This window comes from Sciurus carolinensis, chromosome X (assembly GCF_902686445.1).
Source record: "Sciurus carolinensis chromosome X, mSciCar1.2, whole genome shotgun sequence".
Classification (NCBI taxonomy): Eukaryota; Metazoa; Chordata; class Mammalia; order Rodentia; family Sciuridae; genus Sciurus; species Sciurus carolinensis.
In genome coordinates, this window is record NC_062232.1 from 66,724,566 (window position 1) to 67,602,940 (window position 878,375).

General features: G+C 34.3%; 3 protein-coding genes, 1 non-coding gene and 3 pseudogenes across 13 annotated transcripts; 3 read left to right on the forward strand and 4 right to left on the reverse strand.

Moving 5' to 3' along the window:
• Window positions 1-41,218: 41,218 nt before the first annotated feature.
• On the forward strand, window positions 41,219-598,226 carry Dach2 (dachshund family transcription factor 2). 10 transcript variants are annotated; one of them, XM_047535144.1, is made up of 14 exons: window positions 41,219-41,905; window positions 181,938-181,976; window positions 283,473-283,585; window positions 422,123-422,254; window positions 487,333-487,491; window positions 501,928-502,100; window positions 514,834-514,969; window positions 517,949-518,032; window positions 576,149-576,327; window positions 576,423-576,570; window positions 581,531-581,677; window positions 582,797-582,862; window positions 593,401-593,447; window positions 597,736-598,226. In XM_047535144.1, the coding sequence occupies exons 1-13, from the start codon at window positions 41,397-41,399 to the stop codon at window positions 593,403-593,405; spliced, it is 1,890 nt and encodes a 629-aa protein (XP_047391100.1). In that variant the 5' UTR covers window positions 41,219-41,396; the 3' UTR covers window positions 593,406-593,447; window positions 597,736-598,226. The 10 variants fall into 10 exon arrangements, with proteins under 10 accessions (XP_047391100.1, XP_047391099.1, XP_047391095.1 ...); XM_047535143.1 differs by having other exon boundaries at window positions 593,401-598,226; XM_047535139.1 differs by lacking the exon at window positions 593,401-593,447.
• On the forward strand, window positions 259,451-261,035 carry LOC124971387 (elongation factor 1-alpha 1-like). Its single transcript, XM_047535150.1, has one exon. The coding sequence runs from the start codon at window positions 259,513-259,515 to the stop codon at window positions 260,899-260,901; it is 1,389 nt and encodes a 462-aa protein (XP_047391106.1). The 5' UTR covers window positions 259,451-259,512; the 3' UTR covers window positions 260,902-261,035.
• LOC124971388 (plasminogen activator inhibitor 1 RNA-binding protein-like) lies at window positions 266,520-267,800 on the reverse strand (annotated as a pseudogene).
• LOC124972809 (U6 spliceosomal RNA) lies at window positions 414,466-414,569 on the reverse strand. Its single transcript, XR_007106582.1, has one exon. It is a non-coding gene; the product is annotated as a U6 spliceosomal RNA (small nuclear RNA).
• Window positions 598,227-686,068: 87,842 nt separating the features above from the next.
• LOC124971316 (prothymosin alpha-like) lies at window positions 686,069-686,350 on the reverse strand. The gene has a single exon (XM_047535085.1). It carries the CDS (start codon window positions 686,348-686,350, stop codon window positions 686,069-686,071), a length of 282 nt encoding a protein of 93 aa, XP_047391041.1.
• A 143,335-nt stretch (window positions 686,351-829,685) lies between these two features.
• Window positions 829,686-830,848, reverse strand: LOC124971530 (disintegrin and metalloproteinase domain-containing protein 30-like; annotated as a pseudogene).
• Window positions 830,849-846,671: 15,823 nt separating this feature from the next.
• On the forward strand, window positions 846,672-865,208 carry LOC124971531 (polyadenylate-binding protein 2-like; annotated as a pseudogene).
• The last annotated feature ends 13,167 nt before the right edge of the window (window positions 865,209-878,375 follow it).

Sequence of the window (878,375 nt, forward strand, 5' to 3'; positions counted from 1 at the left end):
CATAATAGATGGAATCAAGTTGAAACTGCATGTGAGAGGGAAACATCACAAAACAAGACAGGAAGCAACATAAATTCAGGACCAAATTTCCTTTTTCAATGGCAACTCATTCTCTCAGAAACTAGTGTTCTGTGAGAACTACATTAAACCCTATAAAGAATATGTCACCCATGACCTATTTATCTGTACTAGGCCCCACCTCTTAAAGGTTCTTCTATTCCTATGAGCACACATTGGAGACAAAGTCGCAAGACAAACCCTTGTGGGACAAACCATATGCAAATAACAGCAGCATATGGAACTATGTATAGAGAAAATCCAAAAACATTACATGTTAGAAATAGTAAGTGTAGGGGTTTTCTAGATGGAAGACTAGAGGGCGGCTGCATTTCATGTTGCTCCAGGATGCAGGATTCAAAAGAGGAGATAGTGAGAGACTTGGGACCAACTCAAAGCCGCCGGGTGAGTCTCTCCTGTTGGGGAGGTGTCCCGGATGGGGCAGTAGCCCCGGAACACAGGGAATTTGTGAAGTAGAGTTGCTCGGCGAGACGCCCCTCCCCCCCACTAGAGCGGTAAACACGGACAACTGGGATCATCGTAGAGGAGGCGGCTCAGCATAGCGCTTGGACTCGGAGCAACCATTGGGTCTCCGGGCGGCTGCCTGAGAAGGAGCTGCGTGGCGAACTGTTTGGACTCAGAGCGATCGCTTCTGAACACCGGGGGGTTGCCCGGAGGAAGAGGAGAAGCATGTTGGGTCGCTCGGTCTAGGAGTGACTGCATCAGAGCCACAGGCGGTTGCCAGAGGAGGAGCTGTGTGGCGAGCTGTTTGGATTCAGAACGACCGCTTCTGAACACCGGGGGGTTGCCCGGAGGAAAAGGAGAAGCGCGGCGGGTTGCTTGACCTAGGAGTGACTGCATCAGAGCTACAGGCGGTTGCCAGAGGAGGAGGCGAGTGGTGAGTTGTTTGGACTCAAAGAGACCTCTCCTGAACACCGGTGGCCTGCCTGGAGGAGGAGGGCAGTGGGTCGCTTGGTCTCCAAGTGACCGCTCCTGAACACCCGGGGGGCTGCCCCGAGGAGGAGGAGGAACAGGGTGGGTCACTTGGACTCGGAGTGACTGCCTAGGGTTACGGGTGGTTGGCGGGAGGAGGAGACGCAAAGTGAGGTGCTTGGACACCTAGTGACTGCGTCGGATCACCGGGCAGCTGTCCGGAGGAAGAGGTGTGTGGCGGGACTCTGGGTCTTGGAGCTATTGTACAGGGCTCCAGGTGGCGGCTCAGAGGAGGGACCCCATAGCCAGGCGATTAGGTGCAGAGCAGGGTCCCAGGACCTAGGTGGCTTTTCGGTGGAAGAGTCGCACAGAGACACGCTTAGGGGTGGAGTGAATGTTCCAGGACTGCGGGCAGATTCTCTGAGGAGAGGCAGCCTAAGGAGACTCATCTGCGAAGGGTGAGGCTCCCAGGCCCAGGACGTAGGTCCAGGACCCTGGGAACGTTGCAGAGGAAGACAGGCCAGCCCAGGCGGTAGTTGTAGATTGAGGGGAACCTCTAGGAGGGGAACTGACCAGCGAGACCTCCCCACCAGGTAAGTCTTCCCTGCCAGGTGAGGTTTTCCCACAAGGATGGTAAAACCAGAGACACAGGCACAAACAGGCCTTGCCTCAGCCCGTAGCCTAGTTCCCCTTTGGATGACCATTGGTCAACAAGTGGAGGCACCTCTGCCCACTAGCAGGGAATATACCCCACCTGAGGGTCACCACCCCTAGAGAGGCAGCTTCTTCATGGAGCTCCGCAATATCAACTTCCTCCAAGACTTCAGGCTACTGAAGGATAAGAGGGGATATACTAGCAATTTTCAGGGACATTATAAGTCGATAGAGGAAATCTGTAATATCTGAATGACCCACTGATTCCTGAACAATATGAGAAAAAAAGGGAAGAAAATGCCCCAAACAAATCTAGATGTTACATCAATAAAATCCAACGACAGCATGGCAGAAGAAATGACAGAAAGGGAGTTCAGAATGTACATAATTAAAATGATCAGGGAAGCAAACGATGAGATGAAAGAGCAAATGCAGGCATTGAATGATGAGATGAAAGAGCAAATGGAGGCATTGAATGACAGCACCAATCGACAGTTAAAAGAGCAAATACAGGAAGCAAAAGATCATTTCAATAAAGAGTTAGAGATATTGAAAAAAACCAAACAGAAATCTTTGAAATGAAGGAAACAATAAACCAAATTAAGAACTCCATAGAAAGCATAACCAATAGGATAGAACACCTGGAAGACAGAACCACAGATATTGAAGTCAAAATATTTAACCTTGAAAACAAAGTTGAACAAACAGAGAAGATGGTAAGAAATCATGAACAGAATCTCCAAGAACTATGGGATATCATGAAAAGGCCAAATTTGAGAATTATTGGGATTGAGGAAGGCTTAGAGAAACAAACCAAAGGAATGAACAATCTATTCAATGAAATAATATCAGAAAATTTCCCAAATCTGAAGAATGAAATGGAAAACCAAGTACAAGAGGCTTATAGGACTCCAAATACACAAAATTACAACAGACCCACACCAAGGCACATTATAATGAAAATACCTAACATACAAAATAAAGACAGAATTTTAAAGGATGTGAGAGAAAAGAACCAAATTACATTCAGGAGGAAACCAATACAGATATCAGCAGATATTTCAATCCAGACCCTAAAAGCTAGAAGGGCCTGGAACAACATTTTTCAAGTTCTGAAAGAAAATGGATGCTAACCAAGAATCTTATATCAAGCAAAACTTACCTTCAAATTTGATGATGAAATAAAATCATTCCATGATAAACAAAAGCTAAAAGAATTTACAAAAAGAAAGCCAGCATTACAGAATATTCTCAGCAAAATATTCCATGAGGAAGAGATAAAAAACAAAGAAGCAAGTCAGCAAAGGGAGAAATTATTCTAAAGGAACTGAAAAATAAAGGAGGAACCAAGTTGTGTCAATAAATAAATAAATAAATAAAAAAATAAATAAATATATAAAATTTAAAAAATGAACCAAATGACCGGGAATACAAATCATATCTCAATAATAACCCTGAATATTAATGGCCTGAATCCATCAATCAAATTTATAGACTGGCAGATTGGATTAAAAAAAAGATCCAACAATATGTTGCCTGCAAGAGACTCACCTCATAGAAAGAGATACCCATAGACTAAAGGTGAAAGGATAGGGAAAAACATACCATGCACATGGACTCAGCAAAAAAGCTGGATTATCCATCCTCATTTCAGATAATGTGGACTTCAAGCCAAAGTTAGTCAGAAGGGATAAAGAAGGACATTTCATACCGCTTAAGGGAAGCATAAATCAGCAAGATATAACAATCATAAACATCTATGCCCCAAACAGTGGCTCATCCATGTATGTCAAACAAATCCTTCTCAATTTTAGAAACCAAATAGACCATAACACAATAATACTAGGTGATTTTAACACGCCTCTCTCACCACTGGACAGATCTTCCAAACAAAAATTGAACAAAGAAAACATAGATCTCAATAACACAATCAATAATTTAGACTTAACAGACATTTATAGAATATACCATCCAACCAAGAGTGAATACACTTTCTTCTCAGCAGCACATGGATCCTTCTCTAAAATAGACCATATATTATGCCACAAAGCTAATGTTAGCAAATACAAGAAGATAGAGACACTACCTTGTATTCTATCAGATCATAATGGATTGAAGTTAGAAATAAATGAAAGAGTAAAAAACAGAAACTACTCCAACACCTGGAGATTAAACAATATGCTATTATATGATGAATGGATAACAGAAGATATTAGGAAGGAAATTAAAAAATTCTTAGAGGTAAATGAGAACAAAGAAACATTGTATCAAAATCTCTGGGACACTATGAAAGCAGTACTTAGAGGAAAATTTATTTCATGGAGCGCATTTAATAAAAGAAGTAAGACTCAACAAATAAACGACCTAACACTACAGCTCAAAGCCCTAGAAAAAGAAGAACCGACCAACACCAAAAGTAGTAGAAGACAGGAAATACTTAAACTCAGAGTTGACATCAACGAAATCGAAACAAAAGAAACAATTGGAAAAATTAACAAAATAAATAGTTGGTTCTTCAAAAAAATAAACAAAATTGATAAACCTTTATCCACACTAACAAAGAGAAGACGAGAGAAAATCCAAATCACTAAAATTCAGAATGAACAAGGAAATATCACAACAGACACGACTGAAATACAAAACATAATTAGAAGCTATTGTGAAAATCAGATACTCCAACAAAATAGAAAATTTCAAAGACATCAACAGGTTTCTAGAGACATATGAATTGCCTAAACTGAACGAGGAGGACATACACTATTTAAATAGACCAATTTCAAGCAATGAAATAGAAGAAGTCATCAAAAGCCTACCAACAAAGAAAACTCCAGGACCAGATAGGTTTTCAGCCCAGTTCTACAAAACCTTTAAAGAAGAGCTCATTCCAATACTTCTCAAAGTATTCCATGAAATAGAAGAGGAGGGAACCCTCCCAAACTCATTCTATGAAGCCAATATTACCCCGATACCTAAATCAGACAGAGACACATCGAGGAAAGAAAATTTCAGACCAATATCCTTAATGAACATCGACGCAAAAATTCTCAACAAAATTTTAGCAAATCGCATACAAAAACATATTAAAAAGATAGTGCACCATGATCAAGTGGGTTTCATCCCAGGGATGCAAGGTTGGTTCAACATCAGGAAATCAATAAATGTAATTCACCATATCAATAGACTTAAAGTCAAGAATCACATGATTATTTCAATAGATGCAGAAAAACATTTGATAAAATACAGCACACCTTCATGCTCAAAACACTAGAAAAAATAGGGATAGTGGGAACATTCCTTAACATTTTAAAGGCCATCTACGCTAAACCCATGGCTAATATCATTCTAAATGGTGAAAAACTGAAAGCATTCCCCCTAAAAACTGGAAGAAGGCAGGGATGCCCTCTTTCACCACTTCTTTTCAATATCGTCCTTGAAACTCAAGCCAGAGCAATTAGACAGACCAAAGAAATTAAAGGGATACGAATAAGAAAAGAAGAACTCAAACTATCCCTATTTGCTGATGATGATTGTATACTTAGAGGAACCAGGAAATTCCACCAGAAAACTTTTAGATCTCATAAGTGAATTGAGTAAAGTAGCGGGATATAAGATCAATGCACATAAATCTAAGGCATTTTTATACATAAGTGATGAATCTTCAGAAAGAGAAATTAGGAAAACTGCCCCATTCACAATAGCATCGAAAAAAAATAAAATACTTGGGAATCAATCTCACAAAAGAGGTGAAAGTCCTCTACAATGAGAACTACAGAACACTAAAGAAAGAAATTAAAGAAAACCTTAGAAGATGGAAAGATCTCCCATGTTCTTGGATAGGCAGAATTAATATTGTCAAAATGGCCATACTACCAAAAGTGCTATACAGATTCAATGCAATTCCAATTAAAATCCCAATGATGTACCTTACAGAAATAGAGCAAGCAAGTATGAAATTCATCTGGAAGAATAAAAAACCCAGAATAGATAAAGCAATCCTTGGCAGAAAGAGTGAAGCAGGGGGTATTGCAATACCAGATCTTCAACTCTACTACAAAGCAATAGTAACAAAAAACGGCATGGTATTGGTACCAAAATAGAAAGATGGATCAATGGTACAGAATAGAGGACACGGACACAAACCCAAATAAATACAATTTTCTCATACTAGACAAAGGGGCCAAAAATATGCAATGGAGAAAAGATAGCCTCTTCAACAAATGGTGCTGGGAGAATTGGAAATCCATATGCAACAGAATGAAACTAAACCCATATCTCTCACCATGCACGAAACTAAACTCAAAATGGATTAAGGACCTCGGAATCAGACCAGAGACCTTGCATCTTATAGAAGAAAAAGTAGGTCCAGAGCTTCAACATGTCGGCTTAGGACCAGACTTCCTCAACAGGACTCCCATAGCACAAGAAATAAAAGCAAGAATCAATAACTGGGATAGATTCAAACTAAAAAGCTTTCTCTCAGCAAAGGAAACTATCAGCAATGCGAAGAAAGAGCCTACAGAGTGGGAGAAAATCTTTGCAAATCATACTTCAGATAGAGCACTAATCTCCAGAATCTATAAAGAACTCAAAAAACTCTACAGCAAGAATACAAATAATCCAATCGACAAATGGGCTAAGGAAATGAATAGACACTTCACAGAAGAAGATCTACAAGCAATCAACAAACATATGGAAAAATGTTCAACATCTCTAGTAATAAGAGAAATGCAAATCAAAACCACCCTAAGATTCCATCTAACCCCAATTAGAATGGCGATTATCAAGAATACAAGCAACAACAGGTGTTGGCGAGGTTGTGGGGAGAAAGGTACACTCATACATTGCTGGTGGGGCTGCAAATTAGTGCAGCCACTCTGGAAAGCAGTGTGGAGACTCCTTAGAAAACTTGGAATGGAACCACCATTTGACCCAGCTATCCCACTTCTTGGCCTATACCCAAAGGACTTAAAATCAGCATATTACAGAGATACAGCCACATCAATGTTCATAGCTGCTCAGTTCACAATATCCAGATTGTGGAACCAACCTAGATGTCCTTCAATTGATGAATGGATAAAGAAACTGTGGTATATATATACAATGGAATATTACTCAGCCATAAAGAATGATAAAATTATGGCATTTGCAGGCAAATGGATGAAATTGGAGAACATCATGCTAAGTGAGATAAGCCAATCTCAAAAAACCAAAGGATGAATGATATCGCTAATAAGTGGATGATGACACATAATGGGGGGTGGGAGGGGTTAGTGTTAGGGTTAGAGTTAGGGTTAGGGAGGGGGGCAAGAATGGAGGAAGGAAGGACTGTATAGATGGAAAAGAGGCGTGGGAGGGGTGGGGGGGAAGGGAAAAAATAACAGAATGAATTAAACAATATTACCCTATGTAAATTTATGATTTCATAAATGGTATGCCTTTACTCCATGTACAAACAGAGAAAGAGCATGTATCCCATTTGTTTACAATAAAAAAAAGAAAAAAGAAAAAATGAGCCATTAAGCCATGAATAAAACATGAAAGAAGCTGCAAAAAAAAATAGTAAGTGTATTTAGTATGTTTGCTAGATACAAATTTAATATACAAAATCAATCAATATTAGAATTTGATAAAAAGGATAGCTTTTATATTATTAGCATGAAATACTTAAAAACAAAAATAACAAATGAATTGTAAGAGCCCTATACAGAAAGCTATAAAACAATACTGTGGAAAAAAAATCTGATATAACTGGAAGGATATGCCATATTCATGAATTAAAATACTCAATGTTGTAAAGGTTTCAAGTAGTTGCAAATTATCATATTCTGACCCCCATGAAAATCTCAGTAGGTTTTGTGTAGAGACTGATAAGTTGGTTCTAAAAATTATAATGGAAATTCAAAAGCTCAAATATAGCCAAAGAAATGTGCGGGATGAATAATAAAATTAAATTGCCAGGGAGGCTAAGGGAGGATCATTGTGAGTTCAAAGCCAGCCTCAGAAATTAGCAAGGCCCTATGCAACTCAGTGAGTCCCTATCTCTGAATAAAATATAAAGAGGGCTGTGGATGTGACTCAGCAGTTAAGTATCCCTGGGTTCAATCCCTCCACCACTGTACCAAACAAACAAACAAACAAAAAATAAACTGCCAGATATCAAGGCCTAATATTAATATATATTGGATAGGATAACATGTTTTATTTTGGTGCATGTACAGACAAATGGAGTAGTAAATTGGCATAGAGAATCCAGAAATCAACCCATATATATATATATGGTTACATAATTTATGATAATTCAATATAATGGGAAATAAATGTTTTGCTTAAATAAATGGATCATTTTGTTGTCTATCTGAAAAAGACCTTTACTCCATGGTATAAAAATACATCAATTCTTTGTGGCATAATATATGGTCTATTTTAGAGAAGGTTCCATGTGCTGCTGATAAGAAAGTGTATTCACTCTTTGTTGGATGGTATATTCTATAAATGTCCATTAAGTCTAAATTATTGATTATGTTATTGAGATCTATGGTTTCTTTGTTCAATTTTTGTTTAGAAGATCTGTCCAGTGGTGAGAGAGGTGTGTTAAAATCACCTAGCATTATTGTGTTGTGGTCTATTTGGTTTCTGAAATTGAGAAGGATTTGTTTGACGTACATGGATGAGCCACTGTTTGGGGCATAGATATTTATGATTGCTATGTCTTGCTGATTTATGCTTCCCTTAAGCAGTATGAAATGTCTTTCTTTATCCCTTCTGACTAACTTTGGCTTGAAGTCCACATTATCTGAAATGAGGATGGATACTCCAGCTTTTTTGCTGAGTTCATGTGCATGGTGTATTTTTCCCCATTCTTTCACCTTTAGTCTGTGGGTATCTCTTTCTATGAGGTGAGTCTCTTGCAGGCAACATATTGTTGGATCTTTCTTTTAATCCAATCTGCCAGTCTATGTCTTTTGATTGATGAGTTCAGGCCATTAATATTCAGGGTTGCTATTGAGATATGATTTGTATTCCTGGTCATTTGGCTCATTTTTTTTGACATGACTCGGTTTCTCCTTTATTTGACTATTCCTTTAGGATAGTTCCTCCCTTTGCTGATTTGCTTCTTTGTTTTTCATCTCTTCCTCATGGAATATTTTGCTGAGAATGTTCTGTAATGCCGGCTTTCTTTTTATAAATTCTTTTAGCTTTTTTTTATCATGGAAGGATTTTATTTCATTGTCAAATTTGAAGGTAAGTTTTGCTGGGTATAAGATTCTTCGTTGGCATCTGTTTTCTTTCAGGGCTTGAAAAATGTTGTTCCAGGCCCTTCTAGCTTTTAGGGTCTGGATTGAAAAATCTGCTGATATCCATATTGGTTTCCCCCTGAATGTAATCTGGTTTTCTTTTCTCTTGCAGCCTTTAAAATTCTGTCTTTATTTTGTATGTTAGGTATTTTCATTATAATGTGCCTTGGTGTGGGTCTGTTGTAATTTTGTGTATTTGGAGTCCTATAAGCCTCTTGTACTTGATTTTCCATTTCATTCTTCAGATTTGGGGAATTTTCTGATATTATTTCATTGAATAGTTTGTTCATTCCTTTGGTTTGTTTCTCTAAGCCTTCCTCAATCCCAATAATTCTCAAATTTGGCCTTTTCATGTTATCCCATAGTTCTTGGAGATTCTGTTCATGATTTCTTGCCATCTTCTCTGTTTGTTCAACTTTGTTTTCAAGGTTAAATATTTTGTCTTCAATATCTGAGGTTCTGTCTTCCAGGTGTTCTATCCTATTGGTTATGCTTTCTATGGAGTTTTAATTTGGTTTAGTGTTTCCTTCATTTCAAGGATTTCTGTTTGTTTTTTTTTTTTCATTATCTCTAACTCTTTATTGAAATGATCTTTTGCTTCCTGTATTTGCTCTTTTAACTGTTGATTGGTGCGATCATTCAATGCCTGCAACTGCTCTTTCATCTCATCGTTTGCTTCCCTGATCATGTTAATTATGTACATTCTGAACTCCCTTTCTGTCATTTCTTCTGCCATGCTGTTATTGGATTTTATTGATGTAACATCTAGATTTGTTTGGGGCATTTTCTTCCCTTTTTTTCTCATTTTGGACAGGTATCAGTGGACTGCTGAGATGTTGCAGATTTCCTCTATTGACTTACAGTGTCCCTGAAGATTTCTAGTATACCATCTTCTAGTGTTCAGTAGCCTGAAGACTTGGAGGAACTTGATAATGCAGTGATCCACAAGGACGCTGCCTATCTAGGGGTGGTGGCCTTCAGGTGGAGTATATTCCCTGCTAGTGGGCAGAGGTGCCTCCACTTGTTGACCCATGGTCATCCAAAGGGGAACTAGGCTGTGGGCTGAGGCAAGGCCTGTTTGGGCCTGTGTCTCTGGTTTTACCATCCTTGTGGGAAAACCTCACCTGGCAGGGAAGACTCACTCGGTGGGGATGTCTCGCTGATCAGTTCTCCTCCTAGAGGTTCCCCTCAATCCACAACCACCGCTTGGGATGGGCTGTCTTCCTCTGCAATGTTCCCAGGGGCCCAGACCTACCTCCTGGGCCTGGGAGCCTCACCCTGCGCCAAAGAGTCTCCTTAGGCTACCCCTCCTCAGAGAAGGTGCCCGCAGTCCTGGAACCTTCACTCCGCCCCTCAGCTTGTCTCTGTGTGGCTCTTCCACCAAGAAGCCGCCTAGGTCCTGGGACCGTGCTCTGCACCTAATCATCTGGCTGTGTAGCCGCTCCTCCGAGCAGTCACCTGGAGCCCTGGTGCAGTTGCTCTGAGTCCAAGCGACCCAACCCACTACGTGTCTCCTCCTTCAAGCAGCCGCCTGGAGCCCTGGTGTGGTCACTCTGAGTCCAAGTGTTTTGCTGAGCAGCCTCCTCTACGATGCTCCCAGTTGTCCGTGTTCACTGCTCCAGCGGGGGGAGGGGTGTCTCGTTGGGCAACTCTACTTCACAAAGTTCCTTGCGTTCCGGGACTACCGCACCATCTGGGACACCTCTCCAATGTGAGGGACTCACCCGGCAGCTTTGAGTTAGTTCCAAGTCTCTCAAAACCTCGTCTTCTTGAATCCTGAGTCCTGGAGCAACATGAAATGCAGCCACACTCTAGTCTGCCATCTTGAAATGGTCCACATCAATTCCTAATGGATTGAATATTAAATGTGCATGAAAACAAAACACAAAACTTATAGCATGTAGTATGGGAAAATATTTTAGGATCACTTGGAATAGGTGAAACTGTTTTTATGAAAAACACAAAAGCACTAACCATAAAGGAATAGATTAATAAATTAGACTTCATCAAAATTAAGAAGTCTGTTTTTCTAGAACTGTAAATGCTAACATTTAGGGCTCTGATTGCCTTATTGCTCAATCCAGTGGCTTTGAATTTTATGGTTCTATAAATCCACTCAGGGATCAAAAAAACTGATATTGGACATCAATGAGTTTGAAAGAAAATTGAAATGACTATGCAGGAGTAATTCAGAAGTGAGTCTATGGTGCATCTTTTTCTGCCATAAGCTAAGTCAGTTGACCACACATCTATTCATTTCCATCTTCCCTTATCTCCCTAAGGATATTTCCGTTTCTCCATTTATCTTGGTCTCTGTTATAAAGGAAGTTTTAAAATATTCTTTTACTATTATTTTACTGGATATTTGATAAAGAGTGCAGATAAATGCCTGTGAATATTCCATCATGTTCATCCTACAGTCTCCAGGATGTAATGTAATCAGATACATTAAACCTTAAGAACACCAGACTATGTCCACCAATTTGATATTAACCAACAAGAGGATATAGTTCTGATTCTCTTTTATGTTATATTTAAATTTCCTGACTGTCTGTGCTCTGATGTTTATTTTTATCATATCTTTTTCTTGTTTCACAGATGAAACTTTATTATTTGTCTGAGCACATTATTTATTTATATTCAAAGACTTATTCTATTCTCAGTTGTAGCTTTTTGTTTTTTGGTAGTAGGGATTGAACCCAGGGGCACTTAACCACTGAGCAGCATCCCCAGTCCTTTTTTGTATTTCATTTAGAGAAAGGGTTTCACTAGGTTGCATAGGGCCCTGCTAAATTGCTGAAGCTGGCTTTGAACCCATGTTCCTCCTGCCTCAGCCTCCCAAGCCACTAGGATTACAGCTGTGCATCACGAGTCTTCCATTTATATATATATATATATATATATATATGTGTGTGTGTGTGTGTGTGTGTGTGTGTGTGTGGTTTGTGTCAGGGACTTTCCTCCAATATATGGTGAATTTGGCTTCCCATTCATTTTAAAAAATGAGGCATTGCTTAACTTAGTAGCTGTAAAGATTTTTTTCAGACCTGTTGGAACTCAAATATTGCCTTCTTTATGTCAAAAAGTACCCTAATACTACATGTAACTAAAAGAAACTAATTAAAAAATGCCTTCTATGCTAGATCCAGAAAGTGAGTGGAGGATATGATATGGTATGCAAAAACAAGGCAGTAAATCAGGAAAAAAAAGGAAGGTTAAGGGAACAAAGGATAGCTGGGGATATAGCTCAGTGATAGAGCATTTATCTATCATGTATGAGACCCTTATTCAATCCCCAACACCACTAAAATAAGACTCCTAAATCACAAGAAGTAAAATCCAGAATCAATAAATGGATGGCATTAAACAAAAAAGCTTCTACCCAGCATGGGAAACAATCAAAAACATAAGCAGAGAACCTACAAAATGGGAGAAAATCTTTACCACCTGCACCTCAGAGCACTAATCTCCAGTATATACAAAGAACTCAAAAAACATCAAATCAAACCAAAATTAACAAAACGAATAACCCAATCAATAAATGGGCCAAGGAACTGAACAGACACTTCACAGAACTACAGATGGTCAAAAATATATGGAAAAATGTTCAATATATCTAGTAGCTAAAAAAATGCAAAGTAAAACTACACAAATTCTATCTCACTCCAGTCAGAATGGCAATTATCAAGAATACAAGCAACAATAAATATTGGTGAGGATGTGGGGGAAAAGTTTTGCTCATACATTGCTGTTGGGACTGCAAAATAGTTCAACCCTTCTGGAAAGCAGCATAGAGATTCCTTAGAAAACTTGGAATGGAACCATGATTTGACCCACTTATCCCACTTCTCAGCTTATACCCAAAGGACTTAACAGCATACTGTAATGGTGCAGCCACATCAATGTTTATAGGAGTTCAATTCACAATAGCCAAGCTATGAAACCAGCCTAGGTGCCCTTCAAAAGATGAATAGATAAAGAAAATGTGGTATATATATATTCATAATGGAATATTACTCAGCTATGAAGAAGAATGAAATTATGGCATTTTCCAGTAAATGGAAGAAACTGGAGAATACAATGCTAAGCCAAATAAGACAGTCCCCCAAATCCAAAGGCTGAATGTTCTCTCTGATATGTGAGTGCTAACCCATAAAAAGGGAGGGTAGGGAGAGGAGTGTAGAAGTTCATTGGATTAGACAAAGGGGGTTAAAGGGAAGGGAGGGGGTATGGGATTAGGAAAGAGAGTAGAAAGAATCAGACATAGCTTTCCTATGTTCATATATGAATACACAACCAGTATAACGCTACGTTAAGTTCAACTACAAAAACGAGATTGAAATTGGAATGGGTTGCACCCCATGTGTATATAATATGTCAAAACACACCCTACTGTCATGTATATCTAAAAAAATAAAAAGAAAAAAATGGTACAAAGAATTCCAAACAGGGTGATCTAAAGGGAATTTCCTGAATAGTAGACATGCAACAGCCCTGGAGTGACATTAACAGAAAGCAGAATAAAGAAGGTAAAGACTCTAGGAGGGAAGACTTCTTGGTAAATAGGAATTGAAGAATTACATGTGTTTGTTTATGTAGCAAATAGTATTAAGACAAAGATGGAGTGTGGGTCTAACTAGAATTAGCAAATAGGTACATAAAAAATAAGCATATAGAAAAATAAGACAATTGTTAACACCTGGAAAAATAAGAAACTATAAGAGAAAGGAAATGTAATCACAGTGTATTAGTTGGATCATGTAGTAATAAGATGAATGCTGATTTTCCCTAATTCACGATATAACTATATTGAGTTTTTGTTGGATGGGAAGAGTTGGGATTAAATGTATGAGAGACCAAAATACTCATCTACTACAACAAGAAGTCAATAGGTAATATTTAAAAATGATTAATCAGGCAGATGCTGCTGCCACAGACACCTCTGCCATCACCCAGAGAATTTCTCTTGGGGCACAGCTGCCCCTGACACCACTGCTGCAGGTGCCCATAGGTCTTTTCTCTGGGCACTACTGCTGTTGTTAACATTGACACAGATGCCCAGAGGTCTTTTCTTTTGGTACAGCTGTCTTCTATAATGCTGCTGCCACCACTGCTGCTGCCACCGCCACTGCTGCCACCAAAGTTGCTGCCATCTCCTGGAGGTCACCTGGAGGTCTTCTCTCTGGGTGCCACTACTGCTGCCGACCACCTACCTGCTGCCACCGACCGCCGCTGCTACCACTTCTACCACCTCCCATGTGTCCACTGCCAGGGAGACTCCAGGTTTGGTTGCATGTGACTGCATCCATTTTAAGACACTGCCAGAACCTGGGGTTTGGGGTGTTAATGGGTTTGCTGCCACCACCATCTTGGGGCATAGCTGCCCCTGTCTGGAGACATTGGCCAGGACCTGGAGGTTCAGTGCTGGGGTGCCTATGGGTTTGGCAGCACTTGGGGTCTTCCTCCTGGTAGTGCTGGTTGCCACCACCTAGTTATTATTTCTCAGGATTGCTCATCCCTGGTGGTCTCTCTCTAAATTCAAGTGGCACTGGGATCTTGGGACTGTAACGTGGCCAACCAGAGCATCTGAGGCCCAGATTGGTGCGATAGTGACTGGTCTACCAGGGCCTGTCTGGGCTAGGCAGTCTTATGGCAAGCCAGAGACAGGGCTAAGAAATTTTTGGACACTGGCAGAGATTGTTGGTCAATTTTCCACTGAGAATTATTTTATTTTATTTTTTTCTTCTCTGGCATCTCTCTCCACCACATTTGGAGCAGGATTCTTTTTGTGCATCTGTATGTTTAGGGCAGTGATATATACATGGTGTTTGTAGTTCTGTTGTATATTCTTATATTTTTAATTTGTTCCTCTTTATATGTATTCTTCCTCTCCTTTTTCTGTCTTCCTGGATTTCCTTTCTACTTTTTCTCCACCTAACAGCCAATCTCTGTTGGTTCTTCTTCCCCTGTTCCTATGGATTTTTGCTTCTGGCTTCTCTCTTTCTTCCTCATGAACATCATGTCCTGCACTATTTCTGTTCTCACTATGTCCACTATTTGAGACTGTAAATCCTTCTGGCAAATTTCCTGTTTATATGGTGGACAGTGATTTAACTCACCATTGCTGTTTATAGCAAGAGGACAGTGAATACATTGGTGGGAACTATTAGATTTGAGGCTGTATATTGTTTGCACTGGGTGCTGCTGATATTGGTATCCCTCTTAAAAGTGGGATAAAGGAAATCTTCAGGGACAGTATAGGTCTACAGGGTAGAATATGTACTGCCTCAGATCCATAAAGCTAGATGAGAAAACACACAAACAACATGAAAAAGCAGAGGAACAAAATGCCCCAAACAAACCAAGATGCCCCCAAAAGAGAATCTGCTGACAACACAGTAGAAGAAATGTCCAAGAAGGAGTTAAAATGTACATAGTTAAACTGATCTGAGAAGTAAAGGATGGTATAAAGAGTGAAATCAAAGAGAAAATACAGGAAGTTGAAATATCACTTCAATAAAGAGCTAGAGATTCTGAAAAAAAAAAAGCAGAATCCTTGAGATGAAGCAATTAATAAACCAAATAAAAAATTCAGTGGAAAGCATCACCAACAGACTAGACCTTTTGGAAGACAGAACCTCAGGCAATGAAGACAAAATATTTAATATTGAAAATAAAGTTGACCATGTAGAGAAGATGGTAAGAATCCATGAACGGAACTTCCAAGACTTAGGGATAACATGAGAAAACCAAATATAAGAGTTATCAGGATATATGAATGATCAGAGATACAAACCAAAGGAATGCACAATCTTTTCAATGACATATATCAGAAAATTTCCCAGGGCTGGGGTTGTGACTCAGTGGTTGAGTGCTTGCCTAGCATGTGTGAGGCACTGAATTCACTTCTCAGCATCACCTATAAATAAATAAAATAAAGATATCATGTCCATCTACAACTAAAGATATTTAAAAAAAGAAAATTTCCAAAACCTAAAGAATGAAATGTAAAATCAAATACAGGAGGCTTACAGGACCCAAAATGTACAAAATTACAGCAGACTCACACCAGGACACAATAATGAGAATGACTAAAGTACAGAATAATGATAAAATCTAAGAGGCCATGAGATTTTTTAAAAAAAGCAAATTATATATAGGTGAAAACCAATTTGGGTCTCAACTGATTTCCAATTCAGACCCTCAAAGCTACGAGGTCATGGAACAACATATTTCAAGCTCTGAAAGAAAATAGATTCCAACCAAGAATTTTATATCAAGCAAAATTAAGTTTCAGATTTGAAGATGAAATAAAAACCATCCATGATAACAAAAGTTAAAAGAATTCACAGAAAGCCTGCACTGCAGAACATTCTCAACAAAATATTCCATGAGGTTGAAGAGAAAAAAAGTGAAAACAAGCAAAAGGCGGAACTACACTAAAAGAATAGTCAAAGGAGAAACTAAATCAAATTAAAAGCCAGAAATAAACCAAAATGACCAGAAATACAAATCATATCTCAATAATAACCTTGAATATTAATGACCTCAACTCATCTATCAAAAGACATAGACTTTCAGATTGGATTAAAAAGCAAGACCCAACAATATACTGTCTTCAAGAGACTCATCTCATAGAATAAAACATCCACAGACTGAAGGTGAAGTGATGGGAAAAAACATATCATTCATATGGATTGCATAAACAAGCAGGGGTCTCTATCCTCATATCAGATAAAGTGGACTTTAAGCCAAAGTTAATCAGAAGGGACAAAGAAGGTCATTTCATTCTACTGCAGGAAATTATACATCAGCAAGACATGACAATTGTAAATATTTATGTCCTAAATAATGGAGCATCTACATACATCAAACAAACCCTTCTCAATTTCAAGAATCAAGTAGACCACAACACAATAATACTGGGTGACTTTAATACACTTTTTTCACCACTGGATAGATCTACCAAACAAAAACTAAATAAAGAAACTATATAAATAAATAGTATAATCAATAATTTAGACTTAACAGACATATATAGAATATTTCATCCATCAACGATCGAACACATTTTTTTTTCTTGGCAGCACATGGATCCTTCTCTAAAATAGAACATATATCATGCCACAAAGTAACTCTTAGTAAATACAAAAAAGTGGAGATAATACCCTGCATTCTATCAGATCATAATGGACTGAAATTAGAAATCATTGATGAAATAAAAAATAGAATCTACTCTAACACAAAGAGACTAAATAATACATTATTGAATGATGAATGGATAGTAGAAGAAATCAAAGATGAAATTAAAAAATACTTGGAGGTAAATGAAAATACCAATGCAATATACCAAAATCTCTGGGACACCATGAAAGCAGTACTAAGAAGAAAGTTCATTGCATTGAGCTCATTTATTAAAATAAAAAAGTAACCAAATAAATGACCTAACATTACATCTCAAAGTCCCAGAAAAAGAACAAATCAACACCAAAAAGAGAAGACATAATTAAAATCAGAGCTGAAATCAATGAAATTGAAACAAAATAAACAATTGAAAAAAATTGACAAAACAAGAAGTTGGTTCTTTGAAAAAAATCAATAAATTGATAAGCCCCTAGCCACACTAACAAAGAGGAAGAGAGAAAACCTAAATTACTAAATATGTGATGAAAAGGAAATATAATGGACACAACTGAAGTACAGAGGATAATTAGAAACTATTTTGAAAATTTATACTCCAATAAAATAGAAAATATTGAAGACATTGAAAAATTTCTAGAGACATATAACCTACCTAAAATGAATCAGGAGGTCACACATGATTTAAACAGGACAATTTTAAGTAATAAAATAAAAAATATCATCAAAAGTCTACCAATGAAGAAAAGCCCAGGACCAGATGGATTCTCAGCTGAGTTCTACAAGACATTCATAGAAGAATTAACACCAATACACCTCAAATTATTCCATGAAATAGAAAACGAGGAAACCCTTCTAAACTCATTCTATGAGGCTAAGATCACCTTGATACCAAAACCAGACAATGATATATCAAGGAAAGAAAGCTTCAGACCAATATTCCTGATGAATATAGATGCAAAAATTCTCAACTAAATTCTGGCAAATCACACACAGAAACATATTAAAAAGACAGTACACTGCAATCAAGTGGGGTTCATCCCAGGGATACAGGGTTGTTTCAACACATGGAAACCAATAAACATAATTCATCATATAAATAGTCTTAAAAACAAGAATCATATGATCACCTGAATAGATGCAGAAAAAAACACTTGACAAAATACAGCACCCCTTCATGTTCAAAACACTAGAAAAACTAGGGATAGTAGGAATATATCTCAATGTTGTAAAAACCATATATGCTAAACCTAAGACCAACATAATTCTAAATGGAGAAAAATTGAAGCACTCCCTCTAAAAACTGAAACAAGACAAGGATGCCCTCTTTCACACTTTTATTCAACATTGTCCTTGAAACTCTAGCCAGAGCAATTAGATAGAAGAAAGAAATTAAAGGTATATAAATTGGTAAAGAAGAACTCAAATTATCACTATTTGCCAATGACATGATTCTATATTTAGAATATCCAAAAAATTCCACCAAAAAATTTCTAGGACAAATGAAAGAATTCAGCAAAGTAAAAGGATATAAAGTCAATACCCATAAATCAAATGTGTTTCTTTATACCAGTAATGAATCCACAGAAAGAGAAATAAAGAAAACTACCCATTCACAGTAGCCTCAAAAAAACTGAAATACTTGGGAATGAATATAACAAAAGAGGTGAAAGACCTCTACAATGAAAACTACAGAACACTAAAGAAAGAGATTGCAGAAGACTTCATAAGATGGAAAGACTTCTCATGGTCCTGGATAGGCAGAATTAATATTGTCAAAATGGCCATACTACCAAAACCGTTATACAGATTTAATGCAATTCCTGTTTAAATCCCCAATGGGATTCATAGAACTAGAAAGAGCAATCATGAAATTCCTTTGGAAAAATAAAAGACCCAGAATAGTCAAAACAATCCTTAGCAAGAAAAGTGAAGTAGGAAGCATCACAATAGCAGACCTCAAACTATACTACAGAGCTATTACAATCAAAACAGCATAGTATTGGCACCAAAATAGACATGTAGACCAATGGTACAGAATAGAAGACACAGAGACAAACCCACATAAATACAGGCATCTCATGCTAGACATAGGTGCCAAAAACATTCACTGGAGAAAAGGTATCTTATTCAACAAATGGTCCTGGGAAGAATGGAAAGCCATATGTAACAAAATGAAATTAAACCTTTATCTTTCACCCTACTTGAAACTCAACTCAAAGTGAATAAAAGATGCTAATCTCCAGAATCTATAAAGAACTCAAAAAACTCTACACCAAGAATGTAAATAATCCAATTGACAAATGGGCTAAGGAAATGAATAGACACTTCACAGAAGAAGATCTACAAGCAATTAACAAACATATGGAAAATGTTCAACATCTCTAGTAATAAGAGAAATGCAAATCAAAACCACCCTAAGATTCCATCTCACCCCAATTAGAATGGCGATTATCAAGAATACAAGCAACAACAGGTGTTGGCGAGGATGTGGGGAGAAAGGTACACTCTTACATTGCTGGTGGGGCTGCAAATTAGTGCAGCCACTCTGGAAAGCAGTGTGGAGATTCCTTAGAAAACTTGGAATGGAACCACCATTTGACCCAGCTATCCCACTCCTTGGCCTATACCCAAAGGACTTAAAATCAGCATATTACAGAGATACAGCCACATCAATGTTCATAGCTGCTCAGTTCACAATATCCAGATTGTGGAACCAACCTAGATGTCCTTCAATTGATGAATGGATAAAGAAACTGTGGTATATATATATATATATATATATATATATACAATGGAATATTACTCAGCCATAAAGAATGATAAAATTATGGCATTTGCAGGCAAATGGATGAAACTGGAGAATATCATGCTAAGTGAGATAAGCCAATCTCAAAAAACCAAAGGAAGAATGATATCGCTAATAAGTGGATGATGACACATAATGGGGGGTGGGAAGGGTTAGTGTTGGGGTTGGAGTTGGGTTTAGGGAGGGGGGCAGGAATGGAGGAAGGAAGGACTGTATAGATGGAGGGGAGGGGTGGGAGGGGAGGGGGGGAAGGGAAAAAAATGGCAGAATGAATCAAACAACATTACCCTATGTAAATTTATGATTACACAAATAGTATGCCTTTACGCCATGTACAGACAGAGAAACAACATGTATCCCATTTGTTTACAATAATAAAAAAATAAGATAAAAAAAAAAGAGTTAGGCACTAGAATAGAGACCCTGCGACTACTAGAAGGAAAAGTAGGCCCAAATCTTCACCACCTCGGCCTAGGATTTGACTTCCTTAACAAGACCCCTAAAGCACAAGAAGTTAAACCAAGAATCAATAAATAGTATGGATTTAAACTAAAAACCTTCTTCTCAGCAAAAGAAACAATAATGTGAAGAAAGAGCCTACAGATTGGGAGAAAATATTTACCTCATGCACATCAGATAAAGCATTAATCTGTAGGATATATGAAGAACTCAAAAAACAACACCAAAAAAGCAAATAACTCAAGCAATAAATGGGTAAGGAACTAAACAGACACTTCAGAGAAGAAGGTATACAGTTGATCAATAAATACATGAAAAAAATGTTCAACATCTCAAGCAATTGAAGAAATGCAAATCAAAACTACTCTAAGATTTCATCTCTAATCAGAATGGCAAGTCTCAGGAATACAAGCAACAATAAATGTTGTTGAGGATGTGGGGGAAGAGGTACACTCATACATTGCTGGTGGGAATGCAAAATGGTGCAACCATTATGGAAAGCAGTGTGGAGATTCCTTAGAAAACTTGGAATGGAACCAACATTTGACCCAGTTATCCCACTCCTTGGTTTATAACCAAAGGACTTAATATCAGCATACTGCAGTGACACAGCCACATCAATGTTTTAGCAGCTCAACTCACAATAGCTAAACTATGGAACCAACCTAGATGCTCTTTAACAGATGAATGGATAAAGAAACTGTGATATATATATACATAATGGAATATTACTCAGCTATTAGGAAAAATGAAATTATGGCATTTGCCAGAAAATGGATAGAACTGTAGACTATCATGCTAAGTGCCATAAACCAATCCCAAAATACTAAAGGCCAAATATTCTCTCTGATATGTGGATGCTAATTCACAATAAGATGGGGGGGATAGGGAAGAATAGAGTTTCTTTAGATTAGGTAGAGGGAAGTGAAGGAAGGGGAAGGGGTATGGGGGTAGGAAGGATAGTAGAGTGAAAAAGACATTATTACCTCATGTACATATATGACTGCATGACTGATGTGATCTTACAACATGCACAATCATAAAAATGAGAAATTATACTCCATTCATCTATGATCTCTATCAAAATGTATAAATGCATTCTATAGTCATGTGCAACAAATTAGAACAAAAGAAATTTTAAAATAAAAATAAAAATGATTAATCAAGAAATAGCAATGGGCCCAGCTCAGTGGCATACTCCTGTAATCCCAGCAGCTCAGGAGACTGAGGTAGTAGGGCCCAGGTTCAAAGCCAGTCCCAGCAACTTAGTGAAACCATAATCAACTTAGCAAAACCCTGTTCTCAAAAAATAAAAGGACTAGGGATGTGGGGATGTGGCTCAGTGGTTAAGTGCATGATTGTGGGTTCAATCACAAAACAAAAACAAAAACAAAAAGACCTGATGTAAGTACATTATTTACCAATGAGCAGATAAATTCCACAGACATAACCAAAATATTTCAAAGTAGTTTACTTTGAGAAATATTTTTTTGGTTTGGGCGTAGAGTGGCCAAAGGAGCCATAACTTACTGTATGTATGTATTCTAGCATTTTGCTTTTTAAAGTATATTCGCTTAAACAGAAATTGAACAAATTCATTTGGGATATAAAAATTCACAGTCCTGAACACATCCTGAAAAATTCCTGCTTATTTTGTTTGTGGAAAAGAATCTATATTTATTTATTTAGCTACTAGAGATCTAACCCAGGGGCACTTTACCACATCCCCATCCCTTTTTATTTTTTTTCTTGAAATGGGGTCTCACTGTATTGCTTATGCCCTTGCTAAGTACTGAGACCTGCTTTGATCTTGCATCCTCCTGTCTTAGCCTCCCAAGCCTCTGGGATTACAGGTGGGCACCACTGTGCTCGCCTTGCAATCTGTATTTTAAATCAACTTTGATTACCACATCACTATAGCCCTTTTTGCATACTTACTCCAAGTATAACTTTTCAAAGGAACTTTTAGTGGTTTTAAGTTTTTCCTCTACTTTCACAGTGTTCATCCCTTCCATGGCCTCAATTTTCCTGATAGTATATGTATTTAAGGTATATATCTGCCATTTGAAAACACCTGTCCTTAAAGGTGTTTATTTTTTCATTTGTAATGTGCCTCCTCGTGCAATTTAAGCTCATCTGAGAACTCCCTATAAAGTCACATTATCTTTAGATTCATTCTCTTTCTTTTACCTAGAGATTATTTTTAGTTGCATAGTGAGAATTTCATTTTTGAGAATTTCCAAACATTTTAATATAGTTTCTCTCTCAGGATCTCAGTCCATGGGTCCATAAAATTTTCTCTGAACTTAATTGCTTCAGGTTACTTAGATAATCAGAAGTTGCTTAATTTTAAATGTCTTCTTTATCTTAAATTTAAGAATTACCTCTCAGTCTAATTCTTCCTTTATGGTGCTACAGGACAGAATAATATATGATTCCACTGCTTCTTTATGACATTACAACAAAATCTTCCACTGCAGAATTTACACATGGGAGGTTTCCCTCTAATGAATTAAGATATTCTAACCCCTGATATACATGCTGATTTTAAATAAGAAATGCTGAATGAATCCAAAACATGCATTTTAAGTTTAAAGTCAAATATTCATTCATCAATTGAAGGGCATCTAGGTTGGTTCCACAATCTGGCTATTGTGAATTGAGCAGCTATGAACATTGATGTGGCTGTATGCCTCTACTTCATGTACAAACAGAGAAACAAGTTGTACTCCATTTGTTTACAATTAAAAAAACAGTCACATATCCAGCTAAGAATTGAAAAACCTAAACTGGGCATTTGGAGAAATAAATATTTTATTTAATGAATATTCTTTAAATGTTTACTAAAAAAACTCATTGATGATTATTAAACACTCCCCAAAATTAACAAAAACAAAATCAAAATGCTACTTCTAATGAATACTTTAGCTATATTTGTATCTTACTTCATTAGTAAATTTTACTGTGTGTGTGTGTACGCAGTGTGTGGTGTTGGGGATTAAAACTAAGGTCTTATGTGTCCTAGGCAGGCCTTGTACCAGTACCACTGAGCCCAGTTAAAATTTTACTTTTTTTAAAATGTAAGATTCCATAATTCAGATGAAGGAATGGGTTTTACAAGAAATCAAGCTGAGGTAATGTACTTCTGATGTTTGAGATACCTTTGCTTTGTTAATCATTTTAGTGCTCCTTTTATTTTCACATTAAACATAATTATGCAGTTTCTTATATTAATAGTTATGTAATTTATTACACATTCTTTATTTGCATACATTAAATTAGTATCATATCCAATGTACACTGTGAGCACTCATTAACTATTTTTTCAAATGAGACTTTACTTCTAGGGTAAAATCGTGAATAAGAGGACAAAGAAATACAATCAGGAACAAAGACTAATTTAAATTATTTTGAGTATCTTGCATAGTACAAATAGATTGCCTTTATAATTCTTCAATAACAACATAATTGAATCAAGAGTATGTGCATTTAGTTAGAAACTATTTTAAGCACTCCAGCCATAGGCCAAATATTCCAATCAATTAATGCATGTCTTTTTAAAAGGATTCAGCTAAATTTAATCATTACATTTCTATTAATATGACTCAGTAATATAACTGTGACAACTCTGGTATTCTACTCTGATATTGCTATGAAAAATCTCAGCAACAGAAATGTTACTTTTGTTTTGCTTTCCAGTCCAGACGCAGAAACTATTGGATGGCACACATTTTAATGTAACCCCTATAACATTTTACAAGACACAGATTCACGAGATTTGGTTCCAGTGACTCTGTGAAATGAAAAGTGGTTGCTAACCTAGGGACCCAGAACCTACGCATTCATATTTAAGGGTTTCCCTTACTGGCAGAGACAAAAGAATTGACTTAAGCACCCCAGAAGCTCTTCAACTGGATGAAGTGATTAAATTGCCTGTTTGGAGTGTTCAATGTCCATGGTAGGTATATTCATCCTAATTCTAAGGGAAAAGTGAATTCAAAGCATTATATATGATTCATTGTATTCTTAAAAGAACAAATGATTTTTAAATAAGTGCTATTTGACACTAAATAATAGTCTTTGTAACATTTGGATAATTATCTGGATTTTCTTATTTGTGGTCAACAAAAATGTATTTGATTCTTGAGAAGACTGAACTGAAATTCTGCAATAATTCTGTGTTTCCTAAACAGGTCACTTTCCAAACTGAGATAATTATGTTTGTGTGACCCTGAAAGGTGATAGTAGGGCAATTTTTTTAAAAACTTTATAACTCCTACACAACTGATTTATACAGATATATACTGTATAACTTATTTAATAACCTATTTCTGAAAGAATTATAAAATATTTGGTCAAATGTTAACATGTTTTTACCTCAAGGCAATATTTATGTAATTATGAATGCAAGGAAATCATTTGTGACAACATCTCAGGAACCTGTACACACAGAAACTTCTCAAGATAAGAACTGCAGATGTAAGCACATTCTATAAAAATAGAAAATTATTATTGAAAACAATTGGTAAGTTGATAAAATAAATATTATTTCATAATTGAATTTTCAATACGTTTAAGATGCAAAGCAATACATAATCTGTATAGTTTATATTTTCATTACACAGTAAAACATTAACATGCTGGAACCTTGGTAAGAGTTCAATTTATTTGAAAACATTAATTACCTTCACTTATAGTCAAACAGTGGCATGTAATACATATTGTGGACCGAGAGTTTTTTAGAATTTTTTATATTTCTTTCCACATTTTTTGTTTTAAAAATTTTAGGCAATTTAGGTTTGAAAAATAAAAGACTTAAGTACTCCTACCTGTCACTAGATGGCGGTAATTCCAGGGTGGGTCTCATGTAGAAAAGCAGTAAAATGGAGATTTTTTGTATTTATTGCTTTTGCACCAAAGATAAAGATATGTAGTAACCTCAACTGAGATTTTAGTGGTGGTGGTAGTAGTATAACTAGTGTATTTTTTGTGGGGAAGGAAGGTAAGATGGAGGAATGTTTGTGTGACAATATGTGTGTGTAAATTTGTAAATTTGTGTTGAGGGCATGGTCAATTGCTTGTAAGAGAACTGAAATAAACCTAAAAACCCAAATTAAGAAGTAGAAAAAGGTAGGTATGCATTTGATGAAGGATAGAGCATTTTCATTTCACATATTGCCCTTATTTGGAGACATTTGGTATTTGTACTTCAAAAAGAATGATTTGTGAATCATTGTTTATGATGGTCATAGCACCTTTTGTTGATAGAGAACCAGGACACATAATTTTAATATAAGAGCAGGTCACAACTTCCACTTAACATTTTCTTTCTGTTTGGCTATTTTGAACACAAAATTTTAAGTAAAGAGGTTGGATACATTTTTGGAGAAACATTCTTATTGAGTTTGAAATGAATATTTGAGGCTCTTTAATGATAATGAGAGATATCAATGGAAATTAATCATTGTATTGAAAACCCACCCAGGGCAATAGAGATAAGTGTGAGTTGTCGTAGTAAAGGCAACATAATGAGAAATTTTAGTGAATAGCATGATACAAAACCTTTTCTAAGTCAGCATCCAAACAACAAACAACCACATTACATTAAAGAGCATTTCATCGTTTATCAACCATCAGTTCCCAGAGAAAAAATTTCTTGGTGTAACAGATTTCCTAGTCTAACAGAAAATTACATTGAGACCTGATATCCTGATGGGTTGAAATAGTTGCATATAATGAAGAATATGACATGTTTGAAGAAAATTGAAGTGATCTGATTTCGCAGGGGAGAAAATCAAAGGCCTATCAGCTCTCACAAAGTAAGGTGAAACCTTTTGAAGGTTCTGAAAAAAGAGAATTTTGGAAATAGCAAAGCTGTGCCCTTTTAAGCAACTGTTTTGCACAACTTATGCTATGCTTTACACCTCCTGGACTTCTCCCTGAACTTGGGATTGGAGTTTCAAGTAAAGTCACATCTCTTCTATCTGTTCTCACTATCAGGAAGTTAATTTAGAAAAACTGAAAGGCTCACCTATATTTCTCATGACTCTTTCACACTCCTGTCCACCAGCCACATTTACTATTATCTTCATGTCTCAGCCTCAAAGGCTATCCTTGTCCCAACCCTCCACCAACTTTCACCTAGCTAACTTCAACTGATCCTTCATGGTGGCTCAAGTGTCATATCTCTTGTGAAGCTTTCCCTGATACCTGCTATGCTAGGGTTGCCAGATTTAACAAACAAAGATAGAAGAAGTCCAGTTGAATTGGAATTTCAGATCAGCAATGAACAATTTTTTTTGTATGAATATGTCCCAAATATTGAGTTATGGATATTTACTTGCTAAATCTGGCAACAAAACCTTAGTTTGTAGTTTTTTAGTATCTTCCATAATGCGGTGTTTCATGAACCACATTGGATACTTCCATTGGAGAATGTCTTCATCATTACTTGCTTTGTGTATTGAAGAAAAAAGTATGGTGCCAGGCAGGGTGGCAGACACCTATAATCCCCATAGCTGGGGAGGCTAAGACAGGAAGAGCACAAGTTCCAGGCAAGTCTCAGCAATTTAGCGAGGCCCTAAGCAACTTAGCAAGATCCTGTCTGAAAACAAAAAAAAACCAAAAAAGGCTGGGGATTTATCTCAGTGGTAAAGAGTCTCTGGGTTCAATTCTCAATATTAAAAATCTAATAAAAGAAAAAGATATGAGTATGGCTTTTATGCCTCCGCCTCTAACTATGGCATGTAGTTAGACTAATAAAAATTGGCCTTCAACCCAAAATTCTATATTGTTCTTTTATGACCTGATAACACTATGTTTACATCTTAACTCTCTTCATCTTATAAATGTGGCAGAGGAATAGCCTATCACTGCTAATTGATGAGCATTCAGCATGATACAGTAATGTAACAAAAGAGTTCCACAAATTATTTCCAGAGAAAGAAAGGATTTGTGCCTCAATATCATTACTTGTAATTAACAGTGAATTAAATGTAGTTATTGTGAGACATTTAAATGCTTTTATTAGGTCTCCTGCAAGATACTACTATGATTGCTAATCACTGAAAAAATTACTAGTCACTACTTCTTTTACTTAATAAGGGATATACTATCTTTCAAACATTAAAAACAGATGACACTGCATTACTTCACTGCTGATGTATGTAATAGAAATGACACACTAATTAATTTAGTGCAGTATAAATGTAGTAATTATTTATCATGGTTGACAATAGAATTATGAAAACATTCAATTACAATCAGTGATAATTAATTATTTATTGATTTTACATTATGCACACATTAATACAATACACTTAATTATGCAGAAGAGGGGATCGTTTTTCTGTTGATATGCAGACCTTTCAATTCATCAGTTTTATTTAAAAACAGAAAAATTAAGTTTGGGTAATAAGTGTTGATCCAAACTGAAATAGAATGTGTTTGGTATATACTAGTATCAATCTGATTAGAAATCTCCTTTAAGAGAATGTCTGAGATATAAAAGCACTAGATCAAGATTTATTTATTTAAAAATGTTGTTCAATTATGTATCTCTGAGATGGCCAGTGATTATTTCCTAGAACTGTGCAGCTCTCAAAACTTAATTGCACAACTGGCACAACCTCTTAAAATATTGTTCATAGTATGAATGCAACAAATATGTGCTAAATATTAATCTTGAAGGAAATAGAAGATAATTTTATGATGGAAATACATTCTTTAGGTTTCTGGAGAAAGTAGTGTCACTACCTGTAGCAGTGAGTAGAACTTTAAGACAAACAAAATATTTTGGAGGATGGCTTTTCATAAGCAAAGAGAATTTGCCACATTTTTATCAGTTCATTTTAATTGTGCATAGTAGAGAAGTTTGTTGTAACATAGTTATGCGTGTACACAATATAATTGTATTAATTTGACCATTATAATTCTTCAGCATTTCCCCTTTTTCTTCCCTCTTCTCTCCACCTGGTCTTTTCCCTCTATTCTACTAACCTCCCTTTGATTTTCTTCTTCTTTTTTTAATGCTTTTTAGTTGTAAATGGACACAATGCCTTTATTTTATTTATTTTTATGTGGTGCTGAGGATCGAACCCAGTACCTCACACATGCTAGGTGAGTGCTCTACCACTGAGCCACAACACCAGGCCCTCCCTTTGATTTTCATAAGATTCACTCCATATTTATTTTCCTTTTTCCTCTCTATTGTTCACATATGAGAGAAAACATATGATACTTGATCTTTTGAATTTGTTTTATTTCACTTAACATAGTGTTCTCAAGTTTCATCCATTTACCAGTAAAACGACATAATTTCATTTCACGACAATTTCTTTATTCATCCACTGATGGACACCTAGGCAAGTGGCATAGTTTGGCTATTGTGCCTGTATCACTATAATATACTGATTTTTGTTCTTTTGGATATACACTGAGGAGTGGGATAGCTGGGTCATATGGTGGTTCCATTCCTCGTCTTTTGAGAAATCTCTATACTGATTTCCATAAGTGATTGTACTAAGTTACTATCTCACTAACAGTGTGAGTTTTCCTTTTACTAAGAGAATTTTTGACAAAGGGTACCCAAGGCAGAGAAACAGCATACACAGTGGCTTGGAATGTAAGTTTAGAGCATATCAAGTATAACTCCCTGCAGCCGAGGCAATTTGTAGCAGAATGGTGAAAAGAAATATAATGATTAATTGAAGCCTGGTTGGGGTGCAGACTGGAATAAGAAGAATGTCTAGAAGAAGGGAGTTCAGAAAGGAAAAAAAAATCATTAGCATCACTGTACTAGAAAATCATTTTTTCCTACCTTCCTATGGGCCTTGACTTAGTATGGTTCAATTTAATATATATTGTATATATAAATGAAAATTTTAAAGAATGGGATCCTAACTAAATAAGATATATTCCATGCTTATATAATTATATGAAAATGGATTCTAATGTCATGTATAACTAAAAAGAAACAATAAACTAAAAAAATTCCATTCAGTGTAGGTCATTAGATGCACCAAAGAGTTTTCTTTCTTACAATGTAAGACTGTTCCTTCTGTCTTGAGGGCTTCCATTAACCTGGGTTTGATTTCAATAACATTACTAAGGCCAAAATCCCAACTGCTTTCAATATCACACCTCGAACTATGTTTTCTTCTGAGAGGAAATTATTTTCATAATTGCTTTTAGAAACAGACAATGGGTAGGCTCTAAATATAAGCAAAGAAAAATCAACATTCTAATTGGTAAAGGGGGAGGGGAGAACTACACCCTCACTTGGCTATCTTTTTCTCCATTTGTTTTGTATGTATGCCTCTCAACTAATCCTAAAGATGTACTGATCAGGTTTCTATTATTTAAACAACATTTTTTCTGGAAGCATATTTTCTGTTAGTTTTTCTGTGTCTCTTATAACCCATTATAATTTACAATCCAGAGAAATGTGGACTATGTATGCATTTATAGAAAATTATAGTAAAATATATAATTTATAATCAGCAGACTTTTTTTGACTTCCTAGTCCATTGTCGATATTAACAGTTCCACTTCAGTGCCTGGGCAGTTAAGACATTAAACAATATTTCATGTGCTATGTTTAACTTGGATATAAACTGAGAATTGAGTTCTTTTATGGACCAGGCATATGTATGGCTTGTTTATTTCTACAAATGGATTTATACACTTGATGGAGATGACTGGACACAGGATTCTAGATAAAAGCTGTCTCTGACAAATATGTCTGCTAACTCCATTGCCTACATCTGGAGGGGTCTCAAAGAAGCTCTTGGGTTAAGTATATCTGTGAGAAGAAATAGTGTCTAGGAACTGGTAAAAAGTAATGTTTAGGTGGAACTTCTTTTTGTTATGTTTATGCAATCTGTACTATTCTGGAATCCAGACAGTATGAAGGAATACAGTACCAGCTAAGGCTTCCTGTTTATTTCTGTACATAGGTCCAGCTGAAACTAAATGTTTGGGCTGGGTATGTTACTCAGTAGTAGAATTGCCAGATGGAGGATTTCCTTGGTTTTTGTTTTCCAAAAGGAAATATTTCAGTCAAGAGACACAATTAGAAAATACATAAAGGGTTTATTAGTGAGAAGTATGCCTCGACATGGAGTACATCACCTGCAAGAAAGGAAATGGTATGGTGTCTCCACAAGGGAGAGTTTTTGTATTTGACCTGGGAACATCCCTTTTCCTGTATTATGTATTTGGGCAGTTACTGCAGTTTCCCACCATCTTATAGTGGCTGTACTAATTTCCAACAGAGACTGTATCCTTTATCTCCAGTCTTACCTCAAGAAGGTGGTCTCTGAGTGGTGTAATGGCTGGCTGGGTGCTGCTCAGGGAAGAGCCTTAATTTCCTTTTCCCACCTTCCTTCTCCAAATTGCCTGGCCTGGATTTGAGTTCCAGCACTGGAGGAAAAGAAGAAAAACACTAAGTAGATGAAAGATAAATGGACAAGATGAGACTCATTTGATAACCAAGTGTTCAGATGAAGGATCTAGGTCAGTTCTCATTTTGATAGAATATGTTATTGGTGACTTATGATTTTTAAAATTCATTATAAAAATTAAAATTCAACCAATATGTGTTTTATTCTGAATTCATTGCAATGTTTCCACTTTATCTTCTGACATCCCTGGAAATCAGTAATATGCAGTTGAAATAAGTAAGAAGTGAAGAAAGTGGGTCCTTTTCCAATGATGAGGCCAAAGTTCCTAAAAGTTTCTCTAATGGGAGAAGTCATGTTTGAGGAATTTAAACCTTTAGGTATCCAGATATACAATGATCAAACCCATGAGTGCACCTACAAAGCTCTTATAAATAGATTTTAGGTACTTTAAACTGAGGTGATGACTCCGGCATATTAAGAGTCAGACTTAACGTGTTTTTGTTTTCACCCATGATAATTGACTGATACTCAGGACAGTGTAATCAGTGTTCATTTGTCATACTTTGTTCATAAAAAACTGCTCAGGATTTCCATCTTCTTCTCCTCTCTTCTTGTGGTTTCAAGCAGAGGATTATCATCCTGTTTCACATTAATGCTGGTCATTTGTACATTAGTAGGTGGTTACAGTGCTCCTTTGTGTTTAGTTTACTCTTCAAATGCTCAAGGCCTTTCAGGTATTATGACAAAGAGTCATTTTCTCAAGTCAATGATCTCAGAGAAGCATAGAACCCTGGAAGTTAGAGATGAAAAAAAATTGTGCTAATCTTTGAAAAGTGACCCTGTTAGGCTGAGTTCTAAAACATACTGTCAGATCCTCTTGTCTTCATTTCTTTCCCTCCCTCCTCCTACAGTCCTTAAATCAATTCTAAACTTGGGCTACTTTCCTTTTTTTTTTTTTTTTAAGGTACTGGGGATTGAACTCAGGGGTACTTGACCACTGAGCCACATCTCCAGTCCTATTTTGTATTTTATTTAGAGACACAATCTCACTGAATTGCTTAGTACCTTGCCATTGGTGAGGCTGGCTTTGAACTTGTGATCCTCCTGCCTCAGTCTCCCGAGTCGCTGGGATTACAGGTGTGCACCACCTCGCCCAGGTTCCCTCAGCTTTTTGAATCCCTGCCTCTGTCTTGTATATTCTGACTTTGTCTCCTCTTCAATTCCCTTTTCTATTACCACTTGTAAGCATCCCCCTTCCTACAACTTTTCTAATTATTCCCAACTGGAGGAGTTATAGTTGGCATTTACTGAAACTGAACTTTGAAAAAAATCAAACAAATATGAAAGTAATTAATAGGGAATGCATTTATCCTGTGACAGGAATTATTCTAAGCAATTTATAAATGGTGTGTTGTATATGTTAACTTTTGCAATTTCACAGAACCCCATGAAGAATTTATTATTATTATTATTATTACAATTTTATACATCAGGAAATTGAAGCAAAAAGTGGTTAAGTATTTTGTTCAAGATTACCTAGCTAGTCAAAGGAAACAACAAGGAATGGAAGAGAGAACCTACAGAACGGGAGAAAATCTTTGCCAGCTACTTTTCTGACATAGGATTAATATCTAGAATATATAAAGAACTAAAAGTACACCAAAAATCAAATAACCCAATTTATAAATGGCAAATGATTCAAGCAGATATTTTTCAAAAGAAGAAATATAAATGGTCAACAAATATAAGAAATAATCAAAACTACACTCAGATTCTATTTCATACCAGTCAGAGTGGCAGTCATCAAGAATACAAACAATAATAAATACTGATGAAGATGTGGAAAAAAGGAATACTTTACATTGTTGGTGGGCTTCTACATCAGTACAACCATTGTGGAAATAATTATGGAGGACCCTCAAAAGACTAGGAGTGGAACTACCTTATGACCCAGTTACACCACTCCTCAGTATTTATCCTGAAGAATTAAAGGCATCTTACTACAGTGATACGTGCATACCCATGTTTATAGCAGCAAAATTCACAGTAGTCAAACTATGAAACCAGCCTTGGTGTCCATCAGTGGATGAATGGATGAAGAAAATGTGGTATACATGCACAGCAAAGTTTTATTCAGCCATAAAGAAAAATGAAATTATGTCATTTGTAGGCAAATGTATGAAACTAGAGAACATTATATTAAGTGAAATAAGTCAAACTGAGAAGGTCAAGGATGTATGTTTTCTCTCATATGTGGAAGTAAAAAGGAAAATAAAGGTGAAGGGAATCTTATGAAAATCAAAGGGAGATCAAATAGAGGAAAGGGACTAAGGAATAGGAGGAGGGAAGGAATGGGGGAAGTGCTGGGGAGTAATTTTGGCCAAATTATATTCTTATATTGAGTGAATGTATGAATATGTAACAACAAATCCCATCATTAGGTGCAAGTACAATGCATCAATTTAAAAATGTGGGGAAAAAAGTTTACCTAGCTAGTAAACTGGGAGGTAGACTTTGGATGCATGCAGTCTGTCTTTAGATACCTTTTCAATGAAACATGCTTACTTCCTTTCTTTACCCATCTTTTACAGAAGAAAAAACAACAGAAACAAAAGGCAATCATTTCATAGTGCTCTGCTGCTGCTGGGAATATACATATCCTCATGTTTATATTTTCCCAATCAGAAAAGTACCTATTTCCCTCCTACTCATAAAGAAGTGATACAATTTCTCCTTTATATCATCAAGTCAGAGCTGGTTATTTTGCAAATAATAATAAATGTATGCCTTAACCCTGTGCCATTTTATCATGTTCCAGCAATGTTTAGAAACAGTTATATCAGTGACACACTTCCTCAGTTAAGATAATCTTATGTAAAACATGTAGAATAAAAAATGTAAGTTTCAAATAGAGATTTAAATATTTTCTATTAAAACAAATAAATAAATTTACTTAGAGAAAGTAAAAAATTCATTATAATTTTCTAATACATTCATTAAAGATGTGTAACAAATAATTTTAGGTTTCATAGAAGCAAACATAACACAATCTAGTAGTGCCCCTTTATTCATGGAGAATATGTACTAAGAGTCCCAGTGAATGTGTGAAACCCTGGATAGTGCCAAATATCATAATATGCTATGTTTTTTTCTATGTAAACATACCTATGATAAAGTTTAATTTATAAATTAGGCACAGTAAGGGATTAACAACAATAATAAAATATGAAATATTTATAACAATATACTATAATAAAAGTTATGCAAATTGAGTGTCTCTCTCAAAATATCACATTATATTATACATCTTACCTGCCTCAGTATACGATTTTTTTTCTTTATTAAGTCAGGAACTCTTACATTTCACTTAAAGAAAGCACTATACAGCGACTCTTTGGCATATTCAAATTGCCAACATCATTAGTCTTGAGCTTTTGGTGCCATTAATCAAGCAAAATAGAGGTTCCTTGAACTCGCGTTCTGTGATTCCTTCAGACCAGTCAATACCATAACCAAGATGACTACTGAGTGACTAATGGGTGGTCAGAGTGTAGTATACAACTTGGATAGGCTCAAAGGAATGAATATCCTGGGCAGGATGGGGTAGGATGCAGCAGGACAACATGAGACTTCATTATGCTACTCAGTGCAATTTAAGACTTATGAATTGTTTATTTCTGGAATTTTTCATTGAACATTTTTGCATCTTGATTTTGGGTAACTGAAATTGTGGAATATAAGACTGGATAAGGGCAGGAGTACTGTATAAATATCTCACACTTAGCAGTATATATGAGGAAACAAATGCTTAAATAAAAATTAAAATATTTCTTAATCTGAGAATCCAGTCATCATCAAAAAGATCTATCTACCAAGAAGCAAAATTGTCATTCTTTTAAGGAAAACATAAATATATAAAACACATCAGTCTCTTTGGCTTTGCTTCAGAATAAGCACTTATATAGCTTAACAACTTATACAGGTGTACCTTGGCGATATTACAGGTTTGATACCAAACCACTCCAATAAAGCAAATATTGGAATACACAAGACTCACATAATTTTATGGTTTCCCAATACATACAAAAGTTATATTTACACTATAATGTAGTCTCTTAGGTGTGCAATCAGCATTACATCTAAAAAATGTATATACCTTAATTAAAAATACTTCATTACTAAAAAGACACAGTATGCCCATACTGTTGAAAAAAATGGTGTCGATAGACTTGCTCCATACAGGCTTGCCACAAACTTTTAATTTGTAAAAAGCACACAGTAAGTCAAAGTAAAATACAACAAGATGCCACATCTGTGTATTCATTCATTTAATAAACATGTATGAACACCCACTATGAGTGAGTGCCACTAAATGCACAGTGGTTTGCACTGGAAATATCACATTAAGGTTTATGGACTCCGTAATCTGACAACCTTATTCTAGGAGAGGACCTAAGACTTAAGGCATGTTTTAACTGCCTTAAGTGAGGCACAAAGTACTTTAGAATTAGATAACTAATTAGATAACTAATTCTACAAGAGAGTTCAGAAGAGGGAAAGCCCATTTCTGACGGAGAAGAAAAGAAATGAGGGAATTCATCATGAAGGAGAATTGGACTTTTGTTTTAAAGAGGGGTTTGGATTTGGGTGAATGGAGATAAGGAGATGTGCAACAACGTTTTCCCTGTAGAAAGAAATAACATGAGCATTAGCACCAGGGTAGGAAGGTACAATAGGTTATGAGTAGTGGAAAGTAATATTAATTTATTGGTGTACTGGCAACATGTCAGGGAGTATTGAAGGAAAGGATAAAAAGGTAAATCCAAGAAGAGTTAAATGTCTGTCTAAAACATCTGAAGTGTATGTGGTACCCAGAGGGGTAGTAATGAATTTTCTGAAGAGTAGATGAAACTTTAGAAAGAAATAACCTGGTATACTAGATAGATTGGAAGAGAAAATACCTGAAATTAGGTTGATAAAGAGGAATTGTGCCAGGTATGGTGGCACATGCCTGTAATTTCAGCTGCTCAGGAGGCTGAGGCAGGGGTATCAAAAGTTTGAGTCCAGTCTTAGCAACTGAACAAGATCCTGTCTCAAAACAAAGAATAAAAAGGGTTGGGAATATATCTCAGTTGTAGAGTGCTTTCTTACCATGTGTGAGGCCCCGGGTTCAATCTCCAGCATCAAAACAAACCAAGCCAAACCAAATCAAACCAAATCCCCACAAGCCCCCCTAAAAAAAAAAAAAAAACAACAAAACAAACAAAACCACAGTGGATAAAACTAATGGAAATAAGCATTGAGAATGAAAAGGAATGGAAGGAACTGGTTTTGCTGAGTGTAAACTGACAAAACTTAGGGACTAGTTGAATAAGGATATATTGGGTAGAGAGAAATCAAAGGAGTCTCCCAAGTATCTCCTTCAGGTGACTAGCCACATGGAGAACATATTAAGAAAATACCAGAAATGAAAAAAACTCCAGATTTGAAGGGAGGAAGAAATATAATTCAGTTTTGTGCAGGTTGAGTTTAAAGTGACCATAGGATATCTAAGTGGAGATAACTAATTCTACAAGAGAGTTTAAAGAAATCTAGTGATAATATTTGGGGTAATTTATAATTTGAAGGTTGTTGAAGCTATAGAGAGTTGATGAAATTGCCACAAGTAAGGGTGTGGACATTAGGAGTCATAAAATTTCACTGTCAAGAGCAAGGCATGAAGAGAAAAAATGTATAGGGAAGAGGAGAGTTGGATTGTTGGAAAGTGAGAAAGTCAAGAGTTAGGGGTTCAAGAAGGATATTGATAGTGTAAAATGCTGCAGAATATCAAAGGATAAGGATTTAGAAAACAAGTTCAGATTTGACTTTAAGGAGGTCAATGATCACCTCTGGTAGATCAGTTTCAGCTAAGTGTTAAGCAGAAATCAAATTGCAAAAGTTTAAGGCCCATAAGAGTAGTAATAAAGAAGGGAAACAGTTTTAGACTTTTAAAAACAAGAGTTTATGAAAAGACAGAGACTTCAGGACAAAAGAATCTCAAACCTGTATTGAAATCACCTCTAGAATTCTTGTTTTAACACAGATTGCTGAACCTCACCCCCCGAATTTCTGACTCAGTAGGTCTTGGGTAGGGTCAAAGAGTTCGTATATCTATCAAGTTCCCAGATGTATTACTGTGTGTAGTTCAGGGACTACACCTTGAGAACAACTGGTAAGGATTGAAGAGAGCATTTATTTATTTGTTTTGATACATACCCTTGAATATTATCTATAATAAAAAGGGAAAGTGCAAGTAGAGATGGAGAGAAGGGAGATGTGAAAGAGAGGAGTGAGCATAAAATTAATAGAGTCAAGACCTGAAGGAGGTAAAAGGAATCAAGAATGTAAATGAAGGCAGTGGAGGAAGCTTCTTATTTTCTGAGGGATGAGAAAAGTAGGAGAGGATGAGAGGAAAGATAAAAGGGTCTTAGGAGGAGAGAAGGGAGGTTGGGGGAACTTCTATGGAATCACTTCGTGGTAAAATCATAGAGAAGTGGGAGGCAATAGCTGATGAGCCTTAAGGGGACGGTAGCTTACAAAAAGTAGAAAAGAGTCCGGATGTCAGCTACAGGGAATTCAAAAGGAAGTCAACAAAATGAATAAAAGGCTACCAAGTAGCAGTGGGAATCCAGCTGAAGTTAGAATGGCTTGAATTTGAATAGCCTAAGATTTGAAAGGGAACAATAAGTTGAGACACATAGAACTTAAAGAGGACCTATCTCCTCCCCCTGGGACAGTGCAGTATGAGGTATCTTATGTTAAAAGTAGGTAAGTGCTTATACTTTACGTTTACTGGGAGAATTTTTTTAAACTTCAGCTAGAATATGTTCATTTTTTTCTTTTAAGCGTCTGATTTTGTTTTCCTACCCAGGTTTTGACCAATTCTTCTCTTGTTCAAGTGATTGTCCTTCTTCACCTTTGCCTCCCAAGGAACTCATCTACAATTTAACATTGTAAGTAAAAGAGAAAAAAATACATTTTAGGGCTGAGGATGTGGCTTAGTGGTAGTGTTTGCCTAGCATGCATGAGGCCCTGGTTTCTATCCTCAGTACCATAAAAAAATTTAAAACACATTTTAGATGATTATTACATAGCCAGTTTCCTAGGAAAATATTGAGTAGGATATACGTATAGGTTTTAGCCAATTGATCCTCAATTATAGGAATGTTTTTGTTTCACATTTATTGCCTTGCCCAATCAATTTTCTTTTATTGTTTGCCTAAAAATAAACCTTAGGGGGTTCCTGGAAAATTCTGATTAGAGACCATACTAGAGGTCATAACTTCAGACAGCTGAGGGTTTCAAACAATTCCACTTATTACCTTGGGATTTGCTTGAAAACCATCCCTGAAAATATTTTGGATATTTTGCAGTCCTGCATAAGTTTGCATATATGTGTGTGTGTGTGTGTGTGTGTATAATTTTTTTAAAAAATTAAAATGATATCTTCATTTCACTGACAATGTGAAATGAAGTAGAATGTTTGGCCTAAAGTCACAGATGAGCATGTTCCCCTCCAAACTAAACATAAATTAGGAGAAAATGTAAATTGCTAATTAAGGATAGGAATTTTATAGTATTTCAGTGTACGAGAAGCTACACTTAGGTCTCAAATCATTCCACTGAAATTAGTGGCATCTAGAACTTCTTGTTCTGATGAGATATGGTATCTACTTGTACCAATTTTATTCGTATTTGCTGTGGTGTTTGGATTCTGTTTGATATTAATTCACAAACCTTGAATATTTTCTTAGTTTTAATGCAGTGCTCTTATCTCCTAAGGGTACCCTGTTTACTGCAGCCTTTATGATTTTATATTGCTTCATACAATTCCAAACTTACAGGGTGTTGACATGCAAGGTTTCCTCTGGCCTTGTAGAAATCCAGCCTTATTTAGAAATATGTTTGGCTTATGGAAGACATTAAAGTCAGAAAGGGATAAAAACAAACACTGTGTGTAATTTGATTGTCTCAGTCTCAAAGCATAGATAATAATAATGGAAACAGCAGCCATAGAAACTGAGTAATCAAAAGATCAAGAAAACCTAAGGACACAACACCTGGAGTCTTGCATCCAGATGACTAAATCTTTAAATTACAAGTATCACTTAAGAAAATTACCAAGTTTACCTTCAAGAGGACTGCAATAGGAAGGAATTCAAATAATGAAACCATGGGTCTTTTGTGTATTGAAAGCTTCTAAGAGACTTTAACACTTCAGTGATCACTGGCCAATTTGAGTCCTTAGTATTTCTATTAGAATTTGAACCTTGATCTCTGGTAATAATTAAAATTTAATTCTTACTTTTTCTAAAATTATCAAAGTTATCCAAAGTTATCAAAGTATGTTTGGCTTTCAATATCACAAATAATGATTAGAGTCTAAGTGAATGTTCAACCTTTCCTTTTAATATTGAAGAATCTCTTAAATATAAAACATCAAAACATCTGTCATGTCACATTTCTGAAAACTCCAAATCATTCTCTGAATGAAAAGGCATTAATAATGTAGAATTTTTAATGTAATTAGAGCTACTTCAAATAAAACTTTCCTTTACATCAAATTTGTTGACTGGAAATTTTAATCACAGTAAATTAACAAAAACAAGTTATTTCAACACAATATTTAATAGCCATTTCTGTCAAAACACCTGTTGAACAGTTTTTAAAAAAAAAAAAAAACTTGTAAATAAAAACATTTCTGCCAGTACTCTTCTATTTTGGTTTTGAGAAGCAGTACTTTTCTGCTTCTACTCTCTTCAAAATTGTTCATTTTGCCCCTTATTTTCTTCCCATGAGTGTACCAATAAAGCCAAAACAATTTGATATCTTTTAAAAATGTTTTGTGGCTGTGTAAGTTCCAGTGTTTTGTGTTAGCGATTCTTATTGCTGTATTCCAAAAGCAACTGTCATCACAACTTCTTAGCATTTTGACCTCATGCAATTTAAAATTAAAACAGTATGAAGAGATTCAAAGGGCAGTTCTTATGCTTGGTTGATGAAATGACAAAAGAAGAAAATATGTTGTAGAAAAAGGAAGAGAAATCTAATTTAGAACATTTACAACTTATGAAGGGAGCAAATAGAACTCACTCACCCCCCCCTCTTTGACACTACTAAGTTCAACTCCGGAAGAATATCAGAGTTGTTGTATGAGCTATGTAGTTGGTTTTTGTAAAGAAATTAAGCCTGGATTTCACTTTCTTGAATAACTATTAACCTCTAGAGGAGCAGAGCACAGGAAAGGAAATACCTTTCTTCCAAAGAATCAAAACCTTGACAAGGAGTCTTAAAACAACTTTGATACGGTTACCTAACCACCATTTGCTGTGTGGATAAGACTGTTTCCCCTGGAATACCCTATTTATAGACATTTTGTTGATTATGAGCTCTTGCAATAAGTTTGGAGCATTTGACAAGTCGGGGAAGAGGAATCTTGAGCTACCTTTTAGGACATGAAACACTAATCATTGAAACTTCAAAGCTCATAAGTAAGGGAGGGAAATGCCACATTCAATAGTGCAAATCTTGCCCTTCTCTTGTATTCTATAATGGCTGTTTTGAGGCATCAAAGAAGCTTTCCTATAAATTTTACCGGGTGTAGTGCAGGGCAATCCTGATACTAAGGGATGTGGACATAGAAAGCCTCGTCTGTTCCAGGACTGTGGCGGAAGTGCTGTAAAATGAGGTGTCTATCAGCCACCCACAGACTAAGTCTGTTTCCTAAAGTGTTCACAGGCTCACTGCGCTTCCTGATTATCAGTTCATATGAGCCAGTTAGTGACCCCAGCAACTCCGATCTGAGTGCGATCCGGTGGCGGGTTTCTCCGTGAACTGGGTAAGGGATAATTTACACCAAGCGCTCTAGGGGGACTGAAGAATGGCTGAGTTGTTTACTTCTGAACTCACTGGAGTCTTTCTCTAGGAAACTGGGTGAAGCCACCTATTAGCGCTCACGGAATTTGGGAGCAACGTGCAAGTGGAATTGCCGCAGCCATCTCACTTTCCTCGAATGAACCGGGGTGCGAGGTGGCGGGAGGGGGATCAGAAGATGCGTTCAGGAGTCCTGCTTTGTGTTTCCCAACCTCCTGGGGCGCAGAGAAGATGGGTACTTTGCGTACTATAGTTTGAGAGCTCTGCCTGATAATTGGACGTTCTATCGTTAGATTTCGAGGCAAGAAGCGGAGGTACCACACCAACCCCTTTTCGGGCTCCACCTCTACTCACCCGCGAGCCCAGAACCGCCTCAGGTAGTCTGAGGCCAGCCAGGGAGTCTCCACCTCCACGCCAGCGGCAGCCATTCGACGCACTCAGGCGCGGAGGGGGTGGGGCCCATTGGCTGGGGGTGCGCTGCCAGTCTCGGGAGGGGGTGTGGTGGGGGTGGGGTTTCGGGCCGCCGCGGGTCTAACTGCTCACTGTTTGCTGGGTAGTGGGTGAGCTTGAGCGTGAGCGGGGCTGCTGGAGTCTTGAGAACAGTTCAGAGCGAGCGAGCTCGCGTCAGAGAAAGAGAGAGAACGCGCGAGCGAGAGTGAGGGATTGCGAGGGGACCTAGAGGAGTCAGGGAAAGAAAGCGAGGGCCGGAGGAGCCACGATACAGACAGAGTGAGCATGTCTGTCTCCGCACCTCCGGTGATCTCTGCAACTTCCAGTGGTGCCGGCGTCCCGGGGGCCTTATTTCGGGCCGAACCCCTATACTCGACTCCGGGAGAGCCCCCTCGTCTCACCCCTAATATGATCAACAGTTTTATGGCCAATAACCACAGCGGCAGCGCCGGGAGTGGAGGGATCGGTAGTGGCAGCGTTGGCAGCTGCAACACCAACACCAACGAGTGCCGGATGGTGGACATGCACGGGGTGAAGGTAGCTTCATTCCTGATGGATGGCCAGGAACTGATCTGCCTGCCGCAAGTCTTTGATCTTTTCCTCAAGCACCTGGTGGGTGGGTTGCATACGGTGTACACTAAGCTGAAGAGACTGGACATATCCCCGGTGGTGTGTACTGTTGAGCAGGTCCGGATCCTCCGCGGGCTGGGGGCCATCCAGCCCGGGGTGAACCGCTGCAAACTCATCACCAGGAAAGACTTCGAAACTTTGTTCACCGATTGCACCAATGCCAGGTGAGACACTCTTTTCTTGACTCGCTGCTCTTGCCCCTTTGCCCTCTTTTGCATGTCTCATCACCCTCACTAACTTTGTCTGTAGAGAGTGAGTCTTAACTAGCTTGCCTTTTCATACTTTGAATGGGTGGGGAAAGAGGACTAGAAGGACTCATGAATTACGGGTCCCTTCTAGTCCGCTCTCAGTGGTAGGGCTGGGATCTAAAAAAGTCCCGCACAAACTTCAGTTTGCAGTCCTCTACTGAAACTTTCCAGCCTTCCGCCCATATCTTGCATGGCATTTTGACTGCTTGTGTTTATTTGTTAATTTCTCTATTTGGTTTTCTTTCCTGCTCTTTTGTGGCCTTACGGGTCGGATAGGTTTTTTCTGAACACCGACACCAGGGGCTTTCTCTGGGGACTGGCTGAGCAGTAAACGGGGCTCCAAAGCTGGCAACCCAGAAAACAGCATTTGGGGAACGCAGGGGGCTCGAAGTCTAGAATCCATCCCAGAGGGTGATTCAGTTCCCATTCTGCGAGTTTGTTGTGAGAGTGTGTGGGATGTGTACTGCTGTTTGTTTTTGTTGGTGGCGGTTGTGTGTGTGAGCAAGTGTGTGTAAGGACGAGTGCTCATGCCTGCTGCGCAAAGATCCCCAGTACACGATACAGGAAAGTAGATTAGTCCTTAAAAATAAAAAAAAATAAAAAATAAAAATAAATAAAAAAGACGACGCAGATGTCACTTTCCTGGGATCGTCCGTTTTGGGTTATCTGCAGAAGGTAATGTGGGGCATGAAACGCTGGGGCTGGGGCTGGGTTGGGGGTTGCTATAGAAGTTGGTAGGTTTTCTAGAGAAGATGCTCTCAGCTCTTCCCCCCCACCAGGCAAACAGTTGGAAGGATCCCATTCCTTCAAAGAGAGGATTCCTTAAATGATGATGGCCAGCTTCCCTGGTTGTAAGTGTACCTCCTTCATATCACAGTTCAGAAGTACATTGAAGTATAAATGTCCATTTGCACATCAGAAGCAAATTGTGTTCAATGTTTTAAATAAAAAGGAAAAGAAACTGTATTCGAAATTATTTGACTTTTTAAATACCTGTGAATTAGTCTTAGTGTTTATTTGACCTCCATTCTGTTAATATCTACAGAACTATATATTTGGCACTTGAGTTTGGTATACAAACTAAGAAACTACCATCACCAGATTAACAGGAGCAAAGGGTTTTTGTTGTAAAACACTACTGTTTATCATTTTGCAAAGAACTTCAGAGGTACACTGTCTCACAGTGCAACTTTAAATGATCATATCTCTGGATCTGTGATCTAAAACTGTAACTCAGTTACCACATCTGTTGTAAAATGCAAATTACTATGTTTAGTTGGAAGTGTACTGACAACTTGTAGAGAAACTGTTGCTTAGTGCAACAATAAGATAATGCTATAGAACTTACAAGAGAACCTTTTGTCTTTTTCCTTTGAGAAGTGTTCTTCTGGGTTCAAGCAATTGAGCAGAAACGGGTTCATATGAGAACTCCTACCTAATGCACATTTAGGGCTTACAAACCTGGTTTATTAGGTCAGCTTTTCTTAAGGAAGATAGATGACCTTAAAACAAAGGATGAAGGGTTTCTCCAATAAAACAAGCAATTATGGGTTGCAAGAGTAGAAAGAAAATTTTATTTTGACTACAAAGCATTTTACTAATATATAAAATCAAAAGATGACAAGGGAATTCCTATGGGAGCCATCTAATTCATGTGTTACCATTCAAACAATTTATATTTAAATAATTGCAGACATGAAAAACTATCCTTTTACCTCTCTCCCTCTCCTCTTTACTTTCCTGTCCTTTCCTCCCCTCCCCTCTTACACCCATTCTTAAAGTGAACATTTATTACATATAGGAAATTCTTCCTTCCCACATAATTAATTCATACATTTTTGAGCAAAATCTATGTATTTCATTTTAAAAGTAAATGTATTAGTATTTTATTGTGATTTTGATACTTTCCTTTGTAAATAGAAACTTTAAATTTTATTAGAGATACTTGCTAAAGGGGAAAATGATAAATTTCTATATATCCAGAGACAGGTAGTCTTATCCTATCTTTGGACCATGTTCTAACATGCTTATAAGTTATTATTATAAGTTATTATTTTAATCCAATTAAGTTTTATTTACTTCTTATCACAGCATTTGAAGATCTAACTTTTTTGCTTGAAATGATTTTGTGTATGCATTTGTATAAAGGTGATAGAGAAATACTAAATATGGAGGAAGAAATATATTTGTGATATGATGAATGTGCTTTCTATTGCATTTTCTTTTCTTGATAGGTCTTTTATTTATTAGATGCATTTTCTATAATGGTTACAACTATCACAATATAGAATTATAAAAAATTATGAAATATATTCTATATGTGCAATTCATAAATGGAGATGAGGAAAACTACTAGAAACACCCTGACATTGCAATTTTTAGGTAGGGTAAAACCCAATTTCTAGAAAAAGCTAATGGTAAAATAGCATTACCAAATTTTGATTGTGCAAATACCCTCATAATCATGTTGAAAACTAGAAAATATAATGATGTTTATGAAAGATACTTTATGAATTTTGGTAATATTTACAGAATATGTACTTCAAATTATTCATAAATCTGAAATTCAAAATTAAATTTGAAATTAATATTTAGATCAACATTATTTCTGTGATTTTTAAATTCAATAAAATGTGAGGGATCCAAATGGGAAGGAGGTCCAAGAGAGACAATATGAGGCAGATAAGACATAAGGCCAGTAAGAGAGAAGAAATGTAGGAAAAGAGCAGAATGATGCTATGGGAAGGAGAGAAAGATGGAGAAGATCTTTTAGAGTTGCCTAAAGAAAATGAATGATGTACTAATGGAAAACTGGCTAAAGAGGATTGTCCTTCAGGACTCATAACTTCTTACAGCTTCTAGCTAAAGGCAGAGGGGAGAGAAATACAAGGAAAAATTATGCATTAGTTTGAATGGAAACTCTCATATACTATTCTTATTTTGAAAGAAGAGTTTCATTTTCATCTCCCAATGTATAAACTTTCATAATATATTATTGAATAGAAGAACTATTTGTATTGGTGTCATTGGCAATTTTCTTTTCTTGCACAATAAACATTATTCCCCATCTGTCAAAAGTGTAGGGAAGAGTACATGTCCTGACTTAGGGTATTTTAATTTGGAATGCTTTCTATGCTATCCCAGGACACATAAAATGGGCCATTTTCAAATTGGTCCTTTTCAGAGACTTTAACATATTGCCACTAAGTGGAATCTTGATTTGGTTCAGTGCACATCAATGTGCACTGAAGATGAATGAATACACATCATTTTTGATAGTGCAAAAGTCACAACAAGGGACTCAAACTACCTTATATTAACAATTTTGTTTTAGTGAATTACTGAAATATTCAAAGTTTTCTTTCTAGAAAAGAAGTTGAGAAGTAATATGTACTTCCAAATTAGGGAATTGTAAGACCAAAACTCTTGACCATACATTGTTCTGTTAGGTAAGTCAAGCTGTAAAGTAATCACTGGAACTTCAAAGGGCTTATACAGTATTCTCCCTTTATGCCCTTTAACTTCAAAAAATTGATTATAGGGAAATTATTTGAGGATTATTAAAAAAGTGGTGACTTAAGGGTCCAAACCAAATGGAAAAATTATTATATGGTTTTAGATTTTGTTTTTGCAGATAGAAAACTGTTTTTTTTTCCACTTCATTTCTTGTACAAGAAAACTTGGAGTTTTTCAATAGCAGAGAAAAGAGGCAGATTCAGAAAGCAAATGCCTAAAATTCTCACTCTTATGCAGTGGATTTTACTACTAAATTGTCCTAAATTTAGTAGCAATAAAATGCAAAATTGGTTTCACTAAATATGGGAATTATCCACGACATTTTAGTGTTGTCTTTTTTTATCTACCTATCTACATGAAAGTAACATTGTTGGATTTCACGACTGGCATTTAATTTTGTTTGAGGAGCAACTGATTGAATGTTATTCAGTCACTTAGAGTTAAATTAATGCTTGAAGAAACAAGAATGTATAATTAAGAAGAGACTTTAATAATGTATTTGGAGATATGATTCAACATACTTTCATATGTATAAAATACACTTTTTAAAATTAAAATTCAAAATAGTTCAATTATAGTTTATTTTGACAGTGTATAAACAGAATATGAATGTGGTTTGATATTAGAATAATTTTATGAGATGAACAATGATGTTTACAACATTTTAAAACTACTTTCCAATATTAGAAATATGATTATTGTAAGCACTTGATGAGTTTGGCTTTGTATTCACACTCAATGAATACTTTATAGTTCATGATCCATACAGAATAATGTAATTTACTTTGAAATCTGATGTTTTTCATTTACAGTAAAGTTACGGAACATCCAATTTTTAAAGAACTTGTATCACTTTCCTGGACTGATATATATTTTTAGAAATGATAAAAAGGTTATAGAAATGAATGCAGGCAGTTAATACAGACATTTTATTTCAAAGGATGATGATGTGATAGTCATATTGTCCATTAGAAACAGTCACATAGTCAACCATGCTGTGTCTTTTACAAGATGAATGGTATCAGGATAACAATTAAAGTAATCTAGTCATATGCTAAGGCAATGAACTTTTGTGTGTATATTCATTTTAAATCTGTACTTCTGTATAACCAAGAATTTTTGTATTTACGTAAATGCTTTAGCTTGTACTCATATTTGCCTTAAATACTCATTTAATATGATGAATACTACATAAAGAAATGATCCATGATATGATAGAGTATATCTTTGGATTTTTATGTATATTATCCTCAATGTCTAGTACATGAACACCAATAAATAATTAGGACGTGATGATCTTCAGACATTAATGTCTTATGTGTTTTTACACAGGAAATCCCTAATACTTGTAGAAGATATCAAACCTGAATTATTTTGTACTTTGCTAAGAAACATTATTTTATTTTAATGAAACAACTAGCTGTTTTTAAAATGATTCTTATAGGCAAATATAATTGTAAGAACCCTAGTCACAATATATTGTATTTCAGTTAGCAATCAGATCTCCAGTGGCGCTTTATCTTGTTCATGTAGATACACATGATTTAAATTTATCCACTCTACACATTTCAAATATATAGTAAAACTATCCTAATTGATCTCAAACTGAAAATTTATGTTTTTAGAGAAAAAAAAATCAACCTTTTCCTCCAAAGCAAAACAATCAGGTATTAATGATATCCTTATTGAATATTCAAAAGGTCTTTGGTAGCATTTTTTCTTCCTTTTTTCCTCTTTCACCATCGAAACCTGCAAAACTCTTCACTGTCACTTCAGATCACACAATTCTACAAAGACAAAACAACATTTAAACACATTTGGTTTGGAAGGGAAATTGAGCATTTGCACCCAATAAGCCTGATTGTGGAACTGCATGCAAATTGTGTTTTGATTTATCTCTTTTACACTTTTTTCCATTTGAATTGATCTTGCATTAATTTCACCAAGCGGCTCTGTGAGGCTGCAGATGTTGCCCTGTGTTTAATAAATCAATGAGACAGATCTGAATGAATCACTTCAGATGGATTCTCTGCTCGGTTTGATGTCTAGATGTTATTCTTAGCTTGTTATCATGACAGATGCATTAATGTTCCCATACACTGCCAGCAATGTCAAAGAGATTGAAGCTTTTAAAGTGGCGGCATCCCTTTTTCCATTTTCTGCTAGAACAACTAAATTTATTTTATTTTACTTAGGAATCAGAGAAAAATATCAAAGCAATCTTAAGATTCTTCATGAGAAAGATTCTTAAAATTCATGGTATATTATTAACTATTCCAAAATGGTGGAAATCAATATAGTGTAAAAACTAAATATAGTATAGCTACATGATAGTGCCTCCACTTTAATACTTAATCATAGGAGGAAAATGAGAATTAGTAATATATGATAGGGCCACATTGAAAGTGTCACTATAAGTAGAATAATACTATAACCAAATTAATTGTGGAAGGGTGTTAGTTATTAAATCCTTACTAATAATCTTTTTGTCAGATTAATGCAGCTGCAATATATTCTTACCAAGGGATTTATAGAACTCCTTCAGTGTTTAATATTTTTGGTAGGAAGGAGACAGCCAGTCCACTGTATATTCATCATTTCCTCATTTTGTGATGGTGGAAATCTTAGAAAAGTTATTTCATTTTAGTATATATCAGTTATTTAAATTTTGAGTAATGATTTGTAAATCATAAAACATTCAGTAACAATGTTATCTTTGTAATTTAATTCCTTAGACTAAAAAGAGCATATATGCACTTAAAGGAACTTTGATATGACTTATGAAAATTACCTACTTTCATTAAATATCATAACTACCATATTTTGTTTAACATAACCTCTCACTTCATTACCTTTGTTTTGGGAGAGAAAGAATGCTGTCAATTGATGTGAAATATTTTGAATTTAGTGTTATAGGTGATATAGCATTTTATTTAACGTCTGATATTTGAAAATGCATATTTTGAAAAGGAGGTTCAACATTTTGAAGAATATATATTTTTAAAATTAAGTTTTTAGAAGTAGATCCTCTTTACACATGTGTATGATACTTTTTAATCATAATTTCATTGTTACCTTTATTAGAATAGGACAATAGAGAACATTTGAAATGATACTGTTTAGTTTTCAAATTCTGCAGGAAAAATTTTATCTCCAGTGTTAGGATAACCTTTGAAGCTTAGGATACATGCATCATAGATCTATAGTAGCGCTTAAATACAAGTTTACAATGAACTTCAATAAAGTTTTGAACAACAGTTAGCTTTCTTTTTCAAATTTTGTTTAAAATAAGTCTATGTCTTATGCGGGATCTTTATGGTGGAATCTCACCACATCCTTCTTTAATGCTAAATTTATACATTGTAATTTGTGAAATTACTATAATGTGAATATAAGATGTAATACAAATTGTTTAATGTGGAACTGTCTAAAACATATTTAATATGTGTGTATGTATGTATATATATATTTTTTGGGGGGTGGGGGAGGTACCAGGGTTTGGACACAGGGTGCTTAACTACTGAGTGATAGCCCCAGCCTTTTTTGTTTTTGTTTTTTTAAATTTTAGACAGGGTCTCACTAAGTTGCTGAGGCTGGCTTTGAACTTATGATCCTTCTGCTTCAGCCTCCTGAACCACTGCAATTATAGGTGTGCGCCACAGTGCCTGGCTTAGATTGATATCTTTATAAGTACCTACCATTAAGAAAGAACTGAAATTGTTACATAAAACAAAACCATGGATTTGTGATAATAATTTCTGATAAGTCATTTTATCTTCATTATTATTCATTGTAAAACTTCATTAAGTCTAATATTGTGTATGATAGACACCCAATTCACATTTGCTGAATGAATATAGTCACACACATACACACACACATGCACATTCATTCCTTTTATTATAATTCTTTGTACTAAATGCTGTTCTTTAAAAAGAAGCTAAATAAGTAATCATAAAGTATGTAGTTATTAGAAAGACATAATCCTGAAATCTTAACTCCAGTGTTAAACCATTTGTATCATTCCTTAAACTTTTCACAAATACACATGTAAAGCTATCAAAACCTGATACATGGAATTAGAATATATGAATGAAATACATCATCATAGAAAATATGACTTCTTGATATTTCCTTTTATGGAAAACCCAGAGGAGACGTTCAAATATTATAAATAGACAAGAATTGATAAACAAATCAAGCCTAATACCATAAAATGATTCTCAGTGATTTGTATTTATACCACTTCATAACAGCACTCATTCTTGTGGTGGTTGACTTGAGATCCTACTTTCAAACTTGCTTCAAAAGGAGCTGGTAAGAAGATAGTTTTCCTCCCGTTTTTTTAGATCCTGTGAATGGAAACACAAATTCATATTAAGAAAAATGACATATTTTTCCCCCGAGTAGTCTGAAAACCCAATCCAATTGAAACTTACACTTGCATGAAGTACAACCACCCTACCACCCCATTAAAGGAAAAACAGTTCTCTCAGCTGTAGTTAATTTTGAAGAGCAAAATTTCCTTTCATCTCATACCCCTGAGGTTGAAACTACTGGTATCTTTGTGCTATTTTGATCCATTATGATTAGTTTTATTAGAGCAAATAGTGGTGAAAACTTTGCAGTTACACTACTGGAAAAATATATAGTACAGGAAAGAAAGCTTAAAAAATAATGAGCCACAGTGTTTTTATTGCTGTACAACCATTTTATTTTTAAACAAGTTGACTGCTTAATAGTGTATAATGTAGTATATATGTTAAAGTATAAAACATCCAATTGTAATTGGGTCCAATGATCTTATCAGGTTGCTGGCAACTACTAGCTGGTAACAGCATTTAGGCTACATTTAGTCTATCTGCTATTTATGTGATGGGTTAAAAAGAAAAAAGTAATATTGATCTATCTCCGGATTAAAGTTTGAAATGGGCAACAGCCTGAACACAAAAGCCTTTTTTTATGATTTCTCAGCTTGCCATTGATCTCCTAGTTTTATTGCATTCATTATTTATTAAAAGAATTTGCAAGCTAAACATAATGTTAAGCTAGTTTGCACACAGGGACCGCACTTAGGAAATTGAATGGAAATTGCATTAGAGATGAACATCTGTGCTATTTTTCCACTCATGTGTTTATGGGTTTGTATAAAAGGTGTATTGGATTAACAGTTATAACTATTATAGCTTACAGCAATATGTTAGTTTCTGAGCTTTCAGTTATTTTGGAAGAAGTCTGTCTATCATATGTTTGTCTAGAAAACAGTGCTACCATCTCAAACAATATTTGGATAAATTTATTTTTACAAATGAATTATTTACATTATATATCAATCGTGTGGTAGTCTGTTGTAGTAAATGAAAAGCATTTAAAAACATCATTATCATATAAGACTATATTATCTCTTATTGGTTTTTGGTGATACGATACATAGATGCAATTTATACAATACCTCTTTTAAGAATCCAGAGGTTAATGCCATATGAAAACATAGTAAATTCACAGAAACTATATAAAAGATTTAATATGACCATCCATAAAATGTTATTACATATGCATTTTAAGCCTTGATGCTTTTGGAAGGATAATAAACATACACTGAACACTAGTTCTATATAATACTACCAATGATAGGGTGGAATGTCTTATGTTTCTCTCTTGAGTTCAGTCCAAGGGCGTTTCATTGCAAAAACTCAAGCTGACTTCACCTCAAACAGTTCTGAGAAAATCAGTTAGACCCCAGTAAATATCTTTTCTGCTATATTGTTTTTAATCTGCGGATTCTGGAAAATTCACTTCTATCTGTCCAATTATTGGGGTTTAAGTAAATAAATATCTAGTTTAGGATGTATAAACCACATTATTTCCTGATTATACTTACTAAATTAGAGAAACTTTGTGATTACATAATTTTGCCATGTATGTTATTGAATAATCCTTGAATTTCCTTTCCTAAATCTGTTCCATGTGTCATATAAACAATAGACCTCATTCTGTCGTTAGAATTATACTAGAGAGGTTCAGTTAAAAATAGTTATTAAATGCGCATCTTTGGATTAAAAAGTTGTTTTATGTTAAAAAGCTTACTTCCATTTGTGTCAGAGTTTGAAACTATTTAGATCAAGCTTAGGACTTCAATGACTTTGACTTTGTACAGTATTATACATTAAAATTAAAACTGAGATAGTGAGATGAGAAAAAGTCATTTGTTTTTATTCTTTCACATACATTGTCCCTTAAATGAATTAAAGTATAAACAATATTGGATAACTAGATTATTTGCAAACATGTATCATTAAACATTTAATGTTAATGTTAAGATTGCTGCTTTGAAATAGCCTGTAATTTGATAAACTGCAAAATTTATTTTGTAGAAAAATTTATGAGCACCTTCGTGGTTTTTAATTGAGGAAGACAAAAGGGGAGTTCATTCATAGAAAAGAATTTACTGCATAGTATGTCTTATGCATAACATGTAAGGTTTAGTTTTCACTTTATAAGCCAATTAGAACATTCAGTTGGAACACAACATATATCCATAATATATGACATTTTCCAAATTATCAATATCATTTCAACAAATATTAATAATCACCTACTATGTGCAAGGCTACCTATGAAGGAAGAGTAGTGTTCCTAAGAATTATCTATATTCTTGTTTTCTCATTTCCAGATTACCTAGGAGTAGAGGTTTATTGTTACATGGTTAACTCTTAGCTAACCTACATTATTGGAAGGAGCAGTAAATGATGTATACAATTAAAAACATAGACAATTAAAATAACATTAAGTTTTGCAGTACATTATAAAATCTGAGAATATTCATCTAATTGTAGTTTCCATATTCCAACATTAAATTTTATTTCCATTTCATGAGTATTCACTGGGGGAAGGGAAGATAGCCCAGAAACATGTGAAAGTTGAATTAAATGTGAAATTAAATTCTTTGTGTAAATAATATCTGAAGTGAGTGAACATAATCAGGCATACAGCATATATTTCACAGCTAACAGTGTACTGGATAATGTTGTTTGGTGATTACTAAATTAATATATTTTGCTTGAAATTACTCTTATGTTGTCTGAGGAAGATTTATGTACTTAATGGATACAGTACTCATTATAGGCTGTTAGCAGATCAAAACCTGGCAAACTGCATGTGGCCAGTTGTTGACTTTAACAGACTTTTCTGTGCTTAGGATCCCTTAATAGCCATCTTCTATAAGTTAAATAAACATTTGTGGACACCAGAGGAATCATGACTTTGGGCTAAACCACATTGTTGTGTACAGTTTTAAATGAGATTTTTGTGAAATGTTTCTGTTTTGTGAAGGGAAAAATTAATTGATTTTCAACTTGCAATTAAGAAAAAAAACATTATGGCCTTGATGCTGAGAATGTCCTACAAGAGCAGTCATTTTGATGATGGGTACATTTTGAATGTTGCAATGTCTGAAGCGTGTAGTAACTGTTTTAGAGCTTAATATGTATAAGTAAATTTGACATAGCCACTTTCTTACTTTGCAGTTGTCTTGGACTGGTCATTGTCATTCTAGAGGACTAATAATGTAAATACAATAAAATAATTGCTCTTTTTAGGTCTTTTTCTGTATTAATGGGAAAAACATAAAAGAGTTAGTGTCATATGTACCATTCCAGAAGGGACAGTGGAGCTCCACGATTTAATTTTCTGTCCAATTAGGAAACCTCTTGATTCTAGACAGGAGTATATTTTTAGTCATGTTAGCATTGATGTAGTTATATTTGTATATGGACAAAGGAATGAAATTAAATAATGGTGGAGAAAACTTGAGAAACATTTGTGGACACCAGGGAATCATGGCTAGTAATCATGACTAGGAGAATGGACTAGCAACCAATAGATGAGGGGTGGGCAATATAGAGCTTACTGATTATGGCCTTTTCATAGAGTTCTTGAATGAATTTCTCTTTCTCTCTCTCTTTTCCTCTGGTGTTGGGTGTTGAACCCAGGGTCTTGTGCATGCTAGGCAAGCGCTCCACTACTGAGCTACACCATCAGTTCCTGAATGTCTCTTTTAATTGCCATTTTATTTCAGTGGTCAGCCTAAGCAGATTTATATGTACAGGAACATAAGGCATAAAAAATACCAGCCTTGAATAAAAGTTAATATAGTAATGACAAGATGTGGAAATGTTATTCCTTTTAAGGTCAACTGGTAACAGAAATTGTAATGGAACATTTGTATACATATTGTTATTAAGATAATATTTCTTTAATATTCTTGTTAATATTACTTTAATTTAAAAATTATAAGGTGTCCATTAACATATCTTTGGGAAATTTCTTTACAATTCCTGTTAGCTTGATTCTAGCTTACCATAGAACATTTTTGAAATATATGTTGCATATGAATTTTTAAAATGGGTTAAATTTTGCCTTGGGGTATGTGTATGTAGTTATTATTGTATTCAATAGTAAGTGAATTTGCATATTAGGGAGAAATTTAAACCACTGAATTCAAGATTATTTAATGAACATTAAAATTTGAATTAAAGAATGCTGAAGTGGCATTTTGTCATTTTTGGCTTTAGTAAGTACAATAAAGTTTAAATATTTAGTACATGCCTTTAGTCTGAAAGTATATCTGAAGGTTTAAAATGATGCAAGTAAGATGTAATAGTAAAAACTTTACATGTATATACTGGTTCATATTTTATATAATGCCTTTACATATATTGATCCATTTAATCTGATACTTAGAATAGTCTGTTTTAATAATTTTGTTGTGAAATTTCTTAATTTTTATAAACAGATGGCTAATCACTTTATAACATGGTACTATTGGTGGTCACTTAACCTCACTTAGACTTTTATCCCTCTGTGCTAAATCAGTATCATCCATAGTTATATTGAAAATTACAGTGCTTCTAGGGTATAATAGTGTCTTAGATTTGTGCAGAAGTTCACAGGCTGCAAAGCTTTTTTCACAAGCTGTCTGCATTTATTCTCACAGCAATTCCTTGAGGAAGGTCATCTGATCCTGAATTTAGGTAAGAAAATGGAAATGTAGGCAAGTAAAACAAATTACCTAAAGCCCTGCAGTCTAGTATAGACAGAGCTGATTCTTGAATGTAAGCCTTCTATTTTGCCTTCTCTGCTCAGATCTCTATGCTGTTTTGAACGATGGACTCGAGAAAATGAGATTAGTTAGGAGGTGCATTGTTCCAAGTAGTCAGGATACTGTGGGAAATCTAGTTGTGAGAATTAGAAACAAACTAGAAGGAAAGAGAATCAGTATTCAGGAGCTTCCCTATAATGCCCTCAGGGCACATGTCCTTATTGTAAATACTGTCATTTATTGTTGTTATCTTCAGAAATATAGTAACAAAATTACCTTGGGGATACAACTCCATGAGTGGGTACAAAAAAGTTTTGGGAAATATTCCAAGTGAAAAAGTGAAAGAAATAATAATTCAAAAAAGTGTGTAGAGATGACAGTTCCTCAAAACATAATAGTGGAAGAATTTATGAAACTGGAACCAAGTTACTAAAAGAAAGTAAATTCCCTTTTGTGTCCAAAATACTATGCTAGAATCTATGTATGCCTTCAGAGACTTTTAAGTCTTATTGTAGATGTAATGCATATGCACATAAAAATTACCATTATTCATTCATTCGTCAAATAGCTACTTGGCATCTACTCTGTGTCAGCACTCTTCTAGATACTGTGGAGACATTCAATAAATAAACAAGTAAGCAAGATGTGGAAATGTTATTCCTTTTAAGGTCAGCTGGTAACAGAGAAATTGTAATGGAACATTTGTATACATATTGTTATTAAGATAATATTTCTGTCTTTGAAAAGGAGATTGAATTCTAGAGTTTGGTATTATAGGTAGAGAAAATCAATCAACAATATGCATACTGAAGAGAAATTTATATTATATATTAGAAGATGGCAAGTGCTATGGAAAAAAATAGAGCAAGTAGAGCAAGTTATGGTTATGGAAGATTGAAGGCAGTTGTAGTTTTAGATAGCATGGACCTTGTAGGTCTTACTGAGAATATGAGATTTGATCACAGAATTGAATTGGAGGGAAATTAACTAAACAGTATGTGGAAAGAGTGTCTTGCCTTGGAAACAGTTTGACCAAAATCTCTGACACAGGAGCCTGCCTGGCAGATTTGAGGAATATTAAAAAGTTGAGTATGACTGCAGTGGAGTGAGTGAGGAAAGAATAGTAAGAAGGAGATCATAATTGTAATGTTCTTGGTGGGTGTTCATATTAGGCCTTTTAGACCAATGATTTTGGCTTTTACCCTGAATTAAATGGGGAATCATTGCAGCATTTTAAGCAACGGTGTAAGAGGCTCTGGCTTAAAATTTGAAAGGGTCACTGTAGCTGCTAGGTTGAGAATGTGAGAGTAAAGCTTCAAGTGGGGCAAGAGTAGAAGTTAGTTTGCAGTGCAGAGGGAGAAGGGAGAGGGAGAGAGAGAAAAAACACTTTAAACCACAGTGGTAAAATAGTTATGGTAAGAACTGGTCAGATTCTGGACAGGTTTTGAGACTAGAACTAATAGGACTTAATGATGAATCAAATATTGGATATAAGAGAAAGAAATTAGTAATGGACAACTGCATTGTGGGCATGTGTAACTGGGAGGATAAAGTTTCCACCATTTGAGAGAGTGAAGTCTGTAGGTGGAACAGGTTTGGGGGAAGGAACTAAAAAATATAATTTTGTACATATTAGTTTTTAAGTATCTCTTAGCCTTTCAAGAATAAATATAGATATTAGATCTAAAAATCTGGTGTTTGAGAGGTAGATGTGAACAGGAAATAACACATTTAGGACAGGAGTGACTATAAGCAGAAAAGAGGAGAGCTTCAAAGACTGAGTCCTGGGTCACACCAACATAAAGTGATCAGGAAGAAAAGGAAGAATCATTAATTTATCCTAGGGAAGAGTATCATATCCAGTGAGGTAGGAGAAAAACCAAAAGGGAATTGTGTTCTGTAAACTAAGCAAAGAAAATTTATCAACAAGGAGGGAATGATTAACTGTATCAAATGCTGTTAATGTAAGTCCTGAGAATCTGCTATTAGATGAAACAATGGAAATCATTGGTGACTTTGACAAAAGCCGTTTTGGTAAAGAGGTGGAAATGAAAAGTACGAGTGGTATTTGCTTGAGAGAGAATAGGAGAAGAGAAATTGAAGACAATATAAATAACTCTTCCCAGGAATTTTCTTCAATGATAGTGAATAGCTTGATATGTAAGAAGCTTGATAATCATGAGCATAGGGGCATAAAGTGAAGAAGTTATTATTTTTATTAAGATGAAAAAAGAATGACATTCTAGTAGAAATTGATACTATAGGAAAAAGAGAGGAGTATTGCTGAAGTGATATTCTTGAGTGGTAGATAGTAAATAGGAGCCAGTGTACATGTAGAGGCACTAACCAGTAGAGTAACCAATTTAGCTTTAGTTAGGAGTAAGATTAGTGCATTGACAGAAACAGGTGGGAAGTCTAGGTATGTGTATGAAGATTCTAGTCATGGTATTGGGGATCCGTGGAAGTTCTCTTCTGATTGTTTCCTCTGTGAAGTGGAAATAGATCATTCATCTGGGAGTGAGGATTGGAAAGGAGGTGTTGTAAAGAGGTGTTGAAAAAGAGTCTGAGGAGAAAGATAAAGTATAAAATAGTCATTGGGCAAGTAGAAAAGCAACTATTAAAAATAAATTTAGTATGATTGCCAACAACATTAAATGTCCTTTGAGTTTAGTGTTCATAAATTTATATTTGAAAATGGTTAGTGTGGTTTTTTGTTTTAATTTCATCATGCAGAGCTGCATCAGTACTGGTGCTAAGTAGGTAACTACTTGGATTTAATGAGAATTGTGGTTCTACTAAGTGGTATAACAGAGAGGTTGAAAAGTGTTGAGCCCTTTTAGCAAAATGTTATTGTAATGAATGAGAATGCATTTTAAATGGTTTAGATAGAAAGGGTATCAAGGAGGTGAGTGAGATGGGTATTTTCAATGAATTGGAGGTCACAAGAAAGGACCAAAGGACTTTAAGGGTTGGAGTACCAGAAGTAGTGGACTGGACAGGCATAGTGGTGGGCAGAGGATATGAGGCACCAAATTAACAATGTGGAACAGTGGCATTATTGAAATTACAAAGTTTAGTGTATAAGTGTGCACTTGAATGACTGAAGAGGACAAGATTGTTGGAGAAATTAAGAAACTAAAAGACCAGAATGTTGGCATCATATCATCTATGTATACACTTTTATTGAAATTTTAAGGATTAAGAGGGAGTCCTAATACAGTTCATTTAAAAATTTTACTGCATATAGTAGTGATATTGAGTTTGCTTTGTTAAAAAAAGCTACTCTGCAGTTAATTTCTAAATTTTTAAATTAAAATTGTTGGAATTCAGAACTCTTAGAAACTCAACTTGACTAAAATGTTTTAAAAATGATCCACATTTATTACATTGTATAGGTTTGAATATTTGTACAATCTCTGATTTGTCACAGTGCTTTAGCTCAACTGATGAATAAGGTGAAAAATAGTATTTTCTAAATAATTGAAATAGTTTGATTTATTTCATCTAGTGTTAATATTAGTTTATAATGGGAGTTATAATTAATTTTATTATAAACTGATTTTACACCAGGCACATTATTGGTTCCATGATGTATTTGTTGATATTATTAGTATGTCATATGTTCATGAAAAGTAAATTAAGTTTTTACTTTCATTTCAGCATATCACTATTCTATAAACAGAGTACTACAAATCTGTTCAACATGGTGTAGTACTAAGAGATAGTCTTGGTTCTTTACCTATAGATGGTTCATAATGCATTGAAAGGAGCAGAAATCAAATCAATATATATTTTAAACACCTGCTGTTTTCTGATTCATGCATTATTAACCTCACATGGTAGCTACTTAAACAGCTCTTGTTGCAGGCACCACTTCTCACAGCTACTCTTTGACTTACTCTCGGGATTTCTGTGACCTTGGGGGTTTGGTGATGACGAGTTAAGCTTTAAATCAGGTTCTCATGTGAAATCATTGCAGAGCAAAACCAAGAAGTTAGTGATCTCAGTATTAATTCCTTTCTAATTACCTAGGAAATGAATTTGCTCTGGTGGGGGCTTGTCCAGCCATTCACCTGGCATCTTAATAGAGTAGTTGAGAAGAAGGGTTTGGTCAGCACTGGCAAACTCCCATTAGATCCTGTCACTGATTCTGAGTGAGTTTTAATTTTTGCAGCTGGAAAATAACAAGGGAAGCCAGATGTAGTAACATCTGCTATTAAGTCTTGTTTGGGCGGGGGGTAGGCAATTGCATTGCTAGAATTCGTTTTTAGATCTGCTGGGTTGATTAAAAAACCTTATTTCTCCTTTTTCTATAGCTCTGAAAGGAAACTTATGCGTGCACTAAACACTGGGTTATCTCAGTCAGGATCAGATATCCAAAGTGTTGTAGAAAGACTTTTAGGCACTATGCACTAATCTCTACTACAGAAAAGCAAAGTAAAGAAACAAGTGATTACTCATCCTGCCTGATATTTCAAAACTGATGAGATTAGAACTTCAAATGAATATTTTATTTAAGCATGAATCATTGGCAGGTTTGTTAAAACTGAATGCAAGTGCACTGATGTAAACTGCCTGAGGAAACTAATATCAGAAAATGGTGATGTTGAGATTCCTTTCTAAGAATAATTGATTGCTCTACTCAAGGTCTTGCTAAAAACAACCATCCTTAAAAATCTAGCTGAAGTATTAAATCTATGGGGACTTCGCTCACGATGCAGTGACTTCTTGCTTCTCTGAATTTTTATCTACTTACAACCTCTCTCTATATATCTATCTCTATCTCTATCTCTATCTCTATCTGTATCTATATCTATCTTTCTCTCTCTTTTCTTTGGGTGGGGGCACAAATTGTGAAGTTATAAAAATGTTTATGTGTTCTCTCCCACTTCAAACTACCTTGTAAGTTCCTTAACTTCAGAACAGTTTGATTCATTATTTTATCACTGCCAGTGCCAAACATAGTACATGGATTTGAGTACTCAAAATTTTTTCAGCTTTTTGGTTTGAGAGTAAAACTATAATTTATTATAATGACATGTATTGACTTTGGCAAATATTCATATTGTAAGAAAATTTGTTGCTATGCTTAAATTGCATATTATTGGAATTTGGATTGACAGCTCTTCTTGAATAATAGAAGCTCAGGTAATCACTATTTTGTCTCAGAAAGATGCAGTTGTCCTAATTCCAACCCTTTCTCAAAGTATGACCATCTAAGCCTTAGTTGTTTTCATCTAAAAATGAGGGTAATATTGGTTACATATGGAGTTTTTAAGATTGAGACCATGTACATAAAATGCTTGGCACACACTAAGAACACTGTAAATGTCACATTACTGAAAGTGGTGCTCACAGTAATAAATGTGTACACAAATATATATATACAATGCAAACACAAGATAAAGAACAAATTTCAGAATAAAATGGACCAGTTTACAGAAATTTTTGCAACCAGGACTAAAACTGTGAGTGACAGCTTAAGCACTTCATTTTCTAAGAAATTCTTGTATGTTGACTTTCCAGGCTGATATGGCAGCTGGTAGGCCATTTATTACTAGTTCTATTTTGGTGGAAAATTCAGCCTTGTGTGTCATTTAGAGTTTGTGACACATGTACCCTCCCAAGGCTTAATGAGTTGTCTGCAGATGGGCTGTTATTTATTACAGTCATGTAGAATAAAATTGATTGTCTTCTAAAATTAATTTTTCATTTGCCTCCAGCCTTGCTTTAATAGAGGACACACAGTTGCCTGTTTGCAGAAATACTGTTTAATCACATTAATATCTCAGCCCCCCAGGCTGAAGAAGATAATTGTACAAACGAACAGCAAAATCTGTATCTTTAACTTCTTTTTATGATTAAATTATGCAAATGACTTATCTCCTGCCCTTCCAAGCACTAATCATCTAATTAGGAATGATGTGTTAAAGGGATGGTTTTGAATCAGGAGAGGGACAAATGCAGGAAGCAGAAAATGGGAGCTGACAATGGAATCACTGACGGTATAGTAAGAAGTAGTAGATGAATCTGTGTATTTGGCACAAAACGAAATGAGGCTAGTGTATACTAGTTATAGACCTGTCATGTGTCATCTATTGGCAGGAAATAAAATTTCCTACCTATGATGGCATTGCATCTTTTTTGATATTTATTTCGAATTATTAGTAAGACAACTCTTAATGTTAAGTTCCCTGTATTCTTGAACACTCAAGAAAACTAGGGTTTTTAATATCATACCCAATGAAGAGTTGACTTGCTCTTTTTTCCATGAAGGATAATCTATAGCAAAGTAATGGGATTGTACATTGATCGGGACCATAAACAAAGCTTTTCAGACTCACTTTTAACAACATAAATTATTTTTCCTAAAAAATTAAACAAAGTCAGGACATGCAAACCCAGAACAATTGTAGTCCTCTGAATGGGTAACTCAGCATTCCAAATAGGTGGTTAATAAGATCTTATATTAAATTTGTGCATCTACCTCCAGACATGATTTTAAAGAGTTTTCAACATAATCATCCTATTTACTTGTGGACATAATTGTTCTATACAATATAGATATTTATCAGTAATAACAATTATATTGATAATTAGTGATCATAATAATATTTATAAATGATATTATTAATTTTCCTTAGTAACCATGTAGAACTTTATACATGAGTGTGATTCTTATAATAATGTAAAACAAATAATAATACTTAAGGCCATAAAATTTAAATTAAGTTTAATATGAATGTTTTAGAACCTCTTAAAAATCTTTTGTACGGGTACATTTGTGGGAGTCAGAAATCATAATGTTCATGTTCTTTCAATACAGTCTTTCATTGATTTGAATCCTGTGCTTTAGTTGTTTCACACAGTCTGCTCCAGGGTATTTTCTGTATATAATACAAACTATTTCCCCAAGCATTTGAGAACAAACTCTCAATAAATATATCCTAAAGAGAACATAAGCAAAACTTTGTGTGTTGGACAAGATAATTTTTCTTAAGCCCTTGCAATCAATGCTGTCATTCTGTTACTATTTCTGACTTTACTTCTTCTGTATTCCTGCTGCAGGTCACTAAGACTATCCACTGATCACTACCAGCCACTATTCTTTATTGAAGTGTGCTGAATTCTTACTGTATTGATGCCAACAGGTTACAGACGTTTATTTAGCATTTTTGCTTGTTAAAAGTGGCATCAAACTATAGTTTATTTGTTTTACTGGAAAAAAATTATTATTTGAAAAATTGAAGCAAAGAGTGTGTGTGTGTGTGTGTGTGTGTGTGTGTGTGTGTATGTGTGTATGCATGAGTGTACTGGGAATAGAGCCCAGGAGTACTTTATCCCTGGGCTATTTCCCCAGTCCTTTCTGTTTTTATTTTGAGACAGAGTGTTGCTGAGTTGCTAAGTCTGGCCACACACTTATCATTTTCTTGCCTCAACCTCCTGAGTAATTGGGATTACAGGTGTGCACAACCACACGTGGCAAGTCTCCCTTATTGAACTTTCCAAAGTTGACTTTTTAAAATGTAATTCTGGATATTAGTCGCATGCATTCCTGTGGAGAACAGACAGTCTTTTATAGGTTTTTACAGTGAAGATAACACTGCCTCCAGAATTGCACTGAATTCAGAAGGGCCAATTTAGTTTGTGTAAGTGAGGGTGAATCCATTAAGACTTATTCCATTACATTCCATTTGGAAACTAACATGATTGTTACAATTTCCCAAACAAAAGTGGTACATTACCATATGATTCGAAAAATACTCCCCCAAAGTGGCTATGCCCCTGTTAGTGTATCCTTTTTTTGAGATTAATTCTCAGTTGATGGTGTAGTTTTCCAGTAAGTCTAAATAAGTTAAATAGACATTCCTTTGGATTTAAAGGAACCAAAGAAGAATGGTTTGAATATTTGCAAATAGTAATAATTGTTTTTATAGTCCCTGGTTTTTAATATGCTTTCCAAAAAATGCCATTTTTACATGGCAATAGAACAATGATACTAAAACTCATTTTTGTTATCTTATTATGGTAAAATAAATATTTTTATTATTTACACAAATATTTTAAAAAATCTGCTTTAGTAGGTTGGGAGAGTTACAAGATTTTGTCTGAATCAGTCATGCAATCCAGTGCTATGTACTCCTCTTCAGCTCTTAAAGGCACCTCTGCTGAATCTTGGGGTTATGAGAAACAGATTTTAAAACACAGTATGCAACAAATAACTGTTTTATGAGTAATATTGAGAAAGTTGGAACAATTGGAATCTAAAATGCCAGTAATTTTTCTTTATTCAAAGGCTAAAAATAATGGATGCATAAAACAAGTTGATTATCCATCAAATGGGGATTAGGCACCCTCTAGAAAGGAGGCCTATCTTCTCTGAGAACTGAAAAAACTCAGAAAGGCTTATTATCTGCTGTTTCATTATAGGAAGAATTATGATATCACTTTCTTCCAATTCTAAACCATACTACTTGGCTTTTAATAGACTTCAGAAGGATTCAGAGGAATGGGAATGGGAAGTATGGATTATTAACCTGCTACTGTCTTATTTCTCTTTCTCTTGAATAATTGGAAATGGTGAATGATCTTCTGAAAACGCTAAGGTAATAATATAGGGCAACTTGGTATATGCCAAACCTTAGTAAATGATCTAGGGGCAAAAAAATATGTGTTCCTCTGGAGAATTCTACCTGTAGAATCAATCCTCTCAGGTTCTTCAGAATATAGGAGGCAAAGTCAGCAGATTTTCAAAATGCTTCTCCATGCTTGTGTTTTTTCCCCCTTTTCTTCAATCCTTTATTTATTCTGTTTGGTGGTAGGGACTCTAAATGATGTAGGACAGGGTCTAACCCCAGGATGTAATTTCCAGGTAATAAGTTCAAGAGGAAGGGGAAGAACAGTTTTTTCAAGTTTGCTAAAAAGCCTGATTCCTTACCCAATACATGCTTTACCTTTTGGCATGCTCAGTTCTCTAGAATCTTGCCCTTAGTTGATACCAGTTTTCTGGTAATTCCTTTTTTGCCTTATTTTTGTAGCATCTATATTATAGTAATAGTGTTCATTTATTGAGCATCATCTATGAGCCAGACATTATGCTTGGGACTTCCTGTTCATTATCTCATTTAATCCTCACAATGACCTTACATATTAGCTATTGCCAGTCTCTTTCTACAGTTAAGAGACCTCAGAGAAATTAGGTAAATTGCTGGTAATAAGAGTCAATGTAGAGACAAGAATTCTTTAATGTTCTAAAATTCTACACTAACCCAAATAATAAAAAATTGTCAATTATAGCATAATTTAATCAGGCTTGAGGAAAGGATATTTGAAATAAGAACACAAAACTGCACTTATCTTTTTTGGGTTGTGAAGAATCTAGGACATGTCTTGAACATTGATACAATTCAGAGAGGTGGTAACATTGGAAAATGCCAGATTTTTTCAAATCTACTTCTATCAAGTTATGATTGTAAAATGGGATAGCAATTGTCATCTTGTATAATGAATATCTACTTATTTTGACAAGTCACTTATTCATTGAAATTACCAATAAAAACTCCAAAAATGAAGAATGAATTTCAGGGGGAAATAGAATTATTGAACCTACCATTGTTCCGTTTCTCTTGTCTATTGCCTTTAAAAGATAAAATGGTGTTTTGAAGACAGGTAGTAACTATCCTCTAAAAAATAATTCAGGCTGTTGAATGTTAAGTAGGATGTTTATAGGGAGCTATAAACTGGAAAAAAGTCTTACATCTCTGCTGCACAGGATTTAATTATGCAATTTGCTGTGACTTCAAGGAGAATGAGACAGGGTTTCACATAATATTGCAAGGAATGCATATTGGGGAAAGGAATAATGAGAATCCATACAAATTAGGGGCCATACCCTAGGCAAAGGTATAGAATCTCTAAGTCCATTAACAATTTTATAATGATAGTAGTGGTCTAAATTGTAGGGCACATGTGGATTTTCTTGTTCATATATATAAATTTTGCATGACACCTTTGTCAAGTTAGAATTATCTTATGTGCAGATGTAGGTACCTAGTATCATAAAGATTATGTCTTATCAAAGGCAAACTGGCAATGATGGGAAAGAAAAGGGAATTTATTTCTCTGAGTCCACTAGTCATTGGGTACTGTTTCCTATAATATCAGTTCTTTTTCATATAAGTAACTTTATTATGTATCATGAGGTAGATTATAAGCAGTAGTTAATGAAGTATTATGTAAGATGGTAATAACATTTCATGAATGATATTGCATGAGCAAAGTGAGATGTTTAACTGGAAATTGTGGAAATAAGGGTCAAAGGTGTGAGATGCCTGGAAGTTATAATTGATGGCATCTGGAGAAAATTTCTCCAGAATTTTTGACCTGACATAAACTGCTATTGGAGTACACAGAAAAGGTTTAGGTAGGATTCCTCCCTGCAAATCTTATCATATAAGGGAGAAGCTAAAAGAGGCTTTAGTTAATATATAATTCTTATTAATAACTGAAAAGGTAGATTCCATCTAACTTAGATGGATTTTTGGAAAAAAAGCATTATAAAATTTTCTTCCAATTTGAGACTATGAAGGCACCAGGATGTAAATAAGTCTGAGATTCCACTTTTTTTTTTTTTGGTACCAGAGATTGAACTCAGGGCCACTCGACCACTGAACCAAATCCCCAGCCCTATTTTGTACTTTGTTTAGAGACAGAGTCTCACTGAGTTGCTTACCATCTCACTTTTGCTGAGGCTGGCTTTGAACTCACGATCCTCCTGCCTCAGCCTCTCCAGCCACTGGGATTACAAGTGTGTGCCAATGCCCCCGATGAGATTATACTTTGAGAAAGGAGGAAACTTTACTACATAGAATTTCAAAAGGGTAGTGATGAAGTTAGAGGAAACATACTAAGAACATGGGATAAAGGTAATAATAGTGGAAACCTAGACTTGAGTTATTGTCATATACTACTATAATAATTTGCAGACAATTACTGACCCCAAATCCCAGAGACTGATGATCAGGAAATTATATGATGGTAATAAAAGAAATTATTTTTATCAATTAGCTAGCCTATTTAACTGCAAAGAAAGTAAGTTTGTAAAATTTCATGTGATATGGTACATTTTAGGTATTTTTATCTGTACAATTGATAAATGAAAGGGACACCAAATTTTACTTCCCCATAGGCCAGTTTCTGCTGAGGATGTAACTTGTGAGAGTCTTTAAAACCACTCTTTCTCTGGTTTCCAATATTATTACTATAAATCAACAAATAAAGAAAGATAAGAGAGATAGTGATTGAAACTCAGAATGGATTAGTAGTTGAGGAAAGTTGTATTGCCCTGTGCATTCTTTGTTGTGCTTTTTTCTTATTATTGTGTTTTTTTTTTTTTTTTTTTTTTGAGAAAGGATCTCACTATGTTCTTCAGTCTGGTCCTGAAATTGTGGATTTGAGTGATCTTGCTCAGCCTTCTAAGTAGCTGGGACTACTAAAGTATCCCACCATGTCTGGCATTATATTGCCTTTTATTCTTTTATGCTCTGTGTTCTTTATTTTGAGATGCAGATAAGAAGCTGTTTTTGATGGCGCTTATGATGGAGTATTTACCTGTGGTTTTATAACTGATTTTATCAAATAGGATAATGACACCAGTTTCTATCTTTTTAATATCATTTGCCCTGTGGTTGGCTGAATAATGCCTCCACATCCTAATGTGATGTCCACATCCTAATCTCAAGAATTTGTGAATATAATCATACTTTGCAACAGGGATTTTGCTGATGTGATTAAAGTTAAGGACATTAAAATGGGGAGATTTTCCTGGATTATCTGAATGGATCTAATATAAGGATCCTTTTAAGACCAAAGTAGGAGGACCAGAATCTATATTAGGAGATATGATGATGGAAATAAAAGGCTGAAGTGATGGAATGAAAGGACCATAAGCCAAGAAATGTGGTCATCCTTTAAAAACTGAAAAAGGCAAATTAACATTCTAAAACTTGAAGGAATCACCTTTGTTGACCCCTTGAGTTCAGACTTCTGCCCTCCAGAACTGTAAGAGAACAAGTGTGTGTTATTTTAAGCCACTAAATTTCTGGTAATTTATTACAGCACCAACAGGAAACTAATACATGCCTAAGATCTGGTGTCTCTTCATTGCATCAGCACATGACTGAACACATGGTAAACAACCAGCATTTATTGGTTGAACCACTATACCACAAAAGCTAGGAAAAGATTAACTAGAAGTGACTCTGAGAACATTTAAATAACCAATGGGTGTTTGTTGAAAAGGATTTGAGAGATTTTCAACTTTTCTGTAAAATATTTGAATTTGCCTTGAGTAGATTAAGGACCAGTGTAGGTAAATTCTATGTAAAACACTAAAGATTTCTGTATCAATGCACAAATATTTAGAAATAGTAGCCTTTAGAAAATTTAACATTGTATGTTATCCTTTAGTGGAAATGTCTTAGTGCAATGGATCATCTACATTATTATTTGTATCATGGGAATTAAAATCTAATTATAGTAATTAGAAAGAAAGATAACTTGGGATGTTTGGTGGTCTTTGGTGGCATTCACCTTCATGAACCATGTCAAGGAATAGATGTCATTTATTTAATTGCTTTTAAGACTGTATAATATTGATAAGTTTGAATAATGAACAAGAGAAAGTACAAATAGGCATATTTAAGATAATTCTAAACTGTATGGCTCTATAACAGCCTTGAATGAGTTATATAGTGTGTCAGGTTAATTTAGTGTGAAGGTCCTTAGGTTGGGTGCATTAGTCACTAAATCACAAGACTGTAAGTATGAATTTTCTTAGGGTATGGCACCAAAATTCTCAATAAAACCTGTCGGTTATACCTGATAAGTAATAAGCAAGATACTAAATAAGAAAACACACATTATAATATTTTCCTGGCATTGAAACATTTTAAAAGTGAAATTTGTTATCTTTCCATTACTCAGTGGTTGTTTGGTCTGTTTCTTCCATCTTGTTAATGATGTCACACAATACCCTAGACTTTTGATCGTGGTAATTTTGAAAAAAATTCACTTCCTTTGTTTTTCACATTTAAACTGCCATACCCTACTAATTCTTTCTCCTCAACGTCTCTGAGACCATCTCTTTTCTGCATCTTAATCTGCAACAATTCTCCTGATTGAAAAGTGTTCTTTCCTGGGAAACTTTCCCTGTTCTTACTACTAATGCTTGTCTCTTATTCCTTAAAAACTACTTCACAACTTTAAAAAACAATTTTCTCTTGATTACTTATTCAACCTTGATTCCTCTTTACTCTTACTGTGGTTTCTAACAATTACTGATTTCTTGACTTGTGCAGTTGGACCATACTTACTCTGGCTCTCTTGTTATTAGCTAGGTATATTGTCCTCATCTTTGTCAGTGTTCCAGATGTTTGTACTATCTTGTTAGTGGTTTTCAATGCAGTTTCAGATTTAAACACAGGCAAGTTTCACATAATAAATTTCAAAAAGCACAAGTCTTGTGTCTTATGTTCCTTCCATAAAGCATTGCTTCACAAATACATCATAGGTCCTAATTAAGTATTTAGCTTAATTGAAACATTATAATTAGTATTAAATCATGCACATAGATGTGTACTATTTAATGTGTGTGACCAGCTTCACATTAACAATGAAAAATATTGCCCTGAATCATGTGATACAGTGAAAAATTCAGTACTTCATTTAAAATGTGTGTGTGTTTGTGTAGAGCCTAGCATAGTACCTGTCACATACTGCATGTCCACTTAATGGTAAGTAACAACAGTAATATTTGCAAATAGTCTAGTCTTCCTTTATGGTGATGAAATAGAGATTTAGTGGGTTGCTATAAGTTTTGTCTTGGTTAACTCTATGCAACCTTCCAAAGTAAATTTAGCAAGTAATATTCAACTTCTAAGATTATATTTAACACTAGGACAAGACTGGTGGACTCCAAAAAAGTAAATGGCCTATTCCTGTTTACTGCCTTCAAGGAATCCTACTGAGTAACAAAATGTGCACACGTGAAACAACAAAAGAATACAATTCTAAAACTTGCAATGTAGTCTTTCAGGATCTGTAGAAGTTTAGAAATGGAAGGATTGATTCTTGATTTTTTTTAAAGCAACTCTGCTTTTCATTTATCTTGTGTTGTGTGAAAAATCAAAGTTTCATTATACTTACATGTTTAAACTATATAAACTGTAAGAATTATGCTTTTCTTTTCTTGTGCAGAATAGTGCCCTCTGGTGAATGTTCGTTCCAGCTTAAAAATTCTATTTTACTCATTTTTTGGGTGAAGTTATCATTTCATGAATCTCTACTGGAAAATAAATTTGATTTGCCTGTTAGTTTCCAAAAATAATGACATGTTAAATAAAAGAAGGATGACAGTCTAGTTTTTAATTAAAAATTTATGATTGTAACTTAAGCCCAAGTAGGTTTACCCTACTCAGTATACCAAAAATTGGTCTGCCTTCTTTCTTTAATTACCCTCCTATATGAGAAGTACATTAAACTCTCTGTTTTTCTTAATAGGGTTGAAAGTGGCTACTTTTGCATTTTAAAGATAAAGAGGTCATACTGATATTTTTAATGAAAATGAATCCAAGGATAGTATTATTCTATATGGAAAACAATTTGATCTGTACACTCAAATGTCAAATGCCAAACTTGAATGCATTAATTTTCCCCCTTGGTTAAGCCATGAATTATTTTAACTCTTTCTTTATAACATATTTGCCTAATGAAATGTAATCTACTTTCTTTTTTGGACACACTCAAAGCTAGTTTGTGTAAAAATGTTCTGTAACAGTATAGCAACTCAGGACAAATAGCTATGTTAGATATACTTTAAGAATTTTTTGTTAGGCTGATGGTGAAGATTTTTGAGTATACCTATTTGTGACTTCAGCATAATTCTTGACTTTTCTCAAGGAGTCAAACTACACTTCACTAAATCAAAAGAGGTGAATATCTTAATAAAACAGTAATTGTCCTTACCATTTTTTTTTTAAAGAGGAGGTCTAACTATTTTGCCAATGGTAGTCTCAAACCTCTGGGCTCAAGTGATTCTCCCACCTATTCCTCCTGAGAAGTTGGGACTACAGGTATAGAACACCATGCCCAGCTTCTTATGAGTTTTTAAATTACAGAAATCAAGAACTCTTTCAGACAGTTTATATATGAAGACAGATGTGCAGTTACTCACAAGGCAACTAACTGCAGGTTCCATTTATCATATTTTTGAGACTTGTTTATGGCCCTTAAAATGACATTCATATATTTTTGTATGTTTTTTAAGTCAACATTGGCCTAAGGAACTATATTTGAGTTCTGCTAATTATTCATAAGTCAATTTTGCTGTCTGTTCACATCATTGCGATGTGATCTTCTTGCCCCATAGTAACTTCTATGCATATCACTTGAAACTTCCTTCTGAACTGACAGATTGATGGAATTGTTTAGAATTTTGCATGACATAGAAAGAAAGCAGGCTACCCCAGTTCAGTTAATTTGACTGAGAGAGAGAAATTGGCATCGAGCTGCTTTTTGCAAAGATATCAAAACCATGTAAATCTTGGTTAAAGTGAACACACATCTTATGTTGGAGAATTTAGTTATCATGGGAAAACTCCCACATATTTTTCATGAAGAAACATACATACCTACTAAAATGTATTCTTACTTTAGGAATAAATGGAAACTTTTGACAAATGTCATTTTATGAATTCAGTTAAAATTAGACATTTCAGTTTGATGTTCATCTTAAAATACCTTATCTGTTATTGCAGTCTCTTAAGCTACTTTTCAACAGTGCAAATGTTATTCATCAAGAAAAACTATAGAATAAAAATGTAAAAATATGGATGATTTAAGTTGCATAACTTATTAGTAATATTTTGTTTTACTACATGGACATGTTTTACTTGGGTGTGTTAAGAGAATAACTGATCAAAATCCATATTAAATTCACTCTAATGTATAATTTGGGCAATTGCTTGCTATGATTTTACTTTCTTCACACTAGAAGTATATTTACTCTTAGAGTAATGCAACTAGGATTTACTTTGTTCCTTTCTCTTTACCTTGCTGTGTGACATAGGGAAAGTCACTTATCTTTCCTCAGCCTTATTTGTCTGTAAAAGGAGCATTGCAAGTACTTTACTACTGCTTTTGGAGTTGTTGGAAAATTGAATTAAAAGTGTGAAAGTATATTTGCAAGCATAAATATTTATTTTCTTAGTTTTAACCCTCTCTTCACTAGCTTATAAATCTCTTGAGAATAGAAACTGCATCTTATTGTTTTATCCTAATTTTCATTTGCTAAGTACTAATGACATGCTAGACTCTGTTCTAGCTACTTGAAACAAAAAGAGTAATAAAATATGGTCCCTATGCTATAAGTGCACATACTTCTTATATAGGGGAAGGGAGGAGGGAATTAAATAAGAGCAGTAGAGAAGTATTCAACCACATATAATACTAGAAAGCTATATAATATAGGCATGTGAAATATCCAGAAAGTGACATGGGAATGGAGATCGGGAAGTTATTGATCCAAACTTAGGAGAATCAGATAGTTTCTGGGAAGAGATGGCTTTAGAACTGGTTCTTGAAACATGGGCAGGATTTTTGTTTTAGATAAAGTTGAAAGAAAGAACAAATTCTAAGCAGAAAGAAGAATCTGGAGAAGGTACAGATGTGTGGAAATACTTTGCATGTTACAGAGAGTCTGGGTAGTTTGGTGTTATTGAGGTGCCTCCCTGAAGAAGTTGGCTATGATTAAATTTTCAAAACCTTGGAGAAAATATTGTGAGAAGCAATATTAAAGGTAGGGAAAGGAGCACAGAAGCTGGGGAATTAGCTAGAAAGCTGCTGCAGTGCTTTGAGAAAGAAACTTGGAGAACTTGGTAGTGGGGGTGGGAATGAAGGGATTTGTTTGAGAGCCAGTCACTGCTGCAGTAACCTTGATAGGATTTGGTGAATGAATGGATATCCATTATGCATTTAGTATGCATATTGTTTGCACATAGTAGGAAGTCAGTACACAGTTGTGTAATTGGATTAATTAAATTGGATTAATTAATTGAATTGTTAGCAAAAGGTATTGATACTATTTTCATAAAGATAAGGCTTTATTTTCTTGTTTCCAGGACAGCCATTTCAGTAACTTTTAGGACTATTAAATTCACTACTAAATGATTTTTAATGCCTGTAAGGTCAAGCAAATAATTCTGTTTTTCAAGTAAAAGCATAAAGAGTTTATATATCAGCTTCCTTGTTATTGAGTACAGGGAAGAACAGGTTGAGCACTTAACAAACTTTCTATTTGTTACCATTTGAACAAATGAAGTTGAAGTTACCTTTTCATTATATCTGATGAAAGGGCTTGCCAGACAGATTTATGGTATTCTTTAAAAATATTTTTATTAGTGCATTATAGTTTTATATAACAGTGAGGTCCTTTTTGTCATGTTTGTGGTGTTTATTTTTTTTGGTACTAGAGATTGAACCCCGGGGTGTTCTACCAAACTACATCCCTAGTCCCTCTTATTTTTTGAGAGGTTCTTGCTGAGTTGCTGAGGCTAGCCTCAAACTTTATAATTTTCTTGCCTCAGCTTCCTGAGTAGCTGGGATTACAGGCATGTGCCTCTATGTTCAGTTAGTAGTATTCTTAGTTAAAATATTATGTTTGCAAAAAATTTCAGCTATCTCAGGTAATTTTCAATAAAGCCCCTTGAAATTGACAGAAAATATATTATTATGCCCATATGGTAGCTGAGGAGACTGATGTTTGAAAAAGTGAAATTACTTGTCTAAGGATCACAGCTAGTAAATCTTATTGTCAGGAATTGCTCTCATCTTCTGAATTCAATTCCTGAGTGAGATTCAGGAGTATGTATATTCAACAAGCTTCTCAAGTTTCTCTTCAGCAGACAACACCTGAGAATCATTACATTTGCAAGCCAGACTGGAAGTGGGAAATGAGAATGGAGTGAGAGAGAGGTGTTATCTAAAATAGAAGTGTCTAAGGGGTTGTAATAGGATTCTGGAGGAGGATGGGGTAGAGTCTAGAAAGGTGGAGAGAAAATCAGACTTTTTAGCCATTAACTCCCAAGTTCAGAAACATGATGCAGAGGCTGTTGTAGTAATTGTTGTTGCTGCTGCTGTTTTTGTTGTTGCTGTAATTGTTAGTTTAAACAGTTTTTTTGTTAAGCAAAAGAAAAGCAACTTTAAGTACGAAAGTATCAGCTCCCCTTTGCAAGGACCTTACAGTGAAGATGTGTTTTACAGTTTCCTGGGTGAAAGTCACAATGAATACATTGCAGCAAAATATAAGCTCCAAAAAGTCAAGACGTTTGTTTTCTGTATTCATTGTTCTATCTCCAGAAACATATCTGCAACACATAAGGTACTCCAAAATAATTCCTGTGAAAAACGTGTCCTGCATTTAAATCTTTGTTATAGCTTTTGTGAAATGCACAGCACATACTATTACCTCTCATTACCCTATTGTGCAATAGCACAAAAGAACTTGTTTCTCCTATTGAACTACAGCTTAGTACTTTTTGATCAATGTATCCCCATTTTTCCCTCTCTCCTTCTCTCTCTAGCTTTTGGTAACCTTTATTGACTCTCAATTTTTTTTTTTTTTGGCACTGTGGATTGAACCCGGGGCACTTAAATGCTGAGCCACATTCCCATCCCTTTTTAAATATTTTGTTTAGAGACTGGGTCTCATTGAGTTGCTGAGGGCCTCACTAAGTTACTGAGGCTGGCTTTGAACTCACAATCCTCCTTCCTCAGCCTCCTGAGACTCTGGGATTACAGGCATGCACCACTGTGCTTGGCTTTACTTTCAACTTCTATAAAATGAACTGTTTTAGATACCACATAGTGAGATCATGCAGTACTTGTCTTATACTTGTTACTGGCTTGTTTCACTTAAAATAATATCCTCCAGGGTCATCCATGTTGTTGCAAATGACAATGTATAGCATTTTGTCTCTGGGACCAAAATACCTGACAAGAACAACTTAGAGGAGGAAAAATTTATTTTGGACTATCAGTTTCAGAGGCTCAGTACACAGTCAGCTGACTCCATTGCTCTAGACCTGTTATGAGGCAAAATATTGTGGTGAAACATTATGACAGAGGAAAACTGCTAAGTTCATGGCAGGTGGGAAGCAGAGAAAAAGAGTGTCACATGAAGGGTGAGGGACAGATATAGTCCAATTTTATGCCCCCAGTGACCTACTTCCTTCAGCCATATCCCACCTGCCTACAGATACCACCCAGTAGTCCATTCAGATTATTAATCCATCAAATGAATTAATCCATAAATAATGTTGCACCTCTCAAAATCTAATTACTTCATTTCTGAACATTGCTACATTTGCCTAACATATGAGTTATTTGGGGGACATCAAAATCCAAACCATAGCAGACAGAATATCCTCTTTGTTAAGAATGATTAGGATTTCACTGTGTATATGTACCATATTTTCATTATTCATTCGTCAGTTGGAGACACTTATATTGTTTCAATTTCTTATCTATTGTGATTATTGTAGTCAGCTTTTGCATTGCTATGTCCAATGTACCTGACAAAAACAATGGAGAGGTGGAAAAGTTTATTTTGGTTCATGGTTTCAGAGGTTCAGTCCAAGACTGGCCTGCTTCATTGCTCTGGGCCAGTGGCGAGGCAGAACAATACTGCAGAAGGGTGTGGTGGAGGGGCTGGGGTTGTAGCTCAGTGGTAGAATGCTTGCCTAGCACATATGAGACTCTGGGTTCAGTCCTCAGCACCATATATAAATAAATAGATAAAGGTATTATGTCCATCTACAACTAACATTTAAATTTTTTTTTTTTTAAAGAGAAGGGTATGGTGGAGGAAAGCAGCTCAGATCATGGCAACCAGGAAGCAGAGAGAAGAGCCCCACTCATCAGACACAAAATATAAAACCCCAAAGGCATGTACCTCGTGATCACTTCCACCAGCCACACCCTTCTCACCTACAGTTATCATCCAGTTAATACAGATTGGTGTATTAATCCACTGATTAAGTTATAACTTTTGTAGTCTAATCATTTTACCTCTGAAAGTCTTGCATTGTCTCATACATGAACTTTTGAGGGATACTTCATTTCTAAACCATAACAGTGACAAATGCTGCAGTGAATATTAGAATTCAGACATCTCTTTGAAATACTGATTTTGAATTCTTTTACCATAAAGAAATGATAAATATTTGAGAAGGTAGTTATGCTTATATCATAAAATGTATATATGTATTGAAACATTACATGACACCACATAAATATATATCATTTTGTCAATTACAAAATCTAACTTTTGTTGTTAAGAAATGATGCTCTTATCATAATTGAGATATCAAGAGTCTAAGATATCTAACATAAAACTAATAGTAGTTTGGGATGCATTGCTCTTCATATGACTTTTGCTAGTACTTCCCAGAATGGGACTGAGTGCTATTTGGAAAGGTCTGATCTCAGTAGTAATTGATTCTTCTTGAAATTAAACAATTTTTCCAGGTAAATTATACACTACTGTATGCCTTCATGGACTAGCCTAAAGATACTATATATAGAATGATTTGTTTCAATTGACTTGCAGTATAGAAAAGAGGTAAATGGATATTCAGAGGGCTACTGTAACATTATCTGAGACATTTATACCTTCCAGTGTTTAATTTAGAGTAAAATTTATTTTATTATTATTTTTGTTGTTGGGGATTGAATCTAAGGCCTCACATATGCTAAGTATGCACTCTACCACCAACCTACCCACCCAGCCCAATCTAGTAATTCTTAAAACAACAAAAATTAATTCAGAAACACTTTTCTGATTGGAATTAAAACAATATGTCATAAGAATACATTTAGAGGAAATTATTTGCTGCCTAGTACAAATCAAATAATATAATAAAATATAGCATGAATTAAAATGAATTAAAAATGCAAAGTAACTCACACTTTTCTTGTAGTAATTTATATTTTAAAAGAATGATCACCTGCCTTATTTTCATGAGATTCTTGAAATAGTGCCCATTTTATAAGTAAGGGAATTGACCCTAAAGGAACTAAGCAACTTATCCAGGGCTCCAGAGTAGGTCAGAGTTGTGTTCTATTTCTATGAGGTATATTTCTCAAAGAATGTCCTACAGAAGATTAGTTTTGAAAGTTTTAAAAGATTTCCCTCCCAAATGACAGAAATTTTAGAAGAATTCTCTCCCAAACGAGGGCAAATTTTATTTTAAAATAAGTCTAGGAAACGAAAGAGTTAGGTAGGATTTTTATGTTAGTGTATTCGTGTGTGTGTGTGTATTAAAATAGTCAGTGTTTTCCATACTTTTCTGATTTAGAATGCTTTTCTTTTCACAGAACTTTTCCTGAAATTGGTGCTTTTAATAATTTTGGGAAATTATGTTTTAGGGCCTTGGACTCAGAGAACTGTCAAAGTCAACAGTCATGGTAATTCCAAAGTATAACTTCTCCTTGAGTTATTTTAATTTTATTATAGAAATCCTAATGGTCCAAACTAAAATGATCTTCATATAAGGATTTTTTTAAAAAACAATTACTCAGCCATAAAGAAGAATAAAATTATGGCATTTGCTGGTAAGTGGATGGAGTTGAAGAATATCATACTAAGTGAAATAGGCCAAGCCCATAAAACCAAAGGCTGCATGTTTTCTCTGATAAGTGGATGACAATACGTAACCAGGGGAGGTGGTGGGGGCAGAGAAAAGAATGATGGAAATTTGAATGGTGTAGAGGAAAATGAGGCAGGAGGGGTGGGGGAAGGAAAGAGTAGACTGAGACAGACATCATTACCCTATATGTATGATTACATGAATGGTGTGAATCTACATTGTGTACAACCATAGAAATGAAAAGTTGTACTCCATTTGTATACAATGAATCAAAAACGCAGTCTGGAAAAATAAAAATTTAAATAAGAATAAAAAATAAATGAATAAAATAAAGTTAAAAAAAAAGTCAAGGGAAGCATTTGAGCCGCAAGAGGGGCATCAGTGCCTCTCAAATTGTACTACTTAAACAACTGTCTGTTCCATATATGAAAGGACGCCCTATGTAGCTGACCTTGAAACAATTAGGACTTTTGCATAAGGATATAATTATATATATTGTAGCATAATTTTTACTTCCTTTTTACTTACAAGGAAGGCATCCCATAAATGATTTATGCTTTTTACTTATAAAGATAGAACTAAATATTCTAGCCCTTGGGTACTTAAAAATATTGCTTGAAAATGATTTGAAAGGTACTGGCCTTAGGGAGTAGAGTGTAATTTTATCCTTTTGTAGTGTATTTATTTTATTCACCTTAATAACTTAATTTGATAATGGGTTTGTTGAGTGAAAGAAATTATGTATAAATGGATAAAATGCCTGCCATAAATAATGTTCCATATGAACAAGTCTTTGTTGAAATTTCAGTGATAACTAAGATTGTTTTCTATGTTCAAAAAATTCGTAATAGAGTTATAACTTTTTTACCTTCTGCCTACTTCAAGTCAATAGATTTATGTTTTACAAAGTGCTTTTACATCTGTTCTTTCACTGACTCTTCATAAAACTTTATGAGTTAGGTAGAGCAGATTTTTCTCTCATTTATAGGGACAGAAAATGAATTGCTTGAGATTCTACTGCTAATAAATAATAGAAGGGTTAGTGCAATTGTTCTGTATGTGTGGAAAACCAAACCCTAATCAATCTCTTGCTAGGAATGTGTTGCTCATGAACCACACCCAAATTACTATGTTCAGTCAGCATTACCTATGGATTTGCACTGCTTAGGGAATACATTCAGCTTGATCTAAAGTCTTTTTGTGTGATGCTGGGGATTGCACCCAGAGCTTGGTACATAGTAGGCAAACACTCTGCCACTGAGCTATATGCCCAGCCCTCTTTAAGTCATTTTCACTGGGGCATATTCCAAAAGGTAAACAAACTAACATACTAAGCTTACTCGTTTTGGAATCCTGTCCTAGTTAGTGTTCTGTTAGCACATGCTGATGAGTCACTTTACTGAGAATCTTTGGCACCAGGTGATGCTTGTTTATGAGTCTGCTTAGTACTTTGACTATTTGTATGGCCTAACTAAATAAATATTTTTGGTAAAGTACATACTGCATTTGTAAAATATAAAATGATTTGCAGACTTTTCTGCTGATTAGAATACAAATATATTCATTGCAGTTCAGTGGAATGCATTATGAAATAATAGAAAGACACTAGAAGCCAGACTAGAGTCAGGAGACCTGAGTTCCAAATGTACAAACATGTAGTCATGGAAAAGTCATTTACTAAATCTCTTTCCTCATCTGTAAAATGGGAATAATAATAGACCATCTTATTCGCCTCATGGAATATAAATTTATTTTCCTCACAGTTTACAATCAGGTATTCCATTTTTGGATCCCACCATTGTAGTTTTCTGACCTGAGGTATTGTCTGCACAATAAAAAGACTTTATTACCATGAAAGGGTTAATATAATTTCATAACATGAAATATTTGGAAGGGAAGTTAGGTGTAATTTTGAGTAAGTCCTTTAAATATTTATTATAATAATTTTAAAATTGATAATGTCATTTGATAGCCTTATAAACTAATGATTCTCTGACTTTGGAAAGCATTACATTCTGCAGAGGAGCTTGCTAAAATAATGTACATTATTAAGAATCACCCAAGACTAATGGTTTGGTGTTGGAGAATTATTGCTATCGTCTCCACATTAATCATTAAAAAAACAAGAAACAAAGAAGTAAAGTAAAATGTCTCATTCAAACTTGAAGACTTCTGAATTCCCAGTTCTGAGTCTATTCTTTTACATCCTAAGCCCATTTCTGTTGCTAAGAAGAAATAGGTTGGGTAGCATTCTCATGTTTCCTAGAACATAGATCTATTGTAATCTGGTTCCATAGTCTCTAAAATCCAATCTGTCTGTGTGATTTGCACATTATATTGCTTTGATACTGGTGCCAGAATCTTTTTAGTGGATGCATTACTTTTACAGATTATTAATTTTTTATTAATAAATCTGATGTGTATGCACTATTTTTTGCCTAGCTAATTTTACTCAGCATATTTTTGGGATTCATCCATGTTGCTGTATGTATAAGAAGTTTATTCCTTTTTATTGCTGAGTGGTATGAATATGCTACAGTATATTTATGAATTCTTCTATTGATGGACAAATGGATTGTTTCCAGCTTTGGGTGATTATGAAAAAAATTTCTATGCATATTAAAAAAAAACTGAAGTGGCTGCAGAATTGACAGTGTGTATGCTAAAATATATATGAGCACTAAAAATAGATTCTGCTGGGCATGGTGGCACATGCCAGTTATTCCAGTGACTTGGGAACCTGAAACAAGAGTATCAAAAGTTCAAGGCCAGCCTCAGCAATTGAGTGAGGCCCTAAGCAACATAACAAGACCCTGTCTCAATACAAAGAATTAAAAGAAGGACTGGGGATGTAGATCAATCTTAAAGCACACCTGGGTTAAATCCCCAGATGAATAATAATAATAATAATAATAATAATAATAATAGACTCTGAGACCTTCATTGTCTATTATTATAATTTGGATCTGGAATATCCCCCAAAGACTCATGTGTTAAAGGCTTTGTTCCCAATGTGGCAATACTTATAAGTGGGGCTTGGGGTAAGTGATTGAATCATGAAGGCTCTAAATGAATGGCCTGTTGAATGGACTATTGGCAGGTGGTGGAAACTGTAGGGACTGGGGCTAGTTGGAGGAAATATGTCACTGAAGGCATATTCTGGGAGAGTATATCTTGTCCCTGGCCTCTGGTCCTCTCTTCCTCTGCTTCCAGGCTGCCATGAGGTGAACAACTTCTCTGCACCGTGTCCTTCTGCCATGAAGTACAGCTTGTACAGGCCCAGAATGGAGCCAGCTGGCCATGGACTGAAACCTCTGAAACAATGAGCCAAAATAAATCTTTTCCTGCTTTAATTTGATTTTTTCAGATATTTGTCACAGTTACAAAAAGCTGACTACCATACCTATTATAATTCTGAAAGAAGATAGTTGACAGCAAATTTTGTATTTTAAAATAAAACTTTTTGTGACTCTGTAAAAAGATTGAGAAAAATTATGATTTGGTTTTACTAACATAAAAAATGTAATGGACATTAGGGCTGCATATTTGACTTAATACTTTTGTAATAAATAATTGTGTCCGCAATGGTTGGCTTGCACATAATAAAAAGGAAGAAATATACTCATTTGTGTTATAGAGTAAGTAGCTTTAAGGTAAAAATTTGGACCTAACCATTTCCTATGCCATAATACTTACTTATGCTTTATTTTATTCTATTTAATTTTTAATAATTACCATCTTCATTACTTGGTAGAGTTCCTCTAACTTGGTATATTTGCTTTGGATTAAATTTAAAAATTCACAATTCATTCTACCAGGTTAAGGATTTCAGCATGCCTTCCATAGTAATTTTGCAGTGTGATAATGCTGTTTTGTTACTTAAAATTCATACAATTTAGAGTAAAGAATACTACAGTTCCTAATATAGGTTCTGAATATATTATCAAAGCTTCCTCATCACAAAGCATAATAACTTTTTAAAAAAAATTTAGAGTACTTTGTGGGGTTTTGGTACTAGAATTACTTTGTGCACCTGTAGATTGTATTCATAAAACTACTGAGCAGGCAATGGGTTTTTAGAGGATTTTAAACTCCAACCAGAAAATATATTCTAAATGTGTAACCTTTATTATCATCACATGGCCATCATAACTTCCACAATTGATTGTGTTAAGAATGGAAGATCAGGGCTCGTGGATTACATTATCAATTTTGTCATAAAGTTCCTATTTGTGAACATCCAACTTCATGCCTTTTGTTCTTGAATTTACCTTCTGTAAAATATAGTAATACTATTTAACTATATCACACAGGATGTTATCTCGCTTAACTTTTCTTTTAATTTTTTTGAGATTCTCGAATATAAAGGACTGTAACAATTATTAGCACTACTCTATTCTGACTGGCATGATTATGGTCGGTTTTAGCCATATATATATATATATATATATATATATATATATATATATATATATAAATAATTATTAGTTTCCTTTTAACTAGTATGTTGCTAAAGAACTTTGCATGTATCTTTCTCCTATCTTCTCTTTTCCCACTCATGGACTTTAAACAAGGATCTTGCACCATTCTGATTCAAGTTGAAAGAATTAATCATTTTATTCATACACGAATATTTATCAAACATCTTCTGCATGACAGGAATGGGGTTAGTGATGAGAATTCAAAAATTGTACTGTTCCTGTACCTGATTTTCAAGGGTTTAGAAAAATAGATAACAAGTTTCTTCAGCTGAATCCTTCTGCTTTATCTTCAGGTACAGTGCCAAAAAGCAGATGCTGACACGTCCCAGCAAAGCAGGTCACCTCAGGCTATTAATGATGATGTCTGTTATTTCATAAGAGTGAAGCTTGAGTCACTCATTCTTAGTTTCCACAATTCATTCATTATCTAACTGTGAGAACTTGGGCACATCAGCTCAGGTTCTTTGTATCTCAGTTTTCTCATCTGTAATCTCTAATACCTCATTTAGTTCTGAATTTCTGTGATTTCTATCTTCCAGCTATAGGTATGATAACCATTTATAAAGTTGTAGAATTTTGTTTCTTTTAAGTGGTCTCATTAGCTAATCAAGATTGGAAAAGGATGGCTGACGGGTTTCCAATCAATCCCTGAATAAATAACATCTTTCATGGAATGTGCAAAGGGAGATGATGAACTTTGTGATCCTACCCAGCCCATACAAATACAAACTCTTTACCAAGTTTGATTTCTTCCCAGATTACATTTATTTAAATTGGAGGAACAAACAAGCTGGACTTGACTTTAAAGTTACTGCTATGTGCAGTGCTAAGTGAAGACAGAAATGAAACTTTTTTTTTTATTTTTCAAATAGAGGGCTTCTTGTGATTTACTGTATCTCTGTCATAGGCAGATTTATCTTGCTCAGAATATCCTTATTGTTTGTACTCCTTGGAGTCCTTAGAAAACTCATGCATAATTTCCATCCTGGCACAGATAACACAGGCATCCTAAAAGTTTCAACTTAGAATTTGTGTTTTTCTTTCCCTGCTTCACGAGCCAGTGGCAGGAGGATTGGGGGAAGCGGCAGGCATCCTATTCCACTTGTGTATGATGGCCCAGCAACTTGGTGCTTTAGGCTATTATTTCAAAATCCAATATATTCAAACTTTGGCCTCTGAGAGCAGTAGGATCAGCACACAAGAACAATAGAGTGTGATAAATATAGAATTTTCATTAAGGAAAAGACTGTGTCCTGTCATTTTGAATCAATGTTCAGTAGATGATCTTAGTATTCACAACCTACTATGTGCTTTAGTTTTGTGTTTGTGAAAGATAAAGAGGAATAGAAAAGAACTTGATAGTGCTTCTTTCAAATATTATTGTGGAATAAAGAAATAAGTTCAATATATGCTGAGGGTGACCTCTACTAACATTGTCACATTAATTTAATATGAATCCCTTTCACACCCTACATAATTGCTGCTATGATAGGTAGCGCATCTCAGTGAGAATGCTTTGCATAGAGTCACCAAAATGTGGCTGAAAGGAGTAACAGCTCTTAATATTTCTAGTTTTATTTTTCTTCACAATATTGTTTCATTTGTGAACAAAAAAGAAACTTTTAGCTGCCCATTTTGTTCAAAATTCTGATAATTATCTACATTTTTCTTGAATTTCATATTATATAATGATCACAAAAACTATTTTGTATTAAAATGCATAAACTTTTGCATTTAGGGTCTGTATAACTTTTTGCTTGTTAGTATATAAGAATTATAATTTAAAAACCTTTTAACCTCATGATCATTTAATTTAAAAATATTCTGAACAAATTAATGAATTAGTAGTAGCTTTATTATTGTTAGTCTATGGACTTGGGTTCTGTAAACTTTTGTTAAAGATTGTTTGATGGAGAATTAAATTAAATGAAAACAAAAGAAAGACAAGAAACACTGACATCAGCTGAAAAGTTTTTGCTGACTTTTAGTTAACAAAGCTCTAAATGGCTACTAGTCTTCCACCTGCAATCAAGTGTAATAAACCTGCACTACAGAAGTCAAATTCTAGGGGAAAAAAAGTTGGAAGCTCACACTTACACCATAAAACCTTGTTTATTGCAACCATCAGTCTTCTAAGATATGCCCCACAATGGGATTTGGTAAAGCCATTACAAGGTGCTGTATGAGTTCCATTTGCCTACAGTAAATAGAATGTCAGAAGTGTCAGGGGGAAATAAATATCGGGCTGGTTAAAAGGGAGCAGAGATAGCTCAAAGCATCATTGAGAGGATTGATTTATCTGGCATGCTGTAATGACTGCAGATGTGGATCTGTTATTCTAGATGAGCAATGAATTTGATGAGCTGATAACACAGGGCCAGAGAGGCCTGGTTTTAATTACTGATGAGGAATTTATTTGTGAAGCACTGTGATTTACTGAGGGTTTGTTCTGTTATTGACAGGTGACCTTGGGGCTTTTCTCTTCTGATGAATTCCAAAAACAGGAGCTTTTAAAAGAAATAATCAAACACATGTATTTTATCTTTACTTAGAATACAATGAAGTCATTTGAGATACATTGTTGGGGTGGAAGCTGCATTCTTGCTTATATAAAAAGTTTGCTGCTCCAGTTATTTGCTGCTGATAAATTACAGTTGATTTGTACTACTAGGTATATTTTGTATTTTTCCTTTTAGGTAAGTCTTAATTCTGTGACTAGACATTAACATTTACTAGTGAGTTTTGTTTTGTCAATAGTATAAACTGTTGAAGCAGAATTGCACAGAAACTTAAGGTGTCTAACATTGCTCCTTCATTAAATAATGGCTAATTTGTATAATATGAATTGGGAGTCAGCGGGGAATTTATGGCTCTGATATAGTTCTGATAGTTACCACTGTTTCTTTTTTTTAATGATACAGAAAATCCAAATCAAAGAAAGGAAGGTCAAGAAAATATCCCTCATTTATGTTCATTTTATTAACTCCCTTCCTTAAGGTTAGGAATTTGCCTCAAGTTAATAAATCACTAATTTGAGTATTTGTAATGATATTTGTATATTTTTTATCTTGGAAAAGTCTAATTATCATGGCAATTCTCCCTTGTTTTTTTTTTTATTTAAAATATGGTACTATTAGGATTGCATCAAGAGCATAAATTCAAATGTCTGAGCTCCAAGAATCACTTGCCTATTTTCTTTTTGTTTCAACTAGGAATTTACATAAATGATTCAGAAGTTTGTGGTAAACACAGTAATTTCTGTATGTGCACCCTGTTAGAGTTGATGGCAAAAAAAAATTGACTCTGTCCAGTTTATGTATATATATAAATATATTGTTCACAAGCTATGTAAAAAAGTCACTAAAACAAGAAAATATCTGAACCTCAAAAGTTACTAGAGAAGACATCAATTGATTTGAATTATATTTATGTGTGTAAACCTGTTAGTAGTTTGTTTGGCAAATGTCAGGAATCAAATCAGTTGGGAGGTGTTCAAATAACTTTCCTTTGCAAGCCTTCTATCTTACTGCATTTTTCTCATTTTATTTCTGAAGAGTTAATAGGCAGTGGCATTCTTTGTGAGGATTGCAATGTTTTCTGCAAAATTATTATAAAATCCAGAATGTTAAAAAACTCGTGTATATAAATGTTTATGAGATTAATATATGTGTTTGCATATAACAACTAATGAGAATATTTTATTTATATTGTTGTTTAATAACTAATACCTTGGATGATTTGGACTGGGAAAAATTTTTTGACAAATATGCTATTTTGGAATGAATCATGATGTAACCATCTTAAATTGTAATATTATAATGTGTACCTAATATATATTTTCACAAAATTATGAGAGTTTTTGATGTATCAAACAGGTTGATTTGAATTTTTAAAGAATTGTAGTTTAGTAGAGATCAAGTAATAATTTTAATAGAAATTACTTGCCTTAATTTTTGCCTGTTTTGTGGTCTTATATGTTTAATGGGTAAATCTCATTTTTCCTTCTTGCTATATTCTGTTGGATTTAAAATTGTAAACTACAAATAGATTTTTCTATTGTCTCATTAACTAAAAGATTCTCTTTGCATCTTATTGATTTTTGATAGGTTAAATTCCACTAAGCAACCATCAAGTGTGTTTTAAGGGAATGGGTAAATGCTCACATAGTTATAAGATCTGTATTTTGGCAGCTGAAGCACATTAATTGAGGGACCAAATGGTTAAAATTTAAATTTTCATTCCACAAATTTAACCTACCAGGCACAAGAATAATTTTTATGTGTATGATTTTACATACATTCTTGAAATCTTCAATGCAATCTTGTAACTGTGTTCTATTAGATTTCATGACTAATCTCCAAAGAATACAGAAGTGAGTAGCATAAATTCCATTTACTGTAGTGAGACTGAGGAAACAAAGTTAAATACTTTTCAATACATGTATACATTTTGTATCCAATAATCACATGGTAGCCCATTGATATGGACATTTCATGTTTTATACATTGGTTAAAATAAATTTAATTTAAAAAGTTGAATAATTTTTAAAAGTATATCTAGCAAGAGAATGTGTATAATAAAGTAGTCACTTTTCATCAAAGGAATAAGTATGGTATAAGCATTTGCTTATATACATGTCTGTATATAGATATCAGTCAAAAAACTAGAGAGCTCAATCTTTTGAAAACATTTCATTTTCCTTGACCTTTCTGCAGACTTTGAAAAGTTTGAAACTCTTCTTTACGTTCTGTGACTATTTAATTTTCTAGTTTTCTTTTGCCTCTTTGATTATCCTTCATAATTTGTTGGGTTTCCTGTTCTTCTCCCTCTATATTCACTGCTTTAAAGAGCTCATAACTTAAATTACTACCTCTTCAAAAACAATCTATAAAGTACCAATCAAAAGTAAATAAATAAAGAAGTGAAAGGAAGATCAGTAGAGTAGAGGAGGGAGAAAAGGAGGAGGGTAGGGGGAAGAAAAGAAGATGGGGAGTGAGAATTGAAATAAAATTCCTTGTGTATATAATTTTATCAAAAGGAATTCAAATACTATGTATAATATTAATTCTCTAATTTAAAAAATGATCCACAGGACTACAGTGTAACTTGGTTGTAGAGTGCTCATTTGGAATGCTGGAGGCCATGAATTTAATCCCCAGCACTGCAAAAACAAAACAAAACAAAAGAAACAAACAAACAAAAAAAGGAACACCTCATATTCCAGAAATAATAGCTTCTTTTCCTGCTACCTTCATTAGTCAGCTTCAACTTTCCCAAACTGAATTCATAATTCTCATCTCTAAATTAGCCTTCATAATTGTTCATATTAATTGCAAATACAATAATTGTATATATTTTCATAATTGTGATTGAATATATTTTTATGTCTGTGATTATAATTTAACAAGAATTTGGTTCTCATTGACACTTTCTTGACTTTTGATTCAATTTGCAATTCTTTGCCCAGTTTTTCCCAAATTTTCTTTTCCAACATTTTTTTTCACAACTTTCCCCCTTTTCTTCCCCTTTCCTATTTTCCAATTCCAGCCAACACCAACATACCACCATAACGATGCAATACTCCTCTAGCTTTTTAAGTCCCTTTTGGTTTATTCTTGACGTCACTTGTTTGATACCCTTTTTTAAATTTGCATGGAATATTGTTTCTTGAAAGATCTCTAGTTAATCGTTTTGTGATGCCTTAGTTATCTTTAGTATCAAATTTTAAATTCTCCTCTAAGAATTCAGTCTTCCCTATATGTACACTTCAGAATTTTGATTCTCATAGCTTTAATTATCATGCACGAGCATGTGACACAATTTAATATTTTTATTTTCATGTACTAGAGGTGAAAGAAACTCATGATTCTCGTTGTTTGGCTCTGCCTCTGGCCAGGTAAGTGTGCATAAGTCAGAGAGCTCTACAATACCTGTAGAAGACACTTAGTAAATGTTGATAGAATTAAAATACTCTCAAAAATAAAATGTTTTCTCACAGTTTGACCATTTAAGAGTAGTTGTCATCATTTTTGTGGATGAACGTCTATATCACAAATAAAGTGAAATCTAAATAATTTAATGCCCAAGTTCTAGACACCCCTTTATTTCTATACAGTTTATTATAAAATTATCACTTTATTCAATCTAGAAACAGTGCTACTTTCTAATCCTTCACACAATTTTTTAAAAAAATTTTTAAAGAAATAGAAGAAAATTTACTCTCAAAATATTCTTAATTTTCCTTAGTTTATCAGCAAAGTGTATACCTTTTGACTTCTGAGCACTATTTTGGCTTCTCCAAAATCATATTCTTTTTTTTTGTTTTTAGTAATTTCTTTTTTTTATTTTAATTTATTTTATTGTAAACAAATGGGATACATGTTGTTTCTGTTTGTACATGGAGTAACAGCATACCATTTGTGTAATCATACATTTACATAGGGTAATGATGTTTGATTCATTCTGTTATTTTTCCTCCCCCCCACCCCTCCCACCCCTCTTTTCCCTCTATACAGTCCCTCCTTCCTCCATTCTTGCCCCCCTCCCACCCCCCTTTATGTGTCATCATCCGCTTATCAGCGAGATCATTCATCCTTTGTTTTTTTGAGATTGGCTTATCTCACTTAGCATGATATTCTCCAATTTCATCCATTTGCCTGCAAATGCCATAATTTTATCATTCTTTATGACTGAGTAATATTCCATTGTATATATATACCACAGTTTCTTTATCCATTCATCAATTGAAGGACATCTAGGTTGGTTCCACAGTCTGGCTATTGTGAATTGAGGAGCTATGAACATTGATGTGGCTGTATCTCTGTAGTATGCTGATTTTCAGTCCTTTGGGTATAGGCCGAGGAGTGGGATAGTTGGGTCAAATGGTGATTCCATTCCAAGTTTTCTAAGGAATCTCCACACTGCTTTCCAGAGTGGCTGCACTAATTTGCAGCCCCACCAGCAATGTATGAGTGTACCTTTTTCCCCCACATCCTCTCCAACACCTATTGTTGTTTGTATTATTTTTTTTTATTGATTTCCCATTTCCTGTTTAGTATCTTCTTTTTATTTTTTATTTGGTAAATAATAATTGTTTATGGGGTGCAATGTAATGTTTTAACCTATGTATATATTGTTGAATTATTCAACCAAGCTAATTAATATATCTATCACCTCACTATCTTATGTTGTTTATACATGTGTTAAGAATGTTAAAAATCTATTAGCAATTTTGAATTAAAAACATTTTTATCTCCTTTGCATGTTTGGCCTATACAGAAACCTTTTTAAAATGTTGATTTGTCCAGGGGATATTTTTACTTTTTTAAAACATTGGTGTATTATAATTTTGTATAATAGTGGGATTCATTATACCATGTTTGTACATTCGTATAATATAATTTGATCAATCTTATATATCAGTACCTTTCCTTTCCTTTTTCTTCTCCTTCCCCTGATATGCTTGCTCTGCACTACTGATCTCCCTTCTATTGCTATTACTATTTTTAGTGCATTATAATTATATACATATATATGACTCATTGGGTATATTTGCAAATGAATATAGCATAATTTAATAGATTTTGATCCACAGTATTTTCCCATCTCCTCCCTTCTCCCTCCATGTTGATCTCCTTGCTCTACTCTATTGTTCTACCTTCTTGTGAGATCCCCTTTTCTTTATTCCTTTTCTCCCTCCCACTGGTTTCCACATGTGAGAGAATAGAGGATATATTTGGAAGCAGATCTTTATTATAATTTTATTTGGGAGGTATTTTTATGGTGACATAGTAAGATGAATTTTATTCAGAAATTTCTGTAGGATTTTATTTATTCTGTGTATAAGTTGAAAAGTAATGAAAATTAACATCTTTTACAGCTGGAACCATTTAGGTTTATAGTGAAGTATCTGGTAGTTTAACTGCATATTGACACATTTATTAAGCTGTTTAGAGTACAGAGAAATAGTTATTTAATAGTCAGCATGAAAGGGGTGAAACCTTAACTTACTGTATTAAGCACAGAGTTTATTTTCTTCAGGTTATTGACATTATATTAAATAATGGAAGGAGCATTTGCGATGTCAAGATATGGTATACAGTACAGAGAATGAAATGTTCCCCCGCCATCTATTTTATTTTAACTTTGACTACAAAACTTCCCAGTATGCTCATAATTACATTAACAGTTATTTAATTATTGGAGAATTTTTTTCTCCCTATTTTCGGAAAATAAGCTACTCTTCGAAAAGCACATAGTTGACAAATTGTGTGCACATCCACTGGATCTAAGGAAAAAGTTACACTTAGATCTCAGGAATTCTACCATTTAAGAATTCTTGACAATATATTACCTAGAATAGACTGAAATTTCTTTGGTATACTCCTTGGGAAGAGTTTGCTAAGCAAAATAAAAATGATGAGGTTGAACAGGTAATGCTTTAAAAAGAACTGTGCAAGAGATGATACATTTTCAGGTGTTTTAACCATAGCTCATCATATACAAGCAAAGGACGTATTATCCTATATTGTAGAATACACAGTCTTTTTATAAAATTGAGATTCTTTTTGAAGACGATGTGTATGATAAGAGAAAATTTTCAAAAGGCATGGCATGAAAAGTAAATGTTCCTTCCATCAATCTCTGTGTGCTAGTCATTCAGTTTACTTTAATGGGGGTTACATTTACTCAAGGTTGTGTAATTTCAGTTCTGAGCACTTATCTCTTTCAAATTAACTGAGTAACCTGAGAGAAGGTTGGTGAGCATACAGGCACAAGTGTTATGTTCTTATTTCCTTGACACTAAGTGAATTAAGTTCTTCTACTTATAATAACTGATAAAGGCAAGGACAGATCATAACCTAAATTTCTACATTAGGTTGACATGTTAGAAAGTTTTAAAACTTTTTATTATGCATATTAAAAATGATCCATCACTAGTATTAAAACTACACTTTGGCTTTAATCATTACATTACCAGTTTTAAGACATGATGATATGGACATGCATTATGTTAATAAAAATCTTTCACTATATCCATTTCTGACTGAGCAGATATTTATACACATGTGAAACTTTACATTGAATATATTACTCTAGCAATAAGTGAAATTTTATACAGCAATAAGATCATTGTTTTCTATAGCACCACTTTTAAATCATATTATTTATCTCAAATTTTATGCAATATTTGTTTGAGCATATATGTACTGGTTGTGGCCACGAAGTATTGTTATGGTGGTAACCATGGCTTTAGAAAACATAAATACAAACAAAAGATTCTAACAATGGGAGATAAATCTTTTTTTTTTTGATTTATCTTTTAATAGTTTTTATTTGTGATGAGAGTGATTGGATTCAATTTTGAACTCAACAGTACTGCTCTGGGGACTTTTCAGGAGGGATTTGAAAAATTAATACAGTTGAAAAGAGGAAGATAGCACAAGTGAATAACAATGGTTATAAAGATTGAAAGGTAACAGGACAAAAATATACAGGGATTTCTTTATTGAATATAGCCTTTAAATAAGAAAATTACCTTTGAATAATGCAATAATAAAAGAAAAATAACAAAGTATAGGAAGAACACAAAAGATAAGAATGAAATTAAGGTAGAACAAAAATGCCATACTATATACTATACATATTTGATTTGAAAAAATAAGTTGATTTCCAAATTTCTCTACCCAATTTTTCTCTTCTGCCCTTAATCTAATAAGAGAACAATTATTCATCAGAATATTTATTAATTAAATAAAGCAATGACCTTTTAGAAAAGTAATGAGCAAGCTGTAAATTCATTATTAATAAGAAAACTACAGAAAATTTCACCTATCTAAATGTTTATAGTGGTGATAAGTATTTAGAGAATGAAAGATTAATCTATTTGAACAGTATACTAGTGTTTCAAGCGACATACCAACACACATACAAAATGTATAAAATATTAGTTGTCAGTAATCAAATCTAGCAGCGAAATATGAGCTTGGATTTCAAAAGGACACAGAAAGAATTAAATTTAAAAAACAGAAATAATTCAGATCCTTGGTACATGTAAAACTGATAAAAAAGAAATGCTTAGTAGTTTAGAAAAGAAAAAGATTTAAGAATTAATAAAATTATAGGATAAATCAGGTAGATGATGAAGGAAAGATCATGAAGAAAGCATACAAAACAAAAATAGTTAGGAATTATAAGTATAGTGACTATAGTTAACAAATATGATGCCATGAAACTTTTTAGGATATATCCATAAGGTGAATCCAGTGGTTACAAAGGGACCTTAACCAGAGCAGCTTTATTACATTGTGGACTTCCAGATAGGATTGTTTAGATGTCTCTTCGCCCTTCTTTTATACTTTGCTCTGGCTATCTTTACATCTAATACTACTTAGTCATTCTAGTTAGATACATCATTTTACTGATGAGCACATTGCACAAAAGTTAGTGATTGTCCATGGTCTCACAGATGATATGAGGAAAGCACGTGTATTATGGTGTACTTTACTGCAAGGATAGTATATAAATTAAAACAACCAAGAAAGATACATGAATTTATTGTACCTCAATACTGTTTAAATCTCACAAGTTACTGTATTATATTGCTCTGATAATTTTGTCAGGAGTATTATTAAATATTTGCAATGATATATAATGTTTTATATTATGTTTAGTGATTATTATTTTAATGTTCTTTGAAAATAACTGTTAAATTATCTATTAATTTCCTCAATTATTGAAAATGTTAACCTAAAATTGGTCTCAGCAGCAATTCTTGCCATTCATGATGGGGAAATTCTATGTTGGTTGACTTTTAAGTAACTTTTTAGCACTGTCCATTGTGTGGTTAATGTTTTCCAATTATCCTTTGTAATAAAGTTTGATGGTTGGTGACCAAATTGGAGTGTACAATCATAAGAATTCTAAAGAATAAAGCATGATTCTGTGGATCACAAAAGTGCAGTATACTTGTGAAATTTTGACATCCTTAAGGACTTCCACTGCCCCCTCCACCTCCTTCTATTTGTTTTGTGATTTCCCATGAAGATCTTCACATTTTATAAGTTCACAAATTTGAATAAGAACAGTTGAGTTTTCTTATATTAGTCACAGTCTACATAATGTAGCTTAAAATTATGTTTTATGAATAATCATTCATGTTAGTGCTTGAAGGGAAGTTCTTCTGTATCCATACCAATAGTGAATACTTATCCCTTTGTTGCAATTATTGGATATTTAAAGACGGGGCCAATCTGCTTCCAGTTCTTCTTTGATGTCCTGGTAGATACTAGGAAATAGTGTGAATATCCACCAAATGCTTACTGATAGCAGTAAGATGCCTGATCCATCTTGGTATCATTTCATTTTAACACATGATTTTAGTAATAGTGAAACTGACAATCTACTAAATGTCAGTTTTCTAATGAAATATTTGCACAAGCTCAGAATGTGAGTTGATGAATTTAGAATGTTAGGTTTGTCTTCACACATTGTTTTTAAGTCAGAGCACTTCATAGGAAATAGATTCCCATGGTAACAATTACCAAGAAGAGGTTTTATGATCCCTAAGTTACTTTCCGTGGAATAATTTTTAATATTATGTTGGTTTAATGCTAATGATTTGTGAGTTAACTATTCTTAAATAAAAAAATATTTGGTAAGTTGAAACACAAATTATGAAAATAATTATTCATTTTAATACATTAATTCTTATACAGTGAATTTTGTGGAACAAGTTAGGACATAGAATGTCATTACAATGAAAAGTTAGATGTGATTGTAGTACTATACTAAGTTCTAGTTCTTTTAGATTTATTTTCTATGGGTGTGAATCCATACGATTCAGAGCTAATTAAAAGTTTTTTTAAGGTAAAATGCATTTCAGAATCCTTTTTAAATTTTTAATTGGTTTTAGATATACATGGCAGTAAAGTATATTTTGAAATTATTATACATACATGGTGTACAACATATTCCAATTAAGAACCCATTCTTTTGGTTGTATATAATATGGTGTTACAAGGGTCGTGTATTCATTTAGGAGCACAGGAAAGTTATGTCCCATTCATTCTACTGTCCTTCCTATTCCCCTCCCCCACCCTTCCCTTCATTCCTCCAATTGTTGAATTCAACGAACTTCTATTCTTCCTCTCCCTACCCTACCTTGTGGTGGGTTAGCATCCACATATTAGAGAGAACATTCGGCCTTTGGTTTTATGAGACTGGTTTATTTCACTTAGCATGATACTTTCCAGTTCCATCCATTTACTGGCAAATGCCATAATTTCATTCTTCTTTATGACTGAATAATATTCCATTGTGTGATTATATCATGTTTTCTTTATCCATTCATCTTTTGAAGGGCACCTAGGTTGGTTCCATAGCTTTACTGTTGTGAATTGAGCTTCTGTAAACATTGATTTGGCTGTATCACTGTAGTATGCTGATTTTCAGTCCTTTGGGTATAAACTGAGAAGTGGGAAAACTGGGTCAAATGGTGGTTCCATTCCAAGATTTCTAAAGAATTTCTATACTACTATCCAGAGTGTTTGCACCAATTTCAGTCCCACCAGGAATGTACATTTCCCCCCACATCCTCACCAAAATTTATTGTTACTTATATTTTTAATAATTGCCATTCTGACTGGAGTGAGATAGAATCTCAGTGTAGTTTTAACTTGCATTTCTCCAATTGCTAGAGATGTTGAACAGTTTTTCTTTTCATTTCATTTTTTGAGCATTTGTAGTTCTTCTTCTGTGAAATGCCTGTTTGGTTCCTTTGCCCATTTATTAATTTGGTTGTTTTTATTGGTGTTAAGGTTTTTAAGTTAATTGTATATCCTGGAGATTAATGTAGAGCTAATTAAAATTCTAATTAAAACACTTAGAAGAATGAAAGAAGTTTGTGTTTTTGTGTGTATACATATATACACATATAGTTTATTTAAGTGTAATTATTATACAAAAACTGCACATTATGTAATATATACATTGATGGATTTCAACATATACATACACTCACGAAACCATTACCAAAATCAAGGTAATAAACATATACATAATCTCAAAAATTACTTTCTTCCTATTTATTTTTGTGTGTAGAGAACTTAATTTGAGGTCTACCTTCTTAATAAAGTTTTGCATTTGCAATGCATTATTGTTCACTATAGGAACTATGTTGCACAGGATGTCTCTAGAACGTATTCATCTTGTATAACTGCAACTTTATGCCCATTTTTATACCAACTGCTCATTTACCTCTCCCACTGGACCCTGACAGTTACCATTTTATTCTCAACTTCTAAGAGTTTCACTATTTTTATTTTAAGTGTCTTTAACTTTATTTGTATGAAAATAGGAAAATGCGACAAAGTAATTTTTGAACATATCCATTAATGTGTAATATTTAAAATACTTCCTTATTAGTTCAGTGATAGAAATGATGAATCAATATGATTTACAGATTTTGATCAGTTTGATTCCCTAGAAAATTGAGAGACTATGATGCTGGGGAAAAATAAACCTTATTAGTAAAGATGTTACTTTTTTAAGTCTCTTTGTTCCAACTTATTCTTACTTTGTTTTGACTTATTCATACTACTGGTGAATTTTTCATTACTAAACATTCTCTTTTCTATGTTCATTGAACATTAAAGATGCTAAAGCACATTCCTAGATGACTTCTTTTCCTAAATTGTACAGTAGGATTCGTTTTTACATAAATATAAAAGCATGAAATATAATTTGCTGTAATTCAGTTCCCAGTACTTCCCCTTTACCTCTCCTCTTCCCTCCTTCTTTCCCTTCCCTCTACTCTGCTGATCTTTCTTCTATTTATGTATGGTTTTTTTAAATTAGTAGTTTCACTATTTAATATATCTCATATAAGTGAAGTCATGAAGTATTTGTCTTCTGTGCCTGGCTTATTTCATTTATCAGAATGTGTTTGTCCTTAGGATTCATCCATGTTGTAATATATGACAGGAATTTCTTCTGTTATGATGTCGAATAATAATCCATTATATGTATAAGATATATTTTTATCTCTTCATCCTTTGATGATCATTTAGATTTCCACATCTTGGCTATTATAAATAATGATGCCATACACATAGGAATGCAGATATCTTTTTAAAATGCTCACTTAAATTCTTTTGGATATATATCCAGAAGGGTGATTACTGGATCATATGAGTCTATTTAAAATCTTTTGAGGAAATTTCATACTCTTTGCCATAATGACGTTAACATTTTACATTCCCATCAAGAGTTTATAAGAGTTCCAGTTTCTCCAGCTCCTAAATAACATTCTTTCTCTTTTTAAAATTAAAAACATCCTCATGAGGTAATGTCTCATTGTGTTTTTTAAATGTTTATTTATTTATTTATTTTTTACAGACTACATGCTAAGTGAAATAAGCCAATCCCAAATAACTGAAGGCCAAATATAAATGGATGATCATTGTGGTTTTGATGTGCATTGTTGAAGATTAATGAATGATGTTGGGCATCTTTTCATATACCTGTATACTATTTGCATTTCTTCTCTAGAGAAATATCTATTCATGTCCTTTTCCCATTTTTAAGTTGGGCTCTTTGGGTTCTTTTTTTGCTATTGAGCTGTAATGTTTATACCCACATATAATGTAAATAATTAATCCTTTTGATATCATATCTATGAAATTATTGCCAAGACCAATGTCATGATGCTTTCCCCTTATTTTTTATTTAGTTATTTTGCAGTTTTTGGTCTTATGTTTACATGTTCAAGTCATTTGATTGGATTTGGTAAAGGTCTAATTTCATTCTTTTGCATGGGGATGTCTAGCTTCCCAAGGACTATTTGTTGAAAGGACTTTCCCCATTTATATTCTGGGAACCATTGTTGGAGGTCAGTTGACAGTATGTACATGGGTTTATTTCTGGGTTCTCTATTTTTTTAAATTGTTCTGTATCTGTCTTTATGCCAATAATATTCTTTTTTATTTACCGTAGCTTTGTAGTGTATTTTGAAATCAGGAAATGTGAGGTCTTCGGCTTTGACTACTTGGTATCTTTTGTGGTTACAAACCAATTTTAGGATTTTTTTCTAATTCTTTACAAAATGCTATTAAGATCTTGATATAGCATTGAATCTGAGGAAAAATTGAATTTGTAATCTCTGCCATCTATGAGTTGGTATATTTATTTTAATTTTTAGTAACATAAAAACAAACTGGATCAATAGTGTATCCATAAGGCCAGGAATATTTGTCTCTTAGGGCTGCCATATCAAAATACTTCAAAATATGCTGGAAGACCAAGTTCAAGCTTTCAGACATATTTAGTTTCTCCTGGGGCCTCTGTCCTTAGCCTGCAGATCACTCCTTACTCTGTCTTCACATGGCCTTTCCTCTGTATGTGTATGCTGAGAGAGAGAGAGAGAGAGAGAAGAGAGAGATAGCTTGTCTCTCTTCTAATACAGACATCAGTCAAAATGGATTAGTATACTGTCCTTATGACCATTGTTTAATTTAGTTATCACTTTAAGTGATCTATCCCAAAATACAGTCACACTAGGTAGACTCTGCTTTTAAAGATATAATTTATCGTGCATGAAAATAGTTGAAATGCATTAAATTGGATTTAAATAAGTGCAGAGGAATTTCTCAGTCCTTTCAAATATTAGCAGAATGGGTTGTGTTTCTGGAAATCAGTGCTTCTGATTTTGGAAATCTGTAGCAATTCATTAGTTCTAGATGTCTTGTAATGCACAAGAAGTTATGCATATATATATATATATATATATATATATATATATATATTCATAAAACCATTCTGGAAGTACAGAGTGGATAAGATCTAGTTTAACAGAATCATATAATCAAATGACCTAACAGCCAAATGTAAAAGGAAGGGAGGAGGAGGCAAGGAAGTTATTATGTAGTAATAAATAGATCCTTTGATAATTGGGTTCATAGCAAATATACTGGAACTGTATGTTGAGAGTTCTGCAACATGGCATTTTTACTGGGTGGGAGGGCTTAGGCATTCAGGGATAACAGAAAGACACTGGAACCAGTGCTGGGAATGGGGAACTGGCCATAGAATGGTACTTTAGGAACCTCAAAAGGCAGACTAAATTACTCAATTTTACCTAAAGTTCCTAAAAGAAATCTAGTAAAGAGAATGTAGTGTTAGTGAACAGAGCACAAAACAGGCTACTTAACCAAGAGAACTGGATCAATGAAAATGACCACCAAGTAACCAGGAGCACATTGGAAGGGAAAAATGTGTAAGGAAGTTGCATAAAAGAAAGAAGGGAAATGACCTCAGTCTGTATGAAAGTAGTTCAGCATATAAGGGTCAAAGTTGAAAATGAGGAACAGTATAAAATACTTCAAAATATACAACAAAAAAGTGATATGTGTGGGTAGTACCTAGGGAAGAGAGTATAGACATTGGTTTATGATGCAATTTAAACTTATCTCAATATCAACAAACCAAATACAGCTTCTTCTTACGAAGTGCAGGGTATTTGAAAATGCACACTATTAACCATTGAAAATGTAACTCATGGAAGAGTTACATTGGTTTGTAAACAGTAATTACTCAATAATACCTAACACATTTAATCACAGGACTGAAATATAACCATTTATCCTGTCCATAATAAGAGATTGAAGTATCTTCACATTGTGAGCTTTATATATTTCATGTATGTGCTCCCTTTCACAACAAACCTCAAAGAAGTAAGTTTTCTTATTACTTAAAGTTTTGGTTTCTCTTAGTGCCTTTTTAAATTTTATCATGATAGCCTTTTTGTTAAATCTCCTATAATAGCTTGTTATTGTAGCAAGGAATGAAGACTTCTATTCCTTCAACTCAAGGATATTCTGAATTTTGATGCCTATAATTAACCTTACATGTACATAATTATGTAATTATGTACATAAATTTATGTTATTTTGTGTGCATATATGGTAAAGAACATTTTTTCTCCTCTTTACATCATTTATTTGTTGCTAGATAAAACAAACCCTTTTTCTTATACCAGAAAATAGAATTGGGAGATGTCTTTATAATGAGGAGCTTACTATCAGCTCATAGATCATTCTGACAACTCCTGTTTTCAAGGGAAGGTCCAAACAGAAAGGGATATCACAGTTTGTCTCCCTGCCTAAGGGCTAGATAGGCCTGAACTGTAAGGAGAAATAGCCCTTTGCTGTTCATTTGACTGTTGTGGTTGTAAGTATTCATCTTCTTTTGTGCACACATTCTAAAGCATTGAATGTTGGACTGATGTTCCCATTTTCGTGTGCTAACTATCTCTTGAAAAGTCGGACCTTGATGTATTGCTGTGTAGCTTGTATGTCTTAATGACATGGAAAGATGGTTCTTCATTTATCAAAGAGGTTTCTTCTTGGAATTCTAGTTTCATAGCTTTCTCCATTAGCCTCCTCTCCATGTTTTTAATGTTTCTGTTTTGTCTTGGGGCTATTGATCTGATCTTTGCCCTTTTCTGTAGGAAGGAAAACTGCCATTCAGAAATAATATGACTCTCTGAGTTAATTCATGGTACTTTTTTTTCCAGTTAAAAGTGAAATGGACTGATATATGTATATTTATCTAGAAGTGAGTGCAATTTTAAGAAGTTAATTAAGAACATGTGTATTTTTCTGTAAAACTTTAGTTATCTGTTTAAAAAAATCTTGAGAGGTATCCTGGGAATTTATTTGATTCTTGTTCCTGTATTTTTTAGCATACTCAATAACTCTTAGCTAAGAGGCACGCTGCACAGATACCTGGCAGATAATTCTAATGCATGTGTATTTCATGACTTATTAATCAAAAGCCAGCAACATCCATACTAAATTGTAAAGATATCATTAGATGATCCAAATTACTTAGAAATTTCAGAATAAGGTTAATAATCATTCTTATTCTTCTATTTGAAATGACTGTTAATCACATAAAAAGTGAAGTGGCACATGATAATTTATTTGAAAATTAAAATTTTCTTTTTTATTGGGAGATAAAATTTGCAAGTGCTTTTCATAAAACATTTATAGTGAAGGAATATTTGTAAATGCTGGTAACAACTACATTTGCAATAGTTCATTCTGTTCATCATACCCCTGAAATGATTTAATTTGTAATGATTTTATATAGCTTAAAATAAGAAAATGCATGGTCTTCAAAAAAGTCCACATCATTTCCTTGTTATTGGCATCACAAATAACATGCTTTACTCAACAAAGCTGCCTTGATTTTTCTAATGCAACTCCCTGCTTCATCTTCCCCCTATAGTACCTGAAGAGTCAGTTTCTACCAATAGCAGTAGTCTTCAGTGAGATTATAAAATGTTTTGTTAGATATAGAAATGTTGACAGGGAGTGGAAATGTATATATGTATGTATACATACACACACACACACATATATATAAATATATCTGTCTCTCTACCTACCTATCTATATATATATGTGTGTGTGTGTGTGTGTGTGTATATATACATATATACACACATATAAATTATTGTGGATTCAAGTTCCAGCATATAATTTCATTGTGATTTTATTTCAGTTAAAATTGGTGAAATACATTCCACTATTACCATATTCATAAGGTAGTGAAAAAAATTCTTCAACTAGCTAATTTTCATGGCTTTGGTGTTTAGGGTCTTCGGTGGTTTTATTTCATATTGAACCTGGGAATTGCCTAAGTATTAGACTTTACAAGAGTAAATTTTTACATTACTTCTTTTTGGTATAAAGATGTCTCAGTTTACAAAATGTGATACAAGAACTGAGGTTGTAGCTCAGTGATAGAGCACTTGTGTAACATGTGTGCGACACTGAGTTTAATCCTCAGCACCACATAAAAATAAATAAATAAAATAAAGATATTGTGTCCATTTACAATGAAAAAATATTTTAAAAAGTGTGATACAAGATTTTTTTCAGCAGATATTACTTTTGAGTTTTTGAATGTTGATCTGAAATTTGTTTATCCTTTAGTTCACATGATTTCTCCTTTAAAGAAACAAGTCTGGAACTATAAATTACCCTATTTTCCCAAAACTTATGAAAAGGAGGGGGAGGGGATGTTGGGACCCCTCTTGATAACAACAATCAGCCTTTGTAAGGATTCATTCCAGGCTAATGGCTGGTGAAATTGTTCTGGGTAGTTAAAATGAAATGAAATGAATTAAAGAACATGAAGGAGAGCAAGCAGAATGGTTTATTGCTTTTCTGTGAAGGCACAATAGCTATACTCTGTCTCTTTTTTTCTTACTCTTATCTATGTGTTGGATATTTAAAGTCAGGATTTTGAATACCATAATGGCTAAATGAGGGCTATAAATTCAGAGCTATGGTGCAAAAATCTAAAGCTAGCAGGTACTAAAACAGGATGCCAGAGACTCAGATTCTTAAATTGTTTTAACTGATGAATATTCAGAGTTGAAAACAGAAGCAAGCACAATTCTTCCCTCTTGCTGAGAAATATCAAACTAGGAGTGAAAGACTTAAAAATATATTTATTGAAGATGGACACAAGGCAGAGTAAAAGTCTGAATTGATATTTCTTCCATGACTGGAAGTTTTCTGAAGAACTCTATTAAAATAAAGGCAGTTTTGAATGTATGAAGAATCAAATGATAGACTATTTATAATTTAATTAAAAAGTAATAATCTAGTTGACTTGAATTTTGCAATGAATAGAATTGAACTTTGAAATGTCTGGAAGCTTACAGCCATCAATGTAAAAGTTTCATGTATTACTGTAATGTGGCTTACAAAGCACCTGGTTTTATGGTATTACACAGCTGAAAAAACAAAGTGTCATATCAGGTTGGGGTCACATCTGACTAAGAAAACATAACATGACAATTTATTTTGTCAATAAGGGAGATGAACTATTACATTAAAGGCAAATTATACTCTCTGATCTACCCTTCTCTTATGGAAGTGACTGAAATTAAAGCGTCAGTTTGGAGTTGCATTATTTTTATACATTTTTCATGTAAGGCAATTTTTGCAAGAGAAGAGTGCTGGTAAAAAAAGCTTCAAATTTCTTTTCAAAATCACAAGTCTACTGTGGATTCTCCATTTTTCTTTTGGTGTTCTGACAAATAGGGAAAAAAAAAGAGAAGTCAAGTATTCCAAGTCAAGAAGTCATGAACATTTGTATCACAAGCTTCTAATATGTCTGCATTCATCATATGTTGTTTGTGAGTTTACTTATTTTTATGCCAAATAATGGAATATATGTTGTAGTGTCAATATAATTTTTCATTGATACTTTTAATTGTGCATTAAAATATAATTTTACAGTTGACTACATGGAAGTGCTGGTATAAAAATATAAATAGCCTTTTTTGAGAAATTTTCCTGGTGTTTTGGTTATGCTTATATATTTAATCACTTAGTTTGGGAGTATATTGTCCTATCCACTAATTCAAATGTGGGAATAAATATCCTTTGAAACAGATACCACTATAAGAATAATTTAATGAATGAAATTACTGGACATTTAAAACAATAGTTAACATTTATTGGAAGTGTTCTGTGTGTGCAATACCCATATTCATTGAAATTCCTAGCTCAATCATGTGAAATAGATTTCATGATATCACCAAATAATAATGCAGTATTATCTTTCTAATATTTTTGACATTATATGTCAAAAATGTTATATATAGCTCATACTAGCTGGGTAAATGTGTTTGACTGTGTTTGCCTTTTTTCATAATAGTTCACATTAGCTGGATAAATGAAAAATGCCATGTTGCCTTATAAGTAATTAGCTTCCTGCTTTTATAGAGTTTTTTTTCCCCCTATATCCTTTGGTATGTTTGCTCAACTTTATTACTTGGTTTTATTGATCTCACTAGTCATTATAGGCAATTTCTTCATTACATATCATTCTTTTTTTGTTCTAATTAGTTATACATGACAGTAGAATGCACTTTTGACTCATCATACATAAATGGACTATAAGTTCTCATTCTTCTGGTTGTGCATGATGGAGAATCACACCAGTCATGTAGTTATATATGCACATATGGTAATAATGTCTGATTTATCCTAGTATCCTTCTACCCCCATATCCTCTCCCCTCCCTTCATTCCCCTCTACTGAATTCAAGGTACCTCTGTTCTTCCCAAGCACCCCCCTTATTGTGAATTAGCAACCACATCCAGAGAAAACATTTGGCCTTTGGTTTTTTGGGATTGGCTTATTTTACTTAGCATGATATTCTCCAGCTCCATTCATGGCAAATGCCATAATTTCATTTTTCTTCATGGCTGAGTAATAGTCCATTGCATATACATACCACAGTTTCTTTATCCATTCATCTGTTGAAGGACATCTAGGTTGGTTCAGTAGTTTAGCTGTTGTGAATTGAGTTGCTATAAACATTGATATTGCTGCATCACTGCAGTAGCTGATTTTAAGTCCTTTGGGTATAAACCGAAGAGTGGAATAGCTGGGTCAAGTGGTGGTTCCATCCCAAGTTTTCTGAGGAATCTCCATACCACTTTCCACAACGGTTGCACCAGTTGCAGTCCCATCAGCAATATATGAATATACCTTTTTCCCCACATCTTCACCAACTCTTATTATTGTTTATATTCTTGATAATTGCCATTCTGACTGAAGTGAGATGAAATCTTAAGAGTAGTTTTGATTTGCATTTCTCTAATTGCTAGGGATGTTGAACCTTTTTCCATATATTTGTTGATTGATTGTATTTCTTCTTCTCTGAAGTGTCTGTTCAGTTCCTTAGCCCATTTATTGATTGGGTTATTTGTTTTTCTGGTGTTTGATTTTCTCCCATTCTGTAGGCTCTCTCTTCATGTCATTGATTGTTTTCTTAGCTGAGAAGAAGCTTTTTAGTTTGAATCCATCCCTTTTATTGATTCTTGATTTTTCTTCTTGTGCTTTAGGAGTCCTGTTAACAAAGTCAGATCCTAAGTCAACATGGTGAAGATTTGGGCCTACTTTTTCTTCTATTAGGCACAGGGTCTCTGTTCCAGTGCCTAAGTCTTGATCTACTTTGAATTGAGTTTCATGTTTGGTAAGAGATAGGGGCTTAATTTCATTTTTTTACATATGAATTTTCAGTTTTCCTAGCACCATTTGTTAAGTAGGCTATCTTTTCTCCAGTGAATGTTTTAGGTGCCTTTGGCTAGTACGAGATAACTGTATTTATGTGGGTTTGTCTCCAAACATACTTTCAGCTATACTCTCTAGATAGTAGGTTTTGAAGAACACAAAAGATACTCATGGAGCCCCCCAAACCCTCCCTACACTAAAATCTTACATGGTTCCTATAATCCCCAGAATTAGTCTGTCCCTTCCCTCCCCCACAAGATCTTGACCTGAATATCTTTGTTAAAATTAATATATTTGTTGAAAGGCTGATACATTCTTGAGGGTCAGCTGAATGGGGTGTCATTGTTTATAAACAATCCTGGGCATGTTGATCTTGGATGACCAGTAGAGGACAGGTCATTTGGGAAAAATTAAGTTGAGGATCTTGAAAGATAACTAAGATAAACCTGCCTAATTCATTTGTTTACTCATTACCACCAATCACTTGGTGAGTTGGAATTTTTAATTCTTTTCAGAATTAATAGGAATGTGATTTTTTTTGGTACCATCCAGTTAAACCAGTTTCTCATTTGGGATTTGAAAACCCTAGTTCTGACAAAAGTAAATGTTATATGCTCTATGGAAGATAGTACTGAATAAACCTACAGGAATAAAGAAGTTGTCTCTGAGGCAATTTAAGGTAAGCTAGAGAGGGGTCTTTGTAGAAGAAATGCTTTATTGGACATTGAAAAGTGAATAGTTCTTTAGTATAGAACTGTTTTGAGATTTATCTTAGTAAGTAAACATCGCAGCACATGTATTATTTAGGGATATACTTTTCACAGAGATTAACTAATGGAACATTAAACTGAATGAGGATGATTTTGAAAAAATGGTTCAAGTTGTACCATTTGAAGCTTGTGCATAGTGACATGTACTTGTGAAATGAGTTGTGACCTGATCAGGAGGATTGAGTATAATTTAATGTGCATTGGGAGATTCCAAGCTGACCCACCATAATTGGAATCCTTTCTATGATACCATTACTTTACAACATGAACACTACATATATATTAACCTGAAGAATTTTTTATACCATAAATACAAACTAACCTCTACAAATTTTTATCTTGAACACTCCTCTTTTTTTTACATATTTTATTTTTTTAGAACAGTTTTACCCCCAAATTGAGAGAACAGTACAGGCAGTTTTCATATACACTGTACTTAGTTCCCCCTATTGTAACCATCTTACATTGAATAGTAATTGTTTATAGTTGTAATTATTTATGAACCAATATGTGAACATTATTATTAACTAAAATTCACATAATATTCAGAATCTCTTAGTTTTTCCTAATGTCCTTTTTCTGTTCCATGTTTGAATCCAAGATACCACATTAAATTTAGTTTTCCTGTCTCCTTAGTCCTCTCCTATCTGTGAAAGTTCTCTGAATTGCTTTGGTTTTGATGACTTTCACAGATTCTTAGGAATACTGGTCAAGGTATTTTTTAAAGTGTCCCTTAGTGGGATTTGTGTCATGTTTTTCTCATTATAAGCCTGGAATTATGGGCTATTGAGTGGAAGATCAAAGAAGTGAAGTGTCAATTTCATCACATCATATCAGGTACATATTATCAACTTGATTTATAATGGTTGGTTTCTGACCTTTCAAGAGAAAAATTTTTAACTCTGCTTTAGTTTTAGGTTTTCTCTAATACTCCATCATTTCTTGTCATTGAACTGTACCAAAAACCAATTAACTACACGTGCTTCATACTTTTTCATCTCTGTAGATTTGTGCTTTATGCTTACCTTCCTGTTTTTACCTTGTTCATATATTCATATTGTTTAGAAGTGAATCTTTCTTGGGATCTCTCTACCCAGAGGTAACTTCCTTCTGTTAGTATAACACCATCCATGTTATTAAACTGTTTAATAGATGCTTTTATTTGTTTGATTTTCACAGTGGGTTTAAACTCTGGGACAAGAACTTCATCTTATTTCTGTTTATACCAGTCACCAGAGTCTCATATATTGTGAGCATATAATACATAGTTACTGAATGAATAAGTGAATAAGGGAGCGAATGAAAGAACCAGGAAGTTGAAAACACAATTGGACAGTTGTTAACAAAGTATGGATTATATAGCTCATATAATTATTTTCCCCTATAATTTATTTAAGATTGAAGCTTGGACTGGAGATGTAGCTCTTTGTTAGAGTGCTTGCCTAGCATGCTAATGGTCCTGATTTTGAGTCTCAGCAATTAAGAGGGGGAAAAAATGAGGCCTATTAAGAAGGGGAAAATCATATATTTGGTCAAAAGCAATAACACATAATTTTGATAGAGTTGTCCTTTGGCAGTAGATATGTCCTCTTCTTTTTCTATATCTGATATAGTCACTGATGTGCAGAAGTATGATCTTGTGGTTCTACAGCATCCTTAGTAATTTTAGATTAATTTTGAACAAATTTTGAAACTAAAGCAGTTTTTAGTGTAATTCTGAGGTAATCAGATTTTCCTTAATAAGAATAACCCATTTTCTGATCATTCTGGTTATAAAGATTTTATCATATTTTACTTGATGTATTTTTAACAAGGTCATAGTCACAATAGTGAATATTTTTATATCTAAAGATTTGTCCCTCACTGGCCTCATCTGCTAGGATTCCTTTTCTAAATGTCATCAGCTTTCTCTTATATAGGCAGCATTCATAGTATGATTTGGCAATCCAAGATGAGTAAAAATGTGACTTAGTCTTGATTCAATATTTTTTTGTGGACTGAATTACTTTCAGATATAGCTTATTTCCCTATTTAAAGACTTTCAAATATTTTTATGACATTAGACTCAAGTGATACATTCTGCAAAGAAGTAGTCAATTTCTTCATAGCTGTTTTAATGAGGTTTTTCATGCTGCAACCAAAACACCTGACAAGAACAATTTTAGAGGAAGAAAAGTATATTTGGCACTCACAGTTTCAAAGGTCTCAGTCCATAGACAGCAAGATTCACTCCTCAGGTCCCTAGGAACAGGCAGAGGAAATCAGTTCTGGACATCAGACAGAGAGAGAGAGAGAAGAGGGAGGGAGAGAGAGAGAAGAGGAAGAAGGAAAAGAGAAGAGCGGGAGGGAGGGAGGGAAGGATTGAGGAAGAGAGAGAGAGATCTGCTCACCAAGAATAAACTATATACATATACCAACGGCATGCTTCCAGGGGCACATGTTGCCAGTCACAACCTACCTGCCTACCATTGCCACCTACTTAACCCATATCAGGGGATTAAAGCACTGATCAGGTCAAGATTTTCATAGTCCAATCATTTCACCTCTTAACTTTCTTGCATTTTCTCACACATGAGCTTTCAGGGAATGCTTCATATCTAAATATATCATTTGTCTCTGGCCCTCAAAAGCTCATACCCATCTCACAATGCAAAATACATTGAGTCCATTTTAAAGAATCCCCAACAGTTTTAGCATTACCCAAAAGTCCAAGTACAAAATCTCCTCTGAGAGTCAGGGCAAACTCTCAGTGTGAGCCCCTGAAAACATCAAAAGCAAATTACATATGTCCAATATATCAAGGTATGGAGTGTACACTTCCATTCTGAAAGGAAGAAATAGGGACATAGAAATAGGGATGAGACCAAAGTAACACTGAGATCCAGTCAGGCAAACAAGCCCTGTAGCTTTATATCCATCAGCTGGGTCACATGGCATTGTGATATCTTCTCCAATGAGTGTTTGTATCTCCATCCCGTGGCCTTGCCAGTTTCAGCCTAAATGACCTCTGTTGGCTTGTCTCTGTTCACTTTCTGCATCTTTGGTTGGCAGACCTTTCATGGTATAGGCATTTCTTAATCTTGGGGGTCTCCATTGCAGCTACCACTTCCTTCTCACTTCTTTATGCATCACCATTTGAGAGAAACCTTCAGGGACTCTGACCCTGATATACTTTACCTGGCCTCCCAGGTCTTCCTTTGAAATCTCAGTGGAAGCGTCCATTACCCACTAACTCCAGCATCCTGCATTCCTGCAGAACCAGAACCATGTGATGCTAAGGTCTGCCAACATCTCTAGCAGTAGCCGAGCCTCTAAGGACCATGGTTTCAGCAGCTTCTGAATGCCTGGGTGACTGAGCAAGTTGAAAAGAAAATCCTAGGTCTCCCTGAAGATGGAGGGATCCCCAGGCATCTCTTCTCAAAGGAATTTTTACTTTTACTCCCTTGAGCTTGAGAGGGTGTGGTCTTGCCAATTCCTGAGATATCCTCACACCATCTTTCTTAGTGTCTCTAGGCAAAGTCTTTAACATTTCTTTAATGGTGGTAATGTATTTAACAACTGTAACTTTCTTTGCCCCAATTTTACTCCCATCTTTCATGTTCAAGTTTTTCATACCTATTGGCTCTGCTTTCTGCTCCTGAGTATCATAAATAAGCTTGACTAAAAGCCACCAGCATTATGCATGCCACTGTCTGAATACTATGTTGCTTAGAAATTTAACCTCACAGAAAGTCTCTGGACATGGGCATAATGCAGACTTCTTCTTAATCAGAATGGAATAGGAACATTCTCTAGTCCAATTTCCAATTGAGTTCTCCTCTAGAACCTCATGAGCCCTGTCTTTACTGTGTGCAGTTCTATCAACATTCAGGTCTTCTGAACTCCCACCAGAATTATGCATTAATCCCTGCTTACAACTTTTCCTACTTGCATCTCTAATCTTTTCAAAATCCTCCCACAAACTGCAAAAATTCCAAAAGCTTCTGAACCGCATGGTCAGCATAGTCACAGCAATCACCCCATTTCTCAGTACCAAATTCTGTTTTAGTCAGCTTTTTCGACATTGTGACCAAGAGATCTGACAAAGGACAATAGCAGAGAAACTTTTACCAAACTAGAAGTTTTTCATGGTTATGAAACTTACTTTTCAACTTTGAAAATGATATGTGTGTTGGACTGGGCATGGTGGCACATGCCTGTAATCTTGACAACTTGGAAGGTTGAAGCAGGAGGATCATAAGATTGAGACCAGCCTCGGCAACTTAGCAAGGTCCTAAACAACTTAGCAAGACCACGTCTCACAATAAAAAATGTAAAATCACTGGGGATTTGGCTCAGTGGTTAAGCACCACTGGTTCAATTCCCAGTACCAAAAAAAAAAAAAAAAAAAGAAAGGAAAAAAAATTATATGTATGTTGGTAAAAATATTTACAACTTTCCAGCAAATATCATTACCCATTATTTAACTACTGCAACAGTACTGTATTTATGTAATGAAAACTCGGCATTTGGATAGTATTTACTTTAATAAAATTGCTCACTGCTTATTTCTGATTATATCTGTAATTGGAAGAAAGAACAATTCAGACATAATAATAGTTTGCATGGCATAACGAATGTGTGTCCCTACCAGTACATAATGCAAGAACATGAAATTAATCAAAATATAAGTTTTTTAATGTTTCCAATATTGGGTATATGCTTTCCTCTTCGGGTTCAGTTGATTAGTGGGGTAAGTAAATTTTATATTACAATTCAATAAAAAGGTTTTTCACTTAAACAATATTAACATTCTTAAAACGAAACAAGCAAATGGAAATCACGATAAGATCAACAGGATGGCTTGAGTGTGTGTATGTTTTTGAGGATTAATGAGGTGATGCTTGAACTTGAAAAGCATTAAAGGTAAAAGGAAAACAAAGAATTTGCATTTTTGTAGACAATGAATGAGTTCTTTGCTAATAGAGGAAATAGCAAGGTCACAATACTGGATTTAGCTATTATAACTTACATTATAGTGGATGTAATATTATAGGTAAAAATGATAGGATAAATCAATCATGATTTTTGGTGTGAGCTTTAAAGTAACTAATTTCGACTGTTGATTTTCTTTCAGTTGAAATATATATAGAAAGGAGTACCTAAGTTAATTTTCACAAGGGTAACACACCTGTGTCTGTGTAGTCAGTATTCAGATCAATAGTGTCATGGATTCCTAAAAGCCTCCCTTTTTTACTGTTGTAGATATTAACACACTGCAAAGGAGCAATTTGTTTTCTGCCATTTATCATCATATGTCTGTTTGCTTACTATTGAACTTAGTCTAAATAAAATAACAAAGTATATAAACTTTTGTATCTGGCTTCTTCTCACCATTATGTCTGTGAGATTCATCCATGGTTTTACATGTAACACTAGTCCATTCTCTTTATTGCTAAATAATATTCCATTATATGAATGAATATGTAAAAATGTATTTTTTTCATTCTATTATTGATAAACTTTTGGGTTGTTTTCAGTTTGGGGCTATTATTTACACCACTTCTTTGAGAATTCATGTCTTTATCTTCAAGTCTCTTGCTGGATATATATATTCATTTCTGTTGAATATGGCATTGCTATATTGTAGGCTTAGTCTTATTTCAAGTTTCAGAATATGCTGCCAAATAGTTCTGTACTTCCACCAGGAAGCAGATCATGAGAGTTCACATTCTTCCACATTACCATTAACACTTGGTATTACATATCTTTTTTTATAATTCCATTTTTTATTTGTTCTGTCTAGACACAGATGATAGCAGTGTATTTTGACATATTATATGGGATCCTAATTACAATAAGTTATGTGTCTTTTTTACTTTAGTCATTCTTTGGGGTGCATAAACAAATCTGTTAAAATTGTAAGAGGATAAAAATATATATCTGCATACGCATTTTTAAATACAGAAAATTCTGTTTGGCAAACATCTGTGATAGTACAATAATGACTATAGTGGCTCCTGACTGTGAAGAACCCGTGCCCTGCTCATTGTCACTGCTTTTCATGGCTTAATGTCATTCACTTCATCTTAATAGTTTTACTTCACCAATTTTAGTCAAAAGCAAAAAACCTCCAAAATAGATTCTATTTAAATTCTCATTTGTAACAGTCTTTGTAAGCTAGTTTGATTCCTAGAACTGAAATCTTCAGTTGTCTTGAGAGATTAACCTGGTTAAACTCAATTCAGTATTGAAAACATATAATAATTATGCTGCAGAGTTTTGTTGTTTGTGGAGTGTCAGCAAGTAATCTGTGAATTTTGTAAGTGTGTAATACTTTCCAGAATATTTAATTTAGCTATGCTCAAACTTAAGTTTTTGGGCCAAAGGTATTTTGCAATTGAGTGTAATTCAAAAATATATTCATCACCATTGCTGCTGTACCAGAATGTTCATATTTTACTTATTATTTTTTATCATTTCCCAAATTGTTTCTAAAACTAGATGACAGGAGATAATTTGCTCTGTTAACCATTGTTTTTTGATCATTACCTTTTTGAGAGATATTTTATTTCCTCTGCTTTAAACAGATTATCTCAATGTGATAGAGTGCCTACTAGTCAGAGAAAGTAGACTATACAGAAGCAGAGACTATACTCTTCAGTGGTATTACCACTCAAGGGTTCCTTCCAAGAAAGGGGTGATCTCTTTAATCTCTGGGTAATCTTATTTAGTTATCAGAATAATTCTGTAAATACAGTAGAGAAGGAGATGTATGAAAAATATCTGATTATTTTGAAGACAGTTTTTAAAAGAACATTCAATTAGATTGTAAATCAACTTTGAGTTGAAAATGTTTTCAGGATCATGGAATCAATCAAGACTTTCCATCTTAAACCACTAGATTATTTACATTTTACCCCATCACCCGTACATTAGGAAAGTGGCAATTGTGTGCCACAATCTATTTAATATTTAAGCTTAATATTTGATAAATTTTTTGTGTTGGTAATTTAGAATAATTTTATTTTCACGTGTCAATATCTGATTATCTGGGAAACCCAATGAACCTTTATATTCACAAAGCAATATTTGTAGTTCAGGATACATTTTAATACGTTTTAAGAATTGATTATTTTGTATTAAGAAGTGCGGCTTATTCTCATAATGGTTTTATCTGATATTTGGTCCTAAGTGAAGCCAAATAGCAAAGTCAATTAAGAGCATTGGTTACATCAGCTAGGTTTATTGCATTTCTACAGTGAATTTGAAGTGGGGACAGAAGACTTTCTTTTGTATCATCAATCTCTGAGTCAACTCATTTCCTAATACTAATTCTAATACTGATTAAAAACCTTAGAAAGATGCAGTAACAGTCAATTTGTGGGTATAACAAGGAAAGTTAATTGGTTAGATTGAGGTTGTAACAGTATATTGTAGCAGGAGGTAGAATGGACTAGGCAACAGAAAATTCCTGGTTCTGTGTTGACTGGGTCAAGTGCTGTCTATGTGATATGTTTGTCACTGAACTTCTCTTGAACTTAGCTTCCTCATCTGTGAAATGTGGAGAAATATACACTGTTACTGCCTTCTGTGTTCATCATAAATATTAAAATGTGCAAATTTGTAATATTCTATAAATGTAGTACATTATTATTAGGATTTTACCAATCTGAGATAGATTACAACAAAAATTATTATCGGAAGAGAGAAAACTTGGTTCCCCATAAGTACACATCATATATAACAGCTGATGAAATAATTAAACATGAAACACAAAAATGTATTCATCAACTTGTATGATGGGTAGATTATATAATCTTAATTATTTAATAAGGTGTTATGCTATTAGTAACATACAGCCTGATAAAGGACTCAAGGCAGTACTACCTGAACAAAATTAAGATTGTTACTGACAGTAACAATATATTTTGAAAATCCCAAAAAAGCAAAGATACTATTATAGCTATACTACTTTGAGGAGACTTTGAAAGAATAACAATTCACTATGAATTCTCTTTCATCCATTCTTCCCATCTATGGCAAGTGAATTAAAGTTAATGAGGAGATACAAGATTATCAAAGAAGGGGCTGAAGTTGTAGCTCAGTGGTAGTGTGCTTGCCTAGCTATGTGTGAAGCACTACATTCAAACCTCAGCACCACATAAAAAATAAGTAAAATAAAGGTAAAAATGACTTATTATCAAAAATGATTATTAAAGAAAAGTGTATTAAAATATTATCAGTGAGGTCATTACAAATTCTGAAAAATACAGTCTGAGTTTTATACATTCGTTCTATATAAAATGCCTTAATAGGTAACCACAAAATTCTAAGAGTAGGGAAATTAGGGTATATCATTCCAAATAACATTTATTTGGATTTTAAGTTAATGTCACTGATAAATGTATGCAATATAATAACTCAATGAATTCATAGTAATTTTACATTAAAAATGTGAAGAGCTTATAATATTGATCTTTTTTGGTTATGACATCTGCTTTTAAAGGTGAATAAAGCATGAATTCTCAAGACTACAGCATTGATCATAACATTTATTATAAATGTTCTGTTTACTTCTAAGATAAAATAAATTTCAGCCGACCTTTAAATCAGGTGATTAATTTATTGGATCTGCAATGTGAGGTTTTTAGTTAATTTCAATGAAGCACATTTCCCTGTAAATCTTGACTGCTAATTTTGCTACATACTGTGGACATCAAATGCTTATTTGCATTGTTTCTCCAGCAGTATGATATATCCACATCTGCTCTGAGAATTAATACATATATTACTAAAAGTACTTGTGTAAAGCATAGTTGTCCAATAAAAAATAGATACATACTTTAAATGAGGCTTGAAAATGATCTGTTTGTGTCATATTGTGGAAATAGCAAAGATGTAAAAGCAGCAAATTTCTTCTAAGCTTCATTAAATTGAGAAATACTTCAATCTGATTGGAATCCTTTCTGTCATTCATTGACAATCCTATCACCTCTCTAAAGGTTTCTTTCCAAATTCTTTTCTATTATCTTGCTATTTGCTCAAGTGATCAAAGTGTATTGCCTTTTTGCATGTTGATGAACAAATCCAAATATTTCTGAAAAACCTTCAATAAGACTAGGGAAATTTAAATTTAATATCTAAATAACACTGGCATATAGTGTTCTAAACCATTTTTGACAGATGCAGTAAATAATAGACTTATGACTTTAGTTCAGGAGTTCTAAGGGAAGCTAGTATAAACATGTAAACCTCATTTGTAGTATAAACTTTTGATCCCCAGATGTATGAGCTAGTACTGTCTGCAATTTTTTTTTTACCTTGCCCTCTATTTCCATTTGTTTTTTGTTTAAGTACCAGATGGATTTTTTAAAACCAGATAGCTGTGGGAGGGACAAGATAAAGAAAAACTAAATCCATAAATGCCATATAAGCCACCTAGTGATCTGGTTATATTTTCATATTTATTGTATTAGGAAGATGATCCAGAAAGGAAGTGACAGATATTTGCAGATTATATTATCTGTACTTTTGACACTTCGGTCAATATTCCTGTATTCATAGAAAAATCTATTAAATGCTCACATGTATTTTATGAGATTTATTGGATTTTAAAATTATTGCTATGAGTATTATGAATCAGGGAATACTAAATTTAAAGGAATCCGCTCCAAAAATCTTTGTGTATAAGGGGGAGAGCAAACCTCCTGCTAGGTAATCAACTTTCATCAAAATATATTTTACTTTGAATATAGTATCAGCATTTCAGAGATGGGGAGATTGGAGTTTCTGACAATTGGCTAATACTTTGTAGTATGTTTAAGGGAATTTGATCATGTATTGTAGATTATCATACAAACTAGTAAGTGTAAAGGTGTCACTTTAATATTCTTTCATCCACTTCAGAGTAGAGCAAATATGATATTCAGAATTGTTGCTGGCTGCCTAAAATTTTATTTATCTTTCATCTTCTTTCTTTTTCTTATTAACTTTCTAGAAACTTGAGATTCTGCTGCAATGCTCTCTACCTCTCTTTTGTATTTGCTCTTAAATATTTTTTGTAATGTAATTAAAAGACATTTCATTTTGGTAAATAACTTACATCTTGTACCAAATTTAAAAGTGATATAAGAATAAAATCAGCTCTAACAAGGAGGCTTTATCAAAAGAGCCTTGTTTTTATTTCAATTACTTCCCAATGGTAATTAAATCATTTCTTGGTTCACTATTCCTGAAGTACCTTGAAAATGGCTTTTTGTTGTGCCTCCTCAAAACTGAAGAAGCAGTAATAAAAAGGGAAATGGGAAAGGAAGTACAACCTTAGACATTCTTCCAAGTATGTGGTGTACTGTTCATATTCATATGTGAGGGAAGAAGGTTGTAAAACAAAAATTGTGGGAAGTATATTTTCACAGTTTGCTTAAAGAAGAACTCAACACAAGAAGTTTTTCTGAGATAAAGGTGAAAAATGCACATAGGGGCAGGTGGTGCCATTAGCCCTGCAGTTGGGACTGACAGATCAGTACTGAAGTGGCATCAGGGCAGGGAGGTATCAGCTTCAGTAATGGAGAGATGTCTAGGGGAAAGATTGCTCTATCACAGTGATGGGTTCCTAGCATGTTATAAATCGAAGATTGTTCTTTCCTGCCACCGAGATGAGCAGCTCTTTCTCCTCTCCAGAATGAAATGTCGGACAGAGACAAGGAACAGATGAAAACGAAAAAGTAGGAGAAAGTTTTATCTCTTCAACATAAATCTCTTTGGGACCAGACAGACAGTATAGTGCCAATCTCCACCTTAAACATGAGGTGAAGGAAATGCCCTGTTTAGCAATTTCTTCTCATCTTAGACTACAGAATAGGTAGATTATGATAATTCTCTGCTTGATTCAACTTGTTTCCTTTTTTTATTATTTTTTTTACAAAAATAGGTTAAAACCAGAAAAATTTTAGTGGAATCATATTCTGGATTTGGAATGAAAGAGAAGTTGAACTGAATGATATTCAGTCAGAAGGCAGCATAAGTATATAGTGAAATGTGTAGAGCCCAGGTTTTAACATCTGGCTAACCAGCTCTTCTGCTTAAGTAATATTGTGATTTTTGGCAAGATACCCTCTTTAAGTGTAGGTCTCCTGGTGAGTAAACTGGGAATAATGATAATGATTTCACAAATGAGATGACATGTAAAGAGAACCTAGCAGAGTGCCTCATGCATAACAAGTACTTAAAAATGTTAGTGTTTCTTCCCCCGCCAGTCTATTTTACTGTATGTAGTCAGTATTTGCCTTTTCCTGGAAACAATGAAGTGAGAACAAAGATCACTTTTTTCCTGATTATTTATAAAAATTCATGTAAACTGCCTCAAGATGATATTAGTGAAGTTCTGTGTAGGTCACCAAGTTACCAAAACTGATTACACTTTAACAAACCAAATTAAAAGAAACACATAAAATATAAAATAAAAATTTCCAAGAAATTATCTAGGGTAAATTAATAATAATGAGAGTCACAAGTTAATTGTCATCATTTTAGCCACAGATCAATTGAATGACCTACCTAAAACCCCAACAGGGAATATCAGAAGAAGGAGAAATGAACAGCAATTCTCTCTTTTCATCTAGCACTCCAGCTTTTTTTCACATAATTTGAAACTGGACAAGATAATTCACATAGGAATTTTATCAGTAAGAAAAGAGTATAACAGAAAACATAACTAGTAGGAAATAAACATGTAATGTAGACTTAGGTACTTCTTTTAGTGAAATATACAGAACATCAGTGAAGATTGTAGTTGAACTATCTGCTAATTAATTAATGCACATCAACAGTAAAATGCCAAATTATTACTTCTTTGTATGCTTTTATTTTGCATGTAATCATACATAATAGTGGAGCTCCTCATAACATATTCATAAATGTACACAATTTGCTCCTATTCATTCTCTAATACCCTCCTCTTCTCCCTTTCCCTATAACCCTCTCTCAACTCTTCTCCAAATTACAACATTTTAAAGAGCCACATGGTATTCATTTACCCATTCTATTTTAAACAAAATAATCACAGCATAACTTTATCCTGATTAGAGAGATGCCACTAATCTTAAAGATGAGAATTATAATAAAATAATGAAAAAATCTAATAAAATAATTATTGAATTATGGCAGCAGTTCTCAAACTGTGATCTAAGGCAGCCTAGAGGTCCCTAAGATATTTCCCAGGCATTCTCAGGTCCCTTCCTTTACCTTCTAAACATATAACTCTGGATTTTTCTCCCTGTATGTGTTTCAACCAAAACAACATAGTGCTTAGATTGAAGTAGATGAAAGAAACTGACTCTTTTCTGGACTTACAAAAAAAATTTAAGACAATTCTATTCTTTACACTAATTTTTTAAATTATTCACTTGTTTTGGAACATAGTCATCTTTTTATTAAATTGTGTTATTTATGATACTAGATATTGGTTTTATTATTGTTATATTTAATGAATTAATAAATACAGTGTAAAAGTATCCTGAGACAAAACATTTGACTCTTGGTAAAAGGTATAAGATTTTTGTTTTTAATGATTAGATCTTCGTGCATGTGTATGTGTGTGTGTGTGTGTGTGTTTGTGTGTGTGTTCATTCTACTTATGAAAGTAAAATATATGTTAGAGAATATTTGGGAATTTATGTGAAGTCAAATGTAAATCCCCTATGTTCCCACAATTCAGAGGTATTACATTGTAATCCCCTGATTCTTCTATGCATATATCTACATGTTTATTTAAACAAAATAAAGATCATAAGATATATATATTTCTGCATCTTTTTTTTCATGTAACTTTGTGTCATGACAACTTTTACATTATTTTTACTACTTTTTAGAAACATGCTGTTGAATGTAATAATGATCAGTCATAAAATCCTTAAGCATTCTATTGATATACATATAGATTGCATTGTATTTTTATTATTGTTATTATCATTTTTATCAACATCATTCCTTTCATCATATGTAGTATATTTCTGTCTCTAATTATGCTGTGGGCACTATGCTAGACTCTTTACATGCCTTAACATATTTAACCCACTTTGGGTATTTTCAGCTGTGTCCTCTAAGAATTGGTCTTTCTCTTTCTTTCATCTCTTCATTTTTTTCTGTCACTAGATCTAGTTGACTGAACATATGTAAAAAGAGGTGATATACAATGACTCATCTCTTGCTTTTAATATATAAGAACCAAAAGGAAAATGCATCTATTGCAATCTAACTCATTCTAATGAACAATATCTATATAAAATATTGTGGCTATTGTTTTAACTTTCTGCTTCTGTTTGGTGTGATTAGTGAAGATTTCTCTCTCTCTCTCTCGCTCACTCTCTGTCTACTATTTATAATTCTTGAGATGGTGGAATGTATTCTAGGAACTTTGGTTAGAAATACCACAGATATAGATATAAATCTGATACCAGCCAGATGACCTTAATTTATAGAAATTCTACCTCACAGATATACAACATAATATTAATTCAGTCTGCTCTCTTAAGAATGCATGACCTGGTTATTAGAATTATTAGGCCTAAGGATGGTTGAATACTAATGATATTTTCATATATCAGACAAAAATATTTTCCAGGATAAGAAGTTAAAAATAATTATTGCCTCATTTTTGTAAAAATTTGTTTAAAATACTTATCAGAAAGTTCTTCCTATTTTTAAAGCCTACTTTTGCAGGTTAGACTTTTCAAAAGTATTCAGACACATTCTAAAGGGACCATACATGAGTAAATTGAAAGTACATGTTCTATTTTGCCTATTTTTAAATGGGGCCAGAGTCAGATTAAAGTAATTAGGGCAGTTTGAAGCTAATGGTCAGATTTACCTCTCATTTATATGTGCAATACCAATTAAAACAAATAATTATCTTTCATTACTTTAGTGATTATCTCTTGTAAATATTTAATGCCATTAGCTACAACTAAATTATGTATTGTGCTTTTAAAATTCTAGCATCTTTATAAAAACTCACATTATAAGTAGAGCAGTTATAGCTAAGTGTGGTGGCACACGCCTATAATCCCAGAGACTCAGTAGGCTGAGGTGGGAGGATTGCAAGTTTGAGGCTAGCCTTAGCAAATTAGAAAGGCCCTAAGCAATTTAGAGAGACACTGTCTGCAAAATAAACAAATAAATAAAAATACATAAATAAATTTTAAAATGAATTGGGGATGTAGCTCTGTGATAAAGCATTTCTGGTTTTAATCCTCAGTACCCCCCACCAAAAATGTAAAAAGTAAGGCAGCTATCAGTGAGAATTAAAACCATTGATCTAAGTGCAGGAAAGGACAAGTCTCACACATTTTTCTGGTTATATATTTATGTGCCTTATTTAAGTTCATAGTTGTATTCTTTGAAGAACTTATTTCTGGAAGAAAGTAATTTTTTAGAAGTTACCCTTGTTAGTGAGGACAAGATGCACTAAACATTTAAATAATTTTATTCAATACATCATTAACTACATGTGGAAATCGTCTGTTTTATGTTGTTTATCCACAATCAAATATAAAATATTATTAATGTGCTGATTTCAGGAGAGTTTGGATACTCTTTGAATGGGTTTACTGTTATCTAACCTTTGGTGATTTTTTTCCTTTATTTTTTTAAGGAGACAAATTAATGGGAACTTTTATTTCTGTGGATGATTGTGACCTGGACATTTAAAAATGAATTGCTTAATGGAATCATGCATAAATGGAAACATATTTATCTGTCGAAAAATAAATAGCAGTATTCTTTGATTAATATCAAAATCTAATCTAAAATAGTTTTAGCCATTTCATACAGGTGACATCTGTGCTTAAATATAATTTTCTCTCCCTGTTCTGGCAAGACTGTTAATTACTTACTCAATGTAGTTCAACATTTAGTTAATAAATATGTCAAGCATTTACCATGGTGTTCTTTTTGCAGAGTTGTGAATTTGCAATTAGTTTTAGATTTACAACATGGTGACAGACAGTGCTGTATAAATAGAGGTTAAACACACAATTTACATATTAATTTCATGATTCATTTATTCAGTGATTTATATGGATATAGATTGTATTTAATCTCGGTGTGGTAGTTGTTTCAGGCATGACGAAAGGAATCACTATACTAGCAGAGAAGTAATGATGTCTATATTGAACTACAGGAAGTTGAGGTGGGAAATAAAGGTTTGGAAACAGTGATTCATTATCTTTAATACTCTCTGAGAGGCAAGCGAAAAGCAATAAGGGATTTTTTTAAAGGATCATATGTGACAGTACTAAGAGTGCGGGAGGAAAGAAGTTAACCAGTTAGTATAGTGCCTTGCATATAGCATGAACTAAAATATTTGTTAAAATGAAGTAACTTGAACTTGAGGATCATAATATATGTTTAATACTGGATAAAACTTGAATTTTCAAAAATTTATGCAAAACTTTTTAAAATGTTTTTTATTTTTTTATTATTTTGTTACTGGAGATTTAACCCAGGGGCACTTTAACACTGAGCTAAATCCCCAGTTCTTGTTATTTTATTTTATTTTATTTTTTATTTTGAGACAGAGTCTTTCTAAGTTGCTGAGGGTCCTGCTGAGTTGCAGAAGCTAACCTTGAACTTGCGATCCTTTTGCCTCAACCTCTAGGGTTGCTACCATTAGAGAAGCATGCCACCATGCCTGGACCTTTTATCTGACTTCTTTTAATGGCCTTGTCTTCTCACGACTAGCACTCCCATATTTAAAAAATTCTCTTCTTCTGTGGGGAAAAATGCACACTGATACATTGTTGGTGGGGCTTCAAATTAGTACATATTTCTGGAAAGAAATATGGAGATTTCTCAAAAAACTAGGAATGAAACCACTGTATGACCCAGCTATCCCCCTCCTTGGTATTTATCCAACAAAACAAAACAAAACAAAAGAAAACAAAAATCAGCATACTATAGCAAGACAGTCCCTTCAGTGTTGTAGCAACACAACTAACATAACAGCCAAATTATGGACTCAGCTAAGATGCCCATGAATAGATGTATGGATCAGGAAATGTTGATATATATACACAATGAAGTTTTACTCTGTCCCATTTGCTGGGGAATGAATGGAAATGGAGGAATATCATGCTAAGTGAAACAATCCAGATTCAGAAAGTCAAGCTCATATGTTTTCTCTCACATGTGAAAGCTAGATAAAGTTAAGGGAAAGAAAGTGGTGGTGGGGGATCAGATATCATAAAGATATGGAAGATTAGTGGAATGAAATAAGGGAAGGAGAGGGAGGGAGGAAGGTTGGGGAAAGGGAGGAAATATGGAATAAATTTAGCAAAATCATGTTATATACACATACAAAATACCAAAGGGAATTTCTTTATGTATATGTAGAAAGTACCAAACAAAAATAAACAAGTAAGAGAACAAAAGGAAAATCAGTAGAGGAAGGAGAATAGGGGGAGGGAGGTGATGAAGGAAAGGGGGAAATGGTAATTCAAATCAAATTCCTTGCATGTGTGATTTTGTCAAAATGTAGCCAACTACTATGTAGAACTACAATGCTCTAATTAAAAAAAATCTCTATTTATCCATTCTTATAGCTTTATTCAAGGTTTATTTTTTTCATACTTGGGATTGAGCCCAGGGCATTCAACCACTGAGCCACATCCCCAGACATTTTAATATTTGTATTTAGAGACAGGGTCTCACTAAGCTGCTTAGGGCCTCACTAAATTGCTGAGGCTGGCTTTGAATTCATGATCCTCCTGCCTCTGCCTCCCAAGTTGCTGGCATTATAGGCATGCCACTGTGCCCAGCTTGATATTCTTGGTCATGACAATGCAATGTCAAATATAGATTAAAATAAATGAGATTTTTCCTTCCCCTTATTTTTTATTAGAAATATTAATATGTCTGAAGGAATTAAATAGGTTATGTTATATAATAAAAATCACCATTAAAAGTTTAAATGAATGTATGTCAGCTTTAAATTGGTCTACCTAAAGTTTTCAACATACTTTTAAAATAATCTAAGATAGGTAAATGCTATATGTATCTTTGATTTTCACAATATCAAATCTTATGATCAACCTGTTTTAAGACAAAATATAATAGGTATGTTAATGTTCCTAGGGCAAACTTATAGTCCTCAAAATCATTTTACCCCTTTTAACCAAGAATAGCAATTATTGTGGAAAATTCTTCATGTAGTATTGGGGTTGACACTGTTTTGTTCTCAAGAAGATCAAGCCTTACAAACCCAATAAACTCAAGACCCTCTCCACAGATGTAAAACCAAACATGTTCAGCAAGGGTTCCCAGGTCACTGAGCTAGGTTCTCCCAGGAGGTAGAACCAAACATTGGATATCATCTGAATGGAGCCTGAACTTTTTCAAGCCACTAGGATTAACATTTAGTCAAAAATCCAGAATTTTTGAAGTGAAATTCTATTGGCTTACAGTAATATAGAAAACTAGGGCAACTTTAATAAACCTCTTCAGTGTGCACTTATATAATCCCTACTTTATGCCAGGCTCTTTTATATACTCCAAAGATCTCATTTATTCCTTTCATACCCTCCAAGAAGGAATTATTAAATTCATTTTGAAGATGAAAAACCTGAGCCTCTGCATGGGCTGCTAGCTGCAGGGCCAAATTATGAGAATTTGAACCCAAAAATGTCTGGCTCCAAAGACTGACTTATTCTTCTGTTACTGGCTCTGTGGGTTCCTATGCTATCAGAAGAATCAGACAGATGAACAAAGTAACAGGAACAAGGCTCTTGATGCATTGAGGGGGCTTGTGCTTGAGCCAGAAGGGAGACAACACTGAACTAAAGTGTGAGGCAGTTTCAAAGAAAGGACAAAGGATATAACTTTTATGGCATCTACAAGGTAGGCAGGGACCAAGTCTCTATAGAAGTAGGGGTTTTAATTATATCTGTACACTTAATCTTGCTTCTTTATGTGATGTGTGCCTAATTACTTTCTTAAGTCTTGCCTCTGGGTGAGTGTTTTATTATGCTAAAGTAAAGGTAACTGTGGGTTATTTTAGTGACTCTTCTATGAATGCATTTGTCTCTCACCATCAGCAGTTATCACCTGAGAAAATCTGTAATATTATTTTCAGAACTGGACAGACTATTGTCCTATTCTAGTGGGTTTGATTTTAGTGAACTTGAATGTGTGGATCTGAAATCTGATATTTTTGCTAACCACATAACCTCAAAAGACTGAGTTGACTTCCCAATTTTCCATCTCCTGGTGTGTTATCTTAATTCCATAACCTTGGAGACCGCTCCACTTTTTAATTCTTCATTTTCTGGTATGCCTGTTAACCTTATAAGAATGTGAGCTAGCTTGCCTATCTCACTTCCATTTCAGTAAGGAATGGAGTTACTGCGTTGTAAAGGTACCAAAAGTATTTCAAGAATTAAAAAAAGGTGAAAGACTAATCCTTGGCAACATTAGTTCAATTTGTATTTAATGTTAACCATTCTAGCAATGTGTCTGATAATTCCAGTAGTTATTGCTGTTTTTCTTAGTGGATAGATTTGATTACTTCAATTGTCTGCATTTTCTTATGTCAGTGGTTCCAATCTTGCTATTTCTCATGTTCAGAACTCCCATGTACTTCAGAAAAGATCCCATGCAATTCTGTACTTTTTTCACTCGGTACTGTCATGGCATTTTTCTTGAATGCAGTGGTTTCTTGTGATTTCATTCAAAGGAGATGAAATTCTGTTTCCAGTGAAGATAATATGTAAATACACCGTATGCGTAGGATCCCGGAGGTAACCTAGTGGCAAAATGCAGGCAGATATAGTGGATAATAAGGCAAGGCAATAATATCAAAACAATTGGTAGTATAGGAAACAAAATAAGACTAAGCCTTGATTTCATCTGGAGATATCTTCTGACTATTTAAAATTCATAGCAAAAAAAAAAAAAAAAACGCTGGATTTAAAATTGTCAAGAGTGATTGACTAGGAGTGGAAGATTGAGTGGAATCCCTGGGAGGAAAATGCTTAATAGAGTATATTGCATTCTGGCATCCATACTTGAAATGCTAACTATCCCCACTTGCTCAGCACTTAATAGAAACTTTTCAACTTGAGCAAATGGAGGTGAATATAATAAGCCCCTTCCCATTAAGTAAAGTTAACTTATTGTAGTCTTCTGCACTGTGAACTGTCCTCTCAGTCAAAGAGCAATGCCACATAGAGCTTGCACATGGAGAAAAATTGAAGAAGTAGGGTGAGTGGAGTGATCATTTTCAACAGTAGAATACCTAGAAAAAGGCAATTTAATGAATGAACAGGCAGATATTCTTGGCAAGATTTCAAGTATGGTTTTTAAAAATAAACACTTGAAAGTGAAGGGCAGGAGAAAGTGCTGAGGCTTAGATATTCTCACATATAGACCCATAAAACTGAATCAATTGCATTTTCATTTATTTAAATCATTTGCATATATCAACCATGCATTCTCATCTTGGTTTATAGATGGGTTTCTTTTTTCTTACTAGACATAGAGTTAAGTCTCACTTTTAAATCCCTTGAAATTGTAATGTGATGAGTAGCTGACTATAGGGAGCAGGTGTCAAACAATATTTAAATGACGTTCTCAACAAAATAAATATTGAACCACCCTGTCACATTGGTGATAGAATAATCTGCTCAAAAAAAAAAATCTCATTCATTGTATACCGCCTCTGACATTTGTTCTTTAGGAATTATTTGCAGTTTATCTTCTGAGCTGGAGCCTTTTATCAGCACAGCAGTTGAACTACAGTGAAAAAAATGGTAATTGAGTATTTTATCAAATGCTTCTAACAAAACGGACTTTGCAAGTCGTAAATGAAGATTAAAACCATTGCTTGCAGGGATGAACAAATTGGAATGATTTATTATCTGAAACATCAATATGTCACTGTTCAGAAATAAATAAAAAGAAACAAACAACACCAGCTTCCCTCCACATTAACACTCCCCCCACCTCACTGCCAGACATATGCACCCAAAGCACCCTTAGTTACAGTCAAAGCAGTGGAAGGTAAGTACATTTTAATTATTTGTGCTAGCAAAATCACTGAAGAAAAAGACAGGAGAAAAGCATCATAATAATAGGCCAGCTGCTGTAGGACATTATGTAAGGAAAAGAGACAGTAATAAAAGAACCATGTCAAAGGAAAGCAACTATGAATGTGTACTTCAGTGCTCCTCATTACAGGAGGAGGATTAAATATAATAAATGGGGCAATTTAGAAAAGAGAATTTACTGCTTAGATTTAACACCTAAGTAGCCAGTGCTTTTAAATTGGGCTTTATCTCACTTATCTAAAATAACTCTAAAGAAAGATGCTAGAAGAATATGCATCATAGAATTGTTTTCTCTTATTTTAAATTTGGAATTATTTGGATTAAATGCAGCATGCTTGTGTATTCACATTGGAACCACCCAGTAGATTAAATACATGAAAATCCTTTATAAAGAGTTGATGTGTTTTTTTAAATTTTATTTAATTTGATGTTAAGAAAAATTAGAATTAAGTTGAATAAAAGAGAAACTTCCCCTTTGTGATAGTTCTAGCTGCTAAAAATGGTATCTTGACTTTGGTGTTGTCATTGAGTAAAAAATTTATCTACCTTCCAGGCTGCTAGCAGGGTGCCATTGTCTTTGCTGTTCATTCTCTGTGTGAATCTACTAGCTTATGACTCTTACCCTTGACTAATCATTAAGTACAAATCAAATGAGCTTAAAGCAGGTAGAAACTGCTTTAAGACTGCAGACTTTTTAAGGCATGAGAAAAACAAGACAATTAGATAGAGCTTTTTTTGGTGTAGATAAAGGGGGCTTTGTGTTCTTTCTTCATTGCCACAAAGCTTCCATCTCTTTTGACCTTTTGGATATAAAATTCTAGAGCCAATTGATTGTTACATGCCAAATTAAGTATAATTTTATGAAGAAATCATAGATGGTTGAATATTTTTAAAATTGAAAGAATCTTCTTCCTTGTTTATGGTCACATGGAAACAGATTTATATGTAATGTATTCTTAATTTTTTTGGTGTGGTACTGGAGATGGAACACAGGTTCTTGCTCATACTAGGCAAGTCCTTTAAAACTGAGATACATCTCCAGCCCTTATCTTTCTTTAAGGGATGTGCCTAGATCTTAGCAAAACTAGCACATTTGTAGAAGCAAAACAAAGAAAGTCATATTCTTAGCTTGTGAGAGAAAATATTCTGAATAAGTGAAAAAGTATGATTGAATCTGATCTATATATACTGTATGCATGTAGGAAATAGCACACCGAACCCAATTAATATGTAGAAGAAATGCATGTCAATGAGATTTAAAATATATTTAAAGATAAAAATGAGTTGTAGAATGTTTCTTAAAATTACAGTATTTCATGTGCATTCAAAGTAACTTGAAATGTTCTTTCTGGCAGCCATCAGAGACTATTCTAATTAATAGATATTTACATACATTTATGGTGTGAATTTCTAAAGTAGCTTGTTCTTTCAGATGATTTAAACCAACTCAACTCCCAGTTTATTTAAAACTTTAGTAAGTTTTGCAAACTCATTTTAATTATATAGTACAAAGATATTCAGCATTAAAACTGTGAAACTGCAAGGTTTTAATAGAAACCTTTTCTATTAAAGGCCTGGTATCTCTAATAATTCTGTCCAATTCAGGTTAAATGGGTAGTTCTAACTCATGAGTTTTTTAAAACTGGAAGATGTTAAAGCTCTTCTCTTATAATCGAACCAGCTGTGTATTATTGTGTTTGTGTCTATTCCTGAGGCGATGCAAAACCTTTCCCAAGATTTCCATTTTTATGGGACAAATGAATGGCAGCACAGATTTTCCCACACTTCCTTTTCAGAGGAACCATCTATATTTATCTCCAATAATACATATTATATTAACTTTCTAGTAAACTAATTTCAACCTTCGCGTTCTAAAAGACTTATTCCCACTTTTTCCCCTTTTCATTTACTGGCCAATTCTCATAAAGCACAGATAAAAGGTAAATAAAGGTTTTCAAAAACAGAAAACCTTATCTAACTTTTGTCTTTTGCAATTAGTTTTTCAATCATCCTTAAATCACAACCCCAGTTACATTTGTGTTTTAGTTTTTTAAGAAAAATTATCTGAACCTAATGGTGAGGAATATGCTAATTACCCTGAGTTGATCAATTTAGAGCATATACATGAATCAAGACATCACATTTTATCCCCTAAGTACATAGAATTATTACATGTTAATCAAAAAAACTTACAAAAGAATTACTACATCAATAAAGTTAATATGTTGAAAACACCCTGTCTTTTAATCAATATTTTGAATGTTGAGTCAGTGCATTTGTAAATTCTATAAAACCAGAGAATAAATGACTAAATATTAGCTGTGCATTTCTCTTTCTTTAGTCAGCACTTTACTTAGACTCCCTGATTCTCTAAGAACTTTGGATTTTATAAAAGAGATGGTGCCTGTTAAAGTGTATTTCACAGATGCTGAAGTGAGAGAGAGAGATGAGGGATTTTACCCTCTTAAGGAGGAATTTTTGAGGAGAAGAGATTTCTTTTGAAAGAGGAACATGGGTGATTTTTGAAATGAAAATATGGCTGGGGATTGACAAAGCTATCTACATAATACACAAATAATATGATCATAACCATTAGGTTTGTTATGTAGATAGTATTATTTATTAGTTATATTTGTAGGTATGATTATGTTATTTATGTGTATAATGTATATATTATTATCTATGGGTATTATGTATATTTATTTGTGTGGGTATATATATCTATATGATTTTTGTGTTTGGGAATACACATAACGACAGCTTTCTCATTCCACATATTAAAACAGACAGGATTTCAAATAACAAAATTCACTTGTTCAAAATTATACTTGAGTGGAGAGAAAAAGCCAATTCTAGACTAGTGTTTTTCAAACTTTATCATGCATCAGAGAATTCTTTGGAGTGTTTATTAAAACACAGATTGCTGGGCCCTACTCTATAAGTTTCTGATTGAGTACGTATGGTATGGCCTGTGAATTTGTATGTCTAACAGGTTCCTAGGTGTTGCTACTGGTGCTTTTCCAAGAACCACACCTACTTCTAGAATGAAACTCAAGATTTCACTTTCATATTTAATCTATTTTGACTGTGTGAAAAATAAGGGTGCTTTCTATAACCATAGAAATTTTGTTAACAAAATTAATTAATTAATTAATTAATTTTTTGTTAACATTACTAATTGTATATGTTAATGAAGTTCATTGTGATATTTCCATACATGTATACAATATGCACTGGTCAGATCCAACCTCCTTTTTTTCATCTCCCCCATCCCTTCCAATCTCTAGTAATCACTATTCTGCTATTAGGTTGACAGCAAAATTGTTTCAAACAAGTTACTAAATCCTAGTTTCTTTATCTGTAGAATGAGGAGATTAGACATGGATAATTTTTAAGGCAACTACAAAATGATATTCTAAACATGAATGAGATAATGATAATAGACAATATCAAAATATATAATTTTATCTATGATATAGCATGTGAAGTTTCATACAATATATTGCATGTAAATTTGTAGCATGAATTGGAGGCTAAATAGTAAGTTCTCACAAAAAGACTGTCTGAATTTGAGTACTTGCTTTGCCAATAACTATGATTGTGACCTTTGCCAATAACTATGGCTGTGACCTTAGGCATGTTATCTAAATTCTGTATGGTTTAGTTTTTTTTCAACGAGTTGTATGATTTCTATCTTTTGGGGTTAGGAAGAATAACATATACTATACATTAAAATGCATAAAACTTGTTCTTGACTTACAATAGGTATAATATCACTATCAATTACTAATATTATTGGCAATTATATAAATTTATCTCTTTGAGGAGTTTTACAGAATATTGAACTAATTTGTTTACTTCTGATAATTAGTACTTTCTATGGATAAAAACTTACATGATATAAAATGATCACACTGATGCATCTAAGACTCCTTTCTAAGTTATATTTACTAAATGTTTTAAGCAAGTTTAAGTCAATATAATTATTTGATTATCATTATTTTGATTGATGATCATGACTTTAAACAGGTGACTGTACTCACTGTTGGTACTGTATTATTTGAAGAAAAATATCATTAATTACTGTGGATGAATTATTCTGTATGCATGTCTCTGTGTGTGTTTATCTGTATATACATATGCAATTATCTGAGTATTTAATATCTAAATGTTTGAAAATATTTCATTTGGTGGTAGAAAATAAATCTATGTCAGTGATTATAACTTTCTTTATTAGAAGATAATATACTGTAAAGAAATATGTCCATATAAAAGTCTGTGAAGGTACTCTATTTAGATGTTAATATTGTCTTGACTATTTAAATATATATTTGTGTTCATGGAATTTCATGCCTAGGAAATTTCACAAATGAAATTGGAAAATTTCAAAAACTATTGATTTGTCTTGAATTTTTCATTTAGATTATCTTGAGTTTCTTTGAAATCAGTACATGAAAATAAAGACTGATAATCGAAATGCCTTCTCAAGGACAATTCTGCAAGTCTTTTTGCACCAATTACCTGTATGTCTTGTTCAATTCATTTAAACTTGTTTAGCTCCCAGTTACTTGTAAAATGATGTGGTCAGAATCAATGGTTTCAAGATCTCTTTCAGCTACAAAATTCTATAATTCTCATACTATTAATAAAAAATTCATCACAATAAGGTGCCGAAAAGATTGTTCATACCTCATTGTCTGAATATTTTAAAACTCTCCCTGGCTTAGGGTATTAAGTGCATGGGGTCATCCCCATTTTTGGAATATTAAATGTTACAATTTGATTCTTTCCAGATCTAGATCTCATCACATTGGCCACATGGCTAATAAAGATAAAATAACTACTTGTTACATAAATGGCATAGATAGCAGTCTGTCAAGTTAATTTCTGACACCAAACATTTTGAGATCAGTCACTATATGCGAATTTTTCATGTCTGACTTGTTGTAGGGAGATTAGTAGTAGATGAGAACAGCTGACAGAAAAATAAAGATGAATGGAAACCTTAAGGAAAAATTTTCTTTTAAGGAGATTAGTGATTAGTAACTTTGGGGGTGACAGGAGCCAGGCTAAGTTCATTTTATCATATGTGAAAGGATTTTAGTTTAGTAGTTTCTTCATTGCTTTATTCATGTAATGGAAGGATAAAATAATGATCTCAAATGTGCTAAATTTCCTGAGAAAATCTATTAAGCAAATAAAAAGTGATCACAGTCAAGAATTGTTAAAACTTACTGAATGCTTACTGTGTGCTCAAAATTCTTTTAAATGCTTTTTATGTATTAACTGTTTAAATGGAATACAAAATTTTAGCTAAGTTCATCACTTTTTTTCAACTGAGGTGCTTCCATATCACAAAGGATGTGAAAGATGAAGCTTAATTGAGGACCTAATAGTATATTAGTGGTAAGAAGTGTTCCTTAGTAATTACTAGGTGTGAAGTTACCCTTGTTACTCAAATATGCCTGAGCCAAACATATAATAATAGAAGAGATCATTTTCTTTAGAATATGCTTAGAAAACAAAACAATGAAGACTCCTCAAAATTATTAACCAGGCTTTATCTAGGAAGGAAGTTTAAAATGTAGTTAGATTGTTTCATAGGTCCAAGTGTTGTGTGCTGTATTGTTACCTTCTTCTGAGTAGTTTAAGAGTTGGTGAAAGCTCTTTGGTCTATAATTACATTTAGCTCATCCATTTAGCTGTTAACTCCTATATTCCATATAAAGGGACAATCTGCTGCCACATATTTTAGTGCCTCAGACAACAGTTTTCCAATTTTTCAAAAACAAAAACAAACAAATTCTTGATAATACAAGTAGTCAAATTTCCCATGTAAGAGAATATGCTGGTATCCTGCAAGGGCAGGGGAAATATTTTTTTGAAGTAGTCATATGACTAACACAGTAATTGATTTGGTATATTAGTTTTGAATAACTGTAAACAGGACTTGATATTTTAAGGATCAAAACTTAGAACTATATTATAATAGGCCAAATATTATGTGGAAATGAAATCAGAATTCAACTTGGTTAACTATAATGGAGTGGGATGGAATCAGAGAACTTACCTTTGTTCTCTGATGGAGTTCTTTGAGATCTGTCATTTTGAACTAAGAATAACTCTGAGACGTTTAGGATCTTATTGTTCTATTTTATATACTTACTATTATTATCTAGTAAGTTAACCATTTTAAACTAATGGGATCAGTAGTTTAAAACACAAGGCTTCCAGAAAAGTGAATGGCAATCAGTTGTTTTCCACTCCTTAAAGTGGGTAAAAAATTAAGGCAAAATCAGGTTATTACTACTTTTTAAAAAACATAAAACATATTAAATTAATATTTAGACAATGTCCATAAAATCTTACACTTGAATCAGTTAGCCAATTAATTATCTTGGTTGTTTAAAATGTGTTGATCCTATAATTGTACATAGTTGCATAGGTATATTTTAGGCGAGATTTGTAAAAAATGTAAGATTTTTTGACACGGAGTTTATGGTCTGACATAAAAATTTAGATGGCTCTATGGTAATTAAGTATAAAATCATATACTACAGCAAGCAACTGCTATAGGAGGTCAGAGAAGAAATTCGTATGTGATAGGCCCATCAAGACCCTTCAGTAATGAGTTTGTTTGACCCTCTGACCATGTTAATTCTGTTCTTCCAGTTTTATAGGTCGGTCCTTCAATGTTACTAGCTTAAATTTCTACTTGTAATAATCGAAAGTGAATTTCAATACTAGTACATTTATACTTGAGTTTTTCCTTTTCTATGCAAAGATATTGTAGCAAAATATTTCTATTATTTTATTTGTCTTTAGTGTCCATTATAGTGCTTTGCTTTGTTTATGGCAGAACCTCAATAAGTATTTAATCAAAGGAACTATTATTAAAGGTGGACATTGTATAAAGCTGAGCCATGAGAGGTGAACAGGAATTAGTGGGGCAGAGAGAATTAAGGAAGATAACCATGGTTGTACAAATGAATTTGGCAATGGTAGAAGCAGGAAGAAAAATGCATTCCAAAATAATATATTTTGATCCCAATATAATGCATTTAAAATTTTTCTTTCTACTCCCCAAAACCACGAGATTTTAATGCAAGAGCTGAAATGTTGGGTGCTGTGGTGCAAGCCTGTAAACCCAGCAACTCAGGAGCCTAAGGCAGGAGGATCACCAAAGGCTAGGCCTCTCTCAGCAACTTAATGAGACCCGTCTCAAAAAATAATAATAAAAAGGACTGGGGATGTAGCTCAGTGGTAAAGCACCCCTGATTTCAATCCCTAGTACAGAAAAAAGAGCTGAGATATGCTAACTTAAATTTTGTAATGCTCTTGTTAAAATAGTTTTATACAAAAGCTTGAAGTATTTCTAATTGTCTCTCTTAAAATAATGGCTACTATGCTAAATATACCGTTTTTAGAGAAGAAAGAATTTTGAGAAAATGGGGAAAATCAAGGATAACAAAATTTAGCTTGCATAAAGAGAGAAATCAAGAGTAAATGATAGGAGTCTCATGTATTTTATTGTAGAGGTCACACTTTACAAGGAGTTTGAGCTCAGAGGTAATACAGACAGCTTTGTGTAAGCATTACTAAAATTATTTTAGATTGGAAATGGTTGGGCACCTAATGAAAGGAATGGAGAAATCTCTGGTTTTCTTCAATTCACAGTAAAAATGGGATAAACACTGAAAAGCAACTAGGTTGACATTGCTATTGAATTGAATGGGTCAATTTAATAGTCAACTCAAGTGAGGTGACATACGTTAGAGTAAACAAGTCCCTCTAAAGGTTTACTTGATGATTCTATATTATAACTTGAAAACATTTTTTGAATAAAGTAAATCTAACATTGTGAATACTGTCAGATCTCACAATTGGATAATGTCTTTTAGTGGAGTGGGGAATTCCAGGGATTGAACTCAGGGGCATTCAACCACAGAGTCACATCCCCATCCCTATTTTGTATTTTATTTAGAGACAAGGTCTCACTGAGTTGCTTAGCACCTCACTTTTGCTGAGTCTGACTTCGAACTTGCTATCCTCCTTCCTCAGCCTCCCAAGCTGGGATTACTGGCATGTACCCCACACCCAGCGTGGATAATGCCTTTTTAAATCAATGCATTAGCAAGTGGGTAGCTCTCATGGTTTCTGTTGAATGCATTGTAATCATTTTCTTTGGAGGGATGAAAGTCTATGGATTTTTAATGCTGACAGTCCCACAAAAGAGTTTCCGTTCCTCTTCAAGTGGTTGTCTCCTTTTGTAACAAAGATGACATCCAAATAGGAGACATTCAAATGACCTCATGCCACTCAACAAACAAACCAATTATTTGATAATAGGGGGGGTTCTGTGTTTTGAAAAAACTATGCATTTATATTTCCATTACCATTCATAGACCATTTTGTAGTACCTCAGGTATCTATATGTATATTTCAGAAAAACAAAATGTAGAAATAAAAAGTTATGCAGTTTTATCACTATTATGTTTCCAAAAGATATCACTTCTCTTTAACTTTCAATTAGCACTTTGGATTAATTTTCTATTTGCTTATGAACAAATGAGATTTATTTTTTTTTGAAGTATCCTATTTTATTTGGATGGGATGCTAGGCCAATTCTCTCAGGATTTTTATGACCTACTGGTTGTTGGTTAAATTTTCCTTTACTCTTTCTGGCCTCTGTTTTGCACACTTAGATTGTTATATATTTAGTGATGCTTTAGTCAGTATCAAATACTATTGGTTCCTAACAAGAACACTGACCATGGCTAGTAAGGGGGGAAATATCTCCTTTGCAACAAATATTACATCAGATAAAATAGATAATAATTAAAAATTTTTTCAGTATATCAGCATTTGGGTTTTGTCCAGATTAAAAACAAAAGCATTATTTGATATAAATTTAGACAATAAACGATATGATTATTTCTGAGAGGTCTATAGTCACATAGTACTGTGGGAAATAAACTAAGATTAGCTCGCCTGAAAACACACCAGGCTCTTTATCTCAGTAAACTTTGGGAAAATTGAAAATATTTAGCACTCCTAAATTCTAGGATTCTAACCTTATTGTGGTTACACCAGGACACATATTTCAGGACAAACCAGAGGGTCACAGAATAATATGCTTACCCATTTTAGAATGAATGTTAATGTTTGGAATGCTTTCTTAAGATTTTTACAGACTGTGCATTTTAGATCTGGACATTCTATTTAGATATTTTTATGCTTTTTCTTTAGGGAACATTATTTGTGTGCATCTTGTGCTTAAAGTTTCAAGGTCAGCATTACTTGCACGGTTGTAATAGTCCCAACAGAAAGATAAATATATATTGACTGAGCCTGGAGTTCCAGCTCTTTCAGTTTCTGAAGGTCAACAGCCCCTTAGAGGTGCTCTCCAACCTTCAGATGTCTATAGGTTAAATTACTGATGAATCACAGCACTTTTCTAAATGGAGGAAACCTACATTGTACTGGGAAGCAGCCCGATGTATTGTGTCTTCTGGCTGACATAATTTTGAACAAGATGGGAAGCTATTTCAATCCAGGCTTCATTCCAAAACTTTATGGAAATGATTGTAAAACTGACCAGTCAGGCTGAATATACTAGCTAAAAAGATTTAGGGACACCATTTATTTTGCCAGCTTGAGTTGTAACATTGTCTTAGGATCGATTTAGAATGAGCTTGCCACTTTACATTATAAATCATGTTAACATTTCAACTTCGTAGGTACTAAGGTATATAGGATTGATAATGTTCAGGGTGTTGGAGAAATAATAAAGACAAAAAGGATAAATTTACAAATTATTCTTAGTGAATACAAAATTATTTGAGACAAGGTGATCATGTGACACAAGAGTATTGAAAAACAACACAGCAAGACAGAGTGAAACTGTAAACCTACATAAGACACTTGACTTTCCACATTTCTACTGGCATACTTTAGAGAATGTGATCCCTGCTAGTCAGGGTTGATGAGCTATAAACAGGCAGCATAAAGAAGAATGCATTGCAACAGCTACTTAATTTTACCCCACTGGTTTACATATAATGAAGAAATATACAATAAGGGGTTTATAAATACAAACTTCATTGTGTAACTTAAAACTTTTTTGAACTTTTTTCAATTAAACAAAGTTAAACTTTTGATTACACAAAGTTAATACCATAAATATGTTCCAATATTGTCCTTCCAAAATGATTTCACATTTAAGGACTTACTAATTTAGAATAATTTGATTAATATTTTGAGTTAAATAGTACATTGAGGTAACTATTTTTTTTCATGCTAGGGATTGTAGCCAGGGCTATAACCACTGCAGGCACCACCAGCCCAGGGTAATCTTTTTTCTATTTTACCAAAACCTGTTTGTGGAAGTTGCATATGAAATATCTTAATTTGATATAGGTATGACAGATCTGTCAACCTCAACTATCCAAGTCAAATTTGATCTTCAGTCTTTGTAGATCCCATGTCTGAATTTACCCATGATATGTACAAATTAATGGCAGTGTCTTTCATAAACTTATATCAAAATATAATTCTACTTCTTGCTATTAGACCTTTCATGCTAGTGTGTTATCTTTTTGCTTGTCTAAAAACCAAATAAAAATGTAATCCTTCTGATTTCAAATGGAGTTTTGAGATTTACAAATACATGTCAATTTGCTTAAAATCATTCTTAAAGGGATCTGTTTAAATTCATTACATATATACTAGAGTTATTATGACATTTTACTAGGTTTATTTATCTTATAGTAGATCATTCTCAAGAATCCAGGTTGTGGGGGATGTGTAGACACTGCCCACAGAACGTAATAGACATGACTGGTAGTATCTTGTTGGAAGATGGTGAACTGGAAATATATGTACACATATTTCATAACATATGTGCATGTGCATATGTGCAAACATACTTTTTCTACATTTGGAGTAATATACAGAAACATACATTCCTATACAATAATATATTACAATGTGAGTAGTTAAGGCAATTCTACACAAACTAGCTGGAACCACCTAATAGAGTGATAAATAGTTCAATTTTCAGTATATTATGGAGTTAAATATATAAAAAAGAGCTTCAACCTTCCTAGATATGTTCTTTCCAAAGACCAAGGGACAGACAAGAGCAAGTTCAAAGTCCACAGTTCATATTTGGTTCCAAATGTGATTTGATGCAAACTCTCTCATTACACAGTGATATAAAATGCTTTTCTGTTTTCTGGTATAAAAAATTAATTTGTCATTTGTAATGGTCTGTGAACAACTGCTTGAATGCCAAACCACATAGCAACCCCATCCCATCATAGGAGGTTTGTTGTCCTAGGAATAGGTGGTCCGATTGTATGATTTCATTTTATGTAGAACATTTCAGATGTTTTCTAAATGAAATGTTTCTGAAAAGAATAGTGACAAAAAGAGAATTTGTTGGAAGTCATTCAGATTGTATGAGGCTGTTAAATCACTTTAGTGCATGAGAATGGGAGCTAAATATGTTAAATTGGTGTTAGTTGAATTTGAGTGATAATGCTCAGTGGTCACACCTTACTGTGTTAGCTTAAAAATATTTCAAGTTTTACTCATACTGTTTTCAGAGAACTAATATCTGGATAAAGGAGAAAGTGAAGATATTTTCTCTAGCAGATAATGGTAGATATTTATCAGTAGGATGCTAACAGGCAAACTATATATAATTTCTTTTTCAAACTGGAACAATTTGGGGAGTGCAAGGAGGCACTATTAATAATTAGACTGAAACAACAGACATGTGCCAAGAAGCAAGTTTCAGGCAAGCTACGATGTCTAACCACTTTATGAATGGGATGCCCAAATTTACAAGATCGATTTTCAGGTGATCAGGCCTGGCCAATTCATTGTCATCTGTCTACTGAGTACTGAAGTGACATTTTTGTAAATGAATTATTTCCATGTAATGTTAAGACTCAATTTCATTATATGGGAATATAATATGGTTCCAGGATAAGTTCTTCATATGGGTTTCACTTCTGAACCCCAAAAAAGTTTGTGGTAGGCTGTTGCAGCATCAGCAGATGGAAGTCCCTGGTAAACTGACTCCTGTTCAAAATGCTATAATTATTTACTTTCTAATTGCATTTTGACTTTCTTAGTCTATTTCCAGTTTCTCTTTCCTTCTACTTAGAATTTCTGGAGGATAATTTCCAATCTAAGAAAACATATGATATGTTATTTGCTTCTTCAAAATCTATGGTTCTCCTGAACACCTAATATAAACATTGAACTTAAAAGAGAGACTTCAAAGACACACTTTTTTCTGTTGTTTCACTGATATCTCATTGTGACCTCTTAAATGACTGAGTAGTTTTATTTATATATTTATGAAGTTTTATAATAAAATAAACCAGGCAAAGTGCATTTTATTGACTGTACTTAGGTTTTTAACTGAAAAATAATATAACTCTCTGTAGTAATAGTATTTCAATAGAACCACGAATCAAGTTCTTTTCAGGTGAAACATATTCATTCACAATTATTTAGTTCACTGTTCAAAATTTTGTAATAAAGATTTTCCTGTTTTGAAAAGGGCTTAATTAGACCAATCATTCCAGGTGTCTCTGAATTGTTTTCATAGAGAAAGATTTCAGGAGTTCATTTGCAGCATATAAGATAATGGCAAAGGAATTTTAGCTGATAACTGCTTGGCTAATTGATATTTGATTTCTATTTTTCTGTACTTTTAATATATAACTAGATTTACATAATTTTCATAATATCTTGAGGAAAAACTCAGTTAAGTTTATGCTTTTTATAAGACTGCAAAACTCTGCTTTTGAAAGATAATAACACTCCACCCTGTTCATTGGCTAAGAGGAAACGCAATCATCAGTGTATTCTCTTAGCTCAGTACAATGTCAAGTTGCATTATTTCTTAATTTGTTTCTTTAGATTTGAGATATGCTGAGTTTGGAAAGTTTCTCTTTATTCTGTCAATGTTTTTTAAAAATAAAATTTGCCACTTTGTACACACATATTTTAGTAGCCTTGATCTTTACTTTTGTAACACAAATGTTATTTATGAACATATAATACCTTTCAAAGGAGAAAAGGTAGGATTGGTTTTCTTTTATAATTCAATTACTATGAATCAACACTTTCATGATATGTAAGCAACAATTTTGTTATGATTCTTATGTTACCCCATGATGTAGTTCTCCTCTATACCTCCCCTTTTCCAACATGGGGATTTCATTCTATTTCTGCTTGCATTTCAGTGACATGTACATATAAGAATAGTCATGTTCAATCCTTCAATATCTGTGAAAGTGTTCAAGACAAAGTAGATGTTCAGTTTTTCTTTGCTAGATACAAGTTGTCCCTATAATTTATTTTGTATTGTAATGATTTGCGTGCTGAGCTATGATTACTTAAGGAATTATTCAGGGCAACTGGGAGTTGTGAGAGTTTCCTTAAGCTAGGGTTTGTTTTACCTGTAGTATGTGGCAGGGAGGGTGATTTTTGAGAAGTCATGTTATTCCATAACTTGAAAAAATTCAGTGCTTATTCAAATCTGAAGGAAATACTTCTAAACAGTATGTATCATATAGAATTCATCTTAAAATCAGAGCCATTTGTAGGATTTGTCCCTTGTTGGCCTCTTTCATCTGTCAGTTTGTTTGAGAAGGGTGTTATGTGTTTGCATGTAAGTAAACTTTGTATAAAACTCAGTTTTCTGACAGTAAAAATACAAAATACATTTTAGAGATTATTATTCTTTATGATTTAAATATATAACTATTCTAGATAGAACACTTATTTAAGACTGTTGAAGGAACTAAATTTATTTTGTGAAAGAAACTTGCATCATGGTACTTGGGAAAAGGGTATCTTAAACCTAATACTGGTAACATTTTATTTTAATGAAATTTCACTTTACTGGTAGAATTTTCCACTTTGTGTTACTTTTACTCTACTCACAAAAGATCCTTATTTTGAAAGTTTCTTTTACAAGTAGTAGTTTTTATTTTTAAGGATAATGTTTTACCATCATAATAAAAGTAACCAAAATAAAATGTAGGATGGTCATCTTAAGTTTAACTTCTCAGTGGTTTTATACTTGAATATTTGACAATGCAATTCATAAGAATCTTAGGATATGGTACATGAAAATTCTACTTTGCTATTTTTTTCTATGCTCATTCATTTTCATGTGATTTATGAATTTTTAAAATGGAAAAAATATTGGCCTCAAATAAGAAGTTTTCTTTTAAACCAAAAACAGTATAAATGTTAGTGCATTTTGAACAATGTAGTATGAATTGGATTATTTTAGTGCTCCATTTGTTGAGGAATGTAAAAGGAAAAAGGAGAAGGAATACAATGTATGTGTCATAAGTGACCTATCTTGCCCTTAGACTTAGAAGTAACTCATTGGCCTCAAGAATGGCAAGAAGAAAATTGATCATAAAGCATGTACAAGTATCCATTATTTGTAGCTTTCAACTAGTTCAGTCATGGGAAAATTGGGCACAGGAGAGAGAGGTGATAGAATTATTATAAATGTTCTATAATGCTAATAAAGGACATCATAAAATATTTTAAGTTTTCCATACAACAAATGAATTTTGCAGCAGATGTACATAACTTGGAAGAATTTTCCTTGTTTTATCAGGGCCAAATATATATTAATAAATATATTGTTGAAAGCATTTGAATTTTTAAAACCTTGTCTTCCTGCTTCAGTCCTAAAAATTATTCTTGAAACATAAAGAAACTGCCCTGTGGTCAATGATAGTCTTAACTACTTGTCAATCAAAAGCAGAAGTTTGTTGAGACATTTAATTACAAGATAATGTAGTCATCAAAATGTCGTTGTGGTAACTGACAGCTCATTTTGGTCTGAAAGCGTGCAGCTACCTCCCCTGAGGTCAGAGATGTTCTGAGGTTAACTTAGTAATGACAAGTCCTTTATTATCACATTATGACATTGAAAAAAATTGCAATTATACTAATAAATTAATAACAGTAATAAAATGACAGTCATAATTGCATAATATACAAGTTGTCAACTGCATTTTGTTACATGGTTGGAATTTTTATCTTATCAGTATATCTGTAATATGTTAATTGTTCCTAGTATGGCATAGACAGAGAAGGATTTCTAGAATTTTTCAAAAGCCATCTCTATACTGATGGGAGGCCCACATATCTATATTTTTTGATCTGACTTATATTTTGACCTCCTCTTTCTCTTCTGCTATTTTACACAGCTATAAATTAAATAAGGAGAATTGGTAATTACCACCTGATCTAGTGTTAATGTGTAGTTAATATCCTTATTACTTCACAAAACTTTGTCTTTTTAAGAAAAATTTGGCTTAAATATCTTCTACTTTATGCATCCTGAACAAATGATGGGAAAAGGACAGTGGTGTGCATAAGTTTTCTCTTATTTTATCATCGTCTTAGCACTGTAGGAGAACACATTTTATTAAGTTCAACATATTACACAAATATGTTGATACAGTTTTAGTGTTTAGATTAATTTAAATAGCTATAGACAAAACCTGTGATTTCCTAATTTTGTATAAATCTAGAAAAGAGAATTTTTATACATACTTCTTTCTTCTGTAAAAACTTCCAATTAATCTAACTTAAGAAATAACAGGCTCCTCTAGGATATGTTTAAGAACAGATATATGTGTGTGGAATAATCATGCCATGACACTTGACAGTTGACATTTATTTACATAGAAAACATGTGGGAAAATGTTTAGATGGCTACTGTTTCTTTTTTAAAAAGTTCATTGGTTCTTTATAGTTATACATGACAGTAGAATCCATTTTGATATAATTATACAAGCATGGAATATATTTTGTTCTCATTCAGTCCTGATAGTGAGATTCACTGTGGTGTATTCATATATACTCATAGGAAAGTTGTGTCAGATTCCTTCCACTCTCTTTCTTATTCCTATCCTTCCTCCCTTCACTTCATTCCCCTTTGAGATGGCTACTGTTTCTGTATACCTCAATTACAGAGAATTTATTATATGCTTTCACACATTTTCTCCTGGGAAGGGAGAATACCTCTTGTAATTGTGATTTTAACTTACTTTTTATATTTGCTAGACATGTTTAAAAACTCCTGGGTTTGCGGGGGAGAAAAAAATTGTTCTTTGCTACCCAAATTCAGAAAAGTAAACTCAAATCTCTTCTGCCAGGACTATGGGATTAATAAAAATCTTAAAATACCAAATTTCTTTGAGAGAAGTTTGAAATTAGAACACAAAAGCTCGCAGATCATATATTAATTCTATATTTTATGTACTGTAGATATAATGATTAGAAACTTAAATTAAGTTTTATCCATATTGGAAAGAAGGAATGCTATAGGGTCAAATATATTTTAGGGAAGGTTAAATAGTCTTAAGAACACATTGGCGGGCTGGGATTGTAGCTTAGTGGTAGAGTGCTTGCCTAACACATGTAGGGCACTGGATTTGATCATCAGCACCATATTAAAATAAATAAATAAATATATATAATATATATATATATATATATATATATAAAGGTTAAATTCTCAAAAAAATACATTGGTAACATGGTTGCTTATTGGCAGTCTTTTGCAAGTTTGAAAAGTACAATCGTGATAATAGTGACTGATTTTTACTGAGTAAATTTTGATATGTTTTGGCACTGTTTTAAGAATATCACACATATTTCAGAGGATTTAGCTCAGTGATAGAAGCTGGTATGCACAGGATCTGGGTTCAAACCCTAGCACTGCAAAAAAAAAATTCACATACTAACTATAAAGTCCTCCTAAAAATACGAGGGTGGTACTATTATAATATCTATTTTTCAAATGGAGAAACTGAGGCACATATGGTAAATAGACTGCCTCAGGATGTATAGCTGGTATGTTGTGGAGGTAGAATTAAAACCCAAATAATCTGACTCAAGAGTTCATATTCTTAAACCACCAAGGATTGTAAGTTCGTGTACTGTAAACAGTACTTTACTGGGAGTCTGAAGACCTGAATTCTAGTCTAGTTATATCTTTGTTCATTTATTTCCTGGTGGTGCTAGGAATTGAACCCAGGACTTCATATGTGCTAAGCATGCATTCTACCACTGAGCTACATCCCTAGCCCTAGTTTAATTTAATTGCTACTAAATAGTTCTATGATCTCACACAAAATGACTGACTGGCATCAATTTCATTATTAAAAAGATGGACAAGTTCAGCAGGTCTGTAATCTGGGGTTATGAGAGCTTCCAAAGCAGACTAATAAATATTTTTACATCCATTATTTGATCTACGAGCTTTCTACTTCAATGCATACAGTTTATTAAGTATATATAATTGAAGTTAAGGGAAAATTATTCTGGTTTGAATGTGAAATAGAATTTATTAGTCTGAACTGTCCACATATGGATAAAATTGATTTAGGCATATTTAAGCATATTTCATTAAATGGAAATACTGAAGCAGAGGTTGGATGGCAACTTGGTGAGGTACTTAATCTAGGATTTCAGTTTATCCCTTGGGGAATGGGATAGACTTGATGACTTTTTAATGTTTCTTTCTATCGTAAGATGTCATGTTTCTACAAATCCCACCAATATATAATTCACTCATTTAACAAAAGTAGTCTATCTCCAACTATATCTAAACATGCATGTGCGCGCACATACACACACACACACACACACACGGTTATGTGAATATACTGTATATATTTATCTCTGTTCAAGAATTGTAGAGTGAATCTTACATGGATTTTATCTTTTAAGAAAAGGGAGATCAGTAGAGAAAAGGGACCAAGAGGTTGGAGGCTGGAAGGGAGGGGGAAAGTACTAGGAAGTGATATTTGCCAGATTATGCTGTTCTATTTTGTGCATGTTCAAATATGTAACAACAAATTCCATCATTATGTGTAACTATAATGCACCCATAAAAGTGTTGAAAAATAATAAAGTATATAGATGTTCTTTCTCTAAAGCTAAAATGTAGGAGGCAGTTTTGCTTATTAAAAAAAGAGAATGGTTACAATGTTCCGGTTTAGGAAGAAAATTGATTTATAGCTTAATATAGCATTTCACAGGAGGTTTCAGATACCTACTAAGCAGATATTTTGAAATGGAGCATATTCTAAGTAAATGAAACTGCATAAAGAATGACACCAGGGATAAGTTGTGCTCCACTGACACTTCCTTCCCCATTCCTCAAATTACGAACAACTGAGTGTCTGCAAATGTAGGCTGTTAATAGAAAGTATTATCTTGATTTGAATGCAGGTTCGAAGATTACTACCTGTGAAACTTGAGAGCTAATTTAACCATTTCAAATTTCACATTCCTCATTTGTAAACTGGTGACAATAACACACCTGCATCCTAGGGTTATAGTTACACTTAAATGATTTAATACATGGGTCTAGAAGCTATTATATCTATATTCTTTCTTTTTTTATTTTTAATGTGATCCAATGTCAACTTAAAAAAATTGTAGTAGAAGGGCAATTTGTATATTTAGGGATGTTATAGTGCTAGTATTGCTATGTGAATATCTGGAATCTAAAGCATATGACTTTCATGCATGTACGTACTAGCTATCTGCATTCTAGGTACTTGCTTGAGAACTCATGCTTAATTGAGTACTCCACAGTTTCTACCAAAATCCAAGAGAAATGAGTGAAATAGAAAGAGGGTGGATGAATTGATTAGGGTCTTTGAATGCCATTTTTATTCATGGTGATGACTCAAAAGCATATTTGTAGCCCCGGGGTGGTGGTGCATGCCTATAATGTCAGCATCTCTGGAGGCTGAGGTAGGAGGATCAAAAGTTCAATGCCAGCCCCAGCAACTTAGTGAGGCCCTAAAAAACTTAGTGAGACCTGTCTAAAACTAAAAAAATAAATAAATAAAATAAAATGGGCTGGGGATGTGACTCTGTGGTTAAGTGCACGTGCATTCAATTCCTGGAACCCAAAGCAAAAGCAAAACAAAAACAAAAAAATATGCAAACAAATGACAAAAACTACAGCAAAAAACAAAACCTGTAATATACTATCTGATTCTTCTTGGAAAATCCTTTGCAGAATTGTGATTTCATATAGTGGGCTCAGCCTTTACTGAGGACTGAATTAGGTTTAGTTACACGAAGAACATTTTTTTTCTCCACATTTTTTATTGGTGCATTGTAGTTATAAATAATGATGGGATTTGCCATTACATATTTGTACATGCATAAAATATAACAACATAATTTGACCAATATCATTCTCTAACACTTCTCCCTCTTCTTTTCCACCTCTCTCCCTCTGGTCCCTTTTCTCTACTGAGCTCCTTTTGATTTTCATGAGATCCTCCACTTTCTTTTCCTTTTTTTCTCTCTAGCTTCCACATATGGGATAAAACATACATTTGACATTCTAAGTTTGGCTTATTTCACTTAATGGTCTCTGGTTCCATCCATTTTCCTGCAAGTTACATAATTTCATCTTTATTTATGGTTGAATAAAACTCCATTGTGTATATATACCACATTCTCTTATTGTATTCATACATTGATGGACACCTTGGAGGGTTCCATAGTTTGCCTACTGTGAATTGTGTATGGGTATGCATATATCTCTATTGTATGATGACTTTAATTCTTCAGAATAAAAAATGGGGAGTGATATAGCTGGGTCATTTTGTGTTTCCATGCATAGTCTTTTGAGAAACATCTATACTAATTTCCATGATGGTTCTACTAATTTGCAGCCCCACCAACAGTGTCAAAGTGTTCCTTTTTCTCTACATCCTTTCCAACATTTATTATTGTTTGTATTCTGGATAACTGTCATTCTGACTGGTGTGAGATATCTCAGTGTATTTTTTTTTTTTTAGTATTTTGTTTTAATTATAGGTGGACACAATACCTTTATTTTATTTTTAAATGGTGCTGAGGATTGAACCCAGGGCCTCATGCATGCTAGGCAAGCACTCTACCACTGAGCCAACCCCAGCCCCTTAGTGTAGTTTTGATTTGCATTTTGCTAATTGCTAAGATGTGGAACATTTTTCATAAATTTTTAACAATGGTATTGAATCAATTTTTATTGAAATATTCTTTATAATTAGCAGCTTTTATTTTATTATTTACTTTTATTTTTATTTAATTTTCACTATTAGCATTTGATATTGTAAGGGTGTTATACTCTCAAATTAGTGTCATTTTAATGAAGTCAGTTACTACTCATCAATATTTTATATTTAAAAATGGAAATTGGAAGTAATAATTTGCACACACTCCCAGTTTTAGAAGTGCCATTACTGTGGACCAATCTAGGAGAAAAGGCCTAGGTTTAAAGAAATAGAGTGTTGGCATATTTAGGTAAATTCTATAATTATAACAGTGTACAACTTCAGCCTTATAGATAAGACTATTACAGTATATTGGAAAAAAGTGGAAGCTTTGGAATGGATAGATGAATGTCTGATACTTGTTTGGACACTCACTAGCTAAGAGTTTCGGGAACTCATTTTGATATTCTGAAGCTTCATCCTTTTTAATACTTTTTCCATTTTTCATTGGGTTTAATATTTTCCTAAATGAATTATTTGAGAACTTCACTAAATAATGCCTGTAAAACATCTATGGAATGCTTGTGTACAAATGACTTTTTTTGAAGACTCTCCAGGGGGTCATCATTTACACAGAATGCAATGCAAATAACATTCCTTGGAGTTATGCAATCTGTGACCCTTGTTTGGATTTTCATAATCTCTTTCTTAAGGGGCCTTTACTTTCTAGAAAATAAAGAGGTAAATGTTGGTTGGATTTGTTCAGAAAAGTTGCAAATTTTGTGAGTAGTGAGGAAGCCAAATGAAGGATCTGTCCATTAGTTATCTCACCCACACATTCATTCTTTCATTTATCAGTTAGTTTTGAAGAATTGGCTGTGTGCCAGGCACCATCACAGATACACAAGTATGTGTGAGTGAATGAAAATGAAATATGTGTTTGAACTTGAGTCAAAAAATACAGTGAAGGATGTAATTACATAAGTTACATTTAAAAATAAGAATTCTTTGCAATTAAATCCAAATTGGATAAGAGACCTGGAGATCTCTGTACTTCTGTTTACTCAGGATATCACCCAATATTTTTTCAGTTGTTAATGTGAAATATTGGTTGTTTTAAAAATGGGTGATGGAACATGAATAGAAAAGAAATGTTAAATGTAAATAGCTTCTAAATATTTGCAGATTCTGTTGTTATCCTCACCCCTATTTTTTCTTTTCCCCAAGATACTTATATTATTCTTTTTGTTGTTGTTGTTGTACTGTAGTCATTCTTGAGTCAGTCTTTCCCTCTGAGCTATGAGAACTTTGTAGAGAAAAGGAAATGTTAGATTACATTCCTATTCATTTTTTTTATGATTGATCATTCCAGGCCAATAAATGTTTTTGTTTTTTTCCAAAAGTGACAACAAATACTATTGTAAAGGTGCTAAATGTGGATATTTTTCATTTTGTTTCTCTTAATAGAATAAAGCTGTCATGAGAGCTAGAAAAAAATGTAGGAATAAATCATTAATGCAAACATTCAAGTTTTTCTGTGATTTCAGTCATCTTGGAATTGTCACTATGTTTAAATCAGTAGGAACATGAATTTGACCTCTTATTTTATAGATGAGAAAAGAAAATTTAGAAAAATGAAATTACTGTAGGTAACTCAGACACATTGTAATAGTTACTGGAAGTTAATTTTGGAAACTAAGCTCAGTGATTTTCTGGCACATCAAGTTTAGTTTCCACAGTTTTCCTTTGTTAATTATTTTATTTATCTCCATGATTTATAAGGAATTTGTGAAACACATCTTTCCTCTCAAATTACATTCAATTATCATCTTAGTATTTTTAAAACTTTTCCAGTTTTTCTCATAATTTAACTGCTCTTTTCATTGTCACTATATTTATTCTCCCTCTCTTTTGACTTTCTCAGCATATTTTCTTCTTTATTTTTTTCTTCCTCAATGAAACATCATTTACTATAACTGCTTGTGTAAACACAAAAATAATCTCATTCATATCTAGCATGTTAACTTTGATATTTAATCTGTGTGCATCAAGTTAGGGTATCCTTTTCCTTTTGGTAATGAATGTTGTACAGGGTCTGAAAGCATAGAAATATTGGTCCAGTTGTGTGCTGTGTTACACTTCTTGAGAGAGAAGCAGGAATTGTACTTGCAAACTTATTGTTAATAATCAAATGTGATATTAGGAGTATCTCATTGAGGGAGATACTCACTTTCACACATAACCATTAACCAGAAGTGAAAACTAGAAGTAAGATACATAAGAGTGCTCACTTAAAATGGAATATTCAAATAGGAATTCTAAGTGATCCACTGGATTAATTCCCTTGCACCTTTGTTTTTTTAATAATAAACATTTTTGAACTTTTTAATCTTTATTTCTCAAGATGAACAAAATGATCTAAATATGTTTATTTCCGCAGAAATTAGAAAAATTAACAAAGAAAGTCAGAAAGAAAAGTGACCTTTAATTTTGAGACCTGCAATTTCCAATTTTCAGCTTTGTCTTAGGTGTTTAAACATAGTGCGTTCTGTAGTCAGTTTCTCTTTGGGTTTAGGAGGGTTCTGCCTATACTTAGCTTTCAAGTCATTCACCTTCAATCCCTGAACTGCAATTAGATATAAATCTTTTTTTTTCTTTTCCCCACTTTGATTTTTGCTTTTTAGGACAGCAATTAGGAAGGGTTGGGTGAATAGGTTACCATTTTATCCATCTCTATTACTCTGACTGATAGAGCTATTAAATAAAGGCAAACTGTAATTCTTTATTATCTGTGTGCTTCATTTATTCTCTTTGCTCTGGAGAAGAGTTGCATTAAAGAGCAGAGTGTTATTGAAAATTCCAGAAAAATAACTTGCTTGACTATACAAACAATGATGCAATTCCTTAAAAAAAAAACCCACAAAAACAAAACAGGTTTTACGTATATGCATGAATTGGGAGGGGTATTCATCTTGAAGGATTGAAACTGTGGTGGGGGTGCAGAAATTATGCAGAAATAAGTGCTCAAACATTGTTTAGAAACAAAGTATAGCTGAGCATCTGAATGATAAATAAACTTATAATTAGTGAGATCATTAGCATGGACAGAGTATATTTTAATATCCACAAAGAAGCCTTTAAGCTAAGCATTTAGTTTCACTGTGAAAGAAAAAGAAAAAAAACAAAAACAAAAACAAAATGAGCTATATACAGCTGAATAGGCTTTTCAGAGTCTCCAAGGAGGTGACTTGTCTGTTGATGGCCAGTGGGGGTGGAAGAGTGAAATAATTACTTAACAGCTTGTAAACAATGTGAGATGTGAAGTAAGCTTCCCCCTCCCCCTTCTTCATTGAGAGAGTTTCTTGTTGCGATGGCTCCACTGGGACAGGCAGCAGAGAAATTTGATTAAATGGATGCCTGGGGTCGTGACCCTGTCTAAACATGGTGCAGCTCTCAGCATTAATCAAAGAAAATTTTTTCTTACTAAAAAAAAGTCTGACCTTGCTGTGTACAAGTATCAGTGAACTTTGAATTTGGTTGTGGTTGAGCAGAGAACTGTGTAAGTCTGCGAGCATTCTGTTTACTGAAAAACAACGGAAAGGGAGATAGTCCTCTTGGGCAAAAGAAACCTATAACATTATTTTAGATTATGTTATTGGACTTTAATTTGATGATAACCTATGAACAGCCAGTGGGATTTGGAGCTCTAATAGAATTTGCTAGTACTTAGGGCAAACCACTGTTGACATTGATCTGAGTGTTTAGATGATATTTACAGCACTGTAGTTGGTATGGAATTCCTATGTTCAGGAACTCTCAGGATGGCTATATTTTGGGCTAGTGTTTTAATGCTGCTTGGAAATGATTTTCCTGGAAAATAGTGAGGGAACCACTAGAATAGTTGATGCTGGTAAATCAGATAAGAGCAACACAATTGGAACTTTGCTGAGCAGTCATGTTCTATCGTATTATTCAGAATATTTGCTTTGGTTGAGATACTTGTCATTGTTCCTTGTTTTAAAAAGAGGAAATATTTGATATAATTAATTATTTCCCTCACAAGAATTGGCATAGTAGAGCATACAACTGATTTTAGATGATCAAAATCTTATTTGTTACAATTAAGAACACTTTTGTAGAATGTAGACTGCTTGTATCAAATATCTTGATGAATCCAGAATGATATGGTAAGGAGATTTCAAATGATTGAAAATAATCAGAGGTTTATGTTGTTAATCCTTGTTGAAAATAATTTTAGTACATATTGACCTGTTTATTGTCTGCTTTAGCTAAAATAGAAAGGAAACAAAGCTTCATTTGAAATCTTAGTACCTTAAAATTATTACTCTATTCATCAGTTTCGATTGTATAGCAATATGAGTAAAATTATAGAAGGTGTGTCAGCTTGGTCCTGCTGTGTCTTAAAATGTTCTTGGAATCTTGTGATGTGTTACAAAATAACAATTAAAAGACAGCACCTCTTACTAACTTTTCTATTTTTTTTCTGCTAATGATAGTATGTAATTGAATAAATTGTTAATTGATTATAGTAGCTAATTGAATTCTAGGCATTTAATCAAGGTATTTAATTTGGGTCTTCTTTAGAATTCAGCTGATGGAAGATATGTTAGCAGCATTTTCTGGAGGAAGCAGACTTTTTAAAATACTTTCATAAAATAACATATGGTAGTATAAATAATACCCAAATAGAAAACACTTTCCCTGGAGGTAAAAATGCTGTGATTGGAGATGGATCATTTAAATCAGTTTGACCATGACTGTGAATTTAGTCTATCATAATTTGTATAGAATTCATTCAAATTAGGTATATTATTTACACTTGAAATTTTACTTACATAATCACAATTTCATTGTTAATCTGAGCTTGGGAAAGGAAGAACATAGTTTTCACTCCTGAACCATGACTCAAACCAGTTGGATCATAAAGAATAAAGTACCAATCTTGTATGTGAACTTGGAAAGCTGCTTTCAAAACCTACCCACTCCACCATAGAGTGTGCACATGTCAAAGCAAACAATTTTTGATGTCATTCATCATCAGATGAAAGGCTTAGTTAAGTTACTACTGTTGAGGCAGTTACAAGAGGCGATGCTGTTGGTATCAGTAAATGTAGGTTCACATCAAGAAAAACTAATCAAATGCGATCAGTCATAGTGCTCGATGACAGTTTAATTTTAAGATAGCAACAAGGTCACTTGCATAACATTGAAGACAAGGGCCCATTTCTGAAAACTTTATATTCCCTCCAGTTTTAGAATATTAACTACTCTATAATGTAAATCCCTTAAGAAAGAAATAAAAACAAGTTTGTCTGCAGTCTAATTGTCCCTGACTGTTGCCTGTCCTCTAGGCTGACAGCGCTATCATGTATGGGATTTTAGGAGAACTCTATCCTTACATAAGGAGTACTTGGCAGGAAATGTGCATATCGAGGAATTATTATGGAAATTATTAACACTTGTATTGATTGTGAGAGATTTTTTCCTGTCAAATATGCATATTTGCTCACAATTTAAAAAATTGTAGATTTATATTACAAACACACTATTGTATATGTCAACTCCTTCAACTTCCAATGTTTGTCATGGATGTGGTTTGGGGAAGGGTGAGAAGATACTTGACTCTATTTTGGGATCTTTCTCTTCTGCAACATGCAGGGGCTTGTTTTAGTGATGATACATGTGCAAAGAAGTACTCCAAGGCCCTGGGAAGAAAAAAAGGCCCATTAGAAAAAAAGATGGAATTATAGTTCCTATCTGAGCTTAAAAGACTCCATCTGAAAAAATTTTCACCAACATCGGGGTTTTCTGTTTAGTGATTGGAAACCTGAAAATGAAATTAAGTGAAAGTTCACATTTGCCTGTATGGTATGGTTACCAAAGTTTCATTATAAAATGCTAGTAGAATTTTATAACTACAGTTCTATAGTCACTGAGTTTGGTATGTAGAAAACAAAGCACATGATGAGTAAAAGTTTTATGGCTTATTGGTATATATGCCTTACTGCTCTGGGCTATTCATTTCTCATTTTATTTTCATAAAAGTGCAATGCTTTTATTTAGAAAATGCCTTGATTTTTCAATATCTGTATGTATAATTGATAAACACTACTTTGTAGGATACTAAATTGTATCTAAGATTCATAATTGTTATGGACTCCCAATTGCCAGCTATTGGTTCTGTTTTGTATGATCTACTACTGTTTTGTATGATCTGTTTTGTATGATCTATTACTGTTCAGCAGTTCATATTAAGAAGTGCTATAAACCCTAAAGAACAAAATGAGACAGATTTTGATTTACAGTCCCACTGTTACCACTGAAGTCAACTTCTTCGAGTTAGTCAATCTGAAAATTAATGATTACAGTATGTCCTCAAGTACTAATTTTTATACATGTATTCAGAATATTTATGAAAACACCTTGAGTTCTTTAAAGAAATGATAACATAGACTCATAAAACTAACACCCTTAAAACACAGAAATTTGGAAAAATCTTGTACTGTTATCACCAGAGAATTAACTATGATAGTGACACTTACGAACTGAACATTTTTTCAAAAGAACACAGATTTAAATTCTGAGTATTTTTTTGTCTTGAGTGTTCAGTTAGGAGTAGAAGGTGAAATGTCCACGATTGCAAGTTAGAGAATTCATCAGTATAATGTACTATAACAAATTAGTTTTATCCTGTGAAATTTATAAGATTATATTACAGGAGAAATACAAAAGGAGTAAGAAAAACATGTGTATGTGTTTGTGCATGTGTTATACTTTGATTAATGCTGCCACTTTAAACGAGTTTTAAGGAATTTATGCTTATTAGTTGTTCACTTATCTTTCACTGTGACTAGTACATTATAAACTGATAATATATTAACCCTTTTATAAGAAGAAGAAAACATCACACAGAAAGTACCTTGTGAATTGGAAGATTCAAAGTCTGGGGATAAACCACTTTAATTTCATTCTTCTAGATGTAGACATATTTTTTTTACTTTTCTTTTATTCTGTTGATTTCCAGTTTTTGAAGCTTTCATAATTAGCAATGACCATTTGATCTTTTATACTGGAACCTCATATAAAACTTAAAGCATGAAATAATTATATATTTCAAAATTATGAATCCTTTAAAAAAAGATGATCCTGCTGGTTAATTTCAAAAGACTGTATTATAGATAGCCTCCATTTTACAGCAGGGAAAATGTTGTGTAGGCTTACACCCCATCGTTGTGTGAATTCTCCAGTGAGTCTATTGGAAGGAGTGACCTTGTTGACCTTCTTGCACTTTCAAGAGTAGAACGTGGTTATTTAGTCTGAACTGGAAGTAAGCAGGTCATGTAGAGAAACTGAAAGCTAACAATGAGTATTAGTAACAATGTACCAGTCCAAACATAGACAAAAAGTGCCCTGGAAGACCTAAATCAAGTAAGTTTGACACTTCTTTATATACCATTCTTTTGTCTGTACTGATTCAAGAGCAATATATATTTGAGAGAAAGTAAAGAGACATGAGATTCTGGAAGATTGGCCTTTATCAAAATTTTTGCTATGCAAATTAGTTTAAAATTAAATTTAAGTGAATGTAAATACAAATTTCACTAGCTGGCAAAATAAAAACAAGAAATATATTTGAATCTGGTACTCTCTCAAAGAGCAATTGTAATACCTAGTGAGCAAGAACTTATTCCTTTAGGCATTGTTTTAAGAGGAATCAGATGAAGGCAATTTACCAGTCTGTTTTCTATGGTTGGAAGTTCCATTTGGTAAATAAATAAAGTATATATTATAGACCTTCTATCCCTATATGGTAAATGAAGCAAATCAAACATTCCCCTTTTTGGTACTGGTGATTGAACCTATATTGCTGAATTACATCCTAAGTCTGTTTTATTTTTTATTTTGAGACAGGGTCTCCCTAAGTTACTGAGGGTCTTGATAAATTGTTCAGGGTGGCTTCCAACTTGCTATCTTCCTGCCTCAACCTCCCATGTTGCTGGGATTACAGACATGTGCCAGCAAGTCTGGCAGAAACAAATTCCTTTTTATCTTATTGTAATGATGCTTGATTTACCAGAATAATGATGACAACAAACACTTTTATTTCTTATTTTGTGGTAGGCATTGACTTGAGCACTTCAATATATTTTGAAATAAGAACTATTGTCCCCATTTTACAGATCAGAAAACTGACATATAAGAGGATTAAATTACTTGCTCAAGGTCATATAGATAATGAGTGACAGAGCTGATATTCTGAAGGAATTCCCAATTCTGGCTTAAAAGTCCATTTTCTTAGTACTTGCAGCTCTGTGGCTCTTATTTTTTGGTGCAAGGTTTCTTCAAAATTAGACAAAGGGCAGAAAAGAATGTGAAGATCTTTCATAGTTTAAAAAACCTCTTTCTGAAAGATCGTTTAAAAATGCTGATATTATGCATAACTGCAATGTGTGGCCAATTTTTTTCTTCCTTTGAGTCTAAGTAAACTCTTCAAAATAAGACCTGAAATACACTGATACCAAAACTGAGTTTTTTACCCACAGTGATTTCTTCATATTATAAAAAGAACTTGTTGACTATATAGAGTGCTTTAGTATACACTGTGAATTTTCTTTAAATAATTGCCAACATTTTTGAAAGGATTTTGAGAAGTTTTTATCACCTTAGCACCTGCACAGTTGAGAAAAGTCATTAAAAACACTTTTTAAACTGTGTGCCATGGTATATGCCCATAATCTCAGTGACTTGGGAGGCTGAGGCAGGAGAATCACAAGTTCAAAGTCAGCCTCAGCAATTTATTGAGGCCATAAACAACTCAGTGGGTCCCTGTCTCTAAATAAAATATAAAAAAGAGCTGACCCTGAGTTCAATCCCCAGTACCAAAAAAAAAAAAAAAGGACAAACAAAAAATAATATTAAACATTTTACCCAACAAGTGTTTTTTGTAACACTTTTAAACATTTTACCCAACAGGCATCTTTTGGCTTGCATAATTTTCCTAGAATGCCTACACTGTTGCATTTGGGTACTGGCTTAATCTTTATCCAAGAAGCCAAATATCAACTAAATATCCATTATTTTTTTTTTATGATTCAATATTAATCAATTTATTTATTTTATTTTATTTTTTTTTATTTATTTTTTTACGTTTACATAGGCTAATGATGTTTCTTTTTTTTCCCTTCCCCCCCACCCCTCCCACCCTTTTCCTTTTATACAGTCCTTCTTTCCTTCATTCTTACCGCTCTCCTTAGCCTAACTCTAAACCTAACCCTAAACCTAATGCTAACCCCTCCCACCCCCATTATATGTCCTCATCCACTTATCAGCGAGATCATTTGTCCTTTAGTTTTTTGAGATTGGCTTATCTCACTTAGCATGATATTCTCCAATTTCGACCATTTGCCTACAAATGCCATAATTTTATCATTCTTCATTGCGGAGTAATATTCCATTGTATAAATATGCCACAGTTTCTTTATCCATTCATCAACTGAAGGGCATCTAGGTTGGTTCCACAATCTGGCTATGGTGAGTTGAGCAGCAATGAACATTGATTTGGCTGTATCTCTGTAGTATGCTAATTTTAAGTCCTTTGGGTATAGGCCAAGGAGTGGGATAGCTGGGTCAAATGGTGTTTCCATTCCAAGCTTTCTGAGGAATCTCCACACTGCTTTCCAGAGTGGCTGCACTAATTTGCAACCCCACCAGCAATGTATGAGTGTTCCTTTTTCACCACATCCTCGCCAACACCTATTGTTGTTTGTGTTCTTGATAATCGCCATTCTAATTGGGGTGAGATGAAATCTTAGGGTAGTTTTGATTTGCATTTCCCTTATTACTAGGGATGTTGAACATTTTTTCATATATCTGTTGATTACTTGTACATCTTCTTCTGTGAAGTGTCTGTTCATTTCCTTAGCCCATTTGTTGATTGGATTATTTGTATTCTTGGTGTAGAGTTTTTTGAGTTCTTTATAGATTCTGGAAATTAGCGCTCTATCTGAGGTATGGTTGGCAAAAATATTCTCCCACTCTGTAGGCTCTCTCTTCACATTTCTGATAGTTTCCTTTGCTGAGAGAAAGCTTTTTAGTTTGAATCTATCCCAGTTGTTGATTCTTGCTTTTATTTCTTGTGCTATGGGAGTCTTGTTAAGGAAGTCTGATCCTAAGCCAACAAGTTGAAGATTTGTACCTACTTTTTCTTCTATAAGATGCAGGGTCTCTGGTCTGATTCCAAGGTCCTTGATCCATTTTGAGTTGAGTTTTGTGTAGGGTGAGAGATAGGGGTTTAATTTCATTCTATTGCATATGGTTTTCCAGTTTTCCCAGCACCATTTGTTGAAGAGGCTATCTTTTCTCCATTGCATATTTTTGGAACCTTTGTCTAGTATGAGAAAATTGTATTTATTTGGGTTTGTGTCCATGTCCTCTATTCTGTACCATTGATCTACCTGTCTATTTTGGTACCAATACCATGCCGTTTTTGTTCCTATTGCTTTGTAGTAGAGTTGAAGATCTGGTATTGCAATACCCCCTGCTTCGCTCTTGCTACTGAGGATTGCTTTAGCTATTCTAGGTTTTTTATTCTTCCAGATGAATTTCATAATTGCTTGCTCTATTTCTGCAAGGTACATCATTGGGATTTTAATTGGAATTGCATTGAATCTGTATAGCACTTTAGGTAGTATAGCCATTTTGACGATATTAATTCTGCCTATCCAGGAACATGGGAGATCTTTCCATCTTCTAAGGTTTTCTTGAATTTCTTTCTTTAGTGTTCTGTAGTTCTCATTGTAGAGGTCTTTCACCTCTTTTGTGAGATTGATTCCCAAGTATTTTATTTTTTTCGATGCTATTGTGAATGGGGTAGATTTCCTAATTTCTCTTTCTGAAGATTCATCACTTATGTATAAAAATGCATTGGATTTATGAGCATTGATCTTGTAACCTGCTACTTTACTGAATTCACTTATGAGTTCTAAAAGTTTTCTGGTGGAATTTCCAGGTTCCTCTAAATATATAATCATGTCATCAGCGAACAGGGATAGTTTGAGTTCTTCTTTTCCTATTCGTATCCCTTTAATTTCTTTGGTTTGTCTGATTGCTCTGGCTAGAGTCTCAAGGACGATGTTGAATAGAAGTGGTGAAAGAGGGCATCCCTGCCTTGTTCCAGTTTTTAGGGGGAACGCTTTCAGTTTTTCACCATTTAGAATGATATTAGCCATGGGCTTAGCGTAGATTGCCTTTATAATGTTTAGGAATGTTCCCACTACCCCAATTTTTTCTAGTGTTTTGAGCATGAAGGGATGCTGTATTTTATCAAATGCTTTTTCTGCATCTATTGAAATAATCATGTGATTCTTAACTTGAAGTCTGTTGATATGGTGAATGACATTTATTGATTTCCGAATGTTGAACCAACCTTGCATCCCTGGGATAAAACCCACTTGATCGTGGTGCACTATCTTTTTAATATATATTTGTATGCGATTTGCTAAAATTTTGTTGAGAATTTTTGCGTCGATGTTCATTAAGGATATTGGTCTGAAATTTTCCTTCCTTGATGTGTCTCTGTCTGGTTTAGGTATCAGGGTGATATTGGCTTCATAGAACGAGTTTGGGAGGGTTCCCTCCTCTTCTATTTCATGGAATAGTTTGAGGAGTATTGGAATGAGCTCTTCTTTAAAGGTTTTGTAGAACTGGGCTGAGAACCCATCTGGTCCTGGACTTTTCTTTGTTGGTAGGCTTTTGATGACCTCTTCTATTTCATTGCTTGAAATTGGTTTATTTAGGTTGTGTATGTCCTCCTCGTTCAGTTTAGGTAATTCATATGTCTCTAGAAATTTGTTGATGTCTTCGAGGTTTTCTGTTTTGTTGGAGTATAGATTTTCGAAATAGCTTCTAATTATGTTTTGTATTTCACTCGTGTCTGTTGTGATGTTTCCTTGTTCATTCCGAATTTTAGTAATTTGAGTTTTCTCCATCTTTCTCTTTGTTAGTGTGGCTAAGGGTTTATCAATTTTATTTATTTTTTCAAAGAACCAACTATTTATTTTGTTAATTTTTCCAATTGTTTCTTTTGTTTCGATTTCGTTGATTTCGGCTCTGATTTTAACTATTTCCTGTCTTCTACTACTTTTGGTATTGGTCTGCTCTTCTTTTTCTAGCGCTTTGAGCTGTAGTGTTAAGTCGTTTATTTGTTGATTTCTACTTCTTTTTTTGAATGCACCCCATGAAATAAATCTTCCTCTAAGTACTGCTTTCATAGTGTCCCAGAGATTTTGATATGATGTGTCTTTGTTCTCGTTTACTTCTAAGAATTTTTTTATTTCCCTCCTGATGTCTTCTGTTATCCATTCATCGTATAATAGTGTATTATTTAGTCTCCCAGTATTGGAGAAGTTTCTGTTTTTTATTCTGTCATTTATTTCTAATTTCAATCCATTATGATCTGATAGAGTACAAGGTAGTATCTCTATCTTCTTGTATTTGCTAACAGTAGCTTTGTGGCATAAAATATGGTCTATTTTAGAGAAGGATCCATGTGCTGTTGAGAAGAAAGTGTATTTGTTCTTTGTTGGATGGTATATTCTATATATGTCTGTTAAGTCTAAATTGCTGATTGTGTTGTTGAGATCTATAGTTTCTTTATTCAATTTTTGTTTGGACGATCTTTCCAGTGGTGAGAGAGGTGTGTTAAAATTGCCTAGTATGATTGTGTTGTGGTCTATTTGAATTCTGTAATTGAGAAGGATTTGTTTGACGTACGTGGATGAGCCAATGTTCGGGGCATAGATATTTATGATTGTTATGTCTTGCTGATTTATGCTTCCCTTAAGCAGCATGTAATGTCCTTCTTTATCCCTTCTGACTAGTTTTGATTTGAAGTCCACATTATCTGAGATGAGGATGGATACTCCAGCTTTTTTGCTGTGTCCGTGTGCATGGTATGTTTTTCCCCATCCTTTCACCTTTAGTCTATGGGTGTCTCTTTCTATGAGGTGAGTCTCTTGCAGGCAGCATATTGTTGGATTTTTCTTTTTAATCCAATCTGCCAGTCTGTGTCTTTTGATTGATGAATTCAGGCCATTAACATTCAGGGTTATTATTGTGATATGATTTGTATTCCCAGTCAATTGACTCATATTTGTTTTTGGCATGATTTGGTTTCTCCTTTATTTGGCTATTCCTTTAGGCTAGTGCCTCCTGTTGCTGATTTGTATCGTTGTTTTTCATCTTTTCCTCATGGAATATTTTGCTGAGAATGTTCTGTAATGCTGGCTTTCTTTTTGTAAATTCCTTTAGCTTTTGTTTATCATGGAAGGATCTTATTTCATCGTCAAATTTGAAGGTAAGTTTTGCTGGGTATAAGATTCTTGGTTGGCATCCGTTTTCTTTCTGGGCTTGGTATATGTTGTTCCAGGCCCTTCTGGCTTTTAGGGTCTGGATTGAAAAATCTGCTGATATTCTTATTGGTTTCCCTCTGAATGTAATTTGATTCTTTTCTCTCGCGGCCTTTAAAATTCTGTCTTTATTTTGTATGTTAGGTATTTTCATAATAATGTGCCTTGGTGTGGGTCTGTTGTAATTTTGTATGTTTGGAGTTCTATAAGCCTCTTGTATTTGGTTTTCCATTTCATTCTTCAGATTTGGGAAATTTTCTGATATTATTTCATTGAATAGATTGTTCATTCCTTTGGTTTGTTTCTCTAAGCCTTCCTCAATCCCAATAATTCTTAAATTTGGCCTTTTCATAATATCCCATAATTCTTGTAGATTCTGTTCATGATATCTTACCATCTTTTCTGTTTGGCCAACTTTGCTTTCAAGATTAAATAATTTTTCTTCAATGTCTGAGGTTCTGTCTTCCAGGTGCTCCATTCTATTGGTTATGCTTTCTATGGAGTTTTTAACTTGGTTTTTTGTTTCCTTCATTTCAAGTATTTCAGTTTGGTTTTTTTTCAGTATCTCTAACTGTTTATTGAAATGATCTCTTGCTTCCCGTATTTGGTCTTTTAACTGTTGATTGGTGCGATCATTTAATGCCTGCATTTGCTCTTTCATCTCCTCCTTCAATGCCTGCATTTGCTCTTTCATCTCCTCATTTGCTTCCCTGATCGTTTTAATTACGTACATTCTGAACTCCCTTTCTGACATTTCTTCTGCTGTGCTGTCATTGGGTTTTATTGATGTAGTATCTAGGTTTGTTTGGGACATTTTCTTCCCTTGTTTTCTCATATTGGTCAGTTGTCAGTGGGACCCTGAGATATTGCAGTTTTCCGCTATTGGCTTATAGTGTCCCGGTAGATTTCCAGTGTATCACCTCCCAGCCTTCAGTAGCCTGATGTCTTGGAGGAATCTGATAAAGCAGCTCATCCGAAGAAAACTGCCCCTAGCCCCCTACTGGTTCCACGATTTGGAACTGGCTCTGTGCAGAAATGCTCTCACTGTGGGCCTGCACCGTGCAGCTGGCCGTGTGGGAGGAGCTCACTGCCGGAGTGTGGAAGGCTACCTTGGGAAGACTCTAGCTGCCCTACCCGGCTCCAATAAGCCACCTCTATCTGGGCCTGCCACCCGGGCCGATCTTTACCCAGTGGGCAGACTCACCCGTGGCTCTATTTCAGTCCGAGTCTCTCAATGCCTCCCCTTCTTAACTCCTGGGTTCTGGAGCGACAGGGGGTGCAGTCTCCCTCTAGGCCGCCATCTTGGATCGCCCCGAGAAGAGAGCCTGCAGCCGGAGTGGGCAGAGCCGCCTGAAGAGGTGTCTGGTTGCCCTGCCCTGATCCCAGAGGCTGTTTGCGGATCGAGGCTCTCCGTTGGTTCGGGGGCTTGTGGCTGGTTCTATGTAGAAAGTCTCTCACTGGGCGGTCAGCTCCGAGAGGCTAGCCTTGAATGGCACCTCCCACCGCAGGGGTCCAGACTACTTGGGGAAGTCTCTGGCTGCCCTGTCTGGACCCTGAATCTGCTTGCGTGCCAGAGTACGCTGAGCTGCACTGGCTCCGGGACTCGGAGCTTGTTCTGGTCAGAAAGGCTCTCACCAGCGGGCCAGTTCCGTTCCGAGAACCTGGAGAAGCTGGCTGTGTGGGCGGGGCCCACCGCCGGAGTGCGCAGGGCTGCCTGTGGATGACTCTAGCTGCCCTGCCCTGCTCCGATAAGCCACCTCTATTTGGGCCTGCCCCCCGGGCCGAGCTTTACCCAGTGGGCAGACTCACCCGTGGCTCTATTTCAGTCCGATTCTCTCAATGCCTCCCCTTCTTAACTCCTGGGTTCTGGAGCGACAGGGGGTGCAGTCTCCCTCTAGGCCGCCATCTTGGATCGCCAAATATCCATTATTAAAAGGAAAGAGTCTGCTTCTGTTGGAGAGCTATTGAGTTTATAAGTTACTGATTTTTTTTTTTTTTTGTGGAGGGAGATGTTTGATAACTTTCTTGTACTTCAGATAGTAAGCTTCTACTAACAGTCTTTGACCAGGAAACTGTTAACTTAGTCATATAAGCCACTGGTCTTAGTATTTTTTAATATCAATTCTAAATTGCATCATTTGCCACCAACAATAGTGCTGCTTAATCTAGTAAACTGTATCCATAGAGGCTTCTAATGATTTTCAGTGAAAAAAATGTATCCATTTATTTTAAGGCAGTATTCTGTTGCTCCAATCCTTGTCTAGACAAAAATAATGTAGCCCAAGTAGTAAAGATTAAGGATAACATCTAAAATGATAATAATCTCCTTGGCATCTTATATATTAAAGTTTGGACTTGGAGATCTTAGGAATAAGAGTAAGGCCTTTAATTAAAAGTTCAGCTGTGGATTGAGGGTACATAAAAAGGATTAATATGTGCAAATGGAGATGTAATTATTTGTGAACTAGTGTTCATTTTATTGATGTGCTTGGAAGATGTAATCTCAAAAAATTCTACCATCTATTACATAAAGGACAGATAGGAGAAACTCAGATCACTATTTTAAAAAAATAGCATTGGGAGAACACACTGGAAAAAAGCAACAAATGACAAGATGTTAATGATTTGGAATCAATCGAAAGGTACTTACAAGTGTGTGTGTGTATGTGTGTAAAAAACTTAGATCTTCTTTAGTCCCTTGCCCATTTCATCTGCATTACTAATTTACAGTTCTCTAGGTTTGATATCTTTACTTTCTCGTTTTTGCTTTTAGCCAGTATATCAAAAAGACCTACCAACTTTTATTCTGCAATGTTTTAGAAAAACCTTATATTTTAGTTATATTTTCTTTTCATCCTGACTTGGCTCTTTTCACTTCGTATAAGGACCTTCTTTTATCAACTTCCAGTCATGTTTGCTTCTGTTCAGTTACTTTTTAAAATACTTGTGCAGATAGATATGTTTGCCTAGACATCATTTTCATCATATCACTTCTATGTTCAAGCACCTATAGTGACATGTTTGAACACTTCTAGTTCTTCATGACTTTTATCTCTTTGCTCCAAGGGAGCATACCCTTCTCTTACCCACTTCCTCTCTGGTTAATTCCTTTTCATAGGTCTTTGTGTCTAGGTAGGTCCATAAAATTTAATTAGTCTCAAGTACTTTCAGTGAGTATTTCATTATAAATATTGTGTTTTCCTTTGTTCTGGACATCATGTTATTGATGATATCCTTTGGAGACTCTACAGTAGTTATAGTCAGGAATTCCAGAGATTTATATGAATGATCAGTGTTGCAAATATATTAATTTTCCTTTCATCTTTAATCATTAAGCATTTCAAGCTATTTCCAATTTTCCTATGATGTTTCCCCCACTTCCTGTGAAAAAAAGGTAATCAGAGGCTAAATTTAACTTTAATTAACTGATCAAGTTTGCTGGGGATCAATGTCCTTATCTGGATGAAGTTGATATGTCAGCTGTGGTTTCTTTATCCTTGTGGGCTCAGGAAATGGGAGTGTTGTGGTTATGTTCCACCTTCTTTTTTCCATAGCCAATAAACCACATTTTAATATATCTGTGCATTTAATATTTCACACATTAAATGACACAAAAGAATATAACCTGTCTTCATTTATCAATAGATTTCCTGACATGAATTAAATTGCACATTTAAACTCATCTCAGAAAAAAAAAGCAGAAGGAAATACATAAGAGGATAGGAAAGAAAGAATAGAAAAAAAATGGAAGGAGGGAGACAACAATATCTGAGGAAGGAATGAAGGAAAAGTAAGAAAAAAACAGTGATAAAAGTACTCAAAGAAGAAAGGAAAATATTTGAATCAAAGGTGTCACTTTCTAGAGGTGACAGCAATTCTCCAGTATTGTTCAGTGTTACATGGTATTATTAAAGAAATTAATCAAGTTTCTTAGAAGACATAAGAACCATGCAGCCTCAAGTCACAGGGACCATCTGACAAAACAAAACTTGATATATACAAGGCCCTTGTTTTCCCACAAATGCAGACATTTCCCTAATGAAATGAGATAGACTTCTCTTTATTATTCTAGTGCATTTTAGTTTATAGTGTTGCCTAAGCAATAATTCAAAAGCTTATTTCTGGAACCTTAAATAAGCAGGAAAAATATTGCTTTGTGCTAGTATCTGCATTTCATATATTGCATGTTTGAGAGTATTGCTGGACAGCAGAAAAAAATAAAAGTTATGACTTTGTTTTATATGCTGTATGAAATACAAAAGATAAATTGGACTGCTGAATAATATGTTGTTTACATTTTTCAAAAATGTAAGTCTGACTGTGATGACATCAAAACTCAAGTACCAGTAACATCGGAGACGACATTCTTCTTTTTTTCATATCTAATATAAGTCAAAATTTCTTTGATGCTAAAATATTTACTTGAGTACTAGTACACAGTGCACAATGATCTGCCCAACTCATAGTCAGGGTATAAATTCATCCTGTTTTTATCTCTGTCTGGGCAGGCTAAAGGCCAGAGTTTTATTGGCTCTAGCAAACATTCCTTGGCAAAAACCAAATAATCTGATGTTAATTGCATTGCTTTACTCCTGATACCCACAGGAAGTGTCACTTCCACATCTCAGGACAAACTCAGATTCTCTGATTTCAGGAAAATTGTCCATTCACTGTCATAAAAATGATGCAAATTAGACCTAAGAGTATCATTTGCTTCTGAAGATAATATCCTCTCAAATAGAACGGCATCATTTGGGATGATATGTACCAATTTCATCTTCAGTTAAAACCCAATAAAATAAAAGAGCTGACTTGAACTGAAACAGTGTGTGCTATCTCTCTATACTTCAATCTGTTTCTGATTTTCTACCTGTATTCTGAAGCCTCAATTCAGGAAGTGTTAACAGTGCTTCCCTTTTTTTCCCCATTTGAATGACATATTTATCTAGTAATGAATGAAAATTTAGAAATAATACCTCAGAGCCTAAAACCACCACCAAATACACATATATATTTATTGTTATATTACATATACATTGTACCATCAAATAAAAACACATATGCATTTATTTGGTGGTGGTTTTATTCTCTGAGATGTAATGGGATAATTTGATCACATATGACCACTGGAAACATACCTATTTCATTCATGTGTTGTGTATACTCCCTGTGCCTTCACAAATAACTATTATGAAAGTTTTCATTGTAATATAAGGTTCAGAAAGAACATTTTATATGCTTTTATTTTTATTTCAATCTCACATCCTAAAAGTTTAGTACTCTCCAGAAATAATGTTTCCATTGAGTTTTGTTTGTAATTTTAAACACATGACCATATGTGATTTTTCTTAAAGAATTATCAGTGTGAAAGAAACTATAGAAATTTTTGGATAGTGATTCTTTTGGTAAAAGTGGTTTCTAATAAGTCTCAAAAAGAGTCTATGATGCTCAGCAGGAAATTTTTTTTCATTCCAGGAAGTCTAACTGTATTCAAAGTGCTTAAAAGAAGGGAAACCATCAATATTCAAATTATTGCTATTTTATTGGTTTTGCTTATACTGTCTCTCAAAGTACTTGTCTTTGATTAAGTGCAATTTTCTCAGTCATAAATTAAACAATGAATCTTCCAGGACAGAAGAGTTGAATTAGAGAAAACAATTTCATCTCCATATTCCTCTTCCCACAGCACGTGGGTACACTTTCACGTACATACTTTCAAGTGCATGTACACACACACACCATTTCTTTAGTTACAGGCTCACTACAGGAGGTTTGTCTCTTTCTAATTAGATACGCATAATCCATTCAGCCTATTTGTGAAGTTCACAAGTTGATTCCCTCTCGCTTTTTCTCTTGTCTTCACTGCCTTCGACCAGACAATGAAAACAAAGATACAGTAGAACTCATTTTCTCATTATTGATTTCATGCACCAGCTGCCAGCTGTTTTAGCTTGTTCGTTTATATAACCCTCTGGGCAACTTTTAAAAAGTACTTTTCTTTGACCATCTGTTAAATACGATTGGTTTAATAATTAAAGACTCACCATCTCCTTTCAAAGAAATATAAATGTTGCTATCGCGACTGAAATAATCAACATTTTGGATTCAAATACTGAGACAGGTTTCATTCCATTCATCAGTATTAAGCACTTTGGGACACTGGTACTTCATGCTTTTTTCTTTCCTCCCCAAATAGTTTATGCTAGTGGGGAAAGCTCTTGAAAATTTACACCTTAAGCTTTGTGCCTAAGGTGTTCCTATTTCCTTCCTCTTCTTTTGCTTCCAGTCATTAAGGACTGATACTTAGCATGATGGCTGCTCATTTTTATAACTACAGAAGCAATTTTTGAACAGATATTCAGGAAGGTACTTCAGTCAGATGCACTGATAAGACCACCCGTTTTAATGAATGCAGATATATTTCCAGGGAGAATCAAAATCGTGGCATGCACTGTGGCAGCACTGTTTGCAAGTCAGCATCCCACCATCTGTCTTTTTCCTAGTTGAAGGCTAGCTCATACACAGACAGAATCAGTAAGTAAACATTCTGCTCAGATGCCTATCATCGTGGAACATTGTTAAAATTGACATGCTTTGCCAATATGCTTATGAATGATGCTATTTGTTATTTTTTTACTTAGCATATATAGACCTACACTTTGTGATATTGACTCAGGGTGTGTAGGTTTTTGACATTGAGTATTAGAATTACATTTGTTTGATAATAAACAAAAGATGTGAGACCCTTACTTTATATGGCATCACCAGAGTTTATTTACACATGAAGACAGATGTGAGCTCTATGAGAACTCTTCTTTAAGGCTCCAGTTAATTAAGTATTCAGTGATTTTTGTACTATTAGAATGTTCTTTGGAAATGCTTGTTTCTAAAACAATTTACCTCTTACTTCTGTTGTACCTTGGAAATAACCTGTAGAATTACAGTCATAAGGTGAAGAACTGTATTTCATTTTCTATGCCAATTCTATACTATTATCAGTTCGGAGACAGAGGATGTGGCACTTGAACTGAGTTTTTAAATACTATTAGAAGTTTTCTGGGAAGATAAGGTGTGTGTGTGTGTTGGTGAGGGTGATTACAAGTAATGGGGAAACTAGATTTATGGATTGATCTCCTTGTCCTCATCTACCCTATTTCATCTTTTCTCCTGTCCTCCTAATCTCCTCCTATCCTATCTCACCCTCATGCTTTTCCCCTGCAAAATTTTGTTACAGATTCTAATTTGAAGAAACGCAAGTACAGTGTCTTATTGAGTATTTTATATTATCTTTAGCAATAATTTTATGATTCAGTCAAGTAGTAAAACCTAAAAAATTGTTTTACTCTAAAATATACATTTACTTTAGCTAGGGTTCTCTGAGAATTTGTGTTTCTTCCAGTTTCTCTACTGCTTAAATGGCCTTGTTTTTACTTTAGCTTATAGTACCATTCAAAGTAGATTTAGTTGAGATAAAAATGTGTTTTTCAAATTACCCCCTCCCAGTCCCTTCACACACACAAACACACACACACACACACACACACACACACACACACGACTGGGAACCAGTTATATAGTTGCGGAAAGGTCCCTTCTGCCCTGCTGCTAACAGACAATCCTTTTCTTTCTACACTTTTACCACTGGAATACCTGCAAATACTCTCAAACAGACCCAACATTAGAATCTCAGCCAGAAGGAATGCCCAGTGGCAAGGTCGAAAGAATAGGTCGGGGAAATCCACTTTTAGGAGCTCTTCCTTCCTCCCAGCTCATCTTTGACTATTCTTGACTGATAAAAGAAAAAAAAAATTCTAGTTTCAGTTTTGTAAGCGCTTGGTCAAGGGATGCTATAATGTGCTGTTTAAGATTAAAATTTGATGCACTTTCTTGAAAGGTCAGTTTTTGCTGGCCTATATTTGACACATGCTAGTAACTGGCTGATTAATGGAGTTTAAAGGGAGATCCTTGGATAAGAAGGTAGGCCTGCAGAATATCATTGAAGTTTTCACCTTTAAAATTTTCAGATCAGATTTTAAAATGATGGGCTAGTGTTCCAGAGTCAGGTGCATGACTGGTGGGAAGTAAGACATGTTAAAGATATGTTATATATTGGTCAAGAATGTATCATCAGAGAAACAGAAATGGGACCATTATATTTTTCTGTGTGTATATGTGCATTTGTGTGCATGGGAGGGTTTATGGGGGTGTGTGTTTAACCTTTAGTTTCTTACAGGTAATTTTATTCAGTTAAGGTTCAATTATACTGATTTTGATGCTGAATAAAAGTGCTGTTATCACGGGCTGAGGTTGTGGCTTAGGGTAGAGCGTTTACCTTGCATGTGTGAGGCACTGGGCTCAAGACTCAGCCCCATATAAAAAATAAAATAAAAGATTGTGTCCATCTACAACTAAAAATAAAAATTGTATTAGCAAGTTAAAAATAAAATATAAGGCCAAGTAAAAAGTTGAGATGAAAATGTATTGCAGTACTAGTTTCAAAATGTTACTTGTGAGCTGAACTACATTTCAATAGTGCACATTAAAAATACTGCCCTCTGTAAATTGTAACACTTTGTATTGTCCTAGAATGCATGATTTTGTAATATCATTACACCAGGGAATGAAAGCAAAGTTTGTATGGTCATATAGAAAAACAATAATGCAGGAGATTTAAATTCAGGTTTTAGCTGATGACAATGATTTCTTCTGCCTGCCTAAGTGAAAAACCGTTTCATTTTGTTTATTATAGATATGTGATTTTTTTTAAAAAAATTGTTTTCTTGTAATGTAATATTTGTCATTTTTATGGCATCTGGAATTATGGTTAATACATCTCTGTCTTTTGTTTCTTTAGTCACCACAAACCTTTGTATGACAATAATGTAAAGTCACAGGCTTCCATGTCATTATCACTGGATGATCCTTTTCACAGGATTTGCCTCCTGTGCTATGCACTTCTAATGTCTTGAGTATCTTTCTCTTTAACACTGTTGGAGTGATATATAGAGCATGAGGATGAAATATCACACACACATACACACATATTCATGTACATGAATTAAAATGGACATTTGTTATTAGCATCCTTTTGTGTTGTTCTCCCTCCCGCCAGGAAAAAAAAGGTCATCAAATGTTTTAAAGTTTGAAGAATCTATAAAAATTTATGGAAAAAGTCCACCTTTACATTTTATCATGTCAGCACATTATACGCTCTTCATACTATCATTAAGAGTTCTGTGGTGATATTTATGTGATAGTATGTCATTCTTACAAAGGCCTGCAGCTAAATGTATTTGATTGGAGTACATCACTTATCCTTTCCTGAGAAGCCATTGATTCTCTTTTCATATCTTTAGTAATGAAAAGTTTTCACAAGCCAAAGCTAAATGATTTCTGTAACAAAATTCAAACTCAGATATATAAGCAGTAAATGACTTGTTAAAAAAACACTTTTACTCTTGTGACATTAAAAGAAATGCAACAAATTAAATAATATTTTAGTGGTACTTTGATATTTATCTTTAAATGATGATGCAGACTGTGCATTTTTTGTGACTAAGCATATTTTGGGTTATGGTATATGCTTTATTATTACGAGAGACTCTTAAGCAACCTATCATTAACACAAATATTACTGAGTCAAAACACATAGAAAACATGAAATAAACTTTCAGAAATGAGCAAATAGCTTCTCTCTTTACTACCCCATCTAACAACCCATTAAAAATTTTAAAATCCTTTAAGGTGTACTTGCTTTTTAAACTTTTGTCCACAGCAAATATTATATACTTGCATAATTCTATATATTATTTTGTGTGGACCTACTTACTGCTTAACTGTGTTGTTTTAATTAGAATGATTAAATTTTCCAGAGGTAAATTGTGAATATTATTTAATATCATACATTTTAAATGAGAATTGATATTTGAAGAGAGTGGTTATTGGGAAAATTATACATTTTCAGAATAATTTTGAATAATTTTCCTTTATTATTTGATTTCAAAATTTCAGAAAGAGAACTCCAATAGTTTTGTGATATTTTATAATAGGACTGATTTACTTTTGAAGAGATTTAGTGGTGCTTTCATGTATCTAATCATAAGAAGATAATCATTGATTTTGTTAATACTTCTGTAAAGTATAATTTCATAAGTAGAATGTTTAAAGCCTTTTATGTATTGACAAGATACAATGAAATTAATTGTTGCTACTAAAATTTTGTAATTTTTATTCCAGAGGTATATGCATATTTGCATCATTTCATAAAGATATAAATTATAATCCAGTGTAGTGGTGCATGCCTATAAGCCCACCTACTCAGAAGCCTGAGGTAGGAGACTTATAAATTCAAGACAAGCCTGGACAATTTAGTGAGAACCTGTTTCAAAAATAAAATTTTAAAAATGGACTTGGGATGTAGCATAGTAGTAGAGTGCTTGCCTACTATGTGCAAGGCCCTGGGTTCAATCCCCAGTATTGAAAACATAAAAGGCTATAAACTTTCTTCTTTTGTAAAATAGTTTAATGTGATATGCAACTTGTGTTCAACATATCACTTGACAGAGTGATGGATATTTTGAAATAAAAATTCAGCTGAACAAGAGGAAACAGAATAAAGCATACCCAATTGATGATTTAGAGAACTTCATTGTCATTGGAAAATTCCAAACATGAAAATTAGTTTAACATGTTATCTTGATGATTATAATTGCAATAATTTTGTAAGAGTAAGCAACTTCAAATCCATATTTGTAAATCTCTTTAATCTTACAAATGATTATATCTATAGCAAAACAGATTATGTCAGAAAGACACTTGAATTACTTTTACTGTTCACCTGTCAAATATTTACTGCATGTTTAACAATTGTTAATTTTCAGAGCAATGCTAGATACTATGTAAACCTAAATATTTAAACAAAAAGTCAGTTAGAAATATTGCATAGAAGGCATTTTAGCCCAGGGAAAAAAGGCATGTAGAATTTCAAGTCCAGGGTTTGAATCGTACTTTGAGGTATATATTCAGAGAGTAAGCATAAACATCTTTATGGCATTAATTGCCATAATAGAAATTTTTGAAACACACACATATACACATAAGAGAGTTGACAGAAAAAGGAGAAAACTAAAAAATAAACTTAAAAATATTTTGGCCAAAGTGGTAAAGGGGATGAATTTTATCTCAAACCATTTAAATAAGTTAAAGTAAACTTAAGGTTGTATACTAAATAAAACAAAAAAATTTAAATGTGGATGCTCTTTTGAAAAGTATTCACAGAAGACACAATATAGGCATAACTTGGGGGAATTAGTTTACAAATAACATAAAATTCTAATTCCATGACATTTCCCTCACTTCATTCTCCTAATTGTTGTTAGTTAAAGGAAATCAGACACTTAAATGTTTTCTTAGACACTTAAATTTTTCCCTTTTTGTAAAACTGGTAGAAACAGAATTGCTTATTTTTCCAACATGTCACCAAATTACTGAACTTTGGAAAAGCCAACAATATTGATTTGCCAATTCCTAAATACGTGATTTTTTCAGTACCATATTCCAGTTCTAACAGTTGGGCTTACGCTAATTATGATAATATTTGCATTACGGAAACTGTAATAATAGTTTAGAGAGAAAGCAGTTCATCAGTATTCAGCAAAAATCTTTGGTTAGATGGCCGGACTTGAATTAGTTCTTCAATTGTTTTCTGGTAATTTGTCTACTTCAAATATAGAAAAATAAGGCTAGAATCCAGTCTATTACACTGACCAACTTTCAACCCTAAGGAAAACTGATTTTAGAAAAATAATTATTTATTAAGAAATTCAGATTAGAATTCATTCCTACTAGTAGCCTTGCATTTCCTTAATGAAAATGTTCTATGTATACATATAATACATGTTTACATTATATTTTAAGCATATCAAATAATTTAGGGTTTTGGTCTCAAATTTAGGTGCTTTATTTAGAGTCATATTTTCATGATTTTTAAAAACGATAATAATTAGGGAAGAGAAAATTGGCTTTAGACCTTGATATTCCTCTTTAAATGTATTATTGGTACTTCAAATAGACAGCAAAACCAATTTTCTACCTCATTGATCATTCTTCTTACAACTCCAAATCTTTAAAAGAGTTTTCCCTGAAATCTTATGTAGGTTAATCTAAAATCTTTTAATCATGTAAATGATCTTGTTGATACTGTCTTGGGACAACATGGTGAGGTAAATTTCATAATCCTATCATTTGGACAGTTGTCAAAAGTATATGAATGATTTTCAAAAACTTGCTAAAAAGACAGCTTGTTTGTATACAATTGCAAATACATATGATTGCATTTACTAATCTGTGTTTTCCTTTTAGCGACTAGTTCATATAAATTAAATTTGAAGTTTTAATGATGACTTCAAATTATAAAATCACATTTCCCTATGAAAACTAGTTGAGAAAAATCATAGGGCCTAGTATTAAGATTTGGTTCTCTGCATGAAACACATATACATTTGTATGCAGATTTGCATTATATACACATTATGTTTAGCAGACTTAATATTTGAACCACAATAGTATTTGGAGGAAATAAAAGCTATTTCATTAATAGGCTTTTGTAGTTTATAAAATAATTTTATTTTATATAATTAAAATTATCCTTATGCTGCTGTTTATGGCTTTTATTTCATTATTTTTTTGGCTTTACCATTCAAAGATTATTAAAATGACATGGGCTTCTTTTAAAAGCATTTAAGGACAATGACACTTTCAAAAGAAAGTCAAGGCTTTGAACACCTTTGAGCTTTTCCCCCATCCCCTGAATGCTCTGTAATTTGTGTGTGAAGAATTTAAGACCTCTCTGCCTATTTTGCGTGACATTGCTATTGATTTTTTTTCATTTTTGTTTGCTGCAATTGTAATGGGTAAATGGTAAGTGTGAGGTAATAGGGACATGCTGTTTGTGAGTGTGGCAAAAATGTATTGTTTTCTACTACAAATGCACCTTCAGAAATAACTGGGTGGTCTTTCATTGCCTCTTGATGTGATTTTTTTTTAGGGGAAGCATTCACAGATACAAAGGCATTCTTCAAGATGTGATCACTATAACACCAGAGCCTCACAAATAAGCAAAGTAAAAGACTAAGAATCTCATATAGGATTGCTACAATGGGTAAGAAGGGAAAAAGGAAGGCCTAGTTTCCTTGGAGAGATGAGGAGACAGTTTGAAATCCCTTGATTTTCAGTGTGGAGACTGTTATACATTATATAGTGTGGAAAAGAAAGAATGCAATATTAAGGAGTCCTAAATAAGGGGTGACTATAGAGACTTTAGAATAAGCATGATGTGATGTGTAAGAAAGACCCAAAACCCATGCTGGGTAGTATCTGATCCTCTCCATTAACAATGATGCATTTTCATGTAATATGGGAGAAGAAGTTCTTTTCTTTCTTTCTCTCTTTCATTTTTCTTTTTTTTTTTTTTGCATCCTTTTGAATGTTTGGTTGAATTAAGGGACTAGTGATAAGAAGAATTTTCTCTGAAACCCTATGGGTATTACTGCTGATGAACCTTTAGAAAAAAATGGATTCCTGGCAATATATTAGACTTAAAAGAGCACATTTTGGAAAAGATGGACAGTACACAGAGCTATGTTTAAATAAATAAGTGTTTATTTATTCCCAATCATGGGAGTAATACCTAGTACTTCATAAAGTGGAAAGGGTAACCGCACAAAAGGGAATAATATAAACAACTTCCGAAAAGGAGAAAATGTCCACTAGTTACTTAGTCAAATGGAATGTGCAACAGGAAATAGCTAATAGCCTTCATGAGTACTTATTTAGTGCTAATCATAACCCTTGATATGAATGTAGCTAAGAGGCTTATATTGGAATAAGCTGCCTTAATACCTGTAGAGTATTAAACATTTTATTTGGAGACTTGGTGGTGATCCTGTTGACACTTAAAAATAGAAGATAGTGTCAGTCTATTGATTCTCACCAAGAATAAATTACTCTAATTTGATTGTGATCAAGAGGTAAAAGCAAAAAATGATGTGATAACCAACAACAATAACAACACCCTACAAAAAAATACAGAACACTTTTGAGACAACAGATAACTAAATATAGAAGGGGTAGAAGAAATACAATACTTCATAGAGAAGAAAATTTAAGTTGGGGGAAATTTTCTATAAGGCAAAATTTATAGTACTGTAATAACAAAATATTAAAATCAAAGAACATCAGAAATTCAAACTCTATTTACAAATAGTTCAATAGTACTCATTGATATCTGAGTATAAATAAATATAATAAAGGAATGATTTTTTAAAAAACTTCCATTAAAAATCATATTTCATTACATTGAAACCTGGAGACAGGACCTAAACAAACGAGCTTTTATCTTGACAGTTCCATCTGAAATCAATACTGTTACCCCAAAGACTTGTTATCCACTGCATGTCTTCTAAAGAGTTTCATATGGTTTTATAATGTTTGGGCTGATCTTGTTATCTATGGAGTATTTAGCAGTTACTTTTTAGGAATTATAGGCTCACTCTACCAGAGGCAAAACAAAGTGCCTGTTCAGCAGAGAGGAAGATCCAGACAGAATCCAGCTTATATGTTTAAAAAAAGTGACCAGGATTATTATTATTTTATTTTACCTGATTTTACTATTAGAAAGGAAAATAGTAACTTATTAACAGCAATAAGGTTCAGAAAGTTTCACAGCCCTTTTATATGTTTATTATATCTACTTTTTGACTATATTATAATTATGTGCTTTTGTATACATGATCTTTTGCTAGATACAATAAGGAGACATCCATTAATTATGAATCTTCCTTTCTATTGTTTACATTTTAAATGATAATGAACACAAACTCATGGAATAAGTTAATGTTGAACATATTGATAAATAGATGAAAATGTGCATATTATGTCTTTATATTTTTATCTAAGGAAGATGAATTGGGTTGGAAGGTGGGAGTCAATAGTAGTGGTATATTCTTTATGTAATGATTAGGCAAATGGTCTAATTCATTTTCTTTATTTATAGGAATTTTTCTATTCAGGAAATTCAAGATTTAACTTACTACGTGGAGGAGAAATAAAAATAACAGTGGTTTTCTTGATAAATGGAGGCCTTATTTTTACCTTCATGTTACAAAGGCCTAAAAATCTACAGGATATACAATTAGATTATATCATTTTTATAAACACACTTAGAATATTATGAATAGTTCTGGCTTACCATATATTTTAAAAAGATGTCACATTTAAAAACGAGAATTAGATTGACCTTAGTGCCACAAAGAATGAGCAGTAAAGACAGGATAAAATCCTGAGTTTCTCTAACCTTTAAAAAGCAAAGGTTGAAGAAGATTTAATTGAAAATAATATAAACTCACTTTAGTATACATATAGATAATGTCAGCCCTTTGTATCACAATACCTATTATTGTAAAAAAGGTGTATACCTTTAAGTAGACAATAACCTTGCTAAAACAAATGTATGAACTTCTTAACTTCAAATCTATCTTTCTGTGGCATGCAAAGAGAATTATGTTTTACTAATTTCCCCTGTGAAGTAAAATGTCTGAAGGATTTTTAGTTAGTTCTTTTTCTGAAACACAGAAAATATAGACTCCCTTAACTGAATACTACTCCCAGGAATTGAAATAACTATTTATGAATGAGAGGAAAAAGAGTATATCTCAGGAGTGTCAACTCTTGTGAAATAGCCCCTGATTTCTCAGAGGAATTTTAACTTAATTTATTTGTACTGTAGGCAGGTTGTCAACAATTTAGGAATCAGAGTATTATAAGGCATCTGAGCTATGATGAACTGGAAAGGTCAGTTTATCTAACTTAGTTTCACAAATAAGGATACTGGGATTTAAAGAGGGGAAGTGATTTGTTCATGGTCACACAGCTGGCCAGTTGCCTAGTTGAAACTAATATTAATCCAAGTTTCCTTTTGCTTTGACTAGTGTTCTTTCTCTTAACACTGTTCCTTCCAGAATTTGTTGTTGTTCAAATATTGATCTATAACATGATTGTATAAAACTTGGAAACAAAGTCATAAGCTCATGAGGTCTCCTTTGTTCCTTTATATACTTGGTTTCCACATTAAGTTAAGCTTTAAGTCATTAATGCTGGCTTTATAACTTTATACTTTTTGTTGCATATGTCCTTTTCTTTTGATTTTTATCTCCACCTGTCTGGAGTACCCTACCACTTGGTCTCCTTATCACCAAACGTTTTTCAGCAATTCATTCTGTGTCAGTTTCACTTCCTAAAACATTGTTCTCCTCTTCCAGTCTTTAAAACTAATATTTCAAGACTCAAATCAAATTTCACCTCCTTCACTGACCTCTCCAGGTAAAACTGATACCTTCAACTTCTAAATTCATATAACTGTGTAGTTTATATCACTCGTGGATTCAACATTCATTAATCAGATATATTTGAATGCCAACTGTATGCCAAGAAATCATGTGGTACTCATCACTCACAGTCTTTCAGTGTAATAATTTGTGACCGTGATTTCTTTCTCTTTTTAGAGTGTAATATTCTTGATGTTAGGTACTGTGGTTAAAGATATTTGTATTCTCTGTAGCCCATAGCTCATAGCCTTTTGTACATAGTTCATGATCAGTAAGCATTTGTAGAATAAATATTGAATTAAGAAGCTTCTTTTATAGGGTGAGGTGATAAATGTGGCCTCTATGCACATAGAGTATGCAAACTGTTAGATATCAATTATAATCATGTTTGAAGAGCTTCTTCAATTCTTAAAGATGTTGATCTTTGCATAGTGAAAAAGTAACAAAGTTTATCAGGGAAAAATGCATCAAGATGAAATGGTAATCCAGTCATATACAGATAGATAAATATTATCAACAATAAGTAGAAGAATACAGAATAAGATTAAAAACACTTCAGTTTCAGTTTCTACCTATATAAAAATGGGACAATGATGCAGACCTACTTATGCACACCAAATAGTTGCACTACATTAGTTAAATCAGAGGAAATGATTTGTTAACTGTGAAGTCATATAATGGTAAGATGCTATTATTTAAATGTGAGATTTTAAGCCTGTAATCAAGGTGTATCTAGTATTTTGGAATGTTATCATTTGTAATTTTAAATATCTACCTCTGCTCTCTTAGTTAATGAGAAATATACTTTTATTTTATTTTTAAACAGCAGAGTCGTCCTCCTCAAGGATTAAGTCAAGGCATGAATGTTAGGGATTTAACAGACTTTCAAAACAGTCATTCTCTTTATCCCCACACCCTGCCAAGTAATACATTAAGAGCATGTCCAGGCAAAGAATTCTTTGCTCTGATTCTCCTTGATTGTCTTCATATGCAGCTAGACTAAACTAAATAGGATTACCAGAATGATCAATTGGCAAATGAACTAATTTTCTTAGAAACAGCTTATCTGAGTTCTACTTATAGAACTGTCATCTTTTCACATCTAATTTAAGCCTCATTAGACAAAGAAGTAAAATGTTAGAAAAGTAAAGGTGTTATTAAAATAAATTTGGATTGTTCTTTATCTCCATGAATAATGAATCTATATCTTTATCCATCAGTAATACAGATTTATGCCATCAGATATGTTTCAGTTTATAAAGTTTCTGATCTTTGGTTATTCTGGGAATGTTCACTTAGATTCTCAAACACCAAGACTGTCCTTCTAACAATCATGCACCATAATAAATAATGTAAGTCAGTGCTGCATAGGAGAAATAGAATCTTAAAATGTGTTTTGTGAAAATAAATTTGGAAACTCCACAGTGATAATTTTGAAGAAGTTCAGTATCCCCTTTACATGTCCAATTTCATTTGACAAATATTTATTGATGACTATTATATGCCAGCAACTTTGTTAGGTGTTGAAGTAAAAGAGTGAACAAGAGATCTCACTTGTTATTTCATGGAGATTACAATTTTGTAGGAAGATATACCTAAAATGATAAATAAATACAATAATTATACATTATGATAAGTGTTGTGAAGGAATGACCATTTTAATCAGCAATTCAGAGTTGGGAGTTGATATTAACATTAAATTCTTCACATAAGCAGCAAAATATTTATAAGGTAGACCAATTTTTTATCACCTCAGTGTGATAGCAAAGTATCAAACAGGATAGCTAATAAAGCAGCAATTGCATCTAATGTTTCAAGGGTTGCAATATATATCTAATATAAATGTTTTGTTTGGCTTCTGCAGCATATCCTCAGGGTTTTCCATGAGTCATTTTGAACATACAGTACCAAGACATCATCATTAACTGCAAGACTTGAAATATAGCCAATGTAATAATACTAAAAAAAATCCCTTACAAGAGACTGGTTAGAACCCCCATACAGATCAAAGGACAAGATTCAAAGGGTCATCCATGGTGTCTTTAGTCAAATCTATAGACACAGATCACAAGATTATAAAGATAAAAATATCCAACAGAAACATTGTGGACGAAGATGCCAAAACATTAAGTGATTTAATATTTACGAAGGTTTTGAGGAATTTTAATGTTTAAAGCTTTATACAATGCAAATGATTTCAGATTAGTTATCTAATAATGAGAGTTGATGGATGTGACTAATATTTGCTGAGTTTGAATTGTGGAATAATGTTACTGAAAATGTTATCTGGAATACATTGCTTGTACAACTAAAGATACTTAACTGCCTGTATCCTTCATTGGACACATACTGTACATGTACTGAAATAATTATTTATAGCAGGAGAAGAACAAATTATTCTATTTCTTATGAACATTGCCTTGAAAACAATCATTTGATTCTACAAACAATAATCCTTCTTCTGAAATTCTGTTATTGTAGGAAATATGAGAAATATTGAAACTGCTAAGTTTCCTCAGACTGGACTGATGAATTAGTGTTTATATAAAGGATCATTTGTCAAAATCAACTCACATAGAGTCTCACATTCTTTGAGTTATATACTGGCACCCTAGTAAATAGATGAATATATGTATACATATATGTGTGTGTGTGTGTGTGTGCGCCTGTGTATACCTGAAACCACATCTCCCACAATTGAATTTTGAAAATGCCATAAGCCTTATTTGTCTTCACATAGAATTGTAAAATAAATGAATTTATCAACTAAGAAAAAGAGAAATGTCTGCTATAATCTCCAACAGTGTAAATACAACTGTTAATATGATTTGGTCCTGTCCCCAAAGACAACCTTTAAAAGGTTTACTAACACATAATTACTGGAAATTTACCCTAACCCTACCATGTCATGTGGGAGTGGAAGGCATTGCTTGATTTATGCTCTATTTTCTACATTTGTTTGCAAATTAACAATTTGTTTATTGTATTGAGCTAGAAAATCAAATGACATGACTAGCAGAACTTATCTGTGTAAGAAATAGCCTAATTAAGTATCCCCCACCTGACAAAAAACCAATAACATGATAGTGTATGCCAAGTTAACAGCTGACTCCCATTTCAAATGATAGGAAGTATTTTATTGATATTTTGGAATTTTAAATGAATAACTATTACTGTGATCAAATGATATGGTTACAGTGAATGTAATCAGCATTTTATGGAATCTTTTCATTCAGTACAACCTGCCTTAGAGGCTTTTCTGTAACACAGTCGTGTCAACATCAATGGTCACCTGTTAAAGAAAGCACATCCAACATTTTTAGATAAATGATCTTCTGCTTTCAGTAACCCCTCAATAAATAGTTTACATGCATGGAAGTTTCCAGAGATCCCACACTTAATCTGGGAAAATTAGATAATATTTGTGTGAACTATACCCTCAAAATTTCAAATAGCAGCCATAAAATTCAAATTCCTACTGGGATCAGAGAGATAACATAAATTAATTAAACCCCTCTTAATGTCATGAGAAATTGTGGCAATTGTAGGAGACAGCAGAGTGCATATCTATTGGTAGACATTGCTTCTCTACTTCTTCTAGTTATGCAGAATGAATAAATATGTGGAACTAGTATTGCCAGCTTTTCCATTTTTAAGTGAAACTTGAAATTCAGATTTTCTATCAAGTTTACAAAATTTTTAAAGCAGTGGTATTACAATCAAATATATATTTTGCAGGTTTGGTTTGGAATTTAATAAATATAAAAAGAAAAAGGAGAGTGTAGAAAGAACACTGGCCTAGAGATCAAGGGAGCCACAAATCATGTCTTTTCTACTATCTAAGTGCATATATAATGTCTTTTGACCTTATTATATCCCCAGGAGGATAAAAAAGACAGGAGAGTCTTTGGATACAGACTTCAAAAAGTTGTTCCTTAACACCCAGTAGCTGAAATAAGGCCACACATTTAGAAAAAATAGCTGTGAATTAGGTATCAGTATACATTTAATTTTAGCTTGCTCTGAGACCTTGGCCAGATAATTTTACATCTTGGGGCTATTTTCCTCATCTGTTAAATAGGCATGACAGTGGAAAGTCAACCAAGACAGTTCAGACACCCCCAGTATATCACATGGGAATAGAAGAGCTGCACTAATTGAAAATATAGAAAGTAATGTCTCCCTTTTGTCTTTACTTACATTACCCACCACCACTTTTACTGAACTTCAAAGGTTGACTGTATATTTAAAATTCTCTATTTAAGGTCTTTGTCTCGTTTGCAGAATTAGAGAAAGGAGTACACTATTTAGTTACTGAACATCAGATGTTGAACATACTATGTTAATTTTTTTTATTGTAAACGAATGGGTTACAACTTGTTTCTCTGGTTATACATGAAGTAGAGGTGTACCATTTGTGTAATCATACATTTACATAGGCAATGCTGTTTGATTTATTCTGTTATTTTTTCCTGTCCCCCACCCCTCCCACCCCTCCCACCCCTCCCACCTCTCTTTTCCCTCTATACAGTTCCTCCTCCCTCCATTCTTGCCTCCCTCCCGCCCGCCCCCCATTATGTATCACCATCCGCTTATCAGCAAGATCATTCATTCGCCTTTTGGTTTTTTGAGAATGGCTTATCTCACTTAGCATGATATTCTCCAATTTCATCCATTTGCCTGCAAATGCCATAATTTTATTATTCTTTATGGCGGAGTAATATTCCATCATAATATACCACAGTTTCTTTATCCATTCATCAATCGAAGGGCATCTAGGTTGGTTCCACAATCTGGCTATTGTGAATTGAGCAGTTATCAACATTGATGTGGCTGCATCACTGTCGTATGCTGATTTTAAGTCCTTTGGGTGTAGGCCAAGGAGTGGGATAGCTGGATCAAATGGTGGTTCCATTCCAAGTTTTCTAAGGAATCTCCATACTGCTTTCCAGAGTGGCTGCACTAATTTGCAACCCCACCAGCAATGTACGAGTGTACCCTTTTCCCCACGTCCTCACCAACACCTATTGTTGCTTGTATTCTTGATAATCCCCATTCTAATTGGGGTGAGACTATGTTAAATTTGACAGTGAATTTTCAGTTTATTTTGAAAAAGACCAAGATACATAAATAATGTCTGAATTTTTAACTGAATTTCTTACTTTGTGGTATTTTATCCTTTCTTGTCAAATATTTTTGCGTTTTTTGTTGTATTATTAAATGTAATTCTGTGGTCTAAATTTCAGTTTTAAAAGTGAGAATTCCATATCTCTGATTCTTTACAAAACTGACTTCAATCAAAGATGGCTACATCCCTGACATTAACTGTGTATAACTTTGCAACAAAATTTGGAAGAATAAAAGTAACAAATTTGTCTATCAGTGTTACAGAGTAAATGTGACTTTGACTAATTCAAAATACAGCCTACTCTTAATTATTATCTTCTTGAGTCTCAACCTGAGTAGAATTACCTTATATTCATAACTTGTACATAGAGGAAAGGTCTTTCTTTAATAACATTAATTAGTGTCCTTATGGCATATAGCAGCAATGATGGCTGGAGTCAGTGAGCTATGTAGAAAACACTACTACTTACCAGCATATGTTGCAAGACCTCAGTGGGTAGAGATATACTGAGTATCATATCTGATGCAATGTTTTTGATTGTATGTAACCTGTTTTCTGCCAGTAGCTTTATAAGAATATGGCCATATGTGTATTTCAATCACAAAGATACATTTTAGTGAATTTCAGGCCATTTGTTTATAACTTTAATTACATACCCAGACTCACAAATATGGAGGAAATCAAATAGGAAGCTTTAGTAGACAAAGGAATTAGAAGGAATATGAAATATTCTAGTCCAACTCCAGGGAACTTAGATCATTTTCTTCACAAGATCGGCTATTCTGTACTTTGTTGATATTATTAGTAGAATAATGTGTTTGTTCCATAACATATTCCAAAATGTTGATTATTTGGCAAAGTGTAAGGAATGCCAAAATGAATTAGTTGATGTTACAGGAGGAAAAAATTCAGAAGTATAGAAATTACATTTTACCTAGAATGTAAAAAATAATGTGTATCAAGCCCTCAGTATCTGTGGGTTTCCTATCCATAGATTCAATCAACTGTGGATTAAAAATTATTGTGAAAAAATATTGCTTCTGCACTGAACATGTACAGATGCTCTTTTTCTTGTCATTATTTCCTGCACAATATGATATACCAACTATTTGCATAGCATGTACATTGTTAGGTATTGTAGAAAATATAGAGATGATTTGAAATATACAGGAGGATATACACATATTATATGCAAATACAGTGCCATTTTATTCTTGAGTATTCACATATTCAGTATCTGCGAGCTGTCCTGAAACCAATTCCTCAGAGATACTGAGGGACAAATATATTTTTCACATATAGACTTTAAAGTGCTAGAGTTATAGCTACTGTTAGGCAGCACTATAAAATATATTCTCCACATTAGACAAGACAAATCCATAATTTTCAAACATCAAGGTAAAATTCTAACTTTTCTAAGAAACTTTTTAATCTTTAATGAAAGTACAGTTAACAAACTCTTAGCATTTTATACATTTATACATTATTATTATATTATAATATATTATATTATATTATTATATTATTATACATTTATACATTAGTGTTTTAACAAGAATGTTTCAGAAGTCAGTAATTTTGTAATCTAAATTTCAATTATGTATAATATAGTTAAAAGCTTTTTATATTTTGGAGACTTGTGTAATAATATACATAAGATGATAGCCAAAATAATTCTGTTGAATTTAGAAAGTTTTATAAATAAGGAAAAGGGAGAATCTTTGATAACATGGAAAAAGACCCTCAAATATAGTAATATGTTGCCCATTAGATTAAGCAAGCATGTGATATCACTGATTTGATTTTTATGAGTATATCCTATTTAAGAAAAGTGTCATTGCAAAAATGATTAAATGAACAAACTGTAAAGCCAAATCAAATATTTTTGACAGTGAAGTGACAGAACATAAGAGTAGATGAAAAAAAGGCTCACCTTCCTTCTCACTTTTTTTCCCCAACATTAGATAAAGGTTTGCTTTTCTTGTTTATTTAGATACCCTTATACAGACCTTTGAAGCACAGAAACAGTTTCTTTTAAAAAAACAAACATGTAAAAATTTTTACAAAACCAACAAAAGGCCTGAAAGGAGACACTTAACAAAAAGGTCATTAGAAGAAAAGGGAGCAATGAACCAGCCACGATTATTTATGATGGGCGTCGTAGGAGATTCGTGTTTCTTTGCTACTAAGAAATGCATTAATACTTAAAAGAGAAAGATCGTAGTCCTTATAGTTTTTTTAGCATGTCACTTTAGATTTTTGGTGTTCTTTGCTGAAGGATTGGGAACAGTGAAAATTAATACACTACTGGAAAGAATGACTGTTTTGTGGGGCTGGGGTTGTAGCTCAAGTGGTAGAGTGCTTACCTAGCATGCGTGAGGCACTGGGTTAGATCCTTAGTATCACATAAAATCGAATAAATAAAATGAAGGTATTGTGTCCACCCCTAACTAAAAAAATATTTTTCAAAAAGAATGGTTGTTTGTTAACAAGCTAACTAGGTGGGACTTTTATTGATTTCTTCTGTATGTGTTTAATTTTCTTTTGTGTGGATGTTTGTATGACTGTGTATATGTGTGGTGGGTGTGTGTGTATGTGTGTGTGTGTGTGTGTGTGTGTGTATGTGTGAATGTGTAACCCTTGTGGGGAACATGTAAGATAGTTCTGTATTGTTGATCTACAAATAAGTACATAATGATGTGATTACTTACTTTTATCATCTTGTTGGCCCAATAAAAAAAGTAGTGGAATACCCAATGGGATGCGAAGGAAGGTTCTTGAAAGGAAGGGAAAAGACATCATATTACTGAATCTTTTTTGGAATTGTTACGACCCGAGGCCATTTTCTTCAACAGAAATCTATAACTTTATTTTCTTGCCTTCATATAGAGAAAAGCCCTAAACCACATGACATTTCACATTATTTTTTACTCAATTGGGGTTAGACCAGAAATGTAATAACATTTTCCATATATTTAAAACACTATCTAAAAGCAATTCAGGCTTTCCTACCTTCTTTGTGTTCTTCCCTGCTGGTGTTTCATTGTGTGTAAGCTATCTAAAATTTCTGCAGAATTTAAGAAGATTTTTTGTGAAATATAATAAAGCCTTAATTAATTGGAAGCTAACTAACCAGAACTCTCAATTAACCAGTTTTATTTATTTATTTTTTGCTACACTCTCCTTTTAGAAGGAAGAGGCAAATGACAAGAAAACAAGCTGTAAACAGGTATTTATGTATTTATTTTTTAAAAATCAACTTCCTCAAAATGTCCTGGAACCTGTACAGATTAAACCCAACTTCCATAATCTTGTTCCCTAGACTATACTTCCTAAGGTAGGAGAGGGGAGCCATTTTGAAATTTTAGCTGCAAATGTTGAATCTTGCTTAGTCCTTTAGTGATAATAAGAAAAATGAAATCCAAATATCTATTAGAACCAGTCCATTCATTTGAGGGTTCTAGTTATTTGGGGTCTCCACTGGTTTCACTATTTCCAGTTAGTGATCATTTATATCTATTAACTGGAAATGAATCCCAGGATCATACAGTGGGATGATGACTGGCAGGCACAGGGAGCAACTCCCTCACTAACTAAAACAGAAGCTATTTTCTAGCTTTTTTCAAGCTGCAAGTTGATGGGGACTGAGTAAGGGTCATTGATATAAAAACCATGACACTTATGTAAAATAATGGGAAAGTATTTCAGATGCCCACCTACCCCTTGGCCATGAAATGCTTAGGAAGGTACATTCACTTTTGCAGGGCAGCACAGGCTATTAAGTGTGCTACAGCATGGAAAAGAACTAGGCTTTCCAAGTTCTAAGTAATAGGAACAGTTATATTTTGTAGGCAAGCTAGTAGTTCTACAATATCTGAAATTCTTTTTTTTCCAATAATGTGTTTTGAAAATAGTCAGAAGTCCGAGAAGATTTACACTTGAAACCTCCTGAAATAACTGTGAAAATTTTAGTTAAATTGCAAATAGAAATAGCATATTATTCCAGGCCTCATTCTTTCAGGTTGTTATGGGAAAAAGAATGGATAGTGAGTCAGAGACAAGAGAGGAAGGGAAACTTGATCCTGATGTACATTTTGTTATTGCCTGGCGATAGAGCCTCCACTTCTCTTCCAAACACCCTTCTAAGAGTAAATTACCTTTTGGTAATGTTTTTTTCTTTTCCTTTAGGGCTGCCCTTGATGTAAGCTTTGTCCATATTTTTCTATAAGAAAAATGTAATAGGGCCTTTGAGGGGAGATGAGGACTGCATTATTTGATTTATTGTTTTAAGTTTTAAATACAGGACATGAGAATCACTATGATGGTGTTCTAATATCTAGAACATTTTTAAATTAAAACTTAGTCTTAAATATCATGCACACTAAATAATACCCAAGTGACCTGAAGCAGTGGATGTGCCTCCTTAAGTGCCAAACTTTGTATTCAACTGTGACATCAAAGCTGGGGACACTAGAACCAACAAAATTTATTAATGATTTATTATAACTGAATGAGATGGATTGAATTTTGAGTTTAAGTTTGGATATTAAGTGTTTCTGATTTTCTATGAATGTAATTGAACTCAGGCATTGAAATCAGCTTTTATTTTTATTTTTCTAGTAAAATTACTTGTAAATTCATGTCAAATTAACTCTTAATTAAATATCACTGTAGTTTATAAGTATATAGTTTCATTTCTAGATTATCAGAGCACACAGTACATATGTACATGTGTTTTATAAGATTTTGCATTTGCTGAAATATGAGAAAACCAAGAATTGTTTTTGAAAATATATGTATTAAATTACTCAAACCATAGAGAACCAGGAAAACCACAAACTCTGATGCCTATGGAGGCAAGGCTGGTGATATAAAAGAAAGATTATGAGCAATAGGGAGTAGTAGGGAATATGGTGAACTAAAATGTATGTATTTTTTTTCCAAAGGTGGTGGCTACCACTCATCTAAGCTGATTGCTTCCATGTGGGAATGTTAATTTAGTGTTGTTAAGGTCTTACTTTTAAGAGAAACCACATATATATGAAATTCTCCAAGACTTAAGTATTGGTAAATAAATTAATAAAAAGAAAAAAATCCAACACTGTGCAGAGAAAACAAAATGCGAATGTGACTGGATTCAGTCCATGGGATATCAGTTTGTGACCTGTGCTCTAAATTGTAAATTCTTTATGTACTTCAATAATAAAAACCAAAACCAAAACCAAAAGTCACAGTTTATTATAAAATGTACCGAAGCACTTGATGACAGAAAATAGTGTAAAGTAAAAGTAAATAAATAGTAGGTGGAGTGCCTGTAAATAATTCTGGTACTCAAAATGGTGACTATGTGCCATTTTTAATACATAGAAATAGCCAATATAGTTTTCCTTAAAGTGATTTGGAAATTAAAATTATGATTATTTTTGCATTCATGTTTATCAGTGAAATGCAGTGTGAAACAGATCATTACTGCCAAAGAGAATATATAAGCATGGTTCTGTTACATAGCATAGTTTTCTATTTAAAGCCTAATTTGTTGTACTTTAATAGGAAGAAATTCATGTGTATAGCATGTGTTGTTCTATTTTAAATTGGATTGCCTTTAAACATAGTTCCATTTCCATCTAAAAAATTTCCTTTATTTTTACAAATGGTTAAAATAAGAAATAAAAGAAATTTAAGTAGTTAACACAACAGAACTTCATCTGAACTTTTGATAGACATTGACAAATACAAAACAAAAGTTGGTCATTTGAGATTTTATTAAGAGGTAACTGTTTGACTGATCTGAGACTTTGCTTGTTTGTCTGTCCTGCCCTGGACCTTAACACATAATCCCACTGTGCTACAATGCTTTTGACATCTGTATGCTCCTTTCACCACTGGCAACCCAAAAGCATATTTGTCTGAAAAGGAAACAATTAAATTCCAATCTCTCTAGACAAAAAAAAGGAAAGAATAAGGGAAAGAAAAACACCCCACTGCTAAACCTGCTTTAACGACTCCTATGATCTGCACCATAAATCCTCAGTTGGGATAGTAAATTAACATTGTGATCTCTCTTGAGAAACTAAAAATCTTTGAAAAGTAAAAAAAAAAAAGATAATAAAACTCAATCTCAAATGCTAAATGCACTAGAAAAATCTCATTTGTTGATGCTTATTCTAGTTGAAGGTTTCACATAGACACATAGGAAAGATAAGAAATTGAAAACTGTTCAACATGTATGATAGTGTACAAAACTGTTGATATTTGCTTAAATTTGTGTAGATAGTGCTGCCCTTTCTAATAGTTTTGACCATAATTAATTTGTTCCATGAAAAGAATGAAATATGTTTACAAATACTAATTAATTAAACCTATTAACTAAATTTAGACACATAAATAAGATAAATCAAGATAAAAATTGATGAACAATAGTTCTTTCTTTTTCCAGAATTTAATAATATCTTACATTAGTCAAAAATGATAGGAAGTGATGTTCTGTATTTAGTTTATTAAATCATCCTAACAACCCTACAATGTTGGTGCTGTTATTATAATCCTAGTTTTACAGATGATGATACCAAGTTGCAGAGAAGGTTCATTGACTCATCCAAGAATATCTAGCCTCAAATATCAGAACTAGCATTTGAATGAAGGCAGTTGGATTCCAAAGTGCAAATGCTTTGGACCCATATATTATATGTTATATAACCTGTGAACTGGTATCAACCTTATTATTAAATCTCCTCATTTCTGATATACATATGAATATGTATATATACACATACACATACATACACCTATACACAAATACACCCACATTTCTGGCATATTTAAAATGGTATTTCTATTCTGAAATCACTTTTGGTAACATCATTTTGATAGTATAAAAATTAGCAAGATTAATTATAAAATAGTTCAAACAGAAAGAGTAGAAAATAATAAGATGCCTGTGGGCAAATAACCAGGCCTCCAATTTACTCAGAACCCAATTTAAAACAAAATTGCATCTGTAAAACATTAATGATATTGGTAACAATAATCTCGTTTCTGTTTCACCCTTCGTACTCTCTTAAAGTTGAACAGTTTCATTGCTTTGAAATTTTAAAGTTATGAGAAAATAATATGATCTTTATGTTTTTAAAATGCACCTAAAGTTCTGATAATGTATCATCCTTTATAATTGTGTTTGCCCTGGTTTTGAGTCTTATCCACATTAATACATGTGAATCTAGTTGATTCATTCTTTTAATCATCAATTATTCTATTTCTGTAAATGAATATGACAGAGCTTGTGATGATTATTTTCTATATTGATGGACATTTAGGTCGGTTCCAAATTTTTGTTATTACAAACAGTGCTGTAATGCACATCATGCCTTGTGTCCTTGTGTAGAACTTATGTAGGATATCAACCTAGAAGTACAGTTGTTGGGTTTTGGACTATGCACATCTTCATAATAGTTAATATGAAATCATTCTTATTTACCATCCCACAAGCATTGTACAAGAATTCCCATTTCCCCACATTCTTGCCAATGCAGTAGACTTTTTTTTTTAACAAATAATCACTTTGAATAAAAATGATTACTTTTAATATTTCTCTTCATAATTACACACATACAAATGAAACAGTCTTTCTAATCACTTAGTGCATATAACAGTATCTACTGGTATTATTTGTGTTTTATTCATTTTTAAACATTTATAGTTCAGAAAAGTATAATAATACTATTTTAAGTTTGCAAAGTGTCTTTTTGGTGATAAAGCACTTTCATATAACTCCTCATTTGATGAGATAGTGTGGTATATCTGGTAGAGCTCTGGGGGGAAAATTTCAAAAGTTGATGGACTTGAAATCACCCTGCAAATCACTGTGTGGTTTTAGGGCTTAGTTAGGTATTGGACTAAACAAGTCTTAGAGAAACACTATGGTTGTGAGATATATCTTCCTTTTTCCTTGAATCTTTATTTCACTTGTGCATAAAACATAAAGACAAAAGTTAGGTTTTATCAATTCATAAAAACTTTTGTAATGTCCTATGGCTTAGTTAAGATCACAGGTTTACCTAATTTATCTTTGTGTTTATCCTAATTCAAGGAAAATTGGGGGTGGAATGGGGGAGAAAATGAAGCAAAAATATTATTATAGGACATAGACAGATGCTACAGAATCTTGAATCCATCTTCAGTTTTTCCCATTCTGAAGCATCACATTACAAATACTGAAATACAGTGAAAGCTCAACCACTATTTGTAATGACATTGTGTTTGCTTTCAGGTGAATCGTTTACATGTTTCTGATTCAGAGAAGAGAATATTCAGTATTTTCAGCTCACTTATTGTTTGATTCCATCAGTGCTTTTATGGTGCTCCACATAACTAAGGTAGAAGGAGGATGATGCAGCATGTTCTTTAATTTTTTTTTTTTGATAAGGTGCTAAGTAATTGGAGTTTGTGTTTTGGAGAGACTTTTGATTAGAATGATCTGTATCTTTGCCCTCATATTTAATAAAGAGCTTTCAGGGTTTATTATATTTTATGGGTGCTGCTGGAAAGAACATTCAGCTAGAATAATTTAAGAGATTAAAATACAAAAGGGAATCAGTAAATATTAATTTTATTTAAATCCCCAGATTTGCAAATATATCATACTCACATACATGCACAAATACACAAGTATATCCTCTCTTTAGATCAAGATACCAATTATTTTCAGTGAGCTTTATACAGAAAGTTCTGCTTCTCTATGATGACATTGAGCATTGGTTATGCCATGAGTGAAGTTGTATATATGAAAGATAAAAATTCTGATAAAAAAACCTAAGTCATGTACTCTATGGCAATGAAGATACTTTTAGGAGTCTCTCTGTGAGTAGTCCTGGAAAAACATTTTGACTATGGCAATTCTAGAAATTGAATTGACCTCTTACAGAATTTCAATATCCATATTAAACAAAAATTGTGGTTCACACGCTTTGTTCATATGATCTCTAGATTAATATAATATATATGCATATACCTCATTTAATGTGACAGTAAGTCCAGAGAATCCCACATAAATTGCTTTTGAGAATTTTTAACCTGTTTGACCTGTTTGATATCTGATTGTAGGGCTCATATTTAAGAAGTTTTATTGCAATTTTTGCTAATTGGCCCTCTATTTTGCACTTTAAGCATATTCTGGAAGACACTATTTTGTTTACTGTGCTACTTCCACGAGTTCAGTGAAGAGAAAATTCTGCCAAGATCATCGAGATTACCTTTTCCCAGATCCTACAAATTCTATATGGAGATTTAATCAAGTTGTCCAACTTTTTCAATAGCACTAGTTAAATCACTTAAAACAGATATCCCAAATCTTTAAGCAAGTTTCAAAGATACAGATTCAGAGAATTTTCAAGCAGCACTTCTTGGACATAGTTCACTAAGTGACTGTCAAGGCTTTTGAGGAATCAATACTATTTGTGTAAAAAAACGAATATTGTGGCTGCTCAATATTTATTAAAATAAGAAAGGAGGAAGCACAAAATTGTGTATTGCCTTTATCATGTTCATTTGTAAAATTTACTATATGTATTTGAGATAGTAATGACTCTTTATTTACAAAACCAATTTCAATCATTACATGTACTACTACTCTTTACTGAGGATCCCCACTTTTGTTAGTTTGAATGAAACCTTGGCAAACAAAATTTGACTTTTATCTACAAAACATCAAAATCATGGATACGTTTGTCTTTATCACTGCCTCCAAGTAAACTTATGTGCTTTGACACAGATGGCATCTAGATAATAATACTATGATATTACTACAGAAAATATTCCTTTGTGTTACTATTAAAAACCTGGTTTGAACTCTGAGCAAGTCATTTACATGATGTTTCCTTGGAATTACCTACATTCTTGTCCACTCTGACCTTGTAATTTTGCTCACAGTTGGAAACGTAATGCAGAGTGACTAAGATAATGTTGTTTACACAGACTTTAAGTGGAATGACATTATAGTCAAGCAAGTGTCACATCACCCAAAGTGAAGGAAGACTTAATTACCATAATCCTGTGAATACTAAAATTTCTTAGCCATGTGTAGCATAATAATGTAATGTTCTGCATGTTTCATTTAATAATGTGAAGGTGCAATACATTAGATCTCAGGCTGTGTGTTTCTTTAAAAATAAAAGCAAAGTGAAATTGTGGAAAAAAACCAGAATTTTGTACTAGGATACTTGTCCAAATGTTCAGGTGAAGTCTGTCCTTTCTTTTAAACCATGAAGAGTTGCCTGGTGATGTGAAAATGAAGGGACTGCTAAAATATCCATAAATCTAGACACCAGTGAGTAGGGTGACAGACTATGAATTTCTCTGGAGGGCGCAGGGTAGTTTTAACTAAATGACTGAGACAGAATAAAGAGGAAAGGCTGATAACCACCTATTATGGTGCAATGGGGAACATATCATTAATTTACAAAGAAAGTGGTGACATTTTCTAAAATTGTATAGCCCTATTCTTAAAAGTTTGTCAGTGTAACTAATTAGTTGCTAAAATGGAGTTGATTCTAAGACCCAGTATGAATGCATTAGAAAAGGCAATGCATTGTCCCTAAATTGGTATGGTTTGTAATACATCTTGATGAATGGTACAAAATAATGTTAAGAAATGGGACTATTATTCCAAAATGGCTGTTCATTGGTTTGTAGTCCTTGAAGGAATTATGTTCCATGGCAACATGCACTGAAGTCCTGTAGATAAATTTTAAGTGCCCTAAAGACATGTCTTGCTTTCTGTTTTTGATAACACCACGTTTTCAATACAAAGAATTTGCTTCCTCCAAAGGGTTCTCGCCCTCCCAGCGTATTAGAACTCCAAAGATGTTACTTTTGATTATCATTTGGACTTTTTAAAAACTACTTTTATTGATCAAAAGATGAAATGTATAAAAAATGAATCATTAATTAAATGTAAAAATGTTTTTTTTAAAAAATAGAAAGCTGAGATGTATAAATATGCATTGCTCAATCAATAGATTCATTTAAATGACTTATTATTCATAATTCATGAAACATATTTCTGGATGCTAGGATACATACAGTGCCCCAGAATCTTTTAAATGTGTAAATGCTATTAAAATATAACATATTGAAGCTTTTTAATAGCAACAACCATGCTTTACAATTGGGAGTATTTAAAAGAATTTAGAACTTATTTATCATTACAGAATAGTTTTGTTTTACAGAATATTTTTATTTAAATGTATAAGTAAAATTATTCTTTGATTTTCTTTTCATATTAACATTTTCCTTTTGATTTATTAGTTCTAGACAAGCAGTATATTGGTGTAATGATATAGTTGGTGAATAGAACTGTATTGTCATGCTTCTTTAAAAGTAACTAGCCTACATTACAAAAATGGTGTTATTATATGCTTTATGCTGTGAGTTTTACAATTATTCATTAATTCCCCTAAAGTTTTATCTGATATATTAGGTATAAAGAAGATAGTAGTTTGTATTTTTTATCAATGAATTTGGAAAGAAAATATCCCCTGGATTCAAAATATTTTGTGAAGAAATTTAGGATATCTGATTTAAACAACTCATTTAAAAAGTAGTCTGTACATTTTTTACATTTTGTAGTATTAAAACAAATTGCTCTTCACTTAATTTAGTTTGTTCAGCTGTCCTTCACAAGTCACTTGTGGTTTTTGGAACTAAATTATACTTCAGTTAATTTAGGGATAAAATGATTTTTTAGAAAAGTAGGCTTGGTGCAAAAGTGGTTAGGGGCATTGTTTATGTGTTTGGTTGTCTTTCTATATGCTGGGGATTGAACCCAGGGCCTCATGCATCCTAAGCACATGTTCTACTACTGAGCTGCATACAATCCAGCCTGGTTTTTTTAAGTAAATGTTTTATTTTAGAAAACTTATACATTTACAGAAAAATTGCAAAGATTGTACATAGAGTTCCAATATAACTTGTATGCAGTTTCTTTTATTATTAATGTCTTAAAATTAATGAATTGATTTGTCAAAATTTAAGAACCAATATTACATATTATTTGAAATCAAAGTTCATGTTTTATTCACACTTCCTCAGTTTTTCCTTAATGACCTGTATCTGTTCTAGGATGTAGGGTACCACATTATATTTAGTTGACATGTCTCCTTACACTCCCTTTGACTGTAGTAGTTTTTCTCCTCCACAGTTATGTTTAGTACCGGTCAGGTATTTGTAGAATATCCCATAAGGGGGCTTGTCTGATGATTTTCTTGTGATTAAATTTGGATTTTATGTTTTGGGAAGGAAGACTACAAAAGTTTGTCAGGTTTCTCCATTGCAAATTTACCCGTACCCCCACATGGCCTTTCTCTAGGGTACTCTTTGAGAGTCTTTGGAAGGTAGTCCCTGTATGCAAAATTATTTGGAAACTTCTTGCTGGGAGATTTTTCTATTTTCCTCCAATTATTTATTTAATTGTTTATTTAATAACAGTATAGACTCATAAGTATATATTTTATACATTGGGTTATAATGCGATAATACAGTATTTATCTTATTGCTTAAATTGTTCTATCTTTGGTTATTGGGAACTTTTTCATTTGGCTCTTGTGTGCCTTTGACATGTTACCAACATTGTGGAATATTTTGTGTGTGCAGTTCTTTACTCTCTTGTACTAGGTGTTTTATGCCTAGAATCAGTGACTACTCCAATGACTTCTCCAAGTAGTAGTTTGGGAAAATGTAATCTTAGTCATGAGGAAAATCTGAAGGTGACTAAGAAAAAGGGTGAGGGACATGATCTCAACTTCATTTTCTTGTTAGTGCTCCAAATTCACCATCATCTTAATAATGCATATGGACCTTATTCTCTTAACATGTACATCTTTCCCCTTTACTCTAATAATATCTAGTAAGAAAAGGATCAAAAGCGTTATAGTCTTCTGTAGCCATACACATTGTCATACATAGATTTAGAAATACATTATGCAATTCTGGAAAATATATGTCCTTCTAGGAATCCCCACTCCTAACCTGATCTCAATAAACTAGCTTACCATCAGTCCTGAGTCATGGTGGATTCATTTTTCCTCAGAGAGGATTTGGGGACCAAATAAATTTAGGGGACATGGGGTTAATAAACAAATGTATTTAATGCAGGTGTTCTCACACTCCATAATTTGTTAATGTATTCTATGAATAAATAGAAGACACTACATTGAACGTTTTCAGTTTTTTTTGAATTAAAGGAAAATGTTTTGTTCAGGAACCTAATATTTCATAAAACAAACTTTTGGAAATGCTGTTAAAATGGTAAGAGCCTTGAATTTGTATTCAGTAATCTTGTGTTTAATTCCACATCATGCCATCAACTAGCTCTGTTACTACAGGCAAATAATATCTACAATATTCTTATCCATAAATTGAACCTAAGATTGTATCTCACAGAATTATTGCAAAGAGCAAAAGTGAGCAAATCCAACATTTGTAAGAATTTATTTTAAATGCTCAATTCAGTGCAAGTATAATAAACTGTAGATACCATGCCTTGGCTTTTATAACCATTGTATCTCTAATACATAGCACATTTCCCTGATATTTAGTCTTCAATAGTCAATAAATGTTTATTGAGCAACTGAATTGTATTACTATTACTTAAATTATTCTCTGTTCTGCTTTACATGTTGTACAGCAGCTTATGACATTTTATAATTTGCTTTTTGAGATTTGGCATCCATGTGACAAGATGTAGGAAGCAATCTACAGTTGAGTTGGAGATATATATATATATGTATATATATACATATATATATACATATATATATATACATATATATACACACACACAAAACCACTAAAAAACTTAAAAAAAAAAAACAACTAAAAAGAACCCTACACTTTTGATTCTATTCTTTGTTTTACTGAACATGTGCTCACAGCCAATGGCTGGCTGCCTTCTGATTAGTTTTCATTGCTTCAAGCTGACCAGATTTTCCTTTGAAATAAGGGCACTGAAGCTTTCACCTCCACACTATGGTGATGTAAAATTCCTGCTGCAGAGTCACTGAGCTGGTGCTAGAAGAAGAGGAGCACCTGTGAGCACAGGCTGTCAGAAGGCCCTCAGAGCCCTAGAGTGTTGAGGCTACAGCTGCTGGGTTGAGAAGCAGTTGGAAGCACTTTTTTACTACTTCTTGTGTAACCATAGGGGACCCACTAAAAGATTTTTACTTTCTTTTGTTGTATATTTTGTGTTAACTGTGGTTATGGGAAGGATCCCTTTTGTAAAACCAAAGACAAGGCAAAGTTGTGATGGAGGTGACAGGGTGGGCCCTGTTAAATGATATGGTGAGAAGTGTTGTGTGGCCTCACATCTTCCATTTTGCTTAATTCCCCACAAAACAATGTATTTAGCAAGTATTCTCAGAGGTAAACTCTTTTAGGTTCCAGCTGCTCTTTTCAGAAAATAAACTGGAATGTGTTTATCATGTTTGAATTTGAGAAGTTGCCAGCCTTCTAGAAATGTTAGGTGAATATTTGAAGTCTGGGAAGTACCCATTCAACTTTGAAAGTTGCAAAAAATTTAAATCAAATTCTAGACTTGGGGGCTGGGGTTGTAGCTCAGTGGTAGAGTGCTTTCCTAGCACGTGTGAGGCACTGGGTTATTGATTCTCAGCACCCCATAAAAATAAATCAATAAAATAAATGTATTGTGTCCATATACAACTAAAACAACAACAACAAAAAAAAAAAAATTTGAGATTAAAAAAGAAATTCTAGGCTTGGGGTTAGTGAGACAATGGGCAAGATCAGTTTAGGTGTTCTTTGTTCTAATATTTAAATCATATGGTACATACTAGGATACTTTTGTCCATCAGGTAATTCATGAATTCTGGAAGATGGAAAAAAATGTTTTAGTTAAAAAATAAACTCTAGATGGAATAATGATGTCCTAACATTTCCATAATTGTTGGTCCGAGTTGTTCTTCAGGGATAGTTTAACAATTTTGTAGCATTGTTCTAATCACACTTAAAAATAGTTAGCAAGCCTCTCACCCCCTCTTTCTGGCTCAAAACATGAAATATAGAATTTAAGGCTTATATAAAATACGTGTGTGGCTGGGGAAGGCAAGGCTTAAAATTATAATACTATGACTGAATGACTGCTGGAGTTATTTTTCCCCTTAAAATACTACTTTCTATTAAAAGTTGGATTGTCCATTTTGAACATCAACTTGTACTTATATTGTCCATCTGCAGATTTTAACCAAATACATTAGTTCTTTATTTAACTTAAATGAATACATGGTGGAACAAGACTTTATTTCATGTATATTCTTGAAAATTTTGGAACTTTTCTAGATAAAATATAACCACCTTCTTTTAAATGAAAAGTTGCATGCAATTTTAAGCAAACATTTCAACTTGAATTCAGAAATCACATCTAAGAATCCTTCCTTGTGTTTCACAAATCTATTGAGTTTACTGAATTTTTAGTAGCATAGCAGAATTCCAACAATTGCAAAAATAATTAGTGAAATTAAGTTGAAAATGTTATAAACAAGTGAAGTTATTATTCATTCCGTACCACACTACAAATGTGGGAGGACATGTTAAATGATAAATTAGGCATGAACTGCTTTAATCTGTAAGCTGAACATGTTAGCAAACGGCTTGCGTTTGTAATTAGTATTTACGGCCACAGGAGAGTGCCTCTTTTAAAACAGTGACAGGAAATTGATCAGTTTAGGTTGTCATAGCAACCAAAAGAGTTCCATTGCTTGTGTTGGATTTAGCCTATTATACTATATACCTATGTTTAGAAATATATTTATGAACTGTAAAGATGAACTACTCAATAATGCAAAAAGGGTTAGAATGACAAAATGCCAAACTGACAAAGTCCAAATGAATGCTTGAATACTTGATAACAAGCTTAAGTGTTCGACGGTTGTCATGACATTTCTTTTACAAAGCAAATGATGTCTGGAAAAAAATCTTAAATCTAGATGAAAATGCAAATCCCTTTATGACAGTATGTGGCTGTCACATTCATAATAAGAGACAATAATTGATGATTTATGATATGACACCATGGCAACACAGTCTTTCATCATTGGCACCCCTTGGTTACTTTTATATCAGGGGTTTGCGGGTGCCTGTGAAAAGTCTCCAACATGACTTACAAGAAGGTCTACTCATATCTTAATCCATTAGATCTTATTTAACAGGGTAGAAGCATTATCGAGATTCTCAGAATCATCTGACCGAGTGAAAACTGGTAATATCTGTGGCAAAAAAAAAAAAAATCTCTGCTAAACTAGTAAGCATATTCCAGATCTGAGAATGGACAGATTTGTTTCTGTCCACTTAACCTTTCAAAGGAAATATGTAATGCCTCTCTTAAGTATGAGTGCAAGCTGTTAGGTTATTTAAAGTTATGGTATCTGATAATATCCTTAAGTAGGAAGTGAGGAAAAGGAAGGAGTGTACTGCTCCTTGACTTGCTTGGAATTACTAAGACAGATTATTTGAAGTTTTATTTTAAGGTTGAGAACTTTATAAAATAGAATAAATATGTAATTGGGTATTCTAGAATGGTTTTAATGTGTTTGTTACCATTTCTTAGAAGTGACCATATATAATCATTTCTAACGTAGATTATTTAAAATTTTGGAAATATAGTGAACAGCCTGCCTTGATTTTTATTGTCAATTCATCAAAAAAGTAAAATCATTTGATATTTAGACCTCTAGAAAAGTTCCTGAATTATTCAGCCACTTATATATACCAAAGTTTATCTATTTTTTTATCTAGTTTAAAAATATGGTTTTAAAACTTAAAAAATGTTTAAAATGTGTATGTAAAGAATTTTTCAAACATTTGACATCTTTTGTCAGGATAAGAAATCTGTAATATGCATTTTCTTCAGAGGATTGCATAGCCAATTATATAAAGTAAGATCTTTGCTCATTTTTAAAATTTATATATTTCCTGTAAGGCTATGGAAGGCTTCTCAGTGTAGGAGCCCTAACTCTGCTGAGTTTGTAATTTTGTTCCCAATTAACAGTTAAGAGACTTCCAGTCAGTATAATAATGATTTATCTCAGCTGATACAAGAAAATATATTAATTTTGATTCTGAATCTTCTTATAGATGGTGGAGAAATTACATTTGCATGCAAAATGATATATTGTAATAGACTATTTTATTTTTTATTTCCTCTATTAAATATTATGTTTTCTTCAATATTTTGCTATAACAGGTACTAGTTTTGTTATTTATCTTATAATTATTTTCCTATCCTCTTTTGTAATATATTTCTATTAGAAGAATTGCTTAGTTGAAGGGTATAAACATTATACATTTTGATAAGTTATGCTTGAGTCTTAATTTAATTAAAATGGAACATGTTCTTGGCACAAAATTTTGCTCAGTGATCTGGAAAATGTGTAAGTTGTAGAACACATTATTTCTGTTTTCTAGGAGTTTATGATTGACAGAAATACTAACTATAAGCATGAAAAAATCCAAAAATAAGCCCCAAATAAATGAAACGTGATATTGTATTATATATAGACTGCATATATATTTATGGTGAGGGGAAAAGTTAGTAGAAAATGGTTTTGCAAAGGATAATAAATTAGAAAGTAACATTGAACATTGAATGTTAATTATAACATTGAAAGCACAACTTAAGTGAATTTGGGTGACTTGAATAGTTACAAGAAATGTTATTTTAGGTTTTAAGAGCCTATGTGAACAAAGCCATAGACTTAGAAAAAATGGTATATGATAAGAACATTAAATAACTCTATCCCACTTATACTGAAGTGGTAGTGCTGGAGAATAGTATGAACAACATTAAAATATTGCGTACTAATCTGATTGACTTCTCTGCCTCCATTCTTGACTACTCTTGAGAATTAGTCCCTCTTCCATTCTGCTACATACATTCCTCTTGCTCTTAGTATAAAGTTCAAACATTTTAACAAGGCTTTCAAAGTCCTTTACCAGTGGCTCTCTTCTGGAGGTGATTTTGCTCACACAGCACATTTGGCATTGTTTGAAGACATTGTTCTTTGCCATACTGGGTGGTAGTGGTGCTACTGGCATCTGGTTAGTAGCAGCCAGGAATGCTACTAAACATCCTATAATGCACAAAGTCGTTCCCCAAAAACAAATAATTATCTGGCCTTAGAGGTCAATAGCTCTGAAGTTGAAAAATGAGAAATACTACCCTGTAACCTCTAATCCCTGCCCATATTGCCAATCTCATCTCAAGCTACTTTCTCCTTTATAATCAAGTCAATCACTTTGGAGTCCTTGAACATTCCTTTTCCCCTTTTATCTTCAGAATTTCATACATGCTTTCTCTACTTTGGTACATACTTCTGTTTCCCTTCTCCCCATGCTTTCACCCTTCCACCTACTTAATCCACTCATAGTTCTACATATAACTCTCATCTCATCTTGACTCTTGGAGTGGAAGAACCATATTTTATCCATCTTTGTATCACCATTTCCCAGCATGTTGTTTGGGACACAATAATCCCAGCGGTAGAGCACTTACCTAGCACATGGGTTCAATTCTCAACACTGCATGTAAATAAATAAAGGTCCATTGCCAACTAAAAATGCATAAAAAAAAGAAATATATAGGTTGATGAGTGTTGGAATGCTAAGCTAAACAAGGTTGTAATGACTTGTGTAATGATGTATAGTGCCTGTGGTAATGAGGAGGAAGTAGATGAGAGTCTCAAAGTGAGAATTTCCACAGCATAGTTGCCGTTCAAAGTGAATTGTGAAAGTAGAGTCAAAGATGATTTCTATGTTCCAGGTAGACTGAGGGGATAAGGACAAAAATTGGAGAGCTGACAATGAAGCTTTAATTTGAGAAGTCAGATAATGAGAATCTATTTCCTTTGACTTGGTGATTCCTAGGAGCAGCTAGAAATAGAGTTTTCAGGGTGAACTTGCTAGCTTTGTGAATATGGGCAAGCCATTTAACTTTTCTGGGGTACGGAGAGAATTAATACCAACTTGATCAGGTGGTTAAGGATTAAATGAGTAAATAAATGTAAAGCACTTTATTTTTTGGTACTGGGGATTAACTCAGGGGCACTTGATCCCTGAGCTACAGCCCCAGCCCTATTCTGTATTTTATTTAGAGACCAGGTCTCCCTGAGTTGCTCAGTGCTTTGCTTTTGCTAAGGCTGTCTTTGAACTTGTGATCTTCCTACCTCAGCCTCCCAAGCTGCTGGAATTAGAGGCATTCATCATTGCACCTGACTAAAACACTCACCTTTATACCAGTGTTGGACACATAGTTAATACTTAACAATTGCTAAATTATTATTATTATTATTATTATTATTATTATTATTATTTCCATTGCTATGAATATCCTTTCCTTCCGTGGTCTCTTCCTTTTTAAATAGTACATTCCAGTACATCTGCCAATTTTTCTGTCAACATTTTTATGATGATTTAGAAGAATGATGATCACCTCCCTCCTCTGAACTCCAGTAGCACTTATGTTTTCTATTTTGTACCTCTCATATACTGCCAAATGCTACGATTGCATAGGTAGTTGCCTTATAATCTTTAGTATATTGAATGATCCTTGAGGGGAGGACTGTGTCTTACTCATCTTTTATGACATAATAGTAAGAACTAAATAAATGTTAGGTTATGATAATTAGTCGTCATTATTATTATTATCATTGGGAAATCATCAATAGAGGTGTGAGAGTTGACTCTCAGAATTAACGTTGTCTCATATTTCTTCAGTATTAATGCTCCTAATACGTAATACTTTCAAAGCACATCAGTTATGTTTATGAAATAGAGTAGTGGATCATTTTAAATTGAGTAAGTGCTAAGTAATTTGAATAATTTAATTGATGCTAGTCAAGTTTCATTATTATAGGAAAGCCTTCCTGATGAAGGAGTATTTCTTTTGAAACATTAGATATTTACAAGCTGTTAATTAATAGTGAAAACTCTTTTGCTTATAAACTAAGAAATAATATTTTTGCTTTTAATGCCAAACTTTTGAAGAAACAGATGTATGAAGAGATTTAATAAAAGATAATAGAGATTATTAAAAATGAAATAAATGACATCCATGAATTTATAGGAATGTATATCCCTACTGGCTTGCCTTAAGATCTATAAAACATTATGTTAAATAGTTGTTCAGAACCAAGTTTAGAAAATACAACCCAGGGATGTCCGGAGTGTTTTGTGTTTATATTACATAACTAAGTACTCACATCTCAGATATTCTTTCATGTATTTTGCATACAGTTTGCTTTGATTCAGTGATTCAATAAAGTTCTCTGTGCTTAGGGAAATGTTTTATATGTGTAATTTATTTATTATATGTGGACACGATCCCTATTTTACACAACCATTTTTACCATTCATGTGAGTGCCACTGCCATTGAATTCATTTGGGACATCTTAGGAACACGTTTTGCCTTTGGTATAAGCAAAGCTTTATTATAAATGAATCTTAACTGAAAGGTTACAGGAGAATACTTTTTGATTTTTAAAACCATCTCTAACAGCATCACATGCCTCGTTGAAGTCCCATTTAGAAGAAATGATTTCAAATATACGATAGTATTTCCTTCTAAGCAATCTCACTGAAATCTTATAAAAGGAGAATATTTTTAAGTATTTGGTAGCTTTAGTTAAAAGTGCAGATAATTAATAAATTTATTTTAGGTAATTGGGATAACTTCTTTGATTTGATTAGGTATTGCACATGTACACATTTTCCACATGAAGTTGACAGTTGCTTTAAGGAAGAAAAAGGGTGGAGTTACTTGGCTATTTTTTATGAATTGACAAAAATAGCATAAGAAAATATCAATATTGCATAATTCATGAACATATATCAACAAGCAATGAAATTTAGCTAGCCAAAAGGTAACTGAAATAGATAATTAAGCTATTGAGGCAATATTACTCAATAAATATTAATATTTGGTTGTCTACCTCAGTATAGGTAAGAGGCAAGGGCTAAATGCTGATGTGATTTCATAAACATATAAAGATATTATATACCAGAAAACAATCTAATATTGAATCTTTTATTTAAGCACTTGATTGATATTTGAATATAGTTAAATTCAAGTTTTTGGATAAATATTAGAAAAGGGCCTTTTATCGTAGTTACTTTCAGTATCTGCTGTCTCCATCTTTTAAGGCCTAGATTTTAAGTAAATTCCTTTATGAATCCTTGAACTTCTCTCCTAATTTGTCCCATTTTCTGAACTCTCATTGCATTCTTTATTGTGCTTCAGTCATATGTATTATTTCTTTCAGTTTATCTAAAAAGTATTTATTGAGCACCTCTATACTTCAGGCACTTCCAGATAGTATAAACATTAGTAACAAACAAAGCAGACAGAAAAAATATCACTGCACACTAGGAACATATTATAGTGAGTGGAGTCCAACAACAGATAAGATAAACTCATTAAATATTTAGGGTTGGGGTTGTAGCTCAGTGGTAGAGTGCTTGCCTAGCACATGTGAGGTACTGGGTTTGATCCTCAGCAACACATAATATTAAATAAATAAAGGTATTGTGTCCATCTGCAACTAAAAAATGATAATATATATATTTACATATATTTATGTATATATTATCCTAAAACAGTAAGTGCCAAAGAGAAAAATGAAAGTGGGAAGGAATTTGAGGAATGGAGTAGGTTGGAAGTCCTTACTGAGTTTGATTTTGAGAAAAGACTTGAAGGAAGTAATGGAATTGGTGATGTAGGCATTTAGAGCAAAAATGCACCAGGTAACAGGAACAGTAAGCATAAAGGTTCTTTTTTTTTATTTTTTTTTGTTTATTTATTTATTTTTAATGTTTACATAGGGTAATGATGTTTATTTTTTTCCCTTCCCCCCCACCCCTCCCACCCCTCTTTTCCCTCTATACAGTCCTTCTTTCCTTCATTCTTACCGCTCTCCTTAGCCTAACTCTAAACCTAACCCTAAACCTAATGCTAACCCCTCCCAACCCCCATTATATATCCTCATCCGCTTATCAGTGAGATCATTCGTCCTTTAGTTTTTTGAGATTGGCTTATCTCACTTAGCATGATATTCTCCAATTTCGTCCATTTGCCTACAAATGCCATAATTTTATCATTCTTCATTGCAGAGTAATATTCCATTGTATAAATATGCCACAGTTTCTTTATCCATTCATCAACTGAAGGGCATCTAGGTTGGTTCCACAATCTGGCTATGGTGAATTGAGCAGCAATGAACATTGATGTGGCTGTATCTCTGTAGTATGCTGATTTTAAGTCCTTTGGGTATAGGCCAAGGAGTGGGATAGCTGGGTCAAATGGTGTTTCCATTCCAAGCTTTCTGAGGAATCTCCACACTGCTTTCCAGAGTGGCTGCACTAATTTGCAGCCCCACCAGCAATGTATGAGTGTTCCTTTTTCACCACATCCTCGCCAACACCTATTGTTGCTTGTGTTCTTGATAATTGCCATTCTAATTGGGGTGAGATGAAATCTTAGGGTAGTTTTGATTTGCATTTCCCTTATTACTAGGGATGTTGAACATTTTTTCATATATCTGTTGATTACTTGTACATCTTCTTCTGTGAAGTGTCTGTTCATTTCCTTAGCCCATTTGTTGATTGGATTATTTGTATTCTTGGTGTAGAGTTTTTTGAGTTCTTTATAGATTCTGGAAATTAGCGCTCTATCTGAGGTATGGTTGGCAAAAATATTCTCCCACTCTGTAGGCTCTCTCTTCACATTTCTGATAGTTTCCTTTGCTGAGAGAAAGCTTTTTAGTTTGAATCTCTCCCAGTTGTTGATTCTTGCTTTTATTTCTTGTGCTATGGGAGTCCTGTTAAGGAAGTCTGATCCTAAGCCAACAAGCTGAAGATTTGGACCTACTTTTTCTTCTATAAGATGCAGGGTCTCTGGTCTCATTCCGAGGTCCTTGATCCATTTTGAGTTGAGTTTTGTGTAGGGTGAGAGATAGGGAATTAATTTCATTCTATTGCATATGGTTTTCCAGTTTTCCCAGCACCATTTGTTGAAGAGGCTATCTTTTCTCCATTGCATATTTTTGGAACCTTTGTCTAGTATGAGAAAATTGTATTTATTTGGGTTTGTATCCATATCCTCTATTCTGTACCATTGATCCACCTTTCTATTTTGGTACCAATACCATGCCGTTTTTGTTACTATTGCTTTGTAGTAGAGTTGAAGATCTGGTATTGCAATACCCCCTGCTTCGCTCTTGCTACTGAGGATTGCTTTAGCTATTCTAGGTTTTTTATTCTTCCAGATGAATTTCATAATTGCTTGCTCTATTTCTGCAAGGTACATCATTGGGATTTTAATTGGAATTGCATTGAATCTGTATAGCACTTTAGGTAGTATAGCCATTTTGACAATATTAATTCTGCCTATCCAGGAACATGGGAGATCTTTCCATCTTCTAAGGTTTTCTTGAATTTCTTTCTTTAGTGTTCTGTAGTTCTCATTGTAGAGGTCTTTCACCTCTTTTGTGAGATTGATTCCCAAGTATTTTATTTTTTTCGATGCTATTGTGAATGGGGTAGTTTTCCTAATTTCTCTTTCTGAAGATTCATCACTTATGTATAAAAATGCATTGGATTTATGAGCATTGATCTTGTAACCTGCTACTTTACTGAATTCACTTATGAGTTCTAAAAGTTTTCTGGTGGAATTTCCAGGTTCCTCTAAATATATAATCATGTCATCAGCGAACAGGGATAGTTTGAGTTCTTCTTTTCCTATTCGTATCCCTTTAATTTCTTTGGTTTGTCTGATTGCTCTGGCTAGAGTCTCAAGGACGATGTTGAATAGAAGTGGTGAAAGAGGGCATCCCTGCCTTGTTCCAGTTTTTAGGGGGAACGCTTTCAGTTTTTCACCATTTAGAATGATATTAGCCATGGGCTTACCGTAGATTGCCTTTATAATGTTTAGGAATGTTCCCACTACCCCAATTTTTTCTAGTGTTTTGAGCATGAAGGGATGCTGTATTTTATCGAATGCTTTTTTTGCATCTATTGAAATAATCATGTGATTCTTAACTTTAAGTCTGTTGATGTGGTGAATGACATTTATTGATTTCCGAATGTTGAACCAACCTTGCATCCCTGGGATAACTAGAGACATATGAATTACCTAAACTGAACGAGGAGGACATACACAATTTAAATAAACCAATTTCAAGCAATGAAATAGAAGAGGTCATCAAAAGCCTACCAACAAAGAAAAGTCCAGGACCAGATGGGTTCTCAGCCGAGTTCTACAAAACCTTTAAAGAAGAGCTCATTCCAATACTCCTCAAAGTATTCCATGAAATAGAAGAGGAGAGAACCCTCCCAAACTCATTCTATGAAGCCAATATCACCCTGATACCTAAACCAGACAGAGACACATCGAGGAAAGAAAATTTCAGACCAAAATCCTTAATGAACATCGACGCAAAAATTCTCAACAAAATTTTAGCAAATCGCATACAAATATATATTAAAAAGATAGTGCACCACGAGCATAAAGGTTCTGATGCTGGAGCTTTGACTCTTAAAGGACAGCAAAAAGTCAGTGTATTTGGAAAAGTTTGAATGCAGATATCAGTACTAGACTAGATGAAAGAGGTGAAAAGGGGACCAGAATATGTAAAGCCTTACTTTTACTTTTAGAGAAATGAGAAGACATTGGAGGGCTTTGAATAGAGGAGTGATATATTAAGTTTTAACAAAATTATTCTAAGGAAGCTGCTCCTATACTAGGAGAATTAAACCAAGGATTATAAGAAGAAGGTTAGAGTCAGGAAGGGTCTGGGGAGCTAAAAGTTACCATAAATGAGAAAAAGTGACCCATAAATTAGTAGATAACTCCAAAGGGGGGGCAATATATTTTGATAACATGGTATTAATAGCTGAACATTTTATGATGAAAGGAGTGAAAAAGATCTGGAAGCAACAATGAAGGGCAAGGATTACACCTACACTGTCCTTAGCCTAGTAGTATGAAGGGGTAGAAGAGTAAAGAACCAATTCTTGCATAGGCACATAGTGTTAAGTATGTGATAATGTCTGACTATGGGCTTTGTGGATCTTATTAAAAGTCTTATAAGTAGGATTGAATGAGAGGGTGGGAAGTCCAGGCCACGCATGTACTTGCCTCTCTGTATTTGTAAGCTCTAGGGAACAAAGGTAAGTTCAATGTACAGGAAGTTCCTTGTATAAGGAGGAAAACATCACACATAGTCACCTTTTACAATGATGAGTCATAATATCCCTTGATTATTCTTCAGAGAATCAAGGTTGTGTTTGTATAAAAGTGTTCATAGTACAGATTTTAAAGACTGAGAAATAATTTCTATAATTTCATTATGACACAATAAAGTTATATAAGCATCCAGAGAACCCTTAAAAAGCATTTTTTCAACATAAATTATTAAAAGACATAATGAAAATACTGAAAATTGTATACTTCATGCTCATTATTTTAACATCCTTTGAGGACAGGAGAAGTCATAGTTGGTAGAAAGTAGTTTTTCCATGAGTTGTTCAAGAAATTAAAAATAAATATAAAAAGGTTTCTGCTACTGCAGGCAATATGAGCTTAATGCTTTAAACATTCAAACATTTATTATATGTAAGATTTATTATTTCTTCTTCAATAGGAAAATGCTTTATCCAAAGGATACATTGAATTTTTAAGGCAAGGGAAAAAGAGTAGATTTATGGCAAGAAAAGATGCTCAAAGACTCTGATAAAGATAACACTAAAATATTATATTGACAGTATTGTAAATTTAATTAAGAAGTCTATTAAGGGAGATACTAATGAAACTGCATTGAGTTGCAATTTCTACAGACATTTCTGTTACTCCCAAACCATTAGTTTTCTTGGGCCATCTGTATGAAAAGGGCAAGGACGGATATTTGTTCTCCTTTTTTTTCAGATGAAGAAACAAATATCATGAGTTCTCTAATTAGTAAATGCCATGCCTGGGATTTAAATATATCCCATTTGACTGAAAGTGCAGTGTGTCTTTTATTACATTGTGTTGCTGAGTGACTGTGCAGTCACAATACCCAAGGTTCAAAACAAAATTAACAATTGAGATTATATAGTACTAAATAGTGATGGATTCTCAATTTCACATTAGAAACTTGCTTATGAGAGCATGTGAATAAAACATGATCAGCGATGAGAAATATTTAATAATAATCTATGTGCCAATATGCATTAGATATCAGGAATACAAAATGAATGTGTATTCTAATGTTTACTCCCAGGTAGTTAAGTGTGATGTGATCAGAATTGTGATGAATGTTATGCTAGGCCATTCTTTTTTGATGTGTTCCATGCAGTCCCTATGCTGCATGTCTTCATCATTTCTCACTTTTTTTTTACCCTGAGTATACTTAATTCATTAATTTATTTTTTTATTTTCATGAATTGTACACAAATGGGGCACAATTTTCATTTCTCTGGTTGTACACAAAGTAGAGTCACACCATTTGTGTAATCATACATGTAGACAGGGTAATGATGTTTGTCTCATTCCATTATTTTTCCTTCCCCCACCCCTCATTTTCCTCTGTACTATCCATCGTTCCTTCATTCTTACCCCCCCCATTATGTAACATCATCCACTTATCAGAGAAATCATTCAGCCTTTGGTTCTTTGGGATTGACTTATTTTGCTTAGCATGATATTCTCCAACTCCATCCATTTATCTGCAACTGCCATAATTTTATTCTTCTTTAATGCTGAGTAATATTCCATTTTGTATATATACCACAGTTTCTTTATCCATTCATCTATTGTAGAGCACCTAGATTGGTTCCACAATCTATTGTGAGTTGAGCTGCTATAAACATTGATGTAGCTGCATCACTGTAGTATGCTGATTTTAAGTCCTTTGGGTATAGGCCAAGGAATGGGATAGCTGGGTCAAATAAAGGGTCCATTCCAAGTTTTCAAGGAATCTCCATACTGCTTTCCAGAGTGGCTTCACCAATTTGCAACCTCACTAGCAATGTATGAGTGTACCTTTTTCCCCACATCCTTGTGAACACCTATTTTTGCTTGTATTCTTGATAATAGACATTCTAATTGGGGTGAGTCAGAATCTATAAAGAACTCAAAAAACTATACACCAAGAATACAAATAACCCAATCAATAAATTGGCTTAGGAAATGAGCAAGATCTACAAGCAATCAACAGATATAGGAAAAAAAACGTTCAACATCTGTAGTAATAAGAGAAATGCAAATCCAAAACTACCCCAAGATTTCATCTTACTGTCTAATGAACTTTTGCTTGTAAATTTTTTAAATGTTATGCTAGTGGTATGATTCAAGTGCTACAGGAACAGGAGAAAGGATTCCTCCTTTCATCCAAGTTAGGAAAAATCTAGGACATAGGTAACACTACCCAGTTCTCAAGAAAGTACTATTTTTATGCATATGTCTTCTTTTACATGAAGAATGGCCTCTTAGATTATTTTACTAGGATTGGGATAGGTGCTTCAATTTGAAATGAGTTATGCTAATCTTGAAAGTAAACCAGTTGTATTTGTATAAGAACAAACATCATTCAGCTTGAAGTGTTTGAGTTAATATAATAATGTAATAATCAAATAAAACAGTAAAACTTGAGAAACAGGAGTTGAATTGGAGTAGGATAAAAAGATCTAGGAGGAGTTTTCCTGGGATGGTGTCCTTTATAGGTGAACTTTTCTGGTAGGATGTAGACAATATGCTATGAAATAAATGAATTAATGTGTAAATATTCATAGAGTAGAATAAATGGTCAAAGTACCACAGAAGCAATATCAAGCAAAAGTACCTTAAATATTTACCCCAGGCCTTTCAAGAAATTATTTTATTTATTCTTCCAGGTTACTCCAGGGTTGCAGTTTAATTTTTGGCATTAAAAAGGGAATATTTGGATAAGTATTTATTGAATAGATAACAGTTACCATCACTGTACTGATGGTCTGTCAAGTTATTCATACAATGCTTTAAATTTTTTACTTATTTTATAGAACATTACACATTCAATAACCTACCCAGGTTATGCAAGACAACTGTCAGAAAGACTCCTCTCTATGTGACCATTGATGACTGAAACCTTTGGAGTAGTAAATGGGCATTGCAGTACTTCATACTGATATACAAAGGGTAATACAGCAGATATAGGAATAGGAGTAAATCTTATGTTTTTCATAGAATAGACTTAAAGCCTGTTTCAGATTGATAAATGTCATATGTTCAAACAAAATACCTACATGAGAGCAACTGAAAACTTTGTCTGAAGTAAGGAGGTGAACAGTATGTAAGACAAAGTAGTTCCCCAAAGGCATTCCTAGTTCATGGTCATTATTTAGCCCCTGACCGAAAATAAACAATGCTGACAGAGTGTGTTGGGGAGCTATGATATATGAACAGTGTCAATGCACTGGGCTGATAACCTATAGCTTGACATCCTTATCTATAAACTTTGACAGATACATCATTTTGCTATTGTCACTTTATTAACTTGTATGTTTGATAGCAAAAGATAATCTTTCTACCATCTAAAACAGTAGTACCTTTGAGAAGTGAAATATTTGGGAAACTGTAAATGAAGTTCAGTTTTTTACAAAGGAACAATCCCTTACACGTGGATTCATCTTGAATAGCTATTTTTCAATATGGGATGAAGTTGTTTGCATATCAACAGCAGACAATAAGCTGTTTTGTCACATTAAATTATTTATGCCAAATAATCATGATATCTTTCCTATAAAAATAATGCTTTGCAAGAAAATGTTGTTCTAAGTACTAAATTAATCTTTGCTACCTAATAAATTAATATTTTAGTCTTATGAATGTTAATTGGAAAATAACAGCTGTCCCTAGTTGGAAATATTTGCTTTTCTAGTAATCTTCCTTCTATATTGTGAATACAGCAGGAATTTTGCAAGCCTCCACAAAATCAAGAGAAAAAAATCAGTTTCATCCTATTGTGTATGGGAATTAGAAAAAAATAATTTTCTGGTGACATCTTTTCAAACTATTAGGACTTTTTTTATTCCTTGATAGATTTTTCTGCCATTACTGTGATATTGGTTACCTAATATAAGATTTAGTGTCAATTTGAAAATTGTGCCTCAAATCCCAAACTAAATGTGTTTGGAGCTACCATGCCAATCCTGGTCGTACTTATTATGTTTCACCTTTCACTTTTCCGAGGGGTGTTTTACTCTATTTCTTCTGAAGAACATCCTCACTATCCTAACCTCCCCACTGTCCTTGCTGAGTTCTGTTTCTGAGAATCTTTAATTAATGGTCCAGCCCATCTTTCTGCCACACTTGCTGGGTCTGTCCATCCATATTAATCATCAAGTTTATTGTCAAAGTTGTGCTTAGGACATGAGAATGGTTTTGTGAGTTATCCAGCTTTGGCAATTGTGTCAAGTGTTAGCCTATGAAAAGATGATATTCTCCTTCTTGTATAGATTTATTGCCAATATGTCTTGAGCACCTGTCTCTTATTAAATAGATTAGCATTGAAGGAAAAACTGAGAGTTAAAGTAGATTGAATCTTTAAGATTCTCATAGGTGGGATCTTTTCTTTATTTCAAAACAGAGTTCAGTTTTAGAGAAATTGTTAGAAGCACTTGATCAAAGTTGTGTAATTTGTTCATTGTTCTCTGTTATGTGCCTCAGATACTAGAGAACAGAGCTCTATTGGAAGCAAAGTACTCATACTTATTTTCTTTTGCCTAATTCTAAATTATTTCTTCCTTCATATTTTTATTTTTTAAGAGCAATGGAATTTTAATTTTCCTCTGTATTTCTATTCTATTTATACAACATTTCAACTTTAAACAAAAGGCCATCATGATAAATTTTTATGTTACATCAGGTGATCATCTTGTTTGGGGGATTGATTTAAGTGTATTTTTTTTTCTTGAAGTCCTTCCTAGTTCACTGTCTTCACTTTGCTCTCTTCTTGCACTGACATTCAGTTTTCTGCATCATATAAAATACTTCAAAGTTTTTCACCAAATTAAAAAAATAACAAACAAAAAACCCTAAACTGTCACTAGAGTGATTCGCACCCATCACAGAATTTCATCTGGAAAAAGTGTGTGGTTCTTAGTGTAATTTGAGTTTATTTCAGTATTTCTAGAAAGAGGGAAATTGCACTGTTTTCTCTACCCAAAGGGAATTTCCTTTTCTTTTGTTTTCTTTTTGGTGCTGTGATTGAATTCAAGGTTTTATGCATACTAAATATACACTTTACCACTGAGACCCACCCACAGCCTTATAAGAGAATTTTAAGTCAGAGGATGCCTGGTAGGATTACCCACCTGATGCACTGAGAAACTACCAAAACATTGTGTACTTATAATAAAATATTACTGCTTTTAATCAGATTTCTCAGGGGAAGGAGGAAATGGGCTCATTAGTTTTACACTTTTTTTTATGCTCAAGACCCTCAATACCTTTCTGATTATATTCCTGGTTTTTAGTCAAAGAGCAAATTGCTCCTTATTGAGAATCAGGTGGAGGACAAAAATGAGAATGATAAATGAGAAAGAGAAAAAAAATAAGAATGCAGAAAATTAAAGGCATAAGTTTAGGAATGAACAAAATTTATATACAGAAAACTATTCTTTTGTATCCAAAACAAAAGTCCTCAGAGGGAAGGAGACTGAGATTGACTGGGCAGGGTAGGAGGAATACAACTCAGACAATTGTCTTTAATAGTAAAAGGATTCAAGTCACTTATGCCCTGGTTTTACTCTGTTCAATACCTTAAATGAAATTTATTGCATAGATATCTATATTCTGTTTCATGCTGTAGTTTATGCATATATGTGTATATCTATATGTATATATATTTTAAATTAAGACCTCAAGGTATGTGTGTGTTTTTATTTGTGTCTTCACACACATTTATTATAAATGAGTTTCTTGTTATTTAACAGAGGTTTGAGTGGTATTTTTTCTTTCAAATTGTGTTTCTACCTATAATAGAAGCAAAAAGATGCAGAAATATCTATTCATCTCCAAGGTGAAAATGAAGTACCCTACATTTATTAGTTTTTTAAAAAGGCTACTTTCTCATGGTCAGCTTTTGTGATGTCAAATGGAAATTTCTGAGGGTGTAGCTGTTAGGGTGGTTTCAGAAAATAATGTGAAACAGTAACAACACTAAGCAGTTGCTTTTATAGGCAATCTTTTTATTCTTCAATTAGACAGAGGCAATCATAAGACCATACAGTCATACCCAGATTGAGGAGATAGCATGATCTGTCTAATAGAAAGGGCAGTTTTTGGCACGAGGGGAACACTGGTTCAAACCATACACTTTTTAGCTTTTCTGATGTGAGGCAAGTTTCTGAAACTCTGCATATTCAGTATTCTGAGCTCCAAATTTAAATACAATCATCTTGAAAAGTAAAAGTGGAGATTGCAACCTGAGAGATATAAATAAATCAATAAATCCCAGTCTCACCTACAGTGAACATCCCTTGTCACATAGTTTCCCTTTTGATTTCAGGTCCCCATACAGAACAAAAACAGTAAAGGAATAAAGCAAAGTGGCTATTCAATCATATGAGCCTCAATGATGGGAAGGCGGGCCAGTGAAGGCAGTGTGCCAGTGACATATGCACTTCATATGTGCCTATATTTTCTTATGTTCTAGGTCCCTGAATAAAATATTTTCCTTTTGACTAGAAATAAGCATCGCTGATGACTTTATTGTCTTGTGATGCATAAATGAGGAGGCAGACTGTTAATAAATTTTTGTGACAGACGCAGACATGCATACTTTCTTTTCCTTACAGAATTATAAATTAGCATCTTTAGAGAGGGCTTACTTAAAATATTCCATGGAGTTTATGCCTTGTCTAATAAAATCACAAGTACTGTACATGTATTTGTGCTCAAGCATTTTTCTTTTTGTAACAGGACACATTTACATGAACAAAAAACAGAACCTGTCACATTTTCCCAGCAGCTTATTTTTATGCTATAATTGTGTTACAGAAAATTTACCCTCTGTCTAACCCTTAATCATATTTTCATGCACCTAAAGTGTATTGCTTAATGTCAGAAGTTAATAATAATAATATGCCTCATTTACATTTATGTAAAGTTGAAAGAACACAGGAAATTGTAAATGTTTAAAGTTATTTGCTTCATTAAGACATGAATTAATGAAGGTTTTGAGCCTATGAATTCTGTCTCAAATTTTAATAATTTTGATCATATTTTATTTATTTTTACTCATTGAATATTTTGAATAATTTTAAAGAACATTAGTATATTGTATGCTCCCCTTAAATGGTGTTTAAATGACTTTTTATATAGTGAATCAAACTCAAAGAAAAATATAAATAATTATATGTTATGTAGGGGATTTTAGGAACTGATTGTGGAAGGCTAATTTTCCTCCACTTACACAAGCATAAAATATATGTTTCTCTTCTAGAATTTCCTTTTTCCTTCCATTTGTCATGCACAAAAGCACACAATTCTTTATAATACACACTTGCACTCAGTTTTTCAGAATAAGTCAGTTGTAAACTATAAATGTGAACTTTATGGCATTTCCTTATAGAGCTTGCAGATTAAGAAAGTATTTCATGGTTATGAGCAGATGCTTTCATTCATGTATCCAGCAAGTATTTTTTGAGTGCTTACAATAATAATTCACAATTGTTTCGTGCTTTGTAATTTAGTGAGTGGTTTAACTCATGTTATCTCGTTGCATCTTTAAAGCAGCCCCAGGGGCCAGCTACTGCTGAATACACAGTCCCTTAAGAGTGACAGAACAAGGATGCCAGGATTATTAATGGCTGGTGGAAGATTTAAAACATAGTATTTGAGTGGTCCCTTGAAGGGTAATTGATTTGAATAGGCATAGATTGGGGTTAAAGATATTCTTGGAGGATGGAATAACATAAGCATGAGTGAAGTGATGAAAAAGCATAGGGTATGTCTGAGAATTACAGAACAATTACAGAACAATTACAGAAAGTTAGAAAAAGCAATGAGTTGAACATTTTTGGACTGAGGATCTGCTAGAAGAAATGTCTTTACCCTTCTTATCTCTTTAAAAATAAACTCAAATTCCCATAACAGGAAATTAGTATTTTAAAATGAGATTAGACTATTGGAAATTTGTTCATAGAATATAGATTCATATAACAACTTTCTAAATCAATTTAAAAAGCCTTTTGCCATATGAATGCATTGGTATCACCTTACTTTTTGAAATCTACTTCTATTATAACAAATAATGTTTTTGGAATGCTACTTAATTTTAACTGGAGGGAGAAAATTCTTAGACATATGGAAGAATTATTTATACCTTGTTTATTCCAGCTGATTGTACTGGAAATAAGACTTAGTCAGTCATATAGGGTAACATTTATAATACTTAAATCCCTACCATTGACGTTGCAGCTATGTAAATAGCTTCATAGTTTAATGGAAAACACAATATGAGGAAAACCCCTGGGGAAAGTTGAGGCAATGGGCCAGAATAAAGCTGAAATATTAAACTTATGCCAATAATGTGCAAGTAGGAACAACAATGAAAATTGAAGGAAAAAAGTCACTGTGTAAGTATGGTTCATTGTAGGTATTTAAGAATATGACATCCCTACAATTTAGAGACTTTTTTACAGTTAGTGCAGAAAAGAAATGCACTGACATATATAGTATGCATGATAAAATGAATAAAATAAATCTATAGGAAACAAAATATGCAGATTCAGATTTTTATTTGATATTTTTCCCCTTGAATTAACTGATAGGTTCAAAACACTATTTCATTCTGCTTTGTTTTATATTCTGATTATTATTTACTTTCTTTGACTCTAGTTTTCATTCCTTTCCTAGAGGAAATTAAAAGTTGACAAGAGCATTGTTATAATTGGAACTTCTTGTGGAAATGAAAGTATCTCTTGTAGTTGTTTCTCATATGTGAATATCACCCCTTTGAGTCCTTGCTTTGATATTTTTCCTAAATTATGATCTTGTTTTGTTTTATCTTGGTATTATCTCATTTAGGCCTCCGTGTTTATCAATGGCATACCTTTGCAGAATGCAGAATGCTGAATGCTGTCAAATGTTAGGAGATAATCTGTGATCACTGGCTCACACAGGGGTCAACCCCTTTGATTTAGTATAGGTTGGTCTGCTAACAACCAGTAGGTGTCATAATGAGTCAAATTCTAAATTGCAAATAACATTTTCAAAATCATCAGCCAAACTTTATTAAACTTGAGTAATTTCTTGGTATAATGCCCTATGGACCTCAAAGAGCTCCCATAATCTTCAGAAATGACCTTATATTCTTAATAATAGTTTACAATAGGAAAATGATCACAGTGATGATTTTGATAATCTTAATCATATTAAAATTATCTAGTAAGCATGTATTTGCCCATCGTTCCACATAAGATAGGAGTTGTGTATATGATCTGAGTATAGATTTCTGAAGAATTTTAAAACTGAAGACAACTCTAACATACATTAACATATAAAGGATATGATTGGATACAAATACTAAAGAAATGTATAAATAGGTAAAATATTTGCATTATATTAATATAAGAGCTAAATGTATGTTCAGTGTGAGAAGAGTGAGTAAATGATTTGGGGGAGTAGAATAAGGTATACCTAATATTGAGAGTTCATATGTCCATTGAGTCTGGATACAGGAAAATGATCTTTTCTCCTTTTATCCCTCTATCAGGTTTCAAGAATGGGAAGGCTATTCAAGAGTTCTTAGTTGTGATAACAGTGAAAGTTAGCAATATTGAGAATCTTAGGAAGAGATTTTCTTGTGTAATTTGGATGAAGCCCTTGCAGGAGATGGAAGGAATTTGCTATATTCTTGACCAGGTTATAGGATTAGAGGATCTGGTTTACTTAATTTAATGGATTCTGGTAGAGAAGTATTAAGGACAAATTATTAAGACCAGTGTTGAACTAGGATTTGGTATGGTTTGAGGTATGGTAACGATCGAGGGACTAGGATGACAGCTTTCCTAACAGCATCAAATAACTATTTAGTAGTTCTAACTAGTAGAACAACAAGTAGTGCTTAGAGGTGGAAGAACAAGTTGGAAATCTTAAGAGCTATGATGAGCAGGTGGTAGACTGGTTGAGGGTCAAAAGGCAAATTACCCTGATTTGAACAGTACATTCTTGTATCACACAGTATCCCATAAATATGTACAACTATTAAATGTTAACCAAAAATTTTAAAAAGATCAGTTGATTGAAAGGAGTAATTGTATTGCTCAAAATGCAGGCTTAGGATACACATATATTGGAACACATTTTAAAATGCTCTGATTTAAAAATGGAAACTATTTTACCCATGGAATTGAATGAAGAGCATAGAATGATTCTTTCTTCTTTCTTAAATGGGCCTTGTGTAAGCACAAAGTTAGCTTGGCAAAAGTGTATTAATCATAATAGTGTAACTTATGGCACAGCTGAAATTTTCATCTGTTGATGGCATTGTGTATGTTCATGACTTGCACCCACAACAGTCAGATCTTTTTCACACTCCACATGTGCCCTCTATTTTCTTAAACTGATTTGCTTCCTCTTCCTACTTCAGAACAGACTAGTTTTGAGAATTGCTTTGGATATGTCATCTAAGGCTTTATTCTACAATTTGTTTTTATCATCACAGAGAAGTTTTAAAGGCTATAATTAACAAAGAAAGCATTTAAAGAAGGTTCATTAAATATCTTTGTAATGTGATATATTCCATCCTGAATAATTTTGCTAGTTTTTTACAGCAATATATTTATCCCATTTCTAGATGCTCATGGGCAGAAGAAAATATATCTTTATTTTCCTGTCTGCCTCCAGATTTCTCTTGCAAAGAGAGAATAATTTCTTGTCAACATGGTTGCAGTATTTCAATTCATTATACTTACAGAATGCTGACTTGTAGTGCTAAGCATTCTTAATCTCATCTTCAGTGTATTCCCAAAAAGACAGGATTTGCGATCTACCTGAAGGCAGTCTACATTTTCAGTATTTCCAGTTGCCTTTATTTGTTAATGGGATAAAAAAATGAAAAAAATAAATAGAAATACAAAATAAGAACCTAAAAATACAATTAAGAACAAAGTAAATCCAATTTACTGTCTAGAAAAGCTGATGTAGTTTGCTTTTTTTTTTAAATAGATTTCATTTAGAGAGTGCCTATCAGCCAAAATGCAGAAGGAGCATTAAAATATTTAGAATTCATCCCTTTTTGTTAGTTTTCTTTTGTTATTTCTTTTGCCTGATGACTCCACTTATATCATTCAAAAGAAGTCAATCCAGATGATAGGAGTTCTTTGTTACATTTAATAACTTACAAGAGCAATTTAGTCTTACCTTAATGAGTCTGTGTGTTATCTTTAAAAACAGGCTGTGCTGTAGATTGAAGTCTAGGATTGGTTGTACATTGGACATGGATCATACCTCTTAATTGGTTCACAAGGTATTGTCTTATGTTTTAGGGAGACATGTGGGCTTTAATTTTTTTCCTGAATCAATGCTGGATATTGTTCAGAATCATATACAAATTCAACATTGAAGATTTGATCAATAGGAAATTATTGAGAATTGTTGAATTCCCACACTCTAAAGAAAGATTTTGGTAATTTTTCTTATCAGTGGTCTATTTCTATGGAATAAATTTAGCTTGAGTATATGATGGATTGTTCATGGAAAAAAATAACTCCATTCTGTAACTATAAATGTTAGAAACAAGCAATTGGCAATTGTTCTGCAATCTTGGAAATATTTCCACAGACTCAGAAACTATTGCTGCCTTCTTTCTTGGAAATGCTCTAAACATTAGCTTTTTTTTTCTGAAACTAATGGTGATGCTAGATGACAACAATTTCTTTATAAAGAGAAATGTTCTTATAACCATGATTGTCATGAAATAATGGCAAATCATTTAAGTAGAAATGAAAAGATTTAAATATATAATCTTTAAGAAGTAACTACCATTAACTATTCAATAACTATTCAAAACTATTTCGTTTGCTTCAGGAAATGGAAATAAAATCGACTAAGGCTAGAGATATATGAATTGAATTACCTAGATCACAACATAAGGGGACGATCATATGTATATGTGAACTTTAGTCTCCTTGCTCTACTTCTAAAATGATCGATGATCAGAGCATTATGTGAGAAAGCAAAAGATTTGAAATAGCATATTTCTTCAATTTTGGAAACTGATCTCGAATGCTTTTTAGGTTGAGTAATGAAAACTTTTGGAGGGTTCTTCAAATTCTGATTCACTTAAGCAAATTCATACATCTAAAAGTTAAACTACTTGTGCTATTTAAAAATTGCAATGAAATTTATAGTAACTCCAGTGACATTGTTGATTTAGAAAATGGAAAATATAGGAAAACAGAGAGAGGGAGGGGAATATAAAAAATGGTAGAATGAGACAGACATCATTACCTTATGTACATGTATGATTATATGAATGGTATGAATCTACATCATGCACAACCATAGAAACGAAATGATGTACCCCATTTGAGTACAATGAATCAAAGTGCAGTCTGTAAAAATTTAAAAGATAAATAAAAAGAATTAAAAATAAAAATAAAAATAAATGAATAAATACAGTTTGACATTAAAAAAGGAGTAGCCTTTGAAGCTGATGGTGTGTATATTAATTTTAAGAAATGTCAGTAAGAATTCAAATAACAGGAAGAGCATAAATATAGATTATTTAATTTATGATTATTTAAAGTTGCATGTTTTCGCGTAATTTTACTGAGTTCAGATGCAATAGTGTTGCTTTGTTTGGCTTTTAATTTTACAAATGCCACCATTGCTAATGCCTCTTTGATTGTTGGCTTGCTTGAGATGGGTGACTAATTATTATTGATGATGGTTTAGTTTTATGTGCTGGTCTAATTCTCCAAATACAATACCTGCAGCCAACTGAAAATATCTGTTATTAGAGCTGGAAAACATTCAAATGAATGGCCTAGGCGTGAAAGGCTATATTTAGGTGCTAAACTTTTCTTTTTTTACATCTAACTTAGTGGATATAGAATTGGCACACTAGACAATAATATTAAGTATGTTTTTAAAATTTCCATTCTTAACTATCTTATTCAGTTCTTTTAAAAATAGATATCAAATTCTTTAATAACTTGTACTTCTCTGCAAATTGACACAATATTATGTGAACTGGTTCTTTAACTTGTTATTTTTGTTAATATATTTTACAATTTTAAGATGATATTAAATGATAAAATTCAGTAACAAGGTTTTAGCTTCAAAACAAAAATGTATATACACTATTACTCTTCTTTTGTGCATGGAAAGAATAGATCACATATTTAAATGTCAAGTATATAAGTGCAGGTTTCATTAATTTAAGGTCAGATCAATCTTGCTTTTTCATCCTATTCTTATCTGCTAATATGTCATGATGTGGCATATACAGGTTGTTGAATATATAAAGACCATCTTATACATTCTCTGTATTTGTCCTTTACAAACATTCTAAGTTTTATTGACCTGGGAAAATGCAGAGGAGACATGTATATTGTTTTCTGATGAACAGAAAAATTAGAAATTTAATGAAAGTGTATACAGTGGAGAATCTTTCTCTGAATTCATTTTCACTTGTTGCAATTATTTTGTTTATCATAATTTAATTTTCCCCATACTTTTATAAATTGTATGTACCAATATTGAAGTAAACAAAATTGAATGCTTATTTGGGAAAAGGTTAAGGACTTGGGGCAGTAAAATAAACAATAATTCCAAATGCAACCTACAAATGTGTCAGGGAGGTTGTAGAAGTTCCAAACTTCAAAGAAAAAAAATGATAAGGTTCCTGAGAGCCTTCATATTGTTAATAAAATTATTGGTATGAAATGCATTTGTAAATTGATGCAATTTCTTTTTCTCAAAGTAGGACTTTTATAATTCTGTAGAAAGGAATCTGATACAAAACAAGCTTTGTACAGGAAAATTTACTTAGTATTACTGGAACAGAAAATAGAATATTTTCAAATAGACTTCTATGGAATCCATCTAACTTCAGTGAACTCTAGTGACAGATTCCCTATAGTTTGACAAAATTTTAGGAAGTTTAGTCAATCTTTTCAGGTATTTCTGAAGATTTAAGAGTTTCTATTACATGTTTATATGCTTTTAAGTGCATTGTATAGTTCGTATTATTGTTTGTCAGTCAGCTTTTTATCACTATAACAAATACATGAAAAAATTAACTTATAAAGAGAAAAGGTTTAGTTTGGCTCAGTTTGGATGTTCTTGTACATAGTTGATTGTCCCCTTGAATTTGGACCTAAGGTGATGCAGCATAGCATGGTGGAATGTGTGGTAAAACAAAACCATTTACCACCCAGCTTGGGAAGTAAAAACAGACAATGAAAGGGGCCAGGATCTCACAAACCTTTTCAGGTGTGTGCTTCTAATGACATAAGGATCTCCCACTAATTCATTAATCTCCTAAAGGCTCTAACACCTCTCAATAGTGGTGGCACTCTAGAGACCAAGCCTTTAAAACATGGACCTTTAGGGGACAGTAATGATTTGAAGCTCTAAATTTTTGCTCTTTGATATGGTAGTCACTAGCTCTGCATGTCTATTGAGTGTTTGAAATATTGCTAGTCCAAATTGTCCTTGTTAAAGACAACTGACCATGAAGTTCTTTAACATGGAAGATATCCTAAAGCCAACTGAAAATGATTATTACTGTAGAGGTCACATTTGATTATATTTTCCTGATTCACCTTCTGTTTAGATGTTAGGTGTCCCCCAAAAGCTCACATGTGAGATAATGCAAGAAGGTTTAGAGGAGAAATGATTAGATTATGATTCTTAACCCAAACAGTGTATTAATCTCCTGCTGGGATTAACTGAGTGGTAACAGAAGGCAGGTAGAGTGTGGCTGGAGGAGGCAGGTGCCTGGGGCATGACTTTTGGGTATATATTTTTTATCTGGTGAGTGGAGTTTCTTATTCCTGCTCATCGTGTGAGCTATTTCTCTCTGTTACACTCTTCCACCATAATATTCAGCTTCACCTTGAGCCCCAAAGAATGGAGTCAGCTATCTATGAACTAAGACCTCTGAAACTGAACTTCTCTACAATTGTTCTGGTCAGTCTTTTAGTCACAACAGCACAAAGCTCACTAAAACATCTTCTGTAACAATGACACATGGAAGGCTAATTAGGGACCATAAAAAGTATTGTTCTCTCCCTATTCCTGATTTTTAAACCCTATTTCTAAATAAAATATAGAATGTACCATGTATCTTAAAGCTATTCCTCTATTCTAGCAGATAGTGATAAGAGACATGCAAGTAGTACATACCATGCTGAAATCTTACAAAATTGGTGAGAATGTGATGAACTTTTTGCTACCTAAAAGCTGTAGCTCATGGTCTTATTCAAAGTTGAAGCACTGTGCATGTCCCTTTCTGGATAAGCATTAACTCTTGTGAGTGACTAAACCCAATTGTTTGCTAACTTGAACTTGTCTGCAGTTTATCTATTGATTTCATTGAGTAAATTTCCTCTGCTCTTTCGGTTTGAGAGTGAATAATTTAGGCATAGTAATCATGTGTAGTGATTTTTATGGGTTCATATTTTCTCCAAGGAGAGGCCAAAAATTCATCTCCTCTCATGATGGATTTTATGAGTTAAAAGTGTGTAGCCCGGCTTACTTAAATTCTGTGTGCCTGGGAAAATTGGGCTCATTATTATGTAGCCAAATTGGTTTTATTGAATTATTCAAGGATGAAGTAATTGGTTGTGTAATGTTCAGAATAATTTTTAAAGCAAATTCAAGAAATGAAAAGCAAATGAAACAAATGGTATCTCACTTAGAAGGTTACATTCAAATGGATTTAATTACCACAAAATTTTTCATAATTCATTGTCAGTAATGATAGTGAAGAATAGTATGAGTGTTTGAGGATTTGTATCAAACTGAGAACAGGAAATATTAGAAATAGAATGTGAATGTGAGGATTGGCATTGTGATAGAATTGTTTAAATGTGTATGTCTGAAAGCCATACACAGCATGATGCATTTCCTCTGCTATTATATATTACCATGGCATCATAATAAATAATAAGACAATAATAAAAACAATACAACAGTGTAATAAGAATAATACAAGTAATTATTGTACAATCTTTTAAAGTGTAAGGTTCTGAAAGAGTAGATCCCTTATTCAAGACTATAGTAGTAGTCTAATTTGTAGCACAGGTATACAATGGCTATTGTGAATTTTGCAATAGTCATCCATTTATTTTTGTACTCGTTAAATTCATAAAATTGAACTTGTAAAAGTAGAACTGATTCATCTATGTGAAAAATCATGTAAGATAACTTTAGGACAAGAGGGTTAGTATTAATGAAGAATTTTCCATATTTAGTTTGAGTTTTTATGTTCTCAGGGAAAAATATATTTGTACTTTTTGACTGCTAATTTTGTAATAACGAGGATGGTTTAGGTCCAAAGAAAGCTCATTTTAACAACAAATATCTCTGGCAGTTTAATTTGTAATGAGAGCATACCCAGTATACACTGTTTGCTGCCAGTGTAACATCTCTCTTAAGAGGAATTATACAATGGCCTCCAAAGTCAGCTAAAATGCTAAATAACTTACAGTGTTAGAATCCTAGAACAATTTGAGCAATAGGATAAGCACCAGTTTTGTTTCCATTTGATTTGTTTGTAGGTTCAAAAAGGAATCCAGTGCATATTTATATCTTCCCATGACATTTTGTGCTGCTACTGTTTTAAACAAATTGCAGAGTAGAATATTAAATAAATACCACCAAATGAGCTCACATTTCTCTATTTCCCCTGGTACTGAGTTATAGTAATTTTCTCTGGCAAAAGATGGTTACTGCCATTAGGAAATTCTGTTATGTAATTCCATCCACAGTCCATGATGCACATTGATAAAGATAGAAAGTATAAGATAATGCAAGGTTGAGAAGAAATGCTTTCATGTGAAGTTGGAAGAACACTAAGGTGTTCCAAATTTATAAGGCAGATATCTTAACTAGGGGATATTTTAGTTGCTGCACCTGACTTACATGTAATATTATATGTCAGAGATTTAAAATGTTATATCTCATTTATAGAAATAAATTTGGTATAAAGCAGGTCTGTCTTTGTTCCAACTTGCAGATTTATTGATTTAAATATATAAAGAACCTCATCTATAAAATTCCTTCCATCTGGAGTTTTATTTTTAGATTTACAGAATTTGACACTTGCCTGACCAAATGAAAGTTGGACTTTCAGTAAAAGATTGCTGGCATATATAAATACACCAGAGTGAAACTCAACATCATGTACAACCACAAGACCGAGATCCTAATAACAATAAGATATATTCCATGTTTGTGTAAACATATCAAAATTGTCATGTATAGCTAAAAAGAACAAATAAAAAATAAAATGCTGTTCTCAGAATAAAAAAAATTGCTGGTGGATTTGAATTGCAATATGAAAATGAAACTTAGGACTGCAGTACAAAATTCTGTCATCAGAAAATTGGAGAGGGTTAGTAAAATCATATTTGGAAGAAGCATAGCATAGTGGTGGAACACAAGGACTCAGGACCCAGACCAAGTACTCATCTAACTCCAGATTCATCATTCTCTAGATATGAGATCTTGGACAATGGGCTTAACTGTCTTTGTTTCAGTTTCCTAATCTTTAAAACTATGTTGATGATAATAATAGCAATTACCACTAGGGCTATTTAAAGAATTAAAGGGTTTATTACTTGTAAAGTCCTTAGAACAATTCCTGATACATAGAAAGAGCATATGTTATAAGTGTCCTTTGAATGCATAAATACAATTGGGGGAAGAAATAACTTCCGTTCTTATTGATTAAATTAAGGTCTGTTATTTCCTGCAGTGGTACCCAGAAAAACTTTGCCTGATTAGGTTCACATGGGTAAATATATAAAACTGACATAGAGTATTATGATTTATTTAATAAACGTACTTGCTGCTTCAGATGATCTAAGGTAAGTCTTATAGTATTTGCAACTAAAATAATGTCCAGCTGTGAGAAGAACAGGTTATTCTCAATAATTTAGAGAGTGTTTGTAATATTATTTTTCTTCTTATTTTCATTCATCTTATGTATACTAGGCAGTGGACATATTAGTCAGAGCTTTAAATAGAGCATACGTAGAGAAAATCAAGTGAACTGAATCTCCATTTGTCAAATTATTAGTAGTTCTGATGGATGGCATGATGGGAGGAACTATTCAAGCTGCAAGCATGACAAAAATATATGTATGGTTGAAATATTTTTATGTATTTATTTTGGAATTATGTAACTAGATAATTAAAATGTTATGTGAAATTAGCCTAGGAAGTTAGTCTATCATTTAATTTCTCACTGGTGGTAGACAATCTGGTGTTTGTTGTACTAAGAAAGAAAGACCAAACATTGAAAAAAAAGTAACAGAAATTTACTGTATTTAACAAAGATCACCAGAGAAATGCAGACAAATAGCCCACATATTCCTGAGTCAAATCTTTGTGAGAACAGTTATGTGAATGATATGCTGTGTTCTTGGAAGATAATCTGCAGTATTCAGTGATAGGACACACACGAAGACATTTATTAATCATGGCTGTGCCATGCAGCTTGCAATTATTATTATTATTTTGGTACTGGGGATTAAACCCAGAGGGTCTTAACCACAGGGCCACATCTCCAGCCCTTTTTATATTATATTTTGAGATAGGATCTGTATAATTGCTTAGGGCCTTGCTAAGTTGCTGAGACTGGTTTGAACTTGTGACCCTCCTGCCTTAGCCTCCCAAGCTGCTAGGATTAAAGGCATGTGCCACTGTGCCTGGCCAATTTGCAATTATTTAATGTCTTTGATATTTTGGCCAATATTTTATTTCTATAAGAAAAAATTCTGCTTTTTAAGAGGTCAGATTTGATTCATTAGATTTTTTAATTTTTTTTTCATAAACAGCCTCTAGATTACACTTAAGTCAAAATATCTTTTTATTTCAATTATTTAATTTTATTCTTATTTTATTTTATTTTTAGTTCATAAATATATATTTTTATGGGGTAAGGTGAAGATTTGATACATGTTTACATTGTGGCATGATCTAATGTACACATCTTTCACTTCAAATATTGATCGTTTGTTTATGATAAGAAAATTTAAAATCTTTTTTGAAAAACATAGTAAGTTATTTTAACTTTAGTCACTATGCTGTGAACTAGGGCACCAGAACTAATTCCTCTGATCTAACTGAAATTAAGTACCTATTAACTAATGCTTTTTGTTTGGCATCCCCAAATAGGTACTATTTTGGATTAATTTAAAAGAGAAAATACACTGCAGATTTAGGCAGAAGTTTAAATTTGTAATATTTTTAAAGGCCTACCACCTTGTAGCATTTTACATAAATGAGTCTGCATTTAGTTGAATGTGTGTTTGTATATTTTACTTATAGAAAATCTTTAGAAATGGTAGGATGAGATTGTGATCATTATTTTTTTTTTGGTCAGTTTTAAAATGTTTTTATTTACTTTTTGAAATTTATTTTATTTTTTGATTCATTGTACACAAATGAGGTACAAATTTCATTTCTCTGGTTGTACAGGATATAAATTCACACTGTTTGTGTAATCATACATATACATAGGTTAATGATATTTGTCTCATTCTATTATCTTTTCTTTCCCCCCAGCCCCTCCCCATTCCTCACTTCCCTCTACACAATCCAACGTTCCTTCATTCTTCCCTTACCCCCACCTTCCAAATTATGTATCATCATCCACTTATCAGTAAAAAAAAAATTGACCTTTGGTTTTGGGGATTGGTTTATTTCATTTAGCATGATATTCTCCAACTCCATTCATTTACCTGCAGATGCCATAATTTTATTCTTCTTGAATGCTGAGTAATATTCCATTGTGTATATATACCACAGTTTCTTTATCCATTCATCTATTGAAGGGCACCTAGGTTGGTTCCACAATCTAACTATTGTGAGTTGAGCTGCTATAAACATTGATGTGACTTTATCACTATAGTATGCTGATTTTAAGTCTTTTGGGTATAGGCCAAGAAATGGGATAGCTGGGTCAAATGGTGGTTCCATTCCAAGTTTTCTAAGGAATATCCATACTGCTTTCCAGAGTGGCTGCACCAATTTGCAATCCCACCAGCAATGTATGAGTGTAAAGCAGCTCAGTTACCCTTTTATAAATTAATAACGCTCTATACAACATAGCATTAAGTTATGGCTATTTTTTTTGTTTTGTTTTTTGTTTTTTGTTTTTGTGGTGCTGGGGATCAAACCCAGGGCTCTGTGCTTGCAAGGCAAGCACTTTACCCACTGAGCTATCTCCCCAACCCATGGCTATGTTTTAATAAGGATTAGTTTAACAAATAATTGAAGTCTGTTCCATCTCAATTCTTGGTATTTTGCATTTTAGTGTCTTTATTCCATTATAATTTCTAATAGAAGTGACTCATTTTAACTGAATTTTTTATAGTAGCAAATTTGTTACAGAATATTTTTAAATGAATATCTTCTCTAATTGTCCTGGTGGAGGTCTAGAATTCATTAATCAAAACTTTATTGGTTTATATTTTATAACAAATTATGAGAAGTCCTTTAAATTATAGACTGTCCCCAGGACTATACCATAGTCCTGGAATTTCTATGCACTAATAATTCAGAAGTTATAAAAAATATTTATCAAATTCAATTTTATATCAAGGAAATAATTAGAACCCTTTGGTAATGTCCCACATTTTGTCAAAATCAGTTAACTCTTTTATTTTCATCTCCTTCAAGACAAAATTCATGTGGTAGAAGAGGAACTCAGACCAGGTACATTTTCCTTTACCTTCATTTTCCTTTTTTAAAGTAGAGAAAACACAGGTTTTAATGCAGTGAATATAGTTTTCTTCTTTAACTTGCTCATGGTGATTGCATTGATTGATTTTTGAAAGGCTGGACGAGCCTTGCATATCTGGAGTAAATCCACTTATTTGTGGTGTATAATTATTTTATACATTACAGAATTCAACTTGATAATATTTTGTTGACATATTTTGTCTGTAATTCTCTTTTAATGTCTTTTTCTTGTTTTGGTATCAGGGTATTGTTGATCTTATGGAATGAGGAAGTAATCCCTCTGCTTGCTTCTCCCTTCAGAAAGAGATTCAAAAAAATTGATATAATTTATTCATTAAATATTTGGTAAAATTCATTAGCGAACCCATCTAGGCCTGATGTATTCTGTTTTGGAAGTTTATAAATTATTGACTATTTAATAGAAATAGGTCTTTTAAGATTGTCCAGTTCTTCCTCCATAAATTTTGGCAGATTGTGTCTTTTAAGGAATTAGTCCCTTTCATCTAGATTATTTAATTTGTGGGCACAGACTTGCTCATTTATTTCTTTATTATTATTATATCATCCATGGTTTTTGTCCCGATAGCCTCTCTTTTATTTCTGATATTAAGAATTTGCATCTTCTCTTTTTCTTTGTTATCCTGGCTAGAAGTTTATTGATTTCATTGCTGTTTTGAAAGAACCAGTTTTCTATTTCATTGTTTTTCTCTATTGATTATTTTTTGTTTTTAGCTTCATTGATTTCCACTTTTTTCAGATCATTTCTTTCTTCTGTTTACTTTGGAGTTAATTAGCTTTCCTTTTTCTAGTCTCCTAAGTTAGAAGATTGAATTATTGATTTTACATCTTTCTTCATTTTTAATACATATATACAATGTTGTAAAATTCCTCCTAAGCAATGTTTTTGCTATATCCCACAAATTTTGACAAGTTGTGTCCTTGTTTTTATTTGGTTCAAAATATTTTAAAGTTTCTCTTCAGTTTTCTTCATTGACAAATGTGCTATTTGGAAATATGTTGTTTCATTTCCAAGTAGTGTGGAATTTTCCAGTTATCTTTCTGTTATTGGTTTCTAGTTAAATTCCATTGTAGTCCAAGGGCAGCCATTGGATAATGTCAATTATTTTAAATTTGTTAAGGCATTTTTATGGACCTTATATCTCTCTTGTTGAATGTTCAAGTAAGCTTGAGAACAACGTGTATTCTGATGTTGTTGAATGTAGTATTCTACTGATATAGATTATATCCAGCTGATTAGCAATTTTGCTTAGCTCAATTATGTCCTTACTGACTTTCTTCCTCTTATATCTGTCTATTTTAGATATAGGGGTGTTGAAATCTCCCACTCAAGAAGCAGATTTCTCTGTTTCTCTTTGCAGCTCTATCAGTTTTTCCACATATATTTGATGCTCTGTTGCATCAAATGATGTTTTATTTTCCTGTTGTATACACTTTAAGACCTCTTGGAGAATGGATTTCTCTGTCCTTATGTAATGGCTTACTTTATCCTTGATGACTTCCTTCCCTTTGAGTTTCTTCTGTCCAAAATTAATATAGTTTCTCTGACTTTCTTTTGATTTGTGTTAACATGGTACATTTTTAGCCCTTTCATTTTAATTTGTATGTGTCTTTTGTATTGAAAGTAAGTTTGTGGGCAACATATAATTAGGTCTTGTTTCTTGATCCCCTCTGACAGCTACTGTCTTTTAATTGGTAAACCCTAGGTTATTGATATAGTTGGATTAAGATCTAGACAAAGGGGAATGAAGGGATGGGAAGGGATTGGGGTGAGAATAGGAAAGAAAGTAGAATGAATTGAAAATATCTTTCCTATGTTCATATAGGAATACACGACCAGTGAAAATCCACATCCTATACAACCACAAGAATGCGATCTTAAGTTACAGTTCATGTATGTATAATATGTCAAAATACATTCTACTCTCATGTATATCTTAAGAGAACAAAAAATAAATTAAAATCGAAGAGGATAAATAAATTAAAATGATCTACCATATTTGTGAGTATTCTATTTATTTGCCCATATTCTGTTTTAGTATTTTTTCTTTAATTCTTTTTCTGGTTTTTTGGTTTTAATTTATCATTTCATATAATTCCTTTTTTCTGCTTCCTTACCACATCAATTCTATTACACTTTTTAATACCATGGTATAGTTAGAAATATACTTTTTTTTTTTTAGTTTTCCATTTTCTTTATTTTTTTCTTTTTTTAAAAAATTTAATTTGTTTTAATTAGTTATATGACAGGAGATGCACTTTGATATATCACATATTATGGAGTATAATATCTCATTCTTCTAGTTATACATGATGTAGAACCCTACTGGTCATATATTTATATATGTACATAGGGTAATAATGATTCATTCTATTTTCCTCACTACCCCCTTACCTTGTTCCATCACTTCACTCCCTTCTTCCTAAAGTAACTCTGTTCTTCCCTAGTCCCCCCGCCCCCGCCCATTGTGAATTAGCATCTTCATATCAGAGAAGACATTTGGCTTTGGTTTTTGGGTTTGGCTTATATTGCTTAGCATGATATTCTCCAGCTCCATTCAGTTACCTGCAAATGCCATAATTTCATTCTTCTTTAAGCCTGAGTAATATTCCATATATATATGTATATATGTTTCAAAAATTTTATCCATTCATCTGTTGAAAGGCATCTAGGTTTGTTCCATAGTTTAGACATTGTGAATTGAACTGCTATAAACATTGATGTGGCTGCACCACTGTAATACGGTGATTTTAAGTCCTTTGGGTATAAACCAAGAAATAGGGTAACTGGATCAAATGGTGGTTCCATTCCAAGTTTTCTGAGGAATCTCCATATCGCTTTCCATTATGGTTGCACCAATTCGCATTCCCACCAGCAATGTATGATTGTATCCTTCTCCCCACGTGCTCGCCAACATTTATTGTTGTTTTTATTCTTGATAATTTCCTTTCTGACAAGACCTTCAAAAAATTAACGCCAATACTCCTCAGAATATTCCATGAAATAGAAAAGGAGGGAAGCCTTCCAACTTATTCTATGAAGCTAATATTACCCTGATACCAAAACCAGACAGAGACACATCAAAGAAAGAAAACTTCAGACCAATATCACTGATGAACATAGGGGCAAAAATTTCTCAACAAAATTCTGGCAAATCATATACAAAAGCATATTAAGAAAATAGTGCACCATGATCAAGTAGGTTTCATCCCAGGGTGCAAGGTTGGTTCAACATACAGAAATCAATAAATGTACTTCATCACATCAATAGACTTAAAGACAAGAATTATATGATCATCTCAATACATGAATAAAAATCATTTGACAAAATTCAGCACCCCTTCATGTTCAAAACACTAGAAAAATTAGGGATGGTAGGAACATACCTCAACATTGTAAAAGCTATATATGCTAAACCCAAGGCCAATATCATTTTAGAAATATACTTTAAAAATTAATCCAAGTTCACAGTTAAGTAACACTATACTACTTCACACGTAGTATAATTATCTTCTGATATCAAAATATTCCTTATGTCTTCCATCTCTTGTATGACAGCTATCATTTGTTTCACTTGTATATAAGCTATAATAATTGAGTGCATTGTTATTACTTTGAACAGTTATGTTAGATCAACTAAGAGTAAAAAAAATAAAAGATTTTACTTTCACTTACTCCTTATGTAATGTTCTTCCTGTATTTATGTAGGATCTGGGTTTCCAGCTTTCCTCATTTTCCTTCTTTCTTTTTTTTTATTGTAAACAAATGGGATACATGTTGTTTCTCTGTTTGTACATGGCGTAAAGGCATATCATTTGTGTAATCATAAATTTACATAGGGTAATGTTGTTTGATTCATTCTGTTATTTTTTCCCTTCCCCCCCACCCCTCCCACCCCTCTTTTCCCTCTATAAAGTCCTTCCTTTCTGATGAACTTCTTTTGACTTTTTTTTTAAGCAAGAAAGATTAGCTAAAAAAAATTCCTTCAATCTTGTTTCTTTTGTTTCACAATGTTTTTATCTATACTCCACTTTTGAAGGATAATTTCATAGGATACAGAATTATAGGTTCATGTTTTTATTCTCTCTGCCTTTTAATCCTTTAAATATTTAACACATTCTCTTCTTGTTTATGTGGTTTCAGAGGAAAATTCAAATTAATTTCTTACCTTTGGTTTTCTGTAAGTAATGTTTTTTTTGGTAGACTTCTACTAAGATTTTGCTTTTTGTATTGATTTTCTGCAGGTTGAATATAATATTCCTATGTATAGTCAACATTAATATTATTTACTTCTATCTCCCTACACCTACAGAATAGAATATGAAAGTACAAGCTTAGGTGTTCTCTCATGAATTTAGCTAGAATGCCACCCTGGGATGATGGAAAGAAGGAAAAAGAGTGATATGGTTGTGTCATCTCAGTATGTGTTACTCAAAGAATTAATCTTGGGTCAGGAGGAGGGAATGACAGTTCTATGAGCAATAGCAATGGTAGGGACTAGGGCATTACATGGAGTATTATCTTAGTCCATTCAAGAGAAAGGAACCAAAAGCATCCATATGGAACTGACTGTACCTATTTATGACTGATTGAGAGCAGCTAGGCATATGTGGGCAAAGTTAACCTGAATCTCACCAATAAGCTTAATTTATACTGTTTATGATTTAAATGTAGTATATGTGCCTACATATAATGTATTAAAGTTTTAAAATATATTAATATGAAAAATATTTATTGATAAATCATCACCTAGATTTTGTTCTAGGCACAAGAAAAGCAGTAATGAATAAAGCACATTAATAATTATAATTAGAAAAGAGATGATAAAAAGATAAGGCAATAAATTATGAGTAATATAAACTCTATGAAGAAAAATAAGGCAGAAGAAAGAAATGAGAATGACATTGGGATGCCCATTCAGTTAGTGTGGTCAGGAAAATTCTTTCTAATAAGGTGGCATTTGAACCTGAATAATAGTGGCCATACAACCTAAATAACAAGTGTTTTCAGCAGAGGGAATAGCCCAAGTGTAAAGGTCCTGAAACTGGCATTTTAAGATCTTGTGAAGTGAGGGAAGGGTGAAAATTTTTTACCCATGTGTATAGGCCAGGTTTGGCAGATTCTGAAAGAGGATTGCTCCTGGGAATATTTACAAATACATCTATCAAACATGAAACACTACAGAGATCATGTTTAAATACAATACCATACTTCATTCACTGACTCTTTTTTATTTCATTCACTTTTCTTCTTTTAAGTAATACATGACAGTAGAGAATAACTTGTTTTATTTTTATAAATATGGAGTATATCTTATTATAATTAGGATCCCAGTTTTGTGGTTATATATAATATAGAGATTCACTGTGGTGCTTTCACACATGTATGTAGGACAGTTATGTCAGAATCATTTCCCTCTTTCCAGTGACTATTTTTGTCAGTTCTAGATTATTCTAAGAAAATTGATTGAAAAGGAACATGAGGGTCATAGTTTCCTCTTAGGCCATTTTTCTTATCTATTGCTCTAGTTACCTTCTGAGAATCTAAACTTAGAATTGAAGTATCCAAACATTTTTTACTCCTTGGGGCTTCATTTTGCATTCTTAATTACATAATAAAGTTTCCATTCGAAAGGTAAATATTGGTAAAATCTCCAAGTCAAAAGTGATTCCTCAATTTGACATTCATGATAGAAATTTTGGGTCTTTAAATAGGACTAGATTGAGACCCTGTTAAATGATATGAAAGGGTAACACCTAATCTGGGAATAAAGTGCTCACCCAGTGTCAGGTCCTAATTGAATGTGATTAATGAAGGAGATAATGGACTGATGAGATAAATCAACAGAGGACACTTTTCTTGAATGAAGCCTGCTTTTTGATGCATTCTAAAGAATACATGTTTTATCCATTAGGAGAACCTAATAGTAGGTCAATTTAAAACTTCAGATAGTAAAGATGTGGTCATGAAACAATAGAACATTTTGGTTCTCAGTGAATACTCTCTTTGTTTAAATAGGACATACTCATAATGGGTTGTACAATTTATAATGAAAAGTGCCAGACACAGTGCAAATGGAAATATTTATAAAGATTTCTTTGAAGGTAAAGGGTTAAGTATGTGACATAGAATTAGCTACATAGAGGCATTACCAATGGTGTAAAAACTTAAACTATTTAAAAATAAAGTCACAAGAAGGATGTTTTTAATAATTAATAATCTGTTTCAGATTATATAAATATTACTAAAATTATAGTAATTATATAAATTACTAAATATTTTTCACCTCAGACATGAAAATAACATGCTATGTTGTTTTCCTATTGTTTGATAACATATATTTCACTCATGAAGAACTGGTTTCCTTGAGAAAGCCTAAGATGTAGATCGGAAGAGATACATTTAGAAGCTATATGAATGCTTAAAGACCATTAATAGAAGACTTCTGAGTGCTTCATGAAAGCAATTAATTAAAAGGTCAATTACACATATGCAAGAACTTTAAATGGTTCTTTAAAATGCCTTGCTTTCTGGCAGAATTCTATTCATTATTTAGAAACAACTGTGGAGGGGCTGGTATTGTGGCTCAGTGACAGAGTGCTTGGCTAGCATGAGTGAGGCACTGGGTTTGATCCTCAACACCACAATAAAATAAATAAATAAATAAATAAATAAATAAATAAATAAAATAAAGGTATTGTGTCCATCTACTACTAAAAAATATTTAAAAAACAACAATTGTGGAATAACTATTATGTATCTGGAATCATGTTAGCTTTATCTGTTTGCTTATTTGGATTCATTAGATTCAACAGTATTTCACTAACTTCTAAGTTTGTGTGACAAGATAATGTAGCATGCAAATATGTTTTAATGATATTTAACTTATGTAAACTTGAAAATATTAAAAGTAATTAAATGTCTTTGCTGCTGCTTTTACATCTTTACTTTCTTAGATAATGTTAGATTTTATTTTGGGAATGATATGCTCCTAATTTTTGTCTACTAAACCTAATGATTGGATAGGCAGAATTAATATTGTCAAAATGGCCATACTACCAAAAGTGCTATACAGATTCAATGCAATTCCGATTAAAATCCCAATGATGTACCTCACAGAAATAGAGCAAGCAATCATGAAATTCATTTGGAAAATTAAGAGACCCAGAATAGCTAAAGCTATTCTTAGCAGGAAGAGTGAAGCAGGGGGTATTGCAATACCAGACCTTCGACTACGTTACAGAGCAATAGTAACAAAAATGGCATGGTATTGTCACCAAAATAGAGAGGAGAACGATGGCACAGAATAGAGGACACAGAGACAACCCAAATAAATACAGTTTTCCCATACTAGCCAGCACTTTTGTAATGAAAATAGCTCTGACATATTTAGTAGGTGTGTAGGTCTGTTGCTATTAGGTAGCGTGTTTACAATTTCTATTATCCAAATGAAGTTTCTTTATTCAGATTCTCTTTGATAAAATAAATATTCAGTTAATGGTATCTTGAATTTTTATAGGACCATCATGAGCTGTCTTTTTTATTATACTATTATTTTTTTTCATTACTTACTGTTTAATGTAAAATTGGTAATTCTCAAAATGATTTCTTACAATTGAATTGCTAGTGACTAGTCACTTTGAAAATCAAATTTCATCTTTATTCATTCTTAAGTAAGATTCTTCTCTTCTGGTTTAATAACAAATGAAGAGCTCATTACTTCAAAATTAAAGAGAATTGAAAGCGAAAACCTCAACCTCCTAATCACTTAACTTAAAACATGATAGAAATCACTTTGGTTTCTTAAAGAGACTTAAGAAATATATATTCTGATAATAAAAGGTGGAACAATAATTTAGTAAATGTTATCAAATTAAAAAAATGTGACCTCTGAAAGAGAAAAAAGATTTCTACAAGTTAGCTCCTAGATTACAATGTTTTATAAGAAATATAAATTTCAAAATGGTATATGTAAACAAATTATGGATGTTATGCTTAAAATATGTTTTCTTCTAGTTTCCTTTCTTGAATAATTTTTTATGTATTCTTACCATTTACAGAATTGATTTCTATTATAGTTGACCTCTTTTTAAACACGTTTGATTATGCTGCAGGTCAGATATCACCTTTAGAAGTACAACCAATATATACTTTATAATTGAATAAATGTGCATTTTTCATATATAGGATACTGTACTAAACATTTATATTCTTGGATTCTAGCACATACAGCATATATACTTTGCTATTTTAATTATAAAGGTCTGAAATTTTTAGATGGTAAATTAACAATTTCTGGAGTGTATTCTTGTGTTATGCAAACCAACTCAGGGATCTAAAAGATTAAATATTTTCCTCAGAAATTATTGCAAGGGATATAGCCTAGATTTTTAGCAAATTAAGCATGGACTCTTACAAAGGGAACTAGAATAGAAAATTGCATTCTAAAAAAGTACTTTTCTGTTAATTAATATTTAAATGAAGAAAGAGGTCCATGATTTTAACCAAATCCTTATTTCTTATCCCACATCACAATAATGTATATACTTGCTAACAACGTGATAACATGGCCTCATTATTGCTTGCCTTGCACAAACCCAGAGATCCTGAGTGACTCTTTACCAGTGCAGTTCAAACTAATACACATATTTAATTTCATAATAAACAAAAACCAAATGTAGCCAAATGCTTAAAACATCTGATATCTTAAAATTGAATTAAAGGATTTCATAATTATTTATGTTAAAAACATGAATTCCAGTGTTGTCTTTTAGTAACCCTCCTTCCCTTGAATGTCTCAGTAATGTGTGAGGGAAAATTTCTGTCATCTTAGTTATCACACATCACACAGTTCAGAATAGAAGAACCCAAGTTTTGGGGAAGTACTTGTTAGCATGTATGGAATAAGAAATTTTTATTATTTAGTTTTTCTTTAGAAGATAAATTCCTAGTGCAGTTAACTTTATATATATGCATATATTTATCTCATTCATTAAAATGTGATCAATATGCAATCATTAATTCAAAAAATGTACTGACTTAGGAAAATAATTCTCCTTTTCTACTATTGGAGGAAGAACAATGCTATGAAAATAAAAGTGTGGGAGTAAGGGATTTTTTTTTCTTTCTTTACTTATTGCCAGAAAAGCTTAATGGTGTTTTAGAACTGATATTAGACCTCAGAAAAGGGGTAATGCATCTTTAAAAGCTAAACTACATCTTCTTTACTTTTATCAAATTCTCTATAAATCTTTCATGACAGTTTATTTAACAAAGTGTCATTGAACCTGTATAGATGATTGATGTGACCCATGTAAGATCAACATGAAATGTTTGTAAATGTCAGCAAAATGTGACCATCTAAAAGCATATAAGGATGGAGTTTCTGTGAAAGTGGAAAACAAACAGAAAAATGTTTATCTTATTCTTTACTTTCTGGTATGCACTTATAAATTCATAAAGTAAATATTGTATTTGATTTTTCTTTGGTGTTCCTGTCATCAGAAGTCTAATTTGCTTTTGACATTTACCCTTTCAATGCTTTGATTTGTACTTATTGGATAAGTTTTCTCTATCACCTGTAGAAAATAATATAGACAGAACTTTTTAGAAAAAAAGATAATTATTTTGGAAAATATTAGAATAAACTTGACTAAAAAGTTTATGTACTAATTGTAGGAAATATGAGAATAGAAATGTCATTAAAAAGTATTTACCATCTATATCAGTTGACAACAATATTGTTGATTTTCCATTTATTTGAAAACATTAGTGATAAAAAGTCAATTTTGTTATAAGAGAAAATAAAAGAGAAGTAAAATAACAGATTAACTTTCGAATATATCAGAAGAGGAACTTTCTGGCTCACTCTGCAGTAAAGAGTTTCTTTATATTGTACTTTGATGCACTTTTGTATCCTAAAAATAAATCACATTCTTTCCTTGGGAATAATGTTTTGGTTGTTTTATTTGTGCACTGCATTGGCAGTAAAGCAGAATGAATATACTGCAATCAATGAATATGATAAATAGGAAGTGAATAGTACAGAATATAAAATGGAAATTTGGAAAACAGGCATCAGTAAAGTTTTCCCATTGAGATGAAAAAAAATGTAGCTGAGGTGGAGCTTGTACATTCATTGTTCACCTGAAGATACATTCATCACTTGTTTTTGCAAATAATTTCAGTAGTCCACAATTACCATAAAGATTTTCAGAATATCTAATCTTCAGTACAGGCTGTTTCTTGTCACAATGGCACTCTATATATTTATTTGCAGAGTATATATTTTTAAATGGTGTTTGTATACTTTACTACTGGTAGGAAACGTTTGTTGATGGTACAGCAAAATCATCATTAACTGGAAAATAACTGTGTTATATATTCAGGTTAACAAGTTTGTGGGATTAGGGTTGTACTTAGCTTTAAGGAGGACATTGTATGATGAAACAATACAAGAAGCATATTGTGATCAGTGCAAAATCAATTTTGTTTTCTGCCTACTTAGTATGACATGATACTTAGTAATGTTCTTAGTGATGACCTTAAACTTTAGCAATATCTCTGGTCATCTGATAAAGAGCCCATTTTATTTATATCCTTGTGTTTGTAAAATTAAGAAATTATTCTAATGTGTTTGATATTAAACTACAAGCATTGCAGCATAAATTATCATTCTGAAGATTCTGATGGCAAAGCTGTATGATGGATATTAACCATAGTATCCCATTCTGTGAGCAGTCTTGTTCATTATTGAAGAATGTTAACTATCTTTTAACCTATTATACATGTATTATTGTATCTTCATGTTTATAACATTTAAAGAACTGTATTAGATATTGCAGGACTATAAAAGGAACAGCTTTAGTTCCTAGTTTTTTTGATTAATCTAGTAAGAGAAATATTTCATGTTTATATATTGATTACTTATATTAAAGATAAGAAGTTGAAGGGCATTAAGATATGTGTAAAAAGTGGTATGAGGTAAGGGTAGAGAAATAATAAAAGGATGAAAGTCTTGAAGCGGTTGAGAACAGGAAATCTTACAAGAAAAGAAATGAAAGTTTCTTATTTAAAAAATAAATATATGCTCTTAGGAAGAAAAGAGAGGTGAAGTTAGCATTATACCTTTCCTTTTTTAATTAGTTTTTTAAAGTGCTTTATAGTTTTACATAATTGTGGGGTCCCTTTGATATATTGACAAATACATGTAACAGAAATTGCTCCATTTCAATCCCCAGTACCAATCATCTACATAAAATTATTCAAAGCTAAATAATATTTTAAAATTAGTTTTGTTGCTTCTCTTCATAAGGAAAAACATGAGTGTGTTTTCTTTGGGATTTTACATGACGTTATTTGACTTTGTACTCTATTTTAATACAGAACTTTAATTAGAGTAGAGCTTTAAATCTAGAGAGAGATACAAGTTTCAATATACTTGATAGTGTCAACATTTCCACTAAATCAGAATTCACATGGGATTTTTGATATATTTGGAAACCCCCTCATTCTTTCAAGGGCAAGGCGTAAGGACAGAAATTTACATAGATGTCCATGTTCAAACACAAGGTGTACTGTATTCATCTGTTCTGTAAAATCCACTGTCTTGATATTGTCAGGGATACTTACATGCTTCCAACAGCTGTGCTGTAAAAGGACTCTGGGTTACCTGCCACATTCTCTTTAGTTGCTTGTAGCAGCCATAACAAAGGGCTTTGAAATTATGAAGTTACTAAGAAAAGGGAATCCTATCCAGGTAACATAAGTCATGGCAGATATGTACAGGCTCTTTGAAGTAAGGGGCTGCATGTCCACTGAAAATGTTCAGAACTTTAACAATCTGGAATTGATGTGTCCAAGACATTGTGGGATATCAACTTGATGATTTAAGCCTTCTATGCACTAACTTGAGTCTTAATGACTTTTAAAAATGGTTAAAACTATTTATTAATTCAGAAGAGAATTTCTTCTTTTTAATCTCCATAGAATGTTTGCTTTGATATATTCTATTTTCAAGCTTTTTCAGAATGGATAACCTGCAAGGCCTTGTAGTTGGAGTTTCCTGTAAAGTAGAATATAAATCTGGGAAAATGCATTTATTTTTCCTGTATGTCATTGATTTCTTATGTCATAATCCTTGAACATAACCATGAAGAAACTCATTTTGTTTTGCTAATGTTGGGTAAGAAATTTGGAGTGGTTTAGTAAGTTCTATGCTATTGCCAATAGATGCACAATCTATACAACAGTCTAATATTATTGGTGAGGTGGGTAGTAGGCTGCATGAACATGTTATTGGGGTGGTAAAATTAGGATTGGCACTTTGATAGACATACTTGGTGAGCTTCCTTCATGCCCATACAGTTATTGTCATGTTACTTATTACATGTGCACAATCTGTTAATTGATCATATCTCACTTTTATTTTTCACTGCAACTTTTTGAAGGTATTAAGGACTATTCATTTTGATGTCAATTGAGCACAGAGCAGAACACTCCCAATTCCTTTTAGAACTTCTTGCTAAAAATAGGACTTTTCTCATTTCTAGGGAAGAAATGTATAGAATGCCATTCTATAAGCAAATTATAAGAAACTTATTCCCAGAAATTATATGTCCATCAGGCCAAGTCAGGGTACATATGTTGGCATGTTAAATACCTGTATTCAAAGACCAAGAAGGTCTAAGGTGGGAATGTAAATTAGTACATGCATTATGTAAAACAGTATGGATATTCCTCAAAAAATTAAAAATAGAACTATATGATCAACCCCACTACTGAGTAAATATCCAAAGAACATGAAATTATTATGTCAAAGGGATATCTGTATTTTCATATTTATCATAGTACTATTCACAAATGGAAACAACTTAATTGTACATCAACTGATGAATAGATAAATGATAATAATTAAGTAGATTTTACATGTTCTTACCACAAAAGTATGATTACTATGTGAGGTAATGCATATATTAAATAGCTTCTTTAGCCATTATATAATGAATACATGTATCAAAACATCATATTTTTTATAATACATATACGCATGCATATGGCATTTATTGTCAACTACAAAAAAGTCCACCAACACTTAAAAGCCACTCATAAATTAATATTGTTTAATTCACTGGAAATTAAAGATTTGCTTAAGTAATTTGCATGGTTTAGGAAGGAAAGGGAAAGTATAGATGGATAATAAAGACTAGTAGTTGGATGAAGGCATATTTTAATATCCTCACTTGTAACCTCCTGGTGCCCAATGAGCCACACAAATGTGACCTATCTTTGTGTGGTTCATCTTTTGTGTTGGTAAAGGAGATACTACAATAAATTTGTAGCTACTTATGTAAAATTAAAATGTATTAGATAATGAAGTCATTCAACAAACACTGATTAGGTATTTGCCATGTACCATGCATTCTTTTAGGCTTTACTGATGCAGAAATGTGTGTATACACATATCGTGTGTGTGTGTGTGTGTGTGTGTGTGTGTGTGCATGTGCATTTATGAAGTTTCCAAATTCTGTCTACAATGAATGCTAATCAAAAACAAATATTAATAATTTGCTAAATAGTTGTCTTATCAAATTGATTGAGATCATATTTATTGCCTTATCCTTCAGCCTTGAGAATGTGAGTTTAATAACCTCTGTTTCCTACCTAAACTCTGTTTCTTTCTATCATGACAGGTGCTCTCAGTCAGCTAGAGATTTTGTTGATATTCTGCTATGGCACTGTTAATCTTATTTTGATTGAAACAGGGTCTGGACAGCAAAATTGATGGGTGCTTATGGAGAGAGTGTTGCAAAAATGTGAAGAAAAAGGGCTTGATTTTTAGGTGTGCCCAGGGCAAGAATTATGACCTTCCTTAAAGTTGTAATTTAGAAAATGTTCCACTCATTTTGCTTCTCTTAGCACCATATGGATTATCAATCTATTTATTTAAGTTCTTTTAATATCTATATTTTGATTGACATAACTCTTGTCATTTTCAATGATTTTCTTGCCTAAGCATTATATGATAGAGTTTCACAAAGGACAGGACATTTATCTTTCTTGTTAGGTGATATCTTTTCTATCAAAGAAATTGCACAGCTAGTCATGTCATGTAAAAGCATCAGATTCTTAAAGACAAATTACATGTAGTATATTTATTATATAAACTAATTGTAAGAGAGTTTTGTTAGATATGCAAATAAGGCAGGAAAAATTGAAAATTAGTACTATGTGGAAGGATGGTTATGCTTAATTTAATATACAAAATGTATGTCAAAGATGAAAGGCATTTTGTTGCCATACTATAATTTAGTCATTCATCTAATCCTTTGCTATTAACTAAGAATTTGTATTAAACCAAATAATTAACTAAAAATTCAGTAAACCTCATTAATTTTTAAAACCCAACCCCCAAATTATCACTATTTTTACTGAGCCACCAACTTAATTAGTTGTAATCCAATGATGCTGTTAGAACTGAAATTGAATATATATTTTTCTATAACCATTAAGCCAGAAAAACAACACTAAGTCAAAATATTATCTAAAATGAGCAGTTGTCTAATTCAGTTCACATATTTCTAGCACAAAATATTGTATACTATCTTTAAAATGTTTTAAAGCAAACAGAACACTGAAAATGTTGAGTTTGACCTCAGTATTTTATTTTTAGTTAGTTTCTTAGAGAAATTTTTCATTTTTCTCTTTACTTCTCGCTTATAATGGCTCTTGATTCACTAATTTTTAATTAGTGTTTAGCCTAACACGTAACTTAGAATAGATTAATACATAGCTTCTAAAATGTTACCTTTATTATTTGTATTTCTGGCAGTTTTATTAACAAAATTTTTGGTTTGAATTTTGCTGTGCTTTTTTTTACCTGTGAGATATTTTCTTCCCTTTACAACATTAGTCGTTTACCACAGTAAGCACAGAAAATGAATACCTGTATTCCAATCATTTCAGAAGACATTATTTAATAGAGTTGAATGCTTCTGAAAAATAAATAATAAAAGGTTATGGGTGGGGCTGGGGTTGCAGCACAGTGGTAGAGTGCTTGCCTAGCACATGTGAAACACTGGGTTTGATCCTCAACACCACATAAATAAAATAGAAAAATTTTAAAAAATGTTATGGGTGCATATATTTTAATATTTTTTCTGAAAGAGAGGAGAAATATGCTTTTCTTCGAGAGACAGTTGACAGATTGTCTTCTTTTAGGGAGTGATATTGTAATAAAGAAATCTTTAGTTGTAAATAGCATTCATGATGTAAGTAAAGATATGTGCCCTAAAAATTTCAGTTGGATGGGAGATATATTGTTAAGAGTACCACCTATTCCATTTTCTGGGTGGGCCCAATATATTGTCAAGGGCCCTTATAAGAGAAAGAGGGAGACAGAGGAATCAGAGAAGGAGATGTGGCAATGGAGGCAGAGGTCAGAGTGATGTGATTGCTGCCTTTGAAGATGGAGAAGGGCCCATGAGCCAAGGAATGCAGGCAATATTTATACAGTAAAAAAGGCAAGGAAATGGATTCAGTCCCAGAAATTCCAGAAGGAATTCGATTCTGCTAACACCGTGAATGTAGTCCAGCACAATCTACTTCAACCTTTTGATCTCAGCAATATAAGTTCAATTTGTGTTGTAGTTCAATTAAAAAAAGAAGAAGAAAACAGAAAATAATGACCTGTGTCCTGTAAGGCATTATATAATATATCACATTATAGTGATACATCATTTTCAAATATAGTAGTATTCTGTTGCAAATATCCGAACTATACTTTATTACTTAAAAATACTTTAGTAACATTAATAATTACTCTTAAATCTGTCTGCATGGATTTATTTTTAAATATAGTATAACTAAAGTTAGTTTCTCAGGGTTAAAATACAGGCAGGTTTAATAGAGTTTAGAGGTGGAAGTTTTGAAAGCTAAAAAACAAACTGAAGGCTGGAACATTGAATATATTGGGTATCAATTTATTTCCTAATGTTGTTAACTGGACTATTTAATCCATGAAATATTATTTTGTTTACAACAAAATTAAAATATTTTCTTAGTGTTCAATTAAGCCAACAAGAGTTAATTAACCTCTTCTTCCCTAAACACACATTTTTTTCTTTATTTTTTTTTTTATTTGTGCTGGGGATTAAACCCAGGGCCTTGCACATGCTTGACAATTTCCACACAGGTACATCCCTAGCTGTACACAATTTAGTATGTAATTCTGTAATATTATTTACTGCGTTCCAGATAGTAAGAAATTTTGACTCTTATAAGAATGTTTTACAATAAATTCATATACATACATATATATACACATATATTATATATATGTATATATGTGTAGGTTTATATGTGTATATATATGTATATATGTGTATATACATATATATAGAACATAGACCTATTATCTCTTCTTTCCTTTTTTATTGATTATTTTTAGTTATACATAACATTAGAATTCATTTCAACATAATCATAAAAGCATGGAATGTTATTTCTTCTAACTCTTTACAGAAAATTAAGATTTTATGAATTAAAGAGGATGATAGAAATAAAACGAAGTTATTTTTTTCTAATAAAATAAATCAACTATTATTGCTATCTTTATATTCTAGCTATCATTCAAATAAGTCTAATATCCAGTGGCAATTGGCAGTGGTAAATATTTGATGTATATAAAGCAGAGTTTATACAAAACCATTTGGGCAAATGTGGAAAATGGTTGATAATTAAGAAATAGATTATCTCACATAAAAATAGAAAGCGTTCTTACTGGATTTTTTTTTCTGCTTTTAACATTAGACAAATTCACAAGATAGATGTAGTATCAGACTTGTTCAGGAGCACATGTACTCAAATTGCAGTAATAGAAAGATTAGCCTGGCTTCTTTTCAGGGCATGTATGTTTATGCTGCTCTTTCTTTTGATCCTACTCATCTTCAAAATCCTATTTAAATATCACCTCCTTTGATTCACTCAGGATGAATATTTCTTTTGTGCTCCGTGATGCATTGTTTATGTCAGTTCTTTGGTCATTTATGTATGTGCATAGTTTTCTCAGTGGCTTGTGAGAACTGGTCATGTATTGTACATATTTATTTTCCCCATAGCATCTAACACAGTTCCTTATACATAGTGAATATTCAAAATATCTCCGTGAAGCTGAGTTTCATTGAATATTTTGACAAATATTAGCAGCAGGATATATATAAATATGTAAACTTATAAGAATGCCATTTCTTTAATGTAAATAACTATACAAAATAAATGAGAGAACATCATTTAAATTCTGTATTTTTCATATATTTTGGGAGTCTTTTGAATATTCAAATGATAAATGAAAACAGTGATGAATTTTTGAGAGAGAAAGGAAGAGATTATGTGGGGAAGGAGAAATGTTCCTTATCAAACTGATCAAAGTGTCACCTTTTCCAGGCAGTAGTTTAGAATTCTTAAACACACACACACACACACACACACACACACACACACCCATGCACAAACTTTAAGTAATGAATAAGTAAAAATACCACAGCAATTATTTATGCTGGGAATAGCTGCTCCATTATGTTATATCAAGGTGTCAGCATTATATCATTTCAATTGCTTATTTCTTTTAATATTTTGTTGTCTTATAAGCATACCAGTTTTCTTTGGGATGAGTGGAATGATCCCTTTTCACAGTACATATTAAAGGTTTAAATTCTCTTGTGACTAATTTGGGGAAAATATGTCTTTGCATTTGTTTACTTGTAAAATGTTGCTATTAAAGGTTTCTCTCTTTTTTCTTTTTCCAAGAATAGTGTTTGAGAAAAAATATAGTCTGGTAAAGTTATAAGCATCTTATTTTTCTATACCTGAAATTTTCCACGTGTTCTGAATGAGTTTGCTGCACACTTTGATATTTTTACTTCTCTCTGTACCTGTCTTTCTAGGTGTATGTATGAGTGTTTTATACATTTGTGTACATATGTATATCTGTATACACATGCATGAACACGTATATATAATACCTATACCCCTCCTACTCATAAATATGATGCCAAACAAATAGTTGCTTTCTATCAGTTTGGAGAGAATAATTTTAGTTTAACAATTTTGGGTATGCTGAAGCTCAGCATTGATTCTGTATCTTTAACTGTTAACTTTAAAACTTGCCATGAATGAGAGAATGTCTGTTGAATTGCTACCTTTATGTAGTTGCATCAAGATTAAGTAAAATGTTCATCTCTGTCACATTGACTATAGTCATAGTTTTCTAAGTGTGCTTGGAGTTCTTTGGATGTGCAAAGGAAGGACCATATGGAACTGGCTTTCTCCAAGGTACTACTGGGTATGGTTTTGTGTGTTTCAGTGTGCCTTTTGGCACTGTTAGCAGTTCAGCACCCTGGGAAAGGCATTGCTTTCAAACATGAGTAATTGATGAATTGTATGTAATATGCAAATGTGAATGCATAAATCTCCTGAATGACAGCTTAATTTATGTGAGCTTTTAAGAATGTGGGATTAGATTTTAATTAAATATCTTCAAAGGCACCCTGACTTATTCAGTTTTTTTTTTTTTTTTTGGCTGCTATCTTTACAAAGTAGTGGGGGAAGGCTTAAATCATAATTTTATACACATTATTCACATTTTTCTACTAAGTGATCATTGTTTTTCAGGAAAAAATGAAGGTATTTAAAGAGGAAAGGCATTTGTCTTTAATTATAAAAACACTTGTTCTGTTACAATGGTTGCAGTTTGTTATACATGATAGATATAGAAAAATATATGTGGTTTGAAAATGACTTAAAATGCAAACATAGTTCTTAAACATCCTTTAGGTACTACATATTTTCAGATGGTAAATTAAATAACGGTAATTGTGAATGAAGTGTCTTAATACAGATCGTTGGTATGCTAATCCTGCTTATGATTTTCAAAAATGTTATTACCTTACATATAGCTTAAATAGTTAATGGTAATAGAGCTCTCTCCCTTCTTTTGCTCTTAGATATGCAGTGTGTGTAGATATAGATCTGTGTGTGTAGATAAAAGTGCATTTGAAACCTTATATTACATAATGCATATTCACATTAAAAAAAAGTCAACCAAAATTTTGAAGTTCACAGGCACTTTTTCCTGTTAATCATCCTATGTGATCAGAAAATGAATTAAAAAGACATGAATTTTAATAGATACACACAAAATGTGCTATAAATTCTCATTCTTTTAAAAATATCTTTCAATGTATTCACAGTGTAAAGACAGTCATATTTCCTATAAGTATTGTACATGAAGAAAATTCACCACTAATGCGTTAAGCCTACTCTGTTTTTCCTGTGCATTTGTTTTCTTTTAATTTATAGTCAAGATGTTGATTTTATTTTTGACACCGGGGATTGAACACAGAGGTACTTAATCACCAATCCATATCCCCAGTCCTTTTTTATTTTGAGACAGGGTCTCGCTAATTTGCTTAGGGCCTTGCTAAATTACTGAGGCTGGCTTTGAACTTGCAATCCTCCTGCCTCAGCCTCCTGAGCCACTGGGATTATAGGCATGCACCACTGTGCCCCAAAATAAATTAAATTTTGACTATAGCTAAGTACCTGTTATATACCTCTTCTTCTGAATGTGTTTCCCCTCTGATGTATCATTGTAGAGGTTAATTGTGCAAACTCTGTAATCATACTTCATAATTCCATGTTCTGAATCCCAATTTTATCACTGCCTACTGTGACATGACCTTGAGCAGAACATTTAGCTGTCTCTGTTTCTGGATTATCTTTAGAATTAGATGACTTAATAGAAAGCATTTAGTAGACTTTGAGACTTATTGTTTATTTCCACTGTTCCTATCTGTTTTAGTTAGATTTTACATCTCTGTGACCGAAACACCTAACAAGAACAACTTAGAGGAGCAAAAGTTTATTTACAGCTCATAGTTTTCAAAGGTCTCAGTCCATAGATGGCTGAGTTCTTTGCTCTGGGCAGAAAGTAAGGCAGTGCATAATGGGGGAAGAGTGGGGGAAGAGTGGAGGAAAACTATTCAGCTCATGTTGAGATCAGAAAGCAGAGAGTGGTGGGGAGGGACTATGGGGAAGATGTTCCATTCCGGGGTATGTCCCCAGTGACCCACTTTTTCCTGTCATATCCCACCTGCCTAGAGTTACCACTCAGTTAATTCAAACTAGGATGGACTGATTAGGTTACATCTCTGACAATCTAATCATTTTCCCTCCAAACATTCCTGCATTAACAGAAGCATTAGGAGGACACCTAGTTTCCAAACCGTAATAATATCATAACCTCAGTTTTGCCTAGCAGGCCTCTTTTCTCACTTGCTGGCTCCATGACAGCTTCATTGACTTCTCTATAACTTTGTTTCAAATGTATCTACCATGCCTCTTCTTCCTGTCTATATCCTATCTGATCTTGAGACCTGACTAAGGGCTTCTTTACTCTATGAATCTTCACTGACTCATTCCTCTGTAAAAGCTCCACTTTTTTTCCTGAGTTTTCTTCTATCATAGTCTTTGTTGTTTAATCATTCCATTATTTATTTTATTTGCATCATGTATACAGGTATAAAACTTACATTTCACTTACTTGGTTTTGGTTAAGTAGGTTGACTTAAAAATCACTTCTATTGTGAAGTCCTAGCTCCTTTTATCCGATTTGCATCTATCTAGGTTTGGGAAAACACAGGATGTTTGTATCTCCAAGTATGATAGTCTTGCACAATTCTCCTCTTTGGTCCCCTGCTTATTCTGGTTCCATGATGGTTGAGATTATTTTTTCCACTCTGATAAGGTGATTTTCTGTTTATTACTAATTAATGAAGAAAATATCATTGGTCTCATGTTGAAAAATAAATTCATACAATATTATAGATATAAAATGAAACAGATAAGGGCTTTAATTCTGGCCATGCTGGCACCTTCAGCAAGTTAACTTCACTGAGGCTGTTTCTCCTCTTAAAATAGGGGAAATAATTCCCATTTCATGAAACTACTTAGAGAAGTAAAGGAAGTTGATGTAAAACTAGCATAGTGCTAGACACATGTAGGTGTTAATTTACTAACAATTTTCCTTCTTTTTAGTCATCTAGCAACTGTAACAAAACTCACAATAATGGGCTATAGAATGGAATCAAAGCCCTTCCTTAAATGAGATATGATATGGGAGGAATGGTGAGTTTTTCAAGAACAGTATAGGACTATGTTTTCCAGTTTCTTCTCTGAAGGGACCAGAATGTGTAGACATTTTAACACATATTATTATTATTTTTTAAAGAATATGAAAAGGATGGAACCAGGATGAATCTCTTTAGACTTTTTCAATCCAAACATGGAAGGTAGCTATAAACATAAATTCTTAGGTTGTCCCAACTTTCATAGCAGATACAAATTCTACTCTAATGTGGTTACATTAGAAATAGTTTCTTTTCAAATGTAATCTCTTTGATGATTATGATTTCAACTCTGGAGATAGCCTATTATGCCTTATTCTGTTAAATTAGGGGAAGCAGGTATGAATTTTATGATATATACATAAACTTACATTTGCGTATAAGCTGTTATTCCAGGAACTGTGTTAGACTCAAAGATGAAATAAACCCCACATGGTACTGACCATGTGGGTTCAATGGGCTGAGAAGATCTTACAGAGCAATTTGCATCAGTGAGATTCTCACTAAATATTTATTGAAATGATAGTTTAATTACTAGAGAATAGAGCTCATTCATACTGTTAATTGAATATAAGACTATTACTTGTATTTATTTTTCAAGTTAACCCTTTTATATGAGTCATTATAAAATATTTGATTAGAATTGTTAATTATTTTTATGATCTGTATGATTCTAACATTGTTACGTAAACTCTATGAGCCTAAGTTTCCTAATCTGTAGACTGGAGATAGTAATGTCTAATTGCAGAGTTTTGGTAGGTATTATACATATTATGTCTCTATCTATTGTTTACATTTCTATCATCTATTATATCATCACACTTTATTACATTTTCAGTGTTTCAACTCACATCTGTTCTGACACATTCAAATTCAACTGAAATAATTATATATAGGCATCATTTTCAAGAGTTCAGATGAGAAAAATGAAGCATAAGGAGAAACATTTAAAAAGTTATAGTGATTGTTATGGGAACAACCACAGATGGGAATTAAGTAAATATGTATTGCAGTATTGGTTTTTCCCTAGCAAGCTGTGTGATCGTAGATAGGCAAATTGTTTCATCCTTTTGAGCTATTGCCTCCTTATCTTTACAAAAAGAATTTTCACTACAATGTGTGCATTTTTCAAAACATCATGTTGTATATCATAAACATAATTTATATTTGTTTAATAATTAAATGAATGTAGATAATAGATTGTCATTTCACAATATGTTTTAAACTAAACTGCTTTCATTGTCACTTTTATAACTGAGTTTTTAATAATATGTTCTCACATCTCACATATTATTTTCCTAGATGTCAAATGCTACTTCTTTTGTACTAAAGTTGAGAGAATATTTTCTTGTTGGTAGAAAAAATTTTTTTGTCAATGGAATTTGAAAGTTTCTCTCAATCTGTTCTTTATAATTATTTAGCACATTTACCTAGGATGGTTTGCATGAGGCCTTAACACAAATGGGCTATAAAATTACTAGAAAATAATATTTACTCTGTCATTAATGTTTACTTAAGTAAAGGTTGTGTAATCAAAGTCAGGAAGTATACTTTAGAAGGAGTATTTTTGCCTGACACCATTTGGACTAAGCTATAAGGAGAATTCACATGCCTTCTCATTCACTTTGTAATTTATTTCACCCTCATATGTTTTAAATTCAGAACACTCATACTTTTTGTAAAATGGAGACATCATGTTTGTTTTCTTTCTAATTAGAAGAAATAGCAAGTACAGACATCTCTTTTCTGTGTTATTGGCTCAACATTCAAGATATTCTAAGGCAAATATTGCATGTCTCATTCTAAAGGCAATGTGAGCCCAGATTAATTTTGCAAAATGTCTTAGTGAAGAAAAAGGAGTAAATTTCTATTGCTGATTTTGTACTGGTGGTAGTTGTGGACCTTAGAGTATGTACCATATCTGATCTCATAATCTGGACATAATAGAGGAGATGGCTTTCAGAAATAGAAATGAATAGTCACATAGCCTGACTATATCTGAAAAATAGTAGCAAGAATTATAGTTCTGCTAAATAGCAATTGCTTCTGGTCACATTTGTTTACTTTTAAGTAGAATGGGTCCAAACTTATAAACTTTATTCCTTTTCTGTTTTCTAGATTTCAGCAGCTATGCACTGGTTAAATCCTATTATGACTCCCTGTTACTTAAAATTCATCTTCCTTTATTCAATTGGTTTGTAATAATGCCTAGGCAGCTGTAAATTTTAAAAGCCTCTCAGGTAATTCTGATGTGTAGATTGAGAATTACCTATTTACTCTGCACTATGTTAAAAAATTGTTTCTTTGTTCCACTTTCTTTAGGATGAAACTACATTCCCAGTGCGAGGATTTTAATTTAATGAACTGTAAATATTAGAATATTATTAACATTGGCACAAATATTGGGTGAAGAGTTGTAGCTCAACTGTTGTACAAATGTGTGGATCCTTTCAATAGATGCATGTATGGATTCATAAGTACAATTTTATGTGACTGGATTTGAAGGATTAGAGTTGGGGACCATTAGCCAAATATAAAATATATTAAGATGAGTCTAGATCTGAGGAATAAATTCTGAGTAGAAGCAAATTTGTTTCTTATTCTATATTATGCAGTCAGTAGCTAGAAACCCTTCACTATTTCTACATATAAATGAATCTGTAGCCTAAACTGTGAAAAATTTGGATAACTGTTTTTTATTTTTTTCTATTTGCTGTACACAGTGCCTTTTGCTCCAGAGGTTTCAGTTGCATAGACGTAACTATTGTATAAAACATGCTTCTTAACAGAAAAGCTGAATTTCTTATTACTTATGTAGATGTTTTGTTGCAACACAGTTGCCATCTCAGAATGTTAAATCTATGAAAGGAGGGGAATTTTAAATTTTTTAATACAAGGACCCCTAATTTTTAAAAAGTCAACACCTATGCAAAATGATGTTAGTGAACAGCTATAATCAACATTAAAATAATGATGTACAAAAATATAAATTGTTTTATTTGATAGCATGTTTGCTTCTCTATGGAGAAAGAAACAAACCTTTATTTTGGCAGCAAGCATTTCCAAAGGAAGCAAATGTTTTAGTCACTCTGGCCAAAATAAATGTTTTCTTTTAGGCTGTTAAGTCAGCCAAATGTTTTCATAGCATTTTCAAAATGTTTCCACCCTTTATTTTCACAGTTAAGGTCTCTCTCCTTCCCACCCATCACTCTATGGAGATATTTTGAGAATGTATTTTGACCATGAAAACAGAGAAAGCGTTTTCTAAATGTTGTCTTTTTAAATCTTGAAAGAGTGTTCTCAACATTTAAGAAAGAGAAAACAAAAACGACAGTATGGTGTAGTTTAAAGAACCCTAGAAGCAACAGAACTTGGTTCTAGCTTTGACTCTGCAGCTTGCTTTTGGGTTACCTTTAATTGCACCTCACTCTTCTTTGCTTTCATTTATTAATCAGAAATATGAAATAGTTTTACTAAACATAATCCAGTCTATATTTTGCATTTCCTTTCTGTAAAATGATATTAATACATTGAATATGTGTGTCTTTTAATATCAAAATATCCTCTATGTATTTTTAAATTTTATTTTATTTTGGTGAGAACACTTAATATGAGATCTATGCTCTGAAAAATATTTTAAGTGTACATTATTGTTAACTATATGCACAGGGTCATACAGCAGATCTCTATAACCTGGTTATCTTGTATAATTGAAACTTTATGCCCATGAAGCAACTTCCTGTTTCCCCCTATCCAAAGCCACTGTGAACCACCATTCCACTTTCTGATTATTTGTCTGATTACTCTAATAACTCACATAAGTGCACTTATGCAGTATTTATCCTTCTGTGAAGGAGGGGCTTACTTAAATTAGCATAATGTCAACATGTTGCATAGTACAGTTCAAAAACAATGCATATTATATTTTAAAATTTTCTAGTGGAAAATTCACTTACCTTTGTGTTTTATTTAAAAAATTAAGTCAATCAAACAAGTTATATAAACATAGTATTCAAACGCCTGGATTAATCTGACAACAATGGGTTCTCTATCTCCTAGCAGGATGAATTCAAACATTTTTTCACTACAGCATGATTACTTTGATAACTAATTTAAACAGCTTCTGCCCCTGCCTCAGTTTCCCAGACTGAATGAGTAAAATGCTGCCTGAATTTATTTTGAGTTGAATTTTATAAGATGGAAGAAAGTGAATATAATAAGTGAATGTGATTAGTATTTTCCTGCAATACTTTCATTTTTGGTTTAGAGTTATTAGATAAGTTTTGGAATTCTAAAAAGTTTTACTCAAATAGTGTTGATAAGTTTAAGAAAAGTAAAATATGATGCTCATTATACATTCCATTACAGTGAAAGAAAAATGTTAAGACAATAATCTGCACCAACTTAGCAGCTCTAAGATTCTTAATTACATCACTACTACCAATAAGAATTGCCAAATTTTTGAGCATTGTTATGAAAGACTACATACCATACAATAGGCTTCAGCCATGTTTTTTTCTATCTCTGTCTGTCTCTGTCTCTCTTTCTCTCTCTTTCTCTTTCATATGTGCGTGTGTATGTGCCTTTGTGTGTATTTACTACAACTCTGCCAGCTAGGAGTTATTTTTTCCAATTTACAGATTAGGATATGAAACATATAGAAGTTAAATGATTTGCCTCATGTCAAACAGATGGTACAGCTTGTAATGTGCTTAAATCTGGTCTGGCTAATACTAAAAGAAATTAAACTTTCATGTTTTCTTGTCACAGAAATGCAGTGAGTAACAACATTTATAATAGTAATGCAATAGATTGGCAAGGGGTATGAGCTGGACAGTTTCACCAGTTCCTAGAGACCTTTTCACTTGTACTTTAGAATGGTACTAGGATAGAAGCAATCTTGATTGCCCTGACAAATGATCTGTTCAAAGCTAGGCCCAAAGTCAAACTCTGGTCATAATTCTTAGAGCTCTGTTTGGTGTCTTCTGACGTAGAAGGCCACAAAATACTTGCAGTTTATTAGTATGGCCTAAATGGGGAGTGCAGGCCTTGCTCTGGTCATGCCCCAGTTGTTGATCTCTGTCTAGTTCTGAATGATAGTGAAAACCACATGGCTGCCAAGTGAGCAAATATTGTAGCAGAGTTAAAGGAAGATGGAGTTGTGATATTTTACATATATGGAACAATGCTTTACTAAAGAAAGAAGGTATCATAGAGTGGCTTTTTAAAGATTCTTTGTTTTCAAGAACTATCCTTGATTTTTAATTGCTTTTATATTAGAAGCTTGCTTTTCTGGTTCACCTTTTAAAACTCATAGTTAATGAGTGCCTGTAATAAGCCCAACATTATTTTTTAGTATCAATGATGGCTGTAAGTAAGTATAAAGATTAGGCATGCTCAAAGAACTTGAAAAATACAATTAGGAAAATAAAACATTAAATAAATTTTTATTTGTGGAATAACACAAATATGTCAGGTAAGAATATAGGAAATGTTGCAATGCAAATGAGAATGGGCAAATAAAGTGTTATAATTTCAGAGCTGTGATTAGGCACCTAATTTATAAGCTTGCTATCTTTTCAACAATGTACTTAATCCTATATTTTTCTGGTGTAAACCATTATACATAATTCTTTCCCACCTTCGAATCAACAAGTGATAAATGTAGCTCTCTTCCTACCATCTTGTCTTATTCAAATAATCTTGTTTCATGTCAATGACAAGAGACTTAAAAACCAAGATCATTAATTATAGTGATGCACCAATTTTACAAATATGAGCATATATCTATGTGTGTGTGTGCATGTATGTATATTTTTGCAGTGCTGGGAATAGATCCCAGGGCCTCACATGTGCTAGGAAAGTGCTTTACCAGTGAAGTACATCCCCAGCATTATTCAGTAGAAATGTTACATGAAGTACAAATGTTATTCCCATTTCTAGAGGCCATATTTAAAAAGAAAAAAAATAAGGTAAAATTAATTTGATAGTATTTTATTGAACTCCATATATTTAAAATAAAGTAATTATAACTTGCTATAAAATATTAATGAAATAATTTGTATTATTATTTTTTGTACCAAGATTTTACATTCAGTTTGTTTTTATAATTATACAGTATCTCAATTTAGACTTGCTACATTCCACATGCTCAATTGCCATATGAGGCTGATTTTCATTTTATTGGGAAGTTCAGTGCTAGATTTAAAAAGGCAAATAAGAATTTTAGCTGTATGACCTGGTACAATCTATTTAACCCATCTTTGCTTGGCCTCTGGAAAATGGGACAATAGAGGCACCTACATCATAAAGTTTTAGATTAAATAAAGTAAATATTTAGAAAGATTCAAAACAGTGCTTGGTGCATGAGTGTTGTGTTTATAATCATTAATGATTTATATCAATATTTTATACTACATATTCAAAAATAAACCTCATATTGGTGTATAGATAAATTTGTTTCATTTATAACTATTTTAATAATAAATATTTTAATGGAAATATTTTTAACTTTATTTTATTTATTTATGTTTTTATGTGGTGCTGAGGATTGAACCCAGTGCCTCACACATGCTAGGCAAGCATTCTACCAATGAGCCACATCCCCAACCCTAATAAAAAAATCTTTAAAGTGGAAAAGCACAGTTTAAATGAAAGAAATAGAATGTTTTATCAAAGTTAAAGCTATAATAAAATACTTCTTTATTTCATAATCTATTTTTTTCAACAGTCAAATGAGAGTTAGTGACATGACTATAGCTTTAGGTTATGGCTGAATTACATGCAAATATATTTGTATCACAGGTCAGTGATTTACAAAAACGCAGACATGCTATTAGCATGTTCATGTTTATGAAATGAGTCCTATTCCTGCAAACCACCTTATTTATACTTTTCAGTGTGAGAACATACATGATGTGAATCATTACTCAGAATTGTTCCTGCTTAGGAAACCGGCAGTTACTTCATAGTCATCTTTAACCTTATGATTATTACTTTGGATTTTTAATTTAAACCAGTATTTTAAAGAATTGCTCCTATGTTATGTGACCTAAACTGTTTTACTCATGTGCCAATATTCTCTCTTCAGTATTTGAATATTTAATTTTTGCCTCCCTGTTGAATCATATTTCTCTCAAAAGTGTATGATCTTAAATTCTTAAATGTTTAAGCAAATTATGTATTAAATGTAATAATTTATTTCTGGAGGCTGAAAACTTGGTTGTTTTGTACTGCTTGCCTAGCACATGTGAGGCACTGGGTTCAATCCTCAGCACCACATTAAAAATAAAGAAATAAGATAATGTCATTAGGTCCATCTTCACCTAAAAATATTTGAAAAGCTCTTGTCTGGCAACATTGTACATTAACTACCAATGTGTGCATAGGCAGTTTTTTCTTTTGAAATTCCTACCCAGAATATGGAAAAGCAATTTTGAATTTGATATAGTCAAAGTTAAATGGATTTATAATATTGTTCATTAGGATAGAACTGATTTAGCATGTTATTAATTAACATTTGTAGATAGTTAACATACAGAATAGGAAATTCTTGAAAATGCAGGAGTTTAAATAAGAAAAAATATTCTGAGTGGATGAGAGTTTCCATTCAATTCTCCATATTTCATTTCAATGATTATTGTTCTCCCTTTCCTCTCCCCCAAAGTTAGGGAAAATTGGACATTATGAAGGTAAATTAAAGGTTCCTTGGTACTATCATAAATATAAGGTCATTTAAGCTAACATCTTTAGCATATAAATATAAAAGTGGGCATCTTGAGATGTTAGATTACTTGATAATGATAATAGAGTTAATAATGCTGATTCCAAATATGTTTCACATTTTTGCAACTTCTGAATATTTAGAGAAATGACTTTTCACATTTTGATACATAGATATGTTTACCATAGTTAATTTTTGCTAAAATGAGAATTTTATGTCTTTTTTCATAATTTTCCTTTTCAGATATAATATTTTAGACTTTAATATATGTAAAATGAAAATGACATGTTTGAAAGACTTATTTGATTAAAAAAAATGACCATAATGCTTTCTTTTCAGATAGTTGTGTGCTGGTAAAGGTTTAACAGCTGTCTGGGAGTGAGCAGGGTTGAATGCAGTCCTGATGTATACTGTTGCTGATTTCCATGGTGTAAATAATTCCATCATAGCTGATCTCAAGTTAACAACATAAAGTTCTTAATGGGAAGCTGGAAATTGATACACACAATTGGTGCTTGCAAGTGGGTACAAGCTTGTTCAAGTACATTACTGTCTTCACAGCATGAACAACATATTGAGGATTCAGTTCAGGATCTTTATTTATTTCACTTGGGTCTGATTTTCCGTGTATATGTGTATACTCTCACTCATGCATGCATTCAAGTTCTTAATTTTATGTATTTGTCTGTATTCTCTTTAAAACCCAGTATCCCTTGCTTTTGTAAGGGATGACTGTTTTTCAAAACATTAAAGGTATTCATTGAGAAATAGAAGTTGGTTCATAGAAGGATGTATGTCCTAACATTACTTAGGACATTGCAGAAGGAAAAAAATGAAAACAATAGAAAAGGAACTTCCTAACAATACATGTAACAAGATTTGGATAAAATCCCTATGCCTTTGACTTTGACTTTAGATCTTAAATGATATGACATATTTCCTTAAGGAACATCTTTTATCCATATCCTACACTTCTACTCACTCCTTCAAGGAATAAAATTATAGAAAACAATGTTTTTTTTTTTTAACTAGAAATCTTGAAAAATAAACTATAGACTTTCAGTGTCAGTGTAATGTTTCAGAGGACGGAAACATCTTGCATTCATTGCAATTTATCTGGAACACAACTTTTTTAGACTTTTTGTGGTACTCTTTGTCAGAGGTGATTAACCACCAATTTTAGAGCACCAACAATTGCACCATGTTAATGTTTAATTAGCAAAAGGGAAGCACCTGTAGTGTGGAGGAAGAGGCGCCAAGATTAGACTATACACATTCAGGTTGTAACAAAAGACAAATTAAATGAGCATACTATTTATCTTAAGGGAAATGTAGTTGCTAAGTTGTTAGATAGCCTCAACTCATGGGAAGTACAAGCAGTAAGCAAGCTTTAGCATGTATTTAATTGTTGACTTTTTACAAATAAATAAGAATGAGGGATGTTTGTGAGCTTTCCTGTCCTTCCAGCACAAAGGCAGTCTGATTGTACTTGGAATGATTAGACAGATCTATGACACCTTTATTTTAATGTGTCATACTTTGCACTTGACATTTTGCCTCTCACCAAAAAAATTGACTTGCTCCCCCCTTATCTCATTCTCTACTTCATCAGTCTCCCTGTATTCATATGGGGAAGATTATTCTAAGCGCTTTCTTAACACCTTTCCTTTGCTGCCACTTTCACATTTATAATTATCTTTTTGTGAAAAGATAAAAAGATTTAAAATGATTATTCTTGGCAGGAGGCCTAAGGTGAAACCCTGTTGTATTTAATGTGTAAATTATAATGTGTACAGTTGTGAAGAGGGGTTTTGTGAAATGCTCATGTAACTACAAGAACTTAAAGGAAGCTGTCAGAGAGTTTGTACTCTTTACTGGCTAATATTCATTTAAAAGAATCTCATAATACATTATATCTGAAGGGTAAATGAGTAGTTTAGGTTAAACACAACCAATAACTTTATGGAAGACAGGATGATGAAGGATACAATAGCCTCTCAGCAAGGGTTTAGAAAAAGTAAAACCCTTCCTTACAATTACTTTGAAGTTTATTTGGAATGATTAAATTTCCTGTGGCTTAATGTAAATTGAGAATTAAATAGAAATTGTTACCTTACTGATCAGCTGAACTTGCTTGCCCACTTTTCAAGTTGAACTTGTGTATGACTTTTCTAACCAACACATTTGAAGCAGAATCAGTCCTTTAATCTAAATAGGAAAATAAAGGAAAACATGTATAAGTTCTTCTATCTTGTCAAATTTCAAAATATTTCCCTTCTAAATTTAGATTGTGAAACTATTCAGTGTGCTTCCCTTCTATAGTATGAATTAGTAACCTGCCACCTGTTCATTCTGGTATTTTAAACCAGTTATGGGAGAGTTCATAAAAAAGAAAACAATATATTTGGCTCAAATTTCCATTTCTGAATATCCGAAGAATCTCACAAAATGTTTAGAATGACTGTACAAAGTATTCTTACAAAATATTCTGAATAATTATCTCACCCCTTCTTTTTTTCCTTCTTTCCTTCCTTCCTTCTTCCTTTCTTGATGATGTTTACTTTGTACCTAAAATTATGCTAGGACATTCAAACAATACTAATACAATAAGATAAAGCCCCTAATAACAATAAACTTGTTATTAGGGACTGTAACTTATTGTAGTGATATCCTATTTACATTTAATTTTTTTATAATAGGCAGAGTAATACTGTTCACTTTATCATGGTGCCTAGTTGAATTAATTTACATTTATAAAATGACTAAAAGAATGAAAGTGCTGTACACATTCAGGAAATTCCTGCTGTCCTGAAGATGGAAAGAGGGTTGTAGTGAAGTTCATCACAAGCTCTTTCATAGGTGGAGGGTCCAGTGCTCAGTACAATAATGGGGTTCAATGGCCAAAAATGTTTAAGAATTTTAAATTTTCCATGATTTTGCCCTTGAGGAATATTATTTCTTCCCCCAAAGGAGAAACAATAGGTTTACTGGATATGACTGGCTTTAAATCATATTTAGCAAATATGCAAGAGGAGCATGTTAGTTAAATTCATCTAAAAAAAACTTATCAGTGATGAAACACTTTTTGTTTCAAGATATAAAGGTGCATTTGTCTCTATCTCCTCCTGCCTTGAGGGGGTGTTATTTAACAGCATATTTGTGATTGTCTAACCCACTCTGCCAAAAATAACCTTTTCTCAAAGCAGAAAATAAATAACCCCCAAGAAAGAGAAAGTCCAAAGACCATGAATACATACAATATAGGGTATATCTCCAAAATTATTGTCTAATGCAGCAATTATAATAACATTAATATAAAAGCAATGAACTAGATGCATTAATGTTAAAAATGCAAAAACATAATAAATATATAATTCTATTTACCACTTATATGCATAATTTCTTCACATAAACTTTGAAGAGGTTTTTAATCTACTGCTTATCCTCTTATATTTGGGGATAAATTTTATACTTTTATTTTTAAGTAGTGAACATAATATATGTATGTATATCTATATATACGTATACATGTAATCTTATTTGCTCACTGTAAAATTATGGTTTTATAATTTGAGCTGTGTCATTCATTTTCCTAACCTTGAACTGATCTGTGGGTTTTAGGCATCAAAAATGTACCCAGATCAGCATATCCCATTCTTACAGTCTTGTGCCAGGATTTGAATTTGAAGTTAATTTACATATAAACTGGTGAAATTCTATTTCAAGCTAACCTTTTTTTAGTAGTCAATTTTAGGTATTTGTATTACATCTTTGTTTTATCCTCAACACTGTCTTGTTGGTAGTAGGATCCATAGAGTCAAATTATATGAGTAGTATCAAAGAGATTTTTCACTTGAAATGGAGACCCACATTACTCATTGTAACTATTAATGTCATTTAGCTTCAGAAAAATGCTAAAACAGAGGTGTGCATGGGACTCAGTGGTAGAGTACTTGCCTAGCATGCAGAAGAACCTGGGGTCAATCCCTAGTACTGTGAAGAGAAAAAAGAAAAAAATGGTAAAACTTTTACTTTGAGTCAGAAGTACTCATGAAGGAATGATAAAAAATCAGAAGCTTAAACAAAAAGTCATAATGCTTTTTCTGTAGTTGAACAAAAGATTAAAATTATAGATAGGGAGAGAGAATACCATGTTTTTAGAAAAAAGTTCTTTTTTTTTCTAAAAATAGTTTACTCGTATTAGACCATTAGAAGCTAGAAGGAAATAGGAAATAATCTTGGCCAGCAGTTGGATTTTAGTTGGTTTATTTACTTGAAGATAGTGATGGAAAAGGAGATTTTGAAGAATTGAATAACTGAAAAATGATAACTGTTGTTGACTTGGACAAGCTAAAACAAATGAACAAAAAGATCAGCTTCATGGCCCTTTTTAAATACATTGTCTAAGTAATTCCATGGTGCCACCATTACCATTTAAACTAATAATCTATCTAAATTGGGAAATTCTGCATAAATATGCTCATGTATTGGTCATTTCTTTCTTATTTTGCATATTATGATAGAGTATTTTAGACGGAGGAGTTGATAATTCCTCATAATTCCTCAAGTCCAATCATTTTGGTATACATTTAGCAGAAAATGAAACTCAAGCATAGAGAAGTTGAGTTTCACAGGGTCACAGAGTGACTCAATCACAAGTGGTATTCAAGTCGAACCTGAGTCTACAGTTCATTGCTGGCCTATTGCAATGTATGGTTTCTTATAAACCATGATGTGAAAGAAAAATCACTTTTTAGGTGTAACATGAGAATGTATTTAGTTGTTTGGCGTTTACTGCCTCAATATTTGCTTGTGATATTTGAATCTAACCAAATTTATGTAACTTCAAAATGACAGTGAAGGAGGGAAAATAAAATAATTATTTTCTTTCTTTATTTCGAAATCATAGTAAAATACATATAATATGTATTATCTTAGCTATTTTTCAGTAGCATTAACTATTCACATGATCATACAGCAGTTCTCTTACTTTTCATCTTACAACATCTATGCATATGGACATCCACTGGTATGGCAACCATTAAAATCATCCTGCTCATTTTTTAAAGTCTAAAAAATTATCTACAATTATGCAATTATCAGCAATAAAGACAATTATAACTTCTCTATTTCCCAGTCAAATTTATGATTTATTCTGCCTTCGATTAAAGTTTTAAAAAATTAATTTTTTCGTTAAAAAAGCAGCTTCATTGATACATAATTCATGTGTCATAAAATTCACCCACTTAAAGTTTACAACCCCATAGTTTGTATTATGGTTGCAGAGTTTTCTAATCATTGATACAATCAATTTTAGAATATTATCATCAAACAAAAAGAACATCAAACATCATTAATATTTCTTCCCCATTTGTTTTTTCCACAGAGATTCTCCCACCCTTATTCCCTATCCTGACTTATTTATTTTCTTTCTTTATGCGTGTAAAAATTCTGGACACATTTTTAAAATAGTTCTGCTTTAGGAAGAATGATGGAATGAATCTGACATCACTTTCCTATGTACATATATGAATATACCACAGTAAACCTTAACTTCATGCATTTCCACAAGGTACTAATTTTAAAAAAACTATAGTAGCAGAAAAATCAGTAATGTAGTGGGAAGGGAATGGGGGAAAGTTGGAGGGAAAGGAAAGGGGAAGTATTGGAACTGAGCTAGAGCAAATTATATTCTATGCTTATGTAATTACATTAAAATGAACTCTAATATTATGTATAACTAAATGAAACTAATTAAAAATAAAATAAGCTTTTTCGCAACGGGTTTGCCGCCAGAACACAGGTGTCGTGAAAACCACCGCTAAATCAAAGCCAAAATGGGAAAGGAAAAGACTCATATCAACATCGTTGTCATCGGACACGTAGATTCGGGCAAGTCTACCACTACTGGTCATCTGATCTACAAATGTGGTGGGATCGACAAAAGAACCATTGAAAAATTTGAGAAGGAAGCTGCTGAGATGGGAAAGGGCTCATTCAAGTATGCCTGGGTCTTGGATAAACTGAAAGCGGAGCGTGAGCGTGGTATCACCATTGACATCTCCCTGTGGAAATTTGAGACCAGCAAGTATTATGTGACTATCATTGATGCTCCAGGACACAGAGACTTCATCAAAAATATGATTACAGGCACATCTCAGGCTGACTGTGCTGTCCTGATTGTTGCTGCTGGTGTTGGTGAATTTGAAGCTGGTATCTCCAAGAATGGGCAGACCCGTGAGCATGCCCTTCTGGCTTACACACTGGGTGTGAAACAACTAATTGTTGGTGTTAACAAAATGGATTCCACTGAGCCACCCTACAGTCAGAAGAGATACGAGGAAATCGTTAAGGAAGTCAGTACCTACATTAAGAAAATTGGCTACAACCCTGACACAGTAGCATTTGTGCCAATTTCTGGTTGGAATGGTGACAACATGTTGGAGCCAAGTGCTAATATGCCTTGGTTCAAGGGATGGAAAGTCACCCGTAAAGATGGCAGTGCCAGTGGAACCACACTGCTTGAAGCTTTAGATTGCATCCTGCCACCAACTCGTCCAACTGACAAGCCTTTGCGTCTGCCCCTCCAGGATGTCTACAAAATTGGTGGTATTGGTACTGTCCCTGTGGGCCGAGTGGAGACTGGAGTTCTCAAGCCTGGCATGGTGGTCACCTTTGCTCCAGTCAATGTCACAACTGAAGTAAAGTCTGTTGAAATGCACCATGAAGCTCTGAGTGAAGCTCTTCCTGGAGATAATGTGGGCTTCAATGTCAAGAACGTGTCTGTCAAAGATGTTCGTCGTGGCAATGTTGCTGGTGACAGCAAAAACGACCCACCAATGGAAGCAGCTGGTTTCACTGCTCAGGTGATTATCCTGAACCATCCAGGCCAAATCAGTGCTGGCTATGCCCCTGTACTGGATTGTCACACAGCTCACATTGCTTGCAAGTTTGCTGAGCTGAAAGAAAAGATTGATCGCCGTTCTGGTAAGAAGCTGGAAGATGGTCCTAAATTCTTGAAGTCTGGTGATGCTGCCATCGTTGATATGGTTCCAGGAAAGCCCATGTGTGTCGAGAGCTTCTCTGACTATCCTCCTCTGGGTCGTTTTGCTGTTCATGATATGAGGCAGACAGTTGCTGTGGGTGTCATCAAAGCAGTGGACAAGAAGGCTGCTGGAGCTGGCAAGGTCACCAAGTCTGCCCAGAAAGCTCAGAAGGCTAAATGAATATTACCCCTAACACCTGCCACCCCAGTCTTAATCAGTGGTGGAAGAACGGTCTCAGAACTGTTTGTCTCAATTGGCCATTTAAGTTTAATAGTAAAAGACTGGTTAATGATAACAATGCATCGTAAAACCTTCAGAAGGAAAGGAGAATGTTTTGTGGACCATTTGTTTTTTTTGTGTGTGTGGCAGTTTTAAGTTATTAGTTTTTAAAATCAGTACTTTTTAATGGAAACAACTTGACCAAAAATCTGTCACAGAATTTTGAGACCCATTAAAACAAAAGTTTAATGAGAAAAAAAAAAAATAAAATAAAATAATAGTTCTCCTCTATAATTTTATATGCTATGACCAACAACTCACCATTCTTTTCTCCCATCTAACAACCCTACCCTTTGGTAACCACCATTCTAACTTCTGCTTCTGACAGATCAACTTTTTCAAATTCCACGCATAAGTGAGATCATGCAATTATCTCTCTTTTGTGCCTGGCTTATTTCATTTAACATAATGTTATTTATGCTGCCAAAAATGGTAGAATTTTTTCTTTTTTATGTTGAATATTATTCCATTGTTTATATGTACCACAGTTTCCTATCCATTTTTCTATTGATGGACATTTAGGTTGATTTCACATATTTCTCTATTTTGAAAAGTGTTGCAAAAATTTGGAAAAAAAGAACTGAGGTCAACATTCTATAGTGCTACATGCATTCCAAACTTTATAACAGCACAAGTCACAATAGCCAAGCTATGGAACCAAACTAGTTGTCCTTCAAAAGATGAATGGATAAAGAAAATATGGTGTGTGTATATATATATATATATATATATATATATAGTGTGTATATATACATATATATGTATATGTATATATATATATAGTGTGTATATATACATATATATGTATATGTATATATATATACACATATATACACACACACAGTGTGATATTACTCAGCTATAAAGAAGAATGAAATTATGTCATTTGCTGATAAATGAATGGAAATGAAAAACATTATGCTAAGCGAAATAAGGCAGGCCCAGATACTCAAGGGTCGAATATTTTTTCTCATATGTAGAAAACAAGGAAAAAGTAATAAAAAGAATCTCATGAAAACAGAAGGGAGAACATTAGAGGAAAGAAAACAAGAGGAAACGAAGAGGAGATGAAAAGAGGGAATACTGGGGAATGAACTTGACTAAATTATGATATGTGCGTATATGAATATATCAGAACAAATCCCACTTTATGTGTAATTATAATATACTAATAAAAAACTAAATAAAATGGAGGCCAGTAGAGTAAAGGAAAGAAGAGGAGGAAGGAGGAGGAGAGGGAAAGGGAAGTATTGGGGAATCAGATGAAATACAATATGTGTGGATTTGTCACAACAAACCCTGCTGTTATGTGTAATTATAAAGCACTAATAAAAACATAATAAAAGTATGGGAATGCAGATAAGTCCTTGACATACAGATTACATTACTTTTGTATATATACACCGTAGTTGGATTGCTGAATCTATAGTAGTTCTACCTTTAATAGTTTGAGTAATATCCATACAGTTTTCCATAATGTCTGTATTTCCTAAGAACAGTGTATAATGTTTCCTTTTCCACATCCTTGCCAGCTATTGTTATCTTTTGTCTTTTTGATAAATAGCCATTTTAACAGAAGTGAGATTATATCTCATTATGGTTTAGATTTACATTTCTTTGATGATTATTGATGTTTAACATTTGTTAATATACATTATGGTCTTTAAAAAATTTGTTAATATACATTATTTTTTAAATGGTTATTTGGAATTTTTACCAATTTTAATAGGATTATTTGTTTTCCTGATGTTTACTTGTATTTCTCATAAATCTTGAATATTAACGCCTTGTCAAATGTAGAGTTTGCAAATATTTCTGCTATTCTGTAGCTTGTTTCTTTTCTGATTGTTTCCTCTGCTGGGTAGGAGCTTTTAATTTTTGCTGTAATCTATTGTTTGTTTTTATTTTTTTGCCTTTACATTTGATATCATATGCAAACAATCATTGAGTTGATTTTTCTGTGATGAGAGATAAAGATATAATTTCATTCTTCTGATTATGACTCTCCAGTTTTCCCAACAGTTTTTAGTTAAAAGACTGTCCTTTATCCAATGTGTATTTTGGAACTTTTGTTGAAAACTAGTTTACTGTAAATATGTTGATTTATTTCTTGGCATTCTATTCTGTTTCCGTTAGTCAATATGTCTATTTATATTTTTGCCACTACCATGATGTTTTTTAATTAATTTTTTTATATTTACAGACTGCATTTTGATTCATTGTACACAAACGGGGTACATCATTTCATTTCTATGGTTGTGCATGAAGCAGATTCATACCATTCATGTAATCATACATGTACATAGGGTAATGATGTCTGTCTCATTCCACCATTTTTAATACCCCCCCATTTACCTCTATGTAATCTAAAGTTTTGATTACTATGACTTCATAGTATATTTTTGAGGTCAGGTAGTGTGATTTTTTTCATCTTCATTCTTTTTGCTCAAGATTGATTTAGGTTTCTTTTGTGATTCTTTATGAATTTTAGAATTATTCTTCCTAGTTCTGTGTAGAATGTCATTGCTATTTTGATAGGGACTGCATTGATTCTGTAGATGTTTATAGGTTGTTTAAACATTTTAACAATATTAACAATTCCAGTCCAAAAACATGGGGTATATTTCCATTTATATGTATTTTCCTCAATTTCTTTCTTCAGTGTCTTGTAGTTTGTATTATTGAGATCTTTTATTTCCTTGGTTAATTTTATTTGTAGGTAATTAATTGTATTCTATCTGTTATAAATGGGATTATTTTCCTGATTTCTTTTTAAGATTTTTATCCATTAGCATATGAAATACTGCTTATTTTTGCATGTTGATTTGCATCTTGCTTCATTATTTATTAGTTCTAACAGGTTTTTTTTGTGGTATCTTTAGGATTTCTATATATAAGATCCTGTTGTCAGCCAACAGGGAAACATTGAATTTTTTCTCTTTCAATTTGGATAACTTTTATTTCTTCCTCTTGCCTAATTTATCTGGCTAGTACTTCAGAAATATATTAAATAATAGTGCTGAAATTGAGGAGCCTTGCTTGTTCTATATTTTAAAGGAAAAGCTTTCATTTTTCTCCATTTAGTAATATTTTAGCTGGAAATTTATCATGTATGCCCTTTATTGTGATGAGGTGCTGTCTATGACTAATATGAGAGTTTTTTTTATCATGAAGATATGTTTCTTTTCCTTAATATAATTGAAACAATCATTTTTTTTGTTAATGTAATCCATCATGTATATTGATTTCCCTATATTGATCTATCATTACATACCTGGCAAGAACCCCACTTGATCCTACTGATCTTTTTCAGTACTGGGGATCCAGCCCAGGTCTTGCACATCCAGGGAGATATTTTACCATGATCTATATATCCATCCCAGCTATTGGATAGTCTTTTTAATGTGTTGTTGAATTTGGTTTCATAGTGTGTTTTTGAGAATTTTCAAACATATATTCACCAGGAGTAGAGGTCAGCAGTGCTCATTTTGTTCTTGTTGTTTCCTTGTTTGGTTTTGATATCTGGCTAATCCTGTCCTGGTAAAATGAAATTGGAATTATTCCCTCCTCATCATTTTTTTTTTCTTTTTGAAATGGTTTCCACATAATTGATATTGTTCTATAAATGTCTGGTAGAATCAACCAGTGAAGCCAACAAGTCCTGAGCTTCTCTTTGATAGGAGATATTTATCATTGACTCAATTACTTTACTGGTTATTGGTCTGTTCAGACTTTCTATTTCTTCATAATTCAATCTTAGTATGTTGTCTATATTCATGAATTTCTCCTAGGTTATCCAATTTACCAACATGTAATTGTTCATAATAGCCTCATGACATTTTTCTGATATCAGTAGTAATATCTCCTTTTTATCTGTAATTTTATTTATTTGTGTATTCCCTTTCTCTCTCTCTCTAACTAAAGGTTTGTCAATTTTGTTTATATTTTCAAAAAAGCAATTACTTGACTAATTGATCTTTTAAACTATCTTTTTTTTCCCATCACTAAAAAACAATTACCTCTTACTAAGATGTCAAGACTAGTAGGTAGATTGATACATCTAATCCAAATAACTTTTATACTGTACAATCTTTCTTTTAGAAGTATATGTGAAAACCAATCAACTAAATAACAGACATGTTAAATTTAAGATCTCCAGTATTTTAAAAACTGGACATTACCAGAGGTAGAAAATAACTGACAATCAAATGACAGAAGTTTTAAAACTTTAAACAAAATTCCTTCCCTGTTTAATCAATAAATGTGGCAGAATAAAAAATCCTACAAAACCTGTTTATTGATCATTCTGTCCATGTGTTTTAATAAGTGGTGATGCTCCCATTCAAGGAATCCTTTAATTACCTAATTTTCTAATGAAGAGGGAAAAGATACTTATCACCTTCTCTGGAACAAATATTCATCTATTGACTTAAGACCAAATAGTAACAATGTAGGAAATTCATTAACAGTTCAGATTTTTGGTTTATATTTTATGGATGGTGCTGCTGTTCCAATCTTATAAAGTAAAGCTGTCTGCATTCCAAATTTCAAAAATTGAAAAGACTCCCATCTTACGATACTAACCAGTGCCCTTTGGTTTCTTCAGAACAAGAAAGGTTAAAAGGGTTGTTGATTACAGATGTAACATTCTTATTTGGGGACATATCACACAAATCATAGCAAGTGCCAGACACTTATTTTACAGAAGTCTAAATGTTACCTGGTAGCCAAATTAACTTATTCCATCCACCTTGTTGAAGGAGGTAGAAATCCCATACCCATAACATTTGATAGGATGTGTTTACCAACAGTAAGTAGCTTAAACAACTTCAATAAATAAGTTGTCTAGTTTGGCTTTTAAAATGGGAAAGTCACATAGTTTGAAAGTAAATATAGTTGAAATTGTGAATCAGGTATAATTTGAACCTAATGAACCATGCAGGAAGCAAGGGTTAATAAACCAATGTGCTTTGAATTTGTACAAGTACTGATATTTCTGTATATAAAGATTTAGCATATATAACAGCTATCATGAGAAGTGAAAAATGACTTTTCCCCAAAAATGAAAATATTAAAACTAAGTTAAAATACATAAAGTAATTAGTATTACACACAGCATAAAATTTGACAAATCAAAGTTTACATGTCCCAGCAGACCATGTGTGAAAATGCAAAGCAGGTATTAAAACCAATATTATGTCCAATATTTAAAACCAGTTTGTAATTGGGGGAACATCTAAATCCTTAATTAAAAAACACAAATGAAGTGAAAGCTTTAAACTGGTACACACTGTTCACACCTATATTTTAAGTTTGGAAATGCATATTTGCAAGCAGCAATACAAAAGTATTCATGAAGAATGCATAATCTCTGAAAATTATGAAAACATCCCTGCTACCAATACATTTCTAAATACAAAACTGACTACCATATTTGTTACTTCTGTGTAGCGAGAGAAGTTCATTTTCAAAGCAGATAAAATTCAGTCTTTAGGTGTGAATGGTATGAATGACAGTCCTTTTTTTTTTTTTTAAATTTCTTAGTTGTTTGGGATCCTTAAGCATGCAAAAGCTTTGAACAGGAGGGTTCACAAAGGAACCAGGGTTGTCTTATGGCATCCAGTTAAGCCAGAGCTGGGAATGCCTCTGGGTCATCCACATCAGGGGCAGAAGCACTTGACTTGTCAGTCCTGCTGCGCGGTTTGGGTGTCCACCACGCCCACGTCCACCTTGTCCTCCCCTGCCACCACGTCCTGGGCGGCCTAGATCTCCAAAATTGATCTCCAGCTGAGATGTTATATCATTTGCTGGTTTCCGGAAATGATGGTCCATAACCGAATCTTCAGCATGAGCCTCTTCGCTTTTTGATTTATGAAGAACAAATCCCTTCTTCCATTGCCCATCAGCACCTTCATTTGGTTTTCGGATGTTAAATTCTACTTTTGCTCGGTCTTTATTTTGAATGGCCTTCCATTCATCCAAAGTCATCTCTTTTGGACCCTCTTCCTTAACTTCTTCAACTTTGTTTTCCTTATTTTCAGTGTCTGCCACTGGATGTTCTTCACCTTCAGGTGTTTCCTCAGTCACATTTGATTGATCCAGGTCAGTTAATTCATCTTTGACAGTTCCCCAGTTGTGAGATCCGCTACCTCCACGTTTATCCTCATGCTTCAGGCCACTGTAATGTGGAAAAGAAGATCTATCACTTCCACTATGCCTATCAAATTCACATTTGCCACGAGAATCAAATCCATCTCCTCGACCCATTCCACGTCCTCGGCCTCCTTGACCCCTTCTAAGACCATCACGACCTCGGATGGGTCAGTCAATAATCGGTCTATCAACTGAAAATTCGCTTCCTTCACCCTTTTCTTCAAGTGGCTTTTCAAATCCTCTTTCACGAGGTGGTCGCCTTTCTGGTCTTCTATCAATTATTTTTCCTTCACCCTGAAGTTGTTCATCAGGTCTTCTTCCAACACGCCTTATTCCTTCTTTCTTAAGAGCTACGGACGGCTGCGTCTCTCTTTCTTGTCAGCCACGCCAACTTTGGGGGGCAGCGGGTTCTTATGGTCTTTCTGGGACTCTTTACGCAGCTGTTTGCCTGCCTCGTTGGAGTTGGTCTGGGCAGCGACCTGCGCTGCACTCTTGGCCCCAGGTCCCCCAACGCCGCCCCCGCCGGCTTCTTTTTTCTTGTTCTCTGCTGCCTTCAGCATCTTGAAGGGGTCTGATTCGTCGTCAAATAACTGGTCAAATCCGTTGGTGACCACGCAGCCGAAGCCTTCCTGTAGGTGTCCAGGCATGATGGTGGCTCAGCGGCGCGTTCCTCCACGGATTGCAGCGGGCCGCCTAAACTATCTTTTAAACCCTATTTTATTTATTTCTGTACTTATATTTATTATTTCTTTCCTTCTACTAATTTTGGGTTTAGTTCTTGCTTTTCTAAGTCCATGAGATTCACTGGTAGGTGGATTATTTGGATCTTTCAAATTTTATTTTTTTATGTAGGCATTCATTGCTATAAACTTCCTCTTACTAGTGCTTTTGCTGCAACCTGTAGGTTTTGGTAGGTTTTGTTTCCGGTTTTATTTTCTTTTAGGGACTTTTTAATTTTTCCTTTTGACTTAATTGATGACCCTTTGTTTATTCAAAAGCGTGTTGTTTGATCTCCATATATTTGTATAATGTCTAAAGATTTTTTGTTGCTGATTTCTAGTTTCATTCCATTGTGATCTGAAAAGACACAGGATGTAATTACCTTAAAATTTGTTATGATTAGATTTGCTTGCCAACATATGATTTATTCTAGAGAAAGTTCCATGTGCTGCTGAAAAGGTGTATTCTGCATGTGTTGGATGGAGTGTTCTGTGCCCATTAAGTTCATTTATTTGCTCTTTTGTGTAGTTTAACTTTTATGTTTCTCTGTTGATTTTTGTCTTCATGATCTGCCCATTGATGAGAGTGGGGTATTAAAATCTCCCACTATTATTTTATATTGTAGCCTCTCTCTCTCTTAGGTATATGAGTATTTGTTTAATAAAATTCGGTGCCCCAGCATTAGGTGTACATAGATTTTGAATCATCATATCATCTTGATGAATTTATCCCTTTTTATTATATAATAATCTTCTTTGTCTCTTATTACAGAGTTCATCTTAAAGTCTTAATTTTATCATATTAATATACCAACTGGTGCTTGCTTTAAGATCCCATTTTCTTAGAATATCATTTGCCATTCTTTCACTTTCAGTCTGTATGTATCTTAAATTTACATAAGTTTCTTATAGGCAGCACATTGTTGGGTCTTGTTTTTTAATCCATTCAGCTGTTTGATATCTTTCTTTATTTTATTTTATTCTTTTATTTTTTTTTTGGTACTGGGGATTGAACCCAGGGGAACTTAACCACTAAGCCACATCCCACATCCCCAGTCCTGTTTATATACTTTATTTTATTTAAAGGCAGGTTCTCACTAATTTGCTCAGGGCCTTGCTAAGTTTCTGAGGCTGACTTGGAACTCTTGGTCCTCCTGCCTCAGCCTCCTGAGCTGCAGGAATTACAGGCATAGGCCACTGCACACGGTGTTACCTTTTTTAAAAATTTATTGTTTTTTATTTTTACAGATTGCATTTTGATTCATTGTACACAAATGGAATATAACTTTTCGTTTCTATGGTTGTACACGATGTAGATTCATACAATTCATGTAATCATAGGGTAATGATGTCTGTTCCATGGTGGTATCTTTTAATGGAGATTTAGTCCATTTGCATTCATCATTATTATTGAAAGGTACAGACTTATGCTCATAAACTTCTTGATTTTCTTCTAATTTTTAAATAGTTTTTGCTTTTTCCTTCCTTTTTGTGATTTGATGGTTTACTCTATTGATAATGTTTATTTTTTTCTTATTGTCTTTTCTGTATCTATTTTTCTTCTGATATTTATACTTTTATACCGTATAATGATGACAGTTATTTTTCCTTCATTTCTGTATATAGGACTCCTATGAGCACCTTTTATAAGACTGGTCTGGTGGTCTTGAATTCCTTAAGTTTTTTGTTATCATGGAAGATCTTTTTTCTCCTTTTTTTTTTCCCCCTGAAGACTACCCTGGCTGGGTATACTAATCTTTGTTGGCAGGGATATTTTTTCCTTTTCTTTTTCTTTTAGGACATGTCATTTTATGTCTTCCCAGCCTGTAGTGTTTCTGTTCAGAAATCTGCTTAGTCTGATGGAATTTTCATTAACTGTGACTTGGTGCTTTTCTCCTGAAGATTTTAAAATTATTTCTTTTTCTTGGACTTTTGAGGTTTGACTATAATATGTTGGGATGAGGATCTTTTCAGGTCAGTTCTATTTGGGGTTTTATAAGCCTCCTCTACCTGGATGTTCATTTTTTCCCCCAAGGTTAGATATGATTTCCATGGTAATTTCACTGAGTAAAATTTCTATGCCCTTAACTTTTGTACCTTCACCTTCAGGTATTCCAGTGATACAGATGTTTGATTGTTTAGCAGTGTCTCAAAAATCTTGAATTCTTTCTTTATTCTTTTTTTCCCTCTCTGAATGTGATATTTCAAAAGACCTACAATTAAGGTCTGATTTTCTTTCTTCCACTTGATATAGTTTGTCATTGAGACATTCAACTAAATGTTTAATTTGACTTAGTGAGCTAAGTTTGGCTCTTTTTCAACATTTTCTATCTCTTTTGTGAATCTCATTCATATTCTGCATTGTCTTCCTAATTTTCCTTACCTATCTATATTTTCTTTGAACATTCAAAAATCATTCTTCTGAATTTTTATCAAGCATTTCATCAGTTTTGATATGCTGGGAATTTGTCATTGGAAAGCTTTGATATTTTGGAGGTGTCATATTACCTTCTTCATGCTTCTTGTGTTCTTATGTTGCAGTTTGCTCATCTGGTGGAATGAATATCTCTTCCACTTTTATGAGATGTCTTTCATAGTACGCAGCTTTCTTATGAAGTTGTGTCTTGGGATATCAGTTTGTTACATGATGTTGAGCTTATTTCAAGCAGGATAATATAGTGTAACCTCCTGTTTCTTTGGCTGTGATGAATGCATTTGTACATAGTGCATACTGTATTGGAGTTGGAGAAACCCACTATCTTTTTGGGTCATGCAAATGTGTGAACATTCAAGCAGGTGTGGTGTTGACAGCAGATTATGTAAGGTGGCCCATGTGTGGTTTAAGGTGTCCCATGAGTGGTTATTTCTACTCTGAGAATTTTGACCCCTATTAGATGATGTGTTTCCTCAGACACTATTGATATTGGTTCTGTTTCTTTTAAGAATCTCTGACACTGGCTGCACCAATATTGATGAGAAACCCATAACATTCATTCCCTGAGTAGACATTCTTTTGAGTCCAGGTTCTTCAGGTGGAGAAATGGTGGCAAAATCATACCACCCCCTGTGATTCTCACACCCTATCCTGACAGTAGTATATGATCTGATGAGTTGTGGGGGTAGCCAGTGATGGGACCTGTAAAGGTTTGGTGGCAGCAGTAGTTTTCATTTTCCCTCCTGCTGCTGCTGTGGGCATGCCCACCCAGGAGTGGGATATCAGACTTCTATTAGGTGTACATGCTTGGTTATGGGTTGAGAACCAGGTATTTACTTCCCCTAATTTTTTCAGTTCTAGTTCCTACCAGGGATTGAGTGGGAATGGCCTATGGCTAGAGCTGAGCAAAATTCTTCTTGGGAGGAGAGAGCTGGGATAGAACACAGTAGGCACCAGGCAAAGTTTCTCTCTGAACCTTCTTAGACTGTGCAACAGAGGATAGGGCAATGGTTGGAGCTGTGAAAGCACTGTTCAGGACTGCCTGAGTACATCCCTATGGGCTGGGGAGAAGTGGAACCACATATTTCTTCCCCATTATTGTTAGTTACAGACAAATATATGGCCCAGGGAGAGGGTGGCAGGGACCACATGGTTAACTGCCTTCAGTCCTGGCACTGGAATGAAATCACTAATGTTTTGCTATGTCTCTCGTCTCATAGGGCAGGCTCCCCCATATCCTTATTCTTGAGCACAGCACTTTCTGTTCCCCTATACTGCTATATTGCAATGCTGTCAGTGGGTTTGTGTCAGTCACTCTACTGAGCCAAGTTGGCAGACCCCTGATGATCCACTGTAGTAGAATGTCTGTGGGATCCCAGAGATGGGATAATGCAGAGTTTCCTGATGTCTAGAATAGTCAGAATTCCAGCGAGAGGTCCCTTCTCAAGATGGCTCCTGGCTATATCACCTTGGGTGTTTGCTGGAGGAAGATATGAAATATGTTTTCAAAACTAGGTACTATGCAGATGATTTATCTAATTAGACTGTATGCAAGCCTATAAAGGTTTTAAAATTTTCAAGTAGCTAAAATAGTCAATTTTTGCATGAGTGGTGATTGCTGGGAATTTATTTTTGCACCCTTACTTCTGCAGAGGGGAAACTCCTCTTCCCCCACTGTGGGGTGGGGGCCACAAGTGCCATATTTTGTTTACCTTACTATGTTGTTGTCCCAGGTCTTTGGATCTTACTTTTCCATTTTTCTCCTATTAATTTCCAGTTTCTCCCATTATAACTCACCTCAATATGCGGCTATATATCTGCTGCTTTGATTCTTCTTTGTGGAGGAGCAGGTGAATGATGGGTGCTTCCCCATGTCAACCATCTTCAACATCAATAGTTGTTTTCAACTGATAAGAGTTTAACTTTGATTGCATGACAAAAATTTCTGATTAATTTTTCACCACAGTTTGAATTTTTGATACCCAAATTCATATGTTTTTACACTGAATTCCCCTTAAATTATTTTTGATACTATTATTTTTAATAGTTTTGTGTTAACGTTCATTGTGAACATGTGTTTTTACCCACAATTACAGTTTTGGAGTATTCTGGATTCAATTGTATATTTACTTTTATCAATGGATTTTATACTCTTAGATGTTTTTGTGCTACTTATTCATGGTTTTTACTTCACTCTTTAAAAAATTTCTTTAGCATGTCTTCTAAGTCAGGTCTAGTGGTTATGAACTGTCTCAACTTTTGTTTGTCTGGATAAGTTACCATCTCTTATTTGATATTGAAAGATAGCATTGCTGGATACAGTAATTTTGATTGGCAGTTTTTTTCCTGGAGCATTTTGAAGATATAATCCCACCCTCAACTGACCTTTTAAGTCTCCAATAGAAGTCTACTACTACCTGTATTGGAACTCTCTTATTTGTTACTGGTATCTTTTCTTTTGATACTTTATGGATCCTTTCCTTGTTTGGATTTTGAAATGTTTGATTAGAATATGTCTTGGGATAGTTCTATTTGTATTGAATCTGATTTTTGACCTTTAACCTTTCTGTGCCTGATTATTAACATCTTTCTTCTGGCTTGGAATTTTTTTGCTGTTATTTCTTTGAGTAAAGTTTTACCCCTTTTTCTTTTCCTAGTACTTCTTGAATGCCAACGATGGGAATATTTGCACTTTTGATATGTTCTATAAATCTTATAAGCTTTCTTCATCCTGTTCAGTCTTTTCTTATTTCTCCTCTGACTACATTTTTAAATAGCTTTTCTTTGATCTCATTGTTTATCTTGTATGATCTCTTCTGCAGTTGATACTTCCTATTGCATTTTTCATTTTTCTTTGTATTTTCATTTCTAATATTTGTTTGATTTATTTCTATCTATTAAATTACTTTGCTAGATTTCTGAATTATCTCTGTATTTTCTTGAAATTTGCTGATCTTCCTAAAATGGCTATTCTGAATTTTCTTTCTAGCATTTCTAGCATCTCCATCTTTTGAGGTTGGTGAATGGTACCTTATTTTGAACACTTTGTGAAATTTTTCCCTGGTCATTATTGATCTTTGTGGTTGTGTGTTAAGGTCTGTGCATTGATAATGGAAGTATTTATTCTAGTTTTTTCAGTCTAACTTTTTCCATGACTTCCTTTTATGGTATGTCTGTCCAGGGATTCTGAGAAAAGTGTTTTAGTCTCTAAACCCATGACTGATATCACTTCAGTGTTAAAGGATGCCCCAAGCCCAACTCTGTTGCTAATGTAGCTCAGTTTGGAGTCCCAAGTGTGGTTTGTACTGGGATAAGGTTCTGTTCCACAGCTCTCAGATAGTGGACTTATGACCTAGCATTATTGATGATCATGATTTTCTGCAGGTCTTAGGAGGGCTCACATTGGATCACTCATTGGGCCTGGTTGTGATGAGTAAGAACTGTGGTATAGGCCCACAACTGAAACCATTACCTTCAGGCCCATCTCTTTGGTCACAGGTAGGCATGTTCCTTGGTGAATTTCTGGTTGAATGGGTCCTACTGTCAGATAGCAGTTGAGAATGGCTGGATCCAATCTTTATGGCTGTTTCAAAATCTACAGTATGATAAAGGACAGAGCATCATCTTGAAGGAATGTTTCTTGGCATGCCTCCCTCTAGTTATCCAGTAGGCAGATCTGTTCTCAGTCCATAAGTCAGAATCACCTTCCTAGACCTTGGGTTCCACTTGAATTTCAAAATTTCTTACCTGAATCTTAAGGCTCTTGCAAAGAGAAGTTTGTTAGTGAGTGGGTGCAGAATTATTGTTGTGGGAGGATAAAAGTGAGTGTTCTTTTATTTCATCATCTTGCCGACATCACCTCAAAATAAAACTTGAAAAATTTCTTTTATTTAACAGAAAGAAAGAGGCGTGGGACAAAGTTTTTCTAAGGGATATGCCTTAAAAATATTTTCCTTTCAAAGTAAGAAGTGGGAAAGGGACAGAAATGAAAAAGAAATGTTTGCATAACATGAAAATATTTTATGGTTACCCTAAGGAAAATTAGAATTGTGAAATTAAAAATCAAGTCTTGAACTCATGAATTCTACCTCAAATGTAAGGATAATCAGAGTGTAAATTAAGTATGTGTTATAAATGTAGGATGTGATTGGGAGACTTGGTAATTCTTTTAGTAATAGCATTCAAGTGACAAAGCTATTCTTCCAATATATATAAAGTGCAGTCTATATCTACCTACGTTGTTTTTTATCATTCAAAATGATTTTCAGTGGAAATTTAAACTATTAACAACAGCAAACTTGTATATAACTTTTTAAAAATCAGGTTAAAATATACATAACACAAAAGTATCTTATTCATGACAGCAGAATCCATTTTGATAAAAGCATATAAGCATGGACATTTTAACTATTTGAAGTGTACCAGTAGTGCTGACTATATTCACTTTATTGTGCAAAATACTTCTGGATGTTTTTCATTTTGCAAAACTGAAACTCCATATCCACGGAGCTACAACACCTCATTCCCCCTTACCTACAGCTGCTGGATACCACATTGCTAGTTTTAATGCAAATTTGATTACTTTAAAGTGTAATCATAGAGTATTTATCTTTTTGTGAATGCCCTGTTTCACTTAACAAAATGTCTTTCACACAGTGTTCATCCATGTTGTAATAAGTATCAGTACTTCCTTTCCTTTTAAGTTTTACAGCAATTTAAACTTTTCAAACCAGTATTCAGATATATTGATTTATCACATACAACTCTCAACATTATTGTCTATGGTGTTTTGCAAAGATACCATAAAACTTGTCCTACAACTTAATACAACTTGAAATATAAACGGAAATACGGAGATGTACAAACAAAAAACAATTATGCTTTTGATTTAATGAATCATCTGCATGAGACTGCAAATGTAACATGGTTTTAATCAGATTCATAGATTTTTTTTGTTGAGAGTGTGAAGACAATTCTATAATACTGAAGTAATTTGTCTCAGATTACACAGATCAATAATGGCAAAACTCGTACATTAAATTTCTGTATTTACACAACCAACTGTGACCAACAGCATCTTAAAACAACACCTATTTATTATATTACAGTTTTATATGTTAGAGGTCTGGATGGGTTTGACTGAATTCTCTTTTTAGAGTTTTACAAGGTTGAAATCAAGGTGTTGGCCATGCTGGACATTTAATGGAAGCCCTTGAGAAAAACTTGCTTGTAAGCTCATTGAAGTTGATGGCAGAATCTAATTCTTTGCATTACTGGCTATGAGTACAAGATTTCTCATGGCTTCCAAAATCCACTGACATTACTTGTCATGGTACATTCTCTGATTTCCTGTTCACTTTTAAAGGGCTCATATAATTAGATTGGCCTCACCTAGATAATGTCCTTAAAATTGACTCAGAGCCAACTGATTAGTAATCACAATCACATCTTCAAAACCCCTTTTGCCATATAATGCAACATAATCTTAGACATGAGAGCCCATCATATTTATAATTCTACAAATTAGGCCTGGAAATCTTGGAATGTGTGTGAATTTGGAATTTTATCTACCACAAGTGGAATTAGAACTCAGGTTTAAATTTCAGTGCTTTCTACCATACAGTGCTTTTATTGTATTATGAATTCCTAATTTAATGAAGAGCAAAATTTTAAGATTTTTATATTAGCAAAGAAACTGATTTTTTGTTTATAAACTAAATACATGCTTCTAGACTATATTCCTATCTGTAGAGACTAATGAAGTCAGGTTAATAATGACCACCTTCTTAAAGGACTTGCTCAACTTCACAAGATCTCCTAAATTGTGATTTAGCACTGTGCTGCTGCTTTTTCTGATTTAAATTGAAACTCAAAATGTTAACTATTGAGATTATCATGTGACTACATACAGACTAACAATTACTGATGGGACTTCATTTGTCAGATGTAGAAAATCTTTTTGTGTTTTTCTTTATTGCTAGTTGCAATACGCTCACTAATTCTAACACTAAAGTGTTCTTTGCAATAACTATTAATGATCACCTATATGATGATACAATGTAAAAGGCAGTGTCCTTTCACACACAGAGAAAAGCAGCAGTCAGAAAATTATACTGAAGCCTTCTAAAGGCAGTGGATCTTTACAAATCATGGCCTCAGAATCCTAACCTTGGGATGCTTCAATGTGAAAGGTTGCTAGGATTAAATTCTACTCTTAGTATATAGAGAAACAACTAGTCTAGCTGGAGTGAAAGACTCATTTAGGAAATAATTATAGAAAAAAGAAGAAAGATATATTGACATATATTACCAGAATAAGGCATTTTGGACTTCATTTTGTATGGAGTCAGGAAGCATTAAAAGTTCTAGAGCAAAATAAATTATGTGATGAAAGAAATATTTCACAAAAATTTATAGAACAGTTTATGTAGAATGGATTAGAACACAATGAAGCAATCTGTTAGAAGTAATGAGGGAATGAAGAGATGAAGGCCTGAATCAGGATTTCATAAGTAAAAATGAAGAGAGGTGGAATATTGCAATACATATTACAATGGGATAAAAGTATTGGAGACTGAAGATGAAAGGAGAGGATGAGGGAAAGTTTATAGTTTTGAAAACAAAGAGTGTTCCCATATTGCTAGAGAAAAAATAAAGAGAATGGGATTGGGGATTCATATGCTGAATTTGAAAATAGAGTAAAATCTACCCAAATGTGAATGTGAACTACTTGTCCAGTCTCAATTTCACAAGTTTTCCATGGTGGCTTGCTGTGTAAACTCCAAAAATACCTTTATTTTATAAATGTTTCTGACAGTGGTGTGATTTATCTTATGAGAGGAATTGTTTATTTAATTTGATTTATTGTAAGATTTCCTAAGATGCATTGATTCTACTGATATTTATACAATACACAAGTAGAACAAAAGGAGGCTATTAAGGTTTCACATTGTATACTAGCATTTGTGTTACAATCTTTGATAATTATTCTAAGACCTTTATTAGAATTCAGTCAATGTATGACAAAATATAAACATATTTAACAGTGCTAACTCTAGGCCTACACCACATTTCATCTAAGTAGGGAACATAGTCAAGTAAATGAAGGATAAAACAGCTTCACAGTTAACACTTTCTGTCAGGTAAATAGTCAACCCTTAAATTATCTATGCCATCAGATTTCTTTTTTCTTGATGTTAAAAACATATTTAACATTAGGAAGGGAATAAAACATTACATTTTTAAAATAATAGCTATAAATAGTTCAGTTTATTACAACATGAAGACTAATGCATGAATGTGGATTCTTTTACATGAGCTTCAATACTTTAATATGTTGCTCATTAAAAAGTGGAGGTTTTCTTTTATTAGTTTAACACCCTTATGTTAAAGATAATTTCTTTAACTTCCCTAATTCTAATGGAATGCTGGATTTGATGCTTTTAATATAGCCACACTTAAGTTTTAGATATGGGTATAAATTCTGACAAAGGGAGTAAACAGTAATAGAATTTAAATGATCTTTCCTCTAGTGTGATTTTTGTTCTTTGTATCGATAACTCCCAGAGACAAGAGGAGCCATACTCTTAAGTTCACATGAACCAAGGACTGATTGACACCCAGTTTAACATAATCACCATTTTATGAGAGTTACCATAGTGACCAGTTTCCAGTTATCAACTTGAACAATTTCATATATGATTAATGTTAATTGCCTATTTTGCATGGATGACTTATTCCCAGTTACTGAGTTGGTTGCTGCCGCCTTTGATCTGGTTGGGAGTACAATTCAGTGCAATAGACAAGTGATCAGTTTGCCATCACTGAGAAAAGATGGATTCAGGTTGCTGTGAGGTCAGAGTTTGTTTCTCTTCATAAACACTGAAAGGTCAGGTAGAGTTTAACCACTATTGGCATCCTTGAAATCTTATAATAAATGTCAGACCTAAGAGATTATTATGAATCCATGATTGAAATTAAAAGTCTTAGTGTTCTGGCAACAAAAATGATTTTTATTTCATTTATCAAGCACACTGAAAGAGCATCGTTCTTACAGACTAATCAACACCTTCAAAGTTAATGTCATTCTTGGTTTTCTAACTTCTAATATAAGCTAAAAAATCACACATTCAGGAATTGTTCCACAGGATTTTAACTATCAGTAATAGGTCTAAAATCAAAGAGTAAATACCAGGTCATTGATAATAGATGCTACTTGAGTTATTCAATTGCAGTGGTCTTTCCAAGTTGCTGGAATTACTTACCACTCTTTTTTAAAATTTTTTATCTGTTGATGGACCTTTTCATTTTTCATTTATTTATTCACAGTTCTGAGAATTGAACCCAGTGCCTCACACATATCTAGGCAAGTGCTCTACCACTGAGCCACAAACCCAACCCAAATTACTACCACTCTTAACTGCTACTTTATATTCAGCAACTTTCTCATTTCTCATTCGTTATGTTTCTTTAAGGAATATTAAGACAAACTTTCATTGAAGAGTATTACATGACTTGTAATTCCTCACCAAATTAAGTATTGTCCATATGATTTATATTAAATATCTTGAAGGCCTATGACATCATTAATTAATTTATTAACTAATATTTTTTTCATTTGGAACAAGAAAATCACTTGTCTTCTTTTCCTTACTCCCTGGCTCCCTGGTTCATAAATGGATGATGACATGAAATAAATCTAGTAGTAAAACTTCATAGAGCATGTGTGTGTGTGTGTGTGTGTGTGTGTGTGTGTGTGTGTGTGTTTCTATGGATCAAATCCAGGGATTGTCACATGCTGGTCAAGCCCTCTACCACTAAACTGTACCCCTAGTCTTGAAATGTCATAATCTTAATGAGCGGAGAGGTATCAGCTACTTTGTTACAACTTGGAATAGATATGTTACAGAATGTGTCATATTTTATTTACACCAGAACCCCTACTGAATATCTCTCTTGGAGAACTGCCAACTCTACAAAGTTTATAAACTAGAAGATAACACTTTGATGGTAATCCCATTCAATTACACATGATGTATTATTGATGTATTTTCCAAGTTGGTTTATTCCTTAATCTCAGGAATATGAGTTACTTTTTCATTTATTCTAAAGAAGTTTAAAGAATAAAGGGGGATGAAATATCAGGATAAATTATGTTAAAGGATGGGCTGCAAGAAAAATCAAGATTATTTGGTATCATTTCACTCTAAATAACCTATAAATGTTACATCTAATATTAATTCTATAAAACTGTAGCTCTGAAAGATTTACCTGTGCTATTTAAGAAAAGTATATGATTTTATGGTATTATTTGCCTTGTATCTTAACAACTTCCCTTTACAGTGTATATGGTTGATATGTTGGCAGAGTTATTTGGATGGGAACTTAAAAAACAAAGGCCTATTTCTTCTCATAGAGTACAAATAACCTTGTAATTAAACTGAAAACAAATAATTGCCAAGAAGCAATTATCATTCAATTAAAGAGTAATTACATGGTTATTTGTGCCCTGTAAAATAAAGCATTACTGAGATCAGTAATGCAATCAATATTTTAGCAGAAACAGGATGCTGCAATGATTGACCTTTCAACCTATGCTGATTAAATTGTCATCCATATAAGTTTCCTAGTTAAATCACCACATGTTTATTTGTCTTGATTAATATGTAAATATCTGTCTGATTCTAATAATGCTCTTAAAGATAAGAAGTATGACATGATTATCTATCAAGAATGATCTTTCCCAACTTTCCACAGAATCCTCCATATTCATTTTATTATCAGAATTATATTCTTGGAAATGAAATGCAGAAACATTATTTCTAGGAATGTTTTCTATAGAGGATTATGAAGTCTAAAAGTAAGACTAAAGCTATCAGTTATTTGTATGAAGCTTTATTGATTATAAGGAAATTTCACAACCCTAATTTGAGTTTATCTACTCTGGGGTTCAACTCTTCATTCCAAAATTAAAACAAGGGCATCTCAGTGTATGAATTTTGCTCATGATACATTCAAACAAGTTTGAAAACAGCACACAGCTGCACTCACCAAAGGACCAACAGGAAATTTAAAATAATAAGGAAAATACACGTCTTTATTACTAGACCACAAGCTCCTCAAAGGCAGAACCCATTCTAGGTTTTCACAATATAGCAATGCAAATAAATAAATAAATAAATAAACCAAAAGACTTACCTTTTTCAAGCTTTCATTTTGACCTCTGTGTTACAGATACCTGGCACTATGGTAGGCACAAACCAAGCAGACACCTCGACATTTTGTTTAATAGATGACTGCATGAGTGATATTGTCATTGCATATCTGTGAAGGTGTGGGTGTTTAGTCCTTAAGCAGATGTTCATGCTTCTGAGGCTTCTAAAGAGAATAAGACAGTGGCATCTATCTGTAGTGATCTTAACCTTTTTAATTTGTCAGATTTGAATGTATCTTATTTTGAAGTGTCTATAGTTGTTTTGGAGTCTAAGATTTAAAAAACAAAAAAAGATCACCTGATTATTAAATGATGGATCTGGATCTGGTCATGTTAAGCAGAATACAACAAACTAAGGTGTATGTGGAAATTGTAGAAACAGTGAAAGAACATTTCCTACTTATGTCAGTTAACTGATTTAATTACATTGAATGGAACCTACTGTCTGCTAGAGACAATGAGAGTTGTTTAAGATTCAATGATAGTTTTTCATTGAAACAGACATGAATGCTGCCTTCATGGAACTTTGCTTCTTTTTGGGAATACTCACAATCATACTAACAACATAAACTTATAAACTGAGACTATTAGAATGGAGAATATAATCCTCTGGGGTTTATAACATATGCAGTCGATATTACCAAGTCATTTGTGACACAAGGGAGGAATTCTCCAATAGAGTTCCATGATGAGAAATGTAAACATTTTCCCCCCAAATTTGGCAATTTAAGGTTGAACCACTAAGTCAAGAATGCCTCCCTATCCTGGGTTGACTTATTAGAAAACAACTGTTTCAAATACATAGGACTGAGAAATTTGGAACAAAAATGGTTAAACCATACAGCTTTCAATGGATGTTGTTAGCAGCTGGCAGTCATATGGCTTTTCATATGGAAATAGAGCATCATGCTGCTTAGTTTTGAAGGCAGCCTGTCTGAAAGTGATCTGAATATGGAGACAGCACTGAGATGTTTACAGTGGAAAAGTACAAAGGGTAATCAGGTGGATTTGAAGTTAGTAAGCTTGAGATCTGACAAATGGAAGAACACAAGGAAACACTTAGAAAGTACAGTTTTGGTGAAAATTATTTAATAAAATAGTGTGCCTTCTTCAAATGACTGGATATACCCAGATGAACATTCAGGGATCCTGGGATTCTTAAGATATTTGAAGTAAATAGCATATTTCTCTTTTCAGTATTTAAAAGAGTTAGGAAGTCATAACTGGGGAAAAATAAACAGGATAATAACACTGAATTAAATAATAAAAATGGGACCCAGAATCAAGTAGAAAGGAGAGAAGAATCAGTGTATAATATGGAAATATTAAATGAGAAAAACATTTTTTTTGCTGGATTGATATACAATATTAATGTACAATGGAAGAAAATAACACTAGCACAGTGTATGAAAAATGAACTATGTGATAGGATCTCTGTTTGAGGTTGCTAGAAGTTGTCTTCATTTAATAAAAGCAGAGTTTCTCTTATATTGATGGAGCACTTTGCTACTGCAAAGTAGATAGAATATGGTTTAACTTAAATTTCTTCATCAGCCAAAAGTCATATTTTCAAAATATGGTCTATCTGAATGAAACTTATACATTTTTGCTGCTTAAGTTATTTAATATTTTTTGAGATTTTGTCAAGAGCCCTATTATTCAGCTTCATAAAATGAATTTCCACTAAAAGGCAACAATATCCTAGGCAACATTAAAAAGTAATTTTCAAAATTTTCAAAGTTTATCAGGTGAGTTGATTACAACTCGATCATGATGTTCTTTGACTTATAAATCTTTTCACTGTGATGACAACCTCCAAATGGTGTTTTTGGTACACTAACTGGGTTAGGGTACACAAAGAATACAGACTTTTAATTTCTTTATTGTATGGATCAGCAATTGCAATTTCTGAACTATTCATACCAGGGAGAAGAATGTACAAATTTGGTAGGTGAGGTCACTATTTTAAGTTTAGTCTTTTCAGTTAAAAATATCAATCTGAGAACAAAAAAGACAGTCTAGCTTTCTTTATTAGTATAGGTACTTGGAAAGTAAACTGCTGCTTATTTAGCATGGTTTAAAAAATAGGTTGGAGCCAGGTGTGGTGGTGAATGCCTGTAATCCCAGTGCTCTGGAAGCTGTAACAGGAGGAGCACAAGTTCAAAATCAACCTCAGCAATTTAGCAAGGCCTTAAGCAACTAAGCAAGGTCCTGTCTCAAAATAAAATATAAAAAGGGCTGAGGATGTGGTTGAGTGGTTAAGTGCCCCTGGGTTCAATCCCCAGTACAAAAAAAGGAAAAAAAAATATATGAGAAAAACAACTTAAAGTAGGGATCTTTGTTCCTCATGAACTTCTAGAAGCTGTGGAAATACTAATAAACATCAGTTTTTTTTCCTACATCTCTCAGCTCTTACCCCTCCCTTATTACCTTTGCTACACTGAGCAGAAACTAAATCACATTCTGTACAATCTCAGATCTTAGTAACATATATTAATACTTGGGATCAGGTGTAGTTTTTTAAAAAACTTTTTTAGTTGGCAATCGTCCTTTATTTTATTTATTTATATGTGGTGCTGAGAATCAAACCCAGTACCTTGCACATGCTAGGCAAGTGCTCTGCTACCGAGTCACAACCCCAGCCCCCATGTGTAGTTTTAAAAGCAGGGGGTAACTTAGGGTTTCTCATAATAGGTGAGCTGTATTGCAAAGTGCTGGCCTGTAAATTGAATCTAAACTAGAAATTGATCTCTTATGTCTTTAATGTTTGATAAAACTACATTGGGCAATTTAGTGGAAAGTATTGGTTTTTTAGTAATCCATAACAATACATAGTCTCCAATGTAAAGTTCTATCACTCTTGGCAATTAAACAAGATGTAGAAAATGAAAATAACAAGTGATGATTTTTCCAAAAGACACATTTAACCAGATCTTTCTTTGTTTCTCAACAGTTCAAGACCTGGTAGACCCCCTAAGCGTTCTTTGGGAGTGTTGCAAGAAAATGCCCGCCTTCTGCCCCATGCAGTCCCAGGCCTCTTATCACCAGGACTTATAACTCCAACAGGTAATAAAATCCATTTGATGATCAGCCTTGTCTCTTCATACTGCCCAGCATTTGAAATAAACTAATATTGATCTAACTGCCTTGTCCTTCAGAGATTTTCAAGCTCTACTAGAGGTTACATTATTGAATTTTTTGAGTATTCATGAAAAGAAGTTTTGTTACTCCAGCAACCCAAATAAAATAGATATGATTTTTAAAAAAATGTTTCTCTTTGCAGGAAACTTTCATAGCTTTTTCATAGCTTTTTTGTATGTATGTGTATATTTGTATGCTGTGGTCAGGGATGGGGGAATTGGCCAAAAAAGCATCATCTCAAGGCCTCCTATAGGATGCAGCATGCTTGTTTATTTCATATACCTCAGTAGTATTATTTTTATATTTAGGTGACCTGAGCATCTGTGTATGTTCTCCAAGATATTACTGTAGGTTAAAAACACTAGAAAAAAACAATGCATACTTCATAGAGAAACATAATTGGGAAAGAAAAATGTGCAGGTGGCCATTGTCCTGCATGTTACTTGTGTTTTTCACTGAATGGTGTGATCACCGTTTTTCACTGAATGGTGTGATCATCATGAACTCTCTTGATTCTCTAAAAGGTATATCCCAAGTATAGAAAAAAATCAGAAATTAAGCTTAATATTTCTCTAATTGAATATTTAAAATCCATTAAGATTATTACATTATAGAAAATGAATTTAAGGACATTGAGATTTTATATGTACCTTCAATGATAGGAACATTTTTAAAACACCTGCTTTGTTTGGGTGTTAATTTCTAGTTAATGGAAAAATATATGAGTAGTGATCCTTGTCACAGTAGGATTAGGGAGAAAGGAATGTAAAACTATAATTGTGTTTAAGTGTGATAGAGAGTATAATAAAAATATAAGCAAGGTGCTATAAGCTCAAATATGGAAACAACTAAGTCACTTTGTTAAATTGGGCAATGCTTAGAGAGATGAAAACTTCATGGAGTTTTATCTCATAGAGTGTTGTATAGATGGAGAATGAGGGGAAGAATATTCCAAGAGGAGAGAAGAACACACAGATATACACTAATGTAAAAGTTCCCAGGATTTTAGGGGGAATAATAAATAGGTTGTAGACACTGGAGCAGAGATTTGAGTTAGCAGACTTACAAATGACATGGTTAGAAAGGAAGAAATAGACAGCTTGAAAAGCTAGCTTTTGATTCACCATGTTAAGCCATTTAATTTTCCCCTAAAGATCAATAATTTCCAAAATTTATTTCAGGACTTTTCTCTGTGGCTGACATGAAATTGGTGAAGTACTCCAGGCTCTCCACTTCTGCCTCAATTAGAATTTTATATGTTCTTGCTCACATAGGATTTTGTTGTATTTTGTTAAGTAAAAATTTTATAGATAAAAGGAATCACTGCTAAAAACTTGAGTGAATGTTTAAAAACAATTGCTGTACAAGGTAGATATCAATGAAAGTGATAGGAGAAGGAAGGTCAGTTGCTACAGTTCAAGGGAAAAATACGAAGGGTCTGAACAAAGACAAATTTAATAGAGTAGAAAAGAGTTCTGGAGTGCTTTAGTAATTAGAAGTAATCACACTTGATAATCGATTAAATGTAGATGGGGAGAGTGGAGTCTTGGATGAGTCATGTCTAACTTGGGTGACAGGCTGGATGATGATATCATTAGCAAAGATAGAGAACTTAAGATTGGACTGGTTTTTGGGAGGGGATAATGAATTTGATGAATTTAAGTATTTATAAAAATATTCTGATATAAGCAAGTTGCCTTGAGTATATAAATAAATGCAGAAGGTGTAACAGTGCATGAAATATATCTGGTGATCATGAAATGATAATCTATTTCTAAATTTCTAAAACTATATTTCCAGAGCCTTCAAAAGCATCATGTATATAATCAAATCTGTGTCTGGGTTTTGTGGGAATGTATATATGGAAGAAATAAAAAAAAAGGTTTTCAAATTTGCCTTGAAGCTAATTCATTCCTGAGTAAACATTAGAGACTTATCTATCAAAGAAAATTAAGTTCCTATTATGTATCAGGTATTGGTATTAAGTGGTTTATATAAACTTTATTTAATCTTTGTTATTATACCCTTATGGCTATGAAACATTTAATACCAATGTAAATAATCTATGTCTCAGTGAGTTTAGTTGCTTAAGGTTATAAAGCACGTGAATGGCAGAGCTGAATTTCAAACCCAGGACTTTTTGACTCCAGAGTCCCTACACTTTACTTGATATATATGCTTCATGTCCTGCAAGATTATGAGGTATCCTATTTAGATTTGAGCATTCAGCTGTAGAGTAATCCCCTTCTTATACTTTGCATGAATTTATTTCATAAGAATAAAAGTATCTTACTCACCTGTAGTCAAATGTTAGAAGAAAAATACTTTAAGCCAAGTAGAAATAATTTTGGGGATTATGTGATATTTTGGATTAGGTATGCAACTTTACTCCTCAATTAGCAAATATATTTGAGATATAATCAGTTCTCAATTTCCATATCAGTAAATTTCATATTTGACATTATATCAATCTTGTTTATGAACTTAAATTTTTATTTAAAACACTTTTGAAGAATTCAGTTGATATTTCTTACATGGTCACTCAAGGGTCCTTTTCCCCAAAATATTATTGAAATGGTTTGCAATACTTTATAGTTTTAGGTTCTGTCATTGTAGAATATATTTTAAAGTAATATATAACACTGCACATATGTATATAAATTTATGGACAACTGAAAAATTATTTATCAAAAAGAAGCTTTACTACCTACAGTTTCTATGTTGTATGTTTGGAAAAGTTTGTTTGAACCCTGCTAGATTCCTAATCAATGGATTTGTTCTGCATTCATTTAGGTTATTTTTCCCCAATTTTTTAGCTTGAAGATAGGGTCTTAAAGTACCGTAAACCCAGGTGTGGTGGCTCATGCCTGTGATCCCAGTGGCTCAGGAAGTTGAGGCAGGAAGATCAGGAAGATCAGCCTTGACAATTTAGCAAGGCGCTAAGCCACATAGTGGGAACCTGTCTTAAAATAATAAAAAAAAAGGATGGAGATATGACTCAGTGGTTAAAAGCCCCTGGATCAAATCTCTGAACCCACAATTGCACTAAAAGAAACTATATATATATATATATATAAATACCAAAAAACGTACCATAAAAGAATGATCATAGTATTTATTTTCAGATATTGTGACATTTTACATATTGTTTTTGCCAGTAAATTAATTTCCCTCAGCAGTTGGAAAAAAAGTCAGTGAAAAGAGTTAGATGTAGTTAAGACATTGTTAGATTTATTTAAGTGTAGTTCTTCAACTTAGATAGCTTAACATATAAAGCTTAAAAGACACATTATAATGTCAGGTATGTCATTGTTTTATTTACATAATATAAATGTAAACATATTTTATCTGATTTTATTTCTTTTCATAATTGGTACATTCTTTCATACTCCATTAGTTCAGAATTTGTGATAATTCAGATAATGGCTATGCTGATGTCTCTGGTATGAAAAAATTATCTTGTTTAGCAACTTAAATGCATAAACAAGAAATACGTGTGTATGTGTGTGTAAATGCATGCATTATTGTAGTGACATTAAAATACTTGGGGAGTATTTAGGTACCTAAACCACTTTTACAAGACCTGTAATAAAAATAATCAACATATGAATACTGATGATTGATCTTTATTCATTAGGTAAGTCTCATAAGATCTATTATTTATTGTCATATATTCATTTAGATTATATAATATATATCAATACATATATATTCCATATATATTATATATGGACAGATAGGTATTGTCTCTAGATATAGAGATACATTTAAATTTGTTCTTTTGTGTAACATAAATTTATTGAACATTACTCTGCATCACAAGTATAAGAAAACATTATAACATTAAAATAAAATTCATTTTGTTGGTCAGGATTTTCCAAAATTTGACCCAGCCTTTTCTCTAGTTACCCCTAAATCATGAAGTTTGACTGAATTTTGCTTTCATGTATACGAGCTAGTGATGTTCTTGTGTTTCTCTGTTTCTATAGTGCTTTCAATATCTTAATTCACAAATAGAGCATTAATACATACAAATCATATTTTCTAGTATTTGGTGTAAGTTTTTGTGCTATAGGAAAAAAAGTAGAGGAAAAATGATGCCCATTTTTCTGTGCATCTCTGCAGAAGTGTTACTATCCCAGTATCACAATGAAGGGATGAAATAGCTGTATATGCCTTTGAATTTCCCAGAAGACGATTGCTCCCCTTTCCTCAGCTTATGATACATTTCAAATAGATGTGGGATTTGGTCTGAAAGAGATTTAAACTTACAGCTGACAAGGAAATAATCAAGTGCTTCAGATGAAATTCCTGTAATGTTCATTACTTAAAACATAGTAGATTCTTCAGTTCTTTTTTAGTACTTGATGTGTTGTGGCAAAACATCTTTAAGAATGTCAGCTGCCATCCAATTCTCTGCGTAATTGAGTCCATGAAGATTCAATCCAGTGATAGTAGATACAACGCTCATCCGAGGGTTAACAGAGCCATAAGTAGAATTATATCTGATCTTGGTATGATGGTGTCACCTATTTGGTACCCTATAATGCCAATGAGCCTAACTGCATCATTTGAATCAGTGTACCTCTCTTTTCATGATGTATTTCATTTTCTCACTCATTTAGTTTGAATGTTAAGGATTGTTTGTAAGGAGACATCCTAGGCCATTCTGCTTATAAAAAGAAGAGATCGAGTCCTCACTCTAGAAAAATCATGACAACCACTGTGATGACTGAACTAAAACACGTCTATCTCTAGGACTATCTTTGAATTTTTCAGTGATCAGTATTGTAAAGCATAGTTCATGTCACATACATAATAAGTGCTGTTTTCTATGTCATTGCATTTCCCTTACTTCTTGTGTACTCAGTAAGAACTACTGGCCTAACAGGAGCCAGAAGTTGAATTACTAATATTTCTAATACAGAGTGAAGGAATTAGACTAATATTAATTTGTATTTTCTCCCCTAAATAAATAGTAAAAGATATCATTTTAATAGTAAAAACTCCATTCATCGTTTTAGCAGATTCTATGTTCCTCTGTAGGCATTTATTGTGCTTTTTGCTATATATAGGATAACAACTTTAACCTAAAAATGTCTAGTCAATTTTTTAGGTTGTTGTCAATCATTTTTTATGGGTGGCTCATAGAGCAGAAGCCATTGCATATTTTCAGTGCAGGTGGAGGGGAGACACTTGGACTTTAACTACACCTTACATAATGATATTGATGGTGGTGATGATGATGATGAAGATGATAGTGATAATGGAGACAACACATATGATAATCTATGTAATGCTCTACAAAGTATGCCTACATCTTTAAAGTGAGCATTCATATATGCATGCAGATAAGCTTTATATTTAAATAGAACTATTCTCAATTGTTTCCTCATTTGATCCTCTTAGTATACTGTGAGGTTAGCATTATTATTATTGTTTTCTCGGCTGGAAATCAATTCCAGGGCCTCAAACATGTTAAGCCTGTTCTGTACTACTGAAATATATTCCAGTCCTGAGGATAGTTCATGAAGAACACATGAAGAAAATGAGTTTTTAAGAATTTCAATGATATTATGCCCTACATTTCCATGATAGTAAGGGTAGAGTCAGAATTTCAAACTCAATGTTTTTCTGACAGTAAATATCTCGTTTTTCCATGTATCCTGAGTGATCGCTCATGAAAAAATTATGTGTTGAACATTTAGACCATAAATATTCAGGATCATACTGAACCTGCTCAAGTTAAATATAAGAAATCGGATGTTTGATTTTTTTCAGAATTAGGACATCCTTGGAATAGTTCAACTAATTAACTTTTGTTGATCTTAAAACTTCATTAAATAAGAGTCTGATTTTTTGATGATTATTATAATAGTTTACACCAGGGCAGCTTATATAAAAGTATTTGATGATCAGTGGTGTTATTTGTTATAGCTATAATTTTACCATCCAAAAAATGTAAAAATAATCTTCTGAATAAATGCAACTTACTTTTTGTGTGGAAAAAAGTAACAGTTATAAATTGTTCCTTGTGATAATTCTTCAGTGAATTACTTTGATATACATAGCTAATGAATTAATATGATTAAGTTAATGAGAAATGCAAGTATTGCCAAACTCCACTAGTCCGGCTGCGATGCACTCCATATTCACAGTTCTAGCTTCCCTGTGTTCAGAGGATCACTGATGCCTACACACTGTCATTGTGATAAATGATATATCCCACAGTGCCCTGCTTTCCATCTGGCCAATCCTCAAACCATCTCCAAATGAGAGCTCTCTTATAAGAATCAAATAGTCACAAGCCAAGTCTATTGGATTATAGAAAAAATTTCCATTTTCAAGGCCCATCCTCCAACATATTTCCCCTTCATATGCAACTTATAAGTAATGAAATGCATGACTCTTCACCTACTACTTATTTTACTCCTTCAGTGCTTTCTCTTGTGCTGGTTTGCCTTTGTTCCAGGGAAGAAAGGGTATATTTAAATAGGACAATAAAATTTTCTGTTGTATAATATGCCTGACAGATGATAAGCTGCCTTGTCACTACTTTGTATTATGGGATAGAGTGAATGACTGTATTGGAAAAAAACCCATTATGCAAAACATGCATTTAGGTTTATCAAAAGATATTCTATATAGTATTTAAACAAAATATACTGAGTATTAATCATGTAAAGATTCCTGCAGAGAAAAATATATTTCCAAAGGGAACTGAGACTCTGATTTCATTTTCTTTTTACTCCAAATCTGACAGTAATATTTTCATTTTCAGTACTGTTACTTGTATAACACAAGGACCAACAGTGAAGAAATGTGTATTTTTTAACCATATTAAAAAACCCCTTTCCCGTTTTTACTCTGTGTAAAAGTACATAAAGTTATTTCAACAAATCTAATAAGAACAACTAAAATGAATCATAAAGGACAGCAATGAGTTCTGTAAATTGAAGTCAGGGTATGATACAAGGGAGAATTTTTTATATAACACCAACATTTGGTGAAAAAGCAGTTGATTGAGAGAGGGTAATCATATGGAATTGTGAATGGCTGACTATAATTAATTATTTGCAAAAGACTTAGGTAGGCCTTTCTAAAAAGTTACATTTTTGGCTTGGGGATATAGCTCAGAAGTATTGCTTCTCTAGTATGCATGAGGCCATGGTTCAATTTCCCATAGCACAAAAAAAGTTACATTCTTTTAAAAAGTTTTAGTGAGGAATAATTGACATTGAATAAAATGTACATAATTGGACTTCATAGTTTAATAAGTTTTGACATATATGCACACCCATGAAATAATGTACATAATCAAGATAGAATACTCATTTCCTCAACTTTCCTAGTATCCTATCCCTCTTTCCCTGTTCTTACCCTAGGCCACCACTGTTTTTCAGTTTTATGTCACTGTAGATTAATTTGCATTATCTAAAGTTTTATATCAAGGGAGGCATAAAGAATGTAATAATTTTGCCTTTCTTCTTTGACTTGGAAAATTATATTGAGATTGCAAGTAATTGAGTACATGAATAGTTCATTCATTTTTATTGCCAAGTAGTATTCCATGATTTAGATATACTACAATTTGTTCGTACATTTTTCTCATTCAAACATTTGTTTCCCAATATTATGAAGGATACTGCTTTAAGTTTTCATCTATTCATGTGTGTGAATATATACTATCATTTCTCTTTAATAGGACTGGTATTTCTAGGTTGTGTGGTAAGCATATGTCTAAGATTATAGGGAACTTTAACTCTTCCAAAATCATCATACCATTTTACATTCCTATTAGCTGTGTATGAAAGTTCCAAATGTTTTAAATTACTGTGAACATATTAAGTGGCCAGTCTTAGAAAGTTTTTTTTTTTTTTCAGATCCTATTCCACTTGAATTAAATAGTTTGCACCAAAATAAAGGTTGATTCTTGAATTAATGTCATATTTCATTTATTCACTTGACCTTAACATAAATGATTACCTAGTGATACTTAAATATAGATTTATGGTCAGTGAGGAATGGAGACTGAGAATCACAATGAAAGGCCTATAATTGGGGGCAATACATAATAATACATAACAATATATTATTAAGAGATTTGACATTGTGTAGAAGAACAAAAGAAGGACCAGGAGAAGCCAATGACAAAGGGAGAGTGAGCCCCAAAATTTCAGTTTTCACTAGAGTCAGCCTAGTATATAAATATTTACAATCAGATAAATATTTGCAATCTAACCACTGAAATAATATTATTTATGACTTTGTTATTTTCACAGAATTATTATTTTGACTAGGATCAAACTCAAAACTAAAAAGAACCAATACATAAATAAATAAATCAGGAATAATTTAAATGTCTTGAAAAAAAAGCTGAAATAGATATTTCTGGGGAAATAATTAAATTTCTATAAAACTAATGAAGAAATTAATTTTCTTGTAACCACATATCAGAAAGACTTTTTGGAAAGAGCAGATATTTTGTTCCTAGGGTACCACTTTAGCTACAAGGGATAAGAGACTCATTCTAGTTTTAGAGGAAAAGCTCTCAAGATATTACAGTTAATTGTGAATGTGTGAGTTGAATTAAAAGCCTAATTAAAGTAAATGGATAAATAAATTGGACAAATAAATTGGAAAGAACATTGTCCTTAAACTATTAGAAATACACACACACACACACACACACGCATATGTGGCATTCTATCAAAGTACAACTGATGTTGGTCAGCCATTTTCTGTTGTGTATTTTAATGAAGAATATATGATATTTGGAAATAGACCTTTTCATTTTGAGAGCACAATTTCTGAGTACTTCAACAAAATTGGAGCCCAGGGTGATATTTAGTATCTATAGACTTGATTTTTTTTTAAAAAAATGAATACCTGTTGACTTTTTGTGAAAGATAACTAAAGTAATCAAGATCATGGAGAAGGCTGCATATGAAGAATTTTGAAATGAATAGCACACTTTAGGAAAGATAGAGAAATTTAAAAAGTATTATGGTATAATTATATTAACTCTTTAAGTATGTGCTGAGTGATTTAACTCTTGTTCACTGGTTTACACAATATGAAATAAATATCTCAGGATTAGAGTAGGAAATAGAAATCATACTTGAAATCAATATAAGCTGAAAGGGAGGGAGTGATATTGATTTTATGGCTTAAAACTTTATCCCAATCATAGTCCAGTTGTGATAGAAGCACTTACTGAGATAAATTAATAGAGACAGATTAAATAACCTTAGGGATATTCATGTTAGTCTGTTTCTTGCTGAACATGATATCTGTCAAAGGTAATGATTCCAATATCCCACAAATCATCCTTAGGTATTGTATTAGAGATAGAAGAATATCAGAGATCTATTTTCTCATGGGACAGCTTACATTGTTCACTTATGAAAGTACAGTAGAGCTTTGTATAAACAAATATGTAAAATAAAGTTCTCTTTTTCTTTTTTCATGTTTCTTGAAGACTTCTAACTAATTCATGCATTTTCTTACCTTTTAATTTTGTTTATTTGATCAACAATGGACAATCCTTTAATAACTTGTATTATCTGAATATATTTATTTTAGTAATTAAAATTATTAACCAAAAATTTCAGATAACATCTACTGATGTATTGTGACTTTTCTAAAACATTAAACATAAAAAAGCTGATGATAAAACATACAGCATCTATATTGCCCTCGTTAAAGTAAAAAAGGACATTGCTTTAACACTACCCCTGCATTTATTTAACAGATCAGACCTCCTCTAACACTATTCCAAACTTCCGGAACTACAGACCTCTTAATATCAGTCTTTTGCTTGAAACTCTTTTATGTCTTTTCATTGACAGGAAAACAAAGTTCAAATTCCTTAACGTGGAAAAAGAGTCTTTCGAATTTTTCTAATCTTCCCACACAATGTCTTCCTCATATATCAGGTACTATGTAAGCTCATAATTAAACTTCTCTCTGTTCTTGAGAGATCTCATGTACTTTTACACTTCCATGAATTTGTGCATGCTTTTCCCTCCGGTCTGTACACTTTAGAAGAAAACAATCTTACTGTAAAATTAGAATTTCTTTTGATAAGAGAACCTCTGAATTAGTATAGCAAGTCTTTAGTTATATACTATCACATTTATTCTCCTTAGAATAAAACACGAATAATGGGAACTTGTGTCAATTTATTATAGACATCAAGTTCTTTTCATTGAAATCATTTAACCAGTAGTTATTGAGGGTCAATTAATTTAAAATTTTTTTGTTGTTGTAGATGGACGCAATACCCTTATTTTATTCATTTTTATGTGGTGCTGAGAATTGATCCCAGTGCCTCACACAGCACTAGGCAAGTGCTCTACCAATGAGTCACATTCCCAACTCTCAATTAAATTTTGAACTCTGACAATTCCTTGGTGTTAACAAAAGCATGATGGTTTAAAGTTTTAAATCTAGAGTGGTAGGAGCAAGGAAGCCAGATAAAGCTAATGATATCTTGAGTGATATTTGTGGCATGTCAAATGTTAATAAAAGCAAGAACTGCCATGATGACAATGCCACTGATTTTATTACTTGAGAAAAACACTCTCAACCTTTTTGGACTTCTAGGAATTACTACACATGCTTTGTTTCCCCTAAATCTGGACTGGCAACTTGAGACTGTTAAAAGTTATCTGAAACATTGATATTTCTGCTAGCAAATTTCCTACAGTCTGATTATTTTCTATTATAATTCATTAATTTGAAACCTCAGTCACTTGTTTTTACAGTATTCCTTGATGGAGGTGGTAAAATAGCTGGCAAGCAAATAGAAATTAAAGTTGGTGAGAGGGAAAGTACCCATATTGAAACTTCATTATTTATGGTTAAAGTTCTATGGAATTATTGAGAGGGAAGGATGATATTAATTAACCATTATATATGTCTAGTTATGACAAATTGTGGATATAAACTATTCCTGTACACAGGAGAGAAAAATTACAAAAATTTTTCTGAATTTTATCACCTGTGTTAGGCACAGTTAAATGACACATAGATATATAAGGAATTTGCAAATTATTTGAAAGACAAATCGCATCTTCTCTTTCATTAATATCTACCATATCAATCAAACAACAATGAAAAACTCTCTGCATTGATAACACCAAGTTTCCAATGGAACACTACCAGCCAGAAACTTTTTAGCTTGAGCTAAAGCATGCACTAGACGGCCCATTTTTTTTTCTATGACTAAATATTTCAAGTATGACCTAAAATTCTATTTCATATAGCCTCATAATTTACTTAAATGTTTTCTGTTTTAAAATTACTCTCCTTTATTGATTTTTCAGTATTTGTTCCTTTCTTTTTCAGTGCTTATCTGCTGATGGCTTTATTGTTTAACGTTTTGATGTTCTGTTACATTACGGTCTTACCCTGTTCCTGTTTTTCTCCTACTCTAATTTACTGTTTACTTCAGTTTCTAAAAATTTTTTTGGGTAGTGGGGAATGAATGCAGGGGTGTTTTACTACTGAGTTATATATTTAATGCTTTCTATCATTTATTTTGAGACAGGGTCTTGTGTAGTTTCTGAGGCAGTCCATTCTAAATGGACTGTCAAAACATTTCAAACACACGTAAAATTTAAATTGAATTTATCTTATTATTCAAAATAATTACTTTTAATTTTTAATTTGATCAAATTTGCATTGATCTTCAACTAATTCTAAAACACAATGTCAAAAAAATGCTTGACTAGAGGTGAGTGGTTCAATTCCTTCCACAATAAAGGACCAAAGCAAAGAACAAAACAATAGCTGTTTCACTGGAGTGTTTGAGGCAAAGCGAAAGCATTGCTGTGCAGTGGGAATGTGGTGGAGATGTTTCAGAGTATGGTGATACATAATGGTTTCATAAAGAACGGAACTAGACACATAGCATCTGCTATCCCATGTATCAAAATCAACCCTGAACCAAAAGAAGGAGTTCATTTGGTTCTGAAATTGTTAAGCAGGAGGCTACCAACTGTCTCTATTCTTACCATAGACACTTGAGACATTTAGTGCTGGAGAAACCTGAATTCCTCAGACCCTGAGCTTCAAGAACTGCCTGGTTTCTGTACCACTGCATCTTTCCATATGATGAAGCCAGTCAGTGTGTTGCCTTTCTTCATACTGGTTTTCGCAGAAGGCATCCACCTTGAAACATAGCCTATCCAATGTCCTGTAATGCAGCTCAGGAACTTGGCTTACTCAGACTTGTTTATCAGCCATGTTGCTCTTTCCACCACCCCATAGCCATGAGAAGCAGCAGGGCAAGCAGCTCTGAATATATAGATCTATGCAGGATCCTGGAAAATAGCCAGGTGAATCAGCTCACCCACACTTTTGCCTGAACAGCTGGTATTCCTGAGCATGTTGGCCCAAAGAGGCTTGGGCAAGCTGGAAGACTGCACTACCCTCCCAATCACGACCCTGGGAAGCACCAAAGCAGACTTTCCTGAGTGGATTTGTCCACTGAGTTCCCCAAGAAGCAGCTTGGCAACCCTGCCTATTATGCTGCAGCCTCAAGGGACAACTGAACAGGCCTCTTCTCAGAAACTTGTTCTCTGAGGTCTTGAAAAGCACATGGATATTCCTGCTCACCCCCTCTACCTAGGAACTAAGTGGACAGATTTGTTGAAGCAGCTTGACTCCTTTATTCCCCAATAAGTCATTGGCAAAGCTTCCTAGACATTGACAGATACCCTGTTTGGACCCACTTGTGCTATCTGGACCCTCTGTGGACCTTGGATATTGAAGGATACTCTGCTTTGGAAATAATGACACACTGTGTTTCAGACTTATGCAACAAAATTAAGTGAACAAAAATTCACATTATAGGTATTCAAAAAAGAGAAGTAAAGTGGAAGGTATAGAAAAACTAGCAAAATAACTACTGAAAACTTGCTGAATATTGGGAATGATATGGACATCTCTGTCAAAGAAGCTCAAAACACTTCTTAAAGATTCATCTATGACCGGGTTTTGTGGTGCAGGCCTGTAATACCAGCAGCTCAGGAGGCTGAGGCAAGAGGATCTCAAGTTCAAAGCCAGTCTTAGCACAAGTGAAGTGCTAAGCTAATCAGTGAGGCCCTGACTCTAAATAGAATTCCAAATAGGACTGGGGATGTGGTTCAGTGGTCGAGTGCCCCTTAGTTAAGTCCCCAGTACCCCCCAACCCAAATGATTCATCTAAATAGATCATCTCTAAAGAATATTACAGTAAAACTGTCAAATGTACATGATGATAAAATTCTAAAAACAGTAAGAGAAATGCTTCAAGTCACAAGTAAAGGGAATTCCACTAGTGTAGCAGATGAAATGTTACAAATCAGAAGAGAATGTGATAATGTATTCAAAGTCAGAAAGAAAAGATAACAGAATTGTTAACCAATGTGTATACACAATGAAGCTGACCTTCAGACGTGAAGGAGAAATAATCTTTCCAAGGCAAACATTGTCGAAATTCTTCACCACCAGGCTAATCATATAAGTAATGCTTAAGGGAGTCTATAATAGAAAAAAATATTGATACTACCATCATGATAATACACAAAAGTACAAAACACAACAGTAGAGGAGAACAAAAAAGAAAGAGGATATAATCAAATACTATCAACACAGAAAACTATTAAATCAGAAAAGCAAGCAAAAAGAATAAAGTGACATAGCATACTCTAAACAAATAGAAAAAAATGAACAAAATGATAGGAGTATGTCTTTATATATCAATAATAATATTGAGTGTAAGTGGATGAAAGACCCTGGTTAAAAGATAATAGACTCGCTGGACTGAATGGATAAAAACAAAAAATAAAACCCAATCATTTGCTGCCTGCAAGAAAATCACTTCACTTATAAAGACACAGATACACTGTAAATGAAGGAATGGAAAAAGATATACCATGAAAACAGAACCAAAAGCAAGCAGGAGTAGCCATTCTTTCACAAGATAAAATAGTATTTGAGTCAATATATGTTAAAAAGTCAAAGAAAGATCAATTTTAACAAAATGATATAACGATTGTAAATACACATGTCACCAAACACTGGAGCACACTATATAACATTATTAGATCTAAACATTATTAGATCTAAAAGTGGAAGTAGGTTATAATATAAAAAAAATTTGGGGTTTTCAGCATCCAACTTTCATCACTGAACAGATTATTCAGACAAAAATTCAACAGAGAAAATTTGGAAAAAATTACACTGTGATCAAATGGAACTAACAGACACAGAATACTCCAACAGCTATGAAATACACATTCTTCTAATCAGCACGTGGAACATGTTTGGCCACAAAACATCCCAACATATTAAAAAATTAAATATTCCTTTCTCTTACCAAAATGGAATAAAACTACCAACCAATAAGAGGGATTTTAGAAATGTATCAAATACATAGAAGTTAAGCAACATCCTCTTGAACTAGCAATTGGCAAAGGAGGAAATTTAAAAAGTTTATTGAAACAAATGAAAACACATACATGGCAGTTAAAAAATATGAGATACATCAAAAGCAGGAATAAGGAATAATAAGGAATTTTTTACCAGTAAGTGCATATGTCAAAATGTAGAACTATTTTTTAAAAAATGATAAAACTCATGAAACTAGAAAATCAAAAACGAACCATACTCCAAATTAACAAATGAAAAGAAGTAACAAAACTAGGGCATAAATGAGTAAAATAGATAATCAAAAAATATAAAAGACCAGTGAATCAAAGAGTTGTTGTTTTGAAAAGATAAACAAAATTGAGAAAGTTTTAGCTTGACTAAATAAATAGGAGAGAAGACCCAAATAAATCAACTTAGAGGTGAGTAAAGGTACGATTACACAAATGGTATGCCTCTACTTCATGTACAAACAGAGAAACAAGTTGTACCCCATTTGTTTACAAATAAAAAAATCAGAGATGAAAAAGTATATTATAACTGATACCACAGAAATACAAATAATTGTTAGGAAATGTTATGAAAAACTATAAACTCACAAATTTGAAAACCTAGAGAAAAGTCAGATACATTTCTGGACACATACACACTACTAAAATTTCAGTATGAGTACACAGAAAACCTTAGTAGATGAATAATAAAAAACATGATTGCGTTAATAATAAAATATCTGCCAACAAATAAAAGCATAGGACTAGATAGCTGAATTGCTGAATTTTACCAAACTTTAAAGAAGAATTATCACCAATTCTTCTCAAACTATTTGAAAATATTGAAAGGGATAGACTCCTCCTAAACTCATTCTACAAGGCCAGCATTACTCTGATACCAGGACTAGATAAGAGGAACACAACAAAGAAAACTACGACCAATATCCCTGATAAACAATGATGCAAAAATTCTCAACAAAACACTAGCAAATGACATAAAGCACTAGCAACAATATATAAGATTATACACTCTAACCAAGTAAGATTAATCTCAGGGATGTAAGGATGGTTCAACATACACAAATCAATAAATGTGATACATCATATCAATAGAATGATGAATGAAAAAAACCTTTTAATCATCCCTATAGATGCAAGAAAACTGTTCAATATAATACAGCCTTCCTACATGATAAAAACCTTCAAAAATTAGATATAGAAGAATGATAAGCCCATATCCAATATCAAACTGAAAGGAAAAGTTGAAATAATTTCCTCTAATATTAGAAAAAAGACAAAGGTGCTCACTTTCAGTGCACATATTTAATATAGTATTTGATGTCTTAGCAAGAGTAATAAGGCAAGACAAATAAATAAGCAATATCTAAATAAGAAAGGAAGAGTTTGCATTAACCCTGTTCATAAATAGTATGATTTTAGATATAGGTAAACCATTCATCAGACAAGAGATTCATTTCCAAAGTATATAAGGAATTGAAACAACTCAAAAACAATAAAATAAAATAAAATAATCAGATATAAAGATGGGCATATGACCTAAATAGATATTTCTTTTTTACGTTATTTTTTATTTTTTCCATTTTTATTCTTTTTTAATAATACATGAGAGTAGGATGTATTTTGACATACATACATGGAGTTTAACTTCCAATTCTTGTGGTTGTACATGATGTAGATCTGGTAACACTGGCCATGTATTCATATATGAACATAGGAAAGTTATGTCTGATTTATTCTACTGTCTTTCTTTTACCCATCCATTCTACTTTCCCTTCATTCCCCTTTGTCTAATTCAATGAACTTCTATTCTTACCCCACCCTCTTATTGTATGTTAGCATCCACATATCAGAGAGAACATTTGGCCTTTGATTTTTTGGGATTGCCTTATTTCACTTAGCATGATATTCTCCAGTTTCATCCATTTACTCACAAATGCCATAATTTTGATACCGCCGTTTACCGGTAACGAGTTCTGCTCCTTCTAATGTTGAAGATTGAACACTAGAGAAGCACGCCAAGGCAAGCATATGAAGCAGGTTTTATTTAAAGGTAATAATACAGACTTTTCCCAGCAGGAAGAAGGGAACCATGGCTGATGTTCTAAGTCCCAAGAAGTGAGCGCACCCTACATCTTTTATAGGTTAAAGTCTCTTTTGTTCTCCAGTTTTCTCCCCCCTTATCTTTCCTTCCTTCCTGCCTATGTCACTAGGCCTGGTTTTGCATTAAGTGAGAAGCCATGGGCAGGGGGAGGGCCAGGGTGACTCAGGCAGGCAAGGGCCCAGGGGGCATTAATTAGCATCTCCTTGCTTGCAGTCCTTGATAAAGGCAGGTAAATTTGGTAATCAATGGGCTCCGGAGATCCTTGACATTTCATTCTTCCAGGGGCAGTCTCCAACTTCCAAAGGCAGATGGCTTCATGGCTTCATTTCCTCGAATTGACCCGATTTCCCTATTTCTACACTAACTACCTGTCCTTAATTCTGGCTTCAATTTCATTCTTCTTTATGGCTGAGTATATTCCTTTCTATATATATACCACATTTTCTTTATCCATTCATCTGTTGAAGGTTACTTAGGTTGGTTCCATGACTTAAACACTAGCAACATCATATAAGATTAAATTGAATTGAGCTGCTATAAACATTGATATGGTCATGTCAATAGATATTTCTTGAAAGATAATATATGATGGTCCACATGTATAGTGCTTAGTATCACTAATCATCAGGAAAATGCAAAGCAAAACCACAATGAGATAGCACCTAACTCCAGTTAGAATAGCTATCATTTAAACACACACACACACAAACACACACAGCTGAATGCTGATAAGGATGCTGAGAAAGGTTAACTGTCGTATTCTATTAATGGGAGAATAAATGAACACAGACAGTATGGAAAACTGTAGGGAGCTTCCTCAAAAAATTATAAAGGGAAATGTCATCTAACAGAGCCCTCCCCAAACTGAATGGATTCACACTCACACACACACACACACACACACACACACAGAGGAAATGAAATGATTATGCTAAATATATAGCTATATTCACATTTATTACAGTACTATTTACAGTAGCCAGAATATGAAATCGATGTAGGTGTCCATTGATGAATGATGTGTTAGTCAGCTTTCCATTACTGTGACAAGTATCTGAGATTAACCAAATGTACAGAGTAAAAGTATTTTTTGTCTCACAGTCTTGGAGGTTTCAGTCCATGGTCAGTTAGCCTGTTGCTTTTGGGTCTGTGGCAAGGCAGTACATTGGGGTGGAATGTGTGGTAGATCAAGCTGATCACTTAATGGGGACTGGGAAACAGAAGAAAAAACTGGTATATTATACTTTTTTTTGTTTGTCCTAGGAATTGAACCCAGGGGTGCTTTACCATTGAGATACATCCCCAACCCTTTATATTTTTAAGTTTTGAGACAGGGTACCACTAAGTTGCTGAGGGCCTCACTAAGTTGCTGAGCCTGACTTTGAAGTTTTGATCCTCCTGCCTCAGCCTCTCAGCACGCTGGGATTACAAGCATGTGCCACCTTGCCTGGCCTCCTATACCCTTTCTGATAATATACCCCCAAATGAACAGAAACCTCCCACTAGGCCTCATCTCTTAAAGGTTTTAACCACCTTCCAATAGTGTCAAAATATGTCCCAAGCCTTTAACACATGGTTCTTTGGGGATAATCCATATCTAGAACATAGCAAATGGATACAGAAAATATTGTATATATACACACTCAATGGAATATTATTGAACCAACAAAAGAATGAAATGTTGTGTGCAACAACATGGATGGAAATGAAGTACATTATATTAAGTGGCACAAATCAGGCATAGAAAGACAAATACCACATGTTCTCATTTTATGAGAGCTAAAAGTTTATCTCATAGAGATAGAAAATAGGATAATTTTTGTCAGAGCCTAAGAAAGGGGATAGTGGAGGGAGAATGAAGAGAGGATGTTTAATTCATAAAGGGATGCATTTGAATAGGAGGGATATTATATAATGTTCTAGAGCAAAGTAGAATAACAATGGTTGACAACAGCTAATTGAATATTTAAAAATACCTAGCAGAGATATTTCTGAAAGGTCTGAGCACAATGAAATGATAAATGTCTGAGGCAATAGATATGCCAGTTATACTGTTCTGATAATTACACACTTTGTATGTATATTGAAATGTCACACTGTATATCATAAAAATGTGCAAGATTATGTGTCAATTAGGAATAAACATGTAATTAGATAAGAATAAAGTAATCCCATTTTATTACATTGAACATATTTATGATTTTTTTATCACATGATTTTCCTTAGAATAAGCAAAGAGATAGAAATGAGAGCCTATATTTAGTGATTTCATTTTTTTGATATGCAGATATTTAATTTGTTTCCAGATGGTGATTACATAAACATTTCTGCATATTATTGTGTACTAGGAGAACAGATTCTTTATCCAACTTAAGCAATTTTACAGCCTTTTAAAGTAATATTTATTTAAAATTCAATTCACCACTAGGTCTATTTTAATGAGTCCCTCAAAAATATTGTTCCCCATATATGTCTTTTTATCATTTATTTTTAGTTATACATAACTTCTTAATAGTTATTCATACTTTTTCTTTGGACAGAGTTGTGTTTCTTGAGGTAAATAGGTGCTTAAGTAGTTACTACATTCATGTAATGTCTCATTCAACTCATTAATATAGCATTTAGTCAGCATCTGTTATGTGCCTGGGAATGAGTATTCAATTTCTAATATAACATGACCCCTGCTTTCACAGAAATTATCCTCCATATTGTAAGAATGTTTTAGTCCATATTGTGCTGCTATAAAGGAATAGCTGAAACTGGGTAATTTATAAATAACTGAAATTTATTATCTCACAATTTTGAGATTTTTAACATGGCTCTGTTCCCATGGCTTCAGTAGGCATTGCCCAAGTGGAGACTTTTCAAATGGTTACAACTCCATGTTGGGCATTGTGCTAGTGGGGGCTCTCTGGTAGCTCCAAACCTGCAAGACCCCTCTTCCTGGGACCCCAGACTGTCTGCAATGTCCTTTGAAATCTAGGTAAAGGGAGTCATGATCCCAATAACTCTTGCATTATTATACCTTCTGGAGTGATCAGTGAAGCAGTACCTGGATCCACATGGCTATGCCTAAGATGGCTGAGGAAAAGTGGGCTTGGCATTTGTGAAGCAGCAATTTGACGTGTCCCTAGGAAGTGATTCCAAATATACTGAGAGTACCCTAAGAAGTTGTTTTAAAACTTTCCCCAGACCTGCACACTCTGATCCTTTGATGTGTTAACAGTCACATTGGTTTTCTCTTATGTGATTTGAAGTCCTTCTATTGCTGTCCCAATGAATAGATTCATTGAGGCATCCTATTTGCATCTCCTTATCAAATGGTCCTTTGGCCATACCCTGGGTTTCCTCTCCTGATAATGCTGTTTCATTCTCCACATATGGCCAGGTTGAAAATTCCCTCACATCCCTAAGTTTTAATTATATAGTTCATTTTAAAATCCATTTTTTTCTTCTCACATTTCATTATATGTAGTTAACAGAAAGTCTGTAGCACCCTGAATGCTCTGCTGCCTATGTATTTTTTCTGGCAGTTATCCTGGCTCATCACTCTTAATTTTTTATTTCCATGAAGCTCTTGGTGAACTGAACACAATTCAGCCAAGTTCTTAACCCTTTGATAACAAGGATGGCCTTTTTCCAGTTTCCAATACATTACTACTCATTTTCTTAGACCTCATCAGAGTTGCCTTTATCATTCATATTTCTATCAACATTATGATCACGAACACTTAGGTAATCTATTAGAATATTGAGGTTTTCCCCTACACTTCTCTTTGAGACCTTACCAGAATCATCATTAATAACTGTTTATGAAAATATAGGCTTTTTCCAGTCTCCTCCCACAAATTTTTCCAGTCTCTGCCTATAAACCAGTTCCAAAGCTGCTTCTACATTTTGAGGTATTTGTTTTATAGCCCCACTTCTAAGTTTATGTCTTCCTTCTTTTTTACTGCTACAACAGAATACCTGGAACTGGGACAATTACAATGGATTTTAATTCACTGACTCACAGTACTGGAGTCTGGGAAGTCCAAGATTCTGGGACCTTCATCTGAAAGGGACTTCTTCTGAACTATTACATAGCACAAGATGAGAGGGCAAGAGAGCAAACTCATGGCCTCAAGCTCTTTTTATAATTGACTTTACTCATTACTACACACCACCCCTTATGCTCTTCCTGCCAACACTGTTGTACTGTGGATTAAATTTAAAACACCATGCTTTTTTTTTCTGGAAGAGCACATTCAAACCAAAGTATGTGTACCAATAAGTAAACAGTTATGAGATAATTTTGAAGACCTCATGAAAGAGAAAGTTCGAGTACTTCAGACAAAAGAAATAATCATGAAGTAGAAATCTTTCCAGATTTGCAGGAAAAGAAAGTTTACTATAGCAAAAAGGTAGAATACATCTCTGAGATTATAATGAAATACCTTCCAGAATGTGTCAATCTTCATTGCTGATATGTTTCATTCAAGGGCAGTTTCCAAAAATACATCTTGAGTATATCACATTTACATTTTCATTTTATAATAGCTTGAAACAGCTTGTTTTGTTGTTGTTAATGACAATGACTCTTTTAATTGTGCATAGCATTTTAGAAGTTTTAAAGTACTTTGCAAATACTGCCACATTAAGTCCTTCAAGGTAGACTGAATAGAGAGAGCATTTATCTTAACATTTTTACTGATGAGAAACAGGCCTAGAGAAGTTAAATGTAAATGAGTTGTTCAAGAATACACAATTAAATGGTGGTAGAAATAAAATACAAATATAACTTTTCTGACTCCATGTTTAGTGCTCTTGCAGTGGCAAAATGATGAAAGACAGTCATATGAGAACTGAGAAAGTGTATTTAAACATAAGGCACAAAAATATTTTGTATAACTTAACTATGTGACTGTATACATGACTTTCTACTTTTTATGCCTAATTTTATTCATCTGGAAAATGAAGATAGTAATTGTGAGCCTCATAAATTTGTTGTAAGATTTAAATGATATTATGCATGTAACTGACTTAGTATGGTTTCTGGCATACTAAGTGTTCAATAATACTCAGCTATTACCATGATTATTGATTTGGAAATCTTATCTAAAATCAGTTGCCATGGCATCAAGGTTTTATATAATAGTTGGTCCATTTCAAAGGGCTCTCTCCATGTATCACTTGATATACAATGTTTAAACCCATGTGACTAATTTATTAAAAGGGTGAATAATTATGAACTTCTTGTTATAAAAGTAGTCTAATTTTTCTGTACCTAACAAAATTATTCTATGTTTAAATATAATAAACAATATATCTTTAAACATCTATGATTGAGAGTAGTAGTATTTGATTTGTGTCTGGGCATTATTGAGTATTAGAGAGAATGCATTCAAATCATCATGCCAAGTGGATAACAGAAAAATTTTAAAATTAAAAGAACTTGTTGGTAGAGAGTATACCCATCATGCCATATGACCCATGTGAAGTGCATTATAGGTTTCAAATTCATGTTGTAAACCACATTTGTATGCATAGCAAATAGCCCAATCAGCAGAGTCATTGTCAGATATGAAGAATGACAACATGTGTCTTGAACTCCTCTGCTGGCACATTCAGTAAAGTCACATCTTCTAGTAAATAACAAAATTGTGGCTACTGATCTGGAAAGTAAATTGCTGGACTGATAACCACTCCTCAGTTGGAACATGGCAAGATTTATTTATTTATTTTGTAGTGTGGAACTGATTCACTTAATCTAAAAATCACAAACTACAAATTATATAAATATTTGCTTTATGTTGTAATTTTTAGTGTTATGATTGCTATAGTTTGTTGGTATTCTGACAGGCTGTGAAAAAGATGTAGATCTTCAACACATAAAAATACAATAAATTAACAGCAACTACTGTGCTGGAGAAGTAATAGTCCATATGTTTATGAATGCTGATGGGATGCCTGCTTGGCATCCAGGAATGTTAGGACCAAACAAAGTTTTCATCCAGTAATGAATATCATCTCTCACTTTTTAGTCATTATGAGCCAAGGGACTGAAATATTCATGACCAAATGCTTACCTGTGAAAAAGCCATGTGTTGCAAAAATGTGGGTGGTAATATAATGATTGCAGTGTTTGGTTAAACCTATATATCAGAAATATTGGTGTGCAAAGCAGATTTCCTTTCTTGCTTTAAAATCGATGTTACACTGAAGACTCATCAGGTTCTTGTCCCTATTGTATTGAATTTGTAGGGCACAGGAGAATATGTTACTTGGTGTGAATATTGGCCTCTGTGATAGCGCTCCTTTACATCTATACTGAAAATAGTTGCTTTCCTCTTACCCTAGTTTATAGGATCATTATGGTCCAAATCTATATTTTATTGCCTCCTACACACAAACTATGTGTGTAGCACAATATATTGTCATTAAAGCACAATGGATATGGTTTCATCAAAATGAAATATGCATGTGAAGATTTGGGATTTTAAAAGGCAAACTAAAAAGGAGGTGAAACTTGGTCACCTATTTACACTTTTGCTTTGTTAGAGAACACAGGCTTCCTTGGGTTGGCATTTGCATGCCTTAGTTTGATAAATGGAAGAAGCAAATGTCTGATTTTAGACTAACATTACTATAAAATGAACTAAATAATAATAAATCAATTTGAGGCTTAATTTAGGAGAAAAAAATAAGATGACACTCAATAAGCAGAATATGCTTAGTAATATGCCTTAAATCATTTAATTTGAAAATAGTATAATATGACATAGGTATTCTTATTATTCTGATTACATGGATGATGAAATCAAGTCACAAGAGTGTGTGTATGTGTGGGGCTATGGGTAATGGTATGACTTTGCCAAGAATTAATCTGCCATAAATTTGATCAAAAGACTTCAGATAAGGAAGTCTGAATCTAAAGTTCATAGTCTTAAAATCCAAGTGATTAAAAAAGAGAATTGTCAGGGTTAGGAGGAGGCCAATACTTGAAGACTTTAGAAGTATCTTTGTTTTTCAACAATGAAAGTCAGCAAAGGGAAAAACTACACTAAAGGAAAACCAATCACAGGAGATACCAAGTCAAGTTAAAAACCAAAAATAAACCAAAATGATTGGGGATACAAATCACATATCAAAAATAACCTTGAATGTTAAAGACTAAACTCATTTATCAAAAGACATAGAGTGGCAGATTGAATTTAAAAAAAAGAGGTGCAACAATATGCTGCCTTCAAGAGAACCCCTCATAAGAAAAGACATTCACAGGCTGAATGTGAAAGGATTGGAAAAAGCATATCACTCTCATGGTATGCCTAAAAAAGCAGGGGTTTCCATCCTCATATCAGATAAAGTGGACTTCAAGTCAAAGTTAGTCAAAAGAGATAAAGGAGCACAATTCATACTGCTTAAGGGAATAATACATCAACAAGCCATAACAATTTTAAATATTTATGCCCCAAACAATGGAGCATCTACATACATCAAACAAATCCTTTTCTATTTCAGGAACCAAATAGACCACACACAATAATACTAGGTGACTTTAACACACCTCTCTCACCATTGGATAGCTCTTCCAAACAAAAACTAATCAAAGAAAAAATAGAACTCAATAATACAATCAATAACTGAGACTTAACAGACATATATAGAATATTCCATCCATTAATGAGTGAATACACTTTTTTTCTCAACAGGACATGGATCCTTCTCTAAAATAGACCATATTTTATGCCACAAAGCAACTCTTAGAAATTACAAAAAAAATAAGATACCACCTTGCATTCTATCAGATCATAATGAAATGAAAGTAGAAATCAATAATAAAATAAAAAATAGAAGGTACTCTAACACCTGGAAACTAAATAATACATTATTAAATGATGGAGGGATAACAGAAGACATCAGGGAGGAGATTAAAAAATTCTTAGACATAAATGAGGATACCAGTACAACATATCAAAATCTCTGGGAACCTATGAAGGCAGAGGAAACTAAGAGGAAAGTTTATTATATTGAGCTCATTTATTAAAATAATGAAATGTCTAAAGATAAAGGACCTAAAATTACATCTCAAAGTCCTAGAAAAAGAAAAAAATCAACACCAAAAGTAGACGAAGACAGGAAATAATTATCAGAGCTGAAATCAATGAAAGTGAAATAAATGAAAAAATTGAAAAAATTGACAAAGCAAAAACTACCCCATTCACAATAGCATCAAAAAAAATAAAATACTTGGGAATCAATCTCACAAAAGAGGTGAAAGACCTCTACAATGAGAACTACAGATCGCTAAATAAAGAAATTAAAGAAAATCTTAGAAGATGGAAAGATCTCCCATGTTCCTGGATAGGCAGAATTAATATTGTCAAAATGGCCATACTGCCTAAAGTGCTATACAGATTCAATGCAATTCCAATTAAAATCCCAATGATGTACCTTACAGAAATAGAGCAAGCAATTGTGAAATTCATCCAGAAGAATAAAAAACCCAGAATAGCTAAAGCAATCCTCAGTAGCAAGAGCGAAGCAGGGGATATCGCAATACCAGATCTTCAACTCTATTACAAAGCAATAGTAACAAAAACGGCATGGTATTGGTACCAAAATAGACAGGTAGATCAATGGTACAGAATAGAGGACATGGACACAAACCCAAATAAATACAATTTTCTCATACTAGACAAAGGTTCCAAAAATATGCAATGGAGAAAAGATAGCCTCTTCAACAAATGGTGCTGGGAAAACTGGAAAACCATATGCAAAAGAATGAAATTAAACCCCTATCTCTCACCCTGCACAAAACTCAACTCACAATGGATCAAGGACCTTGGAATCAGACCAGACCCTGCATCTTATAGAAGAAAATGTAGGTCCAAATCTTCAACTTGTTGGCTTAGGATCAGACTTCCTTAACAGGACTCCCATAGCACAAGAAATAAAAGCAAGAATCAACAACTGGGATAGATTCAAACTAAAAAGCTTTCTCTCATCAAAGGAAACTATCAGTAATGTGAAGAGAGAGCCTACAGAGTGGGAGAATATCTTTTCCACTCATACTTCAGATGGAGCGCTAATTTCCAGAATCTATAAAGAACTCAAAAAACTCTACACCAAGAATACAAATAATCCAATCAACAAATGGGCTAAGGAAATGAACAGACACTTCACAGAAGAAGATCTACAAGCAATCAATAAACATATGAAAAAATGTTCACCATCTTTAGTAATAAGAGAAATGCAAATCAAAACTACCCTAAGATTTCATCTCACCCCAATTAGAATGGCGATTATCAAGAACACAAGCAACAATAGGTGTTGGCGAGGATGTGGGGAAAAAGGTACACTCATACATTGCTGGTGGGGTTGCAAATTAGTGCAGCATTCTGGAAAGCAGTATGGAGATTCCTCAGAAAACTTGGAATGGAACCACCATTTGACCCAGTATCCCACTCCTTGGCCTATACCCAAAGTACTTAAAATCAGCATACTACAGAGATACAGCCACATCAATGTTCATTGCTGCTCAATTCACCATAGCCAGATTGTGGAACCAACCTAGATGCCCTTCAGTTGATGAATGGATAAAGAATCTGTGGCATATATATACAATGGAATATTACTCTGCCATGAAGAATGATAAAATTATGGCATTTGCAGGCAAATGGATGAAATTGGAGAATATCATGCTAAGTGAGATAAGCCAATCTCAAAAAACTAAAGGACGAATGATCTCGCTGATAAGTGGATGAGGACATATAATGGGGGGTACGAGGGGTTAGCGTTAGGGTTAGGGTTAGGTTTAGGCTTAGGGATTAGGAGGGTGGTAAGAATGGAGGAAGGAAGGACTGTATAGCTGGAAAAGAGGGGTGGGAGGGTGGGGGGAATGGAAAAAAATAACAGAATGAATCAAACAACATTGCCCTATGTAAATTTATGATTACACAAATGGTATGCCTTGACTCCATGTAGAAATAGAAAAACAACATGTATCCCATTTGTTTATAATAATAAAAAAAATTTGGTTCTTTGAAAAAAATAAATTAAACTGATAAATCCCTAGACACACTAATGAAGAGAAGAAGAAAGACAACTCAAATTACTAAAATTTGTGATGAAAAAGGAAATATCATGATGGACACTATTGAAATACAGAAGATGATTAGAATCTATTTTGGGAATTTGACCTCCAAGAAAATAGAATATCTCGAAGACATTGACAAATTTCTAGAAATGTATTGAACTACCCAAACTGAATCAAGAGGACATACACAATTTAAACACATCAATTTCAAGCAATGAAATTGAAGATGCCATGAAAAACCTACCATTTAGAGAAAAGCACAGGACCAGATGGATTCTGAACTTAGTTTTATAAGACCTTCAAAGAAGAACTAATACCAATACTCTTCAAAGTATTCCCTGACATAGAAAAGGAGGGAACCCTCCCAAACTCATTCTATGAAGCTAATATTACCCTGATATCAAAACCAAAGATACGTCAAGGAAAGAAAACTTCAGACCAATATCCATGATGAACATTGATGCAAAAATTCTTAATAAAATTCTAGTAAATCACATAAAAACATATTAAAAAGATAATGCACCATTATCTTTGACCACGTGGGGTCATTCCAGGAATGCAAGGTTGGTTCAACATATAGAAATCAATAAACTTAATGGATCACATCAATAGACTTAAAGATAAGAATCATTTAATCATCTCAATAGATGCATAAAAGGCATCTGACAAAATACAGCACCATTCATGTTGGAAACACTAGAAAAAATGGAGTAGTAGGAACATACCTCAACATTGTTAAAGCTATCTATGATATGCCCAAGGCCAACATCATTCTATGTGGAGAAAATTGAAAAGCATTCCCTTTAAAAACTGGAACAAGACAGGGATACCCACTTTCACCACTTCTATTCAACATAGTCCTTGAAACTATAGCTATAGCAATTAGACAGATGAAGGAAATTAAAAGGATATGAATAGGAAATGAAGAACTCAAATTATCACTATTTGCCTATGACATGATTCTATATTTAGAGGATTCAAAAAATTCCACCAGAAAATTTCTAGAACTAGTAATTGAATTCAGCAAAGTAGCAGTATATATAAATCTAATGCATTTCTATACATCAGTGATGAATCCTCTGAAAGAAAAATTAGGAAACTACTCCATTCATAATAGTCTCAAAAAAAAAAAACTTGGGGATCAACCTAAGAAAAGTGGTGAAAGACCTCTGCAATGAAAACTACAGATCGCTAAATAAATAAATTAAAGACCTTAGAAGTTGGAAAGGTCTCCCATGCTCTTAGATAGGCAGAATTAGTATTGTCAAAATGGCCATGCTACTGAAAGCATTATACAGATTCAGTGCAATTCCAATTAAAATCCCTATGTCTTTCCTCATGGAATTAGAGAAAACAATTATGAAATTCATTTGAAAAAATAAGAAGCAGGAGGTATCACAATACCAGACCTTAAACATCACAGCTATAATAACAAAAATGGCATGGTATTGGAACCAAAGTAGACAGGTAGACCAATGGTATGCAATAGAAGACAATAGAGACAAACCCACATAAATATAGTTTTCTCATACTATACAAAGTTGCCAAAAACATACATTGGAGAACAGATATCCTCTTCAACATATGGTGCGGGAAAACTGGAAATCCATATGCAATGAAATGAAATTAAATCCGTATCTCTCACCTTGCACAAAACCCAACTCAAAATGGATCAATGACCTAGGAATTAAACCAGAGAAACTGTGCCTAATAGAAAAATAAGCAGGCCCAAATCTCCACCATGTCAGCTTAGGAACTGACTTCTTTAACAAGACTCCTAAAGTGCAAGAAATAAAATCGAGAATCAGTAAATGGGATAGATTCAAACTAAAAAGCTTCTTCTTAGCAAAGGAAACAATTAATAACATGAAGAGAGGGCCTATAGATTTGGAGAAAATCTTTACCACATGCCCATCAGATAAAGCACAAATCTCCAGAACTCAAAAAACTTAACACCAAAAATACAAATAACCCAGTCAATAAATGGGTGAAGGAACTGAGCAGACACTGCACAGAAGATATACAATCCATCAACAAATATATGAAACAATGTTCAACAACTCTACAAATTAGAGAAGTGCAAATCAAAACTACTCTGAGATATCATCTCACTCCAGTCAGAATGGCAACAGTCAAGAATACAAGCCACAATAAGTGTAGACAAGGATGTGGGGAAAATGTACATTCACACATTGCAGATGGGACTGCAAATTGGTGCAACCACTCTGGAAAATAGTATGGAGATTCCTTAGAAAATGTGGAATGGAACCACTATTTGGCCCAGCTATCCAACTCCTTGGCCTAAACCCAAAGGACTTAAAATCAGCATATTACAGTGATGCAGCTACATCAGTGTTTTATAGCAGCTCAATTCACAATAGCTAAGCTATGGAACCAACCTAGATGCTCTTCAATAGATGAATGGTTCAAGAAACTGTGGTATAGATAAACAATGGAATATTACTCAGCCTTAGAGGAGAATAAAATCATGGCATTTGCAGGTAAATGGATGGAGTTGTAGAATATCACGCTAAGGGAAAGAAGCCAATCCCAAAAAACTAAAGGTCAAATGTTTTCTCTGATATATGGATGCTGATTCATAATGGGGAGGCATGAATGGAGGAACTTTGGATTGGGCAGAGAGGAGTCAGGGGAGGGAAGGGGACAAGGGAGTGGGAAAGATTGTGAAATGAGATTGACATCATTACCCTAGGTACTGGTATAATCGCATGAATGCTATGACACTACATCATGTACAACCAGAGAAATGAATAATTGTGCTCCATTCATGTACGATAAATAAGAATGTATTCTGATGTCCTACATAAATAATTAGAACATATAAAAATTTTAAAAAAGAATATTTACTGTAAATTGGAAAAAAAGAAGCATATTTGTTTTTAAAGAAAATCTCCATTTTCCAGCCAGTACTTGCCCCATTATTTCATTTTAAATAATTTGCTTGTTTGCTTGCAGAAACATTGATGTCAAGATGTAGGATATTATGCCACTCTATCTCTCTTTTATTTATCTGCCCTTTGTCCATTTCTCTGCTTATTTGCTTCCCCACTACACTGGTAGGATATAAAAAGAAAGAATTTCCTTGAAGTTAGACTAAAGTATCAGATTTATCTTGACATTTCAATCACCCTCCTCTCAATAACACAGATAATATGGAATTGAATACAATCCATTTTAAAAACATAACTAAGGATGAAAATTTTAAAGGGATTTAGAGTTCATTTTCTTTTTAGTAAGCATAAAATTTTTCTTCCCATTCTGAGTCTATTCTGGGAAATTAGATACATGTTGTTACTATCATTTGCATACATATTATCTAGATTACACATACAATATTCATTAGGAAAAACTTTATTAACTGAAAATCAGATTATATGCTTTTTATAGCTGATAAATATGAGCAAGTTAAATTGTGGACCTTGTAATGGAAGAATAACTTTTAAAAATGAAAGATATGGTAAGTCTTAGCATATTGAAAGAGCATTTTTCCCTCTTATAAAGTAGGCAAAAATCACCTTTTCATTTTGCTAAGATACATGGTTTACAAGGTTGTTAACTTCATCATTTCTAAGGGAAAAAAATGGATGAATCATATCCCACAATGTGAAATAAAAATGGGTCAAAATAACAGTAATTTATATGGAATTTGATAATATTTGTGATTTTCAGTTTTATTTATAGCAGTTTATTCTTAGTAGCTCAATAATTTAGGAAATAATTCATATATAGATTGATCAGCCATATTTTTCAAATGAACTAAGTTCAAAATTGCACCTGCAGGTAGATTTAGCCTAAAGTTTCTGATAGTCAATATTTGTCTTGGTAAGCTGATATCCTTGTATCTGAAACCTACTTAAATTGTCTTTTCAAACAAGAGATTATGGGACAGATTCCTGTGGATTACCATTTATAATTTTTGAGTTATCTCACATTTTTGAAGGTTATATATCAGTCGATATATTCATACTTTTATTTGTCTTAATGGTTGATAATGCAGGACTTGACCCTGTCCTCCTGTGCCCTGGTTTTGTCATTATCACCTTCTAATATTGTTCACCAAAACCCATTGACCTGTTGAGTATAGACAAATTTGGGCCATGCACCTTTGGAATAGATGCCCATGATTTTTTTAAAATTTATTTTTATTGTAAACAAATGGGATACATGTTGTTTCTGTTTGTACATGGAGTAACAGCATACCATTTGCATAATCATACATTCACATAGGGTAATGAGGTTTGATTCATTCTGTTATTTTTTCCTTCCCCCCCACCCCTCTCACCCCTCTTTTCCCTCTATACAGTCCCTCCTTCCTCCATTCTTGCCCCCCTCCTACCCCCATTATGTGTCATCATCTGCTTATCAGTGAGATCATTCGTCTTTTGGATTTTTGAGATTGGCTTATCTCACATAGCATGATATTCTCCAACTGCATCATTAATTTACCTGCAAATGCCTTAATTTTATTCCTCTTCATGGCTGAGTAATATTCCATTGTGTATATATACTGGCGTTTCTTTATTCATTCATTTGTTGAAGGGCATCTAGGTTGGTTCCACAATCTAGCTATTGTGAAATGAGCTGCTGTAAACATTTATGTGGCTGAATCATTGTAGTATGCTGATTTTAAGTCCTTTGGGTATAGGCCAAGGAGTGGGATACCTAGGTCAAATGGTGTTTCCATTCCAAGTTTTCTAAGGAATCTCCACACTGCTTTCCAGAATGCTGCACTAATTTGCAACCCCACCAGCAATGTATGAGTGTACAGTCCATATTTTTGGTTAGTATTTCAAACTTGTCTTTTTTATATCTTCATGCTCTGTGTTGGGATGGTGCCATTTCAGTGACTTTGTAGAAGAGATGAAAACCAAATTGCTGCAACACACCCATACAGTAAAACACAATATTGAAATGATTCAACTCGAGGGGTACACTTAAAACATTTCCTTTGGAACACTTTTCAGTTGATTTTAAATATATATTTTGAAACCAATTAATAAAGGAAGAGAATATATCACTAGTACTTGTTGGAATGGGTGATTACTTGAGAAAGTAAGGTGGCAAACTCCTTTTCACATTATATTTTAGATGGAAAGCATAATAATACATTAGGAAGTGTTAATTCCCACTACCATTAATGCTCAATAATTTTGCACATATATGCACAAAGCAGCTCTTCTTGTTACTCCCTGCACATATTCAATGCTTAGTGGAGTGCAATTGACTTGGCCCCAGCAATCGCTGAGCAGGTGACTTGATTACACTGAAATCAGGCAGAAAATGTCCTTTTCTGGCCACTCAAGTGAATCAGTCAAATTATCGAGTGGCAAAACTAATTCTATGCCTTGGGCCATCAGAACTGCCACTTCCTATAAGTCAAGCCTTCAGTTAGTGTGAAATTGTTTTTTATTTTATTCTCTTTCATTTATTATGTTTATTTCAGCTAATCCACTTAGTGATAGTGATTCAGCCAGTATTCTTAGGCAGTTTTAGATATGCAACCTCCTAATCTAGTAGTGTTGAAATACTTTACAATTGCAATCCATTTAGGGAACCTTCAAAATTTTGTATAATCCATTGTGCTAGTTGGTACAATATGGTGCCTGTGATTTAAAACTGAGGCACAATAGGAAAGAGAAGTTTAAGTAAGACAAACTTTCATGATATTTTACTTCTATTATTTTTTCTTGGGTCGGGTAGATAGCTCAGTCAGTAAAGTGCTTGCCTTGCAAGCACAAGACCCTGGGTTCGATCCCTAGCACCGCAAAAAAAAAAAAAAAAAAAAAAAAAAAAAAAAAAAAAAAAAAAAATAGTATTATTTTCTTAATAGAAGACATACATTTAAGCTTTATAAAATGGGAACTTTGATTAAATGCATATTCAATGAAGATCTCTCAATTCTTGAGAAACAATTATTTATTAGTTAAATACTCTTTTCTTTGCATCTCTGAGGTGAGCCTTCATGCAGTACCTTACATACTTTTGAATTCCTCAACCAGATTTAACACTTAACAAAATCATTGTTATCACAAATTGGGAAATCATTTTTTGTGACTACTACTGACACATTGAATCCATCTTTCTCTAACTTTGAGATTATCAAGGATAGAATTTTATGTGCATGTTTGTGAAAATTTAAGGTGCACCTTAAAATCTTTATATGTATGTAAAATGCTTCCCTTATTTGAATGGAACAAAATATTTATATGAAAAATATTTAAATATTTAACAAAGAATTTGTGTACCATGCAGATTTCTATTCACTTACATTCATTGGTTACACATAATAGGCAAATGTACTATTTTCTAGTAGCAATTGAAAAACCTGAAATTGAGACCAAAGTTTTGAATAGGCAATATTTGCATATTGTGTTAATCAGCTCCCCCTCTGCCCCTCCCTGCTCCTGGGCCCCTGCTGTGGCAAAATCCTGAGAAAGGTTTACTTTGCCTCATGGATTTAGAGGTTTTAATCTGTAGTTGTTTGGCTCCATCGTCATAGTCTTCTGGTGAGGCTATTTTAACCTAGAAAATCACTAAGTGTAGTCAAAACTACTGCTCTTGATCTTGTTAAATCTACATTTTAGATTACTGATACATTCATAAGAACAATTAATTGGAGCAAATGAATATTTGCATATAAATGTGTTAAGTTAATTTCAGTTTCAATTTGAAATTTAATTTCCATAAATAATGTTGGAGTCAGAGTACTTCAACTGAAATAGTTATTAATCCTTCAGTATGTACCTTTAATATATGAACAGATTTACATTAAGAATATAAGTATCCCTCAGTCATAAGTGTCTTTAAAAACTGTTTTTCATTAACAAAATATGAGGCTTATTTTCCTTGCTGATAAATTTGTTTATATATAAAGACAATTGTAATAATCTTTGTGTTGATAATTAGTCCTTGGAGTCTAATGGCTTTTATCACTAAACACTAAATTTTTATACACTAGTGAGATAGAACTTGAGTGTTGCAGTTTTTTGATAATGTTAATAAAATCACTTTGAAATATTTATTTTGACCATTTAAACTTGAGATAAATGCTACTCAAAAGTATTCAAGACAATGCAATGCAAATAGGGTAATTTTGAATGATTTTATTTTAAACTTTTGAAAATTTGCAATATCTTATAAAAGAAAATTAAATTTATCTATGGAAAAGTTTTGTTTGAAGTAAGTATATTTTATTTTTTTCCTCCTTGGCAAGGTTGTATGAATATTTGTATCCTAAGTGTAAGCATAAAATAATACGATACCCTGTAGCATAATTGATCATTCTTTCAGGTTAGTGTTGCACTGAAAATCCTATGGAATGAAAAGGAACACAATAAAACAAAAACGAATATAAAACAAACAAACACAAAGCACAGAACATACCAGGCCATGTTCTGATTTGCCTGTGCTGTTCTCAAATTGTGACAGTCTAATGTTGTTGGTTTTCCTGAAGGAGCAAATTACTGCCTGAGAGATTTTTACAGGCAAAAGGCAGTCTAGGGGTAAAACTGCTTTCACTTAATCAGAGTTAGGTGGAGAAGAATCTCTCATAAGAAGGTCAAAGGTCAATACCTTCAAGTGTTTGGTTTTTGTACTAAAAGACTGGCTGAAGGTTAGACCACTGTTTTAGAAAAGATTGAGTGTTATATAGAAAAATAATCTAGTTATGGTGAACCTGCTATAATTAGTTCATTAAGATTTGTTTTACAAGGAAAATAAGACTTTCAACAAGCTTTTAAAAAATAAAGGAATGAAGGGGGAAGTGAAGTCCCCTTAGTGGCAAGAAATGAAGGATTTGTTGCTCATTAAACCATTTCTTGATGTTTCCCAATAGATTTTGAGCTAAACACTTGTTAATCCCAAAGCTCTGACAAGCAAGGCCAGCAGAATTAGGCCAACCACTGCTACAAATAGCTAGTGTACATGAAACGGTAATCATTGCTTTCCAGTCTATTATTAGATTAACTTCATAGGGATTGCTTTTTTCTCCTGTGAGTTGATGCATAAATGACATGCTTTACCCTCCAATAAATCTAATAGCAGAGTGGCTATGACATGATGTTCATAGCCCTTGGTCCCATGACAGATTATTTTTGATTGCTGCAGGAGTTTGGAGCAGCTTGAAACCATTAGAATTTAAAGACATCATTGAAATGTTACAGCATACCTAACTCATACAGAGTATTGCTGATTATGTTATGTTCACAGTATTTTGCCCCATGGTCTTGGCTATCACTCTGTGACTAACTTTGGAAACTGATTAAAAAATCATCAATTGAGGTGATAAACAATTTTATTTCAAGTCATAAGAGCAATGTCTCTGTCCCTTGAGGATTTCTAACATTGCTAGATATCACTAAGGAGAGTTTCTGTCAATATTTTGCATCTAACTACCTTAAAACTGCGTTTTCTACTTATGGGATACATTAGAAAAGCATATTCGATGCTGAGTCTCTTATACAGGCAATTCTAAATTCATTCTTTCTGTAGTAAAACAGTTTGTTTCAGAGAATCAGTAATTTGTTTTGTGTTATTTCCTTTCTTCCTGAAAATATGATCTTTTTTTTCTGATGACATAAATACAACTGGTTTATTATTTTATATCTTGTGGAAATGGCTAAAATAAGTGTTCAGTAGAGAATGTAATCTGTGTGTACTTTCTCCAGGTTGTGGAACCTTGAATACTTCAACTTTTGCAGGCCTTCTTCCAGTGCTTCCTGATTCCCTATCAATTTAATTTTAGGAGGATCTCTATGTGTTATAACTAGGATGATTCATTTTCCTGGAATATTCTTGGTCTGCACCTATTTTATGCCCTGCCTGTCTTAGTGTTTTATTACTCTTAAAACTGTCCTTGTTTGAAACATAAACTGCACGGTTATTTTAGTTATTAACTCAGCTAATCTTTATATGAATAAATTGATTTATGAGTCTCTTTTGGAGTTTAACGTGTGTAGAAATGAATTCTCACGTTATTTATTGGCCCTCTTTCTTCCATAGCCAATACCTTTCAATTCAACACTTTTCTAACTTGAAAATAAAGAGGCATATAATACCTAGCAGGCCACCTCATTTCAGATGCTCTTACATGGCGTAAATTTTCATGTTAAATTGGGTCTAAAAAGTTTAAAGCATTATACCAATCATTGATCTTCACCCTTCCCATGGCTAAAATAGGTATAAACTGGCACTTCATGTACCCTGGTTTTTCTCTATATCATCACAATGTGAAGTACTAAGACATATTTAATGATATGTTTCTTTTCACTGTATTAGGCACTGACATTATTGCAGAACACCCCAGGCAGCACAACTAATGAGGGAGCTAAGGACGGGCCTCTTCTTAGGCAAGATTAAAATGCAAAACACTTTGAATTGGTTTAATCAGAAATTTTGAACATTTAAAAATTTTATAAATAACAATGAAATTCATGCTTTGAAAATACATGGTATGCTTAACTATAGCTGCTTATAGAATAAAATGTACTACAATTTAATTGAGAAATGACTCCATTAAATTTATAGCAAGATTTGTTACAAACACAGTCTAAAACTAATGTGAATCTAATCTAATCCAATGATTATTTCTTTTTGATATATAATAGATTTTCCCATTTTCTTTATTCAATATAGGGTAACAGCTTGACAGCATTCAAAGTTCCATAGGCAAACAAAAATGTTCTCAATATAATGATGCATATTGTTATTTATATAGTACATTTTAATAACTAAACATATATTGATTTTACACAAAATAGTATGCAATCAGGGAACAAGCAACAGACATGTTTTGTGAACACAGTGTATTTTAAAGAGAGAAAAAGAATGTACATAGCAATAGTAGATAAGTAGGTGAGTTTAGAGATTTAGTAGATTGGTATATCAGATTGGTATATCTTGGTATTGGGTATGATTCATTTCATACATTCAACTATAAAGGTCAAATGAGAATAGGCTACTCATTCCCATTTCCAGTTTGCTTAGGTCTTCTTGGTAGAAAACATCTTTCTTGTATGTTAAAGAAAAACAGTCTTTAACCATAGTTGGCATGTATAAATGACTCATGTATAATGATAAGAAAAATAAATACAATACTTGTCTGAGTACTGAGCACCTCATTCAGTAACTACCTCAGGACAATATTTTGGCACTGTGTGGGCATGGTGTAACATTTAAATATTCTAATAGAGCTAATGTAGAAACATTTGATGACTAATGCATTTTGTATTATGTAAAATTTTATGAACATTAATGAAAAGTTAAGACCAGTAGAATAGATGATGATGACTGGGGAAGGAAGGAAATGAAGGGAAAGGAGAAGCACTGGAAATGAAGTGCAGCAAATTATTTTATGTGCATATGTGAATATGTCACATAAGTCACAACAAATCCCACTATTATGTATAATTATAATGCATCAATAAAAACTCTAAAATGTACTACAATAGTTTTGTTTCTTTGGTTTAGGGTTTGTTATTGTTTTCCTAAGAATCAACAAGAATGGTGTAATAATATCATCCAGCAGTTGTCTGCATGCAATGATGAAAATAAAAGTAACAATCTGTGCATATATAATAATATCAAAGAGCAAAAATAACAGTGAAAACGCACAAATTGCAGCTACTTTATTATTAATTTTTTTATTTTGCTCTTAAGATTTTAAATGATCAACTCATTTTGTTTTAAATTTTTTATCAGGAATATACTGAAGACAAAACAATATATCATGTGGAAAGTACTCTAGATTTTTCTACAGGGGCATTATTAGCCTACAGTAATTTGTATTTTATGAAATAAATGATAGTATATATTATTCTACCTATGAATTATGTATTAGGGGGACATTGAACAAGAGGAATTAGTTATGCCAGTTTCTGTTATAACTTGTATAGTATGATGATATTTCTTCTGAGTTTTTTATGGTATTACAATGCCATAGAATAAAACTGGATTTGTTTCTTACTGATGACCAATTAAATTTCATTTCTGGAACATCATTTATATTTTCAAAGAACATTTTTATCATTTGTTACATGTAGATGGTCGTACTTGTCCTATTTATATCACATGACTTTTCGTATGTGTATATATATGTGTATATATATGTATATATATACATAAGATTATATATAATTTGAATTATAGTGATAGTGATTTGAATGGTGGAAAATATTATTATAATTGGTACTATTCTTCTTTGGCTTTCTTTTTTTTGTCAATTGTTATAACATTAATATGTGCTATATTATAGAATTAGGGCATGATTTCCTTGGAAAATGAAGGAAAACAATTGCTATTTTGGGTATCATGGACTAGTTCCTGAGCTCAATGACCTTTTTCTTATCAGTGAAATATATTTGATTGCCACCAAAAGTATTATTAATCCTCTGTTTATAACCCAGATGACTAATAACATATGGAATAAATCTGCACACCTGCAGTATAACAGGTTCCTCATGCTATAGCATAATACTTTGAGTAATACCATAGCATACTTCTAATGACTTCAAAGTTATCCAAAATCACATGCATGCTGAAAACATTTTATTATTTGTAATTCTTGGGTTTGTAAAAGTAATGAGTTTTGTAGAAAGATATGTCTTTCCATATGTGAGAAATGTGTTTTAAAACTCACATATGCTCTAGGGAGTTAATGTTTTCAATATTTACAAGAGCAAATCATCCTTGAGATCAACAGTGCTTTGTATTCTATCAGTTGAATAGTCAGCCACCATTTGTGAAATTCTTCTCCTTATTTCTATCATCCTATAATTTTCTTCAGTAAAAATTAAAGTATAAATTGTATCTTTGAGAGAAAAGATGCTAATTGAAACTATGCAATAAAAATGTAATTTAGTAAAACTGTTAGGTTTTTTTTTTACTATTTTAAGCCTATTATTTTAAAAATTACTGTGTATTAAAAAGGCTATAAAATTGTTCTCATTGTCAGCACATTTCATCTTCAAACACATTTTAATTCTCATTTTCCTTTGCTTAAATTATAAGAACTTTATAAATTAGAAACGAAAATTAATGGAATAAACTCCAATTGAATGTTTTTATGTTTTGTGTGCATTTTAAAAAATGCATTGTAAACTTTTCAGAGCTGGTGACAATGTCTAATGTGTCCACCGCCCCACCCCCGATTTTAATGAAATGCGAGGAAAAATGATGCTGACATCATTTGAAGCACCATTTATTTTCAGTTTTTAAACCCAACACGTTTACTAAGTTAATATATACTTTAATGCCTGAATCTATAATATCTAGATGAGATTTAACTGGTCTGATTTCCCAACCAATACAGAACCTATGATTTGTGCAGTTAGGTAATTGGTCCCACAGTCTCCCCAAATAACTTGAGTTATAATGAATAATAGTGAGACATTTGCAAAGTTAAATGCATCCTCTCTATATGCTTAGGAAGGACTCCCGTATTTCACACAAGGATGTCTCTCAATGGGGCAGCTAATTCTCAATTATGGCCTTGCAAGAAAACTATTGCCTGCTCTGGAGTAAGAATAGATGATTCTTTTTAATTTAAAAAGTATGTTAACATAGTCACATATAATAATAGAAACAGATTGACGTGTGCTTACTACATGGCAGGAACTGTGCTAGGTACTTTATATCTGTTGCCATATTTAACTCCTGTAAGGACATTATGAGGTATGTATTATCTTTGTTTTATAGAAGAGGGAACAGAGGTTCAGCGAAGTCACACTGCTAGTGAACTTATGCCAAGTCTATCTGACTTTTCTAAGATGACGCTCTTTTTTTATTTTTGGTTGCAGATGAACATGATACCTTTATTTTATTTATTTATTTATTATGTGGTGCTGAGGTTTCAACCCAATGTCTCATACTTGCTAGGCAAGCGCTCTACCACTGAGCCAAAATCCCAGCCCCAGCTGATGCTCTTAATGACCACACTATGTTACTTTTCTTGAATTCTAAACATTGGTCAAAATGAAATTCCAAGAATGGCACCTGTCAGTCAAAGTGGAAAATAGAACTTGTATAAAGAGTGAGGGCCATTTCTATTTCCTGATATTCCTCCATCCAGATTTTGAACTGGGGTAAATCATTTACCTTTATTGTGACATTTCCTCATCTTTCAAATAGTTTCTGCCTATAGGCCACTGAGAGAATAAAACTAGGTGAGAGATATGTATTAGTAAGGGTTCTCCAGAGAAGCATAAACAATATGATATACAGAGAAATAAGAGAAAAAATATTATACAAATTGGCTCACACAAATATGGAGTTCAAGAAATCCCACAATATACTATCTGCAAGCTGAATAAACAAGAAAGTCAGTGGTATAATATAGTGTGAATTCTAAGCTTTGAGAACCAGGGTAATGATGGGAAAACTCCCAGTATGAGACCAATCACTCACAAACAAAGGGAGGCACAGGTATAAGTTCATGAGTCTAAAGGCACAAAAACTAGGAGCTCAGGTATTTGATGGCAGAATATGGATGTTTCAGCTCAAATGGAAACAAACTTGTCCATTCTCTGCCTTACTTTTTTCTACTTGGATTTTCCACAGATTGGATGATGACATTGGTGAGAGTTGATCTTTCTTACTCAGTAAAGTTATTCAAATACTAATTGCTTCTGAAGACAACTACACAGACACACCAATAAATAATGTTTTAGCAGCTTATCTGGTTATCCCATAAGATTGTCCATTTAACACCTAAATTAGCCATCAAAAAACATGTGATTGGGCTTCAAAAATATATTTTGAAGACACTATTAAATGAGTTTATATTCAGAATGCAAGCTTTGTCATTAATGCATAATTTCCTTAGTTTCCTCATTTTTCAATTTTTGGAACTGAGGTGGTATTTTCTTACTTTTCTTTTTATGAGAATGGCAAGATAGTTGTAATAACTAATTGTATTGCTATCTGTCTGAGTGGTTGAATTTTCAGTAAAATTTGGTTTTCGCTTTTTCTCCCCCTCTTCTCCAAATGATCTGTGACAATGTGATTTTTTTTTCCATTTAGAGGAAACAACACAATGTTTGTTTCACAACACTGTGAAAGAATGTGGGATGCTATCATAATTATACAGTTCTTGTGAGTGGTAAATGACTTTAAAAAAGGGATTAAAGAGGTTCTGTGAAGTGAAGATCTGTTCTTATGATAACCAAGACAGTATGTGTAATCATGCCAATGTTTCTGAAACCTCAACATATATGGTCTATATGTCATATTTAATCTACTGATTAAATATTTAATATTAAATATTAATCTACTGATTAAATATTACTTAAATTATATATATAATACATATACCTACATATCAAATTAATTGAGTAGTTTTCTTTATGTATGCACATAGATATTTTATGAATGTATGTATATATGTATTTATATATTTATGTGTTTGAACTGTGTATGTATATACAGATATGCACACATATGTACATACACATATATATACATAAACTTTGGATTTTTTTCTCAAAAAATTTTTTAAATTATTTACTTTTTAATTTTTTATGAACTGCATTTTGATTCATTGTACACAAATGGGGTACATCATTTCATTTCTATGGTTGTACCTGATGTAGATTCATACCATTCGTGCAATCGTACATGTACATAGGGTTATGATGTCTGTCTCATTTTTTATAGTTTGTAATCCAAAAGAGTTTATATCAAAGGTTAGGAAGTTTTAGTTTGAATAAAGGTAATGAACATGCTGTTAAAAAATAGGCACATGACCTGCCAGAAGTGTGCTTTTGCAAGTTATTTTTCCTAATGATTACAGGATATATTGGCAGAATCATAACTTCATTGCAATATGAATGCACGTTTCTTATTTTTTATTTTCTTATGCAAAATTCAACATTTATTGCATATAAAATAGATGGAAATAAGTAACAAAAATATGATCTTGTATACAATGGAATGAAAAATAGAAATTATGGATGACCAAATGATAACTTGAAAGTAATATATTGAGGATTTGAACATCATGACTGTATTTCGTTGTACAAGGTTTCAAATTTAGCTGTTTTTCCAGGAAAAGAGGGGGGGATATTTAGATTTGTTTTATATGTGCCTTTGTAGGAGGATAGTAATTTTTTCTGAAATAGCATTTTATACTATATGATATAGGCACTCAGGATAGTGACCACTGGATTTTTGCAAAATGGTAGATTATTTTTATGATGTCAAAATCGTTTACCTAATTTTAAGAAAAATTTTTTTGTTCTTTCTTGAGAAAGAGCATCACAATATTCCTGGGTTGAAAATAAATGATAAAGAAAAATACTATGTTAATTTAGTGGTGTTTGCCACTTAAATTTATTTTGCCACCTTGAAGTTTCCATTAGTAGTTTTATAGGATTTGGATATAAAATAACAGCTGTGCCTAAATCAAATAGTAATACAATTGAAAACAGGTATAATGTTAACTTAAACATGTATTAAAAACTTCACAAGGGAAGAGTTCAGACTATATTGGAATATATAAGTCTGCATATAATACAATATTTTTTTAATTTATGAAAAACACTCAACATTATTTAATTAGAAAAAGAAATAGAACATAACATATTGGGCCAAGAGAGCATATGTAGCCATGAAAATAGCCTGATGTTTGTCTTATTTCAAATACTTAATAACTCTATGTCCTTGTTCAAGTCTTTTGTTTTCTCTAGAACTCAATTCTCAATATGTGCTACTATCTCCAAAGTCCCTATTAAGTTCAGTATCCTTTGACCTACTCTGTGAAACACCACTCAATTATTTTTGGTGTTATAAGACAAACAATACTATTGACATTATAACAATGAATAAATCACAAATTTTGATTATCTGAATAAAATGCCCTTACTTCTAAATTTTTTCTGTTAAAGGATTCTGCACTGCTTAATTTTTAAATTATGTCAGTTAACCATTCACAAGTATTATAACAACAGATACCTGTCATAGAAGACAGTTATATTTAGGAGCAGTCAATAAACCTAAAGATAATTGATGGAAGAACACTTAGATAACTTCCCATTTTCCTTCCTCAAATATGGTACAAAATACAAGTCAATGCCATATTGACATAGCTTTTATATTTGCTATCAGTCATAAATGCTGGGATTACCTGAGTGATTGTTTTCTCAGAAAACCATAATGTAATCTCAAACCTAATGCTCCAACAACCATGCACTAATTAAAACTGCAATTATATTTTTGCTCAAACAAAACGACTTAATAAACATTATCACAAACTGTTTACCCTTCCCAAAAACAATTTATGCTCACTAATACAATTTCCCATTAAAACTGCTGCCAGGTAAATTAAAAACTCTTGAAATAGTAAGTAAGTGGGAAATTAATTCAACAGTTTAATCTAGACCTAATAACAGTTGCAAGCTCAGAAAAAGATTGCTACAGCGGGGAGTTAATTAACAGCTTATTCCCCATTTGATAAAAGTAATCCACTCTAATTCCAGTGTAATTTACCTCAATGTAATATAAAACCACAAGCTGCTTCTGGTGCTGGTAGTTATTAGCTTTTTCCTGTGGCCACATTGACAATAAAAGTCAGCAGTATCTTAATAATAAGAGGCTGTCTGCTAAATGCCCACAATTAAAGATGTAATATGAAATCTTCCTATAGCAGCAACCAAGTATATTGCCACACAAGAAGGGGCTGCAGTTTAGATTTAAACTGCATTTAATTGCTCCACCAATTTCTAGGAAACAGGTGTGGCATGTGAAAGGTAAACATCTCATTGGCTTCATATAGGAAAGCACAGGGAAGATAAGTGATGAATCCATCTCTTTGCCATCCTTACTGTCACTGTCTTAGTACATTTATCATCTGTTTTTACTTGGATTACTGCAGATATTTTTGTAGTTTCTCTGTCCTCCCTTTACTACAGCTGATCTTCTATGTAGTCAAATGCACAAATCTCATCATGCAAACATGTATATAAAACATTATTTACTACCTATTGTTCACAAGATGAAGTTGAATCTCCATAACATGACATGAAAAGTTCTTCCATGTTCTGGCTATAATCTACCATTCAAACCTTGTTGTGAGCTTGGAATACAACTGAAGATAGATAATTCTGCTGCTGCAGTATTGTCTCCTTGCTTATCTGTTATCTCCTCTGTGAAGTTTTCTTTGACATTCCTCATGAAATTTAGTCACTCCTTTTTCTGTTCTATTATAACACTTTACATGCATCTATCATTTCACTCACTGCATTGTCCTTTATTTCTGTTAAAATGTCTGTTTCCAACTGCAAGACTATTTTCAAAGTGTAGTTCCTAGTGTAACACCATTGGATCACCTGGAAACTTGTTAGAAATGCAGATTCTCATGCTTCACCCCAGACCTACTTAATCATAAATTCTGAGAGTAGTAGCCAGAAATTATTTGAACAAGTCCTTGGGGTGATTTTGATGTATAGTAAAGTTGGTGACCAATCTAGACTTGTGAGCATTTTGGAAATATAGGTAACAGCTTAGTAATTTTTAGAAACTTTTTCATCTGGCCAGTTGTAGTACATAGTAGGTATTATCCTTTTTAATTAATGAGTTCTTGGGAAAATGGGATAAATGGAATGCAAAAATACCCAATCTTGAGAAAGAAGTCCAGATGTCCCCTTATTCAACTGAAGTCCAAAATCAGTTTAAGAGAGAAGGTTAATTTTAACTTGTGAAACAGGATCATAAATTATAAATATGTCAACTCATTCTGTGTAACATAACACCCCAAAAGTATATTTGTATGATTACTAAAATCTTCACAAGATTGATTTAATTTCTTTTTCTCTTTGGAAGTAATGTTTTTAGTGAAAAAAAATTATACTATTTTATGTTGCCAAATAGTCTAATTCTTTTAAATGTCATAATTATTACTCTTTTTTTGTTAATCTTAGAACTTTTATTCAACCCCTGAACATAACATGCAATGACATAGGTTGCTTATTCCTAGTATCTTGGCTGTAGACACTAAACAGATATGTCATTTGCTGATTATGTTAATATAGATAAGTAATATATAGATAAACAAGAGAAGTGAAAATAATACTTTATCCAGCTAAGATCAAGTCATTTAAAAGCACATTATTATCTCTTATAGTACATGAATCCCACTTATAGAAGTAATATATATTATTATCCCACTATGTTAAATGTTAACAAGGATTAAGTGTTTTTTTATTTCCCATTCTTGCTTGTAACATTTGTTTATAACATAATCTAATTGAACAGATTCCTTCTCGGCTTTTAGTGCACTTCTTAGAATTGTAATGTCTTTTGGGAGGAACTTAATCAGATAGAAATGCCAAACAAGTCTAAGTGATGTTATAATACAACATTTTGTTATTCCATCTAGAGACTGTATGTGTTTGTTAGGAGCAGAAAATAAGCCTTGGTAGAATAAAAAGTGTTAGCTATAAGTAAAATAAAATAAAAAGTCTTAGCTACTGTGTAGGAGCATTATGTGTCTCATTCTGCTAATGCAGATGTATGTGAAAACAGATAATTGTGGGGTATCAATTTATGTTTACCCCCCTACCATGTGTCTTTAATGGGAGGTATTTTAAAACTAGACAATTCCATATATGCAGGTGTACATTACCATCACATTCAATGTAATAAACTTTTATGTATTTTGAAATCATTTCACATTGAATTTCTTATTTCTAATTTCATCCTTAAAAATATTCTATAAGATAGTCAAAGCAGATATTATCCTTATTTTACAGATGAAGAAACCAAGACCCAGATAACTGAAATGAATGATGAAGCTGGAATTAGAACCCAGGTTACTGAATTCTAGTCAAGTCCTCCTTCTGTTTTATCACATTTTCCCACACTTGTATGAATCCAATTCCATTAACCAAATATATATGGATTGACTACTATATGCCATACACTGTGCTTGGGTATACTTGAGTGTGATGCCTTCTATGGGTAGTAATCAGATAGTTGGGGAGTAAAAATAAACAAGTGTAGGTTGTAGTGAGGATATAATAAAAACAGATGTGATTTAAACCAAAATATGTTGAATAATGGATAGTGAATGAATAATTCACTTAGAAGTCAAAGGTGAGAGTGGAATAATATTTTGGGGCTGGAATGTCCCTTTCCAAATTGGAGTTTCAACTTGATTCAGTAGTGGATTGAAAGCCAATGAAACTCTTTTGAACAGACGATCCTGGAATGGGAATTGTAAGCAGATTTATCTGGAAGTTCTAAGTGATTATATTGGAGAAGATGGGTGGGAATAAGGAGTATCTAGAGCCTTAGAGGTTATAATAATCTCAGCTTGAGGAAATGGGGCCTGAGTTGGAATATCAGCAATGGCAATAGAAAAGAGAGAGATATGTGTGTGTTTCTTCTTTGTATGTGTGTGGAGTATGCTTTCTTGTTTATAAGATCCTTGATAGTTCCTATGTATAATTTAACACGTTTCAACATTTCTGGCATAGAGCTTGGCAATGACAATATTTACTTGATGTAAATACCCAATTATAAATATTATCTGACTAACTCTATAAAGTGTACGTAGTGTTTAAAGTAGATGAGGTTGTAATGATATTTATTGTTAAAAATTCAGGACTGGATTGGTTGATTTCAAAAGCACATTATATACTGAAAATTTAGTAATTTTAGATAATGTATGAGTAAAGAGACAAGGAGATAAAGAGTGGAAAGTTAGGGAATGTTTGAATTTTGTGAATTTAGTAGAGTTAATACCAAATCTTAGTTTTTCTGTAGTTTGTATGGATGGAAATGTGGTGTTCAAAGTATGACGTGTAATCTGTTAAGGTTTGTGTGAGGCTCATTTTTTTGTGTATGTATGGTGCCTTTGTGATAGATTCCTGACCACAAAATGTGGCAGTACAGATATATACTCTAAACACTAATACATAACATATGACCATTCCCTGGTGATTATGCCATTAACAAAGGTTCATATGTAGGCAGGAAATTAAGTATATAAGTAAGATATCCAAAATCCAAAGTTAGTCTGTATTTGGGAAGAAGTTAAGTCTGTATCTATTACTTCTAATTCCACCTTCTGAATCTTTATTCCCTCTGAACAGGTTAAAGCTCATAAGATTTTTACATAAATGCATTTGTTTTTGAGTCCTATGGAACAGAGAAGATTTAACCCAGAGTCCTTTAGTGCATTTCTACCAAATGATACTGAGTTGGTCCTTTGGAACTTTGATTTCAGGCAATCTCTTTTCTTCCTTGTTTATATTCATTCCACCAAATGTCATTTCCAAAGTAGACCAGTTTGGGTACATAAGTAAAATATGCTAGAACAGCTAACTTTCATTTTGGATGAGCTCCACATTTTTCCTAGGGAACTCAGTAGTTCATTTTAATTTGCACAGATTGAATAAGCTATAAAATTATAGAATCATACATTACTTGTAATAAAACTATAATTAGAAGCTTATTCACCATGCTTACCCTTTAAGATCTCAATCATTTGCACTAACAAAATTGAACTAGTCAAACCAAAATAAATGAAAATTGTCCATCCTAATAAAAGAGGAGGGAATGACCAAATATATACCTGGAACTCTCATTTGAACTCCAGATTGAATGTTCATCTGCCTATTGGGTATCTAAATATCCAAAATGCAACTTAAAACATGCTAAAAACCAAGCTTATCCTCAGGCTCAGGAATTTATCCTTCTCATTGTGTTCTCATTTTCAGAGAAAGGCATAAAACCTTGGCATCTAAACCAGAAATAAGGAACTCATCATTAACTTCTCCCTTAAATACTCCGTCAACTTTTCCTAGAGATTTTATCTTTTAACCCTCTCATATCTATTTCTTCACTTTTATACTCACTGCCAAAATGCTAAAAATGCCCTCCCATATTTCAACAGACAAAATGTAAGCCCCCTTTAATGTATTTCAATAGTTCTCTGTATATGGTCCCCTAATATTGGGGTGTAATTTGCAAACAATAAATATCACCAATTTTGTTTTTTTAATAATTTTTAATAAATATTAAAAATTGTTCTAATTTGTTACACATGACAGTGGAATGCATTTTGACATATTATTCACAAATGGAGCACAACTTCTCCTATCTCTGGCTGAACATGCTGCAGAGTCACACCTGTATTGTAACCACACATGTATAGAGGGTAATGAAGTTCATCTCATTACACCATCCTTCCCCTCCCCACACCCCCTCCCTTTTCCTCACTCCCCTCTACATAATTCAGAGTTCCTTCATTCTTCCCCACCACTACCATTATGGATTAGCATTCGCTTATCAGAGAAAACATTTGACCTCTGGTTTTTGGGGCTTGACTTATTTCACTTAGCAAGATATTCTCCAGCTCCATCCATTTACAAGTAAATGCCATAATTTTATAATTCTTTAAGATTAAGTAATATTATATTGTATATATGTACTGCATTTTCTTCATCCATTCATCTGTTCAAAGCCATCCAGTTTGGTTCCATAGTTTAGCTAAAGTGAATTGAGCTGATAGAAACATGTGGCTACATCACTGTAGTAAGCTGATTTTAAGTTCTTTGGGTATAAAGAACCCAAAAAGGAGTGATATAACTGGGTCAAAAGGTGTTTCCATTCCGAGTTTTTGAGGAATATCCATACTGCTTTCCACAGTGTATGTACCAATTTGCAGTCCCACCAGCAATGTAGGCGTGTACATTTTCCCCAACATCTTCCTCAACACTTATTGTTGTTTGTATTCTTGATAATTGCCATTTTGATTTGCATTTCTCTAATCACTAGAGATGATGAACATTTTTCATGTTTATTGACCATTCACATTTCTTCTTCTGTGAAGTACCTGTTCAGTTCCTTACCCCATTTACTGATTGGGTTATTTTTTTGGGGGGGAGGGTGTTTTCTTACTAGTTTGTATATACTGGAGATTAGTGCTCTATCTGAAGGGCATACGGTAAAGATTTTCTCCCATTCTTAGATTCTCTCTTCATGTTATCGATTGTTTCCTTAGATGAGAAGAAACTTTTAGTTTGAATTCATCCCTTTTATTGATTCTTGATTTTACTTCTTGCACTTTAGGAATCTGGAAAAGGAAGTCAGTTCCTAAGCTGACATGGTAGAGATTTGGTCCCACTTTTTCTTCTGTTAGGCGCACAGTCTCTGTTCTAGTTCCTAAGGCTGTAATCCTCTTTGAGTTGATTTTGGTGCTGGGTGAGAGAGAGAGGTTTAATTTCATGTTGTTATTTATGTATTTCCAGTTTTCCCAGCCACATCTGTTAAAGAGGCTATCTTTTCTCCAGTGTGTTTTTGGTGCCTTTGTTTAGTGTGAGATACCCATATTTATATGGGTTTGTCTCTGTGTCTTCTATTCTGTACCATTGGTCTACATGTCTATTTTGGTGCCAATACTATGCTGGTTTTGTTACTGTTGCTCTGTAGTATAGTTTTAAGTCTGGTATTATGATGCCTCCTGCTTTACTCTTCTTTCTAAGGATTGTTTGACTATTCTGGGTTTCTTGTTTTTTTCTAAATGAATTTCATGATTGCTTTTTCTTCTTCTATGAAGAATGTCATTGGGAGTTTTAATAGGAATTGCAATAAATCTGTATAATGCTTTTAGTAGTATGTTCATTTTGACAATATTAATTCTGCCTATCCAAGAGCATGGGAGACCTTTCCATCTGCTAAGGTCTTCCTCAATTTCCTTCTTTATTGTTCTGTACTTTTAATTGTAGAGGTCTTTCACCTCTTTTGTTACATTGATTTTCATGTATTTAATTTGCTTTGAGGCTATTGTGAATAGCATAGTTTTTCTAATATCTCTTGCAGTGAATTCATCACTGATGTATAGAAATGCAATTGATTTATGGGTATTGATTTTTTATCCTGCTACTTTGTTGAATTCACTTAGTAGTTCTAGAAGTTCTCTGGTGGAGTTTTTTTTATCTTCTAAATATAGAATCATGTTGTTGACAATAATGATAGTTTGAGTTCTTTTCCTATTCATATCCCTTTAATTTCTTTCATCTGTCCAATTGTTGTGGCTAGAGTTTCAAGGACTATGTTTAATAGAAATGGTGAAAGAGGGCACCCTTGTCTTGTTCCAGTTTTTAGGGGCAATGCTTCTCAATTTTATGCATTTAGAATGATGTTGAGTTTGCATTTAGCATAGATAGCTTTTACAATTTTGAAAAGGATCCATGTGCTGCTGAGAATAAAGTGTATGCTCGATGATGGATGAAATACTCTATGTCCTAGTTTTTCTAGTATACTGAACATGAAGGGGTGCTGTATTTTGTCAAATGCTCTTTCTGCATCTATTGAGATGGTCACATTATTCTTGTCTTTTAAGTCTATTGATGTGATGAATTACATTTATTGATTTCTGTATGTTGAAATAACCTTGCATCCCTTGGGTGAACCACACTTGATCATGGTGCACTATTTTTTTAATATGTTTTTGAATGTGGTTTCCCAGAATTGTATTGAGAATTTTTGTGTCTGTATTCCTCAGGGATATTGGTATGACGTTTTCTTTACTTGCTGTGTCTTTGTCTGGCTTTGGTATAAGGTGATTCTAGCTTCACTGAATGAGTGGAAGGGTTCCCTCCTTTTATACTTCATGGAATAATTTTAGGACTATTGGTGTTAATGCTTCTCTGAGGGCCTTGTAGAACTGGGCTGAGAATCCATATGATCTGGCACTTTTCTTAAATGATAGGCTTTTGATGGCATCTTAGATTTCATTGCTTTAAATTGATCATTTTAAATTGTGTATGTCCTCTTGATTCAGTTTGGATAGTTCATATATCTCTAGAAATTTGTCGATGTCTTTTAATTTTTCTATTTTATTGGAGTATAAATTTTCAAAGAAATTTCTTATTATCTTTTGTATTTTGGTAGTGTCCATTGTGATATTTACTTTTTCATGACTAATTTTAGTAATTTGGGTTTTCTCTCTTTTCTCTTCATTAGCAGAGCTAAGGGTTTATCAATTTTCACTATTTTTTCAAAGAACCAACTTTTCATTTTCTCAATTTTTTCAATTTTTTTGTTTCAATTTCATTGATTTCAGCTCTGATATTTATTATTTCCTGTCTTCTACTGAATTTGATGTTGATTTGCTCTTCTTTTTCTAGGGCTATGAGATGTAATGTTAGGTTATTTATTTGTTGATGTTTTGTTCCTTTAATGAACGAGCTCAATGCAATGAACTTTTTCTCTTAGCATTGCCTTCATAGTGTCCCAGAGATTGTGATATGTTGCATTGGTATTCTTATTTACCTCTAAGTATTTTTTTTAATTTCCTTCCTGATTTCTTCTGCTATCCATTGGTCATTCAATAGCATGTTATTTAGTCTCCAGATTTTGGAGTAGTTTCTATTTTTTATTTTATCATTGATTTCTAGTTTCATTCCATTATGATCTATTAGAATGCAGGGTAGTATTTCTATGTTTTTGTATTTGCTAAGTGTTTTTTATGACATAACACATGGTCTATTTTCGAAAAGGATACATGTGCTGCTGAGAAGAAAGTATTTGCTCAATGATGGATCAAATACTCTGTGTCCATTACGTCTAACTTATTGATTGTATTATTGAGTTCTATAGTGAGTTCTATTGTTTAGTTTTTATTTGGAAGGTCTATCCAATGCTGAGAGAGGTGTGCTAAAGTCTCCCAGTATTATTTTGTTGTGCTGTGTTTGATTCATGAAATTGAGAAAGGTTTGTTTGATGTATGTAGATGCTCCATTGTTTGTGGCATTTATATTTAAGATTGTTATGTTTGATATATGATTCCATTAAAGAATATGAAATGTGCTTCTTTATCCATTTGGACTAATTTTGGCTTGAAGTCCATTTTATCTAATATAAGGATGAAAACCCCCACCATTTTCCACAGTGCATGTGAGTGGTATCTTTTTTCCCATCCTTTTACCTTCAGTCTTTGGATGTCTTTTCCTGTGAGATGAGTCTCTTGAGGGCAGCATATTGTTGGGTCTTTTTTTTTTAAGTCCAAACTGTCAGTCTATGTCTTTTGACTGATGAATTTAGACCTTTAACATTCACAGTTATTATTGAAATATGATTTGTATACCTGGTCATTTCTGTTTGTTTTTAACTTGACTCAATTTCTCCTTTGATCAACTTTTCCATTAGTGTAGTTCCTCTCTTTGCTGTTTTTCAGATTTTTATCATTTCCTCCTCATGGAATATTTTGCTGAGCATGTTCTGTAGTGGAGGCTTTCTAGTTATGAATTCTTTTAACTTTATCAAGGATTTTATTTCATCTTCATATCTGAAGCTTAATTTCACCTGATATAAAATTCTCAGTTGGCATTCATTTTCTTTCAGAGCTTGATATATGTTTTTCTACGATCTTCCAGCATTGAGGGTCTTCATTGAGAAATCAGCTGAAATCTGAAATAGCTTCTCCGTATATGTAATTTGATTTTTTTCTCTCACAACCTTTAAAATTCCATCCCCATTCTGTATGTTAATTATTCTCATTATAATGCACCTTGGTATGTGTCTGCTGTAATTTTCTACATTTGGTGTCCTGTAAGTCTCTTGTAGTTAATTTTTCATTTCATTCTTTAGATATGGGAAATTTTCTGATATTATGTCATTTAAAAGATTGCGCATTCCTTTGATTTATATTTCCATGCATTCCTCTATTCTGATAAATCTTAATTTTGGTCTTTTCATGTTTTCCCATATTTCTTAGAAGTTCTGTTCATGATTTCTTGCCATCCTCTCTATATGATCAATTTTATTTTCAAGAGTATATATTTTGTCTTCATATCCTGAGGTTCTGTCTTCCAAGTGGTGTAGTCTGTTGGTGATACTTTCCATTGAATTTTTAATTGAGTTTATTGTTTTCTTTATTTTGAGGATTTCTGCTTGATTCCTTTTTATAATCTCTACCACTTTATTGAAGTGATCTTTCACTCCCTGTATTTTCTCTCTGATACCATCCTTTATTTCAAAGATCAGTATAACAGTGTGCCTTCCAAACTCCTTCTCTGACATTTTTTCTTACTGTGTTGTCTATGGATTCTGTTATTGGAACATCTTGGTTTGTTTGAGATGCTTCATTCCCTTGTTTTTTCATGTTGTTTGTGTATCTTTTTTAATCTAGTGGTGTGGCTCTGAGCCAGTGCAGTTTCTGCCTTGTAGTCTTTTTATTTTTGTGGTGCTTGGGATTGAACCCAGGGTCTTGTGTATGTGAGGCAAGAATTCTACCAACTGAGCTATATCCCCAGCCCTGCCTTGTAGTCTTATAGTGTCCCTTGAAGGCTTTCAGTACCTCGCCTTTAATGGCAATATTAACAACTTTCAATACAAACAATATACAACCTTAAACCAATATCTCCTCTTAAGGCATCTACAGTTTTGTCATAATAAAGAGAAATGATGTGCTCAATTATTTTCTAAAATATGAACACTAAGTTTGTTCAATGGGTTAACTGTTTCAAATGATGGACAAAGGGAACAGAAGTAGTATAGGATGTGATGTTTATGAAGGAGAAGGAGAGAAGATAGAGGTAAAAATTTATAGTAAGAGTGAAGGAAGAATTAATAGAGGTTGCCTATAAGCATGAGAGAAGTAAGAAAGAGAATCCAGGGAGACAGATAAGTGAAAGAAATAATATATACAGATTTAAAAAAATAAATGCACAACCGAACTATAATACATTATTCAGATATCCCACTTTTTAATAAATTGATGTATGAAAAACATTTAGTTTTAAAGATGATAGAGATATGAGAGAGGGGAAAAATAAAAGGAAAGTCTCTATGGAAAATTGACATATTTCTTCCATTGGCTTTCAAAAATTTTCTCAGCTTCCCTTCTCTGCCAATTGGTGGTATCATCTGAAGTTTAATGGTAGCTCCAGTGCAGTGGGTGCCGGACCTGTTGACTGGGCAAGCCAATAGCAAAATGTCCTCACACTCTCTTCCAGTCTTCCCACCCATTATAGCTGGCCCTTTCTGTCCCTGCACACTTCAGGACTCACTGAGCTGGAGGGGCCCCGGTTTTCTTCAGTTTCTCCTACCTGTGCACCCCCCCAGGTGCTCCTCGGCTCCTAGGCTCCAGCTTTCCACAGGCTTGCCAGGCCCTAATGAACCCATGCAAACCCAGCTGCAATCTGACAGACCTGGGTTTAAGATTCCCAAGATCCCAATGCTGTTTCACCTTGCAGAGAGACCACTAGGGATGTGCTCACACAAAGGAGCACCCCTGCAAAGAGGCAGCCACATGGAGGCCACTAAAACATCCAGCAGGAAGACCTCAGGTGCAACCAGTCCTGAAGGTACCCTGACAATATATCTCCAGGCCCTGATCTGTGTCCCCAGACTGAGGTAGCCACACTTGGAGATGGCATCGGTGGTGCAGTGGTTGTAGCAAACCTGTAGGCCCCTTTGCCCTGGACTTCCAAACCCTGGCAGGTGTTCCAAGATGGCAGCAGCCACATGTCACCAAACCAGCAGGTACACTGACAATGGACTTTCAGGCAGCAATGGGCAGCAGGCACTCCACAGGTGGTTTATGAGCTGCCTGTGGGCAAATGACGGGTGCTCAGTGGGTGGATGTCTGATGGCAGGTGATGGGCTGGCTAACGGCAGATGATGGGCAGACAAAGGCTAGCAAACAGGCAACCAGCTGGTCATTGGTGGAGGTCAGAGAGATCTAAATATCACCAAGTTAAATGAGCTATGTGATGAATTATGGAAATTGTATGTGGTCATGTAGTAATTACTACAATCAATTTATGGAACTTCTTGTACTCTCTTTGCAGTTAGTTTTCTCCCCTGATTCTGGCCCTAGACAATCACTCATCAGATCTCCATTATAATACTTTTGTCTTGATTTTTCCTCTTATTTATCTATTCATTTTTTCAGTAAGGGGGGATTGAACCCAGAGACTCTCAACCACTCAATGAATCCTTTTCAGTGTTCATTTTGAGGCAGGGTCTCTTTTAGTTATCCAGCCTGGCATTGAGTTTATGACCCTCCAGTCGCAGCCCCCAAAGTCACTGGGATTATGATCATACTCCACTTTGCCAGGCTCACTTTTTTAAATTATCATGATCTTCTTGACATTTATCTATTATACTGCTTGCATTGGTAGTTCATTAATTTTCATTATGTGACTATAACAAAATTTGTTGAATCTATTCACTATTTGATGATGATTGCCATGCTGCTACTTTTACTATTATGAATAATGTACTATGAGTATACAATGTTATGCTTATAAATTATTTTTAGATATATGTTTTCATGTCTTTTGAATAAAAGCCAGTAGTGGGATTGCTGGGTCAAATGGTAATTATATATAACTTTAGAAAAGAAGATTGTCAAATTGACATTGTGACCAAGTAATGTGTAATTCTTTCAGTAGTATGGGAGTTCTAGTGGCTCTACATTTGAGGACCACTTGTTTTTTCTGTCTTTTAATTTTAGGCATTCTAATGGACATGTAGTTTTATAGCTCCTTGTAGATTAGCCTGTATCTTCATAGTGACTATTGATGTAGAGTACCTTTTCATGTGCCTATTGGGTGTTTGTATATTTTCCTTTGTGAAATATTTGTTTAAATCTTTTGTTCATTTAAAAAATTGAATTTTTTTGTACTATTGATTTATAAAATATTCAGTTGTTTTCATTTTCTTTACTATGGTTTTCAAAGAACTAAGTTTATAATTTTCATGAAGTACATTACATAATTTTTAATTTTATGTCTTGTGCTTCTTGTGTGCTACATGATAAATTTCTACCTAACTCAAAGCCATATTTCTGTTATGTTTTCTTCTATAAGATTTATCATTTTATCTCTTGTGTTTGAATTTATGATGTATTTTGTTAATTATTTTGTGTGGTGTGAGGTAAAACTCGAGGTTTAGTTTATTTTATGAATATCCATTTTCCCCAACATAATTAATTGAAAATTGTTTCTCCATGAACTTATCTTGGCACCTGGAAAATTAAATAACCATAAAAGTGTCAATTTATCTCTGGACCTCTATTTGGTTCTTTGGAGTGACATTCTTTACTCATTCATCAGTACTGCATTGTCATGATTACTGTTTCTCATAAATCTTGAAATCAGATAGTGCAAAACTTTTGTAAAATTAGCAATTCTATGTCTTTCTCTATGTAAACTTAATTCAACTCATCAATTTCTTCTAACACTGTTTACTTTGTGATTGTAATTACATTAAATCCATAGATCAAGTTGGGAAAAATTACCATTTAACAATATTGAAGCTTCCAATTCATGAACATATGTATCTCTACCTTTATTTATTATTTCAATTACTTAACAAATATTTTGTGATTTTCAGGGTACCGAACTGCATATATTTTACTAAATTTATTCCTATATATTTTGATGCAATTTTAAAAACAGAGTTTCTTTTAAAAAAATGTTATTCATTTCTAGTGCATGGAGATACAGTTTTTGGTGTATTGATCTTAAATATTGTAAGATTGCTAGAGTCACTAATTTATTTAGTAGTTTTTGTAGAATCTCTAGTATTTTCTACATTCATGATCATGCTATTTGTGGACAATGATAACTTCTTTTTCATTCTGGGTGTCTTTTATTTCTTACCTTATTAAAAAGCTTAGGAACTCTAGCACAATTTGAAAAGAATTGTGTTAGTATACATCTATGCCTTGTTTCTGATCTTAGTTGGAAATCATTCAGTTTTGGCTATTTAGTATTATGTTGGCAATAGGGATTTTATTTTATAGGTTTTTAAGCATTTTATAGGTTAAATGAATTTCCTTGTATTCCCAGTGTATTGACATTTTTTAATCATCAAATAGTGTTGGATTTTTTCAAATGCTTTGTTTCTTCATTCAACTAAATGATTACATGATTTTTTTTTCATTTATTCCAACAACATTGTGGATCACCTTGATAATTTTTCTGAGATTAAACCACTTTTGTCATTTCAGGATAAAGGTCACTTAGTTATAATGGATTATCCTTTTTAATCTTGCTGGTTTTCTTTTCATTAATATTTTATTGAGGATATTTTCTATCTCTAATATTGAGGAATATTTATCTATTGAAATGTATTTGTGTGATTTTTTTATCAAGGTAGGCTTGAGCTCAAAATCAGTTGTGCAGTGTCAAAACCTCATATATTCAGAAAAACTTTAGATTAAATCAGAATTAAATTCACCCATGGTGCTATCAGGGTCTGATATTTTGATTTTCATTTTCAATTCAGATTTAATTTTTAAAATACAAAACTATTCATGTTTTCTCTGCCTTCTTAGGTTAGTTTGGTCAGTATAAACCTTTCTTGATCTGACTTCTGCATAAATCTTTACTATCACTGTTCACACCATTCCCTACTCATACCTCTGTACTTTTTGTCATATATATCTGATAATAGTTCTACTTGACATGTCATACTGCTTCAAATCTCTTTTACTTTACATACCCATTGATCTGCTTTTTGGGATATTGTGCCTTAAGCTTCATCTAGCTGTTTCTAAATTCCTTGTGCTAATCTCAGGAAGCACCTCTTTTCATGAAATGCTTTGGTTATTTCATTTTATATCTCCTCTTCCCACTCACATTCCCAGGACCCACTGCCAACTCTATTAAGTATTCTTCATTTGTTCTCACAAGATACCATGTAAGTGTAGCTATCCTTATGTTTGGTAATTGTATTTTCTTTATTATTATATTTCTATGTAACTCAGATCTTGGGTTGTATTTCTTCATTTTCAGTACCAAGCAAAATACTAGCAGTCATTAGAATGAAGGGAGGAAAGGAAAGATGAAAGGAAGGGAGAAGAGAAAGAATGGAATGAGAAGGGGTAAATAGAAGGGCGAGAACCCAGGAGGAGGTGAGGAGGAGGTAGTGATCTTTTTATTGGAGATCACCTTTGGTAATTTTAACTGGTGAAAAAAGAGCTGGAAAATATGTGGTCCTAGCAAAAGACTAGATCTGATTCACTTCCACACCCATTTTAGAAATTGGAAACAAGAATCTTTTTTTTTTTTTTTTTTTTTGCGGTGCTGGGGATTGAACTCAGGGCCTTAGTGCTTGTGACGCGAGCACTCTACCAACTGAGCTATCTCCCCAGCCCAGAAGCAAGAATCTTTGAAAACATCTGTCATCGTCATTAATACTCCAGGGCTCTCCCATGCATTGGGAACGTTTCTGAAAATAATTGGTATGAAGGAATTAAAGAAAAATTAAGGGAGATTTCTTGCTGTATAGGAGATTTCTTGCTCTATGGAAGCCATAGAATAGTTCCTTGCTTGATCGACACCCCGATTTTCAGGATAGGTTTGTATTGACATTTCCTCAGATGACAGACTATAAATGACTAATCTCCACCTGTGCATTTCTAGCTAGAGCCTTGAACTGAAGTTCTTTCCCTCATAGGTCTTGTTGCTCTCAAGAATAAGCATGATGCTAATGAAAGCATACAGCCATTGTTGACAAATATAAACTAAATATTGTATACCTACTGTGTGCCAAATTCCACACTGCTATTTAAATTGTTCTGTTTGAATCAATGGTCTGAAAAAATTCTACAAAACACTTCTAGCTTTTCTAATAGGGTTTTCCTTTTGGAATTTGCTAATCTAGTCAATTGCTAGCATGCTTATTCAATAATAAGTCATTTCTAATAAATAGCTTCTGTTCAACTTTAGCATATGTCCTCATTCTACCATTTTTATACCATATTTTTCTTATCCAGGTTGCAAATACTTACATATGTATTCAATAGTCATACCATAAGTACATATTTTAAACACCATACTCTTCCTGAAGGAGGTTTCAGTGGTGCCTCTTCTTCTTCTCCTCAACCAAGAACAAAACTCATCATATGATAACAAAAGAAGAAAGAGTAGTACATTGAAAAATCTTACCTTCTGTTTGCGTATATACTCTATATATCCACTTGACCATCTGCTTAGGAAGTGTGACCTGGTGCCTATTCTATTTCCTCTTCTTCAGTTATGGCATTGTCCTGTATTCTGCCATGATGATATTGAATTAATTGCAATACATAGTGTAGATTGGCCCTTCAAATTGGGTGGTTTTGATCTCAAAATGCAAAATTAGATTAAATACGTAGCACTCTTCAAATCTAAACCTGTGGAAACAGCTTTCAGGCAGCTGTGTCCAAAAGAGGCTTTCTTTTATATCTGTACAAATAGTCTCTCTCAGTAGCCCTAATTTTTACCTATCAGTTTGAAGATATGTTTCACTAATGTTTAGTGTGATAACATTTAATTGATGAGAACTGCCTGAGTTATTGCTTTAATTACCATGAACCACTGTTCTTTAAAATTATGAACCAAAATTTCAAGTAGTCCTCTTATTAACCAGTGCCTGTGTTTAAGCTTATCAATGTGCATATTGTCATTTTTGAAATTGTCAGTTGTCTTCTTTTTCACATCCAACATGAACAGCTATATATTTATTCCTGAGTAGACATTGAGAGATATAAACATACATAGTGCACATTTAAAGTTGAAATATACAGTTTCAATATTAAAATAAAAGAATGTAGTGTTACATATAAAAGTTTTATTTATTAAATATGGTTGAGAAATCTACCTTAGTGTGCACTTATATTGCAGCAATATTCCAGTACAGAAGGTCAGATGATTTTAGGTTCAGTCCCTTAAGCCAGAACTCTTTTTTAAATCCAGAAAACATTGAGAATTGATAAACCAGATTTGTGCACATTGAAAGCTCACAGGACAGAGCACACACTAAAATCCTGTGGTAGTTTGATTTAGTTTTAACTGTTCATCATTTGCAAAAGTGGGAGAAAATCATAGCTTATTTCCTATGACTTTCATAAAGTAAATTATTTTAGGTAATATGGGCAAGGAAATTTTTATGCAATTTAAAAAATTTTTTAAAAGTTTATGTTAGCACATTTTATTGTGAAAATCTCCCAAATGTGTATATGTTTGAAGGGCAAATTTAAGAACAGATATTAAAACACACTGTTGTTTTCCTCAATCAGAACCTAATAAACTATCAAACGAAACTATTGAACAAAAGTTTAGACCCATTTTTGTTTCCAAATTCAGTGTCACAATTGCCAAAGAAGTCCTCTCACTTTAAATATGAAGAAGATAAGGTAGTCCTTACGGTAGTGGATCAAGGAAGCAGAGAAGTCTGACTAGAAATCTTCTGATATACTCAGTTATTCTTTCCTGTTGAAAATATTTTAAACTGGACTTGTAGTAAAGTGGTAGAGAGCTTGTCTAGCACATGTGAGGCACTGGGTTCAATTCTCAGTCACATAAAAATAAATAAATAAAATAAAGGCATTGTGTCCATCTACAACTAAAAATGTTTTAAAAAATAAAAAGCCTGTGTGGCTCGGGAGGTTGAGGTAGGAAGATTGGGAGTTCAAAGCTCAGCAAAAGAGGCACTAAGCAACTCAGTGAGACCCTGTCTCTAAATAAAATACAAAATAGGGCTGGGATGTGACTCAATGGGTGAGTGACCCTGAGTTCAATCCCTGATACCAAAAAAGAAATAATAATTAAAAAATAAAATAAAATAAAATGAAATGTTTTTGTTAGTAACTGATGGAAGTACAAGAAATCTCAAGTTAAAAACAAACTTTGGTCATTCTTCTTTCTGGAAAGACTCACCTTCTCCCTAAGGTGTTTTTCCTTTCCACTTTAATGTATTTTGCTATTTTTTCTATGCTTTTCAAAAAATAAAAAGAAAGAAAAGACGAGACCCCCCCACCCCCCACCTGGTAAAAACAGCACATAAATATTTGGTAACTAATAATTATTTTATTAGTAATACTTCACAGTTATTTTTATAGTAATATGAATGTTAGGTGAGATATATTTATTGGAAGGAAGAGATTTTTTTGTCTGAATGTGGATCATTGGTTTGCTGATGTGCTATTTTAAGCACTTGCTAGCAAATAATTGTGTTTCTATTATAAACATCATTATATTGTGTTATAAATAATCTATAAAGACTGATGCCAACTTTAAACTCTTTCTATAATACATTTGGCACTTGAGAGTAATTTTTTCTTTACAAATTTTTAATGACCAAAAAATTGATCTGGCTTGCTTTTGAGTTACAGCAAATTAAAACAAATTGTTAATTATGTTCTGCTGCAATTTGGGGGAGACTTAAAAATCCCAAACAATGACCATGATTTCAATAATAGTTTGCAAGTCATTTGTCCAGAGTTCTACTTGTATTGTATATGCCATTTCCTAATAAGGAGCTTTAACCTTGAAGACTACTTAATTTTCAACTGCATTTTATTTGCTGCTTTTAGTCTTTCCTTAAATTCCCTGGAAATTCACTGTAACATAATTGTTTTTCAGGACAGAATTCAGTAAAACCTTAATATCTTTCCTGTCTAGAAGAGGGTTGATAGGTCTTGAAATCACATCAGAACACATTAGGAATAAAAGTCTGCTCATAAAAGCAAGTACATAATAAGTACTTGTTGATTCATTGGTAATATGAAACTGAAGCTCCAATTCAGAATGTGGCTTATCAGTTCAGCTAAGTTTTGCAACATGTGACTAAAGCACAGGTTGTTACGGTTTGTAAATCATTAGGGGCAGTCTGTAGCCTCCTCTCAACCAGCAATCTGGCAAATATGAGGTACTGGTGACAGGAAAATGGGTAAAAAATACTATAGATGGAACAATTAAAATTTCTGTCCACAAGTGGTAAAAATTATCAGTAGATTACTCATGGATAATAAGCACATTCACCACGAATCTGCAAAGTGCTAATTCAGTATCTAATTTTAAAAAGATACAAAATGTCATTAATTTGTATTTATTCTTTCTTTTTATCCTTACTAATTTGACAAATATGTTATGCCCCAAAAGAGCCAAGCACTAAACTAAACACAGAAGATAAATAGATGAAGATAGAGTCTGTCATTATAATTTAAAGTCTTTAGGGGTGTCAGATTATCCATGAATAGTCAATGATGAATATAAATTCTATGAGATAGAGGCAAGGAAAAGAGTGCTATCACATTTTTGTGGGATAATCAGATTATGCATTATTAAATGCAATGCACACATGTCAGATACAAGAAAATGGTAGCTCATTCTGCCTCATGTGTCCTCTAACATATTTTACAAATTAATCCTTTTCAAAAACATACAATTTTAAATTGATTTTAAGTGAAACATGAAAATGATTTTTTACATATTTATGGGCACCATGGGATGTTGTGATACATGTGTACATTGTATATTATTTAAAGCACCTTAAATATATCTATATTCTCAAAGATTGATCATTTAGTTACATTGAAAATACTTTCCTCTAGCTTTTTGAAGTGGACAGTAAATTATCATTACCTGTAGCTATCTTACTGTGCAATTGCACACCTGAACTTATTGCTTCTTTCCAAATATTACTTAGTACCATTGACTAAACTTATTCCATTCTTCCCTCTCCCTATATTCTCCCCAGTCTATGGTAAACACCCTTGTACCCTGTAGCTTTTGTAAATCAATTTACTTATTTATTTTAGGTTCCATACATGAATGAGATCATGTGGTATTTGTGTTTAAGTGCCTGACTTATTTCACTTAGCATAATGATCTCCAGTTCCATATGTGTTGTTACAATGACACCACATCTGTATAATGGGTTGACTTTCAAAATAGCATTTTAAAATTTATTTTTGAAAAGGAAATTTGAGACTCATAATAGATGCTAGACATCATTATTTTAATCTTTTGAATTGGCTGTAACATAAAATATTTTTCTCTATATGCTATGTAGTTAATGGTCACAGTATATAATTTAGAATACAATAATTTACCAAATGATGGTATTTGCTATCAAATTTATTTCCTAATTGTTTGAATGTAAATATATTTGGGTTTTAAAGTTCTTTATATTTAATGACGTATATATTAATTGCTTTTTAATTTGTTCTTTTTAGTTGTATATGACAGTAAAATTTTTATACAAATATATTTATACAAAATATATTTTTATACAAATATATTTATACAAACATGGAGTACAGCTTCTCCTAATAAGGATACCAGTTTTGTAGTTGTAAATGATGTAGAGATTCACTGTGGTTTATAAAGTACATAGGAAAGTTAAGGCACATTCATTACACTGTCTGTCCTATTTCCTGTCCCCCTCCCTTCCCTTAATTACCCTTTATTCAATCTACTGAACTTCTTTCTATTCTTCCCATCCCCACCACTTTTGAGTGTTAGCATCTGCATATCAGAGGGAATATTCAACCTTTGATTATTTGGGATTGGCTTTTTTTGCTTAACATAATAGTCTCTAGATCCATCCATATTTTGGTAAATGTCATGAAGTCACTTTTTTTGACCAAGTAGAATTCTATTGTGTATATATACCACGTTATTTTAATTCATTCATCTGTCGAAGGGCTCTTAAGTTAGTTCCATAGCTTACCTATTGTCAACTGTGCTGCTATAAACATTGATAGGACTGTGTCACTGTAATATGCAGTCATATGGAGGTTCCATTCCAAGTTTTCTAAGGAACCTCCACACTGCTTTCATAATGATACACCAATTTGCATTCCCACCAACAAAGTATGAGTGTACCTTTTCTGCCACGTCCATGCCAACACTTATTGTTGCTTATATTCTTGATAATAGACATTCTAATAAGAGTGAGATGAAATCTGAGGTAGTTTTGATTTGCAATTCTCTTATTACTAAGATGTTGAACTTTTTTTCATATAGTTGTTGATTGCTTGTAGATCATCTTCTGTGAACTGTCTGCTCATTTCCTTAGCCCATTTATTAATTGGGTTATTTGTATTCTTGGTGTAAAGATTTTTGAGTTCTTTATAGATTCTGGAGATTAGTGCTCTATCTGAAGTGTGTGTGGCAAAGATTTTTCTCCCACTCTGTAGGTTCTCTCTTCACATTGTTGATTGTTTCCTTTGCTGAGAAAAGGTTTTTTAGTTTGAGTCTATCCCAATTATTGATTCCTGCTTTTTTTTCTTGTGCTTTGGGAGTCATGTTAAGGAAGTCTGGTCCTAAACCAAAATGATGAAGATTTGGCCCTACATTTTCTTCTATTTGGTACAAATCTCTGGTCTAATTTCTAGGTCCTTGATCCATTTTGAGTTCAGTTTTGTGCAGGGTGAGAGATAGGGTTATAATTTCATTTTACTGCATATGTATTTCCAATTTTCCCAGCAATATTTGTTGAAGAGGCTATCTTTTCTCCATTGTATGTTTTTGGCACCTTTGTCTAGTATGAGAAAACTGTATTTATGTGGGTTTGTGTCTATGTCCTCTATTCTGTACCATTGATCTACCTGTCTATTTTGGTGCCAATACCATGCCATTTTTGTTGCTATTGCTTTGTAGTATAGTTGAAGTTCTGGTATTGTGATACACCCTGCTTCACTCTTCCTGCTAAGGATTGCTTTAGCTATTCTGGGTTTCTTATTCTTCCAAACGAATTTCATGATTGCTTGCTCTATTTCTATGAGGTACATCATTGGGATTTTAATTTGAATTGCATTGAATTTGTATAGCACTTTTGATAGTATGGCCATTTTGACAATATTAATTCTGCCTATCCAAGAACATGGGAGATCTTTTCATCTTCTAAAGTTTTATTTCTTGTTTAGTGTTCTGTAGTTCTCATTGTACAGGTCTTTAACCTCTTTTATTAGAACGATTCCCAAGTATTTTATTTTATTTTTTGAGGCTCTTGTGAATGGGATAGTTTTCCTTATTTCTCTTTCAGAGCATCCACCACTTATGAATAAAACTGCATTAGATTTATGAGCATCGATTTTATATCCTGTTACTTTACTGTATTCATTTATGAGTTCTAGAAGTTTTCTGGTGGAATTTTTCAGCTCCTCTAAATATAGAATCATGTCATCAGCAAATAGGAACAGTTTGAGTTGTTCTTTTCCTATTCATATCCCTTTAATTTCTTTGGTCTGTCTAATTGCTCTGGCTAGAATTTCAAGGACGATGTTGAATAGAAGTGGTGAAAGAGGGCATCCCTGCCTTGTTCCAGTTTTTAGGGGGAACGCTTTCAGTTTTTCACCATTTAGAATGATATTGGCCATGGGCTTAGCATAGATGGCCTTCACAATGTTAAGGAATGTTCCCACTATCCCTATTTTTTCTAGTGTTTTGAGCATGAAGACATGCTGTATATTTTTCAAATGCTTTTTTTGCATTGATTAAAATAATCATGTGATTCTTAACTTTAAGTTTGTTGATATGGTGAATTACATTTATTGATTTTCTGGATGTTGAACCAACCTTGCATCCTTGGGATAAAACCCACTTGATCGTGGTGCACTGTTTTAAATATGTTTTTGTATGACATTTGCTAAAATTTTGTTAATTTTTGCATCTATGTTCACTAGGGATATTGGTCTGAAATTTTCTTCCCTCAATGTGTCTTGTAGAACTCAACTGAGAACCCATCTGGTCCCAGACTTTTCCTGGTTAGTAGGCTTTTGATGACTTCTTCTACTTCATTGCTTGAAGTTGATCTATTTAAATTGTGTATGTCCTCCAGATTCAGTTTGGGTGGATCATATGTCCCTAGAAATTTTTCAGTATCTTGGAGGTTTTCCATTTTGTTGGAGTATAGATTTTCAAAATAGCTTCTAATTATGTTTGGTATTTCAGTAGCATCTGCCATGATATTTTCTTTCTCATCATGAAATTTAGTAATTTGAGTTTTCTCTCTCCTTTTCATTAGTGTGGCTAAGAGTTTATCAATTTTGTTTATTTTTTTCAAAGAACCAACTTTTTGTTTTGTCAATTTTTTCAATTGTTTTGTTTGTTTCAATTTCATTGATTTCAGCTCTGATTATAATTATTTCCTGTCTTCTTCTACTTTTGTTGTTGATCTGTTCTTCTTTCTCTAGGAGTCCGAGCTGTAATTTTAGGTCATTTATTTGTTGACTTTTTCTTCTTTTATTGAATGTGCTCCATGCAATGAATTTTCCTCTCAGTACTGCTTTCATAGCATCCCAGAGATTTTGATATATTGTATTGTTGTTCTCCTTAACCTCTAAGAATTTTTTATCTCCCCCCAATGTCTTCTGCTATCCTTGCATTATTCAATAGCATATTATTTAGTCTTCAGGTGTTGGAGTAGTTTCTGTTTTTTATTTAACATTGATTTCTAATTTCATTCCATTATGATCTGATAGAATATAATGTAGTATCTCTATTTTTTTATTTGCTTAGAGTTGAATTGTGGCATAATATACTGAGTATTTTAGAGAAGGATCCATGTGCTGCTGAGAAGAAAGTATATTCTCTCATTGATGGATGGAATATTCGATATATATCTGTTAAGTCTAAACTGTTGATTGCATTACTGAGTTCTATGGTTTCTTTGTTCAATTTTTGTTTGGAAGATCTGTCCGATGGTGAGAGAGGTGTGTTAAAGTCACCTAGTATTATTGTGTTGTGGTCTATTTGATTCCAGGAATTAAGAAGGATTTGTTTGGCGTACATGAATGAGCCATTGTTTGGGGCATAGATATTTATGATTGTTATGTCTTTCTGATTTATGCTTCCCTTAAGTAGTATGAAATGTCCTTCTTTATCCCTTCTGACTAGTTTTCAGCTTGAAGTCCTTTATCTGATATGAGGATCAAACCCCTGCTTTTTTTTTTTTTTTGAGTCCGTGTATGTGGTATTTTTTTTTCTAAGCTTTCACCTTTAGTGTGTGGGCATCTTTTTCTATGAGATGAGTCTCCTTTTAGGCAGCATATTGTTGGGTCTTTCTTTTTAATTTAATCAGTCTATCTCTTTTTGGTAGTGAGTTTAGACCTTTAACATTCAGGGTTAGTATTGAGATACAGGTTGTGTTTGTGGTCATTTTGGCTTATTTTTGTTTTTTAACTTGACTTGGTTTCTTCTTTAATTGGCTGTTCCTTTAGGGTAATTTCTTCCTTTGCTGACTTCCTTGTTTTTCATTCATTCTTCATGGAATACTTTGCTGAGAATGTTCTGTAGTGCAGGTTTTGTATTTGCAAATTCTTTTAGCTTTTGTTTATTATGGAAAGATTTCATTTCATCATCAAATCTGACAGTAAGTTTTGCTGGGTATAAGTTTCTTGTTGGCAGTAATTTTGTTTCAGACCTTGAAATATTTTGTTTCAGGCCCCTCTAGCTTTTAGGGTCTGGGCTGATAAATCTGCTGATATCCATATTTGTTTCCCCCTATATATAATGTGATGCTTTTCTCTTGCAACCTTTAAAATTTTATCTTAATTTTGTATGTGAGGCATTTTCATTACAATGTGCCTTGGTTTGGGTCTGTTGTGATTTTGTACATTTGGTGTCCTGTAAGGCTCTTTTATTTGATTTTCCATTTCATTCTTCAGATTTGGGAAATTTTCTGATATTATTTCATTGAATAGATTGTTCATTTCTTTGGTTTGTATCTCTATGCCTTCCTCAATCCAAATTATTCTTAAATTTGGTGTTTTCATGATATCCCATTGTTCTTGGAGGTTCTGTTCATGTTTTCTTACCATCTTTTCTGTTTGGCCAACTTTGTTTCAAGATCAAATATTTTGTCTTCATTTTCTGAGATTTTTGTCTTCATTTTCTGAGGTTCTGTCTTGCAAGTGATCTAGCCTGTTGGTTATGCTTTCTATTGAATTTTAAATTTGGTTTTAATTTTGTTTATTGTTTATTGTCAGGATTTCTCTTTGTTTTTTTTCAGAATCTCTGTTTATTGAAATGATCTTTTCCTTCCTGTATTTACTCTTTTTTCTGTTTATTGGTGTGATCATTCATTGCCTGTATTTGCTCTCTTATCTCATTTTTTGCTTCTCAGGTCATTTTAATTATGTACATTCTGAACTCCCTTTCTGAAATTTCTTCTGCCATGCTGTCATTGGATTCTTTTGATATAGCATCTATGTTTGTTTGGAACACTTTCATCTCTTGTTTTCTCATGTTGTTCATGTATCTTCCCCTCTAGCAGTGCAAATCCAAGGTATTGCCTTTTCCCCCCATATAGACCTATAATATCCCTGCAGGTTTCCAATACCTCATCTTGAAGGGGTAGCTCATATTAGGAGCACACAATACAAACAATATGCATTCTTAACCCAAATAGACCCTATTAAGTTATTAACCATATTATCTTAATAAACAGAGATGATGAGTTTTATTATTATCTATAGCATAACCAATAGGTTTGCAATAAGGACCACAATTTGTAATGTTGGAAAAAGAGGATGGGGAAAGGTATAGGATATAATGTTAATGAGATAAGTAGTGAGTCTATAGAGGTACTATGTCATAGGAATAGTGAAAGCAGAATTAAAAGAAATTGGTTGTTAGCATGAGAAAAGGGATAAAGTGTCTCCAAGAAAACAAATAAGTAAGAGGGAAATAGAGTGAAATAAATGTTAATAAAAGAAAAGAAAAGTAGGAATAATAGTAGGTATAATAGGAATAATTGTAATAATAATACTAATAAAAAAATCTACAATAAAACTATACTGAATTGTTCAAACTTCCTATTCTTCAGTAGTCTGATGCCTGAGAGGGACTTGATAATTGGTGTCCCAAGAAGGGTGCTGCCCCACTACTGATGGTGACCTCCAGGTTTGTAATAATACATGATAGTGGGTAGACATGACCTCATATGTTGATAAATGGTCAGCCACTGTACATATGCCACAGTGCATGGGCCAAAGGTGTGGGTGTTGGAGATGGCAGGTGCGACCTTATGACTGGGCTGGGTCTCAGCGCCTCAATATAAATATTATATTAATTTGTATATATTCACAAAAATGCTTCTATGGTTTTGATTGGAATTGCATTAATGCCATCTACCAGTTTGTCAAAAATTGACAACTTTAGTCTATTAACTCTTCCATTCCATAAACATTGAATAAATCCCCATTAGTGTAGGTCCTACTTGACTTCAACTTCTTTCATAAGCATTTTGTGTTGTTTTTCAGGGTGCAAATCCTTTATAATTAATTACATATAAAACTACATATATCCTTTTGGTAGAAATTATATCAATTATATCTTTAAATTTTATTTTATTTAGTTTTAAAGTTTTGATTTCCAATGATGCATCAATAGTATGTAAAAATATAACTGATTTTGTGTGTTGTTCTTATATCCAGTGATCTTGCTAATTTTGATTTTTTAAAATTTTGTTTAATTAGTTATACATGACAGTACAATGCACCTTGATACAGCATATATAATGGAGTATATTTTCTCATTCTTCTGATTACACATGATGTAGAATTCCACTGTTTGTATCGTTATATAAATATATAGGGTAATAATGTCTGATCCATTCTACTATCCTTCCTAACCCCATAGCCCCTCCTCTGCTTTCACTCCCCTCTGCCTGATCCAAGTACAACTCTTCTTACCTAGCCCCCATACCCTCATTGTGAATTAGCATCCACATATCAGAGAAAACACTCATCATTTGGTGTTTTGGGATTGGCTAATTTCGCTTAGCTTGATATTCTCCAGCTCTATCCATTTACCTGCAAATGCCATAATTTCTTTCTTCTTTAAGGCTGAGTAATACACACACACACACACATACACACACACACACACACACACACACACACATATATATATTTATGTATATCTCACATTTTTTATCCATTCATCTGTTGAAGGGCACCTAGGTTGGTTCCATAGTTTAGCTTTTGTGAATTGAGCTGCTATACACAGTGATGTGGCTGCATCACTAAAAAATAGAAGACACAGACACAAACCCACAAATAAAATTATCTCATGCTAGACAAATTTGCCAAAAATTTTCCCTGCAGAAATAAATAAATTGTGCTGGGAAAATTTGAAATCCACCTGTAACAAAATGAAATTAAAACCCTATTTCTCACCCTGCACGAAATTCCACTCAAAGTGGATCAAAGACTTAGGCACTAGACCAATGACCCTGTGCCTAAAAGAAGAAAATTTGGCCCAAATCTTCACCATGTGGGCTTAGTATCCAACTTCCTTAACAAGACTCCTAAAACTCAAGAAGTAAAATTATGAATCGATAAATGGGATGGATTCAAACTAAAATATTCCTCTCAGCAAAGGTAACAATAATGTGAAAGGAGAGTCTAGAGAATGGGGGAAAATCTTTACCAAATGCACCTCAGGTAGAGCACTAATCTCCAGGATATATAAAGAACTCAAAAAACTTAACACCACATGAATAAATGGGCTAAGGAACTGAACAGGCACTTCACAGAAGAAATAAAATCGATCAGAAAATGTATGAAAATTATTCAACATCTTTAGCAATTAGAGAAATGCAAACCAAAACTGTTCTAACATTTCATCTCCCCCAAGTCTGAATGGCAATTATCAAGAGTACAAACCACAGTAAATGTTGGCAAGGATGTGGGGGAAAAGGTTAACTCGTATATTGCTGGTGGGACTGCAAATTGGTGCAAGCACTATGGAAAGTGGCATGGAGATTTCTCAGAAAATGTGGAATGGAACCATTTGACTCAGCTATCCCACTTCTTGTTTTATACCCAAAAAAATGTAACATCAGCATATTACAGTGATGCAGCTAATATTATTCAATAGTTATAGTAAATTGTCAGTTTCTTGGGGTTTTGTACAGAAGCAATCATGATGTTTGTGAATATGGACAGAGTTATATTTTTTATATTTTTGCCATTTGTGTCTCTTTCCTGATTTATTGGCTAGGATCTCCATGGAGCACTATGTTGAATATGAAAGAAGAGAGTTGTCATCTTTGCCTTATTCCTGGTTTTACTGGAATTTATCCAGTGTTGCATTGTCAGGTGTGATGTTAAGTATAGGATTGTATTTGTCAAACATTTTCTTACATCAATTGTGATGACTGGATTTTCCCCCTTTAGACTTTCAATACAGTGGAATACATTGATTAATTTCCAAATACTGAACAAGTCTTGCTTCCCTGGAATAAATCCCACCTAATCATGAATATAGCGGAATTTAATTTTTTTGATACATTTTGAAGACTTATGTTTCTATGTTAATGAGGGATATTCATCTGGAGTACTCATTTTGTTGTTTAATTTTTATCTGGTTTTGGTATCAAAGTAATGTTTGCCTAATAAAACTAAATGGAAACTGTTTCATTCACTAGGTTTTAGAAGGGATTGTGTAGAATTAGTGCTATTTTCATTATCATGATGAAGTTTTCAGGTTGCTTAAGATACTTTCTCTTTCATTTATGCTCTTTGTGCCATCTCACGTTCTTTTTTGTTGCTTTATGTTTTCCTATTTTATCAATCCTTTAAAGAAGCAGATTTTGCGTTCATTGATTTTCTGTATTGTTTTCATGTATTCTTTTTCTGATCTTATTTTTTAATTTTGTAATGCTGGGAATCAAATCCAGGGCTGAGTTATAACCCCAGGCCCTCTAATCTTATCTTGACATGTTCTTCTCTTCTGTGTTGAGTTTATTTTTCTCTTCCAGTATTCTGAAGGTATAAATTTAAACTGTTGATTTTAGAACTTTTTTCCCTTTGTAATACATGCATCTAGTGGTATAATTTACTCTCAGGACTCTTTTAGAGGCACAGCACAAGTTTTGCTTTGCTTTTCATGTTTGTGTACTTTAAAACATTCTCTAATTTTTTGTGTATTTCGTCTTGATTCATGAATTTTTTTCTGCAAATATGCTGTTTAATTTTCAAATCTTTATTGATTTTCCTATTATCTCTCTGCTATTGTTTTCTAGTCTGATTCATTATGATAAAAGGCCATAATTGTGTAATTTTAATTCTTTCATATTTGTTCATGTTTGTTTTATGATGCAGAATATGTTCTTTTCTGGTGCGTATTCTATTTCATTTCAAATGTATGTATTCTTTGCTATTGTAGGATGAAGAGTTCCAGAAATTTCAACCAGATCTAATAGGCTGATAGCATTTTTCAGTTTTTCTATTTTTTGATGATTTTCTTTCTACTTCAATTAATTACTATGAGAGGATTGTTGGAGTCCCAATGTATAAAAATTTTCCATCATATAGTTCCCTTTATATTTCTTTATACATATTAAATTTGTATACATGAGAAAATCTATTGAGACAATGCTACAATGTTTCTTTCATCTCTCAAATATATCTAAAAATACTCATGAATAATTGCATATTACCTTTACTTACATAATTATATCTGTTATTTCTCATTCTTTCTTGGTATTCCAAATTTCTTTGTTAATGTTTTCTTTCTTATATATAGTTATGCATTTCTTGGTCAATTCTGCATTTTATTTTGTATTGTTGTGCTCCAATAGATTAAAGCTCAATGCGTCAGTGATATCCTGCACCCATTGTATGCATCTGCTTACCATCATGGTATTGTATCATACAATCCATACATCCTATTTTATTATAGAGTAGGATTCTGCACTTTGTTCCCCATACCATATGCCCAGTAACATTTGCTAGCCTCCTCTCCAGTGTTGCTTCTCTTCCATAAATAACATTTCCCTTAGCCAGTATTTCTCAAGCCATAGTGTGCATCAGAATCACATAGAGGTCCATGTTTTCATTTTTATTGTTGTTTTAATTAACATTAATGTGTTAGAATTGTTTTCCTGTATTTGAGAAGAATATCGTTGTTATTTTAATAGGCATTGCATGGAATCTGTGGATCACTTTGGATAGTATGGATATTTAATAGGATTAATTCTTCCAAACCATGTACATAGGATATCTTTCCATATCTTTGTGTCTTCCTTCTTTGATCAATGTTTTATACTTTTTAGTGTAGAAACACTACATTCTTCATTAAATTTATTAATAAATATTTCTATTTTGTAGCTATTATAAGTGGGATTATTTTCTTGATTACTTTTTCAAATAGTTTGCTCTCAGTATATAGAAATGCTAATTAAGCTGGGCACAGTGGTGTACACACCTCTAGTCCAAGCTACTTGGAAGGGAGAGAAGGAGTATCACAAGTCGTTGGCCAGTCTCAGCAATTTAGTGAAACACTGTCTCTAAATGAAAAAATAAACAAGGTCTGTGGGTATAACTTAGTGGTAAAGTGCCCCTGGCTTCAATTCCCAGTTCTAAATACATAAATAAATAAATAAGTAAATAAATAAATAAATCCTACTGGATTTTGAGTGTCAAATTTTATCCTGCCACTTTACTGAATTCATTTATTAGTCCTAACAATTTTTTTTGGAGGTTGGAGTGTTTAGAATTTTCTATAACTAAGATTATGGTGTGTTACAGCAACAACCTCTTCCTTTCAAATTTGGTTTTCTTTTACTTCTTTTTCCTACCTAATCGCTCCAGGTAGTACTTATAATAAGTACTATGTTGAATGTAAGTGGTAAGAACACCCCTGCCTTGTTCCATATTTTAGAGAAAAACCTTTCACAGTTTTCCTTGTTTGTTATGCTAGCTCTGGGATTATCATATATGGTCTTCATTGTGTTGCTGTACATTCCTTCTATTTTTAGTTTATTAAGAAACTTTTTTCCATGAAGGAATGCATAATTTTCTCAAGTGCTTTGTATGTATGTATTGAAACATACGCACAGTTTTGTCCTTTATTATATTAAAGAGATGTGTCACATTTATTGATTTACACATGTTTAACCATCCTTGCTTCCCTTGGATGAATTGTGCATTATCATAGTGAATGATCTTTTCAATATCCTGTTAAATTTAGTTTACTAGTATTTTGTTGAAGAATTTTGCATCTATGTTCATCTGGGATATTGAGTAGTTTTCTTTTTGGTTCTGTCCTTTTCTGGTTTTTAGCATCAAGGTAATTCTGGCCTCATACAGTTAATTTGGAAGTATTCCCCATCTTTAATTTTTTGAAAAGTTTGAGTAGACTTCATCATAGTTCTTCTTTAAACCTTTTTTAGAATTCAACAGTGAAGTCATCTGGTTCTGTGCTTCTCTTTGATAGGAGACATTTTATTAGTTTCTATATTCTAACATAGTAATGATCAGTTTGGATTGGCCATTTCTTCATGATTCATACTTGTCCAAAATTTATCCATTTTTTTGTAGTTTATCCAAATTGTTGGTATATAGTTGTTAATAGTAGTGTCTTATCATGATTTTTATTTCTGTGATAACATTTGGAATGTCTGAATTGCCACCTCTGGTTTTATCTGAGTATTTTCTCTTTTTCTTTGTCTAACTGTTATTCCATTTTGTTAATATTTAAAAAACACAACTCCCAATTCTTCATTTTTTAACCTTTTCTATTGTTTTTCAGTTTCTATTTCTTTTTTTTAAATTTATTTTTATCGTAAACAAATGGGATACATCTTGTTTCTCTGTACATGAAGTAGAGGCATACCATTTGTGTAATCATACATTTACCTAGGGTAATAGTTTTTGATTCATTCTGTTATTTTTTTCTTTCCCCCCACCCCTCCCACTCCTATTTTCCCTCTATATAGTCCCTCCTTCCTCCATTCTTGCCCCTTTCCATCCCCCATTATGTGTCATCATCCACTTATCAGTGAGATCATTCCTCCTTTGGTTTTTTGAGATTGACTTATCTCACTTAGCATGATATTCTCTAATTTCATCCATTTGCCTGCAAATACCATAATTTTATTATTCTTTATGGCTGAGTAATATTCCATTGTATATATATACCACAGTTTCTTTATCCATTCATCAATTGAAGGGCATCTAGGTTGGTTCCACAGTCTGGCTATTGTGAATTGAGCAGCTATGAACATTGATGTGGCTGCGTCTATGTAGTATTCTGATTTTAAGTCCTTTGGGTATAGGTTAAGGAGTGGGATAGCTGGGTCAAATGGGGTTCCATTCCAAATTTTCTGAGGAATCCCTAAGTGATGGCGGCTGTCTTCAGCCTGGTGACTGGCCGGTTTGGCTGCCTGGTACCTAGCTCACTGGCCAACTTGCTCCGCGACTGCCACTGACCAGTGATGGCACCGTCCTTGGTGCAGGGGTCAGGTGGGGTCGCTCAGTGATGGTGCCGACCTTGGTCTCTATTTCATTTTTTTGAATCTTTACTATTCCTTTCTTCAGCGTGTGAGTTTTAGTTATTATTTTATTGAGTTCCTTGAGGTACAATGTTAGATTTTTCATATGGAATCTTTTTTTCTGATGTAAGCATTAATTGCTATAACCTTCAATTTTAAAACTGTTTTTGCTTTTATCCAATTGGTTTTGGTATGTCGTATTTCCATTTGCAGTTGTCTCAAGATGTTGTAAATTTTCTTTTTAATTTCTTCATTAATCCCAGTGATATTTCAGGACCATGTTATTTAATTTTTTTGTACTTATGAAGTTTCCAAAGTTCCTCCAGTTATTGATCTCATTTTATCCCATCATAGTATGATAGGATACTTGTTTTTAAATTTGTTGAGACATATTTTGTGGCCAACACATGATTTATCCTGGGGAATATTCTATGTGCTTTTGAGAAGAAAGTACATTCTGTAGTTGGTGAGTGAAATATTCTGGGTTTGTCTGTTAGGTTCATTTTGTGTCTAGAGATTAGTTTTAGTCCATTGTTTCTTTGTTCATTTTCTGTCTAGATTATTTTTCTTTTGCCAAAAGTATGTATAGAAGTCCCCTACTACCATTGTATGTGAGTGTATCTCTTCACTTGTGTTAATATATGCTTCATATATATAGGTGCTTCAAAGTTAAGCACATCATATTTGCAATTGTTTCCTTTTGCTGAATTGATCTTCTTATCATTATATCATGACTTTATCTCTTTTAAGTTTTTAACAAAGATTACTTTAGTCAAGAACATGGGTGACCTTTCCATTTTCAGAGGTCTTCATTGATCTCTTTCTTTAGTGTTCTGTAGTTTTAATTGTACAGGTCTTTCACCTCTTTTGTAAGAGTGATTCTCAAGTATTTAGTTTTTTCTGATGCTATTGTGAAGGGGATAGTTTTACTGATTGCTCTGTCAGCTGATCGTTGGTGTATAGGAATGAAATTGATTTATTGGTGTTGATTTTATGACCTGCTACTCTGCTGAATTCATTTATGAGTTCTAGAAAATTTCTAGTAGAGTTTTTGGGTCTTCTAAATATGGGATCATGTCATAGGCAAAAAGGAATTGTTTGAGCTCTTCTTTTCCTATTCGTATCCCTTAAATTTCTTTCATTTGTCTAATCGCCCTGGCTAGGGCTGGTGGGACTTCAAATTGGTTGTAACCACTGTGGAAAGCAGTATGGAGATTCCTTAGAAAACTTGGAATGGAACCACCATTTGATCCAATTATCACACTCCTCAGTCTATACCCAATGGAATTAAAATCAGCATACTCAAGTGATGCAGTCACATCATTGTTTATAGCAGCTCAATTCACAATAGCTAAGCTATGGAACCAACCTAGGTGCCCATTAAAAGATGAATGGATAAAGAAAATGTGGTGTATATACACAATGGAATATTATTCAGCCTTAAAGAAGAATGAAATTATGGCATTTATTGGTAAATGGATGGAACTGGAGAATATCAAGTTAAGTGAAATAAGCCAATCCCCAAAACTGAAAGGTCAAATATTCTCTCTAATGGATGCCAACCCACAAAAAGGGAGGGTAAGGAGCAGGGGGAGAATAGAAATCCATTGAATTAGACAAAGAAAATGAAGGAAGGGAGGGAGGGAACAGGAAAGACAGTAGAATTTATTGGACATAACTTTCTAAGCCTTGCATTTGAATACGCAACCAGGGTAACTCTGCATCATGTACAACCACAAGAATAGGATCTTAATTAGAATATGTTATACTCCAAGCATGTAATATGCCAAAATGCATTCTACTGTCTTATATAACTTAAAAGAATAAGTTAAAAGGATTACATAATCAGTATAGCTACTCCTATTCTCCTGTTTTTTATTTGCATGGAACATCTTTTTCAATGCTTTCGCTTTCAGTTTATGGATGTCCATATAGGTAAAGTAAGTTTCTTCAGCAGTACTTCATATTTATAAATTATTGTAGGGTTCAATTTGGCATAATTATAAATGCATACAACACTTTGCTGTATTTTAATCACCACTACTAATCCCCTCCTCCATTGTTCATCCATTTCATTTATTTTTCCTACTCTATTGGTCTTCATTCTATTAATTAATTTCAATTGGTATATTATATATAAAAGTGGAAATCATTGTGATATATTCATGTATGCACCTGACATAGGTTGGCTAATTTCATTCCAATGTTCTTCTCCATTCCCATCCTTTCTTCTTCCCCCCTGTTCCCCTTTCTCTTCTTCACAGTTCTTCCTACTGTTTTCATGAGATCCCCCTTTGCAAAACTTTTGATTTCTCTCTAGCTTTTTCGTACAAGAGAAAACATTCTACCCTTGACTTTCTGAATCTGGCTTATTTCACTTAGCATGATAGTCTCCAGTTCCATACATTTACCAGCAAATGACATAATTCTGTTCTTCTTTATGACTGAGTACAACTCTGTTGTGGATATATACCACATTTTCTTTGTCAAATATTAATGGCACCACAATTCACCATAGCCAACTAAAGTGAGTTTTAAGGCAGTGTATATTTTGGTATTACTTCTTTATCCATTTAGCCATTCTTTGTTTTCTTATTGGAAAAATTTAAGTGATTTATACTCAAAGTAATTTTTGATAAATAAGAAATTTCTCCTGCCATTTCTTGATTACTTTATAATTTTGTAGATATTTTGTTTTTATTTTCTTCTTCTTTTACTGTCTTCCTTTGTGGTTAAGTGGATTGTTCTAGTGATGTGTTTTGATTTCTTCCTTTTATCTTTAGTGTACATATTACACATTTTTGCTTTGTGGTTACCATGAGACTTAATATAAACATAGTTATAAGAGGTTGTCATATTAAGCTGATTTTTTTAAATGGCTTTATTTTTTCTTTTTTTAGATATAGATGACAGTACAGTGCATTTTGACATATTATACATACACAGAATGTAATTTATTCTAATTAGTATCCTGTTCTTATTGTTGTATATGATATGGTGTTTCACTGGTGATGTATTCATATATAAATATAGGGATATTATATCTGATTCATACTGTATTCTTTCCTTTTCCCACCTCATTCCTTTCCCTTAATTCACCTTTGCCTAATCCAATGGACTTCTATTCTTCCCCTGCCCACCCCTTGGTGTGTGTTAGCATCCACATAACAGAGAGAGTGTTCAACCTTTGTTTTTTGGGGATATTTTTTGGGGATTGGCTTATTTCACTTAGCATGATAGTCTCTAGATCCATCCATTTACCAGCAAAAGTCATAAAGTTATTCTTTTTATGGCTTAGTAATATTCCATTGTGTAATATTTACCACATTGTCTTCATCCATTCATCTGTTGTAGGGCACCTAGGTTGGTTCCATAGCTTGACTGTTGTGAAATGTGCTGCTATAAACATTGATGTGGCTGCATCACTGTAGCATGCTGATTTTAAGTCCTTTGGGTATATACTAAGGAGTGGGATAGCTGGGTCAAATGGTGGTTGCATTCCAGTATTTTTGAGTAATCTCCATACTGCTTTTCAGAATGTTTGCACCAACCAGCAAGGTACCTTTTTTCCCACATCCTCATGAACATTTATTGTTACTTGTATTCTAGATAATTGACATTTTAAAAGGAGTGATATGAAATGTTAGTGTACTTTTATTTTGCATTTCTCTAATTGCCAGATTATTGAACACATTTTCATATATTTGTTGACCATTTGTATTTCTTCTGTAAAGTGACTCTTCAATCCCTTTGCCCATTTTTGATTAGGTAATAATTTTGATAAGAAAAAATCCTCTACAAATTTATTTCACTATCATCCACCTATTTTGATTATTTGATTACATAATTTTCATCTTTTATATTGGATATCCTTAACCATTATTGTAGTTGTTGACCTCATTGAATGAGTAAGAATTGCTTCCTTTTCTTCTATTTTCTGGAAAAATTTGTAGAGAATCAGTAGAATTTCTTTCTTAAATGTTTGGTAGCATTTATCACAAACTCATTAGCCTGGAGCTTTCTGTTTAGGAAAAAAATTAATCTTTGATTTAATTTAATAAATATCACCTTAATGAGATTATCTGTCTCTTTCTGTGTAAATTTTGGTAATTTTTGTCTTTCAGGAAATTGGTACATTTCATCTCTTGCCAAATTTCCATGCATATAGTTGTTTATTAGATTCCTTTATTATTTTTAAATATTTATAGAGCAGTAGTGATGCCCCTCCTTTCGCTAATATTAGTAATTGATCTCATCTCTCTTTTTTGTTACTTTTCCTTAGTTACTTTGCCTTAGTTACTTTGCTTGATTTTATTGGACTTCCAAATATTGGGTTTTGACTTCGTCAATTCAATGTTTTTAATTTCATTGGGTTTTGACTTCATCAATTCAATGTTTTCAATTTCATTGATTTCTGCTTTCATTTTTTATAATTGCTTTCTGTTTTCTTCTGCTTATTTTGAGTTTAATTTTACCTTTTGTTTTATAGTTTCAGAAGGAGGAAACTTGGATAAGTGATTTTACTTCTTTATTCTAATACATTCATATAATTTTAAAAATTTCCTTCCAAAGTGCTGTATAACTGCATCCCCCAAATTTTTAAACCATATTTTTATTTTATTCAAAATATTTTAAACATATCTTGAGGTCCCTTTATCCACAAATGTCTTATGCAAAGGTACCTTTTAATCTCTACATATTGGGGTTTTCCTGATGTCTTTCAGTTACTGATTTCTAGTTTAATTTTACTGGAGTCTGGCAGTATACTTGGTATGATTTCTATAATTTTGGATTTCTTAACCTGTGTTTTCAACCCCAGATTGTTGTTAAGTAATCTAAGTAAGCTAAAGAAGAATGTGCATTCTGCTATTTTTGGAGGAAAAATTTATAAATGTCAATTAAATCCAGTTGATTGATAGTGTGTTCTGTTGAACTCTGTATTAGCTGTTTTTGTTCCTGTATGACATATCAATTACTGATAGATGGGTGCTGAACTGTTCAAGTATAATAGTCGATTCATTTTTTTCTCATCAATGTTTAATCAGTTTTGCTTCATGTGTCTTGATACTCTGTCACATTCACCTCCAGGATTGTTACGTAATCATAGAGAATTGAACTTTTATTATTATGTAATTGTAATCTTCATCCCTATAACTTTTGAAGTTTCCCTTTTTCTGAAGTTAATATGGCTATTTCAGTTTCTATTTTTTCATTTCATATGCATATGCTCATTTGTTCTTTGTTCATGTTCAATCTGTAGATGATCACACCATATACAATATTTATAATTTTGTTAGATTTTTATTTCGAGAATTTTAGTTTTCATATATTCTAGAGATCCTATCTCTCTGCCTATATTATCTACATTTTCCTGTATGTTGTGCATTTTTTACACTAGTAATCCTTACATATTAATCATGATGATCTTTCATTATACCTCTGATAATTCCAAAATTTCTGTCACATCTGAGTCTGGTTCTGATGCTTACTTTGTCTCTTTAAACTTAGTTTTCGTCTTTGTATTTGCCTTGCATTTAAAAGATGAGCATAAATGTACTGGATAAATGAACTGAGGCAAATAGGCATTTAGTGTGAGTTTTTATTTTTATCTGGCTAGGTGTTAGGCTTTGTTTAATTTTTAATGTAGCTGTCAAACTAGAAGTTCTCTTGTTCTTTTCTCCCCTCTGGATCTTGGGTTTCTCTAAAGTCTTCTTAAAAAAGGTCTGAGACATGTAATTTGTTAGAATTGGGGAGATGCTAAAGTAGGGAATTTCACCTATCTCATTTTAGTTAGTCTTTGATTAAACCTGTTGTTTAGGCTCTGGTAAAATGGTTTCTCTGAGGGTATTCATTGTAAGAGGAAGAAAATGCTCTGGGCATGTTCATATGGTTACCTTACAATTTCCCAAGTCAATAGCAGGAGGTGATTTGTCTTCAATTTTCATTACATGATCCCGGTAGGTGTCAAAGGGGTAAAATTCCTGAAAATGCTAGAGTGTCACTAAAATTTGTAGTGTTTAAATCTCCCTGGAGTTTTTAACTGTCAAGTTTGTGTACATTTAGCTTTCATGAATTTGTCAATTAATGTTTAAAATTTTTTGCCTTGGTAGTAGCTCTGATGAGCTTCTTTTCCTAGGTGCATAGTCCACTAAGCTATGTTTCTCTTTGCAATTTACTTGTCTTTTCAATACTGAGGCCAGATGTTCATGCTGTGACCTTAATTGTGATGGATCTCAGAAGAAATCTTAATTTTCAATATGTTAATTTTTTTCCTTTTTCTGAGTGACAACTTCCAGACATTGATGAATTTTCTCATTGTGGGTTTGATTTATACTTTCTTTCTTTCCTTTTTTTTTTTTTTGTTGTTGTTTGGTACCAGATATTGAACCAGAGACACTTAACCACCAAGCCACATCCCCAGACCTATTTTAATATTCTGTGAGAGACAGGACTCGCTGAGTTGCTTAGGGCCTCACTAAGTTGCTGAGGCTGGGTTTGAATTTGAGATTCTCCTGCTTCAGCCTCCCAAATCACTGGATTACAGACATGTGCCACCAAGTCCAGATACATTTTCTTTATAGTTAATATTGTAGAACATATTTCATGTGTTTGCTGGCCATGTGTATATTATTCATTGGAGCAAGGCCTACTTGAATCATTTATCTATTTTTAATTGTGCTGTTAATCTTTTAGTTATTATGTTGCACTCTTTATAATATGCCTTTCACTTCTTTTGTTAAATTTATTCATAAGTATTTTATTACTTTTTATGTTATTGCAAATGGAATGATACACTTAATTTCATTTTTGTTGTTCTTTTTGTGTAGAAATATTTAAATTATTTTTATTCATTTTGTATTTTGCAATGCAGTTGATTTAGTTTAGCAATTTTAGTTTTTATTGGAGTTCTTAAAATATTCTATATATTGAACAATAACATCTGCAAATAGAGATAAAATTATATTTCCATATCCATTCTCATTTCCTTTAATTTACTTGCATAATTCCCATAGTAAGCCTTCAATATACTTTCGAATAGAAGTTCTGGTAGCAGTCATCTTTTTCTTTATCCTAATCTACAGGGGAAAGCATTCAGTCCTTCATCTTTAACTATAATGCTTTCTGATTGTTTTTTTGGTATATGCCCTTTCTCAGGCTAAGTTCTTTACTCTTACATGTATAGTATGTTACTAAAACAAGGTGTTGTATTTTCTCAAATGTATTATGTTTTTATTGAGGTGGTAATGTGAGTTTTGTCTTTTATTCAATTGATAAGATATATTGAATTCATTAAGTTAGAGATATTAAACCATTCTTGCATTCCTAAGATAAATTTCAGTTGTTCATGGCTTATGATTGACTTTGTTTCTGGGTATTGTTTACTAGCATTTTTTGAGAAATTTGCATCTACATTCACACACTATATCATTCTGTAATTTTCATACAGTATCTCTGTTTGGTTTTGATAAAGGGATAATGCCAACCTTGTAGTATGTGTAAGGTAGTATTCCAGCCTTTTCTATTTTTGGAAAGAGTTCAATGTATTCATGTCAATTTTTCTTTAAAAACATGGTAGAATTTGGTAGTAAAACTATCTTGTCCTGGATTTTTCTTTCTAGGAAATATATTTCATCTCTTTTCTTGTTATAAATCTACCTTTTCTCTTTCTTCTTGGATTCGCTTTTGTAAATTATGTCTTTCTAGGAATTTGCTTATTTCATAAAGGCTACTTAATTGTTTGTCATGAAATTATTCACCATATTACCTTATTGTTAGTAATGTGTCCTTTTTCATTCTTATTTAAGTAAACAGAATATTCTTTTAATCATCTTTTTGTGACACTTGCTATAAGATTGCCAATGTTGTTAGTCCTTTAAAGAATCATCTTTTGGTTAATTTGATTTTCTATATTTTTTTCTATTTTGCATTCAATTTATTTTTATTCAAATATTTATGATTGTATTTCTTCTACTTGCTTTGAGTTTACTTTGTTCTCCCTTTTTTTCTAGATTTATAATGTGGATGTCTAGATTGTTATTTGACATCTTCAGTTTTTCATTATGGTAGAATACGCCTAAATATAATTGACCCTTTTAAGTATTAAAGTATACATACAATTCAGGGACATGAAAACAAGTTACAGTGTCATAAAATTATTGCCAATATGTAGTTTAGAACATTTCCATAACTTCTAATTAAAACCTTGTATCTATTTTTCGGCCACTAAATATTATTGCAGCTGTCACTTAACTGCTTTCTATCTGAGAATTCTGGACATTTATCTCTTTTGGATATTTCATATAAATGGGATCATAAAATATGGAGTATTATGTGTCTGACTTTTCATGTAGTGTAATGTTTTCAAGATTCATCTTCACTGAAGCAAGAATCTGTATTCAGTTTTTCTATGTGTAAATAATATGTCATTGTATCAATCATATTGTATTTTATCCATTGATCAGTTGATGGACATTTGGGTTATTTCTTTTTTTCTTTTTAATTTATTTATTTTTATTATTATTGTATACAAATGGGATACATGTTTTTTTTCTATTTCTACATGGAGTCAAGGCATACCATTTGTGTAATCATACGTTTACATAGGGCAATGATGTTTGATTCATTATTTTTTTCCCTTCCCTCCCACCACTCCCACCCCTCTTTTCCCTCTATACAGTCCTTCTTTCCTTCATTCTTACCACACTCCTTATCCCTAACCCTAAATGTAACCCTAACCCTAATGCTAACCCCTCCCACCCCCCATTATATGTCCTCATCCACTTATCAGGGAGATCATTCGTCCTTTAGTTTTTTGAGATTGGCTTATCTCACTTAGCATGATATTCTCCAATTTCATCCATTTGCCTGCAAATGCCATAATTTTATCATTCTTCATTGCGGAGTAATATTCCATTGTATATATATGCCACAGTTTCTTTATCCATTCATCAACTGAAGGGCATCTAGGTTGGTTCCACAATCTGGCTATGGTGAATTGATCAGCAATGAACATTGATGTGGCTGTATCTCTGTAGTATGCTGATTTTAAGTCCGTTGGGTATAGGCCAAGGAGTGGGATAGCTGGGTCAAATGGTGTTTCCATTCCAAGCTTTCTGAGGAATCTCCATACTGCTTTCCAGAGTGGCTGCACTAATTTGCAGCCCCACCAGCAATGTATGAGTGTTCCTTTTTCACCACATCCTCGCAAACACCTATTGTTGCTTGTGTTCTTGATAATCGCCATTCTAATTGGGGTGAGATGAAATCTTAGGGTAGTTTTGATTTGCATTTCCCTTAGTACTAGAGATGTTGAACATTTTTTCATATATCTGTTGATTACTTGTACATCTTCTTCTGTCAAGTGTCTGTTCATTTCCTTAGCCCATTTGTTGATTGGATTATTTGTATTCTTGGTGTAGAGTTTTTTGAGTTCTTTATAGATTCTGGAAATTAGCGCTCTATCTGAAGTATGAGTGGAAAAGATATTCTCCCACTCTGTAGGCTCTCTCGTCACATTGCTGATAGTTTCCTTTGCTGAGAGAAAGCTTTTTAGTTTGAATCTATCCCAGTTGTTGATTCTTGCTTTTATTTCTTGTGCTATGGGAGTCCTGTTAAGGAAGTCTGATACTAAGCCAACAAGTTGAAGGTTTGGACCTATTTTTTCTTCTATAAGATGCAGGGTCTCTGGTCTGATTCCAAGGTCCTTGATCCATTTTGAGTTGAGTTTTGTGAGGGTGAGAGATAGGAGTTTAATTTCATTCTGTTGCATATGGTTTTCCAGTTTTCCCAGCACCATTTGTTGAAGAGGCTATCTTTTCTCCATTGCATATTTTTGGCCCCTTTGTCTAGTATGAGAAAATTGTATTTATTTGGGTTTGTGTCCATGTCCTCTATTCTGTACCATTGATCATCCTGTCTATTTTGGTGTCAATACCATGCCGTTTTTGTTACTATTGCTTTGTAGTAGAGTTGAAGATCTGGTATTGCAATACCCCCTGCTTCACTCTTGCTACTGAGGATTGCTTTAGCTATTCTAGTTTTTTATTCTTCCAGATGAATTTCATAATTGCTTCCTCTATTTCTGCAAGGTACATCATTGGGATTTTAATTGGAATTGCATTGAATCTGTATAGCACTTTAGGTAGTATGGCCATTTTGACAATATTAATTCTGCCTATCCAGGAACATGGGAGATGTTTCCATCTTCTAAGGTTTTCTTTAATTTCTTTCTTTAGTGTTCTGTAGTTCTCATTGTAGAGGTCTTTCACCTCTTTTGTGAGATTGATTCCCAAGTATTTTATTTTTTTCGATGCTATTGAGAATGGGGTAGTTTTCCTAATTTCTCTTTCTGTAGATTCATCACTTATACATAAAAATGCATTGGATTTATGAGCATTGATCTTGTAACCTGCTACTTTACTGAATTCACTTATGAGTTCTAAAAATTTCCAGGTGGAATTTCCAGGTTCCTCTAAATATATAATCATGTCATCAGCGAACAGGGATAGTTTGAGTTCTTCTTTTCCAATTCGTATCCCTTTAATTTCTTTGGTTTGTCTAATTGCTCTGGCTAGAGTCTCAAGGACGATGTTGAATAGAAGTGGTGAAAGAGGGCATCCCTGCCTTGTTCCAGTTTTTAGGGGGAACGCTTTCAGTTTTTCACCATTTAGAATGATATTAGCCATGGGCTTAGCATAGATTGCCTTTATAATGTTAAGGAATGTTCCCACTACCCCAATTTTTTCTAGTGTTTTGAGCATGAAGGGATGCTGTATTTTATCGAATGCTTTTTCTGCATCTATTGAAATAATCATGTGATTCTTAACTTTAAGTCTGTTGATATGGTGAATGACATTTATTGATTTCCGAATGTTGAACCAACCCTGCATCCCTGGGATAAAACCCACTTGATCATGGTGCGCTATCTTTTTAATATATATTTGTATGCAGTTTGCTAAAATTTTGTTGAGAATTTTTGTGTCGATGTTCATTAAGGATATTGGTCTGAAATTTTCTTTCCTCGATGTGTCTCTGTCTGGTTTAGGTATCAGGGTGATATTGGCTTCATATAGAACGAGTTTGGGAGGGTTCCCTCCTCTTCTATTTCATGGAATACTTTGAGGAGTATTGGAATGACCTCTTCTTTAAAGGTTTTGTAGAACTCAGCTGAGAACCCATCTGGTCCTGGACTTTTCTTTGTTGGTAGACTTTTGATGACCTCTTCTATTTCATTGCTTGAAATTGATTTATTTAAGTTGTGTATGTCATCCTCGTTCAGTTTAGGTAATTCATATGTCTCTAGAAATTTGTTGATGTCTTCGAGGTTTTCTGTTATGTTGGAGTATAGATTTTCGAAATAGCTTCTAATTATATTTTGTATTTCACTCATGTCTGTTGTGATGTTTCCTTGTTCATTCCGAATTTTAGTAATTTGAGTTTTCTCCATCTTTCTCTTTGTTACTGCGGCTAAGGGTTTATCAATTTTATTTATTTTTTCAAAGAACCAACTATTTATTTTGTTAATTTTTCCAATTGTTCTTTTATTTCAATTTTGTTGATTTCGGCTCTGATTTTAACTATTTCCTGTCTTCTACTACTTTTGGTATTGGTCTGTTCTTCCTTTTCTAGGGCTTTGAGCTGTAGTGTTAAGTCGTTTATTTGTTGATTTCTACTTCTTTTTTGAATGTGCCCCATGAATTAAATCTTCCTCTAAGTACTGCTTTCATAGTGTCCCAGAGATTTTGATATGATGTGTCTTTGTTCTCGTTTACTTCTAAGAATTTTTTTATTTCCCTCCTGATGTCTTCTGTTATCCATTCATCATATAATAGTGTATTATTTAGTCTCCAGGTATTGGAGAAGTTTCTGTTTTTTATTCTGTCATTTATTTCTAATTTCAATCCATTATGATCTGATAGAGTACAAGGTAGTATCTCTCTCTTCTTGTATTTGCTAACAGTAGCTTTGTGGCATAAAATATGGTCTATTTTAGAGAAGGATCCATGTGCTGCTGAGAAGAAAGTGTATTCGTTCTTTGTTGGATGGTATATTCTATATATGTCCGTTAAGTCTAAATTGTTGATTGTGTTATTGAGATCTATGGTTTCTTTATTCAATTTTTGTTTGGAAAATCTATCCAGTGGTGAGAGAGGTGTGTTAAAATCGCCTAGGATTATTGTGTTGTGGTCTATTTGATTTGTGGAATTGAGAAAGATTTGTTTGACATACGTGGATGAGCCAATGTTCGGGACATAGATATTTATGATTGTTATGTCTTGCTGATTTATGCTTCCCTTAAGCAGCATGTAATGTCCTTCTTTATCCCTTCTGACTAGTTTTGGCTTGAAGTCCACATTATCTGAAATGAGGATGGATACTCCAGCTTTTTTGCTGTGTCCGTGTGCATGGTATGTTTTTCCCCATCCTTTCACCTTTAGTCTATCGGTGTCTCTTTCTATGAGATGAGTCTCTTGCAGGCAGCATATTGTTGGATCTTTCTTTTTAATCCAATCTGCTAGTCTATGTCTTTTGATTGATGAGTTCAGGCCATTAACATTCAGGGTTATTATTGTGATATGATTTGTATTCCCAGTCAATTGACTCATATTTGTTTTTGACATGATTTGGTTTCTCCTTTATTTGGCTATTCTTTAGGCTAGCGCCTCCTGTTGCTGATTTGCATCGTTGTTTTTCATCTCTTCCTCATGGAATATTTTGCTGAGAATGTTCTGTAATGCTGGCTTTCTTTTTGTAAATTCCTTTAGCTTTTGTTTATCATGGGAGGATCTTATTTCATCGTCAAATTTGAAGGTAAGTTTTGCTGGGTATAAGATTCTTGGTTGGCATCCGTTTTCTTTCAGGGCTTGGTATATGTTGTTCCAGGCCCTTCTAGCTTTTAGGGTCTGGATTGAAAAATCTGCTGATATTCTTATTGGTTTCCCTCTGAATGTAATTTGATTCTTTTCTCTCACGGCCTTTAAAATTCTGTCTTTATTTTGTATGTTAGGTATTTTCAAAATAATGTGCCTTGGTGTGGGTCTGTTGTAATTTTGTATATTTGGAGTTCTATAAGCCTCTTGTACTTGTTTTTCCATTTCATTCTTCAGATTTGGGAAATTTTCTGATATTATTTCATTGAATAGATTGTTCATTCCTTTGGTTTGTTTCTCTAAGCCTTCCTCAATCCCAATAATTCTTAAATTTGGCCTTTTCATGATATCCCATAATTCTTGTAGATTCTGTTCATGATTTCTTACCATCTTCTCTGTTGGCCAACTTTGTTTTCAAGATTAAATATTTTGTCTTCAATGTCTGAGGTTCTGTCTTCCAGGTGTTCTGTCCTATTGGTTATGCTTTCTATGGAGTTTTTTACTTGGTTTATTGTTTCCTTCATTTCGAGGATTTCAGTTTGTTTTTTTTTCAATATCTCTAACTCTTTATTGAAATGATCTCTTGCTTCCCGTATTTGTCTTTTAACTGTTGATTGGTGCGATCATTTAATGCCTGCATTTGCTCTTTCATCTCCTCCTTCAATGCCTGCATTTGCTCTTTCATCTCTTTCTTCAATCTTCAATGCCTGCATTTGCTCTTTCATCTCCTCATTTGCTTCCCTGATTGTTTTAATTATGTACATTCTGAACTCCCTTTCTGACATTTCTTCTGCTGTGCTGTCATTGGGTTTTATTGATCTAGTATCTAGGTTTGTTTGGGACATTTTCTTCCCTTGTTTTCTCATATTGGTCAGCTGTCAGTGGGACCCTGAGATATTGCAGATTTCCGCTATTGGCTTATAGTGTCCCGGTAGATTTCCAGTGTATCACCTCCCAGCCTTCAGTAGCCTGAAGTCTTGGAGGAACTTGATAATGCAGTGCTTCCAAAGAAAGCTGCCCCTAGCCCCCTACTGGTTCCAGGGCTTGGAGCTGGCTCTGTGTGGGAAGGTTCTCACTAGAGGCCTGCACCCTGCGGGTAGCCATGTGTGAGGAGCCCACCACTGGAGTGTGGAAGGCTACCTTGGGAAGACTCTAGCTGCCCTGCCCTGCTCTGATAAGCCACCCCTATCTGTGCCTGCCACCCGGGCCATGTTTCGCACAGTGGGGAAGACTCACCCCGTGACTCTATTTTTGTCCAATTCTCTCAATGCCTCCCATTCTTGCGTCCTGGTTCTGGAGCGACTGGAGATGCAGTCACCCTCTAGTCCACCATCTTGGATCACCCCGTGGAAAGAGCCTGAGGCCGGAGTGGGCAGAGCCGCCTGGAGAAGTCTCTGACTGCCCTGCCCTGATCCCAGAGGCTGCTTGCGGATCGAAGCTCTCCATTGGCTAGGGGCCTTGTGACTGGCTCTATGTAGAAAGGCTCTCACTAGGCGGTCTGCTCCGAGAAGCTAGCCTCGAAAGGCACCTCCCTCTGCAGGGGTCCAGGCTGCTTGGGGAGGTCTCTGGCTGCCCTGTCCTGGTCCCTGAAGCCACTTGCGGGCCAGAGCATGCCGCGCTGGCTCCGGGACTTGGAGCTTGTCCATTTGGGTTATTTCAACATTTTAATTACTGTTAAAGTGCTAATATAATCATTTGTTCACACTATTTTATTTTAGTAGCTGTTTTTAATGCTCTTGTACATATAACTAAGAGTGGATTTGCCAGGCCACATGGCAATTCTGTGATTTAAACTTTTTTTTTGCTCCTAGGAAACTGTTTTCCATGGTGATTGTGCCATTTTATATTTTTACCAGTAATATTTATGGTTTCTAATTTTTCTACATCCTTGCCCTCTCTCATTTCTGTTTTTACTTATTCATTTTTCATTATGTTCCTCTTCTTGGGGTAAAGAGTTTTCTCCTTATGGTTTTGATTAATTACTAATGATGTTGGGAATCTTTTTATGACTTTACCGGCCATTCGTTCATCTTCTTTGGAGAAGTGTTTATTCAACTCTTTTGCTCACTATATAATTGCTTTTCTCTTTTTCAGTTATCAAAGTTCTTTACATATAATGAATACTAGACTTTTACCACATATGTGCTTTGTAAGTACTTTTTCCTGTTTGTTGTCTTTTCACTTCTTGGATAGTGTCTGATGAATTATTTAAAGAATTCCATTTTTTCTATTTTTTTTTTCCTTTTGTTGCCTGCACTCTTGGTATCTTATCTAAGAAATAATTGCCAAATTCATGATCAGAAAGATTTACATCATTGCTTCTTTTAAAATTTTATAGTTTTAGTACCATTAGTTTCAGTATTATTTGTTGAAGAGACTATTTTCCTCATTTAATATCCTTATCCATTTTGTTGTAAACCAACTGACAACAGATATATGCATTTATTTGGATACTCAATTCTATTCCACTGATGTACAATTCTATCCTGATGAAAGTTCTACACTGTTTTGATTCATGCAGTGCTTTAGCAAGTTTTGAAATTGGGCAGTTCCATTCTCCAAATTTGTTTTTCTTTTTCAAAATTGTTTTGCGTAACTGGGACCCATTGAAATTCCCTGTGAATTTTAGGTTTGAGTTCTCCATTTTTGTCAAAAACAAAGCCCATTAAAATTTAGATTAAGATGGCAATAAATCTGCAGATTGCTTTGATGAGTACTGTCATTTAAAAAACATTGTCTCCCAATCTGTAAGAACACGATGTATTTTAAATCTTCTTTTTTAAAATAGTATTTTACTGTAATGATTTCTCCATTAAGTATTTCTTTAACTGCATTTTCATACACTTTGGTACATTGTGTCTTCATTTTTATTCATGTCAAACTGGTTATTTAGTGGTATATTTTTCAACTTAATCATAGTTGTAAATTTTCTAAATTTTCTTATGATTTTCAATTTCATTCAATTCTGGTCAAAGCATATGCTTTGCATTATTTTAATTGTTTGAAATTTGTTGAGATCTATTTTCTTGCCTAGCATATAATTTATCCTAGAGAATGATCCATGTACACTTTAGAATAATGTGTTTACTGCTGGTTTGTTGTTGAATAGATATAGGTATCTTTTAGATCTAAGTGCTTTATAGTTTTGTTCAAATATTACATTACCTTCTGATTCTTTTGCCTAGTTGGTCTGTTATAATACATGTGGTATTAAATTCTCCAACTATTATTTGAATTGTCTCTTTTTCTCTTCATTTTTTGAGTCTTTGTATTATGATTTTGGGAGTTTATTTTTAGGTGCACATATATTTGTAATTATTGTATATTCCTGATATGTTATCCATTATAACATAATATTTTTTGCAGGTTACCTTGTTTTAAATTTTTATTTTTTCCCCTCCTCAAAAGGGTTAGCCATAGGCATAATTATAGTCACATGGATGACCAGAATTTAGCATGATTCTCTTTGACACTTTCTCTGGTATCTGTGTCCAGTTGTTTGTCTCTCTTGGTAATATCTGTACACCCTACCCTGTTTAATTGTCAGTTGATTACTCTATTATTTTTGACAATGTGTTGGGGAATAAATGCTACATAGTTTGATATATTCCAGAATCTTTAAAGGACTTGTTTTTATAGGCAAATCTTTAAGGTTTGTTCCAGTACTAAGAGGGATTTTTTTTTTTTTGAGGAAGAGGAAAGGAAAAGTTTATTTTGGGGCTCATGAATTCAGAGGTCTCGCTCCATAAAAGGCCAGCATCATTCCTGAAGCCTCTAGGGGAGTCAGAACATCATGGTAGAAGTGTGATGAAGGGAAGAAGGTCATAATGCAACCACCTAGGAGCAGAAAGATCAAACTCCTCTCACCATGAGCAAAATATTTACTGCATAAGCACTCTTCCAATGTCCTACCTCCTCCAACCATATCCTACCTGTCCACAGTTACCACCCAGTTAATCCATGACAAGGGATTAATGCACTGATTGGGTTAAAACTCTTATAACCTGATAATTTCACCTCTAAGCTTTCTTGCATTGTCCCACACATGAGCTTTGTAAGGACACCTCATATCTAAACCATAACACTCTGTCATTTGTAACAATAGCCCACTGTCCCGAAGTTCTAGGTTCTGTTACACTGAGCAAGAGAAGGAGTTGAGAAAGGGTTTCACAGACTTTCAAATTTCTTATTGGGATTTAGTTGATTTTCTTGAACAAATATATCTCCACTCGATTTTCCCAGAGACTTCAAGTGGTTACATCATCTGTTAAGCAGTCACTTTCTTGTGGAGTGGGTCATCTGAGCTCCTCACACATCCACTCTGGTTATCTTGCTTCTGATCATAATATTACTATATGAACAATTGTCAAAGACTATTTTCTACTAAAATAGAATCTGTAATTCTTTTTTTTTATTATTGTATACAAATGGGATACATGTTGTTTCTCTATTTGTACATAGAGTCAAGGCATACCATTTATGTAATCATACGTTTACATAGGGCAATGATGTTTGATTATTTTTTTTCCTTCCGCCCCACCCCTCCCACCCTTCTTTCCCGTCTATACAGTCCTTCTTTCCTTCATTCTTTCCGCTCTCCTTATCCCTAACCCTAAACCTAACCCTAAACCTAATGCTAACCCCTCCCACCTGCCATTATATGTCCTCATCCACTTATCAGCGAGATCATTTGTCCTTTAGTTTTTTGAGATTGGCTTATCTCACTTAGCATAATATTCTCCAATTTCATCCATTTGCCTGTAAATGCCATAATTTTATCATTCTTCATTGCGGAGTAATATTCCATTGTATATATATGCCACAGTTTCTTTGTCCATTCATCAACTGAAGGGCATCTAGGTTGGTGCCACAATCTGGCTATGGTGAATTGAGCAACAATGAACATTGATGTGGCTGTATCTCTGTAGTATGCTGATTTTAAGTCCTTTGGGTATAGGCTGAGGAGTGGGATAGCTGGGTCAAACGGTGTTTCCATTCCAAGCTTTCTGAGGAATCTCCACACTGCTTTCCAGAGTGGCTGCACTAATTTGCAACCCCACCAGCAATGTATGAGTGTTCCTTTTTCACCACATTCTCGCCAACACCTATTGTTGCTTGTGTTCTTGATAATCGCCATTCTAATTGGGGTGAGATGAAATCTTAGGGTAGTTTTGATTTGCATTTCCCTTAGTACTAGAGATGTTGAACATGTTTTCATATATCTGTTGATTACTTGTACATCTTCTTCTGTCAAGTGTCTGTTCATTTCCTTAGCCCATTTGTTGATTGGATTATTTGTATTCTTGGTGTAGAGTTTTTTGAGTTCTTTATAGATTCTGGAAATTAGCGCTTTATCTGAAGTATGGTTGGCAAAGATATTCTCCCACTCTGTAGGCTCTCTCTTCACATTTCTGATAGTTTCCTTTGCTGAGAGAAAGCTTTTTAGTTTGAATCTATCCCAGTTGTTGATTCTTGCTTTTATTTCTTGTGCTATGGGAGTCCTGTTAAGGAAGTCTGATCCTAAGCCAACAAGTTGAAGATTTCGACATGCTTTTTCTTCTATAAGATGCAGGGTCTCTGGTCTGATTCTGAGGTCCTTGATCCATTGTGAGTTGAGTTTTGTGTAGGGTGAGAGATAGGGGTTTAATTTCATTCTATTGCATATTGTTTTCCAGTTTTCCCAGCACCATTTGTTGAAGAGGCTATCTTTTCTCCATTGCATATTTTTGGCCCCTTTGTCTAGTATGAGAAAATTGTATTTATTTGGGTTTGTGTCCATGTCCTCTATTCTGTATCATCGATCTACCTGTCTATTTTGGTACCAATACCATGGCGTTTTTGTTACTATTGCTTTGTAGTAGAGTTGAAGATCTGGTATTGCAATACCCCCTGCTTCACTCTTGCTACTGAGGATTGCTTTAGCTCTTCTAGTTTTTTATTCTTCCAGATGAATTTCATAATTGCTTCCTCTATTTCTGCAAGGTACATCATTGGGATTTTAATTGGAATTGCATTGAATCTGTATAGCACTTTAGGTAGTATGGCCATTTTGACAATATTAATTCTGCCTATCCAGGAACATGGGAGATCTTTCTATCTTCTAAGGTTTTCTTTATTTTCTTTCTTTAGTGTTCTGTAGTTTTCATTGTAGAGGTCTTTCACCTCTTTTGTGAGATTGATTCCCAAGTATTTTATTTTTTTCGATGCTATTGTGAATGGGGTAGTTTTCCTAATTTCTCTTTCTGAAGATTCATCACTTATACATAAAAATGCATTGGATTTATGAGCATTGATCTTGTAACCTGCTACTTTACTGAATTCACTTATGAGTTCTAAAAGTTTTCTGGTGGAATTTCCAGGTTCCTCTAAATATATAATCATGTCATCAGCGAACAGGGATAGTTTGAGTTCTTCTTTTCCTATTAGTATCCCTTTAATTTCTTTGGTTTGTCTGATTGCTCTGGCTAGAGTCTCAAGGACGATGTTGAATAGAAGTGGTGAAAGAGGGCATCCCTGCCTTGTTCCAGTGTTTAGGGGGAACGCTTTCAGTTTTTCACCATTTAGAATATTAGCCATGGGCTTAGCAGAGATTGCCTTTATAATGTTAAGGAATGTTCCCACTACACCAATTTTTTCTAGTGTTTTGAGCATGAAGGGATGCTGTATTTTATCGAATGCTTTTTCTGCATCTATTGAAATAATCATGTGATTCTTAACTTTAAGTCTGTTGATATGGTGAATGACATTTATTGATTTCCGAATGTTGAACCAACCTTGCATCCCTGGGATAAAACCCACTTGATCGTGGTGCACTATCTTTTTAATATGTTTTTGTATGCGATTGGTAAAATTTTGTTGAGAATTTTTGTAACAAAGTTCATTAAGGATATTGGTCTGAAATTTTCTTTCCTCGATGTGTCTCTGCCTGGTTTAGGTATCAGGGTGATATTGGCTTCATAGAACGAGTTTGGGAGGGTTCCCTCCTCTTCTATTTCATGGAATAGTTTGAGGAGTATTGGAGTGACCTCTTCTTTAAAGGTTTTGTAGAACTCAGCTGAGAACCCATCTGGTCCTGGACTTTTCTTTGTTGGTAGACTTTTGATGACCTCTTCTATTTCATTGCTTGAAATTGATTTATTTAAGTTGTGTATGTCATCCTCGTTCAGTTTAGGTAATTCATATGTCTCTAGAAATTTGTTGATGTCTTCGAGGTTTTCTGTTTTGTTGGAGTATAGATTTTTGAAATAGCTTCTAATTATGTTTTGTATTTCACTCGTGTCTGTTGTGATGTTTCCTTGTTCATTCCGAATTTTAGTAATTTGAGTTTTCTCCATCTTTCTCTTTGTTAGTGCGGCTAAAGGTTTATCAATTTTATTTATTTTTTCAAAGAACCAACTATTTATTTTGTTAATTTTTCCAATTGTTTCTTTTGTTTCGATTTCGTTGATTTCGACTCTGATTTTAACTATTTCCTGTCTTCTACTACTTTTGGTATTGGTCTGCTCTTCCTTTTCTAGGGCTTTGAGCTGTAGTGTTAAGTCGTTTATTTGTTGATTTCTACTTCTTTTTTGAATGCGCCCCATGAATTAAATCTTCCTCTAAGTACTGCTTTCATAGTGTCCCAGAGATTTTGATATGATGTGTCTTTGTTCTCGTTTACTTCTAAGAATTTTTTATTTCCCTCCTGATGTCTTCTGTTATCCATTCATCATATAATAGTGTATTATTTAGTCTCCAGGTATTGGAGAAGTTTCTGTTTTTTATTCTGTCATTTATTTCTAATTTCAATCCATTATGATCTGATAGAGTACAAGGTAGTATCTCTCTCTTCTTGTATTTGCTAACAGTAGCTTTGTGGCATAAAATATGGTCTATTTTAGAGAAGGATCCATGTGCTGCTGAGAAGAAAGTGTATTCGTTCTTTGTTGGATGGTATATTCTATATATGTCCGTTAAGTCTAAATTGTTGATTGTGTTATTGAGATCTATGGTTTCTTTATTCAATTTTTGTTTGGAAAATCTATCCAGTGGTGAGAGAGGTGTGTTAAAATCGCCTAGGATTATTGTGTTGTGGTCTATTTGATTTGTGGAATTGAGAAAGATTTGTTTGACATACGTGGATGAGCCAATGTTCGGGACATAGATATTTATGATTGTTATGTCTTGCTGATTTATGCTTCCCTTAAGCAGCATGTAATGTCCTTCTTTATCCTTTCTGACTAGTTTTGGCTTGAAGTCCACATTATCTGAAATGAGGATGGATACTCCAGCTTTTTTGCTGTGTCCGTGTGCATGGTATGTTTTTCCCCATCCTTTCACCTTTAGTCTATCGGTGTCTCTTTCTATGAGATGAGTCTCTTGCAGGCAGCATATTGTTGGATCTTTCTTTTTAATCCAATCTGCTAGTCTATGTCTTTTGATTGATGAGTTCAGGCCATTAACATTCAGGGTTATTATTGTGATATGATTTGTATTCCCAGTCAATTGACTCATATTTGTTTTTGACATGATTTGGTTTCTCCTTTATTTGGCTATTCTTTAGGCTAGCGCCTCCTGTTGCTGATTTGCATCGTTGTTTTTCATCTCTTCCTCATGGAATATTTTGCTGAGAATGTTCTGTAATGCTGGCTTTCTTTTTGTAAATTCCTTTAGCTTTTGTTTATCATGGGAGGATCTTATTTCATCGTCAAATTTGAAGGTAAGTTTTGCTGGGTATAAGATTCTTGGTTGGCATCCGTTTTCTTTCAGGGCTTGGTATATGTTGTTCCAGGCCCTTCTAGCTTTTAGGGTCTGGATTGAAAAATCTGCTGATATTCTTATTGGTTTCCCTCTGAATGTAATTTGATTCTTTTCTCTCACGGCCTTTAAAATTCTGTCTTTATTTTGTATGTTAGGTATTTTCAAAATAATGTGCCTTGGTGTGGGTCTGTTGTAATTTTGTATATTTGGAGTTCTATAAGCCTCTTGTACTTGTTTTTCCATTTCATTCTTCAGATTTGGGAAATTTTCTGATATTATTTCATTGAATAGATTGTTCATTCCTTTGGTTTGTTTCTCTAAGCCTTCCTCAATCCCAATAATTCTTAAATTTGGCCTTTTCATGATATCCCATAATTCTTGTAGATTCTGTTCATGATTTCTTACCATCTTCTCTGTTTGGCCAACTTTGTTTTCAAGATTAAATATTTTGTCTTCAATGTCTGAGGTTCTGTCTTCCAGGTGTTCTGTCCTATTGGTTATGCTTTCTATGGAGTTTTTTACTTGGTTTATTGTTTCCTTCATTTCGAGGATTTCAGTTTGTTTTTTTTTCAATATCTCTAACTCTTTATTGAAATGATCTCTTGCTTCCCGTATTTGGTCTTTTAACTGTTGATTGGTGCGATCATTTAATGCCTGCATTTGCTCTTTCATCTCCTCCTTCAATGCCTGCATTTGCTCTTTCATCTCTTTCTTCAATCTTCAATGCCTGCATTTGCTCTTTCATCTCCTCATTTGCTTCCCTGATTGTTTTAATTATGTACATTCTGAACTCCCTTTCTGACATTTCTTCTGCTGTGCTGTCATTGGGTTTTATTGATCTAGTATCTAGGTTTGTTTGGGACATTTTCTTCCCTTGTTTTCTCATATTGGTCAGCTGTCAGTGGGACCCTGAGATATTGCAGATTTCCGCTATTGGCTTATAGTGTCCCGGTAGATTTCCAGTGTATCACCTCCCAGCCTTCAGTAGCCTGAAGTCTTGGAGGAACTTGATAATGCAGTGCTTCCAAAGAAAGCTGCCCCTAGCCCCCTACTGGTTCCAGGGTTTGGAGCCTGCTCTGTATGGAAAGGCTCTCACTGTGGGCCTGCACCATGCAGCTGGCCGTGTGGGAGGTGCCCACCACTGGAGTGTGGAAGGCTACCTTGGGAAAACTCTAGCTGCCCTGCCCTGCTCTGATAAGCCACCCCTATCTGTGCCTGCCACCCAGGCCGAGCTTTACCCAGTGGGCAGACTCACCCGTGGCTCTATTTCAGTCCGAGTCTCTCAGTGCCTCCCCTTCTTAACTCCTGGGTTCTGGAGCGACTGGGGATGCAGTCACCCTCTAGGCCGCCATCTTGGATCGCCCCATGGAGAGAGCCTGCGGCCGGAGTGGGCAGAGTTGCCTGAAGAGGTCTCTGGCTGCCCTGCCCTGATCCCAGAGGCTGCTTGCGGATTGAAGCTCTCTGTGGGTTCGGGGACTTGTGGCTGGTTCTATGTAGAAAGCCTCTCAGTGGGCGGTCTGGTCCGAGAAGCTAGCCTTGAAAGGCACCTCCCACCGCAGGAGACCAGGCTACTTGGGAAAGTTTCTGGCTGCCCTATCCTGGTCCCTGAAGCTGCTTGTGTGCCGGAGTACGCTGGGAGTACGCTGCGCTGGCTCCGGGACTTGGAGCTTGTTCTGGTAAGAAAGGCTCTCACTAGGGGGCCTGCTCCGAGACCCTGGAGAAGATGGCTGTGTGGGAGGGGCCCACCGCCGGAGTGCGCAGGGCTGCCTGTGGATGACTCTAGCTGCCCTGCCCGGCTCTGATAAGCCACCTGTATCTGGGCCTGCCACCCGGTCCGAGCTTTACTCAGTGGGCAGACTCACCCATGGCTCTATTTCAGTCCGAGTCTCTCAATGCCTCCCCTTCTTAACTCCTGGGTTCTGGAGCGACTGGGGGTGCAGTCACCCTCTAGGCCGCCATCTTGGATCACCCCATGGAGAGAGCCTGCGACCGGAGTGGGCAGAGCCGCCTGAAGAGGTCTCTGGCTGCCCTGCCCTTAGAATCTGTATTTCTTAGCTTGATTTTCAAATAACTCTATAATTTGGCTCCATAGAGCATTGCCATGGCATTAACAGAACACCTGCTGTTCCTTGAACAAACCTCATGCTGTTCCCTCTGCGAAACTGCTCATCTCTTTTCCCATCATAACACACATTCAGGTTCTCCATTACATCAATAAAATATGAAGAGCCTATTATGTCTAAATTTTCTAGTTCATCATTCCCTATCTTATAAAACATGCTAAAATGTAAAGACACCAATCACTTTCTCTTACTCTAAACTTATATAGGTGTTAATAAATATTATACTTCAGAGATGTTGGCACCTGCCACAGAGTAGACAGTCTAGAAATACTTCTTGTTCTATGAACAAATGACTGAATGAGAGTAAGTCACAGTGGCAAATCATGATGAAAACAAGAGCTCTGCCATTCAGATTATTTTCTCACACAAGCATCCCAATTGCTTGTTCTATCAATGGTGTTAGACAAAGTTTTCTTGTTTCCTTTTTATTTTTTATTTTTTCATTTTGTTCTAATTAGTTGTACGTACAATACAGTAGAATGCATTTTGACACATTGTACACAAATGGAGTACAACTTCTCCTTTCTCTGGCTGAACATGGTCTGAGTCACATTGGTAGTGTATTCATACATGTACAGAGGGTAATAATGTCCTTCTCATTCCACCATCTTTCCCACCCTCACATCTCCTACACTTGCTCCCCTCTGCACAAACCAAAGTTCATTCACCCCCACTCCCCATTATGGATCAGCATCTGCTTATCAGAGAAAACGTTCAGCCTTAGATTTTTTGGGTTCGACTTATTTCACTTAGCATAATATTCTCTAGCTCCATCCATTTACTGGCAAATGACAGAATTTCATTCTTCTTTAAGGCTGAGTAATGTTCCATTGTGTACATATATCATATTTCTTTGCCCATTCCTCTGTTGAAGGGCATCTAGGTTGGTTGCATAATTTAGCTATTGTGAATTGACCAGCTATAAACATTGATGTGGCTGTGTTACTGTAGTATACTGATTTTAATTCCTTTGGATATAAACTGAGGAATGTGGTAGCTGGGTCAAATAGTGATTCCATTCCAAGTTTTCTAAGGAATCTTCATACAGCTTTCCATAGTGGTTGCACCAATTTTATTCCCACCAGCAGGATATAAAATCAATACCCATAAATCAACTGCATTTCTATACATCAGTGATGAATCCACTGCAAGAGATATTAGGAAAACTACCCTATTTACAATAGCCTCAAAATAAATTAAGTACATGGTAATCAATGTAACAAAAGAGGTGAAAGACCTCTACAATTAAAACTACAGAACAATAAAGAAGGAAATCGAGGAAGACCTTAGAAGATGGAAAGATCTCCCATGCTCTTGGATAGGCAGAATTAATATTGTCAAAATGGACATACTACCATAACTGTTATACAGATATAATGCAATTCCTATTAAAATCCCAAAGACATTCTTCATAGAACAAGAAAAAGCAATCATGAAATTCATTTGGAAAAACAAGAGACCCAGAACAGTCAAAGTAATCCTTAGAAAGAAGGGTGAAACAGGAGGCATCACAATAACAGATCTTAAATTGTACTACAGAGCAATAGCAGTAAAAACAGCTTAGTAGTATTGGCACCAAAACAGACATGTAGACCAATGGTACAGAATAGTAGACACAGAGACAAACCCACATAAATATGGGTGTCTCGTACTAGACAAAGGCACCAAAAACACACTGGAGAAAATAGAGCCTATTCAACAGATGGGGCTGTAAAAACTGGAAATACATGTGTAACAACATGAAATTAAACCTCTCTCTCTCACCCTGCACAAAAATCAACTCAAAGTGGATTAAAGATTCATGCACTAGAAAAGAGACCCTGCACTTAATAGAAGAAAAAGAGGGACTAAATCTCCACCATGTCTGTTTAGGAACTAATTTCCTTAACTAGTCTGCTAATGCAGAGAAGTAAAATCAAGAATCAATACATGGAATGGATTTAAACTAAAAAGCTTCTTCTCATCAAAGGAAGCAATCAATGACATGAAGGGAGAGCCTATAGAATGGGAGAAACTCTTTACCACCTGCACCTCAGACATAACCCTAACCTCCAGGATATATAAAGAACTCAATAAACTTAACACAAAAAAACAAATAACCCAATGATTAAATGGGCTAGGGAACTGAACAGACACTTTGCAGAAGATGAAATATGATTGATTTTAAAAGTTCATATTTTCTAGTAATTAAAGAAATGCAAATCAAAACTACTCTAAGATTTCATCCCACTCCAGTCAGAATGGCAATTACCAAGAATCCAAACAACAATAAGTATTAATGAGGATGTGGGGGAAAAGCTACACTCATGCATTGCTGGTGGGAATAAAAGTTGGTGCAACCACTATGGAAAGCTGTATGAAGATTATTATTGGTTTTCAACTTGACTTAGTTTCTCCTTTGATTGATTTTTGCTTTAGTTTATTTCCTCCTTTTGCTTGTTTCCCTTGTTTTTTTTTTTCTGCATTTGCTCTTCATGAAATACTATGTGAAAATATTCTGTAGTGCAGGCTTTCTGGTTGTGAATTCATTTAAGTTTATCACACAAGGTTTTCATTTCATCTTCGTATCTGAAGCTTAGTTTTGCTGGATATGACATTCTCGGTTGCCATTCCTTTTAGAGTGTGCTACATGTTGTTCCAAGACTTTCTGGCATTGAGAGTTTGCATTTCATTGATTTCAGCTCTGATTTTAATTATTTCCAGTCTTCTGTTTTTGGTGTTGTTTTGTTCTTCTTTTTCTAGGGCTTTGAGATGTATTGATTGGTCACTTATTTTTTGACTTTTTATTCTTTTAATGAATGAGCTCCATGCAATGAGCTTTCCTCTTAGCACTGCCTTCATAGTGTCCCAGAGATTTTGATATGTTGTGTTGGTGTTCTCATTTAGCTCTAAGTGTTTTTTTTATTTCCTCAATGGTTTCTACTGCTATCTTTTCATCATTCAGTTGCATATCATTTAGTCTCCATGTGTTGGAGTAACTTCTATTTTTTATTTTATTGTCTGCGTTGAGAAATCAGTTGAAATCTGGATTGGTGTCCTGCTATGTGTAGTTTTTTTTTCTCTTACAGCCTTTAAAATTCCATCCTTATTCTGTATGTTATTCATTCTCATTATAATGTGCCTTGGTGTGGGTCTTTTGTAATTTTCTGCATTTGGTGTCCTGTAAGTCTCTTGTACTGGATTTCCCCTTTCATTCTTTAGATTTGGAAATTTTTCTGATATTATGTAATTGAAAATAGTGTACATTCCTCTGGTTTGTATCTCAGTGCCTTCCTCTATTCTGATAAATCTTAAATTTGATCTTTTCATGCTATCCCTTATTTCTTGGAAGTTCTGTTCATGGTTTCTTAACATCTTCTCTGTAAGGTCAACTTTATTTTCAACAATATATATTTTATCTTCATTTTCTAAGGTTCTGACTTCCAAGAGGTCTAGTCTGTTGATCATGCTTTCTATTGAATTTTTCATTTGGTTTATTTATTCCTTCATTTTTAGAATTTCTTCTTTTTTTCCCTACAATCTCTACCTCTTTATTGAAGTGATCTTTCACTTCCTGTGTCTTCCCTTTCATACCACTCCTTATACTATCCTTTACTTAGCAGGTCAGGTTAACTACATGTATTCTAAATTCCTTCTATGACATTCCTTCTATTGTGTTGTCTGTGGATTCTACTGTTGTAGCATCTTGGTTTGTTTGAGGCACTTTGTTCCCTTGTTTTTCCGTGTTGTTTGTGTGTCTTCCCATCTAGTGGTATGGATCTGAGGCAGTACAGCTTCTACTTGTTCTTTCTTGTAATCTTGTAGTATCCCTGAAGGCTTATAGTACCTCACCTTTAAAGGGGAGATCAATATTAACAGCACACAATACAAACAATGTACAACCTTAAACCAAATAGCTCCTCTTACAGCATCTACAGTTTTGTCATAATAAAGAGAAATGACGTGTTCAATTATTATCTACAATATAAACAGTAAGTTTGCTAAAAGGGTTAACCATTTCAAATGATGGACAAAGAGGGAACAGAAGTAGTATAGGATGTTATGTTTATGAGGGAGAAATAGAGAAGATAGAGGTAAAAATTTATAGTAAGAGCTAAGGAGGAATTAATAGCAGTTGACTGTAAGCATCAGAGAAGTGAGAAAGAATCCAGGGAAACTGAAAAGTTAGAGAAAGAATATATACATTTTTTCAAAAATGTAAAAAATATAAGAATATACAACCAAACTGTAATATACTATTTAACTTTCCACTCTCCAGTAAATTGATGAATGAAAAATATTTGGATTCAAAGATGGTAGAAAGGTGAGAAAGAGTGGAAAAACAAGTTAAGTCTCTATGGACAATTGTGGATTGCTTCCATTAGCTTCAAAATTTTTCTCAGCTTTCTTTCTCCACTGGTAAGTGGAGTTGTCTGATGCTTGATGGTAGCTCCAGTCTGGTGGCTGATGGACTGGTTGACAAGGTGAGCTGATAGCAAGATGCCCTCATACCCTCTTCTAGTCTACCCACCCTTTTTAGCCATCCCCTTTTGTCCCTGGGCTTTTCAGGAGTCACTGAGCTGGAGAGAACCCAGTTTTCTCCAGTTTCTCCAACCTATGCTCCCCCAGGGGAACTGCTTCTAGTCTCTGACTTTCCACAGGCTTGGCAGACCCAGACTGGCCCACACAAACACAGTTGCAATCTGAGGGACCTGGGCTTCGGATTCCCCAGGCTCTGTCTTGCTGAATTCCCACTATCTCTATGCCTTCCAACTTGAAGAGAGACCTCCAGGAATGTACTCACACAAAGGAGTGATCCTGCAAAGAGGACAGCAGATGGCAGCCACTAGCACTGGGTGTAACCAGACCCGCAGGTACCCTGCCAATATATTTATAGGCCCTGGCTAGTGTCCCCAGACTGAAGCAGCTGCAACCTGAGATGGCAGGGGTGGCTGCAGCAAACCTGCAGGCCCTTTGGCCTTGGACTCCCAGGCCCAACATGGTGGTTGCCACGTGCAACGAAACCTGTGGGTACACTGACAATGGATTTCCAGGCAGTCATGGGCAGGGGGTACTCCATGGGCAGCCTGAGGGTAGTCTACAGGCATATGGCAGGCACTGGGTGGGTGTTGGCAGGTTGATGTCAGGTGGAGGGTAATGTGCAGGCTAAAGGCATGTGATATGCAGGCAAAAAGCAGGCAGATGTGCACCTAGTGGGCCTCGCAGTGCTCAGTGAACCATCTGCACATGAAAGGCAGGTGATATACTGGCAGGGGGCTGGTAATTGCAGTGGATAAATGGGGGGCAAAGCATAGGGGATCAGTGGGCAGTGAGGTCTATCTTACAAAGAATCAGTATTTCCTCTAATTGTGTCACAGGTCACAGAGGAACAAGCAATACGATCTCCCCCTAGTTCTTTATCTTGTATTCCCCAAGAGGAATGTTCTTAATCATCTCTTTTCCATGGTTCTCCTTCATTAACAAACCAGTCTATGGTTTATTTTATCACCTCTCATGGATCCAGGAGATTTCTCTTCATTGATTATATCTAAAATTTTCATTGTATTCAAGAGTAACCTTAAGCTTTAACTTTCCCATTCTCTTTCTCAAATAAAGTTGGAAATTTCTTTGGGGGTTCATTTAAGAGAAATTCTTAATTTCTATTATTATGGCCTACCTCTCTACTTCTGGAAAACACCCTTACACCGCTGCTCTGGAGTTATTTTCTCAGAATAGAAAAGAATAAGTAGCCTCTTTTCTTTTGGATTGTATTTTCCAGAATAGAACCTTCACTTTTGCACTTCTAACTGGAGTGAAGCCCCTGTGTTGCTGAATTTAGACAAGGGAGAGAGAGAGCATTTCTTGGTTCAAGTGTCATGATCTCTTGCAATTTTCATCATGATTGAGTTGATTTTTTTGTAAATATTTCTTTTTTTTTGCTCAATGCCATTACTATTTCCAGAGACTTTCTTTCATTTTAAATAATTTTCACCAATTAGTTTTTGTATGAAGAGCAGTATTGCAGCGCATGTAATGTTATCATTTTTCCATGCAAATTCAGTCTTTCTTGGTTATTTGTATTTAGACTGTGTTCTGGACATTTTTAAATATTCTACAGGTTTTATTTAAAGGCTGTGTAGAATCATGCCTATGCAGAATGCTAATATTTTTGTTTTGTCAGGAAATTGACCTGTTCATGTTTAGTTGACAATTCCTCATCCACATTATGTGTGGTGTGCTTTCAATATAATTGCTGTTTTCAAAGTCATTGTACCAATTTTCAGAACTATCATTCATGTGAATTCACTTCCTAAACCATCTTGATGCATAGACAGTGGTACATATGTTAATTTAGGTCTCAGAATCTTTGTTATGCAAATTAAGATCTGATTTCTATGTCTGCATAGCTCAGGACTGATTAGATTTCATAGATAACTTTGGAGTTCACTATCTTCACTGCTGAGGTTTCCTATAACTTACTATTCTCTGAATTTCCTAATTTCAGTCTTTTGGCCCAATACTTGGGACTTAGTTACATCACTATTTCATGTACTTCCATTCCTGTATCTTCATTGAAGTTTCAGTGGTAAGAAGTCAATAAGAAAAAAAATTCAGTGTGGTTGGCCCCATCTTTTTCATATCAGAGCTCCTCTGTTCAGAAGGTGAAGATTTTACCTAGAGCCCATAGTACACACCTGTGATCCCAGTGACTTGGGAGATTAAGGGATTGAAGGATGCAGACTGCAAATTCAAGACTATTCTGGGCAACATTTGACATCCTCAGCAACTTAGGCCATGTCTCAAAATAAAATATAAAAGTTGCATCTATTTGCCAGCATATGACATAATTTCATTCTTCTTTGTGATTGAGTAAAATTCCATTGTGCACATATACCACATTTTCTTTATTTATTCATCTGTAGACAGGCATCTGGGCTGGTTCCATAACTTGCCTATTTTGAACTATACTGCTATAAATTAAAACTATACTGCTATAAATGTGACTGTATCACTATGGTATGTTGATTTTAGAATTTTTGCATTAATACTGAGCAGTGGTATAGCTGGGTATTATGGTAGTTCTATTCCTAGTATTTTTTGAGGAATCTCCATACTGTTTTCCAAAGTGGTTGTATTAATTTGTAGTCAATGGTGGAAATGTTTTGTATATGTGATGGCCAATGTAGTAGGCACTAACTACATGTGGCTATTAAACAATTGAAATGTGGCAGATATGACTGACAAACTAGCTAGAGATCATGATATCATACAGTACAGTTCAAGACTTTGTTGAGAAGAATAATAAAATTGCTAATAAGTGTAATTATCCATTGCACATTTTATTAACATCCTATGTTTATTTATCTCATCACTCATTATAAGCTCCTTAATATTTTACTGTTTATAAGAGATGAAAATCTGGTCTGGAGAGGTAAAGTACTTTTAAAAACTCACACAGTTATTGAATGATGACAAAATTTTACTTCATACCAAATATACATTATTTGGGAGACATTTTGGAGGTCCTGCACTATTTATATTTTAAATCAGATACATGGAAGTACAGTTTACATACAGGAACATTCACCACTTAGAATATACATTTTATCAGTTTTGACAAGTTGTTATAGCTGTATAACCATGATCAGCAAGATAAACATATAGAATATTTCCCTCATACAGAAAGTTCATTCTTGTCCCTTTGTAAACTCTTCCACTTGCCCCTAGCAAATACTAATTTGTTTTTCTGTCCCAATATTTATGCTTATTCAAATATGTGAAATGAATAGAAACCTATGTCATAAGTTAAGTAACTTTTTTGAATCTGGAATCTTCACATTTGTCAATGTTGTTTATTAGCAGTTCATTCCTTTTTTTTTTTTTTTTTTTTTTTTTTTTTGCTGAGGTAATGTTCCATTGTATGGACATAACTCCATTTATGTACTCAAAAATTGGAAGACTGTCATTTTCAGTTTGGGTCAATGATTAATACATTTTCCACAAACAACCATATACAGGTTTTTGCATAAATACCCTTATAAGTTGTGTATGAATACCTATGAGTACGATTTTTGGGTTACATGGTATATTTAAGACTAACATTATGAGAAAACTTCAAACTGTTTTCCTAAATGGCTGTATAATTTTGCATTCCTACTGACAGTGAATGAATCCCACTTGATCCTCATCTTTGCCATACACTAATGTTAAAGATTTTGGGGGATTTTAGGTATTCTAATGGGTACGTGGTACTATTTAGTTGTTCTACAAATTTACATTTCTTGAATGACTAATGTAATGATGCCGAACATCTTTTTTCTTCTGGCAGGGTTACCGGGGATTCGACTTTGGGGAACTCAATCACTAAGCCACATCCCCAGCATTTTTATTTTTTATTTTAAGACAGGATCTTGTTAAGCTGCTTAGGGCCTCTCTACTTTGCTAAGACTGGCTTGAACTCATGATCCTCCTGCCTCAGCTTCCTGGGTCGCTGGAATCACAGGTGTGTGCCACCATGCCTGGACTGATGCTGAACATCTTTTATGTTTTCATATCCCATCCTTACATCTTTGGTAAACTACTTGTTCAGATATTTTGTAATGTCTGAGAATTTTCTCTCATAGAGTTTACATATTTTAGTAAAATTTCTTTTTTCAAACATGTCATTTTTCAAATATTTTCTCTAAGATTTTGAGTTTTCTTTGAAAAATAATGCTTTTCGAAGAACTAAAGGCTTTAATTTTGATGAATCCCAACTTAACAATGTTTATCCTTGTACTTTCTTGACAACTAATATGTGTAAAAGTTTGTGGGATAAAATGTGAAATTTCAATCTTTGTTTAATGATCAAGTCGCAGTAACCATATCTATCAACTCAAACATTTATTGCTCTTTTTGGTGAAAAATTCAAAATAATTTCTTCTAGTTATTTTGAAATACATGATGTGCTATTATTTATTATAGTCCTATTGTTGTATAATAGAACACCAAAATATATTCCTCTTACCTACCTGAAACTTTGTACCCAGGATCAACCTCTACCTATCTCTTCCTACCTTCCTTATAACCAATATTTTACACTTTATGTCTATGACAGCAATGATTTTAGATTCCAATATGAGTGAGATCATTCAGTTTTTATCTCTCTGTGCTTGGCTTATTTTACTTAACATAATGTCCTTGAGTTTGGTCCATGTTGTCTCAAAGACAGTTTCATTTTCTATGACTGAGTAGTATTTCATAGACATCTATGCACACATGTACACACATATCTCACTTTTATTCTCTAAATATCATACTTGATTTTCTTTTCCTTTTTGTGGTGCTGGGGATTATATCCAGAGCCTTGCACATACTAGGCAAGTACTCTACCACTGAATTATAATTCCAGCCCTTTTTTTTCTATTTTGTCTAATAAATCTCAGCTTAATCCATGGTTGCAAGGTTTTTTCAAAGTTTTTTTCTAAAGCATATATAATTTTAACTTTTACTGTAGGTCTGCATTATTATGTTGCCAGGGTCATCATAACAGAGCACCACAAACTGATTGGCTTCAACAACAGATATTTACCTTCTCTCAGTTTTTTTTTTGTTGACTGTGAGGAGAGAATCTATTTTGTGTCTATTTTCTTAGCTTGTTTGTGGCCTTCTCTTTGTGTCTTGTCACAGTGTCTACTCTTTATTCAAATTTTTGTTTCAAATTTTCTCCTTTATAAGGACATCTGTCATACTGAATTAGGGCCTACCCTAATGACCTCTCTTATCTAAATTACCTCTATAAAGATTATATCTCAGGGACTGGGAAATATAGCTCAGTTGGTAGAGTGCTTGCCTAGCGTGAAAAAGGTCCTGGGTTCAATCCCCAGCACCACCACCAAAAAAAAAGATTATATCTCCAAACAAGCGTACATTCTGAGATACTGGTGGACAGGATTTGAACATATGAATTGGGGGATTACAAAATACAACCTATATCACTCTGCTATCTGGCCTTCCCAAATTCTTGTACTTCTCACATGCAAAACATCCAACATGCCAATATCCCCTAAAATCTTAACCAATTTTAGAATCAACTCCAACTCCAAAATCACATCTAAATTTCATCTGAATATGGTTTTGTTGATTGGTTTGTTTCTTAACAAGTGCTTTGTTTTTCTCTTGCATTTGTGGTCTTATAATCTTTTTAAATATGTCAGTTGTGACTTGGAGAACAGACGAAATTAAGAGAACTAGTATTTGTGTCTTAAAATGGGCATACTTCTTCTGGGAAGTATAGAGTGGAACTGAATTACTTTATTCAGGAGTTGAACTCCTAAAGAGCAAGACAATCTCTACTCAATGGTTTCAGCCTTGTTAGTGCATGAAAGTGTGCATCAGTTTGTCTATGGCACAGAGGTTGTTTCTCCATATTTTTGTTCCTCTCCAAGTAGTTATTCCTTGATGATTGTTAGGAACACTTAATGGACAATAGGTTCGTTTTTCAAGTTCAACCTCAGTCTTCAGCATGCTTGGTGTAGCCAAGTCTTATGGATCAGGCTTTCTCTGTTAAGCTAAAATTCCTTCTTGTGGTAGCTTAAATCTTCCTTGTGTCTTTGGTTGTACACTTTGAGTAGGTAAGTATCTGTTCCCTGATTCCCAATCACCACTAGTGGAATATTTTTCATGGTATTAATGAAAAAGTCCTGTGTTAAGGATCTTTCTCCAATCCCAAGGAGAAAGTTTTTCTCTTATTTTCCCCTTAGCTATAATAATTTTTCTAAGATGGGACCAAAAGTTTGTTAGTTGTCCTCTATCAGTTTATGCCTTTTGCTCCATATGGGTGAAGGCCTGAGTGGAGTTTTATTCCTTTTCCACATCAATGACTACCCCTTTTTCCAGGTCCACACCAAAACCATATCCATGGTTTCTAACCTTGTCCCAACCATTTTTTCTGAGTACTTGGTGGAGGTTTATGGGAGAGGAACTTGCAAAGCTATAGTCTGAGGGATTCTACTTAGTTTTACTAAGCAAATGTTGTCTTTTAGCAATTCATTTAAAATTGTAGGTGATTTCTTCTTAAGTAGTTGACTGAAACCTGAACTCTGGTACTCTTCCTTCTGTACTGTACCAAGAGATTTTATGTATCTTTCATTTGGGGGGACATGTCTTTTCTGAGGGTTCAAACTTCTTATTTCTTCTTTGACCTTGTCTGAATGGTTCAAGGAGAGCTATCACTTTATAAATCTTTGATGTTTTTGTTGCTCTTTTCAAGATGTGAGTGATGTTTCAACCAGCTTTTTAACATTTTATGTTGAAGTACAACTTTCTTTTTGTATTTTGATGCTAAGGTTTTGTATTACATTTTTGAGTTTCTGAACAACTGTTGAAAGGTGAAAGCAGTTTTCCCAGGTATTTAGACATTCAAGAGCCTGCATTGTTAACCATCTTTTTAAATGTTATCTAAGACAGAGACCCTGCTCTAGACTCATAATTTAGTGCAAGAGACAATTATTGAAACATCTCATGATATAAGATTTCTGTTTGAGTAGTTATTATGGGATTAATGTCATGTTAAAGATAAAAATTTGTAGAATAGTACCATAATCTTTTAGAAATTATGATTCAGTTGATGCAATAACATGTTTTATTTAATAAAGTAAAATGATGTATTTGTTTATTAATATGTTCTATCAGACATGTTCATTTTTTTCTAGAGCATTCCACCTACTATTGCTGGGAGAACGTTAGTGGTTTACATTCCAAAACCCTAATTCTTGGATTAATGATCACATGACAGATTTCTTCCTTATAGGAAATGGCCAAATTCTCCCAATGCATATATTGTTTCCTGGAAACTATTCAAAGTTTTTTGAATCTCTCTGGTCTTTGTGGGAAAAATTTATGACTAAATGATCCAGAGGCACAAAAGGCGTTAATATACTATTTAAGTAGTCCAATTTATTTTTAAGAAATCTCTTCTCTATCTGAAAGAATAGTTGAGGGCAAGGAAATTTTATTGAATACCTGCAATATACCAGGCTCTGTAGTAACAATGTCAAAGCTTATTACCTCAGCTCATTTTAAAAGTTAGGTAATATTTTACCTTCAGCACTTGCTGTGTTCTTTTAATTTTCACAAAACTTATTGTCAGATAATTCATCTTAAAAATTGGTGTAAATTTGTTTTTACATTTTTTCTAACTAAAATCTGAATTTGTGTATGGGGAGTTGAATGCATGCTATCATGAATAAGTAGTAGAATGTAGTTTGTTATATTAAAGTTTTCTACTTTGTAAGCTCTTTAATTCTTGATACAGATATTTTATAACTGTTTCTCATCTAAAATGATAAGCTTTGTCCTTTCAGTAACTTTCACTTTTAAATAATCTATTTGTTTGTGGTTAAAAAAGTGTTTTCTAGTTTGATGAAAAACATTCATGATTTTTTCAACTTCTTTTGGTGCTAGGTGTTTTTCTCTAATCTTTATTTTTCTTTCAATATCCAAATCTCCTACCCCTATTCTTTGCTGACTACTGCATCTGCCACCTTTCTATTTCAGTGTTACATATGTTCCTTCTCTTTAAATCATTCATCTTTATATCACTATTTTCTTACTATCTTCTGTGACAGTTATTTTTACAATTTCTACTGAAGAGTAAAATATCATTTTGTTTATTGTCAACCTTGGATAATGACTTCTCGGTAGAGTATGGTTTAAACTGCTCAGTGGATAATTTTCAGATTTTAAAAATATATCTCCAAATTTATCTTTGTTTTGCCTACCTTGGCAGAACCACATAATTTTTTTAAGAAGGTTTAATTATTGATTTATCTGGATTCTGTTTTTTCTTAAGAATAAGGTACAATTGTTGGTATTTTCTTGCCAGATGGTGTGATCCCTTGATGATGCTTATAAAATATAATATATTAGCATATGTATTGATAATTCAGAACCTATGGCATAAATCAGTCACATGGTCTGTTATAGCAGATGGGGCAAGTCCTTCTATTTTCATACTTTACACTGAATTCATAAAACATTATTTAGCTCATTCTACATAACTTCCCCATATTTCATATAAAAATGCAGAATAGACTTTTTGATATGTTAAAGTTGAGACTTCTGACATATTGTCTATGTATACAAATATTAAAGTTGGACATAACATAGTTTACAAGTTTACTCAAAGTCAAATTATTGTACAATCAATAATACCATTTTCTTAAAGAAATGTGTTTATTTTTTCAAGTGAGAATCTTGAGCTGTTTAAGAAGAAATTTAGGTTTTGCTATTTCTGTTCCAGGTTGCTTGACCGAATGAATATATGATTTAAATGGATGAGTGAATATTCACCACTATTAAACCATAATTATGTTAAAGGTCATCAGCTTAGTTGGGATTTAACAGTGTTTTGGGAATCATGAACTCTATCCCAAACAAACAATCTTTTTATTAAGAAATAAAATTAATTTGTAATACAGTATTCAGACTTTTGATGAGTGATTCCTAAAATGACATTTAGAAAGGAGAAATAAAAAATATGATACTGAGGTCACTTAATAAGGTCTTGAGTATAAAATGCTCTTGGACATAATACTTTAATGTTTCAAAAGTATTCTTCACGTCTCTTATCTCATGGACACTTTATCACAACTATATGGAGAAAGTAACATCCCCATTTCACAGTCAAAGCACAGAGTTTACCTTCATTCTTTTCATTCTTTGTTCAATATCTGCCATCTTCAAAATGAATTTTTGAGTTTGATGACATTTTAATATTGTTGCATTTCATAATGGATAGCAGGTCATTGATATTTTTGCCATATCAGAGGGATTAAAATGGTTTATGGAATAGCCTATAAATCTTACTGTCTGGAAAATTTTGGGAGGAACACAGCTCAAATCAACAGTTTTCATTAGCAAAATGGCCAACTCATACCCCCAGTTAAGGTAAAATATACCTAGGAGGGTAAACTCAGCAAGCAGTTTAGGGTGCTTAAATACACCAAAAAAGGAAAAATACATAAATGATTACATTTATGACATTGATACAGCTTCTCACCCAATATTTGGCATGGAACGTCAAGTTTCCTTGAATATATCTACTTCTTATCATTCTATATCTGTTTTTCCATGCAGAAGCTTCTTTGTAAAAGATCAAAATAAACATGTCTGTATAATGTTAGATCACTGTACCATACAAACTTTATAGATAGAAAACAGCTATTAATTGCCTATAGTGTCTAACATCATAAGTTTGTTTTCTGCAAACATTAGTACTATTTTGTCTTTTACAAATAATGGGAATATTTGTACTCATCCTCATATGACATGTTAAGCATACATATAGTGATCAAATATAATTTAAAAAATTGCCTTTTCTTCTGTCATTCTCAAATACAAGTCTCCCAAAAATAATTTCTTAATGTAGAATAAATATTTTTCTGATTTTTTAAAATCCTGTTTTTGATAGTTCATCCCGAAGCTAGTGTGTTCAAGTATTAGCTTATGTAGTCCTATCTTCACTTATTGATATGAATGCAGCAAGATATTTAATGTTTGTTTGTTACACTTTATTGATTTGTTAAATGAGATAACTTTCAGTCCTTTTAAGTTTATTGGGATAATTGACTGAGATAATAATGTACTTTAAAGAAACTATCAAGTCAGGCATGGTGGCACACACTTGTAATCCAAGAGGCTCAGGAGGCTGAGGCAGGAGGATCATGAATTCAAAGCCAGTCTCAGCAACTTAGTGAGGCCCAAAGCAACTCAGCAAGACCCTGTCTCTAAACAAAATGTGAAAAAGGGCTGGGGTTGTGGCTCAATGATTGAACACTCCTCACCCATGGGTTCAAACCTTGTACCAAAAAAAAAAAAAAAAAAAAGACAGAATTTATGCAGTAAATGAAGATGATTATGGTGATTCCTTGCAAAACATACTACTATATTTTGTTAACAATGATTAAAAAGGAAAAAGGGGAAAAATGAGTCAGTTTTATAACAAAACTTTTCTGTGTTTTATTTTATCATCTGTGTTATCATACAATATGAAATGATGAATGTACTTGCACATAGTAGGTGTTTATAATATAAACAAAATCTAAGTCTCCAGTATACTACTACTTTGTAGAAATTATGTAATGTTTAAATGATATTATTTTTGTGAATATATTTTATATATACTGCAAATCTATAGATATAAATATCTATTATTTATAGATATTTTAATAGCTAAATAGACACATAGAAGATAATATGCAAATTTATAGACAATATTTTGAATTTCAGATTTTCCACAGGCAGTTTTATCTTTTATATATGACATTAGATTTCTTACAACCACCCTGTATTTCCTCTCAACTATTCTCCAATTGTTCAGAAATGCATATTTTCAAAAGACAAAATTTTGCCAATTTGGGGAAGAAGGGAGAATTTTTACATGCTTTTGAATACATACAGAATCATCTCTCATGATAGATACAGTTCTAGATTTTTAAATATATTTTCTGTCATGTATTTTTTACTGTATAGTTCAGTCATTCATGATGCTTTGTACTTTTCTATGAAAATAATCTTGATAATTGAAAGAAAATTTCCCCCAACTGGAAATTTCTTTGTTGATGCTGAGAAAGAAAAACATCATTAAATCTAATCAGGATCCTAACATTTTTGTAAAAAGAGATGAAATATTCAAATAACAAGTTGAGTATGTCTTTTAGTAGTCCTACTGCTTAAAGGCATAAAGTAACTCTGTTTAAAAATTTCTTTTGAAAAAGCCATGCATGTCATAGTTGAATCTCTGCAGTTTAGACTTGGGGAAATGCCCTATGTTATACTATATCTTCTATATTTCTTTCTTCTTGCAATTTCATAAATCTTTTTAGAAAATACATTCCTGAAGTGAGATAAAGTATCCCACAGTCAATATTCTGTGCAAATGTCTTCTTTTTGAAGCCAGCAATGAACAAGGGAGGACATGAAGGAAGTCATTTTAACATTGTGTTAAAGATATCAATTTATTTACTCCAGTATTTTCTATCTATAAGGAAGAAGCTATTTTGAAAATCAGCCTATGCACTCTATGGCGTTTACAGTAAACTCTTGAGATTTTTGCAAGCCATAGAATCAAACCGATATGGTCAATAAACAAACCATGGTCATTAGGATTTCAGAAACTCCATAGTACTCACTTGTCATTGTTTCCCTCAAACAAACTTTGCAAGTGAATTGAGAAATGAATAGGAAGATACAGTATCAGTTATGTTTGGACTGATAATATAATAATTTGCCTTAGTTACTGTACCATGAAATATTATATTACAGTAGTTTATCTGATAGTTTAATCACATAAAAATGAAAATGCTTAGAGTTGTGCTAATGTAAGCATGCATTAAATGCTTGTTGTACCAAGTCATTTTAAACGAAGAAATTGCAATGTAGTCAAAAGGTAGAAGTGAGTAAAAATTGTACCTTTTTTCTTAAGACTTTAGCTGCTGAAATATAAAGTATTCCAGTTAAATACTGATCAAGTAAATTTTTTTAAAAGATACATTTGTCACAAAATTTTCATCATAATTTTAAAGTTAGGAAATATATTAACCAAAATGAACTTACTTCTCTGATATATGTAACTACTGAGGTTTCTAGGGATTAATTTTATCGGAAAAAATTACAACAATATATATGTGTCAGTTTTTATTTACTGGCTGTTTTTTGTAGTTTGGAAACTTAAATTCATATTGATATGTGAAACATGGTCATGATCACTTAAAAGATGACTTTCCCTTTTGTTTTTTGCCTTCTTAGCCACTCTTTATTTATTTACTTTTTTACAGACCGTATTTTGATTAATTGTATACAAATGGGGTACATCATTTCGTTTCTATGGTTGTACATGGGTTTGGTTACAAATACCCATGTCACCAATTAAAATGGTCAAATCTTACATTATTTAGGCCTGCAGTTTCTGAAATGTTCCTTTTCTTTTCCCCTTAACACAATTCTTTGGTAGTAAAGGTAAGATGCTTTCAGTTAACTAGTAACTAGTGCTTTATGGTCATATTTTTACAATGGAAAACTGGTTGCATTTAAAGTGGCACCTGAACAAAGGACTAGGATTGCATCTTCTTTTTAATAAGATAATTGCTGAGACTTTCAGCTGCAATTGTTTTCCTGGTCACTTTCAGGAGCAGTGTTGGCAATTGTTTTGAAACACAGAATTCTTTTTTCCATGGGCAAAATGGACAGTAGCTTTCCCTACATTACTCACAATCAACCACAAAAAAAATGTGTCAGAGAAGATAACTGCTAAATCTTAATGGCATGTTTTCAATATTTTACAAGCTTTCCCTTACAGTGCTTTTTACCTTGAAGGACAGAAAAACAGTCTAAATATTCGCCTGAAATATTGGTCTGTTTTCTCTTTGAAACTGGAATGCCAAACATATTGTAAATCCTCTGAGTCTCAAAAGTATTTTAATCTGAGCGTTCTATCCTCAGGAAATTTAAATTTTGATTTATTCCAGAGAACAGTTACAAAGTTCTCTTATTTTCTCCACTGTGCCTTCTGTTTGTGATTGAGAAGGCTAGGATGGGGGTCTGAAAGTGGGAATAGTTCAGGAGGGGAGTAAATGGCACTATATAATCTTTTGACAAGCAAAGAAAGTAAAAGAAAGGAGAGAAAGAGGATATCCTAATCTTCTCCATGTTTTTCAAAGACAAGTAGATTTGAGGGGATCTCCAATCCTGGGTAGCTGTCAGTTTTCAGTACAGAGAGTCCTTAATCTTCTTGATTGACATTCCCCTTTTTAGATGCTAGTGTGACATAAGAACTATAGATCTGTCTTTTAAAAAAGTTGAAATGTTTAAGATATGCTAAGAAGAGGCTGTTGTATATGATGTCTCTTTTGACCATTTTCTATTTCCCTCTGAAAACACTTGCTAATTCATTAATTTGGAACCCCCAGCTTCTCATTGAAATCACAGAGCTTTGTGGTGATCATTTTCTTTAAAAAAAATCTATGGAATAAAGGCTTTTGATAAATGATGGGAATCTGTCACCCAGAAATCTCTTGTTCAATTTTTTTTCAAACCATTGCAAGATGTAGATGCTTCTAGACAGCTTGCACCTGCAAAGAGAATTGGCACATTGAGATAATTATTAGGATAACTCAGGTTATAAGACACAATATTCTGAACTTTCACAGTGATAATCTTCAAACATTAGAAAAAACAAAATTGGGGAGGCATGAGCTTTCTAGACAAGTGGTTGATAAGTTAAATGGCTTAATTCTATTTTTCCAATACTTCTTCATACTGTATGAGCCTAACTAAATTATCGCTATAGTGTTGAGACTCAATTAATTAGTGAAACTTAAAATTTTTCTTTTGTTCCTGCATTTTAATACTTAAAAAGAAGTATGGAAAGAATAGAGCTTTGGAATTAGATAATTCTTTGTTTAAATATTTTTCCTATTGCTTGTTTGCTCTGTGATTTTGCCCAGACTAGTCAATCTCTCCCACTGTCCCCTAACTCATTTCATTGTTGGCATAATAGTTCTTGCATTTTCATAAGGTTGTTCTGAAGATTAAGTGACATCATACATGTAAAACTTCTTATTAGTACTTGACATATGGCAGTGGATGTTCAATAATTGTTCTTTTTTACCTTTCTTACATTGGCTGTGTCCAATGATGAATTAAAAAGTATCAAACTTCTAGCTCTGGAAAATGTAAATAATATAGTTTAAAATTAAGATAATTTTCTCTGAAGAACATTTCATAATAATTAGTCTTTGAACTCCCTTTTACATGTTTTGGAAAACTATCATGAATATCATACAATAGTGGTACTTTTAGATGAGTGAAACCCATTTATAAATATTACTGCAATATAAATTCAGAATGTAGGGATCTCTTTTACTAAGCCCTACTAAATGCCAAAGTAATACAGGGCTATTAAAGCCTTAAGAAGAAAACCAATTCATTTCAGTCATGATATCACTTAAAACTGAAGTATTATGTAAAAGCTAAACAATGCCAAATGGATTTGGCTGAGATCAAAAGCCAAACCTATTTCTTCTCTTTCATCTTCAGTGTTCCATTTCCTAGGAGTATGACCTTAGTCAAACATCTATTAAAGTTAGTTTTTGATCTCAACCCCCTTTTGGAATAAAAAAAAAAGTCAATCTTTAAATTTTTCTTCTAGAGACAATCACTCTATTGTGTTTTAATGTTCCAGTAGTGTGTGAGTAAATAGGATTCTCTGATATATGTGATAGAAGACTGGTTAAATGGGACAATCATTTTTGTGTCAGAGACAAGAATCAAAAGGAAGCATTCTTCAGAAGCTATTAACTGGGAAATAATCCCCCCAGGTTAGTAGAAACATGTTAACTGGTCAGTCTGCTGTCTTTTTAGGTCTTTTGATGAAAATGCCTTGTAATTTGATAACAGGTTGTTACTCATTTGTAATGTAATTTTCTCCTCACCAGTCTAGCTACTTCATGATTAATTGAGGCAAATGCTTTTTCAGTTTACATATTAAAAAATGAAAAATTCACTTAAAAAAGTCTTAATACTTTTAGAAGAGTATATATTATTTTTCATTCTTCCTGTCATCAATGAGTAGCAAATTTTCAAGATATACTAAAGACACAAGAGACATGGCAGCACTTTATGATTGGTTGAATTATAAAGAAAATACATGGTGTTTGATGCCAGTTTATGTATGTATATGTGAGTACTATTTACTTATGTCTATGACTATGTTCTATCTATTGAAGATCTTTATATCACCTTTACTAAACCTCTATTTATAGAAATATAGATTTATTAGGCATACCTTTATCAATTACTACTTACCTGTGAAACCACATTCTAGATCCTATTGTGAATATAAAACTTAGTAGGATTTAGTCAATGCCCTATATCAGCCTTCACAGCCTTTGTTTTAGTTGGGAAGATGAGACCTACTTATAAATATAATAATAAAGGACTGAAAGTGATAAATAGGTTCATATAAATGAGTCTATATAAAGTATTATAGGAAAGTTCAAAGAAGAGAAGAATTATTTTTACTTGTGAGAATTTTTTAAAAAGGAATTTTTGGAGTTGATGACATTTAATTTAGGACTTAAAGGTTGGTTAAGCTGCAGTTGGCAAAATAGGAGTAAATGTATTGCAGTCCTAGAGAAACAAATCAGCAGAGGTGTTAAGATGAGCAAGTACCATATTCATATGAGTAACAGTGTTTAGTATAGCTATAGTAGTAGATAGGTAATGGGAATGCATAGGAACTCTACCTATTAAGATGAATGCGGCAGATTGTAGGAAATTGTAAATATTATAGTACAAATTTAGAAGTTAATTATACAGGTCATGGACAGTCACTAGATACTTTTAGGGAATGTGAAAATACTTTTATTTATGAAAATATCACTAATGAATGACTACAGCATATACCGGAAAGGGGAAAACTTGGAGGCTGTCAGATCAATCAGGATGTTTTTAAGCAGTCTAACTAAGAAAGAATATAAAAATTTGGGCTGGGGAGATAGCTCAGTTGGTAAAGTGCTCGCCTTACAAGCACAAGGCCCTGGGTTTGATCCCCAGCACCACCAAAAAAAAAAAAAAAAAAGAATATGAAAAGTGACTTTTACATTGTCAGTATATCCACTTTTAGACTTGTAATATATTATTTTGAAGTACAACTACTTAACATTTGCTATGGAACATTAATGTGTTGAAATTATTGGTACCAGTACTCAATGTAAAATGCACTTTATATAATCCAATTATTTTATATGGAACTTTCTAAAGTTTCTATACTCTTAGTTCATTTTCAATCAACCAAATTAAATTGATTTTTTTAAATGCATCAGTTTTACATGAAGTATATGGTGATTGTTTAAATAATAGCATATATAACTAAATTAAGATCCTGTGTTACTCAAAAAAGAAATTAAAGAGTAATAACTGGTTAAGAGGACCTATAATTTGACAAAGTGTTACAGTGGCTTCATTACTAGGATATCCAGTATTAGAAACATTGACATATATCACCTAGAAATTATGACTTTGACTCTGGAAAGCCCATGATTTATGTCAATCTGTTTGAACATGTTAATCTAATCTTTCTGAAAACAAAGGTATCAAAGACTTAGAATAAAATAGGAAAGAGAACAAATCAATTTAAATGGAGGGAAACAAACAAAATACAGTTTGGTCAGCTTAAGTCTGGGATGATTTTTTTTTCTAATTTTGTTGGTTCTTAGTATGATCTATCTTATTAGTTGTGAAAACTAGCTATGAAAATTTGAAAAGTCACAAAAGATGGAGTTTCTCATCTCATTATGTAGATGGCATAGCATTCCATATATTTGTCTAGGCCATTCCATCCTTATTTATCTCCTAACAGTGTGTTGTTTACTTATTTCTATAAGCAAATAGTTTCGAGGTCAAGCATATTATTGAACCCAGGGTCTTATGCTTGCAAGGCAAGCAGTCTACCAACTGACCTATCTCCCCAGCACATATTATCACCAAAATGTTTGAAATTCTGACTGAAAATAAGAGGTTAGGAAAGAGATAAAATTCTTTTTTTTTTGTGACATAAGAATGAGCAATTTTTTTTCTTTCATTTCCAGGTGACAAAGTGGAGAAGGAATGCTTCATTTTCATTGGAGGGGAATAGACATGTGATTTGGAAGCAGAGGGGGTGATGAGGAATTGAGAGAGGAGGTCTTTTTAAAATGAGAAACATAGATCAGGGTTAGCCCCATGCATTCTCAATTCGGGGGAGAGATGCAGAGATGAAAGAAGCAAGAGAAAGGAGTGTTGTATAAATAACTGAAGGCCTTTTCACTTTCTTTTTCAAAAATTATTTATTTTTTAATTTTTTACAGATTGCATTTTGATTCATTTACACAAATCAGGTACATCATTTCATTTCTATGATTGTACATGATGTAGATTCATACCATTCATGTAATCATACATGTACATAGGGGTAATGATGTCTGTCTTATTCCACCATTTTTCATACCCCCCCATTTCCTTCTACATAATCTAAATTTCCACCATTCTCTCAATCCCCATTCCCCCACCCTCATTATATATCATCATCGACTTATCAGGGAAAATATTTGGCCTTTGGTTTTTTGGAATTGGCCTATTTCACTAAGCATGATATTCTCCAATTCCATCTATTTACCTGCAAATGCCATAATATTACTCTTCTTTATGGCTGAATAATATTCCATTGTGTACAAATACCACAATTTCTTTATCCATTCATCTGTTGAAGGGCATCTAGGTTGGTTCCACAATCTAGCTATTGTGAATTGAGCTGCTATAAACATTGATGTGACTGCATTACTGTAGTATGTTAATTTTAATTCCTTTGGGTATAAACTGGGGAGTGGGGTAACTGGGTCAAAAGGTGGGTTCATTCCAAGTTTTCTAAGGATTTTCCACACTGCTTTCCAGAGCATTTTGCAACTCCACCAGCAATGTAAAGTGTGCCTTTTCCCCCACATTCAGGCCAACAACTATTATTGTTTGTGTTCTTGTTCTTGATAATAGCCATTCTAATTGGAGTAAGATGAAATCTTAGAGTTGTTTTATTTTCATTTCTCTAATTACTGGAGATGTTGAACACTTTTTAATATATTTATTAATTGCCTATATGTCTTCTTCTGTAAAGTATCTGTCCAGTTCCTTGGCCCATTTATTGATTGGGTTCTTTGTATTTTTGGTGTAAAGTTTTGTAAGTTCTTTATACATTTTGGAGATTAGTGCTCTATATGAAGTGTGTGTGTAAAAGATTTTCTCCCCCTCTGTAGGCTCTCTTTTCACATTATTGATTGTATCCTTTGCTGAGAAAAGCTTTTTAGTTTGAGTTCATCCCATTTATTGATTCTTGCTTTAATTTCTTGTGCTTTGTGAGTCTTGTTGAGGAAGTCTGATCCTAAGTCAACATGATGAAGATTTAGGCCTACTTTTTCTTCTATTTGGTGCAGGGTCCCTGGTCTAATTTCTAAGTCCATGAGTCATTTTGAGTTGAGTTTTGTGCAGGGTGAGAGACAGAGGTTTAATTTCATTTTACTGCATATGGATTTCCAGTTTTCCCAGCACCATTTGTTGAACAGGCTATCTTTTCTCCATTGTATGTTTTTGGCTCCTTTGTCTAGTGTGAGGTGACTGTATTTATGTGGTTTCATCTCTGTGCTTCTATTCTGTACCATTGGTCTACCTGTCTATTTTGGTGCCAATACCATGCTGTTTTTGCTAATATTGCTCTGTAGGACAGATGCCTCCTGCTTCACTTTTTCTGCTCAGGATTGTTTTGGCTATTGGAGTTCTCTTATTCTTCCAGATGAAGTTCATGATTGCTTTCTCTATTTGTATAAGGCATGTCATTGGGATTTTAATTGGAATTGCATTGAATCTGTATAGCACTTTAGGTAGTATGGCCATTTTGACAATATTAATTCCGCTTACCCAAGAACATGGGAGATCTTTCTATCTTCTAAAGTTTTCTTCAATTTCTTTCTTTAGTGTTCTGTAGTTATCATTGTAGAGGTCTTTCACCTCCTTTGTTATATTTTCCCCAAGTATTCTTTTTTAAGTCTATTGTGAATGGAGTGGTTTTCCTAATTTCTATTTCTGAGGATTCATCACTATGAATAGAAATTGGATTTATGTGTAGTGATTTTATATCCTGCTACTTTGCTGAATTCATTTATTAGTCCTGGATGTTTTCTAGCTGAGTTTTTTGGATCATCTAAATATAGAATCATGTCATAGGCAAATAGTGACAGCTTGAGTTCTTCTTTTCCTATTTGTATGCTTTTAATTTCTTTGCTCCATTTGCTCTGACTAGTGTTTCAAGGACGATGTGGAATAGAAGTGGTAAAAGAGGACATCCCTGTCTTGTTCCAGTTTTTAGAGGAAATGCTTTCAGTTTTTCTCCATTAAGAATGATGGAACCAACCTAGATGTCCTTCAATTGATGAATGGATAAAGAAAATGTGGTATATATATATACAATGGAATATTACTCAGCCATAAAGAATGATAAAATTATGGCATTTGCAAGCAAATGGATGAAACTGGAGAATATCATGCTAAGTGAGATAAGCCAGTCTCAAAAAACCAAAGGAAGAATGATATCGCTAGTAAGTGGATGATGACACATAATGGGGGGTGGGAAGGGTTAGTGTTGGGGTTGGAGTTGGGTTTAGGGAGGGGGGCAGGAATGGAGGAAGGAAGGACTGTATAGATGGAGGGGAGGGGTGGGAGGGGTGGGGGAGAAGGGAAAAAATGGCAGAATGAATCAAACAACATTACCCTATGTAAATTTATGATTACACAAATGGTATGCCTTTACGCCATGTACAGACAGAGAAACAACATGTATCCCATTTGTTTACAATAATAAAAAAGAAAAAAAAAAGAATGATGTTGGCTGTGGGTTTAGCATAGATAGCCTTTACAATGTTGAGGTATGTTCCCACTATTCCTATTTTTTTCTAGTGTTTTGAGCATGAAGGAGTGCTGTATTTTATCAAATTCTTTCTCAGCATCTATGGAAACAACCGTATGATTCATAACTTTAAGTTTATTGATGTGATGAATTACATTTATTGATTTCTGGATGTTGAACCAACCTTGCATCCCTGGGATAAAACCCACTTGATCATGGAGCACTATCTTTTTAATATATTTTTGTATGTGATTTTCCAGTATTTTGTTAAGAATCTTTGCATCTATGTTCATCAGAGATATTGGTGTAAAAGTTTTCTTTCCCTGATGTGTCTTTGTCTGGTTTTGGTATCAGAGTGATACTAGCCTCATAGAATAAGTTTGGAAGGGTTCCCTCCTTTTCTATTTCCTGGAATACTCTGAGGAGTATAGGTATTAGAATCTCCAAGAATCATGGTATATCATGAAAAGACCAAAAGACCAAATTTAAGTGTTGTTTGGATTGAGGAAGGCACAGAGATACAAACCATAGGAATGAACAACCTGTTCAACAAAATAATATCAGAAAATTTCCCAAACCTGAAAAATGAAATGGAAAATCAAATACAAGAGGTTTATAGAACACCAGGTGAACAAAATTACATTATAATGAAAATACCTTAAATACAAAATAAAGATACATTTTTAAAGGCTGCGAGAGAAAAGCGTCAGATTACTTATAAGGGGAAATCAATACGGATATCAGCAGATTTATCATCCCAGACCCTAAAAGCAAGGAGGGCCTGGAATAATATATTTAAAGCTCTGAAAGAACATGGATGCCAATCAAGAATCCTATACTCAGCAAATCTAACCTTCAGATTTTATGATGAAATAAAATCTTTCCACAATAAACAAAAGTTAAAAGAATTTACAAATAGAAAGCCAGCACTACAGAACATTCTCAGCAAAATATTTCGTGAGGAGGAAGTGCAAATCAACAAGTCAGCAAAGGGAGGAACTACCCTAAAGGAAATGTCAATCAGAGGAGAAACCAAGTCAAGGTAAAAACCAAAAATAAGCCAAAATTGTCAGGAATACAAATCATATCACAATAATAAACTTGAATGTTAATGGCCTAAAGTAAATAATAAAAAGACATAGACTGGCAGATTGAATTAAAAAGAAAGATCCAACAATATGCTGCCTTCAAGAGACTCATCTCATAGAAAAAGATACCCACAGACTAAAGGTGAAAGGATGGGAAAAAGCATACCATGCACATGGACACAGCAAAATAGTTGGAGCATCCATCCTCATATCAGATAATGTGGACTTCAAGCCAAAGTTAGTCAGAAGGGATAAGGAAGGACATTTCATACTGCTTAAGGGAAACATAAATCAGCAAGACATTTCAATCATAAATATTTATGCCCCAAACAATGGAGCATCTATGTACATCAAACAAACTCTTCTCAATTTTAAGAATCAAATAGACCAAAACACATTAATAGTGGGTGACTTTAACACATCCCTCTCACCACTGGATAGATCCTCCAAACAAAAACCAAACAAAGAAACTATAGAACTAAATAATACAATCAATGATATAGACTTAATGGTTATTTACAGAGTATTTCATCCATCATTGGGTGAATATACTTTCTTCTCAGCAGCTCCTGGATCATTCTCCAAAATAGACCATATGCTATGCCACAAAGAAGCCCTTAGTAAATACAAAAAAATAGAGATACTACCTTGTATCCTATCAGATCATAATGGAATGCAATTAGAAATCAATGATAAAATAACAAACAAAAACTATTCCTACACCTGGAGACTAAATAATATGCTATTGAATGATGCAATGATAACAGAAGACATCAGGGAAGAAATAAAAAAATTCTTATAGGTAAATGAGAACAACACATCAAAATCTCTGGGACACTATGAATGCGGTACTTAAGAGGAAAGTTCATTGTATTGAGCCATACATTAAAAAAATAAAAGTCATAAACTAAATGATGTAATATTACATCTCAAAGTCCTAGAAAAAGAAGAATAGGTCAGCACCAAAAATAGTATAAGACAGGAAATAATTAAAATCAGAGCTGAAATCAATGAAATTGAAACGAGAAATAATTGAAAAAATTGACAAAACAAAAAGTTGGTTCTTTGAAAAAGTAAACAAAACTTATAAACTCTTAGCCATACTAATGAAGAGGAGTGAGGAAAATTCAAATTACTAGAATTTGTGATGAAAAAGGAAAGATCATGACACACACCATTGAAATACATAACATAATTAGAAGCTACTTTGAAAATCTGTACTCCAACAAAATAGAAAATATTGAAGACATTGACAAAATTTTTGAGACATATGATCCTCCAAAGCTGAATCATGACCATGTACACAATTTAAACAGATCAATTTCATGCACCAAAATAGAAGAAACCATCAAAAGCCTACCAACCAAGAAAAGCCCAGGACCAGATGGATTCTTAGCCAGATTCTACAATACTTTTAAGAAGAACTAATACCAATACACCTCAAAGTATTACAGGAGATAAAATTCTTTATGCTTTCTTTTTCATTTGATCTATGTGAATTAGTATACCCATTTAGCAACCCCAAGCTATTGGCTCCAAGTTGAAAAAAACATCCAACTATCTCCTAGATCTATACAGAATCCTTATTATTGTGTATGCAAGTATGTGTGTGTGTGTGTGTGTGTGTGTGTGTGTGAGAGAGAGAGAGAGAGAGAGAGAGAGAGAGAGAGAGAGAGGATGTTCTCCTCAATTAATGATCTGGCCCAATTATTTCATCTAGAATGATTTTTCTACTATTCCAGATTATTACTTCTGATATATCAAATAATGAGATTTTTTTAAATGGATAGTGTATTTGTCATGGTTCTCTAGTGAAACAGAATCAACAGGATATATATATAGCCTCAGAACAAGAGGGACCAGTGATGCAACCCCAGTCCACAGAAGGCCGAGAAACTCTGAAGAGTTGCTGGTCAGAGTCCCCTTTAGAAGAGTGAAGAAGCTGGTGTCTGATGTCTTCAGGCTATTGTGACAGCAATTCAAGACTGGATCAAGAATTGAACTTAGCATCTGCTGCTGCTTTCTCCTTTTTCCACCTTTTTGTTTCATCCAAGTCCCCAAACTATTGAACTGTGCTGCTCACAAATAGGGCGTGTATCCTCCTGTTTGCTATTCTACATGCCAATCATTTCTGGAAGCACCCTCATTGATGCACTTAAAAGTCACTTAATCATAGCCATATCTTAATCCAATCAGACTGTGGATTCAGTTTAACCATCACAGATGGCTAGGGGTCAGAATTTTCCTTTACACCTATCTATTATACTTGGTCAAAATGAATACTAGATGCTTGTAGTCCAAACGTGTCACTTTAGTTTCTAAACTGATCAGAATATTCTCCACAGCAATTTCAGGAAAAACCTCAATGCATGAAAATATTTTACAGTTGTAGAGGCAGAAAAAAACACCTAATGTTATGAACACTATTCTGGGAAAATGGGCAACTCTATTTGAAGCAGCTCTACATACAATATTGAAGAATTCTTGGCTATGCCACTCTAATAGATTTTTCCTTTTCTTTTCTGTTTTTTTAAAGGATTAAAACCAAGAGACGCTTTACTACTGAGCCATGTCCACAGTCCTTTTTATGTTTTAAATTTGATACAGGTTCTCAATAAGTTGCTTAGGCCCTCACTAAGTTGCTGAGGCTGGCTTCAAACTTGCCATCCTCCTGCTTCAGCATCCTGAGTAACCCAGATTACAGGTATGCACCACTGCACCTGCCTAGTCAGGTTTTCCTTGTCCTAGAAATTCAGAGAGTACAGTTTTATTTTCCCTCTCAGTTTTATTGGTACATTATAGTTGCATATATTGATGAGATTTGTTGTTACATATTCATACATGTACAAAATATGACAATATTATGTGGCCAATATAGAGTATAGTTGTGTGGGTTTGTTTGTTTGTTTCTTGGGGGGGGGAAGGAATTGAACTCAGGGGCACATGACCACTGAGCCACATCCCCAGCCCTGTTTTGTGTTTCATTTAGACAGGGTCTCACTGAGTTGCTTAGTGCCTCACTTTTGCTGAGAGGATGGCTTTGATGTTTGGGTATCTTGCCCTCTAGCAGTGTGGATCTGAGGTATTACAGTTTCCTCCCTATAGGCTTATAGGTTTCCAATACCTCATCTTAAATGGGGAGATCAATGTTAGCAGCACTCAATACAAACAATATGCAGCCTTAATGAAAATAGCCCCTATTAAGATATTAATAGTATTGTCATAATAAAAAGAGATGATGAGTTCGATTATTTTCTATAGCATAAACTACAAGTTTGCAATAAGGTCCATAATTTCTAATGGTGGACAGAAAAGATGGGGATGGGTGTAGGATGTAAATGTTAATGAGATAGGAAGTGAGTATATAGAGGTAGTAGATTACAGGAAGAGTGAAAGCGGCATCAAAAGAAATTGGTTGTTAGCATGAGAAAAGGGAGAAAGAGACTCCAAGGAAATAGATAACTAAGAGGAAAATAGAGAGTGAGAAAAATAATAAAAAAAGAAAAGTAGGAATAATAGGAATAATACTAATAAAATATCTACAACAAACTATAATATTCTATTCAAACCTCCCATTCTTCAGTAGCCAGATGTATTCAAGATAGGTAACAATGAAGTGACCCAGAATGGGAACTGCCCCAAATAATGATGGTGGTGCTGGGGTTGGGAATAATCCATGATGGCAGGTGGAGGTGTCCCCACTTGTTGGTAGATGGAGAACTGCAACTTAGTCCGCACAGGGAGTGGCACTGGAGGTCTGAGGGCTGGGCCTGGGCACCACAGTGCTGCAGATCTGAGGCTGGCTTTGAACTTCTGATTCTCCAGCCTCAGCCTCCTGAGTCATTGGGATTAGAGTTGTGCACAACCACACCCAGTCAATATATAATTCTATTATGAAAATAGTAATAACAAAGAACTTTTGAATAATTTGACAATTAGAATAGGCTGATGAATTTCAAAAGTGCCAAAGTCTTGTTATCACACTGTATTTTATGAGGCAAAGTAATATAGGCTATGAAAAATGATCTTGCCAGATATCTCGTGTCCATGGAAGACCCAAGAAAAAGGGCTATATTCTCATGGTATCTGTTTATTTTCCATGTAGGTCATATACCATTTGATCATTGTTGTTGATTGTTTCAGGTAGCTTTTTATCTATGCATTCTCATAGTTTGAGACACAGTAATCAATAATTATGCCTTGAAACATGCATACATATACAGATATATAGCATATATATGCACATATATATACAAATTTATATAAAGATATATAGAGAGATTTATATAGGAATAAAATCTTGGTCAAAATGAATACTAGATGCTTGATTATACCTCAAAACATGTATACATATGTAGATATATAGTGTACATGTAGAGAATTGTATATTATATATGTGAATATATGTTATATAAAATATATTCATATTTATAAATATAAATTATACACTTATAAATATATAATTGTATATAGCTATATAAATCTATAAACTAAAAATTTATATATATGCATTGTTATATATGTTATCTATATACAAATCCATCCATATGCACAATATATATCTATAAATAAGTAAATATGTTTAGTATAGCAGGCATAATTTAGGCCTTCTCTAAAACCCATGTTATCTGAAGACTGAAAATTAGTCTCTTATAATTTGTCTCCTAAAGGCACCCTTTAAACTGAGAAGCAAGACAAATTATGTCAAAAAGTTTTCACATAATTGATTACATATAACTTAATGCTTTGCTTTCTAAAAGAGATGTTTGATGTACACCACTTCAGTAATCATAAAGCATAAGCAAATGATAAAGAATGAAACTATCAGGCAGTCAGTAAGTAAAACAAAGGCAAAAATATTGGCACTTAGAGTGTTTGAATGAACCATCTCTGCTCTTGCCAACTTCTCTTTCCTGTTCTGTTTCAGCATGACAGTAAGAATGTGATTGTAAAGAGAATGCAAAATAGACCCATTTCTAGAGAAGTTTGCATAAATGCTAGAGTTAGGCAGTAGCTCTTTTACTTCCTCCTGGTGTTGTTTCTTCTCAGTATGCATTTGGTTATTCTATAGTCATTAACTGTACACCATCATGGACCCATGACTATGTCAGGCACCAGGATAGAGAAAAATTAGGAGTAATACATAGTTTCTTCCAGTAAGGAGTTTAAAGCCTTGGCGAAAGAGATATGACTAATATAGAATGAATAAATGATGTCAGCAAGTGATTATTTTGGAAGTACTATATACCCCCCTGACTTACTGAAGGTTAACAGTATATTTAACCTTATTTTAAAGATTAATAAAATGATTCCTAAGGTAAAGTGATTCAGATAGACACAACTATAGATAGCTAAACATAATTTTAGTTTTAATATCTAGTCCCTCTGATTCCTCTTGAAATATTCTTTCCATTACAGTTTGGGCCAGTAAAGGATGATTCTTTCTAATTTTTCAGTTCCTTTCTAATTCTATATATTAAACATTTGGTTATTGTAAATAAGATTCAAAGCATATTAAAAGGCTGATTTTTGGAACAATCAATATTTTTAGATGCTTTGTTGGATTATATTTGGTCTTCTTTTAAGTAGTACATACATATTTAGAATAAAAATATCACAATAGTGAATATAATCAACAAAGAATCATAATGGTAGTTCTGTGACACAGTACATGACAGTGGTTGAGAATGGCTGTCTTGAAGATAATTGCTTGGTTGATTCTCTGCCACTTACTTGGTATATCCAAGGGAAGACCAGTTACTGAAAAGTCACAGGAGGCATGATCTTCAGGAAGTCAATTACCTTCTGAGAGGTTTTCATTATTGGTATTTAATATTCTTGTAGTGACAATTCAATACCTTTTAGCAAACACAAAACATTTGAATTTTTATTAGTTGCTTCATAGAAGTTAACACCACAGTTTAATTTTAGACTAAAATAGATTTTTTATTTGAGACTAATTTCCCATTTCTTCTATTTATTAAGGGAAATTGAGAAGTAGTTTTTCTTCTGCATTACCTTTCTAGAAAAAGTATTTAATTTTATTTTGTTTTGAAAAGTATTTTTTGTTTTTCACATAGGTGGATCCAACTCTCCAAAAAGTAGTAGAACTATTTATTTTATAGTTGTAGTGATTGGGGCAAAACATGTGGAGATAATGAGATTCCACAGAAATCACCCATCAGTGTTTTGTATTAATATTCTCAGTGAAAAGTAGTAATCTATATCTTCCTAAACATCTTCTGATTTTCTGAAATGTGTATTTCAAAAATATATGTCAATAATTGAATTTCTGTTCTGGAAGCTATCTTTAGGAAAATTTAATTTTTGTTATATATTGAATTTATCTGGGTTATTTTTTCTATTTCTCTTCCCTTTCTCTTCTCTTAACACTGATTTTCTATATCTCTCATTTTTCTGTGGTATTGATACCTGCTGCAGAACAGTACTCAAGTGTAGGCAATACTTCAGTTGATTACTTTTACTATCTGTTTGTAATTCAAACTGAATTGGGTTAATGGATCAGCATAATGTATTTTCAGCTTTCTTCTAAGATTATGATTCATTTCTAGGGTGTTTATATAAGTTAAAGTTAAGATGCTGTATGATTTATTGTATATATTCTTGCACTATGATTAATAGTCAAGTACCTTCCTCGCATAATTTCGTTTCCATTACCATGTTTGAATTGAAACTGAACAACTATGGTAGAAAACTAAGAATTTGTCAGTGTAGAAGAAGCTAATGATCCTTTCCATCTTTATATCATTGCTATTAGTTTTTGGTTATAAGGAATCACTGACTTAACCAAATGATTTTTATTGTGTTAAAATGTACACTTAAACTATTTTTAAGTATACAGATCAGTGACACTAAGTACATTCATGCTGTGCAAACTTCACTAAAAATATGGAACCCTTCACAAATTTTCATGTTACCCTTATACAGGGGCCATGCTAATTTTCTCTGTATTGTTCCAATCTTTGTATATATATATATATATATATATAGCTGAAGGGAGGAACCAAATATATATATATTTAAGTCTCCAGAATCACTTTGAGACTAGGAATATTTCACTTTTTCTCTGGCTTAATGAATTTAAGACAGGTCTAAAAGGCCATGTTTAATGATAGAATTGCAGATAGATCAACAGGTGTAATGGTATCTTTGAAGGAATCCTGTACTTGATGATGGCAGAGCTGTGGAAAGAGGTTACTGATACCGTGTTGGGGTGCCCATCACTTCAGGTAGTCTCTCTGAATTCCTGGCATAACTCTAGGGAATAGACAATCTCATTCTAATTGGTAGGTTTCACCTACTCTGTATCTAATGTACATTTTCATCTAAACTCATAATATTTGCTGGGAATGTCACTACTATTTTAAAAACCATAGACCCATGGAATGTCATGGCTGGAAGATCCTTAGACTTTGTCTTTAAATATCTAGTAACCATATAAAAATGCTCAATGAAGTCATTTCAGAAAGTGTAAATCCTAATAGAAAGTACACCTGCTATTAGGAGAGTTCATATGTGTCAAATATTCTTTTAAAAATATTTTTAGATGTAGATCAACTCGATATCTCTATTTTATTTATTTATTTTTATGTGGTGCTGAGGCCCAGTGCCTCATACATGCTAGACAAGCACTCTACCACTGAGCCACAACCCCAGCCCAGGTCAAATATTCTTAAAGAAAATGATCTATTGATTGGTACATCAAGATAATTGATAATTTTCTTATTGAGTAAGCATAAAAAGCTGAAACATTTCTAAGTTAAAATTATGTCATCAATAACAGATATAACTCAATTAAATATACAAATGCAGAAAAATATTATGCAAAGAAATGAATTTGAGCTTATATTCTATTTAAAAAATAATTAGTGCAATATTGATCAAATTGTGTTCTATAGAATATTAGTATCTTTAGAGTTTATACTAGTTATACTATTGTATGCTTCTTTTATAAATTAAAAATAAGTATTTTATCTGAAAAGCTTTAAAAACATTTACAATAAGGAGATCTGAACCTACCTGAATAACGTGGATTCAATCCCCAATTTCAAAATTTATTTGCTGCTTCACATTAGACCATTTATTCAGACTCTGCGCTTTAGTTTTCTTATCTGAAAATGCAAATAATAATGGCATTCCCTGCTTAAGGTTGGCATGGATATTAAATTAGTTAATATAGGTAAAGAACTTAAAAGAGTATGTGGTATATGATTTAAGTGCTATATAAGATTTTTGTTATGAATCTAGTGTTGTGTAATTTGACCTTCAATTCCCTTACTTCTCTTCCTTCCCCTACTTTTTAAAACATGTTTTATCTTTAACTTCTTGTGTAATAAGTAGTCAAATGGGACCTAGTTTGGAAAATGTGAATACAAAACAGTTTTGACAAGTTGCTTAATTCCTGCTTATAATCTTAACAGTAGATGAAGTGGGAATATTTGAAGAGATTACTAGACTTTCAAAATTTGAATGCTTATTATGAAGTCTACAAGAAAATAAGCAGTTGCTTGGCAATTGGGGATTTTGCTAGGCAGTTCAGGATGTGAAACAGCAGTTTTTACAAAACAGCAGCCAGGCTTCTCTTCGTTCCTGATTTGGTTGTCCTCTCTGTAGTGCTGTGTTGCTTGCCCTGCCCACCCTTCCTATGATTTTGCTATTTCTGCTCTATTCTGAACTGGAAATTCACTATCTTACTGTACATCCTCCAATCTGTTGTCTTTGTAGGCATGTTGAACTTGGAATGGATGGGTTGTCTCCTTTCTTAAGATCTATCTGAAAATCAAGCAAGCTTTCAAAATATCCTTGCCAATATAATCAATTTCTACTGTCAAGTGATACCTCTGTTGAATCCTGGCCACATGTACCAGCTATCTAGTGTTGTGTGAACTTCCCACAATAGTATTTTGTCAAACTTTCCCTCACAGCCATAACATTGTGCTAAGTAATTTTTTATGTTGTGCTTATCCCTGGATGCCAATCTTAAGAACTACTGTAATATTGTCCTGCAACTACTTACATGTGGCTTTTCTGTTTTTTTTTTTAATTACTTTTTCTATTAGCGCCTATGAATTTCACCTTAGTTGCATTCTGAATCTTTTAGAGCCCAAGTATTTTTCTGAATAGAGTTCAGAGGATAAACATCTCCAGAAAATAAACCTGAATACTACCTCTTCTTGGAAAGATTTATATATCCCCAATTGATTTATAGGGAATTTCAAACCTGTTTCCACTAGATTCAATGTGGTATATCACATTAACAATTCATACCACCAGATGTTTCATTATTCATATTGTAGTACATCATACTTGACCCAAAGTAGCTTTGAATGCAAATAACAAACAAGCCAACACACGGTACTTGACGGGTAGACTGAAATAATGTGACAGGTCTAAGCTGCTTTTCATTTTGGGGAGGATATTATTAATTGGAATGCCTTGATTGTTAATTTAATTAAATGTTGTTTTTAAGTATAAAACCATATTGCAGTGAACTGACTTGCCATTTCATTTAATTAATTGTAAACCTCAAGATTTGATTACTCCTAGTTTTACTTTAGTTAATTTACTTGTTCACGGTTTTGACAGAAAAGCTCTCAAACTAATGTGAAGGGATGGGCACAGTATAACCAATTAGGAAATGCTAAAATTGCCTTACTTTTTGTTCAGTTCACTGTTGAGAACCCAGACTTCCTAATTGTTCCTTGTAAATTTTGTCGCAATCCATAGATTCTCTTCCCCATACTTCCAGTGTAAGGACTACACATCACATAAAGTTGTAAGTCTATTGCTGGTTTACTAGTGAGAAAGGAGTGCAAGAAAACTTTTTAAGGATTGTGCACGAATAATAAAAGAAAACACAGGTGTTTCAAAGAACTATACAATGCCAAATCTCCATAGAATCATTGAAGGAAATTAAGGACAATGAAGTTCAATTCCTTCATTTTGCATATAAATGGAAGCACATAACATGTATAGACACAAGTTTTGCTTTTTTATTTTCAGTAACCCATAGGGCAGTGATCCCTTTTAGAGTGTTTTTTAAGTTAAAATCAAGATTATGAATGTGGTTATTAGTGGATAAAGCACTTAGGTGAAAACTCATAAGACATGAGTTCTCTTTTTAACCCTACTGCTGATTGACTATTATCTTAAGCCCCTCTCTCACTGTTCCTCTATGGAACTGAGTTTTTAATCTATAAAATTCAGAAGTTGGTTTAACTAGTCAATGAAATTTTCACTCTTTAGAACTTTTCTCAACATTGTAAGCCTGAAGTAGGACCTTGTGTACTTCAAAACAATAATAAAAAATCATATACATATAATTATGCTATGTGGGATTTTTCATATTTTTACATTGAATTTCAGGTTAAGAAGAGGGTGTTGAAAAATACACAATGGTGAAAGACTAGTTTCTTCAATAACTTATGTTGGAAAAACTGGATACACAGAAGCAGAAGGAAATCTGACCCAAATCATCACCAAATACATAAATAATTTAAAAATGAATTAAAGACTTAAACATAAAACCCAAAACAATAACTCCTAGTAGAAAAGATAGGGAAAATTCTTCTTGACATAGGGCTTGACCATCAGTTTTTTCAAATGATACCAAAAGCACAGACTACAAAAACAAAATACACAAATGTGACTACATCAAACTGAAAAGCTGATGAACAAAAAAGTATCAACATAGTCAAAAGGCAACCTGTAGAATGGGAGAAAATATTTTCAGACCTGTATGAGATAAAGGGTTAATATCAAGGAAGACACACAGGTACATGAAAACATGTTCAACATCAACAATTCTCAGGGAAATACAAGTCAAAATCCCAAAGAGCTACCACCTCACATCTGTTAGGATGTCTATTATTTATTTTTAAGATAAAAGTAGACAAGAATGTGGAGAAATATGTCTTGCAACTATTGCTGAAAATTTAATTGATATATCCACTAGGGTAGACAGTATGCAGGTTCCTCAGATATTAAAAAGAGAGCTACCACATGATCCAGCAGTCCCACTTCTGAGTATATATTTAAATGAATCAAAATTAAGATATTAAGTAAATATCTTAATTTCCATTTTTAATTAGAGAATTATTCATAATATCCAAGACAGAAGCAACCTAAATGTACACCAAAGTGGTGTGTGTGTGTGTGTGTGTGTGTGTGTATGTGTGTGATACAATGTGAAGTTATTCATCCTTAAAAATGAAGGAAATCTTACCATTTTTGAAAACATGGATGAACCTGGAGGATGTTTTAAAGTGCAATAAAGAAGACACAAAAGGATAAATGTTCTAAGACATCAATTACATGATGATTCTAAAATATTGAGACTCACAGAACTGGTGAACAAAATAGACATTGTCATGACCTAGGGGGGAAGAGGAAACAGGGAACTATTAGTCAAAGTACAGAGTTTTATGTACTTCAAATTTTTCTGAAAAATAGTGCTCTTATCACAAATGAAAAATAGTAAAGTGAATGAGAGGAATATTATTGAGATGATGGAAAAGTTTATGAAATAGATGATGGTGATAATTTCATTGGGTGTGTACTTACCTCCAAAGTCATCTGTTTTAGTCATCTTTTTATACCACTGTGATCAAAAAAATCTAACAAGAACAATTAGAAGAGGAAAAGTTTATTTGGGGGCTCACAGTTTCAGATATCTCAGTCCACAGATGGCCTACTCCACTCCTCAGGGCCTGAGATGAGGCAGAACATTATGACAGAATAGTGTGGCAGAGACAAACAGCTTAGGGCATGGTCACTCAGAAGGAAAGAGAGAGAAAGCGAGAGAGTTCTCCTCATCACAACATACATAAACCCCAAAGGCACCACCACAAGGACCCCCTTCCTCCAGTCACACACTACCTGCTTACAGTCACCACCCAGTTAATCCCTACCAGGGTAATAATGCACTCATTAGGTTAAATCTTTCATAACCCAATAATTTCTCCTCTAAACAATTTTTAGCCTTGACTCACACATGAGTTTTTGGAGGACACTAAAATCTAAAGCATAACATCATAAAATTGCATACATTATATATTTATAGCTTTTTTTTAATGTCAGTCATGTCTCAATAAAGTGTTTTAAAAAAGAAACAGCAGGGCTGGGGAGATACCTCAACTGGTAGAGTGCTTGCCTGGCAAGCACAAGGCCCTGAGTTCGATCCCCAGTACTGCCAAAAAAAAAAAAAAGAAACAGCAAATCCAATAATTTAACAAATGTTAATTATAAAAAGGAAGATATAGAGCACTATAAAAGCTGTATACTTCCACATGGTCATTATAATGGCTAGAATTTAAACCAATAACAAAACTTTTTGACAAGATGGAAGGTACTAAGGTTACAGAAGTAAATGCTTGAATATCAGTAAGTGAAAAATATTTTTCCTCAGTAACACTAAATCTCTGTCTTTCCAAATCTATTTTAATAATTTAAGTATATGTATTTGAACATAATATAAAATAAGTGTTATTCAGTGACTAAAAACACAATATACCTCAAAGATATATGTCTAGGTATTTACCTATAATTATAGCATTTCACTTTTAAAGGCATTTTTTCATTATCATTACACTTACCATTTTCTAGTTTTCTGATCCCAGCTGAAATCTTGGTTCCCAAGTAAAATTTTACTAAATACCTCACAAATTAGTTCTAACAGTTATGGTACTTATATGCTCTCAGGGCTGCATTTTAAGAACTTGTGTACAGTTGCTGATATTTTCTTTGTGTGCTATTATGATATGATTCTTTATACCTTAATATTACTTTATTAATTTGCTCAATGACTTTTTTTCAATATTATAAAAATAGCATTTGCTTAGAAGAATACATACGTATTAGCATTTACTATCTTTTCTATGAATTAGAAATATGTGGGACTCTTGTTCATTAATTTTCTTAATATCATTGTGTTAAGATACCTATTTTACCTGGAACTCTTTGTCTATAAGAAGTTTAAAATTTTGTCAACTTTTATTTTTCATCCAGTAGAAACCATTTATTATTCATAGAAATTCATATACTACAAATGGTGAAATAGATATTAATTAAATAATTATACTCAGAATTCAATTCTGAAAAATAGAAATGTTTCTGATACATTTTTTCATTATGATCTACTCAGCGGTGTTGTTCCTGGGCAGATTCCCTTTGTTTAAATCATTGACATCATATTTTCCACCCAGAATTGCTCTTGAGGTCAGGAGAGGTCATTTGGAGGAATTCAGCAAAGATAAATTAGATATGGCAATAAAATCTCAGGGATTGTACAGAAACGTACACCAGTATGTCATCAGTTCATAAACTAATGTGATTTTCTTTCAAATCATTTCCTTACCATGATTTAGAGAGAGACAAAATAATGTGGTGAATAGTTTGCTTCATTGAAAATTTTTCTTGCATAATAGGGTATGCAGTGGCAAATTAGAACTTTAGTATTCTCCAGAACATTCATAGCTAGTAGGTGGAATCTATTTTTATTTATGCTTTTAGGGATTTATTCTGCCTTTTAGAATCTGAATCTTCTAATGACAATTATGTTTTGTTTTTTTTAAACAACCAATATTCACCATAAGCTTTGGACTTGCATTTGCACGGCAGAATAGATTTTTGGAAAGTTCTGAAATATGCCTTTAAAAAAATCTGCCAGAATTTTCCCTTTTTGTCCTATGGCAATACTTTACTAATAGATGTTTAAGAATTTGGTTGATATCTAAAAAATTAACTTGTATTCACCAGACACTTTTGAGGGCATTGTTGGAGTATGTCTTCACCTACTGTTTTTAGTAGTTGTTCCCTTATATATTTTTGTGGTACTGCTTGATATAGACTTTCTGGGAGAAAGAATTTCAAACATACATATTTGTTTTTCTCTACTGCCATCTTTCCTTTGTGCTAATAGGTGGATTTTTAAAATAACTGACATATTAATACAAAATAATATTATTAAACTATAGGGATTGATTGTAGAGATGGAAAACCATTTTATTTTCATTTATTTGGTTCCTCATTTTATAATAATGAGGTAGGTAAAAGGGTGAAAGGCCTACCTGAATTCTTCATTCTTCTCTGCTCTAAGCTGAGTCTCCTAGGCTAGATAGTCTATCCTTTAGCAGAAGTGTCAAGAAGAATGTATCCTTACAGCATTTCAAGGCACTTTCTCTGACAATGTTGTTTTAAATGAAAAGTAATTCATAGTGAATTCTGTTTAAAACAGTCCAGAGTACATGGCAAACACCAGAAAGCATCAGTAAAAGGCCTAGAATATTTCAAACAATTGGCAGTTTTCTTAACTCTATTTTCTCTGTGTCTTGAATTGGGGATCAGACCTGTACTTCTCCTTTTTATAAATTTTCATACTGTCCATTGTAGTACAAAGAAATTATGAGTTGAAAATTACTTTAATTAAATAGTCATAAATTCAACATTGTTTACTTTTGACTTGTATACTAAATAAGTGTATTCAGCTTTCAGTTGCATTAAGAAATGGTCCCCATTTTAAATGGGATGATTCTGGTTTTAGGTATAACTGCTGCAGCAATGGCTGAAGCAATGAAACTGCAGAAGATGAAACTTATTGCTATGAACACTCTTCAGGGAAATGGAAGCCAAAATGGGACAGAATCAGAGCCTGATGATCTTAATTCTAACACAGGTGAGTACATTCAGGGATCCTGACAAGGTGACTTGTCCTTTTTTGGGGGATGGGTGGGGAGAAGCAGAATTAGTAAAGAGGAAGAAATGATGTGTGTGTGTGTGTGTGTGTGTTGATTATAAACAATTACTTCAGAAGATGCTTAACCCTATTGAAAACTTGTACACTGAATTACAGGTCCCAATCCCATTTCAGAAACATTCTGTTATCTCCACTGTTTTGTTGCAGTGAAATTAAATTCTGATTTGTACAGTTCTAGTAAATCAATGCACTTTCTGTATGCTAAAGCCTGCCCCATTGCAGCTTCACCCCAGGTTTCTTACTCTTTCTCTAAATATTTTATATTTATTAAGTATATACAATATACAATATTTAAACAGCAAATAATGCAATGGTACTCTGAGGAAAGAAGACAGGAATCACTGAATTTCAAATTTGTATGATCTAAGGGAAGAGATAAAAATGTACATATAGCCAGATGTGGTGGCACATGCCAGTAATCCCAGCAACTCAACTCAAGAGGCTGAGGCAGGAGGATCACAAGTTCAATGCCAGCCTCAGCAACCTATCAAGTTCCTAAGCAACTTAGCCAGACCCTGTATCAAAATGAAAAATGAAAAGAGGTGAGAATGCTCCTCAGTGTTTAAGCACCCCTGGGTTCAATCCCTGGTACTAAAAAAGGTACACATATGAATATACCACAGTGAATTTCAACTTTATGTATAGCTATAAAGTACCAGTTATAAAACTGTAAATAAATAGAAGGAAATCCAATAGAGCACTGAAAGGAGAACAGGGGGAAGAAGGAGTGGAGGGAAAGAGGAAGTCACAGAGCACTGAAGTGGATCGAATGATATTTAATGCATGTATGATTATGTCAAATGAACCTACACATTATGTATAACTATAATGAACTAACAAAACAAAAATAATAAATGAATCAATATATAAAATATTATTCTCTGAGATGACATGTGACAAAAGCAACAAGATAAAGTACTATGAGAATATAGACAAAGAAGACATTTCTAAATAAATCAGGAAAGGATTCATGTGTAGGGTGAGGTGTTGGAAAAGGAGAGGATGTTAGCATGAAATGCAGAAAATGGATGGCTTTAAATAAGTTTTAAATAGACTCTAGTATTCCCCTAGTTAACTGTTTCCAAACTGATTTTCAGACCCTGTCATATCATGTCTAAGATATTGTTTGAGGAAATTGTTGTGTTTGATTACTAGAAAGTTTTAATAAACATTCTTAGGTGAATTCTAAAACTCCTGTTGTTTACAGTCTTATTGACAAAGATTTCTAAACTTGAGTTTTAGACTTCTTATCGACTTGGAATAATTAATCCTTATCCCCCAGATGATACTTATAGGATAAGAAATTGGGTCATCGCATAGCTGGGTAAGGAAAGAGCTAGGACTGAGTCATAGTCTCTTGGTCTTTCTGCTCTACCATTTTTTCTTTGATATTTGATTTTCCTGTATAGTCTAAGGTACTTAGTTTCTTTCTTTGATATTATATCTCAATCAATACTCGTAGACATGGAGATGCTGCTGGTAAAGATAATTGTCCTAATTTGGTATGACCAATTTTCTGTTCACCAGGAAGGTACCAGTCCTCAGGTCAGACATGACCTAGTCTGAAGAAGTACTGTGGGTATTATGGCTTTGACTGTATCTCTCATCCTCTTTTTTTTCCTTCTTGGTATTATCTTCTTATTCTTCATTAAGTGAGGTATAGAAAACTACTGTTTCACTAGAGTTGGAAAATTGTGTCCAATTAATCAAGCCATAAAATTCTGCCAGACCTATAAATATTCCAAGCAATTAAATGATTTAATTTTTTTTAATTTTAAATGTAAGTTTGATAACTTAAATCCCAGCTGTGAAATTGTGCTGAGTGAATATTTCCCTTTTTTCCATCATGGGAATCTTTTGTTTCTATAAGGCACAACTAAAGACAGAAATGAATGGTCACTGTTCACTTCATTTATTTGTGGCCATATGGTCATTTTACCTGAGAGAATTTTGGCTTTTATAGGCCAATTTCACTATGATCTATGTGACCAGAAAAACATTTTTAAAAGAATTTTCTTCTTTTAAAATTTTAGATGGTGCATGTTCTGTTTTAAATGTCATATTGTGCCAGCATTGCTATTCAATTTCATCATAGTTATTAGTTGCTAAATCCTCATAAGGCAAATTATAGTAGCTATAAAAATATACCAAATATTCAATTAAAATTTTTCTTTTGGTGTTCATATGTTTATTTTGTCATCTTTAAAATAATTACATTCTATCTTCTCTGCATATTCCTTGTACCTTCTTATTCCAATACCCATGCCATTCACTCTTGCCATTTATTTGTGGGAGTCCTGGCATTTATTTGTTTGTGATAGGTTTTCACTAAAATACACATTAAATATCATGTTATCCACACTTCAACTCCACAGGAAAATGTGCAGAAATGTAACAAATTCCTATAGGGTTTGGTATCAACCATTGTTCATTGTTCTTCACAAAAAAAACAGAAGTAGTCACAGTGCCCATGCTCTATGATCCAAGGAAATTTTAGAATGTATTGTGAAATCCTGAAATAAACAGGACACTGACCTGAAAATACAGGAAGCCTGTCTTTAACTGAAGTGGTTGAATATGGGGGAAAGGAAGTCTCCCTTTGGAAGTTTTTACATACCATCATATTTCATTGAAACTGATATTTTTGATCTATTCATAAGAGCAGAGACAAGAGAGGGGAAAACGGAATTAATAACATTAAGCTTTAAAAGGTAAAGCAAACATAGATGTTAGAAGATTTCTAGGCAAGAATAACATTTTCTCTTTTGAAAGAAGACAGTTCTATAGATTCTTTGATTCAAGGTTTTGTTTAATAGCTTCTGTAATGGCTGCACCATGACTATGCATCGAGATTTCAGCATGAATAACAACCTGTTCGTGTTTCATTTAGCTCCAAATGAGAAATTCTGTATTTTATTGTTTTAGGAAATTAGTCTGTATACTATTGCTCCTGTAGCTTTATAATTAATCACTAAAGGTTATGACTGTGGAAATTTTGTGGAAAATAAATGCCTGAATGATTATAATTGTAGCTGTCAAATCGGAAATATAGTTATAGACCAGCAGGTCCTTTTTACAAACTATGACAACGACTTTGAGGATTGCCCATTTATATGTAGAAGTACATGTATTATTTTTAACTGTGTTGCTTATTTCAGGAAAAACTGTGCACCATAAATCCTCTGAAGAATCTAAGATGATAACCATATAAATCTTTATCTTCTGAGTTCCTGCTTGTTCTGACTTTTGTGTTGGTTTGGCTTCTGTGGAGCAGATGTCTTTTGTCTTTTAGAAATGCAGAGTATTTTGTCTTACCAAAAAATGTGGTATACAGTGGAAAGAGCCAATATATATAGGGTTGATTAACTTACAGATTTGAATTAGAAAATCCCAACATTATCTTCTTTCTTTATGTTATCCAAGCACCTCATTAGATATGGAGCAAGATGTTTCTAAAAAATCAAATGAGGCATGCTTGTTTTTATTAGATCTTGGTAACAAAAACTGTTTTTAGTTTTTTCTCTTAGAATTGTAAACTTTTATTGCTTTTTTTTACTTCTGTGCCTCTGGTCCCTTTATAAGAAATGTAAGACAGGAGAGCCTATTGTATTTTTCAAGACCCTCCTAAAAAATTACTCCAACAGGAATTATTATGCCTACTCTTAATACTTCATGTAGTAGATTAAGGATTTATTGTATTGTCAATGTTATTAAGGTAAGTTTCTATAAAAGCACCTCAGAGTTATGTCTTAGCATACTTCTTCACAACGAATAATTTAAAATGTCTTCTTTCCTTACAGATCTTATTTGTCAACCTGTAATCATTCTAGTATTTCTTCCAAAGCCTCCACCTTCCTCTTGCCCTCAGCTATACTATTAGTCCAAAGTGTTGAATGCCACTTCTAAGGGAAGATCTAAACTGTATTAATTTTCCTTTCTATGTCTTATACTTCTAGAATGTGTCTGGGTTTATTGTACATTTAAGCTACATGCCTACCTCAATTCAGTTTTGTTCTGCAATTTTAAACAAGTCTCTTTCTCTCTTTGTACCTTAGCTATAATGAAGGAGTTTGGTATAACTATATTGGATTTAAATTCTAATCATCATATTTTTTGTGATTCCTGAACCTCATTAGTCCATCCCCATCTTCTCTTTTTTATTATTATTATTTTATTATTAATGGGTAGTCTTTTTGAACCTGGTGCTCTTATAGTCCACACTGTTTATTTCTTACTGGGTCTTCCATTCAGCGTTGTCACTTCAGATTCTGAACCTATCCTCAAAATTTTTACATTGGTGTCACCTGATCAAAATGTGCTCTATTTTCAGGGTACTGATAGAAATGTCTTCCCTGCCCTTGGGGTCTGAGAGACTTTTGTTGTATCACTTCCCTAAATTAACTTTGATCCATGGGTGACCACTCTTTGTCCCTTTTCTGCCTCCTGGGAACACTTTCCAGGTGTGTGATCTGTTTGGATTTTCAAAGTTTATTGATGAGCCAATTGTTTAGACTAGTCTCAAAACCCTTGATAAAGTCAAAATAAATTACATCTATTGCCTTACCTCTATCTCTCAGGCTGTCATTATGTCACAGAAGGGAGATTAGATTTGCCTGACAAAGCTTGATCTTTAGGAGGCCATGCTGAATACTACCCAGTATACTGTTCTCTTCAGGTATTTGGAAATTGATTTGTAATATCTTCAAGGACACATATCCTATCCTTACAGACTAAATAAAAACAGATAAAACCGATACCAGAAAAGAAGAAGTGTAAGAAATAGCTCTTGAACTGTGCCAAGATATAGAATTTTTTTTCCTTTCTGTGAATCTTTGAGGAAATTATCATAACTGAGTTGAAATATTTGTGCTAGTTGGAATATAGTGTTCACAAATAGAGTTTATAATAAGTTAACAGTATATTTATCATTTCAAAATGTTGATTCATGAACTAATTATAACTTCACAAAAATGAAATAGTAATGTGCTTATTACAATGCCAAATTTCAAAGACTGATTTACGGACTATGTTGATTTTGAGTACCCAAGATTTAAAATAATGTTTATTATGCACTGTCATGATTATTCCTATTGTATTTACAAAAAGCAGTTTAATAAACATAATTTTACATAGCATTGGGTATATTATAATCCAGCATTTAATGGATTCCACTTTACAGTGAACAAACTAGTATATGGGACTTGGAAATAATCACTCTTTGGTTCTAAACCTAAATTCTCTGTGGTTCTGTGATAAGCAGACATCCATAATACTGCAGTCATGGATATGACCAGTTTATATAGTGAACCTAATGCATACACTGAACCCAAATTCAGTAAATACTTGTGTCCTTATTTGAAGGTTTGAAAGATCTTTAACATGCAAAGTTAGTTTTCTGACTTTTAATGCAGTATCATATACCATAAAATCCACCCCACTAAAATGCACAATTCAGTGTTTATACTATATTCACATAATTATACACTATTACCATGATCTAATTCCAGATTTTGTTGTCAGTCTTGCCCATTTTCCACCAGCTTTCAGCCCCTGGAAGCCTACTAGTCTACTAATGCATTGTACTATTTCTATGGATTTATCTCTTCAGGGTATTTCATATAAATGAAGTCATACATTATGTGACCTATCTTGTATGGCCTGTTTCGTGTTGCATAATGTTTCCAAAGTTCTTCCACATTGTAGCATGTATTAGTTCCTTTTCATGCCTAAATACTCTTTAGTCATATGAATATACTGAATTTTACTTATCCATTTATTTGTTGATAAAAATTTAGGTTGTTTCCACTTTTTGGGCATTGTATGTAATAGTATGGTCGATGGACACATGCAAGTATTTTTGGGGAGAATATTTTCATTTATTTCTCATGAGTATGTACCTTGGAGTGGAATTGTTGGCTCAAATGATAATTCTGTGTTTAACACTTTGAGGAAATGCCAGAGTGACTGCAACATTCTGTATTCCTGAAGTGAATTCTGTGTATTATACATTCAAAGATTGGATTAAAACCTAAATCTATATTAATCATGCATTTCATGGATATTCTATAGTCTATTATGTGTGTTGTACAAATTTTATGACTTTCCAACATTATAGTTCCCCTTTATAGAGGCAACCTGATCCTGCCAAGCAGCAGAAACTCTAGAGCCCCTAGGAATGTTAAGAAGGTTAAAGGTTGTGACTTTAAAGAAAATTCAAGAAGTGAAATATGATAGTTTGGTTGATGTAGGGAGAAGGGTATTGACCTCTGACTTTTCTAGGACTTATTGTATATCAGTACAGAGCAGGGAAATAAATCATACCACAAAGGTTTGTCATAACAATACCAACACTTTTACAGATACAATTATCCTAAAATTAGTTTGGCATTTAACCCTTAGCTGGTCATATGTGGGGGTGAATTTGCTTAGTGGGAAAAAATAAGATTGGGAAGATAATACTACAAGGAATAAAAACATGTATATATGACTCCAAGGGGTGAGCGGTAGATGTTTTGGAAGTATTTTTCTGCAGAAATGGCCTGGCTAGGGGCACAAGAAGAAAAGGAAAAGCAAATCCTAGGGAGGTAGTCACTGTGTCAGTTACCTTAAGGAACACCATTCATGGGTTTAAATAAATTCTCAAGGGATTTATTATATTGTCTTAGGGTTTTTTCCTTCTCTCCTGGCTTATCATGGAGATTTGGGCCTGAATCTTAAACCTGAAACAGTTAATATTTGAGAGCCCTTCCAAATGAATTATCACACTCAAAATTACACATGTATCTATCTATCTATCCATTTATACCACACATATATACTATTTATCTATATATAAACATATCATTAGGGATAAAAGGATAGTGCTTAGACAGTGGATACTTATCAAAATTCAATATATTCCTGCTTAAATTGTATTAAAAACCATGCAGTAAAATATAAATTGAAGAGAAAAACAAAATCTCAGGACACACAATGAAAATAAGTAGCTCTGTAGGGAAAAAGGAATAGTTAGAGAAACCAATTGTAAAGGTACCTGGTTCACCAGCAGGAACTCAATATAGAAATTTAATGTATGTACTCAGTGTGGGGAATATTTATTTATCACACTCATGTGAAAATTTTGTTTTTTAAGTTCCTAAAGGAAGTTGGGCATGGATTCTCAGAAAGTATGTTTTCTTTAGCAGGAGTAAATACAATAATCAATAACATAAGACACTTCCTTAGAGCTGGCCTTATCTGTAAATAAGATGATTTCATGGACTCTGGGAAACTGCAGTGTTTCTGCCATTCCCAACTCTCCTAGGATGTATCTAATGCAAAGTATAAAGTTAATTTCAGAGCTCTCTAGGGTATTATACTTTTTCACTTTTATCAGTTGTTTACATCTTCATGTGAATTAAAGTTTGAGAGCTTGTGCTTATGAGAGGAGAGAATTCCCTGGGCAAAGCTTATGGGATAGGGATTGTATGCTGAAGCTTAAGGGCTCAAACAAAAATTTTGTCTGTTTCAAATTTTTTTTTTTTTTTTTTTTTTTTTTTTTTTTTTTTTTTTTCATTTATTTTTCTTTAGATTTTATTTTTTTTTTTTTTTTATGATCCAAGTATTTTTTTTTTTTTTTTTTTTTTTTTTTTTTTTTATTTTATTTTTTTTATGTTTACATAGGGTAATGATGTTTATTATATTTTTTTCCCCTCCCCCCCCCCCCCCCCCCCCCCCCCCCCCCCCTCCCACCCCTCTTTTCCCTCTACACAGTCCTTCTTTCCTTCATTCTTACTGCTCTCCTTAGCCTAACTCTAAACCTAACCCTAAACCTAATGCTAGCCCCTCCCACCCCCCATTATATGTCCTCATCCGCTTATCAGCGAGATCATTCGTCCTTTAGTTTTTTGAGATTGGCTTATCTCACTTAGCATGATATTCTCCAATTTCGACCATTTGCCTACAAATGCCATAATTTTATCATTCTTCATTGCGGAGTAATATTCCATTGTATAAATATGCCACAGTTTCTTTATCCATTCATCAACCGAAGGACATCTAGGTTGGTTCCACAATCTGGCTATGGTGAATTGAGCAGCAATGAACATTGATGTGGCTGTATCTCTGTAGTATGCTGCTTTTAAGTCCTTTGGGTATAGGCCAAGGAGTGGGATAGCTGGGTCAAATGGTGTTTCCATTCCAAGCTTTCTGAGGAATCTCCACACTGCTTTCCAGAGTGGTTGCACTAATTTGCAACCCCACCAGCAATGTATGAGTGTTCCTTTTTCACCACATCCTCGCCAACACCTATTGTTGCTTGTATTCTTGATAATCGCCATTCTAATTGGGGTGAGATGAAATCTTAGGGTAGTTTTGATTTGCATTTCCCTTATTACTAGGGATGTTGAACATTTTTTCATATATCTGGTGATTACTTGTACATCTTCTTCTGTGAAGTGTCTGTTCATTTCCTTAGCCCATTTGTTGATTGGATTATTTGTATTCTTCGTGTAGAGTTTTTTGAGTTCTTTATAGATTCTGGAAATTAGCGCTCTATCTGAGGTATGGTTGGCAAAGATATTCTCCCACTCTGTAGGCTCTCTCTTCACATTTCTGATAGTTTCCTTTGCTGAGAGAAAGCTTTTTAGTTTGAATCTATCCCAGTTGTTTATTCTTGCTTTTATTTCTTGTGCTATGGGAGTCCTGTTAAGGAAATCTGATCCTGAGCCAACAAGTTGAAGATTTGGACCTACTTTTTCTTCTATAAGATGCAGGGTCTCTGGTCTGATTCCGAGGTCCTTGATCCATTTTGAGTTGAGTTTTGTGTAGGGTGAGAGATAGGGGTTTAGTTTCATTCTATTGCATATAGTTTTCCAGTTTTCCCAGCACCATTTGTTGAAGAGGCTATCTTTTCTCCATTGCATATTGTTGGAACCTTTGTCTAGTATGAGAAAATTGTATTTATTTGGGTTTGTGTCCATGTCCTCTATTCTGTACCATTGATCTACCTGTCTATTTTGGTACCAATACCATGCCGTTTTTGTTACTATTGCTTTGTAGTAGAGTTGAAGATCTGGTATTGCAATACCCCCTGCTTCGCTCTTGCTACTGAGGATTGTTTTAGCTATTCTAGGTTTTTATTCTTCCAGATGAATTTCATAATTGCTTGCTCTATTTCTGCGAGGTACATCATTGGGATTTTAATTGGAATTGCATTGAATCTGTATAGAATTTTAGGTAGTATAGCCATTTTGATGATATTAATTCTGCCTATCCAGGAACATGGGAGATCTTTCCATCTTCTAAGGTTTTCTTGAATTTCTTTCTTTAGTGTTCTGTAGTTCTCATTGTAGAGGTCTTTCACCTCTTTTGTGAGATTGATTCCCAAGTATTTTATTTTTTTCGATGCTATTGTGAATGGAGTAGTTTTCCTAATTTCTCTTTCTGAAGATTCATCACTTATGTATAAAAATGCGTTGGATTTATGAGCATTGATCTTGTAACCTGCTACTTTACTGAATTCACTTATGAGTTCTAAAAGTTTTCTGGTGGAATTTCCAGGTTCCTCTAAATATATAATCATGTCATCAGCGAACAGGGATAGTTTGAGTTCTTCTTTTCCTATTCGTATCCCTTTAATTTCTTTGGTTTGTCTAATTGCTCTGGCTAGAGTCTCAAGGACGATGTTGAATAGAAGCGGTGAAAGAGGGCATCCCTGCCTTGTTCCAGTTTTTAGGGGGAACGCTTTCAGTTTTTCACCATTTAGAATGATATTAGCCATGGGCTTAGCGTAGATGGCCTTTATAATGTTTAGGAATGTTCCCATTACCCCAATTTTTTCTAGTGTTTTGAGCATGAAGGGATGCTGTATTTTATCAAATGCTTTTTCTGCATCTATTGAAATAATCATGTGATTCTTAACTTTAAGTCTGTTGATATGGTGAATGACATTTATTGATTTCCGAATGTTGAACCAACCTTGCATCCCTGGGATAAAACCCACTTGATCGTGGTGCACTATCTTTTTAATATATATTTGTATGCGATTTGCTAAAATTTTGTTGAGAATTTTTGCATCGATGTTCATTAAGGATATTGGTCTGAAATTTTCTTTCCTTGATGTGTCTCTGTCTGGTTTAGGTATCAGGGTGATATTGGCTTCATAGAACGAGTTTGGTAGGGTTCCCTCCTCTTCTATCTCATGGAATAGTTTGAGGAGTATTGGAATGAGCTCTTCTTTAAAGGTTTTATAGAACTCGGCTGAGAACCCATCTGGTCCTGGACTTTTCTTTGTTGGTAGGCTTTTGATGACCTCTTCTATTTCATTGCTTGAAATTGGTTTATTTAAGTTGTGTATGTCCTCCTCGTTCAGTTTAGGTAGTTCATATGTCTCTAGAAATTTGTTGATGTCTTCAAGGTTTTCTGTTTTGTTGGAGTATAGATTTTCGAAATAGCTTCTAATTATGTTTTGTATTTCACTCGTGTCTGTTGTGATGTTTCCTTGTTCATTCCGAATTTTAGTAATTTGAGTTTTCTCCCTCTTTCTCTTTGTTAGTGTGGCTAAGGGTTTATCAATTTTATTTATTTTTTCAAAGAACCAACTATTTATTTTATTAATTTTTCCGATTGTTTCTTTTGTTTCGATTTCGTTGATTTCGGCTCTGATTTTAACTATTTCCTGTCTTCTACTACTTTTGGTATTGGTCTGCTCTTCTTTTTCTAGTGCTTTGAGCTGTAGTGTTAACTCGTTTATTTGTTGATTTCTACTTCTTTTTTTGAATGCACCCCATGAAATAAATCTTCCTCTAAGTACTGCTTTCATAGTGTCCCAGAGATTTTGATATGATGTGTCTTTGTTCTCGTTTACTTCTAAGAATTTTTTTATTTCCCTCCTGATGTCTTCTGTTATCCATTCATCATATAATAGTGTATTATTTAGTCTCCAGGTATTGGAGAAGTTTCTGTTTTTTATTCTGTCATTTATTTCTAATTTCAAACCATTATGATCTGATAGAGTACAAGGTAGTATCTCTATCTTCTTGTATTTACTAACAGTAGCTTTGTGGCATAAAATATGGTCTATTTTAGAGAAGGATCCATGTGCTGCTGAGAAGAAAGTGTATTCATTCTTTGTTGGATGGTATATTCTATATATGTCCGTTAAGTCTAAATTGCTGATTGTGTTGTTGAGATCTATAGTTTCTTTATTCAATTTTTGTTTGGACGATCTATCCAGTGATGAGAGAGGTGTGTTAAAATCGCCTAGTATTATTGTGTTGTGGTCTATTTGATTTCTGGAATTGAGAAGGATTTGTTTGACGTACGTGGATGAGCCAATGTTCGGGGCATAGATATTTATGATTGTTATGTCTTGCTGATTTATGCTTCCCTTAAGCAGCATGTAATGTCCTTCTTTATCCCTTCTGACTAGTTTTGGTTTGAAGTCCACATTATCTGAGATGAGGATGGATACTCCAGCTTTTTTGCTGTGTCCGTGTGCATGGTATGTTTTTCCCCATCCTTTCACCTTTAGTCTATGGGTGTCTTTTTCTATGAGATGTGTCTCTTGCAGGCAGCATATTGTTGGATTTTTCTTTTTAATCCAATCTGCCAGTCTGTGTCTTTTGATTGATGAATTCAGGCCATTAACATTCAGGGTTATTATTGTGATATGATTTGTATTCCCAGTCAATTGACTCATATTTGTTTTTGACATGATTTGGTTTCTCCTTTATTTGGCTATTCCTTTAGGCTAGCGCCTCCTGTTGCTGATTTGCATCGTTGTTTTTCATCTCTTCCTCATGGAATATTTTGCTGAGAATGTTCTGTAATGCTGGCTTTCTTTTTGTAAATTCCTTTAGCTTTTGTTTATCATGGAAGGATCTTATTTCATCGTCAAATTTGAAGGTAAGTTTTGCTGGGTATAAGATTCTTGGTTGGCATCCATTTTCTTTCAGGGCTTGGTATATGTTGTTCCAGGCCCTTCTAGCTTTTAGGGTCTGGATTGAAAAATCTGCTGATATTCTTATTGGTTTCCCTCTGAATGTAATTTGATTCTTTTCTCTCGCGGCCTTTAAAATTCTGTCTTTATTTTGTATGTTAGGTATTTTCATAATAATGTGCCTTGGTGTGGGTCTGTTGTAATTTTGTATGTTTGGAGTTCTATAAGCCTCTTGTACTTGGTTTTCCATTTCGTTCTTCAGATTTGGGAAATTTTCTGTTATTATTTCATTGAATAGATTGTTCATTCCTTTGGTTTGTTTCTCTAAGCCTTCCTCAATCCCAATAATTCTCAAATTTGGCCTTTTCATGATATCCCATAGTTCTTGGAGATTCTGTTCATGATTTCTTACCATCTTCTCTGTTTGTTCCACTTTGTTTTCAAGGTTAAATATTTTGTCTTCAATGTCTGAGGTTCTGTCTTCCAGGTGTTCTATCCTATTGGTTATGCTTTCTATGGAGTTTTTAACTTGGTTTATTGTTTCCTTCATTTCAAGGATTTCAGTTTGGTTTTTTTTCAGTATCTCTAACTCTTTATTGAAATGATCTCTTGCTTCCCGTATTTGGTCTTTTAACTGTTGATTGGTGCGATCATTTAATGCCTGCATTTGCTCTTTCATCTCCTCCTTCAATGCCTGCATTTGCTCTTTCATCTCCTCATTAGCTTCCCTGATCGTTTTAATTACGTACATTCTGAACTCCCTTTCTGACATTTCTTCTGCTGTGCTGTCATTGGGTTTTATTGATGTAGTATCTAGGTTTGTTTGGGACATTTTCTTCCCTTGTTTTCTCATAATGGTCAGTTGTCAGTGGGACCCTGAGATGTTGCAGTTTTCCACTATTGGCTTATAGTGTCCCAGTAGATTTCCAGTGTATCACCTCCCAGCCTTCAGTAGCCTGATGTCTTGGAGGAATCTGATAAAGCAGCTCATTCGAAGAATACTGCCCCTAGCCTCCTACTGGTTCCACGTTTTGGAACTGGCTCTGTGCGGAAATGCTCTCACTGTGGGCCTGCACCGTGTAGCTGGCCGTGTGGGAAGAGCCCACTGCCGGAGTGTGGAAGACTACCTTGGGAAGACTCAAGCTGCCCTGCCCGGCTCTGCTAAGCCACCTCTATCTGGGCCTGCCACCCGGGCTGAGCTTTACCCAGTGGGCAGACTCACCCGTGGCTCCACTTCAGTCCAAGTCTCTCAATGCCTCCCCTTCTTAACTCCTGGGTTGTGGAGCGACCGGAGGTGCAGTCTCCCTCTAGGCCGCCATCTTGGATCGCCCCGTGAAGAGAGCCCGCAGCCGGAGTGGGCAGAGCCGCCTGAAGAGGTCTCCGGCTGCCCTGCCCTTATCCCTGAGGCTGACTGCAGATCGAGGCTCTCCGCTGGTTCTTTGCAGGAGTACACTGCACTGCAGGGGCTCCGGGACTCGGAGCGTGCTCTGTTCAGACAGGCTCTCACTAGGGGGCCAGTTCCGTTCCGAGAACCTGGAGAAGCTGGCTGTGTGGGCGGGGCCCACCGCCGGAGTGCGCAGGACTGCCTGTGGATGACTCTAGCTGCCCTGCCCGGCTCCGATAAGCCACCTCTATCTGGGCCTGCCACCCGGGCCGAGCTTTACCCAGTGGGCAGACTCACCCGTGGCTCCACTTCAGTCCGAGTCTCTCAATGCCTCCCCTTCTTAACTCCTGGGTTGTGGAGCGACCGGAGGTGCAGTCTCCCTCTAGGCCGCCATCTTGGATCGCCCCGTGAAGAGAGCCCGCAGCCGGAGTGGGCGGAGCCGCCTGAAGAGGTCTCCGGCTGCTCTGCTCTTATCCCTGAGGCTGACTGCAGATCGAGGCTCTCCGCTGGTTCTTTGCAGGAGTACACTGCACTGCAGGGGCTCCGGGACTCGGAGCGTGCTCTGTTCAGACAGGCTCTCACTAGGGGGCCAGTTCCGTTCCGAGAACCTGGAGAAGCTGGCTGTGTGGGCGGGGCCCACCGCCGGAGTGCGCAGGACTGCCTGTGGCTGACTCTAGCTGCCCTGCCCGGCTCCGATAAGCCACCTCTATCTGGGCCTGCCACCCGGGCCGAGCTTTACCCAGTGGGCAGACTCACCCGTGGCTCCACTTCAGTCCGAGTCTCTCAATGCCTCCCCTTCTTAACTCCTGGGTTGTGGAGCGACCGGAGGTGCAGTCTCCCTCTAGGCCGCCATCTTGGATCGCCCCGTGAAGAGAGCCCGCAGCCGGAGTGGGCGGAGCCGCCTGAAGAGGTCTCCGGCTGCTCTGCTCTTATCCCTGAGGCTGACTGCAGATCGAGGCTCTCCGCTGGTTCTTTGTAGGAGTACACTGCACTGCAGGGGCTCCGGGACTCGGAGCGTGCTCTGTTCAGACAGGCTCTCACTAGGGGGCCAGTTCCGTTCTCTGTTTCAAATTTATCTCATTCTTTTCTGAGATCACAGCATTTCCTAAAGAATGGTTATTTTTTCCAAATTTTATTAATGATGCCTCACTTCTCTTTCTTGGCAAAAAATGGAGATTGTTTCTTCACAAGGATTAATCTCCACTTGCAAATTGAGCCTATGTTCACTTTACCTAGTGCATTCTCAGACCAGGTCACTTTTTCTATATGAATTAAATGTCAAGTCTTTCTAACTGGGTCATTAATGAATACAAGTGCCCCTCTAGATTATTATTATTATAATATACTAATATTTATCTTAAATGACTTGCAGAAAATTGAAAAGAAACCCCTAGAAACCCCCAGGACTGATTTGCATTTAAATCATTTTAAACCAGTAGACCAAACTTCTTTTCTGCAGATGCTTAAGGTTTGCATTTTGTGGGGAAGTAAAATCAATGAAAAACACATACCTCGTTTTAAAATTCAAGTGAAAATATTCTACTTTTCAAACTCACTGATTCTTAGACTGCTTCATCCTGCTGGGACATGATCAATGAGGCATCAATGCATTGTACTGGAAACTATCTATTCCCATAAAAGACTCAGTCAAGAACAAAGCATTTGTTTTCTTTGTGTAGTTTGAAGTTAACATGCATGATTTAATAAATGTGTTTTTGCTATCCTAAGAGAGATATCAAGGAGTAATAAATATTTTAGTGGTGTTTCTTTAAGCAGTTCAAATATTTTGAGTGTAGCCCTTCTGGGGGGAGTAGAATTGGGGTATAGTGCTGGGGGTGGTATTTGAGGAATCAAGGGAATGGGAAAAGTGTCTTATAAAGTTTTATTGTCATTGTACCTTTTTTGTGACTATACCTGCCACGGAGATTTCTCATAAATGCAAACATCCTTCACAATCTGGTTAAAAATCCACAAATACATCACTCAGAGGAATATTTAAGGAACCATCAGGAGGGGAAAAACTCATTGGTTTAATGGAATGCTGTCAAGGCAAATCAACATCATGAACGACACTGGGGCAGAATTGATACTTTTGCACTGACATGTTAAAAGAAAAGTCCATGCATTATTTAGAAAACCCAGAAATCTGTCAGCTGTGTGATTGCCGAGTTAGCAGAAGCAGGAGGATGCTGCTGAAGTTAAAAAGAAATGCGTAGGCACAAATCCATATTGTAACCTTTCATGTTCTACACCCACCATGAATACTCAGCTATTACACAGTCAGCATTTTTGAGTTTTTCTCTTTTAAATTTTCAAGTGCTTCAGAAGGCAAAAGAGGTAGGTTTTTTATTCTAAAAAGAAAAAAAAAAAGTCTAGGCTGTTATTTTAGTGTTAGAGTAAAGACAACAAGAGCAAATAAAGATTGTTTTTCATGTTCCTGAGTGCTGTGCAAGTTTCCCAGGAGTGTTTGGGAGTTGTTAAAGTAGGTATTATTTTTATACATTTATCCTGTGAACAAAGTATTTTCTTAACCATTTAGCTACACAAGGAAACACCATTAGTGATTTAAATGCATTAGTATACCACTTATAAACATTTTATTATCTACTAATATGAAAATACTCTACATATGTTAGTGATTTAAATGCATTAGTATACCACTTATAAACATTTTATTATCTACTAATATGAAAGTACTCTACATATCATTTTTGCACAAATCTATGGAACCCATAGGGTAGCATCTCTTGAGAAACATCTCACAATAATAAAACTCTTGACCTCCCCTATGCCTTGGTATTAGTACTATGATGCAAATAGAGTTCAATACTCATGATATGATCATAGAAGAATAAAAAGAGGCAAAAATAAACACAGTCCTTCGTTAGGGTCATATATCTTAACAAGAGTTAACTAATGGTAAAGGAGTCAAGATCTTGTCTTTTTAGGCTAGTAAAACTAGTGTTCTTTCTTCTCTATTCTTTTTTCTTTGTTTTTCCAGTACCAGGCACTGAAATCATTGTTGCTTTTCCATATAGCTACATCTAAAGTCCCATGTTTTTTTTATTTTGAGACAGTCTTCCTTAGTTGCCAAGGCTGGCCTCAAACTTGAGATTCTCCTGACTTAACCTGCTGAATTGCTAGGATTACATATGTGTGCTACCATTCCTGACTCTACTCTACTTCTGCATTCGAATTTTCTTTTAAGGAAGAAAACGCTTAGTAATTTTTTAAATTCCATGCTAGCTGTTAATTTGTAACAAGTGAAGAAAAAAGTCATGTAACCAGCCAATAAGGATAAATGGCATAGAATTAGAAAATAAAATTTTGTGTCATCTGTATTTTGGAAAATCCTGTTCTGATAGGTTGCATATGTCAAGTTACTGATGAGGTGGGTTCAATTTAAAATTGCCTTTTACATTATTAGAAAAATATAAATTTTCTCATCTGATTTCTACTGGAAATAATGAGTAGGAATATCATATAAATGCTTAAAATTTATTTTTAAGTTCCTGTATAACTGGTATTACATAGAAGGTTGCCTTGGAAGGAATGTGAATTGATACTTAAAAAAAAAATCTCATTATTATCATCAGCCATTTCTACTGACAAAACCCACAATAAACAAAAAAGTCATGGAGCTAAATTGATATTGTCTGTCTGCATGTGGAATTATCTGAGTTCTAAATTATTTTTGCCTATTTCTTTTGCATCTTGATGATGTTTTCCAACTCTGTCTTCTTTTAATCTTCACCAACCTTTTTTAACTTCCTCTTTGGCTATATCTACTGGTGGACTTAACAGTTAGACATATTAACAAATGAAAAAAAGCATTTCATTTCACATACTGCAGTAATGTTTTTGTAAGGATGTGTGTGTGGGAGGGGGGTGGGGAATGAGTTAGCACAGATGTGCTTGAGTGTAAATGCAGATATATCTACATGAACACCTCTATAGTAATATTCCAGGAAAGATATTTCTCCTGGTAGTGTATCCCTGATTATTTGTCCCTTTCAGTGGTATCATAATTTGTTATAGATTTTCATGAAAATACATTTGGCACATACTACACCTTATGAGGTAGTTGTGTTGATTTCAAATAACTGGGTTACATGTGATCAGACTTCAGCCTTGCCTTCAAGTAAGAAACAAGAATTGCAGCTGGGTGCAGTGCTGCATGCCTATTATCCCAGTGATTCAGAAAGCAGAGGCAGGAGGATCATGAGTTCAAAACCAGCCTCAGCAAAGGGGAATTCCTAAGCAACTTATTGAAACCCTGTCTCAAAATTTAAAAAAAATTTAAAAACCTGGGCGTGTGGCTTAGTGGTTAAGTACCTTTGGGTTCAATTCCTGGTAAAAAAGTGAATAAATAAATAAATAATAAACAAGAATAGTTAGGATGGTTTGCAAATGAGGAAAATTAACAGTGCATCTTTTACATTAAGTTGAGAAATTACAGAAGAAGCAAGGGCAATATAAATATTAGGGGTTCTGATTTATCTGCGAGACTTTAGCCAGTGTGCTTTTTTACCACAGCCTCAATTTGTCAATGTGTAAAAATAGCATTTTTGTTCAAAAAAGTTCAATAAGTTTAGGAATCAGGGAGCTGAAAATAAAAAGTGCATTGAGACTTTATCTCACTCAAGTTAGGATCACAGTCATCACAAATACAAATAATAGCTTTGGTAAAGATGTGAGGAAAAGGTACACTCATACAATGCTGGTGAGACTGAAAATTAGTGCAACTAGTCTGCAAAACAGTATGGAAATTTTTCAAAAAACAAACAAACAAAGAAGGAATGGAACCACCGTATGACCCCGCTACACACTTCTTGTTTTTCATTCAAAAGATTTAAGCTTGGCATGCTATAGTGATACAGTCAATCGGTGTTTATAGCAGCACAATCCACAGGAGACAAATTGTTGAACCAGCCCCAGTAGCCATCAACAGATGACTGGATAAAGAAAAAGTGGTATGTATACACAATGGAGCTCTACTCAGTTATAAAGAAAAATGAAATTATGGCACTTTCTGGTAAATGGATATAACTGGAGAACATAAGTAAAATAAATCCGATTCAGAAGATGAAGGGCTGAATGTTTTTTTTCTCATATATGGAAGCTACACCAAAATAGGGGAAAAATGGGAGTGAGTAGAAAGGAAACCAGTAGAGTAGAAGAAGGGTATAGAGAGGGAAAAAAGAAGGGGTGGGAAAAAGGAGGAAATGCAGAATGAAACTGGCAAAATTATTCTACGTACATATATGAATACACTACAGTGATGTTCACCTAAATAGACATCTATAAAACACCAATTTAAAAAAAGTTATGAATAAACAGAAAGAAGACCAGTAGGGTAGAAGAAGGGGAATGGGGCAGGGAGGAAGGGAGGAAAAGAGAAAGTATTGGAGAATGAATTGGAACAAATAATATTCCTTGCATATATATTTATGTCAAAATGAACCCCAAATTATGAATAACTATAATGCACTAATGAAACATTTTAAAATATCATTTTGATCCAGTTATTTAAGAACAATTTCAGTTATAGAAGTCTCTGTGCATAGGGGAAGTGGTTATCCCTATTAATCCAATTGATTAAGAGGTAAATGAAGTACATTATGTATTGCTTATTTGGTTCAGGAACTGCCTGTAAATAAATTTTAGAAAAGTACCGATCCAGCTATGGATTAATTTTTATTATCCTTCCGGAATTTTACAGTAACTAGAATATATCTTATTCACTGAATTGGCATGTAATGCATCTCAATAGTATATGGTAAAGAAATTGGCACTGGTCCACCCCTCTTCACTTCAGAGTAAATGGGGAAAGTCAGTAATATAATGTATTGGAATTGTCATTTTTTTCAGAGTTAAAAGTCAAATGTTAAACCTCCTCTCTGTTTGTCTGTAGGACCAAATCCACTGTATTTATCTTTCTTTGGTTTCGAATAGCTTTGATCTCTATGAGCTATATGGCTTAAAATACTATGAATAGCAACACTTTAAAACTCTTTGGATTAGCTGAAACCAACTTCGCATAAGAAAAGTTGTAACTAAATACAGTGCAAGAGTCTGTTTACTGCAATCATTCAGTAATGCTTCAGGGTATAGTGTTCCCTGAATGCATTAATGTTAATGGGAACTGCATGCATTCATTGAAGGAAAATATTTACCTCTTAGTTTGTATTTCAACCATTTAGGTATATTGCATGATCTACATTATTTGATTTATCTAGTCTGTAACCTTCCTTGCATTCTAAGAACTAGCACTGTTTTAATAGCAGAAAAAATAACACTGTCTCATTGAATTAAAATTACTAGCAAGTAATGTATTTCCATATATGAGCTTCGTTGTAGCAAACTTATGTTGAGGTATAAGGAACATGTATTTGTAGAGTACAAGGAAATAACTGCAGGCACCTTCCAAATAATAAGGAAGCAAGTTTTCAGGTTATTGTTAAATTTACTATAAGAAACAAATGAAACACAACAAGAACTAATGATAAAACACAAATACCACAGCTTAAACTGTTTAGAAGGAAGCTTTTTCACATGCCTATCATTTTGTTGATCTGCAAATTTATAGTATCTGAATATAGAGGTCTAAATCTTCAAAGCTTAAAAAACAGAGGTACAGCATGAACTAATCTTCATTTTTCCCCCTATCTTCTTACAGCAGCACTAATGGAAATGTATTTTGTTTAATGACTCTGAAATCCTGTTTGTAATTAGATGTGGGAATTGGTCTTACTTTGTAACAGATGATACTGGAATAATAATATGAGAGATGCTACACTGAGACCACTATCCTCCTAAATCTATATCATTTTTCATTTTATTGACAGGAGATGTGTACAAGGAACAAAGAAATTGATTTTTAAAAGGAGGAAAATAAGATCTAATAAAAATTTTCAATCCAAATATTTTAGTGTTGCGTTCAATATATTGCACTGGGGGGAAGGAAAGAGCTTGAACCTTGTTTTTAATTTTAGGCAACAAGGGTTTTAAATTTGTTGCTTTGTTTCTGATAATGATCTTTGAATGTTTTTGCAAAGACTAGGTAGAGAAGTTTAATTAAGTGACAGAGATCATATCATTGAAGCATGTATTATATGTTAGGATGATTATACAAAATAATTAATACTGTCTTTTAAAGGACTATTTTATATTCAAACAATGAATTTAAAGTGTGGACAGACTGAATGCAACAGCTGTTCAGTACATCATGCTCTTCATTGTCAGTAAATCTACTGTCACTAATCATTCTGGTCACTAAAGATTTAGTAATGTTTATAAGTATTAGATTTTTCTCCATTTAATATTAATGGGCTCTAGGGACCACAGAAAGTAGACTACAAAGAAAATATATGCATTATGAACAGGTTTCATCTTCCCTTCAAACGCATGTTATTGTCATTGATGGTAGTAAGAATGTTTGCATGTACTTACATATCCTTGGTACACAATCTGGTTACACATATTGAATAGTATATAATAGTTAATTTAGGTGTTATTGTATTCCTTTGTTTTCCAAGTCATATGTTGGGCCCTTTTTATAGATACAAGACTTGGAAAAAGATGGAAAATAATTATTTCTTATTCATTTCCTTGGAAACTCACATTTGACAATTTGGTTTCACAAAGCAGTTTCACATGTACTTATTTCCTTTGGTTATCATGAATATTCTGTAAAGTAAGTAAAGCAATTATTATCATGATCCATCTTGAAGAATAGAATAAATCAATGCCCAAAGAGGCTAAGAGGTTTGGTGAAGTTCAAGCAGCTAGTATATGGCCAAATGCATGTCTTTTAACTCCCAACATTACATTCTGTAATGGAAAAATAACTCATTGTGAATAAATTAAGTTGGGAACACATATGGTTTCATCAATGTACAGGTTAATAGATTTTGATAACATCATAATGGGTAAATACACAATGTAATTACAATGGAAATTTCCGCAGATCATGGGTTCATGACTCTGTTCACTTTGTAAAGAAATGGGTTAGATTTCAATTTGATCATGATGAACAGACTCTTTTATTTGCTATGAAAAACTTACTCATTTTATGAAACATAAGAACATCACAAGTTTCTTTATCTTTTCCTTGCAAAAGAAAGCAAAGATCGTACCAGCAACAAAAACAACATTTATAAAATCCTTGTTTTGGAATATTAAAAATAAGGCATATTCACTTTACCTCTGTTGTTGCAGTATATTGAAAATATCAAAATATTTGTAGTGGAGTTTCATTAGATTGTCCTTTCCTGAGTTTTAAAGTAAGTTTCTTTGTTTTTTGTGCACATAATCTGTTGGCAGTAAAGAGCTGATAAAATGACCTGCTTAGTTCAACTGTACAAATCATCTTTAGGGATTCTAGCTGCTTCTTTATGAAATACTAGAATGTTCTTTATACATATGCAAAAATGTAATAATTCTCTACTATTCCTGTTTATATTCACTAATCTGGAAGAGTGTTTTACATAACATTAGGAAGATAAAAATATTAAAAAACCTATAGTATCTGCCAACTTTAACCCATATTCAGGCAGAGTAGGTACTAACTAAATTTTTGCTGAATGTTGATTGCGTAGTATGCCATTGCATGTTGTACATTATGGTGATTGTCCTATGGATTACTATATTGTAGGACATACTGTAAGTCTAGCTGCCTTCATTATTGACAAAGATTGTTTTGTCAAACAAATAATTGCATTTCTCTGTGTAGTCCAAAATAAATAAATGGAAGTTTTAAAACTAACATTGTTTTCTAAATAGAATACTGGAAAATGTAGAGGTAAAATAGTTATAATGAACAAATCCATTATATAGTTCAACTTTAAAACTTCAAAGGGAACTGTTACACCTATTGGTATGATTTACTACTCCAAAATCAATCACACCATTTCTTATCAATGGATTATATTGGATCACTTCCAACTTGAAGGATAAGGTTTGTCTCCGTGAAAGGAGTATGACCACAGAGAAATTCAGGTATTAGGCATGACAGCTAATGTAAATAAGTGATCTTAGGGAATTAGGTGATCATACATTATTTGGAGAAAATTTAAACAACTGACAACACTAGAAGGTAAGATGTTTTGACATGCTGATGATAGTTTTGATAACATGATCAGAGTAGGTGAAAGAATGAAATGGTGTGTTTTTGGTTAGTATATATAAAGCTAGATGAAATTGAAACTAACAAGGGTCCAGATACAGCCAAAGCAAATGTCAAGTAATGGTCAAAATGAGATCATTTGAAATCTGTGAAAAGTTATGATATTGAATGTAGAAGTGATTCAAAGTGATTCATATATAATAAAATCCAGGAGTGCTGGATTAGAATGGTCAACAAAATTAGCAAAAAAAAAAAAAGAAAATACACAAGGAAAATATAAGTATACTTTCATTCTTCAACAATCTGTGTAGCACTCAGAGAATCTCATCATGTTAAGGAATCCAGTTACACAAAAATTTTTGAATTAAGATAATTCTAAAAATGAGATTGCAATGTTAGAAAATACCCCCCAAAGTATAAGAATTATAAAATTATAAAATTTCATACATATGAATATATATATTCCACCCAAAATATTCTAACAATAAATAGCAGGCTACTTGTTTACTTCCATTTATTTACACATACACCAATGCACCCATGTTTCTATTCTTTAAACCATATACAGTCCCCACCTTGTGACATCTCAACTTTAAAATTTTTGACTTTACAATAGTGCAAAAGTGATACATATTTGATAGAAAATATACTTTGAATTTTGAATTTTGAGTTTGTTCTAGGCTAGTTTTACACATTACCATACTCTTTCCCAATGCTGGGCAGTGACAGTGAGCCACACTCGAAGTCAGCTAAGTAATCACAGGGTAAACAAATGGTACCCTGCAGTGTACAGTGTGGCTAAGCAATGATGTTCTGTAGGTTAGGTGTAGTAAAGGCATTTTTGAGTTAACATATTTGAAACATGATGAATTTATTCAGTTATAATTCCATCATAAGTCAAGGAGCATCTATATTCAGTCAATAAGCACTTATTTATTGTTTATTCAGTGGCATTAATATTAAGGAGTATAGGACACAGTCCTTTATGAGGAAGAGCTCATAGAACTGCTGTGAAAATACAATGAAATTATGAATTTGGATGTGTTTTCCAAAATTAAATATACTTTACGAATGCTAAGAATTTTTATTGTAAACTCCAAATATTATTTCAAAAGCATGGATAGTGTAATAAACAATTCATTTAATCAAATTAAACCTCATGACCATCTTTTTTTCTTAATTTTTCAGGCAACACTGGAAAGTACGTTTGGGAGGTAAAGTGGTTAGTAAGATTTTCTGTATAAATCTTATAATAATTTAGTTTATGTAGGTCATACTGAAATTTTTGTTTCAAAGCTATTTTATTTCTAGTATCCCATTATTCTTATTGTGAAAATAAAATTAGATTACAAACATGAAAAACATTTTGAGAATTCTAATATTCAAACATGTGATGGATGATTATTTATATATATTTTAAAATTGATAATTGTGTTTCTTCTGTGTCCAGAAGAGAAGTACATTCTTTATACCCCCTGTGGAGTCTAACCCAGTTCCCAACCTAAGTTTGATTCCTATTTAGGCCTGGTATTCTAGAGCACACTCACTCTTCTTTTTTGATTGATAAATAGAAGAAGATTTTAGCAGTAAATTAATTATTCAATTACTAGGAGTGTGACCTTGACCTTCAATATTTTTTCCCACCTATAAAATGATCATTTGAAAAGTTCCTTCCAGCTGAAATATACTGTTTTCCTGTAAGTACAAATTAGAATGTGTTGACTCTTTTCTTTCTTATAGCATGAATATAAAGGATATGGACAATGTTACTGTGACCAAACTGACATGCATATTTTAATTTATCCTGCAGTGTGCCTCCATTCTCTTTTCTGAAGAGTCAGCAATATGTGGCCATTTGACACAGATAGAATCATTGTAGCAGATACAAATGGAATAGGATATTTTCAATAAGATGTTTTCATAATTCAAATTCTTTGTGTATTCACCTGTGTTCAATCATTTCATTTGTTTCAATGACTTAACAATTGAATCACATTTGGTACAGGAATACAATTTTGTATGACATATCTACTGTATGAGTATAAAATGAACTCAATAAAAGTAGAAATAAATGCAGTTATTTTCTAGCACTACAGCTCTTAGTGATCCTAATTGTGTACATGTGATATTTTCTAATTCAATTACTATCAACTACATTCCACATTAGTTCTTCTGTTAAAATCCATGTAGCATACCAGAGAAAAGGCATCTGTTTGTTAATACCAATCTATCTGTTTTTTAGTTAATTGTCTTTGAAAACAGAAGTGTTACAGAGGCAGAACCTTTGGATGATTTTGTTTCCAGAATAATTTCCCAGAACTTCAAAGGCTTTTTGCAACCCTCAGTTCCATTTGATTTTTGTTCTTGTCTTTGACAACAACCAAAATGCATCACTGGTACATTTTTGTGTGTCCACTTGGCATCATTTATTACTCTTGTCTGGAATCACCTTTATAGACACCCAAGAAAGAAATCATTTGTCCCCATGTAGTCACATTCTCAGAGGTGAGAACATTGGAATTAACAATTCACTGGACTTTACTAGTCACTGTTCTTAGGAAGAATGTAGTGATTGAGAACCTGTAAATGTCCAAACATTCAACCAGCAAAGACTGTTACAGATCCACTGTTGAGCTTGTTCTATGTTGAATTGATTTTTACCAGTGTGTACACACAGATGACTTTGCTTCTTTACAGCTGAATAGCCAGAGGAGCATACTAGAATCATATTTGATATCATTTGTGGTTCTGACTCCACTCATTGGGATATTGAACTTATTAAGAATAAGTAACAGCATTGTGAAAAGAAATATCTTTGGTAACTCATGTATATCTTTTCTGACTTATAGATGACTTATATAACTAATGAATAGGTTACATTTTTTCATTTTTCTTTGTCACATTTGAAAACTGTTAAAAATACAGTATGTCTACGTTATAAGGAAATGACAGGTATTTAAAGCTTTTATTTACTTTGTGGGCAATCTGGACACATCTACTATTTTTCTCTCCTTGAAATAAATCTTGTCTTGCACTTGGATGTAGTATGTTTTAACATTAAATGATTCGATTGTTAGAACCAAATGAGGTAGAGAGCATTGTGTTTGTTTTCCATTTACCATTTAAAAATAATTGAAAGAAAATGATATTTAACATACATAAATTATAAAACATAAATATTAATGAACATGCTAAACAACACAATAGCTAAAATATCATCAAAAGCTTACATTGACTTACATGTTCATCTTTTTTCCAACTCTCTGTCTCTCCAAAAAGGTAAACACTCTCCTGAATTTTGCATTTGAATCTCACTTAGAGTTTTACATTTTAATTTTAAGAAAATATTAATACATAGCTTTAACTTACAGACTTATAGAATGCCAGAGCTAGAAGGCATGTTTGAAATCACTCAGCTTAATTCCATCATTTTATATGAAAGGAAACTGAAATCCACAAGAGGCAAAGGAGCCTAGATTTCAGTGGGAAGTTAGTCATCAGTTGAGAGGTTGGAAAATTACCAATAAATTATGAGTTCAATATATATATTCAGTGATAATTACAACACAATTGATATTAATATGGTTAATAATCCAACTTGGTGCTATAGTTTCAAATTAGGGATCTTTGTAACTTAAAATATAAAGATTTTATAAGAATATATTTACTAAAATATTATCAGTCAAACCTGTCTCTATTACATATTAATCACTGAAATATGTTATAAATCCAAATTCTTCATTCCATTGAAAAACTTTAAGACACACAATAAAGCCTTTAAAAAGAAACATCTCTAAGGGAGTAGAATGAAAAAAAGAAAGAGAGTGGAATGAACCTGACATAACTTTCCTATGTACATATATAAATATACCACAATGATTCTCACCAACATGTCTATTCACAAGAAATTAATTAAAAAATAACTATGGGCAAATGGCAGAATGATCAGTAAAGGGAAGGGAGCAGGTGCTGGGGAGAGCAGAGGGGAAGGAGAGGTACTGGGAACTGAATTAAAACAATACATATTCCATGTTTTCATTATTATATCAAAATGGTTTCTATGGTCACGTATGACTAAAACGAACTGATAAACAAAAAAGGAAAAAAAGAAACATCTCAATGAAAAACAAATTTTGGTACAAGAATGGGTAGCTATTCTCACATCAGAAAAAGAGAACTTCAAACCAAAATTAATCAGAAGAGACAAAGATGGTCACTTCATACTGCTTAAAGGAACTGTACATCAACAAAGTATAATGATTATGAATATTTATGCCCAAAACAAAGTAGTATCTACACTCATCAAATAAACTCCTCTCAATATTAAGAATCATGTAGACCATGATACAATAATACTGGGTGACTTTAACACACCTCTCCAACCACTGAATAGATCATCCAGACATAAACTAAGTGAAGATTCTACAGAACTAAAAAATACAAATAATAATATGGATATAACAGACATCTAATATTTCATCCACCAATGATTGAGTTCACTTTTTTCTCAGCAGCACATAGAACAGTTTCTAAAATAGACTATATTTTAGGTCACAAAGCAAATATTAGCTAATATAAAAATTTAGAGATAATACCTTGCATTCCATCAGATCACAATGGAATGAAATTAGAACTCAATGGTAAGATAAAAAATAAAAACCACTCTAACACCTGGAGACTAAATAATACACTTTTGAGTGATGAATACATAGTAGAAAAATTGGAAGAAAAATACAAAAATACTTAGAGGTAATTGAGAATAGTGATACAACATATCAAAATCTCTAGGACACTATGAAGGCAGTTCTAAGAAGAAAGTTCATAGTATTGAACTCATACATTAAAAGAACCGAAAGATACCAAATAAATAATCTAACATTACACTCAAGGTTCTAGTAAAAAAGAACAAACCAAAACCAAAATCAGTAGAAGGCAGGAAATAGTTAAAATCAGAGCTAAAGTCAATAAAATCGAGACTAAAAAGCAAATGCAAAGGATCAATGAAACAAAGACTTTTTTCTACCAGGCATTGAACCCAGGGGCACTAAACAACTGAGCCAATTTACCACCCCTTTTTATTTTTTTATTTTGATACAGGGCCTTACTAACTTGCTGAGGCTGTCTTTGAACTTGTGATCCTAATTGTGATCCTACTGCCTAAGTCTCCTGAGCTGCTGGAATTGCAGCCATTAGCTATAGCACCCAACAAGACTTGGTGGTTTTTTTTTTTTCCCCCTGTACTGGGGATTAAACCCAGGGCCTTGTGCTTGGGAAGAAAGCACTCTACCAACTGAGCTATATTCCCAGCCCCAAGACTTAGTGTTTTGATAGGATAAACAAGATTGATAAACTCTTAGCCAAACTAACCAAAAGAAAGAAACAAATTAACAAAATTCAATATGAAAAATGAAATATCACCTCAGACACTACTGAAATCCAGAGAATCATCAGAAACTATTTTGAAAATTTATATTCCAATAAACTAGAAAATCTTGAAGATATTGTCAAATTCCTGAGATATAGGGCCTACCTAAACTGAACATCAAGACGATAGAGAAAACTTAAACAGATCAATATCAAGTAATGAAATTGAAGCACCTATCAAAAGCCTTCAACAAATAAAAGTTCAGGATTGAACTGATTCTCAGCTGCATTCTAGCAGACATTTAAAGAAGAACTAGTACTTTTGCTCTTCAAATTGTTCCATGAATTATAAAAGGAGGGAACACTGAAAAACACATTGTACAAAGCCAGTTTCACCATGATACTAAAACCTGACAGAGATATATCAAGTAAAGAGAACTTCAGATCAATATTCTTGATGAACATGGATGAAAAGATTCTCAATAAAATATTGGCATACTAAATACAAAAACACATGGAAAGGGTGGATCATGTTTTTCTTTAGTATTGTATTTGTTGCATGCATTAAAATAGTATGCTGAACTTATGAATTAATGTGTAATAATAAGTGTGCATGCACATGTGTTTATGTAATATTCTCAGTCCAGCTAAGTATATTATTAATTTCCACAACAGTCCCTAGAAATTAAAGCAAATTATTCCTTTGATTTCATAGTTATCTCCTTACAAAATATTAATTTAAGACTTATTTCTAATAGCTTGATAGTGATACATCCCTACTTTGGTTACGGACTTATTTAAAGGGAAATGTTTGTAGAATAGCAGTGTTTTTGTTAAAGGGAATTTAGTTGAAGAGTAACCTTTGCTAAAGTTTCCCAAAGTCTTACAAAATCATAGGCGCTTTGAAAACAAACCTATGAATGTTTTTCTAATTGTTCATTAACTACTGTTTTTTTAAACTGGAATTCTTTGCCCTGCTACCAAGGAAATTAAAGGAATCCCAGATCCTTTGTAAACTGAAGATTCGATCTTTGATTTGTCTGTTCTTATATTCATAGTTTGCCCACAGTTCAACCTTGCTAATTTGTATTAATGGAGGAATTGCATTTGAAACATAGAATAGTGCAATCCAACAGAACTTTCTTTCAGAATGGCAGTGTTCTTCTATGCTACGGAACATGGCAACCATTAGCCACATGTGACTATACAGCACATGCAATGTGGGTAGTGTAATTGGAGGAATGAATTTTTAATATTATAAAGTTTAAATTTAAGTAGCCACACCTGTCTAGTTGTTACCATATTTCACTTCTCAGATAAAATATTAAAATATTAATTTGACAGTTTTCAAGAAATAAAATAACAGTAAAGAATCATCCTATTGTACATGTTTGGCTGGATTGATAACCATTTGTAATTAATGCATGCTATTTGCTTTTATTTTGGGGGGATACCAGGAATTAAACTCAGGGGCACAAAGCCATTGAGCATATCCCCAGCCCTATTTTGTATTTTATTTAGAGACAGTGTCTCTTAGAACCTTGCTTTTGCTAAGCCTGGCTTTGAACTCATGATCCTCTTGCCTCAGCCTCCTGAGCCACTGGAATTACAGGCATATGCCACCATGCCCGGCATGCTATTTGTTTTTAAATAAATAATTTTAGATTGGTTTCTGATGTGACATAAACAAATCAAACTTGTAAAAGCATTAATCTTCCTGTCACAACAATTTTCATAGAGTGGGCAAATGTATCCATCACCCCACACTTTATTAGTATAGTTATATATCCTAAATTTATTAATATAGTTCTATCATTTTCTCACAAGGAGTAACAACTGAAAGACATATAGTGATATTTTCATTATTACAAATCTAATAAAAATAATTGTCACATGGCAAAATATATGAAAAACTACCAATGGAGATACTCAAAGCATTGTAATTCCTAGGATAACATTCATAACTAAATACCCATAATAACCATTTCTGTGGCTAGATAAAAGATATTAGATTTAAGTTAGTCATTGGCTAAATATGTTAAGTAGATAACAGTTTACTGATATTCTGTTTTCACTCAGGAAGCATAATAATAATAACAATAATAACCTTATGAATATGTAAATTTTATCCTTAAAAATATTGTTTTTGCCTATCTCTAAAGATGCTTTAGAGCTTGTTTATAAATCTGACCCTGCCTTTCTTTTGTAAACTATCAAAAAGAATTCCATCTGAAGAATATCCTCCTAAAATTAAAAGAAAAGCTTTTATTAAAATTGACTCTAAAGAGTTCTCTTGACTTCTAATCATGCAAAAGTGAAAACATTGCCAATCTACCCTAAACACTGGGCCACAATTAACGTAAAATAGGCTTTGGATCCTCTGTGTACTCAGGTTGTAAACAGTAGCCTGATATCAACTGAAAGCAAGGAAGTGAGGCTCTTTCAGGGAATTAGTCTTGAAATATAACAGGTGCAGTAGTCCTATCTGATGAGGACATTAGGAGGTCATGTAAAAACAGCTTCGCCAAATAACTAACTCAGTTATCAGAAGTGAAAAGTGAATTCTCTAGTTTTGCAAAGTACAAGAGCTTTGGGAAGTGTGTATTTGTCATTATGGTTAATTTGCACATACCTCACTGAAGAAAAGGCCAGGGGAGCTAGGCCGAGAACACAGCTGTACAGGCGGCTCAACTAATTGCCTCTCCATCCTCAACCTCATTTATCTTCATTTCTTCCCAATTATACCAAATTATCAATAGTCTCTGTTGCATCAGAGTCTTAATCCCCTTTATTCAGGCAGCATTAGATAGTGGCAGATGAATTCTTGGAGGGAGTCAGGGTAAACAGCCATCAAATGCCACCTCTGGCAGATGGCATTGTTCACAAGAAATGTGACAAAACATTTGGAATTTGTAACTGGGCATTGGTATGAGGATGAAAGCTGTTAATATTTTTTTAAAAGATAATCAAGGTGGTACATGACAAAAATGTAACCCATATTTTAAATAAAAAATACAAAGGTGCAGGTGTATACATCCACTCAAAAGATTAATATATATTTTAGATAGTATATTCTCACTGAGCAATGTAGCCATGAAATCCTTTCAGGCCATGATATTTTATGATAGTAAGTGGTAGATTTCAATTTGAAGAAAGGTGTACATGTTTTTTTATTCAAAGACAAAACATCATTTATTTTTCTTTCCACTCATACCACACCATGAAATATTTATTGTGTCTGCTGCCAAATTGGGAATATGTTTCAAAATTGGAAAACAAATTGAACAGCAAAAAGAAAACATTTTTACTGAAAAAACAGTGCTTGAAAATATTTGCAATTCCTAAATTTTACTTGGCACAAATAAAGTGGAATAGGACTTATTTTTCTATCATTTAAATATGTCAATAAAAAATCTGAGCAAGCTCTTTTCAGTTTGTCAACAAATTTGGTGATTTTGCAGAAATAACCACATAACTTAATTGCTTTTATAATTTTAGCTTTCAGAAGCTTATGACCTACAGATGTGATCACATGAATGCAACAGTGGAATAAACGAATATGGGCAATGTTTGAAAACAAATATAAAATTATAGTCTACCTCTTTGTATTTCTTTATAAAGTCAAAGATATTTTTTGGAAGAGCTGTGAATTTGTCTTTGAACTTTTCCTTTATAGAGAGAACCTTGCTTTAAGAAGTGGGTATCTCTTTCCTCTTTGTCATTTATGCTTTAGATTCTGAGTTCAATTGCATAACTGCAAATTGAACTCCTTTCTGTAGTGACAGAGTACAAGAAAAGAGGACAAAAATGTGAAGGTGTGTCTTCTCTTGTTATCTCCAGGATTCAGATCTCTCCCCTTTACTCATTTTTTAGGATATCCTGGGCAACTGCATCTCTTTCTAAAATGTATTCATTTATTTATTTGTTTGTTTGGTTTTTATTTGTTCTTTTTCAATATACATGACAGTAGAGTATATTTTGACATATTATAGATACATGGAGTATCTCAACGTCATCCTCCTTCTCCTACACAAGACTGCACAAGTTACATTCCAGAAATATTTCTTTACACTTTTGGCTCAACAATGATTTCCATTTTTAACTTACTTTTTCTTCTGTGTCTCAACTACCTGGATTGCAAGAAGTAACCAAGTAATCCTTAAGATTAGAAAATAATAATTTCTAGCCTTTCATGCAAACTTGCTTTTAAGTCCCCTTTGAAAATCAGTTTATTAGGCTGCTCTATATATTGTTTAGTGTTAGGTTAGCAGAGTTTAGGGAATATATGTGCATTCATAATTATGAATTGACCTCAAACATCTATCAAGAGCTTCTCACTTTTTTATTTAGAGATTGGATATATGCTTTTTATTATTGTTGTTGTTCTATAACTTCTGGAAAATATATGTCATTACAATTGACAAGTAAATACAAAAATTATACACAAATTAAAACTTTTAAGATGCATACAGTTTTATAATGTTATTAACTTTGAAGCTACTAATATTTTATACATGTCAAAAAGCTGATTTTAAAATTTAACATAAAGACATTGCTTTCAGTGTCAGGCATAGGTAACGTGTTGTTTTGTTTTCCAAATGTGTTCATCATGCCAGATTGTCATCCTTGGAAAGGAAAGACTCTAAATTGGCCAAAAGTGTCAGATATTCTTTGGCCACCTTTGCTGTACCATCAGCCCTAATAAACTGAGCCTGGACGGTGTGCTGGTGCATTTTTAAACTTTCACACTTACAGGAATGAGTCTCAGTTTTAATGGTGTTTATGAATTGGGATTTGATAGCCCATGTACAATAAATAGAGACTCTCATAATAAATTGTAGTATGTAACTAAATCAGGACATGTATGTGAAAGAATATGTACTCTAATTTACAAGATTAAAGGGTATTTAATGTAAGCAGTATGACTACTAAGCATGCAGTTTACTAGTAAAAGTACTACTACTACTACTACTACTACTACTAATGCAGGCTATTAGTAATTTACAAGTTTCAAAAGACTTGAAAATCTACTTAGGTCACATAGACTCATCTGATTAAATTCTCTCTCTGAGTGTACCATACAATACTGTGAAGAGACCAATTAAAATAATTTAATGATGGCAAGACATGATATTTTTAAAATAAACTGTATTACTGTAATTTTAAGATAAAACCTTGCTCTAAATCTTGCTGTACTTTGAAACTGAATATTGAAACATAACTGAATGATTTGAAAATTTTCACAACTATTAATACTGCTCCTGGGAAACTTAAAGTTGTTAAACGTAGCTAAGGCTCCTCTAACCTTTAATGCAGAATATATAATCATATTTTGAAAACATCAGCCTAATATATGCATGTATGTACATCATAAAAATTATAGTAAACTATTTTTGTATTAAGTGCTTTTATGCTATGTTAATATTTTTCTTCAAAAAACGTATTCAAGGCTGGGGATATAGCTCAGTTGGTAGAGTGCTTGCCTCACAAGTATAAGACCCTGGGTTCAATCCCCAGCACTGCAAAAAAAAAAAGTATTCACAGAATATTTTTAATCAGAACAAATCATCACATAATGCAATCCCACCTATGGTCTTGTTAGTGGCCATGTGAGGAGTGTATCAGTAGTGCTTCCTCTTGATCACTAGAAAATTTAGTGTATATCTTTACTGCTCATGATTAGTTCCTTTAAATCTTTATGCCCTTTCAACAACTAAATTTATTTAAACTATTGAATCCGTAAGTATTTGGCTCCTTGGTTTAAAAACAGGACATTTCTTTACCTATTATCAGTTCACAGGAGCAAAGATCATGACTTTCACATGCATAAATCTCTCTATGTGTCTGATTTCATTTTGTCTTGCTTGGTATAATTTACTTGAATTTGTTGTTTGTGATATGGTAAGCATATATTCTCAAAGGAATGCAAAAATGATTTTATGTCAAGAAAACAACATTCTTATTTCTAATGTTCGGTGTATTCTGAAAAACAATTCCAGTGAATTTAAGATAGAATGGGAAATTGAGGTTAGGAAAACTGACAATATAAAAATTTCTCTTATGACATTTTTACTGTATTGTGAATTATATATATTTTCATTATTTTAAGCTCATAGCTTTAGGTGTTTTTCTTCCTGATGATTAAACAGGTTTTGACAATTGTATTGCATGTTCTAATGCTGCCCTTTTGCTTAATTTATTCTTTTCAGTCATAGCATTAGGCCTGGTTTGTTCTGCCTTCTTTTCAGTGATTGATTTTCAAGAAATTCTATTATTCTTCCACCTCATTTTTCTCTTCAGGCATCGACTTGGTTCTTTTCCTTCTGATGCCTTGCAGCCCTCCCCTCATTTTCAAGAGACAGAGAAAAACTACCCACATGTGGTCCCATATCATTTATATTTTTAAAGGATTTTTGTTTAAAAAGAGGGGCCTAAATTTTAAAAAAGTAGCTTTTCTGCTTACTTGTAATTGAGGGACTTTCTTTGAAGGCCTTGCCACTTCATGACTCACAGGTCTGCTCAATAAAGACCTCTGCCTCCTCTAACAAGCATTTCTTTCAAACTACTTTCTCACTTCTCTTCATCAAAGTGATTCATTTTGTTCCTTGCAATCTAAACACTGTGTATTAATAATCAAAGCCTCAATTAAAAATACTTATGTCAATATGCCTTGTTTAAGCAATATTTGAGAATAGTAGGTTAGTGTGTGTTTTCTAGAATTATTTGTTGTTCAATTCTTTATTGACAGTATGAGCTTGGGCAAATTATTCTATCTTTTTGAACCTCAATTTTCTCTATAAAATGTGGCTAATTATAGTATCTACCACATAAAGTTTTTGTGTGAGTTAGATGAATTTTTTTTGCCATACATCAAGTGTTCTGTATATTTTGAACATTTTCATGGCACATAGTGAATACTTAGTTAATATGATTCTGGTGGTATTGCCCTTATGTGTTGTATTTTTTTTTCGAAGTAGTAGCCTATAACTGATAATTTTTGTTTTAAAAAATAAACATAGTGATAAAGTCCACTTATGAATCTCTTAGATACTATTAGTGCCAATGTACTACAAGTGAAAGATTTGTTCCATATATTAGTAGGCATTGGAAACCCATATCTAGTAAATATTGCTGGTTAAATCTATAATTATTAGGTATTGTTCCTTTGATTCTTTCACTATTCTTCCCCTTATACTCAATTTTCTTCTTTGTCTTTCCTAACAATTGTGTTTTCCTACCCTCTCTTATTTTTTCTATCTAGAAGAGATGTCAGTGATTTGGATATAACTTCTCAGCTTAACAAAGTACAGTCATTCACACAAGGATATTATTTTATTCTATAGTAGAAAACATCTATGATAGTAGTCTCATAAAGTTTTATTGCCTAGTGAGTCATAGCCATCTTAGTTTGTACAAGTACATGTTATTATGTTTGCACAATGACAAAATCACTTAAACACATTTCATAGGCTGTATCCCTGTTAATTGATGCATGACTATATATGTTTCTTCCTCTTTATATTGTTATCCTAGACTTTACCTTGTATTTCAATTTATCATTTATCCCCAGCTTTATAGCTTTTATGAAATTCTGGTCTGCAGATTTTGTCTTTATTAAAATGATGATTTTTTCCTTGCTTAAATCCTACTTTCTTCTTTCTATCTTGTATTTTCATGTTGTCAGACTAACTCTTTCCTCTCCTTTTATTATATTTTGTATTCATTTTAGAGTGACATGAAAATTATTGAAAAAAGTTAATCTCTATTTTTTCTTCCAACAGTCTTCTCATTTCAGTGATTATTCTATCTTATTAAATATGTTGTTATTCCTTATAATTCTCCTTTTAAGAGGTATTAGGAATAATAACCACTGTCAACCAAACCTAGCCTTCTCTGTACAGAGGGCACAAAAAGAAAAAAGAACAATCTGACTCTGATTTCCCATGAGAAGACCAGGTTTTATAGACTTTTTAAACTCTCACTTTCCCTCCCTAACACACCCATTGTGCTAGGAATGCACATACATGCACATATTTGTTTATATACATATATAGTAAATTTTCAGTAACTGCTTCTTGATCTCTTTCTGAGACAAAGTTTGATTTAGGCAATATACTTTTTTGAAAGCTTTGAATATGCATTTACATTTTAAGAGGATTTTACTGCATAATTATCAATAGATTCCTTCACCTACATTGTGACAGGCATATTTTTAAAGTATGACTGACTGATGGACAGACTGGGAATTGCTGAATTAATGGGCACATTTCAAATCCTTGGCAAGGCTTGGCAGTAATTACATCTGCTGAACCACTTGATACATTTTTGGAAGTAGCCCAGTAAAACCATATCTGGAGTTTTTCATTTTTAATGCTTTAACATACCTGATTATATAATTAACATTAAGAGTAACATGTTAAAATGCATATGGCCACTCAAAATAAATATGATAAATGCAATCAATGAAGTTTTGTTTTAGCAAATTATTTAATTCTTAGGGTCACTAGTGGTCATCATCTTATGTTAATAGTATTGTTAAAAGATATTTATCCTATAGACAAGCTAAAAGTTAATTAAAAACATATTATCTTCTCTTATAAAATAATTTATATTAGCTTACACTTGCTTAGTACTTAACATTTCCAGTTATTGTGCCATTTTTTGTATTCTATTAATTACTTCTACAACCATACAGGGTAGATATTATTATCCCCATGTTAGATATTAAGAAACTGAGTCTAAAATAGCTTTAGTATCATTCTAAGGCCACTAGATAATCAGTGGAGGAGCCTGAATTCAACACCTTATCTGTCTGATGTTCTGTCCACTATGCTATTAATATTTGGAGAAAATAATGTCCTTCCTTTTCTACTTTGTATCTATCTACTTGTGTCACTCTGTGTCATCACATTTGCTATTAACAATTGCAAGTCAAGTAAGAGTTCTCTAACCTCATGACTTGAAGGCTTACAAGTGAGCTGAAATCCTAAGTAGAAAAGTTGTCAAGTGGTTAATAATTAATTCTTGTCATTTGGGAGACCAAGATTTATAAAATAAAACTTTTTGTTTGCTTATCATGGTAAAATATATGTAGCATAAAATTTAAAAGTATCATTAAAAATTTCCATTATAACTATTTTAAGTGTAAACTTCAGAGACATTTAAGTACATTCACATTAATGTGCAAACATCATCGCTATCCACCTGCAGAAATTTTTATGATCCCAGACTGAAACCTTCCCCATTAAACAAGAACTCCCTGGTTCTTTCATCTTCTAGTTTTTGTTAGTCACCATTCTACTTTCTATTTTTATGAGTTTCATGATACTAGGTTTCTCCTATTGGTCAAAAAAAATAAAACCCAACATTTTTCTTGTTTGTGTGCAATTTATTACACTTCACATATTTTCAAGATTAATGCATATTATAGTTTGTATCAAAATTTCATTCTTGATTTTAACTCTTAATGTATATTTATTATACAGAACATGGATTTCACTGTGACATTTCCACACATGTATATATCATGCTTTGATCATGAATGCCCTCTCTTCTATATTCTCTAACCTTCCCCTCTCACCTATACCCTCTGGTACTCTTCACCTTTCTTAAATAGTCCCTCTTCTACATCCAAATAATGTTTTTCAGTTTTTATTTTGTTTCCATAATGAGAGAAGATACATGATACTTGTCAGTGTTTGTCTTATTTCCAGTTTCACCCATTTTCATATAATGGCATGATTTTATTCTTCTTTATAGCTGAGTAATACTCCATTGTCTGTATATTTACCACTTTTTTTATTCATTCATCCCTTGGTGGGATCTTGTGATGGTTCCATAATTTGACTATTCTGAATTGCATTGCTATAAACATTGATGTGAATGTATAACTTTAATATGCTGACTTTAGTTCTTCTGGATAAATATTTAGGAATGATAGCTGGGGCATATGGTAATTTTATTCCTAATTTTTTGAGGAGTCTTAATACTGCTTTCCAGACTAGTTGCCCTAATATGCAGACCCCAAAACAATGTCAGTTTACCTTTTTCCCCATATCCTCACCAGTATTTATTATTATTTGTAGTCTTGATAATTGCCATTATGACAAGGGTGAAAGGAAATCTGAATATTGTTTTGATTTGCATTTCCCTGATGGTGAGAAAGTTCAACTCTTTTTTCATATATTTGTTAGCCATTTGTATTTCTTCTTCTGGTAAATTACTATTTAGATCTTTTGTCCATGTACTGATTGGGATATTTGAATTTTATGGTGATAAGCTTTTTGAGTTCTTTTTATATTCTGGTTATTAATCCTCTGTCTGAGGAGTAGCTGATGTTTTCTCATTCTGTAGACTCTTCCTTTATGCTCTCAATCATTTCCTTTGCTGTACAGAAGATTTTTAATTTCACGTTATCTCACTTTGCAGATACATAGTTTTATTTCTTGAGATTTTTGGTGTCCTGTTAAGGAAGTCAGTGCCTGTGCCAATATGCGGAAGTTCTGAGACTATATTTCATGCTAGCAGGTACAGGGTTTCAGGTTTAATACCCAGGTCTTTGATCCACTTTGATTTGACATTTGTGCTGTGTGAGATAGAGATCTAGTTTCATTCTTTTATCTATGGATATCCACTTTTCCACTACCATTTACTAAATAAGGCTATCTTTTCCACAACATATTTTTTGGCACCCATGTCAAGTATCAAATGACTATAAGTATGTAGGTTTATCTATATGTTTTCTATTCAGTTCCATTGGTATTCATGTCTATTTTGATGCCAATAGCATGCTGTTTTCATTACTATGTTCTGTAGTATATTTTGATGTCTCAAGCATCCCTCTTCTTACTCAAGATTTCTTTTTCCATTCTGGGTCTTGTATCTTTTGAAATAAATTTCAGGATTTTTTTCTATTTCTGTGAAGAATGTCATTGATATTTTGATGGGGATTGTATTGAATCTGTATAATGCTTTTGATAGTATGGTTATGTTGATGATACTGTTTTTGCATAAGCTTTTTAATTTAATGTAATCCCATTTATCAAGTATTGTTTTTGTTTACTGAGTTATTACAGTCCTACTCAGGAAACTGTTGCCTGTGCCAATGTCTGGATGTTTTCCCTATATTTTCTTCAAGTATTTTCCAAGTATCAAGTCTCACATTAAGGTCTTTGGTTCATTTTTAGTTAATTTTTTCACAGTGTAAGAGAGAGAGATCTTATTTCATTTTTTTAAATGTGTATACTGATTTTCTCAGTATCATTTGCTGAAGAGACTGTCCTTTCTTCAATGTGTTTTTTGCAACTTTGTGAGATTATCTTTGGGCTGTAGAGGAGGCTGTGTGTGCTCCTGGGTTATTTATTTTATTTCATTTGTCTATGTGTTTATTTTTATGACAATACTATACTGTTTTTTTGTTTGTTTGCTTTACTATTGCTCTATTTTATATTTTGAAGTCACATATTGAGATGCTATGTTTGCTCAGTATTGCATTGACTATTTGGATTCTTTTGTTCTTCATATGAATGTTAGGACTTTTTTCTTGTTCTGTGAAGAATCTAATTGGTATTTTGATAGTGATTGAATTGAATTTGTAGATTGCTTTTGATAGGATGGCCATTTTAACAATGTTAATTCTCTCAATCCATGATAATAGAATGTCTTCCCATCTTCTAGTGTCTTCTTCTGTTCTTTTTTCAGTGTTTTGCAATTCTCCCTGTAGAAGTCTTTCATCTTATTAATTAGGCCTATTGTCTTTTTATTTTTAGTTGTAGATGGACACAATATCTTTATTTTATTTATTTATTTTTATATGGTGCTGAAGCACCACACTGAGCTACACCACTGAGCTACAAACCCAGCTCCTGGATTATTCTTGTATGATTTTTTTAGGTTTTTGTGAATTATATTGATTTCCTGATTTTTTTCTCAGCAGTTTATTATTGGTGTATAGAAAAGCTATTTATTTTCATATACTGATTTTATATCCAGCTACAATGATGAAATTATTTATCTGTTCTAAGAATATTTTGATGGAGTCTTAAAGGATTTTTAAATATAGAACCATACCAGATGCAAACTAGAATAGTTTGGATTTTTCCTTTGCTATTTGTATCCCTCTTATTTCTTTCTCTTTCTTAATTGCTCAGGCTAAATTTCAAGTAATATTTTGAATAACAGTGGTGAGAGTGGGCACTATTGTCTTATTCATGATTTTAGAATAAATGTTTTAATTTTCCCTATTCGGTATGATGTTGGTTATACATTTGTTATATATAGTCTTTATTATCTTATGCTCTGATCCTTCTATACCTAATTTATACAGTCCTATACTTATAAAGGGATGTTGAACTTCATCAAAGACATTTTGAGCATCCATTTTTATGATTATATGATTTTAATTCTTGATTCTATTCAGGTATTACATTTATAGATTTACTTATGTGGATTCATCCTTGCATCCCTGGAATAAATGATCATTTCAATGTTCTATGGAGTTTGATTTCAAGGATTTAATGAGGATTGTTGCATGTATGGTCATTGAAGTATTGGCCTATTGTTTTCTTTTTTCTTTTTGTGTGTCAGGTTTTCTTAATAGGGTAATATTAGCTTTATAGAGTGAGTTTCTTAGGAATCTTTCCCTGTCTTTCTTATGAAATAGTTTGAGGATAATTGGTGTTATTTCTTCTTTAAATGTATGATAAAATTTAATAATGATTCCACGTAGTCCCAGCTTTTCTTTGTTGGGGGGCTTTTTATTACTGCTTCAATCTCATTGTTTTTTATTGATCTATTTCGGGTTTTTAATACCCTCTTCATTTAATTTTGGTAAGTCATAGTATCCAGAAATTTGTCCATTTTTTTAGATTTTCCAGTTTATTGGCGTATTTATTTTCACAATATTCCTTGATGATCCTGTGAAATACAGTGGTATCTGTTGCAATGCCACTTTTGCACTCTAGTTTTACATATTTGGGCTTTCATTTTCTTTTGGTAAGTTGAGCTGCATTTCTCAAATGTGTTTATCTTTTCAAAGTTTCCACTGTGTTTTATTGATACTTTACATTATTATTTTACTCTGCATTTTGTTTATTTCTGCCTGTATCTTTATTATTTCATTCCTTCCACTGGTTTTGGGTTTATTTTGGTTTTGCTTTTTTAAGGCATCTATTTGCACATTGGGTTATTTAATTAACATCATTGTTTTAGTGTAGCCACTCATGGCTATAAACTCCCCTCTTAGTAGTCTATAGTTTCAGGTATGTTGTATTTCTACTTTTCACTTGAGTATAGAAATTTTCATGTTTCATATCTGATATGTGCAAAGACCTACTATTCATTCAATGTATAGTGTTTTATACCTCTATTCTTGTGTAGTTTCTATAATTTTTCTTGCTGTCCATGTGGATTTTTATTCCATTATGTTCTAATAAGATAGATGAAATTATTTCATTTTATTGAAATTTTTAGGAGTATTTCCTCACATAATGTGTGATCTGCTTTTTTAAAAAGTAACAATGCCAAGAATGTGTATTTTGCAACTGTTTGTTGGAGTATCTTGTTGATGTCTATTAAGTCTTTTTTGATCTGTATTGTATTTTTATTCTTGTATTTGTTGATTTTTCTGTTTGGAAGATCATTCTACTGGTGAGTGTGAGGAATATCAGATGTCCACTATTATTATATTGGGGCCTACTTCTTCTTTTCTGTCTAGTCGTGTTTGTTTTATAAAATTGACTGCTCAGACATTCAAGTACATATATACTTATAATCATTATATTTTGCAGTTAATTATCTTCTTTATCAATATGTAGTGACTTTCATTGTCTCTTCTCATAGGTTTTGAATTAACATCTCTTTTGTGTAATATGAGCGTAGCTATTCCTGCTTGATTTCTGATTCCATTTGATTGAAATATTCTTTATCCTTTGACATTCAGTGTCTGTATGTCTGCTGGTGAGATGAATTTCTTATTATTGAGTCTTGGTTCTTAATTATATTAACCAGTCTTCATCCTTTAATGAGAGAATTGAGAACATTTACATTCAGGGTTATTATTGAAAAGTACATACACATTACTGTCATTTTGTTGTTTTACTTCTGGCCATATGGTCATTTCTTCCTCTCTTATTTATTTTAGATCTTTAATGGTTTTCTGTATTAATGTTTGAGTCTTTCCTTATTTTCTTTTGCTTATCTGCTCCTTTAGTGAGAATTATTATTCCTCATGCTTTCATGATCGTGTTTATCTTTCTTCTATTTCCTTCAGGAAGTATTTCCTTAAGTATCTACTGTAATGCTGGTTTAGTTTTCATGGATTCACTTAGTTTATGCTTATCAAGAAAGATTTTTTTTCATGAATTCTAAAGGATGGCTTTACTGAATGTAGCAATCTGCAATTGGCAGTTATTTTCTTTCATGACTTGAAATATATCCATGCTTTCTGGTACTTCACAGTGTCTACTGAGAAATCTGCTACTGTTCTGATGGGATTGGCTTTAAATCTACTTTGGCATTTCTCTCTTGATTTTTAAATATTCTTCATTAGCTCTCCTTTTGGAAGTTTAACTATAATATGTCATGAAGAAGTTCTTTTTCCGATAATGCTTATTTGGGTTTTAAATACTTCTTCTACCTGATGTTTATATACATAGGTTTCTATGCTTTCTATGTTTTCAGTCCATAGTTCTTTCACCTTACTTATTCATTTTAGTATCCCAGACATACTGTAAGTTCTGTTCATTCTTTCTTTTTAATTTTCCTATGAATGTGATAAATTTTCACCCTTATCTCTAGTCCCTAATGTTCTGCTTCTGCTTGATCTCATGTATTGGTGAGGCTTTCAACTGAGTTGTTTGTTCATTTGTTTGTTTTTGGTCCTGGGGGCTGAACTTATATATTCATTACTACCAAGCCACATCCCAGGTCCTTTTTATTTTTTATATTTTATTTTGAGCCAGGGTCTTGCTACATGGCTGAGGGTTTCACGAGGTTGCTGATCAACTTATGATACATCTGTTTCATCCTCCATAGTTGCTTGAATTTTGTGCACCACTGAACCTGGACTCAATTGAGATTTTAATCTAGTTTATTGGCCTTTTCATTTCCAAAACTTCTCTTCAGTTCTTTTTCAGAAATTCTCTTATTCAATTGCTCATTCATATCCTCCACGGTCTTAATTTATTCAGTTACTTATTTGTGTTTTTTTATTTATTCTTCTTAGTTATACATGACAATAGAATGTATAACTTCCCATTCTTCTGGTTGTACATGATGTGGAATTACATTAGTTGTGTTTTCATATATGCACATAGGAAAGTAATACCCAATTCATTCTCTATCTTTCCTATTCCCATTAACCCTCCTTTCCCTTTATTCCCCTTTGTCTAATCCAAAGTAGTTCTATTCTTCCTTACCCACCCCCCCTTATTATGAGTTAGTATCCATACATCAGAGAGGACATTTGAACTTTGGATTTTTAGGATTGACTTATTTCACTTAGCATGATAGTCTCCAGTTACCAGTAAATGCTGTAATTTCATTTTTCTTTTTGGCTGGGTAATTTTCCACTGTGTACACTGACCACATTTTCTTTATACATTGATTTATTGAAGGGCACCTAGGTTGGTTCCATAGTTCACCTATTATAAATTGAACTGCTTTAAGTATTAATGTGGCTGCATCACTCTATGGTGATTGGTATATACAGTGATTTGAGTATATACTGAGGAGTGGGATAGCTGGTCAAATGGTGGTTTCATTCCAACATTTCTGAGGAAGTTCCATACTGCTTTCCAGAGTTGTTACACCATTTACAGTCCCAAAAGCAAAGTAGTAGTGAACCTTACCCCAACATCCTTGTCAGCACTTATTGTTTACATGTGTTCTTGATAATTGCTATTTTGACTAGAGTGAGATGAAATATCAGGATAGTTTTTATTTGTATTTCTCTAACTGCTAGAGATGGTGAACATTTTTTTTCATATATTTGTTGTTCTTTCTATTTCTTCTTCTGTTAAGTGCCTGCTCAGTTGCTTTACCCATTTATTAATTAGGTTTTTTTTATTTTAAATTTTTTTTGCTCTTAGTTTTTTTTAGTTCGTCCTATATCCTGGAGATTAATGCTCTATCTGAGGTGCAGGTAGGTGGCAAAGATTTTTCTCCCATTCTGTAGGCTCTGTCTTCACATTCTTGATTGTTTCTTTTGCTATGAAGAAGCATTTTTAGTTTGATTCCATCCCATTTGTTGATTTTTAATTTTACCTTTTGACTTTGGCAGTCTAGTTAAGGAAGTTGGGTTCCTAAGCTGACATGGTATACATTTGGGCCTATTTTCTCTTCTCTTAGGCTTAGGGTCTCCAGTCTAATGCTTAAGACCTTGATACACTTTGAGTTGAGTTTTGTGTATGGTGAGAGGGGTTTAATTTTGATTTTGCTGCATATGGATTTCCATTTTTCCCAGCTCAATTTGTTGAAGAGGCTATCTTTTCTCCACTGTATGTTTTTGGCAAATTTGTCTAGTATGAGATAACTGTATTTATGTGGGTATGTCTTTGTGTCTTCTCTTCTGTGCCATTGGTCTACATGGCAATTTTTTCTTTTGGCCAATACCATGTTGTTGTTTTTTTCCTATAGTTCTGTAGTATGATTTAAGATCTGGTATTGTGATGTCTCCTGCTTCACTTTTCTTGCAAGGGATTACTTTGGCTATTCTGAATCTCTTATTTTTCCAAATAAATTTTGTGACTCTTTTTCCTATTTCTATGAAGAAAGACATTCGGATTTTAATGGGATTTGCCTTAAGTCTGTATAGCACTTCTGATAGTATTGCCATTTTGACAATGTTAATTCTGACTACCCAAGAGCATAGGAGATGTTTCTAGCTTCTAAGGTCTTCTTTAAATTCCTCCTTTAGTGTTCTATAGTTTTAATTGTAGAGGTATTTCACCTTATTTAAGATTGATTCCCAAATATTTTATTTTTTGAGACTACTATGAAAGGGGGCTAGTTTTCCTACTTTCTCTTTCAGTTGATTTATCACTGATGTATAGAAGCACAATTGATTTATGTGTGCTAATTATATACCCTGCTTTTGTGCTGAAATCATTTATGACCACTAAAATTTTTCTGGTGGAGTTTGTTTGGTTTCCTAAATATAGAATCATGTTGGCAAATAGGGATAGTTTGGGTTCTTTTTTTCCTATTCATATCCCTTTAATTTCTTTCTTCTGTCTAATTGCTCTGGCTAGAGTTTCAAGGACTATGTTGAATAGAAGTGGTGAAAGAGGGTATACTTGTCTTGTTCCAGTTTTAGAGGAAACACTTCCAATTTTTCTGTATTTAGAATACTGTTGGTCTTGGATTTACCATTTATAGTTTTTACAATGTTGAGTTATGTTCCCAATCTTCCTAGTTTTTCTAGTGATTTGAACATGAATAGGTGATGCATTTTGTCAAAGACTTTTTCTGCATCTAGTGAGATGATCATATGATTCTTGTCTTTGATTCTATTGATGTGATGACTTATGCTTATTTCCACATGTTGAATCAACCTTCCATCCCTGGGCTGAACCCCACTTGATCATGGTGTACTATCTTTTTAACATGTTTTCGTATATGATTTGCCAGAAATTTATTGAGAATTTTTGCATCTATGTTCATCAGGGATATTGGGCTGAAGTCTTTGTTCTTTGATGTGCCTTTGTCTGGTTTTGTATTATGGTGATAGTAGTTCAGAATGGTTTCTGCCTTTTCTATTTCATGGAATAATTAAGAGGAGTATTGTGTTGATTCTTCTTTGAAGTTCCGGTAGAACTCCACTGAGAATCTGTCTGGTTCTGGACCTTTTTTTGTTGGTATGCTTTTGATGGCATCATTTATTTCATTGCTTAAAATTGATTTGTGTAAATAGTGTATGTCCTCCTGATTCAGTTTGTCATATATCTCTAGAAATTTGTCAACATCTTCAAGATTTTCTATTTATTAGAGCATAAATTTTCAAAATATTTTCTGATTATTGCCTGTATTTTGGTAGTATCCATCATGATATTTCACCACAAATTTTAGTAATTTGAGCTTTTCCTCTCTTTCTCTTTATTAGTGTGGCTAAGGATTTATCAATTTTATTTTTTCAAAGAACCAACTTTTTGTTTTGTTGATGTCTTGAATTATTTCATTTGTTTCAATTTCATTGATTTCAGCAATTATTTTAATTATTTCCTGTCTTCTGCTTTTAGTGTTGATTTGTTCTTTTTCCGTGGGTTTGAGATGTAATGTTAGGTTATTTATTTGGTGACTGTCTATCCTTTTAATGAATGAGCTCAGTGCAATAAACTCTCCTTTTATGAACTGCCTTCATATTGTTCCAGAGATTTTGTAAGTTTTATTGCTATTTTCATTTATCTTTAAGTATGCTTTTAGCCCTCATTTCTTCTGATATCCATTGGTGTTTCAATAGCATATTAATTAGTCTCCAGGTGTTAGAGTAGTTTTTAGTTTTATTTTATTATTCATTTCTAATTTTGCTCCATTATGAAATGATAGAATACAAGGTATTATCTCTATTATTATTTTGTATTTGTGAAGAGTTGCTTTGTGGCCTAAGATATGGTCTATTTTAGAGAAGGATCCTTATACTGCTGAGAAGAATATATCTCTTAAGTCTAAATTATTGATTGCTATATTGAGTTCTATAGTTTCTTTGTTTACTTGGTTTGGAAGATCTACCCAGTGGTGAGAGAGAGGTGCTAAAATCATCCAGTACTACTGTATTGTAGCACATTAAATTCTTGAAATTGAGAAACATTTGTTTGATGTATGTAGCTGCTCCATTATTTAGGGGATAAATATTATGATTATTATGTTTTCTTTATGTATAATTCCTCTAAGCAGTATGACATGTCCTTCTTTGTCCCATCTAATTAATTTTGGCTTCAAATTCATTTTATCTGATATGAGGATGGAAACCCTAGCTTGGTTTTGAGATCCATATGAGTGATATGTTTATTCCCATCCTTTCACTTTCAGAATGTGAATGTCTTTGCCTTTGAAGTGAATTGCCTGGAGACAGCATATTGTTGAGCCTTATTTTCTAACCCAGTCTTCCAGTGTTTGTCAGTTGGTTGATGAGTTTAGGCCACTTACATTCAAAGTTATTATTGAGATATGATTTGTATTCCCAATCATTTTGGTTTATTTCTGGTTTTTAACTTGATTTATTCATTTTTCCTTTGATTGACTATTCCTTTAGTGTAATTCCTCCCTTTTCTCATTATGATTTTATTTTTCATTTCTTCTTCATGAAATATTTTGCTGAGAATGCTCTGTAGTGCAGGCTTTCTAGTTGTGAATTCTTTTAACTTTTGTTTATCATAGAAGGCTTTTATTTCATCTTCAAATCTGAAGCTTAGTTTTGCTGAATATAAGTTTCTCTGTTGGTATTCATTCTCTTTCAGAATTTGATAGATGTTATTCCAGTACCTCCTGGTGTTGAGGGTGTGGGTTGAGAAACCAGTTGAGATCCAAATTGGTTTCCCCCCATATGTAATTTGATTTTTTTTCTCCCTACCTTTAAAATTTTATCCTTATTCTGTACATTGGTCCTTCTCATACTAATGTGGTTTGGTGTGGGTCTGTTGTATATTTGGGATCTTGCATTTCATTTTCCATTGCATTCATTTGATTTGGGAAAATTTCTAATATTGTTTTATTGAAAATACTGAGCATTCCTTTGGTTGGTATCTCTGTACCTTCATCTGTCCTGATAAATCTTAAATCTGGTCATTTCATGTTATCCCTTATTTCTTGTACATTCTGTTCATGGTCTTTTAACATATTTTCTCCATGTTCAATTTTATTTTCAAGATTATATATTTTTTCTTCATTGCCTTAAACTCTGTCTTACAAGTGGTCTAATCTTTAGGTCATGTTTTCTGTTGAATTTTTAATTTGTATTGTTGATTACTTCATTTTGAGGATTTCTGCTTCATTAGTTATTAGTTTTCAGAATCTCTCTTCATTGATCTTTCACCTCCTGCATTTTCTCTGATTTCACTCCTTACATGTCCTTTACCTTATGGATCAGTGTAAGTATGCACATTCTCAACTCCTTCTCTGGCATTTCTTCCACTGTGATGTCAATGTATTGTATTATTGGAGCATCTTGGTTTCTTTGTGGCTATTCATTCCCTTGTTTTTTCATTTTGTTTGTGTGTCTACCCATCTGGAAGTATGAATTTGAGGCTGTCCACTTTCTACTTTGTATACTTATAATGTCCCTGAAGGTTTCCACCACCTCAGCATTAAGGGCAAGACAAATAATAACAGCAACCAATGCAAAGAATGTACAGTCTTAAATCAAATAGCACCTACTAAGACATCTACAGTTTTGTCACAATAAACAGAAATGATATGTTTAGTCATTGCCTACAATAAAAACAGTAAGTTTGCAAAAGGATTTACAATTTCAAATGGTGGACAATGAGAGATGAGAAGTGGTGTAGGAAGTGATTGTGAGGAATGACGACAGAAAATAGAATTAAAAGATTAAAAGAATGAAAAAGTGAATGATAGATGTTGGTTGTTTGCAGGGGAAAAGAGAAAGAGAATCAAGGGGAACATATAAGTGAGAGAAAAATATACATTAAGTAGAAATTTTAATAAAGTTAAAAATTGAAAGAAAAAGTAAAAAGAATGCAAAACAATGCTGAAATATACTAATCAGACATCCTTGTTCTCAATACACTGATCCATGAAAAATAATTGGTTTTAAAAATAGTAGAAATGTGAGAGAAAAAAAATATCTTGATGAAAAGTTGAAGAATTGCTTTTGTTGGATTATCAGAAGATTTTCAACTTCCCTTTTCTTCTGTGTTACATCTGGAGTGTGATGCTTGCTCCACACTCAGGGTGGATTGCTAGGATGGGAGGGTTAATCCCTTAGGTGGAACTCCTTCATGGGGGGTTTAGTCTTAATTAGGCTCCAGGCTCTTTGCTGAGTGCCAATTGATTCAGTGATTTTTAAATCAGCACACCTCCAGGGTACAATTGCTGGTCCATGCTGGAAGACCACACCCCAGGGATCTCCCTTGGGTTCCACTCTAGTGTAGGAGCCAATTCTTAGTTCACTATGTCACCTTTGGACCCCACAATTCCCGGTCTCAGATTCAGTCGCCAAAATCAATCTCACCTACCCCTACCCTTTTGAATTTCTGTTTGGGTGCTTCTCTCCCCAGCCAGGCCTGTAAGCAGCCAGATTGGAGGGGCAGAAAGAAGCTGGGTGGGTTCGCACAACCAGTATTGCCCTTTGCAAACCTCTCTCCATGTTTGATTTTCTCCTGGTCACTTAGGCACACCTCTCTCATGCAGTGAGTTTGTCAGTCTTGTTTTCCAGGCCAGACTCAGTTCTGCCAGAAATCAACAACCTTGGCTATCAGCCCCTACAATACAACTGCAAAATTGTTCCTTTCTCTGTCCTCTGTATGCAGCTGGGAGAGATGCAGTGTCTGACCATACAAAGATATTGTGAAGCACACCTTGCTGTTTAGTCAGGCAGTGTTTTTGATCTCTAAACTTTCTGTACCCCGACCTGCCTCAGTCCTCCCCAAAATGTGGGTTCCTTTAATTCCCTTATTGCTTTACTGCATTTGTGGAGGGACCATTGTAGCTTATGCCTCCCACCACTGCTGTGGCTGTGGCACTGGAAATTTCTTTCTTATTATATTCAATCCTGTTCTGTTTTGAGTGACCAGTATTAAATTCCAGTGAAGTCCCCCCTAATTTTTATTCATTCACTCACCTTGTTGAGAAGCTGCCTGTCTGCTGTTCTTGGTTTCATGCCATGGAGCAGCAAGAGAAGTGACTTCAGCTGTTTATTTATAGTCTCCTGAAATTCATTGAACTTTTTAGAAGTAATCCTTTTAAATTCTTTGGTATAACATCTTCTTCGACATCTTTGAAATCAATTGTTGGAGAATTATAAATTTAACGGGTGCCATGTTGCCTTATTTTTTATGTTTTTTGTTTCTATGTTGCAATCTGTACATCTTTGGGCATGGCATCTCTTCCACTTTTATATGTGAGTTTCTTTTTAGTAAACTGCCTTCTCTTGATGATATGCCTTCAGATATTGTTTTGTTGTATATTGTTGATTTTGATTCTATTTTCACTTCATAGTATAGTTTCCCCATGTCTTCTTTGGTTGTAATTAGTGGATTTTGGCATAATGTGTATAATAGCCTGAGGGACCAATTTTCTCTGTAGGTCTCACAGGAATGAGGTCCCTCTGGTAGTTCAGGTAGGTATGGTATGAACAACAGCATATGTAGGGTCTACCTTTTGTAGTTAATCTGACGGTGGTAATAGAAGCCCCTATTGGGTTTTGGAGATTTTTTTTCGGTGCTGTTGATATTGATTCCATTACTTGAAACCTGGATTTTCTAATTAAAATGATGAGCCTGGAGCCTTTTTTTACCATTTAGACACTGGTGTAGCTCCAGTTGTTTCTTTAGGGTAGGTAGGAACCAGGATCACAGAGTCCCCTCTGTGGCACTGACCTCCATTCTTGTTTTTAATTTGTAATCTGATCGGAATGGGAGTGACTGATGCTGAGGTGGTTTGTAGGAGTGGTACCCACAAGGGCTGTGATATTTCTTTCGTTTTTGCTTTGGGAGTGAGTGTCCAGAAATAGGCCTTTAAGCACTCTTTTACCATGCCTACTTTGGAATGGGTAATCAAATATATGCTTTTTTCACCCCTTTTATTTAAGTCAAATTTCCAACAAGGTTCAAGTGGGAGTAGGTCATGACTGGAGCAAGGCGTAAATTCTCTCAACTTAGATAGGAGTTTATAGTTCAGTGGCAACACACACACTTAATGTGCTCAAAATGCCATGCTGGCATTTCACTCTAACAGAAAAAAAAAAGAGAAGAAAAAGAAGTTGAAAGAGAAGGAAAAGAAGAAGAAAAAGCAGATCAAAAAGTAAAAACCAACTAAAAATATCAGCAACATCTTAAATAGAAGAATAAACAGAAAAGTGAATAAAATAAAAACCAATTTAAAATACCAACAACAGCAACACCATCAGCAACCAATAAATAAGGAGAAAATAATATAGAATAATATTTTTAAATAATTAAATTTAATAAAAGTAAATTTAAAGGAAAAAAGGTAGCAGGAGAAATTTTTACAAAAGGAGAAAAGGGAGAAAGAAGGGTGAAAAAAAGAAATGAAAAATTTAACATTCAAAAGAGCAGAAAGGAGAGAAACAAGACAAACACAAAAAAGTGACATCAAAAAAAGTTTAATAAAAAAGAGTTTTCTCCATGCCAGTCTCCTTCTTTGCCCTATCCTCATAAGAATGGAAACTCAGAGTTTATGTGAATTGGAGCTTTTTTCTATGTCTTCTTAGCTTGTACAGCTCTTCAACAGAGCAAGGGCTCTGATCTACTCATTATCTTCTTTCATTTATGGTGTTCTTCAGCTGACTGAGCAGAAGTTCTTCCTGGCTGAAGTCAGTTGGGATTGTTCTGAACTGCACTACATGTGGGAAAAAGCGATGGTGCAATGCAGAACTCCACAGAAACAAATTATCTCCAGAGGTATTTGAGTTACACACTCCAAGAGCGGGGTAGACACTGATTCTGTGGCATTTCAGAATATAGAAGTCCACAAAGTTTCTCTCTGGAGCTATGCACTTTGAAGATGGGATAACACTGGTTCTGCAACCATATATCCTCAAGGGCAGACAGGGGCTATGGAGTCACAAAGGTCTGTTTGTGTGCGTTTATTGCAGTCTACAGCCCATGGTTATGATGTTCTTAGATCTGGACTCTATGTGCTGTCATAGATCACTTGTTACTCCCCCAGAGTCTAAGAGCTGACCTGACAAACTGCTTTCTAAAAGAGCCTTCTGTTCTACCACATACTTATTCACAAATAAGAGATCTCAGAAAACAAGGGTCCTTATCAAGATGACTCCCAGTGGCAGCACCATAAACATATGCTGGGAAGTGCAGGGTACTGCTCCAGAGTGGGTCACCATGCAAATCTTAGGACTACTGTTAGTTTAACTTATAGTTATACAGGGTAGTGAATCCTGCACCACTGGTGTTCTCTTGGACTTTCCCTCTCTCTCTCCTACCCCTGATGAAGGGGTATTCCCCTGCCTCTTCTACACTTTTCTGCAATCTCTGCTGGGATATTCTATTGGACTCTCTTTCACTCTCCAGTGATTCTGGATTTCACCAAGTCATTTCTGTTAAATATAGAACTCTAGATTTCTCCTATGTTTATTTACTTCAAAAAGCAACCACGTTCCATGTTATTAATTTTGCCTCATGGTAACACAGACAAGTGATGGATGATTGCCTCTAGTCTTACATCATTTTCTCAAAAAAAAAAAAAACAAGTCAGTAGCTTGTGCATTTTATTCACTGATGATATAAAATCTTTTAGAAATACTTTTTATCAGCAAGGACAATGTGATTTGCAGCTCAAATCTTATGCCCTTTATATTATTTTTATCACTGAATTAAATTTACAGAATTCCAAGAACTATCAGCTCTACTATTTTATTACTCAACTACTAAGCATGCATTATCATTGTCAATCTGAGTTTATGCTGTGTCATCCACTTAAGAGATCCTTTAGTGAAAAATAGTTAATTTAGTCTATAAATGCACTCTATTGTTTATATATAGACCACGTCACAATGAGTTCAGAGTAAATGAAATGCTGGGGATGGCAATGGCCAGTAACTTGTCCTGCTGATAAGTATCACTCTTCTTTTGGAATTCCTCTAATTCTTGAAAGGTGGGGGCATGAGTGATGATCCAGATGTTAAATATCAGTGAACTATATTTTTGTACTTACTTGTTAGTTAAAATAGAATTGAAATTCTAATGTTTTGTCCTATTTTATAGGTCATCTTTTGTATTTTCTGAGGTATATCTACATAAGTTAAGGGACCTGCAATATAAGGTATGTTTCACAAAAGCATATGTCACAGCATATGAATTCTAGGAACTAACTCTTTAAAATAAATCTTTATTCTCAGCAGTGGATGTTCAATATTTTAGAAATATAGCAAAAAAGGAAAAGATAGGTAGTGATATTATAAGATTATTTACTGCAAAGTGACTTGATAATATGTTGGTCATTTTGGCAGATCACATGCTATTATGAATGACAGAAGGATCTCAAATTCAGATTTAAAAAATGCTGTCACTGGTTTGAACTTATATTATTTTTTGAGTATCTTTCAACTTGTAATAGTTAAACTAGCAAGAGATGAATTCAAACCTCATTAAAGTGTCTTATAACGCACACAAAAATTTCTGTAGTAGCCACAGCACATAGCTTTTATGGAATTGAAGGATATTTTAAAACATAATTCTGCTCCAGGAAATATAATATAAATACAAGATAAATAGGAGAAAAAAAAACTATGGGGTTTATAGCAGAGTGATAAAGATAAGTTTATCATTTGAAACTGCAAAAAGATATCAGGTAAAATTCATTTCATTATTATGTATAGAGCAAAATTCCTTTTAAGCTAAGTATTTTTTTCAAATAATGCAAACTAGAAGTTTGCAAGTGTTTTCCAACCCTGTCATCACACTCAGCAGGTCATACAGTAGAACACTTGCCTTCATTTCATGTTATTTAATCCTCTATATATTCATAATAATCTTTGAAACTCAATAATGGAGTGTTCAGATTTTAGCCACTGTGCCTTAAAGTGGCATGTAGGGAATACTTATATCTTGCAGCATTTTAATTTAGAAACGAATGTACTGGGACTTCATTTGACTTCTACATTTACTTAGTGAAACATGTCTGCCTAATTCTAAGATAGATGTATTGGTCAAGTGCAATTTATTTGAGTAAGCCTTTGGTGAATGCTTAATTTTAAATTATTAAATATGCTTTAAAGTATACCTATTAAACCCAGAAATAAATTTATTTAATGAGCTATTGATTTTTGAAACTTTTGAATTTTACTCCAAAATTTTGGGGATGATGGTCATGATAAAAGAGTACTTTTTTTTCCTATTATGGTGACAATGATTCAGTTACAAAACATTTGTACGGCATGTTCACCTATCCACCACACTCTCGCAGACCATCTTTGCACAAATCCTGGAATCCTTTCTTATAGTGCTTATTGTAAGTTTTCCTTTTGGTCATGGTGTCAAGATATTGTTTTCTTGTTTCTTGTTTCCTAGATATTGCTCTGCCCAGTTTCTCCACTACTTTACAATTATCCTTTCTGATACTTTTTCTTTCTTTCTTTTTTCATTCCTTTTCTTTCTTTTTTTTATTATTTTGGCAGCAATGAGAAGAGCAGATTGGACAACTGCCTAGCAAAGTCAGTTTAGAGGTTCTTGAGATAATATAAGTGAAAGAGTAATGAGGGTTCAAATGAAGGCAATGGTAGTGGGAATGGACAGAAAATCAATGTAAAGTGGATTTGAGTGAAGCTGGCCATACTAGCATGGAGGGAAAGGTAGAGATATAGCAATGATACTTATTAGACTGAGAGACCTTAGAGAATGGGTTCTGTCTTTTATCTGTGTATTTTCAATACATGAGAATAAAGCCAGATACATATTAGGAACTCAAAATTTCCCATTTGATACAATTCAATTATGCCTGTAACATATAGAGGAAATAAAGGAGCAGGATCTTATGCATGGAATTATGGTCAATTTAATTTTGGATATTTTGATGTGAAAATGATGTGGTTATTTCCGTGATTTAACTGTTTTATACAAACTAATTGTGACTACTTGTACTACAGAATAGTGCAGTGTACTATGCTTTCCTGAAAGGAAGGAAATAATAAGTATTTGCACTTCCAAATGTGATTGTCACCACCTGTATGTGGCTTCTGAGCACTTGAAAATTGTCACTTTATTCTTTTTTAATTAACTAAAATTTAAATTGGAATACATGTGACATATGGATACTTTCTTGTAGATTGTAACCCTAGAGGCTCATCAATGAGATACTATTTTACTTCTGATTAAAGTAGAAATTCCTAGTCCATCACCCTAGGATGTGACCATTCATTTGCCACATTTCAAAGCAGAAGAGAAGGCAAACTGGTTACAATACAGTGCATTTATTACATTACTAATCTAGACCAATCTTGAAAATGATAAATATTTATTTTTGAATGTATATAGAAAAAACAAGTGAATGCATAATATGATAAAGTTTATAGATTCTAGCTCCTCTGAATACCCCTTCAGTTTCTATTGACATATTATAACTTTATAATATACTAGAGCATAGACTCATGTCTGTGTATGTGTGTGTACATGTATACATTCCCTCTACATACACATATCATATTATGTTTTAGAAAAAAAAAGTATAATATTTGATAGTTTAATTATGGCTTAGAACATATTTTACTAAAAAAAGCTAAATGCTCTTAAAAATCATCCATGTGCATTCATTCAGTATTCTAGGTAACCAAAGAATTCTGTGACTGAGAGAATAAACTTGATTTATTGCATGTGCAACATAGTTTGCTTGCCATTTGACTGCTTGCTCTTTTCCCTACGTATATAAGAATACATGTTTTCAAATAAATAATTATTTGACTTATGCGTACTGCCGTAGTTATAAAAGGTTCAAAATAAGAACACTTCATTATAAACATTTATTTTTTTTTCATATCCAAGCCCATTCTTTTAAATGTGCTAATTACCTTATATTATTCTTAATAGCAGGCTTTTAAATTTATGCTTTCAATTTTAAAATAACTTCTTCTACTGCACTTTCTTCTTAAACTACAAGACACACACAGTTTGAGTTCAGAAAACAGAGATCTTTCATAAGTACAAAATCCTTGCATGTTACTTACCTAAACCAAATAGTCTTAGAAACTCAAAACCATAGAAATTGCAGCTTATGCATTTATAAAGAGAATCATTGACTACTATGAGTAGAGGACAACTGGTTAATAAATTCTCCTACTCTTCATTGTGATTTCAGTGAATGTTTTATATGCTTTCTTTACTCATTCTTAATAGCAAAGCACATTAATAATTGATAAACCCTTAGCCACACTAACAAAGAGAAAGACAGAGAAAACTCAAATTACTAAAATTCGGAATGAACAAGGAAATATCACAACAGACATGAGTGAAATACAAAACATAATTAGAAGCTATTTCGAAAATCTATACTCCAACAAAACAGAAAACCTCGAAGACATCAACAAGTTTCTAGAGACATATGAATTACCTAAACTGAACGAGGAGGACATACACAATTTAAATAGACCAATTACAAGTAATGAAATAGAAGAAGTCATCAAAAGCCTACCAACAAAGAAAAGTCCAGGACCAGATGGGTTCTCAGCCGAGTTCTACAAAACCTTTAAAGAAGAGCTCATTCCAATACTCCTCAAAGTATTCCATGAAAGAGAAGAGGAGGGAACCCTCCCAAACTCATTCTATGAAGCCAATATCACCCTGATACCTAAACCAGACAGAGACACATCGAGGAAAGAAAATTTCAGACCAATATCCTTAATGAACATCAACGCAAAAATTCTCAACAAAATTTTAGCAAATCGCATATGAAAATATATTAAAAAGATAGTGCACCACGATCATGTGGGTTTTATCCCAGGGATGCAAGGTTGGTTCAACATCCGGAAATCAATAAATGTCATTCACCATATCAACAGACTTAAAGTTAAGAATCACATGATTATTTCAATAGATGCAGAAAAAGCATTCGATAAAAAACAGCATCCCTTCATGCTCAAAACACTAGAAAAAATTTGGGATAGTGGGAACATTCCTTAACATTATAGAGGCCATCTACACTAAGCCCATGGCCAATATCATTCTAAATGGTGAAAAACTGAAAGCATTACCCCTAAAAACTGGAACAAGGCAGGGATGCCCTCTTTCACCACTTCTATTCAACATCATCCTTGAGACTCTAGCCGGAGCAATTAGGCAAACCAAAGAAATTAAAGGGATACGAATAGGAAAAGAAGAACTCAAACTATCCCTGTTCGCTGATGACATGATTATATATTTAGAGGAACCTGGAAATTCCCCCAGAAAACTTTTAGAACTCATAAGTGAATTCAGTAAAGTAGCAGGTTACAAGATCAATGCTCATCAATCCAATGCATTTTTATACCTAAGTGATGAATCTTCAGAAAGAGAAGTTAGGAAAACTACCCCATTCACACGAGCAGCAAAAAATAAAATAAAATACTTGGGAATCAATCTCACAAAAGAGGTGAAAGACCTCTACAATGAGAACTACAGAACACTAAAGAAAGAAATTCAAGAAAACCTTAGAAGATGGAAAGATCTCCCATGTTCTTGGATAGGCAGAGTTAATATTGTCAAAATGGCCATACTGCCTAAAGTGCTATACAGATTCAATGCAATTCCAATTAAAATCCCAATGATGTACCTTGCAGAAATAGAGGAAGCAATTATGAAATTCATCTGGAAGAATAAAAAACCCAGAATAGCTAAAGTAATCCTCAGTAGAAAGAGCGAAACAGGGTTATCGCAATACCAGAACTTCAACTCTATTACAAAGCAATAGTAACAAAAACGGCATGGTATTGGTACCAAAATAGACAGGTAGATCAATGGTACAGAATAGAGGACATGGACACAAACCCAAATAAATACAATTTTCTCATACTAGACAAAGGGGCCAAAAAAATGCAATGGAGAAAAGATAGCCTCTTCAACAAATGGTGCTGGGAAAACTGGAAAACCATATGCAACAGAATGAAATTAAACGCTTATCTCTCACCCTGCACAAAACTCAACTCACAATGGATCAAGGACCTTGGAATCAGACCAGAGACCCTGCATCTTATAGAAGAAAAAGTAGGTCCAAACCTTCAACTTGTTGGCTTAGTATCAGACTTCCTTAACAGGACTCCCATAGCACAAGAAATAAAAGCAAGAATCAACAACTGGGATAGATTCAAACTAAAAAGCTTTCTCTCAGCAAAGGAAACTATCAGCAATGTGACGAGAGAGCCTACAGAGTGGGAGAATATCTTTTCCACTCATACTTCAGATAGAGCGCTAATTTCCAGAATCTATAAAGAACTCAAAAAACTCTACACCAAGAATACAAATAATCCAATCAACAAATGGGCTAAGGAAATGAACAGACACTTGACAGAAGAAGATGTACAAGTAATCAACAGATATATGAAAAAATGTTCAACATCTCTAGTAATAAGAGAAATGCAAATCAAAACTACCCTAAGATTTCATCTCACCCCAATTAGAATGGCGATTATCAAGAACACAAGCAACAATAGGTGTTTGCGAGGATGTGGTGAAAAAGGAACACTCATACATTGCTGGTGGGGCTGCAAATTAGTGCAGCCACTCTGGAAAGCAGTATGGAGATTCCTCAGAAAGCTTGGAATGGAAACACCATTTGACCCAGCTATCCCACTCCTTCGCCTATACCCAACGGACTTAAAATCAGCATACTACAGAGATACAGCCACATCAATGTTCATTGCTGATCAATTCACCATAGCCAGATTGTGGAACCAACCTAGATGCCCTTCAGTTGATGAATGGATAAAGAATCTGTGGCATATATATACAATGGAATATTACTCCGCAATGAAGAATGATAAAATTATGGCATTTGCAGGCAAATGGATGAAATTGGAGAATATCATGCTAAGTGAGATAAGCCAATCTCAAAAAACTAAAGGACAAATGATCTCGCTGATAAGCAGATGAGGACATATAATGGGGGGTGGGAGGGGTTAGCATTAGGGTTAGGGTTAGGTTTAGGGTTAGGGATAAGGAGGGTGGTAAGAATGGAGGAAAGAAGGAGTGTATAGAGGGAAAAGACGGGTGGGAGGGGTGGGAGGGGTGGGGGAATGGAAAAAAATAATGAATCAGACATCATTGTCCTATGTAAATTTATGATTACACAAATGGTATGCCTTGACTCCATGTACAAATAGAGAAACAACATGTATCCCATTTGTATACAATAAAAAAAAATTAAAAAGAAGGTATATAGTCTGAGTGCTAAGGTTAGGAATGATATTTGCTATTTGTATCTAGAACATTATTACTTGGTTTCTTCAAGTTCATTTGAAATATTTTGGCATGCAGACTTATACTAATTTGTTGGAATTACATTCAAATATTATCCATGAGTTTTCACACACTTAGTCAGAGAAAGCATTCTGTTATTAGATGTTTGGGCACATTGGGAAGTTAGAGAGCGCTAGCATGGCAATGTGAAATAGTACAGCCATTATGGAGAACACTCTGGCAGGTCTTCAAAAAACAAAAAATAAAACTACCATATGATCCAGTCATCACACTCCTTGGTATATATACAAAGGAAATAAAATCATACAGAAGAGCTACCTGCATGCCCATGTTTATTATAGCAGTATTCATGATAGCTGAGAGGAAATCAACTGAGGTGCCCATCAAGAGATGGATTGATAAAGAGAAAAATAAATACAAAATGAAATATTATTCAACCAGGAAGAAGAATGAAATCCTGTCATTATTTGCAGCAACATGGTTGGAACTGGTAGAGATTATATTAAGCAAAATAAGCCAGATACAAAAAAATAAGTACTGCATGTTCCGTATAATAGGTGAAAAAAAGATATCAACCTGAAAGTAAAATAGTGATTACTAGGGATTTGGAAGGGTGTTGGGTGGGGGTAGGGTAAAAAAGCATGGTTGAATATGATCATTGCACACATATGCATGTATGGAAATATCACACTCAATTCTGTTAATATGTTCAATTAATATGGATTTTTAAAATATTGTTTGATTCTTATCAATTTTATGCTTCTGCTTCCTTTTAAGATTATCTTTAAGTAAATGGTAATAAAAATATTTTCCATATCTGAAATTCCATGTTTCTGTTGAGATTTTTCCAAGATTCACAGTTCTGTTCCCTCTGCCCGTTTATTCTATAAAGAAACAGCAGCGAAAATAAGCAACATTCTGGGAACTCTTAACATTTTACAATGAATTTAAAAGAAAAAAATTTAAATTAGAAATTTAAGAGTTTCAAGCTAAGGCAATACAATTATCTCAGATATTTTGTCATATTAATAGTTCCCTTCCATTCATCACTGTTTTGTTCTTGTACAACTTAGAAAAGAATATATATTTCTACTAAATAGGTATTTATAAATTATGCAGTTTTCTCAACTATAACATAATTCAATTAATTAATGGACTATAGTATTGATGTGATAACAGTTAATTGTAATATACTGTTTATTGACATAGCTTTAGTTTTACTAAACATTAAACTAAAAGAGTGATGAAATGAATAGTTGATATGGAAAATCTCAAATCATTTATTCAGTTTTTAAGTATTTACTACATCATTTTCCACATTGTTTATTTAGGGCTATGTTGGGTTAGATTTATACTTAATATTAAGTTTCATGTAGCAAGTATTTAATGAGGTTTCTCTATTTTCCAAAACCTACTTCCTACTTGGACAATTAGAACTGTGTTGTTGAAAATGTTATCCAGTTTTTTGTTTGTTTGTTATTGTTGTTGTTTTTATCCTCTGACAGAATTCTCTCACAAAGCAAATAAGGTCTGGTTCAATGAGAGGTACATACTCTTATGTTATGAACTAAATTATGTTCCTGTAAAATTCATATATTAAAGCTCTAACTCACAATTATTTCAGAATATGGCTATCTTTGGAAATAGAGCCTTTCTAGAGGTGACTAGGTTAAAATGAGGCCTAGGATGATTTCTAATGCCATCTCACAGGAATTGTTATTTAAAGAGGAAACTTGAGCATAAAAAGAGACACCAAGACTTAGCTTATGCAGAGAAAAGTCCATATGAGGATAAAAGGAGGAGAAACATCTGTAAAGAGAGGCATCAGGAGAAACCAAACCTGCTAAAGCCTTTGTCTTCGACTTATAACCTTCACAAATAGGAAAAATATTGTTTTTCTTGCTGAAGTCATCTTAACTATAGTATTTTGTTATAGCAGTCTCAGCAAAGTAGTGCATGTAAAGATATAGAGGTAGATAAAAATCTTAGTTTGAATTCTCTAATTGCTCGAGATGTTGAACATTTTTTCATTTTTTGTTAATCAATTGTATTTATTCTCATGTGAAGTGTCTGTTCAGTTCCTTACCCATTTATTAATTGGGTAATTGTTTTTTTGGGGGGGCGTTAAATTTTTTGAGTTCTTTATATATCCAGGAGATTAATGTTCTATCTGAGGTGCCTGTGGTGAAGATTTTCTCCCATTTTGTAGGCTCTTTATTCATGTTATTGATTGTTTCCTTTGCTGAGAAGAGGCTTTTTAGTTTGAGTTCATCCCATTTATTGATTCTTGATTTTACTTCTTGTGCTTTAGGAGCCTTGTTAAGGAAGTCAGTTCCTAAGCAAACATGATGGAGAGTTGGGTGTACTTTTTTTCTATTATGCACAGGGTCTCTGTTCTAGTGCCTAAGTTCTTGATCCACTTTGAGTTGAGTTTAATGCAGGGTAAGAGATAGGGGTTTAATTTCATTTTGAGACATGTGGAAAGATTTCATCTCATTCCAGTCAGAATGGCAATTATTAGAAATACAAACAACAATAAATTTTGGCAAGGATGTGATGAAAGTGGTACACTCATACATTGCTGGTAGGAATGCAAATTGGTGCAACCATTATGGAAAGTAATATGAAGATTCTTCAGAAAACTTGAAATGGAACCACCATTTGACCCAGCTATCCCACTCCTCGGTTTATACCCAAAGGACTTATTATCAGCATACTTCAGTGATGCAGTCACATCAATGTTTATAGTAGCTCAATTCATAATAGCCAAACTATGGAACCAACCTAGATGCCCTTCAACAGATGAATGGATAAAGAAAATGTGGTATATGTACACGATGGAATATTAGTCAGCCTTAAAGAAGAATGAAATTTTGGCATTTGCATGTAAATGGATGGAGCTGGAGAATATCATGGTAAGTGAAATAAGCCAATACCAAAACACCAAAGGCTGAATGTTTTCTCTGGTATGTGGATACTAATTCACAATAAGGGCATATGTGCTAAGTAAGAATAGTTGTACTTGGGTCAGGCAGAGGGGAGTGAAGGGAGGGAATATGGGGTAGGAATGATAGTAGAATTAATTGGACATTATTACCCTATGTGCATATATGATTACATGACTGGTGTGATTCTACATTATATACAAACAGAGCAGTCAGAAGTTAGTCTCCATTTACCTATGAAATATCAAAATGCATTCAACTGTCATATATAACTAATTAGAACTAATAAAGAATATATAGAGATAGATAGATAAATAGATAAAGGAGGTTGGATACTTTAGACTTCTACTTAGTGTTTAAAAAGACTGACCAATAGATTAGATTAGTAAAAATACATGGCTACCTTTAAAGGCAGTGAATATTGTTTCATTCTAACAAAGGGATTATGCAAAGTTTGAGACCACCAGAACTCCATATTTTGTCACTGGTCAATCTGTATACACTTAACAATGATAAACAACTCTAGGTCAAAAGACCAAAATATGACCAGTACATTAAAACAACCTAATCCAAATATTAAGAATATGCCACCTGTCAGTTGCTTGCTCCAGAGTGCAAAATTATCTTATATTCATAATTCAGTGAATATAGGAACAGCTGGAAACCACTTTCCTTCTGTCTTTAGAACAGTGGTTAACAAAGATGGGGGTATCAGAAAAAGTTCATTCAAAGTTCTTATTGAAGCAAACACGAAAATGCTTTGTAATCTTTTGATGAAGTTTTAGAAAGATTTCTATTCAAATCAATTTGGGATATATGAGGTATAAAACATTAGACTAATGCCTAATGTACCATTTTATGTTGGATGTGGACTAAAATGTTTTCAATTTATAAAACAAATATTGACATTGTCTCAGCCCAGGTATTTCAAAATGTCATTTATTCTGTGATAGTGCAATACCAAATTAATAACATACATCATAATTTAGTACCTTCTAAATTTATATTTCTTTGTCAAAGTTTTACTCATCATTTTACAAATTAAAGTTTGGTGATAGGTAATTTGTATCTTGAACACAGTGCAAAAAGAAGACAGTGGTTCCATTTTTTGCTCAGCAATTAATCATTCAGAGTTTTATATTTTCTGGTTTTAATCATGCTTATTGGATCATTGTTACTATAAGAAAATCTGTGTTTCAATGTGGTTACTTTCATTGTTCATTGATACTCTTCTTTCCCAAGCATCCTTCTTCATTGCAGCATTAACACTGTCTTATTGATTTTATTTGGAATTTCAATTTGGTGAATGGTAAATTACAAAAATGCACCAAATCATAAATTCCTTCCCTGCTTTTAGGAAGTGACTCTACAATATCAAACATCAGAATGAAGAGACAGAACAATTGATATAATCATAGAAGTGCTGCAGGTTCTCAATGCATATACCAAACCCCCAACAGGATCAAGAAAATGATTTTGGGTCCTTCAAGTCTATGAATTTAAAGAAATTTCCTATCTGATAATCTTCCATTCAGGTCAACTGAATGCTTATCTCAGAACCTGAATAATTAGCTACTTGTTTCTTCCCATTAGACCAATCGGGTACCCCTCAATCTTCACATGTATTTCTAAATAATATGGTGCTTCCTTTGCTCACCTAGTAAATACTGGTTAAGATCCAGTACCTCACATGTGCTAGGCAAACACTCTACCACTGGGCATACCACAGCTCTCAATTTTAAAACTTTAGGGGAAATACCAATTGGTCCATGAAAAGTTTACACTCTGAAAGCTGTTTATATAAATGTAGTATTTATAAGCAAATGTATAAATATATCTGTCCTTTAATACCCAGAAATTCCACTCCAGGTAATTAATTGATTCTAAGGAAATTCAGAATATTTTTGTTATAACTTAAATCAATTTGATGAAAAATCTGAAAGAAACAAAATACATTCTTTAAAAATTATAGTACAATTCAGTATACTAAAATGTAGCCTTTGCACTCTGTAAATATGATACCTGAAGTTATTTTAGCAGAGTGTTTACAATGCAAAAATAAGTATCCATATGAACAGATCCTGGGAGGGAACTAAAGTGAAAATAATTACAATGTTGAATGTGTTAACAATATGTTGATTTATTCTTTATTTTTAAACCTGTAAATGCAAACATTTTATAGAGGGCCCAAGTGCCCCAGGTTTGATCTTCATACCTAACAAGGTCACAGTTTCAGTCAGCATAAGGGACAGTATCATTCAGGTGGAGATGCTAATATCAGCATCCAGTATGGTTATGGGGGCAGAACCACTGAACCCTGAATGAATGTAACACATCAAGAAAATAGGTGGAGCTGCCATACAACATCTTCTGTCCCAAAGCAGAACTGTTTTCTTTTATAGAGATTGAAATCCAACTCTTTATTCCTCTGTTTAAATTTTCCTTAAAAGAAAGTCATGGAAATCTATGGTTGCTTCCTCTTATTGTTTTAGGCAATGACTCTATTCCCAAAGTATGCTCAGTAGCAGACGAAATAGCTATGCTATTGTGGATCATGACAATACAGAAGTCTGCACTGGTGCACATTTCACTACACTCTTTAGTGTAGTGATCAAAGTATAATTTCAAGTTGGAAGCCATGGTTTCTGTTTTATCCAGCTTATTTTGTACAGAACCTTGCTTATATTAAAACATTGCTTGAGAGCTGAACCCAAAATAAGTGGTAAGTTTGGTTCCTACTCTATATGTTTTACATGTTATCTTGCTCTTAAAAATTAGTGTGTTCCTTTTTAGTGAGCAGAAACTATTCTTTAAAATATAGCATATGTATTTTATAGGCTTGAAATGAAAGGGGAGTGGTGGGTTTTATAACCTTCTATATAAATGTGCTTCCAAAAGGTATTCATTATTATTTTAGGTTTATTGAGACAACCAGTAAGCAAAGTGGTCCTATGGTATTAGTGAAAATGGTTTAGTTTTCCCAGAGGTAGCTTATATCCTTAGACTTTTGAAAGTTTTTAAACTATCATAAAATGAGCTACCATTTTGAATAATAATCTCCTATGAGGTGGTATTGCTTTTCATTCTAATAAAGTAATTAAAAAACCTTCTCATAGAAATTTGTCAAATTTTAACCTGTTTATATGACTTTTTTTTTCAGGTGGGAGTGAATCCTCCTGGGATAAGGATAAGATGCAGTCTCCTCTTGCTGCTCCTGGACCTCAGCATGGAATTGCTCATGCAGCATTAGCTGGCCAGCCAGGCCTTGGGGGTGCTCCTACCCTCAACCCACTGCAGCAGAACCACCTGCTAACAAATAGTATGTATACTATACTCCCCAAACTGGCTATGTTGAGAAAAATACTGTTGACATCTCAAGAAATCTTGTATTAGCAGGACATAGTCTGTTTATCTTCAATAAGGTTAAACAATAGGAAAATAGAAGGAGAAGTAAAGAGGGACTCAGTTGAATGTATGGGATACATAGAGTGGAGGTAGCTGGGGAGACCAGTTAGTAGAGTAACAATACATGTGAAACTATGTAGCAGAGTAGTGAAGAATATTGTCCAGAGTCAAATAAACTTGGGTTTGAATTCAACATTTTTTTTACGCATGAGTGTCATCCTGGGGATTGAATTCAGAGCTTCACACACATTAAGCAAGCACTCTACCCCTGAACTGTAGCCCTGACCCTTTAAAAATGGTGAGAAAGGGTTTCACCAAGTTTCTCAGGCTGGCCTGAAACTTGTGATCCTCCTGCCTCAGTTTCCAGAGTCCTGGAGTTACTGGTGTGTACTACCACACATGACTGAATTCCACAACACCGACTTTGCAGAAACCACCTAAGTTTTTCTAGTTCTGGTTTCCAGAACAAAAAAGAAGGGATAAAACTCCATACACTTAAATTTATTGTGAGAACTAAAAATAATAAAGAAAAAGTTGTAAGAAGTGAATTATACATAGCAAGCACTGTATAAAATATTAACATTATCATTACTTAGTAGTTTAACTATAGCCAATTTATGCAAATTCAAGTTTAGCTGCCCTTTTTAGTTATGTAAATGACTCAGAAATATTTCCAAAGCAAAACAGGTCTTGTATATACTACTTGGAAAACAGGAAGTCCAGGAGAAGAGTTCCGTTACTACTTTACCTAAGCTTTTTACTCCCCCAGTAACCCTAGCATTACGACAACAAGGAATCCTGGAATATTTTAATATAATGTCCCAAACCTTAATGAAATTAATTAAAAGCCTTTAAAAAACTATAAGCTTAAGGGGGTAAATATCCATATAAAATTGATTGTTGTCTAAAGTGAAATAAAATGAATGCCAGGAAAGTTATAAATACTTCCTTATGAGAAGTAAAATAAAGACTATTTTAGTTAGGCTTATGCCATAAAAGAAACTGACTAAGAGGCTTCTGGATGCTGATATGACTTGTAAAGAAGATTGGAAGACACTATTCCTGCTTTTGTAACAGGAATAAAAGACTGAATAATTTGAAAGTCATCAACATTTTTGATCCATTAAAGATTGTGGTCACAGGGCACCACTATTCCAAAAACTAGATAAATAGGCAAAGATAGAAAACCATAAGTTATGGAGAACAGAAGCCACAGTTAGACCTGGTACCATATTTAATGGGTAAATGATTAATCGTAGGAGAATTACTGTGGAACTGGTTTGATAAAAATTCCTGGGGTCCATCTTATTTTACTTCTATTCTTTCATGAATTTTATCTCCAGGAGCCCGACAAGGTTTTCAGATTTAAGATATGAGACAATTTTCCTTATGCTTATGACAGGTGGAAGGGAAAAGTAAGTTTTTTGGGGGTTCCAAGGATTGAACCCAGTGGTGCTTAAACAGTGAGCAACACCCCCAACCCTTTTTCTATTTTTTAAATTTTGAGACAGGGTCTCACTGTGTTGCTTGCAGTCTTGCTAAATTGCAGAGGCTACCTTTGAACCTATGATCCTCCTGCCTCAGCCTCCTGAGTCACTGGGATAATAGGCATGCACCACTACACCCAGCTGAAATGTAACTATTTTTGAACATGACCAGATTGATCTATTCTTCTTAAGAAAAGTCTACCCTCAAAATAAGCTATGTTATCATAAACAACTTGGTTTTAACATAGCCTAACTAACATGGAGGAAAAAATATACTAAAATCCCACACCCTATAACCTTTGATGTGGAGGAAGTGAAAAATACAACTCCAGCACCCTTGAGCCTTCTTGTCTTTCCTAAGGTGAGGGGGAAACTGGAAAACACTTGTGAAAATCACAGCCCAAAGATCCATACTCATGAAGGGTTTGCCACCTAATCAGAGGAACGTTGAATGCTTCTTCTCTTCACATTTTATCACAAGCACAAAAGGGGACTTGTATAATAAGAGTTTATTACAGCTAAAAGAACTGAGAGACTTAGAATCCTGTTTAAGATGAATTTCCCAGGGAGGAAAAAAAATGTAAGGGATACAGAAGCAAAACACTAGAGGAAAGTTTGGCATCTAATAGCATAAGTCAAGTACTTCAGATGGCCTAACTCCAAACTGGTTCAAAGTAATACCTTTCAGGAATGGCCTATTATTTGATCCTCATTTACCTGATGCAGCATTTTGGGCTTAAAATAAAAGAGTTACAAGGCCTGGTTAAAGGCAGAAAGCATAGTCTGAAGGGTCAGAACAAACATCATGACCAAATTCAGATATAGTATATATTGAAAATTGCCAAATTGGGACCTTAAAAACTGATAAACATACTAAGAGCATGGAAAAAGTGGATAACATACACGAAAACAGGAAATGTAAGCAGAGAGGTGGAAACTAAATAAAAAAAACAATCAAAAGAAACTGTTAGAAATGAAAAAAAAAAACCCTGCAAGAAAAGGAAGAATGCATTTTATAGAATACCGAAGAAAGAATCAGTGAGCTTGATCCAGGCATGGTGGCACATGCCTATAATTCCAGCTACTATGAAGTGTGAGGCAAGAGGACTACAAGTTCAAGGCCAGCATGGGCAATTTAGTGAGACCCTACCTCAATAAATAAATAAATGAATAAATAAGTAAATAAAATATAAAGGACTGGGATTTTAGCTCAGTGGTAAAGCACTCCACCCCTGGATGAAAGCCCCAATAACACATACACACACACATACACACACACACCAGTGAGCTTGAAATTATATCAACAGAAACTTCCCAAACTGGAAAACAAAGAGAAAAAATAATGACTGTGAAAGCAAACACACAGAATATTTTTCAAAAATGCACCAAGTGTATTGTGAATATAAAAAGGAAAAGAAAAAGAGAAAAAAAATGCTTGAATTACCAGTGACTGAGAATTTTCCAAAATTAATGACATACCAAATAATAGACTCAAGAAGTTCAGAGAATACTAAGATAAATACAAAAAACTACAGTTATTCATATTCAATTTATATACAGTCAAAAACAAAGAAAACCTTGAAAGAATATCAAGAGGAAAAATATCTTTCCTGGCATACTGGAACAAAGATAATGATAACACTGAACTTCCCCTCAGAAAATAGATAAAAAGACATTATGAAATGCTTAGAGGGTTAACAAAAACTAGAATTCTGTATCCAGTTAAATTTCCCTTTAAAAGTAAAATAGAAATGATTTTTCTCAAACAAACAAAAAATTGAAGGAATTCAAAATTATGGCAACAGACTTACCTTGCAAGAAATGTTGAAAGATCATCCATGAGAGAGAAGGAAAATGATTTAGATTGGAAATTTTTATATGTATAAAGGAAGGAAGAGCATTAAAGAAGGAACACAGTATTAAGTATAAAGTATTAAATAATATTTTGTTATTTTTAATTAATCTAACAGATAATAGTGTGTTCACAATAACAAGAGTGTATTAGACGATTTTATCTTTTGAATAAGTGAAGTAAATGACAGCAAGTGTATAAGGGATGTGATAGAGGAATTGAGAATACTTTTATAAGGTACTTAACTACCCACAAAGTGGTACAGTAATATCAGTAAATGGATGTAGATTAGTTGTAAATGTATATTGAAAACTCTAAGACAATCTGTAAAAATTAAAATTAAGTATAACTGATATGCTGAGAAAGCTAGAAAGAGAAATTAGAATCATAAAATGCTCCATTAAAGCCAGAAAAGGCATAGAAGGATAGAAAACAGGGAAACGAAGAGAAAGATCAGTAAGAGCAACAGATAAAAAGCAGTTAAAATATAGGACTATTTATCCAATTATGTTAATGATTGCATTAAATTGGAATGTTTCTAAGTACAACAAGTTAAAGATAGACTAGCTAGTGTATTCTAGGGGTTTCTGATGTCAATGCTTTTTGCCTTTAATTCAATGTGAACACACTTCCTACAAAATCATAAGTTGAGCAAAACAATAACAAAATAACAAGAACCCCCAGAGAATGTAATGATGGACAGAAAAGAGACCTTAATGTGTATTGGTTTAAGAAATTCACTTTAAATATAAACACACATATTGAGCAAAAGTAAAGAGATGGATAAATATGTATTATGCAAAACTAATCAAAATAAGACTATGGTAGCAATATGAATCTCAGAGAAGACTTCAGAGCAATGATGACAAAGGAGTTGATTATTTAAAAAAGAATGAAACTTAAAGTATTTATATCTAATAACAGAGCATCAAAACATGTGAAACAAACACTGATAGAACTGCAAAGAAAACAAATGAAATCTGTAGTTGGAGACCTCATCACCTATCTATAAGTAATTGGCACAACCAGCAGGCATAAGATCAGAAAGGGCAGAGTTTAACTGAATAGCATAATTAATCAGCTGAATCTAATAGGTATTTTAGAAAACTTTGTCAACAGAAAATTATAAATTCTTAAGTGCTTATGAAACTTTCACAAAGACGTACCACATTTAGTGCTATAACAAAAACTTTAACAAATATAAAGAATAGGAATCACACAAAATATGCAGTCAATAATAATGAAATTGAAATAGAAAACAAAACAGTGATGATTGTAAAGTCCAAAAAAATTAAGATTAAGTAACATGCTTGAAAACAATGTGTGTCAAAGAAGAACTCTCAAGAAAAATCTTAAAATACTGTAAAGTAAATTAAAGTGAAAATACAGCTTATCAAAATTTCTGAGCTGTAGTAAAAGTAGTGATTATAGGGAAATGTACAGCATTGAATTATTATATTAAATATAAGAAAGAATAAAATCAGTAACAGAATATTCCAGTTTAGGAAACTAAAAAGATGAGCAGATCAAATCTGATAAGTAAAGGAAAATAAATAATACAAAATAGTGTAGAAATCAATGAAATTAAAGTAAGAAATCAATAGTGAATAAACAAATAAATCAAAAAGTCATTATATGGCAAGACTATGACATTGATAAGCCTGTAAATATGCTGAGGAAAAGAAAGAATTACAAATTTATAACATCAGAAATGTAAGAGGGATCATTAATACTGATCACATAGACATTAAAAGAGTAATAGAGGAAGATGAGTGCAGTGGTTCTTGCCTGTAATCCCCGAGACTTGGGAAGCTGAGGCAGGAGGTTCACAAGTTGGAGGACAGCCTCAGCAATTTAGAACTTGTCTCAAAATAAAAATTAAAAAAAACAACTGGGGATGTAGCTTAGTGCCCCTGGATTCAGTCCACCAGTACAAAAAAATAATAATAGAGGAATATCCTGAAGAACAAATTTATGCCCATAATTTTTATTACTTGGTTGAAATATCCTCAAAGATACAAGACACAATTCACCACTATTCCCACAAAAAGAAATAAATAATCTGAGAAGACCTATATGCATTAAGAAATTGACAATGGGGAATGAAGGGAAGGCAGGGGAACAGGAAAAGGAAATACAGTGAAATTAATCTGACATAATTTTCCTATGCACTTATATAAGAATAATCCTACTATCATATACATACACAAGAATGGGAATGGGATCCTATGTAGAATATGATATATTCCATGCTTGTATAATTTTATCAAAATGGATTATACTGTTATGCATAACTAAAAAGAACCAATAAATAAATATGAAAAAGAATCAGAATATATGTATATATACATATATATATATAATTAATAACTTTCTGAAACAGAAAACAACAGGTTCACAAGTTGGTTGAGATGGATTCATAAGTGAATTCTACCAAATACTTCAGGAAAGAAATGATACCAGCTATCTCTTCCAGAATGTAGAAGCAGAGGGAATCTTTCCTAGTATATTCTGTGAAGCCAACATTAGTCAAATGCCAAATGCCAATAGCAAACAAAATGGAATGACAAGTCAATATCTTTCATGAACATAATGCAACATATTAACAAATCAAATTCAATATTATAAGACAAGACCAAGTGTGATGTATTCCAAGTAAGCAAGATTGGTTCAACATTCAAAAATCAATTAGTGAAATCTGTTACATCAGCAGACTAAAAGAGAAATACAATTTCTCCACCTTTTGTTTTTGGCACCTTTGACAAAGATGAGATGACTATATCTGTGTGATTTTGTCCATGTGTTTTCTGTTGTATTCTATTGGTTTTCATAACTTGGTAGCCATTTTGTAGAAGAATGAAATGAATCCCCTATGTATTAACCTGCATAAAAGTTGAATCAAGTGGATGAAAGAACTGGGGATCAGACCAGGAACTGTACGGCTAATAGAAGGAAACATAAAGTCAACACTTCAACATACAGTCTTAGGCACCAACTTCCATAATAAGACCCATAAAGCACAAGAAAATAAACCCAAAATTAGTAAGTAGGATGGCATTAAGTTAAAAAACTTCTGCATGGCAAAGGAAATCAGAGTATGAAAAAAGAGTCTACAGAAAGGTAGAAGATGTTTGCCAGTTACTCTTCTGAGAGAGGATTAATATGCAGAACATATAAAAAATGCAAAAAATCTAACACCAAGAATTAACTGAACTAATAAATGATAAAATGAACTAAACACACATTCTCAAAAGAAATGCAAATGGACGATGAATATATGAAAAATGTTCAACATCATTAGAAATCAGGAGAGTATAAATCAAAACTACACTGATTTTTATCTGCCCTCAGAATGTTAACCATCAAGACTATAAACAACGATAAATGCTAGTAAGGATGCAGAGAAAAGGAACACATGCATTTTTGGTGAGACGGTACAAGCATTGAGGAAAGCAGCATGGAGATTCCTCAAAATACTAGGAATGTAACCACCATATGATACAACTATTACATTTCTTGGTATTTATCTGAAAGAACTGTAATCAGCATACTATAACTATGCATACATTCCAGTGTTCACAGTAGTGCTACCCAAAATAGCCAAGTTATGGAACCAGACCAGGTTTCCATCAACAATTAAATAAAGAAAGAAAATATTGTATATATACACACTGGAGTTCTCCTCAGCCATAGAGAAGAATGAAATTATGTTCTTTGCTGGTATATTAATGGAACTGGATAATATCATGCTAAGTGAAATAAGTGAGACTCAGAAATTCAGGGGTCTAATATTTACTCTCATATGAGGTAGCTATAAAGAAAAAAGGAATAAAAAGGGGTATCTCATGAAAATACAATAGAGATCAGTAGAGTAGGGTAGAGGATCAAGGAGGAGAGAGGAAGGGAAGTAAAGAAAAGATTTGGGAATAAAATTGACCAATCTATGGTGTACGCTTGTATGAATATACTGCAGTTCACCCTATTTTTATGTAGACTTATAAAATACCAATAAAAATGTGTAAATAATACAGGAGAGTGGAGGAAGAGGAACAGGTGGAGTGAGGAGAAGAGGGAAAGAGGAAGTACTAGAGAATGAATCAGAGCAAATTACGTTATGTGTACATGTGAATGTCACAATAAGCTCCCCTATTATGTATAATTATAATTTACTAATAAAAGCATGAAAAGAAGACAAAATCATGATCCTAACAATAGATGATTAAAAAGCATCCAACAAAATACAAGAATCAATCGTAATAGAAACTCTCAGAAAAATGGAAATACCAGAAAATTGATTTAACTTGATAAAGAACATGTGCAAAAACCTATTACTAACATCATAATGTTGAGAAACTAGATGTTTTTTCCCTAAGATCAGGAATGAGGCAGGTATGACCTTTCTAACCACTCCTATTCTTCATTATACTTCAGATGAGAAAAGGAAATCAAATTACACATATTGGAAAAGACTTAGTTAAAAAATGACACAATTGTTTCTGTACAAAATACCAAAGATTTCAAAAAATGATCTTCTAAAACTAATAAAGTCTTATAGAAAGTTTGCAGGATATAAAATTAATATGCAAACATCTATTGCTTTTCTATATACTAGCAATTACCAATTGCAATTTGATGTTAAAAATCTAACAAAAAATGAAATCCTTAGGTATAAACTTAAAAGATGCATAAGATCTATTGAAGGGATACTACAAAACTCTTATTAAAGAAATCAAAGAATACATAAATGGGGAGATATTCTGTGTTCATGGATACATAGAGTCTATATCATTAAGACATTGATACTTTCCAAATTAAACAAGAGATTCATTAAAATTGCAATCAAAACCTAAGGATATTATTTTGTGAATATTTCCAAAGTAACTTTTAACATTTATATTGAAAGCAGAGACCTAAAATATCTAACACAATATTGAAGAAAAACAAAATCAGTCAACTGAAACTACCGTAGTTCATTATGTATTAGAAAATGTTTCAATAAAAGTGATTAGGGAACCTAGAGATAGTACCACATAAGTATAATCAATTAATAGAAAGAGCAAATACAATGTAATGGAGAGATCATAATCTTTTTAATAAATCATATTGGAACACCAGGAAATTGATATGCAACAAAAATGAACCTAGACACAGACCGTATACCCTTCACAGAAATTAACTCAAATGGATTATTGGCCAAACATAAACTGAAAAATGCTAAAACTACCAGAAGATAACATCATAGAAAATCTAAGTGATTTGTGGTGCAGCAATGTGTTTTTGGATATAATAACAAAGGCATAACCTTAAATTAAAAATAATTATTGTGTTGGACTTCATCAAAATTAAAATCTGCTATAAGGAACACACTAATAAGAGAAGGCAAACACAAGTCATGGGGGGTAAACCTTTGCAAAATACAGATATGATAAAGAACTGATTGAATAATAACTCAACAATGAGGAATAAACACCAAAATTTAAAGATGGGCAAAAGACCTGAACAGACACTTCATCAAAGAATATGTGCAGATGGCAAATAAGCATAGGAAAACATGTTCATCATCATGTCATTAGGAAATTGCAAATGGAAAAACATTTGTATTATCCCTACTGTTTCAGTGTTTTTCATTGGCATGACCAAAAATCTTGTCATGAACAATTAAAGGATGAAAGTTCATTTTTGCTCACAGTTTCAGAGGTCTCAGTCCATAGATGTCCAACTCCACAACTCTGGGCCTTGAGGTGAGGTAGAAGATCATGGTGGAAGTCCATGGTGGAGGAAAGCAGCTCAGGTCATAGCCACCAGGAAACAGAGAGAAAGCTCTGCTCACCAAAGACAAAATATAAATTCAAAAGGCACACCACCAGTGATCTACCTCTTCCAGCCACACCATACCTGCCTACAGTTACCACCCAGTTAATGCATATCTGTAGTTTAATACTTTGGTCATGTCACACCTCTCAAATCTAATCATTTCACCTCTGAATATTCTTATATTATCTCACACATGAACTTTTGGAGGACACCTCATATCTAAATGAAAACACATACTGATTGAGAGAGCTAACATCCCAAACTCTGGGAATATCAATTGCTGGTAAGGATGTGGAGCAATAGGGAGTTTTAATTTATTGCCAGTGGGAACACAAAATTGTACAATGACTTTGGAAGATATCTTGGCTATTTATTACCAAACTAAACATAGCATTCTATATTGAATGAATTTAAAACTGAAGCAAATTTATGTTTTGTGAATGTATTAATATGTTACAATGAACCACAATATTATGTATAATTTTGATGCACTAATAAAACATTAAAAATTGAATCAGGCTGGGGATATGGTTCAGTAGTATAGTATTTGCTCAGCATGTGTGAGGCCCGGAGTAAAACTCCTAGCATTGCAAAAACAAACAAAACACTTGTGTCCACACAAAATCCTGCACATCTATACATTAAAGTTTATATCAATTTTATTCATAATTGCTACAATTTGGAAGCAACTAATATTTCCTACAGTAGGTGAATTTAAAAATCAACTATGGTACCTATGTGCCATGAAAGTATATTTCACAATAATAGAATGGGTAATTAAATCTTAAGGTCTTGAATGAAACTTCAGTACAGATTACTAAGTGGAAAAAAACAGTCTGAAAAGTATGATTTCATCCATATGACTGGGGAAAAGGCAAATTTATAAAGATAGTAAAAATAGCAGTAGCTCCCATAGGTTAGGGAGATGACTAACAATTACAGTACAGAGGGTATTTTTCTCTATGATACTCAGAAGGTGGATACATATTATATATTTGTGAAATGACATAGGTGTGTATATAACAAAGAGTGAGCTCTAATGTAAACTATGATAGTTAATAATAATGTGTCAGTCTTTGTCAATTGTGACAACATACCACACTAATGTAAAATATTAATGAGAGGGGTAACTGTGTGTGCTGGTACAGTGGAGGTAGTATATAAGGAAATTTCAGCTCAATTTTTCTTTAAATCTAAAATTGCTTTAAAAGTAAAGTTTAATTTTTAAAAGGGAAGGGAATTTTAGCCATACATAAATTTTAAAAATTGGGCTAGACAGGAGGATTTCCAGGGAGAGATATCAATATTAGGGAGTGCTAAGGTGAATTAAAACTGTGGAGAACTACAAACAGTCCTGTGTGGCTACAGTACAGAATATATAGAGGAATATAATGAGATATCAAAACTAGAAAGATAATTTTGAATGAAATCAAAGAACTTCAAATTTATTCTAAAAGAAGTAAGTATTCACTTAAAATCTTAAAACTGGAGTGGAAGAACAAGCAGGAAGATAGTAAACTGTTATTGAGGGGATTGACGCTTGTTAATCACTGTAGAAATGGTAAGAAATTGCAGAAGACAACATGGTTTGGAAAGCAAATCAATGTAGGATTTAGATGGAGAAATAAAGAATTACTGGTTTGTACCCTTCATGGATAAAAGAAGGTCATGCCATGCTCTTAGATAAAAATTATTGGAGTTACTGGAATATCAAGGCATATGAGAAATAATGATTGCATGATTTCCTTTAAGGCAAAAGGAATGAGATTACCCATTTTGGTGATTTTTTTCAAAAGGTTTTGTCTTCATTACCATACTATTAAAAGTCTATGTACATATCTGGCATGTGCATAAGTGAGCCAGATTGCTGGAGTGTTGTGTACTATTGATGGCTTTTAATTTAATGTTTTCAGCTTTGGGAAAAGGTTGACTTACATAATTCAGTATTTGCATATGCTTTGCATGTGGAACTTATGTGGGGTCACTGTTAAACTGACCCATAGTGTAAATATTAGCTTAGAGTCTAAGGCATTATAGCCAATTGATGATTAGTTATTGCAGGTCATGATCTGAAATTGTGACTTTTAAGTCCTTCATGGATATTAGAAAGGTTTGATGAATTTTATTTTAAAATTGTCAATGGGTTGTTAATTTTGTTTATAGTTTGCATTTAGTTTGCATGTCAATTGGACTTTACGTAGGCATATTTCTTGATTTGGCCAGATGGTGTCTGGGTGATGCAGAAAATCTTTGGAGACTGAGGAAAGATTATTACACTGTTTAAGGAATTGTAAATTGAACATTGACTTATTTAAGAATTTGAAATGTAAAGGGAGGCACTAACAGCTACTTTTTTAATCTATGATTTGATCAATTTCTGACTTAAATAATATGTATATAAAGAAGAATTGAAATTTAAAACTATCTTGGGTTTGTGGTAAATGAAGGTCTTAAATAGATACCTGATTTAGGTCTTTGATGATTGTTATATTGATCATAGTGTGAAGGTTTTAGGGGAAGATAAGCAGTGGTTAATTAAATATGTTTAAAATATCCCATAATTAGTGTATAAGCAACATGATGATTAAAGTATAAAATGCAAATTCATCTAAGTTATTCTCTAGAGCTAACTGAAAACAAACATCTTGTTTAAGAAGGAGTGGTTTCCACATTTAAGTAAGATCATTTGGTACTTGTCTTTCTGTACCTGGCTTATTTCATTTATCATAATGTTTTCCAGCATGGTAAAGTATTTGAGGGGATAAATAAGTTAATGGGTTGTATGAAGTTAATCGATTCACATTTTACATACATACACATATGTGAAATAATATATAATAATTTCACATTATATATGTATATATAATAACATCATTGTACTTATAAACACATATAATTATGATTTGAAAATTTACAATAAAAGTTAAAAGAATGTCAGGGATAATAACTTCAAACAGATCTTTATAGCAGATAAAGGAAAGGATTAGGTAGAAATTATCAACTTGAATAATGAAATTTTTAGGCCTTTCCTGAGGGGGAAAAATTAAAATAAATAAAAATAAATATAGGACTGTGGGGAAAAACATTTTGTATTCAATCTTGTAATCCTTGTGTTCAGGCTTCTTTAATAACTTAATAATCACAAGAAAATATTTCACAGCTGATACATTTAGTTTGGTAGATTGCTCCTAAAAAGGATTTAAAGAGGAATGAAGATTTTTTGTTGTTGTTGTTTATATTCTCTGGGATATGAAGTCATAGAGAATACAGAGAATATTACCTTTCTAGTCTTCCATGTAGAATTTCAATTTCAAGGTTTCTTTTGTTCTTGTATAAATCCAGTGACACTTTGTTTTGTGGCTATCTTTATCAGAAATATTGGTGAGTGATGAGATTTTTTATTTTTTAAATTTGTTCTAATTAGTTATACATGACAGTAGAAGGTATTTTAACACATTGTACACCAATGGAGCACAACTTCTCATTCCTCTGGCTGTACATGGTGCAGAGTCACACAGATAGTGTAGTCATAAATGTACATAGGGTAATAATGTCTGACTCATTTCACCATCCTTCCATTCCTACTGCCCCACCTCTACCCTCATTCTCCTCTGCACAGTGACTGATGAGTTCTTTATGTAAGAATTCCTTTAATTGAGATGATCATTTTAGTGTTGTATGAAACCTGATGTGCTCTCTTTGCACTTTCTTTTTATTAGCTTTAAAACAACCATCATAGTTGAAATCAGGAGATGAACCTCAGATAAACTGACCACACTTCATCCTTCTAATCTCCATTAAAATTAGATTTCATTTAAAATTAAAAATGGCTCTGTTGAACACACTGCTAAAGGACTGAGAAGATAAACCACAGAGTGTGAAAAATTATTTTTCTAGAAAATATGTGTTTTGAAGTGTTTGTATTGTTGCCACTGTTGTTTTGAGGAATTAAATTTGGAGAGCCTCTAAAAAATGTTTTCTATAATTTCCCTGCTGCTTTCTTTTTTCTGCTGTGATATGGGAAGCAAGAAAAACTGAAGGGATAGCATGGAAGAAAATGAAATGTTATTAATATTTGATAATTATGTGTAGGACCAATGTAATTGTTGTCCATCATAGAATTTCTCTAGTCTGTAATAATTTAGAAAAAATATAGGAAAGGTTTTTGTTTAAACATCTGTTAAAGATTTTTTTTTCAAAATTACTTCTTTTTTTTTCTTTGTCTTTTTTTAAAGATTTGTTCTAATTAGTTATACATGACAGTAGAATCCATTTTGGCATATCATACATTTCTGGGATTCTGTCTAAAATAGGGCAAGATCGCTATAGAGGCAATAATTCAAAATACATTGTAAAGTGTTATGTTTTACACAAGTCATATTAACACCCATACAATAAGGCTCATTTTTTCTAGCCTTTACTCAAAGCTACTTACTCTCACAAACTAAACCTGATAAGGGGTAAGTAGACAACAATTTTTATTTGCTACCTTTTACATGATGTCATGTCTGTGGCTATCACAAGTGAAATGTGGTAATATTTGAGATATAACATTGAAGAGATTTAAAATGTGTTTTCATTTGCATAAAAAAATATATGGAATTCTGATACTATTAAAATATTGATATTATTAAAATGGTAAACAGGTTGATATTTTCATAAGGAAGCTATTCTTTATTGATGACTATTTCAAATTTGATCTGAAAGCATTCATTTTGGAGATTTATATCTAAAGGAGTGTAATTTTTCCCATGTCTTGTTAATAATTCTGAAACAGATAATATACTTCCTGTTTTACCAGCATCTTTAGTAAGTCTCTTAAAATGCTATGCTAGAAATTATGAGTGTATCAATATATTTTGATTAATAAGTATGTTACATCTTACTTGCTAAATGCAATGATATTGGCTTAAGTATTTTTGTTTGCTCTTCTGGGCAAAATTCATTGCATCTTATAAATATTTTGGGAGTGAAAACAAGGAAAGAATTTATAAGTAAAAGTCAGTAAATATAAAAGTATTTAAAATTATTAAATGATACAAAATCTCACAGGTATTATTAATGGCCTAAAGAGATAGTAGCATTCAATAAATCTTGATTTTAAAAATAAACCAACAAGTATGAATTTGCATACTTTTTAGAAAACAATTTCTTAGCATCATAATGTAACAAGTTCAACATGCACTGTCTCTTTTAGGACTGGATTTGCCATTTATGATGATGCCTCATCCCCTACTTCCAGTCAGCTTACCTCCTGCATCAGTTGCCATGGCAATGAATCAGATGAACCATCTCAATACTATTGCCAACATGGCTGCTGCAGCCCAGATTCACAGTCCACTCTCCAGAGCTGGTGCCTCTGTAATAAAGGTAAGAATCATTATTTAGAAGATGAAAAAGGTGTTAATTGCATATAAATTTGGATAAAATATTAGCAATACCACTACATTTTCAGTAGTAACACGTAGCTCATTGACTTAGTTTATTATCATACAGTATTGATGAGTTTGGTTTCTGACCAGGCCTGCCAGGTTTGTTATTGTTTGTTTTTGTTTGTTTTCATTCTATGGCCACACTCACTTTTAATTCTATCTTCCTGCCTTGAAATCATGTGCACAGTGTGTGGAAGGCATGGCCAGAGATAGAATATGCAAAAAACATTCCCATTGCTAGGGTGAGACATAGTATACACTTCATCTTTTGGGAGTTTGAGTGGCAGTTGTGAGATATGATACATCTTGTAGGACTTATATTTAGACACACTCAGGTTTCAATTCTGATTTGACACTGATTGACTGAATGACCTTGGGCACAACACTTAACCGACCTGAATGTGTTTCCTCAACTATAAAATGAAAGTCATAGTAAAAATCTATCCCACTTATTTCATTGATTCTCTGTAGAAATGTGAGCAAAATGCACATCAAAATCATGAAACATTAAACAAATATTTATGGTACTTTTTCTCATTATCATTATCTTCATTACATACAATTTTTCAAAAGTTTATGGCCATATGTAACACTAATAATTAAACACAAAAGATAACTTATAATTCCTACTCTGTTTCCTTTTATTCTGGCACATGTTCTCTCTGCTTAATTTCTAAATATTTATGAACTAAACTTTTGAATGTCTTCTTTTTCTCAGCAAAAAGGTGATATAAGGGTGCATAGGAGTCTAAGAGTATAGTTAATCATAGCAACCCATTGATTTGTTCCTTTTCCCCTTCTTTTACTCAGCAAATATACTCTTGATATAGACATGCAATTACATTGGACAACATGAGAAACTGATAAATAAGATATACTTTAACTTCCACAGACTTATAAACAAATAAGAAATAAACAAGTATTCATTCAATGTGTACTAACAAGATAGACTGTGATGAATAACATAAGAGAATCACCAAGTACTAATGGAATTTAGAGGAGGGTGAGATCATACCTCACTTGGAGAAGAGATGGGGCAGGGAAAGGCACTGCAGTTGATGGATATGCACGGAGCCTTGCAATTTTGATATGACTGTAATAGATAGGCATGGAGATAAGAGAAGTAAAAGCAGAGGAAATATGACATTCTAAATATTTTGGTCACATTTTAAAATTCACTTCTAATTAAGGATTGGGGACACTTCTAAAACACTGAAAAAAATTTAAAACATAACCTTATAGGAAAGGAAAATAAAAATGGGTTATGTTCATAAAATTTTATATGTATTTCAATGACTAATTGGAATTGTTTCCTTCAAATATAATAGCTGTTAGTGGGTTAATGTAGACTAGTTGTTTGAATATTTGATCAGAGTGTAAACTGAGAATTAGAGTTGTCTTTGAGAACAAAATTACCCATGGACATTATTTAAAATAAAGGATAAGATTACAATGATTTTAAAAATGGATGACTATTAAGAAACCACAGTCTTGCACACAAATTTGGAAATTCAATTAGGAAACAAAAACATACTTGAATGGTATTGTTATATTTGCTTTGAAATGATGGGAGAATGCTTAGTTAGACACATGCTCATGTCTCTTCAAAAGTACATTTGACTACTTTTCATGAGGACCATTATTCAGATTGAATTGGTTACATTTTTGTTGAATGTTTGAAACTTTGGATAGTTTTGTGAAGAATTGGAAGACAAGAGACTGGGGAGTGGAACTTATTACTACCAGTTGGTTATTGATGATTATTATGGTGATAGAAATAGAAAGGATTATTACATTCTCCTTACTCCATATATTGCTTTATTGTGAACTTATTAATTCAATACCATTTTAATTTTGTTTATTGGTTATTAGCCTATTTTACATACAAACTTTCAGAAAAGAAAGTCTGAGCCATGACAAATAGAATTTTTCACCACTTTTTAAAAGCTCAACATTAAATTAATTTCTGCCAAATTCACTGAACCAATTTTATGCTGAAGAGAAATAATATCTACTTTTGTATATTTTGATTAAGGTGAGATGAAAGAGATAGGTTAATTCAAATGCCCTTGGATACAATTGCTGTACAAATCTACTTTGAGTAGATTTCCACTGGAGGATAATAGATAAATTAAAACATTTATAAAGAGTTGATTTTAGCCTGGGCAACAGAGTGATATCCTATCTCAACAAAAATTTGATTTCAGTGAATAGAGGAAGGCTTTTAATAAAGTTGTCAAGTTATGTTTGTTTTGAAAAAGTGCTATTATGTAATGTTAACATTATTAGATTTAAAATGATATGCCACAGACCACACCATAATTAAAATTTTCTAATTTTTTAAGTCACTAACAAATAATTTATATATATATATATATGTATATATATTAGAATGTCATCTTCCTTTCAAGATGTTGCCAATAAGATACCAGGAATATGATATCAAATTTTAAGGATATGTTTTACACTTCTACTTGTGCTTCAACAGAATTTATTTCATGTACATCTCTGTGAAGCAGTGCTCTAAATTAAATCTATTGGGATGCTATTGGCATTGGGCAAATCTGTGTTGAAAATTCATCTTCTAAGAATAGTAGGGGAATATGAAAACTTGTCAAACAAATGCATATTTTATGTATTTACACTTGTACAATATTTTTATCCTGGTAGTGTGATATTAAAAACCAGATGTTTAAATTAGCATTGTTTTATGAGATACCTAAACTGAAGTCATCATGTCTTTTATATAATATTTACCATTTAGAGGTAAAACATCCTTCCTACACATACATGACTAGAAAATTTAGCATTAAGTGTTTAGAAAGAAGTGACATAACTATATAATTTGATTCTTTCTGACAAATCTACTATAAATTAGGGAAAGTTAGAATGGTATAATCGTAAACCCTCTTTGTTGTATAATCAATATAATGAATTTAAAACACAGCTGCAAAGCAAAATATCAAAAATTTTATATACACAGTAAGAGAGAAGTACAAATTACAAGCAAATTATGAGTTTAAAAAACTTTGCAACAGAGTGGGGGATATAGCTCAGTTGGTAGAGTGCTTGCCTTGCAAGCATAAGGCACTGGGTTCCATCCCCAACACCACAAAAAAAATAAAAATAAATAAATAAATTTTGTGAAAATTCACAAAAAATGCTACCAGCATTCTTGATGTATTTAAGTAGTTCTAATTGGTATTATGTCTTCTGTAAAGATCATAGCTGTTAATGGGTTAGAGTGTAAAATTACTCCTAACATGACTTATTTCAGGTTACCAATATTTTAACAACTGGCTCGCAAATTATTGAATATTTAACAATTAGCTTGGAATGGAATAGTACCCAAGACAGCTCTTCTTTTGAAGCTTTGCAAAAAATACACAACTCTAATTTTTCATGCCAATTTTCCATCATGTCCATTAAAGAAAGCAAATACAAACTTTTCCAACCAGTTTACCTATCGACCTATATTACCTCAGAATAGTAGAGCAAATTAAAATTTTAGTCATCTTTATAAAAATAACTGAATAAGCAGTTTGCCTTTCTATATAAATCATACTCTTTAGCATAGAATGATGTCCAGTTGGAAGGTATTGGACATAATTGCATTTGGGTCATTCCTACAAATAAGTGGGTAAATATTTTTATTTTGGGATGAAAAATGTTAGGTGCTGATGCTTGCAAATATTCTTTTTTTTTTTTTTTTTTTACATTTACATAGGGTAATGATGTTTATTTTATTTTTCCCCTCCCCCCCACCCCTCCCACCCCTCTTTTCCCTCTACACAGTCCTTCTTTCCTTCATTCTTACCGCTCTCCTTCGCCTAACTCTAAACCTAACCCTAAACCTAATGCTAGCCCCTCCCACCCCCCATTATATGTCCTCATCCGCTTATCAGCGAGATCATTCGTCCTTTAGTTTTTTGAGATTGGCTTATCTCACTTAGCATGATATTCTCCAATTTCGACCATTTGCCTACAAATGCCATAATTTTATCATTCTTCATTGCGGAGTAATATTCCATTGTATAAATATGCCACAGTTTCTTTATCCATTCATCAACTGAAGGGCATCTAGGTTGGTTCCACAATCTGGCTATGGTGAATTGAGCAGCAATGAACATTGATTTGGCTGTATCTCTGTAGTATGCTGATTTTAAGTCCTTTGGGTATAGGCCAAGGAATGGGATAGCTGGGTCAAATGGTGTTTCCATTCCAAGCTTTCTGAGGAATCTCCACACTGCTTTCCAGAGTGGCTGCACTAATTTGCAACCCCACCAGCAATGTATGAGTGTTCCTTTTTCACCACATCCTCGCCAACACCTATTGTTGCTTGTATTCTTGATAATCGCCATTCTAATTGGGGTGAGATGAAATCTTAGGGTAGTTTTGATTTGCATTTCCCTTATTACTAGGGATGTTGAACATTTTTTCATATATCTGTTGATTCCTTGTACATCTTCTTCTGTGAAGTGTCTGTTCATTTCCTTAGCCCATTTGTTGATTGGATTATTTGTATTCTTCGTGTAGAGTTTTTTGAGTTCTTTATAGATTCTGGAAATTAGCGCTCTATCTGAGGTATGGTTGGCAAAGATATTCTCCCACTCTGTAGGCTCTCTCTTCACATTGCTGATAGTTTCCTTTGCTGAGAGAAAGCTTTTTAGTTTGAATCTATCCCAGTTGTTGATTCTTGCTTTTATTTCTTGTGCTATGGGAGTCCTGTTAAGGAAGTCTGATCCTAAGCCAACAAGTTGAAGATTTGGACCTACTTTTTCTTCTATAAGATGCAGGGTCTCTGGTCTGATTCCGAGGTCCTTGATCCATTTTGAGTTGAGTTTTGTGTAGGGTGAGAGATAGGGGTTTAATTTCATTCTATTGCATATAGTTTTCCAGTTTTCCCAGCACCATTTGTTGAAGAGGCTATCTTTTCTCCATTGCATATTGTTGGAACCTTTGTCTAGTATGAGAAAATTGTATTTATTTGGGTTTGTGTCCATGTCCTCTATTCTGTACCATTGATCTACCTGTCTATTTTGGTACCAATACCATGCCGTTTTGTTACTATTGCTTTGTAGTAGAGTTGAAGATCTGGTATTGCAATACCCCCTGCTTCGCTCTTGCTACTGAGGATTGCTTTAGCTATTCTAGGTTTTTTATTCTTCCAGATGAATTTCATAATTGCTTGCTCTATTTCTGCAAGGTACATCATTGGGATTTTAATTGGAATTGCATTGAATCTGTATAGCACTTTAGGTAGTATAGCCATTTTGACGATATTAATTCTGCCTATCCAGGAACATGGGAGATGTTTCCATCTTCTAAGGTTTTCTTGAATTTCTTTCTTTAGTGTTCTGTAGTTCTCATTGTAGAGGTCTTTCACCTCTTTTGTGAGATTGATTCCCAAGTATTTTATTTTTTTCGATGCTATTGTGAATGGGGTAGTTTTCCTAATTTCTCTTTCTGAAGATTCATCACTTATGTATAATAAAATTTACTACATAGGAGAATAGAGTTGGGTGGCATAGCCACAACTGCTGTACTGTTTTTCCCCACACAGCTAGAAAATAAAATCATACCTTTTAAGAAATCTGAACAGTGATATGACTTTTAGAAGTTTAGATTTCTAAAGAAAAATATATTTTATACTTCAGTAGATTTCCTCACCTTCATGGATTTAAACAATTAACAATAAATTGTTGGTATATAGAACATTTCTACTATAGTGTGGCTACCCAAGACGGTAGCCATGGCATGTGTTTATTTAAATTTAAGTTAATTAAGTAAAATTAAAATTCCAATTTATCAGTTGCAATCAGTAACATTTAAGGGCTTTATATCCACATGTTGCTTTTGTAGTTAGTAGATTACACAGCATAGAGTATTTCCATCATTTCAGAAAGTTTCTGAAGTAATTAATATGTTCTATATATACTTCCATTATATTTTAAATTGATGAAAATGCTCAATATATTAAGTAGGTCAATGAAATGTCCAGTACCATCAGTCATCTTTGAAAAAAATTCTGATAATACTGACTGACAAAATCAACAAATGTATTGCAGTTAACTTTTCAGTTGCCCAGAAAGTATATTGATAGCTAAATATTTTAATTTCATCCTTTCTCTGAGAAACTACAGATGGAGAACACATTATTCACTGATGTAGCAAATGGATAATATGTGCAGAGGGATATGTTACACTGACTTGACAAAAAACAAAAATGAAAGAGAGGACCCCCATGTATTTGTAGAATTATATACTATTTTCAGCTAAAGCTCTTACACTCTGTTAACTGTGTAAGATCTATTCAGAAGCAGATTTCATTGGAAGAAGTATTATTCAAAAACAGGCTGTTTGCCTGTATTTGAATTCTATTTTCACCATTCCTTGTTATGTGACATTAGGTAAATTAATTAATCTTTGTCTTAGTTTGCCCTGTCTCACAATGAAATGGGAATGTTATTCATAACTACTTCACCCAGTTCATAGCTTTAACATGATGCTAAATGGTGGGAGAAAACATATAACAAAGAACAGTATTTGACATATAATAAATATTCAGTGTGTATTAGCTAACATTCTTTTATTTATGTTTCACATTCCAGAATCCATGTAGAAATAGTCATAAGTAGGAATCAATATCATGGCCAATGGCTAGCCTGAGACAGCAGTAGCTTCATGTATATAGATTCTTCTGTGAATCTTTCTTATCAGTGCCAGGATCAAAGGTATACCCACCATTGGATTCACTTACAGGTATTTACCCCCCTCCCTAGAGAGCATTTGTTTACATTAATGGCAAATTCCCAAAGGAAGGATTAGGGACCTGGTGAAAGGGATGCCCATTTTAATATCAAAGCTGACCTGATTTGTGCTCTATTTTAAATATCTTTGAAAATTTATATTTGGGTGATTCAGTCTTTAATTTGGACTATAGGCATCTACATGCCACATGAAAATACTTATAGACCTTTCTTCTATAGCTAATGGGTTGCATTAGGCACTTTAAATATTTGTCACACGAATGAATGAAAGCTAAGAATTCATTAGATGTTAAACTTTGGGGAGTATTTCCAACATAAACAATCATTATTGATAAGGACTTTAATTCCAAAAGTAGAAAAGACATTACAGGTTACAAACAAATGTTCATAGTTGTCATTGTCCTTACTTTGCCAGACACTAGTTTGGGAATATTTCTGTGCCAAGCACATAGTAGCTTTTAGTTCTGACTCAGATCCCTTTAGTGTTGACTCAGCTATTAGCATTTGTAGCTAATAACTAATATAGCCATAACATGAATTGGAAATTGCATTATGATCATTAGGTTTGAAAGACTATTAATCTTTCAATTATATCAAAATTTTACAAGCAAAAATATGTAAAACACCTGACCAGTATGAAAGTTTATTCCCTATTTCACATTTCAGAGTCTAATATGACATTTCCCCCCTGTATTTGTGAGACACTTTGTAATGTCAGTGTACTGTAGTTTTCTCTGATAAATTTAAGATGTTTAAGTAGGAAGTGTTTATTTGGCTGTTTACCAATACCATCTGATTAGCTGTGTTTCTTGTTTCGCTGAGCAGCTGGCAATTAATGAATTGATAGGAAATGGTCACAAGGCAGTGGCATTAGCATGTGAACATCTGGTATTAAAATTAGTCAACACAGAGCGGGTTTTGTGATAATTCAAATTCACTGAAAAATCACTACTTGAGTCTTATTTGAAGGTCTCTATGGAAAGACAAAGCTATTATTATCTTTCTGAACATGAGACGAAGATACTTTGAGTGAAAATTGAAGGTCGTTTGTGTTTGTTTGTTTATTTGGGTGGGTGGCAGACTTCCAAGACCACAACATAATTTGGAAGCTATGCATTTTTCCTTCAATATCCATTCTCCTACTGTCTGAAGTAGGAGACCATTCAAATGCTATGAGCAGATATTATGTATGATTCCCTTTATCTCTTAGCTTCTTCCTAGACAAGCAGATCACATTGAAAAGGTCAGGGTTTTTTTGTCCAAACATAACAGGCCACAAATAGGGTGTGTCTATCAGTTTAGACTTTTCCATAGTTATGTGTTCCAGATTCAACTACAATCTTACATCATTTTTTCTGTGCAGTATTATGTTGCCTCTTTTAATTCAAGATTAATATTTTGCCTTCAAAATCACTATAGAATGAAAACTCCCAATATCCAGAGTTATATTTTCTGAGTGGTAAATTATTTAATTGCTCTTGGAGATGAAGTATTGTAGATTCACTGTTTAATACACATACATATATATGTGTGTTTATATACATATATACATATACATATACATATATATATATGGAGAGAGAGAGAGAGCAAGAGAGCAAGCCAGTTTTTTCCTGAGTTCCTAGAAAATGCTATAATTGGTGATTGTGGAACACAGAGTAATTCTTAAATTGCTTCATAATGACACACAAAGTATCATGCTTTTATTAATAATATTCAGAAATACGTATAACACATATGATAGAGTTGTTTAATACACATATATCAGTGCTTCATAAATTCTATGTATGCCATCATATTTCCAAAGAGGCAAAGGGATATATTGATGTGAAATAAATGATCTCTATGAAATGGTCAGTTGATACTTTAGTGGCAACAAACTGAATCTTAAACCAAATTGAGTGTGTTAAACCCTGTATGAAACTGCATTTTCTAAGAATTGTTCCTGTTCTTTATGAAGAAACAGTATACTTTCAAATGATTTAATATGATGACTGTCTCCTTTGACTATTTGTGATATATCAAGAAAAAGCAAATTGTATGATATAGGAGGTTAATGTATGTTCTAATTAATAACATTTCTTGAAATATATAAATACGTGTTAGAATCTGAGTTGTTATTTAAGATAATTTTACTAATTGCATGGATAAATAGGAATTTGGTTGTCTTAGAACGTATTAATTTTTAAAATCTCCCTCCTTTGCTTCTTTGAATCTCGAGATTTCTGTGGTGTTTTAGAGGAGCTACAGCTGTTTTTGATGAGGCACAAATGAAATGCATGAAGAGTAAAAGGGTTGTAAAAGTCATAAATGCCACATAAAATGAAGTCATCAATGAGTGAAAATGATTGGGGTTTTAGATTTGCCATTTTCCTTTTTAAATGTCCTTATTGATTTGTTGCAAATACTGTTAACCCTGTATTTGGCAAATGGTGAGGACATTATTACTTGTGTTCTCATTTGTAATAAAACAGATTAACTTGCTGTGAAATTTTAACTAGGCTGAGACACAACAGTAGCCACCTAATGAACCAAAACATATTGCAGTTAAATAGCTAAATAGATGCATACTGATTATAGGACTGAAAAAATGAATGTTTACTTTCAAAGAAGACGTTCATAGAACTATCATTGTTTGAGTAGCAATTAAACATTCCAATTCTGCCCAGATTTTTTTAACACAACTAATTCTAAATCAATATAAGACACTGAACATGTCTAACATGATTTACATGGCAAAGTATGTCTGACCTCCAGGCTGCCTTAGGAAAATAATAATAAACTAAACTCAGATTAAATTTAGAAAGTGCAGGCTACAAAATCTTTGTTTCTAGGGGGGTGATGCATACTGGGAATTGAACTCAGGTACACTCAACCACTGAGCCACATCCCCAATCCTATTTTGTATTTTATTTACAGACAAGGTCTCACCGAGTTGCTTAGTGCCTTGCTTTTGCTGAGGCTGACTTTAAACTCATGATCCTCTTGCCTCAGCCTCCCGAGCCTCTGGGATTACAGGCGTGTGCCTCCACACCAGGTTAGGCTACAAAAACTAAAAGCAAAATATTCCTTCATGTGAAATGTTGCTGTCACTCTTAATATTCACTCTCCAAATTATTTTTTCAAAGTTAGTTTATTGTTTTATTTAATGTGTTGTTGAAAATGGCTAAGAAGGAGATTGAAGGTAATTTATTCAAGCTCATATTGCCCCATCTTGTGCTAATTTTATACATGTTGGGGAAAATACCTTATTTCAACATTATATTTTTCTTATTATTTATAGCATTTTCTATTTGGGTCGATGTTCTTCCAGTCTTTTTTAACTGAGAGCAAGCTTTCATTTTTTTTATTAGGCAGAGTGGACAAGACAAAGTATAATTGTCATTTATATCCTCTTGTTTTTACAAACTGTCTATTGTAGGAATCACTAAAAAAGTTTCCATTTTAATTACGGAGGCATATAATACTGCATGTGAGATTCCTGTTGACCATTATGCATTTTGTTTCTTCAATTCTGTTTTTGCACAATAACTTCTGTACTCTTTGTACTCTTCCCTTATCTGTTCATTCAGACATCCAATGAATTGTGTATATATATATATACACACACACAATATACGTGTGTGTGTGTGTAGCAAATTTTCAGTGTTAGAATTAAATGACAATTATTGAATGCTTTTCATTTTATGCACATGTTTTGTCATAAATCAGTGTGACTACATAATAGTTAAAAAAGTAAATGGGCTTCACATGAAATTTTTTATCGTGCATGTGTATGTGTGCATGAATAAACTATCTAGAGAATGTATTTTTAAACAGGACAATTTCAGTTGTATTTTAGAACTAATGAACTTCTAGTCTCTTCAAAAAATGAAAGGATGTGTGGTGTGAGGGATATATAGATCTTCCTGTCCATCCCATATTATCCCTCCAAAAACAAGTAGAATTATTGGGAAAAGAACTTGATTCTTTTCTTCTGTATTATTTATGTATTACTTTTCATTGTTCCTTACATTGTTACAACTAGATGTTTTCCTGTACACTTAAAACATTGATTTTAAGTCATGAAAACAGCTTTAAAGTCTTTAAAGTGTACTGCATATTTATAATTATTGCTATTTAATTTGTACATAATACTGAATCTACTATACAAAAGGTCTACAATTCATTTCACTAAAGTTATTGAGTGTTAACTAAATGCTAGGCAATAATGTAATACACCATATAAAAATGAATATAATACATTGATGACTTCATTAGTGTTGTAATGCTGCTAGAACAAATTAACACAAATTCAGTGGCTTAAAACAATACAAATCTATTATCTTACAGTTCTATAGTTCAGAAGTCACACATGGGTCTCACAACGTTAAAAGCAAAGTGCTGGTAAAGTTATGTTCCATTCTGTAGGTTTGAAGAGAGAACATGTTTCCTTGCCTTTTCTATTTTCTATAGGCCACTCACATTTAGTGGATCAAAGTCCCTTTCACTTACCTTCAAAGACAGCAATGTTATATCACAGTGATACTCCTTTTATGCCTCTCTCTTCTACTTTTAAGAAGCTTTTTGATCATATTGGGACCATCAAGATAATCTCCCTATATCCAATATGATCTCCCTATGTCAAACATCTCAATGACTTCTCTAAAGTTCCTTTCATCATATACCATAGTATATTCACAGGTTTTGACAATTAAGATGTGGAATTGACATCTTTGGAGAAAGGGTGGCATCATTCTGCCTCTAGAAATGACAGCGAAATGCTCATAATAGTTAACGAAATAATAACTTTTAACTCTCAAGTCTTTACATTTGCATTAAACAATCATTGTTTTTCTTTAGGGAATTTATAAATTTTGGACCTTTCATGCAAAATCAATATGAAATGCACATGCACTTATTCAATAAACTAATTCTTAATGTTATGATGTTTTGAATACTGATGTTGTAATTCCAGATAATTAGAATTTTTAATTTAAGAAATGTATTATGGATGAATTAAATATTTTATAGAACAAATATTCTTCACGCTAGCATGTCTATCATTCATTCATATTTATTGCATATATGCACAAATATTGCAATTTGATTATTTTATTGATCAAATTAACTGAATCATGCAGTTTTATTCAATAATTTCTCATGCATAAATATGGTGAATAACTTCAGTGTTTTATAACAATGTTTATAACCTCAAAAGTTTTGAAAGCCATAGCAGATAGAAGTGTGTAAAAATATTTGCTCTTTATTCAAATTCACTGTGTAAAACTATACAAATCTAAGTGCTATTAAGGAATTGACAAGATCAGTTTGAAAACAAAATCATTGTGTTCTGTGACTATAAAACAATTAGTATAATTCAACACTAGTTCCTGAGGTCTAATAGATTAATTGCATATCATATCCATAAATTTTGTGCAGAAAAACTAAGAATGTACTAGGTGCCACTACTTGTGAGTTTTTCCCAAGGCTCTCAACTCTTTACATCTGGGATATCTCCTTCCTAGTCAGATAGTAGTATCACTCTCCAGACCTTGTTATGAACTTTACATCAGTCTAGAAACTTACAATAATGATAACTTTTGCTACATACCAAGGTTGATAATTATTTATTACTGTTCTAGAAAAAGTATCAGAAATTAACTTTTCTTGAGTCTCCTACATGTACTCAGAATGTCTCTGGTCCCTTTTGCCTTCTCTTACTTAACTCACAATATCCCATTAAATTCAGAAGAATGAAAATATGTTTTTGTCTAAAGATGTATATTTAAGACCAGGTACTGTGGATGTGCCTACTTTCAGGATAAGAAAGAGATCAACATTTCAAATCCTATGGACTCAACCATCTTGAAAAACTTGGCATACACATGGAATTTCCTTTTATGTTTTATTTTGTGTCAGGAGCGGATCCCAGAGAGTCCTTCTCCTGCTCCTTCCCTGGAAGAGAGTCATCGCCCGGGGAGTCACACCTCCTCTCACCCCAGCAGCAGTGTGTCCAGCTCTCCTTCTCAGATGGATCATCAGTCAGAGAGAATGGGTGGGTATTTTGCCTGAAACAAGTATTGGAAGATATTTGTTCAGGAAATTCCTCATTAGGCAATAAATAGGGGAGAAAGAAGCTGGAGGAGCTGACACTTTCTTAACATAAAATGGCTTTTTGAAGTGGACACTTTTATTGCTGAAATAATATGACCAACAAAATGAAAGAAAGTGTCAGAAATTTGTTCTCTGCAAAGGCCTTTTTTTATTGTATCATACAATCTCATGGGAAAAATATCATAGGATTGCTGGTAGAATATGTGTTAGTTCAAAGTTATATTGGTAGGTAAGAGCTGTTGCAGTATAATATACTAGCATTGTAATATTCACAGCATTTTTTGGAATAATGCAAGTTCAAATATTCTTTAGGCAGCTTATCATTTAAGAGTGATTAAAAAGTGATTCAATATATTATATGCCACAATCTTAAAAATTATTTGGATCACAAATATTGAACATGTTTTTTCTACATTTCTTTCTTTCTATTTTTTTTTTTTTTTTTTTTGTACTGGGGAATGAACCCAGGGGCACTGAACCACATCCCTAACCCTTTTTTGCATTTTATTTAGAGACAGGATCTCACTGAGTTGCTTAGGGCCTTCCCTAAATTGCCGAGGCTGACTTTGAACTCAAGGTCCTCCTGGTTCAGCATCCTGAGCTGCTGGGATTACAGGCGTATGCTACCGTACCTGATTGCCTTTCTCTAGATTTCTTATTTTCTCAGAAATCTTACACCACATACACTATTCCAGAAAATTGCAGTACTATGGTGTATCAGACTAACACTAGATATTTAACTCTAGATATAATATCCTGGGTATGTTGTATAGTTACCATGAGATTCTTTTTTTTTTTTTATGAGATTCTTTATCTATGATATGGAAAGGATTATTTCCCTGGCTACTGCAGTGGATTTTTTTGAGGTCATGGAATAATATGTGGAAAACACTTCAGAATTTTCAAGTTTTAAGGAAATGTGAGATGATAAACATTGCTATTCTATGTGGGTCTTTACCTTGACTGTTTATCATCTCCTACTACCAGATATCACTCAGGTATACAGAAATTACCAGTTACATTCAGTTGTAACCCATTCTCATTTAATATACAGTAATTATGGATCAACTGACCTAGGTAAACTCTTAATTAATTCTATACCTAAACAAATTAATTTCCTATATATCTGTTTCCTTTAAGGAAATGACATTTGCATTTCTTTTAGTCTTACTATGGGGATGTTAGGTGTACTTTAGAGCTCATAATAGTGATTCCTTCCAGGCTTTCCAAAATAATGTGTGTATGTGTGTGTTTTAAATTTTTTTTTTCTGGCAATACTGGGAATTAAACTCAGGGCCTTATGTTTGCAAGGCAAGCACTCTACCAGCTGAGCTATCTCCCCAACCCATGTGTATGTTTTAATGGGAGGAGATGAATTAACAAAATTTCAGAAGGCATTCAGTTCTGCATTTGTGCTGGAGAAGGATGAAGGCAATTTTTTCCTTGTAGAAATTAACCCAAGTTTCACTTAGCCTGTCAAAATTATACATTGTGGATTTCTAGCCTCATAGTGAGCTCTGTGATTCTTAAATCTGGCTCTGTATTATAATCACTGGTGGATTTTTCTACAACCATGGATATTCAGACCAAACAGTCAGGGTCTCATTCACTTGGTCTATAATGTAGCCTGGGCAGCAGTGTTTTGATTTACTTTTCATTATCTCCTCAGGGGATTCTAAAATGAATACAGATTTTAGAAACAGTGAGTTAGAGTTTAAGGCTTATGGCCCTGAGGGTGCAAGTTTAATTCCTGAAAGAGATGACCAAGGTTTTTAGCCTTACTCTATTCTATGAATACAGACTACCTGGTTGTTACAACTTTGTAACACAAGGGAGTCTAGGTAAGACAAGAGACTACGCTGAATGATCACTGATGAATCAAGAAACTGAAGTTCATACTATGCTGTTGGAATAATCCTTGTATTGATGAATGTGCAGGAGAGTGAAAGAGAGGGAAGGGATATGGATATATGTATAATACATATATGTATATATATATTTATATGGATATATACACACAAATATATATATATATATACATACATAGGGAGAATGTAGATATATATTATTTTTTATTGAATGCTGACTAAAAGCAGAGCACATAAATATATATTCTTAGTGAATAGTTATAAGAGAATAGTTAACTTATGCTTAGAAGTAAAATCAAATATTTCCAAAGCATTGTAATATATTACAAAAAAATCTTAAAAACATAGTACATTTCTAATTCATATGAAAGTTATTAGATTCTATATGTATATTCTATAGTTGTTCATGCATAATAATAACTTAATCTGTAAATAATAAAAAGTTTTGGTGCTTTTTGGATTTAAAAATGGTAATATAATGGTAATATTTTGTATATAAAGTTTTAATAAAATATAAGTATACAGAATGAAAGAACAAACTCAGAAAATTAGCATTATTTTCTCTTCCAATAGAGATATACTGTGAGAATGGCAATAGTTACCAGAAAGCTATATTTTATCTATTAATTTTTCAATATGTGATATTTGAAAAATCTTCCACAGTGAATTAAATGCAAAATTACCTTAAACTCATGATCTATTAAATGAATTATTTCCTGAAACATTTTGGGAAATATATTATTAATTACGGAGGTCAATAACTTGCATATAGATTTTAAAAGAGGAACATTTCAAGTGCTCTAAAGAACATATGTTGGCAAGTATATAAGTGCTATATATTAAATTATACTTTAAAATTCATGATTGAACATCTTATTAATTTTTAAATTATATGATTATCATACTTATAAAAACCTTTCTACTGTTACAGAAGTAGAAGTATATAAAATTCATATTGTTATTGGAGAATATTATCCATTTATGTGATGCTCTTCTGCCTTTCTTTTGGGAATTTTGCATCAAAATTACTCAGTTACATCTCTTATTTATAGTTATGATGTCCAACAATAGAGAGGAACTTATTGTTGATCAGGATAATGGACCAACCATCAAAAAATTCCAAAGGGAAAATAAAGGTAAAATGATTTTTCCTTATTTGATGTACATATAAATATCAGATACTAACTCAATTAATATATCAGTTTTTTATATTGCATCCACTGTTCCTAATTCAGAATAATTCCATATGACTTTGGATAAATTCTTTTAGTAGTAAAAAAGTTATTACCTGATGTTTGTTTATTAATATTATAATTTACCTATCAACCTGAAAAATGTCTGTGCATGTCAAAAATGTCACGGTAAACCTTTTCATTGTAACTATTCAGAGATGTGATGCCTCTCTCTGTGTATGTATATGCGTACACATACATATATACACACATATGTATATTTATTATTTAAATTCTTCACAATTTGTTGTTATATTTACAAAAATCAAGTTGGTGTAATGGGGGAGAGCTGCTTTCCTCAACCCTCAAAACCAATTTAAAAAAATAAGTGAATGAAGCTCTTTTAGTCAACTTTTTTGTTGCTGTGTCTAAAAGACCTAACTAGAGAAATTTTAAAGGAAGAAAATTTTATTCAGGGGCTCACATTTTCAGATGGTTGACTCCACTACTCTGGGCTGAAGGGGAGAAAGAACATCATGCCAGAAGGGTGTGAAGTAAGAAAGCAGATGGAGACATTGCATCAAGAAGAGACACACTCACACACACACACACACACACACACACACACAGAGTGAGATAGAGAGAGAGAGTTAGTTCTCTCCTCACCAGGTCAAAATATAAGCCCCAAAGGCATGCCCCCAGTGACCCACCTCCACCTAGCTACCTACACCCTACACCCTACTGGCCTACCATTATCACCTAGCTAATCACTATCAGTGATCAATGCACTGATTAAATTAGGGTTCTCTAAACCAATAATTTCACCACTAAGCTTTTTTGCATTGTCTTACTCATAAACCATAAAAAAAGCTTATTAGGTTAATCCATCAAGTATTTTTCTGCAATACAGGTAAATATGTCCTCAACATGGCTTTTTATCTGCCGCGGTGCATGCGTTATCTCTGTATAGTACCCAGTTTATTCTTAGGATATCTGTTTAAAGAAGGTAAGGAGAGTAAGAATTTCAAAATGATGCATTTCCGAAATGAAAACTGAATGCAACTTTGTTTAAAAGGTTATAAAGTTAGGAGAAAAGGAAAATATATAATCATATGTTATAGACCATGCATTATTGCTGTCATGATGAGTTAGATGGTAGTTAACATATAATTTATCAGATTGGCAGATGGTCTGACAATTTTAGTAGTTAGGGAATCTCTACTAAAGACGCTCATAATTTGTTGAAAAATATTCCATGAGCTGAACAGTTAATGGAAATTTTTTTTCTTTCTTCTCTAAGCTAAACTTGTTTCATAATTACCTAGATGAGCATTTTAGTCAGAATTTGGAATAATGTATGATTTTAATTTCATTGATCCATGGTTGGTTTCCTTGCCACATGTTTAGTCTTCTTTCCTTAGCCAGACCCTGAAATGCTATACACTCTGGGGCTCCAAGATGCAAATGATTTATTTCAGAATAGTTGTCAGAATGGAAAAAGTCAGGTTTAGAATATTAAACTACCCAAATTCTTATACAGGTAATGGAATTCTAGTTAAAAATGAAACTTCATTCATAACCCAGAAACAATTTGTTATGGAGAGCTCTTTTCTACCACGCCGTGACTATTTGAAGGACAGCTTAGTAGTAAAGCACCTTTTCAAGGAAAATTTCAAGCTGTACATGACACCTATGATTCCATTGGAACTGCAAACTCCATAAGTCAAAATGACATTTAGGACTGACCTGTGTGCTGCTGAGCTCAAGTATACACTGTTGTGTCTTATGAAAAATCAGCTGGAGCACTAGTACAGATGTATAGTAACTGATTTTCATAAACTACACAGTGGTGGTATGTACTGGCATTTCTGAATCTCTTGCTGTGGAATGGCACAGTTTTATTCATTTCAATCAAATAGGTTGGTCACACATCGTGATGAGGACATTAATAAACAAGAGTAGTATATTAAACTGCATGCACCCCAGTTCTGGTGGAGACTTTACCTTTGTAAAAAAAAAAATGTAGTTGTAGATGGACAGAATGCCTTTATTTTATTTGTTTATTTTTATGTGGTATTAAGGGTCAAACCCAGTGCCTCACACCTACCAGGTAAGCACTGTGCCACTGAGCCACAGCTCAAGCCCGAAAAATTTGTTTTTAAGTGAGACTTTCTATGTCAAGTTCTATGTGTATATTTGGTATAGTTAGACAAAATAAATTTTACTAAAATAGATTTTAGATATTTAAAGGGAACAAATTAAAGTAGAAATATCAACATTTATTAAGAACGACAAGCAGTTAATACAACTGTGGAAAACATATGTTTTCACATCTGTTTTGAATACTGTCATCATAATTTTAAAAATGATTTGTAGCTCAGGAAATTACAAAATGCCTGCTTTGCTATTCCGAAAAAAATTTCAGAAAAATGACAAAATACTGAGAGAGTACGCTTCATATAGCCCACCCCCTTCTTCACCTTGTATAGTGGGGTGACAGTACAATACATGTCTTAAATGATAATTCACATTTTGCATTGGATTTAATATGCATACATATAAAAGTATATATAATCTGGATTTCCTGATAGCAATGTTCATTTAGACTGCATCCAACATGAATTATAAAACTGTCCATTTTAATTTCAAATCAAGTGTTTTAGTAAAACTGACTGGTCAGTTCCATCAAGCCTTTGATTTTATTTTTCTACAGACTTTGTCAAATAAATTAACCAAATTAATTTCACATTATGACGTTGTATTGCATGGTCTTTAATAGCCAGCTCTGAGATTCTGTAGAGTATAGAAATTTGGACTATCCAATTTAGTTTCCCCATGTGGTGGCAAAGGCACAAAGCAAAACAGATCTCCCAAACTGCTAACAGGAAAAGGGCCTACAATATTTTGTGTTTGCTATCAACTGTGTTTATTGAAAAATTTCTGTGTACAAGATTGTCCACAGTACACTGATAATCAAATTTGGTATTATATAGAAACTATGGAACAATGAATTTGTCATCCAGCCTAAAACTTGAGCCCATTGAAAGAGTACCTTTTATTGTTTTATTTTTGTCAAATATTTTAGTAGTTAATTATCATTATATATAATATTAGGGTTCATTTTGACATAATTATACAAGCATGGAATAAAATTAGCTTTAGTGCAGTCCCCAGAATGTCTTTTTATCCTCCTCCCTCTTCCCCTGTTCACTTTTCTGTGTTATACTGATCTTTCTTCTATTTATCTATAATCTTTCAAGTTAGAGAATTATGAATATAAACAAAAGTGAAATCCACTGTGATATATTGATATATGTACATAGAAAAGTTAGGTCAGATTCATTATACTATCTTTGCCAATCCCATCCTTCCTCCCTTCCCTTCATTCCCCTTCATCTACTCCACTGATCTTGCTTCTTTCTTGTATTTTTAATCACCCCTTATTTTGGATTATTTTTCACATGTCAAAGAAAACATTCAACCTTTGACTTTTGGGGATTGGCTTATTTCACTTAACATGATAGTCTACAGATCCATCCATTTACTGGCACACATCATAATTTCATTCATCTTTAAGGCTGGGTAATATTCCACTGTGTATATGTACCACAATTTCTTTATCAATTCATCTATTGAAGAGCACCTAGTTTATTTCCATAGCTTAGCTATTGTGAATCAACTTGCTACGAGTGTTGATAGGGCTGTGTTACTTTGTTGTGCTGATTTTAGTCCTTTAGGTATATACTGAGGGGTGTGAAAGTTGGGTCATATGGTTGTTAAATTCCTAATTTTTTGATGAATCTTTATACTGCTTTCCAGAGTGGTTGAATTAATTTGCAGTCACATCCAACAATATATGAGTGTACCTTTTCCCCCACATCCTTACCAGCATTTATTATTTGTATTGCTTTCTTTATTTTTTTGTTCCTTTTAGATATAGATGATAGTAGAGTGTATTTGGATATATTATACATATATGGAGTATAACTCATTTCAATCAGGATCCCATTTTTGAAGTTGTAAACGATAGGGATATTATTCATATTCTCGATTATTGTCAGAGTGCAGTGAGATGAAGTCTTAATGTAATTTTGATTTGCATTTCCCCTAATTGCTAGATGTTGAGCATATTTTCATATTTATTAGCCATTTGTATTTCTTCTTTTGAGAAATGTCTGTTTAGTTCTTTTACCCATTTGTTAATTGTTGTGTGTGTGTGTTTGTGTATGTGTTAAATTTTATGAATTATTTATCTATCCTGGATATTATTTCCCAAGGAGTAGGTGGAAAAGATCTTTTTCCATTCTGAAGGCTCTCTCTGGCTGCATTCAATTGTTTCCTTTGCTGTGCATAACCTTTTTAATTAGATGTCATCCCACTTATTGATTCTTGGTTTTATAAATCAGTTCATAAGCTCCAGATGAACAGATAATGATTTTAAAATCCTTTGATTATAAGAATCTATATCTCTTTTAAAATATAAGTATTACAATATTTCTGTGTATGCAAATAGGGAACAAATTTCAGCTTAATAGATGTTTGGGGTTATGTATTGGCATTATAATAATTTAAATGTGCTGTATTCAATGAGATGTTTCTTTTTCTTTATTCCTGAGATATTCTTAGATACTTTTAGTTATTCTTAGATAATCTATCAGATGTAACATTTCAGACTATACAGGTGTTTGGAAATGGTGGGTGACCTTGTTTACAATGGGAAATGTATTTTCTGAACTTTATATTATTTTCCAAGAAAGACTAATGTGTTGAATCAACTAAAATACAAATATAATTACAAATGATCTTCATGATGAACTTAAAATATATAAATGAAAGTGAAAGATATAATTTGGTATATTTTATGCCGTTCCATGGTTCTAAATTAAAATGAGAAAAACAAGAAACATATCTGACCACAAATTTTGTTTTAATTGCCTTTATATAAAACCAATTTATTTAGAAGCTGTTATAGAACCATTGTGTGTTAGAAAAAGAAAACAGAAATTTCTTGTAACCTGATCCAGGTTTGTCCTAATAGCAATATCTACCATAACTATAAAGTAGTATCAAAGGCACAAAATTTACTTTTGTATTATACACAATTATTTATTAGTTCACCAGTTTATTGTGTTTTCATTGGTGTGGATATGTCCATCTATGGAATATTATCACATGTGTATATTTGTGTAACTACTACTATAATCAAGATATAAGATTATTCTATAATGATACGGGTATCTCATGGAGTGGGGATATTGCTTAATGGTCAAGTGTTTACCTAGCTTGCCTGAGGCCTCAAATTCAATCTCCAGTACTGCAAAATCCAATCACAACAAAACAAACAAAAAACACAGGGGTATCTCTTCTGCTATTCCTTGTCTCACACACATTTTGCCTTCCTTAATATCTTACTTGAAGCCACTAATCAAATAGCCATGTCTATAATTCCATAATTCTGATAAAACTCTATGAATGGAACCATACAGCATGTGAACTTTGGTGATCAGCGTTTTTCAGTTGGCAGAATTTCAATGATATCTGTCCGAAGTGCTGTCTGGGTCAATTTTCCTTTTCCTTGACAACTAGTATTCTATAGTATAGATGTAAAACAGTAACTATTTATCCATTGTAGGATGACTGATGGTTTCTGGCTTTGGACTTTTAAAAAGGAAGCTTCTGTGATCATTTATGAATAATTTTATGTCAATATAACTTTTCATTCCTATAGAACAGATCCTTAGGAGTGAAATTGCTGGGCCATAGAGTCAGTGTATAATTTAGTTTGAGGAGAAACAAAATTTCTTAAGTGGCTGGCCATTTTATGTACCTAACATCAGTATATGAATAGTTCAGATTGTCTCCATCCTTGCCAGCATTTAATGTGGTCATTATTTTATTCTTGCTTTTAGTTGTTCTTAAAGTATGTGCAGTGATAGCTCATTCTGGATCAAATTTGGATTTTCCTAATGGTTAATGATATTGGACCTCTCATACCTATATCCTCTTTGTTGAAATGTTTCTTGTGCCTTTTTCTAGTTTTGTAATTGATTTTTTTTCATTATTGAATTTTCCACGTTCTTTGTATATTCTAGATAAGTGTCCTTTGTCAGATATGTGGGTTTCAGATATATTTGCCAGTTCTTTTTTGGTACTATATTTGTACTTATTTTTTTTAATTGGGGATTAAACCCAGGGGTACTTAAACACTAGTCACGTCTGCAGTCCTTTTTCTTATTTTATTGGAGGTAGAGTATTGCTGAGTTGTTTAGGGCCTCACTAAGTTGTTGAGGATGACTTTGAACTCGCAATCCTGCCTTGACTTCGTGAGCTACTGGGATTATGTGCATGGGCCACCACACTTGACTGTAGCTTGTAGCTTGTTACTATATTCTCTTAAAAGGGTCTGAAGTTCAGCAAAATTTTTAATTTTTCTCTACATAATAAATCTAATATATATGCATCTGTATATATGCACGCATATATATGTACATATACATATATACACACATATGTATAAAATATATATTTCTTTTATGGTACTTTTGGTGTCAAATCTAAAATCTTTTCACCTTGTTCTTGGTCCTAGGGTTTATTCTTGAGCTTTTTCCCTTTTTTTCTATAAGTTTAAGGTTGATCCCCTTTAAGACTATGATCTCAAAATTGGTGGTGTTTGGTTTTGGCTGGGCAATTGTTTGTTGAAAAAGTTACTTTTCCTGTATTGATTTGCTTTTGTATCTTTGTAAAAATAGTCTATTCTGTTTATCTACGTAGCCATTGCTCTTTCTGGAATGCAGTCTTAATTATTGAAAGTATAGTAAGATTTTTTTAAAACAGTTAATTATTCCTTCTACTTTAGTCTATATTTTTCAAGATTGTTGTGGCAATTCAAGAGTCTGTGCCCTTCTATGTATTTAGAAATAAATGAGCATATATTTACAAATGCAGTCGCTTGGGTTTTGATAGAAATTATATTAAATGTATACATTAACTTGAGGAGAATTAACATCTCTACTGTGTTTTCTTACAATTCAAGAACACAGATGTCTTTCCACTATTACAGATTTTCTTGGATTTCTTTCATCAGCAAAGTTTGCTTTTGGCATACAAGTCCTGTCCAATTTTGTTAGATTTATGCCTGTTTCAGCTTTTGAACAGTTATAATTATTTTTGTGTTATCAAATTAAGCTTCCCTCTTTCTTGGCAATTAGAAATGTTAATTTTTATGTATTGATATTATAAACTACCACTTTACTAAACTTTACTCATTAGATCCCTATGGAAATTTCTATATACAAGCCATGCCATGTACAAATGGACACAGTTTTATTTCTGTTTTTTTTAGTTGTGATTTTTTATTTTTTTAGTTGCTTTAATGTGCTGGCTAGGCCATTCAGTAATATGTTGAAGAAATCATGAAAGTGGATATCCTTGACTTGTTCCTGATTTTAGGAAAATAATTGTTATTTCTTTAGTACTATATATGATGTCAGCTGCAGATATTTTGTAGATATCTTTATCAAATTGTATTTATTTATTTTATTCCTAATTGAGAGTGTTTTCATGAATGTGTATAGGATTTTGTCAAATGTTTTTCTGTATATGTTGATAGAATAACTTGATTTTTCTTCTATGACCTGTTGATATGGTGAACTATATTAATTGATTTTCCAATGTTAATTAGTTGTATACAAGGAATTCACACTTGATCATTAGGTATACTTATCTTTTATCCATTTTTGGAGTTGGTATGCTAAAATTTTGTTGGAAATTGTGACTCTATTATCAGGAGTGATACTTGCCTCCAGTCTTGTTTTTCTAATGGTTTTATCTGTATGTAGTATAAGAGAATATTTGCCTCAAAAATCAATTTGGAAGTGTTTCTTTGTTTTTTAGAAGAAATTATGTTGAATTTATGTTATTTAAAAATATGCTTGGTAGACATATTAGTTGAAATCCTTGTTCATAGACATTTCGTTTTGGGGATTTACTTAAATTTTGGTTTCAAATTTTCTTAAAAATTATAAGACTACTCAGACTATTTTCTCATGTTGAGCAAGTTTCAGTAGCTTTTCCTTTTTGAGGAGTTGCTGCATTTCATGTAATTTGTAGAATTTATGTGTTTATTTTTTTTTAATTTTTGTGTCTTCAGGGTCTTTAGTAGTATCTTCTGTTTGAATATTGATATTGGCAATTTGTGTTTTCTCATTTTTCTTGTCATTATAGCCAGAGATTTTAAAATTATCTTTTCAAAGAATTAGTTTTTGTCTCTGATTTTCTTTGTCCCTGCTCTTTTTACTGCTTCTTTTATTTCTACCCTTATGTTTGTTATTCCCCTTTTCTGCTTGCTTTGGATTTGTTTCACTTTTATTTAAAACTTTGTTAAAGTGGAAAATAGATAACTGATTTGATCTCTTTTCTTACATTAATTAAGAATTTAGAGCCATAAGGTATCTTCTTAGTTCTGTTTGGCTGAGTTCTAGCAATTTTGATATATATTCATTTTCATTTAGTTCAAAATATCTCAAAAGATTTTACTTGTGGTCTTTCTGTTTTTCTTCATTCTTTTGAATGTTAAATGTTTTCTTCCTTTATCATTTCCTTTTCATTTCAAAATAATTTAAGCCATTCATTTAGAGTAGTTCTCCTGACCATGTTTTCCCCTTTTTCTGAAAATATCTTCATTTCTTCTTCATTCCTAAAGGATATTTTCACCAGATACCCAATACTGGGCTGATGACTATTTTTTTCAGCATCTATACAATATCATACCACTTATTTTTATTCTCCATGATTCTTATGATAAATCCATTGCTATTGGAGTGGTGTTTCCTTTCATAGCTAATGAGTTACTTCTCTGACTGCTTTCAAGATTGTTTTTCCTTTGTCTTTAGTTTTGGAAGTTTGATTATGATGTTTCTAAGTGAACATTTTCTTAGATGTATTCTGTTTCAGAATTCCTCAGCTTCTAGAATCTGTAGAATATTTTTTAAAAACAAATTTGGAAATATTTCAACCTTTATTTCTTTGAGTACTTTTGTAGCATTGCCTTTTCTTTCTTTCTTTTCTCCTTCTCTAACTTCAGTGACACAAAATATCATGTAGTATATTTCTTGTACTGTATTTCCATGTGTTTCTGTCTCTTTTACTTTGCTTTTTTAAAGTGAATTTCTTCCTGTTGTTCAGAATGCATAATTTATATTTTTCTCTTTTTAAATTTACTAATTCTTTTTTCTGTGTGATCGCATCTGCCATTGAACACATCCATTGAATTTTTCTAAAACTTCTTATAGTTTTCCATTTAAAAATTTCCATTTGTGTATTCTTGTTCTTCCCTTTGCTGTGATTTTCTAATTCTTTCGTGAGATCTTTCTATTTTTTCATTTATTTCATGCAATTCTTGTAATTTCTCTTTGAAGTATTTTTATGATGGTGCTTTAAAATCCTTTTCAGATAGGTCCAACATCTGTGGATTCTTTCTATTAGTGACTTTTCATTATTTTTTGGTATTTAAATAGACATCTTCCCCATTCCTTCTTTGATAACTGAATTCTGATCAAAACTTGGATGGTTAGTTATTATGGGACTTAGAATCTTATATAAGTCTGGTAGGTTAATGGGTAGGGCAGTGCCTTATTTCCATTATATATTGGTAGGAGTTTAAATTTTACTAGAGTTGGAATGGTTCCACGTTATTGCTCAGTGTGAATAGTTCAGACTGTCAATTCCAAACAGATATCAGTCTGTTTGGAAAGGGGTATATGTTTTGCACATTGCTTCTTCTTATATGGCAGGACCAGGATGTAAGACCTAATTCTCCTTGAGCAGTAGTGGAAATTTTTTACTTTCCGGTACCCCTTTCTGACACCACCCTAGAAGTGAAGGCAAAGTCTAGTAGATGGAGAGGGAAAAGGCTAGGCTTGCCATGTAGTCTCTATTGACACTGTGTTTGAAGGAGTTGACCTTACATCTCTAAATATTAATTACAGTCCTGAATGACTTCTCTGAAAGCACTATCTTTACTAGGAAAAAATAAGGCAGTGAATGATACTACTGTATTCCACTAAGGCCTGGCAAGGGTGAAGTTTAGTTTCTCCACTTGGCTTTTGTTAATATGGTAGGAGTTGAACCACAAATTTTTTTGTCATATTTGGCTTAAGTGGAACAGTTATTTTCAACAAGTTTTCAGTCTGGATAAGTTCCCTATTTCTTGTCATTTAGCAAGAAATGACATATTTTATTGAGGATTTTTGTGTGTATGTGCCCATTGGGATTTCAGGTTTGCCATTTTCCAGGATCGAGTTTAGGATTAAAAGAAGAAGAAGAAGAAGAAGAAGAAGAAGCAGCCACCACCTGGAGTGGTGGTGCATTCCAGTAATCCCAGTAGTTCAGGAAGACAGCCTCAGCAATTTAGCAAGGACCTAAGCAAATTATCAAGACCCTTTCTCTAAGTGAAATGTAAAAGGAAGGCTGGGGATGTGATCCAGCAATTAAGTATTCTAGGGTTCAATCACTGGTAACCATAACAATGACAGAAAAAAGGACTGGGATGTCTGAATAGTATATTACAGTTTTTTTGTGTATTGTTTTACTTTTTCTCATTTTTTTCTTTTTTTGTTTTTAATATTTTTTTTACTTTATATATATATATATATATATATATATATATATATATATATATGTATTTTTTTTCTCTACTTATTTGTTGCCCTGGATTCTCTTTCTCTCTTTTGTCCTGCTAACAGCCAACCTCTATTAATTCCTCTTTCACTCAACCTACAATAACTCTTTACTTCTGTCTTCTCTTCTCCTTCCTCATAAACATCACATCCTACACCATTTCTGTTCTCTCTTTGTACACCATTTGACATTGTAAACCCTTTAGCAAACTTACTGTTTATATTATAGACAATAACTGAACACATCATTTCTGTGTATTGCAACAAAACTGTAGATGTCATAATAGGCGCTATTTGGTTTAAAGCTGTAATTGTATTTGGTGCTGTTAATATTGGTTTCCCCCTTAAAAGTGAGGTACTGGAAACCTTAAGACGGCTTTAAGTCTACAGGGTAGAAAGTGTACTGACTCAGATCCACACAGCTAGATGGGAAGACACACAAACAACATGAAAAAACAAGGGAATAAAGTGCCCAAATGAACCAAGATGCTCCAATAATAGAATCCAGTGACAACAGAGTAGGAGAAATGTCAGAGAAGGAGTTCAGAATGTACATAGTTAAACTGATCCATGTCATAAAGGAGGATATAAAGTGTGAAATCAGAGTTAGACTTCAGGAGGTGAAAGATCCCATCAATAAAGAAATAGAGATTCTGAAAATAAATCAAGCAGAAATCCAAGGAATCAAGGAATCAATAAACCAAATTAAAAATTCAATGAAAAGTATCACCAACAGACCAGACCACTTGGAAAGACAGAACCTCAGGCAAAAAATAAAGTTGACCACACACAGATGATGGTAAGAAAAAATGAACAGAAATCCAAGAATTATGGGATAACATGAAAAGACCAATTTTAAGATTTATCAATATAGAAGAAGGAATGGAAATAAAACCAAAGCAATGCACAATCTGTTCAATGAAATGATATCAGAAAATTTCCCAAAACTAAAGAATGAAATGAAAAATCAAATACAAGAGGCTTATAGGACCCCAAATATACAAAATGAAAACAGACCAACACCAAGGCACATTATAATGGCAAAGACTAACATACAGAACAAGGACAAAATTTTAAAGGCTCAAGAGAAAAATATCAGATTATGTATACAGGGAAATCAAATTGGATCTCAACTGATTGCTCAACAGAGACTCTCAAGGCTAGAAGGTCTGGGAACAAAATTTTTGCCAACCAAAAATTTTATATTCAGCTAAATTAAGCTTCAGATTTGAATATGAAATAAAAACCTTAAAAAAAGTTAAAAGAATTCAAGTTACAAAGCTTACACTGTAGAACATTCTCAAAAAAATATTCCATGAGGATGAAATGAAAAGAAAAAAGTGAAAACCAGCAAAACAAGGAACTACATTAAAGGAATAGACAATCAAAGGAGAAACTAAGTCAATTTAAAACCAGAAATAAACCAAAATGACTGGTAATACAAATCATATCTCAGTAATAACTTTGAATGTTAATGGCATAAACTCATCAAAAGACATAGACTGGTAGATTGGATTAGAAAACAATACCCAACAATATGCTCTCTCCAAGAACCTCAACTCATGGGTAAAGACATCCACAGACTGAAGGTGAAAGGATGGGAAAAATATCACTCATATGGAATGTGTAAACAAACAGGGGTTTCCATCTTCATATCAGATAAAGTGGACTTCAAACCATAGCTAATCAGAAAGGACAAAGAAGGACATTTCATACTGCTTAAGGGAATTAAGCATCAGGAAATCATAAGAATCATAAATGTTTATGCCCCAAACAATGGAGCCTCTATGTACATCAAACAAACCCTTCTCAACTTCAAGAATCAAAAAGACCACAACACAATAATACTGGGTGACTATAATATAGCTCTCTCATCACCAGATGGATCATCCAAACAAAAACTAAATAAAGAACTATAGAACAAATTAATATAATCAATAATTTAGACTAAACTAACATATATAGAATATTTCTTCCATAAAGAAATGAATATACTTTCTTCTCAGCAACACATGGATCCTCCTCTAAAGTAGACCACATTTTATGCCATAAAGCAACTCTTAGAAAATACAAAAAAATAGAGATAGTAGCCTACATTCTATCAGATCACAGTTTAATGCATTTAGAAATCAATGTTAAAATAATAAATAGAAGTTACTCTAAAACCTGGAGACTAAATAATATACTATTGAATGAAGAATGGATAGCAGAGGAAATCAGGGATGAAATTTAAAAAAATTCTTAGAGGTAAATGAGAACACTGATACAACATATCCAAATCTCTGGGACACTATGAAAGCAGTACTAAGAGGAAAATTCATTGCATTAAGCACATTCAATAAAAGAATAAAAAGTCGACAAATAAATGAACTAACATTACATCTCAAAGTTCTAGAAAAAGAAGAAAAAATCAACACCAAAACCTGTATAAGACAGGAAATAATTAAATCAGAGCTGAAGTCAGTGATATTGAAGCAAAAGAAACAATTTGAAAAATTGAGAGAAGAAAAGTTGGTTTTTGAAAAAATAAATGGAATTGATAAAACTTTTGCCATGCTAATAAAGAGAGAGAAAATTCAAATTAATAAAATAGGTGATTAAAAAATCATGATGAACATTGCTGAAAAAAGAAGATGACTAGAAACTATTTTAAAAATTTATACTCCAATAAAATAGAATATTTTGAAGACATTGACAATTTCTAGAGACATATGACCTACAAAACTGAATCAGGAGGACATACACAATTTAAACTGATCTACTTCAGGAATTGAAATAGAAGATGCCATCAAAAGCCTATCAACGAAGAAAGACTCAGGGACCAGACTGGAAGAATTAACACCAATACTTTTCAGAAAAGGAGGAAACCCTTCCAAACTCATTCATTGAGACTGGTATCACTCTGATACCAAAACAAGACAAAGACACATCAAGGAAAAAAAAACTTTAGACCAATATCCATGATGAATATAGATGCAAAAGTTATCAATATAATTGTGCCAAATAACATACAAAAAGACATTAAAAAGTTAGTACACCATAATCAAGTGGGGTTCATCCCAGGGATGTAAGATGGGTTCAATATATAGAAATCAATGAACATAATTCATCACTTCAATAGACTTAAACACAAGATTCATATGATCTGCACTTGACAAAACACAATACCCCTTCATGTTCCAAACACTAGGAAGACTAGGGATAGTAGGAGCATACCTCAACATTGTAAAAGCTATATATGCTAAACCCAAGGCCAACAGCATTCTAAATGGAGAAAAATTGAAAGCATTTCTTCTAAATACTGGAACTTGACAAGAATGCCTCTTTCACCACTTATATTTAAAATAGTCCTGGAAACTCTAGGCAGAGCAATTAGACAGATGAAAGAAATTAAAAGAATAAGAATAGGAAAAGAAGATATCAAACTATCACTCTTTGCTGATGACACGATTCTATATTTAGAAGATAAAAAAATTCCATCAGAAAACTTATAGAACTGATAAACGAATTAAGCAAAGTAGCAGGATATAAAACCAATACCCATAAATCAAATGCATTTCTATACATCAGTGATGAATCTACTGAAAGAGAAATTAGGAAAACTACTCCATTCACAATAGCCTCAAAAAAATGACTTGGGAATTAATCTAATGATTTCTCTAATAAGTGGTTGATGCTACATAACAGGGGCAGGAGGAGGTAAGGGAAGAATGGAAGAAGGATGTTGTGTAGATGGAAATGAGGAGGAGGCAGGGGAAGGAAAGATAATAGAATGAGACAAACATCATTATCCTATGTACATGTATGAAGACGCAAATGGTATGACTCTACTTCGTGTACAACCAGAGAAATGAAGGTTATACTCCATTTGTGTACAATGAATCAAAATTAAAAAAAAGAAATGAAAGACCTCTACAATGAAAACTACAGAACACTAAAGGAAGAATTTAAAGAAGACCTTAGAAGAAGGAATGCTCTCGAATAGGAAGAATTAATACTGTCAAAATGACCATACTACAAAAAGCATTATACAGATTTAATGCACTTCTTATTAAAATCTCAATGGCATTCTTCATGGAAAGAGAAAAAAACAATCATGAAGTTCATTTAGAAAAATAAGAGACCTAGAATAACCAATGCAATCCTTAGCAAGAAGAGTGAAGCAGGAGGCATCACAATACCAGACCTTAAACTGTATTACAGAGACACAGTAACAAGAACGACATGGTGGTATTGGCACAGAAAACAGACATGTAGACCAATGGTACAGAATAGGTAATGGTACATAATTGAACACACAGAGAGAAACCCACATAAATAAAGTTATCTAATACTAGACAAAGGTATGAAAAACATTATTTGGAGAAAAGACAGCCTTTTCAACAAATGGTGCTGGGAAAACTGGAAATACATGTGTAGCAAAATGAAATTAAATCCCTTTCACCATGCACAAAACTCAACTCAATGTGAATCAAAGACTTAGGCAGTAGAACAGAGACCCTGTGCATAATAGAAAAAGTAGGTCCAATTCTCCATCATGTGGGCTTAGGAACTAACTTCCTTAATAAGTCTCCTAAAGCACAAGAAGTAAAATAAAGATTCAATAAATGGGATGTATTCAAACTAAAAAGCTCTTTCTCAGCAAAGGAAACAATAACATGAAGAGAGAGCCTAAAAAATGGGAGAAAATCTTTACCACAGGCACCTCAGATAGAGCATTAATCTCCGCAATATGTAAAGAACTCAAAAAACAACACCAACAAAACTAATTACCCAATTAATAAATGGGTAAGGAACTGAACAAACACTTCACAGAAAAATATGAATGATCAAAAAATAAAAAATAAATATGTTCTACATCTCTAGCAATTAGAGAAATGAAAATTCAAACTAAGATTTCATCTCACTCCAGTCAGAATGATAATTATCAAGGATATATACAACAAAAATTTTTGGCAAGGATGTGTGAAAAAAGATACATTCCTACATTACTGGTGGAACTGCAAATTGGTTAAACCACTTTGGAAAGTGGTATGGAGATTCAGAAAACCTGTAATGGAACCACTCTTTGACTCAGCTATCCCATTCCTTGGTGTATACACAAAGGACTTAAAATCAGCATACTATAGTGTCATAGCCACATCAAAGTTTATAACAGCTCAACTCACAATAGCTAAACTATGGAACCAACCTAGGTGCTCTTCAACAAATGAATGTATGAAGAAAATGTGGTACATAACCACAATGGAATATTACTCAGCCTTAAAGAAGGATGAAATTATGGCATTTGCCAGTAAATGGATTGAGCTAGAGAATATCATGCAAAGCAATATAAGTCAATCCCAAAAGACCAAAGGTTGAATGTTTTCTCTGATATACACATGCTAATTCACAATAAAGCGGGGTATGGAAAAATAGAGGTACTTTGGATTAGACAGAGAGGAGCAAAGGTAGGAGGGTATCGGGGTAGGAATGATACTAGAATGAATTGGACATTATTACCCTTTGTGCATATATGATTACAGGACCAGTGTGATTCTACATGATGTACTCAGAAGAATGAGATGTTATACTCCATTTATGTATGATGTGTCAAAATGCATTGTACAGTCATGTGTAATTAATTAGAACAAATAATAAAATTTAAAGAATATAGAAGAAGAAGAGGAGGAGGAGGAGGAAGAAAAGAAGGAAGGAAGCTATTTTCTCTGCATTTTCAGATTCTTATTTTGTTTTATAAGTAATGCTCAGGGCTTTTAGCTCTTCTTAGAAGAAAAGGGAAGTATCTTATCCTACAACCTCATTTTGGAAGTAGACATATTCCTTTTTTCATTTCAAAAACAAAATACTGAGTTGTAACACACACACACACACACATACAACTTATCTGCTAAAACTGTACAATTTAGTAATTTTTAGGCTATTCTCAAACTTATAAACATCACCTCTATTTCTGGTATATTTTCATAATTCCCACAAGAAACCCTGTACTTTCTCATTTGTGGTCACTGATCATTCCTTTCCTCCAGCTCTTGGCAAGCACTCATCAGATATTTGTCTGTATGGATTTGCTTATTCTGGACATTTCATACAAACAAAAGCATGTACTATAAGGTCCTTTGTGTCTGATTTCTTTCAGTATGTATAATGATTTAAAAGTTCATCTATGTTGTAGCATGAGTCAGCACTTTTACATTGTATGGCCGAATATTATTCTATTGCACAGATATGCCACATTTTGTTTACTCATTCATCAGTTGAGTGACTTTTGAAAGGTTTCCACTTTTTAGCTACTATATATAATACCACTGTGAATGTTTGTGTAAAAGTTTTGTGTTGCCTTATGTTTTTATTTCTTTTGAGTATAGACCTCAGAGTGAAATTGATGGTTCATATGGTAACTAAATGTTTAAGCACTTGAGAAATACCACACTGTTTTCCAAAGTGACTACTGTATTTTACATTCACATGCAATGTATGACGTTTCCAAATTCTCTCCACATCTCTAACACTATTGCCCATTTTTTAAAATTTTATCAACCCAATATATTATGAATAACTTTCTATGCAATTAAGTATTAAGTCATTTTAAATAACCACATCAAATTTATTACATGACAATAGTATAATTTGCTTATTTATTTACCTATTGTTGGACATTTAAATTGTTTCTAGTTTTTTATTTGTTCTAATTAGTTATACATGACAATAGAATGCACTTTGATACATTATACATAGATGAAGTATAATCTCTCCTTCTGGTTGTACATGATATAGAATCCCACTGGTCATATAGACATATATGTTTCTTGTTTTTGATAATATGTAGATTAGTGGGTACAAAGTGTCATCTTATTGTGGTTTTAACTTGCATTCCTTGATGAATAATGATTGTGAGCATGTTTTCATGTGCTTATTTTGCATCCATATATCTTCTTTAGAGCATTATCTGTTTACATTATTCATCTCTTCTTAAACTGGGATGTTTGTCTTTTGTTTTTAAGTTTTAAAATTTATTTACATATCCTGGATAAAGACCCTGTTCAGACATGTGATTTGCAAATATTTCAACCTATGCTTTGTGTTATCTTTTCGCTTTCTTCACAGTATTCTTTGATGAACAAGTTTTTAATTTAGATGGGGATCACTTTATCACTTTATCAATTTATTTTTTGCCACAAATGCTTTGGTGTTATCTGAGTTCTTTGCCAAAATACATTCCTAGAAGGTATACTCCTATGCCTTGATTGACAAGTGTTATAAATGTAGCTCTTATGCTTACATCTATGATCTCTTTTGAATTAATTTTTGTGTTTAGTGTTGGCTAGTGCACTGATTTCATTCTTTTGCGTGCAGATATCCAATTGTCCCAGCACCATTTGTTGAAAACATTTCTCCACTGAATTGAGTTGGCACCCTTGTCAAAAATCACTTCACCATAAAAGTAAGGGTTGATTTATTGACTCTGAATTCAATTCCATGATCTATGTTTATCCTTATGCAGGTATCACAATGCCTTAATTACTGATTACTGTAGTTTTATAATAAGTTTTGAAATTAGGAAATTCAAGTCTCTCTTCTTTTTTACAATCAGAATAGGTTTGAATATTCTTGATCCCTTGCACTTCAATAAGAATTTTAGGATCTGCTTTAGGATCAGTTTCTGGTAAAAAGTCAAGTGAAATTCCAATAATGGTTTTGTTAATTCTACAGATAGATTTGGTGAGTTTCTCAGTGTTAAACATTAAGTACTATGATTCATGAACATAGGATGTTGTCCCTGTATTTAAGTTCTCTTTAATTTGTCACAACAGTGTTTTTATAGTTTTCATTGAATACTTTTACACTTTATTCATGTTTATTCTAAAATATTTTATTTTAATTCATTATAACTAAGTTTTAAATTAAATTATTTTATTAATTTTAGTTTAACATTTTCACTGCTAGTGTATAGAAATATAATTTGTTTTTCTATATTCATCTTCTATTCTTAAACACTATTGAATGTTTTATGTAATGATGTTTTCTGTAGGTTTTAAGATTAATTTTTGCAGTTTCTGTAAGAAATATATATATGTGTGTGTGTTCATATGTACACTACATATGATCATATTTTCTGAAAATAAACATAATTTTATCTCTTTTCTAATCAGTAATTCTATATCCTACTTAAATCTGTGGTTAAAGACTTCTGTACAATGTTGAATAAAAGTGGTGAGAGTGGACATGCTTATTTTACTCTGTATCTTAGCAAGAATGCTTTTATTTTTCACTGTTAAATGTAATGTGATTGGTAGGCTTTTAATAGATCCCTTTTATCAGATTCAGTAAATCCCCTTCTATTCTTAATTTGCTTTGGGTGTTTATCATAAAACTATATTGTATATTTCCACATTCTTTTTCTGCTGGTATTGAAATTGTGCTGTGCTTTTTATTCATTATCAGGGTGTATTACATTGTTTTTTTTAAATGTAAAGTAAATTCCATTATTATTTTATTATGGTAAGAAAACTATGCTTTCTACTCTCTTAACAAATCTTTAATTACACAATAGATTATGTTAACTATAGGCACAATGTTGTACAGCAGATCTCTAGAACTTTTCATCCTCTGTAACTGAAATTTTATCAGTTGGACGACAACTTCCCATTTTCTATGATCCTAGCTCTTGACAACTGGTATTCTACTCTTTGTTTCTGTGAGTTTGACAATTTTAGATACCTTATATAAGTAGAATAAGGCAATAGATGGTCTTCTGTGAATAGCTAGGTGCATCTATGTTGTAGCACGTGACAAAATTTATCTTTTTAAAACTAAATAAGAGTATGTTTTCCACAACATACTATGTACCAGTTTTCTTTATCTATTCATCCCTTGAAGGATAGCTATATTATTTCCATATTGTAAATTCTTTGAATAATAATTCTATGAATAATAGAGCATACAAGTACCTGCTTTTTTACTCTTAGGTATATACCCAGAAATTAAATCTCTGAATTCTGTTTCATATTTTGAGCAACCCCCATACTGGTTTCCATAGTGCTTGTGCCATTTTAAATTTCTAACAAGAGTTCCCAATTTTCCAACATCTTTTCCAATACTGGTTATCTCTTGTTTTTTCTAGTTTATTTTGGTTTGGTTTGGTAAAAAGCATTCTAAGAGGTGCAAGATGATATCTCACTGTGGTTTTATTTGCATTTCTCAGATGACTAGTGGTGTTTTGTATCTTTTTATATATCCATTGGCTATTTGTATATCCCCTTTGAAGAAATTTCTATTCAAGTTATTTCCCTTTTAATTTTTAAATTTTTTGTTGTCGATGGAACTTTATTTTATTTATTTATTTATTTATATGTGATGCTGAGAATTGAACCTAGTGTCTCACAAATGCTAGACAAGAGCTCTGACACTGAACCAAAACCCCAGACCCCTTTAATGTTTTTTGTTTTGTTTTACTTTGCTCTTAAACTGTAGGACCTCCTTAATATAATTTGGATATTAACACCTTACGGATTTGCAAATAGTTTTTCCAGTTTCATTAGTTGCTTTTTTAACTCTGTTGACTCTATGCTATGCATAATATTTTTAGTTTGATGTAATCTGTTTCTATTTTTGGTTTTATTTTTTGTGATTTTTATGTCATATCCAAGAAATCTTTGCCAAGATCAATATCATGAATATTTCCCCCTACATTTTATTTTAAGAGATTTCTCACATCTTATATTTGGGTCTTCATTCAGCTTCTATGCAGAGTGTAAGATAAAATTTTATTTTCATTATTTTGCACGAGAATATCCAGTTTTGTCAGTGCTACATGTTGAAGGAACTATTGTTTCCCCCAATCTATTTCCTTAGAATCCCTTTAGAAGTTCATTGACTCTGGATGCACTGGGTTCAATATTCTGTACCCTTTCTATATTCCTATTTTATGACAGTATAATGTTTTAGTTGATAAAGCTTTGTAGCATATTGTGAAATTATGTGTGATCCCTCCGGCTTTATACTTCCTCAAATTGCTTTGGTTCTTTGGTGTCTTTATAGTTTTGTATGAATTTTAGAATTGTTTTTCCTATTTTTTGGTAAAAATTTCCATGGGAAATTTCACTGGGGTTGTACTGAATTGCTATATCATTTCTGGTAATACAAACATTTCAACAATATTAAATATTATAATCCAATAATAAAGGGTGTTTTTCCATTTATTTGTATTCTTTAATTTATCTCATTGGTGTTTTATTGTTTTCAGTGTACAGTTGTTTCATCTCTTCGTTCAAATTTATTTCTAAGCATCTAATTATTTTTGATACTATCATAAATGGAATTACTTTCTTAATATCCTTTACAGGATTTCACATTGATTTTTAATGTCGATTTTGTATCCTGCACCATTATTAAATTCAATACATTTATTAATTCTAGCAGTATTGCTGTGGAGTCTTCAGAGTTATCTCCATATAAAATTATGTCATTTTCAAACAATGATAATTCTATTTTTTGTATCTTGAAATGACCTGGCATTCCATGTATAAACAGCTCTTAGCCATAGTGTACAGTCATTTTTACATTTTGCTGAATTTTGATTGCTCATATTTTACTGATGAGTTTTTTAAATTGGATTCATAATGGATATTGGTCCATAATTATTTTTTTCTGGTGATGTCTTTGCTTGATTTTGATATCATGGAAAAATTGGTCTAATAAAGTGGAAAACTGGAGTCACAGAATTAGTAGAAAAGTGTTCATTTCCTTCATTTTCATTTAGCATATTTTATCAGTAGAAAAGTTTATTCTACAGTTTGAAGTACTGCTTTGATAAAAGTAAGTAAATTTTTTATAGTAATGGAAGAAGCACATAGGAAATGAGTCCACAACACTTGAAAGAGCAATAGGCAAATGTGATACAGGGATTAATTTTACAGAAGTTTTCTAACAATTAAATAGAAAGCATCTGAATAGGGTTAAGAAGGCACAAGCAATGAGCTGAGGAATTAAGGCACTGAATTTGAAGATTTCAAAATGGCAATGTTTTACCAAAAAAAAAAAAAAGGAAGATTTCAAAGTGCAAACACCTTCAGTGTTTGGCATAATTTAATTGTGGATCAGTTATGATTTGTGAGCTAGATTTTATTTTGCCAAGTAGAAATAATACTTTACCACAAGATTTTACATTTGTACTCAATGAATTTTTCTGTTAAATATGTATTTTGGTCTGCATTTCTATTATAGCCATATATCCTGATTAGAAATCAGGCATTCTTTTTTCTCATGTTATAAGATCATGCAAAATAAAGCCTTTGATATTAATATTTAGATTTGTGGATTGAAATGACAAAGAATTTAAACATAAACTAACTTCATTTCAATTTCTATTACTCCTACTCTAAGTTCATATTAGAACATGTTCTGATGCTGCTTATAACAATGTGCCTACCACAAATACCACTTCTTGGAATCATTGAAAATCATAAACAAGACAAACCAGTCTAGTGGCTTATATTATTTAGAATTCTCTTTCTGGTATCTTTTTTTTTCTTTCTTTTTAGCAAAACCTATGTGGATGAACATTTGTAATCTGTATAAACTATCCTCATAGATATGACAGGATTTCCTTTAAAAAATAATTTGCACCCAATTTAGAAATTTGTTATAATTCTCAAGCATCTTTATATACAAGATCAACTTAAAAAGTAATTACACAGACAACAACAAACTGAAAGGATCCAGTGTGTATCTTTGTTCTTTTTAAGCAAGACCCTATTATAGATGATAAATGAACTGTGTTGTGTGTATGCATGCATTGCTAAGAGAACTAAATTATAAAAGCAAAACTTGATATTGTATTGAATTAAATTATGAGAGATCAAAATAAATAAAATTGCTTATTATCAATTACACATAAATAGCCTCATAATCATATTCATAAAACTGCTCAAGTAAACTTCCTATGGCACTACAGCATTTGTATTCAGGATTAAGCTGATTGAATATATAATCATTTGAATATATGTGAAAAAGTCACTTCCCTGTATTTTTTCCTATTATAAAACATAGTACTTTAAAAATACATTTTTATCTCTTTTCTTTTCCTAAGATATTCAGTTACCCATCAGTATTGCAATATTGGTCATGAAAGCTTATAATCTGCAGTTAATAGTTAGAAAACTGATATGTTCTGATCCAAATGAATTCTATGAATCCAATGAACAATTCAAATAGTTATAGTCCTATTATTCTAAGTACTATAGTGTAATTACCTTGGCTCTTTCAAACATATTCATCAATACCATAGCATAATATAGTAATTATTATAATCTTAGAATGATCATATGTAAATCTTAAACTCAAAACTTTATTTATTTAGTCTAATCTTCTAGTAAGAAATATTTTGTCAAGTTATTTATTCACTTTAGATGTGTATTTTTTGTTTTGTTTTATTTTGTTTTGTTTTTTGGTATTGAGACTTGAACCCAGTGACATTTTACCATTGAGCTACATTCCCAGTCCCTTTACTTTTTATATTTTGAGTCAGGATCTTTCTAAATTGCCAAGGCTGGCCTCCAACTTGCAATCATCTTGCCTCAGACTCCCCAGGCACTTCAATTATAGGAATGTGCCACTGACTGAACTAGATGCATTTGTTTGAATAACTGATTATGTAAGTTCCCAGTTAAAATGAATAAAAATTAGTTTTAAAAATTCTTTATTATACTTAAAATTACAGTTAGGTTCATTTTTAGATGTACCATAAGCAGAGGAATCTAGAAGATTTCAAAGATCACAATGAATTAGACTTTATAGTTAATATAACAAATGCTATAAAATCTAATTATCAGTTGATTAGACACTGATAGAATACCAAAAATAGTTTTCATATGCACAATTTCCTCAGAATTATAATATGGTCCTTGTTATGATTTCTATTAATTTTTTTCTAGATAATGCTTTATGTACACTTCATTTTTTCAGGTTCTGGGAATGTAAGGATGAAGGGTAGTATTTCTGCCCTCAATGAGCTCAGAGAAAATGCTGTAATGCTGTTATGCTGCTGAAATAACTTGTTATAGTCTTCAAGTAGAGATTTGTTTCTTCTGACTTCAGTGTTTATCAGAATAGTCTATATTTCCCTGAGTATTTCTAATAGATATATTTAATAGTGCTTACTTATAGAGTATTTAAAATTGTTTACCCAGCATTTTGGTTGGTATGTTTTAAAATAATGCTTTGCATGAATGTGTTAAAATATAGAGCTCAAACACATAGTGGTACAACAATTATTCATTCATTGAAAAATACTGAAAATTCTACTTTAAATATTATGACTAATTAGACACACTGAAGGACTCTCTTATTACAATGTAATTAGGTTTTAGTTAAATGAATATGTTATATGTTGAGAGAGAGAGAGAGAGAGAGAGAGAGAGAGGAGAAGGCAGGTCGTAAGGGAGGAAAAAATGAAAGCTTGCACAGAATTGAAAATCAAAATTTCAAGAAAGTTGCCAAAAGTTTTCGAAATTTGCTGCAACCAGTAATAGATGAATAGGAAAGGTAGGTTACCGTACAGAAAAATACCCATAATTGATAATATTATGAGATAAAGCCTTAAGACCAGAGCAAGATGACAATACCGAATTTGAGAATTTTGCAGTAAGCTGGGATTCTCGATTCAGTAGCACCACTGGCTCCCAGAAAAAACAAACACAATTTTTCTCTGAATAAAAACATCAGCATTTCAGGATCTTGGGATTTCCACAATAACATTTAATCAACTATGAACTCACAAACATATTCTCACAATTAAATTTAACTGAATTGGAGCTCACAAAAACAAACAAAACTTTAATCATCCAAAAAATCAAATACCACAAGACAGTCACAGAAACAACAAACCACAGGCATAGACTATTCCACAGAGTATAAATAGTTATTTTACACTTCATTTGAATGGCCTAGGGAATTAAAATATGATTAAATTAGCATACAAGAAACTAGAGATTACCAAAATCCACAGAATGATATTTTAAAGTACCAAACATAATTGTTAAAAATAAATTAATGTAAAATTTTAAATTAATGTCTTGGTTAATCAGTTAAACACCAGATTAGGTAAAACTAAATAAAGAAGTAGCGAACTGGAAAATGGAAGTAAACAATGCAGTACATATAGAATAGGAGGTGAAAATATGAGGGTTTATGATAAATGAGGATAGAAATAAAAAGATAAATGAGGATAGGAAAGATATTCTAGCTTCTATCTAGGTGGACTACCAGAAGAGAACAGAGAGCATAGGAGGATATTAATATTGAAAGAGAAAGTGAATAAGAAATTTTCTAGAATTTCTTGTGTCTCTAGAGTTAGAATTAAAGTAATCAAAGAACTATGTTGTTTGCAAGTTGAAATAGCATACATAGGCTATTTTTCAAAAGATTGGCAACCAGGAGAATGGGAGAATGAATAGTGGCATGCGGGATTAATAAACATCAGAGAATGGAATTTTTTTATTTTTATTGTTTTTAATGGGGAAATGTAGCATTTCCTGATTGAGGATTAGATGTCATTGTACAGAAAGTATATATCAAAGCAACTAGCAGTCATACTTGTGCCCAGTGAATGTTTGTTATACCCAAATCATAACCTAACTGAATTAGGCTACATAAACTAAGAATCTAATATTTTGTATCAGTACATTAACTCTCTTCTACATTTAGAATTGTTATCTTGGGTAGATTGTGTAACCTGGACATCACTGATGGTTTATTTCTATGGACGCATTAAACATTTATTTTGTGAATGTATTGGTTGAAATCATCACAAAATAGATAAATACTGAGAGACACAAAATGAAAAAGTATGTGAAAGACTCATATTTACTGTTTTGAAAAAGTTGTAGAAATTGAAAGCCCCTGAAGAAAGAAGATAAAGTGCCAGTTACTAGTTCAATTTTTTTAATCTCTATCACACTCAATTAATCTAATTTGTACCCAGCATGCTGCTCTGAAAACACTATCAGTGTTTTCTTCTTTTGCTGTTTTAGTCTATTCAGAATTTTAGCAAAAATATACTATTTAACAGAGTATATTTTTTCTTGAGAACATTCAAAAGTTTAATAAATAAAAAGTTAATAGAGACACAAACAGCTCTAAACATGAGCTTCAATTAGCTATTGTATTTGAAGATGCAGGATGTTATGAGAAAAACTATCCATATGTATGTATTTTGATAGATACATATTGTAAATAAATCTGTTAAACCTATTATCTTTCTATGTATATCTATACATCTAAAATCTTGTCTTCCAACCAAAAGGAAAGGAAAGAATACCTATTAAGACAAATTAAAGTTACTATTCATTATTTGACATACTTGTCACCATGCCTTGGACATAACAGATTGAAAGGTAAAGGAAATACAGGAATTTATTTTTAAGGTTCTTTTCAAACACATATTTGCTAAAGGTAAAAACATATGAAAAAAATTCAAACCGTCCCAGACATTTAACTGCAAATAGATAAAAAGGGAGAAGTTATTATATCAGCTCATGAACCCCCTTCAAAAGCTCTGCAAAAACTTGCCACTGAAAGCTGCTATCTGGAGTAAAAACAAAAACAAAAACAAACAAAACAAAAATAAACAATATATCTCTAAACTAGTATCTACAAACAGTTATTTTTAAATAATTAGAGTTCTTCGTTTTGGCATGAATTCTCTCAATCCTTTGCTACAGTGGATGTGGAAATGAGAAAAAGGCTATTTTATTCACAAACCCAGATAAATGGAAAAATTGGTTATTTCCTGCTCTCTATAATGAGTACAAAGATTGGAGATCCAAATATGCATGTTGTTAATTCAGAGTAACTGAGGCAAAATCTTTGATGTGAACTCATAACTTTAAAAATATCAAAAGCAAATTTGTTGAGTGTGAAACTTATATTTGTAATTAAAAACCCTAAACTTGTTAAACTTTTCTACCTTCTAGCTATTATTGTATCTGGTACTTATTTGGCCCTTGATGATATAAAATAAGTCAGATAAGTAATGAATCAATGACACATCAGATAATTTCCTTTAATCTCTCTGAGACTTAGTTTCCTTATCTGTGAAATGGGAATAATATATGTTCTCTTAGAGTTGGTGGGAACATTCATTTCAGTGATACATATTAGACATTTAAAATTATCAATGTAGAGTTATTTATATGAAGACCATTATTGTTCTTGGTTTTAAAGAAGAGTTAAAATGGAATTTCTCTTTAATTGTTTTTTTATTAGGATGCATTCAAAATTGTTAGTAAAATAAATTATTAAAATCAACTTTTTGAAGTCCTAAGAAACAAATACAAACATATTTATTGTTCTTAAGATTTCTTTTCCAACTCTGCAGGACCTTACATCAGTCTAGACATTCCTAATATCTAGTCAGTTAGCTATTTCTATTTCCAAATAGATAACTAAGATATCAGATATGTAACCTGAATTTGAATTTCAAGAAAGAAACAAAAACTTTATACTTAGGTATGTGAATGAGATTCCAGCTTTTAAAAAAATATCTATTGTTTCATATATTTGATTGCTCCATTTCATAAAATTATGTGATATTTTCCTCAGTGAAATGCATAACAAATAAGAATGAGTATATTTTCATAATCACATTTAATAGATTATCCTTAATAGATGTGTTATTTCTCTTTGTACATATTTTCAATGAAGATTAAGCCACAATCTTTAGAAATTAACTTATGTATGAAATAATTTATTTTGAGTATATTAATTTTATACTACAGTCATAATGAATCATATTAACTTTTGGTTTTAAAAAATATGAATATAGTATCTTACACTTCAGTAGTTTAGAAGTCTGGAACAGGTCTCACCAGACTGCAACCAAGTATTAAAAGTATTTCTTTCTGGAGACTCTATAGAATCATCCATTTCCTGTTCTTTCAGATTGTTGGCAAAATCAGTTCTTTATGGTTGTAAGGTGAAAGTCCCTGTGTTCTTTTTAGTTGTCAGCTAAGAGCTGTTCCAAGACTCTAGTGGCCACCTACATTTCTAGGCTCTGGACCCCCTTTCTCCATCTTCAAGACCAGAAGTGGTGGGTGTGCACCTTCTTTCATTGCATCTTTCTGACCTATTCTTCTTCCTTCTTATTTAAAGACTGATGCAGTTACTTTGTGTCTTATCCTGACAATCCAGGAAAATCTCCCTATCTCAAATTCTTAAGCTTTATTTGCATCTGCATAGTTCTTTTGCCATGTAAAGTAACGTATTCATGGGTTTTAGGAATTAGAATCTGAATATCTTTGTGATAAAGATGTTATTCTGCCTTTGGGCAGGATTGGTGGGGGAGATTTTAGGTACAAAGACAAAGATATGGTAATAATGAACAACCACTTCCTAACATTTTATTAGACACATGAAAAATAAAGACAAATGCTGGCACATTGTGAGAGTATCTACAATATAAGGAAACAGAAAATGGAAAAGCATGAAGTAGTCACTGTTCTGGTTTTCTTTTTTGAATTCCTTGAGTTCATTTTTGTGTTAAATACAGAGGTAAAAATTAACACTGGAAACAATTAATGTTTTCTTTTACCAAACTATCTATGGTGAAATTATTAGAAATAGTGTGTAATGGCTTCTGAAGGATATGGTTAACAATGAATGCACTTTAAGATAAGAACTTGAAAAATGTGTAACATAGAATCGAAATTGTCTCTGACAATCGGAAAGAGTAAAATTCTTTTATGTGCCAAGATTTGTACCATTTTCACTGTTAGCAATTGGTCTATTTTTTAAAAAATGATAAATACTTGTTTTCTGTGTAAATAGTTTCCTACAATAATTTTAAAGACTCCATCTTCTTCTGTTTCATATAATGGCTAACTTCAAATTATTGAAAATTTATTACATGTACATAAAATATCTCTGCTTGCATCTATAAAATTGTTTTAAACCATTTCAAAGAATTTACATCCACAAAATCTGATTCTGATTTCATTTGAAAATGAATTCATGTTATATTTGTTTTTAATTGTAATTTACCTTGATAAGACAACCGATTCAAAATCTTATAGACATTACTTTTTAAATGATAGGTCTTTACAAAGGAGGACTGTTTACATTTAGATAAAGAAAAATAAAACAAGATGGTCAAAGATCGCTGACTTCTTTACAAGAAATAGTTTTGTGTAATTACAGCATCTATTTATCAGAGTGCTATCGATGCAGAAAGATCTTAGCCCCACAACACAAATACACTTAATTTTTGAGTGTCAGCAAATGTTCCTTACTTTCCATGGTGCAAAAATAAAAGAAGCTATTATTTCTTTAGAACTTACTATGTTCTATGCATTGTTCTAAATGTTTGACACACATTATGTCATTTAATCCTCACAATGACTTTTTGAAGTGGGAATTACTACTATTCTTTTTTACATGTGAGGAAACTGAGGCACAGAAAGGTAAATTTTCTTACCCATGTCACATTTAAGAAGAGTCATGTTTCATACCAAGGTTAATGAGCTCATTCTTATGCACTATGTAACAGTGTCTTAGTCATTTCTAACATATAAATAAAACATACAAAACCATCAAATTCTGGTGTTAATTAGATCAAAACGTATTCCCAGAGTGTTTAATATGCAAAGACAAAGGGGAAGATAAGAAATGGTATATTGTAGAAGAAGTAATTTTGAACTTGTAATCAAAAGACTTGGATTTCATTCCTACATTCATTGATTGTTAAATATCTGACCACGGATAAATCATTTAATATTCCTCAGGTTTGGTTACCTCATTAATAAAATGAGGGTGATATCTCACTGTGTTGTTAGGCAACCTAAATGAAGTGTTGTGTGTGAAAGTACTTTGCAATATCCACATATATAAATGATGAAGCTTTCAAAATGTTAGGTGGGAGCTCATTGTCAGTATACCTGTTTGCAATAGTAAGAATCATGCTATGGTAAATCCACAGTAAAACCCTGTTTATTGCTTGGTATTTAACATAATGTAACCAAACCCTTATGATTTTTAATTGTCTTCATCTTTTGCTTTGATAAATAAATTACTGTTTAAAATGAGATTGCTCTAGACTTTAATCACATTCTACAACATGATCTATAGTAATCTTTTATTTTTCAATATATAAGATACATGCATAATTATATGCTATATAATAAACATACAGAAACAAAGTGATCTATGTTATTTGCTTGTATTTTTTTCCTAGGCCTTGTCTTAATCATTTTATTAGTAGATTATAATTATACATAACAGTGTGGTTCATTGTGACATATTCATATATGCATATAACATAATTTGTTCCAATTGATGCCCCCTGTTTCCTCCTCTTCACCCCCCCCCCACTCCTCTTCCTCTGTTATTCTGGTCTTCTTTCCTTCTGGCTTCCATTTGGTGCATTAGAATTATACATAAAATTTGAATTTATTGTGATATGTTCATACAAGCATGTAGCATAATTTGAATGATTTTATTTCCTAGTTCTTCAAAAATTTCCTTCCTCCCCCTTGATCACCTACCTCTACAGATCTCCCACCTATTTTCATGAGATTCCCTTCTTTTCTCCTTTTTTTTTGTTAGGTTCCACATATGAGAGAAAACGTTTGACTCTGAAGATGTTTGAAAGCTAATATTTCATTCCTAGCACCTGATTCTTGTAATGCTTTCTTTCTTCTATGACTTGGATTCCTCTTAATTTTCTCCCTACCTTTCTGGCTCTTCTTCACCAGCATTTCATTGATAACCTTCTTCCCCTCCTTCTCCATATCTAGTTGTTCTTCAATAGCCTTTGCTCAGACCTTTCCTATACCTAAATGCATTTTCTCTTAGAAATCATGTCTAAACCCACGGTTTTAACATTCAATTGTGGGTAGATTACTTCCAAATCATACCATTTCTCTAATAAAACTTCAATTGCCTCCTAATTTTTTCATGAGATAAATATTTTCTTGACACTGGCATTCAAATTTTTAAACATTGTAGTTTGCCAGGAAGTATTTATCAATTGGTACTCACCCCTTCCAAAAATAACAAAAAAACAAACATAAAACACTGTTTTCTAACATTTGAATAATTTTGTGGTGTAAATTCTCTTATCATGACCAATTCCAAGGTAATAGCCTCATGTTAATGAACACAGATATAGTAAGAGATGCTAATAGTTAGCTATCACAAGTTTGCATGAGCCATTTCCAATATACCATGGCATTTACCATTTTAGAATCTGTCTCCAGCTTTATCTTTTCTTCCTGCACCAAACTAGACTGAAAACTATTTTTTGAATGTGTACCATACATTTTTTTTGTTCTATACATTTTTATTTTGTTCTTGCTATTCATTAAATTTGAAAAAAAAAAAAAACACATTCACTTCTACTTACTGATACCCTAATCAGCTTTTCAAGGCACAGGTACTTGAAGATTTTCCTGGTATCCTTACTAAGTTTCACCGTGTAATATTCTTCTGTGAATGCTTCTTATTAATTCCAAGCATCCCTATTTTTTCTGCCAATAAGATTCAAAACATCTTGAGTTCGAGGGTTTGTTCTTCCCATTAGCACTCAGCCCAGAGTATTATTTTCTTAATACTTATGATTGAAACAAATAGATATGTGATAGACAAGCCAACCTCTCACATGCTACTAGTCAATAAGGTTTGATGGTTTCTAATGGAATCTTTAAAAGTTCTCTCTCACCATTTTGTAACGTAGCAGAAACCAGTTTTCCTGAAACTACCACTCATATCCAAAGAACCAGTTGTTTAATCTTGTTTATATCTGACAGCTAACCAATTAATTGTTGCAATCAACAGTTGTCTTTAACAATTAATTTAGCATTAGGGATTTAATTGACCACAGAATTTTCCTATTATGGAAAACATCAGTATCACTGAGACTTGAATCCCTGTGTTGTATCTACTTATGAGGCTGTGTAAGATGTGAATAGGGGGTTAATTCATTGGTAGATCCTCTGAAGCAGTATTTATTTCCTACAATGATGTTAATTTGTGTAGTAATTGTGGCATTATTTAAACATATGCTTTTTCTGTTTTCTCTCTAGTTTAAGTAAAATATCACATGGAAAGGAATGTCCCATATATTCATACAAATGTTATTTGAATATATAACCATAGAGTCAAGGTAACAGGTTAATATTTTACTTTGCAGGTCTTACAGTAATGTACATAATGAAGCACTGTTTTTGAAAAGTTGATCTATTAGTCATGTGCATGACAGATTAGAGGAGACAAAAACTGTGTAATTAGGAATTGGTTGTATATCATAAGAAATATTTTCCTTATAGATTAGTACATAGGATTTTATTTATTCACAGCTTCAAAGAAAAATTAACTATGAATTATCTTATCATGTGTACTATTTCAGAAGTGATTAATGCATTTTTGGAGAACTACTAAATTATTGATAAAACAGCAAATAGAATGATTATGTGTTCAGCAGAATTTTGTGATTAGTAATGCCAGCTTTCCAAAGTATTTACATTTCCTTTTTTAAAGCTGTAAAGTTTTCAGATTCATTCTGGTAAAGTACTGTAAATTCTCAGTTGTATTTCAATTAAAGACCATGTTTTTCGAACTGTTTTTCTCTTCGTGGGGAAAAACTCCTATAAAAACTCCTATAAAATCTAGAAAAAAGAATTTGCTTGTAGTTATTCAAACGAATTGATATTGCAGTAGGTTCAGTAGCCTTAAATGTACTTGGATGATAAATATAGAAATCTAAAAATCATAATACTCTGAATATTTTCTAAGTAAGTTGTAGAGAAAGGTATATTGCTAGCTCATTTGTGATGACTTAGAACATTATAATTTTGCCTTATGATTTTTAAAAAAATTCTAGGAGCATGTATCTGTAGTCATATAATCATTTAGGAATCAAAGAAATAGACATTCTCATATTCTTCACATTCTCATATCAGGGTAGGTTGGGGTAAAGTCATTTCACCTGAAAGGTCATATTTATTATTTTAATGACAAGATGCTGTTATTGACTTTGACACCCAAAATGATACCAGAAGCTCTGTGAGATTCCTTTGGTATTCCAACTGTAGAAAACTGTAATTACAATGACCCTTTAGTCTGCCCTCATTTTATATGAAGAATGCCCATTGAAGTCACCAGAAATTTTAAAGCACATGTGCACATACAAATACAATTCAGTGACAGTGATATGAATCTCTCTTTCCTTTTTTCATTGAGGCATAAATATGACCATATATTAAAGCGGGTGGATATGTTTTCACAGCAAAATTATTATGGTGCATCATTTTTGGCTCTAAGAAACTATTGAGCTCAGGGAAGCATCCTGAGTTCAACATACTAAAGGATAGTCAAATGCCAGGCCCTTAGTTCAAAACATCTTTGGAAGATTCTTGTAGAACTCTTGGCTGGTTTTGAATTGCCTCTGGTTTCCCTATATCAAATTAACTAATTTTTCCTAGTGAAAACATAAAACAAAATTATGCCTTTTTGCCTCACCTAATTTTTGTCTTTAAATAGTACATAAGGATAAAGGACATATTTATAAATCTATCTATTCCTATATTCAGAGATGGCCAGTTTTGATCACTAGTTGGTCAAGAGACAAGGTCAAGTTCTTGAATGTAGCTATATACCTTGTTTTTCAATGGAAAATGACACATTTGGGGCATGTTTTAACTATACTAAAATAATTCATTCAGTATTCTCATTTTAGTTCTGAAATTTTTAGATGCCCTATCAATAAGCATAGTCAAAAATGCAAAATATTTTCTTTAGGACTATGTTCTTATTTTCAATTGTTGTGGGAATCCTTAGTACAATATCATATCCCCCATTGGCACTCACCAAATGCTAGTAAGAGAACTTTGAAAGGAGCATTTAGTGTATAATTCCAAGGAAAAGATAATATATAACATCAGTGCATGTTTACATATCATATTTTATCTATTTTGATTTTGTGGTAGAATTTTGGGTCTATGATAGCATTTAACAGGTCATACTTTTGAAAGTTGGAACAAAAATATTCATAGCCTTTTATACAAGCATCATAGAAATGTTATATGACTTGCTTAAAAACCCTATGTGGCTTGTGATGACATAACATCCAGTACTTAGACTCAGTTTTGCTTACAAGTCAGATTGATGAGGAGGCCACAGAAGTTATATTTCTGCTGCCTTCATTTGCTGAGTTTCTTCAGTTATTAAATAAAATTGTATTTCTTTTATTTGCCATTGTTCTAAAAGTGAGGATGAAAATAATGATATCCCATGTTTAACTGCATTATGTCTTAATAATAAACAAAAGGCATAAAATATTTAATAATAGAACTCAAAGTGCTTTTCACCCTATAATTCCTTACAAATATAAATTGAAATCAATGTTTAAAAAACACCTAAAATAGATGTAGAAATTATGTTTCCATGGGTTGTAGAGATGCTGAAGTTTCTACCATTTCATTTGCTTTGAAAGAATAATTTAAAGTTAATATTGATGCTAAAGTATGCACATGTTTAAGTAGGAAGATAATGTTAACTCAGCAGTATCATTGCTTTGATCTTTGTTTAAAGTCTTACAAAACTAGATTGCTATTTGATTGACAATCTTGTCAGAGTGAATGAAGACTGGCACCCAAATATTGAAAATGCAGCATTTACGAAACTTGAAACCCAAGTTTTCTCATGACACTGCATTTGTGGAAGACTACGTTTTACATTGTTTTAAAATAAATGTGTACACTGCTAGATACAGCTAAACCTGATGTTCTTTTTTTTCCTCTTGGGTTCCTGAATTATATTGACCTCCTTAGACACATAATTTTGATACATCCCTATTAGCAACTGAGAATCTTTGCTGCAAGGAAAACACAAAATGAAAGCCTCATCGCTTTAGTATCTCTTCATTTTCAGAATACGACTCTGTTAAATGTTGACATATTAGTTTAGTATACCACAAGTGAGGCATTATACTGTATGGGTAAGAGTCAATGGTTAAGACCTCAGAATCTGGAGTCAAGACAGAACTGGGTTCACTTCTGAACTTTGCTGTATGATCTGCTCAAGTGTCTTTAGCATTTTAAAGCCTTTTTCCTGATCTAGAACTTGGGGTGAATAATAGCAAATATTCCATTGGTATGAGTATTGAATGAGATAATGTAGAATGTTTTGTAGAGGACTTGAACACTATTATTATACTACACAGGATTTGAAAATTATCACTATTACTATAGTGCTTAAAAATATGTTCTCACAAATTCTTGGAAACTGAAATTGTAAAATGAACAACTGTTTGTCTCAGGCTATTTAAATGCCCTAATTACAAGAATCTAGAAAGCAAGGAAATTAGTTTTGCTAAGTTTACAAACCTAGATTATTTTTAGTTATTTCCAATTTTTGTCTTATAGAAATATTCATGTCATACAAAGTGTCCATTAATCTTCATTAAATATAACTAATAAAACTGAGAAAAATGGAGATTGTGAATTTTTTTAAAGTAAGACATGAGTATTTTACCTTTTATTTGGGACTGGGGAAGATAGAATGTTACACTAAAGAAGGGTCAGAACGATGGAGGAAAAAGACCTTGTCAGAATTATTATTAATTTTAATTTCCAGCAATAAAACTGTATATATTTCTATTCCCACTGCATACAGCTAGTGTTTTGAAATGGTTTCATTAAACAGAGTGTGAATCGAAATTCTGATGCTGAATTGCCATTGGGGGGTCACATCATCATCAGTTAATAGCATTTATATGATTATATAATTCCTAAGCCCCTAGAGGACAAGACAGTCACAGTTATGCTTTTGTTTTAAGGAAAGCATATTGTAAACCCATGGATATTGAATATTTGATTGGATACTTCTGTGGAAATGTATGAACTACACCATCTATCTCATCTTTTCAGGAGATTAAAATCTGACTAAGAAAACTAAAATTTCCTAAATAAATCCAGCCTTAAATTACCTGGAACCTCAGCAATAAATCTTCCTAATCCAAAAGGCCTGGTTGGATTGTGATCAGTTCAATTTATTTAAAATTTTAAGCCACTAGAACACATTTACTGCTCTAAAAATAAGACTCTTGTTTTATTGGCAACTTAGTAGGACCTTAGATTTCCTTGTCTTGTTTAAAAAGGAATAACAAATCTTAGCAGAGATACAAATGCCTGAGAAACAAGAACACCTAAATATTAGCTTACTTTTCATTGCTTCGCTTTCTTCATGGAATTTTATCATAAAATTTAAATATTAGTTTTAGTTCAACAAAGTTAGATTGTTGCTGAAGGAAAAATTCTAATCAAATGAAGTGCTGAAAATTATTTTGCTTATATATCATGCATATTATTTAGACCTTTTTAACTGCAGATTTTATTTTTAGCAGGTACATTTCATGAGCACATAAATATTTCTATTCTTTCAAAGTGTTTTTCAATATCAGGATTTGATTATTTTGACGCTTTTATAATTTGTACTCATAAGTATCAATATGACTATAGTAAGATCAATTCCAAGAATATGTATGATATTTTTCAATATTTATATTATTTTTCTGTTTGATATTTCAACACACTCAGAATCATCCACTGGGAAAAGGCAATGATGTTCATTGGAGTCAAAATTCACAATTACCGCCAGGCATGGTGGCGCATGCCTGTAATTCCAGTGGCTCAGGAGGCTGAGACAGGAGGATCACGAGTTTAAGGTCAGCCGCAGCAAAGGAGGCACTAAGCAACTCAGGGAGACCCTGTCTCTAAATAAAATACAAAATAGGACCAGGGATGTGGCTCAGTAGTTGAGTGCCCTTGAATTCAATCCCCAGTACCCCCCTAAAACAAAATCATAATTACCATCTTTCTCTCCATAGCACACATATCAGAGTCTTTTAGTGTCAGCTTTTGACATTCTTTTCCCTTTCTGATCGATCATGCACCTTTATCTGTGATTTATTCCCATTTCTTATCAATTTAGGAAATGACCGAATTAGGCATTTAGAAACAAACTAAATTCAGTTTTAAAAGCAAATAGTTCCACTGTGCTTTACTTAAAACTCTTAGTTTTATAAAACCGTTAATTTCCTCCTGAAGAATTATACTTTCAAATGAATATAATTCCTATGTAAACAACAACTTAAATATCTTCATGGTGTTTTAAGTTTAAAACATTTCCTTAAAAAGAGATGTTACTGCCCCCTTTTAAAACATAAACCCTCATTTATTGTTTCCTTTCATCTGCTGAAATAATTACTTTTCTTTTTGCCTTCAATAGTTTGTTCTGGTCATTAACATTTCTGTAAAATTAAGTTTGAAAGGTGCTTTTAATGTTCAGATAGACTGCAGTGCACATTTGGCTGTTAAAATCAACCTACTTAAGGCTGAACTAATGTTTAACATTCACAGCTATTTGAAGTAGTTCACTACCCAGTTTAATGGTGCTGCCAAGGGCAATGATCATATTACTTGCTATTATATTGGGGGGTGTTCTTATTCCAGTAATAAAGACTATCAGTGGCATTTCTGAACACAGTGGCTCAATATTTTGCATAGTTCTTTCTAACTAACAAGCTATGAAATATATTTTCAGTGGAAAAGATAAGTGGAAGGAATTAGCTTTGTTCTACTTTATGTGTTTATTGATGAAAGCACTATATTCATGACATTATTTATACATGTTTGTGTGATACTTACATGCATACAAATAACCATAGAGGTATGTGTATATGATTAATGTAAACTTATGAGATAGTTGTGCAGTATTTTTGTTGCATGAATTTTATAGAAATCAATCATATTTATTATTACAACATATGAAAGAGAATGGAGTAAAACATAAAAATCAGTGTGAATCCATGATGTATGCAATGCAGTGTTGTATATGCTATGATAAGCGAAGAGGTCTAAGATAGGACTCTTTCTACTGGGAAATTAAAATAAATTCAGGAACAATCAGAATATGAGAAAAGGGAAAGTCACAAGTCAGGAAAAGATTATCTCACAAATGGGTGGTATATGCAACTGGTACATGAGTACAGGTGGAATGGATTATGTACTCTTGAAAGGCTTTATGGAAGAGGTGGGACATGAGTTACCTTTTGAAGAAAAAGTTGTTTGATTAAATAGAAATAAGATATTAAGATTTGAGGTGTTCCAGGTGATATGAATAAAATTACAAAAGATAATAATGTGCTCAATTCATATTGTTATTAAATAGAACAGAACAGTAGAAATTTAATTGCAATGGAATTTACACTGCTGCTACCAGGGAAATGTTGAATTTGCATTTAGACTTTGTTCTTCTGTACTCTCCCATCCAAAATATTTTTTAATATTATTATTAAATACATTCATTTTATAGATGTTGTATCTGAGGCACAGAGAGAAAGAATTTTCCTAAGATCACTCAGTAAGTGGTAGAACTTAAATTTGAACCTAGGCTATTTGAATCCAGAGCCTCCATGCTTCATGACTACCTTACACTTCTTTATGTATTGTCTAAGCACCAGATTTAGGAGGTGAAGGAAATCACATATTATTTTCATCAAAATACCAAAATTGCATGTCTTAGTTTGGGCTGCTATACCATTAACAGAATGACTTAACAAACATTAGTTTTTGACTATGATGGAAGCTGGGAAGACCAAAACCAAAGCAGCAGTATGATCCATGTTTGGTGAGGACATCTTTCTAGGTGTTATCATTTGGGGAAGAGAGAGAGGGAGGGGGAGGGAGAGAACAAGTGAGGTAGCTCTTTGTTCTCTTTTTCTACTTATTAGAATACCAATCCCATCGTGGAGGCTTTACCCACGTGACCTAATCCGAACCTAATTACCTTCAAAAGGGCACACCTCAACATACCATCACATTGAGGTTTAAGACTTCAGTCTATAAATTTGGGAGAAAACAAACTGCCAGTCCACAGCACAGCATATACTTTAAGACAACTGAAAATGGTACATAAATAGGAAAGTTCTGGTTTAAATACATGTTCTTACACTTTACCTTTTCCTGAAAGAAAAGCTGGGATTAAAGTTCTGAGCATATTTTCATACCTGTCCTTGCACATTAACATTTCTTAGAGAAGAGAGTTCTTACTGGTCCCAGGGAATAGGCATTACTGTATTTTCAAAATTTATTGAAAGATATACTTCTTGATACCAAGGGTCTTTATAGTTTGTGTTTCATAATGTCTTATTTCCTTAAACAATAGTATTTCAATGAAAATATAAAACATACAGATACAAATATTTTAACTGTATACATGTTAACAATATTTATGTTTATATCTTTTAAATAGCTTAAGCAAATCCCCTGTGATAGTTTCGTCTCTCTCTAAACAAAAATGACATATTTAAATGGGTTACTTAGAAAATTTTTCAGTTTTCATCTCTGGAATAAATAGCTTGTCAAACCCACTTTCTGCTGTCAGCCCATGCCACATCCCTTTGAGTAGCCAGACTCTGCTCTGTAACTTTAATGACATTAATGCCAATTTTAGCATGAATACAAACAGACAGTATCTATAAAGACACTTCAGATAAATACAGAAATTTCATTCAAAATTTGAGTTTTGTAAAAAAGAAGTAAAAATTAAACATATGAATATGTGTCACCTTTTTATGTGCATCATCAAATAGTCCTTAAATATGCTGAACAAAGACACAAAAATTATAAACGCAAAAAGTGGAAGAGTGTTTTTCTCTAGTAAGCTTATAGTGTACTTAAAAAATATGTCAAAAACATGCAATGTTAAATAGTAATTAAATAGCTAACTGATTTGGGACTATAGAAAAGGATGTCACAACTGAATATATGAATTATTAAAGTAATATGATGAATGTGTATACACTTAGCTTTAAGGCAGGGGAGATGATCCTACATATTTCAAGGTACTTTCTAGATACCCAGTGAGCAGAGGTTCCTGGAATAGTAAGTAGGAGAGTGAAGATGCACATGCACGGATGACCTGAAGAGCAAGCTGCTGCCCATTAGGTTGTGAGTACTTGGTAATGATTATATCACAGCTGATACATCTGCAATCTGCAGGGACCAAGCCACAAGCAGTCAGTGCTGGTGTCACGGTTATCATCATGATAAGGAGGCAGCCAAACTAATTACTCTAAATGATGGATGAGGATGTGGATGGAAACAGCATGTCCAAATTGGTCTGGTGAAAATTGTTACTGATTTTTTGATAAAAGAAAATCGTAGCATCTCAAATGTTCACAGTAATGTGAGCTAATTGTTTACCCACCACTAATAAATACTTCTAAATGACATTTCCCGTATTTCCAACATGACATTGTGGTAATTGGATAGGAAATTATTATTATTATTTTATTTAATGAACAGGGTAGTTAATAAATATAAGACTGATGAGGTAAACAATATTTTCCTCCAAAAATAATTTTCTTTCATCATCATTGCCTTTAAGGAGGGACAGAAAAATAAATCTACAAGCATTGCCACCAAAATTTAGTGCCAAGATAGAAGCATGTCTCTAGAGGTTTAAATGGAAAAAAATAATAATTTTGTGGTCTGACAGTTTGGAGTGAGTATTAAAAGATTTGGTTTACTCTGTCAGGACAAGAAAATGTGTAGTGTTTACAAGATAAAAATAAATATAGATGATGTGACCAGAATTTGATACATAATAAGTAGTACTTTTTGTTGTTGTTCCAAAATATAACACTGTAATGGAACATGTTATTTGAGAACCTAGTCAGTCGATTTGAATTTGCTTTTACCTGTTGTGTTTCATCACAATGGTTAGATTGCAATGATGTGGAAAACATTATTTGTAACCATAACACTTACCCATTTTCATTTTCTTCAGGATTTGCAGAGGTGAAGGAAAAACAGCTGTTCAGAAACAGCCAGAAAAGGGAAAGCTTTATATTTACATGAAAACAAAGGCACCTTAAATTCCCTGGAGGATCATTTTAAGTTTCTCCTTTGTTTTTTGTTTGTTTTCATTTTGTAACCCCTTAATAAAACACCAACTTAAATTTAAAGTTGAATGAGGTTCTGAGAATATTAAGGAGTTATCTGTTATTTGTTTTTTCATACAGGGTAGGTCTCTTCTTAAGGAACATATAATTAAACTTTCCCCTTTCTGATTGACCATTACACATGGGGTTAGCTATGCAGCGAATTCGTGGGGGAAGAAAAAAAGTGTTTCGTTAGGCTGAATTTTTATTCAGTTTTCATTGCTCTAGATCATTTTTACCATGCATGTAAGAATATGTGTAACTGTGATTAATGATTCGTGAAACAAGAACGAAGTTGTTATTGTTATTGCAAATGGTTAAATTTTAGAACTTCTCTGTGTTTTTAACAATGGAAAAGGACAGTGACTCTCATTTTATCTTCCTCATAAAAGAATCACCCTTGTCTCTGAGGTATATTTTTTGCATGATTTTCCAGCTTCGGGAATTTAGTTTCAGGTTAGGTTTTTAAAGGATGATTGACTATTTGAATTGTGTTTTATTTGCAAACTAACACAGGTACATTTACACTAACCTTTAAGTTTTAACATTCTCTTGAAAACCATTGAAGCCCAAAAGGTTACAATGATTCTTTTAATTCCAAAAAAAAAAAAAGCAATAGATGAACCCGATTTCAAATGCCATGTGCAATTTGGAAAACACATCTGTCTATTAATTATCTTCAATTAAAATGTGCAAAGGTATTTCTTATATTCAAAAGATATTTAAAAAACACTAAATGACAGCATATACCTCTATCTGGTTTCTTCTAAGTGAATTTGAACAAAGTGTAAAATATTACCCTATTCACAACACTGAAGGTAAAATAAATAAGGAGATAAAAAGAAGTTAAATATACTGCATGTATGTGTAAATGTCTTGTTTTGTTTATGGATATATTACAGAATAGAGTTAAATTTTTTTTCTTGGCACATACAAAATTATGCCAAAAGGGTCTGAAGCTACTTTTTCTTAAGGTACTACAAATATGTTACCTATTTCCCAAATAACATATAGTTTAACAAAATTGAATGGTTGAAATTAATCATGGGAATACAATATAAAATCTACTTTCCCAGTTAACAATATAAAATCTACTTTCCCAGTTGTAATTTAATTTTGAGTTATACTTCAGTGCTACAGAAAATCTTTCATTTTCCATAGAAAAATGTTTCACCTGTACTATATTCCTTGGCAGAAATGAAGAAGGTGGCTTTAAATTTTATATGGACTTGACTATCACACATGCATATGCACATACAGTTTGGCTATTAAAATTGAATTGGACCCTCAATTCACCTGAAAACATATCAATTTTGCAAGAAATTGATTTAGTCTCATTTTTCTAAATTTACTAAATGTTTTACAAAAAGATGGTTAAGGAAAAGCATAAATATAGTTGTATGTATAAATGCAGCTTGAGTTGTATTATCACTATGACTCATTTTTATTTTTTGTAGATATAGCATTCAGATTACATTAGATTTGTTGCAGATAATAAAGAAAAGGTACATGAAATCTTAGAATCTACAAATTTAAAATTTAGATTTTCAGAGTGTTAAAAAGTGGAATTGAACAAAAACTCCAATTTAATTTTTAAATAATATGTACTTCTAAGAATGAACAACACTTAGGTGATTAACATTAAAAGAACAAGAATCTAGTTCACACCAAGCCTGGAGACCTGTTTAAATATTGTTCTCAAGTAATTTTAGGAGAATTACATTTATTTTTCCAATTATAAATTCCCATTCATTTTAGATTTGGGAAATAAGATTTGATCATTTTTGCAGACTTTCTGATGACCAGACATGTCAACAGTTTGTGACAATTCCACTCCAACCACATAATGAATCTTATCCTATTGAATGTTCTTTTGTTAAATAGGAATCATAGGAATTTTCCAAGCACTCAGAATCTAGGATCTATTTACCTTTAAGTTTATGTGTGCCTTTAAGTCATTATGTGTGCTCTGTAGGCAACCTAATCTTTTTTTAAAAAAAAAATCTTGTGATTTTTCATCCTATGCGATTTAGAAAACAAATTACAAATAATTATTCAATAACAAAGCAAAATGGTAGCCTCTTAAAAAGAAAGAGCAAATGACAACAACAGTAGTCTCCACCCTCAAGTAATTTAATGTTGAATGAGGAATTTAAGGCATTAATATTAGAAAAATTAATTACTGAAAAAGATATAAATAACATAAAGCGAAACATATTTTAGTACCAAGTAAAAATGCTATGTGTGTGGTTAGAAAATTTACTCTATAGTATTTCAGAAATGGGAGGTTATTGTGGAATGAGATAGGAAAAGTTATAATGGAGATCATAATTTATTGTATGTAAGGTTTAATTTAAGATCTTAAAAGGAGTGGGGAAATATTTTAAGGAAAAATATAGAAATGATAAAGGTTTGTGAAAACTAGGTAACAAGGAGTTAAGTAGGTTGAGTATTTGGGAAAAAAACATTAAAGGTGGAGTTAAACTATGGAGAGATCCGGGAAGGATTAATGTTTTTTTCACAGGAGTTAATGTTGAATTGGGGCATTAATCTAGCATTAATGTTCAAAATAGCCTAGTGTAATAAACAATCAAACTTTCTGATTTCTGTTAAGGAAGCTATTTTAACTATCCAATTTGGAGGTTATTGGAACACAGATACTTTGAAGTATGTATTAAAAGGACACTTTTACATGGTAGGTAAGTGAGAAGAAAGAGTGAAGAGTAAAAGTTATTAGGAGGGTTCAGGACTTGGTAATAGATGGTAAAAATTACAAAATTAAGAATGACATCATGAAGTCATATTTTTATTAGAGCATTATAGTTGTGCATAATTGTTGAGTTCATATTGACAAAGTCATATAGGCATGAAATTTGATTTACTCCATTTTGATTCCCTATGTTCCCCTCTCTCCTATTCTTCCTCCCTCCCCTATTTTCCTTCTCCTACACTAATGGTCTTCCTTTCAATCATTTATTTTTTTAATTTCTGATCGTTGCTTTATAGATATACATGAAAGTGGAATATACTGTGGTATATTCATATATACATATAGTGTGATTTTGTTAAGTTCATTCAGTATTTCTTCCCCTTTCCAGTTCCTCCACCTTCCCTCTGGATTTCCTTCTTCTACTCCACTGATCTTCCCTATATCTTTATATCTGATTCCTCCTCTTTTTTCTTTATTTTGCTCTAGCTGAAGTCATATTTGATTGAGATTCATGGTTAGATAATAAATGACCCAAATATAATTGTAGGTTTCCTTTCCCAGTACCTTCATGTCATGATGTAATATACCAGTGAAAGTTTTCAGTAGGAAACTGGTGCAAGACTGGAGTTAAGAGTAAACTAATTGCTAAAAATAAATTGGGCTTTACTTATTAACTCTATAAAGAGTCTAACAAAAATGACAATACTTTTACCTTCTTCAAAAGTGTGAATGAATATCTTTAAGAGGCAGAAAGGAATACTTAACATTTATGAGATGTTTAACAGACTTCAGTATTTTTGACAGGCTCATAACAATTGAAAAAGACATCTAAATAAGAAGTACTTCATGGATGTTTTAGAGTTCATTATTAGAACTGTAGAATTTTGAAAAATAATTGGAAATTGATAGTAAATTTTGAGGAATTGTACTAGTTAATAAAATTGATTATGGAGATGGATATGATAAAATACATTTGGGGGCAATAAAGAAAGTATGAAAGTATCATTTTACTCTGTCTTCATACACACACACATGCAGACATATCACCACTACCACTTCTTGTTCATAAACATGAAGTTGGTATTTATTAGGGCTTAGTAGAAGGCAATATAAAGCAGTGAGGAACTTAGTTCTTAATTCCAAAGGTCTAAAAAATTGAAAAAAGAATAAAAACAAATGCGAATATTCAAAAATTTCAACTCTCAAAATTCTGAATTTAGGATGTAACTATCTTCTCATCTAATTTCTTTACTTTGAGGGCAATTTTAGCTCTTGATCTTTGAAATATACAGAAATATATACAGCACACTGAGTATGTAAACTGTCACTTTCCTTTGCTAAATTATAGTAATCAAAAATGCCTTTTGCAGAAAGAATAAAAACTAAACTGAAGGGAAAATGCAATTTCTGGCTTCATTTTGGAAAATGTTGTGCTATCACATATTGACATCCAGATTATTCATTATTTTACTAGCAAACAGATTGTATTGCACTTTAATCCTTTTAAAACATCAAGAGCCAAACCTGTGAAAATCAAGAAAATAAAAGGATTTTGAGCTTTGGTATATAATAAGACCTATTCTCACTCTTAAAATTATTTAAACAGGTGCTGTGGGAAACTGTTGCCTTTATAAGGCATTTAAGATGTTTACAGCAAAACATTTTTCCCTGTGACTGAATTTTTCAAAGTACTAAAACACCATAGAGAAATATGTTTTCCACCAGTTTTATGGCTCCCTAGATACATTCTCTACAAACCTGCTTGGACACAACAATATTGCAAAAGGACGTGGTGCCATTGAACAGGGTGGACAACTTTCAAAGGGTATATACAAAGTACCAAAGGGAATGTCAGTATCATAAAAGTAATACAGTTTTAATGCCACTGTTTTATTAAAGTGGATTGGAGTAATTGTTTTTATTTCATTCCTCTATTTTATTAGGGTATTTTATACCTGTAGAGATCCTACGATTATTTTCTGTACACTTTGTAGCTTCAGCGGTGATGTGGGGTTCATTCAGTATTTGTGAAGTCTATTCAGGGGAAGACATAATAGAAAAAATTCCACTATAACATGTTTAACTCCATTGAAAAGTAAATAAGAAATAATTACTGGGGATCTGGAAATGCATCTATGTGCTTCAAATATTTGGAAGGCTGAGAACAAAGTTTAATTAACTATGAGATGGTAGTAATAGAAGTTTGCTAACCACAGGGCCTATTTTCTGGGGCAAATAAGGGAAGAAAACATGTACTGTAAATATGCAGATAAGAGTCTATCTTCTGGGAATTTATATTCAAAACAGTAAAGCAATACACATTGATGTTCAAACTTGAATAGCATGTTGTATTACTCTTTACTCCCTGTTAATATTTACTTAATATGCATTCTGTCTCTGAAACTGGTAGGTAAGATTAGATTATGACATGAGTTTTCTAGTAATTCCCCAAGAAAATTTGATACTGATTATGCTTGAGAATCGTAGGCAGACCATAGTACTTTTCACCATCTGTTAATACAAAGATGCTAACTGAAAATAAAACAGAATCCAATGTCAGTAACCAAGAAGAGGCAATAATTTTAATTTTGTGTAAAAAATATGGTATTTGGACATTCATATTAGAAAAATGTGAATGGGAACTGAACAATGAAGGGGAGGTGACAAGACTGAAAGGCAGAGAGCAAAGTGATCTTCTTTAGTGATCAAAAAGAATTAGGATGACAATCTCTAAGATAGCTGGTTAAATACAACTGCTCAGATGATGCTGTCACATTCCTTAAGATCACCCCAAATATAATAATGCTCATTCTTAAGGTTCTACATCCAAATAAATTAAATAAATTTATAATATAAATGTACTAATTTAATAGAATTGGAATATAGGACAAAGTTTGGGTGAATTGTTCAAGTTTGATTATTTAGTATACTATAGGTATTATCTATACTATAGTTACTAATACTGAAATATATTAGATAGTAATTTTAAATATCCTCTTTATTTTTCTTTCTTTACATCAAAGTTCCTCTAGCTGTTGAGTTCATAATATTTAAATATTCATAGAAATAGAAAATGTTAAGCTCCTGCATTTAATATTATTGAATTTTGTAGGGTATTGTATAAAGTAAATCTTAAAATTATAGTTATTTCCCTAAAGAAATATCACCGATTATGAATATGTATAAAGATAGGATCCGTTAAGGAAAGAAAAGAGGAAGAATTTATAGTTCTCTAAAAGGTCACTGAAAGTTGAGAACTGAATAAACATTTTCCCTTTATGTTTGAAGCTTTGAAACACATTAAACTTTGTATAAATAAATATATATTTATATTTGTGGGCTAATGAAAACATCAAACTCTATGCAGTATGGATAGTTCCAACCTCCAAATATAGATGATCTCATAATAATTCTAAACTTTTATATTCAGTGAATGTATTAGTTTTTTTCAAACTAAATATTTTATGATAGAAGATGAGGGAAAACCTCAAGTACCAGGGTTATCAGTGAAAGTGAAAAATGTCTGCAGTGTCTTTGTATCAACATTTGACATTCCACATGGTTATATAAACATTTATAATGAAGAGTGAGTGAAGGAAATGGTGCTGGGAAAAATGGAAGGCCACATGTAACAAAATGAAATTAAACCTTTATCTCTCACCCTGAATGCAACTCAACACAAAGTGGATCAAAGACTTAAGTCCTAGAAGAGAGACCCTGTGACTACTAGAAGAAAAAGTAGGCCCAAATCTTCACCATGTTGACCTAGGATCGGACTTCCTTAACAAGACCCTTAAAGTGTAAGAAATTAAATCAAGAATCAATAAATGGGATGCAATCAAACTAAAAAGCTTCTTCTCAGCAAAAGAAACAATCAATAATGTGAAGAGACAGTCAACAGATTGGGAGAAAATCTTTACCACACCTCAAATGAAGCATTAATCTCTAGGATATATAAGGAACTCAAAAATCTTAGCACCACAAAACAAATAACCCAATTAATAAATGGGCTAAGGAACTGAATAGACATTTCATAGAAGAAGAAATGCAATCAATCAACAAATATATGAAAAAGTGCTCAACATCTCTAGCAATTAGGTAAATGCAAATCAAAACTACTCTAATATTTCATCTTACTCCAGTCAGAATGGAAATTATCAAGAATACAAAAACCAATAAATGTTGGCAAGGATATGGGGAAAAAGGTACATTCATACACTACTGGTGGACTGCAAATTGCAGCAACCACTATGGAAAGCCATGTGGAGATTCCTCAGAAATCTTGGAATGTAACCACCATTTAGCCAGGTTTCCCACTCCTCGGTTTATACCCAAAGAACTTAAGAGCAGCATACTTTAGTGATGCAGCCACATCTGTTTATAGCAGCTCAACTCACAATAGCTACACTATGGAACCAACCTAGGTGCCCTTCAACAGACGAATGGATGAATAGACTATTACTCAGCATTAAAGAAGAATGAAATTATGGCAATCACTGATAAATGGATGGAGTTGGAGAATATCATGCTAAGTGAAATAAGCCAAACCCAAAAAAACAAGGGCAGAATGTTTTCTCTGATATGCAGATGCTAATTCACAACAGGGCAGGGTGGGACACAAGGGAAGAAGAGTTACTTTAGATCAGGTAGAGGGGAGTGAAGGGTGGGGAAGGGTATGGGGATAGGAAGGATAGTAGAGTGTAACAGACATTATTACCTCATGTACTTATATGACTTCATGACCCATGTGATCCTAATATCAGAAAAATGAGAAATTATACTACTTTATGTATGATTTATCTAAATGCATTCTACTGTCATGTATAACTAAGTAGAACAAATTAAAAAATGAAAAAGAGTGAGTAAAGGAATTTCAACTTTAATAAAATAAGGCCAAACTTACCAGGAAATTTTTCAGGTAGATTTTTCCTGTTTTCTTAGTAGAAAGCACATTTATCTTAAACTTTCAAGTCTCCAAGAGAATAAAAATGCAACTGAAATTAAATTTAAGGAAAAAGTATAACCCAACTAATGTGAGCCTGAAGTTTTCCAACTACCTTAGTACTAAGTTGAGGGATATTACTTACAAAATTACCAGTTTATTTTTTTGTCTGGTTATTGGGGAAACAAAATACAATGTTATAAGACCTTTATTGTTCTTCTTACCTTAACTAAGGACTTTACTTAATTAACTAGAAGAAAACCTTTTGAAAAGAAATTTCATGGTCAAATCATGGAATCAATGTATATTGAGTATTATTCTTTTTCATGAATATTTTATATCTGAAAGGCCAGCATAGGTTCAGATTCAGCCAATCTTTCTTGAGGGTATACTGTATTGTAAGTACGGTATTATACGCTTCCACTATTATTTTTCTCATTTTAACTTCCTACAAACACTCTTTGAGGCAATTGTTTTTGTTCTATAAAAAGGAAGATTGACATTAAAAATTTGACATTCTAACACATAGATTAAGTCATGTTCCTTGTGCTGAAAGTATAATATCTGACTCAGTGGGAAACAAGAGTGAAAATCATAAAAGGGGTATCTGATGATTTGGATTTGTACATACCACCAAGTTAAATTTAATGATACATTTGTGAAATCATTTTTGTTGTGATTCTTTGCAAATATTCCTCTTTATCATGTAGGCAGACTATGTTTTATCTGATATTTATTAGAGGAGAGCAATACCATACTCTTCAACTTACAAGTGTATAGATTTACTTTAATTTAGAGTACCATGCAAGGTAAAACCAAGTACTTAAAGTGTTTCTGATAAAAAGACATTATAGTAAGTGTGAATATCGAGATAGAAGAAGATGAAATTGAATTAAACCCCACAAACTAACTATAAATTAAGATGAGGAAGACCTAAGCAGTGTCTTAATAATTAAAGTATATTTTAAAGAAAATTCAGCTTTTTATAATAAATTAAATGACTAGTTATTCCTGGCTAAACTTATAATAATGATGCATTAATGATTTCAAGATTCATTTATTAGGAAAAACCTGAATTTTTTTCTTTCATGAAAATGTGATACCTCAATGTCTTGATTTTTTTACCTAAGTCTGAAAATTCAGTATTATCAGTAACTGTGAATATGAATGTGTGTGTGTGTGTGTGTGTGTGTGTGCATCCCTGAAAACAAGAAAAGGAGAGAGAGAAAACATTTAAACAGAAGATTCCCAATTTTATATCATTGGTGCTGTGGTAAAATAAACAATATTATCAATATGTATATATTATAAAAGATAAAATTGCATATTTATTAGTGAGCATATTGATATAAGTTCTAAACATATATACTTATTTACACATTCCTTCTTAAAGCATTTATAAGAGGTGACAAGTCATAAATTGTTTGTTACATTGATTATTCTTGCCAAATTTTCCATGATGTTGTCATTCTAATTTTGAATCATATTTGTTTTTTAATCTTCTGCAAAAATACTCACTTTTTGCCTTTCTGGATACAAGCAAATAGCTAAGAGTGACATCAGCTGTTTTCCTTGTTAAACAATTGCTCATTTAATAAAGGGAAATAATTTGCCTTTGTGTAGGTTTGTATTTTTTACTATTTAATTTCCTGATTCTGTGTTATAAATAAGTTCATTATATATTTTTACTGCAAAATAAATCATTTTTCAGAATCTCGGAATCTACACAACAGGCTGCTTGCTGGGCATCCTTAATTTTTATGTAACTTCTTAAAGCTTTGGTGATACATAAAATTAGGTAATTAGGAAATTAAGTAATTTCTCAAAATCTGAATGACAACTAGTTCTACAAAATATAGTGATAGGAAACAATTTTAATCATTTTTAAAAGTATTTTTTAAATATTTTATTAGTACATTAAAGTTATACATAATGTTGGGGTTCATTTGGACATAATCAGACAAAATGGAATATAATTTACTCCGTATCGATCCCACCAAGTGCATAAAAAATTGACTTTTATGCAGCCCAGTGAATTCTCAAAGTTTGATTCACATACCAGAAACATCAGCATCAGATACTTAGAAATTCACATCTCTAGGCCCTACACCAAACGAACTGAATTAGAAATTCTCACAGTGGGGAATGTAATTTTGAAAGACTTCTGGGGTATTCTTAAGTGTGATAATGTTTGAGAACTACTACTGTATTTTATTTGATTAATAAACTTCACCAGTGTACCTTCCATTATGCTTTATATTCAGCTATGTTAACTAAAAGGGACCAGGGAGGGGAGCATGCAGTGATTTTAAAGTTGACACTGGACTCACCAGGTCAGAGCAGTAAATTTTTCTTTCTGATTTCTACCAGATTAAGAACAGAGGTTTTTCTCCCCTGGTTGATGGAAAGGACTACACATCTCTTGGCAGTGAAGCAAAATGAGAAATCTGCTTTACAGCCTCTGCAGTCAACCCAATGACTGGACTCCTGCTAAGGCTAAAAGCAAGCCTGTATGAGAACCCTAAGGCCATTTTGCAGATAAACCCCATGACAAAATGTTATCACATGGAAGTGTTATCTAATTGGATGGAAATGTGTAGTGCCCCATCTATCATAAATATAACTCTTTAAAACATCAGCTATTCCCCACCTTACCCCTATTCCAGTCATACCTGTTTGTCAATTTATGATTCAGGCTTTTATATATTCCTGCCTACTCATGGAGTGTTCTCTTCACAGCATTTCACAAAGAAGTAGCCAGGCTGGTTTTCTGGGCAAGGGGTTTGTATTACATGCCTATGGTGCTGTTTAGTTGTTTATATAAGAAATTTGTGTCTTCCTTGCATTTTTTGGATCAAATCCTCGTTTCCAAATGAAAAATCTTTCTATTCTGGAAACATAGCATTTATTTATTTCTAGGCATTAGAAAATCAGAGGGACAAGAAAACAAATAAGTCAGATTTGCTTTATAATATTTGTTGATTTTATTGGAAAGGCTGAGTAAACCACAACGTTTTATTTCCATCTCTTCATCCTTCCTCCCACCACATACCTGTAAAAATATTTTAAGATTACAAATTTATGTAGAATTTTTTCTTTTTTAATAGAAATAGTGGAATCAATCTGATTATTAGAAGTCTTACATGAATTTGAGATTACCAGTCCACATATCCAAAATCGTAGCAAGGGTTACATATAGTTTTCATTCAATGTACTGAGGAAGACAGCAATGAGAAGATAAAAACTAGGAAAGGGCCTCAGATCTTGTGGAGATTATACGTAGTAGAATGAATTATATAATAAAGTTAAATAAGTAAATTATATGTATATTTAAATGGTAGTAAATTTTACAGGAAAAAAAAGAAAGGGTGTTAAAAGAGGGTGGAAATAGAGGAGCAGGTTGCAATGTTAAATAGGACGAATAGAAGAGGTTTCCCTATTGGGTGACAGTTAAGCAAAGAATGAAGGCTGTGACCCTCACATTAAATGCATAAACACTCTAAAATACACTTTGTAAAGCACTTAATTCTCAATCATTGATTTGAAACTTATTTTCTTAGTAAGCTTATTAACTCTAGAAGTTCAGAGCAGAAAGGGAGATATAGTTAACTGTTTATTCACTGAGATTTTCTTATATAAGTTTGGACCACTGATTCTCAACCAGTATTGACATTTTGCCAGATAACTTTTTTCTTGGAGATGGGGGCAGGGCTGTCCAAAACTGCGTTATTTTGCAGTATTCTTGGACTCTCCCACTAGATGTCAGTAGTAGGCTTCTTCCAGATTTGACAATCAAAAACAAAAACAAACAACAACAAGAACAACAACAATGAAAATGTTGTCTCCACCTATTGCTGAATGTCCTCTGGGCAACAGAGTAACTCTTGGTTAGGAACAGCACTGTGGTTAAGAACCATTGATATACATCTTTTGACCTAATTGAAAGTAAAACCAGACTCAAAGGATCTCTCCAAACATGGTGTTTCATAAGGTTAGTTAATAGATGCTTAGGTGGGCAAAGACACGACTATGTTCCCCTCCTGATTTCTAGAAAATTTCAATTATCACTTAATATATATATTGCATTTACTTTGGATCAGGCATTATTCTATGAACTTTATGAATAGTAGCTCATTAGTCTTTACAACAACTCTAAGAGGTAATGTTGTTGTTATCATTCTAACTTTACAGAAGAGAAAACTGAGACATAAAATGGTTAAGTTACTTTCCCAGGGTCTTGAAAATCATAAAGCTCAGATTCAAACACATAGTTGCTTATATACTAGAGTATTGAAGTTCCAGCATCTGGCTCTTTCTTACTCTGCTTATCATAATATGTAACAAATGCTAATATTTAATATTTCCATTTTAATTTTTAATTGGTACATAATAACTGTGCATATTCACAGGGTACAGTATGATCTTTTAGACACAAGTATACAGTGTGCAAAGACCAAATTATATTTATTGGCATTTGCATTTTAATGGCTCTGAGATGTTTTGCTTTAAAAGATTTATCAAAAAGAAGGAAAAAGAAGGAATGTTATGCTGTGAAATTTGAATTTCAGATAACTGACAAATCACTTTTAGCATAAGGATGACCCATGGAATATTTTTGGACATACCCTTATTAAAACATGATTTGCTACTTATCTGAAATTCAAATTTCACTAAGCACTTTATAATGTATCTGCAAACTTACATTAAGGAGAAATGTTTAACACTATTTAGTCCAGATTTTTCCACATTAATTTGAACAAGGAACACTCTTTTGTTAGCACACCTAATATCTTGTAGAAATTTTGAGAGAACACTTTTCAGCTAGGCGGTGAATAGGTGAGTTTTAATGTTTGCTGCAGACACAGTAAACCCGTCCTTCTTTGAATTAGAGGCAGTTAACAATCTGTGCTTTGTGATTCATGCTTAATTGTCTGCTTCTGCAACTTGCTTATTTTTTTTGCAAAATAATTTATCAGCTCCTTAATGAGTAGGTATCATACTTCCTCCAAGCCCTTCACTGAACCTAATATTTGTTATTGGCATAATAGTTTATCTGCGAGATGATTTAATTCCAATTCATAATTTATAAAGGATCCTGTTATGCCAAATTGCTAATCTAAGGATCCAGAGTAAAACAGGAACATAATTGGTTTTAGCAATATTCAATCTTAGTTTCTAAGGCTGATGACCCTTCATTCATTTTCTACTAGTTTTCTGTTTCCATTTATCTGCATTATTTTTATTTCATCTTCCCAAACAAATTTGGGGATAAGGTTTTTCTTTTCCACATTGGTGATTGTAACACTTGAGGAGGCATTGTTCAATTGAGACGATGAACACTTCCCTATATTCATGCAGGTCACATCATTACACAGCAGTTGGTCATTTTGTTGTTGTTATTGTTCTTCAGTTTGGGAGAGGGAAGCAGGTGTCTTGCTTCTGCTGAATGTAATGCTAATGACATCGACAAAGTAAAGTCCCTTGGGCCAGCTGTATTTAGGGGAAAACTCAAATCAAATAATGGAGTATAATTTACTTGTTAAAGAATAAAACTGATGACCTGGTAGGTAGCTGCATTTTTTCACTGCTCAGTGAGTCATTTGTGTTCAATTTCTATTCCTGAATCATAATCCTCAAAGCCCAGAGGAAAGGAAATACTTAGCTCTACAAAAAAGTGGGAGAATAAGCACTGGCATCATATAAAATGTCTCTAGGACCTTTGACCTTAATTTTCCAGGGGACTTTTCCATTTGGAGCATTTACCATATATTTCCTTTTTTCTACAATTAAAGTTCTTGTTAACTTTTGCATCTATTCATCTGGGCCCCAAGCAAGAAATTAAAATAAAGAGCTTGTTGTTTATGTGGATCCCCAAGTGCTATTACAAAGTATGGCAGGTTTAACAAACAGGCTCAATAAAAGTGTTCTCCACATTACTTCAATAAATGGAGAAGTTACTCATGTCCTTGACTAGATTGCAGTTGTGCTAGCTTTAGTTTTTAATTTAAATTACTGTGTTATATATGCTGATAAAGGCTTATATATATAGGCCAGTTTTTTGAATCAAAATAATCAAAACCCCTTCTCAGGATTACAAAGAGATGCTCTTATTAAATTGATGATCTAAGTTTTCCCTAATAAATTTCTATATAACAGTGCATTTATTCAAACTCTGAATAAAATGTAGATGCCATTCAGATATGAAGACCTATTATAAGATTGAAATCAATTTCTAATGAATTTATCATTTGTTTTTGTAGCATGTTATTTAAATCAGAAAAAAAAATCCTGATGAATAATTTCAGTTTCCATTCATATACACTAAAACTAAAATGCTTCTACAAGTTTTGGGCTTTTACAGACCTTAACATGCAATGTGACCTTGGTCTGAATAGCATGTTTGGTTAGCACAGAAACTTAATCATAAGAAGTCATAAGTAGAATCCTTCTTCTTTACTGCCCTTTTTCTAGGACTAGGAAATTTATTGCTTGTGGGACAGGTAGGATATGAACAATGGGCCGAATAGAGTCCAGGGTTATCTCATCTGTGTGAAAACTGCTGCTGAAAATCGATGTGACCTCTGCTACACTGTCATCCCAGTTCCCACCCTCTGTGTCCTATTTGTCTTTCGGTAGAAGCTTAGATCTGTGTGCTGTCTCTATGTGTCTCTCTTGGGCCAGATTATCAAAATGAATCATAGCCTGCATACCTCTTATATTTCTATTTATTTTCCTGGTGTTGACTAGGTCTGATGAAATATGATTCTTTTTGCATTTGATCCTCACTGCAGCAAGCAACACCTAATTCAGCTGTGTCTATCTCTTTAAAGAAGAGTAATACTATTTTGAAACTTCAATCTACTGTACAGCAGCATTACAAACCATAGACCATGCAACCTGTCTTCATAGTCAATAGTTATTTTCCTTTTAGCAAATTGAATGGCATTTCTTTCAGCTTCAAATAGGAGACTTCTAGCAATTTTAACATAGTTATAATTTTATTTTATGCATACTGAATATATTGCTTTCCTTTTCAGAAAGAGTGCTCCTCAGATTCTTACCACTGAAGCTATACATGTGTGTAGAGTGATATATAGCAAGAAATTCATTATTTTAAATATCTCTGTCTCTGATACAAAATATTTATTTAGGGGAAATATGTTGTCTCTGAATCAACAGAAATTCAATATTCTAACTTCATAGTGGCTCATCTTGTAAAAAGAGATCTTTTCTGCTATACAAATTTATACTTAAGATTTATAATTATCAGTATATAAGTTCAGAGTCTCTCTAGTCATTATTAGTATTGATAGATCAGAATTAAGTCATTCCATCTACTTAACGCACTTATGTGGAAAATACAAGATAACCCCAAACAAATGCAGACTTTAAGCAATACAAATGAAACATAATAGTACCTGTCTTGTTGAGAAATTTATTTTAAAACATTAAAGCTGCTAATTTTATAATTTAGTTTTTTTCTACATTTTTATAGGATAATATTTCAAAAGAAATCTTGTAGTTAAATAAAGTCAAGGAATTGTGATAATGTGCTGATCCTTTCTGTTCTTTCTGGAAAACAACCTGTTCCAAACCTATAAGTGATTCAAGAGAGACAGACAGAGAGAGGAGAGAGAGTGAGAAAGGCAGAGAGATGTTGTATGTTACAGTTAATTTTAATATTAAAATTAATATCACTATTATGGAAATAAAATTATGAGGGAATAGTACAAAATCCATGCATCATGCATCCATGATCAAAATACAATTGCTTTAGCTTTTCTAAAAGTTAGTTTCAGGGAAATATATATTATACCTTTCAGTGCTGAAGAAAATTAATGGGAGAGTCTATACAGTTTATTGAATTTTTAAGTCCAATAAACAATTGCTGACATTTGGATTCAAATAATGTGAAAATGTTGCTTTTATTAAATAATCATTTAGCATTTTTATCACTATTGGTTTTAGAAAAATAGAAAATTAAGAGCATTTTATTTACAGATAATGCTATTCCATTAAGTAATCTCACTGAAGTTTCCCGCTATGGTATGCCACAAATTCCCCCACAAGAAATCCCAGCAAAGCATGATGATTATGAAATCAATGGATGCAAGACTCTGCATACTATATATGTAGGCTACTTGCAATTGAAAAATTAAGTCTAACTGCATGACAAATCCCTATTTGCATTCTTACAGGAACCACACCAATAACTAAATTTTTTTTTATTATTGTTGTTTCCATACCATTTAAGCCTAGTCTTTTTCTTAAATGTGTCTCTTTTGAAGATATTGAGTCACTGAAAATTATTTCCATTCATAAAGAAACATATTTTCCAACATTTGCTTATGCCCTGTTACTAAAATTAGGAAACAGTAGTGAGTAGAATGAGGTCTAATGATTCACCTAATCATACTGTTGAACTACAATTAGGAGTAACTGAGTTTGTTAGGTTATATCTGGAGACTCTCTCTGTACAGTAGGTTTTCTTATTTTTTAAATTTTTTGTAGTTATAGATGAACAGAATGCCATTATTTCATTTGTTTGTTTTTGTGTGGTACTAAGGATTGAACCCAGTGTTTCACCCATGCTAGGCAAGCACTCTGCCAATATACTAAAGCCCCAGCCCTGGTTTTCTTTTTTTTTTTTTTTTACATATGTCAAAAAATGCCTCCATTTCCAGTTAGAGAGGAATATTTGATATCTGGTTCATACATCTCAATAAATGATTGTCAGCCAGAATTCAAATAGATAACACAGTAGTTATGTTTCTCAAAGTAAGAGATTCCTTTTCTAATTCAATATAACTGTCCAAAACAAATATGAAAGATCTTAATAGAGAATAATTCTATTGATGTCTCTTTATCTGGTACTGAGACAATCTGATTACATTAATAAGAATGTGGAAGAAAATGATATAAAATCTAAAGGTGAGAGAAAATACAACTTGCATTTCTGTGACTTAGTTGATTTTTTACATAAGGAATATTTCTCAAGATTAAAAGTAAGCAATGGAATACTGTTCAGCAATAAGAAGGAAGAAGCTATGGATACATGACACCATATGAATAATCCTCAGAAACATGATGTTAAGTGAAAGAAGCCAGGCAAAAAATGACATATATCATATGATTCTATTTATACAAAATGTTCAGAAAAGGTAAATATTTAGAAGGAAAGTAGCATACTTGCAGTCAGAAGCTAGGGTGGGTGAGGAGATTAACTATATACAAATAGGTATGAGTAATTGTTTGGGGGGGACTGAAATGTTCTAAAACATTTGTTGTGATAGAAAACTCCATAAATTTACCAAAAATTAATTATATACTTAAAATAGTTGAATTTAATATCTATAAATTACACCTCAATGGGATTGTTAAATAATGAAGACAGGTAGGTATATAGTTAGGTAGACACATAGATTTGAAGAGAAAAAATAAAAGGCAACTTATGCATTTCCAGAAAGTGATCTGATTATTAAGTTTATAGATATTCAATAACGTATACATCAATTATATTTATCTGAAATTCTTTTCTACAGATTTCATATCTCTTTAGCAATAAATATGTATTCATTTTCATGGATTCTGTACTGAATCACTTATCTTTGGAAACTAGAGGCAACTGGAAGAATAGGAATGACTTCTAATTATGAGTGTCCATCATTTAGTTTTTTGATCAGTTTTGTAGGTGATTTGGTGTAACATTTGAGCTGTTAATTTGTGAGCCTTCTGACATAATTTTTTTTTTCAGAAGAAGTACCAGTTCAAATTCCAATGATGAAGTCACCCTTGGACAAGCTCCAGCTGGCTCCTGGGCAGGCATTGCCCCCTGGATTCCCTGGACCATTCATTTTTGCTGATAGTCTGTCCTCCGTGGAAACTCTGTTGACCAACATTCAGGTCAACAATATTTCTATAAACAAAATAAATGTAATACAAGACATTAGCATCTACATAAATTATTTCATATTTGAGAAATTAAAACAGATAAGATGAACCGCATGTCATTTGCTATACTTTGACAGGGTCTGCTGAAAGTGGCTTTGGATAATGCTCGCATCCAGGAGAAGCAGATTCAGCAAGAAAAGAAGGAACTGCGAATGGAGCTCTATAGAGAGAGAGAGATTAGAGAAAACCTTGAAAGACAACTTGCAGTTGAGCTTCAAAGCAGAAGTAAGTTTAACAAGTTTAGGTACAGAGTAAATATTGTGTTAGAGATATTTTAAAAAATAATTAGAAATATTATCAAGGATGGCTTGATACTGCTGAAAACAAGTTATAAAGCAAAAACTGTAAGTAAACAACAAGGGAGGGAAATGTATAGTCCATCTCTTTATACTAAAAAAATAATGAACTAGATCTTTACTTTGGGTCAGTGCAGATTTGGAAAAACAAATACCTAAAATTATCTCCCAATTTTATAAATTGCATCTGTATATAGAAAAACTTATAATTCCTTATATATATGAAATGCTAACTTCTTGCTACCATAGCTCTTTATTCTGGGATGATAAAGTGATTGGAACTCAGTCCCTGTCCTTGAGGAATTTACATTTTAGAGGGCTAGCACAACCAGTTAATGTTAAAACAAAGTGGCAAGTGTAATCATGCACAATCTTCATGGTTATATATACAGGGTTTATTTCCTTAGCTTGCTGGAGTGATGAGGAGATAAAAGGAGTATTTTCTGATGCTGATATCTGAATCTGAGCCTTAAAGGATCAGCAGGGGGATAAAAGAGAGTGTCCAAGGACCCAAGAGGAGCATTCTAGATAGAGAGAGCAGCATAGGCATGGAGCCAAGAAACTTCATACATGGGTGACTATACACAGCTTGTTAATAGAGTGACTTTGGGTTTTCTGAAGTGAACGGTGGAAGATGATGCAGATAAATAGGGGTAGAAATGGAATTATGAAGAATATTTGGAACTTTGCAAAACATTAACTTTGATTTTATCCTATAGGTGATGGGAAGTATTTGAATATAAGCAAGTGAATCATCTGGTCTGAATTCATTTGGATGAATCACTCTGATTATGGGGATAAATTAGAAGAGGATTAGTGTAAGACTAGTGTAAGACTAGGAGCAGAAGATTCAAAATTTCACTTTCATAATCTCCACATCTTCCCTACACTTGCCATAAAATGGTAAACAGCATAAAAAAGTAACTGTTGTGAATTTCAGCTTCTTTCTCTTCCCTGCTTATTCTTCCAATGAAGGATCACAAAGTCTAAAATAAGTAAAAAGTTAAAAATTATGCAGGAGAGGCAAAGAAAGAAAATAGTATGGATAACTCTGACCAAAGAAGGATGATTGCACTTGAGTAAACTTCACTAACTTTACACTAACTCAAAGTAGCAAATTATACTCTAAAATTTGTTTCAGGAACTTGGAAACATACTCAGTGCTTTCCTTAGGGCCTAGGAATCATTGGTTCAATAAAAAATTGAATTTCAGTCACTGCATTTAAAAAATGAAACCCGTTTTACTTAACTTGGTAAATTCATTAAATACTACAAAGTGAAGACTTATTTGTCATTTTAAAGTTTGGTGAAATTAGTATATTTCAGTTATTTAGTATGTGAAATAGTGTGTAATGATTAATAATCAAAATAACATATTTCTTTACTAAGAGTAATATTAATAATAACTCAAATTTCTTTTTGTTTTGATTCTAAAACAAAAAAAATATGTTAAATACAATAAGCTTCTTAAATCAACTTATGAAAGTCTAGTACATATAGTAAAATTGACTTCTAAATTTTAGGAATTACTCACCTAATATCTCTTTAATAACATTTCATGGACATTTTAGATTCACATTTATAATTGGTATTATATCTATTGACCTATAAAAAGTTTTAGACATGGTAGGCATAATCTGTTTTCAGACTTGCCTGAAGCATTTGTATTTAATAAATTTAATATTTTTTATAATATGATAAGGATAACACCACTATAATTATCATTACTAAAATTACTACCATTAGTACTAATAGTCATTATTATAACCACTACTATTACCATCAGTACTACTGCTACTAGCTAATAATATCTACTGTCTACCATGTGTTAAGCATTGTTTTTAGCACTTTACATGTAATTACTAACACAATGAAGTAAACTACTATCTAACCTCATTGATCTTGAAAAACTACTTCATCTCTATGAATCTCAGCAACCTCACCTACTACAATAATTTAACTAGATAATTATTTAAATTTCTTTTTACTTACTTGAATATCTTATGTCCAGCATACCCAGATTTTTAATTGTTTTTAAATTTTTTTCATTTATATGTAACACTAGGATTCATTTTGACATAATTACAAAAGCATGGAATATAATTTGTTCTAATTCAGTCCCCAGTACTCCCCGTTTCCCTCCCTTCCTCCCTTTACTTGTTCCCTTCCCTCTACTACACTGATCTTTTTGTTAATTATTTAAACTTTTTATTTTTTATTTTTTGTTAGTGTCTTGTGAATGTACACATTGGTGAGATTCACTCTGGTATATTCATATACCATAGGAAAAGTTAGGTCAGATTCATTCCACTATTCTTTCCTCATCCCATCGTTCCTCCCTCCCCTTCAGTCTTTTTTGTCTACTCCACTGGACATTCTTCTGTTTTTATCCCCCCACCTTTATTTTGTATTACCTTCCACATATCAGAGAAGACATTTGACCTTTGACTTTTGGGGAATGGCTTATTTCATTTAGCATGACAGTTTTCATTTCCATTCATTTACTGGCAAATGCCATAATGGTCATTTTTTTTGCAGACAGTACTTGACATAGTTAGTATCCCTGCAAGCAGCTCCTAAAGGGTGGTTTGAAACTATGAGTGAAACTTAAGCTGCAGTGGAGATTCAAGGGATTTAGAGATGCCAGGAACAATTGAAGCCTTCCAATGAGAACTGCAGGCAGCAAAAGAACCAGACTGAGATTGGCCTGTGGCCATCAAATAAGTTCAGAGTGGTAGGAACAAACTACCATATTTTCAATCTCCTTTATGGCAAAGTAATAATCCATTGTGAGTATATCCAACTTTTTATGACAGATTATAAGCTAAGTTCAACTGATGCAATAGATAGGGCACAATGTTGATATTATGGTCGTAAAGTCATATCTCTCCAAGTATATAATAAGAATAACATTTATACACAACATACACACATTAACAATATGTGATATTATATAAACATAGAAAAAAATCCTCATAAACTTTTTTCCAATAAAAGAAAAAGTGCTCCACACTTAAACCAAAAATTCTACCACATTGTTTTTTGCTGCTAGCCATACCATGCTACCTGAATTAAACACACACATCCATAAACAATAATAAACCATAATGTTCTTTGCAGAATAAACATTTACAATAATAGAGTGATAAAACTACAGGAAACTTTGGGGTTGCCTGCCTTGGTTCACTAACCAACTCTGTTGTCCCTAGGCTTTGGAAAAACGACTTATGTGATACACAGTCTTTGAAAATTATTAGCTATATCATCTTAGGTAAAGTTTTGACCTCTCAAAGACTCAGTTTCCTTCTATAAATGTAAATGGTAGTGTTTTTCTTTCCACGTGAATTAAGATCTAAATGTGTTACATTCTCAGCAAAATGCTCAGTATATAGTTGATTTTGAATAAATTATAGTAATGTTATTTATTTTAATAGTTTTAATGTAATCTGGCATTAATTGCAATATGTGAAATTACAAATTTCAACTGAATCAACATATAAAATATTTTTTGTCTCATTAATTTTATTTGAAGCATAATTTTGTTTTGTCAAACACATTGTTATGCATTAATTTCAATAAATCTAGGTTTCTGATTTAAATAATTTGTTTAGTGCTATGTTTGAATGATGATGTGAATACAGTTATGATACTAATATATTTTATGTTCAATCCTATTTAGCAGTCTTTCATCAAAATAATAAAAATCATACTTTCTCATTGTCTTTGTCTCAAGAATTCCATATTTTGTTACCTTAGATTTCTGAGACTTTGCATATGCATAGCAATTTACTTGTGTAACTGACTCCCTTCAAGTTGTTCAAGATAGTTTATATGAAAATACATTTAACTATGACATGAATACAATTGAAATAAATAACATATTCAGTTCAGTTGAAATATTTTAATTATATATAAGGGTATCAAACAATTTTAAATGTCAGATAATTTATTAGTTTCCTCAATGTTGAGTGTTTTTCTATTGCCATAACATCAATAACTTAATTTTTAAAAACTGATTTAGGAAAATTGTTGATCTGCTTAGAACCCTGCTATGAACCAATTTATTTCTGGAACTTAATAATTCAATTTAAGGTGCTATCATAGATTTAAGCTTTCAGAGTTTAAATATAATCTACAATGGCATGAGGGCCACTAAAGTTTTTACTTGAGAGATAAAGCCTTGAGAATTGAGTTATTCCTCTTTAGTTCCTTTTTACCTTTCCTGCTTACCAAATGAACATTGCTGTAATTGCATTTTTGCAACTTGCTTATATAATCATTGCTGAAACTTGTTCTCCGTGTGTGTGTGTGTGTGTGTGTGTGTGTTTATTTGTATGGGGAGAGAGAGAGAGACTAATGATATATGCATTATTTAAACAAATACATTAAATATATTTTTGCCTTTATGACTGGTCATATTTCAGTGAAATGAACATTGCCACTTTCAATTTTAAAGACCATGCTATTCAACCCAATGGATATTTCAGGGTTTTTATTTTTTGCATTTTGAAATATTAATAGCAATAACTTAATGAGTAATAATATCTTTTTTATAAAATCAGAAAATATTACTGTTATCATTAAATGCATGTAGTGAGTCAAAGTAGAAAACAATCTTTCAACCCAATTGTCACCACCATATAAATGCATGTGTATTATAGAGCATACACACTAGAAATGCAAAAAATAGAAAGAAATTGGTTGCATGATTCAACTGCAGTAAAGAACACACTCTTTGGATGAGTCAAATGAGAACTGGGACCAAAAGATGTTAATTGTGTCAACCAATACATTTACATTTCTCTATCTATACCTGTCTCTATGATTTATAATTCATCAAAACTTATTTCATTAACCAAGCTTTTGCAAAATTCCTTTCCACATTCCAGCTACCATGCAAAAGCGCCTGAAGAAGGAGAAAAAAGCCAAGAGAAAACTGCAGGAAGCCTTGGAATTTGAATCAAAGCGCAGGGAACAAGTGGAGCAGGCACTTAAGCAAGCCACTACTAGTGACAGTGGCCTGAGGATGTTGAAAGGTAAAGTTTGCTTTGGACTTAAGGTAAACAAAACAAATTCTGATTTAAAGAAGAAAGAAAAAATTGAAGGAAAGAAGGAAGGAAGCAAGGAAATGTCCAGGAAATATTAAAATATCAATTTGAGACCATATATTTTGGATCATAAAAAAAAAAAAAACAGTCAAAATAACCCCTTATTCTGCGAGATACAAAAAAGCCTAGAAGTATAAGATAATTCTGTGACTTTTGAAATAGAAACAGTAAAATTGATATCATTCCTACAACTGCAATGTAAGTGTTCCAGGTCCATTCTTGGTAGATATGCTAATGTTTGAACTCAGTTTTGATCAGTTATATAGGATGTTGGTTCTTTGGTGCACACTGCATCAGTAATGAGGCATTTAAGGATTATCTGTGGGAAAAGGTGCTTAAATCATGAAATATCTTAATTCCACACTTTTCTAATTTCATTTTAATTCTGAAACCACATAATATTGGTTACACTCAGACCCAGTCTGAAGTAAATGTTCGAGTAAACACACACACACACACACACACACACGCACACACACAAAATACTTTTACATCCTAATTACTTGCTTTTATAGTTCATCTGAAGAACACAGTAGTAAAATATTTGCTTCTAGAGCTAGTACTACAGAAAAACCATGAACCTTAATTCATATTTTAGTCTTCATTTGCACTTAGCATATAGAGATAATCATCTATCATAGATTACAAATAGAAAATAAAACATAAGGAATGGCCATTTCCATGTAGGCAACTGTATCCATCATCTTTTCATTGTTCTACAGTCAGGGCATGTTAACCCGATAGTTTTAGAGGATTTTTACAAATTGATTATTTTCTTAAAATTTATCTTTGGGGAATGAATGAATAATTTTCTGTATACCTAGAAATATATATTCTATTGTGCAATCCTACCCTGGTTTATAATTCTTCCTACTACCATTAAAAACAAGCATATAAAAACAAACAAAAACAGAAAAAAAAAAAAAAAAAACCGCCCAAGGCATTACATTATCTGTAGGAACAAAGTACTGACTTAACTGCCATTTTCCATTTAAATGGAATCCTAAAACAGAATTGTACCTTAATCTTGAATGTCAATTATTTCAGATACTGGAATTCCAGATATTGAAATAGAAAAAAATGGGACTCCTCATGATAGTGCTGCTATGCAAGGTATGGTAAATAGCATACTTCTTCCTACAACTGCTTAATATGTGACCCCTGGGCATGTAGAGGGGATGAGCTTCTGTGTTGATACTTTTCATATAAGTAAAATAGATAAGTTTAACTTTTTTACTCAATGACATAGGAAGCAACTTGCAATTTTTTTAGTAAAGCAAGCTTAATATGACTTTGAAAACCCAATAACAGTACAGATACTTAGCGACTACTAACATTATGTATACAATGTGAGCAAATTTAGTGTACATTTATCTGTTAAAATAATCTGCATTCTTTTATGTATTAGGCATATTCTAAAACTGTATAAAATATGAATATAATTTATCTTTCATAAGTATACAATACATATATTTTTAACTTCACTACTTTACTTTTTGTACATGCCACAAGTACAATATCTATCAATATGTTAAAAGCATTCCAGACAACATTTTTATCAACCTTTAAATTTTGATGCTAATTTTTCAAATCACCTAAATATAGAAATAGGCACAAAACTTGTAATTCATGATTTACCTGATACCCAAAAATACTTAGGTCCTTTAAAATATTTTTAAAAAATTTACCAGTTACAAAGAAGATAAAACATCAATAGAGCATCTTAACAGAGTGCATCAGCACCAAACATAGAAATTTATTTTTATTACTGGAAACTTTCCAATGTAAACTAATGCAGTTTTCTAATTCTTTAATTTTAAGTAGATCACATATGTTCATGTTGTTTTTAAAGACTTACTTTAATAAATATATTTCTATCAGAAAATTATTTCCTAACTGAATACTAATGACAACGATGAATATGTTGCTTGCTGGAAGTTTAACAAATTGGTTTTTGCTACTGTATAGACTGGATCAATGTGAAGGCAACAGAGTCGGTTGTGGCCAAAAGATCATTTGGGTGTATCTGAGGGTCACCATTTTATGTGGCAGCTTTAGAAAACTTAGAAATATCTACTTATGTAGTCTTGTAAATCATGACCACTCATGGATCTTCTCATAATGCCTAATTCTGCTGCAGCTGGATAGAACTAACGCATTAACTTCTTTAGATGTGACAGCATGCATGCTTGACTCATTCAATGAAGCTTTTGCTCTTTCTTATCATTTCTTTTATGCTTGCCTGCTTTCTTTCCAGAATTTAAAGGCTGTGTCTTTGTAAGCAAAGCCATTTGAATGAGTTGTAGTGTTGTCCACTCAATACACCACGGCTAAATTCATGAAGAATGTCATGCTAGTTGGGGGCCTGGTGTTTGAGGTTGCAATCACATAGGGCCATGGTAGGGATGAATAACCTGCAATACTTATTTGATCTGTTCTGAATAAGTGACACATAAATATAAACACAGTTTTTTAGGGGCATAGAGCTTGCTTGAGTCCCTAATTTGAGAAGGATGTAAGGTCAGATTTGGAACTGGAAGGAGTAAACCAAACACATTACCAATATTTTTTCTTTTATTATGTTTTAAGCCTGTACCTTCATCCAATTACTAGCTATTTTACTTTTAATTATGTGCTCCCTTTAGATCATAGTAATAACGTTTTCCCAACTGAGATAAATAGAAGCTTCTGAATTGTCCTGAAGTTACTTCATTTCCATGCAACAGGCAACAGATACCTTATTTGTGGGTGGTCAGTTTGGTGATATATGCAAAAGTATATATCTTTATTTGGCTCCAAATTTTTTTAATTTTTAAAGTCTGTAAAGAATGGTTTTTGCACATGAGCTTTTAAAGTTGGTTTTCAATGAGCATACTTTTAATAAGTTCTATGTTTTTCTGGCCAAACATAATATAATTAAGCATATATTTAAAAGGATTTAGATGGAAATTATTTTAAAGCAAGAGGATTAACTTTATTATGCATCTCCATTTTACAAATCCAGTTCTTTAGTATTTGTGTTTAACATTTCCCATATATGATAAAATACATGGATTATGATAAAATACGTGGGTTAATAATTGTTTATTGGATATCTGCCTTTTAGATGGCATCAAATGACATTCATGATAAATGTGATAAAAATGGAAAAGTACACACTCTCTTATCTTAGTACAGAATTTAAACTAAATGATAAAACTCTCATCATCATTTTCAGCAAAATTAGAGTAAATATCTTATGTTAAAATGACATCATGTACCCCGTTTGTGTACAATGATTCAAAATGCAGTTTGAAAAAAGAAGTCCAATTTTCCAGCCAAGAATCTAATTTCCAGTAGTGAAACTTGTATGTTATGGAGATGAGAACTTTTGAATGTCTTTATTAACATTTTAAATAAAAATTATGCTTAAAGAGCTATAATTTCATTTAAAAATCAAAAAGATAGAATTAAAGTATATCATGTTATTTATTCTAACAATGTTTCCATTAATTTCCCTATCTTCTACTCTTTGTTATATAAGTACATATTCATATATTCAATATGTTATATAAGTACATATTCATATATTCAATATTAAATAATTATAGATAAAAATGACATTAGAGTACAATCTTAATATCAAAAGAGGTTATTTTGAGCAAAAATGATTTGTTTTGCTAGCCAGGATAATAGATGGCTGAAAATATTACCAGAACTAATCTTAAATATAGTTCACCAAATCAATCAGGTCAAATAATTACCTAAAAAAATCTCAAAAATATTTCCTATTATTTGAGATGCTTAGAATTGAAAGATGCCTTTATGTTTATCTGTGAACTTCAAAAAACATATAATGCTTGGAAAATATGAAATATAAATTTAATCATTATTTTTTTCCATTCTTGCTAATAACTTTATTTTCTTTGTGTTATGGGTTTTTGACTTATTTTGATACTGTTTTCACATTTTGCACCTCCCTCAATTACCCACTTATTTTTTTGCAACTCAGAAAATTATTTCCTACCATTATTTTTGAGCACATTTCTTGCAGCATTGCAATACAATGCCATTTCCAATACTCATCTCCGTCACAGCAACCAATTTCAGCATCATTGAAATCCTCTCTTTTCCTATCATCAATAACATTTCTGGATAGTTATCCTTAACCTGAAACTCTGACTTTAAAATTCAATTAGTTCCACTGTTTTGTCTCCTTGAGAGAATTTAAAGGTGGATGTGGAAAAATGTTACAAGATCTTCCTTAGAAGAAATAAAGTCATATCCAGCTTTGTCGTAATTTTCATATATGGTGCAAACAAACTACTCATGAGCTATACTTTTATGTTTAATAAATTTTATCAGCTTAATGATATAACTTCTTATGTATTTTGAATTTTAGTTAGTAGACTAGATATCATGCATAGACTATCTTCCAATAAAAGGATATCTGTACTACTTAAATTTTGTTAGTCTACCTTCTCAACTCCTCCTGAATGTTTTCAGGTAATCTAACAATGAATACATACTCACTCTTATAGGTATGGCCACGATCTCTGGAGGTGAAATTTTCAGTGGAACATGTACACTGCTAAGGCCCCAAACAGATTCCTACAACTCACTTGGGAATCTGAAAGACAGCACATCAACCATCTTATCAACCAATCTCTCCTTCACATAAAGTAAACATACCAGGTGTCATTAAGTGCACCTTCAGATCAATGATTTTTGCAAATGACATTCAAGTGCCATTTGCATAGTGAATTTTTGCTGATAAAAGCAAATTAAATTAGCACAACTACAAGTGAGCTGATAAAAACTAAAACCAAACAGCAGTACCATTAGCTAACAAAGTAATATTTTCTCTTTACTGCATTCTGCCATTTAGTTATTATCCTATTGGAAATCTAATTATAATCCTTTTACTCCCTAGTCAAACTTCACAGTTTTTGCAAGCTTAGCACTGACAAGTGATTTCATTATATTTGATTGCCCGCGCCCAGATTGACTTAACTTCACTTGGAGACCTAAAAGCCCTCTCAGTTTCTCAGATTCCCTGTTTGCACATTACTGCAACAGCTCCTTTAATTAATTAGCATGAACAGCAGTAACATGAACTGCTGAACAGAAAATAACATCATTTTATGATCGCAGAGAGACTTCTCCTTTTGCATGTTTATACCTTAGTTAACTTTTGTATGACTATATTTCATTGTTGGGGGCTACAGGTACAGTTGACAATGCATATTTCTTAAATTCTTAAAAATTGACATCATTATCTTAATAATAATAGGTAAAACAAACGGAATGTGAAGCTCCTGAATTTTAGGAAAATAGACAACAGCATTCATGAACTGACTTTCTAGTCATAAAATAAAAGAATAAAAAAGTTCAGGGAATAGAACATCATAAAGAACAAGGGCATAGTGACACACTATTCCTGTTTCTGCCACTGCATTTGTTTGGGTAAAAAGAAAATAAAGAAAAATTTAATAATTTATTTTTGTAATTAGAATAGTAGTCCCTGTAAATAATTTTTACATTTGCCGTTTGCCTACCTATATGGCATAGACACAAGATGATTTAACAACAAAATATATTTTCATCTGGTATTTTTCCTATAAATACAGTGGAATCTTAAGTACACTTTCTTCTTTTTGCTACTAACTCATTAGAAGTAAATATCAAATTCAACCCTCATATCAAAATAAAACGGAATTTGATATAAAAGTAAACATTTCTCTCTAAAACATTTTTGTTCAGTAAAAAATGTAGAAGCTTATCTTTAGTACAGGGTGATCATTCAAAGATACAAAATTCAAGATTTCATTCATACAGTAGCTGGCAAAGATGCCAATGAAGGATTAGAAGCAAAATGAGAGAAGTGTCATTTGACTTCAAAATTATCAGAAACAATTTTAATTTCTATGTATTTAAAAATAGCATGTTTTACAATATAATTTAATATACATATCATACATATATTTAAATATATATTTAAGATGGAATTCATGTAAATATGTATAGTCTTATCCATTCTCTCAAAATCAATTTGAGGGCTGGGATTGTGGCTCAGTGGCAGGCACTTGCCAGCACATGTGAGGCACTGAGTTTGATCCTCAGCATCACATAAAAATAAATAAATAAAATAAAGCTATAAAAAAATCAATCTGAGAGGTGTTTATCTTTTCATGACCAACCACTGAGACTTCTTTAATATCTTTTCTCTTTGCTGCACATTTGCTAACCTAGAACAACATTCTTCCAGAGAGCTTAAATTGCCATGCCAGTATTTACTAAAAGCAGCTACCCTTGCCACAGGATTGTGGTTATAAAAGTTGAAAGAATAGTAAGGAAAGTGATGGTAGTATGAAAGGAGACAGGAGAAGATAAATCCTGTGTAATTTCTTGCCTTGTGTGTGATATGATAATAAAAACAAAAAGAATAGCAGATAGAACTTCTCTAATAGGTTTTTCTTTAACTTACATCATAGTATACTATCTTTCTTTAGAGGTTCCACTGACTGCTTATTGCTCTAACCTCATCAACCATTAATTTTCTTCCCCTCGATATCTTGTGCACTCTAATATCAGGCACTCTAATGTTCCCATTTTGGAATGGAAGTGTTCTTTTGCAAAGCAGAGATATACAACAAGTCAGAGAATAAAGGAATAGTAGGAAGTAGAACTTCTTAAAGATTCTCTCTTAAATGCATTCTTTGAAAAGTACGCGCCTTGTACTATCCCAAGAAACTTTATTGCAACTGCCATCATAGAGGTAGAAAAGGCTCCAGCACATAGCCCACAGAGAAGATCTCAGCTTCTCAGTTTCTTTATCAAAAGCAGCAGATTTTTTTCCTATAAGGTTCACTAGACAGTGTGCATCTTTTATTTTCATCCTCAGGAAGAAGTTGTCTCTTTATTTTCTTCATCTACCATAGGATTTTTTTTTTTTTTTTTTGGTACCAGGGATTGAACCCAAGGGCACTCAACCACTGAGCCACATCTCAAGCCCTATTTTGTATTTTATTTTTAGAGACAGGGTCTCACTGAGTCACTTAGTGTGTCACCGTTGCTGAGGCTGGTTTTGAACTTAAGATCCTCTGACCTCAGCCTCCCGAGCAGCTGGGATTACAGGCGAGTGCCACTGCACCTGGCTACCATAGGATCTTTATCTTGATTGTTCATACATCCCAGATAATAATTCTGTGTTGTCAAATACCTATGTGATTAGAGCACACATTATTTTTTAGCTTTTTCTTAGGAATATGTGAAGAGTTTACATTACTTTATCATTTAGGGCCTCATTGTCATGAAGTGTCTTGTACCACTTACATAGTTAACAGAATTATTTATAGTGACTAAAGGCTGTCACTAATTTTTATGATTTTATGAAATCTGATCTATAGACCTAAGATTTATAGTTCACTTACATAACAGATGAAATTTAGTGATAGCAAAATAAAGAGAATTTGAAGCCAAGATAGTTTGATTGTTCTGGCCGTCAGCATTGTTTTTTCTTTTCTTTTCTTTTTTTTTTTTTTTGTGGTGCTGGGAATCGAACCCAGGACCTTGTGCTTACAAGGCAAGCACTCTACCAACTGAGCTATCTCCCCAGCCCCCATCAGCATTTTTAATCTCCAGGAATAATTCATTAATTAACAGATGTTTTTACTATAGTCTAGGAAGGACTGTTTAACTTAACTATGATATCTGCTTGACCAGTTTCTTTATGTTTCATCTTTATATGTACAGAATACAATTTTTAAACTTGGGATTCACCCTACCCTAACTTCAATCTGTCTATATCTCAGAAAATGCATAAGGAAAAAATATTTGACTAAAGTTTGTTTTACTTTTTCTCTTTCACATTTGTGTTTTAATAAATATGGCATACAACATTTTTATACAAGTTTATGTAATCATATACTGACATCTTCATACCATCTATAAAAATTAGATTTATTATATTGCTTCCACATAAATGTGTGCTGCCTGTGTGAAGTTGCTCATTGGTCTTAGAATGAGGTATTCATAGCCTAATGTTGGGATAGTGGAGGAAAAGAAAGGCAATAGCTGGTATATGTATAGTATAATTTACTTTGTACTATTTTTAACAAAAATGTCCTCTAGTAGTATTAACCACAGATGGTAGTTTTGAATAGTGTGATTAATCTTAGTTGTGTAATTATGAAAATGAATCAAAATAAGTTTATTTGCTTGCTGTTAGTAGTAGAAACTAAGAAGCAGGAGTCTGAACTCACTCATTGCTCTCACTACATGTAACTATCAATCTGTATTCATAAAAATCTTTTGTAAATAGCTGGGAAATTTATAAGACCTCAATATTGTTCGATACAGAACAGTGCACATGAGGGGGCTTCTCCAGTACACAGTTAGTCAAAACATTGTAAAACCAACTGTAATGTAGTATTCATTTCTGCCTTAAAATTTGTAGAGATTGGAATAATGTTTACAAATATTAGACAAATATTATACATCTTCTCTTTCCCATGTAAATCTGCACAGAGCAATTGAAATAGTAATAAAAAGAATGTTTCTTATTTGTGTACAATCTCTCATCACCCCTTACAGAACTTGACTTGGACAGATCTTCAGTTATCTAATTTTAGATTAAGATTTTCTTGTTATGGGGCATTCATGAAAAGATATATTTGCTCTGGGGAGCTTCTTTCTCATTTCATATAACATTTAACTTTGGAAATTAAAGTGTATTTAAAGAAAATTCATTAAGATTTCATACAAACTTTCTTGATCCGTCTGAGTTTATGTTTTACTTTTGTAATGTTTGAAAATTAATATTGGTTATGATCTGCATATTATCTGGAATCTACTTTTTTCAATAATGCAAATGATTATCAGAGCAATATTTTCTCCAATTCCTTAGCTAGCTTTCAAGAAAGCTTATTTTTGTCATAAACATTTCTTCCCTATTTTCCCAGAAATGTTTAAGTATTCTTGTTTTCTTTAAAATAACCAAAATGAATACATGCAAGTTGATCTCAGAATCTCTGAGTGAGTGAATAATGAATAAAACAAAACCAGCAACAGAGAGTTAATAAATATTTAAATTGTACCATCTCCTGGCAACTGCATTTCCACCTTCTATGGGAAATGTTGGATATTGTCATTTGAAACATTGTACAAGTTATATAATGTTTAATTTTTGTTATTTTCATTTTCTTCCATACTTTGGTTCTTTGAAATCAGATTTTATGGTGCTTTCCTATAAGTTTAGCAGACAAAAATAGTTAAAAGTTATTGCAAAAGAACTTAATTATGTGTTTAAATGTCATATTAAAATATTTTCATTATGTATCCTATACAAAACTACAATAAATTTTACCCTTACAAAACATTTTATAAGCTACATATTTATGAAAAGTGGGATATAGGTAAGAACTTAGATTCTTCAGAAACAAGAACAGCATTTTTCACAAGAGCATTACTATTTGAAAACAGTAAAATAAGATGGCATTCACATGTGACATACATATATAGAGCATCTCCCAATAGAGTCAGCATTTCATAAATAATAGCTTTCATTTATTCTTTTTTCCCCTTCTTCCTCTTTCATGCTGGAAAATAGAATTCCAATATCTCTAAGGCTCTTAACATGAGTCAAAAGTTACAGATATCTGTACTGGACATATCCTTTCATTGCTATTTTAAGTCTAGTGTATGGGAGGCACAAAGAAGTTGCAGAAAGATCACTTATCTAGTAGCTAGGATTTCTTAGTTTCTAACTGGCTAACTCAGTTACTAACCTTCAGAAATCATTCAACCCTTTCCTGTCTTAAATTTAGTAAAATAGTTATAATACTTGACTAACTTTTTTTCATTAATTAGATGCAAACTCTGACAAGTATGACAATATAAATTATCATTATTACTATGCCCTATAAAATATACATGAAGTTAGCATTTGTGATTGAAAACATAGAGGTTAGCTGGGATATAATATTTCACATACAATTGATGTGTGAAACTTTCTCTCAAACTTATGCTCTTCACTAAATGGTTGTGGTGAATATATTGCTATATTTTATCTCCATGTGGGAACAGAAGAGTATTCATGCTACCATTTTACAATGAGTCTTAGAAGAGCTGGAGATTCAGTAAATGGGGAAAGGGCAATTAAATAATTAATTTACAAAAATTAGTAAGAGAGTTTGAAACTCCATTATCATACTACTTGCAAAACTAAAAAACATGACCTGCACTGACCTTGATTTTGATTCAATTATAAATCTAATTATTTTTAGGAATAGCCAAGGTCAAGTGGTTATTACTTAAAGAAACCTCTGTTTTTCAAATAGAGGTTTAAAAACCTCTTTATTCTAAAAATGAATAACAGACCCTTCTGAAAAAAATGGCTCAAAGTAATTTTCTTTATTAGACAAAGATGAGTGAAATGCTATACAATTTTATTATTTGCCTCTTGCATGCAATGGTCTACTTTTCATTCTCTCAGATAAGTAGCTCCATAATTGAACTAATTCACTAATAACTAACTGGACCCCAAACTAACCTCACTACTTTTGCATATTTGATTTGAAAATGAAACACAATGAACTTGTTTCCACAACTGAAATAGAGTTAATACAATTAATTGTACATTTAATTTAATTTGAATTGCACCTAAGACTAAAGCATACTGATTGAATAAGCACATTGCTTTATCTCTCTCTAATTTAGGTTACAAAAACTTGATCTTTCAATGGTGATGTTACTTGGTGCCAAATATAGTGTCCATTTAAAAATTAGAAACACCTCATTAATTAAACAACTTAAGAAAACATGGAACTTACGTCTTAGAACTCATTTAAAATATTGTCATTAGTTCCACCATAAGTTAGCTACCCCAAAAGAAAAGTTTTATAACCTAAAATATGTCAGTAATTAAGCTGATTAGTTTTTAAGTTGTTGTTTATGTAAGTGAGCAAAGAGTGAGGAAATATTTAGAATAAAATATGAATCCTGGCAGAAAAAAAATCATGAATGCATTATTCTCTAGATAGAAACTTCCCAAAACATAGAGAGATATGGTATTTTTAAAATAAAAAATTAAAAAGTTAGCAGTTACTTTCAAATAACACCCTGCCAAGGAAGGAAATATCCTGAGAGAAAATTGCAATCCTTAACAAAGATACTAGCTCACAGAAAATGGTGTGGATCTTTATCTATTCTTCAGACTGTGGAGGAAAAAAAAAGAAAACCTCCTAAATTCTCCTTGCTTATTAAACTAGTCATGCATTTCACTGCAGGTTGTAAAGCAGTAGAACATGCACAAGGGGCTCATAAGCATATTTTAGAGTTAGGGAATATCATTTATACCATTTTTATATTGTCAATATTACCCCTAGAGAATAAAATTAAGTTTGAAACTACTGTAAATCTACAGTTTTGCTCACCTTTGTATAATTTTATTTTCAATAGAATGAGTCTCACATAAATGAATATATGATTAAGGAATAAACCTAATAAAATAATACATTTACTACACACTAGTTTATTCAAATATTGGACATATATAATAGAACAAAATACTTTATAGAGTTTGTGTTTTTCACTGACATGCATTGAGTAGATTTTGGATTTTCTTTGTTGGAATGAAATTTTGACCAGGTCTTATTGTTTTTTCTGTGCAGCCTGAACACTGATGCCGGAACTCCAACTGATCATAGGCACGAATAGGGTGCTGTAGCAGTTACCTGCTTATCTAGTGTTGTAATTCTTTAGATTTCATACTCAAATTCTTAAATTATGGAACCTTCAATTACTATTTGTTCATTACTGATAATTAGAATCTTGCACCTACAGGAAAAATGTGCTAGAGAATGGGTTTCATACGTTTTTAGGGGATAATCATAATGATGAGTGAATCTGATACTTTATACTTCTTTAATCCCTTTTTTTCCAAGGAGTTCATATTGCTTCACAAACATTATCATATTATTTCACACAGCATCCTAGTGGGGTAAGTAGGTGGAAAACATTTTAATACACATAAAATGTTATTTCTAGATGGTATGAGATAAAATGTAGACATTCCTGCTTTAAGCTATGTTTACTATGAAATAGGTTTATTTGTCAGACCTGGTAATTAACAGAAAGTGTATCAGGAGGTAATTAATTTGTACAATTAATGAAAATTTGTTATCATGGCCTGGGAACTCTCCTTTCTAAAAGAAAGATTTTACTGTAGTGTTCTCTAAGGAAATAGAGGGAGCTCTTGTTTTTAGAGTTTACCCTGCCTACATTTTTCCTTGAACTGTTGGTGGTGGAGCAAAACATTGAACCCCTTTCTGTTAGCATATTAATTATCTGTAAGAAAGGCAGTGTTAAAATTAGACACCCAAGCTACTAAACAACTCCCTTTATCCTCTTTCTTCTCTCTTTTCCCCAATCTTGCTTCCTCTTTGTTTTGTGATCAACAAGCAAACAGAATAAAAAATATATAGACATAAGAAAGGAGAAAGGCAGATACAATGGGACATTTACATCATGGATATTTTGTACTGTTCATGCTCTGTTCTAGATATGGCCAGATGCCTAACATATTCAAGTGATTAGGGCCAATGAAACATTTGGCTTGAATTGCCCAGAGAATTACTTGAAGTATTTTTAACTTTTTTTTTTAACAGATACATGGTCAAAGACTGATGATATAACCAGTCATCATTTTTATGCCTCCTAAGAATATAATAGGTATTTAAGTGATCAGAAACATTTAATATCACTCCAAAAATGCCCCCTTGCATCAAGCAAAATCTGATACATTGTGTTATATCTGCCCTAGAATTAATTTCTGATGTGACAAAAGAACCACTCATTTTATGCAAAGGGCCAAATGAATTCTAACAAAGAGAATGAATAAAACTTTATTAGTTCCCTATGGAAGTTTATGCAGATTTAGTTGGAATTGCAACTACTCAATGCACTTTTAAATATTACATTAGTTCATGTCAATGAATATAATATTTTAGTCAATTCATATGCTGAAGGATTTTTTTTAAGAGACAGACATTTGGCTTCTGATGCTCTCCATGGAATATAAAAGATCTGTTTATGTAGAGTAGGTATGATGTTTTAGCTCAATTCAGAGAAAAGTCAAGCTAAAAATAGGTCCTGAAGAAGATTTAGGCAAATCAAATGAAAAATTTTATTAATATCAAATATCTGAGCTGAATAATGATGAAGAATGACTAAAAATAAAACATCCCCAAATGTTTCAACATTATATATTCAAATGGCATATGTTGAATGATAAGGGAAATTGAACATCATTTCTAAATTAAGTCACTTAAAAATATGCTACTGCTATTTTATAAATATATTTATTTTCCTTGGGTTGGCCATGAAGAATCCTCATGCATTTTTTTCTGGCCTTTTTGTACATATCCAACTTCTTTATGACACCCGATTTTAGCTATTTATTTTCACATTCTTTAGATATATAAAACTTAAAAGAGGTTGGGATAGCCAGTTGTGGCCCTTGAAAGATAATTCAACTGAACAGTAGAATGTTTCCTGTATGGAGCTTCTGTGCCATGAGGTATGCCCATGTCAGTCAGTGATGTACTAAGGAAAGGGCTGCATGGGCCTGCATTGTTACTTAAAACTGCCCATGTTTGTAAATATAAAATTCCCCCTTTTACCTATTGGATAAATCTTAAAGTAATAATCCCTGCCAACACTCCCCAGATAGTGTGTGTCCCTCCTTCAAAGTTCCCAACCTCCTAACATTCTTCCAAATAGACTTTGTTTGTTGCTCTTCCCGATCTTTAAAATTGTTTACATCCAAAGTGTACATCAGATCATCTCTGTTTGGAACTCAAATATGAACCCTCTTAAAAACATGAAACATTCAATTACTAATTAGCTGTTTCCTATGTCTAATAAAGTGAACATGCTGGGTTTGGTTTAAAATTCAGCTACTTCACTCCTCTGTTTATGGTTCCAGATGTTTTTGTTTTATCTAGGAGTTTGCTTTGACAGCTACTACTAAATGATAAATCACTCATATTATAGCTGAAATGCATTTTGAAATTGAAATGTGGCAAACTTTGAGATTGCTCCAACGATCAGTGTCAGTTAGCAGGTCAATACTGACTCCTACTTTTTGGTCATTTAACATTGACATATGTAAAACAATAACAGAACAGGTGTTAACTTTATACAACATGCTACACAGGAGTGTATTTTGCTACTGGTCTTAACATTGGGAGAAAAATTTTATTACTATGAAATCTCAATTTATTATACTTTGGGTAAAAAAAATTGATTCATATAAATATTGTCTTCTTGCTAGCCTAGGGTTTTATTTTTTATTTTTTTTTTAATTTTCAAGCTGCTGTAGAAACTGTTCCTGATAGGCCTTATAAGCAGAAACATTTAATGAAGTGTGTGGGCAGATATGTTTCTCTTTTAATAAAGACATAATTACACATAATAAATGAGATTTTCAGTAACTGAATTTTTCTAAATGAAGAATGTTGATTGTCTTTTGGCACTCACTGCTGTGTTTATGTACCTTTCTCAAAGGGCATTATTTGTTTTGCCATTGCTTTCAAGTTTGTAATGTTCACAATTTGTACTGCATGACTTGAGCTTTACTATATTGTATAAATATGAATCCTGGTAAAATGACTGTCTTGCATTTGATGTTGAAGATCTTTCCTATGAAATTTAGGTTGTGTATACAGAAGATGAGGTAGACTGGAGAACTGAGCAACTAACTAGTTCCTTTCACCAGATTAAATATTCTCATACTCCATGCACAAAGCAATCTGAGCAATTCTCTGGATTGACAGATTACCAGAGTGTTTTTAAAATATAAACTTTCTTTTGTTTTGCTCCGCTAAAAAGATCAGATAATTTCAATGAATTTCTTGGGGAAATATCTGGTTACCCTCTAATTATGTTCAAACTTCCAGCTAGTCTGACTGATACAGAATCAAACTTATTTATTCTCCTATTACCTTACCATATCTTTATTTTTGGTTCAGAGGTATTATTCAAAAATTTCCACTAACTGACCATGATACCCTTTACTCAGAAAAAATAAATATTTTAAAGATACCATGCATAAGGTCAAAACATGTATACTTTTCTCCTAACAATGCTAAACTTTGAACCAGATTAATGAATATTTTGCACTAGACATATCAGCTCAAATATGATAATATATTCTTTATGTGTAGAGATGATACATTTGGCTCATAAACATAAGCTTTTTAGCATTTCTTAAGCAAGATAATAGGGTCATACTGAGTCAACAGCACTTTCTTTCCAGCTTCTCATTTTGTAAGCAAAGGACAATTTGTGATTAGTAAGATACTCAGGTCATAAGCCATTGTTATGGAAAATAACAATTTTAAACATAAAGAAAGATAATAAATTTTTAAAAAGCCTTTAATAATTTTTAATCACAACTATCAAATATTACTTAAATCTAGGATACTATGAACTCTAGATTATCAATACTCAAATGAATACTGGTTTGAATAAAACCTCTGGTCATAATGGTATACAGAGCTAGTCTTTCTTCATGCAGTATACACAGTGTTAAGGTTAAACTTTGGAGAAGAAATTCAAAATGTACAAAGCTGTCATTAACTTAGGCCAAAATTATATAACTCCTTTCCCCCTATTTTGGTAAACTATAGGGACTTCAATGTATCATTGTGTACAAAAGGAAAAATAATATAGATCACTGTAGACATTTATAACATATTTCATGAAAAAAATCAGTCTTCGATTTCTTCAATGTTGTCAAAAGAAGAATAGAAACTATATCATGAAAACTGAAGGACTTTTGAAAACTGACATATTAACATACAGAAATGTTAACTTTTACAAATACTAAATTAGACCTGTTACATTAAATCATTTTAAGTTCCTGAAGATAAAAGTTTTAGTATTATTAAACATGTATCAGATTTATTCCACAGAAGAACTAACTTGTTTTCTTTTTTTTAAAGGAGGTAACTATTACTGTTTAGCAATGGCACAACAGTTTTATTCGGCCTGAAAGGTCCTCGCTGGCTTTACATAAATGAAGATGCTTGTGATTCCAGTTTATCTCTGAAACTATTCAACATGGAGTTATTTCAATTGTGTTTATCAGCAAAGCTTTGTTTACTGAAGCAGCTATTCAATCTGTTACATTAAAAAAGGAATATGTGTACATTTTGAAAGCAATGATGTAAACTTTGTCCTCACATTAGATTGACCAGTTTAAGAATATGAGCTAAATCCTAATGGCTAAAGTAACTTGACCATATTTGATGCTTTTCTATGATTATTTCAGCTTGGCTTTTTGTCTTTTAAGAATAAATACTGTAGTGTGTTAGAGATTAGATTCTTATATGTATGGTTTCTCTGTTCTATCATATATTAAGTTAAAGTACACTTTCTTTGTTAAAAAATGTACTTGCTAAACTTCAGTATAAATAAAAGCATTTTGACTTTGTCAATTGTCACTGAATTTTTTTTTCAAATTGCCATCTGTGGTCATGGTAATATGTAGTAGTCAGTGCAAATCAAAATATAGGAAGGTGTTTGCAAAGTTTTCTCCAGTTTAGTTATTCCAAACAAATAGGAACATGCATCTTATTCTCTCCACCCATTTAAACAGGTCAATATTCTTGTTCTCAATTATTCTATTTGTTCACCTTGGATTTCCTATTATGGCTATATGTGTTTAATGAAGCTGTTGCTAGGAAGAAGGACTGACTTGGAAGCAGGAAAAAAATGTACTGCACAAAGAACTGTAAAATATTTCTGGACATCTGTTAATTTCAAAAACTTTCTTCTGGAGCCACCTTCAGTGGAAAAAGACAACAAAATTTAAGAAAGTGTTATACATCTACATTAGTCTCCCAAAATTCCTGGTTCCTCAGTATGTGCAAGTGTCTAAACAGTGAAAAACGGAGTCAAATCATGGCCCCTTCCTATGGTTTATACAATCTCTCTCTCTTTTTTTTTTTTTTACCTTATCATTGGTATACTTTCAGTAAAATCATGGCACTCACTCAAATTCTGGTTCACCCAAGAACCTCTCAGTTTTTCCTATTCGGTGGCAGTGCTACTTAGACACCTTGCCTGTCTTGTGAGACATGTGTTGTGTCTCAGAGAACTTCAGGCTGGCCACTCAGTGACTGTGTCTTCTACTTTGGAATCATGTTGCTATTTCTACAGATATTTCCTCTCATCATCATCTCCTCACCATACTCATTTATGCCAAACTTGAGTGCTAATAGAACTAAAAAAGATTTTGCTATACAGGACAAAGATAATTAAATGTTTTTATTGGTAAGCTTGCCTGCTTTGGTAGTATTCTATACCCGCATACACCATGACACAAAAGAAACAGGGTCCAAATAGTCAATCATATGTTATGTTGGCTTATATTATGTAAAGGCTAATGTAATGACCAGAGGACATCTATGCCATTAGTTCCCCAACTCTTACAGTTCCAGGTGCCTACTACCACCAGTGATTTAATCTCACCTGGTAGCAGTAACCTGTACTAACTTACCATCAATGGGGGTAATTCAGTTCTGGGTCCTATGGATGGATAGGACTTCTAGGGAAATAGAAGCAACTGTATTGATCACTTGGTTATTTGGTGCACAATTCTGAAGAGACTGAGCTATGAAATACTGGTAGTGAGACCTACTCTCCATTGCCAGTATTCCTGGGATAAGATTGCTTGCCATTTCAATGCAAACCCTTGACTGTTCTTCTATGTCCCCTTCCTCACCACCCTTTCTCTTCTCCAACAAAATAAGAATTTTATCCTTAAGAAAAGGCATTGGATATAGGAAGGAAGGAATTCTCTCATCAGAGGACAGTGATTTCTCTGTACATTCATTTTTTTTCTCAGATACAGCCCTCTTCTAGGGTTGAGAGGATTAGTGCTACATTTTGTTTCCTTTTTATGTTCTGGGAGTGTGGCTGCAAGAACTGGATCAGCCTCAGGCAAACTTCAGGATCTCTGACCTCTCATTTTGCACTTGCAGAGCACTGATGGGGGTATGCACAACAACTCCCACTGCCAGACACAGTCATGAAACCATAATGTTTATTTACTATTCCAATAGAAATGTGTCTTTCCATAACTCTCAAGTTACCTAACCTTTTGGGAAGATTCAATTGCTGCCATTCTTCCCAATGTATGCCATTCTTGTCATGTTACTCAGCATTCTATTACTATAACAGATACCTGAGGATAACAACTTATAGAAAATGAAAATAAAGTTATTTGGAGTCCTGGTTAGAGGTTCCAGCCTATAATTTCCTGGCCCTATTACTTTAAGTCTTGTGGAGCATATGGTGGAGTGAAACCATTCATCTCATAGTCATGTCACTATAAGAGAAGAGGAAGAGGCCGATCCCACTATACACTTCAAGTGCACTCTCAGTGATCCAAATTTCTCTGACTAGGCCCTGCACCTTCAAAGTCCCTCCACTTCCTGATAGTGCCACAGGCCTGCAACTAAGTCTAAACACGTGAATCTTTGGGGGACACTTACCAAACTACAGCATTCTGTTCATGAACCCCAAAGACTTATGACCCTCTCATAATGTAAAGTGAATTTAGTCCATTTGCAAGAGTCCCCAAAGTCTTAAGTATTCTGTCATTGCCCAGAAGTTCATGTACAAAGCCTCCTCTGAGATTCTAGGCAAATTCAGCTGTGATTGATCCCTTGTTAAAAGTAAACACATACTTCCAAGATATAATGGTGATATAGACAGGGTATATGTTTCAATTCTAAAAAGAAGGAATAAGGGGACTTGAGATGAGTGATCAGATCAAAGCAAAAATTAAATTCTAAGTCTCCATGTCCAGAATTTGGGGCACACAAAGCTTGAGAAGACCTGACATAGCAAGCGGCAGCTTGCAGCCCATATTGCTATTTTAATTGGCCAATTCTGCATGTTTCTTATAGCTTTCTTGGCAGGCATTAAAAGGCATTAAATGGTGCTGATGCCTTTACTTTTGGGGGTCTGCATTGAAGCTTTGACTTTACTCTCATAATTCTACATATGACCCTGTCATTGGCTACTTGCAGGGACTCTAACTCTGAAGCACATTGCCTGCCTCCCAAAATTTCCTTTGAAATCTTGGTGGAGTCCTCTATGATCTCAATACTCTTATATTCTTCATGCTTTCAAAACCAACATCACCTGGATAACCCTAAAACTGGCTACAAGTGTGAGACATACCTGGATCATCATGAGCCATGCCTTCAGAAACCTCTTAGTGACTTTCCAGCTGAACATTGGGAGACAAATCTCTAGGTGGTTTTTACCTTCAGGATACCTTGAATGAAACAAATTTGCATTTTTGCACATTTGAACATATGATGGGTGGGGTAGTCTAGAGATTCCTTAGATGACTTTGAGGCATCCTTCCTATTAGACTGATGCAAAGCATTTAACTACTTTTTATAGTCAATAATTTCTTTAGTAACTGCATCCTCCTGGATCATATCTTTACATGTACCCCTTTTCTGGTCAGACTGAAAATATTTTAAATCTTTCTACTTTGTGACATTTGCTCTTTATTCTCCTTATAAATTTGGCTAAATGTGGCCAGTATTTCCCATGACTGAATGCTGTGCTTCCTTGAAATTTCCTCCAGTAAATAAACTAATTTATCACCTTCGAGCATGACCTCTTGCAAAGTCTCAGGACATAGATAAAATGCATCCAAATTATGCGCTGCTGTGTAACACAGATGGCCTTTAATCCAATCTCCAAAAGTCCTCATTTCCATTTGACACCTCATCAGCATAGCTTTTTTTTTTTTTTTTTTTTTTTTTTTTTTCCGCAGTGCTTGCAATTGAACCCAGGTCCTTACACTTGTGATGCAAGTACTCTACCAACTGAGTTATAGCCCTAGTCCAGCATAGCTTTCTTTTTTAAGAATGTCTGCATTCTTATCACAATTCTGCTTTTCTGAATACCCACCATAACATCCATAAGTGCCATTTCCAGCATTCTAGGTTTTTCTAGCTTTCTACCCCAAACTTTTCAAAACTCTTCCTGCAACCAATTACAAAGTCTTCTCCACATCATCAGGTATATAGTAAAAGCAACGACTCCACTTCTGACACCAATTTCCTATGTTAGCTTTCTTTTACTATAACAAATACTTGAGACAATAAACTTATAAGCCAAAAGGTTTATTGGCTCAGTTTCAGATGTTGGAATTCATCTCAGTGAGTGACTGAGGAGGCTGAGGCAGAATGATCAGAAGTTCAGTCAGCCTCAGCAACTTAGTGGGGCCCTAAACAACTTAGAGAGACCCTGTCTCAAAAAAAAAAATAAAAAAGGGTTGGGGATGTGGCTCATTGGTTAGGTGCCTTTGAGTTCCATCCCTAGTACCTGAAAAAAAAAACAAAAACTGATTGTAAACCAAATATTTGACCACTTCAACTTGAACTTGTAGAAAAGCTCTCCAATATCATATACATAGCTAAGTGACTCATTCATTCAAAATCATAGAAAAATAGAAAACTATCATGTATTACAGGTAATATAAAATTAATCAGGATATTTTTCATTTGTTTCTACAGATAGTCATACACATGTTCCCACACAATATACACAAATATAAATATACACAAAACCTTCTGGTTTTGTTTGTAAGTAATCAATATGGGTATTTTTCCTTTTTCTACTGGCTCAGCATGCTCTTGAACATATGCACATGTAATTCATGACTGGTAAATCAATGGTCATGTATAAAGATACTTGGCTGTCATTGAAAGAAATTGTAGTCATTTTGAATACAGAATGCCTAGATGATGATAAATGTGAAGCTAAGTTATTTAATTATTGATGCTCCTCTTTTGACTTCACATGAAAAATGTAAGATTTCCCCTTTTTACACCTTCTCTTGACTACCATGCAATACTACTTTGAAGTTTCTAGGTTGAAATGGAGTGATAGTTAAGCTGAGAACACACACTAGGGACTGTGTTATTAACCCACATTCACTAGAAGTATGTAAGCCAGAAGCTTTGGAAAGCAAGTGTACCAATTTAGCAATGGTAAATCTCTCTAGAGTATCAGACATATTTATTATAATTGAGCTATGACACTTGCTTCAATTAATCAAAGCAGAGAACCACAATAACCACAAATGCATTTGAACTCAATTAATACATTTCTTAAAACATGCCATCGTAATTCATTATGTTCTGACGAGGTAAATACTTCATCTTTGGATGTCTTTATAAAAAATGAGTTAAACCTATCATATTTTGGGTAAAATTTATGCTAAAATTTATGGGAGAACCTGCCTTCTGGATTTCTATGGCATTTATGAGATTAGCAGTATACAAAGATCTTAGAAGTTCCAGAACAATATGAACATACCTAAAACCTCATCTTAATCAAAGGTGAGAATTAAAATTGAAAGTAAGTAGGTGCAAGTTTTAGTTGGCTTTTTTGTTACTGTGACCAAAAGACTTGTCAAGAAAAACATAGAAAAGCAAAAGTTTATTTTGGATCACAGTTTCAGAAATTAAGTCCATGGTCATCTTTCTGTGTAGCTCTGGGCCCCAGCAGAGTCAGAAGTGGAAGGGCATGGCAGAGGAACACAGCTCAAGACATGGCAACCAGGAAGAAGAGAGCTGTGCTCATCAAGTACAAACTATAAACCCCAAAGGCATAACTTATGTTTTATTTTTCTAGCCTTACCATACGTACATGCAGTTACCAACCAGTGAACACATTCAAGTGGGTAAATCCACCAATTAGTTTATAGCTCTCATAAATTATTTCACCTCTGAAGAACATTCTCACATTGTCTCACATAAGAGCTTTGGGGGAACACCACTCATCCAAACCATAACAGTGCTATTTGGTGTCTATCACAAAAAGGATAGTTTATATAACAAGAAACATCCAATAATATCAAGGTAACAGAATTCACATTATAAAGAGATAGAAGTTACTACAAATGCAATATAATTAAATACCAAATGCATGATACAATGGTAAAGAAAGAAAAAACAGTTATATGCAAAAATCATGGGCAGGTTTTATGAAATTTGAAAAGAATCCCAAAGAACATTCTAATTGAGGGATGGAAAATGTAAGAAACAAGCACCTGATAAGTCCCAAAGTAAAAAATTGGAGTGGCATGTACTACTCTTAGAACAGAAAGAATCCTCTATGAGGAAACAGAATTTTTGTCCAACTGGAGTGGGAGATAGATTTTGTTAATTAACATGGGACTCTAATATAAAGCACCTTACAAAGGCATCAATGAGCATATAAATGGAACCTGTTTGGAATATCAATCTATGAGCACTGTCAAATGGACTGAATTGAGATGGTGCACAAAAGAGACAATTATATGCCATAAAGTAGTAATTTCATATATTGCTCTATACATTTCTAATTTAAAAAAATAATTCACTGGTATACATAATATCCATTTTCCCAGATGCTTATAATCCTAACTATGATAATGTAAGGCATTCCATGAATCAGTTAATATAAAGAAATGTTTTTTTCATGGCTTAATAATTTGGAATTAAACTTCTACAAACATCAATATGATCATAAGCCATAAACTGAGATTTATTTGAAATAAAACATTTCAGCAGAAGACCCAACTTAATTTTTTCACTTTTACTAATGCAAGCAATCCCTGAATTCTAAATGGCATGAAAAGGAACATCTTTTATATATAAACCATGGTTACAGCTAGGCCAGATTTCCCTTACTTCCTCCCAAAGTTTCACTCATTTTACTACTTTAAGATATAGATGTTTCCCCACCTAAGAATATAAGTTCTCTTAAACTCTCACCCTACTTCCTATCCCCTAGATTTCCCTGTCCCTGCTAATACTAAAGTAAGAACTTCTGCAGTACTTACAATAAAATCATCCAGAAAACTGAAGCAAGGAGAAAATAATTTTATATCCTGATATTAAGGATCTACCCTTTACTATATTTTAAGGTCTCATATGAAAGCCAGAATGAGGCTGATTTTCCCCATGGACAAAATTCTAAGATTTCATAGATAGTAGGGAGGTTTAACACCACGGGTGATTCTATAGATAAGCTATCTTATGAATATAATTGTATTTTGTTGGCTAAAAATGGTAAACATTTTAAATGAATACATTTATGCAGAAAAATATTTATTTCCCATTTCAAACTACAATGAAAGTTTTTAATACATTTTAGGTGGAAATTGAGATCAGGAGTTGCCTAGAAGAAATACCAAAAAATTAGACCCAGAATCAAAGCAAGGAGCATAAATGGATTTTTCAAATGACTAAAATATTCTTTTAAGCATTAAAATATTGGTGGGACTATTATTTGAAGTAAAAATAGCAATCATATATGCTATATGTTCTCTATTGCTACTAATTTATATTTTTATGATTCAGGATTATAATTATGATTCCCCCCATATGGGTCAACATGTTTGAGTTTTCCTTTTAACCTACTTGACTCCTCCTTATATATCTAACAAAGTCCTAAATTGTAAACTTTGCCATTTTACAACTGCTATTCTTCCCCACCTACTTGTTTGCTTTTTATGTTTTCCTTTTCTATTCAAAAATCTCTGCATGTGGGTCATTATCTCAGTTTATTTTCCATTACTATACCAGAACACCTGAGACTGGCTGATTTATAAAGCATAGTTTTATTTTGGTTCATGGTTCTGGAGGCTAAGAGTTACAAGAACACAGTACTGGCATCTGATCAGTAAGGGCTTCAGGCTATTTCAACTAATGACAAAATATGGAAGGACAAATACATGCATAGAGAAAAGAAAGCGTGAGTGGTGACTTTGCTTTATAACAACTCACTCTCATGGTAACTAACTCAGTCTTGGAAGAATGAGAATTTACTATCAAGGAAGGTATTAGTCCTTTTTATGACCACCTCTCAAAACTGCCATGAAAACATGCAGATTAAAACAAGAACTGCAGATGCAACAAAGTATATTGAAACCATGGCAGTCCATAACTGTTTAATATACCCATTTACACAGAGACCGATTCTCTCAAAATATATCATTGTGTTAGTCATATGTACATCACTGTGACAAAATATCTCATGAAAAATAACTTGGAAGATGAAAAGATTTTTTTGCTTTGTTTTGTTTTGATTTTTGACTCATGGTTTCAGAGGTTCAGCTGATAGTTGGTTGATTCCATTGTTATAGGCCAAATGAGAGGCTGAATATCATGGCAGAAGGGCATAGCAGACAAAATATCTCAGTGCATGGCACCAGGAAACAGAAAGAGAATAAGGAACCAAGGACAAAAGCACACACCCACAGTGACCTACTTCCTCCAGCCATGCCCTACCTTTCTTTTCTTTATACCCAGTAATCCATTCAAATTATCAATCCATTCAATTTTACTGCTCTCATAATCTAATTGTTTCACTTCTGAATATTCCTGCATTGGCACATGAGCTCTTCAGGGAATATTTCCTATCTGAATCATAATAACCATTTACTTTTTAGTTTCTTCCATTTATCTATTCATTCATTCAGATGACAAATATTTATTGAACTCACTATGTTAAACATTGGATGAATAAGATGTAAATGGACTCTGTCTTCAGGGGCTTTATAGTCCTTATAGTTAATCACATTATGTTGTGTGATATATGAGAAATGAAGGTTTCTGTGAATCAGGGGAGACACTCCTAAGGCCTTGGGATCAAGTAAGATTTCCTGAAGATAAAATGATATCTCACTTGCAATTTGAAAGATAATTATAGATAACTAGGGAAACAGAAGTCAGGCCACCATCAAGCAAAGATATAATTTAGTTTCAGAAAATTCCTACCTTTATTCCCCCAAAATTCTTTCTTATTTATTACCTTGGTACTTCAGGAAGAAATAACCATATGGTCTTTCCTTATCTCTATTTTCCCCTTACTCTTCTCTCCTCTGTGACCCACAATTTTGGACTCATAATGATAGAGGGTAAAATGATGGCTACCAGAGAGACTAGTGATTGAGGTGCATAGGGAAAAGGGAGATGTTTCATTGAGAGGGAATAAATTTTAGTAATATATTGCACATATGGTGATCATATGAAAAATCACTAAAATGTAGATTTGAAATGTTTTCAGCACAAAAAATATTAGGTGAGGACATGATCATATTAATTAACTGGAAATAATCATCTTACTATGTATACACATATTAAAACATCATATTATATTTCATAAATATAAATGATTTTTTCCAATTAAAATAAGACAGAATAAATAAAAATTAAAGGCGATTCCAAATACAAGGTAATCACTTCATAACACATACGGTTTGAAGACTTCTGAAACTCCTAAAGAGTCCATATATTTCTCCCAAGTTAAACCATCCACCCATACTTCTTGTGATATCTCTGTGTTAGTCCTCTTTGCACCACTATGACCAAAATACCTGGCAATAAGAACTTAGAAGAGAAAAAGTTTATTTTGTGTTCATGGTTTCAGAGGTTCAATCCATGGTCAGCTGACTGCATTATTCTGGACCTCAGGTAAGTTAAGGCAGGACTTCATAGTGGAAGGATATGGTGGCGGAAAGCTACTCAGAAAATGGCAACAAGGAGGAGAGAGAGATAGAGACAGAGATAGGCAGAGAGTGAGTGAGCAAGGAATCAGGGACAAAATATACTCACCGAAGGTCATGCCGCCAGTAACTGACTTCTTCCAATCATGCTGTACCTGACTACAATTGTCACCCAGTAATCCATTCAAAGTGTTAATCTATTAAATTGATTCATGCATTATTTACATTGCAGCACTAATAATCTAAAAATTTTACCTTTAAACATTTCTTCATTGCCACATCAGATTTTGGGGGACTTCTAATATCCAAACCATAATATTCTACCCTTGACTACCAAAAGGTCATGTCAATCTCACAATGCAAAATATATTTATTCCATCTCCAAGAGTCCCCATAGTCTTAACAGGCCCAGCATTATTCAAATGGGGTGTTGAGATATATGCTCCAAAGAACTTGGTCAGCCTCTTCCCCTTGGCCTTGCCAGTTGCCTCCCACATGGCCTCTCTCTCAGGCTGGCTTTGTCTATACCAAGAATCTTTCCTTAGCAGACTTGTCATGTCACTGGTATCTACTAATCTCTGGAGTCTCCATTGCAGTTTCAATTTCATTTTCATAACTTCACACCTGGCCTTCTCAGGGGTTGCCCTCAGGGATTCTGACCCTCCCACAATTTGCCTAGCCTCTGAGGCCTTGCTTTGAAATCTTGGTGGAAGCCTCCAAGATCCCCAACTCCATCATTTTGCATTTCTGCAGAATCAGCACCACGATGATGATACCAATGTCTTCCACTAGCTCAAGTACTAACTGGTTCTTCTTTGGCCATGGCTATAGTGATTTAAAAGTGCCTGGGTGGCTAATAATGGTGAATAAATATTGGGGCACAAGTTTGAGGAAGTCTAGGTGCTCTCTTCTCAAAGCAATGACTTTTAAGCAAGTTTTGTTCTTTACACATCATTGAGACTGCCATGGGTGTGGTATTACTGGTTACTGAGATGTTCTTAAGGCATCTTTCCTATTTTCTCTGTGTGAAGTACGTAGATTCTCTTTAGTGCCTGTAATCTCAGCAAACACATCTTCCTTGGAGCCAATTTTACACACACTTTTCTGACACAAAGACAAGACTTTTAAATTTTTCCAGTCTGTTTTTTGCTCCTGGTTATCACAATAAACCTGGTTCATAGTCAACAGCAATAACTATGCCACTGCTTGAATTTTGTGCTGCTTTGGCATTTTCTCCACAAGATTAATTAGGCCATCACCTTTAAATGTCAGCTTTGCAGAAAATTTTAAGTTATGGACAAAATACAGACAAGTTCTTTGCTGGAATGTAACATGAATGACCAATAGTCCAATATCCAATAGGTCCTTGTTCCCTTCTGAAACATCATGAGTGTAATCTGTATTGTCCACATTCTTAGCATTCTGTTTTTCAGAGCTCTCCACCAGAATTGCCCTTTAAACTCTGTCTAAAGCATTCTAAGACTTCTCCAGCCTGAATCTCCAAATTTTTTCTAAACTCCCCCACGTATCACTTCCAAGACTTCTGAAACACACTGTCACCATACAGGATATCCTCTAAGTGGGCAGAGACCTCAACTCACCCTGACAGGTTCTACACTTATGCAGCTGAAGAGAATTTCAGAGCCCTTTGAAAACACATACAAAGATATATGCATGTATCTCCCAAAGGGAAGAGAGGGTACAGTTATGCCTCACTACTCCTAGAAAAAAAAAGTGAGGTATCCAGCATTGAATTCTCTGACTATAAATGTTATTTCCCTATGAAGAAAAATGCATGTTCCAAGGCAAACGTTGGTGAAAATAAAATTCCATATCAATCATTTAATATTTGGGATTCAGAATGCTTCTTTCTTCTGCAGTCTAGCCATGAATCAATTATGATACATTGTGCAAGTCTTTGAATCTAGTGACATTTAAATTGTTTATGTTATGTTCTAATTAATCTGATACAAACATATGATGCAGGTTTTTTTTTTCTTCATTTAGCTAAAGTGAAAAGCATGAATGGTCGTGTTCATAGATCTAAGTCTTGATCTTATAAGGGTGTCTTTTCCTCTCTCTTTGAGATCTGCCTATCTCAACATGGTCAGATGCGTCACAGCAATGACCCAACTTCTTGGTACCAGTTTCTGTGTTAGTCAGATTTCATCACTATGATCAAAATAATTGACAAGACCAATATAAAGAAGAAAAAGTTTATTTTGGGCTCATGGTTTTAGAGGTTCAGTTCGTGGTAAACCAACTCCATTACACTGGTCCTGAGAGAGACAGAACATCACTGCAAGGTGTGGCAGAGGGAAGAAACTGCTCAGCTCATGACATTCAGGAAGGAGGGAGTCAGGATGGCAAAGGGTGGGGAGGGAGAGCACAAATATGAGGATTCAGGAATAAAATATAACACCCAAAGGCATTTCTCTGGTGACCTATTTCCTCCAGCCAGTTCCTCCATATGCCTATAGTTACCATGCAGTAATCCATTCGAATTGATTATGTTATAGTTCTCATCATCTAAACATTTTACCTGTATACATTCCTATGTTGCTTCATGAGCTTTTTATGGGACATCTCATATACAAACCATACTAATTGGCAAATATGAGAAGGAAAAATGTTGTCTTATACTCTTGATTATTGTAGATGACCAGTTTTACCTTGAGTAATTAAAACTATAGTACACATTTCCAAACCAATTTACATTTGACAATTTGTAATTGTATTCAAATAGTTTCAATTAATGTCAACTATTCATAAAGTTTAAAAAGTTATATGTTTTACATTATTTTCATATATTACTCTATTGTACACCATTGATGCTTCTCAGAACTCTTTTCCAAGAAGTTTGGCATGAGTGACATGGGTCTAAGAGAAAGATATTCAAGCTGGATAAATTTCATAAAGAGTAATGCTTTATGTCAGTGTGTAATGAAATACATCTTATATTTGTAAAGGGAATTTGTGAATGATGTTTTTGGCTCTGTGTTCAATTTGCTTATTTCTGGACCTAAAATCTCATTCTTAAGAATATGTATAACCAGAAATCAGAGTGAAACTATGAAAAATTGTTACCAAAATAACAAAATCTGTGTTACTGGAAAACAAACATTTTTTGTTGTTCTAAATAGTTATACATGACAATAGAATGCATTTTGACACATTGTACACAAATGAAGCACAACTTCTCTTTTCTCTGACTGTACTCAATGCAGAGTCACACTATTCATGCAATCATACATGTACATAGGGTAATAATGTCCGTCTCATTCCACCATCTCACTCCTGCACTCCCTCCCTTCCCCTCATTCCCCTCGGCCCAATCCAAATTTTTCCATTCTTCCCTATCTTCCTCCCATTATGGATCAGCATCTGCATATCAGAGAAAACATTTGGTCTTTGTGTTTTGGGTGTTGACTTATTTCACTTAGCATGATATTCTTCAAATCCATCCATTTACCTGCAAGTATCATAATTTCATTCTATTTATGGCTGAGTACTACTCCATTGCATATATATACCACATTTTCTTTATTCATTCATCTGTAGAAGGGCATCTTGACTGGTACCATAGTTTAGCTATTGTGAATTGAGATGCTATAAACACTGATGTGGTTGTGTCACTGTAGTATGCTGATTTTAAGTCCTTTGAGTATAAACTGAAGAGTGGGATAACTGGGTCAAATGGTGGTTCCAGTCCAAATTTTGTGGAATTGCCATACTGCTTTCCATAGTAGTTGTACCAAATTTCAGTCCCACCAGTAATGTATGAGTGTGCATTTTCCCACACATTCTCACCAATATTTATTGTTGCCTGTATTCTTGATAATTACCATTCTGACTGGAGTGAAATGAAATCTTAGAGTAGTTTTGATTTGCATTTCCCTAATTGCTAGAGATGATGAGCATTTTTCATGTTCGTTGATCAATTATATTTCTTCTTCTGTGAAGTGTCTGTTCAATTCCTTATCCCATTTGGTGATGGGGTTATTTGTTTTTTGGTGCTAATATTTTGAGTTCTTTATATATTCTGGAGATTAGTGCCCTATCTGATGTGGTGTGGTATTGGCACCAAAATAGACATATAGATCAATGGTATAGAATAGATGACACAGAGACAAACCCACACAAATACATTTATCTCATACTAGACAGAGGTGCCAAAAACCTACATTGGAGAAAAGATAGCCTCTTCAAATGGTGCTGGGAAAACTGGAAATCCACATTTAACAAAATGACATTAGACCCCTATCTCTCACCCTGCACAAAACTAAACTCAAAGTGGATCAAGGACCTAGGAATTGGAGCAAAGACCCTGCAACCTATAAAAGAAAAAGTAGGCCCAAATTTTCATCATTTCTGCTTTGAACCTGACTTCCTTTAACATGACCCCTAAAACACAAGAAATAAAATGAAGAATCAATAAATGGATGGATTCAAACTAAAAAGTATCTTCTCAGCAAAGGAAACAATAAAGTGAAGAGAGAGCCTACAGAATGGGAGAAAATCTTTACCACACACACTTCAGAAAAAAAAGACATAAATTTATGATCTCACATTTACAAATGTCCATTGGGTATAGCCATTCTGATATAAAATATAAAGGTATCACATATATTCAATACAAAATTTTTATCTTCATTTTTGTTTTGGTACAATCTTTTTCATAATTAAAGGATGACTATCATTGAATATCAAGCTGGAAAACTCAGATGCATCCTGAATTTTTGCTTTGTTACCAACATCTATTCAGTCATTAAATACTATCTCTTCCACTTAAGAAATCTATCAAAATAATTTCCATTCCAATGTCATGATCTTAATTGAAATTCCTATTTTCTCCCACCTGGAGAATTTCTTTTAAATTGACAGACAAAATTCTATGTGTTTGTCATATACAACATGCTGTCTGGAAGTGAAATTGTTATATATTGTTTTATGGTTAAACCTAGCTAATTAACAAATTCATTACTTCACATAGTTATCAATTTTGAAGTAAGAACACAATGTCCACTCACCTTGTTTTCTTCAGCATGTCATCTTTAACTATCATCACTCTTCTGCTCAATAGATTTCTTGAACTTATTCCTCATAGTTTTAAGTATTGACCCTTTAACCAAAATCTCCCAACACATTCTCCCTACTAACAACCTCAGGATCTGATAACTGTCATTCTAATTTATACTTATATGAATTCAGTTGTTTTAGATTCTTCACATGACTGAGATCATGTGGTATTTACCTTTCTTTGTTTGGATTATTTTACTTAATGTGACATCCTCCAGGCTCATTCATTGTCAGAAATGACAAGATTTCATTTTTTATGGCCAAATAGTATTTCATCGCATACATAATATATTTTCCTCATCCATTCATAAGTTGATGGACCCTTATGCTGTTTCCATTTCTTGTTATTGTTAATGGTGTTGCAAGAACCATGGTCATACATATTTTGCTTTTGCATACTGATTTCATTTCCTTTGTTTCTCATAGGTATCATTAATGAGATTGTTTTCTTGATTTTTATTTTCAGAGTTTTCTCTTAGGGTATAGAAAGGCTATTGATATTTGTATGTTGATCTGAATCTTGCATTTTTGTGTATTTTTCTTGAAGGTCATCTTTTACTGCACTTCATAACCATTTCACTTTTTCCTGTTAATGAACATAAGATTTAGAAAGAGTCAATCATAGGTTTCAGTCCTAACTAATTATCTGACAATTAGAAAAATATGTTTAATCATACTTGTCACTGATTTCTTTGTTTCAAATTTAAAGTCCCTAATTATCAGGATTTATATGGGGCTTAAAGAGCTAAAATGCTTAAATAATTTCAGCAGTGACTACCACTGTGGAGGCATCCTCTAAATGATAATTTTTTATTAGTGGTTGATATTATGCTTGAACCTCTTTTGTTGTATTTATCTCTCCAACAGGTTATAGACTATGGCTCTATTTATCTGCAATTATCTCACTATAAACCATGATACTCACCACACGTGACAAAAGCTGACTAAATGAACTAATGTGTTTATTGATCACTTAGCACAGTTCCTTGCACACAGGGTTTATTTTTTTAATGTTTGTTGTGTTATACGTAAAGGAATGTCTGAATACTTCAGTTGCCATGACCTACATTCCCTTTGCAAATGATATTGAATTCTATAGACATACAGTAAACTCTAATTATACCTCTTTCTGCTCAAAATAAACAGTTTTCTGGAACTCATACAAAGAGTTATTCATTTACATCCTAGATTTGGTTAAAATAAGAATTGTAAGTTATAGCCACAATTAGAAATAAAGGAATGGATTTGGGGAAAAAGAAAGCAGACTTATTTTATTTAACATCTCAATTTTTCAAAGAAAAATACTGGGGAGAAGATATTCCATGTTTCCAGTTATTCCTTTCTTAGTCTTTGAGAATAATGAAGTTTTAAAATTATCTCTGATTGGGCCAAGACACTTTTAATGCCATGTGTGTTCAGTTTTCTTTTCTTGTTGAAGCCAGCACTTAAATTAGTATATTAAAATAGATGGTATAAATCACCATTTTGAATTCCAAGATGTCAGTATCCCTGTTCTACTCACATAGTAGAAAAGAAAATGCTGATGCGATGACATTAGTGCTTTGTTACAAAACAGTCAACTTTTCAGTACACCTACAATGTCTGCTCAGGATCTTATGTATCATTATCCTTCCATGAACTGTTAGCACAAAGCTTCTGGAGAAAAACTTATAAGGTCTCATTGTGCTGATTGTTAGAAGAAAAGTTACTATTTCTTCTGATGACTAAATTCCAAGTGAATACACATTGGCATCATCTAAGAATTAAGGTTTAATGAGAAACATTTCACATAGAAATTTAGGAATCAAAAGTCTTCATTTTTCTCTCACATCCTACAACTAAAATTTCAGTATTTTCCCTCATAACCTGCTTTATATTTCTCTAAACTGTACTGATATTACCTTGGTTAGCATGTCATTGATTTCTAATTCACCCTTCCAGGAATAATTTTAAATGTCAAACTATTGGCAAATGAGATTTAGGAATTGATGAGCTTTGCAGAAGATATTTGCTTCTAAGTTGTTATTACCCTCTGCTGATAAATATTGACAGGTCAGAATATAAATCACAAATATCTCAGCTTTACCTTATCAAATGGCTTGTAACGAATACTTTGTTTTTCTGAGTTTTCCCATAAAGTCTATATTAACAAATTAGGATTACAGTGTGAAGATACTGGTTCCTATGACATTGAAACTAATTAATAAGACCAAAATATTTTCTCTGTGTAACTCACATGTGAATTGGGTTGCCAGAAAACAATCCTGCATGATTTATAATATCCCCATTTCAGGGATGCCAAAGAGTTCTGCAAGAGTAATGTTTCTCAGTGGAATTTTCTTTCAAGATGAACATTTCCTTCTCTAAGCGAATCCCCAGGGATGGATATAAAAAAAAATAAAGAATATTTGCAGTCCAGAAAGTTCCTTTGTAGAAATCTTAAGGCACTCTAGCAACTTTCATGCTATAAAAGCTTAACTCCAATGGTCATGGGCACTTTACTTACTATGCTGTTTAATGTTTAAAATATTTATTTCTAATAGGGTGTGTTTCACAATATTTAATGACACATTGCAGCAACGTAGTGCAACTGAGAACATTTAGATTTATTTTTCTAGAAAAGATGATTTTTCCCCCTTTAGGACAACAATCGTCAGTGCAAATACTGAGGACAAAGTACAATTCACTTATACTATACTAAGTGAATCCACTTGAGTATTAAAATGACTTTAGTTGATGTATATAGATTAAAACCCACGAAGATCTTCATGTTTCCCTAAATAAAAGAGAGTCCTCACCATAATAATCATTATCAGAAAAGGCTTGTTATAGCTACAAATGATTCGAAGTATTAATTTTGGTTGAAAATTGGTGTAGAAGATGTATAGCAGCTAACAAGTGTACACTGTCCAGTTATATGGTCTATTTTGACTGCTTTGTAGTAAAACTACACATTAAAATTTATTGTGGTTTATTTCATTTTTAAATAATTGCATATATTTATGGTATAGGTGTGATATTTCAATACATATACATAATGTACAATGATCAAATCATGGTAATTAGCATATCCATCACCTAAAATATTTATCATTACTCTGGGATGAGAACATGCAAAATCCTTTCTAGCTACATTGAAATATACAATGCAACATTCTTGTAAGTTTCTATTAACAGTACTCAAATGTGTTTAATTGGATTAATATATTGTATAGGCAAATTCAGAAAAGTTTTGAAAAACAGGCACTGCAAGATACTTTAGAGTATAACTATGATAAATAGAGTGAAAATAGGACTAAGATTAATTAATATATCATAATTATATATATAATTATATGACACACATGTATCATTAACATGCATGTCCACATATATTTACACAGACAACACAGATGTTTCTGAAGGGGGGACAAGAGTTGATTTGCTTAAATATATTCAAATGTATCTCTACAGAAGAATATATTTATATTTGTAGAATATTACAAAATTTAGTAAATCATTCTCTTCAACAATAACAATAATTTGGTCCATTAAAAATACATTTAAACTTGCCTATCTGAAATACACAAATATAAAGATTGCTAATTGTAGAAAGAAATAAGGAAATCAATTAAATTGAAATAGATTCTTATCTATTGTTATGGTTTAAATGTTGGGTGCCCCCTAAAAACTCATGTGTGAGACAATGCAAGAAAGTTTAGAGGTGAAAGGATTTTTAACATGCTCAGTGCATTAATCCCCTGACAGGAATTAACTGAGTAGTAAGTAACCATATACAAGTAGGGTGTGGCTAGAGAAGGGGGGTTTCTGGGGGTGTCTTTAGGGTATATCTTGTCCTTGTTGAGCAAAACTCTCTCTCTGCTTCTTGGTGGCCATTTCTTGAACAGGGTGTCCTCTACCACTCTTCTGCCACAGGGTCCTGCCTCACCTTGGACTCATAGCAATTGAGTCAGCCATCTACAGAATAAGGCCTCTCAAACTTTGAGCCCCAAATAAACTTTTCCTCCACTAAAATTGTTCTTGTCAGATATTTTGGTCACAGTGATGAAAAGCTGACTAAAACTTCTGTACCATGTTGGATTTTGGAAGAAGGAGGACTTTTTGAAGCATAATACCTGGGGTAGAAACCATAAAGGAAAAAACAAATGGATTTGGCTCTTAGCAAACATCTGTACCTGTAAATTTAACATACTATAAAGCAAAACTTAAATGAAAACAGCAGGTAAAACATTTACAATATACACTAACCAGTGGTTAAACATTTTCATATATAAAAAGCTAATACAAAAAGTTAATAAATAAGTGGTCAAATTAAAATGGGGAGATCAGTTTATTAAGGGATATAAATTTAAATCTTATACAAACTCAACAAAATGCAGATTGAAATGAGCATGTTCCTTTTACCTATAATATTGAGGAGAATGATAAATAATAAGTATGGCTAGCATTAATGAAGTTATTTGTAATAAGTCATATACTATAGCTGATAGCATACATTGCTAACCTTTTTGAATAACAAATGATCATATGTTTGTAAAGCCTTATAAATATGAAAAATTTTGACTTAGTAATTCATCTTTTGTAAATGTACTCTTTAATGTCCTTGCTATAAGAGGACAAAAGCTAATTTACTAGTTTGTTAATCATAGCAACTTTGTGTGTGTATGCGTGTGTCTGTGTGTGTTTGTGTTGCGCTGGCTATTAAGCTCATGACCTCACATATTCTAAGCAAGCACTTTACACTTATATATAAACCTTAAATGCTCAACAACGTATAAATTAATTTGGCATCTCAGTTTGGGGGCTGTTCTGTAAACATTGATACTATGTCTGTATTAATGGGCTTAAGAAAAGGTTTACAATATCTAAATAAGTGAAAAAATCCAGATATGTATTTGTGTATAATTTAATCATAGAGAGATAATCAAACACACATAAACAGATACACACACACTATGAACTCCAATGTGGTAATACATATAGAGTTGATTTGTTCTTTATTTGAAATTTTTAAGTTGTTACACTGAACATGGGATGCCATTATAGGTATGCAAATATTTTAAATAAAAAAATATGTTTATAAATAATTATTCTAAGAAAACCCCAAACTAGGGTCAACATATTTTATTATTCAGCTTAGGTCTGATTAATTCAAGGATAATTGTATTTGTAAAAATTGTGGCATCAAATTATAAATTGAACAGACTTTCCCAGTTATCTCACTTCAATAAAATTATTATTAAACTGATTTTAAAAAGGTATGTAGTTTAAAAACATATAAAAGGGTAAACAAATTAAATTCTGCCTAAATTCTTAGCACTATTATAAAATCTCTGACAAGTTTCAATTTAGCCTTTTTAATTGTTTTTGTATATTTATTTTAATTGATATCAAAAAGCAAAACTATTGTGTAGTTAATTGGGGACCATGTAATACTTTGATATATGTATGTATTGCATATTGATTAAATCAGGCTAAACTTATCTTTCTCATAAAACATTTCTTGTTTACTAGAGGTGAAATTTTTCCTTCAAGCTTTTGGAAATGTACACTTGTACATTTGTTATTGACAGTGGCTCCACTATGCAATTGTACTTATAAACTTCTTATGTCAATCCAACTATAATTAGTATCCGATGAACAACCATTTCACATCTCTCTCCACCCTACTTTCCATGGCAGCTGGCAAGCACCATCTACTCACTGCTTCTTTGAGATGAAATTTTTAGATTCCAGATATGACTGAGATAATGCAGTACTTGTCTTTCTGTACTTAGTTTATTTAAGTTAATGTAGTTGTCTTCAGTTCTATTCTTCTCTTTGTAAATAGCAAGATTTATTTTTTTTTTATGGCTCAATAGCATTCCATTATGTATTTGGATTACATTCTCTGTATTAATTCAGTAATTGATAGACACTTAACCTGTTTCCATTTCTTGACTCTTTTGAACAGTGCTGCACTAAATATGGATGTGCAAATGCCTCCTGGACATACTGATTTCATTTCCTTTGGATATATACTCTGTACTGGTATTGCTGGATGATATGGTAAGTCTATACATAATTTTTTGAAGAAATTCCATACTAGTTTCTTCAATGCAATTCTAACATATACACATTAACTTTGTGCAAATGCTCCCTTTTCTCCACATTCACAGTAGTGCTTTTATCATCAGTTTTTTTTGATAACAACCATTCCTACTGGGTTGAGGTGGTATGACATTTTGGATTTGATTAGAATTTCCTTGATGACTACATGTTAAGTATTTTTTTGCATGTTACCTTTTCATATACCTGTTTTTGAGAAATGTCTATTTAGTTATATTGCCCACTTCTAAAATCAGATTATTTGCTTCCTTGTTACTAAATGCTTTGAGTTCCTTATATCCATTGGATGTGAACTCCTTGTCAATAGATAGTTTAGAAATATTTTACCCCATTGTTCAGGTTATTTGTGCCTCTTGGTTATTGTTTTCTTATTGTGGAGAAACTTTTTAGTTTTTGGAATCTCATTTGTTAATATTTGCTTTTGTTTCCTGTGCTTTTGGTATCTTGTCTGAAAATCCTTGTTCTTTTCTATGTCCTGAAGTAACTTCTGCAATATTTTCTAGTAGTTTCATAGTTTCTGGTCTTATACTTAAGACTTTAACCTATTTTTGATGATTTTTATAACTGTTGATAAGTAGGTCTCTAATTTTATTCTTCTGGACATGAATGCCAGTTTTCTAAGCACAATTTATTGAACATACTGTCCATATTCCAGTCCATATTTTAGCACCTTTGTTAAAAATTAGCTCATTGTCAATATTTGGATTTTCCTCTAGGGATTTTATTCACTTTATTTTTCTGTTTGTTTTTATAATAATAGCATGGTGTTTTGATTACTGCAACTTTGTATTTTGAAGTAAGGTGGTGCAATGTCTCTTATTTTGATTTTTGCTCCTGATAGGATTTGGCTATTCAGGGTATTTTTGTGGTCCTATATGAATTTTAGGATTGCTTTTTCTACTTCTCTTAATAGTGTGATTTTGTTAGGCATAGCATTTAATATATAGATTGGCTTGGGTATTATGGACATTCTTAGCAATACTTTTTTTGTTTTTAAATTTGTTCTAACTAGTTATACATGACAGTAGAATGCATTTTGACACATTGTACACAAATGGAGCACAGCTTCTCCTTCCTCTGGCTGTACAAAGTGCAGAGTCATACCAGTTGTGTAATAACACATGTACATAGGGTAATGATATCCATCTCATTCCATGATCCTTCCCACCCCTAAGGCCCCTTGTAAGATATTCAGAAAGAAATAAATGAACTATAACAAAACTAGAAAACAAGTTACAAAATTGTTGTGGTGATATCTTACACATCATTAATTACATTGAATATAAATAGATTAAATTACTCAATTAAAAGACACAATGTGTCTGAATGGATAAAAAAGAATCATGTGTTACCTACAAAAACTTCACTTCACCTCCAAAGAACACATAGAATGAAAATAAGTTGACTAAATAAGATTTTTTATGCAAATGGATTCAAAGTAAAGCAGAAGTAGACATGCCTATATCAAATAAAATAGACTTTAAGTTAAGAGCAGTAAAAACAAAGGTTATAATGTCATGATAAAGAGTTTAATATAGAAAAAGAAAATAAGAAATATATTTTTTCTAATTCAGTCCCCAATACCTCTCCTTCCCCTCCTCTCTCTCTACTTCCTGTTCCCTTCCCACTATGATACTGATCTTTCTGCCATTTACCCATAGTTACTTTTAAATTAATTTCTTGTGGATGCACATGATGGAGAGATTCATTGTAGTATATTCAAATATGTACATAGGAAATTTATGTCAGATTCTTTCCACTTTTTTTTCTGTTCCAATTGCCCCTCCCTTTCCCTCATTCCCCTTTGTCTACTCAACTGAAGTTTTATTATTTTTTATTCCCCTGCCCCTGTTGTGGAATAGCTTCCACATATCAGAGAAAACATACAAACTTTGGTTTTTAAGGATCGGCCTATTCTTATTTCACTTAGCATGATGGTCTTCAGATACATTCATTTACCCATTCTTCTTTACCACCCCCCATTATGGGTCAGCACCCTCTTATCAGAAAAAATATTCAGACTTTGGTGTTTTGGGTTTGGCTTATTTTGCTTGGAATGATATTCTCCAGCTCAATCCATTTACCTGCAAATGCCATAATTTCATTCTTCTTTAAGGTGGACTAATATTTCCATTATGATATATACCACATTTTCTTTATCCATCTGTTGAAGGACATCTAGGTTGGTTACATAGTTTAGCTATTGTGAATTGAACTGCTTCTGCTGCTCTCAATAATGTAATTCACACTTTGTTAGACATTGCTTTGAATATGTAGATTTCTTGGGTGTTATTGACATTTTTAGCAATATTTATTCTTCAGTCCTGCGCTACAGAACATTCTCAGAAAAATATTCCATGAGGAGGAAATGAAAAGTAACAATGTAGGTCAGCAAAGGGAGGAACTACCCTAAAGGAAAAGCCAGTCAAAGGAGAAACCAAGTCAAGTTAAAAACCAAAAATAAGCCAAAATGAGTGGGAATACAAATCATATCACAATAATAACCCTGACTGTTAATGGATTAAACTCATTAATCAAAAGACATAGACTGGCAGATTGGATTAAAAAGAAAGACCCAACAATATGCTCCCTTCAAGAGACCCATCTCATAGAAAAAGACATCCCATCCACAGACTAAAGGTAAAAGGATGGGGAAAAAATATACCATGCACATGGACTCACTAAAAAAAGCAAGGGTCTTCATTCTCATATCGTGTTGAATTTAATGGAGTTATTATATTTAAATTTTGTATTTTTCATATTAAAGTTGTGAATGCTTCATGCCCCATACTTTCAATGTTAGAGGATTCTGTATTTGTTGTATAAGTACACTTATCAGCAAGATTTTAACTTTCCATCCTTTCCTCTTATTCATTAATGTCTGTCAGTTTGAAGATCTTCCTTAAATATTTCTTATAAGAAAGTGCTGTTTAAAATATAACCTCTCAAGTTTTGTTTCTCATGAAATGTCTTTATCTCCCTTTTATTTCTAATGTATAGTTTCCCTGAATATAGCATTCATGATGGGCAAATTTTGCCTTTAGTACTGTGAAGATCTCACTTCACCCTCTTCAGGTCTACAAGTCTTCTGCTAAGAAGTTTGCTGAATTTGGAGACCTCAATACATTTGTTACTATTCTCTCAGAACTTTGAGAATATTGTACTTACTGTTCATCTTTGAAAGCTTCATTATAAGATATTTTCATTCATATTCAGTTGAGTTAAGTCTGACTGGTAACATTTAACTTTCCTGTACTTTGATATTTGTATTCTTATTTAAGTTTGGGAAGTTTTCTATCAATATGTACTTTAGCATTTTTCTACCTCTTTGGCATTCTCAAGACCTTCTTGCATCCCAATATGCTGAATATTTGCTCTTTTATGACTGTCCCAAAATTTCCTTGAGTTTTTAAAAATTTTTCTTTATTTTTTTCTCTTTTATCCACCAATTATTTTTCACAAAACCTTTCTTTTTATTAGAACATCATATTTATATATATTATTTGAGTTCTTTTTGACATAATTATACATTATAATACACGTAATATACATAAATGTAATATATATAATATACAAAAATATACATACAAGGAATTTGACTTCAATCCCCATTCCCCCTCCCCTTTAATCCCCTCCTCCCTCACCCTTTTATGTCTCTTCTATTTTAGTAATCTTTTCATTCCTTTATTCATTTATTTTGAATGGTACTGTCCACATACATAAAGAAGATATTGCCTTTGGTACATTTTTATATGTATATACCATGATTCTTTTAAATTCATTCCATATTTCTTTCCCTTTTCCTTCCTTCCTCCCTCACTCTCATTCTCCTACTTCTAAACCACTGAGTTTTCCTGTATCATTGATGTTTGATCCTCCCCACAACCCTTATTTTTCTTTAGCTTCCACATGTAAGAGAAAACTTTTGACCCTTGATTTTCTGAGTCTGGATTATTTCACTTAGCATGATGTCCTCCATTTCCATCCATCTACCAGCAAATGCCATTATTTCATTCTTCCCTAAGGCTGAGAAAAGCTTCATTGAGTATATATGCCACATTTTCTTGATCCATTCATTAATTGACAGGTATCTGGGTTGATTCCATAATTTAACTATTATGAATTGTGCTGCTATGAACATTGTACAGATTGTATTCCTATAGTATGCCAATTTCAGTTCTTTTGGAAAAATAACAAGGAGTGGGAGAACTAGGTCATATGGTGGTTCCATGTCAAGCTTTTTGAAGAATCTCCACACTGCTTTTCCGATTTCTTGTACTAATTTGCAGTTCCACCAACAAAGTATGTGTGTACCTTTTGCTCCATATCCTTGCCCACACTTGTTATTATTTGTATTCTTGATAAATGTCATTCTGACTGGAAAGGAATTACATGAAATCCTAATGCAATTTTGATTTGCATTTTCCCAATTACTAGAAATGTTGAACATTTTTTCACATATCTGTTGGTCATTTGTTTTTCTTCTTTTGAGAAATATCTGTTTAGTTCTTTTGGTCACTTATGTATTGACCAAAAGACCTCAATACATTTGTTACTATTCTCTCAGAGCTTTGAGAATATTGTACTTACTGTTCATCTTTGAAAGCTTCATTATAAGATATTTTCATTCATATTCAGTTTATTGGCATTGAGTTTTTTCAGTTCTTTATATATTCTGGTTATTAATCCCCTGTCAAAGGAGTAGCAGAAAAAGATTTTCTCCCATTCTGTAGACACTCTCTATACTCTTTTAGTCATGTCCTTTGCTAAGACAAAATCTCTCTTTGAACTTATTAATGTTCTATTTTCTTGACTCTATATTTCTTTTATTGTCTTCTATTATATTTTTAATTTCACTGAGTTTATTTTTCAACTCAAGAATTTCTGTTTCATGTTTTAGAAACCTCTTCCTACTCTAAGTTTCTCTGATAAGACTATTGATTCATTTGTGTTTTTTCCAAGTTCATTAAGTGTCTTTAAACAGATGTTTTGAGTCCTTCCTTCCACAGGTTTTTCATATTTATTCCTTTCTAGCCAGTTTCTGACACCTTACAATGATTGTTAGATGAGGTCATGGTTTCTTGAAAGCACTAGATGCTTGTTGGCATGTGATATTATCTGGCTTTGAATGATCAGACACTTATTTCAGTCTTTTTCAATCTGGCTTTGGTTGGCCTTTCCTTTAGAGAAATTCTACATAGACCTCTTATTTTCATTAACTCTGTAATCATTTTCACTATTTTAACGCAGGGATGGTCTATTTTTTGGTGTGCTGACACTATTCCAGTAGTAGAGAGCAGACCAAACCCAGCATTTTTCAAAGTGCACAGTTGATACATTATTCAGAGTAATGCTGGAGAATACCTAGAAAGTGTAACCTGTCCCCTTAACCATCTCCCTGGGGGCTCCCTGTAGACCCAGATGCCTTATTGTATGCTTATCAGCCTGTGCTCAGTCACTGTGGAATTTCTTCCTGGTTCTGGACAGTCACAAATGTTAGAAAAGTCCCATCCTCTTGTATCATAATTGTGGCCACCAATGTCACCAACTTGTGTCACACTGAACCCACAGCCTGCCGATAGTGGTACAGCACTGGGTTGGAAATAAGGCTCACAATGTGACTATCAATTATTTAGGTGGTATTATACTTCGAATCTGGAATGTTCCCTAAATGTGTTGAAGGCCTGGTCCCTAGTTGGTGGTGCTATTGGGAGGTGGTGGAAGCTTTTGGAAAGGGATATTTGTTGAAGGAAGTAGGTTTTTGGGGATATGGCTTTGAAGGGTATATTTTGTCCCTGTTACTCCCTCTCCCCCCCCCCCTTCCTGGCTGCCATGAATTAGAAACATCCTCTTCCACAAAGATGATATTCTGTCTTGCCTCATATCCAAAGCAATGGAGCCAGCCAAATTGGGACTAAAAGCAAGAGCCAAAATAAAATGTTCCTCCTTCAAATTGTGACAATGATGGAAAATTAACTAACACAGGTAGTCTCATGGCCCAAGACTGCTGTAACCAGCCACAGCTGATGCTACTTAGAAGTCTGATAGACTAGGACCACATGTCTTGCCATGGTTCTGGAGCTGTTTTGGCATAAGTAGGCATGCCTGGGGTTAGGAGTCATTAAGATTTGCTTAGTGTTGGGTTTTACAAGCTCTACACTAAATTCCAAAGCAAAGTCATGTATTAACTACTTTGTTGTACCAGTATAGATTCTCTTTCATAATTAAAAAAGTTCCCTTTAACTTTTAATTTTCAGAGTGTTCTAATCATTAAAACTGTTAATTGTTGTCAAACATTTCTTCTATGTCTTTAGAAATGATATTTCTTTTATTCTGTTAAAATAGTGCATTACTCTAGTTTTTATGTCAAATCAATCTTTCATTCCTGGGATAAATTTGCTTCATAGTGTGTAGTACTTTTACTGTTACTGTTTTCAGTTTACTTGTTGCTTTTACTGGAAACTTTTCATATATAAGAAGTATTTGTATATAGCTTTGTGTGTGAGTGTGTTCTGATTTTGTATCTTTTAACAATAGGAGTAAGGTACTCTAATGCCCCAGTTACAATAAGGGATGGAAAAACAACCATAAGATGAGTAAGTAAATAAAAGACTTAAACCATGCAATAAACAAATTAGACATGTATATGGAACATCCTACCCAATTAGAGAAGAATACATATTATTTTTAGTGTATGTTGAATATTCTGCAGGATAAGACATTTAAAAGACCATAGCATGTATCCTAAACTATTTTAAAACAATGAATTCATACTTGGTGTCTTCTCAACTGCAGTGAAATGAAGTTTGAAATCAACAGTGTAAGGAAAACTAGAAAATTCATGCATTCATGGAAATTTAAAAGTATAATATTACAGGACCAATGCACAAAGCATAAACCAGGAAATCAACTGAAAAATACTAAGATTAGTGAAAACAAAACCAAGACATACCAAAATCTATGGGAAACAGTGAAAATAGAGCTCTGAGACAAATTTAAAACTGTAAATGCCCAAATTAAGAAAGAAGAAAGAACTAATATCATTAGTTCAACTTTAGCACCTAGAGGAAAATCAGGGAAAAATGAAAAACACTAAACTGAAAATTGGAAAAAGGAAAGAAAATAATAAAAGATAATAATAATAAAAGGTACAGCAGAGATAGAGAGTAGAAAAACAACAGCAAGAATAAATGGAATGAAAGTTGGCTCTTTGAAAAATCAATAAAATTATGAAACTTTTAGTTAGACTGACAAAAAGGACAGAAATGATGCTTTTTGAGTTCATTATTCTAAGTGAGTACATTACTATCAACATACACAAATGAAAAGGATATAAGAATATTTGTAAATAATGGAAATCCCAGCAACTAGAGACTGAGGCAGGAGGATCACAAGTTCAAAGTCAACCTCAGCAACTTTGGGAGGTCCTAAGAAATTTAGTAAGATCCTGTTTCAAAATTAAAATTTTTAAAAAGGCTTGATGATGTTGCTCAGTGGTTAAGTGATGCTGGACTCCATCCTGAAAATAAAAAAAGAAAAAAATAAAAATAAATAAAAAACCTAAATTATCACCAATCTTTCTTAAACTTTTGAAGAAATTGGAGATAACAAAGCACTGCCCAAATTTATGAGGCCAGCATTACCCTAATACCAAAACCAGGTAAAGACATAAAAAGAAAGGAAAACTGCACCAATATCTGTTAATAATTTAAAGGCAAAAATCCTTGGTAGTATGATAAACAGAATCCAAGAGCATATTACAAGGATTGTTTATCACAGCACAATTCACAATGGCCAAGTTATTGAATGAACCCATGTACCTGTCACCAGAAGAATGGATAAAATAATGTGCTATATATACACAATGGAATTTTCTCAGCTATGGAGAAGCATAAAATTATGGAATTTTCTGGTAAATGAATGGAACTCAAGAACATCATTTGAACGAAATAATTCACACTCAGAAAGTCATGGGCCGAATGTTTTCTTTCTCATGTGGAAGCCAGAGCAAAATAAGGGGAAAAATGGGGAGATTCCATGAAAAGAAAAGAGATCATTGTAATAGGGGAAGGAGATAGAAGGGAAGGGAGGTAGAAAAGAAAAAGGGGAGAACTGCTGAATGAAATTCACCAAATTTTGCTATGTAAATATATGAATATACCATAATAAATTTCACATTAGTGTGCTTTATATATAAAGCACCAATTAAAACAGTATACAAATGGAAGGAAGACCTAGAGTGTATTAGAATGGAAACAGGGGGAAGGAAAGAGGAAGGACTGGGCCCCAAAATGCAAACAAAATATATTTTATACACCAATGATTGTGTCAGGGTGAACCCCAGTATTATGTATAACTATAATATCACATTAAAAACATTTTAAAAGGGATTATAGGGCAGAGGTTATAGCTCAATTGCAAAGCACTTGCCTAATATGCATGAAGTACTGGGTTCAAACTCCAGCACCACACACACACACACACACACACACACACACACACACACACATAAAGCTTATATACCATGAAAAAATGAGATTCACCCAGAAATGCAAGGATGGTTCAATGTAAGAAAACCAATGGAATTTGACACAAAAGAGAGAAAAGAGAAAAGCACATAATCATATAATTATTTCAATCAACAAAGGAAGTCATTAGTTTGAAATTTACACTCAGAGTACTTGGAAAGTCATTAGTTTCAGAATTTACACTCAGAGCACTTGGAATAAAGGTACACTTCTTCAATATGATAATTAACAATTATGAGGACCCACAGGTAACATTAATACTCAAAGGTGGAAAAGAGGAAATATTACCTATAACAGAAACAAGAAGATTCACTTCCACCAAAACTATTCAACATTGTAGTACAAGTTCTACACAGAGAATTGGGACAATAAAAATAAAGTCACCCACATTAGAAGTTAAAATGTAACATTATACCCATTTCCATATTATCTGATTTTATATACAGAAAAATCCCAAGCATGCGCGCACACACACACACACACACACACACACAGTGGCGGGCGAGACCCGGGGCCCAGGGTCCCAGGGTTACGCCACATGCATCCAAGATGGCAACTGGCAGAGAGCCAAAGGGCGTGCTGAATGCGCCTTGAGAAAAACAGGAAGCGTTCACCATTGGCTATATGATAATTAGTTCAGCTGCTCAGCGTGTGGACAGATATATCTTACATGTATGCTTGAGCTCGTGATCGCTTGACCTTTAATAGGATTAGATGGACATATCTGATTACAATTGCTTATGCATGAGACTGCTTATATATTGAGGGTGTTATCCAATAAAGGGGAAGCTGCTTCATGAACTTCTGAAGTGTACGTGTCGTTTGTCCCGCTGGTCGGTGGCAAGCGGCAAGTGGTGGCCCGTACGGGGAACGGTGAGTGCTCAGGTAAGTAAATAAGGAGAAAATTTTTCACTAGCACAGTCAACTAGCAGTCGATTAGCAGGTTTCCCTATTTGAGGAAATGGTAGCCTTAAGGTTTAACGGAAGTTTCCCCTAGTAAGGGAATGTGACAGAAGGCTGTCCTAAGAGAAAGCAAAGGACGTCCTGTAGTAAATGAATATGTGTAAGGTGTTATTTGTGTTAACTTTTCATGTTTGGTTTCTGTTTATTGTTGTGGTGATATGGACATTACTTCGTTTCTGTCTGACTTCCAAAAAACCAAAATTTCAAGAACAGTTAAGACAAGGGGAAAAGATATTAGAAACTGTAAAAGAATAAAAATCAAGTTGAGCTTCAACTTCAGTTGTCGGCCCATTACCTAAAGGAACAGTGGGACTAGTTCTGGGGAGGCGTTCTTCTGCTTTAAAAGGATTAAATATTGTCCCTGGAGTTATAGACCCTGATTTTACAGGAGAAATAAAAATCCTTGCTTCTTCACCAAGAGGTGTAGCAATAATAGCTCAGGGTGATCGCATAGCACAATTGTTGGTCTTACCCAGCTGCCATGATCAATATCCATCAAAGAATATTATTAGGGGAAATAAAGGATTAGGTTCTACTGGCCAAAATATGGTCATGTTAACATTGGATTTAAAAGAGAGACCTATGACAAAGTTAGTGATAAAAGGCAAAGCTTTTGAGGGCTTATTAGATACTGGGGCTGACAAAAGTATTATCAAAATTACAGAATGGCCCAAAGCCTGGCCACTTCAACAAGCAGATCAGACTTTAAGGGGATTGGGTATAGCTTCCAATCCTAACAAGAGTGCAGCCATATTTAAATGGAAGGATGAGGAAGGTTATAGTGGTACCGTCCAACCTTACGTCCTCGAACATCTCCCGGTAAACTTGTGGGGGAAAGATATCATGGAATAGATGGATTTACATCTCACATCTGAGATCCCATACAGTAATCCAAAAGCTAATCAAATGATGTTAGCCCAAGGACACATATGGGGAAAAGGTCTTGGGAAAAATAGTCAAGGACCTACTTCATCCATTTTAGTTACTCCAAAACAAGATAAAAAGGGATTGGATTTTCATTAGGGGGCCACTGAAGCAATTAAAATAACATGGAAATCTGATAAACCTGTCTGGGTCCCTTAGTGGCCCCTCTCAAAAGACAAATTAGAAGCAGCCCAGCAATTGGTTAAAGAACAACTAGAGGCTGGACACATCAAACCATCCACCTCTCCTTTCAACACACCAATATTCATAATAAAAAGGAAATCAGGAAAATGGAGGCTATTATATGACCTAAGAGCAGTAAATTCTATAATGGAGCCCATGGGACCTATTCAATTAGGATTACCTACTTTATCGACTATCCCAGTTAATTGGCCCTCCATTGTTATTGACATAAAAGATTGCTTCTTTTCCATTCCGTTACATCCCTCAGACACCAAAAGGTTCGCATTTACTGTGTCCTCACTTAATAATAGCTCTCCTAATAAAAGATATGAATGGATAGTCCTCCCACAAGGCATGGCCAATAGCCCCACTATGTGTCAAATATATGCAGGCAAGGCTATTGAACCCATACGCCTAGCAAACCCTCAACTTTTAATCTATCATTATATGGATGATATTTTGCTAGCTCATAAGGAAAAACCTGTCTTAGAGCAATGTTATAATTCCTTACTAAAGTCACTGGAAAGATGGGGCTTACATATTGCCATTGATAAAGTACAAATGACAGACACCAAAAACTTCCTGGGATCTATCATGAATGCAACTAATACCATAAAAATTACCATTTGGGTGGACAAACTTAGAACTTTAAATGATTTTCAAAAACCTTTGAGTGATATCAATTGGATTAGACCTTACCTTCATTTACCCACCTCAAGTTTGGGCCCTCTGTTTGATATTCTTAAAGGTGATTCTGACCCCCTTTCTAAGCAGGTGCTTACCCCTAAGGCTCGAACAGCTCTCAAGCATGTTGAAACAACTATGGAAAAGGTTCATCTTGATCGCATTGACCTAGCTTAGCCCTTATCATTCATTGCCTTGGCCACAAATAAGTTACCCACAGGAGTGCTTTGGCAAAAGGGTCCTATTCTATGGGTTCACATAAATTATGCCCCTAACGAGGTCTTATCCTTGTTTACTGAATCTGTGGCAGAATTAATCCTTAATGCGTTAAAAGTAGCCCTTTCCACCTTTGGATCACATCCCTCAACAATCACTACTCCATATACTACAGATCAGATACAATATCTTATTAATAATTCAAATTCATGGGCTATAGTCTTTACTAGTACTTCTGCTGTGTTTGACAATCATTTGCCATCTGATCCTCTTCTCCAATTTTGGAGTCAACATCCTATAATTTTCCCTAAAGTCACCCAAAAAGAACCTATTATAGGAGCTACCCTTATATTTACTGAGGGATCAATAAATGGTATGGGTGCTATTACTATAGATAATGTTACAGAAACATTGCTGTGTTTAATACTCTATCTGCACAACAAACAGAACTATTAGTAGCTCTAGAAGTACTCAAAACCCACCATGAGTCTTTTAACCTATTCTCTGATAGCAAATACGTTGTTAATGCTGTTCAAAATTTAGAATTAACTGCTCTGATTTCCCTCACCTCCACTATTACTAAATATTTACAATGCTTACAAAAACTTATCTGGGACAGAAAAGATCCTTTTTTTATTGGGCATGTTCGGGCTCATACTGGCCTTCCAGGTCCTCTAAGTTTACACAATGATTTAACAGACACAGTCACCAGAGACCCACACATCTTTAATACGCTTGAAAATGCAAAAACTTTTCATTCCAAATTTCACGTAAATGCTTCCACTCTATGTACACGCTATAAAATTACTAAGGCAACAGCTCAGGACATAGTCAAGTCTTGTACTAAATGTGTTACACTTATTCCTAACCCCTCGTTAGGAGTAAATCCAAAAGGGCTTCAGCCCAATCATATTTGGCAAATGGATGTAACTCATTATTCAGAATTTGGAAAACTGCAATTCATTCATGTGTCTATTGATACCTTTTCAGGATTTATTATGGCCTCTGCTCATACTGGAGAAAAAAACCAAAGATGTAATAACACACTGTTTACACTCTTTCTCCATCCTGGGGGTTCCCAAACAAATTAAAACAGATAATGGTCCTGGATATACATCCTAGGCCTTTAAACAATTTTGTTCCACCTTTGGCATTCAACATGTCACAGGAATTCTCTATAATCCTACTGGACAAAGCATTGTTGAGCGTGCCCATTTAACGCTTAAAAACATGCTTTATAAACAAAAAGGGGGAATAGGGGCATCATACAGATACCCAAAAGACAAATTATCTGTTGCCTTGTTCGTCTTAAATTTTTTAAATCTCGATTCTGAGGGCCGATCGACTGCTGACCGTTATTCAGAGCCTAATGGAAAATATCTACCTCAAGTGCTCTGAAAGGACATTCTATCGGGACAATGGAAAGGCCTGGATCTGGTGTTAATCTGGACCCGAGGATCTGTTTGTGTTTTCCCACAGGACGCACAATCGCCAATTTGGGTGCCGGAGAGATTGGTCAAGGCCTCAACAGAGACCCCAAAACAAGAAGAAGATGAGGAGGTTTCTCCTGCTGATGGTGTTGGCGATTTCTCACCAAGTTAATGGAGGAGACTTGCGTGAATTATGGGGGATAGTAAAGACGTGACCCTATCCTGTACCCCTTACCAACTCTTCTATTCTATATCCTCCTATTTTTACAACAATTGGCCACATTTCTCCAGTCTGCTGTTCAATGGGGAAAAGAATGGTTTGGGTTTTTGTCCATGGGAGGTTTATTGTGTGTTGTATCTGTTCTGTGCATATAGTGTTTATACAAAATGCGTATACATCGGTGCAGAGAAACAGCCATTATTCGCCAAGCTCTCGTCGCAATTGATGCTGGCTCATCCCCCCAAGTCTGGTTAAATATGGTGGACTGGTAGTCAAAGACGGGTAAGATTCATGGGGAGCTCATACCGACCTAAGACAGGAAATGAGGGCTAGAGCCTCATTGTCTGATGACGGGTAAGGATGTTGCTCTGCCGTGGACAACCTAAGACAGGCATGTCTCTTTTATAAACAGAAAGGGGGAAATGTGGCGGGTGAGACCCGGGGCCCAGGGTTACGCCACATGCATCCAAGATGGCGACTGGCAGAGAGCCAAAGGGTGTGCTGAACGCGCCTTGAGAAAAACAGGAAGCGTTTACCATTGGCTGTATGATAATTAGTTCAGCTGTTTAGCTTGTGGACAGATATATCTTACATGTATGCTTGAGCTTGTGATCGCTTGACCTTTAATAGGATTGGATGGACATATCAGATTACAATTGCTTATGCATGAGACTGCTTATATATTGAGGGTGTTATCCGAATAAAGCAGAAGCTGCTTCATGAACTTCTGAAGTGTACGTGTCGTTTGTCCTGCTGGTTGGTGGCAAGCGGCAACACACAATTGTAAGAACAAATAAGGGTATTCAGCAAAGTTTTATGGTGTAATATCAACACACAAAAATATGCTGTCTTTCAAATTACCAGCAGCACACAATACAAAAGGAATTTTAAAAAGCAATCCCTTTTATACTAGCATATGAAACATCCAAACACCTCATATACAATTAACCAAGGATTTGAAGCAAAGTATACTGTACATTAGAGGATGTTATTTAACAAAATTAAATAAGACTTAAATACATGGAAAGAGCACCAATTTGTTACCTGGAAGTCCTAATTTTGTGAATTAATTCCACCCAAGCAATTTCTAGTTTCAACACAATCCCAATAAAATTACAAATAGCAGTTTTCTGAAGATATGGAAAAATGTCCTGTTCATTTTGGGTTCACAGTTCGGAGGTCTCAGTTCAAGATTTGCTTACTCCATTTTTCTGGGACTGAGTGAAGAAGAACATCATAGCAGAAGGGCATTGTGGAGTAAAACTATTTTTTGCAAATGGCAGCTGGGAATCAGACAGAGAGAGGGTGAAAGAAACCAGGGACATTTATAGTCCAAGACCACATCCAGTGACCTACTTCCACTAGTCATGTACCACCTGCCAATAGTTAACATCCAGTAGTGTATTCAAATTATTAATCCATCCAATGATTAATGCTACGATGAGGTTACAGCTCTCATTATTGAATCCTTTCATCTCTATTCCTGCATTTTCAAACATTTCAAGTGACATTAAAGATCCAAACCATAACACTTGAGGACCTTTACTGCAGAGTCAAAGTGATTTTCTAACACCTAATGGAAGTATCCTCCCTAGCCCCATTGGCAACCACATCCTTCAACTTATTGGGAGTGACTTCACCATTCTCATGGGCTTAGGATTTTCACCTACTGGTCTGAGGTGATTAACCTTGCATTGCCTGAGGAAACACTAATGACATCCCCTGAGGCAACTGACATGCAAGACAATACTGATTCCATATAAGACCCACATTGATTTATCTTTTTAGTTCTAATATATAACTGAACTCAAGTCTTGGCAGTATCCTAAAGGTGAGGTAGGAAGCATGACCATTGATGAGATGCACTAAATGCCAGAAACACTACTTGATTTTTTCTAATTTACACATTTGGAAATAGGGAAAACATGTATGAGAATGGATTCTAAGGGTGTGGAATAATGCTGTGAGGAGTACTAAATTCAGTCAGGCCAAATTTATTGATATGGCATTAGTAAGCAGAAATACTAGATTTAATACTGCAGATAAGGGAGTTAAACTGTTTCTAAGAGTTCTTTTGCTTAGTGGCTAAATATGGATACAAAGATGGTCCACAGTAAACAAATTGGAAACACTAGGGCTGCCTTCCTTACATATAGAGGAAGGGATTAAAATGCTTAGAAAAATTGGAATTTTAGAGTGAATTTGTCATTTAATACATCCTCACTCACATTGAGATGTTCTAGAAGACATAACTTTCACCTATACAGCAAGAAATAAATTTGTGAGTGAAGCCCCAGCATCCTTGAGGAGCTCCTAGATTGCTCTTTTCTATAAATCAGTCCTTACAACAATGGGAACTTCTGCTATTGAATTGGAAAGGGAATAATAGGATCCAGGGGTAATAGCATTCAACTACCAAGGCAAGGTGGGCATAATCACTGTAAAATAGCAGTTAAAATATCAATCAGATTTCACTGATAACTGACTTATATTGGGTGAACTTATAATTGTTTCACTTTATAATGCTGAAAATGTAATACACATTCATCAGAAACCTTACTTAAAATTTTGAAGTTTGATCATTTCCTGGGCTAGGGATATGTGGCAAGATAACCTCTCATGATTTGGGGCATCAATAGCAATTTGCAATTCGATCAACCATGTGATCATGAGGGTAAACAACAGGTACTTCTACAGTGTAATATGTTTCTAAGCTATGATATTTGGTAAATTAGATGTACTGAATGTATTTTGGCTTATGACATTTTCAACTTATAATAGGATTTTTTATATAACCCTATTATAAGTAGAGGATTCATACATCTGTAGTCTGACTCATGCAGAACTGTGAAATTCGTTGATTATCATTTTTGTAGATATTAAATATATAGGTAGCCTACTAAATGCTTACTTTACCTGTGAGTGTAAAATTTATAGATCAAGAATGAAATATTAACCTAGATCATCATAAATTCATGTTTCCGCTATCAATTCTAAGACTTGAAGCAGTTTATAGACTCAGAGTCCTTGAATGAAGTGGAGACTGGATCCCTAAAAGGAAGACCCCCCCTCAGTGATAGTGTTGATCTTTCTTTCAGAGTTCCCTAAAGAAACCTACGATCTTTTAGCAGGGTCTGTGTGAGGAAGAAAAAGAAATATTGAACTGTTTCAGGGACTATTGTATACTGGCTCTGAACTGACATTAATTCCAGGAGAACCACAATGTCACTGTGGTCTACAAGCCAGAGTAGAGTATAGGCTTAATGGAGGTCAGTTTACCTTTTAGTTCAGGTTGGTTTCACAGTGGGACAATTTTCCCAAAACCCACTTATGGTGATTTTCCCAATTCCAGAAGGTATGGTTGGAATAGTTACACTGAGCAGCAGGCAGAATCCTTGTATTGGGTCCCTGGCATATGAAGTGAGGGCTATTATGGTGGTAATAAGTGTAAGTCATTAAAACTGCCTCTATGTAGGAAAGTATTAAACCAAAATCAATAAAACATTCCTAGGAATACTGCAGGTATTAAAGCCAGAATGATGAACCTGAAAGATGTAGGAGTGGTGATTCAAACCATATTTCCATTTAAATTGTCTATTTGGTCAGAGTGGAAGAAAGATGGATCTTGGAGTATGTAAATGGATTATGGTAAGCTTAACCTGTTAGTGACTTCTAGTTTAGATATGGTACCAACTTTGGTTTAATTGATTTAGAAAATTAACACACCCCCTGATACCTGGTATGCAGCTATTGATCTACTTTCCTATCCATAAGGCCCACCAAAGCAGTTTCTTTTCAGCTGCCAAGGCCAATAATACATTTTCACTTTCCTATCTCATGGGTTCATCAACTGTCCAGTCTTATGTCACAATTTAGTTTTCAGGGAATTTATCTCTTTTACATTCCACAAATTACACTGGTCCATTGCACTGATGGCATGATAATTGGATATAGAGAGTGAGAAGTAGCAATTACTCTAGACTTATTGGTAACACATTTGTATACTGGGTAGGAAAAAAATCTAACAAAAATTCAAGGTCTTCTATTTTGGCAAAATTTATATAAGTATCCGGTTGTGTGGGGTATATTGAGGTATCCATTCTAATATGTAAAATAAGTTGTTACAAATGACCTCCAAGAACAAAAAAATGGGCAATGCCTAGTAGGCCTCTTTGGATTATAGAGGCAGCATATTATTCACTTAAGCATGCCATTTTGGCCCATTACTGACTATTCTGAAAGCTGCTAGTTTATATGGAGCTAAGTACAAAAGTAAGCAAAGCAACATGACCAGGTTGCTGGGCCAGCCTATACAATCCAGCAGATTCAATGATTCTTGAATTGTCAGTGGAACGTAGGGATGTTTGTCAGGACATTTCGCAGGTCCCTATAGGTGAATCATAGTACACACCTTTAGGATTTAGGAACAAATTCCTACAATCCTACACAGATAACTAATCTTTTGAGAAAGAGCTCTCAGCCAAGTACTGGGCCTTGGTAGAATCTCAGCACTTGAATATAGACTACTAAGTTACTGTTATGGTTTGGATGTGAGGTGTCCCCCAAAAACTCATATGTGAGACAATGCAGGAAGGTTCAGAGAAGAAATGATTGGGTTGTAAGAGTCTTAACCCATCAGGGATTAATCCTACATCAGGGTAGGGTGTGACTGGATTAATTGAAGTGGTAGAGTTTCCGATTATCCTCTATATTTCTATAGTCTTTGGATGATAGTTCCTTTTTCATCTCTAATTTTATTTATTTCAGTCTTCTCATTAGTGGGCCACGTAACCAGGCGAAAAAGCTGGGTATGCTGGGTGGTTTTCTCTTTATTTTGGTTAGTTTAGCTAAGGGTTTATCAATCTTGTTTATCCATTAAAAAAAAATACCCACAACTCTTTCTTTAACTGATCATTTGTATTTTATTTATTCTGAATTTCATCAACTTTTGGTTCTGATTTTTATTATTTCCTGTCTTCTACTGATTTGGATGCTGGTGTGTTCTTCTTTTAAGAGGGATTTGAGATGTAATATTAGATTATTTATTTGGTATCTACCTTTTTAAATGTATTTTTGGGGGGGTAACAAGTATTGAAATCAGTGGCACTCTACCACTGAGCCACATCCCCAGCCCTATTAAATTTTTTTTAATTTAGAGACAGTGTCTCACTGAGTTGTTTAGCATCTCTTTTGCTGAAACTGACTTTCAACTGTAGATCCTCCTGCCTCAGCCTCCGGAGCTGCTGGGATTACAGGCGTGCATTACTGTGCCCTGCTAATGTATTTTTTGAATAATAAGCAACCCTTCAATTTACTGACTACTGTTACAGAAACTGATTACATTTGCAACAAAAAAATGTTTTCTTTAGTTTATGTCAAAGGCAGTTACTCCCCCAAATTTTAAGTAAAACAGTGTACAATATCAGTATTAAAATGTTAAATTTTACATTATCTCTCCTACTTTGATCTTCTGAATAATCTAATTGATCAAAATAAGGTAAAAGATTACATGTTTATTTCATCTTCATGAATGTAATGGTCTAACTATTCAAACAGTTTTTATTATAAAACTCAACACTGAAGGTGTCTACAGTGATGGCTTTTTAAAAATGTTTTTCTTTAAATTGGTAGCCCAATGAGGATTACAAAAGCCAAAACTATGTTCAGTGTTTCTGATAGAATAGAAAGCATGAAAAGATAAATAAGGATTTAATTTGGTAAAATATGAGTGCTACAAATTTTCTTCCTCAAATTGCCTTCATACTGTCCCAGAAATTTTGATATGTTGTATCACTTTTCTCATTTATTTATAACTTAAAAAAATTCTCCCCTTATTTTTCCTGGTGTCCATTCACCCTTCAAAACTATATCAGTTAGTCTCCAGGTATTAGAGTAGTTCCTGATTTGCTCTTGTCATTGATTCCTAGTTTCACTCATATATTGTTGGTTATACTACAAATCAGTACAACCACTCTGAAAAACAATATGGAGATTTCTCAAAAAATTAGGAATGGAACAGCAATATGCAGTTATCCCACTCTTCAGTGTATTTACAAATGATCAAAAATAAACATACTATAGGGATATAGCCACATTAATTTTTATAGCAGCACAGTTCACAATAGTCAAAATATGGAATGAAACTACATGCCCTTCAACAGATGAATTGATGAAGAAAATGTGGTATGTATGCAAAAAGGAGTATTACTCATAGTCAGCCATAAATAAGAATGAAATCATGGCATTTGCTGGTAAATGGATGGAACTAGAGACTATCAAGTTAAAAAAAAAAAAAAAAAAGGAAAAGCGGACCCAAAAAGTAAAGGTCAAATGTTTTCTCTGATATGTACAAACTACTTCAAAATAAGTGTGTGTGTGTGTGTGTGTGTGCGTGTGTGTGTGTGAGAGAGAGAGAGAGAGAGAGAAAGACAGAGATGCTAAAAAGGTGTTCCATTAAAATAGAAGAAAGATTGGTATACTAGTTGAAGGGGATGAGGGGGAGAGGGGAGGGATGGGATAAGGAAAGTGAGTGGAATGAATCTGACTTAACTTTCATATGTACATATATCAATATACTACAGGGAATCTCATCATCATGTATATCCATAAGATGCTAAGTAAAAAAAAATCTATATATAAATAGAAGAATGATTCATAGAGTATATGGAAGGGGATGGGGGAGGGAGGGAGGCAGAGAGGGAAAGAGTAAATACCAGGGACTGAATTAGAGTAAATTATATTCCATGCTTTTATAATTATGCCAAAATGAATCATAGTGCCATGTATAATTAAAAATAACTTATAAAAAAAGAAAAACAAATTAGTGTGTCTGGAATACAGGGATTTCCTTAGGATATCCCCAAGTATTACCATGCCCTGTGATCAATGTTAATGGAAAATTAAAACCCAATACAGGCAGTCCTGTTAATGGCCCAGAACCTTCAGTAGTGAAGGTTTGGTTCATCTCACCAGGTTAAAAATCAAAGCAAACTGTTTTCCTGAAGTAAAAAGGAATGCAAAATGTGTAATAGAAGATGTTAGTTACAAATAACCACATAACCAGTTACTACATTGAGGACTACAATCTATTTTTCAAGTTAGTTTACAAGTTACAGAGTATCAAGGAGAAGAATAAAAATTATTCAAAGACTTACTTTCTATATGGTTTGGACGTGATTTGTCTCCCAAATGTTCTTGTGTTGAAGACTTGGTCCCTAGGATGACAATGTAGGGAGATGGTATGGACCTTTAAGAGGTGGAGTGCAAAGTCTTTGAATTAGTTGGAAGGAATCAAGATATTTCTAACAGAATCTTAGTTCTCATGAAGGCAAGTTATTATAGGAGTAAACCTGACCCCAAAATTGTTCTTTGTCTTCCTATCTGGTGATGTGATACCACTTCAAAATGAGTTCTTGCTATTGTGGAACTGTTAGTCATGAGAATTTCACCAGAACCAAGCAGTTCCCACTACCATGACCTAGATGCTCCAGAACTGTGTGACAAATACAATTATTTTCTTTATAAAGTCACGCTACCTCATTACAGTAACAAAAAAGTGATTAATACACCTCTTTCAGGGGAAGAGGTTAGAGTATTTTCTGTTTTATACTGTATTACTGAATCATTATAAGTGGTATTACAGCATGACTGTTTCCTTTATTTGGAAATTAAGTATAATTTAAGGAGGTACATGAGTGCCAAGTTGACAACAGTTGGGCTTGTGATAATGAACTTCATATACCAAATTGACTGGATAATTGAATGTCCAGATATATTGTTAGGCAATTTTTTAGGTGTATTATGTAATTTGCATATGAGGGTGTGTATGTGTATGTGTGTGTGTTGTGTAATGTGTCATGCCTCCTGTATCTGTGAGCTGAGAGTTTAATAAAAATTGTTTTCCTAGGTTGCTTCTGTGTTTCCTCTTAGGGTTTCACCTGACTTTACATTTAATAAATGCGTACAAAACAGTTTTGAAGTTATTTTCAAGAGATTAGCATTTCAATAAGATTGAGTAAGGTATATTTCTTTCTTCTTTCTTTTCTTCTTTTTTTTTCTTTTGTACTCAGGATTAAACTCAGGGGCACCTTACTACTGGGTACATCTACCCCCCTTTCAATTTTTAATTTTGAGACAGAATCTCACTAAGTTGCTCAGGGCCTTGCCTAATTTCTGAGGATGGGCTTGAAATTTTTTTCTTCCTGCTTTAACTTCCCAAGTCACATGAGACACTGCACCTGGCTAAAGCATATTTCTTTCCTGAGTGTTAGTGGGCATCATCCAATATATTCAGGGCATGAATAGGTCAGGAAACTTGGAGGAAGAGAGGATGAATTGGCTCTCTGCCTGACTACTTGAACTGGGATAATGATGATTTCCTGCATTTAGTGTTACTAACTCTCAGGCCTTCAGACAGATATTGAAGGGGCGTATAAGGGTGTTCTTGAGAAAGATGATGTTCCAGGTGTTGCCTCAACCATTTGGCTTCATGACATAAAGAGATCCATAGAGGAGAATTAGCACATAATGTCCATGTTCTACTCTTGCTTACTTCAGTGGACAATTCAGATGATGAAGTATGGATGAGGAAAGCCTTGACTCTGCCCTTGCCCCTGGGTGCACACAGCTAAGAAGATCATAAAAAACAATTTTTCCCAGATCCAACTCTCACCAATCCCCACTTGCTCCCTGGAAGAAACTATAGATAAAGACTCTGGAGGATAAAAACACAGCTGTCCCCTATACTGGGACTTTCATGGCTAAGGTGAACCTAATATCTCACTCCTATGTAAGCATACCAACATTAGTAGCAGAGAAGAAAAGTATAACTACTGCTGTCATTAACCTTTGCAGTTACCACTGACACCTACCTCTCCACCTTTTTTGATTTCACACTGTTGGGAGAACTAGATGCTAATCATAGAAGGGATATTTCGGTTCTTGCTACCATTTCTCTGTATTAAGCACCTGTGCCAAAACCACTATTTGATCAGAGGACAAGTACTTTAGACCCCTCATACTATTGTTGCTGCCAATACCAAGGATCCTCACAAGTAGAAGAGCTATAAAAGGTTAGTTCTGGGATGTCCCCCAAAGAATCATGTGTTGAAGGCTTCAACCCCAGCATTGGTGCTATCAGGAGGTGGTGAAAATGTTAGAAAGTTGAACTTAGCTGGAGTAAGTAGGTCAAATTACGCCAAAGAAGCTCAGGGCTATATTGGAACCCAAACTCCTTTCTCTTTCACTTCCCCTTCTGTTTTTTGGCTGCCATAAGGAGAACAACATTGACCCATCACATGCTCTCTGTCATAATGTCCTACCTCACCAAAGGTCAAAGGTAATGCTCCCAAGTGACTATGGACTAAGCCCTATGAAAACAGGAGCCAAAATAAATCTTTCTTGCACTAAGTTGACTTTCTCAAGTATTGTGCTTTTCACAGTGATGGAAAGCTAACACAAAAAACTGATACCAAAACATAGGTATTTCTGTGAATGCACCTGATAATGTAGTTCAGGAACTTGTTATCAGGAGGAATTTAAAAAATTTTGGAGAAGTAGTTTAGAGAAAACTTGTAACATTTTAAGCAAAGCTTAATGGGCAATTATGGTGGAAGTTCAGAAGACCAGAATGCCAATAGGAATTCAGATAATATGAAAGCGCTCATACTTTATTGGGAATTGACCTAAAGGTTATTCATGATACTTCTGACAAAGACCTTATCAACATTCTGTCTATGACCTGAGACTTTGCATCAGGCTGGAATTGTTATCTGGTGTAACTAATTTCAAAGAAGTCCTGCATCCTGGTTGTGGCATGGGTTTTCCTGGCAACTTTTAGCTAGATTTATAGGAAGAATTGGGAGCAAAAATCAAAGTGGATTCAGAACAAAAATTAATTTTATAAACTGCAAGAGAGAAGTGCTAGTTAATTTTAAAAACAAAAAAATCAGAATATTTGCATATTTTTAGTTGAAAGTTTGAAGTCCAGGAGGATATGGAATGAAATACTTCCAGCCCTGAAAGAAAATAACCATTTACAGAGATTACTATAACTAACAAAACTGTCCTTCTGAATTGATGGCATATTTTCCAACATAAAGTAATTCATGAGTATAAACCAACATTGAGGAAGATGATTAAAGGAAACTTGCACATATAAAAGGATGATAAACACAACCAGGAAAGCACAAGAAACAATGAATCTCATTAGAAAAGTAGACAAATGAGAATTATTAATGAATTCAACATTAGAAAAAACAATGACAGAAATTATTATATACCTTCCAATAATAACCCAAAAGGTAAATGTCTTGAATTTGCTAATCAAAAGACATAGTCTGGTGGAATGGATTTTAAAAAAAATGACAAAACTCAACTCTTTATTACCTGCAAGAAATATATCTCACTGTCAAAGAAATATACAGACTGAAAGTGAAATTTAGGAAAATAATATTCTATGCAAATTTAATCCAAAGGCAAGCAGGAGTAAGTACATTCACCTCTGAAAAAGCAGACTTCAAACTCAAATTTATCAAATAAGACAAAGAAGGTCACTATATATATTGGTAGTGACCAAGAAGATGTAATAATTGCAAATATATATGCCCTGAATATCAGGGCTTCTCATTTTATAAAAAAATACTACTAATCATAACATGACAAGTCCCAATTCTATAATAGTGGTAGACTTCAATATCTGACTCTCACTAAAAGATAGAAAAAAATATCATCTCAGAAACACGAGTTCAACTACATTTTAGATCAAATGGACTTAACAAATACCTACAGAATATTCCATCCAACAAAAGTGGAATTGGTATTCTTTTCAATAGATTTATGGAACTTTCTCAATAATGGCTTAATATGTTAAACCATAAAGCACATTTTAGCAAACCAAATAGTGAAAGAATTTCCTGAATTTTATCAGTTCATAATGGGAAGAAATTAGAAATTAATAGCAACAGAAATTATACAAAGATATGGAGATGGAGCAATACAGTTTTTAATGATCAGTGAGTAATGGAAGACATTGAGGGGAACTAAAACACTCCTAAAATTAAATGAAAACTGAAACATAAGATAACAGAGTTTGTGCAGTATAGTGAAGGCAGTTCTAAGAATAAGGAAGGGAATTTTATAACTATGGGTGTCCATATAAAAAAATGAACAATTTCAAATAAAGAACCCAATCATGCATTTCAAAGATGTATAGAAAATGTCAATCTACATTTTTAGAGGAAAAACAATAGAGGATTGGAGCTGAAATAAATTAAACTGAATTGTTAAAAAATACACATTACACAGAGCTTTCCCCCTCCTGGCCTTGCGGTAGGGGCCGGCAGCAGAGGTGTGCTTCAACTCCACAGGTATCTGCTCCACCAGATGAATGCTCTGCCCGATGTAACTACAAGCTGAACAAGTTGATACCGAAGCTCAAATGAAAAAATAAGAGGGTTTTCAAGATGGCGGACTAGAAGGCGGCTGCATTACATGTTGCTCCAGGACGCAGGATTCAAAAGAGGAGATAGTGAGAGACTTGGGACCAACTCAAAGCCACCGGGTGAGTCTCTGCCGTTGGAGAGGCGTCCCGGATGGGGCGGTAACCCCGGAACACAGGGAACTTTGTGAAGTAGAGTCACCCGGCGAGATGCCCCTCCCCCCACTGGAGCGGTAAACATGGACAACTGGGATCATCATAGAGGAGGCGGCTCAGCACAGCACTTTGACTCGGAGCAACCATTGGGGCTCTGGGTGGCTGCCTGAGGAGGAGCTGCGTGGCGAGCTGTTTGGACTCAGAACAACCGCTTCTGAACACAAGGGGGTTGCCCGGAGGAAGAGGAGAAGCACGGCGGGTCGCTTGGTCTAGGAGTGACTGCATTAGAGCCACAGGCGGTTGCCAGAGGAGGAAGCAAGTGGTGAGTTGTTTGGACTCAAAGCGACAACTCCTGAACACTGGTGGCCTGCCTGGAGGAAGAGCCCAGTGGATCGCTTGGTCTCCCAGCAACCGCTCCTGAACACCCGGGGGCTACCCTGAGGAGGAGGAGGAACAGGGCGGGACACTTGGACTCGGAGTGACTGCCTAGGGCTATGGACGGTTGGTGGGAGGAGGAGACACGAAGTGAGTTGCTTGGACTCCTAGTGACTGTGTTGGAACACCGGGCAACTGTCCGGAGGAGGAGGTGTGTGGTGGATCTCTGGGTCTCGGAGCTATTGTACGGGGATCCAGGTGGTGGCTCAGAGGAGGGGCCGCATAGCCAGGCGATTAGGAGCAGAGCGGGGTCACAGGACCTAGGCGACTTCTTGCTGGAAGAGCCGCACAGAGACACGCCTAGGGGCGGAGGGAAGTTTCCAGGACTGCGGGCAGATTCTCTGAGGAGAGGCAGCCTAAGTAGACTCGTCTGTGAAGGGTGAGGCTCCCAGGCCCAGGAGGTAGGTCCAGGCCCCTGGGAACATTGCAGAGGGAGACAGCCCAGTCCAGGCGGTAGTTGTAGATTGAGGGGAACCTCTAGGAGGGGAACTGACCAGAGAGACCTCCCCACTGGGTGAGTCTTCCCCGCCGGTTGAGGTTTTCCCACAAGGTTGGTAAAACCAGAGACACAGGCCCAAGCAGGCCTTGCCTCAGCCCGCAGCCTAGTTCCCCTTTGGATGACCATTGGTCAACAAGTGGAGGCACCTCTGCCCACTATCACAGAATATACCCCACCTGAGGATCACCAACCCTAGAGAGGCAGCATCCTTGTGGAGAACCGCATTATCAACTTCCTCCAAGACTGCAGGCTACTGAAGGATAAGAGGGGATATACTAGCAATCTTCAGGGACATTGTAAGACAATAGAGGAAATCTGCAATATCTTAATGACCCACTGAGTTCTGAACAATATGAGAAAACAAGGGAAGAAAATGCCCCAAACAAATCTAGAAGTTACATCAATAAAATCCAATGACAGCACAGCAGAAGAAATGACAGAAAGGGAGTTCAGAATGTACATGATTAAAATGATCAGGGAAGCAAACAATGAGATGAAAGAGCAAATGCAGGCATTGAATGATGAGATGAATGAGCAAATGCAGACACTGAATGATAGTACCAATGACAGTTAAAAGAGCAAATACAGGAAGCAAAAGATAATTTCACTAAAGAGTTAGAGATAATGAAAAAAAAACCAAACAGAAATCCTTGAAATGAAGGAAACAATAAACCAAATTAAGAACTCTATAGAAAGCATAACCAATGGGATAGAACACCTGGAAGACAGAACCTCGGACATTGAAGACAAAATATTTAACTTTGAAAACAAAGTTGAACAAACAGAGAAGATGGTAAGAAATCATGAACAGAATCTCCAAGAACTATGGGATATCATGAAAAGGCCAAATTTGAGAATTATTGGGATTGAGGAAGGCTTAGAGAAACAAACCAAAGGAATGAACAATCTATTCAATGAAATAATATCAGAAAATTTCCCAAATCTGAAAAATGAAATGGAAAATCAAGTTCAAGAGGCTTATAGGACTCCAAATACACAAAATTACAACAGACCCACACCAAGGCACATTATTATGAAAATACCTAACATACAAAATAAAGACAGAATTTTAAAGGCTGTGAGAGAAAAGAACCAAATTACATTCAGGGGGAAACCAATAAGAATATCAGCAGATTTTTCAATCCAGACCCTAAAAGCTAGAAGGGCCAGGAACAACATTTTTCAAGCTCTGAAGGAAAATGGATGCCAACCAAGAATCTTATACCCAGCAAAACTTACCTTCAAATTTGACGATGAAATAAAATCATTCCATGATAAACAAAAGCTAAAAGAATTTACAAAAAGAAAGCCTGCATTAGAGAACATTCTCAGCAAAATATTCCAAGAGGAAGAGATTAAAAAACAAAGAAGCAAATCAGCAAAGGGAGGAATTATCCTAAAGGAACTGTCAAATAAAGGAGGAACAAAGTTGTGTCAAAAAAATAAATAAGTAAATAAAATTTAAAAAATGAACCAAATGACCGGGAATATAAATCATATCTCAATAATAACCCTGAATGTTAATGGCCTGAATTCATCAATCAAAAGACATAGACTGGCAGATTGGATTAAAAAGAAAGATCCAACAATATGTTGCCTGCAAGAGACTCACCTCATAGAAAGAGATATCCATAGACTAAAGGTGAAAGGATGGGGAAAAACATACCATGCACATGGACTCAGCAAAAAAGCTGGAGTATCCATCCTCATTTCAGATAATGTGGACTTCAAGCCAAAGTTAGTCAGAAGGGATAAAGAAGGACATTTCATACTGCTTAAGGGAAGCATAAATCAGCAAGATATAACAATCATAAACATCTATGCCCCAAACAGTGGCTCGTCCATGTATGTCAAACAAATCCTTCTCAATTTTAGAAACCAAATAGACCATAACACAATAATACTAGGTGATTTTAACACGCCTCTCTCACCACTGGACAGATCTTCCAAACAAAAATTGAACAAAGAAACCATAAATCTCAATAACACAATCAATAATTTAGACTTAACAGACATTTACACAATATACAATCCAACCAAGAGCGAATACACTTTCTTCTCAGCAGCACATGGATCCTTCTCTAAAATAGACCATATATTATGCCACAAAGCTAATGTTAGGAAATACAAGAAGATAGAGACACTACCTTGTATTCTATCAGATCATAATGGATTGAAGTTAGAAATAAATGAAAGAGTAAAAAACAGAAACTACTCCAACATCTGGAGATTAAACAATATGCTATTATATGATGCATGGATAACAGAAAATATTAGGAAGGAAATTAAAAAATTCTTAGAGGTAAATGAGAACACAGAAACATCATATCAAAATCTCTGGGACACTATGAAAGCAGTACTTAGAGGAAAATTTATTTCATGGAGCGCACTTAAAAAAAGAAGTAAAACTCAACAAATAAACGACCTAACACTACAGCTCAAAGCCCTAGAAAAAGAAGAACAGACCAACACCAAAAGTAGTAGAAGACAGGAAATAGTTAAACTCAGAGATGACATCAACGAAATTGAAACAAAAGAAACAATACAAAAAATTGACAAAATAAATAGTTGGTTCTTCGAAAAAATAAACAAAATTGATAAACCTTTAGCCACACTAACAAAGAGAAGACGAGAGAAAACCCAAATCACTAAAATTCAGAATGAACAAGGAAATATCACAACAGACAGGACTGAAATACAAAACATAATTAGAAGCTATTTTGAAAATCTATACGCCAACAAAATAGAAAATTTCGAAGACATCAACAGGTTTCTAGAGACATATGAATTGCCTAAACTGAACGAGGAGGACATACACAATTTAAATAGACCAATTTCAAGTAATGAAATAGAAGAAGTCATCAAAAGCCTACCAACAAAGAAAAGTCCAGGACCAGATGGGTTCTAAGCCAAGTTCTACAAAACCTTTAAAGAAGAGCTCATTCCAATATTTCTCAAAGTATTCCATAAAATAGAAGAGGAAGGAACTCTCCCAAACTCATTCTATGAAGCCAATATCACCCTGATACCTAATCCAGACAGAGACACATCGAGGAACGAAAATTTCAGATCAATATCCTTAATGAACATGGACGCAAAAATTCTCAACAAAATTTTAGCGAATCGCATACAAAAACATATTAAAAAGATAGTGCACCATGATCAAGTCGTTTCATCCCAGGGATGCAAGGTTGGTTCAACATCTGGAAATCAATAAATGTAATTCACCATATCAATGGACTTAAAATCAAGAATCACATGATTATTTCAATAGATGCAGAAAAAGCATTTGATAAAATACAGCATCTCTTCATGCTCAAAACACTAGAAAAAATAGGGATAGTGCGAACATTCCTGAACATTTTAAGGCCATCTATGCTAAGCCCATGGCTAATATCATTGTAAATGGTGAAAAACTGAAAGCATTCCCCCCCAAAACTGGAACAAGGCAGGGATGCCCTCTTTCACCACTTCTTTTCAATATCTTCCTTGAAACTCTAGCCAGAGCAATTAGACAGACCAAAGAAATTAAAGGGATACGAATAGGAAAAGAAGAACTCAAACTATCCCTATTTGCAGATGATATGATTATATACTTAGAGGAACCAGGAAATTCCCCCAGAAAAGTTCTAGATCTCATAAGTGAATTCAGTAAAGTAGCGGGATATAAGATCAATGCTCATAAATCTACTGCATTTTTATACATAAGTGATGAATCTTCAGAAATAGAAATTAGGAAATCTACCCCATTCACAATAGTCTCGAAAAAAATAAAATACTTGGGAATCAATCTCACAAAAGAGGTGAAAGACCTCTACAATGAGAACTACAGAAAACACTAAAGAAAGAAATTAAAGAAAACCTTAGAAGATGGAAAGATCTCCCATGTTCTTGGATAGGAGGAATTAATATTGTCAAAATGGCCATACTACCAAAAGTTCTATACAGATTCAATGCAATTCCAATTAAAATCCCAATGATGTACCTCGCAGAAATAGAGCAAGCAATTATGAAATTCATCTGGAAGAATAAAAAACCCAGAATAGCTAACGCTATCCTTGGCAGAAAGAGTGAAGCAGGGGGTATCACAATACCAGATCTTCAACTCTACTACAAAGCAATAGTAACAAAAACGGCATGGTATTGGTACCAAAGTAGAAAGATGGATCAATGGTACAGAATAGAGGACACAGACACAAACCCAAATAAATACAATTTTCTCATACTAGACAAAGGGGCCAAAAATATGCAATGGAGAAAAGATAGCCTCTTTAACAAATGGTGCTGGGAGAATTGGAAATCCATATGCAACAGAATGAAACTAAACCCATATCTCTCAGCATGCACGAAGCTAAACTCAAAATGGATTAAGGACCTCGGAATCAGACCAGAGACCTTGCATCCTATAGAAGAAAAAGTAGGTCCAGAGCTTCAACATGTCGGCTTAGGACCAGACTTCCTCAACAGGACTCCTATAACACAAGAAATAAAAGCAAGAATCAATAGCTGGGATAGATTCAAACTAAAAAGCTTTCTCTCAGCAAAGGAACCTATCAGCAATGCAAAGAAAGAGCCTACAGAGTGGGAGAAAATCTTTGCCAATTATACTTCAGATAGAGCACTAATCTTCAGAATCTATAAAGAACTCAAAAAACTCTACACCAAGAATGCAAATAATCCAATTGACAAATGGGCTAAGGAAATGAATAGACACTTTACAGAAGAAGATATACAAGCAATCAACAAACTTATGGAAAAATGTTCCACATCTCTAGTAATAAGAGAAATGCAAATCAAAACCACCCTAAGATTCCATCTCACCCCAATTAGAATGGCGATTATCAAGAATACAAGCAACAACAGGTGTTGGCAAGGATTTGGGGAGAAAGGTACACTCATTAATTGCTGGTGGGGCTGCAAATTAGTGCAGCCACTCTGGAAAGCAGTGTCGAGACTCCTTAGAAAACTCGGAATGGACCCACCATTTGACCCAGCTATCCCACTCCTTGGCCTATACCCAAAGGACTTAAAATCAGCATATTACAGAGATACAGTCACATCAATGTTCATAGCTGCTCAGTTCACAATAGCCAGATTGTGGAACCAACCTAGATGTCCTTCAATTGATGAATGGATAAATAAACTGTGATATATATATACAATGGAATATTACTCAGCCACAAAGAATGATAAAATTATGGCATTTGCAGGCAAATGGATGAAATTGGAGAATATCATGCTATGTGAGATAAGCCAATCTCAAAAAACCAAAGGATGAATGATATCGCTAATAAGTGGATGATGACATATAATGGGGGGTGGGAGGGGTTAGTGTTAGGGTTAGAGTTAGGGTTAGGGAGGGGGGCAAGAATGGAGGAAGGAAGGACTATATAGAGGGAAAAGAGGGGTCGGGGGTGGGGGGGAAGGGAAAAAATAACAGAATGAATCAAACAGCATTACCCTATGTAAATTTATGATTACACAAATGGTATGCCTTTACGCCATGTACAAACAGAGAAACAACATGTATCCCATTTTTTTATAATAAAAAAATACACATTACAATTAAAAGTGGAGTTGTATCTTTTAAAAGATCACCAAAATGGATGAATATTTAGCTGATCTTACCAAGAAAAAAAAGAGACAGAATACACAAAGAATTACCATTAGGAATGAAAAAGAAGACCTTACAACTCTGATACCACAGAAATCTAAAGGATCATTAGTGATTTGTTTGAAAAACTGTATGCAAATAAATTGGAAAATCTAGAAGAAATGGCAATCTTTTTGACAGTTATCACCTACCATAATGGAACCAAGAAGATATATTTGTAAGATGAATAGACTAAAAACAATTAATGAGATTGAATCATTAGTAAAGTCTCCCAACAAAACAGTCCAGGACCAAATGATTTTATTAAATTTTTAAATAAGAATGAACAGAGATACTCCAAAATATCCCCTAAAAGTATTCATCCCAGAAGAACAGTGGAATCTTGTAATTTGTGGCACAATGAATGAAATTATTGTACTTATCAAGCAAAATGAGTCAGACACAGAAAGATTTCTGAACTAATTTCATGAGACAGCATTATCCTGTTACCAAAACTTGACAATGGTACAGAAAAAAGATGAATTTAAAGATGAATAACCCTGATAAATGTAGGTTCAAAAATTCTCAATAAAAGGCTAGCAAATCAATTTCAACAGTGCAAGAATAGGATTATATGACACCATTAAGTTGGTTTCATTATGCAAATCAATTAACAATACATTATGTCAGTTAAAACAAGTATGATCCTCTTACTAGACACAGAAAATACTTTCAATAAAATCCAACATTCTTTTTAAAATTTTTTTATTTGTTCTTTTTAGTTCCAACATTATGATAAAAAGTTTGAACAAATTAGTTATGGAAGGATTAATAGTCAACAAAATAAAGGTTACATATGACAAACATATAACCCACTTTTATTGAACCAGGAAAACATTATTGCATTTCCGCTAAGATTTGAAAGAAGACAAGGGTGTTCACTTTCATTTCTTTTCTTCAATAGAGTACAAGACATTGTAGCCAGAACAATTAAGTGAGATATGGAAATAAAAGGCATCTAAGTAGGAAAGGAGGAGGTCAAATTACCCTTATTTTCAGATTATATGGTTGGTTCTATATATAGAAACACCTAAAGACTACACCAAATGACTATTAAAACATTTAAGCAAATTCAATAAAATGATAGTGAAGAAAATCAACATATGTAATTAGTAGGTTTTGAGTAAATAAATAATAAATTTGCTGAAAAAATAATTAAAGCAATATTATTCACAATACATACATACAGACATACACACACAACACATACACATGACACAAACACAATACCTAACAATAAACTTACCTAAGGAAATTAAAGATCTCTATAATTAAATTATAAAATGTTGATGAAAAAAATTGAAGGAAATACCCACAAATGAAAAGATTTGCTATACTCATAGGTTGAAAGAATTAATTATGTTAAAATGTCCACATTGCCCAAGATATCTATAACTTCAATGCAGTACCCATCAAAATGCCAATGGCATTCTTTATAGAACTTGAATAAGAACAAAGCTAAAATGCATAAGGAAACAAGAGCTAAAAATAGAGCTGTCATATGACCTGCTATTCAACTTCTCTTTATGTGTCTAAAGGAAATTGAGTCAGCATACAAATCTATGCCTCCATACCCATGTTTGTCATGACACTGTAAGCAATAACAAAGATATGAAATCAACCTAGGTTCCCAAAATAAAAAAATGAAATTATTTGGGGGTGTAGATAATGGTAAAGCAACTCTGGATTCAATCCCCAGTCCCCACCTCCCATAAAAAACAATAAATTTAACGTGTTTGTTAAAAATCTTACGTAGTGAAACTAGAAAACTATGGGCAATAAAAATAAAGATAAAAATAAATATAATCCTATCTTCATGGATTGGAATAATTGTTGTTCTAATATTCATCCTAATCAAAGGTATCTACAGACTCAAGGTTATCAAATTTCCAATGATTTTTTTTTCACAAAATGAGGGAAAAAATCCAAAAGTCATATTGGACCACAAAAGATCCACATTAGCTAAAGTAATCTTGGGAAAAATGAAATGAAGAACTGGAAACATCACACTACCTTGCATAAAAATATACTTCTCAGCAAAGGAAACAATCAATAATATGGAGAGAAAGCCTACAGAATGGGAGAAAAATACCACACGCACCTCAGAGAAAGCACTGATCTCTAGGATATATAAAGAATTCAAAAAAATTAACACTGAAGAAACAAATAACCCAATCAATAAATGGGCTAAGGAACTGAACAGACACTTCACAGAAGAAATACAATTAATAAACAAATATGAAAACATATTCATTGTCTCTAGTGATTAGAGAAATGTAAATCAAAACTACTCTTAAGATTTCATCTCATTGCAGTCAGAATGGAAATTATCAAGAATACAAGCAACAGGAAGTGTTGGCAAGAATGTGGGGAAATGCATACTCACACATTGCTAGTGGGACAACAAATTGGTGAAACTACTATGGAAAGCAGTATGAAGACTCCTCCGAAAACTTGGGATGAACCTACCATTTGACCCAGTTATCCTACTCCTAGATTTATACTCAAAGGACTTAAAATCAGCATACTACAGTGACTCAACTTTACACATTACTTGTGTTTTATGCTTACCAGACTTCATATCAGCATCTTCCTCTATTATGGCTTATATCTAATATTTAGATTCATTAAAGTTTTTCACTCCCAATATTATTCCTTACTACTTTGGAATTTATAGGCAATGACTATATAAATTATTCTCAAGTATGTGGTTTTTCAACTTTACACTACTTCTTATATTCTAATATGAATTCAAACACAGTTTCCATCTTGTCGATTTGTAATTTTTTCCTGTCTTTTGATTTCCTTTGCTTGAATCACAATTTTTCAGGTACATGATTTGTGTTTAATGTTGTTTCTGGGAAGATATTTACACATCTTTCTGCTTGATAACTGAACTAACCACTCTTGCGGCATCTGCTAACAATGTTTTTGTTGCTCACTAATCAACCATTAAAGTAATGCTAAACATTTTGGACTTTTCTTAAAATGCTTGCAATAATTTATATTTCACACTACTATGTTGCAATAGTAAAAAATTCTAAGTTTTATTTTCTTAAAAAACAAAGGTTTCACTTCTTTCATTGCATTTCCATTATAGTTGAATTGGAGACTCTTTGGCACTGATGCTGATGGAGTGCCTAATATTTGGTATTTATGGATAAACTTAAATGAATAGAAGTAATGACACACCTAAATATAAAGCAACAGGTAATCACAATTCTGTCATCTGTCTAGTACGAGAATCAAAAATATATGTTGGAAAGCCCTAATGATCATCATACTAATATTTTATTATACATTTATTTGAGATAGTGCTATTGCCCCTTCAGGACATTCCCTATACTGTCAGTTATAGAAGTATCTCCACAGTATGCCTTTAATTTGCTTTCATGAGGGATTTTAGAAGTTTATTCAATTTGGGACCAGATTCTATGTTAATTTCATAACCTAAGATTCCTACTTCGTATAGTATCTTGTTATTAACCTTGAACTCGTATGATGTAGAAATGTGTATTTCCATTTTTTTAAATAAAAAAAAATATGTTTCTTCATTTAAAATTAGGTAAGAACAATTTCTTGTTCTTTCCTGTCAAATGGGTTGAATTTTTCTGGTCCCATTTTCATAGAAGGTTCAGATCTTTCAGATTTTAATATTTATATAATAGTCTTCATTTCATTCTATATATCATGCCCAAATCACATATTCCGGGCCTCTGTGGTTGTTAAAACACAAACTCCTAGCAATTATTGCCATTGATTATGTTGATTCGTTTTTAATTGTTTTAACATCTGTTAATGTACTTCATTTTCTGGCTTTGAGTTTCCTCTCTGGTTTCAACTACTGGGGATTTCTCTTACAGTTTTCCTAACTCAGTTCTGATTAAAATTTTGTTGTTTTCTTATGTAGTACCCAGCATTTCTATGGATTTTTAGGTTAGGCATGCTTTTTTCTGGTCAGTATACCATTTGCATGAAAGTTCATCTATGCTACATCTTCAGTAAGTTTACTTCTGCATAAAATAAAACTAAAGATATTTTTAAATGCAAAACCTTTTATAAATCAAATGGTGTGAATTATAATGCATCAAAGCCGTCTTTGTAATTTTTATATCGGAATATCTGTCCCTACAACACTAATTTTCTTCAGAATTGTGGTGAGCCACAGTTGTTCCTGATATAAAAATGTACATTCATCTTATGAAAAATTTCATGCTAGTGACTAATTATCGATCAATTAATATTTGGCATATTTTTTGATAATGCACTTTTTCAAGTCTGCAGTGCGTTGTGTTAGGATTTTTCTGTGATGTGATTATTTGTGATTCATTAAAATCAGTGAGATTTGCATGATTTAATTCCTTAATTTTTCACTTTCAAGACATGAGTTTTAGGTCACTTAAAAAGGGAAGTCTCATTGAAAATGTATAAACAATACCTTTTTTGATCAATTTGCCCTTGAAATATGAGAACTGGGAGACTCTAAGCAAACTGGTGTTTGAGAATATATTTGGTGGATAAAATATATTACTCATTTGAAATATTTTAGAATGTGGAAGAAATATTTTAAACATAGAAGCTACATTTAATGATACTAAAAATTAAGGTACTGGAACACACTTTTAAAAAAATATATTTGCCTATAAATATATGAAATAAATTATTTAAAATACCTAAAAAAAGAAAACATGTGACTTCAAATCTGTTTTAGATAAAGCAAATAAAAAAATGTCTACTTACAGAGCCTAAACTGACCTTCTCTCTTACTCACAAATTTTAATCTACTCCCTCACATTTAAAATAGATTTGGAACATTTTCATGAATTTGAGTTACATGTTCCTGCATTTTCTTTTTACATTCCTTTATTTACAATAAGTTCTATCTTAACCCTTAGATAAAATCTTACTTCATATCTTCAACCTTTGTGTTCTCCCATTTTTTAATCTCTGTCCTCATTCACTGCCTAACACTGTTCCCCAATCCTTAAGAGCAGCAGTAGTAATCCTGTCTGCAGAGTTCCTTACACTAAAGATTGACAGCAAGTGGGAGAAAGCTACTTGAGTTGGGAAACATCTTACTTATCCATCCAATATCATTCCAAATAATAAAACCAAAATCTTGGAAGCAGCATTTTGCAGACATCTTTCACCTCTCTGTTTAAATTTATTCCTAGGTAATTTAACTTTTGTAACTATTGTAAATGGGATTGCTTTTTGATTTCTATTTCAGATAATTTACTATTAAGTATATACAAGTGCTACTGATTTTTAGGTTGATTTTGTATACTACAACTTTGCTGATTTATTTTTTAGTTCTAATATTTTTGGTGAATTTTTTGGTTTTTTTTTTTCATGTAAGGTCATGTTATCTGCAGAAAGATACTTTTTTTTCTTTTCCATTTGCATGTCCCTTCCTCCCTCACTTCCTTCTCTCTCTCTCTCTCCCTTTCTTTCTTTTCTTTCTTTCCTCCCCCTCCCTCACACCCTCCCTCCCTCCTTTCCTTCCTTCCTTCCTTTTTGTTCTTTCCTTCATTCTTCTTTTTTTTTTTTTTTTTTTCTTGCCTCACTACTTTGGCTAAGACTTCAGGACTATGTTGAATAGAATTGATGAAAATGTGCATCCTTGTTTCCACATCTTAGAGAAAAAGCTTTCAATTTTTCCCTATTCAGTATACCATTAGCTGTTGGCTTATAATATGTGGCCTTTAGTATGTTGAAGTACGTTGTTGCTTTATCTAATGTATTGAATATTTAAAGAATCAACAGATGTTTAATTTTATAAAATGACTTTTTTATATACTTTGAGATAAGCATCAATCCTTTTATTGTGTTATTTTTTATTTTTGTAATGTATTTCAAAATGTATTCTTCCAGTGAGAGAGCTGCATGAGATAAGTTTTCTCTCATAATTCCAGGGAACTGGAATCATATATAATTTTATTTCAAAGTATTTTGTATGGCAGGTTGACATGTAATGGTGAATAAACCATTTAGACAGCTTAAAAACTTAGTTTATTTAGGCTTCAGCCACTTTATAAATGTGACTGGAGCAATTTTGCCTTATATTTGAAAGTACATCATAGACACAAAATTATTAGATATATCAAATATACTTTTTTGATAAAAGTTGGTAAAATCCAGGAACCAATTTTGTTTTATTTACTTAAATCCATGGTCTTTGATAATCTATCACAACAACATCAGACATATTTGATTGTAAATCTCTGAATCTTGATAACATTTCCTTTGTAAAATATTATATATAAGGATCAATATGGAAATGTATATAAAGAAACTTATTTACTTTTCAAAACATTTATTCATATTTCTTTGCATATATATATATATATATAATTATTACTTACATGTCAACAAAGTCTACCCAAGTATATTATATTTATTCAGAAAAGAAAATGTACTATTCACAGTTAGCAGTTTTCTAAAGTTCTCTAAATTTCATATAATGGTATAATATTTTCTTTCTTAGGTATCTACACTGACAATGAGATTCCAAATTAGAAAATCTGTCATCCATTATTATTCACAGCATATATTACCTGAGATGAACTATGGTGTAGGTAAAGTTTTCTTCCAGTGCTTCTATATGTTGACAAGGTAAAAAGTTGACTGAATGGAATGGAGGAGGGATTCTAGGAAAACCTACCTTTCAGTTTGAAATCATCTCAACTTTTATTGTTAGATAATACCCTTTATGGTTGTTTATATTTTAAGTTATACACATTTTATTAGAAAATGAATGTGTGCGCATGGAAATAATAAACAATGACAAGAAAAATACCAGATTAAATATATCTTATCACTGAGAAAGATTAATTCTTTATAGTAAAGTTAAGGTCAGGAGCTCCACAGGTGGCCACATATCATCAGTGAGCAACTGTCAGTCACTGCCTCAGCAGTGGCATTCATCTTGAGACTCTGCGGGCACTCCAGTAGGCATCTTGAAGTAGCAACCTCTTTCTTGGAACACTCACCAGGACCTGTAAGCCCAACATCAAGATCACTTGCCAATCACCTGATGTTTGCCCATGTGCCCACCATTCACCCACGGATCACCCAATGCCCACTGCTGCCTAGAAGTACATTGTTGGGGTACTCACAAGTTTAGTTACATGTGACCACCAACATCTTGGGACACCAGCCAGGACCTGGGAGTCCAGAGTCAAAGGGCATGCAGGTTTGCCACTGCCCACCACCGCCATCTTGGGGTATGGCCGCCTCAGTCTGGTAACACCAGCCAGGGTCTGATGATATATTGTTAGAGTTCCTGCAGGTCTGGTTGCACCTGAGGGCTTCTTGCTGGATGTGATAGTGGCTGATATTTGGCTGCCTCTTTGCAGGGTCACTCCTTTGTGTAAGTGTATCCCTGCTTACCTGGTGGCCTCTATGCAATTTGAAAGAGCACTAATATCTGGGGACTGCAGGAAGGCAGAACCTGGGGAAACTGAAGCCCAGATCCATCAGATTGCAGCTAGGTCTGCATGGGCCAATCGGGGCCTTGTAGGTCTGTGAAAAACGAGTCTGGGGGCAATTCCCCAAGGGAGCACGGGTTGAAGAAACTGGAGAAAACTGGGTTGTCTCCAGCTCACTGATTCTTAGAGTACACGGGGACAGAAGGAGTAAGCCATAATGGGTGGGGAGATTGGAAGAAGGTGTGAGGGCACCTTGCTATCTGTTTGCCCAACCAACCAGTCCTGGGCCCACTGAACTGAAGCTACCATTAAACTTCAGAAAATATCACCTATCGGTGGAGAAGGGAAGCTGAGAAAATATTTGAAAGTCAACGGAAACAATTGTCAAATTTTGCACTGAGACTATTCTTTTTTCCCCACTCTCACATCTCTACCATCTTTTAATCCAAATATTTTTAATGCAACAATTCATTAAGAAATAGGATGTCTGGACCGTGTATTACAGTTTTGTTGTATATTTTTATATTTCCACTTAAAAAATATCTGTATATATTTTTTCTCTCTTGCATCTCTCTTCCTGGATTCTATTTCTCACTTGCTCTATGCCAACAGTGGACCTCTATTAATTCTGCCTTGGCTCTTACTATAAATTCTTACCTCTATATTCTCTCCTTTCCCTTATGAACATCACATCTTATATTACTTCTGTTCCCTTGTTGTTCATTGTTTGAAATGGTAAACTCTTTTATCACACTTTCCATTTATATTGTAGACAATAATTGAGCATATTGTTTCTGTTTATTGTGACAAAATTGAAAATGCCTTAATAGGAGCTATTTGATTTAAGCCTGTATATTGTTTTGCATTGGGTGCTTTTAAGATTGGCCTCCCCCTTAAGGGTGAGGTAATGGATCTTAAGGGACATTATAAGACAACAGGGTAGAAACTGTACTGCCTCAGATCCACACCACTAGATGGAAAGACACACAAACAACATGAAAAAACAAGGGAACAAAGTTCCTCAAAAAAAACTAAAATGTTCCAACAAGAGAATCCATAGACAACAAAGTAAAAGAAATGTCAGAGAAGTTTAGAGGGTGGATAGTTAGGCTGATCATCCAAATAAAGGATGGTATCAGAGATAAAATATAGGAAGTGAAAGATTATATAAATAAAGAGGCAGAGGTTCTAAGAAGGAGTCAAGCAGAAATTCTCAAAATAAAGGAAACAATAAACCAAATTAAAAATTCAATGGAAAGCATCACCAACAGAATGTGGAAGACAGAACTTCAGACAATGAAGACAAAATATTTAATCTTGAAAACAAAGTCAACTGTACAGAGAAGATAGTAAGAAACCATGAACAGGATTTCCAAGAAATATGGGAAAACATGAAAAGACCAAATTTGTTGAGATAGACAAAGGCATTGAGAAACAAATGAAAGGAATGCAAAGACTTTTCAAAGACATAATATCAGAAAATTTCAAAGAATGAAATGGAAAATCAACTACAAGAGACTTAAAAGACCCATAATGAACAAAATTAAAGGAGACCCACAACGAAGCACATTATAATGGAAAAACTAACATACAGTATAAGGATAGAACTTCAAAGGCTGCAAGAGAAAAAAATCAAAGTACACATGGGGGAAACCAATTCAGATCTCAGTTGACTTCTCAACCCACATACTCAACACCAGGAGATCTTAGAATAACATAAATCAAGTTCTAAAAGAAAATGGATGTCAACTGAGAATTTTATATCCCACAAAATTAAGCTTCAGTTTTGAAGATGAAATAAAAACCTTCCATGATGAACAAAAGTTAAAAGAATTCACAACTAGAAAGCCTGCACTAGAGGACATTCTATGCAAAATATTTAATGAGGAGGAAATGAACAAACAACAAAAACCAATCAAGGAGGGACCTGGGGATATAGCTCAGTTGGTAGAGTGCATGCACAAGGCCCTGTGTTCAATCCTTAGAGCCACAAAATGAAACTAAAAAATCAACAAAGGGAGCAACTACATTAAAGGAAAAGTCAGAGGAAAATCTAAGTTAAAAACCAAAAATAAATCAAAATGCTTTGGAATACAAATCATATCTCAAAAATAACCCTAAACCTAATGGTCTAAACTCATCAATAAAAAGACATATACTGGCAGATTAGATTTTTTAAAAAGATGCAACAATATACTACCTACAAGAGACTCATATCCTAGGAAAAGACATCTACAGACTGAAAGTGAAAGGTTGGGAAAAATTCATCACTCATATGGACTATGTAAACAAGTCAGGGTTTCCATCCTCATATCAGATGAAGTGGACTTTAAGTCAAAGTTAGTCAGAAGAGATAAAGAAGGACATTTCATACTGCTTAAGGGAATCACACATCAACAACACATAATAATTGTAAATATTTTTGCCCCCCAAAATGGAGCATCTATGTACATCAAACAAATCCTTCTCAATTTCGAGAATCAAATAGGTCACAACACAATAATATGGGTGACTATCACAACTCTCTTACCCCGGATGAATCTTCCAAACAAAAACTAAACAAAGTAAATGTAGAACAATATAATACAATCAATAATGGAGAATTAACAGACATATGTAGAATATTTCATTCAACAAAAAGAAAATATACTTTTTTCTCAGCAGCACATGGATATTTCTCTAAAACAGATCATAAGAAATGGCACAAAGCAACTCTTAGCAAATCCAATAAATAGAAATACTGCCTTGCATTATATGAGATAAAAACAGAATGAAAATAGAAATAAAAGATAAAATAAAAAATAGAAGTAATTCCAAAACCTGGAGATTAAATAATAGGCAATTGAATGATGAATGGATAGTGGAAGAAATCAGGGAGGAATTAAAAAAATACTTAGAGACAAATGAAAACACCAATACAACATATCAAAAACTCTGGGACACTATGAAGGCAATGCTAAAAGGAAAGCTCATTGTATTGAGTTCGTTCATTAAAAAAATAAAAAGCCAACAAATAAATGACCAATCATTACATCTCAAAGTCCTAGAAAAAAGAAGAACAAATCAACACCAAAAGCAGTAGAAGACAAGAAATTATTAAAATCAAAGCAGAAATCAATGAAATTGAAAAAAAGAAACAATTAAAAAAATGACAAATAAAAAGTTGGTTCATTGAAAAGATGAATAAAATTGATAAATCCTTAGCTACATGAATGAAGAGAAAGAGAGAAAAAACTCAATTTAATAAATTCATGATGAAAAAGGAAATATCACAATGGACACTACTGAAATAAAGAAGACAATTAGGAACTACTTTGAAAACTTATAGTTCAATAAAATAGAAAATTTCAAAGACATTGACAAATTTCTAGTGACATATGATCTACCCAAACTGATTCAGGAGGACATATAAAATTGAACCAGATCAATTTCAAGCAATGAAAGAGAAAACAACATCAAGGCTTACCAAAAAAGAAAAGCTCAGTATCAGGTGGATTCTCAGCTGAGTTCTACAAGATGTTCAAAGAGGAATTAACACCAATACTCCTCAAATTATTCCATGAAATAGAAATGAGGGAACCCTTTAAACTCATTCTATGAGGCTAATATCACCATGATGCCAAAACCAAACAATGACACATCAAGAAAAGAAAATTTTAGAATAATATCTCTGATGAACACAAATCCAAGAATTCTCAATTAAATTCTGGCAAATAGCATTCAAAATAATATTAAAAGACAGTGCACCACGATCATGTGGTGTCCATCCCAGAGATGCAAGTTTGGTTCAACATACGAAAATGAATAAATGAAACTCATCACATAAAAAAGAAAGACAAAATCATATGATCATTTCAATAGATGCAGAAAAAGCATTTGACAAAATACAGCACCTCTTCATGTTCAACACACTAGAAAAACTACGGATAATAGGAACATACCTCAACATTTTAAAAGCTATCAATACTAAGCCCAATGCCAACATCACTCTAAATGGAGAAAAATTGAAAGCATTCCCTCTAAAATTGAAACAAGACAGAGATGCCCTCTTTCACCACTTCTACTAATCATAGTTATTGAAACTCAAGCCAGAACAATTAGACAGATGAAAGAAATTAAAGGGATATGAATAGGAAAAGTAGAATGCAAACTACCCCTATTTGCCTATGACATTCTATATTTAGAAGGTCCAAAACAATTCCACCAGAAAACTTCTAGAACTCATAAATGAATTCAGCAAAGTAGTAGGCTATAAAATCAATACTCAAATCAAATATATTTCTATGCATCAGTGATGAATCCACTGCAAGAGAAATTAGGAAAATTATCCCATTTACTATAGTCTCAAAAAAAATACTTGGGAATCAATTTAACAAAAGAGGTGAAAGACTTCTACAATAAAAACTACAGAACACTAAAGAAAGAAATTGAAGAAGACCTTAGATGATGGAAAGATCTTCCATGATCTTGGATAGGCAGAATTAATTTTGTCAAAATGGTGGTGTTATCAAAAGCATTATACAGATTTATTGTAATATCTATTAAAATACCAATGATATTCTTCATAGAACTAGGGAAAGCAATCATGAAATTCATTTGGAAAAGGAATCCTTAGCAAGAAGAGTGAAGTTGGAGGCATCACAATACCAGACCTAAAATGATATTACAGAAAAATAATAACAAAATGGCATGGTATTGGCACGAAAATAGACATGTAGACCAATGGTACAAAATAGAAGACATAGAGAAAATTCCACATGAATATTGCATACTAGACAAAGGAACCCAAAACAGACATTGGAGAAAAGATAGCCTATTCAACAAATGGTGCTACATATCCATATGTAGTTAAATGAAATTAAACCTCTATCTGTCACCCTGCACGAAAGTAAACTTGGGTTTTAAGCAGAGGAAAACCTGTTTCTCTGTGAGGTGTGAGGCAGTCTTTGCTGCTCTTTGATCCCCTGCTGTTTTCCACATTTCTCCACTTTGATCACCCACAGTCTGCCAGCATATAACCTACATTTTGAGTGCAGATCTCTTACTGACTGCTGCCTATCATCTGCCATTTGTGCAGTTGCTTGCCTCTTGCCTGCCCTTTGCCATCTTTTCACCTACCCTTCACCCACTGCTGGAGCTCCACCTGTGGATCATCCACTGGTAGCCTGCACATGGACTGCAGACCACCATCGGATCACCAGCAGCCTGCTGTTGCCTGGAAATCCACTGTCACAGTACCCACAAGTTTGGTTACAAGTGGCTACCACCATTTTGGGACAACAGTCAGGACCTGCAGGACCCCTGGGCTAAATGACCATGCAGGACCCCTGGCTTGAATGACCATGTCCCATGTCCAGGACTCCTCAGCCCCACTGACCACACCCTGCCTCCAGGACCTCTGGCCTGACTAATTGCACACCACATGGACTCAGTGCCCATGCCTCATTCTACAGCTCTCCATTTGCCAATACGTTTGGCAGCCTTTGCAGTCATCTTGGATTATCCTTGAAGTTGAAGCTGCCATCTTTAGGTGGGGCCAATTCCATCCTGAGACAACTGCTGGAGACTGGAAGTTCATTGTCAGGTACCTCTCATGCGTCAGGCTACTGAAAAAAAATATTAAAAAAAAAGTAGATCAAAGACTTAGGCCCTAGACCTGATCCCCTGCACCTAAGAGAAGAAAGAGTAGACTTAAATCTTCATCATGTAAGCTTAGGACCTGGCTTTCTTAACAAGACTACCAAAGCACAAGAAATAAAATCAAGAATCAATAAATAGGATGAATTCAAATTAAAAAGATTCTTCCCAGCTAAAGAAACAATTATGTGAAGAGAGAGTCTACAGAATGGGAGAAAATCTTTACCACTGCACCTCAGATAGACCACTAGTCACCAGGATATATAAAGAACTCAAAAAAATAAACGCCAAAAAAAAACCCAAAAAACAAATAATACAATCAATAAATGGGCTAAGGAACTGAACAGATACTTCACAGAAGAAGAAATACAATTTATCAACAAACATGAAAAAATGTTCACCATCTCTAGTGATTAGAGAAATTCAAATCAAAACTACTCTAAGATTTAATCTCACTCCAGTCAGAATGGCATTTATCAAGAATACAAGCAACTGTAAGTATTGGTGAGGATGTGTGGGAAAATGCACGCTCATACATTGCTGGTGGGCTGAAAATTGGTGCAAACACTCTAGAAAGCAGTATGGAGACACTTGGAATGGATCTACCATTTGACCCAGCTATTCCACTCCTAGGTTTATACCCAAAGGACCTAAAGTTAGCAAACTACAGTGACTTAGCCACATCAATGTTTATAGCAGCTCAATTCAGAATAGTTAACTATTCAATCAACCTAGATGCCCTTCAACAGATGAATGGATAAAGAAAATGTGGTATGTATACACATTGGAATATTACTCAGCCTTAAAGAAGAATGAAATTATGGCATTTGAAGGTAAATGGATGGAGCTTGAGAATATCAAAGTAAGTGAAATAAGTCAAACCCCAAAAAGCCAAAGGCAAAATATTTTCTCTGAAAAGCAGATGCTAATCCATAGTGGGGGAGTACAGAAGAATGAGAGAACTTTAGATTGGGCAGAGGGGAGTGAGGGGGAGGGGAAGGGGTGTGGAGGTGGGAAAGACTGTGGAATGAGATGGATATTATTACCCTATATACATATATGACTACACTATGGGTGTGAATCTGTCCCATGTACAGCCAGAGAAATGAGAAATTGTGCTCTCTTTGTGTACAATGTGTCAAAATGTATTCTACTGTCATGTATAACTAATTTTAAAAACATTAAGGTCAAGGAAGTACATTACTCACAGAGAAAGGGATGAGGAATCATGAGTATCACAACACAGTGCAAGGGAAGAGAAGGAAGGGAAATAGAAATAGTACAAAGAAACAAAAAAAGAAGTACATTAAAGACAAATTTTGTCTACTTCATATTTTTTTGTCTTAGCATTCCTATCTTACATTTGGGTGCAGTGGCACAAGCCTGTAATCCCAGTGACTTGGGAGGTTGAGGCAGGAGGATTGTGAGTTCAAAGCTAACCTCAGCAACTTAGTGAAGTCCAAAGCAAATCATTGAGACTCTGTGTCCAAAAAGGAAAGGAAAAAGAAAAAGATTTAAAAAGGTTGAGAATGTGGTTCAGTGTTTAAGCACCCCTGGCTTCCATCCCTGGTACAAAAAACAAAAAAGTAAAGGAAGGGTTAACAGGCAGAGCACAGAGGATTTTTAGGAGAGTGAAACTATCCTGTATGATACTATAATCATAGAAACACATTATTTTAAATTTGCTGAAACCCATGGAGTGGAGCATGTTAATAATGGGGAAGCTATGCATGCAAGGGGATAAGGGATATATACGAAATTTCTGTACTTTCCACTGAAAACTGCTGTAGAAATGAAAATCTATTAAAGCAATGGAAGTATATCTGCTTGAAATGCAAAACAATAAACAAACAGAGAAACAAAACAAAATATGTTCTAGCACTTTCTAATTAATCCAGTATCAAAGACCACCAATGGAACAATGCAGTAAGGCTCAGTGCATCAGTTCCTGTTAAAATTATCATGATGTATAATAATTTGGGATTTTACTCTAAGAAAAAACCTGAGAAAATTCACAACTTATGAGGAACCATACATGCAGATAATGAGGACATTGTTATTACTGAGTCTAAGTAAAGGGAATAGAATGGGAATATTGATGGTAATAATAGCAAAGAAAATTTCATCACACATGCTTCCCTAAAACATCCATGTTTAAAGTGATGCTTTTATATTTTTCCAGTCAAGCATAATTGTTATTGTTTTAGAACTTTTCTTTTAACTGAATTGTAAATTACACCAAATAACAAAAAAAGTAGAGAAACTCAATGTTTGGATATTCATGAAGGTGTTTGAATGATGATATGTATAAAGGAAAGCAATTCACCATTCCACCCCTCAACTTCAGGGAATCCTTTGCATCTGAGGTCTCCAGTGTATGCTGAAATGTTTCCAAGTTTCACTCAAATTTCCAGGGTAGGAAGTTAATACTTAAACTAAGATGTAGCCCACCTAATCCTCTGCTTCCCTAAGAGAATTCTCATTTGCTGGAGATGCTAAATTTAGCATTACATCTCAGGCCAAGTGGAAGACTTAAAATTTAATTTCATATATGTGGAAATCTGGAGGTAAGATTTCACAGAGGGATAGTCATTAAGAACAAATTTTAAAGAGGGAAATATTTTTCCTAGAATTTATATTAAAACTACCATGAAAATTTGAATTATTTGGATACCTCCCTTACATATTTCTTAGCAATTATTGTCTGTCTGGCTGATTTCCATTTTCCATGATAGTTCCATCATGAATGAATGATAAACAGGGAAATAACAATCCTGTTGGCATTGATAGACCATTTATTGCTTATCAGTGTTTTGAAAGAAAATGATTAGCAGAGAAATGATATGAAAATATGAAAAATGAAAAATATTACAATACAGCATACAAGTACAGAAATATACAATGAGATAAATGTTAAAACATTTTACTATATTTTTAAAGAAATTATTTTACAGGTAGTGCAATTATTAAATACTATTATGATTTCTTTGAACTTACATACATTAAAAAACTTTCACTTTATTTTTATGAATAGAAAAACAGTGAAAAGATATTTCTTCAAAAACATAATCAATAGATATATCCAAAATGTATTTCCTTGATCTCAATGTCATTTTTACATTTTTGTGCAAAGTTAGGTTTGTTCTTTCTTTCAGATTCTCCCAATTGTCCCTGCCTTTTTAGATGAGATAAGCACAAGTAGAGGATGAGAAATCAAGAGTTAAGAGGGATTTCATTTAATAAATCTGTTACCACAGCCTTCATAATTGTCATTGACAGAGTCTCTGTTATATAGTAAAGAACACTTTTGAAGAAGAGATAATGTCTAATTTCTGTGAAAAGAGAAAACCTAAACCACTTGCAATTATTATTCCGAAAGGAAAAATTAATTGTAAATAACTAAAAGTCAATTAAAGCAGGCTTCTGCTGGGTAATGCAAATCTTTTATAGTTTTGTTTCAATTAACTGCCTCATTAATGATTTATAGATGTGTATACAGCTGGGGGAACCATAGCATTATCTAATGCACTGAGAGAATAATTACATATGAAAAGAACTATGCAGCTCAAGGGAAAATCTGTTAAATTACTTACTGCCTTAACTTCAACCATATTAAAATGCAAAGTATTTTAGAAACAGACTGTGATGTTTTGTCATGGGTTTGGCGCAAAATGTTCCCAATATTTCTTTTTCCATTATATAGTAGTGTTAGCACACACATCTCCAATTTACAGCATGCAGAAACATCAAGGCTTATAAGCAAAGTAAGCAATTTATTTATTATTTAGAACACCAATTCATAAAATATTTCATCTGTTTCTGAATGTGTTATACACAAATAATAAAAATTTAAACAGTAAAAAAAATTATGAGCCAAATATATATTATTTTGCAGGTAATTTTTAAGATAAGTAAGAGAACACAAGTTTCCCACAAGATTATATCTCATTCCATACAACCACTATTAAAGCCATGATTTCTTTAACTCCAGTTTTAAACAGCTCTATTTTGGAATCAATCATTCTAATTCACCATCCATTATTTTGTGAGTATTTTATTGAATTTTATCTGCCTGTCTGATATGATAATTAATTATTCCTCAACTCCTTTTGCTACCTGCATTAAAAGCAAATATACATAATATCAAACATGGATTCTTTTTTTTTAAGTAAACAAATGGGATACATGTTGTTTCTCTGTTTGTACATGGAGCCAAGGCATACCATTTGTGTAATAACAAATTTACACAGGGTAATGTTGTTTGATTCATTCTGCTATTTTTTTCCTTCCCCCACCCCTCAGACCCCTCTTTTCCATCTATACAGTCCTTCCTTCTCCATTCTTGCCCCACTCCTTAACCCTAACCCTAAACCTAACCCTAACCCTAATGCTAACCCCTCCAACCCCCATTATATGTCATCATCCCCTTATCAGCGAGATCAGTCGTCCTTTGGTTTTTTAAGATTGGATTATCTCACTTAGCATGACATTCTCCAATTTCATCCATTTGCAAATATTTTTATCATTATTTATGGCAGAGTAATATTCCATTATATATATAAGCCACAGTTTCTTTATCCATTCATCAATTGAAGGACATCTAGGTTGGTTCATCTGGCTATGGTGAATTGAGCAGCAATGAACATTGATGTGGCTGCATCTCTGTAGTATGCTGATTTTAAGTCCTTTGGGTATAGGCCAAGGAGTGGGATAGCTGGGTCAAATGGTGGTTCCATTCCAAGCTTTCTGAGGAATCTCCATACTGCTTTCCAGAGTGGCTGCACTAATTTGCAGCCCCACCAGCAATGTATGAGCGTACCTTTTTCCCCACATCCTTGCCAACACCTATTGTTGCTTGTGTTCTTGATAATCACCATTCTAATTGGGGTGAGATGGAATCTTAGGGTAGTTTTGATTTGCACTTTTCTTATTACTAGAGATGTTGAACATTTTTTTATATATCTGTTGATTGCTTGTACATCTTCTTCTGTGAAGTGTCTATTCATTTCCTTAGCCCTTTTGTTGATTGGATTATCTGTATTCTTGGTGTAGAGTTTTTTGAGTTCTTTATAGATTCTGGAAATTAGTGCTCTATCTGAAGTATGAGTGGCAAAGATTTTCTCCCACTATGTAGGCTCTCTCTTCACATTACTGATAGTTTCCTTTGCTGAGAGAAAGCTTTTTAGTTTGAATCTATCCCAGTTGTTGATTCTTGCTTTTATTTCTTGTGCTATGGGAGTCCTGTTAAGGAAGTCTGATCCTAAGCCAAGAAGTTGAAGATTTGGACCTACTTTTTCTTCTATAAGATGCAGGGTCTCTGGTCTGATTCCAAGGTCCTTGATCCATTTTGAGATGAGTTTTGTGCAGGGTGAGAGATAGGGGTTTAATTTCATTCTGTTGCATATGGATTTCCAGTTTTCCCAGCACCATTTGTTGAAGAGGCTCTCTTTTCTCCTATGCATATTTTTGGCCCCTTTGTCTATTATGAGAAAATTGTATTTATTTGGGTTTGTGGATGACCTCTATTCTGTACCATTGATCTACCTGTCTGTTTTGGTACCAATACCATGCCGTTGTTGTTACGATTGCTTTGTAGTAGAGTTGAAGATCTGGTATTGCGATACCCCCTGCTTCACTCTTTCTGCTAAGGATTGCTTTAGCTATTCTGGGTTTTTTATTCTTCCAGATGAATTTCATAATTGCTTGCTCTATTTCTGTAAGGTACATCATTGGGATTTTAATTGGAATTGCATTGAATATGAATAGCAGTTTTGGTAATATAGCCATTTTGACAATATTAATTTAGCCTATACAAGAACATGGGAGATCTTTCCATCTTCTAAGGTTTTCTTTAATTTCTTTCTTTAGTGTTCTGTAGTTCTCATTGTAGAGGTCTTTCATGTCTTTTGTGAGATTGATTCCCAAGTATTTTATTTTTTTCAAGGCTATTGTGAATGGGGTAGTTTTCATAACTTCTATTTCTGAAGATTCATCACTTAAGTATAAAAATGCATTGAATTTATGAGCATTGATCTTGTAACCTGCTACATTACTGAATTCACTTATGAGTTCTAAAAGTTTTCTGGTGGAATTTCCAGGTTCCTCTAAATATATAATCATGTCATCAGTGAACAGGGATAGTTTGAGTTCTTCTTTTCCTATTCGTATCCCTTTAATTTCTTTGGTTGTCTAATTGCTCTGGCTAGAGTTTCAAGGACGATGTTGAATAGAAGTGGTGAAAGAGGGCATCCCTGCCTTGTTCCAGTTTTTAGAGGGAATGCTTTCAGTTTTTCACCATTTAGAATGATATTGGTGATGGGCTTAGCGTAGATGGACTTTACAATGTTAAGGAATGTTCCCACTACCCCAATTTTGTCTAGTGTTTTGAGCATGAAGGGATGCTCTATTTTATCGAATGCTTTTTCTGCAGCTATCGAAATAATCATTTGATTCTTAACTTGAAGTCTGTTGATATGGTGAATGACATTTATTGATTTTCGGATGTTGAACCAACCTTGCATCCCTGGGTTAAAACCCACTTGATCGTGGTGCACTATACTTTTATTATATTTTCGTATGCAATTTGCTAAAATTTTGTTGAGAATTTTTGCGTCGATGTTCATTAAGGATATTGGTCTGAAATTTTCTTTCCTCGATGTGTCTCTGTCTGGTTTAGGTATCAGGGTGATATTGGCTTCATAGAATGAGTTTGGGAGGGTTCCCTCCTCTTCTATTTCATGGAATACTTTGAGGAGTAATGGAATGAGCTCTTCTTTAAAGGTTGTGTAGAACTCGGCTGAGAACCCATCTGGTCCCGGACTTTTCTTTGTTGGTAGGCATTTGATGACCTCTTCTATTTCATTGCTTGAAACTGATTTATTTAAGTTGTGTATGTCCACCTGGTTCAGTTTAGGTAATTCATATGTCTCTAGAAACCTGTTGATGTCTTCAAGGTTTTCTGTTTTGTTGGAATATAGATTTTCAAAATAGCTTCTAATTATGTTTTGTATTTCACTCATGTCTGTTGTGATATTTCCTTGTTCATTCCAAATTTTAGTAATTTGAGTTTTCTCCCTCTTCTTCTTTGTTAGTGTGGCTAAGGGTTTATCAATTTTGTTTATTTTTTCAAAGAACCAACTCTTTATTTTGTTAATTTTTCCGATTGTTTCTTTTTTTTCAATTTCGTTAATTTCGGCTCTGATTTTAACTATTTCCTGTCTCCTACTACTTTTGGTGTTGGTCTGTTCTTCTTTTTCTAGGGCTTTGAGCTGTAGTGCTAAGTCATTTATTTGTTGATTTCTACTTCTTTTGTTGAATGCGCCCCATGAAGTAAATCTTCCTCTAAGTACTGCTTTCATAGTGTCCCAGAGATTTTGATATGATGTTTCTTTGTTCTCGTTTACTTCTAAGAATTTTTTTTTATTTCCCTCCTGATGTCTTCTGTTATCCATTCTTCATATAATAGTGTATTATTTAATCTCCAGGTATTGGAGAAGTTTCTGTGTTTTATTCTGTCATTTATTTCTAATTTTAATCCATTATGATCTGATAGAATACAAGGTAGTGTCTCTATCTTCTTGTATTTGCTGACAGTAGCTTTGTGGCATAAAATATGGTCTATTTTAGAGAAGGATCCATGTGCTGCTGAGAAGAAAGTGTATTCATTCTTTGTTGGATGGTATATTCTATATATGTCCGTTAAGTCTAAATTGTTTTTTGTGTTATTAAGATCTATGGTTTCTTGATTCAATTTTTGTTTGGAAGTTCTATCCAGTGGTGAGAGAGGTGTGTTAAAATCGCCTAGTATTATTGTGTTGGGTCTATTTGATTTCTGGAAGTAAGGAAGATTTGTTTGACGTATATGGATGAGCCAATGTTTGGGATATAGATATTTATGATTGTTATGTCTTGCTGATTTATGCTTCCCTTAAGAAGTATGTAATGTCCTTCTTTATCCCTTCTGACTAGTTTTGGCTTGAAGTCCACATTATCTGAAATGAGGATGGATACTCCAGTTTTTTTCCTGTGTCCATGTGCATGATATGTTTTTCCCCATCCTTTCACCTTTAGACTATGGGTATCTCTTTCTATGAGATGAGTCTCTTGCAGGTAGCATATTGTTAGAATTTTCTTTTTCATCCAATCTGCCAATCTATGTCTTTTGATTGATGAGTTCAGGCCATTAACATTCAGGGTTATTATTGTGATATGATTTGTATTCCCAGTCATTTGACTCATTTTTGTTTTTTGATATGATTTGGTTTCTCCTTTATTTGGCTATTCCTTTAGGCTAGTTCCTCCCGTTGCTGATTTGCATCACTGTTTTTCATCTCTTCCTCATGGAATATTTTGCTGACAATGTTCTGTAATGCTGGCTTTCTTTTTGTAAATTCTTTTAGCTTTTATTTATCATGGAAGGATCTTATTTCATCATCAAATCTGAAAGTAAGTTTTGCAGAGTATAAGATTCTTGGTTGGCATCCATTTTCTTCAGGGCTTGGTAAATGTTGTTCCAGGCCCTTCTAACCTTTAGGGTCTGGATCGAAAAATCTGCTGATATTCTTATTGGTTTCCCCCTGAATGTAGTTTGATTCTTTTCTCTCCCAGCCTTTAAAATTCTGTCTTTATTTTGTATGTTAGGTATTTTCATAATAATGTGCCTTCGTGTGGGTCTGTTGTAATTTTGTATATTTGGAGTCCTATAAGCCTCTTGTACCTGGTTTTCCTCTTCATTTTTCAGATTTGGGATATTTTCTGATTTTATTTCATTGAATAGATTGTTCATTCCTTTAGTTTGTTTCTCTAATCCTTCCTCAATCCCAATAATTCTTAAATTTGGCCTTTTAATGATATCCTATAATTCTTGTAGATTCTGTTCATGATTTCTTACCATCTTCTCTGTTTGGCCAACTTTGTTTTCAAGGTTAAATATTTTGTCTTCAATGTCTGAGGTTCTGTCTTCCACGTGTTCTATCCTATTGGTTATGCTTTCTATGGAGTTTTAACTTGATTTATTGTTTCCTTCATTTCAAGGATTTCTGGCTTTTTTTTTTCAGTATCTCTAACTCTTTATTGAAATGATATTTTGCTTCCTGTTTTTGCTCTTTTAACTGTTGATTGGTGCGATCATTTAATGCATGCATTTGCTCTTTCATCTCCTCCTTCAATGCCTGCATTTGCTCTTTCATCCTCTCATTTGCTTCCCTGATTGTTTTAATTATGTACATTCTGAACTCCCTTCTGACATTTCTTCTGGTGTGCTGTCATTGGGTTTTATTGATATAGTATCTAGGTTTGTTTGGGACATTTTCTTCCCTTGTTTCCTCATATTGGTCAGATATCAGTGGATCACTGAGATGTTGCAGATTTCCTCTATTGGCTTATAGTGTCCCTGTAGATTTCTAGTATATCACCTCCCAGTCTTCAGTAGCCTGAAATGTTGGAGGAACTTGATAATGCAGGGCTTCCAAAGAAAACTGCCCGTAGCCCACTACTGGTTCCAAAGCTTGGAGCTGGCTCTGTGCAGAAAGGCCTCCACTGGGCTCTCTGCTCGGAGAAGCTGGCCATGGAATGTGTCCACCCCCGGAGGGAGCAGGGCTGCCTGGGGAAGACTCCAGCTGTCCTGCCCTGCTCTGAGAAGTCGCCCCTGTCTGGGCCTGCCACCCGGGCTGAGCTTTACTGGGTGGGGGAGACTCACCCCGTTGCTCTATTTTAGTCCGAGTCTCTCAATGCCTCCACTTCTTGAATCCTGGGTTCTGGAGTGACAGGAGATGCAGTCACTCTCTAGTCTGCCATCTTGGATCGCCCCTAGATTCTTAATTCTGTTCTTCTGTTCATAGAATATGTGTTTTCAAAATGTCAGGATCTCCCACTTATTCCAATGAAAATTCAATTTTAACTCATTTCTGATTTTCTGGGCCCATGCAAACAAATTGGTATTTGAGGAAAAAAATGTAAGAGAGAATGTCAGTAATCATACAGTTTTGTTATGATTATTAGCATTATTACACATTTCTTAGAAATATGCATCCTATAGATTAATCACACAAAAATACAGTTGTTAATAAGTATAAAAGTCATCCAAATGCAATTAGGACCCCATTCTTTTACTGTCACAAGCTTTAGTTGACATTGAAATAACTTTTAACTCATTCACAGTGTTTTCTCATCAAAGAAAAAGATAAAACATATACATGACTTCTGGGAAAAATCTAATAATGCATAAAATTGCTGAAGATCATAAATTTAAAATATGACTTTTTATGTTCCTTTAAGGATAAAATTTGATTTACATATTTAGCACAAAGCTAAATAAATATGGATTATCTTTCACAGCAAAACTATGACTTATTGAAATAAAATGTGTATTTAGAAAAAATGCAGGTTGAACAAGACAAAATATCCTTTTCATCTCTAATTTATATGATAAGGTGGTAGATCTTTTCCATTTGTTCACATTAATGCCATATTATATCAAAATATCTAAAATGATATCACATGAAGAAAATTTTAGCACTTTGATACTAGTAATATTATGAATGAGACCAAAATTAAATAATAATGAAAATTAAATATAAATTCTATCAAGGGAGACATTATTATTCTTTTGGCCTATGGCCTTAAATAAGATTTCTAACATTATTTGCACATATGAAACTTGTTCACTAGAAAAATTTTATCCTTTTCATATAATTTTGTTTGATCAAGTTTTCTATATTTCTCTGAGAGTCAATTTCTGAGCTTTCATAGCTTCTACAGCTTTATAATTTATAACAGTTCAAAAGATATTATTTACAATAAAGATTTCTTAAAAACAGTTGGATATGGAAACATAAAGTTGTTTTCTTAGCTCCTAATAATTGTAGAATTGGACCTCATAAAATCAAGTCTTCAAATATTCAGTTTTAAATTCTAGGGAAAAATACTGTGTTAATAATAAGTTCTGCCTCAAATTCTGTAATTCATGATAAAAAGAACAATTTTTAAAAAGTATAATGAATAATGAAAAACAGGAAAACACATTTAAAACAGCAAAAATTAACAAGTAAAAGCTAACAAAATTTAAACAAGAAGCACGGAACAATGTAATTAACATCAAAAAATGACAGCCAAAGAAAGAAATAGATGATGATTTAGATGAACAGATTATTAGGGAAGAATATGACAAGGTGCACCCAAACCATATCCTTTTTAAACTATAATGGTGAATCAACAATAGCCTCTGAATTTTAGCTAATTTTACCAAATTCGAAAAAGCAAACTGATTTGGTGTCATGTTTACTCTGTTCTGAAGAGGTTGTCAATGCCAGAGTGATGTATGTAAAGGAGAGGAAGTTAACAATGATACTGAATTTCTATGACTGAAGTGAAGGATTTTAGGCTAAAGGAAGAGTTTGTATAGTAAAATTTAAGTCAATGGATACCTTAAGGGAATAAAATACATGTCAGAGAGAAGGGGAATATATCTAAATACCGGATTGTGGGGAAAGGAAAGCTGAGCTCAGGATTGTCCTTTCTTTTCTCCATGACTAGAGTTTACAGAAAAAGTGGATGTAATATTTCAAAAGTCTCTTAAACATTTCAAAAGATTGACAAAGGAGTTGAAATCATCTACATTAAGTGAGAATTTACAAAAAAAGGGAAAAGTCCTGGACAGAGTTACAGGTCTTCCATAGTGTGAACAAGAGAAAACGAATTGATTGACATTGACATTATGCCACAATGTTACAGCAATTAAAGAAAATAAGTGAGATACTTTTAACATGAAGTATCAAGAAAGAAGCTGTACTGGAAGGAAAATCTAACAAAAGAATCACAAGAAAAATCACAATTGTTTTGAACTCTGAAACAACTCAGATTAAATAAAGAGTTAAACATGAAAATATACAAATGTTGACTTGTGATAATAATCAGGGGTCAAAAATCTGTGTGAAGTTACTAACTAAATTAGAAAAAACAAGGTAGAAAATATATGGATACAAACAATTTCAAATGTATGATAACATGGAAGAAAATCTGGAGATACCTGTAGTCAATGTATTTGTCAAAGTTCCAGTAATCAGGAAAAAATAAATATGGATGGCAAATAAAATCTTCAAGGTGAATAATTGATGTCCCCAAAGTAAACAACTCAACATACAGATTTAGACACATGAAATAAAATAAATTACCATAAAGTTAAGAAAGAAGAAAAAAATGGTTCTAGAAAAATTGACACAGAATTATTACATTAAGATATAACCCATGATAAGGTGATTTAATTTTAATACCCAATATTCTTTTTTATTTGTTATTTTTAGTTATACATGACTGTGGAATGTATTTTAACATATTTTATATATATATATATATATATATATATATATATATATATATGGAGTATAACTTCCCATTTTTTGGTTGTACATGATGTGGTGTTTTACTGGTAGTGTATTCATCATATATGAACATAGGAAAGTTATGTCTATTTTATTAGACTGTCTTTCCTACTCCCATCCCCCACTCCAATACCCCCACTCTACCCTCTCCAATCTGGTGAACATCTTCCCCCCAGCCTATAGTGAGCTAGTATCCACATATCAAAGAAAACATTCAGTCTTTGGTTTTTTTGGACTGGTTTTCATTTAGCATGATAATCTCCGGATTCATCCATTTACAGGCAAATGTCATCATTTCATTCTTCTTTATGGCTGAGTGATATTCCACTGTGAATATGTGCCACATTTTCTTTATCTATTTTTCTGTTGAAGGGCACTTATGTCGGTTCCATAGCTTACCTATTGTGAATTAAGCTGATAAACCTTGATTTTGCTGCATACCTATAATATACTGATTTTAAGTTCTTTGTTATAAACTGAGAAGTGGAATAACTGGGTCCAATGTTGGTTCCATTCCAAGTTTTCTGAGGAATCTGCATATTGCTTTCCAGAATGTTTGCAAGAACTTGCAGTACTACCAGCAATGTATGCATGTACCTTATTCCCCCACATCCTTGCCAGCATTTATTGTTACTTGTATTCTTGGTAATTTCCATTCTGACTGGAGTGAGGTGAAATCTCAGTGTAGTTTTAATTTGGATTTTTCTAATAGCTAGAGATGTTGAATTTTTTTCATATCTTTGTTGACCATATTTCTTCTTCTGTGAAGTGTCTGTTCAGTTCCTTTGCCCATTTATTGATTGGGTTATTTCATTTGTTTGTTTGACTTTTTTTGGTGTTATGCTTCTTGAGTTCTTTGTATACCCTGGAGATTAATGCTCTATCTTAGGTGCAGGTGTCAAAGATTTTCTCCCATTTTGTGGCCTCTCACTTCACATTCTTGATTGTTTCCTGTGCTGTGAAGAAGCTTTATAGTTTGATACCATCTCATCTGTTGATTACCAATTTTACATCTTTCACTTTATGATTCTTGTTACGAATTTGTTTTCTAAGTTGACATGATGGAGACTTGGGCCTGCTTTTTCTTCCAGTAGGCACAGGGTGTCTGGACTAATGCCTATGTCCTTGATCCACTTGAGTTTTGTTTTGTGCATGGAGAGAGATAGAGGTTTATTTTCATTTTGTTACATATGCATTTCCAGTTTTCTTAGCACCATTTGTTAAATAGGCTATCATTTCTCCAATGCATGTTAATGGTGCCTCTGTCTAGTATAAGATAACTGCATTTTTGTGCATTTGTCTCTATGTCTTCTATTCTGTAACATTGTACTTCATGTCTGTTTTGGTGCCAATACCATGCTGCTTTTATTACTATTGCTTTGTAGTATAAATTTAAAGTCTGGTATTGTTATGCCTCCTGCTTCACTTTTCTTGCTCAGGATTACTTTGACTATTCTGACCATCTTACATTTCCAAATGAATTTTATAAAAGCTTTTTCTATTTCTATGAAGAATGTCATCAGAACCCTAATAGGAATTGCATTAAGTATGAATAGTGCTTTTGGTAGTTTGACTATTTTGATGATATTAATTCTGCTTATCCAAGAACATGGGAGATCTTTCCATCTTCTAAGTTCTTCTTCAATTTCTTTCTTAAGTGTTTTGTAGTTTTCATTGTAGAGGTCTTTCACCTCTTTTGTTAGATCGATTTCCAAGTATTTCATTTTATTTTTTGAGGTTATTTTGAATGGGATAGATTTCCTAATTTCTCTTTAGTGAATTCATCATTGAAGTATAGAAATGCATTTGATCTATGGGTATTGATTTTATATCCTGCTACTTTGCTAAATTCATTTATTCTAGAAGTTTTCTGGTGGAATTTTTTGGATATTCTAAATATATAATCATGTCATTGGAAAATAGTGATAGTTTGAGTTCTTCTTTTTCTGTTCTTATTCCTTTAATTTGTTTCATATGTCTGATTGCTCTAGCTAGAGTTTGAAGGACTATGTTGAGTTGAAGTGGTGAAAGAGGGTATTCCTGTCTTATTCCAATTTTAGAGGAAATTCTTTCAGTTTTTCTCTGTTCAGAATGATGTTGCCCTTGGGTTTAGCATAGATAACCTTTACAATGTTAGGTATGTTCCTAGTATCCCTAGTTTTTCTAGTGTGTTTTACATGAAGAGGTACTGTATTTTGTCAAATGCCTTTTTCTGCAACTATTGAGATAGTCATATGATTCTTGTCTATTGATTTGATGAATTAGGTCTATTCATTTTTGTATGTTGAGCCAAACTTGCACCCCTGGGATGCACTGCACTTGATCATGGTGCACTGTATTTTTAATATGCTTTTGTATGCATTTTGCCAGAAGTTTAATGAGTATTTTTGTGTCTATATTCATCTGGGATATTGGTCTGAAGTTTTCTTCCCTTGTGGTGTCTTTGTCTGGTTTTGGCATCAGGGTGATATTAGACTCAGAATGAGTTTGGAAGGGTTCCCTCCTTTTCTATTTCATGGAATAATTTGAAGAGTATTGGTGTTAATTCTTTGAACATCTTGTAGAACATGACTGAGAATCTATCTGGTCTTGTGCTGTCCTGTTCGGTAGGCTTTTGATGTCATCTTTCATTGTTTAGAATTGATGTTTTTAAATTGTATATATCCTCCTGTTTCAGATTGGGTAGATCATATGTCACTAGAAATGTTTCAATATCTTCAAGATTTCCTATTTTATTCAAGTATAATTTAAAAAATAGCTTCTAATTATCTTCTGTATTTCAGTAGTATTCATTGTGATATTTTGTTTTTCACCACAAATTTAGTAATTTGAATTTTCTATCTCCATTCATGTAACTAAGGGTTAAGCCATATTATTTATCTTTTCCAAGAACCAACTTTTCATCTTGTCAATTTTTGGAATTGTTTCATTTTTTTCAATTTCATTTATTTCAACTCTGATTTTAATAATTTCCTGTCTTCTACTGCTTTTGGTGTTGATTTGTTCTTCTTTTTGTAGGACTTTGAGATGTAATGTTAGGTCATTTATTTGTTGACTTTTTATTCTTTTAATAAATGAGCTCAATGAAATGAACTTTCTTCTTAGTGCTACCTTCATAGTGGTCAAGAGATTTGATATGTTGTATTGTTGTTCTCATTTACCTCTAAAAGTACTTTTTATTTCCTCCCTGATTTTTTTCTTCTTTCCACTCATTATTCAATAGCTTTTTATTTAATCTCCAGATGTTGGAGTTGCTTCTATTTTTCATTTTATCAGTGATTTTTAGTTTCCTTCCATTATGATCTGATAGAAAGCAGGGTAGTATTCTACTTTTTTGTATTTGCTAAAAGTTGCTTTCTGCCATATCATATGGTCTATTTTAGAGAAGCATCCATGTGCTGCCAAGAAGAAAGTGCATTTGTTCCACAGTGGATGAAATACTCTATATATGTTCATTAATTCTACATTATTGAGTGTACTAATTTGTTCTGCAGTTTCTTTGTTTAATTTTTGTTTGGAAGCTCTATCCAGGTGTGAGACAGTTGTGTTAAAGTTACCCAGTATTATTTTGTTGTAGTCCATTTGATTCTTGAAATCAAGAAGGGTTTGTTTGATGTATGTAGATGCTCCATTGTTTGGGGGATAATATTTACAATTGTTAGTCTTATTGAAATATAATTCTTTTAAGTAGTATAAAATGTCCTTCTTTTTCCCTTCTGTTTAACTTTTGCTTGAAGACCATTTATCTGATATGCAAATAGAAAATCCTGCTTATTTATGAGATCCATGTAAATGATATATTTTTTCCTATCCTATTGCCTTCAGTCTCTGGATGTCTTTGCCTATGAGGTGCATCTTTTTGAGCTAGCATATTGTTAGGTCCTGTTTTTTAATCCAATTTGCCAGTCTATGTCTTTTAGTTCATGAGTTTAGGCCATTTACATTCAATATTATAACTGAGAAATGAATTTATTCACTGTCATTCTGATTTTCTCATTTTTAATTTGAATTATATTACCTTTTCATTGTCTAGTCTTCTAGTGTAGTTTATCTTTGTAGTGTAGTTTAATTTTCACTGTTATTTATCATTTCTTCTACATTATGTATCTTAGTATGTTTTGTAGAGCAGGCTTTCTGTTGTGAGTTCATTAAATTTTTGTTTATAATGGAAGTTTTTTTTTATTTTAGTATCAATTCTGAGGATTAATCTTGCTTGCTATAGTATTCTTGTCTGGCATCCATTTCTTTTCTCAGAGTTTGATATATATTATTCCAAGACCTCCTATATTTAAGGGTTTAGGTTGAGAAATCAACTAAAGTCAAGTTTGGTTTCCCTCTATATATGATCTGACATTTTTCTGTAGCAGCATTTAAAATTCTATCTTTATTCTGTATGTTAGGTATTTTCATAATAATTTGATTTGGTGTGGGTCTCTTGCGATTTTGTATATTTGTGTAAGACCCCAGTATCTGATTTTATATTTCATTCTTTCAGTTTTGAAAATGTTCTGATATTCTTTCATTGAAAAGATTGTGCATTCCTTTAGTATGTATCTCCAAACCATCATGTATCCTGACAAATTTTAAGTTTGCTCTTTTCAAGTTATCCCGTATTTCTTGGAAATTCTATTCATGGTCTCTTGACACCTTTTCTCTACGATCAACTTTTTAAAAAGATCTAATATTTCTATTCTCAGAAAAAATGTGGAACCATGAATACAATATCCATACTAGAACAAGGGAACACTGAAGAATACTTCAAAAGGTTTTCTGAAAATACATACAAAAATAACAAAAAAACAAGAAAAACCAACACAAAACTACCTGAGGATGAAATCAAATTAATCAAAAGACAAATTCAAATGAATAAATCATATAATTATAAACTTGTGCAAATTATAGTAACAGAAGTATACACAAATGCTATAAATCTTGATGAGGAACAAAATAGCCTAAATCACAAGTTTGAAAGGGGAAAGGAGGGAGGTATGACTATGTGTAAGATCTTTAATATATGTCTTTAATGTCAGCAAGGCAATTGATATTATATAATTTTCTTTATTTTATTAATAGGTTATTATTATACATAATAGTATAATTCATTGTTACCTATTCCTACAGTCACATGATATTATAATGTGTCTTGGTCAGTAGTGTTTCCAGGTGTTTCCAATATCTGTCCCCTACTCCCTCACCCTGGCCCATTTTCTCTACTTTACTGGTCTCTGGTGATGTTCATGAGATACCTCCCACCTTATTTTACCCCTTTTTTGGTCTCTTCCTTCCACATAGTAGAGAAAACATACAACATTTCACGTTCATTTGGCTTATTTTTTCTTAGCATAATGCCCTTGAGTTCCATCCATTTTCCTGAAGAAGACATAACTTCATTCTTTGTTGTCAAATGTGAGTTGGCCTCTCGGGATGGTGCCCCTTAATTCAGACACTGGGAGCCAGGTTCTGTGATGCAGACTTGATTTATTTAGGAAGTTCAGTAGTTTATATATGGAGTGAGAACCAATCATATTAATGAGACAGCCAGGCCACTGCTCAGGTTACATGTTTACAATACCGTACTATGGGGAAGAGCAGAATTCTACTGGGGACCAGGAAGGCTCAAGAGGCATTGGGTCATCACAGAGTGTACTCATGTGACATGAAGAGAGCCCAGTGTTCTGTGCTCAAGCCCAATCCATACCTTGGATCCATGCCTGGTACACCACAGGATTCTCCTCATTTTTCCCTTTTTATTTTTTGCCATCATGACCTGAGTTAACATGATCTGTCTAGTCTCAATTTTTGAGGTTCTGTTACAAAGACAGCAAATACATAGGAATGATATTACAATGCCAGCAGGGGAAAGGCCAAATAATGCAATATTTACAGGATCAAATATGGAGGTGATTTTGTTCCATAATCGTGTAAAGAAAGAAGCATTCAGTACAAGGTGGGCTTGGGTTTCATTGATTGATATGATTGCATAGTTTGAGTGTTAAGTTCTGAAACCAGGCATTCCAAGGACCCCTTAAATATGTGCTTAATTCTTGCCTCCACTTAGTCACATTGTCAAGTGTTGCCATAGTTTCACAAACATAGGGTAATGTGGGATTACATTGTAAACACATTGTCATTTGCATGAAATCCATTCTTTCATTCGTGAGATCTATTTGTTGCTGCAAATTTAGGATACCTCCTTGTATTAGTGTATTTGTTTGGTGTTGAAGAGTGAAGGCTTCACTGACTCTAGTAGCCTGTGTATTTAGCACTGCGGCATTAGCACCAGTTTGTACTAAGGCTATCATGGCAGCAGTTGAAGCAGTTAGGGCAGCAATAATAATACTTGCAAGCAATGCAATAATTTCAAAATCTCTTTTAGCATGTATTACTTGTACATCTTTAGTAAGAACTATTTGTTGAATAGTATGAGTATCATTTGATATACCCCAAATGTAAGGAGGTACTCTAGCTAACAATGCAGTTGAAAATTACTGCATTATATTAATTACTGGTATTATTCCTGAGTTTCAGTATTCTTGTTGTGGAAGTCACTGCCTGCATTTACATGTTAAAATATTGACCTTACATTTTCTTACAGTAGTTTTAAAGACCTAGCTCTAATTTTAGGTCATTGTTGCTTTTTGGGTTGACTTTTGTGTAGAGTGAGAGACAAGGATGTGGTCTCATTTTTCTATGTATGGATAACCAGTTTTCCAGTACCTTTTGTTAAAATACTAACTTTTCCCCAACATGATTTTGTGTCTTTGTTAAGGATCAGATGACTGTATCTGTGTGGCTTTGCCTCTGTGTTTTCTATTCTGTTCCAGGTGAATATGTCTGCTTTTTATGCCAGTGCTATGTAATTTTTATTGCAATATCTCTGTAGTATAATTTGAAGTCAGGTGTTATGATGTCTCCAGCATTGCTTTTTCTGCTTAGACTTTCTTGGGCTATTCCAGGTCTTTTATTCTTCCATGTGAGTTTTAGGACTTTTTTTTCTAGTTCTGCAAAGAATGTCATTTGTATTTTGATGGGTTTTGCATTGAAATTGTATATCACTTTGATAATATAGCCATTTTAACAATATTAATTGTGCCTACACAGGGACATGGAAATCATTCCATATTTTAGTGTCTTCTTAAATTTCATTTTCAGAGTTCTATAAATTTCCTTGCGGAATTCTTTCATCTCCTTAGTTAGATTTATTCACAGATATTATATTTTGATTAAGACTGATGTGTCTGAAATTGTTTTTCTTATTTTTCTGAATTCTTTTTAGTGATTTTATTATCGGTGTATAGGAAAGCTGTCAATTTTTTATGTTGATTGTAAATGCCACATCTTTGCTGAATTTATTTATTAGCTATAGTAGTCTTCTGGTGGAACTTTTTGGTCTTCTAATATAGGATAATATAATCTAAAAACAGTGTTACTTGGAATTCCTCCTTTCTTATTTTTATCTCTTTTATTCCTTTTGTATAATTATTCTAGTATTTCTAGTACTTAATTCAATAGGAGTGTTGAAAGTAGATATCCTTTCCTTATTCTGAGCTTTAGAGTAAATGCTTTCATTTTTCTCCATTCACTATGATCTTGCTTTAGATTTATTATAAACAGCCTATGTGATATTGAGATAAGGTACTTCTATCCCTAGTTTCTAAGGTGTTATCATGGAGGGGTGCTGAATATTGTTGAAAGCTTTCTCTGCATCTATTGAGATGATCTTGATTCTACTTATGTTATAAATTGCATTTATTTATTTGTGTATATTGAACCTTCCTTGAATCCCTGTAATAGCACCAATCTGGACATGATGTACAATTTTCTTAATGTGTTGTTGAATATGATTTGCTAAACTTTGATGAATAATTTTTGAAAATATGTTCATCAAGAATATTGGACTATAGATTTGTTTCCTTGATGTTCCTTCTCTAGTTTTGGTATCAGGATTATGTTTATTTCATAGAATAAATTGGTAAGTTTGCCACACTTTCTATTAAATGGAATAATTTGTGGATCATTGACATTTAGTTGCTTAGAAGGTGGTATAGACTGGGCATGGTGGTACACACTTGTAATTCCAGTAGCTGGAAAGGCTAATACAGGAGGTTCATGAGTTCAGAGCCTTGCAAAAGCAAGGTGCTAAGCAACTCAGAGAGATCCTGTCTGTAAATGAAATACAAAATAGGGGTGGGAATGTGTCTCAGTGGTTCAGTGCTCCTGCATCCAATCCCCAGTACCAAAAAAAGGGGGGGGGGTGTTTAGGAAAGCTATCCATTTTTGTATAATAATTTTATATGCTGCTATTTTGCTAAATTTTTATTAGATACAGCAGTATTATGATGGAACTTTATAATCTTCTAATATAGCATAATTTAAAGACTGGGTAGAATTCATCTAAGAATGCACCTATTCCCAGGGTTTGCTATTTTGGAAGATTTTTTATTGCTACTTCAATATCATTGCTTTTATTTGTTATGCTTTGGTGTTCCATACCCCCTTGTTTCAATTTTGGAAGGTCATATGTGTCTGGAAATATCTCCATGTCTTCTAGATTTTTGCAATGTGAAGTATACATTTTCAAAATAGTCCCTAATGATCTCAATTTCTTTCATGTGTATAGTGATATCTCCTATTCCATCACTATTTGTATTACTTTGGGTCATCTGTCTTTCCCCTTTGGTTAGTTTGGAAAAATGTTATTAATATTGTTTATCTTTATAAACAACCAAATCTGCATTTATTAAACCTTTCTATTCCATTCTTATATTCTCTATTTAATTGATTTGGGCTCTGATATCAATTATCTCTTTCCTACTACTGGCATTGGACTAGGTTTATTCTTGCTTTATTAGGGCCTTGAGATGCAACATTAGGTTTTTTATTTGGAATCGTTTGTAGGCACTCAAGGTTATAAATTTTCCTATTTTAATAGCCTTTATAGTGTCCTAGGATTTCTGGTATATGATATTTAATTCTATGAGTTTAAAAAATTTCATCCCTGATTTCTTTGATCACCCATTCACTGTTCAAAAAGCTATCATTCAATCTGAATATGTTTATACAGTTTCTGTAGGGTTTTATTTGTGTGTGTGTGTGTGTGTGTGTGTGTGTGTGTGTGTTGATTTCTAACTTCACTCCACTATAATATGATAAGAGCTAAGAAATCACATCATTTTGTATTAGCTAAGTGTCTGTGGAATTAGATATGTTCTATTTGGAGATGATTCTGTAAGCAGCTGAGAATAAAGCAAATTCTGCTGCTGTTGGATGGAATATTCTGTATATGTCTGTTCAGTCCATTTGATTTATAATATTTTTATATTTTTGGGATATAAATATTTGTTAGTCAACCTCTAGTTGGATTGTTCCCTTTTCTAATATGAAGTGACCTTTTTTTATCTTCTGATTAACTTTTACTTAAAGTATGCTTTATCAAATATGACACTAACTATTCCTGCTTCTTTTCAGGCCCCATTTGCATGGAATGTCATTTTCCATCCTTTCACTTTCAGCCTGTGACTGTCTTTGTAAGGTTAGTCTCTTGAACACAACATATAGTTTGGTCTTTACTTTTAATCTATTCTGTTAGCCTATATCATTTAATTGGAGAGTTGAGACCACTCACACTTAATATAGAGAGATGTTTATTAATTTCTGCTATTTTGACCTATTTGTTATATTTAATTTGGTACCATTTCTCCTTAGCTACTCTTCAAATGACATTTGTTAATTTGTGAAATCTGTAGTTTATTTTTGGTGTCTTCTTCATGCTATTTCTTTAAATATTGTCTGTAGTGCTCGATTAGTGGCCATAAATTCTTTTAATTTCTCATTACCATGGACTTTTAAAATTTCTCCTTAGAATTTGAAGTTTACCTTTTCTAGATATAGCAATCTAGGTTGACAGAAATTAACTTTCCTTGTCTACCACACATCATTCTAAGCCTTTATAGATTTTAGAGTTTGTATTAATAACTCAGAAGTGATTCTGATTGGCTTGCCTTCCAATGTGTCCTGGCATTTTTCCTCTAGAGGATTTTAAAATTCTACCCATCCTGTATTTTAGGCTTTTTGTTTTTGTTGTTGTTAGAACAACTCAGCTAAATCAAATTTTGGTTTATTTTTGGACAACATTATTTCACACATACACCAAATAGGCCCAAAACAATAAACAGCAACTTCATAGACAAAAAAGAAAAAAAGAAACACTTTTATCTTTGGCCTTTTTGACCATCTCGTAGAAACCAACTACTCATAGTATGGTTAAAGTACATACACAAAAAAAGTTACTGGAATGTTCAGAATGGGATTAATTTTTTGTTGTTGCTGTTTTTACTTTTTTACCAGTTTTCTTCTCTGTTGAGCTTATAATGAACATGAATACAATGCAAATAAAGTCAGAAGTAGGACAGAGAACCTTCAAAGGCTGGTTTGGTCACCTAACGTCATTAAAATGGCTGACCCCTAAGAAAATGTGAATTAAAAAAAATACAAACAAGCTTTCCTTTTTAAAAGTACTTCTAATAAAAAAGCAGGGCCTTGGAAGTTTTCTTTTTTCTTCCCCATTGCAAATTTATGTTGTGGTTTTGGTTAGGTGGTAGAGAGTGGGGGTCATCCATGGGTGGAATTGCCCACAGTGGGCTAGCAGACTGGCCTCTCTACTCAAAGGTGGCCACATTTTGATTCTGAGATGGGAAGTGGAGGGTAACATGTCACAAAGGCCTTAACTTTTCCTTTTTGCTCTCTCATTATCTTCATGGGTCTTCCTCTTCTTGGTATCAGCATCATCATCCTTTGTCATCTTCAGCTCCCTGTTTGCCCCCAGCTGCCTCAGCCTCCTCATCTTCTTCTCCATCCTTTTCTTCACCATCATCTTCCTCCTCTTCCTCACTACCCTCTTCCTCTTCTTTATCTACCTCATTATTGGTCCTCTGCTTCCCATTTTCCTCATTAGCATTTCCATTAGCAGGGGCAGCTCTTCCATTCTCTGCCTCATCCACAACTTTTTTCTTCTCCTTTAAATCCTTGGTGGTGATCTTGGAGCTAGTGCGCACTGCCACATCTGACATGGTGGCGCATGCTCATGATCCAATGCAGTGGGTTAAAAAGGAAACTAGAGTTCAGGGATTCTGGTGGTGAAGCCATAAATGTCCAAAAAATCAGAGATGGTTTTTTCGAGTGGGGAGCTAGACCCAGGAACAGTGCAAAGATGACTTTTCAGAGGATCCACTCTATTTTAGACAATTTAATAATAATATATCAAGAAGAGGTTTGTTTCTGATCTTGTCTATTTGGGATTATGAATGCTTTCTATATCTGAATGTTTATCTCATTTTCATTATATACAATATTTTCTGAAATTACAGCTCTAAAGAGGTTGTACATACCATTAATCTCCATCTCAAAACCCTCTTCAATTCTAATTATAATTAACTTTTATATTCTAATATTGTCCCAGAGTTCTTGTAGAGTCTATTCATGTTACTTATTTTCTTTCATACTGTCTGAATGTATAAGGCCGACCACTTTGTCTTCCAGCTCTGAGATACTGTCTTCTGCATGGTCTAATCTATTAGAGTGACTTTCAATTGATTTTCTCATTTGATTTATTGTGGCTTTAAATTTTATGATTTCTATTTGGGTCTTTTCAATATCTCTATCACCTTGTTGAATTTCTCTTTGATATCCTGTACTGATTTACTTAATTCATTCAGTTTTTTTCTGTTTTTCTGGAATTCATTGATCACTTTTATAATCATTCTTTTGAATTATTTGATCCTCTTTAAAAATTGTGGTGGTGCAGAAGAAACATTTCAAAATCTACTGGTATTTCATCCACTTTAAAAATTTTAGAGTCAGTGGATGAACCTCGACTTTAGAAGGTGTCATTTTACCTTGTGTTTTCATATTTCTTTTAATCCTGTTATGAATTTTGTTCATTAGTTGGAATGTATTTCTCTTCCAGTCAGCTGTGTGAATCTTTTTTAGGGTGCAGCTTTTTCTTGGAGATATGTTCCACAATATTAGGTCAATGAGAATTTTTCTATATATTTCCAAGTGGTTTTTGTAGTATAGTTTCCTTGCTAGTGCTTTCATGATTGTTAGTGTATTTTGATAAATGTGTACATTATCAGAGCTTGAGGATTCTATTTTTCCTGTAGGTTTTGCAAGAGTGGGTTCTTTTTGTAAATAAGGCAATTGTGTTGTATACAGCAGAATAAGTGTACTACAATCTGTGATTGTTTTTTCTAAATTTAGGAACTCAATAAATCTAAAGAATTATGGAGAAATATGGATTGAGATCACTTGTAGGTGTGGTGCCACAGTCTTTGTGTCATATTTCTCTGTTTTTGCTGTAGAAGTAGATGTCTTTGAGTAGGACCTAAGGTCCCTGCAGCTATTGCAATTTGGGACCTGGTTGTTTGGAATTTTTCTCTCTTATATTTGCATTAAAGCATTGATGAGGTTTGAACATAGTGTTTGTGTGTGTAGCAAGGTGCACTGTCTCTTGTATGTTTTACAGGTGTAGCTCAACAGAAGAGTCTTTGCCCTGTGAATGCATTTTGTCTCAGAAGATTCCCAACACATCACAAAAATGAGGAAGTAAGCAACATCAATAATATCAGTGAATAACATGCAGCATTAAAATGAATACACAGTTCCTATTGTGAGATCTGCAACACTAATTACCACATAAACAGGAATAATAGCGTCAGATTCAAACTGAACGCAGTTTTTGTCCAGGGCAGAAGAACAAGAAGGTATCTAGATCATGGCCAAAGTCATCAGGAAGTCAGTCAAGGCAGAAAGTTGCCTCGTGGACAGTGGAGAGTGATGGTGCATGGACTGACTCATGGTCACAGACAGTAGGTGTTTAGACACTGGTTGGAAGTTGATTCAGTCCCATTTAACAGAGGGAAACAGTGCCTGCAGTTTACAACCTGGAGCACTGAAAGTTAGAACTGAAGTGAACATGCTAAATCTCTTTATTCATTCATAGGAATGGTAACTAAGTGAGCTGTGTCAGCCAGGGGGAATGTTTCTGCACCAGAAATCACCCACACAGAATAAACAATCACAGTACCTGAGCTCATCAGACTTTATGCCACCTTAAAAGGTTCCTATGGAGGGGAGCAGACACACAGTGACTCAGGGCAATCAGAGAGATAATTCAGAGCCCTGCACCTTGAGCTCATGCACATGATAGAAACAACCAGCAGATACAACATCATACCCTCTGAGCAATCAGCCTCATCCCTAGACTGACAAAAGACAACTAGCTGGTGTGAGAGCCATAGCAACTAGGGAAGGGATCCTATGTCCCCAATCCTCTGAGGGGATACAAAGCCATAGAATGGTGGACATCTTCTAAAGACCCCAAATATTGATGCTGTCTAAACCAAGACCCAATATGAATTTTCTTCACCTAGGCATAGTATACTATAAATAGCTATAATGTCAATTTTGATCATATATATGTCACTCTTCATTTTCATTTGATAGTTTTTACCCTAATAGCCAAAAAAGGAGAAATGTTGGAGAAATCACAATACCAGACCTCAAATTATAGTACAGTTACAGTAGCAAAATCAGCATGGCTTTATTACCAATACATATGTGAGGACAAACGGGATAGAATAGAAGACACAGAGGGAAACACACATAGGTAGTCATCTGATATGCAACAGAGGTGCCAAAAAATATTTTGGAGAAAAGGTAGCCTTTTTAATAAGTACTACTAGGAACAATGGATCTATATGTAAAATAATGAAATGATCCCTATCTCTCACCCTACACTACAGTCAACTTAAACTGGATCAGATACCTAGGAATTAGACCAGTAATTCTGCAACAGCTAGAAGAAAATGGAAACCTAACACTCTAACATTGGCACAGGCACCAACTTCATTCACAAGACTCCTAAAGTACAAGAAATAATACCAAAAATCAATAAGTGGAATACCATCAAATTTAAAAAAAGTTCTTCACAGAAAAGTAAACAATTAAGAATATGGAGAGGGAGCCTACAGAATGGGAGAAAATTTTTCCCAGTTACTCCTTTAAAAGGGGATTAATATCCAGAATACACAAATAACTCAAAAAACTTAACAGAAAAAAAATCCAATTAATAAATGAAAAAAGAAGTAAACATACTTCTCAAAAGAAGAAATACAAAAGGTGAATAAGTATATTTAAGAATGTTCAACAATTGTAGCAGTCAAGGAAATGCAAGTCAAAACTACATTGAGATTTTATCTCTGTCCACTGAGGATGGCAAGTATCAGTGATACCAATAATAATAATGTTGGCAAGGATGTGGGGGGGACTGAAAATCAGTACATCTACTTTGGAAAGCAGTATGGAGATTAAAAAAATACTAGGAATAAAACAACCATATGCCCCAGTTATTTTACTCCTTGGTACATATCCAAAAGATCTAAAATTAGATTACTATAGGAATGCAACCATATCAATGTTTATAGCAGCACAATTCATAATAGTTAAGCTGTGGAACCAACCTAGGTGGCTGTCAACAGAAGAATGGACAAAGAAAATGTGGTATATATACACAATGGGGTAATACTCAGCAAAAATAAAATAACAAAATTATAACTTTTACTGGTAAATGGATGGAATTGAAGACCATCAGAATAACTAAACAAATCCAGACTCAGAATCACAAAGGATAAGTGGTTTATCTTATATGCAGGAACTAGACCAAACTAAGAAAAAGAAAGAAAAGTGGGGAAATTTCATGAAAAAAGAAGAGAGATCAGTGCAGCATAAGATGGGGAGTGATGGACAGGGAAGAATAATGGAATGAATCTAAGCTAACTTTTCTATGCATCTATGTGAATATGCCACAATGAATCTCACATTCATATATATCTATAAGGCACTAACTTAAAAATTATAACTAAATAGAAGAAAAATCACTTGAGGGAAGGGAATGGGGAGAAAGGAGGGGAGAAAAATTAAAAGTACAGGAGACTGAAATAGAGAAAATTATATTCCATGCTTTTGTAATTATGTCAAAATGAACTCTAATGCCATGTGTAACTAAAAATCACTAATAAAAATAGAAAAATGAGCAATATTGGTGAGAAATGGGATGTCTGAAAAGTATATTAGTTTTATTTTCTATTCTTAAATTTTTACTTTTTGAAAAAGCATATATATTTTTTCTCTCACCTATCTGTCTCTGTAGATTATCTTTCTCACTGATCTCATGATTGCAGCCAACATGTTACTTTCTCCTTTGCTCTTACTATAAAGTTTTATGTCTATCTTCTCTCCTCCTCCCACATAAATATCATATCTTACACTACTTCTGTTCCAACATTGTGCATCATTTGAGACAGTAAATCATTTCATCAAACTTATTGTTTATATCGTAGATAATAATTGAACACATCATTTCTGTTTATTGTGACAAAACTATAAATACCTTAATAGGAAATGTTTGGTTTAAGACTCTATATTGTTTTGAATTGGGTGCTGTTAATCCTGGTCTTGCCCTTAGTGGTCCTTAAGAAGCCTTCAAGGACATTATAAGACTACAGGGTAGAAACTATACTGACTCAGATCCATACAACTACATGGGAAGATACACAAACAACATGAAAAAAGCAAGGGGAAAATTGCCTCAAATAACCAAGATGTTCCAACAATAGGATCCATAGACAATATATTAAAATAATTGTCAGAGAAGGACTTCAGGAGGTATATAGTAAGACTGATCTTCAAGAAAAAAAAGGATGGTATCAGAGAGAAAATACAGGAAGTGAAAGATCATTTCAATAAAGAGGCAGAGATTATAAAAAGGAATCAAGAAGACATCCTCAAAATGAAAGAACAATAAACCAAATTAAAAGTTCAATGGAAAGCATCACCAACAGACAAGACCACTTAGAAGACAGAGCCTCAGACAATAAAGACAAAATATATAATCTTGGAAACAAAGTGTACTGTACAGAGAAGATGGTAAGAAACCATGAGAAGAAATTCCATCAAATATGGGAAAACATGAAAACACCAAACTTAAGATTTTTTCAGGATATACAAAGGCATTGAGATACAAACAAAAGGAAAGCACAAACTGTTCAATGACATTATATCAAAAAAATTCTAAATCTAAAGAATGAAACAGAAAATCAACTACAAGAGGATTACAGGACACCAAATGTACAAAATTACAGTAGACCCACACCAAGGCACATTATAAACAGAATGACTAACATACAGAATAAGGACAACTTTACAGACTTTACAACTTTAAAGACTTCAAGAGAAAAAAATCAAATTACATATAGGAGTAAACCAATTTGGATCTCAGCTGATTTCCCAGTCCAGACCCTCAATACCAGGATGCCCTAGAATAGCATATATCAAGCTCTGAAGGAAAATGGATGCAACCAAGAATTTTATAACCAGCAAAACTAAATTTCAGATTTGAAGATGAAAAAAGAAAAGCTTCCGTGATAAACAAAGTTAAAAGAATTCACAACTAGAAAGCTTGCACTACAAAAGATCCTCAGCAAAACATTCCATAAGGAGGAAATGAAAACGAACCAACAACAACAACAAAAAGCAATGAAAACCAGCAAAGGGAGGAACTACACTAAAGAAATGGTCCTCTATTCTGTACCATTGATCTACCTGTCTATTTTCGTACCAATACCATGCCGTTTTTGTTACTATTGCTTTGTAGTAGAGTTGAAGTTCTGGTATTGCAATACCCCTGCTTCACTCTTCCTGCTAAGGTTTTTTTAGCTATTCTGGGTTTCTTATTCTTCCAGATGAATTTCATGATTGCTTGATCTATTTCTGTAAGGTACACCATTGAGATTTTAATTGGAATTGCATTGAATCTGTATAGCACTTTAGGTAGTATGGCCATTTTGACAATATTAATTCCTCCTATCCAAAAACATGGGGGATCTTTCCATCTTCTAAGGTTTTCTTACTGCTGGTGGGGTTGCAAATTAGTGCAGCCACTCTGGAAAGCAGTGTGAAGATTCCTCAGAAAGCTTGGAATGGAACCACAATTTGACCCCAGCTATCCCACTCCTCAGCCTGTACCCAAAGAACTTAAAATCAGCATACTACAGAGATGCAGCCACATCAATGTTCATAGCTGCTCAGTTCACAATAGCCAGATTGTGGAACCAACCTAGATGTCCTTCAATTGATGAATAGATAAAGAAACTGTGGTGTATATATACAATGGAATATTACTCAGGCATATAGAATAATAAAATTATGATGTTTGTTGGCAAATGGATGAAATTGGAGAATATCATGCTAAGTGAGATAAGCCAATCTCAAAAAACCAAAGGATGAATGATCTCACTGATAAGTCGATGATGACACATAATGGAGGGCAGGAGGGGGGCAAGAATGGAGGAAGGAGGGACTATATAGAGGGAAAAGAGTGGTGGAAGGGGTGGGGGTGAAGGGAAAAAAGAACAGAATGAATCAAACAACATTACCCTATGTAAATGTATGATTACACAAATGGTATGCCTTTACTCCATGTACAGACAGAGAAACAACGTGTATGGGCTGGGGAGATAGCTCAGTCGGTAGAGTGCTTGCCTTGTAAGCACAAAGCCCTGGGTTCGATCCTCAGCACCAAAAAAAAAAAAAAAAAAAAAAAAAAGAAACAACGTGTATCCCATTTGTTTATAATAAAAATAAATTTAAAAAACCAAAAAAAACAAAAACAAAAAAAGACCATATGTTAAGCCACAAAGAAACTCTTAACTAATAAAAAAAAAAGCAATACTATGCTTCTTTCTATCAGATCATAATGAAATTAAACTAGAAATCAGTAATAAAATAAAAAATAGAAGGTACTCCGACACCTGGAGACTATATAACATGCTATTGAATGGTGAGTGGATAGCAGAAGAAATCAGGGAGGAAATCAAAAATTTCTTAGAGGTAAATGAGAACAACAACACAACATACTAAAATCTCTGGGCCACTATGAAGGCAGTGCTAAGAGGAAAATTCATTACACTGAGTTCATTCAATAAAATAATAAAATAGTAAACAAATAAATTAGCTAACATTATATTTTAAAGCCCTAGGAAAGAAGAACATATCAACACCAAAAGCAAAAGACAGGAAAGAATTAATATCAGAGCTGAAATCAGTGAAGTTAATATAAAACAATTTGAAATAAATGATTAAAAAACTTGACAAAACAAAAAGATGTTTCTTTGAAAAGATAAATATAATTGATAGATCCTTATCTACACTAATGAAGAGAAAGAGAGAGAAAACTCAAATTACTAAAATTCATGGTGAAAAGGGAAATATCAATAAAGTCACTAATGAAATAAAAATGGTAATTAGATACTATTTTGAAAATTTATACTCCAGTAAAATAGAAAATCTCAAAGACATTGAAAATTTTCTAGAGACATATGATCAACCAAATTGAAACAGAGGACATATACAATTTAAATAGATCAATTTCAAGCATTGAAATATAAGATGTCATCAAAAGTCTACCAACCAAGAAAAGCCCAGGAACACACAGATTCTCATTTGAGTTCTATAAGACTTTCAAAGAAGAATTAACACCAATACTCCTCAAATTATTCCATGAAATAGAAAAGCAGGGAACCCTTTCAAACTCATTCTATGAGGTTAATGTCACCCTGATACCAAAATCAGACAAAGACACATCAAGAAAAACAAACAAACAAACTTCAGAACAATATATCAGATGAACACAAATACAAAAGTTCTCAATAAAATTCTGGCAAATTACATATAAAAACATATTAAAATGACAGTGCACCATGATCAATTTGGGTTCATCCCAGGGGTGCAAGCTCTTTCAACATATAGAAATAAATGGACCTAATTCATCACATCAATAGACTTAAAGACAAGAATCTTATGATTAACTCAATACATGCAAAATAAGCAATTGAAAAACATACAGCATCTTTTCATGTTCAAAACACTGGAAATACTAGGGATAGTAGGAACATATATCAACATTGTAAAGGCTACGTGTGCTAAACCCAAGACCAATATCATTTTAAATGGAGAAAAACTGAAACCATTCCCTTTAAAAACTGGAACAAGTCAGGGATTCCCTCATTCACCACTTCTATTCAAAATTGCCCTTAAAACTCTAGTCAGAGCAATCAGATAGATGAAAAAAGTTAAAAGGATATGAATAGGAAAAGTACAACACAAACTATCACTATTTGCTGATGACATATTTCTGTATTTAGAAGATCCAAAAAATTCCACCAGAAAACTTCTAGAACACGTGATTGAATTCTGCAGAGTAGCAGGATATAAAATCAATACCCATAAATCAAATGCATTTCTATATATCAGTGATGAATCCACTGCAAGAGAATTTAAGAAAACTACCCCATTTACTATACCCTCAAAAAATATACTTGGGAATGAATTTAACAAAATGAAAACTACAGAACCTTAAAGAAAGAAATTGTAGAACACGTTAGAAGATAGAAAGCTCTCCCATGCTCTTGGATAGGCAGGATTAATATTGTCAAAATGACCATACTACCAAAAATGTCATACAGATTTAATGCAATTCCTATTAAAATCCCAATGACATTCTTAACAGAACTAGAAAAAGCAATTATGAAATTCATTTGGAAAAATGAGAGACCCAGAATAGATAAAGCAATACTTAGCAAGAAGAGTGAGGTTGGAGGCATCACAATACCAGACCTTCAACTATATTACAGAGCAACAGTAACAATAAAAGGCATGGTATTGGCACCAAAATAGACATGCAGATGAATGGTACAGAATAGAAGACACAGAGACAAACCCACATAAATACAGTTATCTCATTCTAGACAAAAGCACCAAAAGCATATATTGGACAAAAGATAGCCTCTTCAACAAATGGTAATGGCAAAACTGGAAATGCATATGTAACAAAGTGAAATTAAGCCTCTACCTCTCACCCTCCACAAAAATCACCACAAAAGGCATCAAAGACTTAGGCCCTAGAACAGAGACCCTGCATTTAAAAGAAGAAAAAGTAGGACCAAATCTCCACCATGTTGGCTTAGGAACTGACTTCCTTAACATGACTACTAAAACACAAGAAGTAAATTTAAAAATCAATAAATGGAATGTTATCAATCTATAAATCTTCTTCACTACAAAGGAAACAATTAATAATGTGAAAAGAGCCTAGAGAATGGGAGAAAATCTTTAACACACACACCTCAGGTATTGTACTAATCTCCAGGATATATAAAGAACTAAAAAAAATTAACACCAAAAAACAAATAACCCAATCAATAAATGGGCAAAGGAACTGAATGGATACTTCACAGAAGAAGAAATACAATTGATCAACAAACATGAAAAAATCATTCTTTATCCCTAGCAATCAAAGAAATGCAAATCAAAACTATACCAAGTTTTCATCTCACTCCAGTCAGAATGGCAATTATCAAGAGTATAAGCCAAAAAAAGGGTTTTTGAGGATGTGTGGGAAAATGCACACTCACACATTGCTGGTAGGACTGAAAAGTGGTGCAACCACTGTGGAAAGAAGTATGGAGAATCCTCAGAAAACTTGCAATGGAACCACCATTTGACCCAGCCATGGCACTCCTAAGTTTATACACTAAGAACTTAAAATTAGGAAACTATAGTGACTCAGCCTCATCAATGTTTGTAGCAGCTCAATTCACAATAGCTAAATTATGGAACCAACCCAGATGACCTTCAGTGGATGAATGGATAAAGAAAATGCAGTATGTATATATAATGGAATATTACTCAGCTTTAAAGAATGAAATAAAGACATTTGCAGGTAAATGGATGGAGCTAGAGAATATTATGCTAAGTGAAATAAACCAAACCACCCCAAAACAAAGGCTGGATGTTTTCTCTGATCTGTAGTGCGGGAGAGGGGGTAGATAAGAATCAAGGAACTTTGGATTGGGCAGAGGCAAGTGAGAGGAGGGGAGTGGGTGTGGGAATGGGAAGAACAGTGGTGGAATGAGGCAGACCTTATTACCCTATATACATGTTTGATTACATGACTGATGTGAGTCTGCACCATGAATAGACAGAGGAAGGAGAAGTTGTGCTCCATTTGTGTACAATGTGTTAAAATTCATTCTACTGTCATGTATAACCAATTAGAACAAATTAAAAAAAATTTCATGTGGGGGGAAACATTAGAACAAACAAGCAAAAACAAATTACTATTTATCAAGAAAGCAAAAGAATTAACTTAAAGGAATTTCAGAGATTATCACTTCTTCCATCCAAACATAGACCTGAGCACCAATGCTTGAGTGGAAAAACTGTCAAAAATATAGATGTACCCACAACTGCAGTAGCTTCCAACTGCCTGGATAGATAAGCATAGTGAAACAATTCTCAGGGAAACAATTTCCTGGATAGCTCTGCGGTCACTCAAAGACTCTCTTTCCAATTAAAAAAAATACATTTTACACTCTTGAGCCCATGAATGTTGGTCTTGTTGATTTCTGAAATGCCCACAAGTCATCTTTTCTATTTTCCTGGTATAACATAATTTGTTTCTTTTTGATGGCCCAAATTTTACAACTCGTGTATTTCCTAGATAACTACAAGTTTCAAAAATCTTTATGTCCTTTTATTCCCTCCTGATTCTAACTATAAATCTGGCTAACAGTTGGCAGCAATGCCAATGTCATAACCTAAATGTTGTACTATCATGAAATTTCCTCTGCCATCACCTTTAAACTCAACCTCACACAATATCTTAGAATATGGATTAAAAAAAGTAGAAGTTATTTATTTATTTATTTAATTTTTAATTTATTTATTTATTTTTGCCTGGTTGTTATATACACTTCCTCTTGTCAAATTTCCAAAAGATTTCTTATTCCCATCTGAAACCTCATTGGCACAGTCTTTAAACATTTCTGTCAATATTCTGGTCTTTTGAGCTCCTACAAGAAGCACTCATTAAGCTCTGCTTGCAGCATTCCAGCCTTGTTCTAGCCTGTGTCTCCAAACTTTTCTAATTTTCTCCTTCAAACCAGTTCAAATGTCTTCTGAACCATCTGCACTGGTGTAGTCACAGCAAGGACTCCCTCCCTGAAACCAAATTTCTGTGTTAGTTTTCTGTCACTGTGACAAAATACCTGAGAAAATCAACTTAAATAGAAGAGCTCTGAGTGCCTCAATATCTCAGTATTGTGAAAAATTTTTGGTGATACAAATTCTGGAGATGAGTAAAAAATTATGCTTGCTCATGGTTTTAGAGGTTTCAGTTCATGGTTACCATGTTCCATAGTTTCTGGGTTTGTGGTGAGGTAAAATATCAGGTAGGGAGGGTGTGGTGGAGAAAACTGATCACCTTATGGTGGTCAGATAGCATAGAGAGAAGGAGAGTAAGAGGTTAGGTCCAATATATACATTTCTAAGACTTGCCCCATAATGTCTACAATATTTTCTGGTAGAGTAACATTGTGGCTACTGATCTTATCTACATTAACTATAACTTTTGTTTATAAAAGATGGTGCAACATTTTATCAAGCAAAGGCAGAAGTGACCTGCCAAGCAACTAGGGCAGCATGATTGAAATGTAGTTGGAGACCAATGGGAATCCCACAGAAGCTACAGAATGAAAAACTCTAAGTGCTATATTTGAGTGAACCTTCAATGTGAACTAGGAAGGATATTTCCAAAATGATGTTATATGTTATTTTGGAGAAGACCACAGATCTGAGTGATGCTGGCAGGTTCCAGGTAAGAAGCATGAAGTCAGCAAGCATGGAGAGGCACTGCACACACTAGAACACATTGTACTTCTCAGGTTGCAACCAGGACAGCAACCATGGTGAGCATAGGTTGGCTCCTATGCTCCCAAGCCCATGGGACCAAGTGGAAAGAAAACTTCTACCACCTGCATGTCCCACTCCATGGAGGATATCAAAGACTATTTGCCAATTGTCTCCTTAGTGTCATCAAAAAGTCACCCCAGGGTGACATTGCTCCTATAAATTGATTTTGTATATGTCTTTTTCGGTCTTACAACATTTTATCTTTATCTTTAGTTTTTTTTTATTGTAAACAAATGGGATACATGTTCTTTCTCTGTTTGTACATGGAGTAAAGGCATACCATTTGTGTAATCATAAATTTACATAGGGTAATGCTGTTTGATTCATTGTTATTTTTCCCTTCCCCCCCAACCCTTCCACCCCACTTTTCCCTCTATACAGTCCTTCCTTCCTCCATTCTTGCCCCCCTCCCTAACCCTAACCCTAATCTTAACCCTAACACTAACCCCACCCACCCCCCCATTATGTGTCATCATCCACTTATTAGTGATATCATTCGTCCTTTAGTTTTTTGAGATTGGCTTATCTCACTTAGCATGATATTCTCCAATTTCATCCATTTGCCTGCAAATGCCAAAATTTTATCATTCTTTATGGTGGAGTAATATCCCATTGTATATATATGCCACAGTTTCTTTATCCATTCATCAATTGAAGGACATCTAGGTTGGTTCCACAATCTGGCTATTGTGAACTGAGCAGCTATGAACATTGATGTTGGTATATCTCTGTAGTATGCTGGTTTTAAGTCCTTTGGGTATAGGCCAAGGAGTGGGATTGCTGGGTCAAATGGTGGTTCCATTCCAAGTTTTCTAAGGAATCTCCACACTGCTTTCCAGAGTGGCTGCACTAATTTGCAGCCCCACCAGCAATGTATGAGTCTACCTTTTTCCCCACATCGTTGCCAAAACCTATTGTTGCTTGTGTTCTTGATAATCACCATTCTAATTGGGGTGAGATGGAATCTTAGGGTAGTTTTGATTCGCATTTCTCTTATTACTAGAGATATTGAACATTTTTTTCATATATCTGTTGATTGCTTATACATTTTCTTCTGTGAAGTGTCTGCTCATTTCCTTAGCCCTTTTGTTGATTGGATTATCTGTATTCTTGGTGTAGAGTTTTTTGAGTTCTTTATAGATTCTGGAAATTAGTGCTCTATCTGAAGTATGAGTGGCAAAGATTTTCTCCCACTCTTTAGGCTCTCTCTTCACATTACTGATAGTTTCCTTTGCTGAGAGAAAGCTTTTTAGTGTGAATCTATCCCAGTTGTTGATTCTTGCTTTTATTTCTTCTGCTATGGGAGTCCTGTAAAGGAAGTCTGATCCTAAACCGACAAGTTGAAGATTTGGACCTAATTTTTCTTCTATAAGATGCAAGGTCTCTGGTCTGATTCCGAGGACCTTGATCCATTTTGAGATGAGTTTTGTGCAGGGTGAGAGATGGGGCTTAATTTCATTTTGTTGCATATGGATTTCCAGTTTTCTCAGCACCATTTGTTGAAGAGGCTCTCTTTTCTCCATTGAGTATTTTGGGTCCCTTTGTCTAATATGAGAAAATTGTATTTATTTGGGTTTGTGTCCATGTCCTCTATTCTGTACCATTGATCTACCTGTCTGTTTTGGTACCAAAACCATGCCGTTTTTCTTACTATAGCTTTGTAGTAGAGTTGAAGATCTGGTATTGCGATACCCACTGCTTCACTCTTTCTGCTAAGGATTGCTTTAGCTATTCTGGTTTTCTTATTCTTCCAGATGAATTTCATAATTGCTTGCTCTATTTCTGTAAGGTACATCATTGGGATTTTAATTGGAAGTGCATTGAATATGTAATATGGCCATTTTGACAATATTAATTCAGTCTATCCAAGAACATGGGAGATCTTTCCATCTTCTAAGGTTTTCTTTAATTTCTTTCTTTAGTGTTCTGTAGTTCTCATTGTAGAGGTCTTTCATGTGTTTTGTGAGATTGATTTCCAAGTATTTTATTTTTTTTGAGGCTATTGTGAATGGGGTAGTTTTCATAACTTCTCTTTCTGAAGATTCATCACATAAGTATAAAAATGCACTGGATTTATGAACATTGAACTTGTAACCTGCTACTTTACTGAATTTCTGGTGGAATTTCCAGGTTCCTCTAAATATATAATCATGTCATCAAGGAACAGGGATAGTTTCAGTTCTTCTTTTCCAATTCTTATCCCTTTAATTTCTTTGGTTTGTCTAATTGCTCTGGCTAGAGTCTCAAGGACGATGTTGAATAAAAGTGGTGAAAGAGGGCATACCTGCCTTGTTCCAGTTTTTAGGGGTAATGCTTTCAGTTTTTCACCATTTAGAATGATATTGGCCATGAGCTTAGTGTAGATGGCCTTTACAATGTTAAGGAATGTTCCCCCATCCCTATTTTTTCTAGTGTTTTGAGCATGAAGGGATGCTGTATTTTATCAAATGCTTTTTCTGCATCTATTGAAATAATCATGTGATTCTTAGCTTTAAGTCTGTTGATATGGTAAATGACATTTATTGATTTTCGGATGTTGAACCAACCTTGCATCCCTGGGATAAAACCCACTTGATCGCGGTGCACTATCTTTTTAATATATTTTCATATGCGATTTGCTAAAATTTTGTTGAGAATGTTTGCGTCGATGTTCATTAAAGATATTGGTCTGAAAATTTCTTTCCTCAATGTGTCTCTGTCTGGTTAAGGTATCAGGGTGATATTGGCTTCATAGAATGGGTTTGGGAGGGTTCTCTCCTCTTCTATTTCATGGAATACTTTGAGGAGTAATGGAATGAGCCCTTCTTTAAAGGTTTTGTAGAACTCGGCTGAGAACCCATCTGGTCCCGGACTTTTCTTTGTTGGTAGGCATTTGATGACCTCTTCTATTTCATTGCTTGAAATTGATTTATTTAAGTTGTGTATGTCCACCTGGTTCAGTTTAGGTAATTCATATGTCTCTAGAAACCTGTTGATGTCTTCAAGGTTTTCTGTTTTGTTGGAATATAGATTTTCAAAATAGCTTCTAATTATGTTTTGTATTTCTCTCGTGTCTGTTGTGATATTTCCTTGTTCATTCCGAATTTTAGTAATTTGAGTTTTCTCCCTCTTTCTCTTTGTTATTGTGGCAAAGGGTTTATCAATTTTGTTTATTTTTTCAAAGAATCAACTATTTTGTTAATTTTTCTGATTCTTCTTTTGTTTCAATTTTGTTGATTTCAGCTCTGATTTTAACTATTTCCTGTCTTCTACTACTTTTGGTGTTGATCTGCTCTTCTTTTTCTAGGGCTTTGAGCTGTAGTGTTAAGTCGTTTATTTGTTGATTTTTACTTCTTTTGTTGAATGTGCCCCATGAAGTAAATCTTCCTCTAAGTACTGCTTTCATAGTGTCCCAGAGATTTTGATATGATGTTTCTTTGTTCTCGTTTACTTCTAAGAATTTTTTTTTATTTCCCTCCTGATGTCTTCTGTTATCCATTCTTCATATAATAGTGTATTATTTAATCTCCAGGTATTGGAGAAGTTTCTGTGTTTTATTCTGTCATTTATTTCTAATTTTAATCCATTATGATCTGATAGAATACAAGGTAGTATCTCTATCTTCTTGTATTTGCTGACAGTAGCTTTGTGGCATAATATATGGTCTATTTTAGAGAAGGATCCATGTGCTGCTGAGAAGAAAGTGTATTTGTTCTTTGTTGGATGGTATATTCTATATATGTCCATTAAGTCTAAATTGTTTTTTGTGTTATTGAGATCTATGGTTTCTTTATTCAATTTTTGCTTGGAAGATCTATCCAGTGGTGAGAGAGGTGTGTTAAAATCACCTAGTATTATTGTGTTGTGGTCTACTTGATTTCTGGAATTGAGAAGGATTTGTTTGACGTACATGGATGAGCCAAGGTTCGGGGTATAGATATTTATGGTTGTTATGTCTTGCTGATTTATGCTTCCCTTAAGAAGTATGTAATGTCCTTCTTTATCCCTTCTGACTAGTTTTGGCTTGAAGTCCACATTATCTGAAATGAGGATGGATATTCCAGCTTTTTTCCTGTGTCCATGTGCATGATATGTTTTTCCCCATCCTTTCACCTTTAGACTATGGGTATCTCTTTCTATGAGATGAGTCTCTTGCAGGCAGCATATTATTGGATTTTTCTTTTTCATCCAATCTGCCAATCTATGTCTTTTGATTGATGAGTTCAGGCCATTAACATTCAGGGTTATTATTGTGATATGATTTGTATTCCCAGTCATTTGACTCATTTTTGTTTTTTGACATGATTTGGATTCTCCTTTATTTGGCTATTCCTTTAGGCTAGTTCCTCCTGTTGCTGATTTGCATCTTTGTTTTTCATCTCTTCCTCATGGAATATTTTGCTGAGAATGTTCTGTAATTCTGGCTTTCTTTTTGTAAATTCTTTTAGTTTTTGTTTATCATGGAAGGATCTTATTTCGTCGTCAAAATGAACTTAAGTTTTGCAGGGTATAAGATTCTTGGTTGACATCCATTTTCTTTCAGGGCTTGGTAAATGTTGTTCCAGGCCCTTCTAGCCTTTAGGGTCTGGGTTGAAAAATCTGCTGATATTCTAATTGGTTTCCCCCTGAATGTAGTTTGATTCTTTTCTCTCCCAGCCTTTAAAATTCTGTGTTTATTTTGTGTGTTAGGCATGTTCATAATAATGTGCCTTGGTGTGGGTCTGTTGTAATTTTGTATATTTGGAGTCCTATAAGCCTCTTGTACCTGGTTTTCCTCTTCATTCTTCTGATTTGGGATATTTTCTGATATTATTTCATTGAATAGATTGTTCATTCCTTTGGTTTGTTTCTCTAAGCCTTCCTCAATCCCAATAATTCTTAAATTTGACCTTTTTATGATATCCCATAATTCTTGGAGATTCTGTTCATGATTTCTTACCATCTTCTCTGTTTGTTCAACTCTGTTTTCAGGATTAAATATTTTGTCTTCAATTTCTGAGGTTTTGTCATCCAGGTGTTCTATTCTTTTGGTTATGCTTTCTATGGAGTTTTTAACTTGGTTTATTGTTTCCTTCATTTCAAGGATTTCTGTTTTTTTTTTTTCAGTATCTCTAACTCTTTATTGAAATGATCTTTTGCTTCCCGTATTTGCTCTTTTAACTGTTGATTGGTACGATCATTTAATGCCTGCATTTGCTGTTTCTTCTCTTCCTTCAATGCCTGCATTTGCTCTTTCCTCTCCTCGTTCTTCCCTGATTGTTTTAATTATGTACATTCTGAACTCCCTTTCCAACATTTCTCCTGCTGTGCTGTCATTGGGTTTTATTGATATAGTATCTAGGTTTGTTTGTGACATTTTCTTCCCTTGTGTTCTCATATTGGTCAGATATCAGTGGGACTCTGAGATATTGAAGATTTCTTCTTTAACTTATAATGTCCCTGTAGATTTCCAGTATATCACCTCCCAGCCTTCAGTAGCCTGAAATATTGGAGGATCTTGATAATGCAGTGCTTCCGAAGAAATCTGCCCCTAGTCTGCTCCTGTGTCCAGGGCTGGGCGCTGTCTGTGTGGAAATCCTCTCACTGGGTTATCCTGCTCCTAGAAGCTGGTTATAGACAGGGCCTGCCCCCGCCTGAGGGAGCCAGGCTGCTAGGGGATAATCTCTCCCTGTCGTGCCTTGGTCCCAGAAGCTGCCTGTGGGTTGGGGCCCGCTGCTGGGTTCAGGGCTTGAGGTTGGCTCTGTTTGGAAAACTCTCACTGGACAGCTTGCTAGAAGAAGCTGGCTGTGGGCTGAGCCTGCCGCCGGAGGGAGCAGGGCTGTTTGGGGAAGACTCTAGCTACCCTGCCCTGTTCTTGAGAAGCTGTCCCTGTCCGGGTCTGCCACCCAGGCCGAGCTTCACCCAGTGGGAGACACTCACCCCGCAGCTCTATGTTAGTCCGAGTCTCTCATTACCTCCCCCTCTTGCATCCTGGGTTCTGGAGCGACGGGAGATGCAGTCACCCTCTAGTCAACCATCTTGGATCCTCCTATCTTTAGTTTTTAACAGGTTGACTGTAATGAATATAGGCAAAAATTTATAATTTTCTTGCTTATGGCTCATTGAATTTTTGGAATTTTGGGTTAATGGTTTGCACTAAACATCTTGGACATTACTTTTTCAAGTATTTTGTGCTTCATTGTGTTTCATATCTCTTTCTGGTACTTCAATTATAAATATATTAGAGAATACCTCACTGTCTCAAATATCACAGAGACATTATGCATTTTGTTGATACTTTTCTATATTTTAGATTGAGAAATTTCATGATCACTGATCTTTTCTTTTGAAGTGTTCAACCTGATGTTAAGTGTCTCCAATAATTTTTTTTTATTTCAGATACATTGTTTTTGATGCTTACATTTGATGGTTTTATTTATTCATTCCTAACTTCATATTCCACATAATTCACCCATTCTGTACAACATTTCTTATATCTGTACTAAGCACTTAAATTCTTTTTTTCAAATTCCAATATCTTGGTTAACAAAGTCTATTGCTATCATATTTTATTGTATTTTTTGATGAGACATTGCATTTGTAGATTATATCTTTCTACAAATATTTCTTCCTTCTCCCAGAAGTTTAATATCTGATATATAACTTGGGTCCTGTGCATACATGGGATTTGATTTTTGCAGTTGTTTTTGCTTTTATTTCATATCCCTTAATCTTATTTGAAGATTTTCTTCCTTTGTGTTTCAATTTGTTAGTACTCATAAAACAAAATCTTACTAGGCTTTAAAAACAAAATTCTAGATATTTTCTAAGCCTTTCTAATTTGGCAAGATTGAACTGCAAATTTGGTATCCCTGGAACCAGGCAGCTTGTGAAATCAGTATTTCACAACTGCTACACTCTACTGAGCTCCATTAAATCTTATATAGGTTATACATTAAGATTTAGTCACCAGTTTTTTTTGGTACCAGAGATTAAACTCAGATGTGCTTAACCACTGAGCCACATCCCCAGTCTTTTGTCTGTCTATCTATCTATCTATCTATCTATCTATCTCTATCTATCTATTCATTTGAGACAGGATCAGGATCTTACTAAATTGCTCAGAGTCTCCCTAAATTGCTGAGACTAACTTTGATCTTGTAATCTTCCTGCCTCAGCCTCCTGAGCCACTGTGATTACTGGTATGAATTGCCCTACACAGTTTAGCCACATATTTGAAGATGATTTGTAAATATATTTTGGGTCTCCAGACTCTGTGACATCAGCTTTCCAAATTTCCCTTCAATATTCAGATGTTATGATATCCTCTTACTCTGAACTATATTTCTTCTGGCTAGAATAACTGCCACTTTCTCTTTCAGCTCTTTCACATTTCTCCTGATTGGAGAAGTGTCTTCAGCAAGAAAATACAATAAATGTGGTGTTCTTCCTATCATTTCCATTTAATTTCCATTTCACTTTTATATTTTATCTTTTTATGCCTCTGCTAAGGTAAAGTATTTAGTTAAACAGCATTGTGGCAGAACAGAGCTTTTTGCAAGTGTCTCAAAGAATTCGTTCTCAGTGTCATAACTTTGATTGTAAGAAAATTTCAATAAGTCTCTCAGAAGTTCAGAACACTGAAAAATTCACTGTTTTGTTTTCTGTAAGAGCTACACAACATAGGGAAGTACATTTTTTTCCTTTTCTTTTCTTTATTAATTTTTAATTATTTTTTATTTGTTCTAATTAGTTATACATGACAGTAGAATGCATTTAAACATTTTGATAGATCATATATAAATGAAGTGTAATCTCTCATTTTTCTGATAGTACATATTGTAGGGTCACATGAAGTTCAATTTTGCTTTGTTTTAAAGTATGTCATTAAAAGGAATGTGCATATGTGCATATGTATAGAAAATTGCTGGAAATACATCTAACATGTCTATGCTAAATCACAATACTAAGTAAAAACCCACTTTACTTGGAGAATGTAGCAATTAAAATACAAGTCTTACTCTCAAGACATTAAAATTTCATTTAATTATGGTCAATTTTCTTGTTTATGCAAGTTATTCTGTTGGTATATACAAAGTACCTTTTTGTATTTATTTATTTATTTCACAAATACAAATTTGAAACTATAGAAGTGATAGACCCAAGATGCGTATAACTGAAACTTTATGTGGTAGATTGCATATGTTCATGCGTATTAGTGTTGCTCTTTTTTTTTTTTTTGTAAAGATTCTGAATAACAAACTTTGGTACAAAACTCTGCCTGTCATGCAATTCAAAATTATTATTCCTTCAGGATTCTATTACTTTGTTAGAAACAATGTTATTATTGTTGAGCTATGGTCATACTGTCTTTCTTCAAAACATTCACAGTAATTAGAGATTAGCAGTTGTCAATATGTGAGGTTGCAATGATAATGTCATTTTAATGTGCAGCAAATATAAATTATAATTTATAAAAATGCCATACACACACACACACACACACCATAGAAACCATACAAAATATCATATGGGTATAAGAATACATATATACATGTATACATGTATGTATATATGATATTTTGTATGATGTATATGTATACACATAAAATATTTTGTAAATACATTCTCTATATGAAGAATATATATAATCTATAGATGAATATATTATACATATGAAATATATGTATGTGAGTGTGTATTTATATATATATATGTGTGTGTGTATGTGTGTGTGTGTGTGTGTGTATCTTTATTCCTTTAAAACCAGATTAATCTCAGTATTTCATCCCAATTGCAAAATTTCCCCCCTGTTATTGCTGGTGCCTCCTTAATTCACTAGCCAGTTTGGGGTGCAGATGTTCATCATGGGTCCTGGGAAACAAAAGAGAAATGAAAAATTTGAACTAAAAAAGGACACATACTAAATCTCTATTTTCAGCACCTTGCTGAGCATCAACCAAACATTTTAAATGAAAAGAGAATGCACTCCACTTACTTCTTAAAATGAAGTAACAAGCCTCCTCTAAAATTGTTATTAACCCCATGATAGCTAGATAATTAGCCCAACACCACGTGAGGCTGATAATAACTGATCTGGCAGAATTTCTTAAAGGGATGTTTACTTGCCAAGAAACAAAAATACAGTCATTATTTCCTTGTTAGCTATTATTATAATGTAACCTCAAGTTCCAGGATGTAAAAAGGTAGATTCTCAACAAAGCTCTTTTCTCCCATCAGGATTTATTGACAGCAATTCAGAGTCTGCTTAGGGAAAGGGCTTGGCCCAAGAAGCTCAAAAGCAATTTTCCAATTTGCATGGGAAGTTTAAATAAAAGGAAGAATCTTTTGAGTGATAGATTGGGAGCTAAACTCAGAACATAGAAATATGTACATGTCTATCTGATATAAAAAAGATTCATATACATTTGAATTAAGTTTATCAGATAAAAATTTCAAAGATTGACATTTTCTTAATTGGGAACAAATTGTAGTGAAGTAGTAAGAGGAGGCTACTTCTATTGTTTATGATCTGCAGTCCTCTGATGAAAGCATTCATTTTTTCACTACTGTGTATAATGCCATTTGTATGGTTATTTTTTAAAGATTTTCTTTATCAGCTTAAGCAAGTTCACTTTTCTTCATAGTAGCTTGAGATGTTTTAAAAATGAAAAGGTATTGGATTTTGTCAAATGCTTTTTTGGCATTCCCATATTTCCAACTTGGTCAGTGTATCCTCCTTTCTACATATACTAGGTTAGTTTGCTAGTATTTTATTGGGTATATTTGCATTTATATTGATAAAAGGTATTGATCTGTAGTTTCATTTTCTTGAGATTTTTTTCCTGGCTTGTGTATTATGGAAATATTGACTTTATAGAATGAAATGTAAAGTGCTCTTCTCTTAAATGCAGTGCTCCCCTAATTTTATTTTTTTCTGTCAGGGGGACTATTTGGAAAGAGTTGGTAGTAATGTTTTTTTCCAATGTTAAAATTTACCAATGAAGGACTTTAGGCCTGTATTTTCTTTGTCAGAAATTTAAAAATTTCTCTTTCACACTTTTAACATGTCACATGTCTAATCAGATTTTCTTTCTCCTTAGTCTGGTTTGAAAAATCTGTGTCATGCTAAGAATTTTTGCAATTCATTTGTGTTATCTCATTATTAGGCATGCAGTTGTTCATAATCCCTTATAATCCTTTGTTGTTGTTTTTATTGTTGTTTTGGTGGTCATTAGCAATGTCCTACATTTGCTTACTGATTTTAGTAAAATAAGTAATCTTTCTTTTTTCTTATTTAGACCTCTAAAAATGTGTCAATTTCTAAAGTATTTTCAAAGAACCAACTTTTTTCATTTCAAAGAAATTTACTTTTTTTAAATATATTTTTTGTTGTCAATGGACCTTTATTTTATTTATTTATTTATATGTGATGCTGAGAATTGAACCCAGTGCCTCACACATGCCAGAAAAGTGCTCTTCCACCGATCCACAACCCCAGCCCCAGAAATTTACTTTTAATGGAAACACAAAACATAAAATTGTATCTATTTCTGAGATGTTTTGATACACTTATACATTGTATAATATTTAAATCATGTTAGACATGTTTATTGCCTCAAAAATTAGTCACTTATTTACAAGTTTTCAATAAATTTTCTTTCAGTTTTTAAAATATAGTTTATTGATGTTATCCATAGTCACCATACTGTAAAAGAGCATACCAGAATTTCCCACTCCTAACTATAGCTTAAGACCCACTAATTAAACTTTCCTCATATTTCTCTCTCCATTAAACTCCCAGAGACTGATAACAACTATTTTACTCTCAAATTCTATGAGATCATTTTTTTGAGATTCCACATAGGGGTGAGATAATATAGTATTTGTCTTTCTGTGCCTGTCTTATTTCATTGAATACAACATAATGATCCTCACTTAAATCTATGTTGTTGCAAAGGAAAGGATTTCAGTCTTGTTTTTGGTTGAATGGTATTACAATATGTATGTGTATCACTTTTTTGTTATCCATTTATTGGGTGAAGGACATTCTGCTTATTTCCATTTCTCAGATATTGTGAATAGTTTAGGCATGAATATGAGAGTACAGATGTCTCTATTAATTACTGATTTTATAGTTTTGATATATACCTTGGAGTCGGAATTCTGAATATTATGGTAGTTCTATGTTTAATTTTTGAGGATTATCCATACTATTTCCACATCATCACCAACATTTATTATCTTGTCTTTTTAATGACAACCTTTCTGACTGGGGTGAGATGATATCTCATTGTGGTTTTCATTTGCATTTCCCTAATCATTAATTATGTTAAGCATTTTTGGGGAGTTTTTGGGTACTGAGCTCAGGGGCACTCGAACACTAAGGTACATCCCCAGTCCTATTTTGTATTTTATTTAGAGACAGGGTCTCACTGAGTTGCCCAGCACCTTGCTTTCGTTGAGGCTGATTTTGAACTCATGATCCTCCTGCCTCAGCCTCCCAAGCTGCTGGGATTACAGGTATGTGCTACCGCACCCAGCATGTTAACTAATTTTCATATACCTGTTGGTCACTTCTTTGTGTGTGTGTGTGTGTGTGTGTCTGTGTGCATGTGTGCGCATGTGTGTGTGTGGGGGTACACGTATGAAATGTTCATTTAGGTCTAGTGCTCATTTTTATATCAGGTTATTTATGCAAATAAATATTGTGTTTTTTGGACTTCTTTATGTATTCTTGATATCAACCCCTATTAGATCTATAGTTTGAAAACCATTAACAGATTGAAAAAAGTAAACATTTATTATCTTTTTTAAACTGTAAGTAATTAATGTAACTTAACTCTCTCATTACTTAAATGATCTGGCTCCTAGGAACAGTCTTGTAGAAAGAGAATATTTTATTTGGCAGCTAGCAGGTGTGTGTTTGGGTGTGAATGTCACTGCACTGAAAGTAAATTTAGATAACATTAAAATACAGCTTTTTTCCCCTTTGAGCATTTGTTTTGTTTCAACTTATAATAAGGTAGATATTTAGTTGCTGAAAAAAAGATGTATAGTTGGCAAATATTTTCTCCCATTATTTAGGTTGTCTCTTTACTCTATTGATTGCTTCCTTTGCTGTGCAGAAGACTTTTACATTCATGTCCTATTTGTCTATTTTTGCTTTGGTTGCTTGTGATTTTGATGTCTCTTCTAAATGACACTTCCCAATTACAATAACCTGAAGATTTCCCCCCCTTCATTTTCTTCTACTAGTTTCATAATTTCAGGTTTTATTGTAAATTATTTAATGCATTTTTGAATTGATGTTAGTAACTGGGTAGAGATAAGGGCTATTTTCATTCTTCTGAATGAGGACATGCAATTTTTCCAAAACCATTTATTGAAAACAATGTCTTTAATTTTTTAGCACCTTTGTAAAAATCATTTGTGTGTACAGCTAGTTTCATTCTTCTACATATGGATATTCAGCATTCTCAACACCATTTGCTAAAAATGCTATCTTTTCTCCAACGTGTTTTTGGCACATTCATCAATATCAGATGACTATATCTAAGCAGCTTTGTCTCTCTGTCTTTTATTTTACCCCATTGGTCTTTATATTTATTCTGATGCCAATACCGGTATTTTTTTGTTACTATAGCTCTTAAGTATAATTTAAGATCAGGTAAAATGATATCTCCACCAGCTCTTTTCTTGCTCAGGATTTCTTTGATGATTTGGGGGCTTTATTCTACTGCAAGAATTTTAGGACTTTTCTTCTAATTTTTGTGAAGAATGTCATTGACATTTTAATGGGGGATTGTATTTAATTCATTGATCACTTTTGGTAATATATCCGTTTGACTATGTTGGTTCTGTTTCTCTAAGAACAAGGGAGGTCCTTCCATTTTCTAAGGTCTTCTTCAATTTCTTTCCTCAGTGTTCTATAGTTTTATTGTAGAGATGTTTCACTTCTATGGTTAGAGTTATTCTCAATACTTCACTTTTTTGAGGCTATTGTGAATGGAATGGTTTTCATGATTTCTTCCTCAGTAGATTAATTATTATACAGGTGAGTTCAAGAAATAAAAGCAAATATCAATATGGGATGGCATATAATTAAAAGTACTCTTGCACAGCAAAGGAAATTTTTATGAATATTGAGAGGTCATACAGAATGGGAGAAAATTTTTCCAGCTACTCTTTTGATCAGGGATTCATATCCATACTACAATAAGAACTCGAAATCTTAGCATAAAAAAGCAACATATGGTCAAAATACTAAACACACACTTCTCAAAGGAATAAATAAAACTGGTCAAATGATATATGAAGAAAATGTTCAGCATTCCCAGCAATCAGGAAAATGCAAATCAAAACATCATTGAGATTTCATCTCATACCAATATGAATGACAATCATCAAGAATACAAATAATAAATGGTGATAAGAGTGTGGGGGAAAAGCTACACTCATATTATTATTGTTGTGCCTGTAAATTAGTACAACCATTTTGGAAAGTAGTATTGAAATTCCTCAAAAGCTATGAATAGAACCACAATATGACTAAGCTTTTCCCTCCTTGGTATTTATTCAAACCATATAAAATCAGCATATGGTAGTGATACATGCATATTAATGCTTTTAGGAGCAAAAGTCTTACTAGCTAACTTATGGAACCAGTCCTGTTGCCCATCAACAGATTTTTTTTTTTTTTTTTTTTTTTTTTTTGGTGCCGGGGATTGAACCCAGGGCCTTGTACTTACAAGGCAAGCACTCTACCAACTGAGCTATCTCCCCAGCCCCCATCAACAGATTATTGAAATTTTAAAATGTGATACACACACACACACACACACACACACACACAGAGACACAGACACACACACACACACACACACACAATGGAGTTTTAGAGAAGAATTAAATTACGGCACTTGATGGCAAATAGATAGAACTAGAGAACACCATGCCAAATGAAATAAGCCAGTCACAGAATGTTAAAGATCAAATGTTTTATCTTATATGCAGAATTAATAGAAAAATAAGGAATTTATAAAAGAGGGATCTCATGAATACTAAAAGGAGAACATTTTGAGTAGAGATAGATAATCAAGGAGGAAGAAGAAAGCATGGGAAAAGGGAGGAATGTAGAAAGAAAGTGCAAAATATTATGCTGTCTACATGTATAAATATATCACAGTGAATTCCAACATTATTTATATCTAGAAGGTACAAATCTAAAAAACTATAAATAAATAGAAGGAAGACTATTAAAGAAGGGGAACATTGGGAGGGAAGATGGTAGGAAAAGTGGGAATAAGGTGATTGACATTGAGCAAACTATATTACATACATGTATATTTATGTCAAAATGAACCTCATTGTTATGTGTGCCTATAATGCACTAATTAAAACAGTTTAAAAATCAGTTGACTGTGGGTTCACTTTTTAGTTCACTATTATGTTACATGATGGTCTATATTTCTGTTTTTTTTAACTATATGACTATTTCAAAGACTATAGTTATATAGTATGTTTTGAAGTCAGGAAATGTAACGCTTCTTGCTTTGTTCTTTTTACTCAATGTGGCTTTTGGTTAGAGATTTTTATGTAGTTTCATACAAATTCTAGGATTAGTTTTTTTCTTCTGCAAAGAATGCCATTGACATTTTGATAGGAATTGCATTTATTCTGTAGAATATTTTCAATAGTATTGACATTTTAACAATGCTGTTCATTCTAATCCATTAACATGGGTTGTCTTTCTGATTTTTGTTTTCCCCAATTTCTTTCATCAAATTTTTAAAAAACATATTTTGAGTTGTAGAGGACACAATAACTTTATTTTACTTACTTATTTTGTTATATTTTTATGTGGTGCTGAGATCAGCGCATCATACACGTGAGGCAAGCACACTACTACTCAGCCACAGTTCAGCCCTCATTAAAATATAATAATTTCTATTGTAGAAATATTTTACTTCTTTGGTGAACTTTTCTGCCACTTGCCACCGACCAGCAGGACAAACGACACATACACTTCAGAAGTTCATGAAGCAGCTTCCTCTTTATTTGGATAACACCCTCAATATATAAGCAGTCTCATGCATAAGCAATTGTAATCAGATATGTCCATCCAATCCTATTAAAGGTCAAGCGATCATGAGCTCAAGCATACATGTGAGATATATCTGTCCACAAGCGCTAAGCAGCTGAACTAATTATCATACAGCCAATGGTAAACACTTCCTGTTTTTCTCAAGGCGCATTCAGCACACCCTTTGGCTCTCTGCCAGTCACCATCTTGGATGCATGTTGCGTAACCCTGGGCCCCGGGTCTCGCCCGCCACACTTTTCCTTACATAGTTTATTTTAATTTTTGTGCTTATTGTAAATAGAATGTTTTAAACTTTGCATTTTAAAAAATTCACTATTGGTATATAGCAGCATTACCAATTTTTCAATGTTGGTTTTCTGTTCTGTCCATTTGCTGTATTCCTTTTTAGTTCTAATAGTGTTTTTGTAGAAGTCTCTGGCATTTCTATATATAAGATCACATCATCTGCAAACAGTGAGAATTTCACTTCTCTTCCTGTTTGACTGTCCTTAATTTCTTTCTCTTGCCTAATTGCTCTGGTTTGATTTTCTAGCACTATGTTAAATGAAAGTACTGACATTGGGCATTTTTGTCTTTTTCCAGAACATAGAAACTTTTAGTTTTTCCTCATTCAGTACAATATTAACTACTGACTTATAATAAATAGCCTTTATTACACTAAGTTTCATTCCTTTAATACTCAATTTGTTCAGTATTTTTGTCATGATGTTATGTTGATTTCACCAAATATCTTTTCTGCATCTATTGAGATGATCATATGATTTTTGACCTTCATTCTGCTATTGTATTGTATCAAATTTACTGATTTGCAGATGTTGAATTATTCTTGTACCACTGGGATGAATCCACTCGATGGTTGTGAATAGTCTTTTTAATGTGATGTTACATGCAGCTTGTTGGGATTTTTTTTTAGAATTAGTATCATCAAGAATATCAGCTTTTATTTTTCTGTTTTTAATGTTGTGTTCTTCTGTAGTTTTGATTTCAGGGTAATGCTAGGTTTATAAAATGTGCATTCCTCTTCCATAATATAGAAAAATGTAAGAAGTGGTGATACTAGCTAATTTTTAAAAGCTTGGTAGAATTCAATGATCAAGCCATCTGCTTCTAGACTTTGATGACAGATATTTTATTAATGATTCATTTTCATTACTTGTTATCAGTTTGTTCAGGTTTTCTACTTCTTCATGATACAATCTTGGAAAGGTATATATTTCCAGGTACTTTTCCTTTTCAACTAGGTTTTAAATTTTTGTGCGGGGGAGGGAGGGCGGTACCGGAGATTGAACTCAGAGGCACTTAACAACTGAGTCACATCCTCAGCACATCCTCAATCAGATTTTGTATTTTATTTAGAGACAGGGTCTCAGTGAGTTCCTTATCACCTCGCTTTTACTGAGGTTGACTTTGAACTCATGATCCTCCTGCCTCAACCTCCCCAGTTGCTGGGATTCCAGGTATGCACCACTGTACCCGGCGAGATTTAAAAAATTTTGATGTTTTACTGCTCATAATAATCTCTAATGACACCATAAATTTTGCAGTCAGTTGTAATATCTTCCTTTACTTTTGTGATTTGAATCTTCTTGTGTTTTCTTAAAACAGGTAAAGTTTTGTCTATTTTGTTTATCTTTCAAAGAACCTATTCTTTTTGATACTTTATATTTTTATTATCTTTTCACTTATTTATGTTTTGATCTTTACTATTTATTTCTTTTATTAATGTTTGGTTTTGATTTTTTTCTTGCTTTTCTATTCCTTGAGATACAATGATAGTTTGTTATTTGGAATCTTTCTGCTTTTTTATGTAACAATTTATCACTATATACTTTTCTCTCCTGTTACTTTTCACATATCCTATAAGATTTTGCATGTTATGTCTCCATTTTCATTTACTTCAAGCAATTTAAAAATTTTCTTCTTGATTTCTTCCTTGATATACTGTTTGTTCAAAGGACATTGTTTAATTTCCATGTATTTATAGAGTTTCCAAAAATTTCTTATTGATTTCTATTTTTATTACAGTGAACTCAAAAAAGGTACTTGATAAGATTTCAATACTTTTATATTTGTTGTAATTTGTTTTGTGACCTACCATGGTCTATCACATGAAACCTTCTATTTTCTGATGAAAAGAATGTGTATGCTGGAACTGTCACATGAAATATATGTGTGTGTGCATATATATATATATATATATATATATATATATAAAATGAATGAACAATGAACTAGAGAAAAGATACTATGAAAACTCATACTTGCACTGCATTTCTGTTCACATTTTGAAGATTTATATCCAATTTTGTATCTTTTTATATGCCTATCTTAACATTTTGATGAAGTTCTTCTTATTTTTAGTTGTTTGGTTTTTAGCCTTCATACCAAATATGTGAGTGGATTGTGCATCACACTTACTATATTAAAGCATTCTGAATTTATCTGTTTTATTACTCTTACCAATAAGTTTTATACCTTCCCATGTTTTCTTCTTAGTCACTTATCTCTCTTTTAATTTGAAGAATTCTCTTCCACATTTCTTGTATAATATTTCTAGAGGAGATATATTTTATCAGCTTTTGTCTGTTTAGAATGATGTTAATCTCTTCTTAATTTCTCATACATTGCTGGTGGAATTGCAAATTAGTGCAGTCACTCCAGAAAGCAGTATGGAGATTCCAAGAAAACTTGAAATGGAACCACCATTTGACCCAGCTATCCCACTCCTTGGTCTATACCCAAAGGGCTTAAATCAGCATACTACAGTGATGCCGCCATATCAATGTTTATAGCAGCTCAATTCACAATAACTAGATTGTGGAACCAACCTGGATGCCCTTCCATAGATGAATGGATAAAGAAACTGTGGTATACGTACACAATGGATGTGGTATACATACACAATTATTGAGCCATAAAGAAGAATAAAATTATGGCGTTTGCAGGTTAATGGATGGAGTTGGAGAATATCATGGTAAGTGAAATAAGCCAATCCAAAAAAAACAAAGGCTGATAAGTGGATAATGATACATAATGGGTAGGGAATGGAGTAAAGGAAGAATGGAGGAGGTGGAGGAGGGTTGAATTGTGTGGAAGGAAATGAGGGTTGGAGAGGGGTCGGGGGGAAAGAAAGATAAGGAATGAGACAAACATTATTACCCTGTGTACATGTATACACAAATGGTGTGACTCTGCTTCATGTCCAACCAGAGAAAAGTTGTACCCCATTTGTGTACAATGAATCAAAAAATAATAATAATAAAGAAGAATATGAGCACACATGCCTTGCCAAATTCCCTCTACTTTATGACCATGAGATCATAACCCCTCTCTCCAATGACATTTCTTCACTGCTGCCCACTCTTCAATAAACTTCAGCATAGAAACACAAGAGTTTTCTGTTTCTTTGAGTGTTCATTTTTTGATACCTCCTGATTCAGGTAAAACCTATATTAAATAAATTCGTATATTTGATAATTTGTCTTTCCTTCTATAGGAAATCCAGCTATGAACTTGGAATAGAGGAGGAGAAGATGTTACTTTTTTAGCTTGCAAAATCTGCCTGCCATTTCTTTGGCCTTTCCTTAGTGTATAAATATTATAGCAAGGTCTCAAATGTCATAGAGTTAAAGGACAGTCCTCAGGAAAATCCTCTATATTACACCACTGTACAGAGATTTTTCTTTCTCGTGGAAAGTAAATGGAATTAACACAAAAAAACTTTTCTGAATACAGTATTCATGAATGTCCACTTCTTTTTTCTTCTTCCGTTTTGTGAAAATGTCATGCTACCTTCTCGTGATCTATAAGTTTTGTGCTTAGAAGTCTTCCATGAGGTTAATTGGGACAATCTTATGTGATATTTGTTTCTTTTATCTACAAATTGGTAATCTCTTTTTTATTTACCTTTGAGAACTTGTTTATAAAACAACTTGGCTAGACTTGGATGAGTTAATTCTGATGGATGACCTTTGACTTTCCTATGCTGGAATATTTCTGTCCTTACCTAGACTTGGGAGTTTTCTTTTATTGTTTTCTTGAAAAATATTTCTACCATTTTCTCATTCTCAAGTCCTTCTTGAGCCATGAAAACTCCAGTTTTCTTTGTCCAAACTCCCAGAAGCTTTGTGCATTCCTCTTCATTCTTTATTCTTTTTTTCTCTGATTTTGTATTTTCAAATTGCTTCTGCACTCACAATTTCTCTCCTTTCTTTAATGTATCTTGCTACTGATGACTCCCATCACATTTTTATTTCATTTATTTTGAGCTGAGGATTTCTGCTTGTTTTCTTAAAATTGCTTCCATATCTTTTAAAATTTTCAGTTAGGAATATTACATAATTGCTGTTTTCTTCAAGCACACTGATTTTTCTCTAAAACATTTGTCTGTATCTGAGGGTTCTACAATACTGGTCAGTTTCTTGCACCTCATCTTTAATATTCAATGATGTCATATTTTCCTGAAAACTCTTCCTGCTTGTTGGTGTGTCATGTCTTTTGGACACTGAAAAGTTAGTTTCATTATTCCAGTCTTTCTAATATGACTTTGTTTGTGCTCATATTTTCAATAATTCTAAGCAGGCTGTTTATTTTCTCTGTACTTGTATCCATTTCCATTATTTTAGCACTGAATGATACCCAACTCTGTGTTTGCTGGAAGTATACTAATGGTCTGTTGCTACTTTTTGAGTAGTAGGGGATGATCTAAACCTCAATTTTTCCTAATACTTTGGTGGCCATGTTGTTCAAAATGAACAGAGGGAGTACTAAGAGGATTAGTTCATTTACCCTTAGCTTTTCTTGTGTCTGGATATGCTGTGACACCTTGTTCATGGTCACAATTCTGTGGTCACTATGACATTTTGCCCAGCTGCATGCAGGACCACCATAGATGGACAAGTCTCAGGTTCTTATGTCATGCATTGATCCCCATTGACAACAAACTGTGTCATACTCTGGAGCAACAGTCCACATAGACAAGAACAACACTGGGTAAGACAAAATCCCACATTGCTGTGGGTTACATATTGAAGAGGTGAACTTGTGGCCCAGTCACAGCAACCAGTACCACATGATGCTGACTGGAATAGAATTCCAATATACTATGCTATGTGTTCCCCTGGATCTGAGGCTTTTGTAGAGGCTCCACCCACAGGGAGGCCTGGGCACAGGGTCTGTTAGAATATTTCTAGTATTTGGGTTCACCAACTTAGCATTAAGTTCTACACCAATGTCCTATGCCCATTATACTATTCTACACCCATTAATGGGATTTTGCTGCAGTCTCTGCTGCCTGAGATTGAAGTAGTGTTGGTGAAGCAGTACATTATCCACCTAGGCTGACGCTAATCTGAGTCATGTGTGAATATCACAGCCTTTAGGACCTGAATAGTCCCAGGCATGAATTGAGACCCACACCACAGTTGACAGTTATGCAGGCCCAAACATAAATATTCCTGTGGTGCAGGTCTGTATCAGATTCTAGAATGGGTTTAGAATCTCCATCTGCAAGCTGTAGCCTGTGTACAGGGCTCTTGCTTTATACCCAGTATTGGATTTCACAGTGCTGGCCTTGGCTCTGAGTTCCAAGTCAGATTTTGAGTCCTACTCCCCAATAGGTAGAGTCTTGTTGACTCTGCCTGCATTTTGTGAAGAATTAGTAGAGGCAATATCTTTGATGACTGAATAACACAGCTTCAGTGGCTAAGGACACATGTATCAGCCTAGTGATAGGGATGAGATTCTGCTGTGAACTTACTTTTTCCATAGAAGATCTGGTACTGGGTTTCAAATCTAAAGCCTTGGTTTAATTCCTTCTTCCCTCCTCAAGTGGGTGGTGTCACCTCCACACCTGAGTACTTGAAGTTGGGGAAGAGATGACAAAAGCATCTCTTTCTTTCCTGGCTTCTTTAATATGTCATTTCTTTTTATTCTACAAACCCAGGAACTATGTTCTCTTCATTGGTCTCCTTAACTCTGGTAAATGTACATTGGTGCATGAACACCTGTTCATCTTGGTATATCTGTGGGAAGACAATCTCTGCAAGGTCTTACTAAGGTATCAACTTACCATCACACATCCTGAAGAATCAGGTTTGGATTTCATGTATTTTTGTGAACTGTCATTCTATTCTGTTTCCTCCTCAGTTGGCACCCTAAATTTGCCTTGCTCTTATTCCTGGTACATCAAATATAGTTTGCCACATTTTCAGTTTTATATGATTCAGTTTAGTTCATGACTTTGAGATCTTTCTGCATTTTATAGTAAGCATCCGAAGATATAAATTTCCTTCTGAAAATTGCTTTAACTTCATTTCAGAAATCTATGTGGTTATTTTCATTTTAATTCTTCATGTAGTATGCCATAATTATTTCTTTATTAATCAATTTGTTATTTTAGAGCATGTTCTTTAGAGAGATCAGTGTCATAGAGGAAGGGGATTGAGGGGGACACAGGAGGGATGAGAAAATGTAGGAATGGTAGAATGCATAAGACTAAACTTTCCCATGTATATGTCCATATATGAATATACCACAGAGAAATTTACTTTTAAAAAAATTTGTACCAGGAATTGAACCCAGAGATGCTTAACCACTGTATGCTCCTGGTAGGATTTGGCCATCGGGTCACATTTTTTGTGTGTGTCTGTGTTTTGCTTTTGTTTTTGATTTTTATTGGTGGTGCTAGGGATCAAACCTAGGGCCTCATGCATGCTAGGCACACTGAGTGCTCCTGGGTTCAACATTCCCAGCCTATTTTTTAAATTTGAGAGAGGTTATCTCTAAGTTGCTTAGGTCCTTGTTAAGTTGCTTAGGTCCTTGTTAAGTTGCTAAGGCTGCCTTTGAACTTGCAATCCTCCTACCCCAGTCTCCCAAGTCACTGGAATTGTGGATGTACACCATCAAGTCCAGAAATTTCACTTTTATGTATATTCATAATGCACGAATTAAAAACTGTTTGTATAATGTTGTCAAAATAAACCCAAATGAAAAAGAACATATTCTTTAGTTACCATATATTAGTGAATTACTCAAATTTATTCTTATTCATTTTAATTTTATTCTTTAATTTTCTGAGTACCTAATTGGTATTATTGAATTTCTTTAAATGTATTGAGGCTTAATTAGTTAATGGTACTTGTGTTTCAACTCAGGAATGCTTTACCACTATGTTATATCCCCATCCATTTAAAAAATTTTTACTTTGTGACATGATCTCACAAACTTTTAAAGGCTGTCCTTGAACTGTGATCCTTGTACATTAAGGCTTAGTTTTATGTTCTAGGATATGATCTACTCCATAGAACTATCCATGCACACTTAAAAAGATATGTTTGGGGCTGGGCTTGGCACATGACTGTAATCCCAGTAAGTAAGAAGGCTAGGTCAAGAGGATTACATCTGCAAATCCAGCCTCAGCCTTAGTGAGGGCTTCAGCAATTTAGCTAGACTCTATATCAAATTAAAAAAAAAATGGGCTGAGGATGTGGCTCAGAGGTTGAGTGCCCCTTGGTTCAATCTCTGTTAAAAAAAAGAAGAATGTATGTTTTGATGCTCTTCTTTGGGATAAATGTATTTATTAAGTTTGTTCGGTTTATAGTGTTCTCAAAAACTTTTATTTCTTTATTTTCTGCCTACTTTGTTTATAGTTTATGAAAGTAAGATTTCAAAATGTCAAATGTCATTCTTTTAAATATTTATTTCCTTTAAATTTTGTCATTTTTGCTTCACAAAGTTTAGTGCTCTCTTATTAAATGCATATATGATTATAATTGCTGTAACTTTTTAACAGATTACCTTTTTTAATTTTTTCTGGTACTGGGGATTGAATTTAAGGGCACTTAACCACTGAGCCACATTGCAAGCCCTTTTTTATTTTATTTAGAGACAGGATCTCACTGAGTTGCTTAGCTCCTCACTTTTGCTGAGGCTGATTTTGGACTTTTGATCCTCCTGCTTCAGCCTCCCAAGTGGCTGGGATTACAGGCATGAACCATTGTTCCTGGCTAATAGATTGACCTTTTTACCATTATAAAATGTCCCTCTTTATCTCTCTTACATTTTGTTTTAAAGTTAATTTTGTTGGATATAAGTATGTACTTTCCAGTTTGTTACAGTTCTGTTTATATATATTCTATTCTTTTACTGTTAACCTATTTATATCTTACAATGTAAAGTATGTCTCATATAAACAGTGTATCATGGAATCTTTCCTTCTATCCAGTCTGAAAATTCTCTACCTTTCGATTAGATTGCTAAATCCATTCACATTTTTATAGTTGAATGTTGTGTCCCTTCAATAACTGTATGTTAAATTCTTAATCCCCAATATTATGGTATTGGAGGTAAAATTTGGGAGAGGTAATTAGATTTAGATTAAGTCATTAAGGTGAGACCCACATGATGGGATTAGTGTCCTTACAAGAATAAGAAGAGTCAGGCATGTAATCCCAGTGATTTGGTAGTAGGACCTTTAGGTAGTAGGATCAGAGTTCAAAGCTAGCCTCAGCAACTTAGGTCCAAAGCAGCTTAGGGAGACCCTGTTTCTAAATAAACTATAAAAAGGAAGGGGGATGTGGCTTTGTGGCTAAGCACTCCTGGGTTCAATCGTCAGTAACAACAAAAACAACAAAAGAATTAGAAGAGAAACTATAACTCTACACTTATCTCTACGGTATGAGGACACAGTTAGAAGGCAATTAGGGGTAAGCCAGGAAAAGAGGCTTCACTAGAGAACCAGATTGGCACTTGATTTCATCCTTCCTAGTCTAAAGAAATGTGAGAAATAAATTTCTGTTAATTACTCCACCCAATGTAATGGTATTCTGTTAATGGAAATCCAAGAAACCAGCACATTTTTAAATATTATTAAATGTGTTAATTTTGTTGCATTTACATCTGCCTTTTTACTTTTTGTTTTCATGTACTTCATATCCTTTTTTGGTGTTGTTCTTCTTTAATTGCTTCCTTTTGCATTAGTTGACTATTTCTAGCATAATGTTTTAATTCCATTAATGATTGTTCTACTGTGTGTTAGAGCTATGTACTTAGTTTTGTTCTAGAGATTAAAAATGCAAATTAACATATAGTGACAAAAATAAGATTTATATATTATATATATATAATTTATATTCTTATGGGGTGCAACTTAATAACAGACCGATCACCGCTGAGAAGGCCAAATTCGAGTCTTTATTAAGCTGGCCAGCTGACTGTCTCACACAATGCCCCAAAAATGGTTATTTGGAGAACAGCCCTGACCATAGGGTTGTAGGGGTTCTTATACCCAAAATCACATCAATCATAAGTGTCTGTTGCTATGATTCGAAATTATAAACTAATATCATGAGATCATCAACAGAGAGGGAAGTGGTTCAAAACGACCCTTACCTAGGTACAAACTAAAGAATGGTTACTAACATCTACACAATCACCATTCACATGGTACATTGTTTAGGAGCAATAGGAGAGCGAATTTTTATTACATAAGAATTGTCACTTTGTATTGCTAAACATGTCATGCTAAGTAACTGATTATGGGTACAGAGGCAGGGTGTTCCCATGGGAGAAACTTATTTCCTACATAACATAGAGTGTCGGAGCAAAATGGAGTCTGTTTAGTCATTTCCCTTAGATTCTGGCCTATAACATTCTCATGGAGCCAGATCTGTCAGTCTATCACAATATATTATATATATATATATATGTTGTTTATATATTATATGTTATTATAATATATATTATATATGGTATATATATGTATATGTACATTTATATTTTATATGTATATTAATTTATATTTATATTTATATATAATATATAAACATATAATTATGTTTATATATTATATATATAGATAGAATTTATGCTAACCTTCTTATTGCCAATTTCTGTTTCCTTCATTTTCCTTCATTTCTTCCTGTCACTTCAGATTACTATTTAATATAATATTCTTTAATACGGATTTATTCTGATTTATCTTCATTGTGTCATCGTTGCCAAATTTATAGCATTTTGATGTTATATTCTCCACAAAAAATTATGTACATGCATATTATTTCCAAGGAATATATATTTTAAATAATTTCTATTGTTTTTTATTCACACATAATATTTTTACATATTTATGAAATATGGTGTGTTATTTTTTTTTTTTTTTTGGGTGCTGGGGATCGAACCCAGGGCCTTGTGCTTGCAAGGCAAGCACTCTACTGACTGAGCTATCTCCCCAGCCCCGTGTGTTATGTTTTGATTCATCTCCACATTAGATAGTTGTCAACTCAGGGTAACTAGCTTATCCATTACTTTCAAATTCTACCATTTCTTTATAGTGAACACATTTGAATTCCTCTTCCATATTTTGAGATATTTAATGTAGTATTGTTAATTATAAAACCCCATGCCATAGAACACCAGAATTTATTCATCATAGCAAATAGTAACTTTCTATCTGTTGATTGACCTCTCTCATTCCTCCTCCACATGCTATCCTGCCCAGTCTCTATTCTGCTATTAACTTCTATGTGATCAACTTATAAAGATTCCACTTATGCATGAGAAATGCAGTGTTTGTTTTTCAGTGCCTCACTTATTTAACTTAACATAATGTCCTCTAGGTCTATCCATGTTGTCACAAAGATAGGATTTTCTGCTTATTTTTTATTACTGAACAGAATACCATTGTGTATATATACTATTTGTTGATAGACATTTAGGTTGAGTCAATATACTATTTATTGTGAATAGTGCTGCCATAAGCATGGGAGTGTAGGTGTCATTTTGTCATGTTGATTTTCTGTCCTTTGGGTATGTACCCAATAAGGGGTCATACTAATTCTATTTTCAGCTTTTGGAGGAAGATCCATACTTCTCTCCACAATCCCAATATTAATTTATATTCCAATCAGCAGTTGTAAAAAATCATTCTTCTTTTTCCACATCTTTACCAAGATGTCAACAAGATGACTCAGTAAGGGACACCAGCCTTTTCTACTTCTCACAGGTAAACCAAGATAGATTTAAAATAGAGTTACCATACAATTCTGATGTACTATTTCTAAGTAGGTATCTTTAAGATTTGAAAGCAGAATCTTAAAGGGATATTGGTAATCCTGTTGTCATTACAACATTACTCACAACAGCTAAGACATAAAAGCAACCTAAATTCCCATCAATGGATAAATGAATAAAGAAAATGTGGTACATATATATAATAGACTATGTTTCAGCACAAAAAAAGTCCTGTCATATGTGAAAAGATGGAAAATCTGTAGGACATTGTGATAGTGAGATTAACTTTTCACAGAAGAACACATGATGCATCATTTTAGTTATATTAAATACCCAAAATAATCATTTTTCTACAATAGTGGTTTCCAAGAGCTATGGCAGGGTAAATGAGAATTCTTATCTAATGGGAGCAGTTTCATGTATGTACTATGATTGTGCTTGAAAGATATTGTACAAAACATATTATTTAGAGTTAACAGTATTGTATTGTGTGTTGAAATAGTTGGTTAAATGGGTAGATCTTGAATTAAGTGTTTTTACTAAAACAAAATAATGAAATAAAAAAGCAGAAGAGAATTCAAACTCCTTTGAAGGTGATCAGTGTATTTATTACATTGGTTGTGGTGATGGTTTCATTGGTATATGTCCATACTCAAAATCATCAAATTGTACATATCAAATATTGAGGTACAGTTTGGTATTAGTATAAAGACAAAACTGGAAATAATTAGAATGAAATAGAGAACCAATATATAAATTATTTCAAAAAGGGTTCAAATGCTACTCTATGGGAAAAGTGACATTCTTTTCAATGAATGCTTCTTGGATATCTTGGGATCCATTTTAAAGAGAATGAAGTTGGACCCTTACCATTACCAGAAACAAAATTAATTATAATGTATTAAAACCCTAAACATAACTGCTAATACTTTAAAAATCTTAGGAGAAATATGTGGGGAATATAATTACTACAATGTTTTTAAATTGTAGATGGACACAATACATTTATTTTATTTATTTTTAAATAAATGTACTGAGGATCTTACCCAGTACCTCACACGTGCAAGGCAAGCACTCTACCACTGAGCTACAACACCAGACCCATCACTACAATTTATTTGACAATGATTTCTTGGTTATAACACCAAAATCATATACAATAATAAAAACAGATAAATTAAATCTATTACAGATTTAGACTTTTATTCATAATAGGTCAGTATCAATAAGCAAAGATAATGCACAAATGGGAAAATGCTGTCAATCATACATCTATGATTATATTATATATTATAAAAACAAAATATTTAAAGAATACTTACAAATTAACAACATAGACACAAAATAACCCAACTTAAATTTAAGAAAACATTTGAATAGAAATTTCATCCAAGAAGATATGTAAATGGACAATGAGCAGAGGAAAAGATGCACAACATCTTTGGTTATTGGAAAAAGCACATCAAAATCACAATGAAAAATCATTTCACAGCAAGATGATTATTATATATAATAAAAATGAAAAATATACAAGCATTGATGTGGATGTGGAGAAGTTCAAAACTTGTGCTTTGTCAGGGGGTTATAAAATGATATTTGTTGAAAACAACCAGGTGCTTGTTTAAATATTGAATTAGCATATATTTCTATAATTCTACTTCTAGGTTTATACCCCCAAACATTGAAAGGAAGTATCCAAACAGATCTAATCACTATTACTCACTGCATCATTATTTTCATTAGATAAATTTGTAAATAATCCAAGTATCCATGAGTGATAAATGGTAATAAAAATTGAATTTGCCTCCTACAAAATCCACATGTTGCTAGTTGAGGCTATTAAAAGATTATTAGGCCATGAGGATATCTCAATTATGAATGGCATTAAAGTCCTTATGATAAAAACCTTTTTAGTTTGAATTGATCCCATTTATTGATTATTGCTTTGATTTCTTGTGCTTTGGGAGTCTCGTTAAGGAAGTCTGATCCCAGACCAACATGATGAATATTCAAACCTACTTTTTCTTCTATAAGATGCAGGGTCTCTGGTCCAATTCCTAAGTCCTTGATCCATTGTGAGTTGAGTTTTGTGCAGGGTGAGAGATAGAGGTTTAATTTCATTTTACTGCATATTGATTTCCAGTTTTCCCAGCACCACTTGTTGAACAGGCTATCTTTTCTCCACTGTATGTTTTTGGCTCCTTTGTCTAGTATGAGGTAACTGTATTTTTGTGGGTTTGTATCTGTGTCTTCTATTCTGTACTATTGATCTACCTGTCTATTTTGGTGCCAATAACATGCTGTTTTTGTTATATTGCTCTGTAGTATAGTTTAAGGTCTGGTATTATGATACCTCCTGCTTCATTCTTTGTGCTCAGGATTGTTTTGGCTATTCGAGGTCTCTTATTCTTCCAGATGAGGTTCATGATTGCTTTCTGAATTTCTATGAGGAATGTCATTGGGATATTATTTGGAATTGCAGTGAATCTGTATAGTGCCTTTGGTAGAATGTCCATTTTTACCATATTAATTCTCCCTATCCAAGAACATGGGAGATCTTTCCATCTTCTAAACTTTTTTTCAATTTCTTTCTTTAGTCTTCTGTAGTTATCATTGCAGAGGTCTTTCACTTCTTTGATTAGATTGATTCCCAAGTATTTTTTTTTGAGGCTATTGTGAATGGAGTGGTTTTCCTAATTTCCCTTTCACAGGATTCATCACTTATGAATAGAAATGTATTAGAATTATGCATATTGATTTTATATCCTGCTACTTTGCTGAATTCATTTATTAGTTCTACAAGTTTTCTGGTATTTTTGATCCTCTAAATATAGAATCATGTCATTGGCAAATAGTGACAACTTGAGTTCTTCTTTGCCTATTTGTATCCCTTTAATTTCTTTGGTCTGTCTAATTGCTCTGGCTAGTGTTTCAAGGATGATGTTGAATAAAAGTGGTGAAAGAGGGCATCCTGTCTTTTTCCAGTTTTTAGAGTGAATGATTTCAGTTTAGCTTTTTCTCAGCAAAGGACACAATTAATAATGTAAAAAGAAAGCCTACAGTGTGGGAGAAAATCTTTTCCACACACACTTCAGATAGAGCAGAAATCTCCAAAATCTATAAAGAACTTTAAAAATTTGCACCCAAAATACAAAGAACCCAATCAATAAATGAGCCAAGGAACTAGACAGACACTCCACAGAAGAAGATATACAAGTGATTAATAAATATATGAAAAATTGTTCAACATCTCTAATAATTAGAGAAATGCAAATTAAAACATTCTAAGATTTCATCTTACTCTAATTAGAATGGTTATTATCAAGAATGCAAACAATAATAGATGTTTGCATGGATGTGGGGAAAAAGGCACACTTGTACATTACTGGTAGAGTTGCAAATTGGTGCATCCACTCTGGAAAGCAGTGTGAAGATTCCTCAGAAAACTTGGAATGGACCCACACTTTGACTCACTTATCCCACTCCTCAGTTTATGCCGTAGGGACTTAAAATCAGCATACTACAGTGATTCAGCCACATCAATGTTTATAGCAGCTCAATTCACAATAGCTAAACTATGGAACTAACCTAGATGCCCTTCAACAAATGAATGGATGAAGAAACTATGGTATATATACTCAATGGAATATTATTCAGCCATAAAGAAGAATAATATTATGGCATTTGCAAATAAATGGATGGAATTGGAGAATATCATGCTAAGTGAAATAAGACAATCCCCAAAAAACCAAAGGCCAAATGTTTTCCCTGATAAGTGGATGATGATATATAATGGGGTTGGGGAGTGAGAGAAGAATGGAAGAACTTTAGATTATGTAGAGGGAAATGAGGGGGAGGAGGGGGTGGGAGTATGAAAAATGGTGGAATGAGACAGACATCATTACCCTATGTAAGTGTATGATTACATGAATGGTTTGAAACTACATTGTGCACAACCATAGAAATGAAAATTTGTACCCCATTTGTGTACAATGAATCAAAATGCAGTCTGTAAAAAATAGTAATTCCCAACTGATTATGAGAAGCAAATAAATTATTCTGGTTGAACAAATCTATACACATTAAAATATTATATTTTGAGCATCAAAAAAAAAAGTCCATATAAAAGAGGCTTCCACAGTGTTGTTCCACTAGTTTGCTGTTCTACCTTCTGCCAGAAGAGGTTGCAGCAAAGAGGCCCTCACCAAGGAAGGATATTTTGACCTTACGTGGATGAACCTTGAAAACATTAAGCTAAATGAAATACCCATCACAAAACTATACATATAGCATGCTCAAACACATATGATGTAAATAGAATAATCAAATTCATAGAAAGTAGAATTGTGGTATCTAAGGGATGGGAAGAAAAGGTGATGAGGAATTATTGTTTAAAATTTGATTTTCAGTTTGGGAAAATAAAAAATGTTCTAAAGTAAATGGCAGAAATGGTTGTATGACAATGTAAATGTGCTTAGCACCACTGAATTAAATACTTTAAAATGTTTTAAATGGTAAACATTGTTATGCATATTTTATCATGATAAAAAAGTCATGTACTCAATTCAGTTCTCAAAACACCTCTTTCTTTGAAATCAATTACAGATATTTTGGGCACATCATATACTTTGGTACATATACATATCAATGGCATGCTGAAGCTAGCTCATACCAGTTTTAAAAATCAGATTATTTACCATTCAGAAGTTCTGGTCTGCTTTTTTTAAAACCTTTGGTAACTTGATCTTGATCACCTTGGGAGAATTTATATCTTAGAAATATTGTAGAATCATCAGTGAGTTGTGGTTTGGTAGTGGTATTTGCTTAATTTTAAGGGAAGATTCATGAGGATACAACTTTAAGTCTTTGTATTAGCCTTTTATGGTCCAGATACAAGATCTACGGGTTGTTCCCATAATTTTTTCAATGATCATAACAAAGGAATTTATAGTATAGCCATTTGTTACCCTGGATTTGCACATTGTCCTGAGGTTTGATGACTTTACCTTTGGTTGAATGATCTTACTGGGTGATAAGTAATTCATTTTTCAATTTTTCAGTTTTATATCTTCATTGTAAAATCTGCTTGAAACCAGCATGTTATTGTTTGACCTCAACTCTGTCCTTTTATGTCAGATGATCATTTTATCAATATTTCATTACTTTTATAAAGTTTCCCCATTTTTTCAGCCTCCTATAACAAAATTCCTATTAATTTCCCATTGTTCTGTAACCAATTCTTTATTTCTCACACTGTTCTAAACACAATGTCACATATCTTAAGATGTTAAAGAAAACCTTACCCCTAATTTTAATTTAGGTTAATTTTTCATATGATGATATGAGGCAACAATGCAACCCCAAAAGGAACAAAACAAATACAGTAGCTGAAAGCAAAATCACTTATTCTCATTAATAATACATACATGTCCTACCTAAAACAAGAATTTATTTTTCTCCACATTATTGTTGCCATTTGTTTTTGTTTGTTCTTGATAATAGACATTCTAAAAGGGGTGAGATAGAATCTCTGTAGTTTTGATTTGCATTTCCCTGATGGTTGAAGATATTGACCATTCTCATATTTTTATGGGTGAGTGACTTACACTTCTTTTGAGAAGTGTCTATTCAGATCATCTGAATAGTTTTTTTTTTAATTAGAGCTTTATGGTTATACATGGTTTGGTTCATCCCAACAAAGTATAAATTCACAGAATTCCATTTCAATTCATTATTCCCCCTTTATCCCTTTCTCTTTTCCTTCCTATTCTCCTTAGCTCACCCACACTTCTTCCTCTAATAATCTTCCTTTCATTCATCTATTTATTTATATTTGATTAGTTCTTTCTATCTACATATGAAGGTGAAGTTTCCTGTGGTATACTTATCTATATGCATATTTTAAGAATTCATTTTCCATTGCCTCCCCTTACCCATTCCTCCATTCTGCCTCTTGATCACCTTCTTATACATTACTGATCTTTCCTTTATCTTTAAGTTATCCTACTTTTCCCACCCCTTTACTTTATTTTACATTAGTTTCCATGCATGAGAGAAAACACTGGACCTGTGAGTTTCTGTGTTTTGCTTATTTCACTTAGCATGACATTCTCCATTTCATCCATTTATTGGCAAATGTCATTATTTCATTCTTTTTCATGGCTGAGCATTTATTATTCTTTTAAAATTATTTTACATTCTTTTTTATAAGTACATTATGGTTATACATAGTTAGTTGGGTTCATCTGGACAAATTCATACATGCATGGAAAACTATTTCAATTCATGTCCTCCTTTTCCCCACCCATCCTCTGTGCCCCTCCCATTCTCCTTCCTCTACTCTACTTTATTCTTTTGCTCAACTATTAATTTATTCTTTATGCTCTTTTATGTTTTGTTATGTGGTGCTGAGAATTGAACCCAGGGCCTCACACATGCTAGGCGAGTACTCTACCATTGAGCCACAACCCCAGCCAATTCTTTATGTTGTTGATCATTGCCATTCTGACTTGAGTAAGATGAAATCTAGTGTATTTTTCATTTGCATTGCTAGAGATGTTAGAATTTTTTAAAATATTTGTTGGCTATTTGTGTTTCTTCTTTTGAAAAATGTCTTAGTCTTTGATTTTTTTCCCATTTATTTATTGGGTTATTTGATTTTTGGTGTTAAGTTTTTCATGTGTATTCTGGCTATTAGGCCCCTATTGGAGGAGTAGCTGGTCAAGATTTTCTCCCATTCTTGTAGGCTCTTCCATCATGCTCTTAATCATTTCCTTTTCTGTTCAGAAGCTTTTTAGTTTGATGGCATCCCACTTATTGATTCTTGGTTTTACTTTTTGTGCTTTGGGAGTCTTGTTCAGGAAGTCAATGCCAGCACCTATATAATGGAGTATAAACCCTGAGTTTTCTTCTAGCAATTGTAAAGTTCCTTGTCTAAATCCTAAGTCCATTTGATCCATTTTCATTTAAGTCTTGTGCAGGGTGAGAGATGGGGTTCTAGTTTAAGTTTCCACAATAGCTATACACTTTTCCTAGCAACGTTTGTTAAAATGGCTGCCTATTTTCTAAAATATATTTTGGCAACTTTGGCAATATCAGATGGCTGTGGGTATGGGGATTTGTCTCTGTGTTTTCTATTTTGTTTCTTTGGTCTTCATGTTTATTTTGATGCCAATACCATGCTGTTTTTGTTACTACAGCTGTTTTAGTCAGCTTTTTAACCACAGTGACTGAAACACCTGATGATAAAAATTAGAGGAGGAAAAGATTTTTAGGGATCATAGTTTCAGAGTTCTTAGTCCATAGATGGCCTCCTCCATTCCTTGATACCTAAGATGAGGTCATATGTCATGGTGGAAGTGTGTGATGGAGGGACAGCACCTTAGGACATGATGATTAAGAAGCAGAAAGAGAAATTCAACTTGCCAAATACAAAATATGTACTCCAAAAGCCAATGACCTGCCTTCTCCAGCCACACCTTACCTTCCTTCAGTTAATCCCCATCAGGGAATTAATTTATTCAATCATCTCACCTTAAACCTTCTTGCATTGTCTCAAACCTGAGCTTTTGGGGGACATGTCATATCTAAATCATAACAAGAGCTGTGTACTATAATTTCATATCAGGTATTATGATCCCTCCAGCTTCAATTTACTTGCTTAGTGTTGCTTTATCTCATATTCTTCCAAATAAATTTAAGAATTGTCTCTGCCAGATGAATGACTGGCAAAGATTTTCTTCCATTCTATAGGTTGCTTTCTCACTGTGCTGATGTTTCTTGTTGTTTAAGTAAGCTTTTTCACTGCTGTGACTAAAGGACCCAATCACAACAACTGTAAAGGAGGAAAGGTTTATTTGGAGGCTCATGGTTAGAGAGGTGTTAGTCCATAGAAGTCTGGTTTCATTACTTAGGACTCAAGGTGGGGCTGAACATCATGGTGGAAGAGTGAGACAGAGAGAAGCAGCTCACATGGTGATCAGGAAGCAGAGAGAGAAATTCCACTCTCCAGGTACAAAATATATGCCCCAAAGCCACACCCCAGTTCCCACCTCCTCCAACCACACCCTACCACTTCAGCTACCACTCAGCTAAACCTTATCAGGGGATTAATTCACTGATTGGGTTAAGACTTTTACAACCATTCTTCTGAACCATCTTACATTGTCTCACACATGAGGTTTTGGGGAACACTTCACATTCAAAACATAACATACCATCTCTGGCCCCCAAAATTCACAACTATGTCACAATGCAAAATATATTTTGTCAATTTCCATGATTCCCCATAATCTTGACAGTTCTGAGATTACTCAAAGTTCAAGTCCAAAGTCTTCTGTGAGACTCAAGGCAATCTCACATTGTGATCTCCTATAAAAATAAAAGCAATTTGCAAGTATCCAATATATAATGGTACAGAATAAACATTTCTATTCACAAAATTAGGGGCATAGAAAGAAGAGATAGGACCAAATCAAGACCAAAATCCAGTTGGGCAAACAGGTCCTGTGTCTGGCATCTGGAGCACATGACATTGTGATGTTCTCTCCAACAGATTGTGTAGATCTGCCCCTGTGGCCTTGTTTACTGCAGTCCAAGTGGTCTCTCTGTTGGCTTGCCTCTGTTCAGTAACTGCAGCTTTCCTAGAATGACGTCCACATTTAAGGCATTTATTAATCTCGGGGGTCTCCACTGCAGCTTTTGCTTCCTCCTTACACCTCCACACTTTGACTTCTCAGAGGGTGTCCACAAGGACTCTGACCCTGATGCACTTTACCTAGCTTTTCAGGCCTTCCTTTGAAATCTTGGTGGAAGCCTTCATGACTCCCTAACTCTAGCATCCTGCATTCCTGCAGAACCAGCACCATGTGGTTCATGGTCTGCCACCATCTTGAGCAGTAGCCAAGCTTCCAGGGACCCTGGCTGCAGCAGCCTCTGAGTGCCTGGGTTGCTGAGCACGTTGAAAATACTTCCTAGGCTCCCTCGTGCAAGAAGGGTGCCCCACTGGTCTCTTCTCAAGAGAATTTTCAGTTTTACTCCCCTGAGCTTGAGATGGGTATGGTCTTGCCAGCTCCTGAGATGCTCTCAAGTCATCTTTCTTATTGCCTCTGGGCAAAGTCTTCAGCATTTCTTACATGATAGTAATATTTTTAACAAATGAAACTTCCTTAGCCCCAGTTTTACTCCCAACCTTCAAGTCTAAGTTTTTCAAATCTTTCTGCTCTGCTTTCTGCTTCTGATTATCACAATAAATTTGGCTAAAAGTAGCCAGCAATATCCATGCCACCACCTGAAGTAATGTTGCCTAGACATTTTTTCCACCAGTTTAAGAAATCCTTTGCTTTTAAAACCGCCTCACAGAAAATCTCAGGACACGTGAAAAAAATGCAGATAACTTTTCAGCCAGAATACAACATGAATGATCTCTAGTCCAATCACCAATTGTTTCTTCCTTTTCCTCTAAACCCTCTTGAACCCTCTCTTCACTGTCCAGAGTCTTATTGACTTTCTGGTCTTCTGAGCTCCCACCACAATTGGCAATTAAGCTCCACTTCCCACAATCTAAAGCATTTCCAGTGTGTACTACTAAACATCTCAAAATTCCACCAACCAATTCCCAAAAGATTCTGAACCATATGGTCATGTCACAGCAATGACCCCACTCCAGGTACCAACTTCTGTTTAGTCAGCTTTTTTGCTGCTGTGACTAAAGGACCTGACCAAAACAACTGTGAAGGAGGAAAGGTTAATTTGGGGGCTCACAGTTTTAGATGTCTTAGTCCATAGGAGACTGGCTTGAGATGAGGCTGCATATTATGGTGGAAGAGTGTAGCAGAGGTAAGTAGCTCAAAAGGGGATCAGAAAGTAGACAGAGATACTCCATTAGCCACATACAAAATATATACTCCAAAGTTACATTCCAATTCCCACCTCCTGCAGTCACACTCTACCACTTCATTTAACACCCAGTTAATCCTTACCAGGGGATTAATTCACTGATTGGTGTTAAGACTTTTACAAACCAATCATTTCTCCTATGAACCTTCTTGCATTGTCTCACATGTGAGCTTTTGGGGAACACATCACATCCTAACCATAACAACTGTGTTGTGCTGAAGCTTTTTAATTTAATGTAACTCCATTCTCTAGTTTCTATATATGTTTCCTGGGCTATTAGAGTCCTAGTTAGAACATATTTTCCTGTGCTAATATCTTGAAATATTTTCCCATTGTTTTTTCTATAGGAGTTTGGGAGTTGCAGGTTCTACATTAAGGTATTTGATATATTTCAAGTCAATTTTTATAGCAGATGAGAGATAGGGGAACTAGTTTCAATTTTTGACATGTGGGATGCCCAGTTTTCCCAGCATCATTTGTTAAATATACTATCCTTTTTCTAATGTGTGATTTTGTCCCCTTTGTCAAAACTCGTGTGTTAAAGATTCATGTATTTATTTCTGGGTTCCCTATTATGTTCCGTTGGTGTACATGTCTGATTTTATGACAACACCATGCTGTTCTATTACTATTGTTCTGTAGAATGTTTTGAAATCAAGTATTATGATGCCTTGAGCATTGCAAGTTTTGCTCAGGAATGGTTTGGCAATTCAATGCCCTCGTCCTTCCATGTGAAATTTAGGATTCTTTTTTTCTAGTTCTGTGAAGAATGCCATTGACATTTTGATGAGGATTACATTGAATCTGCATATCTCTTTTTTTATTAGTACAGCCATTTTAACATTACTAAATTTCCCAACCCAAGAACATAAGAGGACTTCCCAATTTCAAGTGTCTTCTTTAATTTCTTTTTTGTAGTACTTGTTAATTTGTGTTGTATAGTTCTTTCACCTCATTAATTAGGTATATTACTAAATGTTTTAAAATTTTGTAGCTATTATAAATAGCTACATCATTATTTCCTGATTTCTTACTCAGTGAGTTCATTATTAATATGTACAAAAGCTATTTATATTTCTATGTTGATTTTGTATCTTGCAATTTTGCTGAATTTGTCAGTTCTAAAGTCTTTGGGTGGAGTATTTAGGATTTTCTATGTATGGAATTATACCATCTGCAACATGGATAATCTAAATTTTTATTTTCCTATTCATATATCATTTATTTACTTATATTGCCTAATTATTCTGACTAAATTATTTATACAATACTGAAAAAAGTTGGTGAGAATGGACATACTTATCTTTTACCTGATCTTAGAGGATCACTCAGTATGATGTTGGAAATGGGTTTCTCATATATATCCTATATTATGCTGAGGTACAATCTTATAGTACATAATTTATTCAGGGCTTTGGTCATGAAGTGATATTGACTTTTCTCATAGACTTTTTCTGCAACTAATGAGATGATTATGTGATTTTTAACCTTGATCTTTTTATATGAAATACTACATTAATTGATTTGCATATACTGAAACATTATTGCATCCTTGAAATGAAACCAAATTGATAATGGTGCATGAGCTTTTTGATGTGCTGTTGAATTTGATTTGTAAGTATTTCTGTTGAAAATATTTGCATCTGTGCTCATTAAGTGTGCCAATATTTAGTTTTGTTTTGTTATTGTCATATTGGGATAAGAGAGTAATAGTGGCCTTATAGAATGAATTTACATGGGTTCCTTGCCTTCATACTTTGTGGACTAGTTTCAGAAGCACTAGTGTCAGTTCTCCTTTAAAAGTCTGATACAACTCATCAATGAATCCATCTGGTGCTGGGTTTTGTTTCTTAAGAGGCTCTATTACTGCTTCAGTCTCATTACAAGCTGTCAATATATTTAGGTTATTTATATCTTTTGTTTAAATTTCAGTATTTCATGAAATTCCAATAATTTCTCCATTTCTTCTAGATTTTCCAATTTACTGGGATATATTTTTTCAAAATATTCCATAATGATCATTTGAATTTTTGTGGCATCTATTTTAATGTCTCCTTTTTCACCTCTAATTCAATATACTTGGGGCTCTCTTTCTCTCTCTCCTAACTTCTTGTGTTAAATAACTGGAGTTTGTCAATTTTGTTTAACTTTTCAAAGAGCCAACTCTTGTTTCATTGATCATTCTATTGTTATTTTGGTCTTTATTTATTTCTTCTTTAATTATCTAGCAGTACTTTCCTTCTTGCTGTTAATTTCTAGTTTATTTCCATTGTGAGCAAATAGGCTGAAAGAAATAAATCTAAAGCATTTTTATTCATAAGCAAGGAAACATCTGAAAGGGAAATGAGGAAAACAACTCTGTTCACAATAGCCTCAAAAAAAAAAAATCTTGGGAATCAATCTAACCAAAGAGGTGAAAGATCTCTACAATGAAAACTACAGAACATTAAAGAAAGAAATTGAAAAAAACCTTAGAAGATGGAAAGATCTCCTATGTTCTTGGATAGGCAGAATTAATATTATCAAAATGGCCATATTTCCAAAGATGCTATACAGATTTAACGCAATTCCAATTAAAATTCCAATGACATTTCTCATAGGAATAGAGAAAGCAATTGTGAAATTCATCTGGAGGAACAAAAGACCCAGAACAGGCAAAGAAATCCTGGGCAGGAAGGGTGAGGCAGGAGGTCTCACAATACCATACCTCAGACTCTACTGTAGAGCAATAGTAACAAAAACAGCATGGTATTGGCACCAAAATAGACAGGTAGACCAATGGCACAGGATAGAAGACACAGAGATATACCCATATAAGTACAGTTATCTCATACCAGACAAAGGTGCCAAAAATTTACAATGGAAAAAAAGCCTCTTCAACAAATGGTGCTGGCAAAACTGAAAATCGATATGCAGTAAAATGAAGTTAAATCCCTATATCTCACTGTGTACAAAACTGAACTCAAAATGGATCAAGGATCTAGGAATTAGACCTAAGACCCTTCACCAAATAGAAGAAAAATTAGGACTGAATCTCCATCAAGCTTAGGACCAGACTTCCTTAACAAGACCCCCATAGTGCAAGAAATAAAAGCAAGAATGAATAAATGGGATAGATTCAAGCTAAAATGTTTTTTCTCAGCAAAGGAAACAATCAATAATATAAAAAGAGAGCCTATGGAGTGGGAGAAAATATTTTCCACACACACCTCAGACAGAGCACTTATCTCCAAAATTTATAAAGAACTTAAAAAACTTTACACCAAAAATACAAAGAACCCAATCAATAAATGGGCTAAAGAACTGGGCAGACACTTCACAGAAGAAGATGTACAGGTGATTAACAAATACATGAAAAAGTGCTCATCATCCCTAGTAATTAGAGAAATGCAAATTAAAACCAACCTAATATTTCATCTAACTCCAATTAGAATGGCTATTATCAAGAACACAAGCAATAATAAGTGTTGGCGTGGATGTGGGGGAAAAGGCACACTTTTGCATTACTGGTGGAGTTGCAAATTGGTGCAGTCACTCTGGAAAGCAGTATGAAGATTCCTCAGAAAACTTAGAATGGACCCACCATTTGACCCAGCTATCCCACTCCTCAGTTTATACCCAAAGGACTTAAAATGAGTATACTACAGTGATGCAGCCACATCAATGTTCATATCTGCTCAATTCACAATAGCTAGATTGTGGAACCAACCAAGATGTCCTTCAATGGATGAATAGATAAAGAAATTGTGATATATATATATATATCATAAAGAATATTACTTAATTAGAATATTACTCAGCCATAAAGAAGAATAAAATTATGGCATTTGCTGGTAAAGGGATGAAGTTGGAAAATACCATGCTAAGTGAAATAGGCCAAGTCCCAAAAACCAAAGCCTGAATATTTTCTCTGATAAGCGGATGATGATATATAACAAGGGTGGATTGTGGGGGGGAAGAGAAGAATGAAGGAACTTTGGATGGTGTAGAAGAAAATGGGGTGGGAGACAGAAAGATAGAATGAAACAGACAGTTACCCTATTTATATGTATGATTATATGAATGGCATGAGTCTACATTGTGTACAACCATAGAAACGAAAAGTTGTTTCATTGATACCCCATTTGTGTACAATGAATCAAAATGCAGTATGTAAAATTAAAAAAAATTAATAAAAAAATGTGAATGGGAGATTTTCTCTCAAAGATGTTAAAAATTTCCTTTATTCTCTACTTCTGAAAATTTAACTATAATATTTTATGGAGAGATTCTTCTCCTATGTTCTCTATTTTGTGTCCTAAATACCTCATTGTCATTCCCAATATCAGAAAAATCTTCTGTGACTGTGTCTATGAATTAATTTTCTATGCCCTCAACCCACTGGTCTTCCCCTTCAGATATTACAGACATCAGACCTCTGAATTTTTAATAGTGTCCTAAAATTTTGCATGTTCTCTCCAGTCTTTCTTATTTTTTAAAATTTTTATTTGAATAACATATTTTAGCAGACTTTTCCACAAGTGTGATATCCTTTCTTCCACTTACAAAATCTTTTTTGAAGTTTTCAACTGAGATTTTTACATAATTTTTAAGTCTTTCATTATCAAGATTTCTCTTTGAGTCTGTTTAAAAATCTGTTTATTGAATTTCTCATTCCTATTCTACATAATTTTTCTTCCTTCATTCAACATTTTATTTATATTCTTTGGATTTCATTGAGCTTTTTATAATCATAGCTTTGAATATTTCTTCTGGCATTTCACCCACTTTAATATCTTTGAAATATGTTATTATGCCACTATGAACTTTAGGAGATAGCATATTGCCTTTTTTTCCCATAGTTTTTGAGTTTCTATGTTGTGATTTGTGAATCAGTTGACATGGCTGCCTCTTCTACTTTTATGTGATGGCCTTCTCTGTATATGTCATTCTTTTCCCAATATGTCTTTGGATATCGGTTTGCTATAATGCTATATTCTCAACTTGATACAATAATGTAATTTCCTTGTAGATATCTGTTTTAATCAGTTTCTGCTGTGACCAAGAGACATGACAAGAACAACTTGAGGAAAAGCTTATTTGGGGTTCATGGTTGCAGAAGTTTCAGCCCATAGATGGCCAACTCCATTGCTATGGGCTTGAGGGATGCAGAATATTATGGTGAAATGGTGTGAAAGGAATGCAGCTGGGAACATGGCACCAGGAAGGTGGGGTGGGGAAGAAAGAGAGAGAGAGAGAGAGAGAGATAGAGAGAGAGAGATCTCCACTCAACAGGGCAAAATATAATATCCCAATGTCATGCCCCTGTGGACCTACCTCCTCCAGCATCATCCTATCTGCCTACAGTAACCATTCAGTTAATCCCTATCAGTTGATTAATGTACCAACTAGGTTGAGCCTCTCATAACCAATCATTTCACCTCTAAACCTTCTTGCATTATCTCACACGTGCTTTTGGTGGACACCTCTTATCTAAATCATAACAATATTTGATTGTGATTTATGGGATTGGTCATAGAATGGATCATATTGGAGCTGGAGAGATCCACTGTCTTTACAAATCTTGTGAGTGGGGGCACACTGGGTTTTCATGAAGATGTGCTGTAGGCAGTAGAGTATCTGGGCTATGCCCTCTGTGGCTACACCTACTATGGGAGTGGTAGTCCCTATCAGGAGATGGGAATTTCCACAGGCTCTGCTACTTGAAAATGTTTCTGATGCTGGTTTCTCCAGTCATGTTGAAAGGTCTGAATCTTTCATCCTCTGATTGGAAACTGGTACAGATCTAGCTGCTTCACAGGCAGTGCATAGGCTGGAATTAGAATTCACCCACTATGGAATTCAACTTCAGTTTTACCAGTCCTATGGAATCTGACCAGGTACAATTGCAATCAATATACAGAATCTTTGTAGGTGCAGTGTCAGTGACCTTTGTGTTTTTCATCTCTTCTGCTATGGTATGGATGTCTTCCCAGGAGTGAGACTTCAACCTCCTTCCAGCTGTCAGTGCCTGTGTACATACTGATATCTGGGATTTTTTGTTACCCTTTATCTTTAAGTAGATGTATACCCTGGGTTTCAAGAGGGACTGCTTTTTTGGTAGATCTGGGCTCTACTACTCTCATCTGAACTGGGAATATGTCTCAGAAGCAAAGCCTCTGCCCAATGGGTGTGCACCTCTGTGCTCAATCCTTAGCACCAGAAAAAATATAATAAAATATCAGTGTAAATAAATAAAAATATGCATATATGTAATAAAATAAATTTTACGAATTTAATTAAAATTTAAAAACTCAAAAACAAAAATAAATAAAAAGATAAATATAAGAAAATGAAGAGAAAAATAAAATTAATAAATCTAAAAACAAAATGAGAAAGAAAAAAATTTAAGAAATAATATCAAAGTAAAAAATTAAAGACAGAATCAACAGGGAGAAAATAACTCAAAAATTCTTCCTAGGGATGGGGATGTAGCTCAGTGGTAAAACTATTTTCTACCAGGCACAGGCCCTGGACTCAATTCCGAGCAACCCCCAAATTCTTCCTGACTGAGGTGCTCGAAGACACACACAAGGGTGGATAGTGATGATCTATATTGATCTAAACTTCTCTCAAGGTTTCCTACGTTTGAAATCTACCACCTATGGACTGTCATGAGTTGCAATTGCAGCTTATTGAAATTTCTTTCAGCTCTTGCCAAATGGTTAGGGCAGAATTCAGTTCATGCCAGATATGTCTTCCTGAAAAAGTAAAGGCTGGTATATATTCCCTGGTATATATTTACTCCAGAGTTTTATAGTTCACTTGATGGGGTGTGGCAAATGTTGGGTGTGCATTAGGAAGTATTTCCTCAACAGACTTGGGGTGTGTTTAGATTGCACCAAGCATGCATTCTCTTTGGATGTTTTTAGTTGGCCTCTCCCAGGGCATGGCAACTTTCAAAGCAACCCCAAATGCTCTAAGGGTGGGGGTGGGGAAAATGCAAGGAACAATTAATCAATCAAACCACCAAATTATGTGCTAGAGGGCTTATAGGAACCCAGAAATATACTACCCTCAATCCTGGCACTTTCATTCCTCTTGTGAAATCACACATATCTGATGTTACTCTAAGTCACAGAAGGCAGGTTCACCAAACTGCTTATTCCAGGATACACTGCCTTCCTCTCATTTCTGTTTTGCTGTATTTAATTCCTTTAGCATATAACTTTCAGCAGGTTGATGTCAGACACATTTCCCCAAGTTAGTACTGTCTTGTATGGTTGCTGCCTGCCCAATCAATGCTGCAGGGTGTCCATGGATACTCTATATGATTATGCCTTGTTTTCTGATCCCCAGAGCCTCAGATAACAAGACCCTTCTCAAGATGTTTCCTGGCTTTGTCCTCTGAGAGTCTGCTGAGAGATAAAGTGAATTTCTTCTCTAAACCTCTCTTGTGCAGACTCAAATCTCTTATTTAAGCTGATTTCTGCAGGGTGAAACCTTCTCTGCTATGGTGGGACTCTTTCTTTTTCACCTTTATCCCTTAGAGAGATTCCTTACCCCACAAGATTCTGGGTGATATATACTAGGGTATTTTGCATCTCTTCTTTATGATTTTCCTAGTCTTTAAATTTCACCAGGTTCCATTTTCTCAACTTAATTTCTGGTGTTCCTTTATGGCAGTTCACCTCCACATGCAATTACACACCTGTTGCTCCTTCTAGGGGGAGTATGTTAGGACTGGGTGCCTCTGTTATGGCATCTTCTTGTAAACTAAACAGGGGCTAGAGAGACAAGGGGAGGAGTCAGTTAAACAACAGCGAATGTAGAGTCACGTGGTGGTGGAGTTTATTCAAGTAAATTTTGTTTTTATTTGTTTGTTCTTTGAACCAGGGATTGAACCCAAGTGTGCCTAACCATTGAGACACATCCCCAGAAATTTTTAATTTTTTTTTTAATATTGAGAGAGGGTCTCCTTAAATTGCTAAAGGCCATGCTAAGTTGCTGATGCTGGCTTCCAACTTGTGATCTTCCTGCCTTAGGCTTCTGAGCCAGTGGGATTACAGGCATGCACCACTGCACTCAACTTTTATTTTTTAAGAAAACAGACACTATGGTATATTTCAAGTTTTAGGTGAATGGTAAAGTAGCTGGAGAGATTTAGTGACTAATTATTGTGGATGAGTGAAGATGTGAGGTTTTCTAAATTTTTTCTTTAAGGGAAAAGATTCATTAAATATACAAGAGGAAATTATTTTGACAATAAAGATGAAAGCAAATATGCAGAAACATGCTGCTTACACTCTTATGACATTGTTCTAAGCATTTTACACACCTTAATTACTTAACCTCTATAACTCTACTTAGAAAGTTCCAATATTAGCTGGGTGCAGCAGTGCAGGCCTCTAATCCCAGCTGCTCAAGAGGCTAAGGCAGGAGGATCACAAGTATGAGGCCAGCCTCAGAAACTTAGTGAGACCCTAAACAACTCAGTATGACCCTCTCTCTAAATACAAAAATGGTCTGGGGATGTGGCTCAGTGGAAAAATTCCCTGGAGTTCAATCCCTCGTACCAAAAAAGTGCTAATATTATCTCTGTTATATAGATGAAGAAAATGAGGAAGATAAAGGTTAAGCAATTCATCAAAAATGGCACAAATGGGAATTGGTAGAGTTGTCATGAAGGAAGTGGTGGGTTTGTATGTACAGTTTAACATTTGATGTTGCAAAAATGATAGACTCTTATATCTTCTATCTTTTTAATATACCATCATCTTTGTTGATGATAAGGGAATGAGTGGAAATATTATACATTAAGATAACAAGTTTTTAAACAACGATCTTAGTGAGAACACATACTTAGTAGTAGCATGAGATGAATTTCTTGGCCTCATTAAGAATCTGTTTGAAGGTCATGGTCAAGAATTGAAAATGAATCCAATCTGTTTATGTGGCATTCAATCTTGAATGTGTCATAGAAAAAGCTGAATTATCAGATGACCTCTAAGTTTTCACAAAGTCCAAATATAGTGAATATTCTAAGAAATGTTTTAGAGTATATAAGACATAAAAGTAAAATATCCTGAGCCCCCATAAAGACAAAGAACAAACAGAATTTTTCTTACAGGTGGTGCCTGGACCTTTTACTACCAATCACTACACTGAATATATAGAGAGATACTTCAAATCCCTCTTCCCCTCAAAATATTAGGGTTCTTTCTGTCAGGTCCTGTGATTCCCCTGGGGAAAACACTGAGACAAAATGGGCTTATCTTCTAGGAAATGCTTTCATCACTCAGTAATTATACTCAGGAGATGCTATTTACTAGTTGTTGTTGAGAATATTGAAATCATAAGTAGCCTTTCAACTTAAAATATTACATTAACATACACACTATACACATGAAAACTATGTAAACCCCAATCAATCCATTCACATTTTTGCATGTAAATATCTGTTCTTGATAGAATTTCATTATTCAATAATGCATACACAAATTAAATAAAAGCTAGCTTTATCATTTCTAGACATATTTTTTAAAATGCTACAAGAAACAAGAATAAATTTTAGGCACATCTTACTTTGTGTTTTCACTAATGTTGAAGAAATCATGGAACCTGTGAAACAAAAAATAAAACCACAAAATAGAAGGTAAAACACAAAATAAAATTGATTTAGACATAGAAAAACAGAGGGAAGATAAAATAACAAAATAAAAGCTAAGAATCTTAAAAGGAAATTTATGATAGTAGATTTAAAATTAAATAGCAAGTACTATAGAATACAATGTTATACAGAAGATTGAACAATTTAAACATAGAGAAAACTTGAGAAGCTATCACATAATTCAGAAGATAAGTAAATGAAGGTGAAGAAAGATGAAGGAAAGAGAATAAGAAGCTAACCTACAGGTAATTCATGATACTGAAGAACATAATGCTGTTAAACATATAAATTAAAAAAATGTAGTACAGGAAATCTATGTGACCTGAAGAAAGATCCAAATTTAAATATTGTAATAGCTTATTAGCTCCAAAGAAAAATTATGAAAAAGACCAGCATTCAAATGCATACACACACACACACACACACACACACACACAACTTGGTGAAGACACAAAGAAAAATCCAGATAAATAGTTATCTGACACTAGACAAAGGTGCCAAACACATACATTGGAGAAAACAGCCTTTTTAACAGAAGGTGCTGGGAAAACTGGAAATTGCCTGTGTAGAAGAACAAAATTTGACTCCTATCTCTCACCCTGCACCAAAGTTATTTCAAAGTGAATGACCTAGAAATTAGTTCAGAACTCCTAGAAGAAAATATAAACCCAATATTCCAATATATTGGAACTGACTTCCTTAACAAGACCCCTAAAACACAAGAAATAAAATTAAAAAATTAGTAAGTGAATGGCATCAAATTAAAAAGCTTCTGCACAGCAAAGAAATAATGAAGAACATGAAAAGGGAACCTACAGCACAGGAGAAGATCCTTCCCACCTGCTCCTCAGATAGGGCATTGATATCCAAAGTATATAAAGAACTCACATCATTGTGTACATCCACAAAAATTTAATTTTTTATAAGAAGAAACTATGGGTAAATGGCAGAAATGTCAGTAGAGTAAAGGAAGGGAGCAGGAGGTGGTGGAAGAGGAGGGTAAGTAGTGGTACTGGAGACTGAATTAGAACAAGATATATTCCAACATCAAGTATGGTGGTGCACACCTTTACAGGTATTTGCATTAGGGTTGTACAAAAGGCGAGGTTGAAAATGGGAACAACTTATTAAAAACAGGAAAACTGATGGCACTATGGTGCAGGCCTGTAATCTCAGTAGCCAAGAGGTTGAGGCTGGAGTGTTGTGAGTTCAAAGCCAGACTCAACAACTTAACAAGGCCCTAAGCAACTTAATGAGACCCTGACTCAAAACTAAACATAAGAAGAGACGGGGAATATGGCTTACTTTTTGAGTGCCCCTAGGTTCAATTCCCAGTACCAAAAAAAAAATTATATAAATATATATATATATAATATTATGTATAAATATTATATATAATGTGTATAAATTACATGCTTATAAACCAATAAAATAATATAATTTTAAGAACTCAACACCAAAATATCAAATAACCCAATCAATAAATGGGCTATGGAAGTATGCAGATACTTCTCAAAGGAAAAAATACAAATAGTGAACAAATATATGAGAAAAGTTTCAACAACTCTAGCAATTAGGGAAATGCAAATAAAAACTATGTTAAGATTTCATCTTGCTCCAATTAGAATATCAATTATCAAGATTACAAATACTCCTCCGTTTATACCCAAAGGACTTAACATACAGCCACATCAATGTTTATAGCAGCTCAAATCACAATAGCCAAATAGGGATCCAACCAAGGTACCCTTCAACAGATGAATGGATAAAGAAAATGTGGTATATATACACACTGGAAAGTTACTCAGCCTTAAAGAAGAATGAATTTATGGTATTTCCAGGTAAATGACGGAGCTGAGGAATATCATGCTAAAAAAAATAAGCCAAACTCAAAAAGCCAAAGGTCAAATGTTTTCTCTGATAGGCAGATGCTGATCCATAATGGGGGGCTGGTTGAGAAGAATCAAGGAACTTGGGATTGAGCAGAGAGGAGTGAGGGGAGGAGTTGTGGGCATGAGAAGGATGGTGGAATTAAATGGACATTATTACCCTATATACATGTATGACTACACCACTGGTGTGACTCTGCACCACACACAGCCAGAGGGATGAGAAGTTGTGTTCCATTTGTATACAATGTGTCAAAATGCATTCTATTGCCATGTACAACTAGAACAAATTAACTTTTTTTTAAAAAAAAGTAAAAATAACATCCTGAAAAGACTGCTTTTGGCTCCAGAAACAAAATTTGAGGCCTTGACATTTAAGTTAGTAAAAATGAAATAAAAACGTCTAGCACAATGAAAGTTATCAAAAAACCATATAATCTACTTAATTAGTTTTGACACATAATATATGATTATGGTTAATGGCAAATGAAGTGTCTTTTCCTAATTAAAAAAAATTCTACTATCTTAGAAATGAAAAGTTGTACCTCATTTGTGTACAATGAATCAAAATGCAGTCTGTAAAAATTTTAAAAAATTAGTTAAAAAAGATTTCATCTCACTCCAATTAGAATGGCATTTGTCAAGATTACAGATAATAATAAATTTTTGTAAGAATGTAAGGAAAAAGTACACTCATATATTGTTAATGGAACTTGAATTAGTACACTCACTCTAGAAAGCATTGTGTAGATTCTTCAAAAATCTAGGAATTGAAACACCATATGACCCAGCTATCCCACTCTTCAGTATATATCTAAAATAATTAAAATCAGCATACTAAATTGATACAGCCACATCAATATTTATAGCAGCACAACTCACAATAGCCAAGCTGTAATGGGCTGACAGATCTGGCTCCATTAGAATGTTATAGGCTAGACTCTAAGGGAAATGACTAAACAGACTCCATTTTGCTCTGAGACTCCATGTTATGTAAGAAATAAGCTTCTCCCATGGGAACACTCTGCCTCTGTACCCATCATCAGTTACTTAGTGTGACATGTTTAACAATACAGAATGATAATTCCTATGTAAAGAAAAATTGCTATCTTTTATCCCTATTGCTCCTAAACAATGTACCATGTGAATAGTGATTGTGCAGATGTTAGCAATCATTCTTTATTTTGTACCTAGGTAAGGGTTATTTTGACCCACTTTCCCCTCTGTTGATGATCTCATGTTGTTAATGTGTAATTTCAAATCATAGCAACAGACACTTATGATTAATGTAATTTTTGGTATAAGAACCCCTACCCTGTCATCGGGGCTGTTCTCCCAATAGCCATTTTTGGGGCATTGTGTGAGACAGTCAGCCGACCAGCTTAATAAAGACTCTCAAATTTGGACTTCAAAGTGGTGATTGGTCTGTTCTTAAGTTGCACCCCATAACACAAACTATGGATCCAACAGAGGTTCCCTTCAACAGATGAATGAATAAAGAAAATGTGATATATATATATATATATATGTGTGTGTGTGTGTGTGTGTGTGTGTGTATACACACATATATAATGAGGTATTAATTGGCCATAAAAAAGAAAGAAATTATGGCGTTTGTTAGCAAATGGATGGGACTAGAGATTATCACGCTAAGTGAAATATGCCACTAACAAAAAGTCAAAAGTCAAGTGTTTTCTCTGATATGTGGAAGCTGATACAAAACAAATAAGGAGGGGGGAGGAACAAATAGAGAAAGGAAAAAAATAGAGAGAGTGGATTTCATCAAGATAAAGGAAATGTCAGTTGCATAGATGAAGGGGTTTCAGGAGGAAAAAGGAGTTATGGGAAAAGGGAAGAAAAGTGGAATGACTCTGAGATTTTGTATGGACATACATGAATACAGCACAGTGAATCCCAACATCAAGTACATCTATAAGAAATTAATTTTGAGGAACAATTTTAAATAATTTATAGAAAGATCAATGAGTAGAGAGAGGAGAGTTGGGGAGGGAGAAATGTAGGAGGGGAAAATGCTAGGGACTGAATTACAGCATATTATATTCCATGATTTTGTGATTATGTCAAAATGTATTCTAATGTTACATATAATTTAAAAGATTGTTAAAAATAAAGAAAATATATACCCATATCCCTGTGAAAATTCCTGAACTGTCACTTGCCGCCGACCCGCGGGACAAATGACACTACTCTTCAGAAGTTCATGAAGCATCTTCTGCTTTATTCGGATAACACCCTCAATATATAAGCAGTCTCATGCATATGCAATTGTAATCAGATATGTCCATCCAATCCTATTAAAGGTCAAGCGATCACGAGCTCAAGCATACATGTAAGATATATCTGTCCACGCGCTAGGCGACTGAACTAATTATCATACAGTCAATGGTAAACGCTTCCTGTTTTTCTCAAGGCGCATTCAGCACGCCCCTTGGCTCTCTGCCAGTCGCCATCTTTGGATGCATGTGGCGTAACCCTGGGCCCCGGGGTCTCGCCCGCCACACTGAACATTATTAAATGAATCATAAAAGTATCAAAAACCCCCAAAACCAAAAGAAAACAAAATAATTAACTAAAAAGGACAAGTCTGATTGCTCTCAGACAAAATTATTGAATATTAAATTCTAATATACAATGGAGTAACATCTAAGATTTTGATGAAAAGTGTTGGTTCACAAACTTTATCTGCCAAATTTTAATTTACATGATGTGATTTCAACAAATGTCATTTTAATATATGCAAAAGCCTGTAAAGCATACTATTTTTGAACTTTTTCTGAAAACAACACAAAAGATTACCTAGAAAACTATGTGAACAAATACAAGAGATAAATCCATACAATGAGTTTAAAATATGTAAATCATTGTACAAAATGGTTGACAATAAGTATTAAAGCAAATATTTGATTTTTTTTGCAAATAAACATAGATGTAAATCACATTCTTAGTAATTTTAAAAGTTATGTGTAAATTATTATTAATATACATAAATTGAAAAAATACCATGTAAACACAACATAATCCTTACAATAACAATCAGTTGTCATTTAATATTTTTCATGGAATAGATAAATTAGAAAAGTGTATTTTTGAAATTAAATATAACCAAAATAAAATATGAACAGAAGATATGTTTTATAAAAAGAAAAACATAAAAAAATAAATATATTAAAATATAATAACAAAAATCTCATTAAGTATATAAAAAGATCTACATAATTTCATCATCTCTCCTTCTTGAGGATCTATGACAATAAAACTAATAAAAATAGAAGACATTAAATTCCAAAAGATTATTAGAGGAAGAGGAGGAGGGACATTAGTAAATGAGATATTTTAACTAATCCATGGGAAAAAAATAAATAGAAGAGTTGTAACTGAAAAAAATGGGGCAGAAAGAGTCTCCAAGTAGAGTATCCAGGGAAATTAGTTCGATCCACAAATTGGTTTGCCTAGTAGAAGCCCAGAATACCAAACTTTCACAAAGATAATTCACATACTCATCTCAAAAGTAGAGAAATCCCATTTAAAGATACAGATGAAACTTTCCTAATAAAACATCAAGAAATATTATAGATAATACAAAATAAATATAGTTCAAGAAAATATAAACAATTCAAGGAAAAGGGAAGGATAATAGGAAACAATAAAATAATTCATCAAATCAAAATCTCATGAAAAGCATTTATGATTATACTGATAAATAAGAAAATGTCATATGATAAATTTTATTTTCAATGGTTTTAATTTTTACTGAAGACTTTAGAAAAGAAAGGATATTTTTTCATGATGAAATTGTCTAGTTTATTTCAGGTATAAGTATAATATTTAAAGAAAAGCATAATAAACATTGTATATAGGAAAAAAGTAAAGCTGATTTTTATTGCTAAAATTTAGCATCATTCTGGCAGTCGTTGCCAATGATAAAAAATTAACATATAACATGGATTTCTTACAGCATCTTAGCCTTAGAAGTTCATTTTTCATGCTCCTAAGAAAGCTGGTGAAATTATTGGTAAAACTTTATCAATTTAGAGCCTCTGGAAATTGTCCTGAGTAAATAATAAATGGAGAATCTTGTGTGTTCTAGTGTATTTTCTCTTGTTATAACACAATGCCGGAGAGTGAGTATTAAGGTTTAAATCTGGAATACACTCCATAAAGCTCATGTGTTAGACAATGCAATGAGGTTCGTAGTTGTACTGATTGAATTATGAGGTATATAATCTCATCAGTGGATTAATACATTTGATAGATTAATAATCCATTTGAATGAACTACTGTGTGGCAACTTTAGTAAGGTAGGGCATGGCTGGAGGAGGTGGATCAATGTATATGACCTGGAAGGATTTACTTTTTCCTTGGTTCCTTCTTCTCTCTCTCTCTCTCTCTCTCTCTCTCTCTCTCTCTCTGCTTCCCAGCTGCCATGAGATGAGCAGCATCCTCTACAATGCCCTTCTATTATGATGTTTCTGCAAAGGAGTCACCATGGATTGAGACCTCCAAAACCATGAGTCAAAGTAATTGTCATTCTCTAAGTTGTTTTCATCAGGTATTTTAGTCACAACAATGAAAAGCTGTCCAGAATGCTGGGTAATACTATAAATAATAGAAAGATGGTTCATAGTTCTGGATCCTGGGAAATCTAAGATTGAGGGACTTCATTTTGTAAGGGAATTCTTGTGCGTTGTAGCATTGTCAAAGTCATTGCATTGTGAAGGAGAACACAAGAAAGTGGAACAAACTCTTTCCTCTTATAGTTACTTTTGTGATAATTGCCTTAATCCATTCATAATTATGATGTATTGGAGACCTATTAATATCCCCATGGTTCTACCTCTTAACTACCATCACAATTACAAATTTCTTTTCTTTTATTACTGCATTATCATTATACATAATAGTTGGGTTCATTGTGATAAAATCATACAGGTATGAAATTTGATTTACTCTATTTCAGTCTCCAGTGTCCCCACTTTCTCTCCCACCATTCCTCTCCCTATTCTCTTTGCTCTACTCTACAGATTTTCTTTTCATTCATTTTTCAAATTTATTTTTGATTTATGCTTTACAGATATACATCAGTGACATTTTCTGAACTATATTTGTATATGCATGTGGTATACATATATCAAATTCATTCCACATTTCCTCATCTTTCCCATCCCTTCACCTTCTCTCTTGATCTCCTTCTGCTCCATTTATCTTCCATATATCTTTATGATATACAGTCTCCTCATATTTCCCTTTACTTTGCTCTATCTTCTGCATATAACATAAAACATTCAACTCTTGATTTTCTGAGAGTGACTTATTTTATTTAGCATGATGTTATCCAGTTCTACCCATTTACCAGCAAATGTCATAATTTCATTCTTCTTTATAACTGAGTAAAACTGCATTTTGTATGTGATACCATATTTTCGTAATCCATTCCTTTATCAAAGGGAACTTGGGACTAATTCCATAATTTGGTTATAGTGAGTTGCACTGGTATAAACATTGAAGTGTTTGTATCACTACAATGTACTGATTTTAGTTTTTGGGATAAACTGAGGAGTGGGATAGCTTGGTCATATGTTGATTCCATTCAAAGTTTTTTGAGGAATCTTCATACTACTTTCCAGGGTACTTGTACTAACTTGCAGTCCCACCAACAATGTATAAGTGTACCATTTCCCCACATCCTTGCTAGCATTTATTTTTGTGTGTATTCTTGATAATCATCATTCTGTTTGTTGTGAGATGAATTCAATATAGATTTGAGGTGTTGAGTATAAATTTCATATATTTGTTGGTCATTTGTGATTCTTCTTTGGAGAATTCTCTGTTTAGTTCCCTTGCCCACTTACTGATTTGGTCATTTTTTAGTATTAAGTTTTGTGAGTTATTTCTATACTCTGAATATTAATCTCCTGTCAGAGGAATAACTGGCAAATATTTTCTCCCATTCCATAGGCTCTGACTTCAAGCTCTTAATCATTTCCTTTGATGCCACTCCACTTATTAATTATTGTTGAGAGATTTGGGTTAAAAGTACAAATTATGAGTTATACAAAGTGAATAAAGTCTGAGGATCTAAAGCACAGCAAGGTGACTGGATAATGATATTGTTTGTGTATCTGAAATTCCTTAAGAGGGTGAACATTAACCATTATCATTAAAAAGGAAAAAGACTAAAAGAAAATAGTATGTATGTGAAATGTTGAATAGTTTACCTAGCTTGATTTAAGGCATTTTAAAATATTGAGATAAGTACCTCCTAGGAAGCATACCTTCCCCTAATCCAGAAACTTCTCTTATCCCAGAAATGAAATTTTAACAAGAATTTTAGAAGTGACATTCAGATCATCAGTATTATGGTTATGATTATTATGGCTTCTTTTTAACTTGGTCTTGAGTTAGCTTTTATGAGAACTATCATACACCAAGATTGGAACATTCTAGGATAGCAGTTACAGAGAGAAAGTTAGGAAGTAATTCAATGAGGAACTAAAACCAAAATGCACAATACAGAAGAAATAGAGTATTACAGATCCCAGAATGGTGAGGGTTCCTGATGTGCTAATGGGAGCCAATGAATATTGTAGGAACATTAATTAATTGTAGAATGGGGGAGAATAAATTTTGAGATAGGATTTATTACGTAAATTGGCTCACAAAAATTTGGAAGCACAGAAGCCCCTGGAAATACTATTTGCAAACTGGAGAACCAGAGAAACCAGAGAAACTTGCGGTATCTCTCATTCCAAGTCTAAGGCTTGAGAATATGGGAGCTGATAGTGTTACTCTGTATAGTCAAAATTCTGAGAAAGTGGAAGTTATTGGTGCAATTCTCAGAGACTGAATACTTTAGAACCTGAAGTTTTGCTATTCAATGGCAGAAGAGAGCAGGTGCAGCCCCAATATAAGAAAAGTTATTATGATTTATAAATAATATAATTTTCTTCCTGAATATCAACAATTAGATGAAGTGTTATTAAAAAGCTCTGTAAACTGCCAATGTATCATATAAGAAGATGATATTTTTTCTTAATCCCCAAAATGGTCACTTAGAAAATGATGAGGTTCACCAATCAACCCCAGCCAACCCCATTGGGGCTGAAGCAGTACCATATAGGGAGCCCCAATGGGCCTATAACACAGGGACCAGGCATCTGCGGTGGGATAAGTTCCAAACCTGCATCTTTGCAGGTCTCCCAAAGGCCACCATTAAACTCATTAATTATGATAAACTTTAGGAAGTAATACAGGACAAACCGAAAACCCATTCACGTTTCTGAGTCACCTCACAGAGGTCATGCTCCAAAATACTCCAGGACCCTGAAACTCTAAACTGATGATAGCTACTTATGACAAAATTTTTCCCAAAGCTATCTTGACATAAAATCTAAATTGAGTTGGTTGTACAGGGGGCCCCTTAGCCCACAACCAGAGGTTCTGGTGGTGTCATTCAAGGTGTATAACAGAAGGAAATAAAAAAAAAAAACAAAAAAATAAAACTAAAATATCAAATGCTGGTCAAAGTCTTTCAGCCAGCAAGACCTGCCCAGCCAGCCACCACTAGGGGCACCCTAGCTCCCAGAAGACCTCTGGGCCCATGTTTCAAGTGCAGAAAGAGGGCCAATGGGCACGAGCCTGCCCCAACCTCCAGCAGCTCCCAGGTCCTTGTCCAAAATGTCACCAGCCAGGATATTGGATAGTGAATTGCCCTGGTGCTTAGAGAAGTGCCAGATTACCCTTCCCCCAGTGACATACTGGGATTGACAATGGATGATTGAAAGGGCCTGGGACTTCTACACCCAATGACCATCACTGCTCAGGAGCCCCAGGTGACCCTTACAGTGGCGGCAGGCAGGTCCCTTTCCTTATAGATACTAGAGTCACCTTTTCAGTGCTGTGGGAGTTTTGGGGACCCCTTTCCCTGTCAAATCCTCTATTGTCAGGTTAGAGGGAAAACCATACCACCCCCTATGAACCCCTCCAATAAGTTGCCATATTGGACAAATCTGTTTTACTTATTCCCTTCTGATAATTGATATGTGTCCCATTTCCCTCCTGGGAAGGGACATCCAAACCAAATTGGGTACCTCTAGTTACTTCTCACCCACTATGCGCCTCCACCAAGACTTATCTGCTATTCCTCTCCTCATGACCTTGTAGAAATATACAACTCAACCTCAGTCTTCATATCCTCTTCCTCCCTCCTGTGTTGACCCCAAGGTCTGAAACACCCACACACACTCTGTAGCTACATGCTCACCTGTACTCATTGGCCTGAAGTACCCAACACCCTACCCAGTCCAGGCCCAATATCCCCTTCCCCAAAGGAACCTCTTAGGGCTTCAACCACTCATCCAGAATTTAAGGCAGAAAGGCTTCCTGCGCCCCACCAACTCACCTTATAAAACTCCCATCCTGGTTGTTAAAAAGCCAAATGAACCTTATTATTTGGTGCAAGGTCTCTGCATCATCAACTTGACAGTTGTCCCAATCTTCCCCATTGTGCCCAATCCCGACACCTTACTTTCCTCTATCCCCTCCTTCACCACATACTTCTCTATGTTGAATTTGAAGGACACCTTTTTCACTGTCCCTGTTCATCCTGACTTGCACGATCTCTTTGCCTTCACCTGGACTGACCCTCTCACTCAAGTTTCTTCTCAACTGACCTGGGCAGTTTTTCCACAGGGAATTTGGGACAGCCCTCACCTCTTTGACCAAACACTGTCTCATGATCTCGCCTCTCTTACTTTTTCCTTCTTCCTCTTACAGTATGTTGATGATCTTCTATGTAGTACCTCTCTCGAGGACTCCCAAGGAGATACTATTAAGCTTCTAAATTTTTTGACTGACAGAGAGTATAGGGTGTCTCCAGCAAAGGTGTAGCTTTCCCAACCTCAGGTTGTTTACTTAGGAGTCAGCCTCTCACCTGGATTTAAGGCCATCACTGTAGAGAGAAAAAGATTGTTGCAGGACATGCCTATTCCTTCTGCCAAGAAAGAAATCCTTTCCTTTCTAGGGCTAACAGGATATTTACTATCCTGTATCCCCAATTTTTCCATCCTGGTGGCCCCCTTGCATGAGACTTCAAAGGGTGCTTCCACTAATCCTCTCCTCAACACAGTGGAAGCCCCTTTTCTAGACCCTAAGGAAAGCCCTTCTTCAAGCCCCAGCCCTACACCTCCCTACCATTCTACCTGTTTGTCTGTGAGAAAAGTGGGTTCACTCTAGGTGTCTCAGGACACATGTTCAGTCCCACCTTTGGCCCAGTGACATACCTATCAGAAAGACTAGACTCAACCATAAGAGGCTGGGCACCATGTCTTAGGTTATTGGCCACAGCATTTGTTCTAATCCAAGAATCAAAAAAAACTTTCCTTTGAGGCTCCCACTGAAGTACTTTCACCACATCATCTGTCCAAGCTTCTTACTTATAAGGGCCTACAAATTTTACCACCTGGTCAGGTGTTAGCTTTGCAAACTGCTCTTATTGAGGACTCTTACATTTCTTTTAAGACATACCCTCCTTTAAATCCAGCCACCCTCTTACCCCCTTCCAACCTACATGCTTCAGCAACCCATAGCTGCCTTGAGACTCTGGAACTGTTACTCCCCTGCTCCTCCAATGTTCAGGAGGGGGCCTTACACAACCCTACTTTCATATGGTTCACTAATGGGAGATCTTTTCTCCATGAAGGGATCCAACAGGCTGGGTATGCCATTGTCTCCCTGGAAAAGGTTGTAGAGTCAGGACCACTACCTAACAATACCACCAACCAACAGGCAGAGCTAATTGCCCTCACCCACACATTCACCCTCACAAAGGGAGAATCCCTCACAATCTACACTGACTCCAAATACACTTTTCACATTATCCTTTCCCATGCTGCTATTTGGAAAGAGAGGGGCCTTCTTACCACAAAGGGGAACTCCATTACCAACTCTAGCTACATTCTAAACCTCCTTGAGACTCTTCACCTCCCAGCAACCATAGGCCTTGTATATTACCAAGTCCATCAGACAGATCAATCATTCATCTCTTTAGGCAACAAGAAGGCAAATGAAGAGGCTAGAAGAGTGGCCCTATCGTCCACATCAGCACCCATAATGACTCTCCATGATCCCTTACCTCCACGGCTCCAACAGAAAATACTTTCATACCTCCACCATTTATTTCACCCCAACCTTTCTTTGCTCTCACAATTCACTAAGACTTATTTGCAACTATCCTCCTCTGACATCTCAATTCTGAAGGAACTTTCCTCCGCATGTGAAGTTTGCCTATGCACCAATCCTACAGCTGTCAGACCTCCCAATTTTCCGACTCACTAAGCCTGTGGCGCCATTCTAGGGATAGACTGTCAACTTGACTTCACTCACATGCCCACAGGAAAAAAAATCTAAATACCTTTTGGTCATGAAGGTGTCTACTTCTTTGGATGGGTTGAAGCCATCTCCACCTCCAACAAAAAGGCACTAACTGTCTCTACCTTCATTCTTCATGAAATCATTCCTTGCTTTGGAGTGCCTACCTCCTTCCAGGCCTGAATCCATTTCTCAAGTTTCCCAACAACTTGCCACGGTTCTTGGTGTCCCTTGGCATTTCTACATTCCCTTTCACCCAAAGCCATTGGGTAAAGTAGAACAAACAAATTGACCTTTTAAAAATGTCTTAACCAAACTTTCTTTAGGACTTTGCCCTGACTGGGTTAAACTCCTGTCTCTTGCTCTTCTGCGTCTTCACTCACTCCCAAAGAAACCTGCCAATATCTCCCCTTTTTAGCTGATGTATGGTCATCCCACCCTTCCCCTGGGATAATACCCTTTTCTTCCCCTCTTCCTTCTCATATATTCATTACTCTTCTAAACCAAATTCAGGCATTCCTATGGGGTTATGCCAACTCCTCCCTGCCTGGACCCTTGTCTGGCCCCCTGGCTCAACCTCTTCAAATAGGAGACCAAGTTCTTTCTCTCCTCCTCAGGAGGCTACAGCCCCTCTATCTCCCAATTTGCAGGTACCCCATATGGTGATCCTAGCTACACCAATGGTTGTCAACTTTTAACCCACAGACTTCTTCCAACCAATACTCAGTCACCCTGGTGGGACCTCTCTGGCTTAGGCTGGAGGCCATCAAGACATTCTCCCTTCTTCCCATTCCAGAGACTGAGGACCAGAACACTGAGGCACCAGACAACCACACGCGGTCATGAGAATTTGACTGCCAGTTACATTCTTGCCTCCCCTGCCATTCCCCCTGTCTGTCATTTTCTTAACTATTGGATTTTTCCCCAATAGATCTGTCCAGGTGCCAGTCATTTCCTCCCTCCCTGATTGCTCATGAGACAGGAGGAAGACTGACTTACTGTCCCCAGGGATGTTTTATCCATTTTACATATGCTTATAGCTGATGTTATGTGTTGGCTTCCCTCTACAAGGACAGCAACCAAATATAGTGGATGGAAAAAGCCATACTCCCCAATGCTGGCTATACCTGTTCCTGGGACTTGCAACAAACATGGGACAAAAACTGGAGTCCCCAAACCCACTGGGGTTTGTCAGATGGGGGAAGCATATAGGACCAAGCATACCATAAGGTTGTTCACAGAAATACCCTAGATCCTACAAAACCTGTTTCATCCCACCCACCATCCCCTCAACCTCTCCCAATGCCAGAGGACCCATTCTTAACAGAGATAGTCAGCACCACACACCACATACTCAATTTAACTGACCCTCTCATGGTACAAGGATGTTGGATGTGTATGAGAGCAGGGCTCTCTCATCTCCTAGCTAGTGCCCTAGACTTTAACAGCTCTTTGACTTTCAACAGCACCACCTCGGAGCAGGTGGATATCACCCCAAAATTATCAGGAGTGCCTCTCTTCCAATTTGCTTCCAGGTGCATATTTTCCAATGGAAGCCACCCTGTGGGTTCACTAGAAAAAGAAAGGTGCTTGCAGGTAAAGTCCCATGCACCCTCTACAAATACTCTTTGCCCCCGATCAGTTGAAGTCTCTCTCCTCTATGGGACAACTGTCTATCACTGCCTTCCCCCAGGTTGGCAGGGCATCTGTGCTCTTGTTTTCCTATTTCCTGTTATAGACCTAGTCCCCAGAGATGAGGAGGTTCATATGCCACTTATAGTTAACATAAGGCCTAGACCTAAAAGAACCATACAATTCATACCCTTGCTAGTTTCCCTTGGAGTGACTGCTGGCATAGCAACTGGGATAGCAGGAGTAACCACCTCTGCAACATACTATCAACAGATGTCAATCAGCTCACTGGGGACATCCAAAAGGTTTCAGAATCTATTCTTACCTTCCAAAATCAGCTAGACTCCCTAGCAGCAGTGGTTCTTCAAAATCATCATGGGTTAGACCTCCTAACAGCCAAGAAGGGGGGCCTCGTTTTTTTTCCTATAGGAAGAGTGCTGCTTCTATATCAACTAATCAGGTATTGTTAAGGACAAGATCAAACAGCCACAGGAGGACTTGGAGAGGAGAAGGAACAAACTTACCCAAGGATCCTTTTGGCCCACTTTGGGCCAATTATGGCAACTTATTCTCCCATTTCTGTCCCCACTCCTTATAATTGCCATCATACTGGACTTTTGTGCTGAGATTTGCACAAAATCAGATTCAAAAAATATTTCTAATCAGACTCTTAATCAGCTTGTATTACAGGACTATCAGAATCTCATAAAGGAAGAATTGGAGCCTGGCTACAAGTGTATTCCCCAGGGCAACTATTCAGTACCCAACCCCCACCTACTGCAACGACATCTCCCTCCCCTGAATCACCTCTATGCCCATGCCCAACAGGAAGTAGCTACTAAAGATGGTTCTTCACCCATATGCCCCAAAGGGATCTTCTTACAAAGACAAAATAGGGGAATGAAGGGACAATGGGTTAACAAGACTGCAGTCATTTACTACTCATTATTCTGCCCTCCCCACCATTTTACAACCTAGATTGTTAGCCTGTGAACTTCCTTGTCAGCCATTGGTCCAATCATTATTAGTCCACAAACTTCCACTGTTTAAGAACAGACCTCTCTCTCTTTCTCTCTCTCTCTCTCTCTGTCTCTGTCTCTCTCTCACACCCTTGAAGGCAGACCCTCTGCTCATTCGCTTAATAAAATATCTTTGTAAATTCCTGCATCTGGAGTGGTTTTCTGGGTGCTTTCAGCAACACAACTTGTAGTATCCAAGTTATGGAATTAGCCGGTATCACTTTTCCCTAAATCTCTGCACATTTTGGAGAGATATCCTGTACTTGGGGAAAGAAACATACAAAAAGGACTTTGCCTTGGACATCAATGCTAGGTCTCCCTGGTAAATATCAGAACCATACAGGCATCCATGACTCCGGACTCCAGGTCAGTAACCATGGACTTAGCCTCCACTTGCTTCAGGACACTGTGTTGGAACCAATTCCAATCTACTCCACCACAGGGTTAACTTCAGCAGCCTGAAACTCCAGGAACTCCACAGCTTCAGGCCACCTTTGTAGGCCCTGGGCTTCAGGTGTCCCATAATACCAGGCTGGCTCCAGTGACCTTGAGCTACTGACCTTCTATGGTACCAGGTAAGCTTCAGGGCCAGTACATGCACAGAGATATAGGGATAACTCTACCTGTTGCTCAATCCATTTTACCTTTTGAATATAGCTCTGAGGCTTATTTTTAAAAGGGACATGATTTTCTTTTCCTCTTCTCCCTTTCCCCCTCCCTAATCTGAAGATGGGGGACAAAATTACTTTGAGTTATTTGTGCTCCACAGGAAGGAGATGTCTGCCACAGGATCTTGGAAGTGACTGCTTCCCAAATTAACAAGTAAATCTTGACACACCATCAGGGTGCCCTGGGACTCCCTGTCAGGGCACACCTGGAATGTAGCCTTTGAAGAGCTTCTTTAAAGCCCTGATTTCCCTGATGGGCAGAATCATAGCCTCAGGGACAGGAGCCTCATGTGTTTCTCCTTTGCTAGCAAAGCAATAAAGCTTCTTTTTCCTTTTTCTCAAAACCTTGTCCTTGTTATTGAATTGGCATCATGGACAAGGACTGAGCTTTCAGTTACACTGGAATTCTGGATCTAGAAGTTCTGGGCCTGAAAAATGCCTTACTATTATCTCAGACTCTGACACCCCAAACTTTAGACCAGCTTTAAAATTGACCTTGGAGGCTAGTCTTCAGGCTTGTTCCAGGACCAAGATGATCCCAGGTTTTAGCCCATACCTACTGACATCTCTGTCCCAGTGTCCCTGTGTATAAGGTCTACTGAAGCACTAGGCTGGCCCCATTAGGCCTGATCTTTGTGTCTGCTTCAGAACCAGAACAAGTAGCCCTTGGTTTTGGACCTGTTTCAGTTTCAGGATGGAATTTACAGCACCTAGCTTTGTCTGCCATAGTGTTATGGAAATCACATTCAGCAATAGACCAGGAACCACGTAGAGGGTTGGAGAACTCAGGTTTATTTACATCAGCAGACTCAGATGAGCTATTGATACTGCTGGTGATGAAAATCAATCAGGTCTGAGTTCCTTTTTCCCAGATGTGGAGATTGAACACCTGAGAAAAGCCGAGGCGAGCACAGAACACAAGATTTATTTAAAGAATAGAACACAAACAGAGACAGACTTCTCCCAGGAGGAAAAAGGGGATTCAGAGCTGGTATCCCAGGAAGTGGGAGTGTCCTGCACCTTTTTATACATTTTAGAATTTTTTAATTCTCATGCCCCCCCATTCTGTATACATGTCTCATGACCAAAGTGACTCATGACCAAAAGGTGGGCCAAAGGCAGAAATGCAGCCACTCAGTGGTCCAAGCAGTAAGGGAGTAGCCTAGGAAGCATTCATTAACAACCCCTTGTAGAGAGGAACAATTCCCTGGAGGCAGGTCACCTTGACAACAGGTTGCAGAAGGGTTCTGGAGGTATTAGCATTTAATTTCCTCCTAAATCAGCCCCCATCTTTCTGACCCAACCATTTGTTATCTAAACTGACTGTCTTTTGGCCTGCTGCCTCATTATCACTGAAATTCTGGGCCCCAAGCTGAGGTTACACAGAGATTTTATAGGAAATTTGACATCATTTCTTAACCAATACAACATTGGTGGGTTTGAATTCTTGACCTAGGTGACCAAAGACCATACACAGGAATTCTTTTTATAAGAAGTTCACGGATGCAGAACAAAGGCACTGAAACACCTGCAAGTGATGCTGCAAAGTGGCCTTCACCACAGGCAGCAGTTCCACAAGATATTGTAAGCTTACATTCCTAAGATATAAAAACAACTAGCATAGAAATGTTTCAATTTAAACAATATGTAAACAACACTCTTATAGACCTCAGTAATTAAGTAGTACTCTTACAGAGACCAAAGTTATAAAATAATTGTAAGTTCGAGGGTGAGGGCTGGTGGCCAAACAAAAGCAGACAGAAAGGGCTAAAACAAAGCATTATTGGAATTTGGCTCTCCGGCAAAATTCCCAGCATTTCAGGGTACAGCTCGGGGTGGAGAGTTGGAGAAAATCGCATGTGGCCCCGGCTGACCAGGGTCTTTATAGGCCGGAATAGGTGGGGGAAGGTTTGAGGGTTTAGTGTCCCCCTGGAGTTGGCTGGGGACTCTGTTGATTGATGGGTAGTTGCAAGATGCCACTAAGGTTTATCTGCCGGTGTCTGATTGGTTGTTCTTTGGCATGTGCTGGCTGCCTGATGTCCCTGCTCAACGACGAGCTTGCAGTGGGTTGCTAGCTGTTTTGTTCTTTCTTATACAGCTGCTTAAATCCTGACCTAACAGTAATATTTCCCTCTTCAATAGTACAAGGTTTGTTACTGAGAACATAAGTTTTAGACTAGCCCCTAGGGATACAGATGCTATACTTATCCTAGAAGACACAACAAATGGTGTACCCAGGGGATATGTATCCCAGAGTCACATGCCTGTAAACTGAGGCACCATCTAACAAGTCCAAGGACTCCAGAAACATTGGTTTTTGTAGATAAGCATATCCCCTATTCAGATTTACAGGTAAAGAACTTTCCCAGAGAGAGTCAGCCTACTTCTGCACCAGGAAACAGACTGGTCTAGAAGCAGCAAGCAGCACTCAGAGGGAAGGAGAACTCCAAACTTTATTTTATGCCAGCAGGCTCAGAGGAAAACAAAACTCAAATTCTGAGCCCTGATCCACAGTTTCTCACAATATTTATATTTATAAATATTTAAATATTTATATATATCTTATAATTATGGCTTTTTCCTCTTTTCAAAAAAATTCCTAATCTATGCAGCTGAAAGTCTTATGCAGGATCTCTAACATAAAGCATGTTCACAGAACAGATAAGAAAAAACACAGGCATCTGTTACATTTCAAGAGGGAGTAGTTAGACTCTAAGGGTAGTTATTGACAATCCAAAAGGTAGGGACCCATGGTTAATTGGACTTCCTAGAGAAAGGCTAAGAGAGGAGAGTGGAACTGACCCCTTCCCCAGGCATTGATCTCTTACTGTAATATTTTCATAATCTCATTTCACAATCAGGTATGGTTTTGCCATCACACTTCTTCAAAAGTACAGATTTTAATACTTGGCTACAAGGATCAGGACAATTCAAGGAAACATGACATCACTGAAAGTGCCAGATAAAATATAAGTGACCATGTAACAGTGGTCTACTTTGTGCCTTGAATGTAGCCCTTGCTGCTCTGCAACTGCAATTCATTTCTAAACTGGACATGTTTCTTTCTATTACTCTCTCCCTGCTCTTCCCTAATCTCTCCCCCTCCCTAATCTTAGGGGAAAGAGGATGACCTTTCTTTCCCATTCTAGGCAGAGTTATCTGTCCATGAGTACACACCCACTATAGAAACAAAGTAAGCCAGACTTTGGGGATGGTACCAGAAGATCTCAGAAATGACTAGCTCCCAAAATAACAAGTGAATTACAACTCCAACAGAAAACTCAGGAATGCAGCCTTTGAGTCACCTCTTTAAAATCCCCCTGTTTCTGCTGATGGGCAGAATCAAAGTCTCTGGGACCTGAGTCCCCTGTGTTTCACCTTTGCTAGCAAAGCAATAAACCTTCTTTTTCATTTTTTTCATTTTTTTTTTTTTTTGTTAAAACCATGTTCTCATTATTGGGTTGGCATCAGGGACAAGGACCAAGCTTTTGGCAACAACCAGTCACAAAGAAATGGTGATATATAAGCTGAATGACAAAAGATCAAAATAAATGTTTTAAAGAAGCTTAGGAAATTTCAAGAAGATATAAACAATTCAACAGAATGCAGAAAACTATTGGCATCAGATCTGCTATTTTGCCGACACCATTATTCCTCCCCCTAAGCTATTTTACAACCCAGATTGTTAGCCCGCAAACTTCCTAGTTAGTCATTGGTTCAGATTGTTAGCCCCCAAACCTCCTTGCCAGTTATTGGTCTGTTGTTATTAGCCCATGAAATTCCACTACTTAAGAATGACTCCGCCACCATTCTTTCTCTCTTTATCTCTCTCTTCCCTCCTCACTCTCACTCACTTTCTTTCTCTCACTCATTCTCACTCTCGCTCTTGCTCTCTCTCTCTCTTTCTCACCCTATGGGCAGACACTCTGCCTATCCGCTTAAAATCTCTGCATGAGTTCCCTCATGTGGAGTGGTTTCTGGGTGTTTTGATTGCTGCCTTGACTTGGGTGAACTCTTCTACCACCACTTAGGCAAGTGGAATCCCATCTGTCTGCCCAGACTCCGAGACACTGGTCTCATCTTCCATTCACCCAGACGCTCTCCTTCACATCCACCACTGATTTCAGATTGGTGAGTTCTCGCCTAGGTCAACTTAAGCACTCCTCTGCTGACCTGAGATGCGACTGTTGATTATCTGGCACCCTTAAGTCAGTTGAGAAGTCAGGGTTCCCCCAGTCATGACTTTTACAGTTATGGCTGGTCCCTATAGTTGACCTTATTGGATGCATGGGTCCCAATCTTCATGGTGGAGATTCTCTCTCAAGTTTGAGGCTCCTCTTTGCTCTCTCTCTCAAAAATTCTGACATCAGGTCCTCAACTCTCTTGGTTTTGCCCAGCACACACTGATGATTGGGGGACGACTCCCACCACTGTGCTGCCTTCTTATCTCCAGTCAACTAGTCTGTGACTTTGGGATGCCTTGGACACTGACTCTACTGTATCAGTCTCCACCATGGGATCTGGATCCTCCATTCTGGCAAATTCATCCCTGGGGTGTCTATTAGACAATCTTAAGCCCCTTTACCTGATCCCTGGCCTAAAACCACCAAAACTTATCCTTTAGATAATCAATTCAAAATGGTCACATAATGGCATACAACTTCTGTGAGCAAGCAGGCAGACAGAAAGGGATTCTTTATCTTCAAGCTTTCTCTTTTTTGCACACTAAACCTGATCTTTGCTCTTCCTGCAATCCCAAACATCTCCTTTTCAATTCTTCTCCCCCTCTTAATCCCTCCTCTTCCTCTACTTTGATTTGGCTAACAAACCACCCCCATACTGGTTCCCTGTGGCAGAGACCCCTCCCGCCCTCCCAACAGGTGAGCTTAAAAATATCATCTGCTCCAATCCCTTGAATGCAATATTGGAGAAAAAGATTAAGGTACAGTGATTTTGTTTTGTTTTGTTTTTGGTTTTGTTTGTTTGTATATGCTGGATTATCTAACCCTCTCCTGGGATAAAATTTGTTGTGTAAATTAAATGCACAGATCACATTCATAAGAATTGTTTCAGAATATGAATTTAAGAAATGGTCTGAAATTAGAAAAGATAAAAGAAATTTAGAGGTATGGAAATATATTTTAGTATGGAAAATTAGAAGGTAAAAAAATGTTTCTGGGTGAAAAAGTATTTTATCTGGTAAAGTAATATTCTTGGTTTAAAGTTTAAGTGTAAAAGAACAAAAATAAGGATGTAAAGAAGTATGAATGTTTAAGCATGTTGTAGAAGATTTGTGAGAGGTAAATCTCAAAAAGTGTGTGTTTGTGACTAAATTAGCCATAATTAGCACAGTTAATATTATTTGAACTTTAATATACTGATATGAAGCAAAGTCTGAAACAATGATCTACTCTTACCTGTTGAGATAATTTTCTTGTATTTTTGGCTTATTACTTGGGGAAACTAAGTCTTAAAGGTTTGTACCTGTTTTAAAGTCATAAATGATTACTTTGTAACTTGTTAAACAAACACTGTTATTTAGATTATAACAATAGTTGACACCCTAAATATATGTTACTAGGTGTAAGTATGCATCTGAGAACTTGATTTCTGTAAGCCTTGTCTAAGTGTTCCATAAAAATTTTTAAAATGAAAGTTTATGTAAGTTTACTGGCAAGATAATTAATAAGTGTTCTCTTTTGTATATGTATCTGACATAGAAGGGCCACACTGTCATTTGAAGACTGGTCTTATATCTGATGGCTTTGACTAAGTCAATTTCTGATCATTAACAGTTTTCTAAATGTACAAGTGATTTAAGGCTATCCTTTGATTTTTGTTGACCCGTGCAGACCTGTGATTATTGTTACCATACACTCTGGATTCTAAATTGTACTTTAGAAGTTAAAACTGAGTTAAATGTAGAGCTTTGGAGAGCACTTTACCAAGCTGTTTTTCTCCAAACTAAAATTAGGAATAGCAAACATCTCAGTTTTGTATGGAAATAACAAATTTGGTTAGTATTTATTTGCATATTTGAGGTTTTATAGCTGGATAAAATAACCTGCTATATACAAACATATGTACAATTTTGTGTTACTTTTCACACTGAAATTGGAATTTAAATGTATTTTTGGAAGGTATTAAAAGACCCTGATTTGTTTAAAGGTGATATTAAATATTGTAAGCATTCTCCCACTATTTCCACAAAAAGAAAGTTAAAAGCTTTCTTAGCCTCTCTTTGATTCATGTTTCAGGTGTAATGTGTAAGTTGTGAAGAGCTCTGCCTTTCCTGAGATAAGGCTTGGCCTCCCACCTAACTCCATGTTAGAATGGCTCCAAAATAGGCTAGCCTTCAGCTCATGATGGGACTCCTTTGTGGGTCCTGCAACTCTGGTGAGTCACCAGATCTGCTAATCAGCAAGATTGAGTGGGCCCTAGAGAACAGGAAGTTGAGCAGTGCACATTCTGCAAAGAAGAGGGTCATTGGAGATGGAAATGTCACTGATAATTCTAAGAGAAGCCACGTATGGTCAACAAGACCCTGACCCTCCTGGCAAGTGGCACCACTGGTCGAGGAAAGTTAAAGGACCAAGGAGACTTCAAGCTTGTCCTCAAGAGAGATCTCTTGGGAATATCATCTGACTCTTAAGAGTACATATGAAAAAGGTCAGTTTTGACCAACTTGGTCTTAAATACCTGGCAGGATAGTAGAGCCTGAGTACAGTCCTACATGAACATTTAAAAGGAAAAACAATGGTATTTAATGTAATTTAAGATGTATACTTTTGTCAGTCCTACCAAAAGCAAGTAAAACTGGAGGCTGTAACAGAAGGATTCTTGTTTGAGAATGCCTAATAATAATGACAAGAGTCTCAAAATTGTCCTGAGTTAATTTGAGTTTGATTTCATAGACCTACAAATCTTCCTAACCTCCTACATTTATAAACTTGATCTCTTTTTCACTGATAAGATTATGAGTTACTGTCCTCATGGCTTTCAGAGACTGGCTAAATACTAATTTTTTTGTGTAATAATTATTTACAAAATAGTACTGCTTTGCTGTCTTGTTTATTATTGTCTTAGCATGATCCCTGCCCTATATATGCCTTGTCCAGTCACCTGCCATCCGCCACAATGGACCTCTGGACTGCTCTGATGCTGAATTCCCTTAACTGTCCAAGCCTCACCTGATAAAGAACAAGGACATTAGGTTACTGCCCCCACCTACTTTCCATAGAAATGGAAGCTAGAAATTGACAGTGTGGAAACGTAACGGGTTCTTTTGGTGCTTTGACTATATCCTGTGTCGCTTTGAAACTTAGATTTTTTTTCTTTTTCCAAACCTTTTCCCTGATCTTCTTCTCCATAAACTTCTCCTCCCTGGTTTTCTTCTCCCTGATCTTCCCCTTCCTGATCTCTCTTCCCTAATCTCATTTTCTCTGAATCACCTCTTAAAAACCCCCTGTTCCTCAAAATGGGCAGAATCATAGTCTTTGGGACAGGAGTCCCCTGTGTTTCTCCTTTACTAGCACAGCAATAAACTGTGTTTTTCCTTTTTTCTCAAAACTGTGTCTTCATTACTGGATTGGCATCAGGGACAAGGACCAAGCTCTTGACAATAATCAAAGGAGATATTTAATAAAAATTAAAATTATTTTAAAAATTTTGGTGCTGAAAATATAATAGGAATTAAGAGGATTGACAGCAGAATTGGCTAAGTGGAAAAAATAATCTGTGATTTTAAAAACAGGTTATTAAAATATATATATTATGGAGAAAAAAAATAAAATGGAAAAGATGGAAGACAGTATACAAATTATATTCAACAGAATAAATACAGAATATTTTGGAGTTATAGGAGTGAAAGAAGTAGAAAAAAATGTAGAAAGCACATTTAAAAAATAATATTAGGAAACTTTTAAATTCTGAAGGAAACATAAATATTCAGGTACAAGAATGTAAAAGTGAAACCAGAATTTTGAGATGAGAGTAGATTCCCCACTTCATCAATTTTCTTGGGTTCTTGTCTCAGAAATGTTTTTGTTTTTAATTAAAATATTTTTTATTTTTACAGACACATTTTGATTTTGATTCATTGTACACAAATGGGGTTCAGCTTTTCATTTTTCTGGTTGTACACAATGTATATTCACACCATTTATGTAATCAAACATAGATATAGGGTAATACTGTCTGTTTCATTCTACTGTTTTTCCATTCCCACCCCTTCCCACCCCTTTTTCCTTTACACCATCCAAAGTTCCTTCATTCTTCTCTTCCCCTGCCACCCCCCATCATTATATATTGTCATGCACTTATCAGAGAAAACATTTAGCCTTTGGTTTTTTGGGCTTGGCCTATTTCACTTAGCATGGTATTTTCCAACTTCATCCATTTACCAGAAATTTTGAAGAATAAAATTCATGCAGAATCACAGAAGGGAAGAGTAAACAGAGCATGATTATTTAAGCAAGAAGAGACAGAACTCCCACATGTGGGAGGGACCTGAATAGCAGAAAAAAATCATTTTGGTGCTAGCTTAGGAGTTTATATGTGGTTCTAGGTAGACTATGTGCCAAAATCTATATAAGGCACACATTGAAAACAAAAATAAAGGCTCTTGCCTTCCTATAACTTCCATCTGGGTTCACCCCTATCTTCCTGTTTTCCCATTTCTGGGACAAAGAAGTTACCTGGAGGCATTCCCACAGGTGAACCTCAAGGCCTTTTACATTTAAAGAAGACTTGATGGTGCTCATTAATATAATTTCGGGATTTGAACAAGACCTCAATTGAGGACCATCATTTCTGAATGCTGATCATTCACTAGTCTTATTCTAAAGGTCTAAAAATCAGATTTGATCCCAATTCAATTACATCAAGATGTGATAAAATTTTCAAAAATAAAGGATAAAGGAAAGAGATAATGAAAAGAGAAAGACGGCAGAAGCAAATAAATGTAAGGGAGTCCCAATAAGACTAGCAGTAGATTTCTAAGAAGAAAGTTGAAAGGACAGAAGAAAATTCGATGATGTATTCAATGTGCCGAGGGACACAGAAAACTTGTCAACCAAGTATTCTCAGAAGAGCTATTCTTCAGAGTAAGGAGATGTAGACTCCAAGACAAACAGAACTTCAGTAGGTCAGCACCACCAGACATGTCTTTATAAGACATATGAAAGAGAGCTACTGGAAACAAAAGAAAAGAAAGCAAAACAATAGTACAAAAAATAGTAATATAAAATATATGAAACTATCTGGTTTTAGTAAATGAATAGTCAAATTCAGAATAATTTAATATTATAATCATTGTGTATAAATTATCTCTTAATAGCTGCAATAATTTATTAAGGAACATACAATATAAAAAGGATTAAACCATGATAAAAATATTGAAAAGTAGGAAGGATAATGGAGTAAAATTGTAAAACTTTTTATGCACCCTAGGGTTAGTTGTGAATTTTAAATTACCAGATTTAAGACATTTTATGTGCGCCTAATCATAAGCACAATGTAAAGTTTTATAGTAGATATACCAACAAAAAATGTAAATAACCAGATCCTATCACTAGAGAAAATTCACTTAACCATATGGGATGAAAACAAGAGAAGAAAGGAACAAAGTATTTCTAAAATAACCAAAAAAATTATCAAATGGCAGTATTAATCCTTACCTGTAAATAATTTTTCTTTTTTCCCCTTTTTTATTAATTTATTTTCATTTTTACAGACTGCATTTTGATTTATTGCACTCAAATGGCGTACAACTTTTCATTTCTATGATTGTTCACAATGTAGATTCACACCATTCTTTCACATGAATGAAAATGTGTTAAATTCTCCAATCAAAAGACATAAAGTGCTGGGCACAGTGCCTGTAATCCCATGGTCCCTTTCTCCCTCCCAAAAGAAGTCTATGTTACTACTTTTAAATAAAACCTGCTCTATATGCTTGTCTCAGTGTGCTTCTCTCATGTTCAAACTTCAACATTTGAGGATGCAGAACTCTTCACCACCCACGGCATTACCTTCAGCCACACCATGGTTGATATTCTGGTATCCCAAGAAGTTAGAGTGCTGTACCCCTTTTATAGACTAAATTTTTATTAGTTATTTTGCATTCTTCTCCCTTGTTCATTTTACCCCATCCTGCATAGTGACTAGGAGATGTCAGTGGGATGGGGTGGGTGGTGAGCAGGTGAACTGAAAGGGCGAAGGTGGAGTGCAAGGCAGGAAAGGAGGGGCAGCCAAGGGGGCATTGATTACTAACTTTCTGCTCATGGTTTGCTTCCTTAACAACCTTTTTGGGAGGGGTGGTATCAAACAGCTCTGGAGACATGAACATTTCAATCTCCCAGGTGTGGTTTCCAACTTCCTGAACTCAAATCTGTCTCCATTTTCTTGATCCAACTCAATCACCTATTCTACATTAACTGTTTGTCTTTAATTCTGACCTCAAAGGAATTATAAAAACTAGACAGAATTGTATACTTCCTGTAAGAGACTCACTTAACCTTGTAATAGCACACATACACTGAAAGAGAATGGAAGCAAAAAGATATTCTATGCAAATTAATACCAAAAAATAATTAATAATACTTATATTCAAGAATATAGACTTCCAGTCAAAAAGTGTAAAAAGCAAAAAGTAAGGTCAGTAAACAGTTATAAAGAGTTCAGTTCACCAGGAGGGTATAATAGTTGCAAATATATATGCACCCAACTTCAGAGCACCTAAATATAAAATGCAAATAGTAATAGAAATGAGGTAGATATTGATTTTAATAGACTAAGTATAGAGAATCTTCAACACCTGGCTTTCAGCATTGGACTGATGATTCAGAGAGAAAATTATTCAGGAAAGACTGTTATTAAAATGTACTGTAGGCTACGCCCACCTACCCATCCCCCACCCCACCTTACTGACTTGGCTCACCCTTGCTGTGGCTCCTCAGCTTCTTTGGAGTCTAGTGCAGACATTTTGAATTATTCCTGAGGGCGTGGTCACCATCACTGAAAGGGCAGCTCTCTTCCTGAGACACCTACAAGAGACTGGAGGCCCTTTGACAGGTACCTCTACTTACTAACTTACATCATACACCCTTCCCAACTTCTTTGTTCACCACTAGAAATACTGTAAATGATAATCAAACTCGTCCTGTTTATTACAGTAATGTTAATATCTTTATAGGATCTCTCTGGTTCAGGGCTGCATTTTCTTTGTATTGAGTGTTGCTAATAATGGTCTCCCCCTCAAAGGAGAGGTACTGGAAAACTACAGGGTCACAATAAGCCTACAGGGGGGAAACTTCAAACTCAGATCTCCACTGCTAGAGAGGAATATACAGAAAAGTGAAAAAAGAGAGGAAGAAAGTGTCCCCAACAAACCAAGATGCTATTTTGATAGAATCCAAAGACAGCATGGCAGTATAAATGACAGAAAAAGAGTTTAGTATCTGCATAATTAAGGTGTTCCATGAAGCAAAAGATAAGAGTGCAAATGCAGGCAATGCATGATCACTCCAATAAAAAGTTAAAAGAGCAAATGCAGAAGAACACTTCAATAAAGAGATATTCTGACAAAAAGCAAAATACTTGAAAGAAACAATAAACCAAACTAAAAACTCAATAGAAAGCATCATCAACAAAATAGACCTTGTGAAAGACAGAATCTCAGACAATGAAGACAAAATATTTAATCTTGAAAATAAAGTTGACCAAACAGAGAAGATGGTAACAAATCATGAATGGAAACTTCAAATATTATGAGATATGAAAAGACCAGGTGCACAAAATTACAACAGATCCACACCAAGGCACATTATAATGAAAATAACTCACATACAAAATAAAGAGAGGATTTTAAAGGTTTCAAGAGAAAAGTCTCAGACTACTAATAAGGGGAAAAAAATATGGATATCAGCAGGTTTCTCAACCTAGATCCTAAAAGCAAGAAGGGCTTGGAACAATATATTTCAAGCTCTGAAAGAACATGGATGCCAAACAAGAATTCTATACTCAGCAAAACTCACCTTCAGATTTGATGATGAAATAAAATCTTTGCATGATAAACAAAAGTTAAAAGAAGTTCAAATAGAAAGCCTGTACTACAAAACATTCTCAGCAAAATATTTCACGAGGAGGAAGTGAAAAACAACAATACAAGTCAGCAAAAGGAGGAACTACCCTAAAGGAAAAGCCAATCAAAGGAGAAACCAAGTCAAGTTAAAAACCAAAAATAAGCCAAAATGACCAGGAATACAAACCATATCACAATAATAACACTGAATGCTAATGGACTAAACTCAATAATCAAAAGACATAGACTGATAGATATGCTGCCTTCAAGAGACTCATCTCATAGAAAAAGATACCCACAGACTAAAAGTGAAAGGATGGGAAAAAACCTACCATGCACATGGACTCAGAAAAAAGCAGGGGTCTCCACCCTCATATCAGAAAAAGTGGAATTCAAACCTAAGTTGGTCAGAAGGGATAAAGAAGAACATTTCATACTGCTTAAGGGAAGAATAAGTCAGCAAGACATAAAGATTTTAAATATTTATGCCCCAAACAATGGAGCATCTATGTATATCAAACAAACCATTCTCAATTTTAAGAATCAAATAGATCAAAACACAATAATAGTGGGGAACTTTAGCACACATCTCTCACCACTGGTAGATCCTCAAAACAAAAACTGAACAAATAAACTATAGAACTAAATAATACAATCAATGATATAGAGTTAATGGACATTTACAGAGTATTTCATCCATCATTGAATGAATATACATTCTTCTCAGCAGTTCATGGATCCTTCTCTAAAATACACCATATGCTATGCCACAAAAAAGCCATTAGTAAATACAAAAAAATAGAGATACTTCATTGTATCCTATTAGACCATAATGGAATGCAATTAGAAATAATCAATAAAATAACAAACAGAAACTACTCCTACAACTGGAGACTAAATAATATGCTATTGAATGATGCAATGATAACAGAAGATATCAGGGAGGAAATAAAAAAAATTACTAGAGGTAAATTAGAACAACAATGCAACATATCAAAATCTTTGAGACACTCTGAAAGCAGTACTAAGAGGAAAGTTCATTGCATGGAGTGCATTCAAGAAAACAATAAAAAGTCTACAAGTAAATGACCTAACATTACATCTCAAAGCCCTATGAAATGAATAACAGAACAACACCATAAGTAGTAGAAGACAGGGAATAATTAAAATCAGAGATGAAATTGAAGCAAAAAAAACAATTCAAAATATTGACAAAACAAAAAGTTGGTTCTTTGAAAAAGTAAACAAAATAGATAAACCCTTATCCCACTAACAAAGAGAAGGAGAGAGAAAAATCAAATTACTAAAAAAGGAAATATCATAACAGACACCACTGAAATACATAACATAAGGAGTAACTACTTTGAAAATCTATATGCCAAACAAATAGAAAATATTGAAGACATCAACAAATTTCTAGAGAAATATGATCTTCCCAATCTGAATCAGGAGGACATACACAATTTAAATAGATCAGTTTCAGGCAATGAAATAGAAGAAGTCATCGAAAGCCTGCCAACCAAGAAAAGCCCAGGATCAGATGGATTCTCAGTTGAATTCTACAAGACCTTTAAAGGAGAACTAATACCAATGTTCCTCAAACTATTCCAGGAAAAAGAAAAGGAGGGAATCTTTCCAAACTCATCCAATGAAGATATTATCACTCTAATACCAAAACCATGCAAAGATGCATCAAGGAAAAGAAAATTAGACCAATATCCCTGATGAACATAGATGCATAAATCCTTAACACAATACAGGCAAATCACATGCAAAAACATATTAAAAAGATAGTGCACCATGATCAAGTGGGGTTTATCCCAGGGATGCAAGGTTGGTTCAAAATCCGGAAATCAATAAATGTAATTCATCACATCAATATACTTAAAGTTAAGAATCATATGATTATTTCAATAGATTCTGCGAAAGCATATGATAAAATACAACACCCCTTCATTCTCAAAACACTAGAAAAAGTTAGAGATAGTACACACATACCTCAACATTGTAAAAGCTATCTATGCTAAGTCAACTGCCAACATCATTCTAAATGAAGAAAAATGGAAAGCTTTCCCCCTAAAAACTGGAACAAGGGAGGGATGCCCTCTTTCATCACTTCTATTCAACACCATCCACCAGACCAATTAGATCAAAGAAATTAAAGGGATGGGAAAAGAAGAACTCAAGCTGTCACTCTTTGCTGTTGACATGATTCTATAATTAGAGGATTCTAAATACTCCAGTAGAAAACTACTAGAACTAATAAATGAATTCAGCAAATTAGCATGATATAAAATCAACACACATAAATCTAATGCATTTCTATTCATAAGTGATGAATCCTCTGAAAGAGGAATTAGGACAACCACTCCAAAAAATGAAATAAAATACTTGGGAATAAATCTAACAAAAGAGGTGAAAGATCTCTGCAGTGATAACTACAGAACACTAAAGAAAGAAGTTGAAGAAAACATTAGAAGATGGAAAGATCTCCCATGTTCTTGGATAGACAGAATCAATATTGTCAAAATGGTCATACTACCAAAGGCACAATACAGATTCAATGCAATTCCAATGAAAATCCCAATGACATTCCCTATAGAAATAGAGAAAGCAATCATGAACTTCATCTGGAAGAATAAGAGAACTCCAATAGCCAAAACAATGTTGAGCGGGAATAGCAAAGCAGTAGGTATCACAATACCAGACCATAAACTATACTACAGAGCAATAGTAAGAAAAATGGCATAGTATTGGCACCAAAATAGACAGGCAGTCCAATGGTACAGAATAGAAGACACAGTGAGGAACCCACATAAAAAAATAAATAATTAAGAAAATAAATTGTACTATAGGTCAAATAGACTTATATTGTACAGCATTTTTTATCCCTCAGCAGTAGAATTCACATTCTTCTCAAGGGTACATAGAACATTCTCTAGCACAGATGAACTGTTTGATCATAAAGAAAGTTATAACAAAAATAAGGTTAATGAAATCATATTAAGTAAATATTCTAACCACAATTATAAAATTAGAAATATATAACAGGTATAACTTTGGAAAGTTTCAATACATGAAAATTAAACATATTTTAATTTAATTAAATATATGAAAATTTAAAAATATGATGGAAACCAATGGGTCAATAATAAAATTGAAAGGAAAATTAAAATTATCCATAAAAATGACAGTGGAAACACAGCATTTTATGAAACCAGTAATAATCTGAGAGAAAGCCAGATGAGGACACTACAAGAAGACAAAACTATAAGTCATTATATCAGATGTAAATATCCCTAATAAAATACCAGCAAACTAAATTCAACATAACATTAAGAAGACCATTTACTATGGTCAAGTGGGATTTATACCACGGTGACCAAAAAAGCATGCTGCTAGAATAAAAACAAATGTATAGATGAATGGGAAGGAAAAAAGGCTGCAGATAAAAATATACACATTTATAGCAACTGATTTTCCATGAAGTTAAAAAATAGTAGGGACAGGATCATTTTGTCAATAAATGCTGCTGAGAAAACTGGACATCTACAAGCAAAAGAATAAAATTAGACCTTTAGGTCATATTGTATACACAAATCAAATAAAAAATGGATTAAAAACTTAAAGGCTTGAAATCATGAAAATACTAGGCTAGAAGAAAACATACTGTAAAAGCCTCAGGACAAAGGAACAACTTTTTTTTTTTTAATATTACAGCAAAAGCACAGCTAAGAAAACAACTCACAATGTAAAGATATGACATACAGAAAGGAAGAAAATATTCACCATCTACATATCTGATAAAGGATTAACATCTAAAACATATCAGGAACAAAAATAAACTCAATAGCAAGAAAATAAATCACCAGCTTCAAATATATACAATATTCCATCCATCAGTGAGCGAATATACTTCCTTCTCAGCAGCACATGTATCCTTCTCTAAAATAGACCATATGTTATGCTGCAAAGCTACACTTAGCAAATACAAAAAATAGAGATACTACCTTGTATTCTCTCAGATAATAATGGAATGAAATTAGAAATCAGTGATAAAATAAAAACAGAAATTACTCCAACACCTGGAGACTAAATAATACACTATTGAATGATGCATGGATAACAGAAGACATCAGGGGGGAGATGAAAAAATTCTTAGAGGTAAATGAGAACAGCAATACAACATATTAAAATCTCTGGGACACTATGAAAGCAGTACTAAGAGAAAAATTCATTGCACGGAGCACATTCAATGAGAAAAGAAAAAGTCAACAAATAAATGACCTAACATTACAACTCAAAGCCCTAGAAAAAGAAGAACAGAACAACATCAAAAGTAGTAGAAGTTAGGAAATAATTAAAATCAGAGATGAAATCAATGAAATGGAAACAGAGGAAACAATTTAAAAAATTGACAAAACAAAAAATTGGTTCTTTGAAAAAAATAAACAAAATTGATAAACCCTTAGACCCACTAATGCACAGAAGGAGAGAGAAAATTCAAATTATTAAAATTTATGATAAAAAAGGAAATATCATGATAAACACTATTGAAATACAAAACACAATTACAAGGTATTTCGAAAATCTATACTCCAACGTAACAGAAAACCTCCAAGACATCAACAAGTTTCTAGAGACATATGAATTACCTAAATGGAAACAGGAGGACATACACAACTTAAATAAATCAATTTCAAGCAATGAAATAGAAGAGGTCATCAAAAGCCTACCAACAAAGAAAAGTCTGGGACCAGATGAATTCTCAGCCAAGTTCTACAAGACCTTCAAAGAGGAACTCATTCCAATATTCCTCAAAGTATTCCATGAAATAGAAGAGGGAACCCTTCCAAACTCGTTCTATGAAGCTAATATCACCCTGATACCTAAACCAGACAGAGACACATCGAGGAAAGAAAACTTCAGACCAATATTCCTAATGAACATAGATGCAAAAATTCTTATCAAAATTTTAGCAAATCACATAAAAAACATATTAAAAAGATGATGCACCAAGATTAAATGGGTTTCATCCCAGTGATGCAAGGTTGGTTCAGCATCCAGAAATCAATAAATGTAATTCACAATATCAGCAGGCTTAAAGTTAAGAATCACATGATTATTTCAATAGATGAAGAAAAAGCATTTGATAAAATACAGCACCTCTTCATGCTCAAAACACTAGAAAAAATAGATCCCTAGGCACATACCTCAACATTGTAAAGGCTATCTATGCTAAGTCTACTGCCAACATCATTCTAAATGGAGAAAAACTGAAAGCATTCCCCCTAAAAACTGGAACAAGGCAGGGGTGCCCTCTTTCACCACTTTTATTCAACATTGTCTTTGAAACTCTACCCAGACCAATTAGACAAACCAAAGAAATTAAAGAGATATGAATAGGGAAAAAAAACTCAAACTATCTCTATTTGTGGATGACATGATTCTGTATTTATAGGAGCTGGAAAATTCCACCAGAAAACTTCTAGAATTCATAAATGAATTCAGTAAATTAGAAGGATATAAAATCAACACTCATAGATCTAATGCATTTTTATTCATAATTGATGAACCCTCTGAAAGAGATATTAGAAAAACTACCCCATTCTCAACAGCCAGAAAATAATAAAATACTTGGGAATCACCCTAACAAAGGAGGTGAAAGACCTCTACAATGATAACTACAGAATACTAGAGAAAGAAATTTAAAGAAAACCTTTGAAGATGGAAAGATCTCCCATGTTCTTGGATACACAGAATTAATATTGTCAAAATAGCCATACTACCAAAAGTGCTACAGAAATTCAGTGCAATTCCAGTTAAAATTCCAATTATATATTTCATAGAAATAGAGCAAGCAATCTTTAAATTCATTTGGAAGAATAAGAGACCCAGAATAGATGAAGCAATACTTAGCAGGAAGAGTGAAGCAGGGGTATCACAATACCAGACCTTCAACTACACCACAGAGCAATAGTAAGAAGAATGGCATGGTACTGACACCAAAATAGACACACAGAATCAATGGCACAGAATAGAGGACACAGAGACAAACCCACATAAGTACAGTTTTCTCATACTAACAAAGGTGCCAAAAACATACAATGGAGAAAAGATAGTCTCTTCAACAAATGGTGCTGGGAAAACTGGAAATCCATCTGCACCAAAATAAAAAAAAAACCGCTATCATTCACCCTGCACAAAACTCAACTCAAAATGGATCAATGACCTAGGAATTAGACCAGAGACCCTACATATAATAGAAGAAAAAGTGGGTCAAAATCTTCATCATGTCAGCTTAGAACTAGACTTCCTTAACATGACTCCCAAAACACAAGAAATAAAAGTAAGAATCAATAATTGGGACAGATTCAAGCTACAAAACTTTTCCTCAGCAAAGGAAACAATCAACAATGTGAAGTTACAGCCTACAGAGTGGGTGAAATCTTTGCCACACATACTTCAGATAGAGCACTAATCTCCAGAATCTATAAAGAACTCAAAAAACTTTACACCAAGAATACAAATAACCCAATCAATAAATGGGCTAAGGAAATGAACAGACACTTCACAGAAGATCTACAAGCAATCAACAGATATAGGAAAAAATGTTCAACATCTCTAGTAATAAGAGAAATGCAAATCAAAACTACCCTAAGATTTAATCTCACCCCAATTAGAATGGCTATTATCAAGAATACAAGCAACAATATGTTTTGGCAAGGATGTGGGGGAAAAGGTACACTCATACATTGCTGGTGGGGCTGCAAATTGGTACAGCCACTCAGGAAACAGTGTGGAGATTTCTCAAAAAGCTTAAATGGAACCACCATTTGACCCAGCTATCCCACTCCTTGGCCTATACCCAAACAACTTAAAATCAGCATACTACAGAGATACAGCCACATCAATGTTCATTGCTGCTCAATTCACCATAGCCAGATTGTGGAACCAACCTAGATGCCCTTCAATAGGTGAATGGATAAAGAAACTGTGGTATATATACACAATGGAATATTATTCAACCATAAAGAATAATAAAATTATGTCATTTGCAGGTAAATGAATGTAGTTGGAGAAAATCATGCTAAGTGAGATAAGCCAATTCCATAAAACCAAAGAGTGAATGTTTTTTCTGATAAGGGGATGATGATACATAACAAGGGATGGAGGGGAGGCAAGAATGGATTGTATAGAAGAAAATGAGGGGTGGGCCAGGGGTTGGAGGAAGGCAAAATAAAAGAATGATACAAACATCATTACCCTGTGTACATGTATGATTACACAAATGGTGCGACTCTACTTTGTGTACAACCAGAGAAACAATAGTTGTACCCCATTCGTGTACAATGAATCAAAATTAAAAAATGAAGAATAGCAAGAGACATTGGATTCCAGGTAACAATGAATGATCAGGGATAATAACAAAAGACAATATGATGAAATATACATCGTGAGGTCAAAATTAGCTGCAGATTCCATAATCAAAGTTTCAAAAAGGCTTCTGATTGCTGTGATGTTGTTCACATGACCAAAGATGATGTATCCCTTTTAGCCAGGTAATTGATTTTTTTGTGGTAGTTGTAAAGTGAGTCTGTCCAAGGGGACCTAAGGAGTCTTGGGGACTTCTTTCCCATTAAAAGTCACTTGTTCATTTGTAAGGTCTCTGGCAATCTACAATGCTGAGACTGATTCACTGGGCAGGTGGTTATGCACAAGGTTGACCACTGCTATGCTTCTTATTGTGTACTCCCTCTTGTGACTGTTCCTTCCACGTGGACTTAAACCTCCTTCCTCATCAGCTTGTGATCTGCCCAGTGCACTGGGTACTAGTGGCTCTTTTTCTCTCTTTCTCATTCCCATGCCCATGACACCCAAGCTATGGACATCAGTGCAGAACACTTTCCTTCCTTTTTTTTTTTTTTTTTAAAGAGGGGTCCATACTGTTCTGACCATGATCATCTGGGATGCTATGATTCTATTCCATCTTGATATTATCTGTTGTTTTTTCCCAATCTCACCAGTCTTGACAGTGAACGGCAGGAGAAGAAAGAGAATGAACTCCTGCCAGATGAATGTTATCATATACCCTCTGGTGATACTGATTCTTCAGACTCACAAGATGATCTCAGAAGTGTTGTCCTCCCTTCAGTTGAGCTTAGTGTCAGTCCAACTGGAAGCAGTGAGTACTCCTATCATAATCCAACTGGTCTCCCAAGTAGCCTCCAAATTCTCTACTAAGTTGATAGATGTGTTTGCAGGTCCAGGAGATCAATTTTCTTTTAGAGCAGATTAAGAGGACTGAAAATCTCCAGCTTTGCCTTCTTCCTACTACCTGTCTTGATCTCTTTGAATTTGGTCTTCACTGTGCAGGCCATAGATATGCATATAGAAGGGAGTTAGGGCAGACGGGATCATTAACACCTCACACTCACCACCACAGCCTGTCAGACTGTCTGTACAGCAAGTGTCTATCAGCATCTGTCTTTAAATGTTTTTTTTTTAATCTCTCCAACAATGTTCTGGTGAATTATATGTATTGAGTCTACCCTCCACTCTTCTCTGGACAGGCACATGTAGTAGCAAGTCCTTTACCCAGTTACTTAATGGCCTTATGTTTCCTGGGTCCCAGCTCAAATTCTCTGTTTCCTCTGAGATGACTTTCCTCCAATTAAACAACCTAGTTCACTTTCCTCCATACATCCCTTGGCAACATTGATGCTTTTTTCCCCATCTGAGTTTATAGTTCCCACTATGCATCTAGTCTCAGATTTCTCTTCTCATGTAAAATGCCAACACCAGTGTGCATGACAAGCCCCTTCCTCAGTATCTGGGCCAATAGAACACTTCTCGTCTTCACAAATTCCAGAAATGTCCACTTGTTGAACAAGGACTTTAAGGAATGGCAGCTTCATGGAATAAGTAGAGACAAAGTTCAATTCTCCTGTTTACCAATTTAAGATAGTGTTAACATTTTCATAAGAAATAAACCTTTGGAATTCAGAGTATTCTTTCCTCAGTAAACCAGTTTGGAGGAAAAACAAAACTCTGATGTGTTTCACTATGTCTCAGTGTATTATTGAGAAATTAGCCATGAGAAATGTTGTTCCCCAGTTCTTTATTTGGTACCATTTTGAAATGAAAACATCATATTTCCTGAACCCAGTGCTGCTTAGATACAATGATATAAAGTTTTTTTTTTCTTAGATTCACAGAAATTCACCAGGTTATATTGAAATCTTCATTTACTTGCGTCTGTTGTGCACAATGTCCAGTGAGTGCCAAGTGAGTACTCTATACATTGTAGACCATTACATCCTCCACAGATCCTTTCATGGTGGTATCTTTTTGTTTGAGCTGAGACATTGAAACTCAGCGAGGACCCTAAACCTGCCCAAGAATCCACAACTGGTGTGTGGTGGGAACATGGGCCCAATGTCTGCCTCACTCCAAAGTTAAGGTGGGCCTACTGTTCTGAATTCTGACCTGTTAAAGATTAACAACTTTTATTCATTATATTTTGCAAAGAATTATTATGAAATAATTTTAAACTTAAGCATTAACTTTACCAGTCAGACACAAAGAGGTCTATGGCCCATGACACAGACTCCAAAACACTGTAGTGTGAGTGCACTTTGTCCATGAACAGGGCCAGCACTTCACTGAATGCTTTCAGGAGGAACTGCAGATTTGTGAGGGTCTCTATGGAAAATCTATCCTGCACTGGAAGGGCTTTGACTCAACACCTGCACCCAGGCTTTCTGCTCTATCACAGGTTCCCAGTGAGACCTTGAATTTGACTATCTTGGAATCTTTTTAAAAAATGGATTCTGTGTCTCAGAAACACCCACAGGGAGGACTGGGTTTGATGAGGATTAGAAATGTGAAGACATCTCTCAGAAGATATGCATGATATGATAATTCCTTGCCAGGACATTAATAAGCCAGGAGATGACACATTTGCTGTTATTGATGGGGTGAGAAGAATGAAAAGACCATCTTTATTGTATGAGGATTACCCTATGAATGTTCACTGATACTCACATGTAAATAGTGTGTACAAGCCACAGTATCAGCTCAGTCCCATCCTTTCTCTGCACAAAAAGCACCAGGAGAAAGAGCATAAATACAACCCAAGCTCTCTCTTGATCTTTTATTGAGGACTTCCCCTTGTTCAATCCATAGCATGTTAGTACTTCAGGAGTTTGACACATACCTTCTCTGTCTCCCAGGAATGCAGAGTATATGCTAAGGTTAGTCTTGTTAAATATGTGCAGGGAGGAAGAGAGGCAAAATTCAAGCCACAGAAAATATGACACGACACTCACCTTGATTTAAAATATCTATGGCGGAGGGCCTGAATGGGGAGAACTAACTTTGTAGTCCTTCATGGGAGGGAACAGAGAGTGAATCCATGGGGAATAGATGCCACCCTTGAGACAAAACTGCCTGCAAGTTCCAATGTCTCAGTATGCCATATGTTAAAGGGAATGTCCTTATGGGAGGACAAACACGCCAGGGCCTTGGTTGATTTGGGAACTTTTATTAATAGACAGCACATGACAGTGGGCCAGAAATTTGGAGAGAATTTGTCAACATTAAAGATTGAGAAATCAAAGGGAGCTGGGATCCAGCTTCCAATATTTAAAGGACCTGGGGAGAGGAGAATAAAGTTGCTTAGTGGCATCATGGGTATATACAAGGAAAACATGTAAAGGAAGAGTTCAGGACATCAGAGGTTGGCCATATACAAGGAAGTTTCCTGATCTTGAAAGTTGTCAAATGATGATTTCTTGTAAATAACTTGCTTCACAGGGCATTTGAGAACAAACTGCATGATGTGCCAGATTAACGACAATCTCGTGTCAGTGGTCTATTTCAGTTCTTGCAACACTAAGATCCTTTTATCTGAGCTTGTCAAGTTTTTGAATGAGCAGATGTATTGGTTCAAGATGTTTACCCTTTGCTGAGAGAAAGCTTTTAAGTTTGAATCTATCCCAGTTATTAATTCTTGCTTTTATTTCTTGTGCTATGGGAGTCCTGTTGAGGAAGTCTGGTCCTAAGCCGACATGTTGAAGCTCTGGACCTACTTTTTCTTCTATAAGATGCAAGGTCTCTGGTCTGATTCCGAGATCCTTGATCCATTTTGAGTTTAGTTACGTGCATGGTGAGAGATATGGGTTTAGTTTCATTCTGTTGCATATGGATTTCCAATTCTCCCAGCACCATTTGTTGAAGAGGCTATCTTTTCTCCATTGCATATTTTTGGCCCCTTTGTCTAGTATGAGAAAATTGTATTTATTTGGGTTTGTGTCTGTGTCCTCTATTCTGTACCATTGATCCACCTTTCTATTTTGGTACCAATACCATGCCGTTTTTGTTACTATTGCTTTGTAGTAGAGTTGAAGATCTGGTATTGCGATACCCCCTGCTTCACTCTTTCTGCCAAGGATTGCTTTAGCTATTCTGGGTTTTTTATTTTTCCAGATGAATTTCATAATTGCTTGCTCTATTTCTGTAAGGTACATCATTGGGATTTTAATTGGAATTGCATTGAATCTGTATAGCACTTTTGGTAGTATGGCCATTTTGACAATATTAATTCTTCCTATCCAAGAACATGGGAGATCTTTCCATCTTCTAAGGTTTTCTTGAATTTCTTTCTTTAGTGTTTTGTAGTTCTCATTGTAGAGGTCTTTCACCTCTTTTGTGAGATTGATTCCCAAATACTTTATTTTTTTCGAAGCTATTGTGAATGGGGTAGTTTTCCTAATTTCTCTTTCTGAAGATTCATCGCTTATATATAAAAATGCCTTAGATTTATGTGCATTGATCTTAAATCCCGCTACTTTACTGAATTCACTTATGAGATCTAAAAGTTTTCTGGTGGAATTCCTGGTTCCTCTAAGTATACCATCATATCATCAGCAAAGCAATGCAAAGAAAGAGCCTACAGAGTGGGAGAAAATCTTTGCCAATCATACTTCAGATAGAGCACTAATCTCCAGAATCTATAAAGAACTCAAAAAACTCTACACAAAGAATGTAAATAATCCAACTGACAAATGGGCTAAGGAAATGAACAGACACTTCACAGAAGAAGATATACAAGCAATCAACAAACATATGGAAAAATGTTCAACATCTCTAGTAATAAGAGAAATGCAAATCAAAACCACCCTAAGATTCCATCTCACCCCAATTAGAATGGCAATTATCAAGAAAACAAGCAACAACAGGTGTTGGCGAGGATGTGGGGAGAAAGGTACACTCTTACATTGCTGGTGGGGCTGCAAATTAGTGCAGCCACTCTGGAAAGCAGTGTGGAGATTCCTTAGAAAACTTGGAATGGAAACACCATTTGACCCAGCTATCCCACTCCTTGGCCTATACCCAAAGGACTTAAAATCAGCATATTACAGAGATACAGCCACATCAATGTTCATAGCTGCTCAGTTCACAATAGCCAGATTGTGGAACCAACCTAGATGTCCTTCAATTGATGAATGGATAAAGAAAATGTGGTATATATATACAATGGAATATTACTCAGCCATAAAGAACGATAAAATTATGGCATTTGCAGGCAAATGGATGAAACTGGAGAATATCATGCTAAGTGAGATAAGCCAATCTCAAAAAACCAAAGGAAGAATGATATCGCTAATAAGTGGATGATGACACATAATGGGGGGTGGGAAGGGTTAGTGTTGGGGTTGGAGTTGGGTTTAGGGAGGGGGGCAGGAATGGAGGAAGGAAGGACTGTATAGATGGAGGGGAAGGGTGGGGGGGGAGGGGGGGAAGGGAAAAAATGGCAGAATGAATCAAACAACATTACCCTATGTAAATTTATGATTACACAAATGGTATGCCTTTACGCCATGTACAGACAGAGAAACAACATGTATGCCATTTGTTTACAATAAAAAAAATAAAAGATGTTTACCCTTCATCTCAATATTATTTGTCTCTAAATCTTACTATGCATCCTCAGTGACTGTGTTCAGGTTTTTGTTGCTGTGACCCAAATTTCTATGAAGGACAATTTAGAGAGCAGCTAAAATTTATTTTAACTCATGGTTTCAGGGGTTCATATGATGGTGACACATGACCCAACTCCACTGTAATGGGTCCAAAGTGAGGCAGAATATCAAGGTGGGAGGGTGTGGTGGAAGAATGCTGTTCACCTATGGCAACTGGAAAGAAGAGAGAAAGAGGATGCTGGGACGACATTATTGTCTTTTCTGGAGTCAGGGAAGGGTCATTCTAATTTCAGGGAAGGATTTGCATAAGGGAGTAAAGAGAAGTGATGATGGGTACGTCAGAGGACCTAGTTATTAGGACTACAAAGGCAAGGTAAAGAGTTAGAATTATGTAGTGGACAATTGAAAAAGTTATTCCAAGGAGAATAAAAATGTAAGAAGAGGAGTTTGAGCTAGAACGCTAATGCCTGTCAACCCAGCTAATTGGTAGACTGAGGCAGGAGGGTGGCCTGAACCTATGAGTTTGAGGCCAACCTGGGCAACAGAGTGAGATCCTAGCTAAAGAAAACAACTAGTGAGACTCTTCATGTTTGGGGACCTCACAATTAGGGAAGGCAGTGAGGAGGAGAGTGGATACATCTAGGTACCAGGGATGAAAGTTGGATGTGCTGTGATTTCAGGAAGATGAAGATCAGGCTAATGAAAGATAGTCTAAGAAAACTGAGAAGGAGGAAGGAAAGAGGAGAGGAAAGTGTTTGGCCCACAGCAGTGTGCCGCAGGCCTGGCTGGCCCAGTCTCTTCCTGATCCTGTGAGGATTAGCATGAGGATGCTGGGAGCCTTTTCTTAGCTCATGTTCCCAGGACATGCATTCTTCTCTGTCTGGAAACACCAATTATCTTTATTAGGGAGAACTGAGCAGATCTTTCTAAACAGATGCTGAAAACATAAGGATTATGCACCTGTTATCTCTTTAAAGAACCATATGTTGAGAATCTCCAGCACTTCTGACCCCTGTGTTACAATAAGGGACAGGCCCCCCTGCTACCTTGCTAACAGAAGGTAACACGCCCCAGATGCCAATAGACTCTATATGTGTATGTATGGGTGGGCCATAGACAACAAGGAATTCACAGGCTTTGAAAGCCATGGAAGTTCCCCTAACTTGTAATGTGTTATTCAACTCCTCATTTCATGGTATCCCAAAGACTGTGATCCCTGTGAATAGAAGTCAATAACCATTCTTTTCTTTCCTTGCTCTGGAGCCTCTGTAGCTTGTTCTCTCTGGCCTCTTCGAACTCTTTTGTACAAAGGAGGATGACTTCAGGAATGTTTTTGTCTTACCACTTGCCATCTGAGCATCACCAGACATACACAGGAAATTTGACATTTCCTTCAGATACCTGATGTCTGTCTCTGTGTCTGCGTCATGAGATGATTTCACTGACAGTTGGGGACATTAGAAATCAATGTTCTGAAAGTTCTTATAAAAGGGAAACAGGGATTGGTACTGAAACCACTTCCTCTTTCTGTTCCTACCCAGGAGGCCTGTCCTCAAGGAACTTTGAGTGGAGAGTTGAGCCCCAACATGCCAGAGGTGCGAGCATCACATGCACATGTGGAGACAAGAGCCAAAGGAAAACCTGCCTGGGAACACACAGCTGGCTCCACACTTTGGTTATGGTGACAGTGAACTCAGGTTGAGCCTTTCCTAGACCAACTGTAGCTTTGCAGCCAATATTGATTCTGGAAAACAAGGAATGCTCTTCCAAGATAGGGAAGGAAAAGGGAATAGGAAGCCTGAAACCAGGTGTTGGCTGTCAGGGTGTTGTGGGTGGAGGAGATAACGGGCCTCTCCATGTTCTCTCTGGGTCAGACTGAAATCGGAGATTCTCTGACATGATGAGGTGAGCAGGATTGGTTCAGTATCAGACCTGCTCTCAGGTCCTGGACTCTCCTTGGCCAGGTGGATTTTGAAATGGTTTACATCTCAATTCTCTTATCTTAGAGACCTGATAAATGATATCTACATTTATACATTCATGGTATCATTAATTCAAATAATTTTAATAGTGACAATTCTGTAAATAAATTTTCCAATAAAAGCATATATAATATCAAGTCCTTAGGACTTTCTGGTGATATAAAACAAAATGATTTCTAGAAATTGTTTCATCTGATATAAAGTAGTTTTTCAAAAGCAGTATAAATCCTGGGCCCACAACTCTTGTGTCCTAACATATCCAGCTCATTTTTCTCCTTTTCTCTTCTTTTGGAAACCTTCATACAGAGAGTGCATAAATTGGTCTCCCTGATGATTCTGCACTAAATCCATTCTGTCTGTCTCCCTGTCTCCATGGCCATGTCCTTAGTGTCCTCATAAGGATCAACTTTGCTCAGATGTGAAGACTAATTTTTTAGCCCCTCAAGCCCACATCATCTGGGTCACATTCATCAAATCAAGAAAGCAGTCTCGGACAAAGTTGTCCAGGAATGCAATAAAGTCTAGGAAGACTCTGTGTCACTCTCAATATCACCTCCTGGATCCTCTTCGCACAAGGTGGTGCCCTCATCTGAGAGTTGAGGAGACTCTCATTGCAGGAGGAGGCAAGGATCATGCCAGATAAGGAGCGCCTTCCTCACACAGTGATGCTCAGTTAGCATCAGGGGTGCATTGTTTCTGACACACGCATGATAACATAGTGGTGAACACTTTTTCATCCCACTGGCTTTCTGCTTCACCATGGTTTCCCACAATCTCTCCCAAGATTCAGCATGTGACTCATTTTTCTCTCTCCTGTAAAATTTGAACAGATGCCAGAACAAGAAACCAGCTCCTGTCAAGTTTTTGTGAGTAAGGATAGTTTAAAACCTCTGTCTAGTCTCACACACCTTCACACTGTTTTATTGCTGCTGTCTAATAGGGCATCTGCTTTTCATGACATCTCTCTCATTCTCATATTTCTAATGTGTTTCTATTTTCAAGTGACTGGAATATTATATAATATCTCTTCCATACCCCTATATAACAATATGCTTGTTCAGACAAATATGAGTACCCCACTATGTAAGCATCACATATTATGCCTACATGGTGGGTAGCATATATAAAGGGTATATAAGAAATAAATATTCTTATGCAAGTTTTGTGAAATTCATAGTTTTACTTTTCTTTTCAATTGTACTGATCTCCTCCTATTTTTATTTTGCTTGATTATTTATTTTCTCCTTCATGCCCATAGTGCAAACTATACCCAGTATGATTTCCTTGTCTTTGCCTTATAAATCTGGGAGCTATTGGTATTTAACAATCCTATTTTATTTAAATACTTTTATAAAATTGGAGGACCTGTGCCTCCTGGCAAGCTTATAATCACTGGATATGTTGAAAGCAACAATAAAAATAAAAATATCCAAGTCTTCCTAGACTGTATCACATTCCTGGATAACTTTGTTCAAGACTGCTTTCTTGATTTGGTGAACTCCTTGCATAGAAGAGTTTACTACAATAAGGTCATAGATAATGGATCCTGTTGTATATGGTTTTATTTTCAGAGTTGAACTTGGATGCTTGCCTTGGCAAGAAGTACCCACCCAAGCTGGAGTGTGATGCTCTTGAAGTTTCAGCTGCTAAAAAACATGGGTCCCTGCCAAGATCTTTAACCTGCATCTCTTGTTTGTACTTGGGTCTCTGCTTTATGTCCTGATATACTGTGTAACAGTCACAGGGAAGCTCAGTCAGAATGGGGTCCTATGTCTATGAAGGGACACATGCTACCTTCCCTGATACCACACACTTCTTAGGGTTTGTTTTTATTTTTGTCTTCTTTTCCAGATTCCTTGACTCCACTGCCTCTTTATTCTGGAAGCATGACCTTCATAAGTCACTGGCACATTGCTCTGTCTCTTGGGCCTGCCTTCAGAAACAAGACTGAGTTTCTGAACTGATCTCTTGGACATGCAAATGAAAAGTGTTAAAATTGATGAGAAAGAGCAATGATTACAAATACTTAATTGCAAACTGGGTTCTCAGTGGGAGACATATTCTGGCTCGGAGGCATATCTGTCTTCAGTTCCACATGCACAGTCCTGAGGCAATGGACATGGGTTTTCCAGGACTCAGTGTCTACAGATCATGGGCTCATTTTAGCTGAAATTAACTAGAGGACATTGGATGGTACTGAAAATGGATATCAATCTAATAACAGACCACAGAGCAGTGCTTCAAACAGTTCAGATCCTGGGCTCCTTAGGCTCTGGGTTCTCTCTTTTTAACTCTGTTTCCACTTCTACATATCCAGTTAAGAGTCTAACATGCAACTTTACTGACTCTTGAAGTGTGAGAATATCAGAAAGAATTTTTACTGACTAACTTGACAAAAGTAGTCTGGGAACCAGCTCTATCAAAAGCCAATATTATTGACAAGAACACAGCACACTTGTTACCTCAGACAAGTCCAAATAACAAGACAGTGATTTATGTGCAATTTTCAGATAAAGAGTTCCACATATAGTGCTAACAGGGAAAGATCCAATCATAAGGAAGATGGGGTAAAAAGGAGATGATAGGAGCCAGGGGTCTATTCATTATATCTAAATGATGCTGCCATGCATGAAGTATCTGGGGAGATGTTCTTTAAGATGAATGTGAGAGCATATCTGAGAATCTCATGCAAATGATCTGGGATATAATTTGGTCATCAGCAAAAACATCAGTGTTTTTGAATGTGGTTAACTAATATTTTATTAAGGATTTTTGCCTCTATCTTCATTCAGGTATTGTTCGAGTTTACCTCCATTTCAGTTTCATAAAATAATTTGAGAAAGAATGGGGTTGTTTCTTATAGTAGTCTGTTACTACTCAGATGAGGACCTATCTGGTTCTGAATTTTTCTTTATGGATGATTTTTAATTGCTGTTTGAATTTCATTACTTGACATTGGTCTATTTAGACTTTCTATATCTTACTGATTCAATTTGAGCAGGTCATGGGTGTCCAGAATTTTTGAATGTCTTCTAGATTTCCATTTCATTGAGTATGTTTTTTCAAAATAGATTCTAATAACTCTCAGCACTTCAGAAGGATATGTGGTGATATTGCCTTTTCACCTCTGATATTTTTGATTTGGATCTTCTCTTTCTTTCAGTGAGTTTGGCTAAATTTTGTCAATCTGATTTATCTTTTCAAAGAAATCACTGTTGCATTCATGTTGTTTATGTATTGTGTTCTTACTCTCAATTTCATTGATTGAGGCTCTGGTTTTAATTATGTCCTGTGTTCAACTAGTTTGTTCTTTTTCTAAGGCACTGAAGTAGAGCATGAGCTTAATAGTTGGGATGTCCCTATTCTTTTAATATACAGTGTATAAATATTCCTCTTAGAATTGCTTGCATACCATCCCAGAGATTTTGATATGTTCTATCCCTGCTCTCATTCATTTCTAAAAATTTCCTCATTTCTTCTTTCATCCATTCTACATTGTAGAAAATATTGTTCAATCTCCATGTGTTTATGTGTTTTTTTTATTATTTTTCTTGCTGCTGATTTCTAGATTTATTCCATTATGATCTTATAGAATACCTGAGATGGTATTGATAATTTTGTACTTGCTAAGATTTGCATTGTGGTCTAGAATGTGATACAATTTGGAAGGCGTTCGATGTGCTGCTGATAAGGTAATCTCAGCTGGTTTGGAGTGAAATATCCTGTAGATCTATTTGATTTATAGTGCTATTTAGGTTGGAGATATCTTTATTGATTTGATGTTTTGATGATGCATCTACTGATGATAGGGTATGTTGAAATCCCCTAGTATTATTGTGTTAGGGTCCATCTGAGATTAAACGTCTTAGAATTTTTTTTTTTTTTATGTAATTGGATACATCAAAATTTGGGGCATAAATATTTACTATTATTCTACTTCTTATTGGACTTTTTTCTTTTACCAAAATATAGGGGCCTGCATTATCCTTTCTGATTAACTTTTGCTTGAGATCTTCCCTGTCTAATATGATAATATCTACTCCTACTTCTTTTCAGGGAAAAGGAGTATGCATAGAATAATTTTTCTCCATTCTTATACCTTTGGTTTTGGGTGTCATCACCTAAGAGTCTCTTGTAAACAGCACATATCCAGATCTTGTTTTTTGATCCATTCTGCTAATGTGTGTCTCAGTGGGGGAATTGAGACCACTAACACAAATACAAAATACAAAACTACTCCCTAAAATGGATAAAGAGTATTTACCACAAAACATTTAAAAGGCAACAAAAATAAATTTTGAAAAATGAAAAGAATGACTTATAAATCAAAGTAGTTACTGTTTTGTTGAGTTTTAATGAATGCAGTATTAAAAACAGAATATGATATAAATACTATCAATAAAGAAAATTAGAAATTAAGGGAAAACTAATAAAAATTAAATGTTATAAAAATGAGATTTTATAAGAGCAAGTGTAATAAATGAGTAGCAACCCAGTATAGTATAAAGCAATGATTAGTAATGAAAAATGGAAAATATTTTCATTAACAAAAGCCATATGATATTAACCAATAAGAATAAATTCAACAAAAAGCATGCAAGAAATGTGAGAAGAAAACATAAGCTATTAATGTGTGATATTAAATACTATGCAAAGATATGTTCCTTATGGGAATACATATTAATTAATGTCTACACTTTCTATGGTTATATGTGCAAACAATGCAATTCTAAAGAAATAATACCTTATCAAAACATAGGAAAGAAGTATTATGGAAGAATGTGCCATAGCAGATTCTTTTAAATATACATTAAATTAACCAAAATAGTGTGTCATTGATTGAAGAATATTAAATAGGGCATTACAATGCTATAAACATCCCAGCATGAAATTGAAATGTATATGAGAACCCAAATGATAAATACGGGGGAAAGGATGTATTACAAAATAAATGAAGTCATCATAACTGGTTATCTTTTTGGAAAAATATTAAATTCTCTCTAACTAGATTCATTATCCTCATATTTCAAAACACCAAGCATCAAAAATTCTAGAAGCTTCCAGATTAAAAAAGAGAATCGTGTGTCAAAAAGAAGAGAAAAAAATGGGAAAAGAACAAAATTGACTTCACCAGTTACACTGAATTTCAAAAAGAGATAAAGAGTTTAAATGCCTTTAAATTTCTGATAGAAAATAATGTTCAGTCTTGAATCCTCAGTGAAAATATCCATTAAGCCCTAACCTCCCAGCACCCTGTGTTAAACAATTTCATGTATTAATGTGAACAAGAATATTAATAAATCTATGACCATTGTTTCCACCAGGCCATGCCAAACTTACTTCATGTATCATGGAAAGTTCTGCATAGTTGTATGGAAGAAGAAGATACAACCCCACTTTTCTGTTTGGAAATCTGCTGCCTCACACTTTGCAAGTCTTTTCCTCATTGTACTGCCTGTAGAGATGGACCAACTTTGTTCAAGTCTAGTAGATGTTTTCTGCCCAGGCAAGGACGGCTGGCTATTCTCCACTGTGAATAAGTCCCAGGTCAGTAAGTGTAGTTACCATGATGAAGTCAGCTATGTGTCCATTCTTAGAAAGCTCCAGTGATCAGAACCTCAGAACTGATCACAAGTTCTGCCATGTTTCCCTAATCATGTCACACCTGTCTGGGGACAGGCCGTGTGCACACAAGGAGTTTTCTGCTTTTAGAGGGAACACTGTGAGCAATGTGGTTGTTATGTTAATAGAAAATAAATAAATTCCTTTAACCTGCTCCATTTTTTCATTTTTGGTTTTTGTTTGTTTGTTTGTTCGTAGTCCTGAAATTCCTGCTACTGGGTAGAGTCACTCCTAACTTTGAGATAGACCCAAATTATGTTATGGGTAAACATAAATAAATAAATAAATAAATAAATATTTTAAAGTTTTTGAAAAAAGTATTTAATGTATTTCAGAACACTTCAGAAAATAGTGGGACTTTATATTGTCATTACAAGATAATTTATAGATACTTTGGTCATATATATTAATTATTTTAAACTTTGTTATAAGAACAATGATAACTCCCTGAAATGCTTTAAATTGTGGTGGCATTATTCAATTTACATTTTTGAAAGATCTGTCCTTCACAAGTGAAGCAATAAAGTCTTCAGAGGTCAAGAGTTACAGGACTTAGATGAAGTCGTTGGCATTATAGGTGGAATCAAAAGATTACTAAGAGGTAGTTTATGACATTTTTTTAAATAAAATGAATATGGAGAACAAATGAGAAGAAACAATCAAGAGTGTGTACAAAGTTTCCAACTTCAGCTGAAAAAATATTTTCTTTTTTTTTCTTTTTCTTAATTTATCTTTTAATTTTTTACAGGAAAAAAAAAACATTTTCTAATGAGGCAACACTGGAAGAGCTATAGAGGAATAGAGAAAAGGGTTTACTTTTGAACATGGTCACAATATTGGGATTATCCTTGAATGCTTTTGGAGAATATTGTGAACAGGGAGCTGTAATTCCATGAGCCAGATTCACAGCCCTTCCTTCCCAGTGAGCCCAGAACACTATAAGCATAAGGTGTATTTGGGACATAATCCACGTCAAGGTATAAAAGAGACTTCAGGGAATGAGGTGTCAGTTAAAATAGCTGGATGCTTGGAATGTATTACACACAGTTACATTGAAAATGTTTTCTGTTTATTAGAAGTTTAAATTTAACAATGCACCTTCTATTTATTTGCTAATTCTGACAATCCAGGGACTATCTCCATGTTCCTGAGTTCCTCTTCTAATTTCTGGCATGTATGTGTCTCTGTCCTGGAGGAGAGGTCTAGTTGAGGGCTCATGGTTGGACCATGGGTTTATATATAGTTGCTTTACTGATGCTGCAGTGTGCCCCTGGATAGGAGCAGGCAAAGGGCATGTTGCCTCTAAATCTTCAAGTTGGATTTCAAGGAGCCACTCATAATCCTTCCCCTCCTTGGTGAAAGTGAGGGATGTTATCTCTCTTCACACTGATCCCACTCTGGACAGGTCTCATGTCATCTGGATGATGCTGGCATCAGCCATCCTGGCCACAAGGGGGTGATATGTGACACCAACCCCCTGAATTGGTAGTACATCTGCACCTGCCAACAGGGTAACAAAAGGGTGGGCTGCACAAAAGATGTAGATGCATGTGCCATGCGTGAGTACACAACCTTTCCCTGCATCCACTGGGTGTCAGATCAACAAGCTTTTCATTGGGAGCTCATGTTACTACAGGAGTGTGTTACACCCAAATCTTAGATTTCTCCAATGAGGTATCCCTGTTTGCAATTAACCCTTCAGTATAACTGTATCCTCCACTCTGTGAATTAAATATATGAAAGGTCTGTACTTGATTCTTCATATAAATCTTTCCTTGGTGGCAGTTTGGCTACAGAATACAGAAGGGAACAAGAGCAGAGATTACCTATGCTGTTTCTTTTTTTGTAAATTACATAAGAAAAGAGAAAGTAGAAAGCAAGCTTATGAAAGTCCTGGTGCTGGTGTAACCATCAGATGCACCGCTGTAGTCTGCATTTGTGGAAACACTGGCCAGTCCTTGGGTCCTGGTAATCAGTGCTTGTGTTTTGCGGCCAATACCATTCCTTTTGAGCACACAGGCAAGTGTGTGAACGTGGATGAGAGCTTCCACTGTGAGTCTCTTAAGGGCTATGGAGGACCTCGCTGTGACATCAACAAGTGTCATTCAGACCCCTAAGAAAAGCAGCTCTGTCCTAGGGAGCATTCAGGAACCAGGGAATTTCCATGTACTGTCAGCATTTCATTCCCTGACTGATTGGGGACTGTAGGATGTCTGAGCTCCCAGGTAAACCCCTTTCTTACATAGAGGAAGGCAATATGGGAGTTGGCAGGGCAACAGTGTCCAAACTGAACAAGTCTGTTATTTCACAAGCCAGATGCATGCCACAGAAAATTTCACAGGGAATATATCATAAGACTTTTTTTAATAGCAAACTTTGCTGATGTAGAGAAAAATGTAGTCTTGTTTAAGAGTGCTTCCAAAAAGTGAAATCAGGGCCAGGAGTAAACAACTTGCATGAGAAACTTAGTGGTCTGGCAGTGCCCCTGTCCAAGGACAGATAAGCTCTCTGTCCAAGAACAATAAAAAACTTAAAGACACCTGGTTTCTGCTCTCAAGACCTGGCTCCTGGCCGGATCCAGGTCTAGAGACCAAACAAACTGATGGCACTGAGCCCGGTGGCTTCAGACAACAACTTTATATGTTTACTCCAGTGTATTTAAGAGAGATGAGAAGAACTCAAAGGTGACAAGACTGCTTTCTTTGCTTATATATGCTGCAAAATTCCCGTGATGTCTCTTCGGTGCTGAGACATTCTTGGTATGCTACCTGGGATGGTTTTCCTTTTGTATATACTTTATATGTCTTAATAAATATTACCTTTTCCTATACAGCTTGTGGTGGTACATTCAGCAAATCAAGCCATATAAATTTTAAGTCTGTGCACAGTAACAGGAAATACGTTCCCAGACACCTGATCCCCCAATGTATTGCAAAATCCATCTCATTTCATTAATGGAACCAGATGTTACCTGCAGCACATGCTTAATGATGCCCTGGAGTCATTCTGCAGAAACAGTTCTTGAATCCTCAGAGGCACAGCTAACACTAGTGAAATGACAGCTGAGGTGGCTGCTCTGGCTAATGAGCGATGCCAGCTGCTCTGGTCATGGAAGGTGTCCTGACTTTGACCGGAACCCTGACTGCAACAGCAGCTCCCACTCAGCTGGCATTTTGGAACACAGAGGGAGGACACTTTGGGTCTGGCACTTTTTGGAAAGTATGGATTGACACAAAAAGCATGGTAGAGTCAGTTTGCTTGTTAGGTCTCACCAGTGTCTTTGTCAACTCTTCATAGTGACAAGGATCTTTCACATCATCCACTGTCCTAATTACAGGGACTATTTCTTGATATTACCAAGTCCCTTAGTCTTGGCAGAGATGTCTATTATCATGGAAGTTGTAGCCACCTCTACACACTGTCTTTTCTTAGCTGGAGTACAGCTTTGTCTCTTTCAGAGCTGTGTGTGGTACATTTTGTGCAGGATTCAAAGCTGTATATTGTGAACTGGAAATCAACGAATGTCAGAGCAACCCTTATGTGAACAACAGGCAGTGTGGACAAAGTCAACCACTTCCAGTGTCTGTGTCCCCTTGGTAAGTGTCCACCACCTGGCCCTGTTTCCTTCTAAATTACAAAGCTGACTGACCATGGGAAGGGAGGGGGCATTTGTGTGGGCTGTGCATGAGGAAATTATTAAAGTGAGGACTTGGTGAGAGGTGTGTGGAGGAATGGGGAGTTGCTTTAGCTAGCTTATCTTCCGACTCATTTGTGGATGGAGGTCCAAGTTTGTTCTGGAATGGTCCATGAACTCTGTATATCTCAGATCTCTCACTCCCATAGAAGCCAGGGTTGTAGGCTGTTCAGGATTATTTCCACCCTCCCCCATGGGTCATACTTTTCAAGACCCTCTGAGAGATTTTTTTTTTTTTTTTGAGAATTTTCACCTCAAAAATCCAGACAGATAACACACATCCATTTTTTTGCAGGATCCTTTATCTGCTCTTTCCCTTCACGCTCTTGTTGAAGACATGGCAATTGTCTTCCAGCAATCAGCCTGTCCACTTTCTCTCCAGAGAGAGGGTCCCTTTTTGCTCTTTTGAAGGACTTATGCAGCATTTCATTTCCTCTTGCTCCCTCTAGAGCTGAAATCTGCTCTGAAGCAACAGTGGTGAAGACAGGAGGGCCTCTGCCCCTGAATTCCTCCCCGGTATCCTGGTCACCTGCTAAAGAGAACCTCTAAGTAGGGAGAACCACCTGCTAAGAATGCCACTGTGTTGACCCACCAACATGAGCTCTAGTGGTAACCTGACCCACCCTCCATGGGCATCATCCACTCGGCAAGTAAGACACAGGATAAACTTTGACTTGGGCCACGCTTGTGCCTCCTCATGGTTTCATGGGAGGTCATGGGGTCAGTATGGCAGATTGATATGGAACAATGTTCTAATACTCCATGCCTGCATGGGGCCAAGTGTATCAATCACTCAAATGGCTACAAATGCCAGTGTGCCACAGGTAAGTACCTGCTCACTATTTGTCCTCTGGGAGGTCCCTCTGCACAAGGTGACAACAGTCCTCTGATAGCTGCTCTGAGTTAGAGACAAGAAAGGGCTTTGCTCTAACCCTCAGAGCCTGCCCTGTGTTAGAGAGAGCTACTGACAACAGATTTTCTAATGTTCTCATGGCCCATTTCTGTAGCACCTGCCTCTTTTTCCACCATGCTAGTGTTCTGGCCTGGATATTCCACTGGTGTCCATGTTTTTCTGGGACATGGAGAACACTGAACTTCCAGCTTACTTGACTGACTCATTTGGAAAAGTAGGATTCCCATGGAAAGCTGTTCCTCACTGGGAAACCTCTGCACATGCCCTGTCTATTGAGGCCAGTGACTAGAACAGACCTAAGAGTCTAAGGGCTGAATGCACACTGTGGAAGCTGAGAGAGAGTTGCCCCTGGGAGGTGGGTGTGTAGCCAACAGGCAAGAGCTCTGGTTGGGAAGTTTGGAGTCTCCTTGCTGATTTCTGCTATGTTTTTGTTTTTGTTTTTGTTTTTGTTTTGCTGCTGGTGTCTGCTAGGTCCTCAGGCATTGGATTGGGAGAACTCTAAGAGAGAAGAGTCACTTTGTTACACATCACAATAATTATGAAGAATGGGCAGACACTGCTATGTGTTCCCAGAGTCCAGTCTTCCCTAAGCCTGGTTGAAGGCTGCTTGGTAGGTGGAGGACCTGCAGCTCCTTCTGGGTGGTATTTGGAGTTGTTTTGTCTAAGAGCACGTTCCATAGATTTCATGTATTAGAGGAACAATTATGGACACAACTGTGATTAATAGGAAGTGCTATGTCCCAGATCAAAGGAAAATATATCAGTGGAAGATTAACCAGTGTATGCCTTTGCTAGAAGAGAAACTTCCAATATCAGGGGAACTCATTATTACTGGGTATATTATTATCACTGAGAACTCATCCTAGACTGAAGGAAAATGGTCTATTAGTGGGTAGAGGTAGGGGACATGGTTAGCTGCTGTTATGTCCAAATTCATTTCTTCAATCTTCTCTTCAATCTTGTCTCACATATGCCAAGTTTGAAAACAAAATCTTTTTTGACTTGTCTGAGCAAAAGAAATATATCCCATGTCTTTGGGGCTGGGAAGGCCTGCCCCTCCCCACATTTAGATAAGTCCTTCAAAGAACTAAACAGATCTTTTTAAAACCTAAAAGCACTTTGCTCCTGGGCTGTTCCCCCAGACATGAGATTTTCTGTATGGAAAGAAATTTGAGAGATATACCAGCACCTGCATGGCTTCCTTTAGAATGCAGGTGCTGCTGTGGTCCTTGCTGTCATTGTTATAACAGACATGCTGGGAATTTGGGTGAGAGGTGGGTTAAGGATTAATTTGTATCCTGTTAGATTGCATCATATGCCAAGAGGCATCAAATATGTTTTCTGGGGTGGAGAGGGAGTGCTTGGTGTAAGTAGCTGTCACTGAGAGGCAAGGGGTAAATATGAGTGATCTGCAGCAAGCAGCCAGGAGAAGGATCCAAGGAAGATCTCAGGTCTCTGTCAAATCCATTCCTGCAACTGTTAGAAGAATTCAAGCAAAGAACTGCTAGCAACATAAAGAAATGTTTGCAGAATTAGAGGTGATTTAAATATTCCCTATCAATTCAAAAAATATACCTCCTGATTGGCACAGGCTCTTTAGTTAAGTAGAGTCTCAGGTTTTAGCAGAAATGGTTCAAAGTCCAGTCTTGGAGGAAGAACATAGTTATTTCAATTTCATAGACTTCCAGAATCTGTGCTGTTGTAGAGTAAAATATTATAGATGTCTCAAGAAAGAATTTCTCAAAATCTAAAGTTTGAACCACCTGCATGTTTTTAAATATGACTATTGTGTCCCACTCATCACAATCTATGCAGTAGGGCCTAGGAATCTCATTTAAAATGAGAACTTTAAGTGGTTATTTTAAAGTTCAAGAAACACTGTCTAAACAGAGAAATAATGAATTATTTTCTTAGTTTTCAGGGTTCCATAAAACTATGCAGAGAGACAAAATTTCCTGAAGCAAAATATGGATTCATAAAACTCTAAGAATTAAAACAAAATGCTTTTTTTGTAATCAATTTAATCATTGAACTAAATTAATAGTCCATTGACTAAGCATCCCTGTTAATTGCAGTTTACCTAGGTAGACATGGAAGAGGTTGACTAACTGAAAAGTGAATTAGTGGTAAGCCAGCAGAGAGCATGTTCCAGAAGGTTTCTGAGAGTGTAATCACAGTAGCAGCAGCAGGATTGGCCATCTTTGTTGATGTCTGAGGTTCTCTTTAAAACTTTGTAGTTTCCCCATTTCTGAGATGAAAGGAGAAAGAAATACACCTCAACATGCTACAGTACCATTCTGGTGTTCTGTTAACCTTTCTTCATTATCAAATGCCAATCCTCCCTGCACATTCCTTGCATGACATTAAGTGTTTTTGAATGTTTCATTACTTAAATATATTTTGTTAATGCATTATAATTATACATGATAGTGGGATGCACTCTTACATATGCATATACATGCATAACAACCAGGTCAACTCCATCTCCTTGTATCTTACTCCTTAAACTTTGACATATGTTGTCCCAAGGCACCTCATAGTCTGTGCAGATGGAGAATGTCAACCTGATTGTCTCTCAGTTCTGGTTTTTTCCCTGAGCATTAGGGATTTGAGTAACAGTGCCTAAGTGGGCCTCCAATCTCTGTCTCAAGGATGCAACTCACATCAAGGATGTGAATGGTTTCTGCTGCATGCCTCCCGAGAGGCCCCATCACCCCTGCTGCTACTCACAGGTAAATGAGTGCCTGAGCAGTTCCAGCATCCACAGCCATGGTACCAGGAATATTATTGGGTGAATAGCTGCCACTTGTTAGCAGGTTCCTGTTGACCTGTTTCAAGTCAGTTGACTTTTGATACTGGAAGTCTGTTGGGTACTTGTCCTGATTTGGCTGAAGTTTTTGGACATCTGCCTCAAGATCTTCTAATTAATCATTTTGTGAACATTGGTCCTACCTTTCTTGACAGAGGGATTTTTAAAGCAGTGAAACTATCTGATATGATACTCTAATCTGCTCTTATATATAATACTGAAATATTGTGCAGAAGTGAAAGGGCTTATGTTTCAATCATGAAATTGGCTTTTGACCCTTTGTTATGGTTTGAGTATGAGAAATCTCCCAAAAGGTCTTGTTAATGCAGTATACTCAGAGACAAATGATTAAATTATAAGAGATGTAACCTAAGTGGTCCAACCTAGTTTGAGTGGCCTGAGTTTTAACTATAGGTAGGCAGAGTGTGCAGGAGAGGAAGTCCACTGGGATTAGACCCTAGAGGGATCCATCTGCCCTGTGGTCCCTTCTCTCTCTGCTTCCTGACCTTGCCATGGGCTGAGCAGCTTTCCTCCTCTGAGCCCTTCCCCCATGATGTGCTGTCTCACTTGGGTCCAAAGCAATGAAATTGGCCGTTGAGGTACCTCTAAAACTGTGAGCTCAGATACACTTTTCCTCTTATAAGATTCTCTTGTCATGTGTGCTGGTCACAGGAATACAAATGCTCACTGACTGCATCCTGAGTGTGAGAAAACATCATGGCATCTGAAGATATAAGTAGTGGGGAAATTTGCTTGCTCTCTTTGTGTGTTAGTATTTCATATTTTTGTTCCTGCAGTGGTGGGGATAGACCCATGGCTTTGCTCGTGCTAGGTAGGTGCTTTACCATTGGACTACAGTTTGAGCCCTAGTGTTAGACGTTTTTAAAAGCTCATATTAATGGAATAGGGTTGTGGCTCAATGGTGGGGTGCTTGCCTAGCATGCATGAGGCCCTGGGTTAGATCCTAAGCACCACTTAAAAATGAAATAAATGTATTGTATCTGCCTGCAACTACAAAATATATTTTAAAAATCATATGACTGGCACCTGGGGAATAGCTAACAATTTAGTGCATTATGTTCCTTTATGAGATATTCATGGGCAGTCACAAAATAGAACATAGAAGATGTTCAAGAGAAAAAGAACAGAAACATAGAGAATAATCCAAATGAACAGATTTTGCTCAATTTCCCCAAAATCATTTTCATTAAATGAGACCCCCTTTGCCATCATACCTCTGCTGAACTATTGTCCTCAGAAAATTCAGCATAGAAAGCATGTTTCCCAGTTTGCTTAGGTATCCAGTAATAAAGCTCCGACATCACATAAAACTTACATTAAATAAATGTGTATGTCTTTCTCTCACTAAGTGTCTTTTATTACAGCTGCCTCCACCATGGACCTTGCAGTGATTGAGGAAACTACTTTTTGTCCCCCACAGGTCACTATGACATGCACAAAATCCATGGGTGTGATATCAGATGACATTAGTCATTCTCAGTTTGGGGAGGTATTTTTGGCACATTGGATATTTCTCCCTGTTTTCTCCTACCTTCTCATTGCCATCCGTGATGGTTGCACTTGTCTGCCTCATTCACCTCCTTGTTATCCATTTTCTTCATCCATGTGGATAGCTTAAGCAGTGCACACCATGCACACCTGACTCATTATTTCCTGGGTCTTGGGCTGTGAACAGCAGCAGTTCACGGTGACTGAGCTTTGTAGAGCAGCAGGATGGCCATGAGCATGACTGAAAGAGTTGAATCTTCTGTTACCTTTGTCCTGTAGAAGAAATGGTAATGTAGGGAAGCTGCATTTAACTCACCTGGCTCATAAAATCAAAGTTATAAGAGAGCCTGTCTCTAAACAACGTACAAATAATGTCATTTCAGAGGCACCACAGATAGCAAGAAGACATCTCAGAACCACAAAGCCCAAGAACGGATAGCTATGGATATACACAGGTGTCACTGTTCTCAGCCACACTGGGGGCTTCTGTGTGTCTTAGGTGTACAGTTCATTGGAAGATGATTTATTTTCTCATGATGCTTCTCAGATCTCTGGGAATATTTGGCTCTTTGTGGTATATTAATTTTTCTTTAGAGGAACATCCCAGTTAAAGAATCAACAATGTATGAGCTTGGAGAAATAAATACCTGTTAGCTGTGCATGGCTAAAATCTCTAAGATTTTTTTAAGTTTGCCCAGCATAAGGTATCCAGGCAGCATTGATTTCCCATGTAAGCCAGTATTCTGAATGGAAACTTTTAAAATGGCTTAGAAGTTCATTGGATTAGAAAAATGGGAGTGAAGGGAAAAGAAGGGGGATGGGTATAGGAAAGACAATAGAATGAATTGGACATAAATTTCTATGTTTGAACATGAAACTCCACATCATGTACAACCATAAGAATGGGATCCTAATTAGAATAAGTTATATTCCATGTATGTGTAATACATGCCAAACTACACTCTACTGTCTTGTGTATCTAAAAAGAACAAATAAGAATTAAAATTAAAAAATGGGTTGGAAATTGTTGGTGAGCATTTGTGGTAATGTTTTTATTTCTGAGTACAACACTTTAAAGTGAAATTTAAAATCAAGTTAGTCATAACTTTACATAAAAAAGTATTCCAACCCCCTTTTAATAAAAACATTCTCATTTAACTTTTTTTGCCATGAGTTTTAGATATAAACTTATTAAGGCAGGAAGTATTGGTGGGCAGATGCCAGTGTCATATTCATACTTTATAAGGAGTCAGCTTATCTGGCAATCAGAGCTGCTCCACTGTCTCCCACCTCTACAACAACACTTGTTGCCTTCTGGTTAACCCATTCCCTGGAACAGGTAAACTGGGTTTGGAGGGGCAGGAAGCCATGCTGTTGCTTCAGTCTGTGAGATCAAACTTCAGTATAGTTGAATCTTAGCTATAAAGATTTTTATGGTTCAGATGTGAGGTATCCCCCAAACACTCACAAGTGAGACAATGCAAGAAGGTTTGGAGGAGAAATGATTGGGTTACAGCCTTAACCTAATCAGTGAATTAATCCCTGACAGGATTAACTGAGTGGTAAATGGAGGCAAGTGGAGTGTAGCTGAAGGAAATGGTTCATTGCTGGCCTGGTTATGGGGTATATATTCTGTATCTGAAGAGTGGAGTCTCTCTCTTCTTTCTAGTCATTATGTGAGCTACTTCCCTCTGCCACACTCTTACACCATGATGTTCTGCTTCACCTAGAACCCTGAGGAATGGAACTAGCCTTATATGGACTAAGACCTCTGAAACCATGAGCCCTCAAACTTTTCCTCCCCTAAAATTGTTCCACTCAGATCTTCTTGTGACATCAGTGAAAAAGATGACTAAAACAGAGATGCACCAAGTATCTCATCTGATCAGTGCAGGTGCCCAGATCCATGGAACCACTTGTGATAACAGCGAATGTGGTAGCAGCCCAACAGCAGTTGAATGCTCACTCTATGCACCAGGCTGAATGCCAATAAAGACTTCATGTGCATTTTTTCATTTCATTCTCAAAAATTCTCTGTGAGTTACCTACTATCTTAATTCTCTTTTCATTTATAAGGAAGAGAAGAGAAGTAACCTGCAAAAGGTCACAAAATTAACAATGTCAGACCAAGACTGAAAGACCAAAGACTTCTCATATTCTAAAGACTCTTAACCTCAACCTCTAGACTTGAATTCTGAGAACTCCCTGGATATACACTTTGAGAAAACTTTTCTTTCCTTGGCTGGTTAAACTCCAGAGTTTAATTTTGTTTCTTTGTTGATGTCCTGTGTTCCTGACTATTTAGAGTCCTCATGGTCTTGCATTGATCTTTGCACACTGGGAGATGTAGGTGCATCTTCCAACCTGGAAGAGGCTTCAGTAAGAGATTCTCTTCCAGAGATTATGGGTAGGATATCTCATAAGGTCCATGAGCAGGTTTACTTCTAAAATTGAGACCCTGTCTCAAAATAAAAAGTAAAAAGACTGGGGATGTGGCTCAGTGGTAAAGCCCCTGGGTTCGATCCACAGTACCAAAAAAATAATTAGTTGAAAAAAATATTTAGTTGGGTAATAACAAGAAAATTTAAATCAATTATATATTTGTTCAGTGAACAAGAGACCCTACCTCTAAAATGGGAAATTTTTTATTGATTCTTTTTAGTTATATATGATAATAGAATTCATTTTGATATAATTATACAAGCATGGACTATATCTTATTCTAATTAGGACCACTTCTTGTGAATATACATGCTGTGGTGTATTCATATATTATACTAGCCTTATTAAAAATTCATTCAAAATTCCTTTGAATTTCTATTTTGATTTTTCCTCTTACCCATGGATTATGTAGGAATGTATTCTTCAAAATACAATTAATGATAGATTTTCCACAAATCTTTTATTATTGATTTATAGCTTAATTTCATCATGATATGAAATTTTATTTTATATGATTGAATTATGTTAAATTTATTCAGAAATATCTTATGGTCTATGAACATTTATTCTGGTAAATGTTCTGTGTGCTAATTTGAGTGCTTATTTTGCTATTGTTTGGTGGAATGCTTGGGGAATAATGTCAATAAATTTAAACTGCTTGATAGTATTATTCACATCTACTGTATCTTTACTGATTTTCAGTCTTTTTACTCTATCAGTTCTTGACAGAGAGGTATTAAGATCTTCACTAAACCTGTACATTTGTCAATTACTTTTTGCAGCTACATCAGATTTTGCTTCATGCATTTTTAAGCTGATAATTAAGTTCAGGATCATTTAGGATGGTTCTCACTGGTTGGAGGAATGACCTCTTCATCATTAAAAAATAGCATTCTTTAACCCACATAATACTCTGAGATCTAATTTATCTGACATTAATATTGCTATTCTATTTTTCTTTTGAGTAATATTAGAGCACATAATTTTAAAACTCTTTGCTTGGGTTTATCTGTGTTTTTATATATGAAGTAATTTTCTTATGAAGAGCATAGGTTGGTAACATCAAAAAAGGGAAAATAACCCAAATGTCCCAACAGTTGAAGACTGGATGAAAAAAATGTGGCTTATTCATACAATGGAATATCAATTGGCAATAAGAGAAACGTACTCATTCTTGCCACAGTGTGGGTTTACCTTGAAAATACTGGTAAGCCAGTCATAATCAAGTGTCAAGAACAAGCAAGTTTACACAGACACATAGTAGACGGGATTGCCAGAGGCTGGGGAAAAAGTAGTGACTGATACTGGGCATTAAGTTTACTTTCTGAGTTGATGAAAATTTTCCAGAAACAAAGTACTAGCCAGCACTCTGTCAATATGCTAAATTAAAAAAAAAAAAATAGAAACACTGAATTGTACACTTAAAAAAAAGCATATGTTGGGTTGAATATGTGGCTCAGTGGTAGAGTACTTGCCTAGCATGCATGAGGCTCTGGGTTTGATCCTCAGCACTAAATAAAATAAAATAAAATAAAAGCACATGTTGGGTCTCAATTTTTTCTCCAGTTTGAAAATATCTTTCTTTAAATCTTTCCTTAAAACTTTTTTTTAAATTTAGGCATTTAGACATTTTAATTTAATGTGGTTATTGATAAGCTCTTATTTGAATAGAAAAATTTGCATATTGCTATTTTCTTTCTCTGCATCCTTTGTTTATTGCTTCCATTTTCTGACTTCTTTTGGATAATTGATTGGTTTATGTTATTCCACTTTATCTTTTCACTGGCATGTTATCTTTCTCCTTTTGTAGTGGTTGCTTTGGGGTTTTGTGTGTACAGTCACCACACTTTATGAGATACCTGCATTCCTATGTTTACATCAGCACAATTCACAATAGCCAAGTTAGGCATCAGTTCCAATCTAGTTTAACAGAGTCCTGGGATTTGGGGTTTCAGTTTTGACTTCTGCTTATAAAGATTTCTTTGGTCTTTTTTAGTCCCTTGCACATAAAACTTTCTCAGAGGGATCACAGGGAATAGTAGACATCATTTAAGCATTCCTGGCTGGGTCTTCTGGCTTAATACCATTTGTTACCTCCTTAGTCCATTTTTGCTAACAAAACTCAAATCTGAACTCATAAAATTGCCACCCCATTTCCAGCCAATTGGGGTGGTCCTTTATACCTCTAATCAAGCACAAAGTCATCGTTTATGATTCACCTATAGCTCCTAATTATTTCTTGCCCACTTGTTTCCATTCACATTATCACCACATAGTTCACTCCATAGTTACTCTTTATCAGGGTAATTAAAAGGAAATTCTGATTCATGCAATCTCTTGTGGTTATTCTCATCATTTTATGTTGCCTGGACATCCGTTTTGAATGCCAGTTTAACTTTTTCATACCAGAATCAGGGCCAGTTCCCTTGACAGAGTTTCGAATTCTATACCATACTCAAATGGCTCAAGCCCAAGGTCAGCAATTAGAAATTTAGAGGCATCCTTTCTGCCTAGTAGACAGTGTTCCCAGATACTTTCCTGGGGCTCCCTTTAAAGGACCATTCAGGCATTTTCCTATACCTTTTTTCATTATATATACTGCTAGTTGTCTTTTGCCTCTTTCTGTCTGTCTACTTGACCCTTCTTCCCTGCCTGGTATGAATCCTGACTCATTGTGCCCACGATCTGTAACAAATCTTTGACTTTATTTTCTACTGTGGTTAGTGTAAGGAACTTGGGCCTTCGATGTGAAGAACCAGGTTGATATTTCCCAAGATACTGGGGTAAACAAGAGGTCAAGCTTACAGCACTAGAGTGATGATGAGGGAAACATAAATGGGACACAAGTCAGACTAGAGCCATCAGGACATCCTGTGAGGGACCTCCTGATTTTGTGAGAGATAAATAATCATTAGACCATCCACCAGGTTAAAAACTATATTCTAGCAAAATAAAATTAAACCCCTATCTCTCACACTGTACAAAACTCAACTCAAAATGGATCAAGGACCTAGGAATTAGATCAGAAACCCTGCACCAAATAGAAGAAAATGTAGGCCCAAATCTTCATCATGTAAGCTTAGGACCAGACTTCCTTAACATGAATCCCAAAGCACAAGAAATAAAAGCAGGAATCAATAAATGGGATAGATTCAAACTGAAAAGCTTTTTCTCAGCAAAAGAAACAATCAATAGTGAGAAGAGAGAGCCTACAGAGTGAGAGACTATCTTTGCCACATGCACTTCAGATAGAACACTAATCTCCAGAATTTATAAAGAACACAAAAAACTTTACAACAAGAATACAAATAACCCAATCAATAAATAGACTAAGGAAATAAATAGACACTTCACAGACGATCTACAAGCAATTAAAAGATATATGAAACAAAGTTCAACATCTCTAGTAATAAGAGAAATGCAAATCAAAACTACCCTAAGATTTCATCTCACCCCAATTAGAACATCTTTTATAAAGAATACAAGCAACAATAAATGTTGGCAAGGATGTGGGGAAAAAAGTAAACTCATACATTGCTGGTGGGTTTCCAAATTGGTGCAACCACTCTGGAAAGCAGTATGAAGATTCTGTAGAAAACTTGGAATGGACCCACCATTTAACCTAACTATCCCACTCCTTATCCTATACCCAAGAGCTTAAAATCAGCATACTACAGTGAAGCAGCCATATCAATGTTTACAGCAGTTCAATTCACAATAGCTAGATTGTGGAACCAACCTAGATGCCCTTCCATAGATGAATGGATAAAGAAACTGTGGTACATATACACAATGGAATAGTATTCAGTCATAAAGAATAACATTGTGGCATTTCAGGTAAATGAATGGAGTTGGAGAATATCATGCTAAGTGAAATAAGCAAATCCCCAAAAAATCAAAGGTGGAATGACTTGACTTATCTGAAAATTGGATGATGATACATAATGGAGGTAAGAGGGGGTAAGGGAAGAATGGAAGAAGAATGGGTTGTGTACAGGGAAATGAGGGGTGGCAGTGGGGAGAAGGAAAGATAATAGAATGAGACATACCCCATTACACTATACACATAGCATGATTATACAAATTACGTGACTCTACTTCATGTACAGAAAAAAATGAAAGTAATACTCCATTGGTGTATAATGAATCAAAACTAAAAATAATAATACTAAAGTATACTGTGAAAGGCACACTGTAAATATCCATATCAGATCCCTTTCGTTTCCTGTTTCATTAGGGTTAGTAGCCATTCTGGAGGATTCTCAAGACATCTCAAGACATCTCGACATCTACCAATCATTTTTTCATATTGCATCAAGAGTTAAGTATTCTCCACAAAAGGCCTAAGCAGTGAGTTACAGAATCATCAATGAAATTTATATCAACTACTTAGCTGGATATACTAGACCATCATTTTATTAATATAAAAAGATAACTAAAGAACATCTACAAGTAACTCCTCATTCTCATTTGCTAGCACATCCCCTTTCACCCTGGCTTAATTCAATCTTATTAATGAGCATCTATACAGCAACCATAGCCCAAGTTACAGGTCTAGTCACACTGTTCATTGGAGTTCCAACTTCTATTTTCTCCACTTAAATTTTTCTGTAACACCTCAGACAATGTCCAAACACAAACACAGGTCAACTTTTTTGTTTTGTACTGGGAATTGAACCAGTGATGATTTACCCTGAGCTACATCCCAATCCCTTTTACTTTTTATTTTGAGACACATCCTCGCTAAGTTGCTGAGGGCCTCTGTAAGTTTTCTAGGCTGCTCTTGAACTTTTGAACCTCCAGCCTCAGCCTCCAGAATCACTAGGACTACAGGCACAAGGTTCCATACCCAACTCCAACGAGATTTTTTTCCCAGCAATTTAGATGTTAGAGAATTGTACCACTGTGTCCAGAGATACAACCAAAAGCCTACAAGCCATTCTTTCACCCCTCCATCTTCCCTCTCCAATCCCCAGATCAAATTTAATTTCTAATGCTCTCATTTTTACCTGTGACCAACTGAGTTTGCTTGAGACTGGGGTGTTAAAAACAAAACAATCCTAGGCAAACAGAATGAAAGATTACCCTCTGCCTTTTTGACAATTTTGCTTCATCTCAACCCCTTGTCCTCTGTTCAGTTCCCCTCAAATCTCCGATCACACTGTTCTAAAAGATCTCCCAACTGGTCTTGGTAAATCCACTTCTGCTTCCTTTCAATTCATTCTACACACTGAAGGCAACATAATCTTCCAACACTGTCAGATCATGTCCCTCTCCTACTTAAAATATTACTTTTCACTGTTTGGAACAAGGATCAAAATCCTTAACAAATCTTTAAAAAGCCCCATACACTCTGGCCCTAGGCTGCCCACTTCACACTCATCCCTTCCCCACTCTTACCCTCTGATCTCAACCCATCACGCTAACATTCTTCCATCCTTCCTGCTTCCAGGCCTTCCCCATAGGGCCCTCTCTGCTTAAAACAACCTTCCTCTTGGTCCTTTAATGTGCCTTTTATGAAGCAATTGTAGCTCAACTCCAAATCCACCCTTCTCTGTGCTTCTGGGACTGGGGCTTGGCAAGGTTCATTAACATTCTGCTAGTGTACTTCTTAGTTCCTCTTCAGATGCTGTTAGACTCAGGAAAGGTGGGTGAGTGAGGAAGAGACTTGATGCCTTCTGTTTATTGCTACTCCAGTCTCCATTGCTCCCCTGAACTCTCACAGCAGCAGCTGGAAACAGTTTCCAGCTTCTTACCTTTTGGCTTTCAGCACCAGTCTCTCAATGCTCCTCCCTAAAATAAGAGTCTGTATCTGAGTTCCTACAGTACCAGAACCATCCAGGCATCTCTTCACCTGAGACCTCAGTTATAGGTCCATCGGATCCTCTTGCAAAACTTCTAGTTCTGAAAATCCCAATTTAGTAGCTGTTTCCTCAGCCTGGTGATGCCTGCTTCCTACAGTCCCTGTACCTCCATTGACGTATTGTCCTTTTATTGCTCCTCAGTGTTCCAAAATATGTTCAACCAATTTCCTAATTTAAATTCTCTATGTCAAAATGCCAGTGTAGCTCCTTTTTATGTTTTTCTAATTGGATCCTGAACCATATATCTGGTTACTACCTAGTGATTCTTCATATCTCAACTTAATAAGTTAATAGGAATATTAGTGCTAGTAACAATTTATATTTAGCAATATTTGTACCTAAATCCACAAAGCAGGGTGTCAGAGAACCTGAGTCTAATACTAGTGTGTTTTGTCTGATTGGAGGCAAAATTAGTCCATAGGGTTACAAGATATCTGTGAGTTACAAGTGGCATCTTACAATATAGCTTAGCTGCATGTGCTATTGCTAGCGATAGAGGGTGAGGAGAGCTAACCCTGGCCTTAATGCTAATGTTAGTATTAACAGAGTTGACCAGTCCAAATAACCAGCAGCATGATTCCCATTGTCCCAATCTAGTTCTTATGGTATATCTCCCTGTAAGCTTCATTCAGCACTGGATTTTCTGATTTACTTGGTGAGTAACAGGTAAATAATAGGACCAGAGTAATATAACTATAATCCAATTCAAACCAAATACAATGTATGTGTATTTGACATTGGAAAGGGTAGAACATTTGCAGACATAGGAGAAAAGAAAAGCAGTTAAAAGAATAGAGGTTAAAGTCAGAGGTCATCAGTGGCTAAGAGCAACAGAAGCTCTGACTCTTTCCTGGGTATTGCTCAAACCATACTGACCATTTGGGAATGATGAACTATATTTGGGTTTTGGAGAGTTGGTCCTGGTTTATTCTACAGTGCCTTTTAAAAAGCAAAAAATGTAAGTGGTCAGTGAGGTTATCTTTCTCTCCCCATAAAGGTGAGCCATTTGTCTGGTTTTTGTTGGGTGAAAAGGAATGAAGGCTAACAATGTTTCATGTGAAGTTCTTGTCCAAGTCAAGGTGAAACCATTAGGCTCTGGATTTTCTATAAAGAAGAAAAGAAAGATGGAAGTACCAAGTGGATGTTCCTATGTCCATCTAAACAGGTAAATGCATTCTATTATTCATGGAAATGTGCACCTGCAGTGGTCGCAGAGTCTCTTTATGCAGTCTCCTAGTTTGTGATGTATTTAAATATGGGGCAGCTTTGCCATAGGGGTTTGAGTATATGATTGGGAGTACTTTGTCCAAGGTAGGGCAGGGACATTGTCATCCCAGTTCTCTCAGTAGACCCTATTTCTTTCAATCTCTCCCATTGGTTCTTTTTAGTTATACATAAGGATTTGTTTTGATATAATTGTAAAAGCATGGAATATAATTTGCTCTAATTCAGCCCCTAGTACTTCCTCTTTCCCTTCCCCATCCCCTCCTGTTTCCTTCCCTCTCCTCTACTGATCTTTCTGCAATATTTTTCCTTTTAATTAGTGTATTGTGGATGTATATGATGGGGAGATTCTGTTACATAAATGTTCGTCCCCCTGATATATATCCAAAGTAATTAAAATTAGCCTACTAAAGGGATATAGCCACATCAATGTTCATAACAGCATAACTCACAATAACCACACTAATGAATCAACATAGGTGCCCTTCAACAGATGAATAAATAAAGGTAATATGGTATATACTCACAATGGATTATTACTTGGCCAAGAAGAAGAATGAAATTTTGACATTTGCTGGCAAATGAATGGAACTGGAGACTATCATGCTAAGTGAAATAAGCCAGACCCAAAATCTGAAGGTTGAATGTTTTCTCTTTTACCCAAAAACTAATCCAAAAGAAGAAGAATAAGACAGAGAGGAGAAAACAGGGGCGGTCCATCAAAACAGAAGAAATATCTGTGGAGTATACTAAGGCGATTAAGGTGGGAGGAAGGAGGGATAAAACAAGGGAAGAAGAGTTGAACAAATATGACCTAAAATTATATATATATAATACCACAGTAATATATGCCACAGTAGTCTCAATTTCAAAGACCCAATATTATATTCTCTGACCTAACAGCTGGAGAATGATATGGTAGGTAGAAGACAGGTAATGTTGCTTTGTACTGCTGGCAAGGCCCATTGCTGTGTCTGTTTTGGGATTCCTTCTGTGATTGTATAATATGTGGAAGGAACTTTAGAGAGTGTAAGAGTGTTTAATTAAACATTCTATAACATTAACATGTCATGGTGCTTTACACAGGTAGGCCAGGAAGTGACCATTAAAGATATCTACCATTGTTAAGCATATTTAACAGTCCTTGCCACTTCAGGAAGAGTCCCAATAAAGTCTGCAATAATTAATTTTATGTGTCCATTTGACTGATCAAGGTGCCAGATAGGTACCTTGTCAAGTATTATTCTCAAAGTTCCTATGAGAGTGCTTGCAAATAAAATTAATATTTAAACCATAAATCAATATTCAAATTAATATGCTAATCTTTGGGTAACAAAAATGTCTTCCATAGTGTGGGTGGGTCTCATTTCATCAATTAAAGGTCTGAGTAGAAGAAAAGACTAACATTCTCTGAGCAAAAGGATGGCCTTCAGAGTTGGATCATAACATGAGTTTTTCCCAGGTCTCCAGCTTGTCAGTCTGACAAAGTCTGAATTGAACTTGCAACTTCCATATCTACTGTGTAAGCCAATTCCTTAATTCTCTCTCTCTCTCTCTCTCTCTCTCTCTCTCTCTCTCTCTCAATCTCTCTCAAGTGTGTGTGTGTGTGTGTGTGTGTGTGTGTGTGTACACATATAATGTATAATGAATGCATATTTATTGGCACACAATAATGGAGTCTGGAAAGTCCATGACTATCCCATGGTGGAAGGGTAAAGAAAGGGAAGATCTAATGCAAAAGGGGCTCAAATTTGTCCTTTTGAGACAGAATAAGAAAGGCCTGATTTACCAACCAAATTTTCCACTTCTAATGATATCACCCATGTGATGCTGTTTCTGCTGGATTGTGAGATGCTGGACTTCATAGGTCATGGAGACTTCCATCAAGATTTCAAAGGAAGACCTGCCAGGCCAAAATACAGCAGGGTCAGAGTCCCTGAGGGCTCCCCTTGGAGGGCAATGTGTGGAGAAGTGAAAAGTAAGCCAGTGCTGCTGTAGAGGCCCCTGATTAAGAGATGCCAGTACTATGGAATGTCTGCTGGGGAAAGTGGCAGGGATTAAGTAGAGACAAGCCAAAAGAAAGGTCAAGTGAGCTGCAACCAGCAAAGCCAACAGGGACAGAGCTACACAAGCCCTTTTGAAAGAATATCACAATGCCAGGTGCCCCAGAGGCTTGATGTGGAGCTAGAAAACCTGTTCGCCCAGCTGGATTTCAGTCTTGCTTTAATTCCATTTCTTCTTTTTATGCCCCTATTTATCCCTTTTGAAATGGAAATGTTTATTCTTTGCCTTTCTGTGCTTTTATATATCAAATATGTGTAACTTGCTATTGACTTTGTTTTGTTTTGTTTGTTTGTTTTATATTTTCTTCCATGGTGAGAGTTTGTCTTGAGTCTCAGAGGAGACTTTGGACTTGGACTTTTGGATAAACCTGGAACTGTTGAAACTATGGAGAATCTTAGAAATGGATTAGATATATTCTTCATTATAAGATGCGAATGAACTTTCAGGGGTCAGAGGTGGATTGTAACAGTTTAGATAACCCAAAATGTCATATGTGAAACAATGTAAGAAAGTTTAGAGATGAAATAATTGATGAGAGTCTTGACCTAATCAATGGATTAATCTGCTTATAGGGATTAACTGGGTGGTAAATGTAACTGTGTATTGTGGCTGAAGGAGGTGGATCATTGGGGGTATGATTTTGGGTTAAATATTTTTTTCCTGGTGAGAGGAGTGCGAGCTGATATCCTCTGTTACACCCTTCAATCTTGGTTTTCTGCCTCACCTTGGGCCCAGAGCAATGAAGTCAGCTGTCTATGGAGTGAGACCTCTGAAACTATAAGTGCCAAATAAACTTTTCCTCCTCTAAAATTGTTCTTGTTAGGTCTTTTGGTCATGGTGCCAAAGAAGCTGACTAAAACAAATGCCATCAAGATTTGTAGCTTTTTATATCTTCTGGAACTTCAATTCCAGTCACACCTGAGACCACTCGAACCACACCTAAGATGGTTGAGGACAATTGTGCCTTAATGACGAGGTGGTATGAGCAGACACTTCAGGTGGCACAGGACAGTGAATGCTGAAATCCCCTGAAGACCTCTCTGGAAAACTTGCTTTCAATGTACTAATTGCCTCAAAATCTCTGAAATGCTTTGGGGGTCCTTCTCCCATTGTCTTAATAAGGAGTCTCTGACTGCATTCTAACTTTGCTAATCTCCTTGAGCAAATGGTTGCTTGGTTGTGCCCTTGGTTTGCTTCCTAAACATTCCTTTACATCCTTTACATGTCTATGCTGCAAATTTGTCAAATCTTTCCATTCTGCCCATTAAATTATGTATTGTCTTTGAATCATTTCTTTCCTCTTGAATTTTACTATGTGCCTTTAAGAAAAACCATACGACTGGGTATAATGTCACATGCCTGTAATCCCAGTTACTCAGGAGACTGAGGTAGAAGGACCACTGGAGCTCAGGAATTCCAGACCACCCTGGGCAACATAGCAAGACTCCAAATCAAAAAAAAAAAAAAAACAGAAGAAAAGAAACAGTACAATTCCCTTCATCATTTGCTGCTTTGAAATTTCTTTAGGCAAATATCCTAGTTCATTTCTCTGACTTCCACAAAGTCCTAGGATGTAAACACAATTCATCTATCTTTTGCCACTTTGTAACAAGGATGGCTTTTTTTACAGTTTCCAATACCTTGTTCTTCGTTTCTGTTGAGACCTTATCAAAATGGCCTTTATTGTCCATATTTCCACCATCATTTTAATCACCAATTCTCAATCAAGTAATCTCCAAGGAGTCTCTACTTTCCCTACAGCCCTTCCTTTCTTCTGAGTCCTCATCAGAATCACAATGGGACCAGATTTTGAGGGGAGTAATTTAATCCAAAGGCCCAGAGATCTAAAGGATCTTCTGAACTGTCAGGTACAGGGAGCTTGGGATAAAGGAGGAGTACATTGAGTAGAGAAGGAAGATTTATAGTGGGTGTAAATTTTAACTTTTGTTCTAAATCTTATTTTTTTTCTCTTAATCTTGTTGAGGGAGTTGCTAAGTTTAGTTGCTATGAAAGACCCTCCGTCCCCCTGTCCAAGGAAAGTCACGCGAACACTGGCTGCAAAAGCAAGAGGCTATTTATTAGGTACACAGGCGCCTGCGGGTGCGCAGCAAAACCTCAGCCGGAGCTTCGGTGAAGTGGCACACCGGGCTTTGGGGTACAGGTTTTTTATAGGGTAAAGGGGCAGGTTTCGCGCGCACGGTAAGCAACAGATTTCTTATTGGTTATTTTGAATCCAGCATTTAGACATTCTTGGAGAAGCCATAAATTTACTTTAACTGGAGAGGGGGATGAAAGATAGAGACACAGGCGGAGACACAGGCTTCCCCAAATTGCCCGCAGCCCCTCTCTTCCGCACCTGCATAAACACAGGCTTTCCCTAATTGCCCGCAGCACGGGTCGTAAAAAATGGTAAAGAATGTATAAACACAGACTTCTTTCACCTTATCTGTGAAGGCTAGGGGAGCTGACCCGAGAAGGAACCTTGTTAAGGATAGAGCGGCTCAGAACTTAAGATGCCATGCTTCACAAGCCATAATTTTACTTTGCCATTTACAGTCCTTCGTTATCTCATCCTATTTACTCTGTCCTTGGTCAGGAATCTGGTATCTGAAGTTTTACAGGACAGTTTTATAGTTCCTGCTTATCAGCTCCTGTTAGTTCAGACATGCTCTGACTTTCCCAATTATCCTGCCTCTTCCTTAGCTAAATCTTCAGATAAATTCCTTTAACATGCCCTGATAGTTTTCTCTTTTCTCTTTTAAAATAGGCCTGAGCTGGTGGGACAGGGGTCTTTTCAGCTATACTCTTCTTTGTTCTCTTTTCTACTGATTTCCCCATAAGTGTCAATAGGGCAGTGGTTTAGGATGAGAGCTAAGAAAAGAAAAATAATTTTTAATTAAAAGTATTTAATTAAAAAACTCATTTTAATGCAACTCCAGAATAGCTTAAAACTAACAAAGTTGTTATGGTTTAACCATTGAGAATTATACCCCAAAGATGAGAATTGAAGGGACAATGTGTTAACAAGGCTACAGCCATTTCTCCCCTGCCATTTTCTCCCCTGCCATTTCTCCCCTGCCATTTTGTGGCTGCCATTATTCTGCCTCTCACACCATTTTACAACTGGATTGTGATCCCACAAACTTCCTCATCAGTCATTAGTCAGATTGTTATTAGCCCTCAAACTTCCACTACTTAAGAATAGCTTCCCTGTCTCCCCCCACCCCTCACCCTTAAGAGCAGACACACTGCTCTGCCTAATAAAATCTCCTGTGTGAGTTTCCATGTCTGGAGTGGATTTCTGGGTGCTTTAATTGGTTCTGTGACTTGAATGGACTCTTCCACCACCACTTAGGTGAGCAGAATCCCATCTGATGCCCCAGAACTCTGAACACTGACTGGTCTCACCTTTCATTTGCCTGAACACCAGGTTCCACATCATCCACCAGCCTTCAGATTGTGAGTTTTCCCCTAGGCCAAATTAAACACTTCTCTGCTGACCTGAGATGTGACCCGTGATGGTTGGGCACCCTAAGGCAGTTGAGGAGTGGGGTTTCCCCCAGCCATGACTTTTACAGTTATGGCTCACCCCCCTTAGTGGACCTTATCTGATGGGTGGGTCCCAATCTTAATGGTGGAGATTTTTCTCTCTGGGTTGTGACTTCTCTTCAGTTTTCTTCTCAAAATTCCTGGTGCCAGGTCCTCAACCCCTCAGTTTTTGTCCAGCACACACTGACAGGAGTGATGACTCCCATAATTGTGCTGCCTCCTCGTCTCAAGCCAACGAGTCTGTGGCCTTGGGACTCCTTGGACACTGATGCAGCCGTTTATCAGTCTCCACCATGGGATCTGGGTCCTCTATTCTGGCAGGTTCACCCCTGGGGTGTCTGCTATACAGTCTTAAACCCCTTCACCTGACCCTCAGTCTAAAGCTACCAAAACTTATTCACTTGTGTAATGATATTTGGCCCCGATATCCTTTAGATAATCAATCTAAATGGCCACCTAATGGCACCCTGGATCCCAGTGTTCTACAGAACTTACACAACTTCTGTGAGTGAATAAACAAATGGAAAGAGATTCCTTATCTTCAAGCTTTCTCTTTCTTGTGCACTAAACCTGATCTTTGCTCTTCCTACAAACCCAAACACCTCCTTTTGGCAATGAAACCTTCATTTCATCTTGCTTCTTCTCCCCCTCCTAATCCCTCTTCCTCTGACTTTGACCCATCTAGTGAATCACCCCCATATCAATCCCCTGAGGCAGAGGCTTCTCTGGCTCTCTGCTCCTCCTTCACCTTTGCCCCCATTCTGTTTCTTTTTCTGCGCCCCCCAACCCACCCAGTCCTCCCACCACATGGTTCTGCACACATGTTCTAGCCCCGCTATGGGAGCTGGGCAGTGTGGAGGGAGTGATCAGAGTCCGTGTTCCTATCTCACTTTTCAATTTTTCCCAGACAGAAAAGTGACTGGGCTCCTTCACCTCCAACTCTGCAAACTTCACTAAGAAATTTCAGTATCTCACCCAGTCTTATGATCTTACCTGGCATGACATTTCTGTGATCATGCCTAACACCTAGACCCCTGAGGAGTGCAGGCAAGTCTGGGAATAGGTGCACAATTATGCAGATGTGGTTCACCAATTGACCCCAGCCCACCCCACTAGGGCTGAAGCAGTACCAGATAAGGAGCCCCAATGGGACTATAACATGGGAACCAGACACCTGCAGTGGGACAAGTTCCAAACCTGCATCCTTGCAGGTCTCCAAAAGGCCACCATTAAACCCATTAACTATGATAAACCTCAGGAAGTAATACAGGACAAAACTGAAAACTCATCCGCCTTTCTGATACACCTCACAGAGGCCATACTCAAATATACTAATCAGGACCCTAAAACTCCAGAGGGATGACAGCTACTCATGACATTATTTTTCCCAAAGTTACCCAGACATAAAGGCTAAATTGAGGTGGTTGGACAGAGGACGTCTTACCCCACAGCCAGATGTTCTAGCAGTGGCATTCAGGGTGTAAAACAGAAGGGAAGAAAAGAAAAACAAGAACTAAAATACCAAATGCTAGCCAAAGCCTTTCAGCCAGCTAGACCTGCCCAGCCAGCCACTACTAGGGGCACCCTACCTCCCAGAAGACCTCCAGGCCCATGTTTCAAATGGGGAAAAGAGGGTCACTGGGCAGGAACCTGCCCCAAACCCTGACAGCCCCCAGGTCCTTGCCCAAAATGCCACCAACAGGCATATTGGGCAGTGAATTGCCCTGGTGCTCAGAGAAATGCCAAGTCACCCTCATCCCCTTCTCCCAGTGACTTACTGGGATTGGCAATGGATGACTGAAGGGGCCTGGGACTTCTACACCTGATGACCATCACTGCTCAGGAGCCCCAGGTGACCCTAATGGCAGGCAGGCAGCTCCCTTTCCTTGTAGATACTAAAACCACCTTTTCAGTGCCTCGGGAATTTTGGGGACGCACTTCCCCTGCCAAATCCTCTATTGTCAGGGTAGAGGGAAAACCACACCACCTCCTACAAACCCCTACAATAAGTTGCCATATCGAACAAATCTGCTTCACTCACTTTTTGATAATTCCTGTGTCCCATTTGCCTCCTGGGAAGGGATATCCTAATCAAATTGGGTGCCTCTATTTCCTTCTCACCCACAATGTGTCTCCACCAAGACTCCTCTGCTATTCCTCTCCTCATGACCTTGCAGGAATATAAAACCCAACCTGAGTCTTCATATCCCCTTCCTCCCTCCCTTGTTGACCCCAAGGTCTGGAACACCCACACACCCTCTGTAGCCACATGCTCACCTGTACTCATTGCCTGAAGGCCCCAACATCCTACCTAGCCCAGGTCCAATATCCCGTCACCAAAGGAGCCTCTCAGTGCTTCAACCAGTCATCCAGGATTTAAGGCAGAAAGGCTTCCTGCACTCCACCAACTCACCTTATAACACTCCCATTCTGTCTGTAAGAAACACAATGGATCTTACCATTTGGTGCAAGATCTCTGAATCATCAACTCAGCAGTTGTTCCCATCTTCCCCACTGTGCCCAATTCCTACCCCTTGCTTTCCTCTATCCCCTCCTCCACCACATACTTCTCTGTGTTGGATTTGAAGGATACCTTTTTCACTGTTCCTCTTCATCCTGAGTCTCAGGATTTCTTTCCTTTCACCTGGACTCACACTCACACTCATGTTTCTTCTCAGCTGACCTGGACATTTCTCCCACAGGGATTTCAGAACAGCCCTCACCTCTTTGGACAAACACTGTCTCATGATCTCACCTCTCTTACTTTTGTTTCCTCCTTCCTCTTACAGTAAGTTGATGATCTTCTATGTAGTTCATCTCTTCAGGACTCCCAAGGAGGCACTATTAACCTTCTAAATTTTCTGGCTGACCGAGTGTATAGGGTCTCTCAAGCAAAGGTATAGCTTTCCCAACCTCAGGTTATTTACCTAGGAGTCAGCCTCTCACCTGGATTTAAAGCCATCACTGTAGAGAAAAAAGCATTGTTGCAGGACATGACCACTCCATCTACCAAGGAAGAAATTCTTTCCTTTCTAGGGATAGCAGGATATTTACAATCCTGGATCCCAATTTTTTTTATACTGGCAGCCCCCTTGTATGAGGCTTCCAAGGGCACTCCCACTGAACCTCTCCTCAACCCAGTGGAAGCCCCTTTCCATACCCTAAGGAAAGCCCTTCTTCAAGTCCCAGTCCAACACCTCCCTGACATTACCAGACCATTCTACCTGTTTGTCTATGAAAAAGTGGGTTCACTCTGAAGCGGTCTTAGGACACATGTTCAGTCCCACCTTTGGCCCAGTGGCACACTATCGGGTCCCCTCTGGCCGCAGAGAGAGACACGACAAATGTCTGAAGCTTTGGAAGTTTATTGTGCACAGTTCCTCTCCTACGCTTCTCTTACCACTAGCTTCTGCGCACTCCCAGCTTCCCTTTTCCCAGCTTCTTCCACTCCCGCGTACTCCCTCCTTCCAGCTCAGCTCCAGCCGCTGCTGCTGCTTCCGCTTCTTCCATTCCGTTCCCCTCGCTTCTGCCCCCTACTCTCCCACCCACCAGGCTTATATACACTTCAACCAATCAGGGGAGAGTACACGAGATAAACGCGGACAGCTGCAGGCACAGGATGGGTACACGAGGGGGCATGCTCTAGTCACATCGTTAACTAGCCAATCATTGGAATTCGCTGGTTGTTTACTGTATAGCTGGCCGCTTTTGGCTCAGCGTCAGGCGCCATCTTGACCATGCCTAAGGCTGGGGGTCCCGGAAACCCCCACAGATCCCTCTTCTTTAATATTAAACTAAGGCTCGGGACCGTGTCTGTCTTAGGCTGAGTGGTCAGCATATGTCCTTACCCGTCATCAGAGCCTGCAGAGCATGCTGCAGCTCCTGTCTTAGGTCGGTACACAGCCACCTCCTTCATTACCCGTCTTTGACTACCGATCCAGCATCAAGAGCCATACTAATGGGGGGCTGTCGGCCTTTAGGGCGGTCATGGCCTGATGAAAGATAATTTGATCTCTCTATTGGCTAGCTTGCAGATGCATGCCAAAACGAATGAAGAGAAGAAGGCCAAGGCAGAGGGGTACCACCATAGCTCCTAAGCTTGCCCGCTGTTTGACAAATCTATAAACAGAAGAAGAACCATATAGCCATATTAAATACAGAAACAATATACATCCCAATGGAGTTACAATACGGGTAACACAAAGCAGCTCTCAGGGAATAAACACATCCCAGTCCCAAAAGTTCTTGCAAGGTATCCACTTGTTCTTATAATGAGTCCATTCTCTGATAGAGTCTCTATGGTCTGTAAGGCTGCAGCTGCATTCTCGGCCAAATGATCGTCGTTATGGTTGTGTCAATGCTGCTACTGCAAGGACTGTGGTGGCAATGATCACGGCTGTTGCAATGTCAAAGCCTCTTCTGTTTCTTGATAATAGCACTGGCAATTCTATATCTGCAACAGAAACTAGGACTGGTAGGAAGATAGAAATGTGCAAATTGCACGGATGACAAAAGAACCATTCCAGTATTGTGAGAGATAGCACACAGTTAGTGAACAGTTAAGAGGTATTATTAGAAATGTTAGTTGGTAGAAACATAAAAGGGAGGAAATACACAAGCTGACGTAGGAGGAAAAGCAATATCACAGCTAGGGTCAGCAGAACGAGTTGCTCTACTCTGGGTCTGATTTGTAGCATAATTCCAACGGCAAAGTACAGAAATTCCTCCTGTTAAAGCAAAGAAAGGCTAGAAATATCCTTGTCACCAAAAACAGCACGACCTGAAAAATCATCAGTAGAATTGACAGACTTGTAGAGAAATTGGTGAAAAGCAAGAAAAGGAAGGACAAAAAATACGTTAGTCAGAAATGGAAAATATGGCCAGGCTAACAATGGCCCATAGGTTCCGGGTTTGCCTTTCCGTCTGAGTTTTTGTTATTGGAGGAAGGCTCAGACTCGCCATTGTGAGGAGGAGCAGCACCACCTGCATGCTGTAAAACTCTGATTAGCCTTTCTGGAATCCAGACTGGAATCTGTTGATCCTGTGGGAAAATACAAACAGACCCTCGGACCCAACGAAGGACTGGATCCGGTCCTTTCCAACAACCTGTCAGGATATCTTTCCATTTTGCCCATACTTGAGGAGTATTATGGGGATTATAATGTCGATCAGCTGCAGAATGGCCATCCCTATCCAGAGTTAAGAAATTTAGAATGAAAAGAACTAAATTATGTTTATCTTTAGGAGACTTGTAGGAGGCTCCTATTCCCCCTTTTTGTTTATTTAAACAATTTTTTAAAGTAAGATGTGCTCTTTCCACAATGCCCTGTCCCTGAGGATTATAGGGGATGCCAGTGACTAATTGGATGTTAAATGTTTGTAAAAACAACCGGAAGCTTTTGGAAGTATAAGCAGGACCATTATCTGTTTTAATAACTTTAGGTATGCCCCAGCCAGCAAATGCTTGTAGGCAGTGTTGAATGACATCTTTTACCTTTTCTCCAGAATGAGCGGAAGCCATAATGACCCCTGAAGCGGTGTCTACTGACACATGTACATACTTAACAGTACCAAATTCAGAAATGTGGGTTACATCCATCTGCCAAATATGACCAGGCAGCAGTCCCCTAGGGTTAACTCCAAAGGATTGTACTGGGATTAAAGGAGCACAATGTTGACAATTTTTTACTATTTGTCGAGCCATACATTTAGATATAGGAAATTTTCTGCTCAAAGTAGTGGAATTTACATGAAATTTTTCATGAAAGAGTTTTGCCTGTTCCTCTATGGAAAAAACAAAATTGATTTGGTGGCCATATCTACCAAGTCATTAGCATTGGCCAAAGGTCCTGGTAAATTAGAATGAGCTCTAATATGTCCTACATAGAATAGATGTTTACGCTGTAGGATAAGGTTTTGTAGCGTAGTAAAATAAGAAGCTACCTTGGACATGGAAGAAATATGGGGTACCGTTTCAAGAACCTGTAAAGCGTTAACGATATATAAGCTATCAGATAGAAGATTGAATGGCTGATTATCTGCTAATTTAAAGGCTAATATTACAGCTGCAAGTTCAGTAACCTGTGCGGAGTTGGGTGGAACTATTATGGTGTGAAGTTGTTTACCGATAAGTACTGCACCTACTCCATTTTTGGAGCCATCAGTAAAAATGGTTACACAGTCTTTAAGAGGCTGGACACTAGTCACTTTTGGAAAAACTATGGGAGTATTTTTACAGAATTGAATCTAGGGATGTTGGGGATAATGGTTATCGAACTGAGCTGAAGTGGAACAATATAATACTGACCAATCATCATCATTATTAATTAACCATTTAATTTGCTGAGTGGAATAAGGAGTTATAATAATAGACGGATGGATTCCAAAAACAGTAATGCAAGATTCTATTCCCTTGAATATTACCTGGGCAACAGCTTGGGGATATGATTGCAATGTTTTAGCCGGAGAGCTAGGGAGATTTATACTTTGCAGAGGTCCTCCTTGCCAAACTATGCCAAAAGGGGTATGCTTTTCTGAGATTATGATTAAACTTAATGGTTGAGTAGGATCACAACGATCAACGTAACACTGCTGAAGTCTATTCTCTACTAGCTGTAAGGATATCCGTGCTTCGGGAGTAAGTTTCCTAGGGGAATTCAAGTCAGGATTACCTTTTAATATATCGAATAAAAGTTTTAATTCCCCTGTAGATAATTTTAAATAGGATCTGATCCAGTTAATGTCACCTAAGAGTTTCTGAAAATCGTTCAAGGTATTCAATTGAACTGTCCTGATGGTCAACCTTATTGGTCTGACTGTAGTAGCAGTGAGCCTTGTACCCAGATATTCTTGGATTTCCTCTAATTGTAATTTTTCAGGGGCTATCGTTAGTCCTCTTTTTTCTAATACTTGAGTTATAAATTGTAATGCTTCTAACAAAACTTCTTTTTCTGGATGGCAAATAAGTATGTCGTCCATATAGTGATAAATCAACAATCTCTTAAACTTTTGTCTAGTAGTTGTTAACGCTTTATCTACGTATATTTGACATATAGTAGGACTGTTAGCCATACCTTGAGGCAACACAGTCCATTCGAATCTCTGGTCAGGCTGAGTGTGATTAAGAGAGGGCAAAGTAAAGGCAAATCTCCAACAATCATTTTTGTGTAAGGGTATAGAGAAAAAGCAATCTTTTAAATCCAGAATAATAGTAGGCCAATTTTTTGGCAGTGCAGTAACAAGAGGGAGTCCACATTGGACGGGTCCCATAGGGTACATTTGTTCGTTTATGGCTCTTAAATCATGTAATAACCTCCATTTTCCTGATTTTTTCTTTGTTAAGAATATTGGAGTATTCCAAGGAGAGGTAGAATGTTGTAAATGACCTGCTTGTACCTGCTCTTGTACTAACTTATGAGCTGCCTCTAGCTTTTCTTTTGTTAGGGGCCACTGTGGAATCCAGCGAGGCTTATCATCTTTCCATATTATAGGGATTGATGGTTTATCAGTGGCCCCTAGGAAAAACCCAATCCATGAGAATCATTTTTTGGTGGAAGTAAAGGCAGTGGTTGGGTAGATCCTTGGCTATGTCTTCCTAATCCTTTTTTATCATCATAATTCATATTTTGTAACATATTTCTTACAGGAGTCCCTTGGTAAATCTGGTCAGTGGTGAGTTTCATATCCATTTGCTGCAGGACATCTCGTCCCCATAGGCTAATAGGAACATTACAGACATATGACTGAAATATTCCTGTGTGTCCCTCTGTATCTTTCCACGATAATGAGGAAGCACTTTGATTGGGGCTCTCTGCTACTCCTAAGCCTCTCAAGCTCTGAGCTGCTGTGATCAATGGCCAGTGCTTTGGCCAGACCATTGCACTGATAATACTTTTGTCTGCTCCCGTATCTAATAAACCTGTAAATTCCATATTTCCCACTTTTAATTTTAGGAGGGGCCTCTGTTCCATATCCATAGTAAGGTTTATTAAAGTGGTTCCTGTTGATCCAAAACCTCCTTGTCTTTTATTTGTATTTTCACTGGGCCACAAAGAATGTTGACTGGGCAATATAAGCATTTGTGCAATGCGATCCCCTGGAGAGATGACCGTAATTCCTTTTGGTGAAGAGACCAAGGCTTTTATTTGTCCAGTGAAATCAGGATCAATAACTCCTGGGTGTACTATAAGTCCTTTTAGTGTTGAGGAACCTCTACCTAGTAATAGTCCTACACTGTTCTGTGGGATTTTTTCATGCCAATCAGTATCAATCATCTGCACCCCCATATCTGGGGTTAGTATGAGTCTGGAGGTGGCACAGATGTCCAATCCGGCACTTCCTGAGGTGGCTCTGCGCTCCCCTTCTCTGTGGGAGGATACCACCGTCGGGGAACTTGTTGAATTACCCCGTATATTTGTTGCAGGCCCCGGGGAGGGCCCTGTCTCCCGTTTTTTTTTGAAGTTCAGAATTCGACCCTAGGAAATTATCCTCCCTATCTCTAATAGGCTGACAGGCACTATTCCGATGACTTCCTCTTCTGCATCTTGGACATAGCCCTGGGGCATAAGGTGTAACAGATTTTACTATAGTTATCTCTTATCTTTTGTTAGGGCATTATCTCCTTGCTGCTGATTTTGTGCATCTACTGAAGCGTATTGGCCTTCTCCTATTAACATTTCTATCGGGAAACCTTGCCACTATGTTTCTGCAAGCAGTTTCAACAGCTATTTCTTGCCACTGAGCTTCTCCAATTAGACATTGTTCTCCAGATAACACTGCTCTGCATACCTGTTTCCAAATAGTCTTAACTGCCTCTTTAAAGTTTTTCTAATGGTTGATGGTATCTCCATTTACTCCTCAAATACGGGCAGGTTCTACAGATTTTGAAGCTCTTTTTATTAGGCTTAGGTTTCTCCTACCTTTTCCCCTTGTTCTTAAGTTTTCACTACCACTTGGTTATTCCTTTTGGGGGTTCTTTGTGTAAGACTTAGTTCCCTTTTTTCCCTTGTTCTTAGATTTTTTGAGCAATTATTTTCTAGGTCACCACCACTCAATTTTTCCTCACTTTATTCTTTTTAAGCGTTCTTTTCTGTTACTATTAGACCCTGTTCATGAAGATCCCCCTTGCGGCACACTGAGCAGCTTTTCTTTACTTTAGCTGTTTTTTCCCTCAATGGCATCCCATTGTTTTTTAATGGTTCCCCGAGGGGTTGCTGCATTCAGACCCCATTGTTACTAATTTGAATAGCTTTAGTTATGGTAATTACAATAACAAACAGTGGCCTAGCTGCCAGGAGCAACGAGATTACTGAAGGGAAAACTATCAAGTGCGCATTAAAATTTTTATAGCGGCTTTCCACGTACTACCTAATTGGACCGCTCCAAGCGTGTTTCTACTTTCACTTTAATTAGACCGCGTTCCACGCGCCAGGACCGCTGATGGCGTGTCCCGATACCCCCCCGACCCGCGTTCTACGCGTTAGGATCCCGGTACCCCTCAACCCGCGTTCCACGCGTCAGGACCGCTAATGGCGCGTCCCGATACCCGCGTTCCACGAGTCAGGACCCCAATACCTTTCAACCCGCGTTCCACGCGTCAGGACTCCTGATACCTTTCAACCAGACCGCACTCCGCGTGTCCCCAGGACCGCCAATGGCGCATCCTGACATCCTTTTTTTTTTATAACCGGTTAAACTTGTATACAAAAAATATTCTTTCAAATATCTTACCTTGTTTTCTTTTATAAGGCCTTCATCTTCCCGGGTTTCGGCACCAGTTATCGGGTCCCCTCTGGCCGCAGAGAGAGACACGACAAATGTCTGAAGCTTTGGAAGTTTATTGTGCACAGTTCCTCTCCTACGCTTCTCTTACCCCTAGCTTCTGCGCACTCCCAGCTTCCCTTTTCCCAGCTTCTTCCACTCCCGCGTACTCCCTCCTTCCAGCTCAGCTCCAGCCGCTGCTGCTGCTTCCGCTTCTTCCGTTCCGTTCCCCTCGCTTCTGCCCCCTACTCTCCCACCCACCAGGCTTATATACACTTCAACCAATCAGGGGAGAGTACACGAGATAAACGCGGACAGCTGCAGGCACAGGATGGGTACACGAGGGGGCATGCTCTAGTCACATCGTTAACTAGCCAATCATTGGAATTCGCTGGTTGTTTACTGTATAGCTGGCCGCTTTTGGCTCAGCGTCAGGCGCCATCTTGACCATGCCTAAGGCTGGGGGTCCCGGAAACCCCCACAGCACACATATCAAAAAGGCTAGACCCCACCATAGAAGTCTGTGTACATGTCTTAGGCTATTGGCTGCAGCATTTGTCTTAAACCAGGAATTAAAGAAACTTTCCTTTGGGGCTCCCACTGAAGTGCTCTCACTTCATCATCTGTCCAAGCTTCTTACTCATGAGGATCTGCAAACTTCACCGCCCTGTCGGGTGTTAGCTTTGCAAATTACTCGTATTGAGGACTCTTTCATTTCCTTTTAGACATGCCTTCCTTCAAATTCAGCCACCCACTTACCCCCACCTTCCAACATACATGCTTCAACAACCAAAAGTTGCCTTGAGACTCTGGAAGATTTACTCCCCTGACCCTGCAAAGTTTAGGAGGGGGCCTTACAAAACTGTACTTTCATATGGTTCACTGATGGGAGCTCTTTTCTCTATGAAGGGATCCAATGGGCTGGATATGCCATTGTCTCCCTGGAAAAGAGTGTAGAATCAGGACCACTACCTAACAACACTACCAACCAACTGGCATATCTAAACGCCTACCTGTGCATTTACCCTCACAAAGGGGGAATCCCTCACAATCTACACTGACTCCAAATACACTTTTCAAATTATCCTTTCCCATGCCACTATATGGAAACAGAGGGGCCTCTTAGCACAAAAGGGAACTCCATCACCAACTCTACCTACAGCCTAAACCTTCTCGAGGCTCTTCACCTCCCAGCAACCATAGGCCTTGTACATTGCCAAGCCCATCTGACATACCAGTCATTCATCTCTTCAGGCAACAACAAGGCAGATGAGGAGGCTAGAAGAGCAGTGCTATCATCCACACCAGATCCCATCATGACTATCCATGATCCCTTTCCTCCACCGCTCCCAACAGGAACATACTTTCTTACCTCCATTTTCTATTCCACCCCAAACTTTCTACATTCTCACAGTTCGCTAAGACTAATTTGCAACTATCCTCCTCCGACATCTCATTTCTGAAGGAACTCTCCTCACTTGTTAAGTTTGCCTACAAACCAATCCTACAGTTATCAGCCTCTCACTTTTCAGACTCGCCAGGCCCATGCCACCATTCCTTGTGTAGACTGGAAACTTGACTTCACTCACATGCCCACAGTAAGAAAATCTAAACACCTTTCAGCCATGATAGACACCTTCTTGGGATGGGTTGAACCCATCCCCACCTCCAACAAAAGGGCACTGTCTCTACCTTCATCCTTCATGAAATCATTCCTCCCTTTGGAGTACCTACCTCCTTCCAGTGAAATAATGAGCCCGAATTCATCTCCCAAGTTTCCCAACAACTTACCAAGGCTCTTGGTGTCCCTTGGCATTTCTACATTCACTTTTACCCAAATTCATTGGGTGAAGTAGAATAAACAAACTAAACTCTTAAAAATGCCTTAACCAAACTTTCTTTAGAACTTTGCCTTGACTGGGTTAAACTCCTGCCTCTTGCTCTTCTGTGTCTTTTCTCACTCCCAAAGAAACCTGCCAATATCTCCCCTTTTGAGCTGAAGTATGGCCATCTCATCCTTCCCCCTGGGATAATACCCCTTCTTCTCCTCTTCTCTCTCAGACATTCCTCCTCTCCTAAACCATATTTGGGCAATCCTATGGGGCTACACTGACTCCTCCCTGCCAAGACCCTTGTCTGGACCCCTGGCTCAATCTCTTCAAATAGGAGACCAAGTTCTTACCTCTCCTGCTCGGAGGCTACAACCCCTCTATCTCCCAAATGGTAGGGACCCCATACAGTGATCCTGGCTATGCCAACAGCTATCAAGGTGCGAGGTTTGCCAGGACGGCAACACATTTCTTGGGTAAAGCTCTGCTCTCAATTCATAAACTCCTCTCCAGCTTCTAACCCACAGTCTTCTTCTAACAAATATGCATCCACCCCAGTGGGATCTCTTTGCCTCAGGCTGAAGGCGATCAAGCCCTCCACCCTTCTTCCTGTTTCAGAGGCTGAGGACCCAAACACTGAGGCACCAGACAACGACACCCAGCCATGAGGACTGTATTGCCACCTGCATTCTTATCCCCATGCCATTCACCCTGTCTGCCATTTTCCTAACTACCAGATTTTTCCCCCATAGATCTGTCCAGGTGCCAGCCATTGCCTCCCTCCTCAATTCCCTGCAGGACTGCTGGAAGACTGACTCCTACTGTCCCCAGGGATGGTTTACACATTTTACATATGCTCACAGCTGATGCTCAAAGGATCCACTCTTAACAGAGAAAGTCATCACCTCATCACTACATACCACATACTCAATTTCACTAACCCTTTCATGGCACAGGGATGTTGGATGTGCATGAGAGTGGGGTTCTGTCATCTCCTGGCTAGTGCCCTAGATTTTAACAGCTCTTTGATTTTCAACAGTATCTCCTCGGAGCAGGCAGATATCACCCCAAAATTATCAGGAATGTCACTCTTCCAATTTGCTTCCAGTGCATATCTTCCAATGGAAGCCACACTGTGGGGTTCACTAGCAAAAAGGAAATGCTCTCAGGAAGAGTACTGCTTCTATGTCAACCAATCAGGTATATTTAAGGACAAAATCAAACAGCTGCAGGAGGATTTGAAGAAGAGAAGGAAAAAACTTACTGAAGGATCCTTGTGGCCCATTTTGGGCCAATTATGGCAACTTATTCTCCCATTTATGTCCCCACTCCTTATAATTGCCATCATACTGGCCTTTGCCCCCTGCACATTGAAATTTGCACAAAACCAGATTCAAAAAAATTTCTATCAGCTTGATTACAGGACTATCTGGACCTCATAAAGGAAGAATCAGAGCCTTTATGGGCTCCTCAGGGGAACTATCCAGTCCTCAATCCCCACCTGCTGCAATGACATCTCTGCCCCCTGAATCTATTCTATGCCCATGACCAGCAGGAAGCAGTTATAGAAGGTAGATCTTCCCTCATATGCCCCAAAGGGAACTTCTTATATAAACAAAAATGGGGGAAAGAAGAGACAATATGTTAACAAGACTGCAGTCATTTCTCTCCTGTCATTTTGCTGCTGTCATTATTCTGCCCCCCAACACCAATTTACACCTAGATTGTTAGCCTGCAAACTTCCTTGTCAGTTATTAATCAGATTGTTATTAGTCCATGAACTTCCACTACTTGAGAATAGCTCACCGCCCTCCCTCTCTCTCTCTTTCTCTCTCTCTCTCTCTCTCTCTCTCTCTCTCTGCTTGTCTGCCTAATAAAACCTCTTGTGAGTTCCCATGTCTGGAGTGATTTTCTGGGTGCTTTCACAAATGATGCTATCCTTCCCAAGATTTAAAATGTCTCCCAAAGTCAGTCTAAGAAAGCAAACACATTCTGATCATTCTGTGGTCCCCGGGGGTTCACTGTCAATGTTCCCTCCAAATTCCGCCTCCTCACTGAATGGAGGGGCCCCGCCATACATGTGGTGGTGGTTTTGTGTTTTGTGTGTGTGTGTGTGTGTGTGTGTGTGTGTGTGTGTTCCAAAAGCCTAGACCATTGCACTTCTCAGGCAAACAGATTTCAGGACTGAGCTATTGCCACAATTTTTAATAAAACATACCTGGTTCTCATCACAGGATGTGATGTCATTTATCACACCTATGCCAGGTATCTCCAAGTGTTCCATGGCTAGATGGTAGGCTGTGCCCCGGAGATGAGACTGTCCTCTCACAGGTGGGTGGATATTGTAATTGTGTGGTCAGGCAAATCAGGGATCATTCTGACATTTATATACTGCAGCCTGACACATATCTCATTTGCCTTCTCACAATTTACATAGGTAGAGACATTTTGCATCTCACAGTTACCATATTGATCATCTTTTAGATTAATTACATCATAGCACTTACGAGGAGTCTCTGCATCAGGTCCTAAACTGCTTTGGCACTGCGTGTATCTGGATCAGCACCCCTTATGGTAACAACTGCCTTCATACCCATCCGGCAGCTAAGTGTCACCTGGGCAGAGACCTGAGGTCCTGTCACAATACATTTATTTTCTTCCTGTCTACATACATATCCAGATGGAAGAAAGTTACATTTGTGTCAGCAAAGTCCAATGCTACAGTTGGCTCCCAGTTTTAATCTACAATCTGTTCCACAACACAAGTCTTCATGACATTCCTCTATTGAACCACAATCACATTCCTCATTTGGTCCCACAATTTTGTTTCCACATCTCCTAATCACAAAATCTAGTCCTGGGATATTATTTAAGCATTATGCTGCTACAAACATGTGTTTAAAATAAGACTCATAACTACAATTACTAAACCCAGTCCGCGTCTGTGCCCATCATGCAAGCCTTCCTACCTCTACATTGGCAGTATGTTTCATCATGTATCATTCCCCCAGACTGACCCAGTTCATGAGCAGTCCAAGTGGCAGGTCCAAGAACATTTACCTCTAGAATACTACTTGCTGATCCAGCTAACTCTTTACTACACACTCTTTCCCAGGATCATTCAAGGGCATCTCTATAGTTTCTATTAATATATATATGTTAGAAAAATAATTACCACAAACAAGTTATATTGAATCTAGGAATGAAATAATGTATAAATATTAAAAGACCTATTAATATATTTCAAGTATAATAGATTGAAAAATATATAAATTTCCATGAAGAATCTATAGATTCTAATGTCTACTATGGCAGGTGTCTTTTTCTCCATTTATTATGCCTTCTAATACTGCATAGACTGAAAAGTTATGTTTTCTAGCTTCTTCTGTAGTAAAGGTTCCAGATTGGCATAGATTCTGCAAACAGGTGAATCCAAGTGAGACCAACCTACATGTGCATATGGATGACGAGGGGTAGGAGTGGCATGGAGGGAATCTGCATTACTTGTGAACACAGTGGGAGTCCTGATGAAGCTCTAGAGTTGGGTTCCCTGCAGCAAGGAGTTAAGTGGCACAAGGCAGAGGCAGTGTCCACTGGAACACTTCTGTGGTGAGTTTGGACATTTCTCCCAGCTCCATTTTTTTTCTAGCTGTGCAACATCCAAACAGGGGTCTCTGTCCTGCCTGGAAAATTTATAAATTATGGGAATATCTTGAATATATTCCTTATTGCTAGTGTAACTAGAGTGAATTCTACTCTCTGCATACAAGACCTGCTGATGACTACATTTGTGAATATTGAGTTAATAGACCTAAAAAAAAGTACTGCCATGTCACACAGCTTTGATGAAAAATACCTGAGAATAACAACTTTTAGAAGGAAAGATTCATTTTAGTTCACAGTTTCAGAGGTTCAGACCATCATGGACTGGCTCCAAGGCAGAAATATTATGAAGGAAGTGCGTGATGGAGGAAAGAAGCTGAGCAAATGGCAGTTGGGAAGCAGAGAGAGAAAGGAAGGGACCAGGACATGGATAGCCAAGGTCATGCTCCCAGTGACCTTCTTCCTCCAGTCATGTCCCACCTGCTTACAGTTACCAACCAGTAGTCCACTCAAATTGGTAATTCATCAAATGGATTAATCTAGTTCTCATAAACCAACTGTTTCACTCCTGAACATTTCTGCCTTGTATAACACTGGAGTTCTTTAGGGAATATTTCTAAATCCATACTATAACAATTGCCCTGCCCATGGTCAATACTTGGAACATTTTTTTCTATTATAATAACTACTCCTACACATAGAAGAACTACCACAGATATGAAAGAAGAAATAATCCGTTCATAATAGCAACAACAAAGCAAATACTGAAGAAAAACATAAGAAAACTGTGCAAGATCTATTGGAAGAATAATTTAACATGCTAAGTTATGCACAAAAAGAGACTTGAATAGACTCAATATCATTAAATTCTTAGTACTGCCTAAAAGATCCATAAAACAGTATAATTTCAATAGAAATATCAATAGGATATCTTCAATTTTAGGATAATACAAGCTGATTTAAAAAATTCAAATGGATAGCCAGCATGGTTGCATAGGCCTGTAATCCCAGGAGCACAGGAGGTTGAGGTATGAGGATCATGAGTTCAAAGCAAGCCTCAGCAAAAATGAGGCCCTGAGTAACTCAGTGAGACCCTTTTTCCAAATAAAATACAAAACAGGGCTGGGAAAAAAATAGGACTGGAGATGTGGCTCAGTGGTTGAGTGCCCCTGAGTTCAATCCCCAGTACCCAAGGGAAAAAAAAATTCAAATTGATACACAAAGATTCTAAGGAAAAGCAAAGTTAGTTACTAATGAAGATATAAGGGAAAATCACATTTAAAAGAATTGAGACACCAAAGTGAATTAGAATGACACCACATGATCAAACTACTGGGTGGATTACCAACTTATAGGAGTACCACCTAAAAAAAGGTTGCTTCAAGGACAATTACTTTTAGTTGGGTCACTAGAGAGTGATAGTCTTGATAGTGACTATCTCACATGGTTTATTTAGAATACTATTTTTTTCAAATTTCCTAAGTAAATTACACTATCCTTTGCCTAAAGAAAATAGCAATCACTGATATTATCAAGAGGTTGAACAGAAGAGCAAAGGAAATCATCCTTATGATACACTATTCAGAATAGAACCTGGTGTTACTGAATACATAGGGGTAGCTTATTATTTTTACATCTCTTTGATTTGGTTTTACTTTCACCTTGGGGTATCATTTTTGGTTTTCTCTTCTTTACAGATTGAAGATATTTTCTTATTCTTACCCTGAAAAAAATACAAGGATCACAGGCAACAGCAAGAGAAAGTAAAAGTATAAAAGTAAAAGACTGGAGAGCACATGCTCTTTCTTGGACAGGTCCTCTGTGGTCTCCTGCAGGTCCACTGTGGTTACTTCCTCCAAATCCCTGCTCCCCACAGAAAGGAGGACACAGTCACTGAAACAGTGGCAGTTTTTCCTATTACTGCAAATGCCTTGACAGTTACCCTTCTCAGGCCAACTGTTCATTTAGAGCTCTGACTTTAACCCATACCTATCAGGTCTTTAGTACAAGAAGCACCCTGCCTCGCATGACCAAATCTGGTGATCCACAGGCTGTCAAAGATGCGTGATACTCTGCCCCAGAACAGAACATTTTTCTTCTTTAGAGTAGATATTAGAGCAGTATGACCACACATTTAAGGGATCACCTGGACACTGACACACTACATCCTTCCATCTAAAGTATTTTCAGTTTTACACATAAGGACCCAAAAGGCATGATTTGAATGAACTTCCAGTAGCTGAGCATGGAGAGGCCCCTGAGGGTGGCATTCCTGGAGAGGGCATGGAAGCTCTGCACCTCCTCTCCCTTACCTGTGCTCTCTTTCATCTGCCTTCTCATCAATTTCCTCTGTAATATCTTTTATTAATAAACCAATAAATTTATAAACACAAGTGTTTCCCTGAGTTCTGTGAGCTGCTGCAACAAATCAAACCTACGGAGGGGATTAGGAACCCCAATTTATAGCCTACCAGTTCTATGATATATAAATACACACATACACACACACACACACACACACACACACACACACACTCACATACACACACACCCCACACATATCCAGAAGCACAGCTCGCAGCCTGTTGGCCTTCAAAGTGGAGAAAGCCTCATAAGAGTGCATCCTCAAACTGTGGGATCTAACCTATTCTCTAGGAAGTGTCAGGAAAGAATTGAATTACAGGACACCCAGAGGGTATCTCCTGGAGAACCAATTGACTATTTGTGGAACAAACCTCCACACACATTTTTGTGACCAAAGGTAATTCTGCACTGACTATGAGAACAGGGAAAAAATAGTTGGTTTTTTTTGGTCTATATTTTTGAGATATATATGTTGGTCTGTATACATAGGGCCTCACCAACTCACATCTTAGAGACCAGCCATGAAAATAGTAACATGAATTAACAGCAACGCTGAAGTGTGCTTTTTGGGTAGTGAAAATTGCCTTGGGTAACACAGTTTTACTACACAATAATTTATTAGCACTTCCCGAAATCTTGAAATTTTTGTTGGTATCATCTGCAACTTTTTTAAGAGATTAGTATAACATACTTTACTTCATGCTTTTACTTTATGAATCTTTTTTTATAATTTTTATTTTATTTTATTTTTTACAGACTGCATTTTGATTCATTGTACACAAATGGAGTACATTATTTTATTTCTAAGGTTGTGGAATCTCTTTTTTAAAATTTGCAATCAAATTCACAGTTTTATTATTTGTAATTAATTTTACAACACAATAGTCCCGTACTTTTTGCTTCTTATCATTCGTTATATACTACTATTTTGAATTCCTGTAATTTTCTGTCAAATCTGCCCTTTCTCTTTCTCCTCTCTTTATAGAACACTTTAAAATGATAAATTTCCATTGGGATATGCATTAGTGCATGTGTGTGCATGCATGCATGTATGGTTTTAACTCTCATTTAAGGTTTTATAGTTTCTTTGTATCTGAAGACATACCAGGACATTTTTCTGTGTTTATGTTATTTTTTAAATATGTTCTTCTCCATTTTCTCCATTTTTTTCTTCTAGAACTCATATTGGGACTCATTCCCCTTAACCTCCCTGTTATACACTTTTAACTTCTTGTTATAGAAGCTGTTATAACCCTTGCACTCTGTTTAGACAAAGACCTCAGCACGCTCTGTCAGTGTGCTAGTTCATCATTCAGTCATGTCCATCTTGCCACTCAGTTCTTACTACTACTGGCTGAATGACTCAGGCAAGTTATTTAGCATTTCCATGTTTCAGTCTTGTCAGCTGTGAAATGCAGATAACAATACATTTCTAAAACAATTGCTCTGAAACAAAAAATAAATTAACGTTTTACAAACACTGACAATAGAACATAGTAAGTATTCAATAGATATTTCTTTCTTAATATTATTACTATGCTGTGCTTCTGTTGAACTTTTTGTTCATTTTGACCCTACTGTGGATCCAACCCAAGGTCTTGAGGCATCCTAGGCAAGTGCATTACCACTGAACTACATCCCTAGCCCTGAACTTTTGGTTGAATACATACATGACATCTGATTCCTTCTTTTTCATAGCAGCCTGTTCTTATTGAAATAGTGTAATTACTTTTCAAATCTTTATGAGACTCTTAATTATACCAATTTTTAAATGACCTTCTATTTTCTCCATTAAACATAAAAGTTGATCTAACCTTGGAGAAGAAAACTAAGAAAACATTTCTGGCCTTGGATTTTTTATATTGCCAATGATTTCTTATATTTGACATGAAAAGGACAAACTATTAAGGTAAAAAAATGATAAGTTAAACATCATTGGAAATCTTAAACTTCTGCTGTTTGAAATATTCCATCAGGAAAATGAAAAGACAAGTCACATATAATATTTATAATATTAATAATAATATTTTATTTCATAAATTAACAGTATTCAGGTATCTGATGAGACTTATGGCCATATAAAATTTTCTAATTTGACAATAATAAGACCAGCAACTTACAGAGGGATCAAATATTTCAACAGATACTACAGAAAGAAGAGAATGTAATCATCAGTGAGTACCATAAAAGATGTTCAAAAGCATGAGTCATTAGGAAAATGAAGACCAACTCACATCCATTAAAATGTCTAATATTCAAATGAGGGGGCGGGCCAAGATGGCGGACTAGAGGGCGGCTGCATTTCACGCTGCTCCAGGATGCACAAGATTCAAAAGAGGAGATAGTGAGAGACTTGGGACCAACTCAAAGCTGCTGGGTGAGTCTCTCCTGTTGGGGAGGCGTCCCGGATGGGGCGGTAGCCCCGGAACGCAGGGAATTTGTGAAGTGGAGTTGCTCGGCGAGACGCCCCTCCCCCCACTGGAGCGGTAAACACGGACAACTGAGATCATCGTAGAGGAGGCGGCTCAGCATAGCGCTTGGACTCGAGCAGCCGCTGGGGCTCCGGGTGGCTGCCTGGGGAGGAGCTGTGTGGTGAGCTGTTTGGACCCAGAACAACTGCTTCTGAACACCGGGGGGTTGCCCGGAGGAAGAGGAGGAGCTCGGCGGGACGCTTGGTCTAGGAGTGACTGCATCAGAGCCATGGGCAGTTGCCAGAGGAGGAGCTGCGTGGTGAGCTGTTTGAACTCAGAGTGGGCGCTCCTGAGCGCCGGGGGACAGCCCGGAGGAAGAGGAGGAGCGCGGCGGGACGCTTGGTCTGGGAGTGACTGCATCAGAACCACAGGCGGTTGCCAGAGGAGGAGCTGCGTGGTGAACTGTTTGAACTCAGAGCGAGCGCTCCTGAGTGCCGGGAGGTTGCCCAGAGGAGGAGGAGGAGCGCGGCGTGTTGCTTGACCTGGGAGTGACTGCATCAGAGCCGCGGGCGGTTGCCGGAGGAGGAGGCGAGTGGTGAGTTGATTGGACTAAAAGCGACCGCTCCTGAACACCGGTGGCCTGCCTGGAGGAGGAGCGTGGTGGGTCACTTGGTCTTGGAGCCACCGCTCCTGAACACCCGGGGGGCTACCCCAAGGAGGAGAAGGAGGAACAGGGCAGGTCACTTGGACTTGGAGTGACTGCCTAGGGCTACGGGTGGTTGGCGGGAGAAGGAGACCTGAAGTGAGTTGCTTGGACTCCTAGTGACTGCGTCGGAAACCGGGCGGCTGTCCGGAGGAGGAGGTGTGTGGCGGGTCTCTGGGTCTCGGAGCTATTGTACGGGGCTCCAGGTGGTGGCTCAGGGGAGGGGCTGCATAGCCAGGCGATTGGTGCAGAGCAGGGTCCCAGGAGCTAGGTGGCTTCTTGCTGGAAGAGCCGCACAGAGACACGCCTAGGGGCGGAGCGAAGTTTCCAGGGCAGCGGGCAGATTCTCTGGGAGAGGCAGCCTAAGGAGACTCGCCTGCGAAGGGTGAGGCTCCCAGGCCCAGGACGTAGGTCCGGGCCCCTGGGATCGTTGCAGAGGAAGACAGCCCAGCCCAGGTGGTAGTTGTAGATTGAGGGGAACCTCTAGGAGGGCAACTGACCAACGAGACGTCCCCACCGAGTGACTCTTCCCGGCCAGGGGAGGTTTTCCCACAGGGACGGTAAAGCCAGAGACATAGGCACAAACAGGCCTTGCCTCAGCCCACAGTCTAGTTCCCCATTGGATGACCATTGGTCAACAAGTGGAGGCACCTCTGCCCACTAGCAGGGAATATACGCCACCTGAGGGTTACCACACCTAGAGAGGCAGCTTCTTCGTGGAGCTCTGCATTATCAACCTCCTCCAAGACTTCAGGCTACTGAAGGATAAGAGGGGATATACTAGCAATCTTCAGGGACATTATAAGTTGATAGAGGAAATCTGCAACATCTTAATGACCCACTGATCCCTGAACAATATGAGAAAACAAGGGAAGAAAATGCCCCAAACAAATCTAGATGTTACATCAATAAAATCCAACGACAGCATGGCAGAAGAAATGACAGAAAGGGAGTTCAGAATGTACATAATTAAAATGATTAGGGAAGCAAACGATGAGATGAAAGAGCAAATGCAGGCATTGAACGATCGCACCAATCGACAGTTAACAGAGCAAATTCAGGAAGCAAAAGATCATTTCAATAAAGAGTTAGAGATATTGAAAAAAAACCAAACAGAAATCCTTGAAATGAAGGAAACAATAAACCAAATTAAGAACTCCATAGAAAGCATAACCAATAGGATAGAACAGCTGGAAGACAGAACTTCAGATATTGAAGACAAAATATTTAACCTCGAAAACAAAGTTGAACAAACAGAGAAGATGGTAAGAAATCATGAACAGAATCTCCAAGAACTATGGGATATCATGAAAAGGCCAATTTGAGAATTATTGGGATTGAAGAAGGCTTAGAGAAACAAACCAAAGGAATGAACAATCTATTTGAAGAAATAATATCAGAAAATTTCCCAAATCTGAAGAATGAAATGGAAGATCAAGTCCAAGAGGCTTATAGGACTCCAAATACACAAAATTACAACAGACCCACACCAAGGCACATTATAATGAAAATACCTAACATACAAAATAAAGACAGAATTTTAAAGGCTGTGAGAGAAAAGAACCAAATTACATTCAGGGGGAAGCCAATACGGATATCAGCAGATTTTTCAATCCAGACCCTAAAGGCTAGAAGGGCCTGGAACAACATTTTTCAAGCTCTGAAAGAAAATGGATGCCAACCAAGAATCTTATACCCAGCAAAACTTACCTTCAAATTTGACGATGAAATAAGATCATTCCATGATAAACAAAAACTAAAAGAATTTACAAAAAGAAAGCCAGCATTACAGAACATTCTCAGCAAAATATTTCATGAGGAAGAGATAAAAAACAAAGAAGCAAATCATCAAAGGGAGGAATTATCCTAAAGGAACTGTTAAATAAAGGAGGAACCAAGATGTGTCAAAAATTTTAAATATGAACCAAATGACTGGGAATACAAATCATATCTCAATAATAACCCTGAATGTTAATGGCCTGAATTCATCAATCAAAAGACATAGACTGGCAGATTGGATTAAAAAGAAAGATCCAACAATATGTTGCCTGCAAGAGACTCACCTCATAGAAAGAGATACCCATAGACTAAAGGTGAAAGGATGGGGAAAAACATACCATGCACATGGGCTCAGCAAAAAGGCTGGAGTATCCATCCTCATTTCAGATAATGTGGACTTCAAGCCAATGTTAGTTAGAAGGGATAAAGAAGGACATTTCATACTGCTTAAGGGAAGCATAAATCAGCAAGATATAACAATCATAAACATCTATGCCCCAAACAGTGGCTCATCCATGTATGTGAAACAAATCCTTCTCAATTTTAGAAACCAAATAGACCATAACACAATAATACTAGGTGATTTTAACACACCTCTTTCACCACTGGACAGATCTTCCAAACAAAAATTGAACAAAGAAACCATAGATCTCAATAACACAATCAATAATTAGACTTAACAGACATTTATAGAATATACCATCCAACCAAGAGCGAATACACTTTCTTCTCAGCAGCACATGGATCCTTCTCTAAAATAGACCATATATTATGCCACAAAGCTAATGTCAGCAAATACAAGAAGATAGAGACACTACCTTGTATTCTATCAGATCATAATGGATTGAAGTTAGAAATTAATGAAAGAGTAAAAAACAGAAACTACTCCAACACCTGGAGATTAAACAATATGCTACTATATGATGAATGGATAACAGAAGATATTAGGAAGGAAATTAAAAAATTCTTAGAGGTAAACGAGAACAAAGAAACATCATATCAAAATCTCTGGGACACTATGAAAGCGGTACTTAGAGGAAGATTTATTTCATGGAGCGCATTTAATAAAAGAAGTAAAACTCAAAAAATAAATGACCTAACACTACAGCTCAAAGCCCTAGAAAAAGAAGAACAGACCAACACCAAAAGTAGTAGAAGACAGGAAATAGATAAAATCAGAGCCGAAATCAACGAAATCGAAACAAAAGAAACAATTGGAAAAATTAACAAAATAAATAGTTGGTTCTTCGAAAAAATAAACAAAATTGATAAACCTTTAGCCACACTAACAAAGAGAAGACGAGAGAAAACCCAAATCACTAAAATTCGGAATGAACAAGGAAATATCACAACAGACACGACTGAAATACAAAACATAATTAGAAGCTATTTTGAAAATCTATACTCCAACAAAATAGAAAATTTCGAAGACATCAACAGGTTTCTAGAGACATATGAATTGCCTAAACTGAACGAGGAGGACATACACAATTTAAATAGACCAATTTCAAGTAATGAAATAGAAGAAGTCATCAAAAGCCTTCCAACAAAGAAAAGTGCAGGACCAGATGGGTTCTCAGCCGAGTTCTACAAAACTTTTAAAGAAGAACTCATTCCAATACTTCTCAAAGTATTCCAGAAAATAGAAGAGGAGGGAACTCTCCCAAACTCATTCTATGAAGCCAATATTACCCTGATTCCTAAACCAGACAGAGACACATCGAGGAAAGAAAATTTCAGACCAATATCCTTAATGAACATCGACTGCAAAAATTCTAAACAAAATTTTAGCAAATCGCATACAAAAACATATTAAAAAGATAGTGCACCATGATCAAGTGGGTTTCATCCCAGGGATGCAAGGTTGGTTCAACATCAGGAAATCAATAAATGTCATTCACCATATCAATAGACTTAAAGTCAAGAATCACATGATTATTTCGATAGATGCAGAAAAAGCATTTGATAAAATACAGCACCCCTTCATGCTCAAAACACTAGAAAAAATAGGGATAGTGGGAACATTCCTTAACATTGTAAAGGCCATCTACGCTAAACCCATGGCTAATATCATTCTAAATGGTGAAAAACTGAAAGCATTCCCTCTAAAAACTGGAACAAGGCAGGGATGCCCTCTTTCACCATTTCTATTCAATATCGTCCTTGAAACTCTAGCCAGAGCAATTAGACAGACCAAAGAAATTAAAGGGATACGAATAGGAAAAGAAGAACTCAAACTATCCCTATTTGCTGATGATATGATGGTATACTTAGAGGAACCAGGAAATTCCACCAGAAAACTTTTAGATCTCATAAGTGAATTCAGTAAAGTAGCGGGATATAAGATCAATGCACATAAATCTAAGGCATTTTTATATATAAGCGATGAATCTTCAGAAAGAGAAATTAGGAAAACTACCCCATTCACAATAGCTTCGAAAAAAATAAAGTATTTGGGAATCAATCTCACAAAAGAGGTGAAAGACCTCTACAATGAGAACTACAGAACACTAAAGAAAGAAATTCAAGAAAACCTTAGAAGATGGAAAGATCTCCCATGTTCTTGGATAGGAAGAATTAATATTGTCAAAATGGCCATACTACCAAAAGTGCTATACAGATTCAATGCAATTCCAATTAAAATCCCAATGATGTACCTTACAGAAATAGAGCAAGCAATTATGAAATTCATCTGGAAGAATAAAAAACCCAGAATAGCTAAAGCAATCCTTGGCAGAAAGAGTGAAGCAGGGGGTATCGCAATACCAGATCTTCAACTCTACTACAAAGCAATAGTAACAAAAACGGCATGGTATTGGTACCAAAATAGAAAGGTGGATCAATGGTACAGAATAGAGGACACGGACACAAACCCAAATAAATACAATTTTCTCATACTAGACAAAGGGGCCAAAAATATGCAATGGAGAAAAGATAGCCTCTTCAACAAATGGTGCTGGGAGAATTGGAAATCCATATGCAACAGAATGAAACTAAACCCATATCTCTCACCATGCACGTAAACTAAACTCAAAATGGATTAAGGATCTCGGAATCAGACCAGAGACCTTGCATCTTATAGAAGAAAAAGTAGGTCCAGAGCTTCAACATGTCGGCTTAGGACCAGACTTCCTCAACAGGACTCCCATAGCACAAGAAATAAAAGCAAGAATTAATAACTGGGATAGATTCAAACTAAAAAGCTTTCTCTCAGCAAAGGAAACTATCAACAATGCAAAGAAAGAGCCTACAGAGTGGGAGAAAATCTTTGCCAATCATACTTCAGATAGAGCGCTAATCTCCAGAATCTATAAAGAACTCAAAAAACTCTACACCAAGAATGTAAATAATCCAACTGACAAATGGGCTAAGGAAATGAATAGACACTTCACAGAAGAAGATATACAAGCAATCAACAAACATATGGAAAAATGTTCAACATCTCTAGTAATAAGAGAAATGCAAATCAAAACCACCCTAAGATTCCATCTCACCCCAATTAGAATGGCAATTATCAAGAATACAAGCAACAACAGGTGTTGGCGAGGATGTGGGGAGAAAGGTACACTCTTACATTGCTGGTGGGGCTGCAAATTAGTGCAGCCACTCTGGAAAGCAGTGTGGAGATTCCTTAGAAAACTTGGAATGGAACACCATTTGACCCAGCTATCCCACTCCTTGGCCTATACCCAAAGGACTTAAAATCAGCATATTACAGAGATACAGCCACATCAATGTTCATAGCTGCTCAGTTCACAATAGCCAGATTGTGGAACCAACCTAGATGTCCTTCAATTGATGAATGGATAAAGAAAATGTGGTATATATATACAATGGAATATTACTCAGCCATAAAGAATGATAAAATTATGGCATTTGCAGGCAAATGGAGGAAACTGGAGAATATCATGCTAAGTGAGATAAGCCAATCTCAAAAAACCAAAGGAAGAATGATATCGCTAATAAGTGGATGATGACACATAATGGGGGGTGGGAAGGGTTAGTGTTGGGGTTGGAGTTGGGTTCAGGGAGGGGGGCAGGAATGGAAGAAGGAAGGACTGTATAGATGGAGGGGAAGGGTGGGAGGGGAGGGGGGGAAGGGAAAAAATGGCAGAATGAATCAAAAAACATTACCCTATGTAAATTTATGATTACACAAATGGTATGCCTTTACGCCATGTACAGACAGAGAAAAAACATGTATCCCATTTGTTTACAATAAAAAAAAAAAAATATTCAAATGACAATGCCAAGGGTTGGCAAGGATTTAGAACAACTGCAGCTCTATCCACTGTTGGTGACAGGGATACATGTTATGATCACTTTGAAAAACAGTCTGGCAGCTGCTTATAAAGGTGAACATACACTTATCAAGTGACCCATCAACACTATCACCAGAGAGAAAAGTACAAAGCTATAAAAGGACATGTTACATGAACTTCAGAACTGCTGTACCCAAAGCAGTTCCCAAATGGAGGCAATCAAAATGTTCTTTAACAAGTGCATGCATAAAATGAGTTATCATAATCCTTGCCATGGGATACTCCTCAGCAATAAAAAAATAAACTATTGATACTATTAATAACATGAAAGAATCTCAGAAATATTATGCTGAGCAAAAGGGTCAGATAGCAAATGTATGACAAATTAATCCATTTATATCTAGCTGCATAGGCAATGTATTGATGAACTTGAAAACTATGATATTGGCATATAAGCAAATATGCTAATGTTATATCAAATCAGTGGAGGAAATAACTTTTTAAAAAATAATCTATTCTGGCACAATTAGGTGTCCATCTGGAAGAAAAAAATTCTGGAGCACTGACTCATCAGTCTCAAAAAAAACTTCTAAATGGATGTAAGTTAAACTGTAATGGGAAAAAAAATTAAATATTAAATTCAAGATAATTTAAGAAAGTATTTGTAAAAGACTGGCATTGGAGAGAAGTTTTCCAACTAATGCTGGAAACTCAGCAGATATAAAGAAAAAAATAACTTTTTTGATACCCTTAAAGTCTTCCAATTCTTCTCCATGCTATATTTCTTCCTGTATCAACACTTTTAAGTTTTTTCATTAACTTTGAATATTATGACCCTGTCAAAATCCCAAATTAATACCAACAATTGTGAGAAGATTTCTTAGGATTTATACATACACCTTTTTTTGCAAATAAAATAGTTTCACATCTTCATTTCCACACTTTATTCCTCTTGGCCTGTCTTTATTTTTTCTTATTTTGTGGACTAAGATATCCAGCATGATAATAAGTGAATGTGTAGAAGGAAGATATCCTCACCTTGTTCCAGAGGTTAGGTGAGAAACTTCAGTATTTCACAACTCACCATACTAGATGTTTTTTCTTCATAGATGCATTTTGTCAGATGAGAAAAATTTCATTCTATTCCTAGTTTAAAAGAAAAACAAATCAGGAATAAGTTTCAATTTTGTCACTTTTTTAAAACTTCATTGAAGTTATTGTATATTCTGCTTATTAATGAAGTTCATTATATTCATTAATTTTCAAATGTTGAACAACTTTACACTTGGTTGGGATGTATTATTTTCATGTTACATATGTCTAGATTTGGCTTCCTCATATTTGACTTGCTTTTGTAGAGTTTTTTTTTGCACATAAGTTTATGAGAAATAGTTGTGCATAATTTTTTTGTTGTTATTAGATCTTTTGGTACTGGGCATGTTCCATTTGGTTTTGATATCAGGGTTATACCTACCTAAAAAATGAGTTGGGAAATTTTTCTTTTATTTTCTGAAATAATTTGTAAATATTTGTATAATTTTTTCCTTAAATAAATCAAAGAATTCAATCTGAAATCACTGAGATTTAGAATTTCCTTTGTGCCAAATTTTCAAATTATGAATGAAATCTTTTTTCATAGATGAATAATCTTGCTGTTTTTTCTTCTCGGTTTTGGAGAATTATGTCTGTCAAGAGATTTATCAACTTCACCTAAGTTTTACTTCTGGACATAATGTTGTTCATTATACTTACTTTTAATGTTCGTAGAATCTATGGATATCACCTAAAGGTGATTTGTATTTTCTGTCATTTTTCTCAATTAGTCTTCCTTGGTATTTGTCAGTTTTATTAATCTTTTCCAAAATTATTTTTTCTGTAGTTTTATCTGTTTTCTATTTCATTGATTAGTTCTCTTTGATTTCTTAGTCCTATTTGTATTTAATTTGCTTGAATTTTTCTAGATTCTTAAGATAGAAATTAAGATCATTGGTTTTAAACTGTCTTCTCTGATGTAGACATGAAGTTATGTATTTTCCTTTAAGTACCATGTTAGCTGCAAATTTTAGTATTTATTGCTTTCATTGTCATTAACGTTGAAGTATTTTTCAATTTCTGATTTTTTCCTTGACTTGTGGTATTTAAGAGGATATTATTTGACTTTTTTTTTTTTTTTTTTTTTTTTTTTTTGGTGGTACTGGGGATGGAACCCAGTGCTTCGTGCTTGCAAGGCAAGCACTCTACCAACTGAGCTATCTCCCCAGCCCTTGACTTTCTAATACATGGGGATATCTGTTATTAATTATATCACAATCTTGTGGTCAAGAAACATAATTAGTATTTTAAAAAGTTAAGTTTATTAGGGAATGGAAATGGTAATAGCCCTGATTTTGATCATTACATGATGTATAGATGTACTAAATTATCATTACATGTCCCATGAATAAGTATAAAATATTATCTGATGACTTAAAAATGCAAAGATGAATAATCTTTCCCACTTGTATGGTTGGATTCTTAACCTTTCTCCCTGCTTATACACCAAGCAGAGAAAATCAAGGTTCAAGAGTTCTAACAATCTGAAATTTTCAAAGACAAAGGATATATAACAGGGTATGCCAGTTGTACCATACTCCATGAACAAAATATGCATGTGCATGTGCAGATTCAGGACTATTTCTCACAGCACCACATGGTAGGTTTTCTGGGCATATCCTTCCTTGTCCATTCTGGTAGTATTTGAGGGTCATTTTTTTCTTCTTCTTCTTTTCCTTACTGCACAGAAATGATGATTCAGGAAACAAAGTTGGTGGCTAATGTAAAGAATACGAAGATGAGGTTTTTGCTGTTTGAATCAAGGATAAAGTTGGTGACATTAAAATTTTAAATAGTTATCTGGAGAAGAATTGATTCAACAGTTAAAAGCTCAGTTGGCAAGAGATTTAGAGCTCCATTGAATGGGTGCCAGGGAAATAATTTTTAAGGTGCTAATAAAAGAAGACAAAATATTTGGTTAAAGTGGAATGTTCCTAGTTGCAAGTTAATTGTGTCTAATTATTAATCTTGTTTCTTTTGTTGTTTTCACTGAGTTGTGGTTTGTTTTGCTTCAATAGGAACCCATGGTGCTGAAACTGTTTCAATCTAATAACCTCCAAAGTAACTATTTAACAGTTTGAAGAGTGAGTCCTTTTTTTTTTTTTTTTTTTTTTTTTTTTTTCTGTAAGTTCAGACCTAGGTTAGAAGACTTGCTCATGAAGGAGGCAGGGATAGTGAAAAATGCAGAATTTTAATTTTAGGGCAGACAGCTTGGGTAGTTGAACTTCATTCTGGAATGGCTGCCATTGTACTGAGTGGGGACATGACTATATTAATTAGAATCATGAAGGAGTCTGGAAGGGAATGGAGCACCTGGCAGGTTTCCAAGGACAAGGTGCTACCTTCCTTCCTTCATTCCTTATCTTTTTTTCTCTCCTCCTTCTTTCTCCTTCCACCTTCTTTTCCTTTTCCTCCTCCTCCTCCTTCTCCACATTCTACTTCTTTTCTCTCACTATGGGAAATGAAGTAATATCTCATACATATTTAAAATTATCATTTGTCAGCATGAAAGAGGAGAAAGAAACCAATAGAAAAAGAATAGAAATGGAGTCTGCTGATATAGTCTGACATAGACTGTTTTAAGGGTATTTTGATAGGTAAAAGCATACAAGGGTAAGAGTGTAAAAAAGTATGAAAACAAAGAGGGATGAGGAAAATGTACCAAACAAACTGAGTAACAATGGAATTTTAAATATCTTACTAAAGGAAACTGACTCATGAAGTAGGCAGCTCCAAACTGGAGCTGGTTCAGGGACTGTGTCTAGAAGATGCAAGAGGCAGCTTTCACAGGGGAACATGGAAGCAAAACTGGGGTAGTAGTTCCAGACGGCAGGGAACTTCACAGAGATCTGCCCGGCGAGGCTTCCCCACCAAGTGAGTCTTCCCCACTGGGCAAGGCTTCCCCCTCAGGGCGGCAGAACCAGAGACCCAGGCCCAGACCAGCCGGGCCCCACTCTAGTGCCCCTTCGGCTGACCATCAGTCAATACATTGAGGTGACTATGCCCACTAGTAGGGAATATACTCCATCTGGAGGCCACCACTCCTAGAGGGGCAGCTTCCTTTGGAGATCACTGCATTATCCTCCAAGACATCAGGCTACAGAAAGCTAGGAGGTGAGTTATTGGAAACCTACAGGGACACTGTAAGTCAATAGGGGAAAAACTGCAATATCTCAGATTTTCACTACTAGAGAGGAAGATACCTGAGCAGTATAAGAAAACAAGACAAGAAAATGTTCCAAATAAACCCAGATGCTACATCAATAAAATCCAATGACAGTATGGCAGAAGAAATGTCAGCAAGGGAGTTCAGAATGTATATAATTAAAATAATCAGAGAAGCAAACAATGAGATGAAAGAGCAAATGCAGGTATTGAATGATCGCACCAATCAACAGTTAAAAGAGCAAATGTGGGAAGCAAGAGATCATTTCAATAAAGAGATTCTGAAAAAAAAAAAATGGAAATCCTTGAAATGAAGAAAACAGTAAACCAAATTAAGAACTCCATAGAAAGCATAACCAATATGATAGAACACCTGGAAGACAGAACCTCAGACATTAAAGACAAAATATTTAATCTTGAAAACAAAGTTGACCAAACAGAGAAGATGGTAAGAAATCATGAACAGAATCTACAAGAATTATGGGATATCATAAAAAGGACAAATTTAAGAACTATTGGGATTGAGGAAGGCACAGAGAAAAAAACCAAAGGAATGAACAATCTATTCAATGAAATAATATCAGAAAATTTCCCAACTCTGAAGACTGAAAGGAAAATCAAGTCCAAGAGGCTTATATGACTCCAAATATACAAAATTACAACAGACCCACACCAAGGCACATTATAATGAAAATATCTAACATACAAAATAAAGATAGAATTTTAAAGGCTGTGAGAGAAAAAAATCAAATTACATTCAGGGAGAAACCAATATGGATATCAGCAGATTTTTCAACCCAGATCCTAAAACCAAGAAGGGCCTAGAACATTTTTCAAGCTCTGAAAGAAAATGGAGGCCAACCAAGAATCTTATACCCAATAAAACTTTCCTTCAGATATGACAATGAAATAAAATCCTTCCATGATAAAAAAAAAAGCTAAAGAATTTACAAATAGAATGCTGGCACTACAGAATATTCTCAGCAAAATATTCCATAAGGAAGAGATGAAAAACAATGAGGTAAATCAGCAAAGGGAGGAACTCCCCTAAAGGAATAGCCAAATAAAGAAGGAACCAAGTCATGTTAAAAAACAAACATTAGCCAAATGACAAGGAATACAAATCATATTTCAATAATAACCCTGAAAGTTAATGGCCCAAACTCATCAATCAAAAGACACAGACTAGCAGATTGGATTAAAAAGAAAGACCCCACAATATGCTGCCTTCAAAAGACTCATCTCATACAGATACCTACAGACTAAAGGCAAAAGGATGGGAAAAAACATACCGTGCACATAGACTCAGCAAAAAGGCCGGATATCAATCCTCATATCAGATAATTTGGACTTCAAGCCAAAGTAATTCAGAAGAAATAAGGAAGGACATTTCATACTACTTAAGGGAAGCATAAATCAGCAAGACATAACAATCATAAATATCTATGCCCCAAACAGTGGCTCATCCATGTACGTCAAACAAATCCTTCTCAATTCCAGGAATCGAATAGACCACAACACAATCATACTAGGCGATTTTAACACACATCTCTCACCACTGGACAGATCTTCCAAACAAAAATTGAACAAAGAAACCATAGACCTCAATAACACAATCAATAATTTAGACTTAACAGACATATATAGAATATTCCGTCCAAAAAAGAGCAAATACACTTTCTTCTCAGCAGCCCAGGGATCCTTCTCTAAAATACACCATATATTATGCCACAAAGTTAGTTAGCAAATACAAGAAGACAGAGATACTACCTTGTATTCTATCAGATCATAATAGATTGAAATTACAAATAAATGACAGTAAAAACCAGAAACTACTCCAACTAGAGATTGAATAATATGCTTTTGAATGATGAATGGATAACAGAAGACATCAGGGAGGAAATAAAAAAATTCTAAGGGGTAAATGAGAACAAAGACGCAACATATCACAATCTCTGGGACACTATGAAAGCAGTACTTAGAGGAAAATTTATTTCATGGAGCGCATTCAATAAAAGAAAAAATCAACAAACGACCTAACACTATAGCTCAAAACCCTAGAAAAAGAAGAACAGATCAACACCAAAAGTAGTAGAAGACAGGAAATAATTAAAATCAGAGCTGAAATAAATGAAATTAAACAAAAGAAACAATTAAAAAAAACTGACAAAATAAAAAGTTGGTTCTTTGAAAATGTAAACAAAATTGATAAACCCTTAGCCACACTAACAAAAGAAGGAGAAAGAAAACCCAAACTACTAAAATTTGAGATGAAAAAGGAAATATCACAACAGACACTACTGAAATACAAAACAATTAGAAGCTACTTTGAAAATCTATATTCTAACAAAATAGAAAATCTCAAAGACATCAACAGGTTTCTAGAGACATACGATTCACCCAAACTGAATCAGGAGGACATACACAATTTAAATAGATCGATTTCAAGTAATGAAATAGAAGAAGTCATCAAAACCCTACCAACAAGCAAAAGTCTGGAACCAGATGGATTCTCAGCTAAGTTCTACACAACCATTAAAGAAAACCTCATTTCAATGCTCCTCAAAGTATTCCATGAAACAGAAGAGGAGGGAACCCTTCCAAACCCATTATGAAGCCAATATCACCCAATACCTAAACCAAACACAGACACATCAAGGAAAGAAAATTTCAGACCAATATCCCTAATGAACATTTGTGCAAAAATTCTCAACAAAATTTTAGCAAATCGCATACAAAACCTTATTAAAAAGATAGTGTACCAGGATCAAGTGGGTTTTATCCCAGGGATGCAGGTTGGTTCAACATCTGGGAATCAATAAATATAATTCACCATATCAACAGACTTAAAGTCAAGAATTACATGATTATTGCAATAGATGCAGAAAAAGCATTTGATAAAATACAGCACCCCTTCATGCTCAAAGCACTAGAAAAAATAGGGATAGTGGGAACATTCCTTAACATTGTAAAGGCCATCTATGCTAAGTCCATGACCAATATCATTCTAAATGGTGAAAAACTGAAAGCATTCCCCATAAAAACAGGAACAAGGCAGGGATGGCCTCTTTTACCACTTCTATTCAACATTGTCTTTGAAACTCTAGCTAGAGCAATTAGACCAAAGAAGTTAAACGGATATGAATAGGAAAAGAAGAACTGAAACTATCCCTATTTGCTGATGACATGATTCTATATTTAGAGGAGCCAGGAAATTCCACCAGCAAACTTCTAGATCTCATAAATGAATTTAACAAATTAACAGGATATAAAATCAATGCTCATAAGTCTATTGCATTTTCATTCATAAGTGAATAATCCTCAGAAAGAGAATTTAGGAAAACTACCCCATTCACAACAGCCTCAAAAAAAAAAAAAAAAAAAAAAATACTTGGGAATCAATCTAACAAAAGAGGTGAAAGACCTCTACAATGAGAACTACAAAATGCTAAATAAAGAAATTAAAGAAAACCGTAGAAGATGGAAAGATCTCCCATGCTCTTGGCTAGGCAGAATTAATATTGTCAAAATGGCCATACTACCAAAAGTACTATATATATTCAATGCAATCCCAATTAAAATCCCAATGATGTACCTTATGGAAATAGAGCAATCAATCATGAAATTCATTTGGAAAAATAAGAGACCCAGAATAGCTAAAGCAATCCTTAGCAGGGAGAGTGAAGCAGGAGGTATCACAATACCAGAAGTTCAACTATACTACAAAGCAATAGTAACAAAAATGGCTTGGTAATGGCACCAAAATAGACAGGTAGATCAATGGTACAGAATAAAGGACACAGACACAAACCCAAATAAATACAATTTTCTCATACTAGACAAAAGTTCCAAACACATGCAATGGATAAAAGATAGCCTCTTCAACAATGGTGCTGGGAAAACTGGAAGTCCATATGCAGCAGAATGAAACTAAACCCCTATCTCTCACCCTGCACAAAAATCAACTGAAAATGTATCAAGGATCTTGGAATCAAACCAGAGACCCTGCACCTTATAGAAGAAAAAGTAGGTCCAAAATCTTCATCATGTCGGCTTAGAATCAGACTTCCTGAACATGACTCCCAAAGCACAAGAAATAAAGGCAAGAATCAATAACTTGGATAGATTCAAACTAAAAAGATTTTTCTCAGCAAAGGAAACTATCAGAAATGTGAAGAGAGAGCCTACAGAGTAGGTGAAATCTTTGCCGCTCATACTTCAGATAGAGCACTAATCTCCAGTATCTATAAAGAACTCAAAAAAATTTACACCAAGAATACAAATAACCCAATCAATAAATGGGTAAGGAAATGAACAGACACTTCAAAGATCTACAAGCAATCAAAAGACATATTAAAAAAGTGTTCAACATCTCTAGTAATAAGAGAAATACAAATCAAAACTATCCTAAAATTCCTCTCACCCCAATTACAATGGCGATTATCAAGAATACACACAACAGTAGGTGTTGGGGAGGATATGGGAAAAAAGGTACACTCATACACTACTGATGGGGTTGCAAATTAGTACAGTCACTCTGGAAAGCAGTGTGGAGATTCCTTAGAAAACTTGGAATAGAACCACCATTTGACCCAGCTATCCCACTCCTTGACCTATATCCAAAGGAATTAAAATCAGCGTACTACAGAGATACAGCCACATCAATGTTCATAGCTGCTCAGTTCACAATAGCCAGATTGTGGAACCAACCTAGATGTCCTTCAATTGATGAATGGATAAAGAAAATGTGGTATATATATACAATGGAATATTACTCAGCCATAAAGAACGATAAAATTATGGCATTTGCAGGCAAATGGAGGAAACTGGAGAATATCATGCTAAGTGAGATAAGCCAATCTCAAAAAACCAAAGGAAGAATGATATCGCTAATAAGTGGATGATGACACATAATGGGGGGTGGGAAGGGTTAGTGTTGGGGTTGGAGTTGGGTTTAGGGAGGGGGGCAGGAATGGAGGAAGGAAGGACTGTATAGATGGAGGGGAAGGGTGGGAGGGGAGGGGGGGAAGGGAAAAAATGGCAGAATGAATCAAACAACATTACCCTATGTAAATTTATGATTACACAAATGGTATGCCTTTACGCCATGTACAGACAGAGAAAAAACATGTATCCCATTTGTTTACAATAAAAAAAAAAAATATTCTTATGACTTAAAAACTTATGCTCAAATAAGTGTATATGAACAAAGAACATGGAAAGGGTTACCTGCCCAGGGAGAAAAAACTAAACTCCAGCCAAATTCAGCAGGGGCAAGAGGAAAATCTTCATACACTGGAACAACTAACCTGAACAGTGTTGCCTCAAGGTTTTGGAGATAATCTGTTTGGACACACCCTAGCTATGGACTTAACAAATTCAGAGATAAAATATTTGTTATTGTTTTCCAATATGTAGAGGACATCCTTTATGTACCTCCACCCAGGAGGAATATCCAAAGGCCATTTACAGAGGCTTCCTAGGGATAACTGGATACTGCAGGCCTTGTATTCCTGGGTATAGGGAATTAACTAAGCCTCTACAGCCTTGTTAAAAAACTCTACACCAAGGAACAACTGCCCTGATGTGAGAACCAAAACATAATAAAGGTTTTTAAAACATCAAAAAGGGACCTTACTTCAAGGCCCTGTTCTCAACTTACCTAAGGAACAAGATTTAACCTGTTTGTCACTGAGAGAAAAATAACCCTAAAAATATTCACCCAGAACTGCTGGACAGACAGCCATGGACAAATCAAGTCAATAACCAATGGCATATCTCAGTAAGCAGCATAGCATAGTAGCTTCGTTCTCAAAAGTAATGGACAATAAGGTCTCATAATTTTCTTTGACATCCAAACCTGTCCTAAAAATAAGAAATGATTAAAATGCCCTTGTCATCATGATTTTACTGGGACAATTAATTTCTCTCTCTTAGCTCCTTACAGGTCTCAGTGAAGGTTTACATTGAAATATAAATGGGGAAGCCTGCAGGCTCACTAGGAAACTACTCAGACCCAAGAAAAAAGTGAAAAAAGGGGAAAAGATGGGTTTTTTCCTGAAGTTGATAAAAGATGTTCTAATTGTGCTTTTTGGTGGATTAATTTTTTGCCTTTTAGGTAAATAACAATCATCAGGACAAAAGCCTGAAACCTGAATTATTTTGAAGTTTTTCTTTTTATCTCTTAAATTTTTAGACAAATTAAATCAATGTTTAATGCATGTTTGTTCATTGCTATGTAGCTTCACTTACAGTAAATTATAAAAATTTCTTTGTTTTGACTGATTTATAAATATGAGCACACAATGACTATATTTACATTTCAAATTTTACTTACAGTTCAAAGAGCATGCTCACATTTTTAAATTTTTTAAAAAATGGATCCATATTACTAATTCACATGAATTATGAGATTTAACTTATATTGGATAAATAACTAAAAATAAAAAAGACTTATTTATACTTATTAATTCACATTTTTCCAGGTAAAAATCTTCTTAATTAATTCACATTTTTTGATGTGGTCAAATAAATAATAAAATTGCTAAATTGTCTAATATTTAAGATCTATAGCCCTTGTTTCTAATTTTTTTTAAACTGGAAATAAATTATTAATATTATTTTTACATGTGTTTGATATCTTGACTTTTGCAATTAATAATAAATAAATTGAATTTGAGGTAATTGAATTCATTACCTAAGCTTTTTTACAGGAGATACTTAAATTGATTTACAAGGTTGGGATGCTAAAAGATCATCGATTGGAACATCATCTAATATGCAAACATCAGATACTCTTAACTAAAATATATTTAAACATTAGACATATTTGTAATTTAGTTAATATAAAGAAGGTCTAAAATTCCTTTATCCTCTATGTTCTCATTGAGAACCAAAATACTAGCACTTAAACTATCAGGTGTGATATTTAAGTGGTTAAAAATTTTTTCACCTGATAAAATAGAAGACTATAACTGTAAGGTATAAAACCACTCTTCTCTCCCATTACAGGAATTTCCCGCCTCCCAACCCCTTGTCAATCTGCGCTCAGCCTGCCTCTCTCATTAGAGGAATTTCCCGCCTCCCCATCACCTGTCAGTCTGCGTTCTGCCCGCCTCTTACCTTACGGGAATTTCGGGTTTATGGTGCCATCATCTTCCTGCCTCCCACGTTATGTTCTAACATGTTATTGGTCCATCTGTCAGTCTGCAAGGATTCTCCTCCACGATTGGTTCCTCCCAGCCTGCGAAATTCCAATATCTGGGAGAAGCCATACGCCATTTCTTCTTCTTTTTTCTTTTTTCCACCCCGAGCGGACCTTATCCGTCCCCATAAATAAAGTCTTTTGTGTGAGATCTCGTGTCTGCTGAGCATTTTTTCTGGGAGCTACCAGCGAGCCACAACTGAGCCAGCGACTCCTAACAATAACATGTTGAATAAATTGAAACCAAATTTTTACAAAATAATTTTCAAGGGATTTATATGTAATTAAATTAGCTACACATAATTGACTACATACATAATTAAATTGCCTATGTATAATTAACACAATCAGCTAAGGATATTAAAAGTTTTAGTTCTTTAAATTCTACTAAGTTTCTATCATAAAGGGTAGTTACAAATATTGATAAGATCTTTTCACAAACCTCTATTAATTGAACCTTCTAACCAAAGGACAGAAAAAAAAGAAAATACTTAAAACATTAATTTCTCAGTCTACTAAAATAATATCTTATTCCTGTTGAATTTCTAATATTTCAAAAAACTATTTTCAAAGACTTTATGGTTTATGCAATTTGGTTTAACAATAACTTATTTTAAAATACTACCTTCCATTACAAATCTTAAAATTTTCTTTAAAAGTCTAATTTGATTAATATGAAAACATCAATGATTGTATTTTAACTAACCATGGTAACTAGTACTTGTAAGAAAAAGGCAACTCACTTCGGGTCCCAAGGCAGTTCAGACCCTTGAATCCAGGGGAGCAAGCACTCTGGGGTGCCCAATCCAAGTCACGGTCCAGTGACAGCACTCAGAAAACCACTCCAGACACGGGAACTCACACCAGAGATTTTATTAGGTGAACGACCAGAGCATCCGCTGGAGGCTGGGAAAGAAAGAAAAGAGAGAGAGAATGGCATAGGAGTTTCTCCTAAGTAGAGGAATTTCACAGGCTAACAGCAATCAGGCCAATTGCTGAGAAGGAGGCTCGAAGGCTGACTAATAGACCAATAACTAGCTAGGATGTTCACAGACCGACAATCTAGGTTGTAAGATGGGAGGGGGAGAAATGGCCGCAGCATAAAGGCGGGGGAGCAGCTTTATATTATAGTACTTATTATGTTAAGTATCTCCTTGTTTTCCAAATAAAGAAGTCTTTAAAGTTTAAAGAAACATTTTACTAAGTTGCTCCCCAAATTAAAGCTTTTTCAAAGGTGGCCTCTTGCAAACTTATGCAATGATAGCAGATTGGTTAGAAAATTGATTGTGTCATTTAATATTTTAAAATTAAATAAATATGAGTTGTACACTTTTTATATTACTCCCTACAGTAAGAAGTAAACAACTATACTTTTAGAGGACATTCAGGAGATACTGGCTTATTTAAAGGCTAACAATATAGGATATAGAAGTATTCTGACACCTTCCCCACAAGGAGGGGTGGAAACTCTTGGCTTGTCTTTTTCATGTTTCAGATGTGATATTATATTATGCTACTTAATTTATATTAATCCAAAGAATTATATATGGAGGTTGTATAAAATAATATTCAGATAAAGAGGTTAAGTTGGTTTCAAGATTAAGGTAACTTCCCTAGATTTTGTCAAGAGACTCACTTACAAAAAATTAAGTATACATAAAAATTTTGTGAGGTTCTAACAACTATTATTAATGTTTCCTAAGTTTTCTAAACTGCTTTCCATACATAAGCCCAGAGATATACATATTTTGTACATACAGAATTATATTCTTAGTTTTAAAGCTTATAACATTGTTTTAGATTGCACATAATTACTATTCTTTTACAACATTACTTTTAATGCCAGATTTTTGTCATATAGGTCATTTATCCAAAACCCTGTGTTGCACATTTGGATTATTTTTACTACTTTAGTAACAAGGTTACTAAAGATCTTCATACAAATATATATTTATACAAAGATTATCTTTCCATAAATCCCTTAAACTACAATCGCTAGATGGATGACATAAATTCTAAGATTTTTTAAATAATTTATTGAATCACTATCCTGACATATACTACCAATTCTAATATAAGAGCTTACATTAATTTGGAATAATAAGGCCATTACCTATGAAATAAACAAGTCATGAGACTAATTTTCAATGTTTGTATTGACTGCAATTTATAGCTTTTTAACTCAGTCCACTATGACAAAATCAAATTCTATATTTAATGGAAACTGGGCCGTCTTTTATTGTAATGCCCTTTTCAACTGAACATTGACTTTAACAATAGATAACTTTTATTAATCTTCCTGGCCAAAGAGACATATTTATTAAGTCATTTCTTATGATTTAAATATTTGTACAATGCTAGGCCATTGTCTACAATTTAAGGTTCACAATGCTCCAATTTATAGCAATCTTTTTCTACACTTAAAAAAAAATAAATAAAAAGGGAGAAACAGATCCCTATGTAAACCTACTTAATTTCAAAAAACATTGTCTAAAAATTATGATATTAGGGGTTTCACCACTGCTGAGTGACACATACAGCAAGAGAATGCATAACTTTTCACAATAAGGAGATCTTAAATCTCCAACCACAATATTTATATGCTAGCTCTGTTGAGTTTCAGGTAAGTGAAATATATGGGAGAACTGTTGGTCTCATTTCCCAGATCCACCTTTAATACATCCAACGATGTGGACTAGAGAATCAATTCCAATATTTACTGATGATGTTTATATGATGGGGGGTTTTACAGATATTCATATTACACCAATCCATGTGACTGGATTTAACTATACTGACTGCAATGGAAACTTATCTATATGCTGGTCACATGATAGACTCTGGCTGTCGAGATGTAACCTTAAAGAAAAGGCAGGGTGATGGACTGACAGATCTGGCTCCATGAGAATGTTATAGGCCAGACAGACTTCATTTTTCTCTAAGACTCCATGTTATGTAGGAAATAAACTTCTCCCATGGGAACACCCCACCTCTGTATCCATCAACAATTGCTTAGATTCTCCTATGGGAACACCCCACCTCTGTCCCCATTATCAGTTACTTAGCATGACATGTTTAGCAATACAAAATGACAATTCTTATGTAATGAAAAATTGCTCTTTTTTGATCCCTATTGCTTCTAAATAATGTACCATGTGAACAGTGATTGTGTGGATGTTAGTAACCATTCTTTAGTTTGTACCTAGGTAAGGGTCATTTTGACCCACTTCCCCCTCTGTTGATGATCTCATGATATTAGTTTGTAATTTCAAATCATAGCAACAGACACTTATGATTAATATGATTTTGGTATAAGAACACCTGCAACCCTATGATCGGGGCTGTTCTCCCAATAACCATTTTTTGGGGCATTGTTTGAGACAGTCAACCGGCTGGCTTAATAAAGACTCTCACATTTGGACTTCTCAGTAGTGATCAGTCTGTTCTTAAGTTGTGCCCCATAACAACAGCATAAGGAATACCTAGACCAGACAATTATATTGGCCCTTGGAACTTAGGATTGTATGTTCAAACAGTTATTAGAATGGGACTTTCTCATATAAAATCAGTCATTTCTATGAAATAACCACCAATATCTTACTGTCTTAATTTTTTGATAGAATCTGATACTTTTCCTAAATGGAAAAAATATACAAATATCTTCCCAATGCTTTATATGATCTCTAAAGGTAGTGGATATATTTTTGGATTGACATTAAAAATTTGATGAAAGACAGTTATATCAAAATATTTTCCTCTAAAATCTTCAAAGCCAGAAAGGTCTAATGTGGCAACATTGTCACTAAATGTTTCACTTTTTCTTCTTGAAAAGAATCTACAAGGAACCATGTTTAATCTAAGTCTTTAATGCTATGAAAGATCTAAGGAACTAGGTAAATATTTGAGTTGTTTAAAACTATTTTCAGAATATAAAAATAAGATTAGATATAAAATCATTCTGATTTTTGAAACTCCATGTAAATTGGACTATTCCCTATTGTTTGGATGTTACTTTGCACTACTGGTAACCAAGTAATAAAGACCAAATTAGTATTTAACAATCAGATTGATATTACATTAGAAAGATGAATAATTTACATTTATATTCTAACAGTTACTTCTTGGATGATAATTTGGTTCTTATATAATTTAATGTCTTCTTCTAGGTTTCTATATATTCCCACATTCATTATATCTAGGGGCACAGTTCCTTCAGTTAAGATGCTATGGCCCTTGAAAGTTAAGTATTAATAGAATGATTGAGATTAAATTAAATGCTTTAACAACTGCTATTTCAAAAATCAGTGATGAACCTTTTGCTCTTAATTTTAAACAAAGGCTTAAAGGCCATAATGACTGTAAACATGTATGTTATTGCAAACTAATTATCATACTTCCCAATAGGACTAAGAGATAATTAAGAATCATCTAAGGAACATTGGACATAGCAGTAATAATAGCCTGAATTTTGTAAAATCACATCGCTACCTCCAGGATATTCATAAGATAGAATTGATCTCATGAACTCTGCATTTCTGTTTGATCAGATATTTCCTAAATATAATGGTATTGGAATAATATGTAGGCAACTAATTCTTTTTGTATCATGAAAATAGGTTACCATACCCTCCAAACCAAGAGCTGGGACCTTGGAGCAGCTCTCAGAACCACAATCTGGAGTCTCAACATAACTGCCCATCAGTTGCATTTTATAATATTAAAAAAGGAGAGATGTGGGAAACCATACTTATTTAGCAGAATCAGACTAGTTTGAACCATGGTACACAGATGCCTGGCTTCCAGGAACTGCCGGGGCACATGTGGTGCTGCATGGGTGTGGTTCCCTGTATTCTTCTGGAATATTCCCCCTAAGAGAATGGCTCCCCTGGCTCCACCCTATCCTGTCCATCACAGAAGAGTCTCCTCCCACTCCTTGCCCTCTTTACCTGCATATCATAAATAAAAGAGATTTGGGTCAGTTGTTGTAAGAGGCCAGAGCTGGTAAGGCCAGACCTGTCATGCCCCTCTCATTTAAAAAGAATATTGGCACTTTTGTGTTTATTGAATAGATAAGGTTTTGGGTAACTGAGTGATATATAGTCAACAACATCGTCCTGCAGTTAACCCTTTTCTCAATCAAGTAGGACATGGCAGAGAGGTCCCCCACACAAAGTTGTCCTCTACTTTTTTTTCCCTATCTTTAGTAAAAGCCTGAATCAGTTTTAGCACAAGTGATTTAAAAGGTAGCCAATGTAGAATGTAATTTTTCATAGAATTTCATATTTAATATGGTCTAGGAAAATGTGAATTTGAATGACTATATCACCTCATAGTTGCATATTTTGAGAAATATTTGAAAATTAAATCTTTTTTCAGCAGTGGCATTATTTGTTTTTCAGCTAGACTGGGATAACTGTGTTTATTTTCAGGGATGCCTAAAAGTCTGGTACTTACTTTTGGCCAAGATAAAAATGACTGCAATAATTAATGATTTATATTGTACTGTTTAAATTTAGTAAGTCTAAAGATGATACTCAGTGTCAGCTTGTTGATTGATGACTTACACCAGGTGTCACTGGTTAAATAGCCTGACTTGCTTACGAGGATCAGTGAGGCATAAAAGATTCTGCTACAGACAATCTCTTCTACTGTCCTGAAACCAAGACCTTTAGAAACATACTGAAGGTGTGTCCTAAGAAGAAATTGGGAAAACTGCAGCTGGAAGTCTCTTCCAACCTGACACTTGCCAGTCCTTTTTTCACCTATGGAGCAGTGCCGGGGTTTCTGAGACCCCCAGCCTTAGGCATGGTCAAGATGGCGCCTGACGCTGAGCCAAAAGCGGCCAGCTATACAGTAAACAACCAGCGAATTCCAATGATTGGCTAGTTAACGATGAGACTAGAGCATGCCCCCCTCGTGTACCCATCCTATGCTTGCAGCTGTCCGCGTTTATCTCGTGTACTCTCCCCTGATTGGTTGAAGTGTATATAAGCCTGGTGGGTGGGAGAGTAGGGAGGAGAAGCTGAGGAAGAGGCAGAAGCGGTGGGGGCTGAAGAAGAGGGAGAAGCGGAAGAAGCGGCGAAGGCGGAGGCTGAAGCCAAGCTGGAAGCTGGGAGTACACGGAAGCTGGAAGAAGCTGGGAGAAGGGAAGCTGGGAGTGTGCGGAAGCTGGGAGTAAGAGAAGTGTAGGGGAGGGACTGTGCACAATAAACTTCCAAAGCTTCAGACATTTGTCGTGTCTCTCTCTGTGGCCAGAGGGGACGCGATAGAGCAGTATATCTTTATTAAACCCTCCTTAATCATTCCTCTGTGGCATCTTATGGGTCTTTTTGATGACCTCATTATATGTATTCATTGCAGGTAGCTATTATAAATATTTCTCGGTATTCATTGTCTCCTCTTTAAAGTCATTTTTATCTCCCAGGAGAAACATGTCTTCCTTTGTGTACAGATTCTACCTATGCATATCTCTATTTCAACACTGCTACATTTTTCTATGATGGTTGTTCACCTATTTTCCTTGTTACATGATAAATACCTGAGGAGCACACAATTAGATTATTTACTTATTCCTGCACATGTTACAAATTTTATTTGACTTTTTTATTATTTGTTTGCTTAAAGACAGAACATACACCATCAACCAATGAATGCTAAATATTTCTCTGTTCAAAATTCAAACTTTGTTTTTTGGTCCCTCGTGTTATAATCACTTAACCTGTTTCTTTTCTGAAGATTAGACATATCATGTGATCACAAATTCAATATGAGAATAAATAAATATGTAAAGATTATATATTCTTATATATTATATAATTGTTATATGTATATTTTATATGTTATATAATAATATACCTTTTGAGGAAGAAGAAAAGAACTTGGTGTAAATTATAAAAGGCAAAAATAAAAAAAAAAATTTTAAAGTTGCTATGTAAGTCTTCTGAAGACTGAAGGTTGCCTAAGATCTTAAGTGTTAATGGTGGGACATGATGGAAAGCAAGAGGGGATAAGAATAAACTGAACATCTCTAGCAATTAGAGAAATGCAAATTAAAACTACACTGAGATTCCATCTCAGTCCAGTCAGAATGGCAATTATCAAGAATTCAAGTAACAATACATGTTGGTGAAGATGTGGAGGAAAAGGTACACTCATACATTGCTGGTGGGACTGCATATTGGTGCAACTGCTATGGAAAGCAATATGGAGATTCCTCAGAAAACTTGGAATGGACACACCATTTGACCCAGTCATCCATTCCTTTTTATGTACCCAAAGGACTTAAAATCAGCATAGTACAATGACACAGTCACATCAGTGTTTACAGCAGTTCAAGTCAAAATAGCTAGACTATGAAATCCACCTACATGCTCTTCAACAGAGGAATGATATATATATATATATATATATATATATATATATACACATATGTGTATATATATATAATTCACACACACACATATACTGGTGTGTGTGTGTATATATATACACACACACACACACACACACACACACAATGGAATACGACTCAGACATTTTTTAAAAAATGAAATTGTGGTGGTTGCCAGTAAAATGGAAATGGAGAACATCATGCTAAGTGAAATAAGCCAATACCAAAAACCAAAGGCCAAATGTTTTCTCTGATATGCTGATGCTAACTTCACAATAAGGTGGGGGTGGTTGTTAAGGAAGAATGGAAGTACTTTGGATTAGAAAAAGGGAAATAAAGGGAAAGGAGGAGGAATCAGACATTACTTTCCTATGTGCATATGTGATTATATAACCAGTGTAATTCTATATCATGCACAATCAGAGGAATGAGAAGTTATACTCCATATATGTACAATAAGTCAAAATACATTCTACTATCATGACTAACTAATTATAACAAAAAAATTTAAGAAAGAATAAATCAAAGAACATTGGATGTAATCATCAGTGGAATGAATTAAGACTCTTCAAATAAAGCTGAAAAATTGTCATAGGTAATCCAATCATGCACTTTATTTAATTTCTTGTACATACGTAGGTTTTATTTAAAAACAGAACTGATTTTATATTCTGGAATTCTTTTTTTGTCTGTCCTGAAACATAATGCAATCAGTTAAGGGGGGAAAAAATTTCCTAAAAGAGCAAAAATACAAATTCTGGAACTCTCAGTTACTCCCACTGGAGAATTTCAAGAAATCTGTATTAATGAAATACAATAAAATTTCTATTGGAATTCTTAATTCTATTCATCCTAATCTGTGGGTATGTGTTTTGACATATGAGTAATATTATTTTTCTTACACTAGTTCTTGTGATGGAATAGATATTAGTCATATATACCAAGATTTCAAACTTCTATTTTTATAGTCACTAAATGCATCACCACAAACTTCTTTGTTATTTTATTAAAGTCTGTGCAAACCAACATTCTTTAATAAAATCTTTCTTTCTTCCCTATCTTCCTTCCTTCCTTTTTTTTTTTTTTCATCTTTCATCTATCTATCTACCAATCATTCTAGCTATATCCAAAAGAAAGAGACAAAACCACAACAAAACCATATCTCCCTTGGTCAGAATCTTTTACCACCCAACCTGGACGCTGTGCAGTCCTTAGCAGATATATTTCAGATACAAATATAAATAATTTTCACTACCTTCAAATTTTTGGTTTTGTTTCTTAAAAGTCAAGAAAGAAAGTTGCTGATTTTCAGCAATCGTACATATGACTGGGGTATTTGTAACACTAGGGCATGAAAATGTAGTATTACAAGTTAGTTTTTTAAAATGTGTTTTTGTTTGTTTGTTGCTTTTGTTTTGTTTTGTGGGTACCAGGGATTGAACTCAGGGACACTCAACTGCTAAGGCACATCCCCAGTCCTATTTTGTATTTTATTTAGAGACAGTGTCTCACTTTGTGGTTTGTGGTTGCTGAGTCTGTGTTTGAACTTGAGAGCCTCCTGTCTCAGCCTCCTGGGCCAATAGGATTACAGGCCTATGCCACTGCATGGAGTCTTTTTGTTGCTTTTTGACAATTTCCAGATTGGTTTACACAGAAAAAAAAAATGTGAGCAAGTGTACAGTGTTTTATACATCACTCATTATTCTAGACAAGATAGATGTGGTCACACTTTCATAAGTAATTATGTTTTATAAAAGAATTAGTGAAAATTTACTAATGAACTTTAATAAATGTTCTGGAGTTCTTTTGTCTAGCATATGGGGAAATATGAATCTTCATAACTACTTAACGTTGTACCCCAAATCACTTCCAGATAGTTTACAGATAGAATTTTGAACAATAATTAAATCAATACCTATTAGGTAACATTATTAGAAAAAGTCTTCATAATATTTGAAATATCTGATGAAAAATATTACTAAAGTGTAATTGCTAAAAAAAAAAAAAGGCCAATAACATAAGAAGCTGATAAAAAGGAAAAAAAAATTTTAAATATCAAAAACTTAATCCAAATCACCAATAAATCTTGTAAAAGAATATCATGTCTCTTAAAAGTTAAAATTAAAACCATAATTAGGTGCCAATGAACAAATAATTAGGTGCAAATGAAAACAAATCCGAGTGTTACAAATGAAATGGAGCAACGGGAACTACAGTAGACTACTGGTCTAAGTGTGAACTGACACAAATATTTTGGCCAACTATTCTTAATTATGAGCTATAGTTAAATACGTACATATTCTTTGACCACTAATGTATGTATTACTAAGTGCATAACCAAGGGAATGTATATGTATGTTCAGAATAGCAATAAGAATAATATTCATACCAACATCATTCATGATAACCTTCCATTAGAAATGAACAAACTAACCGTCAGTGTTATGATGGATAAATAATTATGGTTTATTCATACCGTATACATGCAGTATCATGTAAAAATAAATATGCACACACAACATAGGTTAATATTGCAAGCATAAAATTGCGCAAAAAAACTATAGGAAGAAATATATAACATATTAACACACATAAAAATATGAGGCAAAAATATGGTTTTTAAGTCAAGGCTTTAAGTCTGAGTGGCGGTGGTGGCGGCGGCAGCAGCAGCGGGGTCTGCGGGCCAGAGGGATTCAGGCCAGGCGGTGCCGCCTACTTGTGCCCAGGGCCGGTGGGGAGGCCGGGGAGGGGACTCTGGGGGGCGCAGAGGATTAGGGAACGGCCTGGAGTCTGAGGAGCTGGAGCCTGGGGAGCTGGAGCCTGGGGAGCTGCTGCTGGAGCCCGAGCTGAGCCCCAAGAGCAGCCGCTAGCCCGCACCTCCGCCCTCCCCCGCGGAACTCCGGGCGGCCCTGGTTCGGGAGCCCCGGCAGCTGCAGCCAGGAGGAGGAGGAGGAAGAACCGGGACTGGTGAGGGTGACCCGGGACGGCGCCACCGAGGACCCGGAGCTTGAAGCTATCAAAGCTGTAGTCAGGGAGATGGAAGAAGAAGCCGAGAAGCTAAAGGAGCCACAGAAGGAGGTGGAAAAGCAGATGAGTGAGTCCACCTCCTGGCAGTGCTGGCCATGATCATGTCTACTGAAGAGAAGAGGGAGGCCGACGCCCGTCCACCTCTGCTGGCCATGGGGACTGTGGTGCAACAGCAGAAGAGCTGGACGCTCACTTTCAGGGCTGCCGTTCAGTCGATCGTGTTACCATGCTCCCTGACAAATGTAGGGGCCACCCCAAAGGGCTTGCATAGAGAGTTCTCAAGGAGTCAGCGAGGACTTCCCTGGCCCCAGATGAGTCCTTACCTAGAGGAGGACAAATCAAGGCGATTCCAAAAGTAACCAACTGACCAGGCGTCAGCACAACAGCCCGGGGTTGCCCGCTGCAGTGCCCAGACTACCAACTGGAGCAGTTCCCGCTCTCCATTCTACAGTGGCTCTGCAGCTGGCCCGGCCCCTGGTAGGCCGGGCTAGAGCGACGTCACGGTATTCCCCTTACTGAAAAAGTGGGTATTAGGAGGAGAGAGAGCAAAAAAAGGGGAAGGGGGAGGGAGAATTAAAAAAGAAAAGAAGGAAAAACAGATTACCTTGATGAAAAAAAAAAATTTAAAAAAAAAGATGTACTGTGGAAGTGGGGAGAATCCCATAACTTAACTGCTGAGGAGGGACCTGCTTTGGGGAGTAGAGGAAGGCCCCGGGTGTGGGGCAGGGGGTTGCTTCATTCACTCTGGAAACACGCCGTGGATATTTCTCAATTGCGCAGGCTTCTCCCCATATTTCCCTGCCCCACTCACTCCCTTGGGGGCTGCTCAAGGGTAGGCGGGCATGGGTGGTAGGAGGGTTTTTTAACCGGTGCTTTGAAAGGACACCAAACTGTTCTGCTTGTTACCTTCCCTCCATCTTCTCCCTGCCCTTCACAGTCCCTTCCTGCCTGCTCCGGTCCTGCCAGGTCTACCACCCACCCCACCCTCTTTCTGGTTCCCTGCCCCTCCAGATTGCCTGGTGATCTATTTTTGTTTCCTTTTGTGTTTCTTTTTCTATTGTGAGTGTCTTTCTTTGCAGTTTTCTGTGGCCAGAAGATCTCCATTCTGCTTCAGAGGCTCCAGTGTAAATTCCCCCTTCCCCCTGGGGGAAATGCACTACCTTGTTGTTGTTGTTGTTGTTGTTGTTGTTTTTGAGGGCGAGGGGTTTGGGTGTTTTTCCTTTTTCAGGCTTTTTTTGTTTATTTTCTTTTTCTTTTTCTTTTTTCTTTGCCTTTTTTCCCCTTTTATTTGGAGGGAATGGGAGGAAGTGGGGGCAGGGAGGTGAGAGGTGGAGTTCATTTATATTTTTAGTTCATTTACAGGGGGTGGGAATTTTTTTAAAATGTATCATGAATAAAGTTGATTTGAAACTAAAAAAGAAAGTTAAGGTTGTGTTCATCTTTAGGGAGAAAGGAAAAAGCTCTCATTTGTAGGAGTATAAAGAGTAGTAAGTGGTAATAATAATTATTGTTTCTTGATATGAGTTGAGAGTTTTAGGGGTGAATATACAATAATTCATTGAACTGTGCAATTTGGATTTATATACTATTCTGATTGATTTACTGCTATAAAATGTTAGAAACAGTTAAATACATGATTGTGTTCTGCATAGCAGATTAATTCTGACAGAATTACTGTCAACTTTAGATATGAGAATGGCATTGCATTTTTACAAAAATAAATGTCCATATTATTAGCTATTTACTAAATTATGACATTGTAAAAGGATAAATCTGCATTTGGTTTAAAAACTAATTTGTTTAATATCACTAAGCTGAGGAAACAGCTTAGTGAGAGTGCTTGCCTAGCATGTGCAAGACCTTGGGGTTCAAGCCCAGCACTGCAAAAAAATTACCATAAAAATCATTAAAGAGGATAGATAAATGTGGCGAAATCTTGCTGAAACTGAATGATGGTATATGGAGATAAATACTACTACTAATGGAGGGAATAGTGGTAAATGCTATTCTACCTGCTTTTAGACAAATCTGAACATTTTATGACAAATATTACTTAAAAAAAGCAGTGCCACAATTATTTAGCCTAAAAATTATCAAAATTTATCCTGGTTGGGCTTGGTGGCAAACACCTATCATCCCAGTGACTTGGGAGGCTGAGACAGGAGGATCTGAAGTACTAAAATAGGGCTGGGATTGTGCCCTTGAGTTCAACCCCTAGTAACCCCCCACCTCAATTATCCTGCCCTGTGTTTCATTAGGATAATTTTCTTAGAACCTCACCCATGTGGTGTGTTCTTCAGGGAGTAATCTAGATATAATCCTGAAATTTTTCATCTTCACTAACTCTATTCCCACCATAAATCTAGTAATTCCTGACATCTTATGTTTTCCACCTCTTTATTACCTAATGAATTCATCTATCTCGCCTTTTTGTCATGTTATTGTCTTAATTCAGGTGCTAATGATCTCTAACCTGGACTGAGTCACCAACTTCCTTAACTAATATTCCCATCCCAAGTATTTGTCAGTCTCAGTCAACTCTCCAAGCTACAAGTCAGAGTAGTCTTCCTTAAAGAAGGTTTAATCACAGCACTTTCTTCACTATACTACCTTAATGACTCTTCTGTAAGAGTTACAGGATAAAGTCCTGCCAATCATCTAGGTGCTCGATTGACATGTATTGAATAAATCATTACATTAAAGTTCTTTTTTCATTAAAACGGGTACTCACGGGTTGCTCTAAATTTACTGTACAAACTTAGAATATTTAATAAAATTTCAAAGCTGAAATTGACTGTGTTCTCTTTCACTTTTAGTATTTTCCAGATAGATAGATAGATAGGTAAGTAATAGGTAATATCCAGATTGATATCACAGTTTATTTAAGAGACAAATCTTGGGTGGGGATATAGCTCAGTGGTAGTGCTTAGTATGTATGAGACCCTAGGTTCAATCCTCAGCACAAGCACACACAAACACACAAAACAAAAACAAAAACCAATTTCTTCCTTTTTCCCCAAACAGTTTTGAAGCTGTAAAAATTATCACAAGCCATCTAGGCATTGCTGTCTAATGGCCAAAAAATAGAAAGTATTGGCTAAGGAAGATGGTTCAGAAAAGCCCAGGTCACTTGGAAGAGAATAAACAATAAAGCCAATTTCCTATGTTTTTCAGGTCCTGTTGCCTGATTCAGGAAAATCCGAGTGTTTGTCCTAATCAGGTGACAAGGTATGTCAAATATGAACAAGTTACAGATAGCAGAAGGTGATATAATACAGGTAAATAATATTAATAGAGTCACTGGGCTATAGGAAGAGGAACAATCATGAGTTTTTAGCAATGGTGTTCACAGACTTCACAGATCTTTTGAATCTCCAGAGCTTTTGGGGCCGCCACAATGACCCCCTTATGACTGAGGAAGCTGACACCACAATTGCAGGCTCTAGCACCACAACATACTATCAAAATAATGTCCCATGATCTGTTTCACATTCCCATTAAGAACATCAATTTGTACGGGAAGTGCAGCACATCCATGACTACCCTTGGCTGCAGAGGTAGCAGAACTATAGTAATTGCAGCTCCCTCATGCTTTTCACTATGCCCATTCAAATCACAGAAAGATCTGATTGGGAGACCCTCCATCTAGGTTGAAAAAGTAACTGAAGGAGAGTCTGGGTGACACAGATATATTTAAAACTATTAGGTTAAAGGAAACACATTTCTAGGGTGTTGTAATTCATTTCTCTCAAGATGATATAAATACATACATACATATATACATACATTTATCTTGAAGGAGCATGGACAGCTAGTAGACAAGTTGGTGGGATTTTTAAATCTTATATTTTACATTACTACTTTACATACTGCAACAAGTAATCCATAATGGAGGGAAATTATAAATCTGGGGGAAGTTAAACATACTTGATGCTTGAATGGTTTTTCTTATGAAATTAATGTCACAATTATGTGAGACACCATGCATGGCTGAATTACATATAGTGTAATTCAGAATTTTATTTATTAACTTTGGATATTTCATTTACTTGTTTTTAAATTATTGTTTTAATTGTATAAATTTATAGTGAACACGTATTTTGATACATGTGTTGATAAATCAGGGAAGTAACATTTCTATTTTTATTTTTTAAAAGTTCCTGATTAACAAAATAATTGAATATATTTATTGGGTAAAGTGTGATATTTCAATTCATTTATATGATTACTAATCAAATAAGAGTAATTAAGATTTCTATCTTCTAATTACTTTGTTTTGGAGCACTTTTTCCTAGTTATTTATAAAATATATGATAAGTTATTGTGAACTGCAGTTCTCCCACTGTTCTGTCGTCACTGGAACTTGTCACTTCTATCTAACTGTACTGTTATTCAAGTTTTCACTACCCCCCTCCCCTCTTCCTAGTCTCTACAAATTGCTGTTATTTTCCCACTATTATTATTTCAATTTTTTTTGAGAGTGTCTCACTATGTTGTACAAGCTGGTCTCAAACTCCTAGGCTTCAGTACAAGTCCTGGGACTGCAGGCATGTGCCACCCCACCAGGCCCAGCAGGTCTTTTTTTCAAACATTCCATGAGAGAGAACATGCGGCATTTATTTTTTTACTGTGTTTGACTTATTTCACTTAACGAAATGTCCTTCAGTTCCATCCATGTTGCTGTAAATGATAGGACGTAATTTACTTTTTGTTTTCATAATTGCTTTTAATTGTTTCGTAAAATAGATTTCTTACTAAATTAGAACTAGGCATATTTAAACCACTGTACTTCAAGTCTTACTAGTTGAAACGTGGACCTGTTACACGTCCCATTTCGTTATGAAGTACTGTGCACAGGAAACAAGTACTAACGTATGCCATGTCAAACTGCTACTGTCACAGAATCAACAGAGCATTTTTTAACGTCCAGAAAGAATAATTTCATCCTTTGTGAAAAGTTCAGGAGAGTCTAGGAATCAAGGGTGTCTAGGAATTTGTGTTTGATTCGGAAGACTGGAACTGTCCTGCTGCAAATATTTGCTTGAATTTTAAGTAGTTTCTTCTCTCATCAAAATATTTTCTCCACTGCTGGCAGCAGCGGGCATCGAAGGAGCTGCGGAGGCGCAGGCAGAGGCCCGAGTCCTGGCGTGGGCGTCCAGGCACCTCCAGTGCTCTTTGCGGGGGCTCCAGCACGCCCGCCGCTCCTTCCTCTAGAGGGCGCGACCCTACCGAGCAGCCCGCCCAGATGTGCGCGCAGCCCGCCCGCTGTGCGCGCAGCCGGGAAGCGCTAGCGCTTCGCCTTGGGAAGTGCAGCCGCCAGCTCCACTGGGCTCACCCACAGCCCTCCCGGGAACGGCTGGGTTATAATTTATTATTGCTGGATGATGTTCCACTGTGAATGTGCACGTTTCCTTTATCCACTGATGGGTGTCTAGGTTGCATTAATATCTTAGTTACGGTGAATAGAGCAACAATAGCCATGGTGTGCTTGTGCCTTTTGATACGCTGATATTATTCCCTTTCCATATATACCCAGAAGTGGGATAGCTGAATCATATGGTAGCTCTATTTTTAGGTTCCTGAGGCTTCACCCCCATGCTGTTCTCATAGTGATTGTAGGGATTTATTTGTTTGTTTGTTTCTGGTGATTGAACACGGGCAATTTACCAGTGAGTTACAGCCACGACCTTTTTTTTTTTTTAAATTTTGAGACTTGTTCTAAGTTGCTTAGGAACTTGCACATTTACTAAGGCTGGCCTTGAACTTGTGACCCCACTCCCTCAGCTTCCCAAGTCACTGGAATTACAGGCATGAACCACCATGCCAGGCTGTGGCTGTACTAATTTGTATTTTCACCAACAATAATTGTTTTATACAATCACACTATAGGTTTTCATGAAATATGAAGGGGTATACATACATCTAATATCCTATAATTCTGGAAAGAGTGTTCTAGAAAAATAATGTATTTCTTTTTTAGTCATTTAAATTCCAGTTACTGTTATCCTAAATAAATTTTAAAGACTTTAGAAAGCACTAATCCCCAAAGAAAATTACTTTACTCAGAAAAGTAATCTTGTTTAAACTTATGTGTAGTATGTCTTGCCATGTGTTTAATTACATTCCTATGTTATGTTATATATATTTACTACTCTTTATTATACTGCTCTATTTTTTGCTCCATATATCCACATCAACTTCTTTATTTTTTATAAATCACATAGGGTTTTTTTCTTAAATACTAAGAAATCAAGAGTAAATAATCAGAGACTTAAATTTTATTTTTTCAGCCATTGAAGAAATGTGTTCATAAAACGTGTTCATTAAAGAGTACTTTCTTTATATATTTTATTCTTTAGTTTAAAGATGTTCAGGCCAACAAAAGTACCAATTACTTTATCCCGTTTATAGAAATACATTTAAAAATGGACTGTTATGCATGTTTGCTTGTTCTCTTCTGTGTGATTTCATTATTGAGATTTCCATCAATGTGGAAAATAATTTAATATTATGCAGAAACTGGATCAGCAGATATCGCGTTCCCTCTGGCCGCAGAGAGAGACACGACAAACATCTGAAGCTTTGGAAGTTTATTATGCACAATCCCTCTCCTACACTTCTCTTACTCCCAGCTTCCGCGCACTCCCAGCTTCTCTTCTCTCAGCTTCTTCTCTCAGCTTCTTCTCTCAGCTTCTGCTCTCAGCTTCTGCTCTCAGCTTCTGCTCTCAGCTTCTGCACACTCCCAGCTTCTTCCGCCCTCTGCTTCTTCCGCCCCTTCTGCTTCTTCCGCAGCCGCCCTTACTCTCCCACCCACCAGGCTTATATACACTTTAACCAATCAGGGGGGGGCACTCGAGGTAAACCGCGGACAGCTGCAGGCATAGAATAGGTACACGAGGGGGGCATGCTCTAATCACATCATTAACTAGCCAATCATTGGAATTCGCTGGTTGTTTACTGTATAGCTGGCCACTTTTGGCTCAGCGCCAGGTGCCATCTTGACCGTGCCCAAGGCTGGGGGTCCTGGAAACCCCGACAGATCCCCCTTCTTTATTATTAAACTAAGGCTCGGGACCGTGTCTGTCTTAGGTTGAGTGGTCAGCATATGTCCTTACCCGTCATCAGAGCCTGCAGAGCATGCTGCAGCTCCTGTCTTAGGTTGGTACATAGCCACCTCCTTCATTACCCGTCTTTGACTACCGGTCCAGCATCAAGAGCCATACTAATGGGGGGCTGTCGGCCTTTAGGGCAGTCATGGCCTGATGAAAGATAATTTGATCTCTCTATTGGCTAGCTCGTAGATGCATGCCAAAACGAATGAAGAGAAGGAGGCCAAGGCAGAGGAGTACCACCATAGCTCCTAAGCCTGCCCGCTGTTTGACAAATCTATAAACAGAAGAAAAACCATATAGCCATATTAAATACAGAAACAATATACATCCCAGTAGTGTTACAATACGGGCAACACTAAACAGCTCTCAGGGAATAAACGCATCCCAGTCCCAAAAGTTCTTGCAAGGTATCCACTTGTTCTTATAATGAGTCCACTCTCTGATAGAGTCTCTATGGTCTGCAAGGCTGCAGCTGCATTCTCGGCCAAATGATCGTTGTTATGGTTGTGTCAATGCTGCTACTGCAAGGACTGTGATGACAATGATCACGGCTGTTGCAATGTCAAAGCCTCTCCTGTTTCTTGATAATAGCACTGGCAATTCTATATCTGCAACAGAAACTAGGACTGGTAGGAAGATAGAAATGTGCAAATTGCACGGGTGGCAAAAGAACCATTCCAGCATTGTGAGAGATAGCACACAGTTAGTGAACAGTTAAGAGGTGTTATTAGAAATGTTAGTTGGTAGAAACATAAAAGGGAGGAAATACACAAGCTGACGTGGGAGGAAAAGCAATATCACAGCTAGGGTCAGCAGAACGAGTTGCTCTACTCTGGGTCTGATTTGTAGTATGATTCCAATGGCAAAGTGCAAAAATTCCTCCTGTGAAAGCAAAGAAAGGCTAAAGATATCCTTGTCACCAAAAACAGCATGACCTGAAAAATCATCAGTAGAATTGACAGGCTTGTAGAGGAATTGGTGAAAAACAAGAAAAGAAAGGATAAAAAATGTGTTAGTTAGAAGTGAAAAATATGGCCAGGCTAACAATGGCCCATAGGTTCCGGGTTTGCCTTTCCGTCTGAGTTTTTGTTATTGGAGGAAGGCTCAGGCTCGCCATTGCAAGGAGGAGCAGCATCACTTGCATGCTGCTTTCCCTCAACAGTAACCAATTTGCACTCGTTAGCCCAACGTGTTTCCCTTCTGCGCCTTGGGCAAAGTCCTGGGGCATAAGGTGTAACAGATTTTACTATAGTTTTTGTTAGGGCATTATCTCCTTGCTGCTGATTTTGTGCATCTATTGAAGCATATTGGCCTTCTCCTATTAACATCTCAACATTTCTATCGGGAAACCTTGCCACTATGTTTCTGCAAGCAGTTTCAACAGCTATTTCTTGCCACTGAGCTCTCCAATTAGACATTGTTCTCCAGATAACACTGCTCTGCATAGCTGTCTCCAATAGTCTTAACTGCCTCTTTAAAGTTTTTTCTAATGGTTGATGGTATCTCCATTTGCTCCTCAAATACGGGCAGGTTCTACAAATTTTGAAGCTCTTTTTATTAGGCTTAGGTTTCTCCTACCTTTTCCCCTTGTTCTTAAGTTTTCACTACCACTTGGTTATTCCTTTTGGGGGTTCTTTATGTTAGACTTAGTTCCCCTTTTTCCCTTGTTCTTAGATTTTTTGAGCAATTATTTTCTAGGTCACCACCACTCAATTTTTCCTCACTTTATTCTCTTTAAGAGTTCTTTTCTGTTACTATTAGATCCTGTTCATGAAGATCCCCCTTGTGGCATACTGAGCAGCTTTTCTTCTATAAACCCTGGGCTTATTCTACTAGGGTTTGAACATATGATCATATAGTGGTTTCCTTATTTTCTAGTCCTTCCCCAGTGTTTCTACTGTAGGGTATTCAAAAAGCCCTCATCCAAAAACCAAGGGGAAAACTTTCCATAGTATCGAGAAATGCTCTAGCTGTTTTTTCCTGTAATGGCGTCTCATGGTTTTTTTTTTTTTTTAATAGCTCCCTGAGGGGTTGCTGCATTCTGAATAATGGCATCTCATGGTTTTTTAATAGCTCCCTGAGGGGTTGCTGCATTCTGAATTTAGACGTTTCAGACCCCATTGTTACTAATTTGAATAGCTTTAGTTATGGCAGTTACAATAACAAACAGTGGCCTAGCTGCCAGGAGCAACAAGATTACTGAAAGGAAAACTATCAAGTGTGCATTAGAATTTTTATAGCGGCTTTTCACGTACTACCTAGTTTCCCCTTGTTCTTAAGTTTTCACTACCACTTGGTTGTTCCTTTTGGGGGTTCTTTGTGTTAGACTTAGTTCCCCTTTTTCCCTTGTTCTTAGATTTTTTGAGCAATTATTTTCTAGGTCACCACCACTCAATTTTTCCTCACTTTATTCTCTTTAAGCGTTTTTTTTCTGTTACTATTAGATCCTGTTCATGAAGATCCCCCTTGTGGCACACTGAGCAGCTTTTCTTACTTTAGCTGTTTTTCCCTTTAATGGCGTCCCATGGTTTTTTAATAGCTCCCTGAGGGGTTGCTGCATTCTGAATTTAGACGTTTCAGACCCCATTGTTACTAATTTGAATAGCTTTAGTCATGGCAGTTACAATAACAAACAGTGGCCTAGCTGCCAGGAGCAATGAGATTACTGAAAGGAGAACTATCAAGTGTGCATTAGAATTTTTATAGCGGCTTTTCACGTACTACCTACACCCTAATTGGACCGCTTCAAACGTGTTTCTACTTTCACTTTAATTGGACCGCGTTCCACGCGTCAGGACCGCTGATGGCGTATCCCGATACCTTTTAACCCGCGTTCCACGCGTCAGGACCGCTGATGGCGTATCCCGATACCTTTTAACCCACGTTCCACACGTCAGGACCGCTGATGGCGTATCCCGATACCTTTTAACCCGCGTTCCACGCGTCAGGACCGCTGATGGCGTATCCCGATACCTTTTAACTTTTTTATAACCGGTTTAACTTGTATAAAAAAAATTTTTTTTAGATATCTTACCTTGTTTTCTTTATAAGGTTTTCATCTTCCCAGGTTTCAGCACCAGTTATCGCGTTCCCTCTGGCCGCAGAGAGAGACACGACAAACATCTGAAGCTTTGGAAGTTTATTATGCACAGTCCCTCTCCTACACTTCTCTTACTCCCAGCTTCCGCGCACTCCCAGCTTCTCTTCTCTCAGCTTCTTCTCTCAGCTTCTTCTCTCAGCTTCTGCTCTCAGCTTCTGCTCTCAGCTTCTGCACACTCCCAGCTTCTTCCACCCTCAGCTTCTTCCGCCCCTCCTGCTTCTTCCGCAGCCGCCCTTACTCTCCCACCCACCAGGCTTATATACACTTTAACCAATCGGGGGGGGCACTCGAGGTAAACCGCGGACAGCTGCAGGCATAGAATAGGTACACGAGGGGGGCATGCTCTAATCACATCGTTAACTAGCCAATCATTGGAATTCGCTGGTTGTTTACTGTATAGCTGGCCGTTTTTGGCTCAGCGTCAGGCGCCATCTTGACCGTGCCCAAGGCTGGGGGTCCTGGAAACCCCGACAAGCAGAGTAATATTTAAGCTTTTGCTTTTGAACTTGACCTTTCAAGACTACATAATTACACAATATTTAAAAATTAATTAAATTAAGTTAAAATTGTAATGGAATTATTTCTTATGCACTGGGTCATACAATTTCTTTTGAGCTTTATAACTTTGACCATGCTATTTTTCTTAGGTCTTATCAGTCCTACTCTTTCAAATGATTTTTAAGAAATTTAATTAACTTTTTTTTGTGGTGCTGAGGATCAAACCCAGTGCCACCCATGTGCTGGGCAAGTGCTCTACCACTGAGACACAACCTCAGCCCCTTCAAATGTTCTTATTAGTGCATTTCAGTTATGCATATTAGTGGGGTTCATTTTGACCTAAGCATACATGCATGATATATAATCTACTCCACTTCAACCCAGTACTTCTTCTTTCTCATCCCTCTGCCCTGCCCTTCCTCTTCTTCTACTGGTCCTTCTTCTATTTATTATAGTTTCCTTTTAATTTATTTTTCCTACTTTTAATATGAACTTTTAGAAATTAGTTTGTGTCTTAAGCCATTGCTGTGTAGAATACCAGCAGAACATCAAAATTCTTTAATAGGACACCTGATACAGACTTAGAATTGAAAAACCACAATTATAAAAAGGCTGACTTTAATATTCTACTCACATCATTCAAAAAATATCACAGTTAAGCTAAAAAAGTCTATCAAGAGTACTGAATTTTTATCTTGGGAAAAAAACTTGGACAAAAGCTTTAGTTCCTCCTTGAATAAAATTAACATGTCTACCAGCAAAGAAAAGAAACCCAAGGAAGTAAATAGATATTAATAATGCTGAAAAGGATATGTTTATCAAAACAGGACTCTAATGATTATTTCACACAATTACCATCGCTTTGATACTCCTTTAAATAATTATTTCTCATCATCTCTTCAAATAAGACCATGAATTTCAATATGAAGGATCAGGCAATTAGTGCATTCACACTAAAACCTGGACGTGGTAGCTGCCAGTGGGCTGCTTGAGGGGAAAGGTTAAACAAATTGCACTGTGCACTGTGATATGCAGCATGTGATACTGTTCCTGACTCAAAACAGATCATGTGCCTGTGCCTAGCAGCTTCTAATTACTGTTTTAATGATCTTATCTCTCATAGCTAAAAGAGATAGCCATTTAAAGGGTTTGAACACATAGACAGCTCATAATCTTATGGCTGAACAGATTTCTATGAGTATCTAAGCTTCCTTTCATATATGTGTATATAAGTTATTGTGAATCTATCACTAAATGGTTGATAACAGGAGGGCTTTTCTGTATAGCAAAAATTACATTTGTTATACACTAATGATCATGTCATGATTCTATCAGACTCAATATTTTGTCTTTGTTTCTCTAGGTCTCCTAAATAATCAAAATATGCAAATAAGCGAGTAATAAAGAATTTACTGTTTAACTATTGGAAGAAAATATTAGTAAGTTCTGCTTAAACATTAAGCTTATCAACAAAAAGTTATCATATTTTCATAGGTTTATTTCTGTTAGGTGCCTCAAGGTTTTATTTCTGTTATTTTTAACACATATTCTGAGATTTTATTTACATTCACTGCACTATTACATGGGGGCTAGTGTGTTATGATCAAGTAGTTATAATTACGAATCACAAAATTGTGATCTGTGGAGAAGGGTGAAATTTGATAATAATTTGGAACACAGTATAAAATCACCTTATACTTTATCTCTGCACTTTCTAAAATTTTTCTATGTATCTTCCAATAATATTATATATTTGATTAGTGTCTAAATCTGGATAATAGAAAAAACTTGGCGTGCATTATTAATCATCATAAAATGCCCATGAAATCAAGAATATTAGCCTTGTTTTCAGATATTGATTCTTGACAACCTTTAGAACTGGTTTGAAGTTTAAATAATGAGATAGTTATGGATATATTTCTCTTTATCCACCAAAAATATTGCCTTATTAATATAAAATACATTAATATAATACGTTAATATAAAAATATAAAAAGTATACCTTCTTTTGTATGAAAATCTGTTATTTTATATGAGGTAAAGTAAAAGTTGATAATCAGATAAATTATATATATTACAGCAATCTTTCTGCCACATAACATTTTACAATGTGTGACTAATAAAATAAAGGAACAAAATGGTAAATTAAACATTTTTATTTGTATTGTTTATTGACATTACAAATAATATTTTAATCAGAGAAGAAATATTGTCCATTCACTATATGTCTTCATGTGGTTTTAATGAAATGCAATGCTATACTACTTTATATAAAATTTTTAAAAAGTGCCTAATATTTTAAAATCTATTGGATGCAAATATTTCTTATATTAATCAGTGTGAGGATACTGAATAATTTGCCCTTGAGTAGAGAGACAAATAGCATCAGTCATGATTTTAGAAAGCAAATCTGTCTAGCTCATGGTTTCTTGCCACAAGTAACAACAGTATTCAAATAAAATAACTACAAAAATTTTAGTATATTCTTGCTTCCATTATAAATCTTTATACTTTTGTTGAATTTAAAAAGTTGAGAATAATTTGGAGGTGTTATTCTTTTGTTAATTCAACCAAGTAACTCCTATACGTCATTCTGAGGGAGAAATGATGAAAGGTGCTTAGTCTTTTTCCTTCCCTCATTCAGTGGTAGTTTTCATAAATATATATCCATTTTGCTTAAAGTGCATCAGACAATGCTTCAATTATTCTGTTATTTTCAATATTTACACCTATGTAAAAGAACTTAAATAGGAAAAAATATCTACCCAGAGGTTTACTGTTTCTTCAAACATTTTAAATGTATTTCATTTTACTGTAGTATTATTAGACTCAACAATTTTTTTTTTAAGATTTAGAAGGGCTGGGGAGATAGCTCAGTCACTAGAGTGCCTGGGTTTCATATCTAGTACCACCAAAACAAAAAAGATTTAGAAGGATTTTTTGCTTTCAAGAGATTCTTACATCATTGTCTCATTC

Coding starts and splice junctions, on each gene's coding strand:
- Dach2 (XM_047535139.1), top strand. CDS start 41,397: ATGTCTGTCTCCGCACCTCCGGTGATCTCTGCAACTTCCAGTGGTGCC. Junction 502,101..514,833: donor CTGGTGCCTCTGTAATAAAG/GTAAGAATCATT, acceptor ATTTTGTGTCAG/GAGCGGATCCCAGAGAGTCC. Junction 576,571..581,530: donor AGTTGAGCTTCAAAGCAGAA/GTAAGTTTAACA, acceptor TCCACATTCCAG/CTACCATGCAAAAGCGCCTG.
- LOC124971387 (XM_047535150.1), top strand. CDS start 259,513: ATGGGAAAGGAAAAGACTCATATCAACATCGTTGTCATCGGACACGTA.
- LOC124971316 (XM_047535085.1), bottom strand. CDS start 686,350: ATGTCAGATGTGGCAGTGCGCACTAGCTCCAAGATCACCACCAAGGAT.